This window comes from Gopherus evgoodei, chromosome 10, assembly GCF_007399415.2.
Source record: "Gopherus evgoodei ecotype Sinaloan lineage chromosome 10, rGopEvg1_v1.p, whole genome shotgun sequence".
Classification (NCBI taxonomy): Eukaryota; Metazoa; Chordata; order Testudines; family Testudinidae; genus Gopherus; species Gopherus evgoodei.
In genome coordinates, this window is record NC_044331.1 from 54,187,249 (window position 1) to 55,326,628 (window position 1,139,380).

At 46.4% G+C, this 1,139,380-nt stretch overlaps 19 protein-coding genes and 1 long non-coding RNA gene across 64 annotated transcripts; 9 read left to right on the forward strand and 11 right to left on the reverse strand.

The window, feature by feature from the left end:
- Positions 1-276: 276 nt before the first annotated feature.
- On the reverse strand, positions 277-53,844 carry TMEM8A (transmembrane protein 8A). 9 transcript variants are annotated; one of them, XM_030576829.1, is made up of 15 exons: positions 53,651-53,730; positions 51,395-51,424; positions 47,633-47,705; positions 42,127-42,304; positions 30,067-30,274; positions 27,298-27,431; positions 26,589-26,854; positions 24,599-24,948; positions 13,551-13,644; positions 12,557-12,680; positions 11,091-11,227; positions 8,832-9,010; positions 7,274-7,420; positions 4,302-4,418; positions 277-3,617 (listed from the first exon to the last, which is right to left on the reverse strand). In XM_030576829.1, exons 2-15 carry the CDS (start codon positions 51,395-51,397, stop codon positions 3,321-3,323), a joined length of 2,307 nt encoding a protein of 768 aa, XP_030432689.1. In that variant the 5' UTR covers positions 51,398-51,424; positions 53,651-53,730; the 3' UTR covers positions 277-3,320. The 9 variants fall into 9 exon arrangements, with proteins under 9 accessions (XP_030432689.1, XP_030432688.1, XP_030432694.1 ...); XM_030576828.1 differs by having other exon boundaries at positions 47,633-47,708; XM_030576834.1 differs by lacking the exon at positions 51,395-51,424 and having other exon boundaries at positions 47,617-47,705; positions 53,651-53,738.
- A 2,150-nt stretch (positions 53,845-55,994) lies between these two features.
- LOC115658866 lies at positions 55,995-72,171 on the forward strand. Its single transcript, XR_004002396.1, has 3 exons — positions 55,995-56,007; positions 64,291-64,299; positions 72,070-72,171. It is a non-coding gene; the product is annotated as an uncharacterized LOC115658866 (long non-coding RNA).
- A 3,607-nt stretch (positions 72,172-75,778) lies between these two features.
- Positions 75,779-84,438, forward strand: LOC115658726 (hemoglobin subunit alpha-1-like). Its single transcript, XM_030578112.1, has 4 exons — positions 75,779-75,828; positions 78,754-78,870; positions 82,227-82,449; positions 84,295-84,438. Exons 2-4 carry the CDS (start codon positions 78,773-78,775, stop codon positions 84,436-84,438), a joined length of 465 nt encoding a protein of 154 aa, XP_030433972.1. The 5' UTR covers positions 75,779-75,828; positions 78,754-78,772.
- Positions 84,439-98,236: 13,798 nt separating this feature from the next.
- Positions 98,237-99,160, reverse strand: LOC115659118 (hemoglobin subunit alpha-A). The gene is made up of 3 exons (XM_030578934.1): positions 99,019-99,160; positions 98,742-98,946; positions 98,237-98,457 (listed from the first exon to the last, which is right to left on the reverse strand). The coding sequence occupies exons 1-3, from the start codon at positions 99,111-99,113 to the stop codon at positions 98,329-98,331; spliced, it is 429 nt and encodes a 142-aa protein (XP_030434794.1). The 5' UTR covers positions 99,114-99,160; the 3' UTR covers positions 98,237-98,328.
- A 6,203-nt stretch (positions 99,161-105,363) lies between these two features.
- Positions 105,364-106,337, reverse strand: LOC115659120 (hemoglobin D subunit alpha). Its single transcript, XM_030578939.1, has 3 exons — positions 106,179-106,337; positions 105,760-105,964; positions 105,364-105,561 (listed from the first exon to the last, which is right to left on the reverse strand). Exons 1-3 carry the CDS (start codon positions 106,268-106,270, stop codon positions 105,433-105,435), a joined length of 426 nt encoding a protein of 141 aa, XP_030434799.1. The 5' UTR covers positions 106,271-106,337; the 3' UTR covers positions 105,364-105,432.
- A 7,063-nt stretch (positions 106,338-113,400) lies between these two features.
- Positions 113,401-139,275, reverse strand: LOC115659119 (hemoglobin subunit pi). 3 transcript variants are annotated; one of them, XM_030578938.1, is made up of 4 exons: positions 138,751-139,275; positions 116,270-116,438; positions 114,289-114,493; positions 113,401-113,559 (listed from the first exon to the last, which is right to left on the reverse strand). In XM_030578938.1, the coding sequence occupies exons 2-4, from the start codon at positions 116,362-116,364 to the stop codon at positions 113,431-113,433; spliced, it is 429 nt and encodes a 142-aa protein (XP_030434798.1). In that variant the 5' UTR covers positions 116,365-116,438; positions 138,751-139,275; the 3' UTR covers positions 113,401-113,430. The 3 variants fall into 3 exon arrangements, with proteins under 3 accessions (XP_030434798.1, XP_030434795.1, XP_030434797.1); XM_030578935.1 differs by lacking the exon at positions 138,751-139,275 and adding an exon at positions 138,447-138,736; XM_030578937.1 differs by lacking the exon at positions 138,751-139,275 and adding an exon at positions 124,519-124,565.
- Positions 124,017-246,039, forward strand: NPRL3 (NPR3 like, GATOR1 complex subunit). 14 transcript variants are annotated; one of them, XM_030578918.1, is made up of 15 exons: positions 124,484-124,622; positions 132,498-132,567; positions 139,584-139,622; positions 143,780-143,909; positions 147,690-147,764; positions 152,181-152,334; positions 155,897-155,978; positions 165,564-165,701; positions 166,685-166,841; positions 188,014-188,120; positions 198,092-198,221; positions 217,959-218,018; positions 226,551-226,740; positions 232,223-232,415; positions 244,913-245,501. In XM_030578918.1, the coding sequence occupies exons 1-15, from the start codon at positions 124,505-124,507 to the stop codon at positions 245,076-245,078; spliced, it is 1,809 nt and encodes a 602-aa protein (XP_030434778.1). In that variant the 5' UTR covers positions 124,484-124,504; the 3' UTR covers positions 245,079-245,501. The 14 variants fall into 14 exon arrangements, with proteins under 14 accessions (XP_030434783.1, XP_030434790.1, XP_030434780.1 ...); XM_030578919.1 differs by having other exon boundaries at positions 155,900-155,978; XM_030578923.1 differs by lacking the exons at positions 124,484-124,622; positions 139,584-139,622 and adding an exon at positions 124,017-124,102.
- Positions 246,040-246,337: 298 nt separating this feature from the next.
- Positions 246,338-291,237, reverse strand: MPG (N-methylpurine DNA glycosylase). The gene is made up of 4 exons (XM_030578933.1): positions 291,062-291,237; positions 274,846-275,071; positions 271,248-271,452; positions 246,338-246,837 (listed from the first exon to the last, which is right to left on the reverse strand). The coding sequence occupies exons 1-4, from the start codon at positions 291,220-291,222 to the stop codon at positions 246,458-246,460; spliced, it is 972 nt and encodes a 323-aa protein (XP_030434793.1). The 5' UTR covers positions 291,223-291,237; the 3' UTR covers positions 246,338-246,457.
- Positions 291,238-408,820: 117,583 nt separating this feature from the next.
- RHBDF1 (rhomboid 5 homolog 1) lies at positions 408,821-507,843 on the forward strand. Its single transcript, XM_030579225.1, is given in 22 exon segments — positions 408,821-409,009; positions 429,150-429,197; positions 455,364-455,505; positions 460,005-460,008; positions 460,011-460,102; positions 460,104-460,135; positions 469,831-469,850; positions 469,853-470,043; positions 475,637-475,843; positions 476,485-476,607; positions 476,787-476,947; positions 486,333-486,584; positions 487,668-487,779; positions 489,167-489,241; positions 490,024-490,185; positions 491,843-491,943; positions 493,309-493,372; positions 494,295-494,389; positions 502,789-502,864; positions 504,776-504,876; positions 505,185-505,338; positions 507,079-507,843. Coding segments are annotated over 20 exon segments (2,562 nt in total). The 5' UTR covers positions 408,821-409,009; positions 429,150-429,197; positions 455,364-455,385; the 3' UTR covers positions 507,499-507,843.
- SNRNP25 (small nuclear ribonucleoprotein U11/U12 subunit 25) lies at positions 507,776-520,961 on the reverse strand. 2 transcript variants are annotated; one of them, XR_004002497.1, is made up of 7 exons: positions 520,746-520,947; positions 520,177-520,267; positions 518,433-518,538; positions 515,861-515,935; positions 513,776-513,838; positions 509,746-509,884; positions 507,776-509,092 (listed from the first exon to the last, which is right to left on the reverse strand). XR_004002497.1 is itself a non-coding variant. In XM_030579226.1 (6 exons), exons 1-5 carry the CDS (start codon positions 520,860-520,862, stop codon positions 513,784-513,786), a joined length of 444 nt encoding a protein of 147 aa, XP_030435086.1. In that variant the 5' UTR covers positions 520,863-520,961; the 3' UTR covers positions 509,733-509,884; positions 513,776-513,783. The 2 variants fall into 2 exon arrangements, 1 of the variants encoding a protein (XP_030435086.1); XM_030579226.1 differs by lacking the exon at positions 507,776-509,092 and having other exon boundaries at positions 509,733-509,884; positions 520,746-520,961.
- On the forward strand, positions 520,948-564,131 carry POLR3K (RNA polymerase III subunit K). 6 transcript variants are annotated; one of them, XR_004002498.1, is made up of 5 exons: positions 520,948-521,078; positions 522,166-522,253; positions 529,877-530,041; positions 545,379-545,470; positions 552,246-553,260. XR_004002498.1 is itself a non-coding variant. In XM_030579230.1 (4 exons), exons 1-3 carry the CDS (start codon positions 520,968-520,970, stop codon positions 530,029-530,031), a joined length of 354 nt encoding a protein of 117 aa, XP_030435090.1. In that variant the 5' UTR covers positions 520,948-520,967; the 3' UTR covers positions 530,032-530,041; positions 560,925-564,131. The 6 variants fall into 6 exon arrangements, 4 of the variants coding, with proteins under 4 accessions (XP_030435090.1, XP_030435088.1, XP_030435087.1 ...); XR_004002499.1 differs by lacking the exon at positions 552,246-553,260 and adding an exon at positions 537,087-537,219 and having other exon boundaries at positions 545,379-545,977; XM_030579230.1 differs by lacking the exons at positions 545,379-545,470; positions 552,246-553,260 and adding an exon at positions 560,925-564,131.
- GTF3C1 (general transcription factor IIIC subunit 1) lies at positions 533,098-611,545 on the reverse strand. The gene is given in 47 exon segments (XM_030579220.1): positions 533,098-533,292; positions 533,294-533,445; positions 533,447-533,461; positions 536,525-536,717; positions 538,910-538,923; positions 538,925-538,950; positions 539,178-539,368; positions 539,370-539,585; positions 539,587-539,617; positions 539,620-539,721; positions 539,724-539,850; positions 540,340-540,377; positions 540,380-540,625; positions 542,447-542,504; positions 542,506-542,679; positions 542,681-542,702; positions 543,900-544,184; positions 544,686-544,858; positions 553,275-553,368; positions 555,341-555,403; positions 556,558-556,670; positions 559,671-559,752; positions 564,155-564,297; positions 566,028-566,182; positions 568,742-568,927; positions 570,204-570,285; positions 571,668-571,803; positions 575,099-575,240; positions 577,218-577,395; positions 578,180-578,276; positions 580,199-580,296; positions 581,320-581,465; positions 582,099-582,404; positions 583,428-583,600; positions 585,255-585,358; positions 586,851-587,004; positions 588,974-589,113; positions 589,991-590,202; positions 591,079-591,403; positions 593,250-593,365; positions 599,269-599,427; positions 600,663-600,786; positions 603,226-603,322; positions 604,650-604,793; positions 605,365-605,541; positions 608,031-608,240; positions 611,258-611,545. Coding segments are annotated over 47 exon segments (6,483 nt in total). The 5' UTR covers positions 611,479-611,545; the 3' UTR covers positions 533,098-533,249.
- Positions 611,546-611,564: 19 nt separating this feature from the next.
- Positions 611,565-798,900, forward strand: KIAA0556 (KIAA0556 ortholog). Of its 3 annotated transcripts, none has more exons than XM_030579222.1 (27): positions 611,565-611,667; positions 618,531-618,607; positions 629,016-629,185; positions 639,272-639,366; positions 641,252-641,383; positions 658,293-658,412; positions 665,374-665,632; positions 671,196-671,345; positions 673,345-673,517; positions 680,854-680,966; positions 693,999-694,101; positions 702,396-702,608; positions 705,277-705,417; positions 710,956-711,838; positions 733,354-734,085; positions 735,341-735,549; positions 740,131-740,206; positions 747,743-747,920; positions 750,506-750,671; positions 758,449-758,606; positions 759,088-759,152; positions 764,565-764,675; positions 768,828-768,967; positions 778,907-779,008; positions 779,507-779,667; positions 786,598-786,686; positions 794,915-798,900. In XM_030579222.1, exons 2-27 carry the CDS (start codon positions 618,546-618,548, stop codon positions 794,971-794,973), a joined length of 4,860 nt encoding a protein of 1,619 aa, XP_030435082.1. In that variant the 5' UTR covers positions 611,565-611,667; positions 618,531-618,545; the 3' UTR covers positions 794,974-798,900. The 3 variants fall into 3 exon arrangements, with proteins under 3 accessions (XP_030435082.1, XP_030435084.1, XP_030435083.1); XM_030579223.1 differs by lacking the exon at positions 611,565-611,667 and adding an exon at positions 620,414-620,504 and having other exon boundaries at positions 618,553-618,607; XM_030579224.1 differs by lacking the exons at positions 758,449-758,606; positions 759,088-759,152; positions 764,565-764,675; positions 768,828-768,967.
- Positions 798,901-829,091: 30,191 nt separating this feature from the next.
- Positions 829,092-951,233, reverse strand: GSG1L (GSG1 like). 5 transcript variants are annotated; one of them, XM_030578624.1, is made up of 7 exons: positions 950,443-950,480; positions 917,865-917,912; positions 895,553-895,706; positions 883,613-883,724; positions 879,527-879,694; positions 835,013-835,603; positions 829,092-829,901 (listed from the first exon to the last, which is right to left on the reverse strand). In XM_030578624.1, the coding sequence occupies exons 1-7, from the start codon at positions 950,449-950,451 to the stop codon at positions 829,472-829,474; spliced, it is 1,512 nt and encodes a 503-aa protein (XP_030434484.1). In that variant the 5' UTR covers positions 950,452-950,480; the 3' UTR covers positions 829,092-829,471. The 5 variants fall into 5 exon arrangements, with proteins under 5 accessions (XP_030434484.1, XP_030434482.1, XP_030434483.1 ...); XM_030578622.1 differs by lacking the exon at positions 895,553-895,706 and having other exon boundaries at positions 950,443-951,210; XM_030578623.1 differs by lacking the exon at positions 895,553-895,706 and having other exon boundaries at positions 829,092-829,898; positions 950,443-951,209.
- A 19,913-nt stretch (positions 951,234-971,146) lies between these two features.
- IL20RB (interleukin 20 receptor subunit beta) lies at positions 971,147-990,317 on the reverse strand. Its single transcript, XM_030578633.1, has 7 exons — positions 990,231-990,317; positions 987,506-987,632; positions 985,656-985,846; positions 982,479-982,603; positions 976,825-976,975; positions 976,388-976,536; positions 971,147-972,183 (listed from the first exon to the last, which is right to left on the reverse strand). Exons 2-7 carry the CDS (start codon positions 987,577-987,579, stop codon positions 972,058-972,060), a joined length of 816 nt encoding a protein of 271 aa, XP_030434493.1. The 5' UTR covers positions 987,580-987,632; positions 990,231-990,317; the 3' UTR covers positions 971,147-972,057.
- Positions 990,318-1,014,231: 23,914 nt separating this feature from the next.
- On the forward strand, positions 1,014,232-1,029,504 carry WDR24 (WD repeat domain 24). Its single transcript, XM_030578639.1, is given in 20 exon segments — positions 1,014,232-1,014,316; positions 1,016,466-1,017,015; positions 1,017,018-1,017,152; positions 1,017,155-1,017,220; positions 1,017,223-1,017,280; positions 1,017,282-1,017,385; positions 1,018,523-1,018,621; positions 1,018,624-1,018,682; positions 1,018,684-1,018,699; positions 1,019,726-1,019,811; positions 1,019,813-1,019,938; positions 1,019,940-1,020,051; positions 1,020,054-1,020,397; positions 1,022,995-1,023,019; positions 1,023,022-1,023,112; positions 1,023,424-1,023,545; positions 1,024,656-1,024,760; positions 1,025,012-1,025,349; positions 1,027,040-1,027,224; positions 1,028,876-1,029,504. Coding segments are annotated over 19 exon segments (2,343 nt in total). The 5' UTR covers positions 1,014,232-1,014,316; positions 1,016,466-1,016,912; the 3' UTR covers positions 1,029,045-1,029,504.
- A 1,139-nt stretch (positions 1,029,505-1,030,643) lies between these two features.
- Positions 1,030,644-1,046,096, forward strand: JMJD8 (jumonji domain containing 8). Of its 6 annotated transcripts, none has more exons than XM_030578628.1 (11): positions 1,030,644-1,030,662; positions 1,031,060-1,031,201; positions 1,033,436-1,033,528; positions 1,034,228-1,034,276; positions 1,034,914-1,035,010; positions 1,035,581-1,035,649; positions 1,035,847-1,035,966; positions 1,036,118-1,036,185; positions 1,036,849-1,036,983; positions 1,039,351-1,039,468; positions 1,039,989-1,040,914. In XM_030578628.1, the coding sequence occupies exons 2-11, from the start codon at positions 1,031,116-1,031,118 to the stop codon at positions 1,040,183-1,040,185; spliced, it is 1,032 nt and encodes a 343-aa protein (XP_030434488.1). In that variant the 5' UTR covers positions 1,030,644-1,030,662; positions 1,031,060-1,031,115; the 3' UTR covers positions 1,040,186-1,040,914. The 6 variants fall into 6 exon arrangements, 5 of the variants coding, with proteins under 5 accessions (XP_030434488.1, XP_030434487.1, XP_030434492.1 ...); XM_030578627.1 differs by lacking the exon at positions 1,030,644-1,030,662 and adding an exon at positions 1,030,672-1,030,807; XR_004002418.1 differs by lacking the exons at positions 1,030,644-1,030,662; positions 1,039,351-1,039,468 and having other exon boundaries at positions 1,030,672-1,031,201; positions 1,036,849-1,037,278; positions 1,039,989-1,040,071.
- STUB1 (STIP1 homology and U-box containing protein 1) lies at positions 1,043,343-1,053,893 on the reverse strand. Its single transcript, XM_030578637.1, has 7 exons — positions 1,053,753-1,053,893; positions 1,050,668-1,050,866; positions 1,049,724-1,049,889; positions 1,048,243-1,048,333; positions 1,046,962-1,047,018; positions 1,046,121-1,046,237; positions 1,043,343-1,044,503 (listed from the first exon to the last, which is right to left on the reverse strand). The coding sequence occupies exons 2-7, from the start codon at positions 1,050,807-1,050,809 to the stop codon at positions 1,044,378-1,044,380; spliced, it is 699 nt and encodes a 232-aa protein (XP_030434497.1). The 5' UTR covers positions 1,050,810-1,050,866; positions 1,053,753-1,053,893; the 3' UTR covers positions 1,043,343-1,044,377.
- Positions 1,053,894-1,054,027: 134 nt separating this feature from the next.
- LOC115658989 lies at positions 1,054,028-1,065,153 on the forward strand. Of its 3 annotated transcripts, none has more exons than XM_030578634.1 (6): positions 1,054,028-1,054,139; positions 1,056,361-1,056,524; positions 1,056,807-1,056,900; positions 1,062,331-1,062,490; positions 1,063,311-1,063,463; positions 1,064,682-1,065,153. In XM_030578634.1, exons 2-6 carry the CDS (start codon positions 1,056,397-1,056,399, stop codon positions 1,064,852-1,064,854), a joined length of 708 nt encoding a protein of 235 aa, XP_030434494.1. In that variant the 5' UTR covers positions 1,054,028-1,054,139; positions 1,056,361-1,056,396; the 3' UTR covers positions 1,064,855-1,065,153. The 3 variants fall into 3 exon arrangements, with proteins under 3 accessions (XP_030434494.1, XP_030434495.1, XP_030434496.1); XM_030578635.1 differs by having other exon boundaries at positions 1,054,112-1,054,182; XM_030578636.1 differs by lacking the exon at positions 1,054,028-1,054,139 and adding an exon at positions 1,054,151-1,054,173.
- A 20,695-nt stretch (positions 1,065,154-1,085,848) lies between these two features.
- On the reverse strand, positions 1,085,849-1,111,634 carry RHBDL1 (rhomboid like 1). Of its 3 annotated transcripts, none has more exons than XM_030578878.1 (8): positions 1,111,552-1,111,634; positions 1,100,869-1,101,036; positions 1,099,265-1,099,489; positions 1,098,813-1,098,961; positions 1,093,995-1,094,107; positions 1,089,489-1,089,589; positions 1,088,672-1,088,732; positions 1,085,849-1,087,078 (listed from the first exon to the last, which is right to left on the reverse strand). In XM_030578878.1, the coding sequence occupies exons 2-8, from the start codon at positions 1,100,941-1,100,943 to the stop codon at positions 1,086,807-1,086,809; spliced, it is 996 nt and encodes a 331-aa protein (XP_030434738.1). In that variant the 5' UTR covers positions 1,100,944-1,101,036; positions 1,111,552-1,111,634; the 3' UTR covers positions 1,085,849-1,086,806. The 3 variants fall into 3 exon arrangements, with proteins under 3 accessions (XP_030434738.1, XP_030434737.1, XP_030434736.1); XM_030578877.1 differs by lacking the exon at positions 1,111,552-1,111,634 and adding an exon at positions 1,107,423-1,107,649 and having other exon boundaries at positions 1,100,878-1,101,036; XM_030578876.1 differs by lacking the exon at positions 1,111,552-1,111,634 and adding an exon at positions 1,107,423-1,107,649.
- Between the last annotated feature and the right edge of the window lie 27,746 nt (positions 1,111,635-1,139,380).

Sequence of the window (1,139,380 nt, forward strand, 5' to 3'; positions counted from 1 at the left end):
AGGCCAGTTCCTACTGGATACTTATGCACACCACAAAAGCCACCAACATGGTCTCAGCAGAGAGGCCACGGACTGAATGGGCCACAAAACCTGAACTCTCTTCTCTCTCGCACAGTGGGTTCCCTACAGCCAGGAAAGGGGACTCACTGGTGGGGAAGGAGGAACATGCATTACCTTATCTATGTTAAGCTTGTTCTATGGAGAGATTACATCAGCCTCCAAGGCACCATCACCACACAATCATACCCATGAAAGAAGAGACTGGCTGGGACTGCAGAACTTTGTTTTGCTTTTTATTTGATTTCTTGCCTTAGACATACAAATATAAAATCCCATTCCAGAAAATGCTATTGCAGACTGGATGATTTCAAGTACAATTACATTTATTAAATTATAAAAACAGGAAGCTTTAAAATTCATTATATAAAATAAAATTAAACCACAAATATTACAGCAAAAAAATCAAGTATTTAAATATTGGCATCTGCTCAAATTCTACCCGAGGTAATTGACAAAATATTTATTTCTCCCAGTAAAATTATACAAGATAATTCTTTTCCATCATAGTGTTGGGGGTGAAGAGGAATAAGACTAGCAAAATAATTACAGGGATTTATCCCCCTCACCCATCCCAAAGCTCAATGTGCTTCACAGCATTGAAAACTATATTAAAAAGGCATAAATTAGAGTATTATTGCTCCATCTAGTTAATATGCAGCATCAAAGCTGCAAATGCAGCATTCTATGTATGAAAGAGTTGCAAACAATGTATTACAATACTCTAAGGCCAAGTGCTCAGATTACAACTGAAGGGAAAGTGCTAAAAACTGGTGATTAAGTTATAGGAATCCCAGAGTGTTTGAAATCCTGCTCCAAGGCCGTACAAAACAAGAGCCTTGCTACAGGAAGTGAAAGGAACACTAAGACAGAGATCCAAGCCTATAGCAGAACAACAAAGGTCGGTGGATTTGGGACATTATATATCAATATAAAAATCCTGTCTTCATGTTGCTTGGAACAACTAAGAAGTCAGACTACCACAACACTTAGTGTTACTGCTCAGCATCTTCCATATAAATTCACATTACCTGTAGCACGGAGTGAAGAGATACAAGTGTTTCTAAACAGCCTGCAGCCATAACCATTTTTTTCCTTCCATCAGTGGCTTTTTCATCTAGGTACAATGAGTGTTATTCGCTCATCTGTATATCTGTTTGAAAAAATTAATTTGTAAAGAAATATGGCAACCAATGTGAAGTTCTCATCTCTGCTTCTACTCCAGGAGCAAGATGCAGGTCAACTCAGCTTGCAGGTCTTCCCCAGATTTACCTGCACCAAATCTAGTCCAGCCCCCCGAAGAGAGTTTGTTGGAACTTTAAGTTAGCTGGTGGCTAGATTAGTTGCTAGAGAAGGGTAAAGTTTGAGACTGTAAGCAGCTGGCAAAATGCTGGGCTACTTTTCAAAAGCCAAATAATCTTACCCAGAGAAAGTGCCCTTAATTAACAGCTCTTACTCACTTCCCTTCTCCCAACCATGTTTTAAACAGAGTCTTTGCTGTCTTCCTCTGCAGCTGATCATCATGAAGGAAGGATCCTTGATGTCAAATAGCAGTCAGACTCCATATTGTATACAACACTCTACTCACATCAGACCTAAGTATGAAATAGTCAGCATCCCTGAGGGAAAAGCCAGAGGTCGCATATGTTGAACATCCACCAGGCCAGATGTTCAGGCACTGACCTCCTTTTGCATGACACAAATTGCACACAAATAGTTGCAGCTGCAATTTTGCCCCTGCAGTTTAGTTTGCTGAGGCGTCTGATCCCCTGGTTGGTACGTGCACTTTGACATCGGCATGATCAGGGGAGTCCCTAGCTATTTTGGTGCCCTATGCAGCCCCCCGCGGGGGAGCTGTGTGGGCCCCAGGCTTCCATGGCCTCCGCAGAAGGGGGGAAGGAGGATGGCCAACTCCTGCGGGAAGTGGAGTGACCTGGCCCCAGCCTGCTCTGCTCCCCTGGCTCCCAGACTTGGGGGGAGGGGGGAACTGCTCCCCAGCACTCGCTGGCAGTGTGGCTGGGAGCCAGGGGAGTGGAGCAGGCTGGGGCCAAGTTGCTCTACTTACCGGTGAGTGCAGACCCGACCGCTTCTGGAGTCCTCAGGGGAGTGGGGGTGGGGCAGAAAAGGGGCGGAACAGGGGCAGGGGCCCTGGGGAAAAGCTGGAGCAGGAGCTAGAGCAGCACATAGCTCTAAATTTCCTGGTGCCCTACGCAGCTGTTACTTTGTGTATGGGTAAGGACGTCCCTGGGCATGATCTCAGCTGTGGATGCAAATAATTCAACCTGTGGAAAGGGAGGCCTAGTGAAGGCCAGGTTGAAAATTTGTCCTGCCACGTTCAACAAGACACAACTATCCAATACATGGGACATTACAGTCTCATTCTGCCCGCTCTTCGTAAGACAGACCCCCTATCCAGGACTCATCTATGTTCTCTCAACTACTTACTCCAATCACAAGAACTGCTATAGCCGCCAAGGGCATTTAAACAAACTCCAGCAGCTGCTACCTGACACTTGATAGGAACAGGAGTGAAAACGGTAACCTGATCTGGGGTTTAGTTCTTCAGTGGCAGAATTTCCACATCAGTTATTATTCCCCTAACGCAAAGCAGGATGTGATGGACTCAAACCATTGAGCATATTATGCAGATGGAGAAAGGGGCAGCTAATTCTAGAACACATGGACACAGTGTGCCTCTATTTCCATAGTTTTGCTTTGGGATGGGCAGCTTCCCAGTAATGCCAAGATGAGAGAGACATGTCTTGCTGAAGGAGGCCACCTGCTCCAGCTCATGCACAGCTGGGGTAGTTGCCCTTTCCATGGCAAAGCGAGGTGAGACCACAGGAACTCCTAGTGGAAACAAAGCCAGGCACCATCCTGGAGTCCTCTGCGAGGAGTTGGCATCTGGAGAGGAGCTCTGGTGCCAGAGCCCTCACTATGGTAGGTAACAGTGAGCCCCAGACCAGCTGCCATGGCCAGAAGGGAATGGAGCTCTCATCTTTTTGGTGGCATGTGGATGCAGGCTATTCCTTTCTTTACCAAAAAAAACATTAGAAGCCTCTCCCTATCCCGTGGAAGGGTATGCGGACTTGTCACCATTTTCCCCAGAGGCAGAGGCCCAGCCATTGTGCTGCCCTGGCTAGCCATCAAGTGCATTACTGAGTTCTGAGCATGCACAGGTGGCAGTTCTCACTCATCTGGAGAAGAGGGGCCCAAGCAAGTCCTCCATCCCACTGGCCTGTAGCCCTGCACGCCAGCCTGACTCAGGTCACCACATAGAGCTCCTCGCGGTCATTTTTGCATATCTGATAGCGACAGATGAGCTTCTGTGACCAGGCCCAGGGCTTCTTATGCTTGTCATGAGGTGGGAGTAGGAAAGCCACGCTGCTGGCCACCAGGATGTGCCAGATGCTGTGCGTGTAATAGTAGTTGTCATTGGTTTCCATGAATGCATACACTGAGATGGCAACGAAAGCCAAGGTGATCCCTGGAATGAGGTAGAAAACCCAGCGCTTCCATGAGGTGGGGTAGCAATGGCGGCGCTTCACTCCATGATAGACCTAAAGGCACAATACCAGAGAAGGATTATAGCAGCACAGATCCACCTCTTCTATGGGGACCAGCAGACGCTCACACTGGTACCCGGGGATCCAGCCAGGAGGGGAACAAACTGATAACTAAGAGGTCTGCACCTCCCAGCAACAGAGGTCACTTGTACCATCTCAGTCCTGAGGAAGGATGCTTAGAGTCCGCCCCAGCATGATGCAATGCCTGGCCCTGTCTATTTTGTATTCAAGGCCCCAAATACCTTCAGTTCATAGGAAAACCAAATTACACATTTAAACCAAGTCACGGTTGCTGTACCTTTAAAGGCCCAGAGCAAATATGTAGCCAGCAATCACAGTTTGGCCGTGAGACATGCTGGCGAGTTAGAGATGCCAGAGCAGCTGGGCTGGGCCAAGATTGGAAACCTGGGAATTCCTCAGTTAACTTGTGGCAACAAGTTAAGGATCAGACAGAAGTTGAAAGCACCTAAGCCTTCCCCTTCACCAGGGTCAGTGCATCCCCAGGTCACCCTGATCTATAGATGGAGGGGAGGCTGCCTGAGGCCTACTCATTGGGGCAGTCAGGGATCTCATCCCACTCAGCCACTGTGGCAGTTCTTCCCTGCTCCCACCTTGTTAAAAACGTGTTTCTGAAAGCAGTAACAAATGGAGAACTGCCCCAGCCCAGCAGTCTCTTACCCATGCCATGATCATGATGATGAGAGCAAAAAGACAGGGGCCCATCATGTTCCAAATCCCTCTGCGGTCCAGCTGCAGGGACATGGCAATTAACAGGGTCCCCAGCACAAAGAGAACCTAAGCAAGACGAGAGGACAACACTGACATCAGGAACATAACTACCAGACTGCCTTGCAGTTCTGTGCAGTGCACTGTAGTCACTTGGCTCCGGTGGGTGCCAATGTCCTAACTCAAATGCAGGGTCCCTGGAAGGGAGAATCCTGCAGAGAGGTTCCAGAATCTGGGTGGGATACAACAGTACAGCATAAAAAATGCCACCTGTCCAGGTGGACAGACAGAAGTGCCACACTCGCCCTGCCAATGTGGCTCTGGAACAGCAGGTTCAGTGCTGAGCACGCTGTGATGCTGAGAAACTGGAGAGGGTCAGAGAAGAGCAACAGAAAAGCTCTTTGGGGCAGGGACGGTCTTGGTGTTGTGTGTTTACACAGTAGGCCCTGGCCCAGGCTGGGCTCCCCAGTGCTTCCCCAACACAAATACTCAGGAAGCTGCAGGAGATGAGTTCTGAGGAGAGATTACAGTTTGGCTCAGTGAGGGCGAATAAAGGAGATGTGTGATAGTCTAAAGCTAACTGAAGGGGGATGGCACAAAGGGGTTAGGGGGAACAGATCCAGTCGGGAGGGGAAGATTCGGCTGAATGTATTGCAGCAGCACACAGGCAGGCTGACCAGACAGGAAGTGTGAAAAATCGGGATGGGGGTGGGGGGTAATAGGAGCCTATATAAGAAAAAGGCCCAAAAATTGGAACTGTCCCTATAAAACTGGGACATCTGGTCACCTACACACAGGCCCTAGTCAGGCTCTGGGTGCTGCACAAACACAAAATATAACACAGGCTTTGCCCCAAAGAACTCGTTCTCCAATTTGACACATGGAGAAATGACACTGCCGAGGGGTTAAGTGGCCAGTAAGCCTGAGACACTGGGCCTGCCTGAGGTCCCAAGCCCCCTCAGCCCGATCTGCACCCAGCAGGGCGAAGGTGCTCTGGCTCTGTCAGGCCAAGTATCTCACACCGGGCACGTAAAACCCTGGGCCACTTTGGAACATGCCTTGGCCCAGGTCACGCAGCCCGTCAATGGCAGAGTCAGGACCAGAACCTAGTTCTCCTATCCCCCAACCCTTTGCTTTCACCACAGCCCAGCTTTGCGCTCTGGAGCTAGCAGAAAAAGAAATGGTTAAGAAGCCGGTCTCAGTCAGTTGTGACAAGCAACTTCCTGCATCGCAGGTCTCAGCCTCGACATTCCCCTGGGTTCTTCAGCTAAAACTGATCTCTGAAGGACCAGGGCAGGAGGAAACTTGCCCTCTCCCTACTTTGCTAGTTGAGTGGGTGTCAGGATAGGAATCACAATGGTCCAGGTGGGTCACTACCATTCACAGACATTCACAGACTGCCCAGGGTTTGCAGTCCTAACTTAGCCACACATTCAGTTGGACATTCATTCGCCGAGTCACTGCTGCATGAAGAATTTGTTTGGAAGTTGACTTAAAATCCCTTCAGCCATTTTAGAAAAGTGTTTTTTTAAATAGATGAAAAAATGCCATTTTCCCACTTCAGAAGACAGACCCCAGGTCTGGTTCTTTGCTTGGAGAGGCCGGGTGGTTCCACCAACACGTGGGCTGGAGGGGTTAAACTGAGCAGGCGAGTTGGCCTCTCCCAGCTGAGGGAGAAAGCAGGAAGTAGTGAGCGCAGACCTGCCTAACCCTGTCAGCCCTTTCCTTTCTGCAGGCTCACAATGAGGATATTTGAGAAATCAATCATTAGGCCCTGCCCTATTCAAATAAATGAGGCAATTCATCCCTCTCAGAGCTATTGCTTCAGGGTCTGCAGGGAGCCTGAGACCAGGGGCTGAGAGAGCGGTGAATTGCCCTATTCATCTCTAGGAGTTTGACTCAAACCAGCTCTGGAGGGCCCGATACTGGCACAGCTGAGGACTCTGTGTGGGGAAGGTCTCGTTTTCCACCGCCCCAGCACAGCTCTGCTTGGGTAGCACTGGCAGTGCCCTGACACAGACAGACTCCAGCCTGCCTCAGCCATGGTCAAGGAATGGGGAGGCCCAGTCTCCTCAAACAGAAGTAGCAGCTGTCCCCATTAGCCCAGCAAATAGCTCATGTGACATCCCCGCCATCCCAAGCAGGGTGGTAGGGCCATAGGGGACCAGCACTCTGAGTGGGGCTGTGCCAAGGGCCCTGGGTTGCCTTAACAGACATCAAGCCAAGTACCAAGAACATTCAGGGCTTTTACACGTATGAACATTTAGAATCCCAGGGGCTTTTACCACTGACACAGGTACAAGGGCGCAGAGCAGCACACAACAGCGGGCATGGAGCCTGCAATACTAGTCAGCCTTTGGCAAGCCATGTGCTGCTATGTCACCCCTGGCCTGATCCAAAGCCCAGTGAAGTCACTGGAAACCTATCCACCAACTACAGCGGCCTTTGGCTTGGGCCTCAAGAGCACAGTAAACTTTGCTCACTTGGACCAGTTAGTTATGGAAATAGGGTGCTCTCAAAATCTCCTAGGAATTTAAATGCAAAAGGCCAAGCCCACAACACTGATACAGAGTGCGGGCTGCATGGCCCCGCGCTCAGGAAGCCAGGAAATACCAGTGTTACAGTTAACATGCCGCCGTAGTGCTTGTCTGTATTAAAAATGTTGCACTGGCTTTTAAACTAAACTGATCTTGTGAAACAGAATCCCTTTTCTATAGGGCAGGCCTTTGAATCATATGTACACATTACAGGAGAACCCTTCCTTGTGGCATAATGGGAATGGAGAGTCTATAGCTGTAGGAGACGGGTTGGACTGGCCAGTAGACTGAGGAATTAAGAGCAGAATAACAGCCGTGGTGCTGATCCTTGAGTGTTTCATGCTGCAGGGTGACTGGTGCTTTGTGCAGCGAATGCCCGTTACTCACGTATTTTAAGATTTTCTTCACTCGGGCCATACAGAGGATAGTCACCCAAATGGCGACTACGGAGCCCAGGAAGTCGCAGTACTGCAGAGTGTCGTAATCCATGATGCACATCACAGCGACTCCTGGCTGGTCACACGCATGGTAGAACTAGAGGCAGGGAACAAGAAGAGCCAAGTGCAGCAGAAGGCTGACATGCTCGCATGGCCAAGCTCCTTTTTGGATGGAGTTGGTAGACAAATACAAAAAGCTTAGCCCTGGAGCTATAAGTACCTACAGGGAGGGTCTCCTGGTGCCTTGTTGCAGGCATGGAGAGCATCTGCTTTTGAATTGCATTTGTTGGTCATAGACCTGCCAAGGGCTGAGGGGGAGGAAACGCTGGTTTCTCAACAGACTCAGCAGCCCATCTGCAAGTGCCTGGGACAGATCAGCTTCACGTGACATCCCTGTTCATGTCCCCCAGAGATCTCGCCAAGGGTTCCCTGGCTGAGAGGGGAAAGGGAGCACCTGATGTTTCTAGTGTAAAAGAGCTGCAAAGCAAACAGGTTTTGAAGGCAGTGGCGGTTTTGCTCTGCAGTTCACCCATAGGGCCCAAGAATCAGGCGCGGGGAAGAGGGGGAGGGCTGGGCAATTTTGTTCTTTGGAGACTGCACTGTTTCAAGTCATAGTAGCAGCACCTCTCACCCTCATTCCCCTTCTGCAAACCTCCCTGCTGCCCTGCTCGGTCATGAATAATGCCTGCCCTTCGCCTCCTTGCAGAGATTCAGTTGCCTCATTGGCTTGTTTGGTTCCCTGCACTCAGAGCAGGAGGAACTAGGAACAGCACTGGATGTATTCCCCAGGGCTCCCATCCCGATCTGGAGTTGGGGAGTGGAGAGGCTGTTCTGGTACTAGACGTGTCATATTTTAGATATGAGCCCTTATGAGCCCTCTCATGGGCTAAGTGGAAGGTCCAGGCTCCAGGCCACTATCCCAGCTAGCCAATGCAGAGTGTGAGCTGTCACTGAGTGCACTGTGGCTTCCCCCCTAGGCCTGCATGGTCCATGTCTGCCTCAGGCCCTACAGAGGGATGCACCCAGGCATAGAGAGAATCAATCTCACTGGGAGACAGGGTAATTAACACACTAGACAAGCACTTCAGCCCCGCACAGCTCTCCCAAGGTTCCCATTGATCAGGGTCCGGCTGGGATGCTAACATGACATTGGAAGGAGGCAGGGTCATGAGGATGTTTTTCATGCTAAGTTTCGGATGGAGCAGCAGCCCTGTCAGGTTCACCTGCATGGGCAGAAGGTTCACATGGGGCGGGGCACATGTGTTTTAATGGGTCTGTTCTCCATTGGAGGTGCCCAGCTGATGGCAGTGAGCGTACCCAAGAACTGTGGGGGCTATAGGAAGAGAGCATCCTCCTGCTAAGCCTCTCCCTCTCAGGTACAGAGAAGCAGGCTACAGGAACAGTCAATCTGAGGGTGGGGGGAAGTGGAGTGGCTATAGCTTCTGGGGAGGGCCCAACACCCTGCACCAACTTGCTGCTGGGTGGTAGAGCGAACAGACATGACTTACCGTGGAGAAGAACATGGTGTAGGTGTAAACAGAAGCCTCCACCAGGTAGCAGTGATACAGAGCAATTGCAATGGCTGGCAGGAACATGAGGTTACTGAGGGTGAGCAAAAGGGTGGCCAGATTCTGTGAGCCAACAGACTGGGCTTTAGTGTTATCAGTGCAGCTCCATCCACCCCAACCTGGCACACAGCAGAGAGAGGTTACAATGGCATGTCTCCAGGGCTTCCATAACATGCCAACAGCTGTCCAACGATTCTCTAGCAAAGGTGCACACAACCCTTCCCCACATGTGACAAATTCCACATCCCTCTCAATCTCCTCTCTCCATATCCTGTGGGTGACCAAATGCACTTGCTGCATTAGCCATCTGCCTGTTCTCCTGCTCCTGCAACCCCAGGCTCTGTGCAGCAGCTCAGCTTGGCAGGGAATGGGGCAGACTGCACCTTCGGGAAGGATTCCTGTGCTGGGGTCACAGTGATTCCAATAGGCAATGTGCATCGCCTGGTCAAATCCACAGTAACAAGATACAAATGGACACTACACCCCTTCCTGCTCCTGGTGCTTGGCCAAGAGTCCCAGGTAACATGGCTCCAACTGCCCATCTGAAACCTTCAGCCAGTTACACTCCTGCTCTCAGCACACAGTGATATACCAGCCCTGGGAGGGGTGCGGTCTTCAATTTACACTGGCACTGGCCCAGACCCCAAAGCCTGGGGAACATCCCAGCAGAGCCTAACCCTTATTTTGGAGAGGTTTCCATACTGCTCCTGTATAGTGGGGGTTAGCGGGGATGGCTGTCGATGAGCTGCACTGGGTCTGTCAATCCCTTCTGGAGGTCAGGGCTCTCTCCATCTCCAGGGTGACTCACAACAGGCATTCCCTACTCGCTACGCTATTTTTCAGACAGTGATCAGTGGCTTGGGGCATGATGCCCTCCAGTGGGTGAGGGCTCAAAAGGGGAGATTCCTGCAAAGCGAGAGAAGCAGGATTGAAAACCAGTGCCACAGTTTACAGAGGAGGCTACATTCTCGCTCTAGGGCCACATGGCTGCAGCCAGACAACCAGGAAGCAACTGGCTGGAATTTGAAGACAGCCAGGAGTTTGGGGCAAATTTCACCTCTGTGTCTGTGAGGAGCTTACGATTTTCTCAAGTTTGTCCAAAGCTGGAAGGATATGTTAAGTAATTACTGTGAAACCCCAGACTGCAGTGGGTTTGTCAGGCACTTGCTCTGAGCCATTGAGAGTCCCAGGTCCAGGCGTGCAGGTTAGTTTTGATTGGATGCCAATTCTGTTGATTGACTGGATGGGTGTCGCTCTCCAGAACAGGTTTGTAGGGTGAATGTTCAGTTAGGAATTGCAGAGCTCATGCCAACACTCTCCAGTATTCATCGGCCCTGCTAGGCCACTCATGGAAAGGTCCAAGAAGTGCAAAATGCTGGGTTTGATCTGCCTGCATGTTTTCAGAAAAGACTTGGAGGGGTTCTCCCAGCTCTGCAATTTAGAAGGAAATTCTAGAAGCCCATCTGTGAATTCTAAGTGCTGACCTCAATATAATACAATGAATAGTGGAGGGTAGGTAGGACCTAACCATGTCTCAGGAACTGGGCTAAGGTCTACAGGGACATGGCTCTATCCCATCCACACTGTAACTCTTAGACATGTTGCGAGAGTCTGGGACCAGGCACCCACCGATGGCTACATGGGGCCTAACACATGCAGGCAACGAGCCAAGTCATCCTGCATCTTCCTTGGGCTATTTTCTATCTGATACAGACTCATGGCTCGCAAGGCCAAGAAACATGTAGGAGCTCTTTGTGATCACTTCATTCCTAAGCGTAAGAGGCCTTTGTCTCACTGCCAGTAGCCTGGCCCAGGAGTGCCTGCATTGCTGTCCTTTAGTGATGCCACTGGAAGATCACAGTCTTGAAGCTACTTTCATAAGGAAGGGGAAGTTGGGTCCAGAGCAGCAAGCGCTGCAGCCAGGGGGCCCTTCCCCAGGTGTTCCAAGCTGGAGGTGGCTGTGGCCACTGCAGGTGGGCTATTGCAGTGCTGCTCACTAGCACGGGGGTCTCTGAGCATCGCCTGTGCAGGGGCTGCATGGGTGCTGTGGTTTCACCCTGCACTCTCCAACTCTGGGAGCCCCTGGACTCCATTGCCTCACATCAGAGTCCCTACACAGGAGAGGGGAAGTTCTGCCTCAGGGTGGACATGCAGGCCTGCCAGAGGCTAGCCCAGGCTCCGGAGAGAGAGGGGACTCACCAGCTTTACAGCTGCAGCCTGCGTAGAGGTAGCCATGTCTTCTCAGAAGACCGCACTGTCCATATGTCCCACAGTCGTCGAAGCAGGGGGTGAGGTATATGGAGATGGTCACTTTGGCTTTCGCTTTGTTACATTCCCTGCAGCCAGAGGAGATTCGACTGTCAGATGAGCCTGAATGTGCAGAGGCACCTGCTGCTGACAGAAAGCACTTTGATCCCCTTCCCTGGGTAACCGAGGGCTAGCACACAGCTTGGAGCCCCTCTCTGCACTGGGGCAAGGAGATTCTGGGGCTAATGTCACCCTGGCAGTCCCCCCATTCAGTGTGCTGGGCTCCCTGTGCTGCGCTGCCAGCGACCTGATCTCCACCAGTAGACTTGCTCCTCTCCAGGGGCTGGAGGAATGCTGCGGACAGCGGGCACCTCTCTGGGGAACCAACCCTTCCTCTGCTGCATGCTATGGAGCAGCCATAACGGTACCAACGTGGGGTGCCAAGGCCTCCAGAGCCTCATGGACCACAGTGATAAATGGGTGTGGGGAGCGTGTTTGCAGAGGCTCCTCAGAACTAGGTTTTGCTGTTGGCCAGAGAGAAGGACCTGGCTGGGACACTGATTGCTGAATGGGGCTGAAGGGAGTTGATGAGGGCACAGGAGATAGACTGGTGAGCTGGCTGTATAGCAAAGGCACATGAGCTAGGTAGGGAGAATGCTACCCCAGGGTGATGGGCTCAGCTGCCTGGCTCCCATCCTGTCCATCTGGGTAGAGCGATTGCTTCCCCTTAACCCATTTCCCTTCACCACTTGCAGCCCGCATCTCTTCAGTCTCGTCCACTGCGGGATCAGCACCAGATCAGGTAAATTTATACCAGAGAAGTGAAGCAGCTGCATGTCCTGTGCAGATAGAGTTCATCTGGCCCAAGAAAGCCACTGGACACTCTGAGGTCCACAGTCCTACCAGCTGGAAGAATTAGTGCTCAGGGGCTGGGAGATGAGTTACCACTGAGGTGAAGCAGCACAGCCAGCCACCTGGACAGGCCTCACAGAGCACTGTGAGCTACCCTGGGCCAGAGTTTATTTGATGGTGATTGGATATTCCTGGCCTGCAGCTGCACTGTCCAACTCTCAGTGAAGAGACAGTGACTTCAGCCTCTGCAGGTATCAAACACCAGAGAAATGCTCTCAACCTAAGGCTGCAGAGACCTCTGCGGAGCTGTAGGACAGCAGTTTTACTTTCATTTATAGCAGGGCCGTTTGCAGCACCTGTCAGGTAAAAGCCAGTCTCCATGGCCACTGGACAGGCAAGAATGCAAGCCAGCACCAGCCTCCACCACTGCTTCCTCCAGGTGAGAGCAAAGGGCCTTCGTGCCAGTAATGCTGCCCCACGGCAGAGCGCTAGGCAGCACAGTGGTGCAGTTTGTCTGTGTGGTGGCATTTGTCGAGGGGAGCTCCTGGCCGCCATCGCACACTCACCCCTGACCCCATGGGCAGATGAGCTGCAGGGAAAGGAACCAGTTGTCAGTCTCTGGATAGGGAATAATCAGTGTTGCTTCTGTGGAGGACGCATTCACCTTCAGAGGGTAGCCTTGGAAAAAAGCTTCAGAGAAAAAGGGTGTTTGCCATTAGTTACATGACATGGCTAAGAACTCCCAGGGACTCCAGAGCTTTGGTAGGTGAGAGAAGGGAAAGAGACAAGACCCAAAGAAATACCAGGCTGAGATCAATCCCCTGAGCTGTGGAGCAGTCAGAGATACTTTCCCCACAGCAGCCTGATCTCTCCACGATTGGCCTCCTGAGATCAGAGCACACCATGCAGCCAGCCCTCATGACCAAGGATATGGGGTAATGGGAAAAGCCCAGACCTTATACCTCAGCACTCTCCAAGCCCCCGTCCCCACTAGGGACAGTGTCCAAAGATACCCACTGGTTCAGCTCCACTGGTCCTCACAGCACTGGGAGCCCAGGTGAGGCTGGCCCGGGGCATCTCTGCTGTATGACACCGTGTGACGTTACCCTGCTCACAGCAGGATGAGTAAGGGCTTAAATCACCACCAGCAGCTGGCTACTCACTGCACCAGCACTCCCACCGTAGCTAACTCCCCTGGCACTCAGTGCTCCGCAATGTAAGCAGAATCTTGATGGTTCCCTCAGCTCTACTGAACAAGGTCCAGAGATCCCCAGCATAGCAACTATACCCATTCTGCCACCAGGAAGCTGGGCAGCAGCAGTGGCAACAGCATCTCCCCCTTATCTCGCTAGCACAGGCAGCTTCTTCCACAGGGACCCTTTATAAACAGGGGGCAAGGTTTGGAGAGGATGGTTCAGGCTGAAACAGACCATCACTACCAAACAGGAGCTGAAGTGCTGCCAGGCTCCAGCACCAGCCAAGAGACCTTGCTTCCAGAACCCAAATGTTAAACCAGGAATACAAGCAGAGCCCAGAGGTGGGTGCCAGCAATGCCCATACCTGTGCTGCAGTTCCGTGTGGTGTTGAGGGTCAGCACTGGAGAAGCAGCACTCATGCACGCGAACACGCTAGCATTGCCTATGCTCAGGGAAGTCTGAGGAAACAAAACACACAAGATCTGAAACAACATTAAGCTGACCCCTCCTCCTAAAGTTACTCTGCTCAACGCACCACACATTACCACCACCCCCTGCCTCATAGATTCATAGACTCTAGGACTGGAAGGGACCTCGAGAGGTCATCGAGTCCAGTCCCCTGCCCTCATGGCAGGACCAAATACTGTCTAGACCATCCCTGATAGACATTTAGCTAACCTACTCTTAGATATCTCCAGAGATGAAGATTCCACAACCTCCCTAGGCAATTTATTCCAGTGTTTAACTACCCTGACAGTTAGGAACTTTTTCCTAATGTCCAACCTAAATCTCCCTTGCTGCAGTTTAAGCCCATTGCTTCTTGTTCTATCATTAGAGGCTAAGGTGAACAAGTTTTCTCCCTCCTCCTGATGACACCCTTTTAGATACGTGAAAACTGCTATCATGTCCCCTCTCAGTCTTCTCTTTTCCAAGCTGTTACACAGCCCCTCCCCATAACATTTCCCAGCTCTTTCACTTCACACCTCCCCACATCTCCCAAACAGAGCGTTTGGCATCGGAGACTGTAGAACAAACTCATCTAGCACCACTTCGCTGCTCTCTGGGCAAACCAGGCTAGGGCACAAGTAGTGACTCTACCAAAGAGACTTATAGGCAAATGGCAGACACCAATGATTTTGCTGACTTAATGTTCCCGCTCTACACACATGCACATCATACATCACCTGAAAGCTTATTATGTCTGCTTTAAGTGAGGTATGGTGTGAATCTGTCATGTGGTAATGTTACCACAGAAACGGGGATGACACCATCAGCAAGTTAACATGACCACTTTGAAATATTTCCATTTGTTTCTGTTAGTTTAGTGACTATGTATCACTTCAAAACATAAAATTAGATTTCTTTGTGACTCAAAAGCATCACAGCAATCCAAAGGGTAAACAAAATCTAATACATTTAAATGACGTGTAGAAATGCAATATTTCTAGTCAACACTGCCATCTTGTTCATCATTATATCTGTGTTGAGAGCACATGGGTTACTACAGTCTTCATTGCCTTGGCACGTACACAGTTCTGTGAAGGGAAGATTGTGCGGACATAACTGATTGTGCCTGTAACAACAGAGTGCAGCACAGATAAGGTCTTATAGAAGCTCAGATGCCACTAGGCCCTTGAAGAATACAGGAAGTAGTTCATCATCTACACTTTTCCAGCCATGTTGCAATAGTGACCCAAAGCTGGTTTCCCTTTGTGTGAAGATATCCAGATCTTTGTTTGCCAAGCTGCTCTTTTGACATGCTCTTCAAAACTGTCCACACATGGTGGGAGTTTGACCAGTGACTTGTCCTTTTTGATGGCTACACTGAGGCACAAGCAATTCAGGTTTCTGTGGGTCTTCTTTTCTCTCTCACTCAGGTCATAAAGCACTGCTACTAACATCCTTGCTGTAGAAATTGAGGCTTGTCCGTCACTCTTTCCCAACCTGCCAAATTTTTTGATGGGGCTGAAGAAGCTATGAGTCTTACCAGAATCAAGTGCACCTCTCACCAATTCTTTCCATTTGTTCTTCACCAACAACTGCTGTTTTCAGTAGAGACTGTTGTACAGCTGATGTGACATGCAGTCCAGTAGATATGTGGATAAGCACCCCTGGACGTGAATAAGGGTCAAATGAGTTTATCATATTGTTGCTGATGTGGTTGTCAAGAGCTGTAACATGCTTTTCATGCCTCTCTAGTGCAGACACAAGGACTAGTTAGGCCACTTCCTTCTCCTCACTGCTTTCGCATTTTCATTCAAGGTATGTCTTGTGAGGGTCTGTCTAACAAGAGCTGGCTTCTTTCTTATCAGTCCTAAAATCCCACTGCAGCCTGTTCAGTCTTTGATGACCATTTTCTCTGTTGCCGTGTCACTCCAAATTCCCTTTTTTCATTGTGGCAAGTCCTTCTTTTACTTTCTCAGTGCTTACAGTGGAAGATTCTCCTCAGGAGATTGATACAAGTGTCCAGTAGAGTTGTTGATACACTTCTCTTTTTGTGTGTTTATCGAATGATCCTTCTGTATTCTCTACCAGTTTGGAAGCTATTGAGTTTGGCTGGATTTTTGGTGGCCAATGCTCTGTGGGATTAGCGGCCCCAAGATGTTGCAGTAGTGTCCAGGCTTGACAGTCTGAATGTGTAAAATCAAAGTTTTGCGTGCAGACAAGCCAGCATTGGCATCTTGCTGAGTCAAGGGAGCATAGTAGGGCTTTTGCGGTGTGATAGCTTGTCATAAACAGATAGTTAAGGGTTAATAGAACAGGAGAACTTCATGTCTCTGTTGACTGTAAAGGGTTAACAAGTTCAGTGAGCCTGGCTGTCACCTGACCAGAGGACCAATCAGGGGACAGGATACTTTCAAATCTTGAGGGAGGGAAGTTTTTGTGTGTGCTGTTAGTGTTTGGTTGTTGTTCTCTCTGGGTTCTGAGAGTGACCAGACGCGCAACCAGGTTTCTCTCCAATCTCTCTGATACAGTCTCTTATATGTCCAGAATAGTAAGTACTAGGTAGATAAGGTGACTTAGGCTTATGTTTGTTTTCTTTATTTGCAAATGTGTATTTGGCTGGAAGGAGTTCAAATTTGTATTTGGCTGAAAGGATTTTAATTTGTACTTGTATACTTAGGCTGGGAGGGTATTCCCAGTGTCTATAGCTGAAAGACCCTGTAACATATTCCATCTTAAATTTACAAAGATAATTTTTACTGTTTTTTCTTTCTTTAATTAAAAGCTTTTCTTGTTTAAGAACCTGACTGTTTTTTTATTCTGGTGAGACCCCAGGGGACTGGGTCTGGATCCACCAGGGAACTGGTGGGGAGAAAGGAGGGAAGGGGGAGAGAAAGGTTAATTTTCTCTCTGTGTTAGGATTACTTTCTCTCTCAGGGAGAGTCTGGGAGGGGGAGAGAGAAGGAGGAGGGAAGGTGAATTTTCCTCTCTGTTTTAAGATTCAAGGAGTCTGAATCACAGTGATCTTCCAGGGTAACCCAGGGAGGGGAAGTCTGGGAGAGGCAACGGTGAGGGAAAGAGTTTACTTTCCTTGTGTTAAGATCCAGAGCGACTGGGTCTTGGGGGTCCCCGGGCAAGGTTTTGGGGGAGACCGGAGTGTACCAGGCACTGGAATTCCTGGTTGGTGGCAGCGCTACAAGTACTAAGCTGGTAATTGAGCTTAGAGGAATTCATGCTGGTACCCCATCTTTTGGATGCTAAGGTTCAGAGTGGGGGTTTATACCACGACATAGCTCCTGGTCTGATTGTATTGCTGGAGCTACTCCTGCGACACTGTCATCCATCAGGGAGTGTGCTTTTTCCGGACACCTCGGCGAATGTTCTTCTTTCCTGCTCCTTTCAGGAGCCCTGCAAACTGTTGAGATCATAGTGGTCTCACCAGAATCCTTGCAACAGTCTGTTTGAAGGCGTTCCAATTAGCTTTAGCAAAATTCCATCATAGTACCAGTTTTGGAAAAAAACACAGGAATTTCTATGCCTATATAGATTATAGGCCTGTGTTGGTTATTCAGAAATGCCAATTCATGTGATGTGATGAGAGCGTTACCACTTTGATCTTTAGACTCAAATGTTAGGTCTGGATTGTACCCCTGTTGCCAGCGGATTGAATGGAATGTTGACCGTTGTTTTAGTGCGTAAATTCATTGTAAGTCTTTGTGCAGACATCCAGTCCAGGAGATCTTTGCCATCGGTTTCACTTGTTTTATAGCCCCACTTAGTGTGGTGACTATTAAAATCACCCGCATAGATGCATGGAATACCCTGGTTTTGGCCATCTTATGCTACAGGCTTTAGAGACATTGGTAATGTGGAGCTCCCCTACTTCGATAGTTGTGGTAAATGTGGTCTCCTCTTCAGTTGGTGGAATATTAAAATCTGCGATGGTGTCCTTGATGTATATTGCCAAGCCACATTTAGGATGATAATTGCTAGTCATTAGGTTGTATCCATAGATACAGTAGCGCCCAGCCTGTTGGTCATTACTAACATGGGTCTCTTGCAACATGAGGATATCCATGAAAAAAGTGAAGACTGCAGGCCCTGATGGTATTCCGCCAGAATTTCTCCAACATCTTGATCCTAAAGGACTCCAATGGCTAGCAACATTGTAGTCTGCTACCTTAAGGACAGTACAAATCCCTAAAATATGGCATGAGAAAACGGTAATTACCATTCCAAAGCCTAGAAAACCCACTGATGAAGCAGAAAGCTATAGGCCAATTTCTCTACTATACATGACCTATAAACTTCTTGAACGTATCAGCCTCAAAAGAATATGCCCTTTTACGGAACCAATTATTCCTGTTGAATAGGCAGGCTTCCAGTCAAAATGTAGTTGTTATGACCAAGTTCTGGCAATCACAACTCACACTGAGGATGGTGTAGTGGGGTGGCTGCCCCACTCCTGAAGAACAGGATAAAAGCAGCCCTGGGAGAGGGCTGCAGCTGTGAAATGCTAGGCTGACTGGGGAAGCAGCCATAGCTGGGGCCACGCTCCAGTCAGGCGGCAGCTGTCCTATAAAAGGGCTGTGAGCCAGGATCTCAAGACGACTCTCTCTCTAGCTCCTGAGAGAGAAGGACCGGGCTGCCTGGTAGCTGAGCAGGGTACCTGAGGTGGAGCAGTGCTGGGGAAGGGCAGAGGGAGCTGGGGAGCTCCAGCCTAGTAAAACCCCAGGCTGCAGGCCTTGTTGAAGGCCTACAAAAAGTACCGGGGCTGCAGAGGGGCAGCCCAGAGATAGGCAGAAGCAACTGGTCCAACCCCCCTTGCTGATGATGAGTTGTTTACAGACTGCAGTCACCCCAGTGAGTGTGGGTTAGATGGTGACTGACAGTAGCTACTGAGGCAAGGTGGGGATAGTGGGTTGGGGGCTCCCCTGGGTGGAGAGACCCAGCTTGTGGGTTACTGCTAGGAGGCAGAACCCTGACGTAGAGGGACACCAGAGTCCGGGAGGGACACGGGGGCCAGTGGCAGGCAAGATACCGGCCTGCAGAAGGCGCTCCATATGCTGGAGAGCTAATTTCCAGGACAACCAGCAGGAGGCGCCATGCCAGTGAGACGTCACCCCACCACAGATAGCTATAAAATAAACCCCTACAGACTGGTGCAGAATTTGTCAACCTGTCATCTGCGTATGACACCGTATGGATTAAAGGCCTGATGCTGAAACTTGCTACAATTATACCTTCCTACCAAACACTTCACCAGCTGTGGACCATGCTGAGTAACAGATGCCTACAGGAGTACCTGGGTAATAAGACCAGCTCACCCCGTACCATAAAAAGCAGGCTACCACAAGGCTCTGTACTTGCTCCAACCCTTTTTACTATTTACATAAGTGACATGCCTCCAAAATTAGGATATGCAGATGATCTTGCCATGACAATCAAAGTTTCAAACTTCCATGACATGATAAAGCATTAACTGGGAACCTCCAAACTATGGAACAATACTCCCAGAAATGGAGGCTCATACCAAACCCTTGGAAAACGATAGTAAGCGCATTTCATCTTGATAATAGAAGTGCCAAAACCACACTGAAAGTAGGTTTCTGTGGTAAAAATGTGCGAGATGATTACGCTCCAACATATCGCAAAGTGAAACTCGACCACACCCTCACCTTCCATGATCATCTTGAGAAGGTAGCTGCAAAGGTAAAATTGAGAGCCAACATAATCCAGAGACTAGCAAGTACAACCTGGGATGCATCAGCATTGAGAAGATCTGCAATAGCGCCTGTATATTCAGTAGTTGAATATTGTGCACTGGTATGGAGCAGATGCAGCCACAGGTGACTTGTGGATACCCAGCTGAATACAGTGATGCAGTGCATCATGGGAACCCTTAAGTCAACTCCAGCATCATGGCTATCTGTTCTAACATCACTCCTCCACCGATATGCTGAATTGCTGCGCCATTCTGCAAAGCTCAGAGAATCCTAGAAAACAGACATTTTCCTATCCACCAAGATCTTAACAACACCCCGTCACATCTTAAGTCCCGCAAGCCTTTCAGGGAACATTCTTTTAGCCTCATGCAGTCAGGCTATGGTCAGGAGGAGGCCTGGGAAACAGATTGGGCTAAACAAGACTTTAAAAATAAGCACCTTGTGCCAAATCCCATGCAGAAGATTCCTGGGTTTGACCTTCCATGGTCATCTTGGTCAACTCTGAACTGAATCCGAACCAGTCATGGTATATGTGGACATCTAATGAAAAATCAAGGACTCCCAAGCATAGGAATATGGTTCCCCACAACAGACAATTGAACATATCACTACCTACTGCCCAATTTATAATTATGAAGGAGGCATTATTGCAATAAATTCTGCTACTCCTGCTGTAGCCATTTGGCTCGATCAACTTCAGGTGAAATTGTAGTTGTTGTTCTACACCAGCCACACGAAAGATGACATCAACTCCTCCAAATTTCACTGAAAGAACCAGGAGCCTGGCACAAAGCAAATGCCAGATTCAAAGGCACTGTGTACTTCTTCACAGCCTGTCTGCAGTAAAGGAACTTGGTAGTATTGCACGCTGTGTGTGAGCACAGGTGAAGTTTCCAATCATCCTCTTGCTCTGTACGGACATTCAGAAGCAGTATCTGTATAACCTGGAGAAAACGATCCCAGAACTTGAATGTAGGAGGCTTGGCATACTCCTTTATCTTATATTCCTCCAGCAGCGGTAGCATATGCTGAGTCACAGCACCATCTCTTTAACAACGTGTTGTAAGGACTCAGTATCTTCAGACTCAAACACCTTTTGAGCATCGGCCAACATTTGCCAGACAAATGCTGGAACTACAAGAGCATCTCTTCTTTGCTCACACCACTGAACAAATGAATAAAGTTCCAGAGCTCTCAGGGCCTCAAATGCTAGAAGCAAGCCACATAGAGCATGACTGAATTGCTAACGAACAGGCATTTGAGCTGCAGTACAAGCTGCATATACATCAGAATCAACAAGAAGGTCTCACAATCCTGTGTTTCCCCAAAATTTCCCAGTACACGCACTAAAGCAGCACGGGGTGTGAAAAGCACCCAGAAAAAATCACAGTGGTATCAAGTTCATTTGGGACAATCCATTTCACTTGCTGAGCAACAGCATTCAGCTGCTGATCCATGGTCTGAATGGCATATTGCTGTCATTTCCTTACATTTCAGCATTGTAAGATAGATTGTGGCCATGTCAGCTGGTTTGGTCTCCACAATAGGTGTATATGAAACTACTGTGTAGGTGCTCTTTTTTACTACAAGTTTGTGGTTGAAACCAGGCCAAAATGGAACCATCTGAGTGTGAACAGCAGCAGGAGCAGCATCTGGTACTGGCAGGACATCACGAGGTAGTCATCTTAAAAGACACCAGGAGAGATCTCAGACACCTACAGATATGTAGGTGACAAGAGTTTATTTTCTCAAGTACTTTTTCATGGCAAGTTGGTTCTGGATGTGTTCTAGGTTTTTCAAACACTGATTGCCCAGACAGAGTAATTGACTTTTCTTTCCCACACTTCAGTGATATTTCTTGTGATCTTGGACTACTTGTAGACTGGTCTTGAAATACCACTCTAGCCATTGAATGGAAGGTGTTCTTTCCATCAGTGGTCTCTACAAATTCATTTGGAATGAACATACCTCCCTGGAGTCTTTCTACTTCAGTTTTTGCAGCAGCAGTGATGAGCCAGCTGAGCTCATCATAACTGATGCGGAATCCAGGAATGTGTAATATATCAATTAATTTGCAAGACCCAAACTCATGGTATAGCTGTGCAGCGAGGCTTACATGCAGTGGTATGATAATTTTGGAACCGTTAAATACGATGCACTCTGCAATTGAGAGCTATCTTCTTTAAATGTCTTCTGAAGTATGATACCTCTTGCTGGCTGAATTATATGCCTCTTATCTATCAATCAGCCAAAGGACAAACTCTTGTACCAATTGGAGCACAAAAGTAGCTGACCTCTGAACTACAATCACCTGACTTTGGATGAATATTCCAAGGCTTTCATTTTGGCTATTTCAGACCAAAAAAAATTGAAGCAGAATTATATAAAACCACTTGTTCACTTGAAAGCTATTGATCAGGCTCATTCACCAGAAGAACATCCATAAAACATTTGGATGACTTAATTTCCTGTTTCAGATTACTAGCAGCTTGGATAGCATCAGCTAATGTTACCGCAGTCCACAGTACAATGGTAGACTTGCCTTGTCCATGCTGTGAATGAAATGAAGTGCAGAACCATTGTGTTTTTTCTAATCTTGCCTGTAATTTGCTACTGGAACAGTTTACAGTTTCAACATCCGAAGGAAGTAGGGCTCTGTATCTTTGTAGTAGCTTGGACAGAAAAAGAGCCTTCTTGTTAGACAATGATATTATGTACATCTCTTCAATCAGCTGATAAAATGAGGTGACTATTGTTGCAGTGTAACTGGATAGTTTTGCTTTAAGAGTCACTTTACTCAAGTAAAAAGAAAGGCATATTGAGTGACAAACTGCATCCTTAGCAATCAAGTCTTCCACAGATATTCTTTGCAACATGTCACCATCTTCGCTTTGAAGTGCTGCCTCCCTTAGAATGGTTGCTCTCTCGTATGTTTCTATTTTATGAAGTTTCTTATCTTTTTCATGTGGTTTTCTCAAGCAAACAATGCAACAGGACCTGTCACTGGACGACGGGCTTGCTCCAATGGTTATAGATGCAGATGAACATGATGCTTTTTTAATCAGCTTCAGAGTCTATTTTCTTTCTGGGGTTCAATGCAAGTCTGCTGGTGTGCCAAAACTGACTCATGTCTGCATTTCTGAAAGCAACCCCTGTGATAGAGCATTGGCAGCAAATCTTCTACACTAGAACTCATGCAGAGGCCGCCAACACAATTACTCTCTCCTGGAGTCTGCTGCCAGCGTCACAGAATTCTGTTCAGCACTGGTGGCTTTTGACAGTTTTGCATTCTTTTGATTTTCTTGAAATACAAAACATTTGTCAGAAGTTTGTGGAGAGCCTTTTTCTCTTTGATGTAAACTTTAAGGGGCTTGTATTCTCTCCCTCTTTATATATTTAACTTCCCTGTAGAGGTAAAATTTCCAAAACATATCATTAGCATTCCCACCCCCACTACTACCGCTTTTCATTTTATACAAGTACACAGACTCGTGCTAAATTAAACCTATATATTAGTATCAAAATTGCCATTTTTGTTCAGTGAGCACTTTGATTGAAGCCCAGTATGAAGTTGTGTATTGTCATCTCTAACACTAATAATGACCTGTGCATAAGCACCACTGAATTAAAAAGCTCGTTTCTAGAATAGCTAGAACAACAGCTAGTACTGCATCCGTGGGCAATTACAAATTAAAACCTTCTACCAGGCAGACTACATGTTACATTGTATGCACAAAAGCTTACAAATGGAGAAGCATTGCTTTAGGAATTCATGTATATTTATATCTATCCACTATGCAGTACAAACTGCGGGCACACAATCTACTGCTACTGGTACACAATCTTCAGCGAGAGACTGAACCGGTCAGCAAATTTCAGCTGAAAATATAGAAAATTATTATAATCACTTGTGAGATACTTTGATGATTAAGAATATGCGATATGAAAACTTTTCATGTCAGCATATTGGAAAATATTGAGATTTGCTATTTTTGCCACATGCTAGACAGCTTCATCATTTCTGGAAAAAAAAATACTTGGCCATGCAACGCAATCTTTTAATATGTTCTCATTTGGTAGCTTTGACCAATAAACACCACATTACGATGTTGTAATTAACAGTAAAAGCTGGTCAGTCATGTTGCAGTGTTTCTGGAACTGCAAACATTACCCTAATTGTGGATACCACTGCTTCACCTCATCTACAAGCTTATGGAACCACTTGACAGCCCCCCATCATACCTCATGTAAATGTACTTAATAATAAATGATGCCTGTGTACAGAGGGCAGGTACATTAAACTCCAAAAATATGGCCCTTTTTGGAGAACTGCCACACGCCGACCAGTCATGGATCCCGGAGATTGCTCTCACCCACAATGCACCAGGGCAAGAGGTGAGACTAACCTGCTTGGAGCATTAGGAAGTTTTCTAGTTAGGTGCTGCTGGTAATACAGCATGCACTGCAGTGCATGTATTACATGCTCATTGACAGGCTCACAAGTCGCTGCCCAAGTAATTCATCGACATTACGGTGAAGCTCCCCAGAAGGGGAACAGGGGGTGGATCTGACCTCCCAGAATAAGCTGTTCACTCTAGCATATTGTTTTGCCAGATCACATGCATGGAGAAATACATTTTAGTTGCCATCACTCAACAGAGAGGCTGTGACTTCCCAAGGTCCTGGCAGAGCAGGGACTTGAACCAAAATGTCTCAAGTCCCAGGCCAGTGTCTTACCTACTGGACCATCCTTCCTCCCTGGCTAATGTGAACAGCTCCCTGCTTCTCTCAGCTGTTTGGGAGGCTCTGCAACCTACCATTTTCAGTGATGCCTGGGCTCGAGCTGTTGTAAAAACTCAAGTTCTTTCCCACTGCCTCTCCACAGGCTGGGCTTTTCTGCTCTGCTGTGACTAAGAGACACTGACTAAATAACAGTTCTTGGCCCCTCAGTCAGGACACTTTTCTCCCACGCAGATCCAGAGCCAGCTGGCAGGACATGCTAGATACAGAATGGCAGATCTGTAAAATTCTTTGTGAAACTGAAAGATGAAAAGCAAAGTATAGGGAGGTTCTCCCATGGCTCCCCACCAACTCCCAGCCTCCCCAGGCCTGCCCCTGAAGCTCTGCTAGCACCTACACTCTCCAGACAGCTCACAAACAGTGTATATGCATGCATGGCACGGCAACTAGAGAGAGAAGATGCCAACACAAAGGTGACCGCTTACATGGGAGCACACTGTACCTCATTCAGCAGCAGGTTCACCACCAGGGTGCCTCCACTGTCCATGCCAGTATTCAAATTCAAGAGGAGAAGCGTGAGGAATTCAGAGTGAACAGGAATGCTGGGCCCATTTATAACTCTGAACCTCACAGAGGCAATGTCCAGGTCCTCACGGATGACAGGCTGACTCTGAAGGCAGAAAGTCCCCGGGTTGGACACATTGTTTGCAGCACCCACTGCGGGTAGAGTGGTGTTCCCCAACATTCCCAGGGTGCTGGCATTGCGACCCCCACCCAGGGCTGGAGTGCTCTGGTTCTGATTCAGGCTGCTGTAGAAGTTAAGGAATGAATTGGTGCTCCCCGGCTTGCAAGCTGCAAAGCAACGAGGAAAGGAGGGAAGGTTAGCGTGACCGAGACCACCATGCGCACACCACTTATTGAAACTGGAGGACTTTGCTTAGGGGGATGCTAGGCCTTCAGCTTATAGCACTGCCAAGCAAAGCTGTTTGATCCTGAGGCCAGAGCTGTAAACCAGGCCTCACCCCTCTAGGTGGCTGAGACTTGTAAGGGTGCACACACTAAGTGGATGGGATGTCTAGACTCCCCCTCTTCCCCTGCAATTCCAGTCATCTGAGTGACAGGGACAGGACCTGTTCACTATTATAGCAGTTTTAGACACACCAGCACTGGCAGTGTCCCTTTCAGAGCCCCACTGTGACTGGAAAAACTGGTGCTGAAATCTCTATCCCAGGGGCCTGATGAAGGCCAGAGAGCCAGAGCTGCCATGTTCCCCCACTTGTGAGCAGAGCACCAGGCACAGGCAAGACACCCAGGACAGGGAGTCACTGACACCTCTCATTGTCTGTTAACATCAACTGGGTACAGGGGGCATGGGGCAGCTGCACTAACTGCTGCCACATGAGAATGGGGCACTAGTGCTGGTCGTCTCATAACTGCTCCATGTACACAAGGCACCAGAGCTTCCCATGCGCCTGCTGCTGCTGCTGCTGCACTGGGGCACGGGGAGGTTAAATCTGCCACGAGCCCAGTTACAGGACCAGGAATAAACCCCAAAGTGCCGGGGCACAATCTGAACTGTGACACTCAGTGCTCCACTGGCTTTGGCAGCAGGTCACCACAACCAGGTACTCGCAGGGGCCAAAGTGCCCCATTACTGAGCTCAGCGCCTGCCTCCCCTCCCCAAAGCTCTGTCTTTTGCAGCAGCTAGAGACACTGCTTCCCCACATGCTCTTCTCTTGCCTCGAGAGCCCACCAGCTGCTGCAGAAGGCAGGGCCCCCAGAGCCCTCTTATCGAGTAGGAGAAAAGAGTTTCTGAAAGCTAATTTGTTAAGAACGTTCCAAGGATCAGATAAACTCCCCATACGAAACCCGGCTCTGAGAGCCAAACTAGTCTTGGGCACCCAATACATCAGTGGCCTGCCCCACATCGCTCAGAGACCAGGCTCATTGCAGAGTCGCCAAAGAGCCAGCAGATGTTTATTGCCTCAGTGCTGGAAGGGAGAGGCTGCCTCTTTCACTGCAGTGCCCTGAGCTAGCCTCTGTCGTCCCAATGGCCTTTGAAGAAGTCTGTGGCTCACAAACCCTGGGCTCTTTTGAATTCCCAACACAGGCCTCCTGCTCTGCCCAACAGAATCAGCTGTAAGCACACAGCAGGGAGGCCTCACAGCCAGTGGTCAGTCCTTTAACAAGCAGCAGCACACACAAGGTACAACTGGATCCCAGCCTCCTGGAAAGCTTGAATGGCCTGGCCATGCCAGGCAGCAGGGATACATGGGACAGTGACCCACATGACTAAATCCAGTCACACGGTATAGGTTGCCCCTCTCAAGACATGGGGCTTGTCCCACCTCTGTTTCCCCCCACCCCATTTCCCACTCTAGGAAGAGCACAGGAGCAAGCCAGTCTGTGCTTGTGAAAGCCGAGTGGAGATATGGCAGACTGATGTGCACACTGGCCCTTCCCCACATGTCTGGCAGCATCCAAGAGCACACCTGTGAAGGAAGCAATCATCTCAAAGGAGACGCTGGCGTTGGGGGTGCCCAGATTCTCTGCCATGATCTGCAGCCACTTCTCCCATGGGGGCGAATGGAGGACCAGGCTGCAGTCCGCTGTCCCCTTGCAGCTGAGGGTTTTCTGGAAGGACTGTGGCAGCATGATGGAGCCCAGCACGACCCGGATGGCACACGCCTTTGTGCTGTTCACCACACAGCTCCGCAGTGTGAACTGCATCGTGGCAGTGTACTCAGGGATGAAGATCCTGCAGGAATGGGAGCCATCAACACCTCAACACCTGCCCTGAACACAAGCCAGCCTGGGGCGCTAGGGGCGGAGAAGACCCATAGACCTAAAAAGTGAAACTCTCCCAGGGTGAGTCCAGAGGGGCTTTAGAGCCCAGCACAAGGTCATTCTGGTTTGTATTGCTACAGTCCTGTCCAGAATGGTGCATTGTAATGTGTAACTGTGTCTCTAAAAGCACCATGAAGGAGCTTGTCTTTCCCCTCCTTGAAGGAGTGGGGCCCCATTTAGTACAACCCCCTCCATCCCCCCTGGAACCAAAGGGGGAGGGAACTATCACAGCTCTAGGTGCAAGGCAGCCAAGGGCCCTCTGTGAGATTCGTGGGCGCCTCTACTAGGCCAGCACCTGTAGGAGAGAAGCCCCACCCACAGCCCCAAGCAATCTCTGCTGTCATGCTCACTTACTTGACATGCAGTGGCCTAGCAGGAGAGGCAATGGTTTGCTGCAGGGGAGTGTCCGGCTGCAGGACAGGGACATCAACAAATCTCAGCACAAACATGTCCGGCTGGAATATATAGGCGCATGGAGTGGAGAAACCCTGCAGGGAGAGCAGGAAGGCAACTTAGCATCAGCCGCCAGGGAATGCCAGTCCGAAAACTGCTTTTTGAAAGATAGGCCAGTCTGACTTCCAACCAGTGCTCTCCTGCCCCTGCCATTGTCTGCATACACAGCGACACCCTAGCCCAGGAGTTCTCAAACTGGGGGTTGGAACCCCTCAGGGGGTCACAAGGTTCCCACATGGGGGGTCACAAGCTGTCAGCCTCCACCCCAAATCCCGCTTTGCCTCCAGCATTTATAATGCTGTTAAATATATTTAAAAGCATTTTTAATTTATAAGGGGGGGGGTCGCACTCAGAGAATTGCTATGTGAAAGGGGGCACCAGTACAAAAGTTTGAGAACCACTGTCCTAGCCCAAGCAGTGGCAGTACAGCTGGTTTGTCTGAAGGTGCATCTCACTATGTTCCAGTAATCAGCCCCCACAACATGCCCCACCCCCCGCCTGTGGCTGAAGCCCCCAGAACATGCCCCATTCTCCTCTGAAAACCCACATCTCCCGCACCACAACCATGCCCTAATTCCTCCAGCCACCTCTCTGCAGTGCTTCTGCCTGCTAACCGTGGAGCACTGCACATGGGGTCTGCATGTGGGTCCCTCACCCTGAGCAGCAGGTGTCCCACACAGCAGAGTGCTCCATTCAGGCTGACCCAGGTATGCAGGGATCTTTGGCTCTAACGAATACCAAGGATTACTGCTCCTGGAATTGTCCCACATCCAACCTGTTCTCATTCCAGTGGACGCAGCACCAGAGCCACGTGCTGCCCCACAGCCCCAGCCTGTGTCAAAGCAGCACACACAGCCAGCAGGCCAATCTGACACACTCCTGGCTCCTCCTGGAGCCTTTGGGGCAGAAGAGAGCGCTGGGAGCAGATACCAGGCAGCATATCCCACGGTATCTTTGCTTTCCTCGGTGGAGTTCCTGTGACATGGGGAGCAAGCAGGGGGCTTGAGCAAGAGAGGACTCTAAGAGACAGAATAAAGTGAAAAGGTGGAAGAGGTGAGGTGCCAAGTGGATCACTGGATGCTGGCAGCCATGGCAGGGAGGCAGCATGGTATGGGGAGACAACGCAACAGTCACTGAGTCACCAACATCCCTTTCAATGAGAGAATCTGACTCAATCCAGAGACAGTGAGGAGCAAGCATCTCCCAGCAGATGGCAAACTCAGCGCAGGCCACTGGTTCTCCAGGGACAGGCAGCCTCCCACTTCCAGCCTGACTCTGTCAAGGAGCAGAGCCCATTAGGTGAGAAGGATGAGGGAAGATTGAAAAATTTGGGTTTGTTTAGTCTGGAGAAGAGAAGACTGAGCAAGGACATGATAACAGTTTTCAATACATAAAAGGCTGTTATAAGGAGGAGGGAGAAAAATTGTTCTTCTTAACCTCTGAGGATAGGACAAGAAGCAATGGGCTTAAATTGCAGCAAGGGCAGTTTAGGTTGGACATTAGGAAAAATGTCCTAACTGTCAGGGTGGTTGAGCACTGGCATAAATTGCCTGAGGAGGTTGTGGAATCTCCATCATTGAGGATTTTTAAGAGCAGGTTTGACAAACACCTGTCAGGGATGGTCTAGATAATACTTAGTCCTGCCCTGAGTGCAGGGAACTGGACTAGAGGACCTCTCGAGGTCCCTTCCAGTTCTATGATGATTCTATGCCCTAAGGGGAGCCTACGGGAGGAGGCAGAGTGAGCTCCCAGCAGCTGTGCTAGAGCAGAGTGGAATCTGGATTCCTCCAGCAGCCAGTCTGTACTAATGGAACCTCTGCACCTAGCACATGCCATGAGAATCCCCAAAACAGACCGTCTATCCCTCCTGGGGGAGTCAGATACCAAGGACAGAAGGGACCACTTTGATCATCTAGTCCAGGGGTTCTCCGGCTTCTCACAATAAAAATTATTACACGACCCCAGGAAGGTGGATCTGAAGCCTGAGCCCACCCAAGCCCTGCTGCCCTAGGTTGGGGGTGAGGGGAGGGGGGTAAAGCCTGAGCCCCAACACCCAGGACAGGGGGGCCAAAGCTGAAGCCCAAGGGCTTCAGCCACAGGCAGGGGGCCTGTAACCTGAGCCCTGCCACCCAAGGCTGAAGCCCTCAGGCTTTGGCTTTGGCCCTGGGGCCCAGCAAGTCTAAGCCAGCCCTGGCAAACCCATTAAAACAGGGTCGCAACCCACAGTTTGAGAACCACTGACTAGTCTGACTTCCTGTAGAACACAGGCCAGAAAACTACGCTACAATAATTCCTAGAGCAGATCTTCTAGAAAATCACTTCCTCCCAGAAGCAGAGGGGTGCAGCTCCCACACAACCTTTCGCCTGCTGTCCCAGCCGAGGGGGAACCACTTCGCAGCCTGACTGGATGCCAACTGGGCTCCCACTTACCACGGGAACATAGACATGATCCAAGCGTGCATGGACAGCTCAGAGAGTTCCACCCAGTTGCAAACTGGGAACCCAGGGTTGGCGGAGTGACTCTCCTGTGGCTGGAAAGCCATTCCATGCCCAACTGTACAGGCTATGGTGAACAGTTACCTCCATTCCTCACTATGGGCAAAGGCTTCCCTTGCTGGGGGCCTTGGACTGGTGAAAGGATTCTGGACTCATGCCCCCTGTAGCCCTTACCTTCACTTCGATCTTGCCTGCAGCCTGAGGCAGGTGTGCAGCAATGAACCAGTCTCCGGCAGCTGGGGTGGTGATGTTCACAAAGGTGCTGTTCTGCAGAGTGACGCTCAGAGTCATGGTTAAGTTGTAGGATGGGCGGACAGTCGCATTTGAGGGAAACTGAGTGCCCAGTGGGTTAATGACGGGAGGGGCTCCGTAACTGAAGTGGCTGCAAGATAAAGTAGGGAAGGATGTACATTAAATGCCATGCCTGCCCTCCAGTAGCATGAGCACCTACAGCAACAGCCAGGCTTGACTGGATCAACTGGGGAGCAGAAAGCAGGCAGCAGCCTGGTCCCAAGGAGAGCACAGAGCTGCAAGCTGAACTCCAGATGTTGCCTTGCCCCCTCCCACTTTGACCTGCTGGCAAATCCTCTTGCGGAAAAGAAAGTGGGAACATTTCATTGGCCTGGAAAATAATTAAAGAAGCAGGATGTCCTCAAGAGGTCTTAACTTAGAAATCATGTTCCCCTCCAGCCACCAGTGTACTCAGTGTGCAAACCAACATGGGGATGCCATTTCAGCCAGCACAGGACAGAGATCAGAATAAGAGAGCAACCAACATGTGTCCCCAGTACTAAGAGAAGACGGGTCCAGACACCAGTGACTGATTAAATTCAAGCAGCCACAGGCAGGAATTGTCAGGCTAAGTCAGATCCAAGATCCATCTAGTCCAGTATCCGGTCTCAGGCAGTGGCCAGCACCAGATGCTTCAGAGGAAGGTGCAAGAGCCCTGCAGTCGCACTGTGGGATAACATGCTTCCTTTAGAAGTCTCCTCCTACCCCTAGCAGGAGATGGCTTGATCCCTAATATGGGAGGGTTTATAGTCCTTCCAAAACTATAACAACTGGATATTCTCACTACCCAGGAAGTGTCCAATTTCTCTCTGAATCTTACTAAGTTCTGGGCCTCAACAAAACTCTGTGGTGATTACCTGCTGTATGAAAGGGCATTTCCTTTATCAGTGTTGAATTTGTTCCCTCTTAAAGTAATTGACATTCCCCTTTTTCTGGTGTTATCAAACAGAAAGAACAGACGCTCCCAATCTATCACCTCTAGACAATTAGTCGACTGACTTACATCACCTCTATCCCTCTCCTCTTTAAGGGAACAATCTCAGTCATTTCAATATCTCTTCACTGGAGAGTTTTCCCAGACCCAATCATTCACGTTGCTCTTCTCTGAACCTCTCTAATTCTGCAGTTTCCTTTTTCAGATTGGGTGGCCAGTCCTGCCCACGGGATTCCAGCGGCAGCCGCACAATTCATTATAGAATGGCATCACCCTATGCCAGCAATGTCTGCAGGAGGACTTTACCCACAGGGTGCTTGGGAAGAGGAAGCTAAGTGGTGAATCAACGACAGAAATAAGTGGGGCATTAGAGATGCATTCAGTCTGGAGTGCAGGATAGAGCTGCGTGCATTTCAGAGGGAGAACAGCAAAGTGCAGTTAGAGCTGGGTCCAAGGGCATGGGGAAATTCAACTTGCAGCACCACTCCCTGCCTCTGAGAGAGCAAGCTGCGAGTGACCCATACTCAAGGCACTTTGCCAGGCCCCAAGAAAGGCTAAGTCCACGTTTAGGCTACAAAATTACATCTCCCTACATTGCCTGTACATGTCTACACTTTGCTCGTGTCAGCGGTGCACATCCTCACCAGGTGCGCTAGTCAGCGTACTTTCAGCGTGGGGCAGTGTGGGATGGCTCCTGAAAGCCAGTATGAGCTGACATAAGCAACACAGCATCTACACAGAAGTCTCCAAACTGTGGGGCATGCCCCCTACCGGGGACATGGAGGAACATCCAGGGGGTGCAGCAGGGCCTGGACCAGTCCCCACAGGGTGGGAGGGAGAGGAGAAGAGAGGGAGTGCCACCCAGCCCCTCCCCAGTCCCCAGCTCTGCTCCGGTCCCACCCCCCAGCCACCTCCCCAGCTCCCAGATCCCAGCCCCACGGTCCGCCTCAACCACTGGCTGTGGCTCTGTTCCCGACCTGGGGATGAGGCTGGGGGGAGGGCCGGGAGCGGTGCCACACCTGGCCACAGGCCCAGCTGCTGGTCCCCACCACAGCCTGGCTATGGCTCTAGTCTCATACCTTGCCTCAGCCCCTGGCCACAGCCCCACTTCTGGACCCAGACCCAGAGCCACCTCCAGCTGCAGCCCCAGCCTCTGCCCCTTTACTGCGTCCACATCCCCCCTGCTCAAGCCACAGCCCGACTCCCAGCCCCAACAGGGCACAGACAACCCTCAAAAGTTTGGGGACCACTAGTCTACACTGACACCACATCAACTTATCTCCATCAGCTTTGACTCTCTGCCACTCATGGACGTGAAGTTATTAAGTCAGCCCAGCAGGGAAGTTACGTGAGTGGGAGCGAAACTGAAGAGTAGACGCTTCCATAACTAGGTCCATGTAAGCTGCCTGGCATTGATCTAACTCTGCAGTGTAGACCAGATCTAAAAGTCTACTTGGCTCTCCTCCCCACCCCCATTGTCTGGAAAACACAACCAATAACACAAGAAAAGCAGTTCATTGAGCACTGTGCCTATGAGCAGAGGGCAGGCAATGCTGGCAGAAGCAGGTGAGCTGGTGTTGGAGCTATGCAAGCTTTCCCACTCAGCCCCATTAATGCACTACAATTCTGCATTCCCATCCCCCAACCCACAGCTCAGCCAATGCATCTCTATCTACTCCCGGAGGAATTCTGCACCAAACGAAAAATTCTGCCAAAAAAATAAAAATTCTGCACACAATATTTTAAATTCTGCAAAATTCTGCATATTTTATTTGTCAAAATAATGCAATATAATCACTCTGGTTTCAATTATTTTGGTAATTTATTTAAACTACAATATAATGGATAGCGAACAGGAGTGGGGAGCAACCCCCCTTGCCTAATAGTAAAATAGCTAGGTTTTATCCTTTATTTTGAGTCAACAAATATATGCAGCTACGTACTCCATGTCACATCACAGGCAACTAAAGAGCAAGTGAGGGCAGGGGAATCAAACTCACAATTTATATTGGCTACTGATCATCTCCAGAAAAGTCAGTAGCAAACCGTTCCTGGAGCACATTTTGATAGGAAATTTTTTCAGTCCCAAAATTTAGACCAGTTCTAATCACTAAAGCACCATAAGCATGTATAAGGCCATACTGTCTTCTACACCACTCTGGCAATGTAAAGAAACCTTAAAACTGGTATACCTGTTTTATACTCCTGGGGGAATTCACAAAGACAATGGGAATAAATTACTAAGCAGGCAGGCTGCTACATTCTGCTCTGCCTTAGGGGACAGAGCCTACCCCATGCCTACCTCCTCAGAAACACTCCGAAGCCCTGCCCCTCCATGCTGAGCATGCTGCAATAGCAAGTGAGAGGGAGAGTGTGTGTCTCTCTCTCTCACATGCACTCCCCTCTTGGCAGTGATTTACATCCCTACCAGCTGCTCCAGGCACCCAAACCAAGCTGCCTATGCTGCTGCGGAGGGGCATGTGACTGCTCTTGCAGCTACCCTTTGCTTCCCCGCCAGAAGTCATTTTTTCTGTGGGGAAGCAAAGAAATCTGCGGGGGACATGAATTCTGTACACGTGCAGTGATGCAGAATTCCCCCAGGAATATCTATCATGACCTGCAGCAGCAAGTCCTGCTCCCAGCTCTGCTGATGCAGTTCAATGAGCCCTCACACAAGCTCTGCATGTGCATGTTATTTGCATGTTATGAGAAGGAGTAAATAGCTCTTCCTTATTTACTTCCTCCACACTAGTCATGATTTTATAGACTTTATCATATCCCTCCCTTAGTCGTCTCTTTTCCAAGCTGAAAAGTCCCAGTCTTCTTAATTTCTCCTTATATGGAAGCTGTTCCATACCCCAAATAATTTTTGTTGCCCTTTTCTGAACTTGTCAGCTTCAACTTCCAGCCATTGAATCAGGTAATACCTTTGACTGTTAGACTGAAGAGTCCTTTATTACATATTTGTTCCCCATGCAGATACTTATAAATTGTGATCAGATCACCCCTTAACTTTCTCTTTGTTAAGCTAAGTAGATAGAGCTTCTTGAGTTTATCACTATAAGGCATATTTTCTAACCCTTTAATCATTCTCATGGCTCTTCTCTGAACCCTCTCCAGTTTATCAACATCCTTCTTGAATTGTGGTCACCAGAACTGGACACAGTATTCCAGCAGCGGTCACACCAGTGCCAAACACAGAGGTAAAACTGCCATATCAGGTCAGATTAATTGTCCAGCTAGCCCAGGACCCTAGCAGTGGCCAGTGCCAGATGCCTCAGAAGGAATTAACAGAATAGATCAAGTTATAGAGTGACCCATCTTCCGTCATCCATTGCTAGCTTCTGGCAGCCAGAAGTTATGGGACACCCAGACCACGGGGTTGCGTCCCTGACCATCTTGGCTAACAGCCATTGATAGACCTATCTTCCATGAACGTATTTAATTATTTTTTGAATCCAGTTATACTTCTGCCCTTCACAACATCCCCTGGCAATGAGTTCCACAGGTTGACTGTCCATAATGTGAAGAAGTATTGCCTTACATTTGTTTTAAGCCTGCTGCCTATTAATTTTACTGGGTGACCCCTGGTTCTTGTGTTATGTGATGGGGTAAATAACACTTCGCTATTCACTCTCTCCACCCCATTCAAAGATGTTATAGACCTATATCATATCCCCCCTAGGCATCTCTTTTCCAAGCTGACCAGTCTAAAGCTTTTTAATCTCCGCTCACATGGAAGCTATTCCATGCCCCTAATCTTTTCTGCTACTCTTATTTGTACATTTTCCAATCCTACTATATCTTTTTTGAGATAGGGAGACCAGAACTACACACAGTATTCAAGGTGTGGGCATACCATGGATTTATATAATGGCATTATGATATTTTCTGTCTTATCTGTCCCTTTTCTAATGGTTCCTAACATTCTGTTTGCTTTTTTGACTGCGGCTACACACTGTTTTCAGAGAATTATCCACAATGATTTCAAGATCTCTTTCTTGAGTAGTAACAACTAATTTAGCCTCCATTATTTTATATGTATAGTTGGGATTATGTTTTCCAATGTGCATTACTTACCACTTATCAACCTTGAATTTCACCTGCCATTGTGTTTCTCAGTCACCCAGTTGAGCGAGATCCCTTCGTAACTCTTCACAGTCTGCTTTAGACCTAACTATCTTGATTTAATGTGTATCATCTGCAAACTTTGCCACCTCATTGTTTTCCCCCTTTTCCAGATCATCTAGTGCTGGTGACTTATTACGGTTTAATTTACCAACTTGTTCCAAATCCTCCTTAACTGACACCTCACTCTCTGACAGTTTCTCAGGGTATGTCTACACTGGCAAGTTTCTGCGCAACAAGTTATACCACTTTTATTAAAGCGCTGGAATTAAACTGTTGTTGCGTATCCACACTGTGCTCCTTGTGACGGTGGAGCGCATCCACTTTAGCAGCTCTTGCAATGGCAAAGACAGCAGTTCATTCTGGTAACTATCTCACTGTGCAACTGGCCGCAGGGTGCTTTGGGAAGGGTTTGCAATGCCTCATGGGGCAGGCACAGCATCACATGATGCAGGTTTCCCAATCCCACTGTTCCATGGGCATCCTACTAGATTGGAGCTGCTTTTCAACTGAAGGGGAGAGGGGGGGAAGTGTGTGTGAGAGGGAGTGTGTGTGTATGGAGTGGAGGAAGAGAGAGCGTGTTTTGGGGGACAGAGAGCGTGTCACCATGTTGTCTTTTAAGTGCACACAGTGGCAGGAAGCAACAAGTCCTGAGGCTGGGGGGGGGGGAGAATCTCTCTCTCTCTCACACACACACACACACACACACACACACACACACACACACACACACACACACACACACACACACACACACACACACACACACACCCCTCTGATTTCAACAGCATGAGCATTCTACATTAATGGTTTGCTTTGTGTCCTGAGCTTTGAAAGGGGAGGGGTGCACATCTCCAGGGCAACCGAATTCAAAGCAATGACCAGAGTGGCCACTTGATGGATTACGGGATACTTCCGGAGGCCAATTGATTGTTTTCTGCCTCGTAATGTGTTTACACTGCTGATACATATAGGTCAAGGTGGTTTTTTGCAATGTTGCAACCGAGGAGTTTCTAGGCACACAGTGGCTTGGCAATGTGTACACCACAGGAGTTACACCACAGAAAGCTTCTTTACTGTGCAGAAACTTCCCAGCGTAGACAAGCCTCAGATTTGTCATCTAAAAAGAATGGCTCAAGTGTGGGCATCTCCCTCTTATCCTCATCAGTGAAGACCAAAGAATTCATTTAGCTTCTCTGCAATGGCCTTGTCTTCCTTGAGTGCTCCATTAGCATCTTGATCATCCAGTGGCCCCACTGATTGGCTGGCTGTCATCCAGCATCTGATATTTGGCCTGCCTATTTATACTCTTACAGTTGACTTGCCAGACTTAAAGTTCCTCTCTATCTTCCTCAGTAGGATACACCTTCCAATTTTTAAGAAGAACAGGAGTACTTGCGGCACCTTAGAGACTAACAATTTTATTTGAGCATAAGCTTTTGTGAGCTACATCCCAAGATGCATCTGATGAAGTAGGCTGTAACCCACGAAAGCTTATGCTCAAATAAAATTGTTAAGTCTCTAAGGTGCCACAAATACTCCTGTTCTTTTTGCGGATACAGACTAACACAGCTGCTACTCTAAAACCTTCCAATTTTTAAAAGATGCCTTTTTCCCCCCCCTCTAACTTTTTATTTTACTCTGCTGTTTCACTATGGTGGCATTGTTTTGGTTCTCTTCTCTTTTTTGTTTGTGGCATACGTTTAATTGAGCCTCTATTATGATGTTTCTAAATAGTTTCCATGCAGCTTGCAGGCATTTCACTCTTATGACTGATCCTTTTAATTTCCGTTGAACTAATTTCCTCATTTTTGTGTAGCTCCCTTTTTTGAAGTTCAATGTTACTGGGATGGGTTTCTTTGGTATTTCCCCCCCTTACAAGATTATTAAATTTAATTACATGGTCACTATTACCAAATAGATCAGCTATTTTCACCTCTTGGACCAGATCCTATGTGCCATTTAGGACTAAAACAAGAATTGCTTCTCCCCTTATGCGTTACAGGACCAGCTGCTTGAAGAGGCAGTTATTGACAGTGTCTAGAAATTTTATCTCTGCATCATGTCCTAAGGTGACATATACCTAGTCAATATGGTGATAGTTGAAATCCCCCATTATTATTACATTTTCTGTTTTTGAAACCTTTCTAATCTCCCTGAGCATTTCTCTATCACCATCACCATCCTGGTCAGGTGGTCAGTAGTATATGCCTACTGCTATACTCATTTCTCAAGCATGGAATTTCTATCCATAGAGATTCTAAAGGTACAATTTGATTCATTTAAGATTTTTAGTATATTTTACTCTATGATTTCTTTCACTCCCCCCGCAGCATGACTCACTCTGGCATTCCTGTATACCTTGTACCTACCATTACCATGTCCCATTGATTATCATCGTTCCATCAAGTTTCTGTGATGCCTATTATATCAATATCCTCATTTAATACCAGGTAATCACGTTCACTCATCTTTGTATTTAGACTTCTCTAGACTTCTAACCTTTCTATTCTAACTGAGATCCTCCTGTTTATGCATCCAATGATTGCATTACCCCTTTTGGCCACAGCATTGCATGCGGAGCTCACGTTCAGTGGATTATCCACCATGACTCCCAATTCTTTTTCAGACTCACTGCTTCCAAGGATGTTCCTAGCTGTAGACATTTACATTTAGCCACACTAAAATGCATTTTGTTTGCTTGTGCCCAGTTTACCACGCAAACCAGATTGCTCTGTCTCAGTTATCTATCCCCTCATTATTTACCACTCCCGCAATTTTTGTGGAATCTGCAAACTCTACCAGAAATGATTTTCTTTTCTTTCACATCATTAATAAAAACATAAATGGCATAGGGCCAAGAACTGATCTTTGTTGAATCCCACTGGAACCGCACCCCCTCGATGATGGGTCCCATTTACAATTACATTCTAAGACCTATCAGTTAGCAAGCTTTTAATCCATGTGTAGCGAGGCGGTGTGGCTCCCCTCCTTCTCAGGGAGGGTCGAGCCCCATCAGACACCTAAGGGGGCAGGGCCACAGAGCAGTGAGCCCGCCCCTCAGAGGGTTAGGAGGCGACCCGGAAGTATAAAAGCCGGCCGTCAGCACTCAGTTGGAGCCCAGCCACCGTCGGTAGCAGATCTGCTAGAGGGTGCTCATGACTGGGAAGCTGCTGAGGCCCAGGGCCGTTGCCCTGACTGGCCGGACCTTCCCCGCGCCCGCTACGATGCGGAGCTGCCGGAGCTGCCCCATCCCTGCTGTTACGCCGAGGAACCCCCGGAGCAGGCCTGGCCGGACTTCCCAGAGGTACTGCCGGACCTACCGCCCAGCCCTGGCCGGGAGGGGCCCATGCTACTAGACTTCCCAGGGGCTGACGCCACAGATCAGGTAGACCCAGAGGGGAGATTAGAAGTAGCCTGGGGGCAGCCGACTCCAGTCAGGCTGCAAGTATACCTGAACCCATGTCAGTGTGTTGCGGTCAGGAACCCCACTGACCGTTAGTGGTGATTGCCGCTACTAGGGCCCCGGGCTGGAGCACAGTGGAGTGGGTGGGCCTGCATTCCCCCTGCCACCCATACCCGGGTGGCAGAATCCCCCTCTTCCCGGCCTAAGGAGGCCATCAAGTCTAATGACTGACTGCTCGACCCTGAGCCACGAGGGTCTGAGTCTTTGTAACTGTGTGTTTGGTGCCCCGCCCGAACCAAGGGCCTGGGTCCCTTTAAATGTGCCACTGCTCAGTCCTGCCCCAAAGGGCTCGAGCTGCCTGAACTATTGACTGCTCAACCCTGAGCCACGAGGGTCAGAGCCTTTGTAACTGTGTGTTTGGTGCGCCGCCCGAACCAAGGGCTGGGCCCCCTTTAACTGTGCCACTGCTCGGTCCTGCCCCAAAGGGCTCGAGCTGCCTGAACTATTGTTGCTCAGCCCTGAGCCAAGAAGGTCTGAGCCTCTATAACTTTGTGTTTGTTGCCCCGCCCTATAGCAGAAGGCCGGGGCCCCGAGCGACTATGCAGCGTCGCTCAGCCCTGAAGAAAGGGGCTGACGTAGATGACATGTATCGAGGCCAGTGTGGCTCCCCTCCTCCTCAGGGAGGGTCAAGCCCCAGCCGTGCGCCTTTACACCATGTTGTGTGTGCCACGTTAATTTTATAGTTCTAATTTTATTTTAAACACATCATGCAGTAACAAGTGAAATGCCTTACAGAAATCTATTACATCAACATTATTATCTTTATCAATCAAACTTGTATTCTCATCAGAAAAAAGAGAGAGAGTTTGATAGGATCAATTTCCAAAAATCCATGTTAATTGCCATTAATTATATTACACTCCTTTAATTCTGGAGTTATGGGACTGCAGAGGGTTAGAATGGCAGGTATTATACAATGTGGTCTCTGGAAGCCCACTATCCTCTCACTGCAGTACTGGTCCCGACAGCACTTGCTGGGATGCTGCTTAATAAATGATCATACCATTCACTGACAGAGACCTATTAAGTCATCCCGTCCAACCATACCAAACCTTTTGAGATACTCTATGTTACCAGACTAAGACCTCAGCTGTGCCAGCCAGTGCCCAGCGCCTGCCATTCAGTGGTGCATTGTGCCCAAACTTGCAGCTGCCCAAGTGCCACTGTGGGTCAGAGCTCACAGTTGGATGGGAGGTGGATGGCAGCAGTATAGTAAGATCTAGCTCAGAGGCTAATCAAGCTCAGGAAAAGCCAAGACTCAAAGCCCCAACAGCCTGAATCTGCAGTGCTGGGAAGCCTAGCTAGATCCCACTAGCTGCCCACACACTCGTCTGCCCAACCACACAGAATCCTTTGCCTTTGGTGAAGTCTTGCAAATTTACAATATTGAGAGTTTACAGCTTTCCTGATACAGCAACACTTCTCATGGAAACAGACAGGCCCTCTGCGAACCCAAAGGCAGGGGGGGTGGGATGCCTTCAAAGGAGGTGTGGGGAACACTGCCCCTGGGGACAGGTGATGGTTGTGACAGACTAGGGCCAGGGCTGTCCTTACCCATACGCAAAGTATGCAGCTGCTTAGGGCACCAGGAAACTTGGGGCATCAAATTTCCTGGTGCCCTGCGCAGTTGCATACTGCTCCAGCCCTTGCCCCACCTCTTCCCGCTCCTGAGGAGTGCAGCAGGGCCAGGCCTGCACTCACTGGCAGCAAGAAGTGCAGGGACCCGGCCCCAGCCCGCTCCATGCCATCTGTGAGTGCTGGGGGGTGATTCCCTCCTGCCCCCCAAGCCAGCCCCCTTTGCCCCTCCCCCACCGCAGAGGCCTTGGGCCAGCCCCACTCACCCCTGCAGAGGCTTGGGGCCTCCCACACCATCCCACGGAGGGGCTGCATAGGGCCCCAGAATAGGTAGGGACAGCCCTGACTAACCTACAGGTGGCATCTCTCATTCTCTCCTGTTGAGGCTATTCTACTGTGTATAAATACACAGACAATCACTGGGCCAGAGAGAGTGAGCAAGAATGACTCTATAGTCTGGTGGTTAGGGCTCCCATCTGGGAGGTGTGACACCCAAGTTAACGTTTTTGTTCCAATGACTATTTATACACAGTGGAACAGTTTCCACGGAAAGATTGAGCCCCATATCAGAACATCTCATAGCTCCATGGTTAGGGCACTCTCCTGCAGTGTGGAAGATCCAAATTCAATCCCTGCTCCACATCAGGCAGAGGGAGGAATTGAACTTGGGGGTCTCATACCTCAGGCCGGTGCCCTAATGACTGGCCTGCAGCTTATAAGGGAGACACTGCCACCCCCAGGGCCAGCTTTAGGCCAATTCCCCTGAATCGGGCCCCGCGCCCAGTGGTGAGCTGGAGCCTGTTCCCAAGCTCCAACAGCTGTCTGCCCCGCCCCTGCCCCAGCTCATCTCCCCCTCCCCCGCTTTCCGCAAATCAGATGTTTGCGCAGGAAGCCTGGAAACAAGCAGCGGCAGGTAAGCTGAGGCGGAGGCGGGCACGAAGAGGGCTCCAGGGAGGCGCGGCACAGCCCAGTGCAACCCCGGCCCGGCCTCAGCCGAGCGGCTCCCGCCCAGCCCCAGCCCTGACTCTGGCCAGGCGGTGCGGCTCCGGTGGGGGTAAGCGACATGGTAAGAGATGGGGGTTGGGGGAGGGAAGGGGGGTGTTGGATAAGGCAGGGGCAGGGAGTCCCGGAGACAAGGAGTGTGGGGGGTGGTTGGATCGTGCAGAGGTTCTGGAGGGTGGTGGTCAGGGGATGGGGAAGGGTGGGGGATTGGGTAGGTGTGGGAGTTTTGGGGGTCTGTCGGGGTGGTGCTGGATGGGGTCGGGGCAGTCAGGGAACAGGGAGTAGGGCGAGATGGGTAGGGGGTGGGGTTCTGGGGAGCAGTTAGGGTGGGGGGTCTTGGGAAGGAGTGGTCAGGGGACAAGGAGCGGGGGGGTTGATGGGTTGAGGTTTCTGAGGGGAGCAGGACACAGGGGTGGGGGGTTGGAGATGTACTCACTGGGCAGTTCCCTACCGGGTCTTCGGTGGCGGGTCCTTCAGTGCCACGAAAGACCCAGAGCACCACCGGGTGAGTCATCCCTTCTGGGGCCCCGTCGAATCAGGCCCCGCACTTCCTAAAGCCGGCCCTGGCCTCCCCATCCTCATAAAAAAAATGATTTAGGCCAAAACTATTTGGTGAACATGTGTCAAATTCACAGTTTGAGTTTGCTGAAAATGCATTATACACAGATTTTAAATGCACAAGAAACATACAGAAGTGCAAAAACACAGAGGGAGGAACTAATCCTTCAAAAAAATCAGGAGTTGCAGCTCAGGCAAATTCCCCTCGGGGCAGCCCCGAAGGAATTTTAAGGGGGGAGGGGATTAGAATCAACCTCCATGGATGCCAGGTTATACATACATGGTGATCTCCGTAGTGGTGCACTCAGGTCCTTTCCCCTTGGATGCCTGCAGGAGCCAGCGCAGCAGAATCGTGTCCTCCGGCACCTGGAAGCGGAAGAGTTTGGCGTTCCCATACCAGCCGTAGAAGGACAGCTTCTGGGCACTCTGAGAAAAATACTCAGAGATGTACAGGAGGTCTGGAAGGGAGAGAGTAGAGGTTAGGGAGCCTACATGCAGGTCCTATCCACAGCGATGTGTGGGCATTCTAGTGTCGCTGGAAAACCCCCCGTTACTTCACTGACTTCTCACACAGGACCCTGTGCTCTCACCTCCTGACACAATCCAGTCAGTTACCTATGTGCCACCTTAGCCCTGCTCCTGTGAGAGGGACAGTCAACACCATCAGCATTAACCAGACACAGATGCCAATCTCACTACTCCCGTCACACTGCAAGATCATACTCTCATGCAGGCCAAGCCTTCAGTAGCCAGGATATGCCAGAGGAGGAGGAAAGGCACTGCCTAGCTGGATAGACACATTACAGCAGTGCAGTCTAGTTACTGGATAACATGGGAGTCAAGGTAGAAGGGAGGAGACCAAGGACAGAGACAGTCTGCAGGGACCCTCAGGAGGCGAAGGGGAGAAGCCAGCCAGAGAGATGCTAGTGGCACAGTCAGACATGATGGAGGCAGTAAAGCCACCAAGCAAACAGCCACAAAAGCCCAGCGGCAGGTGGATGGAGTGAATAACTGGGCCAAAATGAGACGGCTGGACCCAGGAGGATGAGGCTTGCACAGAGGTCTTGGACTTGGCATGCAGAAGTCATTAGTGGCTTTGGGGCATGATAGGACTTTGCATCTCAGTGACTGGCTGTGGCATCACTAAGAAAAGAACCATGTCAATCCTCAGCCCCTGACCTCTCTTTTTCAAATGTACCTTCCAATGCCTGGCCTTGCTTCCTAGCCCTGAAAGGCCAACAGGACATGGTCAGACACAAGGTGGCTCATGGTAACTCAGGGAGTGCACAAGCACACAGGGCTAGGCACTGAGGGTCCACAGCCAAGGGCTCTTTCAGAGTCTCAGAGTCTCCTGGGGAAGCAGGCCTCTGAACTGGTGGGCCAGGCCAGTGTACTGGCCTGAATATTACACCAGAGAGGTACAGCAGAGTAGTCTGAGTCATGCTGCCCAAGACAGACGTGGAGATCAAACTCAAGTTTCTCTTGCCCAGTAACTAGGGGACAAAGCACCCAGGTGGGGTGAAAAGTTCAGCCCTAACCAAAATTTATAGGATGCAACAGCCAGGAGGCTATTGTAGGTATAGAGCACTTAGGCCTGGTCTACACTATGTGTTTATACCGAATTTAGCAGCGTTAAACCGAATTAACCCTGCACCCGTCCACACAATGAAGCCCTTTATTTCGATATAAAGGGCTCTTAATATCGATATCTGAACTCCTCCCCGACGAGGGGAGCAGTGATCAAATCAGTATTACTATTTCGGATTAGGGTTAGTGTGGCCGCAATTCGACGGTATTGGCCTCCAGGAGCATTATGACCGCTCTGGAAAGCAATCTGAACTCGGGGGGACACTGCCATGGTAGCCCAGGAGGGGTGAGGGAGGAGGGAAGCAATGGGTGGGGTTGTTGCAGGGGCACCTCCTAGAATGGCATGCAGCTCATCATTTCTGCGCGATATCTGGGGCTCTGACACGGAGCAGCTGTGCTCTCTGGCTCTCTAGTAGACTTGCCCCATATTCTAGGCAGGACTGACTCTATTTTTAGACTAAACATAAAGAAGGGAATGACCTGAGGAGTCATTCCCATTTTTGTCCATGCGCCTCCGGCCGACCTCAGCGAGGCCAGCCAGGAGCACCCATGACAGCAGTAGATGGTACAAAAGGATTGATAACTGTCATCGCCAATTTCCAATTGCAGATGGTGATATAGGGCTGGTAACCATCTCTGCTACCTTGCAAAGGCAAATGAATACTGCTGTGTAGCACTGCAGTACCGTGTCTGTCAGCAGCATCCAGTACACATACGGTGACAGTGACAAAAGGCTAAACAGGCTCCATGGTTGCTGTGCTATGGCATCTGCCTGGGCAATCCAGGGAAAAAGGGCGCAAAATGATTGTCTGCCATTGCTTTCACGGAGGAAGGATTGAGTGACATTTACCCAGAATCACCCACGATACTGTTTTGGCCCCATCATGCATTCAGATCTCAACCCAGAATTCCAATGGGCGGGGGAGACTGCGGGAACTATGGGATAGCTACCCACAGTGCAATGCTCTGGAAATCGACGCTAGCCTCGGTACATAGACGCACACCGCCGAATTAATGTGCTTAGTGTGGCCACGTGCACTCGACTTTATACAATCTGTTTTTAAAAACCAGTTTCTATAAAATCGGAATAATCCCGTAGTGTAGACATATCCTTATGGTACATCTACACTGCTATAAGAGACCTGCAGGATGGCTGCAGCTGGCTTGGCTCAGCTGGCGCGGGCTGCAGGTCTATAAAACTGCAGTGTAGACATATGGGCTTGGGGTCGAGCCCAGATTCTGAGACCCTGCCAGGAGAGTGGATCTCATAACCCAGGCTCCAGCCCAAGCCTGAATGTCTATGCTGCAATTTTATAGCCCTGTGAGGCTGAGTCACCTGACCCGGGCTCTGAGACTGGATGCTAAGGGTTTCTCATTGCAATCTAGACATACCCTACATGACTGGTGCTGGGAAGAGAGCATGGAGGCAGAGAATTAGCAGATGGTGCTCCAGTTTCTGCCCATGTGCATTGGAACAAGTGGCCCGGGGCCATTCTAAGCCTGCAGGGAGTACAGGCTTCCTAACATTCAGCAGTGTTCTGGGGAGAGGGGAGAAGAAGGCACTTCTTCACTTTCCTCCCAAATTTCATTACTACTTCTTTCTACCCACAAACTCCTTGGCACCAGGGGAAGATGGCCCCTTTGAAACCAATTTCACGTCTATTGGGAAAGAAGCAGAGCAGTGGGTGCTGTTTAACCTGTGCTGTCAAGTAATTCAAAAGTCTCTGGCAGCTTCATAAAGGGCCTGCTTAGAGCAGAACATATGCTGGGCTGGTCCCCAGGTAGCGTTTGCAGCCCAGGGCCTGAGAAACAAGGGGAGCCTATTGCCAACAGGAAACATGATTGATACCTCAAAACAGGAACGGGCCTGGCCTGCACTCAAGACACTGCAATTTGACAGGGTAATCATGGGTTTAATTTCTTGGCACATAGGTCCAGTTTTTCACTCAGCAACTCAGGCTTTCAGTTTCCTAGTGCAGACAGAGCTCCCTGGTCTGCAGAAAAACAGCTTGAGAGTGTAAATTAAAGAGAGGGGAACTGCTCTCACTTGATTCAATGGGGTAATAACTCTTAAGCCCAAGGAGAACCACACCAATAATATTCTTTAATATCTCATACTCAGTTAATGCTTTTATCCAGGAGGATCAGGTGTAGGGAACAGCTGGTAGTGGTTCTGTCGGACCCCGGGGGCACTGTGTTCATGTGGGGTGGACAGCAGATCTACAAACTTCTATTTCTGGCTCTGCTACTGACCTGCAGGGTGACCATGCACCAGTCACTGCACCTCTCTGTGCCCAGTTTCCCCATCTGTACAACGGGATCATGATGCTTACCTTCATTGTGAAGCACTTTCAGATGATAAGTGCTATACCAGAGCTAGGTAAATTATATTTGCATCTCAGGATTATTTGATTTGTTCTGGGGAACTGTGGGGGGGGTCTCTTTACTGATCATGTTGATTTAAGATTGCCAAGGGCAAGCATGGGACAGGCACCTTTGGAGTTTACAAACACACAAGAAAGGCGATAGCTACTGGAGAGCAACAGCAGCTCTTCCACTTCTCCCCAGCCCTGCTTTGACCCCAGCCAATAGATCTCAAAGTTGCTGGGAGCATCATCACAGAGCAGCCTCAGGTGATGTAGGGGGTCAGGATGACTCAGACTTGTTTTTCTTTACCTGCCCTTTAGAAAAATAAACTAGGCTGTGAGTTCTTGTCCTTTCTCCTTTCCTGCCCCACTCCTCCCTGTCCAGGACTGCTCCCCCTCCTCCCAGGAACTCCACTGGGGGCTTTTGAGATTAGCTAGTAGATCATTACACTTTATAAATTAAACAAACATTTAAAGTAGCCAGTTTGGGGGAAGAATAGGTAGACAGGGATATGGAGAGATGGAAGAGCCACACAGGTGTCTGCACCAGTTTAATGAACTTGAAAAATACTTCAGCTAAATCTGCACAAATTGTGTGCAGACAAGGCCTTTGCCATTTCTTAGATCATCTCCATCCTCCCTAAGGATAGCCAAAGGCACCAAAATAATTCCTTGACCTCCTTGGGGCGATTTGGCTTTGAACAGATTAATGATCGAGATCTACTGGATAGGTGCTAAGTACAGCTATTAGTGAAGTGCAGGGGGATTGAGCAGAGCCAGACAGCAGCTGGGAGCAGAGCAGTAGGTGCAGGCCAGCACCATATAATCATAGACGATTAGGGTTGGAAGGGACCTCAGGAGGTCATCTAATCCAACCCCTTGCTCAAAGCAGCACCAACCCCAACTAAATCATCCAGAGGTTGGATCTAACAGAACCTGAGCAGGGAACAGCCTTTCTGTAGTTTTAATGTCAGGCTCTGCTCCACACAGCAGCTGGGAGCAATGTCAATCAGTCTACACCTGGCTTATTCAGTCAGCTTTACTTGGTAAACTGGTGCAAACCCCTGCCCAGTGAACCAGTTTTCAATACAATTGTAGATAATCCAGTGTAACCTGTGTGTGTAGACAAACATCACAGCTGGCTTCCCTTTCACATGACCTTTTAGAGGAGCATTCCAAGAACCCAGCTGTCTGTGCTAGATATTGTACAAACACAGTAAGGGACAATCCCTGCCCCCAAAGAACTCACACTCCAGGTCAGTCATAAGATGCATGGGGATGAAATAAGGCATGGGGAAGGACAGAATAACCATAGTAGAAGCGTGTTCTCATGTAGTCTAGCTACTTGCAAAGAGCAGTTCAGCACCTGCCTAGCTACATCCAGAGGACAGGTCAGGCCAATGGGATTTAAAGGGAGATGCAGAGAAAAGAGATGAATTGAGATAAAACATCGTGAGCAGAAATACACTGTACACAGGGTGAGCTGGGCATGGAAGCAGTTGCAAAGAATGACAAATTCCCAGGCAGGTGACTCACTACCCATGAGTGAGTGAGAGGGTGATGCCAGGGGCAGCTCCCCACACCAGTTACAGCTCATCAGCTATTAGCGAGATGGCATTTGCTTGGCTCAGGTATGGTTCAGCTATATGATTACAACCCTGTGTGTGTTACCTAAGTTCCCCTAAAAACCAACCCAGGGTCACACATGTATTAGTTTTATTACAATACCGCTGTTAGGTCAGATAGAAAAGAGATGGAGCTTATTCATACACGCACACATTCACTGCATTCATACCCTCATGCACCCACACACTTACACAGGCAGAGAGTTACCAGAGACAGCATGGAGGCCGAGAAGCCGAAGCATTGTAGATCTGGTGTGTCTGTCTGCGGTCACGAATCCAGGCTGCTGAGAGAGTCAAGAAACAGGGGCTTGTGTGCATGCCTTCTTCCTCTTATTTTGGAACTGGGCGGCTCCTGTCACGTACACTGAGTTTCCTTTCTGTGTCCGTCACCGAGAAGCATTCCCAGACCAGTTCCTTTCATGCATACTAAGTTCTTCTTTTCTCTACAGTACTTCATAACTGCCTTCTCAGGGCAGATTATATCAGACACACCTGGCTCCTCTCTCCTTGCAGTTCCTCTCCGCCCAGTCCCACATACACTCCCTTGTTCACACTCCCTCATTCACACTCTCCCTGAGGGAAGGGATATTACGAAGCTTGGAAGTTCATACAAGTGGCAACCTGAAAAGGCCACAGAGCTTGCAAAGGTTACAAAACTTAAAAGGCTATGTGTGACGAACTAGGAAAGTTCTTAATGTTTTCTCTGAATACTGTGTTGGTGCCTCAGTGTCCCCATGGCAGTTCTTAAGTATCTGGCAGAGCAAAGGGCCAGTGCACCTAAATGCCTGACACTCTGTCTCTTAGCAACTGATGGCCTGGGCCCCTCCTCTGCAAAGGTGCTGACTGAAGGTGTTGGAGACAAAGGTATCAGGTAACCTCCTGGCCCGGGAAAGGGGCTGAGCAGAAAGGAGGGGCTAGGGGGGGTTGTTAGTCTGGAGCTGGCTGGGGTCAAGGGTGGAGGGCAGACCTGGGGGGTCTGGCTCACTGCCCCCCAGAATGGACCCCGCCGAGGGGTCCGGTTCACTGTATCTACAAGCTCTGTTTTAGACCGTGTTCCTGTCATCGAATAAACCTCTGTGTTACTGGCTGGCTGAGAGTCACGTCTGACTGCAAAGTGGGGGTGCAGAACCCGGTGGCTTCCCCAGGACCCCGCTGGGGTGGACTCGCTGTGGGAAGCGCACGGAGGGGCAGAGGATGCTGAATGCTCCAAGGAGAGACCCAGGAGGTGAAGCTGTGTGAGCTTTTTGCCCTGAACAAGTCTGCTCCAAGGTAGAGGAGGCTCCCCAAAGTCCTGCCTGGCTTTGTGGGGAGCAGTTCCAGAGCATTGCCCGGTGACTCCATGACACTATGCTAACAATAACTGAAGTTACAAAGTCTGCAAAAAGGTTGCAGAACTTAATGATACAAGTTACAGATCTTACAATTGCATTTGAGCAGAGGCTTTACATAACAGCGTGGTTGTAAAATTTGTATCTGTGTCCCATCTGCAATCCACAAACATGGCCCACAGATACAAAGCGAGTATCTGCAGATTTGCAGGGCTCTAAGTATGATAGGTTGTCTCGCTTTCTAAAATGAGGGAAAACCCACTTTCTTTGCTCATGCCTTCAGTTGGGCTGGCTTCCTCACGACATCATCCTTGAGAATGGGACATCCCTGCTGGGAAAGTTTGTTCATTTGGCCCTTAGAAATTCCCCATTGCATCTCAGCTCAGAGCCTGATTTCTAGCCGTGCATTGGAGGTCTAATGGGTTCTGTCCACCCACCCACAAGTGCACTGTGCCAGGGGAGGAAGGGTGGCAGCTTAAGAGTGGGATTGGTTAACCCACCAAACAGCATGCCAAATGAGGGTGGGGCTAGAGCACAGGTGTACTAAGAGCTGGCTCCCAGCGCTCATCAGCAACTTGAACAAACACTGCAAACAATGAGGGAGTAGCTAGGGAAGCCCAAAAGGTAATTCTGTCAAAGAATAACCAAGGCCAAACATAAACCTTAAAGAAGCAGCTTCCTTAAAACAGCCTGTGTCAGCAATGACTGCAAATACTTTGTTGCACTCAAGGCAGTCAGCCCACACCGGCTCTCCAGGGCAGCGGAGACTCTGCTATACAGTACCACAGCCATAGGAGTTTTTAGAGTCTCGGAGAGAGCACAAAGGCCATACAAACTCCATTAGGTAACCAATGGCAGCTCAATGCAGAACACAGCAGACAGCTAAGACTGTTGGGTGGGTCTGAAGAGAGGGTTCAAATCATGTGTCAATTATCTCCTTACTTCCAAAGGCTGAGTAATGGGATCCCCCAAAAAATCTTGGGGCATGGACCGTGTCTTTGTTCTGTGTACAGCACCTATAGCACAGTGGGGCCCTGGTCTTAGACCACAAATACAAATAAACAATCTATTTATGAGCACCTTAACCCCAAGTTACTTAAATGGATACTTTCAACTTAAACACAACACTTCCTGGTTTTTAAGTGGGTTATAAGCAGCTTGCTAGGTAATGGTCTGGGCCACCCTGTGGTCAGCATTGCATTCTGGGCACCACTGTAACACAGGGTAAGCATTCAATTTGTTTCCTTTGTGCATGTGCCTATCACCAGTGCTATCGGCTTCCTTGTAAACACACACACCCCATTTTTGTGGGTCCTTATTTTGTAAGATAGGAAAACATGACTGAAATCACAGTCATTGGCAGAGGGACCCCTGGCAGGAGCAGTACTGGAACAACCATGATTAAGTCATGTTTTGACTGACTACATTTCAAGTTGATGGTGTTTTGTACACACTTAAAACTGAAGATTCACTTTACATGGAAAGAAGCTGAAGCACTTCACAGAGAGAAAACAAAGGAGACTCCATGAGCTGACACCATTACTGGACTTATCTACACTAGGTTAAACACCACAACTCTTAAAGCGTAGGCAATCCTACTGACAGCATATCTCATGGACAAGCCCAGGGACAAATTCAACCCAGACAGATAGTCACAAACATCAGAACAATTTGTTTTTCCCCAGATCCAAGATTGGAAGGAAGTGGTCCTATTTCAATTGAACCTCTCTGGACATGGCCATGTTATAACCTGCCGCCCTCTGCATCCTAAACCAGGGCAGAGTCACTACCTTCTGGACACTGTTGAGGGCAAGACACCTTCAGGCAATGTGAAAATTAGAACAATGTGGATGGCAGGGACAAGGGAACCTGAGGCATTAACATGATCAGGCATGAACTAACCCGCTGCAGAGAATGACAAGACTCAGTTCTGCCCTGTTTGTCACCACCAGTCCTGTTCACTCCAAGGGCAAAATGCTACAGAGGGAGTAACTAGAACAACCGTTAATAAGGGCTAGACTCTATAGTCGAAGAAACTTTTGTAACCTTTTATCTATAAGAATCAGTCCTGCCACTTTCAAGCTTAGTTTCTAATTATGTTTATTTTACTCAGTTTTGAGCTGCTTTTATTACAAGCAACAGCACAGTGCTGTTTGCTTTCCATTGCTCTGTAATGGAGTCAGAGAATATCCCCATCTGCCCTTTCAGCTAGGACTCACAGCTCTGCAAACACAAATATTTGAACAAAGAGCCATGCTAAGGGATGGTAGCCACAAGACAGGCGTGGGTTGATGACTCCAGCAAATGCCATGCTGGGAGGGTTGGCAGCCCCAGGACAGAACTTTCACAGCATCACTGACATGCTTCCCTAACTGATGAAGTTGAGCTGGAGAACGGCCTCTGGCAGTAGGGAAGGTGTGCGTAATCCAACTCAGCGTGGGTGGGGAAGGATCTTGTACTGAAACCTGGCCTCTAGGAAAGGAAGTATGTGGTCTCAGCAGGATGCATGCTCCTCCCAAACAGCACCAGAATGCAGTCCCAGGATGCAGGCCAGCTGAGGGGTGTGATATCCCACCTGGAGGGGACTTCCAAGTAGAATGTGTGCAGGGAAGCACCTCAGATGTGGCCTGGGAACAACTCACCATGATCTTTTGGATAATCCTCTTCTGAGGCTTCTCAGACAAGCAAATTTGTAGCCAGGATAGGGCAAAAAAGACAAATTTGAAAAAGTTTTCAAAATGGCATTCCACATTTTTAGAACAGCTTGTCCACTAACCCGGAGTGTGTGGAAAGTCTCTTAAGTGATCTTGGTGCAAAGGGAACTTGCCATTTTAAACACATCCAGCTCCTTGACCCTCAGTGTGAGTCTTCTTCCCCACTGCTTAAATGCCCCTTATGCAGGCTGAGCAAAAAAATTTCCTAAAATCTTGTTAATTCCATTTCACTGATGAACTCACACATAGAACCAGTGATCAGTGAGGAAGTCAGAAGCCAGGTCTGTTGTACCAAACCTCTCTTGGTCCACTTCCAGCCCTTGCAAACACCACAAGGCACCAGAGAATGACTCACTGACCATGGAATTTGATTATGCTAATCAGAGTCTCAACTGATACGGCATATGGACTGAATGCTCTTAACTTTAATCCACCTTGTGTCTCAAATATCCTGGGACCAACAGGCCTACAACTAACACTGCAAACAACTTTCCTAGATAGCCATTTCCCACTGATTCTGACAAGTCTTCCCAGTGCCTACACAGATAGGGAGGAAGCAGTGTTGAGAATCAGAATGAAATCTTACACACAGAGACAGAATTCTGCAGCTTTGAAACTATGCCATATATAAACATTCAGAGAGCTTCTGGCAGGGCTAATTAATATTGATTATAGATTGAATGGCCTTTCCAGGCAGTAAATTCAGTCTAACATATTTAATGCAGGCAGCAGAATTTGACAGGTGAAGAATTTGCCGGCACATGCAAGAGATGGAAAGAGATCACAATTTGATGTGCTCACAGATGCAACTACTAAATGAGAGTGAGGCAGGCTGCACAAGCCAATTGCCATCACCGAATTCCAGCAATGCTCACAGTATTGGTACAGAAGTGTCTGGCTGTGATAATTCCGCAGGGACAGCGGTTCAGAAATCTCACCCTCTTCCAGGAAGGATGACACATAGTTAGCATATGGGACTCTAAGTCAGGAGAACCCACATACACAACTAACAGGAGCTCAGCCAACGCAGCGTACTCAGCTCCTCACAAGCATCTCTCCAGTGATGACGTGAATAATCGCCATAATTTAAAGGGCTGAAATTAGGAGCCACCTCCAACACTCAATTTCTATAGGGTCAGCCAGTTGGAGCACGGAAAGACAGAAGGAAAGAGGACAGACACTGTGCACAAACTGCTAAGCCCCCTCAGCCAGCTCAGAACCCAGAGCAAAGTGGCTCCTGGATTCTCACGGCACAGCAGATCAACAAGCTCTAGATCAGGGGTAGGCAACCCATAGCACAGTTGCCAAAGGCGGCAAACAAGCTGATTTTCAGTGGCACTCACACTGCCCGGGTCCTGGCCACTGGTCCAGGGGGCTCCGCATTTTAATTTAATTTTAAATGAAGCTTCTTTAAACCTTTTGAAAACCTTGTTTACTTTACATACAATAATAGTTTAGTTATAGACTTCTAGAAAGAGACCTTCTAAAAACATTAACATGTATTACTGGCACGCGAAACCTTAACTTAGGGTGAATAAATGAAGACTCAGCACAGCACTTCTGAAAGGTTGCCGACCCCTGCTCTAGGTATACCGCCCAGCAGGCCGCCAGCTGCCCTGTTTCCAGGCTTAGGCTGCTAAGGCCAGGAAGCAGCATGAGAGAGGCTGACTCCCCTCCTCCAGCCATGGAGCAAGGAGACGCAGGCACCGCTACGGGAGTATTCCGGCTATTTCCCTCCACCCCACCCCCAGGGCATTAGTCCAAGGCCTTCAGCACCGCTTCTGCACAGCCTGGCCCGCTTCCTGCATCGTCCGCCTCTACCGTCTTTCGCGAAGCAGGAAGAGCGCCAAGGAGCGCGGCGGCCGGGCTCCCGGACCCACACCGGCGGGCCTGGCGCACGGGCTCCCCTCCCCGGGGCTGCTCGCGTAGGTGCTGAGCACCCGGCCCCCTCAGCGCGGCGCCGCACCGAATTCCCAGGACAGGTCTCCGGAGACCGCAGGAGCCCGGGAGAGCTCCCCGGTGCCCAGCGCCCGTTGAGGGCAGCTACCCGGGCTGTGCCCGCCCCTGCTGTGCGCCTGTGGCGGGGGGCGCGGAGCCGGGCAGGGCAGCAGGGGGCGCCGGGCTCTGCCTCACACGGCGAGGCCCTGCCGGGCGGGGGGTCTCAGCTCCGCCCCGATCACTCACCGCCGGGCGGGCCGCTGCGGGCGGCGGGGAGCGAGAGAAGCTGCAGCAGCCGCAGGAGGAGGAGCCCGAGCGCTGGGGCCGCTGCCCGCACCATGGCACCGGCTGCGCTATCCTGGCATCGCCGCCCGGGGAAGCGGACTCCTCCCGCCGCGGGACCTCATCGCCGCCCCTGCGGCTCCCTGGCCGCCGAGTCCCGCCCCGGAGGCTTCCGCGGCTTGGCAAGACCGGCCCCGCCTCAGCCCGGCCGGGGCGGGGCGCCTCCTCTAGCCCTGGCGGGGGGGAGCGGAACGACACCCCCCAGGCGCCCTTACCGTGGAGTGACCCCTTACGCCCTAGAGCCCTTAGTGTGACACCCCCCCAGACCTCCCACTCTACAGTGACCTCCCTCGAGCCCCTTGGAGTCACCCCGCAGACACTTCCCACTCTGGAGTCACCCCCTAGCCCCAAGAGTTCCCTGTATACCCCGGCTCCAGAGACCCTCACCCCACAGTGACCCATCCCCCGACAGTTCCCTGGGGTGCACCCCATAACCTTGAAGAGGCCACTGGACCTGGGGGTGGGACTCTGGTGATTACTGCTGGGGCTCTATGCTGATGTGAAATAGGTAGAGCAATTTTGTAGCATAGACATGCCTCTCATTCAGAATTAGAGCAGCCTTCATTTGATCTATTTTAATTCACCATGAAGCTGAAAGACTGCTTTAATTCTGATTGAGAATGTCCACAGAGAGGTTTATTGCTGCTCAAATTCACACCTTTAATTAATTCAAAGATTAATTTTCTAGTCTCCCTGTGTAGACAAGCCCTTAAAATGTAGGCACACAAGTTGGGCTGATGGGAACCACAGTGATGCTGCTAGAACAATGCAAGAGCATATATGTGATCTGGGAGGCAGAGCTATCTCCAGACCTGCTGAGTTCTGGCCAGAATTGATTTTCATTTAAATGAAAGTGATTTAAATCACCGATATTAATCATGATTTACCTCAGCAAGCAAGAAAACCTCATTTAACTAATAATTCTGTTTTGCATTTGTATATTTTAGTTATTTTCCTAAAGAAAGATTATCAGCAAATGAGAATCAACCTATAACATGTTAATTTGCAACTAAATATAGCCTTTACACTAAATTTGGTGCTTATTTTTGCTAACCAGAAGAATACACTATATCAGTACACATTTAAGCAATTTACATTTCTGTGTTAGAAAATGTTGAATGATATATTTCTTATTTACTCTAGATTATGATAAATTTTTTACTTGTGTTTTGTGCCAAGCTCTGGATAGAAATTCACATTCACTTAAAAAGCACAAAAACAGCATTATTTTTTAAAAATTTAAATACAAGTACTTTAAATTTGATGGAAAGAAGAAAAAGTATACTAAAGTATGTTTTGCATTTAAAACTTATTTATTAAAGAAACGATTGCTCTACAGCGTTAGTGAATTTAAATTATTTCTGGACACCATGTCTTTAAAGATTTTTACAGTAGTCAAGCTCATCCTCCCACACCTCATTTTTATTCATAGATTGAAAGAGAAAAGTGACTTTCTTGCTTTTTCAACTCAATGGTTTTCTCACTGTTGAATGAATTAGTTATTGTACTGAATAAATTGAAGTGAAGAAAATATTCTCTGTGTCTGGAGAATCATAGAATATCAGGGTTGGAAGGGACCTCAGGAGGTCATCTAGTCCAACCCCCTGCTCAAAGCAGGACCAATTCCCAACTAAATTATCCCAGCCAGGGCTTTGTCAAGCCTGACCTTAAAAACTTCTAAGGAAGGATATTCCACCACCTCCCTAGATAACCCATTCCAGTGCTTCACCACTCTCCTAGTGAAAAAGTTTTTCCTAATATCCAACCTAAACCTCCCCCACTGCAACTTGAGACCATTACTCCTCATTCTGTCATCTGGTACCACTGAGAAGAGCCTAGTGCTGTCAAAAGCTGGGTTCACTCATCAACTCTAGTTCCAGGTGCGTAGCCAGTGAGTTCCAGCAGTTTAGTGTGTTCTTTAAAACTGGGCAACAAACGTGGATTGCTTAATATTATTTTTTGTATTTAATTTAAATTGTTTTAATAGATTATAATAAATTTAGGCCTTAATATAGGTTGTCATTTCAAATTTAATTTTAAGTAGATTTAAAAAAAAAAAATATTTACCACCCTGGGTTAGGCTTTGGGGAAATTTCTCAGGCCTACTTCCAAAAAAATCTTACAGCCATTGGTGTGGCCAGGGCTGTCAGGGCAATTAATCCAAGGCTACAGCAGTCAAATTCTGGAAAGGTTAGAGGGGGTACTGGAGAGCTCAGTTCTTCCCAGAGAAGCAGAGTAGACGACTGCTCTTGCACTTCTGAGTGTGGATCCTGCCAGAATTCATGTGAAATCACACAGAGATTCCACCTCCCACCCCCAATTTAAAAAAAACAACAAACCCCACCATTCTTAGGTACTAATATTTGTTTGACTGGCAGAGAGCTCAGGGTATGTGTGGAAGGTGCTGGGGACAACTAAGAGGACAGTCCCAGACTTTTTTGCAGGTAGCAAGTAGAGTTCACATTAAACCCCTTCTCTGCCCAAATGCAGGAATTTGGGTGATGATGGTGGGGAACCTGCAGGGTGACAGTCCAGATTCACCAGTCATCATTTCTGTGTAGGTTCAGTTGGGAGCCCCAGTTGTTCAATGTGGTGTGAGGGGAACTGAGGCAGTTTTACAGCCTGGAGTCCTAGGTAGTATAACCCCTCTCTGATAGGGCCAGGGAAATGTGGGTGATTATTGGAGTGTCCCCCACTCAGCATCAGGGGAGACTTGTGTGATTAGACTTGTGTGACTGCTGTGATCCAGGAACTTCTTGAAGCTAACTGGCAGAGGGCACAGGGGTTGCATGGAATTTTACAGGGATCCCCTGGGTCTGTCATATGCATAATTCACTAAAAGGTGGCATATGAGATCTCAGAGCCAGTAAGGCATCAGTCATCGTAACCATTGTGAAATGTAGGTAAGGATAATATGTAAGGAGCTGTGTTCCTAGGCTGGAAATTACAACCTTCAGGTCTGAGTTAAAGAAGGTCACTAGGAGATGACAAACACCTTGCTTTTTTCTGACAGGCAGGCACCACTCATCTATCTAGTTATATGACAATTTTGTAACAAATGAACAAGAAATTACAAAAATCTACAAAGAACACATAGCTGGAGGGGTCCGGTTTATGAATGAAGATCAAAGGACTGTATGATATATCTGCAGTTGCAAAAGGACACTGTTGTATCTTTAACCTAGAAAGTAAACTGAGAGCGGGTTTGCATCTTGAATGGAAGATCACAGCCAAGCCTGGGTGTAATACGCTGGAAAGCTTTTGGGTGAGCTTTAACTCTTAGGACATTATGTCCTATTGCTTAAATTTCGGCTGTGTGTGTTATGATTTTATCGTATCCTTTGTTTCCAATATTTATGCTTGCTTTCATTTGAATCTCTGTACTTTGTTAAATAAACGTAGACTTCTTTATAGAGAAAGGAAGTGTAAGTGCTGTATTAAGCAGAACCGCGTTCTGCAATGTAACTGAAAAGACAGAGTGCACTGTCCCATTGGGAACAGAGGATGTTCTGAGAGTATCCAGTGGATCAGAGGCTTGAATCTCCAGACAGATGCTCAGAGAACTCAGATGTTGGAAAGTATCCATCCTTAATCTGTAAAGAGAGCAGGTCTGGCAGAGGCCTGAAGGGCAGTGCTTGTGCTGCCAGAGGCTGGAGGTGTCAGGGACTAGACAAGAATTCCTTACTCTAAGGCAGTGGTTCTCAACCTATTTACCATTGTGGGCCGCATCCAATACTACCTCTATGACCCTGAGGATGTCACGTGGGCCGCAGCTCTGTGGTGACTGGGCCGCAAATAGCCCGTGGCCCAGAGGTGGAGAACTACTGCTCTAAGGGCAGGTGGTAGGGAGGTGCCTCACAACCTTGGGTACCACAGGGAAGTGTCACATTTGCTGCCTCCTCCATTGTGGTTCAGTTTTAGGGAAGTACCAACAGATGTTTATTGACACTATGGAAGTTATCTGTTGTTTCCATGATGACCTTTAGTAAGAGGCGCATGCACTGTCCAGTCCTCTCTCTTCTACAGCAGCTTCTCTCTCTTTAGGCCATAGTGATTAGTAGCAACCTTGTGACAATTGCAGCATAGGTATGGAGCTGCTGGGTGTTGCCCTGGGGGAATGCACCTCTTTGTTAGGTCTGCAGTCATGTAGAGGGAGCAGACAGCCTTTTATCCTTAGTAATTTACATGGACAGAGCAGGGGGTGAAGTGGCAGCAGAAACACATTTAAAAGTTACCCTTTAGACTGAGCCCCTGAAATACTGGTTCTGGCTGATTACTGCTAGAAGCAGGTGGTGACAGATGAGACAGCAATGAGAACACAGAATCGTGCTCCTGATCATATCACTTGTGCTATTGGAGCACTGTCTCCTGAGAGTTCAGAGGAGACCAAAAAGAGTATGAGGGGGAACAAGACACTCTCATGGGTGGAAGTACTAGCACCCTCGTGCCACATTGCCTCCACTGGAACCAACATGGTTGAGTGGGATGGTCAGCTATCCAGGGTATGTTCCAAGAGTTCTGCTTTGCCACATCACACACCACAGGAAAAAGTTACCTGGAAGTCATGCAAGAAATCCAAGACTATATAAAACTCCTGACAATAGCAATCCAACACAAAAAGTGGGGCCATCTACAACTACTCCACAACCCACAGAACACTATCTCCAGGAGAAACCTTGCCACCAGTACCCACCACATGATAAATTGATGTTGTATAGTGTTCAAGTCTGCCCCTCACTGGAACTGAATTATTTGTACTCAAGGGACTGAACCTCTCCCCCACCATAGAACCTGATACCATACTAACATGTGGAGAACTAGAATAATTCATCCACCGTCTCTGACTCAAAAGAATTTCGCAACAATGACACCACTCACAATTACCACATACCCACTGACAATCATAAGAAAGGACAGTCGTCTGACTTGACACCACAGGGTGGATGAAACCGATCTTGATCATTACATTTATTGCTTTGGGGGGAAAAAGTTGAAATCCTTAGCAAATATCACATTCACCAAAATCTCTCCACCATCAGGAGGACAGCCACATAGTCCCTGAAATCTAGCTACCAGATAGTGATCAAACCAGCAGAGAAAGGTGATGCCATTGTAGTCCTTAACAATGCAGGCTACGTTGAGGCCAATAACAACTCTACGACACCTATAAAGAAGTCCAAGACTCCACAACACAATTTACCCAGGAATTTAAGATAATAAAATCCTTCCTCAAACAACTCCAAGAGAAACTCATCCCTCACAAACTCACCCCAGGGATCTTCTACACCAGTGGGTCAAGCTTTTTTAATGGCGACCTCTTTCACATCACAAGCCTCTGAGTGTGACCCCCCTAATAAATTAAACACACTTTTAAATATATTTAACACCATTATAAATGCTGGAGGTAAGTGGGGTTTGAAGTGGAGGTTGACAGCTCACGACCCCCCATGTAATGACCTCCTGACCCCCTGAGGGACCCTTACCCCCAGTTTGAGAACCCCTGTTCTACACACTTACGAAGATACACAAACAAGGGAACCCAGGCAGACTTATCATATCTGGCCATGCCACTCTTACTGAAGGAATATTGGGACTCCTAGAACCATCCTCAAACCACTCACCACACCAAGGGCCAGTTTCCGCCAAGACAACTCATAGGTGCCGACCTTCCAAAGTGTCGGTGGGTGCTTAATCCCTGGCTCTGCCACAGGCACTACCCCCACTCCACTCCACTCCTTCTCCCAAGGTCCTGCCTCTTCCTGCCCACTTACCCCACCCCTTCCTGCCCCACTTCACCCCTTCCTCCAAGGCCCTACCCCACCTCTTCCCACCCAGTTCTTCCCCCTCCCAAGAGCGCGCCACATCCTCACTCCTCCCCCCCCCCCAGCCTCCTGCACACTGCAAAACAGCTGATTGTGGTGGATGGGAGGCACATGGAGGGAGGTGGAAGCCCTGATCCATGGGGCCCACCGATGTGCGGGATGCGCTAGGAGGCGCTGATAGGGGGGCTGCCGGTAGGTGCTCAGCACCCACCATTTTTTCCCCAGGGGTGCTCCAGCCTCGGAGCACTCATGAAGTCAGCACCTATGATACAACCAACTTCCTCAACAATCTCCACAATATTAACCTCCCCCTCAGAACACCATTCATGCCACCATGGATGTTACTTCCCCATACAACAACATCCCTCACAATGACAGCATAGCTGCCTGCCTCAAATATTTACAGGAAAATGGGCAACACTCAGATAGCCACACCAAACACATCACCCGTCTCATTCATTTTATCCTCACCCGTAACAATTTTACTTTAACACCACACTTTTGTTTCCCATGGTTTGCCCAATCATGGGTACTAGAATGGCCCACCAATATGCCAACATCTTCCTGGGCCACCTAGAAGAAGAATTTCTAGACAAATGCACAACAAAATCCAACAACGATATTTGCATCCTCTGGATATACAACAAACTCGCTCATAGATTTCCACCGCAACTTCAATAATTACCACCTGTCCATTAAACTCTCTCTGGAACACTTCCACACTAGCATCAACTTGCTGGATACCATGATCAGCTTCAACAATTAAATCCTTCAGATAACTATATACACAAGAAACCCAGAGATCATCATGCCTGTCTTCATAGATCCAGTAACCACCCCAAATACACCAAGAAATCTGTTATCTATGGCCAGGTACTCAGATTCCACAGAATGTGCTCCTGTCATAAAGAGATAAGTAAGAGTTAATAGAACAAAAGTGCTTCCTATCTCTTTGCCTGGAAAGGGTTAACAAGAACAGTGAGCCTGGCTGTCACCTGACCAGAGGACCAATCAGAGGACAGGATACTTTCAAATCTTGAGAGAGGGAAATTTTGTGTGTGCTGTTAGTTTTTGGTTGTTAAGTATCAGAGGGGTAGCTGCGTTAGTCTGGATCTGTAAAAGCAGCAAAGAATCCTGTGGCACCTTATAGACTAACAGACGTTTTGGAGCATGAGCTTTCGTGGGTGAACACCCACCCACGAAAGCTTATGCTCCAAAACGTCTGTTAGTCTAAAAGGTGCCACAGGATTCTTTGCTGCTTTTTGGTTGTTGTTCACTCTGGGGGCTCAGAGGGACCAGACGCGCAACCAGGTTTCTCTCCAATCTCTCCTATACAGGCTCTTATAAGTTCAGAATAGTGAGTACTAGGTTGATAAAGTGAGTTAGGCTTATGGTTGTTTTCTTTATTTGCAAATGTGTATTTGGTTGGAAGGAGTTCAAATTGGTATTTTGCTGAAAAGATTTTAATTTGTACTTGTATACTTAGGCTGGGAGGGTATTCCCAGTGTCTATAGCTGAAAGACCCTGTACCTATTCCATTTTTTAAATTTACAAAGATAATTTTTACTGTTTTTTCTTTCTTTAATTAAAAGTTTCTTGTTTAAGAACCTGATTGTTTTTTTATTCTGGGGTGAGACCCCAGGGGACGGGGTCTGGATCCACCAGGGAATTGGTGGGGAGAAAGGAGGGAAGGGGGAAAGAGAGGTTATTTTCTCTCTGTGTTAGGATTACTTTCTCTCTCAGGGAGAGTCTGGGAGCGGGAGAGAGAAGGAGGGGGGAAGGTGAATTTTCCTCTCTGTTTTAAGATTCAAGGAGTTTGAATCACAGTGATCTTCCAGGGTAATCCAGGGAGGGGAAGCCTGGGAGAGGCAATGGTGAGGCAAAGGGTTTACTTTCCTTGTGTTAAGATCCAGAGGGTCTGGGTCTTGGGGGTCCCCGGGCAAGGTTTTGGGGGGAACAGAGTGTACCAGGCACTGGAATTCCTGGTTGGTGGCAGCGCTACAAGTACTAATCTGGTAATTGAGCTTAGAGGAATTCATGCTGGTACCCCATCTTTTGGACGCTAAGGTTCAGAGTGGGGGAATTATACCATGACAGCTCCAGGGAAGTCTGGAATATATACCCCTAACATATTCAAAACTGCCTTCACCAAAAAAGGACACTCCACCAGAGTAGATGTAATCATGGAATGGGCCATCCAAATACACCAAGAGAACTTGCTATAATACAGAAATAACCCCCTCCCCTCCCGACCACACATCCTTAATTGTCACCTACCACTCCACACTGGATCCCATACAGGGTATCAAACAACTACAACCCATTCTCAGTAGGGACACGATCCTGAAATAAATCTTTCCTGAACCCCCTTCTCTGACCTTCAAACAACCCCCAACCTCTCCAAGCTCGTAATCAGAAGCAAGTTCCCCACAGACCACTTCAAAGTGGCACCAGACCTTGCCAGAACAGGTGAAAAACCTGCAAACATCTCTCTGCTGCTACAGTGATCAACACTGCCCCATAACCCATTTTCCAGGATACATCGGTACAGCACAGGCCTATCATAACATATTGTATACCTCATCCAGTGCACTAAATGCCTCCAATAAAACTATGTGAATGAAGTCAGACAATTGCTATCCTTTTGAACAAACTCACACAGGAAAATAATGAGACAAAACACCCCATCACCTGTGAGTAAACACTTTTCACAAAGTGATCACTCTATATCTGACTGATCAGTCCTCATCTTCAAATGAAACCTGCACAACACTTTCAAAAGATGAGCCTGCGATCTTAAATCCATAATTTTGGTACATACTAAAAATTATGGACTGAATAGAGACACTGGATTTATAGCTTATTAAAGCATTCTGTAAACCACCACCAAGGCCCCCCAACTGCTTTCTCACCCCCCCTTCCTCCTATGACTGGAGGGGTGTTAATGGGCCATTTCACTTGAATGATCCCTTGAATTATGTGTGAACTACTTATTCTACACAATCTGTTCCACCTTGTATTTAGCAGTAACATTCTGAGGGCAGGTCTACACTACAAACTTGTATCAGTGCAGCTTCACTGATGCAGCTGCACTGCTGCAGCGCTTCTGGTGAAGACATGCCCATGGAAGAGAGCACTACCATTGGTTTAATAACTCCACCTCCACAACATATCACTGATTACACCGGGGTGGGAGGTGGGGATTAGGTCAATATAACTACCTTGCTCAGTGGTGTGGATTTTTCACATCCCTGAGTGAGGTAGTTATAGCAAAGTATGTAGCGTAGACCTTGCCGAAGTTAGTTTCCAGAACTGAAGAAGAACTCTGTATGAGCTCAAAAACTTGTCTCTCTTACTAAGGGCTTGTCTACACTAGCACTTTATAGCACTACAACTGTTCCGCTCAGAAGTGTCAAAAAACACCCCCCTGAGCGCTGCAAGTTTCAGTGCTGTAATGTGGCAGTGTAAACAGTGTTGCAGCACTGGTAGCTACACCCTTTGTGGAGGTAGCTTTTTAGAGTGCTGGGAGAGCTCTCTCCCAGCAGTGTGCCACAACTACACAAGCCACACTAAAGCGCTGCCACGTTGCCAGTGAAGACATGCCCTAACAGAAGTTGGTTCCATAAAAGATATTTCCTCCCCCACCTTGTCTCTGGAGTCTGGAAGGAATTTCCCCCTGCAATATGATGGGTTGTTTCCCTTTCATTCTGAGGAGTTGAGTTCATTTCTAATGCCAAGATGGAAACAATATTTCAGAGTAAATATCAATCACAATATTGGTTCAGTTCCCTTCTCAATTCTCATTTGTTTGTGCCAGTTCCTAAAAACTGCAGTTTTATATTAGTAATCAGCTCATACCTTATGCTCCTGGTAGGTTTACTGGTTGCCTTCAAAGGAGTTAGGGAGGAATTTTCTAGGTGGATTTTTCTCCTTTCTGTGGAGGGAATCAACAAAACCTCCACTGCCATTGGACCTAATTGGAAATCTCAGCAGAAAGGTCAATATTGGGCAATGGAGAGTGAACTATCCTCATCCCTCCCGATGAGGGCTAAACCCTTTAGGAAGCTTGCACTGCCTTTGCCTATGTTTCTGTGCCTCTTGTGTGCACAGAGTGTAAAGCAACCAGAAGCAGATGCTTTGACAGCTCCCTCCTCTTGTGGCTCTAATAAGAATTGCCACAACTCTTTTAAAAGTTAACCAAACATGAAATTCCCTCCCTTTGAAGTTAATGGGAGTTTTCCATTGACTTCACTGGGACTAGGACTTAACCCAAAGACCAAGTGCAACACTAAACAAAAAACAGCCAACCAAATGTACCATGGACATAGTCAGGTGTCAGGGACACCTGCAGTGATACATGTGTGCCTGGTTAGAACTGAATTGCTGCCTGGCTAACTATACAGTTTCTGCTTACAGGGATTTTTCAGGCATGTAAACAGGAGTTCAAAAAAACATTTCAGGACTTAAGCTGAGCCAAGAGCCTCACTCTTGAAAGAGCATTTTTTACAAAATTTGAAATATAGCTGGAGGGAAACTAGGATTGTTTATTGAAGTTAAATTATGAAAAATAAGTAAATATACAAATAAGACAGTGACATCAGATGCCTTTGAATGGATCCTATATAGAGCTTAAATGGACTCCTCCATGGTGGCCAGTTTGCCTCCACAACACATTTTTCCTTATCTCTCGGTATGGAGACCCTTGGCTCGCTGAAACAGCAGCTACAGGAGGTGTAAAGAGACAGCTCTCTGGCTAGGCATCTGTGCTGTGCCTCTATCCTTATCTCAAATATGCAGGAAATCCAGACCCCAAGTGTTAGGCTGGACACCCCAAGCACAATGGCTGGTATTTTAGTACCAGCGCAGCACTAGTTTCTTGTGGCTGGGTCCTTATGAAATGTACATGTGAATAACTAGATTATCCATGTCCTTGGCTACGGCAGAGCAGCTAGGTACATTTACATACTGTCATGAGAGCCTAGAGATTAGGGTTTAGATAATCAAAATCCACTTTGTAAAAAAGCCAGAAATATGGATGTAAGTAACGGTCTTGAAGAGGACCATTGCACCTTCTCAGGAAAAACATTAAGCTCCAGTGGTCTCCTGCCTGCAGCCATCACGTAAGAGAGCATGGCCTACCTGTTCCCTCTTGTCACCCTCACTGAACTATCAGAGAGTTGCTCAGGTATGCTCTCCAATACCACATGGCCCTGCAGCAAATATCTGCAGCAGCCTCAAAACCCCAGGGTACAATCCAGCCCTGAAGGTTTCTAAATGTCCTGCAGTATGACCTAATGTAATGGCATGGTGCCCTCCTCTCATGAGCACCCCTTTTCTCAAGTGTGTCTGTGGTCTTTAGGTAGTCACAGCCCTGGTACTGGGCTGTACCCCCAGGGCTTCTGCCCTGGAGGCAATGGTTTCACCCTTTTGGTCTCAGCTCAGCCTCTTAACAGTTCAGATCCCCTTCTTGGGGTGTATCTCTGTCCAAATGTAGGCCACATCCTCAATGGCCTATGAGGGGAGTGGGGAACCAGGTCCACTCACTACTCTAGGTCCCAGCCCAGGGACCCTACAAATAGCAGTCACATGGCACCATGTCCCTTTAACTGCACTGCTTTCAGTTCCATGGGCCACTTCCCCACAGCCCCACCCTTATCCCAGGACTCATTTTAAATTCAGGCCCAGCAACCAGCCAGGAGCTCTTCCTCTCAGCCCTGGTCCCTGCTAGCATTGAGCTGTCCATGGTGCTGCAGTTCCAGGAGCACCATATGTAGGATTCCTGCCAAATTCACAGCCTTGAAAAACATGTCGCGGACTGTGAAAACTGGTCTTGTGTGCCTTTACCCTATACTATATAGATTTCATTAAGGAGACCACTGTTTCTCAAATTGGGGGTCTTAACTCAAAAGAGAGTTGCAGGGGGGAGCACAGTATTGCTACCCTTACTTCTGCACTGCCTTCAGAGCTGGGTGGCTGGACAGGTGTGGCTGCTGGCTAGGTGCCCAACTCTGAAGGCAGTGCCCCACCAACAGCAGCACAGAAGTAAGGGTGGCAATACCATACTATGCCACCCTGACTTCTGCTGTGCTGCCTTCAGTGCTGGGTGGCTGGAGAGTGGTGGCTGCTGACTGAGGGCCCAGCTCTGCAGGCAGCAGCTCAGAAGTAAGGGTGGCAATACCATGCCACACTTACTTTAAAGGCAGAACTGCCACCACCAGCAGTGCAGAAGTAGGGCATGGTATTGCCACCCTTACTTCTGCACTGCTACCTTCAGAACTGGGCTCCTGGCCAGCAGCCGCCACTCTTCAGCTGCCCAGCTCTAAAGACAGAACTAGCAGAAGTAAGGGTGGCAGTAGTGCAACTCCCCACCACACACACACACACCTTTTTGTTGGGTCAGGACCCCTACAATTACAACACTGTGAAATTTCAGGTTTAAATAGCTGAAATAATGAAATTTATGATTTTTTAAATCCTACGACCACAAAACTGATCAAAACGTACCATGAATTTGGTAGGGCCCTAACCATAAGCACTACTCTGGCTCCAGCAAGGAACTGCCTGTCTCTGGCTCTGCAGCTCCTTTTTATATGGCCTTCCTGGTCCCTGATTGGCTGCTCCCCCTGAAGTCACTCTAGGCTGGTTGGAGGACTCCTTTACTGCTCCTTTCCTAGGAGAGGTGTGTCAGGACACTAAGGCCTCCAGCAAGGGGCCTCTGGGCTTAGTCTACCCCATCACACCTAGTCTATACTTAAAGCATTTGCTGGTATAGCTGCATGTGAGACAAAGCTTATGCCACCTAAAGACATCTTTGGACAGTACCTCTTAAATCAGTTCCCCAAATGGAATAAGCTATACCAGCAACAGACTTTGCTGGTATAACTGTCTATACTAGGGCCTTTACTGGTATAGCCATGTCCATCAGAGGGGTGATATTACACACTCTAACCGCCATAGCTATGCCAACAATACTTTTAACATAGCCCAAGTGTATGTGAAAATGGCTTGCTCCTTAGAGTCAGCATTGCTCCATGACTCTGATATGTCAGAGCATTTCTCCCATATTCTAGGCTCATCACATCAGTTCAAATCCCAGACTCTAAAGCAGGTTTTCCAACCATTGCCCCTGTTGGGGGTTGGACTAAATACCTCCTGAGGTCCCTTCCAACCCTAATATTCTATAATTCTATGAAGGCAGAATATGTTATTTCAAACAGGGGCCACCATCAGTGCTGACGGCTTTGCATAGGTACCCATGGGTGCTCCAGGGTTAGAGCACTGTGACGTTATTAATATAAGCTGTGACCATATAGATCATTGGTGCAAACACTGTTATATATTTGCAGCAAATATTGTACAAAGGTTGTCATGTAAGGTGTCTATGAAAAAGTTATGATTCGCTAATTATGATTATGCTATCTGGATGTGTATCATTTTTGGAGTTTGAAGTTATGAATATTGGCTACATACTTGTATATCAATGTGTTTGATTCTGAAATAGCCTTAGTAAAGCATTTGGTCAGCTTCTTGAGAAAGGAATTTGCAAATTAAGTGCCCAATCAAGAAACACTTAACTGACAATGGATCTTGGGAGACTCCAATCCACATAAGAAGTCTTCCTAGCAACGTTCAAGATAGCATGTGAGCAATGGCTGCTGCCTGTAAAGAACTGAGTCATGCATGGACATGTGACTTGCCCATGTGACTCCAAACTCCATTTTGCTGTAATTTTCCACAGTAAGAACAAAAAGGTGCTGTTACACCTAGAAGAGATTATAAAAGGCACCTGCCTCAACTCCATCTGGTCTTCCATCCTGCTTCTTGCCTCTGGAGGAACTTTGTTCAGAGCTTCAGTTTGTAGCAAAGGACTGAATGACCCATCCCAGGTGTGGATATACTCCAGAGACTTGATTTAAACCTGCAGCTTATTCCATTACTGCCACAAGCCTGAACCAAGAACTTTGCCATTACTGTATGTAATTGATTCAATTTAACCAATTTTATGCATAAAATGAAAAATGTAGATGAGAGCTAAACCTTTAGATTCTAAAGGATTGGTAACAGCGTGATTCGTGAGTAAGATCTAACTTGTATAGTGACCTGGGTCTGGGGCTTGGTCCTTTAGGATTGGTGAACCTTTTTTCTTTCACTGGGGTATTGGCTTTCATAACCATTCATCCCCATAATGGTTGGCACTGGTGGGGATACTGGGAAATTGGAGTGTCTAAGGGAATTGCTTGTGTAACTGACGGTTGCCAGTAGGGTAAAACCAAAGTCTTCTCTGTTTGGCTGATTTGGTTTGCCTTGGTGTGCAAAGGAACCCCAGCCTTGGGTTGTAACTGCCCTGCTTTAAGCAGTTTGGTGGGACACAGAGTGTCAATTCAGGACAAAGCCAGCATCATTACAAGCACCCACAGGGGAAAAAATGGTGGGTGCTAAGCAACCACCAGCAACCCCCCTATCAGCTCCTCCATCCCCTCAAACACCTCCCAATCAGGGCCACCTGGGCCCTACAGGAGCCCAGCAAGCCCTGGCCTGGCAGTGGTCCAGGTCTTTGGCGGTGGGGGGCCCTTCAATGCTGACAAAGACGCAGAGCGAGTGAAGGCCCCCCCCTCCACTGCCGAAATGCCACCGAAGACACAGACTGCTGCCAGGTGAGAACAAGCTCTACAACTCCCCCGCTTTGCTCCAGGCCCCCTGAATCCTCTGGGTGGCCTTGCTCCCACCCACTGGCGGGCCCTGCAGATCAGTGCCTCCCACTCCCTGGGCATCCTGCCCACTGCAATCAGCTGGTTTGCAGCATTCAGGAGGCTCTTGGGGGAGACAGGGAAGACACAGCATGCTCGAGAAGGGGGCAAAATTGGGTGGGAAGAGGCAGGGAGGGGGTTGAGTGGGAACAAGAAGAGGCAGGGCAGAGATACAGCCTTGGGGGAAGGGGTGGAATGGGGGCAGAGCCTGGGGCAGAGCACCCCCCCGGCACTTTGGAAAGTTGGGGCCTGTGGGGGCTCTGTTCAACTCCCTCTAGGGCACTCTAGGACAAGAAGCCACCCCAGGGAATTCCCCAGGCAGGATGGGGGAGCTCCCAGGGAGCACAGAGCAGGCTTTGCCTGCTCCTAGGCCTCACACTCTCCAGCTCTGATACTGGGGTGGGGAAGGGTCGGTGCTGGAGTACATGTCAGCAGCTGGACAAGTGGTGAACCTATACTCCATGAATGGATCTAGTTCTTTTTGGAACTCTGTTGTAGTCTTGGCCTTCACAATAACTTCTGGTAGAGTTCCACAGACTGTGCATTGTGAAGAAATACTTCCTTTTGTTTGTTTTAAACCTGCTGCCTACTAATTTCATTTGGTGACCCCTAGTTCTTGTGTTATGGAGGAGTAAATAACTTCCTTATTTACTTTCTCCACACCAGTCATGATTTTATAGACCTCAATCATATCCCCCTTAGTATTCTCTTTTCCTGGCTGGAAAGTCCCAGTCATATTAATCTCTCCTCATATGGAAGCTGCTCCATACCTCTAATCATTTTGGTTGCCCTTTTCTAATTCCAATATATCTTTTTTGAGATGGGGGCAACTACATCTGCACGCAGTGTTCAAGATGTGGGTATACCGTGTGTCATAAACAGAGTGTTAAGAGTTAATGTCTCTTATACCTGAAAAGGGTTACACGTAGGGAACTGGACACCTGACCAGAGGACCAATCAGGAGACAAGATACTTTCAAAGCTGGGTGGAGGGAAGTTTTTGTGTGAGTTCTTTGTTCTTCTCTTGGAGGGTCTGAGAGAGACCAGACATTATTATAGGCTCTCTAAGTTTCTTTTCATAGGGCTTGTCTACATCAGAAAGTTGCAGCGCTGGTGAGGGAGTTACAGCGCTGCAACTTTGAAGGTGTACACATCTGCAGGGCATCACCAGCGCTGCAACTCCCTGTTTGCAGCGCTGGCCGTACTCCCGTTTTGTCTCGGGTGTAGAGGATCCAGCGCTGGTGATCCAGCGCTGGTAATCCAATGTAGACACTTACCAGCGCTTTTCTTGACCTCCGTGGAAGGAGGAAGCCTCTGGTAATCAAGCTGGTCTCCTTTCCTGGTTTGCTCTCTCGTTCCCGGAACCCCGAGCAAGCAGGTCTCCTTCTCTGCGGTTTGCTGGGTGGCTCCGGGAACACGAGAGCAAACCGCGGCGAAGCTGGTCTCCTTCCCCGGTTTGCTCTCTCGTTCCCGGAACCCCGAGCAAGCAGGTCTCCTTCCCTGCGGTTTGCAGGGTGGCTCCGGGAACGCGAGAGCAAACCGCGGCGAAGCTGGTCTCCTTCCCCGGTTTGCTCTCTCGTTCCCGGAACCCCGAGCAAGCAGGTCTCCTTCCCTGCGGTTTGCTGGGTGGCTCCGGGAACGCGAGAGCAAACCGCGGCGAAGCTGGTCTCCGTCCCCGGTTTGCTCTCTCGTTCCCGGAACCCCGAGCAAGCAGGTCTCCTTCGCTGCGGTTTGCTGGGTGGCTCCGGGAACGCGAGAGCAAACCGCGGCGAAGCTGGTCTCCTTCCCCGGTTTGCTCTCTCGTTCCCGGAACCCCGAGCAAGCAGGTCTCCTTCCCTGCGGTTTGCTGGGTGGCTCCGGGAACGCGAGAGCAAACCGCGGCGAAGCTGGTCTCCTTCCCCGGTTTGCTCTCTCGTTCCCGGAACCCCGAGCAAGCAGGTCTCCTTCCCTGCGGTTTGCTGGGTGGCTCCGGGAACGCGAGAGCAAACCGCGGCGAAGCTAGTCGCCTTTCCCGGTTTGCTCTCACGTTCCCGGAACCCCCCTTGAAGCCACCCAACAGCGCTGCAGTGTGGCCACATCTAACACCACTTGCAGCGCTGGTTGCTGTAAGTGTGGCCACTCTGCAGCGCTGGCCCTATACAGCTGTACTAATACAGCTGTAACAACCAGCGCTGCAAAATTTTAGATGTAGACATGGCCATAGAGTAAGTAAAACAGGCGGTTTAGGCTTTAATTGTTTTAACTCTATTTGCAATTGTGGATCTGGCTGGTTAACTTTTACATGTGTAGTTGCTGGGAATTTTTTGATTTGTATTGGTACTGGGGGGAAGGTCTCTTTCTGGTATCTGTAAGCTATAAGACTCTGTAATAGTTACATCTTGAAGTTACAGAGATAATTCTTTACTTTTTCCTTTCTTTTATTAAAAGATTTCTTTTTAGAGAACCTGACTGATTGTTTTTTTCTCTGTTTCCCTTGTTTTATCCCAGGGGATTGGGATAACTCACCAGGACAGGTGCGGAGACGGTGGAGGGGAGAGAAAATCTCTCTGTTTTCCTTGAATCTGTTTGCCTCTTTGTGGAAGGGAAGGGAGATGCTTCTCTGTATGGTGATTTAAGAGGTTGGATCAGTATCTCTCAGAATAGCCCAGGGAGGGAAATTCTGGGAGGGGGAGAGGTGGGGGAATGGCTTATTTCTCCTTGTTTTAAGAACCCAAGGGATCTGGGTTCTTGGGGTCCCCAGGGAAGGTTTTGGGGGGACCAGAGGGTATCAGGCCCTGGAAAATTCCTGATTGGTGGCAGCATATCAGATCTAAGCTGGTAATTAAGCTTAGGGAAACTCATGCTAGTACCATTTTTGGACGCTAAGGTCCAGAACTGGGAAAGAATGCTAGGACACCTTGTGTGACCGGTTCAGTCACAGAGACCCCCTTGGGACTGTCACCTGTCATGCTGAAATTACCTCTGAGCCTGTTTCCCTGCCAGCCTGGGACTCCAGAACCCTGCCTTGTTCAACCAGACACACTAGCCTGCTGCAACAGAGACCCAGGTCTGGTCCATACCCCCAAGCTGTAGACTTTAACCAAAAACTGCTCAGCAGGTCACCGATCTCCAGCACCCAGTTCCCAATTGGATCCAAACCCTAAATAAATCCATTTTACTCTATATAAAGCTTATAGAGGGCAAACTTATACATTGTCTGCCCTCTATAACACTGATAAAGAGATATGTTTGCCCCTCCCCCCCATTAATCACTTACTCTGGGTTTATTAATAAACCAAAGTGATTTTATTAAGTATAAAAAGTAGGATTTAAGTGGTTTCAACAAAGTAAGTTAACAAGCTGAATAAAACAAAAACATGCGTTTCTAACCCTAATACATTACTCACCCTCAGATGTTCTAATAAGCTTCTTTCACAGATTAGACTCATTCATAGTCTGGAGCCAATCCTCTCCGCTGATACAGTCCTTGTTAGTTCCAGCTCAGGTGGTGACTAGGGGATTTCTCATGACTGACAGCCATCTTTGTTCTGTTCCACCCCTTTATATAGCTTTGGCCAAAGGCAGGAATCTTTTGTCTCTCTGGGTCCCTACCCTCAGAAAAGGACCAGATTTAAGATGGATTTCACCATCATGCAACATGGTCACATGTCATGTGAGACCTCAACTTCCATTTTTCCTGGGCTGGCTTACATGAACACAGGAAGGCTTGCAAGTAAACAGAGCCATTTACAAACAATTGGCCTAGTCAATGGAAGCCATCAAGGTTTTAAACCACCATCAATGGCCCACACTTTTCATAATTACAGTAGGACCCCAGAGTTATACTTTATATTTCTAGTTTCAGATACAAGGAGGATACATACAAATAGGAGGAATGTATTCAGTAGGTTATAACTTGTTATGATACCTTACAAGACCTTTTGCATAAAGCATATTCCAATTACATCATATTTACACTCAAACATATTTCCAAAAAACATATGGAGTGCAACATCACACCATGGATTTTCTCTGATCTAGCCCTGTAATGATTCCCAACATTCTGGGTCTGGGGATATAGGGTTGTCAATAGTCCCTTATTATCAGGAATGTCCCTTATTTTTTTCTCTGTACAACAAAATCAGGAGTTGCTAAGTGGTGCAAAAAGCAGCAAGAAATGCCTCAATGAATGTAGGTGACTAATACTAATAAATGAGAGGAGGGGTGGGACAGAAGTGCTAAGAAAACAGTCCCTTATTTTTTAAATACAAGAGTGGTCTGGTGCCACTCTTCCATCTTTTCTTCACACCATGCCCCCTCCCCCACACCTCAGAGTGCTCTCTTTGTGAATCAGCTCGCCTGCCAGGTGACTATTTAATCCTCCATTTTTGGGGTGCCAGAGTCACACTGGAGAAGTTGTCTGTATGCTGTATCAGGCAGTCTTCTAGTCCAAATCCAGATTCAGTGCTACTTTCCTCAATGGCTAGTAGGGGAACCCAGGCCTAGGGACCCTATGCCTAGCATCACAATCTACTCAATCTCCGATCCTGTTGCTGTTTCCATGAACTCCTTCCTAACTCACTTTTCTATCTCCTGGCCCATCTATGGGTCTACAAGCCCAAGCTTCCTCTGCTCCCAGTGGCTACTTCACTCCTCTCAGCTTCTTGCCAGACTCTGAAGTCCAGGACAGCATTGCAGGGCTTACCGTCACCCTAGAACTCCTCCTTATCCCTAGCCAAATGCCTTTCTGTCTAGGGTGTGACGGCAAAGCTCCTCCTTATAGCCCTCTCTAGCTCTCAGCTTCCTGGCTTTATACAAGCTCAACCTGCCCCTGCTCAGCTGGGCTTGATCATCAGTCTTTGTCAGAGCCTGGCTCGCCTCCAGGAGTAGCCTATAAGGTTAATTACCCCTTTTTAACCTGTTCAGTCCTTTATGGGGTGAACACCCCACCACAGGCAGACAGGGCATTGTGTCATATCATAAGAACATAAGAACAGTCATACAGAGTTAGACCGTAGTCCATCTTGTCCAGTATCCTGTCTCTAACAGTGGCCCATACCAGAGGTTCACAGGAATGTACAGAAGAGTGTAATTCTGGAGTGCTCCACCTCTATCAATCATCCACTCCCAGATTCTGATTGTCAAAGGTTAGGGTCAGCCTAAGCATAGGGTCATATCTTTGACCATCTTGGCTAATAGCCATTGATGGACCTATGCTTCATGAATTTATGCAGTTCTTTTTTGAACCCAGTTACACTTTTGGCCAGCACAACATCACTTGGCAATGAGTTCCACAGGTTAGTTGGATGTTGTGTGAAAAAGTACTTCCTCTTGTTTATATTATACCTGCTGCCTATTAATTTTATCCAGTAACTTCTCATTTTTTTATTGTGTGAAAGGGTAAATAGCACTTCATTTTTTCCACACCATTCATATTTTAGAGCTCTATAAATATTTTATACATCTCTGTCTTATCCCCCCACAACTAAATAAAAGAGACTAACATATTTTTTCTAAGATGAACAGCCCTACTCTTTTTAGTTTCTACTCATATGGAAGCTGTTCCATACCCTTGATCATCTTTGTTGCCCTTCTCTAAACCTTTTCCAGTTCCACTATATCTTTTTTGAGATGGGGGGATCAGAACTGGAAACTCTATTCAAGATGTGGGTGATCATGGATTTGTATAGTGGCATTATGATATTTTGTATTATTTTTATCCTTTTCATAATAGTTCCTAAGATACTATTAGCCTTTTTGACCACTGCTGGACGTTGAGCAGAAGTTTTAAGGGAAATATCCAGAGTGACTCCAAGATCTCTTTCTTGAGTGGTAACAACTAATTTAGAGCCCATCGTTGTATATGTACAGTTGGGATTCTTTTTTCTTATGTGCATTACTTTGCACTTTTCAGTGTTCAATTTCATCTGCCATTTTGTTGCCTAGTCAAGTTTTGTAACTTTTCACAGTCTGCTTTGGACTTATCTATCTTGAATGATTTTGTATTGGCTGAGAACTTTGCCAATTCACTATTAACCCCCTTTTCCAGATCATTAATTAATCTGTGAAACAGTACAGGTCCAGGACAGCATCTTGGGAGACCCACTCATCTATCTCACCTTGCCCTGGGTGTAGCCATTTCAGGTGGACTTTCTCTCTAGGCTTGCAAGTTTCCTGGGACTAGCTTTGCAACTGGCTTCTGCTCCCTGTAATGTTCCTGGCCAGTTCCCTGACAGGTGCACCTTTGTCCCCACCATATATAGTGGTGAGAGGACTCCTCACAGATAAAGCATGGCTCTATCTATGTGCCCTGTCGATGGGCATTTCCACAGCAGGAGGATCTGGAGCCTGAGCTCTCACTGATGTATCTTCCTTTTCCCCATGCCTCACACACCCAGGGTTTCCCCTGTTGACTCATTATTTCCCAGATTTCTGTCTGAATTTCTCTCCCCTCCCCCTAGTCCCAGTCTTCCCTTTCCCCCCACCGTTGCTCACTCAGCTCTCTCCCCCTCCCGCTCCCCCCAACTGTCACCCCCAGAATTCCATTGCCAGAGGCTCCCAGAGCTGGGGAGCTCCATCAGTTGGAGGTGTCAGCAGTGTGGTGAGAGGAGAGGCCCTGGGCACAGGATGGGATATGGGGGAGCAGCCTGCCCTGGCTCCAAGCCCCTGGCTCCCCCATCTAGGGGGCTCGTGTTTAACTACATGGAGCTTCTTGGCTGCAAGGGCTGACCTCGGCCCCATAGCCCGTGGCAGGGCAGCAGGGCGAGTAGGCCAAGTGAGGGGTCTCCCCTCCATGGAAGCAGCACCCCCCACTCTGGATCTCAGCAGCCTCCATGGTGAAGCCCCCAGTCAATCAGTGTGAGGCTCTGCTCTCAGCGTTGCCCCTTGGCTGTGCTGAGGTGATCAGGGCTGGGCACGACACAGCCTCACTGAGCCAACAGGGCAGCACCCTTCACTTTTTAGGGATATTCTGAGGTGGGGGAGACGCACACAGAAGATATTGCCACATTCCTAAGCACAAGGGCCTAAATCTCCTCTCATTGACTCAGGCGTCACACAAGTGTCATCCAGTAACTTTACTTTCATGGATGCGCTCCTGACTCTCATTAGGGGTGAATAAGCGGAGACTGAGCCCTACAGTCCAAGTGGGCTTTTCCCCATGGCTTTTGATGGGGCCGGGAGTTGACTGTAAATGATGCTGGTTTGAAAGGCCTGATCTGTGGTTTTGTAGGTCCCTGAAGCTACGGAACACAAACTAAACACATTTTCTTTTTGAAAGGGAGGTTTAATGCGGTTTCCCTGGTAACTCTGGTTTCCTTGGTAACTTTGTTACTGTTCACATTAAGATGGACACACACAGTCGTGAATTGGTTTGGGGTCCTGACTGCAGCTGTGCTGTTGAGGCCCCTGCTGGGAATCTCAGCTTCCCCCACCTTCCCAATAAGCTCGCTAGTTGTCTCACTTTTGTTTTGCAGTTCCCTTTCGGTTGCACCTGCTGCCTCTTTATTCAGGAGAAACAGGATTCCAGCACTGAGGTACCTGGCGAGTATACATCCTAAAATGAGCCCACGGGCAAATCCCACTCTCTCCTCTGCACCTGCAGAGGGCCCTGCTGCTGGCCTGCCCTACATGGGCTCACTCTGCACAGCAGGGACTGGCAGTGGGCCAGAGGCAAGGCCTGTTATCCATCAGACATTGCTCCTCCCCACCCCCTGGAGAAGGGCCACACAAGGACTATTGCAATCACAGGGCCTGCAGCTGCCACCATGGAGCAGCTTTGCTGTCAGTGCAGCCAGGAGGGGAGGATTCCTTCTCCTCTGCCACTCCAGTGCCAAACCCAGTTACTCAGGTTTGGGTGGGAGATGTGTGAAGAAGGACAGGGAATGTGGTCCGAAATGGGGATTTGAAGGTCACAGAGCTCAGTTCATGCACAGACACCATCTGTTTTATTGCTGTCTGTACCTGAAGCAGTGGGAAAGAACACAGTAGAACCATGACTTTCTTGATAGAGTTCCCTGATCCTAGGACCACAGAGAGATAAACATTAGTGCCATTAAATAGTCCAAGGCCAAGGGGAATAATCCAACATACAGTTTGCCTGGGACATCTCAGCAAAGCAAATTACAGAGGCAGGGCTGAGATTAACTCTAATTCGCTGATGGACAGTGATCGATGAACCTAAAAGAATCAGATTCCAGGTCTGGTTCTGAATAAAAAAAATCTGAATCCAGCTTTTGGAAGCCCTGCTCTCTTAACTGTGTTATCAGTCTTCCACTCCCAGCAGGCCTTGCCTCTCCTCTACATGGTTGTAGGTCTTCTTGGAGGTGAGTGTCAGCAGCCTACTAATCCTTTCAATGCTGGAACTCATCTCCAAAGCACAACTGGGCAGCTACAATTTGTACGAGATTTTGGAGCTCAGCTGCTTGATCTCCTATACCCTTCTATCTCTAGGAAAATGATCTTCTGGGGAGCAGACAGCTTCCCTCCCACCCCATTCTGAAGCAGTAGGGCCTGGAAATGTTCCCCCAAGTACTGCAGCTTCCTCCTACATTTTGGCCGATACCCCAGAGTGCAGTGGGGGTTTAAGATAGGCCTGATGTCTCTGTGTTACAGTGCTTTAAAGAGCAGTGCGCAGTCAGGAGCAGCATGACCTGGGGGAGTGCTTCCCAGTCCCACCTCAGAAAACCAGCGATGGTGTGAACTGAAGCTAGGCAGTGGGCCTGCCAATTGGCATCTGAAAGTTTGAAAGAGGATGCTCACCACTTGGACTCTTCAAGTGGAATACAGAACTCAGCTTCACCCAGCTGTCATAAACAGATAGCTAAGGGTTAATGTTCTTTTACCTGTAAAAGGGTTAACAGGGAACCTGAAACACCTGACCAGAGGACCAATCAGGAAACAAGACTTTTTCAAATCTGGGTGGAGGGAAGTTTTGGGTGTGAGTTCTTTGTTCTTTGTCCTGTGTCTGACCCTCTCGGCTCTGAGAGTGATTTTTCTACCTCCAGGCTTTCTAATCTTCTGTTTCCAAGTTGTAAGTACAAGGATAGTAAGACAATAGATTTATATTGGTTATTTGTATTTACATGTGTGTAGTTGCTGGAGTGTATTCTTTTTGGATAAGGCTGTTTATTAATTTTTCTTTTAAGCAATTGACCCTGTATATTGTCACCTGGATACAGAGACTATGTTTAATGTCTTTTTCTTTCTTTTTTATATAAAGCTTTCTTTTTAAGATCTGTTGGAGTTTTTCTTTAGTGGGGACTCCAGAGAATTGAGTCTGCAGCTCACCAGGGAATTGGTGGGAGGAAGAAGTCAGGGAGAAAATCTCTTAGTGTTAGATTTACTAAGCCTGACTTTGCATACCCTCTGGGTGAGGTGGGGAGAGAGATTAGCTGTCTCGGTACTTGTGTTTCCAGGTCTGGAAGCGGGGAATCTTCTAGGGTCGTCCAGGGAGGGGAGCCTGGGAGGAAGTAACCAGGAAACAAGGGGGGGGGGTTATTTCCCTTTGTTGTAGGACTCAAGGCTTCTGAGTCTGGGGGTCCCCCAGGGAAGGTTTTGAGGAGACCACAGTGAGCTAGGCACTGTATAATTCCTGGCTGGTGGCAGCTTTACCAGGTCCAAGCTGGTAACTAAGCTTGGAGGTTTTCATGCTAACACCCATATTTTGGACGCTAAGGTCCAGATCTGGGAAGAAATGTTATGACACCAGCCTCCACCATCTAAAAAGTGGGAAGGAGTGTAAAGAGGCCATTTTTTGGCTAGATCCCTCTGAAAGGACTATGGGGCATCCTGAGTCAATTTATTCAAATATTTAGAATGTCAAAAAACACAGATGTTTGATAGATTCTTACTGTATGCAGTCCCCAGCAGGAGACAGCAGTTTTTGCCCTTTGTCATTACTGGTGTTTCATCGTGCATCCCCACTGGGAGACAGGAGGTCTTCTTGTTAACATTGATCTAATGGTGTGGAAGCCTAGTGTAAATAAGAACACTTATACCATGTGTTCCACCGCCCCAGAATGTTCTCTTCCCATGAAGAGTGAGCTTATTCTGTTGAAACTTCATCCAAAATGTGCAGATATTTTCTACTAGAGATGGCCCCAGGCTGCAAAGATCAGATTTCATTCCTTTTCCCAAAGTTCAAAGTTGATCAAAGTTCTGATTGGAAAACATCCCTTTTACACTGTGCTGGAATGGCTCATTTAGCTTTTTTTATACTTTCCCTTTCGGTCCTGTCTGCACTTTTTGTTTGCAAGTGAACCACACATCTCTCTCTGTCTCTCTGAAGTACAGAATGAAAGTAAGCCCTGTGTCACAGACAGATGGACCCCTCCTGTCGAAGGAGTGGTTTCATATGGAACATTTATGTCTGTTCCATTTATGTCTGCACTCATCTAGAATGTTTGGCTTCCTGCAAAAGCAGGGGCTGCAAATCGTCTGCTATCTTGTCATTTCACCAGGGAGCATCCTCCACGCATCATGGCTTTGCTAACTGATGCTGATAAGAAGAATATCCAACACATCTGGGCAAAGTTATTTGAGAATCCAGAAGAGACTGGCAAAACAGTTGTGATCAAGTAAGTCATGACATTCAAGGGCTTCCTGCTTATCTGGGATTAGTTCCTGCTTTCATTTTAATTCGCACTGTAGTGTAAAATATGCTACAAAATGTAGCTTTCTTCTGTGCTTGTTTGTGATATCTGATATCATCACTGTTCCTTCTATCTCTACTAAACATAGCCATGTGAGATATCTTATTGGATCAATTTCTGTAGGTGAGAGAAACAAGGTTTTGAGCTACACAGCACTCTTCTTTAGGGCTGGAAAAGGTACTCAAGAGTGTGCCAGTTTAATACAAAGCGGAACAGATAGTTTAGCATAAATAGAATATGTGTGAAGAGACCATTCACGGTGAAGTGGCCTAATACCCCTGCAGTCATAGGACCAAAAAGGGAGTTAATGGGATACAGATTGTTGTAATAAGCCATAAATCCAGTGACTTTATTAAGATCCTGATTGTTAGTGTCTAGCAGCAGAGTTGTGAATTTAAGCTCCCAGGCTCATCTTTTGAAAATCTCGTGCAGGTTTCCTTTGAGGATGAGGACTCACAGGTCAGATACAGAGTGACTGCTTTGTGAAAAGTGTTCTTCCCATAGGTAATGTGGTGTTTTTGTCTTTTGTCATTGTCTCCCTAATATTGTGGGACTGACATGGCTACAACAACACTGCATATACCTGCTGTGAGTGTATTTATATAGTGACTGTGATTGCCCAGAGACAGACTTGCAGATAAAGGTCATAGCAGAGCACTACACATTTGGTTTTGCTTCACTGAAAACTTTTTCCCCTTCTCCTTCCCCATGAAACATTCCTCTCTGTCTCTGTACTGCTTGAGAGTGAAGACTTAGGGCATTACCTGTGACGGGATGAGCAGGTTTGCTCTGCTCTCTGAGCTCCTCTCATCTTCAGCGTGTGGTTTTGTTTCAGTTGATAAATGAACTCCAGCTTCAATTCAAATTCTAAATCCATAGATTCTGAAGCTGGGCCTTTGGACTAAGGGGACAGAGATGCCTGGTCGACAGTGACAACATGCATCCTTCTTGTCTGTTTGGCATGAGGGTCAAGAGGACACATGCTCCCTCATTCTGCCTCTCCCCTTCGCTGTCTGGTCTTTGAGCTGCAGAGGGTTATTAAAACTGGAAATATGCTTAGAAATAAAGTTCATTCTGCCCTTTACTATGCCGCTCACTGTGCAGGAGTCCTTTCCCCTCCTACTACATTCACTGGGGACACACTGTTATTCCCTTTAATAGCTGCTGGCCAGATGTGTTCCAGGATAATCTGTTCTTCTAAGAGGTTTGTTAATGAGTGTGCATCAGGTGATCTACCAAAGGAACTGAACAGCTTTGGGAGTGAATTAGACAGTTTCTATCCTCTGTCACTGAGAGGTGATATTGCTGCACATTTAAAAATGCTGGTCCAAGCAACTGAGCATTACTATTTTGTAAATTCCTTGAAGCTCATCTGTTCACACTTGGACTTCTGTAATGTTCCAGTTGTCACTCTCAAGCACCCTTGGGAATCTGACTAGCTAAAATAGCAGCTATTACAAATACAGGACAAGAGCCACACTATGAGAAGGGGCTAGTTCACTCTGAAAGGGAATGATCTGGATTAAGAGAGTCCTCTTCCTTCAAATATCCTTTGTTTTTTGCCAGCTGGACCTACCCCATGTTTGTCCTTTTGGACACCCCAGTAAACAGTTAAGCAGTTGTCACAATTAAGAGAAGAGGCCATTAAATATATCAGTCTGAAAAGTATAATGAAATAAAATGACTTTAGGAACCAAAATACAGAGGTTCTTTTAATGTGTATTTGACAAACTCTGTAATAAGAATCTTCAATTTAATGTTTCACGCTGGCTAGACACCATGCAACTGAACTTACTGGAGAAGTAACTAGACTAAATTCTGTGGCCTGTTTTATGCAAAGAGGTCAGATTAAATGATCTAATAGTGCCTCTGGCCTTAAAAATCTACGAAGCATCAGCACTGGCCAAATATGTCCCCATTAACCAAAATTGCTACTGTTACTGTCCCAACTAAGAAAAGTCATCACCATTCACTGTGATTAGTACCTGGGGAGAGGGTCCAATGACCTCTTTGACCTGGTAACATAGAGCATGTTTCAGGGCAACAATAATTAGCACCAACCAGAAGAAATTAAGAAGTCATGATGGAAACTTTTTCTGACTTTGATTTGGAACTCTTAGGAACAGGCCTTGTTGCCAGATTTCCAGTGTTTATGGTCTCAGACCTACTGATGCACCCTGCTGGTCCACATGGGGCCTGAAAGTGGGAGCACCTTTGTTTTGGTAAGCGGCCTTACTGTAACTGGGGACCAAGCCCCAAGACTCTGGCTCAAAGACAACCAGTACCTGCTGATAGCAGGAGGGCACAATGTAAAGGTTCAGCCGCCCTCAGAACAGCTTGAGCCCCACCCCCTTACCCTCAGCCTGCCCTCCCAGAAAGCAGAGGCTCCTCCCTGCAACTTCCTGTTGCTCCTGCCTCTCCCTGTGGTCGCAACTCATGGGTTCTGGAAGTTACTGTGCAGGGAGGGGGCCCAGCCACACCATGTGTCCAAGTGGCAAACCCCGGCAGAAATCAGGGAGGGGGAGGGCACATGATCTGCGGGTCCTCCACATGTCACCTTTGAATGGGAGGGAACATATTGTTGAACAGTCACATAGCAAGAAAGGTTTTTCTTGGCATTTATTTCACCGGCTGCTTTTTCCAGATTTAGATCTGGCTCTTCTAACAGTCTTTTTCTTACACTAATGTCTTGTATACCCATCGCAATTTGATCTCTTATCATTAACTCATATTGATTCTGGAAATTACGTGTCTGACTTCTTACATTTAGATCTGTTAAAAATTATTCAAAAATCTCTTCCTCCATTTGATTTCTTGAGTGAAACTGAAATATTTCAAAAATGTTTCATTTCTTGTTTGTAAACAGTATGCCTCAATTTTTTCTAAGACAAACTCATAGTCACTTTGTTTGTTCTCTAACATCAAGCTCAAATGAATTATATAACGAAATTGCTTCAGTGCCTACAATATTCAAAAAGATGACAATCTTTTTCTGTCTTATAAGTAGATCCCCATGCCCTCAAAAATAAATCAAATATTTGTTTAAACCTTTTCAGCATTTTGCAACATTTTTAGAGATGTAGGAACTTTTAATTGATCCATATTATTTCATTCAAACTTCTTTTTCACTGCTGAGTAACTATTACCTTAGGGTTTGTTTGTTTTTAAACTTCTTCCAGTTCTTTTTATCCATTCTGGAGATTCTCTTAAAGCCACAGCCACAGTTGGCTTGCTTTGCTAATTTGTGATTTTTCAGTCACTATTGTTTCTTCCCAATACAGACTCTTCAAAGATTATCCTGAGACAAAAGCATACTTCAAGACCATCCCGACTGAAGGCAACCTGCAGGAGGATCCGCTGGTGCGTTTCCATGGCCGGAGAGTCATGGTTGCCCTCAACCAGGTGGTTGAAAACCTGGACAATTGGAAGCAGGCCTGCAGGATTCTGGACCGTCTAGCAGACAAGCACAAGAATGTGCACCAAGTGCCAGCAGTGAATTTCCAGGTACTGATGCACGCAGACATCAGGGGAACATGTTTGTTTAGGGATTACAGCTATTTGTTCTGGCACAGGGGACAGATCAGTATCCCAGAGGTATAATTATGTATGTTTACACATTCTGACATGGTTGTCAAAAAGCAGGAGGTTAGCATAGGCATGTGCAATAAGCATTAGCATTAATAAAGCACCCATGCCATGCAAGTTCAATTGTTTGTGCGATCAAATGGAAAATAAGATCACAGACGTTTATTACAATAATCCCCAGAGGCCTCAACCAAGATCAGGACCTTGTTGTGCTGGACTATGTACATAAATACAGTAATAAACAGTCTTTGCCCCAGAAAGCTTACAGCCCCCTGCCCACAAGATAAACAAAGAAGGGATAGCCCCTATGTTACAGAGAGGTAACTTGGATGATAAGTGACTTTCCCCAAATCACATCAGGAGTCTGTGGCAAAGTTAGGAACTGACTCAGATCACAGCCAGATCCACACCCACATCATCCTTCCTCTCACCACAGAGCCTTTACAAAGTAATTTAACTTCTAATGAAAAAATACCAGAAAAATGCACTTAAACGGGCTTAGATGCAAACACTGACACTTGTTTTGAACCCTGGCTCCAGATGCCTAAACTAAAGAGAATGACATTGGGAAGGTGCAGATTTGGGGGAGACATCTAATGAGTCCTGCAGAGATCAGTATTAGGTTCATCCCCCACGATGCTGAAGTTGGAGCAAACAACCCATAAGTTGTAGGTGCAGAAATATGGGCAGGACATAATAAAATGAGGTTCAGCCTCCACTCGTAGTTTTTCAAATGTTTTCATAGAATAGCCCATGCCTCAGTAAAGAGAGCATCCAATGGATGCCTCCACTCCTGTTCCTGGCTGCGCCCCACCTCCCCTCCCCTATGTAATTGTTTGACACCCCGAATGCCCACAGCAGTAACTTACATGGAGAAAGTCAGGAGCTGTAGAGGGCTAGTAAGGTGACAGGGAGTGCAATGTCTCTAGGTATAGAAACCCTACCACTAGCTCCAAGCACCCTACCCACAGGAAACTTAATCCTAGGGTTGGGAGCTGTACCTATAGGAACCCTAACCTTAGCTCCTAATATCCTATACGTAGGAACCCTAACCCTAGTTCCAAGAACCCTACCCATAGGAAACCTAACCCTATGGCTGGGATCCCTATCCATAAGAACAGTAAATCTAGCTCCAAGTAACCTATCCATAGGAATGCTATCCCTAGCTCTAAGTCCCCTACCCATAGCAACCCTAACCATAGGGCTGGGAGTCCTACCCATAGGAACCCTAACCCGATCTCCGAATACCCTACCCATAGGAACTGTAACTCTAGGGTGGGTCCCTTATCCTATGAATCCTAACCCTAGCTCTAAGTACCCTTCTCATAGGAACCCTAATCCTGGGGTGAGGAGCCCTACTCATAGGAATCCTAACCCTAACTTCTAGTACCCTACCCATAGGAACCCTAACGCTAGGGCGGGGAGCCCTGGATGACCCTCAGCTCCGTGGCTCCCTCACATCTGAGCCAATGTCTGCATACAAGATCTGCTGCTCTATAAAAGCCGCAAGAATTTAACTCTGTGACACAAACAGAGAGGTGAGAGTAGGCAGCCCTAGAGGTGAGGGGAACAGGGGCAGTCAGTTTGGGCTCTTGCTCCCAAGGGATGTAGGAGGATTGACAACTGGCAGGCAGTTCTGCCTGTCACTCCAGGGTTACTGCACCGCACTGCTTGTTCAGAATTGGTTCCTTTCAAGCTGAAGAAGTTACCAACCTTAATGCAATTCTGTGTTTGTGTCTCACTCGCTCTGTGTTCCTTTGACAGAGCATGTTTCAGGTGATCCTAAGTGTCTGCAAAGACCTCCTAGGAAATGAATTCAGCACCGACGTGTCCCTGTCCTGGGAGAAGCTCTTTGGTCTGCTCTCTGAACAAATAAATGCATCTTATGTAAGCACTTCCAAGTCCTGAAGTGGCCACAGTCACTCTATAGCTATGGAAGAGAGGAGACTAGTCTCTTTGTACTGTTCATGTTGTTATATATATATATGGAAATAGTTCTAGATGTGATGGAATAAAGGGAAGCTCAGCAACATATTTCTTGATCAGTGTTTGATTTCAGAGCACAGGAATTGCTAGACTGCAGCAGACCCAGATTCATCTAGTCAGGGTCATGTCTGACAGAGGAAGAAAGGGTGGAAGAGCCACCCTACAGTAGGCAGATGTTGGATAATCTGCCCTCCATGTTCACAGATTCCAAAGCCAGAAGCAATCCTAGGACAAATCCTTTAGAAAAACATCCAGAGATTTAAAAATCATCAGATGGAGAATCCCTCACGACCCTTGGTAAGTGTTTCCAATGGTTAATGACTCTCACCATTAAAAATTTACACTTTATTTCCAGTCAGAATTTGTCAATGGTCACGTGTCCTTAGTGTGAGTGTGTGGTCTGTAGCGCACACTAACACCCCATCTTATGCTTTACCTGCTTCCCACAGCGATTCTCAAACTGTGGGTCAGGACTCCAAAATGGGTCACAACTCCATTTTAATGTGGTCATCAGGACTGGTGTGACTTGCTGGGACCCAAGCCCAAGCCACACCGCCTAGGGCCAAAGCCCAAGCCAGAGGCCCACCGCCCAGGGTGACAGGGCTCAGGCTTCAGCTCCAGCCCTGTGTGGCATGGTTCAGGTTATGGGCTCAAGCCCTTGGCCTTTGGCTCCTCTGCCTGCAGTCATGGGGCTCAGGCTTTGGCCCACCCATTGGGGTAGTGGGGCTCAGGCGGGTTCAGGCTTTGGTCCCACTCCTGTGGTCTTGTAGTAATTTTTGTTGTCACAAGGGGGTTGCCGTGCAACGAAGTCTGAGAACCACTGCCAGTTAGGACACTGATCAGTAAGTGTTCAAGATCATTTTCTAACAGCTATCAGTAACTTGAAAATGGGTAGTGCCATTTTTTATGTAGACTGCCACACTCTTTCCCCTTTTGCTCACTGATCTTTCAAAAATAATATCTAATCATTGATTTTAACATTCCAATCACAGGAATCATCCACCAAGTATCAGTAATACCAACTGGGCCAAATTTATGCTAATAAATGAGCAATTCCAATTCCTCTCATTTGTTACCTAGGCTCCTAACATTGGTGTATAGTCAATTCAATCATTTCTTCTCTTCATGTCCTTTGGGTCCTTGATTAGTTTTGTTCTCAACATCTCCATTTTGTGCGGAGTGCTCGTATCTTCCCTCTCTTTACCCTCCCCTTTTGTTTCAGAGAACCATGGTCTGATGACACATCCCAACCTCTCAGCCTTCATCGGACAGCTTGGATGCTCATTGGTTAACTCCACAGGAAACAGTGTGTTCCCTAGAGGTTCAAAACATTTTTTTTTTAAGTAGCAGGAAGCCATCCACCAGCTATCCTTACCTCATGAAGTGGAGAATATTCTCTGTGTGGTACCAGTAGAGGGGTACTCCTCCTTTGCAGGCTTCTATACAGCTTATTCTGGGTCACCTGCTCCACAGAACGAGGACAGGGCTCTCCCTCCATTCCCTGAGAGTTCACTTGGCAGTTAGTTCCACATGCAATCCTCCTGTAGAGGGAAGATCTGTTGTGGGTTTTTTACACAATTACTACTGGATTTTTAAAAGGGGTACAAAGACTTCCCACCTCTAAGAGAGCCCCTGGTTTCATGGGGTCTAAATCTGGATTTCAGCTCTAACAGGCCTGTCTAGGGGTACTGCCTTCCAGCATGCCCCTTTGTGGCCCTATGTGTGCTCCCTGTCTCAGTTTCCTTCTCCTCAAGGTGTTCTATCTCTCCCAGGGTTTGTGTGGCTGAGCCCTCCAGCTAGGTCACTGAGATCAATCCCTTTTCAGGATAATAAGTCCAAACAATGGTCCCAAAGGTTCGTCTGGCCTTCAGGGCTCCTCTGAAGCCTGTCCTCTGGGCCCTCTTCCCATTACCTTTCAGTCTCTCTTTCTCTCCTTAAACCAGAGTCCTCAGCTCTTCTCCTTAGAGCTGGGTTGTGAGTTAGCCAGGTGCAGGGCCTCAGTCAGCTTCTTCTCAGCTGGCCCCTTCCGCCCAATTAGTCCGCAGCCTCTGAAAGTCAGCAGGCAGCACTGTCCTGCTGGTGCCTGCCCTGCTATGAAAGGTGGGGTTGCCAGCTTTGGTAGGATGTATTCCTGGCTGTTTCATCATGTAACATAATCTTTAATTAAAGATTAATCTTTAATTCCTGGAGACTCCAGGGTCAGCAACCCTAAAAGGTGTTGGGGGGTGAAGGAGGCAACAGCTTCCGCTATCACTGTCTCCTAAGTCCTTGCATATATATTGGACCTTTCAAAATCTTAAAGGGTCACACCACATGATGGGAGTGAGTGGCCTGTGGGCTCCACTACTCTAAATGGACTGTTCTTCCAGCTCTGCCACAGCCCACAGGCTCTGATAGTCAAATGGGGCTTCTCCCGGTTCATGCATTGTCAATGGCAATAAAGATACTGCTTTCCGTTCCAGCTGTGCACCCTGCTCTCTTCATGTACCCAGGTGTCACTGCATGATCAATTTGGCCCTGGAATGGGAACTCATCTAATGGCACTGTGCTGAATGAATCGGAATAGACCCCAGGTCCCTCTCCCAGAGCTGGGCTGGCTCTGCAGGGGCAGTAGGAATGAGACAGAGCTGTCGCTAACATACACAGCTATGGCTGGGAGTAGGGCCCTGGTGCAGGGTAGCCAGTTCCTATGGGTAGATCAGGCCAGTGCCCGTGTGTCAGAGCAGGTGGGCCCAACTTAGCGAATTAAAGGGGGCAAGGCTGAGAGTGAGAACAGTTTTGAACTTGCCAGCAGGTCAGATTCAGACATGCCAAACCAGCAAAACAAACAAACAACAACAACAAAAATGCAGAAATTGGGCTTAGTTTTGGTTTAACTGGCTTGTGAGTTGCTTGTTGGCTAGTTTTTGGCTTGTAGCTTGTTTGGCTTGTAGCTTGTTGCTTCTTTTTATTTTTTTTATTTTTTTTTTTGATTGGCTCCCAGCAAGAAGGGGCAAGGGGCAAGCAGGGGCAACAGGGGTAAGGAGTCAGGGGTGCACAGCAGGCCCACCACAGTCTCAGACTGCAGGCCGGGGGGATCTAGTCACATGGGGTGTCAGGGTTCTTAGGGACTGGCTTGTTTTGAAATGGGATTAGCTTGTTTTTTGGCTCATTGTGAAAGTCGGCATGTTTATTTACCACATGAAAGTTAGCAACTGGTCAGATTGGATCAGAAATCCCTGAGACAAGGCCACAAAGTCATTCTACAGGGCAGAACCACACTTCAGAATGGATTGTGTCACCCATTAGTGTGACTCCCAGAACCGTGAGAACTGGACAGCTTTGTAATGTGCCAGATACTCTATTGCCTGGGTATTAACTGCACGGGTGCTGGGTTAGTTTTTAACTGCATGTTATTAACTGCATGGGTGGCGGGATTTTTCTGGTTGGGCGTTTGATGCTCACGTAATTTCCTTCTTGCTGGATCTGGCCTCACTCCAGTTCAAAGCAAAGCGGGTGGCAAAGCCTCCTCAATTCTGGAGTGTAGTTCAGAACCTGGGCAGGATCCAGATCCAGCTATTACGGTTGCTCCCTCTTTCTATTGTGGGCTGAAACCAAGCCCTGTGTCAGACAGCACTAACCTCCTGGAGGTTCAGACCCAGCTGTGTCACAGACCCATCTCTAGCTTTGGCTGGTTAGGTTGGTACAGTAGTATCTGGAGCCAGTTGGCACTGTTAGCTGTAGCTGCATGAGTATAAAGCAGGTTTACAGCGCCATCTGGAGGCAGCAGAGGTTTATGGCCACACTGTCATTTTGTGCATCTGTTCTAGAGCTCAGGCATACTGATCTTGTCACTCCTGCCAGGGTCACAGTGCAGAGCCTGCTGAAGTAAGGCTTCAGCCCTGTCCCCAAGCTCAGCATGCACACAGCTATCATCCAGGGAAGGCTGTATTGATTAAGGTAGGGTCTGGCCCAACAGTGGCTAAGATTTTAATAAATAATAATACCACCAGCTTTTGATCAGCAGACCTCAAAATGCATTACACAAGAGGTCAGAATTATCCCTGATTTACAGATGGGGAAAACAAGGCACAGGGTGCTGAAGGAACTTTCCAAGATCACCCGGCAAGCTAGTGGCAGAATTAAGAATAGAGCCCAAGTTTCCTGAGTCCCAGGCGAGTACAGTGCTCTATCCACTAGGACACACTGCTTCCCCTGAAACTCTTACAAGATTAAAGAGTTCAGTATGGCCTGGAGTTTCATAGCAAGTTATTGCTGGCAGCTCCCATTGTAATAACCACCATTGAAATCATTTAAAGCTTTTGTTAAAGACACAGAAAAAGAAAGAAAAACAGCTAAAGCATTTGAAATGTAAAGTATTAAGTAAGGCTTTTTCCTTTCTCTTTACCTGTAGAGAGTTTTTTATAGAGGAAATCTCTGTTTGACTGGTATTAACTGTCCTTTTGAGGGGAAAAGAGAAGCAGATAGTTGAGATAAGCTGGAGCTGTTGCTGGTGGTGCTGTGCTTGGAATCCAATCCTGGTTTCTTTAAGATAAAACAAGACGATCACACACACAAGTGGAGCAAAAAGAACAACAAAGGTTCTGGCTCTGGTGCCAATTTTCACTTGCAACTTCAACACTGGAGAAACACAAGCCTAGCCCAAGGTCTGCTCAGGACCTGGCAAACTGTTCCCAGCACGGGGCTGTTGAAGGCATTGCTGGTAGCCACCTCTCCCCTCACAGGCATGTTGCAAAAGGAGAAGTAGGCTTTGCTGGCTGTGACAGGCTCTTAATATATCAGACTGGAAATAAGGCATCATTTTTTAACCGAGAGAGTAATTAACCATTGAAACAACTTACCAAAGGGGGGGTGGATTCTCCATCTCTGACCATTTTAAAATCGAGATTGGATGTTTTTCTAAAAGAATCATTTATTAATATTTTCTAGGAATGATTTTGGGCCAGTTCTCCAGGCTGTGTTATGCAGGAGGTGAGACTAGATATTCACAATGGTCCCTTCTGGCCTGGAATCTCTGAATTGCACAATGGCAAAAGGAGAGAGAGAGAGAAGAGGAGAAATAAAGTGGGGAGGGGGGGGAAATAATGTACAAGAGATGGGATAACAGCAGAAACCTACATCTTACATTCCCAGGGGTGTTCAAGATCTAGCTGAAGCTGGGGAAGGGATGGTGTCATTTGGTTCGCTTTCTGGCCTGGTCTGGTCAGGATATCTGTCAGGAACACTACAGTGAGGGTCCAGTGCTGTCATCACAGACTCCTGGGAGATGGTGGAGGTGGCTGCCTCCTTCCAGTCCAGGCATCCCACCTCTCACTAATTGATCCCCAAAAAAATGGGTGGCAACCTCACAATGTCACCAACTTCGCAAGAGCAAAATTCATGAATCAGACCCCCAAAATCATGAGATTGACCCAAAAAGATCCAATCGCCTTTCAGAGTCGGGGCCGGTGTGCGTATGATGTGAGAATTGTCAACCTGTAATGCACACCCCTTCCAACACCATCACTGTACTCTGTCTTTCTCTTCCTCCTGCCCCACACCCCTGAACACCGTCAGCCTCCCCCATCCAATCTCCCTGAACTCCCTCAGCTTCCCATCCCCCTTCCCTCTCAGCTTCCCTCCTGCCCCCATCCCCTGCAACCCATCAGCTTGCCCCTGCCCCCTCAGCCTCCCTTTGCCCCCTGCACCATCTCAGCCTCCATCCTGCCCCCCCTTACCCTGTTCCCCCACAGCCTGTAGGGAAATGGTGGCATCTTGCTGGCTTCAGACCCAGTGACAGTAATGGGAGATGGTGGACATTTTGAAATTCATGAATTGGTGCCTTTTGTCATCTTTTCATGAATTAGGTAAAAAAAAAACCCCAAAATCGCTAGAGTAACAATAAAATCATGAGAGTTGGCCTTACTGATCTCATCCCACTAACATTCACCAGTCAAAATATATTCTGGAGATTTCAGAGCTAAACATTTCCTCCCATTTCTAGAATCATTCAGTTCATTGTCATGCCAACCGATGAGTCTACCAGGGGCCTATCAGACCCCCTAGCACATCTCTTTTTTATTTTAACACTCCAGTTTGTACCAGTCTATTTGTCTCCCAGCTTTTGCTGACTTTCATAAACCATTTATGGAGCAAACTGAGTGAGACGTCTGTTATCTTGGACAACTCGGAGCTCAGGCTTCCACTCAGCATTCCCGCTCTGAACCAAATTCACTTAGAAGTGGATCAGAAGTTGGTTCATAAATCACACTTATTTTATTTTAAAGTAGAAAAGAAAAAACATGTTCTTAGTTATTTGTTAAGGTTTGTACCTTCTGTCTCCTGAAGCTGGGATTTACAAATTGACAAACTGACTTAGTTAGTTCTTTCAGATGTTTATAAAGCTAAGACCAGCCTCAAACTGCTGTTTATATGTTTTTGAGATGTCTACAATGATATAAGCTCTTATTATGTCATTGGCTGGACATCCAGAATGGAATAAAGATGGAAAAAGGACCCTTCTTTGTCTTTTTGCTGCTTGCACTTTTAAAGCTTCACATTGATACAGCCCATGAAAATTCCACGCACAAGTGGTTAAATTTGCTTCCTTAGAGAAACATTTAGCCCTTCTGGCTTTTTTACCCAACTGTATTAACCAAAGCAGCGAGCTGATGGTTTTTTGAAACACTTTTGCATTCAAAAGCTATTTGCAACTCCCAAAGGTGATTAAAAAAATGCAGATGTATTTAATCCAGGGCAGACTCTGCCCACCTGTTTGACCACCAGCAACTGTGAGGACAATGTGGCATGGTGATTTAGCCAATCATGGGGATCTAACTCGCAACACTAGCCCCATGCTCTCTCACACCCACAGACCAACAACACTGGATCACATAAAAAAACAACACAATCAAAATCACACAAAAAAATGTTTGCTGCGGCAACAGTCCTCAGTTCATGTGGTTTGACACTCGATTCTCAGACCATGCAGCAGCACCCAAAATCCCACTGGCACTGTGCTAATAAGGGGGTAACACATTATTTGTTTTTACCCTTTCTGGCCTGAGCACTTAGCCAATATTTGGGGATTTGTAGAGCATTGCTGTTAGGAGTAGAGCCTGTCAAATGTCAGAATTTCCATTCAATGAGAAATTCCAAAATTCTGAAAAACATTTCATGTTGTGTCAGCACAAACAGCAGGAGGCAGTTTCTTTGCTCACAATTCCAAATCTCTTTCCAGCCAGCACTCTGCCCCAAAAGCTCTCTCTCGCTCAACTTTCTCTCAAAACCACCTTGCCAGTGCTTCTCTTGTAGTCTCCTTGGTTTGCCTGCATTTTTCTCTGGCTGCTTACTGTCTGCTTCTGACTGACAGACACACACAGCTCCACCAAAACAATGTGTTTGCATTCAGTCCCCAGGGAAAACCCCTAACCCCACACGGTTCAGCTCCTATTCCGCCTTTCTTTGCTGGTCTGTGGTTTGGCTCGTGGCTTCTATTGTTTCAGCTATCATTAAACAAAAAGGCATTTAGCTGCTCCCTTCACTTAGCCTGAATGAAAGGCAGCTATCGTGACTACCGGGTGACTAAAGGAGGCTTGTGACTGTCCATAGATCAAAGAGACAAGGTGGGTGAGGTAACATCTTTTACTGGACCAACTTTGGTTGTTGAGCAAGACAAGCTCTTCTTGTCTCTCGCACCAAACAGAAGTTGATCCAATGAAAGCTAATACCTCACTCACCTCATCTCTCTAATATCCTGGGACCGACATGGCTACAGCAACACTGCATACACAGATCACAGACACTCCCTGTTATAACATAACACTGGTTTAGTATAAGTCTGCATTAGCAATTTAGGGCCAGATTTTTAAAAGTATTTACATGGCTAGGAAACTGGGCACCTAGGCACTTTTAAAAATGTAGCCTTTAATCTTTAACACTGTCAAACACTTAATTCTTATTGTTTGGGGACGGGGTGGGGGGGTTAAATGCCTTTATATTGACCCATCAAGGTTATTACTCATCACAGGAACTGCAAACCTCAAAGAAAAGGAAAAACGAAACAAAGCTTTGGTAAAAGATGAAAAAACATAAATAACTGTCAGAGACCCGGTGGTTGGCTGGGCTCAGCCACCACCTGTCTGCCTTTGTAATGATGCCAGCAGCACGCTGCGCTCACTCAGTACACAGAGCCTGGCCATGTCCAGCAGAAGATGCTGAGTCAGTGTCTTTGCCAGTGGGCTGCCTTTCTCCTTGCCGATGGGAGAGCAGGTTATCAAAATGGGCAAACAAGCAGATCATCCACCTCCTTTCCTGTGTCTCCGCAGCACACCCTGGGACATGGGCTTTCACAGGCAAAAGGGAGCCTCTTGGTAAATTATTGGTAGCACATCCCTGGAGAGAGACAGCTCAGGGACCCTAAACCTCCCCCACAGTGGCAGCTCTCTTCCCCCACAGTCTTCTATGTTGATCTTGCCTCTCACAGACCTGATCTGAGCATAGGAGAAGCTGGGTGGTGCCCTGTGGTGTCGGGGTCAATTCAGAGTCCTGCTGCAGCTCCTAGCCTGGCCTTTATATCATTTGGTCCTGGCTCCTCCAGAGCTCAGGTAGCTGTCAGCCATGGCCCGGAGCTGTAGTGGGCAGCCCAGCGCATGGGTACAGGGGCACATTTCAAAGCCCTCCATCTCTCTGACACACAGGAGCAGCTCTGTTCTGCTGTGCCCAAGGCAGCTCAGGGCATAGCTGGGATCTCAAATTGGACAATCAGCAATAATATATTACAATAAATGGACACAACATAATTATGCAGCAACCTAACCTGCCCCCTATACACATTGCCCCTTAGAAATACAGATACATACCTCCCTATAAACATACTGCCCCACATCACTCACACAGTCTCTCCCCTGCTATACACACATGTACCTTCCCTCCAAGCACAGACACATGCCCTCCTGCACACGCACATGCTTAGCTCCATGGATGCTCTTAGGTTCAATGGGGAGTTATTGGTATGACAAGCTGTTTGTACAAGTGTTGGCAGAGTTTGGCCAGAGACAAAGGCCTCAGATGCCTGGCAGAGGGGATTCAACCCATCCTGGACAGGGTCACACACACTGTCTGGGGTTTGATCCCCTGGGTCCCTCTGTCGTTCCTCTCCACTGCAGCCCTGGGGGCAGGTCACTCACTCTGAAGAAGGATGCTGTCTACGATCTTGCGTTGTATCTCACATTCAGGTAGTGGTTTCCTCATTACTCAGTGATGAAACATTGTCCATGATCCCTGACACTCTGAGGGAATCCCTCATGTCCTCGCCTCCCCACACACATACACTGCACCTGTCCACACACACTCCCTTGTCCATAGACACACACTCTCCACCAGGCTCACACATCTCCACAAAGCCCAGGATGTGCTGTGATGGGGGGTACCAGGAGGCATGGGGTAGGATGTCAGAGGTGGATCTTTCTTGCTTTACTCTGCTTGAGTGCCATGGTGAGCCTCCTCCCCTGAGCTCAAGGCCCCATTTTCCTGATAAAGCATCTCTTTATTACAGACTCAGTTTGAGGGATGGTGTGAAGAAAGGTTGGAGGGGCCCGAAGGAATCGACGGGTATCTCTCACTCTGGCATTGCAGTTCCAGGATCTTGTCTGCCTCCCTATGAAATCTGTTCGTAGGGCTGCTGCTGTCCTTGCTCTGTGCTGGGGGCTGTGCCGGGGGTGGGACTGTCCCAGCTGCAGCTCTGCCTCTGTGGAGTCAAGCCAGGATTTCACACTTGCTGTTCCCTGGGGTCTTGGCAGATTCCCCGGAGCCTCTACAACCAGTATGTCCAGTGCAAGCACGAACACTGGGCTAATCCTGCTCTAGGGTGACCAGATGTCCCGATTTTATAGGGACAGTCCTGATTTTTTGGTCTTTTTCTTAAATAAGCTCCTATTACCCCTCACTCCATCCCGATTTTTTACACTTGCTGTCTAGTCACCCTATCCTACTCCCATGGCTTGCAATGGAGGATGTGTCCTCACTGGGAGCAGGATGCAGCCCAGCTGTCTGCTAAGCACCAGGGGAATCTTTGCAGTGTCACGGTTTGGAGAATGTGCACAATCTTACCACCAGCCACGCCAAAGTTCTCTCGCCTCTCAGGCACCATCTTGCTGAGCACTCCTTGGAGGTGCTGAGCACCCTCCACTTCCATTTGCCCTAGAGAGCGCTCAGCCCAGAGCAGGATCAAGTCCCTGGAGACTATCCGTTGCCAAAGGCTCCTGACCAAACCCAGAAGGCTGGGCAGTGAGCTCCTGCTGCTTGTCTATCGGCCCCTTGCAGCGGGCGAGGCGCTGCACACCCAGAAGACCAGGCACGCCCTGGCTGGCTGCACCGATAACAGGGCTTAGAGCCATGCTGAGTGTTTGCACCTCACTGCCTAGTGCTGCTGATCCAAATTCAGTTACTGCCTGTTTACCGATCTAGGCCTCACAGTGCTTCTGAATGGAGATTCAGAACCTGCATCTCCCCAGAACAACAGTGTTAGATGCTGTGACCCAAGAGCACAGAGCCCATGAGAGCAAGCATCCAGATGGAGATGCTCTACTGGTGCCTCTCTGCTAGGCATGGTCAGAAACTCAGCATATCTCCTGGACAACAAAGCCCTCATCATCCCGCCTGTGACCTTTCATGTTTGTCTGTAGTCTCCCTTAGCTCATGATTTTCACTGTCACATTTGGGAGGGCAGGAGTGGGGGCAAGTGAGTGCTGGATATTATAGGAGAGGGGGCTGGGCTTTTCTCAGAAGATAGAAACACTGAAAGTTACACAGTGTAAGCACTGAAAGCTAGAAAGTCATGGTAGCTTCATACACAGCACCTAAGCAATGTGCAAGGATGATGCTGGTTTGGCACATGGCTCCTACCCACCTACCTTCAAACCCCCTGACCCAGAGAATGTTAAAACTAAAGTAACTGAAAGGGGGAGCTTCCATGGAGCAGCAGCCTATAGTGGTTCCCTTTAATAGAGACACTGAAAGAGGACATGGCTGGTCTTAGCAGATTGCTCATGCCCAGATATTTCCCCATTCCATCACAATACCACATTGAACCTCTTCACAAAATGTCTTTACAAAAACTAGAAAGCCTGGCCACCAGGATATTGCTGGACCTACTTCCACGAAAGTTCTCTGCAAACGTTTCCCCTCCCCAGTGGAAGAGCATATAGGTTTAACTGAAGATAAGGGAGAATAAAGGTCTGGGCTACTTTAAATGTATTTAGCAAAGTTTCTCTCTCTCATATCTTCCCTTTCTTAAACAGCTGACCACCTCTCCCCAACACAGAGGGTCCTTCTGTCATTCCTTTGGAAATCCAGGGTCAATGAACTATGGGACTTAGAAAAATGAACGTTTCTTCTCTGAGAAGAGCCTCTGCATCCTCCTGTTCATGGGTCTCATCTCCCAGAACTCTGGTTACTTTACAGGCAGGAACCTTCATTTTTTTAGCACATTTTAAACATTCCGGCACTTTGCTTGGTTACCTTGCAAAACCAGCCGGTGGTTCCTACTTCACACTTACTTTATAGATCAGCCTCCAACCAAAGCCATGCACAGGCTTCGTTTTGCTGTTTGGACTCTGGAGGGGTTGATACAGTTAATTATTCCTCTGAATATATTATAACTTCTGAGTTTGCTGCTGCTGAGCTTTCATGGTCTGTGGACTTTGCCTAAGGACCCGAGAGTCCACAGACAGGACACAACTATTATAAGCTCAGCACAAGAAGAAGAAGAAAAAGCAGCCGGTTATACAGCACTTTCCCCCTGATGCTCGGGAAGCACATGGAGTGGAAATGTTATTATCCCCATTTTAGAGACAGGGAAAACTGAAGCAAAGGACATTTTCCATTGGACATTTGCATCTTCTGTTGGGTGCAGTGGGAGCTGCTGATTTCCTGTTGCTGGACAGCAAGGCCAAGAGAGGTTAATATGTGACTTGCCCTGGGTCACACAGGCAGGGCACAGCACAGGCTTCCTATGTGCATGTGGGCAAATATCCCTGCAGTACATGAATACTTGGATAGAAAACTAGATGGCTGACACTCAGATTCTCCATGCTCTGCCATCTTCAGGTTTCTTACATAGCCTCCCATTAGGCACTTCATGCCAGGCACTGAAGTTTTATACACTGTGCTTACCATCATGAAGTTTGAAGGTACAGTTCCTTATGAGCTCCTTGCTCACAGATGCAGTGCTCACAGGGTCTGGAGCTGTTGCAAGGTACTTAAGCTTTCTGCAGGCCCATCCTAACCCTTGTAAGTTCTGGGGTCCTTCCCTGCATACATATTGAGGGTTGCCTTGTTCTCTGTGACACTGCTGGTGGGAGCACCCTGCTGGGCAGTACATGAACTGCTTTCTGTAATAGCAGTTATTCATTATGCCCTTTGAACCCTGAACCTCCTTCTCTGGGCTCTCCCTGGCCTCCCTTGGGATGCAGGAGAGACCTGCTGATCCCCCTGTGCCTGCACACTGCTCTTGTGCCCACCAGCTATGCTGGAGAGAGATCCCAAGCAGAAGCCTCCAGCTCACTGAATCTGCAGGAGCTTCATAAGACAGCTGGTGGGTTCCTGCTCGTGAAGGGGCTCACTGGCTCTGGGCACCAGTGACTAGGCTGAAGAGAACTCATTGCCCCTGGGGATAGGTGCCCTCTGACATCAGTGGGGCCAGACTTGCAGAGGGCAGCATCCCTTTCGCCTCCGAAGCATAGACTTCCAAAGGCCAGGCCTGGGGACAATTCTGAGTTTGCATCCAGGCATCCTTACTGTCTGTCATGGGGTGAGCTCAGGCCATTGCCTTGGGGGTGGGGGATGGGAGCTTGGCAGAAGCTTTTGCTTTTTGCTCTAGCTTAAACCTTGTTCCTCCCTGTTTCCAGGCACCCCTCACCCTTGGCCTGGAGGCTCAGGCTGGGGTTTGACTTAGGTGTGTTTGACTCCTGCCTGCAAGGGAAGGGCCAGGGGATTGGTGCAGGGAGCTCCTGGGCCATGCAATTGCCCCACAGCCTTCCCCAGGGGCCTGTTCACCCCTCTCAGTCTTCATTGGCTTCTACCTGATCCCAGGGAGTCATAGTGCAGAGGCTCCAGACAGGGCACATGCTATGCACCTGCCAGCCCACCCCCGGATGGGGTCCCTGCCAGCCCAACCCCAGGTGGGTTCCCCATCCCCTGCCAGCCTGCCCCCAGGTGGGTTGCCTGTCCCCCTGCCAGCCTCCCCTGGATGGGGTCCCTGTCCCCCACCAGCTTGCCCCGGGTGGGGTCCGCATCCCTTTGCCAGCCCACCCCTGGGTGAGGTCCCAAGGGTGAAGAAAACCAGAGGACCCAGTACCTTGCAAGAAGGGAGAGAGCCGAGGCCCCCAGACAGATTTTCCTAGGCCCCTCACCATAGATGCTGGGACTAGGGGAGCTGTCGCACCCCTGTCTTGAAGTGGTTTCCTTTATATATGGGGTTTACAGTTTGGATTAATGGCTCTTAGCACCTCCACTATACTATAGGGGACGCTGGCTGGGAAGCGCAGCAGAGATGTGGCCTTTGCAACACCCAGGTGCAGGTCCCCCAGGATGGGGTCCCCGCCCGGCCGCCCCGGGACTGTCCTGAGTGGGGTGCTGCCGGGACCCACCCGCTGCTGTCACCCGGCCCAGCTGCCCCCTGCAGCTCGCGCCCTCCAGTCCCAGCCCCGTGCGGCGCAAGGAGAGAGCAGGACAGCACACGTGGAGCGCAAGGCAGCAGGTTTTATTTCAGATCATTGGGCTGCTTGGCTGCGCACAGAGGCTGGCGGAGGCCAGCCTGGCCGAGGCCGCCGCCTAACGGTACTTGGCGGTCAGCGCGGTGGACACAGCGCTCAGGAACTTGTCCAGGGAGACGTGGACCTCAGGGGTAAGGACGCTGGGGTTGTTGCGGCCCACGACCACCACCACGCACAGGCTCAGCAGCTGGAAGACAAGGCGCGCGAGTGAGAAAAGCTGGGAACCGGCTGCGCAGGAGGGGCCACCCAGCTGCCCGAACTGGGCTCAGCTAGCCCGGCACCGTCCTCCCGGCCCTGTTCAGTCATTGGGCGGCCCCATAACCCAGCGGTCCGCCCCGGGGCGGGTGCACAGGGTCAGTAAGGGCTGCGGGCGCTGCACAGGAGGGAGGTTGGGGAGCGCCCCGGGGGAGGGGGGAGCAGCGGGCTCGAGGAGGGGGACGTGGGGGGGAAGCATTTCTGCCGGTCACTCACTTTGAAGTTGACGGGATCCACGCGCAGGGTCTGGGCGTGCAGGTCGCTCAGTTTGCTGAGAGCCGCGGGGATGTCATCGATGTGGTTCACGGCTTCCCCCAGGGCGCTCAGCACCTTCTTGCCGTGGGCCCGGATCTGGGCGGAGTCGTGGTGCAGGTCGAAGTGGGGGAAGTAGGTCTTGGTGGAGGGGTAGACGGTGAACAGCCTGCAAAGAACAAGGTGGGTTAAGGGGGGGGGCTGGCCGGGCGCAGGCGGGGCAGGGCGCAGCGGCTGTTACCTCTCCAGGGCCTCGGAGCCATAGTCCTCCAGGTGGCTGCCCACCTTGGCCCACACAGTCCTCACGTTGGCCTTGTCACCCGCGGTCAGCACCATGGTTCCGGCTCCGCAGCACCAGTCCCTCCAGGGTACCAGCCTGCAGCCGAGGCCACCCTTATATCCCGTCCCGCGGCCCGCCCCGCCTCTCCTATTGGTTGGCACCGGGCCTGCCAGGGGCCCGCTGAGCTGTGCTGCCTACAGGATGCCCAGCAGGAGGCACTGGGCCCCCGGGCACTTCACAGCCCCCTGCGCAAGAAAGAGGGGGCCTGTCCCCCTGGGGGCGCACCAGGGAGAGCAAAGCGAAGGGGCAGGCGCATGTCCCTCATGCTGGAGCCACCAGTAGCCCCTGGGCTCTGAAAGCCCCAAGAGCTGAGCGATTCCGCGGGGAGGCCCCAGACTCGGCAGCGCTGTCCCCGGCCTGCTGCCGAGTGGGCTAAGGGGAGAGCTGTCCACAGTGCTGGGCTCCTCCGCCTTGGCCGGCGCCTATGGTGGGCATCCTGGGGTCGCCCATGGAGCCCGTTGTGGGGCTCTGCCCGTAGAGGCAGCATGAGGCGGCGGGTCTGCTTGGGTGGCCCCGGACGCCTCCTTGAACTACAGACAAAACGAGAGAAACAAGTCTCAGCCGAGAGTATCTTAGCCTGCTCCCTGAATCCTCCGCCGCCTTTTCCCTGCCAGTGTCTGCTGCGTCCGGCAGAGATCACGGGCTGGGAGGGGTGGCCCACGCTAGCGCTACTCAGGGGGCAGTTCCCCCACAAAGTGCTCCCCATACTGCCCCCTCCTATACATTTACCCCGGAAACGCACTATCCCACCTGGCCCCTTCGCACACACTGGCCCCTGCTAGAATGGGCATGCTGGATCCAGTGGTCCATCTATCGCAGTATTTTGTCTTCTGATAGTGGCCAGTGCCAGAAGGAGTGAATAGAGCAGGACAATTATTGAGTGATCCATCCTCTGTCCTCTCCACTCCTGTCCTCTGGCAGTTAGAGGTTTAGGGACACCCAGAGCAAGAGGTTGCATCCATGGGCATCTTGGCTAATAGGGGTTGATGGACCTGTCCTCCATGGAATTCTCCAATTATTTTTTTAATCCACTTATTGTCTCGGCCTTCACAACATCCCCAGCAAAGAATTCCACAGTTTGATTGTTCCTTGTGTGAAGAAGTAATTCCCTATGTTTGGTTTAAACCTGCTGCCTGTTAATTTCATTGGGTGATCTCTGTTTTGTGTGTTATGTGAAGGGGTAAATCAGACTTCCTTCTTTACCTTCTCCACACCACTCTTGATTTTATGGTGTTCTATCACACACACACCCCCCCCTTGTCTCTTCTAAACTGAAAAGTCCCAGGCTTTTCAATCACTCCTCATACGGAAGCTGTTCAATATCTCTCATCATTTTTGTTGTCCTTCTCTATACTTTTTCAAATTCTAAACTTTTTTTAGATGAGGTTACCAGAACTGCGCACAGTATTCAGGATTTATATAGAGGCAATATGATCTTTTCTGTTTTATTATCTATCCCTTTGCTAATGATTCCTAACACTGTTTGCTTTTTTGACTGCTGCTGCACATTGAGCAGTACCTTTCAGAGAACTATCCACAATGACTCCAATATCTCTTTCTGCACTGGTAACAGTTAATGTAGCCCATCATTCTGTATGGATAGTTGGGATTGTGTTTTCCAGTGTACATTCCTTTGCACCTATTAACATCTGCCATTTTGTTCATCTACCCCGTCACCCAATTTTGTGAAATCCCTTCAGGGAAGCTGGAACAATATATATCGTGGGGGTGTTGAGAGCCACTGAACCAAAGTGTAAACCCTGTGTATGATGAAAACCACTTCAAGCAGGGGGGTGCCCCAGCACCTCCAGCCTCTATGGATCCTTTCGTAACTCTTCACAGCTAGCCTTGGACTTAACTATCTTGAATAGTTTTGTGTCATCTGCAAACTTTGCCACTTCACTGTTTACTCCTTTCCCCAGATAGTGTATGAGTCTGTTGAACAGCACTGATCCCAGTACAGATCCCTGCCCCCACCCCATGTACCCCGCTCCATTGTGAAAAATGACCATTTATTCCTACCCTTCATTTCCTATCTTTTAATCAGTTGCTGATCCATGAGAGGACCTTCTCTCTTATTCCACTGTGCCACCCTACACCTCCTCCTCACATACTGCTCCCTCATACAGACTTTCCCCATACACACATCCCCACACTGCCCTTTCATACACACTGCCCCTCCACACACTGTTCCCTCATACATGCTCCCCCTCACACACATTGCCCCCAGGCACTGCTGCTTCATACACACCACTCCCCACACGCTGCCCCCACAGCCCTCGACCCAGACCCTCCACACACACTGCCAACCCGATGATGCACCATCATATATATTTTACACACACACACTGCCCCTTCATATTCACTGCCCCCCACATGCTTCCCCACACTACCTCCTCACACACATTGCCCTATAACACAGACAATGCTCCTCATACACTGCTGGTTCATACATACTGCCCCCTACATGTGCCCTCCCACTGTCCCTTCATACAAACTGCCCCATGCACTGCCCCCTCATATACACTACTTCTTCACTCACTTCCCATCCACTCACTGCCTCCTATGCTGCTCCTTCATACACACTGCCCCCACACATACTTCCTGTTCATACACACTGACCCCTCCACACACACTCTGCCTTTTCATACACAGTGGCCCCCACACCCTGCCCCTCCACACACACACTTCCCCTCACACACACTGCCCTTTCATACACACTGCCCCCACACACTCTACCTCTCCACACACACACTGCCCCCTCACACGCTCTGCCCTTTCGGACACACTGCCCCCCCAACTGCCTCCTCACATGCTCTGCCCTTTGGTACACACTGCCCCCACACCCTACCCCTCCACACACACATTGCTCCCTCACATGCTGCCCTTTCATACACTGCCCCCCCACACCCTACCCCTCCACACACACATTGCTCCCTCATATGCTGCCCTTTCATACACTGCCCCCCCACACCCTACCCCTCCACGTACACACTGTCCCCTTACACACACTGCCCCATCACACACTCTGCCCTTTCGTACACACTGCCCCCACGCCCTACCCCTACACACACACACTGATCTTCCATACACTGACCCCTCAAACAGCTCCTCCCCACACACTACTCCCTCATATGCATTGCTCCACACACTTCTTCCTCATACACACAGCCCCACAAAGAGCACCACACACACAGTGCCACTCCTACACACTGCCACCACACTGTCCCTTCATATACATGGTCCCCTCACACATACTGCCTCCCACACTGAGCCCCTCCTCACATACTATTCCCTCATAAACACTGCCCCTTAACACTATGATTCTTTATACACTCTGCCCCCCACCACTGCTCCATACAATGTCCCCCCATACACACTGCCCCCACAGTGCCCCTCTACATAATGCCCCACCTAATACATATTGCCCCCAGACACTGCCACTTCATATACACTGCCCCTTCAGATACATGTCCACCCACACTGTGCCTTCATACACACTTTACACACAGACACACAGACACACAGCTCTTTCATATACACTGCCCCCCAACACGTCCCTTCATACACACTGCTCCCGCATGTTGACCCCTCACATACAGTCCCCCACACAGCCCATCCTCATGCACTGCTCCCTCATATATACTGCCCCCATGCACACAGCCCTTTCATACACACTGCCCCCCAACATTCTGCTCTTCTATACACCCTGCCCCTCCACTGCTGCACCACACACTGCCCCTCATACAGTCCCCTCCTACACAGTACCCCTCCATGTACTGTCCCCTCAGTCACACTGCCCCCCTACAATGCAGGGTCACACACCACTCCCCCATGCTCACCATATACAAAACCCACAATCACACTTCATCTACACACAAACACACACTTACAAACACTGCCACCCCAAAAACCCTGTCCCCCATTCATGCATGCATCCCCTCCCTGTCTCACGGGCTTGCATACATGTTTGGTGATGATAGATAAAGAACGCAGAGCATTTCCCTAGGGTTCTGGCTGAGCCAGAGCACCAAAAACTCCCAAAGGGAGAGACTGGTGTGCACACAGCATGTGCACCTAATGTGGCACGGCTCATTTTAAATGGAGATTTAATGCAGGACATGGGTGCTAAGTAGAGAGCCTCGGGGCTTTTCTTCTAAAAAATGGAAGCCATCCTTCCTCAGTCCAGCTGTCTTGGTTGGAGCAAAAGCGGAGGCTTCAGAGCAGTCATGATTTGACCCAGGGTAACCAGTCCTGGTTTGTCCCAGACAGTCACCAGTCTGAGAACAGTTAGGCCTGCACAGTGGGTAATATGTCTGAGTCTCTGAATTATGGGACTCAAACTTCCCATGTGGTGCAGCTCCAGTATGGAAAGTTATGTACCACAATTCAGCCCATTCTGCAGATCTAAAGACAAGTGCTAAGTGATAGTGACAATTGAAGATAGGCCCTAATTCTGTCCCTAGAAGATAATACGGCTCAAGGATCTCAAAGTAAAAAATTCAGCCTCCCCACTGCACACCCTCCTCCCCAGCCAAGTAGGTGAGGCATGTTAGTTCTATTTTGAAGATGAAGAAGCAGGAGGCAGAGGGAGATTAGAGAATCAATCCAGCTCCTGATGTCTATGGGAGTGTGGCTAGAGACTCCAGTGTCCAGGACTGGGCCCTTAGTGACTTGCCCCAGGTTGCACACAGTCAGAGTTAGAAGCTCTGTCTCCTGGCCCCCCAGGCCCTGCTTTCACCACAAAGCCTGTTCCCGCTCTCACCTCAGCATGCCCACCAGCTGTTTACATGTTCCGGCTGATAAAAGCACACCCTGCAGCATGAGGTGCTCCCACACTCTGACATGGCACTGGTGTTCCCAGAGTCACCTCCTCTGTATTTTTCTTGTTGATTCTCCCAGTCCGTTTTGGAGTAGAGAAGCCCAAGCCCATGTGTACTTAATCTACCCTCTGCTACTATTGTCCTCCCATTCCTAGGAGTGGCCCTAGCATCTCCTAGGAGAGTTTAGTTCATCTTCTTGACCCCCTTTAGTATTGCAATAAGGACATTGTGCAGCCTCACCTTCTCCTTATATCCCCGTCTAGATCATTACTGTGAGTCTAACCCTGGTCCACTGGGGCCCAAAGTTGTGGTAGGTGACAGGAGCTGGCAGCCCGGGCCACGTCCCCTCATCAGACTCAGCAGTCAGAAGAAAAAGCTGTTTCCAAGCACCCTCGGAAGTGATGGATTACAAAAACTTTGTAACCTTTGTTACAAAAACAGGCCAATTCAGCTTGAAAATGTTATCTCCATGTGCTAAACAATTGGTTCCACTTATATTTAGCTGGGACCCTCTGAGTCCCTTTCCCAGCCTAGAAGAAGAGCTCTTGGTAAGCTCAAAAATGTTTCTCTCACCAGCAGAAGTTGGGCCAATAAAAGATATTACCAGACGTCCCCCACCTTGTGTCTCTAAAAACGTTGGCCACGTTTTTATTGATAAAAACATATGCGTTAAGAAGTAAAGATTTTATTTTCTGGCCAAAGCTGCATTGGTTTTGTTTCTTGTTTGGTTTCCTTGACTCACACTCACAGCCAATTTTCCAGCTCAAAGAGGGGTCATTTTGCCATAGCTGCCTCACACCTTTCGCACATTCTTTTAGTTTTACATCAAATGTGTTTGGAGGGAAATGTATGTTTTCCTGTCCCTAAGTAAAGAAGTCACAGTTATTGCTCTTTGGAAAGGTGACACCACCCTCTGGAAGCAGAAAACAACAAAATAAAATAATCCCTGCAGTCACACAGTATTGGGCATTGTTTGCTGGGCCAAGTGGCCATGTTTTCTCCTGGGCTGTAACCCCAGCTCAACTTATCTTTCCTGTGCCACTGTATTATTTCTCATAGACCTCTACTCTGAGGTTAGGGAGGCGATTTTCTTATGACAGTGGGAAGAGTTACTAACCCCTAAGTGGTAGCAGCCGGGGCGCTTAGGACAGGTGTTAGTTAAACCCTTGGCCAGCAGTGCTGGGAGCCATTGAATCAAACTGTAAATCCTGTATAGGATGGAAACCACTTTAGTCCGGGGGTGCGGGAGCACCCCTAGTTCCAGCACCTGTGCCCTTGACAGGTCTCACTGAGGAGTTTATCAGACCCGGCAGTTTCACAGAATCCAGACCCCAGTGACTTACATGTAGGGGCAGAGCTGAGGACCCCCTCCCACACACACACCACCTCCCCCTCTCCTCCCAATGAGACGCAGAGACAGAGATGCGGGGCTGGCATCTTTATTGGGTCAGAGCACAGCAGGACGTGTGGCTAACCTGCCAGAGCCAGCCGCTCACCGGTACTTCTCGGCCAGCACCGCGGAGACGGCGGCCAGGAACTTGTCATAGGCGACGTGCACCTGTGGGGTGTACTCGCGGCCCAGGTGCACGCCCAGCACCACCTGGAAGCAGTGTGACAGCAGCTGCAAAGCAAAGCACACTGGGTCAGCGGCAGCCAGCCCTCGGCCCCAGGGAGCCCCGAACCGGCAGCCCCTTGGACAGCCCGCGCCCCTAGGGAGAGGGGAGGGCTGATCTCGCACCCCCCTGGGGAGAGAAGGGAAAGCGGGGCGGGCTGATCCCGCACCCACCGGGAACTCTCCCCGGCCCTAGCCTGCACTTGCCTTGAAGTTGACCGGGTCCACGCGCAAGTTGTAGGCGTGCAGGTTGCTGAGCTCGGAGAGCGTCGCGCTGAGGTTGTCCAAGTGCCGCACGGCGTCCCCCAGGGCGCCCACCACCTTCTTGCCGTGGTGGCGGATCTGTTCGGAGTCATGGTGCAGGTCGAAGTGGGGGAAGTAGGTCTTGGTGGAGGGGTAGACGCAGAACATCCTGCGGGGGAGGGAGGTCAGAGACAGTGAATCCCAAAGTCCCCCAACCTGGGGGCCATGGGAGCCGCGCGCCGGCCGGCAGGGATACCCCGCGCCCTCCTGCCCAGGTGCCCCCAGCAGCTCGGTCCAGCAGCGCAGCTGGGTCATTTCCAAGTTGTGCCTGCGCTGGTTTCCTCCCTGCACCCTGCGCCCGGGCAGCCTGCCCCCGGCCCTACCTCTCCAGGGCCTCGGCCCCAAAGTCCTCCTGGTGCTCCAGCACCTTCTCCCACACATGTTCGATCAGATGCTTCTCGTCCTCGGTCAGCATGGCGGCGGCCGGGGGTCTGCGCTAGGTTGGCTGTCCGGGTCCGCTCGCCACTGCCGCCCCCTTTATAGCTGTGGCAGCCGCCCTCCCCCTGGCTCCGGCTGGGCCGGCCCTGATCTTATCCGGGGCGAGGGACCTCAGGCGGGGCGGGCGTTACGGGACTGGGCAGCTATCGCCTTCCCAATGGGACCGGCCTGAGACACGGAGCACAGCCCGGCCTCCAGTCCTGGGACCCCGGAGCAGGCGAGCACATCCCGTGCCACTGTGCCTGGCAGGACAGCAAGACAGCGGGTCTGGGAGCAGCCCACAGGCACCAAGCCTGATCCGACACAACCCCCCCGGAGCACCCACCGCCCCCTCCCCAATCGCCAAGCCCCCAGCTCCCCCGGCTAGCGCAAGGCCCCGTTCTGCAGCGCTACCAAGGGAACAGCAGGGGGCTGTAAAAATCACTAAACTCTAATGTCAAAGGAAATGTTCCAAGGGACACCCTCCTGAGCCTTTCCTATGGTGGTCAGCCAACTCCCCCGGCTCTGACTGGTCTGCGTGTGGGGCAGAACACTCCCTTTGCTGCCCTGGAGAATTACAGAAGCTAGCCTCTTTGTCCCAGAGGGTAGCACACAAGGGTCTCTTAGCAGAGCCCATGGGGCCCTCTTAAACCAGGAAGGATTCCAAGGCACTAGGGTGAGCTGGCTGTAAATGAGGATAATTTGGCCCATCTCATGCACCTTTGTTTTTCTTCAGTTCCCTTGGGTAGTTCCATCCTGCTGGGAGATTTACTGCACTTGAACTTCTCAAGCTGCCCTGTATCTGCTTGTTGAGAAATTTCAATCCCTCATAGATTCCTAGACTGTAAGGCTTCTAGGGACCATTTGATCATCTAGCCCCGTGTTGTTTTGTTACATAAGCATCTTTGGAAAAAGAAAAAACCTATAGACTTCTAAGGAGAGACTCAATGCAAAAAATGAATGTAACACGTCTACTGCCTCTCTCTACCCCCTTCACCCTTTGGGAGTCGACAGGATGTATGTCAAATTCAGTCTGTGTAGGAAGCAACATTTCAGGATTTTTAATGGTGTTTGCTGGGTTGGGGCTACAAAGTTAGGTCTCTCAGTTTACAGTGGTTCTGCCAGGGATGACCAAGAGAGGTGTGCACAAAGATCAAGGGGAAATGGCCTTTTCATAGCAACTAAACTGTTAATAAATTTACAGCAGATTTTGGAATCGCTTTATGAGGAATACAAGTTGAAGGGCACTATCAAGAACATTACCATTTCTGACTTTTATTTGGCTATTTGCCTATGCAATTAAAGTAATTAAATATGCAAATTACAAATATACAATTTGTGTGTACAACAGTCTATGTAAGTTATCAGGAATTCTGGTCTCTAAAGGTGTTTGTTATGCTTCAGAGTCAACAGACCACTGAGATGGCTCAAAACTCTCAAAGCTGTTGTCTCCAACACTGGTTCACATTTGTAATGTTTTTTCACTACTATAAGGGCTTTTAATTGTCTTTCAGTGAAAAATTTCATTCTGCAGAATCTGAAGCTGAAGATGTTGTGATGGCCAAAAGTATAAATGGGTTCAAAAAAAGAGCTAGATAAGTTCATGGAGGAGAGGTCTATCAATGGCTATTAGGCAAGATGCTCAGGGATGCAGCCCCATGCTTTCAGAGTGGAGAGAGGTAAATAGTGGTGTCCCCTAGGGGTCTGTACTGGGACCAGTACTGTTCAACATATTCATAAATTACCTGGAAACAGTGAGGTGACAAAATCTGAAGATGATACAAAACTACTCAAGATAGTTAAGTCCAAAGCAGACTGTGAAGCGTTACAAAGGGACCTCACAAAACTGAGTGTCTGGGCAACAAAATGGCAGATGAAATTCAATGCTGATAAATGCAAAATAATGTACATTGGAAAACAGAATCTCGGCTATAGATAAAAAATGATGGGGTCTAAATTAGCTATTAGCACTCAAGAAAGAGATCTTGGAGTTTGTGGATAGTCCTCTGAAAACATCCACTCAATGTGCAGCAGCAGTCAAAAAGGCTACCAGAATGTTGGGAATCAATAGGAAAGTGAAAGTTAAGAAGACAGAAAATATCAGTGCCTCTATATAAATGCATGGTACACCCATAGCATGAATACTGTGTGCAGATGTGGTCACCCCATCTCATAAAAGATATATTGGAATTGGAAAAGGTTCTGAAAAGGGCAACAAAAATGCTTAGCGGTATGGAACAGCTTCTGTATGAGGAGAGATTAATACAACTGGGACATTTCAGCTTAGAAAAGAGATGACTAACAGAGGATAGGATAGAGGTCTATAAAATTGTGACTGGTGTGGAGAAAGTAAATAAGGAAGTGTTATTTACTCCTCATAACACAAGTACTGGGGTCATCAAATGAAATTAATAGGCAGCAGGTTTAAAACAAAGAAAAGGAAGTACTTCTTAACACAAGGCACAGTCAACCTGTGGAACTCTTTGCCAGAGGATGTTTGTGAAGGCGAAGACTATAACGGGGTTCAAAAAAGAACTAGATAACTTCAGGGAGGATAGGTCCATCAGTGGCTATAAACCAGCATGGCCAGGGATGGTGTCCCTATCCTTTGTTTGCCAGAATCTGGGAATGGGTGACAGGGGATGGTTCACTTGATGATTATCTGTTCTGTTAATTCCCTCTGAAGCACCTGGCATTGGCTGCTGTTTGAAGACAGGATACTGGGCTTGATGGACTTTTGGTCTGACCCAGCAGAGCTGTTCTTATGTTCTTATGCTCTGGGCATCTCATAACCTCTGATTACCAGCAGCTGAGAAGGGAAGAGAGGGCAGGATCACTCCATAATTGCCTTGTTCTGTACACTCCCTTTGAAGCTCTGGTTCAGGTTATTGTTGGAGACAATAATGGGCAAGAGTGACTATGGTCTGACCTGGTCTGGCAGCTCTTATGTTCTTATATCATGGGATCCACCAGGTCAGGTCAGGAGTTTGTCAAGCCCAGTCCAGAGGAACCACAAGCCAAAAAATCAGCCTTCTTGCTTGTAGGGCTCTGTGATGGGTCTTGTGTGTACAAACCCCACACTGGTAGTGACAGGGCTAAGGGGAGACCAAGAGTCCAATTAGCCTGTTCTGACACCTCCAGGCAATAGAAGGAATTAAGGATTAGACCCAGCTGGGAAGAAACAGATTGAAGGATTGCTGTAAAGGAAGGGCCAATAGGGGAGAACTGAGAGAGAAGAGCTGCAGTAGGGATTTTATATCCTGGGTCTGGCCCTGAAGGGAGAAGGTAGAAGGAGTGAAGGTGTTCCAGGAGGCTGTGAAGCCACTGAAAGTGACACCCTTCAGCAGCAGAGTGATGAGAAGCAATGCTGGACCTCTAGGAAGAGAGGATCACAGGACCTGAGTCTGAGGAATCACCTGCAAAGGGCCATGGTAGGAAGCAGGTCAAGGAAGCAGCAAGGGGTCAGAAGAGATTTCAACCACTTCCTACAGGGACCCTGAAACCCAGAGAAATGAGCGGGCCTTGTTCCCCTGCCAAACCCAGCAAACCTTGAAAGAGTGAGCCATATCTGAGGGAATGTTGACCTTAGCTCCAGGTCTGAGGATCATAAAAGGGAAACCAAGTAAGAGTGCTACAATGCTGCATCCTAATGTGAGGTGTTGCTGAGGTGCTGAGCATGCACTGTTTCAGGCCTGATGCAATTGGGACTCTTTTTATTGATTTTAATGAGAACTAGATTGTGGCTTTTTACTTACATCTACCTCTAGGGGTGATAGTTCTTTGCATATCATGATAAAATATGGTCCATCATCTCTAATCTCTTCTATTTCCAGATTACTCTGAAACTGGCACTAATACAACAGTGAGTGTTGTCACTGGACACTCCACTACTCAGGGGAGTCCACACAACTCAACATTTCCTCAGGGTGTCACAATTAAAATCACAACAGTGCCCATATCTTGCTGAAATCCTTCCCTGTGCCCTGCAGCCTTGGAATATTGTATTGCTTGTCTGTACTGGGGAAGTCAGCATGTTGCCCATGGAGCTGGAAAGGAACATGGGGAAAGGGGCTGGATATGGATACGATGCCTTTCACCTCTATGTCTCGGGTTCTGCTCCAGCCTAGGTCAGGAGGAGGGGTGGCAGGTTGGTAGAAACTTTGGTGGTGCCCAGAACTTGACCCCCTGAAAACTCTTCCCCCCCCAAACTCTCCCCCCACCACCTGCCCAAGGCTCTGGGAGGGAGCTTTGGTGGAGGAAAGAGGTCTGGGGTGCAGGCCCTGGGATGGAGCTGGGGATTAGGGTGCAGGAGGGGTGCTGGCTCTGGGAGGGAGTTTGGGTGCAGAAGGAGTGAGAGGTTGAGCTCTGGGATGGAGTTTAGGTTTAGGCTCTGAGATGGGGCAGGGGGTGGGGGTGAGGGGTTGTGACAAAGTGAGACTGTTCTCACTGAATACTGTAGGGGTGCCTCAGTTTCCCCTATGCATTTCTTAAGTCTCTAGGTGGTGGGATAAGGGGGTGTAATTGTTGCAGAGCAAAGGGCCAGTGTGCATAAATGGCTGACACTCTGTCTCCTGGCAACTAATGGCCTGGGCCCTTCCCCCCCTTCAAGGTGATAGCTAAAGGTGTTGGAGAACAAAGGAATCAGGTGACCTCCTGACCCAGGAAAGTGACAAAGCCCAGAGGAGGAGGGGCTTGAGAGGAGGGAAGTGTAGACGTGGGTGTCTGGCTCACTGCCCCCCAAAATGGACCTGGCTGAGGGGTCCTGTTCTCTGTACCTACAAGTTCTGTTTTGGCCTGTTCCTGTCATCTAATAAACCTGGCTGTCTGAGTCATGTCTGACTGCAAAGTGGGGGTGCAGGACCCTCTGACTTCCCCAGGACTCCACCAGGGCGGGCTTGCTGTGGGAAGCACATGGAGAGGCAGAGGATGCTGAATGCTCCAAGATCAGACCTAGGAAAGTGAAGCTGTGTGAGCTTCTTGCCCTGAAGACAGTCTGCTCACAGAGAGGAGACTTCACCAGAGTCCTGACTGTCTTTGTAATGACTAGTTCCAGAGCATTGCCTGGGGACTCCATGACAGGAGTGCAGACTCTGGGATGGAGTTTGTGTGTAGGTTCTGGGCTGGGGAAAGGGTAGGGGTGCAGGAGGGGGTGAGGGGTTTGGGGTGTGGTAGGGGGCTCAGGGATAGGGCAGAGGGTTGAGGTGTGGGGTGAGGGCTGTGGGGCTGAGGATGAGGGGTTCATGATGTAGGGGGTGCTCAGGACTGGGGAAGAGGGTTAGGGTGCAGGAGGATAAGGGCTCTGGCTGGAGATGAGAGGTTTGGGGCATTGGAGAGGCTCAGAGCTAGGGCAGAGGGCTGGGGTACAGGAGGTGAGTATTCTGGCTGGGGGTGCAGGCTCTGGGGTGTGGCAGGGCTGGGGATGAGTTTGGGGTGCAGGCAGGCTGTCCCAGGGCTGGGGCCAGAGAGAAGGACTCCCTCTGCTGGCAGCAGTGAGTTCTAGGGGAGGGGCCCCCCTCACACCCTGACAGCACACTTACCCCACATCACTGTCACTGTACGTGCTCCTAGGGCCCCGTTCAGGTCCAGGAAGCCTCCTTGCCTCACCTATGGTGGGTACTGGGGGGGGGCTTACATCACATGTGCATCTCCTCCCCTGCTGCTGCCCCTCACTGGGGGTGGGGGATGGAGCTGCCCCTTGCCCAGCATGGGGCATGAGCAGTGACTGCGGGCATGGGGGTCCCTGTGCTGGTGGAGTGTCACATGGAAAAGGGAAGGGTCTGAGGCAGAAGGGCAGGGTAAGGGAAGCTTGCCCTGCAACTCTGCGGCAGCAGTTGATGCCGGGAGTCAGCAGAGCAGAGTCAGTGTGGAGCTGCAGGCTCTGGGGCCCCGAGAGGCATGGGGGCACCAAGTGGGGGCCAGGGGATACTTGGGGGAGGCGCGTGGGGGCAGCAGGCAGGTCCAGGGGAGAGACCTGGCCCCAAACATAAGTGGAGCTGGGCCCCCAGGCCCTGAATATTGCTGGATCCCGGGCACCATGAGCCCATATAACTCACCGCCCCTGGTCAGGAGTCTGGCTAGGCATCCTGAGAATGGGAATGTAATACAGAACCTTTCACCTTTGAGTCACCACTGACAAAGTCACTAACCTCTGGCAGCTGTTTGGTGACCTGTGTACAGTGAATTAGGACTGGACATAATGGGAACTGTTGCTGGCAATCTGAGACTGAATCATGGAGACCGAATGAGAGTGGCCCATCTAGACCAGGGCAGGGTGGGATGCTGCTGCCCATCTGAAGACTGAGGACTTAATGCTCAAGACTCTCAGTCTGGCAGCTCCCACCAGCACTGACTTAACTTGAAATATAAATGCATAAAACAGAACCAGGCTCTGAAGTCCTACTAGAGAACTTTCCTCTGCTTTCACACAGCATCACAGCTACACTTGTAGTGCAGTGACTTTGTCTAGCCAGGCAAATCGGTTGGGGTTGGAGTTTCTCAGAGATACTACCAGCCTGGCTCATCCCAGGGTTCTCTTAGCCCAGGATGTTTCCTCTGGCAATGGTCAGCACCAGCACCAGAATATACAAAGATCCCTGCACTGGCAGTTCTGGTATAGCCTGCCCACACAGGAATTTCTTCCTAGACCCTTTCATTAGAGGTTGTCTTATTTCCTGAATTAGGAGGGTTCTATGCCTTAAAATGTTGGGTTTGGGGGAATCTTATTTAATGTAACTTCTCTTTATCAAGGATGTATCTAATTATTTGTGAATCTGGGTAAGTTCTTGGCCTCAATGAGATCTTGTGGTAATGAGTTCAACAGGCTAATTGCGCAAAAAACATTTTTGTATTGGTTTTAAATTTGCTGCCCTTCAGTTCAATGTGTGATGAGAAAAGGGTAAATAGAAGTGTTGTATGTGGATCCCAGATAATTAACCCCTTAGTATCTTATAGGGAATGTCAGAACACCTCCCATTATGAACAATGATGTGTGGCTGGAGCTAGTAAAGATTAAAGCACAGAGATCATGATGGCTAATTGGCATATTTATTGACTTGTTGTTAAGGACAAAACCCATCTGTGGGGATTCATGAAGCATGCATGATGAGGGGTGGGAATTCCACTCCTAGCTGCCATGGCCTCGTGATCCAAAGAGACAGTTTATCTATACTTTGCAGTCAACACCGAAGAAATCTGGGACAGGAACTTGTCCCATGCAGCATGGACTTCTGGGGTGAAGTCGTTGGGAAAGTGGGCAGCAACAGAGCACAGAATGCAATGGGAAAGCAGCTGCAAGAGAAAAGAACAGGAGGAAATCAAATGGAACTGCCTGAAATAACATTCCTCTGGCTGGTGAGACTCTGGCCTTTAAAGAATCAAGCAGGAATCTCCTTGCCAGTTACACAGAGTCACCTCGTGGATATGAGCTATTGTCTGAGAAATCTGCCTTCTGGACTAGAGAAAAATCATTGCTCCCTCTTTCCCCCCACAAAAGGGGAATACAAAGTAACTGTAAATTACCCTTGCATTTATAGAAGGCCTTTCATGCAGGAACCTCAGAGCCCTTGGCCAAGAACTGTCAGTATCATAATCTGGGGGGAAGATGAGGCACAGATATGTGATGTGACCTGCCCAAGATCACACAGTAAGTATATGGCAGAACCAGGAGCAGAAACTGCTCTACTCATTCCCAGACTGGCGTGCAAACTCCTGGACCACGGCAGCACTCTCAGGATTGACTGTTCCCAGCAAAGGCAGGAGTCTTAGCAAGCATAAGAGGGAACAGCCCAGGACTTCCACAGCCACTCTGATTAAAGTGAAGCTGCAGCCACACTTCCAAGGTTCAGCATGATAATAGCTTCACCTCTGAGCTGCAAGGCTTAGTCCTTGCTGCACTCTGCACTACATGGGGAAGTATTCAGTGATTAAGCTCCCATCAGCTGAAGTGGCCTGGGCCCACTGACTCAGTGACCAATGGACTCTCTTCACCCTCTGCCCTGCATGTAGGAATTCACTCACCTTGAAGTTCACTGGATCGACTCGGAGGATGTAGGCATGCAGCTCGCTAAGTGTGGCCAAGGCACCTGTAATGTTATCGATGTTCTTGACAGCCTCACCAATAGCACCCAGGACCTTGGAGCCATGGCCATGAAGCTGAGCAGAACCTTGGCTGAGATCAAAATGGGGGAAATAGGTCTTGGTCTGGGGGTAGCTTGAAAAAAGCCTGGAAGAGAATATTAGAAATGGCTTGAGCAATGGAAATTGCACTGAGCAGCTGACACTGAGAAAGGGGGCCCTGTGACCCTGGATAAACACTCCCTTCTGCTCTTCTAGTCCAAAGCACTAGAACTGATAAAGAATGGATTAGAGAAGATCTGTGAGCCTTAGACTTTTAATGTCCTACTGTAACCTGTACTAAACCATGAGCTGAAATGGTGCTGGAATATTCAAATGTTACAGGCCAGCAGTTCCACAGAAGCAGTTTGTAGCTTATTTCTTTATTTTAGGAAAAAAATGATATCAGACCAAATCAATGGAATCACACCAGAGAGGTTTCTGGCCCACAGTGACTAACCAGATGTAGTGGGAGCCTAGAAGCACATTTAGATTTACATGCTGAAAAGTATTTTAAAATAATTTTAAACTTACTTTCTTTTTTCTTTGAACTAAATAACCTAATACCTCCACACAGCCACCTGCACCTTCTGTAGTATATTTTCTTCATCAGAACGAAGTTTGTATTTCCTAATGATAGTTAGCAAAATTCACAACCTTATAGTGAATAAACTATATACAGAGATATTTCATTGTCCAGAATCTTTGCTTTACCTACTGTAAGTGGGGCTATACATCCAGAAAGGACCATCAAAAAAATTAAAATTAACTGGCTAAATAACACAAACCTGGGACTATTGTCTGAAGAAACCAAGCCTGGTTCAATCAGCTTCCAGGTTCTTTCCCTCCCCTTTGTGTCAGCTTGTTTAGTTGATTAGTTTTAGATGGATTTCTACTGGAAGGAGCATAGGTTGGGTCATTCCCAAACTTCAGCCGGATTCATTTGAAATGGGATGTTTGGGGAAAAACATCCTCTTCACTTAACATAAACTTCACGTAAAATACAGTCTCCCAGTTCTGCCAATAAAAGGCTATGTAGTTGTATTTACAGCAGACCCTCTGTGGACCTAAGAGTCCATGTGGTTTGAAGTGATACACGCTCCTAGGAGATGGTTACTACTTTTCCTACTAATCTGTTACACGTCAAATGGAATGTTGAGATATGTTTCAAGCAATCTGCTTGAATGCCTTGTATATTATCCATTCTCAAGCATTGCTCAGTACTTGCCAATATAAATTGCATCATTCACATAATAAAACCCACATCCATGCCTTTTCTTTTCATGTTCAGCTCATAACAATGATAACCTTTGCATTCGGCAAGATATTATCTGGGTATTAATGACAATGTGAAGTCACTCTCCTGAACTCTCAGCTGGCATTCATAGAAAGACTTATACAAGTGAATAGAAAATTACATTCTCTCTTTAGAAACTATCTAGTAGGATTTGATAGCAGGAATATTATTCTCTGATAAATTCTAGAGTTTTAAAGTAATTTCTATAGAGCTCTACCACATTCTTCTAGACTTTCCATGAAGGTTATTCTCCAAGAAAAACTGAGGTCCTCAATCATCAATGTTTGAATGATATACTTTAAAGTCTGCCCACTTAAGGGTGCCCAGTAGCCAACCATCATTGTATCTGATTTCCCCAGGCCTCTGAATTACAGGCCCAGATTCACCCCTGGCAAAAGCAACCGCTCAATTATTATCAATGTTGCTAGGCCCACTTACAGAAGTGGTGAATTTGGGCCACTGACTCTAATGAGAGTCTCAGGGCCTGATTCTGATCTCATTCATACAAGTTTTACGCTAGAGTAAGTTCACCAGTCTGAGATCAGAGATAGGCCCACAGTATCTAAGCAAAAATGCTGCATTACTTACCTCTCCAGCGACTCGGTCCCAAGGGCATCAGTTTGGGAAGCTATCTTTCCCCAAATGGCAACCACTGCAGCCTTCTCAGCTTGAGTCAGAGTCATCGTTGCTGGAGCTTGTGAGATCAGCCTTCTTACAATGGAAACTTGGACAGGTCTGTGATGATTGCGGTCACAGCCTAAGTTATAAAGGGGAAAGGGAGAGCAGAACTTGGCAACTGTCCATTGCCATTGGTCACTTCTGGGACCCACCCAATGACATGGGGCTATCTTATCTCCCTATGAAACAATGCCTTGCCCTGCTCTGGATTGTACACTGGGAGGTCTTATCAATTTGTCACATCTTAAGCAGCAATGGGATGGCCTGGGGAAATGAACTGGCCACAGGGCTCGGATGAGCAATCGTACAGTATGGGGGAATTGTAATGACAAAGTGGAAAATGTCAGGCCAAAGAGCATGGAGGGAATCATCATGTTTTACAAACATGCTAAAAGGCTTAGAGAGAAGTGACAGATCACAATTTTCCATATAATACATGGGACAGATCAGGATGTGCTAAATGCAGACTGTGGGTAAAATTCTGGCCACGCTGAAGTCAGTGGGAGTTTACCCTGTGTTGCTCCTGCAAAGAATTATTTACTAATTACACAAGGACATTACTACATAGCACTAGTTAAAAAAATTAATCACTTCAGATCTAAAAACTCTTATGAAAGTAGCAGTAGTAATCAGGGCCAGCTCTAGCCATTTCGCTGCCGCAAGCATGGTGGCACGCCGCAGGGGGCGCTCTGCCACTCGCCGGTCCCGCGGCACCGGTGGACCTCCTGCAGGCGTGCCTGCGGATGCTCCACCGGAGCCGCGGGACCAGCAGAAACTCCGCAGGGAAGCCTGCGGGAGGTCCACCAGAGCCGCCTGCCGCCCTCCCAGCAACTGGCAGAGTGCCCCCTGCCGGCATGCCATCCCAAGCATGCGCTTGGCACGCTGTGGCCTGGAGCCAGCCCTGGTAGTAATGATACTTTGTACAAACACCTTGCTGAATTAAGTAGGGTTCCTCAGAAACGTGTGTGTGTATGTGAAAATTATTATTATATACTACCTCTATATCTACAGAATGCTTCTGAGCCCCAGATTTCAAACTGTCTGAACCATGCTGCCTTCTTGCAGTAAAATAGCAGGCACCCAGAAATCAGTTTCTGAAACCTATAATTCATTGGTGTATAGCAGTGTTTTGCACACTTGGGACACCGCTTGTGTAGGGAAAGCCCCTGGTGGCCGGGTCAGTTTGTTTACCTGCTGCGTCCACTGGTCCAGCCGATCACAGCTCCCACTGGCCGCGGTTCGCTGCTCCAGGCCCATGGGAGCTGCTGGAAGCAGCGCGGGCCAAGGGATGTACTGGCCGCCGCTTCTACCAACTCTCATTGGCCTGGAGCAGAGAACCGCGGCCAGTGGGAGCTGTGATCGGCTGGACCAGTGGACGCAGCAAGTAAACAAACCAGCCCGGCCTGCCAGGGGCTTTCCCTAAACAAGCGGCATCCCAAGTTTGGGAAACACTGGCGTATAAGTATCTCTCTGGAGCTCATTCCTGGAGTATTTGATTCTTCAGGTCTTTCATTCCTTGACATATAATTATTACTATTATTTATCCTTTATATTGTGCTATATAGTATATATATAGCACAGAAGGCCCCAGTCAGGACTGGGAGTCCATTGTGTTGCATGCTGTACCAACACACAGGAGGACCTGGTTCCTCCCTGGAAGAGCTCACAGTCTCAATACACAGAAACAAGTAAGGTGTGGGGGTGAATGAGGAAGGGGATGGCTGGCATATGTCTACAGGGCCGGCGCTTCCATTTAGGAGGCCTAGGCAGTTGCTTGGGGTGCCAGGATTTGGGGGGGGCGGCATTTTGCAGCTCTTGGCGGCAATTTGGCGGCGGGAGGGCCCGTCTGCGTGCCGAGTCTTCGGCGGCAATTTTGCAGCAGGTCCTCCACTTGCTCTGGGACCCCACCGCAGAATTGCCGCCTCCGACCAGGAGTGCGGAAGAACCCCCACCTAGGGCGCCAAAAACCCTGGCACCGCTCCTGTATGTCTAGAGTCATTAGGCAGCCAAGAGGGGCTGGAGGAAATGCTAGGCCTTGTGGTTAGACACAACTTCAAAGAAATGCTCCTCCGGAGAAGAGTGCTGACATGATTGCAAGGAACCCTTTGTCCCAGTGCCTGTGACACAGGCTACAACAGACCCATATGCCACCAAGGTGAACGTATGAAAGCAGTGCACACAGCTCCCCTCACCCTGCCATACTGACAGAAGGCCACAGACAAGAAACTGCCACAATCAGCCAAAATTAATATCCTTGCACCTTGCCACAACTGCAGTGTGATGACTCATATACACAAGGCAGCCCCTGACAACTGCCCTTTCCCCTAGAGGGGATTGGTGATTTGTGAAGATCTATAATTTGTGGAGGGTCAGGAGAGATGCTGTACAATCCACTCCACCTTGTCGGGACATCATGTTTCACTGGGAAACTATCTGAACCACACGATCTTTGGGGAATAGATTTAAACCCAATGGCTGCTGCTTTCTGGAGAAGGTAATTCTGTCTTACAGGGGACACCTTCCAGGGCACTAGTAGTGCTTGGGCCATTTGTGTGTCTCTGAGCTTGTCCAGATTAGGGAAATCTCCACTAATCATAGAACAATAGGGTTAGAAGGGCGTGGGTACACCTGTGGAAGCCTCTAATGGAGACACACTGCACCAGTGCAAAGTGAGACTTGCGTCAGTATAACCTGACCTGCAAGGGCTTGCCTGCACTACAGGCTTTTGCAGTGTGAGGCTGCACCAATACAACCCCAGTGTGGATGCTCTGCACTGCTGTGAAACTAGAATCAAGCACCTCAGTGTAATGTGTCTACACTGGGGGTTTGTACCATTGCAGAGTTCCCCAATCTAGACAAGCCCTCGGCAGGCTTCATTTGCTTCTCTAGCCAGAGCATTTAGTCCTCCTTTAGCTGTGGTAGATGCAGAACTGGAAGTGCTTCCCACTAACTGCTCCTAGCTGCTAGCCTCCACAACAGCTAACGGCACAGGGATGCCATGCATCATTATGCAGGGCCCCCTGCCACTGGTGAGGAAGCAGGCTCTGTGCCTATGCTGTGGCAAGCATTACTACTCAGGCCTGTTTAGGAGCATAGGAGTCACTGCTGCTCCCAGATAGGAGCATACGATTAGCAGGTGTCTTCAGTTAATGAGGAGAGAGGCTGCCCAGCAGCAGGAGGTTTCCCTGTGTGAGTGCTGGAGCCCTAGCAGCAGTGACTAGTGCAGTGAAGGCTGGTGGCTCAAGTGTTTCCATTCTGATCAGACTGACTCTCGAAACCCTTCACTGTTGGAATGGGCATTTCCTGGGCCTGTTCTCTGCCTGTGGGTTTTTGTTGTAAGTTTGAGCCCATTATGGTCACCATATTTGGTATTGGGAAGGAATTTTCCCCCGGGTCAGATTGGTGGAGACCCTAGGGGGTTTTCACCTTCCTCAGCAGTGCAGGGGACGGGCCACTTGCAGGTTTAAACTAGTGTAAATGTTGAATTCTCTGCAACTTGAAGTCAAGCCATGATTTGAGGAGTTCAGTAACTCAGCCACAGGGTTACGAGTCTATTATGGCCTGCAATGTTCAGGAGATCAGGCTAGATGATCATAATGGTCCCTTCTGACCTCAAAATCTATTAGTCTGTAATAATAAAACCTTGCAATATTTTCTTGAACCTTCCTGGTAGAGTAGTGGCTGGAGTGGGAATTTGGTTGGGAAATAGGCCTCATTGAGGAGAAGCGCCTTTGAGTTTTCTGAGGAGAATTGGTTTTGACTAAGCAAAGGTACGAAACTCTGAAAATTGCTCTTTGTGCTTGTGCGCCAGGCTTTGAATGAGGCTTGGCATCATCTGGATGGCTAAGTGAGCAATATCGTCAAAAATGCCCTGGATTCTGCCACATCCAATGTGCCCCAAGGGGGCTCTTGTGGACCCTTGGCACATTCAGTGCACACTATGTGAAGGAGATGAGTGATTCCTAGCAGCTCATGCCAAATAAAACCTTATGTGTTAGAGGGCACAACCAGCCCGTCACCACGGAGGCCTTATGTAGCAGCATATTGGGGAGGAGAAAGGAGGGGAATGAAGCATGGATGAGTGGGGGAGGTGGCAGAGCTGGGGCTAGATGATTGCTGATGTATCCTCACATCTTCCCCAGTGCCCTGTGGACTTAAGTAGAGAGGATCTGGCCCAGCTACTCAGGCTGGGCACTAGGCTCAGGACTCTGGAAGTGCTGAGCTGCACTGAATGAGTGAATAGTGCTTCCCTTGAAATTTCATTTATTACAGGCCTCCTTTCTATACTTTGTCTTTATTCCTTTCAAAATATTATATACAATGTTAAAATTACAGTGCACTCCAAAGCTAGATCCCCTTAACTCTGCCCACTTGTGCATATAGCATATGACACAGCCCTTAATTATATAATCACATCCTCCAGTATCCAGGAGCCCTCTGCCTCATAAAGCAGGTGAGGAAGGCTGCACACAGTGCAGTTACTAAGAAAACTGGCATTAAAAACCATTTATTTTCTCCATGGAAATTAAATTCTAATTTTAAAATGTTTTTAATAATTGCATTATTTGTAAATAGACCCAATGTTCATGTATTTGTATCCACGAGTCCCCACTCCACTCGTTGCATGCTACAATCTGCACAGAGGGCCAAATTCTTTTCTCAGTCATAGGATTAATTCCATTTACTTCACTGCAGATGTCACTGGGAACAGAATTGGCTGAGAATGATGCAGGGCTTCTCAGGGTCTCTCATTCACTGTTCACTGTCCAGCCTGAGCATCAAAGAGGTAGGGGCCCTGCAGAAACCATTGTCTGATCACATAACTAAGGACTGTACCATAACATGCAGGCACTGAGGTCAGGTCTCCAGCACAACTGTAACTCTGAGTATTGTGTCCATTTACAAGGAAATTTGCATGAAGCAGAATTTAATTAAAACAAAACACAGCAAACTGTGACTGTTCCAATTAACTTCTGAACACTAGAACTGCAATGAGGCAAGACCTCCAGTCAGCAGAAAAGCAAGGACAATGCTTCATTTGTTCAACTCTCAGATTACATGTGTGTGTATAAATTTAGGGATTTCCCTTTGTAGGGACCAAGAACTCAATTTTGCCAAAGATCCTGTGGAACTAAAAAGTGCAGCTGAGCTGTAGAAATAATGCACAACACTTAGTGTGCTAGATCTTCAAAGCACAGTATACATATATTTTCTCCCCACGAGATTCCAACTTAATACATATAAAGATGTACCCACAGAAGACCTCCGAATACACCCAGGGGTACGCATGTACCCCTGGTTGAGAACAACTGCACTATGTCACTCAACAGGCAGGCTGACCAATAGATAGAAGTGGATTGTCTCACTTTTGCAGACAAAGGCAAGCAATGAGGCTTGGGGATCCACTTCAAAGTAAAGGTTTATCTTCCAAATGCTTTTCACCATAATCTCAGTGACCACTTAATACCAAAACAGAACTGGATTTCCAATGTACTGCAGGATGATCAGGGATAGTAATTCCTCCAGGACCTCATCTGTGGCACTGTCAGTTGATTCCAATTCATTTCAACTCCAAATAATTTTGAGACCATTATGTTTTGAAAACCAAATCTTGAAAGTGGAAACCAAAGTGTGATGGTTTTATGGTGTGGCTTCATGCTCATCCTCAAACTGCTGTTTTATGGCAGGCTCTCACCCCAGAGTTCTCTGCCTCAGCTTCCCCTTATGGACTATCAAGAAATTCAATGAGGTTTCTATACAGTGAACAGTACCTCTTCAAAGGCCAAACATGGTATGCAAACAGGCCTTCACTCCTGTATCATAACTGAGTGATGGGAAAGAAAATTAGTCTGCATGCCTCCACCTGATTCCTTCCATCCAGGCTCTTCCTCAGTAAGGCCCCCTCAACCCAGAATCCTCTTCTAGAGTCAGGTCTCCTGCCATCCACTGGGAAAAGGTTCCTTCTCTGGATTCAGGCCCGCTACAGAGATCAAATCATTACAGCTCTTCCATAGAGGAGCACATAGCTCCCCAACAACCTAGATCCCTTGCCACTAGCTGGTAAGATCCTTTCACTGGAACTAGGACTTTGTCCCTCTTAGTCCTTTCAAGACCTGCTCACCCCAGCAGCACCTCTCCTAGGTCCCCTTTCCTGGTAAACTCTAACCAACTCCCCTGCAAATTTTCTCTCCTCAGGAGCTTCTCTGATTTGAGAGCCCCTGACTGAGCTTTCATAAGCCTTTATTAGGCCTAGATGTTCCTTAACTAATTAACTGCCACCCAGGCACTAGGCAGTTACCTACTCATATGGAACTGAGTTGGCCCATTCTCCTTAGAGGAGCCTGTCTCAGGTAGATTGAGTGCCTGAGCCTCTGATGGATCAGCTACCCTGTGACAGGCTTATTAGACTTTTTGCTGTAATTTAACTACAACCTCTCCCAAAGGTAAATGACAAGCATCTCTGTAATTTCTAATCTTTTAAAATTAATATTTTGCTTCAATGAAGACAAACTTGGAAATTGTAGCACAGTTAACACAGTTCAGGACACAAAGAATGCTCTTTGGAGATAATATGCCTGCTCTTATATCTCTCTCCAACAAATATCTCACTTGGACAACATCTACTCCTGCTAAAATCTTTATCATCCACCTCACAGAGAATGGCAAGGCAGATAAAGCACTCAGCAGTGTGTCCATCCACCCCCTGGCTACCCATTTCTCTTTGTATGCAGCCTCTGAGAGGGGATCCTGCAGAGCTAAATCCATATTAAGTATGTATTACTTTGCTGCTCAAAGCCAGCTTAGTCTTTATTAAAGTAGCTGTATATAGCAAATTGATAGAGGAGTTTTTATGCAAGGTATCCAGATGAAAATACAGGTCCTTTTCAATTGTAATCCCTGATAATGGACATTGTCCTGAGCCCAATTAAAATTCCTTAATATGAACTGGAAATTGTTTGGCAAACAGAGAACTGAAAATAAAGATTAATGGTAAGGAGAGTAGTATAAAGTGACGTACAACAGGCAATAATGTTTTCATTAATGATCTAGAGAAAGATATAAATTCAACAAGGATTGCATTTGATAGGAAAAGCTAAATCAGAGTCAGACCCACAGTGCACAAAAACCCAGAGAGATTGTAACAGTGGAGTTTGGGCAATAAGATCAGTTCTAATGAATGCTATATCAAAGGAAAGGAAGTATCAGCAGATACATGTCTCTTTTTGATAAAGGAAATTCTCCCCCATGGATTTCAGTCTGGAGTATATGAAATGAGTCCCACTGTGAGGGTCACAGGCCTTGTGCCTAGGGCAGGGTATCTGGGGGCATTCTCACCCATGGTGGCTATGTTATCTGTTGGCAAGAGGCAATGACACGGGATTTGGGGAAAGGAGCTGAGGCATGGAGAAAGAACAGGTGATGCTTCTGCTAGACATTAGTCAGGGAAGTACTGAAATGCTGGCCACAGGGATTTGTGTACGCTCGAAAATCACAGTTATAACATATTCATTAGTACAAAGTGAAACACATAGTGTACACCAGGGCTGGTGTGTTTACGTTTGTGTTTGCTGGCTGTGGTTAACTCCCCAGCTCAGTGCAGAATCCACAAGGTCTTTTCCTCCAGCCTGGCCTTGCTGCACTGCTGGGTGATGGCGGGAGATCTGCAGGGCCTGGGCCGGTGAATGGAACTGTGGTGGAGAATCAACGGGTGTTAGCGCAACGAGGGGCGCGAGCAGCTGGGAGGTGAGCGGCTGCAGGGTCCCGCAGGCTGGGCTGGGAGCTGCAGTGGCTGGCAGGTCCCAGGCTCTGAGCGGCAGGATACGCACAGGCTGCTGGGCGCGGGGGAGGGGATCGCATGCCTCACACGAGCGGGCCCAGCCTCGGGGAAAGCGTCGCTCGCTTCGCCCCACACCGCCGGCCCGCAACAGCCCGCGACCTCTGGACCGGATCAGCTCGAACCGGCGGCGACTCAGCGCATGCGCGGAACCGGAAGTCCGCCGGTCTTTGCTTCTTTAGGGCCTTTCTATGCTACTGAGCTGAGGCGTCTCTATGGCCCGCGGCTGCCGCGCGCTCGGGGAGCTGTGAGGGAGTGGGGAGTGGCGGCGCTGCCGCCGTCGGCTGCCTCGCGGGGAGCCGGCGTGGGGGATGGGTGAGAGTACCAGCCCCATCAGCGTGATCCTGGTGAGCTCGGGCAGCCGCGGCAACAAGCTGCTCTTCCGCTTCCCCTTCCAGCGGGGCCCGGAGCACCCGGCCGCCCAGGCCGGTAAGTGACAGCGCGGGGCCACGTGCCGGGCGGCCGGGCGCACGAGACTGGAGCGGGCCACAAGGCCTCGGGGCCTCGTTCTCTGGGCCTTGTCGCGCGCAGAGCGGCCCGAGCCCGCCCCTCGCGCTGTGTGGGCCGGTCCCGCGGGGGACGGCCTGGCAGCGTGGCCAGCAGCCGGACCCCTCCCAGGCACACAGGGGCTTGTTTCCAATCCCAGGTCGGGAGGCTCGGCCCTGGGGAGAAGCCCGGCAGGGCTGAGTGGCAGGGAGCCGAGCTGGAGGGGTGAGGGGGCCAGTGGCCGGGCGATGATGGGGTTCCTGAGGCTAAGGGAAGGGAGCCGAGCTGGAGGGGTGAGGCGGCCAGTGGCTGGGCGATGATGGGGTTCCTGAGGCTAAGGGAAGGGAGCCGAGCTGGAGGGGTGAGGCGGCCAGTGGCCGGGCGATGATGGGGTTCCTGAGGCTAAGGGAAGGGAGCCGAGCTGGAGGGGTGAGGCGGCCAGTGGCCGAGCGATGATGGGGTTCCTGAGGCTACGGGAAGGGAGCCGAGCTGGAGGGGTGAGGCGGCCAGTGGCCGAGCGATGATGGGGTTCCTGAGGCTAAGGGAAGGGAGCTGAGCTGGAGGGGTGAGGCGGCCAGTGGCTGGGCGATGATGGGGTTCCTGAGGCTAAGGGAAGGGAGCCGAGCTGGAGGGGTGAGGCGGCCAGTGGCTGGGCGATGATGGGGTTCCTGAGGCTAAGGGAAGGGAGCCGAGCTGGAGGGGTGAGGGGGCCAGTGGCCGGGCGATGATGGGGTTCCTGAGGCTAAGGGAAGGGAGCCGAGCTGGAGGGGTGAGGCGGCCAGTGGCCGAGCGATGATGGGGTTCCTGAGGCTACGGGAAGGGAGCCGAGCTGGAGGGGTGAGGCGGCCAGTGGCCGGGCGATGATGGGGTTGCTGAGGCTAAGGGAAGGGAGCCGAGCTGGAGGTTTGAGGCGGTCAGTGGCCGGGCGATGATGGGGTTCCTGAGGCTAAGGGAGAGGAGCCGAGCTGGAGGGGTGAGGGGGCCAGTGGCCGGGCGATGATGGGGTTCCTGAGGCTAAGGGAGAGGAGCCGAGCTGGAGGGGTGAGGCGGCCAGTGGCTGGGCGATGATGGGGTTCCTGAGGCTAAGGGAAGGGAGCTGAGCTGGAGGGGTGAGGGGGCCAGTGGCTGGGCGATGATGGGGTTCCTGAGGCTAAGGGAAGGGAGCCGAGCTGGAGGGGTGAGGGGGCCAGTGGCTGGGCGATGATGGGGTTCCTGAGGCTAAGGGAGAGGAGCCGAGCTGGAGGGGTGAGGGGGCCAGTGGCCGGGCGATGATGGGGTTCCTGAGGCTAAGGGAGAGGAGCCGAGCTGGAGGGGTGAGGCGGCCAGTGGCCGGGCGATGATGGGGTTCCTGAGGCTAAGGGAAGGGAGCCGAGCTGGAGGGGTGAGGCAGCCAGTGGCTGGGCGATGATGGGGTTCCTGAGGCTAAGGGAAGGGAGCTGAGCTGGAGGGGTGAGGGGGCCAGTGGCTGGGCGATGATGGGGTTCCTGAGGCTAAGGGAAGGGAGCTGAGCTGGAGGGGTGAGGGGGCCAGTGGCTGGGCGATGATGGGGTTCCTGAGGCTAAAGGAAGGGAGCTGAGCTGGAGGGGTGAGGCGGCCAGTGGCTGGGTGATGATGGGGTTCCTGAGGCTAAGGGAAGGGAGCCGAGCTGGAGGGGTGAGGCAGCCAGTGGCTGGGTGATGATGGGGTTCCTGAGGCTAAGGGAGAGGAGCCGAGCTGGAGGGGTGAGGCGGCCAGTGGCCGGGCGATGATGGGGTTCCTGAGGCTAAGGGAAGGGAGCCGAGCTGGAGGGGTGAGGCAGCCAGTGGCCGGGCGATGATGGGGTTCCTGAGGCTAAGGGAGAGGAGCCGAGCTGGAGGGGTGAGGGGGCCAGTGGCTGGGCGATGATGGGGTTCCTGAGGCTAAGGGAAGGGAGCCGAGCTGGAGGGGTGAGGCAGCCAGTGGCTGGGCGATGATGGGGTTCCTGAGGCTAAGGGAAGGGAGCTGAGCTGGAGGGGTGAGGGGGCCAGTGGCCGGGCGATGATGGGGTTCCTGAGGCTAAGGGAAGGGAGCCGAGCTGGAGGGGTGAGGCGGCCAGTGGCCGAGCGATGATGGGGTTCCTGAGGCTAAGGGAAGGGAGCCGAGCTGGAGGGGTGAGGCGGCCAGTGGCCGGGCGATGATGGGGTTGCTGAGGCTAAGGGAAGGGAGCCGAGCTGGAGGTTTGAGGCGGTCAGTGGCCGGGCGATGATGGGGTTCCTGAGGCTAAGGGAGAGGAGCCGAGCTGGAGGGGTGAGGGGGCCAGTGGCCGGGCGATGATGGGGTTCCTGAGGCTAAGGGAGAGGAGCCGAGCTGGAGGGGTGAGGCGGCCAGTGGCTGGGCGATGATGGGGTTCCTGAGGCTAAGGGAAGGGAGCTGAGCTGGAGGGGTGAGGGGGCCAGTGGCTGGGCGATGATGGGGTTCCTGAGGCTAAGGGAAGGGAGCCGAGCTGGAGGGGTGAGGGGGCCAGTGGCTGGGCGATGATGGGGTTCCTGAGGCTAAGGGAGAGGAGCCGAGCTGGAGGGGTGAGGCGGCCAGTGGCCGGGCGATGATGGGGTTCCTGAGGCTAAGGGAGAGGAGCCGAGCTGGAGGGGTGAGGCGGCCAGTGGCCGGGCGATGATGGGGTTCCTGAGGCTAAGGGAGAGGAGCCGAGCTGGAGGGGTGAGGGGGCCAGTGGCCGGGCGATGATGGGGTTCCTGAGGCTAAGGGAGAGGAGCCGAGCTGGAGGGGTGAGGCGGCCAGTGGCCGGGCGATGATGGGGTTCCTGAGGCTAAGGGAAGGGAGCCGAGCTGGAGGGGTGAGGCGGCCAGTGGCTGGGCGATGATGGGGTTCCTGAGGCTAAGGGAAGGGAGCCGAGCTGGAGGGGTGAGGGGGCCAGTGGCTGGGCGATGATGGGGTTCCTGAGGCTAAGGGAAGGGAGCTGAGCTGGAGGGGTGAGGGGGCCAGTGGCTGGGCGATGATGGGGTTCCTGAGGCTAAAGGAAGGGAGCTGAGCTGGAGGGGTGAGGCGGCCAGTGGCTGGGTGATGATGGGGTTCCTGAGGCTAAGGGAAGGGAGCCGAGCTGGAGGGGTGAGGCAGCCAGTGGCTGGGTGATGATGGGGTTCCTGAGGCTAAGGGAGAGGAGCCGAGCTGGAGGGGTGAGGCGGCCAGTGGCCGGGCGATGATGGGGTTCCTGAGGCTAAGGGAAGGGAGCCGAGCTGGAGGGGTGAGGCGGCCAGTGGCTGGGCGATGATGGGGTTCCTGAGGCTAAGGGAAGGGAGCTGAGCTGGAGGGCTGAGGGGGCCAGTGGCTGGGCGATGATGGGGTTCCTGAGGCTAAGGGAAGGGAGCTGAGCTGGAGGGGTGAGGGGGCCAGTGGCTGGGCGATGATGGGGTTCCTGAGGCTAAAGGAAGGGAGCTGAGCTGGAGGGGTGAGGCGGCCAGTGGCTGGGCGATGATAGGGTTTCTGAGGCTAAGGGAAGGAAGGAGGGAGAGCAGCAGAATAAGGACAATGGCCTCTATAACTGTAGACAGACTCCGAGAACCAGTGGGTAAGATCCCGAAGGAAGACAACCTTAGAGGAAAATCTCAGTTCAGGAGAGGTGGGGCAGTGTTTTCCCCAGGAATTGAAATTAGGAGGGGTCTTGGAATATTTGGATGAGGGCTGATAAGGGTTGAGACCGGGAAGGCAAAGGTGGGCTGTTTCATTACCATTTTATTAGATTTAACTCATGTTTTAAAATCATCACAAAAATTTTAAGTTGGCTGCTCAAGCCTACTATGAAGCACTATATCTACATCCATCTTGGTTTCTTGTTGTAATTTTGCACTCGTTGGAGTCTTTTTGTGTGTCTGTTACTTCCAGTCCTTTATGATATGCTCATGATCAGGCAGAAAGCGACTTTTTCAGGACACAAAATTCTATTCATTGAGGGAAAAGAACACTCAACTGTAGCTGTTGTGACTGTGAGTAGCAAGAGATGAATTCCTACTTCTTTCATCCCAGGAAACATAGCACAAAGATTGGGTCGAACCATTAGTGATGATAGAAAAGTTGAAGTTAGAGAGAAGCGTTTATTTAAATACATTCAAAACAGGAGAAAGACAAAGGAAAATGTAGGTTTACTGCTTAGTGAAAAAGGAGAGCTAACATGACATCAAGAAAGTTGAGGTGTTTAATGCCTATACTGCTACAGTCTTCACTAAAAAGACTAATGGAGACCAAATACCAAACACAGAAAAGACTATTATCATTCTGGGGTGTATTAACAGGAATGTTGTATGTATGTAGATAATTATCCTGCTCTGCTCAACACAGGGGAGGCCACAGCTGGAGTAGTGTTCAGTTCTGGGTGCCACACTTTAGGAAAGATGTGGACAAATTGGAGAGAATCCAGAAGGGAGCAACAAAAATGATAAAAGGTTTAGAAAACCTGACCTGTGAGGGAAAGTTAACAAACTGGGCATATTTAATCTTGAGAAAAGAAGACCAAGAGAAGACCTGATAAGTCTTCGAATATGTTAAGGACTCTTATAAAGAGGATGGTAGGACAAGAAATAATGGGCTTAATCTGCAGGAAGGAAGATTTAGGTTAAATATTATTAGGAAACACTTAGAACTAGTTAAACTCTGGGGTATTCTTTCAAAGGGCATTGTGGAATTCCCGTCCTTGGAGGTTTTTAAAAAGCAGGTCGAACAAGTGCCTTTCAGGGATTCTCTAGGTTTACTTGGTGCTGCTACTGTGCAGAGTGCTGAACTTGATGATTTCTCGAGGTCCTTCTAGCCCTTCATTTCTATGATTCTATACACTGAATGTTTTAAAGCTGCAGCTAGGAGGGCTAGAAACCAACTTCATTATTATTTGTATTGCAGTAGTGCCTAGAAATTCCAGTTTTGGAGCAGCCCCTGTTGTGCTAGGCACCAGACAGACAACAAAAAAGACAGTAGTTTCCCTATAAAAATGGGGATAATGATACTGACCTCCTTTGTAAAGTCCTTTGGGACTTATATACTGATGAAAAGAATTATAAAAGAGCTAGGTATTATTTAGTATTTAAAGGAAAGATGAGGTTCTTGCCTAAGCACATTCCTCTGGGACTTTAAGAAAAATACTGAATATTGTGAGACTCATGATAAAATTGTAAGAGTTGACAGCACCAGGATTCCAAAAGGTTGATGGGTGAAAGACCCAGCAAAATGTTCATTTGCAAAAGTTAAACACTCTTTTTTGTTTTCTCACTTGAATAAATTATCTTTATCCGAAGGGTTCCCAGAAGCCAGTGCAATGAGCATCTGAGCTATTCACACAATTGAATGTAGCTTGGAGAAGCACGTATGATGAGTTTTATGTTCTAGTACACTTAGTTCAATTTCCATTCCCTCCTTTTCCAGTTACTCATCATTCTAAAGCAAATTCCTTTTTGGGCTGACATTTTGAGAGCCTGGTCTTAATGTTTGGTCTAAATGTAAAGCGTTTAAAGGCATAGTAATTTCACCTCTACCCTGATCTGATGCACAGTGTCATTGTGGCTGAAGACAAAAGTTCTCTATGAGCTACTCTCAGTCTGTTACCGTAGAATACTGCTGGTTCATGTTCAAGATCTGTCTGAGGTAGAAGAAGCCTTCTGATCGCTTTATTCTTTCCGCCAAAGGGTAATGATGGACAGTTGCTTCCTTTTATAGATTCACCGATTCTAGTGTCAGAAGGATTTATGATCATTTAGTCTGACCTCATGTATAACACAGGCCAGAGATCTTCTCCAAAATAATTCCTAGAGCAGATCTTCTAGAAATTCATCCAACCTTGATTTAAAAATTGTCAGGGATAGAGAATCCACTATGGCCTTGGGTAAGTTATTCCAATGGTAATTACCCCCACCGTCATAAATTTACCTTATTCCAGTCTGAGAATGTCTAGCTTAAACTTCTAGTCATTGGATCGTGTTATACTTTTCTCTCCTAAATTTAAGAGCTTATTATTAAATATTTGGTCCTCATGCAGTTACTTATAGACTGTAATCAAGTCATGCCTTCACCTTCTCTTTGTTAAATTCAAGGAGCTCAGTCTGTTTAGTTTATCACCATAAGACATCTTTTCTAATCCTTTAATCATTCTTGTGGCTCTTTTCTGAACCCTGTCCAATTTATCTACGTCCTTCTTGAACTGTGGATACAAGAACTGGATGCAGTATTCCAGCAGCAGTTGCACTAGTGCCAAATACAGAGGTAAAATGACCACTCTACTCTTACTCAAGATTTCTCTGTTTTTGCATCCCAGGATTGCTTTAGGCCTTTCAGCACAGTGTTGCACTGGGAGCTCGTGTTTTGCTGATTATCCACTACGATGCCCAAATCTTTTTCAGAATCAGTGTTTCTCAGGGTAAAGTCCCCCATCCTGTAAGTATGGCCTATAGTCTTTGCTTCTAGATGTATATGTTTACCTTTAGCTGCATTAAAACTCATAATTTGCTTGCACCCAGCTTAGCAAGCAATCCAGATTGCTCTGTATCTGTGATCTGTCCTCCTTAATTATTTACTACTCCCCATTTTTTGCATCATCTGCAGACTTCATCAGTAATAATTTTACGTTTTCTTCCAGGTCATTTAATAAAAATGATAAATAGTATAGGATCAAGACTTGATCCCTGCAGGTTCCCACTAGAAACACACCGTTCTTCTCAAGAGCACTCACTTATAGTGTTCCTTTCAGGGCAAGGCTGAGCTCCCATAATTAACATCTGTTAGATCTTTAGGGATGATTTTTCAACTCTCTAGGCTCAAATGCCATCAGTACACATAATGCCCAGCTCTATGTCCTCCTTTTCACCCCGGCTGGACTGTTGTTTTGAAATTTCCTAGATGTAAAATGGCTGGCTTTAACTACCCCAGGGAAGATCATGTGATAGATTTGGAAAATCTCGACAAAATCTATTCTGTGTAGGCTGAAAATGTGAGAGAGAGTCTCCAGTGGCTTCATATGTTCTGAGAATGCTTTGTTTTCCTGAAGGCTATTATACCTTGGTCTAATTTCAGTTGTTGGGTTTAGTATGTGGGTGCTGAGTGGTGGTGGTGGTAGTGGCCTGTGATATACAGGAGGTCAGACAGCAAAGCACCTAACAAGAGATACTAACTAAAGGCTTATTTGCTATCTGAAGGTCACATATTTTACCCTTTGATCTTTGTGCTAACCTTCCAATGTCATCAAATGGCATTTAACACCCATTGTAGGTGTTAAAATGTGATTTGCCAAGAGAGAAGATGTTTAAACCCTCCTTTGCATTATTTACCAAGATCAGCTGAAAGTTGTTTCAAAACTGTTTTTGTTTTTTTCTATTCTTGTTGATGGCATTAGATCTTTAGATTTCTTTCTCTGTGTAGGAGGACCCTCTGAAGAGGCTAGTCAGCTTGCTGGTTTGTGACATCAGAAACAATGATAATGACACCTGAGCAATAGTAAGGGAAGGGAGTTAATCAAAAGTTGTTTGTTTGCTCAATACCTATTTAATTCATATTTCTGTCAGATACTTGGGAAATAAGTTCTCTTCGTGAAAGTTTCAGCACCCCTTCATCTTCAGTTGAAGGCTGAGGATGCTTCCGGTCCTGTTTCTTAGACTATCTTGGCACAAAAACAGAGAAGTCAAGGCTGGATGTGTCTAATATAAAAAAGGAGGGAGAAAGGGCTTTTATTGTTCTTTTTTTTAAATAGAACACTTTTGGGCCTTCCTAGTACATCCTTTAGAAAAAGGCACAAACACACATTTTTTTTTTTTTTTGAAGCGAGGTCCTTGTTAAGCTATTCGAAATTATGTTCTTTTCCATTTGCTTCAGGTAAGCCAAGGAGCCGATATGCTGTGAATAGCACTAGTGACAACACAGAAGACCAAGATGGAGACTCCAGGTGAGGAAATTTCCCCTCAACCAAATATTTTAAAATAGAGGAGGAGAATGGCCCATTCTCCTTTCTTGCACACTAGTTAAGTAGGCAAATCCTCTTGTACTGTATGAAAGGAGATCTGCGAAGAAAAACTCAGAACCGAGTTAACCTCAGACAGATGTGCTGGATGCACCTACTAACCAGGCACTTCTCCTGAGAGTCAGAATGCTGCTGAAGGTGCTGTTTTTGAGACAAGATGTAAATCAGACATTCTAACCCCTTCTGGTCATTAAAGAGCCCATACCACTCTTTGAAAATAGGAGTGTTAATCCAGTGGCCTTGGTCAGATTTCAGTTCTACCCACCTGCATCTCCAGATGGGAGTTACAGTTGGATGCAGTGTTCTTCACTTGCTGCCTTAACTGTCATGCAGAGTTGTGCACAAATAAACTGGTGTGTTTCCCCAGAGGTAGCTGCAGTTCTTTGTTGGATGAAGTGATATCTCGTAAGGATACTAAAATTTAAACAATGTTTTTGGGATCCTTGGATGAAAAGTGCTCTGAAAGTGCTGAGTGTCCCTGCGTATTATTCAGTTTAAATTGATCTTTTAAACGTTCATCTTCATGCCGAGTCTCCTGCTTTGTTCTGGTTTGTGCATACCACAGAATTTATCACTCTGGGCTGTCACAGATGTTGGCAAAGTCAGCAGGTTTCCTGAGCTCACCCTTAGCTAAGTTGGTGTTCCCTGTGGCATGGTTTTTAAATCTTATGAAATAGTAAAAGGACAGGTTCTGTCACCCTTACTCCTGCTGAGGAGAGTGTTATTTGAAATTAGTTAGACTAATTACAGTGAAAGATCTTACTTAACGTGAGAGAAGTTGGCAGAATTGGACTGCAAAAGGGGAAATGTATGTCCCGATACTGCAAAGATTTAAGCACATGCTTACTTTTACTACCAAGAGTAGTCCCATTGAAATCAATGTAACAGTTCGTGGTAGTGAAGTTAAGCAAGTACATAAATCTTGGTGGCATCAGTGCTTTAGTTTTCTACAGATGAGAAAAACACAACTTGCTTGGGACTTACAGTAAATCTGTGTGTTGTCTTTTTTGGTATCTTTAAAAAGTGACGAGTCCTGTGGCACCTTATAGACTAACAGACGTATTGGAGCATAAGCTTTCATGGGAGCACATATTGTAGCACGAAAACTTATGCTCCAATATGTCTGTTAGTCTATAAGATGTCACAGGACTCTGTCGCTTTTTACAGATCCAGACTTACATGGTTACCCCACTGATATTTGGTATCTTTGGTGTCTTAGAACGCTGCAATCTGGGATGTCCTCAGTGAATCCAGTACAAGGCAGCAGACTCCATGGGAGCTAAAAACAACTTTTTTAGAAACTAGTATTTAGTTCTGTGCTAAACCTTCTGCACAGCCAAATTAGTGGAGCCATTCAGCATGTGTTTCTTTGGTTAACTCAGGTTGCTTTTGCAAGTCACTGTTAAAAAGTTTGGCCCTAGTATTTTGTAAACTATACTTGTAAAGCAAGGGAGTGTTGTGCTGCTTTTGGCATTTCAAAGAATTCTCAGAATGCCAGGAAAAGGGGGACGCTATTGGCTCCTACAGATAATGACTAACATGAGACCCAAAAACAGATCTCAGAGAACTTGTAATGCTTGAAGAGCTGAGTTACCAAAATCTCCCAAATCCCAGTTTTCATTGTATTGTGACCTTGTACGTTATTGGTCATTTTAAGGAAAAAACACATACTTAAAGATTCAAACAATTGGAGTTACTGGAATATTGTGTTCAGTTCTGGAGTCCACTTCAAATGAATGTTGAAAAATTGGAGAATGTCCAGAAAAGAGCGACCAGAATGATGTGAACTCTGGAAAACATGTCGTTCAAATACTTAAGGAGCTCAATGTGTGTAACTTATTAGTCATGGTGTGGAAGTACTTACATATGGAGAAGATTTTGGATAGTAGAGGTTCTTTAATCTAGCAGAGCTGATGAAAGTGCTCTTTGTGTACTTATGCGTCTGCATTCAAATGTGCAGAGGTGGCTCCATTTTAAACCTGCTAGCTGTGACAACGTCCTTTTCAGAAATTACACTTGAGTCTAATTCTTCCTTTGCCTAAGTCCTTCTCTGGCTCCCAGAATAATCAGTATTTTTCATATTAATCACATTTTTCACAACTTTCCTCTCACATGCTAATGGAAGGAAAGAGATAAGCTCTTGTCTACAGCTGAAGAACTGATACAACGGCTAGACTGATCCCCATCCACAGAAATGATAACTTATAGCCACAAGTGACTTCCTCCATCAAATTACTGCATGTGCTGTTAATGTACAAAATGTTTTCAATTTGTTTCCTGAAATGCACTAACTTTACTTCCTTCAAATATAAAGTCATACAAATGCCTTCTGTTTTGCATTTTTGTCTTGAAATATGGTGGCCGGACAGCTCCAGTTTTCAGATCTGTATCTTTCAATAGATTGTGACTCTGATTCTTCTTTTTCCCCTTATGTCATCATCTGCGGTCAAGTCGTTGAGCAAACATGCTCTCTCTTAGTGCTGCCATGGACAGCTGAAGATCCACCTGCTTATGTCCCTAACCTTCTTTGATGCGATCCATCCATCACTTCCTGAGCTTTTCCATGTTTACTACCATGCTATCATCCCATTCAGTCTTCGTCTGTTCCTCTTCATTCATCCTCTGCATGTGTTTGAACCAGGGAAGTCACACTTCCTGGATTTTGTCAGCCATATCAGACTTTGACTGCCATCCGAATGCTTTCATTTTGAAATCTGTCACTTTGTGTAACTCCTTTTATAGTGCAAAGACATCTTACCTTGAACAGCTGTAGGCATTGAATCTGCTACCTCTTCACCGCCCATGTTTCTGCACCATACAGCATTGCTGGGTGCACTATTGTTCTATAAGGTTGGGCTTTGTCTCGGAGGCATATGCTTGTGCACAACACTTGAGATGTTGTTCCAGCACTCCCCACTCTGGACTGTGTCTCATTCAAGCTCGCTGTTGAGGTACTTGAACTGGTCAATTTGTTTAGTCGTACTTCATTAATCTCTATATCCAGTTTCCCAGTGGCATCTCTACTGACCTACATGACCCCATAATCTTACTCTTGTTCATTTTTGTCCAGTGCCTGCTTAGCTGGTCATACCACTGGTTTACTATTTTCCCAAAGTCACCTTTTAAGGATGCCCTTAAAACTACATCATCTGCAAATAGCAGCTTTTCACCTTTTCCCGTTGTCACCAGTTTTTGAACAGATAGCGTGAACAGCTCAGATGGAACAGACACAGTGGACTAGCCTACTGCTTTTCTTCAGTTAATTCTGTTATTTTCAAAGTATATACTTTACATTTTCCTTTAAATGACAAACCAGTGTGATAGCTTTAATTGCCCTCCAGTGAACATAACTCCGTTATTATCAAACCCTTGAGCTGGGGAAAAAAATCAAATCTGCATTTAGCAGGAAAACTTTTAATTGGAGCAGGAGACAAGCTGCCAATAGTTTTATAGATCAGTACATATTACAAGTGCTCCCAAAGTGGAAAGAAGATAGTATTTACTTCATTAGGTTTTAGCAGTAGCAATCCTCACTGTTAGTGTTAGCTTCACCAAGAGATTTGGTGAGGCTGTGAAATAATTGTGTTTGTGGTCACAAATTAGAATAACTTGATTTTGAAGATTAGATTTGCTTTGTAATTTTATTTACTGATGGCATTACTGCAGAGAGAGTTAAGGTGGTTTTGGTGCCTGAATGCTGTATTTCCATATGTTAACATAATTGGATTTTTTAAAAATTTAGACATATCTCTTGAATTTCCTGGGTTTGTTAATGCTTGTTTTTGAGAAAATTACAGCATTCTTGTGATTCTTTCACCCACAGTTACTGGTATATACCCTCAGCCTGAACTTTATTTTAATATAGCTTTGTCTGGGATTTCATCTCCTTTTCAGAAGCAACTGGAGTAGCAAAAATACTTGCACTGTATTGTTAGTCACCTTCTCTCGGGAAGCTATCTAGTAGGATCAGCCATCTAGAAAACAAACTTTGGCTGACAAACATCTCCACTTGCTTCCTCCTAGCCTTCGACTATTCCCCTCTACCCAAATAACCCAGTTAAAACACATCTCCTCTCCAAAGTGGCTTACAAACATTAAATAATCATCACAACTGGTGGAGATTTGTATTAGCTCTTTTGCACAAATGGGAAAACTGAGGTACACAGGCTTTAAGTGACTTTCCCAAAGCCATAAGGTAAGGCTTGGTCTATGCTTAAAAAGTTTTACCAGTGTAGTTATGTCAGTTAGGGAAACGATTCTCTCCCTACCACAAGCTGTGCTGGTAAAAGTGCTAATGTAGATGCGCTTATATTGGTATAACCTATACTTAAGGCTAGTGATTTTAGATTTTAATTGATTAAAACACTCCCAATTTATCTATATCTATATAGAAATCAGTGTCTATTCAATAAATATTGCAAAAAGCCAGAAGTGGTTCATGTTGACTTCACCACTTTCCCAGTGTAGTTTGGTTATATAGGTGATGTCCCTGCTCCCTGGCTTTCATAAGGGCTTGTGTAGACGGGCCAATAATGCAGACTGCAGATTGCTATTTCTAAAACGTATTGTGCATTAGTTGGTCTGTGTAGACTCTTCTGATGCATACTAAAAGTGTGCTTTAACATGGTGTTGTTTGAAGCAAAACTGTGTTTAAAGCAGACTAGGGTACAAATGTGCTACATGCTAAACCAGGGGGTTCAACTTCAAAGATCAAAGTAAAATACCGATAAGTCGTGTTTATACATATAAAAATTAAAGTAGATCCTGTTTATACAAGAATTTTGGGAAGTACCCCAAAAAACGTATTACAGTATCAGAGAGAGAGCTCTGAGGAAAAAAGAACATTTTGGGGGCTTCTACATAAAACTCATTGTTAAGAATAAACCCCCAAGAATGAAATGAATGAAAATCTGAAAAACAGGAACTCTGTTTATCCTATCTGGCATAAACTATACCAATGTAAGCACTTTTATACCAATATAACTGTATCTACAGTGGGAAAGTTTTTGTCAGTTTAACCATTCTGGTATGGTTAAATTCGCAAAACTGTAAGTGTAGAAAGGGCCTAAATTTCTGGCATAGTAGAGTTCTAGGCACCAGACTGGAAGTCAGGAATTCCTTCCCAGCTATTACCAAGCTGATTCAGCTGGGACAACCAGCACATTCAAGGATTGCTGTGTCAACAACAGGCTTTTACACAAGTTGGCTCTCAAACCCTTGTAGCATTAAGCAATTACAGCAACATATTCCTTCCAGAGGGAAATTCACAGCTGTCTGCTGAGCTGAGGAGTCTGATACAGATAAGGCAATGCTAGTCCTGTAGTACCAGGAAACCAGCACCCTCCCTCTCAGCTCCTCATACTCCTTTACCCTCCACCACATGGAGCACAGTCCTTTTGCCCCATACCTGCTGCTTTAGTCTTTGGTTCAATAGTGAGAGCTATAAAAACCCATGAGACTGTCTTCCCCAGCTGTTGGGAGCATTCTCCCTATATCAAGGTTGTCGGTCTCATGTATGTACCTTTTGTTAATACACCTATTTTAACAGCTCAGAAACTTGTTAAAGTAAGGTACTGCTGAGCTGTGCTATAACAGCGTGTTATGGTGATGAGGTTACTGTGGCAGGCCCTTCCCTCCTGATTATAGGAACCAACTCCTATATGCACTCCCTTGTTAGCATTTCCAGTGAGACTCTCTCACCTTCAGAAGTGCATATCTTTTCCTCCCTACTTCCTGACTGGCACCTGCTCCCCTCTGATAACTCCTCCATATACTCCCTCTCTTTCCTTTTGTTAAGCACCTACCTGGTACCCCTTACGTGTATTCTTAGGTGCTTCTCTGAAGGGAGGCCCCTGGCTTTCCATCCATACTTTTAGACACCCATCCCATGATTCCACTTCTCTGTTCTTTTGTTACACTTCTCCCACTTGTAGGGTGCCCCTGGTTTTCTTTGCTGTAAAGTGTCCAGCAGGAGGCTGAGTTATCTCTCCAGTAGAATCCAAGTTGACATTTTGATTTCAGGTACAGCTTTTAACATGCGTAGTATAAGGCAGCCATGGCTTTATCTGGCCAAATTTTCAATTGCACCATCCACCTTTGGAAACATACCCTTTATTTTTATTCTTGAAAGAGAAGCATTTCTGTTTACTCTGTCCACTGGTATCTGGGAGCCAGTGCAGGAGCATCTGCTGCCATAGTGTACGAATAGCTGCAATTGAGAGCAGAGTCAGTAAGCGCCTCCTCTGTTTTCTTCATCAAATGGAGGGCTTCATGTTCTTTGCCACAAAACCCTTGTCATCTTACTCATTTTAAGGCTTTGATTGGTGACTGGTCCTGGCTATGAAATAAGCCAGGGATGGAACTGGCTGGAACTGGCTCTGCCACTGCTGTGAGTCTGGGCCATCTCATATGGGGAGATGTGTTTATTCGGCAATAGCAGCAGTTCCATGTGCAAGACCATCCAAAGGGCCACAAATGGGCATAAAATCCTCAGTGTCCTATGTCACGTCTCTAATCTCTGAGCTACACTGCCAGTGCCTTACAAGTTGACAACAAGGAGGGTTTGTGCCATATGATGCTGTGTGCAACTTTAAACAACACAGATGGGTTTTTGTAAACACCAGTAACAATCTGTTCCAGGAAACAAAGTTAAGGAATCTCTTCCTCTGAAATCAGTGCTAGTTTTTCTGCAATTTCTAGGTAAGAATATGCTAGATAAGCATTAATTATAAAATTTGCACCAGCAATGCCCTTACCATAGGTTTGCTTTTACTCTTGCCTGTAAGTTATCGCTGCTGTACAGAAGTTTAACCCTTAATAGTCCATCTTCATTTTTAATATTGTCACTTTTGTGTATTTTGTGTTACTTTGCCTGGTTTATTCTTTTGCTGTATTTTTTGTTTTGTTTTTGTTTTGTGTTTATGCCCATGTTCCCATTTCAGAGAGCAATATCCTCTAACTGATGAGCAATTGGTTTCAGGGTAAGAGCAAACGTTCTAAACAATCACATCTGTCTGGAATGGCTTTCTTTTCTCACCATCCTTTAATTGTGCTCTGTTTCTGATTTCCATTTTACACTGAACACTGAGTTAATTTGAACTCTATATTAAATCACAATGTCCGTAGGAAATGTATTGCCAAGGTTTCTTGCTAGGTGATTTGAAAAGGTCCTACTAATGCTGCAGGAAGCACAAAAACGTATCGAGTGGGTGGACCCATATTATCCTTTCTATGCGTATAGGAAAGTAGGCAATCCTGCAAGGATCCACGCCTGTGTCAATGAAGGTGCTGCAATGCCCCCAGAAAGCTCCATGGGAATTGGGTCTGGGGTCATGTATCACCAAACACACATTTCATCTTAGTATTAATTTCCAAACCCTATATCAACTTTTTTGCCTAGCAATTGATCATTTAGAAGTATAGTCCCATGAGTAAAGTTATTTAATTCCATGATAGCCTTACTGTATTAATCACTGCACTGTGTAAGGAAGGACAACTAGCCGTTGGGCTTGTGTCACAAAAGTATTTCAAAGAAGGCCCTTTTACATGTGCCCCACTTTGAATTAATGTGTCCTTCCTAAGAATCATTTTTCAGCTTCCACAGTTTTGATACAAAGAAATGAAAGGAATTAGATTAGCGAAGGGAGAGATGGCTTTGAGGGCATCTTTGAGTGTGTCAGAGTGACAAAGTGGAAATTGTACACGCTGGGGAGAGGCTCCTTCTTTCAACCTGGAAGAGAATAATATCTGGAGGCTGGAAAAGAGTCTGAAGAAGCTGGCTTGGAGTAAGAGGGAATACATTCCAAGGTCTCCTCACAGACAGCTGCAAGTAGTCAGAGCAGGAGCGATGCAAAATAGTCTGCCACTCTTAGCTGCATAGCCACTATGCACAGGAACCTGAGATTGCTCCCTCAAGATCTGCAGCTGTATTGTATGCAGTTGTCTTCTGCCTAGAACAAACAATAGCAGAGGAAAGCTAAGAATCTTTCTCCCTACTCATTTGAACACCTGGCATAAGTCAGTCATGGTATAGAATCTCTTCTTGGGCTTAGATGGCTGTGTCTGTTTGAGGGTGTCTTCCACTCCACCAAAAAAGATTAAAAATAAAACTACTGTTGCTACCACTGGTTCAGTTCCACAGGTGATAGCAATTGTGGCAACCAGCTAATGTTCCTGCTCCCAGCATTAACTGCTCTGTTGTCTACTGTTGATACCACTGATGGAGTTGAACTGGTGGTAGCAGTCATGAGAGATTTCTGGTTTAAAAAAATCCCAAAACCTACTCTAGCCAAGGCCTTTGGTTTCTATGGTTCGATCCTGCTTGTTCTGTGCCCTGATACAATAAGGGTTTTCTCCCCTTCAGAAATCACAGGGCTTTACATGGTCGCACAAGTACTGGATCTGTCATTGCCTAAAAGTGGAATCTCATGAGCTTCAGACAAAACTTTAGGGCTCTGTCAGTTGAAGTATCAATCTCCATTGACTTTACAAAATCAATAAAATTCCAAAAATGTTAATATAAATAGTAATTATAGCACTTTGGAGCCCTAGTCCTGGATCTGGAGCCCACTGTGTTGTTCATACAAACCAGTCCAGGCTGGAATAATAAAAACTGATAAACCCCTCAGCCCACTTTCTCTGTAAAAGCCCAAGGAAATAGATTAGCTATGCAGTGTGTCATCAGGGTTAACAAATCCAGTTTGTGTGACTAAGGGGGAGTGGGATCCAGAGTCAAAGACCCCTCATTCCCTTGAAGAGGCCCTGCTACAATACCAGACTCCTCTCTGTGGAACCAGAGGGCTGTGTATCTCAGGTGCTTCAGCTGATCACATCAGTGGTAGTCTCTCAGACAGAGAAAGAGTTGCCTCTTGGGTAGGCAGTTGCAAACCATTGAGGGCTTTATAGTTGAAACCAGGTGCTTGACCTCCACCTGGAAGTCAACTAGAAGCCAGTGCAGATTACAGTGTATTCTGCACCAACTTTACCGTCTGAATGGCCTGGTTGTGTAGACCCATGTTGAGCACATTGTTGTATTTTAATCTTGAAGTGGCAAAAGCCAGTATAATGGGTCGGGACCCTACAGTCAAGACTTTTCTCTCCAAGGACAGATAGAAAAAATTCCCACTCATCAGCACCTAGTCCTTTCTGCTCCCAAATTTGCCATCCCTTGTGTCCCAGGCCACTTTAAGATTCTCCCCAGTCCAGTGTGAACCACCTAATTAACACAGACTAGTGATGCAGGAGTTTTTTCACAAATGGGCACCTGGAGGTGTAACCTTGTGTGTTGTTTTTAACAGAAACTGTTTTCGAGGAAGCTCATTCTAGTCAGTTTAAGGAAACTACAGTTTTTTCCTTATTGAATTCATATGTGTAGTTGAACATACTGATAGGTGCACTAGCCATGAAATGATGGTTCAGTTGGCTTTGAGGCACCTGAATTAATCCCTCTCTTTATGCCCATATCCCAGCTGCATTCAGTAGGAAACTGTCTCCTATAAGCTGCAGTACTGTCTGTGATGAGCAGTTTTGGGGTTGAAAATGCAGTGCACACTTGCTCCCTCCAGAAGTGCAAGGGCCATCATGACCCTAGCACACCTAATGTCCAGCAATGCAAGGGTACTCCCAAATCTCATAGCCAGAGCCATTGGGTCAGCATAGACCTTCAATAAAACCAGGAATATTCTGCATACTAATAAAAAGAAATGATCAGTGTGCTAACTGAAAGGCAATACAGCTGCCTGTGCATGGGTGAATGTGTATATATTGTGTGGCTGTAAATTTTTCTCTTAATTCCTTTAATAACTCGCCAAAACTAGACCAGAAAGCTTTCTTAAATGAGTAGCTTCCTTGAGCACTAAGGGCTCATTTGCTGACAAGAGATAAAGGGAGTGCAGCACACACCCATGGTCCACCCTTTTCCATAACAGCGTTATCTGGGATACTTGCATTGGGAAGGGGGTTGGGGGGACATGCGCGCACAGACACAAGCAGATGTAAGTACAGGAACTTAAATATCTCAGTTAATTTTGTTAAACTCTCCCCAGAGGGTTAGTTTAAATTTTTTCACTTTGGTTGCAGCTGGGCTGCTTCAAAGAGGGCAGTTGAGGAAAGACTATACAGTAATAAAACAATAAAGTTTGTACAGTCTCTTTGCCCCCCAGTTAAGTTTCCTACAATTGCAAAATGAAATCTGTTTTACTTTGGTTTGAGCTCCTCTGTCTCAGACAACATGGTAATAGATACGATACAAGAACCTAAATAGATTAGAATGGTGTAAGATCACCCACGGCACTGTCAATGGAGTTGCAGAGGGGTTCCTTCTAATGGCTTTTTATGGCAGGGGTTTTCAGACTTTTTCATGATGAACATCATGCCTTTACAGTGAGATTCTCTTGTGGACACTTGCCCCCGCATTCATGGACCACGTCTTCCCCACGCAGAGTACCATTAGATTCCAGTGCCAACAGCAGCAATTGTTTACATTGAGAAGTTTTATTAGGAAAGGGTGTACTGTATTGTTCCTTCTTTTAATGCAATTGAATAGCTGGGATGGGGAGAGCCAGTACCATGTGACCAGCCAGCTGTCTACAGACCACCAGTGGTCTGTTGATCTCAGTCTCTCTCTCATGGCAATACATTTGAATCTTTACTGGATTTAGAAGAGATGAGACACACAGTGGGAAGAAGATTTTTATTAAAATCCAGCAACACCCCCCCCCACACACTTGGGTAGTTAAAGATTCTTGTCTGTTTGAGTGAAGATTATTTTGATGTCTACCTGCTTAGTCAGTTCATTAACCTGCAGCTAAATCCAGGCAATGACTAACTTGAGCGGGTTTTATCTTTTTGAAAGTAGATGACATCTAATCTTTCCCAGAGCATGTAATTGAATAAGCATGAACCTTCATTCTTTGCTTTTGATGCTTCTCATTTTATTATTCTGGTGATCGGAGAGACATAATCTTATGGAATTATTAATTTTCATAATTGGGTGCATTCAAGGTGTTCCAGTTTAAATATGTAATTTAAAACCCTCTTAAAGCTCACACAAATGAAATAAATCTGTATTTCAGTTTGGGTAATATTTTTAGGCTGTGGGTTTTTTGGTTATCATAATAACTTGTTTCTACTTTTGAAGATTTTCAGATGTCATCCTGGCAACAATTTTAGCTACCAAATCAGATATGTGTGGCAAAAAATTTGAGCTGAAGATTGATAATGTCCGTTTTGTTGGCCATCCTACCTTGCTGCAGCATGCCCTTGGGCAGGTATGGTAAGAGAGCTGCTGGGGCACTGGGAAACATTTTTCTCCTGAGAACTGATATGGACAGAACAGCAAAAGAGTTATGAAATTTGGAATTCAAAATGTACAGCATTGCTTTGAAACTCTGTTTTATGCCTGTGGTTTTTGAGAGCCTTTGTCTTTGCTTATTTGCTGATGTTAATGCCAAATATGTTGTGTCTACTTTGGAAATTTTTCACAAAAAACTTCCCAGTGGCTCAAACACAGGTGCAACTGAATCAGTGTTAATATTAAATAGAAACCCTAGTGATGATATGCTCCAGTGGACCATATCTGTGTTTACCACTGTGCTAGTTAAATTGGCTTTTTGGCAAGTTTAACGAAACATAATGGTCAAAATTGTGGAAGCTACCTGAGCCGTGTCAACTTTGTGGCTCCCGCCCTAAGGCTGGTTCATCAGGATATGGTTTTAGAATGGGTTCTCAAGCTCTTTCTTTCTGAGGCCCCCCAGCATGCTATAAAAACTCCATGCCCACCTGTGCTACAATAACTGTTTCTGCATATAAAAGCCAGGGCCAGAGTTAGGGAGTAGCAAGGAGGGGAACTGCCTGGTGCCACGTACCACAGGGACCCCTGCAAAGCTATATTGCTCAGGCTTTGGCTTCAGCCCCAGGTGGCAGGGCCCTGGGCTTCCGCCCTGTGTGGCAGGGCTTTGGCTTTCTGCCATGGGACTGAGCGAGTCTAAAGCTGGCCCTGCTTGGCGGACCCCCTGAAATCAGCTCACGGACCCCTGGTTGAGAACCACTGGTTTAGAACATTTGTTTTGTTTTTGGGGTAAGGGGTGGTGAAATTTCCCAGGGTCAGCAAGGCCATATAGGCACTTATGAATTAACATCTCAACTCAGAAGTGCTTCATGCTGAAATGGAGTAGATGTTCAGCTACATGGGCCATGGAAAGGGCTTCTGCATGAGTCTGGGGAAGGATTTGCACTTTCCCTGTCCTAGTTTATGATCTCACTAATAGTGCCTAAAAGTGAATTGGGCTCTGGGAATTTATGTGATCAGCAACAGTCTATCCTTAGTGTCTGTGTCTTATTTACATTAGATTTACTAGATTAATGTGGCTTTCAAAAATTTCCTGCTGTCACTAACTGGTTATTCTTCACCAGCATTAGTAATGATGGGGGAATTAGCATAAAACATGCAGGCAATCTGTGGCTACTGCTTTTGGTTGAATTAGTATGTTTAATAGATTTACCCTGACTAAGGTGAGAGACCATTGGGTAAACCTTTCAAAAGTGCATAAGTGGCTTGGGAGTCTAATTTCCATTTTCTAAAGTGATCTCAGCTCTCAGGAGCCTACATCTCACTGACCCTATTAGAAACTTAACGAGTCAATGAGACCTTAGGTTCCTAAATACCAACATCACATTTGAAAATGGAATGTAGGTTCCTAAGCCATCTAGGTGCTTTTGAAAAAGTTACCCCTACTGTGCTCAGAACACTTGCAGCCCATGCGTGCTATGACTCCCAACATTGCCATTGCTGGTGGAGTTGAACCCATATTCATAGCAGTGACATGTTTTAAATAGAGTTCTTTAGTGCAGACAAGGCCTTAAGACTTTAGCGTTGAGGTATAACAGCAAACTGAGAGGCAGTATTTTGGAGGGAACGTCTAGGTGCAGTTTGCATTTATTTTTTCCAGAATCACTTTTAACCCTTTCCATCCATGCCACTAGAAATTGCTAAGCTGTGACTGCTCATACTGCTGGCAGTTTTTTTTTCAGATGATCCTGGGGTGAATATTCAGTGAAGACAATGTCATGTAATGCAGTGAATGGCATTAATGTTCATTATACCATATGCCAGAGTGAACACTGTGTGTTGTCTAATAGTATCCGATTTGTGCATTTTCCAAGCCTGATACTAAAGAGCCTGTTTGTTAAGTCGTCAATTGCCCAGTGTATTTGTAAGTGTAATGGCTGAAAATTAAATTGAAAAGCTACCAGATTTGCAGTTGCCTATTTGGGATGGAATGCTGCTCAAATTCTAGTCACTCGCTTTCTAGTTACATAAAGAACATCTTGGTTTTCTATTTTTCTGAATAGAATCACATCTGGGTAGTAGTAAAAGTTATTGAGACCTGTAAACATCTTTTTGTTGTTCTTTAGAAATTCTATAGAACTATTCAATTGTGTAGATTTTATCACTCCTAAAGACCTTTGCATATTCATTAACACAGTGTTCTAAACTGATGCAGAAATGGCAGCTAGCTCTGCTAGGTCATTCAGTTCTAAAGCTAGAATTTTATTTTTGTAAAATTAGAAAGAGGCAAAGGTATTTCCTTCTAATCCCTTTCAATAAAAAGTAAATTAACAACTTCTAAATTTATAAAGTATCCACGACATTTCTGGCTTGGATCTCATCAGATTTCATAAGCTGCAGTGGGTTAATACCCAGGGCACTACAAGAAGTAGTGTTTGTGACTCATTAGCTATGGCCCGGAATGCAGTGTCAGAGCAATGTGCTGTTGCAAGATTCTTGTTCATGTTAGATCCTGGCCTTTTGTGGTTGTTAAAAATCATATGCCAGTCTTTTCACAGTAGTTAAAGTAATTAATCCTGTGTCCTGGGTATGACACCTGCTTGTTTAATGACATTCTGCCTCTTTAAACTCTCCCTATAGTTTAAATTGGTAAAGGTACTTTCTGTCTTTCTCTCCTAGTTAGAGAACATTGTGAGATCTGACCCAGCAGCCTTTTGAAGTCAGTGGCAGCATTCCCTTTAACTTCAGTGGGAACAGGATTGGGCCCTAAGTTTGTAAATGTTTTGAGGCCTCTGAAAGGTGCTTAGAGAAAGGTTCCTATGGGAACCTTTAAGTTCCAAGAAACCCAGTAACAAGGCTTGTTGTCAAAACTGCAGTGCAGAGTGATCCCTCTCTCCTCCTGTTAACTAGAATCTCATTTGATCCTTTTAGAAAACAGATGATTTCCTCTTTCCTTGTAGTTTATCTAGTTTTTTAAGAATACTGATAAATGGTCCCGTTAGTTTCCCTGAACTGTGTATTACTTGGGGCCCAAAGTCCATGGGAAGTGAGAGTTTTCCATACTTGTGAGAATTAGGCATAAGCATTATGGAGCTCTCTGGGAGTACAGACATGTCGCTTGGATCTCCTACTCCATCTTGTGGAGACACCTAGTCAGTGGAATAATCAAGATTTAACAGCTCCTAATGAAAGAATTCTACTTTTTTTTTGTCTTGCTTGATTTTATTTTTTCAAATATATATATATTTATTTATTTATTTATTCAATCTCAAAAGTCTTTTGTTGTGATGAGAATGGTTTTGGGGAAAAGGTTTCCAAAATGCCATATGTAGGAGACAAATCTACTTTTGTTGTAGAACTGTACAATGTGTGTGCTTGAAAATATGCCTTTCTAAAACACATATTCTCTTCAGTTCTGACAAGTGGAAATATTAAAAACATGATATAGTGAAATACATTTTAGGAAGGGAAGGTCTGGGATTGTTTGGTTGACGACATCTAGAGGCTTTTACTTGTTATAAAAGAATCAATTTTCCATAAATTTAATTAACTATATGTAGAAATACAGTGGGTCCCTTTTGCAGGAATCATGTACAGGCAGCCAGTGGTGAAATGCAACAGGAAACTAACCTAATAAGACTAGATCTGTTAAATCAAGACCTTTTTTTCTTTAGTAGTTGCATCAATGCTATTTGAAAACTGTCTGAAGTACTGCCTTCACTCATTAGATTTTTTTTTTAATATATATAATGTTTTGCAGGTATCCAAAACTGATCCATCACCAAAGAGAGAGATGCCCACCATGATTCTCTTTAATGTTGTATTTGCCTTAAGGGTAAGGACTATTTTTACCCAAGAATGGATTCTGTATTGTTTTATAAGGACTGTTGATTCAGATGCCAGTAACATTTCAGTAACACACATTCACTGCCTTCTTTCACTATAAACCAGACTTTCTTAATTTGAAATATGTAAAAACAGTACTGCATGTGACACTAAAGATGCACAGTTAAAATAAAGAAAGATCAAGCAATCATAGAAGTAAAAATATGGAAGAGCCCTATCTGCTTTTGCAGCCAGTCTCTCGGGCCAGGGCATGATTGTTTCCAACAGGCCATTTTCAGGACATTTTCTGTCATTCTTTTGCAGGTAAATGCAAAGGTTGAGGTCCTACTTCATAGTGGATATCAGCTTTATTGCACATCCTGTATATTTTATGGTATACATTTAATAACATAGTTAAAGTATCCGTTGAACAAGAAACACAAGAATGCAAAAGATTATGTAGGTGCAGCAAGGCCAATGCAATATTGCTGTAGAAACCGCAACTGTTACGTATCCTGACTTTTAAAATGATGTACAATTGTAATCTTGCATTATTGTTTACCTATTGATGATGTACAGACAAGAGAAAAGTTCCCTGCCTCAAAGAATTGAGCACTCTTATATTATTTAAAAGAGTAGCCCTAGATCCTACTGCTAGGGGCACAGGTATGTTTCTTCCAGGCACAGCATTGCTGCCTCTGAAATGTGGAGTCATTAATGCATTTACTGTTTAGCGATAGACATTTCTGTAGTCCTCATTACCATGGTATTTGAATGCTTCACAGAATTAAAAATACATCAAAGACACGTGCACTTAAAGAGCTATGCTGATTTCTTTATGCAGGTAGCAAGGGAGTGGACTGGGGATCCACTTGTTAGCAGGGCAATAGAGGGTGGAATGCTCCTTTCAATCCATAGAGCAGGAATCTTAATGGATGCACAGGGGCCTACTCTGTGCTTGTGTGCTGTGAAGTTCTCAGCACAGTTGGTATGCTTGGAAATTTGAATATATATGAGAACTAGTGATTTTCAATAAAAAGCATACTTTGTCAGGGAGTCGAGGGAATAAAGGGGCTAGAGGCCTGGCCAGGCCACAGGTGTGCTCAGCTTCAGTTCACGGTCTGAGTACCTATAGAATACACAATAAACAGCCTGAACTTGTAAGCAGACCAGCTCTCCAGAAATGTGTGCTCTCAGATTTAATAATATTCCCTCCTTGGCATACTCAGGATGCAGTTTCTAAACATCCATAATGAATTTCTGAATGACCTTTTCTAAACACCACTGTGAACACATGCCTGTTTGTAATAAATGATCAGTAGGAATGTAGCTATTATATTTTGCAGTGAAATTTTTCCACATACACACAGAACTCAAAAACAGCTGAAGAAACTGTCCTCAAAGTAGAACCAATAATAAAAAGAAACCACATCAGGCATAGTCCAAGCATGGAAAATGAGGATAATTTTTCAAAACTTAGGAGTGAGTGGAAACTGATATATGAAAACTGTTTGGCAATCTTAAGTATAACACATACTGAGTAATTCAAATTCTGAAGCAAAGGCAAAGCAAAATTTCCTTGGCTCTGTCATTTACAGTGACTAATACATGACAATCAGCAAATACACTTAGAAATGGAGGGATAATTAACGCACCTATCCCAAGACTCAAAGCACCAAGTTTAGGCTTATATTTTTAGATTGAAATGGGATTTGGAAGTCCCCTTTCTGTCCCTAATGCAGCTTTCTGAAATTAGTCTGGTTGTGTCTTTTTTGCTGCATCAGAAGTTTGTGGTTTCATCTGAACCTGGCCTTTTGCTGAAAGTGGTGTTTGGTTTGGTGACCAAAATGTGTTCTTGCCCTTCTTGTCACATTCAGGAGAAATTCCAGGTATGGGAAGAAGGGCCTTGAATCTCTATAGGAAAATTACTAGCCCTCTTATAAGTCCTGTAGTGACATTTCAGAACAGCATTCTTTGGAGTCCTAAGTCATGCTGCAGGGTTTTTGAGACAGGGACCCCTTAGTGGACAATATTTAGGGCTATTTCCTTGAACCTGATAACATCTCCGAAGTGGAACCTTTCTATTCGTGTGAACCAGGGGAAGAAAGGCACCAGACAGCTCTTGAGTCTCGAGTTCAAAGTGACAGGTAGTATGTAGAGTTATTAGGCTATTGACTTGTACTGACTCTCTCATAAGTCACAAAACCATTTTTGTGCCTCTCTTCTGGTCAAGCTTGCTGTATTGTAATTATTTACACAGCGGGGCCCATATTTAGCCCATGCATTCTGGGAGTAGGTTTGCTCAGAACCACTCATTCTGATTTTAACATTGCTGTACAATTGCTTTAGCATAAAAGCTGCCATATGTGAGATCAGCATTTGATTTCCCAGCTCTGGCTTTCCCTTCCCAACCCATAAGCCTGAGTGCTGTAGAGGTAGCACATTGTTTTGTGTATGTCTGTGTGTGTGTAATGCACAAATGTGAGCTAAGAAGCCTTCTCGGAAGGGTTAAGGGAGTTATACCTGGGGGGAAATAAGCCTTTTTTAAGCAATTGGTTGTGATACAGCTTCTGTTTGGGACTGGAGTTCATGTCCTGGCCATGGTGGCCAAAAGCAGAAATGGAGAAGAGCTTCCTACTCGTCCTTCCCTCCGCAGTTGTTAGAAGTACTGTCAGTGAAACAAAAGTTTTTCTGTTTATACTAATGTGTCCTTTGCTGTTGGCTTTTTTGTGATGACTAAGTTCTCCCTCACTAGGGGAACAGGGTTTTCTGCTTGAGTTTCACAGAGTTAATAGAGAGATGGAATTATCCCAGAATTGAATTCAGAAAATCTAAAACATATAAACATCATTCTGAAGGTGTTTTGTGTTGAAAACATAGCTTATTCATTCACATGCTCTGTGCGGCAACTTGGTGATTTGCAGTGAAGCCATCGACTTTGGTGTAGCTTATATTTCTCTAGAATCTAATTTCTAATGGCCATCTTACAGGGAACAAAAGCAGAAATTCTGGCTTTGTAATTCAGTTGGAATTTACTTTACCATCCTCTTAAGCAGCACTGCACTGTATTTACCAAAATGACATTCTCTTCATAAAGAACTGTCTGTGGAACATACTGCATGTAAAGCAAATGGAATTTTGCTAACATAGAGTTACTTCTGCAGATGACTTCTCCAAGTTGAGGGTGGAGGTATTCTAAGATAAAGATGAGTCCATCTGCAGCAGACAGACAGAACAGGCTAAGACCCAAATGTTATAATCAGCAGTGATCCTGCTGTGCTAAGTTTCAGCCCTACCAACGTGTTGTGACTCAGGAAAAATGTTGGCTTGTAAAAATGTTGACTCATGGTTTTCTAGTTTAGATGTCAGGTTATCTGCTGCCTAAACCTTACATTCCTTTAAATGTCTTAACAGACATAAAACAGCTGCTTACTGCACCCTTCCTGGCTTAGAGCCTGTGAGCCCCACCTTATCAGCTGTCTGTGGCCGATAGGCTTTGCAGCACTTTCATTCTAGAGGGACACCTAGAAATGGAATGTTTTAAATAAGCAATATTTTTTAGAAGTGTGGAAACCTAAATCCAATTTCATTTTCTTTGGGATTAAAAATGTCATAGCACCTTATTAGTTCTCTAATGATTAGCATAAAATGTTGAAAATGTTAATGCCAAAAGGCCAGTCATAATGCGTAAGGTCTGAATATTGGGGCATGTGTTTTCACTATGTAGCTCTACCTAATGTCAGAGCATTTGCATGATTCTTTGTCCCTATTCCTGTGTATGACTAGGCTTTGATTCAGGTGAAGAGAATTAAGATAATGGTGGCTGTGTGATTTTGCATTCGGTGTAAATAAGCTACCAAAGGTTTGACAAAAATGAGTAAAACACCAGTGCTCCAGTTTGGAGAGTTTGCCGTGTGGTAAAAGCTATGTCATCCTTGTACTTCCAGTGCTTTTGTATTGGAATGTATTGATATTTTAAATTTTTCAGTAATCTGAAGTTTCCCTCTACAGAACAGACCGTCAGAGCATTAATCTTTCTTTTAGTAGAAAGTCCAGTAACAAATGGGAAGATACACAAGTAAAATGAGTAATCGTGCCTTAGGTTATGTTAGTTTTGTACATGCCAACTTGGAGATCCCTCCTCATTGTTTTCATTACTACTACTTGGCCTAGTTATGTGTGTTTGACTTGCTTTAGTTACGAATTTCTGTCCTTCAGCTTTACTACTGTGTGAGCCAGAGAAATCTTTCTTTTGACAATTGCCAGGGAGGCTGACCTCCAACCTAACTATTAAAGATAATTCATTATCTTTAATGAAAATTTTAAAAATAATTTGTCCAACAGTGCAACACTCATGTTGAGTCTCGTTTCATATGTTTGATAGCTACTGAATTAATGACCAGGTCTGTTCCTGTATTGCCTGTAGGCCAATGCAGATCCATCGGTGATCAACTGTTTACACAACCTCTCTCGTCGAATTGCCATAGTTCTACAGCATGAGGAACGTCGTTGTCAGTACCTGACCAGAGAGGCCAAGCTGATCCTAGCCATTCAGGATGAAGTGTCTGCCATGTCAGAAAGTGAGTTCTGAGCTCAGGGTAATGGGGAGCTTATTTACTGAAGGGAACTTTCGACATGGGATAGTCAGTCAATTACTGGCCAATTTAATAAATAGTCCACTTAAGTGCAGTTTACCATGGTTCGAGAATATTGGTGGTGTACATATGTCTAGTAACAGCTAGGTAGTAGCAGGAATGCAGGAAGCTGGGTAACAAAGTGACTTAGTGAGCAAACCTTTCACATCTGGAGCATTGAGTTTCCAACCTGATTTGGGGTCATGGGCAAAGTCAGGTTCTCATCTAAGTCCATTTTTGTACATGTATAAAGGCTGTCTCTTTACTGCTTGGCATAACTTCCAGGTTCTGCTTGAGAGGAGTTACGCAGAATGTAATTGCTAGTTTATAGTGCATTTAAACAAACGAGCAAGAAAGAATGAGACTAGTTCCAGTTTTGGAATGGAGTTGTTTAAAAAAGGAATACTGCAACAGTGTAAAAAGTTATCCTTTAAAGTTTATATAATTTATTACAATAATTGGATCCTATTGTTAAAACCAAATAAAAAAAATGGGACAAATCTTTGAGCGAGGTGCTTTCATTTTTGGAGGATGGTGGTATGCTTGAAGTCAGCTACAATATTATGTGCCAGTTACTAACCCAGCAGCCAATGAAACCCTGCTCCTGAGCTGTGGTAGTATGAGCCCAAATGTGTATTCCCACAAAGTAGGGTTTGTACTGGAAAACCCACAGAGACCTTTTGCTATAATAGTCTTTCTGAGTCTCACTGTGATTCAATCAGAGAGACAAGGTAGATGAGGTGATATCTTTTATTGGACCAACTTCTGTTGGTCAGAGTCAAGCTTTCAAGCTTATGCAGAGCTCTTTTTTAAAGATATTACCTCACCCACCTCGTCTCTCTAATATCCTGGGACTGACATGGCTACAACAATGCTGCATACAGTATGATTCAGTTGGACACACGAGCCTTCTCAGGCCTTCTCTCTGCTTTTCCCTTCCCCTTATAGTCCCTGAGATGACCTAGTCTAATCTCAAGACCTTGAGGCACTGTTATGGTTCCTTTCTCTGTAATTCCTGCTCAAGACTCCAATGTGTATCCGACCTTTTGAAAGAGCTCTCTTACTGCAGAATTTCTTGTGCTTGTCATTTTGTTTTGTTCATTTGTCTTTTAAGAAAACAAAACCCAAACCCTTTTGTGTGTTTAAAGGAAGATGTTTCCTTGCAGAGCTGAGAAGAGGTCTGTCACTCTTTTCTGGAGGGGTTTATTATTGCCATTTTGTGGCATGTAGTTATAAACTCAGTATAAAATGTTGCTGAAAATGCTAATGCTGAAAGCCCAATCATAATGCAGCAAGATCTCAGCATTGGAGCATGTGTTTGCACAATGTGGCTTTGCCTACAGCCAGAGCTTGTGCATGATTCTTTGTCATGATTCCTATGCAAGGTGATGTTTGGATTCAGATGAAGAGAATTAAAATCCGGTGGTGACTGCATGAACTGCAGCTGAAGTAAGCTATCATGGTTGACATAGCTGGTAAAGCCTCTAACGAACACTAACCAGTCTGTCAGAGCCCACAGTTGGCATTTGCAAAGGAGCTTTAGTTTTAGTCTGATATTTTTGAAACACAAATAAAACAGTGAAAACTGCAGGTTGCAGGAGACTAAAGTATTTATCTGAGACAGCTTTCCTGGTATCCCCAGATATCTTGGTGTAGCTGTTCTTTTGAGTATAAACAAAGAATACTCTGTGAATGGGGTTCTGTGGCTTTTATCATTCTGACTGCGTTTGACTCCACTTTATCTTATCATCTTTGAGGTCACCTGTGTTGCATAGAGATCCCTGCTCTACAGGTGAAATAGCTCAGCTGCTTTTGTGACTAGCTCCGCTCCTGTCATTCACTAGGGAGGGAGTACAAGTGATACAGCTTTGCCCTCTGGTGCATTTGCTATCCAGATGTGTGAAAGCCCTCAGGTAATCTCAAATCCAGGTTTCCCATTCTGTGACCCTGTATGCCAAGCCCTCTAGCCATCCTCAAGAGGGATCTTTCTATTTCGCATGTAGCTTCCATGACCAGTGTAGATAGTAACATGGCATTGCTTCAACCTGTTGTGAAGATGTGTCCCTTTTTAAGGTCACTCAGTAAAAATTTTAAAAGCACCTATGCCTCTGTGATGCAGAAGGGCCAGGGAGCAGTGGGAGAATGGTCAAAGGGAAGTATATAAGCCCTAGGCCAGGGGTAGGCAACCTATGGCATGTGTGCCGAAGGCAGCACACAAGCTGATTTTTCAGTGGCACTCACACTGCCTGGGTCCTGGCCACCGGTCTGGGGAGTTCTGCATTTTAGTTAAATTTTAAATGAAGCTTCTTAAACATTTTAAAAACCTTATTTACTTTACATACAACAATAGCTTAGTTATATATTATAGACTTCTAGAAAGAGACCTTCTAAAAACATTAAAATGTATTACTGGCACACAAAACCTTAAATTAGAGTGAATAAATGAAGACTTGGCACACCACTTCTGAAAGATTGCCAACCCCTGCCCTAGGCTAATTAAGGTGCGGTTCCCTGTAGACTAGGGAGGGTTGCCACAGGTTAATTGGAGCACCTGTAGTCAATTAAGGCCCTGTTAGCAACCTAATAAACCCCCCTGCTTCAGGCAGTCAGGGGAGAAGGAGGAAGGAGAGAGGACTGGAGCTTGGAGGTGTGCTGTGAGACTTGGAAGATCAGAAAACCAGAGTAAGAGAGACCCTGCCCAGTGTTTAAGGACCAAAGGTACTCTACCCAAGGGGGAAGAGGGTTAGAACCCGCAGGGGTTGAGAGGAGCTGGGGTTCAGAGTAAGGAGCAAACCCAGACCCCTCCCCTGTTTCCCTCCTTTACCACCTTCCTGGGCCACTAGTGGGGCCCTTGGTGCCCCAAGAGCAGGGGCAAGAGTTGGCATCTTAGAAAAGCGCAGGACCCACCATACTACATTGGCCATGTTGTCACAGTCTCGTTTTCAAAAGTGACTTAGACACTTAGGAGCCTGTGGTCTCATTGAAAGTCAGTGGAATGTAGGCACTTTTGAAAGTGTTACTTGCTATGTAATAACCTAAGAATCCCAGTCCTGTTGAGAGTGAGCCAGTTGCATGAGCTGTTATAGTTAAAGTATGGAGTGAATTTCTGGAGCATTACTAATAAACCAGCATTAACCTCTTAGGTGTGTATGCACCTGGCTTTACTTTCACAGGGGCACAACATGTATTGTCCTGCTACAAGCATTAAAAACTAAAATTTAGAAGTAAAAACATAAAGAAGTAGTTGCTCCTCAGATTAGTAAAGATGTCCATGTTGCATAAAGTTGGGATTCATGCGATTCAAAAATAAGTTCATATTATTGTTGCTTAATTAAAAAACAACCACTGTGAAAGGTGAATGTGGATTAAACAGACTTGAATGTGTCACTGTCTAATCTTTCCACAGAATCTGCTATTACAATTGTGCAAAATTCAGATGACTGTCTGAAAGCAAGGTTTCTCTGCTTTGAAAACAATTGAATGCTTTCTTGTTTTAATCTTTCCATAGCAGCAGAAGGTCCACAATCACCTTTCCATCACATTCTACCCAAGTGCAAGCTGGCCAGAGACCTCAAAGAGGCTTATGACAGGTAAGAGGAATCCTCCTGATAGCCCATGCTATTCTGCTTCTTAGTGAAAAGTCTTTCACTGTATATTATCACTAGCTCATCTGATTTTCTGTGTCTCTTCCCATTAGTGATTACTGGAGACACCAGTTCAGAAAGGAGGTTTGCCTCTATTTTTTGTATTGCATTTGTTTCAGTCTCATCCAAGTCGGTGAACATGAACAAGTATAGAGCCCAGAAAGTGAGTGGCCCTTTGAGCTTTGAAGTTAAACCAAGTGGAGATTTGTAGCAATATGGAGTTTAGCTGTTGGAGTAAATCAGAAATATTATGAAGACCAAGTTGCTATCTTGGTCTCTCCAATAGGATATCCCAGGGATTATCTTCTTTGAGGTTTGATGGAAGTCTTTGTCATGGCTATAAGAATTGTGCTACTCTTTCCTTGGCTGGCAAGAGGCCTAATGACAACTTATTTGCAGAGTATCCTGTCAGCAGCATTTTGAGCAGCAGCTCTCCCAGCAAGCGCCCCAAACATACAATGTTATGCACTGCCCCATGGAACGTAGTTCGCAGTTCCACAGGTTGCCCCCACCTCATTTGGTTACACTTTGCATGCATGGAAGCCTGAATGAATGAGGCCATTAGCATCGTATAAACTGCAACCTGTCAAAGCCTGACCAGTTAATCATTCTGGCTGGGATATCAAAGATGCCTAAAGGAGTTAGAAGCCCAATTCCCACTGAATCTCAATGGGAGCAGGGCACCTATCTCTCTTGGGCTCCTCTCAAAAATTCCAGCCTGTGTGTTTTTCTGCTCTGACAATCATGGCATAGCTAACCCCTTAATGCAGAGCTAAGGGCTGCATTTGGGGCACTAGCATGTGTTGGTTACAATAGCTACCACAACAGTGGGAGACAGAATCCTGAACTGGGGGTCTTGGCAGATAAGTAGAGCAGGAAGATTGATTCAGTGTTTAGGGGCCAGGCTTCAATTCCTTGCTTTGCCACAGATTCTCTGGGTGACTTTAGTTAAGTCACTTCATCTCTATGGATCTAAAGTTCCCCATCTGCAGAAAGGGAGTAGTAGCACTTTTCTACCTCACAGGGTTGTTGTGAGGATAAATATATTAAATACAGATGATTACGTACTACTGTAATTGGGGCCAGAGAAGCATTTTAGATAGGAGTGATTAACAATTTTCTATGTTAATTGCTTTTGATCTTTAAGCTTCTGGAAGAAATTCAGGCCCCTTTGAAAGAAGCTGCAGAATCTGGATTTGGTGTGAATCCTGTAAAACATACTCTGAGTTTTATTTGAAAACATTTTTCCTGGCCTGGATTTTGAATACCAAACTCTCACCCACTTGTTTTTCTGTCTTCCTTCTGGTTTGTTCATTTGTGACTCACTAAAGTTGCCACTGGATGATAGACTGTGGGTCTGCCCAGTAATACAGTGACATCTAGTGGCTGAGAACAGTCACAGAGAATTTTGATTCTAGGACCAAAACTCATGGTAAGGACAGAAAATACACTGCAGTGGTGCCCACACAATTTTACCAATGTACTAGCAGCTGCCATCCATTGAGATAGTGTACTGGGGCAGGGAGGTCTATCTGGGGGAGTAGGCCACTACCCCCAAGCCCTCATCCATGCTGTAGAGGAAGCTTCTCCCACATTATTTCATGTTGACATGGAGCATTGCTTGTCTTTAATTATTTTACCTAGCTTATTTCTGATTTGAAGGCATTACTAGAGACTATCCCAGTTAAAAGCTGGAATGAACTTTGTTTGATGGTTTCCTCACCAAGTGCTGTTTGCTTTATATCTTTAGAGTCTGATTTTTGTGGCATTGTATTGGCATAACTGTACAATTAGAGTTGTTTACAACATATATGCTTTGTATCTGTTTGATTAGTCTGAGGTGTGCAAAACAATTAAATAGCTATAAATCTTGATAGTAGCCAATTATTGTCTTAATTGTGTATAAACTTCTGGTAGTTTCCCTCCTGGGAAGCCCCATGGTGCAGTATATGGGGCACATGGGGTTGTGAACTAGGTTCTGTTTCTAGTTCTGCCAGTAACTCACTTAGGCAAGTCACTCAAGCAAGTCAGAAACATCCACTGATTTTTGGATGCCCAATTTGAAACATCTTGGACCTGATTTTCAGCACTGCCAAACCTCTGAGTTGACTTTAATTGGAGTTGTGGTGCTGTAGCTGAGGGGGATGCGATTGTTTCAAAGTATTTTCCTACAAGGCGCTCCCCACTAGATGGCACTGGAGTATTTAAGTCAGGTCTGACATATCCCTAGTGCTTCATTCTGTGTCATGAGAGGTATACATATCTGAACCTTTGTCACTGCTCAAAATGCATTGAATGCTCCTATCTTTTAAATTTCAGTATAAATGATGTGGGCTGTCATGATTACAGGTAGTTATACCACTAGTTCCCATGATTTCCTAATGGCTGTAGAAGAGAACCTCAGAAAGCAGGGCTTTTTAATGACTAGTTTAAAAGATTTTAATGCATTTAGGATCCTCAGACATTTTCCACACAACTCTGCCTACAATGCAAACAAAAAGCAATGACTTGAATGCCAGAATACCTCAGATATGGCTCACTTCTAAGCTGCAAATATGCACCCATCGTGAAACCTAAACCTTCCCACTAGTCCAAATTTAGGTAACGGAACGGACTGTTTGCCATAGTTTAAACTGCAGCTGCAGTTTACACCAGTCCACCACGTAGAGGTTTTGAACAAGAAAATATCTGTTTATTTAGAGGGGCTCTACTGTTTCCACCTCTCTCCAGGTAGGTTTTTCATACAACAAGAGCAACCACACACTTTCAGCCTAACTGATTGATTTCTTTTAGGGCAAGGGTGACAACCAGAGCAAGAATGAACTAAAATAGAGAAAATCTTCATGAGTGGTGTGTCTCTGTTAGCATTTTGTTTCAGCTTTGGCTTGCAAAATGTCCAGTGTCCCCATGAGACAGTCAGGCTTTATAGAAATTTCAAGGTAGAATACAGAGCAAAAGCGATAGCCATTATTTAGATACATACAACACAAATGGGTTTTGAGACAGTGGGCTTATCTAGATGGCTAGTTTAGTGTGTGGCAGGTTGGAGTGTTTCAAAGCAGAGTAGATCAGCACACTCTTTTAGTGCACAGTAACAAAGTCCACATGGCCAGCTAGTATGTTGTAGATTTACAGCCCACCTTGCAGCACACTGACTAGTCATCTAGACAGGCTTATACACAAACTACTTATACACAAACTGGTCTCCATGTTTCAGTAGAAGAGGCTACTACAAGGTCAATAGAACTATGACATCACCACATGAATGTACTAACACAGTAACAGCCATTCTGCATGGTAATACTTGGTACAAAAGCTATAAATAACATAACAGGTAGTGTACATGCAAAGAGGGGTACGTCTTATTCAAGGCTCCAAATGGCTACTGCTTTGTATTTCAAAGAGAAGGCTACCAACACAATCCTATACTCCCCTTCCTAGGGTACATTTTGAATAGCATCTAATAAGCATGTCTATAGGACACTCTACTTATATACATGAAGTGCTGTAAAAAGGTGAGTAGCTATAATTATCTTTATCTTGCATATGGAGAAACAGCGATGCAGAAGTTAAGGCCAAAATTTTCAAAAGTATCTACCAATTTTGGATGCCTAGTTTGGGACATCTCAGACCTGATTTTCCACAAGTGCTGAGTGCCTGTGTTGAATTTTGAATTGGACAGCAGGGGCTTAGCACACACCCCTCTTGTTGGCATGTTCCATTGGCTAGCTTAGGCAGCTTTGCGACTAGCATGTTGGCTTTTGTGGATTGCATTCTTAGGTGTCTGTCCCTCCCTGTTCATTGTTCAGGGACCCTAGGCATCTAATTCATCTTTGTGGATCACAATTTTTTTTTCTAGACACCTAAAAATTAGGCACAGTGACTGAGTTCCAGTGCCTAAGTCCTTTCATGGATCCCACCCCATATACTTTGTTCTGTGCAGTCCATTTTTATTTTCATGTTTCCTTTGAGCATTGTAAATAGTGTGAGTGAATGTTATATCCAGAATACCTTTTGACTGTGCTGTATTTTAAGAGTTCATTCTTGATGGCATGGTACCAAATGTATGTCAATTATGGGTGAATCTGCTGGGTCTTCCTTAGCCAGGATAAAACAGGTGTGTTTTAAATTTCATCCTTTAAGTCCAAGAAAAACCAGTTTGTTTGCAGTACTGTGGTGTAACTTGGATGCCCTTTGAAGACTGTTGACTGGATGTGGGATTGAGGAATGTGTGAGTGGCTTCCATATCAAATTTGCTCCATTTACAAATAATGGATTTTTCTAACAACAAGGTCTTCAAGTTTAGCCTGGGATCTGAGAGTAAAGCTGTGGTGTGTTTGCTGCTCAAATCATTACTAGTAATAATGATTCTGGGGTGAGATCTTAGCTAATGAGTTTGATGGTGCGCAACACTGCACAGAATCCTGATCTGCTCCACTTCTGCTGTGTTATGGGGTGGCAAGTAGCTGCACTCTAGCTAAACGTGCAACATAGCTTCAGTTTAAAGCTGATGTTTCAGACTTCTGCAAACATTACATACAGTCAGATACATTTGAAAATTGTTATTCCACCCCAAGCCATACATTTGCATATTTGGTAATTTAGGCTATTTACACAGTAATGTAAGCCTAGGGATAGTGGGACTTGAGTTAGCAGACCTGTGTCAGAACCCTGGACTTGAGTGTCTACATTGCATTTTAACCCTAGGTTAAGAATTTTCTGACCCATGCTCAAACCTTGGGTTCTGGTGTCCACACTGCAGTGCACAGACCTGAATCAAAGTAAAAGTATCCTGAAGTGTCTAGTGCCCCCCACCTCCACCCTATGTCGGCACTCTAGCCTTAGGAACTTGGTGCACTGTGGGAAAACTCTTCTTCCCATCCTGTTTCCTAATTGTGGTGGTGCTATTGATGGGACTCAGCACATATGCCACATAATTAGCTCCTTTGGTGGCTGTCTCAGTAGAATGACTGCAATTTGAGAAGGCTTTATATGAGGGATCAGGGCCGGCTTTAGCAAGTGCGTGGCTTTATTCCTGGGGGTGGGGCTTTTACTCACCGGGCGGCACTCCGAGTCTTCGGCAGCGCTTCTGATTGCCAGCCGGGGGATGGCCACTGCGGGGGGGGCCGCCGCAGGGCTTGCTGCACTGCTGCTGGAGCTTCGCCGTGGTCATCGTGGGGCCGGCCAGAGACCCTGGAGCGGACTGCCGCTGGGGTGAGTTTAAAAAAAAAAAAAATGTAAACAGATGCCTTAGATGCGGGGCCCGATTCCAGGGAATCGGCCTAAAGCCAGCCCTGCCACGTATTGCACGTTCGGCCGATCGCAGATCCCACTGGCAGGCCAATGGAGGCTGCGGGAAGCTGCAGCCAGGACATCCCTCGACCCTTGCTGCTTCCTGCAGCCCCCATTGGCCTGGAGTGGTGAACTGCGGCCAGTGGCAGCTGTGATTGGCCGAACCTGCAGAAGCGGCAGGTAAACGAACCAGCCCAGCCCACCAGGGGCTTTCCCTGACAGGCTGCCTGCCAAAGGTTGCTGATCCCTGCCTTAGGGCTTGTCTACATCAGAAAGTTGCAGCGCTGGTGAGGGAGTTACAGCGCTGCAACTTAGGAGGTGTACACATCTGCAGGGCACCACCAGCGCTGCAACTCCCTGTTTGCAGCGCTGGCCGTACTCCCGTTTTGTCTCGGGTGTAGAGGATCCAGCGCTGGTGATCCAGCGCTGGTAATCAAGTATAGACACTTACCAGCGCTTTTCTTGACCTCCGTGGAATAAGCAGGTATCCCAGCATACCTGAGGAAGCCTCTGGTAATCAAACTGGTCCCCTTCCCCAGCTTACTCTCGCGTTCCCCGAACCCCGAGCAAGCAGGTCTCCTTCCCTGAGGTTTGCTGGGTGGTTCCGGGAATGCGAGAGCAAACCGCGGCGAAGCTGGTCTCCTTCCCCGGTTTGCTCTCTTGTTCCCCGAACCCCGAGCAAGCAGGTCTCCTTCCCTACGGTTTGCAGGGAGGTTCGGGGAACGCGAGAGCAAACCGCGGCGAAGCTGGTCTCCTTTCCCGGTTTGCTCTCGCGTTCCCCGAACCCCGAGCAAGCAGGTCTCCTTCCCTGCGGTTTGCTGGGTGGTTCCGGGAACGCGAGAGCAAACCGCGGCGAAGCTGGTCTCCTTCCCCGGTTTGCTCTCTCGTTCCCCGAACCCCGAGCAAGCAGGTCTCCTTCCCTGCGGTTTGCTGGGTGGTTCCGGGAACGCGAGAGCAAACCGCGGCGAAGCTGGTCTCCTTTCCCGGTTTGCTCTCGCGTTCCCGGAACCCCCGAGCAAGCAGGTCTCCTTCCCTGCGGTTTGCAAGGTGGTTCGGGGAACGCGAGAGCAAACCGCTGCGAAGCTGGTCTCCTTTCCCGGTTTGCTCTCGCGTTCCCCGAACCCCCCTTGAAGCCGCCCAACAGCGCTGCAGTGTGGCCACATCTAACACCACTTGCAGCGCTGGTTGCTGTAAGTGTGGCCACTCTGCAGCGCTGGCCCTATACAGCTGTATTAGTACAGCTGTAACAACCAGCGCTGCAAAATTTTAGATGTAGACATGGCCTTATACTGAACTATCATCTAATCTGAGAATTGGGCTCGCCAGCTCTAGGTTGAGTCACATTGGCAGGAAAATGCCCATGTGCACCTGTTCAGAGAATAATTAGGAAATGTATTTAAATGAAACTTTGTGATGCTTAATTTTTAATATGGGATTTTCAGTGAAGGTGTTCTTTGTTTGTTTGCTTGCTTGATTGTTTGTTTTTATCTGTTTTGAAGTTTGACATAAAATGAAGGTATCAGAAGAAAAACACACACACCCTCCCAGCCTGGCCACAACCAAGCAGTGAAGTGCACCCCAGGGCTTTCGGTGCAGTGTGTTTTTTGTAATGCTTTTTGCACAGAGATAATGGGAAATTCTGTGGCTGTTTCCATGTTAAACTTTTATTACTGGACTTGCTTCTGCTGAGAACTAGTGTCTGGCACAAAGAAAAAGCACAGCTCTGAAAAACTACTAACAAAGTTATTGGACTTTGGTCTCTGGCTCTGAGAATTGAGAATGAACATTCTTGTGTTCTTGTTCGTACACTTATCATTGCAAATCTCACTGTTGTACAACACTGATTTTGGCCTCAACCAGCACACTCATGTCATGAGAAATGGCTTTTTGAGCAGACATTTATAATACAGAGGGTGGAGTGTCTTACTCATGTGTGCTTGTACTTGGGTAGTGGAGGAGGTAGTGAATGCCATAAAGATGAGGAGTAAATATGTCACCATCTAAAAACAAGAACAAAAATCTGTTTGAGTGAAGTTGGTTGCCCCAAACTCCCTGCTTGCTGTGTGTCCTGCTTTCCAGGGGTATTAAATAAAAGATACTTAAAGCTTCTTTCCAGCCAAACACTGGGATCAAACTTCATTATTGTTCCTGAAGTGCATATTCTCTCCACTTCAATTCTGTTCTTTTGGGTAAGCTTAAAAGTTTAGTTTTAGATGCTGTGGTTTCCTAGAATGAAGGAACTATTTAACAACAACTTTCGTGATTTATTGTGATGAGCAGGTCAATGGGAAACAAACCACGTAGGTGGAATCTATGGAATCAGTGTTGTGGTGACATGTTGCTCTGTAATACCTTATGTGTAGTAAGGGAACTTTCCTCGCTCTTTATCGTGCAGTAAAATTGTGATGGAAACATTGGGCCCAATTCATCATTGCCCTGTGTGCCATCCAGTCCCACCATACCTCCTCCAGGAACACCCCCCACAAGGCCTCTGCATCACCTTTAAAGGAGATCCTCCTTCCCTCCCTGGTGCATTGGTGTGGGGTCAGGGCCAGCTGGAGGAGGGAGGGAGTGTGGTTGGGGCATTCTTATGATTCTGTGACCATGCAATAGACTATAAGAGACAAATTTAAAGCAGGCCTCATGGCAGGGATGGGCCAACTTTTTGGCTTGAGGGCCATATCTGTGTATGGAAATTGTTTGGGGGGCCATGAATGCTCACAAAACTGGGGGTTGGGGTGAAGGGAGGTGTGGGCTCCAGCTGAGGGTGCAGTCTCTGGGGTAGGGCCAGAAATGAGGAGTTGGGGTGCATGTGTGTTTGGGCTCTGGCTGGGATGTGGGCACTGGGCTGGGACCGAGGGGTTTGGAGTGCAGGAGGGGGATCAGGGGTGGGGCAGGGGGTTGGGGCACGGGAGGGTGTCAGGGGTGCAGGGTCCGGGTGGTGCTTTACCTCAGCAGCTCCCAGAAGCGGTGACATGTTCCACCTCCATCTTCTATGTGGAGGTGTGGCCAAGCAGCTCTGCATGCTTCCTCATCTGCGGGCACCACCCTTGCAGCTCCCATTGGCCGTGGTTCCTGGCCAACAGAAGACCTCTTGAAATGTAAAGAAAGGATTAAATGAAATGCAGCTAGATAAACATTATAAAATTGACAGCCCGCATCACCCATAGATCTCACAATGCATTATTTGGGAGGTAGCATTAGCTATTTACACAAGAGGATGCACTGGAATGTGGTTTATTCAACCAATGTCTCAGGCTTCTGGCATGTCACCCATTGGGAGCTGTGGGAGTGGTGCTCGGGATGGGGGCAGCATGCGGAGCCCCCTGGCTGCCCCTACGTGTAGGAGCCAGAGGGAGGACATGCCCCGCTCCACCTGGCTCCCAAAAGCAGCAGAAAGCCCCCAACCCCGCTCTCCGGCTGGAGCACCAGAGTGGGACAAGCCCCTGATCCTGCTCCCTGGTGGGAGCTCAAGAGCCAAATTAAAACATCTGGAGTGCCAGATGCAGCCCCTGGGCCATAATTTGCCCACCCCTGCCTTATGGACTAGAGCAGGGGTGGGGAGCAGGGTCTGGGGCTTGCCCCACTTCAGTGTTCCAGCCGGGGGCACCAGGTCAGGTCCACGCAGCTTGGACCTGCTTCAGCCATGGGCGCTGTAGCTCGGCCCTGCTCCAGGGGGCAGGCTCTGGGGCTGCACCATGCAGCTCCTGGAGGCAGCTGCATGGCCCCAGTCCAGCACTTTAGCAGGGTCGGGGGCTCCTTCACACGTAGGAGCCGGAGAAGGGACATGCCACTGCTTCCAGGAGCCGCTTGAGGTAAGCATCGCTCGGAACCTGCGCTCCTGAGCTGCTCCCCATGCCCCAGCCCTCTGGCCCAGGCCTGATCCCCCTCCTTCTCTCCAAATCCCTCGATCCCAGCACCTTCCTGCACCCCAAACTCCTCATCCCCAGCCCCACCCCAGAACCCACACCCCCAACCAGAGCCCCAACTCCAATTTTGTGAGCATTCATGGCCTGCCATACAATTTCTATTCCCCGATGTGGCCCTCAGGCCAAAAAGTTTGCCCACACCTGGACTAGAGTCAAATTGGTCCCTGGCAGCTGCTGAAAGGAGGGAGGTGCAGTGTCTCTCTTCTCTTGTTCTGGCATCAGCATGGGTGAATCTGGCCCATTGCTTTTACTCAAGAGAGGCAGCAAATGCTGTATTTATTTTTATTTATTTTTTATTTTTTTATTTAAGTCTTTGTACTACAGGGGTGGTGCGATTGCACATCAACAACTGGCTTGAAGTGAGTTTCTGTCTGCCTCATAAAATCCATTATGTTGCAACAAGCTTTATACCTCCTGAAGCGATTGAAAGAAGCCTGAAAGCTATTAGGTAAATATCCTCCATTCTTCAGTGCCCGAATGTTCTTGTGCCTCTCTAACACTAACGCTTAACTTATCTCTCTTTGTTCTGATTGACCCAAATGTTTTACAGCCTTACTGAGAAATGTTACAGAAAATAATAGTTTGACTTTTTTCGTTGTGCTCCTAGTTCCTGGAAATGGACTGTGTGTCTTTGTGATGTGAAAATTAGAGCCCATTTTGGTTCTCTAAATGGTGATAATGAATTGGAACCAAGCTCTGCGCCACAGCCTGTTCTCTTGTGTCTAGATTTTTTCCCCTCCAGGTATTTGTGGCACTGTTATTGACTGATCACACTCAGTGGCAATGCTGATTTTTTTTTTTAAAGTAATGCAGCAGCCAGCATCTGCATTATTTACAATTGGAAGATCTTATCTTAGAGGTTATTGCAAGATATTCCCCATTCAAAGTGCCATCCTTAAAAGCAAACACTTCATTGAAACCATATTCGTGTTGAAGTGACTTCCTGTCCATATCACAGTTCCATGAAGTGTCTAAATTCGGAAAGATTGGTATTTCCTATAGGCCTTTTTTTTTTTTTTGGGGGGGGGGGGAGATGTCCCATTTTTGTTTCCCGCTGTTCTATGGAGGCTTAGCTGCAAAAGTCACCTGCTGTGTTACTTTCATTTAGTGCCCAGTTCTGATCAGCAGTTCACAGTGAGGTGTGTGCATTTCATCCCTGCTCCCTTGGGACCACAATCTGTCCACCTGTCTGGCTAGCTTTTAGGCTTTCCAAATGGTGATAGAGGTTTAAGACTCCTTTTGGCAGAAGGCAGCTTGTCTTGATGTAAACAAGAATGAACTAACTGTGAACATAGTCCTTAGCTATAGCTATCATAGTATCAGATCTGTTTTGCCAGTAGCTTGACCACATGCTCCAGCTCTGTGCCATAGTGAGGGGTAGCTCATCCTTCAAGAAGGAAGTAATTACAGATGACAATGTTATTTCTACAGGCCTTACCATGCCTTATTACTACTGAATGATGAGAAATCGTTGCTTAATGAGCTTCCATTGGACTGTTCCCCAGCCCTGGTGAGAGTGATTAAAACTACCTCTGCTGTGAAGAATCTGCAGCAGCTGGCTCAGGACGCTGACCTGGCATTACTACAGGTACAAGGAGCTGACAGTTTTAATTTAAGCTGTTACAATTTGCTAGGCATTTTCCTTCTTGGTGTCTGTGGTGTTTCTATAGTATCCTTTATATGTGCATAAAATGCTCAAAGGGCTAATGTCTTAGTGCTAGGGAGGCTTGGAGAGAGGCTTCGACCCATCCTGGTGGAAGGAGAAGTTGGTCAGCCCTTGTGCTGTAGCTGATTCAGAATAAACTTTAACTTGGTCTCTAGTAATTCAGTCCCCTACACTTTGTTACATTGCTCTTTACTTTGTAAGTATACATTTTAAATGTTGGTGCAACCTAACCTGCCCAGTCACAGAATATCTGTTACTGTTGCACCTGGGTCTGCTAATTCACAATGCTGGATTTGGGTTTCCTCCTTCCTGAGAGAGCAGAAATGCATCTTGCTGCTTCAACATTCTGCAGCTATTCAACCATCTTAGCACATATTATTCAACATGTATAAGTCCCAAACACCACAATCGGATTGGGCTCCATTGTACAAGGTGCTGTACAGACACACAATAAATCAGTCCTTGCTCCCAAAGATCTGACTGTCTCTAAAAGTAAGATAGGACAAATAAGTGGGCTGAGGGTGAGGGGCAGGGAGCAGAGGAGACAGAACAGGGTCAGTTCAGCAACAGTCAATTCAGTTTAGTGTCTGGACCATGATTTGGTGATGGCCTGGGTTTCCACTCTGTGGGAAATGTCCGCTTATTCTTAAGTTGTGCTGCTGGGAGGAGAGAATGGCTTAGTCCTGAAACGGGTTGCAACAGTATAAAAATGACAGAGTTCATAAGATAGAAACTGAAAAATGTCTACCTGTCTGAGAGGCTGAATTTCTAATGTGTATCATGTTTTGCTGCTTATCTAACCTTCAGGGAATCTGGCTTCACAAGAATTGCCAGGCTCAGTCAGACCTGTGGTGCATATAGTCCAGTATCCTGTCGCTGACAGCAGCCAGACCAGATAGAATCATAGAAATGTCCAACTGGAAGGGACCTCAAGTTCCAGCCTCCTGCTGCGGCAGAATACGTAGACCATGCCTGTCTCATCTGCTCCCCTTATTGTAACAGGTTGGGTCACAGAAACCCCCTTGGGAGCTGCCAACTGATGTGCCAAGACTACTTCTGTCCCTGCTTTCCCTGCCAGATCAGGACCCCAGCACCCTGTCTTGCTGAGTCAGACACACCCATCTTCTCCAACACAGACCCAGGGTCTGAACCACGTGTCTCAAAGCTGCAGACTTAACTGAAAGCAACTTACAGAAGTGTTCTTGTCCTTAACACTCAGATGCCCAACTCCCAGCGGGGTCTAAACCCCAAATAAATCTGTTATACCCTGTATAAAGCTTCTACAGGGTAAACTCATAAATTGTTCGCCCTCTATAACACTGATAGAGAGATGCACAGTTGTTTGCCCCTCCCCCCCAGGTATTAATACGTACTCTGGGTTAATTAATAAGTAAAGTGATTTTATTAAATACAGAAAGTGGGATTTAAGTGGTTCCAAGTAGTAGCAGACAGAACAAAGTGAATTACCAAGCAAAATAAAATAAAACACACAAGTCTGAGTCTAGTGCAATAGTAAAACTGAATACAGATTAAAATCTCACCCTCAGAGATGTTTAATACGTTTCTTTCACAGACTGGACGTCTTCCTACTCTGGGCAAAATCCTTTCCCCTGGTATGGCCCTTGTTCCAGCTCAGGTGATAGCTAGGGGATTTCTTATGATGGCCCTCTCCTCTTTGTTCTGTTCCACCCACTTACTATATCTTTTGCATAAGGCAAGAATCCTTTGTCCCTCTCTGGGTTCCTACCCCTCCTTCTCAATGGAAAAGGACAAGGTTAAAGATGGAGTCCAGTTCGGATGACTTGATCACATGTCATTGTGGGTAATGAAGTCTTACTTACCAGCACACACCTATACAGGAAGACTTATAGGTAAAACAGAGCCATCTGCAGTCAATTATCCTGGTTGATGGGAGCCATCAAGATTCCAAACCACCATTAATGGCCCACACTTTGCATAATTACAATAGGCCCTCAGTTGTATTTCATATTTCTAGTTTCAGATACAAGAGTGATACATTTATACAAATAGGATGACCACACTCAGTAGATTATAAGCTTTGTAATGGGCCCTTACAAGAGATCTCTTGCATGAAGCATATTTCAGTTACATTGTATTCATAAAATCATATAGAGTGCAACATCACATTTATATTACCCAAAGTCCATTTTCTAGATGTCAAGAGCCAGGAACCCTTGGTCCCCCTACTGAGCTCATTAGCTTGTTAACTTGATAGCTTTGTCTGCTGTACGTGTAAATGTATTTTTATTGTTGTTCTTCGAGTGATTGCTCATATCCATTCCAGGTAGGTGTATGTGTCGCGCGTGCACGTCTGCTGGAAACTTTTTACCCTAGCAACTCCAGTGGGCTGGCAGGTCGCCCCCTAGAGTGGCGCAACTATGGCACTAGATATATACCCCTGCCGGCCTGCCCGCTCCTCAGTTCCTTCTTACCGCCGTGTCGGTTGCTGGAACTGTGGAGTGCGGCTTGCTGACCTCCACGTCCCTAGCTCTCCTGTTCGTCTTCGTCGTTTGTTTGTAGATAGTTCTTAGTTAAGTAGTAGATAGCCTTTTAGTATAATAGTTAGTTAGAATCCTGTAAATAGTTATCAAACGTTGCCTACGGGTGGGCCGTTGCCCTCCCCGGCACCGGGCCCATGCCTGGCTCGCCGGGCTTCAAGCAGTGCTCGGCGTGCAAGAAGCCGATGCCTACGAGCGATCCCCATGACGCGTGCCTTAAGTGCCTTGGGGAATTGCACATTAGCGACAAGTGCCGCATTTGCAAGGCTTTTAAGCCTCGCACTAAAAAGGAGGGAGGCCAAAGACTTCGCGCTCTCCTCATGGAAGTGGCCCTGTTTCCGGCACCGGCGGCGCAGTCAGCCAGTTCTACTCTGGCACCGGACCGCGCCGGCACCGGCAAGACTCCCCGGCACCGACCATCTCCGGCACCGGGAGCAGATCTGCGACACCATCAAGGCAGGCCCGAGCGGACCGCCCGGCACCTACCTTTGCCGCGGCACCGCCTGCCGGACTGCTGTCGACTCCGGGCCCAGAAGGTCCGTCGAGTCCAGCTCCACCTAGCTCCCCCGTAAGATCAGGGGTCGAGCTAAGGGTCCCATCGACGTTGGAGACCTTCGCCTCGGCTCGGGACTTAATTGCACTAACAGAGCCATCTCAGCCTCAGCCGGCACCCCCGGGACGCATAACTTCCGGGGTAAGCCGATGCTTAGAGCGCTGTCTCCCGAGTCCTGGTACCGATCACCCCGGAGGCGCGAACGCTCACACTCGGGGCACCGCTCGGAGTCCCGGCACCGGTCGCCCAGACGGTACCGGTCGTACTCGTGGCACCGATCACCATCCACACGGTCCCGGTCGGGCTCATCTCACCACCGGCACCGAGACTCCAGGAGCCGTTCGCCTCGGCGTTCGGCCCCGCAGTCGACCTCCCGGCACCGAACCGGTGGCAGGTCCCGAACCTGATCTACCTCCTGGCACTGCACTGGTGGTAGGTCCAGGTCTCCGCTGCCGGCCCGGCACCGTGTTCACAGAAGGTCGCGGTCCCGCTCCCGGCACCGACATCGTTCCCGCTCCCGGTCGGGATCTAGGCACAGATCATCACGCCGTTCCCAGTCCCGATCCCGGTACCGATGTGGGTCGCGGCACCGAGCCTCGGCACCGAGGGAAGCGTCAGTCACGGCGCATAGAGCTGCATATCAACCAAGCTCAGCGCCCCCTTGGCCTTCTAGAGAGCCGTTGGTTTCCTCCCACACTGGCAGTGTCTATGCCATGGCACAGGACAGGCACGCGGCCCTGTTCCAAGACCCTCCGCCACAAGAACGAGGGCCTCCACAGTGGGGGTTTTGGACCCCATGGGCATACTCTCAGTCCCAGGGTCCGCAACACATTACCCCCCGCCCTGTGGCAGAGCGCAGACCACCGGAGGCGACGGCGTCTAGACCCCCTCACTCCCTGGAAACGGACGGTACTCACCGGGACCCAGGGCTCCCTCTGGAAACGGAGGTGCAGCCCCTCACGGAGCCTCTCGTGGACACCTGGTTGCCGGGGGTCTCCTCGTCCTCGTCTCCGGATGAGGCAGTGGCAGGCACCTCGTCCTCCAGCCCCCCCCCCCCACTGGATTTGAGAGCACACCAGGACCTCCTCCGCCGAGTGGCACAGAACCTGAACTTGCAGGCGGAGGAGGTGTCGGAAATTGAGGACCCGGTGGTGAGCATCCTTTCATCCGATGCGCCCACCAGGGTGGCCCTGCCCTTCATAAAGACGATCCAGACTAATGCCACTAACATTTGGCAGTCACCGGCCTCCATCCCTCCGACGGCTCGAGGGGTGGAGCGAAAGTACATGGCCCCCTCAAAGGGCTATGAATACTTATATGTTCACCCGACCCCCTGCTCATTGGTGGTCCAGTCAGTGAATGATAGGGAGCGCCACGGGCAAGAGGCCCCAGCGCCCAAGTCGAAGGAGGCGAGGCGGATGGACCTCCTGGGCCGCAAGGTCTATTCGGTGGGGGCGCTGCAGCTCCGGGTCTCAAACCAACAGGCCCTCCTCAGCCGCTACTCCTTCAATTCCTGGGTAGCAGCGGGGAAGTTTGTGGAGCTCTTGCCCCAGGATGCACGCCAGGAATTTTCTGCCATCCTGGATGAGGGCAAGAAAGTAGCAAGAACATCGCTACAGGCCTCCCTTGATGCTGCCGACTCGGCCGCTCGGACCCTAGCTTCGGGGCTCACGATGCACCTGATTTCTTGGCTGCAGGTCTCTGGCCTTCCGCCGGAGCTCCAGCACACAATCCAGGACCTCCCCTTCGAAGGCCAGGGCCTGTTTTCGGATAAAACAGACCCTAGATTGAAGGATCTTAAAGATAACAGGGTCATAATAAGGTCGCTGGGCATGCATACGCCGGCGACACAACGTAGGCCATTCAGGCAGCAAAACCAGCAGCAGCAGCGGCGGACATACTCTCAGTTCCACCCACGGCAGGACCTTTCAAGGTGCCGAGGCAGGAACAACCGCCGCAGGCAGTCTGGTGGGCAAACGGAGCAGAACCAAGGCTCCACCAAGGCCCCTCCAGGACCTAAGCCTTCATTTTGAAGGTGCGCCCGGGGGTGCAGTACCAGTTTCCCCTCCGGATCCTTCCCCGCAGTTTTCCAACCACCTTTTTTTTTTCCTCCCGGCGTGGACCCAAATAACGTCGGACCGTTGGGTCTTGCGTACGGTGCAGGCTGGTTATCGCCTGCAATTGTCTTCGTCCCCACCCTCCCACCCACCTTCCCCGTCCCTCTTCAGGGACCCCTCTCACGAGCAATTCCTCCATCAGGAGGTGCACGCGCTCCTTGCCAAGGGAGCCATAGAGGCGGTTCCGGAAAACGAGAAGGGCAAGGGGTTTTATTCCCGTTACTTTCTAATCCCCAAATCCAAGGGCGGCCTCAGGCCCATTCTCAACCTGCGGGAACTCAACAAGTATATCGTGAAGTTGAAGTTCCGCATGGTATCCCTTGGAACCATCATACCTTCCCTGGATCCTGGAGACTGGTACGCCGCCCTCGATATGCAGGACACCTACTTTCACATCTCGATTGCCCCCCAACACAGGCGTTTCCTCCGCTTCGTGGCCGACCGCCAACATTACCAATTTGCGGTCCTTCCGTTTGGCCTCTCTACGGCCCCGAGAGTGTTTACAAAATGCATGGCAGTCATCGTCGCACACCTTCGACGTTGCCGCATCCACGTCTTCCCCTACTTGGACGACTGGCTGATCCGAGGCACGTCGGAGCTACAGGTCCGCGACCATGTCGACAGGATCAGCACCCTCTTTGCGACCTTGGGCCTCGTAATCAATGTGGACAAGTCTACTCTACTCCCCACGCAGCGGATAGAGTTTATCGGGGCCGTTCTAGATTCTACCCTGGCCAGGGCCTTGTTACCCTTACCCAGGTTCCAGTCATTGTCGGACATCATTCTATGTTTGCGAGCGGCCCTGATGACCTCTCTACGAACGTGCCTGGCCCTCCTAGGCCACATGGCAGCCTGCACGTTTGTAACAGCATATGTCTGACTCCGCATGAGACCTCTTCAATCATGGCTCATTGCGCAGTATCAGCCGGCCAGACAGTCGTTGGACACGGTCGTCACCGTCCCTCAGAGGGTGCTGGACTCTCTTCGCTGGTGGCTGGACCAATCGGTAGTCTGTGCAGGGCTCCCGTTCCATCCGCCCCAACCTTCGGCATCCGTGACCACGGACGCCTCCGATCTGGGATGAGGGGCTCACTGCGGCACCCAGAGAACTCAGGGCTTGTGGACACCACAAGAGATCAACCTCCATATCAACGTACGAGAGTTGAGGGCGGTCCGCCTTGCTTGTCAAGCGTTTGTCCATCTCCTTCAAGGTCGTTGTGTCGCGGTCTTCACCGACAACACAACGACCATGTTTTACATCAACAAGCAGGGCGGCACCAGGTCCTCTCCACTCTGTCTTGAGGCAATACGTCTCTGGGAGTTTTACATAGCCCATTCGATTCACCTGTCCGCCTCCTATCTCCCGGGAGTGCGGAACACCCTAGCGGATCGGCTGAGCAGATCCTTCCGTTCGCACGAGTGGTCCCTCCGTCCGGACGTCCACCTCTCACTCTTCCAGAGGTGGGGTCGTCCCCGGATGGACCTCTTTGCGTCCAGGGTGAACAGGAAGTGTCGAACATTCTGCTCCTTCCAGGGTCGGGAGCCAGGGTCTCTAGCGGATGCATTCCTTATCCCGTGGACAGCCCACCTGTGTTATGCTTTCCCGCCCATCCCGCTGATTCACAGAGTTCTCATCAAGGTGCGCAGAGACAGAGCCCGGGTGATTCTCATAGCTCCAGCATGGGCCAGACAACACTGGTACCCCATGTTGCTGGACCTCTCAGTAGCCAACCCAGTTGCCCTGCCCCTTCATCGGGACCTGATCACTCAGGACCATGGCAGGCTCTGTCACCCGGACCTTCCGTCTCTTCACCTGACGGCATGGCTCTTGCATGGTTGACAGACTCTGAGTTGCGATGTTCCACCCCGGTTCGCGAGGTTCTCATGGGCAGCAGAAAGCCTGCCACGAGAGCGACTTACACAGCTAAGTGGAAGCGTTTCTCCTGCTGGTGTTCAGAGAAAGCTCTTCGCCCTATGGAGACTCCCGTCACCACTCTTTTGGACTACATCTGGTCCCTTAAGACCCAGGGTCTGGCATTGTCGTCCCTCCGAGTCCACCTAGCCGCCATCTCCGCGTTTCATCCTGGAGTGGACGGATGTTCTGTCTTCTCTCACCCTATGGTGGCGAGATTCCTGAAGGGGCTGGAGCGGCTTTATACACAAATTCGCCCTCCGGCCCCTTCATGGGACCTCAACCTGGTCCTGACTCGGCTCATGGGCCCTCCATTCGAGCCATTAGCTACTTGCTCCCTGCTTTACCTCTCGTGGAAGACCGCCTTCCTTGTGGCCATTACCTCAGCTAGACGAGTGTCAGAGCTGAGGGCCCTCACGGTGGACCCACCGTATACTGTCTTCCATAGAGACAAGGTACAGCTGAGGCCTCGCCCTGCCTTTCTTCCCAATGTGGTCTCAGCTTTCCATGTGAACCAAGAGATTTCCCTCCCAGTCTTCTTCCCCAAGCCCCATTCGTCCCGCAGGGAGCAGCAGCTCCACTTGCTAGATGTCCGACGGGCACTAGCATTTTATGTGGACAGGACCAAACCCTTCCGCAAGTCCCCTCAGTTATTTGTGGCATTAGCGGACCGGGTCAAGGGGCTGCCGATTTCCTCCCAAAGGTTATCTTCATGGGTTACCTCCTGCATCAGGACCTGCTACAACCTGGCCCAAGTTCCGACGGGCCGTGTGACTGCTCACTCCACCAGAGCACAGGCATCATCGCTGGCTTTCCTTGCCCGCGTGCCAATACAAGAGATCTGTAGGGCGGCGACCTGGTCATCGGTCCATACATTCGCTTCCCATTACGCCCTGGTCCAGCAGTCCAGAGATGTTCCGGCCTTTGGTTTGGCAGTGCTCCAGGCCGCGACTTCTCACTCCGACCCCACCGCCTAGGTAAGGCTTGGGAATCACCTATCTGGAATGGATATGAGCAATCACTCGAAGAAGAAAAGACGGTTACTCATCTTTGTAACTGTTGTTCTTCTAGATGTGTTGCTCATATCCATTCCACACCCGCCCTCCTTCCCCACTGTCGGAGTAGCTGGCAAGAAGGAACTGAGGAGCGGGCGGGCCGGCAGGGGTATATATCTAGTGCCATAGTGGCGCCACTCTAGGGGGCGACCTGCCGGCCCACTGGAGTTGCTAGGGTAAAAAGTTTCCGGCAGACGTGCACGCGCGGCGCGTACACCTACCTGGAATGGATATGAGCAACACATCTCGAAGAACAACAGTTACAAAGGTGAGTAACCGTCTTTTCTTTGCCAGTTATCAGGCTAATCAGGCAGGTAAATACACATTCCTTTGCCTAGGGCAGGCTTGCTTTATGCACTGCCTCCCAAGTACATTTTAAGAATACATTTCCAGCACACGGATACGACTCCTTGTACATAATCTGTATGTAAATCACAAAGTGATTTTTGGGACCAGCGTGTCACCAATTTACGTATGATATATGACACCTTTTAGATGCATATTATGACAAAAGTATGTTGAAGGGTAATGAGTTTGTCAGGTCTGATATGAGTTAAATATGGTGCGCTCTCTGCCAGTTAGCACTGAGAGGCTCCTAGGGTCACACCTCCCCTCTTACAGTGCTGCAGGATGGTCAGCCACAGGCTGAACTGCAGGCAGGGGATCAGAATCCTCTTTCCTGGACAGACCATCTACCACTATATTTTCTTTCCCTTTTAATATGCACAATTTCCATGTATTCTTGGAGCATCATACGCCGAAGCAGCAGTTTGGAATTGGTGCCCTTAGTTTTGTGTAACCAGACTGTTGGAGAGTGGTCAGTTAGAACCCTGAATTTTTTGTTAGAAAAAGGGCCTTAAGTGCAGGATAACCCATACAATGGCATACCACTCTTTTCTATGACAAAGTAATTGTTTGCTGGGTGCCGGTTTTTTTATTCAAGAAAGCAGTGAGCTAGTTTTTATACTTTCCCCTGACTGCATTAGGACTGAATCTAAACCAATGTCTGATGCATTCACGTGCGTTTTGTCAAAATCTGGAATGGCCACAACAGGCTTTTCTGACAAGATTTTCTTTATCAAAACTCTTTTAACAAGCTTTTGTCCACACCACTCTGTTTGGCTTTGTCTTCTTGCAGAAGTTTGTGATAGTGGACATAATGTCAACAAACTCCTGCATAAATTGGCAGTAATAGTTAATTATGCCTATGAAGGATAGGATCTGCTTTTTGGTCTGGGGCTAATAGCTTCTACTTTCAAGGGTTCAGGAGAGATTCGGCCACCATCTTACACAGTGTCCCAAATAAGGAACATTTGCTGCTCCTATTTTACGTTTTAAAAGCCTTCACAGTAAGACTTGCATCTCTGAGTTTTTTGAAAGTACAGCCCTCCAGTGTCTCTTGTAAAGTGACCAAGAGTAGCTAAACATTGCTATATTATCATGTGAAGTCTTGTAATCTGTTTAGCACTTGTTTGACAAGCCTCTGAAAAGTGGCTCCTGCATTAATTAATCCAAAAGATAACATTTTGAACTCATGAAGTTCAAACCCTTAGCAGTAATAAAAGTAGATTTCTTCTATGTGTCCTTGTTCAAAGGAATCTGCCAATACACTTTTACCAGATCAGTTGTGCTAAGAGATACTTTTGGCAAAGCAAAATATACCATTTTATCAATTCTGGGCATAGGATAGTCATCAGAAACTGACAGTATGAAGTTTTCCATAATCAACACACAACTTTACAGTCTTATTTGTCTTGGGAACCAACACAGGAGATGCTCAGGAACTGTCAGACTCTTTAATTACTCCCATATCCTGAATATTCTGTTGCTTTATGGATTTGCTTGTCCACTTTCCCAGTGGTTCAGTATGCCCTGCTAGGTGCAGGTTGGGGATCCACAAAGTCAATCTTGTGGACCATTTTATGAGTAGTCATTTATATGTTAGAAAATACCTGCTTGTATTTTTGCAGCCAAGATTTCTACCCTCTCTGTCTGTTAGCTCTTTGCATATCTTAGTGCTTTCAAATGATGAGTCATTAGGACATTCAGCCACTAGATCGATGGAGGTGCTGACAAAGGAGGTGCTGTTGTCATCATGAATAGGTCGGAATATGAACAAGAGGCTTCTAGGCAGCTCTCCAACATCACATTCTACAAGCCATTACTCTCTGATCCCACTGAGGGTTACCAAAAGAAACTACACTATCTACTCAAGAAACTGCTTGAAAGCACAAGAGCAAATCTGCACAGACACACCCCTAGAACCCTGAGCAGGGGTATTCTATCTTCAACCCGAGATCCATGAATCTGGAAATCCTGGACACCCTATCATCTTAGGCATTGGCACCTTGACAGTGGGATTGTCTGGTTATGTAGACTCCCTCCTCAGGCCCTACGGTACCAGCACTCCCAGCTATCTTCAAGACACAACTGACTTCCTGAGGAAACTACAATCCATCGGTGATCTTCCAGAAAACACCGTCCTGGCCACTATGGATGTAGAAGCCCTCAACACCAACATTCCACACAAAGATGGACTACAAGCCATCAGGAACCGTATCCCCAAGAATGTCACAGCAAACCTTGTGGCTGAACTTTGTCCTCACCCATAACTATTTCACATTTGAGGACAACATACACCTTCAAATCAGCGGCACTGCTATGGGTACCCACATGGCCCCATAGTATGCCAACATTTTTATGGCTGACTTAGAACAATGCTTCCTCAGCTCTCATCCCCTTACACCCCTGCTCTGCTTGCACTACATTGATGACGTCTTCATCATCTGGACCCATGGAAAAGAAGCCCTTGAGGAATTCCACCATGATTTCAATAATTTCCACCTCACCATCAACCTCAGCCTGGACCAGTCCACATAAGAGATCCACTTCCTGGACACTACAGTGCTAATAAGCGATGGCCATATAAACACCGCCCTATACCGGAAACCTACTGACCGCTATACATACTTACATGCCTCCAGCTTTCATCCAGACCACACCACTCGATCCATTGTCTATAGTGAAGCTCTACAATACAATCGCATTTGCTCCAAACTCTCAGACAGAGACACACACCTACAAGATCTCTGTCAAGCATTGTTACAACTACAGTACCCACCTGCTGAAGTGAAGAAACAGATTGACAGAACCAGAAGAGTACCCAGAAGTCACCTACTACAGGACAGACCCAACAAAGAAAATAACAGAACACCACTAGCTGTCCCCTTCAACCCTCAGCTAAAACCTCTCCAGCGCATCATTAAGGATCTACAACCTACCCTGAAGGACGATCCATCACTTTCCCAGATCTTGGGAGACAGGCCAGTCCTTGCTTACAGACAACACCCAAACCTGAAGCAAATACTCATCAGCAACCGCATACCACACAACAAAAACACTAACCCAGGAACCTATCCTTGTAACAAAGCCCGTTGCCAACTCTGTCGACATATCTATTCAGGAGATACCATCATAGGACCTAATCACATCATCCACACTGTTAGGGGCTCGTTCAACTGCACATATACCAATGTGATATATGCCATCATGTGCTGGCAATGCCCCTCTGCCATGTACATTGGCCAAACTGGACAGTCTCTACATAAAAGAATAAATGGACACAAATCACATGTCAAGAATTATAAGATTCAAAAACCAGTTGGAGAACACTTCAGTCTCTCTGGCTACTTGATTACAGACCTAAAAGTTGCAATATTACAACAAAAAAACTTCAAAAACAGACTTCAATGAGAGACTGCTGAATTGGAATTAATTTGCAAATTGGACACCATCAAACTAGGCTTGAATAAAGACTGGGAATGGGTGGGCCATTACACAAAGTAAACTATTTTCCCCATGTTTGTTCCCCCACCCCCCAGTTCCTTACATCTCCTTGTCAGTTGCTGGAAATGGGCCATTTTCATTACCACTACAAACCAGTTCTTTTTCTCTCCTGCTGCTAATAACTCACCTTAACTGATCACTCTCCTTATAGTGTCTATGGTAACACCCATTGTTTAATGGTGTGTGTGTGATCTTCCTTCTATATTTTCCACTACATGTATCTGATGAAGTGGGGCTGTAGCCTATGAAAGCTTATGTTCAAATAAATTGGTTAGTCTCTAAGGTGCCACAAGTACTCCTGTTCTTTTTGTAGATCAATGAAATGTGTCTCAGACTCCCTTTCATCACAACAAAGCATATTCACAATTGCTTCTGTATTGTGATAGATTTTAAGTCTATTCACATGCACTGTCTGTGGGCAGCCTTGCTGTGGGGTCTTTTACACTGTACATGACTTAATTTTCTCTCTTCACAACCCATAAGGGCCCTCCCCTGAGTTTTGCATTTTGCTCCCTTTTTACAGAGAACAATTTTTTAGTAGTATTACCAACCCCGCACCTCAAAACAGCACAGCTTCAAGCATTCTTATCATACTATGCTGTTTGTGTGGTCTGGCTATCCATGAGGTTAGTTTGAACCATGTCCAGCATGCCTTTAACTCCTTTCTGAACTTTTGTAGATATTCAATCCCTGGTTCTCCTGGGTCATTACCCTTCTCCCAGAAGGGCCTGATAAGATCTAGGTGTTCTATCACTTTTCTCTTATACAGGAGATGAAGTAGCGACACCCCTGCGGACTCTTGGGGCACCTCCTTAAAGACAAATAATGTGGTAATTTTTCACCCTGAGCCCCTTGCCCTTTTTGTCTGCATACATTCCCAGCATAGATTTCAGTGTTTCTATGAACCTTTCAACCAAACTGTTTTGTCTCTGGGTGTTATGGGGCAGCCTTCAGCTGTTTTAAATCAAACATCCTCCACAATGCACTGAATAGTTGGGATGTGAGATTTTACCCACAATCTGACAAAATCTCCTTAGGAAAACCTACTTGGCTGAAAATAGCGAAATGGGCTTTTGCCACTATATAAGCCTCTAAGTTAAAGCAATTGCTTCTGGCTACCTAGTGGTGTAATCCATTTTCAGCAAAATGTTTTCCCCTTTGGGTTGGCTGGGGCAAAGGGTTCATGATATTTGTTAGCATCTAAAGAAATGCCTCCTTGATTACAAGTGAAGGTTGCAGGGGAGCTTTGTAAAACCATACTGGCCTCTTCTGAGCTTGGCATAAGTCACAAAACCTGCAATAGTCTCTCACCTCATTCTGAATATCTGGTCAATAAAAATTCCTTCTTATCTTTTCATAAGTCCTTTAGGTCTCCAAGTGACCAGCAAAATGACAATCGTAGGCTAACATAATTAATTCCCCATTATGTTTAACAGGCACAAGTTGCTTGTAAGGCTTCTCGGAGCCAGTACAGGCACTTCCCTGTACAATCTTCCCTCTTTTTCAAAAAACCCTTCCCCATTTCCCCTAGCTGGACTCCCCCTAGAGATTATTCTGCTTGTGCTTTCTAAGGCTGGGTCTGCTCTCTGCTCTGCTGCAAATGCATAGCTTTGGGAGTGGCTCTTCCTTCCTTGTCCCTGGAGATACACTGTCACGGTTCCTTCCCCACTCTGATCTTTAGGGTACAAATGTGGGGACCTGCATAGACACTTCTAAGCTTAATTAGTAGCTTAGATCTGGTAACTCTGCCACCATCCAGAAGTCCAGTGTCTGGAGCACTTCCTGTCCCCCCAAAACTCTCCCCTTCCTGGGTGGCCTTGAGGGACTTCACCAATTCCCTGGTGGGTCCAGATCCAAACCCCTTGGATCTTAAAACAAGGAAAAATCAATCAGATTCTTAAAAAGAAAGGTAAATATCATCTCTGTAAAATCAGGATGAAAATACTTTACAGGGTAATCAAATTCGTATAGCCCAGAGGAACCCCCTCTAGCCTTTGGTTCAAAGTTACAGCAAACAGAGGTAAAATTCTCTCAGCAAAAAAAAAGACATTTACAAGTTGAGAAAACAAAAATAAAATCCACCTTGCCTGGCTTTTACTTACAATTTTGAAACATGAGAGATTGGCTTAGAAAGATTTGGAGAGCCTGGATTGATGTCTGGTCCCTCTTAGTCCTAAGAGCGAATAACACCCAAAACAAAGAGCGCAAATGAAGACTTCCCTCCACCAAGATTTGAAAGTATCTTGTCCTCTTATTGGTCCTCTGGTCAGGTGTCAGCAAGGTTTACTGAGCGTCTTAAACCTTTACAGGTAAAAGAGGCATTAACCCTTAACTATCTGTTTATGACACACACTGCTTCCCTCTTTAAGCTGGGGTTAGGATAACCAGATGTCCCAATTTTTATAGGGACAATCCTCATTTTTGGTGCTTTTTCTCATATAGACCCCTATTGTCCCCTACCTCCTGTCCTGATTTTTCATACTTGCTATCTGGTCATGCTAGCTAAGGTGGGATGTTCCCTCATCCTTTAGCTGTTTCTGTCTTCACCGTTCCCTCCTGGGATCACAGAGCAATGTTTCTGTCTAGGATGAGTACCATATCTAACAGCCTTGAACATAGTAATGCAGCATTACCTGCATGAGCTCTTGCTGGAAGGCAGTCCTGCATACTAACTTTTAAAATACCTACTATACCTTCACATTCCAAGTGCACTTCCCCTAAAGGCGCAGTGGTTTTAAATTTTCCAAAGGCCAAGAGTTCTATGCTTTCCCCATGCAGCATGCCAGTCTCCCTGACCTGAGTGATCTGGGCACCCAGGCTCACTCCGTTATAGGCATTCTTTGCCATTCACTTTGGCAACCTTAATAAAGTCAGCAGCAACCGCCGATAGGTCAGAATATAGAAAAGACATCGGGAACTCCTCTGGTACCTCCGTGGGTCTTGTGTTTACAATAGTTGTATTCTAAGGAGTGGGTGTGAGCCTTTTGTTTAGGGCATTTGTCCCTCAGGTGTTCAGTGGGGTTACATATGGAACATCATCTTGGATTGTCTTCCTGTGAAAGGGGTCTGTGAATGCAATTACCAGGAAGGGGTTGATTCGGGAGAGATGAGAGCCTGGGCTCCCAACCACCCTCCCTTTTCCCAGGGATAAACCTGGGAATGCTTCCATCCTTACACTAGGCTTCTGCCTCTTTCTGTGTCTTTTGCTCACTAGATACTCTGGCTTGTACATAGAAATCAGACTGGCTGCTTTCTAGGCAGACCCTAAAGTTTTATCCCAGATGGCTTCTTTGGTCTCCTCAGAGCATATGCTCAGGAAATCTTCTGTGCAAAGAGGTGAAATAACTGGTCATAATCTTCAACCCCTTTGCCCATTTTTCTCATGAAATCTCACATCTTCTGTGACTATTTTTGTCACCTTTTTTGAGGTTTTGAAACCTTACCCTATACGCATTAGGAGTAATTTGAAACTTGCAAAACACAGAGCCTTTTAAAATTCACCGTATATCAAAGCTTGTTCAATTTCCATTTCATTAAATACAGAATGCTTTACCCAAGAGCTTTGTAGTTGCAATGGGGACTTGTCTTCTGGCATTTTGTGCAACTGAGTCTCTTTCAGTAGTATACAATTTGTCCCAGCTGGGTATTCCTTGGAGAGAGGGAATGCCTGGAACCAGGGGGGTCTGTCCAGGTAATGCTACCAGCTCAGATTATGCAGCCTTTCCTTCTTGTTTGTTGCTTCCTTCTCTTTCAGTTCCATGGTTCAATGGTGTGCTTCCTCTTGCTGTTGCTTTTCTGCCTTCCTCTCCTTAACTGTCAGGTCAGTTTCCCACCTCCAGTTCTCTTGTTCCTTCTCTGTTTAGCTATCTCCAACTTTTTGGTTCACTCTGCTGACTCCAAATTCAGTAACGCTCTATCTCAGCCAGTTTGAATTGTGTGGCTTCCTCACTAAGGTCTGTCCTTGACCTTGTCTACACTACGGGTTACTTTAGTGTAATTTATGTCACTCCGGAATGTGAATAATCCTCACCCGTGAGTGACGTAAATTATACCGACCTAAGTGCTGGTGTACATTGTGCTGTGTCAGCGGGAGAGCTTGTCAAACCGCTCCCCAGAGGAGTGGTCACCATTCATTATATGTATAGCCCCAACAGTGTACTATAACTTACACCCTGGAGGGAGGCAAGGGAAATCTTTTGGCTGGCATCTCGGAACCACGCAGCTCTTCTCTGATATGTTTGGTATACAGGGTCTGATGAATACAAGCTGTCTAGAGGAGAGCTTCTGCTCAGCAGAGAGTGTACCATTGGCATCACAAATGGATTTTCTGGCTGTGCATGCAGGCCACTAAACAGCCAAGGTAGACCAATGTCAGTTCTGATAATTGGGCTTTTGGACCTTCTGATTGTTAGACCTGATGGCCAGTTTGGGTAGCTGTTAGAGGCAGATAATTCTATGACTCTAGGTAGTTGTTTAGCTCAGACCAGGGAATTTATTCAAATGTTCCCTGCATCTCACAGTGAAGTGCATCTGCTGCTTCAAAAAACAAAATACAATTAAAATAAAAAAAATCCTGGCCAGACTTCTCAGCCAACCCTTATTCAAAGGAAAGTGCCTTCTGTTAGAATTCCAGTGTTGTTACTGTACATGGTTAACATCAGAAATATTGAAAGTATGGATTGTTGAAATATCTCTGACCTGCTGAAAATCCTCTACTGTCTTTGTTGTTCTCACTGTCTTCATTGCAGAAAGGTGAAGAGTATGTATTAAGACAAGCGGGCTCTTATTTATTTTAGGTGATTGTTTCACAGCCACTAGAGAGCAGTCACTGACTTTCTTCATGTGCCTGGAATACTTTCTGCAGCTCATCAGTGAAGTAATGCACTGATTTAGCAAAGGCAATATTGTTTATTAGCAGAGGCTGAAAAAATGACATGAATTCTTATCCTGGTTAAGGAAGTGACCAAAACAGTCGCTCAGAAATAGTGTACCTATGAATTCATCTCTGAGCTATTCAGGCTGTTCCCACCATGAATAAATGATTTAGTGGAGCCAGTACCATTCTAGAAAGAATAACCAACATTCCTCAGATTCTGTAGTAGTAGTGGGGCTCCACACTGGCCAGCCCATGAAACAGCACTCTGACTGTCAGTGGAGGTACTGGGATGCCCATAGATTATATTAGTCCATAATGGAAGCAGATTGAAGATTTTTTTTCTGCCAGAAACTGTCCATAAAGAAGGACTTTGAAGTCACTTGTGGGTTGCCAGTTAAGTTTGTTTTTAAATCTTGTTTTGCCAGATCGTGGCTTGAGAGCAGAGTGGGTGACCAGAAAACTGAAGATAATGGGAAAGATGAGGTTTATGGATCTATCTGAAGATCTTTCTGGGTAGATTGGGGTCTGTGTTTCGCTGGGTTTCCTCTGCCATACAGTTGTGGACTTTGAGGTGACGATGTATAAGGGAATTTGATATAAGGTCCACTGATTTAGGTGACTTTGAATGAAAAGGGCTCATCTGGAGTCGGATAAGGATGGAAAACAGGCATCCAGAAAGTTCTTGTATTCATTATGGGGAGAGTCTTTGCTGCACCTCTTGAGAGGAGCAGCACAGAAGTGGCAAGCCAGGGGAGCTTGGCCCTGTGGGCTCTAAACCTCCTTTGTACCCTCCCAATTCTGGGCTGCTCCAGGAAACTGGGTGATTAAGGCAGCCTTGGGAAGATTTCTAAGTTACAGCCTGGCAGGCTATGCTAGCACTCTCCACAGTGCTACATGCTGTGGCTCTGCCCCCCATATGTCAGAGCTTGTGAGGCAGCCTTTGGAAAGCAGCCTATGACTGTCTTCCTCGGTTCCTGCACTGGGTGAACGCTGCCCCCCACCTCCTGCCTGGTCTGAGGTTTTCATCCCCCTTTATGCCACTCCAGTCCTATTACCCTGTGTAGGGGAGTGAGATAAGGATCTTCTGCAGAAAGAGAAGCTATTGTTTGAGAGATATGTTAGATTTATTTTGGGGAAATTAGGTGCAATGATCCTGGCTATGCTAGTTGTCTTACTGATGAGCTCATCAAAGGTTGGGCACTCCCCTCTTGTCAGTGATACAGGCCTGGTTCGGTCCCTAAGCTGCAAGCTAGCTGGAGACCCATCATAATGGATCTATGGACTTTTATTACTTGAGGAAAGGACACTTGCGGGTAAGCATGGATATATGTTACTGTTCTGGCAAGCTGTGCTATCCTGATGAGCCTAACTCACCTTGCCCTGGGTTGATGCAGAGTTACCCTACCCTTGTGTATCTTCCAATCTCTGCAGGAGATAAGATGCCCTCCAAGATATTAGGACTCATGCTTTAGGGCAACTCCCATCCTGCAGATCTCAGAAAAACAAGTCAGAAAATGGGAAATGCCCCCACCCAACAAACCACCTTTGTTTGCCTGTCCCATGGGACTATTTAAGAAACCTAAGGAAAATCTCAAACATGTACTACTTTGTGGTGAAGCTGTAGTTTCAGGTTACCTTCTCTGTGAGCTTCTAGATTTACAAGGAACGAAAACTTTTTTGACAATTGAATTTTCTGGGTATCCAGCACTTCATCTCTAGCATTCTTAATGGTAATCCACAATCAGAGCACTGCTGTAAGACATGTTTGTGTCCCCTCCACCTTCTAGCTGTTTGGTTAGTGCTACCTTAACTTCCCCTTAAAGTTTTTAATGTGGAAATTAATATATTTTTGATGATTGGTCAGTTGCCTTGCAGTTTCTTGTCATCAAGTTCATATGGAGCTTGTTTTCAAAAACTTCCATGAAAAAGCCATTTTTTGTTGTGGGAACTTGATATGGCCCTTGTTTAGCTGATAATAGCTCCTTTGTTGAGCTGCTGGATACATATGAGCTCAGCTTTCTTATATAGGCCACTTTCCTGATTGTAGTAGCTGCAGCTTAGAACATACAAGCGTCAGGCTCCAGTGATTAATACTTTACTCCAAATTCATCAGATAAGGAGGTGCTACAAGTGTGATCTCCTTCTGAAGTTGCCAAATTTCCACTTTAATCCTGGTAACACTGTCCTCATGCCAGTATTCCCATGACAGTGATGCCCTTCTCCACAGTTTTATCTGGCTACCTGGGCCTTTTCTTTTTGTTTCATTCAACACTAATAGAGTTCTACTTATCATAGGACTTGGTTCTGTTGCATAATGTATTGTTGGAACATCTCTCACATTAGATTGGAATAATTCAACTCCATGAGTCCCATTAGGACTTTATGCTCTTCTTCTTTCTCTCGTTATGATTCTGTTGTCTTGAATACAACTGTATTTATATGGCTGTGTGACTGCGTCTCTCACAGGCTAATTCTGTACACTTTGTTATGGCAGCAAACTTCTGATCTGTTTCCACTCTGGAGATATGCAGAGTAGCCACACAAAGTTCTATGCTCAGCCTCACCAATCTTTAAATTATGATCTGTGGACAGGCGTTAACAGCCAGGACTGACATCTGATGCGCAGGCATTCCTTTGTTTTTCAAATTTTATATAAAAATTTCAATGATCCCAGAACAAATGATAACTTAAAATAGAAGACGTGACTGGAAACTGTAAAACTGATGAGAGAATCTTGTTTCTGTCTCAGTGGTGAGTAATAAGCATTAATGACAATACTGCTTCAGTAAACTATAGAATTATAATGAAGGAAATCAATGCTAAGTACTCTTCTGCAAATGCAGGGGAAATGGCCTATGGAGTTAGACAGGACTGTCAGGGAAGAAGAGAGAGAAACAAATTTTTTTCTGACTGTTTTCTCAAAAGCGCTCAACACCTCGCAGCTGTCACTGGAAATAGTGGGAGCTCCTGGGTTCTGAGTTCCTATGAACCTGGCCCTAACTCCTGCAGCTTTTTCTCAATGCTTGCACTCTTTCAACCATGCGGTTTATTGGATGTATATTAATGTACTGAAGGCCAAAATTCAGAAATCTAATGTATGTTGCTTTCCTAAGTTTGGTCCTGGTTCAGTGATTGATCTGGTATTTGTCTTTGCAAGAACGAGCAAAGAATGAAAAGTGTATATATGCTGTCTGAAGCTTTAGGATCGTCCTTATTCTTCAGGTCATCGCATTAGGCCAGGAGTTCTCAAACTTAATTGCACTGTGATCCCCTTCTGACGACAAAGGGACTGAAGCATGAGCTCGCCCTAACTCTGCTGCTCCGGGAGTGGGGGTCCCAAGCCCCAGTGACCTGGGCAGAGGGGCCAAATCCGAAGCCCAAGGGCTTCAGCTCCAGGCAGGGGGCTTGTCACTTAAGCCCCACTACCCAGGGTGGAAGCCCTCGGGCTTTGGCTTTGGCCCTGGGCCTCAGCAAGTCTAAGCCAGTGCTCGCAACCCCATTAAAATGAAAATCTTTTAAATCTTGTTTGCTGTTGCTGTAAAGCCCCTCCTTAATGCTTAGAAAGATTTTTCTGTGGTATCTTATGGTGAATGGGGACACAGGGATATATGGTTTAAACAAAGAATGAATTACTGATGGTCACTTTCATAACAACTGCAAAGTTTCTGAGCTGACCAGTATTTCTGTGCCACTTTGAGTGCTTTTTAATTAATGCATTGATATGATGTGAGCCCATTATTCAGTAATATTTCATTCATATACATTCAAAATAAAATATAAATCTAAGAAGTCATACATTAAATGTATTTTGAGGATTGTGTGTGTGTGGAATGCATGCGTAAACCATTAATGGGTGAAGCATAAAGGAAACTACTCGGTTGTAAAACCCTTTACTGGCACAGTCTAAAGAAATTCCTTTGAAGCAGGAAATATAAAATTTGCTTAGATATGTGAAGCCAAGCCCTGGAAATGCATCACTTCTGTTGAAGCTTTGTCAGACTCTTTTTGATGTGCCACATGTTGCATCATTTTTTTCTAAGAGAAGAGGACCAACTATTGCCATTGAAGTGATGTGATGGCACAATGCTAGCTTTCTTCAAATCAAACAGGGCTTTCCTCTCAGCATAAAGGATTCTTTGCTGGGAGTTTGAATGTTGCTGTTTTGCTTTTCTAATTATGATCTTTGGTCTTGTCTTTCTCCTTTTTTTAAATGCAGGTTTTCCAGCTTGCTGCACATCTGGTTTACTGGGGAAAAGCAATTATTATCTATCCACTGTGTGAAAACAACGTCTATATGCTGTCCCCCAATGCCAGTGTTTGTCTGTAAGTAGACAGACCATGAGTGCCTGTAGTGGGACTGCAGGGCGGTGATATTTTCTGGGATATTGAAGTTGTTGAGATGTACAAATAGTATAATTTGCTTGAATTTCATGAGCTCTTAAGGGCTGTTCAGTGCAGGGATGAACAAAGGAATTGGGCAGCTCTTCTGTTGCAGAGACAGGTGTGCTTGCCTTCACTTGCACACTTATAGAGTGGGTAGCAAATTTCAGGAGCTCAGTACAGTGTTATCATGAAATTGCTCTATGAACATAGACCATTTTTAAACCTTTCAATACTCTTGGCTGCTGAGTATGTTCAAGAAGGACTCTTGCATGGAGCCTACGAGAGTATCTGTCTTAATCAATTCCCTTCCAATGCAGGAGCTTCAGGCATAGGTGGACTTTGTGTGACAGGTTCGGTCACAGAGACCCCCTTGAGGCTATCACCTGACATGCTGGAATTATCTCTGAGCCCGTTTTCCGTGCCAGCTTGGGACTCCAGAACCCTGCCTTGTTGAGCCAGACATGCTAGTCTGCTGCAGCGCAGACCCAGGTCTGGTCCAGGCCCTCAGAGCTGCAGATTTTAACCAAAAACTGTTCAGCAAGTCACGCATCTCCAGCACCCGGATACCCAGTTCCCAATGGGATCCAAAACCCATATAAATCCATTTTACTCTGTATAAAGCTTATACAGGGTAAACTCATAAATTGTCCCACTCTATAACACTGATAGAGGGATGTGCACAGCTGTTTGCTCCCGCAGGTATTAATCACTTACTGAGTTTATTAATAAACAAAAGTGATTTTTATTAAGTGTAAAAAGAAGACTTTAAGTGGTTTCAAGTAATAACAGACAGAACAAAGTAATTTACCAAGCAAAATAAAACAAATGGATGAAATTTAATAGTGAAAAGTGCAAGGTCATGCATTTAGGGATTAATAACAAGAATTTTAGTTATAAATTGGCGACACATCAGTTGGAAGTAACAGAGGAGGAGAAGGACCTCGGAGTACTGGTTGATCACAGGATGACTATGAGCCTCCAATGTGATATGGCCATTAAAAAAGCTAATGCGGTTTTGGGATGCATCAGGCGAGGTATTTCCAGCAAAGATAAGGAGGTGTTAATACCGTTATACAAGGCACTGGTGAGACCTCACCTGGAATACTGTGTGCAGTTCTGGTCTCCCATGTTTAAGAAGGATGAATTCAAACTGGAACAGGTTCAGAGACAGGCTACTAGGATGATCCGAGGAATGGAAAACCTGTCTTATGAAAGAAGAATCAAAGAGCTTGGCTTGTTTAGCCTAACCAAAATAAAGTTGAGGGGGGATCTGATTTCTCTTTATAAATATATCAGAGGGATAAATATTAGGGAAGGAGAGGAATTATTTAAGCTTAGTACCAATGTGGACACAAGATCAAATGACTCTAAACTGGACACTAGGAAGTTTAGACTTGAAATTAGACGAAGGTTTCTAACCATTAGAGGAATGAAGTTCTGGAACAGACTTCCAAGGGGAGTAGTGGGGCAAAAGACATATCTAGCTTTAAGACTAAGCTTGATAAGTTTTTATGGAGGGGATGGTATGATGGGATAGCCTAATTTTGGCAATTAATTTGGCAATTGATCTTTGATTATCAGCCGGTAAATATGCCCAGTGGTCTGTGATGGGATGGGATCTGAGTTACTACAGAGACTTCTTTCCTGGGTGCTGGCTGGTGAGTCTTGCCCACATGCTCAGGGTTTAACTCATCGCCATATTTGGGATTGGGAAGGAATTTTCTTCCAGGGCAGATTAGCAGAGGCCCTGGAGGTTTTTCGCCTTCCTCTGCAGCATGGGGCACGGGTCACTTGCTGAAAAATTCTCTGCAGCTTGGGGTCTTCAAACCATAATTTGAGTACTTCAGTAACTCAGACATAGGTTAGGGGTTTGTTATAGAAGTGGATGGGTGAGATTCTGTGGCCTGCATTGTGCAGGAGGTCAGACTAGATGATCATAATGGTCCCTTCTGACCTTAAAGTCTGAGTCTATAAAACACGCAGGTCTAAGCCTAATACATTAAGAAACTGATACAGGAAATATCTCACCCCCAATAAGCTGCTTTCACAGACTAGACTCCTCCTTAGATTGGGCCCAATCCTTTCCCCTGGTACAGTTCTTGTTAGTTCCTGCTCAGGTGTAACTCGGATTTCTCATGTCTGGCAGCCCTCTTTGTTCTGTTCCACACCCTTTTATGGCTTTGGCAGAAGATGGGAATCTTTTCTGTCTCTGGGTCCTCACCCCTCCTTCTGAATGGAAAAGCATCAGGTTTAAGATGGATTCCAGTATCCTATGACATGGTCACATGTCCTGTGAGACCTCATTCTTCATTACCCACTGTGACAGGGTCAGGCCAGATGGATACAGGAGAGTGTTAGAAGGCAGATAAATTAGTCCCAGATTAAATAGATCCCTTTTCCCTGGGTAAGGTAACGGGGCAGTTCCAGAGCAAGCAGGAACTTGCTGGAATCAATTAGGACAGGCTGGCTAATCAGGGCACCTGAGTTTAAAAAGGACCTCAATTCAGTTTGTAGTGTGCATGTGAGGAGCTGTGAGCAAGAGGCACTAGGAGCTGAGAGTGGGAAGGCGTATTGCTGGAGGATTGAAGAGTACAAGCATTATCTGACACCAGGAGAAAAGGTCCTGTGGTGAGGATAAAGAAGGTATTGAGAGGAGGCCATGGGGAAGTAGCCCAGGGAGTTGTAGCTGTAGCACAGCTGTTCCAGAAGACACTCTCTAGACAGCTGCAGTCCACAGGGCCCTGGGCTGGAACCCAGAGTAGACACAGGAGAAATTGACCTGGACTGTGGGTTCTACCAGAAGGGAAGGTCTCTGGGCTGTTCCCTGACCCACATGGTGAATGTCTGAGGTGAACAAATAATCCACCAATAAGCGCAGGACCCACCAAGATAGAAGATAAACTTTATCACACCACATCAGGTACACAGGAAGACTTGTAGGTAAACAGAGCCATTCACAACCAGTTGTCCTAGTTAATGGGAGCTATCAAGATTCCAAGCCACCACTAAGTGCCCACACATTGCATAGTTACAATAGGACTTCAGAATAATACTTCATATTTCTAGCTTCAGATACAAGAATGATTCATTCATAAAATAGGATGAACGCACTGAGTAGATTATAAGCTTTGTAATGATACCTTACTAATGACCTTTTACATAAAGCATATTCCACTTACATTATATTTACACTCATAAGCATAGTTCCATAAACATATGAAGTGCAATGTCATACCTTGGTCTTTCATATTCTTTGCATGTGGCACATAATTGTTTAGTCTCCTCTGGGCTGTAATACTTTGGTCTAATTTCATTTGATGTGTTTAATGTGCGCCGTGCAGGTGCTGGGTGGTGTTGATGGCCTGTGATATACAGGAAGTTAGACTAGATCAAGGGTGGGCAAACTTTTTGGCCCGAGGGCCATATTGGGGAATAGAAATTGTATGGACAGGCCATCAATACTCACAAAATTGAGGTTGGTGTGCGGGAGTGGGTGCAGGCTCTGGGGTTGGGCTGGGGATGAGGAGTTTGGGAGGGGCTTTGGGCTGGGACTGAGGGGTTTGGAGGGCAGGAGGAGGATCAGGGCAGGGACGTCGGAAGGGGTGCAGGCTCTGGCTAGGGGTGCGGGCTCTTGGATTGGGCTGGGTAGGAGAGGTTGGGGTGCCAGGAGGCGGCTGGGACTGAGGGGTTTGAAGAGTGGGAGGGGGATCAGAGCTGGGGCAAGGGGTTAGGGTGTGGGGAGAGACTCGAAGTGATGCTTACCTCAAGCGGCTCCTGGAAGCAGTGGCATGTCCCTTTTCCAGCTCCTACACAGAGGCACAGACAGGCAGCTATGCACACCGCCCCTGCAGCTCCTGTTGGAGCGTGTAGGAGCCGGAGTGGGGCCATGCTGCATCTTCCAGGAGCTCCATGGTGCAGCCCCCAAGCTAGCGCCCTGGCTGGAGTGGGACTGAGCCACGTGGTGCAGCTCGTGGGCCTGCTTGCGGGCTGAATCTGGTGTGCAGGCCGTAGTTTGCCCACTCCTGGGCTAGATGATTTAGTGGTCCCTTCTGACCTTAAACTTTATGATTCTAAGCAATATGGAAATACTCAAAACATGACAAACATCTCAGTAAGTTCTGTGTGGTTAAATCAGTGGGTAGCTGCTTTTGATAGGCAGCATGTCTGCATGCCTGGTATATGATATTTCAGTAGCAGGTAAGTCAAAAGCATAAACAGCAGCAACATTGTGGGGTCCATTACAGTGACTGTTTTCATTGTAATTTAATCCTAGTGGTAGTCATGACTTCTCATCAAGGCTGTTGCTTGGATAAAGATGAGCTGCATATAAAGCTCAGCCTGTGCCAGATAGAGATGGTAGTGGAGTGGGAGAAGGATGTTGAGGTATGTTGGGTAACTCCTGCTCCACTGTTAAAAAGTTGTCCATCTTTTCCCCACTGAACTTGCAGTTGAGGTGTTTTCAAATTCCAGATTATTTCTGGAACCTCGGGTGTTGTTGAGCCCATGAGCACCTTTATGCACTGGTGGCTGTCACATCTGCTTTGGATTACTGCGGAGTGTAATGTACATGTATAATGTGTAATCTACACACAAACTACTTTGAAGTGACAGCTACCATTGGTATTGGCGTTTGGACTGGCAAGTTTAGTCCATGGAAACCTATTATACCTGTTCTTCAATAGTTGTGCTGGTTTCCTATTTTTTTTCTGAGTACGGTTCCAGGTTCTGACATTGATTCATAAACCGCAACCTGGCCTAGTTGCTGGCTCTCTGAAAGACTCTCCTCTCCTTGGGATCTGCTGCAGCAATTGAGTGCGGTGGTGTTGTAGCTATGTTGGTCCCAGGATATTAGAAAGACAAGGTGGGTGAGGTAATATCCTTTATTGGACCAACTTCTGTTGGCGAGAGAGACAAGATTTTGAGCTAAGAGCTCTTCCTCAGGTCTGGAAAAGGTACTCAGTGTCATAGCTAAATACAAGGTCAAACACATAATTTTAGCATAATTAGTTAGCATATATTCTAAGGTGAAGTTGCCTGTTAACACCCCTATAGTCATAGGATAAAAAGTGGGGTTAGTGGGTTACACGTTTTGTGATAATCCTTAAATCCAGTGTTTTTATTAAGACCATGATTTTTAGTGTATAGCGAGGTTGTGATTTTAAGCTCCCAGGCTCATCTTTTGAAAATGTTGAGCAGGTTTTCTTTGAGGATGAGCACTCTATGTCTGACCTATCAGTCATCACTTTGTGAAAATTGTTCACCATAGGCGATGTGTTTTTCTCTTTTGCCATTTTCCTGTGTTAGCTCATTCAAGAGCATAATGATTGTCTAGTTTCATCCACATAGTTGTTTTTGGGGTATTTAGTGCCCTGGATGAGGTATATCACATGTTGTGATAGGCATGTCTAGCACCCATGGATCTTGAAAGGTGTAGTGTGTGTGTGTGTGTGGTGGGAGGGGAGAGGGAAGCGGGATATATTGTTTATTGTAGCAGAGGAGATAGGTCTGCAGATTTTGCATCTGTTGTTCTGATAGGGTCTGGTGCCATTTAGAGATAGTGTGTCTTGGTCTGTGGGGAGCTTGCTTCTGATGGTGATCTTGAAGAGTTTGGACGGTTGTTTGAAGTCAGAAGAAGGGATTAAGGAAAGATTTCTTCAGGATAGGGTCCCCATCAAGTATGTGTTTTACTTGTTTGATGATATCTCATATGGATTCCCGTGTTGGGTGGCAGGTGACAACTAGGGGTGTAAGATCAGAGAGAGTTTTATTTCTGTGTTGAAGCTGGTTCTCTCTGGGTATTTGAGCGGCCTGTTCCATGATTACATTTACTTCTCTGGTGAAGTGTCCTTGTTTGGTGAAAGCGCTTTGCATGTTTTAAGATGTATATCCCGGATTTTCTCTTCAGAGTATATTCTGTGTTACCTGAGTGCCTGGCTGTAGATAACAGATTTTTTGGTGTGTTTGGGGTGGTTACTGGATCTATGATGTTAAGTGTGGTGATCTGTGGGTTTATTATATATAGTTGTCTGTGGTGTTCCGTTGCTGAAGCTGATTATGGTGTCCAGGAAGTTGATGCTAGTGTGGGAGTGTTCCAGAGAGAGTTTAATGGTAATTATTGAAGTTGTGGTGGAAATCTATGAGGGAGTTTAAGTTGTCTGTCCAGAAGCTGAAAATATCATCTATGTATCTCAGGTATATCAATGGTTTTGTGGTATGTTTGTCCAGAAATTTTTCAAGGTGGCCCAGAAAGAGGTTGGTATATTGGGGAGTCATCCTGGTACCCAGGGCTGTTCCCATGGTTTGCATAAAATGTGTATTGTTGAATGTAAAATTGTATGGGTGAGGATGAAATGGATGAGTTTGGCGATTTTGTGTTTGGGGTGAATATCTGAGGGTTGCCCATTGTCTTGTAAATATTTGAGGCAGGCAGCTATGCTTTCATTGTGAGGAATGTTATTGTATGGGGAAGTGACTTCCATGGTGGCAAAGATGGTGTTCTGAGGGAGGTTGTTGATGTTGTGGAGTTTGTGGAGGAAGTCAGTTGTGTCCTGGAGGAAGCTGGTCCTTTGTGTGGTGAGTGGCTTCAGGATGATTTTTGAGTCCCCATATTCTTTCAGTCAGAGTGCTCTGGCCACTCTCTGCCTGGGAGTTGTATCTGCCTGGGTTCCCTTTTAATAAAGACACTGGATTTATGACTTATTACAACAATCTGTAGCTAACTAACCCTCCTTTTTGTCCTATGACTACAGAAGTGTTAATGGGCCACTTCACCTTGAATGGTCCCTTAGAGAGACTATGTGCTATTTATGCTAACCTATCTGTTCAACCTTGTATTTAGCTGTGACACTGAATACCTTTCCCAGACCTGTAGAACAGCTCTGCATAGCTTGAAAGCTTGTCTCTCCCTCCCACCAACAAAAGTTGGTCCAGTAAAAGTTATTACCTCACCTATCTTGTCGCAGCAGTTGAGTTCATTTGGGTCTATGGAGGTAGCAATTCCTATACTTATTTGTGATGGTCCTGGTCTCTGGGAGTTCTCAGTTGGGGGCTCTTGACTCCGGAATTAACTCCTCCATCTGCTTTGCAGAGTCAGACTTTATCAAGGCCAATCTTTTCTGTCAAGCATGGAAGTAAAGGGGGGACTGTTTGTGGGGACAATCCTTTGTACTATCTTTGGAAAACTGTATATTCCTAATTATGTAAGTTGTGAGCCTGTGCCCTGAGCAATATGGAAGAACACATTTAAGTCAAGCCTACGGAGGAGTCTAAGATTTTACCTCAGCCAGCTAAGTCAAGGTAAAGGTGCTATCTTGTGATTAGGCAATAGATGTAGTCTGTTAGCTGACCCCAACCTGATCTTGACCTCTTAGCACATGTAAGAGTTTGCCTAGATAAGGCAAACAGTAGAAGTTTGTGCTGAAGCAGAGTGTGATTTGTTTATACTATGCGATAATGTGCACTTTTGTGAAGGCGGAGATTAAAGTGCACTAATGTGTTGCACAGAAATTGGGTATCTTTAATGCACACCAGCAGGTCTAGTGTGCTTTAACATAGTGCTGTTTGAAACAGAATTACATTAGAGCGCAGTGGGGAACCTTTAGGGTATGCCTACACCTGGAGCTTGGGTTGTGATTCCTATCTCAAGGAGATGTGCTCATGCTAGATCTCATAGACTCATAGACTAATAGGTCAGAAGGGACCAATCTGATCATCTAGTCTGACCTCCTGCACAAGGCAGGCCACAGAACCCCACCCATCCAATTTTATAACAACCCCTATCCCAGGATCGAGTTATTGAAATCTTCAAAACTGGTTTGAAGACCTCAAGCTGCAGAGAAACCACCAGCAAGCGACCCGTGCCCCATGCTGCAGGGGAAGGCGAAAAACCTCCAGGGCCCCTGCCAATCCGCCCTGGAGGAAAATTCCTTCCCGACCCCAAATATGGCGATCAGCTAAACCCTGAGCATGTGGGCAAGACTCACCAGCCAGCACCCAAGAAGGAATTCTCTGCAGTAACTCAGTTCCCATGTCATCCAACATCTCCCCGCAGATCATTGAGCAGACCTATCTGGTGGTAATCCAAGATCAATTGTCCAAATTGACAATCCTATCATAACATCCCCTCCATATACTTATCGAGCTTTGTCTTAAAGCCAGGAAAGTCTTTTGCCCCGACTACTTCCCTCGGAAGGCTGTTCCAGAACTTCACTCCCCTAATGGTTAGAAACCTTCGTCTAATTTCAAGTCTAAACTTCCTAATATCCAGTTTATACCCATTCGTCCTCGTGCCTACATTAGTACTAAACTTAAATAATTCCTCTCCCTCCCTAACGTTAACCCCCCTGATATATTTATATAGAGCAAGCATATCCCCCCGCAGCCTTCTTTTGGCCAGGCTAAACAAGCCAAGCTCTTTGAGTCTCCTTTCATAAGGCAGTTTTTCCATTCCTCGGATCATCCTTGTAGCCCGTCTCTGAACCTGTTCCAGTTTGAATTCATCCTTCTTGAACATGGGACACCAGAACTGCACACAGTATTCCAGATGGGGTCTCACCAACGCCTTGTATAACGGTACTAACACCTCCTTATCCTTGCAGGAAATACCCCGCCTGATGCATCCCAAAATCGCATTTGCTTTTTTAACAGCCGTATCACATTGGCGACTCATAGTCATCCTGCTATCAACCAGCACCCCAAGGTCCTTCTCCTCCTCCGTCGCTTCCAACTGATGCGCCCCCAACGTATATCCAAAATTCTTATTATTAGTTCCTAAATGCATAACCTTGCACTTTTCACTATTGTATTTCATCCTGTTCCTATTACTCCAGTTAACATGGTGGTTCAGATCTTCCTGAATAGTATCCCTGTCCTTCTCCGTGTTAGCAATACCCCCCAGCTTCGTGTCATCCGCAAACTTTATTAGCACATTCCCGCTCTTTGTGCCAAGGTCCGTAATAAAAAGGTTAAATAAGATCGGTCCCAAAACCGATCCTTGAGGGACTCCACTAGTGACCTCCTTCCAGCCTGACAATTCACCTTTCAATACGACCCTCTGGAGTCTCCCCTTTAACCAGTTCCTTATCCAACTAACAACTTTCATATTCATTCCCATCTTTTGCAATTTGACTAACAGTTCCCCGTGCGGAACCGTGTCGAACGCCTTACTGAAATCTAGGTAAATTATATCTACCGCATTTCCTTTATCTAAGTAATCCGTCACCTTCTCAAAGCTAGCATGCTAACTATAGTTGTATAGCCGTGGTACAGCAGTGAGCAGTAGGAAGGGCTAGTTCCCCCGAGGACAAACCCACACAGACTCCATGGGTATGTACTGGGCAGCTAGCTCAAGCCGCTGCCCTTGCTACTGTGACTGCACTGCTAACTCACATCTCCAGCTCTAAGTGTAGACAGACCTTTTAGTGTACATCAGCAGTGTCTAAGTGGACTAATTAATGTGAAACACACCTCTGTGCTTTAGAAATCCCACCCTCAGAAGTGCACATTACTCCACTGGGTAGACAAACCCTTAAATGATGATTTGTCCTTCCAAAGGAGCTAGGGATAATGAGATAAAGATATTGCATCTGTTTAATGAATTTTTAAAAAAAATCTGTAATAATGGGCCATGGGAAAATGGATCCAATTAATTAATAAGAGTCTGTGATTAAAATAAAAAAATTGCTGTGGCTAAAGCTAATACCAGGTTGAATATGTTCTTTATTTTCTAACTTAATCAGGATACTAGATGTCATAAACCATAATAGGGTTCTTTATTATTTACCTAAAACACAAAGAATATTTATGTTGTGAATTGGCACGTCTTGTGCAATGAATGTGTATTAATAAGTGTATGTAAATTCTGTTTAGACAACAGTGCAAGAGTAATTTCTTCTTGTGCCTCTTTTTCATAGTTACTCCCCTTTGGCAGAGGAATTTTCCTGTCAGTTTCCTGGCCATGATTTGCCGTCTGTGCTTTCCAAGTTCTCTTTGCCAGTTTCCTTATCAGAGTTCAAGAATCCGCTAGCTCCGCCAGTACAAGAGGTAAGTTATGGGGGAGCATGTAAAAGCTCATGATTGACAGACACCAGACTCCTTATGATTGATCTGTTTAATGTGAGCGTGGGGGTGAGAATGTCCAACTAGGAGCTTTCAGAGCTCTTGTGTATTCAAAAATCTTTCAATTACTGGGCTTCCTACCCACCCATTCAAATGACTCTACATCCACATGATAAAAGTCCTTAGGCAGGTCTAGTTGGAACCATTTGAGTGATCTGTGCTGAAAAGCATGTTGCTTAATGAAATGGCTGAGCGTACTCCTTTGCATTTTATAAAATGCCCTGAGTAAGATGACAAGGGAAAATTGAAAATCAAAATTGGATTAAAAAAAAAGTACTAGTTCAAACAGGTATTATTTAGGGCAAGGTCTATGGACTGTGTTATACAGGAGGTTCTCAAATTTCATTGCACCATGACCCCCTTCTGACATCAAAAATTGCTACATGACCTCAGGAGGGGGGGACCGAAGCCTGAGCCTGCCCAAGCTCCACTGCCACGGGCAGGGGGGGCAAAGCCAAAGCCTGACAGCTTCAGCACCAGGTGAGGGGCTTTGGCCCTGGGCGGTGGGGCTCGGGCTTCGGCCCCGGGCCCAAGCAAGTCTAACATCAGCCCTGGAGACCCCATTAAAACACAGTTGCAACCCACAGTTTGAGAACCACTGGGTCACTAGCTGATCATAGTGATTCCTTCTGGCTTTGGAATCTATGAAAAATTCTACTTGCTTTATCGAAAATTGTCCAGATCCCCATGAATCTTTCATCTATAATATTTACATAGAATGTATCTTCCTTAGAAACACAAAGATAAGGAGCTATTTTTATATATTCCAGCTGCTTTAGACTTGCAATCGGGATTTAAAAGCAAGCTGTACTGTGTATTTACTTAGGCTTCTGTATGATGCTGAAGGAGTTTAAAGGCTAATCCAAGAAGTGGACTTCAGCATGTAGTCAACAAAAGTGCATGTGTTACAATATTATAGTATTAAGGTTTTCAGATTTGTGTTTTACTGTTTGTTCAAGCAATAGTGATTAAGGCTTGGGGAATTTCCTGAGGATTAATGAAAAGTTGGGAAGAACGAATGGCCTCAGGCCACCAGCTCTATGAAAATGCTTTGTTTTGCTTCGAGTGCTGTCCCTGTGGGTGCTCCACTCCAGGTGACGGTGCGTCCTGGTGCTGTTGACCTCTTGGGCTGCAAGGTTTATACCTCCTCCACTCTGCAATTCAGAATGGCAAACTATTCCACCCTACTTGCAAGCTATGGCTTAGATAACTGCAATAAACTCTTTGATTATACCTCCCATATCCCAGAGGACAGGAGAGCAGACTTTAAGTCAGTCCTCGTCAAGAGCCAGTTGGTATCCAGAGTGGTCCTACAGGCATCTCTAGACATGGCGGACATAGCAGCCTGCACTACCGCAACTGCAGTGGTTATGTGCAGATCTTCCTGCCTCTCTGCATCCAGTATCTCCAAAGACCTGCAGACCAAAGTGGAGGACCTCCCCTTTGATAAAGATAGTTTGTTTTCTTGGAAAAGAGTTTGTCCTTCACACAATGAAAGACTCTAAAGCAATCTTGCGCACCTTGGGCATTTACCCATCCCTTCCCAGGAGACAACAGTATCAACCTTATCAGAGGCCATGCACACAACAGTATCACCAGCCTCAGCCCAGACCATATAATATACCCAGGAATCACACTGGACCTCCTATGCATAGACAAAACCAAGCACAACTACCTCCCACCCATCAGAAAATAAACAACAATTTTGAATTGTTGGTCTAGGGTCTGCACGACCACCTCTTGACTCCACCCCCTATTTGCCCATTTGGCCACCGCCTCCAGGTTTTCCACCATGCCTGGCAGCAGATTACACAGGACCATTGGGTCCTGGAAATAGTTCAGTCCAGTTACTCCATCCCTTTTATATCCTACCCTTCCCTGTCCCTCTTCAGGGACCCCTCTCACAAGCACCTACTTCATGTAGAAGTGGCTCATATTCTACAGCTAGGTGCTGGGAACCTGTGCCAAACACAACATTGAGGAAAAGGGTTCTACCCCCACTACTCTCTGACCCAGAAGAAGGCCGGGGGGTGGAGGCCTATACAGTAACTCCTCATTGAATATTGTAGTTATGTTCCTGAAAAATGCGACTTTAAGCAAAATGATGTTAAGTGAATCCAATTTCCCCATAAGAATTAATGTAAATGAGGGGATTAGGTTCCAGGGAAATTTTTTTTTCACTAGACAAGACCCCATCCATCCATTCTCTTCCCACCCCGCACACACTATAAGTTTTAAAGAAACAATTTAATACTGGTACACAGTGATGATTGTGAAGCTTGGTTGAGGTGGAAGAGTCAGAGGGTGGGATATTTCCAGGGAATGCCTTACTGCTAAATGATGAACTAGCAATTGGCTGAGCCCTCAAGGGTTAACTCTCACACTCTACTGTACAAGGCAGCAGGAAAAGAGGGAGGGTGGAGAGGGATGTGTGTGTTTGTGAGAGAGAGAGAGATGCACATTTCCCCTTTAAATATGAAGAGTGGGGTCAGAAGTACACTGCCTTGTTAATTAGATCTGCAAGCTGAGACTGGACTGCAGCTGCTACTGCCTGTCGTGTGTTCCCCCTGCTCTACGAAAGATGGGGTAGGTGGGTTGCAAGGGGGAGGGGGACACCCTGACATTAGTCCCCTTCTTACTCCCCCCACACAGCAAGCAGGAGTCTCAGGAAGCAGCTCCAAGGCAGAGGGCAGGAGCAGCACATGGCAGTGAGGGGAGGGACAGCTGCAATTGGGCAGCTGCTGCACAGGGAACTTAGCCCCCTATCAGCTCCCTGCTCCCCTATCAGTCCACCCTGGTTCCAACCACCCACCAGCTAGCTCCACTGGGCTGCTCTTCCTGCAAGCAGTGGACAAAGCAGGTGGCTGCCAAACAACATTAGAAGGGAGCATTGCACAACTCTTAAATGAGCATGTTCTCTAATTGATCAGCAACAAAACACCATTAACCAAGATGACTTTAAGTGAGGAGTTACTGTACTAGACCCACGTCGACTGAAGAAATTCGTAAGGGTACAGAAATTCAAGATGGTCACATTGGGCACAATAATACCTGCGCTGGAACAAGGGGACTGGTTCACAGCCCTTGACTTACAGGATGCCTATTTTCACATATCCATTCATCCAGCCCACAGATGCTTCCTACAATTCACACTCAGACATCATTTTCAATACAGGGTTCTCAGTTTGGGACTCTCCACAGCACCGAGAGTGTTCTCCAAGACCCTAGTTATAGTTGTGGCCCACCTCTGCAGACACAGGATCATACTTTTCCCCTACATAGACTATGCCTCATCAAAGGCAGCTCATATAATGAGACACTACAAGCTACCCATTTCCTCATCTCCCTTTTCCACAGCTTAGGCCTGCAAATAAACATCCAAAAATCCACTCTGACACCTACACAGCAAATCGAATTCATTGACGCTCAGCTGGACTCAGTTCGAACCAAAGCCTCACTCCCACACAACAGATTCCTCTCTATTACACATCTTATACGCACGCTCTGTTCGTCCCAGGATACAGTCAAGAATTTGCCCACAGTTCCTTGGCCACATGACAGCCACCACCTTTGTGGTCAAGTACCCCAGGCTGCACATGAGATGTCTTCAGGGTTGGCTCAACTCCAACTACAAACCCAGCAGGTACAGCCTCTGCATGCTGCTAACTCCTCCAGCGAACATACTAGCTTCCCTACAATGGTGGACAAGACCAGAGAACCTCTGCATGGGTGTTCCCTTCCAGCAACGATCCCCAATGCTCATGCTCACCAGGCACGCTTCCCTGATCGGTTGGGGAGTGCATCTAGGGGGACACACGGCACAAGACCACTGATCCGTGCCAGAGACATGTCTACACATAAATCTAGAGCTCAGAGCAATGAGACAAGCCTGCCTTCACTTCTTTCCTCTCATAAAGAAAAAATCTATCCGGGTCCTAACGGACAATATAGCATGTATATTTTACATCAACAGACCGGGGGGGCAGAGGGGAGAGCATGATCACACTCCTTATGTGTGGAGGCTATCTGGTTGTGGAATTGGTGCATTCAACATGACATACAAATTACTGCTTCATACCTACCCAGCTGCCACAACACTACTGCCGACGCACTTAGCAGACACTTCTCCACAGAATACGAATGGAAGTTGCACCCTGCAATACTACAAGAGCTCTTCTCCCATTGGGGCACCCTGTCAGTAGACCTCTTTTCCACAACCCAGAATCGCAAATGCTACCTATTTTTCTCCAGAGTGGGATTCGGGATTGCATCCCTAGGAGACTCATTCCTCATCCCATGGAACAACTCTCTCATCTATGCCTTTCCACCAATCCCTCAGATACACAGGGTTCTGCACAACATCAGAGACGACAAGGCCTGGGTCATACTTATTGCCCCGGCTTGGCCAAGACAGACATGGTATCCTTGCCTGGTCCACATGTCCAGTCATCCTCCACGGACTCTTCCCAACAGACCAGATCTGCTTTCTCAGGACAATGGGTGGGTTCTTCACTCTCAGCTCCAGAAACTCCATCTGACAGCATGGTTCCTTCATGGTTCCAGACCCACGAACTAGCCTGTTCTGAGCAAGTCCGATATGTCCTCCTGCGTAGTAGAAAAGACTCCACTCATAAAACTTACCTGCAGAAGTGGAAGCGCTTCTCCCTGTGGTGCTCACATAAACACTTAACACCCCATGCTGTAACCCTTCCTAACATCCTATACTACCGTTTGAAACTAAAACAGGACACACTCTCGCTCAGCTCCAGCAGAGTACACCTCACAAACCTCACCACCTTCCATGATTTGTTAGACAACTTTCACTCTTTGCCCACCCCACCATAAAACGCCTTCTCACGGGCCTACAAAATCTGTACCCTGAGATTTATCCATTGACAGCTGCATGGAATCTCAATCTTGTTCTTTGCAGTCTTATGAAACCTCCATTCGAACCCTTAGCTACCTCATCTCTTCTTTACATGTCCATGAAGTTAGCTTTTTTGGTTGCTATAACATCAGCAAGGAGAGTAGGGGAAATAAGTGCCCTGGTGACCTACCCTCCCTACACAACCTTTTCTAAAGATAAAGTTACCCTGCGACCACACTCTAAATTTTTCCCTAAGGTGGTGTCCACCTTCCACCTTAACCAACCAATATACTTACCTACATTCTATCCCAAACCTCATGAGACTCCGCACGAGGCGACTCTGCATACCCTTGACATCATATGAGCAATTGCCTTCTATTTAGACAGGACTAAACCATTTCATAAGTCCTCATGATTATTTGTCTCCGCTACTGAGAGATTGAAGGGTGCGGCCATCTCTAAGCAACGCCTTTCCAAGTGGATCTCTGACTGCATCAGATCCTGTTACTGTATTCAGAATGCTCAACCACCTGAAGGCATCAGAACTCATTCTACTCAAGCTATGTCAACATCCTTTGCCTTCCTCTATAACATACCCATTCCCGATATCTGTAAGGTGACCACATGGTCATCTGAACACACATTTACCAAACGCTATGCTATCACGCAGGATACCATGATAGACACCATAGTAGGCCATACAGTACTGTCTACAGTACTCATTGCTGCAACTCCAAAGTCCCACTAGCCACAGTGGGTACTGCTTCACATTCACCTGGACTGGAGCACCCACAGGGACAGTACTTGAGGAAGAAGAGAAAGTTACTCACCTTGCAGTAACTGAGGTTCTTTGAGATGTGTGTCCCGGTGGGTGCTCCACTCCCTGCGCTCCTCCCCTCTACTTTGGAGTACTATTCTGACTTCTCCATGGTAGAGAAGGAACTGAGAGGGGCATGGGACGCGTGTGCTCAGGCAGACTCTTAACAAGACTGCGAGGCAGCAGCTGTGTGTGTGTGTGTCCTAACCAGGCACTGCTACCCAAGATCTCTGATCAATGGTGCTGGGACGCACTATCACCTGGAGTGGAGCGCCCACAGGGGGACACATCTTGAAGAACCTCAGTTACTGTAGGGTGAGTAACTTTCTCTTGCTATTATAAACTGAACTTTTGGCAAAAGCTTCTTTAATTGGGTTATTTTTGCATTTGCACTCATCCCCCTACTTTTGTGACTGTGTCTATACTAGAGGCCTTACAGGAGCACAGAGCTCTCCTGTTGACATAAATCACCCCCAATGAACTATGTGTAGCTATGTCGGCGAGAGAAACTCTGCCACTGACATAGCACTATGCACACTACCTCTTATGCCGGCGAAACTTACGTTGCTCAAGGGTGTGTTTTTGTTACATGTCTGAAATTATATAAATTTTGCCTACATAAGTGGTAGTGTAGACATGGCCTCTGCTGCATACATGGCATTGACCACTGTCTATATTTACAGAAAAGTAACATCCGGCAATGTAGTCAGTCAGATTGCAAGAGAAGAAGTTATTCTGATTGTGATTTGAGTGAGGTAGGGCTCAAAGTGCACCAATAAAAAATCTACTAAGATTACTCTTTACACACACAGTATAACAGGCCTGGTCAGTCGTCCTGTCTTGGATAGTGACTAAGACTAGATGCTTCAGAGAGAGAGAGGCATAAATATACCTAGCTGTGAAATTTTATATTGTTGATGAAGTTTCTTCCTCATTCTACTTGGTGACCGTTTTTGTCCTGAAAATTGAGGACTAGTAGCCCTTGTAATTTTTTCCTAGCTACTGAAACTTCAGACTATTCTTATTCTCTGTGATGAGTTGGTAGGGATTCCTTGTTTTTGTTTGTATATGCAAAAGCCTCATATTACACGTTTTTAGGAACTGATATTTATAAATCTGGGCTTTGTACCATTTTACAGCAATAAGAAAGACATTAAGTTAACTAAATAACCTTAAGGTTCTCTTATTAACTTCTTAAAAATCAAAAAATGCCAAACTAAATTTGCATAGTCAGCCTTAACTCTGCTCATTGAGCATATGCAAAATAAAACCATCTTTGACTGCAAATGATTTCCCTAATAAGGTATACTTGTAATGAGCCCAATGGAGCAGTGGCATGAATCAGAGCAATAAGGAGTGGCAGAGACAATCTGAGATAAAACATAATTTAGCCTCTGATCAGTTCGGGGTAAAGTATAAATCAATCAAGTGGGAAATAATCACAAGTAAATCAGTTAGTTTTTTCTACTAAGACTTATATCATAAACTACTGTGAACTATTATCTACTGTATATTAGCTATTATCTTTCTTAAACTCACTTTATAGATAACGATCTACATTTTTGAAATAACAGAATTCTAATTAGATAATATAATGCCTTGTAACATAAGCCCCATTGTTCTACATTCCCTTTTCAGTTCCTCAGTTTTCAGCCTCTGGAAGCCCAGAGTTATATCTCGAGCAGTCCTCTTGTGCAATGTTCGTTTAGTGTTTGGAAGTTCCAGCTTAAATAAAGACATGTATTTCTTGATGCGATGAGTTGGTTTCTTGATTGATCAATTATCATAAGAACAGAAGAATGGCCATACTGGGTCAGACCAGTGGTTCATCTAGTCCAGTATCCTGTCTTCTGACAGTGGCCAATGCCACATGCTTCAAAGGGAATGAACAGAACAGGGAAATTATCGACTGATCCATCCCCTGTTGTCCAGTCCCAGCTTCTGGGAGTCAGAGCTTTAGGGACATCCAGCGCATGGGCTGTGTCCCTGATCATCTTGGCTAGCAACCATTGATGGACCTATCCTCTAGCAACTTACCAAATTGTTTTTTGTACCCAGTTATACTTTTGGTCTACACAACATTCCCTGGCAACAAGTTCCTAAGGTTAACTGTACATTGTGTGAAGAAGTATGTCCTTATGCTCATTTTAAACCAGTTGACTATTTATTTCAGTGGGTGACCACTGTTTCTTCTGTTATATGAAAGAGTAAATAATACTTCCCAATTCACTTACTCCACACCAGTCATGATTTAATTGACCTCTCTCATATCCCCCCTCCCTTAGTTGTCTTTCCTAAACTGAATTGAGCAGTCCCAGTTTTTTTAATCTCTCCCAATGTAGAAGCTGTTTCATCTCACTAACCTTTTTTGTTGTTCTCTTTGCCTTTTCTAGTTCTAATATATGTGTATATATGTATACTTGAGATGTGGCGACCAGAACTACATGCAGTATTCAAGGTGTGGGTGTACCATGAATATCTGTAGTGGCATTATGATATTTTTCCTAACATTGTTAGCTTTTTTTGACTGCTGCTGCCCCTCAAGCTATTTACCTCTCTCCATTCTGAAAACTATTTATTCCTGCTCGTTGCTTTCTGTTTTTTAATCAGTTACTGATCCATGAGAGAACTTTCTCTCTTATCCCATGACTGCTTAGTTTGCTTCAGAGCCTTTGGTGAGGGACCTTGTCAAAGACTTTCTAAATTCCAAATACACTATATCCACTGGATCACCTTTGTCCACGTGTTTGTTTGACCCCCTCAAAAAAGTCTTCTAGATTGGTGAGGCATGGTTTTCCTTTACAAAAAATGTTGACTCTTCCCTAACAAATCCTACTGATTTATGTTTCTGATCATTCTGTTTTTCTATCGTTTCAACCAATTTGTCTGGTACTGAAGTTAGGCTTACTGGCCTGTAATTGCCAGGATTGCCTCTGGAGCCTTTTTAAAAAGTGAATGTCATATTAGCGCTATCCTCCAGTCATCTGGTAAAGAGGCTGATTTAAGTGGTGAGTTAGTGCAATACCACATACCACAGTTAGTGCAATTTCATATTTGAATTCCTTCAGAAGTCTTGGGTGAATACCATGTGGTCCTGTTGACTTATTACTCTTTAATGCAGGCCTCCACAAACTCATAAACCAGCGAGGGCCATATTACTCCAAAGAAAACAGCTGAGGGCTGAACCCCCCCTTTTGCCCCCCACGCATCGGTTCATTAAGGGGCAAATCCCAATGAGCCTTTATAGACCCTGGGGACCAGGCATGCCCAGGGGCTGTTACCCAGACCAGGATCCCCACCCGCCCCCTGAACTCCCCTGGAGAGTGCACAGCCCCTCTGCAAGCCCTCCCTACCCCCATCCTGGTGGCCCCTGCTCCAAGTCCACTCACTGGCTTTGCCAGGCTTGGGCCATTGCAGCAGCTCGTCGAGACGCTGCCTTCTTATAGACTTTAGGGTCAGAAGGGACCAATATGATCATCTAGTCTGACCTCCTGCACAAAGCAGGCCACAGAACTTTACCCATCCACTTCTATAACAAACTCCTAACCTATGTCTGAGTTATTGAAGTCTTCAAATTGTGGTTTGAAGACCTCAAGCTGCAGAGAATCCACCAGCAAGTGACCCATGCCCCGCGCTGCAGAGGAAGGCGAAAAACCTCCAGGGCCTCTGCCAATCTGCCCGGGAGGAAAATTCCTTCCTGACCCCAAATATGGCGATCAGCTAAACCCTGAGCATGTGGGCAAGACTCACCAGCCAGCACTCAGGAAAGAATTCTCTGCAGTAACTCAGATCCCATCCCATCCCACATCCCATCACAGACCACTGGGCATACTTATCTGCTAATAATCAAAGATCAATTGCCAAAATTAAGCTATCCCATCATACCATTCCTTCCGTAAACTTATAAAGCTTAGTCTTAAAGCCAGATATGTCTTTTGCCCCCACTACTCCCCTTGGAAGTCTGTTCCAGAACTTCACTCCTCTAATGGTTAGAAACCTTCGTCTAATTTCAAGTCTAAACTTCCTAGTGTCCAGTTTATACCCATTTGTTCTTGTGTCTACATTGGTACTAAGCTTAAATAATTCCTCTCCCTCCCTAATATTAATCCCTCTGATATATTTATAAAGAGCAAGCATATCCCGCCTCAGCCTTCTTTTGGCTAGGCTAAACAAGCCAAGCTCTTTGAGTCTCCTTTCATAAGGCAGGTTTTCCATTCCTTGGATCATCCTAGTAGCCCGTCTCTGAACCTGTTCCAGTTTGAATTCATCCTTCTTAAACATGGGAGACCAGAACTGCACACAGTATTCCAGGTGAGGTCTCACCAGTGCCTTATATAACGGTACTAACACCTCCTTATCTTTGCTGGAAATACCTCACCTGATGCATCCTAAAACCACATTAGCTTTTTTAACAGCCATATCACATTGGTGGCTCATAGTCATCCTGTGATCAACCAATACTCCAAGGTCCTTCTCCTCCTCTGTTGCTTCTGGAGGTATCAGAGAGCCAGAGTGTCCTGTTTGTGGCGGTGGCAAGCCCCCAGCTATGGAGGAGGCGACGTGGTGCAGGGGGGCAGCAGCCCTGCAAAGGCAGCAGCACGGCTAGTGGGGAGCAGCCATGCTCCCCCACCCCTCCTGCCCAGGCTGTGGCCCGCCCCCCCTCCCAGGGCTCCTGCAAGCTGCAGCGGATGCATGCAGGCGCTGGCCCCCCATATGCCCTCCAGCTGCCCCCTCACTGCACTTGGGCTCTGCGGCTCCTAGGACTGTGAGCCACCAACGCTGCTGCCCCTCCTGGAGCAGGCTCAGGGCCCTACGCCCCGGCAGCTCATATGCCCGGGAGCCACAAAGCCTGAGCCCTGTCCCCTGACAGCCCCCCCAAACTTCCAACTCATACAACCCTCCTCCTGTTCCCTGACTGCTCCCCGGGACTCCCCTTACCACCATGCCGCTCCAGCCACTGGCTCCAGGTGAAGCTAACCAAACAGGCTGCCAAGCACACAACCCCTCCCCCAGAGTGCTGTGATGCGATGCTGAGGTGGGGGAGGGACTCTGCCTGTTGGAGACCAATGGGAGCAGCTAAATCAGGCCCAGGCACCCAATCAGCCACACCACGCTCTGCATGAGGGGAGGGAGTTAAAATCCTGGACGGTTGCACCGGCCCTGGGCAAACCTGACAGCCCCACCCCACCGCTTGCCAGGGGGCCACACAGTGAGCCCACGTGGGCTGCATGTTGTGCAGGCCTGGTTTAATGTATCAATTTGTTCCAGAACCACCTCCATTGACACTTCAGTTTGGTATAGTTCCTCAATCTGTCACCTAAAAAGAGTGGGTCAGGTGTGGGAATTACCCTTACATTCTCTGCAGTGAAGACCAATGCAAAGAATTCATTTAGCTTCTCCTTACATTTAAGGTCAGTATTACCAAGTGGTTCATCTATATTCATCTCTTGGACTAGATCCTGTGCTCCACTTAGGAGTAAATCAAGAATTATCTCTCTCCTTGTGAGTTCCAGGACTAGCTGCTCCAAGAAGCATCATTTAAGATATCAAGAAAATTTATCTCTGCATCCTGTCCTGAGGTGGCATGTACCCAGTCAGTATGGGGATATTTGAAATCCTCCATGATTGAGTTTTCTTTCTTTAGCCTTTCTGATCTCCCTGAGCATTTCATAATCACCATCACTGTCCTAGTCAGGTGTGGAATATTATTTTTGAAGCATGGAATTTCTATCCATAGAGATTCTATGGTACAATTTGAGCCATTTACTATTTTTACTCTGGCACTGTTTTGTTTTCTTTTATATATAGTGCCATCCCCCCCACCCAGCACACCTTGCTCTGTCATTCCTACATATTTTGTACTCTGATAGTATCGTGTCCCATTGATTATCATCGTTCCACCAAGATTATGTGATGACTATTATATCACTATCCTGATTTTAATATCAGGCATTTAAGTTCACCCATCTTAATATTTAGACTTCTAGCATTTGTATACAAGCAGTTAGAAAATTTGTCCCTTTTTTGCCATCTGCCAATATGTGCTGTAATTGTATTAGACTCTTTTTTCATTGGACTGTTTCTCTTCAGTTCCTACCTGTACTTTATCAACTTCCATCTTCTCCTTCTTAGTATGATATACAAAATCCCCCTTAATAGATCCTCCCCTAAGGCATATCTCTGTTTGACCCGTGTACTCTTCTGCATCTGTTGGCTATCCCCCCAGCCCTTAGTTTAACAACTCTTCTACAACTTTTTTTTTTTATTTTACATACCAGCAGTCTAGTTCTGTTTTTGGTTTTGGAGCCTATCCTTCCTCTATAGACTCCTCCTTTCCCCAAAAGTTCCCCAATTCCTAATAAAAACGAAATCCCTGTTCCCTATACCACTGTCACATCTATGTATCCACGCACAGTATGAATTTTCAAAGGCTCATATTCCAGTCATGAAAACTGGTTCTTGCTGGAATACTTGAATGTGCTTCCCAATGAGGGCTATTGCTGTCCCATATCTTAACTGTGTGCTGGATTTAAAAATAGTGTTTGCAAGACTTTAAAGAGAAATATTGGGTGAGTGCTGTTCCATCAACTGAAGTAAAGGTCCAAAGCTAAGCCTGTCACCTGATGATTGGAATGTTGATAAGTTCTAGAGCAGTGCACTGGTTTGATTTACAGTGATAGCAGAGACCTGAAGTATCTGTTGGGTCTAAAATAAGGAAATGTTTTAATGGTGGTTTTGTTTTTTTTGCCATAGTGTAGTGAATGTCCAAGCAGGCTCATTTAATTGAACTAACAACCATTTATTTTTGCCAATATAAATGCAGTACACCCTCACTATAATGAACCTGTTGGGACCCAAGCCTTTTGTTTGTTATAGCCAGGAGTTCATTATAGTGAAAGGACAATGAAAATGAATGGGTGGCGGAACAGCAGACCTGCCAGCCCTGAGCAGCAGAGCGGTGGAGCTGCCAGCCCCATGTGGTGGAGTGGCAAAGTGGGATTAAAAACTGCATGCATGTGCAACCTTCCTTTTTTTTTTTAAACATTACAGTACTGTACTGTAGTTGGGATACAGGTTGTTAATTATAATGAAGGTCGTTATAGCAAGGGTGTACTATACACTATCATCTTTCCTTTACTTCTGAACCAAAAGCTTCCCCAGTAGCTATTCTGTTTTTTCAAATGTAATCCTGAAGCGCCTGTGTGTCAGTTAGGTTAAATTAGACTAATCCTAGATGGAGTAAGGAGAGACAATGTGCTCCACTGGCTATATTTTTAATTAAAACCAGAAAATATATGTGACCAAACCAGGATTGGACCTTTCTGTCCACTTTGTCCCAGCCCCTAGCTAGTCCCAGTTTTCTTGACATTATTCCTTTTTCATGGGGGAAAAAACAGCTTTGGGGATCTGATCACAGGAAACAGGCTTCTAAAAATCCGTGTGTTAAATAAAGAATTTTACAAATGCTATAAAATTCTCTGTTTCCGGGAAGGCAAAGAATATTGAAGGGCTTAGTCTTGTCCTTGCGGAGTTCAGTGGGCTGTGTTCTCTATTGTGTCTCCAGATGAGGTGATGCATAAAGTCTTTGCTTTTCAGAACCACTTTATTTGTCAATAAATACAATGCCCTGTATTGTTACCAGCTTCTTGCATACATAGTGTCACACAGCCATACACGATGCTACACAGCTGGAGCTTGGCCTACAGCAGTGATGGGAAATGGCATCATAGGGATGGAGATGGGAGGGGGGGAAGGAGTGTTAAAATGTACTAGTGGAAACAATGTAAATGTTGTTGTTGCAGATCAGATAACAGACTGGAAGGAGGCAGGGATGGGGGTGGGGATGAGGAGGCAGCGTGGAGGCAAGGATAGTGGGATGTGGGGAAGGGGAGAGTGGAGAGAAGGAGCCATGAGAATGGGGTTAAAATTTAGATTTAATCATAGATTAAAACAAAGCAAAATGTTTCATCCTTGTATTTGCTGCATGGCGCCAGTTTTTCAGCCAAAGAAGGCTGGACATAACTCCCTACAGCACCAGCCGATGACTAAGCTTTATGAGCAGTCCCCCACGGCTAAACATGCCATTGCCTACTCAGCTGTCCAAGCTCTTTCTGGCATCAGGACAGAGGCCATCTGATTGGTAAGGTTTTGAGACCAGATGTGAAGATGAAGAGACTCCCATGGCTCAGAAGAAACCAGTGAGTTTCAGATCTAGATCAGGAAAAGTGGTAGGGAGGAATGCACCTTTGAGACAGCTCTATCTGGCATGTCCATTTCCTCTCCAAAGCAAAGAGATGCTCACTTGATGGAGAATGAGGCAGGAAGTTCATAATTGCCATGTTCAAATGAACTGTCTGCAGAGCCCAGTACCAAAATCTCAGCCAGGCCTCGTTTCTGAAATGGCTTGTGTAGTAATCTTCACCCTGACACTAGCACCTGCTGCAGATGTGATGCAGCAGCCCAGAATGCTGTCCTGGGAGAGAGAGAGACTGCCAAGGTGAGGAAAAGGGAGGGGGGTTGGAATCTACCCAAAGGGGCAGCTGGAAAAAGCTGTTAGAGGCGAAGAATCGAGATGCTGAGCTAGAAGATAAACGGGGGCCTGAGTCGAAGGCAGGGTGATAAAATAAAAGAACAGGAGAATAAAAGTATGGGACTGGGAAGGGCGGAGGAAAAGGAAAACAGGAAAGGTTTCAGGTCAGGACAAGCAGAAAAAAATAGACCTGGGTATGTGACCAGATGCTGTTAGAGAAGGATAGTGTGTGGGGGGTGGGGGGGCAATATACAGATTTACCAGAGAGTGAGTATTGAGAAAAAACTGAAAGGAAATATAATTGGTGAAAGAGGGAATTGATCAAAAAGTGGCATTAGATGCAAACAGATCCTGGAAGCAGTAAAGAGAAGCACACCCACAAAGGACCTAAAGTACATGAACAGAGAGAGTGACTGTTGGAATATCTGTTGATGGAATACAGTTCAAAGGTGACTAATGGATGATCAAGGGCCCCCTAGGTGAAGAAACCGCACTTGTAGATAAACATGGTGAAAAGAGGTACAGCCACGGGAATATCAAATCTGAGGAGCACTTCAGGCTGAAGAGAGGAAAAGAACAGGACAGCAAGAGTGGAGCTGGACTTACATCCAAGGAGAGGAAAATTAGATTCTTCTCTGAAGTGACACAGTATATTGTAGAGCAGTCTCTTTTGTTCATAATAACAATGCATTTGGTATTAACTGTACAGCATGTAAAAGCTCACAAAGATTAATGAGTTGGTATCTTATAGTTTATTAGTATGCATAGTCAGTCTTTGGTAATGGTCTATATTATTTATGCTCCTGGTACAGTTTTGGAGTTTTCCCTTAGAAAGTTCTAAAAATTTAAAATTATCCTTTTTGTCTTGGTTTTCCTCTGCCTCTTCTCATAGTTAGCATAACCTAGTCAGGTCACCACACTTGCTCTGCTATGTAAGTATTGATGCATAACGCAGGAGAAATGTAACAAGGCTGCAAGGATGGCATGACACTTCAGGGCTGTTCAGATTATGCATATCAGAAGTGACTGTAATGATTGTGTTTTTTACTTAGTCTGTATTACTGATTAATATCCTCAGTTCAGCAATCCTGTCTTCCTGCCTTGAAAGGGAAGCTGAAATCTCATTCAGATCTGACTTGAAAGGTGGTCAAATTTCATGGTATCTTCTGTATTCCCTGTTGAAATGCAACTTCTTATAGCTGTTTAGTGATTGACGAATGATATCTCTTGTGACCAAGTGAACTGAAATATGCCTAGTATCTCAGAAGAAGAAATCTATTAACTTTATTAAGATCACCTAAAGAAGCTGCTACTTTTGTAGTCTGTAGGGCCACCAAACTGTTACCAAAGAGGGGAGGGCATTAACTACAGAATTTTGTTTCGATTCCTTGTCTCCAGTAGCTGCTTATTTATATTATTGTTATGTTCACAATGTGCTGGGTGATGTCCAAACATAAGAACACTGGTTCCTGCCCCAGCTAGCTTTCTGAAATACAGTAACTTTCGGTGAGCTACATCATCCACCTTCAACAAAAAGAGGAGATATTTCCTGTTAAGCAAACCCAAGCTAAAAGATCATTAAAGTTGCCACAGCAGTTGCTCCATTCAGGTAGTACTTTAATGTTGGCTCTTATAAAATATTGGTTAGTATCCTGTTACTAAATGAGGCAGAAAGAGGGCATATGTAGTGGCTGTGATGTGACACATGGCATTTGAGGTTTGGAATTTTTGTTCCCTTTAAACAATTCCTCTGAATACTTCCAAGGTCAATATGAGAGTGAAAGATTTCAAGGATGGGTGTGTGGGTATACATACTTCCCCACAGCCAGCCTGGCAAGAATGATATTAAAAACCTGCATGGAGAGAAAGGGTCCTACCCCATGAAACTGCTTGAGCTGTCAATCCTGGTCCTGCATCAAGAATTCATGAAGGGATAGAAATAAGATCTAAGTGAAGGCATAGTCTTCCAGTGGGGCAGCACAAAACCTCTCTCCACTCTGCCAAGGAGAGGAACTGGTTTGTGACACCTGCTAGGAGAGGATTCATATTCCCCTTCTAAAATAAGGGACCCACTCTGTTCCCCAGAGCACAGGGAGCTACACTGCACATCCAGAGACAAAAGTATGTCTACACTGCAGTTAGACACTGGCCTATGCCAACTGACTCAGGCTTGCAGGACTTGAGCTAAGGGGTTGTTTAATTGCAGTGTAGATGTTTGTACTTGGGCTGCAGCCTGAGCTTGGGGACCCTCCCACCTCGCAGGGTTCTAGAGCCCGGGCTCCAGTCCGATCCTGAATGTGTACACCACAATTCAGCAGTCCCTTAGTCTGAGCCCATGTCATCAGGAATGGGCCAGCCACAGGTTTTTAATTGCGGTGTAGACATACCCAAAGGGCCTGCTTCAAGTAGATCTGAAACAAGGGACTGCTTTTTCTTTCCAAAGTCAGGTAAACGGTGGTGTGATGAGAAGTTACAGGCACTGGCCTATGTCATGCCCAGGAATTTGATAAATCTTGCTGACATCTGAAAGTGCCTCCAACAGCTTAATAATTCCCACCATAAGAGTGTGACAGAAGGGGCTGGAGGAAGATGACTTTAGCAGTAGTGTTTCAGATGGGTTGGATGGAGTAAAAGGAAGAGGAAATAACTTTCACTTCATTAGTTTGGAACATTGTAAATATGAGCCAAACTCTGCTTTCGGATATTTAAACATTAATGTGACTGGGAGTTGTGTATGGATATGTGTGCAGAATTTGGCTCATGGTTTGGAAATGTATGCTAATGTGTCTGTGCAAAGCTTGATCCTGCCTATACGAATGTCTCAAATACCTAGACATGTAAGCGTTAGGTGCATGGAATCTGGTAAAAAGAAGTCTGTGTTGGTCTGTCCATCTTTAAAGACCATGTGGCTGCATAACACTTCATGCAACTAAAATAAACTTTGGAGTGACAGCTTTATTAACAAAACAAGATATGCTGACTACTTTTTTGGCACAAGTTTTCAAAAGAAGGTAGACTTGTGTGAAATGCACATATTGATCTATATTGCATGAGAGAGAGACTGTTAACTGTTAATGACTGGAGGGAGCGCTAGCATTTTGACATAATTAAGTGAAATTTCTTGTAGGTTTTTCAGTTGTTGGCAAAGTCGATCTATAATGTATGTATGGTACATACAATATTCATATGTTGTACACCTTTGAGTTGTGTGTCTCCCTCTGTGTTCTCTGAGTAGATTATTGTATAATTAAAATTAATAATACAGATTTTCTTACAAAGAGGTTTTTGAGGGAGATCTCCAAATTATATGTCCAGCAGCCCCAAGAAGCAGGAATTCCTGAAGAGACACTGGGTATGTGCCAGGCAGCAAAAGGCACGTGTGCTGTGGGGCTTGGTAGAAGACAAGGCTGGGAAGGTTGACCCAGGCTGAAGTTTGCTCAGCTTTTAGAAAAATGGGAATGAGAATTGTGTGGGCCGAAAAGTTGCATTTGGGGGCTCCTACTGAGGTTTGGCCCATTTACCATAATGATTAATACAGCAGATTTAGTTTCCTTCAGAGGATCTGAGCTCATTCTGCCTGTGTTTCTCACCAAAACACTGCTGGTTGCTATGAAGTCCTTGAGCAGCTTTTGTCAGTGAATCAATGTTTTCAATACCTACTAGTTAATACTTGGGGGGCCTGCAATATTTTGTGAAATGAAAAGGCTGTTCATGTGAGAGTCAGCCAGGAAGATGATGTATTCTCCAAATCCTCTGGAAACAGGTCACCCACAAGTCCACAAATAGCTCTCACTCACCCTGTGTCTGCTGCTTTCAGCATCAGTTGGGGGATGTTCTGTACTTGCTTTTTGGATGCTGTAACACAAAGAATGTGTTTGCACTAGGAAGGTGGGGCTGAATTGAGGTAACCTAATGCCCTAGGAGCACCACCACATGCTAGTGAACATTTCAATAATTAAGGCTAAATTAAGGTTAAAATAGCTCAAGACAAAAGAAGATCTTGAAAAAATCAAGGTAATTCAAGGAACTAGAAAAGCAGACTTCACTGTCTAGCCAGTGGAACTTGCCAGGTGTGAGATGACTCAGACTAACCCTCCCCCATTGCCTGAGAAGCAGCTAGCCCAAGAGCCTCATGGCCAGATTTTTAAAATTGTTTAGGTCCTAGTAGGATTTTCAGACACTCCCAGGTTCCTGTCTCCCATTGATTTCAATGAGGGATAGGAACCGTGGTATTTCTGAAAATCCCACTGTGTGCCTACTCTGTATCGTACGATGCTTAAATCTGGTTCTCTGTTCTGTACAATGGACTCTTAATGACAGATGCTCTATCCATCTGTCTAGGTTCTTGTATTGCCCTCCAATACCCTAGTATCTGAGCACCTCACAATATCTAATGTATTTATCCTCACAACACTCCTGTGATGCTAGACTATACCACTGTCTCCATGTTACAGATGAGGAACTGAAGCATAGAGAGATTAGTGGCTTGCACAAGATCACACATGAGCCCAGAATTGCAGCCAGGTCTCCAGAGTCCCAGGCTAGTGTCCTAACCATTGGGCCATCTTCCATCTACCCCTTCTCTTTGGGTAGGCTGGGTTCAAATGAGCTTGGATGCTTCCTAGAAGAGCTTGGGTTCAGCTGCTATCTTCCTGTGCTGGGAGCCTTTTTTGTGACCACTGATCTATGATAACAGCTGTCCAGTGAACTCAGGCACCTACAGTTAAGGAACAAATTGCTACTAGAAGAATACTTACATAGTAAACATGCATTGCTGTTGAGAAATTTTAATTTAAATATGGGGTATATGTCTATAGACCCATTTCGAACAAAGCACTGTAATTTATTGTAATGCAAAGCATTACATTAAAGTCTTCAGCCTGCCTTCAGAATTACTTAAAAAAACCCCACCCTGTATTCTGTCCTGTAGAAGATCTAAAGTGCCTTGAACTTTATCACGTTGACCTACTAGAACTGTACACTGATTCTGTAGATTTATGCTCCAGGGCATATTCTTATACCTGTTCCAGTAAATGTTTTCCAAAATACATGCTGTGCTGGATTCTTAAATCTTTGGTCATTGCTCTTAGCTTGAGTCCAGGAAGAGTGCTGTCAAAGTTTAATAATTCTTCCATAGATTTTAAGGCCAGGAAAGACCTTTCTGATCATGTGAGCGCAGGCCATACATTTTCACCTGGAAATTTCTGCATCAGGCCCATAACTGTTGTTATCTTTAAATTGACTGGATGTTTGTTTTCAAAAGTGATGGAGAAGCCACCATCTCTCAAGGTAAATTGTTTCTAGGTAGCTTAATTACCCTCAGTGTTTAAATTTATCTCTTGGATATGCCAAATAGATTGAGATTCCTAAATCTCATTGCCAGGCAGATTTGCCAGACCTCAAATCGTTTTCTGAACCCTCTCAATATTTTCAACATCCTTTTTCCAGTGTGGACACCAGAACTGGACACAATATCCAGTAATGGTTGCATCAATGCCATGTACAGAGGTAATGCCACCTACTTATTCCTGCTCAGTATTCACCTGCCTCTAGCAATAGATCTGCATTGTTGAGTCTAGAAGGTTATTGAGCCCTGACCTCTAGCCCCACCCCTCTAGCACCTACCAGAGTCAGATCCTTTCTGATTGCAAATGGTACTGCTCCCTGTGGGAGTCTGTCTTCTTGGCTGCCTCAGTTATGCTGAGTCACCAAGCTTTCTCTGGCTTTCCAAGAAAGTCTGGGCCAAAATCTCATTACTTCGGTCAAATGTAGTCTCTTTTCCATAGTTACTCTTTCTTGTTGGCATTTGAACAGGAAAAAGAATATTAGTTGTTTAATTGATCTCAAGATTGGTGGCATTATGCTGAGGCCTCCAAGACTAATGTTTGTCTGAGGTTTATTTTATCCCTCAGAGTTAACAGTGATCCAACCCTATTTTATTAGCTATCTGTTCAAATGTGTATATAATTTTCTCCTTTTAGCTGGAAGGACCAGGACTGCAGTAGATGCTAGGGTTGCTGTAACCATAGCATGGCGAAGGCAGAGATTTCCTTGCTGGAATGCCTCAGTCTGTTTTGGAGCTGCAGGATTCCTTTGCCTGCTCTCACATTTGGAATAGGGACAAGCTCATCTTAGAGGGTCAGCTTGTCTACACAAAAGCTTAGTTTGTTGCAAGCTGGGATGTAAATCTACCTCATTAGCCTGCCATGTACTAAACATCTGTGTGGACCCTACTGCCACACACTCGAAGTTCCATAGTGTACTTTGATATACATTTGTTTCAAAGGGGATATATCAAAGTGTACTAGGGAACTTTTAGGGCATAGCAATGGGATCCAGCTAGACCCTTAGTGTACTATATAGACAAGCCCTAGTCCACACCAGTGGGTGTAAATTTCTAATGCACACCAGCATGTTGCTAACTGAAAGTTCTTCAAGTTACTGTTTCTATGGGTGCTCCACCACAGGATGTGCCCACACCATTGCACTGTCAATCGGAGATTATATTCAGCAGTGCCTGCGGGTCCAGGCCTATGGTTCATCCTCAGCACAGAGCGATTACTAATACCATGTTCTTCCCTTTTGGTTTTTCAACTGCCCCAGGAGTCTTTACAAAGCTCCTCTTTGTCATCACAGCTCACTTATGTCAACAGAATAAGTTTTCCCCCTCTCTGGACAATCGGCTCCTTAAGCGTCACTTCTTCCTCAAGGTCCAGTCAGCAACCAACAAGGCCTTGTTTCATTCCCTGGACCTTCCTCTGAACATGGACATGTCTACCCTAACACTGATACAGTGCATAGACTTTATCAGAGTCACTCTGAACTCCTCAACTGTCAGGGCTACCTACTTGCAGACAGATTCCCTACAATGACCTACCTGTGGACAGCTTCACCACAGTCTCATCTCCACACTGCAGCAGAGCCCACAATCTAAAGCATACATCCGAGAGTTCTCGACGCTCTGTTGGTGGAAGGATCCTCTCAAGGTCTGTGTGAAGGTTCTGTTTTTGCATCCACGCCCTTCAAGGGTGATCACTGTGGATTCATCCCTGCTGGCTAGGGGAGAGGCCAATCCCCAGGGCAAATGGTCTCCCCCAGGAACATCCCTCCACATCAACATTCTTGAACTCAGGGTAGTTTCCCTCACATGCCAGTACTTCCTTCGCAACATCAAGGGCCTCTCAGTCAAGGTAATGTTGGACAACAGAGTAGTAATGTACCAGATAAATGGTCAAGGGGAAGCAAGATCTCAGTCCTTATGTACAGAATCACTAAAACTGTGGAGCTGGTACATATTCCATCTCATACACACCTCTGTGGTCTACTTGCCAGGCCTGCAAAACACTGCAGTGGATTCCTTGAGCAGGTACTTCCACCAGGACCATAAGTGGGAACTCAGCAACTCAGTCTTTCAGAATATTTACCAGTCCTGGGGCCTTCTGCAAGTGGATCTCTTTGCAACACCATCTGATGCAAAGTGCCAACACCTCACCTTGAGGAAGGGGTATGCTTTCTACTCCACAGGGGATGCTCTCCTAGTGGTTTCCTAGTGCCATTGTGGCTGAGGCAAGTGGTGTGTTCCTGGATCTGCTTTGCCTCTCCCTACTAAGGGTATGTCTGCGCTATGGGATTATTCCGATTTTACAGAAATCGGTTTTTTAAAACAGATTGTATAAAGTCGAGTGCATGCGGCCACACTAAGCACATTAATTTGGCGGTGTGCATCCATGTACCGAGGCTAGCGTCGATTTCCTGAGCGTTGCACTGTGGGTAGCTATCCTATAGCTATCCCATAGTTCCCGCAGTCTCCCTCGCCCATTGGAATGCTGGGTTGAGATCCCAGTGCCTGATGAGGCAAAAAACATTGCCGCTGGTGCTTCTGGGTACAGCCTCACCCCTCCCTCTGTGAAAGCAGCAGCAGCCAACCGTTTCATGCCTTTTTTCCTAGGTGAACTGTGCAGACGCCATTCCAAGGCAAGCATGGACCCTGCTGAGCTCAAGACAGCAATCATGGACGTTTTAAACACCTTGCGCGTTCTCGTGCAGTCAATGCTGAACCGGGACCTGCAAAGCCAGGCGAGGAGGCAGCGGCTACAGCAGAGCGGCGACAAGAGTGATAAGTATATGGACACAGAATTCTGTCAAACTGCGGGCCCCTGCGCTTTGGAGATCCTGCTGGTAATGGGGCAGGTTCTAGCCATTGAACACCGATTTTGGGCCTGCGAAACAAGCACAGACTGGTGGGACCACATAGTGTTGCAGGTGTGGGACGATTCCCAGTGGCTGCAAAACTTTCGCATACGTAAGGGCACTTTCATGGAACTTTGTGACTTGCCTTCCACTGCCCTGAAACTCCAGAATACAAAGATGAGAGCAGCCCTCACAGCTGAGAAGTGAGTGGCAATAGCCCGCTGGAAGCTTGCAACACCAGACAGCTACCGGTCAGTCGGGAATCATTTTGGAGTGGACAAATCTACTGTAGGGGCTGCTGTGATGCAAGTAGCCAAAGTAATCATTAAGCTGCTGCTATGAAAGGTTGTGACTCTGGGAAATGTGCAGGTCATAGTGGATGACTTTGCTGCAATGGGATTCCTTAACTGTGGTGGGGCGATAGATGGAACCCATATCCCTATCTTGGCACCGGAGCACCAGGGCACCCACTACATAAACCGCCAGGGGTACTTTTCCATGGTGCTGCAGGCACTGATGTATCACAAGGGACGTTTCACCAACATCCACGTGAGATGGCCGAGAAGGGTTCATGACGCTCGCATCTTCAGGAACACTACTCTGTTTAAACGGCTGCAGCAAGGGAATTGCTTCCCAGACCAGAAAATAACCGTTAGGGATGTTGAAATGCCTGTCGTTATCCTGGAGGACCCAGCCTACTCCTTGATGCCATGGCTCATGAAGCCATACACAGGCAGCCTGGACAGTAGTCAGGAGCTGTTCAACTGCAGGCTGAGCAAGTGCAGAATGGTGATAGAATGTGCATTTGGCCGTTTAAAGGCACGCTGGCGCACATTACTGACTCACTCAGACCTCGGCCAAACCAATGTCCCCCATTGTTATTGCTGCTTGCTGTGTGCTCCAGAATCTCTGTGAGTGTAAGGGGGAGACCTTTATGGTGGGGAGGCTGAGGCAAATCACCTGGCTGCTGATTACGCACAGCCAGACACCAGGGCGATTAGAAGAGCACACTAGGAAGCAGTGCGCATAAGAGAAGCTTTGAAAACCAGTTTCATCACTGGCCAGGGTACAGTGTGACTGTTGTTTGTTTTTCCTTGATGAACACCCCCCCCCTTGATTGACTCATTCCCTGTAAGCCACCTCCCCCTTCGATCACAGCTTGCTTTCTAAGGAAATAAAGTCACTATCGTTTAAAAATCATGTATTCTTTATTACTTAATTATAAAAAGAGGGAGAGAACTGACAAGGTAGCCCGGGTGGGGTTTGGGAGGAGAATAGTAGGGAAGGAAAAGGCCACTAAAAAAATTTCATAATAATGAGAGCCTTTTGGTTGGGCTGTCCACTGGGGTGGAGTGGGCGGGTGCAGGGAGCCTATCCCCATGAGTTCTTACTCGTCTGGCGGGTGAGGAGGCTGAGGAACATGGTGAGGGGGGAGGGTCGTTATACAGGGGCTGCAGCGGCACTCTGTGATCCTGCTGCCATTCCTGAAGCTCCACCACACACCGGAGCATGTCAGTTTGATCAAGCAGCAGCCCCAGAGTTGCATCCCACCACCGCTGATCTTCCTGCCTCCACCTCTCATCTCGAACATCTCTCATCTCGAGTGTCTCTCCTGTCCTCACGTTCATCCTTCCTGTCCTCATGTTGGTCCCTCCTGTCCTCACGGTCACTGGCATCTTTCCTGTACTTTGCTACCACGTCCTTCCACTCATTCAGATGAGCTCTTTCATTGCGGGTCACTTCCATGATTTCTGAAAACATTTCTTCTCGCATCTTTTTTTTTCCGCCGCCTTATCTGAGATAGCCTTTGGGACGGAGTAGAGAGGCTTGAAAAATTTGCAGCTGCATGAGGCAGGGAAAAAAGGGAGAGAAGTATTTTAAAAGATACATTTTAGAGAACAATGGTCATACTCTTTCACAGTGAACAACACTATTCACCTTACATAGCTCGTGTTTTCACTACAAGGTCGCATTTTGCATCTTAATATTGAGTGCCTGCGGCTTTGGTGTTACAGATCACAGACGCAGGTCCGGGCAGCAGAATTCGGCTTGCATGCGGCCATGGTAAGCCGTTGTCTTTCGTCTTCTGCAGCCTTCATCTATCCAACGCCCTCCTTTCCCAAATAGCAAGCAAAGCCCATTGAGTGCTGCTTCTTTCCTGTTAACATGCAGCAGCAGAAACCACCCCATGGCTGGTATCATGGAAGATCACTGCTAAACAGTCCCCTTCCGCCCCACCCCCAACCGCGTGGCTGGTAGCAGGAAAGATCTCTGCTAGCCAAACGCGGAAAAGCTCAGTGCCAATCACGCCCCCCCCCTTCCTCCCACTTAGCTACCTGCAGGGAAGGATTTCTTTTAAGCCACAGGCAAACAGCCCATTAGGAATGGCCATCTCTGTCCTCTTACTTAAATTCCTGAATTTCAACCAGGTTACCATGAACGATATCACTCTCCTGAGGATAACACAGTAAGATAAAGAACGGATGTTGCTTGAATGCCAGCAATCACCGGGACCATACGCAGCTAGGCTTTGTCATGCAGTGATACCAGGTTACTTGCTACATGCATGGCATGGTCAAGTATCCTACCTTGGAGGACGGAATAAAGCAGCGCTGCCCAGAAACTTTCTGCAAAGGCTTTTGGAGTACCTCCAGGAGAGCTTCATGGAGATGTCCCTGGAGGATTTCCGCTCCGTCTGCAGACATGTTAACAGATGTTTACAGTAACTGTACTGGCCCCGAATGCATCCCAAGTCCTCAGGGCAAATTAATCATTAAAAAACACTTGCTTTTAAACCATGTCTTATATTTACAAGGTACACTCACCAAAGGTCCCTTCCATGGCTTCGTTGTCTGGGATAGTGGCTTGGGAGGGCTGGGAGGGAAATTCTGTCAGGGTGAGAAAAAGCTCCTGGCTGTTGCGGAAAACAGAGTGCTGTGGGCTCTCTACAAGCTCGTCCTCCTCTTCCTCCTCATCTTCCCCATCCGCAGAATCCTCAGCCATGGCTGCGATTGCCACCCCCACCTTGGAATCCATGGACAGGGGTGGGATAGTGGTGGCGGACCCCTCTAGAATTGCATGCAGCTCAGCATAGAAGCAGCATGTTTTTGGCCCTGCCTCAGACTTTCCACTTGCTTCCTTGCTTTTCTGGTAGGCTTGTCTGAGCTCCTTAACTTTCACACGGCACTGTAGTGAGTCCCTGGTGTGGCCTCTCTGCATCATGGCCTTGGAAATTTTTTCAAATGTTTTTTCATTTCGTCTTTTGGAATGGAGTTCTGTTAGCACGGAATCCTCTCCCCATACAGGAATCAGATCCAGTACCTCCCGTGCAGTCCATGCTGGAGCTCTTTTTCGATTCTCAGGAGACTGCATTGTTACCTGTGTTGATGAGCTCTGCGTGGTCACCTGTGCTGGTGAGCTCTCCACGCTGGCCAAACAGGAAATGAAATTCAAAAGTTTGCGGGGCTTTTCCTGTCTACCTGGCCAGTGCATCTGAGTTCAGATGGCTTTCCAGAGTGGTCACAATGGTGCACTGTGGGATAGCTCCCAGAGGCCAATACCGTCGAATTGCGGCCACACTAACCCTAATCCGACATGGCAATACCGATTTCAGCGCTACTCCCCTTGTCAGGGAAGAGTACAGAAATCGGTTTTAAGAGCTCTTTATATCGATATAAAGGGCTTCGTTGTGTGGACGGGTGCAGCGTAAAATCGGTTTAACGCTGCTAAATTTGGTATAAACGCGTAGTGTAGACCAGGCCTAACTCCTATAGGTCTTCTTCTCCCAGTGGATTTCCTGACACTGTGGGCATAACTCATCCCAATCTCTGCATGTCAGGGCCTGGCTCCTTGATGGTTCCTGGACACAGAATTGGGCAGCTCTCCTGAAGGTCAGTCTGTACTCTTGAACAGCAGGAAACCTGCCAGGAGAAAACTGCAGAAGTGGAGGTATTTCCACGTCTGGTGTACTCATTGATCTGTATCTGCCTCTGAATTTTTCCTCATGGATGTTGTTGATTAACTGTTAGATTTAAAAACACAAGGTTGTCACTGAGCTCCGTTAGGGTTCACTGGGCCGCAATTACAGCCTTTCTTCCACCAGTGGAAGGATTTATGGTCTTTGCTTACCCTACCATAATCATGTTCCTCAAGGGTTTGTTGTATCTGTTTCCTCATGTCAAGGACTCTATGCCACCCTAGGATCTTCATCTGGTTCTCAGTATTTTAAAGAACCCATGGGTAACTGTTTACTTCTCCACCTGGCCTTCAAGACTTTATTGCAGTTAGCCATAACCTTAGCCAGAAAGGTAGGAGAGCTAGGGGCGCTCATGGCAAACCCTCTTTATACTACCTTTTACTGTGACAGGGTGGCCTTATGCCTTGTTTCCTGCCTCACGTCTCTTCAGAATTCCATATCAATCAGTATATTAGTCTACCAGTATTTTACCCCCACACTTCATTCCTCGAGGGAGGAGGCTGGCCTCCATTCTCTGGATGCAAGAAGGGTAGTTGCCTTCCACCTCAACAGAATAAGACCTTTCAGGGTTTCCAATAGGCTTTTTATCACCTTTGCCAAGAGTATGAAGGAGCAGCCAGTTTCCACTCAAACTACTGAAGTGGGTATCTGGCTACATTCTAGCTTGTTGCAAAGCTGCTGGAGTGCATCCCCCACCTTGAATGACTGCCCATTCCACCAGGGCCTGGTCCACCTCTTTAGCCATTCTTAAGTTCATACTCACATTGTGGACATCTGCAGCAGCAACCTGGTCCTACAACCATGTTTGCCAGGCACTGTGATATCTTAGTTGCTTCTAGATATGGCCTTTTGTCATACTGTCCTCAGAACTGTGCTGGATCTGACTCCTCAGCTCCTGCCTCCATGTTCATTACTGCTTGGGAGTGGAGCATCCTGAGGGACAATAACTTGAAAAGAAGTTACTTACCTGTATAGTAACTTGAGTACTTTGAGATGTATTATCCCTATGGGTGCTTCGCCTCCCGCCTTCCTTCCACTCTGCTGCAGAATCTTCTGGGCTACGTTGTTGAGAAGGAACTGGAGTGGCTGCAGGTCTGCATCTCCGTGTATACCCTCACACTAGAGCACAAGCATGTATGATGCATAGGCACAGACGCGTGGGCACTGCTGACTAAAATCTTTGATCAAGAGTGCATAGGCATGTGCACATCATACAGGGGAGCACCCATAAGAACAAAACAGCTCAAAGAACTCATTATTGTGCTGGTAGATAACCTCTCTTTCCTTAGTGCATGTTAATATAGTACTGCTTGAAATGGGACTACATTAATACGCACTAGCAGGGTCCACATACGCCAGTTAGTGCACAACATGCTTATGTGTATTAGAATTTACACCCCTCTGATACAAACTAATGTAGCATGTAGTCAGGCCCTTAGTGCATGGCAGGCTAGTGCAGCACAGACTTATACCCCACTTGCTGTGAACTAAGCGTGCAAAGAAAAGTCTGAGTCTGTCAGAGTCTCAGGGTCAGCAGCAGTTCAGTAACACTGCTTAGAGATATACCTTACATATCCATGAATATTTGGTTTCTCTGGACAAACATACTAGCTTAGTGGCCTGACAAAAGACATAGACTCTTTTGTTTTATTGGATATGTGAACAAAATGCATTGGACTAGGGTTCCAAGAAGCCAGGGCATGTTTTCAAGTGCTCAACCAAGTGCTAAGGGGAGAACCTGCTTCTATGTTTGAGCATTTCTTTAGTGTGCGTCCCCACAGGGCCTTAGAGTGCCTTGTGCATTGTCTCTCTCTTGCTTTTGAACTGTACTGTGCTCTGAGTGCTTGCCTGAAATGCTAGCTTTTGCTTTGCAGACTCAGCTCATACAGATGGTAATATGGATGCTCCAGCATCGCCTTCTCATCCAGCTCCACACGTATGTCTGTCTGATGGTGCCCCCGAATGAGGAAGATTTCCGAGCTCAAGATGAAGACATGCCCTTCAGTGCCAGAGTTGGAGGCAGAAGTTTAAGCACTCCCAATGCTCTCAGCTTTGGCTCCCCAAGTATGAATACACTTTTTTTCTTTTTCTATTGTAAACAAGTCTGTATTGGCTTTTAGAGATTAACATAGGCCATATCTAGAGTAGGAGAGTAGGTAGTGTTTTGTAATGTGATAGTCAATGTGCCTTAGCTAACATGATTTTAAACAGACTTTGCAGTAAGTCTAGGTAGGGCAAGTCATATTTAACAGTGTGTTAGCTGATCAAGATCAGCCCTGGGATGGAGAACCAGGAATTGGTGAACGTCTTGGCAGCCATTAAAGCTCTCTTATCAAATGCCTGCAGGCCATTCTAGTCACCCAGTTCTTGTTCACCTTCTTCCTATCTGTAAAAGCAGCAAAGAATCCTGTGGCACCTTATAGACTAACAGACGTTTTGGAGCATGAGCTTTCGTAGGTGAATACCCACTTCTTCAGATGCATGTGGTGGAAATTTCCAGGGGCAGGTATATATATGCTAGCAAGCAAGCTAGAGATAACGAGGTCAGTTCAATCAGGGAGGATGAGGCCCTGTTCTAGCAGTTGAGGTGTGAAAACCAAGAGAGGAGAAACTGGTTCTGTAGCTGGCAAGCCATTCACAGTCTTTGTTCAATCCTGAGCTGATGGTGTCAAATTTGCAGACGAACTGAAGCTCAGCAGTTTCTCTTTGAAGTCTGGTCCTGAAGTTTTTTTGCTGCAGGATGGCCACCTTAAGGTCTGCAATAGTGTGGCCAGGGAGGTTGAAGTGCTCTCCTACAGGTTTTTGTATATTGCCATTCCTAATGTCTGATTTGTGTCCATTTATCCTTTTCCGTAGAGACTGTCCAGTTTGGCCGATGTACATAGCAGAGGGGCATTGCTGGCATATGATGGCGTATATTACATTGGTGGATGTGCAGGTGAATGAACCAGTGATGGTGTGGCTGATCTGGTTAAGTCCTGTGATGGTGTCGCTGGTGTAGATATGTGGGCAGAGTTGGCATCGAGGTTTGTTGCATGGATTGGTTCCGGAGCTAGAGTTATTATGGTGCGGTGTGCAGTTACCGGTGAGAATATGTTTCAGGTTGGCAGGTTGTCTGTGGGCAAGGACTGGCCTGCCACCCAAGGCCTGTGAAAGTGTGGGATCATTGTCCAGGATGGGTTGTAGATCCTTGATGATGCGTTGGAGGGGTTTTAGCTGGGGGCTGTATGTGATGGCCAGTGGAGTCCTGTTGGTTTCTTTCTTGGGTTTGTCTTGCAGTAGGAGGCTTCTGGGTACAGGTCTGGCTCTGTTGATCTGTTTCCTTATTTCCTCGTGCGGGTATTGTAGTTTTGAGAATGCTTGGTGGAGATTTTGTAGGTGTTGGTCTCTGTCTGAGGGGTTAGAGCAGATGCGGTTGTACCTCAGTGCTTGGCTGTAGACAATGGATCGTGTGATGTGTCCGGGATGGAAGCTGGAGGCATGAAGGTAGGCATAGCGGTCGGTAGGTTTTCGATATATCTGAAGAAGTGGGTATTCACCCACGAAAGCTCATGCCCCAAAACGTCTGTTAGTCTATAAGGTGCCACAGGATTCTTTGCTGCTTTTACAGATCCAGACCAACACGGCTACCCCTCTGATACTCTTCCTATCTGCTTAGTCCTAACTGTCTCTTCCCATTCATTCTGTCAAAAAGTCCTTTTATGCATCCTACCCAAGTGACCCAGGTGTTCTTCCAGAAACCATTGGTATCTCCATAGATGTCCATAATTGGAAACAGAATAGGGGGAGTTTTAAACAAAATGCTTGTGAGAAAACATGCTCCAAACAGCAGTGGAATCATTGGGTTATAGGTGATGTCTTTAAGGAAACATACACGGATACTGTGGCTGACAAATGTTTATAATTGCCAACTCCCTCTCTTCTCACTTGACTCCCCCAGCTCCTCCTATTGCCATGCTTTGAGGTCAGCTCTGGGAAAGTATTCTAACCAAAGCTAAAATGCGGTGCTGAAGTCCCAAATTGCTCAAAAACCTTGTCAAGGAAACTGAAGTGTGAGTCGTCAGCTGCCTGTATCCTGCGGCATTCCCAGAAGCATGGTTGTTAATTATGGGGCATTCTGTAGGACATGATTTCTCTAAGGAAAATTAATTAGAGCTGAGGTTTTGGAGCCTAAAAATTGTTCTTGGCTCTTGAGATTAAATATATCCAGGAAACCTTTCCTATTGGTAAAATAGAATGAACCAAGTTTGGGCTTATCAGGCTTAATGCTGTGACAGAGCATCCAGTTTCAACAGGGATGCATGATAGATTCACAAGAAATAGCTCATATTCTCAAAATTAGCTTCAGTCAGGCTACATTCCATTGAGTCAAATACCAAGGAGTGTGTATGCACACATGCCAAGTTCTGTTCCTTGGGAGAGTGAATGTCAGTAGTAAGGTCTTGGTGCGGGAGCATTGTACTGTTACCTTTGTCGCAGAGCCCCCGCATATTTGTTGTCAGCATCTAGTGCATGAGTTTGTGGAATCTCATATACGTTTGCTCCAAAGCTGCCATGCCTTCTCCTGCCAGTGTCTCCACTCTTCAGTTGAGAATTTAGCATGGGTAAGGGGTTTTGTAATATCAAAAATCCATAAAATCAAAGGGAATTAAAACCACAAAAGCTAGTTAAATTGCAGTCAGCCATTTGGTCTTACTTTAAGGTCGAACTCAGATTTTTCACTCTCCACATGGGGTCTCCGTGCAGTGCATGCTGTGAGTTCGCTGTCATACCTATGCCTAGCCAGAAGAGCTAAAGGGGGAGGTGGGGTTTAGTTTTGCATTTCCTTGTTCAGTAATTTTAAATGGGATTCATAACTGTCCTTTTAACCTGATGCTTTGAGGTTTAATTGATAAATTTCGAGTCCATTAGTTTGTAAATCTCTTACGATTGCTTAGTGCCTTTTTATTTACCTGCTTAAAGCAGGGTTTCCCAAACTTGGGACGCTGTTTGTTTAGGGAAAGCCCCTGGCGGGCCAGGCCAGTTTGTTTACCTGCCGCGTCCACAGGTCTGGCCGATCGCGGCTCCCACTGGCCACGGTTCACTGCTCCAGGCCAATGGGAGCTGCAACCAGTGAACTGCGGTCAGTGGGAGCCGCGATTGGCCAGACCTGCGGACACGGCAGGTAGACAAACCAACCCAGCCCGCCAGGGGCTTTCCCTAAACAAGCAGCATCCCAAGTTTGGGAAACAATGGCTTAAAGGTAATTGCAAATGAAAAGAATGGGAATCTGCCCCTGTTTTATCTCTGTGCTGTATAAAGAAGATCTGGATGGAAGGGATCTTTAAAGGGTTTGTGTTTTGTGTTTGTTTGTTTTTTTTTAACCTTTTAAGTACCAGGAATGTCTGGTCTTTCTTTGACATTTAGTATGGACTGGCTCTCAGTTGAAGGGGTTTCATAGATTCTGTGGCCAGATGGGACTATTCGTGATTATCTAGTCTGACCTTCTGTATCACACTGGTTATAGAACTTCTCTAAAATAATCCCTAGAGCATATCTTTTAGAAAAACATCCCATCTTTATTTTAAAAGGGTCAGCGATGGAGACTCTACCACGACCCTTGGTAAAAACGTTCCAATGGTTAAAAATTCTCACTGTTACAAATTTGTGTGTTCTTTCCAGTCTGAACTTGTCTAGGTTCAACTTCCAGCCATTGGATTGTGTTATAGCTTTCTCTGGGTTGGGATAATGGATCTTATCAAAAATGACTTCCTTCAAGCATTGGAGTTAAATAGCTGTTAAACTTAACCAAAGCAGAGATTTAAACAGTCTGAATAAATATAGTTTCTTAGGTTTCACTTGCATGGCTTGTTTAATGCCATAATCCTGGTTCTCCAGTTATCAGTAGTCATCTGGGAAAAACAAAAGGCAACAAGAGAATTTTTAGTGTGGGGGTAGGAGGAAGTTTTGAGACTTTCTTTGCCCCTTTTTTTCTGTTTTATAATGATGGATAAACTCAGTTTTTCATTTTTGTTTGCTAGGCATCTGTTGTATTTATAACTCCTCCCAGCAGGTAGTTCTGTGATTGCAGCATAGCTTCCTTGACCACCTCTTCTGCCTGTACGTACCCTCCCACCTGCTCTACTTTTCTCATTGTCACTTCATGTTGTTTAAACTAGAGCGGTCTGGGAGTTTTCTGCCCAAGTTTTTCAGGGAACATGTAGTTTCTCCAGAATTGAAATTTTCCACAGGAGAAATGTTGATTTTGTTGAAATGTTTCTATTTTCCACCAGGGAAATCAAAACAAAATGTTTCATTCTGTTTAACATTAATCTCTGTGTCTGTCTAAGCCGTCACAGTGCCCCATGAGAGTAGTTCACATACCTCATGTCCTCAAATCTCCTTATGGACTGATCTCTCTGCATCATGATCATGGGAGGCTTAGTCTGGAGCCTGGCCCTTAGGGGAAAATGGGAGCATGAGGCACTAGCTCTGGGGTTGTCCCAGTGCTAAAGAAGGAATGCAAACCCTGTCCCAGCAGTTCCCATTCGTAACTTCCCAATGCCAGTGCCAGCACTGTTTATTATTTGTAGTCTCGTGTATTTATTTCCCACTCCTCCATATGTTGTTGTTTCATCTTGTTTACTATACATCACCAGTTTATAAAGCTCATTAGATATGTTGTTTCTGCTTCTGTATTTAATCACTTTCACAGTCATATCAGATCATAAGAATGGCTCTCCTGGGTAAGACCAATGGTCCATCTAGCCTAGTATCATGTCTTCTGACAGTGGCCAGTGCCAGGTGCTTCAGAGGAATAAACAGAACAGGGTAATTACAGATTGATCCATCCACTGTCATCTGGTCTCCGCTTTTGTCAGCCAGAGGTGTAGGGGTACCCACAGCTTGGGATTGCATCCCTGTCCCTCTTGGCTAATAGCTATTCCTCCATGAACTTACCTCCTTTTTTTAAACCTAGTTACTCTTTTGGTCGTCACAACATCCCCAGGCAACAAGTTCCATAGATTGACTGTATATTGTGTGAAGTATTTCCTTATGTTTGTTTTAAATGTGCTGCCTGTTAATTTTATCGGGTGACTCCTGGTTCTTGTGTTGTGTAAAGGAGTAAATAACACTTCACTATTCACTTTCTCTGCACCATTCATGAGTTTGTAGACTTCTCATCCCCCCTTAAATCATAGTTTCAGTTACTGGGAGTAAAACTTACCTCCTAGGCAGCATGCTTTGGATGCATTTGCAGGGAGTCCGCCATCTGGCCAGGAAATGTGTGGATAGCTGTGCAGTCCCCATTTTCAAGAAAATCCTGATGTCCCAATAATATTTTGTATGTTGCTCCAGATTACCCATCACTTGTCTGCAAACTCAACAAATTGGCCAAGAGAACCAAATTTCCTGTCCTCATCTAATTGTTTGCAGGCAGTTCCCATGTCATGTTTCCAAGCCCTCTTTCTTTGCTACACTAAGCTGATTAGTTTGCCTGGAAGGAGGGGGCAGGAGCCTGCTAGTTTGCACTCTTCACAGCAGTATATTATTTCTGATTTTACAGCCAGTAGTGATGATATGACTCTCACAAGCCCTAGTATGGATAATTCCAGTGCTGAGCTGATACCTGGTGGTGACTCCCCATTGAATAAACGGATGACTGAGAACCTGCTAGCGAGCTTGTCTGAACACGAGCGGGAAGCTATCCTCAATGTCCCTGCTGCACAGAATCCGGAGGATCTACGCATGTTTGCAAGGTAGGGATAATGTAACCTCCTTTCTCATTCCCCCTTTGCAATTCATCTCTGCATTAGCACTGTAGGGAGGGCGAGTGAGGGAGCATCTTGGAAGATTACATTTCTGGCTCTTATTCCCACGGTGACCTCTTCACCAGTGCTGCTTGGTGTCTGACACTAGCTATTGGCCGGGTTTTTAATTAGTTCCCCAAGAATATTTTGTTAATAAGCTCTGGAGGTATGTAAAGGCTCTGAGACCCTCTGATGGGCAGTGCAGGCTCAAGTCTGACTGCCCACCAGTTGTGTCTTGTTGCGTGATTCTGAGAGTCTCTCACTCTTGAGAACACAAAATGGAATGTGCATAGCCTGAAAACAAGCTAAAGAGAGCCTCAAAGCAGAGACCCTGGTGTGTGCATGCACATGGTGTAGTTACAGGCCTGTTAGCATGTCGAGAGATCTTTAAGTAATGTATTTTAAAAGCATTTGAAAATACAGTGGCATCACAGGAATTTAGCGTTCACTGGGTTTCATGCTTGTGGAGAAAGGAATGGCCCAGGGGAAGTGTTACCGCTCCTCTTATACATTCTAGATCACCCAGTCATCCCTGACTGGATCTCCCCTGGCATGTGTAGCTAGGAGAGTAGTACTCAAGTATCCCAAAGAGACCATTGGGGGAATCAAATAGTTGCTTTCTGTGCTGCAGAGTTCTCTGCAACATGACCAGTAGAGATCATGGATGTTTTGTAGGGAATTCCTGAATCCTGCAGATGTAGTTACTGTCCTGCACTAAAGTATGTCTCTGCTGCTCCTTTTGTTTAACTGTGAGATGGCAGCATCTCACCGATTCAGAGGATGTGGATTCTCTGAGAGATCCACTCAGATGGAAATACTTTGGCCATTTGAGAACTCTCTGTCCCCATCTGTGGCTAGGTGTCCACAAAACCTACACCAAAAAAAAATCTAGTGTCTTCTAATCGAATACTACTTTGAAAATTCTGTGAAATTGTGTCTGGGCTATTACTGTTCTGCTCTCATTAAAGAAAGCTTCTTAACCTATCATCATTCTTATAATGAAACCCATCTTTCTGATTGTCCATCTAGAACCCTTTTAACCTGCTGAACTGGTCTTGGGGAGGGGGGACAGCTTTTTGATAGCTCATGATTTGCAGATGCCAAAAGCAACTTTGGTTTCTTCAGGAAGTCAGAGGGTGTGACTAACACGTCACGCAGATGTCTGATGAAGAGGAGAGTTTGGTTATATTTTGGTTTGCTTGTACAGCAGATTCCTTAGCAAAGCAACCAATAGCAGTAAATGGAGTTTCCATTTTTCCTTCCATTATCAATATGGGCAGAAACACACAATTTTATATCCCAGAATAACCACTCCTAAATCATTGCTGAAGAGATGAGAAGGTACAGCAGAGACATATTTTTTTGACAGTCTGGATGCTGAAGTGTAAAAATATGACTTGTTCTGCAGAATGATCACAAGTGTCATGTGATTTACTGATTACACACACCGTCCATGAGTCTGTAAATGACAAACTCAGAGAGTTCTTTGTTGTTCACTTCCCCTCTTCCAATTGCAAATCAGGAGACCAAAATGATAGTTATGTGATTCCCTGTGCACAATTCTGTACCCACCACTAAGTGCATAAATATAGGACATCAGAAAGGAGCTGAGCCAGTAAGCAAAGTGATACTTTGTTTACTGCACACATGGTTCCTCTTTCAGGGGTCTTGGATCAGCTCTGCTTTTCACTTGACTTTTAACTGTGGGTGGTGCATGATGATGAGTCTCATGCTGTGGGAAACAGAACTCTGCTGTGTTTGTCAGTATCCCAGCATGAGCTCCTACTGTAACTGCATAGTTAATAGCATACTAAATGTACTGTAACTGCCCTGAAAATAGTTCAGGATGCATACAAAGAGAGTGCCTGTTTTTAGAAGAGCAATATATTTTGGTCCTGATAAATTTTCCTATGACTATTGTCTCTGAAGTACTTGCTGCTCTCTGCTTAATACATCACAGAACTTGTGCCTGTCTGTTACTATGCACAGCCAGTACTTGGATTTCTCTAGTGAGGGCAGACACCTTAAACAGAACGTGGAATAACATAGCTTGACAGAGGTTAGCCCCATGGGCATTGGATGAGGATTAAGATCCAAATTCTTTTCCTAAGTATTGAGTGGGTGAGAGATGGAAGGTTATTCCAAGAGTAAAGTTCAGATACAGAGGAGCTTTTTATGAGCTAGGTCTGTAATGTATTAGGGACATTCTTTCCTTGAACATCAGGTAGTGCTTTCTAAGCCGATTAATGCTTTACTGTCAGTTCACTGCCTCTTGCAAGCCACTTGGCAGAGTCATTTCCAAGAATTTGCTCCTTTGAATGGGGAGATGGGGAGAGGAGGTGGAAGCCTTTTTGCTATGCTGTAGTCCTGTTCTGTTATTTATACACTACCATCAATGTACAGCTGTTTAGAGACAAAAGACAGGATTGCTGCCCCAGGAACTTCAAGCCTAGGTTCTGTGTGGGCCCCATAAATGTACTCCGTGCTTTACAAAGCCAGGATAGGAGGGTCTTGTCTGCATTGAGTTTTAGGCCATGAATATAGCTGCACTGGTACAAACCCCTATGTGCTGCACTGATGGAACCTGTGCTATGGACTGGTGCAGCCTAGCCTGCTTTCAAATTGGATTATGCTGCACTGGTGCAAGTTGCTGTTTACTCTGGTGCACTGACTGCACTAGGAGTTTGCACCTATTGTGGAATACACTGATTCCTTTCTCGGGGGTCTGGAGAGGGAGGCCTTGCTCCATTGTCGACCACGTACCCATCCAGGACATTTGTAGGGCCGCCACGTGGTCTTCGGTTCACACGTTCACCTTGCACTATGCAATTGTCCCACAGACCAGGGATGATGCCGGGTTTGGCAGGGCTGTCCTCCATGCTGGGAACTTCTGAACTCCTACCCACCTCCAGGTTGGAATCACTTATTGTGGAATACACATGAGCAATCACTCGAAGAAGAAAAGACAGTTACCTTTTCTGTAACTGCTGTTCTTCGAGATGTGTTGCTCATGTCCATTCCACATCCCGCCCTCCTTCCCCTCTGTCGGAGTTGTTTGGCAAGAAGGAACTGAGGGTGGGGGGAGCGCGCAGCTCCCCTTATACCATGCCAGGCAGGTGCCACTCCAGGAATCGCAGGGGGCACTTTCCCCCTACGGGTACTGCTAGGGGAAAAACTTCCGGCACCGGTGCACGTGGCCAGCACGCGCACACATTGTGGAATAGACATGACGTTTATGGCGGGTGAGAGGTTGAGGCAAATCGCCTGGCAGCTGATTTTGAGCAGCCAGATACCAGGGCGATTAGAAGAGCACAGCTAAGTGCGCTGCACATCAAAGAGGCTTTTGAAAACCAGTTTCATGACTGGCCAGGCTTCGGTGTGACAGTTGTGCACGTTTCTCCTTGATGCATACCCGCCTCATTTGTTGATTTTAATTTCCTGTAAGCCACCTTCCCCTGTTAGATCACAGCTGGCAAAGGAAATAAAGTCACTGTTGTTTTCAAACCAAGCATTCTTTCTTTATTGATTTTAAAAAAAACAAACAAACTTGAGATACCTGACAAAGTAGCCTGGGTAGGGTAGGGGAGGAGGGAAGGACAAGGCCACATTGCTTATTGTAGCCACACTACAAATCAGAACTGTTTGAATGACAGCCTTCTGTTGCTTGGGCCATCCTCTGAAGTAGAGTGGCTGGGTGCCCAGAGCCTCTTCCCCCCCCTGCGCTCTTGGGCATCTGGGTGAGGAGGATATGGAACTTGGGGAGGAGGGCAGGTAGTTATACAGTGGATGCAGTGGCGGTCTGTGCTCTTGTTGGCTTTCCTGCAGCTCCACCAGATGCCTCATCATGTCCGTTTGCTCCCCCATTAGCCTCAGCATCGCTTCCTGCCTCTTCTTATCACGCTCACTCAATGCTTTCCTGGCCTCTGCCACTGAATGCCTCCATGCATTCAGCTGTGCCCTATCAGTGCGGGAGGACTGCATGAGCTCGGAAAACATGTCATCGCGAGTGCGTTTTTTCCACCTTCTAATCTGCAATAACATCAGGGACGGAGACGATAGGGGGAGCATAGAAACATTTTGCAAGGGGATAAAAAGGGAGAATAAAATTTAAGACGATACATTTCTGAGAACTGAAGGGAGACTCTTTCACAGTGAATCAAGCAATTCGCAGCAGACAGTACATGTGCTTGAAGTACAAGGTCGCATTTTGCCTGTTATATTGAGTGCCTGCTGGTATGGTGACACACCATACAAAGCTGGGCAACAGAATTCGGTTTCCAGGCAGCCATGGTAAGACAAAGGGTACAGGGGGTTGACTTCTTCTGCCTTCATAACATGTGGGAATGGTTACAAACTCCAGCACCCTCCTTTCCCATAGCAAGCAATGCCGGTTGGGTTTGCCATTTAGGAGGGGCTGCAGTTTTCGAGTGGACGTGCAGCACACACACCTTTCTCCCCTTCCCCCCACCATGTGGCTGTTCTCAAGGATGATCCCTTTTAGCCAAGCGCAAACAGCCCAGCAGGAACGGGGTCCTTTTACTGTTCCCTTACAAAAAAGTCCCTTATTTCAACCAGCTGACCATCAATGATAACACTCTCCTGAGGCTAATACAGAAAGATATAGATCAAGTGTTGCCTGAATGCAACCAAAAGCCAGGACCATTCGCTGCCATGCTTTGTGCTGCAGTGATTCCAGACTACTTGCTACTGGCTTGGTGTAATAAAGTGCCCTACCATGGAGAATGAAATAAGGCAGCCCGCCCCAGAAACCTTCTGCAAGAGCATTCAGAGTTCCTCCAGGAGAGCTTCATGGAGATGTCCCTGGAGGATTCCTGCTCCATCCCCAGACACATTAACAGACTTTTCCAGTAGCTGTACTGCCCGTGAATGCATCCCAAGTCTTCAGGGCAAATCAAACATTAAACACAATTGCTTTTAACCCTGTACTGTAGTTACAAATATGCACTCACCAGAGGTGCCTTCTCCAGCTTCAGGGTCGGGTTCCTGCCTTGGGATAGTATTGGCTCCAGGGTGATGAAAAGGTCTTGACTGCCGGGGAGAAAAGATTCACCGCTTGCCTGCTGTGCATTCTCCTGCTCCTCTTTTTCATCCAAAAAATCCTCCTCCCTGTTGCGTGAGACTCCCCCCTTGCAGGCGTCCATAGACAGTGGTGGGGTAGTGGTAGGGTCCCCCCCCTAGAATGCCATGCAGCTGATCATAGAAGCGGCATGTATGGGGCTCTGACCTGGAGTGACCATTTGCCTCCTTTGTCTTCTGGTAGGCTTGCCTGAGCTCCTTAACTTTCATGCAGCACTGCTGTGTGTCGCTGTTGTAGCCTCTGTCCACCATACCCTGTGCAATTTTGGCATATATATTAGCGTTTCTTCTTTTTGATCGGAGTTTGGCCTACACAGATTCTTCTTCCCATACAGAAATCAGATCCAGTGTCTCCCATTCGGTCCATGCTGGAGCTCATTTGCGATTCTGGGGGGTCTGCATGGTCACTTGTGCTGCTGAGCTCGCCACACTGACCAAACAGGAAATGAAATCAAAATTTCCCAGGGCTTTTCCTGTGTACCTGGCTAGTGCATCGGAGTTGAAAGTGCTGTCCAGAGCGGTCACACTGGAGCGATCTGCAATAGCCCCCAAAGGCCAATACCGTCGAATTGCATCTGCACTACCCCAAATTCGACCCAGGAAGGTCGATTTTAGTGCTACTCCCCTTGCTGGAGAGGAGTACAGCAGTCAATTTTAAGAGCCCTTTAGGTCAACGGAACAGGGTTGGTTGTGTAAGACACATTGCTTATAAAATTGACCTAACACGGCTAAATTCAACCTAACCACGTAGTGTAGGCCAGGGCTTAGACTGTAATGTAGTCACTTCTTTTCCCCTCTCTTTGGCAAGCTAAATAATTAGAGCTGCTTAAATCTCTTCACTGTAGGGTATGTTTTCTAGACTTCAAATCATTCTTGTGGCTTTTTCTTTAAACCCTTTCCCATGTTTCAAAGTTCTTTTTAAAATGTGGACACAGAACTGGTGCAGTACCTGGTAAAGGTCTCATCAATGCTGCACACAATGGTAATGCCACCTCCCTACTTTTACCTTTCCCATTTTTATATCCAGGGATCAAATTTGCTGTCTTAGCTATAGCATCACATTACACTGTGTGGAGTTTGGTTTCCATCATAACCCTTTAATCCTTTCCAGAATTGTTACTTTCCAGGATACATTACTCCAGCCTATAAGTGTGGCCTGCATTCTTTGTTCATTAATGTATGATTCTGCTCTGTATCTGTGACCTGTTGTCCTCATTATTCACCAACCCACCAGTCTTTTCATCATCTGCAAACTTCATTAGCAATGGTTTTATATTTTCTTTCAGTTCATTGATAAAAATAATGAATAGCATTGGATTGAGAGCTGATCCCTGCAGGACGCCCCCCTAAAACCACCCCCCTTGAATGATTCCCCAGAATATGAGCTATATTGATTTTACATCATACTAATGTTTTAATAAGAATATTGTGAAGTATTCAGACTCCTTACAGAACTCCAAATATATTATGTCAGTAATTACCTTTATCAGCCAACCTTGTAATTTCATCAAACATTAGGTTTGACTTTTTTTTCCATAAAACCATGTTGATTGGTATTAATTATGCTCCATATTAGCCTTTTTTTTTTTTTTTTGGTTTTCTTTCTTTCCCTAAGAATAACATCAGGCTAACAAGCCTATAAATTACCTGGGTTATCCTGTTGGTTTGTTTTTCAATACCATAATAACATCAGCTTCTCTACAGTCCTCTGGAACTTCGATATTCTTACAAAATGTATTAAATAGTAACATCTATTGTCCAGAAAGCTCTTTGGCTAATTATTTTAAAACTTTTTTGATGTGACTTATTTGGACTTGCTGATTTATAAAAAATATTTAACTTTAGTTGATACTGTTTAACATCCTCCATAATTACTATTGGAATGAAAAGTATTTCATCATTATCTGATATGAAAACATCATCCAATTGCAAAAAATGCAAATATCATTCTGGGATGTATTAACAGGAGTGTCGTATGTAAGACACGGGAGATAATTGTTTTATTCTCCTCTGCACTGGTGAGGCCCTAGCTAGAGTACTGTGTCCAGTTTTGGGTGCCACATTTTCAGAAATATGTGAACAAATTGGAGTCCAGGGGAGAGCAACAAAAATAAGTAGTTTAGAAAATATGAGGAAAGGTTTCAGTCTAGAGAAGAGAAGGATGAGGGGGGACATAAGTCTTCAAATATGTAGAAAGTTGTTAAAGAGGACAGTGATCAATTGTTCTCCATGTCCACTGAGGGTCGGACAAGAAATAATCAACTTAGTTTGCAGCACGAGTGATTTAGGTTGGTTATTAGGAAAAACTGTCTAACTCTAAGGAGTTGAGCACTGGAACAAGCTACCTAGAGAGATTGTGGAATCCCCATCATTGGAGGTTTTAAAGAACAGGTTAGACAGATATCTGTCAGGGATGGTCTAGGTTTGCTTAATCCAGCCTCAGTGTGGGGGGAAAGAGGAATGGACAAGATGGCCTCTTGAGCTCCCTTCCAGCCCAGCCTTTCCATGGTTCTTTCCAAATGCAGAATGAATGTGTATTGAACATTCCTGCTTCAGCTGCATCATTGACAATTATAATCATAACCACTTGTGCCCAAGAAACTATTTAAAATATACTGATGGGAATACTGCCCACTGCAGTAAGCAGTCTTGCACTGGCAGGCAATGGGGAGGAAGTAGAATAGATCATTTAATAAAGTTCTCTATTTTTTTACTATTTTGATGCCAGTTAGGAGTGATTCCAAACCGCAGTGCAGAAAGATAATACAAAAGGCTCTGCCACGATTAGACATAGTGTCGTTCAGCTTGGAAGAATGTAGCTAGCAGTTGTGCGGGGAAATAATTGGAAGCTCATGCAGGCAGAGGGGAGGGAGAAATATTGGAGTAGTGATACTGGATGAAGCTTATGCCACGCTAGCTGAGCAAGTTGGCTCTACAGTTAGGACTTGTTTAAATTGAGCCTTAAAAAATATTGTTCCCTTGACATTTTTTAAAAACCATGGTCACATGTTTATTGGTCCTGGGTTTTTTTTAACAAATTTTCAACTGCTGTGCTAGCACCCCAAACACTGCAGTACTGGCCAGCACTTCAGGGTGAAATTAACTAATCTAGTTTCATTGTCCAACAAGAAAGAATGCAAAAAGTGATTGCAGAGCATAAATAGTGGGAAGGTAAATCAGATTGATGACATTTTCTTTTTGGCAATCTCTATTTTAGTGGATATAAGGAAACTTGTTTTTAATTGTGTTTTATGTAAGCATGGCTGCTTAAGGGATGAAGATGAACATCAAAGTAGAGATGAGTTTGCAATGTGATATGCTGGAATGGAAGTCAGTTTAATTGTACCTCCTCAGACAGAGGCTTTATGTCAGGGACAAGGGAGATGCTAGTTCCTCTTTATGTGACTGAGCACTGGGCACCTGCAGAGGGCAATAGAACAAAGACAAAAAACTAAAGAATTTGGAGCAGAGTAACACAAATACTCAGGGCTGGAGGGGATGACTCATAAGGGACAGCCAAGGATCTGGAATGTGCAGAAGGGTGTATTGTTACACAGCTATTCCTCCCCGATAGTTCTCTAGGGGCAATGGGACAAGAGTGGTATTTTGGGTGAATCAGGGATGAATTCACCTTTTGTGGGCCCAGCACCAAACATTTTTGCCCCCCCCCATGGGGGCAAAGGAGCATGGTGTGGAGAGGTCGGTCCCCAGAGCAAGGGGCCAGCCAGGGGCATTGGGGCGTAGCACGGTGGGGCCGGCCCCACTCCACCCAGCCCAGTGCAAAGGCTTGTGTACAAACCAGCAGTTGCCAGACGCACACTGGCCCCCCCATCCCTGTGCTGCCAGCGTGCCCCTTCCGCTCGGGGGTGGGCCCATGCCATGCCACACAGCCCCGACTCCCTATGCCCACTGTCCCCCAGAGCTGCTATGCTTAGCGCCCTCTCCCCCCCCCCAAACGCCAGTGGCGTGTACACCACCACCCCTGCCCAGCACCTGCCACACAGCTGCGCTACTACTGCCCAATGCACTTCCCCACAGCCCACCACCACAACTACACAGCACCCCACTCAGACCCCCACTGCCCAGCATCTCAAAACAGACCTTCCCCCTCACCCCCAAGACATCCCTCACTGGCCAGCAGCCCCCCCACACACACACACACCTCAAGAGACCCATTCCCTCATACCCTGCCCCCTGGCCACACTCACCGGCCCTGCTGGAAGGTGACAGCGTCTGCCAGGTTGAGCTGGCAGTGCAGCCAGGGCCAGTCCAATGCCAGGGTGGAGAATCACTCTGACCTTTCAGGAGTGGCGCAAATTTGCCAGGCCAGGGTCAGCCCCCGGCCTGGCCGGACTCCCTCAGGACTCACTTCCTGGAGACAGGGTGACCATATGTACCCATTTGGCCAAGACAGTTCGCCTTTTAAGCTCAGTCCCAGCTATCCTGACTTTTTTGACAGAAACGGGCATTTATGCCGTTTGCCTTTGCCAACTGATCAGCTAGCAAGAACAAACAAACAAATGCCCTGTTTACCAAAAAAGTCTGGTGTGCCCCCCTGGTGCGGGGCGTGGAGGAACGTGTGTGGTGGGGATGGTGACGTGAGGGGTCAGGGCAGGAGGGTGTGTGTGTGAGAGGGGATGCAGGAGTCAGGGCTGGTGCAGGAGTCAGACCCTGCCCTTGCTCCACCCCACCCCAATTCCACCCTCTCCCCCAAAGCCCCACTCCTGCAGCAAGAGCTGGCAGGATGAAGCTTCTGGCTTCGCAGGAGAGGGCAGGGGCACAGAGAAGAGCTAGCAGAGCCTTACTGCAGCCCAAGCAAAGCAGGTCAGGGCCCCTTTGGAGCCTGGGCCTGGAGCCATGGTGCAGCTGGTACTGAAGTGAATATCCGGAGAAGTAGGGCAACAGGGAGATTACAAAACTGCAGCTGAGAAGAAAGTGTTTCCACAGGGCCAGTCCTGTCCTGGAACAGAAAGACTGAATGGTATTTTCTATCCCCAGTGTTTTAACATCAGTGGGAGGTTTATGGCATGACAGTGTTAACAATGCTTGACACAGCCTGGAATATGTATGTACTAATCTGGTGAAGTGAATCTGGGCCGCTGTGTGCAGGCACTGATGAGTTGGACCATTTTCCAATAGCATATGCAAAGCACAGGGAAGATACTGAGCAGACTGAACAGTTCAGCAGAGAAGCATGAGTATGAATGATCATTTGGAGGGCTAGCTAGGCAGTTCTGCTCTGGAAAGTGACCTTGTGCCTCAGTGTTTACTGGCTCTTAGTGACTCTGTATGCAGCAAGTGGGACTCCAGAACTCTCATCTTGCCTCTGCCACTGATTCATTGTGTGGCCAAATCTGTACCACTCCAATTCAGTCTGTGCCTCCCCATCAAGGATGTAAGCCAGGGAGTGAACATGGAAAATGTGTTGTGCGGCTAGGCACTCTGTCTCTAGTCCCCATTTACCAGTGGGAATAATCCCCCTTTGTGCACGTGGGGCAGTGAGGCAGAATTAGCTACTTGTGCAATGCTTAGGGAAGAGTGAGCCCATCATAGTGCTAATCCCAAGTCCAACTCCAGCAGAGTAGGCTCAGTGGTTTTCTTTCTATGGAAGATTAATGGAATTTGCTACAATCTGTCTCTCTTCTGGATGAGACCTCACAAACGAAGGCCCTGCCTCCTTTCAGTGGACATTAAAGCTACCTGATGTTTGCCCTGGTACCCTCAGCCAGAATTTCCGTGCTACCTGCTAAGAACAAACTTCAGTTACTTGGCATTTTATGCGAAACGAGGGACTTGACCAAATCTTCCTCCCTTGCATTTCTAATCTGGTTTCCTGGTTTGAGTTGGAAATTTGAGAGCTAGAGAGCAGTCAAAAATTCACAGGCAGGGCCTGGCTGCTCTCTGGGGCTGTGGATGTTTGTTCTGTATTATTAGCAGGTTTAGAAAGTAAGTCATGCAAGTGTCAGGAGGAGAAAAGGTGTGTGCTTCTAGGCCAGGAAGGTTCCTAGGCTGATGTCCTGGTGGCTGAATGAAACTGTGGCAACATGGGAGAAGCAGAACAGGTGAAGAATTGGAAGGGAACCAGGGTTTGTGGCTTTTCAGTGTGATTGCTGCATTCTGTCCTCTTCTATTTTTACCCCAGGATTGCATAACATGCACAGTGTGGGGGGGGGGCCTGCGCTCATCTCCCCACAAGTGGGATTAGAGCAGCAAACTACCTGTACTGTGTCCAAAGGTTTTCTTTGAGGTTCCTGCTCCCCTTTATAGGAAACCTGTGTTTGTGCCCTAGCATTGGTGTGTTTCTCATGATAGCAATCTAGTGTCAATACAAACACACTGTGGAAGCATGGTGCAGCGTGGCTGGGCTGAGAAGCAGCCCATCAGGAATGATGATAGGTTGGGAGAAGTGGTTTGGCTTGGTGCCTTGTATTGCAATAGCACATTAACTGCCAAGTAACCAATGCTCTGTGGACTGCTGGAACTACACGTAAAAGCTATAAGAATGCTTGTGAGAAGCTTTATCTTGATCAATGTTTATACAAAGAAAGCTACTTAAAATGAGTTATTGTAGACATTAAAAAAAAGTAAATCATGTTAACTGTAAACAATATTCCTGTGCATTTCTGAGTTAGTCATTCTGTGATAAGAGTCTTGAGTAGTATTTTAGCAGTGCCTGAGAGTCCCCTCTGGGATCAGGGCCTGATAGGATTACTTGGGGTACAGTTTACTGAAAAGCATCCCAGCCCCAAAGATCTGGCAATCCAGGCAACAAGATCCATTGGCGCAAGGAGTTTAGCTTCAAGGCTGCAGGAGTTGCAAGCCTCTGGTTGGTGTCTTGCTCTTCCCTAATACAGATCACACGTGTTGCAGGCACTAAGCACATGGGGAGGTTGGGATGCTGCTACAGCCTAGCACTAGTCATCTTTTAGTGTGGGCTGATCTCAGCCAGTGTATTTTTCTAAACCAGAACTTCTTGTGCATTATTGGAGTTCAGTGGGAAATGGATAACTGTTGGGCAGGCACTGTAGCTGATTCCCAGTGACCACATGGCAGGACTTTGGATAGTAGATTGGGCCAAACTATGTTTGGAGGTTGTAAAATATGGAGTTGCCCAAGTCACAATCTGTGAACCCTCTTTTATGGGCTCATGTTCAGTGAAATGTGCTCGTGGCCGGGTTTCTGTAGCATTCAGACCTGGCTGTTAATCCACTGCTTGAAAAGATCTGCTCAGTCTCCATCTTGTTCCAAGGGCTGAAGTGTTGTTTTGTAATGGGGATGCGGAACCTCTGTTCTGTGCACACAGCGGAGGAGCAAGTGCAAGCTCACCTTCTCCTCTCCTTGCCTTGCAGGCTGCTGCACTATTTCCGAGGACGGCACCACTTGGAGGAAATCATGTATAATGAGAACATGCGCCGCTCCCAGCTGGTCATGCTCTTTGACAAGTTTCGCAGCGTGCTGGTAGTGACCAATCATGAGGACCCTGTGATTTCAGTCTTCCAGTCCCTCTTGAAGTGACTGTGTGGAGTGTGGGAGGGGAACTGCTCCTCTGTTTTCAGCTCCCTCAGTCCTAATATTTTGTTTATATAATGTTAATACAGGAGCAGGGGTAGCAGCAGCCAGAGGTTGTACCCCCACCATTGACCTTCCCAGTGACCCTCAGCAAGTCACCCCTTCTCCCTCCCTTTCACCATCTGCCTGGGGAATGTAAACCCTGACCTGCTTGTGGATGGAGCTCTGCCCTCAAGCCGCATGGGAGTGGGGCTAGAGAGGCACACACCAGTGAAGCTGTTCAGTCCAACTAGTTCCAGTGTGCAGTGTCTTCCCAAAGTCCCTGCCACTGGGCTGGGGTTCCTTGCTTCCTGCGCAGGCAGTGTGTGCGGAATTGAAGAAAGGTTTTACCCTGGTGTCGCTGAATAAACAACACACACTTTGACTGGACACTGGTGCAGCAGAGCAGTAGTTTTAAAAATGGCAGTAGCATCTCCACCAGAATTGCTGCAGCTATAGTGCTGCTGAGAGAGCTGTCCTGACAGTAGCTATGTCCCTACCAGCACTTAAGTCAGTGCATCTTGCGGTGCATAGGGGGGTAGCTTTTTCACTACCGAGTGACTTAAATTATACTGAAGTAAGCGCTAGTGTGTACAAGCCTTCAGTGTTGGCCTGAGGCACATAAGTGCCTAAGTATCCTGGTGAATCTGTCCTTTAACTCTTTCCTGCACCTCTTGTAGGCTTTGAGTGTTTCACAGCAGTTTTGATACCTCTCTTTACCAGCTCTCTTTGTGCTGCCCCTGTTGCTGGTGTGTCGCTAGCTCAGGGTGGAGTTTGATGCTGAGAGCAGCTACTAGCTGTGCTGCCACAGCTGGAAGAGTGTCCTTGTACCCAAAGGGGATATCCCCCCTCCCCACCTTCACAGACTGTCTGGGCTTTTTTTCTGCTCAGGGACCTGGGTGGCTGTTGGCTTAGCAACTGCAGAAATCAAACAGGAGCATTTTTGGGTAGGGTGGTGGGAACAACCAGCAGGGAAGCAGAAGAATGAGTCAGGCTGGGTAGGAAATGGAATCGTCACCATACTTATTAACCTACCTCCCTCACCCCTACAGTTGAAGGATTCTAGCCATGTGGAATCCCATTGCCTTCACCGAGGAATTAAGAGCTCTGCCCTAAATGCCCACAAAACAAGTCCAGTGCCATTCAGAACCCCCAGAGAAGCTTGCCACTGCTGGGAGTGAGCCTGGCGCTCTCAGGCTAACTACTGACCAGACATCCCACCTTACTCATATCATTGTAACACAGCACATTTATTATTAAAACACCTTCCAAACCAGCACCACCTCCCTGGCCGGTTCCATCAGATCAGAGTCTGGGGCTGAAAGTTAATGAAAGCACCCACACCTCTAGTCTGCAGCACCTTGCTCGCTCTCCACCTTCTTGTCCACAACACTCACGCATTTGTTCCCTCGTATATAAAACCTCAGTGGTTTCTGTGCCCACTCTCCACCGTAGCTGACACCAATTCTGGCTGCAGTCACCACAGCCTGCTCTCCCGGTGCTTCTGAGCCAAGCTCCATCCAGACTGCTGTGTCCTGAACCAGGTCCTTTTGGTCAAAGCTCTTGTTAATAGAGAATGCTTGACAGAGCTTGGAGGGCCCATTGCACAGCTGCCAGTCCTTCAGGGGTTTGGCTGATGCTTTCCTCTGAGCACTTCGCAGCTGCTTCATGGTGTCCAGGCCCTGCAGAGGTTCCAAGGAACGGAGCAGGACTGCAGCCCCTTCCCCTGTGGAACAATAAGAACTTGCATGAGCATGGGCTCCTCTACGGGGGCCTCTCACCACTCGCTGGCTGGCTGGGCTACATGTTACTTGGTGCAGGGGGTTGACAGCAATACAGAATTAATTCCAACCCTCACAGAAATCCTACACACCTCCCCTCCCTTGTATTAACTGGTACCCACTGGTCAGCAGATCAACTCAAGGGACAATAGTCTATATCAGTGGTGCATGCCTCACACTCTGCAGTATACTCATCCGCACCACACCCTGCGAGTGGTGTTAGCCTTGTTTTACACATGGGAACGGAGGAGCCAAGGATCAGATTTTTAAAGGAATGTAGGTACCTATATGGAGTGGGCCTGTCTCCACTGAAATCAATGGATGTATGAAAATCACTAGGAGTTTAAGACCCTTTAAACATCTGATCCTTAGTGACTTGCCCAAGGTCACACAGGATGTCTGTGGTGAAGTGAATTACTGGCTGCCAAATGTCAGGCTTGTGCTCAAATCACAAGACCAACTGTCTCAGACTCCGAGGCTGAAGTGATCTCAGGTCAGATTTGTTACAGTCGTGGATAGCAGGAGTCAGCCACTAACTGGGGAGAGAGAAAGCGCAGTGAACTCCCTTCCCCTGCTCTGACTGGCCAACCTCTCCTTGGCTCAGTCTGTTTCGTCTGTTACCATGAATTTCAATCTCCGGTCAGCTTTTCCCTGACCTTCTTCTTAGCCTTAGTGTTTAAGGGAGTGTAATGGGCTGAGCTCCCTCGAGGTTCAGAGGCGCTCAGAGGTCCAGAGGTTTTCCTGCCAGCACAGCACTCTGGAACAACTGCCACATGTGAGTTCAAGGGTAGGGTACCTGGAGCAGCTCCCCAAACCCTATAGATTTGTATTCACACACCAGGGCTCAGTGCACCACCTCTAACCAGCCCTGGAGGAGGGGAATCAGGGCATGGCAAACTGCAAGGGGGCACTAGCACCCCGACCAAGGGCCTAGTCCATAGAAATAGCTTAGAGGTATTTTACTGAGCAGTAATGCAAGAAGCCTACAAGGTCTACACCCTGTGAGCTATTTGGCTGAAGCAGTTAGCACAAGGCTTTGAGGCCTACCAGCCTTTGCATAAGTAAATTGCCAACAGTGACAAGTTTGCTTTAGGGGATTTTTGTATAAAATAACACCAGGTCCCTATAGACAATCAGACTAAGCCGAACTCTGGATATTTTAGGACAGGACATCTGCAAATGCACAACCACAAACCTGTCTTGGCAATGAAACTGACATATGTGATATTAATATTAATGAGATCATTCATATACTAACCTACAGAATAAGGACACAAGACATTATTAGGGTTAAGAAGTCAGTTATGGACCAAGTGGGCCTGGCCTTTATATGAATATTCATGGCAGCCTCCAGACTTATAATAGGCCCAGTCACCATGTAAACCTCAAGATCTTGACCACTGGACTCACTTGACATGGAACACCACGTGTCTCCTATCACTAGGCCTCCAGGAGAAGGTGTGAGTATGTGTCAAGGATGATACTGGAAATGAGCTTGGTTTTAAATTACAGCTACTTTCTCATTTGGTTCAGAACATTTGTATTTTTACTAATTGTGCTAATACAAATATTTAAAGCTTTGGTTTGCCCTTAGTGTGTCATCATGCACATCAAGGTTCCCAACCAGACACAACTAAACCCAAACTCTGTTGTGCCTGGTTCTGGGACTAGAACCTTTCAACACTCAAGACAGTTCATCGATGACTAACTGGAAATTCTTAGCAGTCAACGGAGTCAATAATCAGCCAGCAAATTGGCAACAGGGCCCCCAAGGTCGAATCATCTGGGGATCTGTGGAAAGTAAATGCAGCCTGCCCAAAATCGGGCCTTCATCATAGGGCAGAGAAAGGCTCTAACTCCCCACAGGATTTCTGCAGCTCCAACTTGGGTACTGCCCTCCAGTCCGTACCCTGTAAAGGAGAGGCACAGAGAACTGGCTGGTCCCCCTGCCCTACACTAGTGCAGGGACCTGTAAACACATAACACTCCCTGTACTGCTGGCCAACCGGGGACCCCTCATCTCCAACGTTTGCAAAGCCAGTAATGATGATTCCACAAGAATCCTCTCCCCTCACACACACTCAAGGCAGCCAGAACCATCTGGAGCCAGTCAGGGCCTAGTCCTCAAGCAGCTGCTCTCACAGACACAGGAACACCTTCTCCCTCACGAGGCCCAGAAGGGCCCCAGGTTGCTGTTCTACATATAATGCTGTGTGCTCTGATCCCTAAGACAGTAACACTGGCATAATGATGATGTGTCCCAAGAATATTGTCTGTGCCAGAATTTGCCACTACTACTATCAGTTATGAGGCAGTTCTGACCCACCCAGGAGCAGAACAGCGTACAGATCAAAGCCGTGGAGCCTGGAACCAGTTGTCAAAAAGCAATTTCATCTTCTCCACCTCAAACTAGGATTAATGGCAAATTGCTCAGAGTCCATTTATATCCCACTGTTCCCACCCGGTCTGCTCACCCCCTGACCTGCTGCTACAGAAAAGATGAATAGCCAGAGAACAGGTCAGATTCAGAGCTCTGGACTGATGAATCACTCTGGCACTAAGTGTGAGTCAACAATGTGATGCTGCTGTAAAAAAAGCAAATACAAATGTAGGTTGCATTAACAGAGGCACAGCATATAAGTCACAGGAGGTGATAGTACTGCTCTATTCAGCACTGGTTAGGTCTTAGCTGGAGCACTGTGTCCAATTTTGGTCACCAGTAGGAAGGATGTAGAGAAACTGGAAAGGGTCCAGAGGCGAGCAACAAAGATGTTCAAAGAGATGGAATGCAAGACATATGAGCAAAGGCTGAAGGAACTAGATATGTTTAGTTTGGAAAAGAGGAGACCTAGGGGGGACATGATAGCAGTCTTCAAATACTTGAAAGGCTGCCATAAAAAAGATGGAGAAAAGTTGTTCTCTCTTGTGACAGAGGGTAGCAATGGGTTCAAACTACAGCAGAGCAGATTTAGATTGAATCTCAGGAAAAAACTTTCTAATGGTAGGAACAGTAGGCCAATGGCACAGACTGCCTAGGGAGGTTGTGGAATCTCCTTCACTGGAGGTTTTCATCTGTCTTGGATGGTTTAGACAACAAATTCTGCATCTTGCAGGAGTTAGACTAGATGACCCTTGCAGTCCCTTCTAACCCTATGGTTCTGGTTCTAAATACTACAGGAATTTTCCACACTCTTCCTTGTTTCCATTCAGACTCAGATATACTGTCCTTCATGGGGCACAAGTGTGACCTGAGGAATCATTAAGTCAGGTTCCCTGTTGCCCTGCACATTGCACAGAGTGAGTGTAAACTCACTCTGCACTAGTGTGAATGACACACATGGTGTAAAGTGAGAGGCAAGTCCAGTGCTGTGCATGGAGTAGCTTCTGTACTTGAGGATTATGTCTGATTCCCTGCAGGGCAGATCACAAACTAACTCCTGCACCAGCCTCTGCAGAAAACAGAGCCAATGGAAATAAATGTGTTGGCCCATGAGAAAGGTGTATGAACAGGGCAGGATCCTGGGGTGGAGAATGGCAGCCTAGCCCTGCACCACCAGCAGATTTTGGCAATAAAGCAGTAGGAAGGATGCTTCACACCAGCACACAAAACCCTTCAACATATGGATGGCAGGAGAGAATGCTTCAAAACACAATCATCTGGGAAATGTAGTCACTGATTTTGGTGTCTTAGTCCATTCTCAGGGTATTCTGGGAAAAATCTCATTCTTTACAGCCTCTGTATCAAACACATTTTTCTGAACTCCTGCAGCTCTTCCCAATTCTGGGGAAACAGTCCTGAACAAAGCAGTCTTCCCCAGATACATAACCCAACCCTGAGTGGAAATAAAAGTGCTACCCGGATGTTTTCCATTTTGATGGTAAGGAAGGTTCTGCCTGTGACCCTGAGTGGGCGAGCACAGAGCTTGGTAGACCAGTTGTGTGCGCGATTCCTACATATAACACTCCCTGTGCTGCTGGCCACCCACAGAATTCCTTATCTCCAACATATGCATGTTCAGTAACGCCAGTTCCACAATAATCTCTCCCTCACACACTCCAATCAGCTTGAAACATCTAGAGCCATTCAGGTCCTCGATGCCTAAGTCTCACAGTCCAGCAAAGGCTTCTCAATGGCACTTCCTAGCTTCATAATAGACTCTGATTTCTCATCATGCTCTACATGAGTCTAACAGAGCGCCCCTTAAAATCTCTGTCCACAACATAGTGTGGTGGGTTTTGCAGAGAACACAATTTGCTGAGTTGTGGTATGTGTTTTGCATTGGACTAGTAATATCTCTGTTCTCCATCAAGCAGGGTAAAGTCAGCAAAGTGATTTCTGACAGACATTAGCAATTTGTTGTGCTTCCAGCAGCTCCCTTCTGTGATGGGGATGCCTAGGCCATGCTGGTCTTGCAGCACAGTCCCTGAAAGCTGAGCATTTAGATGGGAGCTTTCCTAGCTGTACCCACAGACACACTCAGAGACAGAAATCCAAGCAAAGCAAAGCAAAGCAATTCCAAGCACATACTAATTACACCAGCTCCTTTTGTTCCTTGTTAGTGACTGTGGTCACCATCTGGAATCAATCTACATTCCTTAGGGATTTTCTTAAAAGTGATACTGCTTTTACACAGAGATTACTGAGGCTCAGGTTGTCTCCTCTGCTAACATGAACAATGGTGTTCGAACCACATGGTGCTCCCGTAGGGCAGATCAGGGGAGTGCTGCCTCCAAGAGATCCCCTGGAAGACCCTCTATGGCTGTACCCCATTGGGACCAGTGGCAGATGAGAGGGGGAGATGATGAGAGGCAAGCACTGCAGCACAGTCCCTGGCTGACCTTATGGGTACCCTGCTGGAAGTTCATTCTGCAGGTCTCACCCCCAATGTGAGTCAACAGCTACTGAAGGCTTAGACAATGGCAGGAGAGCTCCTACAGAAGAGGCCACAAGGCAGCAGGTAGGGGCCATGTGTCTGACTTCTGCCTCCTCCCACTTTTCTTGTGGATCCCTAGGATCTGGGCAAATGGGAACCCATGTCCCCAGTCCTCACTGCACCCAGCAGCTGCTTTCCTGGACATGCAGGATGCTCTCGCCCCCAAGCACATGTACTTCCCCCTACAACAACAGATAAACCCTTCAAGGCTCAGTCCAGGCTGATGCTGTGCCTGCCAGAGAGCTGGAATCTCCCCTCCCTAACCCCACGGCCACCTCAGCCCACACACCCTGGAGCCCTGGCTCAAGCAGCTGCCTTTGGTATTCCCTTGGCATCCATTAGTAGAATAAGAACAGCCATATTGGGTCAGACCAATGGTCCATCTAGCCCTGTATCCTGCCTTCCGACAGTGACTGGTGCCAGATGCTTCAGACGGAATGAACAGAATGGGAACTTTGGAGTGATGCAGTCAGAAGTTTAAGGCCTAGAGCATGGAGTTGCATCCCTGACCATTTTGGCCAGTAGCTATTGATGGACCTCTCCCTCCATGAAGTTATCTAGTTCTTTTTTTAATCCCAGTTATACTTTTAACCTTCACAAAATCCCTGGCAATGAGTTCCACAGGTTGCCTGTGCATTGTGTGAAGAAATACTTCCTTATGTTTGTTTTAAACCTGCTACCTATTAATTTCATTGGGTGACCCCTGGTATTTGTATTACATGAAGGGGTAAATAACACTTCCCTATGCACTTTCTCCACACCATTCATGATTTTATAGACCTCTATCATATCCCCCCCAGTCATCCCTTTTCCAAGATGAACAGTCCCAGGCTTCTTAATCTCTCCTCCTGTGGAAGCTTTTCCATACCCCAATTCACTTTTGTTGCCCTTCTCTGTATCATGCATCTACACTGCATGTTCATCAGTGGTGCAGGCCAGAGCAGCTCGTTCCAGTATGGAGGTGCTAGCTATGTACACCACATGCCTAAGCAAAAAGCCCAACCCTTAACACAGGGAGTAGAGTCAAAGACAGAGATAAAGCCTGGAATCCCAAAGCAGTGAAGATGCCAGTTCTCTTTCTGAATAGTAGGAGAGCAGGAAGCCATAGTGCAAGCCAACACCCCCAGGAAGCAGCTAACTGTGCTTTCCCCGGAATAGCTCCAGCTCTCATTCATGGAAACAGCTTTTGGTTGCTGCGAGAACAAAAAACTCCTTCCCCAATGACGCTGTCACTCACCGCTCCCAAAATGTCTCCTTCTATGTGCTAGTCTGCAATACAAAAGCTACAGGGCAATCCATGCATAGTGACACAGAGTCTCTGGGCGGGGAAATACTGGTGCCCTTGATTTTATCGCATATTCATCCAGATCTGGCAGCAGGGCAGCTACACAGGCAAGTTCAGGAAGAACTAGATGCAGGAAAGCCAAAGAAAAGCTGGGTGTAGCATCAAGGATAAGACAGGAGCCCAGTGTAACTCCTCTGGGCACAGGGAAGCCTGTTTGTATTAGGGTTATTTTGCTGTTGCCAGGATGTATTGTATACTCACGCATGTTAACAGACATCTGCCGGACTTCAATAAATTTCCTCCTGCTCCCTGCCTATAATTTCTCCAGCAGCAGCTGTGCACCCCCATCAGAACACAGACTAACTAGTTCCTGGGATGAGCTCCATCAGTTGCTGGAACCTAGCCCAGTGACATGCAGGCCATAAACTGGTAAAGCCCCATATGGAGCAGATTTAGACTGGAAAAGTCCACAGAGGCTTTCATTCTCTCATCAGAGTGATAAAGAGCATCTACAAATCCCCATTGACTAGTTATGTTTTTATGAATCTAAAGATATGATCAAGATACACAAAAGCACCAAAATTTGAGCTCATCTGAACAAAGCCATCGGCAGTTTCAGCATCCTATACCGTGACTTCTTGTTCCAAGGGACAAAATGGCAAAGCATCAAAGAATCCAACGCTGCCATTCACATGCTTACAAAGCTTCTTGTCTCCAGCCTCCCACTGGCCTGAGCAGCCATTGCCAACATTCTGCCTCTGAGCTGACAGCAAACACTAATGTCATCAAAATACCAGCAAGGGAGGAACCGTACTAACTCATGAGAGTTATGGAGATGAATGTAACAAACCTACAACCGCCATTTGAGTGACTACTGTTCCTCAGTGGGAGGGGCTGGGACATTTCCACTGATTCATTTAAGCTCCATAACTCTCCATATGAATATATATAATTGCTGTTAGACCGGGGGAAAAAAACAGATCCCACTGGAAACTCAGGACCCTGCCTGGATAGAAAGTCAACAGAAAGTCATCATGTCAAACGCTCTCCTGTCCTTGTCCATTTAAGGAGTTACTGTGGCCAAGTCTACAGTAGGAGAACATTGCTGGTTCAACTATACCACAATAACATGCTATAGGCATAATGGTAAACTAGATCAGCAAAGCGCTCCTATTGTGGAGTAAAGCTGTACTTCTGCAGGTACGGCTCACTATAGCCTCATCCCAACCCCCTGAGCAAAACAAGCTATACTAGTAAAAGGGCCATTTTGCTGCTATAACTGTGTCCACACAAGGGGTTTTTGCAGGCACAGTGCTGTTGGTCGGGGGTGTAATCTCTGACCAATAGAACTGCGCTAGCAGAAGCCCAGAGGGTAAACACCCTTATACCGGTGTAACTGACTTACCAGTACACCTACTTTTCACAGAATCACAGAAATGTAGTGAAGGGTCCTCAAGAGGTCTAGTCCAGCCCTCTGCACTGAGACAGGACCCAGTAAACCTAGATCATCCCTGACAGGTGTTTGTCCAACCTGTTCTTAAAAACCTCCAAAGACCTGAATTCCACAACCTCCCTTTGAAACCTATTATGCTTAATTGTCCTTAGAATTAGAAAGGTTTTCCTTTTATCTAACCTAAATCTCCCTTGCTGCAGATTAAGACAATTACTTCTTGTCCATCCTTCAGTGGACAGCACTTAACATATCTGAAGACTGTTAACAGGTTCACCCCTCAGTCTTTTCTCAAAATTAAACATGACTAGTTTTTTTAACCTTTCCTCATAGGTCAGATTTTCTAATCTTTTATCATTTTTGTTGCTTTCCTCTGGATTCTCCAGTTTGTCCACATCTTTGTTAAAGTGTGGTGCCCAGAGATGCACACAGTGCTCCACCTGAGGCCTCCCCAGTTAACTCCCGTGTCTTACATGTGGCATTCCTGCTAATATATCTCACACTGATATTAGCCTTTTTTGCAACTGCATCACACTGCTAATTCAGATTCATTTTGTCCCCCAAGATTCTCTTTAGCAGTACTGCCACCTAATCACTTATTCCCTATTTTCTAGTTGTGCATTAGATTTTTCCTTCCTAAACCTAGTACCCTGCACTTGTCTTGAACTTCATCTTGTTGATTTTAAATATTGGGCCCCCCGGTGTAATTTAAAGCAATTTAGGGGCTGTGTGAAATTACATTTGCTGCAGCGATCCCACAGGGCCTGCTCTGCCACTGGGGTCAGTCAGAGTGCCCTACTGTCCCGAGCCCCTCCCTAACCCAACATATGCCTATCTGGAGGGGGCTTTGAGAGAACAGGTGACACAGGATCACCACAGCATCTTACCCCCTGCCCAACAAAGCTGCACCCCATTCTCATTGTGCCAAAAACTCCATATTGGGACTGCTATTCATCCAGTACAACGGGACCTCCATCGGGGCCTGTGTAGCAGCACCAATACCTGGAGTAACCGCTGCCTGTTGGCAAAGGTCACCCTGGACACACTGAACTGCCTTCTCCTCCTTTTCAGCGGCATAGACACAACGAGATAGGCTAACAATGCATTTGGGGCGTTCCTGGGAATAGCTGCCTGCAACTTAAGCAGCAGAGTGAGGGCTTGTCTACACTAGACAGTTGTCCTGCTTTTGCTGTACCGGCCCAGTTAAAGCAGTATAGACCTCATACTGTGAGCACATTATATCAGTATAAAGGTGCTTATTGCAGTACAGCTATTCCCATACAGGAATAGGAAGAACTTTACCAGGATAAAAGTCACCTTTACACAGCTCACTGTCCACTCTACAGTTGTTACTAGTGTAACTGTTTGGTTAAATAAATCAATCACTCCAACCAGAAATAGTTCTATAAGTGCAGCGTTCAAGGGCAGATCAGGCCTGAGAGGCTGAGACAGCAAGGTGGTGACATCTCTAAGGAGGATGAGTTAAGGTTGTGTGCGAAGCAGCAACTTAACTAGGTGTCTCCTGGCTTCTTCGCATGGGAGTATGGGAATAGGAAGAGCACAGAGAACAGGAGGCACTGTTATGCAGCAACAGCCTTAACTGCACCTTAGCAAAGTTCTTTGTAAGCAATTTCCATTTGTACTTCTAGTTAGCTTAGAGAAACTGAGCATTTGTTCCCATATTGCCCAGTTCCTTGCCAGACTTTCCCATCAGTTCAACTTCCCATGACTCTCTGCAGTTAGGGATTAGGTCATTCTAATTGTTATGAGTCACGCTGTGTCAGACACAACAAGATCACTGTATGATCATTTCATGAGATTTTTGTTGTCAGTGGAATGGCTCCAAGAAGTCCTCCCACTGCTCTCATTCAGATGCACCCTTGGGACCCTTGACACAAAGCTGAACGTTATTGAACCCATTAGTGTTTTATCATAAAAGTTTGATGCTAGGAGATGCAGGGCTGAAAGTACTTTTGACTCATTGTTTCAAACTGACCTCTCTACCCCTCAGTTTTCCTCATCATCAATTGGAGCTGATGAGACTTCCCTACCTGACAGGGAGCTAGGAGCTCATCTTTCTTTGTAAAGCACATTGATGTCTTCGGAAGGAAGGAAGGAACTCAACGAACAATAACTTGTTGTTTTTATAATAATCATCTCTTTGTTTCATTTCATCAAGCTCTCTGTCCTGGGCACTCCCTGAATTAACAGAAAAAGGAGTCTGAGAACATTTTGGGAGAGTCTTTTCCTAAGATGAAAATACGCTGCACTGAAAAGTTCGTTCTATTTTTCACCTTCCTCACAGAGCCTTGATAAAGTCAGAGATTTCAACTTTGGCAAACTCCCAGACGGACACAGCCCAGACAGGTTTGGTTTATGATTGCTTCACTTCAGATGGAGATACAACATCCTCATTAGCAATAACCACAGAGATGGCTGAGAGATTCCAGAGTTTTCTCTGAAGAAGCTGTGACAGCTGTTCTCTCTGTACAATGTAGATAGGAAAGCCCTAGGTCTTTGCTTAGGATTCTAGTCCACTGCAGTTTGTTACATATGTTTGAAGTTTTCAGAAATCTCAATGAGGTTAGCAGAAGGGGCAAATCCTTAACAGAAAGAGCTGAGGAACAAGAAAGGGAGGAAAATCCCAGCAGGGTCATCCCTCTCCTAATTCAGAAATTGAGCCAAGATATCCTCCAATGCCACAAAGGAACACCCCAAGAGGTGCACGGTGTAATACTATGTTTTGGAACAAGTACATGCAGCGATGGGAGACCATCTGCTTAATAAATCTTTACCATAACTCATAAGATCTAATGCCAACTCCATAAACTGCAAAAACTGGTTTGAGGAGTCTCCATCTTGGAAACTGCAGGCAGAAAACTTGCCTCTTTCTCCCCCAACTGCTCCCATTGCAGTTGGCAAAGACTGGTTCTTCTCCCCTGTCTGCAGTGTTTGTGATGTCTACCAGCTCATGCGAGTCCTGCATGCATTTTGGAAAGAGAAGAAAATCCCAAGAAAATGAAGACAGTCCATGCAAGTACTGATATACAAACAAACAGGTGACAAGCACAACTGTTCAAAGTACCAAGGAATCAATCTGCTGTCCCACTGCATGAGAACGTTAGCTGCATCCACTGAACAGCGGAGCCCATTTTAGGAAAGGAGCAGTTTGACAGACAGCATGCTCATCTCTAGACAGTGGATTGAAAAGAAGCTGGAGGGAACAGTCGAGCATGTTTGGGCTTTCCTTGATTTGGAGAAAGCAGTCAAAGTACCTAGGAGACTGCGAGTGTCTTTGCTACAATTCTTTGGGGTGCTGGAGGACCCTGTCTACATGATGATGGGCTCGCATGAGGGTTCCATGACAAACGTGCAGACACCTTTCAGTGTAACAGAGAGTTTTGAGGTGAAGGTTTGGTTCCACGAGGGATCAGCACTTAGTCCTTTACTATCCATAATTGTAATGGACTTTATAAGTAAGCAAATCCAAATGGAAGATGGTAAAGAGTTGACATATGTAGATGATACTGTGCTGCTGGCTGATAGTGAGGAAGATTTGGTCTAGGCAACTAATGCCTGGAACAAGGAACTAACAAACTATGGCTTCAAAATGGGTAAAGAAAAGACTGAAGTCACGTGGGTGACTCACGTGGAACCAAGACAGATGAATATCGTGATCGAAGGCCAGTCCCTAAGTCAGATTTCTGCATTAAGTATGTTAAGGGCTGGTTAACGGCAGCTGGAAAAGACTGATCCAGTGCCCGACTCCAGCTAGCTGGGAAAAGGGGAAGAAGATGATGACAACTCTACATCAATTTGTGATGTCATATTCCCCTTCCATTATTGTCTCTGGTGGAGAAAGGGATTAGAGTAAAGGAAAAATACCCCAGTCTAACATTCTTAAGTTTTCCTTTTATGCCTTCATTTGTCTCCATTAAGAAGGAAATGCTTCTGAGAAGCCATTTGTGTTTATTATTCATTGGTGCTAAATTTAATAAGATGCCCAAAGTCTCTAGAGATCTCGGTTAATGCAAGGGCATACTCACATAAGGAATGATTCAGAAACAAAAAACTTGGTCAAAAATGAACCAAGGCGGAAAGTGGGTTTCAGTGCACTCTAGCTAACAGCCTAGACGCCCAAACACACCCAGGCAGCCCTTTCAAGGAAAAGACAGGGGGAGAAAGTCTGGAAACGAGCATGATATAATACAGAAAATGCCATCTAATACATGGCACTTGTCTCCTGAAACCTCCTTCATTTCTCACCCCATCTGATTCACATGCGCCCCCCAACCCAACTCTGTAAATACTTATGTGATGGTCCCAGTAACAGATTACTAGGGATGAGATTATTCCAGCCCTTTTCCAGCCACACGGGACTAACAGAAAGGAAGCCCACCTCCTTAGTGCTCTGCTCAGACTGTGATTCCAACTGCTGGGCTCCTTACCTGGTAATCCCAACCCCTCTCTTCACTCAGTGCCAAGGTAACTGCCCAGGTATACAAGGGGAGTAACTTACTTCCCACCCAGTATATTCTCTGCTCATTCTCTGCTCTGTTCTGCTCCTGGGGTGCTACAGCTTACCCAGAGGAGGAAGTAAAGTTACAATTTAGCCCTGAAAGATTACTGGCAAAGGAACCCTTGAACAGAAAAAAGGAATTTGTGATCTCCTAGTAATTTACCACCATGCGTCTACCACTCAGCAATGTGTGATCGCTTCCAAGGCCAGAAGGGACCACTGTAATCATCTAGTCTGATCCCCATATAACACAGGCCACAGAACTTCCCCAAAATAATTCCTACAGATCTTTTACAAAAAAATCCAACCTTGATTTAAAAATTGTCAGTGATAGAGACTTCACCACCATCCTTGGTAAATTGTTCCAATGGTTAATAACGCTCACTGTTAAACAGGTATGTCTTAATTCCAGTCTGCATTTGTCTAGTTTCAACATCTAGTCATTGGATCACGTTATACCTTTCTCTACCAGACTGAAGAGCCGATTATTAAATCTTTGCTCCCCATATAGATACTTACAGACTAATCAAGGCACCCTTTAGCCATCTAGCTTGAGCTCCTTGAGTCTATCACTATAAACCATGTTTTCCAATCATTTAATGCTTCCTTTCTAAGTAACAGGAGAAATGATGTATTAGAAATAAGGCAGCTGTGAACAGGTGGAGGGGAAATAGCCCACTGAGGCTCTTGTACATCAGAGGTGAGATTTCACTCCGAACAGTACTGAAGTGGCCAGTTAAACGACCATGTCTGATGTGACATTTCACAGCTGGCTTTTGCCAAAGGAAAAATGTGTTTTACTTTAGATCCCATGAATCACACATTATGTCATTTGCTGAGTTGATATTGTTTAAAGTATTAAATGAAACAAACATTGTAATTATTCCATGAATTACATTTTCTAGATTGGGTTGTCAACCCTCTCTAGGAACATAAGGCAAATGCCGAACGTGACAATGAAAAAACTGCACACAGCTCACCAAAGAACTGTGTGTATTGTTTCTTCTGGTTTTCCACTGACCTACTGCCTATTTTTCTAGTCATGCATCTTAGCAGCTGCTTGGCTCCCAAATGTGCTTTAGCTTTAACAGTAACAAGGCCATGATGTTGAAACAGCTGAGTGGATTTAAGGTTACTGACATTTTTAGGACTCTCTTAGCAATGCTGCTTTCCCTCTAGAGCTGATCATGAAAGTCCTACATGATCTGAGTTACATGTGTTTTGTTATTTCAGCTCTTGTTCTGTCTCCAGATACTATATTTATATGCACAGAGGCAGAAGTGTGACTTGCTGTCTGCATACACATCCCTGAATCTGTCCATTCAAAGGTTGTCTACTGTGTCAATGTCAAGAGCTTAGGACTCTGAATTGTTTTGGGATGTGAAAAAACATGAGCCCTGCTGCGCAAGTGTGGACCTCAAGGCAATCTTTCTGAGTGAAAATTAGCTAAACAAACATGCCCAACGACCCTCAGCCCTTGCTGGGAAATGTTACGATGCTAAAGACTGACCAACCAAGGGGCTTTAATCAGGGCACATGTATCCTTCCTGCATGAGGGTGTCATACCAGAAGATGTGATAGATAGGATAGTCACATAGAGACACCAGCTCCAGAGGTTACCTACAAGGACAAGATGGGGAGTTGGGTTGATCAGCTTTTCCTCCAAAGAGACTGCATAAAGCAGGGGACACCGCTCACTATTCTGTTCCAAACTCAGTCTCTAACTTGCTGTGCAACCCTGGGCAAGTTCCTTCCCCCCTCTGCACCCGTTTCCCTTCCACACTTTATCTGTCTTGTTTGTCTTTGGAGCAGGGAGAATCTCAGTGTCAGTACAGTGCTCAGCACAATGGGGTCCTGCTCTTGACTGAGGCCTTTGGCTGCTACTGTAATTCAAAGAATAACAAAATTTATAATTCCCGCAATAGCAACCCTTGCTGTTATGGGAATTACTAGTAGCATACAAAGTCATGCTTTATTGCTACAGTCCCCTAGTTATTCTATACCAATGGTCCCCAAACTTTTGAGGGGCCATACACCCCCTTACCCTTGTCCATGCCTCCTGCCCCTCCCAGGGCCAGGAGTGGGGCCACAGCTCTGGGGAAGTGGGTGGGGGGAGGCTGGGGCTGCAGCTGGGGCCATAGCTGAAGGTAGGGCTAGGGCTGGGAGTGGGACAGGGAATGGAGCCACAACCAGCGGCCAAGGCTGGGGGCAGAGCTGGGATCAGAGCAGCAGCTGGGCTAGCAGCTGGATGTAGAGCCATGCTGAGGCTGGACATGGGGTCAGGGACAGGACCGGGAGCTGGGGATGCAGCTATGGGCCAGATAGGAGCAGAGTTGGGGGCAAGGAGAGGCTGGGTGGTGCTCTCTCCCTGCCCCCTGCGGGGGCTGGCCTAGGCCCTGCCGCAACTCTGCCCCAAAGGTTCCTCTGTGCCTCCCTGGTGGGGCACGCCCCCTAGTTTGGTGACCTCTGTTCTATGCATTCAGATATCAGTTTCTATGATCCCTGCTTGCCTTTGCTGAAAAAAAAAGTACTGAACTCCCTGGAAATGTGCTCTGTAATGGGCTCATCTCATGAAACTCTCCTTTAGTGGGATTCATCGCCTGGAGTGCCAAACTGTGAAGTCATGTGGATTTGGCTTTCTGCATGACTTATTTAGAGCCTGCCTGCACTGCCAGATCTATCACATGAGGGGATCACGCCAAAACACAGTTTGGTCTCATGTTCCCAGGCAAGAGACCATCTATCTAGGATATCGATGACCAAAGCTGTATCAAGTCGTAGGACGATTCCCCCATGTGGTAGAGTTGGCAATGTAGAAAGACCATACTTCAGCTACCGCTCTGTGCCGGATTATCTTCTCACTGCTTTTTCTTTATAGCATGGCCACAGTGAAGGTCACAGGAAAAGCAGTACCAAGTCCTGTCATGTATCCAGGAAACCCAACAGATCTGCCCTGTGTCTTAGCTGAGCATGCACAGCTGGCAGCCTGTGATCAGGTGCCCCTCCCCCCAGGTTGCTCTGTCCTGCAGCTGCTCCTGAGACCCTCCTGCTGGCTGTGCAGAGTGGGGGGTCGGGGAGGGAGGGAGTGCTGATGTCAATGTATCCCCCTCTCCCCGCCCCTGTACCCCATCTCCACAGAGCAGGGCAGAGTGGACAGCCTGGCTCAGGAGGACTCAGAGCTACTGAGGTCTGAACAGTGAGTGACTGAAGTGTCTTAAAGAGACAGTGCACTGTCTGAGATTTCCCCAGCAGCCAGTTCTCACAGTCTCTCTCTCTCCCCTCCTCCCCATGTACCCCATCTCCGCAAAGCGGGGAAGGGGAGATAACAGGGCTCCAGACAGAGCAGGAGAGCTTTCAGTGAGTGTCTTAAAGAGACAGCGCATGGTGCACTTCAGAAACTTCCCCAGCAGCCAGCACATGCCCTGTCTGTGTGTCACACACACAACCACAATCTCTTTCACACTCACCTCCCAGCACATACGTGTATTTATTGTTCTTGTTACTTCCTGCAATGCACATATATTCTCTGTAATTTCATTCTTTCAGGGTGTGTTATTTTAGTGTTTTGACTGGTCACTGCATTTCATAATTATTATTTCTCTTACACTTTGAGTAGTGAGTTCTAAAATACCTACCCTGTCCTGGCTGGAGTAATCCTATGGTAACTTTTAAAAAATATATATATTATATTTAGGGGTTTTTGTTTCTACTGGTGGTGCACACCTCTCGGTGCACATAACAAAATTTATTCTGCACATGGATGGAAAAAATTAGAGGGAACATTGATTGAGATGTGTGGTCTCATCTATACTCCACATGTGAGTACCCACATGCATAATGTGCCTGACTGAGATCAGAGATTTCTAGCAAGTAGTGTCCATTGGTCCACGCCTGTGCAGCTGTTCTCTTTGAGCACTGAACTGAGGACATAAGGGCAGTGCAGACTCTCCAGTTCCTCTTTTACCATAAATCAGAAGAATACAAAGCAGAGGGGATGGAGGACGAGTAGTGGAATACAGATAGGGACCACACATCTCAAAAGAACCTCCAGTTACAGGTTAGCAACCTCCATTTCTTCTTTGAGTGCTGGTCCCTATGTGTATTCCACATTTGGGTGACTGATAAGCAGTATTTAAACAGGAGCGGGTGGTGAGGATGCAGTTGGTATAGATACTTGTAATACTGCAGTCCCAATAGCTGCATCTGCAGAGAAGGCTTGAACTAAAACATAAAATGTTTCATGAATGTAGGGATGGAGCTTCAAGTAGCCGCTCTACAGCCCCGGAGCCTGAGCCCCAGAAAAAATAGTGGGTGATTAGCACCCACCAGCCATCTGCCCATCAGCTGTTCAGCAGCAGTCAGGAGGTGCTGGGGGAAGTGGGTGGAGCGGGGACAGGAAGAGGCAGAGCGAGGGCAGGGCACGCTTGGGGAAGGGGATGGAGTGGGGGCAGCAAGAGGCGGGTGAGGGTGGGGCCTTGAGGGAAGGACTGGAGCACGGGTGGAGCACCTATCCAGACAGAAGAAAGTCAGCATCTGTGTTCACAATAGGTACCTCTCAGAGAGAGATGCTGCCGAAGTGGCTTGTGCTCTACGGGAATGGGCTCTCACCCCAGCCAGGGGAGGAATCCGCACTAATTGGTAACACAGAATGATGCAGCTGAAGATCCACTTAGTCTCCAAGCAGATAATACCTGTCCTTGCAACCACTCTGCTATAGCAACAATTAACCCTGGGGAGTTTCTATCCATTTCGTCCTTTGCAGGTAGAATGCCAGAGCTCATCTGACATCCAGAGAGTGAAGTCTCCTTTCCTCACTGGAAACAGGAGGTTTTGGGAAGAAGATTGATTTATGTATAACTTGGAAATTATTTTTGGGATGAACTGCAGGTGAAGGGAAACCTCCTTATGAAAAATAGTGTAAGACAGATCAGCCATGAGTGTTCGCGGTTCACTCTCCTACTGGCATAACCATTCAGAATTTTGATTTGCAAATAAAAACATTTAATTGCCAAAGGTCAAGAATGGGTCTCCATCTTCCATTTTTCTTGGGGACTAGGAAGCATGGGCAATAAAAGTTTCCCATGGTGTTGAGGTGGCATTTGTTCTATGGCCCCTCATTAGAGGAGAGAATCTGCCTCCTGATAGAAAATCTACTTGAAAAGTCCAAGATCTTCAATAATTGGCAGTGGTCCCTGAAGAGGAGCCAAGAGCTCTCTAGAATCTCTGCAGCAGATGATTTTTAGTACCTACTTGTCTGGTGTAATTGCCCTCCAGTTCTGTATGAAGACTGAGGTAGCCACCAAAGATTGCAGGGGACAATAGTGGATGACATCAATAGGTGTAGGCAGTGCCTACTCATCCCATCAGAAAAAAAAAACAACAACACTTAGATGATGGATGGGTTGAGTAGTTACAGTTCTGGTAGAATCTGGTAGTATCTAGGCCTCTGCAGCCTCTGGCTTTTGTGTGGTGGGTCAAATGAGTGCTGGTGCAGAATGGTTGAGGAGGCAGTCTTGGCTTGTATATCTGTTTATGAGGTTTTCTGTTCAGGATGTAAATGTGCAGGGAGTGGAGGGTTGTTCTAGAGTCTTTCAAGGAGCATTGAGACTTTTCAGTTTTCTTATTAAATAGATTAGATTAATCGAAAGGCATGTCCTCCGTGGTGTTCTGAACCTTCCTGGGCAGGCCTGTCCTTAGGCATACGCAGTATACGCAGCTGCGTAGGGCACCCAAAAATTTGGGGCGCCACTGGGACAGCAGGTAAGAGCGGGTCAGCTCCCGCACACCCAGCGCATGCTGCAGTCTCTTTAGGCAGGGGCCATATTCATAGAGCCGAATGTGCCAATGCTAGGCATTCTGTGTGAGGGAGAGGGTATGAGAGTCTCTGCGGGGAACTGTGACTCTCCGCCACCATCACAGGGGCCAGGTGGCTTGGTATCCTTTGCTGCCTCGTCCCTCCCCCACCACCCTGGCCTGCGAGCCCAGGCTGCTGCAGCATCTGCTGTGTACAAAGCTCGATGTGTGTCAGCAATGGTGGGGGGGGTTATCCTGGGGCTCCGCAGGCGGGGTGGTGGCTGTGCCCCAAGTCGGGCATAAGGGCACCAGTTTAGTACTGCACAGGACCCCATAAATCCAAAGGACAGCTTTAGACAAGGATTTCAGCCTGTTAAAGGTAAACGTAGGCTCTAAGGACTGTGTTATACCTCTTGTTTTACATATAACCATTTCTGTTTCCATTATCCTCTCTCAGTATCTCTTAAATCTTTATCTCTGACAATAAACTTACAATTGTTTCACTATAAATACATCTCTGTGCTATGGTGTCCTACAGACCCGGAGCCTGAGCTGTACCAACGAAGCTGCGTGTATATACTGTTCCTTTGGGAATAGCAAATCTGGTAATTATTGAGAGCATCCAGTGACAGGGGCTGAACACTACAGGGGGATGCTCAGAGGAGCTCAGGGACTGGGATACATCCAGTGTTAACTTGCAAGGCAAAGCAGGGGCTGGTAGAGCCCTGAGGAATTTGTTTGGGTGACTAACAGACTAGGGGGTATCAGGGACCTGACACAGTGATTAGCACAAACAAGTCTCTCTCTCACGGAGTCAAGGGGGGAGGTAACAGTGATTCACAGCTCTGAACACCACAAGAAAGAATCACAACTATTTCTGCACCAATGCCGAATGGTCTGCCACAGCACAATGACATCAGTGTGGTTTCAAGGGGACAGATTTCCTAAATTTAGACAGGTCCTTGGAAGCTACTACGGGGGCAAAGCAATCTGTATCAACAGACTCTGCTTAGCTGTTCTTTACATGGCCTGACATATATCTGTATAAATGCTTCACCAACCTACCTGACGCTCTCAGCTCCAACACAAGACTCAGCTGCACAATGGAAGAGCAGCCCACAAGGGGAAAATCTCCTGTAGAGCTACTGAGTAGGACAAGTTTTTATTTTAAAACAAAAACAACCCAGTGAATATATGAACAGACTACACACAGAGATCAGCCCTTCTAATAAGCTTGAACACAGGTATCTGAGGAAAAGCTGCTGACAGAGCCAATTTCTATCATGTCAAGGGACTCAATTTAAGCACAAAAGATGGTGGTTGTTTTTTTAACAGGAGATTTTTATTTACAATATTTCAAGATGTATAAATCCCATCCTGGCTGAGGAAGCTATCTGCCTTTTATTATCTGGACAGATTCGACAGGGACATCTTAATGAAATTCACATGTGCTGGTTCAACACAGTCCAAACTCCTCCATTCAGGAACACAAGATTCCTCCTGGAACAGCCAAAGGAGATATACTAGTTATTCCCTATGGTTTTAACCTGCCACTGATTGGCTAGGCTCCAAAGACTGACATTTGGAGATTCATAGTCACTTGTACTACAAATATTTGCTTCCTGCTTAGGAAAATGCCAAGTGATTTATTTTTTTTTTTTTAAAAATACCTCCTTTGCACAGATGCAAAACCATTAAAAAAATCTGAAAATTCCAAAATAAAATAAATAGTTCCTCTAAGAATAGCCTATTACAATATTAGGATGTCTTTAGTAACCCATAACTTTATACCAAGCAAACTGCACAGGAAGTGAGACAAAGTAGGACTGAAAGAAAGTCATTCTGCATGTCAGTGAATAAGACAGTGGCAGGCTTGGAAGGATATTTTCAGATAAGTTTCAATACAACTTGAAGTCCTTCACACCAACTGCAGTCCCAGCTCTCCTGACGAGGGCTTCCTAATATTATCACCACAGTGCAGGAAATTTACTTCAGTCAATCTGTAGTGATTCTTCCCAAATGAGCAGCTTTCAGATGCCTTATTAATTTTTCTTTGTGTGCATAAATTGTTTAGAAGTCTGAGAGTTTAATTATCTTTAAAAACAACAATGAAACAAGTTTTAAGTTCTTCAAAAATAACAGAGTTTTCTTTTAAGGTAAATCAAGGCGCAGACTCTGAAATTTCACAGTCCTTTTCCAACAGCGGTAACCCCTCATGATTTGAGCAGGAGACACCAAATTTTCCCATCATTCCACCAGATATGAGGACTTGTTATAGCCCATACGGCTAGCTTGCCTTTATTATATTCACTGCCTTGCCTTCATTATATTCTGCCTATATTCAGCAGTAAATATAAAGAACCTACAGGCCTGTATCCTGTAAGACAAAGGCCTCAAGTCTTATGCTAACTGCTGAAGCCAAGGAACTTTGGCACAGATCAATGATCTAATGCTCAACCCTAAGTTTTGGGGAACTGGAAATAAGAGTGAGAGAGGGAATTTTGTCCATAATGACATCAGCCAACCACAGGAATATGAGCTAACACCAGCTTTTGGATAGAATGTCCACAAATATCTGACCACAAGAGTGCCATGGCAACGGATTGACCTACATGATAATAAGCTGAGATCATTAATATGCTAACCTATAGGAGAATGACACACCAACTTTGATAGGTGAGGAAATACAAATAAGGAAGACGGGAGAAACCTCAATGCATTAGACATAGTGGTGTTAGTGTAATATATTATAAAAGCTGTATCCCAGCCTGTATGCGGGAGTAGAGAGAGAGAGATGTAGCCCTTGGGAGGTGCCAGAATAATGGCCACTGGTGATGATAAGGAAGGTGATGGCTAACATTTCAGGTTGTTCTGCAAGGGATGATGTGAATATATGGATATTCAGATGTACATTCTGTATTCTTTCTATCTACCTTACTGAGTTAGAGTGTTTGTGACTGTGCTAAATGTATTAATAAGTTATTGTAAATGTAGAAGAGTTCGGCCTGCCTGCCTAGCCAGTGGGATGGCTTGAAGTTAATGGCTAAAACAACATGAGTAAATGGGTTTTAGTTACCTGCGTGTTATTGAACCATTCTACGGTGGCAGAGCGGAAATTGAGTGACAATTTCAGGTGGTAGGCCAACATGGAAAAGGACAACCTCGCTGTGTGTACTTATAACTGTAGGTCGCTGGTGAGTGAAGAAACGTTAAACCATCTGATGGAGGAGAAGAAAAGGATAAGATGCGACATCCTTGGTGTCAGCGAAACCCAACGAAAGAAGGAGTTGGAAGTCACCTGGAAGGATGGAAGCACTGCGAGGCTCGGAAAGGGAGATGGAGCTAGAAATATTGGAGGAGTCAGTTTTATCATCAGTAAGGATTGGTCTTTGAAAGTCATATCATGCCAGCTAATATCATCACGTATTGCTGTGTTGCATCTTCAGATGGAGTCAAAAGCTACCCTCAAGGTCATTCAGGCCTACACTCCCACAAGTGCAAGTGAGGACGAAGATGTGGAAGAATTCTACCGAGAGCTCGAAAGAGCCCACCTATACTGTCACAATGGGAGATTTTAATGCCAAGGTCAGGTGAGGGAAAGCTGGTGAAAAGTTCATAGGAAGATACGGCAGTTGCGAAAGGAATGAAAGAGGCGAAAGGCTGGTAGCGATGGCAGAAATGAAAGAACTATACATGGCAAACACCTGGTACAAAAAGAAGACCGCATTAGGTGGATGTGGATCGCGCCAAATGCGAAGAGCAAGAATGAAATCAACTATATTTTAGTCAATAAAAGGCGCATCGTTCAAGACGTCTCTGTGGTGCAGCCTTTCAACACTGACAGTGACCATCACCTGCTTAGAGCGAAGTTGATTTTCGACGAAGCGGTGGAAAAGAAGGCGTTACAGATGGCAAATAGGAACAGCAGCCAAAGACATTTGATGAAGCAAAGCTGAAGAAAGCGATTTCTGGGTTTGACTGGAGCCAGACAGAAAAGTGTGATGAGGACTATAGCATTTTTGCTGACAAGCTGAGACATTGCATAAAAGCAGCTGAAAAGCACTGAAGGACAAAGACGAAGAGACAGTAAATCGACAGAGCAGGGATGGAGAAGGTCTGCAAGGACTTCTATGCAGAACTGTTCAAATCAAGAATCAACGTCCCTCTCCCAATGCTCCAAGAGTCAGAAGAACGCATCCCCCCCAATAATCATCAGTGAAGTCTGAAGCGTACTACACCAGATGAAGAAGGGAAATGCTCCAGGCAATATCACCACAAATGATTTCTGCAAGAGGCCAAAAACTTTGGAAGGCCCTCGTTTTAAGATTCAGTTGATATCTTGAAGAAGGAAAAATACCATCAAGCTGGAAGGAGTCGAATACCATCTTGTTGCACAAGAAGAGCGATCGAGAAAAATCTTAAGAACTACCACCCTATATGCCTGCTCTCTCACATCTACAAGCTCTTTACAAAGGTGATAACGAACCAATTCTCGCAGAGCCTGGATGAACAACAGCCGAGAGAGCAGGCAGGGTTTCGAAGAAATTTCAGGACAAATCGACCATATATTTACCCTTAGCCAACTCCTAGAAAGAGCAAGGGAACACAAACTCCCACTGTGCATTGCTTTCGTCAACTATGAAAAGGCCTTCGATAGCATCGAGTTCAACACAATATTAAAAGGTGCTCACAGAGCAAGGCCTTAACACGCAGTACATCAGTTTGTTGAAGGAAGTGAATACTGGATGTACAACAGACATTACTCTCCTCAAAAATCCCCTCCGCATCCCAATTGAGAAAGGCATAAAGCAAGGAGATACAATTTCACCGAAATTATTCCCCGCCAGCCTCGAAATGGTTATGAACAAGATCAATTGGAGGAGTGGTGTCAACGTAAATGGAGAATGATTATCTCATCTCAGATTCGCGGACAACATTGTACTAATTGCTGAAAGCACCAACCAACTGCCGAACATGCTACAAAGACTCGACAAGAAAAGCAGTCAGGTCGGCCTGAAAATGAACTGCTGCAAAACTCAATAAATGTGATCAGATGTCTTACAAAAATCCTGAATAATGGTAACAGGAGAAGAAATGGAAGAAGTGGAACAGTACATATATTTGAGCCAAGAAGTTAATATGCGCCAAGATCTGAACGGAGAACTCTCGCGAAGGATTCGGGCAGGATGGTGTGCATTTAATTCCATCAAGGATGTCCTCAAAGGAAAAATCGACAAGACCACACATACAAATATCTTCAATTCAACAGTGCTGCCGGGCATGCAGTATGGCAGTGAAACGTGGACACTGACAAAGGGAGAAGAGCAGCGGCTGTTGGTAGCTGAAAGGGCAATGGAACGAGCTATGTTGGGAATTTCCCTTATGAATTGCATTCCAAATGAAATGATCAGAGAACGCAGCAGTGTGAAAGATATTGTTCTGGAAAGCAGATATAACAAGATGCGATAGGCGGGCCACACAGCACGGCTCACAGACAATAGGTGGACTGCAATAATTCCCAAGAAGATGGGAAGATGACATTGTTAAACGTCTCAGACCAACGTAGAGAAGAAAGGCAAGAATGCGAGAATGGCAGATGTGTTGTGATCAGTGCAGTCTTAATGACGGCTGAAGACTGATCGATCCACGTGATCCAGGTGATAGAAGAGTTCCTATAATGTGAGTGTTGCAACTGTGCACATTGCGGTTCCCAAATATACAGTAATTTTAATAATCCTGAGCCTGATCTTGGGACAAGAACCTGTCAACTCTCAAAGTGATAAATGAGAATTCTTAATCAATCAATATAATTAATACATAATCTATAGATCAGGCTACATTGTATCCTCGAAAGAGTGTAAACAAATTTACCAAGAACCACCAGCAGTGTTGTCTAGCACAAAGGTTGCACATATGAGGCAGCATCTCAGGATATCAACACTGAGAATCTTCTAAAATTCATCCTAAGAAAAGTTTGGCAAATACAGATTCTACCTTAGAGACTCAAATCTTATTATATGTATTCCAGTACTGCCTAGAGGCCTCATCTGAGATCGGGTCCCCATTGTGCTAAATCCTGTACATGCATGTGGTCAGAGACTGGTCCTGCCTGCACCATGTGCGTAATACTCACTAGTTGTCAATGGCAACATTAAATTTAAAGAGGGCCAAGTCTTCCGGGATTGTTTTTAGCTATAGGTCCATGGGCAGAAGCACCAAGTCATGAGGGAAGGCAAAGGTGGTGGTAGCAACTGTCTTTGCAGACTAAGAATCTGTACGAAGCTCATAAATGACTGAGACGTGGCAAGTATGAATATCTGCACTATGGAAGCACCTCAGGCCATAATCATTATAACTCTTGAGTCTCCACTTACCCTGGCTGGAAACATTCATGCAGAAATAAATCCCATAGATCTGGTACACATACAGAGTTCCCGGTTTCATGAACATTGCTGCATTTCTTGCAGTTTGCTTCCCTCCCTTTGAATGGGAAGCTGCATCTTCCCCACCCAGATATGCCTCCGTTTCCACAATCCTTCCCCGGAGTTCTCTGCCATCAGGAAGTTTATGAACTAAAATCTGAAAGACAGGTCAAAAGTGTGTGTTAGTGAGTCCGAGGGTAAGGAATCCTTAGTTAGATCAACATAGCTACATCAGTCAGTAGTGTGAAGAAAACTCAACCCCCTGACCCATGCAACTATGCCGACCTAACCCTCAGTGTAGGCACAGCTAGGTCGACAGAAGCTAACAGTGTTCCTACAACAAGTGAAAAACCTCTTCCACTGGTGTAGGCTGCACTTACACTACAAAGCTCTGCTGGCACAGCTACGCCAACATAACTATGCCAGAATAGTCCCTGGAGTATAGACACAGCCTTGATCACGGGAAAAAGCATCAGAAGTACAGAAATGTAAAGAGTCATGGATTATCACACAGCATAATGGGTGCCTCTCCATCATCTCCCATAGAATGCTCTGCAAACCAATGCGAGCTCTTCCAGCTCCCATCCGGCGCCACACCTCAGTCCAAGGATCCAGACACTTACCTATCAAAATGCTGAAGGGAACAAAAGTTCCATTTTTCTCAATGTGACTATATCATGCAGTACAAATTTATGGTGTTACATAGGCATAAAATAAGATCATTTTTTCCAGTCTGCCCACTTGTTTTTTGTTCCATCCAACATGTTTACTGGCTGAAGCAAAGAGTGCCACCTGTTAAGTCACTGACACTGACTCTAAATCACAAGTTTAGCACATCATTACATGCATATTATTTAATTCAGAGGAAAATATGACAACAAATATGATGAAATAACTTCCTCATTGGACACAGTCTTACCAAGACTAGTACCAAGTCCTGGTCCCCAGCTGGGCACATAATCATAAAGCAGGGTATTAATAATACTTTTGTAGTTTCCACACTACATAAAATGCAGCGGAGAGACTCTGGGCAACATCCTGACAAAACTTTGCTATTGAAACAGGCTCCCTGCTGCTGGCACTTAGGTAAATAATTAAATGTAGGTGGAGAAATAGAGAATGGTGAAAATAATTTTAAAACAAGAGAAAGAGAGAAACAAAACATAAGCAAAATCCATATACACTGTTTTTTGTGGTTTGACCTAATGTTGTTTCCAGACATCTTGTTTTATTTAATGTGTTTATGAAATACTTCAGTGTAGCCTCATTTGGGCACAAACTCTCTGTTTAATTATACTACTTTCTGCACTCCCATATTTAAAAACAAGTGGTTTTGGAATGACCCTCACAAAGCAGAGAGCTTAATTCCTGCCAGATGCTTGCACTGGATTGCTAAAGCAATTGTTGGCCTGATCCAGTAATGGATTTGCCAGAAGTCTGCATCAAACACTATAACTGTCGCATTTTAGAATTTGTTTTTAACAACTCTCGAGTTCTCAACAGTATCAGAGAAATTACTGAGTTTACCATTTTCAATCATGAAATATGCAGAGAGACTTCAGAAGCATACTAATTTTTTGGCCAGTCTGAATTCATGATCTGTGAATAATGACAGTCAGCTTTTATGCTCCAAAAGCATCAGGCCCACATGGCTGACTTTCTCTTTTTAACAGAAGAAATGCTGAGGATTGAATTGTGGTTTTAAGATTCACACAGCCATTTCCTTGATTTCTCAGCTACCCCAAATGTGCACAAAGGAAGCCACTCAAGACACACATCCCTCTTCCACTGATGATTAGTAAACTCCGTCTGTATTTTGTCCTCCATTATGGCAAATACAATTCACTGAAGTAGAATAAAGACAAGGGTTTCTCCTAGTGGAAAAATAAGCAAATACCCTTAACTATCCTCATTCACTAGTATATATGCAAAATATCCTACGATGTATTCTAGTTTGTTTAGGTTTCTGTGTCCTATTGATGGTTCGTATTAATACGACCAAATGCATTTTAAAAGTTAGAGAGTTACTGTCAGGCCAAGTATGACCCAAAATTTAGGTTTGGTAAGACAAAATCCAAAACTTTTACCAAATCTAAGACTGACAGAAACACTTCCATGACAACTTTTAAAAACAAAATTCCAAGAGGGATAGCAGGCATAACACAGGATGATACAGAGTTGGAACACACAATTTTGAGACCTTTGGAGAGCTTCAAGAGTGTATGGCTGCGGTTTTACAGATTTAAGGGCTAATTCCTGGCTAAAAGTACACAACTCATTTAACTGAACTATGTAATCAGGATTTCCTGGGGGATGAGGGGGGGCTGTAAAGATACTATGCAGCTGCTATCACAGCCTCAGGGCTCCTGTGGCTCCCCGCCTATGGGTAGGCAGAGAATGTCTGATGGATGTGCACAGTCAAAGATCCAACAGCCCCACTCCTGTGACACCCATGGCCTGCCCCGCAAAACACATTGTGTTCTAGTGCAAAGGGATCCCCAATGGAACACTGTTAAGTAGTGTACAAGGAAGGGTGAAATCATGCACCTTGCCTTTTCTGTAGGATCGACCCATGCTGATTCAGCTGCAGTCAAGACCTTTCACATCTGCAAAGAAAGAGGCAATATTTGCCTCCTAAGAGGATAGAGCTTGGTGTATATTAAGTGAGAGGCTGTTCCAAGCATACAAGGCAGCAGGAAAGAAGGCACGAAGTCTAGAGTGGTAGACTGGGTTTTCAGAGAGAAGTAACTATTCCAACATATTATAGCATAATAATAACCCATAGCCCTTAAAAACTGCTATTCATCCATAGATCTCACAGTGCTTTACAATGCAGGTCAGAAGCACTATCCCCGTTTCACAAATACAGAAACTGAGACACAGGAAGGTTAATCATAGAATATTAGGGTTGGAAGGGACCTCAGGAGGTCATCTAGTCCAACCCCCTGCTCAAAGCAGGACCAATCCCCAGACAGATTTTTACCCCAGTTCCCCAAATGGCCCCCTCAAGGACTGAACTCACAACCCTGGGTTTAGCAGGCCAATGCTCAAACCACTGAGCTATCCCAAATAACTGACCCAAGTTCACCCAGCAAAGTAGAGCAGGGCATAGAACTCAGGTTTCCTGAGTCCCAGTCCAGTGCCCTATCCACCTGGCCACCCAGCCAAAGAAAATACAACACCAACATACAGGAATATCCGTTACAAGAATAATGGCCCTGGATCAGTCACCAATCCCATTTCAGTGAGTAAACTGGATTTAAAAAAAAATAAAGTTTCAAGATAAGCTTAATGCAAAATGGAATAGAAAACTCATCTGAAAAGAGACTGGTTCTGCTCATGCAACCAAAATGGGCCCAACCCTGTTCCCAAAAGTCCCAATGATTTCACCAAGAAAAAGAGTGAGTCCATATTTCCTGTAACAGCAGAGCGCTTTGGAATTAAAACCCAGTAAAAGGATGCAATTATGGTCCAACAATTTACGTTGTTGGTGTGTGCTGTACCACAAAGTAAACCTGTTGGCAAGGTCTTGAGTCCTTGTGTCAATTACCTGTCCTAGAAATGATTTAGCCAGGTTGATGCAGGGTTGGTTGAAAAAGTCTGTCCCTAGCCGGGAAGATGTCCTCTTCTCTTCAGTGAAGTATTTGCTGCTTACTGGAGAGGAATTCCCATCAAAAACACCTGTCAGGCTCCCAGAGGTGTCAGCTGGAGAGAAGCTGGGTTTACTTTGGACAGCATTTAATGGAGTTAACCACTTTCTTTTTCTTGGCATCATTCTGGAAAACAGTCATTTAAAAAAAAATGAAATAAGCTCTTCGTATGTATTTACAGGAACTAATTTCCATGATGGTGAGCTTTTACATAGATCCTTTTATCCAAATGATTACAAAAGCTCTAATTTATTGGACAAACTAGACACAGTCTACAACCAGGTTACACACTTATAGGCAGCTAAGTCAAGCAATGCAAAGTTGGCCTCTGCTCTGACAAGGGTTTGTAAAAAAACAGCACAGGGCTCCACAGTTTTTATCTTTTAAGGAATCTAAATCAAATCAAATCTGCTAAATTTACAAGTAAAAATAAATTTCTAATTGCCAGTAACAAACCTGTAAACCTGTAACAAAGATTATGCAATTCTGTCAAGTGATACACAAGCCAAAGAAGACTCTAAGAGCCATTTCAACACCTCAGTAGGACTCATAGCAGCAAAGAGAAACAAACAGTTCAGACAGCAAAGTGAGCAGAAAAGGCTCTGAACATACACAGAGCACAGATTTATGTACACTTCGCCAATCTCTGAAATGCAGCCACCTCTAGATGAATGCTTTCCATGTTCCAACCAACACTGCTCAACAGGAAGTGAAGAATTATCCTGTGCCAACTGAAACTGCAGAGGAAAGAATTACATAATAAGAATGTAATTGCCTACAATGATCTGTGGCAAGAACACCTATATACTTCGAAAAATACCATGGATGCTAAAAGCCATTTGTACCCAACATTTTGTGTCTCTCTTGTCCAATGGCCCCTCCAGCAGCACAGTGCCCCTAGGACCAGCTCAGTACTGACTCAGATAAAATAGTGCCACCTACTGAATCATCAACACTATTTCCTGCAGCACCACTTTCTGCTCCAGAAGGATCCATTAAAGTACATGTTAGGGTGCATAGCAGGAAATCGCCCAAACAGCACAGGGACAGCCAGTTTGATTAGTTTTTTTTCTAAATACCTATGTTGAGGAGTAAAACAATCCTTTGCGTGCAATTATCCAATGATGCTAGAGACTTAAGTGGAAAGGCCAGCTGCATGCTAAACTCTAAATCACAGCTTTCATTTATATTTGTGGGAATCTTTAAAAATCCCACTTGAGGTCACTGCATTAGTCTCGCATGGCACACCTGCAAATGAGTGTCCTCACTCAAACGCACAGGGCGGCGGGTATGTGAGGAAGACCACTTCTGGACGTCACATTGACCTCTAAAATTCACTCAAGGGAATGACTCTCATTCAAAACGTGCTGGAGTTACTGCCCGGAAAGGTTAACTGGAACTTCCAGTTCACTAGCCATACATAAAGACATGCTGAAAATATGACCAATCTGCATGGTGCATTAACTCATTTGGCAACCGCTGCTCTTGTGGAATGCAAGATCAGAAAGTGGTTCGGAGTCATTCAGCATCTATTGTCTTTCAAATTAAAGTAATTCATAAAAATTACATGTGTGTCATATAAACATTTCAGTACACTGTTACCACAGTTTTAGCACCTTTGGGGAGTGTCTCTCTGCTCTTCTCCTAGAAATCTATGGGCTAATCCAGCAAGACACTCAGCACCCTCAACTCTCACTGAAGCAAATGGCAGCCAAGGATGCTAGAATACTCAATGGCCAAGAAAGAACACTATGGCAAACCTGTCTTATGTGAATTGCTTGTTATAAACAGGTATTTGATGGTGCCTGTGCACTGCATCTATAAAGAAAAGGGATTAATGGAATGTTGATCCTGTTTAAGAGGCCTTGTGAAAAAAAACAAAAAAACACTCCTTCCCTTTATCTTCCTGCTTGTTGGAGCCTATGTACTGCGGGGAAACATGCATTGAACATAGACTAGAATACGTGTCAGGTCACTCGAAATCCATCAGTTACCAAGCAATTGTTTGGTAAGTAAAGGACACCATCTTCTCTAATGTGAGTGAGAATGAGAATTAGCAAATGAGAATTAAACAGTGTTTCGATGTGTTTCTAACACAGATTTTACTGCAAGAAGACAAGTTAATTACAAATTGTTGAAGATGCTGAAAAAAGATCAGTTACGAAATTGCAGAGTCGGGGCTGGGAGAAGAGCGAACATAAAGAATCAAGGGGTAAATGACAGCACACTGACCCCAGAGAGTGTGCTGGGGTCTCTCTTCACTGGGGCTGCTGTGCTATACATAGGAAGATATTTAGCATGCTTTCAGCTGTAATGACAGACAGATCAATAGCACATATATAAAAGGTTTTGATGCTGCTCAGCACTTGACATGCTCCGTGCAGCCCAAGTTCTGAACACACATTGCTGCTGCTCAGGCACACCTAGCCTTCTCTAGTTATTCTAACCAGAGTGCATTCGCAGGCGGCTCCTGCCAGAAGTATTTATAAAGGAGGAGAAGGCATGAAGGTCTTCACCGACTACAGAGCCAGAAGATTCCTTTCAGCCACTTCACGTGGTAGTGGCTCACCAGTGCAGATTGCAGCAGCTAGAGCAGGCTTCTTGCCCACTCCTGTATGTGCCTTTAGTAGAGACCAAACATGAAATGGTTAAAAGCATGCTGCTGCTCTTGCTGCTTCTGAGGAAGCAGATGGCTCCAAGGGGAGGTCCTCAACTGCCCAGGCTTCTGATAATCAGGAGAAAACACATAGCAAATTGCTTGCCAGATACGAAGGTTGCAGATCTCTCAAGACAGACAGACAGAGTTATGTGCAGTGCTGGTAAGAGATTCAAGGCCAGGACCTCCATGGTAGCATTCTCTGAAATGCTTCTAGTTCCACATGCAGAGCCAGTTAGACAGGCAGAAATGCAGCATTTCAATGGGTGGCTGAGACAGTGGTGTTGGGAGGAGGGATTTAGGTTTATTAGGAATGGAGGAACTCTTTGGGAAAGGAGGAGCCTATACAGGAAGGATGGACTCCACCTAAACCAAAATGGAACCAGATTGGTGGCAGGTAAAATTAAAAAGTTTGCAGAGGAGTTTTTAAACTAAACGCTGGGGAAAGCCAACAGATGCGGAGGAGTGCACATTTCAGACAGAGACACCCCTTAGGGAAGGATCTATTTAAAAGAGATTCTCCATATCCTAGTAAAAAGGAAAGGATAGAAGTTTATAAAGTACCTGTAGGCTCTGAAGAGAAACAATCAAATTAAAAAGACTTCCGTTCAATTACATCACATGAATGCAGACAATTAAATATTGACAAATTTTATAAGTGCTTGCATACAAATGCAAGAAGTCTAAATACTAAGATGGGTGAATTTGAGTGTCTGGTATTAAATGCGGATATTGATATAATAGGCATCACAGAAACTTGGTGGAATTATGATAATCAATGGACCTGGTAATAACAGGATATAAAATATGTAGGAATGACAGAGTAGATTGTGCTAGTGGGGGAATAGCATTATACATGAAAGAAAGCATAGAGTCAAATATAATGAAATTTTTAACTGATTCTAACTTTACCATGGAACCTCTATGGACATACATTCCATGACTGAATAAGTGTATAACAGTAGGAATATATTACCAACCACCTGACTAGGATGGTGATTGTGAAATGCTCAGGGAGATTAGAAAGGCTTCAAAAATAGAAAACTCAAAAATAATGGGGGATTTCAACTATCCCTACATTGACTGGATACATATCAGGACAGGATGCAGAGATAAAATGTCTAGACACCATTAATGACTGCTTTTTGGAGCAGCTAGTAATGATCCCCACAAGGGGAGAGGTAATTCTTGATTCAGTCCTAAGGGTCACACAGGATCTGGTCCAAGAGGTGAATATAGGTGAACTGATAAGTGATAGCAACCATAATGTAATTAAATTTAACATCCTTGGGATGGGGGGAAGGGATACCAAAGAAATGCCTGTCAGCTGCATGGAAACTTTTTAAAAATACCATAATAGAGGCACAAATTAAAAGTATAACCCCTAATAAAAAAATAGTAAGAGGACCAAATAAATGCCACACTGGCTAAATAACAGAGTAAAGAAGGTGGTTAGAGGCAAAAAGGCATCCTTTAAAAATAGGAAGTCAAATCCTACTGAGGAAAATAGAAAGTGGCATAAACTCTGGCAAGTCAAATGTAAAACTATAATTAGGCAGGCCAAAAAATAATTTGCAGAGCAACTAGCAAAAGACACACAAACTAATAGCAACAAAAAAAAATTAAGTAACCAGAAACAAGAAGCCTGCCAAACAATCAGTGGGGCCACTGGACAACCGAGAAGCTAAAGGAGTGCTCAAGGAAGACAAGACCATTGTGGAGAAGCTACTTGAATTATTGGCATTGGTCTTCACTGCAGAGCATGTGAGGGAGATTCTCACACTGGAGACATTCTTTTTAGGTGACAACTCTGAGAAACTGGCCCAGATTGAGGTTTCAGTAGAGGTGGTTTTGGAACAAATTTACCCAACAGTTCTGAAGGAATTCAAATATGAAACTGCTAAACTATTAACTGTGGTATGTAACCTAACACTTAAATCAGTCTCTGTACAAGATGATGGGAGGATAATTAATATAACTCCAATTTTTAAAAAGTCTCCAGACGCGATCCTGGCAATTTCAGGCCAGTCAGCCTAACTTCAATTCCCGGCAAATTGATTGAAACTATGGTAAAGAATAGAATTATCAGACACATAAATTAACACAATATGTTGCGGAAAAGTCTACATGGTTTTGTAAAGGAAAATCATGCCTCACCAATCTACTAGAAATCTTTGAGGGAGTCAACAAACATGTGGACAAGAATGATCCAGTGGATATAGTGTACTTGGACTTTTAGGAAGACTGACAAGGTTCCACACCAAAGGCTCTTAAGCAAAGTAAGCAGTCATGGGATAAGAGGGAAGGTCCACTCATGGATCAGTAAATGGTTAAAAAACAGGAAACAAAGGGTAGAAATAGTCAGTTTTCACAATGAAGAGAAGTAAATAGTGGGATCCCTCAAGGAGCTGTACTGGGACCAGTGCTGTTCAACATATTCATAAAGGATCTAGAAAACAGACTAAACAGTGAAATGGCAAAATTTGCAGATGATACTGAATTACTCAAGATAGTTAAATCCAAAACAGACCGTGAAGAGTTACAAGGGATCTCACAAAACTGAATGACTGGACAATTAAATGGCAGGTGAAATTCAATGCTGATAAATGCAAAGTAATGCACATGGGAAAACATAATCCCAACTATACATACAAAATGATGGGGACTAAATTCGCTGTCACCACTCAAGAAAGACCTTAGAGTCACTGTGGATAGTGCTCTGAAAAGAGCCACTCAATGTGAAGCAGCAGTCAAAAAAGCTAACCAAATGCTAGGAACCATTAGGAAATGGACAGATAAGACAGAAAACATCACAATATCGGTATGTAAATCCACCCCTTGAATACGGCATGCAGTTCTGGACACCCTGTCTCTGCAGAAATATATTAGAATTGGACAGGCACAGAGAAGGGCAACAAAGATGATCAGGGATATGGAAGAGCTGTTATACAAGGAGAGATTAAAAAGACAGTGAATTTTCAGCTTGGAAAAGAGATGACTAAGGGGCGGTATGATAGAGGTATATAAAATCACGAACGATGTGGAGAAAGTGAATTGGGAAGTGTTATTTACCCCTTCACATAACATAAGAACCAGGGGTCATCCAATGAAATTATCAGGCAGCAGGTTTAAAACAAACAAGGGGAAGTATTTCACTCAACATACAGTCAACATGTGGAACTCGTTGCCAAAGGATGCTGTGAAGGCCAAAAATAAAACTGGGTTAAAAAAGGAATTGGATAAGTTTATGGAGGATAGGTCCACCAATCGCTATTAGCCCAGATGGCCAGGGACCCAATCCCATTCCCCAGATGTCTCTAAGCCTCTGACTGAGAGAAGCTGGGACTGGATAACAAGGGATGGATCAGTCGGTAATTGCTCTGTTCAATCCCTTTGAACCACCTGGCAATGGCTATTGCTGGAAGATGGGATACTGGGCTAGAAGGACCATTGGTCTTACCCATTATGGCCCTCCTTATGTTCCTCTCCCATCATGGATTCAGCTGCTCAAGCAAAATCAATCACCCTCTTTCCCATCTAACAAACAAAATCAAGCTCTCACCTATAGCCCAGGACCTGAGGGGGCAGGCAGTATCTCAGCTCCTCTATGCAACAGCTAGACCTGCCTCTCCCTCTCACAGCTCTCCAGAGAGAGAGAGGAGGCTTCTGCTAACATTTCTTTGCCAGACAGGTCACAGCAGGGTGCCCGAGCACTATAGCAGAGGGAGACAAGTTCAGAGGTAAAGGTCCCCACAGTACGGTTACCATTAGGACTCTTGCCAATCCTACAACAGCCAGAAGGTACGGAAAATTTAAAGCAACAATTCTAGCAAGTAGGCAGACAGAAATCTGGATATGGCAGGTGACTGGCTGGCTGAAACACAGTCTGAGTTGATCTCTAATGACATCTGGATAGGACAGTACAGAGTACCAATCACTACGCTGGAATGTTGCACGAGGTAAAGGTAAATTCCCCTCCCTCTTCCTCTCCTGTCTCGACCAAACTCCACCCTGGGAAGGTGAAAGAGATAGATGACTTATTCAAGCAGAGAGGCTCTTCTTGAGTGCTGCAGACAGAGGAAAGTAAGGCAGGTCGGTCTTTTACATGAGGCTCTCCAGAAGCAGATGCCAAGCCTGTCAGCTGTCAAGTCCCTCCCCTCAGAGGAGGCATCGCCTGGACTTTTGGCATAGAGTGGAGTGTCCAGCCCCCACCACACCCTACAATGTGACATCCCAACCTTGTACAGCATTCCAGCATAGCAACTGGGACACTGTCTGCTCTGTCCTGTCATCAGAGATTATCCCAGTCCCTGCTCCCAAGAAGGAAGTGGAGGCAGAGGCTAGCCAATTATAGCTATAATCTGAAAGTGAACTATTTAGTCTTTTTTTTTTTTTTAAATAAAACCTTGATTGGGGGTTTACTCCTACACTCCTACCAATACTTTAAAAGTCTGGCAAAATTAATGAAGGTTACACTCAGCCTTAGTGACTGCTGGGGATGTTCGTTTCCTGTAAGAAAGAACTCCCGGTAGGTTCCCATCCATCTGGCTGCCACATGTGATGTAAAAGCTGGCCAGACATCTTAGTTGTTTTGAAATAAAATATTTATCCCGCTGTAAAGAACAGGCGAAGATTAAGGGGGAAGAAGAGAACTGATGAAAATTCACAGCTTCAAAATCTACACACAGGTTGCTGTTTTTTTACTGAAGCCATTCCAGGCTCTTTTCAACATTCAAACACATGGCACAAACCTGAAATGCCAAAATTACATAGTAAATGTGAAAAACAAACAGAAGTTAAGACTAAAACTGACAACAAATGTCACCCAGCTAGAGATCCCGAGATTTTAAATCAACTGAACTGATATCAATTATCATTTAGAAAGATGTCTAGGGAATGGAGAAAGGGAGTGAGGGTCATGACTTCTAACCTAAAGGAAGGAAAAAACGGAGTTGAAGTGACAGCACAGATCCCCAAAACTACAGTACTTAGGAGGCTAGCAGAGTACAGACCCACGTGGGTATGAGGAAAGCTTAAGTGTGTGAGGCACCACTGACATTCCAGGAAAAGATAGTCCCTTCCATAGCAGAGTGGCCTAGTTTCCAATGTTACACCAGTCTCTCCTTGTGACAAAACTCTATTTTCCAAAATAAATTTGCATCACATTTCTGATAGGCCTTGGACCAGGCTTCTTCCTTCCCCTCCCCATAGACAAAGTATATACTATTTCTAGGAGATCTCATGCAGGTCACATTTCTCCGCAGCAGTTGCTTCTCCAGGCATTAGCTGTGTCATTACACCATCTACCCAAGAGACTGTATGGCATTCAATACCTTCTCTATATAACTGAATTCCTGGCCAACCTATTTACATTTTTATGTACGAAAATAACTATGTTAAATGAAGGTTATTTAGGTTAATAAATCAACTTAAAAGTTAGGAAATGGCAGAATGTAAGTATCTGTGCAATCTTAATGTGTCCCATTGTGCACATGCATTCTTTATTTACATAATCACATACTGTTTTCCCCGCACTGGACAGCCGTACTCAATGCACAGGCTGGATGGTGCTCAGGAAACGAGGAAACTGTATTTCTTTCTATCCTGAACATTTAATATAATATTTACTTCACATCATCTATAGCCAATAATGTTAAGACCAATCAGAAGTGTTTTTTTTAAATATTAGGAACAAAAGAAATACTAACAATATATGGGTCCATGATGCATGGAGATGGTGATTACATCATTAATGATGCAGACAAGACAAGTGTTCAATCAACATTTGTGTTCTTAAATGTGGAAAGAAGCTGGATGATATATTGGTATCACATGATAGTGAAATCCTTTCTGTGCCAACAGTAACTAAGAAGGACATTAAACAGACTCAACAAAAGATAAATATTTTTAGAATGGCAAATCAGGATAATTGGCACCTGTTTTAAAAGAGTAGGCCGAGGACATCTCTGGAGCACTGATATTAATATTTAATAAATCTTGTACTATTTGGGAAGTTCCAGAGGACGAGAAGGAAGGAAAAGTTGTGCCAATATTTTAAAAGAGTAAATGGGATCATAAAGGTACTTATAGGCCAGACTGACACTGATCCTGGGCAAAATAATGGAATGGCTGATACAAGGCTCAATCAGTAAAGAATAAAAGGATGGTAGAATTAATGCCTAACGAGATGCTTTTTTACAGAAAATAGGTCCTGTCAAATAAGCTTGATTTTTAAAGTGTTGCTACAATACGCTTTGACTTCTGCAAGACTTTTACGTCATGATATGCTAATTAAAATAGTATCATTCAGAAATCAATATAGCACATATTAAATGGATTAGAAACTGAGATCTCAAAATGTCATTGCTCATAGAGACTCATCATCAAGCTGGGGGGTTCTAGTGGAGACCCAAGAGGATCAGCTTTCATTACAATGATACTGAATATAAAATCCAATGATCTGATAAATGTTGCAGATGACACAAAAAATGTTGGGTTGTAAATAAGGATGAAGACCTGTCACCCCAGCAGAGCAATCTGGACTGCGCGGCAACTCTGTATTTTAATACAGCCAAATGCTAGATCATATATTTAGGACCGAAGAACGCAGGCCACACTTACAGAATGGGGAACAGTATCCTTGTGAAAAGGACTTAGGGGCCACAATGAAAACTGGTGGAACACGTGCGCTCAGGGCAATGCTAGTGCCAAAACCAACCCTTGGATGTATAAGCAGGAGAATATTAGGTAGAAATAGGGAGATGTTGTTACCTCTGTATTTGACACTGGTGAGACCATTAATGGAATACTATGTCCAATCGCATGTATTTGTAAAGAAATATGCTCTAGTTAGTTATTGGGCTTAATGAGGAATATACAGGGTGAAATTCTCTAGCCTGTATGACACAGGAGATCAGACTAGGTGATCATAGTGGTCCCTTCTGCCCTTAACATGTATGAATTTATAAGCCTTGCATTTCCTGTTTTTGCTGAAGACTCCTTGGAGGAGCCAATAACTCCAGTGGTAACTATGACAAGGCTTAACTGAAGAAACAGGATTATTACTCTTTGTTACTGATTCTTTCCTCCAAAACTGTCAGGCAATTGAGTTAGCTAGGCATTAACAAATAAACAAAGCACCAAGAGTATAAACAGACAGAATAAAAATCCCTCTCTTCACCCAGGTTCCACTTCCTTTGGTGCCAGTAATATAATTTCCCTACTAGTTCTTCAGTCATCCACACAATATTCAAAGTAGACAATACCTGAATTTCTAATGTAAATTCCAACTCCCTTAAGATTTTTCCCCATGACTTCTTTACATATTGTAAAGAATTAAACAAAAGAACAACCCTGTTATTACCTCTGCAGATTTCTTTAAAGCAGGGATGTCAGAACTCACAAGTTAGCAGCCCGAGGCCGAGTGGACATTGGATTGGGTGGTTTCCCTAAGGAAGCAGCAAGTTATTCTGTCACTATGCCCTCTGATGCAGTAACTCAATGCCCCAGCAAGGTGTTAAGCGGCACTGTGCTGACAGAGACCCACTTCTTTCAGATGAGACATAAAAGGGAGGCACTGATTACCTGTAGCCCAGTGATACCCATGCATCAATGGTTCAGAAGCCAAATTACCAAACAACATTACCCAAAAGAGCCACAGTAGTGTGAATTCATTGTTTCATTCACTATAGCTCATTCATTTTTAAATAGCATGATGGGAAATATTTAGTTTATATATATATTACAGGCGTCGGCAACCTTTCAGAAGTGGTGTGCCAAGTCTTCATTTATTCACTCTAATTTAAGGTGTCGCATGCCAGTAATACATTTGAACGTTTTTAGAAGGTTTCTCTCTACAAGTCTATATATTATATAACTAAATTATTGTTGTATGTAAAGTAAATAAAGTTATTTAAATGTTTAAGAAGCTTCATTTAAAATTAAATTAAAATGCAGAGACCCCCAGACAAGTGACCAGGACCCAGGCAGTGTGAATGCCACTGAAAATCAGCACGCATGCCATAGGTTGCCTACCCCTGTATTATATATAATTCTCACAGCAAATAAGTTAATAACTTGATGCACGTTGACAATTGATTACCAGCATAGTAAAAGCATCCTGATTGGTTAATAACTTAGGTTGGTTAACAAACCACACACTGTTTTAATACCATGTGCTGCAAAGATCTGCACGAGACATTAAAGAGCCACTTGAAGCTTGTGAGCCACAGTTTGAGTATCATTGCTGTCAGGAGTGGTGCCAGGGTTTCTGATGCCCTAGGCGGACGGCCATTTCGCCACCCCCCGCGGGTCCGGTGGACCTACTGCAGTCATGCCGGCGGACAGTTCGCTGCTGGAAAGGCTCCAGTGGAGCTGCCACAGTGATGCCGGCGGGCGGTCTGCTGCTCTAAAGGCTCCGGTGGACCTGCCGCAGGCATGACTGCAGTTGGTCCGCCGGAGACTTTAGACCAGTGCACCGTCCTCCGAAATGACTGCGGCAGCTCCACCGGAGCCTTTCCAGCAGCGGACCATCCGCCGGCATGACTGCGGTAGGTCCACTGGACCCGCGTGCCGCCCCCCTGGCAAAATAGCGCCCCCCAAAAATTCTGGCGCCCTAGGCCATTGCCTAGGTCGCCTAAATGGTAGCGCCAGCCCTGATTGCTGTAGTCATTCAAGATCCTGAGGCACTATTTATTCTATTTACCTATGTTTATCTTGGTGTCTTCAGCATGATTAACAACCTTGGCACTAACCTGACCGAAACCTCTGAAAATTTCAACACTCAAGTAGTGTCAGGGAATCAGCATCCAATGAGACTTAAGCATGTCAGTTTTTACAGGACAGGGGACCAAACTCCTCAGGTGGTTTCAAATTAATACAGCATTAAGCTTTGCTGACAGTCCTAGACTGTTTGTGCAAGGCTGCTGTTAGATGGTAGCTGCATTCTAGCTTGTACAGCACACACTTAGCTGAAGTGAAAAATGCAAGCAGAACTTTAAGTTCTTGCTAGTGCATCTGTACTCTCAACTGCTGGAAGATCAGCACTTTCTCAGGAACACAGACGTAACTTTTATGGTTGTCAATTAATCGCAGTTAAACTCACGCAATTAACTCAAAAAAATTAATCACGATTAATCACAATTTTAATTGCACTGTTAAACAGAATATCAATTGAAATGTATTACATATTCTTGGATGTTTTTCTACATTTTCAAATATATTGATTTCAATTACAACACAGAACAAAGTGTACAGTGCTCACTTTATATTTTTATTACAAATACTTGCTCTGTAGAAATGATAAACAAAAGAAATAGTATTTTTCAATTCACCTCATACAAGTACTGTAGTGCAATCTCTTTAACATAAAAGTTGAACTTACAAATATAGATTTTTTTTGCTACATAACTGCATTCCAAAACAAAACAATGTAAAACTTCAGTTCAGTCCTACTTCTTATTCAGCCAGTCACTCAGACAAAGAAGTTTGTTGACATTTACAGGAGATAATGCTGCCCCCTTCTTATTTCAATGTCACTGGAAAGTGAGAACAGGCATTTCCATGGCAATTTTGTAGCTGCCATTGCAAGTATTTACGGGCCAGATATGCTAAACATTTGTCTGCCCCATCATGCTTTGGCCACTTTTCCAGAGGACATGCTTCCATGCTGAGAACACTCGTTAAAAAAAAAAATGCATTAATTCAATTTGTGACTGAACTCCTTTGGGGAGAATTGTATGTCTCCTGCTCTGTTTTAGCCGCATTCTGCCATATATTTCATGTTACAGCAATTTCAGATAATGACCCAGCACATGTTGTTCCTTTTAAGAACACCTTCACCACAGATCTGACAGACCGCACAAAAGGAACCAATGTGAAATTTCTAAAGATAGCTACAGTGCTCAACCCAAGGTTTAAGAATCTGAAGTGCCTTCCAAAATCTGAGAGGGATGAGGTGTGGAGCATGCTTTCAGACTCCGATGTGGAAACTACACAACCCGAACCACCAAAAAAGAAAATCAACCTTCTGCTGGTGGCATCTGACTCCGATGATGAACATGAACATTTGTTGGCCTGCACTGCTTTGGACTGTTATCAAGCAAAACCCGTCGTCAGCATGGACACGTCCTCTGGAGCAGTGGTTGAAGCATCAAGGGACATATGAATCTTTAGCACATCTGGCACGTAAATATCTTGTGATGCGGCCTACAATAGTGCCATGCGAGCACTTGTTCTCGCTTTCAGGTGACACTGTAAACAAGAAGCAGGCAGCATTATCTCATAGACTCATAGACTCTAGGACTGGAAGGGACCTCGAGAGGTTATCGAGTCCAGTCCCCTGCCCTCATGGCAGGACCAAATACTGTCTAGACCATCCCTAATAGACGTTTATCTAACCTACTCTTAAATATCTCCAGAGATGGAGATTACACAACTTCCCTAGGCAATCTATTCCAGTGTTTAACTACCCTGACAGTTACGAACTTTTTCCTAATGTCCAACCTAAATCTCCCTTGCTGCAGTTTAAGCCCATTGCTTCTTGTTCTATCACTGGAGGCTAAGGTGAACAAGTTTTCTCCCTCCTCCTGATGACACCCTTTTAGATACCTGAAAACTGCTATCGTGTCCCCTCTCAGTCTTCTCTTTTCCAAACTAAACAAACCCAATTCCTTTAGCCTTCCTTCATAGGTCATGTTTTCAAGACCTTTAATCATTCTCGTTGCTCTTCTCTGGACTCTCTCCAATTTCTCCACATCTTTCTTGAAATGCAGTGCCCAGAACTGGACACAATACTCCAGTTGAGGCCTAACCAGTGCAGAGTAAAGCGGAAGAATGACTTCTCGTGTCTTGTTTACAACACACCTGTTAATGCATCCCAGAATCACATTTGCTTTTTTTGCAAAAGTATCACACTGTTGACTCATATTAAGCTTGTGGTCCACTATGACCCCTAGATCTCTTTCTGCCATACTCCTTCCTAGACAGTCTCCCATTCTGTATGTGTGAAACTGATTGTTCCTTCCTAAGTGGAGCACTTTGCATTTATCTTTATTGAACTTCATCCTGTTTACCTCAGACCATTTCTCCAATTTTGTCCAGATCGTTTTGAATTTTGACCCTGTCCTCCAAGCAGTTGCAATCCCTCCCAGTTGGTATCGTCAGCAACTTAATAAGCGTACTTTCTATGCCAACATCTAAAATCGTTGATGAAGATATTGAACAGAGCCGGTCCCAAAACAGACCCCTGCGAAACCCCACTTGTTATACCTTTCCAGCAGGATTGGGAGCCATTAATAACTACTCTCTGAGTACGGTTATCCAGCCAGTTACGCACCCACCTTATAGTAGCCCCATCTAATTTGTACTTTCCTAGTTTGTCTATAAGAATATCATGAGAGACCGTATCAAATGCCTTACTAAAGTCTAGGTATATCACATCCACCGCTTCTCCCTTATCCACAAGGCTCGTTATCCTATCAAGAATGCTATCAGATTAGTTTGACACGATTTGTTCTTTACAAATCCATGCTGGCTATTCCTATCACCTTACCACCTTCCAAGTGTTTGCAGATGGATATCTTTAATTATCTGCTCCATTATCTTCCCTGGCACAGAAGTTAAACTAACTGGTCTGTAGTTTCCTGGGTTGTTTTTATTTCCCTTTTTATAGATGGGCACTATATTTGCCCCCTTCCAGTCTTCTGGAATCTCCCCTGTCTCCCATGATTTCCCAAAGGTAATAGCTAGAGGCTCAGATACCTCCTCTATTAACTCGAGTATTCTAGGATGCATTTCATCAGGCCCTGGTGACTTGCAGGCATCTAACTTTCTAAGTGATTTTTACTTGCTCTTTCCTTATTTCTCTTCTAAACCTACCCTCTTCCCGTAAGCATTCACTATACTAGACATTCCTTCAGACTTCTCAGTGAAGACCGAAACGAAGAAGTCATTAAGCATCTCTTGCCATTTCCAAGTCTCCCATTACTGTTTCCCCCTCCTCACTGAGCAGTGGCCTACCCTGTCCTTGGTCTTCCTCTTGCTTCTAATGTATTGATAAAAAGTCTTCTTGTTCCCTTTATTCCCATAGCTAGTTTGAGCTCATTTTGTGCTTTGCCTTTCTAATCTTGCCTCTGCATTCCTGTGTTATTTGCCTATTCGTCCTTTGTAATCTGACCTAGTTTCCATTTTTTATATGACGCCTTTTTATTTTGTAGGCACGCAAGATCTCGTGGTTAAGCCAAGGTGGTCTTTTGCCACATTTTCTCTCTTCCTACCCATCGGAATAGCTTTGCTTTGGGCCCTTAATAGCGTCCCTTTGAAAAACTGCCAATTCTCCTCAGTTGTTTTTCCCCTCAGTCTTGATTCCCATGGGACCTTACCTATCAGCTCTCTGAGCTTACCAAAATCCGCCTTCCTGAAATCCATTGTCCTCTGTTTGCTGTACTTCCCTTCTAACCCTTCCTTAGAATTATAAACTCTATTTCAGGATCACTTTCATCAAGCTTCCTTCTACTTTCAAATTCTCAACAAGTTCTTCCCTATTTGTTAAATCAATTCTAGAACAGCTTCCCCCCTAGTAGCTTTTTCAACTTTCTGTTGAAAGTTTCATCTCCTGCAAATGTAAACAAACATGTTTGTCTGAGCCATTGGCTGAACAGGAAGTAGGACTGAGTGGACTCGCAGGCTCTAAATTTTACATTGTTTTATTTTGAATGCAGATTTTTTTGGTACATAAGTCTACATTTGTAAGTTCAACTTTCATGATAAAGAGATTGCACTACAGTACTTGCATTAGGTGAACTGAAAAATACTATTTATTTTGGTTTTTACAGTGCAAATATTTGTAATAAAGTGAGCATTGTACACTATCTATTCTGTGTTGTAAATAAAATCAGTATATTTGAAAATGCAGAAAACACCCAAAATATTTAAATAAATGGTATTCTATTAACTGCATGATTAATCGTGCAGTTAGTTTTTTTAATTGCTTGACAGCCCTAATAACTTTGCATTGCCTTGTTTCCACTTCCCAGTCTGAGAAGTCAGCTGCCTTCAGAGAAAGGCACTACATAGTGATGGTTACTTAGTGCTGTGCACATAGGGACAGGTGACCCTCAGGAAGGGCGTAGGGTATATCCCATTTACAGACCAAGTACTGTCTTAAGGAAGAGGAAGCTGCAACCAGACCCTCATCTTCTGAAGAGCTGGGAGAGAAGCTGTAGCCGGCCTACACCCCGTGCCCCTCCTTCCCCAACTGCTGGGGTCGCCCCAGAGGGGGGCTGCACCCCGTGCCCCTCCTCCCCCAACTGATGGGGGAGCACCGGGGGGGCTGCACCCCGTGCCCCTCCTCCCCCAACTGACGAGGGAGCTCCCGGAAAGGGGGGGGGGGGGCTCCAGCCAGACCTCCTCACTGGGGTTTCTCGATGGCCGGTGGGGGAGGGGCAGTCCGCGCTCCTCACCTGGGCTCGCGCGCCTCCAGCAGGCGCTGTACGCAGGGGCGAGGCTGAGCTCGAGGAGAGCTGAGGGAGCCCCGCCTCACCGGAAGGACCGCGAGCTCCGGGCTCCGAAGTCCCGCCCCGGATCCTCCTGCCCTCCCGTTTCCCGGGCTCGACCGCCCCATGCACTATCTGGGCAAAGCCCGCGGCGGGAGCTTCGGGTCCGGCCCCTGCGCTTCCCTCAGGGAGCCTCTCCCCGTCCAGGGCCCGGCCGGGCGCTGCCCGCCCCGCGGCAGACCTAAAGGCCCGTTCTGTTCTCTGGGCTCGCCCCTTGAGCCCGCACCTCCCCCTGGACACCCGCACCTTTTGTTACTAGGGGCCGGAGTGCGGGGTGGGGTGCACAGGCCTGGAGGGTGCGGTCTGGCGTGGGGGGTGGAGGCCAGGCCTGGAGGGGGTAGCTTAGGGGAGGCTCCCAGGCACTCTGGGGGCACAGGCCTGCCCAGGAGGGTGCAGTCTGGGGGCCACAGGCCAGGACTAGAGGATGCAGTTTAGGAGAGGTTCCCAGGTACGGAGGGTGGGGGGGCACAGACCAGCCATGGAGGGTGCAGTCTGGCATAGGGGGTGCAGGCCAGGCCTGAAGGGTGCAGCTTAGGGGAGGCTCCCAGGTTCTGGGGGGGCACAGGCCTGCCCAGGAGGGTGCAGTCTGACAGCATGCACAGCTACAATACAAATAAGATCCTTCAGTTATTGGCAGTTGCTTGCCCATCATGTGTAGGTGCATACGCTCCCCCCAGTCATGGGGAGCCCTGCATATGCACAATACTAAGATACCAGACTCCACACATTAGGCATGTTAATTACCTTATTTTTATTGTATAAAATCCAAGTTCCCCTCACTCTCCCTGTCAGAGCCTGATTTATCTGAGTCCACTCACCTTTCTGTTCCACCGCAGAGCCCTACTTCCCTCATGCTCTGCTAGGTCCTAGCAGAACCCTGCTTCCTCCTGCAGAATTTCCTACACCTCACCCCATCCATCCCCAGGCAAAGCAATTGTCCCCACATCCCTCCCTCTAGACCACCCCGATCTATGAGCCTCCCACACCATAGATCGAGGTGGTCAACCTGTGGCTCTTAAGAAGTTAATATGCAGCTCTGCATAGGTGCTGACTCCAGGGCTGGAGCTAAAGGTGCTAACTTTCCACTGCTCAACCCCAGGCCCTGCCAGCCCTTACCCCAAGGCCCCTGCCCCCTCCCTGAGTCTCTTGTACACTGTGAAACAGCTGATTATGGTGGGCAGGAGACTGGGGGAGGTGCTGATATATTACTGTGGCTCTTCAGCAATGCACATTGGTAAATTCTAGACCTTCTCAGGCTCAGGTTGGCCACCCCTGCCACAGATCATTTTCTACCAGATGTATTAGCTGCAGTTTTCCCAGCTGAATCTCATTGCTATTTTCTGCCCATGTTTCTAATCTGCAGGAGGGGACTGTGATGGGGTGTCTACCTCACAACTGGCCTGAATTGGTAGAAAGGGCCTATTAACCCTTTGACAGACTGTACCTGGAGAAGAGGCAGGGCTGCCAAGCTCTAACTGATGATGAAGCACAGCTGGGCAAGGCCATCCTGAGCTCATATAAAACCAAGAAGTGTGGAAGTAAGATGGGGGCTATAGGAAGGAAAGTAATAGTTGCCCCTATGGAAGGAGGGCTGTTGGTAAAAGACAAAACTAAGTCAGTCTTGGGATCCTACCTGGGAACAGAGATGCTGGCAAGAACCTGAGAGAGGGTGAGGTAGCCACATAGAACAAAGGATGTTCTCTTGGTAACTAAGGGTGGGAAACATCAAGAGAGTCTGAGATTGGATAGTCTGTGGTTTTGGGGCTGGAACCTAGAGGAGAGGATCTGCCTAAGTTCCCCTACCAGCTAATAAAGTGACACCATCTCTAGGTAGAATAACAAAAGACTGCCTAAGACCATGGGACTTTGATACCCTAGAAGGGGAACTATAGTAACCTGGCTAGAGGGCCAAGCCATGAAGAGGGAGTATCTGAATCCAGTGAAAGAGATGAGGTGAGAAACCAAGGAAGGTGCATCAGACTGGTTGAAAACTAGTCTGAGATGTGGCCACAAGGAGGTGCCAAAGCAGTGAATAGTAAACTTTGTGACAGGGATGTTAGGAGAAAGCTTGCATGCTATGACTATTGGTAGCTATATTTCTCCAGCCTAGCAGCTGTAAAAGAAAATGTCTGTTTAGTGGCTAACCATCTACCTTATTTTCTAGACAACCTGTTATAGGCTTTTCAATTGGTCTGAGCCAAGGTCCTCTTCTGCAAAAATCTACAGCTAGTTGGTCAGCTTTAGCTTATGACCTTCCATCTTTCTGAGTTGATTGGGATTCTTGGATAGCCTTGAAGATGAGGCCTATCTTGTAACAGAGCTGGTTGGAAGCCAAGATCTCGAAGGGCTGCCTAGCTAGGACACAGGAGTCTCTTTGGGAAATATTTGTGAGGTCAGGAATCAAAGATTTCTTCTTGTACAATGTATTCATGAAAGGCTCTATTATGTGCTAGAGCTGTGACTGTTGCAAGTGGAGTTTCCAAATCCAGATAATTCAATGACTTCTTCTAACCACACATTCATACAGCCACACTCTGAATCTGTATGTAATAGTTCACAGATGGACTCTAATTCATACACTGGACAAATCCCATAATCTTTGAAGTTAATGGCAAAACTCCAATGGGTGCTCAGACACAACAGTAATGGAAGCTGTATAAGAACCTAAGGAAATGTGAACAATGGAATAAGGATTTCACCATAAGAACAAGCATTTAAATGCTATGTGTAATAAAGAGGTGAGTCCATCTAGTGACATGGAGAACCTGGTTAAACCAAGCACCTTTTGAATAGGTGTCTTCTAGTAACCTCCTTCCCTTGCTGTTAGTCTTGATGTGAAATGATAGAGAATTTACTACATCCCTTGGCAGTCTGTTCCAATCACTGTTGAAAATGTGACATTGCTGGTTTGAACATTGCTGATCTCCATGTCCACCCACTGGAGCTTGTTATACCTTCTGTCTTATCAAATACAAGAGGCTCTTTAGTCTATCTTCTCCCTCAGTAGATAAATATGGTCCATGATTAAGTTGACTCTTAACTTTCTCTTCAATACATTTTTTAAAAGATTGAGGTATTTTAGTCTCATTGTATTCATTGTTTTCCAAATCACAAATTATTCTTATAGCTCTTTTCTGAAGCCTCCAATTTTCAACATCTCCTGTGAAGCATTCTGCTATTTTTGTATCAACAGCATGACAAATACAAAATATGGAGATAAATATATTTAACTTCCTGTGAGTAGATCAGAGCCCAAATAGTGATTTTTTTTTTTTAAATAGAGCGAGCGCTGAATTAAATAGTCCCTTCATTCTGTGATTATAAGTTAACTTTTGGCCAGTGTGGAAGAGATTCTTGATTTAGTTTTTACTTAGCTTGGTCATGTTACAATGGAGTAATTTTTTTTTTTTGAAAGGTAGGTTTCCTTCCCCTCACCCCCAAACATCCTCTCTGTTTGAATAATTCCTTGTGCGTGAGACCTGCAAAGTTTGCTCCTTAGTTTAATTGACCTAATAGATAGAAAGCCATTCCTGATGGCCCGCCTTGCTTCATTCACTTTCCTCTTTTGGTTTCTGTTGTTCCTCCTTGGCCTTTCTAAAAGAATTTTCCTTAATCTTGGTATTGCTGTTATTAGCATAGGTGGAGCTGGTAGCAACAGCTACAGTTAAGATTGCCTAACATTTTCCATTATAAAGCCCTATTTTAGTGTTTATAAGTGCCAAACTTTAACTGTGGGGGCTAAAACTTTCCATGCTGGGTGCCTGTCTCAGGCTGAATTATATTTTAAAAATTTCAGCAAAATAAATTCACCTATTTCCAAGAATGAATGGGGGGTGGGGAGATGTTTTGATAATATCTTTACAATTCTTGAGACACTTTAATGCAAATAGGCTATGGAGTTGGGACTCAAAACTTAGTGGGAGGTTGCCCTCTGGTCAAAAAAGGGTTTTTTGCTGTCCCTATTAAAAATTCCTCCCCCCAGCCCAGTTGTAAGCCTCTGAAATTGCAGTTTGCATATGCCCAGTGAAGGTTTGCTAGAAGTCTGGCAGCTAAATTCTCTGAAGATTCTGTGCGCTTAGCATGCTCAAGCCCAGTTTTTTCCCTGCAATTGCTCCTGTTTGTTGAAGCAGAGGCTACTCTGTCACACTGACTACTGGAACTGAAAGCAGGGAGACTCTGTCCTGTCCTCTCAAGGGAGGAGAAGGAAGAAACAACTTGACTGCAGTGCAGGCAGCTGTGGAGTTGGAGGTACAGGGATAGGCTAGGGGGTGCAGTCTGAGGGGGAGCAGAAGTAGAGATGGAAGGAAGGGAAATGGGGACAGGCTGATGGGGGCACAGCTAGGGAACAGGAGCAGAGGAGGGATAGATGGGTAGAAGAATCCCTAACTACTACGGAACACTGCTGCAGAACCTGAAATTGAACCCCAATTTGCAAGCCTTGGCATTCCTCTGCTGTCTAGCTATAAAACCCACTGGCAAAGTGGATCAGCCAATAGAAGGAAGTGGAACATACAGAGGGTAGAACCTTCTCCTGCTATCAGTTAATCCATTAGTTCAAGTGGCTGGGTTCTGTGCTGTGAATCTTTAAGGATATAGCCCACAGGGGGGAGGGTGTTCAAAATCCTTCCTCATGATGGAATTTCTATTTTTTCAGCTTCAATTTTTAAAAGTTTGGGAAATTACATGCAAAATAAACTCCATTAAAAGTATGTTAAAGTCACACAGTTAAACACTCAGAAGTTAGAAAATGCCTGTTCAACTTTAATTTGTCCCCTTTGTGCAACTGGCTCCACTTCCCCTTACTGATGTTGGATGGAATGGGAACTCAGTTACTGCAGAGAATTCCTTCTTGGGTGCTGGCTGGTGACTCTTGCCCACATGCTCAGAGTTTAGCTGATCGCCATATTTGGGGTCGGGAAGGAATTTTCCTCCAGGGCGGATTGGCAGGGGCCCTGGAGGTTTTTCACCTTCCCCTGCAGCGTGGGGCACGGGTCGCTTGCTGGTGGTTTCTCTGCAGCTTGAGGTCTTCAAACCAATTTGAGGATTTCAATAACTCGGTCCTGGGATAGGGGTTGTTATAAAATTGGATGGGTGGGGTTCTGTGGCCTGCCTTGTGCAGGAGGTCAGACTAGATGATCAGATTGGTCCCTTCTGGTCTATGAGTCTATGTCAACCCCACATCCCCTCAGCATTCCCCATCCTCAGCCCGCTCAGAAACACCCTCTCACCCTAACCTTCCAGGCCTACCCTTGCTAAGAATCCCCCTTCCACCTGTCCCCCCAGATCAAGACCCTCCCCTTCTTTTCACCTAACCTTGCCACAGCTCTGGAATTTCTCCCACAATGCAAACACAGCCTGCCCCCCACAAGTCAGTCTCAGAACTCTTCCTCCTGAAACCCTTCCCTCTGCACCAGCTCAGAAAGCTTCCACTGATCTGACTTGGCCTCACAGAAGCATGTATCCCTGTTTTGCATGACCTCCTTACACTTGTTGAAGCTGTGAGCCAGATCTTCTGGAACCCCTGGGCCACTGGCCCTGGCATGGGGGGCTCATGCAACTTTTTTCTGATAGATTGAAGAGCTTAGGCCATTATCAAATATTTATTCTCCATGTAGATACTTTTAGACTATGATCAAGTCACCTCTTTGTTAAGCTAAATGAATTCAAGGGCTGAATTAACAACTAAAAGGAATGTTTTCTAATCCTTTCTTTAATTCTTGTATCTCTTCTCTGGAGCCTCTGCAATTTACCAACATGCTTCTTGAATTGTGGACACCAGACCTGGACACAATATTCCAAGGATCAGTCACATCAGTACCAAATATAGAGGTAAATACCTCTTCTTTTACCTGAGATCACCTTGTTTATTGATCCAAGGATTGTGTTAGTCCTTCTGGCCACAGCAACACAGGAGGAGAAGGAGCTCATGTTCAGCTCATTATCCACCATGGCCCCCAAATCTTTTCCACAGTCATTGCATCCCAGGATATAGCCCCGCATTCTGTAAGTGTGGTCTACATTCTTTGTTCCTAGATGTAAACATTCAAATTTAGCCATATTAAAAGACACATTATTTACTAGTGCCCAGCTTATAGAGTGATCTCGATCTCTTGGTATCAGCAACCTGTCCTGGGAAGTGGTAAATAATGGAGATTTTGGGGTTATCTGCAAACTTTCAGTGATGATTTTGTTTTCTTCTAGGTCATTAATAAAAATGCTAAATAGGGTAAAGGACCCCAATAGAAACACCTGTTTGATTTTAATTCCCCATTTACAGTTACATTCTGAGACCTATCATTTAGCAAGTTTTAATCCATTTAATAAGCACCAATTTTATGTCTTTCTAGTTTTTTAATCAAAATGTCTGTGGTACCAAGTCAATTACTTCACAGAAGTCTAAGTATACTATGTCAACACTACTACCTTTATCAACCAAACTTATCTCATTCAAAAAGAAATCAAGTTAGTCTGACAAAATATTTCCCATAAACCCATGTTGATTGGCATTAATTACGTTACCCTTCTTTAATTCTTTATTAATCTAATCCTACCTCAACCTCCCTTATCTCACTCAGAATCAATATCAGATTGACTGACCTATAATTAATTATCAAGTTTAGCTTTTTTAAAATATTGGCACAATATTTGCTTTTTCCCAGTCTTCTGGAATTCCCCCAGTGTTCCAAGACTTATTGAAAATCCACTTTAACTGTCCAATGAGCTCCTCACCAGCTCTTCTAAAATTCTTTGATGCAAGTTATCCAGGACCTGCTGATTTAAAAAATGTCTGATTTAGTAGCTGGTGTTTAACATCCTCCTGAGATATTCGTGGAATGGAAGGAGTATTGTTATATGACTGTCCAGGACTGTAGGGAGTCAGGGCCCTGCATCCCCCACTTCCTGTGATTCATGGTGACTCTCGGCCAGCCAGTAAAACAAAGTTAATTAGAGGACCGGAACATAGTCCCAAGCGGGACTTGTAGGTACAGACAACAGGACCCCTCAGTCAGGTCCATCTTGGGGGGTAGGGAGCCCAGACCCTGGTGCTGGGCCTCCCTCCATTTCCCTAGCCAGCTCCAAACTGAATCCCCCCTCCAGCAGTCTTCCACCAGCCACACATCCCAGCTGCTCCTCTAGACTTTGCCCAGTTTCCCTAGCAGAAGGTGTTACCTGGCCCCAACCCCATCCTGGGCTCAGGTTATGTGCTCAAGTATCATTCATCAAATGAAGTCACTCCCTGATATCCCACCACAATCAACACCAATGCAGACAGTAAAACCAGTAAAATTCCTATGCAGCATTACCAGGTCAATACTCCCCACTCCCTACTCTGTCACAATGACATAACTACAGCATCTGTTTTTCTCCAAATACAGAACAGAAATATTTATTGAACACCTCTGCCTTTTCTACATCGTAATTCTACCATTTCCATTTAGTAATGGACCAATATAATTGTTAGGATTCTTCTTGTTAGGAGTCTGCAGGATGTTGGTCTCCTAGGAGGCAGATCTATTTCATGCTCAAAGGAAGCATTTTGAACACTAGCACCAGAGGAATGTGTACTGCTCCAAGCTGCAGAATGTGCCATACACTTCAACTTTTACAAGGGGCTATTTTAAGCCATGTTGCTATAATAGGGGCATTATTGAGTGATGATCTGTTAGGCTCCTTCCTATTGGACAAATAGACATTTATTTTGTCCATAAGAGGGACGACTTGAAATTTGCTGCTAGTGAAACAACCTGTCTTTGACTATGGCCATTTGCCTTCACTGAGGGTAGTCAGCATTTTTGAGGAGAAAAAGCCATGTGGGAAAGCTGATCCTCCAGAGACCCCAGGAAACACAAACCTCATGCTTTCTGACCTACTGGCCCTTTCTAGTGCGCAAAGCAGATTGTTGTGAGAAATGAGGGGCAGATTTTCCCAGCAATGGGCTGAAGTATTCTCTAAGATTCCAAATCAAGCTCTAGTGATGTTACCTGAAGGCCTCCACCAGTTAGTCTGAGGAGTATGTCTTCACTACCAACATTCAAGCGCTGTAAAAAACCACTCTCACAAGGGAGTGTGGCCTCCTAGCATTGGTGCCCTGTCTACACTGCCCCTTTACAGCTCTGAAACTTGCATCACTCAGGGGGTTGCTTCTTCACATGAGTTACTTACCTCTAGGTGGGCTAGGGACCTTACAGATGCTCCTATGGTACCCGCTCCTGGTACCTTTGGTGAAGAGGAGGAGCCTGATGAGAAGGGGATGCAGCTGGTACAGATTCCCAGGTACTGGATGTCCCATTAGAAGCCATTACTAGTCAGCATAGTTTAGAGACACCTGGAGGCTGCTCTAAATTGCAAATCGTGTTCTGACTGACTGCTAAAGGGTCATGTGTGCATGCACTTTGTTTTAGAAACACAAAGCGGGGGAGGAGGCTTACAGCCACCTTTATGTCCCTCAAACCTAAGATGTACCAGGCACCAAATCATCTAATCCTGCAGACCAAACCTATTCAGCTCACTATCACCTAAACATAGTGTGGTTGAGCTTTTTTTTCAAATCCTTCCAGATCCTGTGATTTCCAGGTGACTCACTCCCCTCCTTACACATGCAGCGATGTCGTTTGAATTACGCTAAGCCTAGGGAGCTCTAAACGGTGCGTTGTATCACCATAGTGATTAAATGAACAAACTCCCTGCAAGCTCCAGAGGGAGCCTGGGTCTGGCCCACAGCAGCCAGCCAAGTTTTGCTTTGTAGTATATTTATGGATTGTTTCTGCAAACTCTTTCCCCTTTTGTTGTTATTTATTTTGTCATTTGGGGAGCAATTTTCTCTGTCAGTGAGGCAGGAACACACAGCTGTATGCCATCACTTACTGGGGGGAGAGAGCTACAAAAACCAGGTAGGCATTGGAATAATTAGAACAGGAGTAAGTCTATTGTCCTGTGTGACCAGACTCAGTAGGATCACCAGGAGTGCTTAATTTGTAATGAAAGAGGTACCAGAGCTCAAGCAATTTTTTTACTTTCATAACTGACATAGCAAGCTCAGACGTGCCAGGGCTATGAACTGCCAAGCCTAGAGGTGCCAGGGCTGCCCCTGGTGCTAATTAAACAATGGTCACCAGTAAAAATAAGGCTCCTTCATTGCTGTTCTCTTGTTAACAAATGTAAATCAGGGTCAAATAGTCAGTCAGCCAGGCATAGAAGCCAGAAATCAGTCTCATGGAACAGGGCTACCTAAAGAACGGACTAGCTGCTTCTGTGCACCAAAGCTGCTCCCACCTTTATAGGCTGCAGAGATTAATCACACAGGATTGCCAACACTGACTTTCAAAAATACCTACATGGTGGAGGGGCTGGCCGGGCCAAATCTGAATGGTGGTGTGATTCTGTGCACCAGGTAGCAACAACACTCAAATTTGGCCCTGCCAGCCCTCTGTCAGCATTCTAAGTCAGTATGGAAAGCCTTTCATCCAGCCTTCATTTCAGCAGCACTACAACCCGTGTTGATATATGGGATAAATTTTTGTATTTAAATAAGAGATGTCACTTATACTCCAGCACTATTGGCAACCCCAGTGAGTCACATGAGGTCTCCGCTATAATGATGTTGCTTTTTAATAGCTGCTCTGCTATTGATGACATTATGTCCTAAGTGTTGCAGACATCTGCATTTAGGATACAAATGGGTAGGGGCATGTTTAAAGATATATTTCCTTGTTGCTAAAATTGACATGAAGTTGTTTGCCTTGTAGCATGAGGTAAGGAAACTTGGCTTGAGTATCACAGACTAAAGTTACAGTATGCAGTGTCGTTGCAGCCATGTCGGTCCCAGTATATTAGAGACACAAGGTGGGTGAGGTAATAGCTTTTATTGGACCAACTTCTGTTGGTGAGAGAGATAAGTTTTCATGCCCCACAGAGCTGTTCATCTTATTTAAGTGCCTGGCTCTAGATAACAGATTTCTTGGTATGTTGGGGTCAGAGGAGCTGACTTTTCAATGTGCTTGGGGGTGCTCGACCCCAGGCCCACCCCCACTCCACTCTTTCCTCCAAGTCCCCACCCTGCCTCTTTCCACTCCCAACGCATTCTGCCCCCTCCTCCCAGTGCACTGCATCCTCTCTCTTCCCCCTCCCCACCATGCCTCAAAACAGCTGATCCAGGGCATAGGAGGCACAGGGAGGGAGGGGGGAGGTGCTGATCAGCAGGGCCCACCAGCAAGTGGGAGGCACTGGAAGAGGGAAGGAGGGAAGAGGGACTGATTGGGGGGGGGGCTGCCAGTGGGTGTTTAGCATGCACCATTTTTCACCCATGGGTGCTCCAGCCCCAGAGCACCCTCGGAGTCAGTGCCTATGTTTGAGGTGGTTACTGGATCTATGAAGAAATCTATTATCTACAGCCAGGCACTCAGATACCACAGAATATGCTCCAAGTAGAAAATCCATGATATGTACTTTCACATACTTAAAAACTGCCTTGACCAAACAAGGACATTACACCAGAGAAGTAGATTGCATCATGGAACGGGCCACTCAAATACCCTGAGATAACCTGTTTCAATACAGAAATAAAAACTCCTCTAACTGCACAACCCTAGTTGCACCTACCACCTCACACTGGAACCCCTATGAGGTATTGAACAATTACAAACCATACTCATTGGGGACCCCCTCCTGAAAGAAATATTTCCTGAACCCCCTCTTCTGGCCTTCAAACAACTCCCCCAACCTCTCCATGCTCATCATCAGAAGCGAACTTCCCATCGATTGAGACACCACCTCAAAGTGACACCAGACCCTGCCAGAACAACAGAGGCAAAACCTGCAGACATTTCTGCTGCTACACTGATCAACATCCTCCACAATAGACCTTTCAAGATCCATGGGTCCTACACATGCCTATCACAACATGTGATAGATCTCATCCAGTGCACTAAATGACCCAATAACTATGTGGCTGAAATCAGACACTGAACTCACACAGGAAAATGGTATAAGACAAAAATACCCTGTCACCTGTGGGTGAACACTTTTTACACAAAGAGATCACTCTATATCTGACCTATCAGTCCTCATCTCAAAGGAAATGTGCACAATACCTTCAAAAGACAAACCTGGGAGCTTGAATTAATAACTTTGGTAGACACTAAAAATTATGGACTGAACAGAGACAATGAATTTATGGCTTCTTATTACAACAATCTGTATCCCCTTAACCCCCTCTTTGTTGTCCTATGAAGGGCAGCAGTGTTAATAGGCCACTCTACTTTAAATGATATGTGGTAAATACTTATGCTAAACAATCTGCATTTTGTTGTGATGCTGGAAGTACCTTTCCCAGACCTGTAGAAGAGCTCTGTATTGCTCAAAACTTAAGCTTGCTTCTCTCACCAACAGAAGTTGGTCTAATAAGAGAGATTGCCTCACCCACCTTGTCTCGCTCAGGTTATGGTAGTTGAGCCAAAATAGCAGAACTTGACAGCATTCTGGAAGTAAACAGGCAAACAGAGCACAGCAAAGGCTTTGGCTACCTCAGCTCCATTATTGGCACAACTTTGCAAGGGTATAAAATGCTACAGCTTCCAACGAGGGATGCTTGCACCCTTGTTATTTGGAAGCAAGCAGGTACAAAAGCCTGGGTTTGGGAGTTTCATGGCCTATGCAGCAGTGATGGCAGCAAAGTGATTAGGTCAAACGTATTTAGCTAACATTGCATTCTAATTGCAATCGTATTGTTTCCCCTTTAGACCTGAGTGGATAGACAATTTTCAGGGGGCTAATGCACTGTTTCCATTAGGAGGAGAAATTGTTGATGAAGTCAGGTATTTCTTCAGTGTGATCTATTTATTGTCAAAGAAAGTGCTTTTGCCCTGAGCCCAGGAGGAAGAGCAGGGCACAGTTTCTTTGCTCACAGCTCCAAGTCTGTTTACAGACAGCCCTTTACTCAAAAGTTCTCTCTTACTTTTTTCTCAGGGTCATACTCACAACTGCCTCTCAGTGTCTGGGTCTTCCAAGCGGCCTTCTCTGTAAGCATCCATGGTATTTCTGCTTCTAAAGCCCACATACACAGCTGCAATCCAATCAATCTCCTGTCTCAGTATTCCCAGAAAACCCTTGGGCCACACAGCCCATCTACCATCTAGATTTGCAGGTGATCTAGTCCTTCAGTGGTGGTTTTTTTTCCCCACTGTTTCAGCTGTCATTTAACAAAGGGGCACTTAATTGGTCCCTTATTTTGTCTGAATGGAAGGCAGCTATCACACCCAACATCTTCAGTGAGGTGGAGTGTGATTGTCCATTGTGACAAAGTTCCTCCTTTACCTTGGTGGGTCTTGCGCTTATTGGCAGATTTGCTCACCTCAGTGATCTCCCCCACAGTCTGGATCAACTCCTCCGGTGTCTGATCAGGAGTTGGGAGGTTTGGGGGGAACCCGGGCCCGCCCTCTACTCCAGGTTCCAGCCCAGGGTCTTATGGATTTGCAGCTGCCTATAGTGCCTTTTGTAACAGCTGTGTGACTGCTACACCTCCCTGGGCTACTCCAAACACCTTCTTTATCCTCACCACAGGACCTTCCTCCTGGTGTCTGATAATGCTTGTACTCCTTAGTCCTCCAGCAGCACAGCCTCTCACTCTCAGCTCCTTGCGCCTCTTGCTCCCAGCTCCTCTCACGCACTTCCTCTCCTCTGGCTCCTCCCCATCTGACTGGAGAGAGCTCCTTTTGAAACCCAGGTGCCCTGATTAGCCTGCCTTGATTGGCTGCAGGTGTTCTAGTCAGCCTGTCTGCCTTAATTGTTCTAGCAAGCTCCTGACTACTCTAGTGCAAACTCTGCTCTGGTCACTCAGGGAACAGAAAACTATTCACCCAGTGACCAGTATATTTGCCCTCTACCAGACTCCTGCACCCCACTGGCCTGGGTCTGTCACATATCCCTCCCCCCTGCTCAACACCAAGGGGTTGGGCAGCTTGGGAAGCCAGACATTGCACACGTGACAAGCCATCGGCATTGCCATGACAGCTCCCTGGTCTGTGTTGCACACAGAACTGGAAAGGTTGGAGGGATAAGAACCACCTGGTCACCCTTGTGTTCTTCTCCTTGTTCCGCTGTATCCATTGAAGAGGGGCATAGTCGGTCATGAGGACAAATCTGCGCCCGAGCAAGTAGTAGCTCAATGCTTCCATGGCCCATTTTATGGTGAGGCTCTCTCTCTCCACCACTGCATATTTTGGTTCCCTCGGAAGGAGTTTTCTACTGAGGTAGAGAATTGGGTGTTCCTCCTCACCGACCATCTGTGATAGAACGGCCCCCAACCCTACTTCCAATGCATCTGTCTGCAGGATAAATTCCTTGGTGAGATCAGGGGCTATCAGTACAGGGTTACTGCAGAGGGCAGTCCTTAGGTCTGTGAATGCTTCCTCTGCTGCGTCAGACCACCTTACCATATCAGGTCCACGGGCTTTCACTAGGTCTGTCAGGGGGCTTGCCCTTGTGGCAAAGTGGGGAATAAATCATCGGTTATACCCCACTACACCTAGGAATGCCCGGACTTGTTTCTTGCGACACGGTCGGGGCCAATTTTGGATGGCCTCCAACTTGTTCACTTGGGGTTTTACCAGACCTTTTCCCACAATGTAGCCAAGATATTTGGCCTCCGTAAACCCTACAGCGCACTTGGCAGGGTTTGCTGTAAGGCCAGCTCGCCTGAAGGTATCAAGGACTGCCTCCACCTTCTCTAGGTGGGTTTCCCAGTCTGGGGTATGAATGACCACATCGCCCAAGTAGGCAGCGGCATAACTGTTATGCGGGCATAATAGCTTGTCCATGAGGCACTGGAAAGTAGCTGGGGCCCCATGTAGTCCAAAAGGGAGGACAGTATATTGAAAAAGACCCTCTGGTGTAGAGAACGCAGTCTTTTCCTTTGTGTCTTCCACCAGGGGAATCTGCCAGTACCCCTTTGTCAAGTCTAGGGTAGTCAAGTACCAGGCATTCCCCAGACGGTCCACTAGCTCATCTATGCGAGGTATGGGGTACACATCGAACTGGGATACTTCATTTAGTCGCCGGAAGTCATTGCAAAACCTTGTGGTGCCATCAGGTTTGGGCCCCAGCATGACTGGGCTGGACCACTGACTGTGGGATTCTTCGATGATCCCCAACTACAGCACTTTTTTTACTTCTGCTTTTATTTCTTCTCTTTTGGCTGCTGGCACCCGATAGGGCTTCATTGTTATTCTGGCCCCAGGGTTTGTGACAATGTGGTGATATGTCTCGGTTGTTCGACCTGGTTTTGTCGAGAACACATCTTGGTTCCAGAAGATCATCTCAGACACCTCATTCTTCTGGTCTGGAGTTAAATTGGAGACCACTCTCACCTGTTGGAAGGCTTGTTTTCTGGGTTAGGTCTTTTTTCGGATAGTTAGGCATGCCTCTTGTGCATGCCAGGGTTTCAGAAGGTTGATGTGATAAATCTGTTCTTGTTTTTGGTGTCCTGGCTGCCGCACTTTGTAGGTTACTTCCCCCATGGGTTCAACCACCTCATAGGGCCCCTGCCATTGGGCCAGAAGCTTGCTTTCTGCCGTGGGTACCAACACCATCATGCGATCCCCTGGTTGGAACTGTCGGACTTTTGCCTGGTGATTGTAATAGGTTCTCTGGGCCTCCTGTGCCTTTTCCAAATGTTCCCGTACAATAGGGGTGACACGGGCTATCCGGTCTTGCATCTGTATTACATGTTCTATTATATTTCTCCCCTCATTGGGTTCCTCTTCCCAAATCTCTTTGGCGATATCTAGTATGCCATGGGGGTGACGTCCGTATAATAATTTGAATGGGGAAAACCCAGTTGAGGCCTGAGGTACCTCCCGGATAGCAAACATAAGGTAGGGCAGTAGGGTGTCCCAGTCCTTCCCGTCCTGACTTACCATCTTCCGTATCATAGCCTTGAGAGTTCGATTAAACCTTTCTACCAACCCATCAGTCTGCGGATGGTAAACTGAAGTTCTCAGGGTATGTATATGGAGCAACGTACAGAGATCCTTCATTATGCTTTGGACATGAATGGAGTTCCTTGGTCTGTTAATATCTCCTTTGGTAGCCCAACTCGGGCAAAGATCCCCACCAGCTCTTTGGCTATCAATTTAGAGGCTGTGTTCCTCAGGGGCACAACTTCTGGGTAGCGAGTAGCATAGTCCAAAACAACAAGTATATATTGGTGGCCCCGAGCCATCTTCTCCAGGGGGTCCCACTAGGTCCATGGCTATTCGCTCAAAGGGGACTCTATGATGGGGAAGGGGTACTAAAGGTGCCCTCAGGTGGGGACGGGGACTGTGCAGCTGACAACTCTGGGCAGGATGCACAGTACCTTCGCACTTCTTCATGTACTCCGGGCCAGAAGAACCGTCGTAGGACTCGTGCCAGGGTCTTCTCCTACCCCCAAAAACTGCCCCCCAAAAAGATGACTATGCGCAAGACTTATACAGCGTTCTGGTGTTTCTGAGGTACTAGATCTGCTGTACCTTCTGCCCCTGTACTGATGCAACTCCGTATAAGAGATTCTTCTTCATTATGAAGTAGGGTCCTGGTCCCGGTGTTCTCCCTTCCACGGGGACCCCATCTATTTCAGTCACCTCCTTTCTAATGTTGTTGTACCTTAGGTCTTCAGCCTGGTCTCGTCCAAAATTTCCTCTTCTGGGGCTAATCTGCCCAAGATCTAGGGGCCCAGTCTCTGTTGCCTCTACGTGTTCAGAAGCGTTAGGGTGGGGGTCAGACTCAGGAGTTTCTTCCTCCTGGGTGGCCTCCTTTTCAGCTGCTCGGGTCCGCCTACCTACGAGAGTGACCCTCTGGCTTTGGGCCAGTATTCTGGTTCCCAAGGCCTTAGCTGCCCTCCTTTCCCTTTTCGACTTTCTACCATGTCTGGGAATGGAAAATAAATCTGGGGATATTTCAGAGAAGACTGGGGGTTGACAGTCTACTGTGGATGCCTCACTAACTTCAGGATTCCCCTCTTTCTCCAATCCTCCTACTGGGAGTAAGTCTCCAAACCATGGGAAGTCCCTCCCTATGAGCATCGGGTATGGGAGTTTAGGGACTACACCTGCTGCTACCTCAGTAGTGTTCCCCTGAATCTCAATTTTACTGGGATGGTGGGGTAGTAACCAACTATCCCATGGACGCATGTTATCCCCATACGCTTAGCCCGCAGCAGCTGACTACACTTCACAAGCTTCCCTGAGACAAGCGTGATAGCACTCCCCAAATCAACCAGTGCTGGTGGTCTCTACCCCATTTAGCTTTACTGGTCTGGTGTACATATGTGGGTTAGTGAGACCCCCACAAGGTGGATTAGGGAGCATGGGTCTGCCCAGTTCCCAGGTTACACTGCATCGGCTCCTCAGCATTGGGTCACAGTTGCAGCTATATGTCCTCACTCCCTGCAGGCATAACATCTGTATGGGGCCTTAGGCATTCCCGGTCTCTTGGTTTGGGCAGTCTAACATCTTGATCCTCTTCTCTCTCAGTGCTCTGACTCTTTGTGGCTTCTGGTGAGCCTTCAGCCCCTCTCTTTTTCCACCTGGGCTACTCCTGGTGGCCCCGTCACTCGAGCTCTAGGGCTTGGTGCTGCTAGTTTAACCCGGGGTGCCTCTTCCTTAACTGGTCGGGTCAGCTCCCTCGCTGTCCTTCGCTTTTCTACCAGTGCAATAACCTCATCGTAGATGGAGGGTTCGTTCTGGCTTACCCAGGTACGAAGGTTTGGCGGCAGTCCCCTCATGTATCGGTCGAAGACCAGAACCTCTAGTATCTCTTCCGGACTCTGGGACTCCATTCGCAACCACTTTCGTGCAAGATGGATGAGGTCATACAATTGGGACCCGCGGGGTTTTATTTTCCTGGTACCCTCCACTCGTGATACTGCTGGGCCCGCACTGCGGTCATTACCCCAGATCTGGCCAGGATCTCTGCTTTCAGCGGGGAGTAGTCTGCTGCAGCCTCTTCAGGCAGATCATAGTAAGCCTTCTGGGCCTCTCCACACAGGAATAGGGCAAGGATGCCAGACCCCTGATCTCGAGGCCAGGCCTCCCGTAGGGCTGTCCTCTCAAAGGCCAGAAGGTAAGCCTCTACATCATCCTCCCGCGTCATTTTCTGCAGCCAATGGCTGGCCCATATGATCTGCGTCCTATCATGGCCATGGTTCAGCTCTGTAAGGGTCTTTACCTGGTTTACCAGTTCTCGCAACATAGCTCAGTCTTGAGAAGCCTGGTTCATCAGCAGGCGATTAGTCTCTTGCTGCAGCCGCACTGCCTCCTGTTGGGCAGCTGTCTGGACATGGGTAGCCTCCTGCTGGGCCACCGTAGCTTGTATCAATGCCCGCACTAAGTCTTCCATTGTGGTGAAAAAAAAATAACCCTCTACCTTTCTTTTCTTCAAATCACCCTCCTTCTTCTGCCACGCCTGTGCACACCAATATCCCACTTCTAACACTAGTTGTGACAAAGTTCCTCCTCTACCTTGGTGGGTCTTGCGCTTATTGGCAGATTTGCTCACCTCAGTGATCTCCTCCACAGTCTGGATCAACTCCTCCTGTGTCTGATCAGGAGTTGGGAGGTTTGGGGGGAACCCGGGCCCGCCCTCTACTCCAGGTTCCAGCCCAGGGCCTTATGGATTTGCAGCTGTCTATAGTGCCTCTTGTAACAGCTGTGTGACTGCTACACCTCCCTGGGCTACTTCCCCAAGGCCTCCTCCAAACACCTTCTTTATTCTCACCACAGGACCTTCCTCCTGGTGTCTGATAACGCTTGTAATCCTTAGTCCTCCAGCAGCACAGCCTCTCACTCTCAGCTCCTTGTGCCTCTTGCTCCCAGCTCCTCCCACACACTTCCTCTCCTCTGGCTTCTCCCCATCTGACTGGAGTGAGCTCCTTTTTAAAACCAGGTGCCCTGATTAGCCTGCCTTGATTGGCTGCAGGTGTTCTAATCAGCCTGTCTGCCGTATTGGTTCTAGCAAGTTCCTGACTACTCTAGTGCAGACCCTGCTCTCACTCAGGGAACAGAAAACTATCACCCAGTGACAGTATATTTGCCATCTACCAGACTCCTGCACCCCACTGGCCTGGGTCTGTCACACCATAGATCAAATACACCTTTGTTGGGAGTCGCCCACCCTCCACCATAACATCTAATTATTATGCAGGCAGCAGCAGAGGCGTGCATGGCATGGTACAGACACCACCATGGAAGGCATGGATCCCTCCCTGCCCAGGAGCTTAGAAGCCAAGTTTAGACATGGTGCAACCATCTTTCCTTGCTGGTTTTTCCATTTTTTAACAGAAAAGCTCCAGTTGCTGTTTGGATCTGAAGTACCTGGAAAAGAAAAGGGCTGTTGAACTCTGAATTTCCTCTTAAGAAACACCAAACAACAACATTCCACTTGATGTGATCCTCACTGCAGCAGGATCCTCCCAGAGAATCCAAGCCATCTGAGCTCACTGATGGGATGCCTTATGTAACTGGCAAACAGTAGGGTGACTTTCCCCCCCCCCCACCTCACCAAGGTGTACATGTTGCATTTGGAGTGCTGTTGGTTAGTGATGCAGTTCCAAACAGTGCAACTGAAACATCCCTTTTCATGGATATTTGTGCACTAGAGCACTCAAATATTCACACTGAGCAAATCCTAAAGGGCTCCAGATACAGCTGAACTGAAATTTGCTTTCGAATGCAGTTTAGGTTTGTAGTATTCATCCAGTTCTAACATCTCTATGTCTCAGATTGGTCTACACCACATGGTTAAGTCAACCCAAGGCAGCTTACGTTGACGTAGCTGTGTATGCATCTGCATTTACATTTTGCTTCTGCTGATGTAACTACCCCGTTACACTGACTTAATAACACCACCTCCCTGAGCTTCGTAGAGTCAAAGTCGATGTAGTTAGGTCAATGCCATATCAGTGTAGACACTGCATTACTTACATCAACTGTTAGTGGCCTCCAGGAGGTGTCCCACAATGCCCCACCCTGACCGCTCTGGGAGAAGAGGCTGTGTAAGCACAACTCCAATCCAGCTGTTGAAACATCAACATCTTTGAGCAGATCGCTTGGGGCATGGAGGAGAAGGGCTACAAGCAGGGGCAGTTCTATGATTCTTCCTAGTAGTGGGGGGGAGGCATGAGGCCCTGCCTCCTCCATACCCCTTCCCTGCCCAAGGGAGCCAAGAGCAGCCCCCAAGGCCCGCGTCCCTGGGCCTTCCACCCAGGGCCAGTGGAGGATATGCAGGTCCCCACAGCGACATGCATGGCTCTTACTCAGGCCAGGCTCCTGAGTAATCCCACACCTTACACAAACCCACCTTAGACCCTTAGACACCTACTTTAGGCAATAATTCTACCACAGCAGTAAGATGAAAACAGGGAACATTTATTAACAACACAATTTATAACAAAACTCTATGCACAGTACACTACGCACTATGTCTTATGCTCGGGTTAACTCACAAGGCCTAAGCCTTATCTTTGCAGGATACCAGGAACACTGCTGGACAGGGAACCAGGATCACAGGAACCGAACCCTCGCAGGGCCAGGAATACTGGAACTGCCAGGAGGAGCCACCAGCCAGGAGCCATCCATGAGAATGGAGATCTTTAGGAAGAGGTAAGTTGTCGTCTTCTCTCTCTTGATCCGATGAATGGTGGTGATGCACAGACACTGGCTGCCACTAGGACAGACAGCACAGAGCAACCTTGGCTGAGTCCTTATATGCACTTTTGTTACAAGGCAGATTTTACACTTGGATCACCTGATATTTCCCACCTCGTGGGTAACCGGCAGATTACAACTGTCACTGAGTATCTTTCAAAAACTCTTAACCACTAGCACCAAAAAGGCACCAGCTAGGGGCAGAAAAAAGGAAGACCAAGATGGAGGCTGAACAAAATGTATCATGGGCAGTTGCCCAGGTGTGAAAGTAACTTAAAGGACTTACCGGTATGCCGGAATCCTGAGTGGGGACGTGGCCTTAACCAGAAGAGGTGAGGCCTTTCAATATTTAAAGGCCCTGTGGCTCCGGCGGTGGCTGGGAGCCCCAGGGACTTTAAATCACCCCAGAGCTACCAGCAGCAGAGGCGGCTGGGAGCCCTGGGGCTCGGGGGTGAAATAAAGGGCCCGGGGCTCCAGCCACCATGGAGCTCTGAGCCCTTTAAATCACCATGGGAGCCCTGCCTCTGCTACCAGGCCCTTTAAATCCCCATCCAAGGGGCTCCGGCAGCAGGGATTCCGTGGTGATTTAAAGGGCCAGGATCTCCTGCCACTGCGGGGAGTCCAAGGCCCTTTAAAGCTCCGCTCCAGCCCCACTTCTGGAGTTCCAGCGGCGCTTTAAAGGGCCCAGGGCTCCCCACAGTGGCCGGAACTCGGGGCTCTTTAAATCCCCACCCGAGCCCGGCTGCTGGAGCTCCAGTGGTGATTTAAAGGGCTCAGGGCTCCCTGCAGCGGCTGGAACCCTGGACCCTTTAAATCACCGCTGGCGAAGCCAGTCCAGTCCAACACAGCATACTGGCTCTTGCCAGTATGCCATACCAGACCGTACTGGCTTATTTTCACCTCTGCAGTTGCGATAATTTATATGCTGCAGTAAAGAATCACAATTTCAATTAAAACATGTTGTACCTCCAGCACAATTCAGAACTAGCACTCTGTCCTGCCTAGTAGATCTGTAAGGTGCATGTGTTTTAAATCTTTACTGCAGGATTTTCCTGGAGAGCCATACCTGCGATGGCCTCACTAATGACAGGTGTGGCTCGCCAGGAAAATCTTTTCTATTAAGCTTTTAGCTACATTTAGACTCTCTTCTCAAAATAGTTGCAGACTTGGATGTAGCCACATCAGAGTCAGGAACTTTCCAACCTGACCAACCCTCCCTAAGGGCTTACAACTGCATTCAACAGGCATACTGAGCCATGTGCTTACACCAGTGTGGCCAGAAGCCAACCTGTATTGTAGCTACACAGCTGACAGAATTATGAATTGCAAACAATTTATTTGCCCAATTTAGCCCTTTTTTCCATTTGCAAATTGTCCCCCAAAAGAGCTTGATTTTTACAAATAGTTACCCTAAGTTGTTCAACATCTAGAATCTTTGTTGTTAAAATGAAAGTCTTACATTTCAAATGCTTTTACAGTTTTTGCTTCTTTTTCTGTATCTTTAATAAAAGGTTAAAAAGGATTTTTAATGGTGTCGTTGCCATGGTACTAAACAGGCTGAGGTCTCTGTACAGAAAGCCTTGAACCTTGTTTAACACTGTTTAATGCTGGACAGTGACAGGGTCATGTCAATAGGAATTCTTGGTCCCCAGACCTATGTTCAGGTGGAGGTGAGTGCAAAAATGTTCCACTGCTATTTGTTTAAATCTTTAAAAAAAAATTATTCTGACTGTGTTCAGATTCATAGACTATACGGCCAGAAGGATCCATTATGATCATCTAGTCTGACCTCTGTATAGTACAGGTCAGAGAATTTCACCAAGAGATTCCTGCATCAATTCTATATCTTGAACTACAACTCTTTTGGAAAGACATCCACTCTTGATTTAAGACTCGAGGTGATGGTAAAATCTCCACATCCCTTGCTAATCTGTTTCAATGTTTAATTACCTTTTACTGCTAAATATTCACCTCTTATTTCCAATTTGAGTCTTGCTGGTGTCAACTTCCAGCCACTTTTTGTGTCTGTGCTCTGCAGAAGGGCTTGCTGTCAGGCCTGCTTACAGACCCAGTAAATCTCAGGATACCTCCTGAGAACACACACAGAAAGGAAAGTACCTGTTACATTTGTGCCCCGTGAGCAAACCAGATTCTAAGAGTTATGTTCATCCAACCTGAAACTGAAGTGTAATAGGTGATAAAGGTGTCCAGTCACACAGCCTAGATTAAAAACAGTCAAAGCAAACTAGCTACAGAACGAGAACTACTTGCTAGAAAATAGTCGGAGAAAAGTACCTTTGCGGGACCAGAGTGAATGGGACCCCAGCCCTAGCTGGGTCCAGATACTGGTCCGACACTCCTATTTATGGTTTGGCAGCCAGCCCAAATACTACACATCAGCAGGTGCCTCTTCAGCTACCCAGTGGTCAGCGCTGCCTAGCCTGTTTTCATGGTCTGTCAGTCAAAAACACACCCAGGCTGTTTCACTTTCACCACATGTACATTTATTCTTTGTTTCCCAAGCAAAAGAGAACATGACACAGGTATACAGCAGGAGGAGGCTTACAAACAGCCTGCTCCCCTGCCCCAACTCCCCTTGTGGGCTCTTTCCTGCTCCCTGGTCCTCACACGTATACATCCTCCCCGTTACTGAGCTAATTGCCTCATTAGCCCTACAGTTGCAACCAAGTATCAGTCATCCCCACTAGCAAAAGGTTAATTGGCTCCAATTAAGCCTGCAGCCTTCTCTGTGCTGCAGCAACCTCAGTGACCAGGGTGCTACAGCCAGCTCTTTGTCAAAAGGCACCAATGGCCTTCATTCTGCCCCAATAACAGCCCTACCCCTAGCTAGAGAGTGGCCTGTGAAAGAAGACTGATGACCCTTCCAGCAGGATTATCCAGGAGATAAACGCACAGCACGGACTACCAGGCAGAAGAGACAGAAGGGGAAAGGGGAACCTATAATATAATAGCCTGTTCTTACAGAGAGAGAGTGAGAGAGGGTTATATTTAGTTGAGTATACTCTGTGTGTGTATGCATTTGAACCATTATTTTTATTGTATAAAATCTTCATCTATTTAATGTTATTGTAGGTAGGTGGAATCCAGTTCCATTTGTTCCAGTGCAAATAAAACCCCCATGATCATGATGATGATTTTGACATCCAGTTGTATTATCTTGGCTACTATAAAATAACCTTTTATCACACTGTAATACACATACCACCCCCCCCTCACTACCACCACCACTCCCAACTCTCTCCTGCCAGGTAAATTACACCATCATAATGATGGATCATTATTAAATCTTGGTTGGTGGTTTTGAAACAGGTAACCCTCTGATATATTGCAAATTACACCACAATAACCATGCTCTGAGAGGTTTGTTTACATAAGTTTCCATTAAATCATCCCTTGATGGTTCTGGGATTAGCTTCTTCGAACAAGGACAGTGTCATCTACGCAGTAGGTTGCAGGGCTGCTACAACCAGGTCAGTCTCCTATACCAGATAGGGACTGGCTACAGAGCTTCCTTCCCCCAGAGATGTGTTCACCTTAATACATTGTCTTGTATGTTCAGATAAGGCATATTACATATGGCTCCACCTAGTGGTTGAACAATATAATACAGTAGCAAAGAGTCCTGTGGCACCTTATAGACTAACAGACTTACTGGAGCATGAGCTTTCGTGGGTGAATACCCACTTCGTTGGATGCATGTAACAGTATATAATACAGTTTAGCTTTTCATTACATCTCCCTTTTAAGTTTTATTTTCCCACCATTTTCAGAATTTTACAATATTTACACTATCATGCTATCTTTAAAATTCAATACATTATCAGTCTGTTAGGTGTCTCTGACTCACACTTTTTAAAATTACATGATAACCTGGTCATCTGACTGTCTATTAGTTGCAATCACTGTTTCCGGTCGGTTTGGAGTCTGAGTCTTCTTGTTGTTGTTTTGCAGCCATCATCTGTACAGTTTGCTCTGCTGATTGTTCCTCATAAAGAACAATCTGTAGATGTTGATGGTTTGTTGAATTCTAAACTATTGGTCTTGATCCCACATTATTTAGGCAATGAATTCTTGTGGTTTTTTTTTTTAATGACTGGTGGAGTTTTCCATCCTTTTTTTCTATCCAGTTTGACACAAATATGGTCATCAGGGTTCTGTGCCGAGCCATTTTCTAACTTAGTAATGTCTGTTATAAGAGTGTTCATAAGCTCTTTTTGCCTTTTTATCCAATTTGGCTAATCTCTTCCTGGCTGGCCACTTTAGAGATTAGAAAAGAACCGAAGTTAGAACAGCAGTTCTGGGCTGTCTTCCCATCACAAGTTGTTCTGGACTATATCCAGTAGCTGTTATTGTGGTTGAGCTGTAACTCAGAAGAGCAAGGAAGGCTCTTCCTGGTGTAGGAATTTCTTGGCTGTCTGTACAGCTCTCCATTTGCTTGGGGGTAATGTGGGCTGCTAGTAATATGCTCAAGATCCTATTTTATTTGGAATGACTTAAATTCCACTGCACTGAAGCGTGGTTTTTAGTCCATCACTAACTGTTCAGGAGTATCAAAGTGAGCAAAAATGTACTTTGAGTTTCTCGATAACACTGCAACATGTTATGCCTTTTGCATACATTATTTCTACATGCCTGGAAAAATAGTCCACTATAAACACAGTCCACTGAATTTGCATAAATCTGCAGCTAGTCTCTTCCACAGTCCTGCTTTTAGAGGTGGTGTTATTCTGTATGGTTCAGGACTGTCTCTTAAGGTTATTTGTACTGGATCTCCTTTCAAAATTCCAATATCATCAAATCCTTTGTTGCATTCTCCCATCTTTCTCATTGGGCCCATCATAACTGCCACACAGTAGCTCAGAAGACTGTTGATCTGTGCTCCTTTGATCACATACCAAGACCAGGGCCGGCTCTAGCCATTTCGCTGCCCCAAGCACGGTGGCATGCCGCAGGGGGGCGCTCTGCTGCTTGCCGGTCCCACGGCTCCGGTGGACCTCCGGCAGGCGTACCTGCAGATGCTCCACCGGAGCCGCGGGACCAGCGGACCCTCCACAGGGACGCCTGTGGGATCTCCACCAGAGCCGCTTGCAGCCCTCCCGGCAACCGGCAGAGCGCGCCCCGTGGCATGCCGCCCCAAGCATGGGCTTGGCGCGCTGTGGCCTGGAGCCGGCCCTGACCAAGACAAATGCTTTGCATTCAGAGTGTAAGTGGTTTCTGTGTGAACTGGCTCTCCAGGGCTAGTCAGAGCCATGTCAGGCGACTTCAGCTCTAGGAGGAGCTGACAGTGATTGTAAGCCCCGAGATGGTCTCATCTGCTCCTGACTCAATTTTAATGTCAATAGTCTGCATGAATGCTCAGTTTCATTCTCTGGGCAGACTCTGTGACATCACAACATGATAGATTCTAGAAACAATGGCTCTTGATTGTTTAGAATTGGAGCTAGCTCTCCCACTGCCTTAGTGCAGCACTGCAGCAAAGCAAACAGCTGCAAAATGTCTATTTTGTGCATTTATTACATATTTCATCTTTAGTTAGACACATCTCTTCAGCTATGAAAATTTCTACATCTTGTACATTTATTCTGAAAGGCTTTGAAGTTTGCCTGGAATTTCCTCATGGCTTTTATGGTTATGATTTTTAGCACTCAAAGTGCATCTGTTTACAGCTTCTAAGCTAGTTTCTTGTTTTTCAAGTTCATTGAGTTTTGCTGTTTCAGTTCAGTTTGGATAGCTGTGTTTAGAATTAAGTCTGTATTCAAATGTAGTTGCTATGAAGGTTCTTGTCTGCAAGACCTATTTTTAACATATCTCTAATATTTTCATGTTTTGCACTCCCAAAAATCAGTTTTCTGATAATGCATAGTTAGCTCTTATACACACTTTCTCTTGGTTCCTGAATTCTCTTTAAAAGCCAGAGGCAGAGTGACCAGGGGAGCAGAGCAGACAGGGAGCTGCAGACAAGGGAGTTTGAGAGGGACAGCAAGAGCTCCTGCTGCTGAACAGGCTACCAGGTGAGAGTACTAGCTGTTGGTGTGCTTGACTGTTTGAATTTTAATTGTGATTCTGATTTCAGGTGACTTCAGTACAGCTGCTGTGGCAGTTGGAACTGAGTGTCTGACCTTGTTCCCTTGATTGGCCTTCCCCAGTGTGACTCACGAGGGGGAGGGACTGACCTAGGCAAGCAGGCTTTAAAAGTCAGAGGCAAAGCGACCAGGGGAGCAGAGCGGACAGGATGCTGCAGACAGGGGAGTTTGAGAGGGAGTTTGACAGAAGGAGACTTACGATGGTTAGGAAGACCCACAACACCTGTGCCAACACTGCTTCTGTCTCCTCCACCTGCGCCTGTAGCCAGACAGAGCACCTGAGCATGGATGTTTCTATCCAGATCCTGGTGTGGTTTTGCAGAGACTGTAACTTGCGATTTCCACTTACTGATATCCAGGCTGGGAAGGGCATCCAGTGTGAAAGGTGCCTGCTAGTGGAATCTCTCAGGCAGCAGGTGGGAGAGCTACAGAAGGAGGTGGCTAGGTTGAGGAGCATCTGAATCCACAAGCAATTCCTGGACAGTGTCCATGTGGAGACAGCTGAGGTAGTTGTCCCAGTACACAGGACTGCTGACACACCACTGGTGGAGGAGGAGATGGCTCAGGGTGGACACTGGCAGCTGGTTACTTCTGGCAGTGGGCAGTGCTCCACCCCTGCCCCGAACCCTTCCGCTGTGGTAACAGGTAACCGTTATGCTCTTCTTGATACAGGAGAGAAGGAATCACCCTCTACAGTAATGGAGGAGAAGCCTCGTACCCCTAAGGCTGGGAGGTCTGCTGCCACCACTGTGAATAGGAGACGTAAGGTAGTGGTGGTCAGAGACTCTCTGCTGAGGGGGATGGAGGCGTCCATCTGTCGCCCTGACATTTCATCTGGGGAGGTATGCTGCCTGCCGGGGGCCCATATCTGAGATGTTACAGAGGCATTGTCGAGGATTATCCAACCCTCTGACTACTACCCCATGCTACTCATCCATGTGGGCACAAATGATACTGCGAGGTGTGACACTGAGTGGATCAAGAGTGACTACAGGGCTCTGGGAGTACGCATGAAGGAGTTTGGAGTGCAGGTGGTATTCTCTTCGATTCTTCCTGTCAAAGGTAGGGGCTCGGGCAGAGACAGATGCATCATGGAGGTGAATGCCTGGCTGCGAAGATGGTGTTGCCAGGAGGGCTTTGGCTTCCTCGACCATGGGATGCTATTTGAGGAAGGACCGCTAGGCAGAGATGGTGTTCACCTTTTGAGGAGGGGAAAAGCCCTATTTGCACACAGACTGCCTAAGCTAGTGAGGAGGGCTTTAAACTAGGTTCGACGGGGACAGGTGAGCAAAGCCCACAGGTAAGTGGGGAACATGGAGACCTGGGAGATGGGTCAGAAACAAGAGGGAGCGTGGGCTATAATGGCAGAGAAAAAGAAGGGTCAGGGCAAAACTGGGAGGCAAGATCAAACCAGTATCTTAGATGCCTATATACAAATACGAGAAGTATGGGTAATAAGCAGGAAGAACTGGAAGTGCTAATAAATACATACATACATACATACAACTATGACATTGTTGGCATCACTGAAACTTGGTGGGATAATACACATGATTGGAATGTTGGTGTGGATGGGTACAGCTTGCTCAGGAAGGATAGACCGGGGAAAAAGGGAGTAGGTGTTGCCTTATATTTTAAAAATGTACACACTCTAAAAGGGGTAAAAAACAAGGGTGATGTCGTGCTAGGAGTCTACTATAGGCCACCTAACCAGGTGGAAGAGGTGGATGAGGCTTTTTTTAAACAACTAACAAAATCATCCAAAGCCCAAGATTTGGTGGTGACACCGCGAGGCACAGACTATCCAATTAGTTCTTGGACTGCATTGCAGACAACTTTTTATTTCAGAAGGTTGAAAAAGCTACTGGGGGGAAGCTGTTCTAGACTTGATTTTAACAAATAGGGAGGAACTCATTGAAAATTTGAAAGTAGAAGGAAACTTGGGTGAAAGTGATCATGAAATCATAGAGTTTGCAATTCTAAAGAAGGATAGAAGGGAGTACAGCAAAATAGAGACAATGGATTTCAGGAAGGCAGATTTTGGTAAGCTCAGAGAGCTGATAGGTAAGGTCCCATGGGAATCAAGACTGAGGGGGAAAAACAACTGAGGAGAGTTGGCAGTTTTTCAAAGGGACACTATTAAGGGCCCAAAAGCAAGCTATTCCGCTGGGTAGGAAAGATAGAAAATGTGGCAAAAGACCACCTTGGCTTAACCACAAGATCTTGCATGATCTAAAAAATACAAAAGGAGTCATATAAAAAAATGGAAACTAGGCCAGATTACAAAGGATGAATATAGGCAAACAACACAGGAATGCCGGGGCAAGATTTGAAAGGCAAAGGCACAAAATGAGCTCAAATTAGCTTTGGGAATAAAGGGAAACAAGACGACTTTTTATCAATACATTAGAAGCAAGAGGAAGACCAAGGACAGGGTAGGCCCACTGCTCAGTGAGGAGGGAGAAACAGTAACAGGAAACTTGGAAATGGCAGAGATGCTTAATGACTTCTTTGTTTCGGTCTCCACTGAGAAGTCTGAAGAAATGTCTAACACAGTGAATACTTATGGGAAGGGGGTAGGTGTAGAAGATAAAATAAAAAAAGAACAAGTTAAAAATCACTTAGAAAAGTTAGATGCCTCCAAGTCGCCAGGGCCTGATGAAATGCATCCTAGAATACTCAAGGAGCTAATAGAGGAGGTATCTGACCCACTAGCTGTTATCTTTGGAAAATCATGGGAGACGGGAGAGATTCCAGAAGACTGGAAAAGGGCAAATATAGTGCCCATCTATAAAAAGGGAAATAAAAACAACCCAGGAAACTGCAGACCAGTTAGTTTAACTTCTGTGCCAGGGAAGATAATGGAGCAAGTAATTAAAGAAAACATCTGCAAACACTTGGAAGGTGGTAAGGTGATAGGGAATAGCCAGCATGGATTTGTAAAGAACAAATCGTGTCAAACCAATCTGATAGCTTTCTTTGATAGGATAACGAGTCTTGTGGATAAGGGGGAGAAGTAGTGGATGTGGTATACCTAGACTTTAGTAAGGCATTTGATATGGTCTCGCATGATATTCTTATTGATAAACTAGGCAAATACAATTTAGATGGGGCTACTGTAAGGTGGGTTCATAACTGGCTGGATAACCGTTCTCAGAGGGTAGTTATTAATGGTTCCCAATTCTGCTGGAAAGGTATAACAAGTAGGGTTCCGCAGGGGTCTGTTTTGGGACCGGCTCTGTTCAATATCTTCATCAACGACTTAGATATTGGCATAGAAAGTATGCTTACTAAGTGTGCAAACGATACCAAACTGGGAGGGATTGCAACTGCTTTGGAGGACAGGGTCATAATTCACAATGATCTGGACAAATTGGAGAAATGGGTCTGAGGTAAACCGGATGAAGTTTAATAAAGACAAATACAAGTGCTCCAAAGTTAGGAAGGAACAATCAGTTTCACACATACAGAATGAGAAGAGACTGTCTAGGAAGGAGTATGGCAGAAAGGGATCTAGGGGTCATAGTGGACCACAAGCTAAATATGATTTAACAGTGTGATACTGTTACAAAAAAAGCAAATGTGATTCTGGGATGCATTAACAGGTGTGTTGTGAGCAAGACACGAGAAGTCATTCTTCCACTCTACTCTGCACTGGTTAGGTCTCAACTGGAGTATTGTGTCCAGTTCTGGGCACCGCATTTCAAGAAAGATGTGGAGAAATTGGAGAGAATCCAGAGAAGAGCAACAAGAATAATTAAAGTCTGAGAACATGACCTATGAAGGAAGGCTGACAGAATTGGGTTTATTTAGTTGGAAAAGAGAAGACTGAGAGGGGACATGATAGCAGTTTTCACGTATCTAAAAGGATGTCATCAGGAGGAGGGAGAAAACTTGTTCACCTTAGCCTCTAATGATACAACAAGAAGCAATGGACTTAAATTGCAGCAAGAGAGATTTAGGTTGGACATTAGGAAAAAGTTCCTAACTGTCAGGGTAGTTAAACACTGGAATAAATTGCCTAGGGAAATTGTGGAATCTCCATCTCTGGAGATATTTAAGAGTAGGTTAGATAAATGTCTGTCAGGGATGGTCTAAACAGTATTTGGTCCTGCCATGAGGGCAGGGGACTGGACTCAATGACCTCTCGAGGTCTCTTCCAGTCCTAGAGTCTATGAATCTATGAAAAGGTGCTTTCAGAAACCACATTTTTCTGAGATATAAAGTATAAATCAAACATAGGTAGAACTCTTTCATAGTCATCTTTGTAACTTTCTTAGTAAAGGTAAAAGATTTAAGATATGCTCAGCCTGCTTTCTTGTAGCATAAATTAAAAATGGTTCCTGAATATCTTGTTCCTTATGGAGTTTTATAGCAATACAAAATGTTGCTTCCATTCTGTCCATTCTCCCCCATGCACATTGTGACAGTTAGATTACTAAGCACAGGGATGACAAGGCTGGGAGCAGAGGGCATGTGTCCCCTCCCCAAACTGCAGCTGCTTGCAATCTCTCCACTTGGTATTAGTGTAGCTGTATATTAATTAAAGTGTGTGGCCTGCTGAAGGACAGGAGGCATCCTCTCAGGGAAAATCTCTGGAGCTTATAGTGTACACTGCCATCTGAACTGATGATGCCATTAACCCACCCCATTATGGTTTCTATGCAACAGTGGAGGAAGCACAAGCTCTGTCTGCAGGGAGCAAGATCTGGGTCCCCAGTGCTGAAAGGAGAAGGAACCAGAGAGGCATATGGTCTAATTTTGGTTGATGCGTTTAGTGTGTGGGTGCTGGTGGCCTGTGACACACAGGAGCTCAAATTAGATAATCTGGTATTCCCTTCTGGTCTTAAACTCTCTGTGATAGTGCTTATACAACATAGGAATGTGAGAGACACTGGATTTTACTATGATCTTCCTACAGACGGCAGCCAACACTGGTTTGGCTGGCACTGCCCACTGCCAATTTTGCCCTGTCTCTGCCACTGTTTCCAAAGGACAAAACAGAGTGGATTTTTCTGCATAATAAATGTGCTGGATATCTGTAGGTAATTCCTCCCTTCTATCCATTTTCAGTTGGAGAGGAGAGGACATGAATGAACATTGAGAAGAGTCAGCACGGCTTTTGTAACAGGAAACCATGCCTCAGTCTATTAAAATTCTTTGAGAGGGTCAAACAAACATGTGGACAAACGTGATCCAGTGGATATGGTGTACTTGGACTGTCAGAAAGTTAGGCATAGCAGCTTTGCAGATGATGTCAAGGGCAAGCCAGAGGTTTTGGCAGCTGGTCAAAGGCAAGTCTGAGGTTATGTCACTTGGGAAGGTACAAGCGGTTAGTCAGGTTTATGGAGAGTAAGCACATTAGCCTGATATGTCTGCTAAAGTGGTCAGCTTTGAAATAATTAACAATGCTGATACTTAGATTGTCATGGGTGAGTTTCAGAGTTAAGATTCCATTGAGACGGAGGGGAGCAGCCATACCTCCCAGAGCTATTTCAGGCTGCCTGCAGACTGAGGGCTTGTCTACACTGGCAAGTTTTGTCAATGAAACTAATGTCGACACACACACACAAAAAAAGACAAAATCAAAGTCACCAAAATGAGCCTACATTTGCTCCCTCTGTCAACAGGTCGTGTCCACATTCAGAGCACCATTGTCAACAGCATGAACAATGCACTGTGGGTATGTATCCCACAGTGCCTGGAGACACCATCTGTCACTAGGTGTTGTGGGAAGGCAGAAACAAGGGTGGTGCATCCTGGGACGTGCAAAATGTCCCATCATCACTGCTTTGTGTCCTCCAATGGTTTGTGATTTCCTTTTGCGCTGTTCTGGCTTCCTTTTGTGCCATTTTTCCAACTGTCACTTTGTGGTGTGCACCAGCATCTGCAGTGAGAGGATGGATCTCCCACTTCTCTCCTATGCGCTGTTAACTGTCGTGAGAACATTGCGCATGGCAGCAGAGTTACTTGCAAAGTCACTGACAGAAGATGAATCACAGGCACCCATGTGTGATATGGACAGCAGCAACTTACTAGTGCTTTTGGCATTCACAGAGCAGCTGCATACGGTAAACCATCACTTTTGGGCTAGGAAAACAAGCACTGATTGGTGGGATCGCACTGTCATGCAGGTGTGGGATGATGACCAGTGGGTACAGAACTTTAGGATGCTTAAAGCAACCTTCATGGAGCTATGTGCTGAGCTGGCCCCCGACCTGCGGCGCAAGGACATCAGAATGAGAGCTGCCCTTTCGGTAGAGAAGCATGTTGCAATCACTGTGTGGAAGCTGGCGAATCCAGACTGCTACCGGTCAGTTGCAAATCAGTTTGGAATAGAGAAGTCCACTCTTGTGGCTGTACTGCTCCAAGTGTGCAGGGCAATATATCACATCCTGCTGCAGAAGACTGACTCTGAGAAATGTACTTGAAATAGTGGATGGCTTTGCAGAGATGGATTTCCCTAACTGTGGCAGGGCAATTGATGGCACTCACATTCCAATTTTAGCACCAGACCACCTTGCCTCAGAATACATCAGTTGGAAGGGTACTTCTCCATGGTGTTGCAGGCACTTGTGGATCACCGGAGGTCTTTCACGAACATCAGTGCAGGCTGGTCTGGAAAGGTGCGTGACGCATGCATCTTCAGGAACAGCGGCCTGTACAGAAAGCTGCAGGAGGGGCCTTTCTTTCCAGACCACAAGATCATAGTGGGGGATGTTGAAATGCCCATAGTAATCCTAGGAGATCCAGATTACCCCTTACAGCCCTGGCACATGAAACCTTATACAGGACACTTGGACAGCAGCAAGGAGTGTTTTAACAACAGGCTAAGCAGGTGCCGCATGGTAGTCAAATGTGTCTTTGGCTGTTTGAAAGGTCGCTGGAGGTGTCTCAATGGCAGGCTAGACCTTACCGAAGATAATATTCCCGTGGTCATAGCCGTGTGCTATACTTTGCATAATCTGTGTGAATCTAAGTGTGAAATGTTTGCTCAGGTTTGGAGCACTGAGGCAGAGCGTTTGACTGCACTGTTTGAACAGCCAGATGCTAGGGCTGTCAGAGGAGCCCAGAGGGCTGCTATTAACATCAGAGAGGCTTTGAGGAACCACTTTGACAATGGGGGGCACTAACAATATCTGCTTGGAATTGCTTCCTGGTGCAGCCATATACAATTTTGCAGCCCAAGCTCCATGTAACAAAATGCTTTAGAAGCCTGTTCCCGAGATTGAATTGATCGTTGTAGAACACAGAATAAAAATGCTGTACAGTTATATACCTTAGCCTTTATTTATTGTTAAAAAGGGTAAAAGTTCACAACTGCGTGTAGCTCCAGCTATCATTGTCCAAGCTGTGAGAGGGGATGGAGTGATGGAGAAACTCAGGAGTGCTGTGAAGTGAAAGGAATGTGTGGGCCTAGAGATGGGTGGGGCTGGCAAAGAATGTACTTGTGCATGTGCTGCAGTGGAGGTCAACCGTGGATCTGCTCAGTCTGCAGCTGTATCAAAGACTTGAGCATCTCTGTCTCATCCTCCATAACTTTTTCTCATCGCTCTGTCGCTTGCCTAACAAATGCTGCATTGGCTTCCCAGCACCCTTTGCATTCCCTGGTCTGTGTCTCATTGCACTGCAGCACCTCCCAGAACGTGTCTTCTTTGCTGCATCTGGATTCTTTCTTATCTGCTGAAGCCAGTCATCAGGGGTGTGTGGTATGTTCCTCAAAGTCTCTGATGCTATGGACATTGCAACATTGCACAGAAGAGGGATTGTTACATTCCAGCAAATGATTGCTACTTTGCAAAAGGCCCTTATTACTGAAATGCTTCAATCGCTTTCTCACTGACTCTAGGCAGGCACATAGCTCCACGAGCGCCCCAGTCATGGTGAGTGTCGAGAGTAGGGGGAAGGTTGTTGTGTGTATGGACAAAACAGTCATGGCTTGCCAGGGCAGCTTTTCAGGGAACTCATTCTAAAATTATCACACACTTTTCACAGGTAGCCAACCTGCCTTCTGACATCTCCCTGCTGCAGGTGAGCAGGAAACCAGGGCACAACTACTGTATGCTTGTGGCTTTCAACCTACTCTGTATGCAGCTCAGCTATGTGTCGCTTTGGTCTCAGATCCAGTGATTGCTAAATGGCATGGGACAGTTTCCCACAATGGGAGAACTAACAAGGCTGCAATCCCTTGGAATCTGTGGCAGAGGATTAACAAATACCTCTTGGAACTTTCCAGACCCTCTCTGTGGAGGATTCCCTGCAGGTCTCGCTGTCCATAGGCACCCTGCTTGGCCATGCAGATTAGCAACACAGGGCATGTCCAGCTCACATAAAGCACTACATGCCTCCCACTTTTCGATTCGCAAGCCACAGCAATTTACCCAGCGTCTCATCTTCCTACTCCTCGCAGAGCACTTCTGGAGTGGAGAAAAGTTCCTGGCTGCCTGCCCCACGGGCAACCCTGTTTGGAGCTCCACTCCTCTTCTAGCTCCACTTCTTCAGAATTTCAGCCTCTGGTTAACCCCTCTTTCTATGGGGCTATTGACGATGGAGGTGGGTCACCACCGAGGATAGCATTCAGCTCCCTATAGAAGCAGCAGGTCTTAGGTGCACTACTAGAGCGATGGTTTGCCTCCTGTGCCTTATGGTACACCCTGCCTCAGCTCCTTTATCTTCACTCTGCACCACGGCGTGTCCAATCACAGCCCTTTCGCACAAGCCTAGAGAAATTTACCCATATGTGTCTCGATTCCTACCGGTCAATTGCAGCTGTGACTGAACAGACTCCTCTCCCCATCTACTGATCAGATCCGACAGCTCAATGGTGGTCCAGGTGGGAGCACATTTGGTGTGACAGCCAGACATGCTTATCTGGGAAGCACCTGGGAAGCTCACATGGGAAGCCAACAAGCAGGAAATGAGAATTAAAATTCCCAGGGCTGCAAGGGGGAGGGGCAGGTGGTTGCAGGGCAGCGGAGTTCAAACCACTGACTAAAGCAGCAGCATGGAAATTGTGGGACACTTTCTGGAGGCCAATAAAATCTGGAAAAAAAAGGCACGCTGTCTACACTGGCTGATGTCAACAATGAAGGGAGGGAAAAGACAAGTGTCTCACAACAGTGGAAGTTTTTTGTCACCAAGCTGGGCATTTTTCTCGACAAAAGTCCTATTGCAGTGTGCACGCTACCACTGTTTAGTTGCAAAAGGCAGTTTTCGTGACCAAACTTGCCAGTGTAGACAAGGCCTAAGGCAGGCATCGCTCACCTGAATACAGTCAGTTCGTGTTTGGAAGCTTTTCTTCTCAATCACAAGGGCAAGACGTAACTATTTTACCAGAAAACCTTGGAGTTTAAAGTACAAGGCCGTGGTAAGGAGCAGATTCTGCAGCCTATTCCTTAACTATAGAATGGTGGGATACATGGGGCCAATGCATTGCCCTTAGTATTTAAATAAAGTAGTTCTCTGGACATTTAAAGTCACAGGCACACTATTTTCCCAGGCTGACTGATTAAAATAAGTTTTTAAAAATAAAATTCCTCCCTAATCAACGCACAAAAATTATCCTGGGAACGGAAACACTGCTTGGAATAGCTTCCCCAGCCTTCCGCTCTGTCACTGGCCTGTCAGCCTGCAATGCACCATATGGATGGCTTTCCCAGAAGAAGGTCACAAACAACCAGCCTCGCTATTTCAGCTCTGCACACACACACTAGACTCCAGCATGCTCATGAGTAGCTTGGCTGGGTAAGGGGGTGGACAGTAGTAATCAGCACTTCTATCTCAGAGCCACCAATGTAGTTGCTGTCCACAAAGGCATCATGCATCTTCCCTGCTGTCTGTCCAGTCAGACCTCCTATCCATAGTGACCTCTATCAGCCCTGTCCATGCACCAGTGGGATGCTGTTCTGCCCTGGTGTTGTGAGCCCTATTTCCTCTGACTCCAGATGCTGTGGTCTTTACTGGCACTAAGAAGATGCAGTTGCCATAGCAGATCAACCCATCATTGGTCTATAAAATCTCCAGTGCCCTACCTCCACTGTGGCCAGAACCAGAGGCTCAAGAGGAAGGCAAAGCCCCCATAATGTTAGTTCTTCAGTGACTTATTCACATGCCTCTGCTCAGGAAGCCTTCACATCTGCCTCTGTTACCTGGCTGCACCTGGATCTTCTGCTGCTGGAAATAATGCTGATATTGTAACAATATTATTTTTCCTGTTCTGAGGAAGATTAACCCCTTACTCCTTGTGTGCATCAGACATAACAATCTTTGAAAGGCGAGCCCAATGTTTGCAACGGAAGAGCAGGGCACTCAGAGAGCAGTAAGAGCAGGGACACATGGTTGCTGTTTCAGAGGCTGTATAGTGTACTTTCAGAGGCATTGAAGTGCGATAGTTAATATGAAATAATTGAGTGTTGAATGCCAAACAAACACATCTGTGCTGTGAGGAATATGTGTATAAATCAGACTCCATGGAGTGAGCCCCTGTCCTGGATACACACCACAGAGAACCCATCTGAGCTCTTTCAGTGATCAGCTAATGAATTCATTTCTGGAGGCTCTGAGCCCAGAGAACTTCCACAAAGAGGAAGAAATGGTCCATCTGAAACAATGTGGTGGAACTTTGTAACCAATGCTAATGAAGCTACCTAAAAAACTGGCTCCTTGATGGCCTTTTTCCCAGCACTGTCCTTCAGGTTATTAGTTCTCCAACACACTACAGAAATGCAATCGGAAGGCAGAAGATTAGGACCAATTTTTTCTGTCCGTGACCATGACCTCCCATGACCACAGTTTCGCTTGAACAATGGACCTGTGAGCCTCAAATGTGAGACACATGAGCACTGTGGGCATGATCTTCCTAGCAATGACCCTCATCTGTGAGACTCTCTGCTACAAGACACTGGAATGATCATGCACCCCAGAACCTTCAGACCAAAAGGCAAACACACTTCTGCTTTCTTTCCCACATTAGAATACAACACAAAAGAATGGCAGGGGCAAGAGAAAAAAGGGTCCTTCGAGGGACTTTCAAAAATGTCAAAGGGGTGTTAATGGGTTGTGCTCACCACCATGGCGCCCCCTGCTGGTTGCTCCAGGAATTAGCTCTGTCCATCGACAGGACACCCTCCTCTTGGTGGTGTCTCATTCTCCGTTGCTGCTTCTCCCCGTCTCTGCTGTCTGTGGAGACCCATGTCACTCCTGGACTGCACTGTCCTCTTCAGGAAACAGCCCCCTGGCTGTGCCCCACTCTGTTGTCTCCCCACTGCTGGGGGAACTAGCAGTCCCTCACCCCGCCTCTTGCCACAGTGGCGAACTGCAGCCCCTAGTCCAGCCCCTTGCTCGAGGACAAACTGCATTCCTTTGGTTGGCCACTTCCTTTGGCAGTCAGTGGGGCAAAAGGGAGGGCCCAGGCCTGCCCACTACTCTGGGCCCCAACCCAGGGACCCTATAGCTGGCAGCTGCTCATGGCCTCTCCTTCCCCTCTGTCTCTATCTCCTTTCCCTGGGCCACTTCCCCATAGTCCAGCACCTACTCAGCCCCTGTATCAAGGCCTCAGTTTGGGAGCCAGCCAGGCTGGAGCTCCGCTTGATCCCCAACCCTGCCTAGCACTGCTCTGTCTCAGGTACTTCTCTCTATAGGCAACCAGGCCTTCTCTTTCAAGCTCCAGGGGGAGACTGAGCCCCTCTCTGCCCTGCAGTCCTGAGCCCCTCTCTGCCCTGGCCCTGGCTGGCTGCTTTTAAGCCTTTCTCTGAGTGGCTGGATACTGTGCAGCTGCTCCAAGGGCTACTATTAACCCTTTGCCAGCCAGTGAGGGGCAGCTGCCCCTTCACAGGGGGTTAGGAGCACAAATCCAGTGAAACTCACTGTGTGCTCCTAAATCACTGAGCCACTGTTAGAGTTGGTGAGGTGTTCTGATACCATAACCAGAATAGAACAGATTATAGTGACAACCCTTTTGTTCTGCCAGTCCTTTGAAATTGTACATCATAGATTTAATCACTGTTATTGGAGGACTAAGCCTCTAAACTCATTCCACTCCAGGAGGGCCCCAGTTTCAGGAATGTATTGTCCTTGATGCACATGCTCTCTTTCACAACCTATGGTAGGATTTAAACCGCACTTGATTCATACACTGAATGTTTTCCAAGCACTCCTCAGGTGATTTGCCTTTAGCAATGTCAAAGTTGAAAGCCAGAAGGGATTAGATCTTCTAGTCTGACCTCCTGGATAGCATTGGCCACCACCACCACCCACAACACTAAACCTAACAATTCATTTGGACCAAAGTATTACAGCTCACAGGACAAATAACCCTATTATATGCCACCAGCAGAGATAGAGGGACTAAGATGCACCAGTGCCGAAGGCCTCCACAATGGCAAGGAAATGATCAAGTGACCTGCACCCACTCACTGTAAAGGGAAGGGGAAACCCCCCACCAAGGTCACAGCCAATCTGACCTGGGTGGAAATTCCTGGGGGGATATGACCCCACATATGGCCATCAGTTCAATTCTGAGCATGTAGGCAAGAACCAGGCAGCCAAGCACCTGAGAGAATATTCAGTGCCACTGCAAAGCCCTGGTTCACCACACCCTTCCCTGTCCCCCCACGCCCTCACTCAATATCCTATCTCCAGCCATAGCCATCCCTGATGCTTCACAGGAAGGAGTTTTAAAAAAATCCCAAACAGAGCATATTGGGTGGGGAGATCCTTTCCTGATCCCTACTGGTGCTGGCTGAAAACCCTGATGCAGGAATTTTTAGAAACATAAGACATCAATTGGTAGTGAGGCCCTAGGGCTGCTGAGCCCTGCCCCCACCATCACACAAGCAACCCTATCATACCATTTCACTCATACATTTGTCCAGCTCCGTCAAAACTAACTCAGTTGGTTGCCCCCACTGCTCTTATTGGGAGGCTTTTCCAGAACCTCACCCCTCTGATGGTTAGAAACCTTCTCATTCCAGCTTGAATGTTTTCGTGGCCAGTTTGTATCCCTTTGTTCTTGTGCCAACATTGTCCTTTAGATTTAATAGCCGTTCACCCTGTATTTACCCCCCTAGTGTATTTATAGAGAGCAATCGTATCCCTTCTCAACCGTCATTTTGCTAGACTAAACAAGCCAAGATCTTCCAGTCTCCTCTCATAATTAGGTCCTCTATTCACCTGATCATCCTAGTAGCTATTCTCTGCACCAGTTTCAGTTTGAATTAATCTTCCTTGCACATGGGTGACCAGAATCATATACAGCATTCCAAATGAGGTCTTACCAGTGCCTTGTACAATTTCATTAATACTTCGCTATCTCTACTGGAAATGCCTTGCTTGATACATCCTAAGATCACATTTGCGTATTTCACAGTCATTACACTGGCTCGTAGTTATCAACCCACATCACCAGGTCTCTCTTTTCCTTTGCTGTTTCCAGCTGATGAGCTCCCGCATTGTAGCAGAAATTCTTATTCTTAGACCTTAAGTGCAATGACCTTGCACTTTGTACTTTTAAGTTCATCAAGATCTTGTAGTCTTCAAGGTCATCTAGATCTTCCTGTATAATGTCTGACCTTCTCTGTATTGTCAATGTCTCCCAAATTTGTATCATCAGCAATTTCATTAGCACAATCCTACTTTTTGTGCCAAGGTCTTTAATAAAAGTATTGGTTCCAAGAGTGATCCTTGAGGAACTCCATTAGTAACCTCACTCCGATCCAATAATTCACCTTTCAGTGCAATCTGTTGCCTTCTGCCCTTTAGCCAGTTCCTTGTACATGTAAAATGCTTGTTGTGATCCCATCTTCCTTACTTTAACAATTTCCCATGTGGTACCATGTCAAACACTTTACTGAAGTCCAAAATATATTAAATCTAATGCACTCTCTTATCTAAAAAATCAATTATTTTATCAAAGAAGGAAATCACGTTAGTCTGGCACCATCTACCTTTGGTAAACTCATGTCCCTTTACCATTTACCTCCATGAATTCAATTATTCTTTCCTTCACAATTTGTTCTAAAACCATTGGCATACTACAGAGGTTAGACTTACAGGTCTGTAATTGCCCGGATCACTTTCCCCCCACTTTCTTAATACAGGTCTGAGGTTAGCTATTCTCCCATCATATGTTACTATCCCAACTAGATAGATTTATTAAAAATCTTTTGTACTGGACTAAAAATCTTATGTGCCAGTTCTTCCACTATTCTAGGATGGAAATTTTCCGGTCCCACCAGTTTGAGTTCACCAAGCTCTTTAAGTTTTCTTCCACTTCAGATGTCGTCATTTCTATTCTAGCCATAGAGTTACATCAGCCCTAGTGCCTGCCTGCACCTGTTCCTGATCATCATCCTGATTGAAAACCGAGGCAAAGTATTCATTTAGTTTTGGTGGCCCTACCTAGATTATCTTTATTCTCCTTCCCATCCACACTGCACAGTGGCCCAACCTCATTCTTTCTTACTCTCTTTTTATTTATATAACTAAGAAAACCCCAACTCTTATTATTATCATATGCTCCTCGACAAGTGCTCTGAGCTACAACTGCCTTATTCACTTATCAGCTGTGAAGAATTGCTGGCAAGAGGAAGGGCTTCCATAAGGAAAGGCTTGTTTGTTCTCAGACCATGGAGCCAGGGTCTGGTGTGACTACAGCAGAGGAATGTTACTTTCTGGCAATGCAGCACTAAAAAGAAAGGGGAACATCCATACTGCCAAGGGAAGACTTGACAAGACACAGATGCAAGAGTAATGTTAGCTCTTTCCAGCATAATGCGGTGACCACAAAGGGATTCATGCTGAAACTAAAGGTGCCTCCAGCTTCTAGATAATACTTGTATAAGACAGATTTGTACATGGCAAGCAACAGACTTGTCCAAGATTAAACTACCTGTCATGAAACTATTCTTCTGACTCTAAATCTAACAAAACTGGAAGCCATTCCCTGTTTCCCTGGGCTCATTCATAGCCCTTTTCTCATGCATTCATATTTCTGTCTGAGAGGAAGCAGTCAAGGCTTCCAAGCCATGTGAGTTCTCCAATGTCCTTTAGAAACACCCCTTTCACAGACAGTGCAGTGCAAAAATGCACCATCATCTTACCTTGTTCTCCAGGTCAGCCAATTAGAGCTGCAAATGGGAGAGATTTAGGCTGTGAGAAAAGTGCTAATTAGGAGTTAGTTCACCTGTGAGGGAATTGGCAGGGCTTCTATAAAGCCAGGAGGTTGGCAATAGTGTCTCCCTGAGGTCAGGGAGAGGGAAGAGGGGGGATGGGATACCCCTCCCCTGAGAAAAGGGGTAAGAACCCATGAGGAAGGGTTACGTAGTAGACCTAGAGACTGGGGTCTGACTAGGAAGGCTGATGAAGAGAAGCATGGTTGGAAGTAGTCCAGGCAAGAAAGCAGTAAGGTTGGTAAGTCCTCAGATTTTACTGCTGACTATAGAGCCCTGGGCTGGAACCCAGAGTAGAGGGCAGGCCTGGGTTCCCCTACCATCCACTGCAGAGTGCATTGCTTGGGGCAGTGAGTGGGAAGACTGTCTGAGTCACTGCAGGAGTGACATAGTTAGGGCAGTGTGCATGAGGACGTGAAACAACTCCCCCGGAAGGGGAAATCACAGTGTGACCTGGCTGAAGGGGCGAGTCATGAAGCAGCCATACTGCGACTCTGTGAGCAGGAGTAGAACAGCAACACTGGAAAAGAAGAAAGGGGGTGTTGAACCAGGCACAGCTAACCCCCAGAACTGCCCACTCAGCAGTGAGTAGAGTGCACTGTGACAGGATCAAAAAGAATCCTCACAATGGTATTGGTCCATTACTAGATGGAAGTGGAGGAATTATCCACCATAATGCAGAAAAGGCAGAAGTGTTCAATAAACATTTCTGTTCTGTATTTGGGGAAAAAAACAGATGATGTATTCATAAGGTGGGTGAGGTAATATCTTTATTGGACCACCTTCTGCTGGTGAAAGAGACACAAGTTTTGAGCGTTCCACAACTCTTCTTCCAGGTCTGAGAAGAAGGAGAGGAAGAGCTCTGTAGAAGCGCAAAAGTTTGTCTCTCCTCAACACAAGTTGGTCCAATAAAAAATGTGACCTCACCCACCTCATCTCTCTAATAACCTGGGACCGACAACAACACTGCATATGATATAGTCGTATCATGTTAATACTCTTTTCCATTCCACTAGTATCTTAGGAGGATGTTAAACAGCAGCTACTAAAGTCAGACATTTTAAAATCAGCAGGTGTGAGTAACTTGCATCCAGAGTTTTAAAAGAGCTGGCTGAGGTGCTCACTGGACCTATAAAGCTGATTTTAATAAGTCTTAGAACACTGGGGAAGTTCTAGAAGACTGGAAGAAGCTAATGTGTGAATATTAAAAATAATAAATGGAATGACCTGGGTAATTATAGGATGAGGATAAATTGGGAGAATTCAGAGAAAAACCACAAGAAGACTGAAGGATTGGAAAACCTGCCTTATAGTGATAGTCTCAATCTATTATTTTAACAAAGAGAATGTTAAGAGATGACTTGATCACAGTCTATAAGTACCCACATGGGGAACAAATATATGATAAGGGACTCTTCAGTCCTGTGGAGGAAGGTATAACATGATCCAATGGATAGAAGGCTGAAGCTAGACAAATTCATACTAGAAATAAGGATTACGTTTTTTAACAGTTAGGGTAATTAACCATGGGAACAATTTACCAAGGGAGGTGGTGGAACGTCCATCACTGGCAATTTTTAGATCAAGATTGGATGTTTTCTAAAAGATCTGCTCCAGGAATTATTGTGGGACAGTTCTCTGCTTGTTTTATACACAATGCTCTCTTCTGGCCTTGGAGTGCATCAGAACTTAGGGTGCGGGGGGGGGGGTAGGGTGCTACTGCACCCCCTGGCTTGAAGTGGTTTCTGTTATATACAGGTTTACAGTTTGATTCAATGGCCCTCAGCACCTCCACTATACAAATAGTTCCAGCATCCCTGCTGGGTGTCTATGAACATATGAACCATTTAATGCTATACCTAGAGTTGTCTGAACAAGGAATTTTTCAGTAACTGGCTCTGACTCTGTGTTATAACAGAGCCTCTCCACGTGACAGATCCAAGGTGTGCTAGCCAAACACGAACAAACTTTATTCCAGGGGTCTTACTGGCACCATCTTTAGGTTCTCTTCCTCATGACCCTCTCTGGGGCATCTCCTCTTCCTCATCCTGGCTACACTCCTCATTTCTTAAAGGAGCCACATCTCACAAGCAGCTGTTCCCAAATACTAGGTATAGCACTGAGTGCTCCTGAGAGAATGCATCACAGATGCTGGGATGGGAATTGCCTCAGGTCTGCAGTTGTAATTGTCCAGTGGCCAGAGAACAAATTTGCAGTCAGTCCTGCCAAGTCTTTTTTACAGCAATAGTTATCTAAATTACTACTGGGCACTAGGCCAGATCCTTAGCTTGTGTAAACTGCTATCATTCCATTGATTTCAATAGAACTACATTGATTTACACCAAGTGAGGACCAGGTCCCAGTATTTTATAATAAATCTCCAGACAAAAAAAGGGCAAACTGGAGTTAAAGTTCAGAGTAATTTAAGGGCAACAAACCCCACAAGAAGGTTGCTGTTTTATGAATCAAGCATTAGCACCCTGGATATTCACCATTAATGTTAAACCCTGATCCTAAAAAAACCTTACCCAAACAAGGGGTCACAGAATTGGAACTCTGAATGATGAAATGGTCTATGATTAGAAAAAGGCCTTTTTCTAAGGGTCTTTAGAAGTTCTCAGGTTGTGACTGAAGATTAGAGTGTCCTGATACAGAGCCCACAGCCACATTACCATCACCCCATCCTCCCTTCAGTATCTTTCCCTAAGTCTGCAGTCCATGGAAACAGATATTTTACAGCACTGGAGACACAAAACTGCACACACCAGACTGTGAACACCACCCTGCCCCCCCCCCCGCCCAACTTCACGGATCCAGAGTAAATTAAATCCAAAGCCAAGCTATATTCTTGTTTATACCAGATGCTGGATAAAAGTCCCATTTATATGTAGGACTTTCTATGTCAATTGTCACAATAGCATCACATAGAGAAATAAAGTGACATGTCCAGGGTCACAGAACAAGTTAGTGGCAGTGCCAGGAGTAGAACCTAGGAAACATATCACAGGTGCATGTTCTAACCCAATTCAACTGCCTTTGGCATTTAGGCATCCTTCCAAAGAACTGTTACTGAGGAAACACAAAATACCTTTGGGATCATCTGATAACTTACAAGAGCTATTGATATTATATTGATATTGATGGATCTATAAATACTGTGAATGTAATTTTTTTCATAGGATTTGCCATTCCACATCTGGCCAAATGTTCCATGAGTCTAGTATACTGCCACAAATAGTGGCTAACACCTAATGTAAAACCTCTGATAATGCACCTAGTTATTTGTGTACGGACATTGTTGCAGAATCCTTCCTGACCCCTGTAACATTCATTTGTGCCCTGAAGCATGGGAGTTAATCACTCTGTTTTAGTTTATAACATTAAGAATGTTACTGCTGGTCATAAAATTAGCTCCTCCAATTTTCAACACAGCCACAGTATTTCATTCTGTTTCTTTAATCTACAATTTTTAAAATATATTGCTAACATGTGGAGTGGGTTAAAAATAGCAACTGCTTAATTAAAATAAGCCCTAGAAAAGCTATCACATCTCCAATGACACACTGAGTCCCTCTCTAACATGTGGGAGACATAACAACATGGCCTTCTAAGTTAACATGGTTCAAATTAGAGCTCAGGGATCATTCTATGGCTGAGTAAGAAAAGAATAGAATCCACCACATATGTTGTGAATAATTAATATCCCAGGAGAATGCAGCTTTCCTGTGCATCCAGGGCCAGGTGGCCTGGAGCACATAGCTGTGGTGTCTTACATTAAGCCGTTCCTTTTCTTAGTTCAAGTGTGGGTGTGTGAAAGGAGTGACCTATCTTATTTATATTTGAAATTTATGGGAATCATTCTTAGCAGGGCGGAATCCTACAATAATGTTACATTATTGGTTTTAGGCTGTGATGGTGCCAAAAATAGTATTTCATAAACTGTACTGCATTGCGATGGGATGGGGCAATGAAATTCCACTGGGCTATTATTATCTTATTAACCATTCCTACAGTGCATAAACCAGTACAAGGGGCAAGGCCTGCCCGTGGCTCTTGAGCAACCAGCACTTACATTCATTCCCGCAGGAGTAGCTGAGTCAGTCCACACAAGCAGGCTGGCAAACTGGCCAAACTCTTGGATTCAAATCTGAATTGGCTGCTAATTATGATTCTTGTCTCGTTCTTTGACGTTAATAAACCATGTGAATAGCGTTTTCTTATGAACACATTAAGCAAATTGCAGCATGTGAAATACGTGGCATGGAAACACTGCTGATCCTCAGTGAACAGGGCATGGGTTAGATCAGGCTGCACGACCTGGCAATGCCCTTTTTGACCACTCATCATGGGGCTTTCAGGCTTGTCTCCGGGACTTTCTTGGGGAGGACAGAGCAGCTTAAAAGTGTCTTGGATTTTCCTTCTCCAAGGCGCCCCAGAGAGCTGTTGAGAATTTCCTCCTCCTTGAAGACACTAACTTGTGGAGCTCCACAAGGTGTTTGTTGCCTATTTTGACACATGTATGCATCAAACCCCTGAGGCAGAGGTGCTATAGGCCACCGGGCAGAAACATGCTGACATGTAGAAACATACCCATATGGGAGTTTCTCTGGGGATTGTGGGAGTTTGATCCCTCCTCCCATGAGTTCCCTGATGTATCCCACACTGTTTTAACTGAAGCCACTGCTTCTGGGAATTGTGCTGGAAAAGGTGGGATGTGTAGCCAGAGAGCAGTGCAATAGCAGCATTGTAGACCTGTGCTAGTGTAGACATGGAACAAACCAATAACTATCTTTAGCCCAAAGAACATGGCTAGTATGGGCACACTGTACCACTGGTGCTTACAGCTGTGCAATCCCAACGGTCCAATTACCAACAGCTTTGTTCTCTAGTGTAGAGCTGGCCATAGAGGAGATTTTGTCTGGATCTCTCAGAATCTGCCCTCCCCACTGAAGGAGTACCCTAATCTGGGATGACACATGGCACCGTGTAATGGAGACTGATTCCAGAATCCCCAACCTACATCCTGGAAAGGCGGTAATTTGGGAGTGACTTTCTGGTTCCAGAGAGTGCATTTGAGTTTGAGTCTTCCATTCAAAGTGAAGAGTTGAGCTTTGGATTCCCTGTACGAGCTGTCTGATTAGAGGGAGCCCATTACTCCCCTGTAAATAGGGGGTACGATTCCAAGGAACCCAAATTTCTCCCACTAGCAGGAGGTTGATTGTGGAAGAGGAATAGGGAGGTATAATTCTGGGATCCCACCCCAGCGTAGAGATCTGGAGCCCCACATTTCTCCCCATAGATTCCAAGGCCAAAAGGGACCTTTGTGATCATCTAGTCTGACCTCCTGTATAACAAAGGAGCCATAATTTTCAATCCCCTGTGTACAGCATCTCAAGGATTTGAACTCAGGACCCCCTGGTCCTGCAGGTATGAGCTATGCTACAAGTGACTGCCAGTAATGAGTACAAATTCTTGTCCCATCCTTAGAGCTTGTTTACCTTTGAATGCCAGATCCAAGAGCCCTCTACTCTTTGAAATCTGCTCTTCAAGGAGGTGCTTACAGACTGTGATTAACACTCCTCTTAATCTTCTCTTGAACGCACTAAGTAAATTGAGCTTCTTTAGTCTGTCACTGTGAAGCTGGTTTTTCATACCTTGGGTCATTCTTGTGCTCTTTTCTGAACCTTTTCAGGTGTTCAATATTCTCTTTAAGATGTGGACACCAGAACAGCACACAATATCCAGTAACAGTCCCCCTCCATATTCACACTCAGCAGTCTCCTGCTTATACATCCTTGGGTCTCATTTGCTCCCTTACCTCATCCCACTTTACACTGGGAGTTCAATTGGCTCCCAATCAGAAGAGCGGTGACGCCTGCTGCTTGGGGCCACTGGCACTAAAATCCTCATGTAGTACGTGTGAAGCACCCCAGTCTTGGCTCTGTAGCTCCTCTTTTTAATGCTGCACTCAAGTTATTCATGTACGTGGCTGCCTCCTGTGCTTGGCTGGCAGTGTGGGTGTGGGTTGGGATACTGGGCAGAGACAAAGTAGGTTCTGCTTTTCTGACCTTTCACACCAGTTTAATATCATGATCATAACACAGAAGCTCCTGGCTTTGCATCATCTGGCTGGTTGGTTTTCAATCACAATGTTTTGTTAATTATGTCTGAGCAATAATTTCAACCTTAACTCCAGTTTAACAAAGTGTTTGTCCTGGTATGTAAGAATGCTTTGGACACACTCATGTGCTGTAAAGTGTCTGTACAGTCTGTATATCTATGCAGTACTGGGGTGGGGTCAACCCCATGGGACAAATTCAGCCCGAGGGAATGCCATTTGTCCCGTGGGAACATTACATTTTTACTGCATTGTATACATATTGTATTTCGTGTGTATCTATATCTACATATTGTATACGCACTGTGTACATATTAACAGGGCTGGTGCAAACTCAGACTGAACACATAGAACAAGATCTCTTTCAGTTTGCACCTTTTGTTATTTTGCTGCAAGCCTCTCATTTCAGAATAGAAGTGTCCTTTTAGTCTTTTCCCAGGCACACTGGCATCATCTGCACCCCCTGGGGAAATATTTTCTAATACCTGCCATTTGGTGCAATCCCAGTCCATTCCTAAGGCAAACAGAAGTAGTTCTGAGCCTCAAGGAGACGTGAGCTTGGGAAAGATGATTTCACAGTCTGACTCCACAACAAGGAGTAACAACAGCCTAGCCTTCTTGTCAGGGAATAATGTTTGTTGCCTGCAAAACAAAATCCAAGCTCTTTCAGAGCAATCCCACTCCCTTTACAATATCGTGATATTAGATATTATGGCACTAAGGGCACAAGAGTCAGGCAACTTAATTGAAACTAAAGTTATGTCAAGCTCTTTATTTGATACCCTGTCTCAAAAGGCTTATTCTCTGGAGTGACGCATACCCCATCCAGGCTCACAGTCGCCACATGATTGGCAGGAGGGTTTACTGCCCAGGGGATGTGATCACAAAAGCTTCTGTCTGCAGACAAGAGAAGGCACGAAGCAAGTTGCTCCTCTCCCCACTCCTGCAAAGCAATGTAAATGAAGTAAATGAAACTGGAGCTGGACAGGATTTCCTAGATGAAATGACTAGCTCTATTTTGGGAATTCTTGCCAGGGAGAGGCTCCTTTGTGGTCATGTTGATTCCTCTCCCAGCTCTGTGACATGATCGATGACTGAAATGATGGGGTTTAATTTCCCATTTCTACTTGAGATGTCCAGCATGGGCTCTTTTCAGCTTCACTGAAAATCAGTCACTCCAAAGATAGTAGTGGCCATCTAATTCTAGTTGCTAATTCTGATACAAAACCCTTCTTCCAGCTGAACTGGAATGGCTGCAAAGAATGCAGTACATACAGCGGAAAACTGGCATCATCCTTCAGCAACACTTACCACTGGTGCCAGCCACATAGCTCTTTTTGTGTGCTTATGGGCCCCAAAACTAAATTAGCTCCAGCCTCCCTCCGCACCTGAGCTTGTGAGGCGGAATGGTACGGGCTTAGTTTTAAAGAAAGTTAGGAGCCTAAACACCTTTTAGGATCTGGGTCCTTGTTTTAAGCGGCACACTAGTTATAAGGGTTCTTCTGCACTATGGGACATATCCAGGGACTTCTTAAATCCATCTTGAACTGGCCCTAGTGTTTGAAATGATGTTCCAGCTAATCCTGCGCTGAGTAGATGTACACTGCATGGAGGCTAAAATGCCACAGCAGCCAGTAGCTGCTGCCTGTTGGCATCCCCACCACTGCTACCACCCCATGGAGCTCGAGCAACATTTGAGAAAAAAAGGCTAGTGTAGACAATGGGAGGCAAAAAAACCAGGAAGAGTTAATAGTGATTTTGGGGGTGTGAGAGAGTGAAACAGAGAGAGAGTAAATGGTCTGATGAAGTTCACCCTATGGTCCTTAAGCTGAAGCATCTCAAAACCATTAACAATTATTTTGAGAACTCCTGGAGGATGGGAAAGGTCCCAGAATAATGGAGAAGGGCAATCATAGCACCTATCTTTAAAAAGGAGGAACCGGAGGACCCAGCAAATTATAGACCAGTCAGCCTAACTTCAATATCTGGAATGATACTGAAGCAAATTATTAAACAATCAATTTTTAAGTATCTGGATGATAATAGGGTTATAAGAAATAATTAGCATGGATTTATCAAGAACAAAGTAACACCAAACCAACTTAATTTCCTTGTTTGATAGGATTACTGACCCAGTGGATGGGGGGAATCAATAAATGTGATATACCTTGTGTGACGTTACTGACATAACCTGTGACCATTGTTTCAACCACTGTTATATATTTGCAGCAAATATTGTACAAAGGTTGTTGTGTAAGGTGTCTATGGAAAGGTTATGATCTGCTGATTATAATTATGCCAGCTGTATGTGTGTATTATTTTGGTAGTTGAAGTTATGAATATTGGCTATGTACTTGTATATTAATGTGTTTTGATTCTAAGTAGCTTCAGTGAAGCATTTGGTCAGCTTCTTGAGAAGGGACTATTCTCAGTAAGTACCCAGTCAAGAAACACTTAACTGAAAATGGACTTTGGAGGATGCCAGTCCACATCTGAGCTTTCCTGGGAACATTCAAACTAACATGTAAACAATGTCGTCGGCCTGTGTCATGCATGGACACATGGTTTGACCATGTGACTCCAAACTCCATCTTGCTGCGATGATCTTCCAGAGGGCAGAGACTATAAAAGGCTGCTGCAGCTCCTCCATCTTGTCTTCAGTCCTGCTTCTTGCCTTTGGAGGGACTTATCTACAAACTGAAGCTCTGAACAAAGGACTGAATGACCCATCCCAGCTGTGGATGTACTCCAGAGACTTGATTTGAACCTGCAGTTTATTCCATCACTGCTACAAGCCTGAACCAAGAACTTTGCCATTACTGTATGTAATTCATTCCATTTAACCAATTCCAGCTTTCATCTATATCTTTTTCCTTTTATGAATAAAACTTTTAGATTTTAGATTCTAAAGGATTGGCAACAGTGGGATTTGTGGGTAAGATCTGATTTGTATATTGACCTGGGTCTGGGGCTTGGTCCTCTGGGATTGGGAAAACATTTTTTCTTTTACTGGGGTATTGGTTTTCATAACCATTCATCTCCTTAATGAGTGGCACTGGTGGTGACACTGGGAACCTGGAGTATCTAAGGGAAATGCTTGCGTGACTTATGGTTAGCCAATGGGGTAAAATCGAAGTCTTCTCTGTTTGGCTGGTTTGGTTTGCCTTGGTGTGCAAAGGAACCCCAGCCTGGGGCTGTAACTGCCCTGCTTTAAGCAATTTGTCCTGAATTGACACTCTCAGAAGTGTCCAACCAAGGACAGCATCATTACACCTTGATTTAGTAAGGCCTCTCACTAAGTTCTGCATGACATTCTCATAAACTAGGGAAATGTGGTCTCGCTGAAATTACTATAAGGTAGGTGCACAACTGGTTGAAAGACCTAATCCAAGGAGTAGTTACCAATGGTTTGCTGTCAAATTGGGAGGGAATATCTATTGGGGTACAGCAGGGTTCAGTCCTGGGTCCAGTACTAGTCAATATTTTCATTAATGACTTGGATAATGGAGCAGAGAGTATATTTATAAAATTTGTAGATGACACCAAGTTGGGAGGGGTTGCAAACGTGTTGGAGGACAGGCTTAAAATTCAAAACAACCTTGACAAATTGGACAACTGGTCTGAATTCAACAAGATGAAATTCAATAAAAACAAGTGCTAAGTACGACACTTAGGAAGAAAAAAATCAAATTCAGAACTACAAAATGGGGAATAACGGTCTAGGTCGTAGCAAACCACTGAGGGTTATAGCAAACCACAGGGTTCTGTGAGTTATAGCAAATCACAAACTGAATAGGAGTTAACAATGTGATGCAGCTGCAAAAAATGCTAATATGATTCTGGGATGTATTAACAAGAGCGTTGTATGTAAGACACAGGAGGTAATTATACTGCTCTATATTATACTGCTCTATTTGGCACTGGTGAGGCCCCAGCTACAGTACTGTATCCAATTCTGGACACTAGAGTTTTGGAAGGATGTGGACAAATTAGAGAGAGTCCAGAGGAGAGCAACAAAAATAATAAGATTTAGAAAACCTGATCTATGAGGAAAGGTTAAAAAAAAATGGAGCATGTTTAGTCTTGAGAAAAGAAGACTAAGGAGTAACCTGATAACAGTCTTCCAATGTGGTGGGCTGTTATAAAGAGAACAGTGATCAACTGTTCTCCATGCTCGCTGAAGGTAGAACAAGAAGTAATGGAATTAATCTGCAGCAGGAAAGGTTAGATACTGGGAAAAATTTTCCATCTTTAAGGGTAGTTAAGCTATGAAATAGGTGTCTAAGGGAGGTTGTGGAATCCCCATCACTGGGAGCTTTTAAAATCAAGCTGGACAAACACCTGTCAGTGATGAGGTGTCCATCCCACACACACCTGAAGGGGTAAATTATGCCAATTAACCTATAAGCTGCACTTGGAGGAAAGCCAAGGTGTGCTAAAGCCTAATTGGCTGATGGAGTCCAGTGGAGAGTGAGCTGGGCTGGGTTTATAAAACCAGGAAGCTGCCAAGAGAAAAGAGCTGTAGGGAAGTAATTTGTAGTCACTCCCTTGGAGAAGGGAGAAGGGAGATGTGTTTGGGGCTATAGAGAGTAGGCACAGTTACTCCCTAGGAGGAGGGACTTTGGGCAGACAAACCCATAGAAGGGGGAAAGTCAGAAAAGTAGAGAAGGCTCAAGGGAAAGGCAGCAAGGTATGGGGTAGGATAAACCTTGGCTGCTGATGAGAAGGCCCCGTGCTGGAACCTGGAGTACAGGGTATGTTCCCCTGCCAGCCACTGGGCACAGACAAAGCAATGGAGAGTAGACTGCCTGAGACAGTTTGCCCTGAAAGACTGTTACCCTAGAAGGGAGAAACAAGCGTTGTGACCTGGCTGTGGGCACAGGCATGAAGAAGCAGCACCTGGAATTGCAGAGATGGATGGAGAGACTGCCAGAGGAGGGCACAGCCTCTGGAAGAAGTTAATTCCCAAAGTGACCAGAAGGAGGCACCCTAGTGGTGAGTGGACCCCGTGACAGATGGTCTAGGTGTACTTGGTCCTGCCGCAGTGCAGTGGACTGGACTTAATGATGTCTCAAGGTCCCTTCCAGCCCTATATTTCTATCATTCTATGATGATCTGTGTGTATGTGAATGCACATGTGCGTAGGGGTGCTGAATGGTGAGTGTGTGAGAGAGTTAATGGTGATTGTGTATGTGTGTGGAAGTACTACAATGCCCAGTCAACTTATAGAACTCATTGCCAGGGGATGTGTGAAGGCCAAAAATATAACTGAGTTAAAAAAACAAACTAGTCATTAATGGACATATCCTCCATCAACTTTTCTATTAGCCAAGATGGTCAGGGTTGCAGCCCCATGCTCTGGGTATCCCTAAACTTCTGACTCCCAGAAGCTGGGAGTGGATGACAGAGGATGGGTCACTCGATAATTGCCCTGTTCTGTTCATTCCCTCTGAAACACCTGGTATTGGCCACGGTTAGAAGATAGGATCCTGGGTGAGATGGGCCAATGGTATGATCCGGTATGGCCATTTTTATTGGGGTTGAGGGGAGAGATGGTGACTATGTGAGTTAATGGTGATTTGGAGAGGGGAGGATGCTGAATGGTGGGTGCATCCAGGGGACTCTGAGTGTATCTGTACATGCAGAGAGGGAGGCCTGAAAGCCCTGTGGAGCTGAGCAGTGAACGGGAATGGTAGGAGAAGTACTGTGATTCGGGGGGGGGGGGGGGCAATTAGGGCTGAATGGAAACTGTGTGTGTGTGAAAGCAGAGAATTTGCTCAGCCCAAGTAGGGGAGAAGGAAGGTAGGGGGGATTCCCAGGCTTACAGCACTGCTGTGGGGGAAGTGCAGTAGTGTCAGCAGGCTGAGGGAGAGAGCAGCCTCATGTTCTGGCCTGGGGGTTAGTTACCAGCCTGCTGGGTTCCCTGCAGGACCCCCATCCTTCTGCCAGCTCCTTTGAATGGGTCTCCCCTTGGTTCCCAGCTCCCCTTGGGTCCAGCTGTGTACTCATGAGGGAGCTGTACCAGTACCTGACGTTTTGTTTTTTAGGGGTTTTTTTTTGTGTGGCCAGTTAACTGAAACCTATCAGATCGACCTGAAACAGACTTTTTAAAAAGTTTTTGGCAAACCAAGTAAGTATTTTTAAAATAAAATTGTTTCAGGCCAAAAAACTTTTTGTCCAACCCAAAACAAAACATTTTACTTCATTTTTGACTTTTTAACCTTTTAAGAATCTTAAGTGAAATTGAAGTAAATTTTGAATTGAAAAGTGAATTTTTTTCAGATTTTTGCAGAGTGGTGGTGGTATTTTTTTGTTGTTGACCATAACAATTCGGCAATATCAACACCAACTCATGAAAGGTTTAGGATGACCCAAATTGGCATTTTTCAGCAAAAAATTGTTTTGCATGCCCTCCCACCCCAATCCCAGCTCTGTCCATGTGTGTGTGAAGAGCCTTTGCCCCAGTGCCCAGGGGGTGGACTAGGGTGGGGGGCTCAGCCCCCATCTAGCTATGATTCTCTACACCCTTGCCACACTAGATTATTAGGGTGACCCAAGCATGCCCCCTGCCTCTCTGGGCTTAGGATTGCTGCCAGTAGGAGCAGCTGCTGCCCCCAGTGACTGCCCCCAGATGTCTACACTGTAATTAAAAACCCATGGCTGGTCTCATGCAAGCTTCCATGGGCTTGCAGGGCTCGAGCTAAGGGGCTGTTTAACTGCAGTGTAGATGTTCGGGCTTGGGCTGGAGCCCAGGCTCTAAGACGCTATGAGGTGGAAGGGCCCCAGAGCTCGGGCTGCAACCTGAACCCAAACATCTATGCAGCAATTAAACAGCCCCTTAGCCCCCAGAACCCACAAGCCCGATTCAGTTGGCACGGGCCAGCGCTGGGAATTGCAAGGTAGACATACCCTTAGTCACTGCAGAGGGTGAGCCTTCCACTGGTGAACAGGAAAAATAATGAGCAGGCCAGTTGCGGCCCTGTACATTGACACCAATGAACCTCCCTCCCCAGGGGTGTTGCTTACCCCTCCCAGCAGAATTGTCAGCCTGGGGCATCATGTCATGGGTCACCCCCTCAAAGTCAGGAGAGTTTACACAGTACTATCTTGGGGTGGGGGTTAAATTGCTGTCTGGTCTCTGAGCCTTTCAGGGGATCCACCTGCCCTCAAACTACCTGTGAGCATCTGAGGGTCACAATGCACCCGCAAACCCGGGACCCTTCCTGCCAACTGTGTCCTGGTCACTCCACTAAGTCCCTCCAAGCCCCTGGATTGGGGAGACGCCATTCTAGCCCCATACCCCACCTTCCTGCATCACTGTCCTGTCTGCCTTACTCCTGCACCTACACACTCCCCCATATATCCTGTTCCCCACCAGCCCCCAGCGTCGCTTACCCTATGTTGTTGTTAGTTTATTTCTATTGCAATAGAGGCTAAAGTTGCAGTCAGGTCTGGTCCCCCATTGCTCCTGGCTCTGTTCACACATATAATGAAAAGGTGGTCCTGGACCCCAAAGCTTGCAATCTCAGTAAGCTCTTTGAGTTCTCCTTCTTTTTGCCCCTCATCTTCTCCATTTCTGCCATTCCTATTCACCTGCATCCCCCTCCATATCCCCCCAGTCCCTTCATTTTTCTGCACCCCCAACTGCCCTCCCAGAGACCTACATTCCTCACAACCTCCCTCCTGCTCCCCATATTTCCTGGCACCCTAAAATCCTGGCACTTTTCTAACCACAGAGCACACAGGGTTCCCATCTTCCCTGGGGCAGCCTACCTTCAGGCTCACTGGAAACTATACTACTGGTGCTTCTAGCAGGCTGCCAGTGTCTCAGCAGGTGCCGTTCATGCAACATACCTGCTGCAGGGGGCAGCGGAGAAACAGTTAAATCGTACTCTTACAGGCTGAGTGGCATCTTCTATTATGAAAGAAAATTTCCCATCTGAGAGTTATCCCAAGAGACCACAACCCCCAGGTACTGTAAACAAGTGTTCAGAGGCTTTGTGAAATGTGAATTCTTGGCTACGTTGACCTGACTCTTTCTGTAAATATTTCTCTAGGGGGGTTAGAAACACCTTTGGCTGGACTGATGCCAATGAATCCTTCAGCATGCCTGCCTTTCTAAAGGGGATCACTGAGTACTTGTACTGAGAATGTACTCTGTGTTGTTCCTTTCTCCAGGGGGTGGAGAGGGGGGGAGGAATTTTCCCTTTAAAATCTCCACTCTGAGTCTATATCAGACAAACCACAGGCAAACTCCTGGGGTGGGAGACAACACTCTCTCAGTTCACTATGCACAATGGTTGTATATGCAAACTAGTTATTAACATATGAGCTGTGTGTAATGTATTGGCGGCAAATGCTTTTAATAAGGCTATATGTAAATATATACATTTAGAACAAAGAACGTCAGCCATGCTCAGGATGGGGAGCTCTATATCCTGGGAAGCAAGGACTTTGAAAAAGATTTGGGGGTTGTGGTGGAAAATCAGCTGAACCGGGAGCTTCCAGTGTGATGCTCTGGCCAAAAGAGCTAATGTGATCCTGGAATGCATAAACCAAAGGATCTCAATTAAGAGTGGAGAGTTATTTTACTTCTGTATTTGGCACTGGTGTGACCACTGCTGATGTAATAGTGTGTCAAGAAGCATGTTCATAAATTGGAGAGGGTTCAGAGTAGATCCTGAGAATGATTAAAGGATTAGAAAACCTGCCTTATAGTAATGGGCTCAAGGAGCTCAATCTAATTACCTTAACAAAGATATGGTTAAGGGGTGACTTGATCAGTCTATAAGTAACATAAAGAACAAACATGTAATAATGGGGTCTTTGACTTAGCAGACAAAGGTATAACATGATCCAGTGGCAGACAAATTCATTCTGGAAATGAGACATACTTCTTTAACAGTGAGAGTAATTAATCATTGGAACAATTTAACAAAAGGTGTGGTGGAGTCTCCATTACTGGTGAAATTTTTAAATCAAGATTGGATGTTTTTCTAAAATCTTCTCTGGAAATTATTTTGGGGCAGTTCTCTGACCTGTGTCTTATGGGAGGTCAGACTAGATGATCACAATGATCCCTTCTGGCCTTGAAACCTATGAATCTGCCCCATGGAGCACTCACACAGCCTTTCAATGAAACACACAGTGCAAATGCATCTCCATGTCCTGGAGCACAAACCAGAGTTCCCCCTGTCTCTCGTGTCTGGGCTGCTGGAATAATTTTGAATTCTTTCCACAATCTGCTTATGCAGACATTACTGTTTCTGTCAGATGTCATTCCCAGCCCTCACTTCAAAAGTGCAATATGGCTGCTGGGTCTGTTGGATCTGTAAAGCCTTTAATCCTCTGTCAAAGGGTGCACATTGTTATCTGTTTGGCAAGCTACTTCCCCCGTATTTCAGTGATCCCCACCTTCTGGAAGCTGCAGAGAGGTTGGAATGGGTCTCCAGGCATCCAAACTGGCATTGGGTTTGTTCCTGGCAGTGATACAGTTACTCAGGCCTGGATTCATTAACACTAGCTGGGGAAGGAAAGGTAAAGAAACTCCCCCTTGATAGGATAACAATGACGCCACACATCAGCACATGGGTACATCCGCAGGTCCCCTTATCTGCACCAGAATGTGTCCAAACTCATTCATAGTTGCTATACAATGATGAGTGTCAAGTCTGCCCAGAGAAGGCAAGGCACTACAGCGATGGGCCCTGTACAAGTGCCCCCACCCCAACTAGTCATCTCAGTTTGCCTGAAGCAACAAATGGACATTCTGTGGCCTAATTTGCAGTGTAAATTTGGCTTTTCTTATTTGCCAGTTTTCATCAAAATCAATAAGGATTCTTCCCATTGATACCCAGAATGCTCCCCCAAAATTTTGGAACTGGTCGCATGTGTATTTCAGTTATTGCATTACAGACAGAGAAATGTCATCAAGTTGAGTGTAGGGCCTTGCTTCTCATGGCCATTAATAACTCTGGATATTCTTGTTATCCATAGACATGTCCAGTCCTTTTTTCTTTTTTTTTTCCTTTTCTTTTAAACCCTTTGAGCTCTTGGTCTCAATGACATCTTGTGGCAATGAGTTTCACAGGAAACTTATGGATAGTATGTAAGTTATTTCCCTTTAGTTAGCTAATTTAAACAGAAATTAAAAGGTACAGTGACTAGAGTGAAATCCCTGCAAGCTGCATGGACACTTTTCAAAGACACCATAATAGAGGCCCAACTTAAATGTATACACCAAATTAAAAAACACAATAAAAGAACTAAAAAAGAGCCACCATGGCTTAACCATGTAAAAGTAGCAGTGAGAGATAAAAAGGCATCTTTTAAAAAATGGAAGTCAAATCCTAGTGAGGTAAATAGAAAGGAGCATAAACAGTGCCTAATTAAGTGTAAAAATGTAATAAGAAAAGCCAAAAAGGGTTTGAAGAACAGCTAGCAAAAAAGTCCAAAGGTAATAAAATGTTTTTTAAGTACATCAGAAGCAGGAAGACTGCTAAACAACCAGTGGAGCCCCTGGATGATCGAGATACAAAAGGAGCACTTAAAGATGATAAAGTCATTGCAGAGAAACTAAATGAATTATTTGCTTCAGTTTCATGGCTCAGGATGTTAGAGAGATTCCCAGACCTGAGCAATCCTTTGTAGGTGACAAATGTGAGGAATTGTCACAGATTGAAGTTTCACTAGAGGAGGTTTTGGAATTAATGGATAAACTTAACAGTAACAAGTCACTGGGACCAGATGGCATTCACCCAAGAGTTTTGAAAGAACTCAAATGTGAAATTGCAGAACTATTAACTATGGTTTGTAACCTGTCCTTTAAATTGACTTCTGTACTCAGTGACTGGAAGATAGCTAATGTAACGCCAATATTGAAAAAGGGCTCTAGAGGTGATCCCAGCAATTACAGACTGGTAAGTCTAACATCAGTACTGGGCAAATTAGTGGAAACAATAGTAAAGAATAAAATTGTCAGATGCATAGAAGAACATAAATTATTGGGCAAAAGTCAACATGGTTTCTGTAAAGGGAAATCATGTCTTACTAATCCAGTGTTTCCCAAACTTGGTATGCCACTTGCATAGCGAAAGCCCCTGGAGGGCCAGTTTATTTACCTGCCGCGTCCTCAGGTCCGGCCGATCGCAGCTCCCACTGGCTGCGGTTCTCTGCGCCTGGCCAATGGGAGCTGCTGGAAGCAGCGGCCAGTATGTCCCTCGGCCCACGCCACTTCCAGCAGCTCCCATTGGCCTAGAGCAGTGAACTCTGGCCAGTGGGAGCTGTGATCAGCCGGAACTGCAGAAGCGGCTGGTAAACAAACTGTCCCGGCCCGCCAGGGGCTTTCCTTACACAAGTGGTGTCCCAAGTTTGGGAAATACTGTACTAATCTATTAGAGTTCTTTGAAAGGGTCAACAAACATGCGGATGAGGTGATCCAGTGGACGTAGTGCACTTAGAGTTCCAGAAAGCCTTTGAGCAATGTAGCTAGGTTGACAGCCCTGACAAGGACCCTCATCAAATTCTCTTACATAAATTAAGTTGTCATGGGATAAGAGAGAAGATCCTTTCATGGATTGAGAACCGGTTAAAAGACAAGGAACAAGGGGTAGGAATATATTCTCCGTCTTAGGCCTGGTCTACACTATGCGTTTATACCGAATTTAGCAGCTTTAAACCGATATAACCCTGCACCCGTCCACACAATGAAGCCCTTTATTTCGATATAAAGGGCTCTTAAAATCAATTTCTGTACTCCTCCCCGACGAGGGGAGTAGCGCTGAAATCAACATTGCCATGTCGGATTAGGGTTAGTGTGGCTGAAATTCGACGGTATTGGCCTCCGGGCAGTATCTCACAGTGCACCATTGTGACCGCTCTGGAAAGCAATCTGAACTCAGATGCACTGGCCAGGTGGACAGAAAAAGCCCTGCGAACTTTTGAATTTCATTTCCTGCTTGCCCAGCATGGAGCTCTGATCAGCACGGGTGGCGATGAAGTCCCAAATCCAAAAAGAGCTCCAGCATGGACCATACGGGAGATACTGGATCTGATCGCTGTATGGGGAGACAAATCTGTTCTATCAGAGCTCCGTTCCAGAAGACAAAATGCCAAAGCATTTGAAAAAATCTCCAGGCTATGATAGACAGAGGCCACAGCAGGCACTCAACACAGTGCTGTGTGACAAGCGTAACGGAAAGCCAAAGAATCAAATGGACACTCATGGAGGGAGGGAGGTGGGACTGAGGACTCGAGCTATCCCACAGTTCCTGCAGTCTCTGAAAAGCATTTGCATTATTGGCTGAGCTCTCAGTGCCTGAAGGGTCAAAAACATTCTCGCCAGTGGTTCGGGGAATATGTCGTCAATTTACCCCCCTCCACCCCTCAAAGAAAAGGGAAAAAAATCATTTCTCACCTCTTTTCAATGTCACCGTATGTCTACTGGATGCTGCTGGTAGACGGGATGCTACACTGCTAAACAGCAGCATCCTCTCCCCTCCCCTCCCCGGTGGCAGACGGTATGGTACAAAATGACTGATAGCCGTCCTCGTCATCATCCTGTGAGTGCTCCTGGCTGGCCTTGGTGAGGTCAGCCGGGGGACACCTGGGCAAAAATGGGAATGACTCCCAATCATTCCCTTCTTTAAGCTTTGTGTCCTGGAGATTCACTCCCGGTAGATGGTGCAATAGAGCTGGTAACCGTCCTCATCATAGCAATTGGAGGCTGAGCTCCTCTCCCCCTGCCCCCCTTTCATGTCTAATGGAGATTATGGACTATCATAGCAGCGGGAGGCTGTGCTCCTCTCCTCCCGCACCCTTTAATGAGTAATGGAGATATCCTGCCTGAAACATCATAGCAGCTGAAGGCTGCCTCCCCCTCATTTTATCTCACTAAAAAGTCAGTGTTTCTTATTACTGCATTCTTTATTACTTCATCACACAAATGGGGGGATAACTGCCACGGTAGCCCAGGAGGGGTGTGGGAGGAGGGAAGCAATGGGTGGAGTTGTTGCAGGGGCACCCGCTAGAATGGCATGCAGCTCATCGCTTCTGTGGGATATCTGGGGCTCTGACCCAGATTGGCTGTGCTCTCTGGTTCTCTAATAGACTTGCCCCATATTCTAGGGAGGACTGACTCTATTTTTAGACAAAACATAAAGAAGGGAATGACCTGGGAAGTCATTCCCATTTTTGTCCATGTGCCCCCGGCCAACCTTAGCGAGGCCAGCCAGGAGCACCCATGACCGCAGCAGACAGTACAATATGACTGGTAACCATCATTGCCAATTTCCAAAGCAGCAGACGGTGCAATAGGGCTGGTAACTGTCTCTGCTACCCTGCAAAGGCAAATGAATGCTGCTGTGTAGCACTGCAGTACCACCTCTGTCAGCAGCATCCAGTACACATACAGTGACAGTGGAAAAAAGGCTAAACAGTCTCCATGGTTACCATGCTATGGCGTCTGCCAGGGCAATCCAGAGAAAAAGGGCGTGAAATGATTGTCTGCCGTTGCTTTCGCGAAGGAAGGATTGAGTGATAACATTTACCCAGAATCACCCACGACACTGTTTTTGCTCCATCAGGCATTGTGATCTCAACCCACAATTCCAATGGGCGGGGGAGACTGCGGGAACTATGGGATAGCTATGGGATAGCTACCCACAATGCAACGCTCTGGAAATTGACGCTAGCCTCGGTACATGGACGCACACCGCCAAATTAATGTGCTTAGTGTGGCCGCGTGCACTCTACTTTATACAATCTGTTTTAAAAAACCGGTTTATGTAAAATCGGAATAATCCCATATTCTCTATCCCTTTTTGAATGATTCCTAACATCCTGTTTGCTTTTTTGACTGCCGCGGCACACTGCATGGAGATCTTCAGAGAACTATCCATGATGACTCCAAGATCTCTTTCCTGATTAGTTGTAGCTAAATTTCATTTGCCATTTTGTTGCCCAATCACTTAGTTTTGTGAGATCTTTTTGAAGTTCTTCATAGTCTGCTTTGGTCTCAACTATCTTACCCTAACCCCCACTGTAGCCACTGCTAGGTGGATGGAAAAATTATATAAATCCATGGTATGCCCACATCTTGACTACTGCATACAGATGTGGTCTCCTCATCTCAAAAAAGATATACTAACATTAGAAAAAGTTCAGAGAAGGGCAACTAAAATGATTAGGGGGTTGGAACAGGTCCCATATGAGGAGAGATTAAAGAGGCTAGGACTTTTCAGCTTGGAAAAGAGGAGACTAAAGGGGGATATGATAGAGGTATATAAAATCATGAGTGGTATGGAGAAAGTAAATAAGGAAAAGTTATTTACTTGTTCCCCTAATATAAGAACTAGGGGCCACCAAATGAAATTAATGGGCAGCAGGTTTAAAACAAATAAAAGGAAGTTCTTCTTCACACAGCACACAGTCAACCTGTGGAACTCCTTACCTGAGAAGGTTGTGAAGGTTAGGACTATAACAGGGTTTTAAAGAGAACTAGATAAATTCATGGAGGTTAAGTCCATTAATGGCTATTAACCAGGATGGGTAATGAATGATGTCCCTAGCCTCTGTTTGTCAGAGGGTGGAGATGGATGGCAGGAGAGAGATCACTTGATGGTTACCTGTTAGGTTCACTCCCGCTGGGACACCTGGCATTGGTCACTGTTGGTAGACAGGATACTGGGCTGGATGGACCTTTGGTCTGACCCAGTATGGCCATTCTTATGTTCTGATGTTATGTTCTTTATCAGTTTAACATTTGCCACCCTTTAATTTCATTGAATGTCTCCTTGTTCACCTACTTAAATGTAGTCATTACCAATTTTGCACAAGAAAGAACATCTCTGTAGGCTGTATAATGGAGTCACAGCTTTTAAGGCCAGAAGATACCATTATGATCATCTAGTCTGACCTTTATAGCCCGTGTTATACCAAAGTTGGACTGGATAGTCCCACTGGCCTTTTAAAAAATAAAATCTATGAATGACATTTATATTCACTTTTCTACTGTCATTCTGACACTAAGTGCATGTGCATACAAGAGCCTATTTGCAAAGGTTATGGAAGGTTCTTGCCTGACTCATTTAAATACACGAATCCCAGGGCTCTGACCAGGGATTTTTGCAGATTGCTGTGTGTTCTCCCATGCCCTGTAACATGCACACACACACACACACACGCGCACACATTTCATTTGTCCACCAAATAGAAGACCGAATCCATCTGTCTCCATTTTATGTTATGCTATCATTTACTGTGCACTCTTCCCAATCACTAATCAGGTGGACATGCTCAGTGCTGTTTGGGAAGGGGATGCTTATGTGCCCTTGTTTATTGGTGTTAGTGCCAGTTTTCTGTGTCCCATGCCATGAACAGCTGTATTTCATACAGGGGCAGCTCCAGGGACTAGAGCACCAAGCGCGTGCTTGGAGCGGCAAGCCACGGGGGGTGGCCTGCCGGTCGCCATGAGGGCAGCAGTCAGGCTGCCTTTGGCGGCATGCCTGTGAGAGGTCTGCCGGTCCCGCAGCTTCGGTAGCAATTTGGCGGCAGGTACACCGAAGGCACGGGACTGGCGGACCTCCGGCAGGCAAGCCGCCGAAAGCCACCTGACTGCCGTGCTTGGGGCATCAAAATACATAGAGCCGCCCCTGATTTCGTATATCTAACGAGTGCATGTGTTACTGAATTTACTGCTCTCATTTTCTGGTATTGCTCCCAGCCATCATTGCCTGAGTGCCAGGATGCTGGCTAGGGCCTCTCAGGGAATTGCTCTGTATCCTAGATACAAAACACACCGCCCCACATATTCCTCTCAAGTGCGTGAATTGCAATCCAGGGGTCTCCATTTCATGTTGTGCTTGGGGTGTGAGCACGTCAGCATTTTTGGCACAAACCGCCCTGATCATGTGTGAATACACTTGTTTATGCATGAATAGCCACATCCGAAAGAGCAATAGCAGCACCTCCACAAACATTCACATGAACAGAAACTGCTCATCCAAATGAGCAGGGAAACACCAAACAAAAAAGTCGCAACGACGTGCAAGTTGGATCCAGCTACCAAGGGTCATGAACATCCTCTCCCATTATTGGACCAGCTCTAGCTGTCAGCATCAAATGCCAGACATGCTTCTGCAGATTGCAGAATCTCACAAAAATTCATTATTAATTATTTGTACTAGGACCCCAGTGTGCTAGGTGCTGTAGCCCCCGAGGTCTACATCACCTTTTACAAGCAGAATGAAAGACCCCCTGCCCCATCCCACCAAAACACATATATGGCTTATACCCAGCTCAAACAGCAGAGCACTTGTCCCTTTCATTCACAATCCTGAGCATTAGTGCAGTTCTGGGCTCTGGGAACTCCTTTCATGCTGGGGAGTTTCCAAAGCCCAGACTGGGGCTGGTCCTCTGGCATCCCAGATTCTGGTCAGAATTGTCATACATGTGTCTTGAGCTTACCATACTATCTGTACTTTTGTCTTATTTGGCTCAGGTCTCAGGGAGCTCATCAGATTTCAGCATATGTTAACACTACAAGTTCTGATACAGCTATGCTACTGTAACATAGACATTGAAGTGATGGAAGGGTTTTTTTTATCTCTGTAGTATATTGTAGATTGCCACGTACTTTTAGGGGCGAAAGAAAAATGCAGACCTGTTATTTACCAGGCTGCACGTGGCAATAGACTGTATAGGTAAGGGATGCAAGGAGAGTATGGGTCACGATGCAAACTGCAGGCACTCACACAACTAAAATTAATTAATTTAAAGTTTTATTGGGGATAGTTAAAAGGGGTAGGGGAGCAGCGTATGACTAGCTAATAGGGTTAATGGAACTTAAAACATACAATGGCTAAAGTATTTACTATCAAACAATATTTATAAACAAAGATGCAGTAAACAATATTTATAAACAGATGCAGCATTTAGTAATAACCAATACTTACTTACAAATACAAACCAACTCATAACGACTGGCAAACGTAGAAACTGCTTAAAACACGTGAGCTGAGAGAGGCTTCGAGGTGATCAGGCTCGGTTACGGGTGTGCACAAGGTACACAGGATTCGTTTTTCTTTCTCCTCTTCTGCCTGCACATGGCAGACCAGCCTAAAGTACCCACTATGACATCATAGAAGTGTCATAGGGGACGGGGCCCAAAAACTGTGTGTGTTCGTTTCTGATTGGTACAAGCAAATTGGTACACCAAGTAGGGGAGCAGGTGTCTAAAAGTCTGGCTTTGCCCCCAAAAGGTAAGGAAATGCATATAGTTTAGAATGCGTTTAACACTGAATGACAAAAGAAGAGGCCAGGGCAATACCGGTATGGGCAAGTTTTTAGGATGCAGACAGGAACTTATCTTAACATAAATCAGCCCCCTCAAGAGGTGGTAGTTAGGTCAATGGAAGAATTTTTCCATCCATCTAGCAGTATCTAGAGTGGGGGTTAGGTTTACCTAACTACATCACACAGGGCAGCAAATTTTTCACAGCCCTGAGCAATGTAGCTAGGTTGACCCAAGTTTTTTAGGGGTAAACTAGGCTTTGGTAAGAAAGAGCAGCCTGTAAAGCAAACAAACAGCCACCATTGGAGCATCAAAACAACTTTCAGCTAACCTCAGTCCTTGGCATAAACAATTCTTGGCTAACTCCCCCGCCCCCACACCTTGTCTAGTCCCCTTCATATAGCATGTCCTGCTAGGGTTTCAGAAAGCGGAGCAGCCGTATGCTTCTCTGTGTTTTTATCAGAGAGGAGCACTGGCTCCAAACAGCAGAGTTTACCACTGCATAGCTGTTGTACTTTACACTGTAATATCCAGGGGAAAAAAACAGAGAAATTAATGAATTTAACTCTGCTGCAGGACAAACAGCACCACAAAGCCCTGGACTTCACCTCCACAGTTTTGGCTTGGAGCCACCCCTCACCGTTATAGGGTGCAGATCCTGGGTCTCCTCCAGTGATGTGGTTTTTCTTGACCAGCACTGCTACTCACTAGGAGTGAAAGTTTAATGGACTGTGGGTTTCACATGTGAGTGACCCACCTCCAGAACAGGGGTGGCCTGAGGTCAAAGGGAACAAAGTGACAAACAATATTAATTAAGCGTCACATCCTTTTCTCTTTAGTCTCCCATGCCCTTAAACATCTCTCACTGGCAAAATCCTCCCAGCAGCACAGAAATAACCAAGTGCCCTCACCAATTCTGTCCTTTGGGGTTGGGCAAACATCAGGTTTTTTCCCTTCTTTGTGTGCACAGATGCCAAGAGTTGAACAGCTCCACATCTGATATTCTATGTTAACTATTTCAGGCTCTCATTTCATATTTGCAAATTTTTGCATATCACCATAAGCTTGAAAATATTGTCTGGATTTAGTGCTAGTGAAAGCCATTTGACAGCCGTGACACAACCAAGCATATAGTTGTGACACGAGTGCTAAAAAGGCAGTGGCGCTAAAGAGATGAAATATGAATCTGTCATATTAGAGACCTGGCTATTATACTCAGATAAGGAGTATAAGGCCTTGCTCGGTAATAAAAGCTGAGAAGCGCAGAAATATTAACAGTGGCCTTGTGGAAGAAATTATCCTAAAACTTATAGCATCCTAGTTTCCAGTGCCCCTTCCCTTGTGCTACAGGGCATTTTGCTGGGGAATCTCTCTCTCATTTTTTCATGTTATGTGAGCCCTTTTACCTAAGATGATCAGGCATGACAGGACTGCTAAATAAGTGAGTGACAAGGTGGGTGAGGCAATATCTTCTATAGTATCAATATCTGTTGGTGAGAGAGACATGCTTTCAAGCCACACAGAGCTCATCTTGCTTGAAAGCTTGTCTCTTACCAACAGATGTTGGTCCTATAGAAGATATTACCTCACCCACCTTGTCTTTCTAATATCCTAGAACTGACATGGCAACAACAATGCTACATACAAATGTGAGTGTGTCATACAAGACAGGCACATCTGTCTGTGACCAGGGATATTTGCATAACCTGTGAATGGACAAAAGACCATGAAATAAAAATAGCAGCAGAACCAAACAGCAGTTCTGACAATGACACTATGAAACCATAAATGGTTAAGAAACTACATGTCCAAACTGATCCCAAGAGGAAAACATCCCCAACAACCCACCTCTGCAACAGCAATTTAAGTAACCACCCACCAGCTGAAAGAAAACAAATCAGATTTCTTTCCCCCCCAAGTTCTACATAAACAGTGGTTTTCCCCTGGCTCAGAGATAGGGTGGTTCATGTGAAAAGAAAATACACAGTTAAAGCCCAGGGGATACCATCCACTTGGCAAAAGATCTGTGACCCCAGGCAGCCAACAGGGGCAACCTGCCATGGAACAAAGGGCAAGCATCCAGCCCATCTATGCTCTGGCTGACCTGACAATTCCTCACTGCACAGCTGTCCTGCTTGGTTACGCTTAGACTGGGTGGAATTTGGGGCACCTCCGGACTCATGTTTTGGTCACGGAGACTATAGAACTTGTCAGTTTTGTCTGCTTTCCATATTGATTTAAACAGCTCATGTGAGAAGAGGGATGGCCCAGGGCTTAGAGGATTAGCCCAGCACTTGGGAGACCTGACTTCAAATCCCTGCACCCTCACAGACTTCCTGCATGACCCTGGGCAAGTCACTTTGCCTCTGTGCCTCACTTCCTCATTGGTACAATGGAAATAATAACTCATGAAGATGTTGTCAGGCACTCTGATGTGGCAGTAAGGGGGCTAGACAATTACTTTAGATAGCTAGATTCATCTGAATGCAGAATGCACGAGGGAACTCATGAAGTACAAAACACCATGCCCATAACGGAAGTGTCCCACAGATGCCCTTGCATATCTAGGCTGCCCGCAGATCAGACCATGTACTGCAGCTGGCTTGGGGAACCAGGAATGGCCACACTCTCCTCCCCCCTAGGACAGTGGTTCTCAACCTGTGGGCTGCATGTGGCCCAATTAGCACACAGCTGTGGCCTAGCTGTGTGCTAAAGGCTGCCGGGCCGCATGGCGGGATCCGGGTTTCTGGCTGCCTGGCGTGGCGGGGTCCAGGATCGGGGCTGCCAACTGGCCCCACAGGGTCCGGGGCTGCCGTCCAGCTCCGCACAACAGGGGTCTGGGGTCTATGCCACCTGGACCCCCACCCAGGGCTCCGCTCCTGGCCGCAATCTGTGGAGGGATCACTGGGTGGGTGATGCTGAGCATAGCGGTCTGTGGAGGGAGGTTCATGGGCAGGGAATGCTGTGGTTCTCAACCTGCACCCCAGGTAATACATTGTGGGTCACACAGATTGAGAGCCACTGCTCTAGGAGCTGGGTTTCCTCCTTCCCTTACATCCCCACTGGCTGGGCGGGCCTCTGCCTCTATATACTTTGTAGCTGGGGTTTGTGTGTCTATTTTGTCCCCCTTGAAGAGGGCAGGAATTATTTCCAGGGAAGAAGATTGCTATTTCAGCTGCATAATGTCACAGGAGAGCAGGTCCACTTGGGAAGTGAACACTCTGGTGTTCCTCTAAGCTGGGAAACCAAAACCAAAAGCTGAAGTGAAAAGACAAATATGGCAATTGGTATTGTGCCCAAACCAAACCCTGTCTGTCCAAGACTGGCTTTATTCTAGGCTCAGCAGAACACAGACAGAGGAGAGAGATGTGGCTCCCAAGGTGCCAGCCAGTGCTTAATTTGTACAGGGACTTGCCCCAGCACCTCTGGGCTTGGCAGTTCATAGCCCTGGCTCCTGTGGGCTTACCGTGTTATGAAAATTAAATTGCTTGAGTTCCGGCACCTAACTGCTCGAGCCCTGGCACTACTTTCATTACCAGATTAAGCACTGGTGACAACTCAACTTGTGTTCTGTGTACGTGCTCGCCCCCCAGCAATGAGAGCCCAACCTTTTTGTAAACAGGAAGCTGGCAAGCAGCTGCTGAATAAGTCATTCTGGGGAGTTTGTCCCAAACTGGCTTTCAGCTTATGAATGTATAGGAAGGAAAAAGCTGTGAATACTCTTTTGTGACCAAGTCTGGCACCAACATATACTCTGTGAGCAGAACAAGAATGTGGCCATTTAGAGTGAAGTCAGCTGCCCTTTAAGAAATCGAATGATCCTTTCCCTTTCCTGCAAAGCTTTATTCAGAGAAGAATGGGAACTAGAGAGTGAACAGCCTCTTTCTTTTACAGGCACCAGGATTTGTGTTCCAAACAGTGCCTGTCAGAGCCCAGGAAACAACACATTAGAGGGAAACTGCCCAGCTAGATGCAAGAGCCCATCCAGCATATCCCTCTTGGTGCAACCATCCTCCTTCAGGAGCAAATGAGCTAATGGATAGCTGTGGTCCAAAGCTGGCCTCGGCTTCTGCCCATTTTGTGATGACACTATTGGGTGCATGCACTGCAGTGTTTTGACTAGAGCTGGATGGAGAAATATCAGCAGAACCATCTTCCACTGCAATATGTGATTATATCAAATCAAAATACTGCCCAAGAGCAGGCTGATTTCACTAGAATGCCACCGTAGGAAAACCCGAAAATAAAGTTCTGACAATGTCGAAATGTCCCTTCCTGACAACGTTGAAATGTGACATCCTGACAATGTTAAAATGTCCTGTTACAACATTGTTGGAATGAAACATTTTGAATTTTAATTTTGAAACCTTTTATTGATTTCAAAAAATTATATTATATATTATAATGTAATACAGAAAATTAAAACGTGAAATAAAAAAAGAAATGTGCCCATTCAGAGAATCATAGAAATGTAGGGCTAAAAGGGAGCCCTGGGCATAGCGGTCTGTGGAGGGAGGTTCATGGGCAGGGAATGCTGTGGTTCTCAACCTGCACCCCAGGTAACACATTGTGGGTCACACAGATTGAGAGCCACTGCTCTAGGAGCTGGGTTTCCACCTTCACTTACATCCCCACTGGCTGGGCAGGCCTCTGCCTCTATATACTTTGTAGCTGGGGTTTGTGTGTCTATTTTGTCCCCCTTGAAGAGGGCAGGAATTATTTCCAGGGAAGAAGATTGCTATTTCAGCTGCATAATGTCACAGGAGAGCAGGCCCATGTACCAATGAGGAAGTGAGGCACTAAATGTCATCTAGTCCATTCCCCTGCACTGAGGAAGGACCAAGTAAACCATCCCAGGTTTACCCAACCTGTTCTTAAAAACCTCCAGTTATGGGGTTTCCAGATTCCACAACTGCCATATCTAACCTATTCCAGGGCTTAACTATCATTATAGTTAGAAAGTTTTTCCTAATACTGAACCAAAATCTCCCTTGCTGCAAACTAAGCCAAGTACTTCTTCTCCTACCTTTGATACTTGCAGTGAACATTTAATCTGTCTTCTTATAACAAGCTTTGACATATTTGAAGATTATTATCATTTTCCCCCCAGCCTTCCCATCTTTATACTGGCACATGTCCATTTCTTTCACCCTTTCCTCCTAGGTCAGGTTTTCTAACCTTCTTATCATTTTTATTGCTCATCTCTGGCTTCTCTCCAATTTGTCCACATCTTTCTTAAAGTGTGGTGCCTGAAATGACACAGTACTCCAGCTGATTAGTATCACACCCAAGATAGGCCACTTGATACATCCTCCCAGTTTGACAGCAAACAATTGATAACTACTCCTTGAGTACGGTTTTTCAACCAATTGCGTACCCATCATATTGTAATATCATAAAGACAAGACTTCTCTAGCTTGCTTATGAGAATGTCATGTGGGCTTGTGTCAAAAGCCTTACTAAAGTCAAGTAGCGTGACCAGACAGCAAGTGTGAAAAATTGGGACCGGGGTGAGGGATATAGGAGCCTATAAAAGAAAAAGACCCAAAAATCGGGACTCTTACTATAAAATTTGGACATCTGGTCACCCTAAAGTCAAGACCCTATCCTCATTACTGATCACCCCACCAGTCTTTGTGTCATCTGCAAATTTTACAGGCAGTGATTTTATATTTTCAGCCAGATCATTGATAAAGATATTGAAGAGCATTGGGCTGAGAATCAACCCTGCAAGATCCACTAGGAATATTCTCCATTAATATATTGAGATCTATCAGACAAACAGCTTTTAATGCATTTAATACGGGCCGTAGAGTGATAGTTCTTTAATCAGACTGTAGTGCATTTGTATGTTGAACAACTTGCAGAAATCGGAGTACATTATATTAATCAGACGTGTAGTCTTGTTTAAGAATATTAAGTTTGTGTGATGAGACCTATTATCTGTGAGACCATATTAATTAGCATTAACTGTATCTCTAACCTCTACCCTGGAGACTGGTGATAAATCCTGTGCTCAGACATAAGGTGTGACTGCAAACCCACTGTTACTCAGGATCAGTGTGGGGGTGTCAGGAATTTAATATAGGCCCTGGCCATGGGAATGAGGTGCTTACTAGCAAGAGCAATGGCCCACCCACCCTGCCACAAATTTCCCTTGTCAGGGAGTGCATGCTGCCTACATCAGTAGCAGCTGAGCAAAGCAGGTCTTCCTGAGGCCATGAGACACGGGATTGGGATCACTGGGGCAGAGTGGGGCCACTCCTTTGTATCCCTGCTGTTCCTCTCTCTCAGAGCTCCCAGGAGCAGGGTCTGTGGGCGAAACAAGCAGTTCTGGGATTCGGTTCACAGACCTCCCTTGTTTCACTTTGTTGAGACAAACATTAGGTTCTTCCAGCTTTCTGACTTCTCCCTGTTGTTTCCATGGGGACTGTTGCTGTCAGAAGTTTGTTCTAAGAATCTGAGGCGGGAGTGAATCTGTGAGCAGGCGAGTGGCTATCTCAAGTGCTGGGCTGCAGCTGCCAGTGCAGCCTTCCCTCCAGTACACACAGAGCCAAGAGGTTGCTCTTCCTTAGACAGCCAGTCTCCGGGAAAGGGCAAAGAGCAGGGGCAGAGAAACTGAGTAGCCAGGTCACTGGGAAAGCCAAAGCCTGTGGAATATGGGGGTGCAAATGGCAGCCCAGCCAGAATAGCCACCCAGAGAGTCATGGAGAGGTCAGAGTGCCGCGCTGTGCGGAAAGACCTGATTGACAGGGCAGGCAGGCCAATGAGGGAGTCAGGAGACCAGTCCAGCCCTGTCCCTGTGAGCTGGAGCTATCTGGGCCAGAGTGGGGCTGAGCTAAGGGGAGAGCAGGGGTGAGGGCTGCGCTGCCGGCTAGGGCTAGAGGGGCCAGAGGAACAGCCCAGGGAGCTGCGCTGGAAGCAGACCAGCAGCCGTGCTGAGGCACAGTGGTGGAGCTGGAGCTGGAGCTGGAGCTGGAGCAATCCGGAGCTGGGTGCGGTGAGCAGCGGGCAGAGCAAGGGGGACCCTGGGTAGTGGACCCAGTGTAGAGAGATGCCCCCAGCCAAGATGCCCCTTGCAGGGTGCACTGGGAGGGGGATCGTAACCGGACAGAGGGTGTGGGGAGTGATGCTGGGGGAAAGGGCCCTGTCACCTAGCACCTGAAGGCGTGTGGCCACCGCAAGAGCAAATGTCCAACCCACAGCATCCCTGCAGCACAGCCAGGGCCTGGGCAGGAGGCCTGGGACCTGTGAGGGACAGACTGTGAACTGCCCTTACATTCCAGTAACAGCTGGTTGTGGTGTTCCTGTGCCACAGAGCAGGATTACGTGTTTTCCTTTCCCATTATTTTCCTTATTTTTTTAATTGACTGCTGTTTAATAAATTATATTTTGCTTGAACTGTATTCAATGGTCAGTGAGTTAGGGAAGTATCCAGAGCAGAGAGAGCTCCCAAGTATGGGAACCTCTTAGCCCCCATCCTAAATGACCACGACAATATTGGGAGTCAACCTGGGCCCAGCCTTGTCGGGGTTATAAGGACTTTGCCACACAGGATAGTGGAAGGGGAGCCCTTGAGGTCACGCAGGCCTCTGGGTAAAGGGAGAGGGAGAGAAGACTCAGATCCTTTTGCTAGCCCATTTCACTGGGGTAGTGCATAAGCCAGGAAAGTTCCCCACTATAGCGGGACCATTCCCCCGCTTTCACTGGAACAAAGCACAATACAAAAGGCTTTATCATAATCACCATTGACAGGTTTCTTCCAATGGACATTTATGTCCATACTACTGTGTCTTCATTTTTTTTCTCTTTAGGTCCAGAACTGTCTAAAGTTCCTGGTGTTTCCAGTATTTCTAGGCAGATGGGCTGCTGTATCTGGACCCCTGCAGCTTTCTCTGGCTGGGCAGCTCCATCCCTATACAGAGCTGTAGGAACTGAGGCTGGAGGTGACAAGTTGAGGTATTCACCCCAAAGTCCTGACCTAATTCCAACATGGAAAATAACATTCAGCACCCCACCCCCAAAATCTGCCTGCTCCTCCCACCAGCTATTTCTGTTGCATAACAAGATTCCCATTCACATCCTCATAGACTCATAGGTCAGAAGGGACCAATCTGATCATCTAGTCTGACCTCCTGCACAAGGCAGGCCACAGAACCCCACCCATCCAATTTTATAACAACCCCTATCCCAGGACCGAGTTATTGAAATCCTCAAAATTGGTTTGAAGACCTCAAGCTGCAGAGAAATCACCAGCAAGCGACCCGTGCCCCACGCTGCAGGGGAAGGCGAAAAACCTCCAGGGTCCCTGCCAATCCGCCCTGGAGGAAAATTCCTTCCCGACCCCAATATGGCGATCAGCTAAACCCTGAGCATGTGGGCAAGAGTCACCAGCCAGCACCCAAGAAGGAATTCTCTGCAGTAACTCAGTTCCCATTCCATCCAACATCTCCCCACAGACCACTGAGCAGACCTATCTGGTGGTAATCCAAGATCAATTGCCCAAATTAACAATCCTATCATAACATCCCCTCCATATACTTATCAAGCTTTGTCTTAAAGCCAGAAAAGTCTTTTGCCCCCACTACTTCCCTCGGAAGGCTGTTCCAGAACTTCACTCCCCTAATGGTTAGAAACCTTCGTCTAATTTCAAGTCTAAACTTCCTAATATCCAGTTTATACCCATTCGTCCTTGTGCCTACATTAGTACTAAACTTAAATAATTCCTCTCCCTCCCTAACGTTAACCCCCCTGATATATTTATATAGAGCAAGCATATCCCCCCGCAGCCTTCTTTTGGCCAGGCTAAACAAGCCAAGCTCTTTGAGTCTCCTTTCATAAGGCAGTTTTTCCATTCCTCGGATCATCCTTGTAGCCCGTCTCTGAACCTGTTCCAGTTTGAATTCATCCTTCTTGAACATGGGACACCAGAACTGCACACAGTATTCCAGATGGGGTCTCACCAACGCCTTGTATAACGGTACTAACACCTCCTTATCCTTGCAGGAAATACCCCGCCTGATGCATCCCAAAATCGCATTTGCTTTTTTAACAGCCGTATCACATTGGCGACTCATAGTCATCCTGCTATCAACCAGTACTCCAAGGTCCTTCTCCTCCTCCGTCGCTTCCAACTGATGCGCCCCCAACGTATATCCAAAATTCTTATTATTAATTCCTAAGTGCATAACCTTGCACTTTTCACTATTGTATTTCATCCTATTTCTATTACTCCAGTTTACAAGGTGGTTCAGATCTTCCTGAATAGTATCCCTGTCCTTCTCCGTGTTAGCAATACCCCCCAGCTTCGTGTCATCTGCAAACTTTATTAGCACATTCCCGCTCTTTGTGCCAAGGTCAGTAATAAAAAGGTTAAATAAGATCGGTCCCAAAACCGATCCTTGAGGGACTCCACTAGTGACCTCCTTCCAGCCTGACAATTCACCTTTCAATACGACCCTCTGGAGTCTCCCCTTTAACCAGTTCCTTATCCACCTTACAACTTTCATATTCATTCCCATCTTTTCCAATTTGACTAACAGTTCCCCGTGCGGAACCGTGTTGAACGCCTTACTGAAATCTAGGTAAATTATATCCACCGCATTTCCTTTATCTAAGTAATCCGTCACCTTCTCAAAGAAGGAGATCAGATTGGTTTGACACGATCTACCTTTACTAAATCCGTGTTGCAATTCGTCTCAATTACCATTGACCTCTATGTCCTTAACTACTTTCTCCCTTAAAATTTTTTCCAAGACCTTGCATACTACAGACGTCAAGCTAACAGGCCTATAATTACCCGGATCACTTTTATTCCCTTTCTTAAAAATAGGAACTACATTAGCAATCCTCCAGTCATACGGCACAACCCCCGAGTTTATCGATTGCTTAAAAATTCTCGCTAATGGGCTCGCAATTTCACACGCCAGTTCCTTTAATATCCTCGGATGGAGATTGTCCGGGCCCTCCGACTTCGTCCCATCGAGCTGTTCAAGTACGGCCTCTACCTCAGTTGCGGTAATATCCACTTCCATATCCACATTCCTGTTTATCATCCCTCCATCATCGCAAGGTTCCTCACTAGTCTTATTAAAAACTGAAGCAAAGTACTTGTTTAGATGTTGGGCCATGCCTAGGTTATCCTTAACCTCCATTCCATCCTCAGTGCATAGCGGCCCCACTTCTTCTTTCTTTGTTTTCTTCTTATTTATGTGGCTGTAGAACCTTTTACTATTGGTTTTGATTCCCTTTGCAAGGTCCAGTTCAATGCGGCTTTTAACCTTCCTCACTTTATCCCTACATGTTCTGACCTCACCAAGGTAGCTTTCCTTACTGATCCTGCCTTTCTTCCACTCCCTGTAAGCTTTCTGCCTTTGTCTAATCCTCTCTCTGAGTTGCTTGCTCATCCAGTTTGGCCTACAACTCCTGCCCATGGTTTTTTTCCCCTTTCTCGGGATGCAGGCTTCCGGCAGTCTCCGCAGCTGCAACTTAAAGTAATTCCAGGCCTCCTCCGCATTTAAATCCACTAATTCCTCCGTCCAATCCACTTCCCTAACTAATTTCCTTAACTCTTTAAAATTAGCCCTCGAGAAGTCAAAAACCCTAATCCCAGATCTACATTTGTTTATCCTTCCATCTAGTTTGAACTGAATCAGCTCATGATCACTCGAACCAAGGTTGTCCCCTACCACCATTTCTTCTACGAGGTCCTCACTGCTCACCAACACCAAATCTAAAATGGCATCTCCTCTCGTTGGTACTTCAACTACTTGATGAAGAAATCCATCCGCTATCACATCCAGAAAAATCTGACCTCTATTATTCTTGCAAGCACTCGTCCTCCAGTCTATATCCGGGAAGTTGAAGTCCCCCATAATCAAACATTTCCCCTTTGTGTTTACTTCATTAAAGACATTAAAGAGGTCTCTATTCATATCCCAATCAGATCCCGGCGGTCTGTAGCACACGCCAAACACTATCTCAGGGGAAGCTCTAGTTGCTTTTTTACCCAGTGTGATTTTTGCCCAGACAGACTCTGTCTTATCCATTCCATCGCTTCTTATTTCGCTACAGTTAATTTCATCATTGATGTACAAGGCTACTCCACCACCTTTGCCTTTCTTCCTGTCTTTTCTAAACAGCACATAGCCTTCAATACCCGTGCTCCAGTCATGAGTACTATTCCACCAGGTTTCAGTTATCCCTATAATATCCGGTTTCACTTCCTGCACCAGTAACTCCAGTTCCTCCATCTTGTTACCTAGGCTCCTCGCATTAGTGTACAGACCTTTTAATTTTCGGCGTTTGGCATCAGTGACATTCTTTCCCCCGTCGTGCAGAGACCTTTTACCACCAGCATCACCCGTTACTCTGGTTTCTACTCCACTGTTCCTCCTTGGATCAAATCTTGGGACCGCAAGGGTATCCCCTCTCACTTTGTTTACTTTCCTCTCCAGGTTATATTCCGGCGTGGAGATCTCCCGAACATCTCCCAACCATCTCCCCCAACTTCCTAGTTTAAAGCTCTCTTGATGAGGTCGGCGAGCCTCCATCCTAGAATTCTATTTCCCTCCTTGCTTAGATGGAGTCCATCCTGAGCGAACAGTCGTCTATCCGTAAACGCTTCCCAGTGACCATACATCCCAAAGCCCTCCTTATAACACCACTCCCTAAGCCATCTGTTGATCGCCATAATCTTGTCACTCCTTCGTCGCCCCGCTCTAGGAACCGGCAGAATCCCACTGAAGATCACCTGGTCCTCGATGTCTTTGAGCCTCTTCCCCAGTCTGGCATAGTCCTCCTTGATACAGTCCAGCGAGTAACTAGCCGTATCATTCGTTCCCACATGAAGGATAATCAACGGATTCTTTCCCGCTCCCGCTAAGATCGTATTCAGCCTCAGGTCCACATCCTGTATCTTAGCCCCTGGCAGACAGCACACCCTTCTGTTCTCCCAATCAGGTCTAGTTACAGGCCTGTCTACTCTTCTCAGTAAAGAGTCTCCAATCACGTAGACTTGCCTTTTCCTGGCGACAGTGCGATTCTGCGGTCTATCCCCCACAGCAGGTGGTCGCAATTCCTTTCGATTTGTATTCGCCCTTACAGTCCTCCTAGGGCTCATACTTGGTGTCGCCTCCATCGACTCCTCCCCTCCTTCTGCAGGACTAGCTGCTCGCCTCTTCTTCCTCGCCCTTTGTCCTTCAGCAGCCTGCTGTGCTCCATCTTCATTTCCCAACTCAGCAAACCTGTTCCTGAGTTCTGTTTCTCCATCGCTGGCCCGTCTTTTCCTCTGCCTGGTTCTCCTAGTCACATGCTTCCACCGTCCACTTTCCTCACCCAGCAGCCCCTCCTCAGAGTCCTTTGGTCCTGCTTCTATCTGCTCGTCTGAGCTTGTCCCCTGTGCCTCATCATGTCTGTGTTCCATCATCTGCTCAAATCCCCTTCTAAACTCAGCCAGAGTCTCCACTTGCATCTCCAGTCCCCTTACCTTTTCCTCCAGCAGCTCTATCAGGCGGCACTTCATGCAGATGAAACTCCTTTCAGGTGCTCCCTCTAGGACCATGTACATGCCGCAGCTACCGCATCCGGTCATCCTCAGTGTGTCTGCACCTGCTACCTCCGCCTCCATCGTAGCGCTCCAACTCTGTGCCTGGCAATCCACGCCTCACACCGCACCGCAGGCCACCAACAAGCGTTGGGCTGCTGGCAGACCCCTGCCTCTTCCCTAGTCTGCCTTCCTGGTTCCTCTGCCTTGGTCTCCCCTGTAACCTCCCCCTGGAAACTCCCACTGAAACTCCCCTGTTAGCCGCTCTGTTCGCCGCCTCCTGTGCCGCTGCCTGAGTGCCTGGCTCCTTATATAGGACCCCTAATCAGGTAAGCCCCACCCCCAACTCAGGGCTCAGCCTCGCTCCCAGCACACAGCCCCTAGCAGCCTGCACACACACTCACTCACACACAAACACCACAAACTACAAAAACCACAAAAACCTGCTCCTCCAACAGCACTCCCACTGAAACTCCCCTGTTAGCCGCTCTGTTCGCCGCCTCCTGTGCCGCTGCAGCTGACTGTTCTGAATAACTGCAGCATTGCTGCTGAACAGCTGCCATGTCCTTCCCAAGAGCTCATTGCGTTTCAGAGGCATGCAAAGTGCTTCCTGGGACAAACCCCACTCTCCCTTTTCCAGGAGAAACTTCCATTGCGGCCAGTGTGCATTTTGGCTGAGTGAGGGATGCAGAAATAGAGCCCGAGTTTGGAAATAACCTTGGGATCTTCTGGAATGGAAGGCAGTGGGTGTAGATGAAGCTGAGGAAAGGAAAAGGCTGGACCAAGACACACAGGTGTGTGGAGAAGAGACAGTGCTCTGCTCTAATGAGTATAAAGGAGATTCTGTTTTGGGGCTGCTGGACACAGACAGACCCTGTGGTTCCCTCTGGCTCTCCAGTTCCCAGCCATGTCAATGCACAGGGGCTACCTAAGTCCTGGCCTGGCCTGATCAGTTATGGAAGGGATGGCTGGCTGCAGTGGACATGTCCGAGAGCCACAGGGTACCTGGTGCAGGATCTGGCTGCTGAGTTAGCTGTAGTGTGGGGGTGTCTGTGAGAAGCTTTTCCTAAGGGACAGGAAAGAGGAGGAGGAGGAGGGGAAGGCGCTCTAGTCTGGCCCTTACCGCTGCTGAAGGTTATGCTGTCATAGGGGATCATGTTCTTGGTCTCCAGGCTGGAGCAGTTCCAGCTCTGGGTCCGGAACTGGTGCTCGCACTCAAGTGTGGCAATCTGGGTGCCCTGGAACGTTAGAGGGCACGCACACCTCCAGCTGCCCAATCACAATACCACACAAATTTGGCTCCACTGCCTCTCCATCGGGTGGCCAGTCTAAATTTGAATGGTCAGGTCAAGTTGCCACTGAGACAGTGTGCAAAACGAAGTGCCAGAGAACTCCCTCCTGCTTGAGATTCGGGATAAAAAGTGTCCCGTACTGATTTAGTACAGGACAGGCAAATGTTTTATTTCAATAAGGGATGTTGTGATGTGTTATACAAAACCCACTCTGGGATGGAAGGGGTTAAAAGACTATATGGGGACCCAGCTAGCCCTGGCTCTCCAACCCTGCAGAGCATGCTCCTACTGGAGACATGTTGAAAAGGGAGCAACCCAGCTCAGAAGGGGGAGGAGTGCAGATCTACCCTCCTTCAAAAGGAGTTAGCGATGCCTGCCTGAGACCAAGGACTGTATGCTGCTCCCCGTTGGGGCTGATGGTTTCGTTTCCCTTTTATGTTTTCTTTCTCCTTATCTGGGACTGGAAGCAAAAAGAGCAGTGGTAGGAAGTGACCCAGGCAGGATAATGCAGAGAGTCCACAACTTTCCACAGGGGTCAACACTGCCATTCCTCCTAGGGCCCTGGGTCAAAGTCTGGTAGAGTGGGTGGGCCTGGATTCCCCTACCACTAAGCCCTGACTGAAAGGATGCTAGCCACTAGGCCACCCAGACTACTGAGGACCCTACAACAGATATCCCTTATAACAGGTCTGTTGGCAACTCTAGCCCTGTCACTACAGGGAGACCAGGGTGGTGCTGCCATAACTGCCTTCCCTTACTCCCCCTCCAACCTCAAGAGCGATGTGAGCTAACCTCTCCCTTCCCTGCTGCAGCTGCTCAGCAGTGCCCACACTGACCACATGCTGCACTGCAGGGCAAAAGGGAAAATATCTCTGCCTGCTCCATGGCCTGCTTCTATGTCCAGCTTTGGGAGACCCAGGGAGAGCAGGATAGGGGCTCAACAGGCTCTGGCAGAGATCCTGGTAAAGAGGACAATTCCCCTCCTCTACACAACTACCAAGGGAAGCTCAGGGAAGGTAAAGGAGGAGAAGCTGAGAATCACCAGCCCGTTACAGCTCCCTGATTCTAGCCTAGAGGAGCAGGTGGCTAGGGTCTCCAAAGGACCCTACATTAGCAGGGTATACTTAGAGTACAGCATGCTCCAGACACACCCTTTCCCCACCTTCTGCACCAGGGCTGTGGGCAGCAAGGTGTAGGAACTCTCTATGGCAGGGGTGCGAAAACTTTTTGGGCTGAGGGCCACATCCAGGTGAGGAAATTGTATGCAGGGCTGGGGCAGGGGGGTTGGGTGAGGGAGTGTGGGGTGTGGGAGGGGGTGTGCGGTGTATGAGGGGGCTCAGGGCAGGGGTGCAGGAGGGGTGCGGACTGCAGGAGGGGGCTCAGGGCAGGGGGTTGGGGTGCAGGATGTATGAGGGGGCTCAGAGCTGGGAGTTGGGGTGTAGGAGGGGTGAGAGATGCGGGCAGGGAGTTGGGCAGGGTGCAGGAAGGGTTCAGGCTCCAGCCCGGCGCCGCTTACCTAAAGCAGCTCCGGGGTGGCAGCGGCACGCACCGGGGCCAGGGCAGGCTCCCTGCATGCCTGCCCTGTCCCCGGCCCCACGCTGCTTCAGGTAGCGCTGCAGCCCCTGGGCCAATGGGAGCTGTGGGAGGCGGTGCCTGGATGCATGGGCAACGCATGGAGCCTGCTGCCCCTCTGCCCAGGGGCCGCAGGGAAGTGGTGCTGGACAATTCTGCAGAGCGGCGCAAAGCCCACGCCGCCACGGGGGGCAATCCCGCAGGCCGGATGTGGCCCATGGGCTGTAGTTTCCCCACCCTTGATCTATGATGACTCTAGGCCAGGGGTGGGCAAACTTTTCGGCCCGAGAGCCACATCGGGGTTGCAAAACGGTATGGAGGGCCAGGTAGGGAAGGCTCTGCCTCCCCAGGCAGCTTGGCCCCTTCCCTATCTGCCCCTTCCCACTTCCCACCCCCTGACTGCCCCCCTCAGAACCTCTGACCCATCCAACCCCCCCTGCTCCTTGTCCCCTGACCTCCCCCTCCTGGGATCCCACCCCCTATCCAACCCCTCCCCCCTGCTCGCTGTCCCCTGACTGCCCCGACCCCTATCCAAACCCCTGCCCCCTGACAGGCCCCCCTGAGACTCTGCCTATCCAACCCCCCCCTTTCCCGTCCCCTGACCGTCCCCGCCAGAACCTCCACCCCATCCAACCGCCCCCTGCTGTCTGTCCCCTGACCGCCCCTCAGGGCCCCCTACCCCTTATCCAACCCTACTGCTCCCCGCCCCCTTACCATGCTGCTTAGAGCGACAGGACTGGCTTATTGGAAAGCCTAGGAGATGGGCGGGTGCAAGCCGCGCAGCCTGGCACGAGCGACGGGTCAGAGTGCTCCCTGCACAGCAGTGTGACTGCAGGGGAAGGGAGACAGCAGGGGAGGTGCTGGGAATTAGCTGCCCCATTCAGGAGCTAAGGGGCCAGGCAGGACGGTCCCGTGGGCTGGATGTGGCCTGCAGGCTGTAGTTTTGCCACCTCTGCTCTAGGCCACAGAGCCTTGGCAGCAAGGGTGGGGACTTGGGCATGGTTTCTGCTCCCTTTGCGCTACCTGTTCAGCATAAAGGAAGGGTAACAGGGCAGACTGTCTGGCCCCTTGACCTTTCTCAAATAACATGTTTGGCCCCAGGCTGAGAGGGTTGAACAGCACAGCTCTAACATGTCTTGCCGCCCAGCACTGGCTGTGTGATTCACTCTGGAGATGGGGAACACCCCTGAGTGGATCCCTTCAGGAAGGTGAGAGAGGAGCAATAGCATCCCAGAGAGGAAACCTGGGGTTCTCATTGGTGATTTCACTGTGAATCATTGATACAAACAAGGAAGCAAAGCACTTGACACAGAGAAAGGAGGAAACTTGCCAGATTGTTGCAAAAGAGGCAATGTTAACTCCTTCTCTGCCAGTTCTCCCCAACATCTGTTTTATCTTCACCCATTAATCCTTTCTCTACCTGTCCTCTCCTGCGTTCACTATACTGTCCTTCCCCATTAACCCTTTCTCCACTACTCCATATCTACCATTCTGCTCTCCCATTAACATTTTCTCTGCTTGTCTTCCTGCACTGCCACTGCGCTCTGCTGCATATTAATTTTTTCTGTGCTCATTTGGATGCTAGCCTACTTTATTACCTTGCCCATTCACACTTTTCTTAGTGGTCCCAGTCCTCGAAGATTTCACTACAAATCCCAGACCCTCATGTTGGTAAAAAGGGGTAATTTTAATTGTTGGGTGCCAAGTGATTTTATTTTAAAATTACTAAAAATATTAGGCCAGCTCTACTAATTGTCTCTTACAATTCAGGGGTGTGGATCCCGTTACTTAGTCACCAGGGTTCTTTTACATACTTTCTGGTCACCATCAGGGCCGGCTCCAGGCACCAGCGCAGCAAGTAGGTGCTTGGGGCAGCCAACGGAGAGGGGCAGCACGTCTGGGTCTTCGGCGGCAATTCGGTGGTGGATCCCTCAGTCCCTCTCTAAGGGAAGGACCTGCCACCGAATTGCAGCCAAAGAATGAAGTGGCGGCAGTAGAAGTGCCGATCGTGGCATTTTTTTTTCCCCGCTGCTTGGGGCGGCAAAAACGCTGGAGCCAGCCCTGGTCACCATGATCAAGACCAAGCAAAATAATCACAATTAATAATCATCGCTATTTTATTATTAAAGAAAGAAAAAGAAAACCATAAACATAAACAAAACAATCCAAATGGTTACTGGTTACTTCTGTTACCAATGTCCTGTATATGTCTCTCTGAGGAGAGCTTCTAACAGAGAATGGACCACCTCTGGAGCATTCTTCATTTGGTCAATTAAGATCAAAGTATACTTTTTTCCAAAATTATTGTGAATTCATTCTTTATTATCTTATTTTATACTTAAAAACTGTTTATGACTGGTCAAAAAAATGTTGTTAAGGGCAAATGGATCCTATTGATTTAACTGGGCAAAGTAAGCAACTTTAACTAAATCCTATGAAATCAAAGAAAATATTTAAATTAGTTACTTAGAAGAAATAAGTTAAAGAGCTGTTATAGGACAGGCCAATCATAATATTAAGAATCTTAAATCCAGTTAAATCCCAATATTTCTCTGCTTACCAGCGTTAGCCTGTCTTCTCTCCAGGAATAAATGGTATAACCATCTAGTGATTAACAGGAGAAACTGCTAATATTTTAAGTTACAACTTCATTTCAGTATCCCAATAAAATAATCAGAAGGGTTAAATCTAGTCCCTTGGTAATGTCTTAGTTAAATTTCTCTCACCTATCCATGTTGAAGTTTTGGGGAGATTTTCCTTAGGCTGGTTTCTTCTTCAGTCTTCCTGTTTTCATTAGCAGTTAGTGGCAGCTTCTTTGTGAAGTGCTATGTTTGAGCAAAGTCGGGAGGGAGAGAGGATAATGTGTGTGTGATAGGTTGGACCCCCCTTCCGGGGTGCCCCCGATGTGCTGGGGTCCCACTGAGCCTGCCTTTTCCACCAGCCTAAGCTTCCTCACCCTGTTCTGCTATGCCAGGTGCGCACACACACACACACGGGACACACCCAGCTGTAGAATCACACAGAGTCTGCAATCAGCTCTGTGCAGGAAGTCTCAGCTCAGGGATCACCCAGCACTCAAGTGCACACACCTTCTGGAGTATAAACCCAAAATTGTATTGTCTTGCGCTGTACAGAGATCTATAGAGCATAAACTCATGAAATTCACTCCCTCTCTGAATGTGGAGGAAGATCTGCATAGCTCCCCCATCCCAGTTATGAATTGCACAAACTGGGTATTAGAAAAAACAAAAACAAGTGTAGTAACTACAAAAGGTAGATTTCAAGTGATTATAAGGGATAGCAAACAGATTAAAGCAGATTATTGAGCAAATAAAACAAGCATGCAAATTAGGCTTAAAGTATTAAAGTAGGATGGGCAATAATTTTCACAGAGGGGGCACTCTACTAATTTTGGTAAGTTGTCACAGGCTGCACATTTCTATGATATTAATAGAGGGAGTGTGGGGTCTTGGAGGAGTTTGGGTTCAGGAGGGAGCTCTGGACTGGTGCAGAGTGTTGGGGTGCAGGAGAGGGTGTGGGATGTGGTCTCTGGGAGGGAGTTTGGTGCAGGCAAGGCCGCCTGAAATGCTGAAGCAAAAAAAAAAAAAAGCTGCTTGGACTGTGCTGCCCCAAGAATGGACGGAATGCAGCTCCTTAGCATGTGCCACCCCAGGCACGTGCTTCCTCCGCTGGTGCCTGGACCCGGCCCTGGGTGCAGGAGCAGGTGCGGGGTCTAGGAGGGAGTTTGGGTACAGGAGGGGGTTCTGACCTGAGGCAGGGGGTTGGGGTGCAGGAGGGGGTGCGAGGTGCAGGCTCTGGCCAGCAGGCGCTTATCACAGGTGACTCCCAGCCGGCAGCGCAGCAGGGCTCAGGCAGGCTGCCTGCATGCTGTGGCCTTATGCCGCTCCCAGAAGCGGCTGCAGACGGCACATCTCTGTGCGCCTTTTGAGGGAAGGGGGACAGCGGGTTTCCATGCTCTGCCTGTGCCCGCAAGCACCTCCCCTGCAGCTTCCATTGGCTGGTTTCCGGTGCTGGGGCCGGGGGCAGCATGTGGAGCTGCCTCTCCCCCGCCAGGGGTGTGGATAGACATGTCAGCAGCAGCCGGCCGCTTCCAGGAGTGGCATGGGGCCACGGCATGCAGGCAGCCTGCCTGAGTGCCCCGCTGCGCTGCGGAACTTTTAGAGGCCCGGACTCAGAGATTGTGAGGAGGCAGAGGAGGGTGGACAGAATTGTTTGTCATGGTGGGCTGCAAAGAAATGTTAGAAGGGCTGGATTTTGCCCACCCCTGCATTAAAGAAATTGGCTACACATAGTAATTTTTCACCGTAAATGTTGTTTTATTCAGGTTGCAGAATTTTTTGAAGGCAAACTGCACTGCTTGCAGCTTAAATGTCCATGTATACCCTTCGCAGCAGGGGTAGACAAGCTATGGTATGCGTGCCAAAGGCAGCACGTGAGCTGATTTCAGTGGCGCTCACACTGCCTGGGTGCTGGCCACCAGTCCGGAGGGCTCTGCATTTTAATTTAATTTTAAATGAAGCTTCTTAAACATTTTAAAAACCTTAATTACTTTACATACAACAATAGTTTAGTTCTATATTATAGACTTCTAGAAAGAGACCTTCTAAAAACATTAAAATGTATTACTGGCATGCAAAACCTTAAATTAGAATAAATAAATGAAGACTTGGCACAGCACTTCTGAAAAGTGGCCAAACCCTGCTTAACAGGCTGATCTTTCTCACCTGGACTCAGCCCCTGGCCCCCCCCAGCTTAGTTCCTTTGTTTCTTCAGGTGTTTTCAGCAGTCTTCCTTATTGGATGGGAAGATGGTGGAGAAGAGCCAAGATTAACTCACTCAGCCTTAAATACGAGTTGCATATGGTGGGAATCTTTTTTCCCCTCCAGTTTGACCCCCACGCCCTTCCAGTGGAAAAATACCAGAAATCCAAAATGATGTCCAGTACCAGGTGACATGATCACCTGACCCTGCAATAGTTAAAGCAGAATCCCAGGAAACTGCTCAGGAAAGAGGGAGATTAGTATCTTCAAAGTCCTATTGTCCTTCTGTGACAGGGTGCTAAGCAGAAAGCTGCTTAGCCAACTCTGTCACTCCAGCTCCAATTAAGGAAGGTGAATTGAAGCTGGGTAGATCACCTGGCCCTGACTGGGGAAGCTGGAACCGGTGCTGCCTCATCAGGCTGGCGCTGGATAAAAGCCCCAGGGGAAGGAAGTCAGAGGAGGAGCTGGGAAGAGGGGGAAGCTGCACTAAGGGAAAGCAGGGAGGAGTAGCTTGTCCCCTCTCCCTGCTGGTAGACAAGCTGATAGGGATTGTGTGTATTGTGATGAAAAGGTGGTGAGAACACTATTTGTAAAACAAAGCACCAGGTGAGCACTGTGAACAAGGACTCTGAGGTTACGTCTACGGGATTATTCCGATTTTACATAAACCGGTTTTGTAAAACAGATTGTATAAAGTCAAGTGCATGCGGTAACACTAAGCACATTAATTCGGCGGTGTGCGTCCACGGTCTGAAGCTAGCGTCTATTTCCGGAGCGTTGCACTGTGGGTAGCTATTCTGTAGCTATCCCATAGTTCCCACAGTCTCTCCCGCCCCTTGGAATTCTGGGTTGAGATCCCAGTGCCTGATGGGGCAAAAATCATTGTCGCGGGTGGTTCTGGGTAAATGTCGTCACTCATTCCTTCCTCCGGGAAAACAACAGCAAACAATCATTTCGCGCCCTTTTTCCCTGGATTGCCCTGGCATGGCAACCATGGAGTCCATTCAGCTTTTTTTTTTACTGTCACCATATGTGTACTAGATGCCACTAACAGAGGTGTTACTGCAGCGCTACACAGCAGCATTCGTTTGCTTTTGCGTGATAGCAGAGACGGTATCAGTTGTTCTGTACCGTCTGTTGCCACTGTAAATTGGTAGTAAGATGACGGTTATCTGTCATTCTGTACTGTCTGCTGCTATCATGGGTGCCCCTGGCTGAAGTCGGCCGAGGGCACAAAGGCAAAACTGGGAATGACTCCCTGAGTCAATCCCTCCTTTATGGTTTCTAAAAATAGAGTCAGTCCTGCCTAGAATATGGGGCAAGTGTACTAGAGAACCAGTGTATCAGAGAGCACAGCTGCTCCGTGTCAGATCCCGCAGAAATGATGAGCTACATGCCATTCACGGGGGGTGCCCCTGCAACAACCCCACCCGTTGCTTCCCCCCTCCCGCAACCTTCCTGGGCTACCATGGCAGTGTCCCCCTCATTTGTGTCATGAAGTTATAAAGAGTGCAGGAATAAGAAACAGTGACTTGTTAGTGAGATAAAATGAGGGGGAGGCAGCCTCCCGGTGCTATGACAGTCCAGGCAGAACATTAAGCGGTGCAGGGAAGAGGAGCCCAGCATCCCGCTGCTATGATAGTCCAAGGCAGTAGATAATCTGTTCTTTATGCAGGAAAGGGAGGGGGCTGATGGAGCTCAGCCTCCAGTTGCTATGATGAGGACGGTTACCAGCCATTCTGTACCATCTATGGGAATGACCGGGAATCATTCCTATTTTACCCAGGCGCCCCCGGCTGACCTCACCTGAGGCCAGCCAGGAGCACTCACGGGCTCAAGACAAGGACGGCTAGCAGTCCTACTGCACCATCTGCCACTAGGGAGGGGAGAGGAGCGGATACTGCTCTCTCTGCCGCCAGCATCACGTCTACCAGCAGCATTCAGTAGACATAGGGTGACATTCAAAGAAGTCAAGAAACGATCTCTTTCCCTTTTCATTCACATGGGGGGGAGGGAGTAAATTGTCGAGCTATACCCTGAACCACGCCGGACAATGTGTTTGAACCTACAGGCATTGGGAGCTCAGCCAAGAATGTAAATATTTTTCGGAGGACTGCTGTGGACTGTGGGATAGCTGGAGTCCTCAGTACCCCCTCCCTCCCTCCATGAGCGTCCATTTGATTCTTTGGCTTTCCATTACGCTTGTCACGCAGCACTGTGTAGCCTGGAGATTTTTTCAAAACGCTTTGGCATTTCGTCTTCTGTAACGGAGCTGTGATAGAACAGATTTGTCTCCTCATACAGCGATCAGATCCAGTATCTCCCGTATGGTCCATGCTGGAGCTCTTTTTGTATTTGGGACTGCATCGCCACCCATGCTGATCAGAGCTCCACGCTGGGCAAACAGGAAATGAAATTCAAAAGTTCGCGGGGCTTTTCCTGTTTACCTGGCCACTGCATCCGAGTTCAGATTTCTGTCCAGAGTGGTCACAGTGGTGCACTGTGGGATACCGCCCGGAGGCCAATACCATCGATTTGCGGCCACAGTAACCCTAATCCGATATCGTAATACCGATTTTAGCGCTACTTCTCTTGTTTGGGGAGGAGTACAGAAACCGATTTAAAGAGCCCTTTATATCGATATAAAGGCCTCGTAGTGTGGACGGATACAGCGTTAAATCGGTTTAACGCTGCTAAAAATTGGTTTAAACGTGTAGTGTGTAGACCAGGCCTGAGTGACACTCTCAGCCCAGCAGGGGCAGGAGCCAGGTGAGCCCAGCAGGGACCCTGCTACACCTTCCTAATGGCCCATCCAGGCTATCTGCATGGAGCCAAGTGGGCCCAGCAGGAACCCTGCTACACTTTCCTAATGGCTCATCCAGGCTATTTGATACTCTCTGGTGGGCATTCCCCAGGTGAAAATGTAGTTGTAATTATTACATAGTCAATATTTCTAACTTCAGATCCAGAAATGATACATGCATACAAATTTGATAATCATATTCAGTAAATCATAACCTTTCCAATATCTCACATGCCCCATCTTGCATAAAACATATCTTAGTTATGCCATATCATATAATATTTCTATGAAGAATATGAGGCATAATATCACAGTGTGTGGGGGATGCTCACTTCAGATTTTTTTTGTACTTTTTTTTCCTTCCTATTCCATGGAATTAGGAAACCACATCTCTTTGAGGCTTGTTTAGAATCAAAGTTGGCAGCTGTCAATTCTTTCACTGGCTCCATGCCTTCAGGGCTTGAGTGACACTTTCATCTCCATAGTATGAAGTCTGTTTAATGAATATTCAACATTTCTTTAATTCTTTGTTCTTCTATGGCATGAAAGCATCAGATAACTTTTAAAGGTAGTTTTAAATCCATGTTTTTATTCAATGCATTTTCTGTGCTACTCAGTTTTATTGAGTTTGATAGGAAATGAAATTCTGTTGTCAAAAAGTCCAAACACTCTTCTTCTTGTTCAGTACAAAAGTTTTTAGCTCTCAAAACAGTCTTTTTAAATTAAATAGCTCTTACAAAGTGTTTAGCTTAAATAATTAATAAGTTGGTGATTCTTATAACAATTTTTGAAGAGATTATTCTTGTCTTCAGAGTTAGGGGAGGATTTGCTTGTGCACTGCCAGTAAATTAATAAATTCTCCATTAATATAATATTCTATATTTAAATGGCTTCCTACATTAGCAAGGTCACTAGATACCATGTTGGTGCATAAAGCATTTTACCATTTACATAGCAGTGATAGTAGGACTGTCTTCATGTATTATTAGGACCTTTGCATATAGCTAACATCTTTACAAGTCTGTGTTTCACAGTGCTTTTTGCCATTACAGTATTTAAGAAATAAACAAAATTTTTAAATGCTTCCATCTACACGTTTCTCTAAAGCTTTCAGAACACAAACAGGCTTTCTTGCAAGTGGGTAGGGGTTAGGAGACTCCACTTTATCTAGATTTATTGCTCTGATAACAGATTCCTTTCACAATCAGGTCTTTTTCTAAAACGTTCATGTGTTATGTGGTTTATCTTGATGTTGTAAGAACCTGCCACCACCGACTGGGTCCAAAAGGTCCATCTTATTCAGGAGAAGCTCATCACCCGCCTAGAAGAGGTGAAGAAGACCTACAAAAGCTAAGCAGACCATTGGTGACAAGAAGCTCTGGTAGACCAGAAACTGTGGCTCACCACCAAACATCTCCAGACCAGTCAACCCTCCTGGAAATTGGACCACTAGTTCTGGGATGCTTCCCAATATGCCAGCAAATCAACGGGGTTGCCTTTAAACTACACTTTCCCTAGTCTCTCAAAATACACCCAGCTTTTCATGTTTCCTTTCTAAAGTCCTACATTGAGAACCCCTTCCCTTACCAAACCAGTTGAAGTCCAGGATCATGAGAAATATAAAATGCATGCCATCCTCAATTCCTGACACATGGCTGCCAGCACTGTCTGGTGAACTGGGAAGGCTACAGTCCCGCAGAGTGCACTTGGGAGTCTGCCTCCCATGTCCACTCCCCTGACTGGGTGAGGGAATTCTGCAAGGCTCCCATAGACAAGCGTAGACTTGTACCGCCCTGAACGGGGAGATGATATAAGAACCTGCAGGACTAGAACTTGGTACATGGCTGAGCCTCTGATGCTTCACATTGCCACTGGAAGCTTAGGGTATATTTCTGCTATAGGACCCTGTGAACCTAGGCTTGGCAGGAAGAACCATCCATCAGCCTGAGAGTGGCCCCTTACAGCCCACTGATTGGCTGATGCTAATATTTAAATTGGGAAGCCATGATGAGGATCCATAGGCGCCAACTCCATGTGTGCTCTGGGGCTGGAGCACTGATGAGGGAAAAATTGGTGGGTGCTTAGCACCCATCGGCAGCTCCCCGCCCCTCCGCCCCAGCTCACCTCTGCCTCCTCTCCGCCTCCTCCCCTGGGTGCACCGTGTGCCTGCTTTTTCCCCCTGGCTCCCAGCACTTGGGCTGCAAAACAGCTGATTCACACGGCAAGTGCTGGGAGAGAGGAGGGGGAATGCTGCATGCTCGGGGAATAGGTGGGACTGGGGCAGAGATTTCAGGAAGGGGTCCAATAGGGGCAGGGAGGGGGCAGAGTTGGGCAGGGACTTTGGGAAAGGGGTTGGGACAGAGCAGGGCCAGGGGCAGGAGGGCACAAGCATTCACTGGCACCAGGGAAAGTTGGTACCTATGTGAGGACCTGTCTGAGTAACAAAGAAGACTGACTGCACGCCTGCCTCTGCTCCAGACGCTGCTTACTCTAGACCCCAGACTAAGGTTCCTTGACTTAACTATTTGATTACTGCCTGCAACTTGGGGCCTGATCCTAATATCCTGGCCTTGCTCTCTCCTGACCACAGTACTCATCTCATTAATGCAACTTAGCAGCTGACCGGTGCACACAGGTGGTTCATAGCCTGGAACTGCAAGAGGTTTGCTTGTTCATGGGAGATAAAAAGCAGAAACTTTTGGAATTTCCTTGATTAGCTTTGAGAGAGACAAGGTGAGTGAGGTAATATATCTTATTGGACCGATTTCTGTTGCTCGAAAGGATAAGCTTTCACATTTCACAGAGCTCTTCCTCAGCTCTGGGGAAGATAGTCTGAGCTAAATACAAGGTTGGAGTTTGTTAAGCATAAGAGGTTCAGGTGTGTTGTAGAAGACCACTTAAAATGAAGTGGGCAATTAATACCTCTGCAGTCATAGGACAAAGAAGAATACTAGTTAGCATGGTGTGTTACAAATTGTAATGAGCTCTAAAAGCAGTGTCTCCGTTAAATCCATGATTTTTTAGGGCTGGTCTACATTACAAAGTTAGGTTGGCTTTACTACATTGCTCAGGATTGTGAAAAATGTCACACCCTGTGTGATGTAATTAGGCCAACCTAAGCTCTGGTGTAGACACTGTTAGGTCACCTGAAAAATTCTTCCCTTGATCTAGCTACTGCCTTTTTGAGAGGTGGATTTACTATTGTGATGGAAGAATCCCTTCTGTCACTCTAGTAAGTGTCTAAAGCCTTGTCTACACTGAAGAGTTTTGTCAGCAAAAAGCAGCTTTTGGCGGCAAAACAGTGGAGGTGTATATGCTGCAATTCCTCTTTTGGTGACAAAACTTTTCAGTTTTGGCGACAAAATAACACCATCCCGACAAGAGGCATAAAGCTTTTTGTGGCAAAGTTACAATGACAAAGTGTCAGTGTAGAGCCTGCCGTTTGTTATATCTGCCAGAACTGGTGTCCCCAGTAACACACAATGCCTGCTGTGACTGCTCTGCTCACTGTTTTGAGCTCTGCTGCCCTGCAGGCATGTGCCCCTCCCCTTTCAAAGCTCTGGGAAGTTCTGACAGCTGAGCATGCTCCCATAACAAAGAGCATATCATTAACCTGGAATGCTCCTGCTCTCTCCTGCACTATGAACACAGAGGCAGGTGGGTGTGTGTTTGTGTGAAAGAGAGAGGGAGGCAGGGGCTGATATTGGGGCTGTTCCTCTCCTGCTTTCAGGCATCTGTCTGAACTTAGGCCATGTCTACATCTAAAATTTTGCAGCGCTGGTTGTTACAGCTGTATTAGTACAGCTGTATAGGGCCAGCGCTGCAGAGTGGCCACACTTACAGCAACCAGCGCTGCAAGTGGTGTTAGATGTGGCCACACTGCAGCGCTGTTGGGCGGCTTCAAGGGGGGTTCCGGGAATGCGAGAGCAAACCGGGAAAGGAGACCAGCTTCGCCGCGGTTTGCTCTCGCGTTCCCCGAACCACCCTGCAAACCGCAGGGAAGGAGACCTGCTTGTTCGGGGTTCCGGGAACGCGAGAGCAAACCGGGAAAGGAGACCAGCTTCGCCGCGGTTTGCTCTCGCGTTCCCGGAGCCACCCAGCAAACCGCAGGGAAGGAGACCTGCTTGCTCGGGGTTCCGGGAACGAGAGAGCAAACCGGGAAAGGAGACCAGCTTCGCCGCGGTTTGCTCTCGCGTTCCCGGAGCCACCCAGCAAACCGCAAGGAAGGAGACCTGCTTGCTCGGGGTTCCGGGAACGAGAGAGCAAACCGGGAAAGGAGACCAGCTTGATTACCAGAGGCTTCCTCCTTCCACGGAGGTCAAGAAAAGCGCTGGTAAGTGTCTACATTGGATTACCAGCGCTGGATCACCAGCGCTGGATCCTCTACGCCCGAGACAAAACGGGAGTACGGCCAGCGCTGCAAACAGGGAGTTGCAGCGCTGGTGAGGCCCTGCAGATGTGTACACCTTCAAAGTTGCAGCGCTGTAACTCCCTCACCAGCGCTGCAACTTTCTGATGTAGACAAGCCCTTAGAGACAGCATGACACTAAACTGAGAGACGTGGTAGATACGCTGGAGGGTAGGGATAGGACACAGAGGGACCTAGACAAATTTGAGGATTGGGCCAAAAGAAATCTGATGAGGTTCAACAAGGACAAGTGCAAAGTCCTGCACTTAGGATGGAAAAATCCCATGCACTGCTCAGCATGGGAGTGATTAAAAAAAAAAAGGCATCTCCCGCTGTGGCGCTTTTACTGACAGGGCACTCACCCAGTGGCGCTCCAGGTCTTTGGTGCAGGGGTGGCTCCAGGCACTAGCACGCCAAGCACATGCCTGGGGCAGCAAGCCCCAGGGGGCGCTCTGCAGGTCACCACGAGGACGGCAGACAGGTTACCTTCGGTGGCAGGCCTGCGGAGGGTCTGCTGGTCCCATGGCTTCGGCGGACCTCTTGCAGGTGTGCTTCCGAATCCGCAGGACCGGGGACCTCCTGCAGTCAAGCTACCGAAGGCAGCCTGCCTGCCATGCTTGGGGCGACAAAATATCTAGAGCCGCCCCTGCTTCGGTAGCACTTCGGTGGCAGGACCTTCACTCGTTCCGCGGGTCTTCGGTGGCATTTCGGCAGTGGGTCCTTCAGTGCTGCCAAAGACACCCAGAGCGAGTGAAGGCCTGCTGCCGAAGTGCCGCCGAAGACCCAGAGCACTGCCGGGTGAGTAAAAATTTAAAAGGCGCCAAGATGCTCTGTGGAGGAGCGGCTGCTGCCCCGCTTCCCCCCTAGCTAAGCTACTGGCACTACTACAGACTAGGGACCAAATGTCTAGGCAGCAGTTCTGCAGAAAAGGACCTAGGGGTTACAGTGGACGAGAAGCTGGATATGAGACAACAATGTGCCCTTGTTGCCAAAAAGATTAATGTATAAGTAGGGGCATTGCCAGCAGATCAAGGGACATGATCATTCCCCTCTATTTGACATTGGTGAGGCCTCATCTGGAGTACTGTCCAGTTTTGGGCCTCACACTACAAGAAGGATGTGGAAAAATTGGAAAGAGTCCAACGGAGGGCAACAAAAATGATTAAAGGGCTGGAGCACATGACTCAGGAGGAGAGGCTGAGGGAACTGGCATTGTTTAGTCTGCAAAAGAGAGGAATGAGGGGGAATTTGATAGCTGCTTTCAACTACCTGAAAGGGGGTTCCGAAGAGGATGGATCTAGACTGTTCTCAGTGGTACCAGCTGACAGAACAAAGAGTAATGGTCTCAAATTGCAGTGCGGGAGCTGGGAAGTATAGGTTGGATATTAGGAAAAACTTTTTCACTAGAAGGGTGGTGAAGCACTGGAATGGGTTACCTAGGGAGATGGTAGAATATCCTTCCTTAGAGGTTTTTAAAGTCAGGCTTGACAAAGCCCTGGCTGGGATGATTTAGTTGGAGATGGGTCCTGTTTTGAGCAGGCGGTTGGATTAGATGACCTCCGGAGGTCCCTTACAACCCTGGTATTTTATGATTCTATGATAAGAGCTGCTGACACAAGGAGCATAGTGGCATAACTTTTGGTGACAAAACTCTGCAGTGTAGACATAGCCTAAGGCTTTGTCTACGCTTCCATTTTTGTTGGTAAAACTTTTGTTGTTCACGTGTGTGTGGGAAAAAAAATACACCGCTGACTGACATATTTTTCACTAGCAAAAGTGCTGGTGTGGGCAGTGCTACGTTGGCAGGAGAGTCTTTCCTGCTGCCATAGCTAATGCCGCTCATTGGGGGTGGTTTAATTATGCCAGTAGGAGAGCTCTCTTCTGCCGGCCAAAAACGGCTACACAGGAGACCTTACAGTGACACAGGTGTAGCAGTACAGCTGTGCCACTGTAAGGTCCGTAGTGTAGACATAGCCTAAGCGACAACAGCATAGCGGCAGCTATGCTGCCAGAGTGTTGCTAGTGTAGACATATCCTTAGAGTCCAGCCAAGCTATGACTTTAAGTTCCCAAGCTCATCTTTTTGAAGGCCTTGTGCAGGTTTCCTTTGAGGGCAATGACTGAAAACTCAGATATGGGGTGATCGCTTTGTGAAAAGTGTTTGCCCTTGGGTGACAGGGTGTGTGAGATGCATGGCTAGAAAGGATTAAACATCCTGCAAAATAAATAACTCTCCAAAAACGTGGGAAGATAATATTTGTGTTTGTGTGTATTTACATATCTATGAGTAGGGTTGACAATGTAATCAATAGTCCCTGTCTATGCTGTATTCTGATATCATTTAAATGAATTGTAAACATGGGATATCTTGGTATTCATCTCTCTTTGAAATGTACTGTGAATGGTGAAGGAAAAAGCTGTATGAATTAACATAAGGCCATTTGCTAAGTACCAGTGATGGCCCTCCTTCAGAGTCATCCTAATTACCTTTTGTTCCCCAAGGAAATCCCAACTTGTCACAGAGGACATGAAATTGTATAAAAGATCCTGGTCCTGAATCGTCATATCAGAGCTGCTTAGGCTTCATCAGGGGAAGTTGAGTCACAAGACTGAGGTCCCAGTTATGCTGGTCCGCACCTGAATATGATATTTGCACATTGAACTATGAACTATTTTTGAAAGAACTCTGTGCAGCTATGAAGCTCACCATCTCTCCTATGAATCTGAACCTCAATGGATTGAACTCTGTCTATATGTGTATATTGATTTTTAACCATACTCTCTCTTTTTGTTTTTTAATAAATTTTAGTTTAGTTTTTAAGAATTGGCTACAGTATGTATAAGATCTGAAACATTCATTAACCTGGGAAGTAATGTGTCCAATCCTTGTGGGACTGGTAGAACCTTTTCTTTTATAGATGAAATAAGATTTTCAGAAATCATCATATTGACAATGGTAACCATGGATGGAGGCCTGAGGCTGGGAAACTGTGTGGTTTGGACTTCTGAGTAACCAGGGAGGTAATAAATAAGCTGTTTTGTGCTGGCTTGGTAAATCTAAATATTGGAATATCCACCATCTTTTTTGGGGTTTGGCTGCTCATTCTTTGCAGTTCACCCTAATTGAGTGACTTCAGCTGGCCCCCACTAGGACCCTGGTCACAGGATGGTTTTGGTTTTTATTATTTTGTTGTGCGAGTTCATTTGAGAGTATAGCGATTGTCTGATTTCACCAACATAAATGTTGTTGGAGCATTTGATTCACTGCGTGAGTTACACAACATGTGATAGACATGTGTAAGACTCATGGATCTTGAAAGGTGTGTTGGGGGAGGGATCATTGTAGCAGTGGAAATTGTATAGGCTTTGCATCTGTTGTTCTAGCAGGGTCTGCTGTCACTTTGAGTTGCTGTGTCCTGGTCGGTGGACAGCTTGCTTCTGGTGATGAGCTGGGGGGTTGTTTAGAGGCCAGAACATGGGCGTTGGGCCATGAAAAGCAGGGAAGCAAAGTGAGGGTGAAGGCCAAGTCTTGCTCCTCGCAGGCTGGACTGCAGTTCTCAGTATGTTGTATGTTGTGTGCATGTAGCGGGGTGGTCACCCGCTCCTGCCTTAGGCTTAAATCAGCCCTGGGAGAGGGCTGCTGTTAGGAAAAGCAGCAAGCCTCAGCTGATTGGGGAACCAGCCACAGATGCAACCACACCCCAATCAGGGCCCAGCTGGCCCTTATAAGAGGGCAGTGGGCCAGGAGCACACAGACCCTCTCTCTGCCTGTAGAGGGAGAAGGGCCTGGCTGCTAGGGAGCTGAACAGAGTACCTAAAGTGGAGCAGGGCTGGGGGAGCTCCAGCTGAGAAACCCCCCAGGCTGCAGGCCTTGTGAAAGGCTGGAAAGGGTATGGGGGTTGTAGAGGGGCAGCCCAAGGATAGGCAGAGGCAGTAGGTCCAAACCCCCCTTGCTGATGATGAGTGGCATTTACACTGCAGTCTGCCCCAGTGAATGGGGGCTAAATTGAGACTGGCAGTAGCCATAGACTGAAGTGAGTTGGGGATAGAGAGACTGTGGGGTGCTACAGGGGGCAGAATCCCAAGAGAAAGGGCACTGGGGTCTGGTAGGGACATGAGAGGCCAGCGGCAAGGCAATACACCAGCCTGCAGAGGGCGCTCTGGAGGCTGGTGCGCTAATTCCCTGGATGACCAGCAGGAGGTGCTGCCTAGTGAGTTGTCGCCCTGTGACAGTGCACCACCTGCTTTGAAAGGGCAATGACGATGTGGGATGGTGTCCTGGTCTGCCCATGGTGCTGGTGTGTCTGATTGCTGAGATTTTGAGCTGGTTGCAATGCTGCTCTGGACGACAAGAAAACTAGGATAGTTAAAAATAAGAAATCACGCTGTAATCCAGGTTTCCTAACCTAGCATTTGTGCTTGAAGCAGAGACTTATGTGACCTTCGGAGTTACTAGGCTCCTAACAAAGCATCTTACAGTGATTCTTTGTTATTATTAAGATGACATGAATTCAAGGATAACATTTATATTTGAGAAATATTTGCAGAGAAGTTTAGTTCCTTTCTGACTCAAGCTTTTACATAAAGGTGAAATCTTTGTTTTTTATTCAAATGCTTAAAATGGCACAAGCTGCTTTTAAACTATTTATTTTCCAGTGTTTAGTTTCTAAAGGAAAGCCTTTCTTTGGCAGTATTGTTATGCAAATAGCAGTTAGTACTACAAGAAGTATAGTTGAATAAGTATAGTTATATTAATTGGGGAATTCGATAATTGCCTGCCATGCTCAGGAAAACCCACATCCCAAACGTAACAATCCCTTGAAAGGTCTTTTGTTAAAAGATGGTACTTTCTGCTTTTAAAATAGTCTTTTAAATTTCAGTGATTATTAAAGAAAGACTTGTTTTTTTGTTTTGTTTTTAACTGAAAACAGGCAAGCCTGGACTGATCTGAAGCAGCTTGGTAAGTACTTTCATGCCTTTTTTTTAAAAGTAAAATGATGTCTCAGAAAATGAATAAAGGAAAAAGTTTTAAACCTAAAACTCTAGAAGTTTCAGAGATCCGTCTCCACCAAGCCAAGAGCAAACAAATTAGAAAGCTGGTTCTGCATAAGCATTAGCTGATTGCACATGCATGAGCTTAGGAAGCATTTAGAGTAGCCCAGTGATGAGCCAATGGCTGACACTTGAATCTAGCCAAGCCTCTGGGAGACAGATGTGTGTCTTTTAACCAACAATGAGTGTGGACGGGAAGAAATAAAAGCCTTGGAAGTTGGTGAACACTGTCTTTCAACTGCTCATGTCTCACCTCTCAAGACAGCACCTCTATGAGTAAGAACAGCTCAGAAGAGCCAAATAACCAGGAACAACACAGCACCAAGGGAAACCAAAGTTCCAGCCGGCACTGATTCTGCAGCAAGATGTCTTCACCAAGCCCTCAGCATCATAGGCAGATGAAGTTTTCATAAGCATTACCTGAAATTATTCATTTATATTTGAGATGATTTTAATTGGCTATTAAATATTATTGTAACTTAAGGCTTATTTACAGCTTCTCCAGTTAAATACTAAAATGATTGGATGATATATTCTTGGAGAGGAGACATAAGATAACCTTCATAAAACAGACTGAGACTTATTTTGAATTTAAAGTCCTTAATTTGTATGTATTTGCCCATCCCAAACCACTTCTTAAAGTGAATTATGGATTTATAAGAAACCTTGTGACTTTAAGTAACTGATTTTTAATTTTTTTCTCCAGTTTAATAAGTGATCTCAGTATAGCCCTATGAACTCATCTGTGCTCTTTTTTTTAAACAATTTACTGTTTACTGTTCATCAACAAAATTCCTCTGTCTATTTATAAACTGTTTCAGTTTATCTGGGATAAACTGAACAGGATCTGCCTGTTGGTTTCAGGAATCATTAACTTGTATTTTAATTTACCTATAAATCAGTGACCTCCTCATTCTTAGAAGGCTTATGTGCTGAAAGTGCTGCACAAGAGTCACAACAGAAAGCACTGTAGATCAGCTAACCCTTTGATTTAGTTTTTTTCTTTATTAAACAAATTATTTATAGATTATAATCTTGAACTTCTGCTTGTCTGTAGTTGTGGTGCCCCAAAGTCAGGGTAAGAATCATGTTTCTAAAATAGTGGGGTCATATCCCTGGACTGGTATGCAGAGTAACAGTTACTATGATTCAGTCTACCCATCCTTGTTTTTTCTAGACTAATTTTAGTAACTGTGAGGATATGGTTACTTGGCACTCAACAACTAAAGCACCCTTTGCTCAATTCCCCCACCTCAAGTCTTTATTACTATCCAAACATTAGGAGCTACAGAAACCAAAAGCTAAGGTTATATGAACAAATAACCTTAACACTCAATTTACCCAGCAAGACCATTAAAAGAAACATTCTCAATGAACAGTGCTCAACTAACCTTAACTCTGTCCCTTGACTTGTTACTATTTTAGGGCCCAATCCAAATTTAAAAGAGAAGTTTGCATTACTGGAGATGTAAGTATACTGCATATGAAAAAATGCTGTAAAAGAAAACTTAATTTTCACAGCAAGTACTCCAAGGTTAGGAAATACCAAAATTAAGGTGCCTATATATAAGCTGATTGAACAAACGATAGAGATTCAAACAGTAGCTAGCAGAAGCTTTGAACATGGTTACATATAAATTCATGATACGTATTCTAGAGCCTAGACTTGATTAACAAGGTACTTTACAAAGATGAGAGTATTGCTAATCCAAAATCCTTGCAGCATTTTACAGCAAGGCTGGCTGTGAGAGGCATGCATGCTGTCAGTTTGCCTCCTAGGTGAAGGTTCCTGTGTGTGTCTGCACTCCCAGATAAACCTCCTGCTGTTGATGCAACCCCTTTGAAGAGGGTACTCCTGAAATGTCACACTGAGCCTCAAGGGTATTTGCCCCTGAACAACAGCAGTAATGGTGGCAGAAGCTCTGGCCTCAGTTTCTGAGATTGGTCCCAGTAGTGTTGCTAATTGGTTCTATCATGAACCAGGACTTAGAAAATAGGGACTGAGTTTACTTTTAGTTGGCTGTGTTTGGTGTGTAGGGGGGAAGGAACTACACAGATGGGGAGGACCTGATTACCTTCCACATTCCTACCCAAAGGGAAGCTTTGAGTCCTTTTGGGATTTCTGGATCATCTCAATGGAGAACAGAAGCCCAAGGAGAGGCTACTAAGAGCTGGCCTAGTTGCACATTTTGAGACAAGAGCACCATAAAAGACTATCTGACCATCCTTGGTAAGGATACTTTGTAAGAATACCCTTGTTTTAGTTTTGATATTGAATTATAAGCTGGCCACTAGTCTCATCACTGCAGAACCCATCAAAGACTGAGCCTAAATTCACTATTTGCTGAGAAAGGTGTTGGGAAGGAGCAGAGTGGAATGTATTGGCTGTAACTATTCAGGAAGTTGAGTTTATGTATAGTCAATTCTGTCTTCTATTATCCTAATCCCTTTTTCCATTGTCCCCTATCCTGAATTCCCCATACCTAATAAAGCCCCAGTTCCTGTTTTAGTACTCTGGGAATTGTGACAGCATTTTATTTTTGTGTGCTCTGACACTCTATATGAGATTGGGTGTTTGAATATTATCCCAAGCACTAAGAGGGGTTTCCTTGGGTGGAGGTACCAGGTGTCCTTATAAGTCAGCCCAGTACCCATACCCGTGAGGAGAAAAGGGAAGAAGGTTGCAGCTATGTGCGATGGTTTTGTTACATTTTTTTGTTCCTGTAGATTTCCTCTTTTGCAGTCTCTGCCCAAACTCAATCTCAGTCTTAGTTTGCAAATAGGCATACAGTATGAAGCGCACAATACACCAAGGGCCAGACAAGGAGGCGGGTGTCAGAGGCAGGGATTGAATCGGATCGCTACAGCAGCATTCAACTGCCTTAAACCATTAAATTATCCATTCTCTTCCTGCAGTCTCCTGCTTCATTCACTACATCCTTCCAAATTCAGCAACAAATGAGACAAGGGTCCTATAGCCAAAGTCGTCTTCACTGCACAACCCTGATTCTTTCTCTGAGCATTGTCCATGTGGTCCTCTGTATGAGGCAGGGGTCCTGTGGGGGAAAAAATAGTATGTGATCATGTAATTGAAGACTCTATCATAATGCATACATACAAGGGGACTGAATTAAGGTTGCACAGGAAGCCTTAATTCTGGCATTTCCTACCTTTTTGTGTGCTTGACTTTGCAACCTGAATGTTCTTGCAGTGTTGCTTTTGTAAGTAATTTCCTAGAATTAAGAAAAATCTTGGAGGGGGGGAAAATTCTATGATGTGAAACCCATATTGATTCTCTACATGAGTCATAAGGATTGGAACCTTTAAATCCACAGTACAAGCCTCTCTGCCACCTGTCCCTGAGTAACCGATGTTATCCTCTATTAGCAGGCTGTTATACTCTATTTGGCCCAGCACTAAGAAGGGACCATAGGACTAACATTTTTTTTCAGTTTGCTTAACTAATTTGCTGAGGACAGCAGACGGAATGGTGAGACTCGGGAATCAAAAAAGGGGGGGCTTTTTCAATTTCTGGGTCTGAGAGGAAGTGTAGACTTACCCAACCCTGCCCTTCCAATATCCCTAACATGTACCTCCTCCCGTCGTCTGTCTGTGGTCTCAGTTCCACGACTTCCTCTGCCCCCCCCAACCTGATTTTCACTGCCCTCCTCACCCTCTGCATTTGAGCTTCTCCTTAGCCTCACTAGTAGGACTACCGAGAACACAGGAGGCGAGCTATCTTCCCTGTTCTGAGGTTCCAGTGCCAGGAGGCAGCCCTCATCAACCAGGAGAAGCAATTGCAAGGAGGGTCCTGCTTAGCCCCTGCAGCCCTGGGCTGGGGCATGCTCAGCGCTAATGCTCATCTTCAGATAGCATGCAAAATATGACTTTTTTTCTCTCTAGAGTCTTATAACTTGTCTGAAGTTGGGTGATGTTCTCACAAGAACAGTGAAATACATGTCCCCGAAACTAAGGCAACCCTCCATCCCAACAAGTTTCAAGTTCCTGCTCCAAGAATGGGGAAGAGAGGACGGAGCATAGAGATTCTCAAAACCAAAAAAATGTGTACATGTATACACTGGCCAAAACTATGTATTTTTCCATAATCTCCTTCTGAGAAGCAGCTGAGTTGTTTTTACTGAAAATTTCTTAGGAAAAAACCCAATTCCATCTAAGGCAGGTACCAAACTTGAAAATTTTCAGTCACAGCTGTTAAATTTGGCAAACTTACAAGCAACTGAAAACAGGTTATTATATAGTAGACCGTGTTAAGCTGTACTGGGGGAGCTTTTCTACTTGAAATTTCTCTAACTTCCAGTGGAAACAAAATCAATAAATAATGAAGAGACTTAAGAACTCTAGAGCTTTGACTGGCTACAACATCTGTGATGTCATAATCAGGGAATGTTCAGGAGATAGGGTGACAGTGCCCCTTACCAGTGGGTGCAAATTCCATTTCCTGAGACAACCCAGCCTTGCATTGCAGGGTGACAACTGCTCTCTGGTCATAGGTTTAAAGTCACTTGGCCTGGGCCTGGCTTCCTTACCACAAAGCAATTGTCAGCCCCCTAATGGAAAAAAGAGCTGTAAAGCAAGTGCTGATGCTCTAAGCTGCTGTGCTTAAGCAATGGTATTTGAACCCACCCACAGGGTGGTTTGCAGCCATCTACGCTGGGGTGGGGTCCACAGGCAGGAGCAGCTTGGCCTCTGTGGCTGCTGTTATCAAATGTACACAGCTTTGTGGCAGCTCTCTAGTTAGCTGCTGAGGAAGCAACTCTTTGCTCTTTATAATGCTGCGATGACCATGGTGTCTGGAATGCTTGTCAGATGCCAGCCTGTCTGCTGGCCCTTTTTACTCTGGAGTTAGTCCTGTTTTAGCTTGGACAAGGTGATTATTCCCTTGGCATTCAGCCCCATATCTAAGGCATTCTGAAATGACAGGCTCTCCTCTCCTTCCTGTGCACAGACACACTGCTGCACCAATGAGCCCGAAGTCCCTGGGGAAGAAATATGTATGGAGATATACCTATCTCATAGAGCTGGAAGGGACCCTGAAAGGTCATAGAGTCCAGCCCCCTGCCTTCACTAGCAGGACCAAGTACTGATTTTGCTCTAGATCCCTAAGTGGCCCCCTCAAGGATTGAACTCACAGCCCTGGATTTAGCAGGCCCATGCTCAAACCACTGAGCTATCCCTCCCCTGTGTAACAGAATGGCTGGCTTACAGCCTGTGGGCAGGCATGCAGGTGTCTACTGCTGAGTCACAGTGGGTCAGGTGCTAACACCTGCCTCAGGGTTCAGGTAGTTATTGCTGAGTTATGCTATCAGGTAGGTCAGCCAACTTCTTCAACAGGATGGAAAGAAAGAGATGTGCCTCTTAGAGTCAAAAGAAACCAAGAAGCTAGGACAGAAAGAAACCTTAAAGGAAAAGTCTCGGGAAAAGCTGAGCTCAGGGAGAGACTTGGGCTGAGTTTATATGTTTACTAATAAACCCCAGCTCTTGAAAGGGTGAGCTGGCCACTAACACAGAGTCTGTGTACTCTGTTGAGGACAGGGTGAGATCCCACCCCATTTACACTTTGCTATGTGAAGCCCTGGAGGATGACAGTTGAACATGAGCTCCCAATGTGATGCTGTGGCCAAAAGGGCTAATGCGATCCTGGGATGCATAAACAAGGAAATCTTGACTACCACTATATTTACCAGCGGTGTGACCGCTGCTGGAATATTGTGTCCAGTTCTGCTGCCCTCAATTCAAGAAGGATGCTGATAAATTGGCGAGAATTCAGAGAAGAACAATGAGAATGGTTAAAGGATTAGAAACCTTCCTTAAATTGATAGACTCAATCTATTTAGTTTAAAAAAGAAGGTTAAGGGGTGTTTTGGTCACTGGTTTTTAAGTGCCTAAATGGGGAACCAATGTTTAATAATGGGCTCTAGGTATAAAAGATATAAAGCAACCCAGTGGCTGGAAGTTGAAACTAGACAAATTTTTAACAGAGAGTGTAATTAACCATTGGAACAATTTACCGAGGGTAGTGGTGGATTCTCCTTGAATAACAATTTTTGTGTGAAGATTGGATGACTTTCTAAGATCTTCTTTGGAATTATTTTGAGGTGGTCTTCTGGCCTGTGCTATAGAGGTCAGATTAGATGATCACAATAGTCCCTTCTGCCTTGGAATCTGTGACACACCCCTCTCCTTGGTAAATACTATTGGCTGGCTTAGGCAGCTCCCTGTCTTGCTTGCTGGCTTTTGTGGATCTTATTTTGAGGCTGCTATCTCTCCTTGTTCATCGTACAGGGAACCTAGGTGCTGAACTCACGCTTTGCGAATCTCTGTGATTTTTAGCTATCTAAAAGTTAGGTGTGGTAATCATAAGGTGTCACTACATCTACGTTCCTTTGTGAAACTAGCCCTATGTGCCTCAGTTCTCCCTCTGTAAAACAGGGGTAGTAATGCTTGCTTGCTTCCTCCCCTTCTTTGTCTGTCTTGTCTATTTAGATTATAAACTCTTTGAGATGGGGACTTGCTGGCCATGAGAGTAGCTTGGCACAAAGGGACCTGATCTTATTTGGTCTCTAGCTTCTACTAGTTGCTATTGTAATCTGAGTAATTATTAATATGTTGCATGCAGTGTCGTCATAGCCATGTTGGTCCCAGGATATTAGAGAGACAAGGTGGGTAAGGTGATAACTTTTATTGGACCAAGTTCTGTTGGGGAGAAGCTCAAAAGCTTGTCTCTCTCACCAATAGAAGTTGGTCCCATAAAAGCTATTGCCTCACCCATCTTGTCTCTCTGATTACTAATAGTCTATGCAAGGTTCTGTATCATAATTTCACATCTAGAGGAAGACTGTTCATTGAGTCTATGGCTCATGGCTTGCCACAGCTTGGGGCTGTTTTATAATCACCTAGGTATAGAGTTGGATGCTGGACCTTCCTGGGTCTGTGGCATGAGCATAGATCCTGTCTATCCCTCTTTGGGGAAAAAAGACTGAACCTACCTCTCTGTAAATAACATGTTGAGAATAACTAACTAATTCAGATGTCCAAGTGTTAGGTGGATTTTGCATCAGAGCTCCACAAATGCAGGATGAGCTTTTTTGCTATTAATGTTAGGTCTTTGGTGCAGGTCTTGCTTGAGGAGCATTTGTAGAGCTGTGAGGGAGTGGGCGATGTAGTCCAGCACTGAAATAGTAGAAAGGTTGCAGACCAGGGCTGAGGGACACTAGCAAAGCTGTTAGCAGGCCAAGGCCTGGAGCAGCAGTAGGAAGCAGTAATTGAACTGCAACATGTGTTTTCTCTTTTATAGTTGTTGACGTTTTCCATGGGGGGTGAGAACAATGAAAGGAGTGTTTCTGGAAGGTTCACACTTAAGTCAGTGGAACAAGTTTCACCCTGCCACACACCCCACCATCACCTTTCCTGCGCCTTTCTCCCGCCTTCTCTCCCCAAAGATTGCCTCACCCAGCCTGCAGGACCCTTTCCAGTGGCAGAGAGCCTCTCACTAGCTGTGTGCTGGCCTCCTCCAACCCTGGCCCAGAAGGAGGGCTCCATGTCTGAAATCTCCAACTTTAGGGACTACTTCTCATTGTCTGCCCCCAGTCACTTGTGTGGGTGGCAGAGCCCAGGACACAGCAGGAGGCAGAATGGGGGCAGACAACAGAGGGTGGTTTCTGGTAGAGGAAAGGTGCCACTTGGGAAGTATCCTGACCTGACCATGCCTCTGAGCGTGTCAGCAGTGACTCTCCTCTTTCACAGTCTCTGAAAGAATCCCTGGAAGTCAGCCAGGGCCCAGCTGACACTGCTGGCTCTTTCCTGGGACTGAACTAGAGACAAGGAACTCTGGTGTTTTTTTTTTTTTTTTTGAAGGGCCTGGGGCAGCCCCTGGAGAGAACGTGCAGACAGGCCTGGAACTGTGGGAAGATGTCTCTAAAGATGTAGAGACTCTTCCTCCTTGTCTTTTTGCTCCTGGCAGTGTTGGCTCCTTGCCAGGCCAGCTGCACTTGCAGCTCCTGGTGAATTTGCTTGAGTTTCTCTTTTTATTTATCTTCCCCAGGAATAATCCCCAGCCTCTTTGGATTCTTTCCCCTCTAGCCTGGGAGCGTAGGACTAGGTACCTGTTTAGACCAGCTCAATAGGCATTTAGAAGCCAAGTTGTCTTCAGAACCCAAGGGAAATGTTTCTGTTTTCCAACTTTGTTAAACCCATAATCTGATTATTGTAATAATTTTAAAGTACTCCTGTGGAAGCTGTTCAGTTGAATAAAGCAGTTAAATATCTAACCAGCCACAGTTTATGATCTTGTTTTGTGATCTTGTGCACCCCTGGTGGGTGGCACTGAAGTAGCTATTAAGTAGCACACACACCAGGACTGCTGTGACAGTATTGTAATGATTTGCCTGCCTGTCTGCAGGGACATAACCAACAGATTGATAGATTTTAAGGTCAGAAGGGACAATATGATCTTCCAGTCTGACCTCCTACATAACCCAGGCCAGAGAACCTCAGCCAGTAGTTCCTGCATCCAGCCCATTAATTTATGCTCTAACTCAGTCATACTTTTTGGAAAGATACCAAGCTTGATCTGAAGACTACAAGTGAGGGAGAATTCACCATGTCCCTAGGTAAGTTATTAATTACCCTACCTGTTAGAAATGTGCACCTTATTTCTAGTCTGAATTTATCTATCTTAAGCTTCAAACTGTTGGCTCTTGTTATGTGTTTATTTCCTAAATTAAAGAGCCTTCTATTATCAGATATCATTTCCCCATGCAGATACTTGTTGGCTGTGATCAAGTCAACTCTTAACCTTCTCTTGGATAAACCAGATAGACTGAGATTCTGAAGTTTCTCACTATAAAGCAGGTTTTCCAGACCTCAAATCATTCTTGTAGTTTTTTTCTGAATCCTTTCCTACCTTTCAGCACCTTGTTTGAAGCGTGGGCACCAGACTGGACACAGTTATGACGTAATTGACATGAACTGTGACCATATAGATTATTGTTGCAACCAGGGTCCTACGGTTGCACCAGGGCTTGTATAGAGGAGGTCAAGTAGGGTGTCTATGGAAAGGTTGTAGTTTGCTGGTTATGATTATGCTGTCTGTATGTGTGTATCATTTTTGTATTTGATGTTACAAATATTGGCTATATACTTGTATCTCAATGTGTTTGATTCTAAGTAGCCTCAGTGAAGTATTTGGTCAGCTTCTTGAGAAAGGGCTATTCTCAATGAGTGCCCAATCAAGAAACACTTAACTGATGATGGACTTTGGAAGACGTCAATCCACATATGAGTTTTCGTGGGAATGTTCAAACTAACATGTAAACAATGGCGTCGGCCTGCAAAAAGCTGAATCGTTCATGGACATGTGACTTGCCCAGGTGGCTACAAACTCCATCTGGTTGCTGTGACTTTGACAGAACAAAGGAGTTTACACCCACGAGAGAGAATATAAAAGGCCCTGGAAGCCTCTTCATTTTGTCTTCAGCTGGCTCAAGAGATGGCCTCTCCACCCCCAAGAGGTGCCTGAAAGAAACTGGAACAACGGGCAGTAACTACAGGGATGTGAGTGATTGCTGGACCCAGACTAGGAAGGAGTCCATTCTGTGAAAGAAGCTTATTGGAACATCTCTGGGGGTGAGATTTTCATCTTGTAATCAGTTTCTCTTAGGCCTAGACTTGCATGTTTTGTTTTGTTTTTTATTTTGCTTGGTAAGTTACTTTGTTCTGTCTGTTATTACTTGGAACCACTTAAATCCTACTTTTTATACTTAATAAAATCATTTTGGTTTTTATTAAACCCAGAGTAAGTGATTAATACCTGGGGGAGCAAACAGCTATGCATATCTCTCTATCAGTGTTATAGAGGGCGGACAAGATATGAGTTTACTCTGTATAAGCTTTATACAGAGTAAAATGGATTTATTTGGGGTTTGGGAGCTGGGTATCTGGGTGCTAGAGACAGAAGCATTTGCTAAGCTGTTTTTAGTTAAGTCAGCAGCTTTGGGGGAGTGGGTCAGATCTTAGGCTAATCTGCTGCAACACAGATCCATCTGGCTCAACAAGACAGGGTTTTGGAGGCCCAAACTGGCAGAGAAAACAGGATCAGAGGTAGTCTCAGCACATCAGGTGACAGTCACGAGGGGGTCTCTGTGACCCAACCCGTCACAACAGTACCCACTAATGATCTCACGAATGCTGTATGTAGAAGTAATATAACTTACCTACTCCTACTTGATAGTCCTCTGCTTATGCTTTCAAAGATTTCACCCTCTTAGATGCAGCGTGGGAACTCATCTTCAGCTGGTTTACTCCATGATCCCTAAATCCTTGCCTGAGTTTATTATAAACTCTTTGAGACAACTACAGTTCCCCATCCCATAGGGTGGCCTACATTCTTGGACCATAGATGTATTTGACTGTATTAAAACTGATGTTGTCTAAGTGAACTGTTCTTACCAAGTGATCTGGGTCACTCTGTAGAACTGACCAGTCATTATTCCCATTCCCCAATCTTTGTGTCGCTTGCAAATTTTATTATCAATGATATTACATTTTCTTCCAGATCATTGATAAAGATGTTGAATAGCACAGGCCTGAGAAGTGACCCCTGTGGGACTGCAGTTGAAATGCTCCCATTGGATAAAGATTCTTCATTTACAATGACTTATTGAGATCTACAAATTGCTGGTGTTTCATCCATTTAATATGGCTATTTTCATTTTGTATAGTGTTAGTGTTTTTATCCGGGACTCTGTGGTACTCAGTCTTATCTTACCAAGTCTAAGACATACAGAAATCTAAGTATATTATGTTAGCGCAGTTACCTTTATCAACCAAACTTGAAATCTCATAAAAAAGCCAGGGAACAGATTGGAGGGCAAAAACAGCAGTACTTTTCTAAGTTCCACCCCAAAAAAAAAAAAAAAAAAAAAGCTCTGCCCACATGAGACACCACTCACAGCAGATTGTGCGGATGTTCAAAAAATGATCACGCAAGCTCATCTCCCCAGATGGGGTCCAGTTACACTCCTAGGCTCTGCTGGGCTCCTCATGCTTGGCTTCCCTTTGGCAAGGCTTGTGGCCCCCTTGGGCTTCTTGAGCATGACTGCAGGTGCTCCACTGGGCCTCTTAGACTTAGCTCTCTCTTGACTGTGCAGTGGTGCAAAATGCTAGTATTTCCCAAGCCCACTTGTCCATGATGCCAAACAAGGTGTTATTAACAGTAGAATTTAAAGATTTTCATAATATGATCCTCGTTTCATGTATGCTTTAATGTGCCACAAAATTGTTAAATGTTGGCATTTAAATGTTTACATTGTTGTGACTGGGTATCTGAGTTACCCGGCACTGATATGAATGGGACAGTTTACACCTCTTGGACTTATTGCAAATGCAGGCAGCTGTCTCTCCATCTGTTACAGTCTGTTCGCATTTCAATATTATCACAATAGTCATAAGATGGGGTGGGCAAACTACACCCCATGGGCCGGATCAGGGCTTTGGATCCTGCCCACAGGATTGCCACCCCCGTGGCACTGCGGGCCCCGGGCCCCTCCCGGAAGCGGCCGGCACCACACCCCGGACGCCCCTGGAGGCTCCGTGAGCTGCCCTCGCCTGTGGGTATCTTCCCCACAGCTCCCATTGACTAAGAACAGGGAACCATGGCCAATGGGAGCTTCAGGGAAGGCACTCCCAGGTGAGGGCAGTGCACTGAGCCCTCTGCCCCCCCTTGCCCAGGAGATGCAGGGATGTGGTGCCTGTCACTTGCAGGAGTAGCGTGGAGCCTGCTCAGACCCCGGTGCATGCCGCTGCCACCCCAGAGCCACTCTAGATAAGCGGTGCCGGGCAAGAGCCTGCACCCCAACTCCTTGCCCTGATCCCTCTGCCAGACCCTGCCTGGACCCAGCACCCCTTCTGCACCCCAATCCCCTACCCTGAGCCCCCTGCCGCACCCTGTTCCCCTCCCTGCACCTCACCCCCTGCCTTGAGCCCCCTCGTACACTCCTCACCCCTCCTCTGCCCCAACCTCTTGTCCTAAGCCCCTTTCTGCACCCCGCACCCTCCCACACTCCCTCCTGCACCCCAACCCCTGCCCCAGCCCTACATTCATGGCCCTGCATGTAATCTCCCCACATAGATGTGGCCCTTGGGGCAAAAAGTTTGCCCACCCTTGCCATAAGAGCTAGAGATTTACTCTTTGGTTTAAACAGTTTGCTGGAGAAAACAAAAAAACCTAACTCTTCCAGTGATAGTTCTTCACAGCACACACCAGGCAAAAAGTCTCCAGTTGTTCTTCTCTCCTACCTGGGCTTCAATCAGCAGATTCCTAGGCTAGGAGGAGACAAAAAAGCAGCTCTTCTCCCTTCTCAGGAAATCTCTCTCTCATTTTCCATCTTCTGTTTCGCTTTTATGGCTTCTACCACTCAGAAGGCACCGCTGTCAGTTTCACTGTCTGGCAGCCTAAAAAGCCTCACCCTCCAGCATTTCTCTCCAGTCCTGGCAGTCTCTAATGACTAGTCTCCTCCTTTCTGCCCAGTAAAGAAGTTCATACAGGGACTGATCACTTATATCCCATCACAATCCTCTGGTATGGAATGTTTTTATCAGAGTAGAGACCACTAATAGGTCTTCCGATTGGGGTAGTGATGGTATGGAGTATGTGAACTAGCAGTACTTTTCTAAGCATAGAATGAAGGCTGATATAAACAGGATTGACTGAATTCCTCCAAGCCTACATTGAGAGTGTATCACAGGCCAAGAGAATCTTCTCACCATCCTCCCCTGAAACTGTCAAATCCCACCCCAAGGAGCTATCCAGGGTGGAAACCATTTCATCAATCCTGAGTGCCCACAACCTGCATAAAAGCTGAGTGTCAATCACTGCAAAGAACTCACATCCTACTGTGCTGAAAGGATCACACACATTCAGGAAGCCTTCTCAAACAGCCTTGCTCTGCGCCACCTGCACCCACCAACCAACAGCCTGCCTGCATTCCCAGAGTTCAATACATTCACTCATCACAAAGTTCTTGACCAAAGACCTATGAATGTATGTGACTCATGTCCCTACTGGCTTGTGAATGTGAATTATGAGCAGCTGGTGCCATTCCTGACTGGAATAGCCAACACCTCATTCAGGGAAGGGATCTTCCCTTCTTCCTTCAAACACACAATAGTCCAACCAGCACTAAAAAAAACCCATCCTGAATGTATTGATTCTAGCTATGACAGATATTACATCCATCCACATGCAGTATGTTTGGGGACTATTGCATTAACTTTATGAATGTCATAAATAGATGTCATAGCACCTATCTTTAAAAAGGGGAACAAAGAGGATCCAAGGAATTATAGACCAGCTAGCCTAATTTTAATATTTGAAAAGATACTAGAACAAGTTATTAAACAACCCGCACCTAGTGAATAATAGGGCTATAAGGAATAGCCAGCATGGATTTATCTAGAATAAATCATGCCAAACCAACCTAATATCTTTCTTCAGTAGGGTTATTGGGCTAGTGGATAGCTTTAGACATGATTTTTCTTGATTTTTAGTAAGGCTTTTGACAGTCCCCCATGACATCTTCATAGGCAAACTAGGGAAATTGGTCTAGATGAAATTAGTATAAGGTTGGGTGCACAACTGGTTGAAAGACTGTACTCAGAAAGTAGTTATCAATGCTTCACTGTCAAACTGGGAATACTTATCAACTGGAGTACCAAAGGGGTCGGTCTTGTATCCAATACTTTTTAATATTTTCATTAGTGACCTGTTAACCAAGCACGCGAACCCTTACAGAAGGGTCTGAAAGACTTTGGAACCTATCAGGGATCACCATGTGGAAAATGGGAATCCTTTGGGAAAAGCAACATGCCTCTAGACCGGGGTGGCCAAGCTTACTGGCCCTCTGAGCAGCATACGGCAATCTGCAGAAGTTCGAGAGTCTCAGCCGGAGCACACCTGCTGGGAGCTCTGAGGCTCCTCCTCCCCACTGGACAGAAGTCTCTATCCCACACCCCATTGCAAGCCAGAGGTCCTGAGCTCCCCCCACCCTCCTAGCCTAGTAGGAGGACAATGGGGGGTCGGGGGAGGGGGCACTTGTGAGCTACACTTTAACAGTAAAAGAGCCACAGTTTGGCCACCCCTGCTCTAGACCCTTGATTGTTTTATTATGTTTTGTCTGCATTGCTTTTGTCCTTAAATCAACGTACTCGGTACTGAAATAGCTGTTTGGTTATTGGTAACCCCAGGCCAGTATACACTGTTCATAGCTCTTGAAAAGAAAGCAAAGTGAAGGGGATGGAAGTTAGACCTGCTGGGAATAACACCACTCTGTTTCAGGGCTGCTGCAGCCTAATATGCCAGTCATGGAACTGAAACTGCATTAGTGGCATTGATGAATGATCTCCTCCTGACCGGGGAAAGACATCCATTCTTATTCTGCTGGACCTATCTGCAGCATTCAACACTGTCAACCATGAGATTGGTTGCTGTCTTGACTAAGAGGTGGCAGATCCCAAGGGTAATGCACTAAAATGGGTCGAGTCCTTCCTGGCAGGACCCACCGAATGAGTAGTGACAGGAAACTGCTCTTCTACCACTAGACCACTCACTTGTAGAATCCCACAAAGACTGAATCTCTCTCTATTCAACGTCTACATGAAGCCCACAGATGAACTGGTCAGATGACATGAACTCAAGTGCCAGAAATACGCAGATGACGCATAGTTCTACCGATTCTTCACCAGATACGACCATACCATTACCACCAAGACGGCTTGGTGGACAAGATCAGCTCATGGATGAAGAACAGCTAGCTGAAGCTGAATCTGAGCAAAAGACCCCATCCCTTCTTTGTGAACAGTCACCCAGCCTCAGTTTTTCACATCTTCGTCCATCTTTCAGGTGGATTACAGCAATGCAATATATCTGGTCATGAAGGCTTCAGCACCTAGGAAATTCCAACTAGCATAGAATGCTGCAGTGCATCTCAGCAACACTGGCTATTGCAAGCAGAGCACACTCATCCTCCACTGTCTATCCATAAAATAGTGAATCGAGTTCAAGGTCTCAGTCCTTGTAGTCAGGGCATTGTACACAGGTATAACCTCCCATCTGGCACAAGAGTGTTTTTTTTTTTTGTTTAGTTAAATCCCTCCCCAGGTGACATAAGCTAAACCAAAAAAGGGCATTCAAACCAGAATAAGAGTGTCTAAACAGCAGGTTATTCTGATATAACTATTTCACTTTGAATTCACACCCTATTTATATACCAAAGTATCTTTCCTGGGTAGACAAGGCCTGAATATCTCTTAAGTAGAAGAGAGGCCTTGCTGTTCCAGAGGGAGTCCAAGACCATTTTGTTCAATCTTTTTCTTTGTTTCAGGGGCCAGGTGTGAACTCTCATGACGCCTTTCATGGTGCCTGCAAGAGCCTCCAGCAGAGGATGCCCCTATGATGGCTACTTTCTTGTGTGGGTGATTGGACTTACTCAGTCTTAGCAGGTTGTAATCATGAGCCTGAGGGCTGTGTCTCCTCTGTAAGTGAGGCTGTCTAAGCAGTGGTGTGTGTGGGGGTGTTCACTCCCTTTTGTCAGACTAAGACCTTGTCTACACCTAACGTTCTTACTGGCATAGTTATAGCAGGTAAGGGGGTGATTTTTACCAACATAGCTATGCTGCCAACTCCTCTAGTGTAGAAAGGTTATACAGGCATAATCTATTCTAGTTATCTGAAATGACATAAGCTACACCGGTATAAGCAATTTTATATTAATATAACTGCATCCACATTAAAGGGTTTTGCCAGTTAGTTATATCAGTGTAACTGTACTGGCAGTATCTCCTAGTGTAGACAAGGCCTAATACACCATTTTAGAAATGAAGCACCTAAATCACATTTTGGATACAGATCAAAATATGCAACTAATACAGAGATACTTATAGTCATATACTGTCCTCTGCCTCTCTATTCTAGTTTAGTCCAGTCTTTATACCACACCAATTACTGTGCTGAGTTCTTTTCAGAATTAGAAAAGTCCAGACACCCTGAAAAATCCCCAGATGGTACCAAACAATAGCTGTCTGCTCAGCAAGACATGTCACTATGCAGGGCCAGCTTTATGACCTGCAGGGCCCAACTGGAATACTCGGCGGCGGTCTGGGGCTTTGGCAGCACTTTGGCAGCAGGGGGTCCGCTCTGTTTTCTCCGTGGCACCGAAGGACCCCCCGCCGCCAAAATGCCGCCAAAGACCCTTGGAGCGGGGCCCCCTTAGGCGCGGATGCAGGGTCCTCTTCAGTGTGGGGCCTGATTCTGGGGAATCGAATGAATCAGCTTAAAGCCGGCCCTGTCACTATGATTGCATCACTGAGGCACTCCAATCTTCTGCACTGGCTGCTCAGTGCATAGAACCCCATTCACGGTTTCTAACCTCATGTTCAAAGCCCCCTATGGGACAGGATGTGGGCACTTGAGAGATGCTGCTCCCTCCATGACCATGACAGCTATGTCCCACTGGAACAATTAAACTATCAGCCAAGAGCAAGGGGTCAGGAATTCAGAAGATGTCACTTTCACAGGAGCTGGACTTAGACTGTGGAGCCATCTCCTGCAATAAGAGACATCAGACCTCACAACATTCAGCATTAAATGCGAAACCCATTTCTTCACCTTTGCTTTCCTTCAATAATTTGTATATACACATACAATCCAACAAAATAAATCAAATAAATACAGTAATCAAGCTTTGTCCCCCAAATGCTGGGAAGGAAGATTGTTACTTTTGTTTCTTTATTGGGAGGTACTCAGAAACTACTCTGATTGATTGATTGATTGATAGATAGATACTGCTAGTGAGAGAAGGACTTCCAACCCGAGAATGCTACAATATCCTATATTATTTGCCATATGCATATCTAAACACCTGTATCACACGACACCATTGCATAATTCCTTTACCTGATTCCCATGAGAGCAGGTTGCTACTGATATAGTAGGACCGCGGGAGACAGCGCCAGTGGCAAACATGCCATGATACTGCTGTAACTGATTACTTTGGCAAATGGTCACAAGTAACTTTCAATTCAAAAGTTATCGAGTTCTTAATTTTCAGCAGAGTCCAAAACAACTGCATTCTGACAATGGACCTCAGTCCACATCAATGGAATGTAAAGAATTCTAAAGGAGAGAAATGTTAACCACGTTATTATTTTGCTCCACACAAAGTACATAATCAATTCTGCATTATCATGCTATTTGTTATCCTCTGGCCAATGGAAAAATAGAATGTTCTAATCAAATTTAATCAAGACTGTTTACAAACAGCTGATTTAGAAGGAAAGCCATGGGGATGACCTGCCTTTCAGGACCACCAGATACCTGATATATTCTGTTCTATTCTGTACAGGTTCTTGTGCCATGCTCATCCCCACAGCACATGAACACCTTTCAGTAGTGCATTAAGCAATATGACTAACACGTCACATGTTGTTTGTTCTCTTATCCTCTCCAAAGGGTGAGACGTGCAGTGGAGTGTTCCTTTTTTGGTAGCAGTTTATATAGATCTCTCCTCACCTCAGGTGTTTGGCCTCCTGCTCTTACCTGTTTCAGGGTGGGATCTTGTGAGTCTCCTACTCTGTGAATGTTAGTAGAGAGCAATGTGCTTGGGTCCATTCCATTCACAGAGTAGGAGAGGTATGTTCAGAAAGACTAGAAAGGGGACAGAGCAAGCAGCCATTGCTAACACCACCAATTGAGCTACCAGTTATCTACAGGACTGGTCCAACTCATTGCAGAGCTTGGTCTTAAATCATCTCATCAGAGATATCTGCAAACTGGCATGAACTAGTTCACTTAAGGTTGCAGCATACTGGTCTGTGAAAGGGACAGGGAAAATGTAATTGTACATGGTGAGAGCCTGTCGGCCAGCGGTGATGGGGAGTGTAGTGTACACTATGGGAATGTATGAGGGTGAGGATAATATTTCAGTGAAAGAAAATTATTTGTCTCATATTAGAATTCTATGTGCTGGTGGGTGGAGGCTAATAAAGAGCAGCAGTGTCTCTGAACCACATGCTGGCTTCACATTGCTCTTTTGGGAGGTGCCGAAGGGACTTGTAGACTTATCTCTTTTATTTCTGTTACTGGACAATTTTTTTTGCCTGGTTTGTGTGGTTGGAGCATCTGGAAATAATCTGCAACTGTTGAATTGCTTCAGTAGAAAGGAGCTTTGAGAATGGTCAGTCTGTGCCTTGAGTAAGCCCAGCCCTCTGCAGCAGCAGCAACTAACAACAGAGGCTATTGCTGTGCTCACACCATGACCAATGAGAGGGGCTGTGAATAGACAGTCATTCTCTGCAGGGCTCTCTTTTAACCACTCTCACAGAGTACAGTATTCACTGATTTCCCTGTTGATATGGGTGTGAGTAGGAATGTGTTGGGGTGGGTGTGGTGGAGATGAGCTAATTCTTCCTTGGGAGTGTAGTTCCCGGGCAGCCCCCACACTCCTCCTTTCTCAACTACATTTTGTAATTCAGATCATTAAGGTGAAAAGCAGGAAGCAGTAATGCTGCAAACAAGGCTGAAATTCTGAAGGTGGGGTGGGAGAACTCCAGAATAAAAATGATATACATTTAAAACGAGAGGGAAAAAAATAACATAGTGCTGGAAAATTGGGACCAGAGGGCGGGCTAATGGCAGGGCCAGCATAGGATGACTAAAGAAAGTGTTAATGAAGTGCCAAGAAATGGAGGGAGGAAAAACAAGGGCCCCGGAATATGAAGAGCTGAGGGATGGATAACAGTGAGCAGGTAACAGAAACTGGAGAATTGGAAATAGGACAACTATGAAACAGGGTGTGAAGGACATAGCTGTCAAATTTTGTGCAGCTCCATGTGACATTCATTCACATCATAAAATGGAATAATTTGCATATAATAATAGTAAACACACATTTTAAAAAATGGTGTGGATTTCTTACAGGTGAAAAAAGCAGCCCTGGTGAATGAAGCCTTCAGTTTATCTACAGAGCAGCACTAAGGTGAGCTTCCCCCACTCACTACCATACCAGCCTAGGTTATAGGATAAGTCAGTCTCTGTGGCAATTCCAGTTCTTGGCCTCTCTGCCAATTAGTTCAAAGTGTGGGGGTAAGAGTGTCATGTGGGAGTGGGAGCTGGAGCTGAGATACTTTCACCCCAAATGTATCTTGCATCAAGGCCACCAAATGCCCATTAGAGAGGAACAACTTAATTCCAGCTTAGCTGGGCTGCTTTAGGACTGCTGACCTACAGGGAAAAGGCATTGAAGCCTATTAGTATCATCCTTAGGCATCCAGTGCCTATAAGTGCTAATATGACACTCTCAAGAGGAAGGTTATTTTCTGGGAAGATATGTTTATTAAATCTAGTTCTGACCTCTCCCAAGTTCATGCAAGCAACACTGCGTGTGGTCTCTTTCACACAACCCTTGTGTGTCTCACCCATGCTGAAAGAGGCAGCTCCCATTAATCAAAACACAAATCCTAAATATGCAGCACTGAAACAGACACAACATCCACATTCATCTCTTAGTACAATATTTTGCAATATAAAATGATTTAAACAGTTTTCCCAAGGGCCTCACACTAATTTGCATATACTTCTTTCCCTCCTACCATGAGCAGTATTGGAACTCAGGCTGTTTGGGTAGGATGAGGGAAAGCATATTTTTGTCCTTGATGAGAAGCAGCCCATATCAGCTTCAGCATACACTTTATCTGCAGTTTACACAGCTATTTGTGAACTAGCACTAGAATGCTGGGTATTAGCATTCCTGGGGGGTTCTCTCCTTGGCTCTGAGAGCAGTGCATGGTCTAACGGTTAGTTACAGCACAGACAAGTGTAACAAAGCCCCTGACTGAGTCGTCCACAGGCAATAAGCCTCTTGATGTAAAAGTTTAGCTTGAGTGGTAGTAGTAGAAGCTCAAAAGACAATGCATATTAGGTATAGAGACCGTAGCAGGATCTGTGAAAGGACTGAATGATAGTTGCTCCCCCAAAATCAAGGGATGAGGCTTGGATTAATCTGAATTGTGAAGTGCACTAATGTAATAAGAGCACTCCTTGATGAAACTCTTCACTGAGCTCTGTGCCCCTTCTCTAAAGCTATACAGGGCTTTGTGAAGTACTGCCAGTGTAGTGGCACGAACTGCAGCCGGCACATTTCCCCAGTACTAGCAGTTACCGCGGTATAAGGATGGCCTTTGCTTACCCAGGACAATTTGTTTCCTCTGGACCTTTCACATCTCCTGGTCCTGGGGCAGATTTCGCATCCTCCTGTCCAGTGGGTCTCAAGCGGGGGTACACCGTGTGCAGAGGTCTTGCAGGGGGTACACCGGGCAGATCTCCAAGGCATGGGGTGGAAGAACACTGGGCAAGGGGAAGAGGAGAGGGGAGCCCCGGGACTACTTAAGGCTTGCCTGCCCAATGAAAGTTACTCTGTACTACACGAGGGTGCGAAGCTGAAATAGAGCAACTGTTCCGGAACAGCCGCAAGTGTGGACATTTCTGGACCGGGAGTTCCCCATGGGCTCGGCCGGCTGAAGGCAGGGGGCATCTCCCTGGCTGGGTGAGGGGCTGCCCGGCTGAGCCGCTTCCGTTGGGCTCAGGGGGGCAGCTGCCCCGCACCGCCACCAGCAGCATTCCTGCGCCGTGACTCAGCGCAGATAGCGAGCCGCGGCGCGCGCGCGGGCGGGCGGCCACCACCCCGGCGGGAAGGGCATGGGGATGCGTGGCGGAGCCGCGGGCGCACGACGCAGTTCCTCTGCCGGGCGCCGGCTGCAGAGCGCAGCGCAGCGCGGCGCGGCTCGCAGCTCCGATTTGCATGCTCGGGCTGTGAATGGCGTTGCCGGCCGGCCCCTGGCACGGGGGCGGAGTCTGCGCTGCCTGCTCTGGGCTAGTTTGCAAGCGGGGGCCCCTTAGCCGCACTGGGGCGGCCCGATCGCTGGATCTGCCGTTCGCTGCTGGGCGGGCCCCGCGCGGAGCCGAGACGGCAGCCGGGTGAGTGTGGCTGCCCGGCCCTGGGTACCTGGCGGGCGCCGCCGCGGGGGGCGGCCTCGGGGCCCTCGGAGGGGTGCGGCCGCGGGCCGGCCGCTGGGCCCAGGCAGGGAGAGGCGCCTCAGCACGGCGGCAGCCCCGGACCCAGCTTCGCCGGGCGGGCAACCGTTGGGGCGCCGGGCTTGGTGCTGCCCCGAGGAGCCGCCTCAGCCCGGCTCCAGCGAGGGCAGAGCTCGCCACCGCCGCCCCTCGGCCTGGCGCGCACGTGAGCTGCGGGCTCTGCTGCCGGCCACCTGCCGGGAGGGCGGCCCGAGCCGGCACCGCGCGGCGCCCCGCCCGGGAGCCCCCGACTGGCGGGTTCCCTGGGGGCCGTGTGGGCCCCGCGCCCTCGGGTGGGGCGAGCTCCCTCAGGACTCAGCCCCAGCTTGGCTCGGTCTAGAGGCCGGAGTGTCCTGGGCTCTCGCGGCCGCGGGGTGGGGTGCACGGTGCCCGAGCTGGGGGACGGGACGGGACGGGGCTGGGCGAGGAGCGGTGATGTACGTGTGAGTTTGTAACCCCAAAGGCCGGGCCCGGGAGCCAGAGTCGAGTTACTGCCGCCAAACCGTTACTGATCCGACAGTCAGAAGGCAACTGAGCCCAGCTCTTTGTAACCTAAAACCGGGTAAACAGCTTGAGCTGGGATCTGGTGCGCTGAGATCGGAGCCTGAGCCCTAGCAGGCCCGGGGTCTGTCCAGCCACACAGCCTGGAGATGGAAATTCAGTGGTTGATGCTTGTTGCAGGCATCCAGTCTGGCTTCATTTCCTCTTGGGCCCTGGGGGTGATCCCAGGGGAAAGTGAGGTGGTGATGGTGAAGCAAATTCCGTGTGGAAAGCACTGGCTGGAGCAGGATGCTGGGGGAAGTGAATTCAGGCATTAAGGTCCGTTGCTACTTACTGTGGGAGTGGGATCCACACTTGGGAATGCTGGAGTTTGCAGTTGCACTAAGGCTGGCATCTGCTCCTGGGTGCAGCTAGTAACGTTCTTCTATTTGGAATTTGGCCTGGAGAGAAGAGGGGATGTATGACAGTTCCTGGACAGTTCCTGGACATGTTCCCCCCAATTGTGGGGAAGGGCTCAGTGCGGAAATCTGAACAGATTCTATACTGTGATGTGCACATCCCCCAAATAGTCTTGATGGGATTAGTCTAGTGAATCTCCCTCAGCTGGCATGAGCCCCTGGTGGACACTAGTGTGAGAAATGTCAGGCAGCCCCTGTTCGGAGGAATGCCTGAGTGTAGCTATGAGCAAGCCTGGACTGCACACTTGGGCTGGAGTTTAATATCTGTCCTGCTTAGTAACTCATGGGTATGTTGTAGGGTTTCAAGGCAAGTGATCAACAAGCAATAACCTGGCTCTGTGCTAAGATATCCTTCCCTCAAAAATTTCTTATCCTGCAGTGCACACGTGCATTCCTCAGGACTCAAGCTTTCAAACAGGTTCAGCTCACTGGGTGCATATTGGGTGCAGCTTGGCCAGAAGCTGGGATAGCCAGGGAGCTTCAGTGGTCCTATTCAGAGGACCTGTCCCCTGCTGGCTCCTTGTTGTCTTTTCCTGTCACAGGCCTTGCTGGCCCAGTACCAGCAACATCTCTGCCTCGCAATGTAATCCCCACTAGTATGTGAGGGTGTCACAAGAGCAGTCCAGCTCCTCACTCTACCTCATGGGCCACACTCAGGAAAGAAAAGGCTCAGTCTGTATCCTTTCTGTTAGCTGCTCTACCAAGGCAGCTGAGGATAATCCTGACACAGGGCTTGGTGGAGCACATAGCTTGAAGCACAGACACCTGGGGCTGCTCCAAGTTATGCTGGGAGCCATCTTGGTCTTTAGCCAGCCCAGGACTGGGAAGGCAGAAAGATGGTTTTGAGTCACCCCCTTTCCCTGTTCTACTCGGAGTGGCAAGTGTAAACTCAGTCCAGCTGAGAATGGAGCCTTAGATCTTCAGATGGATCTTGGATTCAGGAAGAAACATGTTTGTCACCAAATGCAGCCTGGCTGCTTGGACAGCAGCCTTGAGGAGCCTTGGCTATTGATAATATTCTCAGGCCAGGTCCACACTACAGCGTTAAATCGATTTAAACAGCGTTAAATCGATTTAACGCTGTAACCGTCCACACTACAAGGCACTTAAAATCAATTTTAAGGGGTCTTAAAATCGATTTCTGTACTCCAGCTAAACGAAAGGAGTAACCCTAAAATCGATATTACTGAATCGATTTAGGGTTAGTGTGGACGGATATCAAAGTTATTGGTCCTATTCTTTTACTGAGCTACCCAGAGTGCACCGCTCTGGAAATTGATGGTACCCTGGGACCATGGACGCACACCACCGAAGTAATGTGCCCTAGTGTGGACGCGTAAAATCGATTTTATAAAACCTGTTTTATAAAATCGATTTTACTAATATCGATTTAAAGCAGTAGTGTGGACGTAGGCTCAGAGTCACTGAAACATGAGTGAGACAGGCCCCATGAGCTCACTAGGTCAGTCCTGGCACTGTTTCGCTCCATAGATTGCAGACAATATCATTGGGATGAGAATATTTTCATGCTACTGGCACTCCACACAAATGGCACACTGCTAACTGCACTCATTGTGTAAATCCCGTAGATGGCATGCTCATGGCCTTGGGACATGGGAGTCATGAGAAATTAATTTGCAGTAACCTGCCTGAGTCCAGTGAAGGGCAAAATATACTGTGTGGGGCAGAATCCATGGCATGCTAACGTCCCCCAGGGCCGCCCAGAGGATTCTGGGTGCCTGGGGTCTTCGGCAGCTGGGGGCCCCCGCTTTGGCAGTAATTCGGTGGCGGGGGGTCCTTCCGCTCTTGGACCCACCGCTGAAGTGTCCCAAAGACCCGCGGCGGGGGTCCCCCGCCTCTGAATTACCGCCGAAGCGGAACCCGCCGCTGAAGTGCAGCCGGGTCTTCGGCGGTAATTCGGTGGTGGGGGACCCTGCCGCGGGTCTATGGGGCACTTCAGTGGCGGGTCCTGGAACGGAAGGGCCCGCTGCTGCTGAATTACCACCGAAGACTTGGCTGCACTTCAGCTGCAGGTCCTGCTTCGGCGGTAATTTGGCGGCGGGGGGTCCTTCTGCCCTGGAGCGGAAGGACCCCCCACCAGTGAAGACCGGGAGCAGAAGAAGCTCCGTGGGCCCCGTTCGAGGGCCCCCGAAAAACTCGTGGGGGCCCCTGCAGGGCCCAGGGCTTGGGGCAAATTGCCCCACTTGCTCCTCCCCCTGGGAGGCCCTGACGTCCCCCATTAGGCAGAAAATTTCCAAAGTAAGTCTAAGTAGTCAAGCAAAGGGACCTCCGCCTTTCCTTGGGGAGCAGACTCCACAGCTTGATATTTCTCTGTATCAGGGAGTTTCCCTGATATCCAGACTGAAGATTCATACCCCCATTACAGCTGGTTTTTCCCTGTGCATAATCCTAAATAATTCTTCCTCTTCTTTGATGTCTACTCCCTTCATGCTCCTGAAATCAATAACTGCTATACCTTCCCTGCCCCAGCTGATAGACACTGAGAGAACAAGGAGTAATGGTCTCAAGTTGCAGTGGGGGACGTTTAGGTTGGATATTAGGAAAAACTTTTTCACTCAGAGAGTGGTGAAGCACTAGAATGGGTTACCTGGGGAGGTGGTGGAATCTCCTTCCTTAGAGGTTTTTAAGGTCAGGCTTGACAAAGCCCTGGTGGGGATGATTTAGTTGGGAATTGGTCCTGCTTTGAGCAGGGGGTTGGACTAGATGACCTCCTGAGGTCCCTTCCAACCCTGATATTCTGTGATTCTATGACACACAGCATGCAAGTGGGGCCTTCTGTATTTATTAGGGCTTTCAAGTGATTAAAAAAATTATTCATGATTAATCGTGCGATTAAACAATAATAGAATACTATTTATATAAATATTTTTGGATGTTTTCCACATTTTCAAATATATTTATTTCTATTACAACGCAGAATACAAAGTGTACAGTGCTCACTTTACTTTTTATTATGAATATTTGCACTGTAAAAATAGTATTTTTCAATTCACTTAATACAAGTACTGTAGTGCAATCTCTTTATCATGAAACTTGAACTTACAAATACAGAATTATGTAACTTGCAAAGATAATTGTATTCAAAAATAAAACAATGGAAAACTTTAGAGCGTACGAGTCCACTCAGTCCTACTTCTTGTTCAGCCAATTGCTCAGACAAAGAAGTTTGTTTACATTTGCAGGAGATAATGCTGCCCATTTCTTGTTTACAATGTCACTTGAAAGTGAGAACAGGTGTTTGCACGGCGTTGTAGCTGGTGTTGCAAGTTATTTACGTGCCAGATGTGTTAAAAGATTCATATGTCCCTTTATGCTTCAATCACCATTCCAGAGGACATGCATCCATGCTAATGATGGGTTGTGCTCGATAACGATCCAAAGCAGTGCAGACCAATGCATGTTCATTTTCATCATCTGAGTCCGATGCCACCAACAGAAGGTTGATTTTTTTTTTGATGGTTTAGTTTCGGCATCGGAGTGTTGCTCTTTTAAGACTTCTGAAAGCTTGCGCCACACCTCGTCCCCCTCAGATTTTGAAAGGCACTTCAGATTCTTAGATCTTGGACTGAATGCTGTAGCTATCTTTAGAAATCTCACATTGGTCCCTTCTTTGCGTTTTGTCAAATCTGCAATGAAAGTGTTCTTAAAACAAGCAACGTGGTGGGTGATCATCCAAGACTGCTATAACATGAAATATATGGCAGAGTGAGGGGAAAAAACAGCAGGAAACGTACAATTCTCCCTCAAGGAGTTCAGTCACAAATTTAATTAACACATTTTTTTTTAACTAGTGTCATCAGCATGGAAGCATGTCCTCTGGAATGGTGGTCAAAGCTTGAAGGGACACACAATTTTTTAGCATATCTGTTACATAAATACCTTGCAGCGCCAGCTATAAAAGTGCCAGGTGAATGTCCGTTCTCAGTTTCAGGTGATCTTGTAAATAAGAAGCAGGCAGCATTATCTCCCGTAAATGTAAACAAATTTGTTTCTCTTAGCGATTGGCTGAACAAGAAGTAGGACTGAGTGGACTTGTAGGCTCTAAGGGTTTACATTGTTTTGTTTTTGAGTGCAGTTATATAACCAAAAAAGCCTACATTTGTAAGTTGTGCTTTCACAATAAAGAGATTGCACTATGGTACTTGTATGAGGTGAATTGAAAAATACTAGTTTTTGTTTATCATTTTTACAGTGCAAATATTTATAATAAAAATAATATAAAGTGAGCAGTGTACACTTTGTATTCTGTGTTGTAACTGAATCAATATATTTGAAAATGTAAAAAAAATCCAAAATATTTAATAAATTTGTTGATATTCTATTGTTTAACAGTGTAATTAAAACTGCAATTACTCACGATTCTTTTTTTGAGTTAATTGTGCGAGTTAACTGCTATTAATTGACAGTCCTAATATTTATTGGCTAATTTTTTTTTCATTGCATAGTGTGAAGTATATAAGTGTTTCTGTACTAATGAGTACTGGCCAGGGCCAGGAAGACCAGGAGCATTCCCAGTACAAGCCTTGGTATTGGCTGCTGATTCCCCAGCCAGTTTGCACTGCTTAGTGTTGGTGTACACAGAGTTGATCAGGGATGTCTCCAAGGCAAGCAGGAAGTTGATTCCTTTCTTCCTGTTTTTGTCCCTCTGGCTGCTTATTTCCTCTGAGAGGAAGAGCTACATTTCTACAGTAAAGGAAAAAATATCCATATGTAATGAGCAGGGAACAAAATGGGACGCAGGGAGGTGAAGTCTGTTATGAACTAAGCATGGGCAAGAAAAGGATAGATTGTTGTGACTCCTATAACTTTACCTGAGTGGTAGAACCCCTCTTACCCATTGCACCATGCTCCCAGAAAATTAGCACCTCTGACCCAACCAGAGATGGCACCACACTCACAGAAAGTGAGTGGTCACCCCAGACTGGCCATGGCACCACATCCATAGAAAGTGAGCTGGGAATAGAACTCAGGTTTCTTGAGTCCCAGTCCAATGCTCTCTAACACACTTTCTCTCTAGCTGCTGTAACTTAATTGTGAGCTGCTGGGCAGCCCAGAATCCTTTAGGGCCTGCTCCCAGCACACTGCCTACATTGTACCTGCAAAGATGACTTGCAAAGATGACTTGCAAAGCCTGTATACTCAGCCTGGACTGAGGGAATTCTTCCTTGGCCCCTTGCATCACCCTTTTAATGCCAGTGTGCCGTAGCATGTAGCTGCTCTGTGGAGTTTGGAGTGGGAGACAGAATCTGCCCTTTTATCTCCCTCATTCTGGTTCTGCCACAGTTCCCTCAAAGGGCAGTTGCTCTGCACATGACCACGTATTAGTGGCGTTCTCTTCTTGGTGAGCTTCTGTAGATGAAGGCTGATCAGTGCTGTGCAGTGTTGAGTGAAAAGCAGCACCCACACAGCTAGTCCTGCTCTGGGACTTTTCTTGAGAAGCTTTTTAAAGCAATACACTTGCAAGAAATTTGAATACAAACTGGCTTTTCTGGTTTCAGGTATAGCTGGGAGCTGCCCAGATCTCAGGAATGTCTCGTTCTGTGCAAGGCAGGCCCATAATTGGGGCCAGTTGCTGCTGGATACAGGGCAGAGCATTGATTGTGTGTGGAGCATGCACCAGTTCCCCAATGTGTATGTCCATTTCACACCTTGGTCCTGTGAGTCATGGGCCGCAGACATGGTGCCTCAGTCACAGGCTCTCATCCTCTCTGAAGGGGGTTGCTTTTGCCTTGGTACCTTCAAAGGGAGAACAGACTCTTCCCGACTAGCTGTTGTTTCTCCGTTGTGCACAGAAGGAGGTAGTGGTACTGGCATAAAGAGACCCCAGAGGATGGGGCCTCACTTGTCCTTCATGTGCACTACTGGGGGTCATGTCCATCCCACCAAGGGGTAATTGCATCCTATTAGGGTATTAGGAGTTAACCCCAGCAATCCCCAGCATTGAGAGGGAATAAACCCCAATAGGATTAGTGGGAGTTATCTGCTGTCCCTATCTGTGGGGGTATTCAATCCTATTAGTATTGGTTGGCATTTCTCCCCAGCATTGAAATATTGACTTGTAGGGCCCTGGTCCCTTAGGGGCACCTCCCAGCTTATTTGTTCTACTCTGGCAATGGAAAGCTGATATAATTGGACGTTGGTGTAGAGAATCACTTTCCTGGCTCATGATGTGGGGAGCCTTTTTTCAGGGTGTGGCTAGAGTGCTGCTGCTCTCCAGCATGTCCCAGCTTCCAGACTGACCCAAAGGGACCACTAGCTAGGTGCACCTTACAGCAGCCCTGAAGCTGCTCTAAATTGTGGCAAGGACTGGATTGACCCCATGGGGAACTGCAAGGATGATGGTCAGCCACTTTTATGTCCCACCAATCTCATTGTGTCAGGCACAGCTGAGGATTTGAGGGGGTCTTGTTACCATACTTTCAAACACAGTTAGGCTAATACATGGGAAGAACCTTTTGCCTATTGCAAACCCTCTGGCATTTGTGTTAAACACAGAGCTGAACTTGTCAGGGACTGGCTGTGTTAAGTGCTTCCTGTGAATGCAGCATGACAGACGTACTAACACCATGCTAGCTTCATCCTTGCTTGAAAACACTTGGCATGCAGAGTCCTGTGGTGTTAGCTGAAATCTGGTTCAAACCTGACCAAAATAAGTGTGAGCTTATGCTTAGTGTAGGACAGGCCTGCAGGGTGCATGCAAACATCAGGGTATTAGCTTTGGACCCTCTCTGAGGGACTGCAACCGTGTTGTGGTGGAGAGGCTTGTGTGGGCTAAAGACCCTCAGAGGTACATCGTCCGGAGCTTTTATACTCCTGGTAGGATCCCCCTTGGCGAGCAGGTCTGAGGCAAGGCTCCTGACAAACTGCGGTCCAAACTTCACAAGACCCCAATGGTGGATCAGGGGCATATGGAGGACCTTTTAGTACTCTGTGGCTGCGAAGGCGGATGAGGGCCACAGAAGGAGGGAGGCCCCTGGTTGTCTTGGATCCCCTTGCCACTGAGTCAGGGTTTTCCTCTTGTAAAGTCTCATGTGGTCACTGCCTGCATAACTGTTTCCCCACATTAAAAGATTTAAAGCACAGGCCTCTGCCAAAGGGCTCCCACCTGCACAAAGCCCTGCAGCGATGGATAAGTGGTGGTGAAGACAGGAGCAGTGATTTCTGGGAGTCTTCAATCACAAATCTGCACACAGGTGGCAGCTGTGTGATGGATGAGACAGAAGTGCATTTCCACAGCAGTGGCTGTGACTGAGCAGGCCTCTTTAGAATCCCCTCTGCTCACCCCAGATGGAGAGGGTGCTAGAAAAGCCCCAAACATAGGCTGTCTCTCACTTTTCTGACTGGATGGCTGCATCCAGTGGGATCATTCAACTCCATGACCAAAACGAGAGATAAGACGATGAATTTCGTCACCTGGAAGGTCTGCACCCTTATGGACTCTCAGCACAGTGAATGCCTAGAAGGAAGAACTGCCATGATTGCCAGAGAATTGGCAAGACTCAGCATTGACATTGCAGCCCTTAGTGAGACCCGCTGCGCTGGTGAGGGCCAATTAAAAGAGGATGGAGGTGGCTACACCTTCTTTGGAAAGGAATGCCATCTGAAGAGAGATGCATTCATGGAATTGGCTTTGCCATCAAAAATAAGATCACCTATCACCTATTGGAGCTTCCTGTGGTGGTCATTGAATGTCTCATGATGCTTTAGGTCGAGCTTAGCAACAACCAGTATGCCACAGTCATCAGTGCATACGCCCCAACACTTGATGAGGAGAGACAACAAGAAGCAATTTTATGGTGTTCTTGATGCAGTCCTCACAGCCACACCTAAGGCAGACAAACCCATCCTCTTGAGAGATTTCAGTGCCAGAGTTGGATGGGACTTCCAACTCTGGAGAAGCACAATAGACAAAGAAGGGGTGGGAAATGTAAACCCCAATGGTATTCTCCTCCTCAACAAATGTGTGGAGCATGACTGGCTCATTATAAATACCATCTTTAGGCAGAGTAACAAAATTAAGACCACCTGGAACATCCTTGGTCCAAACACTGACACCTCCTTGGCTATGTTATAGTAGAGCTTGAGATTACACCGATGTCTGTATAACACGAGTCATGAAAGGTACGGATCCCTGTTGGACGGACCATCAATTAGTAAGATCAGTCATGTATCTGCAGCTCACTCTACCGCACCGCAAATACCCAAAGGCTAAGTGAAAGTGGTATAATGTCAAAGCACTTCAGGACCAAGCCAGCTGCAAGACATTCCAACATCTCTCTGAGAAACTCTCTAATTTGCCTGATAACATCACTGACATTCAAGAATACTGGGATCAACTTAAAAATATGATTCACAGTGCATGTGCTGAAACTATAGGATATTCTACTCCTTGGCACCAAGACTGGTTTGACGAAAACAACAAGGAAATCCTTGCATTAATTCAACAGAAAAGAACTGCATTCTTTAACTGGCAAAATGATTCCGCTAATCAATGAAAACACAAGGCTTATCACCTGCTCAGAGCCTCAGAGCCGAAGTTCAAAGGAGGCTATGTGACATCAAAAATAAGAGGTAGTAAGAGAAGGCCTCTGAGATCCAGGGTTTCGTAGATCAGGATGATATGAGAAGCTTTTTTCAAGCAACAAAAGCTATATGTGCGCCGACCTCCAAAGGTCCAACCCCCTTAGGTTCCTAGGATGGCTCCACCCTCCTCAAGGACAATGCGGCTGTTAAACAATGCTGGAAGGAGCACTTTGAAAGTCTACTAAACTGTGAATCCATGGTCTCTGAAGACACCATCGAGTTTGTTCCACAACACTCGGCAGTGGAACACCTTGCTGATCCCTCATCTTCTGAGGAGGTCCAGCATGCCATCACCCAGACAAAAAAAATCACAAGACACCAGGCCCAGGCGGCATCCCAGCTGAGGTTTTTAAAGCTGGTGGATTAATGCTCCAGCGCAAACTTTGCAAACTCCTCAACAAAATCTGGACCTGTGAAGAAATTCCACTTGACTTTAAGAATGCCAATATTGTTACAATATTCAAGAAAGGGGATAAATCTTTGCGTGGGAACTACAGAGGTATTGTCCCCCTCTCCACCGTAGGGAAGATCCTTGCCTGGATCCTACTACACCGCCTTCTCCCCCTTGCCAAGGAACTCCTCCCTGAATCATAGTGTGGCTTCAGCCATCTTGAGGCACAACTGACATGATCTTCATGGCACGATAGATTCAGGAGAAGTGCAGAGAGCAACACCAGGAACTGTTCATGGCATTCATTGATCTAACCAAGGCCTTTGACTCTATTGATGCTCCAAGGAAGGTGCTCTTTGGTAGGTTTGGCTGTCCACAGATATTCATTTCCGTCTTCAGACTATTCCATGATGAGATAACTGCCACCATTCTGTGCAATGGCTCAGAGACTGAACCATTCATCATTTGCACTGGTGTCAAGCAGGGCTGTGTCATTGCTCCAACAGTCTTCTCCATTTATCTTGCCGTGATCCTGATTCTCATCCGTGACAGCCTTCCTGATGGAATCAGGACTGAGTATTGTATGGATGGTCAACTCCTCAATCTCCAACATTTCCAAACAAAATCTAAGATCATGAGAATTGCTTTCACTGATTCAGTATGCAGATGACTGCCTCACTCTTGTACATGCAGAGGATGACCTGCAAAGTACCCTGAACCTTTTTGCAGAAGCCTATCACAGCTTGGGTCTTTCTCTAAACATTTGGAGAAAACAAGCTACTCTACCAGCCTTCACCTGCACAAACTACTTTTTGTACTCCACAAATCACCATCAACAGACAACTCCCTGGAAAATGTGGACCATTTTCCATACATTGGCAGCCACTCTCCCAAACAGCCAACATTGACACACAAATTGAATACAGGATCCGCTGTGCCAGCCCATCCTTTGGAAGACTACTCAAACCAGTCTTCAATTATAGGGATCTGAAAACAGGCACCAAGAACTTGGTTTACAAGACAATTGTCATCCCCACTCTTCTCTGAGTATGAGACCTGGGTAACCTATAGACAACATCTCAAGCAGCTGGAGTGGTTCCATCAGCGCTGCCGCAGGAAGATTCTCAGGATCAGTTGGGAAGATTGATGTACTAACATCAGTGTTTTCTCTGCAGCAAACATCACCAGTATAGAAGTGCAAGTCATGAAACACCAACTCTCCTGGGCTGGCCACTGTGTTGGTATGCCTAATATACTGCTCCTGAAGCAAGCACTCTTCTCTCAGTTAAGTCAAGGAAGAAGGGCTCATGGAGGACAGCAGAAGTGCTTCAAAGACATACTGGAAGTACACCTTAAAAAGGGAAGCATCAACCCAACAAACTGGGAGGACTCGGTGTGGAACAGAACATAGTGACTCCACACCATATACCAAGCCACAGGTCACTTTGAGGGGAACAGACGTGCTCATGAGACAGAGAAGCAACGAAGGAGGAAAGAAAGGGCACAACACTCCAGCCAACAACTGTGTCCTTCAAGATTACACCTGTCACTTCTGTGGGGAAAATTGGGTTCCTCAAACTGGGCTCTTAACCCACCAATGAATCCCCTTGGCAGACATCATCCTCTCATTGAGCGATAGCCGAAGATGAAGAGAGAGAAGCTTTCGGTCAGACATTCTACTGAGAAAATGCACTCATCAGCATGGGGGGTAAGAAAACAGACCATTTGGATTATTGGGACTGGCCCAAGCATCTGTTCCATCCCTGACTCTAGTAGACCAGTCTGGAATCTCTGGGTGATGGGTGCTGAGTAGTCTGCTGTGCTCTGAATGTTAGGAGCCAAGTCTGATGAGGCATTCTTTTCTTTAGGGTTGGGCTTTTGCTCCTGGAGCTGCTCCTGTAACTCATTCTCCCTTTGTTCCTCTTCCTCACTTTCCTTATTTGCATTTCCTTTTGTTTTTCTGTCTCCTGCCCAAGCCTGCAGCCCAGAGTTGTGCAGTGTCTCAGCTCTGTTTGCCCCAAGTCTAGGGAGAGGTGCTTTTACCGCCACAATTTGACATGTATATTGAACATCCAGGGATCACACCTGAGAATAGCCCTGGTCACTGTGAGTTTGCTGTTTGCTCTCAGCCCTAGATTTCTGAGTACTGAAGAGGAGAGACAGACTGGTGTCTCTCCCCCCCACCCCCCATTCCTGTTTAAAGCCAGGGACAGAATGCAGATAGCTTGAACCTTCTCATTCAGGGGCTGCCCCAAGTTTTGTCCCTGCTGGTTGCAGAATCTGGGGTGTAGTACTACCCTGGCCATGTACCATTCCACCCTCACTCTGCCCTCTTCCTTCATTCAGTTACCTCTGCTCCACTGGGGAACCTCCCTCCCTGGCAGCGGAGGCACTGGAGCATAGATAGAATCCTGCAAATCTGCAGATATCCGCAGACTGTGTTTGCAGATCGTGGGATGGATGTGGATCCACATTTTATATCTAAAGCCCTGCAAATCTGCGAATATCTGCTTTATATCCATGGACCATGTTTGCAGATTGGATATGGATACAAATTTTGTATCCATGCAGGGCTCTAAGCACAGAGGCTACTTGTCTGGACATATTCCTGAGGGTCAGGTATGGTCCTCACACCTAATCTGTGGCTTTGTTGATCCAGGTAGATGGCACAAAGGGGCATTGGGCAGTGCTGAATCAGGCCCACTGCGTTCTCCAGGAATGACCACACTCCCCCTACCATGGGAATTCTGTGTAAACCGTCAAGTGAAAGCTGTAAGGTAATTCCCCTGCGTCTGGCTTGGCACTGACTCTGGCAATGCACGGCCCTCAGTCAAAATTAGGAGGCAGTTTTCCTCTTAAGACTCATATAGGTGGCATGTTTGGTGTCTTGTAGGCTTCATGGGACTGGAGACGTCTGGTGCAAATGTTTTGTGAGCTGTATCACAGTGCTCCATGGTGGACTTTATCACAAGGCAGAAAAAGAAACGTTGTTTAGGGTCCATAGTCCTTTGTCTCTGCATTCCAGCCCAGGGCAGTGATTAGCAGTCCTAGCACATTCTCCCTTGGGGCAGGCAGGGCCTGCGGCTAGGTCTTGCTGAGTGTAGCATGATAGGGCAGTTTATTCTGGGCTTCATGCTCAGCTATAATTAGCTGAAGTTTGACCCTCCTTAGACAAGCTGAATTTCTGCACAATGTGAACACAGCCTGCTTGGTGCAGACTATCTGATACAGCTAGGGTGACCAGATGTTAAGGGGAAAATATCGGGACCGCTGCCGGGGGAGTAGGGCGGGGAAGCTTTTATTTTATCTATTTATTTTTACATTCACCCGTCCGGGAGTTCGGCAGCAATTCGGTGGAGAGCCCTTCAGTCATGGACGGTCTTCGACGATATTTCAGCGGGGAGGCAATAAACCTTGCGCCAGAGACAGAAGCACCCACCGCCGAAGACCGTCCGTGACTGAAGGACTCTCCACCGAAGACCAGGAAACAAAATATCGGGACAGATGACATCCCGACCGTACTCTGGTCAGGACACAGGACAAACTCCTGAAAATTGGGACAGTCCCGATAGGGATGTCTGGTCACCCTAGATACAGACAACATGACAAAGCAGCCCAGCCAGTTCCCCTTTCCCATCCCGCTTGTCCAGCAGAGGTGGTGACAGTCTGCAGGGGTCTCTGCCAACACCATTTGTTACTCTGTGTGGGATCAATCCACAAGCTCGCTGGGAAGAGTCAAGGTTGTAGCATCTCTACCTCTGACTCATTTGAATCTCTCTATTTTCACCCTGTGAAGCAACCTGCTCTAAGATTTTCCTTTGAGACAGCATTCCTGTCCACTGGTTGTGGGATCCCACATGGAGAGTGAGCACAGATGCTTCTGTTCTCACAGACCCCAACACTAATCACAGCCTAGGTGAGCTCATCAGTTCCTCCTGATTCTCACAGCCGTCACCAGCCCATGCTGTGTTCCAGCACAGTTCCTCTGGCATGTGGGAATTCCACAAAATCCTGCACCCAAAGGCTGCATTCCACCATCCTTACTTTCTCCCAAAGGTAGGGACTGCATTAATTTCCCTGTAGCTGTAAATCTGCAGAGGTGGATAGCCCTAAGCCCAACCCTATCCCCATCTTGGCAAACCATGGGAGTGGGAACATTTACCTCAGGCTTTCTCACTGTAGGGAGCTGCTCAGTGCTGTATGTGCATAACTGTTATTGTGGAGAATCCACAAGTGGATAAGGAACATTGGATGCTGGCACTTGTAGTTCTGCCTGCATTGTGTGAATTGCTGTGCTACGCTGCTGTGGTGGAAGCTCTGGGAGCACACTGTGTCCCTGTCAGGAAAAGTCTCCCAGTGCTACAGGAGGAAAGGGGTCACTGCAGCGTCCTTTCTCAATGACCCCTCTCTCCAAATTCCACATGGCTCAGCCCTGCCCCTATTCTGGGGGTTAGTATTGGATGGGTGCTGGCTTGGAGGCGTTATAGTACTTGGAAGTCTAAGCAGAAAAGCTGCTTGCATCCCCTGTCTCCATCCTCATACCTGAAAAGAACAATTCATTTTGGTTTTGTGGTCAGTTATTTTCAGTAACTCAGAATTAACTTGCTAGCAGTCTGGTCCAACAAATTATTACTAGGGCTGTTGATTAATCGCAGTTAACTCACAGGATTAACTCAAATTAGTCCTGATTAAAAAAATTAATCGTGATTAATCGCACTGTTAAACAATGGAATGCCAATTGAAAAGTATTACATATTTTGGATGTTTTTCTACATTTTCATATTCTGTGTTCTGTGTTGTAATTGAAAGCAAAGTGTATATTATTTTTATTATAAATATTTGCACTGTAAACATGATAAACAAAAAATAGTATTTTTCAATTCACCTCATACAAGTACTGGAGTGCAGTCTCTTTGTTGAGAAAGGGCAACTTACAAATGTAGATTTTTTTTTTTTTTTTTACATAACTGCTCAAAAACAAAACAATGTAAAACTTCAGAGCCTACAAGTCCACTCAATCCTACTTCTTTTTCAGCCAATTGCTAAGACAAGTTTGTTTACATTTACAGGAGATAATGCTGCCCTCTTCTTATTTACAATGTCACCAGAAAGTGAGAACAGGCATTTGCATTGCACTTTTTTAGGCAGCGTCACAAGTTATTTACGTGCCAGATGTGCTAAAGGTTAATATGTCCCTTCATGCTTCTTTGTGTGCCAGATATGCTAAACATTCATATGCCTCTTCATGTTTTGGCCACTATTCCAGAGGACGTGCTTCCATGCTGATGACACTCTTTAAAAAATAATGTGTTAATTAAATTTGTGACTGAACTCGGGGGAGAACTGTGTGACCCCTGCTCTGTTTTACTCACATTCTGCCATATATTTCACGTTATAGCAGTCTCGGATGATGACCCAGCACCTAACGTTCATTTTAAGAACACTTCTCACTGCAGATTTGACAAAATGCAAAGAAGGTACCAAAGTGAGATTTCTAAAGATCGCTACAGCACTCGGCCCAAGATTTAAGCATCTGAAGTGCCTTCCAAAATCTGAGGGGGACAAGGTGTGGAGCATGTTTTCAGAAGTCTTAAAAGAGCAGCATTCCGATGTGGAAACTACAGAACCCGAACAACCAAAAAAGAGAATCAGCCTTTTACTGGTGTCACCTGACTCAGATAATGAAAATGAACATGCGTCGGTCTGAACTGCTTTGGATTGTTATCGAGCAGAACCATCATCAGTATGGACCATGTCCCCTGGAATGGGGATTGAAGCATGAAGGGACATATGGATCTTTAGTACATCTGGGACATAAATATCTTGCGACGTCGGCTACAACAGTGCCATAAGAACGCCTGTTCTTACTTTCAGGTGACATTGTAAATAAGAAGTGGGCAGCATTATCTCCTGCAAATGTAAACAAACTTGTTTGTCTGAGTGATTGGCTGAACAAGAAGTAGGACTGAGTGGGCTTGCAGGCTCTAAAATTTTACTTTGTTTTATTTTTGAGTGCATTTTTTTGCACATAATTCTACATTTGTAAGTTCAAGTTTCATGATAAAGAGATTGCATGATAAAGAGATTGCACTACAGTACTTGTATTAAGTGAATTGAAAAATGCTATTTCTTTTGTTTTTTATAGTGCAAATACTTGTAATAAAAATAGTTATAAAGTGAGCACTGTACACTTTGTATTCTGTGTTGTAATTGAAATAAATATATTTGAAAATGTAGAAAACATCCAAAAATACTTAAATATATGGTATTCTGTTATTGCTTAACAGTGCCATTAATCGCTTGACAGCCCTAATTACTACTTGTGTTCCAGTTGAGCTTAGAGATACCTGTGCTTCGTGCTGTAGAGATGCATAGCAAGAGACGGTCCCTGTTCCAAAGAGCTTACAATCTAGAGCAGTGGTCTCCAACCCTTTTACGCCCAAGATCAATTTTTGAATTTAAGGTAAAGTCAGGATTTACCCTGCCCCTTCCCTGAGCCCCGCCCCTTCCCCAAAGTCCCGCTTCACTCACTCCATCCACCACCCCATCACTTGCTCTCCCTCACCCTCACTTACTTTCACTGGGCTGGGGTAGGGATTTGAGAGGGGGTGTGGGCTCTAGGCTGGGGCCGAGAAGTTTGCAGTGTGGGAGGGGACTCTGGGCTGGGGCAGAGTGTTGGGGTGCGGAGTGCAGGCTATGGAGTGTGTGTATCAGGGCTGGGGCAGGCAGTTGGGGTGCAAGAGGGGGTACGGGGTTCTGACTCTGGAAGGGGGGGTCAGGGCTGGGGTAGAGTGTTGGGGTGCAGGAGGGGATGGGAATGCTGGTTCCAGGAGGGTGCTCAGGGCTGGGGGTTGGGATGTGGCCTCCCACTGGGCTGCACTTACCTCTGGCGGCTCCCAGTTGGTGGTGGAGCGTGGCTGCTTCTAAGGCAGGCTTCTGGCCTACCCTGGCTCCACGCTGCTCCCAGAAGGGGGCCAACGTGTTCCTGTGGCCCCTGGAGGTGGGAAGGAGGGGGCAGGTGGCATGTGGCTCCGCGTGCTGCCTCTCTCTGCAAGCACTACCGCCACAGCTCCCATTGGCCACAGCTTCCTATTCCTGGCGAATGGAAGCTGCAAGGGCAGTGTTTGCAGGCAGGAGCAGTGTATGGAGGAGACCCCTGCCCTGCCTTGCCTGCGGGGCTGCGCTGGCCACTTCCGGGAGTGGCGTGAGTCTGGGGAGATCCTCTAAGATTGACTGATTGGTGACCACTGTCTAGAAATAGACGAGACAGACAAAAGGACAGCCATAAGAAGCAGGAAGAACCCAGTCTATTGGATTCTAACAGATATTTATGCAACCCTTTGGGCATCTTGTTGAGGAGGAGAACCCCCAAACTCACTGACTGCAACCAATCTGCCGGTACTGTTACCAAGGAGAAGTGCTTGTGTCTGAGTGGCTTAGGTTTTGAGACTCTTACTATGACACGGTCAAGAGAGGAAATGTCTTGAAGTTTCCCATCCACTCTGTGCACTGATGTGAGCTTTCTCATTGCTAAGGACCAAGTTCAGCTGTGGTATAATGGAATTATGAAACTGTGGTATTTATGGTGAGTCAGTGGGAGTTGCACCTTCACTGTGTTTCCCCTAAGTGATTCCTACATGTGGAACCTGTTAGGATGTTTTTGATTGCTGTGGTGTTTGCTGCTTTCTTTTGGTCCTGCATTACTTTAGTTGTTTGACAGGATTGACTGAAGCCTGTGTGAAAGCAGCAGTCATACTGACATTGACAAGACAGACCTGGATAGAGAGGAACAAAATAAATTTGCAAATTTGTTTCTGAATATTTCAATTTGTGCTGATTGGAGGAGTCATATTGCTTTTTATTTGTGAGCATTCAGGGCAGTGTGCTCATGTGCCATTGATAGCAAAATGAATAGCTACAGAGAACAGTTTATAGGCAACCCAGAGGTTGAAATTCTTCATCCAAACTACCCAGTGAATCCTTTTGAATAATAAATGTGTTAAAGAAAATCCAAATCAGTTCAGGAAAAATAATTAACCAACAAAGGGGCTTAATTTTAATAGGGAAAATAGCTTTAACACTCAGTGATGGTTAAAGGGTCTTAGATTCTTTTCAGTGAATTAAGAGATGATATAACATTTTCTATGAAAACCTCATAATGGAACTGAGGAGACTTGCAGCTTTTGAGAAGGAAATGGATCTAGCCACATAGGGAGTGCAGGAGGACTGTAGCTGGACTAATGTGCCAGTATCATCATGGCTGTGTGATTCTTCCTTTGGGGCCTGGCATGCAATAGAATTCTTTATGTGCATCTGGGTGGCTAAGTGGCTTTTTCTCTGAGGAGGCTGATTCTGTTGTAGCTCTTCCCTCCTTTCCCTAGCTGTCTTTTTTAAATAATGTTTTAAAACGTAACTTCCCAGACCTGAAGAAGAGCTCTCTGTAAGCTTGAAAACTTGTGTCTCTCTTACCAAGAGGAGTTGGTCCAATAAAAGATATTGCTTTATCCATCTTGTTTCTATAATCAGGGCCGGCTCCAGGGTTTTTGCCGTCCCAAGCAGGGAAAAAAAAAATTGCAATCTGCGGGAGCTCTACGGCCGCCGCTTCAGTCTTCGGCGGTAGGTCCTTCCATCCGAGAGGGAGTGAGGGACCCGCCACCGAATTGCTGCGGAAGAGCCGGACATGCTGCCCTGTGGCCGCCCCAAGCACCTGCTTGCTGGGCTGGTGCCTGGAGCCGGCCCTGTCTATGATACCTTGGGACCAAACAGCAGTGTTGTTGTAGCCAGCAACCAGTTCAAAACTTAGTTAGTTCAAATTTACAGAACTTGAGTGTGATTCTAAAGCTCTGTCTACACTGACAGTTTTGTCGTTAAAGCTTTTGTCGCTCAACGGTGTGACCCCGCCCCCCCAAACGACAAAAGTTTTAATGACGAAAAGCGCCAGGGTGGACAGCGCTTTGTCTGTGGGAGCCATGCTCCCAGTGATTAAGCTACTGCCCCTTGTTAGAGGTGGTTTTATTTTGTCACTGGGAGGGCTCTCTTCTGGCAATAGACTGGCTACACAGTGCACCTTACAATGGCATGGCTGCAACGGTGCAGTGTAGACAGAGCCTAACTGTAGTATTATTGGAATTCATAGGTGGTGCTATTGTTTATCTGAATGTATAGGAGTGAGATCTTGGGGAAATGTATCTTGTCAGTGGTAATGCATTCTCTTGCTGAACATCTCAAGCAGTAGTGATGCTGAGCGTATCAGTCTGTTGCTTTGTCAGTGACTCCATCAGTCTGTCACTCATGCTGAATGATTTAAATGTAGAGCTGCTACCTTCATATCATTCTTATGTGAACAAATAAACCAGGGATTGCCCATTGCTCCTTCTCTGGCCGGGGGGTTATTCTTAACCTTTTGAGATTTATGACATCACTCAATCGTCTTACAGTTGTTAATGTTGCATATGTTTTTTAACTCTCTGAATAGCTATTAGTAAAAATTTCTGAGGCTGTGTTCAGGGATTGTTAGTTTCTTCATCTCACATCCTGTAGGACAGTGGTTTCCAGACTACAGTACCCCTTTCAGGAGTCTGATTTGTCTTGTGTACCACAAGTTTCACCTCACTTAAAAACTACATGCTTACAAAATCAGACATAAAAATACAAGTTCACAGCACACTGTTACTGAAAAATTGCTTACTTTCTCATTTTTACCATATAATTATAAAATAAATTGATTGAAATATAAATATTGTACTTGCATTTCAGTGTGATACTTGAGCCTGTTTTTCACTTGTGAGCCTTGTCTGAACCCTGAGACCCAGGCAGCGGGGTTGGAGCATGTAACTTAGCTTCATAGGGCCACCTGTGGCATGGGGGCCCTGGTAGTTGCCCTGCTTGTCACCCCCTAATGCTGGCCCTGCACTTGTGATTCCCCCAAACCCCTCCTGTGACCCTCTTGGGGGCTGCAACCTCCAGGTTGAGAAACGCTAATCCCCTACATACCCCCAGAGGTACGCATACCCCTGGTCAAGAACCACTGCTGTACGATACTGATATACTGTTTGTATAGGGCGAAACTGAGACATTTTTCTCCTCACAGTTGGGGAGATTTTCAGCACTGGACTGCCCATCTGGAAGAATGAGAGAGGTAAAGGAATTGCTAATTATCAGAGGTATCTGCACTCTGAGAATACTATATGTAGAAATTCCCGTGTCCCTTTCCCTTCTCATTTCCCCATTGCCCCCACTGTCTAGAGACCCCCCAAGTTGCTGATCGGTAAGCATGCTTGCATCACATTTCTTAAAAATATTATCTGAAGTCGCACTGGTCTCTACTGCTTCACAGGCTTTGCTTTTCTGCTGTGATTCAGTGGAACCTAAGACTTGAGACCATGGGTTTAAAAATTCTTGAATTTGATGAAAAAAATATTCATTTGATGAACTACAAATACATTGGAAGATAGTATTGTAGAACTTCAAGCACAGATAGATCACTTGAAGATCTTTACTGGTGTTACAGTAAAAGTGAAGGTGTGGAGAGACATTGTCACAAAATGTAACATTTATGAATGGGGATTATTATTATAATTTGCATTATAACTGAGATTGGGTGGATTGTGGTGGGTGCTATACACACAAAGTAAGGGACCATCTCTGTCCCAGAGAGCTTACAAAGGGAAGTGACCTGCTGTGTGATTTTGGACGGGGCAGGTTTCCTGAGTCCTGTGTAGTGCCCTATCTACTGAACCATGCTGCATCCTTGATCATATTTTGCCAGCTCAGCAAAAAGTGTTGCATTTTTGATTTCTGGAAAAGGATATTTTTGAATGAAAACCCAAAATATTTGTAAAAAAACTTCCAAACTGAAGAGAGAGGCTTTGTGACCAGCCTTTTCTGGTAAACATATGCAGTATCGCCAACCCCACATGTTCAAAAAATCATGAATGAATGAGTTAAGGCACCCAAAATCATGATATATATATTGGGGTTCTTTCATTTGCATTCTGGTATTTTAGCCATTAGGGGTCACTTTATCCAGTTTTTCTTTACAACTGGGGAGCTGGAAACATGTTTGTTAATGCAGACTGAAATGCTCACATTGTCACCTGACTGCAGGATCAGGATTGAAGAGTAAGCCCTAATATTGCACACGTGCCTGGGATCGTACCAAATACTCCAGTGAGTCAGTTAGTCATGGCAATAAGTGAGCATTCAGCTTGTGGGGTGTTTCTGTGGTATTGATTTTTTTCCCCTTTTGCTTGCTCATGAACACTCAGTGCTCAGCTGTGCCATTAAGACGGAGCCCTGAGTAGGACTTCATGCAGCTTTATCTGCCAGTGGCTCTCCTGGAGTTCCAGGGAACTGAACATGCTCTTAAGGATGGTGCAGCCTGCTCTCTTCTCTGCATCTACCCAGCGCCATGCCTTGACCCCCCCCCTTCTCATTGCCTTGGGGTGAATTGTGCCCTGGGAGGTGCTAGAATGTAGCAGTCCTTGTGCTGGCATAGTACAGGAATTGTGAATGTGGCTGACCTCTGAGCAAGAGTGCAGCTGGGAAAGGCTCCTTTGGCCTGTTTCAAAAGTACTGCGCACCCAACAGCTTCTGTAGAATCATAGATTTTTAAGGCTAGAAGGGACCACTATCATTAAGTATCCTGACCTCCTGCATAACATAGACCAGAGCACATCATGCAGTGAATCCTGTGGCAAGTCCATGACTTCTGTTTGAGCTGGAGTGGATCTTTTAGAATTGCAATTTTCAAAAGTTACCCCATTCCATAAATACATATCAAGAGGATAGATTGAGCTTCCTAAATCTCTGACTGTGAAGCAGGTTTTCCAGAAGAGTGGATGATAAACAATTTAAATTTTTTTTTTAAGAAATCAGCAATTTTGGCTTTTATTTAAATAAATATTTCTTTTTAAACATGAACATGTTTAAAATGAAATCTGAATTTATGATGAGTTTAGGCCTTAACATTTTGTATTAATCTCTTAAAACATTTAAATAAAAAGTAAATATACCGAATCCATGTATTAATCTGAGCAGGGCTGGCAGCGGGCTGAGTGGACCGGTGGCCGGGACCCCGCTCTGTCCACTGCCAGCTGAGTGAACGGAAAGCCAGGCCGGCAGCAGGCTCAGCAGTGGCCGGGATCCGCAACCTGCCATTAAAAAACAAATTGGCTCACGTGCCACCTTTGGCATGTGTGCTGTAGGTTGAGGACCCCGTTCTAGTGTATGCTGTGTATACTGTACTTTATGGTAATTTTCACTATATGTGATTTTCCTCTTACGCGCTGACCTTAGAACCTAACCCCTATGTAAGATGTGACTCCACTGTAGTGTGTTTAAAAAAAAAAAATACATAAAAAAAAATAAAAAATTGGAGCACCACTTTTTGGCGCCCCCAAATCTTGGTGCCCTAGGCACCCGCCTAGTTCGCCTAGTGGTTACACCGGCCCCAAGTATGGCGATTCTTGTGTTATTTCTTCTTATGCTCTTATGACATGGGATGTTTTATAGCCAGCACCCAGAGTCTACCCACCATTTGTCTCTGCTCCCTAGCTGGGTGCACACTGCAACAGGGCCCAACAGGCAGTGGGGTCAGGTGCAGTGTTTCAACTACTCTGCTAGGCTGCTACTGTCTCCCAAGCTCAGCTCTGTGCACTGGGGAATTTGGTTAGGGGACTGGAATCAGCACCCTGCTAGAGCCTGAGCGAAGGAAGATGCCTCGCCATGATAACAGGTTCAGGGAAAGGACCCAGGAATTCCCTCATGCAGCAGAGAGCGCCTTGTAAGAGATCTGGGGCTGCCATGCAGTGTAGGGCAAGGCTTTTCAATCCGTCTCGCAGCCTTCACAGCCCCATTCTCTCTCTTTCGTCAGAGCAGCCTCATTTGTGTTTTTTGCTGGAGGGCCTTGGCTCTGATCTGCTGCAGTTCTGCCATTTCAGTTCATGCTGGCCATTTCCCTTGGCCAGCATCTTGTGTGCCTTCAACACCAGTGCACAGAGAGTGTAAAACATGCCTGTTCTGAGTTAAGAGCATTTGACACCCTCTTTGCTTTGAATGAGGAATAATACACAAGGGTCGGGGCAGGGGAGAATCCACCTCGAGTCATTACTGACAGATAAAGAGGAACAGATCACAGAACTAAAAATTAATGGTATCATAGATACAAGTGATCATGATGGTGCAAGCAGAATAAAGTTCAGGCCAGTAATCTATCTACTTGGTGCTTTGACAGGGCCAATTTCACAAAGCTGAAAACAATTATGAGTAAGGCCAAGATTTTAGCACAGGTATTTTTAGTAAAAGTCACAGACAGAATGTGGGCAATAAACAATAAATCATATAAGCCAGAGCCCCACCGCCCAGGGCTAAAGTTGTGGAGGTCACACAAAATCATGGAATGCGTGTCCTCCCTGACCGACTCGCAGCCTTAATCATGAGCCAGATCAGCTGGGAAGAAGAATTTAATGAGAAAAAGGTGAATTATAATTTAGAATAATTTAAAAATACCTCACTAGATACTCAAAAAACCACAATTGAGGAAGAAAGCTGTGCTGTTTAAAAAACCAACTTGATTTAAAGGGGAAATGAGGGTAGTTGTAAAAAAAATGAAAAGATAATATATAACATATGGAAGAAGAGGGAGATTGATAGTAATGAATATAAATCAGAGACTAAGAATTGTAGAAAATTGATAAGGGAAGCCAAGGGATACAAGAGAAATCTATGGCCAGCAGAGTTAAGGACAAAAAGGAGTTTTTAGATATATTAAGAACAGAAAGAATCCTGACAATGGTATCGGTCCATTACAAGATGGAAATGTTAGATTTATCAATAATAATGCAGAATAGTTCAGTAAATATTTCTGTTGTGTATTTTGGGGAAAAAACATGATGCCATCTCATCTCATCATATGATCATAACACTCTTTCCATTCCATTAGTATCTCAAGAGGATGTTAAAACAGCAGCTACTAAAGTTCGGTATTTTTAAATCAGCAGGTTCAGATAACAGTCCAGCAAGCTCCTTGGATGCAAGTTAATATTGATTTCCAATAAACCTTAAAACACTGGGGAAGTTCCAGAAGACTGGAAAAAGGCTAACTTTGTGCCAATATTTAAAAAAGGTAAACAGTATGATCTGGGTAATTATAGGCCTGTTGGTCTGACATTGACCCAGGCAATATAATGGAGCAGCTGATTTAGGACTTGATTAATAAAGAACTATAGGAGGCTAATGTAATTAATGTCAATCAACGTGGGTTTATAGAAAATAGATCCTTTCAAAACTAATTTGATATATTCTTTTTGATGAGATTACAAACTTTGATGATAAAGGTAACAGTATTGATATAATATACTAAGATTTTTGTAAGGTTTTTGACTTGGTGCCACATGATATTTTTAATAAAAAATCTAGAATGATATAAAATTAACATGATGGCATGCATAAAATTGATTAAAAACTGGCTAACTGATAGATCTCAAATGTAACTGTGAGTGGGAACTCATCAAGTGAGTCAGTTTCCAGTGGGGTACCACAGGGATTGGTTCTTGTCCCTGCGCTATTTAACATGTTAGTGACCTAGAAAAAAACAAAATCGTTACTGTTAGTTTGCAGGTGACACAAAAATTGTGGAGTAGTAAATAATGAAGAGGACAAGTCACTGATTCAGAGTGATCTGGATCACTTGTAAACTGGGTGCAAATAAACAATATGCATTTTAATATGCTGTCATAAACAGATAGCTAAGGGTTAATGTTCTTTTACCTGTAAAGGGTTAACACAGGAAAACCAAACACCTGACCAGAGGACCAATCAGGAAACGAGACTTTTTCAAATCTGGGTGGAGGGAAGTTTTGGGTGTGAGTCCTTTGTTCTTGGTCTGTCCTTTTCTCGTCTCTGAGAGTGATCTTTCTATCTCCAGGTTTTCCAATCTTCTTTTTCCAAGTTGTAAGTACAAGGGTAGTAAAACAATAGGTTTATATTGTTTTTTTGTATTTACATGTGTGTAGTTGCTGGAATGTGTTAAATTGTATTCTTTTGGAATAAGGCTGTTTATTCACTTTTTTTCTTAAGCAATTGACCCTGTATACTGTCACCTTAATACAGAGACTATTTTTATGTCTTTTTCTTTCTTTTTATATAAAGCTTTCTTTTTAAGACCTGTTGGAGGTTTTCTTTAGTGGGGACTCCAGGGAATTGAGTCTGCAGCTCACCAGGAAATTGGTGGGAGGAAGAAGTCAGGGGGAAAATCTCTTTGTGTTAGATTTACTAAGACTGACTTTGCATACCCTCTGGGTGAGGTGGAAGAGAGATTAGATCTCTCGGTACTTGTGTTTCCAGGACTGGAAGCAGGGAATCTCCTAGGGTCGTCCAGGGAGGGGAGCCTGGGAGGAAGTAACAAGGAAACAAGGGGAGGGGGTTACTTCCCTTTGTTGTAAGACTCAAGGCATCTGAGTCTTGGGGTCCCCCAGGGAAGGTTTTGGGGAGACCACAGTGAGCTAGGCACTGTATAATTCCTAGCTGGTGGCAGCGATACCAAGTCCAAGCTGGTAACTAAGCTTGGAGGTTTTCATGCTAACACCCATGTTTTGGATGCTAAGGTCCAGATCTGGGAAAAAATGTTATGACATATGCTTACAAAGAATGAAGGTCATACTTACAGGATGAGATCTCCATCCTAGGAAGCAGTGACTCTGCAAAAGATTTGGGGGTTATAGTGGATCATCAGCTGTGGCAAAAAGAGCTAATGCGATATTGGGATCCATAAACAAGGTAATCTCAAGTAGGAGTAGAGCGGTTTCTTACCTCTGTATTTAGCAGTGGTGCGACCACTGCTGAAGTATTATCTAGCTGTGATGGTCCCTATTGTATTCCACTGAGGGTTACGCATGAGCACCATGCGTCCGGAGCTGGATAATTTGGAAGTAGTGTCCGTTAGTCCGCACAGTGTGCCTTGGCTTGCCTCTTTCTTCTGTCTGAGGTCATAAAGGGTGGAGCGAGTTGACCGCCTCTCCAGTTCCTTCTCAACATTGCATGGTCCAGGTTGGAACTTTCTGTCCTCGTCTCTGACACACTTTAAAATAAGATAGTTGTACATAGTTTTAAGAGTTTTGTAGTAGTTTTACCAGTTTATTGTAGATTTATCATAGTTTTAGTGATTAGTTTAGATAGATTGGGGGGGAAAGGGTTGTTTTCTCAACATCCTTCCCGCCCCCTCAGCACCTACGAGCGGGTACCGAACTATGCCAAGGTGGCCGGGCTTCATACTCTGCTCATCCTGTCCGTGCTCCTTGGTCAACAATGAACACCAATGCTGTCTCTACTGCTTGGAGGAAGCTCACATTGCATCCAAGTGCAGTATTTGCCAATCCTTCCCCAGCTACAAACCAAGAAGACTGGGCTCAATGCCTCTGGAAGCACCTCTTGGAGGTGCTCAGACCCAGGCTGGGGAAACCCCCTCCCTCCCCTTGTAATCCTCTAGACCAGGGGTTAACAACCTTTCAAAGAAGAGCCATGTATTTTTTTTTTGGTCTTTGACCAAAATATTTTGAGAGCTGCATCACATGCAAAGCTACTTGTAGAGTTAGAATTTATCAGCTAATAATAATTGAAAATATTAAAGTTATTACTACTCGCCAATACTTTTAATGTGATTTCTGCCATTTGAATTTGATTATAAACAGCAGGGGGCTCTGGGCTGGGGCAGGAGATTGGGGTGCAGGATGTGGTGCGGAGTCTACGAGGGAGTTTGGGTGGAGCAGGGGGTTGGAGTGCGAGAGGGTGTGCGAGGTGCAGGCTGTGGCTGGGAGGCGTACCAGACTCTGCATGCCTTCATCCCCAGCACTGTCCTCACAGCTCCCACTGGGGGCAGTGCTTGAGGGCACGGCCAGCACATGGAGACCTGCTGCCTCCATCCTTGCAAGGGGTGCGCAGCGACATGCCAGCCGCTTCCGGGAGCAGCATGGGGATAGAGCCCTGCTGTGCCGCTGGCCGGGAGCTGCCTGTGGTAAATGCCTTCTGGTCAGAGCCTGCATCTCATGCCCCCTCAGAAAATGACTGCCTGCAAGGGAGCAGCCAAGGAGCCACAGGTTATCGACCCCTGCCCTAGACTGTTTATAGCAGTAGCAGAAAGACTCAGGGCAGGTTATCTCCACTCAGAGAATTGCTAAATGGATTTTGGGTTGCATTAAACTCTATCAACTGTCAAGCCTACCTCCCCCCACAGGTGTGCAAGCTCACTCCTGGAGATCTCAGGGCTAGTCTACACTGGCAACGGCAGCGCTTTAACGAGCCTTGTGTGGTCACTGCTCAGCTTTCTCCCGGCGCTCTAAAAAACCCCACATCCACAAGAGGAGTTGCTATCGCTCCCAGCACTGGTTCCCTGTCTACCCTGGTGCTTTACAGTGCTGAAACTTGCTGGGCTCGGGATATTTTTTCACACCCTGAGCGAGAAAGTTGCAGCACTGTAAATTGCCAGTGTAGACAAGCCCCTCAGGCTTCATCCATGGCCTCCCTTCAGGATGTGCTGCTTATGGACATATTTAGAGTGGCCACATGGCATTCTTTGCACTCCTTTTCAGTGCACAGTTCCTTAGTACAGGACTTGGCAATGGAGGCTGCCTTCAGTATGGCAGTTCTCCGCATGACTGTCCCCATCCTCACACTCTCTCCCGACTTAGTCTGTTTGTTAATCACCTTCAGTGGAATACAATAGGGACCATCCCTTGAAGAAGATGAGGAGATTACTTACTTGTAACTGGGGTTCTTCTCTATCTCGCTTCTTGCCCTCCTTCTCCTCTGCTATGGATCTGTCTGGTTAGCAGAGGAGAAGGAACTGGAGATGCGGTCAGTCCGCCTTGCCCTTTAAGACCTTGGACGGAAGCATGAGGACCAGTGAATGCTACTTTCAAATTCTCTGACTCTGAACACATTGTGTGCATGATTGACCTTCTGTGGAATACAAATCGGGACCACACATCTACAAGAACCTTCACCCACAGGTAAGTAACCACCTCATATGTGCCTTGTTGATTTTTGTTATCATTTTAATCAGAAGTTATTGTGGTAATAAATTAAACTCTTTATGGAAGTCTGAGTGTTTTTAACAGCATAGTTACCTTTATCAGCCAAACTTGTAATCTCACTAATAAACTGTCAAAGTTTGTTTTTACAAGACCTATTTTCAATAAAACCATGTTGATTGGCATTAATTACAAAACCATCTTTTAGTACTTTATTGATAATCTGACATCAGTCCCGGGCAAAGTAATGGAATAGCTGAAAAAAGAACAGGCCTATAGTTACTCAGGTCATCCTGTTTACCCATTTTACATATCACAACTTGAGCTTTCTTGCAGCCTTCGGCAGCTTACTGCTCCTTCTCTCTTCTTCCATTCCTGTCCATCAGCTCCACAATGACAATGGAACCGAATGAAGTCTGAGCACTATTTTCTCTCTTGCACCAGTTTCAGGGCTTCATTCATCTTTAATGTTTTTTGTTCTATTTCATTCTTCACTGTATCTATCCAATGCATCCTCAATCTTCCTCTATTTCTAGTTCCTTGCACTCCGGTATATATCGCCAGGTATGGTACGCTTTCTGGGTCCATTCTTGACACATGTCCAAACCATCGCATTCATCTTTCTTCACTCTCTTGTAACAGCATTGCTTCTTGCCCTCGCCATTTTCTTGTCTCTTTTTTATTTTCTTCAGTCGTGAAACTCTTAGTATTCCCTTCAGTCAGTTCACTTGTGCAGCCAAAATCTTTTGTTCATTGGCTGTTCCTGTACTCCAGCATTCTGACCCATGCAGCAGTATTGGCATGACAGTTGTCTCATATACACTGATTTTTGTATTTATTGACATATCTTTAGCTTTCCAGACCTTGCGGAGTTTTCCGAATGCAGTAGTGGCTATTCTGAACCTTATGTCAACTTCACAATTCCCATTCTTTGATACTGCTCCTCTAAGGTAGACTACTTTTTCAAATTAGTATTCTAGTTCTTTATCTCAGAGTTTGATTTGTACCTCTTTCTCTTGTCTTCCAATTGCCATAATTTTTGTCTTCTGTATGCTGCTCTTCAATCTGAATATTTTGCTTTCCCGTTCTACCTTGGTCAATGCTGTGACATCAATATTGTCTGTGAATATAAGGTTATGCACTGTCCTACCTCATAACACAACTCCTCCTGCTTCATCTCTCAGTGCTACAGCCGTTACTGCTTCCAGTATTAAATGAACAAATTGAACTTATTCCACCAGGATTCATTAAATATTAACACCAACAGTCTGGACACTTCCTTGGTGAACTCTCTTAAAATTCCTGGGTGCAAGTTATCAGGGCCTGATGGTTTTAAAATATTTAACATCAGTAGATGCCATATAGCATCCTCCTTAGTTGGAATGGAAAGTATTTCACCGTCAGATGATATGAGCACATCATCCAGCTTCTTTGCAAATGCAGAACAGAAATATTTATAGAACGCTTCTGTCTCGTTTGCATCATTGGTAATGTTACCATTTTCATGTAGTGTACAATTGTCAGGATTCTTTTTCTTGTTGTTCATTTACAGTAGCACTCATTTTGTGCGAGGTGCTCACCAACACTTAAGGAGGAGGTCCCTGTTCTGAAAACTTGATAATATAATGATGGAAGTCAGGAGAAAGGAAATAGCAATTGGCCGCTTATATACAAATCAGCAAGTTTCACTGTGGGCAGCATGGCAGAGGTAAATCCTTAAAGGGTCTTATGTGGGTAGCATAGGGCCTTAAGCCCAGACAGGTCAGACCATGCATAGGGGACTGCATGGAAGAAGACAGGGAGGTGATTGGAAATCTGAGTGGTAGGTGAGTTTGGGAGCATTGGTAGAGTGGAGGGGACACACGTTTGCTGTTGCTCCATTTAAAATGCTCCTTCTTATTGTGCCTAACCCAGGTTGAGGGTTGCTGCAGTGGAGGTTGTTTGCAGGGCTCTAAAGGTTTAGGATTTGGTGATTGATAGTGGCTGGGCATCTCCTTCAGGATCAGTGCCTTCTCATGGTTGATTTGATCTCTCATGATAGATACACCTCTACCCCAATATAACGCTGTCTTCGGGATCCAAAAAATCTTACTGCGTTATAGGGGAAACCACGTCATATCGAACTTGCTTTAATCTGCCGGAGTGCACATCCCTGCCCTCCAGAGCACTGCTTTACCACTTTATATCCAAATTCGTGTTATATTGGGTCGCGTTATGTCTGGGTAGAGGTGTATTGTGATTCTAGTTTGTACTGGCAATAAGTATAAATGAATGTGAGAAGTTGCTTTCAGATATTTTAGCACTTGAGACATTCTTGAAGTTAGCCATGCAGTGTGTATCAGTGAAATGGCTAACTGACATGAAGGACTGTAAGTTAATGCGACACTAATAGAACTCTGCAGCTGTATGAAACCCAGCTATCTGAAAGCCTGGGAATTCAGAGTCATGGTTGCAGTGAATGTGGAATCTTCTGAAAGCTAGGAAGTTCAAAGTGACGCTTGCACTCCTGGATTCTTTATCCATGCTGCCAACCTCTCTTCTAATGGTTCAGCTGCAGAGCCTTGTGAGGCATTCAGTCAGTGTGTAGTTTGGGTGGTGTGGATGATGTAAATTGAGACTTTTGATTCATAGTGGAACTATGATTGAGACTGGGTTGTATCGGGCTGTAAACAGAGGGATGCAGGGAGGGGAGGACGTGCAGGAGTGTCTGGTGGGATCCATGGCCTATGTGTATGTGGGTGTGTCTGAATGAACAGTATTGGAGCAGTGGTATTTCCAGTGTGAGTCAGACTCACTGTCTCTTTGCTGCTAATCGTTTTCTGACTTCCAGCTACTGACACAATTCTGCATAAGATGCTTTACACTACAGAGATTAGTTTCCGCAGCTATATTGGTTGGGAGTGTGAAGAAAATACCTCACTACTCGATATAGCTACGCCAGCATAAGCCCTAGTGTAGATGCAGTTATACTGGCAAACAAGTCTTTTGGAGAACTAGTTTAATCTGTACTAGCAGCAGTTCTTTTGCCTGTATAAGCTGCTTCCCCCCTGTGGGAGGGAGTTTGCTGGTATAGGTTACCCAGTAGAACTATACTAGGAAACCTTTAGCGTAGAGCAGTGGTTCTTAACCTTTACTGCAACCTGCACTCCTTTGGGTCTCAAAAATATGTTCTTGCACCCAGGGCTGGTACAAGGATGTTTCGCGGTCTAGGCGAAACTTCCACCTTGCACCCTCCCCCGTCCCCGAGCCCTGAGGCGCCTTCCCTGCGGCAGCTCCCCTCCCCCCCGCCCTGAGGCGCTCCACTTGCGGCAGCTCCCCATCCCCCCTCTGTCCTGAGGTGCCCCCCTGTGGCAACTCACCCCTCCGCCCCCCGGCCCGGGAAGCTGTGCGGCAGCTCCCCGCCCCAGCCTTAAGCTGACAGGCGCCGCAAGCCTGGGAGGTGGGAGAAGTGAAACAGTGACATGCTCGGGGAGGAGGCGGAGCAGGAGCGAGCTGGTGCGGGGAGTTCCCCTGCGTCCCTCCCCCTCCCCTGCCCCAGCTCCCTCAGCCTAAATGCCGGCGGTGACTGGGACCGCCAAAGATCCGGCTGCCGTGGTTGCCGCCGAAGAAAATGCCGCCCCCCAAATCCTAGTGCCCTAGGCTACCGCCTAGGTCACCTAATAGGTTGCACCGGCCCTGCTTGCATCCCTTATCAAAAATCGTTGAAGTAGGTCAGTTCGTTAAACCTGGATATATCATAACTATAAAATGAAAGAGATACAATTGCATATTTATTTAAATTTTGAAGTTAAAATTTAACTCAGTATTTGTTAAAAAATGTATCATGTTAATAAATACATAGGTTTGCTGAAACAAAGTAGTTGTACTTACGTGCCTGTGCTTAATTTGTGTTTTCGATGATTTACCTTCTAAAAAAAGCTAGCATGTCTCGCACCCCCAGAAAGAGCATCTCGCATTCCAAGGGGGTGCGTGCACCCCAGGTTAATAACCACTGGTGCAGAGCATAGAACAAGGCCTGCTGTTAGTATCTGTAGCTCCTGGTCCTGGATAATCTAAGATACAGATACTGCAAAGATGAGCGCCTTGCAAAAGTGAAAGAAAACAACTAACACTTATCAGGCAGTGAACTCTGAACGTTGTGTTTGTGATGTGTAGGGTGACCAGATCTCCCTATTTTATAGGGACAGTCCCAATTTTTGGATCTTTTCTTATATAGGCTCCTATTATCCCCTGTTCCCATCCCAATTTTTCACATTTGCTGTCTGGTCACCTTAGTGATGTGTTAATACAGCCAGCCTTATTACACAGGAAATTTGTACGTGGTGCATGAGTGCATTCATGGGAGAGCGTTCATTATGTACAGGGGCATCATTCAGAGGGCTGGATGGGGAGAGCTGTGTGTGTAGTAGAGCTGGCTGAAAGTTTTCATTCAAAATTTTTTCTTCAAAATGGAAATGTCAGTGGGAATTGGTTTTTTTTGACTAATTTTGTTGTGAGTTTTTTCTGTTAGAAACTGCAAACCCAAATGCCAATTTTTGTTGTGTTGTTTCTGGCAGCCAAAACCAAAAATCTCAACTAATCAGGCAAAAATTTTCAATAAAATATGCAAATTTATGCCTGACCAGCCAGAATTGTATGATTTCCAGTCGTTGAAAACAAAAACAAAACAAAACCCCCAAAAAGCAATTTTTTTCATTTGTTGAAATTTTTCACAAGGAAAAAGCTGATTTCCCAACCAACTCTATCTAATCTGTAGCAAATTGCAAAGTTTTATGAACCTCACGTACAAACATGTGCACCTGTACTCTCATGTACCCATCCTCTTAATTTACACACATTCCTCTCCATGTGCTCATGAACATCTACTCAATTACATTTGTACTCCCTCTCACTCAACCGAAGTTGTTCTGTTCCCCGAGTAATACGTCTGCTGTGGCATCTCCGGTAGTATGCACCATACGTGCCACCCAGACCGAGTGTGCAGGAATGCTTTACTCCCACATGCTGAGTGCTCTCAAATTCTCCAAGCCCATGACATGCTGTGAGGAAGGCAGGAGCTGCAGCACTGGGGCCTTGGAGCTGGAAATGGAGTGAGCTTGTTACAGCAAGCAGAAATGCTGGTTTTGCCGTTGGTGAGTGCCTTACCTCCCTTCCTCCTCCCAGGTTGCCAGGACTGTTTCCTCTTCCCCTCCTGTTTTGTCATTCAGGATGGAGGATGCTCTAAGAGTCTAAGGCAGTGGTCCTCAACCTTTTCCGGGTGGCGGGCGCTGGACAACGAGCCACCGAGGACCGTGGCCAGTGGACAAGCATCTGCCGAAATGCCCCAAGAAGCGACAACACCGTCAAGAGGTGTCGCCACCTAAATGCCACCGAAAATCAGCAACATTTTGGCAGTGACACCTCTTAGTGACGCCGTTTTTCAGCGGCATTTTGGTGGCGACACCTCTTGAGGATGCTGCTTTTCGGCGGCGATGCCTCTTGATGACTCCACTTTTTGGCCGCAGCTGGCCTGCCAGCCAGTATGTGGGCGCACATAGATGCCCTGGCAGGCGCCATGGCAGGGACCCCTGGTCTGAGGGCAACAATGATCAGTTGGACAGGCCATGTGGAAGGCAGCCAAGTCTAGTAGCAGGGAAACAGCTTTGCCTAGAGGAAGGAGGGCTTTGAAATTGAAATGAGATCTTTACCATAGCACTCCTGCCAGGGTCTCTTACCCCAGTTAGTTCATTAGGGAACTCCTAAGGGAAATCCCCTGCTTTCCTGAGGGCATAGGGATGAGGGGAGCATGCCAGAGAAGAGGGTAGAGCTGGATCCCTTGGCAGTGAGGGAAGGACCTAGTGATGGGATCTGGCTGGACACTGAATGTAGCAGGGAGGCTGATCCCAGTCTCTGAGATTTACTGCCATGTTTTTTTGGGGGGGGGGTATTTATTTATTTTTTTTCTGGTGTAGACATACCCTTGATAGCAGGAACCCTCTCGTTTTACAGGGCGCACTCTCATAATTGCCAGCTCTCCTGATTTTATCGTCAGTCTGGTGAGATTTGGTGCTTTGCTGAAATTCCCAGCTGCTGGAGTCCAGCTATTACCTGACAATCTTAGCTTTCATTTAAAAAAAAACTCCAAAACTTTATAGCCCTCCTGTGTACAGAAAAAAGCTTGGAAACATGGACCCTAAATGTTCCCATGCCAGAAAGGAAGTACAAAGAGCTCAGTGTATTTTTTTCCTAAATATCTTGATTTTTTGGGGGCCTGACTCATGATTTTTGAATGCTTGGGACTGGTGATGCTTCCCTCTGCATGAGCCCTTCTTTATTAAAGGCAAACATGCGAAGTTCCCTCTGTGACCTTCATCTCTGGGAGAGAAGTGAAGGCGGCTGCTCACATCAGCCTTTCACGTACACTCCTAGCTCTCTGAGGTTGCTGCAGTCTGCTGACCAGAAGGATAGGGTGTTCCCATGTGCAGTGCAGGGCGCACACAGTGAAGCATTGTTGGGCTCACAATGCCCGACAGAGATGTTTCTGGCGAGTATGGAAAAAAGGAACCATTTGCCCCAACCCAGGAAATATTTACATCTTTCTGCAGGTTAATTTATCATGAGAAAGAGTTTCATTCTCCAAGCTGGAAACTCTAGGGCCCCAGCACTAGTAACAATGCCATGCACCAGCAGCTCAGCCCTGTATTAAGCTCGCAACCTCTGAGATCAAGTGAATCCTGGAGACGGGAGTGTGGGCTGATCCCAGAGCCTGGGATCCCATTAGTCAGGAAGATTTCTTTTGAATGGTTAGTTTGTAAAAGTTTTACACAACTACTTCAAATAGAGGCTCATAAGGGGAATGCTAGGCAACTTTTAATTATAAGCATCAGTCTACACTCCACCGATAATTTTTTGGCCTGAGGGCCACATCTGGATATGGAAATTGTTTGATGGGCCATGAATGCTTATGGAATTGGAGTTGGGGTGCAGAAGGGGGTGCGGGCTCTGGGGTAGGGCCAGAAATGAGGAGTTCAGGGTGCGGGAGGGGGCTTCGGGCTGGGGCAAGGGGCTGGAACAGGAGGTTGGGGCATGGGAGAGGGTAAGGGGTGCAGGGTCCAGGCGGCGCTTACCTCAAGCAGCTCTTGGAAGCAGCGCCATGCCCCGCCCTGCGGCTCCTCTGTGGAAGTGCGATCAGGTGGCCCCTCACACTGCCCTGTCTGCAGGTGCTGTCCCTGCAGTTCCCAGCCAATGGGAGCTGTGGGTGTGGCACTTGGGGTGGGGTCAGTGTGTGAAATCCCCTGTCTACTCCTAAATGCAGGAGATGGAGGGGGGACATGCTGCTGCTTCTGGGAGCCTTGGCACGCATGCACGGAGTGGTCTCCAACCCTGGTCTGTAGCTGGAACGTGGGAGCAGGGCAAGCCCCAGACCCCGTTCCCCAGCAGGAGCTCAAGGGCCGGATTAAACAGGCTGGAGGGCCGGATGTGGTCCCTGGGCTGTTGTTTGCCCACCTCTGACCTATAGTTACCCATTGGTATTAGGAAATGATGACATCTGTTCAGTGCAAAGAGAGAACAAAATACTAGAAAAAGTCAATTAATTCATGTTTTTCTCTCACAGTAAATGCAAAAGCCAAACGCTCGTTTCACCAAATTAAGCATAAATGTGTACAATTATTGCATACATTTTTGTAAATTTTGACCAGTGGCTCACTATTTTTCTGAGAATGAGGAAGATTGGAAATGTTAATGTGCGAATGTCCATTTCATGTATTATTCAACAGCATTACAAAATGTTTCACTTTCAGTAACACTGGACTATATATTCAATAAGGCACTTATGCAAAGGTGGCTAAGCAGATGAGACAAGTTATTAAGTCATAACTAATAATGCACAAGTCTTATGTTATTCAATGTTTATATAACAGTAGCACAAACATGCCCCTGTCAGGATTGTGGGTGTGACACAAACACACGTGAATATACAGTGCCTTCCCCAAACAGCTTGTACTGCAGAGGTCCCCAAACTATGCCTCCTTTGGGAGGGCTTGGCGGAATGTTTGGGGGTGGGTGGTGCAGCTGGGGCCTGGCCTAGCCCCCATAGGGGTTAGGGAGAGAGCACCACCCAGTTCTGCTCCTGGTTCTAGCTGCCGGCTTGGGGCTCCAGCTGCTGGCTCCGTGCCTGGGCCTCCACTCCCTGGGGCTCCAGCTGCTGGCTCCGTGCCTGGGCCTCCACTCCCTGGGGCTGTGGCCCCAGGCTCGGCCGCTTTAGTCTTGATGGGGGTGTAACCCTGAAAAGTTTGGGGATCACTGTTCTTCTGCAAGAAGAGAAGTGAAGAAGTAATAGTCGTTTATTAATAACAATTTTGTTTTGGGCCAGTGCACAGAAAACAAAGTACTACAACAAAACTGAAACTAAATCCAAAATGATAAAATGTTAAAATAGTTATAAATACAGATTAAAAAGGATATACAGCATTAATCTATACACAATCGTCAGGCCCCTTGCCTTTTCCTTATTTTTAGTGGCTGACTATGCAGATAGGGTAACCACTCGATACATTATCAGTTCCTAAAACACATTGTTTTCTGAGAGATCATAGATAAAGGCATCTGGGACAAAAACACAGAAAGCCAGTTTGACCTTAAATGGCAACACAAATTACAATGTAATAATGAAGTAAATATTCCATGCCCTAAACTGCATGGACAGAGGCGTTTACATTTCTCAGTGCCAGCATCTTGGCCTTTTAAGTAAGTTGTCTGCCTGGGTCGGAAATGAAGAGCTGTAAAGGCCCTCCTGAGTGTGTTATTACAAGGACTGGGTAAATATCTGGCATACACAAGTCTTTTTTTAACAAGGGGAGCCAACATGACATATTTGAAATAGAAACAACTGCCATATCTAGTTGATTATTCATATCCTATATTCTCATCTTGAATAGGGATTTCACATTTTTAAACTTAAATCTAATCATTTCCAATTCTCAGAAACATGGAGAATGCGAAGAATTCTGAACATGCTCCAACTAAGGAAACTTGTGTGAGAAAGTCCTCCTGAGCTGTTCCTCCAAGCATAGCCTGGGCAGAGGCTGTGGGTGCATAGTATGAATATGAAGCCAAAAATTAATATTACAACATTGACTTTGGACAGAATATCCATTCCTGCCTCAGCTCTAAGCAGAGAAACTGGGGTATTATTTGGGAGACCAAGGATCTGTCTAAGAAATTTGTTTTGACTTGCCTCCAGTCCTGTGGGATCATTCCACCCCCATATTTCTGCACTGTACAAAATTTGAGCTCATAACTTATTCTCAAACTCTCTTATAGGCTGGTGCAATTAAGTTGCCTCTATGAGTCCAGATAAAACATAACACAGCTTGCACTGAATTTGAGGCCTTCTCTTTTATTACTTGAATATGCTTATCCCCAAACCATGTTGTGAGAATCACATACCCAGGGAGGGGAAAGAGCTAACTTGTTCAATATTTTGCCATTGATCCTGCATTTATGCAACCTCTGTCTCCAATTAATGACATTTACTTTAGTTTAGGAATAATTTATTAAGAGGTCCTCTTATTGATAGTATAAGCCCAATGCATTTAATATAATGCTTCAATACCAAAAGTATTTGTGACAATAAAACCATATCGTCTGCATATAATGACAGACACTGGGTGATTCATGATGTTAGTGGGAAAATACTGAATCCCCATTAATGGTACAACAACGTAGAAAAGTGGTTAAGACAGTCCTTTCACCCCCACCCCCTTTGTATTTGGGATGGAATCACTTAATTCCCCATCCAGCCTATCAAGAAGAGAAATGACAAGAATGGGGAACAATCACACAGATAGATAGTTTTTCTAGACAGAAATATATTTGCAATGAATTTTACTTTATCTGTTTAAAGTAAGTGTTGATTTTCCCCTCTTGCACCTGTGCAGTTCTACAGTAATGCCCTCAAATCTTTGTGATTTTGGTGAGAGCAAGGGTACTGAGCACCACAGAATTGTACCTTTCGTAATGTGCAAGGTTTGGCTTTAAATCAGCCAGTTTGATAGATTCATAGAGTGAATCTGCTATGCTTCTCTCCTTGACATTGGAAGATCATATATCAGGGATAGATAAGGGTGTCATTAATGCCAGGTGTCTGGGACTCTAGCATTGGTAATCTTCTCCGCATTTAGATACTCGGAAATTAACTAATTCACTTTTTAATCTTCAGTAGGCTAAGAAGATAGAGCTCCTTTGATCTCTCACTGTAATATAGGTTTGTCAGACCTCAAATCATTCTTGTATCTCTTTTCTGAGCCATTTCTGCTTTGTTTCAACATCCTTTTCAAAGTGTTGGCACTAGAACTTGACGCAGTTTCCAGAAGTGGTATTACCAATGCCATTTATGGAGGTAATGCTGCCTTCTTATTCTTACTTTGTATTCCCCTCTTTATACATCCAAAGATTGTTAGCCCTTTTTGCCACAGCATCACACTGGGCTCTCATGTTCAGTTGGTTTTCCTATGACCCGTAAATCCTTTTCAAAGTCATTGCTTTTCATGATCTAGTCCCCCCATCCTCTAAGCACAGCCTGTATTTTTTGTTCTCAGATGTATGAGCTTGCATTTGTCTATATTAAAATGTATGTTGGGTAATTGCAGTGAGTTTACTGATTGAGACAGTTTATTCTATCTGTGCTTTGTCCTTATCATTATTACCATGCCACCAGTTTTTGTGCCATCTACAAATTGTACAGCCAGGGCATATAAAGGCATTTCTTCCAGATCATTGAAAATGATATTGAATAATTTGGTCTGAGAACCAATCACAGCTGGATCCCACTAGGAGGATCCCCCACTTGATGATCATTCTCCATTAACAATCTATCCAGTAGCCAGGTTTTAATGACACTATATGATATGCATCATTGACTTGGTATAGTGCCTATATACTGTGGTAAAAGTCCAAGAATGTCAACACAATTACCTTAGTCAACCAAACTTGTAATCTCATCAAAAAATTATATCGGGTTAGTTGGACAAGCTCTGTCTTCCATAAAATGAAGATGATTGGCTTTAATTATGCTATTATTCTTCAGTTCTTTACTGATTATGTCCTGTATCAGCCATTACATGATTTTGCCCACAATCAGTGTCAGGCTAATCAGCCTATAGCTACCTAGGTCATCCCATTTATCCCTGTTAAATATTGGCATATTAGCTCTTGCAGTCCTCTGTAACTTCCCCAGTGTTTCAACATTTATTAAAAGTCAACATGAATGGCTCAGAGAGCTCTGTGGCCAATTCTTTTAAAAGTCGTGAGTGCAAGTAATATGCTGTTGCTGATTTAAAATTATTGAAATGTAGTTGATGCTGTTTGACATCCTCCCTACTTACTGTTGGAACGGAAGATATTCCTGTTATCACTGTAACATATTAATTCATCACCTAGCTTCTTTCCAAATCCATAAATATTTCTGTAACATTTTATTACTTACCATGGGCATTGGACGCCTGAGGACTTTGCTAATGTAGCCTGAGCCTTTCACTTGCAGGTCACCAGCCCAGTTCAGTACAGTTTAAAAGTGGTTGCCTGGAGTGTTTGGAAGGCATTTTGGGGCTCTTATTTCCCCATTAGTGAGCATTCGCCCTGAATGACAAACTCAGGCCTTAACAAACTTGCTGTATTTGTTAAGCAAGAGCAAAGCCCTGTGTGAGTACTTCTAAGTCAGTTTAGAAATAGCTTATAGTGATTTATTTACCTTCAGCTCATCATCAGCTTCACTTAATCAGTTATAGCGATTTCTAATCCAGTTTAAGACTGTTCACACTGGGCAAGTTTGTGTGTGGCCAACCCCTCAGTCAAACAGGATTGTTCTGGAAAATACCTTCTTGAGTACCTGGAGTCCCTGCTTCGCAGGTTGTTCTCAGAGCAGGCACGTGCTGCCTAACAGCTTGTTATGTAAATGTCTGCACCTCAGGTCCCCACAGCAGCCTGCAGGAGGATTTGTTCTGCTGCCTCACTGGGGCCACTGTATGTACTTGTCTGAGTTTCTCTCCATTGAGCATCAGGTGACCCCTCTTTAATTCTAAAGCCAAGAGCTGCTCCAACATTGACCTGCCTATGCTCTCACACACTATGCCCCCTCTGGCATTGGGTGGGAACAAATGTGCTTGTGAGCGTGCACGTGCGCATGCGCATACATACACACACACCTCTCTCTCTCTCTCTCTTTCTCTCTCTCTGGCATTTGGGAACCCGGAGCTGTCTCTTCCATGAGTCAATATAAAGTAAATATGACCGTTTTGTCACAGAGCTAGCCTCCGCAGTTACCCAGTGTTTTTACTTGCAGCAATTCAGAGAAAACAAATTTCAGATATCTCCGAAGTAGGAATGTAGCTGCCATGCTTGCAGCAGATAGTGACTCATGGACAGTTAGTGTTGGGAGAAAAATATGTGAAGGTGCCAGCAAAATCATGCTACATCTCCCAGTAGAGTAGCCTTTTGGGTGTGGACCGGACTTTGCCCATATGACTAAGCACAGCCCAGACTGTAGGATTGTTGTGTAAACTCTTACGTGATATAGGATGATTCATGCATCTGGATTCCCAGCTTGACCTAAGGACTTGTTTGGGCCATGTGCTGGTTTTGATCAGTTCCTAGTATCTTACGCACTTAAGCTGTTAAGTCAAACTGCACTGGCCCTGTAGGCTTTGCTGGAGCCAACGACAGGCTCCATACACAACAAATAAGAAGGTTTCCAGATGACATTTGGTTGGAATTCTTTCCAAGCATTTAGTGAAAATGCAGCTGAGAGAAGAGAGTTGCTTGAGGGGCTATCAATTTAGCTTCTAAGAATGTGATGTAAGCTCTTCCATAAACACTCGTGTTGTATTTGGTACATGTGAGGCTAGTTGTGTTAAGACCTTTTAGGCTGACACCTCCACACATTGCAGTGACTGTATGATAAGAATGTTTCAGGGAACTTTGGCCTCTTGTCAGGCTCATTTGACAAATACTATTCACTTCTGAACTGCACTGAGAGTATGTTTTCAGATTCCATAGCTTGAGAAACCTGCCTTGTTCCCAGTCTTAGTCAATGATGGGGAATTTGTCAGCATATTGCATGTTAGGATAAAATGCAGAGGGCTGTCTGTTTTCCCATCTCTTATTTTGACTAATACTCTGATGCCCTTGTTTAGCTCTGTTGTGCTCTGGGGATCAGTATTAATCTCCAGCCTCCCTGCTGGTTTGTCCTGGCTTGGAGTTAGTACAGCTCTGATACCAAGGACAGCAGTAAAGGTATGCGTGAGAACTAACACCCACATTCCTTTATGGTGCCCTTGGGTATGTGAAGCAGTGCAAGTGTCTGGCATCATTCTGGAGGTTATTGTACATAATGGTTGACTGATATGATTACTGGTGCAAGACGATCTCTATTCCTGGAGCTAGAGGAATTCTCTAGCTTTTTAGTGCCTAACAGACCACATCAGCATGTAGCAGCAGGAGAACACTGAGTGGAAGTAAGGATGTGGCATTATATCTTTATATGGCATTAGTGAGCCCATTACTCACTACTGTGTCTAGTTCTGCTGTCTGCAATTCAAAAGTACATTGACCGATTGGAAAGGGTTCAGAAAAGAGCTACCAGAGTGGCTGGAGGTCTGGAAAACCTGCCTCATTGAGAGACTAAAGAAGCTCAATGTACTTAGTTTATCCAAGACCAGGTTAAGAGGTGAGCCATGGGGTCTACATGGGGAAGACATTTCTGATAGTAGAGGGCTCTTTAATCTTGGAGATGAAGGCAGAACAAGACACAAAGGTTGGAAGCTGAAGCTAAAAAAATTCAAACTGGAGATAAAGTATTTTTTACAATGAGGGTATTTAATCACTGGGACAACTTACCTAGGGACATGGTGGATTCTCCATCACCTTGAAGTCTTTAAATCAAGGCTGGATATCAGTCTGAAAGTCAGAAGTTGTGATGCAGAGTTTCTTTGTCCTTAAGTGATGCTCCAGTGATTTCCCTCCCATATGTTGCTGTCCCTGCCGCCGTCTTTTGCCACCTGCCAGATTTTCATGAGAAGGCTGGAGATGGACAAATGGCTCATATAAACTCTGCCAATGTAACCTTTCTGCTAGGCAGTGTGACAGACCCAGACCAGTGGGGTACAGGAGTCTGGTAGAGGGCAAATATACTGGTCACTGGCTGAGTAGTTTTCTGTTCCCTGAGTGACCAGAGCAGGGGCTGCACTAGAGTAATCAGGAACCTACTAGGACCAATTCAGGCAGACAAGCTGATTAGAACACCTGCAGCCAATTAAGGCAGGCTAATCAGGGCACCTGGGTTTAAAAAGGAGCTCACTCCAGTCGGGGAGGGGGAGCCAGAGGAGAGGAATTGTGTGTGAGGAACTGGTAGCAAGAGGCACAAGGAGCTGAGAGGGTGTGCTGCTAGAGGACTAAGGAGTACAAGCGTTATCAGACACCAGGAGGAAGATCCTGTGGTGAGAATAAAGAAGGTGTTTGGAGGAGGCCATGGCGAAGTAGCCCAGGGAGGTGTAGCTGTCATGCAGCTGTTACAGGAGGTACTATAGACAGCTGCAATCCACAGGGCCCTGGGCTGGAACCCGGAGTAGAGGGTGGGCCCAGGTTCCCCCCAAACCTCCCAACTCCTGATCAGATATAGGAGGAGTTGACCCAGACTGTGGGGAAAGCAAATCTGCCAATAAGCGCAGGACCCACCAAGGTAGAGGAGGAACTTTGTCACAGCAGCAACAGGAGTAACAGAAGCCAGATTTAATAGGAGATCAAGGGTCCCTTTTAAAATAATTAAAATGGTCAGCTCAAGCCCCACTTGACACTTTGTTCACGCCCAGATTTTAGACATTTATAATCTAACCATTGGGACCCTCTTACAGGTGTTTTTTCACCACTTGCGAGCACAAGGGAGTCCTGGAGATAGGAAACACATATATTTTTTATTCGGTAAACAAGATAGATGTTTCTTAACATAATAAAATAAAATTAGCCAAACCCCAAAGTGTGTACGAAGGGCATGGCCAACTCCATGGGCTCAGTTATAAATTCTCTGGCATTTTGGGGGTCTGAGACTTTATTGAAGCACAATCCCGTTAACCAGGCCAAACTGGATCTAGTCTACTCATCCATGTTCAGTTCCATGACATCAGCTCCACAAGGGTCCAGAAGCCTAGGCTGGAAGCCAGCACAAAGCAAGACACCCAGTGCCTGTCTTTCTCCTGTTCATCTTGGGCTCACTACTGAATTCAAGCTGCTATCCAATGAGTGACCCATTTCTCACTTCACATAAAATGGCACCATTTCTCAGAACAGCCCACAAGCAAACTACAGAAATGCAGTATAATATGCTGTACTTGGCAGTGGTGGTTCAATTTTAATTCCTTGATAAGGTGTCATTTTCCAATGAATTTACAGCACTATATTTTGTAAAATTAATGAACTCTTAGTAATCTGAGAGGAGACCTCTCTCCAGATTTGTGTCTGTGTCTTAGATTTTGCAAAAGGGACGCATTGTGATTTGAAAGTATTGGTTCAACATACAGTCCCCTCCACACCCACTGTGTGGAGGGGATGGGCCAGGGCTCCACCTCTTCCTCACCCTTGCTGTGATAGGTAGGGCCCATGGAGTTATTAGCAGAGAACTCTGCTTAGGCAAATTAGATGTCTTCAAGTCAGCAGGGCCTAATGAATTACATGTTAGCATACACAAGGAACTGGCTGAAGAGATCTCTAAACCATTAGCGATTATCTTTGAAAACTCATGGAGGACGGAAGAGATACCAGAGAACGGGAAAAGGGCAAATATAGTACCTATCTATAAAAAGGGAATAAGGACAATCCAGGAAATTATAGACCAGTCGTCTTCACTTCAGTACCCAGAAAGATAATGGAAGAAATGATCAAACAATCTATTTGTAAGCACCCATAAGAAAATAAATAACAGTCAACATGAATTTGTCAAGAATAAATTATGTCAAACCAAATTAATATCTTCCTTTGACAAGGTAACAAGCCTCGTGGATGGGGGGAAGCAATAGATATCATATATTTCAACTTCAGTAAGGCTTTTAATGCAGTCTCATATTATCTTCTCTTAAACAAACTAGAGAAATATAGCCTAGATCAGGCCTGCACAACTTGTAAAGCGGCGAGGACCACATTACTCCAAAGAAAATAGCTGAGGGCCGAACCCCCCCCGCCCCGCGGAAACACCCCCCCAGCACCTCCCAGCCCCCCGCTCCACCAACGCCCAGCCCTGAGGAAACAAACCCTCCTTCCCCAGCGCCGCCCCACCAAAACAGCTGTGGGCCAAAAAGGAAGGTTGGGAGTGGGGAAGTGATACTTTATTTTAAATCAACCAGGGGCTCCCAGCTGAAGAGATGGCTGGGAGCCCTCAGCGGCAAATTAAAGGGCCTAAGGCTCCAGTGGCCGGGGGAACCGGGAGCTTTGTGGGGCTGGGGCAGGGAATTAAAGGGCCCAGAGTTCCTGCTGCTGAGGGGAGCTCGAGCCCTTTAAATCCTGGCCCCAGCCCGGCCGCCGGAGCTGTGGCTGTGATTCAAAGGGCTCTGGGCTGCCCGCAGCTGCGAGGAGCTCTGAGCCGTTTAAATCTCAGCTGCGGCCGGGATTCAAAGGGCTCTGGGCTGCCTGCAGAGCGCGGTGTTTCCCGTGTGCGGGGGATTTAGAATCCCCCTGCGGGCCGCACTGTGAGCCTCCACAGGCCGCATGTGGCTCACGGGTCGAATCTTGTGCAGGCCTGGCCTAGATGAACCTGCTATGAGGTGGGTGCAGAACTGGCTGGAAAACCAATTGAGCTTGAAGAGGCCTGCTAGGATCTGTCCTGTGTTCAGTACTATTCGATATCTTCATAAATGATTTGGATAATGGTATAGAGAGTACGCTTCTAGAGTTTGTGGATGATACCAAACTGGGTGGGGTACCAAGCGCTCTGGAGGACAGGATTAGATTTCAACATGATCTTGATAAACTGGAGAAATGGTCTGAAGTAAATAGGATGAAATTCAATATGGACAAATACAGAGTACGAAACTTAGGAAGGAATAATCAATTGCATAAATACAAAATGGAAAATGACTCCTGAGGAAGGATTACTTTAGAAAGGGATCTGGGGGTTGTAGTGGATCACAAACTAAATATGAATCAACAATGTAATTCTGTTGCCCCCCCCAAAGTGAACATCATTATGGGATGTATCAGGAGTGTTATAAACAAGAAGTAATTTCGTCCACTGTACTTAGCACTGATAAGGCTTCAACTGGAGTATAGCATCCAACCCTGGGCTCCACTCTTCAGGAAAGATGTGACAAATTGGAGAAAGTCCAGAGCAGAGCAACAAAAGTGATTAAAGGTTTAGAAAACATGACCAACAAGGAAAGATTGTAAAAATAGTGTTTGTTTAGCATGGAGAAGAGAAGACTGAGGGGGGACATATGTCTTCAAGTATGTAAAAGGTTGTTATAAAGAGGAGGGTAATAAATTGTTCTCTTTAACCCCTGAGGACAAAACAAGAAGCAATGGGTTTAAATTGCAGCAAGGGAGATTTAGGGTAGACATTAGGAAAAACTTCCCGACTGTAAGGGTGGTGAAGCACTGGAACCACATCATCTAGGAAGGTTGTGGAATCTCCATCTTTCATTGGAGGTTTTTAAAGAACAGATTAGACAAGCACCTGTCGGAGATGATCTAGATATGCAGGGTCTAGATATGCAGGGACTGGACTAGATCTATCGAGATTCCTTCCAGTCCTACATTTCTGTGATTCTAACCCAGGTAAGTGCAAAGAGAATTGGGCCTATTGTCACATTCATATTTTTCTCCGTCTTCCTTGTAACAACCTTTTATGTACTTGAAAACTGTTATGTCCCTTCTCAGTCTTCTCTTCTCCAGACTAAGCAAACCCAGTTTTTTCAGTCTTCCCTCATAGGTCATGTTTTTTAGACCTTTAATCATTTTTGTTGCTCTTCTCTGGACTTTCTCCAATTTGTCCACCTCTTTCCCAAAATGTGGTGCCCAGAACTGGCCACTGTACACAACACAATAATTGCTAGCTTGTATTTATAGAAACATCACAAAACTGCAGCAGCAGATTAGTCACAGAAAGTACTCGGCAAATCAGCTAACTAGGGACAGAATTTGAGTGAATCGCTAGCTGTTCACAGCCACTTTGCATGCATGATAAAAGGCGAGATCTGCCTGACCAGTGAACAGCTTGGACTCCTTCCAAACTCAAGGATCTCTTCTCTTTCCCTCAGGCCTGAGGACTGAGACAGGAAGATGTCTGAAGCGCGGCATGACAGCACGAGCAGTTTACAGCGGAAGAAGCCGCCATGGCTCAAACTTGACATACCAGTGCCAGTCTCTGTGGCAATGCCTGAGGAGCCCACCTTTGTGCAGGTACTGGTATGAATAATGTACAAAGATCAGGGAGGGGGCATAAGGAATGAATATGTGAGTTCAGTGTAGTCTGTACACACAGTGTAGTCTGTACACACAGTGGGAAGGGATTTGGATGCTTAGAGCTTTGGACTCTACTGTAATGGGAGCCTGTTTGCATTACATGGTCTAGGGACAGTGGCCTCCTAGATACAAAACAGGTAAGGCATATTAAATGGTTATTAATTTACAGGGGTAAGGATGGAAACAAAAGCTTCATTTAAGTCAGGTAATCTGAATTGTGCCTTCCAGCAGACAAAGGGAGGCAGAAGGTGGGTTGTCCTGTGTAGCAGGGTGCTGGTGCAAAGGCACCTAATTAGCCCCTGCTCAGCCAGCCCCAATCAGGGGAAATAGACGGGCTGGGGAGAAGTCTGGTGTCTGGCCTTTAGAACTGGCTGCACCTGCAGGCCTGAGGGTTCAAGGGCTATAAAGGCTGGCTGGCAGCAGAAGAAGGGGGAGATGGCCAGGGGAAGGTCAGTCTCCAGGCTAAGGGCAGACTCTGTGTAGGAGAGGAGATTGTCAGGCCTGCAAGCTCTGTAAATAGTCTATCACTGGTGGTGGGAGAACTTGTGTAAATAAAGCCATGGTGCTGCAGAAGGAGAAGCCTCTCTGTGCTTTGTTGGGGCAGCCAGTGGGCCCCAGGAGGAGGAGCAGGCAGAGGAATTGTTACATCCTGAAAGAAAAGATGAAGAGTAAGTGGAGTGTTAACATGTCAGAGTGCCAGGAGCATGGGAAATCAGCAAGAACCCAATGGATCCTAGGAGCCACACAGTGGACTACAGTGCCAGGGAGAATGAAGAAAAGGGAACGAGGTGGTTACATATATATATCAAGGGCAGAGAGGAACTGGGAAGAAAGTAGCTGCGTTAATAAGTGAGGATGGGATGAAATTAAGCATTCATAAATAGCTGATAGTGAATTCTTCTTTTTAAACTTGTCTTCAGCAACAACAAAATAGGGAGAAGATGTTTAGTACAGGAAGTAAGGTAGGAATAGCCTGTACAATAACTATTGATAAAGGGCAGTTAAGAATTAAATACATAAGTTCTATATGGTGATGCTGGCATCTATTTTCCCCTCCATTTCCCACGGAGCCTGGTTGGCAGCTATTGATATGAAGGACATCTTATGTCCATGTTGACATTCACCCAACCCACTGGAAATTTCTCCCTTTCTAAGTAGAACTACACCACTGCCAGAATGGTATTTAGTCATTATTTAACTGCATCACATTGTTGGCTCATATTCAAACTGCGATCCACTATCACTCCAGACTCTTTTCAGCAGTATTACCACCTAACTATTATTCCCCATTTTCTGTTGTGCGTTTGATTTTTTTTTCTTCTTAAGTGCAAAATACTTTGCTTATCTTTATTGAATTTCATCTTGTTGAATTCAGACCAATTCTCCAATTTGTCAAGGTCATTTTGAATTCTGTTTTCCAAAGTGCTTGCAACCTCTCCCAATTTGGCATCATCTGCAAATTTCATAAGCATACTCTCCACTCTATTATAAAGGTCATTAATGAAAATATTGAATAGTACCAGATATGAAATTGCAGAACTACTAGTTGTGGTATGTAACCTATTGCTTAAATAAGCCTTTATACTAGATGCCTAGAGGATATCTAATGCAAAGCTGATTTTTAAAAGAGGGTTTAGAGGTGATCCTGGCAATTACGGGCCGGTAAGTCTAACTTCAGTACCAGGCAAATTGGTGAAACTATAGGAAAGAGCAGAATTATCAGACACTTAGAGGAACACGATAGTTGACGAATAGTCAGCATGGCTTTTGTAAAGGAAAATCATGCCTCATCAATCTTTTAAAATTCTTTGAGGAGGTCGACAAACACATGGACAAGGATGTTGGGGTGCAGGGTGTAGGCAGGGGGCTTAGGGCAGGGAGGTGGGGGATGGGGTGCAGGAGAGGTTTGAGCTCCGGAGCCCGGCGTTGCTTACCTAAAGTGGCTCCGGGGTGGCAGCGGTGCTCACCGGGTCCAGGGCAGGCTCCCTGCCTGCCGTGTCCCCAGCCCCACTCCGCTCCAGGAAGCACTGCGGCCCCTAGGTTAGGGGGAGCAGAGGACTCTGCATGTGTTGCCCTTGCCGCGCCTCCGGGTACCTCCCCCAAAGCTCCTATTGGCAGCTATTTCCCATTCCCAGCCATGGGAGCTGTGGGGGCAGTGCCTGAAGGCAAGGGCAGCACAGGGAGACCTCCCCACCCGCCCGGGGGCTGCTTCTGAGAGCGGTGCCGCGGGATGGGAATTCCAAGGGCCAGATCCAACACCCTGAGGGGCTGGATCTGGCTCACAGGCCATAGTTTGCCCACCCCTGCTCTAGGTGCTTACAAACTGGTTGTTTAATAATTTGTTCCTCTGTCTTTCTAGGTATTAAATTTAGGCTGGTCTATAATTCTTAAGTCCTCTTTGTTCCCCTTTGTAAGACAGTTACCATGTATCATCTTCTCCAGTTACCTGGAACCTGACCTGTCCTTCCATGAGTTTGCCAAAGATAATTGCTAATAGATCTGAGATAGCTTCAGCTAGTTCCTTGAGTACTCTAGGATGAAGTACATCAGGTCCTGCTAACTTGAATACATCTAACTTGTCTAAATATTCTTTAACCTGTTCTTTCCCTATTTTGGCTTTTGTTCCTCCTCTTGTTGTTTTAATATTAATTGTGTTGAGTATCTGGTCACTGCGAGAGAGCAAAGGGAGTGAGGGAGCTGCCTGCAGAAGACTTTAATCCTGGAACAGGCTTGCTAAATGAGCCAGTTAGAGACACCTGTGCAGGGAAGGAACCTCAAGCAGCTGGTTCCTTATGAGAGAGCTGAAGCTGTTCTGGAGGCAGAGACTGACACTTGAGAAGCTGCAAGGGAGTCAGCATGGGTAGGGTAGATGCAAACTGATGAAAGGCTCTATGAGGAAACCATTTCTGCCCCCCAGGCTCTGAGGTAAGAACCAGGTGTTGGGACAGATTTGTGGGGGGGCTCTGTGAGTAAGTGGAAAAATTCCTTCTTTGTGTTTGCTTTTTTTGGACCTTTGTAAACAGAGAAAACAGACCCCCAAGAAGGGCTATAACTGGAGGAGAAAGACTGTGTGGTTTGTCCAAGAAGCCCTGAAAAAGGGGAAACGGGTGGGGCACTGCAGACATACCCATGGCCATGAGGGGGTGTTACAGTTATCATTAACTTTTTGTGAAGACTGAAACAAAATGGGCATTAAATACCTCAGCCTTCTTCATGCTAGCCATTATTAGCTCTCCTTCCCCACTAAGTAGAGGACCTACCCTTTCCTTTCTTTCTCTTGCTCCTAATATATTTAAAGAACTTCTTCGTATTGTCTTTTATGTCCCTTGCAAGTTGTAACTCATTTTGTGCCTTAGTCTTTATAATTTTGTCCCTACCTGCTTGTGCTGTTCTTAGCAATTCATCCATGTTTTCACTTTTTATAGGAACAGCAATGAATCCAGTGATGCCTTAAAGACTTAACAGATTTATTTGGGCATAAGCTTTCATCCAAATAAATCTGTTAGTGTTTAAGGTGCCACCAGACTCCTTGTTGTTTTTGTGGATACAGACTAACATGGCTACCCCCTGATACTTTTTATAAGTTTTTTTTTTATTTTCAGGTAATTAAAATGCACCTGATGGAGCCATATTGCATCTTACTATTATTTCTATCTTTCCTTCACATCGGAATAATTTTCTGTTGTGCCTTTAATATTGTCTCCTTGAGAAAATGCCAACTCTCCTGAACTCCTTTTTTCCTTAGATTTTTTTTTTCCCCATGGGACCTTACCTACCACTTCTCTCAGTTTGTAAAGGCTGCTTTTTTTAAGTCCATAGTCCTTGTTCTGCTGCTTTCACTCCTTCCTTTCCTTAGAGGTATGAAATCTGTCATTTCATGGTCACTTTCACCTATATTACCTTCCACCTTCAGGTTCTCTACCAACTCCTCCCTGCTGGTCAGATTGAAATCTAAAATTCCCCTGCCCCTGGTTACTTCCTCCTCTTTCAGAAACAGAAAGTTGTCCCCAGTGCACTCCAGGAACTTACTGGAGATTTTGTGTTTTGCTGTATTACTTTTCCAACAGATGTCTGGGTACTTAAAGTCCTGTATTACTACCAGGTCTTGTGTTTTGGATACGTTGGCAAAGTCCGTCTCGTCACTCATGTGACTAGTGCCCAGTTCTGAGTCTGCAGCTCTATGAGCCTGGGGGTGTGTAGGGAGAGAGACCCTGACCATAGGTGACACATCTCTCTCACCTACTCAGAACTGTAGCAAAGCCCATGAGCTATTAGTGCTCTTCAGTGCCCTACACTACAGTGTACAAACAGCTCTTGACTAGGGAAGTTGCCATACTCTTGGCTTCTTTGTGTTTTATATCCATTTTGGGTTTTGCTAGGGAATGAATGTGCAGCATGAATGCAGAGGCACTGAAATGCTCCCCACTTGTTTGCAGCCATTTAACGCCAGGCCTTCCTGAGAAGCGTCAGCATGCCTGCTGAGAACACCCGCATCCCGTCCCCGCCAAACGAGGTGCGGCGGCCCATGCTACAAGCGACAGACCTCCATCACCCAAACCATCAGAAGGTAAGACATGCATATTGTGCACACAGAGACTGTTTTAGAGGGAAAGATGAAGGCCTTGGGATTTGCGACTGACAAGCCTCCTGGCTTCATTTGCACACTCTGAAGAGATGCAGCAATTTCCTGCTCAGGATTCTGGATGGTGGAGTCCAAGGAGCAGTTTCCTCTACTAAGGAGAGTTTTATTTAGAACTGCTGCTGGGAGATCAGAACATGCCCACGTTGCTGCATTACGCTCTCCTCCTTGCATTAGAAGCACCTTGTCATGATTTTTACTGTACCATAGCACAGAATATTTCTTGAATGTTAGGACTATCTGTTCTCTCTGACCTGGTCAAAGCCCTTCAGGAGATTATTGTGCTCCGTGTTTGGGAAGATACTTCAAATCACCGCAAAGGGGGCAGGGTTGTGGTTCTTGGGCTGCACACAGAGAAGCAGTATGTGCTAGCTAAAGAGATTCTGTTGTTCCCCTGTGCCCCAGGCCCAGTCCTTCCCAGAGGTCTGCTGGGGCCAGCAGCTCTGCACCGCCCTTATTCAGGGCCATTTGAACTTGGCCCAGTATGACCTCAGCTGCTGTTTGCCAGAACCAATGGAAATGAAGGGCCTCCCTGTCTGAGATCCAGCTGCAGCTGGCGGGACCATGGGCAAAAGTTAGTTTGGACAGAATTGTACTAAATGTACAATTTGGACAGAATTCTGCACAGTGCTGGGAGTGCCCCTCTAGGGAAGGCTGCAAGCCATTCTCCATTTTAGGCCCTCAGTTTTACACACTTCCTTCTGAGCTGATGTGTTTCTTGGCTGGGGCTCTGGCTAGAGAAGAGAGCTCTGGAAAGTTTGGGCAAATTTCCTCAGGCTGCTTTTGTTTATGACGTGTCAAACAATGCACTTCTTGCCTTGTGCAAGTAGTCTGACCACCCTTTCGAAATGGCAGAACCAGCTGATGTCTGCCTGATGTCTGCTCGAAAGCTGGTCTGCTGGTGAGAGAGAAGTTGGTCCAATAAAAGATATTACCTCACCTGCCTTGCGTGTCCGACATCTGTACAGCAGCCTGGCTGTGCTGCAGATATAGAGCTGGGGGAGAGAGCTGCTCTGCGGCTGTTCTCATGGCATCTGCTTTCTTGGCTGCAACTTTATGCACTTGGGACTTTTGGGGTTTTGGAGAACATGGTGGGATGGTGTCTGCCCTCAGGACTCAGAGCAACCCCCTGCCTTGTTAGTGATGTCTGTATATAGGGGTAACATGCATCTGCATCCCCAACTGTTTCCTGAAGCCCCAGGTCATAGTTAACAGGCAGAAGTGCCATTTCTGTCTGTATTAGGCATACTGATCCATTTTCTCCCAGGTGTGGCTATCTCCTTACTGATCCTTGCCCTATGACTTTTGGCCTGGTTAATATTTATCATGTTATAGTAGCTGTCAGCACTTCAGACAAAATTGGGGTTCCAGTGCACTGGGCACTGAACAAATGCAGTGTGAGTGGATGACAACATGCACAGCAGCATGTTCCCCACTCAGTTATACTCTTTTTCTATTATCATTTAAATAGTCCCCCATTCCCCTATATTCCGAAAATGTGACCTGGGGAACACGCTTGTACGTTTGGCTCTTGGGTGTGATGGATTTGATCCCCATCTCGCATACTCCGCTAATGTGGTTCCGCTGGCTCTAAGGAGGTCATTCCCCGTTTATGGGAGAGGAGCCTACAGCTCCCTTGATGATGAGCTCCTCCCTCTGCATCTGCCCTTGGTGTCTGCCCCATGGAGGACTGGGAGGCCACTGGAGCTTGGAGGGTTGATGCCCTCTGTGCTGCCATCCAAACGGCAGCAGTGTCAAGTCTAACAGGGCAGAAAGTCCATTCATCAGTATGGGGTGTATGTTGGGATGTCTCTGGGGTTCACAGCCTATTCATTCCCTAATCTCCTACCTACTCTCTTTCTGCCAACAATCACTTTCTCATCCCCTCCTGAACAGCACACACAGTCCTGAACACCTGGCATTGGGCCAGATTCATTGCTGCTCTATGACCTTTGTGACAACTAGACTGGCCATGAGGCAGGCATGAGCACCCTACTCTATAAATAGGGAATACACCATGAAGAAGGGGCCCGTGTGCCAGGCCCAACAGCTGAACCACGATCTTTGCAGGAGCTCTGAGCACTGGGTGCATTCCGGGAGATAGGCCAGAGAAGTGAGGGGGCAGTTGAGGATAGGAGACGGTTCAACTGGCTCAGCCCTGAGTCCCAGCAATTCTACGCCCATGTAATGACCCATATGGACCATTGCAACTGGGCACAAGTTAGGGCAGCCCCTAAATGGGAGAGGCGCAGACTGCCTCCCCTCTATCCCTGCATTAGCACACATGTGAAGAGGAATCGTTCAACCTGTGCTGTTCAGAGGGGTGAGGGCTCCTGGGGCTGTGAAGGAGGTGCAGAATGGTCATTGGATAGTGGAGAAGCTGCTCATGCTCCTTCGAGGCACTGAGGTCAGATGATCTGCTCATGCCAACAGTCCCTAGATCTGACCCTCTGGGCCTGGGCCTGGGTCTGGGCAGGGCATGCTTGGTGCTGGGTCATTGGCTATTGATCTGACAGCTTGAGTCCTGCCTTCCTGGGCATGTTGGAAAGTCCATTTACTCTCTCAGGCTGGAGGTAGCTGTAGGCTCTGCTTGGTAGCCTGGATCTGGCGTTGTGTCTCTGCTGTAGTGAACGTTCTGTTGTTTGTTTTGTGCACGTTATTTTACAGCCCTGAGAAGTGCATAAGGCCCCTCTCAGTGCAACTGGGGAGTCATAATTCCTGGGTGCCTTCATGGCACATACAGGGACTTTTGAAAATGTTCTCCTGCTCTGAAAAGATGATATCTAACATGCTGCAGTAAGACAATGTAGCTGTTCCACACAGGCTTGTACACAGCAGAGAGGTTCTGCTAAGAACACTGCTTTTCTTTATTTATGTGCCTTTTGGCAAGTGCCTTTGACTCATGACTTGTAGGTAGTCCACCAGATTCCTAAGGAGTGGGGAATGGGCCTGGTGAACCAGCTTGGAAGGGTATTCCATGGGCAGGAGGGAGTTGTAGGAGATGCAAACAGGACACTGAGAGTGAGCGACAAGGGTGAGAAGTGGTGTAATAAAAGGCTAGAATAGATAAGTAGGAAGGGCAAGATTAGAAATGTACATTTGATACAAAGATGGTGGAGAGCCAGTTGAGAGATGCAAGGATGGCGTGTGATGAGCTGGCCAGAAAGGTGATCTCAGCAGCTGTGCTGCGTGGACTGGGCAGCATTGTATGTAACAGGGAGGCTGCAGACATCAAGGCTGGAGATGATGGGAGCCTGGATGAGAGTTTTAGTGGTGTGAACAGAAAGAAAAGAGCAGAGCTTAGTGATGCTGAAGAAGAAGAATCATCAGGATTCTCTCCCATGGCCTAGATTCCAGTGAAGGGAGATGAAAGGGTAGGAACCAGAGGACACCAGAGGGAGGGGTAGACAGTGGCTAAGATGGAGGGGTAGGGAGGGAAGATCAGGAGCCCAGTTTTGGCCCTGTTGAGTTTAAGTTGACAGCAAGACTTCCTGGAGGAAGCTGGGAGTGTTTAATTCAGCTTCCTGGCCTCTGCCCTTGCTTTCATGGGGGCTGGTCAGCATCAGTCTCATTTTAGAGAGAAAGCAACTGATGCATGGAGAGGTAAAAGCCAAGATTTCCAAGTGTTGGTGCCTAAAGGTGGGCAGCTCAATCCATATTTAGTAAGGGCTGTCGATTAATCACAGTTAACTCACGTGATTAATTGAAAAAAAAAATCTCGATTAATTGTAGTTTTAATCACACTGTTAAACAATAGAAAACCAATTTAAATTATTAATATGTGGATGTTTTTCTACATTTTCATCTATATATATTCTGTGTTGTAATTGAAATCAAAGTGTATATTATTTTTTATTATAAATATTTGCCCTGTAAAAATGATAAACAAAAGAATAGTATTTTTCAATTCACTTCGTATAAGTACTGTAGTGCACTCTTTGTCCTGAAAGTGCAACTTACAAATGTAGAATTTTTTGTTACATAACAGCACTCAAGAACAAAACAATGTAAAACTTCAGAGCCTACAAGTCCACTCAGTCTTACTTCTTGTTCAGGCCAATCGCTAAGACAAACAAGTTATTTACTTTTATGGGAGATAATGCTGCCCACTTCCTATTTGCAATGTCATCAGAAAGTGAGAACAGGCATTTGCTTGGGACTTTTGTAGCTGGCATAGCAAGGTATTTATGTGCCAGATATGCTAAAACATTTGCATGCCCCTCCATGCTTCGGCCACCGTTCCAGAGGACATGCTTTCATGTTGATGAGGCTCAACTAAAAAAAAGTGTTAATTACATTTGTGACGCAATTCTCCGCCAAGGAGTTTCAGTGTCCCTTGCTCTGTTTACCTGCATTCAGCCATATACTTCATGTGATAGCAGTTGAGGATGATGACCCAGCACATGTTGTTGTTCATTTTAAGAACACTTTCACTGCAGATTTGACAAAAAGCAAAGAAGGTAGCAATGTGAGATTTCTAAAGATAGCTACAGCAGTCGACCTAAAGGTTAAGAATCTGAAGTGCCTTCCAAAAATCTGAGAGGGACGAGGTGTGGAGCATGCTTTCAGAAGTCTTAGACCAATACTCCGATGCAGAAATTACAGAATCCAAGACCACCAAAAAAAAAAAAAAAAAAATCAGCCTTCTGCTGGTGGCATCTGACTCAGATAATGAACATGAACATGCGTCAGTGTGCACTACTTTGGATCGTTATTGAGCAGAACTCGTCATCAGCATGAATGCATGTCCTCTGGAATGGTAGTTGAAGCATGAAGTGGACATATGAATCTTTAGTGCATCTGGCACATAATATCTTGTGACGCCAGCTACAACAGTGCCATATGAATGCTTGTTCTCACTTTCAGGAGACATTGTAAACAAGAAGTGGGCAGCATTATCTCCTGTAAATGTAAACAAAATTGTTTGTCTTAGTGATTAGCTGAACAAGAAGTAGGACTGAGTGGACTTGCAGGCTCTAAAATTTACATTGTTTTACTTTTGAATGCAGTTTTTTGTACATAATTCTACATTTGTAAATTCAACTTTCATGATAAAGAGATTTCACTACAGTAGTTGTATTAGGTGAATTGAAAAATACTATTTCTTTTGTTTTTGTTCAGAGCAAATACTTGTAATCAAAAATAAATATAAAGTGAGCACTGTACACCTTGTATTCTGGGTGTAATTGAAATCGATATATTTGAAAATGTAGAATACATCCAAAAATACTTAAATAAATGGTATTCTATTGTTGTTTAACAGTGCGACTAATCGCATGATTAATCGTGATTAATTTTTTTAATCGCTTGATAGCCATAATATTTAGGCACCTAAATAGAAAGTGGCTTCACTTCCAGAAGTCTGGGGGACACAGGCCGCTCTGGAATCAGCAGGAGTCATGGGGAAATCAGGTGAAGAGTGTAAGTGCATGGAAGCGAGTCTGTGGCCTAACACATGTAGAAACATGGTGTGTCTTGCCCAGGCCCTGCTGCAAGTTACAAGCACAGCGGCCTTTTTCTGCCATCCCCAGCTTCTCTCAGCAAGGTTGTGCTGTCCATCAGAGCATGGCCTTGGGTGCACCTGGTCTCAGCTGTCACTGTGGTGAAGATGTTATGAACAGGAATAAATGACAATGCAGTACCCTCCCTCTACCCACCCCCAGTGGTAATGGAAAAGGCACCTCCCATTTGCGGCCACTCCCAGCTGGCCCTGCAAGCTCTCTCCTTTCAGCTCTCTTTTCTTTGCAGCAGACGGGTACGGTTTGAGAGGATTCAGACCTTGCCTATTCATGGGCACCGGGCGGGCAGGAGGCCCCTGAGAAAAATGCAGTCAGTTCCCCGATCACTCTTCAGGTACCCATGGTATTGAGTGTGAAGCCCAGCCAATGCATGTGTGTGGTAGGGCTGCTTTGAACCATGCACGGATGCTAGCCCTGCGCCATGCTGCCTACTGCATAGACCCCCGGGCCTGGGCAGGATCCAAAGAAAGGGGCCTGCTGTGGTGGATGTCATGTGTGCACCTAACAGAAAGAATGATCACATCCACTAAATGTTTCAGAAGCTGAAAATACCTAGCATGGAATTGACTAATGAGCCATTAGCCTCCTTCCCTCCCTAACAAGCCCTCAGCCTTGTGACCTTCTTCACAGTTGGAACCAAATCCCAGAGGCACAACTGAGCCCCATGGAGCACCAAGTGCAGAGTGCCCTTCTTCACCCTGCCGTGCGAACGGGAACAGAGTAGTATGTACACAATGCCTTAGAATGATAAACAGTCCCCTGGGGAGGGGAAGAGAGAGAATGACCCACAGGACACAGATGCTAGTCACCCTTGCTTGATATGCCTCTGGAAGTTGCTCAGATAGCAAGGGAGATATGTTACACTCCCAGACCAAGAAGGGTTTTAAAAACTGGGGTTTTATTAAAGTTACTATCCAAGAAATCAAACAAACGCAGTTTGCCCAAGCCCCACACCTGCTCAGTCTCACTGGAGTACAACTACTACCTTATTTCCCCACTGTGTTCACTTTAACTTCTTCAGCAGAGCTCCAAAGCTGCAAAGGCACAGGGCACATCTTTAGGGCCACGGTGCACATAAATATAACCCTGGCATTCCATTATGAGTGCTACAAATAGATCAGAATAGCTCTCCTTCCATCCCAACATCACTGCTTTGACTTCAGTCAGAGCAATTGTCTTCTTTTGTCCTCTGCTATCAGCTCAAGGGGCCTGCCTTGCTGGTGGCTAATGGAAGTGGAAGGTGTTCAGAGGGCTCTGAGACATGATCCGTTTACATTGTTCCATCCATGGTTGGTTAGGACAGTAAAATGCTTTGCCCTCTTCCTTCAGTGGAGTGGCCCTAGGTGCAGGCTTCACCCTCAGAGATTGCCTTGGTTCACATATGTCCTGTGACAAATGAAGCGACTGGGAAGATGGGTAGAGTGCTGGTCTTGAGACAAATCTGGTCAACTGAGTCATAAAGATTGTTTTGAAGCCTTACATTGTGGCCACACAGGAGGTAAGGAGAGTTTCTTTCCTCCACTGTAGCACCTGTACAATCTTAGTCAGTGGGTTTGTTTTGGGCTGTGGACAGCCCAGTTAATTCAGGTTTTGTCAGCTTGGGTGCTGATTCTGGTCCCTCCCACTGTGGGCAAGTGGAGAACACCGATAGATCAGCTCAAATCTGAACAGTGTCTGTAGGAGCAGAACAGTATCCTGAGGGGATAGACTCCTGAGCAGAGTGCAGAGCCACCTCTCTCCTCTTGACTTTTGGCCTGTATCACCTTACTGAGATGTTAGGAGAAATTTGGGTCACTCCAGTCAGGTGAGATCCACAGGCTGGTGAAGACTAGTGGGGAGCGCTGGGTTTGTTATTAGAGGAAACTATCCATGTCTCTGCCAAGGAGGAGATGATGGTGCTCGACCAGAGTTCACCATCTGGAGTCTGGTTGGATGAACAAGTGACATTGGGCCAGGATGGCTTTGTTCAACCTGCATGTGTCCAGAAGGACAGGCTCTCTTCTCTTGGATGCAGACCTTGCTTACTGCATCCGGGCATGGTTAGACTGTTGTAATTGGGGCTACATTTGGACCCTCGTGCAGAAGGCAGCTGCATGCTGGGTTAATCGAGTGTCTCACTGGGAGCACATGACACCAGAGCTCTGTAATCTACGCTAGCTGCTGGTTAACTTCCAAGTAAAATCTAAAATGCTGGTTTTAACCTATAAAGCTCCAGATGGCATGGGAGCCACCTCTTTTCCTGGGCTGCACTACCAGAGCTGTCATCTGCAAAGCTGCTTAAGCTGAAGCTCTCTTGGGAATGGCAGCGAGGAGGCTGCTGGCAGGATGAGGGCATTCTCCATGAGGGCCCCTTGATTTTAGAATTCACTCTCCTCCTTGGATCAAAATAGCCAAAATCTTTTTTGACCTTTGGGACACACTGCAGGGTTTATCTGTTTTGGGTATCTGGGAAGGGATATACAGAGGGGGCCAGTCTGAGATGAATGGGGTTCAACTGGAGTTTAACAGGAGAGGCTGTCTGAGGCCTTTGAATTGGATATGTATTTACATAATCCAGACCATTTGGATAGGGACCTTTTTGTTATAAGTCAAAAAATAGGGTTTATTCTCTTGCTGCCCAGGCACAAACCCATTAACAGAAATCTTGCCCCTGCCTAATTCTAATTCTAGGGCATAACCTACTTCCTGCTAATACTAAAGTGGTATATTTACCTTCGATGCCCAGGCATAAATCCAATGAACTATCAGTAACTGAGTCTGCTTCCCTCTCAGTGCCAGAACATACCCTCTGGCTTCCACCATGAGCACATGCTAAAACCCCACCCTCAGTGTCACAGCATCAGTGGATGTCCTCACTCCCAGTAAGGAGTTGATGCAAAGGATCAGATGATCTCATGCTTCCATGTGTGCACTTGGGTAGGGTTAGGATAACATTTTTCTTCACAGCATTGAACACTTGGCTAGGTGCATTATTGGTTCTTGTGGCTTGCTTTCTTCGGAAGCAGCGGGTATTGGCCACTGCTGGAAGAAAGGCATCATGGATCAGTGGCAAATCTTACATTTCTAGGACTGTTCACAGTGCATGACTAGAGAGACAAGGGGGGTGAGGTAAGTAAGTACCTCACCCACCTTGTCTCTCTAATGTCCTGGGACTGACATGGCTACAATTACACTGCATGCTACAATGCATGACTGTCCTCCTGCATTTGGGGTGGCCTGTAATGCTCCTAATTTCATCCCTCACATGTGCTGGCTTCTGGGATTTTGTCTTTGAATGTAGATGCCTTTCAGTGATGATGAAGCAACAGCAGCGCAATACAAACTGTTCTGCTCCCAGCAGAGTCCTAGCAATATCCTGATGGCCTGCTTGGCTGCATTGCTGCACTCCACAGCCTTCTGCTCCTAGTTTTTCTCAACTTTCCACAGCAGGCAGCTCAATGCCATGTACTCCTATAACCCAGACATAAACTGTTGGAAACTTGAGATCTCAGGGAGCATAGTGGTGCTCTGGTGCTGATGCTAAGCTTCAGCTAAGTACCAGTGTGGAAACCACAAGGAGGGACAGGGGTTGTGTAGAGTACAAGGGCAATAATGGGGAGTCAGGAGAAGAAAAGATGAATTCAGACTGAATATGAGGAAACTCTTCCTGACTGTGAGATGGCTGAGGCTCTGAAAGGGCCATGGCCCCAGCACCTGGGTAAGTATTTCTGTGAAAATATTGAAAGAAATAAAATCATTGGATTGGAAAAAAAATTAAACAAACTAAATGACAAAATAAATGGGTCCCCTGGTTCCTGCTGCCCTTCTTTCTTTTCCCCACTGGAAAAACTTTTTAAAAAAAAAAGTGACCAAAATAATTTGTGTGAAATATTTGTTTTGGTAGAAAAGGCATTTTTTGTTGTTATAATGTTTTGATGAAAATTTTGTGCTCTGGTCTTACTGCATATTTAAAACCAAGCTATGAAGAGCCTGTGAGATATACTGTAGGGCAGAATCCTGCATGGGAATGGACTAGGTCTGAACCACTGGTGATTTTCTATCTCTAATTTGCATGATTTAAGCGAACCCAAACCTCCCCTGTGCTTCTGTGTTGGTGTCTTTCAGGGGCACAGCAGATTGGTTTGGGTAAGCAAGGATAGCGATGCCACTCAGAAATGGCAGAGAAAAAGCCTTCGCCATTGCAGCCAGCGATATGGGAAGCTGAAACCTCAGGTCATCCGGGAAATGGACCTGCCTAGCCAGGATAACATCTCACTCACCAGCACTGAGACTCCTCCTCCTCTCTACGTTGGGCCTTGTCAACTTGGCATGCAGAAGGTGAGTCCAGAGGAGGAGTAGCCAGGGCCATTCCATGGAGCTCATTAGCTTTCAGAATATACCGGAAAGGCTCTTTTCTCCCCTCTCCCACTGCTGGATGCTAAGCTTGCTTTAGGGTTCAGTGTTTCCTGAACATTTCAGATCAGTGTACACAAGACACTATAGAGATCAAACGTGGAAACAAAGATCTTACAGGAAAGGAAGAGTTTCCTGTGAAAGGATGATTTCCTAAATCTCATATGCATGTTTTAGCACACTCGTCCCATAATCAGTATTGTCACTTCCACTTGGGCCTCTATGGTTTATACTCTGCAATCTGTTTTTCCAGGACTCTGAGAGCCATGTCTTTGTCTCTTTGGCATCATTACTGAATGAGATGGCATATTAGCACCAGTCAGGAATTATAGTAATCTTGGAAGGCGTTTTTCAGCATTCTCCATAGCACGATTCTAGTTTCCTAGTCAAATCTGGTTGTCAGAGTCTCTTCCAGCACGGAGTATTCAGCAGTTTTGAGAGGAGAACTCCGTTTACTTCTGATACCCAGATTAGACCCTATCCTCCCTAACTGCAGTCTCATACTAATAGCCCCATTGCCATGCAATGCACTTCACATTTGCTGGCTGAAGACAATACTCTAGTTTTCAGTATTCTCAGAAATATTATCTCATGACTTCACAGGAGTTAACTATGTGTCATCTCTCTTGCAGCAGGCTCTTATGCTCTGCTCACAAGCCCTCAGAATTTGCCAGGGGAAGCTGTAAAGCTTCCAGCTTCCTTGCCTACACCGTGTCCCAAAGTACAGATTCTGCCTGTACACAAACCCAAATGAGGTACTTCATAGCACTCGAGCTCTAACTTGAAGGGTTCCCAGTTCCTTGCATTCCTTTGTAATTGATCGGATATTATGAAATAAGTTAAGATTGCTGCTCTGTCCAAATGGTGAAATGGGATATGAAATTATCTCCATCTGCAGTCTTTAATCCTGTCTTGGAGAAAGAAGGGTAAGGGCTTGGTAGTGTTTCCATAGTAAAGGATGGACTATTGTCTAACCCTGATTCTGCCCACCGAGTGCTCTCTCTCTTTCTCAAAACTTGAAATTTCTCATGTTTTTTTAAAGTTTTTTAAAGTTTGGATTTAATCAAACAAATCATTTTAGAATTAAGGACCTTAGAAAAATGACTTCTTTTTCAGTTTGGAAAAGCCCTTGGATCAACTCATAATTTACATGTGGCTTCAAACAGGTCCTGTGCTCTAGACCTTGCTGAGAACTCAGGCACAGAACCACCTTAACAAAGTATTCTTAAATATAAAATATTTATTCATGGTCAAGATCATTAATATTGGAACTTCAATCCAGTCCTCTGACAGCAGTTGTAACTTTTGTCTAAAACCTTGTGTTCGTTCTTGAAAGTAACCTCTTCTGCATGCCAATTTATGAAAGACTTGTAAAGTTAATGAGCACCACATCTCAGGCCTCACAAGAGTTATCATCTCTTTTATCCTACCCATTGGAGCCACATGGAAGTTGTAATGTCTGTTGGATGTAGCTTCTGCAGTTTATAACCTCCATATGTAATAATGGAAAGAAACTGGCTATGTTGTGCTGTTGGATGTTGAACTCTTGGTTATGAGCCCAACCACCAGAGCCTATAACTTTTTCAGGCCGCAGCTGTTGGGGTAATGAGGGTTATATGCTATACTGGCAGAATTTGTAAATCTGCCAAGGATTGTATTTCATCAGCCTTTTGGTTAGGAGAGTGCATAGAAATTGCTGCCATAGTCAGCATTAGTTTTTTTCTGGCTGTGTTGGACAGAGTTAAATACTCATTTCAGGCCCTGTGGAGGAGTAATGTGATGTTTTTGGATCCTGTAACTTCACAAGTGCATGCTACCCAGGAAGGTTACAAGTAGGGCTGTTGATTAATCACAGTTAACTCACGCAACTAACTAAAAAAAATTAATGGTGATTAAAAAAAAGTATCATGATTAATCGCAGTTTTAATCACACTGTTAAGCAATATAATACCAATTGAAATTTATTAAATATTTTGGATGTTTTTCTACATTTTTAAATATTTTGATTTCAGTTACAACACAGAATACAAAGGGTACAGTGCTCACTTTATATTATTTTTATTACAAATATTTACATTGTAAAAATGATAAACAAAAGAAATAGTATTTTTAATTCACTTCCTACAAATATTGTAGTGCAATCTTTGTCATGAAAGTGCAACTTAAAAATGTGGATTTTTTTTGTTACTTAACTGCACTCAAAAACAAAAAAAAGTAAATTTTAGAGCCTACAACTCCACTCAGTCCTACTTCTTGTTCACCTAATTGCTCAGACAAACGAGTTTGTTTACATTTGTGGGTCATAAAGCTACCTGATTCTTATTTACAATGTCACCTGAAAGTGAGAACAGGCATTTTCATGGCACTTTTGTAGCTGGCACTGCAAGCCATTCACATGACAGATATGCTAAACATTTGTATGTCCCTTCATGCTTTGGTCACCATTTCAGAGGACATGCTTCCATGCTGATGACGCTCATTAAAAAATTGTTTGTAAAATTTGTGACTGAACTCCTTGGAGGAGAACTGTATGTCATCGGCTCTGTTTTACCTGCATTCTGCTATACATTTCATGTTATAAAAGTCTCGGATGATGACCCAGCACGTGTTGTTTGTTTTAAGAACACTTTCACTGTAGATTTGATAAAATGCAAAGAAGGTACAAATGTGAAATTTCAAAAGATAGCTACAGCAGTCAACCTAAAGTTTAAGCATCTGAAGTGCCTTCCAAAATCTGAGAGGGATTAGGTATGGAGCATGCTTTCAGAAGTCTTAAAAGAGCAACACATTGATGTGGAAACTACAGAACCTAAATCACCAAAAAAGAAAATCAACCTTCTGCTGGTGACATCTGACTCACATGATGGAAATAAACGTGTTGGTCCATACTGCTTTGGATTGTTATCGAGCAGAACCTGTCAAGAGCATGAATGTATATCCTCTGGAATGGTGGTTGAAACATGAAGGGACATATGAATCTTTAGCACATCTGGCATGTAAATATCTTGCTTGTTCTCACGTTCAGGTGACGTAAACAAGAAGTAGGCAGCGTTATCGCCTGCAAATAAACAAAAATTGTTTGTTTTTGTGATTGGCTGAACAAGAAGTAGGACTGAGTGGACTTGTAGGCTCTAAAGTTATCCATTGTTTTATTTTTGAATGCATTTTTTTGTACATAATTCTACATTTGTAAATTCAGCTTTCATGATAGAGATTTCACTACAGTAGTTGTATTAGGTGAATTGAAAAATACTATTTCTTTTGTTTTTGTAAAGTGAAAATACTTGTAATCTAAAATAAGTATAAAGTGAGCATTGTACGCTTTGTGTTCTGTGTTGTAATTGAAATCATATATTTGAAAATGTAGAAAACACCCCAAAATATTAAATAAATGGTATTCTATTATTCTTTAACAGTGCAATTAATTGTGATTAATTTTTTTTAATCACTCGACAGCCTTAGTTACAAGTAGAGCTGGTTGAGAATTGACAAATTTCACAGAAGGATTCAAAATTGGTTCATTTTTCAAATTTATTATCCAAAATTCTAATCAGTATGTTTATCATTTTCATTTTCTAAATAAGCAATATTGGGGAAAAAATTTGGTTAGCTTAATCATTGGTAGGATTCAAAAAAATAGAAAAATTAAAGAAATTATTGACTCAGTTGCTTATTTTGGAAATAGTCAGCAATAAATCAAAAATATCTGTAAAATTTCTGTGAAAATTTCTGTGAATGTGAAGGAGATCACTCGTTTCTGGAGTTCCTCCTTGTTGCTAAGCATAGTGTAGTGTCTTTCCCTCCATCTGGCACACCAGCTGCCCATTGCTTTGGCTCTGAAGTGGTCTCTGTTCCTGTAACTCGGCCCTCTGGCCAGGTCACAACTGAGTCCACCTCTGGCAAGGTACCAGAAAAGTCCAAGCAAGTCCGAGACTGTGTATCAGATCTTCAGCTCTGACACTGGGCCTTGTGTCCTCACTTCCTTTTCTCAGGGCTCTCTGTCATTCACATCTCTTTCTCAGGGGCTTCATGCCACCTTCCCTGGTGGCTAGTAGGGAACCTGGCCTCTCCCACTACATCAGATTCCAGCCCAGGGATCCTGTAACCAGCAGCCAAGGGCTGCTCTGCAGAACTCCTTCCTGCTGCCTCTCTGTGCTGCCAGCTGGGTTACCTCAGCCCCAAAGTGAGGTAGGGTTACATTTTCAAAAATGGGGCCTTAATCTTGCAAACACACGTTCTTTACTTTACTTTCTCAGATAGTCCCACTTGAAGTCATGTTCTGGTGGGAAGGGGTGGGGGGAAATATTTAAAAAAACAAAACCAAAAGGAAGCGAGAGGAAACACCCTCCCCATCCAAAATGAAATGAAAAATGCAATTTGAAACTAAACAAAATGAAAAATTTCAGTTTGTTTCAAAATTTCCCATTGAAATATTGAACAATATAATTAAAGATGACATTTTACTACAAAAACATTTATTCAACAAAACCACAATTTTTGGTGAGAACAATTTTCAGCTTAAAAATTTTGACCAGCTCTAAAGAACAGTAGTGATGACCCGAAAGGAGCTTTTGTGTTCTGCTACTTAGGAATGGAGGAATTTCAGAGACCTAACTAAGGTGGGTGAATGTAGATTATGTTCAATGCTGATATGTGCTGCAAAGTAATGCACATTGAAGGGGAAAATGTGAACTATTTAGACATCTTGCAGAGTTCTAAGTTAGCTGTATTAAATCACAAAAAGGACCAGGGCATCACAGAGGATAGCTTAATTAATAAAGACCTCTGCTCAGATGTGGTCCAGAAAGCAAACAAGATGTTAGGATGCAGGATGGAAAATGCTAAGGTAAACATTATTATGCATTGTGTAAATCAGCCCATCTCAACAGTGTATGTTGCACTGGTTACTCCATCTAAAAGGATATTGAACAGTTAAAGGGGTCTCAGAGAAGGAATTTACTTTAGGAATTATTTTGGGGAAGTTCTCTGACGTGTGTTATATAGAAGGTCATACTACATGATCACAGTGGTTCCATCTGGCTTGGAATCTATGAAAGGAAGTTAAAGAATGATCAAGGGCCTAGAAAAACTCTTTCACTCAACAGATAATTAGACTGTGGAATTCACTGCCACATGACATTGGTGAGGCCAAGAATTTAAGAAGAGTCAAAGAGAACTGTGCACTCCTGGATAGTCTTGTTATCCATATTTGCTTTAGTTAATGATAACAAACATTTTGGAAGGAATGTAAAATCTCATGTTCAGGGCTCACGCCGAGTACAGATTATCCCACACCTTCCTCTGAAGCATCTTATTCTGGCAGCTATCAGAGACGGGATACTGGGCTTGATAAAGCCCTGGTCTGATCCAGTCTGGCAGTTCCTATGTTTCTTTGTGTTTGTTGAGGGGAGAAAAGGGCCCCAAGAATGAGGCACAAGGCCTTCGTTCCTGGCCTGAGAGTGCATGCTGAGATCGCCCCAGTTTCTCACAGTAACTGAGATCCTCTCTTCGACTGCAGATTGTAGACCCTTTAGCACGAGGACGAGCATTCCGTATGGCTGATGATAATGATGGATACAGCATCCCTCACACACCAATCACCCCAGGTGCCACATCACTGTGCTCCTTCACCAGCTCTCGGTCTGGGTTCAATCGCTTACCACGACGGCGGAAACGGGAATCAGTGGCTAAAATGAGCTTCCGAGCAGCAGCAGCCCTGGTGAAGGTACTGTTTGAGTGAGGGGAATTCCTTTCGGGACGGGGTGGAGGTCTCTGGTGCAGGCACCCTCTATGGGATTCCTGAGGTGGGAGGAGTTATAAAATGGAACTCCACTGTGTCATTTTGGGAAGTCACTGTTCTGACTATAAGTACACTTCGTACTGTGTCTCCTGCCCATGCCTGGAAGGAAGTGGAGTAGACCAGATTACCTGTAAGGTTTACAAAGACCTGCCAAGAGTCTGTCATTCTGAGTGCTTCAAAGCTGACAACAACCAGGCTCAGATGTTCTTTACAAAATTTGGTTAGTAGTAGGTAAGCTCTAGGCTCTGATTGGATGAGAAGTTTGGAAAAGCTATGCTCTGAGTGGCTCTGATGGTCCTTTGTAAGAAGCACATTAGAGCATTCGTATACTGCAGAAGGCACCATTTAGCTCAGTTGAAAGGGATGGTGCTGTCATCTTGGAAATACTGGTATGTGGAATTCACAAGTCTCACTAGAAGGGTGTCAGGTGGCTGGTGGATCTGCTGCACTTAGTTTGGTGACTCCCTGACACAGCTAAGCACCTGAAGAAGCAAGGTCTTCAGAACTGTTAAGTGTTTGTGTGGTCAAATTTCTCTGTGACTGAATGCTATTCCCTTCTCTTCCAGGGCCGTTCTGTGAAGGACAGTACCCTGAGGAGGGCTCAACGGCGCAGCTTCACCCCAGCTAGTTTCTTGGAGGAGGACACAGTGGATTTCCCAGATGAGTTGGACACCTCGTTTTTTGCTCGGGTAAGGAGAGCAGTGCTGGCTTTGTCCCGGTAGCTGAAGGCTGTAAGAACGCTATCACCTAGCAGTATGCGTGGGCTCAAGGGAGAGGTGCCGCTTCTGCCAGAGCTTCCTTTTTAGTTACTTTGCTCTCTAATAAGTCACCGGAATGTCTTTGACAGGACTTATGTTTCTTTGCCCAGGAAGGAGTCCTTCATGAGGAGCTCTCTACGTACCCCGATGAAGTGTTTGAATCTCCGTCTGAAGCTGCAATCAAGGACTCTGAGGTGAAACCCCAGGATCAGGCTGATCTAACAGGAGGTGCCTTAGACAAAAATGAACTTGAAAGAAGCCACCTGATGCTGTGAGTATCTTCCTGACAGTTGGCAGAATCTAATCCATGGTCCCGAATGTGGGAAAGGGAGGACATTTCACACCACAGGTTTAAAAGGCCTTAGCCACCATTGCTCATGGTGAAGACAAGCCCAGAGGAGCTAGTGTCTCTGCTGCTGCTGGTACTCCTCGGAATGGATCTGATACAGAGGCCTGACTTGTGCAAAGATTGATACCTCAGCTCAGCTGACTAAGCTGAGCTCATTGCAGGCCCAGAGCAGCAGAGCACACAGATTCTTGCCTAGTGCTAAATACCAGCCCTCTTGTTGAAGGCCTTGAATGGAAAGGCTGAGAGGCTGCTTAGGTGACTGCCCTCAGTATTCCTATCTGTTTGGGAGGAGAATCCCCAAGGCTGCTGTGCAGTCTGTGTGATACCCCCTCTGTTTATCCCATACCTGAAATCTTGTTTACCTAAGAAACAGCCTCCGACTTCAGAGAGCAGTTGACAATTGGTGCATATGAGAAGCTAACTCTGCTAACTTATCTCCAGTCAGCACAACAGCATGATGAATTTGGGCCCCTGCACATCTTGTTTATGATGCCGTATCATTCTTAAGGGGAAACAAAGGCCAGTTTAAATGGGTTATATGAGTGCCGAGAACACAGAATATGGCAAAAATATAGTGTGTGAATGTCAGTCCTCTAAGGTATTGGCATGAGGACTGGTAGGTAGAATGGCTACCCCTAGCCATATTCACTATGAATTGTCCTGCTCAAATGCTGTGGAGTGATATTACACTAATTTGAAACCAAGCAAGTGGAAGACTTGGTGCTTGGAGATCATGATGCATGGGTGGAATCTTGTGTCTTCAGTTTCCTCTTAAACATAAGAATGGCCATATTGGGTCAGACCAATTGTCCATGTAGCTAATATCCTGTCTTCCAACAGTGACTGGTGCCAGACACTTCTATTTATTGAGTGATCTATCCCTGTCATCCAATCCCAGCTTCTGGCAATGAGCGGTTTAGGGACACCCAGAGCATGGGTCCCTGACCGTCTTGGCTAATAGCCATTGATGGACCTGGCCTCCATGAACTTGTCTAATTCCATTTTGAACACAGTTACGCTTTTCAACATCTCCTGGCAATGAGTTCTACATGTTGACTGTGCGTTGTGTAAAGATGTACTTCCTGCTGTTTGTTTTAAACCTGCTGCCTATTAATTTCATTGGGTGATCCCTGCTTCTTGTGTTATGTAAAGGGGAAAATAACACTTTCTTATTCATTTTCTCCACACCATTCATGATTTTATAGACCTCTATCATATCCCCTCTTTGTCATCTCTTTTCTAACTGAACAGTTACAGTCTTTTTAATCTCTCCTCATATGGAAGCTGTTCCATACCCATAATCATTTTTGTTGCTCTTCTCTGTATCTTTTCGAATTCTAATATATCTTTTTTTGAGATGGGGCAACCAGAACTGCACACGGTATTCAAGGTGTGGGTGTAGCTTAGATTTCTATAATGGCATTGTGATATTTTCTGTTTTATTGTCTATCCCTTTCCTAATGGTTCCTAACATTCTGGTTAACTTTTTTGACTGCCGCTGCACATTGACTAAACGTTTTTAGAGTACTATCCACAATGACTTAAGATCTGTCTTGAGTTGTAAAGGCTAATTTAGACCCTATCATTTTGTATATGTAGTTGGGATTATGTTTTCCAATGTGCATTACTTTGCATTTATCAGCTTGAATTTCATCTGCTGTTTTGTTGCCCTGTCACCTAGTTTTGCAAGATCCCTTTCTAACTCTTCCCAGGCTGCTTTGAATTTAACTATTTTTAGTTATGAATCATCTGCAAACTTTGCCGTGTCACTGTTTACCCCTTTTCCCAAATCATTTATGAATATGTTGAACAGCACTGGTCCCAGTACAGATCCCTGGAGGACCCTGATATTCACTTCTCTCCACTGTGAATACTAACCATTTATTCCTACCCTTTGTTTCCTATCTTTTAACCAGTTACTGACCATGAGAGGACCTTCCCTCTTATCCTATGACTGCTTACTTTGATTAAAAGCCTTCGGTGAGAGACCTTGTCAAAGGTTTTCTGAAAGTCCAAGTACACTATATCCACTGGATCACCATTGTCCACATGTTTGTTGACACCCTCAAAGAAATCTAATAGATGGGTGAGGCATGATTTCCCTTTACAAAAGCCATGCTGACTCTTTCCCAATGTATCATATTCATCTATGTGTCTGATTAATTCTGTTTTTTTACTATAGTTTCAATTTATTTGCCTGGTGCTGAAATTAGACTTACTGGCCTGTAATTGACAGGATCACCTCTGGAGCATTTTTAAAAAATGGGCATTACCTTAGCTATCCACCAGTCATCTGGTACAGAAGTTGATTTAAGCGCTAGGCTACATACCACCGTTAGTAGTTCTGCAATTTCATATTTGAGTTCCTTCAGAAGTCTTGGGTGAATATCCCTGGTCCTGGTGACTTATTACCATTTAATTTATCAATTTGTTCCAAAACCTTCTCTATTGATACCTGAGTCTGGGACAATTTCTCAGATTTATAACCTAAAAAGAAAGTTTGTGTGGGAATCTCCCTCACATCATTTGCAGTGAAGCTCGATGTAGAGATTTCATTTAGCTTCTCTGCAACAGCTTTATCTTCTTTGAGTGCTTCTTAAGCACTTCCGTCAACCAGTGGCCCCCCTGATTATGTGGCAAGCTTCCTGCTTCTGATGTACTTACAAAAAGTAACAGCAATTTTTAAATCTTTTGCTAGTTGGTTCAAATTTTTTTTGGACTACCTAATTATACTTTTAGTCTTGACTTGCCAGAATTAATGGTCCTTTCTGTTTTCCTCAGTATTATTTGATTTCCAGTTTTTAAAAGATGCCTTTTTGTCTCTAACCGCTTCTTTTACTCTGTTTAGGCATGGGGACATTTTTTGGGTCCTCTTCCCTTTTTATATATTTTTTTAATTTGGGGGTATACATATAGTTTGAGCCTCTATTATGGTGTTTTTAAAAAGTTTCCATGCAGCTTGTGGGCATTTCACTCTTGTGACTGTTCCTTTTAGTAACAGCTTCCTCACACTAGCAAGAAATCAAACTATGTCATTTCCTTTTGTTTCCTGATAAGTCAGAGCCTCCCTGAGTAACTGGCACCTCATACTGGCAGAGGGCAGCCTTGTTCTTGGCTCTATGAGTTTACCAGGGTGTGAATGCACAGCAGACATGGGGAAGGACCTTGTCGTGGTTCTGCTGCTCACAATCCATCTCATTGTGCTAACGCTTTCCCTCATCATGTTCTTGAGAATGTTACCAGCTATGACACAGATGCTGGAAGTAATACTGGGAGTTTGCCACATTTCCAATGAGAATGAGACCCAATTTTTGGGCAAAAGCTAATCCCCAGTGTTTCAATTTTTATATCATTTTAATGGTTTTATTTATCAAAGCAAAAATGATTTCATTCAAACTCTAGGGAACTGTATCAAACTATTGAAGGTGTCAGTTCAGGGAGTCAGGTATGCACCTGGTCATAAACCAAATCAGAGATTTCATAGCAGGTAATTTTGAGGGCAGTGCCTCTCTAAAGACACATAGAAACACCTCAAACTCCCAAGAGTCAAAGAGGTGTTCAAGGCTAGGCTACAGGTCAAATGTGAATCCATATTGCTTATTGAGAAGAATGACTTTCCAAGTGACACGTAACACAGTCTTCTTCTCAGTGTGTCTTGGAAGAGTTTGTATCTAATCATTCATACGCTGAGCATCCCCAAAGGTTACAAAGATTGTTATATTAAATTTCTTTTGAGCATTTAAAACGTCATCTGTTATGCTCTGCAACACAGAAACTAACCTACAAACACAGAGGAAAGTTTGGGGGTGTTATTTGTGCACTTATTAATTTTATGTGGATTCTTTCTTTCCCTAATGCACACTCTAAAGAGTTGAGCACTCACAATATTCACTAACCACCACACCACAACTAAGTGATGTGGTGGGCAATGAATCCCCATTGGACACAGTCTGATACTACTGGCAGCCACAACAGTCACTTGAAGATACCAGAGAACATAAAGCCACCCTAAGCCCATGCTCTGTTGTGCTGGATTTCCAGGAACCAGTTATGAGATTTCCTAGGGCTGTGCTCAGTTTCTTCTCTGAGTGCTGGCCCCTATGTGTCATCCACTGTGGATATGCATGCGCTGCAAATGCATCTGAGACCAGAGAGTTCTTGCAAGCAGTGTCCATTGGCCTATGCCTTTGCCATCCTCATGCTCCACTGCAAGGCCATAAGAGTCTGTGCACACCAAATGCCTCTAAAGTACCTTCTTATTGCCTCCTAGCCTGACTCAGAATCTCCAGTGTCTGGAGCTTCTCCCTTCTCTTCAGCCTCATCCTTGTCTTCAAAACTGTAAATATGTCAAAGATTTTACTGTTTCAGCTCTGCATTGTAGCTATTGTTAATGGGTTTTATTAGTATAGTTAGTGAGTAGTTTAAATCTCCTTCCTGGGGAACCTTCTGCCTCCCCAGTACAGGAATTAGATGATGCCCAGAATACCGGTATTTTGAAACAATGTCTCCTGTCACTGCTCCTTTTTGGTCAGCAGTGACCACCAATGATACCTGTACTGCCTCGGAGAAGTGCATATCTCCACCAAGTGCAATATGTGCCGCTCCTTCCCCGGCCGGACCCAGAATTCCAACTTAAAAAGCACCTCGTGGAGAAAGCTTTGTGGCCTGAGTCGGACCCAGGCTGTGGGCCCCACTGTATGTTGACCAGACCCATTGAAGAGCATGCCTCTTAATACAAGGCCTGACATAGGAGCAGGAAAGAGCAAGGCCAGGGACTCTTTGACAGATTCTCCATGAGAGCAGGGAACTATCTCATAAGCACAAGAGCAGAGTCCACTCTGAAGAGTTTTGATCCCTCCCCAAGACTTCTCTGCTGACACATCCGTCAGAATGGTGGTTCTACAGGCAGCCATGCTACCTGCATCCTCACCATCTCCTCTCTGAGTGCTGCTTGCCAGTCACCCACAGTGGAAGATACACAGGGAACAGTGCTTGAAGAAAGGGAATTTACTTTGTGGTAGCAGGAGTTCTTCGAGATGTGGGGCCCTTATAGGTATTCGACTACCCACCCTCCTTCCCCTCTGCCTCAGATCATGTCTGCATTCACAAGAGAAAAGGAACTGGAGAGGCATCTGTCCACACCACCGCTTATATCCTCGATGTGGAGCGCAATGGTGGCAAAGGCATAGTCACCAACCAACAGACACTGTTTGCAAGAATTCTCCAATGTGAGGTGCCTGGTGCACAGGTGGTGTTACATTCTGGGGTGCAGTGCAGATCAGTGAGGGGCCTGCCTGGAACGCCCTGCTGCTGTGGCTTACAGCCTGGACATCAGCAGACGAACACACAGGTCTGTATGCTGTGCATCCTTGGAGCAGCGACTCTGACTCCGACAGTCTGCCTACAGCACAACAGCCCTACCGTGGCTTTCAGCAACCTGGGTTGCTACTTGCAAGGTGATCTCAATGCACTCCCAATCCCAAATTTTCCCAGAACTGCGTGCCCTGAAGTGTCCAGCACTCTCCTGAGAAGAAATAAGGTTTGTTTGCTTCTTTAACGAGACAAAGGCACCTTACAGTATATTAACTTAACTGGGAGAGATACACCCTTCCCTTCAAACACAGCACTGAGTTGGTTTTTAAGGGAAGAAACAAACAAACCAAAAACAAATTTATTAACAGTAGACAAGGTTATGTGATGCCAAGTAAAAGAAATTACAAGCAAATACAAGTGAAAACACGCATCTAAAGTTTAATACTTAATCTAGCAAGGTACAGGCTTTGTTAAAGATGGCTTCCCTCACCAGTTATTCTTTTTTCCAGCCATGGTTGACTTTTTTCCTCAGTCAAGGCCTTCCACAAAAGCAAAAGAGGGTGATGACTTTTGTCTTCCTAGATGAAAGGTCTTGGCCTAAGCAGGTTTCTCACCTATATTCAGTTTCCAGTGGCTTCAACCCCTCCTTGGTTGAAGGGCCCATCTTTTTCAGTTTGCAGAGCTCTGGCCCCTTGTGTCTGTCTGGTGATGGATGCAAAAGATGACTTCTGTCCTTACTTATATCTTCCAAAGTTCAATGACTTTATTTAGAGAGGCAACATAAGATACTACAAGAATGTAAGAATGGCCATACTGGATCAGATCAATGGTTCATCTAGCCCAGTATCCTGTCTTCAGACAGTGGCCAGTGCCAGATGCTTCAAAGGGAATGAACAGAACAGGGCAATTATAGAAAAATCCATCACTGTTGTCTACTCCCATCTTCTGGCAGTCAGAGACTCAGGGACACTCAGAGCAAGGGGTTGCATCCCTGACCATTGATGGACCTATCCTCCATGAACTTATTCGGTTCTTCCTTGAACCCATTTATACTTTTGGCCTTTACAACATTCCCTCGCAACAAGTTCCCCAGGTTGTCTGTGTGTTGTGTGAGGAAGTACTTCCTTTTGTTTGTTTTAAACCTGCTGCCTATTAATTTCTGTTCCACACTGATAAGGCCTCAGTTGGAGTATTGTGTCCAGTTCTGGGTGCTAGATTTGAAGAAGGATGTGGACAAATTGGAGAAAGTCCAGAGAAGAGCAACAACAATGATTAAAGGTCTAGAAAGCATGACCTATGAGGAAAAGTTGAAAAAACTAGATTTGTTTTAGAGTGAAGAAGAGAAGGGGATTGGGGGGGAATAAAACTTTTCAAGTACATAAAAGGTTGTTACCAGGAGGCGGGTGAAAAATTGTTCTTTTTAACTTCTGAGAACAGGAGAAGAAGCAATGGGCTTAAATTGCAGCAAAGTGAGATTTAAGTTGGACATTAGGAAAAACTTACTATCAGGGTAGTTAAGCACTGGAACAAATTGCCTAGGGAAGCTGTGGAATTTCTGTCATTGGAGGTTATTAAGAACAGGTTAGACAAACACCTGTCAGGCATAGTTTAGTTATTACGTACTCCTGCCTTGAGTGCAGGGGACTGGATTAGATGACCTCTTGAAATCCCTTCCAGTCCTACACTTCTATGATTCACTGGGTGACCTCTGGGTCTATGTGAAGGGGTAAATAGCATTTCCTTAGTCATTTTTTCCACACCATTCATGATTTTATAGATCTCTGTCATACCCCCCTTTTAGTCATCTCTTTTCCAAGCTCAACTGTCCCAGTCTTATGAATCTCTCCTCATATGGAAGTGGTTCCATATCTCCAATTATTTTGTTGCCCTTCTCTGTATTTTTCCAATTGTATCTAGTCTATCTTTTCTGAGATGGGACAACCAGAATTGCACACGGTATTCAAGGTGTGAGTGTACCATGGGTTTCACTAGTGGCATTATGATAGTTACTATCTTATTATCTGTCCCTTTCCTAATGATTTCTAACATTCTGGTTAGCTTCTTTGACTGTCGCTGCACATTGAGCAGATGTTTTCAGAGAACTATCCACAATGACTCCAAGATCTCTTTCTTTAGTAGTAACAGCTAATTTAGACCCCATCATTTTGTTTGTATAGTTGGGATTATGTTTTCCAATGTGCATTACTTTGCATTTATCAACACTGAATTTCATCTGCCATTTTGTTGCCCAGTCATCTAGTTTTCTGAGATCCATTTGTAACTCTTTGCAGTCAGCTTTGAACATAACTATCTTAAGTGATTTTGTATCATCTGCAAACTTTGCCCCTCACTGTTTATCCCTTTTTCCAGATCATTTATGAATACATTGAACTACACTGGTCCTAGTACAGATCCCTGGAGGATCCCACTATTTACGTCTCTCCACTGTGAAAACTGACCCTTTGTCTCCCATCTTTTAATCAGCTACTGACCCATGAGAGGGCCTTCCCTCCTATTCTGTGACTGCTTACTTTGCGTAAGAACCTTCGGTGAGGGACCTTGCAAAGCTTTCTGAAATCCAAATACATTATATCCATGGGATCACCCTCGTCCACGTGTTTGTTGACCCCTTCAAAGAATTCTAACAGATGGATGAGGCATGATTTCCCTTTACAAAAGCCATGTTGACTCTTCCCCAACATATCATGTTCATCTATATGTCTGATAATTCCCTTCTTTACTGTGGTTCAACCACTTTGCTTGGTACTGAAGTTATGCTTACTGGCCTGTAATTGCCAGGATATCCTCTGGAGCCTGTTTTTAGGAATTGGAGTCACATTAGCTGTCTGTCAGTCATCTGGTACATAAGCTAATTTAAGTGATAGGTTACATATCACAGTCAGGATGACTTCAAGGTCTTTCTTTCCTGTGGGCTTCCCATCCTCCTGCTGATTTCTGTGTAAATGGGGCTTCCATTGTTTTTGGTCACACCTTGCTTAATTTCATTGGGGACAGGTAGATAGCTGCCTTTCCCCTGTCCGGGAGAGATTTTGTTTCTCCCTTTGGTCACAGACTGTAAAACACAGTATCAGTGAATATTTGTAATTTTCATATAGTGTTAATGCAGATATTTCTCAGTGATATTAATCACCAGTGTCAGGAGCAGGGCAGGGGACGGGACATTGGACACGTAGGTGATGTAGAGGATAGGATGTCTGGGAGGTGGGATGGGTGAAGTGGAGGAGGGGGGCAGATGGTGCTGGAGACAGTGCTTTAGAGAGGGTGAGGGTTGGGATGTCAGGGAGGTGGTGTGGGTGTGGCCAGGGCAGGGATGTTGGGGAGGTCAGGGGTTGGGAAGATGGGGTGGAGGATGGAGCATTTGAGAGGTGGGGGTGGGGGGGTGGGGAGGCAGGGCTGGAGTGTTGGGTGGATGAGGCAGACTGGGTGGCAGCACAAGGAGTGGGTGTTGGGGAGGTGGAGCAGGGGATGGAGCTGGGGTGGCAGGGCTGTAGGAGATGGGGTGGGCGGTGCGGGGGAAGAGGCATTGGGATGGAGTGGGCGGGGCATTGGGGGGATGGAGCATCAGGGAGATAGGGTGGGGGATAAGGGGGCGGGGTGGGGGTACTGAGATGGGAGGGGGCTTGGGTGCAAAGCCAAGAAGAGAAGGGTTTTCCTGTGCAATCTAGCATTTCCCCCACTCCATTTTCCCTGTAGATGTTCTGGGGGTTGAGCTTTCAGATTGTTAGGAAGACCTGGGATCCCTGTGCCAAGTGCTCAGTTACATGCCCCAACCAGCTTCTGACAATGAAGCTTGATTGGTTCTTGGATCTGTAGTTCCAAGGAGCTAATGGCTGGGATAGGAAGGAGCCCTCCTGCGCCTCGCTCTGCCGTCCTGTCCCCCTCTCTGACACTGTGGCCATAGCCCAGGGAATGACCTTTGCTCCCTGCCGCACTCTGCAGAAGCAAAGCATTGCTGTCTTGCTTTGTGTTCCAGTCCCCTGGAGCGAGGCTGGAGGAAACAGAAGGAAGGGACCCCACCCCAGCCCAAGGTTCGCTTACGGCAGGAAGTGGTGAGTGTGAGCCCACAGCGACGTGGCCAGCGCATCGCCGTTCCAGTCAGAAAGCTCTTTGCCAAGGAGAAGAGGCCGTATGGACTGGGCATGGTGGGCAAGCTGACCAACCGCACCTACCGCAAGCGCATAGACAGCTACGTGAAACGGCAGATCGAGGACATGGATGACCACAGGTGAGAGGAGTGAGCCTCTTTTCTGCAAAAATTGCTGGAAGAGGCTGCAATGAGCTGGTTAGTGTGTCCCCTGCTGGGTGGGATGCATCTCATTTGCTGCAAGTACATGTGTGACACTTGCCGAGTGAGACATGCATCCACAGTGGGAATTTGTGTATTCCTTGAACCCCTATACTCAATACATTTCCTTGGTCCCCCTGGGAACAGTCCTGCCATGGGCACCCTGAAGCCTGCATGGCTTTGGCAGCCCAGCCAGAGCCGGCTCTACAGTTTTCGCTGCCCCAAGCAGGGCCGAATTGCTGCTGGACAGCGGGGGCAGTCCCTGTGCCCTTAGGGTGGCAGGCGCGTTTCCACGGTGGCGGCAATTCAGTGGCAGCTTCTATGTTTAGCTGAAGCCGCCGTGGACAGCTAAACATAGAAGCTGTTGGCGAATTGCTGCCACCGTGGAAACGGGCCTGCCGCCCGAATGGCACACAGACTGCCCCCGCTGTCCGCGGCGGCAATTCGGTGCGCTGCTTTGGAGCGAAAACACAGGGACTGCCGCTCCTTGCAGAATGCCGTCCCAAGCACCATTTTGGAATGCTGATGCCTGGAGCTGGCCCTGAGCCCAGCACATCTGCTACTCTGCCCAGACCCACCCGCCTTATTAGCCAGATGGATTGGGAAATTGAGACATCTCCTTTTAGCTCCTCCCTGATGCATTTTTTAAGTCACAAAATGAATTTAGGCTTCAGGCCTGACATTTTGTGTCACTGAAACGTTTTGTACAAATGTTCATAAGAAGTGAATACGGCAGGGTGTGACCCCGGGTTCTAATCCTCCCTCTCTCCAAACCTCCAGTCTTGTCCCAGCTCTGATCGACTTGTGCCTGGTCCTCTGTACTAATGAAAACCAGAAAAGACCATTGCCCACCTGTGCATGGGGCCCAGACATTACAGAGCACAGCAAAGCTCCTTGCTGATTGAAGGGCCTGTGAATTAGCAGGAGTTTTTCTTATGCTCCATGAGCAAAGACACATCCAGAAAATATTAACATGATCTTGTTCCTGGCTCTGATCTGTGATTGTCTCCATCTTCTGTCTAGGCCTTTCTTCACCTACTGGGTCACCTTTGTGCATTCGCTCATCACAATCCTTGCTGTGTGTATCTATGGCATTGCCCCTGTGGGGTTTTCTCAACATGAAACTGTAGATTCAGTGAGTAAATCCTCTGCCGATCGGTATGAATTGTGATTCTTTCTCAGTGGTTGTTTGTTACCAGAGTCCCTGATCTCTCCCCACGTTGTGTAACTTGTCAGTGGGTTTTCTGCCAAAGGCCAATAGCTGGAAGCCAAATGTGCTCACCTGAGGGGCTGGGCATGCACACGCACACCTACAGGCTTATGCACCTGCCCATGTTCACACCTGCAGCCACACAGCGCACATGCATTCACATACACATCTGCAGACTTGTAAATTCCCCGCTGTGCAGAGGCCTGGCTGATTTTCAAGGGCAGCACATTGCCTGAGCCAACAAACCTGCCTGTTGGGCTTGCCTGCCTGTGAGCTTTGGCTTCCTGCCATTAGCACTGAGTGATGGGAGACAAGCCCATCAGAGCTGGTAATATCTGCATCTGTCATATAGCAGCAACGTGGCACTGTTCAGCCTGAGGAGCAGGGTCCTGGCAGCCTGTTGGCCCCTGCAGCACGGGTTAGAAGGGAGGTGTCTGAATGGAATCCTAGGCTGGGGTCTGGGCAGAGCTGGGATTCAGCCAGGACTCCTGGATGACATCTTATAGTGTCGTGAGGTATTAAGGCAGGGGTCTCAAACTCAGTTTACCTTAGGGCCAGTGCCAGTCTTCAAATCCTCCCAGCGGGCCAATGTCACTCATGCTGCCTAAAACTCTGCCCCCACCTGCCTAAGGCTCTGGGATTGAGTTTGTGTGGGGGAAGAGGTCTGGGGTAGGGGATTTGGGTGCAGGCTCTGGGAGGGAGTTTGGGTGCAGAAGGGGTGAGAGGTTGGGCTCTGGAAGGGAGTTTGGGTGAGGGAGAATGTCTGGGGTGCAGGCTCTGGGCTGGGGCAGGGGGGAGGTGCAGGAGGAGGCGATGTGGTGCAGGCTCTGGGAGAGAATTTGGGGGCTGGGGTGTGTGGGGAGGGGGTGCAGGCTCTAGGAGGGAGTTTGGGGGCTGGGGGTGTGTGGGGAGGGGGTGCAGGCTCTGGGAGGGAGTTTGGAGTCAGGAGTGGGTATGTGGGAAAGGGGTGGGGTACAGGCTCTGGGAGGAAGTTTGGGAGGGGGAGGGGGTGGGAGTGCAGGCTCTGAGAGGGGGTCGGGGGTGCAGTGCTTACGTGGGGCTCTGGGCGGGCTGGGGGGGCCTCTGCGCGCTGCTTCCCCCAGGGCTGCAGGGAGGGGCCGGCAGCCACTGAAGTGAGCAGGCAGACACCGCTCAGCTCTGTTGTGCTGCCACGCCCCTGGGGTGGGGAGCATCTGGGGGCAGCAGGTGGGGCCAAGGGAGAGACCTGCCCCTTTTTACCATTGCTCCTGCGCCCTGTGGTGCCCCACTGTCTATGTGGTTCAGAGGGGGCTGCTGCTTTCTTGTCTTGCAGGTCCTGATGAACAGGGGGATTTATGAAAACGTCAAATATGTTCAACAAGAAAACTTCTGGATTGGCCCCAGCTCGGTGAGTCCCACCAGCTCGCATTGGGTCCCTGGGGCTGGGGTGGATAGTGCACCCACACCTCCATCCAAGGGGTGGGGCAGCTCTGCTGTTTCCGCATAGAGCATGAGTCTGGCGCAAGGGTCTGACCAGCCAAGGCCGTGTCCAGTAACACTCAAGTCCCATGATTAGTGATTTGTGTTCTGACATGCTCCCTTGTGGGCTTGCGGCCTGGCCCAGCCCAGTTTTTCAGGGTCCCATTAGAGTGGCATTGCCTGCACTGGGTGCCCCTGTAAAATGGGCTCATTCCCTGCTTAGGGAGGCATGTGGTGTGTCTCCAATGGGGCCTGCCTTCTGCTGTTTAGCACTTTGCAGCTTGGCCAGGGGAATGCCCTGCTCTAGATCTGCCTCTGCCTCTGTGGGGTACGAGCTGGGACATGTCAAGCCCTGTAGGGGTCAGTGCAACCGAGGTGGCTGCCCTAACTGGTGCTTTCCCCTTCACTGGCACCAGCATGAGGGGGATCTTGCACAAACGATCCTTGTTGTGTGAGGAGACTGACATCACCTGTTTGGAATCATGTTTTATGTGTGAATATTGCTAGTTGTGCCCAGCCCCTTGCCTTCCCCATCCATCTCTGCCTGACTTGACTTGCCAGAGGCAGTGGCTGCCCAGCCTCCCGCTGCTTCCCTTTTTCCCTGGATCCCTTGCTGCCAAGCCTTTTCCTTCCCTCTTCCCCCGGAGCTTTGCCTGCCCCCATGGCCCCTGTGTGACCCTCAGCTGAGCTCCTAGCCCTGTCTCTTTCCAGGAGGCCCTGATCCACCTGGGGGCGAAGTTCTCACCATGCATGAGGCAGGACCAGCAGGTGCATAACTTCATCAGTGCCATGCGAGAAAAGGAGAAGCACTCGGCCTGCTGCGTGCGCAATGACAAGTCAGGCTGCGTGCAGACCTCGGAGGAGGAGTGCTCTGTGAGTGCCCCCACTGCAACCCACTCACAGCACTGCACAGCTCCCCTCCCTCACTGCTCATCATCATGCTGCAGATGAGACCCCCTAGGCCAGTCTCCCTGCCTGCCTGGCAGCTGTGACACCTCCAGCCTCCCTGTCCAGTTGGTGTGGACCTCTGCAGCCTCCCACATATCCGGGTCTTGTATTCATGTAGATGGAATAAATGGGCCCAAAGAGTCCAAGGCACTAACATGAGCCAGACACTGCCCATTAACAGTTCAACAAGGTTCAGGGTTTGGGGGACACAGACTTCCGCCTGCTTAATATCATGGCAAACACACCACTGTGCATCCCATGACCTTATTAAGATGCAGAAAAGAGAAAACAGTTTAAAACATTTGAAATGTAATTCTAACAACTTCTGTTATTCCCTTTTCCTCTAGCTGGGAAGAGTTTTTAGAAGGTGAAAAAAACCTTGTTTTAGAGTGTCTTAGATGGTATCAAAGCAGGTAATAACTGTCCTTTTGAGGAACAGAGAAGTCAGCTGAGCTGGGCTCAAGCTGCAGTTGTGGAAGTCTGATCCCCTTTCCTGGAAGGCAATACAGGACACACACACACAAAGGGGAGAGCAAAGACAAAAACTGCAGCTTCTGGCACTGGTGCTGCCTCACTTGGAGCCTTGCTACTGCAGAAACACAGGTGCAGCACACGGTCTGATCAGCCACGCTGAGACCTGGCAAATGTATACTAGTATCTTGTTCAGGGCACTGCTTTTAGCTGCCTTTTTGGTCACAGGCTTATGTAAGTGTTGCAAAATATACAGTCTTGGCTGCTAAGGCAGACGGGTTAGACAGAAGGGAAAAGAAGAGGGATAGAAAAGGGAAGAAATGAGGTGTGGAAGGAAAGAGAGACAAGAGGTGTGTGTGATAGTCTCACCTCCCAGGAGGCATCTGGGATTTAGCTGAAGCCTGTGGAGATGTTGATGTGAGCTGGGTCTCTCTGACTCAGTGTGGTCAGGGCACCTCTCAGGATCAGGATGACAAAGGCCCAACTGTGTCCTGGTGCATCCCAGGGTCCCAGAATGGGGGAGTGGCAGTCATAATAGTAAAGCTCACTCCTTCTGGGCCACCTGTCTCCCACCCAGCTGTTGTCAGCTTCTTGATTTTTGCCCCCTGCAGTGTTGTTTTTAAGGACCCCCCAAAAGGGAGTGGTGGACGAAATAACCTGTCGCTTCATTATTTTGTTCAACAATTAGACCTAATTTCTTTCACACCAATTTTGGTCCATTGATTTCTAGTCTTGCACGTCTCGTTTAACAAACATGATCTTAACACAGTCCTTGAGTTATATTAATAGGCCTCTTTATTTGGACTAATTCGGTCTGCCTCCCTCCCTTTCAGACCTTTCCCCCACACCACTTATTGTTATTGCTTGTTGGAGCAGTTTGTAAACTTTCCCTCACTTTTCTCAGCTGAGCTCACAATCAGGCTAAGTTTGTAGGCTGGTTGTCAAAAGTCTCTGTACTCAGCATGTGTGACCCCATCTCATTCTGATCCCCCAGCCCCCTGCTCAGTCACTGTGACCCTACCCCCAGATTGTCTCTGCGAATGCCTCTGCCTCCTAGAGCTCCTGGGCCCTGTGGTGATCAGTCGTGCCTCCTCTGCTCTCTCCTGCACAGTCCACCCTGGCCGTGTGGGTGAAGTGGCCCCACCACTCCAGCACGCCAACACTGGCAGGAGGCAAGAGACAGTTTGGATCTGTTTGTCACCAGGATCCCAGGTAGGCACTGCCTGGCTCAGGCCTAGCTCAGCCTCTCTGCCTGGTGAGCGCCAGGGGCTGCTATGTCTGTGCAACAAGACAGAGGAGTTGTGGTGTGGAGCTGGGTGGGATTGCTCATTATCCTGGGCTTCTTAAGGAAGTAGAAGCTGTTTGGAGAATGGGCCAGGCAAGGGGAGTGGATCCATAGCTGGGGAAGGAGACTGCTCTGGGCCTTGAGCGGAGGAAGGAGCATGATGAGGTTCTGATACATTCATATACCATGGGGCAAACTGCTGGACACAGGTGAGGGCACAGTGTCACTGGGTAGAGGAAACGGGCACAGAGTGTCACTGGGTAGGGGAAGGGGGTGTGGAGTGTCAATGGGCAGGGAACAGGGCACAGAGTGAGGGCTGTGGGGGAGGGTGGTGCTACTCAGAGACCAATTGGATACTTGGTCTGATTTCTGCTCCCTCTCCCCTTGGGCATTGCTGTCTGCTTGTAGCCTGTGCTTGATGCTTTCCCTGAGCCCCTAGCAGTGTCCAGGCAGGGAGCTCCTGTGTGCCTGGCTCAGAACTGCTGGAATTCACCCTGCTGAGCCATCCCATCCCACACTGCCCCTGCCCTGCTCTGCATGCCATCCCCTGCTCTGCAATCTCCCTGCCTTCCCAGCTGCTTCCTGCCACAGCACGGGCCCCACCTGCATGCAGCTCTGTGACTAGCAAATACCACAGAAGCCCACAGTCCATGGGAGTCAACCCAGCTGGCCTGTCACTTCCCCTCCTATGGCTCCACTCTGCCCTCTGTTGGAGCCATGTATTTCCCTGGAGCATCCAGACTCCTGAGAATCTCCCTGGGACTCCCTGTGCAGGGGGAAATGTGCACTGGGGGATCGCTGGCAGCTGGGTGTGGGGCTGGCCCTGCGTGGAGAGGAGTCTGATAGCTGGCAGACAGGGCAGAGCTTGGGTGCTCTGTCAGGTAACTGGCCAGCCAGCTCGCTGCTTGGCAAGTGGCCCAGATGCTGGATTCGGTAGAATCAGCAAATGCACCTGGAAGTCGAGGTGTGCCCCTTCAAGTGACTGCACTTCAGTCAGTCAGTCTGCATCACAGCACCGTGACAAGTGCTCTCAGTACGGAGGCCATGGTCCCTGTGACACAATACTGCTAATGGCCGCTTGGACAATCTGACCCTGAGCGATCTCTGACCCAGCCTAAGCTGTCCTCAGCTCTATCCTACAGACATTGCACATGAGCTTGGAGGAAACCTTGGGGATTGTGGCAGCAGCGTGGTGCTGTGGCTCCTGGGAAATGGGGGTTCTCCTCCCTGGCCTGTGCCTGTCTGCTGCTGCCTGGTTTGTCCAGCTGATCTGTTGGATTTTGTTGCCTCAGGGTTTGTGAGCAGCCAGCATCGATGGATCCCCATGAATGGCCTGATGACATCACCAAGTGGCCGGTGAGCATTGCTAGAATCACCGTAGGGGGCAGGGATTTGCAGGCCACGGTTGGCACAGATGGTGCTGAGCACTCCAGCCAGACAGCTGCCCAAGGAACAGAGGCGCTGGAGATGGCCTTAGCCCAATATCTTTCACTTCATCACCATAGAGATGCTTTGCACATCCTCTACTGACCAGTCAGTGGGAATTCCAGGCCCCTAGATAGAAATCAGTGCTGTGTGCAGGGGGAGGGTGAAGGGATCAGGGGCAGCCCCGGAAGATGCTTCCTTCTGCAGAGAGCCGGGAGACACAGAAAGGGAAGAGTTGGGCAAGGGCAGTGTGGGGCCCAGGCTGCTCTGGGGGCTGACTTGGCCCACAGCTACCACTAGGGTGGGGGAGCCCTGAGCACAGCTCAGCCAGGCCATTGGGTCTTTGAACAGCGACTCCAGTCGGCTGAGATTTTGAATCTTTGACCTGACTGGTATTTGGGAGGGCAAAAGCTGACAGGCCAGGAGAGACAGGCCCGTGTTCACCGCACTAGGCCAGCCTGCTGAGCCCTCTCCTGAGGGCTGACTGTTAAGGCTGCTACTCCCAGTCAGAAGCCAAGGGAACTGTCGTAACTGAGAGGAGCCTCCATGGGCTGCTAGGCTTTTGCTCCCATGCTCGTGGAGCCCGTCTTGGGGAGGGGGCTGGCTGGGCCACCCAACTGGCAGCTAAAAAGCTATGTGTGATCAGGTTGTTCTGTTGCAAACCTGGATGCATCCCCATTAACCGCTCTCCTGCCAAATCACAGATGGAGGTAGAACGTGGCCACAGCACCAGCCCCATCCCCTCCCAGGAGCCTCCCAGGTGGCCCAGAGAATGGCCACAGCACCCTCCCCACATGGCAGGTGGCAGAAAGGTTTCCACATCCATCTCATTCCATTTGCTGTTGTTATCCAGATATGCACCAAAAACAGCGCCGGGAATTATACCAACCACCTTCACATGGACTGCGTGATCACAGGCAGGCCCTGCTGTATCGGGACCAAAGGAAGGTAATGGAGCCCATCTGCCCATCTGCAGAGGGCTGCAAATAGAATGAGGCATATGGTGCATTTGCAGAGGCTTTGTGTGATTTTGCATGTGGGCACAGGGGGCTTGTCCTTCTCCGCAGAGGGTAGTGTCTCCCGGCTATGCGCAGCCCAGGACACTACTTTGAAAGGGCAATCAGACAGAAATGGAACCAACTCAGGCTTGTGCATCCAGAGAGCTAGGCCCTGCCCTGTGCAGTGTGAGGAGGAACAGAAAGGTAGAAGCCAGACAGAGGCTCCAGCTGAGGGGGCCAGGGGACAGCATGCTTTGCAGCCCCCCTTACCCTGTGCATTTCCCACCCTGGCACAGCAGCTTCTGGCCAGCACAGAATGTGTGTCTAGAGCATTGGTGGTTCTTCGAGTGCTTGCTCATATCCATTCCAGTTAGGTGTGCGCGCGCCACGTGCACGTTCGTCGGAAGATTTTTACCCTAGCAACACTCAGTGGGTCAGCTGGGCGCCCCCTGGAGTGGCGCGGCTATGGCGCCGGATATATACCCCTGCTGACCCAGCCACCCTTCAGTTCCTTCTTACCGCCCGTGTCGGTCGTTGGAACAGTAGAGCGCGGATTAGCTGACCTCACTTCCCTAGCTACTCGTAGTTCTTGTGTATACAGTTTATAATCCTTCATATATATATATATATGTTTTTTCTTTACGCGCATAGTTAGTTAGTAATAGTTAGCGGGGTTCGGGGATAGCCCCTTCCCTGCACCCGGTGCAGGAGCCCTGCCCGGCTCAACGGGTTTTAAACTGTGCTCGGCCTGGCCACAAGCCGATGCCGACAGGAGATCCGCATGGACTCCTGTTTGAGGTGCCTCGGGGAATCGCACTTCACAGCTAAGTGCCCCATTTGCAAGGCTTTAAGCCGAGAACAAATGGAGCGGGACTTTCACTTACCCCTCCACCTCGGCACCCGAGCGCTGGTCAATCGGCGGACAGAAGTGCCTCCCCGGCACCTGACCCCACCAGCACTGCCAAGGCCTCTCGGCAACGGCCGTCGCCGGCACGAAGTGGACTCAGCATCGCTCCCTCTCTCCGAGGTTGAGAGAGCCCACGACTCCTCCTGCCAATGCCTGACAGCTCCCCGGCATGCGCCGTGGTGAGCTCCTGCTCCTGCTGCTTTCCGTGCCCACTGCACCGCAGCCAGAGAAGCTCGTCTAAGTCAGATCGCCGGTACGACACTGCCGGGCACTGACGCCGTCGGCCACTGTCGATCCGGTCCCACGAGGGCCATCAAATCCGGTGCCTGACAGCTCCACAGTACGCGCTGTGGTTGAGCTTACTGTTCACTCCACGCAGGAGACATTCCCAGCGGCGCGGGATCTCATTGCCATGGACAGAGAGATGCTGTCTGAACCCCCCGGCACCACGGGTGCGGGTAATACAGTCTTTTGGCAAGCCTCCCTTGATACGACCATCCTCTGTTGGCACAGCAGAGCAGCACTGTTCATGATCCACGGTCCCGCAGACGCTCAGGTCCGTCGGCACTCCCGCTCTCGACGCCACTTGCAGTCCCGATGCTGTTCTCCTCTTTGGTACCGGTTGCACTCGCCGCACCGGTCGGTGTCCTGTTCGCCGACCCCACTACTCTCGGCACCGTTCCAGCTACCGGCACCGCTACAGGCATCGTGACTCCCGTAGCCGCTCCCGACATCGAGCCTCGAGATCTTAGTCGACCTCCCGGCGCCGCTCTGGTCGCAGGTCCAGATCTTGTTCCAGGGTACGGTACGCCTCCCGGTACCGGTCCCGGTGCCGAGTTGGGCAAGGTCCCGTAGAGTCAGAGACTCTGACCACGATTTTCAGCACCATCATGGCCATCTGGACACGCATCAGTGTCATCCCACGCAGACAGCTCTTATGCTCAGGACCGCAATTCTGATGTGCCCACCAACATCCTGAGAGCCCATCAGGACCTCCTAAGGAGGGTAGCACTCTATATGGACCTCCAGGTGGAGGAGGTCCTGGAGGTAGAATGTCCACTACGGGTCCCCTATCGGTGGTTGCCCCACTAGAGGAGCCCTACCTGTTTATTCGGACCATCCAGGCGAAAGCCGATACTCTATGGGGGGTACGACTACTTGTATGTCCGTCCTCCTCCCTGCTCGCTAGTCGTTCAGTCCGTTAAGGAAAGGGAATGGCATAGCCAGCAGGCGCCAGCCCCGAAATCGAAGGAGGCTAGGCGAATGGCCCTTCTCAGCCGCAAGGTGTACTCTGCAGGGGCCTTATAGCTCTGCATGGCAAATCAACAAGCCTTGCTTAGCCCATATCATTATAACACCTGGGTGACGGTGGATAAGTTTATGGAGCTGCTCCCTCAAGACTCCCGCCAAGAGTTCACTGCCCTTTTGGAGGAAGGAAAAAAGGTGGCCAGAGCTTCCCTCCGGCCTCGTTGGATGCAGCAGACTCAGCAGCCAGGGCTCTGACATCGGGTGTTACCATGAGGAGCATCTCATGGCTTCAGGTTTCAAACCTCCGGCTGGAGTGGCAGTATACCATTCACGACTTACCATTTGATGGTAAAGGCCTCTTCGTAGCGAAGACAACCCCAGGCTGCAAAGCCTGAAGGACAACAGGGTCCTAATGCGCTCTCTCAGCGTGCATACGCCGACTACCTAACGCAGGCCTTTCTGTCCCCAGCCACACCGCCGTACTCTGTGCCTAGCCACAGACAGGACTTTGGCAGACGGCGAGGCCGAGGTGGTTGCAGATGACCGTCAGGACCCCTAGAGGGCCAAGATCGAGGTCCCTCGCAATCACCACCGGGACCAAAGATGAACTTGCTAAGGTGTGCCCGAGAGCGGCGTACCAGTTACAGGCGGGATCCCACTCCTACTTCCTCTTGGTGTGGTCCCAGTTAACTTCAGATCGCTGGCTTATACACATGGTGGAGTATGGGTACCACCTTCAATTTGTTCCAGCCCTGTCCCTCTTCAGGGACCCCTCTCAAGAGCAATTCCTCTTACAAGAGGTGCAGACGCCGATGGACGAAAGGGGCAAGGGGTTTTACTCCTATTATTCCCTAATCCCCAACTTGTACGGAGGTCTCAGACTTATCCTAGACCTGCGAGGACTCAACCAGTTTATGATAAGGTTGAAGTTCCGCATGATATCCCTGGGAACCATTATCCCGTCCTTGGATCCTGGAGACTGGTATGCTGCCCTCGATATGAAGGACATGTACTTTCACATTGCCATCTTCCCTCCGCACAGGAGATACCTCTGCTTCTAGCCAACCATCAGTACTTCCAGTTTACGGTCCTGCTGTTTGGCCTTTCTGCAGCCCCACGGGTATTAACCAAGTGTATGGCCGTAGTCGCCACCCACCTCCGCCGACGTTGGATATGCGTTTTCCGTATCTGAACGATTGGCTTATCCGAGGAGACTCTGAGACACAAGTCACTCAGCATGTGGGTATCGTCAAGGACCTATTCACACGTCTAGGCCTTATGATCACTGTAGAAACATCCACTCTGGTTCCCACACAGAGGTTAGACTTCCTAGGAGCTATCCTGGACTCTGACCTAGCCGGAGCCTGCTTACCACAGCCGCGGTTTCAGGCGATGGCAACAATCATCTGAGGTCTGCAGACTTCCCCAACGACCTCGGCTCGCACTTGTCTCGGTCTCCTGGGTCCCATGGCTGCCTGCAAGTTTGTAACCAAACACGCCAAGCTCAGCCTCTGTCCTCTCCAGTTTGGCTCAAATCGGCGTACGCCCGGACAGGGACCCAATGGTCACGATAGTCACCATTCCCTCGAGCACACTAGGCTCCCTAGAATGGTGGCTAACTCCCTCCCTGGTGTAGGCAGGGATGCCATTCTATCTGCTCCAGCCCTCTGTCCCTGACGATGGATGCGTCATCTCTCGGCTCGGGTGCTCACCTTGGTCACCTTCGAGCTTAAGGCCTTTGGTCTTCTCAGGAGCTGGCGTTCCACATCAGTGTCCAAAAATGAGAGCAGTCCGCCTGGCGTGCCAGGGGTTCCAGCAGCAGCTGCGAGGCCGTGGTGTCTCAGTGTTTACAGCCAACACAACGGCCATGTGCTACATAAACAACCAGGGAGGAACATGGTCCTCCTCCTTTTGTCAGGAGGCCATCCATCTCTGGGACTTTTGCATAGCCCACTCGATAAATCTGGTAGCGTCCTTTCTCCTAGGCGTTCGGAACGCCTTGGCACTTCGACTCAGCAGGTCTTTCCTGTCTCATGAGTGGTTGCTCTGCCCCGATGTGATGCATTCTGTTGCCAGAAATGGGGGGTTTTCCCCACATAGACCTGTTTGCTTACTGTGAGAACAGGAAATGTCCGAGGTTCTGCTCCTTCCAAGGTCTCTCCCCGGGATCGATCTCGGACGCTTTCCTCATGTCGTGGAAGGGCCAACTCCTTTATGCCTTCCCACCGTTCATCCTAGCTCATTGGGTCCAGCTCAAACTTTGCAGGGGCAGGGTGCGCATCATCATGATCACTCCAGCGTGGTCCAGGCAGCACTGATACACCACGTTGCTCAACCTGTCAATAGCCAACCCAATTACCCTGCCACTCCACCTAGACCTCATAACTCAGGACCACGGCAGGCTTCGCCACCCGGACCTGCAGTCTCTTCACCTCACGGTGTGGCTGCTGTGTGACTAAACTGGGGTAGCAGGAAGCCTTCCACCTGGTCAATGTACCTGGCCGAGTGGTAGCGTTTCTCCTACAGGTGCGAAACGCTTGATCTTACTCCTACTGAGGTCTCCATCCCCTCTATTTTGGACTGCCTTCTGGCCTACAACAGCAGGGCCTAGCGGTGTCATCGCTGAGGGTACACTTGGCAGCCATCTCTACCTTCCACCCAGGCTAAGGTGGTCGTTCCGTGTTCTCACACTCTATGGTTTCAAGGTTCCTCAAGGGCTTGGAGCGCTTACACCCTCAAGTACGCCGCCCAGTCCCAACCTGGGACCTCAACCTGGTTTTAACCAGACTTATGTCTCCCCCATTCGAGCCATTAGCGACCTGCTTGCTGCTATACCTGTCTTGGAAGACAGCTTTCCTCATAGCCATTACATCGGCCAGACGAGTCTCTGAGCTCAGGGCTCTTACGGTGGTTCTGCCGTACACTATGTTCACAAAGACAAGGTGCAGTTACGACCACACCCGGCTTTCCTCCCTAAGGTGGTTTCAGCCTTTCAGTTAACCACACTCACGCAATGGGGGCAACAATTGCACTCCCTGGACGTCTGTAGAGCGCTTGCATTTATATTGAGCGGACAAAACCATTTCTTAAAACGCCCCAACTCTCGGTCGCAGTAGCAGACCGAAGGAAAGGCCTACCTGTTTCTTCTCAGAGGATCTCATCTTGGGTGATGATATGCACGCGCACTTGTTATGATTTGGCTCACATTTCCCCAAGCCACATCACTGTGCATTCTACCAGGGCTCAGGCTTCATCTGCCGCCTTGCTGGCTCGTGTACCTACCCACGAGATCTATCGCGCAGCTCCATGGTCCTCGGTCCATACTCTTGCTTCGCATTATGCTCTGGTTCAACAGTCAAGAGATGCTGCAGCCTCTGGCTCAGCAGTTTACATTCTGCACATTTCACTCCGACCCCAGCGCCTACATAAGGCTTGGGAATCACCTAACTGGAATGGATATGAGCAAGCACTCGAAGAAGAAAAGACGGTTACTCACCTTTGTAACTGTTGTTCTTCGAGATGGTTGCTCATATCCATTCCACACCCACCCTCCTTCCCCTCTGTCGGAGTAGCCGGCAAGAAGGAACTGAAGGGTGGCTGGGTCGGCAGGGGTATATATCCGGCGCCATAGCGGCGCCACTCCAGGGGGTGCCCAGCCGACCCACTGAGTGTTGCTAGGGTAAAATCTTCCGACGAACCGTGCACGCGGCTGCTGCGCACACCTAACTGGGATATGAGCAACGCATCTCGAAGAACAACAGTTACAAAGGTGAGTAACCGTCTTTTTCTAAGCCATCTTTTTGACCCTGCAGAGCATTTTGAATAGACTGACCTGTTCTTCAGATCTGGAGCTCTCACGTTTGTTCCTCGTTGGGGGGAATAAATGTTTTCCCTGCCCGTCTGATGATCTGCAGTAGTGCTTTGGGATGCTGAGTGCAGTGTAGACTGAATGGGCCTCGTATTTTGTCGTGCTGGAAATGGAGATGGTCTTTGTACACATAGGTTAAGACATGTCCCTAGCCCTGGGGAGCTGACAGGCCAAAGCTAGACACTGGTGGTTGCTTAACAGAGGGAGCTGTGAGGATTACAGTGAGATGGGAGGGAGGGCTCCTGGGGCATGACAGAGTTATGGAGGGATCTGATGGAAGATGGAAGGCACTTGGCAGTGACGACAGGGAGGCTGTGTCGGATGCAGGGGCAGCATGAGCAAGGGTACAAAAGCAGAGTGTATGGGAGCAGAGAGGATGAGCGTTGTTGGGAGGGGAGAAGGGGAAAAAAGAGCAGAAATGGCAGGTTTTACAGTGAGGGCCAGGTGCTTGAATTTGATGTGGTAAGCAACGGGTGCTGATTGTGGTCAGGGGGACAGGGAAGGCATTATGGAGGGATGAGGGGAGGCAGGGAGAAGGCAGGCAGGCCAGAGCGGGCAGGTTACAGTGATGAGGGGAGAGTCCTGTGCTGGGGGTCTCTTAGGCAGGAGGGGAGACATGATCCAACCCCAGGATCATATGTGATGACAGGGTCACCGTCAGTCCAGGTTCTGTCCTTCCTGGCAGGAGGAATAATTAGCCACTGCTATCGTCCCAGATGCCCTGGCTGGCCAGATCCTCAGGCTGGGCAAGGAGCTGTCAATAGAGGTTAGATAATAACGGACAGGGAATCGTCAGTGCTGCAAACCAGGAGTGTGATGGTCTAGCTGGCTTTCAGCAAGAGGAACTTCTTGCTCTTTATACGGGTGCCCCTTTGGCCGATGTGGATAGAGGGGTCTTGTGAGGTGGTTCCATTAGTAGGGGAAATTGATTATAAGAGTCAAGTATTTCTTTGGTGCAATCTTGTTTATTTACAAAGAATAGACACACAGTCTGTTCCCTGGAACACAGGAGGAACAAATAACAGAAGTTCCTTGCTCACAACTTGAAAGTCTGCCTCTCCAGTGAGTCCTGTGCCTTAAGGAGCTGTCTGTGATCCCTTTCAGGGCTACACTAGTTTTTCTGGCTTTCTTCTTTTGTGCGCGCACACACAGCTGCAACCAATCAATTCCTCAGCCCCTGAATTTGCAATCACTGCCGGGGAAACCCTGAGACCACATTGCTTAACCGTGTCCTGGATCTTGGGCTGTAGCTTCTTATTGTTTGCATCACTACATATCACTACATAAAGGGGTATTTAATTGCGCCTTCTGTGTAGCCTGAATGAAGGGTATCTTAGCACCCATCAGTTTAACAAAGGTCTGTTATTAGACCAATTTGTTGGCAGCCATAAGCACCTTCCAGCATAATCGCATGGTGGTAGTGCCTAGAGAACCGATCGCGATCTCTGTGTTAGATGCTATACGCATATAGAGACAGACAAAGTCCCTGCCTCAAGTTTCTCACAGTGTAAGAAAGCCCTGTAATGGATGTTGTAGTACCTAGATTTAGAGACCCCTAAGATTGTGGCAGACTCACTTCAGCTAGGAAATCAATGGACTAGGGTTATAATTCCTGTAGGGAGATCCTTAGGTTCTTGTTCCAATCTCACTCATAGAACAGCCTTGTCTACACGGGCTGCATAGCTGTTGGTGTAGTAGTGCAACTACTAATGTAGTCATGATTCACACATTTGGTGGGATTTGCACAAGTGTAAATTGTGTCTCTGCTAGAGCTGTGCAGCTAGACTGGAGGCTGATGTTCAGGATACACCAAGCCTGAATGCCCTGATGAGCACCTCCCAGAAAAAAGGGAAGACCTGGTCTCTGCACCAAAAGGGTTTACAGGCAAGGGTCCTAGACAGAAAGGGGAAGGGCAGCACAAGCCAGCTCCTGTGCCTTCTCGGGATTACCCAGGACATTAGGCTGGTGGGTGAGACACGGTGGTGGCTTTGACTGAGGTGCTGAAGGTGACTCAGGATGTATTTGGGGCAGGTGTTGGTGAGGGCTCTGTTTGCTGGGTGAATTGTTCAGAGTGGTTCCCTGGCTCTAATGGGGACATCACCACACACAATGGCAGCAGAAAGCATGGTACAAATGCCCCTGGCAGGGAGAGACTACAGCAGTGCTGGGGAAGCACATCTCTGAAACCTGTGCATTGTGGTGCCAATCTTGGGGCCTGGACTCAGGGTTTGAGGGGGTCTGAGGCCTGCAGAGCAAGGCTGGCTCCTCCAAGAGGGCAGCAGGTGCTCCTAACAGCACAAATGAATCTTGCTGTTTTCTCCCCCAGGTGTGAAATAACATCCCGAGAGTACTGTGATTTCATGCGGGGCTATTTCCATGAGGAGGCAACGCTCTGCTCCCAGGTACGGCCAAGGCTGCAGGGCAGGTTCTCATGGCCACTCACTCTTCTCTTTCCCTCTCCTGTCTCCTCCAAGTGGCTTGGTGAGATTTGGGCAAGATTTTGCAGCTTTCCTTCCCTTAGCTTTTGGGCCCCATGTGAGGCTGCAGTGCCCGCAGAGCTCTCCTGCCTTTATTCAAATGGGGGGAGGTGGGCAGGCCTGGCTCTGAGCCACAGACAGGTTAGAGAAGGCAACTCCCCTCCCTCTCTGGAGACCAATGCAGGATTTGTGCTGCAGGCAGTCCCCCAGCCCTGGGGGGCATTCAGGAACGAGTGTGAAGGTGTGAAAGTGAGGTACCAGAACCCTGGTTCTAGTTCTGCTCATGATGTGCTGTGTGGTCTTTTTGCTTCCTCTCTGTGAAGAGGAGAGAATGTGACTTTCCTGCTCCGTGTGAGTGGTGGGGAGGAGGGTAACTGGACAGTTGCAGGGAGTAACTTAAGGCAGGTGCAGAGAGCACCGACACCCATATGGAAGCTCCCTCACTGACAGGAAGTCAGGTGAGTGGGCTCCCCCTGTCCCATGTGAGCAGGGGAGGATGCATATCTTCCTGTAGGGGGCAGTCACGCAACTACACTGGCTTCCTTGGGCCAGTCCATGTGATACAGGTGCAGAAGTGCCTAGATTCTGTGGCACTAGGCACATTACAATGAGACAGGCAGAGCAATACCTTTGTGTGGCAGGAGGGGGCAGCATATGCCAGCCTGCATTCTAGCGAGGTTTCAGCCTCCAGGCTGTGAGCTGGCTATTATGGGTCACTAGGTAACATGGAGTGTGAAGAGAATGTTTGAGCCCTGTAGGCTTTGTGTTTTGGTGCCTGTTTTGCTGCCTCTCAGGCCACTTTAGGAACTTCTGGGGAGAGGTACCCCATGGGCACTGTGTGCATGTGATAGGGTATGACTCTACTTATTCACAATGAGGTGGGCGTCAAATCCCTGCAAAGTCCAATACAGGTGCCCATGCTCTTGCCCCTACTGGAGTGCAGCACCAGAGCCCTGGAATGCTGTTCCTCTTGCTGGCCATGTGGGGACTGGGAGTCCCAGCAGCTGTGTAAGCAAGTGTAGATGCACATGAAGATGGGAATGGCTAGGACATGCTCATGAATCTTGCTCACTTCTCTACAGACCTAGGCAGGTGAGTTGTCCCAGACACAAGTGTTAATACAGTTCTTGGATGCGTAAACAGGTGACTCGAGTAGGACCAGAGAGGTTATTTGGCACTGTTGCAACCACTGCTGGAATACTGCGTCCCGTTCTGGTGCCAGTTCAACAAGGATGTTGATAAATTAGAGAGGGTTTAGATAAGAGCCATGAGAATGACTAAAAGATTAGAAAACCTGCCTTACTGATAGTCTCAAGGAGTTATTACAATCTGTAAGTGCCTACATGGGGAACAAATGTTTAACAACGGGCTCTTCAATCTAGCTAAAAAAGCGCTAACATGATCCATTGGCTGGAAGCTGAAGCTAGACAAATTCAGACTGGAAATAATGTATACATTTTTAACAGTGAGAGTAATTGGAACAACCTATCATGGGGTCATGGTGGAGGGCATGGTTCTCTAACAGATCTGCTCTAGGAATGATTCTGGGGCACTTCTCTGGCCTGTGTCATACAGGGGGTCACACTAGATGATCACAGTGGTCCCATCTGGCCTTGCAGTCTATGAAACTGAGGTGTTTTATGGCCTTATGCCTCCTCCAGCCCTCACCATGCCCATCTGGAGGCCTCAGCCCCTGGCACAGCACTGTCATGGCTGGAGTAGAGGGCAGTACATCTCTCAGCAACCACCATCACTGCCTGCAGCATGGTTAATGTGACTGCCTCTCCCTCCCCCCACGGACCCTCAGGGCTTCCAGCTGACCTTGCTCTCTGTTAGGTGCACTGCATGGATGATGTCTGTGGCCTCCTGCCCTTCCTAAACCCAGAGATTCCTGACCAGTTCTACCGCCTGTGGCTCTCCCTCTTCCTCCACGCTGGGTAAGTCTCACTGCAAAAACAAACCGGTGTCTGACACTGGTGGGGGAGGGGGCCTTGGTGTCTGGGTATGGTGCTCATTGTTTCCCTGCAGGGGGTGGAGAGTGGTTATCCCTGCTTGGTTGTGCTCAGCAGGGGTCCAGTAGCCCCTGCACCTCAAATAAGTTACAAATATTTCATGTCCTTGGCTCAGGTGCTCGCAGGAGGCAGGACAGAGGGCATGGTTGAGCCTGGGGCAGGGATCACAGAGCAGGACTGTACAGGACTTTAGTAGCTGCTGCCTCAGTTCTGGTGTTCTCCTGATTTGGTAGGATCCTGCACTGCCTGGTTTCAGTCTGTTTCCAGATGACCATCCTGAGAGACCTGGAAAAACTGGCAGGCTGGCATCGCATCTCCATCATCTACCTGCTCAGCGGCATCACTGGGAACCTGGCTAGTGCAATATTCCTGCCCTACAGAGCGGAGGTAGGTCTCTGGCAGACAAGCAGGCCCAGTTACCTGTTGAGAGCACTGAATCTTACATCACCCAGCCCTAGCACAGCCTAGACTGGGGACCCCAGATTGGCCCAACTCCTCCTTTGTGGACACCACTTGGATGAGGAATGGGATGACAGCTCCTGGCACTTCAGTCTCCACTGCCACTTCTGTCATGGGCCATCTCTGCATTTCCCTGGCCTGTGAGGCAGAGAGCAGCATTACTGGCCAGTGACTGACTGGTCCAGTTGCTGAGCAGTAAAATCCCCAGAGCACTCTGGACCCTCTGAGGGTCTCGCCCTTTGAGGACATGGTCTCAAGAAACAGGAGGCCGGGCCCTGCCCACAGTCCAAGGCACTGAGATGCCCAGCACAGTAAGGGGCCCATCTTGAGTTAGCCTAGTGCAGGGGCCCAGGCCTCTGACATACCTGAGACTGAGAGGTCCATAGCTAATGTCCAAGAGCCGTTGCACCACCGCTGCAGCAGTTAAGTGAAGATGCTCCTATGCTGATGGGAGAGCTTCTCCATCTCCCCGAGTGGCAGTAGCTTTGTTGATGGGAGAATCTCCCGGGGACATAGCGCTGTCTACGCTGGAGGTTAGGTCGGTATAACTAGGTCCCTCAGGGGTGTGGATTTTTCATATCCTTGTCTGATATGGGTCTGTATTGTAGAACTGGCCTTAAACAGAATCCCAGCAATGGGAGTTGCTGCTGCCACCACCTAGGGGCTCTGTCTTCAGAACTCCCCCACCAGGCATGGCCCTCTCTTTACCCCTGAAAATGATATATATTTATACTGCAGGTAGAGCAATATGCCTGCACTTTTCCACAAATGGTCACTGCCTTTAGGCTGCTGGCTATGGGTAGGCCCTGATCTTAAAAGGCTTTGAGTGTTCCCATGGCAAGGAAAAAGGGGCAGATAACTAAAACAGCCTGTCATGGCAGGAGCAGCACATATAATATTACTCACACACCTTCCTCCACCCCGCCTCCCCGCTCCCATCCTGTAGCCAGCAGCGGAAGTCCTATCGTACTCCCAGCTGATGTCCTGATGCATTTTAGAAGAATGGTAGAACCTACAACAGTGATACTCAGACTGAGGCTCGCAAGCAGCAAGTGGTTCTTTAATGTGTCTCCTGGGGCTCTTTGCAGCACATGACATTAAAACACTGGTTAATAACTTAATTATTAACCAATCTAAAATCACACAATCGGGATGTTTTACTGTGTTAATGAACTGTAGTTGATGATAATATACTTGGTCAGTCATTCTGCCATGCGAATATATAGCACTATAAGAAATGAAACAATGAATTCACAATACTGTGCAATAGCTAATTTGGCTCTTGAACCACTGAGGCCTGAGTATCACTGGCCCAGAGGATACCTTCTATTCCTCACCATTGGATACTGGTATCTAGCTTGAGCTGTATAGCATGCTTGTTGTTTGAATGCTACCATACAAGACTGAGGGCTGACTCAGACTGGCAGAAGGCCTGATGCAGATACTTCTGCCGCCCCCCCCCCCCCCCCCCCCCCCCCCCCACCCCCCCGTAGAAAATGGCTCCCCTGGTAGCTGTTGACTCAGAATGAGGCAGCTCCTCAGTGTCACTGACATGGAGCATTCCAGTGGCTGATTGCTCCTGCCGGGTCTCAGCTTCACAGAGGTGCTATCAATAGCAGGGTTGGTTTGGTCTCCCTCTCTGTAACCTGTGTCATCCTTCTCCTGCAGGTGGGCCCTGCAGGATCCCAGTTTGGAATCCTGGCCTGTCTCTTTGTGGAACTTTTCCAGAGCTGGCAGATCTTGGCACGGCCATGGAGGGCCTTCTTCAAGCTGTTGGCTGTGGTGCTCTTCCTCTTTGCCTTTGGCCTCCTGCCTTGGATTGATAACTTTGCCCACATTTCAGGATTCATCAGTGGCCTCTTCTTGTCCTTTGCCTTCCTGCCCTACATTAGCTTTGGGAAATTTGATTTATATCGGAAGCGATGCCAGATTATAGTGTTCCAGCTCATCTTCATTGGACTCTTCTCAGGACTGGTGATTCTGTTCTATTTCTATCCAATCAAGTGTGAGTGGTGTGAGTTCCTCACGTGTATTCCATTCACAGACAAGTTCTGTGAGAAATATGATCTAGATGCACAGCTTCATTGAAAGGCGAAGACTGGCTTCTTGAGCAGGTCCTGGAATTGGATTGTCTTTGCAACTGCTGGGCCAGTTCCACATGGACAAAACCTCTCATCCTGTGACACACCTAACCCTGACCATGGTTAATTTAAACTGTTTTGTCAGCACTTGGCAGACCTATTTTGCCTTATCTCAGAAGATCTGCACATTTTCTGAAAACAGAACAATTGTGCCTTGTTCAATTTATTGAACCTTTTCTGCTGCCATATTTTTATTACAGTACTTTAATACTACATTTTTAACCAGATTTGTTTACTACTGCTAAGGTGGTGATTAAATGGAAAGGTAGCGTTTTAGCTACTGTTAACTATTCTGCACAGTCTATGGCTACATTTGTTTGCTTTATCCTAAGCATATTCAATCTCAAGCACCTACTGGCCACGTCCTTTCCCTGGGGCTGCAAAATTAAGTTCCATGTCTTAGGGTCTCATAGTCCCAGCAGGATGATTCGACTTTACTGTTTTGTAGTAGTTGCCATGATGAATTCTCTATGGCAGTGTACAGGCTCACCATTCTGTAGGCTAAGCCTGGAGCCTTTGTGACAGTAGTCTTACATGCCCCACCTGGTGATGGCTCTTCATGTAAAATCAGTGTTATAAGTATCATCAGCTGCTTGTTGCTAGACTCACCTGTACTCATGGTGAACCATCTCTATTTGCTCCCTTCACCTTAATTGCCCTGTATCCACCTGCTTGACTTGCCTACAGCACAAAACGCAGGATGTCTGCCAATCTGACCCCAAATATGGTGATCAGTTAGACACTGAGCATGTGGGCAAGACCCACCAGCCAGACACTTGGGAAAGAAATCTCTGTGGTAACTCAGAGCCTGTCCCATCACTAGCCCTGGACATTTCTATTTTTTGGTTAGGTTGGCACGATTAAAAAAGGACCTACTCAGTCCTAAAGCTCTTTTAATGTCCTGTTTCTCTCTAGATCCTATCTGTACTTTATGAACTTCTGTCCTCTCCTCTTTACTAGGCTATAGAGCAGAGGTCCCCAAACTGGGGGGCTTGGGTGACACAGCTGGGGCCCAGGCCAACCCCCCTGGGGAGTGGTACCCAGCTGCCAGCCCTGTGCCCAGGGCTCCGTCCCCACAGCTCAGGGGGAACAGAGGTAAAGAAGGGGTATGACCCTGAAAAGTTTGGGGGCCACTGCTATAGAACATCCCTGTTAACAGTTACTCCCCTAAGGGCTGTCTCTCTCTGAACCTGTTGGCTAGCCCTCAGTTTAACAACTCCTCTACAACCTTTTTAATTTTACATACCTGCAGTCTGGTTCCATTGTGGTTTTGTTGAAGCCCATCCTTCTTGTATAGGCTTCTCCTTTCCCCAAAGGTTCCCCAGTTCGTAATAAATCTAAACCCTCCTCCCTACACTAGGGGCTCATCTGCACACTGAGCCTCTGCAGTTCTATCTGGCCCTGTGCGTGGAACTGGAATCACTTCAGAGAATGCTACCATAGATATCCTGGACTTCAGAGGTTTTCTAGCAAGGTGGCACAGCTGGGTGAGAACCTTCAGAGAATTCTTCCAAAATGTTGATTGGGTAGTGATTCAGTTGCTGTAGGAATAGGATGAATATTGACCAGTATAGGCCCTGATCCTATATGCATTCCACTCCTCCTCCAAACCCATCACACCATCTTTATTAAATTTATTTAAACACCCACAGGCTGGCATTCTGCAACATAGAACTGCTGCCTCATCCTGTTTTATAGATGCCAGTTCCTTGTTCCGAGGCCATCACATCCTGCCTATCTCACTAAGGGAGCAAGCTCTTTGAGGTAGGGCAGGACAAAAGCCTATATAGAAAACCAAGGCATTTGTTGCCAGTCCTCTCACTACATGCGTGCTCTCTAGCTGCTGTTGGTCTGATTCCTATCTTCTGGGCTCAAGGCCTCATGCCACTGTTTATGGCTTCTTAGAGGCAATATCCAATTTCACCATATCCATTTTTTAAGCTAGCAGTAGCTCAAGATCAATATAGCCTCTCTGTGGTCTGGATTTCTTCAGTGTCTGTTTCCTCATGACCAAAGTCTGGTCAAGACAGCTGTGTAAATTTATTAGGCTTAGTCCTTTATTTGTGGTTGTGCCTATAGTGGCATCAAGTTCCAGCAGACAGAACTTCAGAGGGCTCTGAAAAGCATCAAAATGCACCATTTGTCCTTCGTAGCCTGGGCACAGCAAAAGCGAACACCACATTCAAACACTAACCTATCAGAATTTTTATTGCCTCCTGCATTTGCTCTTTGAAATGCCACAAGTTTCTCTTCTGGAAAGATGCTGAATCTGCAGGCTGGTCCTGCTGCAGTAACAACCTGGAGTTAGTCCTTTTCAGGCAGAAAAACTGGAGCTGTAATCAAAGAGTTTGAAATTAAGATATTGCTACTGCCTCCATGCTTTCCACAGGCCAGCTGGGCTGGCAAGCGACCTTGTGCACCAGCTTGGCACTCTGAGTGGTGTATGTTGATGTGTTAGGCACAATGTTTCCTACATCAATTACTAGGAGCTTGGCACTTACAAAAATATCATGCAACCAAAACAGATTTTTGTATCTTGGTAACTAAAGTTAGGCACCTAGATGAGCAGCCTGATGGTGCACTGCTGCTGCTTCCTTTGGCTTTTGGAAAACCAGTTCACTTTATTAGATGCAGGAATATGGACTGAGGTGCCTAACTTTAAATCAACCAAGACTGACAATTTTGGCCACCCTAGTTTAAATGCCAGCCAGACACTGGAACTGTTTAGTAAGCACACACACACTGTATGCTTGTTACAGTGTTGAAAATACTCATACTGTCTGAAAGCATTTTAACTACATTAACTGCCCACAATCTTCATTAACAAAGAGTTATGGTTGCCCAGTGGTGCACTGTGCCCTTACAGAACATTTAGTTCTATAAGTGGCACTGCATATTCCCACTTATGGGTACTGTGCCACCTTGTGTGCCTTTATTAGCACCACTGCCCCTCAGTCTCACTGAGGTACTGAAGGAGAGATTACAGAAGGGGGCAGAATGGTCTCCACACCTCAGATCCTTCCAATTGCGTGCCTGGACAGATATGAACTCTAGTCTCCTCAGAGCTGGAAACTTTTCCTCCAAACAAAATCAGTGTTCCCTCACAGTGAGCAGTTAGAGTGTCTCTCTGGTTCTAGGGTATGGTGGAACCAAAAAAGTAAAGGAAGTGGGTTTAAAAGGTGTGCTTGCTGCCCAGCTGTGTTCCCAGTATCAGACACCCATGTACAGTACAGTAACTCCTCGCTTAACATTGTAATTATGTTCCTGAAAATGCAACTTTAAGCAAATCCAATTTTCCCCATAAGAATTAGTGTAAATGGGGGGTTAGGTTCCAGGGAAATTTTTTTCACCAGACAAGACTATATATTATATACACACACAGAGAATAAGTTTTAAACAAACGATTTAATACCGTACACAGCAATGATGAGGTGGAGGAGTCAAAGGGTGGGATACTTCCCAGGGAATGGCTTACTGCTAAATGATGAATTAGCACTCTGCTGAGTCCTCAAGGTTTAACATGTTAATGTAGCCTCACACTCTACAAGGCAGAACAACTGGAGGGAGGGGAGGCAGCATGGCAGACAGAGACAGATTTGCATTTCCCCCTTTAAGTTGATCAGCAAGTTGAGAGCAGCTGCTGTGAGCAAGCTCCCTCTGTCCCCCCACCCCCTTCTCTATGGAAGTGGGGTAAGTGGTGGGTAGGAGCAGGGGACACCCTGACATTACTCTCCCCCCCAGCAAGCAGGAGGCTCCAGGAAGTAGCTCAAAGACAGAGGGCAAGAGCAGCACATGGCAGTGGGGGGAGGGACAGCTGAACTGCCGGCAGTTGATAGCCTGCTGGGCAGCTGCTGCACAGGGAATTTAGGGGAGCTGATAGTGGGGTGCCGGTCTATCCTGGTTCCAAGCCCCCACCAGCTAGCTCCAATGGGCTGCTCTTTCTGCAAGCAGTGGACAAAGCAGGCACCTGCCGAACAGAGTTATAATGGAACATTGCACAACTTTAAATGAGTGTGTTCTCTAATTGAACAACATTAACCAGAATGACTTCAAGTGAGGAGTTACTGTACCTGAAGTGTCTGGGAGAAGGACACTTGCCTTTTGGGTATCTAACCTGTCAGACTTTCACTCCCAGCGCCCACAAGTACAGAGAGATTTGTCTGCAACATCCTCTGCTTAAGGAAGCCCTTGAGGCTAGACCCCTGGATCTGTTCAGACTTTGGTTTCAAGGTCAGAAAGAGTCAGCCTCCGGCCCTGTGGCCTTCATTGCTTCTGGGGGACTGAAGAATTTCAAGAAGGTGGAAGATGCCTAAATTTCCTCCATTATGATTCTGTCAGTGCATCTGAGCACTCAGAAAGCAAAGATCTCTGAGGACAATCCCTTATTCATGGAGGAATCATCATAAAATTAGTATAATTACATCTTCGGAATCCCAGTTTTTCATCCAAGCTCTAATCATCAAACCGGGTTTTCAAAAACAGCATTTGGGATGGGTCCTGACACTTGTAAAGGCTGCTCTCCACTGGTGGACTGGCCCCTCAGTAGCTATGCCAGAGCACAGCCCTAAAAATCAAAGGTTGGCAAAAGGGCAGAGCCCCCAGCTTGAACCCCCCCCAACTTCCTGGCACTGCTCTGACATCACCTCCCATCCCCCTATCTCTGCCCCCCCAAAATTTTAAGAATCTGAAAGTGTTAGCAGCAGCTCACGTTAAGTGGACAGTGTATCAGCATACCCTTGACTGATTGGCCCAGCCACTTGCTTTTCTTTGACTACACACAGTCCTGTTGTACAGGAAAAGGGTGAAGGGGCATGCATCAGGATTTCACTATCCTTATTGCTTACTAGAGTCTTTCATCTGCCCTATATTTAATTAATGCTAATTTCCTTGACAATACTGAACCAAAATTGAGGCTGCATGTGGATTTTAGAGCACTTGACAATATTGCTCTTAAACCAGAAATTTTGGTCTCAGGGCCAAACTTTCAAAAGGATCCCAGCAGAATGCAGGTAAAGAGCAATTAGTGTGCACAACATACTACATTCTCTGACAGCTGCCAAGGAAAGGGCTCAAACCCTCAATACATGGGTGCAGCTCCGGTTCAATTACCACAGCATGACCCCTTGAGCCACCCAGTTATTGTCACAACAATCTGCCTGCAAACTCTCTGGTTTCAGCAGAGCCCTCTCTGGTTTCAGCAGCTGCCCTTACACATTTTACTCTTTGGGCCAACCCATGCTGGAGTAGTGTATTTTACTCAGTAGCTTTTTCAGTACTGATTCCCCAAATGGGAAGGGGCTACAACCGGGGGGCAACACCAGTTTGGGTGATATAAAAAAGTGTTTGTTCCTGGGCATATAACAGCATAATTCTCTCTTCAAGTACAGCATCAAAAATCAGGATGAGGTCTGTTTATAAAGAAGCAAGTCTGAGCCCCAAGTATGAGCAAAAAAAATAAAAATTAAAAAAGATGATTTTTGTAAATAGCTGATATTTTGGGAGGGGACCCTTTCCTCAAATGACCTCAAATTTGGATCACTAACCCTACCCTGAATGCACCTGTCTCCACGAGGCACAGAAATTTCTAACAATTCACGTCGCCTTGTGGATTTTAGAGTATTTAGAATAGATGTGTTTTAAACAGTAAGTGACTCTTGACCTTAACTGAACTAGAACTGCTGTTCTACTATAATCTTGTAGCTCAGAATTAAGGATATCTGGGAAATGCATCAAGAATTTTTTTTAACCATATCAACATTAACCAAATGCACGAACTCCATTGACAGTGGGTGATTTATTAAATACCTGAACCAGTTGCTTCCACTGCTTTCAACATGTAGGTTGATTTAGTTGTGTTCTTGCTATGTGGATTATATAAGCACTGAATTAATCATTAACTATAAATTGAAGTGCTGCTTCAGAGAACAGTATTTATTAGCTGAAAATACTATTAAGGGGAGGTAACTAATCCCACTGATATCAGTAACAGCCGCAGTGCCTAACAATGAGGCATGTCTGGCCACTCAGCCTCACTCCAGCCTATGTGACTGAGACCTGGAAATGTAGTAGGACAAGCGGCTGAATGTGATTGGGATACAGCAACAACTCTGAGGGCTCCAGGAGCTGAGAGTTGCAGCGTTGGCCTCCATGAGCAGAAGCACTATGGTCCTGAATTAATGAAGATATAGGCTTACAGAATGTGTGCAGGAAGCTTTAGGACATACCTGTAAGTTCACTTCCGAAGTTTCTTTATAAAGCAGACCTCATCACGATTTCTGATGCCGTACCTGCATAGAGAGTTATGCTGTTATATGCCCAGAAACAAACCTTTACATGCCCCCAGCCCACACACTCCTCCTCACCCGGCAGAGTCCATGCTTTAAAGAAAAGACACAGGCACCATGTTATTGGCAGGACACCAAATAGTCATGTCACCAGAGAATTCTAGTCCATTTATCCAGCTTCCCACCCCATCACTGCAGTAACTCAGGGCCTGCAGTCATTTAATGCATTACGTTACATGACTAACATCTATCACATGCACCTCATTCTCTCTCATCCTGTCCCCTGTGGGAGAATCATGCATGCATGGCAGTGTTGGTGGGGAGGGAGCGGGAGGGTTGGGCTTTTTTTTTTGTAGCGAAGGCATTTCTTGCACCCACCAATCTGTACACAGTATTTAGGAAACACGCCTTCAGTCTGTGCATGGAGGTTGCCAATTTTATTCATCCAATCTGATTGGCTCCAGTGTGCCCAGTGCTGGAGTGTGTGTAATAGCTAGAAAATGCAGCAGGTGCTGGCGCTGCTCCCTTCTTCTCATGTTACTAAGTGCGTGTAGAGCTGCGATGGTTTGTAAACTTCTTTACTTAGATCCCCAGTGACATACCACTGAGCAGGGCCAGGAGCCTGTTTTCCACTCTCATCCTTGGCATGCCTGCTGCCTTCTACTCTTCACTCCCTCTTCCCGTGTTATCATGACTCCCATCCTACCTCTCCCTTCAGCCTCTCAACCAGTGGCACAGCTCCTTGCTCTGCTCCCTGTCCTCACCTTATCCTGGATGCCTCGCTGCCCGTTAAATCACAACAAAAAAAAGACTGACTTACCCCTGGTCCCAGCTAACTTCTGCCCTCCCAGTCCCATCACCACCACACATGCACACTGCTCCCTAAGGAAAAGTAACCCCCCTGCCTCTTTTCCCCTTGGTTTGTTGGCATCTATGGTGTTGTCAGGCCAATTTAAACTGAGCCCCTCAAGGCAGAGTGTTTGTCATTTATCTGGGAAGCACCATGCATACCTGTGGTTGGTGCTCTGGAAACAGCAATAGCCTGAGGAATGCAGAACCTACAGTAACTGCAAATCAGGGAAATAGCTTTTCACCAGGAGAAAGGACTCATGGCTGCTCTGCTGAACTTCGAGGTTTGCCGACTTTGAAACATCAAGTCAACATATTGTATTGTTATATGCGCTGCCCACTGAGCTCCCTCCAAGAGCATGAAGTCATGCACACTATGAGGAATGCTGAGAGAGTGAGAAAAAGGCACAGAGACACTGGGGGTGGGGGGGTGTCCCTTTAATAATAATTATAAATGTTGGCTCTAGATCTGTCAGTGGTGTATCATCTTTCACACTGCGTAGCGGAGCTAACCAACCTATGGAGAGAGGCCTTTCTAAGAGAACCCCTTATTAACAGTCAACAAATTGCCTCCGCTGCGGTTCATTAAGAGACCAAACCAGAGAAGTAGCCTTAATGGTTCTAGCCCACTTTTGTGGGAACAGTCTGAACAAGAGGGAACCCAAATGGGAAACCCAAAGACACAGGAGGTTCTGGTCCGGCTGGAAGAATATAAGTGGCTTCTGTTTTGTTCCTGTAACTGAAGAGGAAAGCCTGTCTAACTGAGCATACAGAAAATCATAAGACTAGATGAGACTCAATATGTGTGTTGGCTGTTTGTTAGAAAGTCTCCCCCCTCTCATTGTTTTGTTTCAGTGGTTAGCTAAAAACACTGTTTTAAGGAGGCTGTTGGTCAATCTCACTGGTCACAGATTCCCCCAGGGAGAAAACACATGCCTGAGCCCAGGTCAGGGAGAGATGTGCAGCCAGTTCGCTCACGTGACACCAACCCTGGGAGCACTCCATGAGGCAATGCAGTCACACTTCTCAAGCTTTCCATTGGAAACTCTAACCAGAATCAAAGGGACAAGACCAGCCTTTGCACCCACAAACATTTTACAGACATGCACTCTGACAAGCCAGGCCTCTTCCTAGTCCCCACAGGCACAGTGAAGATAGAAAAATCCTACTACTTACTCTCGCAGCTTCTTTTTGTCATCTGTCATTTTCTCTCCAGCAAAGGTTAAGTGATATGTTCTCCATATGTAGGTCCTGTAAAGGCAAAATTCTGTGACTTAAGAGAGGGCAGCAGGAACAGCAGCAACCCAGAAAGGATCAGAGAATAAGGGTGACAGCACAGAGGGGACAGGAATGAACATGACTCGGTGAGCGTAAGTGCTGCTCCCTGAGGTACCCGAAATATGAAAGGAGTGAAATCCCGCTCTGTTCCCAGCTATCACAGGTCAGTCCAGAGTGAAGTGACTGAGCAGCTAGGGCAGGGGTCGGCAACCTATGGCACACGAGCCAATTTTTAATGGCACGTGGCTGCCTGCTAGGACTCCGTGTTGTCATTAAAAATCCTGCTGATGCGGCAAGCCGCAGGGTCCATGGTCCCAGGCCGGAGCGCTGGCCAAGCACAACAAGCCCCCGGCCCCTCCCCGCAGAGCCCTGCCACCACGCGCGCAGCACTCTGGGGGCTGGGGCTGCGTGCTCCTGCGGGGCAGCGTTTGGCTCTGTGGAGAGGTAAAGACGCTCCCCGCTCATCTGGAGCCCTGCTGTTGCGCGCACATCGCTCTGAGGGGCAGGGCTGGGCTGTGTGCACAGTAGCGGCAGGGCTCCGGATGAGCGGGGAGCCTCATGGTAACGGGGCTGGGGGGGCAGTCAAGGGACAGGGAGCAGGGTGGGTTGGATGGGGGTGGTGGTTGGGGTGGGGGTCTCTGGAGGGAGCAGTCAGGGAGCAGGGGGGGTGGATGAGGCATGGGAGTTCTGAGGTCTGTTTGGGGGGGTGGATAGGGGTCAAGGCAGTCAGGGAACAGGGCGCAAGGAGGGTCCTGGGGGAGCAGTTAGGGTGGGAAGGGTCTCTGGAGGATGTGGTCAGGAGACAAGGAGCTAGGGGGGCTGGGTGAGTCAGGAGTTCCGGGGGAGGGGCTGTCAGGAAGCAGGGGTGTGGAGAGGGGTTGAGGCAGGCAAGGAGCGGGGGGGGGGGTTGTATGGGTCCAGAGTTCTGGGGGTCCTGTCAGGGGGCGGGGAGCAGTTAGATAGGCATGGGAGTCCAGGGGGTCTGTTTGGGTGCGGGGGTGTGGATAAGGGTTGGGGCAGTCAGGGCACAGGTAGGGGGTAGGATCCTAGGGGGGCAGTCAGGGGACAAGGGGCAGGGAGGCTTAGATAGGGGGGTGGGGTCCCAGAAGGGGGTAGTCGGGACAAGGAGTGGTAGGGGTTGGGAGTTCTGGGGGGGCGGAGGGGGCAGTCACCCAGCCCTCTGCCCTGAGACCCCCCCCGCCACACACACACACACACACACACACACACACCCAGTCCCCTGCCCTGAGCCCTGCACCCCCACACCCCAGACCCCTGCCCTGAGCCCTGTACCACCCAGTCCTCTGTTGACTCCTTGACCCCCCCCCCCATGACCCCAGCCCTGACTGGCACTTCCACACATACCCAGCCCCCCTACCCTGATACCTGCACCCCCTCACATGCCCCCAGCCCTCTGCCCTGACTCTTGCACCCTCCACATCCCCTCCCCATCCCATGCACCCCACACATCCCCACCCTGAGCACCAAATGGGAGTCACATTCCCACCTACACCCCTCACACCAAATGGGAGCTGCCCGGGTAAGTGCCCCCACACCCAAACCTCCTGCCCCAACCCTGAGTCCCCTTCCTTCATTCTAGCTCCTGGCCAGATCCTTCACCCCCAGCCCTGTGCTGAGAGCACTCTCACCCTCAGCTCAGTGCAGAGAGAAGAGAATGGGCCAGAACCCGGGAGAAGGTAGGTACCCACTGTATGTGGGCAGGGCCGGGACCCCAAACCGGCACTGGGCTGAGCGGGTCCGGCAGCCGGAATCCCGGCTGGTAGGAGCCGGCGGATGGAACCTCTGAGCGGCAGTGGGATAAGCCACTCAGCCCACAGCCCGTCTGGGGTCCCAGCCACCAGCCCCACACAGCCCGCTGCCGGTCTGGGGTTCTGGCTGCCAGACCCTTCCCAGCTGGGGTCCCAGCCGCAGGCCCCACTCAGCCCACTGCCAGCCTAGGTGAACAGAACCCCAGACCAGCAGTGGGCTGAGCAGGCCAGTGGCGTAAGATCAACATTTTAATTTAATTTTAAATGAAGCTTCTTAAACATTTTGAAAACCTTGTTTATTTTACAATACAACACCAGTTTATTATATTATATATAGACTTGTAGAGAGAGAGACCTTCTAAAAAACATTAATATGTATTACCGGCACACGAAACCTTAAATTAGAGTGAATAAATGAAGACTCGGCACAGCACTTCTGAAAGGTTGCCGACCCCTGAGCTATGGCCTTCAGGCTCTTACTGCCCCACATGTGCTTTACAAGGGATTCCACCTGCAGTTATGCCTCTTGGGTTGATTACACAAATGAAGGCCAGGATTTACGCGCCTCAGAGGCAAAAGGAAATGAACAGGATTGTGTGGGTGGCTGCTTTACACTCCTCTTGTTGTAGGAGAAAAGGTAGTATCAAGGTGCATCAGATTGCCCATAGCACCCCTTTTCCCCTGGGGAGCCCCCAACTCACCAGCTAATGTGCTGTATGCCCCCTTCCCGCTCCTGCTTCAGCTGCACATATCGCTGGATAGCTTTCTTCAGGTCCAGGACACTGGCATTCTGTACCACTACTACAGCTAAAAGGGAAAAGACTGTCACCTGGCAATGGCCCCAGAGATGCTCTCCGAAGGGAGGCAGAGCTCCAGCTCCCAGACCCCGCCCTCACCTGTTGGGAGCTGCATTTTCAGTGGAGTTGCTTTGTGCTATTTGTGGAGAATGAAGAGCAACACTAAGACTGGCCTTCCTTAATGCTCCAATCCAAAAGCCTGTGCTACAACTGCACAGGGCTGGGAACTGGCTGACACAAAACCAGCTAGGCAGCTGGTGAGAAGTGAGGTAGGGACGATCTGCCTGGCTGTATCAACTACCACACAGGAGTATTTTACTTTATTGCATCACAACATTTTAGGCCCCAACCTGTGTGTCTGACTCAGAAGATGGTTTGGGCTGCATGGGCCTGGTGAGAAGGAACTAAGCTCCAGCACTCTGATACCCTTCTGGCAGTATTCAGAACCATGCATGACAAGGAGTTTACCAATCTAGCCCTCTTCACAATATTACCATGGTAGGGTGCCATGTGGAGGGGTCTGCCCAACCTCAGACACAGCACCTGCTGCACTGGCTTACTAGCTGGCTCAATACTTAAGTGTACTGGATTGAATTTCCTAGAACTCCTCCTCAACCTTCTGATCCCATTCAAAACCCAGCCCCTGCAGATAGCCTTCTTTCACCAAGCATGGAATTCCTCCCCAGAGCCCATCAATGCCACCCCTAGGGAAGGTCACCTCACAGTGAGCTAAGCAGTGGGGTAGGCACTAGATCAAGTGGCAAGAGAAGATGTGGGAACTGAACCTTGGTCTCAGTGTCCTTCCCAGATCCAACCCCACCTCAGCCTGGCTTCAGTAGGAGACTGCACACATGCCCAGTGCCACTTAACTGCAAGCAACTACCCCAGCGAGCTCTACCACTCTCCCCCCACTCCAACTTCTAACTGACCAATGCTCCAGAGCGCTAAGATGTGTCTGAGATTTTTCAAGGGAGATTATTCAGCATGGTCCCTGCATGTGTGCCATTTAACATGACAAATACATGTCATGCATACATGTATGTAGAGGTAGGCCCTACACAACCCCTGAAGTAGCACATGGGAGCAGACCCACTTTTCCGGGCTTGTAGCCCCTCCCTTCACTTTAGATCAAAGATCTGGCCAGTGATCTATGGCAGGCAGGCAGTGTGATCTTAGATAAAATCTCTACTCTGCAATAAAAGACCCATAGCCACCCTCCCACCCACAAGAAGGGTGGGTCTCAGAGCCCATAATAATCTGAGATGTACCTATCTCATAGAACTGGAAGAGACCTCAAAAGGTCATTGAGTCCAGCCCCTTGCCCCTAGTAGGGCCAAGTATTGATTTTGCCCCAGATCCCTAAGTTGCCTCCTCAAGGATTGAACTCACAACCCTGGGTTTAGCAGGCCAATGCTCAAACCACTGACCTATCCCTCCCTCCATGCTCCAGTTTGGGCCCAAAAGTCTATGCTGCAATTTTTAGCCCCATAGCCTGAGCCCTGCAAACCAGAGGCAACTGGCCTGGACTAAGACTCAGTGCTGTGGACTTTTTATTGCAGTGTAGACATACCCAGAGAGACTCCCAACACAACCCTGACAGTCAGCATAGGGTGCCACAGGTGGGGTGAGAAACATGTCAGGGACTTACGCATAACTTCTTCATCCGCCTTGCACACTCGCACAGTCATGGCTTGGCCATACTCCAGCGCAATCTGAGAATTGATTTCCTCCACGGTGACCTGTCCAGAAAGTGAAAAGCAGATGAACTACCAGGTGCACCTTGCTCCCCACAGCCTTGTTAGTGCTCTGAGGGGTGTGACTCAAAGCATCTGACACCTGCAGCCATGGGGCTCTGCCCTCTTGCCTGCCCCCCCCCCGGGTTCTGCCCCTCCGTGGCCCCCATCCGCAGCCCCCAGCGCCTCCACAGCTCTCCCCCCTGGGGCTTTTTCTCCCGCACCCCCCCTTTCTCCAGGGCTCTGCCTCCCCGACTGCCCATGCCCTGAACCCACCTGCGCCCTCAAGCTCCTACAGCGCCTTGCCCCCCTTTCTCCAGGGCCCTGCCTCCGGCAGTCACGTGGGCTCGGCCGGGAACGGGACACGCCCCAGAGCGGGGGGAGGGTGCGTGTGTGACGCAGTGGAGTGACGCGCACAATGCCGGTGGGGGCGGGGCTTGGCGCTGCCAGGACGGGAGAGCTCCGCGCGGGGGGCAAGCGGCACCTGCACGGGGAGGTCGCAGAGCAGCGGGTCCTGCACGAGGCGGGCCAGCCCCTCCTGGAACAGCTCGAGCACCTCGGCGTGCGCCAGCTCCTCCTCCTCGGGGCCCGGCTCCGCCATCAGCCCGCGCGCGGCTCGCCGGGAGGGCGGGGCCGGAACGCGGCGGAGCTTCCTGTGACCCGGAGAAGGGAAGAGGCGGGGCTGCAACGTGACCCAGAAGCGGAAATGCTGCTGTTCTGCCCGGCTTGCGGGAACGTGCTGGTGGCCGAGGAAGGCGCGAGATGCCACCGCTTCGCCTGCACCACCTGTCCCTACGTGCGCAACGTCACGCGCAAGGTAACCCCCCTATTGGTGGCATTGCCCCCTGCTGCCGCTATCCCTGGCGAGGCCTGTGCTTCGGTGGGCGGGGACTGCCAGGCCCTAAAGCCCGCCTCCTGGGGTAGAGCAACCAATCAGAGCCTGGGGGCCTGGCCCGAGTGGCCTGCTGGGGGCGGAGCTGGTCGCTGCGGGGCGGAGCCTGGCCTGAGGGGTCTGCTGGAGGCGGAGCTGGTCGCTGCGGGGCGGAGCCTGGCCTGAGGGGTCTGCTGGGGGCGGAGCTGGTCGCTGCGGGGCGGAGCCTGGCCTGAGGGGCCTGCTGGGGGCGGAGCTGGTCGCTGCGGGGCGGGGCCTGGCCTGAGGGGTCTGCTGGGGGCGGAGCTGGTCGCTGCGGGGCGGAGCCTGGCCTGAGGGGCCTGCTGGGGGCGGAGCTGGTCGCTGCGGGGCGGAGCCTGGCCTGAGGGGTCTGCTGGGGGCGGAGCTGGTCGCTGCGGGGCGGGGCCTGGCCTGAGGGGTCTGCTGGGGGCGGAGCTGGTCGCTGCGGGGCGGGGCCTGGCCTGAGGGGTCTGCTGGGGGCGGAGCTGGTCGCTGTGGGGCGGGGCCTGGCCTGAGGGGTCTGCTGGGGGCGGAGCTGGTCGCTGCGGGGCGGGGCCTGGCCTGAGGGGTCTGTTGGGGGCGGAGCTGGTCGCTGCAGGGCGGGGCCTGGCCTGAGGGGTCTGCTGGGGGCGGAGCTGGTCGCTGTGGGGTGGGGCCTGGCCTGAGGGGTCTCCTGGGGGCGGAGCTGGTTGCTGCAGGGCGGAGCCTGGCCTGAGGGGTCTGCTGGGGCGGAGCTGGTCGCTGCAGGGCGGGGCCTGGCCTGAGGCATCTGCTGGGGGCGGAGCTGGTTGCTGCAGGGCGGAGCCTGGCCTGAGGGGCCTGCTGGGGGCGGAGCTGGTCGCTGCAGGGCGGAGCCTGGCCTGAGGGGTCTGCTGGGGGCAGAGCTGGTTGCTGTGGGGCAGGACTGATGTGGGTGTGGCTCATGCCATGGGCAGAGGCACCTCCCACCCAGGCCACCTGGGTGAAATGCAGGTTGGGGCTGGCTGGAGCTTCACGGCCTGTTGCCCCACAGGTGAGCAGCCGGAAGTACCCGAAGCTGAAGGAGGTGGATGATGTGCTGGGTGGTGCTGCAGCGTGGGAGAATGTGGACTCCACGGCAGGTGAGTATCGCCCTCGGGGCTCGGCTTGTGATGCCTGGTTGCCCCCCCCCCCCCACTGCTGGGGATGTTGGGTCCTCCTGGCAGGGCTGGGAGCTGAGCCAGAACATGAGGGACAAGCTGAGTCAGGGAACAGCTCCCGGCAAGCCGGCTCCCGACCTCTCTCCAGTACAAGAACGGTCCATCTAGCCCAGGATCCTGACTTCTGATGGTGGCCAGTGCCAGGTGCTTCAGAGGGCGTGAACAGAACAGGGGAATTATCAAGTGATCCATCCTCTGTCATCCCGTCCCAGCTTCCGGCAGTCAGAAGCTAGAGCCATTCAGAGAATGGGGGTGTGTCCCTGCCCATCTTACCGAATAGCCACTGATGGATCTGTCCTCTAACTCTTTTTTGAAACCCCTTATAGTTTTGTCCTTCGCAACATGCCCTAGTATGAGTTCCACAGGTTGACTGTGTTATGTAAAAAAACACTCCCTTTTGTTTTAAACCTTCTGCCTATTAATTTCATTGGGTGACCCCTAGTTCTTGTGTTATGAGCAGACCCTCAGAGGTCCAGAGAGGCGGGGGCCACTTCCAGTTTTTGAGGCCCCTAACCATAATAAAAATAAAAAATGACGACACATGAAAAGAAAATAAGGCACCAAAAAAAGAGTTTTCAGAGAGAGCTCACAGATGATATACAAATCACAAAAATGAGTAAGGCAAAAGTGGAGAAAAAGGTGGAAAGGAGGAACAAGGACTCTAGAAAAAGGTAAATCACGATGTAAAAAATACAGTGAAGCTAATTACAAAATGTCTTTCATAGCTGGTTTGTTATATGGAGATATACCTATTATAGAACTGGAAGGGACCTTGAAAGGTCATTGAGTCCAGTCCCCTGCCTTCACAGCAGGACCAAGTACCATCCCTGACAGATTTTTGCCCCAGATCCTTAAATGGCCCCCTCAAGGGCTGAGCTCACAACCCTGGATTTAGCAGGCCAATGCTCAAACCACTGAGCTGAAACATGTAGCCAACCATATTTGAAAAGTTCTGCTGTAAATAAGTAGCTTATCCAAACTTGAAGTGCTCTACTGTAAATAAGTAGCCTATTGACACTGGAAATGTTCTAAAGTAAATATGTTGCTATCCACACTTGAAATATTCTGCTGTAAACATGTACACAAATGCTGAAAAAACTTAAAATGAAGGAATACCAATTTAGAACACAAAAGGAAACAGGTTATTATCCTTATCACTGAATCAAAACTCAAGCATGCAAGATACAATAGGCTGAACTGAAGACAAATGGATGACATGCGTATAGTAAACACAGACACAGATACAGATAGAGGGATAATGTCCAAAAATCTCAAATTTGTGTCCTCACAAATGTTCACCTTGAATCTGGGCCTATAGACTATGAAAGCCTATGATGATGGCCAAGCTAAGGCTCAACCAATGAGTCACCTCTTGTAGCTACCATATGAAGATAATAACGAGGAATTCTCACACATTAATTCCTTAGTCAACTAGACATAAAACTATAAAGACACTAAAATGTAACAATTCCCTCCCTTTAGACATGCACTTGATCCAGCACCAGCCACTAGTAGTGATTTGTTTATATAATCAGCTGATCTGAGAGGACACGTTCATCATGGTCTAATCTTGTGCCATCAGAACCAATATATTAATATTTATAAATATTTGTAACTCTTTAATATGACAAATCTATATCAGATAACAAAAAATTATGTCTTTTACCAAATCACATCTCTTATTTGCTTAAATTTGCAGCTCTAAGATGAGAGAGTGGTCACATTTTGGTCTGATAGGAATGCGCATAAAAACAAGTTGTAAATTTTGTTGGCATTTGATAAGTTTCACAAATGTCTAAATTTGAGCACCCCTTTGAGCTGGAGGCCCAAGCCAAATGGCCCTCCTGGCTCCCCCTCAGATTGGCCCTGGTTATGAGAATGAGTAAATAATACTTCCTTATTCACTTTCTCTTCGTCAGTCATGATTTTCTAGATCTTTATCACATCCCCTCTTAATTATTCTTTTCCAATTGTAATATCTTTTTGAGATGGGTTGACCAAAACTGCACACTGTATTCAAGGTGTAGGTGTACCATGGATTTATATAGTGGTATTATATTTTGTCTGTGTGTCTATCCCTTTCCTAATGGTTCCTAACGTTCTGTTTGCTTTTTTGACTGCCTCTGCATATTGAGTGGATGATTTCAGAGAACTATCCACAATGACTCCAAGATCTCTTTCTTGAGTGGTAACAGCTAATTTAGACCCCATCATTTTATATGAATAGTTGGGATTAGGTTGTCCAATGTGCAGTACTTTGCATTTATCAACGTTGAATTTCATTGGCCATTTTGTTGCCCAGTCATCCGCTCCTGAGAGATCCTTTTGTAACTCTTTGCAGTGTGCTTTGGACTTAATTTTGTATCATCTGCAAATTTTGCTACCTCACTGTTTACCCCTTTTTCCAAATCATTTATGAATATATTGAACAGCATATTCTGGGTCTGCTTACTTGCATGGAGTTGTTGCCATTTCTGTGCTTGCATTTCCCTACTCCCAGTGGGATCTGTCCCCTACCCTGCAAGATTTTTGCCTGGGAAAGAAGTGGCTTCTGGCCCTGCCTTTCAGCGGCTATGAGAGCAGCATTAGTGCCCCCCTATATCTTAGAAACCAGATAGTCCTCAACATGTTAAATCCATTGGCATTAATTCCTCTATTGGCATCTGATAGCTTTCTTTGATAGGATAACAAGTCTTGTGGATAAGGGAGAAGCGGTGGATGTGGTATACCTAGACTTTAGTAAGGCATTTGATACGGTCTCGCATGACATCCTTATCAATAAACTAGGTAAATACAATTTAGATGGGGCTACTATAAGGTGGGTGCATAACTGGCTGGATAACTGTACTCAGAGAGTAGTTATTAATGGCTCCCAATCCTGCTGGAAAGGTATAACAAGTGGGGTTCCGCAGGGGTCTGTTTTGGGAGCGGCTCTGTTCAATATCTTCATCAATGCCTTAGATGTTGACATAGAAAGTATGCTTATTAAGTTTGCAGACGATACCAAACTGGGAGGGATTGCAACTGCTTTGGAAGACAGGGTCAAAATTCAAAATGATCTGGACAAATTGGAGAAATGGTCTGAGGTAAACCGGATGAAGTTCAATAAAGACAAATGCAAAGTGCTCCACTTAGGAAGGAACAATCAGTTTCACACATAGAGAATGGGAACAGACTGTCTAGGAAGGCATATGGCAGAAAGAGATCTAGGGGTCATAGTGGACCACAAGCTAAATATGAGTCAACAGTGTGATACTGTTGCAAAAAAAGCAAACGTGATTCTGGGATGCATTAACAGGTGTGTTGTAAACAAGACACGAGAAGTCATTCTTCCGCTTTACTCTGCACTGGTTAGGCCTCAACTGGAGTATTGTGTCCAGTTCTGGGCACCACATTTCAAGAAAGATGTGGAGAAATTGGAGAGGGTCCAGAGAAGAGCAACAAGAATGATTAAAGGTCTTGAGAACATGACCTATGAAGGAAGGCTGAAAGAATTGGGTTTATTTAGTTTGGAAAAGAGAAGACTGAGAGGGGACATGATAGCAATTTTCAGGTATCTAAAAGGGTGTCATCAGGAGGAGGGAGAAAACTTGTTCACCTTAGCCTCTAATGATAGAACAAGAAGCAGTGGGATTAAACTGCAGCAAGGGAGATTTAGGTTGGACATTAGGAAAAAGTTCCTAACTGTCAGGGTAGTTAAACACTGGAATACATTGCCTAGAGAGGTTGTGGAATCTCTATCTCTGGAGATATTTAAGAGTAGGTTGGATAAATGTCTGTCAGGGATGGTCTAGACAGTATTTGGTCCTGCCATGAGAGCAGGGGACTGGACTCGATGACCTCTCGAGGTCCCTTCCAGTCCTAGAGTCTATGAATCTATGAATCTGAGTTCTCCCATCATGCAAAAAGTGAGCCAGTGGACATCTTGAAATAGCTCTTGAATGGATTGTGGAAGGCTGAATTCTAGCCCTTCAGATAGAGCAGCTCTAGAAGTGAGCTCCCCTGGCAGAATGAAGAATTGCTTTGCTAGCCCTGGGAGCTGTACTCATTGGAGTTCTTCTGGTTTCTTTTGCAGAGCCATGTCCCAAGTGTGAGCATCCTCGTGCCTACTTCATGCAGATTCAGACCAGATCAGCTGATGAGCCCATGACCACTTTCTATAAGTGTTGTAATGCCCAGTGCGGCCACAGGTGGAGGGACTAATTTTTGCTTCAGATTTAAGTTCTTCAGTATTTTTTGCTCTTTGTTTGAAAATTCCCCAGCTTGGTTGTATGAAATATGGTAACATGGACTAGTGCATGATATTAAATTAACACTGGCTGCTGCTAGTGCAGGCATTCCCCATAATCTGATGGTCCAGGGGCTGAAGGTTATGCATATACTGCACATTTTCCTGATAGCAAACATTGTTAGGACAAAGAACTGCCTCTGTTTAGAGATTATATGCTAAAATCTATTTATTCAGCAGTTCCCACTGCAATGCTGCTCTTTTATAGGGATGCATTAAGTTATTGTTTATTATTAACCACAGCTGTGATCTAAGATTGCAGGCCAAAAAATGACAGGAATGGTCAGTATCTAGATGAGAAACAGCCAAATAAAATGTTTACATCGTACTATTGCTTCAGCGGGTGATGCTTCCCCTGAATCCGTACTGAACTCACAGGACTGGGGCCCTGTTGTACTATGCTCTGTACAGAAAGCTGACAAAGCCTGTCCCCTTGCCCTAGATTGCTTATGAATGAAAGGAGAAAAAAAAGACAGGTGAAAGATGAGGGAAAAGAGATGCAGCATACAAGGAGCATGATCAGAGTGATGGAGAGGAATTGTCATTTTAGTTTTGTGTTTCAATATTTAACTCCTGTGCCTGGATGGTAGGAGGCCAGTGTGTGCGTGGAGGTGCCTGCCATTTCATAAGGCCTAAAATCAAGGTCCTGAGTGCTGGACACAAAGGATACCACAGTGCTTTTTTCAGGTTTATTTTAAACAGAGGCCTTGTCTATGTTCAAAGTTGCACTGGTTTAACGAATGGTATGTTTAAAAAACCTTCAGCAACTAGTGAAACCAGTGCAAATCCCTGTGTTGATACACAGTAGGATTCAAACCTAACTTATATGGATGTATTTTGATTCCTTAGGGAGTTAATATAAGCCATATATATAATATAATAAGCCATAAGTTACAGTGGGTTTAATAAGGCAAGAAAAGATACATAGGATTTAATAAAACACAATAGAATTACATTTAAGAATTGTACAATAAAGCTGCACGACAAAATAAAAAGACAGACTACGTAGGATGTCTAACACATACAGGAAATACAGTTGTTTCAATGTAACATGCATATAGGGATCCCATATACACAAAGGCTTTTAGTTTTAGTGATACAATTTAGCCCCGTGCTTAATACAATATGGTATACATGACCTCTATATACACATATGAAAAACCATTACCATATTTACAGATTTAAACATTTATTTAGCATCAACATTAACACTGAATACTAAACATTTAAAATACTGCAAATGCTGGCCAAATGGTTGCAGGACGGATAGGGAAGATCTCACTCAAGACACAGGCATCCAGCTTTATTTACAGACAGAGCCATACATTCTTAAATGATAAGTAGAAAAGATCAGACTTAGACTTATATTCAAAACTCACTCTTGTACCATCTTAGGTCCTTCTGATCCGTCTTAGTTTTAGGGAGTGTAGTCTCTACAGGTGTGGTATCTCTTCAAACTGGAGGTAAAATGGCTGATGCTACTGCTGGCAAGGTAGCTGCTAGCAGGCAGTTGTTTGTTGCCAGGGCAACCTTAGAATTTTGATGATGATGATCTTTGAAGCTTCTTGATCTTCCCAGGTAGTGCTGTCTTCCTTTGATGTCTTGCCACTCTTGCTCTTCTCAGTCTGCTGTTGAACCCACTAATGTCTAACTTACTACAGGCTCAGCCTGCTGGCTGTCTGCCTCATATACTGGTTGCTCGCTCAAGGTCAACTCATTAACATAATTTGTCTAGCTCAGCCAATCTGCTTCCATATATTAGCATATTTCCTCTTCCTGTCTAGATCCGTTTCTCTTTATTAGCATATTTGTATGTCCTGACTGGCTCCTTCCCCTCTTACATTATCCTATTTTTAGCTAACTAAAGCTCCTCCCTGATGCCATCTTGTTTGCTAGAACTTTCCACTATCTAAATTTGAATTGCATTATCCCCATCTCTGCCATTTTGGTCAACGATGTTGGATTTTCTAAATTTAAACTGTCACTAGTTTCTACTTATTTAGAACCTTAATCTTAAAACTAATTAATATTTGATGCAAGCCAAAGTTTCCTGATACTGTCACCACCTTAATTATGTCACTTGGGAAAAGTGAATGTTATGGTGTTTTTAAAGCCTCTCTGAGGTTTTTCTGCAAGCCTTTATTAAGGTGCTTGCAAGGTATTTCAGAACATTCAGAGCAAAAATCTCTCATTACAGCTGTGCTTTGAAAAACCATATCCAGCCGTGAAAGAAAAGTTGCAAGGGGCACCCCACTTTGGGGGTTCTGTCCTTGGAGCTTCCCTTTCACACTCAACTAGTTTTGAAAGTGGCGCCTATGAGAGTGAGGTTATACCTGGCCAGTAACCAGTTGGTACATTCTACAGGTAGCACATTTAAGATGTTGCTGTAGAAATAATTTTTGGGGAAAGCAACATATAAGGTCCATATTCATCTTTCAATGATCTCGCATCAAATGGGACCAATTTACAAATACAAAGATTTGTTTTAATTGCTAGCTCTGCACATTCACACCGGCATTAGCACATCTGTGCTTTTTCCATTTCATGGATGAGCCATAAAGACTTTGCAATCAGCTTGGTTTACAGTTCTGTAACATGAGGCAGTATAACACTTAACTCCCTCTCCCAGAACTGTGCTAGCTCTTCAGGCTTTGGAGGAGTAAAATGTAGGAAAAATGTACTTTGGCAGCAATCTGCTGAGAACCCTCGTAGGTTTGCCACATGTAATGTCATGGATAGGGCCCTACCAAATGTACGGTCCATACTGGTCAATTTCACGGGCAGAGGAATTTAAAAATCATAAATTTCATGATTTCAGCTATTTAAATATGAAATTTCACAGTGTTGTAATTGTAGGGGTCCTGACCCAAAAAGGAGTTGTGGGGGGTCACAAGGTTATTGTAGAGGGGGTTGCGGTACTGCTACCCTTACTTCTGTGCTGCTGCTAGCAGTGCACTGCCTTCAGAGCTGGGTGCCTGGCCAACAGCCACTGCTTTCTGGCTGCCCAGCTCTGAAGGCAGCACAGAAGTAAAGGTGGCAATACTGCGACCTCCCCTGCAATTTCCTTTTGGGTCAGGACCCCCAATTTGAGAAATGCTGGTCTCCCCCATGACATCTGTATAATATAGGTGTAAAAGCACAGATTTCATGGGGGGGAGATCAGATTTCACAGTCCGTGATGTTTTCATGGCTGTGAATTTGGTAGGACCGTAGTCATGGAGAAGCAGCACTCTCACAGCTTTGCTCCCTCTGCCCAGCCATGCTCCAAGTTCAGAGAAGCCCAGTCTCACGGAGCTCAGAAAGGAGAGCTGTGTCGACTCAACTCTGCCTTCAGATAGATTTCATGTCAAAGGAGCAAAAAAAACCAAACCAATGGATAAAAAGGCCGAGTGAGAGCTGCGAGATTGTTTAAGCTGCATCAGGTAGGATCTGTGGTATGTATTTAGATGGAATATATGCGCCAAGCTGTTAACATAACCCAGTCACTATCCACTGTCTTTCTTTAAGGACCCCAAAATTGAGTGATGGGCAAAATGGCCTATCCTCTCATTTTGTCCACCAGTTAGGCCAATTCCTGACACCAATTTTGGTTCACTGATTGCCGATCCCATCCTTTTCTTGTTTACCAGGCATGATGTTAACTCAGCCCTTGAGTTATATCAGTAGGCCTCTCTGTTAGAAAGAATGAATTAGTCCAATCTCCTTTGTGCACTTTTTTCCATCACTCTAACAGGTGGTATTTTATAACCTTTCACTCATCACAGCTGAACTCACAATTAGGGGAAGTTTACGGGTCCATTTATTACAACAGATCCCTATAGTGAGCTAAGACAAAACACTTGACAAGGCTGCAGGCACAAATCTGCTTCTAGCGGAGGAACTTGCAGCACTTTGATAATGTAACCTGGTTTGCAGAGTTAAACAAGGCCAGTCCAAATCAAAGGCAGGGATGGCTGCTAACTGAGCTAATGGAGGAATGGATAGCAGTGGTAGGTCATCATCCTCTACATGGACCAGCACTAGAGGCAGATGGGACACTGCCAGTGAGTTTCATAGATATTTATGGACAGCAGAGAAATAGTGACTCATGATTCTTGGGGATCATTCCAGGCTCTGGAGTGAAGTGTTCTCTAGTGGGTATAGACTTTTGCATATTCCCCCTCTCCCCCAAATGATTCCCTTCTGCCCCATCTATTCCATCCCCCTGCTCTTGTCCCAGTCTCATTCACCTCAGACTTATCCCAGTTCTAGTCTCCTTGCCCAGTCTCCCCACTTATTTTCCCAGCTCCTCATCCCTAGTCCCCTCTATAAGCCTTGCTGGTGCCCTAGGCATGGCTAACAGTATGAACCAAAGTAGGCCTTGTCAGGATAGTTAGGTACAGTAGAACCTCAGAATTACAAACACCTCAGGAATGGAGGTTGTTTTTAACTTGAAATGTTCGTAACTCTGAACAAAACATTATAGTTTCAAAAGTTCACAACTGAACATTGACAATGCAGGTTTGGAATTTACCATGCAGAAGAAAAATGCTGCTTTTAATCATAATTTAAATGAAACAAGCACAGGAACAGTTTCCTTACCTTTGTCAAATCTTTTTAAAAAGTTTCCTTTTTTTTTAGTTTACATTTAAATACAGTACTGTACAGTATTTGCTTTTTCACTTGGTCTCTGCTGCTGCCTGATTGAGTTCTTCTGGTTCCAAATGAGGTGCATGGTTGAGTGGTCAGTTCGTAATGCTGAGGTTCTACTGTATCAGGTAACCAAGTACACACGTTCCTGACTTGAGAGAATAGTACAGAGCACACACAGTTCTTAAGTAACTCCATGAACACATTCCTAAGAGATGGTACAGGAACACCCAGACCTTGTAGGAAATGACAAGATAACGGATGAGGATGTTTTGTTGAGGTACAAGGGTGGCAACAGTTCTGGATTGTATACATAACTTGTCTGTGTCTCTGTATAAAATGAGAAGTCATAGGAGTGGCAATTTGCACTAGCCTAGGGAATGGTGCTGTGTTAAGAGAGCTACTGCCTTGCTGCAGGCAGACATGGGTTAGTGTACCTGTAACTGTTGAGTTGGAGCACTAGAACCTTGGTTTGTCGACAATAAACCTGACCAAGCATCTTTGCCACTGAACTGAGCCTGTGGTCTTCATGAAAAACACTGAGGACTGCAGAATCAGCTAACTGCAGTCTCTGCTGGTGCAGCTAACACCAGAGCTCCATGAACAGCAATGCACAAACACACCCCCCCACACACACCTCCTTGTCCAATCTGTTTCTCCCTGCTTTTGGCCTCTAAATCTAGTCCATATTTGCCATCTCCACTGACTCCCAGTTCCAGTCTCCTCCATGGCTTTTTGTCCAATGTCAGTGTCCACACCCCCATCTCGGCCCAGCTAATTTTGGTTCTCCTCACTGCCCCTGCTCAAGACTGGGGGATTAGGATGGGCTCATGACACTCTTTCGCTTCACACAGATTACTCTGGGGAGGTTGGGTATTGGCATTAAAAGCCCATTGACTAAATGGTCAGTTCACCCCCCTCAGAGGCCTTGCTTCAGGCTCTCTGCAGAATTATACGTTCAACTGAAGAACTGATCAGTGATGCCACATACTGTCGAAAACAAATGGAGAAATCCTCCATTTAGCAAGCTAAGTAGCTCTTGTAGAAGGCTTTGTACTATTTAGCAGGACCTCTTGAATATCTTTTTGAACAAGACTTCTTTCCACTGTCTAGCTATGGAGCATCCATGCAGTTAAGTGAAGAGATTATAGGCTTGGGTGGAGTAGGTGACAGTGATCCTGGGAGATTAGGTCTGAGTCTAGTGGAAGTGAAATTGGAGGTTTCATTGACAGAGTCGGGAGAGTGGAGAACCAGTGCTGGGGCAATAAGTATGACTCTGGCCTGGTCCTGACTTATCTTTAGCAACAGGCTATCAATGAATGAGACTGGTGGAAAAACCATAGAGGAGCCTGCCTGACCATGTCAGTATGGAACCTGGGCTGTGATCCCGTAGAATTGCTGACGCATTGTTGGACTTTGCTTTGGAAAATGTATCTGGCCACATCTGGGTGAAGAGACCGCTCACAGTGATATGTAAACAAATTGATCAGGTGGTCTGCTAGGTTATTCTGTATGCCTGACAGGTAAGATGTTTCAAGATCTATTGAACTGGCAATACAGAGCTCCCAAAGTAAAGTTGCTTCCTGATAGAGTGGAGTAAAGCAGGCTCCACCCTGCTTGTTGAGGTGAAACATTGCTACCCTGTTGTCTGGGAGGACTGATAGGCTGCTTCCTCTGATCTGTGATAATACTTCGCATGCAAGTCTGTCAGCTTTCAGTTCTCTGACACAGATTGTGTAAAGTTAAGATCCTCTGAGGACCACAGACCCTGTGTTTGTAGAGAAGCCAGGTGGGCTCCCCATCCCAGAGCCAAGCCTCCTGTTTGCTTTACAACAGGCCTGAAGTATTCCCAATAAGAAACAAAATGTATTTAACAAAACATGACAAAATGACAAGCAGAGCACACTTTACAGGACACACCAGAAGTTTCACCTCCATTAGCATTTACCAATGCAAGCTGGACAGCAAGCATGACGCACCATGCCATCTCTCATACATGGATCATATCTGCACCCATTTATTCCAGTTGCCTTCGTATGGAACACTCTGCCATTCTCAGAGTACAGTCTATGGTAGGCTCATAGAATATTGTTGGAGTCTCACTCAGTTTGGAGTCGGTTAGCTCTTCTTCAGGAACAGGTCGGGAGAAGAGAGATATTGCCGACGGCTTTTGCATGCAGAATCTTCTGATGCAGCCAAAGAGCTTCCAAGCCCTGTTGAAAAGTGACATGTTTTAGCTTAAGAAGTTAACCAGAAATGCTAAAACCCAGTAACACGCAGTAGACTATTCTGTGTGACATCCTTCATAGATTTTCTCCAGATGCTTCAGAGAATTAAAAAAATAAGTGAACAGCCCTCATCTCCATGAGAATTGGTACTCCTATAGTTACAGCATATAACTAAACCAATAATGTGAGCCCATGCTGCTGAGTGCATGCACCAGTTTAAGCTACTTCGCTCCTGAATCATGTGTCCACACAATGCAGCACTATTATTGATAAAAGCTGCTGCACTCTGGGTGGGGTATCCCAGGGGCTGACTGACACTGCTAGGCTCTGTGCATTCTAAGGCAAGCTTGAGGCATAGTTGTGGCAATGGCATCAGATCCTTGAACTTGCAACAAAAGCAAATTGCAAATGCAGATAGTCAAGGGGCTAATTAGCATTTAAACTGAAGGAGAACATTCAGTCAGGCGACCCTGGAGCAGGAGAGCAACCAGACATTTCAGGAGTGGACAATATAGCATGGATAGCTTTGGGAGGACTAACTACTGTAGATATATAAATGGTGATGCCTCCCTGTGGCTCTTACACCACTATAGCTCTCACCAAATTAGAGTTAAGTCAATTCCATAGGTGAAGAATAAAAAATGTAGCATTGGAAGGGACCTCGAAAGGTCATCTAGTCCCCTGCAGTAAGCAGGATTATTTAGACCATCCCCGACAGGTGTTTTCTTTTTTAAACTTCCAGTGACAGATTCCACCACCTCCCTAGGTAACCTGTTCCAGTGCTGGACTACCCTGACAGTTAGGAAGTTTTTCCTAATGTCCAGCCTAAATTTCCCTTGGCTGCCATTTAAGCTCATTACTTCTTGTCCTGTCCTCAGTGATCATGCTCCTCTTTACAACAATGATTTACATGAAGACTTATGTCCCCCTCAGTCCTTCTCTTCTCCAGGCTAAACAACCCATTTTTTTCAATCTTTCATCATAGGGCATGTTTGCTAGACATTTGATCATTTTTACTGCTCTCCTCTGGACTTTCTCCAATTTGTCCACATCTCTCCTGATGTGCAGTGCCCAGAACTAGACACGGTAACTCAAATTGAGGCTTTATATCAGTGCCTGACTAGAGTGGAAGAATTACTTCTGGTTTCTTGCTTACAACACTCCTGCTAATACATCCCAGAATTATGTTCACTTTTGCAACAGTATTACATTGCTGACTCATATTTAGTTTGTGATCTGCTATAACTCTTTCTGCAGCACTCCGTCCTAGGCAGTCATTTCCTACTTTGTATTTATGCAATTGATTATTCCTTCCTAAGTGGAGTACTTTGCATTTGTCCTTATTGAACTTCATCCTATTACTTCAGACCATTTCTCCAGTTTTTCAACATCATGTTGAATTCTAATCCTGTCCTCCAAAGCGCTTGCTACCTCTCCAGGCTGGAACTCCAGATCCCCAGCCAGCCAACTGTACACCCACCTTATTATAGGGTTGTCTAGGCCAGTGGTTCTCAAACTTTCTTTTCGGGGGCCACTTGAAAATTGCCGAGGGTCTCGGCAGACCACTTAATGATCTTTCCAAATGTTGTTTGTACCATTAGCTAACGAACGTAAAGTGCTTTGGATAAAAGTGCTATATAAAAAAAACACCTCTTAATAATAAAAGTTTTTTTTGTTCTACAAAGAAAAGCACACAACTCATATTTTAATATCACTAGTTGTACCTTTCTAATGCAGTGGATGTGCCCTCTCCCCCTCACTGAGGCTGGGAAGGAGGGGGGTCGCTCCCCCACCACAGCAACCACAGAGCTAAGGCTGGGAAGGAGGAGGGTCTCTCCCTCTCTCCCCCACCACAGCAGCCACAGAGCTGAGGCTGGGAAGGAGGGCTGTCTCTCCTGGCAGCCGCAGCCCTGGAACTGGGGAAAGTTGCCTCTTTCTCTGGCCACTACAGCCCTGCAAGTCTCAAATTCCTCCCATCCCCCTGCCCCTCCCACCTCCGCCCTATTCCCCCCAAGGCCACCACCTCACTTGACATGTGCATCTTCTCCAGGGTCCAGGCTCCTAATTAGTGGAGCCACATCTGCACGGCTCTGCTAATTAGCTGGGCAGCCCTTCATTCTCTCGTGTGTGACCGCCCAGGCATGCACCTAAGAGGGAATTTATCCGCAGACCACTTGAATGGAGCTCACGGACCACAGTCTGAGAACCTTCGGTCTAGGCTATATGTCTCTAGTTCTTTTTATGAGACAGTTGTGAGACAGTAGCAAAAGGCGTACCAAAAGCTTTTTTGATGAGATGTCTGTTGCATCAACCGCTGATTGTAATGCGGTTCTGGCCATCAGCTTACTCTCTTCAGTAAGAGTCTGGAACTGATCTGTCTTGCCGTGACAGCTTTTCTACCGTTTGTGATCTTGGAATACTTCAGATAGTCATACTTAGCCAATAGGACAGGATAGTTTGCTATTCTGAACAGAAGGCTAGTGGATGTGAAGACCTTCCTTCCCAACAAGTCTACATGTTTAGCGTTCTTGTCAGGGGGAGTGGATTTTGGATGTTGTCTAGATCAGGGTTTCTCAACCTGTGAGTTGGGACCCAAACTGGGTCACCAGAATGCTTCAAAGGATTGCGTGGAACTTCTGTGGCTCCTGTCCCATGACGAAGCAGCAGTTCTGGATACTGAGGTTCCGACCCAGGCCAGGATTGACATTTCACACCAATAGGCCCATTTTAGAAGGCAATCCTAGTTGTGCAGTTGCTCCCAAGCACCACAATAATTCAAAGAACAGGCATGGGAAGGGCACATTTCCTATCAACCCCACCAGGCAGCATGCCCCAGCCCTGGCCTAGATGAACCTGTTCAAGGGATGAGACGGGAACTCAGTCTCCACAGTCCATTCACAGTTGTTGGCTTCTCCCCTGGGACTCCCTACAAGGGAGTCTGTTACTGTGGTGTGGACAGGTGAGACCCTTTTGTAACACTCCAGTGGGACAGTCACACTAAACAGAGGCTGAAATAGGATAACATTCAACATCTGATAACAAATGTACCTGTAGTATCTCCAAGACAGAAACAGGCTGAAGAACCCCCACGTAATGTTGCAGCAAGGTGTTTTCCATTATGCCGGGCTTTGTCATGATGTGATAGAGCACAGCTTCCATCATGCCCTTACACACTGGTTTATTCAGAGTCCCGTCCACGATTCGCCACGGCCTCCCAATGAAACAGACATTCTCACAGGCCCTGCAGAGGGACAGTAAGTTCCACTTTGTCAGTTTTAAAAATGAAAAATGCAAACTGCTTGCTACATAAGGCATCTCTTCCGTCTCCCTGCACTAGCAAAGCACCCATATGAGAAGCAAAAATAATAGCGCACTCATAAATCATCTTTCTGTGATTCTGTGCAAACACATTGGGCTGCAGATCACTGTCCTTAATCCCTGTAGGGCTCTCCTGAAATAAATGTTCCACCCAGCAACCAGAGTCCCAGGGACAGAAGTACTGCTTGCTAAGCATACCCCCTTGAGAGTGATCTGGGAGTGAGTTTGTCACAACAAAGCATCCTAGTGATGGCCAGTTTGCTGGTGAGTGACAGTGTTTTTAATCTGGCAGTGGGCGTGGAGACCAGTACTAGTTTCTATTCATCTTCCATGGTGGCTTGACCCCAGAGCTGAACTGAGTAAATAAATGTGTGCGTGTTGGATGGAAACTTTACCTTAGGACTCCTCCCACCACATTGCAGGAGGTAAGTAATGTGTGTTTTCAGCAAGGGGCTTTAGTTCCATATCATGGTTTCTGCATAGCACCAGTGGGAATGCTTAGGAAATGCATGAGCAGCAGCTCAGTCAGCATGCTCCCTGACTAGTTGGGAAAGGCAGCTAGCCTATTAACATAAACCATCTCAGTGCCAATCAAGCAGAAGTGCCCAGCTAACGTGCTTGTCTATTTTTGCTGGAAGCACTGGCAAATACTGGACAAGGCAGTGGGAGAGCTGGTTACTGTCAAGAGTTACTGGGCAGTGGAAAAAAACAAGTCCCTCATACCTCAAAATACAAAGCAACCTCTAACCAGGCCTGCAAAGGGCAAAAAAAGAAGAGATTTGTCCTTCCCCAGTGCACACCACCTTCCCAGGTACCAACAGTCCCAACTGCCCTCACCCCCTACCATTTCTCCAATGAAGTTGAGCTGACAATACAAAACTCTATAGCACATTAAAGATGATGGGGGTAGTAACAAATAAATGAATAAAAACCCACCAGGCAGCCTACCTGATTGGATTGCTCGTTCATATAATTTTTAATTCAATACAATCTGCATTTCTGATATATCTGGATCTGCTGCTGAAACCACAGGGCCAGAGTGTGTCACAGGATGCACTTCACATCCATGCCAAAAAATGATGCTAGCTTTTACTCTGCTCACGGGTCCAATTGAAGGAAACAGCTCTTTAATGCCCTACAAGGCTATACAAGAGCCTTCTCTCTGTGTTGTGTGTAAACAGCAGAGATCAGCCAAGGCACTGAGTCCCCTGATTTAACATCTTTGAGGTGACAGCCAGGTTCTTGACTAGAATCTACCACTCTGATATTGTTCTATTCCCTAGGACCAGTGATTCTCAAAACTTTTATACTGGTGACCCCTTTCACATACCGAGCCTCTGAGTGCGACCTCCCCCTTATAAATAAAAAACACTTTTTAATATATTTAACACCATTATAAATGCTGGAGGCAAAGCAGGCTGTGGGGTGGAGGCTGACAGCTCACGACCCTCCCATGTAATAAGCTCGCGACCCCCTCAGGGGTCCCAACTCCCAGTTTGAGAACTCCTGTCGTAGACCCTCACTTGGGGAGCAGGGCCTAATGAGCATTAAGTTTATTTGAGTATGGGGTGGAGAGGAATACTTCTGTTTCTTAGGAGCATAAGAATGGCCATACTGGGTCAGACCAAAGGTCCATCCAGCCCAGTATCCTGTCTGCTGATAGTGGCCAATGCCAGGTACCCCAGAGGGAGTGAACCTAACAGGTAATGATCAAGTGATCTCCTGCCATCCATCTCCACTGTCTGACAAACAGAGGCTAGGGTTCCTATAAACATTAGGTTCCTTCTAGTGTTTATAATATGTTGGGGACTTTCAGAAGTGCCCATGCCCCAGAGACATTTGGAATTGCCATACTGAGGGGCAAGGAATCTGAAGTAACAAGAGGACAAAGGAGGACAGCAAGTCCCAGTCTCCAGAGTCCTTCCATGCCCTCTGGGTTTCACCAAGGAATTGAGAGAGACATATACACTAGCACCAAGCGCACACTTTCCACATCTGCTTTTGTAGTTATTTTGCTAATATATATTATATTATACGACATATTTTTCTAAATGAATTGCATATAGAAGCTGATATGCTTATTATTTAGTGGTTCTACAGACTCCTCTTACTCACCTTTCCCGTACTGCCTTGGGGTAGATGTGTCACAGAATCTTCTGAAGAAAGATCAGAAAAACTGTAATGAGCACCAGACCGAAAAAAAGGACATACATTTTATATTAACTGCCATAAATCACTATTCACTATTAATGAAAAAGCCAGTAACGAGATGTCTGTTTCTGCTATAGCATGAAGCTATGAAGTTTGGGACTAGTGAATTTACAGGTATAAGCGTATAGCTTGCGAACTAGTCTATATCCCTTGTGAATAAACTCCCATGCACCTTTAGAGACTTCAGAACTTTCCTGTGGGTGAGATGCATCATCAAGCGACATGTTCAAAGCTGTATCTCTGGCTGTATGTTCAAAGCTAGGTATCTGCCCTTCCTCTTCATTAGCTGCAACATTAACATCTACTGCAGTCTATTGCTCTTCAGAATTGGCTTTATCCTGCTCTTATCTTTATCCGTGACAGATTCGGTCCGTGTACAGGGTATTGCACATAGTGGCCTGTCTGCTCTCTGAAAAGACCCATTCCTTCATGTGCAATTTAACACCCCTTTCACCTGCATGGGCTCAGTTAAAACTTGCATCAGGGCTGCTCAGTTGCTCCTTCTGAACAGCTCTTTATGTCCTGATGGACTTCAGTGCCATCTTGAAGCCCACCATGTTGAGTCTTGAATCTTTCCTTGGGGGTCCTCATCACTGACAACAGGTCTTAAGACTTGCCAGGCTGTCCCTCTTCCCTTGAAGATGCCACTGTTTCTTTGGCTCTGGCTGCTGAGGAGTTCTGCTGCAAATCGAAGTGAGTGACGGAGTCTTTGCCTGCAGACCAGCACCACCACCTTTATTCTTCAGACACACTGAATACAACAGCCCGGGTTTGGCATATGTCATTGCAACCAATCGTACAGTGTTCCCTCCCACTTCTAACACCTGTTCCATCTTGAGGAGGTCCTGAAAAAGAAACAAGTTTTATCTTTAGGTAGCGCTGTGTTATACCAGTATGTATCAAAATTTCCTGGAATTTCCATTATTGTAACCAGTTGCAAGAGGCCTTGCCAAACCCTCAGTCCCTTTTCAACTCTCCTGCCCTATAGACTTAAAAAAGGGAATAGCTCCCTTGCTTAATTGCCTTGAAACTACAGCAAAGATTTGAAATATTCCTGTGCACTATAGAGACTGACCATGGTGCCCTAGGTGAGTGCAGTCACTCATCCAACTTTTTCATCTAGTGCCACCATATTTTCTGGTCTTCAGTGAGACAAACACAGGAAGTACGAGGTGAGATGACCATTGGTTGTTGACTGGGAATCTCACTACTAAATTTATCACACAGAGGAAGTAATTCTGCTCACATTTGTTTCAAATGGATTAGATGTCCTTCCTATTCAAAGAGAGTGCTATGGAGTTCACATATATATGGTGATGGAGATGCAAACCAACCTGAATATATTGCTGTAAACTCCTGGTGCGTTCGATATAGCTTCTTCATAGCAGTGGAACTGTTTGCCCAGCTCTGCCTTGTCAGTCCCGAAGGAAGAGGATGCCTCAATAACATTACGGATCTCCAGGACAGCAGATACATCTTTGGAGCTATAGCCATAACACTCTGTACACTGGGAGGACAAACTGATCTACATCGTAGTGGCTTCCTGGACTTTTAGCAGCCTGGTAAAAGCATCAGGGAGGCAGGAGATTCCTACAGCCATGTTATCAACCACAGAAGGAACTGCAAAGTAAAACAGAATGAGTGTATTAGAGTTGAAGACGACGAAATCTTCCTGTACTAATGTTACCATACACGGATGACAGAAGGATCAAAAAATCCTTCCAGGCTCCTCTGACAAAAGTCTTTTCTTAGACTTTCAATAGAAATAAACTGCAAATTCCTTTTTTCTATATGCCCTCCCAAACTCGTGTGTGAATGGGCTGCAGAAAAGGAACCATTCAAGTTGGCTTACAAAGGCTTTAACTCCAAGCCATTATGAAACATATCAGCGAAGGAGAGACTGGACTATTGCAGTCTCTCTCTCTCTCTAGCTCTGGGTCACCTGAGAAATCCTGTAAATGAACAGATTAAGAGTGTTCTGCTATGTCTTTGAAGGTGATCAGTTAAAATCACAACTGGAGAGTCTAGGGCAAACAAGTCAGACTCTGGAGAAGTGACTCCTTTGGTAGAAATGAGTGACAGAAGCCAATGCACAGTAAAAGCTATTGGCCAAGTCTGATAAAGAACATGGAATGAAAGGTCACACCACCATGAAGATACTAGAAAAACTGGGTATAAATAGGGTGTACTTCTCTGTCTGAGTGGTTTTTGCCTTAACGAAAGGCTCTTATCAGTTAGCTCCAAATACACACAGTTTTCAAAAGTGACTTTTTCTGGTCCAGCATGCTGGGCATGGGGGAAGGACAGATATGACACCATTCTTAATTGATTCTTTGCTCCCACCTACCTTTTTCTGGTGTTTATAGATAGCCCTATTGGGCACTGTGACGTAACACCAGCTCACCTTTGATGGCCAAAGTCAAGTGTTCAAAAGGAACGGGAAAGTACTGCAATGAGCTGGCAACCTGACTGACCCATACAGGGATTGTATGGTAACAGGACTTCAGGAATGGAGGCTTTCAGATTCTTGTTGTGACAGATGTGAATAGCATAGACAGGGACAGCAGCAGGCCTTCCATTACAAACCAAGAAATCCTTCCTGGACACATCTGTCTTGAGCAAAGACCACTACCACTCTTGTAGTTAAGACACTGGACCCGCACTCTGGCAGAGCTGAGAACTGAATCCAGATCCTGTGACTCCCTGTGCAACCGTGGGAAAAACTGCACTCTCTGCCTCAGAGTTCCCTGTCGGTAAAATGGAGATAAAATTTTCCCTTTCTCCCACTCTTGTCTTCCCTACTCAGGTTGTCTCTGTTCTGTGTTTGTGCAGCTCTGAGCTCAATGGGGCCCTGATCTTGGATGCCAGCTTTTAGACACAGATATTAACAATGTGTACAGCTGACTGACAAGTCTCAAGAATTAGAGTTCTGAATATTATTAACATTTAGATTGCAGCAGTGTCTAAAGGCCACAGCCAGATCAGGCGCCGTTGTGTTAGGTACTGTATAAAATACAAAATAAGCGATTCCCTGCTCCAAAGAGCTTTTCAAGGCGATGGCTGAGTCTCCTTACAGAAGAGGAACACTTGGCGGTAACACAAAAGAGGTTTTAAATTAGGAAAGGGACTGATAGGTTCACCAAATATCAGGCATGTTTGACTTAATGACTGCACACAAAGTGGGATACACACAAGTTGCTAAATCACCAAGGAAGCTGATCAAGCAAGGTGCATTAATAAAACTATATTAGAGTCAGAAGAATGAAATAGCCCAATAAGTAGTATGAGAAAACACGAAGAATCAGATATTTGATAAGCATGAAGGAGATGATCCTGCTAGGATACGGCATAAAAACACTGCCTCTATTCCCTTGAGTTTGCAAGCACAGAATGACATCCATTCAATTTGTTCTACTTGTTTACACACATACAGAAACTAACCTGAGGTACTGAGCCTCCCTGGCATTGGGGCACATCTCAGCTTGACCTTCACTTGGCAAAGAATTGACCACGATATTGTCGTTGGGGTTCAGATTGCGCGTGCTGACTATTCCTGGTGCATAGTACCCTCTCATGAGTAAGTAATTGGTATGAGATGCTTGACGAGCTTTTACCTCTATTCTCCGTTTGTTTCCAGAGCTCTCATCCAAGTCATCATCTTCATCATAGTCATACCTCAAGACCATCTTTAGCCAAACTGCAGGGAAATATACTGTTAATCTTTTTGCCACTTTCCTTCCAAAACAAGAGACTTTTTTCCAATAACTTATTTCATTTAAACTAAATCAATTAAAAGGATTGATGTTGAAACACAAACATTACAGTAATGCAACATTCCAGCTATGATTTTAACCACAATCAGGAAACTCAGAAATGAGGTTGCTGACCCAGTCAAATGTATGTATTATAATAGGTCTTTCATTACATAACACCAAGAAGATCACATTCTGCTCTGCACTCCAGGATGTTAGTCATTTTCAAAATACAGCCCATAGATGACTGCTTTGCTGTAGAGCTGTTCATAGTAGCCTGCTGAATGAATGCTTAGAACCAGAGAGAAAAAAGGAACTGCAAGAAAGCTTGGAAGAGGGACTCCTCTTTCTGTGAACTTTTAATCTGTAAATTCTTTAAAAACAGTCCCAATGCATCAGCTCCAACTATTGAACAGTCAGGCTACATGGTCATTTCATCAGCTACATTATGGAGCTTTGAGGCGCCTCCCCCCACAGAGGCTAGATCTGTATCTGGTTTCCATTGTGTTCATCACTCCCTAGTTCCTTCACAATATGCCTTTGTATCCATATTCAGGTATTTGATTATATTCCTGGATTTATGCTGTATATTAATGATTTATTAGCAACACTTAATGGCAGATCTCTCCTTTCCACTAGCTGCCTGGTCTTCTCATTATTTCTTAGGTGTCCCATTATTTGGAGCCACAGCAAGTGCATAGGGTAAATATCATGCAAGCAGTTTCTTTTCCACAAATCACAACGTGAGTTTCCAGCAGAGCTGAAACCCACATAGAAAACATAACAAACCACCAATACATGGTAATTCTCTGAAATGGTTAGGTTGATACAATGGTGATGAGCATGTGCAATGAGCACAGCTAGGCTACGCTGCCCTGCTCATCTCTGAAAACTGAAGAAATCTTGGCAATTCTTTCTTCACCACAGGTATGTACTTTCAGGATAATGTGGAAGTTAACACATGCCAGTGCTCAGATGAAAGACTAACAAGTGCTGTTAAATCTTCAGGATGCTCCCTGAAACATCCAGCATTGCCACTGGAAGCATGTGCTGAAACGCAGAGCAGAATATTCCATGTCTGTTGTCAATTTCATCAGCAAGTTACCACACAGCCTTATTTGGATCACAGCATTAGTGTTTACCTTTTGATGACTTCATTCTCTACCATAGTGCTGTCCACCACGATTATTTGGTCTGGGATCCTCACATCCACAGAAATAAGACCCAGAGAGAACAGGGAAAGAATTGCTACACAATGACCTCCGGGGCCATCCATAGGAAAAGCTAGCATGCCTGCTGAATCTTTGGCGTCTTGATCCTTGAATGAAAAGCTATCTGGTTCGTCTGATTTTCCAGTTTCCTTGAGCTTCTCTAGGAACTGGAAGGATTCTGTACAAATTGCACTGGGAAACCGCCATGTGAAGACTCTGGACACAAAAACAATTGAATGAAGATATACAGGGTTTGTATTACTGGGCAGAAATCCCCACAAAACAGCAACCCCCTGCAAAAAAAAATATGCAGCAGTCTATGTTCCAGGCTGTAGCAAAGCATCCCAGTGCAAAGAAAAACCCTCCATTGGCCTAACAGCTCTTATGCTACCCTCTCCTTAATGCAGTTTCCAGCACAAGGGGCGTGGCTGGAAGAAAATAGGCTTAGTTCCCTACAATTCTCTGATGATCCCCCAGCTGCCATTTCAGCTATTCTAACCTAAGCCTGGGGACTAGCTGAAGGCGCACATTTAAACCACCTTTACACCTCACTCTGCTGTGTGCTCTTTAGCAATAGCAGAGGATCTGGTCCCTCGCTTCTAGTTTCTATTCCTTGTTAAGTAACAGAGTTATGTATTTTATCCTCTATGCAAAGCATGTTTGGATACATTACTGTGTTAGCTCTATACAGTACAGCAGACTTTGCTGGACACTTACCTGTAATAGCTTTGAGATAGTTGATATGACATAGGCACAAAGGGCAAAGCCCGGCTTTTCTTTGGACCCAGGGTATGGTTAACCCGACGGCGATTGACCAAACTTCTCTTCTGACATTCTAAGAAAGCCTTCACAAGAATGTCATCCTTGTACTCACGGTACAGCCGAAAGGTCTGCAACACACACAGTTCAAACGCCAGATTAACAGCAAGGATACTTTAATAAAATCCATATATTGCAGCCCAAATCAGAAACTCTTCAGCTCTGTAGAGCAATGTTATATCCAAATCAGAACAGTGACTCAAGGCAAGTTAGACAGAGGGCAAAGTCATTCCTGTATGTCCAGATGTGTCCTGTTGTGTTTTTTTCCAGAGACCCAGTCACTATCACGAATAACAAATTATTTTATGAGGTACGCTATTTATGGAGAAATTTATACCCAAATATAACAAAAGTTTCACTTGTTTGCTCAAGAGGCAAAACAAATTCCATTCAATTTACATGGCGGTTTGCGTGCATGCAGATCCTGGTAAGAACTAGGAAACCATTTATCTGGAATTAATAGCCTTGGTAATCAAGTCTGTATGAGTTGTTTATAAATTGTCAGTTACATTTTGAGTATGAAACCACAAATCAGAACTTACAGTTGAACGTAAGCTTAAGGACATATATACCGTTTCATTGCATTTACAGGGTTTCCTAGGAACCGAAACCAGTAAATTCCAGTGACGTGAACCAAATTCTATAGAACTTTGTAAACAGAGTGCCTGTTTGATATTTCAAAGGTAAGTATTGAGATCAGCTTCTGTTATGATTGCACATTTAAAATTCTTTTATCTTTTTCTCATTAAAAAGTATCACAGCACTTTCAATGCACTTCAAATGCTTGCATAATTATCTATGTAGAAGTATGCCATGACAGACACAATCCATGTAATATCTTTGGGAACCTCATTTTATTAAACTTATGAATGGTTTACATATGATGTGTTCTTCTCCATGGAGGAGGGTTACCCACAGTTCCTACAGGAACTAAAAACAGTGGGAGGAGATTAAGGTGAATCACTGAGACTAAACAACTCTAGAGAGATACTACCCCCTGGGGAGGCTTGCATATACTTCAAGATGGCTTTTAGGCAGTCTGGCTTGCTGGGGATATAACAGTGTAAGACATGAAGCTGTTGCAGCCGTTTAACCCTCCAATCCGACGGGAATGGACAAGGGTCCCACTACCCAAAGACAGGTGATGGTAGGAGACTTGGGATCTGATTGGGAACTCCTGGAGCTGGATCACAGGGGTTGCAGGGGGAGAAAGAGAGAGAGAGGGAGGTGAGGAAGGAAGGGGCAGATACAGGTGTAGTTTTCAAGTGATTGCTTAATATCCATTCCAGGTAGGTGTGCGCGCCGCTGCTTTGCACGTTTGCCCGGAAACTTTTTTACCCTAGCAACTCCAGTGGGCCACGCAGGTCGCCCTATGAGTGGCACCACTATGGCACTAGATATATACCCATGCCGGACCCGCCAAGCTCACTCCGTTCCTTCTCTACCGCCATGTCTGGTTGCTGGAACGTGTGGAGTGCGGCTTTGCTGTCCTCCCCGTCCTAGCTCTCCTTGTACTTGTTCGGTCTTTGTAGTTGTAAATAGTTCATAGATAATTCGTAGATAGTTTTGATAGTATAGTAGTTAGCGTCTTGTATATAGTTGTTTAACATTGCTCGACCGGGTGGGCCGTTGCCTCCCCGGTGCCCGGCACGGGCCCATGCTGGCTTCAAGCAGTGCTCGGCATTGCAAGAAGCCGATGCCTACTAGCGCTCCCCCACGACGCGTGCCTCAAGTGCCTGGGGGAATTGCACATCAGCGAAAAGTGCCGCATTTGCAAGGCCCTTTAAGCCTCGCACGAAGAAGGAGAGGGATCAAAGGCTCCGTGCTCTCCTCATGGAAGCGGCTTGACTCCGGCACCGGCGGCGCAGTCGGCCCATTCTACTCCGGCACCGGGACAGCGCTGGCACCGGAAGACTCCCCCGGCACCGACCATCTCCGGCACCGGGAGCAGATTCACGTCCCTCGGCATCTGCAACTCCATCGAGGCCGGCACCGAGTGGAGCGCCCGGCAACCTACCTTGGCCGCGGCCCGCCTGCAGGGCTGCTGTCGACTCCGGGCCCGGAAGGTCCGTCGAGTCCAGCCCCTCCTAGGTCCCCCTTAAGATCAGGGGACGAGATACTGGTACCGTCTATGCCGGAGACCTTTTCCTCGGCACGGGACATGAACGCGATGACGGAGCCATCACAGCCTCAGCCGGCACCCCCGGGACGGGTAACCTCCAGAGGTAAACCGATGCTTCGAGCGCTGTCTCCAGAGTCCCGGCACCGATCACCCGGAGGTGTGAACGCTCGCGCTCGGGGCGCCGCTCGGAGTCCCGGCACCGTTCTCCCAGGCGGTACCGGTCATACTCGCGTCACCGATCAGTATCTGCATGGTCCCGGTTGGGCTCCTCTCACCGCCGGCACCGAGACTCCAGGAGCCGTTCACGTCGACGTTCGGCTCCTCGGTCGACCTCCCGGCACCGCGCCGGTGGCAGATCCCGGTCTCCACTGCCATCCCGGCACCGCGCTCATCGAAGGTCGCAGTCCCGCTCCCGGCACCGACATCGCTCCAGATCCGATCCGGATCCCGCCACCGGTTATCACGCCGTTCCCGATCCCGGCACCGATATGGGTCGCGGCACCGACCCGCGGCACCGAGACGCCTACCAATCAGGCTCAGCGCCTCCGTGGCCTTCTAGGGAGCCATCGGTGTCTTCCCAGGCTGACAGCGCCTATGCCATGGGCCAGGACAGACGCTCGGCCCTGTTCCAGGACCCTCCACCACAAGAGCGAGGGCCTCAACAGTGGGGGTTTTTGGACCCCATGGGCGTATTCCCAAGCCCAGGGTCCGCAACACATTACCCCCCGCCCTACGGGGGAACGCAGACCACCGGAGGCGATGGTGTCTAGACCCCCTCCCTCCCCGGAAGCAGACGGCAGGTCCAGTCACCGGGACCCAGAGCTCCTCCAGAGACGGAGGTGCAGCCCCAGATGGAACCCCCCGTGGACACTCTGTTGCCAGGGGTTCCTCATCGTCTTCTCCGGATGAGGCAGTGGCGGGTACCTCGTTCCTCCAGCCCTCCCCGCTGGATCTTAGGGCGCACCAGGACCTCCTCCGCCGGGTGGCACAGAACCTGGATTTGCAAGCGGAGGAGGTGTCTGAAATTGAGGACCCGGTGGTGAGCATCCTCTCTGCCGATGCGCCCACCAGAGTGGCCCTGCCCTTTATAAAAACAATCCAGGCCAACACCGCTAACATCTGGCAGTCACCGGCCTCCATCCCTCCGACCGCTCGAGGGGTGGAACGGAAGTACATGGCCCCCTTGAAGGGCTATGAATACCTCTACGTTCACCCGACACCCTGCTCACTGGTGGTCCAGTTGGTGAACGACAGGGAGCGCCACGGTCAAGAGGCCCCAGCGCCCAAGTCGAAGGAGGCGAGACGAATAGACCTCCTGAGCCGCAAGGTCTATTCGGCGGGGGCGCTGCAGCTCAGAGTCTCAAACCAGCAGGCCCTCCTCAGCCGCTACTCCTTCAACTCGTGGGTAGCGGCAGGGAAGTTCGCGGAGCTCTTGCCACAGGACGCCCGCCAGGAGTTTTCCACCATCCTGGATGAGGGCAAGAAAGTAGCAAGGACATCGCTACAGGCCTCCCTAGATGCTGCTGACTCGGCCGCTCGGACCCTGGCCTCGGGGCTCACGATGCGCCGAATTTCCTGGCTACAAGTCTCTGGCCTTCCACTGGAGCTCCAACATACTATTCAGGACCTCCCCTTTGAAGGCCAGGGCCTTTTTTCCGATAAAACAGACCCCAGACTAAAAGACCTCAAGGACAATAGGGTCATAATACGATCGCTGGGAATGCATATGCCTGTGACACAGCGCAGGCCATTCCGGCAGCAGAACCAGCAGCAGCAGCGGCGGCCATACCCTCAGTTCCGCCCGCGGCAGGACCTCTCTAGGCGCCGCGGCAGGAACAACCGCTGCAGGTAGTCCGGTGGCCAAACGGGGCAGAACCAAGGCTCCGCCAAGGCCCCTCCAGGACCTAAGCCTTCATTTTGAAGGTGCGCCCGAGGGCGCAGTACCAGTTTCCCCTCCGGATCCTTCCCTGCAGTTTTCCAACATCTTTCTTTTTCCTCCTGGCATGGACCCGAATAACATCGACCGTTGGGTCTTGCGTACGGTGCAGGCCGATTATCGCCGGCAGTTTTCTTCGCCCCCCCCCCCTCCCACCCACCATCCCTGTCCCTCTTCAGGGACCCCTCTCACGAGCAATTCCTCCATCAGGAGGTGCACGCACTCCTCGTCAAGGGAGCCATAGAGGAGGTTCCGGAAAACGAGAAGGGCAAGGGGTTTTATTCCCCGCTACTTTCCTAATCCCCAAGTCCAAGGGCGGCCTCAGGCCCATCCTCAGACCTGCGGAACTCAACAAGTATATGGTGAAGTTGAAGTTCCGTATGGTATCCCTTGGAACCATCATCCCATCCCTGGATCCCGGAGACTGGTACGCCGCCCTCGACATGCAGGACGCTTACTTCCACATCTCCATTGCCCCCCAGCACAGACGTTTCCTTCGCTTTGTGGTCGACCGCCAACATTATCAATTTGCGGTCCTCCCGTTGGCCTCTCTATGGCCCTGAGGGTGTTTACGAAATGCATGGCAGTCGTCGTCGCACACCTTCGACGCTGCCGCATTCACGTCTTCCCCTATCTGGACGATTGGCTGATCCGAGGCACATCAGAGCTGCAGGTCCGCGACCACGTCTGCAGGATCAGCACCCTCTTTGCTGCCTTGGGCCTCGTCATCAATGTGAACAAGTCTACTCTGCTCCCCACGCAGCGGATAGAGTTCCTCGGGGCCCTCCTGGACTCTACCCTGGCCAGGGCCTTGCTACCCTTGCCCAGGTTCCAGTCGCTGTCGGCCATCATTCTGCGCTTGCAGGCGGCCCCGCTGACCTCTCTACGAACATGTCTGGCCCTACTAGGCCTTATGGCAGCCTGTACATTCGTGACGGCATATGCCCAACTCCGCATGAGGCCTCTTCAATCTTGGCTCATCACGCAGTACCGGCCGGCCAGACATTCGTTGGACATAGTCGTCACCGTTCCTCAGAGGGTACTGGACTCCCTTCGGTGGTGGCTGGACCAGTCCGTAGTCTGTGCGGGGCTCCCGTTCCATCCGCCCCAGCCCTCGGCATCCCTGACTACGGATGCCTCAGATCTGGGCTGGGGGGCACACTGTGGCGCCCAGAGAACTCAGGGCTTGTGGACACCTCAAGAGATCAACCTCCATATCAACATACGAGAGTTGAGAGCGGTCCGTCTTGCTTGTCAAGCGTTTGTCCATCTCCTTCAAGGTTGTTGTGTCGCGGTGTTCACCGACAACACGACGACCATGTTTTACATCAACAAGCAGGGCGGCACCAGGTCCTCTCCCCTGTGTCTCGAGGCAATGCGCCTCTGGGAGTTTTGCATAGCCCATTCTGTTCACCTTTCCGCCTCCTATCTCCCGGGAGTGCGGAACACTCTAGCGGATCGCCTGAGCAGATCCTTCCGTTCGCACGAGTGGTCCCTCCGTCCAGACGTCACCTTCTCACTCTTCCAGAGGTGGGGTCATCCCGGATGGACCTCTTCGCGTCCAGGGAGAAACAGGAAGGGTCGAGCATTCTGCTCCTTCCAGGGTCGGGAGCCAGGGTCTCTAGCAGATGCATTCCTGATCCCATGGAAAACCCACCTGTTTTACGCATTCCATCCTGTTTCCGCTGATTACACAGGGTTCTCCTCAAGGTACGCAGAGACAGAGCTCGGGTGATTCTCATAGCTCCAGCATGGGCCAGACAGCATTGGTACCCCATGTTACTGGACCTCTCAGTAGCCAACCCAGTTGCCCTGCCCCTACATCTGGACCTGATCACCCAGGACCACGGCAGGCTCTGTCACCTGGACCTTCCGTCCCTGCACCTTACGGCATGGCTCCTGCGTGGTTGACAGGCTCCGAGTTATGCTGTTCTACCCTGGTTTGGGAGGTTCTCCTGGGCAGTAGAAAGCCTTCCACCAGGGCTACTTACTCAGCTAAATGGAAGCGTTTCTCCTGCTGGTGTTCGGAGAAAGGTCTTCGCCCTATGGAGACTCCCGTCACCACTATTTTAGACTACATCTGGTCCCTCAAGACCCAGGGTCTGGCGTTGTCGTCCCTCCGGGTCCACCTAGCGGCCATCTCCGCGTTTCATCCTGGAGTGGACGGATGTTCCGTCTTCTCCCACCCTATGGTGGTGAGATTCCTGAAGGGACTGGAGCGGCTCTATCCACAGATCCGCCCTCCTGCCCCTTCGTGGGACCTCAACCTGGTCCTAACTCGGCTCATGGGCCCTCCATTTGAGCCTTTAGCTACTTGCTCCCTGCTCTACCTCTCGTGGAAGACCGCTTTCCTAGTGGCCATTACCTCAGCTAGACGAATGTCAGAGCTGAGGGCCCTCACAGTGGACCCACCGTATACTGTCTTCCATAAGACAAGGTACAGCTGAGGCCTCACCCTGCCTTTCTTCCCAAGGTGGTCTCAGCTTCCACGTTAACCAAGAGATCTTCCTCCCAGTCTTTTTCCCAAAGCCCCATTCATCCCGCAGGGAGCAACAGGTCCACTCGCTAGATGTCCGTCAGGCGCTAGCATTTTATGTGGACAGGACCAAACCATTCCGCAAGTCCCCCCAGTTATTCGTGGCGGTGGCGGACCGGGTCAAGGGGCTGCCGATTTCCTCCCAGAGGATATCTTCCTGGGTTACCTCTTGCATCAGGACCTGCTATGACGTGGCCCATGTCCCGACGGGCCGTGTGACTGCTCACTCCACCAGAGCACAGGCATCATCGCTGGCTTTCCTTGCCCGCGTGCCAATCCTAGAGATTTGTAGGGCGGCGACCTGGTCATCGGTCCACACATTCGCTTCCCATTATGCCCTGGTTCAGCAGTCCAGAGATGATGCGGCCTTTGGCTCTGCAGTACTCCAGGCCGCGACCTCTCACTCCGACCCCACCGCCTAGGTAAGGCTGGGGAATCACCTACCTGGAATGGATATGAGCAATCACTCGAAGAAGAAAAGACGGTTACTCACCGTTGTAACTGTTGTTCTTCGAGATGTGTTGCTCATATCCATTTCACACCCGCCCTCCTTCCCCACTGTCGGAGTAGCCGGCAAGAAGGAACTGAGGAGCGGGCGGGCCGGCAGGGGTATATATCTAGTGCCATAGTGGCGCCACTCTAGGGGGCGACCTGCCGGCCCACTGGAGTTGCTAGGGTAAAAAAGTTTCCGGCAAACGTGGCGCGCACACCTACCTGGAATGGATATGAGCAACACATCTCGAAGAACAACAGTTACAACGGTGAGTAACCGTCTTTTATGCTGACAATTTCAAAGGTAAATACTGAGATTAGGTCCTGTTAGGATTCCAAATTTAAAAAAATCTTTTTTTTCATCATTAAAAGCAGCACAGCATTTTCACTACTCAATGATCTTTATGGAATTATTTATGTAGAAGTACGTATTCTGCAAGTTGAGAGTCATGAACCAGTCTTGAGCTTGGAGCGATGGAATGATGGAGGGAAGTGTTACCATTCTGAACCTGAGACAAGTACATATTTGTTCACTCTGCTCAAGTCTAAGATAGAAGAAAGAGGGTTTTCGTCATTCGAAATGAGGAAATACCGACAGTAGAAGTCGTTACCCCTATACTCTGGAGGAACCTCCTTTACAGCTCCTAGATGAAGCAATGAGACCACACTGCTGATTGTAATAGGTTCTTATGAGAAGCGTCCCTGAAGAAGGATGGGGAAACTATGGGCAATGATCTCTAAAATCCATCTGTTGGCTGTCAGGGCAGGCAACATCCACAGCTGAATGGGATGAGGTGGCTTCCGAAAGTTATGTTCTCTCTAGACTGGGTTTGATGCAGCTTTCAATTATCTTATCAAATCTGCTGACTTGTCAAAGCAGCAGTGTGCATTGCCAGGGAAGAGGAAGGTTGGTGCCTCGTGTTGTATGGTGCATGCCTTTTGGCTCACTATTTCATCTGTCTAGGGCGCTAAGATGGTGTGTGCTGTCTCAGCTGTGGCTGGGCATGGTACAGCTTGCAGTATGAAGGAGAGGTGTAAGTCCCCAGAGAGTACAGGGAGCACTGGAGTCATTCAGTGAGTGAGGAGTGTTGTCCATCCTCTTGATGAACAGCTCTGTGCCCTCAAAGGACAAGTCCTCTATCATGGCCATGGGCTTTAAGAGGGAACTGAGGGAGCATTATAACTGCCTTGCCCTTTATGCCCTTATATGGGAGCATGCGGTAGGTAGTACCAGACACGCGTGGCCCCATTGGACACTGCTAGTCACAAAGATCAGGTTGTGTGTCCAGGAGGTGCATGTGCACCTACAGTGGGATCCACTCTGACAAACTTGAAGAACTTTGTTATTTCCATCACAACGTGTTGCAGAAGAAGTGAAATAAAACCAAAATTGTGTGGTACCTGAAATGACTGGCAGGACTTCATTTGATTATCTGAGAGTGCCAAAGTACTCTGAATCAGGTTCTGGAGCACTAGGAAGTGAATATCATAGATACTGAAAGAAAACAATTGCATTACATTATTCAAGGCATTCTGAGCATGAAGCACCCCATCATTAAATGAACGCAGTAATATTTAAATTGAGTGTTTGCCTGTAATGTTTGCATATGCACACACACACACACATACAGTTTGCCACCATGTTGCTACATCTGAATTCCTAACGAAATGCGGACATTTCCCTATGTGCTACACTTTGTTTTTTCAAGAACTTTATATCAGGCCAGGATAGTTGGATCATAGCTCCTCCAAATCAGCCCATGGAGACAGAACTCTTAGGGTTTTTTATGACATCACACTAGCTATCTCCCATCCTTCATTTGGCTGATTCAGAAGCCATACGCATAACGAAAACAGACTGACACCATACTTTAACGAACAGAACACTTCAGTGAGCTTTTTTAATGACTCTCAAACAATGGGTACCAACATTCCTAGAGGGTCTGGATTGTTATAGATCTTGAATGAGAATTACAGATAGAGAAAACTTCCCCTTCTCTCTTCTATACGTGTTCAGAAGCGTGGGACCTTCCAAGACAGTTTACAGCCTAATAATACAGGTGGAATTAGTGCCTAACTGCTGCCTATAAAACCCTTCTGCCAAAGGCCACAGCTGCAGAAGTAGGCACTCCTCGTCTATAGAGTTTTACAAACAAGAAAGACTGTAATACTACTTATGACTCCATTCCTTAGACTAGGTGGAGAAGATTAATTTGGGGATAGACCCAGGACTAATTAGCTGAACTTAAGAAACAGAGAATGTAAAATGAATATCCAGAAAAGGCTTCCTGAGAATGAACCCAAAGGCTGTGGAACTGTCTCCCCCTGCTTGTCAGCCAGAAAACTAAACTGGACAAAACTCTGGGAAGCGTATAATAGGGGAAATTCTGCTCTGGCAGGAAGATGGGGTGGTCTGATATCATGGTCACGAGCACACTTATAAACACCTCACGTCATCGTGGAAGCTTAAACTGGTAAAGCTGGCAGTGGGAGCACACCACACGTGTGCTCCATGATCTGTGCTGGCTGCCCGCTGATTTCAGGATAGAATTGAAGTTGCTGGTTTTGACCAACAAAGCCCTAAATGGTTTGGAACCCAACTTATTTGATACGTTGCCTCTCTCCTCAAGACATACCACTGCAGCTGTAATCAGTGAAGGTAGGGGGAGGGATAGCTCAGTAAGCATTGGCCCGCTAAACACAGGGTTGTGAGTTCAATTCTTGAGGGGACCATTTAGGGATGTGGGGCACAAAACCTGCCTGGGGATTGGTCCTGCTTTGAGCAGGGGGTTGGACTAGATGACCTCCTGAGGTCCCTTCCAACCCTGGTATTCTATGATTCATACTTCAGTTGGATTCCCATAGATCAAACTTCATTGCACTGTGACCCCCTTCTGACAACAAAAATTACCACATGACCTCGGGGGTGGGGGGGACAGGTTGCTGAAGCCCTGCTGCCCTGCGTGGGGCAGGCCAAAGCCAATGCCTGAGCCCCACTCCTGAAGCTATTGGGCTTCTGCCCTAGGCAGTGGGGCTCGGGCTTTGGCCAGGCCCAGCCAGTCTAAGCCAGCCCTGATGACCCCATTAAAATGGGGTCCCAACCCACTCTGAGGTCCTAACCCACTTTTTGAGAACTGCATATTTGAGAATTTGAGAATTGGAATAGGATTTTAAAAAGAGTGGGAGCAGATGGTAGACTGATCTCTGTGTGAGGCCCTCAGCTTTGGAACCAGCTTGCCTCTTGGTCTAAAACTGCTTGGACCTGACTGAGTCGCAGGGCATGCTGCGAATCCATCTGTTTACTAAAGCTTTTGGAGAGGAAGGGGTTGATGGGGAATTGGTGAAAGGCTTTGTTGGCTGTTAGTTTTAGAATCCTCTCTGTAGCCTACCTCAAAAGTGCCTATAGCCTTAACACAACCAACTTAACTCCCAAACTCTAATGGAAAAGGCCTATAACTCTCCCTCACCTGTTGAGAGCATCCTGTTTGATGCTTTGATTTGCTTCATCTCCAATGGCCAAAACTCTGAACCTGGTTAAGAGAGAGTAAAAAGGAAACATTTAATACAGAAAATAGTATGCCCTGTATCACACACAGAGTCCTTGATTTTATATTAACCCTTGAAATGCCGAAGGCTGATATTTATCATTGTGAATCTTGACACACAACCTGCTAAAACAATGTTGGGGAACCACCTGTCCTAGCAGACCTCAGCAGAGGTGCCAAGGACTGAAAGAGATGTGGAGATGAATTCCCTTGTCTCTAAGAAGCTGTTTGTCCACATCCAGACTGAAGCAGATAGGGAGAAGGCAGCTTGGAGCCACTGTCTATGCTGTGGATACAAAATACTTCTGTCTACAGGGCTGGTGTGTGGAAAGAGAGAGAATTTTTGTATTAGAGAGGGAAGGCATCTGCTCTTATCATCCCCTGATGTGAAGGAGTGGAAGGGACTTAAAATGTCATTGGGTGCTAGAATGTCTAGTTCCCAGTCCCAGTGTATTCTGCAGATGTGCAGTTGCTCTCAAAGTCAGGGAAGTTAATGAGGTGACTAACTTTGGGACACCAAGAGGATAAGGCCAACATTTTCATGCTTGGCTACTTAAATTCCCCATCTGTAGATGGGCACACTGATACTTATCTTCCCTTGTAAAGTGCTTTGCAATCTATGCACGAAAAGTGCCATATAAGTACTAAGTATTACTATTACAGCAACTAGAGATGTGATGTGTCCATTCTTTTAGGAATCAACATTAATACTTCATTTTTATTTAATGAAGACACCAACCATAAATCCCAGTGTAAAATCATGCCATCTAATTTGTGCAAAACAGTGAGTGGTTTGTGACAGTTATCCATTACAGTCACACAGGGTACATCTAAGTACTCAAAATGTTTTCTCTAACAGAAAAGTTAAAGATATGAACGACATTAATGAAAACTATAACAAAATTTTTCAATATAAAATGCAGGTTAATATCTGGTGAACTGATGAGAGTAATTAAAACGTAGAATCGTTATTTCAGAAGTGTATGTTAAATGAACTTTTCATTGAAAACCAAACTGAAAATGTTTTGATACCATGATTCCAGGTGCTCTCAAAAAGTCTGAAATTCTTGACAGCAGACTCTATATCTGGTCCTGATCTCACCTTTGCGTCTGACATGAGAACATCTTAAGTAAAATACCTGCAATACAGCTCCTGCAATGTATCTGGAATTTCGAGTTTGGGATTCCCAAGGGTTGAACTGAATTTCTCTTTAAGTCTCTCCACAAAGTCTTTAAACTCTTTTGCACACACCTTTCAAAACAAGAAATTGAAATATTAAGCACTTAACAGGTATGTTTCCTACAGCACAAAGGGGCAGTGAGACTTTCCTATTTTATATTCATAACTGGAAGACCCATTGCAAATGGCTACAGTTTATGGATTAGAAAGTAGGGGAAGCAGCACAGTAAATGAGCCAGGATAATGTGTCATGAAATGTACCCTGTACCTTTATTTATTTAACAAACGCTGTTTCATGGTTATGAGTAACCAAACAACATATGAAGTATCCTATCAAAAATGTATTCTGTAAAAACAATGATATCTCATTACCAGTATGACAGCTTTCTCAGAAGAGCCCTGATTTAAATCTCATCTGGTGGGAGATTTTTCTTTGTACCAGCCATGCTGCACAGATTATCAGACTGTGAATTTGTGAGGTTCCACTATTTGTCTCTTCAAAACAAATCATGTCTGGCTTCTAAAAGCATTGCTGGAAAGAGCCCTAGTATATTGCAGGGGATGGCTGGTCCAGAGATCTCATTGGGAACATTCCATTTGGTTCCAGAGAAAGAAAGAAACAGGAAGAGAAATGGAAGAAAGAGGGAAACAAAACAGTAACAGCTGGAGGCAAAGAAAGGTGAAAACAACAGGGATTAGACACTCATCCCTCCCCCTTCTCTTTGTTATCAAGCTTGACACTAGAAACTAAATGCAGGAAGAGACTCAGCTCACAGTTTGTTGAAAAAGGAAGTTTTTCCTTTGCAGTTTTTCCCTGTGAGGTTTTTCTACTCCTTAACGTCTACTTAGTTTTTTCTTTCCTGTGCTCTCTCTGAACACAGCAAGGGACAAAGTGCGAGTGCAAGAAAGGTGGTATTCTCTTCTAAAGGCTGATACTGCACTCTGCTGGCACAGTCAGGTCAGCAGACTTTTAGGTTACGAGTCTCAGTGCTATTTAACAAGCATATACTGGGAGCACAAGCATAAGAAAATCCTCTCCATTCTCTTTAGCGTGCAGGTCACATTCCGGGTGTAGCTCACAACCAGAAGCAGCAGGGCACTCTGGTTACTTTAGATGCTGGCTGCCCAAAACCACGTTCCAATAGGCAAATCAGGCCTTTTGGTGATGTCAGGTCAGGATGAGTCATGGGGATGACATTGCCAGCATCTCATTTACATCTACAGGATCTATAATTCCAGCATGCTGGGGAACAGGGGGAGAGGGAGGCTAAATTATTATGCTGGGAAGCAGAAAAAGAGGAGATTTTGACTAAGTAAATACTACAGGCAGCAGGTGCAGAGTGCTTCACCAATGACCCACCCCTCCAGCTCAGCTGCTGTGCTTTGCAGGCTGCTCCAAAACTTGTCAAGATCCTGGACTGAGCCTGGGAAGAGCTCCCCTATCAGCTAGATAAAAAGAAGTTCAGCCACCTCTGCAATGCTTCCAAGGGTCTCACCCAGGCTGGAGGAGAAAGATGGCACTTTCTTGTGCAGCTTGAGGAGCGCTAGTGGCTGAATTTCACATAGAAATACCCTGGCCATGGCCCTCAGTGCTGAGAGGTGGCTGGTTTGCCCTTTTCGTCAATCAAGTGAACTCATGTCCAGCACTGCACCCATCCTCCATCATCCCAGCTCTCATATCTCCCTGCCACTCTCTAGCTGAGCATCAGAACATAGTCAGCACTGCCAGCCTTGTAAGCAGATTGTCTCATGCTGCTTGCTTGCCTGCCTACCACCACCCCAGGCCTCCTTTCAGGATTTTCTGCTGTCAGCTTCCAGCTAGTTCCTTGGACACCTGGTCTTGTCTCATGCCAGACCATGTTGCCTCCCTCCTGACTTCCAGCCAGAGTATTCAGACAATAAGTATATCAGGAAATGCAGGAGGCACCAGAAATGCAAGACAGAGAAAGAGGGAGGCAGAACACTATAGGGGAGAGCTGATTCCCAAAGCTGTAACATGGGCTTGGTTGGGAACTATTCCTCATCTCTTGGCCTGCAACACCCATTAACCTCACTCTACAACCTTTAGGAATCAGCTGGTCACCACACCAGCAGCCCCATAGCTAAGGGTTAAAACAGCCTAGTCACTTGCAAAGCACAGCAGCTGGGCTTGGTGTGGCTGGTCCATTAAGAGAAAAAAAAATCAAAGAGGCAATTGTTGTTTTAGCCATGTTCACCTCCCACTCTGTACTGTAGGGGTTCCACTGGGAGCTAATCCTTTGATAAACAAAAGGAATGGCTAGATAACAGTGGAGCTAGCTGGGAATTTTCCAACAAAACATGTTTTTCTATAATTAAATGCCAACTAGTCAAAACCCAAACTGCAGAAAAGGCTGGATTCAACATATCTCGTGATTTGAAACACATTTTGAAAAAAGTGTTCAAACTTTTCATTTTGAAAATGTCAAAATGGGACTTTTTGACTAGTTCATTTCTTGATTCAAAATGACTTTGTTTACAAATGTTTAATTTATACTACAAAAGGTAACAAAGGAGGTGAAATGAAAACAAAAATGCACTGATTGGCCCAAACTGAACATATTTTTAGTATCAATTTGCAAAAGGGAAAAAAGTTTGAAATTGACTTTTCATCTCAATTTGGGAAAAATTTCAAAATTTTAAAAATTATCATGGGATGGGTAAACTGTTTCCCACACAGCTCTACATAACCAGTAACGAGACTGGTGGGGCAGATTTGTGGCAGCTGACACCAAATGGATCATCTGTGGAAGCATAAACTGGTTTAAGAAAAACTAGCTTTGAGGATAGCTTGATGGTACAGATCGGTATGCTAGGCATCCAAAGGTTAAAGCAGGCTCTCTTGCTGCACAAAAGTGCGGCTTTCTTACTATTTGGAATGCTAACCATGTCTATCTAACTCCCAGAATAGCAGTGATGTGGAGCATGAGTCTGTTTTTAGGAGGTTGACAGCACAAAGGGAAGAGACGAGGTGAATCATAGGAATCCATATACAGTTCCATGGAAATGTTATGTTAACCACTCTGTCTCCTTTTAGAATACCTTTCCTCCTACCTGTGGGTCTTGGTAGTTATCTTCCCTCTTCATGAAATCCTCAATAAGAGCTTTATCTTGGTAAACTTCAGCAAGGCAAACTCTACAACAAATAAGTGTAAAAGTGTTCACAAGTCAGTGTGGGTCACAATTCACAACTCGGTGCATCAGAAAACATGCACATAACCACTTATTTGGTTTGCCATTTCTATGCACCCTGGAGTGCAGTACCGACGTTACTGGCTGAGAAAGTCTGCCTACTGGATCACACACATGCCAACGTCTTCAATGCAACTAACCCCAACAACCATATCTTCATCCAAGACCTACGTTCACTTTTGTAGGAGAAGCTTCTCCATAATGTGAGCATGCTACCATATAAGAATAAGGTAACTGGCATAATAGGATCCCATCACTCCTCATCTCTTGGGACAGAAAAGGGAGAGAAAAGTAGATCTCTGTCTGGATGGGAGGAGCGATGGAGTCTGAAATGATGCATGTCTCTAGAAGTCTAGTTGTAGCTCTGTCAGTCCCAGGATATTAGAGAGACAAGGTGGGTGAGGTAATATCTTTAACTGGACCAATGTCTGTTGGTGAGAGAGACAGTCTTTCATGTTTACACACAGCTCTTCTTCAGAGCTGGGAAATGTACTCAGAGGGTCACAGCTAAATAAAAGGTGGAACAGACTGTTTAGCGTAAATAGTTAACAGACCTGAAGAAGAGCTCTGTGTAAGCTCAAAAGCTGGTCTCTCTCACCAACAGAAGTTGCTATAATTACAGCTATTACCTCACCACCTTGTCTCTCTAGCTGTCTAGTTCATCTGAGACTTAGGATACTCAGGAAACACGCATGCTAGAGAAAGATATAATTATGAATAAATGAGGTTTTCTTGTGATATTTCATTATTTTAGCAGAGCAAATTTGTCCTTCTGGCATGTCCCTACATCCCAATGACAATTAGTTTCAAAAGATCCTGAAGTGCAATCAATAATACCCTGGAATGCAGGTAAACTGGACTAGCTGATCTGTACATGTTAAAAGTTCTCCAGCCAGTCCCACATCTGAACTTCAGCAAAAGTTACATCTCGTGGGTCTGTCTTCCTTATTGTTAATACTTTCTATTTGCAAGCTGAAGACAAGTGTCAGAGTTCAGAACCTCAGCCATTTTTGAATCATTAATTTCATCCCCCCTATTTAGTAACGGAACTACTTTCTTCATTTCCCTTGATATTGTCATAAAAAGCCTTTAAAATAAGTTTTATTTATTTTTCAGAAACAAGAATTGTCAAATGGAAGATGTTGTAGAGACAATTCAGTGCAATTATAAGAATACCACACATGTATACTTCTTACTATGCATAACTGATCTGCTGTTACACACCAACAGAAGCAGCCAAAGAGGGAAAAGAGGACAGATTTTATCAACTGTAGATGAGATTTCTGAGCATGATACGATTTTGATAATGGGAGATATGAATGCAAAGGTTGGTAGCAGGCATGGTACACAAATGAATAATGTTGGACCACACAGCATTGTAACAGCAACTGATAATGCGTAAAGGTTAAGAACTTGCTATGAGATGCTCACAAGGTTACATGGAGTTCATCAAATGGTCAAATCAAAAACCAGATTAATCACATCATCACCAGTAAAAGGCACAGACCATCACTGATGAATGTTAAAGTTTATAGAAATGCTAAGCGTGGCACTGGTCATGAACTACTAATGGGAAAGATGAAGATTAAGTTGAAGTCCAAGAAAGAGAGGGGTGAAACTGGAGCGAAATTTGATCTTGATAAGTTAAAGGATAGCTCTGTGAGGGAGGCATAGAAAGTGATGCTTGGAGGGCATTTCAGGTCATTAATCTGTGATGATGAAGACATCTCACTACAGACCAGATAGGAAATATTCAAGGAAGTAATAGAAAACAGTAGAGGAAGTTCATGGGACGTTATCGTACTACTGGCAGACGTAAATTAATTACTTTCCTCTTTGCTACCTTGAAACATTGGTGTAGGCGATTTGGAATAAATGCCAACACAACAAAGCGGCTGTATCTTGGAAAAGAGATAACAGATAGAGTGTCGACATACAATGGTGGTGAAGTCATAGAAAAAGGTAAATCTTAAGTGTACCTAGGAAGCTTGGTCAGTGCCAATGTTTCCATCGATGATGAAGTTAAAATTATGTTGTTTTAGCTACAAGTGCTGCACAGAAATTGATAAAATTATGGGCTGATAAAAACATTACATTTGGAACCAGAGTGAAAATTTATCAAACCAGTGTATTAACAAAACTACTCTATGGTCTGGAAGCAGCTGCATTAAAAACAGGAGGCTGGAGGCAGCAGAGATGAGAATACTCTGAAAGGTGGGAGGTGTAAAGCTGAATGCTTTTAAGACAAATAAAGTTAGAAGGAAAGCAGAATGGAAAATCCAGGTACAGGACTGCATGCAGCTGAAAAGATTACAATGGTAAGGACGCTGAAGAAGACAAACAGATGATACAGTGCCAAAGAAAATAATGCAAAACAACAAAGGCCAGTCTGACCGAATAGGTGGAGGGACATTGTACACAGGGACATGACCAGGCTGGGTTTCATGGAGGAACAAGCCAGGTATAGGAATGAATGGTGATGCTGTATTGTTCCCTGTGTCTGCAAAGGTGCTTGGAGATAAAAAGATATTTATTCCAGGCAGAGCAGGTAGTGTCACCTATTAAGATTACCTGATTTCCCATCATAAAACCCTTATAGCTTTGCCAAACTTTAAGCTCAAGCTGAATTGTTTTTTTTAAAGTTTCAGTCACAACTGCTCACCTGTTTCTGAATGAAGTTAGGGAAAAAGGGAAAAATGTTTTGTTATGATAAAATTCTGGTGACCTTCAATTTGAGATGCTCTAGAGGCTTTGGCATAGGGACTTGAAATTCAGCAGGGAGTGGCCTCTTTGTCAGAGAGGTACCTTTTGCCATGACCATGAAAATACACCCACATTTGGCCAAGTTACAAGCCTTTGAAAAATTTCAGTTTGCACATGCTCAGTGGAGACTTGGGAGTTTCATGACAGTTTTTTTAAGATTCCATACACTGAGTATGCTCCAGCCTAGGGCTGAAGCGGCCAAGCAGGACTTTCCCTGCAATTGCTGGTCCTAGCTACTATGAGGTCAGGATGGGGCACTGCAATTGAAAGCAGGAAAACTCTCTCCTGTGGTCTCAATGCTCCCCTGGCTGGCACCCAGGCTTGTGGAGAAGGAAGACACCTGACAGACACTAATACAGAAGGAACAAAAGCCAGTGGTTGGGGTGGGGTGGGGTGGGGAGGAGAGCGGGACAAGGGAACAGGACAGGACCAAGGACTGGGATTGCCTGGGCAGGGGGACAGGAGCCAGCAGGAATACAGAGATTGAGCAGGGAGACTGAGCAAGGAATCAGACATGGGGAGAAGAGGAGACAGATCTAATGACAAAAAAGGGGTATGGGGAGAACTATGTCTAGCTGGGGAAATGGACAAGGAGCTAGGGACAGGGTAGACTGTGAGAAAGCTGGCCAGAATGGAGGTGGGGAGACAAACTGGATAATCAGCCCAGAGAGGAAGACTGGGACTGGGAACCACTGGGGGCATTGGAAAAGAGGGACTCAGACTGAGAGTGGAGATGGGGAGATTAGGACTGGGATGAGAAACTTGAGGAGTGGAGACTTGCACTGCCTAACAAGGAGACAGGGATGAGAAGGAGACAGGACTGGAACAGAGACAGGTTGGAGGAGATGGGATAGAAGGTGTCATGTCTGAGGGGGAATAGGCAGAAATGTCTGAGTCCACTAAAGCACACTCCCGTCCAGTGTCTGCAATCGAACCTAGTATTCCTGAGTGTGATCATTCTTCTGCTGTCAGCAAACATCTATGAAACCCATTGGCAAAGTGACCAACCCCTCCTCTAGTACTTGTTCACAGAGACTGACAACCTACTTCTGCTATCAGTTAATCTGTTAGCTCAGGTAGAAGAGGCCCATGGATTGGAACCTGGTTCCAGATTCCAATCCTGCTAATGACCCATGTGGGTGAGTCCATATGATGCAACATAACAGAATTTGCTTTCTGTGTGTAGTACATATCATCCCCCCCCCCCCCAAATTCAGAAACAGATGTCAGGAAGGTCTGTACCTAGTTTAAAGTAAAAGTTAAAGTGCCCTAGAACATGACCCAGGCTACAGTAACTTTAATGAGTAAGTCTGTGGAACTCAGAAGTGATATGGCGGGACCAAGAATCCCTTCATCCCAAACTCTGACTCCACTATGAGTGGTGCACCTGCCTCTCCCTCAGGATGTCACAGATCACGTAGCATTCCAGACTAACTTGAAGAGAGATGCTGAAAGAGGGACACTGGAGATCTGTATTAATACGTTGGAGGGGGACAAAAAAGCAGGAACCCAAGTATGGTGGAATGAAATCCTTAACTTCACTTCATAAGAATTTAGAAAGACAAATGAAAAAACTCACTTACTTATAATTAAGATAGGTTTGTGGATTTTTGACAATGTAGCGAGCTCTTCGTCCAACAGAATGAGAAGTTTTATCTAAAGATTCTTCAAAGCTGGCATGCAGGATATCTCGGACAACCTGCCATGGAACAAACGGTCCTTTCACCTGGATCAAATACAAAAAGAAAGTCAAAGCTCAGCTTACTTTGACCTGCAGGTATGCAAGTTACGGATGGCACTAGCAACAACCACTAGAAAAAAGGCTGCGATCCTTTCCCGCATGCCCCTCCACACACATTTATAACTCTCAAAGACATTCATCTTTGCTGCTGGGATTTCCCGTTTGCTCTGTTCCTAAAAGTGAAATCTGGTCTGGAAATTTTGAGCACAACCCCTTCAGCCATTTGTGAGCTATGCAAGGGTACAATAGTTTACTTTCCCCCACTTAAAGTACAGGCTAGGACTATAAAATATATCATAAGAGGGGCTAGTAGCACTTCCTATTAAGATCATTCTATACTACTTCTTATAAGACTCCGTTTTCAGTTGCTTATAATTTGCCACTTTGTTTCAGCTGAAATTTTCAATGCTGGGTGTTTGCCTCTGGGGAGAAATTTCAGCCAAAATCATTTAGCTGTTTCTGGGAATGAGTCTGGAGAAAAACAGGTTGTTTTGCCCACTTTAAAGAATTTTGCTCACCTCTTCTTTGAAGAGCTCTAGCATGCCCATTCTTTGGAGCAGTGACCTGAAATATGGCAGGGGGTGTCTTTTCCTGGCCTGTAAAAATCCACCCACATTTATCCAAGTTATAAGCCTCTGAAAAATTGCAATTTGCACACTTGAGGGATTTTAGCTGCTAAAATCCCCAAAGATCTCATCTGCACTGAGCATGCTCCTGCTCAGAGCTGCGAAGGACTTTCTCTGAAACTGGAGCTCTGAGTGCTGCAAGCTATGCCAAGTCTGGACACCTGAAATGAAAACAAGGAGTGTCTCTCTCCTGTGCTCTCCATGGCTGAGCCCAGGCAGAGTTGAAGAGGAAACTGTCTGATTTGAATGCAGAGGGGACAAGAGCCAGACCCGTGGAAGGAATGGATGAGTAAACTAGGATAAGGAGCCTCTGAGGGGAGGAAAAGGGGGTATTGTATATCAGTACAAAGCAAAGCTTTGTTTAATGACAGCTAAAGTTGCTTCAGGACACGTCCCATCCACCCACACTACAGAAGCATGGGAATAAGAAACTAAGGAAAATTTCCTGAATTCCTTTCTACCTTCACCTCACTTGCAATTCTGTCAGTAACAACCTTCCACTTACATCTGAAACACATTACGATAAGCAAGATATACCTCAAACGACATCCAACTCATGAGTTAACATAAAACCTTTAGACCTCATACTCTCATCTCAGATTGGCACAGCCGACTGGCACACATCCTATTCACTTGGGAAATTATCCCCCCATAACACTGAAGACTCATCACTAAGTTTTTTTGTGTTGAAAGTTTTAGCATTGGCGCCATCATCATATACTACAAAAAGACAATTTCATACTTCATCCTGCTTTTCAAAAGAGATCCCAAAAAAAGGTAAGAATGCAGAATATTTTATTTTATGGTGCTTTTTGGTACAGCCATAGCTAAGCTCAGATTTCCCCGTCAAGTACCGTAGAAAATTCAAACTGCTTTACAAACTACAATCAGCATTTCAAATTAAGCCTACAATTCAAACCACACAATACTTTGGAAACCTTTGTCACCTTCATGAACATAAAAGTTTGGAGCAGGCCTAATTGTGGTATTGCTTCCACTCCCCCATAAAACAGAGGGATATGGCAATGCCAATGGTATACTAGTACTACTGCACACACATTCAGTAGAGAAGTAAGAAGAGGCGAGCACCTTTGTGTTTAGCACATTACTGGCGATTCGACATAGCATGAGCAGGCTGTCTTCCTGCACAGTCCAGGTGACACGTAGGCGCGTCATTCTCAGCAGGGCGCTCTGGTCAGCCTCATCATGATAGCGCAACTTTTTATTTTTTTCTACAGACTCCTCTAAACACAAACCCAAAGAGAGACCATTATACTAACAGTGTTTCTAGCAAGGCCTTTATTCTTACTGATTTGTTTTGCTAATAGCTAGAGGCTCCAGCTGAGACTGGAGGCTCATTGTGCAAAGTACAGTATAAACATAGACCCGGTGCTGAACAGTTTACAGTCTAAACAGGCAAGACAGACAAAAGGTGGGAAAATGAAAGCACTCGTCTTGTTTTATAGGCAGAGAATTGAGGCACAGAGGGACTAAGTGACTTAGTCTGCGCAGTGTTTCTGCCTGCTCCCAATACATGACTTCTATTATTCATTATTTATTTGAGGTAGTGCCCACCACGTGCAAGGTGCTCAGGAAAGTTCCCCTTCCCAGAAGCTCAAACTGAGAATCTGATTCAACATCTAATTGTAAATAATTTGTCTGACAAAGTTAACAATTTCAGTGATGAAGGGCCTCATGGCATCCATCTCTAGATGATGATTAATTCTTGGCGCTGCCACTGACCTGCTCTGTGACCTTGGACAAGTCTCTTGACTGGTCCATGCCTCTGTTTCCCCATCCTTGATGATAAACTCTTTGAGACAGAAATTGTCTTTTACTATGTGTGTGTAGAATGCCTAGCAGAATGGGACCCTGACCTCACTTGGGATCTGTAAGTGTTACCGTAACATACATAACATTAATAAGGGGGGCAGGGGTGAGTGAAGGATGACAAAAGGGAGGAAGGTTGAAGGGTTTTAGACAATGATACTGAGATTAGCATTGTTGGGGTGAAGAAATGCTTTTTCACAGTGCCAGTGTTTTGGAAAAATATTGGCAAGATGATGAGTAGAGAAGAGGTGAAAGAGGACAAGAGAGAAGTAGTCAGCAGGATTAGAAAGGAAAAGCAAATCAATTTAATGTTGCGAGTCAGCACAGTCTGGTGGCCTTTTCCAAAGGGCTCAACAAAGCACCAACAGCGATGGGAACAACTATGGCTGGGAATCCAAGGGGTGGACAGTGGTCTCATTAGCATAGGACACAGGAAAGCTGAAAGTAGAGACCACGGAGCTAATAAGGGAACGGATGTCAGGTGCAAAGGTGGGGGCAGAATGCAGCAGAGAAGCCAGAACATGAGATATTGAAAAAGGAAGTGATGGTTGGAGAGGCAGAATTCAGAGATGGAGACATCAGCAAGAGAGGTTATTAAAGACCAGAAGTGCAAGAAAATAATGAGACAGAGTGGAAGAGACACCCCAAAGCTATCAAAGTAGGATGTTGAGAGGAAAGAGAGTTAATGAAGTCAGACTGATCAGCACTAGGAAATTAAAATTGTTCCTGAGAAGGGTATGAGATAGAGAGCCAGGCAGCAATCAGCAAGAGGAGATGAGGGCTAAGTCCCCTTTTAGCTGCCTGGCCACGCAGCAGGCTATCAAGGGCCACACAGGCACGCAGCCATAGGGCCTGGACTGGAGAGATGGCTCTCCCTGGCCCCGAGATGCTGCAGCGAGAGAGGGCTGGGGGAAGTCCTCTCTCACTGTTGCAGCCCCAGGGCAGCCTGCACCCCAAACCCATCATCCCCGGCCCCTCCTCAGAGCCTTCACACCCCCCCGCACTCCAAGCCTCTGCCCCAGCCCTGAGCCCGCTCCCCCACTCCAACCCCCTTGGCCCCACCCCTGCCACACATCACCTCCATACTGGTGCACATAGCAAAATTCATTCTGCACATGTATGTAAAAACTTAGAGAGAACATTGGCTGGGGGCAAGAGGGGCTTTAGATAACAGCCATTCAAACGGAAAGGGAGAGAAGAGCTGGATAGAGTGGTTTTCAGAGAGGAACCCGGTGTCACCAGCACAACCTTCAGGATAGGAAAGCGAGCGCACAGACTTAGAAGGAGATATGTGGTGTATCAAGGCAAGGTTATAAACCAGAATTAAGATTCCAGGGAGTAGGAGGGAAAGGAAGAAGAGGAGGAAGGAGTGCTGGGGGGGAAGGAGGCAGCAAAGAAAGAGGTTGGAAGGTCTGTGAGAATTAAAAAGTGGAGACAGGAGAGGAGACACTGAGACAACAGGAGTCAGAAAGTAAAGTCCATGGAAGTCAGTGGAAGAAGTGCTGGTGATGCCCACAATGTGGGGAGGAGGGAGAAGAAGAGAGACAGGAAGAGTGAAGGCCAGAAGCCAGGAAATGATTTCTACAGAAAGCAAACTGATCGCCCTGGGGCTCTCCATGGGAGAGAGCTCTGAGCTGGGACATACCAAGGGTGATTGCAAAGCTGTGGTGCAACCACAGCAATGGCCAATGGGGCCTAGCCTGAGATCTGTGATTCTGCAGCTAGTATGAACGACGATACGTGCAGCGAAAGGACAGTGATCCAGGATGCTGCTATGCTTCCCAAAGCCAGCACACAGCCCTATGGCATTGATAGCTTTCTGTTCACCAGGAGGGCAACCCAAGGAAGTGACCAATGAAAGCTTTTGGTTACACAAAAGCTCACAGTCACCACAGCTCCTCTGAACTGATGCCACAGCCTGCAGACTGCTCAAAACAAAGCTTCTTTTCCTGACAAACATGCTACTTATTTACCTCTCCTTTTCTTCTTTGTCTTCTTCCCAGTGTCTTTCTTAAGCCTCTTACGTTTCTGGTTTTTTCCACCTCTCACTCTCTTGGTTCTATTCTGCGTTGCTTCTTTATCAATCTCAATATATTCTTCCTTCTGCATAGGGGACTTTGTGCCTTCTCTTGCATTTCCCAAAATGTTTATTTTATTACCTACGTAGAAGTACATTTACACCAGTGGAATTTTATAGCAAAATATGCAATGCAATGCAATGTTAAGCAATCAAAAGTCAAAATACAAAGTTACATGAGAATATACCACCCAACCTTTGCCCGCTTCTGTATATACATTATCAGTGTAGTCATGTAATCATGTATTATTTCTCAAACACAACACAACAATAGGATTTTCCCCATGTTTAGATATCTGTATCCCTAAGGAAACATAAGATCATGTAGCTGAAGACTGCAATGTGTTGCACATGTTAAATACAAGAGGGTAGTTAAAGTTTTACATTCAACCTTAGGTTTAACATTTCCTTACTGTGATGTTGTACGAGGCAATCTTAATATTACTGCAGCTCTATTGCATTTCATTTCTTCCAACTTATTGGGAATTAAAATCAAACCAAATTTGAAGAAAATGGTTTGGTAGTTTCAAAGTTACTAACTTTTGAAGTCAGCAAGTGAGCCACCTTATCTCAATTTAGTGTTAAATTAAACGATTCCACTTGATGATTTAAAAAAGTTAATAATAAAAACACCCACACCGCATAGATTCTCTTCAAACATGGCTTGCAGTTTATGTATTTCAATGAGCTCTACAAAACAAGACAAGTAGGAAGAAAACTTGGAACTTGGGCAGGTTTTAAAGTTTTGAATATTTAAATTCATCAGGACCATCATTTTCATCAAAATTCATCATTTTTAAAAGCTTGCTAATTGCATTTTGCCACTAGTCTATAGACAGACTAAAGAAGTCTGCTGTTCATATGCAGTAAGTCATTTTCAAAAAAACTTAACTTTGGTTAAAAACAAAAAATCAATATTCTTTAAACTAAGCACAAGGACCTCAATAAGGAAAAAAATTCAGCCACAAAGGACTGATGTTTTAGAAAAGTATGAAAATGTGAAAACTGTTTTAAGTTCTACATCACAGTAGGAAGTATAAGACACCTGATACAATTATGGCTATAGTAGAAAGATCTGAAACAGCATCTGGCTTGTCAGTCATGTACAATGTATGTCTGTCTGGCCTTTCTGCAAGCTGCTCTTCTGAGACTCTCCAGGATGAAGTACAAATGACCAAATACTGTCTCACACATCCAGAGATAGGAAAGAAAGTTAAACTACTTCACTGTTCCAGTAATGACCTAGAATGTCTCATATTATGGGACAGGTGGAAAGAACTCATATCATCACTGTGGGTTTAAGAAAGAGGATCATAGTTCTAATGCAATTACAAATGTTATATGCGCCATTATGTTACCTCCAGTACTGAGTGGAAGAGGGTGTTTTGTTAAGAAAGTCTGGAGTCTCACTGTAAGTCCATTTTCAGGAACGGCACTTTCCTAAAACCAACAAAACATCCACGAATATAAGATGTAAGCACCAAGGAGTACATACACTAATATTAATAAATCCAAGAAATTTCTGAGAGAAGAATGTGTTTTGGACAGTTTTCAGAAAGATTTTTGATATAAGCAGTAGAAAGACTGCTGGCATGAGTCAAGGTTGATCTAGTAATGTAGTCACTACTAAACATATGGATAATTTAAAAACATTTCTAAAGTTGCATTGAATCCACCACCATTGTTGGAAGTCCTGAACTTCATACTAATTACTTTTCCTCCACACATTTTTACTTGAAGAAGAGAGGAACTAATAATTTAAGGAATTCGTGATGGGGGTATCTACAAGGCCATACAATAGTTAAGACTGAGCAGCAATTTCTCTATAAAAAATTGCTTTGTCAAAGTGCTCTAAACTCCATATGAATTTCCAAGAAGCAAGAAATACACACAAAACACAAACATTAGAAAACCAGGAAATGTAGATTTCAGGTAATGCTTCCCCTACCACACTCCATCCAACCATCTCTCGAACCTGATGGAAATAGCAATAAAGCAGAACTTTAGCCATTCCCAACAATATCTGCCATTTTCTGTGTGGCCACTACAACTCCAAATCTGTACTGTTATTTGCATGCTTCCATGGACCTTCTGTGCTGCACCATTAATACTGACAGTATATGTGGTGGGCTGACAAACACCACTGAGAAAAGTATCTCAGCAAGGGATCAGAGGCTTTTGAACACTTTATACTCCTCTTCCCCTCTCCCTGAACACTTCTTTTCTTCCCTAACCTCCATATCTTAAAAGAGCTGTACAATACTGTGATCTCCCCCAGTGACTCCTAAGGGCTGCACTCGCAGAGGACAGAGTTAAGGTCAGATGTGGGAATGGCACAGAAGGCATTATCCTGTACTGACAGATTTTCTAATGTTTGTTGTGTGCATTTCATGCTTTTTGGAGGTTTCAGTGTTCAGCTACCAAATTCCACATTCTGGAAGCGTACAAAGCACTGCTCAGTAACCTTTCACCCTCATATTAATTACATGTTTGGGTAGTGAATTCTCTTTTGGCTGAATGTGCCGGTAAAGCAAATGTCAGTAAAACACATGTACTGAAGGGAACTATAACTCAGACAGCATTTCACGATGGAGACAAATTTTCCATCCACTGAACATCAAAATTCACCATGGTAACTATTCATTTGCCATCCGAGGGTTACCTTTCATGTTTTTATTAAAATGTCTTGATAAGGAAAAACCTTACAAGGATATGTAGCAAACTAGAGAAGCAAACATTTCTATTAATATTTCAACAACTCTTAAAAGTCTAAATAAAGTCAAGCCATTGCTATATAATAAATCCACTTAAAAACCCCTTACCTTCCTAGTTTTATTAATGATATAGCTTGTCCAGATCCAATTGCGTTTTAAATGTCCATAAAAGCTGGAATCCAGACCCCCAGCTCCCATCCCATCCCCAGGAATACATCCATCATCCACCACCTCTCGACTTCCTCTAAGGAAAAGAAACAAAATACATAGTAACAGACTTGTAAGACTAGCTGACAAGATACTTGCTAGACGACTTTGTGTACATCACAAAAGCAAAATAACCAACAGCTAATGAGTTGGTGCAAACTGCAGGAAAAGGTGCACACTCTATCGTTCACACCAAAAAGTTGGCAACAATGTCAGCTTTTCTTTTCAGCTTAGGTACTCAGAATTCAGTGAACTGACTTTTCAATTTTAGAGAAAAGAACTGAATATTAGAAATTGCAACCAAACAGACTGCAGAACTGTTAACGTAGATCAAACTGCAGGACCAAATTCTGCTCTCTCTAACACCTGTGCCACCTAACTGGAGATCAAGTTTGCCAAGCTGAAACTGAGATTAGAATTCAGCTAACAGAATTTTTAATCGAGATAGCACAAAGGCCTAAAAGAACACAGCTTTATCTGTAAAATGGAGGTGGCAGTGGCTCACACTTGATTACCTTCTGAGTTTGGGGCTCATGGACTTGGGTCAATAGTCAAGGTGATGAGATGCATGGAAATAAAGATATCAGTCATTAGAGCTGATATTTGAACTCATAGGCTTCCGGTTGGCAGTGCAAGGAACTTTCATTTAGGTTACAGAAGAATTTGATGGGTCTCACTCTGAGTCAAGGGTGATGGAGGTTCCCTCAGAGGGTGTGCAGGAGACAGAACTTTTTTGGGGGCCCATCTATGCCAGTGGAATGAACTCCCACGGGAATTAGAGACCTCACCACTGTCTGCTTCAAATGAAAGATGTAGTTCTTCATTCTGCTTTCTCTAACACAGAGCAGCATCTGCATTAAAACGAACACAACACCCTACCAAAAAATCAAAACACTACACTAAACACACAATTCCTAGAGTATAAAACCGGAAAGGACCACTCTGCTCTAACCTCCTGCACAATACAAGTCAGGGAAGTTCTCTGGCCTAATTCCAGTTTGAACGATAACACATCTTTCAGAAATCTAATCTTGATTTAAAAAATTGCCAGTGATGGAGAATTCACTTTGTCAATTGTTCCAATAGTTAATCTCCCTCACTGTTAAAAGTTTGTTTTATTTTCAGTCTGAATTAGTCTAACTTCAACTTTCGGCCATTCAATCTTGTTATACCTTTGCCAGCTACGGTGAAGAATCCATCATCAAATATTTGTTCCCTATGTAGGTACTTATCAACTGTAATCAAGTCAACCCTTGATAAAATAATCTCTCTGGTCCTACTCAAGATCCAAATGTATGCATTAAAGAATTGCATTAGCCCTTTTGTCCACAGTGTCATATTGGGAGCTCATATTTTGCTGATTATCCACCACGATAGCCATATCTTTTCAGAGTCACTACATCCCAGGATAGAGTTCCTCATCCTGTAAGTATGGCCTGCATTCGCTTGTCTGAGATGTATACTTTTCCAGTTAACCACATTAAAATGCATATTGTTTGCTTGCACACAGATTACCAAGTGATCCAAATTGCTCTGTATCAGTTTTACGTTCTTCGTCATTTAACGTCCCCCTTTCCCTCCCACACATTTTTTGTGTCATCTGCAAACTTTATCAGTGATTAGTGTGCGTTTTCTTTCAGGTCATTGATAAAAATGGTAAACAGCATAGGGCTAAGAGCCAATCCCTGTGGGACCCCACTAGAAACATACCACCACAATGATCTTCCCTTTACAATTACATTCTGAGACCTATCAGTTAGCCAGCTTTTAATCCATTTAATGTTCGTCATGTTCATTTTATATCTTTCTTGTTTTTTAATCAAAATGTAATGTGATACAGAGTCAAATGCCTTGCAGAAGTCTAAGGGAGAGGATGAGTGAAAGAGAGAGAGAGAAAGAAAGAAACCGGACAGATATTTGTCACACTGCTTAATACACTATGGGGAGGCACTCAGAGATGATGTTGAAGAAGGCAGTATGTGACAGTACTGCATAGCAATATTGTCACTCCTAAATACACAGTATTTATCTTGGAAAGTTTTTCATTTATGAAGAAAAAGTTACAAATCATGAGATTAAAAACTACTACTCACACAGCTGATACTTATTAATGAGCTCATGTGAAGCTATACATGGAGCAAGGCACAGAGCCCAGAAAGTTTCATATTAATTGCAAGAAGGTCTTAAAACAAAAGATAAGACAATCTAGTTCAAATGTCGAAAAGTGGTCATTTTAGAACTCATCATTTTCTTTATATCATTCCATTTTTCATTTACCCACTATGAAAAAGTCAAATATTAGACAAGATAATTGTATGAATTTTTTGTTGAAGGTTTAAAATTCCTGTTAAGCTTCAGCCTTAACTATGCTGTCACAACCGGCTCCAGCATAATTACAAGTCATAACTAGGCAGAGATAATTTTTTAATAGGCTATCAGACAGTATTGTGATGGGGACCACTTAAGGAGCTAGATAGACAGAGCAAATGAAAAATTCAGCCTGGCAACATAGTTCACTGGAATCAGGTTCCTCAAATGCAGTACAAAAGTACTGCTACTAACTTAAAAAGCATAGGGTGGGATTTACAAAAACACATGAAAAGCACAAATTCCATTGACCTTCATGTCACTTAGGTACTTTTGTAAAACCCAACCATAGTATTCAACTTTTTGGAAATACTGACTGATCAATAACAGACTCTGGGGTTACTTTATTACAGCAGAACAGAAGGTTAACCTTCACTCGTATTTTTTTTTTTTTAAAAGAGCATATTGCACGACGTGACTTCCATTAATGCTGATGGATGTTCTACGTATATATCACAATGCAGCATGTGTGCAGTTACTGACATTACTGGATACATAACAATGAACTCATAATAATCAAAGCACAGAATTAGGAAAATGTCTCCATGCAGTTTTTGAAAGTCTAGTCATGGTGAAGCAAAGCGTTACACAGGATTATATAGAAGGTGGACACAGAGAATCTTCAAACATTAGTACTGCCAGAGTGGTGCTTCTTAATCATCACCCAAAAGTCTTCAACAACACTCCTTGCTGTTGGATACAGGAGGAAAATTGAGCCCAGTTTTCTCACTTGGTAATGCATAGCGCTGGTCACTTCACCACCACCTATTAGCCTATTAACTGAAAAAACAGAACTGATCAACTATCTGGCCTATTAGTTAGATGGACTCCAAAATGGAAAGACATACCAGAGTAAGTATTATGATGCTAACTCAAACACTATCAGTCTAATACTCTTAAAATGAACTGTTCTGTTCTTAATAACCCATCTACTCAGTGATGCAGAAAGCTGGAAAGAGACATACAAGGTGTATTTCTCCATTGCACACTTTCGTTCAAGATTGTGTTTATCCACTGCTGACTCCTGTTCCATCTGCACATCCAATGCGTTGCTGGTCTCCTCACCCTGAAGATTACTCCTTTTTGCACGAGGATGGCGGACGACTCCTAAACACACAAATGTACTTTGGTTACTATCAGTATGAAGAGTTATGTTCCAATCTCTCCCCCAGCCTGCTTCTGGCTGCTTGCTGCCACCATGGCAAATAGTTGGGCAAATGAGTGGGGCAGATGTTTCACTGAAATAGAAATGCTAAGAGAGTCAGGAACACCCGGGACCACTTTCCTTAGGTATCAAACATGCTGCTTTCATAACGGAGTCATTTGGGAGGCTCATGGCCTGGACCTTAAATTCCAACACAAAATTCTACTTAGCACAGGAGAGTGGTGGTGGTACCCATCAGGGAGTAGGCTGCACACTGATGCTCTGGGCACAGACCCCAGAGGTTAGAGTAGCTCCTTGGAAAATAGACTGGTAATAGTCCTCAAGAGACAGCTAGTTCAGGATTGCTTGAACTCAATGTGAAGCAGCCATGCTATGTCCCTTTCCAATATGCCCCCTACATTGGGGTGGGGTTGGAGGAATAGTGCAGGATGGACCTGTACCAGCTGAGAGCTCCCTCACATCGTGGGAAATTCTGAGCTGGCCAGATCCATTTGGGTTTTGGCCCTTTGTGCTGACAGAACAGCAGGATGGGCCTTGAATGCAGAAGAGCACCTGGCCTATAGGCTCAGTACAAGCTGAAGCCTAACACATAGTTTTGCTGTCTTCCGTCAAGGCTCAAAGCAGACAATTTGTTAAAAACCCTAAAACTTTCCAAAGCATTATGTTGGTGGCACAGTACACAAAACCCCATATTACAGGGAGCCAGATGTAAATTATATCTATGACAGCCTGGTAAACAAATACTACTGTACGCTGCCTGAGAACAGCAGCACAATTATAGCACTGCCACAATGGACATTGGCTCAATTAAACAAAGTTGTCTAATGCCTTCTGAAAAAAACTGCTTCAGTATAAAAAAAGAGGATTAAACTGCAACCGGATCATTCTGCTTGGCTGCTTTCAAGTTTCAGAAAAAAAAAAAGTTGCTTTTGGTTTTAGAAGCTTTTGCTCTCTAACCAATTATTGCTATTGCACTACTCTACCTTTACTTAAAAAAAAAAAAACGACACTCCCCCATTGCGAAAATACACCTCTACCCCGATATAACGTGACCTGATATAACACGAATTCGGATATAACGCGGTAAAGCAGTGCTCAGGGGAGGGGAGGGCGGGGCTGCGCACTCCAGCAGATCAAAGCAAGTTCGATATAACGCAGTTTCACCTATAATGCGGTAAGATTTTTTGGCTTCCGAAGACAGCATTATATCGGGGTAGAGGTGTACTTTAACCACGTACAACTGTAATACTTATTACTTCGATGAACCTGTGCTTATAGGCTATGTCACTATCTAATGGAAGGTTTAGCAACATGGTTCTCAGAAAAAAAATCTCTGCCTATGCTGGTCAGGGAAATCCTGATAAAATCATGTTGGCAACAAGTATTTTTTTAGCGTGCTTGGCAAGGACCGAAGTAGGCCCTGTAAGATGGTGTGGAGGGTGTGAGGGGGTGAATAACTTGCCATGTAACTCTGCTCTGAAGGTATTATCCTGCATGAGTCTCATTCTTGGATCTCAGCTCTATAGCATGAGACTGACAAACTCCAAGTCCTAAAGTTTTCTGGTCCTCAAGGGCAGCAGCCAGGAGTGCAACATGCCCTGTTCTGTTGATTGTGCTCCATGTTGCACCTTAACCCCTGTCCTTACTTGGAGATTTCCAGTCAGTTTCACATTACCCACACCCCAAATAGTGCCAATCACAAAAATCAATCAAGAAGGTTAATATTTCAAAACATTAGACAATAAGCTGCAGAACAGACAACGGCCAGATACTTGCCCATAGGGGTTTAGACACAGTAAGTTAAAGGTGACAAGACCGAATCTGTATTACTTCATGGCAGAGTGCCAGGGAAAGTGTGAGAAGCATAGGGTATAAAAGATGAAGGTGGAAATGACAAAGAATGCTGGATCATACCATACCTAATGGAGTATTAAGGCAGACACACTGCAAATCAAACCAAAAGTTTTCTACGTCCTGCATAGTGTTCAAAACATACAAACGTCTCTCAAATGGGCGACTGCTTTGAGCCAGGTTATAGTGAGGGTCACAGATAGTAGTATCAACAATCACTGCATTTCTCTTCATATAGACGAATACCTGGGAAACACACAAGGTTTCAAACTGGTAAGTAAAATTGCTGAAATGGCTATCTTAGCAGGACATACAATTCCATCTATTCCAAGTGGCCCATACTGGCAACAACCACTTTGCACATTGCTGTCATCTTGCACAATGATGGCACTTTCTGTGATTAGGGAACCTATTCTGGATTCTGCAGAGACAATATATCATCACCCAATGGCTAGGATCAGGAATACAATTCCAGAGACTATCAATTGTGTTGTGGTAGAATATATCACCTGGTCAAGTCAGAATTTTACTGAAGTAAACTATTTATGCCTGGAATTCCCCTGTTCCTTATTGGTTGGTTTTACCCTGATTACGTAGCCCACTGTGTATGCAAGAACTATTGTCTTTAATTCAGTAATGAATGATTGTGTAAGTGTGTTTAATCCCAAACGGACACCTTTCACAGTTATGTTTTCAAAAAGCCACATCTCCCAAAGGAGGATTTACATGGCACCCCAGTCCCCAGTAATGGAGGCAAACACGGTAAGCCTGGTAAGTCCCAGACAGGGTGCTGGCATTCTGGAGACTTCCAGATCATCACTGCACAAAGTTTGTAAGAATTTGAGTCTTGTTCCAGAATGGTCAGAAATTATCCATGCAACTTCCAATATTTCACTAAAAATTGCACGGTTGCATCTTAGCCCAGAGCCAAATATTTAAGCTCATAGCAAATTTAAAATCTCTTATTTTATCATCATCATCATCATCGGAATAAAGAGTAGAGTAATATTCAAGTTTTAAATAAAATTACCTGATCTTTATCTTGGAATTTCTCTGTTGGGCCAAACTGTAGTAGCCCCATGCAACATAACCTCTGCAGGTTTTCCACCACTGAAAAGATGTATCTCCTGCAACATAGTTGGATATGTTACATTCTGTATTCATGATAAATTTAACAAATGTGATACATGTCAGTAATTTACACTAAACTGCAAAAACCGGCACAAGCAATAACATCTTTAAACAGACATATTAAGTAGTCATATAACAACTCAAAGGATTTTGGTGTTCCTTAGTGTAGGAAGCAAAATGGTTTCACCAAATCTAAAACAAGGTTACTTAGTGCATCAATGAAAACCAAACCTGTATTTTTAAAAAGTAAAATCTGCCAAATGTTTGAGTTTAACTGAGTAAACAGGGGCGAGGGCTCCAGTTGGTCAGCAGATAATTTGAAAGAGAAGATACCTGGCTGTTGTATCTGGACTGATAGAATTGCACGTACACTGTATTATAGGAGGACTTGGCAATGATCCCCAAGTTAAGATTGCCTAACACTATTAGACCCTGTTTTCTGTTCCTTATAACTTCGGCAAACTAATCATTCAGTCTGAAATATTTCATGCCAGATGTCGCCTTGAGGCTTAATTTTTTGGGAAGTTTCAACAAAAACTGGCTCTTTCCAAGAACAAGATTAGGGTAAAATACACTGTTTAGACCATGTTTAAAAAAAAAATCTTACAACTGTTTAACTGATAGACTTCAGTGTCTCCAAATGCTGAAGCATGAACTTGAAATTTGCCAGAAATGGCTGCTGGGATCAGAAAGGTGCTTTCTGGTGTTTCCATGAAGACCCACCCACATTTGGCAAGTTATAAGCCTCTGAAAAAAATCCCTTTGCATATGCATGGTAGAGATTTGTTTGAGGCTGGCAGTTAAAAATCTCTGAAGATTTCATTTGCTCTGAGCATGCTCTTACTCAGGGCTGCAGGAGCCAAGAAATATATTCCCTGAAATTGCTTCTCCAAGCTCATGGGGACTGCTATGGTGCCAAGCACCAGAATAGAGAGCAGGAAGAGGGTCTGTGCTGTTCTCTCAATACTTCCCATGCTGGTGCCCAGAAAGCATGGAGGAGAAAGAGGAAGCTGCCTCCTGGAATGTAGAGAGTGACAAACAAAGGGACAGGCTGGGTGTGATATGAGCAGATAGGCTGGTTTGAAGCAGAGATAGGGAAAAGTAGTAACCATTAGCGGTTAATCTCAAGAATTTAGAACAGAACCCAAATTCCCACATCTCAGCACTCCTTTGCTGTATAGCAAACTGCTATGACACCCACTGGCGAAGTCTCTCTCTGTCTCATCCTCCTCTGCTGGTTGGTTCACAGAGGATAACAGCCTCCCAGTGCTACCACCAACACACTAGTTCAAATGGAAGTCTGTGATGTTTAGCTAAAGGTTTCAATCCTGTTGACTCATGTGGTGGGTTGATACAGTTCCACATGATGAAATTTCTGTTCTCTCATGTTTCTTTTTATTAAAATCTAGGAACTTCTACTCAAAACATTACAGTTGTAAAATCAAGAACCCAAAATTTAGGAAATTCCAGATTTAAAGTTGCCTGTGCCACTCTGTTTGCTGACACAGCATGCTGGATGAGTTAAGTGCCAAATCAGGATGCTCTCCTTTGGAAAGAGAGAAGACAGTGCCATAAGGTGAACTATCCAGGCCAGAGTGCTAGCCAGTTGGCACTGCTCTTTCACTGACCACATGCCCTGAACCATCTGATATTCTGAATGAGCCTAGAACAGCACCTGTCACAATGCTCCCCGTATCCCTGGAGACCTGATTGATGTGAAAAATTTGTTCGTTCTCTGATGACATGGACAATCTTCCTAGATCCCAGTCACTTTACCCATCCGTTTTTCATCTTTTAGAGTATAAAGTTCTTCTGGACAAAGAGTTTGTCCAGTGTAGTCTTTGGGAGAACAATCAACAGCCCCAATTCCTCCCCACAGCCACTTAGTTTGACACATCCCACCAACACAGGTACTTGCCTCTTATAAAGAAGCTGCTGTCGGACTGACCTCGGAAGACGTCTGATCAGTGTGTGTTTTTTTAGAGGATTGTTTAAAAAATCCTCAAGCCCATCCACCTAAAAATAATTATTTTACGATAAGATCATCAAAATGTGAAAACTGACTGAAATTTTATCAGAACACTTACTTGAGATTAACTAGTCTTCAAAGTATCACACTCAGTGACAACTGCTTTCAGAATTTGTTTTCTTAACAACAAGTATCAGCACCAAGAAGGATGTTCAGAGAAGAACCATGAGAATGATTAAAGGATTAGAAACCATACCATATAGTGATAGATTCAGGGAGCTCAATCTATTTAATTTGAGAAAGAGAAGGCTAAGTGGCGACTTGCTTACAGTCTATAAGTACCTACATGGGGAACAAATGTTTATAGTGGGCTCTTCAATCTAGCCAGAAAAGGTACAACAAGATCCAATAGCTTGTTGGAAGTTGAAACTAGATAAATTCAGACTCAAAATTAGGCGTACATTTTTAACAGTGAGAGCAATTAGCCATGGAACAATTTACCCATGGTGGAGGTAGCTTCTTCATCATTGACAATTTTTAAATAGAGATTGGATGTTTTTGTAAAAGATCTGCTCTAGGAATTAGTCTGGGGAAGCTCTTTGGAATGTGTTATATAGGAGGTCAGGCTAGCTCAGGGATCGGCAACCTTTAGCACGCGGCCCATCAGGGTAATCCGCTGGTGGGCCGCGAGATATTTTGTTTACATTGACTGTCCGCAGGCACGGCCCCCCACAGCTCCCAGTGGCCACAGTTTACTGTTCATTACTCATGTTAATTCATTTTACCAGGCATAAGCTGTGTTCTGTGAAGTCTTCAATAAGTCACATGCAAATTATTCTCCTATGAATCAATAGCACTAGAGTGCTGCTCATCCTGGATTGATATTTTCTTCCGGAATCAAACTGGCAAGAACTGAAGTTAAATTTCTATGGATTACCAGCTGAAATTGATTACATAGTCTTAAGAGCAGATAATACAGACTAAGCATGTCTTCTGCTTTCTAAAGTACTGTTAATAACACTGGACGTTACATCATACAGAATATAAATTGCAAAAGGAAAGCACAGTACCTTGTAGCTGACTTGCACTATCTGGATAAAGATGGAGAGAGGCAGGCAAAGAAGAACATCACTTACAAGAGCCCAGCCATACCCAAATTCCCTATGTACTGGAAGAGGAGGGAGGTAGCGCATCCACGAAATATCATCCACATACACTAGAGAAAGGATGCTGGTTTAGAGTCACAGATTGAACAAAATTATTAGTCCTAGCTGGGGACCAGTTAAGTACTGGAAATCTGAAACCAGGTCTACCTTTGTAAACATAGGAATTGCAATACAGATTCAAAGCAGCAGTCCACCTAGACTAGTATCCTGTTTCTGCCAGTGTCCAGTACCAGAAGTTTCAGAGGGAGGTGCACTAATCCCTGCCATGGGCAATTATGGAATAACCTGCGCTTAGAAGAATCTTCTTCCTATACTCAGGCAGTGAGTTGTTGTCTTATGCCCACCATTTAATAACGGGTCAGTCAAAAGCCTTAGATCCAAACCACCTCCTTTTTTGAGTTTGCAAAAGTACATGTTCTCCATTTCCAATATGTGCTCCACATTGTAATCATGGCTACAGCGTCCACAGCTGAAGTCTGAAATTTTAATATATGGCAGTACCAATCCTTTAATGAGGGCCAGTGCCTTAAGAAAGCTTTGAGGAGGTGGTGTTACAAGCAACTGTAACAACATTTCAGCATATGCTCAGTGAGTAACTAGCATTAAAAGTGGTGAGGATTCCCCCACCCCAAGAATTCCCCCATGTAGACACAGTTCTGGTCTGATGAGGAGCCAGTTCTTACCTGTCTCATTACACAGATCCACCTCAGACTCCCGTGCAGGGACTTCATGATTCCCCATGCATGTAGTCTCTGGTGAAGCCTCATCATCATCATCATCATCATCTCCTGATGCACTTGGATGAGTTTCAGGTACAGCAGTGTTTGTGTCTAGTACCTGCGGACTGCCTCTTTTCTCACCATCATAGCATGTTTTCTGTTGCTGCCCATTTAAAGGATGTCCGTAAATTAGGTACCAGAGGAAAATGTGGACCATTCTTAAACGAGGCATTTTGGGAAGAAAGCCAAGGGAACGCCCGAGTCCTGGAACTGTGAAGAAAAGATGAACCACTGAATGCAAAGACAGAATAGATTAAAAAGATAAAATGGCTAATTCCCTAAAATTGAGGGAAATTACAAGCTAAATTGATTGGGAGGAAAAATGTAGACACACAAACTTGCATGAAAGTTGGAAGCTGTTTAAGAGGAGTTTATCAGATGGCCAAAAAGCCACAATCACAAAGAAGAACTTTGTGTAAAAGCCCATTCCGGTTAAGAGAGGAATAGAAGGACGCAATTAGAAATAAAAATGCAATATATAACAAACACAAGAAAGGAGAAAATGACAGCAATCAATATAAATCAGAAGTTATGAAGTGTAGAAAATTGATAAGGGAAACTAAAAGACATCAGGGAAAAATTCATGGTTGGCAGAGCCCAGGACAACAAGGAGGAATTTTTAAGTAGATCAGGAACAAAACAAAGGTATTGGCCTGTTATTAGATGGAGATGGTAAAATTGTTGTTAATGATGCAGAAAAGTTCAATAAATATTTCTGTAAAGCAATTAGCAATCCTAACTTTTAAGAGTTGTTGCCAGCACCCCCTAGAGCTGTTCTACTTCACCGCAGTCTTGTTTTAGTATGCTCTAATGCATATTTTTCTGTACTACTTTATTGTCACACAGTAGTACACAGTGCATGTGTAGCAAAGGCTATAGAAACCCCCCCCCCATGTTATAGTAAGTGACCAACTGAGCTATAGTTTTAGCATCCCTGTTGGTGATTGTGGATGGAATGGGGGTCTTTAATTGCTGATGAAGAGCTGGGCATAGCCACCTATGGGAACATTTTCCCAACTGCAGTCACATCACATAGGAACTACTGGAGCACTAGGGGCAACTACATTCCACTGCCAATGGCTTTGGCACATTGAACCTAGGAAGTTCCCACCTGGATTTCACTCTAGGGCACAAATCTGAAGTGTGAGGATCTCTCACACCCTGTACGTGAGAAATGGAAAAGTTTCTCCAGTTGTCTGAATTATCTGACAGATGAGTAGAAGTTAGTTTTACCTGTAACAGGGTGATAATTTTTTAGCTGTATTATGCCCATTTTCTCATCAGTTTTCCTTGCCTGGCCATTATTTTCAGTGTGATACATTTCCCCTGATACAGCAGCAGTCTCTTGCCCCAGACCATCTTCCTCTAAATGCTCTTGGGGTGTTGGTGTCTGGGGAACTTTAATCCTATATAAAAATCACACATCAATATTGGTACATTGGTAAAGTCAAACAGGCACTAATATAATTAATTCTGCAATCACCGGCCAAGGTGTCAGTCACTGTTCGGCAAGAAAATCTTCACACAAAACCAAGACTAACTCCTTTCCTTGCAAATCATTACTGAGGAAAAGGGTTTTTCATGTTTGCTCTCACGAGGGAAATAGTAGGGGGTCTCCTGGTGAAGGATGTGGGTCTATTCGCAAAGAACAAAAGGATTTCATTGAATGGACCTTGGAGTGGGCTGCACAGAGCCAGGGCTTTGGAGCGGAGCCCGGAGCAGCTCCGGAGCAGTGGAGCTGCAGGTTTTTGCCTGGAGCTGGAGCACAGCTCCAAAGCCCTACACAGAACACCATTCCCAAAGCCACCAGGACAAGCCCTTATGACTGGCTACAAGAGAGAAGTCACTCCAAATAAAGAGAGCATCAGCTAGAAGCTTCAAAAGAGTGTGCAGGGAGCAACAAGAGGTGCTGCTGCCTTAGGCTGTGATTCTCCAAAGGATAGTAAAAGTTTCATATGTTGTAGGAGACAACAGCTGTAAGTGAGGAATGATTAAGGTTGTGAAGTATGACTCCTCCGCTGAACAGATGTGTGAGCCTGCTATCTAAATGGAATGTGAGTTTCGAATGGGAGAGCAGCTCCAGGAATCAGTTCTCCCCACGCAAGGGATAAGAAGTGTTGAGGAGGAAACCTCCAGCCGCAGTTGATAGTCTGGGTCACCTCAAGCCCTTGGGTAATGGTGTGTCATGAAAGCTAGCAGGAAGGGCCCCCCTCCTAGTGACATGTAAGTCCCCAGGTGATGGGGGAAGAAGTTGGGGAGATGTCCTTTCCGTACTACTTTTGAATCAGTCAGGAGGTCATCAGATATTTCATGACCCCCAGGATAGGTCTGTGTGTAGGAAGCAGTGGCTCTCACGCGCTGCCACACGCTGGACTGTTTGAATGCATGTGACCAGGGAGGGAAGCAATCAAGAGACTGTCAAGTTTCCTCTTGGCCTGGATTTTGTAAATATGCAAGAAGCAATCAGGGGGAGGCTGTCTCTGTTCAACAATAGGATACAGGTAACCACTGAGATAGTGAAGTATATCTGGCATGAGACATTCACAGTTTCGAACAAAAAACAGAAAGCAGACGTCACATGCCTCTTTACAATAACCTAATCTTTAGACATAAGATCTTTAATTGGGACCTGTCCCTAAGATTTGCTAGAGCAAGTGAGGCTGATACCAGACAGACCTGCTGAAAAATTAGAACTGCCAGGCTTAAAAGGTTAAACTTTGAGTTAAGGCTTGGGATTTAAGAGGTCTGTGTTCTACTTCTGGCTCTATTAGACTTCCTGCGTGATTTTCAGCCAGTCTCAAATTTCCATGCCTCAGTTTCTCCAAAGTGAAGCTAATACTTCAAAAAATTCATCACTGTTCAAGAGTGGCTCAGCTATCCCACCCAGGTGTGCCACAGACAAATGTAGAGATAAATAACCAAACAAGACTTAAGGACATAACACAGACTAGCCCTATGCATTATATGGTGGCACAACTAAGGAAATGAACAAACAGTTTGGAAATAACAGGAATATCAGACTGCAAATATTGGAGTCACTGAATTGTAGTCAGTACTTGCCGGTTTGCTGTGCTTGAGTTGGAGATCCGGAAGCGCACTTGCTCAATGGCACTTTTTACCAGGGGGTCATTAGGATTCACCGAAGGGTGGACGACAAACTCTACCTATACAACAAAGTAAAACCAGAAGAGTGTATAGAGGAGATTTACTTATACGGAGTCAGAGCAAATAGAAATTAATCACCATACAAAAGCAGTATTATCTGATGCCCTGCACATCCTTTATGTTTTAAGAGGAAGAGAGGAGACAGGAGCTGCCCTCAGACCTGAGCCCCCCATGAGGCTTGATATCTCAGAGGGAGAAGGAGAAACAGAACAAGTAGGTGTGGCCCATATTACATTTGAGAACCATATACATTTAGAAATGTTTCCTAGTTTTTAAGTAAAAAATAAAGACAAAAAAAAGCAATTAAAACTGCCTCAACTGCTGAAACCTGTATAATTTTAAAAAACATGTTAAATACATACAGGGGAACATAACCATGTAGGGCAGCATAAGGTGTAAATTTTTTACAGTGGGAGTAAATAACCATTGGAACAATTTACCAAAGGTCATGGTGGATTCTCCATCACGGACAATTTTAAAATCAAGATTCGATGATTTTTTAAAAGCTCTGCTCTAGAAATTATTTTGTGGAAGCTCTCTGGCCTGTGCTACACAGGAGATCAGAATAGATGGTCACAATGGTCCCATCCGGCCTTGAATGCTAGTAACAGGCTGAAAAGTGTATGTAAGACTTCAAAGGTCTATAAGACCAACAAATTCCTATTAGAAGGAGTGCACCTTGAGGACTTCTCTCAGGTCAGGCACTTAGACTTCATAAACTTTCTACAGTGCATGCGCAGCGGGTAATTTTCAGTGGATCATTATCAAATAGTAATTTTCATTCATGATTGTGTAAACACCTCCTCATTGAAGACTGTTTACATAGCAAGCACCAGTTTGAGTTGTGCGAAGGAAGTTCCAATCATTATTTCAAATTAAAGAATTTGTTTTTACTGCCACAAAACTCAAGAACAGATGCAGATATTTTCATAGAATAATAGAATATCAGGGTTGGAAGGGACCTCAGGAGGTCACCTAGTCCAGCCCCCTGGTCAAAGCAGGACCAATCCCCAACTAATTTTGCTTAAACTTAAAAGAACACACACAATTTTGGATGAAGATCAAGCTTGGGAAAATTCAACCCCGAAGGCTAACTTATGAAGTTTTCACATGCTCTCACTTTCCAAGACAGGGCTAAAGAGGGGAACTGTTTGACAGTCTGAACTATGCCGAGATGGAGCAACCAGCCAGTTACCAGAGAAGTGACAATGGGAAGCTCCAAGCACTAATTAGGAGGAGTCTTGGCTTGCTGAGTATAGTTTCTGGGTAGCTTTTTTGGGGGTATTACTAATAAAACAAAGTATTTCTACAAGAAAGGCCTGATAGGTGTCGACATTGGAGAACATTTAATATAATATGCTGAGAGATCTGCCTGTTATGTCATTTAGTTCTAAATTAAAAAATGGCCAAGAATAGTTGATAATATGCAGTATAAGCAGCCATTTTTGCTGTCACAGTTCCCAGCAGCAGAAACTCAGAGCAACAAGCTACCTTTTTGCTAATGCCATCTTGAATGACTGTTGTGCGGTAGAATCTGAGGAGCCCTTCTTGGGAAAGCTTGTGTACCAGTCGAACAATGGACTTCTTACAGCATTTAGTGGAAACACCTTCTTGCTTCTCCTGATCCATGATCATTTTCTGAAGTCTAGAACATGAAACAGCCTTTTACACTTCTTAGCAGCAGTAACATTTCCATGCTGCTCAAAGCTGCAAAATCTATAGTAAGTTTCTGTTCAAAATTAGTTCTATTTTTAACCTTACACCAAACTGCCGCAGGCCACTCAACTCACATTTGAAAGCTCCATTTGTCATTGCTTGAAAGGAACATTTATTCACCAACATCCTCTGGCAAACTTAAATTGTGATGTGTTTAGAAACAGTGGCTAAGATACAGCAACTGCAGTGTGGTATGTGCCTGATGTCATAATGTAGGAAAGATTTTTTTCTGGTTTTAAGCCAGTAATTAACCCGAGACTTGAACTGGGCTGGCTGTGCCATAAGAACAACCTAGCTCTTTTTCTGAGGTTGCCATCCTGTTTTTCAGAATTTTCATTTTAAAAAAGGTAAGTTTAATGCCTATGGCCAGGTAGAATAACTTGAAAATGTGAAAGGGAGTGTGCACCATGGCAATGATTTCTGGTTGCATCTGCAAACCCTGAAACAATCACACAGGGTTGCAAACTGTCTCATACATCTCAATGGAGCGTTAGCTCAGCTGTGGTAGGATAATTTAAATGTCATCTATGCTTGGAGGGGTGCCGTATAGGGGGGTCTCCTGAGCCTGGACTGAGTGCACCCTGGGTCTCATCGCTTCTTTCATCAAATATTTACAAAGGCAGAGCTCGTGGGCTTCCTGGGTCTGGGGCAGAAGGATTTGCAGATAGCACAGTAAGCTGAAATGTGTGCCTCACCCAGGCAGTAAAGGCATTGCCAGTGCTCACTACTCACAGAGAAGGAGTGCAGGCAGGAAACAGTTTTTTAAGCCCAGAATCTGGGGCATAATCCCAGATGGGGGTGGGGGGCAAAATACAGTCCCTGAACAGGGAAGAGAACTAAACTAATTATACTAAAACTGATCTAAAACACTAAGAAAAACTATGTGCAAACTATTTACAGCTAGGCAGAAGTAAGTCATTCTTAGAAAACAAACAGCATGAAGGAACAGTGGGTTCCGACTCAGGCCATGCTGCAGTATGAGGGAACTGGAGAGGCGTCAATCCACACTACCTCTTACACCCTCAGCTGGGAGCACAAGGAGACACACTACGTATGTGTGGATTAACTAACACTGCTAAGAAACACTTCTGGATGGTGTGGCGTTTGGCATGCATCCGCACCCACACGTGGAATACTCATAGGGACCATCACTCGAAGAAGCTTACATATGCAATTAGACCTTTTATTGCTAATATGTTTATTGTGTCAGACTTATCCTAAAATAAATGTACTGTGCTTTGAAAGAACTCTCATTACTTGTAGCTGCTGGCATACAGCTAATGGCCCTCTGAGACAAAGGGTACGTCTATACTACTCACCGCCGATCTATCGGGGATCGATTTATCGTGTCTCATCTGGACATGATAAATCGATCCATGAATCGACACCCGTACTCCACCTCGGCAGGAGGAGTAAGCAGCATCGATGGGGGAGCCGCGGCAGTCGATTAGCCGCTGTGAGGGCGGCCAAGTAAGTTGAACTAAGATACTTCAACTTCAGAGACGCAAACAGCATAGTTGAAGTTGCATATCTTGGATCGATCCCCCCACCCCCGTAGTGCAGACCATCCCAAAGTGAAATGCAGGGGCTGGACTTTAGTCAGATCTGCTGGGATAAACACAGTGAAGAATAAGGGGGCTGCAAACCTATAGCTCTGCTCAGTAGGGAGATGGACTAGAGGCTGTGAGAGCATTCCTTGAGCAGACCATGGAGGGGATCAAAAGGTGCAGTTATTTTGAAACTTTAAATACCTGCATTCCTACAGTACAGAACACGCTGCCAACAAGAAACCAGGATCAACCACCATGTAATGAAGCGCACAGACGTTTCAAAGCAGTGATTGTGCTACCATAATGCTACCCACTAAACAAGTAAACAGCTTTCAGACCCTGTCTTACGTGAACAAGCTTTCGATTAAGCGGAGGTTTCGGACAGCTTCTACAATGAGATTTCGGCGCTTCAGTAGCCGGTATGTTTCATGAGATCTCTCCACTGCAGTGGTTCTGGAGCGCTTTTCCTTCTTTTGCTCAGCGTTCTTCTAGTGAAGAGCATGGAGAGAGGAAATTCAGTTTGTACAAACTCAAGGAGTTCCTGTCTGTCCCTCTATCACCACAGTATCTCAGTCTCTCTCAACTTTAATGTGTTATCTTCTCAGTATCCTGGTGAGGCAGAGCAGTACTATTTATTCCCATCGTATAGATGGGAACTGAAGCACAGACTAAGTGACTTGCCCAAGGTCATACAGGGAGTCTGGTGGAGCAGAGAACTGAACCCAGCTTTCCCATGTCTGAAGCTTGTGTCCTAACAACAGGTCTATCTTCCACCAAACTTCAATAACCATGCCCAAATCATGCATCACCATCAGGTTTTGAACCCTGAACCTTCAGCACCAGATCTCTACCACTCCAGCGACAGGATGACTTTAGGTCTAGCACATGCTAGCTTTTCCTATGAATCTCACTCAGTTTTAGCCCTTTGGCATCTGGCTACTCTTGTTTCTGAGTGTTTTAGGTAAGTGGCAATCAACGTGCACAGCGACTGAAGAAGAAAGTCTGCTTAGCGTGCAAGGAGGGAGTGGCATTTCCCAAGACCCCAAAGCTGAAAGACTGACAATGGGGAAGTTCCTATGAAAACAGTTTCATCCTCTCATTCCACTGCCTAAACTTTGAATTGCATGACTCAACTAGGCTGCTGATAACCTTTAAACAGAACCAGGCTGAATGTGTGCAGGGAGACGGGGAAGCAGAGGGACAAAATAACCAATGTGAAACAAAGGGATTGTAACTGGAAGTCTTGCTATGAAAAGTACAAAAAAAACTGTCACTCAGAGGGTCACCTGCCCAATGTTGCAGGAATTCTCATACTTCAAGCAGCTGTACCAATAAGACAGCAAGTATCAGGCTGTAATATCGTACCTTGGGGTCTTCAAGCCTGACCTCCTCAATCACAGCCATATCCCCATCTTCATCTATGGAATGAGTGCCTAGAGAGAGATTAGATTCCTGCTTGATAGTGTCCAAACTAGAATCTTCCTCTGCAAATCCATCAGGGAGCTCATCGGGATCTTCAAGAAGGGGGGGGGAAGGCAGCTTCTTCACCGGGGTCTTTGTGGCTTGGAACTTGCAGTCTAATTTAAGAACACCGAGAAGTCCAATTAGGCTGGCCACTTCATTGTCCAGCTCCTACAGGTCTTCTCATGGCCCAGCCATTCCCTAGATGACAGGAACCTAGCCCAGGCCTGCAGACAGGTTCGCTTAAAGTGTCTCCTGCTATACTCGTCAAACATCTTCTATCCGATAAGGCCATTGCAGGAAACAGGGAGGCTCAGGGAGAGTAAACAGCTATGCTCAGTCTTAAAAATTTAAATATTATTTGAGTGAATTCTGGACATTTATATCCTCCAGGTGATGCTCATTTCCCGCCTCCCTGACTTCAGGTAGAAGACTCTCTAGGTAGATTCCTACCTGATAGTAGGGGGTAGGATTAGCTTGGTCAGCAGCTGTGGTCTGAAGAAAGGGGAGGAAGGGGGAGGAGGTTGTCTCCCGCTTCAAAGACTGTCTTGCCTGAGGGAAACCTCCCCTGGAGCATGAAAAGAGCAGGAGTTCACAACATGCACTTCTGCAGCCTTTCCATAAATCTATGCCAGGTCAGGTGACTCCTACCCACAGCTCATTGGAGAGATGGATGGGAATGCCCAGGGGACTGGGAAGAAGCACCTGTGCCACAGCCCTACATCAGTTTCCCAAGAGTCTAGCAGCCTTAGGCAAGGAAGGTGTTCCAACTCCTCAGTAGAAGGAAGAGACTGTGGGGTTAGGAATGAATGTGTCACCCCTTGCTCCCCAACAATATAGTAAGTTTTGTGGAGAGAACACCAACCACAAACAGGGTGCAGACAATGCTGCAGAAGAGATTTTTTTTATTTTAAACAAACCTGATGTCTTCTCTATTTTCTTCAAAGGAAACCTACATGAGAAACCAGACTCTCCAGAGAACCATTCCTTACCTTTAGCTGGCGTTGACTGATGGGGGCCATCTCGGAAACTGAACTTCAGCAGTGAATCTGAGTTGGCCTTCACTCTTTTTTCTCGTTTCTTGTTGTATTTCATCTCTTCCTCATTATCTGATTCTGAGAGGAAAGTGTCTTCCTCTACAGGAGACAGATCTTCCTCAGGCAGGGAGTCTTCATGCACTAGAGCCAAGCTAACTGTGGCCAACTGTTCACTCCTGGCCTTCTCCCTCTCAAACTGACGGCTTAAATCACTCTCTTCTGCAAAAACGTGTGAAATATACTTTGTTGTTCGTTGCCGACCTTCATCTTCCATAAATCCCTAAGAGGACTGAAAGTCATTATTTTGGCAAATCCTTCCATTTCCCCTTCCGTTATCCTTGTCCTCTGACCACCCAGAGTCTGAACTCCTCCTCCTCATAGCCCCACCTCCCAAAGCTTTAATCCCTATTCTTAAGCAACCAGGCCGGCCTCGCTTGCAGCTCATGGAAAACAAAGAAACATTCCGTTTACACAAAAATTCTGTATCCTACGTAGAAAACAGTCACATACCACAATATATTTTCTCTTATTCTATATTAGAGGCATCTGAACAAAACCAAGGTATGTGTTTCTTAATCAGTTTGATGCATACTTTTCTAGATTCTTAATTCTCTGTGAAGTTATTGGAATATGGGATTTACAAGGCTGGATTAGACCAGAGTCCTTCTACTCCATTATCTGGTCTGAACCAGTGGCCAGAACCAGATGCTTCAAGTGTAGAAAAGCCCAAAACAAACACTTAAGGAATTTCTTCCTACCTCCACCTCACCCCAATCAATGAATGGTTGGTTTATGTCCTGCAGCATGTTTATATTCCTTTTATAATCTTATATAAAGTAACTCTAGATATGAATCCTGGGAATATTTTTTTTTAAAAAATCCTACGAATTTCTTGGCCACAATGACATGAAATTTTATTAAAACAACTGCTATACTGAAGGGTTGGAGTGTAGCAAATGTACCTATACTTAAAAAAGGCTCTTGGGGTGATCCAGGCAATTACTGTCCAGTAAACCTTATATGTAAATTGGTTAAAGTGATAGTTAAAACTAGAACAAGAAAAAACCTGGAAGATCAAGGTATGACAGGGTTTAACAGCATAGCTTCCTCAAAGGAAAATAATGTCTCACTAATCTTTTAGAATTCTTTGTTACTTTAGTGACATGTTCAGATAAAGGAGAACCAACTGACGATTTATTTAAATTTCAAAAGGCCTTTTGACAAGGTCCTTCAGCAGAAGTTACTAAAGCTTTATCTACGCAGAGGGGTTTACCTTGCACTGAGTTTTTGCGTATTAGATTGTATGCACTGATTGTGTACGCAACGTCAACTGTTTTCTGATCCAATACATGTCACTGTGTTCACACGGGGACTGTGCACCATTATGGGTAAGTACCACATGGTGCTTTGCTTCACTTCTGGGTTCTACACATTCCGGGACTTTTCTCCCTATGTATTATGGGATATATACTGAAGTCAGCTGGAAAGGATTTGAATTCTGGGGGTCAAACTCAATTTCCATATCTTCTTTCCCACTCTCCCATCTAGGTGAGCCAGTACCATTTTCAAACAGCCAGCATTTTCTGTCTCCTATAGCGTACGGGTAAATTACGTATTGGGGCAGCTAACCAGGGGGCGTGGAGGGGAATTTGCGTATTGTACCTTGGCAAGTAGGCTTAGGCCTAAATGTTTAAAGGTATTAGGCATGGCTGCACTCAGCGTTGCAACACCTAATTGTTTTAGGAGACTAAATCTCATTTTCAACTGTCAATGTAATTTAGGCTCTTAAGTGCCTAAATCCATTTCAAAAATGAGATTTAGACTACCAAATCAGTCATGTGTTGCAATGCTGAGCACAACGCCTAAACACCTTAAAATTCTACGCTGTTGATGCTGAATTAACTTTTCAAACACTGCCTTCACCATTCATTATTTTGCATATGCTATCCCTTATCTGTCTCCCTTCTAAACTACAGGTCTCTCTTTTCACTGGCCATCTTCAAATCCCTTCTATTTTTTAATTTTTTTTTTGAGAAAAAAAAGTGACCAGTAAGTTATAATTTATTTCCACAGTGATGGTAGATGTAACCCTGTCTTTAATCTCATTTTAATCCACAAGACATTACCTTGACAACTTTGTATCTCTCTAGAAGACGACAAACCATCCGTGCTTCTAGCTTCCCCACATTCATAGCCGATCGAATTTCTGCCTGAGAAATTCCTTTGGTTCCCCTACTTTCAACTATTTTAGGGAGGGGAAAAAAAAGTTTAAAGTTAAGTTTATAGGAATCACCTCATACTGAAACAATTTGGCTGAGATGCAGAGGCCATCAGATCTGGCCTGAACAACTGTTGTCAGCTTGAACATCACTGTCTTAAAAGCTTAAGATTTTCAAACATACATCAGAATGTCTACTTCAACACTTACTACTACAAATCATTTTCACTGGCATATACACATAATACAGTGTTGTACAATAAAATGTGTGTATCTAAGGCTGTAAAAAAGATTTCTACTACATCATATTTGTGAAATAGTATGTGCTAATTTAGTTAAAGAAGACCATAATGCACGTGCACAAGGGGCAGAGTTAAGTCTGCCTGTGCAAATTTGACATGTTAACTTGAGTGGTTAGCTGTGAAAAGAAACGGTTACTATAAGGTAAGTAACTGAACTGTGCTTCTCCAAGATGTTCTGCGCATGTAGATCCCATTCATGGCGTGGTAGCACCCCTTGCACAGGAGTTCAGAAACTTCAAAAGCATGGTCTATTAAGGGGTCATGCATGCACCTTTTGTGTCCTCGCACTCTCTCCCCTAAGGACATCCAGAATCTCAAAGAGTCTCTGAGCTGTGGGTCATAAGATCCACATGCAAAGAACATCTTAAAAAGTCACAGTTACTATAAGTAACCATTGCTCCTCCTTTGAGTTCCTGTGCATGTGGCTCTCTCTCATGGTGATTAACAGGCAACTCAGAGATCAAGGTGATGGGAACTCAGAGCTCATTTGAACAGAGATTGTAGGTCTGCTCTTCCCATCTGTGCATCTACTTTGAAAGCTGATACCAAGAAATAATGTCTGGAAAAAAATATACAATGAAGATCAATTTGCTGCTCTGCAAATTTCAGATATTGGTATCCTACTGAAGCACACTGCTGCGGCTGTGTGGGGTATGGCAGAATGAGCAGTTACTCTGGCTGGAAGATGGAGTTTGTTAATAAGGTAAGAATTTTTATACACTCCATTGTCCATTTTGATAATTTTTAAGAGGAGACTGATTTGCCCTTTGAAGCACTGCCATAAGCATTAAAAGACAGTTCAGGAAATCACCAAGATGTGTTATATTAGGGTAGTATAAGAACATGAGAATGCCCATCCTGGGTCCATCTAGCCCAGTATCCTGTCTTCCAACTGTTGCCAGTGCCAGATGCTTCAGAGGGAATGAAAAGAACAGGGCAAGTATCGAGTGATCCACTGCCTGTCATTCAAACCCAGCTTCTAGCAGTTAGAGGCTTAGGGACACTCAGACAATGGAAAATCTTGGCGATTGGCCATTGATGAACCTATCTTTCATGAACTTATCTAATTCCTTTTTGAACCCAGTTTTACTTCTGGCCTTCACAACATCCCTTGGCAATGAGTTCCACAGGTTGTCTGTGCATTGTGTGAAGTAGTACTACCTTATAGTTTGTTTTAACCCTGCTGTCCATTAATTTCAATGGGTGACCTCTTGTTCTTGTGTTATGAAAAGGGGTAAATAACACTTCCTTATTCACTTTCTCAACATCACACTTTAGATTTACGTTTGAGAACAGATGTAAGGTTGATTTTACCGAGTTTGAGACTTGTTGAGCTGCTCTTCTGCGGATTAACCAATCGTTGAGGAATGGGTACACAAATACCCGGTTGATGGAGATGGGCACATATTACAAACAGGCATTTTGTAAACACCAGGAGCAGTGAAGAGGCTGAACAGGAGAACCCTGAATTGATGATTGTGTAGTACTTGGAAATGAAGAAGCTTCTTGATATTGCAACATGAAAAAGCTGTCTTGCAAATTGAGGGTACTGAACCAGTCCATGAGATCTAATGAATGTGTGAGAGATGCCAAAGTCACCATGCAGAATTTTGTACCGATGGAGGTGTTAAGGAACCTGAGGTCCAGTATAGGGAATAAAATCATTTTCCCTGGAAGGGTAGGAGGACTGGCTCTATTGCTCCCAACTCCAGTAGTGATAGTATTTCTTGACATACGACTCATGTGAGATTGGTTCCTCAAGAGAGACAGGGAGGGCATGATATGGAATTGGAGGGTGTACCCTTCCTGGATGACCTGTAAGACCCAACAGTCCGACATCATGGACGTCCCAGCATATTTGAAAAAGGCAAGGCAGGTACCGAAAAAGGTAAGAGAAGGGTACAGGATCCACAGTCTAATGCAGAATCCTTAACCGAAGCTTAAAAATTGTTGCTATCCTGTTGGTACTCTAGCCACTTCTCTCCTGCTGAATTACCAACATGGTATCTGTTGCTCCTCATTTTTTACTAAAGCTGAACTGTTCTTGCTCAAGGAAGGATTCCTTTGTTCTCCTAATCCTAGCAATGAAGATGTATTCCTGTATCTTCATCTCATGTGATAGCAACTTTATTCCTTGATATAGTTTCCTCATTCCTGGATGCTTCCCTTCTCATGTTCTGGGATTAAGATAGACTTGCACCAATCTCCCACACGAATAGAAACTAAAATTGCTAAATGAGAGTACAGTTAACTGCCTAGGCCAGAATATCTCATAGAGGTTTTATCTATATGCATATTTTCTCCCAGTTTGAGAACCCCTGTTGTAAATAAATGTTGCATTCTACAAGTTAAAGGAAATTGTATGGCACAAGGAAGATGCTGAAATATATAAACTAGGGTATGCCTTTGAATTATTTAAAAAAATTGCTTAAAAAGGGCAGAAATCCAGTTAATAATGTGGGCCAATACTGAAATACAATTCTTGAAGTTAATCAAACAGAAAAAGCCTCCAATAAGGAAAGAATTGAAGAAATGCATTATACACAGATGCCATGTACTGGATGCCAATGGAAGCAGCAGAAGTCTGAAGTCTGAACCCGTATTTGGCATGCGTCCAACAGAAGTCCAGAGGGTGACCCTCTCCAATGGCCCCTGGAATCATGGCATATAAAACTGAGGACCCCACAGCACACTGAGCGGGGAAAGACTCTTTCCATCCAGGGTCACAGGACCAAGCGTTGATTTAACCCATGAAGAAGCTGCAGAATCCTAAATGCAACCGATGCCTCGAACAACTATGTGGAAAGGACTCTTCCCCCCTATCCCTGGTTTAAGTGGCGAGATTTCATTTCAAAGATTAGCTTGCTGAGTCTACACCTCAAGTAATTATATCTTAGATCGGTAAGTATTAGTCTTACTGGTTAACCTGCCTTAACTGTTAATCCTGGGCCAGCTGGCCAACACCAGTGGCCCTGCTGCCTGGCTGGTGCAGTGGCCCCAGCTGCACTGGCTGGTGGGATCGGCCCCTGCTGCACTGGCCAGCAGAATTGGCCTCAGCTGCTCAATCAATTAACTGTTTAAATGACATTTTTAATCGTTTAAATGGTTAACTTTTTAAACGGTACTTCATCCCTAATGCTATGCTTTATAAGTTCAAGCAAATTGGCCAAAGAGAGATATGAACCACAATTTTATGCAATTCCTTTTGATATTCTAAACCTGCTTAAGACAAATAAAAGGAAGTATTTCTTCACACAACGAACAGTCAACCTGTGGAACTCCTTGCCAGAGGATGTTGTGAAGGCCAAGACTATAACAGGGTTCAAAAAAGAACTAGATAAGTTCATGGAGGATAGGTCCATCAATGGCTATTAGCTAGGATGGGCAGGAATGGTGTCCCTAGCCCCCGTTTCCCAGAAACTGGGAATGAGCGACAGGGGATGGATCACTTGATAATTACCTGTTCCGTTCATTGCCTCTGGGAAATCTGGCACTGGCCACTGTCAGAAAACAAGATACTGGGCTAGATGGACCCTTGGTCTGACCCAGTAAGGCCATTCTTATGTTCTGCTTTGACACCAAACCATTCAAATAGTAGGCAGTTAGAAGTGCCTTACAGGCACATATATTCTTACTCTTTGAAGAAATTCTGGAATTGTGATAAGTGTATTAGATACTACACAACTGATGATCACAAGTAAACGTTACAAGAAATTTTGGTGATTTGCATTAAAGTAACTGCTGAACCTCAACCCTAGTCTATGACAATTGCTTGTAAGATTATATTATTGTGCTCAGTACAGGCCTAAAACACTGGTTTTGTCTACCCCGATTGATGAACTGTTGATTGTATACTAATGTGGTTCTAGGCGAATACATACATCGATTGGTTATGAGAAACAAAGTGTACTGATCTGAGAAGTACTGTCCAAGATAAAAGTTGGCCTGAAAAGAACCTGTCATTAAATTAGTAAACTAATGCTCCCTGGACTCAATAAAAAGGGGTTATTAATCTATTAGATTCCATCTAACATTGGCTATAACACTCATCAAGCTGAGATCTAGTTTATTAGATTTCAGTTTTAAAATCTGACCGGTACCTTGGCAAATCATAAAACTGATCCGCACTGACGTTTACACAAGGCTGAGTGCAGGGGAACAAAGCCATTTAATAAGTGACTGTGTGGGTGAGGTAGTAGGCAAAATGCTAGGGTGGAGCTAGATATGAAGGGAGAGACCGGGATTAAGAGCAGCAAAGGAGTGGCTGTTCTCACACCCTGCTCTTTACTATAAGGTGTCAGGGTTTTTTTGTTTTTTTTTTTTAAACTCTGAAAGGGGAGGGGATAGGAAAAGGAAGAGGGCAGCCCTTTTTCTTCCCCACCAACCTCCTTTACTCCCCATCAGCATGCTCCTGTGTGATCCCATCCCCACCCCACTTTTTCACTTTGAAAATATAAACAGTCTACAGCAGGGATCGGTAACTTTTGCATGCAGCTTGCCAGGGTAAGCATCCTGGTGGGCCAGGCCGGTTTGTTTACCTGCCGTGTCCGCAGGTTCGGCCAATCACAGCTCCCACTGCCCGCGGTTCGCTGACCCAGGGCAATGGGGGCTGCGGGAAGCGGCACGGGACGAGAGATGTGCTGGTTGCTGCATCCCGCCGCCCTCATTGGCCTGGAACAGCAAACCGCCGCCAGTGGGAGCTGTGATCGGCCAAACCTGCAGACGCGGCAGGTAAACAAACCGGCTCGCCCACCAGGGTGCTTACCCTGGTGAGCCGCGTGCCAAAGGTGCTGATCTCTGGTCTACAAAGAAGGGACGGAGGTGATGGCAATTGGGGCAGCTTGCTGCTTTCAGACCCACTTGTTACTCTGGGCACCAGCCACCACTGCTATGATGGATGCAGAAGTCCTGCATTTTTTTCCCCCCATTACAAATTCAAATCCTGTATAGGCTTGGCCTGGAGAGCTAGTGTAAGTGACGACAAAGAGGTAAAGCCACATTTAACCTAGAAAAAGAGGCGATATTTAAAAACATTAGCTAACATGTTTTTAAAAAATAGTATGGACTTAATTTAACCTCCTTTAAAAAAAGAGTTATCTGGCTAAGTAACATTTTTAAACGACTTATTTCCTAGTGTAGAAAGGGCCCAAGAGAGCAAAAATTGAGGTATTAGAGGGAAGAGATTTTTAGCAAGTTTTTAAAACTCTTGGCTCATTTTTCTAACTATTTTACTCCAATGCCAAACTGACATTTTGTGTAAAAGCAGCTTTGTTAATCATTTAGCACCCATACTCCTTTCGACTAAGGTACTAAGAGTTCACAAATATGCCTTAGCCATCTCATTTTTATATCCTGGTAGTCCCTAGCAACCAAAACTGGGACAGAGGAGTGCCCAATGTGCTAGACACTGTCACATATGGTAAAAGACAATCCTGCTCTGAACAGAGGAGACAAAGGGTGGGAGAAAGTAATTATTTTTCCCATTTCAAAGATGTGCACGAGAATCTAATGTACAAAGTAATGACAATTTCAAAATTAAGCCAGTAAGATAATACTCAGTTCATTTTCATGCAGGTAACAACATATAAACTGAATACACACAGAGAACCTGATTACATTACCTACTTAGCTCATAGGCCTGCGTAAGCATATCCCGCTCATAAACAATATCTACAGGCTGGACAGCTTTTGTGATCATCTCTTCCTCCTCATCATCATGATAATCATCCACTTTCTTTCGAAATTCCTTCACTAGTTTGAGGCATCGGACCATGACATCAGTCCCTGAGAACACATGATACTACTGGTTAGTAAAATAACAGAACAAAATCTATGGGTGAAAAGGAGGGATCCACATGAAAAAAGTTAACTAATTTCTCTCAGCCTTGACAAACAGAATGACATTCCAGTTGAGTATCTTGATGAATTACCACAAGTGGAAGTGGGCACTTGCATATGGGCCTGATGGAAATTCTCAAAGCCTTGAGGTTTTAAACGATGGATACAGATGGAAAGGTCTCCTGCTCACTTGCAAAGATAACTTAGGGTATCCCTAGGGTTCAAACAATGAAGTATTTGAGGGGATGTGAAAATGATCCTATAAAAAGGACATAATATGAAATTAGGGAACTTTTAACTATGTGCAGAAAGGTGTGTGAATGGTGATCCTGTGAGATACATCTCTTCAGAAAACCAATTTAGATTTACACAAGGCTGAGTGCCTCTTCAAAGACACTGTCCTTTTGCTCTGATAATCACCTAACAAATGTTTGGGTCTTCTAAAGAAAGCAATCACAGTAATAATTTTATCTATCAAAATGTAATACCACCTTTGAAGATTTACGGCTCTTCTACTCTATGAAAACAATAGACTCAGGGAACCTGATTACAAAACAGCTATCTTTTGAGCTGTTGTAATATGGTTAAAATGTATAATGTGGAGGAAACATCACAGTGCTGGAACCAGGACTAAACCAACAGATTTGGGTTTTTTTCCATGCAGACTTGGGAAAACGATGTTGCATTAGTCACAGCCATCAGAAGGCTCTCTTGATAACAATATATACGGACAAGAAACTCTTAAAAGTTTACCTTTTGCAGCCATGAAACAGTGGAAAATTTAGTACTGGGCATCCAGGGAATGGTAAGATTTGTTAACAGAAATGGCAGACTGAAAAATATTTGGGAAAAATACACACTGTGAAAATGGGTATTTGATAGAAAATCTTTCCTGGGTCTAAAACTGATACACACGAGGAAGGATGACATTAGTACCATACCTAATCATATTATAATCCCACTAATCCCTGGTTTATTGTTAATACTCAATATATTCTGGATTGGATAATGATTTCTGGTGAGTTGCGTTGTGTACTAACAAATTTATAACTTTATATATATATACACACCTGAGATGCAAAGGAAGCTTTACCTTTAAACACTCTGCTATTTAAGATTTTGGTTAGTTTATAGACTTGATGACATCAGCACGTACATAATAAAGATGTGGCTGCAATTACCTTTCTTTGTTTTATAGGGTCCACCATCAGGGTGCAAGTCCTGTAACGGAGTAGATAATACTTTGGCCAGGCCAGCATTCATCATATATTGATACAGACGTTTGAATGTTCTTTCACAGAGACCCTATAATAACAGTAAAGAGAAATGAAAAAGATGTCACTATTCTAAGGAGCATTCCCTACAAATCAGGAAGCTAACAGCAGCTAAACTCTTGACTTTCATAGAAAAGTAAACAGAAGCACCTCAGGGACAGAAAGACATTTCTGACTCAGTTACTATATGCCTGTAGCCCCTTGACCAGGACTTTAGATCCCACTTCTTCTCTTTCATTTACCTGGTGTTTAGTACCCGGTCATCCTTCCCTGTCTACAAGCTCTCCATTAGTTGTCTTGGAAAATAGCTTTCGCACTATCACATCTGCCTCTAATTACCATCCCTTGCCTCCTTTCTTCCACTGTGTTCAGTTTATTCAAACATCTTAGACCTCAACTAAATCCTGCATTCCATTCAATCCTGCTTCTGTCCTCTCCATTCAGAATGGTCAAGATCAAAAATAATAATATATTACAAATGGAGGAAAGGGAAAGTTGATAGTAATGAATGTAAATCAGAAGCTAGGAATTGTAGAAAATTGATCAGGGAAGCAAAGGGACACAAGGAGAACTCTATGGCCAACAGAGTTAAGGATAAGGAGGAGGTTTTTTTAAGCACATTAGGAACAAAAAGAATCCTAACAATGGCTCCGGTCCATGACGAAATGGAAATGGTAGAATTAATAATAATGCCAACACAGAAGTAGTGTTCATTAAATATTTATGTTTTATATTTGGGAAAAGAACAGATGATGCAGTCATATCATCTGATAACACTCTTTCCATTCCACTGGTATCTTAGAAGGATGTTAAACAGGAGCTCCTAAAGACAGACATTTTAAAATCAGCAAGTCAAGATAACTTGCATCTAAGAGTTTTAAAAGAGCTAGCCAAGAAGCAGGCTGGGCCATTAATGTTGATTTTCAAGAAGTCTTAGAACAGGGAAGTTCCAGAAGACTGAAAGAAAGCTAATGTTGTGCCAATATTCTAAAAGGGCAGACGGGATGACCTGGGTAATTTTAGGCCTGTCAGACTGACACTGATCCTGGGCAAGATAATGGAACAGCTGATACAGTACTCAATTAACAGAGAATTATTGGAGGGTAATATAATTAATGTCCATTTTATGAAATTACAGGTTTGGTTGATAAAAGTAAAAGTGTTGATATCATAGACCTTTTAAGGCAATCTCAGGGCACTTCTCACAGCCCCTCACGTACCAGCTCCTGACTTCCCTGCAACTCAAATGGAGTTGAAGCAGCCAAAGGAAGACGAGAAACTAGTAACTAATGGGATATGAGGAGTTCAGCTACCAGTTGGAGGCAACATAGAAGAGAGCAGAGGAACTCCAGAGTCTATACAAAACACTGTGAAGGGGAAAATAACCTGCATTCCCCTTGCTCCCAGAAGCAGAGAAAAGGGGATCACAGACTCCCTTCCAGTCCCACTGCTCTCCTTCCTTCAGAGTGGGGAAAAAGGTAGCCCCAAACCTATCTTCAGCACAGGCACCTTAGGAGGCCGCTCACTGCAGCTATGCAGCTCGAGGCTCCCTATGGGGTGGGAGAAGCAGAGGCCTACCTTCCAATTCTAGTCTGCCTCTCTGGGCTCCCGTCCCAGTCCCGTTGCACCCCTCCCCCATCGGTTCTCAATCAGCCAGTCTTTTCCTGTTCCTCCTCCCCCCACAACTTTTACTCCCAGTTTCTCTCCCCACCTGCCACCCTCCAAGTCCTAGTCTCCTCCAGGTTCCATATCCCACTTTACTCCCTCTGGTCTGGCTCTAGTCCCTTCTGCACCCAATTCAGAAAGCTCACTCCTTCATGATGCCTGGGCCCAGAAGAAGGAACACCAAGAACACAGGCTCTTACTTCCAATGCCTGGCTCCACCCCAGCCCAACCTGCATCAGCCAAGAGTGGCAATGGCAGAGAAAGCCCTGCTTAGCCCCTTCAGCCTGGGCAGGCGTACGCTCACTGCAAATGGAGCCTTTGGAGAATGTAGCTGTGGAGCTCCAAGAAGTCTGTACTGAGTATATGTGGACTGAGATTTTTCAGAGGCTTAAAACCTGGCCAAATTTGAGTACATTTTCACCATAACAGCAAAAAGCACCTCCCTGACACAAAGGCCACCCACTTCTAAATGTCAAGCCCTTGCTCCAGAACATGAGGGCGCTAGAGATTCTCAGAGAAAAGGTTGTTTATTTAATAAGATAAACAACATTTTCCCTATACCTCATTCTGGGCAATGGCTGAGGCATTTTGTCTGAAACTTTCTAAAGTTTGTTTGAATTAGACACCTGACACTGAAAATTTCAGCCTGAGAAGTTAAAGTCTGGTACTTAGAAGCAATGGAAAACAGGTCTGTTTAATGGGAAGTATTATAAGGTTGTCTGACACTTCTCATTATACAGACCAGTTCTGCTTGTATTGCTGATTTTTTAGATTTCATTAACAGCAACTTGACAGCAAATCTCACCAGTTCTTCCCTCAGATTCCCCAATGTTTCCATTTTGTTTGATCGAGTGCTCAGCACACTTGAGAGCTTCTCCATAAGGATATCATATTTACTCCTCCTAAAACAAAAGGAAGTTATTCAACATATGAACTTCATGAGCAATGACTTTTACATCCAGAAATACCACAGAAAACACTAGTTACCATCACAGAGGTAGACTGAGAAATATAAAGCAAAGATTTTAGAAACATTTGAGGGAAAATCAAGTTGTTTATGTTAAGGTCTTACAAAAAACAGACACAATTCAATTTTTGAATAGTCTTTGAATTTGGACTCAAAACCCAACATTTCATTTGCAAGCCCTTGGTTTAAGATGTGCATTAATTTTGAAAAGTTGGGGTCCCTACTGGTTATTCCCCTTAGAAACGGGGGCACTGAATATGTTTCTAAATCTTTTGCAATGGGCTGTTGGACTTCTTCAAAACTTCTCTAAAAGTTGATAAACCCCATACAGATTTCAGCAGAGCTTTTGAGCCACATTAGTACTTCACAAACGTAGTGATGTATGCACAGTACCCAGATGACTTCTCCAAATTATCTCTACCCATCATATTCCCCATATCACATATCTTGATTTATGCTACCAATCCCTGGTTTGCCTCCCGGAAGCATGAGAATACAAAAAGCTTTATGAAGTCCATGTAGGTTCAATGGTTCCTACTAACAGGCCTTAGTTACAGGACCATCTACTCTTTGTCAAACAATATTCAAAGGTTGGCTGTTTATCAGATATAAAACTATATTTGATATAAACATTGTTTGTCCTGGGAAACTGTAAGAAGTCATACTTCACAATTATTTTTTACCCACTTCATATTTAAAAGCCCACACTCTGTTACATTAGTAATATACAGATTAGAATTTTTAAAAATTTATGGAGGAGTTCATTTCATTTACACACAGAGCGCTGGTTAGGCGAATGCCCTTCACCCACGTGGGCCAAACAGCAGATGCAAATATCCAATACTAGAAAGACAGCCAGATACCCAAGCTGTTCTGAAGCCAGGCCTGCTGTTTCACTACGACCAAGCCAAAGCCAGTGCAGGATCTAACTAAGCAACAGAGGAAAAGAGAGTCAGAAGTAAAAATTCATTAGAAGGTGCTGTAGGAGCTATCCACGAATAACACAGATATTAAAGCAATGTACAAGAAAAATCAGTCTCTGTAGGACAAGACCAGGCAGCAGGATACTTACCATGCAAACCATGGCTGGAGGGGGGCACATATCCTTTATACAACCTCTGTCTCTGAATGCTTAACTGCTGTGAGGAGGGGCTAATTCAGAAACCAACAAGCATGCTTCCAGAAAGTTTTGATGGTCCTATGGCACCAGGGGCATGTCCTAATGATAAGAAAGAACCACCTAACTTCTGTTTGGTACATACCTGTCAACATGAAAGCGGTTCAAAAGCAGAAGAATGGAGTGCTGCTGGGCTCCACTTGGTAGCCTTATGACATGGGACTGCATTGAAATGAGACCATTTCTGTCTAATACTCTTCTGTGATAATGCATTTTACCAGCATCCACCCTAGAGAAGACAAGACATCCACAGAACCTCCCATGATGGCTTGTAAATAAATATAATAAATTATATTCATATAGCACCCATCATCCGAATGGCCTTTACAAACTTAATTACTATACAAATTGCCTGTACAACCTTAATTCGGCCCTCTTTTGCATATAAATTATAATAGTCTTATTACATCATCACATACCACTTTCTCCACAGGGCCCCATTCAGTGTACAGGAAATGAATCAGGGTAGTATACTGAATGAGGCTGTTGTCTATAGGACTCAGCCTCATTTGCTGCTGAAGTTAGGTGTATAATGAGAAAAAATACTATTAGAAAAGAAAGGATAGTCTTATGGTTAAGGCAGGTGAATGTCACACTGAGAGACTGGATTTTATCTTCGCTTCAGCCACGTGATGCTGGGCAAGTCACTTAAACCAAACTTTTCACAGGTGGCACTAACTGTGTTTTTCATTTTCTAGGTGCTTAACTTAAAACAACTGGGATGAGACATTCCTGGTGAATGAAGCCTTGTCTGCAAGGCTTTGATTTACTTTATAAACAACAACAAACTCTATACTTACTTAAAAGCCCCAGTGTGAAGGTCTCTCTGAAGTTCCCCTTGCCATCTAGCACGACCTAATCGCTCCAAAATGCAGTAGGAGAAGTCTGGGAGTTTTAAGTCTGGATCCCCCTCCCAGCCAATTAAAGCCCTGTAGCGCAGAACCTGTGAAGCAACGATGACTAATTTCTCCCCCAATCTACAAAGCAAACAGCAAGAGATGAGAGGTTAGTTTCCCAGAGCTCCTAAATTTAACCATCTCCCCAACTGCTTTCTTTTCTGAGCGAAAATGATTACTGAAGGGATTACTTTGAAGTTGCACAAGGCTCAGCTGAAGATATAGGACTTTCTCTCCACCTTCATGATGGCACATAACACCTATTAACATTACAAATGATTAGCTGTAACTCCAGAAAAATACTTCACCAAGCACCGAGTTTGAAATTTAGGAAGTTGTCGATTGAACTGCCTGCCTGCCTGGCTCCTATCCAAACCTTTCCCACCTTCCTGATACAGAACTGAGATACGGTCCTGTTCTCAATCACTATCTCCATATAGGCTGAGGACAATTGCAACAATTCCATGATAGGCTTGATGTCAACTGACATCAGCAATAACAAGAAGCTTGTTACTCACACTAGCCCTTTAAAGTAATAGAACTGCTTTCACAACACTGTTTTAAATGCTGAATTGAGGGATGGAAAGGATCAAATTATTTTTCAGGAAGTTAGTAAGCTTCTTAGGCCTGGTCTACACTTCAAAGTTAGGTCGACATAGCTACAGCACTCAGGAGGTTCCGAAAAATTCACACTGCAGATGTAGCTAGGTTGACAGAAGAACTCTACCTTCGGGCACGGTAGGAAGTGTCTACAGCATGGCACTAGAGCAGCATACCTGCAGTGCTGTAGCACAGACATGGGCTTAGTGAGCAGCATTAAAAGTAGTAACCTTGCAGCAGGAACTGGTGATGGAGCTTTAGTTATAACAGGAGCAATGCGCATACAAAATGATTAGCTGCTAGGTGCATATTATAAATCCTACAAGCTCTCCAAGTACTGATAATGCAGCACATCAATAGAGAAATCTAAGAAGTTCCAAAGCAACTTGTTCAGTCATGTTTTTAACATTGAACAGTGGTAGCATTACTAAATACATGTCTCTTTTACTCCAAACAATTGGCAAAGGAAAACCTAGACTTCTCCACTGTACTACCAGAAATATACAGTACCTTGGCAGCACTGAGATCTCAGAGCTAATTTAAAAGAGAAAAAAACTTTAAAAGCCTGGTTTGAAAATCTATATATCTGGTTCCCAGGTTAAATTCCTCAGTTATTAAAATGGAGAGAAGCCAAGCTGACGGTAGGCCAGACAAAGGGCTTGGGTAGCTCAGTGCAGACAGAACATTCAGAAATGTAACCAGAAATCAAATCATTTCTCTTGTTTGTGTACAAGATTTTCCCAAGAATTTATAGTTTGGCCAAATTTGGACAGAGTTTCATGAGGACAGAAAAAGATGCCTCTCGGTCCTGATGTCAAATTTCAGATTCTTGTTCCAAACCACAGGTGCGCTTGAATGGTTTTAATATTTTTTTTTGAGCATTTTTTAAATATTTACTTTCCCCAAACTTCCTCAAACTTTTACCTGAAATTTCCAAAAAAAGTGACCTGAGATGGACGCCAAACAACCCAAAGTGGGTGAGATCATATATTTATTGGATCAACTTCTGTTGGTGAGTGAGACAAGCTTTTGAGCCAACAGAAGTTGGCTCAATAAAAGATATTATCTCACTCACCTTGTCTCTCTAATATCCTGGGATTCACACAGCTACAACTACTACACCAAACAGCCCACACAGTTGGTAAATCTCAGCATAAACAGTTAAAGTTTGGCAACAGTATAAACAACTGGAAGTGGAATTATAATGGGAAATGTTAGGTTAATAGATTCACAATTAGAACCCCTATAATGGTAGAAAACATGACAGCTTGGATAAGTGATATCTGGATGGGGAAGGTACCAATGTCTACAATTATTTGAAGACTGCAGACACCAAAGAGGAAGAAGAATTATTTAGGGTGAAATGAGGCAAGAAATAGGCAACAGAGTTTACAATAATTGGAATGTAAGACCAATGGATGCATTTGGATCTGATTAAGAAAGCTTAGTCACTCATATATGCCTTTGATGAATGCGGTGAAGGGGGGGTAGCTTGAAACCCTATGCCTCTGAAAATCTCAGTGTACATTTGTGGAGGATGCACAAGCATTTTGTCTACAGCTGCAACAGAAAATCAATGGTATATTGAAAACAATGGTTTCTTTACAGAGACTTTCCTCCTTTGATTTATATGTATCTAATGCAGCAAAATAATGCCAAATTAAATCATGGAGCCAGCAGGGCTGTAAATATTGTTTAAAAAGTTAAATGATATAATTTTAATCGTTTAAACGGTTAACTGATTAACCAATTAAGGGGAGAGATCTTGGCCTGCACAGCCTGGGGTGGCTTCGGCCGGCGCAGCCCAGGGCTGGGGGTTAACAGCAAGACTAATGCTCACCAGTTAACTGTTTAATATTTTATATCCCTAGGAGCCAGGCTCAGCTCCTCTTAAAAGGAGCTGTTTCCAAATAGCAAAGCATTGTAATTTAAAATGAAACACCAACAAATACTGAAATCTTCTTACTCACTTTTCATAGGCTTCTGTGTAGGCATAACAAGGCTGCAAATCCTTTGTCCTAATTTGATCAGTATAATTTAGTCTCTCCTTAAAATATTGGCATGAACCCTGAATGCCATCCTTATTATCCAAAATCATATGGACAGGATAAATATCATCTAGAGGGACAGGATCTCTTTTCGTTTCCAGTATTCCTGTTTCAAGATCTATTTCTTCATACCTGAAATAAAAATGCAAAGAGAGCCAGTTTTTAAAATTGTAACATTCACGAGACAAAAACAACTTAAAAGCTGAATTTAAGATTGCTGCTACATTTCAGTGGGTCTCCAACAAATGTCTTGGAAGAAACCTAGAACTAAAAATCCTTTAAATCTCAAAAGTTAGAAAGCCAGGAAATGCAGAATTAGAGCTGCACTTCTCAAACAAGGAATCCAAATATGTCAACATTCAGAGCATAATAAAAAGGCTTTTTCTGAGGAGATGGGAGTAAACAAAGAGAATTTTTAGCATAAGTATGTCAGGGGGTAATAATATGCACACTGGCCCTCCTGAATTTTACTGTACTTCTCTTGATTTGGACAAGTACCATGAGTTTTAGACAGGCACACTGAACTAACATAGCACTTGACTCTTTTTCAATACTTTTCAAAAAGAAGTTGCAATGCTTTTTATTTCCTGATTATTTTTCAGTAAGACAATCATGTACAGAAGCTAAGTTTTTGCATATGGATTTTGATTTATTTACAAAACCATTAAAATAGTGCAATTCACAAATTATTTCTAGTTTTATAGTTTTTGACAAATACAGGAGAGAGTTGTGTGCTACAACGTATTAGTATACAAAACTTATATTTAGTAACAATTAAGGTTGCAACAGTCCATACCCCACCCATGCTTTCTTTTCCATCTTGCCCACAACACTGTAAATAACCCATTCCAGTGCTTCATAAAGTTTTCATTTCTCTCTCCACCAGATACCCAAAAGTAATACATATCACAGCTTTATCAAACTTTAATTCAAATGCAAAACCTGAAGCTATCTCATCTGCTTTTACAAAATTGTATCAAAAGATCAGTAAATCTGACTATCATATATTGCATGCATTCTGGACATTATTCTGCCTTAACACTACAAGGTTACTCTTAAGATTGTTAATCATGCTGTCCCTCCACACAGATCAGCAGCCCCCTGACCTTCATATTCCTTAGCGTAGGTTATTTGAATGACATGAGTAATTATTAGCTCCTTTCCAGATGAGGCACTGGAGAACGACTTGAGACAATTTTCCACTAGTTTATACAACTGTTTAGTAGACAGCAGCAGAATCCTGTATATTTTACCCATGCTTGGGAGAGGAGTCATGATGCAAGGCAGAATGGTACAGTGGACAAGACTGGGGTTTGTCATGTTAAATACTTGGGATCTGGACCTGCAGTGATCTTGTATGAGCTCACTCCTTTATTTAAAATAATAATAAATAATAATAATAATAATAATAATAATTGACAGGGAGCTTTCCCTTAGGCAGACAGGCATGTGGTGTCTTTCTTTCCCAAAATTTAATGATAGCGTTCACACCACCACATTTATTTTTTGTTGTTGAGTTAAAAAATTAATAACTTCAGTTTGGTGCACTTATTTGATGTTATGGCTAAAAAGTTATAGTAAAACACACTTTACAAATACTACTGACATATAACTGCTATTCCAGGTACAGTAGAACCACAGAGTTCTACTGTACCTCAGGAATGGAGATTGTCTGTAACTCTGAAATGTTCTGTAATTCTGACGGGACTTCAGCCACACAGGGGGTTGGGGCTGCAGCCGTGGGGGGGGGGGGGGAAGTGGGGTGGTCAGGACTCTGGGGGAGGGTTGTGGTTTCTGAGCATTGGGGCACCAGGGCTCCGGGCAGGGGGTTCAGGGCTTTTGCCCCATGAGAACACTAGCGCTCAGCACTTTAGACCTGTGGGGAGCATTGGGCTCAGGGCCTCAGCCCTGCAGCTCCGTTCCCAGCTTCATCTTCAGAAAAAGATCTTGGAGTCATTTTGGATAGTTCTCTGAAGATGTCCATGCAGTATGCAGTGACAGTCAAAAAAGCAAACAGGATGTTAGGACTCATTAAAAAGGGGACAGAGAACAAGATGGAGAAAATCTTATTGCCCTTACATAAATGCATGGTATGCCCACATCTTGAATACTGCGTACAAATGCGGTCTCATCTCAAAAAAGATATACTGGCATTGGAAAAGGTTCAGAGAAGGGCAACTAAAATGTTTAGGGGTTTGGAATGGGTGCCATATGAGGCTAGAACTTTTCAGCTTGGAAAAGAGGAGACTAAAGGGAGAGATGACAGAAGTATATAAAATCATGAGTGATGCGGAGAAAGTGAATAAGGAATTTACTTGTTCCATAAGAACTAGGGGACACCAAATGAAATTAATGGGCAGCAGGTTTAAAACCAGAGCTTTGGAGCTGTGCTTCGGCTCCACTCCAGCTCCAGGCAAAAACCTGCAGTTCCACTGCTCTGGAGCTGCTCTGCGCTCCAGCCCCGGGCTCCGCTCCAAAGCCCTGTTTAAAACAAATAAAAGGAAGTTCTTCTTCACACAACACACAGTCAACTTGTGGAACTCCTTGCCTGAGGAGGTTGTGAAGGCTAGGACTATAACAGGGTTTAAAAGAGAACTGGATAAATTCATGGAGGTTAAGTCCATTAATGGCTATTAGCAAGGACGGGAAAGGAACGGTGTCTCTAGCTTCTGTTTTTCAGAGGGTGGTGATGGATGGCAGGAGAGTGATCACTTGATCACTACCTGTTAGGTTCACTCCCTCTAGGTCACCTGGAATTAGGCACTATCGGTAGACAGGATACTGGGCTGGAAGGACCTTTGGTCTACCCAGTACGGCCATTCTTATGTTCTTAACCCAGGCCTGGGAGTGTGTTGGGGTCACCGTGCAAGTGGAAACCAGGCTGTGTCGGATGTGTGACTGGTAGGTTGTAGCCATACCCAGACTCTCAGGGTGTTACCTGCATATTGGAAGAATGTGAGTAGGGGGGGGGCAGGTATAGCAACCGAGCATTCTGAGGCACCAAGTTTGCAGGGCAGGGGTGACACAGCCTCTCACCGATTTGGACTGAACCCCTGAATGCCACCCCCCCACACACACACTCTGCCAGCCCCACCCTCCCCAAGTCACTCTACCCCCCAGCCCCACTCCCTGCCCTACCCTGCCCTCACCGATCGTGCAGGCGGAGCGGGGGCCGCTCCCGCGGTAACAGGTAGAAGCTGAGGCCCGGCTGGGCGCTCAGGGCAGCCCACAGGAGCTGCTGGGTGGCGGGCTCCAGGGGTAGCGGGAAGCGCGGGACGCGGCTGCTCAGTCGGTACCATAAAGTGTCCAGCGTGATCCCATCCAGACCCTCCAGGGCCACCTCGTCCAGCAGAGCCCACAGCGCCTCCATCCCGCCGCCGCCGCCCTCCCGACGGACCTTACACCGCTTCGATAACCTCTACTGCGCCTGCGCGTCATCATTTGCGTCACAGAGTCGCTCCGGAAGTGAGGTTTGCTAGTCGCGACGGTAACCAAGGGAACCAGTAAACAGGGAGGGCGGCAGAGCTGTCGGTGTCGCCGCTGGCGGGAAAGAGATACGGTACGGGGCGGGCGGGGAGGCTCCGGGGTGAAGCGGCGGAGGAGTGGGGACGGGGTGCGGAGGGGAGGCGCCGAACTGAAGGCGAATGACTGGCCTGGGGAGGACGGGATTGGGGGAGCGGGGGGAAGGAAGCCGGCCGGGATGGGGAGCGGGCAGACCCGGCCGGGATGGGGCGGGAGGCCCGCCGGCGGGCTCTGGTGCTTGTGCGATGAGGCGCTCCGGCCGCAATGTAACAAGGTGTGTTCTGGCCCCACCTCGCCATTGCCCCGGAACAGCGATCGGTGTTCAGCTTAAAAACCCAGGCTGAGGAGTTGGGTCTTCGCCTCTGCCCCAAGCAGCAGCTTTCAAGGGGCTCTGACAAGCCCGCCTCCTGCCTGCTGACATTTCAAAGGTCCAGTTTCTAAACAGCGCTGCGCGTTTAAATTAATATCGACGTGGAACAAAGGAATGTCTCTTCCGCAGCTCCCATTGGCCGGGAACGACGAACCGCGGCCACTGGGAGATGCGGGCGGCTGTGCCTGCAGACGGCCGATGTAAACAAAGGCCATGTCTACATCTAAAATTTTGCAGCGCTGGTTGTTACAGCTGTATTAGTACAGCTGTATAGGGCCAGCACTGCAGAGTGGCCACACTTACAGCAACCAGCGCTGCAAGTGGTGTTAGATGTGGCCACACTGCAGCGCTGTTGGGCGGCTTCAAGGGGGGTTCCGGGCACGCGAGAGCAAACCGGGGAAGGAGACCAGCTTCGCCGCGGTTTGCTCTCGCGTTCCCGGAGCCACCCTGCAAACCGCAGGGAAGGAGACCTGCTTGCTCGGGGTTCCGGGAACGAGAGAGCAAGCCGGGGAAGGAGACCAGCTTCGCCGCGGCTTGCTCTCGCGTTCCCGGAGCCACCCTGCAAACCGCAGGGAAGGAGAACCGCTTGCTCGGCGGTTCGGGGAACGAGAGAGCAAACCGGGAAAGGAGACCAGCTTCGCCGCGGTTTGCTCTCGCGTTCCCGGAGCCACCCTGCAAACCGCAGGGAAGGAGACCTGCTTGCTCGGGGTTCCGGGAACGAGAGAGCAAACCGGGAAAGGAGACCAGCTTGATTACCAGAGGCTTCCTCCTTCCACGGAGGTCAAGAAAAGCGCTGGTAAGTGTCTACATTGGATTACCAGCGCTGGATCACCAGCGCTGGATCCTCTACACCCCAGACAAAACGGGAGTACAGCCAGCGCTGCAAACAGGGAGTTGCAGCGCTGGTGATGCCCTGCAGATGTGTACACCTTCAAAGTTGCAGCGCTGTAACTCCCTCACCAGCGCTGCAACTTTCTGATGTAGACAAAAAAGTGTCTCGCGGCCGCAGGTGGATTAACCTGACGGGCTGGAGATTGCCCACCACTGTTTTAGAGGTTATGTAAACAGGAGGGAAAAAAAGGTGTTTTTTTTTTCTTTGCATTAGAAATTCAGGTCTTATGCATGTCGACACTACAATCTTAAGTCTTCCACGGTAAGGTCGACTTACAGCCACTGCAGTAATGACTGTGGTGGCTGATGTTCATACTGTTCTCCTTCTGTTGGTGGTGTGCATCCTCACCAGGAGCGCTTCCACCGACTGAAGAAGGGCAGTGTAGGGGGCTGAGTACCAGGGCTTTCAGCTCTGCACAGCTTCCCACCAGGCTACTCGCCTTCTAATTCCCCATTGAGAGTGGGTGGGCAGGAATCCACCTAGGGCTTATCATCTCCAGCAGGGAGTTCTACAATGTCTGGTCATCTGCTGTGCTCCTGGCAGGGATCCAAGAGCCCAGAGAGGCAGCCAGGCTCTGAGGTAGAAGTGATGATGCAGCCAGACTCCCTGCTGGAAGTGGGGTAGTGGGGCTCTCAGTGGGGAGCCGGGGCTCTGGGGAGCAGCAGGGTTTCCAGTGGGGAGTCTAGGCTGCAGTCCAAACTGGGAGCCTGGCTGGCAGTCCAACTTGGAGTGGAGATCAGCCCAGTTGGGGAGTCAGGCTTTCTTGTAAATTTCATGGCTCTGAGTGGCATGGAACTGTGAAATTGATAAGACAACCAACAACCCATGTAAGTAATGCAGTGTCTATATTTACCTAACTACACCGACATAAGCCCTACGCTTCTTATGGAGGTGAAGTTATGATGTTGGTATAGTAGGGCGCTTATATTAGCATGAGCAAGGCTGTAGTGTGTATACTGACATAGTTGCCTTATGTTGATCTAACTGTGTAGTGTAGACCAGGCCTAATAAGATGTCTTTTCTGGAAGATTGAGTGGATAACTAATGAACTAGGGAGATCATATTCACAGATACCATGCAGGCTAGCAAAGTCAAGAATATCTTATTTATTTTTATATTAAACGATGTAAAATCCTTATTTCAGTGTGTAAATTAAGCTTTTCAGTGTCATGCATCTGACAAAGTGGGTATTCACCCATGAAAGCTTATGCTCCAATATATCTGTTAGTCATAAGGTGCCACGGGACTCTTTGTCGCTTTTTACAGAACCAGACTAACACGGCTACCCCTCTGATACTTTTCAGTGTGTAAGTAGTCAGTGATTTATATGCATGTAGAGGCTGAAGAGAGTAAACTTTTTATTTTATTAACATGTATTGGAGATGCATCAGGAGTATCACAATGGACTGTAACTGTTGAGAGAGGCCTGGTAACTTGAAATATGTTCTTATAATCTGTATTCAACTGTTAGCCTGAACCCTAGGTTCTGCCTTATTGCATCCTTCATGTTGCACATCCTTTTAAATCTCCTTAGAAAGAAACACCATGTATATTGCATCATTTCAAAGGGAAGTACTGGTTCCCTCTGACAACCAAGTCTGAGAGAAATGGGCAGCATTTAAAATGATGTTTACTTTACGGGCCTGAATTGGAAGCTGGTTTAAGCATCCCAGTTTATTTTCTTAGGAATTTAAAAAGAGAAACAAAATGGTGTTGTGAAGGTAGAGGGTTGCTACTGCCTCCACTCTCCAATGAGCTCTTTTCCAAGTTGTAATGCTACAACGACTTTTAGCTTTTAGCTTTCACTTTTAATTGGAAAAACAAAGCTAGGTGTTCAGTATCATCTTTTAATTATAAACCGAGTTGTAATTGGCTGCTGGACCACAAACTGCTGCTGAAAAGTTAGCATTTATAAACTTTTCTCTACTAATTTGTTTTATTCTTCTGCTAGTGTGTTTCCTAGTTGAAGAATACTTTGCATAACCTCTTAATTCTTTCCCATTCCAAAGTAATTGTTTTACAGTTTAAAAATGAAACAAAAGCACCTTAAGTCAATGAGATAATAAAATAACTCAAAAAGATTAATCTAATAGCAATAAGACACATTAGGGTATGAGTTAGTTTGCCACTGATGCACTGGCTCCTCATAATACACATGAGCTCAGCAGCTTATAAAAGTATATGTTTGAGTATTTTCAGTAAATGTTCTAAACAATCTCGCATTTTCTGTTCTGAGGACCAATTCAATTCTTATTAAGTCAGTGGTAAGACTCAGATTGACTTCAGTGGGAGTTGAATCAGTCCTGATTAGTTGCTATGTAACACTGACAGACTCCGGTTGTTGCTGGGCGTGATCGAACCTTGGATCTCTGGGGCTAAATGCATCAGCCAAAAGCCATGTGGCTGTTAGCAGACCCATTAATCTTTTTCTCTAAGTGGTCTCAGTGCCATTAGATGGGACAGAACACCACATGCAGGCAGTGTTTGGGTTACAGCTGCATGCTCTGATTCCACTGGGAACTATAAAATACAAATCAGACTACAAAGTCCTTATACTGTGTTGTCAATTGAGGTAAAATACAACTGTTTTTTAAGTTTAGAATTGTGAAAATATTTCTGATACTTCCTTTTTCGTTTACTATAAATTCAGGTATTTGACAGATTTGTTTTATGAAAACTCCTATGTTAAAGCAGCAATTAAACAGTACATTCTTGCAAAATAGGCCAGTAATGTAAATTATTTTGAGAAAATACACTGTGCAATAACAAGTGTGAATTATTTAATTCATGCCTTGCAAATTGAGAAATGTCATAGTACACAGAGGCAGAAAAGATCTATTAGTTAACAGCTTGTATATATTGTCTTTTGTTATTCCCCTTTCCCTGAAAGTTGTTTACATGTTTGTCCTTAAATTGTGCATCACCTTGGAGCAGGGATGTTACTTGTTAAGTGTTTGGAAGGCATTTCACACATAGTGGGTAGTACTCCAAATAAATAATTACTTAGGCAATGTCTACGCTACAGCTTATGTGGGCATAATTTATGTCACTCAGGGTTCAGGGGGTGAATAAATCTAAAGCTCATTAAAAGGGTTGGACAAATATTTTCCATCAAAACATTTTTTGGATCGAAAACTAGGGGTTTTTAAAAAGCAGAAAAAAATCACAATGTCTGCTTTCCTTCAAAATTTGTTGTGTTTTTTTTAGTTGAAAAACTGAAATTAGTCTGCCAAAACCTGAACATGATTTGGGGTTTCAGAAGTGTGTGGCCAAATATTTGCTGCTTGCTGTGTTTGATTGTTTAAAGAAACAATACAAAAATTCTTCTTAAAAAAAGTCCAAAACTTTTGAACCACCTCAGCTTGTGACCAAATGCCTGAGCCCATCCAGTCAGAGATTTTTCCAGGTTTTTGATACTCTGCTGGCTTTCTTGACTCATATCTGTCTCCATAACTTTGGGTTCATTCCGCTTAGAACATGAGAACATAAGAACGGCCATACTGGGTCAGACCAAAGGTCCATCCAGCCCAGTATCCTGTCTACGGACAGTGGCCAATGTCAAGTGCCCCAGAGGGAGAGAACCTAACAGGTAATGATCAAGTGAACTCTCTCCTGCCATCTATCTCCACCCTCTGACAAACAGAGGCTAGGGACTAATTCCTTACCCATCCTGGCTAATAGCCATTAAAGGACTTAACCTCCATGAATGTATCTGTTTCCTAGAGATTGGCTGCATGGAGTCCCTCACAAACTGGAGACGGTTACTGTGGGTTTGTCTTTAGTATAGCTTTATGTACATACTCCACGAACTGAGCATTTGAGATTGTTCCAGAATCTGAGATGAGCCTATGTTGTGAAAACTGAAATGCTCAAAATAGCACATGCATGTGAATGGACACAGGGTGCTAAAATTAAATTAACCCAGGGGTTCTCAAACTGGGGGTCGAGACCCCTCAGGGGGTCACGAGGTTATTACTGGGGATCACGATCTGTCAGTCTCTACCTCAAACCCCGCTTTGCCTCCAGCATTTATTATAATGTTAAATATATTTTAAAAGTGTTTTTAATTTATAAGGGGGGGTCAAACTCGGAGGTTTGCTATGTGAAAGAGGTCACCAGTACCAAAGTTTGAGCACCACTAAATTAAACCCTCTGGAGCCTCGGGGAATGCAGGGGAGGGTGGTCTCCCTTGGTAGGATTGGGAAGGAGGTAGGTGGTGTAGGATATTGCTCTTCTCATGTGATCCCTCCCCCATGGAAAAGAAACAGCTTGGCTCTTTGTGTTAAATAGCTGTCAGCAAGCCTCAAACTGCTGAATGAGCTTTAGGGTAGGGAAGGCTGTGCCTCCCCAAACAGCTTGACCCTGCCCCCTATCCAACCCCCATCCACTTCCTGCCCCCCGACTGCTCCCCTCAGAATCCCCGACTCTTCTTGCTCCTTATCCCCTCACACCCTCCCTCCCCAACCACCAACCCAGGATCCCACCCCCCACCAACCTCCCCTGTTCCCTGACTGCCCCAACCCCATCCCCCTTCCCCCACTCAGAGTCCTGACAGACCCCCGGAATGCCCATGATCCAACCCCCCCTTCCCCATCCCCTGACCAACCCCCCAGAACCTCTGCCCCCTCTCTGTGCCCTGACTGTCCCCAGGACTCCCTGCCCCTTATCCAACCCCCCTCCCCGGCCCCCTGCCATGCTGCTTACTGCCTCCCCTCTCTCCCGGGGGCTCAGTGCACCACATCCAGGAGCAGTCCTCGACAGCACTACAGCAGCCTGGCTCCTGCAGGGCCTAAGTTCCCGCCGGTCAGCCCAGAGCTCGCAGCCCTGCCCTCTTACCAAAAGGCTCCGAGTGGGAGCAGCTCAGGCCTTGCCCCCTTACCACGCAACTCTGAGCAGGAAGGAGCTCAGGCCATGCTAGACCCACGCCACTTTAGGTCTGTTCCGGGCTGCTCCCAGGTTACCCCCGCCTCTCCCCTCTCTCAGAGCCTCAGCGCACCGCATCCAGGAGCTGCCCTGGCCCCTGAACAGCGCTGAAGTGGCGTGGCTCCAGTGGGATTGCAGCTCGCAGCCCCACCCCCTTACCATGCGGCTCTGAGCGGGCTGGAGCTCAGGCCCCACCCGAACCACGCCGCTTTAGCTCTGTCCAGGGCTTCTCCTGGACACTGCATGCTGAGGCGCCAGGCGATGGGGGAAGGTGGAGGCGGGGCCGGGCCAGAGAATTCTCGTAGGGACCTGGGGCAAATTGCCCCACTTCCCCCATCCCGCCCACCCAGGTGTCCCTGGCTCCGTTGTGAACAGTGGCTTCTCCTGCTAACATAGTTACTGCGGCTTGTAGGGGCTGGAGTAGTTAAGCCAATGGGAAAGCAACCTCTCATCAGTTTAGAACAGCTACATTAGAGAACTTACAACAGCTCAGCTGCATTGGTGCAGCTGTGCCACTGTACACTCACTAATGTAGCCGTGCCCCTAGTCTATCTCTTCGAGAGATAGTGCAGCACTGTTTTCTTTATTTCCTCTGTTGAGGGTTTTGATGTTCTTCAACATTAGAATATAGCCTTCTTCTTTATTACTGATGCTAAGAGAGTAATCTTTGTGTTTTGAACTCTTTCCTTACTCCAGTTATATTTTCTTGTTTCAGGTTTACACTAAGGACATGGTGACTGACTTTGATGAGAAGCATGATGAATATTTAATATTACTTCAACAAAGAAATCGGTAAGATGCAAAGTCACCAGCACTTTTCATATTATGGAAACTGGGCTAATGCTTGTATTTATTAACAAAGTATAAGAGTGTACAGTGGTGCAGAGTCTGAGTAGGGGGAGAGTGTCAAACTTTGGGCTCCAGCCCAAGCAGGAACATCTAGACCAGGGGTTCTCAAACTGGGGGTTGGGACCCGTGAGGGGGTCGTGAGGTTATTACATGGGGGAATCACGAGCTGTCAGCCTCCACCCGAAACCCTGCTTTGCCATCATCATTTATAATAGTGTTAAATATATAAAAAAGTGTTTTTAATTTGTAAGGGGGGAGGCGCACCCAGTGGCTTGCTATGTGAAAGGGGACACCAGTACAAAAGTTTGAGAACCACTGCTGTAGACTGTTATTTTTGCTCCCATGGCACAAGCTGGAGTTAATTGACCCAGGCCCTGAGATTTGCCTTTGTTGGGTTTTTTTGTTTGTTTGGGTTTTTTTGGCAATGTACATACCCAGAGTATTCACTTTATTGAGAAATGCAACAAATAAATAAACCCTACTTAGATGATTCTGCTTGTGTAGCCATTATTTTCTATATTTCTCTTGTTTATTACCACTAGTGATGTAAGCATGAAAATAGGACTCCTGTTTCATTCTCCAGCCAACTTTCTTTTTGTGACATCACATTCTTCTTCACAGCAGTTTATTGTGTTGTCACAAACATAGCCTAGGCAATGAGCAGCATCTGGTAAACTCTTATAGACCAAAGATCCTGTTTCCATGCAGATATCGCCAGTAATAAAGTGAATGAAAGGGCAAAATGTATTGGGATCTTCAACCCCATAGTGATCTGGAATCACAAGGGATGTAACTGAGCTGGGGAGGCTCTCGGCCCCAAGGTTGGCCGGAACAATTAAGTGTTGTTTACCCCTTCACATAGCACAAGAACCTAGTGTCACCCAGTGAAATTATTAGGCAGCAGGTTTAAAACAAACAGAAGGAAGTGTTTGTTAATACACAGAATTTAGTAGCAGTCAGGGCTTGTTAACTTTTCTTTCCAGAAGAAGACAAAAGGAGAACAGGAGATGCCCTGCTAGGTGCTTCTGGAACTGGAACAGCCAAGCTACTGGACAGGGTTAAGGAGCCCTGCTGTGACTTGGACTTTGTTTAAAAAGACTTTGGAACAAAGAGCAAGAATATTGGTTTGTTTTTTTCCCATATGTCAAGAAAGGGAAATATAGACAACTTTAAAAAGAGCGTGCTGTGGCTTTCTCTCATGGTGTTACAAGAGGTGTTACTGGTGGGGTATGTGAGCAGCGTTGCCTTGTTGTAGAGTTTTCCTTTTCTTCGTGATGATTCAGGTTCACCTGTTTTTCAAGACTATCATAAATTTTGTACAAAGTATGCCTTGTGAGGTATCGATGGAAAACTTGTAATTTGCTAATCATTATTGTCCTGGCAAAATATGTGCAGCAACACTCTCTGTAAAGTTATACAATTCTACTGTATGACATTACTGAGACATATCCAAGTTTAGAAAAGTAGCCACAAACCAGTTCCTCAGAGACAAAAGGTTAGCCGATGCCGTGGCCAGGTGTCAAAAAGATCTCATGGACTATCACTTGGTAAAGTGGCCATTCTTTGGCAGGAAACAGGATGTAAATGAGATATTTACCTGTTGGCAAAGAAACAGCTGGAGATTCCTGTCCCCACAGACTTTCTGTCTCCCAAACCTCAGCTGGAGATAATTCTCAAAGAAGAGGAAAAATATAAGAAAGGGAAACAGATGCCCCAAGTTATTCCTCCCTTTCTCTCTACCCACGGTAGCCACGATGCCTGAGGAACAAAGAAACAGCTTTAGAATGAGGAAAGGATCCTGTCTGAAAAAATTCAGCTAGTAAGACTGCTGAAGCATGTGGTGAGAGAGACTTTTACTTCAAATTCACTTAGCTGTGTTACGTTAGGTATTAATTGCTCTTTATTTTCATTTTCTTGTAACCAGCTATGACTTTTATGTCTCATTACTTGCAATCACTTAAAAGCTATCTTTCTTTAGTTAAGTAAATAAACTTGTTTTATTGTTTTATCTAAACCAGTGTGCCTGGATTGAAGTCTTTGGGAAATTCCATTTGAGATAACAGGATTTGTGCATATTGTTTTCTATAAATAAAATGATGGGCTTTATATGCACTTGTGTTGTCCAGGAGAGGGCTGGGCAGTACAAGATGCACATTTCTGGGGGAAGTCTGGGACTGGGCCCACGTCCAGACTAACCCGCGGCATCGGCGGGTTAAAATCGATTGCTCGGGGATCGATATATCGCGTCTAGTCTGGACGCGGTGTATCGATCCCCGAGCGCGCTTACATCGATTCCGGAACTCCATCAACCCGAACGGAGTTCCGGAATCGACACGGAGAGCCGCGGACATCGATGCCGCGCCGTCCAGACTGGTGAGTACCTCGATTTTAGAAATTCGACTTCAGCTACGTTATTCCCATAGCTGAAGTTGCGTATCTAAAATCGATTTTAATACCTAGTCTGGACGTGGCCTGGGAATTTGCTGATGTTGCTCTGCAGTGTAATGAAAGAGTGACTGGGTGTAGCACTGTTACAGTATAACTGGGACTAATTTATATGCTGGAGGCTTTGTGTGAGCAGACCAGGAGTGGTAACTCTCACAGCAAAGCAGTGTAAAAGGCACCACAGGCTGGAGAACTGATAGGTCACAGCTGTTCTTCAGTCCAGGTTGTATCCTGGGTAATGTCACTGTGGTGCAGCGGATAAGGAATATGCACAGCTTGTTATTTTAAGTGAAGTTTACACTTTAAGCACTGGTATAGCGATTTTAAGTGAGTCTCAAGTGCGGTAGCTAGAAACAGTCAAAAAGAGGTTACAGTTGTTTTCTGTTTGTTTATTTTGGGTAATGGAAATAGAAACAGTAAGGCTTAAAAATGAACAGTGAAACAACTGGAAAGTTAGAGATGGGCACATTGGAAGCAGAAAAAAAGGGGAACTCCAGCACCAGAAGTAGTTAACAGAATTGAGACTAAAAGAAGCAGGTACTGCCTTGGCGCGTAAGAAAAAGAAGCATGTGCTGCATGGGAAGCTGAAGAAGCCACCCACAGAAGAGCCCTGGAATTGAAATAATAAGAAGCTGAGGAGAAGGAGAGAAAATATAATCTTGAGCAGAGAGAAAATATAGTCTGGAGTGGATAGAAAAACATGGGAAGATCCCAGAGTCACCGACATCCTCCAGTCAAGATTATCCACAGCTAGAACCAATTATGTTCTGCATAGGAGACAGACTGCATTGAGGAGTACTTCACCACTTTTGAAAAGCTATGTGAAGTTCATAAGATTTCTGAGGACAAGAAAGTCCTCACACTGGTGTCAAAACTGTTGTTAAAGCTTTGAATGTATTTAATTAAATGCCAATTCAGGGAGCTTTGATATATTTTATATTTAAGAAAACTGTTTTACAAAGGTTTCAGAGGGGTAGCCATGTTACTCCTTGTTGTTTTTGTTTTACAAAGGTTTCAGATCACTCCTGAAGTGTATAGGTGAAAAACTGAGAAATCTTAAAGGGAATGCTTGCGTGAGTTGTACTGAATATGTTTATAAGCTGTGTGACCTAATAAGAAAATGGGTAAAGGGAAAAGGGGCTGCAGATTATGACTGATTGCTTGATCTCATTGCTCAAGAATATTTCTTGAGTATATGCACTGACAATGTAAAAAATGGCCTATGGGTTAAATCTGTAGCAGAAATGGCTACGCTGGCTGATGCCTTTGAGCAAGCCAAGATGTCCAATTGGCTCTCCTGGTTATCCCCATCACAAACCTCCTGTGAAGAGGGAGGGCCCAAGAACATTTTACCAGTGTAACTCCACTAAGCATCTGAAAATTCAGTGCCCTGAGATGAGAGAAACTAAGCCCTATCCAATCCATGTTAATGCAGCTGTCATCAGCACAGTAGCCTCAGAGGCACCTGCAGTTTACCTGATGAGTAGGGCCTTACCAAATTCATGGCCACGAAAAACACATTGCGGACTGTGAAATCTAGTCTTTTGTGTGCTTTTACCCTATACTATACAGATTTCATAGGAGAGACCAGCGTTTCTCAAATTAGGGGTCCTGACCCAAAAGGGAATTGCAGAGGGGTTACAAGGTTATTTTAGGGGGAGTTGTGGTATTGCCACTCTTATGTCTACGCTGTCTTCAGAGCTGGGCGGCTGGAGACAAGCGTCTGTTGGTTGGGCACTGTCACGGAGTTCCCGGGCGATGCTCTGGAACTGCTCCCCACCAAGCCAGTCAGGACTCTGGGGAGCCTCCTCTCCCTTGGAGCAGACTTGTTCAGGGCAAGAAGCTCACACAGCTTCACCTCCTGGGTCTCTCCTTGGAGCATTCAGCATCCTCTGCCCCTCCGTGCGCTTCCCACAGCGAGTCCACCCCAGCGGGGTCCTGGGGAAGCCACCGGGTTCTGCACCCCCACTTTGCAGTCAGACGTGACTCTCACCCAGCCAGTAAAACAGAGGTTTATTTGATGACAGGAACAGGGTCTAAAACAGAGCTTGTAGATACAGTGAACCGGACCCCTCGGCTGGGTCCATTCTGGGGGGCCGTGAGCCAGACCCCCAGGTCTGCCCTCCACCCTTGACCCCAGCCAGCTCCAGACTAACAACCCCTCCCAGCCCCTCCTCTCTGCTCAGCTCCTTTCCCGGGCCAGGAGGTCACCTGATCCCTTTGTCTCCAACACCTTCAGCTGGCACCTTTGCAGGGGAGGGGCCCAGGCCATCAGTTGCTAGGAGGCAGAGTGTCAGGCATTTAGGTGCACTGGCCCTTGGCTCTGCCAGATACTTAAGAACTGCCATGGGGACACTGAGGCACCAACACAGTATTCAGAGAAAACATTAAGAACTTTCCCAGTTCTTCACAGGCACCCAGATCTGAAGGCAATGCCCCACCAACAGCAGAGCAGAAGCAAGAGTGACAATACCATACCATGCCACCCTTACTTCTGCACTGCTTTCAGAGCTGGGTGGCCAGAGAGTGGTGGCTTCTAACTGAGGGCCCAGCTCAGTCAGACGGCAGGGCAGAAGTAAGGGTGGCAATACCATACCATGCCATTCTTGTGTGCTGCTGCTGGTGGCGGCTTTGCCTTCAGAGCTGGGCTACCGGCCAGCAGCTGCCGCTTTCCAGCTGCCCAGCTCTGTAGGCAGTGCTACCCCTATAATAACCTAGTGACTCTCCTGCCCACAACTCCTTTTTGAGTCAGGACCCCTACAATTACAACACTATGAAATTTCAGATTTAAATAGCTGAAATTATGAAATTTACTATTTTAAAATCCTATGACCTTGAAATTTACCAAAATGGACCATGAATTTGGTATGTCCCTACTGATGAGATTTAATGGGGCTGGCCCTTCAGAACTAGATATGGAATTTGTTAAGTTTATCAAGATCAATAACAGAGAGTGCATAGGGTGGCACGACTCCAGTGCACAGATTTCTCTGGTTAAGCAGAATGTGATCCAAGACACTAATATGTTACCTGGCTGAATGGCAGAGGTTGTGGTAGTGGGAGGATATAGGATTCCTGTGCCATTAGCTGAAGTGCATGTGGAGTGGGAAGGTTTAGAAAGTGATTTGACCATAGAGGTGGTGAACAGTATCCCTACTGAAATGCTTGTTGGGAATGATTTTTTTTCGTGTAGCTAAGGCTATTAATATTGTAACCCACATCAAAATTCAGTGATGCAAGAACACAAAGAGGTATTTTCTAATAAGCAAGGGAAGACACACTTGCTAACTCATAAGATCATTACAAAAGGACCACAGCCACCTCCCAGCAGACCCTACAGGGCCACTGGCAAGGTACAAGAACAAATTTGTGCAGAAATACAAAACATGTTAGACCTAGGAGTAATTAAAGTCTGACAGCTCTTGGACATTACCTGTGGCCTTGGTCCCTAAGAAAGACAACATATTAAGGTTTTGTGTTGATTATAGAAAACTCAATGCTGTTATAGTACCAGATGTATATCCCATGCCTAGAATTGGTCAGGTGCTGGACATTTTAAGCAAAGTTAAATATCGGCGTTCTTTTGATTTAATTCAAGGTTATTAGCAGATCCCTTTTGGATGAGAATGCACAGAAAAAATCTGCTTTCATTACAGAGATAGGAATCTATGAGTTCATAATGTTACTGTTTGGCTTAATTAATGCTGGGGCCACCTTCCAGAGCTTGGTTAATCAAGTGTTAAATGGTAAACAGACTTCACAAGAGCATATGTGAATGATATTGCAGTGTTTAGCAACACTTGGGCTGAACACAAAGAACACTGGGAGTTGTACTGTCAAAACCCAAGGAGGCAGGCCTAACCATAAAGCCTCTAAGTGTAAAATTGGAGCAGCCAGAATTCCTTATCTGGGACTCTGTTTCAGTGTGTGTGTGGTGGGGGGTCAAATATCCCCAGTCCTTTGAACGTAGAAGCCATTGTGAATTGGCCTGTACCCCAAACCAAAAAAGAGGTCCAGTCTTTCATAGGTCTTGTAAATTATTACAGAAGGTTTGTGTTGGGGTTCCGTGATATATCTGTAACCACAGATTTATGTAAAAAGACTAAACCAAACAAAGTTGTTTGGATGAAAGCATGGCAGGAAAGATTTGATAAGATAAAGAAAACGTCATCTAAAGATCTTGTCTAAAAAGCTAACCCTAATTTTGACAAAATGTTTGAACTGTGTACAGATGTTGTATCAGACACTGGTCTAGGTGTTGTGCTTATGCAAACAGGAGAATAACAAGAAGCGCACAATTGTTTTCTTAAGCAAAAAATTGACACCAACTGAACAGAATTATTCTATCATAGACCAGGAATGCTATGCTGTAGTGTGGGCAGTTAAGCAACTAAGGTCCTAACTTTTCAATATGAAGTTCAAGGTCTTAACAAATCATTCACCATTGATCTGGCTAAGCAAAACTAAATGCTAAGCTTCTGTGCTGGAGCCATATACTTCAAGAATCTTATATGGAAATTGTGCACGTAAAGGGAAAAGAAAACATGGTGGCAGATGCCCTGTCTAGGAAGGAGGGCCCTGATCTGCTGCCTCTCAGTTCTTGTACACTGCCTTACATAAAGGGGCCTTGTCACAGACTCCTTTGGAGTCTGTTTCTTTGGAGGGTGACTTCTGCCCTCACTGGGACCCCCGTTAGTTTGTTCCTGATCAGGGTAGTTTTTTGACTATGTCTGGAAGCATGCCTCGGTCTCTTAACTGTGCTCAGGGAGGGAGGCTGGTACAGCATGTTGCCCCTTTGCTATCCCAGGCCCTTCTACCTTCCACTCTAACCTTCTCTGCACTCTCTCCTTTATAGTTTAGGAGCAGGATTTTATAACTGTACTGTGAAAATTAATGTATGATTTGATTTCATCCTGCCAGCCACCCTTTTTGAATAGCAAAAAGGAATGACCCTCTGGGACTATGGGATTCTGTTTCTCATATGCATTATAAATTGGACCCTTTTCGTCTTTGTTTTAAGGTTTAGTTAGTAAGAGACAGAATCCTGTATTGTGTCTATGTTAAGTAGATCAGAGGAACATTGAAGGCCTGGGCCTCAGTGTGAATTGTTTTGGTTATAAAACTTAGCAAGGTTTAATTTACAATGTCTTTTTGCTTGTTATAAAATACTGCTGTTTGTGTTCTCAAAGGTCTCTGTAAAAGACTGTTTGTGTGATAAGAAATGCATGCATCAAAAAAAAAATAAGGTGTAAAGGCCATTGTTAACCAGATGGTCAAAAAAGAAGGAGCGAAAACACTTATCAAAACTTATTGATTCCAGAAAACCATCAACATGCATCCATGATTGAGGAAGGGCAGATTAATAACCCTAAGGTGGAGGCTGGCACCCCTAAAGACAATTATTTAAATCAAATCCAGGACAGAATGACCCTCTCGGAAGTGTTTTGAAATATTTATATCAAAAAATAACACCAATTAAAAAGTAACCGGTAAAAACCAACACAGCAAAATCCATAAACTTCACACACACACAAAAAAAAGACTATAAAAACGAGGTGCTTTGCCATGGGACTTTGGGTTCATCTTGTCACTACTCCAGGACCATTGGATCGTGACCGACAGAGCCCGGCTCCCCTCTGCGACCAATCTGGCTGGCCACTAGATTGATCCAAACTCTGGACTGGTAACTGTCAACATCATCTGCCGGAACTGTGTGCATGGTATGTGTGTGTAACTAAAAAAATATGCTAACTGCTGTATTCTCAATAAATGCGGCATGTTGCCTTCTCACCTATAAAAAAAACTCGTGTACTTTGTTTCAGCATAACAATAGTATGTCTTGTTTCCTCTGTTGAGCGCAGCTGTGAGTGCCTGCCTCCATGATTGACGGCTCTGGCAGCTGCGTGTGGGTGTGGCAGAGCTGCTTGCCTGCAGATAGGAAATGCTCCTTGTGACACTCTGTACCTCCGAGGAACACCCTGTACCCCCATATTCATCCTTATAATATGATTGTGTGGTATTCAATGCAAAGTTTGTCATGTTGGGTGTCTTCGGAAGGCTCCCAACGCACTGAGCATTGTTTTTATAGTAATGTTATAGGTTGTAATTTCATGTATATAGTTATGAGGCTGAAAATGTGTCCTCATGGCTTAAAACAAGCCCAGGCAAAACTCTCCAGAAGCAGAGGGGCAGTTCACACCTCATCAGGGCATGTATGGGACAAACCGAGCCCACTCTCACAGGCACAAAGGACTCAGGCCTAGGCAGCAACAAAGGATCTGTTGGACTCTCCAGTGAGTCACCCCCCTTCCCTTGGTCAGCTTGTGACTGCAATGAGGTAATGCTCACCTAACTCTGAAGGGGGGAGAGGGGTAAAGCCGAGAAAGAAGAAAGAACATGATAAAAGGGAGAGATGTTTGCCATGCTCTCTCTCTTCCACCTTCATCTACAGACACCACCACTAAGCGACTGAAGTGCTGCTGAAAGGGAAGAATATAGTTGAAGGGCAACCAGCCAGCCTGCGGTGAGAAGCATCTAAGTTTGTAAGGGCATTGAAAGTGTTAAGATCAGCTTAGAATGCGTTTTGCTTTTTTTTTATTTGACCAAATCTGACTAGTGCTTTGACTTAGATTTTAAATTATTATATCTTTTGTAGTTAATAAGTGTGTTTTGTTTATTCTACCTGAAGCAGTGCATTTGGTTTGAAGCATGTCAGAGACTCCCCTTGGGATAACAAGCCTGGTACATATCAATTTCTTTGTTAAATTGACGAACTCATACAAGCTTGCAGTGTCCAGCAGGCATAACTAGACACTGCAAGATGGAGGTTCCTAGGGTTGTGTCTGGGACGGGAGATATTGGCTAGTGTCATTTGATTGCACAATCCAAGCAGCGACTTGCCAAAAGTGCTCACTCACGTAGCTGGGAGCAGCTTACATGCTAGAGGCTGTGCGTGAATAGTCCGGGGCTGGGGATTCTCACAGTGGAGCAGGATAAGACTGGCTCCCAGAGTCGAGGGTTGGAGTGACCTAGCAGATCTCCAGTCCAGATAACTCCAGGGGAATGTCACACTCCTCTCCTGCATAAGCTCAGTATGGGTTTTGTAGTCCCCGTTATAGGCTCTGATCTCAGTTGGGTTCTTTAGCAAGAGGGCCTTCAGCAGGGGACAAAATTGCTGCCTTATTCACTATAAATGTGCAAGCATTGGCAAGACTGTACATGTTGTGCACACACGCTGGGGTGGGCAGGAGGAATTCAAATATCAGAAGACAGAACAAAAACCGTGACTGATTTTTTAAAAAATCTCATATTTGAGACAACAGCATGATTTCGGGGGGTGGGAGGGGAAAGTCTGACTCATGATTTCTGAGCATTCTGAGCTTTCAGGGTTGCAATACTGTGCAGTACACACTGCCAGTGGAGCACTGTCAGTTAGTTTTATTGTATATAAAAATAAATGCACATGCAACATATGTTTTTCCTGAACTCTCAATTTTGCTGAATCCAAGGTGATACTGGACTGCTGGAAAAAACTTCATTTGACTTTTTTTTTGTTTGTCTATTCTTGAGAACAGCGCAACCATTTAAAAAAAAAAAGGTTTTGAGTGAAAGTTTCAGAAATAAATTGCTTCCTGAGTTCAGCGCAAATATTCTAAATTTCAGCTAAAAATATAAAATGATCCATTAGAATGGAAATGCTTGGGCAGCCTTAATATAGGTGTCACAATGTCTGTAACTATAAAAGCACTGCACAAATAGAATAGTTCCTGGCAGTTATGCCTTGAAAGCTTTCATGATTCAGATTGTGAATATGTTCTTCTGCGCCGCAAACCAGCAGTATCTATCTATCGTTAATTCATAGATAGTTCTCTGAAGACCATATTAATTATTGTCCTTTCTACTTTAGGATATTGAGACGTTTGAGAAGAAAGGATCCCATGCAAATCAAACTAGAGCATTTAGAACAAGGATTTTCTCTGTATCTAAATGGAGCTAATTCAGAGTCAAGAAACTATCGCAGAAAACCCAGTTTTCAAGAATTCTTTAGATGTGGGTCGCAGACTGCAAGGATAAATGGTGAGTTAAAAGTTATAGTTACTCAATATCTTACTACAGTCACCATTTTAAACCTTTGCTTATTAGATGTGTAAGCTATCGGCATGTCTACTAGATTTTAAGCAAGGTGAGCTGTGAGGGAGTACGCGTGGTAAGACAGTGCTAGCTGAATGTGATGAAAATGAGGCTCTGTGGCACCCCTTCATCAAAGCACTAATGCCTATACTACACTACAGATACATTCCTAACAGGAATCCTGATTATAACTCAATGGAGCCCCAGCCACATCCAGTATTTAATGTAAACTGGATCTTAAACATGTTCGTAACCAAGCTGAAGTTATGTACCACAGTTGGGGTTCTAGTTTGCTAAGTGTTGAAACCAACATAGTTGTAACCAAATATTGCTTTTTTCTCTTTTTTTACCCTCCTATGAATTTGTCAAAATTCAGTTTCCATCCATTGGATATCATTATGCCTTTGTCTGCTAGAATACAAAGCCCTTTACTATCAGAAATCTTTTTATGTACCAAGTTACCTCTTAACTTTCTGTTTGATAAGCTATAAATAGATTGAGCTCTTTAAGTGTCTCACTGTAAGGCAGGTATGCCAGTCTTAGTTCGTAGGCCTCAAACCTCCTACAATCTTTCTTCTAGGGTAAACTATATCCATTAGTAGGCCATTGTCCTTATGCCGTAATCATTCAAGTGTTGGTCAATTCAGATCAAGGTATGGCACACGTGTGTGTGTGTGTGTGTGTGTGTGTGTGTGTGTGTGTGTGTGTGAGAGAGAGAGAGAGAGAGAGAGAGAGAGAGAAAAAAGAAAAGGCAAAAGTGTTCAATAAATATTTCTGTTCTGTATTTGAAAAAAGCAGGACGGTGAACTCACATCACTTGAGGATGATGAAATACTTTGCAGTTCATTAGTAATAGGGGACACCTGGTAAAATTACTCATATTTAAGCAAGGTCAATGTCAATCAATCAGAACTATGCAGTACAAATGTTCAAATTAACATCAAGTTGACTAAGACCCTCTTAAAAAGAAATACTGCTTAGCTTGATTCTTTTTATTTACTTTCTTATCTTTAAGGTTTTAGAGTTCACACAGGGAGGGGTCACACACACACACACACACACACACACACACACACACACACACACACACACACACACACACACACACACACACCAGTACACCTCACTTACACAAGGGAGGGGAGACCAACTGACCAGACCCTCCTTGTCTGGCGTTCTCCACCCTCCGTGCCTGTCTGGGCTCCTGAGACAAACCAGCCTCTCCTGGTACTTGGCACCATGTCTTCCCGAGGAACACATGGGTCACATACCCCTGCTCCCTAGATTTCTGCCAGGGGTCACACCAGAGTGTGGCCAGCAGCAGCCTTTTGGCACTGTGTGGGAGGGAAAGGATGGGATCTGCTTCCAGCTGCAAGGTAGAAGAAGAGGGGGAAGGAATGACCTGCCCTGTGTCTTTGAAGAGCTCATTTCTTCTCCCCCGCTGCACTCCTGTATGTCTCAAAGCTGCTTGCCCCTTTCTGCCTGCACATGCAGGGCTTGGCTCCACCTGGCCAGTGCCCTAGGCTGGAGGGTCTTGGGCTTTCCCGGGGCACCAGCCAAGTCAGAGGCAGTGGGGGAAGGAAGGAGCCTGCCAGTCAGACTGTTGGTGATCTGAGTGCTCCAAATAGGGGCTGATTCTCTGCACAGCACTAGGAGCAGGATGCGCCCCACCAGGAGGGATATGGAAGAGCAGCAGGGCTGGGGAGAGGCAGGGGGAGAAGGGACAAAGCAGGGAGAGGACAATGAGAGGGGGAGCACGTAAAGGGCCGATGGGTGGGCAGTAGAGGCAACACATAACCAGCCGTCGCCTGGCATTTTTCTGCACTCACCAGCCTCTGCAGCTCGCCACCAGTGCCAGCCAGAAACAGAACAGGGGGCGGGGCCCTGCTGGCTGGAAGCCAACGCGCAGCCAGGGCTGCGCTGAAGGACCAGAAGGGGGAGCAGCCAGCCCAATGGGCTGCATCTTTGCTCCGCCATCAGCCTTGCACACCCATCCCCATTGTCGGCCCCTGGACACCCCGTCTTCCCCCATTCACCATTTGGAGTTGTAGAAGAAAATCTCTAGTCACTGAGGTTCATTTTTAGTAAATCTTGTAATGAGTAGCCTGACTGCAATCCAGAGCCAAATAATGGAAAAGCTGATATGGGATTAAGTCAATGAAGATTTGAAGGATAGGAATATAAGTAATGCCAGTCAACATGGTTTGATGAAAATAGATCTTGTCAAATAAGCCTGATTTCATTCTTTGAGGAGATTACAAGTTTGGTTGCTAAAGGTATAAGTATGAATGAGGGTTGATTTTATGAGTTTGCCGAGGTGCCATTTAGATATTAAAAGTGAAATATAACAAACTAGATTTGCCAATTTTATAAGTGTTATAGCCAATATCAGAATAAAATTTAATTATGTTACCCTCTTTTTATTGAGTCTAGGGAGCTTTAGCTTAGTAATTTTAATGCTAGGTTCTGCTCAGGTCAATTTTTACCAGGGACAGTATTTCTAAAATCAGGACGTTTGGTTATTCTTAACCAATCAACAATTTATTAATTCACCCAGAACTATATCCATCTACAATCAAACAGTTCAGTAAAACTTTGGTACAACCAATGTTTTAAGCAGTAACTGGATACAAAAGATACAGTCTTGCAAGCAATTATCTTAGACTAGGGGTTGAGGCTCAGCTGTTCTACCACATAACAATACAAATCACCAAGATTTCTTCTTATATTTACTTATGATCTTCAATCTTCAGTTCTTTAGTATCTCTACCACATTTATTATACTTCCAGTATTCCTTCAAGGAGTAGGGATATACTTGTTTTAAAGGCATTTTTAAGGATATTTTCCCTGCTGTTGAATGGTTTGGTCTGAAAAGGACAAGTTTAAAATATCAAGCAGTTGCTTAAAGTTATTGTTTTGTTGCGTGTTGCTTTAAATCTCTTAGGTTAATTTGCTTAGACTTACAAAGGAGAGCATGCAGATAGCATTAGTTAAAATTCAAAATATGATTTCTTGAGGTTTCACTAAAAAGTATAGACTCATTAAAATAATTTTCAGTTATTTATATTAAAGAACAGAAGGCGAAATACAATCTTATTTGAAATCTCACCACTTCCTTAGGGTTTACAATAGCACAGGAGACATTGTCCACCTATGAAGAGCCAGTTTATTTGATTCATAAAGGCATACAAATGTTCAGCTTCTAATTTGGGGTGAAAGGCATAATGGCAGGATGAAACAGATTCTCCATGGTATATTTGATTCATAAGGCAAACAGATTTGGAATGAAAACATGTGAACTGGGCTTCTTGGAGTAAACAGGAAATGTGTTCCCTGACATAACATGCTATCTGTGACTAGTTTAAACTCACAGCTTCCCTGATTATCTCTTGATTGAGATTCACTTACAGAATGCTGTATGCCACCTTGCATAGGAAGGCAGGATGTTACTGTGACCCAAGGACCTCGTAATGCCAACTGGCAGAGGGTTCTGGGCTTCTGCCAATCAGAAGTGACAGCACCTATGGGGGAATTCCAGATGGTGGCGGCTAGCCAAAAGGAATTACTGCCAAGCTTAAGTCATAGAATGTCAGGGTTGAAAGGGACCTCAGAGAGGTCATCTAGTCCAACCCCCTGCTCAAAGCAGGACCAATCCTTAGGCAGATTTTTGCCCCAGATCCCCTTCATGCCCCTCTCAAGGATTGAACTCTCAACCCTGGGGTTAGCAGGCCAGTGCTCAAACCACTGAGCTATCTCCCCCCCATCTCCCTGAAAAGCATTGGGATTGCGCAAACATTTTTTAAAAGAGCAATGAGGACTTGCTGCCTCTGCACCGAAACTATGACTGCCCTATAAATCTGCAACCTGGGGTGAAGATCCCTTATGGACTGATAAATGCAATATCCGAGCTTGAACTGGCAACCCTTCATGAATACATCTATGAAAACCTGGCCAAGGGCTTCATCTGGCACTCCACCCCATCAGCAGAGGCTCCAGTCTTTTTCGTCAAGAAAAAGCATTAAGAAAAAGGACGAAACTCTATGCCTTTGCGTAGATTGGTGGGCTCTAAACCATGTAAAGATCTGAAACAGCTTGTGATGGGTTGGATCACAGAAGCCTCCTTGGGGCTGCCAACTGATGTGCCAAGACTACTTCTGCCCCTGCTTTCCCTGCTAGCTTGGAACTCCAGAGCCCTGCCTGACTGTGCCAGACACACTTGCTGGCCACAGACACAGGCCCAGGTCTGAACCACATCCCACAAACTGCAAGCCTAACTGAAAGCATCTTAAGAGGAGTCTTTAACACTCAGATGCCCAACTCCCAATGGGGTCCAAACCCCAAATAAATCTATTTTACCCTGTATAAAGCTTATATAGGGTAAACTCATAAATTGTTCGCCCTCTGTAACGCCGATAGATATGCACAGCTGTATTTCTCCTCCCCTCCCGGGTATCAATTCATACTCTGGGTTAATTAATAAATAAATAAAAAGTGATTGTATTAAATACAGAAAGTAGGATTTAAGTGGTTCCACGTAATAGCAGACAGAATAAAGTGAATTACCAAACAATAAAATAAAACATGCAAGTATATGCCTAATACAGTAAGAAAACTGAATACAGATAAAACCTCACACTCAGAGGTGTTCAGGTAAGCTTCCTTTTACAAACTATTCTCCTTCTAGTCCGGGTCCAGCAATCACTCAGACCCCCTGTAGTTACTGTCCTTCGTTGCAGTTTCTCTCAGGTATCCTTGGGGTGGAGAGGCTATCTCTTGAGCCAGCTGAAGACAAAATGGAGGGGTATCCCAGAGGTTTAAATAGACTTTCTCTTGTAGGTGGATTACCACCGCACCCCGCCCCCCCGCATAGAATTCCAGCTCCAAGATGGAGTTTTGGAGTCACATGGGCAAGTCACATGTCTATGCATGACTCAAAACTTACAGGTAGCAGCCATGGTTTACATGCAACCTTGTACATCCTCATGTAGACTTCTTATATGGATCGGAGCCTTCCAAGATCCGTTGTCCGTTAAGTGCTTCTTGATTGGGCACTTAACTTGCAAATTCCTTTCTAAAGAAGCTGACCAAATGCCTTACTAAGGCTATTTAAAATCAAACAAGTATACAGCCAATATTCATAACTTCGACTACAACAATGACACATACATACAAATAGGATTAATATATTCAGTAGATCATAACCTTTATAGAGAGATGTTACATGGCATATGTAGTATAAAATATATTCCAGTTGTGTCATATATACATTAATGAGCATATTCCCAAAAAGCATTATGGGGTGCAACGTCTCATGGGTATCCTCTGCCCTTAATTTCAGAATTAGAAGATCGTGTGCAGTCTGCCAAAATTTTCAACTTAGTGCACATCACGTCAGGGGACGAATAGAAGACCACATGTCGAACCTGCCGTGAGCATTTCAAATATTGAGTAATGCCATTCAGGTTGACCAATGGTCCTGCAACCTTTCTCAACACTTTGTGAATGACACATATTTAGAGACATCCTGGATCAGTATGTAGTCATCTATCTATCCTGATGTCTAAAAACACAAGCATGTCAGTCTTGAGCAATGTTACCATGTTCATTCCATCCTGGAAAGACTACAAAAGCATCGCCTGTCCACAAAGTTGGAAAAATGTACCTTTGACCAGTCCTCTACAGAATTTTTGGGTTACATCCTCCCTACAGAGGATGTTAAGATGTACCAGCAGAAGGTGGAGTCCGTCTGTCACTAGACTCTGCCCTGGTCCTGCTGGGAGTTGCAGCACTTCCTGGGCATTGCTTCTTTTACCAGTGATTCATCCCAGGCTTCTCAGGGCAAATAGCACCCATAACCAACCTCCTCCATAATGCCGCCAAGTTTGTTTACACACCTGAAGTTCACCATATTTTCAAACAGCTCAAGGCTGCATTCACCAGCACCCCCATTCTAGCACACCTGGACCCAGGCATTCATAGTGGAAGCTGATGCCTCTAATGATACTCTCCCAGAGGCATGGTCCACAGCAAATCTGACACTCCTGAGCCTACTATTCCCAAAAATTTACCCCTCCTAAACAGAATTATGAAATATTGGATAAAGAACTACTTGCAATTAAATCAGCCTTTGAAGAGGGGCACCATCACCTCAAAGGAGCCTGACACTCAGTGCAAGTCTTTTCGGACCATAGGAACCTCGAATATCTGTGGAAGGTTCGGGCTGTGAACCAAAGACAGCTCAGGTGGACATTATTCTTCTCTCGGTTTGACTTCATCATCACCTCTCACCCAGGTACCAGGAAGGGAAGAGCTGATGCCTTATCCTGAAAGGAGGAATGCTACCAAGGGTGCACAGATCCAGCCAAGAACTACTGTCTCCTAAAACCTGTCAGCTTCCTCAGTGCCACAATGCACCAAGACTTGCTTGATCTAATTCAGTCCACACAAACAACTGGGCTGGAGCCCTTGTGTTAGGACATAGGCCCCATTCACGGCTCAAACCTGCTGTCTGCCAAGAAGGAGCTTATCAGGATGAGCCTGGTAGCCTGTTACTCTTGTGGGCAGTAGAGGCAAATGAAGAGGGAATGCAAATATGTCTGGGTTTGGACAGCAGAAGAGAAGGCTCATATGAAGGCTGCACCAAGTTGATGGTCCTGGTAGGGGTTCAAGAAAAGATACTACGGCTTGTAAACTCGGATGTGGAAAAATGGTGAAAACCACCCTGCTGGATGAGAGGATCACCTTGTGGTGGGTAGGGGACGATGACAGTTTCTTTGCAGTGTGCACATACAGATGACTGGAACTGACAGTGGGGAACCATACTGATTTGATCATGGTAGCACTGAAAATTGGCATATCCTGTGATAATTGGCCAATATTGGCCTGCCTTTTGGCAAATGGGTGATTATAGAATCATAAAACCATGGGGTTAGAAGAGACTGCAAGGGTCATCTATTCAACCCCGTGTCAAGATGCAGGATTTGTTGTGGCTGAACCACCCAAGACAGATGACTGTCCAGCCTCCTTTTGAAAACCTCCAGTAAAGGAGCTTCCAGAACCTCCCTAGGTAGTCTGTTTTATTGCCTACTGTTCTTACAGCTACAAAGTTTTTCCTGAGATTTAATCTAAATCTGCTATGCTGTAGTTTGAACTGTTTGCCTCTTGTCCTGCCCTCTGTGGCAAAAGAGAACAACTTTCTCCATCTTTTTTATGGTATTTGAAGACCACTATTATATCCCCACTTAATCTCCTCTTTTCTAAACTAAACATACCTAATTCCTTCAGCCACTGCTCAGATGGCCTGCATTCCATCCCTTTGATCATCTGTCTTGCTCACCTCTGGATTCTTTCCAATTTCTCTTCATCCTTTCTATACATTGGTGACCAAAATGGGCCACAGTACTCCAGCTGAGGCATAACCAGCTCTGAATAAAGCAGTACTATCACCTGCCATGACTTGCATGCCTCTGTTAATGCAACTAAAATTGAATTTTTTTTTTGCAACAGCATCGCATTGCTGACTCATGTTGAGGTTATGCTCCACCACAACTCCCAGATCCTTCTCAGCAGTGCTGCTGCCTAGCAGTTTTCCCCCATTCTGCATTTGTGCATTTGGTTTTTCTCCCCTAAATGTAGCACCTTACATTTGTCTTTGTTGAATTTTATTTTGTTGTCTATAGCCCAGTTCTCCAATTTATCAAGATACCTTTGAATTTTAGGTCTTTCCTCCAAAATGTTTGCAGCGCGCCACAGCTTTGGGTCATCTGCAGATATGATCAGTATGCTCTCTATTCCTACACCCAGATCATTTTAACAAAGATATCAAATAACTCTGGACCCAAAAGAGATCCCTGTGCAGCCCCACTCGAGACTTCCTTCCAATCTGACATAATTCCATTAATTGTTACTCGTTGTTAGCAGTTGTTTAACCAATTATGTATCCACTTAATGATAGTTCTGCCGAGCCTGCATTTCTCCAGCTTATTTATGAGAATGTCATGTTGGAATGTGTCAAAAGGCTTGCTGAAGTCCAGATATATTATGTCCACTGCATTCGCCCTATCCATCAAACTATTTACAGTTAATGAACTGACCAGTGTCGCAGCATAGCCTCATGCAGGTCCCGGCTGGTGGATACCATGGACATAGAGGATCTGATGAGGAACTCTGAAGACCCCTTGGAGGGGATGTCCTGGGGACCAGGATTGTCCAGAAATAATTATAGATTCTAAGGCCACAAGAGAATATTGTAATAATTTAGTCTGACCCCTGTACAGGCCAGAGAAATTTCCCAAAATAATTCAGAGAGCAGCTCTTTTAGGAAAAAACATCCTATCCTGATTTTAAAATTGCCAGTGATGTAGAATCCACCATGACCCTTGAATATTGTTCCAACAGTTGTTTACTCTCAGTGATGAAAATTTACACCTTATTTCCAGTCTGCATTTGTCTAGTTTCAATATCCAGTCATTGGATCATGTTATACTTTTCTCTGCTAGATTGAAGAGACCATTATTAAATATTTGTTGCCCATATAGATACTTATGGACTGTGATCAAGTGACCCCTTAACCTTCTCTTTGTTAAAATATATAGATTGAGTTCCTTCAGTCTATCACCACAAAGCGTATTTTCTAATCCTTTAATCATTCTCGTGGCTCTTCTCTGAACCCTCCCCAATTTATCAACATCCTTCTTGAATTGTGGGCACCAGAACTGGATAATGTATTCTAGTAGCAGTCACACCATTTCCAAATACAGAGGTAAAATGACTTTTCTACTCCTACTTGAGATTCCCCTGTTTGTGCATCTGAGAATCACATTGGCTGTTTCGGTCACAGAATTGCACTGGGAGCTCATGTTCAGATGATTATCCATCACACCCCCCAAATCTTTTTCAGAGTCACTGCTTCCCAGGATAGAGTCCCCCATCCTCTAAGTATAGCCTACATTCCTTGTTCCTAGATGTATACATCTACATTTAGCCATATTAAAATGCATAATGTTTGCGTGTGCCCAGTTTACTAAGCAATCCAGATGCCATTCTCTTCGTTGTTACCATGCCCCAAGTTTTGGTTCATCTGGAAACTTTATCAGTGATGATTTTATGTTTTCTTCCTGGTCACGATAAATGTTAACTTCCATATGACCCAGAACTGATCTCTGTGGGACTCCGTTGGAAACAGACCCACTCAATAATGATTCCCCATTTAGAGTTACATTTTGAGACCTATCAGTTAGCCAGTTAGCCAGTTTTTAATCCATTTAAAGTGTTCCATTTTAATTTTATATCATTCTACTTTACTTAAATTAAAATGTTATGCAGTATAAAGTCAAACACCATACAGAAGTCTATTGCATCAACATTATTACCTTTGTAACCAAGATTGTAAGCTCAAAAAAAAAAAAATCAAGTTAGTTTGACAGGATCTGTTTTCCATAAACCCATGTTGATTGGCATTAATTATGTTACCCTCCTTTTCTTTATTAATGGAGTCCCATATCAACCACTTCACTATCTTGCCAAGAATTGATGTCCGGCTGAGGGACTTATAAAGACAAATCTAAGTGGTGTGTGTTAAGCAAAGCTGTGCTCCAAGGTGAACTATTAAGCAGTGGTGTGCTGTTCCTTTGGGAGCAGTGGGCCTGGTAATTCTGTGAGTTTCCAGTTGGGCGGGGACTGAAGACTACAGGGGATACTTGAAGGACTCTTGGGTTGGTGTGTGCCTGTCACTAACCTATAAAGAGAGAGTGGAACCTGTGGAGATAGTTGCTACTGTTGACAGTAGCAGGTGGCATGAGGGCACTGATCCCAGGCAGGCACAGACAAGTTTCACTTATGCTAAGGGCAGGTGGTAGCGAGATTCCTCACAAACCTGGGTACCCCCAGGGAGCATCACACTTGTGTTTAAATTTTTGTGTGACATTGGAATCAAAAAAGTGTCTCAGACCTGGGGAGACTTATAAACATTCTTAAAGAACTCCAAGGAGGATATGTGTTATCAATGAGATTGTTCCTAATTCCTGTTTCAGATTCTAGTACAGCGGCCCAAGTAAAAGAAATTGAACTGCAAGGACGCAGCACGCAGACTGCACCAAGCAAAATCCAGCGTAAAGGGTGGTGTCAGGTATGATGTGGCAGGGAAAAATGCATCCTTGGTGAACTGTTTGGGGCAGCAACAAGTTCATTGGGAGGCCATTTCCTGATCCTAACTACATCCCTTAGTTCTGCAGTGTTACACAGGTGCACGGGAGACACACTGTGCTGTTGCTCTAACCTGAGACGTAGTCAGTAGGGAATTCTTAAATTCCTGGATTAAAGAAAAAGAGCAGCATGAACTGGTAGTGGATATTGCTTCCCCATGGAGGACGGTGGTCGTCAGCCCCGCACTTGTTTACCCCACAAGGAAAAAAATATTTAAAAAAAAATCTCGTAGGTGATCAATTTATCAGAATTCAGTACTTTGTGTGTGCAGTAAGATGTCTTGATCGATGACATGTTACAAAATTGCTCTGGAAGTTTGGGTTTGACAAGATGGATAGATATGGCTGCTCCCTACCACTGGTTGCAGCAGTAGCTATGGCTTGTTTCAGAGGACGTGTGCATGCCCCAGATAGCTAATATTTTTAATAGGATCCCTATGGAAAGAATAGGGAACATGATTTCCACCTCATGTTATTGGGGGAAAGGAGGTGGGGAACAGCAGAACAAGGGTCTGTTGATTAGACCAGGGAGCAGAAAGAACATATTGCTGCAGGAACCAGTTTATGGAAGAATAAACGTAATGTTTGTGTGCCTGCTATATTATCTTCCTTCAGTGACTTATTCTGCTTATTTTCATAGATTTTTAAGGCCAGAAGGGACCATTGTGATCATGTGATCTCCTGTATAAACAGGCTATAGAATTAGTCAAATTTGTAAATTTTACAGTTCCAGCCTGGACTGATTTTAAAGCAAGATGATTGAAATAACTTATTTCAATCATTCGTATAGATATAAACTTGATAACTTGTACATGTCTTGCTCAAACGGTGACTTGCCTTAAGAAATTTCTTCGGTCTTCATTTTTGATATATTCATTTTGTATGATAATATTAGACCATATTTCTTCAAAATATAGCACATGCACCTGTTTCATTGAAATTCCTAGGAGTTTCACCTCTAATGGGAACAGGATCAGATCCTATGTAAGGAACATTACTTGAACTAAATTAAATCCAACCACAGAGAGCAGCTTGCTAGACGTTTTTTAGAAACCAAACTTTCCCCTTATTAGGTTACACTTTCAGCAAAATGTTCAGTACTGTGTTATACTGAAATGATACAATATTGCTAGTAATCTATTATCTTGTGAGAGGCCACAACAAACAGTCTCCCTAGGGAGCCACCTGTATGTTTTGGGGTTTTTTTATATCATCCTTGTCATCAGCAGTATGCATTTCTAAACTGTTTCTTTCTTACTACCAGACCTTGTATCTGTTCATCACACTTTGCACATTTGGCCCATAATTTTTTTAAATTAATTTATTTATTTTATTATTATTTTGACACTGTCAATAGGTACAGGGACACCTTTAGCATATTTTCCCATAGAGTAGTTTCTCTAATCTGGAGACCTTACAGGCTTTCCCCCTAAAATGTCTAGTAAGATAGCTGAGCAGCCTAGACAGGGTTTCTCAACCTGGGGGTCGGGACCCAAAATTGGATCACCAGAATGTTTTAAAGGGTCACATGGCAGCTCCCATCATTGGTGCAATCCGTTTGATTCAACTCTATAGTGCAAATGCAGCCATTGCTAATACTTGTAACAATATTAGATAAAATTTCAGATGGGAGAGTATTTTTAAGTTAATGATATCACTTTAAACTTAGGGAAGGAATATTTTTCCAGTTACATTTGAAAGTTTATATCTAATATGCATGGATATAACATTGTATGAAGCATGTGATAATTGCATACTTAGTGTGCTAATAACAGAAGAAAGATGTGATTTGTTTGTTTCTTTTTCTAGAAACCTGTGCAGATTAAAACAGAAAGTGGCTCTAGACTCTGCATTTCTCCCCCTCCGGAGTACTCTGATGATTTTGAACCTTATGAAAGCTTGAATATGGAGACAAACGACTATCATATTAATTGCTCCCAGGTACAGATTGATTTCTGCTGTGGCATTGTTCATGATCAAATGTGAGTCTAAATGAAAGTGGACTCAATTGCCATAGTTTTGGCAGTATACTAATACTCGCTAATTCAAGCGAACCCATTATATAATGTATATGGCTAACTAGAGTATTTGGGAGTGGGTAAAAGTGACACCAGAAGGGTCAAAAATGAAAACATCTAATGTATCATTTAAAAAGCATCAGTTTAATCTTATTACAGTCTACAACACTAAAATACTTAAATCATATTTGTATGTCTTTTCCATGGTATCACTACAAGGCAGAATTAAGGGTTCTGCTGAAGGAAAGCTTTCAGCCCTTAGAGTGATTCCACTCTCCCAATTTTTGGGTCAAGGGCAAACTTTGTCAGTGATAATTTTATGTTTTCTTTCAGGTCATTGATAAAGATGTTAGTTGTTAAGGACTTTATAGAATTCTTCGCCATATAATTTTGACCAGTTTCCACCCCCATCCACCTTCTGGTTTATGTCCTACGCCATGTCTTCTATTTGGACCTGCACACTTTTGGTGTGGTTGGCCATTTTGAAAAAATATTTATGGGGAACTTAGGGTGATTTGTATGTGTGGTTTTTTACATATTAAAGTTAGAAGAAAATAGGGGTTTTTACACACTTTTAGAGAAAAATAATTTTATAGGTTTTTAGATAATTTACAAAATAAAAGGATTATCACAAAGTGGTAAAGGAAAAATGTCAGAAAAGAGAGTTTTAAAACTGCACTAAACGAATGAGTTTTAAAACACAAACATGTTAACAAATCTCTTTAGAGGAAAAATGATCTTTATTTATTTTTTGAAATAAAGGTTATGATGCTGGCCGACCAGGACTGCCTGCTCTTGCCATGGCTTTAGGCCTCAGCTGAGCACTGACAAATTAATCACTGGAAATCAGTCAGCTTCACCTGTGTACTAGTATGGTTATGATGGGTAATGGACTTATAACAATGTGTTTGGTGTTTAGACTTCAGAAAATTCTTGTAAGATGCTGCATGCATTAAACTCACTTATAATACCTTTATCACATGTTATAAGGTAGTATTTAAATTTTTGTTTTGTATCTGTAAAACATATTTGCTCTGAACTGAGTCAGGAGGGATCATCTCCTGCCCATCAAGAAGGCCTATCAAAACTAACTGGGCCATTATGGGCATTATAATACAAAGACTTGGTTAATTGCCCCTTTAAACCCATGAAGAGGCTATGTGCTAAAGGGCTTGTCCCATCAGCATGAGTCCTGGAAAAAAGAAATAAAAATAGCTGACAAGAAAATTTTTCATCTTTTGTTGTTTAAACTCTCACAGGGCCAGAGCTATGCAACAGAAACAAAGATGCATAGGGTTAACCTGGGTTAGCCCTAAAAAACATTCAGAGGTGACAGATTACTACAACTCTGTCAGCTTTTGAAACCAGAGACTGTAACTCATTTGTGTATATATGTGTGGCTGCTTTAACTTTGTAATAACTCATTCATTTCTTTTGTTAGTTAATAAATCCTTAGATATTTACTATAGAGTTGGCTACAAGCATTGTCTTTGGTGTGGGATATAAGGTACAAATTGACCTGGGGTAGGTAACTGGTCTGTTAGGACTGGAAGTAACCTGATTATTTTGTGATCTTTTGTGAAAAGTGAGCATCTATCAGTGCTTAATTTGCGCCAGGGCTAAGCACTGGCACCTCTAGATTTGGCAGTTCATAACCTCGGCACATCTGGGCTTGCTGCATCAGTTATGAATGTAAAAAAAATTGTTTGAGCCCCGGCATCTCTTTCGTTACAAATTAAGCATTGACATCTGTCATATAGTCCAGCCTGCTTGAGTGGCAAAATAGACTGGAATGCCCATGGGGACAGTCTGTGACTCCATGGTAAGACTATTATAGTGTTTTAGGAGTTCACACTTGTTACTGGGTTGGTGATATCTGATTATAAAACATACAACCAGTTTGGGGTCTCTGCTCTTGACAGTCTGCCCTGAGGTTGGCACTCACAGCCGTAAACAAATCCAGATAGTGTGACAAAAGTATTGAATATTAGTTTTTAGAGAAAAATGTTCTTTATGCATTTAGGTTATTTTGAAATAAAGTCTGAAAAATAATTGTATGTCTTTTGAAATATGAAAATATGCTTATGAATGTGAATATGATGTAACTGGAATGTGCTTTATGCAAAAGGTCTCTTGTAAGGTATCATTACAAAGCTTCTAATGTACTGAGTGTGTTCATCCTATTTGTTTGCATGTATTATTTCTATGTCTGAAGTTAGGAGAATAAGATATAAACCTGTATTACTCATGTAAACATATTAAGTGGAAGCCATTAAGGGTACTTCAAAATCAATGAACTGTAAATTGCTCTGTTTACTTGCAAACCTTCCTGTGTATGTGTAGGCCAGCCCAGGAAGAATGGAGGCTGGGATCTCACAGGACATGTGACCATGTCACATGATGTTGGAATCCATCTTAAAACTGGTACTTTTCCATTTAGAAGGAGGGGTGGGGACCCAGAGAGAAAAAAAGATTCCCGCCTTCTGCGAAAGCTATAAAAGGGGGTGGAGCAGGACAAAGGGGCGGCCAGTCATGAGAGAGCCCCTACTTACCACCTGAGATGTCTGCTGGAATTAACAAGGATTGTACGGGGGAAAGGATTGAGCCCAGACTAGGAAGGAGTCTAGTCTGTGAAAGAAGCTTATTGGAACATCTCTGAGAGTGAGATATTACCTGTAATCAGTTGCTTAATGTATTAGGCTTAAACTTGCGTGGTTTTGCTTTATTTTGCTTGGGGACTTACTTCATTCTGTCAGTTATTACTTAAAATCACTTAAATCTCACTTTTTATACTTAATAAAATCACTTTTGTTTATTAATAAACCCAAAGTGATTAATGCCAGGGAGAAAAAACACCTGTGCAAATCTCTCTATAAGTGTTATAGAGGGCAGGCAATTTTTGAGTTTACTCTGTATAACCTTTATACAGAGTAAAACAGATTTATTTGTGGTTTGGATCCCATTGGGAGCTGGGTGTCTGGGTGCTGGAGTCAAGTAACCTGGAGAGCTGTTTTCAGTTAAAGCCTGCAGCTTTGAGGGCATGACCCAGACCCTGGGTCTGTGTTGCAGCAGCTTAACGTGTCTGACTCAACAAGGCAGGGTTTTGGAGTCCCAAGCTGGCAGGGAAAACAGGCTCAGAGGTAATTTCAGCACATCAGGTGACAGTCCCAATGGGATCTCTGTGACAGATCCTGTCACAGGGTTAAAGTTACTCCAGGGGTCCGTTTGGGCTGCATAGAGGCTCTAATGACTGCCAATGCTAGGTACCCTGTGGACAGGGTAGGCTTGAAGGTATTTAATATTTCAGCTGGTAGTCATGTCAGTAACCAGGAAAACCTCTCTTTGGGGCAGTTATTGGTTTTATAGATAATGATGCGATCAGTGGCAATTATGCTAAAACCCTTTCAACTTTAAATATTATGACAATAAGTTTGTGGCCTCATATGTGGATGGCAAGAAGGTGCTGGCTAAACTTCTATAACCTGATTTTGAGAATGGGAACTGTGTGAGGGAGTACATGCAACTCATAGACTCATAGGTCAGAAGGAACCAATCTGATCATCTAGTCTGACCTCCTGCACAAGGCAGGCCACAGAACCCCACCCATCCAATTTTATAACAACCCCTATCCCAGGACCGAGTTATTGAAATCCTCAAAATTGGTTTGAAGACCTCAAGCTGCAGAGAAACCACCAGCAGGCAACTGGGAAATATGTAAAAGACCGAGTGCTCTTGTTCCATTGTGGTGACTTTGCTCACACTGTATACCTTCAGCCTGACCAGGAATACCCTGATCATTATTCTCTGATTAAAACTGGAAACCTAAGAGCAGAGATTTGTTTTTCTAGGGCATTGCCCTCTATAGTCAACATGATAGGGTATGGGGTTTTTGATAACATACCCGAGGTTAATCACAGAAGGAATGTTCTATTTGATTCTATTGATTATAAACAAGATGTAGTTAACACATTTTTTAATCTAAGGATGCTTCTTCAGATTTTTTTCCCTAGTGACCTGCTTCCAAAGGGTTCTATGTCTAGTAGATCCCTGGGACTTGTAAACACAACTCCCTACAATTTACCCAGGGAACACTGGCTAGCCCTCTACTTACCCAGTCATGGGCCAAGAAAGTTCTTTGATTCCTGTGGATTTTCCCCAGACAGTAACATTTTCCCTAAATCTTTCTTGCCTTTTTTTAAACCAGAGACAGCTACAAGACCCCCTTACTGTTACCAATGGATATCATTGTATATTTTGTTTAAAGAAATGTAGTAAGGGTTTATCTTTTGATCAGATTTTAAAATTGTATACAAGTGATTTACCAGATAATGACCACATGGGGGTGCACTTTGTAAATAGGAAAAAGTCAGCCATGTCCAGATATGCCCCTAACATGTTTTAGCATATCCAGACTTGTTTGTCATATTGTAAGTATAAAGATGTGCATCAATAAAGCAACCCCACATATTTGATCCTGTGAAGTGTACAGATGGCCTGGTCTCTACAAGCTAATGTGTAATGAAGGCTCTGGATGCATGAGGTTGTTTAGAATCAGGGTTGTTATCCCATCTGTGGTATGTTTGCTGCTTACCCCCACCCTTACTTCCCCTGGAAACCGTAGATGCTTCAGGGATTCTTGTAAAGCTAACTTTGCCCTTTTTAAAAGCTGTTTCCTGCTATCTTTCTTGTTGCTGTTGTGCATCTTGTTGGCTAAGATTTAATGAGCCTGCCAAAGTAAATGAATAAAATGTTTTGAATTCCAGTTTAAAACAAAAGCCTATATTAAAGTGTCAGAAATAGGGACAGGATATTAATGTAAACGGAAAGCCCACCATCTTTTTACTAATTTTCATTGTAATTTAATTTTAAGTAAGACAAAACCAACGTTTAAAAAAAGGAGGGAAGAAACTTCCTTATGTCTATAAAAGTAGCACACTAAATTCACAGCCTTTATATTATACAAAGCTACCTATTCTTAGTAATGGCAACCATGTTTAACCCCATTTAAGCCATGTATATATATTTTGATTAAAAACAAACTTTAAAATAGTTATTTAAAAAAACAGCCAAAAATCAAGCTCTCATAAGCCTGAAGCCCTTTAGATATGCAAAACCCTGATTATTTTAATACTGTTTATTATGTTGTTGCACAAATAAAGTGCGTGGTGGCCCCCTTTTAATGGGGTCACCAGGGCTGGCTTAGTCTTGCGTGGGCCTGAGGCCAAAGCTCAAGTCTGAGCGCTTCAGCCTTTGGTGGCAGGGCTTAAGTTACAGGGCCCCTGCCTGCGGCTGAAGCCCTTGGGCTTCAGCTTTGGCTCCCCGACCTAGGGAGGTGAGGCTTTGGCTTTGTCTCTCCCCCCCATGCCCCTGGGGTGGCAGGGTTTGGGTGGGCTCAGGTTTCGGTCCCTCCCCTTTCTGGGGTCCTGTGGTATCTTTTGTTGTCAGAGGGAGTTGCAGTGCAATGCCATTTGATTGTTCTATAGTGACATTTGCCCCTGTGTTTTAAATAGCATTTTATTGTAAGCCCCCTATATTAAGGCTTTTTATATTATACCCTGGAATTCTTTACCAGTAGAACAGTTTTTGTGTGGTACTTTAAATGCAAGCTAAGACTGTTTTTAAAAGGAAAGAGTAGTGTATCTTAAAACATTTTTATTTCACTAAACCTACAAAACATCTCTAAAATAGATTAGATTTTATTATGTTACGTCTCAGTCAAAAATGCCCAATGCTGTATTTTCATGTTACACTTTTCACAGTTTATTTGATATAATTAAAAATTGTGTGTTAGCGAAAGAACATGACTGTTTTAAACTGAGGGGAAAAAAGAGTGAGATAAGTGGATAGGGGGCAGATGTTGGGTTGTTTCATCAGATAATCACGTGGGAGTGGGGGAGAGGTATGTTTCCTCAGATAAGGGTGAGTGGGATCAGACTTCATCTTGGGCCATGTATACACTATAAACTTACATCAGTATAACTATGTCGCACAGGGGTGTGAAAAATCCACGCTCTGGAGCAATGAAGTTATACCAACCTAATGCCTAGTTTCTTCTGTCAACATAGCTACTGCCTCTCGCAGAGGTGGATTAACTGCATGGGAGAAGCTTTCCTGTCAGTGTAGTATTTTCTTCACTGAAGTGCTACAGCAGTACAGCTGCGCTGCTTCAGAGTTTTAAGTGTAGACCTGCCCTTAACCATTCATATAGTTAGAAAAGTATAGCTTCATGGCAAAGGTGCCTCTTTGCTGCAAAATGCTGCTTTCTTAGCATTACGTTTAAATCCAATATAAAAGCATGCTAACAAAAAAAAGTAGTTTGTTGCAAAAGTTATTAGAAATAAAGCTAACAGCTTCAGATTAAAAAGGGGAGGGGGGAAGTGTTTATCTTATTATTTCATGCAGTTACTCAATCCACATGTCAAGTGTCAGAGGGGTAGCCGTGTTAGTCTGGATCTGTAAAAGCAGCAAGGAGTCCTGTGGCACCTTATAGACTAACAGACGTATTGGAGCATGAGCTTTCGTGGGTGAATACCCACTTCATCAGATGCATCTGACGAAGTGGGTATTCACCCACAAAAGCTCATGCTCAATACGTCTGTTAGTCTATAAGGTGCCACAGCACTCAATCCACATGGCTTTTTTCTTTTTTAGACTTTCATTGTAAATGATGGGAATATTACGTTCACCCCCAAAATCTTCACATTTTACAAAGGATATCCTATAAACCCATTACAAAGTTTAAATTAAAGACCTCTTTACAGTTGTCAATAGGTGCTAATTTCCAATAAATGTAAAAGTCTATAAAATACATTACTTTAAGTAAATGGAATAAGGGAAATTGATATAAAGGTTAGACATAACGTTCATGAAGGTCTATCATTTTTAAAGACAAAGGCTAAAGGCAATTCTATCAGCCTTCACCTTCAGCTGCCTCAGTGCTGCCGTTTACCCAGTCAAGTGACCTCTTAGTGTCACATATGCTGCAATCGCCCTTCCTTAAAGACTGCTTATCCCTTACGAATGATTCAGAGTCCGAACAGACTTCCTCCAGTGAGGAGGAGTCTGAACTACAGGGTGATGTTTCAATGCAATCAGAATTCCATCCTCGGAGTCCTGTCACCCGCGGGCACAGGAAAGTTTTCTCAGACTATCCTCGAGACCCTGCCTCCTGGTGTGTTAACCCCTGGATGGCCCCACCTATGCCTTTTCCACCACCATGGCAGTATTGGGCCCCATGGGCACCTTTCCCTCAGCAGCACACCCGCTATTCCAATCTGACGAGAGGCAAACGTCCAAATGATATGACTCACTTGGCGGCACCCTTCCATTCTCAGGATCAATTAACTCCTACTCCTGACCCAGTACTAACTGAAGTATCAACTGAAGTAATGCCTGAAGAAGCTTTACTTCCCTCCCCTCTACTGTCCTCAGACAATTTTTTGAAATTCCAGGATCTCTTTAAAAGGGTTGCCAGCGAGCTTAGAATCAGTCTAGAGGAAGTACTGGACCAACAACATGAGTTAACAGACATCCTGCAACCCTCTTCTTCATCCAGACTGGCATTACCAATCAATGCAGCCCTTCTGGAACCTGATAAGTCCATCTGGCAGGCTCCAGCCACAAGCCAGCCTACCTGCAAACAAGCAGACCGTAAATACTTCATTCCCTCTAAGGGCTCTGAATTCCTTTTCTCACATCCTGCGCCAAACTCACTGGTAGTGGACGGAGCCATTCAAAGGAACAAACAACAGTATTTCTGCCATACCCCAGCCAACAAGGAAGGCAAATGCTTAGACCTGCTGGGTCGCAAAGTGTATGACTATCCAACCTTACAATTTCGAATTGCCAATTATACCGCAATTCTGGCAAAGTACGACCATAGAAACTATAACAAGTTCATGGACTTAATTGAACACATTCTAGACCAGAAGAAACAACAGTTTACAGCTTTAGTTTCCGAGGGCCAAATCATATCACGCATGGCTCTTCAAGCAGCTCTGGGTGCAGCCAATACTGCAGCAAGTTCCACCGCTACGGCGGTGGTCATGCGCCGAGGTTCATGGCTCTCCTCTTCCCTCTTTCCTCGCAAGGTTCAGAGCACCATAAAGGATCTCCCTTTTGATGGTGATAAACTCTTTGCTTCCACCACGAATGAGGTGCTCTACTCAATGAAGGACTCAAGGGCAACTCTTCGATCCTTAGGCATCCAAACCCCTACAACCAGAAGGCAACAGTACAGATATCAACCTTACCACCATCCATGCTCCCCCCCATATACTCAGCATTTCCCAAGATCTCAGGATCAACAACAGCAACACCAACGCCAGAGATCCAGATACCAGCGGCTTCGCCCCAATTCTTCCGGGATGCCCCAACTTCCTCCAACTAATAAGCAGATTTGAACCTTTGGTCGAGGGTCTCGTAAACATCATCCCAACTTCAGCGTATGCACTGCCTACAACTATTTTGGACACCGCCTACAGCCATTTTTGCACCAATGGCAGAATATTACCACCGACAAGTGGGTTCTAGAGGTCATCACAACTGGGTATTCTATCCCCTTCCTCTCCTTATCTCCCACCCACCCACCCTCCCCGTTCCTCTGCAGGGACCCCTCTCACGAGCTACACCTCCAGCAAGAAGTACAACATCTCCTTCACCTGAGGGCTATCGAACTTGTGCCCGAATGCCACAAGGGGAAAGGGTTCTACTCCCTTTATTTCTTAACAGAAAAGAAAACTGGAGGATGGCGACCAATCCTCGACCTCAGGAGGCTCAACAAATTTGTCAAAAAGCAAAAGTTCAAGATGGTTACTCTCACCACCATAATTCCAGCCCTGGAGCAGGGCGATTGGTTTTCAGCCCTCGACCTACAAGACGCCAACTTTCACGTCACTATCCACCTGGCCCACAGACGTTTTCTTCGTTTTACCCTTGGCTCAACGCATTTCCAATACAGAGTTCTACCTTTCGGCCTTTCCCACTGCCCCTCGAGTTTTCTCCAAGCTCCTAGTGGTAGTCATTGCCTACTTCAGGAAAAAAGGAGTCATAATATTCCCTTACCTCGACGATTGCCTCCTGAAGGCCTCCACATTCGACGAGGCCCTCCGCTTCACACAACTCACCATCGATTGCTTCCAATCCCTGGGCCTGCAAATAAACAAAAGCAAATCCACATTAAGTCCTACCCAGCACCTGGAGTTTATAGGAGCGAGCCTCGACTCCACAACCGGACTGGTATCTCTCCCACCCGACCGATTCAATACCATAAAACTGCTGGCTACGAGACTTCGCAACAGCCCCCGGGTCACCGCCCAAGACTGCCTCCAACTACTAGGGCACATGGCTTCATGCACCTTCGTGGTCCAGAACGCATGTCTCTACATGAGATGCTTCCAAGCTTGGCTGGCCACGGTTTACAGACCAAACATGCACTCACTAAACAAACACCTGGCCATACCCTACCGAGTCAAAGACTCTCTCATATGGTGGACAGTCCCCTACAACCTCTGCTCTGAAGTCCCCTTCCTCCAGACCTCCCCAACTCTGATAATGGTGACCGATGCATCCCTCATGGGCTGGGGGGCACACATCTCTCACCAAACAGTCCACGGGCTATGGTCTCATTCCGAGACCTCCCTGCACATAAATGTTCTAGAACTTCGAGCTATACGGAATGCCTGCCACTGCTTCCTTCCACTAATCAAGAATCAGCATGTACACATAATGACAGACAACATTGCCTGTATGTTCTACGTAAACAGAAAAGGAGGGGCTCGTTTCCACTCTTTTTGCTCAGAGGCCATAAAACTCTGGAATTTGGTGCCTTGCGAACCACATCTGCATATCAGCTGCTTATCTCCCAGGGGTGATGAACACCGCTGCCGACGAGTTAAGCAGACGGTTCCCTTTGGAGCACGAATGGGAGATAGACAAGGGAATCATCTACAACATATTTCGCACTTGGGGTCACCCAACCATAGATCTCTTTGCAACCGCGAAAAACACGAAATGCCTCAATTTTTGCTCCAGGGCGGGACTGGGCAAACACTCCCTCAGAGACGCATTCATGATCCCATGGCACCAGGACTTAGCTTATGCATTTCCCCCAATACCATTGCTCAACAGCGTCCTCATAAAGATACGAACGGATCTTGCCAGGGTGATCTTGATCGCACCTTCATGGCCGAGACAACCGTGGTTCCTTTTCCTCACCAGAATGTCAATTCGACCACCGATCTCCCTGCCTCTCATCCCGAACCTTGTATCACAGCAACATGGCTGGCTTCTTCACCCCAATCTCACCATGCTTCATCTAAAAGCCTGGTACCTGCATGGTTCTCCCAACGAGAACTAGACTGTTCCGACCAAGTTCAGAGGGTACTTCTACACAGCAGAACACAATTCACCCGTACCACCTATCTCTGAAAGTGGAAACGATTCATAAAATGGTGTTCAACTAAACAACTGTCTCCTACCTTGGCACCTCTTCCCTGCATACTCGACTATCTATTGGACATTAAGCAATCTGGCCTTTCCTTCAGCTCCATCAGAGTCCACTTAGCTGCCATCACAACCTTTCATGGTACAGTTGAGCTCGGTCTTCGCTCATCCCATCACCAAGTGTTTCCTGAAGGGACTCCAAACTTTATATCCAGACATTAAGCCACCTACCCCTCCATGGGATCTTCACCTAGTATTGCCCTGTTTAACTCATCAACCCTTTGAGCCCTTAGCCACCTGCTCCCTCTTGCACCTCTCAACGAAAACAGCCTTTTTGGTGGCAATTACCTCTGCCAGATGGGCAGGCGAGATAGCAGCCCTTATGGCAGATCCACCATATACGATCTTCTTCAAGGACAAAGTTACTCTACGCCTATACCCACAATTCCTTCCAAAAGTTCACGCTTCATTTCACATCAATGAACCAATACATCTACCAACCTTCTTTCCGAAACCACATGCAAACTCCTTCGAAGCCACAATGCACACACTTTGTGTGCAGGGCCTTATCCTTCTATTTGGACAGAACCAAACCCTTCAGAAACTCTCCTAGACTCTTTGTCTCCATCGCGGAGTGCTCCAAAGGCATGCCTGTCTCTACCCAGAGACTTTCGAACTGGATCTCCGATTGCATACGACTCTGCTATCAGATAAAAAACATTACACCTCCAGCATTGATCAGAACACATTCCACTAGATCTGTATCTACCTCTGTAGCCTTCTTACATAAAGTACCATTGACTGACTTTTGTAGAACAGCCACTTGGTCCTCCGAGCACACATTTGTCAAACACTATGCCCTTACTCAGGACCCTCTCTCTGACACTCGATTAGGCAGGGCAGTATTATCTACTGCATTCCTGCCAGATCCGAAGTCCCTACCTCCTTGAGATACACTGCTTCGAAGTCACCTAGAGTGGAGCACCCACAGGAACATCTCTTGAAGAAGAAGAGGAGGTTACTCACCTTGTGCAGTAACTGACGTTCTTTGAGATGAGTGTCCCTGTGGGTGCTTCACTACCCACCCTCCTCCCCTCTACTTCAGAGTTGGGGTAGCCCCCGTTGTAGAGAAGGAACTGAGGGAACCGGCCGCGCATGCTCACTAGAAGTATACTCAGAGCGGGGGCCAGGCTCTGAGCATGTGTGGCTGGTACGAGTACTGCTGCAGAAATCTCCGATCAAAGGCGCAGGGGCACACTGACACCTAGAGTGGAGCACCCACAGGGACACTCATCTCAAAGAACGTCAGTTACTGCATAAGGGGAGTAACCTCCTCTTCTTCCTCTAAAAAGACCTGTTAACATGTTTGTGTCTTACAATTTTAGCCCCCTTTTGCAGTTTTAAAACTCTTTTCTGATATTTTTCCTTTTTCACTTTGTGATGATCTGCTTTATCTTGTAAAGTATCTAAAAATGCCTATACAATTATTTTTCTCTAAAAGTGTCTAAACCCCCCGTTTTCTTTTATTAGCAGTCCAGTGAGCTTCTCAGCCAGCTCTTTTAAAACTCTGAAAATTATCTAGACCAGCTGATTTAAAAATGTCTGACTTTAGTAGCTGCTCTTTAACATCCTCCAGAGATACTAGTGGAATGGAGAGCGTGTTTTCATCACTTTATAATGAGATGGATTGTCTATATTTCCCCAGAAAACAGAACAGAAATATTTATTGAATTTATTGAACCGTGGCAGTGTCCCCCAATTTGTGTGATGAAGTAATAAAGAATGCAGGAATAAGAAACACTGACTTTTTAGTGAGATAAAGTGAGGGGGAGGCAGCCTCCAGCTGCTCTGAAAGTCCTGGCAGGACATTAAAGAGTGAGGGGAGAGAGGAATGCAGCCTCTCGCTGCTATGATAGTCCAGGGAGTACAGAATCTTTTCTTTAGACATGAAAGGGGGGTAGGGGGCTGATGGAGCTCAGGCTCCAGCTACTATGATGAGGACGGTTACCCAGCATTTTGTGCTGTCTGCCAAGAATGAGAGGGAGTCATTACCATTTTTACCCAGGCACCCCCGGCCGACCTCACCGAGGCCAGCCAGGAGCACTCATGGGATGATGAGGTGGACGGCTATCAGTCATTTTGTACCGTACCATCTTCCACCGGGGAAGGGAGGGGAGAGGATGCTGCTGCTGTTTAGCGCAGCAGCACCCCGTATACCAGCAGCCAGCAGACCTACGGTGACATTGAAAAGTAGAGAGAAACGATTTTTTTCCCTTTTCTTTGAGAGCGGGGAGGGGGGTAAGTTGACGACATATTCCCTGAACTACTCGCAACAATGTTTTTGACCCTTCAGCCATTGGGAGCTCAGCCAAGAATGCAAATGCTTTTCAGAGAGTGAGGGAACTATGGGATAGCTAGAGTCCTCAGTCCCCTCTCCCTCCCTCCATGAGCGTCCTTTTGAGTCTTTGGCTTTCTGTTACGCTTGTCATGCAGCACTGTGCTGAGTCCCTGCTCTGGCCTCTGTCTATCATAGCCTGGAGATTTTTTTCAAATGCTTTGGCATTTTGTCTTCTGGAACGGAGCTCTGATAGAACAGATTTGTCTCCCCATACAGCGATCAGATCCAGTATATCCCATATGGTCCATGCTGGAGCTCTTTTTAGATTTGGGACTGCATCGCCACACGTGCTGATCAGAGCTTCACGCTGGGCAAACAGGAAATGAAAATCAAAAGTTCGCGGGGCTTTTCCTGTCTCCCTGGCCAGTGCATCCGAGTTCAGATTGCTTTCCAGAGCGGTCACAATGGTGCACTGTGGGATACCACCCGGAGGCCAATACTGTCAATTTGCGGCCACACTAACCCTAATCCGACATGGCAATACCGATTTCAGCGCTACTCCTCTCGTTGGGGAGGAGTAAAGAAACCGGTTTTAAGAGCCCTTTATATCGATATAAAGGGCCTCACTGTATGGACGGGTACAGGGTTAAATTGGTGTAACGCTGCTAAATTCGGTTTAAACGTGTAGTGTAGACCAGGCCAAGGTCACATGTATCTAAGCTACCATTATCTTTTAGTTCTGTGATCACTTCCTCTTTATGGGTTAGGACAAGGTTTTCTGCTGAATTCCCCCATGTTGACTGCAACACATTTTGAGTTAGGAAATTGTCATCCATACTATTTAGAAATTCCAGGATGTTTTAGTACTGGCAGTATGATATCTCAAGTTTGTCACTCAAACTGAAGTCTCCCGTGATCACACAATTTTTTCCCTACACATTATTGACAGGTGCTCTTGGACTGAGATTCATTTGCTCAACTGCTGGATCTAAAGCAAAACACTCAGCAAGTAGTGATCAGTTAGTTACAAGTGGGAATCTTTTCAGGATGATCTCATCACAGTTGCCTCCAGCATGACTCAATACAGCTTCAACCTCCCTTTGTTTCACAGACTTACTTATAAGTTTATATTTTCTTATACATATGTATTAGTCTCTCATTTCCATGTTAAATCTCCTCCCTATCAGTACTGGTTTAGTGTTAGTTCAAACTGGCCTTTTCTAGCTTATTAGTTACTTTCTGTTTTATTTTTCACAGAAACATGACTACCTTGCAATTTCTTACACACGTGCAGTTCTACGTATGCTTACACTTAAACATTATCAGAATAGACTCTGACAATTCATAGCAGGCTTAAATATGACTTCACTTTCAACAGGTGTGTAAGGAGGCAGTCGTCCTGGTCTGTTTTGTGACCTGGTGGTCTGTAACAGACTCCAACACTGCCATAGGATATAAGACATAGCATTGAGAGAACAAGACAGATTATCCATCTAGAGAGATCTGTGTATGTCAATCATAAGGCAAACAAATATATAATTTCTAATTTGAGGTGAAAGATATATTATGGATTTTTGGGTAGTAAGCAGTTTGACCTCTGGAACTTCAGCTTTTTGTGGATTTCCCACCAAGTTATATCGTAAACAGTTTTTCCTTTTTTGTCGACCCCTGGGGTTCTATATAACTAGACAGAGAGAGTCTCTTTGGTTTGAAAATCTAACAATAGCTGGAAGGCTCCTTTCCTGGAAAATGCGTACTTGAACTTTAGCTTAATTGATGCTCCCAGACGAGATGCCTCACCTGTTGGAATGTGCATACTGATTCTCGTTGTCTTTCGTTCGGAGAGGAACCAAAGGTTTGGAATATGCATAGTGGGATTGGCTGTGTTCTTATTTGCCACAAACAATCAAAATGGCAGAGAGAGAACAATAATTGGTAAAAATATATTTTCAAGGCATATTTGACACCTATGCTGTTTATACCATCAAGTTGCAAGCCTTTCAGTGTGTAGCACTAATAGATGTATTACTCTTGCTGACAGACCAAACTATATTAGAAATTCCATTTATCTTTTTGTTTTCTTTGACGCTAAGAGCTTTAGTCAGCTTCAAATAAAGGGAGAGGGCCATCAGATCAGGCAGGCATGAGTACTAGCTTGAGTACTATTTTGATGGCTGTTAGATGTCCAGGGCAGGTCGTAGCTGTAGCAAGAGTGTTTTTTCCCCGTCTGCATCTGGCAAGACAAGTGAGATCTTTTCTCCCTGAGGTAGCCTTTGCCTTAACTGTCCATGTCTTTGTCATTTCACTACTAGGCCATGTCTACACTAGCATTTATGTCAGCAAAACTTTTGTCGCTCAGGGGTATGAAAAAAAGACCTCCCTGCGTGACATAAATTTTGCCGGCTTAAGTTCTAGTTTGCATAGTGCTCTGTTGTTGGGAGACCCTCTCCCATTGACATAGCTACTGCCGCTCGCTGAGCTGGCTTTATTATGTTGACGGGACAGCTCTCTCCTGTCGGCATAACGTGGCTACATGAGTGGTCTTACAGTGCTGGCACAGCTGCATTGGTACAGCTGTGCCATCTTAAGCTTGTAAGTGTAGACATGGCCTTAAATTGCTGTAATGTGTTCTACCTGGGCTACACTTTGGAACCATTCAGAATTCTTCAGTCTGCTTATTAAGAGTAATAAAAATACCTAGCTCTTATGAAGTACTTTTCATCAGTAGATCTCAAAGTACTTTACAAAGGAAGTAAATATCACTAGCCCCATTTTACAGAAGAAGAAACTGAGGCACACAGAGCATTGAAGTGACTTGTCTGAGGTCACCTAGTAGGCCAATGGCACAGTCAGGGATAGCACCCAGATCTCTTGACTGCCAGTGTTCTAACTAGTAGGCTATGCTGTGAAGTTGCCTGTTGGGAGCATATTAAACCAATATTCTGTCATCTATATCAGCTTCCAGTAAATTTCTGCATGGAATCCAGGGTGTTGGTCTCTGCCCAAAATATGCTGTCACTGTTGAGATTAGCAGAGGCACTTAAGAAGCAACTCCTTCACTATAAATGAGAGGGAACTGCTGGCGGGATATTCTCCAGGAGCGGTCCTCAGCTTTGGAACTTGCTCATCCACTTTGTTAACCTTTCAAGCATGCTGAAAAGCCCATCTTATTTCCCTTTCTTAAGGCTGTTGAGGATGGTGTGAGTTAGTTGAGGTGGATGTATTTTATGGGCAGTCCTTTGTCTATGTTGTCATTTTTAATGTGTGAGATAGGTGTCTGCAGCACTGTATGGACATCTATAATTAATTTTATTTATTCAGAGTTTTAAAACATGTAGAAATCAGGTGATTACTGTTCTCCCCTTGGTGCAGATAGAATGTGGCTCTTTAGAGGAGGCAATGTCTTGCTTGAAGTACTAGAGGGAATGTCAAACATCCCCTGGATTGATGCACGGAAGCACTCAGGACAAAATTTTGATGCATCCTGCTGACAGGTATCAGTATCAGGTGTGCAGAGTGTGTCACAGGGGTGGAAGAGGTGGTACAGGACCTGTCCTTCTGCCACATGGGTGACAAAGTCACAGAGAGCAATAAAAGTTCTTTTTCCCCAGTGTGCCTTCTCTACACTGTGGAGCACTTTGGGTTGGCTATATGTTGGATTTATCAGTGGGTACAGGGAGGCCTGGGGTACTTTCATGCACTCTTTCTGGGGCCTAATGCAGGCAGACCTCATGGTATCTCAGTCCTTGCACAGAAAGATATGAAGTTCTTTATGCCTGCACAGCATACTATATAGTGTAAGTGCTTTCTGTTTGCTGCCTTGTTTTTAAATTCAAATATGTTTTATTGTTTAAAGTGTTTCTAAGATAATTTCCCTTAACATTTTCTAATTCTTTTAAAAGTAAAACCTCCATTGTATATTGGAAGTACTGTGTTGCTCTTTCTTTTCTCTTTCAAGAGACAGCCTATCCACCTTTGACTGTTTGTCTATGAGAAAGGAATGTACCTGTAAGTGAAGCTACAGTGAGTTGTTCTGTATTTTTGCTTCCAGAATCTCAAGTCTCCCAAAAGTCCTGTCAGTGACTTTAAATTCACCACCCAGAACCCAGAACTGCAAGTACACGGCGATGTGGAAAAGGAAAGAATATTTTTAAGTATTGATGATGTAAAGGTGTGGTACAGCCTTTTATGTTTTTGCCAAACTTTATAGATAATCTGATAATAGAACAATTTTTATCAAAAGCTTCGCAGGGTGATTGGAACCTAAACCATTTCCTTTTCAGGAAGATGAGAGCCCCAGGCTGCCTTCATAGCTTCAGGCCCCGTGTCCCCATGCATGCACATACATGTACAGACACATGCCCTTCAACCAAATTCTCTAGCCTGAAATCTCTGCCTCTCCCCGCTCCTATGTCCCTGATCCCTCTGGCCCTTTGATTCCTCTGTCGTACTTCCCTACTCTATTCCCCTGGTGCACCATGCAACAGCCTTCTCAGCCCCATAGTCAGCCCGAAATGTACTGTCCTTGCCTGCCCCTATGGTGCCCCCGAGCCCAATTTCACGCCCAGAGCCTAATTCATGCCTCCTGCAGCCCAGCTTTCCTGATTCACCAGGGATATTCATAGATTTATATTTTAAGGCCAGAAGGGAACCATTAGATCTCTACTCTAACCTCCTACACAACATAGGCCAGATAATTAAATCCAGTTACCAAAAAAAATAAATTGTAACCTTGTAATTAGAGACTGTATCACAATGCCTTCCTAACTGGAATTTCCTAACTTCTGACTGCTTGACTTTGCAGCCTGAGTGTTCTTTTAATGTTTATAGTTTTTTGTATGTAATTTCCTAAGTTTATAAAAAAAAAAACTGAAAAAAACAGGATTTCCATCATGTGGAACCCCATATTGACTCCCACATGATTCATCAGCAGAGTTAAGTTTTACATCCACAGCACAGACGGCTGTCACTTGAGCTGACAAAGTCACTGATAGCAGTAGTAAATTGTCGTCCTCTGTATTGTGAGGAAGGTGAAGCACAATATCGAAGGACGACTAGCTCCAGGGCACGCCCTCAGGGTGGTCCTGCAGTGTTCCAATGCCTCAATTTTCCCTTTCCAAACACATGCAGTTCCACTCTTCACAGGGGATCACCTACTCCACCATATGTAGTAAGACAAATCTCATCTGGGGCACCATCCTCTGGTAGGCTGTGACATGACTGGTGCATCAGTTTGCCCTTTCTTCCAGCATTCCAAATCCATGCAGGATTTCAGAGAATAAATAGCCCTCTACAGGATTAATTTGTTACAGAAGGTCCCAAAACGTAATCCAGAATTTTCGAGCACAGTCAACCTTTCAAATTCCACCAGTCTGTCAACATAACAACTACTGCCCCAGTGTCTCTCACCATGCCCCAGCGCTTCAGCATGGCTCTGGCATATCTTGCCACACCTCATCCCAGTACCTCTAGCTAGGGAGTTTCTCTGCCTGTTTCCAGCTCCTGCTTGGAGACATCAGTAGGCTCACCCTTTAACTGTTCCCCAGTCTTCATCCCTCTGGCTTCAGCTCTGCAGATCTGAGAGCCAGCAGGCATCTGCCTCCATGGCTTTCAGCCTTCAGCTCTCTCTGGGCATGGCAGTCTGGCCTGGGAAAGTTTGTAAGTGACCCTCCCCCAGCTGTTTTCCCACCTCCACTAACATGACCAGGATTCATTGTTCAGTAAGGAAATGCTCACTGCTCCCTCCTTCAGGGGCATCTCCTTCCTGAAGTTCTCAACCCAGCTCTACTCTTCTTCTGAATTCTTCTAGTCTGGGTTCTGAACACTCTTATGTCTTTGGGCTCTCTTATTTATAGCTTTTTCAGGGCAGCCCTCCCTCCTAATTACACCAGGGGGCACCTGTACGTGGACTGGGGACCTGGGCCTAATTTCATTTACAGGGCTAGCTACCCTGTTACACATACATTGTATTAGTGGATTTCACATCTGCTGGCTGGCATCAGAGGAATGTTGACATCAGAGGAATCCTGGGTTCTGTTCCAGGTTCTGAGGGGAAGTTACAGACCATTCTATCCCTATTTTCCCCGAAGCCTGATACCTTTTTCCCCATTGATCCCTCCAACCTGTCTCAGTCCATCTCCACGTCAGCTTCTTGTCCCAGTTCCTTCTCTCTTTTCTGGCTCTTAATTCCAGTCTTCTCCTTTCACCACCATTCAAGTGTGGCTTCTTCCTCTTTCTCCTCCTCACTGCCTGGGCATCAGCAGAGGGAACATTGAGAGCACCAGTAGAGACAGTATCCCTGCACTTAGTTCTTGTGCCTGGCATCCTAGTTGTTCTTGGCATCCAAGAGGAGCAATTGCAGGACAAGTCCAGCTCAGCCGTGGGCATCCTGGGATGATGCATGCTCAGTACAAATGAAATCTTGGGAGATGTTAGCTTCCAAATTCTAACAAGACTCTGTTGAACTTGTGTGATTTCAGAGCTTCAGAGGCTTATAAATTGGCCAAATTAGGGAGAATTTTCATAGGGACAGCAAAAAGCTGACACCAGGGCAACCCTCTGCCAAATTTAACTCCTTGCTTCAAAGAATGGAAGCATTAGAGCTTCTCATTGAAACAGCTTTAAAAAAAATGTAATGTGGGCAAAGCAATTAATTTGTCCTTAATTTCTTTTTGGGAAATGGCTGAACTGTTTTTACTGAAATCTTCCAAAAAATTCAGCATGAGCTTGAAACCCAGCATGGAAACCTTCAGCCTGAGTGGTCAAAGTTTATCAAAGTAAAAAGCAGCTGAAAACTAGGTCTTATAATAGAAAGTATTATTAATAATAATTAATAAAGATTTCAATGCACACAAATATAGTCTCTTTTTTCCCACAGGGTCCCTGTCTCATTCAGGTCCCAATCATATACCACTAAAGTCAATGGGAGTAAAGGGAGCAGAATTGAGCCCTCACTGCATAACAGAGGCAATGCATTGGCTGGTGGGGGACATGTGGGGTCACGTGCCCGCTCAGATTTGCTGCTTGACTTGTACTGAACATGCTCACACCGACTGAGCATGCTCAGTAACACTGTTGAAGCTAGTTTCCGTCACTCTGATGGATGGTGCTGATTGAATGAGACAGCTGTTCAACACTGCCTTTTAACCTCATTATTCATTGTATGGCACCAGGATTTATTTACTGCACACCATCCAAACCCTGCACTGAATACAGAATTACTTATATCCTCACAGCTTTTCTACTATGCTGCTCACCATGGTATCTGAATCTCGCAGACATTAAAGAATTAGTATTCATAACACCCTGGTGAAGTAAGACAGAATTATTAATCGCATTTTGCAGACAGAGATCTGAGATACAAAGAGATTTTGGCCAACATTTACAAAAGAGTGCATGAATTTTGAGTGCCTCAGTTATTGAACACCCAGCTTGGGACACTTTAGGGTGAGATTTACAAGGGAGATTTAAACTAGCAGCTAGATGCCTAAGTGCAGTGTTTAGGCGCCACTGACATTCACAGAACCACAGTTTGGCTGCTGTGTAATCTGTTGTTGTCTAAAGTTTCTAGGTGTCTAATTTTCCTCCGGTAAAGTCCCTCTGGCAACTAAATTTCTGCCTCTGGGCCTGCACACAGCCTCCTGAAACTCAACACTGCCACGCAGCTTGGCACTGAACTCCTGCCTAAACCCCAGCAACATTCACAAGGTAGACATTCCCCTGCCTGTCTCGCCTCATCTGGTAGACATGCTCAGAAGCTGCCTAAGAACATGAGTACCAAATCTTGGCCCTCACAAAAAGCCAGCTGAGGCGGTGTCCCCTAATAGCCAATGGTTGGAGCACTCCCTTAGGATGTGGAAGACCTGGTTTCAAATCCCTGCTCTGCTTGATTCAGAGCAGGGCCTTGAATCCAGGTCCCCCTTCCTAGCTGAGTGCCTTAAGCTAGAGGGTATTCTGGGGTGGGGCACTCTCACTCTCTTCTGTTCAAGTTCCACTTTGTGTAAAATACTTTAATATTCAGGAGGTCAGAGAGAGAGTGACTGGATAACCTAGTGATTAGCACACTCCCCTGGCAGACCTGGGTTTCAGTCCCTGCTCCAATGAATAGTTAAGTATTTCATCCAAAGTTGAACCATTTCAACAAGCGAGAATAAAAAAGACATCCCCCGCACCACCCCAGACTATCCTGTAGCCCAGTGGTTGGGAGATGCAATTAGGAGACCTAAATTCAAGTCCTTGGTCTGAATCAGGCAGAATGGGGACTTAACCTGGATCTCCTACATCCTGGGTGAGTGCTCTAATGACTGCACTCTTGAATATAAAGGAGGGCAGCCCCTCCTTTTCATTTTTTACTTGAGAAATGGCTGTTCCGGTTTAGGTCCCTAATTCCAGGAGAGGGTTCACAGTTGTGAATTCTGAGCAGACTCCAGCCCAGAGTTAGGCATCTGTAATGGGTTGTCCCCTTTGAAGGCACCACCTGTTATGCTGAGATACCTTGAGCCCTCCTGTTCTGCCAACATGGGCCCCCTTTAACCTGTCTTGCTGAGCCATGCTTTTAAACCTCTTCTGGCACGCACACAGGCAGGGCCACACCCAGCTGCAGAAAGACGCAGATACTGAGATCAGCTCTGGGAAGACACAGCTTAAGGGACTTGCCCCAGTACTTAGGGCCACCTCGCTTAGAGTGCAGACCCAAAGGTATATTGTGCTGTATAGAAGAATCTGCACAGCCCATACTCATAAAAATTCACTCTCTTCCTCAACGTGAAGAGAGATATGCACCCCTTCTTGGTTACTATTCAGACCTGTCTTATTCACTGCCCCTCCTTTTGTATGTAATTTTCTAGATTTAAAAAAAAAAAACTAAAAAAAGGGAGTTCTGTCATGTGTAACTTTAATAATATTCACCTGGGTTATCATTAGGATTTTAACCTAGGACTTTCAGATCCCCACCATAAACACCACAACTTGAGCTAAAGTTATCAGCAGTAGTAGGCTGTTTTTGTCTGTGGATCAGCTACTGCTAGAGTCAAGTGTGTATTGCACTGAAACAGTGAGTTATGCATGCAGGAGTAGCCCCATTCTATAAAAGCAGAGTCAAGCATATACATTTGGCAGATTATTTCTGAGAGGAAATGTGGCTAAATTGAGCTATGCCAGATGTGATCTTGTATAACATTTCAGGCATATTAAAATAAACAAACAAAAAATGCTTGGCCATTGGCATATTTTATACAATCTCTGTTCCAGTGCTTATTGAGCTTTTATTCTGGGACATCCATTGAGTGGTTTTCTTCAACAGCCATGGATGGGTACCAGGATGGATCCCCAACAAGCCAACCTCTTCATGGGCCACCTCAAGGAAGAATTTCTGGAAAAAGGCAACATGAAACCAAGTATATGCCTGAAATACATCAATCATATTTTCATCCAATACATTTCCCTGTTCTGTTCACTCTCTCTGAAACATCTGGCACTGGCTGCTGTCAGAAGACAGGATATTGGGCTAGATGGACCATTGATCTGACCTTGTATGGTCATCCTTAGGTTCTTATCCTTTAGATAGACAACCTAAACACTGATTTCCACTACAATATCAACAACCATCCATCAAACTTTGTAGAACATTCCAACACCAGCATCAACTTCCTGTACAGCACAATCAGTGTCAACAATGGAACCCTACAGACAACTATATACAAGAAAGCCACAGATCACCACACTTACTTCCACTGATCCAGCAACACCAGGAAATATGTTATCTACAGCCAGGCACTTAGATACCACAGAATATGCTCTGAAGAGAAAGTCCAGAATGTGCACCTTAACACACTTAAAACCACTTTCATTAAACAAGAACGCTTCACTAGAGAAGTAGATAGCCTCCCCAGTAATTTATGGCAGAGAAGGAGAAGCAAAAAGATTAGGAGAATAGAAAGAAAAGAAGAGCCACCCCTCTGTATTTAAAAAAACAAGGAAACACACACAATACAACAACAATGCTACAGAATTAAAATAACTTTTGGCTGACTACCTGTAGCTCAGTCTTAATATGACTATAATAACGAGGAGTCTGGTGGCACTCCTGAAGAAGTGGGGTTTTTACCCACGAAAGCATCTGAAGAAGTGGGTTTTTTACCCGCGAAAGCTTATGCCCAAATAAATCTGTTAGTCTTTAAGGTGTCACCGGACTCCTCGTTGTTTTTGTGGATACAGACTAATCCGGCTACCTCTCTGAATATGACAATGACATTTCCATTTTTGTAAAAATAAAGTAAATAAGAGTTCATTATGCCTTGCATCTCTCAGAAAGATGCTAGTAATATATTAGAGAGAGAAGGTGACACTTCTGTTGGTGAAAGAGACAAGCTTGCGACCTTACACAGAGCTCTTCTTCAGGTACTCAGAGTGTCACAGCTAAATACAAGGGTGGAACAGATAAGGAGTTAATATGTTTTGCAAGAGAGCATTCACCATGAAGGGGGAAGTTAACACCTCTACAGCCATAGGACAAAGAAGTATTAGGGAGTTACAGATTGTTGTAATGGGCCATAGTAATATATAGTAATATATTATAGTTCACAATATTATTGTAGTAAACAGGTTTGTTTGTAATAACTGGTGAAGGCTTCTAAAAGGGATTACTGCCAGATTGAAAGCCACAACTGTGAGAAATAAACATTAATCCCTCTGGAACACTGGCAACAGAGGGCTGAGTTAAGGTTGTCTAGGTATGACCTTGCTGAGTAGGGCTGATTTGCCAAAGGAAAGTGTTTGTGAGCAGCTGTTGCTGTGTATATGGGAGAAGGTAAGGTGTGTAGCTGTATACTGTTTCCTGGCTTTCGTAGATTTAAAATTTGCATTGCTGTCCCTTAGCAACTTTTACATTTTAATTAATTTTTTGTGACATTTAGTCTATTTACTCAGCTTCATAGCTTTCCCTGAAATACTATACTTCCATGCTCTTGCTTGCGAAGGCCCAAAATGTTTCCAGCTACCTTCCAGCTGTGTGTATTTATAAAAAGCATTTGTTTTTTTTTCTTTTTGGGGGTGAGAGGAGCAGCAACTTAATTGGTTTTATTTTGAAAGACATATGTGAGATTTTGCTGACAAATCTGTCTGGATTGTACCAGGAATTGAGAAGAAGTTTGGAACTCAGTGTAAGTCAGAAAAGGATGGAGGAGGACTGTTCTAGTGATGACTATGACTCTGTTGAAGAGGATGTGCTTTTGGAGCACTCTCAGGTGGAAGAGACAGTTGCAAGTTTTGGAAGCCTCCAGTTGCCCAGCAGTGAGTCGTTACTGAAGGATGTTCCAAAGTATCGGGAGGCTGGAAGAGGCTGTGACCTTGATGCTGGTGCTCTTGTGCTGGAATTTAAGCAGAATCTGACAAGTAAGTCTTTGTGTCCTGTACCAGTTCAGCTGCAGTGTTGCAGTAGCAATTCTAGTTTTTATGCATCGAGTTTGTGGCTAAAAGTGAACCTTTTGTCATCTAATCTGACCTCTTGTACAGCACAGGACATTATGTTTCACCCAGGTATCCCTGCATTTAGGCCAATAACTTGTGTTTGATTATAGCATATCTTCCAAAAAGGATTCCAGTCTTGATCTGAAGAATTCAAGAAATGGAGAATCTACCACTTCCCTTGGTAGTTTGTTCCAATGTTTAATCACCCTCGCTGTGAAATATTGGTGCCAGTTTGTCTGGTTTCAGCTTCCAGCCATTGGTTTTTGCTCTGCCTTTCTCCACTAGATTAAAGAGCCCTTTAGTACCTGTTTTTTTTCTCCCCATGTAATCAAGCCATCTCTCAATCTTCTTTTTGATAAACTGAACCCATTGAGTTCTTTACATCTCTCACTGCAAGGCATTTTCTCCAGCCCTAGTATAATTTTCATGGCACTTTTCTGCACCCTTTCCAGTTTTTAAATATCCTGTTTAAATATGGACACTAGAACTGTATGCAGTATTCCAATGCTGGCCTCACTAATTGTAATGGGAGTCTGTCTCCCTAGACAACATCCCCTAGTCATCAGCGCACTGGCTAGTCATACCACCTAGCGGGTTCAAGTCCTGGTTTGGCAGTAGTGCCTGGTGGGTTCAAGTCTGAGGTTGGTAGTAGCACCTAGTGGGTTCAAACCTGGGGGTTGGTGGTAGTGCTTAGTGGGTTTGAGCCAGGGGTTAGAGGTAGAGGAACCCGGGTCCTCTCACTCTTCCAGGTTCCAACCGAGGGCCCTGGGGCAGACAGTTCAGGTGTGCAACGTGGGCCAAGGTATCATCCAGCCTATTCCGTGGGTTACTTCCTATTGCATCCCTGCCTCTCCAGAGGCACAGCGAAGGCTTGGCTAACAACTGCAACATCTGCTCCCAGAAGGGGGCAGGAGGTTCCCTTCCCCACTCAGAAGCAGATTCTCTGCTGTCCCGTCTGTGGTGGTTTGCGGTTTTGAATCTTTTCAGGGTGGTGTGGAATTCCTTCTGGATTGCTGCATGAGCTACCAGTAGAGGTCTGCTCCCGTGCACTGACTGCCCTTACTGAGCCGTGCTGTGTCTTGTAAGCTCCATCCCCATAAACAGCACTTCCAGAAGGCTCTGCTGGATAGAGCCTCCTGTGACCAAAGCTACTCCTTAACCCCCTCTTCCCCAGTGTGGAGTTTGTACAACCCATCACACCAACACAGAGTGAAATCACCTCACTACTTCCCTTTTTACCCATCCAAGGATCTTGTTATTCTTTTTTGCCACAGCATCACACTGGGAGCTCATGTTTAGTTGCTTGTCCACTATGACCCCTACCTCCTTTTCACAGTCACTATTTTCCAGGATAGTCTCCCATTCTGTAAGTATAGCCTGCATTCCTTGCTCCTAGATGTATAACTTTGCATTTGGCTGTATTAAAACACATATTTTTTATTGAGGTTACCAAGTGATCCAGTTCACTCTCTTTGACTCCCCTATCCTCATTATTTACTCTTCCACCTATCTTTGTTTCATCTGCAAATTTGATTAACCATGATTTTATATTTGATTCTGGATTATTGATGTAAATGTTGAATTGTATTGGGCCTAGAGCTGATCCCTGTGGAACACCACTAGAAATACCCCATTTAATGATGATTACTTTTTGAGACCTATCAGTTACACAGTTCTTCATCCATTTAACATGAGTGCTGTTGGTATTGGACATGGCTAATTTTTATGCAGAATATCATGTGAAAACAATTCAAATGTCTTACAAAAGTCTAAGTCTATTATATCTTTCCTGTTACCTTTATCAACCAATCTTGTAATCTCATCAAAAAATGAAATGAGGTTTGTTTTATAAGATCTGTTTTCCATAAAACCATGTTGACTGGCATTAATTTTATTCCTGTCCTTTAATTTTTTATTAATTGAATCCTATATCAGCTTTTCTATTAATTTGTGCAATAATTATGTCTTCTTTTACTGACTCTGTTCATTCCCACTTGTGGCATATGATGTCCCTGGCATCAAGCTGTGGAACTGCCTTTAAAAGCCATGTCTGTTTGTAGGGTGCACAAGTGATCTCACACAAGGGGAATGTCATCTTCCTACACTATATAAAGGGGTGCACCCCCTGACTGCCTCAGTTACTTTGCTGTTACTGCAGAGAACTAACAGAACTCACCTTATATCCTTGAATTGCCCCATTGTAGTCTAATTAGTTAGATGTTTGATGCTTCATTAGTCTAACTAATTAGACTAACTAATATAGTTAGTTAAATTAGTTTTTAGTGTAGTGTAGTTTTTAGCACAGTATAAGTAGCTACACTCTTTGGGTAACGACAGGGGCCATGCTGGGTTTTGAGCCATGTAGGGCATTTAAGAAATGTGGGTCATTCCCTGCAATAATTCCTGAGATGGACACTTATTTCAGATGTGTCTGTAGTGCTAATTTTGATTGAATGAATGGGCTCAGAGAGTCAAAGGTGTTAATGTGACCCTATTGCTATTCCGCACTAAACAGTTAAACATGGGTCAGGGTTTCTAGAACAGAGACTGTAGCCTGCCTAGACCAGGGGTCAGCAACCTTTCAGAAGTAGCGTGCCAAGTCTTCATTTATTCACTGTAATTTAAGGTTTCGCGAGCCAGTAATACGTTTTAACATTTTTAGAAGGTCTCTCTCTATACGTCTATATTATATAACTAAACTATTGTTGTATGTAAAGTAAACAAGGTTTTTAAAATGTTTAAGAAGCTTCATTTAAAATTAAATTAAAATGCAGATCTTATCAGCTTAGTGCAGTGCTTCTTAACCTGGGGTGCACGCACCCCATGGGAGTGCGAGATGCCCTTTCTGGGGGTGCGAGACATGCAAGGTGTTTTGGGTTTTTTTAGAAGGCAAATCATCAAAAACACAAATTAAGTACAGGCACAGAAGTACAACTACTTTGTTTCATCAAATCTATGTATTTATTAATATGATACATGTTCAACAATTACTGTAATATACAATTTTTTTAAGTTTTCAAGTTTTTAAGCTAATTGTAATGTAATTTTGATAAGGGCTGCAAAATGCTGGGACCAGGCCACGAGCAGAGCCCTGGGCTGGCTGACAGTACCCCAGGCCGGCAAGAGGGCTGAGCAGGGCCAGAAGCCCAGACCCTGACTGACAGGGGGCCAGGCGGCTGGAACCCCAGACCAGCAACGAGGGTGAGCGGGGCTGGCGGGTGGTATCCTAGGCTGTCAGCAGGCTCAGTGGGGCTGATGGCTGGGACCCCAGCTGGCAAGGGGCCGGCGGCCGGATCCGCAGACCGGCAGCGAGCTGAGCGGCTAAGCCTGCTGCCGGTCTGGGGTTCTGGCTACTGGCTCCTGCCTGCCGGGGTCCCGGCCACCAGCCCCACTCAGCCGCTGCTGACTGGGGGTTCTGTTCATCCAGGCCAGCAGCGGGCTGAGTGGGGCTGGCGGCCAGGACTCCGGCTGGTAGCAGCGCGCAAGTAAAAATCGGCTCGCGTGCCACCTTTGGCATGTGTGCCGCAGGTTGCTGACCCCTGGCCTAGACCATTAAATATCTTTATAACCTTTTTTTAAAGATATAGAATAAAAAGGAGAAAAAACAGTTGAAGCATTTGAAATGTAAAGCGTTAAGTAAGGATTTAATTTTAACAATATCCCTTATTACCTTTCCCTTTAGCTGTTGAGAGTTTTTATAGGGAAAAACCCATCTGATGGTCTTTTAGGTGGTATTAAATATGGTAATTGTTCTTTCTGGGGAAAAGAAAACTAGTTAGTTGAGGTGGCTGGAGCTGTGATTGTTGCTGAAGTCAGATTCTGCTTTCCCTAAGGCTAAATAAGGCAAACACCCACAAAAGGAAGAGAAAAGGACAGCAAAGATAGAAAATGCAGCTTTGGTCTCTAGTGCTGACTCTCACTTGCAACTTTGTTGTTGGAGAAACACAGACACAACATACGATCTGATCAGCCATACTAAGACCTGGCAAACGAGTATCAGCATTGGGCTTTGGGTCTCCTGGGTGCCACTCAATGGATACAGCTTTTAAAAGGCAGTTCTACAGCTCAGTGCCAGGGTCACCACATCCCACAAGTGGGAATGCATAGAGGCAGTTACTAGTAAGTGACCTCTCTTTTCTGTGAATTGGGTCTTCAACTCTAAACCTCTGTCATCAATCATTTAAACTTTAAAAGTTTGAGGACAACATTTATTATTTGAATACTTTCCATTTTTCAAAAGTTCTGTTTTTTTTTAAATAGTGACCAATAAGGACATAAATTCTTGGCTGCAACTTCTCTTTCACTGTTGCCCTTGCAGGCAGGGTCATGTCTCTCTCTTGCCTTGTGCTTGAGGCTGAAATGTCATTTTGATTGCCCAGCAGTCTTGTTCTTCAAAAGCAGAAAGATCGATGATCCTGAAAGATCCAAAGAAGAAACACGGGAATATCTTTGCTGCAATGTCCTTCTGCAGCCCCCCTTTATGGGCCCAGAAGCTGCCATGAGTAGACATGGAGGGAGAGAAAGGTGAAGGGGAGGTCACTGTCTCTCATTCTTATAACCCTCTCCCCTCTTTAAGGATTACCCCCAGCTGGGGAGCAGGTGACAAGCAGTCTCCTGTGGATGTGAGGTTTGAACCATCCCTGTGATGAAATGTAAATTTCTTATTCACTTCTTCCCCCTGACGGAGAATGGCCACTTAAGCAGGTGATAGTCTTTTAACATCTGGCTGGGTACTGGCCTGACCTTTATTCCTGAGAAACTGGTTTTGACCTGCTTTTCTTAACCTTGGAGCATGTTATAACAATGTTATGCAGTAGAATCTTATAACTTTACATATAACACTGATACACATATTTTACGAGGACAATGTTCAGCAGATTATGAGCTTTCAAATGATAGCTCACAAGTCATACTTTGTACAAAATTTATCATAGTCTTGTAAAAGTGGTAAACATAATAGTATAGATCACCACATCTTCCTTTGTAATCCAAAATTTGTTTCTAAATCCTAACCTACATTTAACAAGTTTTATTGGCTTAACTATGTTGGCAAGGTGTATGTTTTATTTACAGATATATTATGCTGGTAAAAGCCCTAATATAAATACAGTTATACAAGTATAAGGCGCTTCATACTGGTATAGCTTGTGTAGCTTCATTGTACTTGAATAAGCTGTATGTAAGCACATCTATAACAGTATAACTACATCTACACTAGGGGAATGGTGTGTGTGTACTGCTTTAACTTTGCCAGCATAGTTAAAGCAACAAAACTCTTGTTTGTAGACAAGGCCTAATAAGTCTTCACTGAGTTGCTGCTCCTAAATCCAATTGAATTTTACTTGACTAATGTGTTTAGTGTGCAGGAGCTGGGTGATGGTGGTAGCCTGTGATACACAGGAAGTCAGGCTGGATGATTTGGTGGTCCCTTCTAGCCTTGAACTCTGTGACTCTAGTTCTCATACTCATCTCCCTTGTTTTTCTGCAGATGTGAAACAGGAACGAATTCTGTCTGCAAAGAGGAAGGATGCTGCTGAAACCTACATTCCAATCAGACCTATGAAGGTCAGAAGTAAAATGGCTCGGCCACTTTCTGCTGGACCCCCGCACAAGGAGGGACTTGAAAGAACCTGTTCTAGTAAGAGAGATGAGATATGTGAAGTATACAGCGTGAGCTTCCATTCTCCTTTCCCTGCCCTGGCTCAGATGTTGTCCCTTCTGCACACTTCTGTCTTCACTCTCCTGGGCTGTTGCCCATTTTTATGCTTCCTCTCATCTCAAAATTCCGTTGACTTTAGTGGGAACAGGAGCAAGCCTATGGCTATATATGCCACCTCTCTGTCTCCTCATTCTTCTTTCCCTGCCCCCACAGAATGAAGACTTCTTCCCCTCCTTTTCCATCCTCCCTATTGCTCTATACTTGCCCCCCTTTTCTTTACACAGACATATTCCCTATGGTGAAAGGGTGCTGACAGGAAGGCAGCCTCTGCATGTCAACTACTGGATCTTCAGAGGAATTGTCAAAAGATGGTAGCTCTCTGTAATCCAGCCACTCCCCTTAGGCAAGTTCACCATCAGTTACAAAAAGATGGGTATTGGGGGGTGTGGAGGATATCTAAAATAATCCCAGTTATTCAAATGAATGGAAGAGGGTCATATGGACTTATTATTGTAATAAAACTTCTCAAGCTAAGCACAGCTGCTTCCAAATGAATCCTGAGAGCCAGTAAAGTTAACAGTACTGAAAAACCCAAATAGTAGCTCCTTAATTGATGCAAAACCTAAACAAAACCAAGAAATTATATTCCTTCTTAAAGAAAAGAGAAACTCAAACTCCACCTGTCACCTAAATGCCAGCACCAGCTAATATTTGTAGCAATACCTGCCGGATCAGATCCGTGTGTTGACCAGTTTTTGAAAGATATGTGTTGCACTTCCTTCACTTTTAAAACAGGATATTATATACATATAGCAATTGTGTGTGAGCAAGACAACCAAGGGACGGTTTGGAGAAAAACAACAGCTGCTTGAGTTAACAGTGGTCATCTTGGGAAGACCTCTGGGGAGCCCAACACAAAAAGAGCAACCATCCAGCATGCGTGCAGCATCTTTCACAGCACCATAGATACCCAGGCCACAGGCATAGTCAGTCTTCAGCAGCAAACAATGCCACATCTAAACTTGTTAATCTGTCTCCAAAGGTGGTGTGGGAAGTCAAAAGCCAAGGAGTGGCTGGTAGTGGCAGTGGGAGTTCCTGGTAGTAGCAGAGGTTTTCTCCCCTCCTGTCCACCACAGTAAGCTGATGATGTTATCAGCTTAATGGAAAGTATGAAGCACTGTCCAGATAGGATTTCTACTGTGTAATTGGTGATGCAGTGCATCCCATATATCCCTGAACAGTGGCAAATGTGTCATTTTCTGTAGCTTGAGGGGCAGTTTATTGGTGCATTCTGATACCAGATGTTAGGTGGAGGAATATTAGTTAGGACTGGTAACCATACAAGTTTTGCTGGCTTCAATGTCCCTGTTATCATTCTTATAGTATGATTAAGCTGTGTTTTAAAAACAGTAGGCCTGAAAGCTGTCAGGGCTTTCTGAGGGCTGTGGAGAAAGGATTGTGTTTGGTTGTTTTTCCTTTGGCTACGTCTACATTATGTACTAGGGGTGTGATTCCCCTGCTCATGTACACATACTCATGCTAGCTCTTATTGAGCTAACACAAGTATAAATAGCAGTGTAGTTGTGGTAGCATGGGTTGTGGCAGCATGAGCATGGGTGAGCTGTGCCGAGTACAAACCTGCCAGAAACCAGTTGGTATGTCTTCAGCATAGCTCAGCCAGGCCCATTCTGCTGCTGTGCATACAGATATGCCTATCGATAGCAGCCACACTGCTATCTATACTTTCTTCTGATGTCATTTGTTCACTAGTTGTCCAAGGTAGAGAAGACCTGGAACTCTAATGTTAAAACAAACATTAGCATCACCTATATGCTATGCCTTACTTGGGCCGGGTTACAAGCTGCCAGTTCAGCCCTTTGTTAATAACTAGACCAGATATTTCATGCATGGGCTTTTACAGTGTTTTATACATATATGAGATAATCAATAGACATCTCTTGCTACTTTTTGATGTCAGGACCATTAAGTCGGCCAGAAAAGCCACTGTCAGCAACTCGAAGGAATGTTTGTGAGAAGAAGGATTCTGAGCAATCTGCTTCTGCTGTCATTAAAGCTATGCAAGCTGAAAATGAGATCTTGCAAAGAGAGATGCTTTGCAGAAGGCTGGAGACTTCTGTCTGCCATCAAATGGTATGCCAAAGTACTGAGCTTGGACAAGAGAGATCCAAGGTGTTCAGTAGCAAAAATTATATCCTTTCCCTAAACATGAATAGGAATCTTATATGGTTTAATGCAGTGCTACTCACACCTCAATGGTTCAGGAGCCAAACTGGCAATCAACATTACCCCCAAAAGCCGCAGTAGTATGAATTCATTGTTTCATTGTTAATTCAGTTAATTATATATATAATGCTCACAGCAAAATGACTGACCAAGTATTATTATTTTATCAACTACAATTGGTTAATAACATAGTAAAAGCATACTGATTGGTTAATAATTAAATAACACTGTTTTAATATCATATGCTGCAAAGACACACATTAGACACATTAAGGAGCTGCTTATGGCCCACAAACCCCAGTCTAAGTATCACTGGTTTAAAGCCTTACAGGGGTGCATGGTGGGGTAACTCTTAACACTACATGAAATGAAATAGTGTGGTCACCCACATGCACTTTCTGGGGATATTACCTTACAGCTCTTTCTTGAGTTCAGAGAAGATCAGAAAAAAAATGTGTTAACCATTTATATGACTCTTCTTCTAGGTAGAAAGGATCCTTCTGGTTCCTGCCATTCCCTTCCTCAAAGTTACAATTAGTTAACACCCACCCAATTTGAAAAGCAGTCACATGACTTTCATTGCACACATTCACCAAGCACTTAGGGCCTGATCCTAGTTTCACTGAAGTCAATGGGAGCTTTTCATTGGCTTCAGAATTGGATCAAACCCTTATTGGCTGGATTTTAAGACTGGATCTGTTGGTGTTAAAGAATCTCTTTCCAGGTTATGGACTGCCAAATTCTGCAAATTCTCCAAATTTTTTTTGAGGTCTGTTGTTTTGTGGTTGAGAGAGAGAGAAGTTCCCTCTGCATATTCACAAATAACATGAACTTGCTATGTTTTATGAAAGTAAGGTAATACTTAAAATAGACGTTGTCTTGGGACACAGAGTGGGATTTTCAAAAGCCCCCAGTCTCAGTGTTGGCCTAACTCTACTCAAAGGGAAGTAATTTACTTCCAGTTACTACTAACACTGACGGCTTTGAAAATCCCACCTTCAACATGTAAATGTGCTACAGGGCAGAATTAAGGAGCTAAAAAGAAAATAAACAAAAGATGGCATTTTATTTCCCAAGACTTTTAAATTCTACTGGCTTTGATTGCATGTGTAAATTCCATAGCCCAACTCCTTACCTCAGATTCTGTGCACCTTCCAAAGCCTATAGGAGCCTCTCTCTATCTCTCTTAAAAGATTCAGAAGGTCCTTTCCCTCAACTTCAGCTGTTCCTAATTACTCACCCCATATCTGACCCACAGACTTTTCACTGCACAGGTAGGTTACCCATTTGTACATATATCTCACATTCTCAATGACAAGAACATGAGAAAAATCTAGTGCGTGTCTGGTATGTCATTTAGCAGAGAAATAATTCTCCTGGAGGAGCAGCGCATGGCCTCTTTCCAGATGAAATAGGATTTGGTTTAACCAAGTTACAAGCCTTGAAATCCAGGGGATGTAGGTTCAGGCCTCCTCCTCCTGCTACTTTGGTCCCAGCTCCAGGCCCTTCAAGACATGAGGGAAGTGCCAAACAATCATTTTGATAGATGCAAATTGGTTTTGATGGATGCATGTTGAAGATGCAAACAGTCTCCATCTCTCCAGACCCAAATTCTCCCACTTTTGAAAATGGTCTCTCCCACTTCCTCAGTGGTTGGTACCAAGTTACTTCAGACCAGTAGGTCTTGAGCAATGTGGAAGTTTGTTTCTACCCCTCCCTGCCACCCTCCTTCCCATCCCTCTTCAGGGACTACTCTCACAAGAAAATCCTCCTCCAGGAGGTACAATCTCTCCTTTGCTCTGGGGCCACAGAGGAGGTTCAACACTATCTCAGATGGCAAGGGTTTTAGTCCCTCTATTTCTTAATCCCAAAAGTGAAGAAGGGTCTCAGACCAATCTTAGACTTGTTTCAACTCAACAGATTCTTAAAATGAAGTTTTGCATTGTCACCCTAGCTTCTGTTATCCCCTTCCTGGAGACTAGTGTACCACCCTTGACTTAACAGATGTCTACTTCCATGTGGCAATCAACAAAGCTCACAGGATGTACCTCAGATTTTTGGTAAATCAAAATCATACCAATTCATTGTACTACCATTTGGCCTGCCAGCAGCTCTCAGGGTCTTTACAAAAGTTATGGCAATAGTATCTGCATTCCTCAGAATATCTGGAGTTCAACTCTGTCTGGATGACTAGCTTGTCAAGGACCAATCCAGAGTGCAGGTACAGTGCAGTGTATCCCTGAGCCAGTCAACAATCAATGCTTTGGGACCACTAATCAACACAGAGAAGACTCTCATCTCCTTAGTCCAGCGAATAGAGTTTATAGGGGCTGTAACGGACTCAACTTAGGCCAGAGCTTTTCTTCCAGACTCAAAGGTTCAAGCAATTCAATCAGTTGTTATAGATATGAAAGCTCACCTGGTCACAACAGCACAAAAGTGTTTGAGGCTTCTGAGGCATATGGGTTCCTGCACTTACCTGGTTCAGTATGCCAGATTGCACCTCAGAGTTCAACAGGGTTGGCTGGCATCAGTCTACTTTCTGAGCTATCATCATCTAGATTAAGTGGTGAAGGTGCCTTCTCAGGTCCTCCCTTCCCTACATTTGTGAACAAGTCTAACCAATCTATATGTAGATGTTCCCTTTGCCTGCCCACAGTCGACATGCACATTAGCTCTGGCTGTTAAGTTTGGTTGCTAGTTTGATCAAAGTACATCTGGCAAGTATTTCAAAGTTCCATCCTGAAGTGGATTTTTCTCTAATGACATATCCATAAGTTTTTGAATGGCCTAATCAAATTCTATCTTCGAGTGCAAGACTCCCACTCTTCCATGGGATCTAAACTTAGTGTTATCAAGACTTATGAGTCCCCTGTTTGAGCCTTTGCCTTGCACTCTACTGCATTTGTCAATAAAGAGAATTTTTGGTGGCCATCACCTCAGCCAGAAGGGTAGGAGAGCTGCTTGCCTTAATGTCTGGGCCTCCCTATGTGATATCCTTTAGGGACAAGGTTTACCTGTATTTTCAAACAAGGTTCGTCCCAAAGGTCATCTTTCCATATGAACCAGCCAGTTTATTTGCCTGTATTCTATCTGAAGCTGCATTCGAGCAAGGAAGAGGAGTGTTTCCATACCCTGCATGTCAGAAGAGCTCTGACATTCTAACTGCACAGAACCGGCACTTCCCTAAGTCTTCCCAACTGTTGTTAGAGGTGTCAGACAGAACGAAAGGACAATCAGTCTCCACCCAAAGAATTTCTTCTTAGATAGCCTCTTGTATGCATGTGATATGACATGGCTAACGTCAGCCTTGTGAGCAGAGTCACAGCTCATTCACTGAGATCACAGTCTGCCTCAGTGGCTTTTGTGACACATGTTCCAACTGTGGACATTTGTAGAGCGGCAACCTGATCCTCAGTCCACGTATTTGCCTCCCATTATGCTGTGGCTCAAGGCTCCAGAGACAATGCTAGAGTTGGATGAGTTGTTGTGCAATCCCACCTCTTGTTTTCACAGCTTGAGAGTCACCAAGAGTGGAATGCACATGTGCAATCACTTGAAGAAGAAAAACTAACCCGTTCAGTAACTGTTATTCTTTGAGATGTCACCGACCCGCCTGCCCCGCTACTTTGGAATTCTAGCAAGAAGGAATTGAGGAGAGTTAGGGGTGGCTCTGCCCTTTATATGTCCACGCAGTGGTGCATGGCAGCACAGGGCACTTGAGCCTCCCAATGGGTACCGCTGAAGGGAAAAAATTCTAATGTCTCTGCACTGGGGACACACACTGAGACTGGAATGAACATGCACAGCATATCTCAAACAAGAACAGTTATTGAACAGGTTAGTAACTCTTTTTTCCAGGACCTGATGAAACATGTGGTGGAAACCTCAATCATACTCCTGGAAGTGGTCCAAGAGAAGCAGCACAAAGAAATTCTTCGTATTTCCACAATAGGGAGACTTATCATGGCCATTAATGAAAGTTTACTGGAGCCCTGAACAACCATCTGTGTACACCTCCATCCATCCCTTTGTGAGTCTGTGACCAGTGATGAATAAAGTGTGACAGCCTTCTTAAGCTAGTATGTTGCTTAATTTTAACAATAGGAGCAGCATTTAGAGAAAAAGGATTTTAAACAGTCAACATGTGTGTCTTTCTTACCTAGAGCCCTATCATTCTGTGAGGGTGTCCTAAGCAGGCCTCGCTTCTTCAGATACCCCACTAGGTGTCTGTGTTAGTTTGAACAGCTCTCCCAACAATTACCTCCCCATGGACAGAGAGCCTCATTTTATCCCGCTAGGGTTCCTTTGGGCTTGCCAGTTGACAGGCTTTTGGCTCTGCTTGTGCAAACCAATTCAGCAAGCTCCGCAGGAGATTGAGGCAGGCTCTTCAGAGCCAATGGCTCAGCCATTGTCCTACAATAACCCTCTAATGTTCACTATAGGGTAGCTTATCTTGAGCTGTTGTTTCCTTCTTGTTTATTTTCTTACAGCTTACTATTAAACTAAACCAATATATTCACACAGTAAACATCTCAATAACCAGGTCAACATATAGTAGTTATAAATAATTACAGAAAAGCTTACCATCTGTCACACTAGTAATTGTTCTCTGAAAGCTGTGTGATGTGATGAATCAAAGCTCACTCTTCCTTCAGCATTTAAAGGTTATCTAATCTTTTGTACTTTGTTCAATTGTGATAAACATGGGAATATTCTTATGAAGAACCAGGGAGATATCTGCATTTTTTTATGAATGTCCTGTGTACCTCAGTGCTTGATATCATCCGTTAGGACTGCATGAAGTTGAATCAAAGAAAGCTGTTAGGGGAAAACAAGCAGGAAATGAATGACAGACACAAGGTTCCTCCAAAGAGAATACCAACTGTCCTTAAAAAAATAATGTGAGAACTATTAATTGGAAAATGCTGTTTCCAACCACTCTAGCAGATTTATTTTTCCCCAGCCTGAACCTAGAATCAAAGGAACATTAAACCATTAAAGACTTCTTCCTACAGAGGAAGGCAGGGGTGTGTGGGCATCAGCTGCCTGGGGGACACACTCTAAGGGTATGTCTACATCTACAATTTTGCAGCGCTGGTTGTTACAGCTGTATTAGTACAGCTGTATAGGGCCAGCGCTGCAGAGTGGTCACACTTACAGCAACCAGCGCTGCAAGTGGTGTTAGATGTGGCCACACTGGAGCGCTGTTGGGCGGCTTCAAGGGGGGTTAGGGGAACGCGAGAGCAAACCGCGGGGAAGCAGGTCTCCTTCCCCGCGGTTTGCTCCAGTGTTCCCCGAACACACCCCTCCCAGCAGGTCTCCTTCCCTGCGGTTTGTTCTCGCGTTCCCCGAACCCCCGTGCAAGCAGGTCTCCTTCCCAGCGGTTTGCTCCGCTGTTTTTTGAACCCCTGTGCAAGCAGATCTCCTTCCCCGCGGTGTGCTGTCGCATTCCCCGAACCCCCGTGCAAGCAGGTCTCCTCAGCGGTTTGCTCCGGTGTTCCCCGAACCCCCGTGCAAGCAGGTCTCCTTCCCTGCGGTTTGCTCCGGTGTTCCCCGAACCCCCCTGCAAGCAGGTCTCCTTCCCTGCGGTTTGCTCCGGTGTTCCCCGAACCCCCCTGCAAGCAGGTCTCCTTCCCAGCGGTGTGCTGTCGCGTTCCCCGAACCCCCGTGCAAGCAGGTCTCCTTCCCAATGGAATGCTCCGGTGTTTTTTGAACCCCCGTGCAAGCAGATCTCCTTCCCCGCGGTGTGCTGTCGCGTTCCCCGAACCCCCCTGCAAACCGTGGGGAAGGAGATCTGCTTGCACGGGGGTTAGGGGAACGCGAGAGCAAACCGCGGGGAAGGAGACCTGCTTGCACGGGGGTTCAAAAAACAGCGGAGCAAACCGCTGGGAAGGAGACCTGCTTGCAGGGGGGTTTGGGGAACACTGGAGCAAACCGCTGGGAAGGAGACCTGCTTGATTACCAGAGAGGCTTCCTCTGGTATGCTGGGATACCTGTTTATTCCACGGAGGTCAAGAAAAACGCTGGTGAGTGTTTACACTTGATGACCAGCGCTGGATCACCAGCGCTGGATCCTCTACACCCGAGTTTCAATGGGTGTACGGCCAGCGCTGCAAACAGGGAGTTGCAGCGCTGGTGATGCCCTGCAGATGTGTACACCTCCTAAGTTGCAGCGCTATAACTCCCTCACCAGCGCTGCAACTTTGTGGTGTAGACAAGGCCTAAGAGAGAGAGACAGAAAATGCTGCATGGCCTGGCTGTCTCTTGCAACCCAGAAGTAGGGAGCCTGGACTGAGTGGAACTTATGGGAAACTTTCAAGGGAAGGGTAAGAGTTAAGTAAGACCCAGGCAAATAGACCTTTTGTTGTTTTATCCCTTTCTGCTTGCTATCTACATTTGGGTGTATAAACAATATGTTTGTTTTGAAGAAGTCAGTTTTGAGTCACTTTAATTAACCATGGTTCACAAGTCTCCCAAGAGAAGTTTTCTTGCAGGTTCAGTTGGGACTGTCATGTTATCATGGTTGGGAAATAAGGGGGACTGCAATCCACAGATTCAATCCAAGAGTGGTTGAGCCTTGGAGTTCCACCCTTGACAGAGGTGAATGAAGCCAAGTCTGTCACCTGAAGAGTGCACTCAAGTGTGCCTTTAAAGGGATCCAAAAAGCAGTTTGCACTGTAACCATGACAGTTTTTATCATCTACTGTGAAAGGAGCAGGTGGTTTTAGCAGTAGGCCCCACCAGTGACTTTAGATCTTTGAATTTGAGGAGTTTCTGCCCTGTTCACATGCAGGATCCTGAGACAATGGCAGTGATCTTTCTTTCAAAGTATTATCAGCAGAGGACTGCCATTGCAGGATGTAATTTCTTATTTTCATGAAAGCACTTTGGAGTAGTGCAAGCTGAAAGTGTGAAGGAAATTGCATTTTCGCTCTTTGATATATGCTTTAAATCTCATATTAATAAATTATTTTAAAGGGTGGTAGATAATCCTTTTACATTATTTTCACCTGCCTATAGTATTACATGTAAAGGACCAGATCCTAATCTCAGCTATACCAGTGTAAATTCACAGTAATTCCATTACATTCAATGGAAACATGATGGATTTACATTAGTTTAGCTAAGATTAGAATTTGACTATACTCTCATTCATTTCAGAGACACAAACCACAACTCGTATTGTTTTGTTTGTGTAGGGAATAGTGTACATAAAATTTGCTAATCTTTTCTTACATAGCTGCCTTCTGTTTCAACTTCATCTGTTTCTGCAACAACCGAGCCTTCAGAAAAACAACAGGAAACAACTGTAGTGTCAGAAGCTATTGAAAAAATTGGCCATTTGGGAAGCAGGTAGCTATATTAGTTTATTTAAGAATGATTTCCTTAATGTACTGGATTTTTGATATCATATACTGTTGTTGTTTGGTTTCATCCTTTCTTGTGATTATTTCTAGAAGCACGTAATTTCTGCTCTGTGTAATGGGATAAATCTTACCACAAAATATTTTTCTAGATGTTCCTTCCCATGTCCCATATTTTGTCTCTGCCTTGTAAAAGGCAGGATGACCAGCCTTTTGGTTATGTACAGGAGAGAGGCTGAAAATACTGGTTCTTCTTCGAGTGATTGCTCATATCCATTCCAGTTAGGTGTGTGCGCCGCGCGTGCACATTCGTCGGAAAACTTTTACCCTAGCAACTCAGTGGGCCGGCAGGTCGCCCCCTAGAGTGGCGCCATCATGGCGCTTGATATATACCCCTGCCGGCCCACCCGCTCCTCAGTTCCTTCTTACCGCCCGTGTCGGTCTTTGGAACAGTGGAGCGCGGCTTAGCTGACCTCCACTTCCCTAGCTACTTGTAGTTCTCGTATATAGTTATGCAGTTGTAATCCTTTTATATATATATTTGTATAGTTATACGTTTTTTCTTTGCTAACATAGTTAGTTTAGTTAGCGGGGTTCAGGAAGTAGCCCCTTCCATGAACCCGGTGCCGGAGCCCATGCACGGCTCACCGGGTTTTAAAATGGGCTCGGCCTGCCAGAAGCCGATGCCGAAGGGAGATCCACACGACTCCTGTTTGAAGTGCCTCAGGGAATCACACTTGACAGCGAAGTGCCCCATTTGCAAGGCTTTTAAGCCGAGAACAAAAAGGAGCGGGACTTTCACTTACCCCTCCACCTTGGGCGCCGAGCGATGATCAAGTGGCTGGCAGAAGCGCCTCCTCGGCACCGGACCCCGCCGGTACTACCAAGGCCTTTCGGCACCGGCCGTCACCGGCACCGATGTCGACTCGGCACCGCTCCCTTCTTCCGAGGTCGAGAAAGCCTACGATTCCTGCTGGTGCCTGACGGTTCCCCGGCACGCGCCGTGTTTGAGCCCCCTGCTCCTGCTGCTTCCGTGCCACCTGCATCGCAGCCAGAGAGCTCGTCTAAGTCGGATTGCCCGGCACCGACACCTGCAGAGGCACCGATGACATCGGCACCGTCGATTCCAGTCCCCCAGGGCCACTGAATCCGGTGCCTGACAGCTCCCCGGCACGCGCCATGGTAGAGCTTACTGCTCCTGCTGCTTCCGTGCCAACTGCACTGCAGCCAGAGAGCTCGTCTAAGTCGGATCGCCCGGCACCGACAACGTCGGCACCGTCGATCCCGGTCCCACGAGGGCCGTAGAATCCGGTGCCTGACGGCTCCCCGGCACGCGCCGTGGTTGAGCTACTGCTCCTGCTGCTTCCGTGCCAGTGGCACCGCAGCCAGAGGGCTCGTCTAAGTCGGATCGCCCGGCACCGACACCTGCTGCGGCACCGAGGATGGCGGCACCGTCGATCCCGGTCCCACAAGGGCTGTAGAATCCGGTGCCTGACGGCTCCCCGGCACACGCCGTGGTTGAGCTACTGCTCCTGCTGCTTCCGTGCCAACGGTACCGCAGCCAGAGGGCTAGTCTAAGTCGGATTGCCCGGCACCGACGCCTCTGAGGCACTGACAACGTCGGCACCGTCGATTCCAGTCCCACAAGGGCTATCGAATCCGGTGCCTGACGGCTCCCCGGCACGCACCGTGGTTGAGCTTATTGCTCCTGCTGCTTCCGTGCCGACGGCACCACAGCCAGTCAGCTCATCTAACTCGGATCGCCCGGCACCGACACCTACCGAAGCTCTGACGACCTCGGTACCGTCGATCCCGGTCCCACGAGGGCCGTCGAATCCGGTGCCTGACAGCTCCTCAGTATGCACTGTGGTTGAGCCTGCTGTTCCCTCCACACCGGAGACGTTACCAACGGTGAGGGATCTCATTGCCATGACAGAGTCGATGCTGCCTGACCCCGGCACCGCCGGTGCGGGTAATACAGTCTCTTCATGTGACCGTCCTCTGTCAGCACAGCAGAGCGGCACCGTTCATGATCACGGTCCTGCAGACACTCCAGGTCCTGTCGGCACGCCCGACACCACTTGCAGTCCCGGTGCTGTTTTCCTCATCGGTACTGGTCGCACTCGCTGCACCGGTCGGTATCCCGTTCGCCGACCTGCTATCGGCACCGTTCCGACTCCCGGCACCGCGGGAGGTACCTTGACTCCTGTAGCCTCTCCCTGAGCCTCGAGATCTCGGTCGACCTCCCGGCACCGTTCTGGTTGCGTGTCTGGATCTCGTTCCAGGTACCGGTACGCCTCCCGGTGCCGGTCCCCGGTGCCGAGTTGGGCAAGGTCCGATAGAGTCAGAGACTCTGCCTGTGCCTTCTTTTAGTACCTCCATGGCCGTCCGGACACGCATCCGTGTCATCCCACATGCGCAGATTTTATGCTCAGGACCACGATTCTGATGTGATGGCCAGCGGGCGCCAGCCCCGAAACCGAAAGAGGCTTGGCGAATGAACCTGCTTGGCCGCCAGGTGTACTCTGCAGAGGCCCTGCAGCTCTGGGTAGCAAAGCAACAAGCCTTGCTTAGCTGCGATAATTATAGCACCTGGGTGAAGGTAGTTTAGTTTATGGAGTTTCTCCCTCAAAACTCCCGCCAGGAGTTCGCTGCCGTCTTGGAGGACGGGGGAAAGAAGGTACCCAGAGCGTCCCTCCAGGTCTCGTTGGACGTAGCAGACTCTGCAGCCAGGACTCTGGCCTTGGGTGTCGCCATGAGGTGCATTTCATGGCTTCAGGTTTCAAACCTCCGGCCGGAGCTGCAGTATGCCATTCAGGATTTACCCTTTGTTGGTAAAGGCCTCTTCGCGGCAAAGACAGCCCCAGGCTGCGAAGCCTGATGGACAATAGGGTCCTAATGCGCTCTCTCAGCATGCATACGCCAGCGACCAAACGCAGGCCTTTCTGTCCCCAGCCGCCATACTCTGTGCCTAGCCAGAGACAGGACTTTGGCAAACGGCGAGGCCAAGGTGGTCGCAGACGAACGTCAGGACCCCTAAAGAGCCAAGGTCAAGGTCCCTCGCAATTACCACTGGGACCAAAGACGAACCTTCCAAGGTGCGCCTGAGGGCGATGTACCAGTCACAGGCCGGGATCCCAATCCCGCTTTCTCCTGGCGTGGCCCCAGTTAATTTCAGATCGCTGGGTCCTGCACACGATGGAGCATAGGTACCACCTTTAATTTGCTCCAGCCCTGTCCCCCTTCAGCGGACGAAAGGGGCAAGGAGTTTTACTCCCGTTATGCCCTAGTCCCCCACTCGAACGCAGGTCTCAGACCTTCCTGGTCCTGCACGGACTCAACCGGTTTAGGATAAGGTTGAAGTTCCGCACGGTATCCCTGGGAACCATTATTCCATCCTTGCCTCTTGGGGGCTACTATGCCGCCCTGGATATGAAGGACGCGTACTTTTGCAACGCCATCTTCCCTCCGCACAGGAGATACCTCCACTTTCTAGCCAACTGTCAATACTTCTGGTTTATGGCCATAGTCGCCGCCTACCTTCGCTGATGTCGGATATGCGTTTTTCCGTATCTGGACGATTCGCTTATCCGAGGAGACTCTGAGACACAAACCACTCAGCGCGTGGGCATCGTCACGATCTTATTCACAGGTCAAGGCCTGATGATTCCTATAGAGCAATCCACTCTGGTTCCCACGCAGAGGTTGGACTTCCTAGGGGCTATGCTGGTCTCCTACCTAGCCGGAGCCTGCTTATCACAACTGCGGTTTTAGGCGATGGCAACAATCATCTGAGGTCTGCAGGCTTTCCCAACGACCTCGGCTCGTACTTGTCTCAGTCTCCTGGGTCCATGGTTGCCCGCAAGTTTGTAACCAAACACGCCAAGCTCCGCCTCCATCCTTTCCAAGTCCGGCTCACCTCGGCGTACCACTCGGACAGGGAGCCAATGGTTATGGTAGTCACCGTTCCCTCGAGCACCTTAGGCTCCCTAGAGTGGTGGCTAACTCCCTCCCTGGTGTGGGCAGGGATGCGGTTTCATCCGCCCCAGCCCTCACTGCCCCTGACGACGGACGCATCATCTCTCTGCTCGAGTGCTCATGGTCACCTCCGAGCTTAAGGCCTTTGGTCTTCTAGGGAGCTGGCATTCCACATCAATGCCCCAAAAATGAGAGTAGTCCGCCTGGCGTGCCAGGGGTTCCAGCGGCAGCTGCGAGGCCGTTGTATCTCGGTGTTTACAGCCAACACAACGTCCATGTGCTTCATAAATATCCAGGGAGGGACATAGTCCTCCCCCCTTTTGTCAGGAGGCCATCCATTTCCGGGTCTTTTGCATGGCCCACTCGATGGAGCTGGTGACGTCCTTTCTCCCAGGCGTTTGGAACGTCTTGGCACTTTGACTCAGCAGGTCTTTCCTGTCTTACGAGTGATCACTCTGCCCCATGTGAGGCGTTCTGCTTTCCAGAAGTGGAGATGTTTCCTCACATAGACCTGTTCACTCACCGCGAGAGCAGGAAATGCCAGATGTTCTGCTCCTTCCAAGGTCTCTCCTCGGGATCGATCTTGGACGCATTCCTGATGCCGTGGAAAGGCCAACTCCATTATGCCTTCCCACTGTTCCCACTGGTTCATTAGGTCCTGCTCAAACTCCGCAGGGGCAGAGCGCGCATCATCATGATCACTCCAGAGTGGTCCAGGCAGCACTGATATACCACATTGCTCGGCCTGTCAGTAACAGACCCAATTACCCTTCCACCCCACCCAGACCTCATCACTCAGGGCAACGACAGGCTTCGTCACTCGGACCTGCAGCCTCTTCGCCTCACGGTGTGGCTGCTGCGTAACTGAGCCGGGGTGACAGGCAGCCTTCCACCTGGTCAACGTACCGGGCCAGGTGGAAGCGTTTCTTCTACAGCTGCAATACACTCCATCTTGCTCCTGCTGAGGTCTTGATCCCCTCTATTTGGCCTGCCTCTGGCCTTCAGCGGCAGGACATGGCAGTATCATTGCTGAGGATACACTCAGCAGCCATCTCTACCTTCCAGCCAGGCTAAGGTGGACGTTCCGTGTTCTCACACTCAATGAGTTCGAGGTCCCTCAAGGGCTTGGAGCGCTTGCACCCTCGGGTGCGCCGCCCAGCCCCAACCTGGGACCTCAACCTAGTTTTAACCAGACTTATGTCTCCTCCAGTCGAGCCGTTCACGACTGGCCCTCTGCTATACGGGTCTTGGACGACAACTTTCCTCATAGCTGTTACATCGGCCAGACGGGTCTCTGAGCTCAGAGCTCTTATGGTGGTTCCGCCGTACACTAGGTTTCACAAAGACAAGGTGCAGTTATGACTGTCAATAACCTTAGTCCCAGATTTGGACCTTAGCGTCCAAAATATGGGGGTTAGCATGAAAACCTCCAAGCTTAGTCACCAGCTTGGACCTGGTACCTGCTGCCACCACCCAAAAAATTAGAGTGTTTTGGGGCACTCTGGTCCCACTGAAAAACCTTCCCTGGGGACCCCAAGACCCAAATCCCTTGAGTCTCACAACAAAGGGAAATAATCCTTTTTCCCTCCCCCCCTCCAGGTGCTCCTGGAGAGATACACAGACACAAGCTCTGTGAATCCAAACAGAGTGACTCCCCCTCTCCGTTCCCGGTCCTGGAACAAAAAGGACTTTCCTATTCCCCCAGAGGGAATGCAAAATCAGGCTAGCCAATTCAACACACACCGATCTCCCCTGATTTCTTCCTCCCACCAATTCCCTGGTGAGTACAGACTCAATTTCCCTGAAGTAAAGAAAAACTCCAACAGATCTTAAAAGAAAGCTTTATATAAAAAAGAAAGAAAAAATACAAATGGTCTCTCTGTATTAAGATGATACAATACAGGGTCAATTGCTTAAAAGAAATATGAATAAACAGCCTTATTCAAAAAGAATACAAATCAAAGCACTCCAGCACTTATATTCATGCAAATACCAAAGAAAAGAAACCATATAACTTACTATCTGATCTCTTTGTCCTTACACTTAGAAACAAAAGATTAGAAAACAGAACTACTTCTCCAAAGCTCAGAGAAAGCAGGCAGCCAGAAAACAAAGACCCCAGACACACAATTCCCTCCACCCAAAGTTGAAAAAATCCGGTTTCCTGATTGGTCCTCTGGTCAGGTGCTCCAGGTGAAAGAGACATTAACCCTTAGCTATCTGTTTATGACAATGACCGCACCCAGCTTTCCTCCCTAAGGTGGTTTCGGCCTTTCATGTTACCCACAGCTCAACGCAATGGGCACAACCATTGCACTCCCTGGACATCTGTGGAGTGCTCGCATTTATATTGTGCTGACAGAACCATTTCGTAAGGTACCCCAGCTCTGTCACGGTAGCGGGCCAAAGGGAGGGCTTGCTTGTTTTCCTCTCAGAGGATCTCATCTTGGGTGATGGCGGACATCCACACTTGTTATGATTTGGCTCATATTTCCGCAAGCCACATCACCGTGCATTCTACCAGGGCTTAGGCTTCATCTGCCGCCTTGCTGGCTCGTGTTCCTACCCACGAGATCTGTCGCGCAGCTCCATTGGTCCTCGGTCCATACCTTTGCTTCGCAGTATGCCCTGGTTCAACAGTCAAGAGATGCTGTAGCCTCTGGCTCAGCAGTTTTCATTCTGCCACATTTCACTCCGACCCCACCGCCTATGTAAGGCTTGGGATTCACCTAACTGGAATGGATATGAGCAATCACTCGAAGAAGAAAAGACGGTTACTCACCTTTGTAACTGTTGTTCTTCGAGATGTGTTGCTCATATCCATTCCACACCCGCCCTCCTTCCCCACTGTCGGAGTAGCCGGCAAGAAGGAACTGAGGAGCGGGTGGGCCGGCAGGGGTATATATCAAGCGCCATGATGGCGCCACTCTAGGGGGCGACCTGCCGGCCCACTGAGTTGCTAGGGTAAAAGTTTTCCGACGAATATGCACGCACGGCGCACACACCTAACTGGAATGGATATGAGCAACACATCTCGAAGAACAACAGTTACAAAGGTGAGTAACCGTCTTTTTTCTTAAAAGTTCAACAGACTTTTCTGCTATAGTCCAGGTGAGAGTGGGTGTGTGATGGGGTTTATCAACCCTGCACCAGCGAGGCCAGGGTTAAGGAGCCACTCTGGACACAGGAAGCCTCGCCTTTGCTAGGCATGTTTCCAGTGGTGGGAGCATTCAAAGAGGAAGTAGCTCAGCAGTGGAGGAGATTCCAGAGACAGACCAGAGAAGAGCACAGGAAGGCCTGATTTTGCAAAACAGTTCATCCTCCAAATGGATTCCACCAAGATGGGCCCCAGGGCCATATTGTCCGAGGAGGTGGATGGCAAAGAACATCCAGTACTGTATGTAAGCAGGAAGCTGTTCCCCTGGAAAACCAAATACTTGAGAATTGAGAAGGAGATGCAAGCAGAATAAAGTTCAGACCAGTAATATATATATATTTGGTGCTATAAAGTGCAAAGTCACAAAGCTGAAAACAGTTATGAGCTAAGTCAGCTGGGAGGAAGAATTTAACAAAGAAAAATGTGAATGATAACTAGGACTCATTTAAGAACACCTTACTAGATTGCCCAAATAGCCACAGAGAAGGTTGTGCCGGTTAACAAAACAACCTGGTTTAGAGGAGACATGAAGGCAGCTATTATATACTTACTGAATATTTTATATATCTATAGGGTCAGCCTAAGGGTGATCCTCCACCAAAGAAACAGTCTCATAAACAAAAACCCAGGGGGGTACCTTTCGCTGCCCCCCTCACTAGGGCAAAGTGTCATCCTGTTGGTTGCCCTGAGGTGTCAGTCCTTCCCGTAGCAGGCACTCAGTTTTGGCTGTCTCCTCTATGAGAAGGAACACAGCTTCTCATCCTGGACCAGTTTATTTCCCTGTTGCCACAAGCCTGGCAGCAACTTGTCTTTCTTTCTCTCTCTCTCCCTCTCCCCCTTGTTCTCCCCAGAGGAGAGGTTTTTAAAGGCCTCAGGCAGCGCTTAATTGGATTCCGGTGTCCATAATTGATCTGAGGTAACTACTTCTCAGCTTGTAGGAAAAAAGGCCTTTAACATTCTAGGGCTAATATATCAGCCTTCCAGGACCCTCTTGCAGCCATCTGGCCTGACTTTGTGACAACAGATATCTATCTATCTATCTATCTATCTATCTATCTATCTATCTATCTATCTATCTATCTAAAACAAATTCCAGAAGGGGGAAGCTGAAAGAAAGGAATATGAATTAGAAGTTAGGAATTGTAGAAAATTGATAAGGGAAATCAAAGGGCGCAAGGAAAACTCTACGACCAGCAAAGTTAGACAATAAAAAGGAGTTTTTTCAATATATTAGAAACTCATAGACTCTAGGACTGGAAGGGACCTCGAGAGGTCATCGAGTCCAGTCCCCTGCCCTCATGGCAGGACCAAATACTGTCTAGACCATCCCTAATAGACATTTATCTAACCTACTCTTAAATATCTCCAGAGATGGAGATTCCACAACTTCCCTAGGCAATCTATTCCAGTGTTTAACTACCCTGACAGTTAGGAACTTTTTCCTAATGTCCAACCTAAATCTCCCTTGCTGCAGTTTAAGCCCATTGCTTCTTGTTCTATCATTGGAGGCTAAGGTGAACAAGTTTTCTCCCTCCTCCTGATGACACCCTTTTAGATACCTGAAAACTGCTATCATGTCCCCTCTCAGTCTTCTCTTTTCCAAACTAAACAAACCCAATTCCTTCAGCCTTCCTTCATAGGTCATGTTCTCAAGACCTTTAATCATTCTCGTTGCTCTTCTCTGGACCCTCTCCAGTTTCTCCACATCTTTCTTGAAATGCGGTGCCCAGAACTGAACACAATACTCCAGTTGAGGCCTAACCAGTGCAGAGTAAAGCGGAAGAATGACTTCTCGTGTCTTGTTTACAACACACCTGTTAATGCAACCCAGAATCACGTTTGCTTTTTTTGCAACAGTATCCCACTGTTGACTCATATTAAGCTTGTGGTCCACTATGACCCCTAGATCTCTTTCTACCATACTCCTTCCTAGACAGTCTCCTCCCATTCTGTATGTGTGAAACTGATTGTTCCTTCCTAAGTGGAGCACTTTGCATTTATCTTTATTGAACTTCATCCTGTTTACTTCAGACCATTTCTCCAATTTGTCCAGATCGTTTTGAATTTTGACCCTGTCCTCCAAAGCAGTTGCAATCCCTCCCAGTTTGGTATCATCCGCAAACTTAATAAGCGTACTTTCTATGCCAACATCTAAATCGTTGATGAAGATATTGAACAGAGCCGGTCCCAAAACAGACCCCTGCGGAACCCCACTTGTTATATCTTTCCAGCAGGATTGGGAGCCATTAATAACTACTCTCTGAGTACGGTTATCCAGCCAGTTATGCACCCACCTTATAGTAGCCCCATCTAAATTGTACTTTCCTAGTTTATCTATAAGAATATCATGCGAGATCGTATCAAATGCCTTACTAAAGTCTAGGTATATCACATCCACCGCTTCTCCCTTATTCACAAGGCTCATTATCCTATCAAAGAATGCTATCAGATTAGTTTCACACCATTTGTTCTTTACAAATCCATGCTGGCTAAATGAATCCTGAAAATTGTATTAATCCACTACTTGATGAAAATGATAGAATTTTCAATAATAATGCAGAAAAGGCAGAAGTGTTCAATAAATATTTCTGTTCTGTATTGTGGAAACATTAGATGACATAGTCTCATCATATGGTGATGATAACGCTCTTTCCATTCCACTAATGTCTCTGGAGGTTGTTACACAGAAGTTACTAAAGTTAGACCTTAAATCAGCAGGTCCAGGTAACCTGCATTCAAGAGTTTTTTAAAACAGCTGCCTGAAGAGCTCACTGAACCATTTATGTTGATTTTCAATAAGTCTTGGAGCACTGGGAAGTTTCAGAAAACTAGAAGACAGCTATTGTTGTGCCATTTTTTAAAAAAAGTCAGTGAGATGACAGGGATAATTATACGCCTGTCAGTCTTAAATTGATCCTGAGTAATGGAGCAACTGATATGAGACTCCCATTAATAAACAATTAAAGGAGAGTAATGTAATTAATGCCAATCAACATGGATTTATGGAAAATAGATCATTCCTAACTTGATATCTTTTTCTGATGAGTTTACAAGTTTAGTTGATACAGGTAATAGTGTTAATGTAATAGACTTTTGTAAGGTGTTTGACTTGGTACTGCACAACATTTTGATTAAAAATCTAGAATGATATAAAATTAAAACGGCACACATTAAATGGATGAAAAACTGGCTAAGTGATAGGTCTCAACATGAAATTGTAAATGGGAAATCATAGAGTGGGTCTGTTTCCAGTGGGGTCCCATAGGGATCAGTTCTTGTCTCTATGCTAGTCAACATTTGTATCAATGCTCTGGAAAGAAACATAAAATCATCACTGATAAAGTTTGTAGATGACACAAAAATTGGAAAAGTGGTAAATAATGAAGAGGACAGGTCACTGATACAGAACAATCTGGATTGCTTAGTAAACTATGCACAAACAAACAATATGCATTTAATACAGCTAAATGTAAATGTGTACGGTGATGGGTTCGGTCACAGAGACTCCTTTTGGACTGTCACCTGATGTGCTGAAACTACCTCTGAGCCCATTTTCTTTGCCAGCTTGGGACTCCAGAACCCCGTCTTGTTGAGTCAGACACGCTAGCCTGCTGCAACACAGACCCAGGGTCTGAACCACACCCCCAAAGCTGCAGACGTAACTGAAAACAGCTCAGGAAGTACTCCTATCTCCAGCACCCAGACACTCAGTTCCCAGTGGGATCCAAACCCCAAATAAATCCATTTTACTCTGTATAAAGCTTATACAGGGTTAATTCATAAATTGTCTGCCCTCTGTAACACTGATAGAGAGAGATGCACAGCTGTTTGCTCCCCAACTATTAATCACTTATTCTGGGTTAATTAATAAACAAAAAATGATATTCAGTATAAAAAGTAGGATTTAAGTGGTTTCAAGTAATAGCAGACAGAACAAAGTAAGTTACCAAGCAAAATAAAACAAAACACGCAAGTCTAAGCCTAATACATTAAGAAACTGAATACAGGTAAATCTCACCCGCAGTGATGTTCCAAGAAGCTTCTTTCACAGACTATACTTCTTCCTAGTCTGGGCCCAATCCTTTCCCCAGCACATTCCTTGTTAGTTCCCGCTGAGGTGATAACTAGGAATTTCTCATGACTGGCAGTCCCCTTTGTTCTGTTCCACCCCCTTTTATTGCTTTGGCCTAAGGCAGGAATCTTTTGTCTCTCTGGGTCTCCACCCCCTATCTAAATGGAAAAGCACCAGGTTTAAGATGGATTCCAGTTCAGGTGATCACATGTCACTGTAAGACCTCCTTCTTCATTACCTAGTTCCTGGAAGACAGGTACACAGGAAGGCTTGCAGGTAAACAAACCCATTCACAGTTCATTGATTGTGAAGCATCCTTAATGGCTTTCACTTAACATGTTTACATCAGTAATACAAGTTTATATCTTATTCTCCTAACTCGAGACACAGAAATAATATATGCAAACAAATAGGATGAACACACTCAGTGGATCATAAGCTTTGTAATAATACCACACAAGAGGCCTTTTGCAGAAAGCATATTCCAGTTACATTATATTCACACTCATTAGCATATTTCCGTAAAACATATGAAGTGCAACGTCACATGGACATCTAGGAACAAAGATCATAGGACATACTTACAGGATGGGAGACTCTATCCTAAGAAGCAGTGACTCTGAAAAAGATTTGGGGGTCATGATGAATAATCATCTGAACATGAGCCCCTGTATGATATTATGGCCAAAACAGCCAATGTGATTCTCAGATGCATAAATAGGGGAATCTCAAGCAGGAGTAAAGAAGTTATTTTATCTCTATATTTGGCATTGGTGCAACCACTGCTGGAATATTTTGTCCAGTTCTGGTGCTCATAATGCATGAAGTATGTTGATAAATTGGAGAGGGTTCAGAGAAGAGCCCTGAGAATGATTAAAGGATTAGAAAATATGCCTTATAGTGGTAGACTCAAGAAGCTCAATCTGTTTAGTTTATCAAAGAGAAGGTTAAGGGGTGACTTGATTACTGTATATAAGTACCTACATGAGGAAAAATATTTAAATAGTGGGCTCTTCAATCTAGCAGAGTAAGGTATAACATGAAGTTGAAGCTAGACAAATTCAGATTGGAAATAAGGCTTGTTATACAAGCGATCAGACTAGATGGTCACAGTGGTCCCTTTTGTCCTTGGAATCTATGAATCTATAGCACGGACCACAGAACTTCCCTGAAATAATTCCTAGAGAATATCTTTTAGAAAGCATCCAATCTTTTTTTAAAAAATTGTCAGTGATGGAGAACCTCCCACAGCCCTTGTTCAGTTGTTCCAATGGTTAATTACTCTCACTGTTAAAAATGTACACCTTATTTCCGTTCTGAATTTGTCTAGCTTCAACTTCCAGCTATTAGATTGTGTTATACCTTTCTCTGCTAGATTGAAGAGCCCACTATTAAGTATTTGTTCCCATATAGGTACTTGCATGTAGATTAAAGAGTGCTCTGGAATCAAATATCTTCTCATGTGTAGGTATTTATAAACTGTGATTAAACTTCACCTCTGAATAAGCCCTTAAGGAAAATCCTTTATTTAAAAATAGCACATCTTACAAAGCAAGTATGTGGGAAACAAAGAAAAATGCTGCTGCTGTCCATACGGGGCAGAAATAAAGCAGTGTTTGCATTGCTTTTTAAGTACATCTTTGTCTGAATTTCATGGGTTTCTAATAGGGTTTTTTAAATAATTGCAATGTCCTGCATGAGTTAGATGGGTTTTTTTTTCATTCTGAGTTTTCTTCACCTTTACTCTAACTCAGTATTTTTTTCCAAGTAAAAGATTTAGAAACAAAATTCCTAAAAGTTTAACTATGTTTCAGGCAACAGAAGAAACTTTTGAAACTCCTGCAGGAAATTGAGAGCTGTTCTACCTGCCACAGTCACAAAGTCCTACCTGCTGAGGAACTGGAGCCAGATTCTGTGGTGAGAAATAAGGCTTGTACAGATATGTGCAATAATCACAGCTTTGTAACTATTCTGCCATCCAGATTTTATCAGAAAACAAAATGAAAAAGGGGTACTTTGAATGACCTGTGGCCTTATGAGAGAGGGCACAGGAAACATGACTTCAACATGTCTCAGGGAGCAGGCGCAGCTATGGGCATGGGGCTTCCTTGGACTACTGAATTGCCAGGGCCTCACTCCCTTGCGGTGAGAAGGGATCATATGGGTCCTGCTGGTCATATGTGTTTGGAAAATGCAGTTGTATAGTGGCACAATGAATTAGAAACTCTAAGTAAATGTTTATATTTCACCTGTGCAAAACCGATTTCATCATTTCAAACCTTGTCATTTAACATTTCTTTTTTTCAAAGTCACTTGCAACTCTTGCTCCATAGACACACTCAACAGGAAGTAAGTTCACACTGTGCAAGTTATTGAAGTCTTGTTGTGCAGATTTACCTCTGTGGTTTCCATATATTCCACAAGTTTGTCATGTTCACTTCACAAAGTGATTTGATCCTGATCATATGTGTTAACAAACGTAGTAAGGCTTCTTTTTCTGCATCTTATTGAAGGCTGAATCCTCTCACAGCAGCTCTAGGTTAGTGTTACTCAAGAGAGAACTAGCCAGAGATTACGATTTTATATAAAAATATTTCTTCTGCATTTACCTTCTCCTTCCGCCCAACCTGATCTGAAATAACATTTATGTCCTAGAGTGAATAACATCTATGAAAAACAAATTACTTTATGGATAGACTAATTATATTAAAACCGGTAGCTGAAAGCTTTTGCTGCCCCATGGGTGTGGCAGTTGGTCCAAGTAATCCATCATCTATGCAGTCTCCCCATACAACCAATGGAATAGTTGCATGTAAATGATCTGTAGAATAAGGGTGGTTTTGGCTGAGTTGTTTCTGATTTCACCATGATTTAAGACTTTTGGCATGGCATAGATACATGTCTTGCTGTCACATGCGTGTAATTTGTAAAGTCAAAATGGCTGAGAACTTTGAAATTAGATGATAACACACTGTAACTCTCAGTGATGGTTGAATCTGGTGATTATTTTGAACAAAAAGAATTCTCAACCATGGTTGTAGCTGTTCCATCACTACATACTAACTCTACAGACATTCTAGGCATCAGAGTGACATTCAAAGTGACAATCCAAAAATCTTCTTATATAGATACTCCAGTGTCTGCTTTCAAAAGCTCTGTTGTCTCCTCCAGCTTTTACTGAATATATGCCTGCTGCTGATGGTCTACTTGCATCATTCAATTAATTAAAAGTCTAGTTCTTTTTGATCCTCCCAAGGTTTTTTGGTAAGGAACCAAAATCCTGCCCTTGGATCTTTCAGAGCTCATAGCCAATACATAACACTAAATTCAATACGTCTGTTTGTCTGAATGCAGATTTAGAAAGTCACTAACAGACTAATCAGGCTTTTGAGTAGTTTTCTGATCTTCAAACTCAGTTTTGTCTCCAGGATGTGTAGCAAGGAGAGCACTTGCTCTGCAAGTGAATTCAGTTGTCTGGATTGGTTTTCTGCACACCATTCTGTCTGTCACTGCTCAGATTTTTTTACTAGGATATTGTAGGGAACCTAAGCTAGTTAGATGCCAAAAATCTCATTGAATTTCAAAGGGGTTTGGGTGCTTAACTCCCATAGACTCCCTAAAGAACCCTACACTTCATTAATAAGGATCCGAGGCACGCTACCATTGTTACAACTGCTGTAGTTGCTAATGTATATAATAAAAGGGAAGCAGGACCATACCTGAAAACCTGCTGTCTTTCAGATGATGATTGGTCAGAGAGAGGGTGTGTGTGTATTATCGGTGGAACTCCTACCAATAACTATAGTTAGTGTTGCCTAACTATACTTCTTGTCAAACTTTGTCAAACTTTAACTGTTCAGGCTGAAATTTTCTTAAATTATTTTAAGAAAGTTTAACCAAAAATAGCTCAACCATTTCTTTAGGGAAAAATAGCTACTATTTCCACTGCTGCATACACCTATCTTACGAGGCAGGCAAGTATCATTCCTCCTTTATTTTACAGATGGAGTAAGATTGATGGAGAAAGGTTGCAAAGGTCAATTCTGGCAGACCTAGGAAATGAACCATCCACTAGATTCTGTGATGCTTTCCGGAAGCTGAGTGGAAAAGGTGCTACCTGGAGGGAAAGGGGATAAAGAAGGCTATAAAGCCCCTTTGTACCTTCCAGATTCTGGACTTCTTGTGGGTCATGTGGCTTCCAGTATAAATCAGAGCAGTCCCTGAGGGTGCTTTAACTTCTTCAAGTATTGTCCCTATGAGTGCTCCACTTCAGGTATTCATACGCCTCTCGAGCCCTTGATCAGAGATTTCTAGCTAGCAGTGCCTGTTCAGCGTGCACATGTCCCCTATATCTCCTTGTGCCAGACACCGTGGATATATGAGGTGTATGAGGAAACCGCCCTCAGTTCCTTCTCTGCTGCCTCAACCTGAGGAAGAACACTAGTTTGCCTGCATAGAGGATACTCAACCATTTCTCTTTACCTTTTTTCCATCAAAGTTATTTAGTTTAAAGTTGTTAATAGTATTGGTATAGCTCAGTGATGGCTGCCACTTCCCGCAGCTCTCATTGGCTGGGAACGGTGAACCATGGCCACTGGGAGCTGCGGGCGGACATGCCTGCGACGGTCAATGTAAACAAACTGTCTCGCGGCCCACCAGGGGATTACCTTGACAGGCCTCAAGTTGCCCACCACTGGTATAGATAGTTAATTTAGGTGAGAAGATTGTTTGTTTTCCGGGACCCCTGCCCCCAATCAATGCCCTATTTCTTCCCTGACCACCATCTACACCCCCACCCCCTGACCACCACCCCAAACTCCCCTGCCCTCTGTGCAACCCCCTCTGCTCCCTGCCCCCTTACCGCACTGCCTGGAGCACCAGTGGCTGGCGGCGCTACAGCTGCACTTCCCGGCTGGAGCCAGGCCATGCTGCCGCCACCGTGCAGCACAGAGCACCAGGTCAGGCAAGGCTCTGCAGCTACGCTGCCCCAGGAGCTCAAAGCCCCGCTGCCCAGAGCATTGTGCTGGCGGCGGAATGAGTGAGCTGAAGCTGTGGGGGAGGGGGAACAGCAAGGGAGGGGCCAGGGGCTAGCCTCTCAGGCCAGGAGTTCAGGGGCCAGGCAAGATGTGGCCCATGGGCCGTAGTTTGTCCACCCCTGTACTAGAGGTTGTCTTGGGATAGTGCTTGGGGTATGCTACAGACCCCAGGATCAGATTTGGGTCTGGCTAAGGACCTCTTTAACGTTCACACCTTTCGCATTGTCTATGTCTATAAGAACTGATTTGGGTCTGCTTTTTTTTTCACCTTGGAGCAAATTATTACAATGTTATAGAATCTTGTGATTTTACATACAGCACTGATACACACATTTTTGCCAGGACAATAACATTCAGCAGATTATGAAATTTCAAATGATACTTAACAAGGAATACTTTATACAAAAGTTATCATAGTTTTGTAAAAGTGGTGAACACAATAGTATAGACCAGGGGTCGGCAACCTTTCAGAAGTGATATGCTGAGTCTTCATTTATTCACTCTAATTTAAAGTTTTGCATGCTAGTAATACATTTTAATGTTTTTAGAAGGTCTCTTTCTATAAGTCTATAATATATAACTAAACTATTGTTGCATGTAAAATAAATAAGGTTTTTAAAATGTTTAAGAAGCTTCATTTAAAATTAAATTAAAATGCAGAGCCCCCCAGACCGGTGGCCAGGACCCGGACAGTGTAAGTGCCACTGAAAATCAGCTCGCGTGTCGCCATTGGCATGCGTGCCATAGATTGCCTACCCCTGGTATAGATCGTCACACCCTAAGGACCAGGGGCTTTCCTCCTCCCTTCTCCTCCAACAGAACTCCCACTCAAAATCCCCTGTTTACACATCTTTTAGCTGACTCCTGTGCCATTGTGCCTGTGCTGCTAGCTGACTGTTCGGCTGCCTTTATAGGATGCCTAATTGGGGAAGCCCTGCCCCCTAACCAGGGCTTTATTTCTCTTCCAGCACACTGCCCTCTATCAGCCTCGACAAACTGGACAGGAAAAACGAACACCTTCCCACTCTCAACTCCCCAAAAAAACAAACCCACAAAACAGAAAAAAACCTCAACACCCTCAAAACCTCACTGTCCCTAAGGACAAAGGGCTTGCCTTTTCCCTGCTCCTCCAAGAGAATTCCCATTCAAAATCCCCTGTTTACAGTTCTGTTTGCTGGCTCCCATGCCTCAGCCATCCATAATTGCTCCCTTAGATCTCCAAGACCGGTTCATTGCTCTTGACTTGCAAGAGTCCTATTTCCACTTATCTATTCATCCAGCACAGGAAGTATCTCAGATTCCTTGTAGAAACATCTGATTACCAGTACAGAGTCCTGCCCTTTGGTCTTTCCACAATACTGAGGGTATTCACCAAGTACTCGGCATTCATGACAGCTCACCTAAGGAGACAAGGAAACCAAGTCTACCTATACCTCAGAGACTAGCTGATTCGAGATCATCCAACAGGTGACCAACTCAATCCAAGTAACCTTATAGCTCTTCACCTCATTGGGACTCAAAGCCAACCTATAAAACTCCACAGTGATTCCAACTCAACACATAGAGTTCAGAGGTGCAGTGTTAGACTCCAGATCAGTGAGAGCTTACCTTCCATAGGATGGGTTCCAGATAACAGTAAGTCTCATTAACCACCTTGAAGATCATTCAAAAATATCAGTAAGAGTATGCCTTAGTCTGCTGGGATTCATGGACTCATGCATCTATGTTATGCAATTTGCAGACTTCACCTATGCTGCATAAAAGGATGGTTGAAATTAGTATCTATCCAGCAGACACCATGTGGACATGCTGGACAAGGTCCCACAAGAAGTCCTCATTAAACTGGTGGAAAAACCTTCTTCAAGGGTACACTGGAGTACCTTTCTCCACACCTCTCTCTACAAAGACTTTGTAATAGTCACCTTTTAGTCAGGGATTGAGGGGTGCTCCTCTGGATCACCATCAGTCTCAGGGCCTGTGATTCCCTCAGATTTGTCCCCAGAAATATGCCTGTTGTACTGCCCAGTATCTGCCTGGATAATACAAGCTCATAGAAAATCTGTCATTCCATTAATAGAAAATAATATGCACACATCTTGTTATCCCAGATGAAGTTCCCAAACACTTCAATCCAAACACACTGGTTTAGATAAAACCAGAAAACACATTTATTAACTACAGAAAGGAAGATTTTAATTGATTACAAGTGATGAGGCATAAAAGTCAGAATTGGTTACAAAGAAATAAAAGGACAAATTGGAGAAATGGTCTGAGGTAAACAGGATGAAGTTCAATAAAGATAAATGCAAAGTGCTCCACTTAGGAAGGAACAATCAGTTTCACACATACAGAATGGGAAGAGACTGTCTAGGAAGGAGTATGGCAGAAAGAGATCTAGGGGTCATTGTGGACCACAAGCTTAATATGAGTCAACAGTGTGATACTGTTGCAAAAAAAGCAAACGTGATTCTGGGATGCATTAACAGGTGTGTTGTAAACAAGACACGAGAAGTCATTCTTCCGCTTTACTCTGCACTGGTTAGGCCTCAACTGGAGTATTGTGTTCAGTTCTGGGCACCGCATGTCAAGAAAGATGTGGAGAAATTGGAGAGGGTCCAGAGAAGAGCAACGAGAATGATTAAAGGTCTTGGGAACATGACCTATGAAGGAAGGCTGAAGGAATTGGGTTTGTTTAGTTTGGAAAAGAGAAGACTGAGAGGGGACATGATAGCAGTTTTCAGGTATCTAAAAGGGTGTCATCAGGAGGAGGGAGAAAACTTGTTCACCTTAGCCTCCAATGATAGAACAAGAAGCAATGGGCTTAAACTGCAGCAAGGGAGATTTAGGTTGGACATTAGGAAAAAGTTCCTAACTGTCAGGGTAGTTAAACACTGGAATAGATTGCCTAGGGAAGTTGTGGAATCTCCATCTCTGGAGATATTTAAGAGTAGGTTAGATAAATGTCTGTTAGGGATGGTCTAGACAGTATTTGGTCCTGCCATGAGGGCAGGGGACTGGACTCGATGACCTCTCGAGTTCCCTTCCAGTCCTAGAGTCTATGAGTCTATAAAACGCAAACTAATACCTAACTGAACAAGCTACGTGAATTCAAAGTGAAAGTCTCTCTCACTACATGTTCTAGCTGTATTAGTGTCTGAGTTTTCCAGAGAGGATCTCCCCCAAGTCATATTATGCTTCCTTTGTCTTTCAAGTGTTATCGATGCAGTGAGTACAGATGAATGGACATATGATTTGTGTTGTCTGTTCTCACTTCTTATAGTTATTTTCCTCTTTGAAAATCATCTCCAGTTGAGGTTCAAGAGGCAGAAAGTCTGTTTGCATAGGAACCTCCAGCTGTTCCATTGGCAAGATGTACATTTCTTGCTCACACCCTTCTTCCTGTCAAAGAATGGCTGCTTAATCAGGGATTGATTATGTTGACACCTGGTTGAGGTGTTTGTGAATTTGTCTGAAGCTATTTCCCCAGACTTGGAACATGTCTTATACAGTAAAAATGTATAACTTTACATACAGTGCTGTCATACATATTTTACCAGGATGATAATGTTCAGCAAATTATGACTTTTCAAATGATATCTTATAAGGCATACTTTGTACAAAATTTATCATAGTCATGTAAAAAGGGTAGGGATCTCACACCATTACATCAGCTTGAAGGACAGGAGATATTCTGGTCCTCATGGCGGGTTCCCCTTATACAGTATTTCATAAGGACAACATCATCCTCAGGTCTCAACCCAATTCCCTACCCAAAATTGTTTCAGAGTACCATGCATACCAATTTATTCATCTCCTAGTTTTCTTTCCCGAGACTTGCTCAGCATTGGGGGAAGCTAAAATTTACACACTTGATGTAGTACTGACGTGACAACAACCACTCAGAAATATACTGCGGCTCTATGTGGTCTTTGCAGAGATAGTTATGAGTCAAGCAATATCTTCAGAGCTTATGTAAGTGGGTCTCTAACTGTATAAGGAGTTGTATGTTATGTATTCATAATGTAAGTTATGAATTAGCCCGCTGAGGTCCACCTAACCACATTAGAGCTGTCTGTTTGAAGAATGTCCCTATTTCTGAAATCTGTAGGGCTAGGGCTAGAGCAGTTACATAGAGCTTGGTCCACACATTTACAAAACACTTCTATTTCATGGTAGACACTTCCAGATTGGATGACCATTTTGATAGAGCTGTCCTACAGCCATTTTGACTCCTACTGCCCACCTCCAATCAAACAGATAATTGCTTGTTGGTCACCAAGAGTGGAATCTATGTGATCAATCACTTGAAGGAGAAATGGCTACTTACCCTACCATAACTGTGGTTCTTTGAGATTTGTTGTCGACATGGATTCCACAACCCGTCCTTCTACCCTGCTACTGCAAAGTTCTACTCCTCAGGGAACCTGTAATGGTGAAGGAACTGCGGGATGGTTGGGCCTGCTCCACCCCTTGTGGCTTCAGATGGGTATGGTGGAGGGGTATAAGGAAGTAAAGGGTGCAGTCTTGGCCCCAGTGGATTCTTCTGGCCAAAATAATCATATCTCACATGCATGGGGCATATTCGCACCAAGAGTAAAATCGTTTTGGATAACACATCTCAAAGAACCACAATTGCTATAAGGTAAGTAACCATTCTTTTTTATTGTTTTTAACAAATCTAAGAATTACATATCAAAGATACATTAAATGATCATTATGGTTGCAAAGCCATGCACCCAGAAATTAGAAGGTGCCAAAATATTTGTTGTTTGTGCAACTTCATTTTGACTCCCATAGGCATATTCTGTCAGAGGCAGTTTTTACTTACAGCTCACATACTGTTTGTTCTACAGAACATGCCTGCCTGACTCACTGTACAGAATGAAGTGAATGAGGCAGAGAGTTGCAAGAAGAGAAAGGAGAGTCTCTTGTGTTTAAATGCTTGGGACTGGACTGGGCCCCAGGAGTGCTGAGCTCTAGTCCTTACTCTCCAATAGGCTTCCTGTGTGATGTTGAACAGGACTATTATAATGCACATGAGGTCAAAATGAACATTACTTAGACAACCTTAATTCTGACATTTCGTAACTGTCGAGTGCCTGACTTTGCAACCATAACATCCTTTTACTTTTTTTTGTGTATATAATCTATATGTATAAACAATCTCTCTTTTAGGATCAGCTGCAAACAAAGGCAGAAATACAGGATGCCATTTATGTGACTATGGAAATCCTCTCCAATTGGGGGAATGCAGTCAATGTGGGCTTGACGGAAGTGGAATTCTTTGATTTACATGCTGTCAAGATGTTTGTGTCTCCTCATGATGTGAATATCCGAAATGCTGACTCGCCAGGGGATCTCTCTTGCCTGGTCAATGGAACCCTGAATGTAAGCTCCCCTCATCCCACCTGTATAGGCCTCCCTCGTTTCAATAGTTTTCTTTATAGTTTATGATCTCTCAGTAAGTTATTTTCTTTCTAAAAATATGTAAACCTGAATTTTGCCACTTGCTCAGGTATTTTAAATGTATGTAATGTATTGTTTAAGATTTGCAGAATTTCATGCTCAAAAATCAGGAAACCGTAATTCTCTCTCCTTGTGTGTTTGCACTGTAATACAGGCTTTGAATACAGGAGCACATTCAATTTATAAAACAATGAACTATAATGTAATGCATCTATCTGCCAAGATAGAATTTTTCTGGAAAGTCTTGTGACCCTTTTGCATTTCCTTGTTTTTCTTCTAGTGATTAACCTAAATAATTGTGTCTTCTGAAAATTTTGCACCTTCACTTCTTTTTCCAGACTCCTAATATATATTAAACACTGATCTTAGTACAGAAGTTTGGGACACCCCACTGCTAACCTTTTGCCAAGGGCAGTCACTGGATGGAATAGAAAGACAAGGTGTTCCAGGCATAGGAGTGGCATGAAGATGAGTGAAAGAATTGAACAAAAGGGGTGTGCAGGTTGGAAACATTGGATGAAGTTGAGGCAGTGAGAGGTGGGGGAGGAGAAAGGATATTCTGTGGTAAAGTCATTGAACTCAAGAGTTCTGGGATGAAATCCTGGTCCCACTGAGATCAGTGGCAAAACTACTATTGAGTTCCCTAGAGCTAGGATTTCACCTTGGCTATACACTCACTGTGTGACTTTCAGCAAGTCATTTGAGATAAAATTTTCAGAAGTCTTTAAGTTCTACTGAAAGTCAATTGTACTTCAGGTTCTAAGTGACATAGGTGCTTTTTGAAAAAGTGACCCTTAATCTCGCTGAGCCTCAGTTCCCAGTTTGTAAAATAGGGATAATACTGTACTTCTCTCCTTCACACACTGTCTGAAGATACATTAATTAGTATATGTGAGCCACTCAGATGTAATAGTGATGTGTGGCATATTAATCTGTCCTATTCTGTGCAAGTTCTTATACTGCATGTCTTCCACTATGGTGCAATGTCACATGTGATTTGATCTTTCTATCATGCTCTTCCCAGGGGAAAATTTTGTGTGTGGTGTAATGTTTTGTTTTGGTGGTATGTGTGTTTTTTATAAATTACATGTACTCTGTGTTATGTGTCTATATGGTCAAAGGCAAGTTTTAAGACATACACCTTCCACTGAGAACAAAAGAGACTGAGGTTTGTGGGGTTCTTGCAAACTATAAGCAGGAGCAGAGCTGCCTGCAGTCTTGAAGGCAAGAATAAAAATTTTAACCTTCTAATGACTTCCACATCAACGTCAATGGAAGAATTTTAAAGAGGAGAATGAGGTGGTCCAGAGAAAAAGGAGTGCTTTGGAGGAATGGAAAAAGCCAGTCAGTCCCCGCCACCACTCCAGTGACTCCCATTCCCCAACTTTCTAAAACCCATTACCACTCTAAAACCCTCCTATACTGAGCTGGTCAGAAATAGAGGGGAAAGGGAATATGAGGCAACTGAACTCTCTTGTGGAACTGCAGCAGTATTTCTAAATTGAAATATTTGGTGGTTTGTCTGAAATGTTTTGGGGGTTGGTCATTCAATTTTTGACCAAAAATAAAAAATTTCCACAGAAAGCATACTTTTCACAAAAATTTCTTGTCAAAAACTCAGTTTTCTGTTGAAAAAACTGTTCAACAGAAAAATTTCAAGACGTTCTCATACTGTGCATCCTCACCTGACTTTACCTATAGCTGCCAAAATACCATCCTTTCTGGTTGCCAGAACATGTCCTACCCTTTTCCTCTTGGCTTTTGAAACCCCTTGCTTCTTACTCTTTTCCCTGCTGTTGGCAGTGTAATAGCACTGGAGGATCTCAGTAACTGGGGTGGGGATTATGGATTTTGCTCTCTGACCTCGTGATATAAACTCAGTAGCTGCATGTGGAGGTAGATCGTTGCAGGCTACAGAGGCTATATTCTTGTGTTTTTTAATCCCCTTTGTCCATTTGCAGATGTCTACTCAAATCCATAATGTGGTTCTCTGTGAGACTTCAAAAACATCAGGCACGCACCTCTGTAGATCTGTAAGCTCTAGGTCTAAAATTGTCTGCAAAGGAGTCTGGTAAAGCATGAGCAGTACAGAAAATAACGTCGAGTCCCTTATTCCCAAGGGTTAAACCAGAAATGTACCTTCAGAAATTGTATTAATCTTTTTTCTCAGTGTGGTGGGCTCAAATCATACTCCCATCCCCCCCACCCTCCTCAACTTGCAAAGCTGGTTAATTGGATTAAAATAAACTGTGGACTGGTTTTGACCCTGCATGTACAAAGCATTGCAGACAGTCTGATCATGGTGAGCATGCAAACTTCTCACAAGCACAGCAGGTAGCAGACCTATATTTAACAGCCCATCTGCTCTGTGCTTTTCTGCAGGCAGGAGAGTAGAGTGTACACTTTGGAGCCTGTGGTTAAAGGTTTTCTCCTTTTGCTTTCTCTTTAGCAGTCTTGTCTGTCAATTTGTTGTTCCTGTAACTTGGGCTCTCTGCTCCCTTTTTCTGGTGAGCTCTGAGTTAATCACAACTACTTTGCTTCAGGAGAAGAAAAGTCAATTACTAACAATCTCTGCTTGTCTGTGTTTTAGAGCACCAAGGAGCGTTTCCTGTGGATGTGTCCTTTTCGTGCGCCAGTTCAGCTTTACTTTGTTATCCGCAATCCCAGTCGGTCACGTGACTTTGGTATATCTAAGATCAAGATTTGGAATTACAACACGACCACTCTTAGTGTAAGCAGCTTCTTCTCAACTCTTTGCTGTGTACCCTCACCTTAGACCTAGATAGACTCAGTTTGACCTTCCTTCCAAAAGTGTGAAATAAATATAGGTATTGTCTTCTCTAATAGGAAGGGGGAGCTGGAGGGATGTCTCATCTACTGTGGGGTTTTGTTATCTTAATTATAAGTGGTAGAAATGCAGCTCATAGTGTTTCACCAACAAAGTCAGTATTTTCTTTCAGATCCTTGCTAGTATTTCAGAAGGGATAACAAAATCCTTGCTTAGAGTGTTTGTTGTGGCTTTACTGGTAATCAGAAATTGAGACACTGAAAGGTAAGTGCATCTCAATGTGCAGGTCTCTGTTTGGGTTATATTATCAGAATAGACAAGACTATTTGTCTGATCACATGATTATTTTGTAGATGATTTACGAGAGAGAGATTGACTGACTCTCCAACTCAGGTTCTTGTAGTTTTTGTCACTTGAAATTTGTCATGTACGATCTGTGTATGCATGTTAAAACTTCAAAATATTCTAGCATTGCAAGAGACATTACGTGGCAAATGGTTACTGATTCGTATGTCTGAAATTCACTGTGAAATTATTCTAGTTAATACACTATGATGTTCAGTTCAGAAAATTCCCAGGTACTGAGTCAAAGAGGATTTTCTGTTCTGGATTATAAATGAGATAATCTTTATCCTTTCTGACTTGCTCTCATCTGTGTTCTTATATAAGCATATGGCAATACAAATGTATAGAAGTTGCCACAGAGGAAACAGTCTTCACAAACACAATATAACACCAGCTTAAATTATTTTCTGGAATCCTTGTTGCTGTGTGTATTAAATGTGGGTTACAGGATGTTATACTGTAAACAGGGGGGATACAATGGACCTTTCTGAACCCTTTGAAAAGGAATTCTATTTGTGGAGTAAATAATACTGGTCTATTGTCACCATGTGTTGAATATGTCGCAAATGTAACTGTATATTGATTTGATTAGATGAAATAGTTAGAAAACCCCCACTGTGGCTAGGTTCTCAGCTAGTACAAACTAGTGTAGTCCTATTGACTCCTGTGCAGCAGTGCTGACTTATGCCAGCTGAGGATCTAGCCCACTATTTTTCAGGCAGAGAAATAATAGAAAACAATTCTGCATAGTCCTCTATCATCTGTGATATGGAGAAGTTAGCATCATTTCTGCTGTATTCATTTTTATTCAAGTATTTTAAAAGAAATAAATAATAAAGAGCATTACAATGTAACTTATAACAGCCCTCTGATCACTCCCTTCCCTGCTAAAATAAATCCTGACCAAAACTATTTTTTTAAGATCCTAAGTATCACCACCCACTTCCCCTTCTTTCTACCCCTCAAAAAAGCCATAGTGGGGAGAAGTGTCTAAATGTATCCCAAGTGAATCCCGAATATTTTTGCAATACCATGCAAAGCTCAACTCAGTTTGAACAAGTACTTGAACAGAAACTGGAATTGTTGAGACTGTTTAGGGATCTAGGATTTTAAAACAGGCGACTGAAGGTCAGAAGAAGTGGTGGAAAGAAAACTGTTAGAACCCACCACACAATTACTACAGAAAATGTAACTGATTTAAGTGAAAATGTGTATTAATTTATGGGACATCTCAAATAAAAGTACTGTCTCACTATCATTATTGATTAAAATTTAAGGGCACTTCTGAAGGCGACTGCTGCATGTATTGATTTTAATGCAAATGTGATCAAGGTGATATCTTAGATAATCACCAACATAGATAAGTTTGCTAATTTAAGAGAAATCACACACCAAATCACACAACTGGCTGATTAAGGGACTGATCTAAAGCCTATTAAGTGAATATAGTCTATCCATTGATTTCACTGGGTTTTGGATCTAGACCTACATTTACTGGATTAATTATAAAGGCAGGTATAATAATGACTAAACCTATAAACTTTAAGGAAATTGCCTTTATTACTATTGCCTTTATTTACTTTGGGAATACATAGAATTAATGGGATTGCTAAATTTAGTGTTTTAAAGTGTTAATTCACATAAGAAATGTGTTAATCTGTGAAATTCACTGTTCATAAACAGGCTCACAATGAAATTCATTTCCTCTTTTTGAGAAGTATCTCTGTAGATCCACACTTTTTAGAGCATATGTCTTGGAATCAGACCTCTTGGTACCTGTGGAAAAACAATATTCATTAGGGTTATGTGCATATCTTACTCAAGGAATTAACACTCTGGGGTGGTTATAGGCACCAAAAAAGGTTAAGGTAATCAAAAAATATTATTTCGTCAAAACAACCTCTGTGAAACAGGGTCACTTCTGATGAATCTCCCAACTCAAAAAATGTTGATGACAAAGTCTTGAAATTGTCAAAACATTTTTGAATGAAAAATTCCATTTTCTGGTTCTAAGATTCATAGATTATAGAAACCATTGTGATAATCTAGTCTGACCTCCTATATAATAGGACATAGGACTTACCTGAGTTAATTCCTTTTTGATGAAGTTAAGGTTAACAATATAAATCAGTATATAGTGTAAAATATAGTAGAGATGTCACAATTATTCCCAGACCAAATATAATAAATCCAGGAAATTCAGAACTAAAATTGAACTTCAGTAAATCCAAACATGTTAATGTATGGTAAAATGCTGCCAGGGTACCCAAATCACCTTACTCTGTCCTAAAGGGATACCATGCAATAACCATGCAGGTATGGTGAGTGTTTTGGTACAAGATAAAATTAATGTGGGAATTTCCTTGTTTTTTTAATTTAAAAATTCCATAAATGAACAAAAAACCCAAGTATAATGTTACCATGTGATATTTCTAGTAATTTGAAGTAGCAACCATATATCTTTTTTTTTAAATGTTGCCTTTGATGATCAGTTGCACCAATGTGCACTGGCTGCTTCCTGCCACTCTGAAGCAGCACAAGAAGTCAGAATGTACTAGTCAGTTAAATTGGGTTTACAACTGCTTTGTTTTGCTAGAGCAGCTTAAAACAGCCATAGTATACACCCAAGTTTTTTCCATCCTCCACTCCGTCCTTCAAATGCCACCTGCTTCTTGCACCTTTCTGTATTCCTTGGTGCATCCCACCAAGTTTCCCCTTCTTGCATTCTCTACATTCCCCTGTGCGCACAGACCTATTTTCCCTCTCTCTTGCACACCCCTGCATGTGTGTACACATCATTTCCACACCCCATCCTCCTGCACTGCCTACACACACACACGCGCGCACATACACACACACACACCCCTCCTGTGAAGTTGGTGGACTCCCCTGCAGGGTCCTAGAGCCTGGGTTCAAGCCCTAGTCTAGTAGTCTACACAGCAGTGAAACAGCCCCTGCAGCCCAAGCCCCGTGAGCACAGGCCAGCTGCAGGTTTTTCTTTGCTGTGGGCAGCACATTCTTAGAAGTGAAGTTAGGCTATGATCTGGAACGGCACTTAAATATGCCCTGGCTCTGGGCACACTGAGATAGCAAACGTGAGGGACAGAGTCTTGCATGCACTGCCCAGCCTCACACCCCGAGGCGGTGATTTACTTCTCCTTTAGCTGCTCCTGATGCCTAAACTACTTGGGAACACTACCCAGAAGGGGTGCATGAATCAGTTATTCTGCAGGGAAAGAGTAAAATCTGCAGGGTACATTAATTCTGTGCTTGTGCAGTGGCACAGAATTCCCCTAGGAGTAAATTTCATCTGTATAAAGTCTGCCATCCATCAGATGGATCACATCAGCCTCCCTAAATGGTGTAAGCCAAGTCACCCTAAAGGGTGCCTCAGTGTCTCAACCTACTGTGTAATTTGTGTCACAAGCGAATGGTGAAGATTGGAGATGCTAGTGGTAGTTTTCTTGGTAGCAGACAATGCCTCTGGAACTCACATCCAGCAGAAATACAATTAAGATCAAACTTGCCCTCTTTGCTGAGGCTTTTCCAAATTTTGGTTTCCTAGCTGACTGGTAAAGCTGCAGGCAAGAGGAAAAACAGCAGGACTTTGGGGCTCTCTTACTGAAATCTTGAATGCCTCAACTTAAGCCTTAAAAGGTATTCAGATACCATGAAGATGCATGCCATGCTTACAATAGTAAAAGTAGTCTTGATCAGTAAACTTGTTCCATTTTCTAACTCTTATTCTGGATCCCTGTACAACTCCCAGATACCTTTCTGGGGTACCAGTTGTAGTAGGAAGAGGTCCTGAAACATAAGCCCTTGTATCAGAAGCCTAGTATGAGGCTTGAGGCCTGTACTAAAGAAATGATCAAAGCTTTTCTAATACCAAGCAAAGTCAGGCTATGATCTAGAGGCAGACCCTGCTCACGGAATCTGGCAATAACAGGTCTGATATTGCAGAAACACACATTCCTAAGTAGTGTTATGTACAAGAATATACATGCAAACACATTCCAGAAGGATGGTACCAGAACACCCCAATACCAGCACATTCCCCAAAAATAACAGGAACATACTGACTCATCCTAAAGATTAGGTCAGGATGACAGCATGACGGATAGAGATGTTTTGATCGAACCAACAGGTACAAGGCAATGGGTGGTGCCCAGATATGTCAAGGGCAATATGTAACTTGTTTGTATTGATGTATAAAGAGGTATCTCAGAGGGAGTTTCTTTGGCCAGCCTAGGTGGGCAGTGGAAAATCCCACCACTGACTGAGCTGTGTCCATTGTCATGGACATACATGTGCTAGTGTACTTGTAGATATTGATCCGGGGAGGTAGGACCATGCTTCGTCGGCAATAAACCTGGCTGGGTGCCTTCGTACCTTAATCAATCTTGTGATCATTGAATGGTTCGCTCAAAGTCTGCTAGGACAGCACACAGGGAGAACACCTAACCACACCAGTGATAAAAGAGAAAATTTAACTTCTGACTATATTTGAAACAATAGCAACAGAGCAACAGCTATTTTGGAACCTTAGTTTACTGCCTTCTTCTTACAGGAAATTTAGGACAGTCTTATTTTTTCAAGAGTCTTTATCTTTCACAATCATATAATAAAACAACCCTGTAATCTCTAAAGTCAAGTCTTCTTTCTCCCCTTCTGAGGGGCTTGGAAGATGCTGACCTTAGTGGAAGTGTTGTGGTTTCACTGAAATATGACAGAGTACCACTCTGTGGTAGTTCTGCCTGCAATGATGCGAGGGGGTTGGGGTGATAGTTAGACTAGTGGGTCCACCACTACACATATATACTAGCCAAAACTTCCCATTTATAGGTTTACTGGGCAGCAGCTCATGGGTTATTTTAGCATCTGTGGAGTTGCTATTCTGATGACCCATAATCTGCAGGGGGAAATTCTATTCCCCTGGACCTCCACAGTGATCCCCATGAAAGTCTGATTGCTTGGAACCTACATTTAAAAACATTTTGTATCTTTATATGGATTAATATCATATTATATTAATATGTTCCCTATTCACTCTGGAGTCAGTATATCAATTCTGTTATATCTGGTACATGGGGCAGTACAATGCAAATCTTCATGCTTCTATTTCATTTCCTTTAGGACCTTGACGTGTGTGCAAAGAATGTGAAACTATATATTGATGAGAACCTTGTATTTGATGATCAATTAGAAAAAGGCTGTGGAGATCTAACCACTGATTTCAGCACTACAATTGACCTTAAAGACAATAGACAAGAGATTGCTGCACATTCTGTACAAGGAAATAAAAAATCAAATGGAGCTAATAGCACAGGCAATAAGGAGGACCTGTTTTTAAAATACCCACAGCCAGACAGGGCTTCATTACACTGGAAATATTCCTTAGAAGAAAATCTCCCTGAGGAAATGATGAATTCCATCAACTTTAGGAAAGAGAAATTGACTAAATTAGAAGAAGATCTGAAGGTGTTATCAGCTCCTATGTCTGCGAAGGCTCTCAAGAATGATAGGTCAGAATCAGCAGTTATGGAATACGTTCAGTCTGATGACGAGCTTACTATGAGTGAGCAAATGGAAAAACTAACTGGAAGAAAATTATCTGAATCTTCAGGTGTAACTCCATCTTGGTTACAGTCCTCTTCCCGAGTGACAGAGAAGTGCCATAAACAGAAACCCTCCTGGCTGGATACAGAGCACCCTTTAGATGTGAGAATTCAAGAGCAGTCTGATGGCACCATGAGGGGCTGTCCAGGACTTATTGATGAGACTATCAAATGTCACGGAAGTGAACTGAGGAGGTCCAACAGTAGGAATGTAAATGGAGATGAGAAGACACAAATAGTAACCAGTAAAGGCTGTTCTATTGACTTGGACATTTTAGACCAGCTTCCAAACAAATATTGCTGCACCCCTGAATGTCCTGCTAGTGGGAGGAGAAGCAGCAGAAGTGTAAGAAAGGAGGTTTTATGTACAAGTCATGGAGATGAAGGTCTGACACACACAGGTAAGAGATGAAGATAGCATCCTTAACTCAAGCATTGCTTACATATTCTCCATTATCAGGATTATATGAGACAGGTTTTAGTTACGCTAATGCAGTATATAGTTTTTGTTGTCCTCGAGCAGTACAGAGACACGACTGTACTGAGCATAGTGCAAACATATATTGCTAGAGATCCTCAGTCCTGAACAGCTTGCATTCTAAGTTTGGGTGTCAGTCGTGTTCAGAGGAGGAATGGATTCCATGGTTAATTATGTTGGAAGGTTATCTTTACAATAGGACTAGCTGGAAATTCTGATGAAACAGTTTAATCAGATCCTGCATATTTATTAACCTGAAAAGTTTTGTAAAAATGGTTTAGATTTGATGAATTTTCATTGATTCTCAGGCAGGTTCTGTCAGAAACATGACTGGTTTCCTGCCAGCTCACCTGGTGGAGGTGCTGGGGAGCCTGTGTTTCCATGGTATGTGGCTCCAGATCAAGCCCCATCATGTGAGCGCTTCCAGATTCCCTTTCATGGAGCCTGGGAATCCTGGCTCTAGCCAAGGCTTAGCTTCTAGTTCTCGAGCAGGAAGCCTTTAACCCCTCAGAACTCCAGCCTGAGCCAGTGCTCTCAAGGTTTCCAGGCTCCAGGCCACATAGGCAGAAGCCTGGAAGTCCTGAGATAGGCTCCCAGGATTTGTGGCTTCAAGGTCGCGCAGCTATACAGATGCCCTAGCCATGGACTCTGGGCCTTTCAGACTCCCAAGCCAGCCTACCAACCTATTTCCAAGGAAGTGGACAAGCTGTACCAAATCCTTTATGTGGGCTTTTCATGCTTTCATGTGCATCTTCCTCCTAACTCCCTAGGACTGGCAACAACAGTATAGAGGTCAAGATCTGGGTATTTACACTAAGCCCCTAATGACAGAGAGGGGGAAAGATTAGATCCTTTGGGAAGGAAGCTGTTTTCTTCATTTTCCTTAAATATGAGAATTGTAAATGATGAGGCAATGATGGCCACATACACATTTCATATCTGGGACAAAATTTCACTTTTTGCAAATAATCTTCCATAAGAGCAGAGTATATTAGCCAATGCCCTCATCAAGGATAGTCAAAATGTGGACAGACACCCTTAGAGCTTCATGTGACATTTTGGATGCTGCTTCTAGATTGGTTGCCTTCTCTGTAACTCGTCGCAGACATGTTTGGTTCTTCTTTGAGATGTGTCCCTATGAGTGCTCCCCTGTAGGTGTGTCTGTGTCCCTGAACGTTTGATCAGAGATCTTTGGTAGCAGTGTCTGTTGGGCCTGTACATGCTCTTTCCCTTCCTTGTGTTGTCTGTGCCTTAAGGCTAATTAGTGTTGTGAGGGGGAACCACCCTCAGTTCCTTCTCAACCGCCAATTAGCAATCCATTTACAGGGTGCGTCTACACTACCTGCCGGATAGGCAGGTAGCTATCGATCTATTGGGGATCGATTTATCGTGTGTAGTGTAGACGCAATAAATCGATCCCCGATCACTCTTCCGTTGACTGCTGAACTCCAGCTCGGTGAGAGGCAGAAGCAAAGTCAATGGGGGGAGCGGTGGCTGTCATTCCCACGCCGCGAGGACACGAAGTAAGTGATCCTAAGTTGATCTAAGATACGTCGACTTCAGCTACACTATTCTCATAGCTGAAGTTGCATATCTTTAAGATCGATTCTCTCCCCTCCCCCAGCCAGTGTAGACCAGGCCACAGATATTTTAGGTCTTTAGAAATGTTCCCTTAGTGTTTTCATTTGCTCTTTTCTTCTTAGTGTTATGGGGTTTCCGTTAGTTTTTCCTTCCTTGTTTAAAAATAAATAAATCACCCCCCTAGTTTTTATTTTATCTCCTTCTCTTCACCCTGCCCCCACCCCCAAGGGATTGCCCCCAGTAAGGGGTACGCCTGGTTCCCCTGGGTTTAAGAGTCACCTCTCTGGCAGGGAAGCCATAGTGGTTACAGACAGACATTCCCTCTGTGTGCGATGCCTTGGAGAGGCCCACATTCCACATTTTTGCTAGCAGCTAAAAGCCAGATGCCAAAAAAGCCAGGAACTAAAGTTGAAACTACACCTGGTGGAGGGATGCAATGAACTCCCGTGGCCGCCAACACCACATGAAATCTACCTCTTATGATAGGGACTGGAAAAATTTTGACTTGTTTGAAAGGAAGACCTACTCTTCATTGACCTTGCAGTTCAGAATTGCAAATTACCAGGCTTAACAGCGAAATGCAACCACAAGATCTACGCCAAACTTAGTGCTTTTATTGACCACCTGCCAGAATCACAACGAGAACAGTTTCAGACCATTGTATATGAGGGGCAGCTAGTGGCGACACTCCAGACTTCACTAGGTGCTGTGGATACAATGGCCCGCTCGGTATCAACAGTGGTCGTGATGTGATGGACACATCATGGTTATACCTTTTGGGGCTCCCAAAGAAGATTTAGATGATGGTAGAAGATCTCTTTCGAATGCACAAAATTGTTTGCATTTAAGACTGAGGCATTGCTCCACATTCTCAAAATTGTAGAGACACACTATGGTCATTGGGAATCTACACACTGGATCAGAAAAGGAAATTTAGTCCTCAGTATTCCCACACATGACGTCAGCCACAGTCCCCTCCACAGCGCTATTATGAGCCATAGCAAAAGAAGTCTACATTTCATAGGTGTAAACCCTCAGCCCCTCAATCTTCAACATCAAAACCTTCCACCTCGAAACACCAATTTTGATGTCTTGGTCAAGACTTTGGGAGACCACTCCCTACAGCATTAGCTGTAACTTTCAGACCTTCCGCATCCCTTCGGATGCTGTCTTGCTCTGTTTCTTCAAAATTAGGAACACATATATACCGACAAATGCGTTTTGGAGATTTTCTGCAATGGATACTTTATTCATTTCACCTCCCTCCCCATCCCCTCTTCAGGGACCTTTCTTACGAGAGATTGTCAAGACAGGAAATAGATCATCTCCTATGCCTGGAAGCCATAGAACCTGTTCCGGTACATCTCAGAGGCAAAAGGTTTTTATTCCCGATATTTCCTGATCCCCAAGAAAAAAGGAGGTTGGAGACCCATACTGGACCTCAGAGCACTGAAAAAGTACATGAAGGCAGAAAAACTCAGGATGGTCACAATAGCAGTGATTATTCCATCTCTGGATCAGGGAGATGGTTCTCAGCCCTTGACCTCCAGGATGCATATTTCCACATATCCATTTTACCGTCCCAAAGATAATTCCTTTGGTTTACCCTCAGTCAGGATTATTACCAGAACAGAATACTTCCTTTTGGCTTCTCTTCGGCTCCCAGAATGTTCTCCAAGGTCCTTTCCAGAGTATTGACTTATCTTCACACCCTGGGGATTATGATTTACACATACTTGGATGACTGTCTCCTCAGGCCCCACTCCTTCAAAGATGCCCTACGAGTCACCCACGGAACTATGGACATATTCATGAAGCTGGGTCTACAAATTAATGTCCAAAAATCAACCTTAACTTTAGTACCATGTTTGGAGTTTATAGGGGCCGATCTCGACTCACTGCAGGCAAAAGCACTCCTTCCACAACACAGATTTCACAGCCTGCCCACGCTCATTTAGGCAATTCCAGCCAGCCCACAAACGCCAGCCAGACATTGCCTCCAGCTTCTGGGACGTATGGTGGCAAGCACATTTATAATATCTCATGCCAGACTATACATGAGGTTTCTTAAGGCATGGCTCAGATCTGTATACAGACCAAAGACAAGTTAGACAAACGCCTTCCACGGTCAAACACTCCCTGGATTGGTGGAAAGACCCAACAAAGGTCTGTATGGAGGTCCTGTTCACACATCTCCCCCAACATTGTATTCCTAATTGGCTGGGGAGCACATCTCAACAACTTCAAGAGTCAGGATAAGTGGTTGCCCATGGAGATAACTCTCCACATGAACCTCCTCAAACTCAGAGTGGTCAGAAATACTTGTGCTCACTTTCTTCTACTGATCAGAAATAAGCACACAAAAATTATGACAGACAACATAGCATGCATGTATTACATAAATCGTGAAGGGAGTGCAAGACCATCCTCCCTATGCGCAGAAGCACTAAAGCTATGGAACTGGTGCAATTGCTACAACGTTTTAATATCAGTGGCTTATCTACTGGGAGTGCAGAACATAACAGCAAACAGTCTCAACTGCAAGTTCTCACATGACCATGAGTGGGAAATGAACCCAACTGCATATTCTATCAATGGGGACCCCGATGGTAGACTTGTTTCCTACTTACCTGGAAATGCCCACTCTATTGCTCCAGAGCCGGCCTCGGGAAACACTCATTAGGGGATGCTCTCCTTCTTCCATGGGACAAGAGTCTTTCTCCCATTCCCTCTGCTGTTCAAGGTCCTGATAAAAATAAAAAGAGAAAAAGCAAGCATCATTCTGATTGCTCCCAGCAGGCCAAGACTGATGGGTTACCCATATCCGACACAGCTGGGAACATATTCCCTAATCCCTTTTCAACCCACCCCTTTACCTCTTTTTGCAGAACAAAGGACAAAATCTCCATCCCAACCTGCAGATCCGCTGTCTCAGAACTTGATTCCTTTGTGGTTCCAAGGAGGTGCAGGAAATGCTACTACACAGTAGAAATTCAACTACCTGACACACGTACCTGCAGAAGTGGACTGTGTTTCAAGTTTGGTGCAATTCCAGACAAATTACCCCAGCATATTCCACTCTCCCCATGGTATTGCACTACGTACAGGATCTCAAGATGTCAGAGCTATCCCTCAGTGCCCTCTGAGTACACATTGCAACCATAACGGCTTTCCATCAGCAAACAGAAGGATATTCAGTTTTCACCCACCCAAGTACAAAGAGATTCCTCATGGGCAATGCCTGTCCCCAACCCAGATATCCCACTCCAACATGGGACCTAAATCTAGTTTTAAAGAGCCTGACTAGACCATCCATTGAACCTATGGCCTCTTGTTCACTTTCATACCTGTCAATGAAGATGGCATTTTTGGCGGCCATCACCTTGGCGAGGAGAATAGGGGAGATAGCAGCACTAATGGTTCCCTCCCCCCAGTATTCTTTAAAGACAAGGTTACTCCTAGGCCACATTCAAAGTTCAACCCTAAGATGACCTCGTCTTTTCACATAAAGCACCTGATTCACCTACCAACCTTTTCTCCTATCTCACTGTGATAATAGGGAGGCTATACTGCATATGCTAGATGTTAGGAGAATCTTAGGGCTGGTCTTCACTATGGGGAGATCTACACTGCTTCAACTGATGCAGCAGGGGTTGATTTAGTGGGTCTAGTGAAGACTCACCAAATTGACCACAGAGCGCTCTCCAGTTGACCCCTGTACTCAAGCTCCCCAAGAAGATTAAGGTAAGTTGATGGGAGAGCATCTCCCGTCAACGCAGTGCAGTGAAAACACTGGGGGAAGTCAATCTAAGCTATGTCAATTCCAGCTACGTTATTCATGTAGCTAGAGTAACATAACATAGGTCGACTTACCCCGGTAATGAAGACAAGCCCTTAGCCTTTTATCTGAACGGGACGAAAGCCTTTAGGAAATCTCCTAAGCTTTTCCTCTCCATTGAGGAAAGGTCAAAAGGCATTGCAATATCAGCCCAAAGACTTTCCAAATGGTTCTCAAACTGTTCTAGCCACTGCTATCATGCTCTCAATGTGTTACCTCCATCTGGAATCTGCATATACTCGATGAAGTGGTTTCCACCTCTGTCACCTTCCTCAAGAATGTTCCAATCTTATAAATCTGTAGGGCAGCAACTTAGGCATCTGCTCATTCTTTCTCAGAACACTATGTGATTACTGGAAACTGCTTCCAATGCACAGGGATGCAGACACACTACAATGGTACACCCATAGGGGCACACATCTTGAAGAACTATCATTACTGCACAAGGTAACTTCCTTTTATGGTCCTCTTCTCTTTCCCCTGAGACAAAGTCAAAGATTAAGGAACTTCTGTTTGAGAGAGACAGTCTGTTAGGTTCTAAAACAGATTAGGTGTTGGAAAAGATTAAAGAAACTAGATCTATGGCAAGATGTCTAGAACCGTTTCGGTCTTTAAGACAGAGAACTCCATCCTCATTCAGATACCAGAGACAATATAACATTTTCACAGTCTTTTTATTACTCTCAAAGAAAACATCTTTATCAAAAACAGCAACAACAGCATCCTCCTCCTTCTCAGTCTCAATTTAGGAAAAGATTCTCCAAACTCAAGATGAGACTGAACTACTTTTCTATGACTTCTTTTTGCCAAATATTAGACCTCAGGTTTGATATTAAAACCAAGAGCTGCAAACGAACCTTAGATGCTCGTTGTCTACCCTGTGGAAACTGTCTGTCTGATTTTTACAATACATGGCAAAACATCACGTGGACAGATGGATTTTGGAAAGGAGGGTTACACCATACAGTTCAAGACTATTCCACTCTCCCTTTCCTTCCTTTTTCAGGGACACCTCTCACAAGAGAATTCTCAGGGCAGAAATCCATTCTCTGCTACTACAGAGAATAATAGAGGAAGTCCTGGAGGATCTCAGGAATCAGGGGTTTTATTCTGTTTCCTAAGAAGGATCGATGTTTCCGATCAATCCGAGATCTGAGAAAATTAAACAAATACATTAGGAATTTTCACTTCAGGATGCTGACTCTTAGATCAGTTATCCTCTCTCTTTCTGCTCTAGATTAGCTTGCTGCTCTCTATTTAAAAGATACCTACATCCACATTTCCATTCAACCATCTCACAAAAACTACCTTCATTTAACCCTAGGACAGGTCCATTTCCAATACAAGGTTTTCCAATTTGGCCTTTCTACTCTACCTTGAGGTTTTACAAAATGCCTTTCTGTAATTGCAGCCTTCCTGAACAGACAATGCATTTTTGTGTTCTCATATTTCAGTGACTGACTTCTGAAAGCTCATTCTAAAGTCGAGTTGAACAAAGTCATTCTCTTCTCGTATTCTCTATTCCAAAAATTATGTTTTCCGACAAACAAGAAAAAATCATATTGCACCCAATGTAAATAATTCTTTTCATAGCAGAAGTTGTCAACTCCATAGTAATGAGAGCATTCCTCCCAGAGAAAAAATTCCAAAAACTGAAATCCAGCTTTCTCCAGAAATCACTGCAGGAAGTACTGTTCTTCCTCGTCTTTCTGGGTCATGTGACTTTAACAACATGTTACACCTTACACAAGATTCAGAATGAAACCTCTGGGTTTCAAGAAATTTCATTCTCATGGTGCACAGCATGTACATGATGCTTACAATCCAAAGAAAGCTTAGAATACTTTTCTATGGTGGATGAAGCCCAGGAATGTACTGAAGGGAATGATGTTCAACCCCCCGCCTCCTTCAGTAATAATTACAATGGATGCTTCCAAGATGGGTTGGGGGCACATTTCAACAAATTATTAACAGGGGGTCTCTGGAATCTGCAAAAATCGCAAATTGACATCAGTGTTTTGGAATTAATGGCTATCCATTTAGCACTCAAATCCTTACTCCCTCAGATTCAAGGCTCTGTGTTGCAAGTTGCTATCAGCAATGCGTCAGCAGTATATTCTGTAAACAAACAAGGAGGTGCCCATCCATCACAACTTTGCCGAGAAGCAATAAAACTATGGAACTAGTATATATGTCATGAAATTTATCCAACTGTGATGCATGTAGCAGTATCTAACAATAAACTGGCAAACCAGCTAAGCAGAGACTCTTCTCAGGTTCACAAATGGTCTCTAGAGGAATCAGTGATTCAAAACATTATCAATCTTTGGGGATTTCCAAATGTAGATCTCTGCCATCAGCCTCAATACCAAATGCCCTCACTTTTGTTTGAGAGAAGAGATAGACACTCAGTCATTGATGGATATGTTTCTCATCAATTGGGGGATAGATCTGATGTATGCTTTCCTGCCTTTTCCATTATTGTTTAAGGTAGTAAAAAAGATCAGACAGGACTCAGCCAAAATGATACTCGTTGCTCCGGCGTAGGCAAGACAGCAATGGTACATAAACTAGTTTCTTCTCTACAAAAGGAAATTCAAACACTTACCTGTATTGCAATATCTCCTATCATAAAAATGGGAGGAGTGCACCATCCAGACCCTCAATCACTACATCTCATGGTATTGGCAACAGGACTCTGACAAATTTTGAGAACTCTTTTTCTCTTAAGATGCAACAAAATGGCAGATGAAATTCAATGTTGCTAAATGCAAAGTAATGCACATTAGAAAACATAATCCCAACTATACATATAAAATGATGGGGTCTAAATTAACTGTTACCACTCAAGCAAGAGATCTTGGAGTCATCGTGGATAGTTCTTTGAAAATATCCTCTCAATGTGCAGCGGCAATCAAAAAAGCAAATAGAATGTTAGGAATCATTAAGAAAGGGATAGCTAATAAGACAGAAAATATCATATTGCCTCTATATAAATCCATGGTACACCCACAACTTGAGTTCTGTGTGCAGATGTGGTCCCTCCATCTCAAAAAAGATTTATTGAAATCGGAAAAGGTTCAGAAAAGGGCAACAAAAATTATTAGGGATATGGAATGGTTTCCATATGAAGAACGATTAATAAGACTGGGATCTTTCAGCTTAGAAAAGAGATGACTAAGGCGGGATATAATAGAGGTCTATAAAATCATGACTGGTGTGGAGAAAGTAAATAAGGACATGCCAGCTATGTCTAATGCATACTGTTTAGTAAAAGTATGTACTGAGCTCCATGTGGCTGCTTTACGCATTTCAATTAATGAAATAGATCTATGTTGCTGAAGTAGAAACTACCTTGGTAGAATGTGTTTTAGTAGTAGGAGAAGAAGAATGTGAAACATTCATATAACTCACTTCATTGAACTATCTGACCCAGAGCACTGGTCTTGTAAACCACGTGTCGTGAGTTCAAATCTCGCTGGGGCCTGGGGACCAGTTTCTGGCTGGCCTGTTGTCCCCTAGCAGAGAGGTGCTTGGCTTTACTTATTTGGGGCACCTAGCATTGGCCACTGTTGAAAGACATGATAGTGGGCTAGATAGACCTTTGGTCTGACCTAGTATGGCTGTTCTTATGTTCTTAACCACTTTTCCCTTGAAGTTATCTGTATAGGAAATAAACAGTTGGGAGGTCTGAACACTTTAGTTTTGTCTAAATGGTAAGCCAGAACTTTTTTTGCATCCAAACAATGTAACTTTAATTCACTCTTAAGAGTGTGAAGTTTTGGAAAGAGTTTTGGCAGGTTAATACATTGATTAACAAGAAAATCAGAAATTACTTCAGGTAAAAAAAATGTGGGTGTTTATCTTTATAAAAAATTGTAAATGGAGGGTCTGCCATCAAGGCATAAAATTCACTAATTCTTTTAGCTGATGTAACTGCTATAATAAAGGCTGTTTTAATGGAAAGATGAAATAAATATCAAGCTGATAAAAGTTCAAATGTTAACACGTGGTTTAAGTCCCATGGACGAACTGGTGGGTAAAGATTCAACTGACCCTTAAAAATCTTTCGACAATATAACAAGAAAAAATTGATTTTACCATCCACAGGATTATGAAAAGCTGCTATTGCATCTAAATGCATTCTAAATGATGAGATGGATAATCCCTTATTTGTTAGAAAAAACGAGTACTCTAAAATACACTAAATAGGTGCAAATACTAGATCAAAACCCTTATCTGATACCCAAAGTATAAATCTCCATTTTATATCATAACATATTCTAGTAAAACCAGCAAAGAGTCCTGTGGCACCTTATAAACTAAAAGACGTATTAGAGCATGAGCTTTCATGGGTGAATACCCACTTTGTCGGATGCATGTAGTGGAAATTTCCAGGGGCAGGTATATATATGCAAGTAAGAATCAGGCTAGAGATCACGAGTTAGTTCAATCAGGGAGGATGAGGCCCTCTTCTAGCAGTTGAGGTGTGAAAACCAAGGGAGGAGAAACTGCTTTTGTAGTTGGCTAGCCATTCACAGTCTTTGTTTAATCCTGAGCTGATGGTGTCAAATTTGCAGATGAACTGAAGCTCAACAGTTTCTCTTTGAAGTCTGGTCCTGAAGTTTTTTTGCTGCAGGATGGCTACCTTTAAATCTGCTATTGTGTGTCTGGGGAGATTGAAGTGTTCTCCTACAGGTTTTTCTATATTGCCATTCCTAATATCTGATTTGTGTCCATTTATCCTTTTCCGTAGGGACTGTCCAGTTTGGCCGATCATACTGGACAATGATCCCTCACTTTCACAGACCTTGGGTGGTAGGCCAGTCCTCGCCCACAGACAACCTGCCAGTCTGAAGCATATTCTCACCAGTAACTGCACACTGCACCATAGTAACTCTAACTCAGGAACCAATCCATGCAACAAACCTCAATGCCAACTCTGCCAACATAGCTACACCAGCGACACCATCACAGGACCTAACCAGATCAGCCACACCATAACCGGTTCATTCATCTGCACGTCCACCAATGTAATATATGCCGCCATATGCCAGCTATGCCCCTCTGCTATGTACATCGGCCAAACTGGACAATTCAGGAGTCAAAATATGCCAGTAGTGGCGCTGGAACACTTTTTAAAGTCAGAACAGCTAACAAAACGTAAAGCAGTGGTCCCCAACAGGGCTGCCCAGGGTGGGGGGCAAGTGGGGCAATTTTCCCCAAGCCCCGGGCTCAGCAGGGGCCCCCACGAGAACAGCCAAGGCTCCCTCCCCGGCCTGACCCTGCCTCCTCCCCTCTCCCGGAGCCTCAGCACACCCAGGAATGTCCCTGAACAGTGGTGCAGTGTGGCTCTGGCGGGGCCCCTGAGCTCCGTCCCACTCAGAGCCACATGGTAAGGGGGCAGGGCTGCGAGCTTCAGGCCGAGTGGAGAGAGCTCAGGCCCCGCTGAAGCTCACAGCCCCACCCCCTTACCACGTGGCTCTGAGCGGGGAGGAGCTCAGGCCCCGCCGGAGGCATGGGGCTGCTACGCTGTTCAGGGACACTCCTGGATGCGCTGAGGCTCTGGGAGAGGGGCGGAGGCGGGGGTAAGAGGCCAGGGCCGGGGGCGGGGTTGGATAAGGGGCAGGGAGTGGAGGGGGCAGAGGTTGGGGAGGCGGTCAGGAGACAGGGAATTGGGGGGTTGGATTGTGGGCATTCTGGAGGTTTGTCAGGACTCAGTGGATGGGGTCGGGGCAGTCAGGGGATAGGGAGCAGGGGTGGGGTCCCGGGGTGGTGGTTGGGGGGATCTCTGGGGGACAGTGAGGGGACAAGGGGCAGGATGGGTCAGGGATTCTGAGGGGGGCAGGCAGTCGGGGGGCAGGAAGTGGGTGGGGTTCGGATAGAGGGCAGAGCCAGGCTGTTTGAGAGGCACAGACTTCCCTACCCTAAAGCTTATTCAGCAGTTTGAGGCTTGCAGAAGAGCCAGACTGTTAGCTTTTCCATTAGGGCTACCATCCCTTTCACTTCTCAAATGCCAAATTATAGTCTATATTTAATTTCAGTGCCATAGGGAGATTCATGTCAGGGGAAGGTAGCTTCATTTAAACTAGCCACTGGGGGAGGGATCACATGAGAAAAGCAATATCCAACACCACCTACCTCCTTCCCAACCCTACCAAGGGAGACCTCCCTCCCCTGCATTCCCTGAGGCTTCAGAAGGGTTAATTCAGTGGTTCTCAAACTTTTGTACTAGTGATCCCTTTCACATAGCAAACCTCTGAGTGCAAACACTCTCCCCCCCTTATAAATTGAAAACAGTTTTTTATATATTTAACACTATTATAAATGCTGGAGGCAAAGCGGGCTTTGAGGTGGAGGCTGACAGCTCATAACCCCCAGTAATAACCTCATGACCCCCCTGAGAGGTCCTGACCCCCAGTTTGAGAACCTCTGGGTTAATTTAATTTTAGCACCCTGTGTCCATTCACATGCATTTTGAGCATTTCAGTTTTCACAACATAGGCTCATCCTAGATTTTGGACAAGCTCAAATGTTCAGTTTGTGGAGTATATACATAAGCTATACTAAAGACAAACCCACAGTAACCGTCTCCAGTTTGTGATGAACCCCATGAAGCCAGTGTCTAGGAAGCAGATAAATGCTTGGAGATTAAGTCCATTAATGACTATTAGCCAGGATGGATAAGGAATGGTGTCTCTAGCCTTTGTCTGTCAGAGAGTGGAGATGGATGGCAGGAGAGAGCTCACTTGATCATTACCTGTTAGGTTCACTCCCTCTGGGGCACTTGGCACTGGCCATTGTCGGTAGACAGGATACTGAGCTGGATGGACCTTTGTTTTGACCCAGTATGACTGTTCTTATGTTCTAAGCTAAATGAACGCAAAGTTATGAAGACAGATATGAGTCAAGGAAGCCAGCAGAGTATCAGAAACCTGGAAAAATCTCTGACTGGATAGGCTCAGGCATTTGGTCACAAGCTGAGGTGGTTCAAAAGTTTTGGATTTTTTTTAAGCAGAATTTTTTTATTGTTTTTTTAAGCAATCAAACACAGCAAACAGCAAATATTTGGTCACACACTTCTGAAACCCCAAACCATATTCAGGTTTTGGCAGACTAATTTCAGCTTTTCAATTAAAAAAAAAAACAACAAATTTTGAAGGAAAGCAGATATTGTCCATGATTTTTTTCTGCTTTTTAAAAACCCCTAGTTTTTGATCCAAAAGAAGTTTTGATGGAAAATATTTGTCCAACCCTTTTAATGAGCTTTAGTGCCTTTTAGTACTAGCTGATGCTGAGAACCAGTGATACCTTGTAAAGAAGTTTTCTCAAAACAGGGTTTGTGCCAAGATGCGGAAGGTTTATTTTTCTCAGGGCCACCTGTGGGGGGGAAGCAAGTGGGGCAATTTGCCCCAGTCCCTGCAGGGCCCCCCATGAGAATATAGTATTGAATAGTATTGCAATTTTTTTTATGGAAGGGGCCCCCGAATTTGCTTTGCCCCAGGCCCCCTGAATCCTCTGGGCGGCCCTGGTTCCCAAACTTTTTACCTCGCCCCCTCTTACTCCAGTCCACACCCCCGTAGACCGGGTTCCAGGAGTAGGGCCATGGTTCCGGGAGTAGACAGAGGTAAGGGGGCTGAGGCTGGGGCCACAGCTGGAGGCAGGCTGCAGCACCCCCACTTCCTGCGCCTATGGATGCCACTGCATCTTCAGTCCTTCATACATCATCAACAACAGAAAAGGGGTGAGGAACACCTTTTTCAATTTTTCCTCATTTCTTTGACCACATTTATTTGTCTGGACACAAGTACATTTTCTGTGAGGTGGTAAAGGTGGCTGGCACATGTTTGCAAGAGAGAATCCAATTCAGGCTAATCCCTGAGCTATATAATACAGCTCTATATTTGGTAGACCTAAGCCTTTATTTGTTTTATATGCCTAAATTCCATTCATTTAATTCTGGGATGTATTTTATCCTATATAAATCCTTTAATCAGATTTTGTATCATTTTAAGAAATCGACACCCACTTGTAATGAAGCAAACAGAATATATAGTTTAACCAAGGGGCTGTGACCATACAAAATAAATGACGACCTTACACTGAGAACAAAATATTGGACCAGTTCACAATATGGTCATGTAAAGCTTATATCATTGGACTATATTGTATTTTACCATAGCCATAAATCTTTGTTTTGATGATGCATAAATTAAATGGGAAAAATATGTTAATGCAGCATTGTTGAGAAATTAAGCACCAAAAAGGCAGGAAATGTGAACATTGTGGTTCCTTCAGTAATACTAAGTTGACCACATTCCATATCCTGGGTGTTTTATGTTATAACATTTAATAACATAAAAAGTAATCTATCATTGCTGTTGGGGGTAGAAGTTGGAAAACCGAGTCACAAGTCCACCCAATTTAGACTTAATCAATTGTCACCTTTAATTCTCTCTGAAATTGTATAGATACCGTCACTTACAGTATGTTTCACAGGGTCGACTCACTGTAGGAGCTGCCTCTTCCTGGTGGCTCTGGGGATTTGCTCTTGCCAGCTGCTGCTCTCCTCTGGTGGTGTCTCTACCCGTCGTCTGTTTCATTCTGCTGCCCCTTTCACTCCTAGAGCTGCAGTTTCCTGTTTGTGGCTTGACCCTCTGGCCAGCTAACTAAGGTCCTGCCCTTCTGAAGTAGTCAAAGTCCTTCTGGACCAGCTGTCCAGCTGGCATCTCCTGCACTCTGTGCCACTTCCCAGTGGTTGGTGGTGGAAACACTCAGGGATCTGCAGTCTACAAGATTAAACCTTAAATGGAGCCTGGGCATATAAAGACAGTACGTAGAAACCTCTTACTACCTGTGGGGGAATTGGTAGGCGCTCTTACGAAATGGACCATGACATGGGACTGGGTGGCACTTAAGCAGGGGGTAGGAATGCCAAATCCCAGTGGAGAGAGGGGGTAGGTGCTTCTACCTGATGGTGTGGACCCTACCTAAAGAGTCCTAGACACCATTTGACCTTCCCTTCTCCAGTGTTTAAAGACAGAGCTAATTCGACTCTGCTGAGAGACATCATTTCTGTTCAGTGATTACCAGGGCTGAATCACAGATAAGAAGGTCTATGTCTTAGACCTGGTAGAGGTACAGTGGTGAAATGAAAGACAATGCAGAGGCTGTACTGGCAATGAGCTTCCCTGTTACCCGGAGAAATCACTAAAAGCTGAAATAACTGAAGACCTGGGTTAAGCAGTGGAACCTCAGAACATGGCATCACAGAAGTGGCAATGAGCATCCAACAGCAGCCGCGCACGACCAGCTGTAGCAGGGAAAAGCAGCAGAGGCAGAAGTAGTGGCAAAGAGCCAGTTGCAGAGGAGCACAGTGACCACAGAGACATTGCTCGATGCTCCCCACATCCTCCATGTGTGGGAGGTGAACCTTGTGAATAGACCTCTGAACTCTGGGTCTTTGATAACCAAGGACAGCTACCTGTGAGTGGGTTGCAGTGGAGGGAGAGAGGAGTGATGTGTTCAAGAGACATTTGTTGGCCTGACTTTCCCATCACAAGGTGAGAAGCTGGGGCAAAGGACACTGCCCAAAGCACTGTTGGGTTAGGGATGCCCATGGTCACATGCTGTTGAATGTAGTTGTGGTGTTTTCCCAAACTAATGCTTGGTTTCCTTACCCTTTAAATAAAAGTTCTTTTGTTATAGGGAAGTATTGCCTCTTAGAGGTGCCATGGCGTGGTGTTAAGTTTTCCCAGACTACTGGGTGGACGCTTGAGCCAGTTCTGTTCTGTATTGTTAAAAGGGACCCCTGGATATTGAACCTGGACCTTATTGCTGCCAGCTACCCCTGGCAGAAGAGTTACACTGATGGTCATTAAAAGAGAAAGAACAATAATGGTCTCTCTCTGAGTAGATTGTCAGTATAACTGCACACTCTCCAACCTTCATCCCCACTTCTTCACGGTCTCAGTTATGGATTCTGATTAAGTGGACAGGAGCTTTGATGGAGTCAGTGTTGTGGCTCTCTATGTAACCTTGCAACCAATATTCAGGGTCATAAAGAAGCATGTGCCCAGCATTCCTGCCAACGTTTGTGATTTTGTCAAGAGTTTCATTCTATTTGATTTTTTTTCTCAAAGCTCCAGCTCCTAGACTCATAGGATTATGTGAGTACAGTAACTCCTCACTTACAGTTGTCCTGGTTAACGTTTCGTTCTTACGTTGCTGATCAATTAGAGAACATGCTCGTTTAAAGTTGCGCAATGCTCCCTTGTAATGTTGTTTGGCAGCCACCTGCTTTGTCCTCTGCTTGCAGGAAGACCAACCCGTTGGAGCTAACTGGAGGGGGCTTGGAACCAGGGTGGACTAAAAGCATCCCCCGCATCAGCTCCCCGCTCCTCTAAGTTCCCTGTGCGGCAGCCACCCAGCAGGCTATCAATTGCCGGCAGTTCAGCTGTCCCTCTCCCCACTTCCATGTGCTGCTCTTGCCCTCTGCTCCTGGGAGCCTCCTACTTGCTGTGCAGGGGGCGAGAAGAGGGAGGCTAATGTCAGGGTGTCTCCCTGTCCCCCCGCTTACCCCATCTCTATAGAGTGGGGAGGGGGGTACACAACAGGGCTCAGGATGGAGGGAGCTTGCTGGCAGCAGCTGCTGTCTCAACTTGCTAATCTTCTTAAAAAGGCAGTGTACTTAGAGTGGGATCAGCATGCTAAAAGGGGCAATGCACATATCTCTCTCTCTCCCACACATGGTGTGTGTGTCTGTCTCTGTCTGCCATGCTGTCTCCCCTTCCTCTATTTGTGCTGCCTTGTAGAGTGTGAGGCTACATTAACAACAATGTGTTTACCCGTAAGGGCTCAGCTGATTGCTAGTTCATCATTTAGCAGTAAGGCATTCCCTGGGAAATATCCCACCTTCTGACTCCTCCACCTCAACCAAGCTTCACAATCATCATTGCTGTGTATAGTACTAAACTGTTTTGTGTGTGTGTGTGTGTGTGTGTGTGTGTGTGTGTGTGTGTGTGTGTGTGTGTGTGTGTGTGTGTAGTCTTTTGTCTGGTGAAAAAAAATTCCCTGGAACCTAACCCCCACCCCCGTTTACATTAAATCATATGGGGAAATTGGATTAGCTTAACATCGTTTCACTTAAAATTGCATTTTTCGAGAACTTAACTACAACGTTAAGCAAGGAGTTACTGTAGGTCAACTTTCATTTTCTGTAAAATGTAAGACTTCATAGTTGTAGAGAAAATCTTACAGATATGACCCTTAAAGACTCGAAAACCTAAGGCAAATAAACAGAACCTGATATTTTATTATTTAAAAAAAAAATCTGATTTTGGAGACCTAACTCAGGATTTTTGAACATTTGGAGTTGGAAAAACTGACATAGCTGCAGTGACCAGTGCTTTCTGGAAGAGTCTGACCTCTAAATCTAGCCCTGCTAGTGTTCTCACAAGCATAGTGACTAGTAAGTAACCTTGTCATCCATTATTCTGTGGGGCTTTTTGTGGGTAACCTTAACTTTGAATTTCAAGGATTTCAAGTTCCTTTTTCTTTTTTAAATAAAAAACTTTATTATTTTTTTTTCTCTGAAGTTATTAATATTTACAATCTTAACTTCAGCTTAATGGGGTTTTTGGTTGGGAGCTTCATTTATTATTAATTGTATAGTGCTATACTTGTCTGGTGCTTTACAGGTATGTCAGAAAGCTGGTCTCTGACCAGAGCGACTTACAGTGTGCATAGAAATGAGACACACACATAGGAAAGAGGAGGGAAACAATAGGAGACCCTCTTCTCCTTTAATATTATTACTTGTATTACAGTAGTTCCTAGAGACCCAGCCATCATTAGGATCCCATTGTACTAGTCACTGCAGAAATACATAGTGAGAGACAGCACCTGTCTTGCAGAGCTTACAATCTGAGTAGACAAGACAGACAAAGGGTGGGAGGAAAAACAGAGGGGAAGTGACTTCCCCGGGTCACACAAGAAATTGGTGGCAGTCCTGGAAATAGACCTCAGGTCTTCCAATTCCTGGTCCAATTCCTGCTCTACTAGAACACACAACCCCCATTATCCCTTGCCTGAGAATTGTATTCCCTCGCATCAGATTGTGTGTGCTCTATCACTGTACTGGCTATAGGCCTAAACTTGCATTCACGTGCAGAAAAAAACTCCCCCCAGGACTCTGTAACCAAGGATATACTCACCCTTGTCTCAGACTTTCTCCATGCTCCAGCCTCTGAGTTAGCATCTTGTCAGCACTTTTTGAGATGCCCCCCATTGTGCACTTATCTTTATGACCAAAGGCTTCAGCCATCCTTATGTTCAGAAGTCATTTCCTTCATTACAATTAGAATGCCCAGCAGTGATTAACCCCAGGTTTTCAGTGTGTTTTCCTTTATAGCATCATTTTCAGTTTGTTAATTAAAAAATTATTAGAAAGGAAAAAAACATACAGTAAATAAAATTTAAATTGCTGTATAAGCAAGTACCGGATTAATATTGCTGCCTATGCTAGAAATGTGTTTACAAAGTATTACACTGTTATTTCAAAATACAACATAGTGTAAAGTCATTGGTTCCCACATCCTAACCCCCCCAGTGATAGATCCCTAGCATAAAGGTTATGTCCCACTCCCCTGGCTGTGTGAGTGAGTCTGTGGCTTGTTGTTTGTGTCACACTCCTCTATCCCGCCCAAGAAGAATATTTGTATCCACATCAGGCCAATATAGTTTGACAGGGTTTTCTACAGACACCACTTACAAATTTAATGGGTTTGAGCCCCAACCTCTTAAGAATGTCTTTTTTTGTCCTACTTAGATCAGTATATATGATTATAACCAATGTGAGGCCCAGTCAGTGGTTTGTCTGGGCAGGATCATTAGCTGAACCTCTCCTGGTGAGCTGTTTGCTCAGAAACACAAGTACAATTTATTCATACAGCAAGTGCATGAAAGTTTAGCTATCTGACACAAAAATATAACTCCAATGTCCAGATTCAGCAACCTGTCAAAGAGTCAGTGGAAGTTCTGATTGGTCAAGCAATATGGCAGAGGTGGCCCAAGTGTGGCTCGCAAGCCACATGTAGCTCTTTTACTGTTAAAGTGAGGCTCACAGAGCCGCCCCTCCCCATTCTCCACCTTCCGTAGTTTGGGGAGGCGCTCAGGACTTCTGCCTTGCAGCAGAGAGGAAGGGTGTCTTGGGGCTTCTGCCCAGTGGGGAGGAGGGTTTCGGGACTTCAGGCCTGCAGGGCTCACCTACGGTGGCTTGGGGCTTCAGCGGGATGGGGGCTGAAGCGCCAAGCCCCAGCAGGAGCCTCCTGTGGGGCTGAAGACCCAAGCCCTGGCAGGCACGACCCAGCTCTCGAACTTCTGAAGCTTGTCGTATGCAACTCGGAGGGTCAGTAAATTTGGCCACCCCTGCAATATGGGATTACACCCTATAAGATCTTCTATTGTAACAAATTATTGTATCTTCTATCAGTCTGCATTTACCATGGTGCTTTTGTTTAAATCCCTTGATTCTTTATGTACATATTTTTCCTGAAAAGAAAAATAAATTTGTTTTGAAATAATTAAAATCTCTACAAACCACAACTAAAAAGGTCACTGGAAAAAAGCATGGGATTCAACATCAGTTCTTTGATCCACATAGCTCAGTATATGATGCACATGCAGACCACTCCTGGCAATAAAAAGTGACTATAAAAGCAAAATAATAAAAGGTAATGCTCAGCATCTATGCTTGAAATTCTAGAGCACTGTGGGTAGGAAGATGTGGGTTAACATTTAGCATTTCATTCTTTCTTTATGAATACTTCAAAGAGCAGCTTCCTTTAATGCATCTGTACTAGGGCCATCAAGCGATTAAAGAAATTAATTGCAAATAATTGTGTGATTAAAAAAATCAATCGCGATTAAGTGTGTGATTAATGGCACTGTTAAAGAATAATAGAATACAATTTATTTAATTTTTTTGGATGTTTTCTACATTTTCAAATATATTGATTTCAGTTACCAAACAGAATACAAAGTGTACAGTGCTCACTTTATATTATTATTTTTATTACAAATATTTGCACAGTAAAAAACAAAATAGTATTTTTTAATTCACCTAATACAAATAATGTACTGCAATCTCTTTATCATGAAAGCTGAACTTACAAATGTAAAATTATGTACAAAAAAATAACTGCACTCAAAAATAAAACAATAAAATATTTTAGAGCCTGCATGTCCATTCAGTCCGACTTCTTGTTCAGCCAATTGCTCAGACAAACAAGTTTGTTTACATTTGTAGGAGATAATGCTGCCCGCTTCTTGTTTACAATATTACCTGAAAATGACAGCAGGTGTTTGCATGCACAGTTGTAGCTGGCATCATAAGATATTTACATGCCAAATGCTCTAAAGATTCATGTGTCTCTTCATGCTTCAGCCACCCTTCCAGAGGACATGCGTCCATGCCGATGATGGGTTCTGCTCAATAACGATCCAGAGCAGTGCAGAGCGATGCATATTCATTTTCATCATCTGAGTCAGATGCCACAAGCAAAAAGTTTATTTTCTTTTTTGGTGGTTTGAGTTCTGTAGTTTCCACATCGGAGTGTTGCTCTTTTAAGACTTCTGAAAGCATGCTCCAGATCTAGTCCCTCTCAGATTTTGGAAGGCACTTCAGATTCTTAAATCTTGGGTCAAGTGCTGTAGCTATCTTTAGAAATCTCACATTGGTACCCTCTTTGCGTTTTGTCAGATCTGCTGTGAAAGTGTTCTTAAAGTGAACATGTTCTGGGTCATCATCCGAGACTGCTATAACATGAAATATATGGCAGAATGCAGGTAAAACAGAGCAGGAGACATATAATTCCACCCCAAGGAGTGCAGTCACAAATTTAATTAACATGTTTTTTTAAGTGAGCATCATCAGCATGGAAACATGTTCCCTGGAATGGTGGACAAAGCATGAAGGGGCATACAAATTTTTAGATTATCTGGCACATTAATTCCTTGCAATGCTAGCTACAGAAGTGCCATGTAAATACCTATTCTCACTTTCAGGTGACATTGTAAATAAGAAGCAGGCAGCATTATTTCCTGTCAATGTAAACAGACTTGTTTGTCTTAGCAATTGGCTGAACAAGAAGTAGGACTGAGTGGACTTGTAGGCTCTAAAGTTTTACATTGTTTTGGTTTTTTTGAGTGCAATTATGTAACAAAAAAAATCTACATTTGTAAGTTTTATTTTTATGAAAAATATATTGCATTATAATACTTGTATGAAGTGAACTGAAAAACACTGTTTATCATTTTTACAGAGCAAATATTTGTAATAAAAATAATATAAAGTGAGCACTGTACACTTTGTATTTTGTGTTGTAATTGAAATCAATGTATTTGAAAATGTAGAAAAGCGTCCAAAATATTTAATAAATTGCAAATGGTATTCTATTGTTTATCAGTGTGATTAATCGCAATTAATTTTTTAAATCGTGATTAATATTTTTGAGTTAATTGCGTGAATTAACTGCGATGGACAGCCGTAATCTGTACCTTTGTACAAAGCTGCACCAGTATACTTGCACATCTGTGTCACTACAGTCTCTTGTATACTACAATCAAAAGCCTCCCATGATTTCAGAGGCCTTTGGACCAAGCTCTTTCACTTAAAATTTGCACGATGATCCTGTAATTGACTTGTATTTCCATAACAGTGCTCAGCTGATGATGCTCAGGCAGCCTTAAAATTTGGGTTCCTTCCTTTGTTGGTTTGTGTCTCAACATTAACCTTTACTGACATAATTATTTTAACACTAAGATGGGAAAGGGAGTCAGAGATTTTAACATTGGGTGTGATGAGAGAAGCAATGTAATAGCAGCATTAGAACAGAATGCTACAGCAAGAGGACCCAACATAACCAACGCAATGGTCTACGTTTGATAGTCTACATTGTGGGAATTAGTTTCTCGTCATGTCTACATATATAAAGACTTTTCTTGGATTTTATTTTCAGATGAAGTCCTTTGTGTCAATGACCTAAAAAACTTCAGGGCTGGGTGGCATAGTGAACAAGAACACACTCTGCAGGAGTCATGGAACTCCCTTCTAAAGTTCAATTATTCTCACCGTGGGCGAATCTCCAACATGGATTTTCAAGGGGATATCTTTGATGAGTTTCTCCATCAGCAGAAAATCAGCCGCCATGGAGAACATCAGCTTGTGAGGAAAGAAGGAATACAAGTGCTACCGAAAAGACAAGAAGAAAATTACATGGAGACAGATGATGGAAATGATTTTAAAATCCCTGTTTTGCCATATGGACAGCACTTAATAATAGACATTAAATCCACATGGGGAGACAGACACTATGTTGGTCTTAATGGAATTGAAATTTTTAGTTCCAAAGGAGAGCCTGTTCAGATTTCAAAGATAAAAGCTGAGCCACCTGATATAAATATTTTACCAGCCTATGGCAAAGATCCAAGAGTAATAACCAATCTAACTGATGGGGTAAATCGGACACAGGATGACATGCACCTTTGGCTAGCACCCTTTACTCCTGGGAAGCCTCACCATATCTATATTGACTTTGTGAATCCCTGTCAAGTAGCTATGATTAGGATTTGGAATTATAATAAATCCCGAATACACTCCTTCCGAGGTGTGAAGGATATTACAATGCTATTAGATGAGCAATGCATCTTTAAAGGAGAAATTGCAAAGGCTTCAGGAACATTGTCTGGAGGTATAGTATAATCCCTCATTTTCTTTGTGAAAATGACACCTGGCTACACTGCTGTTTTTAGCATGCTAGCTAGAGTTAGCATGGGTAACTCTGCATGAGCTGGGAATCAAACTTCCCAACTCAAATGTAGATGTATTCTCTGTAAAGAGATTTTTTTATATTTATAGCTCCTAGAGTCCCCAGCCAGGACAGGGAACAGACATAAAAAACAAAAGATTGTCTCAGCCCCAGACAGCTTACAGTCTTGGGCTTTATTTGTATTGTCCTTGTTTTTATGAGTATGAGATCTTTTTTTACAGATTTATATTTTAGGTGTGTTTAAAAATCATCTAGAATCTCTGGACTCACTTACACTACAATAAAAAATTGTGTTTTAACATGTTAACTACAGTAGAACCTCAAAGATACAAACACCAGAGTTACAGACTTACCGGTCAACCGGAGACCATGTGGAACCGGAATTAATCAGGCAACAACGGAGACAAAAAAACACAAATACTGTACTGCCTTGGGGATTTAGCCCTGGAGCTCAGGGCTTCAGCCATGGGGGGTTGGGACTGCAGCCACAAGCGGGGGATCAGGGCTCCAGGTGGGGGAGAGCTCGGGGTTTCAGCCTCATGGGTGCATCAGAGCTCAGGACTTTAGCTACAAGGAGAGGACCGGTTTCAGCTCCAGCACTCCCCCAGTAGCTAAACTCCCGAGTCCCAGTGGGCCCCCCAGCTGAAACGGGTAGGAGAGTAGTGGGGAGCCCCAATCCCTGATGCCTGCAGCAGGGCTGAAACCAGGATCAGAACTGTGGGGCTTCTGCCCCAAACCCCAGCATTCCCCCCTCTCATGTCTAAAGCCCTGAGCCCCCTTGCTCCCATGGGGCAGAAGCCCTGAGGCCCCTGCCCAGAGCCCTGGCACCCCAAAGGTCAGAAGCCGTGACTGCCCCGACCCTGCAGCTGCAGCCCCAACCCCTTGTGGCTGAAGTCCATAATGTCTTGTTCAAAGTTATGGAACATTTCAGAGTTACAAACAACCTCCATTCCCAAGGTGTCCGTAACTCTGAGGTTCTACTGTAACATGACTCTAAACTGTAGCATAGACAAGGAATAAATTGTCCCTTGTCTATCTTACAATTTACAGTCATATTAGTTAAACATATTACTCAACACGTTAAAACATAGTTCCATATTGTAGTGTACTGAAGCCCTTGGTTTGCGGTGCTTTCACGTTGTGTTTTTAATTCCTAATGTCTTATTGTGCTTTTCAGCTCCAGAGCACTTTGGGGATACTATATTGTTCACGACTGATGATGATATTCTAGAGGCCATATTCTGCTATGATGAGACTTATGATGGAGAAATTGAAAATGTGTGCTCACTGAGATATGAGGAAGAGCTAAAGAGACCAAGAACTGCTGATGGGGAGGGAGATGAGAGACCTTTTACACAAGCAGGCTTAAGAACAGATGATAAGCAGGTAGGACACATATTAATGAGGATTTCTAAGGAAACTATCTTCTATTTCCATTGAATAGTTCCAGTGGCAATAATTGATATCAGAGACTGAAGCTGGGACTGATATGGCTGTCAGTCTGTTCTGAGGATTTTATCACCAATCATATTACTGGGAGAAATTTGTTTTCAAAATGAATATTGTATTCCAATTTTTGTCTTTTCTGATTTATTCATGAGCATTTAATGAAGGCTATAGTGACATTATACACAAACTTCCTCTTTAATTATGTGGAAAGAGATAAGACAGTATTTCTTTTGGTTTAGACCCAGCTGCATATGTATACTGCTTTGAAGTTTATCTGTGTTTTTAATCCATAACTTGTAATTTTCTGAGTGTCAGGGCTGCAGGTCTCAAACGCCAGTCCACAGAGCTCTTAGGCACCAGTATGTTCCAACCCGCCACCCAGTGACCTGTTTTAAAGTGATCAGAACTCAAAGTTCACCTCTGACAGAGGACTCAAGTCCTGGGCTCTGATGGGTGGAACTCCAGGAATCCTGTTTGGTTCACTGCTTCTATTTGAACCAAGCAGAGGAACAGGAATTCATCTCTGCAACTGGGTTTCCCTGCTTAGGATGGCATCCCCTGCATTACCTGCTCCTACTGCCTAATCTGGTCTCCACTTGACCCTACTGACATCTGACTCTCTTTTTGCCCTCTGGCCTATCTCAGACTCTGATCACCTGGTATCCGGACCTGGCTTCCAACTCCTGTTCTGACTGATAGGCCTGGACCATTCACATCCCACTTGTGACACTGGGCTTAAGTCAGCTATAAAAGTAGACCCTGAACTAAAACTTATTCAAAAGTTCTTTGTGAAAATTTTCTCTACAGATCCAAATTGTGGCAGCTAGGCAACTTACCTTATGAGCCAGGGAACTAAGCAGAGCAATATAATCTGTCAGGGAGCACTTGCTCATCTGTCATGGTATAAAAGACTCTCTTGTGACTTTCATCCCCTTAAAGTTCAGTAAGTCATGGAACATTGGGGAAACTCCAAAGGACTGGAAGAAAATTAATGTTTTGCCAATATTAAAAAGGGTAAACAGGTGACCCAAGTAATTGTGAGCCTGTCAGCTTGACACTTAGAAAAAACAATGGAATGGCTGATACAGGACTAGATTAATAAAGAATTAGAGGAGGATAATATAGTTAATGCTAATCCTCATGTGTTAATAGAAAATAGATCTTGTCAAACTAATTTCATATCTTTTTTATGAGATTACAAGTTTGGTTGATAAAGGTAATAGTGTAGATGTAATATACTTATGTACAGCATTGGCTTTGGTACCACACAACATTTTGATTGAAAAACTATAAAGATATAAAATCAACACAGTAAATAGACTGAAAACTGGCTAACAAATAGGTCTCAGAATGCACTTGGGGAATCATCATCTAGCACGTGTTTCTAGTTGGTCCTCTGGGGATTGGTTCTTGGCCCTATGGTATTTAATATTTTTATCAATGATCTGGAAGAAAACATAAAATCATAACCGATAAAGTTTGTAGATGACACAAAGTTTGGATGGGTGGTAAGTAATGAAGAAAACAGTTCACTGATACAGACTGATCTGGATTGCTTGGTAATCTGGGTGTAAGCAAACAATGTGAATGTTAATACAGCCAAATATGTAAGATCATACATCTAGGAACAAAGAATGCAGACCATACTTATATGATGCGGGAAGCAGTGATTCTGAAAAAGACTTGGAGGTCATAGTAGATAAATAGCTGAACATGAGCTCTTATTGCGATACTGGGGCCAAAACAGCTAATGTGATCCTTTAATGTATAAACAAGGAAATATTATGTAGGAGAAGAGAAGTTGTATTACCTCTGTATTTGACACTGGTGTGGCTGCTAGTGGAATATTGTGTCCAGTTCTGGTGTCCACAATCCAAGAAGGATGTTAACTTGGAGAGAGTTCAGAGAAGAGCCACATGAATGATTAAAATATCATAGAAATGTAGGACTGGAAGAGACCTCAAGAAGTTAAAGTCCAGCCCCCTGTACTGAGGTAGGACAAAGTAAACCTAGACGGTCCTTGAAAGATGTTTGTTCAACCTGTGCTTAAAAACGTCCAATGATGGGGATTCCACAACCTCCCTTGGAAGCCTATTCCAGCATTTAACTACCCTTATAGTTAGAAAGTTTTTCCTAGATCTAACCTAAATCTCCCTTCTGCCGATTAAGCCCATGACTTCTTGTCCTAGTTTCAGTGGATGTGGAGAACAGTTGATCGCTGTCCTCTTTATAACAGCCCTTGACATATTTGAGAACTGTTGTCAGGTCCCCCCTCAGCCTTCTTTTCTCAAGACTAAACATGCCCAGTTTTCTAACCTTTCCTCAGAAGTCTGGCTTTCTAAACCTTTTATAATTGTTGTGGCTATTCTCTGGACTTTCTGCAATTTATCTTTCCTAAAGTGTGGTGCCCAGAGTTGGACACAGTACTCCAGCTGAGGCCTCACCATCACCAAGGAGAATGGGACAATTACCTCCTGTGTCTTACATAAAACACTCTTGTTAATACATCCCAGATTAGCCTTTTTCACTGCTGCATAACATTGTTCACTAATGTTCAGTTTGTGATCCATTATAATCCCCTGATCCTTTTCAGCAGTGCTACCACCTAGCCAGTTATTCCCCATTTTGAAGTTGTGCCTTTGATTTTTCCTTCCTAAGTGTAGTAATTTGCACTTGTCTTTACTGAATATCATCTTGTTCATTTCAGACCAATTCTCTCATTTCTCAAGATCATTTTTAATTTTAATCCTGTCCTCCAAAATCCTTGCAATTCCCCACCAGTCCGATGTCATCCCCAAATTTTATAAGCACTACTCTCCACTCCAGTATAATAGACTCATAGATTCCAGGGCCAGAAGGGACCATTGTGATCATCTGTTCTGACCTCCTGCATAACATAGGCCAGATAACTGCCGCACAATAATGCCTAGAGCAGATCTTTTAGAAAAACATTCAGTTCTGCTTTAAAAATTGTCAGGGATGGAGAATCCACCGTGACCCTTGATAAGTTGTTTCAATGGTTAATTACTCTCACTGTTAAAATTTTAAGCCTTATTTCCAGTCTGAATTTGTCTAGCTTCAACTTCCAGCCCCTGGAGTGTATTATACCTTCGTCTGCAAGACTGAAGAGCCCATTATTAAATATTTGTTCCCCAGGTAGGTATTTATGGACACTAGTCAAGTCAACCCTTAACCTTCTCTTTGTTAAACTAAATAGATTGACCTCTTCGAGTCTATCACTATAAGGCAGGTCTTCTAATCCTTTAATAATTCTTGTGGCTCTTCTCTGAATCATCTCCAATTTATCAACATCCTTCTGGACTCATGGGCACCAGAACTGGATACAGTGTTCTAGCAGTGATCACACCAATGTCAAATACAGAAGTAAAATAATCTTTCTACTCCTGCTCAAGATTCCCCTGTTTATGCATTCAAGTATTGCATTGGTCCTTTTGGCCACAGCATCCCACTGGGAGTTCCTGTCCAGCTAATTATCCACTAAATCTTTTACACAATCACTGCTTCCCAGGATAGAGTTCCCCATCCTGTAAGTATGGCCTACATTATTTGTTCCTAGGTGTATACAGCTATATTTAGCTATATTAAAATGCATATTATTTGCTTGCACCCAGGTTACAGAGCAATCTGGATTACTTGGTATCAGTGACCTGTCTTCTTTATTATTTACAACTCTCCCAAATTTTGGGTCATCTGCAAACTTTATCAGTGATGATTTTATGTTTCTTCCAGGTCATTGAGAAAAATACAACTTATTACATATAATGTGTCCATGTGCATTTACCATGATATTATTTATCAGCAAATTATGAGGTTTTTTGAATAATACCTCACAAGACATACATTGTATACACATTATTACAATAGTCTGTAGGGTGTGAACACGGGGTTATATTCTGTCACAGTATGGAAACAGTAAACCCACACAGCTAGTATGGAATAGAGTTTGTGTATTTGGATTAATGGACTTACATTCTGGCAATTCATCAGAATGAGACCAAATTGCAGTTCACCAGAATGAGAATCTTTCGTTCATTTATAATACACTAGTGTCATGTGAAATAAGTGCACCATAAGTGATAACATTTCTTTGTAAATTATAGTTTATCCTTTCCTCTATGTGTGTTCCATTCTATGCATCTGAAGAAGTGAGCTGTAGCCCGCGAAAGCTTATGCTGAAATAATTTTGTTAGTCTCTAAGATGCCACAAGTACTCCTGTTCTTTTTGCGGATACAGACTAACACGGCTGCTACTCAGAAACCTTTCCTCTAGGTGTCTTTTTCTTTTTTCTTCTATTTTTACAGATTGTCCTTCCCCCTGCCCCAGCCTGTTGTCATGTCTCATTATTTTATCTGTCAAATTAAGATTGTGAGCACTCTAGGTCCAGGGCTTGTCCTTTTTCTTGTGCACATAGTTCTTTGCACATCAATAATACTGTATCAGCAATATACTATATACAACATATGAATATCCACTGCACTTCTTGGTTTCCTTTTTAGGTTCAGGAGCAAGTGATGGTGTCAGACCATCTTTCTGAGCTTACACCCAAGGTACCCGGGGTATACACTGGACAATGTAAGTACTGTGTTTTGCCATTTTTTCTTGTAATATACAAACTAACATATTACATACCACATTCTTATACCCATAACATCTGCAAATATTATCATGTGAGATTTTTCTCCAGCACAGTTGTGTACAAACTCCTGATGAATGTTGGAATGAAGTAAAGAAGAGTAATTAAGTGTGCATAGGCTGAAGCTTTGTTTATTATGGAATTTAGCACACCATAACATTTGGAATTTAACCCAATTTTCTGTAATACTCAGCAAAATGGCACAAGGTGATTGACCAGTCCCTGAATGAAGGCTGATTTGAATTAGCTCTGCCCCTGTCAGTTTCTGTGTAAACTGGTGGGATGTCTCTGGCCAGGTCTACACTAGGAGTGCTTTAGTGGTATAAGAATACCAGTCTACTGTACCAGCAAAGCACTCCCCTCACCCCCCCAAGAATGAAATAAGTTATGCTGCTGAAAGTGCTGTTTTGCCAGCTAACTGCATCTGCACTGGGCTTTCAGCTGTGTTATTCAGGGCTCACACCTCATCACACCCTTGAGTAACACAGCTATGCTGGCAGAACTCTGTAATATAGACCCAGTCTTAGTAGAAATAGAACAGCAGTAATCAGTAGGAGCAAATTTTTAATGGCAAAGTGTTATAATAAGCAACACAAACAACAAAATACCTCCACAGCTAGGATTGAATCAGTAATATCTTGATAAAGATCCCTGCCTTCGCACAGGCATTCTCCCTCCTCTACCACCCCAGCAGCCCTTCTGTAATTCTCTCCATATGAGCACTTGTACAAAGGGAGAGGAAAATGAAACTGGAGTTAACATCTTCAGGGACTGCCCTTGCCCCATCACAATCTTCTTCAGGAGACAAGACTCTTGAGCTGGCCAGTTGAAACTACTATTGATTAGCATCCGTGTAAGCTCTGCAGAGATCGCCACACTTAGGGTATGACTAATGTGCATAGCATAAGCTCAGCGTTGTGTAATTATTAGTAGCAGATTATATGTAGCTGGACTGCACAGTTTGGCTGCCCTACTGTTTGTTATACAGAGTATCATGAGTATTAGTGTTTCTTCAGATTTGGTGAAAGGCAGCTACTTGTGGGATTTATTATTATTTATGAAATGAGAAATATTTTTACAGTTACTATGGTGGATTTATCCCACCTGATTCACTGGAATTTTACTTGCTGTATCTAGATATTATTGATACTTGTTTAGTAAACCCATGAGCCTGTGGAATGTGAAAAGCCACCTGTCTGTATGTATATAATACTGCTGCACGCAACTTCGGCAGTCCTGCGGCAGCTATCTCACACTGCTTTGTGGTCAACTGTTACTGACCTGTCTGTGTACCTCTGTGTCCTCCCCTCCTCTGGTGTCAAGTAGCCAGGATGCCCTCTCTCCCATTTTAAAACTGACACAGGGACAGATTTTGCCAATTTGCTGTTGGATTATATTCGCTCACATTGCTGAAATATTACTCCAGAAACTCCACAACTTGCCTCACACAGCCTGTTAGAACTGTGCCGAGACACTGGACCTCATCACCATCTAAGGAGAAGCCTCAGTGCAGGAAGCTCTTGTGGCCAATCACTGCAATAAAGACCTTTTTGTGGACATTGCTAACTGATGACCACAACGGGCCACAAGCAGAATGCTGTCCAGTGCAGGATAAAAAGCAAACAGCTCAGGAGAACCTCTATTCAAACCATGATGACAGAAAATGGTCCAGGAGTAAATAGGTGTCCTGTCCACTTTTTGAGGATCTGGATAGGATTTTGCGCTATTACACAACCTCCCAAACTAGGGAGGCTCTTCAGAGGAGGACCTTGAGGAGGCCATTGACGAGCTTAGGTTCTCTAGGTTCCCTGAGAGTTAGGTTCTCTTTGGGACTACAGCCTAGAAGATGCCAGCCTAGAAGAAGGAAACCCTGATTGCTGCCAAATAATGACTAAGCCCAATTCCCAGCCAGCAAATGAGAGAACCTCACCATGTAAGTGTCTAGCTTTACAATTTATTATTGTTGTTGTCATTGTGCTTACTGCTGTACTAGCTTCCATTACAGGTGCCCCATGGTTGCAGCCATTGTAGGTTAATGTGAGCTAGGCGCCTTGCTGAGTCTTCAGCCCCCGCCTGCATCCATCCCTTCTTCAACCCATGCTGTCCACTACCTTCCTCCCTTATATACATTTTCAAAATGGCGGCTGTTCCAACTGGGAAATTGGCCTCTGTCACAGTTCCAGTGTAACTGCACCTGTATTCCCCCTCCATGGTTCATTGAGGGCACCTACTTAAAGGTTTCTGGCCCCAAGCCATCACCTCTCTTTGGCAGAGAGCCACATCTCACTCTTTCCAGATCAGATCTTTTTCAGGCTGCATAGTTCCCTGCCAACACTGTGATACCCCCAGCAATCCAGACTAAACAGGCCAGCATCTGTGCTTTGCTTTCTCTCCAAAGGCTGTGAAAAGTGTAATTATCCTCAGTTACCAAATACCACACAGCTCTTTCTAAGCAAGCACATTTATTCTTAAAATGAAAGCATTAAAGAGAAAATATAGTAAAACAATAAAAGCGCACACAACCCATGCTTAAAAGCTTACTGGGGGTCACCCCAACTCCAGCATCAGGCTCTAGTAGCTGTAAGTCCTTGAAAACCCACAACTAGATTTTCCCAGTAGTTACAAGTTCATAACTGTCTCAGACTCAGAACCAGAACAACAAGCGGGGAGTTCATCTGTTTTTTAATACAGCTCAGACCTTTGATCACCACTCTCTGGCAATAGGTAATCAGTAGACAAAGAGCTCTCCTCAGGGTGTAGCGTCAAAAGTCAAGGTTTTTTGCATAACTAGAGGTGGTGAATTTGCCTTAACCTCCTTCCAGCTATTCCCCAGGAAATCCACTTAATGCATATTGCCCCAAAAGTCCATTTTTGTCTGGCAAATTTTCAATATAGTTCTTTGAACACGCAGGCCTCTCATTCCATCTCCTCTCTAAAGAGGTGACATACAATTCCAGCCCACAATAATACTTAATCTTTGCATTCAACAGAATGGACCCCAAAGATACTTAAACTTAATTCAATAAGGTTTTTTAAGGATATTGTAAGAGATTGACATGTCTGTCACAACCTCTGTTTCATACTAAAGTCCTGACTATCAACCATTTTCGTCCCACACCACAGAGGATGCAATTGCTTGATATTCATCTAGATATTTTGGGGGATATCTGCACGGTCATTGCCCCCAGAATAGCTCGCAACTCTCTTCCATTTCTGCATCATTTCCTGGGGAACCGTCTTGGGCAGATGTGACCAACTGTGGCTCTGGAGCCACATGCGGCTCTTCAGAAGTTAATGTGCAGTTCCTTGTATAGGCACCAATTCCAGGGCTGGAGCTACAGGCGCCAACTTTCCAGTGTGCCGGGGGTGCTCACTGCTCAAATCCTGGCTCTGCCACAGGCCCTGCCCCACTCCACCCCCTCCCCTGAGCCTGCAGTGCCCTCACTCCTCCTCCCCACCCCCAAACCGCCTGTGCACCACGAAACAGCTGATCGGGAGGTGCTGAGAGGCTGCCAGTGGGTGGGATGCACTGGGAGGAGCTGATGGGACGCTGCTGATGTGTTACTGTGGCTCTTTGGCAAAGTGCATTGTTTAAATTCAGACTAACATGGCTACCCCTCTGATACTTGTTTAAATTCTGGCTCCTTCTCAGGCTCAGGTTGGCCATTCCTTAGGGAATAACTTCACAGCATATCTCACTGGTCTGCTCTTTGCCTTTTTGAGTAAGGCCATTCTCTGCCTTCTAGTCACCTTCCTCAGTGCAATGTCACAGAGAGTCAGGATAGCCTAAAGGGGATGTAGAGGGAATTACTGTTCATCTCACCGCTGGGTTCCCCCCGGTAAGGCCTCCAACACCATATAAACTCCTGTAAGGCACACCAAACCTGCAAAGCCAGACCAGGAACTTAATTCCCAGCTCCCAGCCTCCAAGGCACAACAGCAAAGCCAAACAGTATATACTGAACAGACAAAAATCCCAGTGCAGCCAACCCTCCTCATGGACAAACCACTCCCCATATCTGAGGTTCCCCAACCTGGGTAGACTCTCAGTGAGGTAAAATCAGAAATACATATAAAAATGCTATTGTAGTCTGTATGGAATAGGAACAATAATGGCTTTTGTTTTTTATTTACTCCCACAGCCATAGCACCTGCAGTGGCCAGATCTTCAAGGATGGGATCTTTATCTACAGCTGAGCTGCTTGCTAACCTGCAGGGGAGAAAATGGAAGACTCAGGACAAAACTGTTATGGACCTCATCAAAATCCTAAAGTAAAACCAGAATAGTGGAGAGATGGAGGCATTATTTGAGAATGAAGAGGGAAAAAGAGAGGGAACTCTACAGAGAGCTCATGGGATCCAGAGAGAGTGTGGTCCAGGACAGCATGACAGTTTCCAGAGAGAGCGGTGCTGTGGCCAAAGACAGTATTGACAAAGAATGGGAGATGCAGAGCCAGCTTCTGGAGGGAATGTAAAGCCTAAATGCTCTGCTGCAACGCATGTTGATGTAGGGCAGCAGGTGCTGCAAGTGTCATACAGCAGGACTCAGCCATGTTCTGCAGCCCCTAGATAATAAGACACACTGGGAATAGCAGCAACTCCTCCCAACTGTAGCCCCTCCCCCTGTGCAGTCCTCCCAGTGGCTGTTCCCTTCCCAGAGGCAGATCTGGGCACTGAGAACATTTGCACATGGGAAGAAGGCTTTTTTGAGCCTTCCAGCACCCCTGGTAACTTTGAGCCTTGCCACTCAACACCAGAAGGCCCTCGAACAAGAAGAAACAGAGGCCAGATGTATACATCCCTATGACTTTAAGCCACCCTCCCCCTTGTTTTCTTTTACACTGCAGTTTTGCACTTTCCATTTTTACGTCACTATTGTTTTAATTAAAGGTTTCTTTCTGGTTGTTAGTTAATAGATTGTTGTTTAATGTATTAATAATAAAAATTGTTTCATTATTGCTTCTGCTTCAGTTAAAGCTTTATTTAGTTTGTTATATAGCTGATTGTGGTTACATAATAAAAGCCATTAAAATTCATACATAGTGAGTCATCAAATCATTTAACATAGAAAATCCTTAAACCTGAAATAATTCACAGCACATTTTCTGGCCCTGAGACTCAAAATAACAGCAGTAGGCATCTCTGATAATAGTGCCTCAACTGTTTCTGTAGGATGCCTTGGTGACTGCTCACACTGCTGAGTGAGTCTCTGCGTCTCCATCTCCCACCCATCGTTAAGGTTTTCTCCCTTACTCTCACAAATATTGTGCAAAATCCAACATGCTGCTGTAATGGTTGGAACTTGTTTTCTACTGCTTTCTACCTATTCCAGAAACAGCAGCACCTCCTTTTCAAAAGCCCAGATGCTTAATCCACTGCCATTCTGGAACTGGCGGGGCGATAATTGAACTGTTCCTTCTGTTGAAGCATCCTGTGAACAGCTTCATTAACCAGGGAAGCAGAGGATAAGCCAAGTCTCCCAAGATAACTGGAGCAACTTCCCCACCATTAATGTCCATAGTGATCTGGGGGTGGGGTGGGGGCAAACTGTCCATTATTCATTAAGGTAAAAAAAGCTGAGTTCCAAAAGATCCTAGCATCATGGACCCTTCCAGGCCACCCTGTACTTATATCTGTTAACCTGCCGTGGCAGTCAACCAGCTCCTGGAGTACCATGGAGAAATAAACCTTTCTGTTAATAAATTCCTTTCTATTTATAAATTCTTCATCCTGGTGTGTATGTGGAGGAAGAGAGGGTTGCGAAATAATAGACACCTGAGTCCATCCATTGCCCCAATACAGTTTGGGAACCCCAAGTGTGCAAAGCTATTAATGACCCCCTGAGCATTACCAAGCTGTGTAACCCAGTGTACCTTTTCCATGGCAACACATACCTGGGTGACAGTGGCCCCAGTAGTAAATCTCCCCCATGTCAAACTGGTTGGCTGAGGATCAATAGCATTTGGGGATGGCCAGCCTCCAGATGGCAATGGTGACCCGTGTCTCCACAGGCATGGGCCACCATGTATGGTAAGCTGTCACTGCAGCTCTGGGATTAGTTCAGTACAGATCTCAAAAAAGATTGCCTTCCCCTCCTGAAATTCTCTTGATTTTAAAATTGTCAGTGGTAGAGAATCCACTACAAAAGTTGGTAAATGGTTCCAATGGTTAGTTACTCTCACTGTTAAAAATGGATGCCTTGTTTCCAGTCTAAATTGGTCCAGCTTCAACTTCAACAGGCAGTAGCTCATGTTGGACCTTTCTCTGCTAGATTGAAGGGTCTATTGTTAAATATTTGTTCCATGTGTAGGTTCTTGGACTATAATCAAGTCACCTTCTCTTTGTTAAGCTAAATAGATCGAGTTTGAGTCTATCACTATAAGGCATTTTTTCTAATTCTTTGATCATTCTCATGGCTCTTTTTGGAACCCTGTCCAATTTATCAACATCCTTCTTGAACTGAGCATGCCAGAACTGGACACAGTATTCCAGCAGTGATAGCACAGTGCCAAATACAGAGGTAAAATAACCTCTCTGTTCTTACTTGAGATTCTCCTCTTTATGCATCCCAGGATCTCATTAGTTCTTTTGGCTACAGCATCCCAATGGAAGCTCATGTTCAGCTGATTATCCACTCCCCATCCCAAATCTTTTTCAGATTTTTAATCAGCATGTTGTGTGTTACCAAGTCAAACGCCTTACAGAAGTCTAAGTATATTACATCAACACTTATTTTTATCAACCAAATTTATAGTCTCATAAAAAATATCAGATTAGTTTAACAGAATCTCTTTTGCATAATTCCGTGTGGGGTGGGGACAGTTGGTGGCAGGGGAAGGGAAGGGGCAGGGAAGCAGCTACTTGCTGGGACCAAGGAGGAGGAGAGCCGGTGACAGCTAGGAACAGGGAAAGGAGGATCAGGAAGCTGCTGGAAGTGGGATGGAAGCAAGTGTAGCCAGATGCCCCAAAATTGTGTGAGAGCATGAGTGCTTCACATCATCACCAGAGCTCCTGCAGCAGGGGTCAAAATCTTGGGACTCTGCATAAAATCATAAAAGGTGCAGTAGTGGGGGTGACATAGAGTGTTCTGTCAGGAAGATGCTCTTAGCAGCAGTTTGAACGGACTTGATGAGGTGAGTTTGCAGGCACTGAGTTCACATTTGAATGCCTGCTCCCAAAGATTTTGAAACTCCTGCATCTTTGTGGATAACAAGCTACTCTGAATTCCTTAGATCCCCTGCTATCTCCAGTTACTGTTAGCAAATCTTAGTTAGCCCTTGAACTTGCATACTGTTATTTTGCACTTTTCTGGATGCACCTGGAAAAAAACAAAAGGAGGTGCTTCCTTCTTGTTGCATGCTAATTATGGAGGTTTGGATTAATAAACTGATCTGCTAGTATGTGAGTTAGGATAATTACTTTGGTGCCTCCTGCTACTGACTGATGAATATGTGTGTGTTCATTCTTATTTTTAGGTCTGCAGCTAAATTTCACCTTATCCTGGGGAGACACACATTATCTTGGACTGACCGGATTTGAAATAGTAGGAAAGGATGGTCAAGCTTTGCCAATTACTATAGATCAGATTTCTGCTTCACCACAAGATTTAAATGACCTTGCAGAGTACATGGAAGATTCCAGAACATTAGACAAGTAAGTAGAAAAACAACTGAAAACTCTAAGTATCTCCTGTAGTGTTTTGTCCTGTGTGGGTTGTTTCAGTGATAGTCTTCTCAATATTCTCATTAGTCTGAGATTTGAGAGGTAATAAATGAGAACTTATTATAAATACATATAATTTAAATTTATAAAATGATATAATTGTTTAATCCTTGTATAATAATGATAATAATAAATAATAATAATGTAAACTTGCAGCAGTGCCATCATTAGCTATGACCTGTGTCAGGTTTCTGTGTCAGATTCCAGATTCCTGTGCCAGGACATCCCTGCGGCCCGCTGCTTCCCGCAGCTCCCATTGGCCAGGAACGGTGAACCACAGCCACTGGGAGCTATGGGGGGCCGTGTCTGCAGATGGTCAACATCAGCAGAATGTCTTGCGGCCCATAATCAGATTACCCTGATGGGCCGCATGCGGCCCGCAGGTTGCCCACCACTGGACTATACAATACAATTTTGCAGACCTGATCTCAGCCCAAGTATTAATCATTTTTGGAAAGTTTGAGCAAATATAGGTTCTTGTGACTCTTTAAAAAAAACAAAAAAAAGCTGTGTGCTAAAATGTAGAGGTAAACACTGGAATTATGTCAAGCAAATAGACTTCATTATGGAGAAACACCTTTCAATTTTCCAGTGAAAATGGGTTATGGGCTGAGTTATGGCCATATGGAAACTACATGTCACACACGCTCAAGTAATTTTCCTGGTAGCTCCACCTCATTTAATGTGCATTGGCTCATGCATTTGAAATATGTTATGTACCTAGAAAGTAAAGTTTTCTGTAAAATTAATTGGATTCTTTGGGCAGGATCACATTTTCACCATATGTACAAACAGCACCTACCATAGTGGGGCTCTCGTCCCTGATTCGCCATCTAGGTGTAACTGCATTACAAATAATAATAGCTTTTGTGCATAGTACATAAAACATTTATGGTGCAAGGAGCATGTTCAGTGAGACAAGAGAACCCTGAAGTTCTTGCTGCATAGAATAAAATATGTAGTGACTTATGTAATACCTTGTTTCCTTAAGTGAATATTTTGCACAGGACAGACCTACCATTTTTAATTTTTTAAAAATAACAAACCTAAGGAATTCTCTTTAAATAACTTGTGAAAGAAAATGTTACGGTTGCATAATTAAGCACTGAGAAGTCAGGCAGGGCAGTTTTGGCAGCAAATGTAAAAAAAAATATTACATATAGTAACATCACTATGAACAATTAATTTGACTTCTTTAAAATATTTGTAATAAGTACTTAGTGTAATGTTATTTTACTTCAGACTTAAGTTATTTAGAAATAAATCTGTCACATCTTTTCCTTCACTGAGCACGATTCTACACATATACTGCAGAGGTTCTCAGAAATCATGCTGTGCAATGATTTAATTAAAGCTTGTATCTTGCTGCATAAACACATGGGCAGTGTTAAGACTACACGGGCAACATTAACTTTGTCATTTCCTAATTTTTGAGTGGTTCACTTTTGCAATCATAACATTTTAATCATTAAAAGTTATTGTGTTGAAACTTCATTCTTCTTTTTAGATTATATGTCTGCTCTAAACTGAGGTAATTACAACTGTTGTCCTTTCAATGCCTAAAAAAGGAAGACTGATATCATGTAGCTTAAGGACCTAGCCTGCTAACCAGGATGAAAATATATTCACCAAATACAAAACTGAGAACCACATTCAATTACTGCATCTCTTGATTTATTTTTTCTGGTAATTCATTAAGTATCTTTTCCTGAGTTGTCTCAGAGTCTGCTTGCATCGCAATCAGATGGCATAACTGCAGCACACGTAGGTATAGCCAGCTAGCCTTGATCCTGCTAGCTCACTAAAAATAGCAGTGAAGCCATGGCAGCAACTACAGGCTAGCCACTCAAGTATGTGCCCTGGGTACTGATTGGCTTTTGCTCAGGTGGCTAGCCCGTGCCACCACTCATGCTGCCACAGTGTCACTGCAATTTTTAGCAAGCTAAAACCTAGCATGGATAAGCCTATACTTATCTCAGTCATGCCTCATGTTTGCTCAATCTTTTTCCTCTTTTCCTTCTTTCTCCTTTTACCCTCTTTCATCAGGTTAAATAGTGTTCTCTATCTTTTTCCAAATATATTCTCTCTCCCCCTACCCCCCTTTTTCACATATATGAAATATAAACATATAAAAAAAAAGTTAAAAATACTAAATTATGAATTCAAACAATGAAAAGTTAGGAAATGCCAAAATTAAGGTTATCTAACCCAACATTAATTTGTCTTCTTGTAAGTATGCATTTTGATACTGGGTAAAATTTAAGACTTAGATGCTTTAGAAAATTTTACTCACTGTCTTTAATTACATATAGTGTAGAGTGCTTTTTAAACTTTCAGACAAAGGCATAATAAAATCTAATGTCTGGAGGCTGGAGCTACTCAAATTCAGACTAGAAATAAGGCACATATTTTCCTGCGATCAGTTTTGTGTCCCTTCTGTGTACTGTTTTCTCTTGCTATTTTCCGTTGCTTAACAATTGCCAGTCCATTACTAAAGGATTTTTCTGTGTTTGTAGGTTAATAGATGGGACTAACATCACTGTTGAAGATAATCATATGTGGCTTATTCCTTTCACTTATGGGGAAGATCACATTATCACAATCTATTTTGATAAAGCTGAAAATATTGCAGGGCTTCGCTTTTGGAACTATAATAAATCTCCAGAGGATACCTATAGAGGGGTGAGTGAAAGAAAGTGGCACTGCCATCAGAAGTGTTCAACCACCCATTAGAAAATTTGTGCTTTGATAAATGAATGTGGCTGCTTTAATGTAATAGCATAAATCCTTCTAAATTATCTGACTCTGAGTTTCATGGCAGGTTTAATGGGTTGCTGTCTTCCTTCACAAACAGCAAATACAAGAAAAAGAGCCAGAGATAGTTCTAAGAAATTCACAGGGCCTGATTCTTCTTTGAGACACACAGTAGCACATGGTGCCAAATTCATTGAAAATAACAAACAGGTAGGTGTAAATACTAGTTGGGGAGAGGACACAGTATGGACACCTTCCATATGGCATTAGCTCTTAAATTGTTGAGGTTCTAGAGTGTGGGACACTCTTTCATAGAAAATCTAATTAGGAAAGACACTGATAGCAGTTTGTGGGGCACGAGTTTCCATGTGCTCTCTTACCTGGAAGTAATTTTTGTTCTCCTTTTGTTTATTTTATCACTGTATAAAATGCCAACAGGAATTTTTTTCTAAAAGATGCCTTGGTTGTTGTGGGACTTCATTACATATAAAACTTCAGCCCCAGGCATGTCAAACAGGTCTTACAACTCCCATCCACTCTATAGGAATGGATAGTGTGTATTATCTCCTGCTTATGACAGTGAACATAAGCCCTATGGAGTCATTTTAGTTAATTCTAAGAACTGAGAACTGATAGAAGATTATTTGGATTTGCAGGGACGTCTATTGGGCCATCTAGGCTATTCCCTACATCAGTGTTTTCCAAACTTGGGACACCGCTTGTGTAGGGAAAGCCCCTGGCAAGCCAGGCCAGTTTGTTTACCTGCCGCATCCTGCCGCATCCACAGGTCCGGCCGATAGTGGCTCCCGCTGGCTGCAGTTCGCTGCTGCAGGCCAATGGGGGCTGCGGGAAGCAGCAGCCAGCACATCCCTTGGCCTGCGCCGCTTCCAGCAGCTCCCATTGGCCTGCAGCAGCGAACTGCGGCCTGTGGGAGCTGCGATTGGCCAGACTTGCGGATTCGGCAGGTAGACAAAGCGGCCCAGCCCGCCAGATGCTTTCCTTACACAAGCGGCATCCCAAGTTTGGGAAACACTGCCCTACATCTAATAGCAGAGAAGGAGGAACAGTGACACTAGGACCCACCATATGGACAATACACTACACCCCAACATCATCAGCCTGTCAAGGGAACCTAGGCAGAGCCATCATATCTGGCCAGAGTATACTTAGTGAAGGAATATCAGGACTCATAGAAATCATCCTCAAAAAACTCACCACACAAAGGTCCAGCTTCCTCCGAGACACTACTGACTTCCTCAAGAAACTCCACAACATCAGCAGACTCCTCCAGCACACTATCCTTGCCATCATGGATGTCACCCTATATGCCAACATCCCTCACCGTGATGGCATCGCTGCCAGCCTCAAATACCAACAAGATAATGTACGGTTTCAGAGTAGAGGCCGTATTAGTCTGTATCTGCAAAAAGAACAGGCGTACTTGTGGCACCTTAGAGACTAGCAAATTTATTTCAGCATAAGCTTTCATGAGCTACAGCTCACTTCTTCGGCTGCATAGAATGGAACACACAGACAGGAGATATTTATACATACAGCGAACATGAAAAGGTGGAAGTATGCATACCAACAGGAAGAGTCTAATCAATAGAGATGAGCTATCATCAGCGGGAGAAAAAAAACTTTTGAAGTGATAATTGAGATGACCCATAGAAGGTGTGAAGAGAACTTCACATAGGGAAATAGATTCAATTAGTGTTATGACCCAACCATTCCCAGTCTCTGTTTAAACCCAAGTTAATTGTATCTAATTTGCATATTAATTCGAGTTCAGCAGTCTCTCTTTGGAGTCTGTTTCTGAAGTTTTTTTGTTGCAAAATTGCCACCTTCAAGTCTGTCATTGAGTGGTTAGAGAGGTTGAAGTGTTCTCCCACTGGTTTTTATATGTTATGATTCCTGATGTCAGTTTTGTGTCCATTTATTCTTTTGCCTAGAGACTGTCCGGTTTGGCCAATGTACATGGCAGAGGGGCATTGCTGGCACATGATGGCATATATCACAAGCCCCTGATGGCGTGGCTGATGTGACTAGGTCCTATGATGGTGCCACTTGAATAGATATGTGGGCTTTGTTGCAAGGATAGGTTCCTGGGTTAGTGATTATGTTGTATGGTGTGCGGTTGCTGGTGACTATTTGCTTCACGTTGGGAGGCTGTCTGTAAGTGAGGACTAGGCTGTCTGTAAGTGAGGACTGGCCTGTCTCCCAAGATCTGTGAGAGTGAGGGATCATCTTTAAAGATAGGTTATAGATCTTTGATGATGCACTGGAGAGGTTTTAGTTGGGGACTGTAGGTGATGGCTAGTGGCGTTCTGATATTTTCTTTGTTGGGCCTGTCCTGTAGTAGGTGGCTTCTGGGTACTCTTCTGGCTCTGTCAATCTGTTTTTTCACTTCAGCAGGTGGGTATTGTAGTTTTAAGAATGCTTGATAGAGATCTTGTAGGTGTTTATCTCTGTCTGAGGGATTGGAGCAAATACAGTTGTATCTTAGAGCTTGGCTGTAGACAATGGATCGTGTGGTGTGTCCTGGATGGAAGCTGGAGGCATGTAGGTAAGTATAGCGGTCAGTGGGTTTCTGGTATAGGGTGGTGTTTATGTGACCATCACTTATTAGCACAGTAGTGTCTAGGAAATGGACCGCTTGTGTGGATTGGTCTAGGCTGAGGTTGATGGTGGGATGGAAATTGTTAAAATCATGATGGAATTCCTCAAGGGCTTCTTTTCCATGGGTCCAGATGATGAAGATATCATCAATGTAGCGCAAGTAGAGTAGGGGCATTAGGGAACGAGAGCTAAGGAAGCGTTGTTCTAAGTCAGCCATAAAGATGTTGGCATACTGTGGGGCCATGCGGGTACCCATAGCAGTGCCACTGGCTTGAAAGTATATATTGTCCCCAAATGTGGAATAGTTGTGAGTGAGGACAAAGTAACAAAGTTCAGCCACCAGGTTAGCCGTGATATTATCGAGGATACTATTCCTTATAGCTTGTAGTCCATCTTTGTGTGGAATGTTCGTGTAGAGGGCTTCCACATCTGTAGTGGCCAGGATGGTGTTTTCTGGAAGATCACCAATGGATTGTAGTTTCCTCAGGAAGTCAGTGGTGTCTCGAAGCTGGGAGTGCTGGTAGCATAGGGCCTGAGGAGAGAGTCCACATAGCCAGACAATCCTGCTGTTAAGGTGCCATTGCTTGAGATGATGGGGCGTCCAGGATTTCCAGGTTTATGGATCTTGGGTAGCAAATAGAATACCCCTGGTCAGGGTTCTAGGCATGCGTCTGTACAGATCTGTTCCTGTACTTTCTCAGGGATAATATACAATGCTCAGAAATTCACCCTGAACACATCGCCAAACTCATCCATTTCATCTTCACCCACACATTTCCATTTAACAACAAACATCTGTGACATTACCCAGGATACAAGCTGGATTGTTCAACATTTGTGTCCCCTCAGTTCTCCAACTTGGGGTATCTTTTACACTGCTTTGCTGTGAGAACAACCACTCCTGGCCTGCTCACACACAGCCTCCAGCATGTAAATTATCCCCAGCTGTACTGCAAAAGTACTTCAGACAGCCACCCTGCCACCCTTGAATTACACTGCAGAGCAACACCAGCAAATTCCCAGTCCCATACTTTCAACCAGAAATGTGCTTCTTATACTGCCCAATACCCTCCTGGATAATACAAGCTCACAGAAAGTCCATAAAAAAAAATGATATGCACAAACCTTGATATCCCAAATGAAGTTCCCAAACACTTCAATCTAAACACATGGATTGAGATAAAACAATAAATCACATTTATTAATTACAGAAAGATAACTTTTAAGTGATTACAAGTAATGAGGCGTAAAAGTCAGAATTGGTTACAAAGAAATAAAAGCTAAAATGCAAAATAATACCTAGCTTAACATGCTAAGTGAATTTGAAGCAAAATGTCTCTCTCACCACATGATTTTGCTGTCTTACTGGCTGGATGCCTTTCAGTCAGGACCCATCCTCCAGATCAATGCTCATTTTCTTCTTCTTCACACGTTGTGGATGTCGTGGGCAGAGAGAAAGGGTTGACAGGTGATTTGTTCCTCATTTTTATATCTTTTCCTCCTCTTTGAGAATCATTTCCAGCTGGGGTTCAGGCAACTGAAAGTTTGTTGGACGGTAACTTTCAGCTGTTCTATTGCTAAGATGTAAATTTCTGGCTCACACCCTTCTTCCTGCCGAAGAATGGCTGCTTAATCAAGTGATAGTCCATATGATTACGCTGACATCTGGCTGTGGTGCTGGCTAGCTTTTTCTCCCTGGGGAACTGGTTTGAAGCTGTTTCCTTAGAGTTGGAACATGCCATATACAGTAGAACTTTGCAACTTTATATACAATGTTGCCACACATTTTACCAGGGCGATAATGTTCAGTAGAGTATGAGTTTTCAAATGATAGCTCACATGGCATACTTTGTACAAAATTTATCATAGTCTTGTAAAAGTGGTGAACATAATGGTACAGACTGTCACAACACCATGTCCAAACCATGAGAACAGCCATGAGTGCTAGGTTGGGTCCCCAATATGTCAGCCTTTTCATGGGCTACCTCAAGGAACATTTTATGGAGAAAGGCATCACAAAATCAATGATATACCTGAGATACATCAATGATATTTTTATCGTCTGGACAGATTACCTAAAGTCCTTCATAGATTTCCACCACAACTTTGGCAACCACCACCCATCCATGAGAACATTGCCAGACATCATCAACTTCCTGGACACCAATGTCAGCATCAGGAATGGAACCATACAAATGACTATGTACAAGAAACCTACAGATCACCACACTTACCTCCAATGATCCAACAACCATCCCAGATACACCAAGAAATTTGTTATCTACAGCCAGGCACTCAGATGCCATAGAATTTGCTCCAAAGTGAAAGGGGAGTGAGCTTAGTAAATTGCCGCTATTTCCCATTTTTTCCAATGAGACTGAAGCCACAGGCTGCCCTCAGAAAAATGGCCTCCATTTCATTAAAAAACATGCTGTCAAATTTCTCAACCACCAGATGGCCAGTGTGTGACATCAGTGATGAAAATATGTGAAATATGACCCAAAAGTGGAACACCTGTTTTTTGTTAAATGTCACATTCACCTTAGTTGGCAAATTAAAACTTACCTAAGGATATTTTCTCACTGTGTGAATTACATAGGGTTTTTTTGTAATTTTTGGAAAATCATGACTTCTACAGTGCAGCCATCAGGGAACCTGCTGAGGGTCACAGCAGAGTTTGAACCACAGACCATCATATTCCCAGCCCATCTTTGTAACACCTGATGTGCAGGAATAAGCGTTGTTCTCTCAGTGGAGAAGCCACTAGAGGGGAAAGTGACATGAATCTGTTTCCAGTGGGTTAAGTAACTCTTTGCTATTCACCTGTAGAATACTGAGTTCTAGTCCTAGAACTGTGGTGGGGTGGCCTACTGATGATTACCAGGATAGCTTTTCACGCTGGTTTGTCAGTGTAGTTGAGAATAAATTCTGTCAAATTACTGAACTGGATTCTATTCCCAGCTGTGCTAGAATTTAACTTGTGCAATTCTACTTGATTGGTAAAATGGGATGTCTGATACTTGGATGCCTCCTCAAATAGGTGTTTGAGGTATGACTCAGTAATAAAGACTGTAAAATGCACACAAATATAGACAGCAATGAGTGGAATAGATGAGATTTCAGCCTGGGCGCTCCTGGCTCCCAGGTCAGTGCTCCTTAGGCTAAAGTATATTTTTTGATTGGACTCTCTCTCTCCTCTCCAAATCGGGAGCCTGATTCAATTGAAATGTAGTACATCTAAGAGTGCTGCCTGCCATCTGAATGTAAAGCTGTACCAACTCAAGATGGCTACCTCTTGTCTCTTTCATTTCCAGTGAGACAGCAGCTACAGGCTGCCCCCAGAAAAGATGGCTGCCATCTATGTTTTGGCTTGGAAACTGCGGGGAGATAGTCTGTGACACAATCCTTGGCTATGGTGGAGAGCAGTGGAAAGAGCTCCCCTGACAAAGAGTTACATGCTGCAGTGCTGTGGTTCAGTGCTGCCAACCCTCACAATTTTGTTGCGAGGTGTGTGATATTTGGTGTGTTTCTTAAGGCCCCTTCCCAGGGCCGCCCGGGAGGGGGGCAAGTGGGGAAATTTGCCCCAGGCCCTGCAGGGGCCCCCACGAGCGTTTTCGGCGGGTCTTCAGAGGCAGGTCCTTCAGTGCTGCCGAACACACCCGGAGCGAGTGAAGGACCCGCTGCCGAAGACCCAAAGCTTCTTCCTCTCCAGGTGTTTGGCAGCAATTTGGCATCGAGGGCTTCTTCCGCTCTGGGTCTTTGGTGGCAATTCGGCGGCGAGGGCTCCTTCTGCTCCAGGTCTTCGGTGGCGGGTCCTTCGCTCGCTCTGGGACCTGCCACCGAATTGCCCCGAAGACCCGGAGCGGAAGGACCCCTGCCACCGAAGACCCCAGGCCCCCTGAATCCTCTGGGCGGCCCTGCCCCTGCCTCTGGAGCCATGTGAATACATCTGAATTTGAGCTATCATTTTTTAGAAGGACATTTCTAACACTCTTTGTTGTTGGGAAGAGCCAGGAAACATGACACCAAAGGCTAAAACTAGAAGGCAACTACCAAGAGCCCAGCTATGTTATTTCCCTGCATTCTGCACTCTTCCCTCTCACTGCAAGCATCCCTGCTCCATCAATATTCCTATATACATGGCAAAAGTTAATATGGAGTGCATCCCTATCTCCTCTTATATGTCTCCCAGAGCTCTTCAACTCTTGCTGTATTAAAAACCAAGGAAGTTCTGTAAACAAAAGCTTTCTTCAAAAAGATCAAGGTTGGTAGGTGTGACATTCCCCAGTGTAAACCCAAATCCCAAACAGGTTTAAAAATTACTAAAATAGCTGCAGATCTGACAAAAAGTGGAACTATAAACAGTCACTCCTCAAACATTCAACTTTGCATTCCAGAGCACAAAGCTAAACTCTCTTCCTCTTAATTCTGAGGTTAATCAGTTCCTTCTTGTTACAGGTGAAAGCAGTTGCTTAAGTTGCTACTAGTTTGTATTTTGCCGATGCTAGTAAAACCAAATTTACTAACTTTTTACAGCAATGTAACAACAATCTAGGGGAAAGTGATACTTACCTTTATTAAAATAAAATCTTTTACCTTTAAAATTCAAATTTAAAATTAAAAAATACAGCACTTCTATCAAGAACCTATATACATTCAAACAGGCTCAATAGTGATCATAGCAGTGTCCCATAACATACTTCCTTGCTTTTTAGGTTTGGTGTTGTGGGGTGTCACTCTTAACCAGCCTCAGCCCCTTTTAAATGAGGGGGGGGGGGTTATGGAATTTTACTCGGAATTAAAATTAGCATATTGGAGGCTAAACTCTGAGTGTGAGCATACTCATTGTTCCTGGGAATTTTTATCTCAATGACATTTTGATTTACACTTCTTGTGTCACTAGTGAAGTATATGTATTTTGTGCCTTCTTTTTTGTAAGAATTCAGATTCCAATGAATTTGTCAAAAGAGAGATGAAATAAATGCAATACAACAAAAGTATCTTTAATAATTAAGTTGTTTCAGCCAGTGAAATTAACGACTTGTATTAGAGCCATATGTTTTAAAATAAAGTGTTCTTTCCCTAGGCTAAGGTTGTCCATGTCTTGCTGGATGGACATTGTATCTCTCCACCAGAGGGCTTTCTTATCCGAAAGGGACCAGGCAACTGTCACTTTGACTTTGCTCAAGAAATTCTCTTTGTTGACTACTTGAAGCCCCAACAGATTATCAGACCATATGGGAGGTAAAATAGAATGTTCTTACTATCTAAACCTTACATATTCTCTTACCTACACCTTGAAGGTAGTCTGTCTGGACGACCTTCCCTGAAGCAGATGCATTATGAAGTGCATGATACAAATACCAAGTACTTTGGGCATACTTTTTAAAAATTACATGCACTTAAATCTGCCCTCAATTGTGTGCCTTATTTTCACGTGTGCTTACAAAGACTGTATGTGCAAGTGGCCAATTAGATGCACAGCAGACAATAACTTGAAGAAATAAATGTCTGTACAAAATAAATGTGGAATTCTACACTCAGCTGTGAAAATAAGGCCCTCATCTTCCTGTAGTTTCTCAGAGAATTCCTGTACTGAAAGCAGATGAATAAATTCTCCAAATTCACTGGTTTGTTTTTGTTTTTTGATGGTTTTTTGGTGGAGAGTGTCTGTTCTTTACTAAATATGTCTGGATTTTAAAATTTTTCTTGTGTATTTTGGCAGAACTGATTCAAGTGGGATGGAACAAGCTAGTATGGACTATGAAGCACCATTGATGCCATGTGGTTGTATCCTTCCCTATCATTTTCTCACTTGTATTATTATGTATAGTATCTTGTGATTATTTTTATTATTATTATGGGTATTGTAATTCTGTTCTTTTTGGTCTCCCTGAATCCCTGCTCTCTTGCCCCCAGCATTTTCACAGTTCATCTATATGGCTTTGTTTAAATTTAAGTGAGGTACCTAAAGGATGAGAGAGGCATCATTAAAATACAAATAAATATAAATTGCTTGTACAATAAAGCATGAATATGCAACCCCAGCTTCAAACTCTCCATTGGCTCTGCCTCTAATTCAGGATCAAATCTAAAAACTACCTCTTGTTTTTATAAGCCTCCATACAGAATAAAGTTGGACACGATTTAAATAGGAAGGACAAAAACTATTGACATGAACGTAGGTCAGGACATAACAATGGTTTGTACTAAACTATGTTAATTGTATATTTTAAAATCAATTTTCCCAAATAGAGAAGTTGGATTGGGAACTTCTTTTCTCTCTATCCAAGTGGGAAGAAGAAGACATTCAAAGTAATTGAGAGACAGTGAATTCAAAAGCGATAAAAGGCAATATTTTTTCACACAAACTCATTGCTCCAGGATGTCACTGAGGCAAAGAAGTTAATGAAATTCAAAGATGGATTGGACATTTCCACAAATATCAAGACTATATAATATTATAACAGTAAACACTAAAAACAAGGTTTAAAAGGCTATAAATCCACCTGCTTCTCAGGGCTCAAGCCTCTCTGTTAGTGGTTAGGAGATGCCCCGACCAGGGGTATTCTGTCTGTATCCAAGATCCATAAACCTGGAAATGCTGGATGCCCCATCATCTCAGGCATTGGCACTCTTACTGCAGGATTATCCGGCTATTTGGACTCTCTCCTCAGACCCTACGCTACCAGCACTCCTAGCTATCTTCAAAGCACCATCAACTTCCTGAGGAAACTGCAATGCATTGGTGACCATCCTGGCCACCATGGATGTAGAAGCTGTTTACACCAATGTTCCACGAGAATGGACTACAAGCTGTCAGGAACAGTATCTCTGATGAGGCCACAGCACACCTGGTGGCTGAGCTTTGTGACTTTGTCCTCACCATTTCAGATTTGGGGATAACTTATACCTTCAAGTCAGCGGCACTGCTATGGGTACACAGTACACCAACATTTTTATGGCTGACTTAGAACAACGATTCCTCAGCTCTTATCCCCTAGTGCCCCTCCTCTACTTTCGCTACATTGATGACATCGTCATCATATGGACCCACACGAAGGAGGGCTTTAAAGAATTCCACCTGGATTTCAATAATTTCCACCCCACCATCAATCTCAGCCTGGATCAGTCCACACAAGAGATCCACTTCCTGGGAACTACAGTGCAAATAAGTGATGATCTCATAAAACCACCCTATACCGGAAATCTAGTGACCGCTATACTTACCTACACACCTCCAGCTTCCTTCTAGGACACGTCACACAATCCATTGTCTACAGCCAAGCCCTTAGATACAACAGCATTTGCTTCAGTCCCTTAGACAGAAACAAACACCTACAAGATCTTTATCAAGCATTCTTAAAACTACAGTACCCACCTGGGGAAGTGAGGAAACAGATTGACAGAGCAAGACGATTGCCCAGAAGTCAGCTACTATAGGACAGGCCCAACAAGGAAAATAACAGAACACCACTGGCCATCACATACAGCCCCCCACTAAAATCTCTCCACAACATCATTAACGATCTACAACCTATCCTGGAAAACGATCCCTCACTCTCACAGACCTTGGGAGGCAGGCCAGTCCTCACCTGAAGCAAATACTCACCTGAAGACAGCCCCCCAACCTGAAGCAAGTACTCACCAGCAACTACACACCACACCACAGAAGCACTAACCCAGGAACCTATCCCTGTCTCAAACCTCGTTGCCTACTCTGTCCCCATATCTACTCTAGAGACACCATCAGAGGACTCAACCACTTCAGCCACACCATCAAGGGCTCATTCACCTGCACATCTATTAATGTGATATATCCCATCATGTGCCAGCAATGCCTGTCTGCCATGTACATTGACCAAACTGGACCGTGTCATGGAGTGTGGGGAGTCCAGTCCTGCACCCCTCTTCCTGGGACTCATAGTGACTCTCAGCCAGCCAGTAAAACAGAAGGTTTATTGGACAACAGGAACACAGGCTACAGCAGGGCTTGCAGGCACAGTCAGGACCCCTCCATCGAATCCTTCTGGGCTTTCAGGGTGCTTGGATCCTAGCTAGGATACCCTGAATTCCGCCCATCCAGCCCCAAGCCCAAACTCAAACTGCTTCCCTCCTGCCACTCCCTTCCTTTGTCCCCTTCCCGGGCAAAGGTGTTGACCTTTCCCCTCCCTTACCTAGCTCAGGTTACAGGCCCTGGCATTGTCCATCCCCTAAAGTCCTCCCCTGCTCTCCCACTCCCCACACAGACAGTCCCTACTGCATCACAGACCGTCTCTATGTAAAAGAATAAATGGACACAAATCAGACATCAGGAATGGTAACCTACAAAAGCCAGTAGGAGAACACTTCAGTCTTCCCTGGACATTTAATAATAGATTTTAAAGTAACCATCTGTAGTGAGACGGTGTGGCTCCCCTCCGCCCTGGAGGAGGAAGAGCCCAGCTGGAGGCCGCAGTGGGCGGAGCTAGTGAGCTCTGAGCCCGCCCCTCAAAGGATCAGGCGGCGACCCGGAACTTTAAAGGCTGGCCCTCAGGGTTCAGTAGGAGCCCAGTCGCTGGAGACAGCAGACGTCCCTAGGGGAGCCCAAGTCTGGGAAGCTCCGGCAGCCCAAGGCAGCTGCCCAGACTGGTCGGAGCTGCCCCGTGCCCGCTACCCGGAGGAGCTGCCGGAGCTGCCCCGTGCCCGCTACCCGGAGGAGCTGCCAGAGCTGCCCCGTGCCAGCTACCCGGAGGAGTTGCCGGACCTGCCAACCAGCCCCGGCCATGACAAATCCATGCTCCTGGACCCTGCAGAGGCCGATGTCAGGACCCAGGTAGGGCCCGAGGGGGAGTACAGAAGTAGCCCGGGGGCAGCCGACCCCAGTCTGTCTGCAACATTACTGGAGCCTATGTCAGTGTGTTGTGGCCAGGATCCCCACTGACTAAGCAGTGGATCGTCAGCCGCTGCTAGGGCTCCAGGCTGGGACACAGTGGAGTGGGAGGGCCTGCGTCCCCCCTGCCACCCCATTCCTGGGTGGCAGACTCCCCCTCTCCCTGGCCTGAGGAGGCCGAAGCCTGTTACTGTTGCTCAGCCCTGCCTAAGGGCCTGAGCACTTCTGACTCAGTGGTTGCTGCCCCGCCCTGACCTAGGGCCGGGCCTTGAAACTGTTACTGTTGCTCAGCCCTGCCTAAGAACTTGAGCCTCCTGACTCAGTAGTTGCTGCCCCGCCCTGACCTAGGGCCGGTCCTTACAACTGTTACTGTTGCTCAGCCCTGCCTAAGGGCCTGAGCACTTCTGACTCGGTGGTTGCTGCCCCACCCTGACCTAGGGCCAGGCATTAAAACTGTTACTGCTCAGCCCTGCCTGAGGACCTGAGCATTCTGACTCAGCGTTTGTTGCTCTGCCCGGACCCAGGGCCGGGCTTAAACTCTCATTACCGCTCAGCCCTGCCTGAGGGCCTGAGCACTCTGACTCAGTGTTTGTTGCCCCGTCCTGACATAGGGCCAAGGCTCATAACTGTTGTTACAGCTCAGCCCTGCCTGAGGGCCTGAGCCTCCTGACCCAGTGGTTGTTGCCCTGCCAGAGCCGGGGCTAGACGTAACCACTGTGTAGTCGACTACCGCAAGAGCTACCGAGGGAGACCCTCGGCCGGACTATTTCCCTCCCATCGGTGTGTAGTGAGCCGGCGTGGCTTCCCTCCACCCCAGAGAGGGTCGAGCCCTGGTGAACTCGTGTACACCATCCTTAAACAAAAAAACTTCAAAAACAGGCTTCAAAGAGAAACTGCAGAGCTACAATTCATTTGTAAACTTGACACCATTAGTTTGGGCTTGAATAGGGACTTGGAGTGGCTGGGTCACTACAAAAACAATTTTCTCTCACTTGGAATTGTACCTCCTCATCAGTTATTGGGAGTGGACCACATCAGCCCTGGCTGAATTGGCCTTGTCAACACTGGTTCTCTACTGGTAAGGTAACTCCCTTCTCTTCATGTGCCAGTATATTTAAGCCTGTATCTGAAATTTTCACTCCATGCATCTGAAGAAGTGGGGGTTTTTACCACGAAAGCTTATGCCCAAATAAATCTGTTAGTCTTTAAGGTGCCCGCCCGAGTCCTTGTTGTTTCTGTGGTTACAGACTAACACAGCTACCCCCTTATACTTAGAAGGTGCATATTATCCCACATCTGTGCATTGTGGGGTTTCTTGCACTTTTGTGGTAAGTATCTGGCCCTGGCCACTGTTGGAGACAGAAGTCTGGACTTGATGGACCCTGGCCTGATCCAGGATGGCAATTCCTATTCCCAGTTACTATGTGGGTCTGGGATTAGTCCAGTACAAGGACTTAAAAGGATGTTGCAAGGTCTTCAAATCTCACTTAGTGCAAACTATTTAATCAAAAGTCTGGTGGCTGGAAGTTCAAGCTAGACAAATTCAGATTGGAAGTAAGGCACAGTTTTTTAACAGTGAAGGTGGTTAACCATTGGAACAATTTACCAAAGGAAGTAGTGGACTCCTCATCACCTGGCACTCTGTTTTTTCTAAATGCCATGATCTTGTTCAATCAGAAGTTATTGTACTTGGCATAGGAATTACTGGATAAATTCTATGGCTTGTATTATGAAAGAGACGAGATTAGATTATCATAATTGTCCCTCCTGACATCAGAATCAGTGAATCTGTATACTCATTAATTGTAGCCCACATAAGCTTAGCTAAATGGGCTTTATAGTTACCTGAATCCTCTCCTACAAATCAGGATACCTATGTGGTGTATTTGTGCATAGCTTATTTAGTTTCATAGTAGTTGGCTCATGTGACCAGCACCTAGGGAAGACCGTGATGCTTGAGAAAAAGAATATGTACAGTACTGTGAATGCAGATTATTAATTAGAGAGAAGACAACTTATGGTAGAAGCAGTCTAAATCAAGGAAGGAATATTTGACCACTATGACAATGAATCAGTGAAAGTAATAAGAGAATGAAAAAGGATAATGCAAGATGTTACCCATGTAAATAAGACTGTAGAAAAAAATGTATGATGTCTAAATAGCGTGTGCCCCTGTAATTAAAGGCAGTATCATAATGCATACACACAAGTGGGCAAAGCAAAGGTTGCACAGTCATTTCTTCACCTTAGAGATTTAATATTTTCTTATAACTTTCTTCTGAAATAGAAAAAATGTTGGAATCAAAATTTTCCTTAATAACATCTTTCAGTTATTTTCCAGTTTCAGCTTCTAACGAGCTGGGGTGATCCATACTATATTGGTTTGAACGGACTAGAGTTGTATAATGAACATGGAGACAAAATCTTACTCACTGAAAACAGTATCCTTTACCAGACTGAGCTTCTTTTTCTCTTCATATGCACTCTTCAGTCTTTGATTGACCCTATCCTACCATCATCTGCTGACCTATACAAAAAGTGCAGTATTACCCCTCCTGACTAACTGCTGTGATTGCTCTTGAGTTTTTGGTGATATTTATTGAGGTACAATTTCATAAAGTTACTGCTTCATAAAGTGGCCTCTTCACATTCCTGCTCTTGGGATGGGCCTGGCAATGCGGCTTGGACTGGTGGATCCTTCTCATAGAAGTGCCCATTAGAGCAGTGCTTCTCAAATCTGGTCTGCCACTTGTTAGGGAAAGCCCCTGATGGTCCGGGCCAGTTTGTTTACCTGCCGGGTTTGCAGGTTTGGCCGATCGCAGCTCCCACTGGCCATGGTTCACCGCTCCAAGCCCCCATTGGCTTGGAGCGGTGAACCACGGCCAGTGGGAGCTGTGGGAAGGGCAACCAGTATATCCCTCAGCCTGCACTGCTTCCCACAGCCTCCATTGGCCTGGAGCAGCGAACCGCAGCCAGTGGGAGCCGCGATCAGCCAAACCTGCGGATGCAGCAGGTAAACATTTTAATTATTTTACTTTTATTTTTTATTTTGTTGGCTCATATGCCTTGGCATAGATCCACAGTTCCAAACCACCACCAAAGGGAAAGAAATCAGGATTCAAGAGGTGAGCTTCTTCAATGTGGTCAACAACGTTGGGCTTTTACCATGGTTATATTGGTCTGAGGCAGCCTCTTGCTCTCTTGGGGAGGAGCCTCCCTGGCTACAGCCAGACACAAGCATATCTCTCAGAATTAAGACTGTCTTTATTCAAGCTCATCTCTCTCTCAGGGTTTCTGAATACTAAGAATGTCACCCTTTTTTTCCTAGAGCTTTTAACAGCTCACTCAGCATCCCCCATTGATCTTCTTCCTGCACCAAGAATATTTTTAAATGATCTTCTGGACCATAGAACCACACAAGTTTTCATTATTCTTTGGGGTAGGCACCTTCATTTTAGTAGCACAGTGGCTGGGGCTTTGTCTTGCAGGTTCCTCATGGTCCCATGTTTTTATAGCTTTAGCAGGGCAGCTCTTATTTTCAGCTGACTGTTGTACTCCTTCACCAGCCTGTTCTCATTCTGTATAGCCTTACTCTGCAATATTCCAGCTCTTTTTGCAGGGTGTCCACTTCAGTCTTTAGGTCCTCTAGTTCTTTATCCTTCTCCAAGTCAGACTTCAACCCTTGCTTGACATTAAGCTGGTTCTGGAGTGCAGTTAGTTCCTTCTATAGCAGTGAAGATTGCTGTTCCCCAGTCTCCTTTTTAGCTCTGTGGCGGGTTATCCTCTGCTTCCACTTTATGGCTTGCACTAAGAATTTTTCCCGTGAAGAGCAAGTCTCAGGGATTTCAGCCCAGTTCCCATCAGTTGTAGCAGCCTTCTTCTTCAGTTCCCTTCAGCCCATTATTATATAGGTCTGCTGGGTAACTGAGGAGTCTACTGACATTATTGCAGCTTCTTCTGTGTACTGGTTCTTAGTGTTCATGCCATGGGATTCCCAGTTCTTTGACAAACAGCCAATTTTCCTTCTTGGAAGGCCTTTCTGGAGCTTTGAGGGGTCAAACAACTCCCCTGTAGCTACACCAGCCTGGCACTAATCTACTTCTGGGCTCTGCATGTGAGTGCAGGTCTCCACCCATGTTTTTAGTGTCCTGGTCACACCATCCTTCACAGTCCTGGACCAGTTTTCCCTGCAACTCAGCTTCTTCTGTCACAGTGTGTAGGCTAATGCTTCATTGGCAAGTTTCAGAAGCTCACTAGCCTTAGTATCCAGCTTCTTTTACCTCTTGGTAACCCACTGCTCCAAGATATGATTGACACTCAAACTCCAGTTTCTGCTTCAAAGCTGCTTCCATTGTTCTGCTCAAGAAAAAGATCTCTCTCCCTTCCTTTGTACTTTTCCTTCAGTATATTCCCTCACATCTCTTTAGTGGGAGGAGCAGTTCTCCAGAATTAGCAGTCCTTCTGACTTTTGTCCTGGTTGAGATCCCTAACTCAAGATTTCCATTTTCTTCTGCTCTTCTACACATGTGATCCTTTAGGGTGTTCTCACTCTCTAATGCAGTGGTGTGCGGCCTGCGGCCCATCAGGATAATCCACTGGCAGGCTGCAAGACAGTTTGTTTACATTGGCTGTCTGCAGGCACGGCTGCTCACAGCTCCCAGAACCCGCACCCTCTCCTGCACTAGAAGGCTGAGATTTTTTTGATGGTCTCAAAACTTTGGGAGAACCAAGGATTTAAACTTCTGAAATTGTTCCAAGATCAGGAACACTTTTCCTAAATCTGTCTTGAAAAGAGCTTGTGGGTGAGTGGTCCCTGTAAAGGAGTCTGGAACCTCTTCTCCTGACGCATGATAATATTAGAATATGGTGTCTTGACGAGAATGGCAAACTGTTCCCCTTGCTAAGAAAGTATTTATTTATCTGGAGACAAAAATACTGCATTACTTATTACAAAACCACAAGCCAATGTAAAGTTAAGGCATTTAATAGTACATATTATTTACTTCTCTGTCGAGAGACACATGTCACCATACCACTGGAACAGTACGTCGTAGTAAACAAACTCTTACTTTTATCAGAAGATCATTCAGGCAGCGATAGATTTGAATCTTCAAGCTACAAACATCTCTGAGCATATTCACAGAGGTGTGGTAATAATAGTGGCTCAAGTCAGAACCAAAGAAATTCATTTGTTCCCTTGTCTAGTTGGCAAAGACAAGATACCATACTGAATTGGAACAGGCAACAAACACTGGCATCAGAGTGCTGTTATCTTTTAGATTTATGCTAAATCATGACTAGGGCAGCCTCAGACCCACTTATTCACTGATATGCCTGGAATTACTCATACAGACTACCACAGGGAAAATGGTTATCAAAACTGTAAAGGTATGGCACTCTAGATCCAAAGCTCAAAGAGATCATAAGAGCCTGCTCAGACCCCTGGGATGATTATTTTTTCCACTGACATCCCCTGACCCAGGTTTCACATGAGGAACCTTCACAAGTTCATACTAAAAAACTGGGGTTCAACACAGAAAAGTATGGAGAGGAAACTCTCATCTGTGAGGATGAAACTGTGTTTATGAAGTCAGAGATACCTATTTTGAAATCAGTGGGAGTTAGGCATATCTAATCCATGTAGGCATTTTCAAAAATCTCAATAGGCTTCTAAATACTAGGCCAAACACCCCCTTCTCCGTATGCTGGATATGTCCTTAGGGAGTGAGACTGCTGCACCTGTTCCTTGCCGGGTCAGGCATTTGACTCCTTTGCTTATGGAGGTCCAGAAACTCCTGGCACAAAACTGAATTACACCAGAGTTTTGTAACCATTTCTATAAAGGAATATTAGGCATGGGAATAAGTACAGACCAATGGGCTAAATGTAGAGAGAAACGTAAGGGAATTCAACAACACTGAAACAGTGAAACAACAGCATTGTCCCTTCTTCTGCCTCTGGAGGTGCCCAAAACCTTTAACCCCTTCACCCGAGGCCTCTAATCCCACTGGTGGGGTACATAAAGCTGAGCTGCCCTAGCCTGGTAAGGTGTACTGCTCTCTGGTGGCTGCTCAGTCTGAGCCTCCAGCCTGGTGGGGTGCTGCTTTTTGACTGCTTGATCATCACCTGCCCTCGGGACACTAGTGAATCTGAGTCCAAAGTGCTCACAACTTGTCCTTTCCCCCAGACTCATGCACACCTATACCAAGGGAAACACAATCCTTCCACCTTTCACCAAAGCCACTCCCCTCCCCCACACATACTATAGCCAAGATGGCACCCACCCGCCAGTTCCTCCCAGCTGCCATGGACTCCTCTGACCTTATGTTCCTATAGGCCATTGATCCTCCAGGACTTGGCTGCTCGCACTTAGGTGCCATCTGCTGGTTTATTCCAATACCTTTGAAAATCTGGCCCTAAAATCTTCAGTTAACTGTCAAATCACCAATATGTGTCCTCTAATCAGCCTAGCTGTAGGAAGAATTTTATAATCTATACATTATCACGAAGTCTGGTAGAAAAAACATAGATTGTAAAATGATGGTGTTTTTGATTCTTCCTGTTTGGTTAGTTAAGCTTAAGTTTTGTTTCAGACATTGCTGCTTTTCCAGACAGTGTCAACATTTTAGAGGGTGTGTGTGGAGATATCCGAACTCCAGATAAACTCATTGACAGAGTTAATGACAGTGGTGATGGCAGACACATGTGGCTTGCACCAATTCTTCCTGGTTTGGTATGAATACTTTTCTGTTTTCATCTCTTCCTGACATTTGAGTGCTCTGTATGTGTGATGTGTGCAAAGATACAGATATACAAACGTGTGTGTATGTGTATACTTTTTAAAGTGAGGTTGATGCCAGTGTAAAGTGCTGGACTGACACCTTTCAAAGCAAAATCTGCTGTCTCTTGAAGTGCTATAGAATGGACAACAGCAATGCTGGTTTCCCCACACTGTGACTCCCCTGTGCCTGCACTCTGACATGGAGGCATCACTTCTAGAAACAGGCTATGTAGATCCTATGTAGGCTGAGGTAGCCTCTCAGCTGAGACTACCAACAGGGGAGGCAGATGTGTGTGTCTTGTGCAGTGGACACCTGTCCACTGAGAGGTGGGCTCAGAACACCAACTCATTTCATGTTAACCAATGCTCTGTATTGAAAATAGTGAACTAGAAAGGACAGGCACAGTGTTCCATGTCCCAAGGTTCTGAGTAATCCATCCCCTTCTAGCAGCATCATTTTAAGTTTGTGTGTGGTCTCTAATATCTGAAAGGGAAAAGAAGATAAACTAGACTAGTTCTGGCCTATGTTTAACTTTTGGGGATGAACCATTTTGCACACCTGTATTGTGGACATTTACATTTCTCCACTTAACCTTTCAGAATTGGGCAGGTTGGAAGTTTCCAAAGAAGGTCTAACATGATATCTGATGTTGGCTATTGTGTTGGGATCCTGCGTGTAGGGTTGCCAACTGTCTAATCGCACAAACCTAAACACCCGTGCCCTGGCCCTGCCCTGATGTGTGCATACCAGCAGGGCTTACACAGACCAGTTACTTACAGTGACACATTAGTCCTCTTTAGAAATCACAGCCCCATTGTGCAGATTGCTACTCCATTGTGGACAAGCTCTCCGAATGTTAAAGTTACAATTATAAACTTAAACTGTCAATGATAAATTTCAAAAACAACAAAAGAAAACAGCTTGGGAAATTATACAGGCAGTATTACGTGTTGCAGTGCAGTGAATATAAATGAGGCAATGCTACCAGATACGTAAGAACTCTTGGATATGTGCATTTCTTGGGGTAATGAAAAGCACGAGACTAATTGCAATACCGGGCTCTTGTAAGTATGCAGTACACCTGAAATGCCACAGCCATGTGGATGTTATTCCTTACACAATTGCCTCTTCTCCCGTATGTGCTCTTATCTTCTGTAAATGCTGTGTAGTGGAAACCTTTTCCTGGCTTCTTTGGCCCTAGACTTTGCCTTCATGGCTGTGCCAAAGAATCTTGATTTCTTTGAAGCAGTGTAGTTGGTTGTGCTGGAGTACCACAAGACAGATGTATTTATTCCCTCTGGTGCATGCATCTCTTTTACTTTGGGACTGGAGTCTTGTTTCACAAAGCTCTTGGAACCTCCATTTTGCTATTGGTGAGAGTATTATCTGTACCATACACCTCTGAAGAGGACATTCCTCATAGCAATACACCTCTATCCTGATATAACGTGACCCAATATAACTCAAATTCAGATATAACGCGGTAAAGCAGCACTCCAGGAGGTCGGGGCTGCGCACTCCGGTGGATCGAAGCAAGTTTGATATAATGCGGTTTCACCTATAATGCGGTAAGATTTTTTGGCTCCCGAGGACAGCATTATATCAAAGTAGAGGTGTAGTTACAGCTCAGTCATAGTGAGATACAGTCCAAATGGCCAAATTCTCTGTAAACAGTAGTCTATATGGGAAATGTGATGTGGGCAGTGATTTTATCCACATTGTCAATCTCAAGTCATCTCTGTTTCCATCTCTTACAGGCCTCTATCCTGTTTATATTTCTCCAACTCTCTTTTGCATCATTGCTATGACTCACCAGGTGTTCGTTCACCTGAATATATCTAATGGTACTCATCTAATCGAAAACCAGCATCCATTGCAGGCCATCTGTCTTTTTCAGAGAATTTGCAAAGTTGTTACTTAGGAGTTCTATATATATTTGAAACCAGATTTGTCCCTCACTCATGTCTGATCTTGAAGAACAAAAGAACTTATGATATTTTCTTGACCTGCCATTCAGAGCTGATGCTCATTTGGGCAATCTTGCAATCTCTGATCACCTAAAACTCCTCAGTACATCTTCTGAGTAGGTTGCACTGCTTGCTAATCACCCACCAGTGGGAATATGCAGAGGCCACTCAAAGAAGGGGAGGATACTTACCAGTAACTGTTGTTCTTCCTGAGTGTTGCCTCTGCATATACTCAGTCCCTGCCAACCTTCCCCACTTCTTCAGAGTTTCAGGCAAAGAATTCTGAAATTAGGAAACAAATTGAGAGTGGTTTGGGCCATGCTTCCTTTTGTACCTTCAGAATCCAGAAGAAGGGACAAATGGCCCTAAGGGACTCCTCTCTAGTCCACAGCTCAACCCCAGGATGCATCAGTCCCACAAGTATGAATATGCAAAGGCCACACTCTCAGAGAATGACAGTTACCAGTAAGTAACCATGTAAAATGTTTCCAGCATTCAGTGGAAGGTCACACTCCCAAACTTATTTTGCCTGTGCAGTCTCTACTTCTGGGACGAGGAAAGATCAGAACCATTAACTTAGTGATGCTCTTGCACAGATTGAGGTGCCATAGTGTGCAGATCTTCCATTCTGGCTCCGAATCCTTGGGTCATCTGTTTTATCTGGAGTTTCAGAAGGCTTTGATTCCCCTGTTGGAGTCTTTTCAGAGAAAAGAGACTGTTTTAACAACTGCTCTTGCAAAGAAGAGAGCCCTAAGCTGGAAGTAAGTAGGTCAGGAGAGTTGAACTGGTCACTTTCTAGGCACAGAGGAGACTCTGGTTCTGACTATATTTCTTTGCCATGTTTCTGTGCAAGGCTTTGTTCTCAACAGTCAGATTCAAGACACTTGGATCCACTGAAGCATCAGGCCTGGTGTTCAAGTGATTCTTCAGTTCCACACTAGGTCTGGTACCCTCCAAGCCAATGCTAAAGTTAGAAACTGTTAGGAGGATTTAGGATGATTTAATTTTGGGACTTGGAGCAAAATCTTTCCAGATCCATCAGGATCTGCACAGAGAGGGTCCTCTGATCCATTATCTGGATGGAAGGTGCCTCAAATGAGGTTTAGGTCAGATCCATATGAATCTTTGAGATGGATGCCCGTGCTTCAGATAACGCTCAGCAAACCAATAGCTTCTTTTGTTCTCAGAGAGGACGTGTCCAATGTCAGATACATCTGAGTCACCTGGCCCTGGTTCTCTTATCATTGCCCCAGAACAGAGTTTTGTATTTTCCATTGCATTTCCCCAACTGTATGAGGAACTACTGTTCCATCTCATGTTACTCAGGATTAGTGTTCAGCTTACATGCCAGTATGGCCTTAATTTCACATTTAGGTCTGTTAGAGCACCTTCTCCTAGATTGAGGCCATCTGGTGGACCTCACTCACCTGAAAAACAAGTTGCTTGTCTCCTTGAAGCTTCTGTGCTTCCATCAACACTTGAGTTAACATTTCTGACTGTAGAGGAGTTGGAGGACGGCTGGTGGTAAAGGAGATTCCTGGGACTTCTACGTTCACGAATGAATTCTCATTACCTTTTCCTCTTACTCTCCAGATGACAACAAACCTTTGGAGAGTCTTATGGCTGCAGTTCCGAGGAAGTCATATTAATTATTCAGTGTTTTCCAATCCAAGGAAAGAGGAAGGTGTCCTTACCTATTCTTAAAGGCCTTAAGGATTTTGCCTTGGACGTCTGCAAGTATACAGCTTCTTTACCTTCTAATTTCAAGAAGTCTAATAGGACATACCAGGACCTGCAACAGGATTTAAATATTTTTCTTTCCCCCTCCCCATTCTGAGAACTGGGCAGATGTTTGCCTCTGCAGATAGACCTCTGTAGTTCCCCTCCCTCCATCCCCCAGTGCAATAAAGAGTCTAGAAGTTTGTGTATTTTATTGGGGAAAGTGTATTCATTTGCTTGGCTCCTTGAGTGACATTTGCCTCTGAGTTCAAAGTGCTTGCATCACTAAAGTCCCACTTAAACCCTCTCAATTACAATGACTCAAATCGATTTGAATATAAATTGTCTAATGTTCCTCTTCCCTCTAATCTTTGTCTGCTTGCCTGCCAGCGTCTAGATTGTGAGCTCTTCAGATGAGGGACTATCCTTGAATGTTTGGAGTGTGTTTAGCACAAGTGGGCACTACTATAAATAAATGAATGAATAAGTACAACTTAGCTCTTCAGAATCATCTGGCTCTTTGTGGAGATGTCCAAGGGGAAAACAATAACTGTTGAGAGACTGTGAACATGGATTGAGCTCTCTTATGTTACTGAGCATACTGCCAATACCAGGCAGACCAGTAGTGGCTTAGTAGGGACTAAGCCCCACCAATTAAATCATACCCTCTTTAGATTTTTGGGATTTCCAAATATCCATCCTTTCTCCTCTTTCTTTCCCAGTGCAGCTCCATGGAGATCAGTCCAATGGGGCTATTGACATTTAGCCTCTGCAGTGCAGCTGTCTGAGGCGGAAGAGGTTGATGGAAGTGGTTGCCTCTAGCTCTTAAGAGAACTCCTTCTTCCAGTGAAAGTATTGAACAGTGCAGGGACCATCACATGTTCGCAGGTTGCCTTTTCAATTCCCTTTGAGCATAGCCTCAGTACAGAGCTCCACACCTTCCTCACGCCTGGTCTACACTACGCGTTTATACCAATTTTAGCAGCGTTAAACCAATTTAATGCTGCACCTGTCCCCACAACGAGGCCCTTTATATCGCTATAAAGGGCTCTTTAAACCGGTTTCTGTACTCCTCCCCAACGAGAGGAGTAGCGCTGAAATCAGTATTACCGTATCGGATTAGGGTTAGTGTGGCCGCAAATCGATGGTATTGGCCTCCGGGCGGTATCCCACAGTGCACCACTGTGACCGTTCTGGAAAGCAATCTGAACTCGGATGCACTGGCTCGGTAGACAGGAAAAGCCCCACGAACTTTTGAATTGCATTTCCTGTTTGCCCAGCGTGGAGCTCTGATCAGCACGGGTGGCGATACAGTCCCAAATCCAAAAAGAGCTCCAGCATGGATCATACGGGAGATACTTTATCTGATCGCTGTATGGGGAGACAAATCTGTTCTATCAGAGCTCCGTTCCAGAAGACGAAATGCCAAAGCATTTGAAAAAAATCTCCAGGCTATGATACAGAGTCCACAGCACAGTGCTGTGTGACAAGCGTAATGGAAAGCCAAAGAATCAAATGGACGCTCATGGAGGAAGGGAGGGGGGGACTGAGGACTCCAGCTATCCCACAGTCCCCGCAGTCTCCGAAAAGCATTTGCATTCTTGGCTGAGCTCCCAATGCCTGTGGGGCAAACACATTGTCTGGGGTGGTTCAGAGTATATCTCGTCAATTTACTCCCCCTCCCCCCCATGAAAGAAAAGGGGAAAAAATCGTTTCTTGACTTTTTTCAATGTCACCGTATGTCTACTGCATGCTGCTGGTAGACACGTGCTGGAGCAATGAACAGCAGCATCCTCTCCCCTCCCTTCCCCGGTGGCAGATGGTACAGTGCAGTAGGACTGGTAGCCGTCCTCATCATCATTCCGTGAGTGCTCCTGGCTGGCCTCAGGTGAGGTCGGCCAGGGGCGCCTGGGTAAAAATAGGAATGACTCCCGGTTATTCCCGGCAGATGGTACAGAACGGCTGGTAATTGTCCTCATCATAGCAACTGGGGGCTGAACTCCATCAGCCCCCCCCTTTCATGTCTAAAGAAAAGATTCTGTACTGCCTGGACTATCATAGCAGTGGGATGCTGGGCTCCTCTCCCCTGCACCGCTTTATGTCCTGCCTGGACTATCATAGCAACTGCAGGCTGCCTCCCCCTCATTTTATCTCACTAAAAACTCAGTGTTTCTTATTTCTGTGTTCTTTATTACTTCATCACACAAATGGGGGGACCCTGCAATGGAAGCCTAGAAGGGTTGGGGGAGGAGGGAAGCAACGGGTGGGGTTGTTGCAGGGACACCCCCTAGAATGGCATGCAGCTCATCATTTCTGTGGAATCTAACACGGAGCGGCTGTGTTCTCTGGTTCTCTGGTACACTGGTTCTCTAGTACACTTGCCCCATATTCGATGCAGGACTGACTCTATTTTTAGATACAACATAAAGGAGGGAATGACCCGGGGGGTCATTCCCATTTTTGTCTTTGCACCCCCGGCCGACCTCAGCGAAGGTCATCCAGAAGCATCCATGACAGCAGCAGACGGTACGGAATGACTGATAACCGTCATCTCATCACCAATTTACAATGGCACAGCAGACGGTACAGAACGACTGGTAACCGTCTCTGCTACCTTGCAAAGGCAAATGAATGCTGCTGTGTAGCGCTGCAGTACTGCCTCTGTCAGTGGCATCCAGTACACATATGGCGACAGTGACAAAAGGCAAAACAATCTCCATGGTTGCCATGCTATGGCGTCTGCTAGTGCAATCCAAGGGAAAAGGGCGCGAAATGATTGTCTGCCATTGCTTTCACGGAGGAAGGACTGAGTGATGACATTTACCCAGAATCACCCACGACACTGTTTTTGCATCATCATGCATTGGGATCTCAACCCAGAATTCCAATGGGCAGGGGTGACTGCGGGAACTGTGGGATAGCTACGGGATAGCTACCCACAGTGCAACGCTCCAGAAATTGACGCTAGCCTCGGTACATGGACGCACACACCGAATTATTGTGCTTTGTGTGGCCGCGTGCACTCGACTTTATACAATCTGTTTTACAAAACCGGTTTATGTAAAATCGGAATAATCCTGTAGTGTAGGTGTACCCTCAGATGCTGTGGCAGTGGGAAAGGGCAGCAGAGCTGTCCAGCGTCCTGCAAATTTAAAGAGGAGCAGAGGCAGCAAGTGTGTAGGAAGAGGGAAATGGATGGTTAGCAGCCCAGCAGTGAATGATTGGGCCTCTCACGCAGCGTTGGAGCCTAGCAGGGAGATTCAGGAGCTCAGTGAGGGATGGCCTTTGGCTTGTCTGATATGACAGTGGGAGCTGAGTGGCTGGAGCCACAGCTTCTTTTCAGGAGAGAGGAGGGATCTAAGGTGGGGCTTTTTGCCTATGTCCTTGTTGGAAGGGATGGTAATGAGCAGGAAAGGGGAAGGAGCAGAGTGACTGGAGCACCACCGTTTGCTTTGGGCACCAACTGCCACTTTGGGGGACTTGGAGAGAGAGGAGAGGCTGGTTACCTCAATGACTTCCCTCTGTAACAGTTCCATTATGGCAATATGTAAAGCTGGTACTTGGCATTTGAACTATGCCGGATGAAGCATTTCTCTTTCCATTGAAATGCCAGTCTGATTACTGATTTGAGAGAGTAGTGCTTCAGTCTCTGTTTAATTAAATCTCCTTAGCCCTCCCTCTGTAGCTGTCTACTGCTTGCCAATCTCCCTAATAACTGGGAGTTAGCAAAACCCATTCATGATAGTAAAAGGAAAATAACTCACCAATAACTGGAGTTCCCCTAATATGTATATATCTGTGTACATCCACACAGCTCTTTCCTCCTTCCCCTTCTCTTTGGAGGATGGTTAGTGTCAGGAAGAAGAAGCAAGCTGAGCTTGCAGGGTGTGAAAAGGACAGTCTCTGTAATGGCATCAGTTGGAATGCTGGACCAAATCTTTGGAATGCATGCGCATCCTAATGGACAGGCTGCTTTGAACTGTTCCAGGGACCCACCAAAGCAAGTGTGCCCCTCTTTAACTGGAGATCTGCAACACATTCAGCAAACTTCTCTTGTCTATTAAATAATCTTCCTTTTTCTTTTACTCTTTGTATTTAATCAGGCAGCGTAGTTCTGTCTTGGGGCATGATAGATATTTGTTTGGTCAGAATGATTCATTTCTCCATCTCTGATAGCTGTTTTGTTATTAATATATATGAATAGCCAGCAAATTAATTATTTCACCTGAATGTAACTGTCACAAGGCAGAGTCTATGCTGCAGGGCGGGGTGAGGGCGGGAAGGCTTGGCTGGAGTGCATTTTTGGCTTTTCTCAACTGCAGGACAGATCAGATAATGTACTAAACTGCACCAGATGTAGTCAGACCAAGAATCAAGGCAACACAAAGGTGTCTTAAAAGCCACTCTTGAGCCACCTTGGGCTCAACCAACCCCATGAACCTGGCCTATTGTCTTCAGTGGAGTACTCCCAATCTTTAATTGTGTAGCTGAGAGCAGAATCAGTCCCCTGAGCTCCCAGGTAAATTAGAAAGCTGAGTCAGTATATTAAATACCACCATTAATCTTCTCATAGGCAAAAGCAGTGTCAGATCTATATTTCAGGTGGATTCAGAAAATAAAAAACTCATTGTCAGCATCTGGCAACCTGAAGTTACAGAAGCCAGATTTACAGTAGTATGTACTTAATTGCTGCCTTAGAAAGCATATTAAAACCCCAAGAATGTTAGTAAAGACCCCTAAGGCATGACAACTCCATCCCTTCTTAAAGATAATCAGAGAGTAGCTACTGTTTCTTCAAAGAGATTGTCCTGGAAAAATTAGCTCTCCCTGTGGAGAATGTATTCATGGAGCCACACTCTCCCTGAAACCTGAAGATAGAATCCTAGCAAGAAATAAGAGTAGAACAATATATTGAAAACATACAATAACATACAATATTATTATTTTCAACTTTTAAAAATAGGCTTACATACTCCTGAGGTCGGCGAACTGCTTCGGAACATCTGGCAAAGCTTATCCATGCTCTATTGCTTAATTTAACTGAATTACAGTAGCGCTGAGGAGATCCCAGTCATGGATCAAACCCCTGTGGTGCTAGGTGCTGTACAAACACAGAGACAGTCCATACCCCAAAGAGCTTACAGTCTTAGTGTGAGACAAGAGACAACAGCCTGACGCAACCAATAGAGGGGGGAGCACAAGGAAGCAATGTGACGATCCTAGCCAGCCACGTTAAGTTTTTTGTAGTCCTCAGGGCAAAGGGGAGTTTTAAGGAAGGATCTGAAAGAGGACAATGAGCTAGCTTTGCAAATGTTTTGAGGAGCAGCTCCTGGGCATAAGGACCAACACGGGAAACAGCACCAAGTTGGAAAATGTAACCAGTGGGCAGTGGAGGAGGCATTGTTAGGAATGCAGAGGGGAGAGTAATTATCTCGATAACGTATCAGAGATGATAGGTAAGTGGGGATAGGCCACAAGGGCCTTACAACCAAGACCAGTAGTTTTTGATGCAGTAGCAAGGGGGGAGTCAGTGGAGAGATGTGCAGAGAGGAGGGAAATAGCTGGAGTAATGAGGCAGGAACATGATCTTTGCTATAGCATTTTGGATGGATGTAAGTGGGGAAGATTGCATTTGTCAAGGACATGTTGCAGCAGTTGAGATATGAGATGATGAGGGCCTAGGTGAGCCTTTTAGCTGTGTGGATGGCAAGGCCAGGTCTTAGAAATATTGTGCAAGAAGAAGCAGTAAGCTTTCGACTGGCCTGAATCAGTGAGCCTAGAGCAAGATCTGAGTCGAAGAGAACACCATGGTTCCAGGCATGAGAGATAGGCAGGAACGTGGTGCTGGCCACGGTAACTGAGAGAGGAGAGAGAGGGAAAGGCTTTGGACGAAGAAGGAAGAGCTCTGTTGTGGGTTAAGCTGATGGCTGGACATCCAGGAGGAGATGTCAGAGAGACAGGCTGAGATTTCAGTTTGAACAGAAGGAGAGAGGTCCACAGCAGAGAACTAGATCTGTGGATCATTGGCATGGAGATGATAGCTGAACTCATTAAATGCTTAAATATTTTTCTGCTTACTAGCTCTACTCCTTTAATACAAAATTTGAGTCTTGTTCTTCGTGTTTGTCATGCTTTATGTTTGCATTCCTTCATTGATGATTGTCATGTTTTACTGAAAATTAAATGAATTCTTTTCTCTGACAGGTGAATAGGGTTTATGTTATTTTTGACCTGCCCACTACCGTGTCAATGATCAAACTGTGGAATTATGCGAAAACTCCCCAAAGGGGAGTGAGAGAATTTGGTGTAAGTACTTATTCATAGCCAATTTTGATGAGTCAGCTTGCCCTAATTTCCTTTTTTATTTCATACTTATAATTTATCACAGTGTGATTCACACTTTTTGTGTGTAACTTCAACATAAATGTCTAAGTTTTTAAAAACATGATGATTCATTAAAGTTAATATGAGAATAACAGAATCAGTTTCTGTAATAGGGTGCAGTCAGTTCTTCTATGCCTGCTCATATATTTTATTAGAAACTAATCTACCAGGAGACAGAGTGAGAAAGCACCAGAGGCAAACTGAGAGAGATGCAAACTGTTTGATACAGAGACACAGCTGAACTAGTGACCAGCTCTCCTGGAACAAATGGTGCAATTTCTATTGAGTTGACAGAGAAGACTGTATTGAAAGCAATGACAGTTCATTCGGACACTTTTTCCAGAAGAGTTTTCATGAATAATAATATAAACTGTTGTGTTGCTTGAACAAAAGTGATTCTTGATTATTTTATGTTTCCAGCTTCTTGTAGATGACTTGCTTGTGTACAATGGAATTCTGGACATGGTGACTCACATAGTGCATGGCATCCTGCCCACCTGTGACCCTGTGGTCCCGTATCATACCATTCTCTTTACAGATGATGAGAGGATTTATCAGCGAGAGAAGAATACAGTGATTAGGTATGTGCTGGGCTTTGATTTTAATGAGGAATCCTGTTTACATAATTTTATTTCTAGTGGCTGATATCAGCAACTTCTAAATTACTGCAGAGAATTGCAGTGCTATGTAGTGACCAGCATAGAAAGCAATTGTGCTGTATATTAGATTCAAAGGATCAGATACCAACCCAGTGATGCTAAATGAAAAGGAGATTTTAATAAATTGAGAAAGTTAGTGCCAAAAGTGAAAAAAAAAATTAAAATCCTTACATTTGGCATCAGTTCTACTAAGGAGACAATACTATAGTCTCACCAAGTATGCATGCCATAGAACAAAAAGGTAACCAGGAAGGTGAACAGTAAACCAGTCTGGCTAACTGGTAAGGTTTGAGAGGTTATTTAAGCCAACGATCTTTCAGAGTATGGAAAACCAACCTTAGTGAAGCCAATTAGAAGAAGCATAGATTACAGGATGAAAATATAAGAAGGAAATTAGTAGGGCCCAAATGTATTTCAAGGAGCAAATAGCTAAAGGTATAAAAACAAACTGATGTTACAGGGCTAACGGCACTCTGTCCCCTTTGAGGTCTCTCAGAGTGTACCTGTCAGGTGTCAGGCCTCGTGTCTTTACTGCTCTATTGGTGGAATTCTGCAATTATCCTGCTGCTAGGGCCCTGGGCTGCAGTACCCTGTGTATCAACCATGCTTATCCAGTATGTTCAGCTGGCAGTTTTTTCCCTTTGGGAGCCTGTGACCTGTGGTGAATACAGTGACCAGGGAGACTTCTTGTTTATTTTCACAGTAGGAACAAAGGATAATAGGGAAAAAATGAATTTTAAAATAAGAAACAATCTACATAAGTGTCTATCATTCATACTTAAGGTTTACCATCGCTTGATGGTGACCTGGGCAGCCCTACCTTCTTCAGACACCCCAGTGGTTTTGGCATCAGTCTGCTTTCCATGTCTAGTTACTCAGCAACTACCTCATCTCTAGAGAGAAAACATCCTTTTTTATCTCTGCCAGAGAGTCCCTGGGCTTGTGCCCTTCTGGATCAGTCCAGTCCTTTGGGCTAAACAGGAGGTCAAGCCAGGCTCCTCAGAGACAATGGCTCAGCCACTCTGTGGTAACCCTCAAGGGTTTATCATGGAGCAGCTTATCTCAAGCTATTGTTTTCTTCCTGCTTACTTTTCCTTACAACAGCCTGTTAAACTAACCCAATATTTTCATACAGTAAGCATATCAAATCAACACGCACTATTCCTCAGTTATTACAGGAGCAGCTCCATGCCCATCACACAAACAATAAGAAATTATTTAAGTGTGTCATTAGCAGGAAGCCTGCAATACTCTTGTTGGTGGGTCTGCTGGATCACTAGAGTTAAAGGGAGCAATTAAGTGGGATAAGGACCTTTGCAACAATCTTCCCCAGACAATGTTGGGGAGATTCTTTTTACTGGTAATGGAGATGAGGTGCTATCAGACTGAAGTGTCAAAACGAGAGATGCTGATACAAAGTAAAAGCAGTAAGTCACCAGGCCCACATGGAATTCACTCAAGAGTTCTAAAAGAACTTAAGAAAGCTGCAACTTAACTGGTAGCAAAATTGTGCAGTCTCTCATAAACATCAGCTATGATACTAGAGAATTGATACCAGAGTGGGTATTAAATATGTATCTATACATAAAAAAGGAGTTGTGATCTGAGGAATTACTGGCCAGTGAGCCTTATATCTGTGCCTGGTAAATTGGCTGAAATGACAATTAAGAGTACAGGTATAAAACAGTTAGAAGGTGATTATATAATAGGATCTAACCAGTATGGCTTCTGCAAAGGAACATAATAAAACAATGGATAAAGGAGAACTGATTTACATGGCTTGTCAATGAAATTGAATAGTTGCAAATTGAAAATTTACAGAAGGAAATGCTTTCCCATATAGTACACAACTAACTTGTGGAACTCCTTGCCATTATCATTTGAGGCCAAAACCATAACAGGATTCAAAAAGGGATTAGATGTTTATTTAGATAACAAGAATATCTAAAGTTGTTATAAAAATTTTAAAAATAAACAAGGGCATAAGCCAGTCTCTGACTACTTGGGCATTAGGAGACACTTTTTCTGAGGACATTATCACACAGCTTCCTAGTACAGGATTTTGTGAACTTCCTCCAAAGCATCTGATATTGGTCATTGTTAGTGACAGATTGCTGAACTAGTTGGACCACTGTTCTGAACTAGTATGGCAAGTCCTATGTTCCTATCAAGAGAGTCCTGTCCAAACGACTGTCTCATTGCATTTCTCATTGCTCTTGCCTGGCAGACCTGCAGCTCAGGAGTTGTGCCAGTGCACCTTTAATTGGAGACACAAGTAGCTCCAGCTGTAACTATGAGTCTCCTTTCTCATCTGGAGACTTGTAAAACTACCATATGGCCTTCTCCACACATACTCACAAAGCATTATTGCTTGGAGTTAGTTTCAAGAAAGGAATCGCCATATGAATGATCAGTGCTGCAGAACCTGTTCCCCAGCCAGGGATGCCCTAACTCAGTGGTTCTCAAACTTGGGCTGCCACTTGTTCAGGGAAAGCCCCTGGCGGGCCGGGATGGTTTGTTTACCTGCCGTGTCCACAGGTTTGGCCGATTGTGTCTCCCACTGGCTGCAGTTCGTCGCTCCAGGCCAATGGGGTCTGCAGAAAGTGGCACGGGCTGAGTGACACGTTGGCCGTCCTTCCTGCAGCCCCCATTGGCCTGGAGCAGCGAACCGCAGCCAGTGGGAGCCACAATCGGCCAAACCTGCGGATGCGGCAGGTAAACAAACCAGCCTGGCCTGCCTGGGGCTTTCCCTGAACAAGTGGTGGCCCAAGTTTGAGAACCTCTGCCCTAACTCTCCTGCCCCCAGGATTTTCAGTTCAGGAGATCTCTTGTGTCTCTCTTTTCAGTTGGCCTTTTTTAAGCTTTCATTCCATTTTTTTCTGCAAGGAGAGGCACCCTATCCTCATAGTTTTGTGGTGGAGAGAATAAAACCTCACACTATTAGTACTTGATGGATCTTAACCTTCATTTTCAGAAGTGTGTATAAACTTTTCTTTATTGTTACTTTTGGCATTGGCCTACTGTCTTTCCCACTGCACTGTTCAGCACTTTTTATAAACTTTGGGCCTGATTCTGATCTCATTGACCTGTTTAAATACAGAGTGGCATTATTTTAGATTTACGCTGATGAAGCCTGAGATAGAATCTGTCTCACTTTGTGTTGTTTTGAGATATCACTCCTTTGTTTCCAAGAATGGAAATCTAATACAATAAGGTATCTTTAGAGAAAAGGAAAAAGGTAATTATTGTTTTCTGAAGCTATCATATCACTGGATTCCCACTCACCCACCCTTAGGATTTGCTTTTTGTGGTGGTTGATATATAAGCATAAAATGGGGTTAGTCCATTTTGTTAATTTGCCCAGGTGGCCATTAGATTTTAAAGCTAAAATCTAACAAACTAGGTTTGCCAATTGGATATGTGTTATAGCCAATATAGAATGGAACCTTATAGGATAAACCCTTTTTTTTAAAAAATCCAGGGAACATTAGCTTACTGTTTCTCATTCTGGGTTCTTTACAGGTCAACTTTTAACTTGAACGGTATTTCTCAAATTAGGACACATGCTTATTCTTAACCAGCCAAGAATGTATTAATTCACCCAGAACCAAGTTAGTATACAATCACACATTCACCACTCAAGTGTAGATAACAACCAGTGTTCTAGGTGTGTAGTACACACACACACACACACAATAAAAAGTCTTGCAATCGATTATCACAATCTAGAGTTGTCTCGACAGTTATACCAAGCAACAATGTAAATTATCCAGATTTTTTATTCCATTTACTTATGATACTCTGTTTCAGTTCTTTAGGACCTAGCACTTTTATCACATTCCAAGGATGAACTTGTCTTTAACGCACTTTTAAGAGCGTGGTTACTACAGTTTGAATAGATTGGTCCAGCAGTGAAAAGTTTAGCATGTCAAAAGTAATTGCTTAAAGTTACTGTTTTTTATCTCTCATAGGCCAATTTGCTTGGACATGCAAAGGAATTAAAATCTAAAATAGAGTTACTTTAGGGCCTTGGCTACACTGGCACTTTACAGCGCTGCAACTTTCGTGCTCAGGGGTGTGAAAAAACACCCCCCTGAGCGCTGCAAGATACAGCGCTGTAAAGCCTCAGTGTAATCAGTGCTGCAGTGCTGGGAGTGTGGCTCCCAGCGCTGCAAGCTACACCTGTAGAGGATGTGGTTTACGTGCAGCGCTGGGAGAGCTCTCCCAGCGCTGGCACTCCGACCACACGCGGAGCACTTTGAAATTTCAAGTGTAGCCATACCCTAGGTCTCACTAGAAAGTGTAGACTAGGCAAGATAACCTACAGTTATTTATATTAAAGATTAGAAGGGGAAAAACAGTCTTCAAAATGAAATCTCATCACTTCTTCATATCCACTTAACCTGGGATGGGGGAGAGTCCTTTCCACCCGGCTGGTCTGGGCATCAGTCACACTGATGATTCTGTAGCTTCTTATTCGGTTCAGTCAACTCTCCATTTGCACATGGTAACCTCAATTTTATATACTCTAATTTCAAAGCTGGTTGGAGGGGCCACCTTCTGATTTCTATTGAACATGTGCCAAGTGAGTGCTCTGATTTCAGCTCTCTCCATTTTGGCTGCTTCCATAGGTATCCCATAGTGTAGCTGTACACAAATTTCTTCAATCCTTTTCTTATCGGAAGCCTTTATATGTTCAATTCATTTCAAGGATTGTGTTTCGTTATTAGCCCCTACTATCAATTGGGATCCACCCCTTTTAGCAATTTCTCTTAATATCCCAAAGTTATATCTTTCAACAGTCCTTCTTCCTTGTGCCAGACAATTCCTATTACTTCTAGAGTGCACCAATTATTTACAATGAAAATCAACAAAATCCCTTCTCATCTTCTAAATCTGGAGCTCATTCTCAATGCATTCTTTGGTTGTACATAAGCATTTCACATTATTTAAGACTGACAGTAGAACAAGAAGGATATATATATATTGAAGGAGATAGATCTGACTCACAAGGCAAACAAACTTGCAGCTTCTAATTTGGGGTGAGAGATTGTTCAGGGTATATTTGATTTACAAGGAAAGCAATATATAATTTATAAATTGGGGTGAAAACATGTGGCTTTGATTTTCTTGGGGTACTTTGCCCAATTCGACCTTCAGTCTTACAGCCAGTCGGCTCTAGTTTGCTTAACTTGCAGTTTCCCCATTCATCTCTTGATCCATTCACAATGTGCAATGGGCCACTTTGCATAGAATAGGAAGGTGACAGTCTTTCATGTAAATTGGAGTTCTTTTTAGGTAGGTTGGGAGGAAGAAAGAGGTTTTATCCATATGCAGATCATGAGAGAGTCTTGCCTAGGTGATTAACAGTATCCCCATTTAGCCATTTTAATTTCTGTTCTTTGGGAGAAGAACTTCCAACCTTGTCTGATCTGTGGGTTCTTAGACAAAGTGTCTCACCTGATAGGAATAATTTTCTTCTTGTCTTTACTTCCTAGATGAGTCCTGTTTTAGGATAAATAGCAGTGGATAGCTTCTCTAATTTTTTTTAAGGCTAGAAGGAGTCAGTAGTTATTAATGAGTTGACATTTTTTCTGTATTTAATAGTATTTAAATTTGATTAGATTTTGAAGCTATTGATTCCTGCTTGTAAAGGAACAGACAGTCTGTCTGCAGTCTATACACAAATGTTGCATTGGTTTAACTAAAAATCAGCTTTTAAATAAACCACTCCCATATGGACACACTTAAACTGGAAAGAAAGAGAACATTTTCAACGGTGAGGGTAATTTGATAACATTGGAACAACTTACCTCTGGTTTGATTCTCCATTGCGTACAGTCTTTAAATCAAGAATTTATGTTTTCTAGAAGATATTTTTTAGTTCAACCAGAAGTTATGGTCTTGATGCAGGAATCACTGGATAAAATTCTCTGGCCTATATGATGCAGGAGGCCAGACTAGATGATCATAATGGTCCCTTCTGGCCTTGAAATCTATAAATGTATGAAATTGGTTTATAACTCTTTTATATCAATTTAGCTTAATTCAGTAAATTACCAAATTAAGCCAAATAAATTTAGGATGGTTGCAAACTGATTTAAGAGTGTCTACATGGGTACATGGCACTGGTTTAATGAAGTTGATTTAAAAACAGATTTTGGTTCAGATGGTCAGACTTTGCATCTAGAGAAGGTCAGAATAGACTGTGAAGTGGATGTGATGGTAGCAGTTGGAATGTGTGTTTGAGAGCACCTCTCCCAACAAATATAATTGTGAGGAATAACTTTAGGTTCTTAGGTTTATAGCTGTGGGCTATATGAGGGTGAAGCCTCATCCTTCCAGACTGTGACACTCAGAAGGCAGTGGTGTCAGTGGTGCAGCCTCACAGTAGTTTAGGTAACACATTGCAGTGTGCAGGGGCGGCTCCAGGCCCCAGCACGCCAAGCGCGTGCTTGGGGCGGCATGCCACAGAGGGGCACTCTGCCAGTCGCCGGGAGGGCGGCAGGCAGCTCTGGTGGACCTCCCGCAGGCGTGGCTGCGGAGGGTCCACTGGTCCCGCTGCTCCGGTGGACCTCCATCGGAGCAGCAGGACCAACGGAGCAGCGGGACCAGCAGGAGATCCACCAAAGCCACGGGACCAACGGACCACGGGACTGGCAGAACCTCCGTGCCCACTGGAGCCACCTGCCGCCCTCCCGGCGACCGGCAGAGCGCCCCCCTCTGCATGCCGCCCTGCTTGGGGCAGCGAAATGTCTAGAGCTGCCCCTGGCAGTGTGCTTCCCTGTAGCTGCAGTGGTGTCTATGGACTATTGATTCTCCCTGCTATTGGTCTGCTTTTCATCTTTGCAGCAATCGTGTAGAGGATCAGGATGTACGAATGATGAACGAAAATCAAATTGTTACAAACTCCAAAAAGAAGCAGATTGCTGCTGACCCAGGTGAGTTTCATTTCTTTACGAGAATCTTTTGCCCACTTTCTGCAGACAGAGAATGAATAACAGGCATGCTTTTTGGCAGATATACAATCACCAAGAGTATGGAAAGTGGGGAACCTCCTGTAAATATACCTCCTTTCCCTGCCACCACCACCCCACCCTATGAGGGCAAACCTTCTAATTCAAGTTCCTCCTGCCCCAGCATGACAGCAGGATCCCTTCATCTAGGCCAGTCATTTTTAACATGTTGATGCCCTAACCCCCCCCCCCCCCCCCCGGCTCCCCCATCTCCTCGCTCCCGGGCCCAGTCTGGGCTCCGAGCTCTGCAGCCGAGCCATGCTCCAGGCCCCTCCTGCAGCTCCCGGTCCAGCCGCTCCCAGGTTCTGTTGCCCCGGCCCCACAGCAGGGGCTGCTCTGCTGTGCCCCACCCGGGACACTCGCCCCCTGCAGCCCCGGGAGCCCCTCTCCAGCCATAGGGAGCTCGGGGACCCACCTAGGCAGGGGGCGAACCAGGCAGCCAGGTCCCGCCCCTCCTGGCAGGTGTGTGTCCACTCCACACGTGTCTCCGTCCACCCTGGCCCTGCCCGCTCTGCGCTGCCCCCAGGCCCACGGCACTGCCCTGCAGGCTGCAGGGCTGGAGCAGCCTCCGCACTGCGCTCCTGGCCCCGACCATGACCCATATGCAAACCTGGGAGGGAGGAGGAATGCCGTGTGCTTGGGGAAGAGGCGGGGCCAGGGCGGGGATTTGGGGAAGGATCCAATGGAGTAGTGAGGGGGTGGGGCCAGGGTGAGGATTTGGGGAGGGATCCAATAGGGGAAGGAGGGGGCGGAGTCGGGGAGCGTGGGGCAAGAGTGCCTGAGCGGAGGGCAAAATTGCTTGTTTGTCCAGTGTCCCAACCAGACATCGGTCGGGACATGGGACAAACAAGCAAATATCGTGACAGTCCTGATAAAATCGGTACGTCTGGTCACCCTAATGGTACCTGCTCATAGCAGAGTAGGCAGTTTGTTTTCCCACTAGTTAGCAGGTTGAGTTAAAGACTATGGGGGAGCCTATTCTGTAATTTGACCTGCTAACTAATGTGAAAACTACAAATTGCCTTGTCTTCACTAGGCTTTTACCTTGCATTTGTTACCTTGAGTTCGCTAACTATGTGGAAGCCCTGAGGGAAGGCTAGCAATTGGCCAGCGTAGCCCTTAAGAATCCCTCAGAGAGGAAGCAGCAAACTTGCTGAAGGGCTTCCTTGTTCACCCCTCCAAAGTCCTGCAGGTGAGTGTGAATTTCCAGATGGTCAGTGATATCAGGAGCTGCTGATAGAGTCATCTTACACTAGTCTGCTACTAGCAGATCATCCCTCGTCGAGGTCAGCACAGTCTTTGTTCTGTAACTCAATCTGAAAATGGACTGATATGGATCAAAGAAATCTGTTGAATGCAAGTGTAGCTCACGCTGACTCATCACCACCTTCTTGATAATGGAGCCCAAGAAAGGGACCCAGTTCAAGATGAGATGAAAATTGATGAGGTTGTCCATGTCCACAGTTGGTTCCCAAGCAAGAGTGTAACTGCTCTTGTTTAAACATGGCGGGCAATTTTCATACTTCAAGGAAGACATTACAGTAATGCTACTCTTCAGTACTGGCCTCGGTGTGTTTCCACTGGGTTTTTAATCAGCTTTGAAAGACATAAATTCATCTCAGAGGTGGTTGGTTGTGCTCCCCAAGTAAACCACGCAGTCAAGACAGTGGTTTTTGTTTCCATCCACTCTTATGGAAGCTGTCGAGCAGCCTGAATCTGATCAATCTTCTCTAAATAATAATCACAATTAATTAGCAGTTCATTGTAGACTTTACTGAGAAATACTTGGACTGTGTTACCATACTGAATATGAGGATTCATGAGACTTGATCTCAGGTCTATGCTGATGGGAGAAGCTGCAGAGTTTTAAGTGTAGACCTGCCCTCAGAGTGTCACAGCTAAATACAACATGGAACAGATTGTTTAGCACAAGTATTTAAAACACATTTCAAGGGACCATTCAAGATTAAGTGGCCCATTAACACCGCTGTATTCATGAGGAGGAAGAGTGGGGAAGCAGCTGGGGGAGGGTTAGTGGATTATAGATTGTTGTAGTAAACCATAAATCCAGTGTCTCTGACTGGAAGGGTGAAGAAGAGCTCTGTGTAAGCTTGAAGGCTTGTCTCTCTCACTAACAGAAGTTGACCCAGTAAAATATATTGCCTCACCCACCTTGTCTCTAATATATTAATGGCCCCTGTGGCAGAGCTCCAATCTTGTCTCCATGGGTCCCATGCTCCAAGCAGTTTATGCTAGCCTCAGAGGCTCACTGCGACCCTCCACGTTGCCTTTCTGTAGGGGCAGGGTTACAGTCCTCTGAGCCCATTTCATCATAAGCCAGCAAGGAGATTGGTGAGAGAACTGCCACAGTCTCTGTTGTCCCTATGGGCTTATTCAAGAACAGTTTAGCCTCCTGTCCTGACAGGGGCCTGTCTTCCCCTCCCAGAAGGGTGTTTCTGTAGTGGCGGGTTGGGGGGAACCCGAGCCCACCCTCTACTCCGGGTTCCGACCCAGGGACCCTAGTGGCAGTAGCTGTTGGCAGCTGACCTTTCACCGCCAGAGCTGCTACACTTCCCTGGGCCGCCTCCCCACAGCTCCCCCACTTCTTTCTCTCAACACCTTCTTCACCTTTACCTTAGGGCTCCCTTTCTAGTGGCTTAGAGTATCTTCATTACCCAGACCATCAGCCATACTCCCTTTCCTCTGGCTCCCTTTTCCTTCCCCTGGCCTGACCAGAGGGAGCTCTTTTACAGTATCAGAGGGGCCTTAATTAGAGTCAGGTGTTCACATTAGCCTAACGGCCTCACCTGACTCTTTGCAGGCTAATTGGAGTCATGCGTCCACCCTAGCCTGGAGCAGCCCCCACTCTGGTCAGTCAGGGAACAGAAAACTGCCTATCCAGCGGCGAGAATATCTGCCTTTTACTACTCTGCTGTACCCAACTGGCCTGGGTCTATCACACCCCATATATGTTCTGCCCCATATATAGTTGCAGGTACTATATTTAAGTCAAGGCAGCCCCCTAGCGGGGCACTTCAGATGCCTCAACATCTACTGCCTAGCCTCCCGCTTCTTATAGTGGCCCTGGATGTGGGTTGAAATTCAGGCTCATATTGACTCATGTAACTTATGCACTTGCACCAAGGTGCTGCACACCAAACCTCTTGGCACCCTCATGCCTCTGGAGACTCTGCTCCAGCCATGGACAGCCAGTGCCATGATTCCATCATAGAACTCCCCAACAATTGGCCACACAGTAGTACTAACAGTTGTAGATCAGTTGACCAAGATGGCACACTTCCTCTCCTGTGCCCACATACCATCAGCTCAGATGACGGCTCAGCTCTTAGTAACAAATATCCTCTGCCTCCCTGGGCTCTCCTGGCTGTGTTGCGAAACCCTCAGGCTACTAAACATCCATGCTTATGCCTCCTCAGCATACCACCTGCAGACGGATGGCTGGATGGAGAGGATGAATTAAGTACTTGCACAATATTTACCTTTCTTTCTTAATTACAGCCAAGATGCCCTCTTACTGTATGCTGAATTTGCATACAACACCAACCATGCCTCCATAGGGAAAAGCTCTTCTTTTTTTTGTGCTAACTATGGATTCACCCATTTCCTCCCGCACCACCAATAGCCTCTCTGAACTCACCGCCTACTAACTTGGTTCAATGAATCCACCACATAAAAGAAAAACTAAGGGGACACTTTGAGGACGCTAAGAAGGACTACACAGGGTACACAGACAGTCAGAGACAGGAGGGGCCAGTCTTTTCAGTACACAAGAAGGTCTGCTTATCTGTTAAGAATCTCACCATGAACAGGTCATCTCGCAAGCTAGACCACCGGTTCCTTGGAAACTACCAGTTTTGTCAGAAAATCAGCTCTGTCACTTTCAAACTCCACTTACCTAGTACCTTAAATTGCACCTGATCTTCCTTGTTTCCTCTCTTGAAACCATACACTGAAAGCCTGTTCCCTGACCGAACGCAACCACTGCCCTCACTAGTTTATTTACAAGGCACCTTTGACTGCCTCACCTCCACTCTGCCCATTAATATCATACTGGACTCTGGACTGAAGTGGAATCAGTTGTGATACCTGATAGGCTAGGAAGGTTGTGGTCCCAGAGAGTGCTCCTAGGAGCCTGCCAGTAATGTTCACACCCCTAGACTTGTACAAGAGTTTCACAAATATCACTTTGACAATCTGGTCTTACAGTATCCCAGGGGCACCCCTGAAGGAGTTGGGGCATGATATGAAGGTTCATGGGAGGTTACCCCAGCACTTCCATGTTGCCACGGCAGAGCCATCATAAATGCACCATACATTCTGGGAGACCAGCCACTGCTGGAAGTGCTGACCATAGTAGAGATGACTGGTATCCCCTACCATGACCTCTGATTGACCCAGACATACTATTTAAGCTGGAGGGAGTATCAGGAAGTTGTCTGTGGAACAAGGCAGATCCCTGACTTGCTGTTGAAACAGATCCAGCATTATTCTTATCTCCTTGCTCTGCCCCCTGTTTTCTGGCTATTGACTCCAGCTTGATCCTTGGCCGTGGTTCTTGGCTACTGACCCTGGCTCAACCCTAGGCTCCAGTCCCTTGGTGTGACCCTAGCTCTGGACTCCGGCTACTGACTCAGGCCCAACCACTTACAGCTTCAACCATTGAACCTGACCTCCCACACCCTGATTCCTGACTCTGAGGAGTCCACGTTTCTCATATTGCCCACAACTCAGACCCTAAGAGAGAGAAATTTTGCCTCAACCACATCTACAATATAGATCATCATCCAATTTTGCCTCAACCACATCTACAATATAGATCATCATCCAATTGATTGCATGATATGGACATTTCATGCAATCAATTGGATTCAGAGCTAGTTTTCCAGCACCTGCACTCAATCCTTTTCCCATTGTTTCCTCTGTTATGTGTTACCTAAATCCTGTGTTGACCTGCAAGATCAGTGCTGAAGCAGAAGGTATCCAGGTGCCCTGTACAGAACAGTTACACTTTGACTTCTTGTCGCATCTCTTGTGCCAGCACTGGATGGTCGTGATAGCACCCTGTGTCTGGGTCAGAGATGGTCTAGATCTCATTCTTCTCTATCAACTTCCAAACTAAGGAGTGAGGATCACCTGCTGCTGCTTCTGAGCTGCTCCCATGCAGGACTTGCCTTTAGATAGCTGGGTAGACTGCTGTCCATCCTTAGCCTCTTCTCATTCAGGTCATCCCCTACTTTGCAAAGATGAAATGTATATTGCTAGCACTGAGATTGAATGATGCTCTTCTTCCTTACCATATTGCCATGTTCTTCCACTTTCCTTTCTCTTCTTCCACATCCATCCCATTTATCGTGTCATCCTGCCACGTCTCCCATAGAGGGTGCATCCCTGTGTGACCTGTCTGATTCAGCTATAACTCACAGCAGATTTTGCTTCTGTCTGAACCTCCCAACTATCTCCTCCAGAAAATAAATTTGTACATGTGCATATGTAGCTCTTCTAGCTTTCATTCAGAAATAGAATGCTATACAACTTCCACGTCAGATCGTTCTGGTTCAGTCAGGAGCCATGCTAGATTCTAGCTTATTTTTCTTTTAGAGATGTCCTCCTCTTTCACTGTGGAAAAGGTTTCATAGATTCATAAGAACATAAGAACGGCCATACCGGGTCAGACCAAAGGTCCAGCTAGCCCAGTATCTGTCTACCGACAGTGGCCAATGCCAGGTGCCCCAGAGGGAGTGAACCTAACAGGCAACGATCAAGTGATCTCTCTCCTGCCATCCATCTCCATCCTCTGACGAACAGAGGCTAGGTACAACGTTCTTTACCCATCCTGGCTAGTAGCCATTTATGGATTTCACCACCATGAATTTATCCACTTCTCTTTTAAGCACTGTTATAGTTCTAGCCTTCACAACCTCCTCAGGTAAGGAGTTCCACAAAGTGACTGTGTGCTGCGTGAAGAAGAACTTCCTTTTATTTGTTTTAAACCTGCTGCCTATTAATTTCATTTGGTGACCCCTAGTTCTTGTATTATGGGAATAAGTAAATAACTTTTCTTTATCCACTTTCTCAACATCACTCATGATTTTATATAGCTCTATCATATCCTCCCTTAGTCTCCTCTTTTCCAAGCTGAAGAGACCTAGCCTCTTTAATCTTTCCTCATATGAGACCCTGTCCAAACCCCTAATCATTTTAGTTGCCCTTTTCTAGTGCTAGAATATCTTTTTCAAGGTGAGGAGACCACATCTGTACACAGTATTCAAGATGTGGGCATACCATGGATTTATATAAGGGCAATAATATACTCTCAGTCTTATCCTCTATCCCCTTTTTAATGATTCCTAACATCCTGTTTGCTTTTTTGACCGCCTCTGCACACTGCGTGGACATCTTCAGAGAACATCCACAATGACACCAAGATCTTTTTCCTGACTCGTTGTAGCTAAATTAGCCCCCATCATATTGTATGTATAGTTGGGGTTATTTTTTCCAATGTGCATTACTTTACATTTATCCACATTAAATTTAATTTGCCATTTTGTTGCCCAATCACTTAGTTTTGTGAGATCTTTTTGAAGTTCTTCACAATCTGCTTTGGTCTTAACTATCTTGAGTAGTTTAGTATCATCTGCAAACTTTGCCACCTCACTGTTTACCCCTTTCTCCAGATCATTTATGAATAAACTGAATAGGATTGGTCCTAGGACTGACCCTTGGGGAACACCACTAGTTACCTCTCTCCATTCTGAAAATTTACCATTAATTCCTACCCTTTGTTCCCTGTCTTTTAACCAGTTCTCAGTCCATGAAAGGACCTTCCCTTTTATCCCATGACAGCTTAATTTACATAAGAGCCTTTGGTGAGGGACCTTGTCAAAGGCTTTCTGGAAATCTAAGTACACTATGTCCACTGGATCCCCCTTGTCCACATGTTTGTTGACCCCTTCAAAGAACTCTAATAGATTAGTAAGACACGATTTCCCTTTACAGAAACCATGTTGACTGTTGCTCAACAGTTTGTTTTTCTATGTGTCTGACAATTTTGTTCTTAACTATTGTTTCGACTAATTTGCCCGGTACCGACATTAGACTTACCGGTCTGTAATTGCCGGGATCACCTCTAGAGCCCTTTTTAAATATTGGTGTTACATTAGCTAACTTCCAGTCATTGCGTACTGAAGCCGATTTAAAAGACAGGTTACAAACCTTAGTTAATAGTTCCGCAGCTTCACATTTGAGTTCTTTCAGAACTCTTGAGTGCGTGCCATCGGGTCCTGGTAACTTGTTAATGTTGAGTGTATCAATTAATTCCAAAACCTCTTCTAGTGACACTTCAATCTGTGACAGTTCCTCAGATTTTTCACTTACAAAAGCCAGCTCAGGTTTGGAAATCTCCCTAACATCCTCAGCCGTGAAGACTGAAGCAAAGAATCCATTTAGTTTCTCTGCAATGACTTTATCATCTTCAAGCGCTCCTTTTGTATTTCGATCATCAAGGGGGCCCCACTGGTTGTTTAGCAGGCTTCCTGCTTCTGATGTACTTAAAAAACATTTTGTTATTACCTTTGAAGTTTTTGGCTAGCCGTTCTTCAAACTCCTCTTTGGCTTTTCTTATTACACTCTTGCACTTAATGTTTATGCTCCTTTCTATTTGCCTCACTAGGATTTGACTTCCACTTTTTAAAGGAAGTCTTTTTATGTCTCACTGCTTCTTTTACATGGTTGTTAAGCCACAGTGTTTAATACCAGAAGGGATCATGAGATCATCTAGTCTGACCTCTTCGTATGTTACAGGCCATTAAATTTTACTGTTACCCCTGTAGGAACCCAGTAACTTGTGTTTGGCTAAAGCATGTCTTCCAGAAAGGCATCCAGTCTGGATCTGAAGATCTCAAGGGATGGAGAATCCACCCATTCCCTTAGGGGTTTGATCCAATTGTTAATCTGTCCTCACTCTTATAGTGGAGAGGGTTCTCTTTCTTTGGGGCTCAGTACTGGGGAGGAAAGGTATAGCTTTCTGTCTGGGGTGGAAAATGGAATTGATTCTTGTCTCCTGGTTTAACTTGCGACTTCACTGTTAATATGTGTTATTGGTCTTAAAACAACACACTTTTCTGTCCCAACAGTTTTACGTCCAAAAACCTGCATACGTGATAAAGGAATGCTGAGGAGGAAAAGACACTGAGAGGTTATGAAGTGGATATCCTGAGGGCACCAGCTGAGATGCCTACCATCTGGCACTTCTGAATGCAAATCAACCATGTGGCAGATGTTTGCCACTTGACACTCCTGAACCACCACCGAAAGGCCTGAAATCTTTACTGTCTAATGATGGGAAGTTTCGTTTGATGGGGGAAGCTCTTTAGAAATGAAATTTTAAGTATACACTGATAGTGTTTTTTATTATGTCAGCACCTATACTATCCACATTTTCATTCTCTGTTAACTGGCAAACCAGTAAACAATGTAAGTAAAGTCACTGTTAACTTCTACCTATCTCTACCTAAGTGGACCTGCTTTTGAGTAAGAACCTTAATGCTAACTGAAGTCCATTCTCAATGTGTACACATAGCTTTGGGGAAGCAGTATTGTAGAACTGAGAAAAGACCTTCAGAGTTGTAGTTCAGTCCTAAACTCTCAAGTTTTAAACTGCTGGTCAGCCACAAAGCCTTTGAGCCCCTAAATTATTTCTATTCCGGTTCAAGCAATTTGTATATAGTCCACTGGAAAATGTACATATTAAGAAAAACTGTACTTCAGGAGAAAAGCCCCTCCACCAGCTCACTATGGAGTAGTGCTGTTAGAGGCAGGAAGTAACATTGACAGAGGTATCAATGGTAGCATGGGAATTACCTTTTAAAAATTCAGGTCAGGAAGTAGGGTTTCCATGAGTTCATGATCAGTAAAGTTTTAGCAAATTGCTCAATTCTCATTTTTGCAATGAAAGGATTTGAAATAATGATAAATTTGCATCAATTTCACTATTGTGAAAATAGCAAAAAAATGTGTAGCTGGACCTTTACCTCCTTATACATACTTCATAACCCTGCAGCCAGAACACTCCTCTCCTCTTCTCTTTTACAAACACATGGTTACATACTGGATTGTGTACAAAGACACTGTAGCAATGCATGCCGTATAGTGCACAAAACAGATCTATTGTCATCAACATACCACACCTATCCTGGCAAACTAAGTGCTTTGTAACTTGTGTTCCATATATAAATGGATTATATTTCTGGATCTAAACCTGAAGAGTCCAGATATATTATACTACAAGTGTGGTGTTATACAACTAAAAATGTGACGAAAAAAATGACTGTGTTTCAGGATGCAGTTATGTAAGTGTCATTTTCACTTAAAACTTGTAGCTGATTATAACCTATAAATCTCTTTTCCATAAAAAAGATTCTTCCTTTTCCCAGATAGAGAGTTCCCAGTGTTCATCGTAGAGGTGAGACACTGAAATACCATAAGACACATTTCTTTTAGCCAGATGCTATTTTAAACATAAAGCAGAGACTTACCACTGCAATTCCTGATACAGCAACCAAATTCATTGCTGCCAATTCCAGGCTACATCAGGATTATCTGAGAACCTGATAGCTTGTATATTTGCTTATGAAAATATATTTTATTCTTTCTCCTGGTCAATGTTGTTTGCTGAGTTGTAAAGCACAAATGAACTGTGCTCCCCCCAATTTCTGTGTATTGATATTGCAGCTATATGTAACATTTTGTATTTTAGACAAAAATAACTTTTTACTTCCTCTAAATATAAAATAGATTTATATCTCTATTTCAATATCATTAAAATGCTATTATATGGAAATATTAATGTGCTACCTATTACCATGAAAAAGTCTTATTCCAACAGCCAGGAGATAAATGGTAAAGTCACTTCAACAGAGCAGGGTTAAGATCCTGATTAGGAATACTGTAAATGGAAGTCTCCTCTTAGTTCCTAGAAGGCATTTGTCCACATCATAAAGCAGCTGTAAAATTTTCGTTTCTTGGCCCTTTCTGCTCAAGGGAGTGCTGGCAGTCAGGACTGGATTAGATTTGGGATATTGTGGGTCCAGGTGAGGACTGTTACAGTAGTGAAGGGCTAATGTTTTGGGTTCCAGGTCTGCACCATTGTCAGTAAAGCCTAGTCTACACTACAAAAAATTAGTAGCCACAATTCATGACTATAACAGCTCACTATGGTAGCAGTGGTGGAAGCTGTAGTGTAGATGGGACTTAGACATGGTTGTACAAATGCCTGAGTCCTAAGCACAGTTGAGATTCTGCCTTAGCTACCCAGTAGAGCTGCACCGATTGTGAATTATGATGACAAAGTTTGCTAGTATAGATGCAACCCAAAAGAAACCATATAGAATAATGTTAGGAAAGTGAGTAATCCAAGAACTGTTGGACTGTGCACTGGTTCAGCTCTACTGGTGGTAAAAATGGTGAGAATGAGTGTGTACAGTGCAGCCACTGGCATTTTGAGCACTGTTGTCTTCATAGGCTCAAAGCATGTCTCTGTGGCCAGTGGCCACATCTTGTCTACACTATGGCTTCCACTGCTGCTATCGTCAGTGGAGCTGAAATTTTAGCAAAATGTGATAGCTTGTATCCATGGTGATTTAGTGTGTGACAAACTAGGGAATGAATCTACAGTCCACTAGCATGCTGCAGGCTAACTGGTCATGTGAACCTTGCCACTTCACACTAAACATTCTGTCTTTTAGTGTGCAATGGCAGAGACCACATGAGCAGTGAGTGCATAGCATGCTAGTGCACTGTAGAGTCACTTGCTGGCTTGTCGTGCATTAAATCACCGTGCAGACAAGCCCTCTGAAGGTCTTGGAGAACTGGAGTTTAAAGAATGACAATTATTGGTAAGGCTCTTGTTAAAAAGCTTCCCAAACTTATACCACTTATTTATGTCAAGTCGCACTACGCCTTCATTGGTGAACTGAAGATAATATTTCCCTCCTCACAGGGGTGTTGAAGATATTGTCATTAATGTTTGTGAGGTGCTCAGATACTACAGACATAGGTAGATAGAGTTGAATGTTGTATTTTGCAAGACTAGGTAACTGGAGTGTAGCTGTTGAGTAACATGACAGTGAACAGTACTGAGATACGTCTGTTAAAACTGCTTTCAAAATAGGCCTGGAGTAATGGATACTAGCATCCAAATAAGCTCCTCATTTCTGAATGATCAGCCATAGAAATGCTGCCCATTCTCCTCTGAGCCAGCCGGGCACCATTAAAAATGATACATTAATTTCTTATTAACAGTCTAAGTTGCAAAATGTCCCAATGTCAGGCAAGAAAAGGTATTAAACTCTTGAAGCTGGGCCCTCCTGGAGTTTGCGGTGGATCCACTGTGTGCTTCACAGTGGGGGAAGCAAGTTTCCACATTCCCTCCCCAAGGCCACGTGATTTTGGAAAACATTGCCAAGGAAACCTCCCAGAACCCTTCTCAGAACCTTCACCCATGGGCGTTTCCACAGTAATGAGTGACTGGGCCCTCTGCAAGATATGTGTTCCCCTTCTGCACAGGGAGCCAACAAAATAAAGGTTTTAAAATAGACGGGGTACAACCATCACTATGTTATACCTGGTGCAAAGTTCCTCAGCTCCTCTGGCCACTGTCATAACCTTGGATTGTCTCCACCATAGCCACAGCCAGAGGGAACTTTTGGGAGCCTAAGCACCAGCATGTCTTTACAGAGGGGGCTCCATGGGAGGGACTGGAGCAGGGGTCTGGCTGCGCTCCATGACACCACACACTGCTCAGGCAGGAATTATGCCAGCAGCATTAACTGCAGCATTCCCTCCACAGCTGCAACCGAGCAAGTGCCTGGGGCCTTAGCCAACACAGGAGTTGGGGAGGCCTCACTAGAGCTGCTTCTAAACATTTTTTTGATGAACAGTGCTGGTTTTCGTCTAAGTTAAAAGAGTTTGAAAAAGTCTCTATTGCAACAAAAAATTCCCAGGAAAATCATTATTTTGAAACAACCATTTTAAACAGTATCAGAGGAATAGCCATGTTAGTCTGGATCTGCAAAAGCAGCAAAGAGTCCTGTGGCACCTTATAGACTAACAGACATTTTGGAGCATGAAAACTCCATGAAAGCTCATGCTCCAAAACATCTGTTAGTCTATAAGGTGCCACAGGACTCTTTGCTGCATTTTAAAACATTTTCCTTTTGCAAGTTTTCAGAATTTTTGTTTAGCTTTCAACAAAAATTGAATTTCAAAATTTCATTTAGAATTTATTTTGGCCTTTTTATAAGTTTTACATTATTTCATGATATGTCAGTGGTAGTATCATGCTATTTTGCCTTTAAATCTCTCTTTGAAATCTACCTCTGCCATGATGCTTAAAGGTCCCTCCCATCAGGTACTGGGTAGGTCAGGGACCAGCTGGACCTTGGGTTCTCTGTTACACGTTGTTTACACTATTGTTATCTTGTCTCCTCCACCCACCCTAACTCTGACCTAGAATGTGAACAACGTGTTGTGGTGACTGTTGCATTAATTTAGATGGCATTCATGGATTCCAAGGCCAGAAGGGACCATTGTGATCATCTAGTCTGACCTGCTGTATAACAGGCCAGAGAACTGTCCCACAATAATTCCTAGAGCAGGCCTTTTAGAAAAACATCCAGTCGTGAGTTAAAAATTGTCAGTGAAGGAGAATCCATCACGACCTTGGCAGATTGTTCTATATATGGGCCCAAAGGTGTTAACAAGACCCTGTTGCTGTCCAACATTAAACAGTATTAAACAAGATTCAGTATACAGATACCTCCACCTGCCTAATGTCATGACAAACACATCATTAAATATTCCTTTAGCCTTTTAGTAAACATGCAGTTCAAGCATTTGAAATGTAAAGTATTAAGGCTTTCATTGTAACCTTATGCCAGGTTCCCTTTTCCTTTAGCTGGCGAGTCGTTAGAAGGAAACAAAACCTTGTTTGGCAGTCTTCAATCATTGCCCTCTTGTGGGAAACAGAGAAGGAGTTATTTGAGATGGGCTGGAGCTGTTGTCGCTGGTCCAGTCCCATCGCCCGGAAGACAAAACAAGACAACCACACACAAGAGGGGAGAGAAAAGAACAGCAAAGAAAGAAAATGCAACTTCTGTCCCTGGTGTTGACTCTCACTTGCAATCTCATTGCTGGAGAAACACAGACAACATGCGTGGTCTGATCAGGCACTCAGACCTGGCAAGCTTGTACCAATGTCAAGCAGTGTAGGGCATTACTTTTAGTTGCCTCTTTGGCCACAGGCTTCAGCCATGTTGCAAAATATTGTCTTGGCCAGCTAAGCCAGATTGTTACCAACAAAAGGCTTAAGAAGAGGGATAGGAAAGAGAAGAAAATAACGTGGGGAGGAAAAATAAATTGGGGAGACGGGGGTTGTTGGCATGACAAAATCTCACATCCCAAGTGGGGTTTGGAATTTAGTCAGAGCTGGCGGATGTGGTGATGTAACGTGGGGTCCTCTCTTTAGCCTGGTCTGATCTCAGGATTAGGATGATGAAGGTCCAGCAATGTCACGGTAGAGGCCAAGATCCCAGGAGATGGTGGGATTGGTGGCTATGATGGGCAAAGCTCACTCCAGCAGTTGTTTGCAGACAGCTTCTTCTCCTCCCCCACCAAATCTTTTCTTTTAAGGACCCCCCAAAGGATAGATATGGGTGAAATAGCCCATCCCCTCATTATTTTTGTCACCAATTTGACCTAATTTCTGACACACTAATTTTGGTCCATTGATTTCCAGTCCCACACTTCTCTTGTTTACCAGGCGTGATCTTATTTGAGTTATATCAGGATGTGTTTTTGTTTCTACTAATTCAGCCTTCCTGCCTCCCTTTTGCACCTTATCCCATCAACATGTATTGTTATATGTTATTGTGACAGTTCACAAATTTCACTTATTTTTGATAGTTGCACTTACTATGAGGGAAAATTTGTTGGCCCCCTTATTACAATATAATCCCTCTCTTTCATGAACCAATTCCATCCAGGATTGGCCACTCGTTCATGAAATTACTGTTACAAAAACAGAAACCTTGCTTATTTTAAGCATAGAAAAATGGAAAAGGTATTTGGCTATATTTTTAGGTTTGCAAATTTCTTATTCCAAAATGGGGATTTATAGATTTTATTTGATTAGATGTTACAAAAACTACAATTAAACCTTAGAGATGTTATCAAAGTACAGAACAACTTACTTCACTTGTAGCTAAAACAAACCCCAAACTGCTGCTGTTATATGTATATAAGACGTTTAAAAACAAACCCTCTCTTATTGCTTCTTTAGCTGTGTGCCTAGAGTGGGTAAAGATGCCAAAAATGTCTCCCTTCTTTTTGCCATTTACACAGTTAAAGCTGTACAGTTATACACACCGTGAAAATTTTATGCACTTAGTGCTTGGAGAACAAGGGCATTTTCACCCAAGTATGTTGCCTCCTTTAAAAAGAAGCAACAAAATGATGTTCATTGGAACCATTTTTGCATTCAAGAGCCATTTGCAAAACCCAAAGGCTGTGAAAATTTGTAGGCATTTTTAGTCTACGCCATATCCTGCCCACCTGTTTCACCACCAACATTTGTGAGGACAACGTGGCCATTGTGGGCTTGTGCCAATTTAGCTCGTTATGGGGATCATTAGCACCATGCTGTCTCTCATGTACAGAACAACAAATATCATTTACATCAAAAACAAAACCACCCCACATTGCAACAACAACACAACAAGGAAGAAATTGCAAATCAAACAATCACAAAAAGGTTTAGTGTTGCAACAGTCCTCAGTTCAGGTGATTTGAAATTTAATTTACAGTCAATTAATTAGAAGCCCTCAATTAAGAACATAAGAATGTCCATACTAGGTCAGACCAAAGGTCCATCTAGCCCAGAATCCTGTCTTCTGACACTGGCCAATGCCAGGTGACCCAGAGGGAAAGAACAGAACAGGTAATCATCAAGTGATCCATTCTCTGTCGCCCATTCCAAGCTTCTGGCAAACAGAGGCTAGGGACACCATCCCTGCCCATCCTGGCTAATAGCCATTGATGGACCTATCCTCTCTGAACTTATCTAGTTCTTTTTTGAACCCTGTTATAGTCTTGGCCTTCACAACATCCTCTGGCAAAGAGTTTCACAGACTGACTGTGCGTTGTATGAAGAAATACTTCCTTTTGTTTGTTTTAAAACTGCTACCTATTAATTTCATTTGTTGACCCCTAGTTCTTGTGTTATGAGAAGGGGTAAATAACACTTCCTTATCTTCTTTCTCCACACCAGTCATGATTTTATAGACCTCTATTATATCCCTCCTTATTTGTCTCCAAGCTGAAAAGACAGTTTATTAATCTCTCCGTATATGGCAGCCATTCCATACCCCTAATCATTTTTGTTGCCCTTCTCTGAATCTTTTCCAATCCCAATATATCTTTTAGGAGATGGGGCAACCACATCTGCATGCAGTATTCAAAATGTGGGTGTACCATGGATTTATATAGAGGCAATATGGTATTTTCTGTCTTATTATCTATTCCTTTCTTAATGATTCCCAACACTCTGTTCACTTTTTTGACTCAAGGGTCAGCACCACCTGGGCTTGTGCCTGCAGTAACTTATATACAGAGAAATGTAATATTTCGTTAATCTCTGTGGGATGGGAGCAGACGTGAGTTTCTGCATCCCTAATCCGAGGGATTTGCCTGGATGCAATGACCTTATTATAAACCGTTGCTAGCAAAGGACCTTTTTTATCCCTATACTCATATACTATCTGCTGCAGATACCAGTCCAGTCATTAGAAGAGCAAAATCTGAGCTGTTATTTTAATTTCATTTTTTCAGTAATAATTATTTGCAAAAACATTTATCTCACCCCAGGGCTCACAGCAGGCAGAGAGGAGAAACAAACTTGTCATCAAGAAAGTTTCCTGTAGTCAATGTCAGGTCCAATTTCAGCAGGAGTAATTCATTCCCATGCAGCAGCTGCATATCATTCAACATTGCCAAAAGTGTGATGCAAAAAGAAGAATTAATGTGACTTCTTGTCTCGCCGTTAAATGTAAAAGATTAAACTTCAGGCTTATCCACCAATTCAATTTCCAGGCCATTAAGCAAACCATCACAACGGGATTGTTCACCTTTACCTATAGCCTGCTTACTCAGAATGAACTGAATCTGGATTGTAAATATTGGTTTGTTTATCACAGCATGACATTGGCAAGGGCAAAGAATAAAGAAAAAAACAAATCTGTAATGGACCATATCTCAGGCCAAGTCAGATCTACAACTGCCTTTTCATTTTTGAAAATCTAGCTAGCCGGTTATCATCACACTGATATCTGATCACCCCGTATGTCCAAGGATGGCTTACTAGCTTACATTTTCAATTTCTTTCTTAAACAAAGCCAAATTCACCAATCAGCAGTATTTCAAATGCTAGTTCCTGGTAAGGGGCACTGGGTAGTGGGCAGGGGAGCACTGGTGGCATTTTAGCAGCCTTGGAACTTCTGAAAGGTGCAGGGCAGCTGGAAAATTGCTGAAATGAGTCAGGTGATGATCGCAGTGGTGATGTCAAGTCAGCATAGCAGGCTCTGGGCCAGCTGTTCCTGCTCCCACCCCTGATCCCCTCAGTTATAGGGTATGTGTCAAGCCCAGGTCAGGAACAGCCTGACCTAGTGGTCAGAGCTGGAGTCCACAGTCAGGCATCAAGAGTCAGGACACGAGGAGATCAGAAACAGGAGACAAACTGGAGATCAGAACCACAAGTCGGCAACCAAAGTCAGGCCAGGTCAGGATACCCAGGGGTCAGAGGCAGGAGCCAAGCCAGGTCAGGATGCCAGGAAGTCAAGTAGGAGCAGGGTGGATCCCAGTTGTTCAAAAAGCTTCTGGTTCCTGTTGCTGGCTTACGTAGGGCTAGGATTGCCAACTTTCTAACGGCACACCCTAGCCCTGCTCCTGCCCCAAGGCTCTGCCCCTGCCCCACCCCTTCTCCAAGGCCCCGCCTCCACTCACTACATTCCACCTCCCTTGGTGGCTCACTCTCCCCCACTGTTACTCACTTTCACTGGAATGGGGCAGGGGCTTGGGGTGTGGGAGGGGGTGAGGGCTCCAGCTGGGGGTGTGGGCTCTGGGGTGGAGCCAGGGGTGTGGGCTTTGGAGTGCAGGAGGGGGCTCCAGGCTCGAGGGTGGGGCTGAGGAATTCAGAGTGTGGGAGAGGGCTGTGGGTTGAGGCAGGGGATTGAGGTGCAGGAGGAGGCACCCAGTCCCTTTTTGACTGGGTCTTCTGGTAGAAAACTAGACATCTGGTCACCCGAAGTAGGACCAGCAGGCCAATCTGTTGCTCTAGGACTCCGCTAATTTGAAGTCAGGGACAGAGCCTCAAATTGGGCTGGACTTCATGGGTCTTGGGTCAGCAGTTTTCAGTAGGCTGCCAAGTGGAGAGTTGAAGCATGGCTGCTTTTGTGGCCCCGGGTTTGAGGCCTGTGGATCATGCTATCGTGTGTCAGGGAAGGCCCTGGAGCAGGAGAATGTGGCTGGAGTGCATTGCCGTCTGATAATGGGGACCATTACTGCTGGGGTAACAGAGCATCTCTTCTACAGCGTAAGTTACACTGGGGCCTGAATCAGCAGCTGAAAGGTGGTGTGGAACCTTTCCCAATCTCCCCCGGAGGCGGGGGTGCAGGTGTCTTGGTGTCTGCATGAAGCTGAGCTGGTAAGATTTTTAAACAAAGCTTTCAGAGCTTTCTGTGCGTTGTCCACAGGCCTGCAGTAAAGACTTGTACAGTACAATGTCGTTTCCATTCAGGTAGGTGTCAGCGACAGAATCAAGCAGGGAAGAGCTGCAGCAGGCCCACCAATACAAACTGGTGAGCAGGAAGCTAAAAGATCAGATAAATTCACCATCTGAGTCACAGGCCAGACAGTATGTTGCTTGTTGCCTTTTGGAACACCTGGGAAAGTTGGACGTGTATTTCACTGCCACTGCTGCTCTATAGGGGATAACAATGTGTGGGGCCCACTTCTATTGTGCTGGGCCCTGAGGTCCCCTAGGAGCTCACTGCCCAACCTGGGTCCAGAAGGGGCTGGTTTGTCAAGTTTGGTTAATGGAGGAGTTAAAGCCTGTTTTCGCCTCTCCTCCAAGTCCTGATTCTCTCTCTGGAGATAGAGAGACTGGTTGGAGAGAGAAACTGGGCTTAGTGCCGCTGAGGTATTTCTGTTGCCTGCCCGGGGGATGGGTCATGCCCACACGGAGGACACATCATTACACTCTGCAGAAGCTTTTGACGTGAATGAAGTGGATTTGCCAGGAGAGACGCCTTGAACTCCACCAGCCCCAAGTCACAGACTCTCCTCTCCCTCAGAACTAGATGGGACTTTGCGGGGATGGAGGGAAGCTCTGCTGCATTAACCCAGCACTGCAGGCTTCACTGCTCTTGGGTTTAAAACCCCTGAGGCCACAGCATCCCTCCCCTTCTGTCTCTGCTTAGCCAGCAAAGACCAGCTGGTTCAGAAATACCTGAACAAAGCAACATCCCAGGCCCGTTAATAAACCTAAAACCAACCCTCTTCCCTCCTCCCTGAGAACTGGAGTGCCTGGTATTAAATGAGGATATTGATATAATAGGCATCACAGAAACTTGGTGGAATGATTATAATCAGTGGGACATGATAATACCAGGGTACAAAATATATAGGAGTGACAGAGTAGGTCGCGCTGGTGGGGGAGTGACACTATAAGTGAAAGAAAGCATAATGTCAGATAGAGTGAAAATTTTAAATGATTCAAACTGTACCATAGAATCTCTATGGACAAACTTCCATGCTTGAGTAATGGGTATAGCAGTAGGAATATACTACTGACCATCTGATGGTGATGGTTGTAAACTTTGCTGGAGCCCTAGGCCTAACTGACAGCGTGAAGCAGAGTAGGCTTGGCCATGGCAGAATAGTAACCCACTAGCTGTCAGCTAACCAGGTAAGCACATTCCTGACTAGAGAGGATGGTACAAAAGCACACACATCACTTTAGTAATTACATAAACGTATTCCTAAGAGCTGGTACAGGAACACACTGATCCCTCATAAAGCTAAGGGGAAGTTGTGAAGTCCAAAATTAGAATTAGATGATGGAGGAGAGGTCCGTCGTTGGCTATTAGGCAAGGTGGTCAGGGATGCAACCCCATGCTCTGGGTGTCCCTAAGCCTCTCTGCCAGAAGCTGGGACTGGACAACGGGATGGATCACTCAATAATTGTCCTGTTCTGTTCATTGCCTCTGAAGTATCTGGCAGTGGCTGCTGTTGGAAGACAGGTTTTTCAAGTAGATGCATATTCTGAGGTTTGTGCACTCTCTGGAGCCAGAGAACTTTGCTGAGAAGTACCCTTAGGGGTGGCATGTATGCCCTGTGGCCCCTCTCCATATAAGGAGACCCCTCAGTTCCTTCTTACTGACCAAGGCTAGAGTAGGGGCACAGTGTGGTCTTTTTCATCTTGCACGTTCAGTCTCAGTTTTGGAGAAAATGTTCTTGTATATTGTAGTTAGCAGTACCTTAGGTTAAGCTTAGTGTTAGTTTAGTCTTAGCTTAGTTGGCTGCTCTGTGTGATGCCCTCACCAGGATTCAAGCATTGCCTGTCATGTAGGGTCCCATCCCCAACAGTGATCCCCACGCGAGGTGCGTGTTGTGGTTCAGTGAAGGACACATTGAAGAGAATGTTGCTCCATCTGCAAGTCATTCACAAAGAGGAGTCGGGTGGAGAGATTTGTGGCTGAAGCAGCACATGTTGGAGCAGGCCATGAGGCTTCATTGGCACCAAGGCTCTCATCCTATTGGTACTCATCTTTGGATCCAGCCAGTGATGCCACTTTGCACTCAGGTTTGCCGTGTCCCCCAAGAGAAAGAGAGGTCATTTCCCCTCCTCTGGTATGGCAAGGAAGAGGTCTCATAAAATGAATTGGGCCCATTCCAGGGCTTGGAGAGATGCTTCCTCATCTTCTAAGAGGACTGGTGACCAGCACCGTTCTCCCTCCAACACACAAGATGGAGCAGGTCCGTCTCACCACTATCTGGTACTGCACTGGGAGCAGCGAGAGCCCACACCATTGACTCCAGTTCGGGCCATGGAGCATGCATTGAGTCCAGTACCGATGACATCCACACCGATGTCGACTGTCTCCATGCTGGTGGAGGTGGCATCAGACCTGCTTTGCTTCTCAGTCCCGGATTCTCCACTGGTTTGAGTTAGCTGGTGCCATGGCTTCTACCACCTTGTCCTCCGTTGTGCTCTTAGCAGCTTTTGGTCCCATCACAGAGCTACGGGGCTTGTTAGCACCCCAGCTCACACCGCCCAGGCCTCAGGCTGTGGAGCTGAGGCTGATGCTGGGCCCAGCACCACAGGCTCCATCAACATTGGTGCATCCTTTGGCAGCGTCGTTGTCTTGGCAGCAGATCTCTTCACTGAGCTCAGTACCACCCTTAGCCTCGGTACCAGCACCTCTCCTGGTACCGGGTAGGAGTGTGTCTCATTTGGTACTGCCAGTGCTGATTCCCACCCACTTCATTCTGCTTCAGCACTGATGTCACGCCCGCCCCCCCCCCCCATCTTGGGCTTCCAATAAGTCTGTTTGCTGCATTGGGGTTTGCTTCCCCATTGTTACCAGAGAACCTCAGGTTCCAGGTGAAGGTCGTCCTTTCCCTCCTGATCTGATAGGCACCAGAGATTGCCCTGGGATCACCATTGGCACCGAGATTGGCATCTGTCCCACAGTTGGACATGGGCTCTTGACCCGGTGCCTACTGGTCATCAATGCCTTATCTGTATGCCCAGTGGCCTCCTTGGAATCCTTAGGATGCTCCTCAGTCCCTGGCATCCCACTCCCCTTCTTCTCCAGAGGGAGATCACTGGTTCAAAGAGTGACTCCTGCTCCCAAACCATGTCAGCCACCAGCAACCGCTGAGCATATTCCCCCTGGACCTCCAGGATTCTTCCGGCTGGATACTGTGGTCAACAATACAACCCTTTGTTAGCACAGAAAACTGCCTCCTCATCCTCCCTGGATGACTCTATGGTGCTGGAATCTCCCTCTTCCTCTGTGCCTAAGAACTTTAAGGCCTATTAGGACCTCCTGAGGCATATGGTCGCTACCTTGGCTATCCAGATGGAATTTCTGCAGGAGAATATACCTAAGCTGCTGGATATTCTCCAATCACTAGCTCTGGGGAAAGTAGCCCTTCTGATAAATGAGGCTGTCTTGGAGCCTGAAAAAGCCCTCTGGAATATCCCATCTTCACTGCCCCTGACAGTGAAGTATTGGTAGAAGCCATACTTCATCTCTATGCAGGGTATGGAGGGTTTCTACTCTCAACCAGCCCCTAAATCCCTGGTGGGAACTGCAGCAAATAACAGGGCTTTGCAGGGGAGGCATAAGTTTATTCTAAGGACAAAGAGTCCAAGAGGATGGACTCAGCAGTGAGGAAGATTTATAGCTCCTCTTCCCTGTAAATGTGCATCGCAAGCCACCAGGTGTTGCTCTCTAAATACGACTTTTGATTGCTTTCAGCTTCCCAAGTGATCCAGATCTCTCCGTGTCAGGGACCTGTTGTTACTATTTGCCAGCCCATCACTCATGACTCTAGCACACTGGTGTGGCCAGGAAGGAGTCCAGGACTGCACTTTTCATCCTCAGAAGAACTATCACATTGTGGGGGGCAATCCAGATCAGTGATGGGCTGTGTCTTCCCTGCCCTGCCACCTTAGTGCCTCACAATACTTTGCTGTTGTAGCTTCCAACTTGGATCGCTCACAATCAGCCTGTCAGCATGCAGGTCACACCCTGAGTGTCTGTGTATAGTCACAGGCCTGATCCAGCCACTCTGACCCCAGCAGCCTGTCAGCAGCACACCAGCCACACTCTGACTTCCAGCAGCCTTGGTTACTACTTGCAGGGTGACCCCACCATGCTTCTAGTCCCCATTTCCCCCCCAAAAGCGTGTTCTGCACCAGCCAGCCCTCACCTGGACAGTCCAGATATTGGAGGTCTATTGCTCTGGTAAAGGGGTTACTGTACAACCATTTGCTACTTTAACCGGAGTTACCCAAACAGTTCATGCAACACTGGATTGGTTTTGTTTAAAGAATAAAACAAGCTCATTTAACTACAAAGAGAGATTTTAAGTGAGTGCAAGGCATTAAAGTCAGAACTGGTTACACGAGACATATAGATAAAATGCTTTCTAGCACCTAAATGTAACAAAGTAGACTTGGTTCAAGGTAAGATCCTCACTCCACATCCCCAGCACCACTGCTGACCAAATTCTCATTTCAGGATCTGCCTCCAAAGGGTGGTTGTCTTCTTCAGGGAACGAATGAGAGAGAGAGAAAAGTGCTGGGGTGTTTTTGCCCCTTGTTTTATGTTTGTCACCATTTGAAATGCTTTTTCTGAGGGTATCCCCTAGACCACAATTTGAGGACTTCAATAACTCAGACATAGGTTAGGGGTTTGTTATTGAAGTGGATGGGTGAGATTCTGTGGCCTGCATTGTGCAGGAGGTCAGACTAGACAATCATAATGGTCCCTTCTGACCTTAAAGTCTATGAGTCTATAAAGTGCCCTCCAGCTGTGAGGATGGAGACATGGGGTCTCCTGATGAAAGAGGCTCCATGGTGGTGTTACTAAAATGCAGCTCAGCCCATTCCTGCCCCCCTTGCTTGCCAAAGAATGGCCACCTGACACGTGATTGCTCATCAGCTTTCATAACACCTGGCTAAACGTGTCAGCTTGTCATTTGTCTTTAAGAAACCAGTTTACCCCCTCCCCAGACGTGTCTGGTAAATATGTTGAGTCATAATTTCAGCTCATGTTCATAATTCTACATATAATGTTGCTACACACATTGCACCATAATATTATTGATCAGTGAGTTATTAGTTTTCAAAGGATATCTCCCAAGGCACATTTTTACAAATCTTATTACAATAATAACATGTAGAGTGTGAATACAGAGGGGCATTCAGGCACAAGAACATTTAAAAAAAACATGAGATGTCATGTTCGTCCTAGCATTTACTGCAGAGAAATTTGGAAGGGAGGGGAGGGGAGGCAGGGTGACTGTGCAGTGAAAAACATGAACACATACAGAGAGGGCCATTTTTTTCTTGGCTTAACCCAATGTCCAGTTCTGCAGGTGAAGTCAGGCTCCTAGGTGTGTAGATGGTGGCTCTCAGGGGTGCATGGCCATAGTCTCTCGAGATTAATGGATGCCTACTACTAGATGGTGGCATGTGTCCCCACAACTAATGGTGGGCACAACAAGATAAAAAGTGTGACAAAATTAAAGGCCACTCTGGAAAGCCAGGGCTCTGCTGTATAATACAGAGAGGACAGGAACGGGGGGTGGGGGTGGGGGGAGGATGGTTCCAATTGGGATAACAGAAGTGCTTATGACTCTGCTGGGGTGTTGGGGCATAGGGATTCGGGGGGAAGGGGATTGGAGCTCTTGGCTCAGGGCCTCCACTGCCTGTTTCTGTGACTGTTTGTGCAGAGAAATGACTTACATCCCCCGCGAGACACAAACATCCCTTTATCACGCAGCTTGTGTCACCCTAATGCAATTCTGTCAGTTGAGGATAAAATGTGGACTCAAAAAGCAATTACCGAGTGAATCTCCCCAGCTGCTGGGAAGAGCTGAATAATGGGGACAGAGTGCCCATCCGGAATAATATTCTGTCTGACTGGCCACTAAATCTTTCTGGGAAGAGATCAGTTTCCCTCCCTTGTCTAATGGCCTCTGCTCCAGCCACCCAGCTCCATTCCAGGAAGAGCTGGACTGAAATGTATGCACAGCGCGAGACACTTGGAAGTTATGGCTTCTTCCCCGTTGTATTGGCCTGGAAGTTAATGGAAAAGGGAAAGCAAGGCTGCAGCTGCTTCTTCTCAAGGATCTAAACCTTCCCTTCCTCAGCACCTGGTCCAGACAGAACCCTGGGTGGTCCACATGATTCACAGCAGAGGAGCTGCCCCCAGGCTAGGCAATCAGCGTACACTCCCTTCCCCCTGAGCAGCACACTGTGGGCCATGGCGTTGGTACTAACTAGGAGAGAACAGCACCAGCTGATGAGCTGCTAGGAATATTTTTCAGCCTGCATGGGCTTCCCTTGGAGGTTTCCCATTCATATGATGATTCAGCCTAGCCCTGCTTAGCTTGCAAGGGCACAGTGTTATTGTCTGCAGAAAGTCTGCACCACCATATACTTGGCATGATCAAAATCAGCCACACTTACAAACTCCCAGTGTGTCAGCTGTTCGTTGCTCTTTGGGGCTCTGAGGATAGCTGGGCAAACACTCCCTTTGCCCTTAGACCTGAAGGAAAACATTTCCCTTGCAGGGCGGAGTGGCTGGCTGGGGAAGAGGCTTGGGAAGAACTGATTTAGTTACTCTTTGTTTCAACATTTGCTGTTTGTTTTAAGTGCTCTTACGCTCCAGGCATGTGAACAATTATCTCTTATATGAGCTGCCTGCAGGAAGTCCTCACTCCTTAGCACTCCGTGAAAGTACAAAATGAGAGCCTCTTGCATTGCCATTCATTAACCACCCTTATCCCTGCCTATGAACAGTGGGGGCAGGTCATCACTTAAAAACTGCACTGGTGCAACTGTGTTGCTGTAGCGCTTTTGTGAAGATGCTGCTAGGTTGGCAGAAGAGCTTCTCCCATCAGCGTAATTAATCCATCTCCGTGAAAGCCGGTAGCTATGTCAATGGGAGAAGCTAACATAGTGCTGTCTACACTGGGGGTTAGGCCAGCATAACTACGTCACTCAGGTGTGGGTTTTTCACACCCCAGAGCAACGTAGTTATACTGGTATAAGTTTGTAGCGTAGGACTGGCCTTAGAAAGCAGTGCACTTAAGACACCCAAAGACAACTAATACCCAGGACGGATGTGCTATTGAAAAGGCCAGAAGCTGGGCTGTCATTAAAACAGTGTGAGCGGTGGGAAGGGGAGGGTCCTACACAGGGACTATGCTGATTAAAACAGAAAACACCTGGAAAAGGGAGCTTTCAGCTGTTTTTTAAAGTGAGCAGGGCTGCATATGGGAGTGATGGTGAATTCAGTAGCAAAGAGTCTGCCTCCTGCTTAGCCAAGACACAAACCCCAAGAGCGGGGCTCAGAAAGAGCCCAGTCCCTCTCCAGTCAGGGTTTGAGAGCTCAGGGGCCAGTTTAAAGCCTGTTGACCATATTGTAGGCAGCTGGTGTGAGGGGATGCGAAGTGGAATTCTCTTATTGGTTAATCTGGATTTAGAGGTTCCAACCCACAGCTCACTCTGGGGGGTTTCAGGGAGCCCAGTGCATAACTGCTTTTTGTCCAATCCTCAGAGGTTAAGAAGAACAATTTTTCTCCCTCCTCCTTGTAACAACCTTTTATATATTTTAAAACTGTTATCATGTCCCTTCTCAGTCTTCTCTTTTCCAGACTAAACAAACCAATTTTTTTCAATCTTCTCTCATAGGTCATGTTTTCTAGATCTTTAATCATTTTTGTTGCTCTTCTTTGGACTTTTTCCAAATTTGTCCACATCTTTCCTGAAATGTGACACCCAGAACTGGACACAATACTCCACTTGAGGCCTAATCAGCCTGGAGTAGAGTGGAAGAATTACTTCTCATGTCTTGCTTACAATATTCCTGCTATACATCCCAAAATGATGTTCACTTTTTTTGCAACAGTGTTACACTGTTGACTCATATTTAACTTGTGGTCCACTATGACCCCCAGATCCCTTTCTTCAGTACTCCTTCCTAGGCAGTCATTTCCCATTTACTATGTGTGCAACTGATTGTTCCTTCCTAAGTGGAGTACTTTGCATTTGTCCTTATTGAATTTCATCCTATTTACTTCAGACCATTCCTCCAGTTTGTCCAGATCATTTTGAATTATAATCCTCTCTTCCAAAGCACTTTAAACCCCTGCCAGCTTGGTATCATCCGCAAACTTTATAAGTGTGCTCTCTATGCCATTATCTAAATCATTGATGAAGATATTGAACAGAACCGGATCTGGAACTGATCTCTGTGGGACCTCACTCGATATGCCCTTCCAGCATGACTGTGAACTATTGATAACTACTCTCTGGGAATGGTTCAATCAATTTGCAAACATAACTGGTAGTTATTCACCCACTTTATAGTAGCTCCAGCTTGGTTGCTTTTCCGTAGTTCGTTTATGAGAAGGTCATGCAAGACAGTACCAAAAGCTTTACTAAAGTCAAGCTGTACCATGTCTACCACTTCCCCATTATCTACAAGGCTTGTTACCCTGTCAAACAAAGCTATCAGGTTGGTTTGACACGATTTGTTTTTGACAAATCCATGCTAACTGTCATTTGTCACCTTATTATTGTCTTGATGTTTGCAAATTCATTGCTTAATTATTTGCTCCATTATCTTTCCGGATGCAGAAGTTAAGCTGACTGGTCTGTAATTCCCTCGGTTGTCCTTGTTTCCCTTTTTATAGAGGGGCATTATATATTTGTCCATTTTCAGTCTTCTGGAAACTCTCCCATCTTCAATGACTTCTCAAAGATCATTGCTAATGGCACAGATATCTCCTCAGTCAACTCCTTGAGTATTCTAGGATGCATTTCATCAGGCCCTGGTGCCTCAAAGACATCTAGTTTTTCCAAGTAATTTTTAACTTGTTCTTTCCCTATTTTAGTCTCTGATCCTACCTCATTTTCATTGGCATTCACTATGTTAGACGTCCAGTCACCACCAACCTTCTTGGTGAAAACTGAAACAAAAAAGTCATGAAGCACCTCTGCCATTTCCACATTTTCTGTTATTATTTCTGCCCACACCACCCCCATTATTAAGTAATGGGCCTACCCTGTCCTTGGTCTTCCTCTTGTTTCTATTGTATTTGTAGAATGTTTTTTTGTTACCCTTTATGTTTCTAGCTAGTTTGATCTCGTTTTGTGCCCTGGCCTTTCTAATCTTGTCTCTACATACTTGTGTTATTTGTTTATATTCATTCTTTGTAATTTGACCTAGTTTCCACTTTTTGTAGAATTCTTTTTTGATTTTTAGATCATTGAAGATCTCCTGGTTAAGCCAGGGTGGTCTCTTGCCATACTTCCTATCTTTCCTACCCAGTGGGATAGTTTGCTCTTGTGCCCTTAATAATGTCTCTCTGAAAAACTGGCAACTGTCTGCAGTTGTTTTCCCCCCTAGACTTACTTCCCATGGAATCTTACCTACCAACTCCCTGCATTTGGTAAAGTCTGCCATCTTGAAATCCATTGTCTTTATTTTGCTGTTCTCCCTCCTACCATTCCTTAGAATCATGAACTCTACCATTTCATGATCACTTTCATCCCAGATGCCTTCCACTTTCAAATTCTCAACCAGTTCCTCCCTATTTGTCAAAATCAAATCTAGAACAGCCTCTCCCCTAGTAGCTTTCTCCACCTTCTGAAATAAAAAATGTCTCCAATACATTCCAAGAGTTTGTTGGATAATCTGTGTCCTGCTGTGTTATTTTCCCAACAGATGTCTGAGTAGTTGAAGTCCCCAATCACCACCAAGTCCTGTGCTTTGGATGATTTTGTTAGTTCTGTAAAAAAAGCCTCATCCACCACTTCTTCCTGGTTAGGTGGTCTGTAGTAGATCCCTACCAGTCATCATCCTTGTTTTTTTACCCCTTTTATCCTTACCCAGAGACTTTCAACAAGCCTGTCTCCTATTTCCATCCCAACCTCAGTCCAACTGTATATATTTTAAATATATAAGGCAACACCTCCACCTTTTCTCCCCTGTCCTTCCTGAGCAAGCTGTACCCTTCTATATCAATATTCCAGTCATGCATATTATCCCACCAAGCCTCTATGATGCCAGCTATGTGATAGTCGTGTTTATTTACTAGCATTTTGATTTATTTCTGTTTATTCCCCATACTTCTCACCAGGGCTGCCCGGGGTGGGGGAGGGCAAGTGGGGCAATTTGCTCCAAGCCCCAGGCCCCCCAGGGACCCCATGATCCCTGACCTGGTGGCAGTAGGGGTCATTGGCGGCATTTCAGTGGCCGGGGGGCCCTTCAGTCGCTCCAGGTCTTCGGCAGCATTTCGGCGACAGGGGGCCCTTCAGTGCTGCCAAAGACGCGGAGCAACAGAAGGGCCCCCTGCCACCGAAATGCCACCGAAGACCCGGACCACTGCCGGGTGAGTACAAGTGCTGCAGTTTCATGCTTTGCCCCAGGCCCCCTGAATCCTCTGGGCAGCCTTGCTTCTCACATTAGTATACAGACATCTAAGATACTGATTTGATTCCCTTCCCCTCCCTGGTCTGTCTTGTCTCTCTCTTATCCCTGCTATAACAGCCCATGCTCCCCCCAAATTCCGACCCTTCTCCCAGGTCTCCATGTTTTTGACTTACCTGTGGTCTTTGGTCACCTGCCCCCTTTGAACCTAGTTTAAAGGTAAGATAGCACGAGCTCCCACAGAAATGGTTGGGAACATCAACTTCAGTGCATATTAATAATTCTCACAAACCTAATTTGTAAGGCTCCCTTCAGTGAGAGTAAAAATTGTAGGGTAGGTGGCCAGGCCTGGCTGGAGAGTCCTCTCCCCTTTGCCCAGAGTCATCTGCCCTCTCACCTCGAGATCGGATGGGAGATCCAATATTGTGTGTGTGTGTGAGATCCAATACTCTGTGTGTTTGTGTGTGTGAAAGAGAGAGAGAGAGAGCACATGCTGGGTACAGGGATGGGAGTTCCTTCCTGTTTATTATATAACCCAGTTCGTTCAGTTCACACATCAGGTTAGGAATGACAAAGTAGCGTGAGCTGCAAATGCCTTTACTACATTTCTAAACAGTGTCCCATCCCTTTGCTTTGGGGAAGTAATTGTGGAACTGGGGAATAATGTCACTGTGGAGTTCAGTGCATGAGCTGCCCTGATTTTGGCTATGCCCAGAAATGCTGGAGTTATGTGTGGAGGAGTGAAACCACCACTGAGGCCTGGTTGGAACTGAATCAGTATCTAATCAGGGGCGGCTCCAGGCCCCAGCACGCCAAGCGTGGGCTTGGGGCAGCAAGCCACAGGGGGGCGCTCTGCCAGTGCCAGGAGGGCAGCAGGCAGGTGGCCTTCGGCGGCTTGCCTGTGGAGGGTCCGCTGGTCCCGCAACTTCGGTGGACCTCCTGCAGGCGTGCCTGCGGAGGGTCCATTGATTCCGCGGCTTCGGAGGACCTCCCGCAGGCACGCCTGCAGGAGGTCCTCCAAAGCTGCGGGACCAGCAGACCCTCCGCAGGCAAGCCACCGAAGGCAGCCTGCCTGCCATGCTTGGGGCAGCAAAATGCCTAGAGCCGCCCCTGTATCTAATTCCTAATGCTTGCGACTTATTGGTAAACTGGCAGGAGAGGGATATTTAAGAAGCCTGACCTGTCCCAAGTACATTAGCAGGTGGCTGTGGAGGGGGCTTTTTGTTTTGTTATGTTTTCTTAAAGAATGGTGAGCAAACTCAAAGGCCTACCCATTTACCAGTCACATTTGCCGGGTTTTGTCATTGCTCCAGTGAACAAGGGATCCCATGCTCCAGTAGGTAAAGGCATCACCTGTTATTTGGAAGATACATCGATAGTGAGAGAAACAGAAGAACATGGCTTATCCTGGAACACTTCAAATTGGTTCTGGAAAGGTTGTAGAAATATGATTGGTTTTTTGGGAGACAGTGGCACAGAAACCAAAGGGGGATTTCCAAAGAGAGACTATCTCCATTGACGAAAATGTTTCAGAGTGAGATTTTTTGGGGGTATATTGAATTGATATGGAGAATTCATTCTAAATATATCAACATTAATCAGACCCATGTCTGCATTGCTAAAAATCTGTGCAGTGGGTTTGGACTGAGATAGAAAATGCGACGCTTGAGGAAGTGATGCCAAACCTGAGTTGGCACAGTAGTGATGCATTTTAATCTACCGTTTCCCTTAGTGTAAGATGCTACACAGTGTGGGTAAAGGGAACTGGAATCTGGCACTATACTGATGGGGCATATTCATGATAGTCAAGTAGCTATATGCAAAGCTCTATTAAATCCTGCTGGCTGTCAAATGAGATCTGCAAAGTTGGAGGAATCTGATGACTCTAGGGTTGTGTCCTGTTCTGCTGCTGGCTAGGCCTGTGCTATTGTGCAGGATCTGCAGGACCCTGGAAAAAGTAATAACAAAAGAGGAAACACATCTAAACCCCAAACGGGCAAAAATGAAATTCAAAGTTCCATTCATGACTGGTGTCTCCAGAGGGCTCTGGAGCTGGCATGTTTTCAAACAGCTATTTTCACCGGGGGAAGAGCAACAATTTTTACATGGCTTTTCTATCGGTTTAAAGATTATTGGGTGAGAAGTAGAAGGTGAAGGAATGAATCAAGTTGACATTTCCATTACCAACAGGAGATCAGTTTGTGGTCAGAATTCATGGAGAAGGATGCTGGATGCTACCAGGACTATTTATTACGTTTTAACACTGTCAGAGAGATGAAATAGCTTCTATTATTCATCTCCCCAGGACAGTAATGCATTTGTGAATATTAAAGCAAAACATGGAGAGCTGATTCAAACCTCTGACCCACCAAAGTATTTATCTGAACGTGGAAACATTTTAGTTTTTCTCATTTGGACACTGAGAAAATGAGCCCTTCACAATTAGGCTGCAAGCAGCTAAGATGCATATTTTGATTGCTGTTCCAGTGGTTTGATAAGGAAATGTAAGTTTCCCTTTCAAAGGCCATTCTGTCTGCAGTCTGTGTCATGTCAGCTTTGTGCACCTTGGGCTGCCTCCTTTCAAAGTGTCTTGTATTCAGTCTTTCACCCTTGAGAGATGACATAAGAGTACCAATGAGATCTGTGGTGCCGTGACCTGCCTAGGAGTGCACAGACTGGGAGCAGAAGGATTGACACATCCCAGCACATGCATTCTGAGCCTAGCAGGAATTACTGATGTGAGAATGTGAGACACCTGAACACAAGGCCCCTGACTCTGCAGTGCTTCGTTCCTGCATTTGGCAATGGGTCAGAGATGGGGGGGGCAGATGTGGGTGCTTTTAAGGCACCTTTGTCTCTGCCTAGTTCTTGGCTCAGCCCCCAGCACAACTTAGAGCAGCCCCAGCCTGCCTCTGACATGCCCCTATGTCCTGGCTGCAAGGAGAACTGGGGTAGCATTGTTCTGTCAGTGAGAAGAGTATTCTGAGAGGGCCATTTCCATCTCTTTACATTGCCAGAGCTGCACCATATGGAAGGCTCGGCACCAAGGGCAGTAACCTTCCCTCCATGTGTTTAAGAGAGACTCTCTGGCACAGCACTGGCTGTGAGAGGCATATTGCAATGTGTGATTTTCCTCTCTACTGGGTTCTCCAAGTCTGGGCCACAAAAAGGAAGCAGCTGTCCAGTGTGAGCTGCAAACCACTTCTTTGCTCAGGGCTACTTCCTTCATTTCTCCCCAGTGATCTTGCTTGAGTCCATTTGCTTTCCCTGTGTCCCAGAGTGGTTTTCACAGCCTTTCTGCTTATCTGTAACTGGCCAATCTGCATCACCTTTCCTCTGGAAACCTTCCCACTGTACCAATGCCCACTTAACATGTCATGCCATATGGAATCATAGTCTGTCTAAAACAGGAAGCATTTATTAATGAAAACAACTACAGATGATGAACACAAATAAACAGGCTTCCATGGGGTTTGAGTTTCTGCTTTGTCTCCCTTGTTCACCAGGGACCACATCCTGCCTGGAACTCTAGAAAACACACAGACGTCTAGTGGCCAAATGATATGCTGCATGTGAACATATCATAGACTGGCCTGGCCTGATCATTCCCTGCTTCCCAGAGTCTTATATCAAAGCCCCCAGATGATGATGTACCAACTCACCAGCCCACTCCAGCAAAACATGCTCATGGGATTGGGAACGGCAAAGAGGAGACTCTCTTTAGGCACTTTACTAATGTGGAGTGGATTTTTGACTGTTCTTGGGAGCATTTGAGACAGAACCAACCTCACTAAGGGAAGCCAGGTGATTGTTAGCCTACCCTCCAGTATTTTGGAGTATGGAGTCACCAGAAAAGAAGAAAGCTCTGGTTTACACTGGCAGGTGCTGGAAGCATTAACTGGAGGTGTCAGTAGGTACACCTGGAAGAAAAGCTGACTGTGCTGGGTCACTTCATGGTTTCTTCCTTTGGAAGCCGGACCATGTTCCTGCCTGTGTCACAACATGGCATTGTGTTAGACCTGAAGAGAGGACGAGGGGAGAGAAGGAAGAACATGAGTGAGAGGGGAGGTGTCACGGACTCACAGGACCTGTGCTCTTTCTTGGCTCTGTACAGTCCCTGGGAGAAACCCCCTTCAGTGTGAAAGCTCTTCTCGGGGGGCCACTCTCTCCCGGGGATTAAGCTGTAGGCCCCTCCACTTCCTGGAACCGCATCTCTCTGAGCCTTCAGCACTCCTGTCCCTCACTCTGGGCCTCAAGGGCCTCCACTCCCAGAAGCAGGGCCGGCTCCAGGGTTTTTGCCACCCCAACCGGCAAAAAACTAAAAAAAAGCCGTGATCGCGATCGGCGGCAGCTCCACTGCACCGCTTTCTTCTTCCGCGGCACTTCGGCGGCAGGTCCTTCCCTCCGAGAAGGACTGAGGGACCTACTGCTGAATTGCTGCCAAAGAGCCCGACATGCCGCCCCTTCCCCTTGGCCGCCCCAAGCACTTGCTTGCTGAGCTGGTACCTGAAGCCAGCCCTGCCCAGAAGGAATAATGCAACCCTGCTCTCGAGAACATAGAGACTCTCAGCCAGCGTAAAACAGAAGGGTTTATCGAGTATCTGAACCCAGTACAGGAAATTCCCTGGGCCCTAGGGCCTAGCAACCCTCAGCCCAGTAAATCTAGGTCTCTCCTGCATCCGGGTGGGCTCTGGCTGCTCTCTCTCCCCAGTCCAGAAGCCCCCTCCTTCCAGCTGATCATCCTATATCATCTCCCCCAACAGCCCCTCCCCTGTACTTTATTTTCAGTCCCAGGTAAACAGGTCGCTGGGGCCTCTCTCCTCTGTCCTTTTTATCCCACTAGCTAGAACTGGCTGGTCAGGTCACCGGGATCCTCTCTCCTCAGCCCTTTGTCCTCCCACTGGCCAGAACCAGCTGACTGCCGAGCTGGGCTGGGCTTCTTGGTCACCAGGTCACCTATCGCTAGGGTCCCCATCTCCAGGCCATCATCCGGGGGTCCAAGCTGCTAGGCAAGGTCACACCTGGTCCTCTGTAACAACAAACCCTCTCCCACCTCCTTGTTAAACATGCAGCATCCAGGGAAACTGAGGCACACGCACACACTATTACTGTAAAACACTACAAAAAACCCCAACTTCATCACAGGAGGGTCTGCATTTCCCACCCCCACATCGCAGAAGCAGGCTGCACTAGCAGAGTGAGACAGCAGCTAAGACCCTGGGAAGGGCTGAGAGGTCAGGGAAAAAACCAACCTGATGGGGACACAGAGACATAAAAAAACGGGTTTCACCATGTTACTTCATAGATTTGTCATGCTTCACAGAAGACAACATAGACCCTGTGTGTTAAACTACAGGTCACGGTTAGTGTGTAAAAAAGAGAATCCTGCTTTTATGATCTTTGTGTGAAAGGTGGATTTACTATAAAAATATGCATCAAAGATAGTACATTAAAATATTTATGAGAAGGTGCCAGAGCACTAAGTAAAACAAGCATTTCTTATGAAATTTAACTGAAAGGAAAGTTTTGCCGTTTGGTAGCAAATGCTTTATTAGTAGAAAGCTGCTAAGAACACTGATTGTTAAAATTCTGCAGCCCGAGGAGTGTAACTACCACATATGCAGTTTAATGCCACTTGCATAGAAGGATTAATTAAATTTTATTCTGTTCAATTCTGTATCCATTTAAAATTACGTATTGATTTAGAGGGGGGGAATCCAACCAGCTTGAAATGGCAAGGGGATGGTCTAGTGGGAAATTCTGTTGCGAAAAAAAACCCACGACCACAGAGTATCATGAATATTTGTTCTTTTATTTGAAATCGTATGTGACTAATCCTTTGGTTACAAAGCAAGAGGTGATAGAATTTTTTTCCATTCTAGCTGAAGCCAAGTGACACATTTCCCTGCACTCATGTTCTGTGTAGGACATGTCACATGTGTGTGGTGAGGGGGTGGAGACAGAAGGGGCATGCACAGCCCTCACAAGGACCTGCCATAGTTGCCATCCAAGGAATGCATGGAATGCTCTGTCAGTGCACCTTTGGGTTGCCTGGTGCCCCACGGTGCCATGCCCCCCACTGCACCGGCCTGTGGAGAAGTTGCCTGCACCGGAGGCAGCAGGCTTTTCAAGCCCCCGGTATGCTTGGTCCAAGCCCTCTCTGTGGAATGGTGCAGCTGCTTAGCTATTTGCTACGCCCCACAGTAGGGCCCTGAACTGAGCCCAAAGACATTGTGTCATAGAAGAACTGGGGGCTAAAGTGGTGCATCACAGGCATGTTTAGAAGTGTGCAGATGAAGCAATTTAAGCTCATAAGTGAAATGAGAAATAAATTAAGGCAATGGGTAGTAACTGATGTGGAGATGAAAGAGTGAAATGTGCATTTCATTGAAGCTTGTTTTGAACCGAGTCCTAATTTGACTGAGAACAGACACAGCCCAGCTGATGTTGTATTGCTGATAAATATGGACTTAATAAGTCAGCTCATAAACCCAGCAGAGAATGTGCAGCTTCTTGGCACTGAAAGACAAACTTCCCAGCAGGCTTCATGCAGAATGGAGCAAATGTCAGAGTGTACCCAGGTGCGTGGGCTGTACTTGAAATTCAAAGCAAGTGACTGCAGTGTGGCCACCTCGCCTGATGTATCATGAATCTCATGCTATTTGGAGTCATGTGATTAGGAGTGATGCTCAGCTTCCATTAAAAACACAGTCAAATGTGAATTTCTAGCCCTCATGCAGAAAGACGTGATAGTGTGGCTCTGAAAGACCCTGCAGCCAAAGGCAAGGAATGATTTTAAGGCAATGAGTAACTGGATTTTGGGGACCTGATTTGTGATTTTTGAACACTTGGGGATGTCAATACTGTGAATGTCATGCAAAAGGAGGGCCTGTGGGGGAGAGGCTGCAGGGCATGGGCTGAACCATCCAGTTGCTCTGACATTTGCTCCATTCTGCATGAAGCCTGCTGGGAAGTTTGTCTTTCAGTGCCAAGAAGCTGCACATTCTCTGCTGGGTTTATGAGCTGACTTATTAAGTCCATTGACTGAGAATTACCAGAGCTGGTTGAACATTTTCTGTTGAAACTTTTTTTTTTGATGGAAATTTGATTAAACAAAATTTGTCATGCACAGTGTTGCCTTTCCTTTAATGTTTTCAATTTTTCTGTCAGAAATCTGAAAACCTCAAAAGTATTGATCAAAACCTGAAAAATTTCAATGTTCATTTCTTTGACAAAATAAACCCAGATTTTCTGTGAGAAAAAAAACACATTGTCCAGCCAGCTCTAATTGCTACCCCAAATCTTTTGCTATATAGGGGTTCAGGGTGTGGAAGGGATCTCTGGGCTGGGGCAAGGGGTTGGGATGTGGGAGGGTGTCAGGGCTCTGGGCTGGGGTGCAGGCTCTGGGGTGGCACCACGGATGAGGGGGTTGGGGTGCAGGAGGTGGCTCCAGGTTTGGGGGGAGGCTCAGGCTGGGGAAGGAGGTTGGGATATGGGAGGGGGTCAGGGCTCTGAGCTGGGGGTGCAGGCTCTGGAGTGAGGACAGAGGAGAAGCAATTGGGGTACAGGAAGGGGCTCCAGATTTTTTGGGGTGGCTCAGGACTGGGGCAGGGAGTTGGGGCAAAGGTGTTGTGGATCAGACTTACCTTGGGCGGCTCCTGGTCAGCAGTGCAGCGGGGATACTAAAGCGCGCTTCCTGCCTGTCCTGGCACCGTGGACTGTGCTGTTCCCTGGAAGCGGCCAGGAGCAGGTGCGGCTCCTCTCACCCATAGACACCACCCCCCTAGCTTCCATTGGCCGTGAACCAACAATAGGATTGCGGAGCCAGTGCTCGGGGTGGGATCAGTGCGCGGAGCCCCTAGGCCCCCCGGCCTAGGAGCCGGATCTGCTGCTGTCCACTTCCAGGGCACAGAGCAGTGTTGGAACAGGTAGGAACTAGCCTGCCTTAGCCTGGCAGAACCACTAACAGGACTTTTAACGGCCAGGTAAGCAGTGCTGACCAGAGCCGCCACGACCCAGGGCCTTACATTCCGCGACCCAGTATTGGATCACGATCCTTAAATTGAAAACCACTGGACTAGATGGCTTCTAACCGTACAATTCTATGAATCTATGATTTGAGTGCTATTACCACTGCTTGTACAGTGGCTCAATTTTTCCTTCTTTACCATGGGAAGCTTTGATACTTGCCTCCCTTATAGGAGAGGAGTATGACTCTTTGCTTAGTAAGGGCAGTGACGTACAGAGAATTAGTAACATCACTGAGAGAAGAAGTGGAACTTGAACATAGGGTCTCCTGGCTCCAAGTCCAGTGAGCCTGCCTTTAGGCAAAAGGATATGTTGATGGGTTAAGGCAGCAGCAGGAGAAGGGATTTTATCTGTGGCCCATCTGGAGGGACTGCTCTGGGCTGGGTGGCTATTTCAGGAGACTCAGCAGGCCCAGGGAACTTGCTTGCTGTAGATGGAGTGTTCAGAGTTTAGTAACAAGTTTGTAACAAGCTCTACTGAGAATGTGCAAAGAGTAGTGCTTGAGGGAGGGGGGTAGGCCTTATACCTTGGCCAAATCTGGCCATAAATGTTTTGGGTAGAAACTTAAAAAAGGAAAAGAAATTCAAGCCAAGGCAGAGACCAAACATGGAAAATAACTGTCCACTTAGTTAGAACACAGAAAAATAACTATAAGCAGTTGTAACTAAGGGGTTGTAAATGATGGTGTTAGGCAATCTTAATCTTAGTGGTTGTTAGTGCTCATGGTAATAATAATCATCATGAATAACTATCCCTGTGTTGGATTGGTGATATGTGGGTAACATCCATCTTGCTTAACCTCTGGGAGGCAAGTACCTCCGAACAGAATCTGGTTAGAGCATCTCCAGCACAACATCTGCTATAGGCCCTTAGGAAAGTTTGATCAAACAGTATATGTGACGTTTCACTCCATATGATTTTATGAAAGTATGCTAATAAATATGAATATAATGTAACTGGAATATGCTTCATGAAAACAATCTCTTGTAAGGTATCATTACAAAGTTTATAATCTACTGAGTGTGGTCATCCTATTTGTATGAATGTATCATTCTTGCATCTGAAACTAGGAATATAAAACATAATTCTGAGATCCTACTGTAGTTATGCAAAGTGTGGGCCATTAATGGTGGTTTAGAATCTTGATGGCTCCCATCAGCTTGGACAATTGGTCGTAAATAGCTCTATTTACTTGCAAGCCTTCCTGTGAGTCAGGCCAGGAAGAATGAAGGCATGGGGATCTCACAGGACATGTGACCATGTCAACTGGTATTGGAATCCATCTTAAACCTGATGCTTTTCCATTTAGAAGGAGTGGGGGAGGGGGAACCCAAAGAGACAAAAGATTCCCACCTTGGCCAAAGGTATATAAGGGGGCGGAACAGAACAATGGGGCAGTAGTCATGAGAAATCCCCTAGCTACCACCTGAGCTAACAAGGACTGTACTGGGGAAAGGATTGGCCCCAGACTAGGAAGGAGTCCAGTCTGTGAAAGAAGCTTATTGGAACATCTCTGAGGTGAGATTTACCTGTATTCAGTTTCCTACTGTATTAGACTTAGACTTGTGTGTTTTATTTTATTTTGCTTGGTAACTTATTTTGTTCTGTCTGTTATTACTTGGAACCACTTAAATCCTACTTTTTATATTTAATAAAATCACTTTTTGCTTATAAATTAAACCAAAGTAAGTAATTAACTCCTGCGGGAGAAAACAGCTGTGCATATCTCTCTATTAGTGTTATAGAGGGCAGACAATTTAGGAGTTTAATCTGTATAAACTTTATACAGAGTAAAACGGATTTATTTGGGGTTTGGATCCCATTGGGAACTGGGTATCTGGGTACTGGAGACAGGAATACCTGCTAAGTGGTTTTCAGGTAAAGTCTGCAGTTTTGTGGGGACATGGTTCATACCCTGGGTCTTTGTTGGAGCAGACTGGCATGTCTGGCTCAACAAGGCAGGTTCTGAAGTCCCAAGCTGCCAGGGAAAATGGGCTCAGAGGTAGCCTCAGAACATCAAGTAGCAGTCCCAAGGGGGTTTCTGTGACCCAACCCGTCACAGTATAAAATACCAACTACGCTTGAGAAGGGAGACTGGGAGCTTCTCTTAACTCTAGCATAATGCGAGAACAGGGGGATGTGAGGTGACTTATGATACCTGCCACCTGCTCTCCTAGCAGGCAAGACACCAGAGCATTCTCTCAGTCACTGCATACCAGCTGTTTATATTCCAGGTGATCTAATCCCATCAGCACAGCCTGTCTTACTCTCCCCACTGTTGCAACCCCTTCAGCGAGTGAGGAGTTTGCTTTCTCTATCTCAGTCAGCAGGTGGGTTGCATCTAAGCGGCGTGTGGCTCTCCATACCACCTTAGCACCCTTCCGTCCTGAGACTGGATTCCTCAACTAGAGGGCAGGAGAGTCAGTTCTGATTTAGGCCCTTTCCACAATGTTCCTAAATGTTGTTTCTGAAAGCAGTTCTGTCTCGCTCTGCTCATCCAATTCAGCAGCTCTGGCCTGCAGACGTTGTGAGTGTCGAGGGTCACGAGCTGCTGGCCCTGGGCACACACATATGCCATGTGGCAATAGTCAGACATTCTGCAGTAACTGGGCAGTGCCCCCCCTTGGCTAGTCTGCTGCTGGTCTGCTACCTCCACAATCAGAGGGAGTTTAAGCACCAACTAGCGCTACAGTATGGCTTTTATGTGATCAGTTGAAGCATGTAGGGCAGAAGCTTTTAATTAGCCTAACTGTCTCTTAGCAATGAAAGTCAGAAGCCTGCTGCCCTCGGTGCCCAACTCCCCTGTGCTCACTCTGTCAGTTGCCCCTTCCCTTGGCCAGGGACCTCTCCTTATGGAAAAAACAACCAGCAAGCCCTCAACACGTGCTACTGCATGGCAGGGATGGGGGACAGCGGCACAGTTTTGTGCAGTGCCACGTGTAATGTTTTATACAGATTTTAATGAGCTAATTTACACAATTGCAAATAATTTGAGTGTAACCATAAGTTTCAGCCGATGTGTTGCTGATGAAAGGTGGTGGCCTTTTGACCTCTGTGGAGAGAGGTGGATCCCCACTGCAGAGAAGAACGGTGGCCTTCCTCCCGGAAAGGAGAGGGGGCCACACAGATACTAATCAACTAAAAGAGGCAAAGCAAAACTATGAGGCCAGAGCTGAGGGTAAAGGTGCAGAAGCAGGGAGCTAGTGGGGGTGCCATGCAGAGACCCCAGAGAAAAGGTCCAAGTGATGGTCACTACCCAGTGGAGTTCTGCCTGGACTTAGGAACAGACAAGAGCAAGGCAAATGGCCCTATGCTCATAGAGATCCTCCGCATGGCTGAGCTTCCTCCCCTGAATTGGTGCATGGCCAGGTAGGTCAAGGCCAGGGGTAGGTTCACAAGGCATCTCTGGAGTTTGTGGGTTCTTGGATGGGGTGACCAAAATGAACATGTGAGAAGAAAAGGGGCCGCAATCTGGAGATAGGCAAGTGCCGTGGTGCATATACATTACAATACACTCTTTAATTACATGAGCACATGCTGTGTTTTTCCAAATGGGCATCAGAGTTTGAAGATAGGAGTTTCTGATCACTATCCCTTGAGTCAAAGGAGTAACTGAATGGATTTGATACAGACCTTCCAGATTCATAGATTCTGAGACCAGAAGGGTCCATTGTGATCATCTAGTCTGACCTCCTGTATAACACAGGCCATAGAACGTCTTCAAAATAATTCCTAGAGCAGATCTCTTAGAAAAACATCTGGTCTTGTTTAAAATTGTCAGTGATGGAGAATCGACAACGACCTTTGGTAAATTGTTCCAATGGTTAATTACTCTCACTGTTAAAAATGTATGTTTTATTTCAGTCTGAATGTATCTAGCTTCAAATTCCAGCCGTTGGATTGTGTTAGACCTTTCTATGCTAGATTGAAGAGCCCGTTATTGTTCCCCATGTGGGTACTTGTAGCCTATAATCAAGTCACCCCTTAACCTTCTCTTTGTTAAGCTAAATAGATTGAGTTCCTTGAGTCTATAAATCATGTTTTCTAATTCTTTAGTCATTCTCTGCACCCTCTCCAATTTATCAACATCCTTTCTTCTTGAATTGTGGACACCAGAACTGGATGCAGTATTCCAGCAGCTATCACACAAGTCCCAAATACAGAGGTAAAATTACCTCTCGGCTCCTGTTTATGCATCCAAGGATTGTATTAGACCTTTGGCCACAGTGTTGCACCAGAAGCTCATGTTCAGCTAATTATCCACCATGATCCCCAAATCTTTTCCTGAGTCCTTGCTGCCCAGAATAGAGTTTCCCATCCTGTAAATATGGCCTACATTCTTTGTTTCTAGATATATACATTTACCCCTATTAAAACATACATTTTTTACTTGCATGCAGCTTACCAAGTGATCCAGCTCACTCCATATCAGTGATGTGTCTGCTTCATTATTTTCCACTCCCCATATTTTTGTGTCAGATGTCAGTTTTATTAGTGACAATTTTGTGTTTTCTTCCAGGTCATTAACAGAAATGTAAAATATCACAGGGCCAAGAACCAATCCCTGCAGGCCCCCACTAAAAACACACCCCTTCTACTATATTTACATTTTCAGACCCCTCAGTTTGCCAGCTTTTAATCCATGTAATACGTGCCATGTTAAGATAGCAGTGGCAAGCTGGGTATTAGAACACTTGTCCCTGTGAGGGGAGTGTGGTTGAATGGATGGAGCAGTGCAAATCAACAGTACAGCACAGCACACTCTGAAAAGCAGGGTAACTGACTGTACTAACTTGGTTGGCTCTTTCATAGCTGGGCTATGGATTCTGTTCCCAGCTTTGCAAGAGCTGGGACCTTCTGCAGCTTCTCAGTTACTTGATTTGTAAAATGGGGGGAATGATTCCTAGGGTAGGGATATGAGGCCTTGGTCAATAATGAGGGTTGGAAAGTGCCCAGAAATAGTAGCAATAATTTGTAGAAAAGGTGAGAGCTGAGCTCATGGTCTCCTGGGTGCTTTGGCAATGGGTCTTTGGAGTGGGACACTCTCTACAGAAATCATGACAGTGCAACATGTGAGACAGCCCTTTCAGTGTACAAACTGTCCGGTGAAAATTGGGATGAGTGGCAACCCCACCCCTGCCAGGGTCGGCTCCAGGCACCAGCACGCCAAGCGTGTGCTTGGGGTGGTAAGACACTGGAGGGGCACTCTGCCGGTCGCTGCGAGGGCAGTAGGCAGGCTGCCTTTGGCGGCTTGCCTGCGGAGGGTCCACTGGTCCTGCGGCTCTGGCGGACCTCCCGCAGGCATGCCACCAAAGGCAGCCTGCCTGCCGTGCTTGGGGCGGCAAAATGCCTAGAGCCGCCCATGACTTCTGCTATGTATTTTGGAGGGTGCTCCTACCTATTTGGTGTCCTGGAAGCAGAATGGTATGAGTCCAGTAAATTGGGAGCAGAATGTCACACTAAATGTCATCTAGCCCTGAACTCTCATGCTCTCAGACAGTGGTGGCAGTAGTGATCGTGGGTCAGAAAGCACCTCAAATGCGTTTGCAGTCATCTAGAAATCCAACTAATTTCAGTGACGCCTTTGACCTGAATACAGGTGTGATGGGTCATTATATGAGTGGAACAGATGACATGGATGATAGGCGTAAGCAGCAGCAATTAAGTAAGGTGCTGGCCACAGAAAGACTGTGGTCATACATAGAAAATGCATAGTTGTTAACTGTGGTGATTGACTGCCCTGTCAAACAGCTGATCATTACATCCGAAATTGGGAAACACACAGGCCATGGTCAGTTCCTTGCCGACCTATACACCTTTCACCGGATCCACTGGGATCTTTTTATGGGGCTGACAGCAACCATGGTCACTGAGGTACCCCTGGCCCAACCCATGGCAACAGTACAATTTTAGACTACAGTGGCTGGTTGACTTGATGTTTGATGTATTTTAAGACACAAGAGAGGCACCATTTTCTAACAATTGATGCGATTTAATGAATGATGCACTATAGAAAATAGAAACTAGCTGGGTGCTGGGATCCAGATGAGAGCCGTGTTCCATGGAGCCATGAGAGGAGGCCCTTTCCCTCACACACAGTGCCTTCTTTGGCTTATTTTGTTAGCATTTGCTGCTGCTGGAACCAAAGGAACATCAATATGTCGAAAAAAGTTCTAAGGGGGCATTTTCTTTCAAATGTGAAGCTGCACAGAAAGTCTTCCTGGCCTGTCTCCTCAGGAAAAGGTAACATGACAGACTCAGAGCTCACCAAGCATTTACAGATAGAGGTAACATACAATGTCACAATTCAGTGCTCTGAAATCTGTACAGAATGCAGGGTTCCTGGGCCTCCGTAGATGCTGGATTTGCTTGGTTTTATTGGACTTCTTTCTGGATTCTTTTCTGCACATGCTGTGTCTTTTCTCTCAAGGTTTGGCTGCTGATTCCAGGGAATAGGCTTTTCAGAATGTTACAATACACCATGTACAGCTCTGGGTCTATCTTGGACATGGGGGCTGAGTTCGAATTGCAGGCCTGTTCAGTGACAGAGTGCTGCAGCAAGTACACATCACTGAAGAGAGCAGTTAGGATTTTGTGTGCTGCTTTGTAAGGGTCATTTTCAAACTGCACCATTGCCTTAAGCTCAGTCAGGGTATAGCCATTGTAACGCTTGCTGTCTTCTGCGCGAGGCGGCACAGTCTCACCAATATGTCTCACCTTCCACTTCAGGCATTTCAGTTCTTCTTTTACATCATCCAGTTCTCTCTCCATGGCTTGGAATTCCTTCAGGGTTACAAATCTCCTGCTGAACGAGATGTTAATAGATACAAGGTGGCAGTCAAAGAACAATCAGTGTTAATTCAAAATTAGCTGCTAGGTGGGATTATCAGTACAGGGTTTGGGACTCTGCACAGGGGCCAGCCCCATATACCCTCTGTCTGGGACCATTCAATACTTGAATTTTGTCATTAGTGGGGCTTGGGCACCATCCTAGTAAGACTCGCTCCGATCCTCCGAAAGGTATGTCCTGTGGGAGCTATCCAGGAAGATCTGGGAGTCACTGCGTAAGTGACGCTGGGGTAGAAAGAACTTGAGAGGGTGTGTTTGTGAGTGGAGTAGGGGATGATGTAAGAGGACATGCCAACAGGAAGGCAGGGCATCCAGCACTATATGACAGCAACAGCACTAGCCGTACTTTGGAGGATTGCTCACATCTGAGCTATGGCAGTGCACACAGGGTGTAGGGGGGAACAATGCATATTGGGGCTGGGAATACAATCATGGGGGGTTTCCTACATGGTCATAGCTGCATGTTGGGGCTGAGGCTAGGGCCTGAAGCCATGCACGCTGTGGTTGCTAATTGAGGAGTTGCATAAAGCTATGGGCAATCCACACTGTGGCTAGGGTAGCACACAGAAGGACCGGGGATGTAGCCAGAACTGGGTCATTACAGCAGGTCAACTGCACGGTCAGGCTATGGAAGTACACACTATAGGCCAGATTCATTGGGCCTTTTGTACCAGCTACCTCGAACTGGAGGGCAAAGATAGCCCCCTGATCAGGTCCCTGGTTCCATCCTTGGTATGTGGGCCAACACAGTGCCTGACACGTAAGCTCAAAGACACAAGTGGCAAATAGTCCTGGCACAGAGGGCGCATGGGGGCGGGGGGAATCAAAGATGGGAGGAGGCATGGCCAGGGCAATTCTGCCCTCCTTGATCACTGTAGTTGTGAGGGAAGAAATACATTTTCCTACTGTAAAAATTTCCAAAGGGTGGAGTTTTATAGCCTGGTCCAGACATTGTCCTTAATCAGGAGCTTCTGTTTTGCTAGGTTTGAGGGGAAAGTGCCAAGGTTACTGCCAAATCACTTCTGGGCAAAGTCACTGAGCTAAGTTTCTGATAGTGCTCAGTGAGGTCCTGTCCTCTTTGTGACAGCATTGCACATGCTGAGATGAGGGCTCAGGCTGGCACGACTTGGAGGAAAAGCATCAAGTATTTCCTGAATGCAGCAACAGGAGAAAATCTGAAAGCCTGGGGTGCAAAGAAAGGGGCCGGTGCTGTGATTTTAAGGCCTCAGCTATTTGGCTGCATCCTGCAAATTCTGTGTTTTTAGCATTTAAACAAATTAAGGGCCAGCTCCCAAAGGACGTATCAGCCATTTGCTCTTGAGTAGGGGCCTCTGTGCTGGCCTGACCAATTTGGAGGATGGTCGGGCTGGCGCGGTAGGTGGTGGGAAGTCTCTCAGCAGCCACTCAGATTGGGATAACCCCACCACTCACTGAAGTCACTCTCCCATCACAACACTCCTGACCAGGTTTAAAGCCATAGTCTGCCTCCAGCAGGCTTGGTGGCTGTGGTGCAGCTAAAGGGCCTTCCGCTAAAGGATCTAGCTAGAACCTGTGGGCACAGAACCCAAATGGGCCACCTAGGGCCAGGCTCCTTGTCGTCTGAATGCTGGGTCAGGAATGGCCCCTATATTTCTATTTTTTCCCAGTGTGGATGCAGCCAAACCAATATAAAGGGACTGACAGGAGACTATGCAGTCACACTAGGGAAGCAGCAGAGCTGGGAACTAGACTTTTCCCAGCCCCGATCACCTCACCCCGAGGTATGATCTACAAAGCCTTTTGGAAAATCTGTAGGGATGCTGGTTGGGAGCTTCTATTTCATGGCTGGATAGCCGCATACCTGAACGACTTGTGCTGAAAACTTGGTTTTTTGTGTGTGTGTGTGTGTGTTTCAAATAATGTGAGCTGGCTGGAGCATAGAATGGGCATGGGAGGAGTTAAATACATTTAAAAATAAACCCCATAGACACTAAAATGTGGATATTAATAATCACCAACTTTTTATCTTTCACAAAAATTCATTGGAAATTAACTGTCAAAAAACTGCATTCATGAAATGTGATCATTGCACACCTAAAAATTGCAGTCAGGCAATGCCCAGATTAAAATTCCAGTAGCAATATTACCTTAGCTATGGTGCACAAGCAGATAGGCAGTGTTTTAGCTTTCTGCTTTTCTGGGTAAAGTTGCTGCTTTGCCACAAAGAACCACATTTTCAGAAGCACTCCACATGTTGCGTGTATCTTGAGTGATGAGTTCTTGAGCATCTGGCCATTAGTGTCATGCTGGGATCTGAGGGGAGCTAAGCGCTTGATAACCTGACTCCAGTTGCAGGTGCTGAGAACCTGAAAATCTGGTCCTGGCTCTTTGGCAAATGTGGCCCTTGGTAATGCCACCAATTAGGAGAGTTGCTGTGATGCGGTTAGCATGGCATAGGGCAGGGGCTGGCAACCTTGCAGAAGTGGTGTGCCAAGTCTTCATTTATTCACTCTAATTTAAGGTTTTGCGTGCCAGCAATACATTTTAACATTTTAGAAGGTCTCTTCCTATAAGTCTATAATATATAACTAAACTATTGTTGTATGTAAAGTAAATAAGGTTTTTTAAATGTTTAAGAAACTTCATTTAAAATTAAATTAAAATGCAGAGCTCCCGGACTGGTGGCCAGGACCCAGGCAGTGTGAGTGCCACTGAAAATCAGCCTGTGTGCCGCCTTTGGCACACGTGCCATAGGTTGCTACCCCAGCATAGGGAATGATTTTGCCATGACAATGTGCTAGAACGCCTCCTATTGACTTCACTGGGGTTTGGATCAAGAGCTAAGTTTGCTACAGCTTTCTTTAAGCAGCCTGATCCTGTAAACAATTAACATGTAAGAAACTTTAGCTACATGAATAAAGTTTCTCCTGTGTTTGCAGGATCAGGGCCTATGCTACACCACAAAACATGCAGAAAATGCAGCATGACTGAATTATTGCTGCTGCTCACTATATGTTCTTTGCTGAGAAATCAAGAGCAATCACTGCCCTGCATATGTAACCAGATACCTGGGGTCATGTGTATGAGAGAGAAACAGCCACCTGTTCCATGGCAGTGATGAGTCCAAAGGTAAATTCTCTAAGTCCTGAGGCCCAGACCAGGGAAATAACTCTCTGCCCTGAGGGAACCTGAGGCAATGTTGAGCACAGTGATGACTGTGTCTCCAGCTGAGGCCATTGCAGAGCACTGCCAAATCTATCACAGCTACTCAAGGGAAATGACCAAATAAAGGACTTACGAGATGACAGAAGTAACTACAGCCGGGAATATGGGGCAACTTCTTCCTCCAGGTTAAGGCTGCCTGATGGACTGTGAAAATATAAAGGACCCTGAGCAGGGTGGAGTGGGGGTAAGAGCTGCTGCTCCCCTTGTCTCAGTGTGTAGGGAACCAAAGGCCAACACAATGGGGGGCGGAGGGGCGTTAATACTCTCCCTCCTCCTGCCAAAGAAGCTGAGGTTAGGCCACAGTGATCCCCAGGCCCCAATCACTGAGGAGGTGGGATACAGACAAGGAACTGAGCTGTGAGGAAGACTATTTACGATCTGAATTGTTGAAATTTGAAAAGATAAAAGGTATTGGCAGTCATGCATACCCTTAGAATGCCAGTTGTGTGCCCTCATTACACCAACTTCTTTGGGGGGGGGGGGCTGTGACCGATATGGCAGCCCTATGCAGTATCTTTGGGGACCATTGTATTACATTTGTGATACTTTATATAGGATTGTGTTCTACTGCATGGGGGGGAGAGTTACCATAGCTCCTCCAGGAACTAAAAACAGTGTGTGTGTGTGGAGAGGGTGACCACGGTGATTAAACTCCAGAGGTACCACCCCCAGGGGTGGCTTGCATTCACTGGGTCAAACTGGGTTTTCCAGAGACTACATATATCAAAGCTTTTGGTATAAAAAGCTCACAACCTTCCTCTTGCTTCAGAAAATGGACAGGCCCCTTGGTCCCAAAGTGGTCCCAAGCATTGTGGAAAGACTGGAAAGACCTTGGCAAATCAGACTGCCCATGTGGATAGTGGATTATTCCTCGTATGTGTAGTGAGCATTAAAATGGTTGTGTTGTTTTTGGCATGTTTTCTCTGTGATGCTTGTGTGTATAATAAATGTGCTTCCTTTGACAGAGTCATGTAGTCACTTGCACCTGCTGGCACATGCAGGCCATAGCTCTTGGAGCAAAGCACAGTACAGGTGCTGGCCATTAGGCAGCCTGGCTGGCTGGGGCTATCTCAGTGTATGGCAGCAACTGTTTAAATTCACAGATAAACTGCTCACAGCACCAAGGGCCTGCGCTTCCATTAGGCAACCCTAGGCGGTCGCCTAGGGCACAGGATTCGGGCGGCTGCATTTTGTGCACTCCTTATGGGGCTCACAGGAGCTTCCGGTTCCACTCCCATCACGCCGCCAAAGAAGGACCTTCTGCCGATGTGCCGCAGAAAACAGTGGCAGGCAATTGAGTAGCTCAATGACTGTCGCTGTTGCCTGCGGCATTTTGGCGGAGGGTCCTTCATCGGCAGTGTGATGGGAGCGGAACCGGAAGCTCCCGCGTGCCCCGTGGGGAGCGCACAAAATACCGCCCCCCGAATTCTGCCTAGGGCACCAGAAACCCTGTAACCGCTCCTGACAGCACCTAGGAGGAGGAAGCCCAACAGGTGTGCAGCCTTGCCCCCAAATGAAAATACCAACTTACAATTAATGCAACTTCCCAGCGCTGCACTCAGGAGCCATCCTAACCACTTGTGTAATGAGGCCAACCCAAGCACAGTATAGAAAATAGCTCACCTGTGGGTCTGTCTGCTGCTTGATTACAAACTGATTTATTGAACCAAATACCACCTTGACTCCCAACTATCCGTGTAACAAGGGACCATGAATATCTCTGGTACCCCATGTTTACATCATTCACTGTGTGCTAACTACTTCCTCAGTTATTTTAAAAAAAGAATAAACAAATGAATTAGTGACCTCCATGATGGGACCCCTAGTGTCTGTCTGAACTAAACACGCTACCCGGACGCATACCTTTTACAGAGGGGATCTTCATGAGTCGGTTCAAGATTCCTTCCTGTGGACCCAGAATTGGAGTAGCCAGCAGATTGCGAGCTATCACTGGGGTTTGCTGTCACTTTAGGCCTTGTGCTTTTCCTGCTTGGAATCACTGTGTGGTCTGATGGTGAGGCTTGTAGAGTTTGTGCTGTGTGAGGACAACAGGAATATGAGGAGGTCAGATTGAGTCCTGCCTGGGATTCTGGGTCTTGCTGTGGATTGGCTGAGCTGGATGTTAGATTAGGCCTGAGGCTGGCGGAATGAGATGATGTATTTGGCCTTGGATTGGTTGGGCTGGAACCTGGTGCCGCTAGTTTTGGATTCATTTGCTCCAATGTTCTAGGTCTTGATGTTACTCTTGGGGCCAATCGAGTGACGTGACCGGCTTCCAGCATGGCTGGGTTCTGCCCCATGGAGGTCTGGCTGACAGGCTCTGATGAAAGCGAGGCATTGGTTGATGTATCGCTGGAGGAGCTTGATGTAGAACATGGGGATGTTTTCTGAGCATTGTGGCCACTCCTGGTCCTTCTCACTTTAATAACGTTTAGAGCTGGGTGTTGCGCTGCCCTGAAAAAGACAAGCAAACAAATATTCACTCCCCTTTCTGGGCCTGTGCTAAGAGCTGATATGTCAGAACGAGACCCATGGCCCTTGAGTATTACATCCATGATTCACCTATCTCTTTTGTGCCATATTCCCCCAAACTGGTCTCTGAGGAAGCAGTTTTACAAAAAAGCAGCCACTGTGAGCAACATACCCAGCATATCAACATTTCCTGTCTTCTCAATGACGTGATGTACAGAGACCTTTGTTGCAGAGTCCAGAAGCCAGGCAGCAGCCAAATAAACACTGACTAATGCTAGGGTGAGGGTATATGGATGGGCAGCTGAATGGACGGGTGAATGGCTGAAATGCAGTTCTCCTCCATGCCTGAAGAAGTCACTCTTGCAAAAGGCAAAACCTCCCTCCTCATTGCAAACAATGGACTCAGTGGGGTACCGTAACAGGTGAGTCCCGGCATAACGCTATTGCGGGAATTCTGGCCACAAGCAGCTCCGCAAGCCGCTATCCCAGCTGGTGTCAGAGTTAGATTGGCTGGGGGACTTTGTTGTCCTGGCAAACCTTGCAGATGAGAGTTCTAGTTCATTGGCTTGGGTTATTATGGACCTCCTGGTGGTCTCTGATAAGGTATGCAATACCTGCTCATGTCTGGGCTGTGCCATAGTTGGGTATTGCAAATATGCCACTGTTGTGGTCAAATCATCACCTCTAAGGTGAGATCAGGCCTTGTCCCCATTCCTGGCAGGGCAAGGACCTGTGACATTCTCTGCTCAGAGATCATGGCTCCTGCTGGGGGAGAATACTTTCCTTCCTGTAGGCCAGTGTGGACAGCCCGGTGCAGCATTGTGATGTCATACTTGACCATTTATGCCCTGACCCTTGACTCTTTCTCAGCAATGTCCTTGCACTTCATCGTGGTTCCCAGGTGCAGTGGCAGGGGAGGCGACTGGCAAGCTAGCAGTGGAGGGGCTACAATGACTCATGTCACCACTATCATGGCAGATTCAAGCCCCTGCTATTGCTCAGCTGAGGATGGGGAGGTCTTTCCTTCTTTTCCTCAACCACTGGAACTACAGAATCCTGACCAGTGGAACTGTTCCAGACACTGGGACATCTGACTGTCACAGGCTGCCTTCCCCAGGCTGCAGAGTCTCACTGAATGATGTGCTTCACAGATAATTTTCTCTTGGGCTCCTGAGAAGCAGGAGGGAGTATTAAGTATTGCCGCCCTGGCTGAGCTGTATATGGTCTCTCGAGACTCTGATGCATGGGGGGAAGGCAGAGACATTTGTGATCCGGCTCCTTGTGCTGTGCCGGTGGTTCAAGGGACCAGAATCTAGTTGTAACTGCACATCTTGGAAACCTTCAGTCCAGCATGTCCAGGAAGGAGGGCTGGTGTTGGGGGCAGAGGAGGAGGTGGGGCAAAATGCAGCCCCACTCTGCTAATTCCCAGCTGTTCTATGGTCTTTGATTAAGTTAGAGCAGCTCCTGGGCAGACAGGGTCAGATCAACTGCAACTCCAGACCCAGGGAGGCAGATACAGCTGCCTGATGCCTCCCCACCCTTACACTCTCTTATGCATTATGTGCAGGAAAGAATCTAGCTTCAGGTTTCTAAGGCCACTGTCATGCTGTCTGGAACAGCTCACGACCCAACCTCAGAGCAAACTGTGCCAACCTCAGGGCAGACTGTCAAAAAGCAGGGCAGAGACCCCAAGCTGGTGTGTTCTATAGATCAATTTCACCAACCCGTTAACAAATGTAAACACTTGGATCCCTGTAACAGTCTTACCGTGGAGTCACAGACAGTCCTCTTGGGCTCTATAGTTTAGCCTGCCACCCAGGCAAGCAGGACTATGTGATAAAAGGTCAGGTCCACCAAAGACCACACCATATTCAGGTTACTCCTAGTCCCAAGAGGTCAGTCACTTACCCTAGGGCAATTTGTCCCTTAAATCACACACCAAACACAATGCTTATAGCCAATCCTATAGTAAACTAACTAAGAATTTATTATCAGAGGGGTCGCCTTGTTAGTCTGGATCTGTAAAAGCAGCAAAGGGTCTTGTGGCACCTTATAGATTAACAGACGTACTGGAGCATGAGCTTTCGTGGGTGAATACCCAATTCCTCGGATGCATGTAGTGGAAATTTCCAGAAGCAGGTATATATATGCAGGCAAGAATCAGGCTAGAGATAATTACGTTAGTTCAATCAGGGAGGATGAGGCCCTCCCTCTTCTAGCAGTTGAGATGTGAACACCAAGGGAGGAGAAATTGCTTTTGTAGTTGGCTAGCCATTCAGTCTTTATTTATTCCTGAGCTGATGGTGTCAAATTTGCAGATGAACTGATGCTCAGCAGTTTCTCTTTGGAATCTGGTCCTGAAGTTTTTTTGCTGCAGGATGGCTACCTTTAAATCGGCTATTGTGTATCCAGGGAGGTTGAAGTGTTCTACAGGTTTTTGTATATTGCCAGTCCTAATATATGATTGGTGTCCATTTATCCTTTTACATAGGGACTGTCCACTTTGTCTGATATACATAGCAGAGGGGCATTGCTGGCATATGATGGCGTATATTACATTGGTGGATGTGCAGGTGAATGAACCAGTGATGGTGTGGCTGATCTGGTTAGGTCCTGTGATGGTGTCGCTGGTGTAGATATGTGGGCAGAGTTGGCATCAAGGTTTGTTGTATGGATTGGTTCCTGAGTTAGAGTTACTATGCTGTGATGTGTAGTTACTGGTGAGAATATGCTTCAGGTTGGCAGGTTGTCTGTGGGCGAGGACTGGCCTGCCTCCCAAGGCCTGTGAAAGTGAGGGATCATTGTCCAGGATGGGTTGTAGAGCCCTGATGATGCGTTGCAGAGGTTTTAGCAGGGGATTGTATGTGATGGCCAGTGGAGTCCTGTTGGTTTCTTTCTTGGACTTGTCTTGCAGTAGGAGGCTTCTGGGTACACATCTGGCTCTGTTGATTTGTTTCCTTATTTCCTCATGTGGGTATTGTAGTTTTGAGAATGCTTGGTGAAGATTTTGTAGGTGTTGGTCTCTATCTGAGGGGTTTGAGCAGATGCGGTTGGACCTGAGTGCTTGGTTAAGGACAATGGATCATGTAGTGTGTCCAGGATGGAAGTTGGAGGCATGAAGGTAGGCATAGCGGTTGGTGGGTTTTCGGTATAGGTTGGTGTTAACGTGACTGTCATTTATTTGCACCGTGGTGTCTAGGAAGTGGACCTCCCATGTGTGGGATGTGGGATGTCTGTGTAGAGAGCCTCTACATCCATGGTGGCTAGGATGATGTTTTCTGGAAGGTCACCAATGCACTGTAATTTTCTCAGGAAATCAATGGTGTGATGGAGATAGCTGGTGGCATAGGGTCTGAGCAGAGAGTCCACATATCCAGAGAGTCCTTCAGTGAGAGTGCCAATGCCCAAGATGATGGGGCGTCCAGGATTTCCGGGTTTGTTGATCTTGGGAGTAGATGAATAACCCCAGTAGGGGTTCCAGAACAAATCAACATACCCTTAGAGCCCTGACCAGGGTTATTCTATCTAATATCTATCTGGTGGCCTTCCAGAAAACGTCATCCTAGCCACCATGAATGTAGAGGCTCTCTACACAGATATCCCACATCCCACACACGGGAAGTCCACTTCCTAGACACCACGGTGCAAATAAATGACGGTCACGTTAACACCAACCTATACCGAAAACCCACCAACCGCTATGCCTACCTTCATGCCTCCAACTTCCATCCTGGACACACTACATGATCCATTGTCTACAACCAAGCACTCAGGTCCAACCGCATCTGCTCACACCCCTCAGATAGAGACCAACACCTACAAAATCTTCACCAAGCATTCTCAAAACTACGATACCCACATGAGGAAATAAGGAAACAAATCAACAGAGCCAGATGTGTACCCAGAAGCCTCCTACTGCAAGACAAGTCCAAGAAAGAAACCAACAGAACTCCACTGGCCATCACATACAATCCCCTGCTAAAACCTCTGCAACGCATCATCAGGGCTCTACAACCCATCCTGGACAATGATCCCTCACTTTCACAGGCCTTGGGAGGCAGGCCAGTCCTCGCCCACAGACAACCTGCCAACCTGAAGCAAATTCTCACCAGTAACTACATATCGCACCATAGTAACTCTAACTCAGGAACCAATCCATGCAACAAACCTTGATGCCAACTCTGCCCACATATCTACACCAGCGACACCATCACAGGACCTAACCAGATCAGCCACACCATCACCAGTTCATTCACCTGCACGTCCACCAATGTAATATACACCATCATATGCCAGCAATGCCCCTCTGCTATGTACATCAGTCAAAGTGGACAGTCTCTGTGTAAAAGGATAAATGGACACCAATCATATATTAGGACTGGCAATATACAAAAACCCGTAGGAGAACACTTCAACCTCCCTGGACATACAATAGCCGATTTAAAGGTAGCCATCCTGCAGCAAAAAATCTTCAGGACCAGACTCCAAAGATAAACTGCTGAGCTTCAGTTCATCTGCAAATTTGACACCATCAGCTCAGGATTAAACAAAGACTGTGAATGGCTAGCCAACTACAAAAGCAGTTTCTCCTCCCTTGGTGTTCACACCTCAACTGCTAGAAGAGGGAGGGCCTCATCCTCCCTGATTGAACTAACGTAATTATCTCTAGCCTGATTCTTGCCTGCATATTTATACCTGCCTCTGGAAATTTCCACCACATGCATCCGAGGAATTGGGTATTCACCCACGAAAGCTCATGCTTCAATACGTCTGTTAGTCTATAAGGTGCCACAGGACTCTTTGCTGTTTTTTAAGAATGTATTAACTATGAAAAAGAAAGGAGAGAGTTATTTACGGGTTAAAGCAGGCAACAGATAAGCACAAATGAGTTTCAGTCTGTGATTCAAAAGGTGACAGAGTTGTAATAATCTGTCACTTCAGAATGCTGTTCATGGCTAAGCATGCCAGGTAGCATAGGGATCCCTTTGCTTATGTTTAGGAATCTTTGCCCCTCAGCATCCAGCCAGCATAAAAGTTTCCCCTTGTCAGGGATTTTTATGTTCTTCACTCTGGAGCCCAAACTGGTGGGATAAGTTCATGTGCAGGCCTTTCCTTCCTGGAGAGAATTAGGAATGCAGTCAATGAGGCCTCTCTTCTTTGAGGCTACACAACATCTCATTTGCCTTCAATGGGCCATCTTGTAACTTTATCTTAACTAATGCTTCTTTTCCTGTTTGATGAGTTACAAAATTACAGAGGTTTACAATGCAAACACTGAATACAACTTTACACCATGGGCCGTAGAAGTTTTAAGTGAGATCAATATAAAGCCTAAATACTAGACACATTCTTATCAGCAAAACATCTAAGCTCTAGTGTGATGATGCTAACACACAGGCAAGCCAGACTGGTTTCCAGCTATGCATTTGTAAGTGTTCAGTGAGGCCTGGGGCCTTGGCATGAGCTGATACATGGTCTGCCAGCATCACAGCTATGATCTGGCAAAGCACTTGAGCATGTGGTTCATACCCCTCAATTTCAAAAGGACTATGCACATTCTTGGGGGCCTTGCTGGACCAGGGCCTAATCTCCAAGTTCAAAAGGAACAAATCCTTTGAACTGGCTTAGTACAGCTGAAATAATGGCCAGAAGAGTGCACTCACGCACACCCAGCTTAGCTCTTTAGAAAGGAAACACAGAAGGGGTCCCTGTGAAAGGAAAGAAAAATAGAGAAACTAGAACATGCCATCGAGGACAGAGCAGAACACCCCAGAAAAGTCCCATCATCCTGAGCTGTGACTCCGTAGGGCCGGAGAGGGAATCCTACTTGGAATGCCGGCTGCTGACCTGCCTCTTATTTGAAGAGAGAGATGTCACTGTGCGGCCACAGCTGGGAGCTTTGTCCAAGTGGAGATGGGTTGACTGCAGGCCACCTGAGTCCCATGGGAAGGGAGCGATGTCACATCACACAAGGACAGGAGCTCGGCCTGGAACCAACCCAATATCCCATAGCCACTTGGCCAGACAGTTACAGGGAGAGGGAGAGCCCTTAGTGTCTACGGAGGAGTGGGCAGGTGGTGGCCCAGGCACAGCAAGTGCATAGTGCCCTTGGTGGCCTGGGTGTGGTGGGAGCTCAGTGTCTTGGATGGACAGGGTGGGTACTTGGTGCCCTTGCTGCCCTGGGTGGGGCAGGGGGGTAGTCAGTGCCCTTAGTGTCCCATGCAGCTTGTGGCTCAAGGTTGCACATGGTTTTCTGTAGCTGGAAGGAGCCAGCCAAATGCAACCTGAACCTGGGGCATGGCAGCAGCCAAGCAGCCTAGACCCTAGAGTCCTGGTCTGTCCAAGGAGCTTGAACTGCCAGCCAGCACAGCAAAGCCCAGGACTCCAAGACTGCACTGTATTCTGCACTGCCACCTGGGTCGGTAGGAGGACGTACCCTACTTGAGACTGAGAGACTAGGGCTAGCGGGATTCTTAGTGGCTTTAGAGAGCATTAACTCGTATATTAGGTGCTGGGCACATTGTACCTTTGCTGGGGGGACCGTCCTTTGAATCATCCTCCATACTGAGAGAGGCTTGTCTTGGCGCAGATAAGTGTTCTCTTATTCTTAACTGCATCTTTTATTTTTGGGGGTAATTCCTGCCTCCCCAAGAGGGGTTGGGCATAGTGAGAATTCCCTGGCATATGGCTTGGGATCTGGGAACCAATGAACTGTGGGGCCCTCCCACCATGCAGACATTGGCAGCCAAAAGTCATTGCTGAAATATTCCTCACCGCAATGACAAAATAATCATCTTCCCTGTTCTACTCCCCTCTTGTGAATAATCTACAGTTCTAAATGATCATAAACCTTAAACAGTTTCTGATTGTATTCCTCTGCTAACAGAAGGCAAAAGCTTCCACTAAAAGAGGCAGGCTGCAAAAATTCCTCCTCTTTTCCATTACATGTACAATTCTACTCCTCACAAACAACTACTTTTAAAGGCTTCAAAAATCCAGTGTAGGAGTCGTATTTGAAATCCATAGTAGAACACAGTTTTCTACCTTACAGCCTGGTTTAAGCAACTGTGGTGGTGGATGAGGATAAACCCTGCAACCTGCCCATTTCCCCATTATATAGTCTGCTGGGCCTAATTTAACATTTATGATAAAGCATCGCTAGTAAATGGTGTAATTTCAAAATCTCTCTGAGGACAACACAATAGACTGTATTAAATCCAGTCTTGAATTTTGTGTTTAGGGCTCTCTGATAGAGTTTAAGGATCAATTTTAGAATAACTATCTAGGGACCCAAAGCATCTAAGAAAGCATTTATATGGAAACTCCAAAAAAAATCTGTTGTCCTTAAAGGAGATTGCATTTTTTCTATACACCTAATCCACTGTTCATCTTCTAAAGGGACTTAGAAATCCACCTGCTATCATCTACTAACTGGAATTAATACCTTTAGACGTGCTTTGATTGAAAACAAAGAAATGCATTATGAGAAATGGCAACTCTGACAGGAGTAAGGATTCCCAAGGCAACTGCAAATCTTTTTAGTCCCTGCGCCTGAGTTCAGAAGTGCTGAGGAGTCCTGGTTCCAGTTCTAGTCAATGGAGCTGCGGTTGCTCAGCGCTTCTGAACATTCTGTCTCATATGTTTTGATCTCCAGCGTGAGATATTAAAGGCCAGGCACCCACAACTCCCGGAAAAGGCAGTAGCTGCAGCAGGGGCTCAGCACCTCAGGAAACCAGGCCCAAGACATCTTGTAAAAGATACAAATTGAGTCTGGTTGAGTCAGTCCATTTCTGGACTCATAAGGTCAGACCCTGTCCATGTACCTGGTTCTGTGCCATCCAACATGACCTTTGCCAAGCGAATTGGCACACTGCTGTTGCCCCAGGGCCCTGGGGAGGGGCACCCTGGCCTGACTAAACGCTGCTCAGAGAAAGGAGAGGACAGCCAGTCCCAAGGCCATCACAGATCAGAATAAAACCTTGACCCGTCACGTAGCTATTCATGGCTTCCAAGGCCAGAAGGGACCACTGCGATCATCTAGCCTGACCTCCTGCATAAGGCAGGCCAGAGAGCTGCACCACAATCACCCATGGAGTGGATCGATCAGACAACATCCAATCCAGAGTTAAAATATTGATATTACCATAACCATATTGTTTTGGGATTCATTCTGCCTGCCCAGGCGACAGCAGGACATGAGTCCATGACCCTGCCCACACCACACACACCATGTGAGCTACCCATGGGTAGAGTTTGTGCATTCTGCTCCCCTAGCCACAATGGGGCAGCATCAGCAGAAGGAGCTCTGGGAGGGGTGGACTTAAAGTTCCAGGCTGGGCTTTTCATGGGAGACAAAGGGACTTCAGGCACCCAAACTCCATTGGTACAGGATGGGATCTGGGCACCTAACTCCCCAGGACATCTGAAACTCCCAACCCCGCCCGTCCAGAATGCCCAATAGCTCAGTTGTTAGGGCCCTCTCCTGGCATAGCAGGGACTGCAGTTCAGATCACTGCTCCACATCAGCAGAGTGGGGATTTGAACCTGGCTCTCCCATGTGAGCACTCTGACTGCTGGACTATTGGGTAAGGGTGATGGGGGGCACCACCTGAGAAATGGGCTGGTCTTTCTCAGGCATCCCACCCCAGGAGAGGGGTCATGGCTGAGACTGCTGAGTGGAGAGAGGTGCCTCCCGCCAGCCTGGATCCAGGCACCTAAGTCCCTTTGAGGCCCTGCTCCCTCAGTATTTCCTCCAGGCTAGTGTAGGACACTCCTCATTCAGTGGGCTGGTTCCTGTAACTCCCTTTTTTAGGCCCCTAACTCTCCCCAGGCATTGTCCAGGGAGCCCAGGCACCTAACTTGGGCATGTGGGTTCTACTAGCTGGGGGGTACCAGAAAGTTAAGCTGAGCATTGCAACACCTGGCGTCCTTGTTTTCTACCCAGCCCTCCTGACCGTGCGTCCCTCCAGATACACTTCATTGGGCTGTGCAGATGCAGGATGACAAGAAGCCGGGTACCAGCTGTTCCCCATGGCATTACCCCGGTTCTCCCCGCCACGATCCACGTGGGTATTCCATTGGGAGTGTAAACTGATTCCGCCAGCATTGCCTTGTGCAGATTGCCCTTGGTGACTGCTGCCACACACACACTGCACACTCGGCAGGTTCAGGGAAGAGAAGAACCAATAATGAGCAGCGCCTGGCCATGAGTCACAGGGGATGCTTTGTGTGCCATTGGCAGGTCACCCAGATCTGACACATTTTTTATATGTAACACTATTTTAAATGCTACATTTATAACCCTATTGTTTAAAATTAATTTATCTTTTCTCCCTGCTTTTAATTAAGACTAAAACACATTTTTATCAAAGTGGGTGGGTGGGGGGAACTTTGTCACTGACATTTTTCACAACAGACTTAGTGCCCCATTACTTCTGTGCTGCCGCTGGTGGCAGGCACTGCCTTCAGAGCTGGAGAGCAGCAGCAGCGCAGAACTGCAGAAGGGCAGCAATGCCATACTATGCTATCCTTACTTCTGCAGAACGTTTGGCCTTTGCGCTGGCAGGGGTAGCTCCTGGGCACACTTGGGCAAATTTTGGGTTCACTATAGCCTCCACGAGTCCCCCTCCCAGTGCCCTCCTGCCTGTGCATCTGGCTGTTGAATTATCAATTACTTTTTTTTGCTGAACTTAGTGTTCTGGTTGGTCTGCGATTTAATGCAGCTCTTCAGCTGCTGAACAATCAAGCCCTCTAATGTTGTCTCAGTCCTAGGGCCGGCCTTAGGGAAAATGCTGCTCAGGATGAACTTCTATTTTGGCACCCTTTCTTTGGAAGAGGAGTTGGGGGTGAAGTTGGGCACATCCCCTTCCACCGCCTTAGACTCCCTCCTGCCCCCACATCCTCCTCCCCTGTCACCCTCCCTCTTGCTCCCCACAACCCCTGCACCTTTCAGCCTCCCTCCTGACCCCACTTTGCCCTGCTCCTACATCCCCCTGCACTCCTTAGTCACTCCACTTTCCCCACTCCCTATGTCCCCTGCACCCCCCAGACTCCTTTCTTGCCCCACTTTCCTGTCTCTCATGGTTTCCTGTCCAGCCCTCAAGCTGTAGAACACAGTGACAGCAATCTTTCCTGACTACGGCCTGGCTTCAGTCTCATTGAAAACCATGGGCATTGGTGTCCATCTCTGTTACACCTCTACCCCGATATAATGTGACCTGATATAACACGATTTCGGATATAATGCGGTAAAGCAGCACTCCGAGAGGGGCGAGGCTGTGCACTCCGGTGGCTCAAAGCAAGTTCGATATAACACGGTTTCACCTATAATGCAGTAAGATTTTTTGGCTCCTGAGGACAACGTTATATTGAGATGTATTACAACATTTTGTAATCCACTAGCCCCCTCTTTTTGACCTATGACTGCAGGCTACTGTACCTTGACTGATCCTCTAGCACAGCAGTTCTCAAATTGGGGTCCATGGACATCAGGGGGACCTTAGAGACTGCACAGGGCAGAGACCACAAAATATTACAAAAAGTTTTTAAAAATCTCACCTCCTGTCTGCATTGCCTACCGATGAAAAGGAGCAAATCTACTATTGCTGTGTACACAACATATTCCGTGGTGAATGAACAACGCCATAATACATTACATAAGCATCAAGATAAGAAAATCGAATTGCTTTGCGAAAGCAAAGCAGAAATGTCATCCATTTTTTTGATGACTGAGATGTCTTTGGCAGGTGGAAATGGAATATATTTTTACAGTGTGTGAGCAAATTACATTGAAAATAGATACGTTTTTAAAATGTCCTCATACTAATACTGCTAGTTGTGCTACAGCCATGGATAATGAACAGTCGAGTAGTAAGACATAAATGAAGAACAGAAAGTTTGACAAAAGTTATATTGATTTTGGCTTTATGGAATTTAGTGATGAACGACCGCAATGCGTTGTATGCTTACAAATCCTATCAAAGGAAGCAATGAAACCTGCAAAGTTCAAACAACTCTTCACACGTCACCTTCAGTATAAAGATAAATCCACAGACTTTTTTTCAAAAGAATATAATGAACAGAAAGCTCAAATGACAAATGCAACATCAGTTCTGGAAAAGGCTCTGAAAGGATCTTTCTTAACAGAGCTTCAGATTGCAAAGAGTAAGAATTCCCATAGCATTGGAGACCTGATTCTTCCAGCTGTTGTAGAAACGTGCAACATGAAGATGCAGCAAAGAAAGTTAAGGCCATACCACTTTCTAACAGTGCAGTTAGTAGGAGAATTGATGAACTTTCAAATTATGTTAAATAACAGCTAACTGAAAGGCTCCGTACATGTGAATAGTTTGCAATTCAGCTTGATGAGCCAGCTGATGTTGGTAATGCTGCAAAATTATTAGGTTTTGTTCATTATGTTTGGCTGGGGGACATTTTGGAAGATTTCATTTTTTGTCAGGAGTTACCAGAATGGACAACAGGTCAGGAAATATTCAAATTATTGGACGATTTCATTAAAGCTGAATCGCTGAATTGGGAGAGTGCACTGCTGTTTGCACAGATGGTGTTGCTGCTATGACAGGCAATAGGAGTGGTGTCATAACAAGAATATAAGCCATAAACCCACAGGTAATTGTAACACACTGTACGTTGCCTTGCCAATCGCTTGCATCAAAGAGAATGGAACCCAAATTACATGATGTGCTAAGCTGTGACAGTTGTGGATTTTATAAAGTCCTGGCCTTTGAATTCATGCTGTTTTTGCAAAGCTATGTTTAGAAATGGGTGCAGGGTATGACAAATTACTGTTTCATGCAGAAGTGCTTTTGCTATCTCACAGCAGAATGTTGGCAAGAGTTTTCGAGCTTCACAAAGAGCTGCTGGGTTTGCTTTCTGTGCACGATCCCAAGCAGGGATGGCTCCAAGCCCCAGCACGCCAAGTGCATGCTTGGGGCGGCATGCCGTGGGGGGCGCTCTGCTGGTCACCAGGAGGGCGGCAGGAGGCTCCAGTGGACCTCCCGCAGGCGTGCCTGCGGAGGGTCCACTGGTACCGCAGTTCCGGTGGACCTCCCGCAGGCACGCCTACGGAGAGTCCGCTGGTACCGCGGCTCCAGTGGTCCACCAAAGCCACGGAACCAGCAGACCCACCGGAGCCACCTGCTGCCCTCCTGGTGACCGGCAGAGCGTCCCCCACGGCATGCTGCCCTGCTTGGGGTGGCGAAATATCTAGAGCCGCCCCTGATTCCAAGACTGCTGCAAACTTTTCTGACCTGATATGGATTGTGACATTTTAAACTTGTTGAATGTGCTGAACCCATCCACACAAGGGGGCAATACAACCATACTTGAGGTGAGTGACAAGACTGCAGCATTTCAGAAGAAAGTAGAGATTTGGCAAAGTAATGGAATCTCCGATGTGTTTCTGCTAGTGACAGATTTTCTCAGTACTAACAGCATGACAATTGACTGTGAGAGACAGGATTGTTGCTCACCTTTCAACTTTGGAAGGGCCAGCTTTAGGCCGATTCCCGTGAATCAGGCCCCGCGCCTCAGAGGACCGTGCAGTGTCCAGAAGAGGGGCCCACAAGGTAAGGCAACAGCTGCCAAGGAAGGACCCTCCGCCGAAGTGCCACCGGAAACAGCAACAACCAGTTGAGCTTCTGCTGAATTGCCGCTGCTATCTGCGACGGCTGCTCAATTGCTGCCACTGTCTTTGGTGGCATTTCAGCAGCAGCTCTTTCGAATTGGGCCCCGCACGTCCTAAAGCCGTCAGTTCTGAATCTGGAGGAATAGGATTGGATTTGGGATCCGTTCTCAACTCTTGTTATGTCATGTTGTTTGAGTGGAAGAGCAGACCAAGAGCTGCTCGAACTATCCTGTGACAGCACACTGAAAATTAAGTTGTAGGCACAGACTCCTTGCTACTTTTGGCCAAGGTTTCTGCAGAGTACCCAATTTTAGTTACAGAAGCAATGGAAGTGTTGCTACCTTTCCCAACAACATATACATGTGAAGCATCATTCTCTGCCATGACAGCTAGGAAGACAAAGTTCAGATTCTGCCTGGAAGTGGAGAATGATTTACACATTTGCTTGTCAACCATCACACCAAGGATAGACAGACTCTGTAGTAAGAAGCAGGCACACCCATCTCACTGATATCTGTAAGTACTCTTACACATCTTCAACAATACGTGTTTATATGAAGTACATATATACCTTTGTCAATCACTTTCTCTGTCGGGGATCTGTGATTAACACTGCATTTGAAAAGGGGTCTATCAACCAAAAAACCTCTGTCTTACAATATGTGCTAACTGCTTATGCTAAATAATCTCTTCTGCCTGGCATTTTGCTATGATGCTTTCCCAGCCCTGAAGAAGAGCTCTGTGGGGCTCAGAAGCTTGTCTCTCTCACCAACAGAGATTGGTCCAATAAAAATTATTACCTCACTCACCTTGATGCATCTTTATTACGATCAGCCTCACTTCCCCATGCAAAGGCTGTAGGAAATGGCTGCTATTGTGACAGAAGGCAGAGTGGATTAATTCCTGTTGAAAGTAATGGGAGCTGACAGCCACTTCAGATAAAGAAATATTTACACATTTGATGCCAGGAATCATGAGAGTCCTTTAAAAGCCCCCAGCTAGGCAGGTTTGAGTTGCTGTGAGATTGGGGATGGGGTGTGATGTCATTTGGGGGAATGTTCACATTTTTATTTCTGGGCTCTTGTGCATTTGAAATGTTAACTGCAATGTCAAATTAGTTGTAGGTTTTGCATTTCATATACAAAGGCTCACATTTCACTTCACGTGGGCAGCCTCAGCCTTCTACAGAAGCCAGGCCTGGGGAAGGTGAGCAGCATTTGGCCCTTCAGTGGGAAAGTGTATAAAACACAGAGAACATGCATAATGTTCAGCATGACATGCAAAAGTCAGACGAACATGCAGAACACTGTCTGGCAAGGTGGACATGTACAGCAGCCTTCATGTAATACTGGGTCATTCCTCTCCCCCTCCATGAATTCTTTAGTAAAAAGCCCTAGAGATGGGTCTGTCCATTTCATACATTTTTATATTATGCTGAAAACATGGTCCCTATGCACTTCCCCAATGCTCAGCTATCGAGTCACTAAATGATAGCTGTGGCGTTCTCAGCAGGGCTGCCCAGAGGATTCAGGGGGCCTGGGGCAAAGCGGGGGAGCTGCAGTGCTTATACTCACCCGGCGATGGTCCGGGTCTTCGGCGGCATTTCAGTGATGGGGGACCCTTCAGCCGCTCCGCGTCTTCGGCAGCAGTGAAGGGCTCGCCGCCGCCGAAATGCCGCTGAAGACCCAGACTGCTGCCAGGCCAGGGCTCGTGGGGCCCCTGTGAGGCCCGGGGCCTGGGGCAAATTGCCCCACTTGCCCCCACCTCTGGGCAGCCCTGGTTCTCAGTAGTTTACACCCTGTGCAGTTCCTCATGTGAATCTGGACCCTGCAAGTCATTGCACAAGGTACAGGAAGGAGCACAAACATATTCTGTTCCAGCAAAAGCGGTAGCTGGGAGTGTGTTGGGTGTGAGTAAGGAGTGAGCTCGGCCCAGTACTGCATGCTGTGCCTTACTCTGCAGCCACACCTGCTCCCTCGCCCCTAAAACTGTAGGGTAAAGAAGGGTGGAGCAGGTTTTGGCTGAGGAGACAGGGGCTTAATAGAGCTGGTTGCCATTTTTTGAATGAAACATTTTTTTTAGTTGAAAAATGGCCTTTTTCCAGAAACAGATATTTTCAATAAAGATTTTCGTCGGTTTACAATGTTTTTTCAACAAAACTCCAAAATGAAAAACTTCCATTCCTTTGGCTTTTCAGATTTGGGTTTTTCTGTTTTACCTTTTTTCTGTCTTTTCTTCCATTCCTTTGCCCCGCCCCCCCCTTTCCCAGTAGTAAGTCAGAAAAAGGAAAAATAAGAGGGAACAAGGGAACGATGTAGAACAAAAGCCAAACCAAACATTTCCAAATTGAAACAGTTTTAAATTGAAAATTTTAATGAACAATTTCAATCCATATGTTTAAATAAACCAGGACAGCCTCTGCAAAAGCTGTGGAACAAAAATGATTTGGAAATTGTCCAAATTTTTTAAGACAGGCTTAAAACTGGATTCTCCTGAAAGTAAAGTCGGGAGTCTGCGCTGTTATTCCCTCACACCACCGACTTGGCAGAAGTGACTTGGCAGTCGTGTAGCCACATGTGCTCACATTAGGGAATGACCAGGTGCCTCTGTGTGCTGTTCGCTGGCCAGCCAAGACTTTGGGCATATGCAATATTTGGCCCATCAGCCATTGCTTAAAGCAGCCAATCTGGTTCCAGTTTATGCAGTTGTGACCAGTCATAATTTGCAGTCAGCCTCACAGTGCTTTGGCTGACCTTTGGCCCATGGAATCCCACACTTGCAAGGTTGGTCAAGTCCACAATACTTATTCTCAGGCTCAACTCCCCTAAAATGGGCCAGATCATGGCCCAGGCTATGCAGCTGCATGAGGCATATGGAGGAATCAAACACACCTCCCCAGGCTTATGCAACTACTACAGCCATGGAGGGGCAAGCAGGAGATTCATGGCTAATACTTCCCCTGTGTGCAAGGAGTGGGGAGTGGTCAGAGAAGGGCAGAGCCTTGATTCCACTCCCAAAGTGCCAGCCAGTACAGCTGAGTTTCCTCCCCTTTTCCCTTCCCCTCAGGAGCCAAACAGCATCCATAGGATAGGCCCAGCCTGTGAAGTATCATAATATTAGTGTAGTCATGGCCCCCGGGGCAATTTGTAACTGTCTCCCACTGGTGTGTGACTCCAGAACAAACATGATAATGATACAGCCATGCAATGCCAGCATAAACACAGTAACAAAGACATTCGAACAAGCAGAAAGCCAAAGCAGTTGTAGCAAAACCACACAGAACTTGGTCCTTGTGAGTGCCTGCAGGGGCTTTGCTGGCATAGGAACTGCAAGAGCGTGCATGAAACCAGCATCGGTACTACAAAAACGTGGGTATCTTTGTAGTGAGTTAGGGCTACGTGTTGCATTTACTAGTAGCTGCTTTTGAAGAGGTGGCTTAGAGCAGGGGGATCCTGCTCCTCATATTGCCCCCACCTCACAGGGGGCTGCAAGCATTTGGCTCCCTGTGCTTAAAGCCATGAAGCAAGATCCTTGCACATCAGACTGCACTGGGAGGCCAGCGCTGGGAAGAGAACTAATGACACCTAAAAACATAAATCCAGGGCTGCTAGTCACTGCTCTTGTCCCAGCCTGGTACTGCCTCTTCTGAGGCATAATTTATTCCTTCCTGCTTGTTAGTGTGCGATTCACCCTCTCAGGATGCCAGTAGTTTAAGGTAGAATTAGCAAGCACCTACTGTCAGACTGCCACAGCACCACACTGGTTAGGAGCCCTCTATCCTCTGCTTCTGGTGAGGTTTAGTTTATGAGGCCAGTTTTAAGTGTGTTGGCAAAATCATGAAGATTTTTCTGAGTGAAATTACCCACAAAAAGACTGAATTGTTATCTGTAGCACCTTTTATTTTAACACACACATCACAATTTTACTGCACAATGGGAGAGATTTGGAAAGGTCCAATTGTCCAATTGGTTTTAACGAATTCATTGCACAGACATTGAGCTGTCCCTAAGGTAGAGCGAATCAGGGTGACTGCCCCGGGCTCCACACTTTGAGGGGCACTGCAGGAGGCAGGCAGGGAGGTGAGGTGGGAGGTGGGCTGGTGAGCGGGGTGTGGCGGCAAACGAGGAGGTGAGTGGAAGACTGGCAGGTGGGCGGGAGGGGCGAGGAGGAGCCCCCCCACCAGAAACTCCGCCTCCCCTCGGTGCCTCCTTCCCACCAGCGGGCCCTGCTGATCAGTGCCTCCCCTTCCCTCTCAGCACCTACTGCAGATCACATGTTTTGCTCGGGGCATCAGGAGGTGCTGATAGGGAGGGGAAAGGAGTGAGGGTGCAGCGCGCTATGGGGACGGGGCAGAAATGGGCAGGGAAGGGGACGGCAGGAAGAGGTGGGGCAGGGGCGGAGCAGTGTTGGGAAGAAGCAGGGTGGGGATGGGGCCTTGGGGGGAGGAATGGAGTGGTGGTGGGGCCTGGGCAGAGCTGGGAGGGAGCCCCCTCCGGCAGATTAGAAACTTGACACCTATGTCCTGGGCCCCGCACCCCCTAGGGATGGCCCTGCGAGGCAGTAATACATTTCACAGTAGCCGTCCTTGAACCCAGGACCCTCAGCCAGGTACGGTATAAGTGTACGATCTTTAACTTGTACAGAACAAGCAGCCCCCGGTTACTACAAAGTAACAAACACATTGTGTTCTTCCCCAGATTAACTTGGATTCTGAAACCACTGCCCCAGGAATGTGTTTACATGCTATTACACTTGGCTCTATCGAGACAATAGCTTTCCTGTGGACTAAGCCAGTGTGCATCTGGTGATGGAGCTCTGACATCCATGCTTAGCCCTCCAGTCTAGTTTATAGCTTTTTATTGCTCCGCCCTCCACTCTGCTGTTTGGCTGCCTTCTTCTGAGCTAACATTGGTCCGTTACAGGTCTCAGTCCTCTAGTTTGGTCTCCTGAACTGTTCCATCCTCTTGGCTGCCTGTGTTCCTGTCTAGTTACTTGCCTTTGCCTCCAAGTCCAAGACATAGGTCCCTTGCACCTGAGCTAAAGGAGAATGTCTGCTACCTGGAATAGTACTAGGGTTTACACTTGCTCCAAGGTAACACACATCCCTGTACTTGGGTAGCCTGACATTTCATCCAGAAGAGCGCAATAATAGCATGGATACAGCAGCTAGTAGATTGTAACCTTCCATCACATCTTTGGCCTCTTCTGTTGGAAGGTTCTTGATTATTTTCACCCTGATTGTAGTATCCCCTTCATGATCCTGGGCTCCCAATAAGTTACTGAAGAAGCGCCAGATTCTTTCTTGGGTCAGGATCTGCTCAGCACATTTGTGGGGACAGGGGGGCACAGGACAGGAAGCAGAGAAGGGTGCTGTCCAAGGGCCAGTTACTGCTTATTGATTCTCTGTATGGTATTGACTCTGCCCCAGCTGCAGTTCAAGTTAGAGCAGTTACGGGGCAGTTCCAAGCTGTGCCAGCTGGCAGTTGGCCCCAAGACATCATCTGACAGCTGGGAATAGTCAGAAGGCAGCATGCTCCAGCCATGCGGCCTCCCCACCCCCGCACCCCCTGACATGGCCTTTGGTTCAACAGCTCATTAGGGAATGGCAAAAGCACTGACTCTGCTTGCTCCGCAGTCGCTGATAAGGTGCAGGTGGTGAATCTGCTAAGCAGAGGAGGGCACTGGATCTGCCCTGTGGCTGCTATGTCTTCAGCCCTTCTCCCTAGATATGCATAGGCCCTGGCTGTTCTTTGATGGGGCACTGGCTGAGCGGCATATGGATCGGATGGAGAGTCACCTTTAGGACAGAGACCATCTTTCTCTGTGCTTGCACAGTGCCTAGTGTGGGGGGGCTGGTCCATAGCTGGGGTCCCTAGGTGCTACCATAAATAAATAATAATTAATAAACCGCTTTCCCTATTTGCTGTCTTGAACTGTCTGTCTGACTGGTGCCTCAAGACTTTAATAGCTATTTGTTTGCTTCCACCTCATTTGATGCGAAAGAAACAATCTTTGCCCTGATGCACACAAAACCAGCACTAACACTGCACAGGCAAATAGAAAACCAAGCAAACAACAAGCACTAAAACCACAAAAACAAGCAGAAGGGCAGGCCCATGCTGCTAGATTTCCAAAAGAACACATCGCTTAACAGTGCTGACCCCAAGCTTTACTGAAAAGCTGGCTCCAAACCAGCTTGCGAAAGCATATGAAAGAGCAAGAATGACTCACACGATGCTCGTCTGACTAAAGCAAAGGATGGGGAGTCAGAAGATCAATGCTGATGCTCAGACCAACGTCACTTGTGGCCTGGGAGAAATCACTGACTTGCTCGCCCTGTTTCCCTAGCTGTAAAATAGTGATAATGATACTTAGCTGCCACACAGGGTCATGAGACTTAAAGCTCACAACGGCTGACTTTCATGGAGCTCGCCTGTGACATTTAAGGCAGATTATTTCATGGGCCAATTTGCGTATTTGCAACTAACTGGCATATAACAGCAAACTCTGGCTTTAAAACAACGGTGTGGATTTAGTGCTCATACATAGCCTGGTGAACAGAGTCCTTGGTTTGTCTGCAGAGCAGTGTCCGGACGAGCTGCCTACACAACACTCTGCCAGCCTGGCTCACAGGTAATAGTCTGTGTCTGTGGCCCATGGATTTAGTTCTTGGTTTTGCTGCTGAGTCTTCCAGTCTGTGAAAAGTGTAACCGTGTGGTGTAGGAGCTGGAACTGAACCCCTCCTGCAAACACATCTGATCTAGGGGACCCAGACAGCCATTAGAGAGAAACAACTTGTAATCCCTTCTGCGCTGGGCTGGTTACAGACTGGTGACTGACAGGCAAAGGGCTCTGAAGCCCATTAGCAATGGCCTGAGGCATCTGGTTCATTAATAAGTCCACTGTTGCTGGCCTGGTTCTGGCCAGGCACTGAACTGCAAAGCTAGTGAACTGAAGGTCGAGTCTCAGCTGTTCCACTATGGGTGCTGCTATTTCTGTACTTTTCACAGTCTTTATTATAAGCCAAGACCTGATACTGGAACCTTGGAGGTAACTGTCATCCGCCCACATCAGATGAGCTAACGGAGAGTGTGCAGATTTGGGAATAGATCCTGAGTTCTCCAATATAACACAGTCAAGTCCCAACCACTTTGCCACATAGCCTTGTCTGGACATGGCAAATTAGGAGTGTCTCTGTGTCACCTTCTAGTGGCTAGTCAACATATACAAAAATATGACTACTCTGCTGCATCTGGCTCTTCAGCTCAAGAGGTAGACGCTCATGTTTGGACATCTAGCACTCTGTATTCATTCCTCATAGACAACTCAAACAGGCTTGTTACATTTGCAAGGCTGTCTGTAACCACTAGATTACACTCTCCTCTTGAGCCAGAAAGAGAAACCAAGAAACCTGCCAGTGGCCACCCAGTGTCCCACCACTGTCTGACAAATACTTGTTCAACCCCCTGGAAATAGGTGTGTTCTGGCTCCCTCTATGGGCTCTATCCACATAAGAGGATAACAGCATATTCTTCTCCTCACTGGTTTCTCTTTAAGCTTCAGCAGAAGAGGTTTATGCTGTGGATCTGAAGCCTGTGTATGCAAATCTGGCTGATGACCCATGTGGGTGAAAAACAAATAGGTAGATGTACTATAGTTAGTATAAGGACCCTGGAGTAATTGATGGAAGGATTTTTTATTGCAAGATGTGTTTAGCAGTGAATCTGGGTGTTGTGTTAATATTTGTTTTACTGTTGCATTTGGATCTGGGGTATTTGGCGCTGTCCCTTTAAGAACAGCATTTGGCAGACTGAGCATATGCTCAGTTGAGAGACTGTGCTGGTGTGAGTAGACTGGGGCAGACTCTGCATGTGTCAGTTCAAAAAGGTCAGGGTTTCATCGGATAAATGTGTCTTTCCAGAAAGCAGCCTCACTTTCGCACGTATGGAAGCTGGATGTCCCAGGGTGTTGATATTGCTATAAAGCCTTTCACCTGCAGGTCACCACCATGAGTCCTACCCAGAAGTGGTTCCCTTCTAATGGCTCCCTGTGTGGGATGAATTTGATGAGTGCTAGTTCCCACTCCCATGTCACGAACACATCATTATAATTTGCACTAGAATGTTGGCTCTTCAGGGCAGAGACTGTCTTTCTCACTCTCTTTGTACAGCATCTAGCTCCGTGGGGCCCTGATCTCAGATGGGTTCTCTAGTGAAAGAACCTGCAGCAGGAGCCGGAAATCACCTGAGTCCCATGGGCAGGGGCAGCTCAACACTCAGAGGACAGACCGGAAAATATCATTTAATCTTTTTTAAAATCTCATTCTATTTGGGCCACTGTCATGATGTTTTAGGGTCTGGCTCATGATTTTTTAATTTTTGAGGTTGGTGTTACTGGCAATAAGCCTGAAGAAATGAGTCCCAACTGGAGCAGTGAAACTCCAGCTAGGCTGAGAGGCAAATGATATCATGATAGCATCACTACAGCCAACCAATTAGCTTCTCTCAGTTCTGAACACTGTGTGGAACACGGATGGTTGTGGGAACCTGCTATTATTATGTAATAGGAAACACTGGAGGATTATCTCATGTCTGCACCCTCAACGGACATGATGGGATCCCACTTACTTATAGAGAACAGACATAGCCAGTAGTTGAGAGACACTCACCAGAAAAGCACTTTCACACCTATTATCCCTAGTTCCAGCCACAACCCTGGAGCCACTAGTGCAACACTTATCAACAGCAGTACTGGGGCCTAGCGGCGCACCACAAGACCTCTCTGCCTGTCCGTTTGCTACCAAACCTGGGCCACAACAGTTTTACATTCTCCATTTTTGACCAGGTGCTGTGAGTAAATTCCTGCACCAAGACCAGCGGGGCGCGTGGTGTGGTACCAGGCAGGTGAGATCACTGGGAGCTTTTCTCCATCCCCAGTGCCTCGGCCCCAAGCCCAGGCACAACCATAGGCCTTGGGCTCCGGGAATGGTCTTTGTGGCAATGGTTGCTCTAGTCTCCTCAAAGGGCACAGGGAGGGATGGGGCTATGGCCCACACAACCTCCCTTCCACACAGGTCCACCGAGCTCCCCTTGAAGAGGGCAGCTGCTGCAGCCTTGGAGGGAGAGGTAGAGTGGCTCCTGGAGTTCCAGTTCTCATTCATGGGAAGTGGCTGAACCCTGAAGGGCTACAATTGAGCTCTGTGAGCCAGATCCTCAACTGATGTAAATCAGCATGGCTCTGCTGATATCAGTGAAACTACCCCAATTTACACCAGCTCAGGATCTGGCCTGTATGTTTATATCACTTCACTGCTGTGAGCTGAACGGTTATTGTTGGCTACATTCACTGTATCACAATCAATACAGCTAGCTCATGACATTTCCTGAGGATGCTGTGACAGGAGATTGTACCAGAAGGAGTCCCGCATTTGCTGAAATGAGATATTACTGAATGTGTTACTCCCACTTGCATTCATTGTTTTCATTTGTTCACACTGAGAGCCCCTTCTCTCCTTGCTGCTACAGAGTGCGACATCCAGCTTGTGTGCTGGTTAGTCTTATGCAGGGAGTCAGAATGAGAAGATGGTTTTTCGAGCATGAGCTTCACAAACTGGATTTCCCAGCGTGATTAAAACAAGACACAAAAGATTACAGGCAGTAACTCATGCCTCCAGAATAGCCTTGCTCTGTGCTTAAATCCAGCTCTGGGTATAAAAATCAGCATGAAAACAGATCCCAGAGTAGCAATATGTTCTTTCTGAGAAACTGTGCAAGTCTAAATACAGAGGCCAGATCTTCAGCTGGTGTAACTCAGTGCAGTTCCAGTGCAATAAATGGAGTTATGTCGATTTACACCTGCTGAGAAGTTGGCCCAGACTGGGTGAATTACAATCTGGCAGTGTGGCTCTGGAAATATACAGAATACCACTTAAAATGCTGGGAAAGGGAAAGCCCAGGGGCAGGGCTAAATTGAACACTGTTTGCCTCAAAAGACAAAGGTCCTGCTGTTTAGGTGAGAAATGAGGTTTTAAATGTGGCTTGGTGAAGAGTTAAGCAGCTTACTGCCTTATTCAGGGAACAATGTGCTAAACAGATATATGGTCTCAATGGGGGTATTTTGGTGAAAGGAAATGACGGAAACGTTAATGTTCCAGAGAAAGCAATTCCAAAATGCTGTGAAGCGAAGCCAGTGTCTGACTCACTGAGAACGAGCCAAGATCCAGACATTCAAGGAGCTGGAGAATGGAGATGCAAACCCTGGGCATACAGTGGGTGAGCTTTGTCCTCCGGGTGTGGAGCTCAGACACTGAGGCATCAGTTTATGGGAATTATGAAATGACAATTAATAGCTGATTGGACATAGAGCAATAACTATCTCTCAGGATTTATTTCCAATGTTAACGGAAAGAAGTAAGTTTTCAAGGTAAGATTTGACTGCTGTCATTGGTACCTATCAACATTACCAAACTGCAAGCTTTCCTTGGAATAATAAAGGAACGTGGGCCATTCGTTGTGTGCTTGTTCATGTTTTAAGCTTCTGGAGTGTCGTGTAAAGAGTGAAAACTATGAGTGGTCACAGGGGCACCAGAAAGCATCTAACTAACCGAGGCCTAATTTTCAAAGTCATTTAGGTGCCTAATGAAGCAGACAGGGTCTTGTAGCAAGGCGAGCTCTGCTCCTGCCTTTTTGCACCACAGAAACCAGTTCAGACTTTGTTGGCTGTGTATCCACCATGCCATTTGAGTTCCCTCCACCAACCCCTTCAGAGTTCGGTGCAGCAATCTCTTGTCAATATGGCCTATGCTTTAGCCAGTGGTCCCCACATTTTTTTCCTCGCACACTCCCTTACCCTTTTCTGCCTCCCTCTCACAGAGCAGGGGCCGGGAGGGAGCTGCGGCTTGGAGGTGGGGGGAGGTGCAGACGGGGTAAGGGAGCTGAGGCTGGGGCCACAGCTGGGGGCAGAGCCAGGAGTGGAACCCTGGGCACTGAGTCCCGGGCACGGGCCAGCAGACCGGACATCGGGTGTGGGGCTGGCAGTGGAGTGCGGGACGGGGAGTGAGACCCCAGGCAAGGGGCCAATAGTTGGGGCCAGAAGCAGAGCTGGGTGGCACTCTCTTCCTGCCCACCATGGGGGCTGGCTCGGGACCTAGCCACACATCCTTCTCCCAAACATTCCTCCATGCCCCTTGAGGGGGGTGAACCCCCCAGTTTGGGGACCTCTGCTTTAGACCACCTCCTCAGTACCAGAGAGGAACAGAGATCGCTCTCCCCTGGGGCCTCAGCAAGGCTTGGCTAGTCCCTATTCCTTTCTCCCCCCTTGCATCTTCTTCCTCTGCCTCTTTAATGAGCTGATGGACTAATTGGCTCATTAGTTCCCAAGATCACCAGCTTGCATTAGCAAATTACCTTTAATTATCCCAATCAGCTTTCTGGGGGGGGAATAATTGGTGACAGAATGCAGGCTCACATGTTAACTCCCTGCACTGTGTCAGGCCTAGTGGGATTTCAAAGTGCCTACATGTGTTAGACCTAAGTCTGCTTAAGGAAACTAGGGAGATAAGATGGGTGAGGTCATAACTTTTATTGGACCAACTTCTGCTGGTGAGAGAGACAAGCTTTCGAGCCACACTGAGCTCTTCTTTAGGTCTGGGAAAGGTACTCTTGAGTGTCACAGCTAAATGCAAGGTTGCACCAACACGGCCACAACTACACTGCATACAACATTAGAAAACCAGGGACTTCTGAAAATCCCACTAACCTCTTAACTGCTTCTTTAGGCATCTAAATACTGTTGAACATTGGCCCAAAGTAATTCAACCTGCACTGTGAAATGTTAGTGCATTTTGACCCTGAGTTAGGGTTTGTGGCATGTTTCTTGTCAGAAGGGAGTCTCTAATCTCACACAGGCTGACAGATGGCCAGGAGTTCAGTGCATTTGTGTCACACCCCATAAAATGTCTGACAGGGGTTTGGCATACAGCAAGAAAGGGGAGTTGGATACAACCTTTGTAGTAATGAAATTCTACAAATTTCTCTCTGTATGGAAGAAAACTTACTTGGATAAACATTTTCCCCAGTGACTACAAGCCAGGCCTGGGGTTACATCTGTCACGGCTGACAGTGCAGAGCTAGTCTTTGAGACTGGTATTCTGGTTTCTCTTACAAAGTTAATAAGTAAGGTGTTTTCAAGTTCTTTGAAAAGTTCCTCACAGAATTATATTTATTCCAAGGATCATCCTCAGCTGCTCTGGGTTTGCTCATCAATTCTTTATTGGTAACTCATGTTTTTAATCAGAGTAAATAGTTGGGGCTTTGTATTCTCATTTTCTCAGAATAACATTGTTGTGACGTGCATGGCTGCCCAGATCCCTTACCTAGTACAGAATGCTGTTAGTCAGAAGGTTAAGACACTCCCCCACCACTTGGCCTTCTCCATCTCAGAGCACAGGCGCTGGTAGCAGCAGCAGCCACTGGTGTGGCTGGAGCAAAACACAGCACTGAGCAGCCTCTTCTTGCTCTGGTTGGAACTGGTGGACTCTCTCCACCTTGGTCCCCTCCCTTTCTCCTGACTTCCATTCTCAAGGTCTGCTCTTTTGCTAGAAGCTTTCCAACTTTCTATGATTCTATGAACCACACACTGCAAACTCAGACACTGACTCCTTCTCTCTGCTGGAACCACACACCCTCTTGAGTCTCCTAGAACAGCTGATTTAGCACGGTGGATCAGAGCAGATCTCCTTTCCCCTCACTGCATAGCCCAGATGCAGCAACTTCATCCCTGCCCTACTTCCTGTGCTCTCTGGGAATCTTCTGCATGTCTCCTGAGTCCTGGCCTCTGCCCTCCCCTTCAGCCCCTCTCCTCTCTCTTTCTTCCTAGTCTCTAATCCTCTTCTCCCCTTGCTCCTCCTCTGCTCCTGTAAGCGCTCCCCCTGTCATCTCAATGTCACTTCCCCTGCCTCCTCTTCCTCATTCCCACACATCCTCCCGTCATCCTTTGCCTGCTCTACCTTTGCTTTCTCCTGACGCAGGCCACGTTTGTATCTGTGCCATTCCTGCTCCCACCTTTTGCCATGCCTTCAGACTTGGCCATGAGTTCTGCTCCTTCCAAATTTATTCCCATCCTCTGTATTCTTCCCTTCCTGCTACTCCCTCCAGAGTTCTGCTCCATTAGCAAGTCTCACCTTGATCCACTATTCCAAGTCCTGGGCTGTCGGAGTAACTCAGGCTGCTTTCACCAACTCTCAGAGCAGAAAGTCTCCCTTTGCAAGGAGCTTTCAGTCTACATAGCCTATCAAATTGACTGGATGTGGGGCAGCTGCTCTGACAATATAAAAACAGGAGGGAGAGAATACCTGCACCACTCCTTCACAAGTTCTTGGTCAAGATATCCTCTCTCGATACAAATTATTTTGACAATCACAACCCATCCTCTACACTTTGCTTTCTGGGAAAGTCCATTGAGGAAGTGGTGGCCAGCCAATCCTAGAAGCATCTGGCACTGCTGTCAGATTTCAGACATAGGGCCGAAATGGCCCAGAATTTTGTTTTGTTAGCTGATGATGTCCTCAGAACAATGGAGAGATCAGACATCCATGCTGAAATGTTTGACAAGGGGAAAAATTAGAGCACTAATGGCCAAGATTGTATGCTTAGTCCATGTAACTGTGGCACGTATGCAGTGGTGAAAGCCACCTTGTCTCCCAATATCTCTGTACAGATACATCTGGCAGCAGAACTGCTCTGACTCGTAGGCAGGTAAGTGACATCTGGCTCTGCATTGAAATAGTCCCATGGTCAGTGCTGTGAGTAATTTTCCACCTACTTCACAGACACGATGCACTGAATCTGGACTGGTGTGGCTGGTGTCATGGCGGAGGATCAGTGCCCGGAGGAGACAAACACAATGTCTTCTTGGTGGGAGTCTCAGCCCACTCTGAATATACTGTAAGAGCTTCTGCTTGTGGCCTGTGAATTGTGCTCATGCCCCTGCTGGTTTGCTGAAGTAAGAGCTATTCGGCCCATTGATGCCTGAGATTGTCAGTGAGTCTCTCCTGTAGGGTCAGGTGCCAGTTTCCCTTCTGCAAGTAGCTGTAGTTTGTCACTGGCAGGATGGAGAGTTATCAGCCTGTTGCTAATCTTCCCTCTGTGCGGAAGTCTATTATAAAGGTCTAGTGAGGCAGTTCTGGTGTCATTTGGAGTTCTCAGGTTTGCTTGTTCCATTTCAGCTCCAGGCCTGATTTTGGGATGGAGTCATCACTGGTCTCATTGGGCACTGACCTCTCCCCAGAGATAGACAATGGTCAGGGGCCCATGCTCATACTTTGAGGCTGATTAGCAGCCTGAGATGGCTCTGAGGATTATTAACTAGTCTGCAGGCTCCGACTGGGCAGACAGCTCTGCTTTAGGATGCTTCCATTCTTTCCTCTCTGATAAGTTCTGGACAATGCATGTTCTGCTCTGAGACTTTTCTGTGAGCAGGGGTAGGCAAGGGCATGTCCGTGAGGTACCCAGGGCAGCTATTTAGGTGATTTCGGCTGTGTTGTTACAGAATGCAAATGACACACCGATTTATGTCTTCCATTGTGATGTCTGGGCTTACCCAGTGCTGGTTTAAGATGGGGGCTTTGAGAGTGAGCTGCCTAAAGCTCAAGAAAGAGGCGATGCTCGTAGGTTGGAGGAAGGATTTTGAGACTATGCCAGGGATAGTTCCTGCCCCATTATTAAATGTTTTGTGCCTTTTTAAAGAAAGCTTCAGAATTTGGGGGTGCTCTTGATTCCTATGTGATCCTACAATACCAGAATGTGGTGATGGCTGGGATGGCTTATGTCATGATGGCTTATGTTCTTGTGTTAACTCTTTATTTCTTCTGCATTTGGCATTTGTGATCTTTTCTTTCTCATCCAGACCTTACCACCATCCCCTACGCCTCTATGACTTCCAGGCTGGACTACTGCAATGTGCTCTGGAGGGAAGAGTATGACATTTACCTGAAGAGCACTGTAAAGGTGTCCCTTCAGCACAATGCAGCTTCTCAGATAGTTGGGCAGTATTAGTCACAGGGAAGATGTTGCATAAGTTCTCCAGGAAATGCAATGGCTCTTGATTGCTTCTGGGGGCAACTCGAGATACTGACTTGGATTTTTGATCTAAAACACCCTCGGAAGCTTGGGCTGGTTACCTGAGAGATACTCCTCTTAGAGTGTGCTTCTGCAATCCTTTCCGTTTAGCTGCTGTGTTCAAACTGTGTCCCTAGGGGGAAACATCTGAATAGGGCTGGCTGGAAAACAACAATTCTGTTTTGTGAAAAATGTTGAGGTTTTTAGATTAGTTTTCTTTCTGATGCAGAACAAACACAAAACTTTCACAAAATAAGTGAGACTGATTCCAGAATAGCCAGTGCTAACTTACTCAGGATGTGGGGAAATCCAGTTTCATGCTCCTGCTCATTTTGACCAGAATTTCTATCCTGGATGTGAGAACCCTTCCCAACAAAATGTTCATGGAAAGCAATGTATTTCTGTGACAGGTATGGCAACTTCTTGCCGTATCCTGGACAAACCTTATAGAATTAAATTAAACATAGTTGAATTAAGTTTAAATATCTTAGGAGCTCATTGTTTTAAAAATGCAAATATGTATCTGTTATCGTGGGATTGTATGTAATTTGTCTAGGAGACACGACTAATATGAACCTTGGGAAGAGTTATGAGCTTCAATGCACTGTCCTAAACAATGGCTAAGACAAAAATGAACTGTTCGTTGAGTAGGTTTCCTAGGAAGTACTTGGGAGGAGGGAAATGCAAATTCCCACCTCTGGACTTGCTCTTTTGAATCTCTGCTCTGGGGAGAGGACCTATTCACAGGATAAGATGGCCCAAATGAGTAACTCAGAGATTCATGAGTGTGCTTGTTCTGAGCAAACAGCTTTTATGAACTTGTGATCACAGAAAACCCCTTTGTGGGGGGTTGAAGGACTGTTCACTGGCCAGACCCCTTGTTGGAGTTGGGGTGATCTCTGGTAAGCTTCTTAGCATTCATGTAGATTCTTTTATTTTTTTAATAGGTTTTCTCTGGAATGCTTTAACCTTAACAATGAATGTGCTTGCTGAGAAAGAGCTGGGCCGTAGCCTAACTGTGTCAATTATACTGTTTACCATCTCTGAGGAGAAAAGTAAAGCAGGCCTGCTTAGGCAGTCTGACTTTGCTGCAGAATTCACAGAGTAGGCAGGGAGCCTGGAAATACCCTGGTCAAGAGGGAGAAAAATGTATGTGTCTGCCCAAGAGAGCTGAAGTCTGGGGAGCTGGAGGCCTGAGAGTGGCCCTTGCTGGACTACAGAGAGGGAATACGGGTGAAGTTGCCCTGAATTGTAACAGTTTTAGTTTTCAACAAAATGGCATTTTTTGATGGGGGGAAATACCAGGTTGTCAAAATTTCAAGCAATTTGAGGATTGAGGGTGGGGAGTTCTCAGTGTGTGGCTCAGCTCTGGGACACCTCACTTCACTGAGTTCAAACATGTTGACATTTAAGGCACAATGCAAGGCTGTCAAGTGTTTTCCTCAGAGGGTGGGGTGTTTGTGCATGTGTGCATGATATTGGGGTTGGAGGGATTAGAGAGAAAGAGAATTTGGATGTGTGTGTGTGTCCCAGAACAAGGTTAGGATTCATTTTACACTGATGTAATCAGAAACACAAATCGAATAATCAGAAATGATAGGTTTTGTTTCGTTACACCTCAGCCATGTGGAAATTCAAAAAAATGTATAGTTTGTGTAATGGAACCACAGCTGACATGTGACTCCTTCAGCTCAAGTGCCAATCCACCTTTGTGATACCAAAGCTACCTTCAAGCTTCAGTAAATGCCAGTAGATCTGATGGCTACCATCATCAAGAAACCATTTGTGGAGAATGTAAGTCCGTGGAGCTGCTAGGACAAAACTGTAAAGGTATCACTGTCCTCGTTATTTTTATCAACGGCTGTGGACACTGAGATGTGGTTGTGCATTCTGCATCCCAGTAAAACAGGAAGTGCGTTTCCAAATCTCATTAGTGTTGCCAAGTCACTTCCGGGAGCTCTGCCAAGCAGCGTTCCCTCCAAGAGGCTTTTCCACTCTGCTGAGGATTCTCCAGCTTTCCTTGTGAGAATTCCATGACTCTTTTGAACACAATGCTGTTTACCATAAATAAACAACACGTTGCTATATCCGGGTTTGTATTTGCTGCACATTGAAGGGAAAGAAGAGCATTCATGATGAGTCAAACCTGAGATCCTTACTCGCATGTTCATCAGCTCTGAGACAGAACAGCTGACTTAACTCCCACTGGCTACATTAAGAATTTTGCCTGAATAAATGCTGAATAAGATCAAAGTAAGGACCTATTGATTTGTCTGTGTAGTGATTGATGAAAGACTGCAGGAGTTGGCCCAGTTCATTCATATTAAAGTTATTATTGAATAATACTTGCTTTCAGTGATTTCATGTATGAACAGTAGATATTCACTGCATGCACCAGTGTGGATTAGTGTCACATACTGATGAAACATGTACAAATGTTGTACATTATTATTGCACACTGAATATTATACAGTTATAATTTTCTAAATTAGTGCTTATCTTGAAAAATAGATGTCTCTGTAGTAATGGTTGCTAGAGATACTGTATGATATATCATCATAGGACAACATTGCTTTGTATGCACAGCTAAAGTAAACGTCATGAAATTGTGCACAGTTCAGTTATTTTTCATTATTCCTATTTGATTAAAAGTGTACTTCCATGGTGGCTATTTGATTAAATTGCAAACATGTATTTGTCCCACCTCCTTACTTTAACCTGTATCCAAATTCCCAGGAACCATTCTGAGGGTTCCACAAACCAGCATCTATTAGAGACACTGAGAGCTATGTTCACTTACTATTTGGGGAGCAGCTATGGAGGCACTGTAACCTCAGATCCCCATCCTCATCCCTCTCCTCCTTTGTCCTGGAAAAGAGAATATAGAAGTAGCATCTTTAACAGAAACAACAGCTGTTCCCAAATGTACAGAAAGGAAGGGTCAAAATCAATAAGAGCACAACGTACCTGGGCTCCTCCATCTACAGCCAGCCAGGCCCTTTATGGTGATCCTAATGGTCTCAGGAGGGACTTGTTTCCATTGGCTTTGCCCTTCTTAGGGGAAAGCTTATGTACAGAGGCCAGGGGGAATGGGAATGAGAATGGGGGTGGGGGTCAGGACTGCGTCTCTCCCATTCTCTCACTCTTCATGATGAATCTAAGTAGCAGGAGCTAACATTGTACAGTACATATGCTGGAAGTGGGTATGTTAATGTTACACACTGCCACAATGCCAGTCCATGTAACTTTCCAGAAGGAACAGCTCTGCGGATGTTCCCTTCCATGCATTGCAGAATAAGTACAGAATAAATCCAAGGCAAAACTTTGCACTTGTACCTTGTGTGCCAATAGGAGGCGAATAATCAGATTTGAAATTCTTGATGGTTTGTACTGTCAATGGCAGCTACTGGGTGCTCAATACTTTTGAAAATCAGGGAATTTATTTAGATGCTTAAATATAGACACTAGAGCCAAACCTTAAGCATCTCTTTTGAAACTCTTGGCCAGAATCTTCACATCTGGTTGTGCACACACCTGAAGCTATTGCAAACAATAAGGATTACAGTACATTAGTAATTTTTCCTAAAGAGCCCACACAATAAGAAAAAATGCTACATGCACGAGACTATAGGAAATGGTCATATTGGAAGGTAATTATTATAAAGGGAACAGGAGCAAACTCTTTAGTGGTTTACAGAATTCTTTCAACTTTAACGTTTGTTTCCAATTGCTCAGAATGTTCCAAACCTGTCACCTTTTGGGCTGGAATTTCCCAGACTCAGAGTGATATCCTGGCTCCACTGGAATCAGTGAGAATTTTGACATCACCTTCAATGAGGCTAGAATTCCATAGATTCCAAGGCCAGAAGGGATCACTGTGCCCCTTTAGTTTGACTTCCTGTACAACACAGGCCAGAGAACTGTCCCAAAATAATTCCTAGAGCAGATATTTTAGAAAAACAGACAATCTTGATTTAAGAAGGGCCATGATGGAGAATCCACCACCATCCTCGGTAAACTGTTCTGCTAAAAAATGTACCCCTTATTTCCAGTTTGAATTTGTCTAGCTTCAACCTGCAGCCATTGGATCATGTTAGACTTTTATTTCCTAGACTAAAGAACCAATTATTAAATATTTGTTCCCCGTAGACTGTAATTAAGTCACTCCTTAACCTTCTCTTTGTTAAGCTAAATAAATTGAGCTTCTTGAGTCTATCACTGTGTGGAGGGACAGCTGCCCCTCACTGGCAGAAAAGGGGTTAAAAGCAGCCCTATGGAGACTGCGATAGAGGCAGCCAATTAGAAAGAGGCTGAGAGGAGCAGCCAATCATGGCCCGACAGGCTCATATAAGAAAGGCTGCATGACAGAGCAGAGTTCAGTAGCTGACTGGAGCTTGAGGGGAGAAGACCATGCTTCTAGCACGAGGAAGGGGCACTAGCACGTAGGACAGAGCAGTGCTGCAGTCAGGGACCCAGGGAGCTAAAGAGAGCTCCTGGCTGTCTGCTAGGGCCTGCAGGTTGAGACCCTGAGGTAAGGGCAGAAGAGGGTGTTGGAGTCGCATGGGAAGCCCCGGGACGATGGACTGCAATTGCCACTGAGGTAGTGGTGGGACAGAGATGGCAAGTGCCCCAGAAGGAGGGAATATAAAGTATGGCATGGCAGGCAGTGTCACTGAAGTGGATCCTGCAGTCCTGGGAGTGGTGTGGGTCCTGGAACAAAAGTGATGGTGTTAAGGCACCACCAGAGGAGGCTGCTCTGGTGAGCAGAGCTAATTCCCATGACAGCTGACAGGAGGTGCTGCAGTGATAAGTGAGACTCATCACACACTATAACACAAGTTTTCTAGTCCTTTAATCATTCTTGTGGCTCTTCCTTGAACCCTCCCCAATTTATTAACATCTTCTTTTACTCAGGGCTTGTCTACACTTACCGGGGGATCAATGAGTGGTGATTGATTGGTCAATGAGTGGTGACTGGCAGTCAATTTAGCAGGTCTAGTGAAGACCCACTAAATCAACTGCAGATCGCTCTCCCATTGACTCCTGTACTCCACTGGATGGGGAAGAGTAGGGAGCGTCAATGGGACAGCGTCTCCCATTAACATTGTGTACCGTGGACCCCATGGTAAGTAGGTCTAAGCTATGTCGATTTGAGTTATGCTATTCACATAACTCAAATGGTGTCGCTTAGATTGAATTTCCTCTGTAGTGTAAACAAGGCTTCAGTGGTCTCTGCCAGAAGGTGATTTTTTTTTCTTTTAGGAAGTTTGAGCAAAAGCGTTGTCATTTGAGTGTATGAGGAGAATGGGAAAAACTACAACCCACACTTTCCTTATCTCCATTTTATAGATAACTTAACACTAAACATTTCAAATTGAGTTGCTTAAAGTTAGCCATTGCATCACTGTGCTTCAGAAAAATGTACTGAAATCTATATGCATAGTCTGTCTGTAAAATGGGTCATGTCCTGCATGCTCCCATTTCTCAGGTGATTTGACAGCTACAGCTGGGAAAACATCAGGTAAATGTAAAGTGTCATGTGAGGCACATTCTTACAAATAAGAAACTTGAGCCACAGGAAAATTCATAGATTTTTAAACCCAGAAGGGCCATTGTAATCATCTGCTCTGACCTTCTGCATCACACAGTCTAGAGAACTTCCCCAATTGAAATTGCTCCGTCTATTTACCTTATCAAAGAGAAGACGAAGGAATGACTTGACTAGTCTATAAGTACCTGCATGGAGAACAAATATTTGATAATTGGTTCTTCAATCTAGCAGAGACAGGTATAACATGATCCAATGCCTGGAGTTGAATCTAGACAAAATCAGACTGGAAATAACGTGTAAATTTTTTAGCAGTGAGGACAAGTAACCACTGGACATTTTGCCAAGAGTTGAGGTGGATTCTCCATCACTGACAAATTTAAAATCAAGACTGGATGTTTTTTTAAAGATCTGCTCTAGGCATTATTTTGGAGGTAGTTGTCTGAGGGAAGTGTGCATGAATATAAATGAGAGAGAACCCACTCTTTATTGCTTTATTAAATCTTGAGGAGCTTCTAGGCCAGACTCTCAGCTTGTGTAAATGGCAGTAATGCCATTAAAGTCAGTGGCATTACACTGATCTACACCAGCTGAGTATCTGATCCTGTATCTTTTTTGCAGGCTATGTGAGTTACGGTGGTTCAACTTTGTCACCTTAACTGGACACATTTGACAAATACCACATTGTTGAAATATATGAGAGCATGTAGCCAGACCATGTCCCTTTTTTGTCCAGTAGGAGGATCAGATTAAAACCAATCATATAGATACATCTACAAAAATGAAAACAACATGTTATGAAGACCCCTTTCCAAACTCTAAACTAATGACATTCTAACCAGTGATAGAATGTAATCTGCAGAGGACAGTCCATTGGGTTCTGAGCTTGTTTTTGCAAACCAATGAGCAGACTTCAACTTCTTTTAAAGACTCCACCTTTGTTACCCACAGCATGAGAACCAATACTTCATGGTAGGCCTAGTTACATTGTAATAGTCACAACAATAAACAGAGCCCTGTAACTTCTTTTACAGGAGAGGATGTCTATTATGAAGGATTGTAACAGAATACGCTGAGTAAGAAGCTAACTCATCAGCCTGTCACTCTAATATCCACCTGTATATATTAATTGGAACATAATTGGAAGACAGGTAGTTGACAGAGAGTGTCAATTAACTGAGTAGAGCTACAGCGGAAAGGCTAATTGACAGGGAAGCAATCCCAGCAGGTGAGATTATATAAATTGACATGAAAGATGGGTTAAAGAGGGGGGAACTTGAAGCAAGGCAGAGAGACAGCACTGGTTGCTGTTAGTATTGTGCCTGTCCCTAAAAGCAAATGGGGAAAATACCTGTGCAATGTAAATACATGTAACGCTACAGGCTGTGGCCTGCTGGAAGAATACAGTAAAACATGGTGCTGATGAAGGAGACCTGGAGTGGTTGTGGTCTGTGATTAAGTCCTGAAAAGACTCTCAGGGGATGGCCCCATGACAAGGAGATAGTGGGAACCTTTTATTGGTATTTGGAATCAGAGGAAAGACCAAAGCAGAGAAATGTTGTGAATCCAAGTATGGCACAGACAGACTAGGAAATAGGTTAGGAGAGTTTTCATAATATCTGATAATATAACCAGGCTGGATTGTAAAGTTGGTGGAACCTAGTGGAATAGTTCTCTCCATTGCTGGACTCCTCCTAGATTGCACACCGCCTAGAGCGGCATGAGGTGAAATACTCAATTAGCTGTTCCATTCTGAACATTCCTAGAGCTTTCACTCTCAGGAGGCATCTTGCTTTATGCAGGGTGAATTTGCTTTGCTTAGAAGCCATTACTTAGAAGGTTCTTCTGCTTTGACAATGTTGGCTTGAACTCAACATTTTATGCCCTTTACTTCATTGTGACCCTCCTATTTATAAAATCTGGGAGCACCTGGGACACTAGACTTTGCAGTAATATCTAATCTTTAGAGTTTTGAGTAGCTCCTAATTCAATTTTTGCTTTAGGCTTTCTTGATATCCTGTCACTTCCGTTTTGGGAGCATTGGGGGAAATTTTCAAAAGTACAAAGGTCAGTTTGGCCTAACTTTTTTTGTCCTGTTGAAAATCTCCCCCTTATTGTTTATTCCAAGGGGTCTAAAGCTTTGCAGGCACAGCCTAAGGACAAACAACTTGGCTAAGTCTTCCAGAACTATGTAATTATGGAAGCACTGGTCCCAGCTTCATAGTCATGACCTGAGTTGAGTTTTATACTTAGAGCAGGGATGCAACCATGAAAAATAGACATTCCCCATAAATGCACAGCATTTCCTCCTTGCATATAAAATGAATTTCCTGATAATGTGCAAGTAAATCTGTTTAGTTTGAGTTAAAACTAATTAGAAAATAGGTCCCTTAAGAAACTTAGCACTCAACTGTCAGACTTCCCCCCGCCACCCCAGAGATCTCAGTAATGAAATAACAGACTCTTCAAACATGTAAAGTTAATAGTGATTTTGCCTTTATTATTCATAACTGACAGTTTTGTCTTCAGCAGGGGCTAAAAAATAATGTTTCAATTAAAGCTGGGCAAAATTTTTCACACCAAAACATTTTGCTAATTTGTTTTCTCTTAACTGTTTTGGTCAGGGAAAAGAACCTAAAATACCCAAACCAAATGCCCTCTACTCCCCCAGAAAACTAAATGTTTGTTTTGGCATTTCAAAATGAAACATTTTGATTTTTGTTAGTGACTTTGTTTCAAAATTTCCTTTAGCTTAATGAAAACATTAAAAAAATTAAATTGTCAAATTGTTTTTTGTTGTCAAAACAAAACTTAATTTGATGCAAAAAAGTGAAAGTTTGTTTGAAAAAGTGAAAGTTTGCCGGTTTGATGTAAAACATACATATATTTTTAATTGTTCAGAATTAGCAAACCAAAAAAATCCATTATTTACCCAACTCTAGCTGCAAAATAGAGAATTCTACAAATAATTGCTCTTTCAAAATGGATGTGATCTTTATTTTTTTCCAGCCTCTGCTAAAGATAAACATCAGTTATGCAGAAAAATGGGAAAACATGACCCTTAATCGTTAATATTTCTTTTCATTTCGTTGCACTAGGTCTGCTCAACAGAAAATGAGTGGAAGGAGAGAAATTAGGGGGTGTACATGCGTGTTCATGTGCATCTGTGCCGGGGAATATGGGGACAGGTGGGAAAAACTGTGTGCAAACATGCATGCAGAGAATTTGAGAGGAAATAGGAGAAAGGGATATTTGGTGAATGTGTGCATAAGGGAATGGAGCGGGGTGTGCAGGAGTAAACAGGAATTTGAGGGGGTATGTGCAGAGGAATGTAGAAAGTGCAGGAGGGAGGGAGAATTTGAGGCATGTATATGTGTATAGATGAAAGGAAGGGCTAGAGGAGGTGTGGGGAAAGGGGTGCACACTGACTGATTTTTTGCTCTTCTGGTGGTACAAAGCATCTGTAAACCCAAAGTAACTAGCCAGTACATGCTGGCTGTTTTGCATTGCTCCCGACTGGCAGAAATTATCCAGAGCATCCTGGTGAATCTGGCAATAAAAGTTACAATTAAAAACAAGTGATTTCAGATTAATTACTGCGTATCTTCAGGTTATTAGAAATATCACATGTTTACATTCTCTTTGGGTTTTTTGTTCAGCATCCACATGAATTTTTTTAATACTTTAAAATAAAAAGAAATTAAGGTGACATTGAGGCTCAGAGTACATATAGTAACTTAATGGTTAAAAAAATTACATGAAGATTGTAATTATCCCAACACCTGTATTAGGAGTGCTTGTGGCAGGGTAAGCGTGTGTGGAGGATATGTCTTCTGGGATGTGTATGTGCTAGAAAGGGGGTGCTTGTGTGGGGGGATTACATATAGTTAGGAAAAGCTTTAACTATATGTTAGGGATTGGAAATACCAACACAGCAAAAGCAGCTAAGCTCTGGAATAGGCTTCCAAGGAGGTTGTGAAATCCTTGTCACTAGAGGTTTTTAAGAGCAGGTTAGACAAACACCTGTCAGAAATAGTCTAGATTTATTTGGCCCTGCCTCCGCACAGGGGACTTGACTAGATGACCTCTCTAGGTTCCTTCCAGCCCTACATGTCTAGCATTCTATTTTATGAGATGTGGGAGTGTTTGGAGTATGTGGTGAGATATGTCAGAAGGAGAATTGTCTGATTCTGGAGGGAGTGTGAGATGTTTGGGTGTAAGGTGAGATTTGTATATGGAAGAGGTGGTTTGGGTCTGGAGGATGCATGGGGTTGGGCAGTGTTTGGGGTGAGTATGGTGGGGCATGTGTGTGAAGGGGGTTGTCTGGGTCTGGAGGGTGTATAGAGTGGCATGTGCGTAGTGGGTACATATGTGGTATGGGACTGTTTGATGTATGGGCGGGATGGTATGTGTGTGGAGGGCAGGAGCAGCGCCAGGGTTTTTGGCGCCCTAGGTGCAGGGCCGGTTCTAGCCATTTCGCCACCCCAAGCTGGTCCCGCAGCTCCGGTGGACCTCCTGCAGGCGTTCCTGTGGAGGGTCCGCTGGTCCCGCGGCTCCAGTGAACCTGCCACAGGCATGCCTGCGGATGCTCCACCGGAGCCGCGGGACCAGCAGACCCTCCGCAGGAACGCCTGCGGGAGGTCCACCAGAGCAGCCTGCCGCCCTCCCAAATCCTGGCACCCTAAGCGACCACCTAGATTGCCTAAAGGGAAGCACCGGCCCTGGTGGAGGGGGAAGGCTGGGTCTGCAGGGCATGTATGTAATGTGGGTGTGTCTGGCCATGTAGAGGTGTGTATGTGGTGGGTGGGGCTGGGTTTGTAAGGCGTGTGTGTGGTGTGGTCTATGAGTGTGGAACAGGAGTGTTGGGTCTACAGTTGGGTTGCATGCAGTGTGGAAGTATTTGGGGTGTGGCTGCAGGACTGAGTGGTCTCAATTGTGATAGGTGTTTTTTGTCTCTTAATGTCTTCATAATACTGTAAAACCCAAAGCATGATGAGATAAAAGCCCCCTGTCAAAAACCCTGGAACAAATCTTCATCCAGGTTCTGATCTTCCCAGGCAGGAACATCTGAACATCCAGTACTGAGCCAGGCATACAGCAGCATGGCCAGTGTGCTCTGGCTAGAGGAAAAACCTCCTTCTTCCCTAAAGAAGTCATCCCATACAGGGGAGAATGAGGCTATTAAATGAGAGATGGCTACATGCTTTCATGAACACCTTTGCCATTATAAACACCAACAGACTGGTTTGGGGAGCATGCCCTGAATGTAGGGAGGAGACCTAGAAGTAGAATGTCTGCTTCAAGCACAGGGTCTGAGGTATTGAGTAGTTCTGGTATAGTCACCCACACATTCCTGTTCTTCCTCGAGAGTGCCTCCTGAAAGGCCACCCAAACCCACATTCCCAGTCCAGTGAACTTTTGATTGGAGAGCAATACCTACAGCTAGGGGGTCCCCACACCAAGCGATATCCCACTAAAAGATTAAGTATACTATTGCTTTCTTCCGCAAACTAGAAGCATCTTGGATTTCGGAGGGGGAGAAACAGTGACGCTGGAACTTTGAGCATTAAGGAAAGTCCAACATTTCTAATGTTCTGCTACAAATGGGATAAAAAGCACCATCAAAACAAATAAACATGCAAGGGTTAGAATTGTTAGTCTGTTATGCAGCTGACTTGCTCTGTTTATCATGCAGGAAGGACTGCTAGTGATGCTATATAAAATTGCTTAACACTTCCCATTATAATCCCATTTTTAATCACTTATAACTCTGCCACACTTTAACAGTTCAGGAAAAAAATTCCATTCTTGTTCTCTGTCTCGGGGTGAATTTTTCTAGGAAGACTCACCAAAACTTAATTTGACAATACTAACTTTTTTAAGACCAGTCTTTAAAAAGAGCTCTAGCACCTCTGGAGCTTGTAAATTGTCTTGCAAGTTGATGTCAGAAGGGCCTTTTACTGTTCTAATAAAACACAAATAAATGTGGTCAAGTTATAAGCCTCAGAAAATCACCATTTGTAATGGCTGACTAGAAGTTGTCATAGGTTTGCTGACAAAATCTCTGAACAGTCCATCTGCATTAAGCATGCTGCCTGGCCCTGCTGAGGCAGTTCCAGTGTTTGGAAAGAATCATGCCTCCAGCCAGGACAAAAACGGCTCATTCCCCTCCTGCTCTCTGCCATCAAAATATCTTTTCACCTATGGGAAAATGCACTGCTTCCAAACATGTGCTCCCATGTCTTGCTGAGCAGCCTGTTTATTAGCTTGCCCCATCCAGATACCTTTTAAGCTAATGAAAGGTACACTGAGCAGGGAATCTGGAGGCCATTAGTTCACATCTCATCTCCTTCACTGACTGACATCAATATTTCTGGGCATTTCATGGTGGGGTTTTTTTAATAGCAAGGTCCTTTTGCCCTACTTGAGGGGGCAGGCAGGTATTCCTGCAATTTCAGATAGAATAATACAGAGGTTATATAAGGTCACTTCCAGTAGAGCTGGGACTAGGGCCTAGCTTTCCCATATGGCCGGCTTCCATCTCAGCCACTGAGCCACCCTGCTTTTCAGAAAGTTTGCCAAATCTGTGTGCTTGTCCATGTTGTATGGACATTCTCACATATGTAACCAATTGTTTGTGATGAGTGTGCTGAGCCTGAGTCACTGGAAATAATTAGCTGCAAATCCTAAGTACCCAGCCAAATCCACAGTCTAACCAGGTGACCCCAAGGCAGTTCTATAGGTTGCTAATGAAAGCAGCTACTCTAGTCTGCTTGGTGTTGCTAGCTGGCAGTTCTGCTCGACCCACAGCTGGGCACTTAGCTATCCTGATATTGTTTGTGAGGAGTCAGCATTCTCTATAGCAGCTGACCTAAGGACGATCATGACCTACTTCTGCTGCCATCTCATGTGGTTACTCTTTTAGCTCAAGGGTAGCAGTCTGTGCTGTGTATCTAATGGTCCTAGATTAAACCCTGCTGATCTATGTGGGGAGCTGATATGCTGGCAAATGAATTCCTTTGATTTTTTTCATCTGCCACAAGCATGGCAAGCAAGGGGCTGTGTGAGTGGGGGGGGGGAATGGGCAATGGACGGATGGAAGAAGGAAGGGGCAGTGCATGTATCTGGCTGAGCAGTGTGTAGCAGGAGATGGGGCACTATGTGTTTGTGGTGAGGAATGGGGCTGGTCTGTGTGGCATGAATGATGAGCATGCAAGGGGATGGGCAGCTTCAGAGTGGAAGAAGGATGGGCTCAGTATGTGGGGAGGGGAAGAGATGGGTTCGGTTTGTAGTGGGGTTGAGCGAAGTAGGACTATGTAGGGAATGTGGGTGATTTGCAAGGGGGATGATGGCTGGCCTGCGTGCAGGGGAGCTTGGCAATGCCTATGTACTGGGAAGTGTGTGTGTGTCTGGGGGTGCCTGTGCAGGATGTGTGGTGTGTTGGTGGGGAAATGGTGGTTTGGGGATAATGTCTGATGTTTGTGCAGGGAGATGGGTGGTGTGTGGGGAGGATGGCTGTGTACGTGAAAATACATGTTGGTGAGGGTGTGTGGGAGGAAATGGGCAATGGGATGGAAGGAGGATGGGGGATGGATCAGATTGGGAGAAATGGGTTGTATATGGGATAGGAAGGCAGGTGGGGAAGGCAATGAATGTGTGTGAAGGGGAACAGGCAGTGTATGGGGTGGCAAGATAGGTAGTGTGCATACCAGGGGATAGGCAGCTTGTATGTGTGGAGGATTGGTAGGACGGGCTGTGTGTGTGTGCATGTGAGAGGAAGAGGTGGGCTGTGAGGGGTGTGTGACAGGTGTTTGTGTGGGGAGGATGAGCAGTGTGTGTAGGGAGCTGTGTGTGAGGAGGTAGGCAGTCTGCATACAGAAGGATGGACACTGGGGAAGAGGTGGGGTGTGTGTGGAGGGGAATGAGCACTAGGCATCTAGGGGACAGGCTATAGGTATGTGAGGGTGAAATGGAAACTTGTAGGTGGGTGGAGCTGGGCAGTGTGTGTGAGGGGGTGGTGTGTGTGGGGGGTGCATGTAGAGAGATGGTCAATGTGTGTGTGTGAGGGTGGTGTGTGAGGAGTGTGCATGCAGGGGATGGGCAGTGTGTGTGAGGAGGAATGCGCTGTGGAGGGAATGGGTGATATGAGTGCATGGGGCAGGTGAGTGGCTTGTGTGTTTTTGGGGGTGATGTGTACCCTGTCAATGGGTGTTACATGGGGATGATGGGAGGTGTCGAGGGTGAGGGAAGTATGTGTATGGCATATGAATGGAGTGTGTGTCTGGAGGAGAGGCTAGGCAGTGGGGGTGAGTGGGGTTGGGTGGTATGCCTATTAGAAGGAGATGGGTGGTTTGCGTGGGGGGAAGAGGGGCAGTGTATGGGAGGGGAGATGGCTGACCTGTGTGTAGGGAGATGGGCAGTGTGTATGTTGGGAGAAGGGTGGTATTTGTGTGGTGTATTTGCAAGGCGTCAATGTACCTAAACTGATGAGTGGTGTGTATATGGAGAATGGGCAGTGTACATATGTGAGTGGAGAAAGATACTTGTTTGGGGGACAGGTGGTGTGTGGGGATGGTGTGTATTTGATGTGTAGAAGATTGACAGGAGAAGAGGGGTGTGTGTGTGTGTGTGTGTGTGTGTGTGTGTGTGTGTGTGTGTGTGTGTGTGTGTGTGTGTAGTGGTGAGTACGATATGGGGATGGGTGGTGTGTGTATACGGGGCTGGATTGAGGAGAGTTTTTGAGGAGGTTTGTGTGATGTGTTGAGAGGGATGCTTAGTGTGTAAGGGATGGGTGGGGTATGGGGGAGTATGGTGTGTGTGTGGTGGGAGGGAAATGTCCTAGAGTGTCTAGAGGGATGGGTAGAGCATGTATATGTGTGGTGTTTGTGGGCAGGATGAGCAGTGTCGGGAAGGAATATGGGAAGCTTGTGCTGGGTGATGTGGGGGGGGGGGCAGCATGGGCAGTGTGTCAATAAGGGGGTTGGATGGCATGTGAATGTGAGAGGTGGGTGATTTGTGAGGGTAGTGTGTGGAGAAGATGGCAGGTTGTTGTGAGGGGATGGTTACATGTGTAGCATAATGGCAGGCTGGTGTGTGTTTGTGGGAAGATGTGTGTATTACTGGAAGAGGATGGGCTGCATCTGAGTGCTTGCAAGAATGGGCAGTGGGTGGTGGTTGTGTATGGAGGGAGATGGGTAGCAGAGGTGGGGAGGATGGATGGTGGTTGTGTGTGAAGGGGGATGGGTAGTCAGTGTGGAGGGGGATGTGATTTGTAGGCAGTAAGTAGGATGCATGGGATGAGTGTGGGGTATGGCGAGGAGTAGTAGTAGGTGTATGCAAGGAAGGCTGCAGCGCATGGGGCAGGGTTGTAGATGGATGGGGTAATGTGGATGAGCACTATGTGGAGGGGACAGGCAGCAGGCACACCTGCAGAGGGGGATGGGTGCATGTGTTTATGGGTAAAGATGAGTGTGTGTATGGAGGAAAAGTGTGTGTTGGATGGGGATAGGTGGCTTGTGTATATGTGGAGGAGGATAGGGGGTATTAGTATGCAGGGGAAGATGGACTGTGTTTGTGTGTGGTGGGGTCAGGTGAGTTGTGGATTTGTGAGCTTGGAGAGTGGAGGTTGGGAGATGGGCAGTGGATGCAGGCAGCAAGGGAATCAAGTATTTGTTGTGAGAGCTCATGTTAATGTGAGAGTGGTTGGGGCACATGCTGGGGAAGGAGGGAGGTGACTTCATCCTCCTTAGAATGAGGAGGTATGTGCATGGCAGGGGTGAGAAGTGGTGTGCATGCGTGGCAGGGCCATGAGAAATGGAGAGGGGGTGTCCATGGCAGATGGGGTGTGCCCACAAGTGGTGGAGTTGACAGGTGAGGAATGTGTACAGGGGAAGGAGGACCAGTTCTATGTGTGCTTGCATGGCTGAGGGTGACGGGTGGTAAGTGGGTGTCTCAGGGAGTATGTGGAATAATGAGGGGGTCTGATGTGTTCTGGGTGGAGAGGCTGGTGGAATATGCAGTTGTCCCTACTCCCAAAGGCTGCCCACTTTGGACCCTGGGTCAAAGCGCAATGTCTGGCTGTTGCAATGGAGAATACATTTTACAGACTGAAGCCAATCACATTATTGAATCCCAGCAGGCCTGAACCCATTTCTAGGCATCCGTACTACCTGGATTCTCAATTGCTTTTTGCAAGCAGATGCTCCCAGAGCAGGGTCAGCTTCCTTTGAACAAAGGGAAAATGTCATTCTCACCGACACTGAGCATTGGTGTAAGACTTTCAGGCTACTCACACTAGGAGAAAAGAAGTCTTTGCTTCCATTTGCAACATTGCCTGCAAATCAGATACATGCCATAGGGAGCTTGCCAGTCCGCCTTTAATGAGGACGTAAGAAGTGGCACATGTGGGGACTTCACAACATTGAAGAAAAAACACAAGTCAAGCAGAATCCTATGGGCTTCTCTTTAACATGGTTCTTCTCCAAGTTTCTCAGACTCCACCCAAATCTACTGAGGTGAGTGAGATCTCAGACTTTCTGAGGCTAGCAGTAGAATCCTCAGAAACCTCCACTGACCCAGAGACTGACTGCACTGACCTTTCTCTGAAGTACTTGATTGCCTCCTGGTCTAGGAAGGTCTGCTCCTCTCGAAAGCCCTGCTCAAAGATTTTGCGCTTGTGTCTGAACTCAATTACAGTCTTAGTGTAAGAGTTCAATGTAGTGACTGAGGCAGCCATGCAGCAGGTGAAAGAACCCCACGCCAGACTGTGGAAAGAAAAACCAGCAGATAGAATGAGGTTAAGACAGCAGCCCACCTCGAGTTTCTGGAGGCAAGAGATGCATGCAAATGGAACGTGGTCAGGAATGACCAACACATTAGAGAGATGAGATAAGTGCAGTAACAAAGATGTAAGCAGAACTTTGTGCAATCTCAAAAGCTGGGCTTTCACCAGGAGTTGGTCCAATAAATGATACACCTCACCCAACTTGTCGCTCCAACATCCTGGGACAAACATGGCTACAACAACAGATTTGACTCATTTTACTTCAAGAGAACTCTGACTAGAGCTAGACCGCTTGGATCAGCCCAACAGCTTATTCACCAAAAAACATATATATATATATATATTTGGTCAAACAAAACTATTCACAAGTTTGGGTCAGTGGATTCAGCTGAATAAAAAAAATATTCAAAACAATTAATTTCAACGTTTCCAGAATGTTTTGACTTTTTAGTTTGAAATGACATTTTGTTAAGAATTTTTAGCTAGATTTTTTAGAAGGGTTAAAAACCCATACGAAGATGTAATGTAACACACTGAAAATCCAAAAATATTTAAGTTCAGATCAAACAACGATTTCTTTAATCTGAAATAAGGTGAGTTTTTTATCTTTTGTTTTTTTCGTTTTGTCCACTGAACTAGAAACAGTGATTATTCATTCAGCTATGTGGCCTGATTTCTAATGCAAGGCAGGATAACTTGGACCACAATTATCCTTGGCACTGAAGTCCTGTCTGGCAACATGGATGCCACAGTTGAGTGGGGTGACATTTTTCAAATGAATAGTTCATTCTCCAAAAATGCAGTTTCAGTTGACCTAAAACTATTCATGAGTGTGACATGAATTCATTCAATGGTTTTAGTCAGGTTTTTATTTGTATTTTTGGGGTTTTGGTGCTAGTCACAAAACAGCAGTAGGAAGAGGTGGTGCCAACCTTATAATTCAGTGATTGGGGACCTTACCTGGGCTGTGGGAGACCACAATGTGGCTCCCTCAGGTTGGAGTGGGATTTGAACTGGGGTCTCCCACACTGCAGGAGAGAGCACTGAGCTATAGGGTAGACTACAAGGCAGGTTTCTCTGGGTATATCTACACTGCACTAAAGGACCCGCAATGCAGCCAGGCTGGGTCAGTTGACTCCTGCTCCCAGGCTTGGGTTGTGGGACAATAAAATTGTGATGTAGACCCACCCACCCACGTGCAGGGTCTCAGAGTCACACTGCTCTATTTAGCTCTAATGCCCAGCCCTAGGAGCCTGAGTCAGCTGACCTGAGTTCTGAAATTTGGTACATGTGATTTTTATTGCAATGTAGTTGGAGCTATGCTTAAAGATCTTAAAAATCTTCATTAATTTAGCATCTGAAAAATGTTGGAAATTCTGAGTTAAAGTGGAATCTAAAAAAATCCAGACAGGGTAAGATCTGGAAATGTGCAATTGATATCCAAACAACCTTAATTTTGCCCTGCAGCAATGTAATAAATACATGGGTATGTGATCCTAGATTACATTAAACTGATTTTTAAATACAACTAGGAGGTTGAATTCCAATTCTTGCTTTAAGTGCAAAAATCAGCTCAATCTTAACTATGCTGTCATGACCTGCACCTCCATAACACTGGCTGCAATTAGTCTAGTTACCTATATGTCCTCATTGCTATAACATCTGAGCACTTCACAAACATTAATTCTCACAGCTCCTATCTGAGGAAGGGTGGTGTTCTCCTCCCCCTGCAGAAGGGACTGAATCAATGTAAAACTATGCAATTGTACTAATGTCACACAGGAAGCTTGTGACATAGTCAGAAACAAAATACCCACCCTCTAAAGCCCAGTCATGAGATGACCTTTCCTCTCCTGTACTTCTTCAGTAGGGGGAGGTAGGCCTTCCTGCTGTGTAGGCCAGACACTCAAACACTAGAACTGGATTTAAAAGGAAGCTATAAATAATAGCTATTTATGTTGCTGACTTAGAGGTAATCAAACTTCATACTTCAAGGCATCATCTAATCCCCAGGGAATTTCCCCCTACATACAACACCTCACAACTGACTTGAAGGCCATGTGGGGGTTTTTGTTTAGTTTTCACCCTCCTCTAAAGCATTCCATGTGGGCCACTGTCAGAGGCAGATACAGTTGTCCGGTCTGTTGGGCAATTATGTTTGTGTTAATCTGGAAGGAGGTAACAGTTTTATGGTCAGAGCAAGGACCTGAGAATGATGCGCTGGGCTCTTTTCTCAGCAGTGCTACTGGTTTGTTGCGTGGCCTTTGGGAAGCCACTTGACCTCTGGCCTCAATTTCCCAAACTGCAGAACAAAAATATTGATGATATGCACCCCTTTCCAGGGGACACTGGGACTGATCTGATGTTTCTAAAGTGCTTGGAGGTCCTATGATAGGAGATATTCCAGAATGGCAACATCATTACCATGGAGAGAAAGATGTTGTTAAGCATGATAATGTGTCTCCTTCACTCAGGGAAGCTTGGCAGGAGACAGTAGCTATAACATAAACAATCAATAGACACCAAAGAAACTGAAAGTTTGGTTATACTTTAAATAAATAAATGTGTGAAGGTTTGGGAATGCTCAGTGACCATGACCTGGGCCATGGCACCTTTAGTCTCTCCCTCACAGCTGTGTCAGGCTGCTTCTTGCTCATCACTGAACTAACACTCACAATTAGTTGGCCCCTGCAAATCCAATGTTTATGTGACTAACAATGAACTGGTGCATAGTGAGTTCTGAAATCAGGGTGGGGGCCCCAATAGTTTCCTGATAACTCTTCTAAAGGGGGTGATGGAGGCTAATAATTCCTTGCACTGGAACATAGGAGGGATTGTGGGAGATAACAGTCGTGTGGGGGGGCTAATCCCAGCAGTGAGGAGTGGGGGGATAAAAATCTCCTGCATTGGAATGTGGGATTTGGAAGAGAGGGAGGGCTAATCCCTTGCCTCACAATGTGGAAGGGGCTAATAATCAACTGCACTGAGGTGTGAGGGGCTAAGAACATCCTGTCTCAGATCCTGGAGGGTTAATAACCACCTGCCTTGGGATGGATGTGTGGGTGGAGGGATTATTAATAATCCCTTGCATTGGTACCTGCAGGGATTGTGTCCACACCTGCCTGATTCAGGGAGTAGAATTAAAATTACTCAGTAATTTAAAAAAATTAAAATGCAATAAATTACAATGGAAACCCCTTACTCAGGCTCCACAGGACAATGCAAGCTGTTGAAAGTTGTGAAAACTGCCTGTGATTAAAATATTCCTAACTCCCCAAATTCTCCTATACTAGTCAAATGTGCCAGTTCTCCTAAAGGGAAGAACAATAAAACATATTGGGGGGCTGCTAGGCCAAGTCAGTTTTTTATCTCATGAGCAAAATAAATTTGGAACTCTTTCCAAAACCAACCCCCCTCACTGTACATTAAATTCTCTCCAAAACACTTTGTCTGATTTGTCTCAAACCTTCCAAGAAACTCCCCCGGATGCTGTTGTGAGATCCAAAGAGCTATGCCTCCCACTGCCACACAGGGGCATTGCAGTTTCTATAGAAAACTTCCCTGTAAGGCACAATTGAGCCCTTACAGTACATCATGAAACCAAGAGTTTCAAAAATGTTATGGCACCTAATTCAAATGTATACACTTAATGGAACTGCTCTCAGTGGTGATAATTGTGGATGCAGTTGACTTGCAAGAGATATATAATTTTTATTTGCAATTTCATAACTAGCCAATGCAATCCAATGTCCATGATCAACTGCAAGTGTTTTTTGCACTTGAAAATGCATATACAATTTGCTGGAGATTTAAGACCATGTTTGTAACCCCTGCACTGATATCCATAATCAGACAATTCAAGAGTGAGATGAAGATACTAAATGAAGGAGACACTTACCAGAAGGACCAGCCATAGTCCCATGAATGTGGTCTCCAATCTTCTGGTCCAAGGCTGACTGTCACTTGGAAAACTTGGGTGTACATCATATGAGCCACCATCCCCAAGAGACCTGGAAAGGAGGAATTGCAACAGGAACATTTTCCCATCTTTTCTATTCTTCCTGAAGGAGCTTCCCCAACTCCAGCAGATAGCCCTCTTAGTGCACCCTACACCACTGCAGAAAAGGCAGCACATTGTGGGCAGAGGAAGGGAGTCATTCAGGTTTAGCATTTTACAATACAATCTGAATGGTACAGGAGTGCTGTTGGTATAAAGGGAACCCTTTGAAGAGCTTGCCAACACATTAATGTTACCATCAACCTTGCTACTGTAGGCCAGGTTTTCTCTGGTTATGCCATTCAGCTTCTTCATGGTACCTGAATACTTCCATTGATTGCTCATACAAACTGTTTCCAAGAATCATATAAACATCCCGCCCCAAGTGTCCCTTGTGCGAAGTTGTTGTTATATGTATTACCATATCAACTAGGACAGTGGTTCTCAACCAGGGGTACACAGAGCTCTTCCAGGAGGTACATCAACTCATCTAGATATTTGCCTAGTTTTACAACAGGCTACATGAAAAGCACTAGCAAAGTCAGTTAAAACTAAACTTTCATACAGACAATGACTTGTTTATACCACTCTCTATATACTATACTCTGAAATATAAGTACCATATTTATATTTCAATTGATTTTATAATTATAGTAAAAATAAAGTAAGCAATTTTTCAGTAATAGTGTGCTATGACTTTTGTATTTTATGTCTGATTTTGTAGTTTAAGTGATGTGAAACTTGGGGGTACACAAGACAAATCAGACTCCTGAAAGGGGTACAGTAGTCTGGAAAGATTGAGAGCCACTGACCTAGGATTCCTAGTCATGGACCCAGACTCTATTGTGCTAGGAGCTATAAATTACCGAGCACAAAAGACAGTCCTTGCCCTGAGGGACTTGCAATGTAAGTATAAGATGAGACAACAGATGTCTATAGACAGATGGAGGAGCACAAGTAAGTAATGAGACAGTATTAGTCCGCATAGTAGGCAGTAGTCTCCGCACACCACCAGCTCAACCATTGTCAAGGTTTTTGGAGGCAGCACAGCAAAGGAGAATTTTGAGGAGGGACCTGAAAATGGATAATGAAATAGCTTTGTGTACATTCATAAGGAGAATTTCCCAAGAATGGGAGAAAGCATGAAGATGTTTGAAAATTTAGCAAGTGGGCAGTGGAGACTGGAATTGTGGGGCCACTGTAGGTGAGCATCAACAGCTCAAAAGCAAATGAAGTATGATAGGTAATGTGAGGACTGACTAGGAAGTAGAGGACTGCTTTTGGGGCAGGAAGGAATTCATTAGTAAAAGGATGCAAATGCAGAGTACCATGTGCAGTATTTCAGACCGACTGTGATCATAACATGGAATTTATATATATGTGAAAACCTCTTAACAGAGATAGTTCCAAATTGCATAAAGTTACATGCCGTATAAAATGTCTCATTTTTTTTGTACAGGTCATTTGCTTGAAGACACATAAGTACCAAGCACACACATTGGCCATAAGGGGCTTGGGATTTCTGAGAAGATGAGGATGTCATCTAAGTAGATCACTGCAAACTGCTTCAGAACATTTCTAAAGACATCGTTCACAAAAGTGCTATAATGTGGCTGGATCATTGGAAAGACTGAAGGACACAACAAGGTATTCAGAATGATCATACTGGTTGTGAAATACTGTCTTCCACTCACTGGCAGCTAGGATACAGACTAGACTGTAAACACCGCAAAGATCAAGCTGGGTGAATATTTTAGCAGAGCCCACCCTTTCCAATAGTTCATTGTTCAAAGGTAAAGGGCATTCATTCTTGAGAGTAATGTTGTTCATGGCTCAACAGCCTACACAAAGATGTGCAGAGCTGTATTCTTTTTGACAAACAGAACTGGAGCCCCTGTAATAGATGTAGATGGATGGTTAAAGTTTTTTGCTAGGTCCTCCATTGAGGTATTCCCATAAGGCTTGGTGTTCTGGCTCCAACAAGGTATAAAACCATCCAATGGAATTTTAGGCCCTGGCTGAAGATCAATGGAGCAATCAATCATAAGACCTATGCAGGGGTAGGACATCAGCATTTTTTTAAATCAAATATGTAGGCAAAATCTTAATATTTTGCAGGGATTAGTGAGCAGTTACTCCTTGAATTTGCTGGACACAGAAGGTGGTGGTCTTCTCCATGCTGTTTCTTATCCCTTGCTGCCTGACTGTGCAAGACACCATTGCTGGTAGTAGCCTGACTCAAACCATACCTTTTGCATCTTCCAGGAGATATTTGGATCATGGACCAAGAAGCAGGGGATGCCAAGTGTGATGGGGAAGTGAGGTGAGTTAATAAAGTTAAATTGCAGGGTTTCTTGGTGGTCTTGTATTTTGACCCAAAGGGGCACAGATTAGTGGGTGACGGGACTTGAGGATAGCATAATCCCATCAATCAATTTCACTAAGTGTGGGGCAAGCTTTCTTTGTATTGGAAGCTGGGTAGCCTTAGCAAACCCAGGGTACATTGAATTACTAGAGGCTTCAGAACCCACAAGTGCAAGTTGTATGCAGCTCATCTAAGGTGTGAAAGGGATGCAGAGACAGAACAAGACTTACAAGTGGCAATGGCAGTGATCCACAGCTGTTAAGCTGCATGTTGGCAGAAGAAGGGATCAGTCTGGGGAACCTGATTTAATGATTACACCCCCTTTAATGGGGCTGGACATGGTTGTTTCCTGGATCTGGCTCAGGTCTGGATTCAAGGGTATAGTCAATGGTGAAGTGACCTGCCCACCATAGTACAAGCAAAGGCCATTCCATCATCAATACTCTTTTTCCAAGACAATGGGGTGTCTTTGCATTATGGGCTCTGTCCCTGGCGCTGCACCCAGACTTGGGTTGAATGTATACTCTTTATTTTTTTTTATGGCACCATTCGAACAGTCGACTGAACTATACTTGCAGATTGACAGTATATGAGTTCAGCACTGTATATGCCTTGAGTGGGGGGCAGCCCAAAGCTCAAGATCAAACTATTGATGAGATGTGGGTAGAAATGGACTCAATCTGAGTTTTACCCACGGACCCATGGTTCCCACTAAATCCTTGAGGGACCCAAATTGATAACAATATTTAAGAAATTGTACCTTTTTTTACACAGTGAATAGGCCAATACAGAAAAATTAAAGGATTTCCATTCCCACTATTTTATGTGCTTTAAAGCTCGGTTCTTGTAAAAGCTCTAAAATCCAAATAGTTAATCAGATTGCTTTGAAATTTGGTGTGCCTCCTGGGCTGCACGGTAGTGTTAGGGGTCCCGGTTTGATGTCATTTGATGCTCAGGGATCCCCCCTAAAGCCAGTTTCCTTCTGTTGCCTTGAACTGCTAAGCTGAGAGACACTAACTGTTGGACGAATCACACACCTCAGTGAGTTTGATGAATCTGCACTCACCCTTGATGCATTTGAACCCACCTTTCAGTTACCATAACTACTGATAAATTATTCACAAACTCCTGCCCAGGACAAAAGGAGTGACTGGAGATTGGCTACAATTTGTGAGTCATGGGTGGCTGTTTGTTTTGTGGGGCAGGTAATCAAAGTGACAAGAGTGAAATGCCTGCAACCTGCATGGAAACTATTTTAAAACCACTGTAATTGAGATTCAAATTAAAGGTATACCCCAACTAAAAAAAAAAAATAGTAAGAGGACCAAAAAATGCCACCATGGCAAAACAACAGAGTAAAAGAGGTTAGAGGCAAAAAGGCATCTTTTGATAATAGGATTTGACTTCCAACTCAGGAAAATATAATGGAGCATTACCACTGGTAAGTCAAGTGTAAAAGTATAATTAGGCAGGTCAAAGAATTTGAAGAGCAACTAGAAAAAGGCACAAAAAATAACAGCAAAAAAATTAAAGTATGTTGATTGTTTGGCAGGCTTCCTGCTTCAAAATGAGCCACTGGAGGATGATCAAGGTGCTAAGGAGCATTAAAAAGACAAAGCCACTGCAGAGAAGCTAAATGAATTCTTTGCATCAGTCTTCACTACAGAGACTGTGAGGGAGATTTCCACATCTGAGCCATTCTTTTTGGGTGACTAATCTAAGGACCTGTCCCAGATTGAGGTGTCAGTAGAAGAGGTTTTGGAACAAATACATAAATTAAACGGTAATACGTCATCCAAGCCAGATGGTATTTACCCAAGAGTTCTGAAGAAACTCAAATATGAAATTGCAGAACTACTGACTGTAATATGCAGCCTATTGCTTAAATCGGTCTCTGTACCAGATGACAGGAGGATAGGTAATGGGGAGATTTAAAAAAAAAAAAAAAAGCTTCAGAGGCAATCCTGGCAATTACAGTCCAGGAAACTTAACTTCAGTAACAGGAAAATTGAAACTATAGTAAAGAACAGAATAATCATCCACACGTGCAGTAGGTGGAACCCCTGCCCCCTTAGGGGATGCTAGCTCCCAGCTCCAACCCTTCCACCCACACCCTTTCTGCCAGAGTCCCAAGACCCCCTCCCCCACAGCCAGAGCCATGAGTCCCTCTCCCCTGCCCTGCCTGGAGGAATACCAAGTGGTGTCCCCTAAGTTGGAGGAGCCCCAGGCTGGCTGGAGCCCTGAGTGCCTGCACCCCCCCCCCTCAGCCAGAGGAGTCCCAAGGTTGGCTGGGAGTTTCCCAGAGTCAATCTCCTGGTGGCTAAAAGTCCAGCTGGCAGCACAGTAGGGTTAAGGCAGGCTCCCTAACTGCCCTGGCTCCACATGACTCCTGGAAGCAACCAGTATGTCCCTGCAGCTCCTAAGCACATGGGCAGCCAGGGGGTCTCTGTGCACTGTTCCTGCCCCAAGCACTGACTCCACAGCTCCCATTGGCCAGGAACCACAGCCAATGGGAGCTGTGGGAGTGGTACCTGAAGGCAAGGGCAGTGCACACAGCCACTTGGCTACCCGTGAGCCTAGGAGCCAGACATGCCAGTCGTTTCTGGGAGCCGCCTAAGGTAAGCGCTGCCCAATTGGAGCCCATACTCCTCACCTCCTGCACCCCAACCCTCTTCCCCAGCCCTGAGCCCCCTCCCACACCCAAACTCTCTCTCAAAGTCCATACCATGAACCCCCTCTTGCACTGCAACCCACTGCCTGAGGTTCAGCCCAGAGCCCCCTCCCCATACTCTGAACCACTTGGCCCAAGCCTAGAGCCCACACCCCACCCCGCTGCCCCAGCCCTGTGAAAGTGTGACACTCTTTGTGTGTGTGTGTGTGTGTGTGTGTGTGTGTGTGTGTGTGTGTGTGTGTGTGTGTGACAAATGGAGGGGGGATGGAGTGAGCAGGGGGGCAGGGCCTTGGAGAAGGGGCAGGACAGGGATGTTGCCTCAGGGAATGGGCAGGGCAGGGAGGAGCAGGGCAAGACTGTTTGGGTTTGTATGATTAGACAGGTGACAGCCCTAGTCCCAGGACAGCCAAAGCTCCCAGCACCCATTCACCTGCCCAGAGGTGTCCCAGCCCAGCCACAGCCATGCCGCACCTCCCATCCCTCCCCTCCTCAGACCCCAAGACATTGTGAGGAAAAGCCTCTCACTCTCCTCTGAAGAAGCTTTTGATATGCCCCATGCAGGTTCCGGGGTGACTGGGCAGCAGTATTTGCTGTTCAGCTTCTTGGGTTCATAAGTAATCTCTCTGGATTCCAGGGAGATTACTGATGAACACAGGAAGCTCAGTAGCACATACCACCTTCTCAGCCACCCCAGAACTTGAATGGGGCATAATAAAGCAAAAACTTCTTCCCAAAACCTCTAACCGGGGGGTCTGGCAGCAGCAGTGCCAAGGGCTCAAAGGACAAGGGTGATCTAGTGGATATAATGTACTTGGACTTCCAGAAAGCCTTTGAGGTCCCTTACTAAAGGCTCTTAAGCAAAGTAAGCAGTCATGGGATAAGAAGGAAGGTCTGCTCATGGATCTGTAACTGGTTAAAAGACAGAAAATAAAGGGTAGGAATAAAAGGACAGTTTTCACAGAGGAGAGAAGTAAACGGTGGGGAAGGCGGCAAGGATCAGTCCTGGAACCAGTGCTATTCAACATATTCATAAATGAACCAGGAAAAGAGGTAAACCGTGAAGTGGCAAAGTTTGCAGATGATACAAAATTACTCAAAATAGTTAAATACAAAGCTGAGTGTGAAGAGCTACAAAGGAATCTCACAACTGGGTGAATGGGCAACAAAATGACAGATGAAATTCAAGGTTGATAAGTGCAAAGTAATGCACGATGGAAAACACAATCCCAAATGATAGCTAATTTGGATCCCATTATTTTGTTACCACTCAAGAAAGATCTTAGAGACACTGCAAATAGTTCAGTGAAAACATCCACTCAATGTGCAGCGGCAGACAAAAAAGCAAACAGAATGGTAGGAACCATTAGGAAAGGGATGGGTAATAGTGTTGTAAATATCACAATGCCACTATAGAAATCCATGCTATGTCCACACCTTGAATACAATGCGCAGTTCTGGTCGCCCTATCTCAAATAAGATATCTTAGAATTGGAAAAAATACAGAGAAGAGAAACAAAAATGATTAAGGGTATGGAACAGCTTCTGAATGAGGAGAGATTTAAAAGATTGTGGCTGTTCATCTTGGAAAAGCAATGAACGGGGGGATATGATAGAGGTCTATAAAATCATGATTGGTGTAGAGAAAGTGCATAAGAAAGTGTTATTTGTCTCTTCACATAACACCAGAACCAGGGGCCATCCAATGAAATGAATAGGCAGCAGGTTTAAAACAAAAGGAAGTACTTCTTCACACAATACAAAGTTGCCAAGTGGAACTCATTGCCAGGGGATGTTGTGAAGGCCAAAAATATAACCAGGTTAAAAAAAGAATGAAGATAGGTCCATTAAAGGTTAGTAGCCAAGATGATCAGGAGCGCCACACCATGCTCTGGTGTCCTTAGGTCTCTGACTGCCAGATGACAGGGGATGGATCAATCTATAATTGTCCTGTTTTGTTCATTCGCTCTGAAGCATCGGACATTGGCCACTGTCAGAAGACAGGCCACTGGGCTAGATGGTCCATTGGTCTGACCCAGTATGGACATTCTTATGCTATGTTCTTAAAGCATGTAGGGGTGGGGGTAGAAATTAGATATGTAAATGTCCTGAGAGGGCAGGCTTATTAGGGATGGAGGAGTGGAGAGAAGAGGGGTTTGGGGATGCAGTGTGGGGAAGGGGGATAAATGTCAATGGATAGTAGGGGAGGTGAGAGAGGTTGGGAACTAAGGGGAAAGAGGCCTGGCACTCAACAGCTAGGTCAGTGCATCCCACCCCTATAAATGCCCCAGCTCTTCCGGTGCACCTCAACCCCCAGCTCTGCCAGTGCACTCCCAAATCCTTTGCACTCCACAGCTCTGCTAGTACTTTCCCTGTACTCCAACTCTGTCAGTGTCCCCCAAACCCCCTGCACCCCATAGCTCTGCCAGTGCTTCCTAACCCCCCTGCACCCCACAGCTCTTCCAGTCCTTCCCAGCCCTGCCAGTGCTTCCCAAACCCCCTGGACTCCCAGCTCTTCCAGTGCTTCCCAACCCGCCCCCTCCCCCCACTCCCAGCTCTGTCAGTGCAGACTGGGGATTCTGGTGAGGAAAAGGAGGGATAGCTAAGTGGTTTGAACATTGGCCTATTAAACCCAGAGTTATGAATTCAATCCTTGAGGGGGCCATTTAGGGAACTGGGGTAAAAATCTGTCTGGGGATTGGTCCTGCTTTGAGCAGGGGGTTGGACTAGATGACCTCCTGAGGACCCTTCCAACCCTAATATTCTGTGATTCTAAGGCATGTGGTGTACAGAAGGGGTGAGTGGCAGGACAACTGGGGAAGAATAGAGGCAAGGGCACCTACCAGCCCTACATTGTCCCCTCCTGTGTCTGTGCTCAGAGTTGAGGGACCCTCCCGCCCCTCTATGGAGGATCTGAGCCTTTCTCTGTCCCCCACAAATCTGAGGGGGATTTGTTTTTGGCAGTATCTGAGCCCCTCTTGCTGACCTCTGTGTGTAAGGATCTGAGGGGCCAATGCCCACATACATGGGTTGGATCCCACTCCCTTTATCTGGGCTGGGGTCTTGGAGGCCTGGCCTCTCTGGGAGGACCTGAGGCCTTCTCCCTGTCCCCACGCTCTGGGAAAGTCCTGCCCCTTTGGGTGGGAAACAGAGTGGGCATATGTCATGCATATCACAGCTCTAAAGCCTCAAGGAGGAGGATGGGAATACCCACTGATATGACTGGTGCAGGTCACACATCTCAGAGCTACTGTTCAAGGCTGTATTCATCTTCACTGGGTATTCTCATTCAGCTGAGAACACTACACTGAGACGAATGGGCCACTTCATACCTTTCAAAGCCTCCTCTCCTGCAGATGGTTGTGTAGCTGAGCTCTTTCCCTCCATTGTCCTTCTATCCTTCCTGTTTAAAGGACTATATTTCTAAAATCCACACTTTTGCATGGATTGTGTTGAAATTTGCTATGCTTTGGGGTAGTGTGGAGTAGGGTTTGTGACCCACATTTAGGGTCATTTGAGCCAAAGGTTCTGGAGATAAAAGCCCTGAAAAAATAGCAGTTTTCAAAAAGTTTCTAGATCAGTATGTTTTGCACAAAGCTGCAGCTCAAACTATGGCTGTGGTGCAGGACAAAATAGTCTGTCGGTCAATTTTAACCCAAGTTAGTGCATGGCACCCACTAAGGTTTTTCGAGGGAGACCCAAATTGTGAATGGTATTTAAGAACATGTTACCTTCTTTGTTTGTGCAGATGTGCTGCCTGGAAGGATTGCACTGTGCATGCACCAATAAAGTAGGGTTACCATATGTCCATATTTTCCTAGACATGTCCAGCCTCTTAGTTCTTAAATCGCCGTCCAGGAGAAACTTTTTAAATATCTAAAATGTCTGGAAAAATAAGGACATATAGTAACCCAAAGTCCCGGGGCTGGCAGCGCATCCTGGGGCAGCTCCTGGCGCTTGTCCGCCGGCAGGAGCCTGCAGTGTGGGTGGCCTCTAGGCACAGAGGCAGAGGGGGTCTCCACATGCTGCACCGGCTCCCTCCTGTCCAATTAGAGCTGCAGGAGTGGGGACTGCAGGCACCAGCAGCGGGCAGAGAACCCTCTCCCCTCAAGCCAGAGGGGACCTGCGGATGCTTCCCGGGAGCTGCTCCAGGTAAGCACCACTGGGACTCCACACCTAACCCACCTGGCAGGTCTCTCAGGCTCTTAGGGTCCGGTCCGGTTGGATTGGGGGTGGGGATAGAGTGCTTTCTGCACTGTCAGTGCCTACAAGCCCGGCTCTAGGAGCTCCCATTGGTGCTTTTCCTGGCCAACGAGAGCCACGGAGCTTGTGCTTGTAGCATGTGCAGCATGTGGAGATCCCTCGGCTGCCCCTGTTCCTAGGAGCCAGAGGGACCTGCGGCAGGAGAGGTGAATAGGGAGCGGGACGGGGTGAAGAGGAAAGCAGTGAGCAGAGGGGGCTGAATAGGTGAGGGGTGAGTAGGTGGGGGGGTGAAAAGGCCAGCGGTGGGCAGCGGGGGTTGAAGAGGCAAGTGGCGATGAAGCCAGCAACAGGTGGGTGGGCAGGGGTGAGGAGGCAAGAAGTGGCGAGCCAGCAGCAGGTGGGGGTTCTCGGGGCGGTTATGGGGGTTTCTGGCAGGAGAGTGAGGAGGTGAGTGGCAGGTGGAGGAGGCAAGTGGTGGGTGGGGCCTGAGGAGGGACACAGCAAGTAAGCAGCAGGCCAAGGGATGAGGAGGGGTGCGGTGAGAGTGCTGAGCAGGGAGGGGGCAAAGTGGGAGTGGACCATGGGAGGTGTGGGGGTGGACTGTGCACAGGGCCAGCACCCCCCTTCCTCTCCCATTTCCCCCCTGTGGCATGTCCTCTTTTTTTTTTTTTTTTGTGCATGTTCAAATATGGTAACCCTACAATAAAGAAAAAAATTGTGCAAGGGTTTCTATGCAGCCACCTTATGGTTGCCTGGGTAGTTTGTTGGAATGTACCAAAGCCAGTGCCTCTGGTGAACACCCCACCCCTGATGTTTCTAGTGTGAACTTTCGGTACCTCTAAGCAATAAGAGTTAAAAACTCATGTGGCTTGCTACAAGTTGTCTCTGTCATAATATAGCATGCTTTTGTTTTATGGGGATGCTTGTTGTGGACACAGGAGAGTTGTCAGCAGCCAGTCTCACCATTTTTTTGTTATAGTGGTTGGGGGGGAGCAGGAGATAGAGAATTTGGAGATGGGACAGAGACCAGGAGAAGGGTTGTGGCTGCAGAGCAGTTGGTCAATGAGGATAGGTATGCAAGCTGTCGATTGTATTTTACTAGCCCTTATGGGTGGGGGCAAGTGGCTACTTCCTGCTCTTGGGGCAGATTAATAAGAGAGGTCCAAAGACACATAGCATGGAGGATTGGAAATGACAGCGCAGGCATCTTTACCACTGGGGGAAAAGAAATATGTGCACTGCCAGGTTTGCTAAAGGGTGGATTCCAGAAGATGGAATTTTCTCTTTGCAATCACAGTAGCAACAAGGAAGTTAATGTTGTAATTCTCCCCCTTCACAGTGAGTCTACTGCCTAGCACAAACTGGAGTGCTGCTGAGTTCATTGTGGCCATTGGTGAGAGAGAGAGGACGGCTTGCTGTCCTGCACTCTTTATCTTCTTGGTTTTCATTTGCATGGCCCCACATGTACAGGCTGTGTGAGAGGAAATCACACAAAGGGTCAGATGCCAGATGTTTCAAGGGTGTGTGGCCATCCTCATCCTTCTGAGATACTTGGTCAATTTCTGTCCTAGTGCAAGAGTCACAGTTTAGGGCTCCAGCAAGTTCAAGAGTCAGAGAGCTGGCAGGGAAGCAAAGCACATTAGGCATATACCAGGGACCCTAGCTGAAGCATTTACATGCTGTCATCAGACCCTCACTTTCACTCTGTGTCTAGACTGCATGGTTGGATCTTTGTACACTGCACTTGGGAGCATGCCTCTTAGCCTGGGCAGACAGACTCATGCTAGCTCTGCTCAAGCCAGCACACTAAAAATAGCAGTGTGGCCATTGCAGCATAGGAATTGGCATGGCTTCGCTGCCCAAGTGCAATTCTGGCTGACCCCCAGTCTCAGGTGGCTAGCCCATTCCGCAGCTTGTGCTGCAACGTCCACACTATTAATTTTAGCATGCTAGCACAAAGAGAGATGGTGTGCATCAATCTACTCGAGTTGGGATCCACACTCCTAGCTGCAGCATAGACAAAGCCTAACACAGTTTAGTCTGCTGGAATCTGCAGCCAGCCTGAGACAATAGATCTGAGAGGTGCGAACTTCCTCATTTATGTCCATGCAGTTGTTCCTGAGCTGTCCTCCTTCAGTAACACCAAGTTTTCTTCACCCGCTGTGGCTCCTAGAATACTTCTCATTCTTAATTCTCCTAATGCAACAGCTAGACCCCTTTCCTTTTTCCTGCACTCTCTAGCCTTCCTCTGTTCTTTAACGTGAAGATTAAAAAGGGATTTTCAAAAACACACCTTCTCATTTTCCTATTTGGTGACCAGGAGGGTGATGCTGAGAGAGGAGGTTTATAGATGACATAATCAGGGCAGTATCAGTGGTGTAGGAAGATTAACGAGTGTGCCATCACTTTGGATTTAGCTCCAGGTATTTTCAGTTCTAGGGGGCTACCGTGCTGACCCTTAGCTTTCCCAAAGCTCTAAAGAAACCAGGCGAGCTGCACATGGCTAAGAGGAGTCTGGCAGCCCTATGTTTTCAACCTTTCAAAGTTTCAGAATCTCACTTTGTTCAATGTCTCAGGCAGACTGAGGAGTGGAAAGGTCCCTTACCTGACAGCACAGTGAAGACAGCAGCAAAGGCATTTAGCTTGAGCCCATCTATCACATTACTCGAATGGAAGAGCTCTAGGCACATGAGGCTGAACCCAACAACTAACAGCGTGATGTACAACACTTCAGACACGACCGATAGCCCACAGGACACCTGCAACACAGAAGAGAAACAACCAGAGGCTTGCTTTTAGTTACCTCTGACACAGTCCAAAGTTGACAAAAGCACAGCGATGAGGGCAGGAATATGTAGCACTGTTTTATACAATTTAAATGGGGCAGAGAAAACACTTGAGGGAAAGCAGATGTGGCAGTGAAGAGGCGTGGTCTTTGGGTGAAGGCTTTGGCTTGGTACACAGGAGTCCTGGGCTCAAGTCTCAGCTGAGCTCTGCTAATGATACTGTGTGATCCTAGGCAAGTCATTTAATCCCTGTGTCTGAGTTCTCCAGCTGTAAATAATAATCCCCACCATAGCTGGGTGCTTCTGAGAATAAAGCATTGATGTTTGGGAAGTGCCAGGGACTGGATGTGAAAATGGACAGATAAAAGGGCTTGATATGCCTCGAGGGTAAGTGCTGAGCTGTTCTGAGACAAAGAGTTAGTTCGGTGAGGTCAGAGTAGCTCCAGGGCTCACGCTCTCCTAAGAATGTGAATGGCAGAAGCAGCAGACACTGACTGTTCAGAGAAAGAGTTGGAAGGGCACTAGAATTGTGCCGTTAGTGCCCATCATGTGTGTGTTTGAGTTGGACAGCTGTGCAATTGCCTTGTCCCACTACATAGCACAAACTGGAGTTCACTGTGGTGATGGGTGAGAGAGGGAGAATGGCTTGCTGTCCTGCAATGTGGTATCTTCTTGGTTTTCATTTGCAGGACCCCTCAGGGATGGGCTGAGTGAGATGGAGTCTCGGCTCAAAGGCCGCAATTCAAATTCCCATTCCTTGCAATATCTCCAACATCTGAGTGGTGCTTTTGTCACTTCTTTCCATCTGAAGATACACATTTCTTTGGAAAGGACGGCCGTTCTCCAATCAGCCCCAGTATGAAGCAGAAACACTGGAAAACTACCATTCTTGGATGAATTTGAAAAGAAACACCCTTTATACCTTTTCTGAAGCATCATTGCAGGATGGTGGGGGTGTTCACCATGCCTACATTAGGGGCACAGTATCAGACAACTCCAGAGAGACTTGCACTGACTCAGTGCTGTGTTGGCAGCTTGATTCAAGCATCGGTTGACGGTCAGGTCTTTCTACTGCATGGATCCATGAAAGCAAAATGCACTGGTACCAGCCATCACACTAGTTTAATTTCCTAGTGCAGTGGAATTAATGAGAAATATAGTGTGAACATCATATCTTGAAGATGACATTGGAGATGCAGACGCAGTAGTGCTTAAAAAGTGCACTAAAATGTTAAGTGACATGAGTCTGAATTGAGAAGCTAGCAGGTAAGACTATCTTTCAATGGGATAAATTAATTTTGGATTCCTAATAAAGTTCTGTATACACTGGTATCAGGACTTTAACTGTGGCAATTTCCCATGAACCCACTTCAAGAAGGAACTGCTGCATGAACTACCTCAGTTGAAGAGAAAACATGGTGTAAGTGACCCTTCACTTATCAGCACTGACAGTGGAAGGATCATTGATGTTCTCCTGGTATGACTGCCAAAAAGGAGCGGCAGAAGCACCCTAAAATAAGGGGGGGGGGTCACAGGAGCCTGAACAATGGCTCTGCCCCAGGTCCCTGCCTTCATGCTGCCTCTTTCCCCGAGGCCCTGCTCCTGTGTCATCTCTTCCCGCCACGACCCCATCCCCAGTAACTCTTCTCCACCACCTATCCCATGTCGCTTGGCCTTATGGCTAGTAAAAAGTGGGAGGCCCATGGCCCCCTGCTTCCTCTTGTTCTGGTGCCCTGCTGGCAAAAAACATAAGCGCAGCAAAACCTACTAATACCAATGTCTTTGGTATGTATAAAAGGCCAAAGGTTTGGAAAACTAATGAGAAAACACTGGTAAGGATTAAAAATGGAGTGAATACCATGATACTTTCTCTGTCCTGACCATTTTTGCCTTTAATATATTCTTTCCAAATTTCTAGGCAAAGTTGCATTTAGATAAGTCCATTCTAAGAAGCTGGTGGATGAGTACCAATTGCAGTAAGGCAATCCCTCTGAATGCAGTTATGTAGTTGGGGGGAGGTGAGGAAGACTATGTCCAGGGCACCTTTTCCAGCCTCCTCCCCATGTGGGGTGAGCAGATCAGGTCCTAAAAAGAGCAGCTCTTTCACAGCTGCTGAGTTGCACTCTTCCCTCTGTCCAAATGCAAAAGCAACCATCTAACAGCTGCCACCTGGGTGCTGGACTTGGACATATGTGCATGAGTTCTCTTAATGTGGAGATACCAATGCCCACATGGTGCTTGAGAGGATGAAACTCTTAATCCAACGGCAAGGTAACCAAGAAGTGAGAGTGCCATCCTGCTGCAGCCTTCGTCCACCTCCACAGCCGTTGAGAGCAATCACTGCTGTTGAGGACTTGGGGTGGGATGGGGTGGATTGCGGTTCATCTGGAACCTCACCTTTGACCTTGCTTCCCTTGGGTGACCCTACAGGGAGTGCAAGACTCCTGACAGCGTTGCTCTTGGGATCATGAGAACACTCAAGCTGCTCCATCATCTCAAGGTTATGATTCACTGGGGCAGGTTAGGATAACATATTGTGATAGACCCAGGCCAGTTGGATACAGCAGAATAGCAGAAGGCAGATATACTGGCCACTGGATTAACAGTTTTCTGTTCCCTGACTGACAGAGCAGGGGCTGCTCCAGGCTAATGAGAACACCTGACTCTAATTAACCTGCAAAGAGTCAGGTGAGGCCATTAAGCTAATAGGACCACCTGACTCTAATTAAGGCCCCACTAATACTATAAAAAAGGCTCACTCCAGTCAGGCAGAGGAGAGCCAGGGAGCCAGAGGATAGGAAGCGCAGCTGAAGGGCTGGTTAATGAAGACACCCTCAAACCATCGGTAAAGGAGCCCTAAGGTAAGCGTGAAGAAGGGAGAAGCAGGAGAGCTGTGGGGAAGTGGCCCACGGAAATGTAGCAACTCCGGCAGTGAAAGGTTGGCTGTCAACAGCTGCTACCATTAGGGTCCCTGGGCTGGAACCCGGAGTAGAGGGCAGGCCCGGGTTCCCCCCAACCCACCACTACAGGAACATCTCCTGGGTAGGGAAGTCAGGCCTCTGTCAGGACAGGAGGATAAATTTTGAAATAAGCCCCCAGGGACAACAGAGACTGTGGGAGTTCTCTCACCAACCTCCTTGCTGGCCTATGATGAAAAGGGCTCAGTAGACTGTAACCCTGGCCCTAGAAAGAGAAGGGCTACATGGAGGGTCACAGTGAACCACTGAGGCTAGCATAAACTGCCTAGAAGCGCAGGACCCACGCGGGCAAGGTCAGAGCTCTGCCACAACATGTATACTGAATTATGATACTGAAATATAAAGATGAATTGCTAAATTGTAATAAGGGCTTTGTTACTTTAATATTTATACTTATGGATAGTGAATAAGTTTGAATGAGGTAACACTTATGCCATGGCCTTGGCTTCGGTGATGTTTTGCCAGTTTTTTTTCTTACATGGACTTAGATAATGCTTACCGCTGATGTTTTGTTGTTATGCCACCCACACACACACATCTTTTTCACTGCTTCTCAGGATAGTCCCCATTCTTTGTTCTTAAATATCTATCTTTACATTTGGCCATATTAAAATGCATATTGTTTGCTGGCACCCAGCTTACTAAGTGATCCAGATTGCTCTGTATCAGTGACTTGTCCTCTTCATTATTTACCACTCCCCCAAGCTTTGGGTCTTCTGCAAACCAGTTATCTTAGGTTTTCTTCCAGGTCACTGATAAAAATACTAAATAGCTTCTCTGGGCTTGCTAGTCCTTGTGACTCTGGACTCACCAGTCATCAGTGCCCTGCTTCTTCATGTTTGCCCACTATATTGTTTAGACTTTGGGCAGAGGCGTAGCGAGCGCCCTCCGTATCCTCCGACTGGAGGGGGCCCCACAAGGAAGGGGGCCCCTAAAAGTGGCAAAAAAAAATGTAAGGTATAACTAGGTAAGTGACATTTATTGACACTATTGCACAATCCATGTCGGTTTTACTGACAAAACCATGAAGTCATTATGATACATCATAATGCTATTGGCTACATCAGTTGTCTATCAGTCAGTTTCGCATTTTAGTTGGACCCATTCAAAGAATGTGTATTTGCGTTCATAATGGCGTTCGGCGGATAAATGTTATTAATTTAGTTGTTTAGTTTTTTATCGTTTCTGCATTGTAACGGGCCCCAGACATATGTTCGGAGGGGGCCACGTTTTTTGTTGCTACGGCCCTGTCTTTGGGATTTCCTCTGAGCTCACCAGCTCCCCCCACCCCCAAGCTCATCCAGTGCATTTTCTGTTGCCTGGATAGATAATGGGGAAGGAAAGAAACCATCACACTGTCTGGAGTTGCTCACGACCATGAATGCCTGCCTCAGGGCAGACTGTCAGAAAACAGGACAGACACTCCAGACTGTGGTGTGGTTGATAATTAGATTTCACCAAGCCAGTAACAAATGTGAACTCCTGGATCACTAAAACAGTCTTACCATGGAGTTGCAGACAGTCCCCTTGGAGTCTCCAGTCTATCTTACCATCTGGACAAACTGGACTTTGTAATAAAAGGTCACTTTCACCAAAAACCACCACATCAGGTTGCTCCCAGTCCTAAAAGACCGGTCACATACCCCAGATCAATTGGTACTCCAGATCTTACAGCAAAGGCAGTGCTGGCAGCCAATTCTATAGTAAACTAACTAAAGGTTCATTAGCTAAGAAAAGGAAATTAGAGTTATTGAGGGGCTAAAGCAGGTAAAATATATGAACAAGTGAGTAACAGTCTATAATTCCAAATAGTAGCAGAGATGTAGTAATCTGCCAGTTTCCCAAAAGTCTTTCAGGGCTACCCAGAATAACTCTGGGGATCTCCATATTCTTGTTCAGTTGTTCTGCCGTTAGAATCCAAACAGTCCAAAGATAAAGGATCTTTCCCTGAATCCATACTTATAGCTTCTTCTCCCAGAAGACAAGCTGACAGTGTCACTACCCATGTGGGTTTTTCCTTTGATGCCTGAAACTGATGAATGCATTTTGAGTCTTTGACCTCCGATCATCACACACAATGACCACTTGCTTTAAAATTAGCACTTTTCTGTTGAAGTTCTTCATTTGCATTTCACATGGCTTCTTTCTCATTTGACTGCTCATTTGATGGGTTATTTAGTTGTGGGGTATATACAATGTAAGTATTTGTGACTACATTTATAATTGGATGCAGACGCGTGAAAACAATGCAAGTAACATCTCACTTGTTTTCATGAAGATTAAACACCAAAAACACTCTTACACATTTACCGATTACTTTGATCTATACTAATACACAAGTGAATTGACCTGGAGCTTCAGCATGAGCTGACACCTAGTCTGCCAGCATCCCAGCTCATTTGATTTTGACAGTCCTTTGGTATGGGTGGGATGGTGGGGATATGAGGGGAATGATTTGCACATCTGGGTTCACAATTTCAGAGCAAACATTCTCAAAGATATAAAGTAAAACGTACCTATTTTCTTACAGCACGGAATACTGACATTACAAGTGAGATTAATGCATGCAGCAATTTGCAAGCATTTCATAGAGTCGAAATACATTCTTATAAGATTAATACCTATTTTGAGCAAAACTAACATACAGGTGAACTGGTCTGGTCTCTAGTTATGAGTTTGTCAGTTCTTAGCTAATGCCCGGGGCCTGGGCAAGAGCTGGCATCTGGCCTGCCAGTGTCAAGGTAACTATACAAGTGTATTAAGTTTGAGGAGGAGGTGTTGGGATGCTTTGTCTCCTTTGTGAAAAGGCATTAAACCTCATTCAGGCTTAAAATAAGGGCATGATGGCCAAGTGAGCACTCCTGCTTTCTCGTTCAATTTAACCATTCAGATAGTTTTATTACTATTTTTTTGCTTGTATGTTTTAGGCTCCCAGATTGGAATTATGTGCCACATATACTTGGTGTGATCAGTAAGAAATGGTGAAAGAAATAAACATTGAGCATACTGTCGTGGCTGGCACAGTTTTCCAGCTCTGCACTCCCTGCACTGAGCATTCAGCCCATCTGTTGGGTAGTGTAATCTGATTATGTCAGACCATCTGCCTGATTACTTTGTGCTTCTGTGTAGAAAGCTGGGATGAGAGAAATAGATCAAGAAGCTGTGAGAGACTTCCTCACAAATTCTTCATGCTGCCTGGGATGCTGGCAGACCAGGTGCCAGCTCATGTCAAAGTCCCCATGTCTAAGCTGAACACTAATAAACACATACCTGGATTTAGTCTGCCTCTCCTGTGTGTTAGCATTGTTAAAATAGTAGTTTTAGAATCATAAAAATGTGTTTAGTGTTTTGACTTAATTTAATATTTGCAAGTTGCTGCCTGCATTAATCTAATAACATCTGTATCCCATCTTGTAAAGTAATGTTAGAGGGTTGTATTGTAAGCCTCTGTGACTGTGTAAATCACCAGGTAGGGGCTAGCCATTAACTAGTGTCAAGTGCTGATTTCCAACGGAAGGTGTTACGTCCTGTCCAACAGGCAAGGTCTATCAACACCAGGTTGACTATTGTGGAACATGAAATAGGACAAAAGATATTTTCTATTTTTGCTCTCTCTTTCTCTCCTTCCTCCTCGCCCCCCATGAAGATCCCATCAGCTGACTTTGCAGCTCAGAGCACATGGCGGGCGGGGGGGGGGAGGTAAAAATCCCAAACAAAAGGAACTGGGGCTCTCTCTGCTGCTTGGACTCCAGTGGGCAAAGTTTTTCTAAGCATTGACAAGAGATCCCCAGCTGCTTAGTTTGGGTTAGCCCTAAAGGACAGCTAGTGCTTACAGATTATAGAAGCTTCTATTTCCTTTTGAAATTTAAGATTATAACTCATTTGAGTACTTATGTTTACCTGCATTAATATTATAAATTTCCTTTCCTATGATTTATTTTATAGGATTGACTACTGGAGTTGTCTTTGATGTGAGGGCCCAAGTGCAATTGACCTGGGGTAAGTGACTGGTCCTTTGGGACAGGAAGTAACCTGAATATTGCTGCGGTGCTTGATGTAAGGGACCATCTGTCGCATAGGTAGGATCACCTGGGTGGCAAAATAGATTGGAGTACCCAAGGGGAATGTGTGTGACTCTAGGTATAGTGCTTGAAGGTTTACATTTGATTAATTGGTCAAATCTAAATAGAAGTCACAGCCAATGTGGGGTTTGTGCTGTGGTTCTGAACAGTCTGCCCTGTGCTTGTTACCATGCTCCTGAGCCACGGCAGGGCAGTGTTACTCTGCCAAAACCCAGCAGAGGCACCTACAATGCTGAAATGTCATTAGACACTCAGTAGCAGAGATAGAAAGAGAGGATCATCCAGCCAAGGTGGCTGTGGCTACCAGACTCTAGGTACATCTACACATTGAGCTGGAAGTGTACATTCCAGCTCAAGGAAACATATTCTCACTAGCTCTGGTCAACCTAGTGCACTAAAAATAGAGCAGAGCCTCACAGCACAAGCGGTGGGACAGGTTAGCTGCTCGTAGTCTGTGCTTACCATTTTGGATAGGTACCTACTTGAGACCACCGCTGCATCAGAGCTAGCATGGATGTGTGTCCTGGAGATGGAACTCACACCTTCAGCTCAAAGTGTAGTTGTACCCTCTGAGACTGCATGTGGTGAGTCTAATGCCCAGGCACAGTTTGGATCATGGAAAGAATGCTGGTTGTTTTGGTTTCATTTGTCTCTAATCTTGGATGTAATTCTTTATTTTCTAGGGATGAGCGGAGTTCTGTGCCAAAGGAACTAAGAGTGTGGGCTGGAGTCAGAAGGGAGGGTTTCCATTGTCTACTGCAGTAGCTGATTCCTTGCTATTTAACCAAATGAGAGGAAGGTTGGTTTAATGATTATGCCATTGCACTGGGATCAGGAGTCAATTCTGTGTGTGACTTTGGGCAGATCACTTGATACCCCTGTGTCTCCTTGTAAAATGGAGGTAATAATATTTCCCTGCTTTGTAGCATTAGGAGAGAAAATAATTAATGTTCCTGTGGCACCTAGATATGGGGTGATGAGTGCAATGGAGAACCCATACAGTAATATCTAAAATATTCCACATACTTTCGTATGGAAAATGCATTAAATCTCATATCCAAAACAGAGTTTCTCTATTCTATCCTCAAACACATCAGAGTTAATACAAACCATAAGTGACATGCAACGTGAGCTGCCAGTGTGATGCTGCAGCCAAGAGCTAATGCGATCCTGGGGGGCATAAACAGAGGAATCTCTAGTAGGAGCAAAAATGTTATTTTACCTCTAGATTTAGGACTGGTGTGACTGTTGTGAAAATACTGTATCCAATTTTGGTGTCTCCAATTCAAGAAGGATGTTGATAAAATGGAGGTGGTTCAGAGAAGAGTCAAGAGAATGGTTAAAGGATTAGAAAACAGTGGGAGACTGAAGGCATTCAATCTATTAATTTTAACAAAGAGAAGATTAAAGGGATGACTTGATTATCTACATGGGGGAACAAATATTTAACAATAGGCTCTTCAGTCTAGCAGAGAAAGGTAACCCTATCCAATGGCTAGATGTTGAAGCTTGGCAAATTCAGACAGGAAATAAAGGTGCAAATTTTTAATGGTGAGAGTAATTAACAATTGAAAGAACTTACTTAGGTTTATGGTGGATTCTCTATCACTGACAATTTTAAAATCAAGATTGGAAGTTTTTCTAAAAGATCTGCTCTAGGAATTATTATGGGGTAGTTCATGAACCTGTGTTAGACAGGAAGTCACAATGGTGCCTTCTGGTCCTGGAATTTACGGATCAATAAATATATTTATCCTATTATTCACAAAAAGCTATGCTAAAAGGAAGTTGTTTGTAAAGTCCATCACTCAGCCATCCAGCAATATCAGATATAAAGTGTACTGTGGAACCTTAATTCTGCCCCTTGTGCTTACATTATAAACAAACAATTCGTAACATCTCATAGGAAATCTGTGATGGAATCAGGAACGGAACCCAGCTCTCTTGGGTCCTCATGGAGTGCTGTGTCCACAAAAGAACATTTTCTAAAGTTCCTAAGTCACTTTGAATCCTAACTCCCAATGATTTTCACTGGACTTAGGCTAGTAGGTACCCTAGGCACTTTTCAAAACTGTACCTAAGATCTTTCTTCACGGACAGATCTTTGCTTTGAAGCTAATCTTCTATTTCCTATGAATACACAGGTAAACTAGTTTCAGTGATAGCCGTGTTAGTCTGTATCAGCAAAAAACCTGAGGAGTCCTTGTGACACTTTAGAGACTAACAAATTTACCTGGGCATAAGCTTTCATGGGCTAGAACCCACTTCATCAGATATATGAAGTAAAAGATACAGGAACAGGCATAAATACATGTGTTAAGTCAGTCTAACAAGAAATCAATTAACAGCAGGATACCAAGGGAGGAGAAATAACTTTTTTGAAGTGGTAAGAGAGTGGCCCATTACAAACAGTTGACAAGAAGGTGTGAATAATGGTAGAGAGAAATTAGTATTGAGAAAATTAAGTTTAGGTTTTGTAATGACCCAACCACTCCCAGTCTTTATTCAGGCCTAATCTGATGGTGTCCAATTTCCAAATTAATTCCAGTTCTGCAGCTTCACATTAGAATCTGTTTTTGAAGATTTTTGTTGACGAATTGCCACTTTGAGGTCTGTTATTGAGTGACCAGAGAGATTGAAGTATTCTCCTACTGGTTTTTGAATGTTATGATTCCTGTTGTCAGATTTGTGTCTATTTATTCTTTTGTGTGAAGACTGTCCAGTTTGACCAATGTACATGGCAGAAGGACATTGCTGGCACATGATGGCATATATCACATTGGTAGATGTGCAGGATGGTATGGCTGATGTGGCAAGGTCCTATGATGGTGTCCCTTGAATAGATATGTGGACAGAGTTGGCACAGGGGTTTATAGCAGGATTTGTTCCTGGGTTGGTGTTTTGTTGTGTGGTGTGTACTTGCTGGTGAGTACGTGCTTCAGATTGGGGGGTTGTCTGTAAGCAAGGACTGGCCTGTCTCCCAAGGTCTGTAAGAGTGAGGGATCATCCTTCAGGATAGGTTGTAGATCCTTGATGATACGCTGGAGAGGTTTTAGTTGGGGGCTGTAGGTGACAGCTAGTGGTGTTCTGTTACTTTCTTTGTTGGGCCAGTCTTGTAGTAGGTGACTTCTCCGTACCCTTCTGGCTCCGCCATTACATTAATTCACATAAGGCAATTAGCCAGCACTTCATTTTAACATAGTTACACTGAAGGCAATCTAGATAATATTATTAGTTTCCTGACGTATCTTACATCTTTGATCTTAATATTAACTGGACACAGCTGCATATATAATTAAGGCAATTAAGACATGGAAGGGGATTAGCATCTACAAGCTAATCTGGTTACATTGTTAAACTTCTAACAAGATATAAGTAAACATAGACAATTACTCTTGAAATTATTCCTACAAACGAATGAGTTGATTGCTAGTCTAGTACATCTCTTTGAAATGTACATACAAGTAGATGATCTTGAGGCATTACAATTTTTAATCCTGTTAGGTTGTCATGGATCATACATAGGTGGCCTGTCTGTCAGTGTCTCAGAATTGTATTCATGCAGTTAGTAATCGCCTAATTGCACTGTCTTTTTAGGGGTGTGTCTACATTTGAGTGTACACAGTTCCACTTGTAGTGTTGTGCCATAAACCCCCTACTGTCAACATCTGAATCCCTGAAGCACATTCCTGAAGGACAGTCTAGTGCACAAAAACTAGCATGCATGAGGTGTGTGGGTGTGTACTCAGCTTTGCTGTGGCATGGCCCCGTATCTGTTCTACAGTGCAATGTGGATGGGCACAAAGCACATGTACTAGGTCACGGGTATCAATAGTCCTCCAGGGCCATACTCACAGTGCATTGATCCCTTTGCTGTCTGGCTCTTACTCAAAGGTAGAAAGGTCCTTGATCTCCTGTTGCCAGAGGTACTAGCGACCTGCACTGAGCACCTTCCATAGGTGCAGGAACTAGGGGTGCAGAGGGTTCTGGGGCTCCAATCCTGGCCCTGCATGTGGGTTCCCAGCCCTATGCCTGTGCCCTTGCTACTCCCAGCCCTGCACCCCTGCTGTGGCCTTGGCCTCAGCCCTCTTATCTCTGTCTGGGTGCCCACCTCCCTGAGACATGGCCCTGCTCCTGGCCTCAGCTCTGTGGGTTGTGCGTGGGCAGGGGTAATGGGGCTGGGTTTTAGCACCACTGGCAATTTCAGTTCTCCCATGAACTGTACTGCTCAGCGTGCAATCAAGAGCTTCAGCCTGGTCTCTGGAGCCCACTCGTGTGCTGATCAGTGTGTGGGCAGAATACACCCTTCTCCATGACTTCCTCTTTACTGGCAGGAACTTTCTTCTGTCTCAGGAGAGTTTACAGATTCTGGAGGAGGTGGCAAGAACCAGACTTTGCCCCAGTGATGAGAGTGCATGAAGCATCTCATGCTCAGGTACCAGAGGGTTAAGGACTGAAACAATTGCTCTGGAAGGGACCTAGCACATGCCCTTGTAGATGAGCTGAATTGGGTGCTCTCCAGAACTGCAAGCAGTGAGTCTGAATTCAGTCACAATCCCCTCCTCAACCCTACCAGCCTCCTCACGCGACAGGATGCCAATGAGGGGCAGGACAAGGCGGCATCAAGGATCATGGAGGAAGACTCCAAGGAAGTCCCAGAAGACCTGGAGGAAGAGAAGCATGTTACTCTGCACCTCTACCTGGCAGACCTGGGGAGGAATTATTTAGGAGGGCCCCAAACCATGGCAAGAAAAGGAATCTCAGGCTGGCAAGTTATAATACACCCTCATGCTCCCTGGATCTATCCCCTCTTCTGCCAGTAATACATGCCTGGAAGCTAGCCCAGTCACCATCTCCCTCCCAGGCTTCACCTCAACATTGTCCCTGAGCAAGACACAGCTGTAGATCCACAATTTTATTGAAATTCCATGAATCACTGCAAAGCATTTAGCATAAGCGATACTAAAGTATTAACAAGCAGTCACTCTGCCCTGTGTCAGTGCATTACTTCTCAGCATGACAGTGATAGTTCCCTGGCTGCATGAACCAGGGAGGTGGAGGGAAAGAGAGAGAGAAGAAGGATGGCATTGGTTTTAAGCGGCCCTGAGTGGGGAAAGAACAATTACAGTTGTGACAAAAACCCATCATCATCCCTCCCCCTAACCCCCCCTGCCCATCTTTCTTTCCCCTTATGAATGGGAACTGCATGGAAAGGGAGAGAGAGTGGTTGGGAGCTTGTGTGTGGGCCTGCCTAGGTCCAGGAAGGGAAAAGATTGTCCAAGGAAAGTCAGAGTGGTCCATTCTCCTTGTGACCACTGCAAATGTTATGTACCATTCCCAGTCCCTGGGCTCCGTCACCGCACTGAGCCACTCTGCAGATGCTGGGAGAAACATCTGCTCCTGCGGTTCTATAGACACAATGCTGTGTCTCTTAACCATGGAGATGTGACTGGCTCGCGGTGTTAATCCAGAAGTTCAAGGGAGAAAATACATTTCCAGTGCATCTGTTTCCCTATTTTTTTCAATGCTGTTCGCGGTACATAGGGGCCAGAGTCTCTGGCAATGCAGGTGGAGCTGGTGGCCATTCTTTGTGATTCTCTGTTCCTCTTCCATAGGAAATCAATCTGCTATCTTAGAATACAGTTTCATCTCAAATTGCCACCTAGTCCTGTAAGCATAATTCAGCAAATTTTTGGAGTAGCAGAAATTTAAGCTGATTCTTCAGATTTAAGGACTGTGCAAATGTGCTCGGTCCACCTTCGTAGCTCCCCAAACTACTCCACTCAGCCATATGTAGAGAAGTCACCATTAGCAGAAACATCTCTCTGGCACTGGTGGCCGGGTGCCCTCCTCAGTCCTGGAAAGCCACATCTCTTTTCCATGCCAATGCTTTCAAAACTGCTGTGTTCTCCAAGTGATGGCCGGCCTTTAAAGAAGAAAAGGGTGACTGGTAACATTACCACTGCGGGAACTGACCATTCCCCAAATGTTGATGCACTGCACGTATTCCAACATTTGAATATAAGTAATACACATATATATTTGCCCTCAGCTCCTTCCTCATGGGCTGCAAAAGTAATCTGAAGAAAGGAGGCTGTAACAGCTGTACTCCTGGGCTGCTAAAAACTATCAATATTGTGGCCTTCAGGCCTATATTATGGGGGCATTTCTTAGGTTCCATCAAAGGAGAAATGAAATATTATGCTAGCCATCTGTTTGACTCGACAGACCATTCCGATACCAACAGGGAACCCATTCTGCTGGGAAGGCAGCATTGGCACTGCAGAGACAGCAGAAGAAGATGCCGAAGGACTCTGGAGGACCTGCTTGTTGGCATAAACAGAAGGAGTCAAGAGCAGCTGGACTGACTTAGGGCAAGGGAGGATCAGGCTTTTGGCTAGGAGGAGGCATTTCTGTAAATGGAGAGACAGCCCAGGCAATGGGAGCGTTGCCACAGGGAATGGGAGTGTGCATGCATGCAGTGCCTAATCCAACTGGCAGTAGAATGTTTTTGGGGCTCACTCGCTGCTTTGCTGCTGCTCCTCTCCTGGAACAGGCAGCGCCTCTCACTTCTGTTCCTCCTCCCTCAGATGGCCAGGCTGCAGCTAAGGGTATGTCTACACTATGGGATTTATTCTGATTTTACATAAACCGGTTTTGTAAAACAGATTGTATAAAATCGAGTGCATGCGGCCACACCAAGCACATTAATTCGGCGGTGTGCGTCCATGTACCGAGGCTAGCGTCGATTTCCAGAGCGTTGCACTGTGGGTAGCTATCCTGTAGCTATCCCATAGTTCCCGCAGTCTCCCCCGCCCATTGGAATTCTGGGTTGAGATCCCAATGCATGATGGGGCAAAAACAGTGTCGCGGGTGATTCTGGGTAAATGTCGTCACTCATTCCTTCCTCCGTGAAAGCAACGGCAGACAATCATTTCGCACCCTTTCTCCCTGGATTGCCCTGGCAGACGCCATAGCTGGCAACCATGGAGCCCGTTTTGCCTTTTGTCACTGTCACCGTATGTGTACTGGATGCTGCTGACAGAGGCGGTACTGCAGTGCTACACAGCAGCATTCATTTGCCATTGCATGGTAGCAGAGACGGTTACCAGTCGTTCTGTACCGTCTGCTGCTGTCATGGGTGCTCCTGGCTGGCCTTTGCTGAGGCCGGCCGGGGGCACAAAGACAAAAATGGGAATGATCCCCGAGTCAATCCCTCCTTTATGGTTTATCTAAAAATAGAGTCAGTCCTGCCTAGAATATGGGGCAAGTGTACTAGAGAACCAGTGTACCAGAGAACACAGCCTCTCTGTGTCAGATCCCACAGAAATGATGAGCTGCATGCCATTCTAGGGGGTGCCCCTGCAACAACCCCACCCATTGCTTCCCTCCTCCCCCAGCCCTCCTGGGCTACCATGGCAGTGTCCCCCCATTTGTGTGATGAAGTAATAAAGCGTGCAGGAATAAGAAACACTGAGTTTTTAGTGAGATAAAATGAGGGGAAGGCAGCCTCTAGCTGCTATGATAGTCCAGGCAGGACATTAAACAGTGTGGGGGAGAGGAGACCAGCATCCCGCTGCTATGATAGTCCAGGCAGTACAGAATGTTTTCTTTAGACATGAAAGGGCGGGGGGGGGGGCTGATGGAACTCAGCCCCCAGTTGCTATGATGAAGACGGTTACCAGCTGTTCTGTACCATCTACCAGGAATGACCGGGAGTCATTCCTATTTTTACCCAGGCGCCCCTAGCCGACCTCACCTGAGGCCAGCCAGGAGCACTCACAGGATGATGAGGATAGCTATCCGTCCTTTTGTATGGTACTGTCTGCCACTAGGGAGGGGAGGGGAGAAGATGCTTCTATTCATTGCCGCAGCACCGCATCTACCAGCAGCATGCAGTAGACATAGAGTGACATATAAAAAAGTCAAGAAACGATTTTTTTCCCTTTTCTTTCACGGTGGAAGGGGTGGTAAATTGACTACATATACCCTGAACCACCCGGGAAAATGTTTTTGACCCTTCCGGCATTGGGAGCTCAGCCAAGAATGCAAATGCTTTTCGAGGACTGTGGGATAGCTGGAGTCCTCACTACCCCTTCCCTCCCTCCATGAGCGTCCGTTTGATTCTTTGGCTTTCCGTTACGCTTGTCACACAGCACTGTACTGTGGACTCTGTATCATAACCTGGAGATTTTTTCAAATGCTTTCTCATTTCGTCTTCTGTAACGGAGCTGTGATAGAACAGATTTGTCTCCCCATACAGCGATCAGATTCAGTATTTCCCATACGGTCCATGCTGGAACTCTTTTTGGATTTGGGACTGCATCACCACCCGTGCTGATCAGAGCTCCACGCTGGGCAAACAGGAAATGAAATTCAAAAGTTCGCGGGGCTTTTCCTGTCTACCTGGCAAGTGCATCCGAGTTCGGATTGCTATCCAGAGCGGTCACAATGGTGCACCATGGGATACCGCCCGGAGGCCAGTACCGTCGATTTGTGGCACACTAACCCTAATCTGATATGGTAATACCGATTTCAGCGCTACTCCTCTTGTCGAGGAGGAGTACAAAAACCGGTTTAAAGAGCCCTTTATATCGATATAAAGGGCCTCGTTGTGTGGACCGGTGCAGCCTTAAATCAGTTTAACGCTGCTAAAATCGGTTTAAACGCATAGTGTAGACCAGGCCTGAGGCAGTGAATTCCAACCCCACCCACCAGTGAGGAGCATACTGGACACCAGCCAAAATATACTCTGCTAGTATCTGAAACCACTCTCAGGGGAACTCCCCAGAGCATGGAGCAGGGAAACAATGGGCTCCATCTTGTTCCTGTAGCCCATCCTTGGATCAGCCCCCAAACCTTGCACAGAGTCCCTGTTCGTCCCCCTGCACCATAATCCACAGTTGTCCCCTTGCACCTGCCCTTTATCAGGGGGAGGGGAAGAGCAAGAAGACATTTCCACAGACATTAATGTTTGCCCATTCCTCTGGGATCTTTTTTTTTTTTGTTGGTTTGGTTCATTTGTTTTCTTTTTTAAAAAAAAGTTTGCTCTGGGTATGTAACTGAAAATTTCTATTCACTTCCCTTGTGTGCGCATCTTGTTTTCTGAGTATAATCAACATGATACTTCCCAGAGGCTGGGAAGGGAGTAGCAGAATTCACAGCTCATGATGGTGATTTATTAAAAATCTGGTACCATAGAACTGCAAACATCATCCCTGCACCAAACCTGTCCACGCTCCCTACTCATGAATTTGCTACCTTGAGAATGAAGTAAGCAGTGAAATAACTGTTGCATCCAAAGCACAGCAATGAAAACCAGAAGAGAATTTAACTGACACATCTTTGTCTTTTTGTTAATAATTTGTAATAATACAGAGAGGAAACAAAAGTAAAATAATGGAAGCTATGTAACAGTGAGTGGTGCTTTTACGACTTGTGTGTAGATTTCAGTATTGATATAGCCTGGTAAAATGCCCCAACAGTTGACTTCCCAGATTGGTTTACAACAGACTGATAGCTGTCAGATGTTGCCAGATTCCAAAGGGTAATAGCCACATGCTTCTGTTCTATGGGTTTCCAAATACGAGAGGCCTGGCCTTGGAAGGTTGGGGCAAGCACTTTGCACAACTCAGTGAATTTCTGCTTTCTCATTCAGAAGTTCTTCAGCCACTAGTCATCCTCCTCGGTGTCCAAGACAGTGTGGACCTGCCACACCATGCTGATTCTCCAGGGCCAGAAGCAGCAATCCATCTGCGAGCATACCATTGCAATCCTGGCATTGAAAACACCTGTTCAATGGGACCCAAATGGATTTTCATTCCTCTTCTGGGTCAGCCATCTTCACCATCTGAAATCTTTCCGGAATGATTCTGTCCAGTAACTAGTACTGCACCGCACGAACATTTGTCCCACAAGCAGGAGAAGAACGACATCATCATAGACTTGCTCCATGACCCCAATGCAGTTTGGCGGAAGGGAGAGATGACAGAGAGGTACCGTTGTCAAATGCATGAAGGTACAGTTCCAGCAACATGAAGAAAGGCAGTTCCTAGAATGTCTCCTGTGATGCACAGATCTCCGGGACACTGCTCCTGAAACGTTACCATTAACATTGTGTACCAAATAGGTGCAGTGTGAATGAGAGCCCTCAACAGTGCACAGCATATACCCATTCCTAGTACAGCATCTGTAGCCACATGGTGCAGGTAGAGAGTACATGCTACAGCAGTACATGAACAAGTAACTGTGTACACTTTAAAGTGCAGACATAGCCTAAGAGAGGCACAGGAAGTGACTCTGGGTGAGAGTCCAGAAGACTCTGGACTCTTGTCTGTGAAGCCTCTCTCTCATTTTAAATATCATACTTTTTTCTTTTTGTCTTTTTTATTAGCTAGGAGATGCCCTAGCCCCCTTTTCATTGAGAAAGAGAGAAAGCAAGCAAAAAGCCCACATGGGGAAGATGCCGGAAAGAGAAGTGTCCTAGCTGTTAACAGCTCTAAATATTGTCTCATGAAGATACTCAGTAGACTGTCTTCTGTGCCTGAAAGACTTGAGACTTTGAGATTGTCCTCTGTAATGTCTAGTAAATAAGGTTTGTTAAACTTCTGCTTAGGAATGGTGTTCTGTTAAAGTGTGTATTATAATATCTGTGGGAGAGGAAGAAAGGGTCAGCCCCCGACATAAGAACTGACGTCTAAGAAGGAACCTGTATAATTGACTGAAGTTGTGGCTAAGATTATAAGAATTTGGTTTCATTGTTAACCAGGTGCAAATGATACATTTGATTTTTTTGGTAAAATTTGCTAGTTAGAATTTATAACCAAATGGGCAGCCACCTTCCTGTGCTATCTCTTAGAGTTTATATAAGCACTGATTATATTTTTAATACACATTTGGTGATTTCATTCCAACCTAATATTGAGAATCACTTGTTTGCTTTCTGGATTTGATTCTGTTCTGATAGTGCTAATAATAGCTTAGCTAAGCTATTATGTTTCCTTGATTTTTATTTTAGTTCATTTAAGAATTTTAATAAAGTTTATAAAATAGAAACTGATCCAGACAATAGCTCCAACTTTGCCCTTTTCCTTGGGGGGTGCTTGACCCCTGCTCCACTCCAGGTCCCATCCCCACTCCACCCCTTTTCCTGAGGCCCTACCCCAACCCTCCCTCTTCCTGTTCTGCCCCCTGCCCCAAGTGTGCCCACAACAAGATGACTCAAACAGATCAAAAATTTAGTGGCTAAATAATTGAGTCCTAAAATGTTATGATGTAAAGGAACCTGTAACTATTCAACGTGAAGCCAGTGAACGCAGCATTATTACAGACTGGCCAGCCTGTGGCATTTGCCTCATCTTGGACTATCTCGGACAAAGCAAAGCTGTGCTCAAACACAGAAAGATTGCCTAACCATTATGTTTTAAAAGCATCAAGTTTGACCCGTCTGTCCTGGGACATGATCATATCCACGTGGACACAGACAACAAACCTTTGGGATCTATCTTCAAAAACCCTTTGCTTCAAAATATCTTCAAAGAATGCTAATGAAATTTCAAAACTCATTGCTTGGACATAGAATACAAAGAAGGTCTCTGATGTTCATTGCAGACTCTGTCCAGCAGAGCAGAGCTTGAACATATCAAAAAGGAAGAATTCCTTTCTGTGACAAGTAGCTTCTGTAGATACAAAGCCCTTCCCAAACAGATGTTTACTGCCAGCACTCACAGCAGTCACATACTCTGCTCCCAGAGCCAGAACCCAGGAATCCTGCTACCCAGTATTCTAGTGCCAGTTCACAAATAGTTATCTAACCCAGCAATGAAGTGCATGCTCTAGCTTCTTCTGTGGGCTATGGGCTGCTCCTCAGCGTGCATGCTCTCCTTTATTTCCCTTCCCCTCCTCCAGTACCCCAGTTACTCCTAGACCTGGGATAATTCAGGACTGTGTTATACACCTGTGTGGTGGGGGTTCAAATCCAGCTGATGGTGGGATGGGCACAAGTATATGTAAATTAGTGTGAGGACCCCAGGGAAAATAGTTTAAATCACTTTATATTACAGAAGAACAGTCAGACTGGTTCAAACAATATGCCAGCTAGCCCAGTATCCTGTCTTCCAACAGTGTCCAATACCAGAGGCTTCAGAGGGAATGAACGGAACAGCGCAATTACCAAGCAATCCATCCCTGTCATCTATCCCAGCTTTTGGCAGTCAGACATTTAGGGACACCCAGAGCATGGGGCTGCATCTTGTCTAGTAGCCATTGATGGATCTATCCTCCATTAATAATTCTTTATTGAACCCAGTTATATTTTTGTCCTTCACAACATCCCCTGGCAACACATTCCACAGGTTCACTGTGCATTGTGTGAGGTACTTCCTTATGTATGTTTGAAACCTGCTGCCTATTCATTTCATTGGATGACCCCTCTGTTACTTGAAGTGGTAAATAACACTTCCTTATTCACTTTCTCCACACCAGTCATTATTTTATAGACCTCTATCATATCCCCCTTCAGTATCTTTTCCAAGCTGAACAGTCCCAGTCTTTTTAATCTCTCTTCATAAGGAAGCTGTTCCATACCCCAGTGGTTTTTTATTGCTCGTCTCTGTGCCTTTTCCAATTCTAATACATCTTTTCTGAGATGGGGGGTGACCACAACTGCACACAGTATTCAAGCTGTGGGTGTACCATGGATTTATATAGTGGCATTATGATAAAATAGAAACTATCTGTTCCTCTCCTAATGGCTCCTAATATTCTGTTGCTTTTTTGACTGCCGCTGCACATTCTGCAAATGTTTTCAGAGAACAGTCCACAGTGACTCCTAGGTCTCTTTCTTGAGTGGTAACAGCTAATTTAGACTCCATCATTTTGTATGTATAGCTGGGATTGCTTGCCACTTAGTTTTCACTTAATAGCTTTGAATTTCATCTATTATTTTGTTGCTCAGTCACCCAGTTTTGTGGGATCCCTTTGTAATTCTTCGCAATCTGCTTTGGACTTAACTATCTTGAGTAATTCTGTGTCATCTGCAAACTTTGCAACCTCACTGTTTACCCCTTTTCTAGATCACTTATGAATATGCTGAAAAGAACAGGCCCCAGTACAGCTTCTTGCCCCTCCTCCCCCACCACTATTTACCTCTCTCCACTGTGAAAACTGACCTTTTATTCCTGCCCTTTGTCGCCTATCTTTTAACCAGTTACTGATCCATGAGAGGATCTTCCTTCTTATTCCATTACTACCCACTTTGCTTAAGAGCCTTGGGTGTGGGACTTTGTCAATAGCTTTCTGAAAGTCCAAGTACACAATGTCAACTTGATCACACTTGCCCATGTGCTTGTTGACCTTTCAAAGAATTCTAATTGGTTGGTGAGGCATGATTTCCCTTTACAAAAGTGATGTACATTCTTCCAACATATCGTGTTCATCTGCATGTCTGATCTTTCTGGGTTGTAGGTGTTTGTTTGTTTGTTTTTTGTTTTTTGTTTTTTTGTTTTTTTTTACACACTATAGTTTCAACCAATTTGCCTAGTACTGAAATCAGGCTTACTGGCCTGTAATTGCAGTGATCACCTCTGGAGCCTTTTAAAAAAAATTGGTGTAACATGAGCTATCTGCCAGTCATCTGGTACAGAGGCTGATTTAAGTGATAAGTTGCATACCAGAGCCATTAGTTCTCCGATTTCATATCTGAGTTCCTTCAGAACTCTTGGGTGATACCATCTGGGCCTGGTGACTTATTACTATTTAAGTTACCAATTTGTTCCAAAACCTCCTCTATTGACACCTCAAATGAGACATTTCCTTAGATTTTTCACCTAAATAGAATGGCTCAGGTGTGCGACTCTCTCTCAATATCCTCTGCAGAGAAGATTGATGCAAATAATTCATTTAGCTGCTCCACAATGGCCTTGTCTTCCTTGCGTGCTCCTTTAGCACCTCAATAGACCAGGACCCCCTGATTGTTGAATAGGCTTCCTGCTTCTGAAGTACTTAAAATAATTTTGCTGTTAGTTTTTGTCTTTTGCTAGTTGCTCTTCAAATTCTTTTTTGATTACCCTAATTATATGTTTACTCTTGACTTGTGGCAGTTTATGTTCCTTCCTATTTTCCTCAGAAGGATTTTACTTCCAATTTCTTAGAGATGCCATTTTGTCTCAAACCACCTCTTCTACTCTGTTCAGCAATAGAAGCATCTTTTTGGTCTTTTTGCTATTTTTTTCTATACATATAGCTTAAGCCTTTATTATGGTGTTTTTAAAAAGTTTCCAGGCAGATTGCAGGGATTTCACTATTGTGACTGTTCCTTTGAATTTCCATTTAAATAGCCTCCCCAGTTTTCTGGTGTTCCCCTTTTTTACCTTTAATGCTTCTGGGGTGGGTTTGTATTCCCCCCACAGTAATATTACATTTAATTACACTATGATCACTATTAATGAGTGGTTCCGCTATATTCACCAGCTGGAGAAGGAGATTTTGAAATATTGAAGAAATTGACAAACCAAAACTCCATGTATCAGGTTGAACAAGATCTTCACAGCCAGTCCCTTCTCAGTGCTGTTGACTCATCTTTTTATTTCTCTGCCTCTCAGACAAACAAGGAAGCAAACCTCCCACAACCACTATTTAATGAACAATAATGCCTATAACACTGCTGCTCGCTCTGTATGCAAATCCTTCTGGTCTGTGAAAACAACACAGATGTGCTGCTCCCCTCCTCCACTGCTGGGGGTTAAGTAGTTGTTTCTGGGCTATGGTTTATAGTTTGACTTCCTGGAAAGAACTGGGTTTCCTAAGGAGGAGATGCATCTAGAGAACACTACACAAGACCTTGCAAAACTCCCACATAAACACTTGCCTCAGAGGTAGGGAAGGACTGATTGGATGTTCTTTCTCGCTTTACACCCCACTCCCTTTCTTGTCTAGCTATTGTATAATTTCTATTGTAAGAGCCTCTTGCATTTTTATGAGACTGCATGTTATGGCACTGAAGAAATACGAAAAAATAATAGCGATATCTGCAAAGTGGCAAGTAGGAAGAAGCCTCAATTGTTATGTCTTACCTTTCTCAGAAGCCGGGGCAAGGTCAATAAAACTTCGACATTTTTCACCTTTAAAAGAAAAGGATTTATATTAAGAGACAGAAGCTGATTTGGTTTTGCTTTGTCTTCTCTCGCTTCCAGCGATGGGTACTGCAGCCACTCCCACAGACCATGCACCGAGAGCCAGCTATTAATCTGCCCACCTTTCCCATCCACCATGCACTGCTCCCACATGGTCTGACCTTTCAGCAGATCGATATGGGCTTTCCTCACCCACGTGAGCTCCCACATTCCCTCCCTCTGTTGGGAGTTGAGAACATGATTATGGAGAAGCAATGTACCCTTTTACTGCCAGGGTCCAGTTCCCCCTCACCCCACATGGTGGTGACAGAGAGGATACAATCTGTGCTGCACCTGTTCAGGAGTTGTAATGTCTTCTGTTGTACCCCTACTGCAATGGCCACTATGCAGTGCACTGCAGGGGCACAGAATCACTGGGCACAGGCCTGCCCTGGCACCTGGCGCTCCAACCAGGGTGGTACAGAGCCTCCCTGTGGCAGGGGGCATTCCAAGGAAGATTCTGTGTGGGGTGTTCCCTTTGCACCAGCCTAGCTCTCTGTCTACCTCAGAGTTACTCAACCCCTCCTGCTCAGAGTAAGCCTTCCAGAAGTAGTGGCTGAAGGAGCCTGGTCAATGCTAGCACACACCTCAGCTAATGCCAGTGAAGCAGAATTGGTGATAACAATGATGGGGCATTTTTTGCAGAAGAAGCCCATGTAAAAAAGGCCAATGATGCATGAAATTGACCCAGCAGCAAAAGTCATTTTCCCCTTTTCACTGTACCTGGAAATACTCAAATGTGCTGGTGAGGGAGCATCAACAAACCATTGGAAATGGTGAAAGAGGAGAAACTGGAAGACACCATGAGGACCTTGCCAGCTCTGCTCTACACCAGGAGACAGATGTGTTATTTCAGCGGCTTAGCTACACTGCCACCTCCCTACCTGATTCCTTCCTGCTGAGGTATCTGGTTAATGTCGTACAGACAGTAACAGACTCAGATTCATCCTTGCACTGGCACCATCATAGAAACCTAGGTGAGGCTGCAGGGGCCAGCATGGCTCCTGAGATCAGCCCTACAGGCTGCCCAACCTTGTGCCTCAAAGAGTGATAGTAGCAGCAGCAGCATGAGCAGTACTGTGTGGTAGTGCCCAGCAGCCCAGTCAGGGTGGGACTGGACCCCATTCTGCACACACCGAGTTTACCGTCTGAGTCTAAGAAAAGAACAACAGGTAGGTTCAGACACCACCAGACAAGGGAGCAGTGAGATGCCAACTATGATCACTGTGACAAGCAGAAGTCAAAGTACACGAGTAGCCTGGCCTAGCCCATGTTTTGTAGCCATCATAGCAGAGGAGCTTTAAGGAGGGATTTGAAGAAGCAGTGAGGTGGCTTTGTAAACAGGGAGCCTCATGAGACCTGCATGCAAAGTTGAAGTGAGGATAAGGTGAAATTAGGGTGACCTTATTTCCCAAAGGGAAAATGGGACACTGTCCATGGGGGCTTGGTCCAAGCCCACCCTGTCTCCCTAGGGCTGGCCCCAGCCGCTCACCCAAGGTGCCTCCCAAGACTGTCACGGGGCACTCAAACCCTGCCGACCCCCTGCTTGAGGCTGTGTCTAGTCACTAGAACCCTGCCTACCTCCCTACACACTGGAACCCTTCCTCCCCCAACCTCCCCCTTGCACAGGGCTGACATCTCCACTCAACCCATGCACATTTCTCTGCACTGCACCTCACCTTTTTTGACAAAAGTGGGCATTTGTCCCATTTGCTCTTGCTAACTTGATCAGTGGGCAAGAGCAAACGGGACAAATGCCTTCTTTTGCCAAAAAAGTTTGGACGGGTGGGAAAGGTCTTAAAAAAAGCCCTGTGCTGTCGGGACATATGGTCACCCTAAGGCAAATCCTCCAGATGACATGTTGAAGGAGCAACTGAAGAGGAGGAGGAAAACCAGGGGAGGAAGCAGTCATAAAAGCCAAGAAAGGTCAAGATTTCAAGAAAGAAAGCCTGGTCCATGATATCAAAGGTAGCTGACAGGTTGAGAAGAATGAGGATGGAGCACTGGTCTTGAGACATGGTGAGGAAGAGATTGTTAAAGATGTTGGCAAAAGCTGTTTTAAAAGGAAAAATGAAACTATACAACTCTACCACTCTAACTTATTCAAACTTGAGAAAACTTAATAGTAAAGAGAGGGAAAAAAGGGAAAAATCAAAACGCTTACACACCACTCATTCAAACCCCTAGACATTTCTCATTCTGTTGCATTCAGTGGCAAAAAAAGACAAAGAAAAAAGGGGGAGAAGGAGGAAAAAATGCACTCACACCTTCCCTCCTTTCTTCTAGTAGAAAAGTGGGGTGAGGGGAGTGGAAAAGTGTCTTAAAATGCACCTTCACTCATTTTTGTTGTTGTTTTCCACCTTTTCCAGTGGAGAAAAAAGGGTGAGGGGAATAAAAACCTGAGACAAGGTTGGAATTTTACAATAAAGTCAAACAAAAAAGTCAAAAATATTAAAAAGGTGTTTCATCATTTTTCATTCAAATTTTTTTTGAAAAATAATTTTTATATCAAATATTTTACTTGAAAAAAAAATTGATGAAAAAAAACTTTTTTTGAAAAAATGTCAAACAGCTCCATCCAGGTCATTTTGCTAGGCAAAGGAATAGTTATCAAAGTTGCATAGATGCTCAAGGTGGAAATGCCATGTTGGGTCATGCAGCCCATCTCTCAGGGGCCAAAGGAGGACTGCTTCTAGAACAGAAATTTGAACACTGATGAAAAAGTCATTCAAGGCCGCCTGGCGGGGGAGAGGTCAAGGGGGGCAATTTGCCTCAGGCCCTGCAGGGGCCCCACGAGAATATAGTATTCTCTAGTATTGCAACTTTTTTTTAATGGAAGGGACCCCTGAAATTGCTTTGCCCAGGCCCCCTGAATCCTCTGGGCAGCCCTGAAGTCATTGCAGCAAACCTTTAGAACATAAGAAGGCTATAGTGGGTCAGACCAATGGGCCATCTAGCCCAGTATCCAGTCTTCCAACAGTGGCCAGATGCTTCAGAGGGGAATGAACAGAACAGTTAATCATCAAGTGATCCATGCCCTGTGACCCATTCCCAGCTTCTGGTAATCAGAGGTTAGTGTGACAAAGTCAGGCTGGACAGCTGCAAGAGGGTCCTCGTATTGGTTCCGGGAAGTGGGCGGGCACAAGGAAGGAAGTGGGCACAAATGGGGACTGCCGCCAGCTGGGCATATGCACTGGGGGCCGGGAGAGGGACACCCCCAAAGCTGGTGGGGGAAATAACAGGGAGAGGAGAGAGGGACACAATGGCTGATGGCAGAGCTGTGGCAGCCCCCACCACAGAGGGGCTTAGCCGTCTTGGCGGGGCCTTTGCCCTTCTTATTCCCCTGGCCCTTCCTGCTGCCTGGGGAGGGCTCCCCTAGAGTCGGAGGGAACAAGGGGCACGTTAGCAATGGAGTCCACCCCTGTACCCACCGCTGCCAGTACCCTAGCAGGGGTAATGACAGGCAGTCCGGCAGCAGCGGTTGAGATGGAGACCACGGGGCGGGGGATGAGAGGGCAGGCAAAGGAGGGGTGGCAGAGTCAACCCAAGGGGGGAGGGAAGGAAGGGAAGAATTGACTGCTCTTCTCTGCTAAGCTGCAGGCAGAAGAAGAGGGCACCAAGAGAGAGGGGGGAAGGCATGAGGGCATCTCTCAAGGCAGGGAAGGAGGGGGCTATCACTGACATAAGGTGAGACTACCGGCTCCTCCAGCTGCACTGGGAAAAAGGGAAGGACTACAGTAGTATTTGCGGGGGCGGGGGGCAGTGAACAGTGAGTTCAACAGAAAGGGGAAAGAGGCTCAAGCACATGGGTGGGGGGACATGGGCACACGAAGCAAGGGGCCAGCCGAGGGGGGCATGGACACTGGGGAAAAAGGAGCAGGCTGGAAACAGGCCAGGGCCAGGACAGGCAAACCAACAGTCACCCAGGGACTGGGGCAGAGCAGGCAAACAAGCTAAACTCCTAAGGGCAAAGAGTGGGGCAGGCAAACAAACTGAAGCTACTGGGGGCCAGGGCAAAAAAAATAAAGGGGGAAGGGCAGCAAGGGAAAGGCAGTGCAGATAGCAAGGGGAAAGAGGGTGTGTAAGCAGAGTCAGGATGAGCTCTACCCTGACATCTGGTGTTAAGCCATGGAAAAGAACTTCAGGGGCTGATCTTATTTGCATGGGCACATCCACCCTGCCTAACACGAGGGACTGCCTGCCCAAATGGTCACTTTGGCTGCTGTGGGATCCCCAGTCTCTGTGTTACTGGGGCAGGAGTAATAAAGGGTTGTTATCCTGAATCAAGGACAGTAGAACTGTACTTGGCATTTTATGATGGAGGGACTCGCCCTCAACTAAGCAGCACTCGCTAGGCAAGGGACATGGGTTCCAAAGCCCTGTGCATTAGAAAGGTTGGTGATAGGCCTGTGTATTAGATAGTATGGGTTCCTTCTGAGAGTGCTAAACACCATTTTGATCCTTGTTCTCTCCACTGCATAATAACAGAGCTAATTTTGACCCCATTAGGAGTCTTGTTACATGCTACAGTACTGAAATCTCTGATACCTAGGTCTAAGTATTAAACCTACTTTGGATTAGTGGTGTACCAGCACTTAGGCTCCCCTACTACTAGCTAAACTCACTAAAGAGCTGAAGTTAGTAAGAGCTGAGATCACTGAGAGCTGTGTCAAGTGTGGGGGGGATTAAGATAAGTTTGTGAGTGAATAGCAGGCTGGCTATCTGGTGGAGCACAGTGGATAGCAGGGCAGAGAGCAGTGCAGAGCGGATAGCAGTACAGCTGGTGGAGAGGCGCATCTAGTGGTGAAGATTGCAGCAGAACCCCATGGAAATGCGTGGCACTTAGCCATCAACCCGAGCAGCAGAGCATGTAAGATATGCCCCCCCCCGCCCATTCCTCTCTCCACGTCCACCCTGCCTGGGAAGTAAACTCTGCAGATGAACTTCTGAACTCAGGGGGGCTGCACTGACCAAGGTCAGAAACTGTAGGTGGGGTGACTTTTGGGTTGCTGGACTTAAGACCCTGAGGGGAAAAGGACACTGCCAAACTTACTTGGGGGTGGGTCATTTGCTCATGATTTGTGTTATGAATCCTGTTTGTGGTGTTTCCCCAATATAATGCCACATTGTTTCCCTCCTTTATTAAAAGGCTTTTGCTACACTCAGACTCTGTGCTTGCGAGGGGGGAAATATTGCCTCTTATATTGCCCAGGAGTGTGGTATGTAATTATCCCAGGTCACTGGGCGGGGGCTCAAGCCAGTTTTGCATTATGTTATTTAAATGGAACCCCTAGATACTGAACCCGACCCTTGTTGATGCCAACTCTGACGGGCAGAAGGGTTACAGGGGGAACTGTTGCAGGGAGGTTGGTGGGCAAGACAGAGAATGGGGAAGGCCACCAGCCAAAAGCAGCAGGAGAGGTAAGGGCCAGTCCAGGGGGACGGAGGGGGCACAGGCATCCATGTGTGTTTGCAAAAGCCCAGCCTGTGTGTGCTGCCGCTACAGGCCCAAGTGGTGAAAAAGGGGTGAGGCAAGCCACTGAGTCCCAGAGTAAGGAGCAGAAGCAGATGGTAGGTGGGAGTGGGGGTGGAGGGGGCAGCAGTGGTGGTGGGGGCAAGGGGGAACAGATGGACTACGGGGAGGGCTCTGCACCACACCCCATCTCCCCACAGCAATAGTTATTACCCCTACCAAAAGAGTAGAGATGGAAGCAGTCACTCAGCCCTTCAGGAGGCCCCCTTCATGGTGTCATGCAGAGTTCCTGCACACTCCACCAGCAGCCAAAGTCTCCTTCTTTCTCCCCAAGGCACCAGCAGGCTTCCATGCAGCACAGGCACCAGCAACAGTCAGTCTGGCAACCAGGCAGGAGGGACCTCTCAGGTGGTGGCAGCGGCAACAGCAGTGGTGGGGTCCCTCGCTCCCCCTTCTGGGGAGCAGGCCAGCAGGCCCCCCAAGCAGCAGCAGCAACCAGGGAGTCCATCGGCTCGCAAGGTAGCAAGGGGCTGGGGGTCTGGCCCAAACGAGAGTCTGAAGCAAAGGAACCTTGGGCCCAGCAGCAGCAACTCCATGCCCACAAGAGGGTCCTGGACAGCCGATATGTTAGCCCTAGAATTAGGGTTACCAGACAGATTGTTCTCAGTGGTAGCAAATGACAGAATAAGGAGTAATGGTCTCAAGTTGCAGTGGGGAGGTTTAGGTTGAATATTAGAAAAAACTTATTCACTAGGAGGGTGGTGAAGCAGTGGAATGGGTTACCTAGGGAGGTGGTGGAATCTCCTTCCTTAGATGTTTTTGACAAAGCCCTGGCTGGGATGATTTAGTTGGGAATTGGTCCTGCTTTGAGCAGGGGGTTGGACTAGATGACCTCCTGAGGTCCCTTCCAACCCTGATATTCTATGATTCTATGATAGCAACTGTGAAAAAAACGGGACGGGGTGGTGGTGGTGGTGGGGTAATAGGTGCCTATATAAGAAAAAGTCCCAAAAAACAGGACTGTCCCTTTAAAAACAGGACATCTGGTCACCCTACCTAGAATATTAAAGGCCCTTTTTTCCTACAAGCTGAGAAGGGGTTTCCTCAGGTCAATTAGGGATGCCTGAATCCAATTAAGGGCTGCCCAAGGCTTTTAAAAATCCCTCCTCTGGGGAGAATGAGACAAGCTACTGCTAGGCTAGTGGCAGTAACGAAACAAGCTTTTCCAAGCTGATAGGCTATGCCCTTTACCAGAGGGGAACAACCAAACCTGAGAGCATGCTTGGGGAAGGATGGATGCCCCAGGGCAAACAACAAGACAACACCCTGCCCCAGTGAGGAGGCAGTGAAAGGTATGCCTTTGTGTTTATGAAACTGTTTTCTTTTTGATTGATGAAGGATCACCCCCCTGGCTGATACTGGGGCCTACCCTGAAAACACAGCTACAGGTGTGCAAATGGCAGGAAGGCAAATACTGCCCAATGTGGGGCTGACCCTGCCACTGCCAGACACTGGCAAGATAAAGGAGGTGCCTTGCCACATTAGGAACACCCAGAGCATGGGGCTGCATCTCTGTTCATTTTGGCTAATAGCCATTGATGGACCTATCCTCCATGAACTTATCTAGTTCTTTTTTGAACCCTGTTATAGTTTTGGTCTTCACAACATCCCCTGACAATGAGTTCCACAGGTTATCTATGTGTTGTGTGAAAAAGTCCTTCCCTCTGTTTTGTTTTAAAGCCGCTGCCTGTTAATTTCATTGTGCAGCTTCTGGTTCTAGTGTTATGTGAAGGAGCAAATAAGGAAATGTTATTTATTTTCTCCATGCCAGTCGCAATTTTATAGCTAACTTTTTTTTCCAAGCTGAAAAGTCTGTCTTTTTAAATCTCCCCTCCTACTGAAGCTGTTCCATACCCCCTAATTATTTTTGTTGCCCTTTTTTGTACCTTTTCCAATTCTAATATCTGTTTTGACATGGGGTGACCAGACCTTAACACAGTATTCAAGGTCTAGGTGTACCATGGATTTATACAGTGGCATTATGACATTTCTGTCTTATTAGCTACCCCTTTACTAACTGTTCCTAGGATTGTTAGATTTTTTTTTAACTGCTGCTGCTATGGGTGTTTTCAGAGAACCATCCCCTATGACTCCAAGATCTTTCTTGTGTAATATAAGCTTTTGCAAGGAGTCTACTTAGCTCCTAACTATAAAAGGCCCGTTTTGAGATTGTGTATGTGTTATCCCTAGAATTAGGGTTACCAGATAGCATTACCAGGATATTGTGACTGGGGTCATGATGGGGGTTTAATGCCACATCATTGTTGTCCCAGGTCTGCAGAATAGCCTGAAATTGCTAATTGAAACTGGCTTACATCAAACTGATCTGCTTCAGGCGCTGTGAAAGTCTGTCTGAGGCAGAATGACAAAGAAGCAATAGTGGCCAACAATCCTCTTTTTCCATGTCAGCTAGGCCAGAGGTTGAAACTTTTTTTTGGGGATGCAGACTGCGCTACAACTACCCATGGCTTTGTCACTTCAGCAGTGGATAATTATCATTATGTGCTTTGCAAGGAACTAACCAAGACCGTCATTTGGAAACTAACTAGTGGAGAAGGCCTGCTTGCTTGGGGTACCTGGCAGGAACACATTACACCTCTTCTCTGGGATCTGCACAGGCTTCCGCTTTGTTTCCAACTGCAATGCATGGCGTTTGTCTTCACCCATAAATCAGCGCCCGTGTTAGACTCGCTGGGCCCAGGGTAGAAACTAAGCGGTGGGCCTCCACCCTGCCTCCCTTAGCTGTTCATACACTGGATTACTGCAACATTTCTGAAGGCAAAGCCTGAGCCCCACTGTCACCCATGGTTACAAAAGCAGGCTGCTGCCACTGCAGTTTTGTTAGTGTCTCTCACACAGAGCCACTGCCATTGAATCAGGGATTCTGCCTGTCTCACTCATTTATCACTGTAAATGAAATTCTTTCTGCAACAGATTCCACGTTTGCTACCTCAGCCACACTAAAAGGCTTGTTGTTTCTGAAAGGGAAGCTTATCTCCAGGCTGGGAAGTGGGTATTTGACCTTTCTTCTTTAGGCAGCCACAGAGAGAAGATGATTTCACTCCTCCGAAGCATCCACCCACTAAACCAATGTAACTGCCTCTTTGAATGTGATGTGCCCTGAGGGGACCAATAGCTTGGCTAGTAAGAGATCCGGAGATGGCATGCCTGTCCTAGGAAATAGAGAAGAGTCCATTTCAGCCTAACATTACGTAATTAATGTGCAGACAGCTGAAAGATACCGAGTGAAGGTTTTGAGTCATTTTCTTGCAATTTTAACTACTCTAGTAAAAACACTGAGACCAAAAATGTAATACTAATAGAAGAAAACAGCAAAATGCTGCAGAGACCCCAAAAATTACTGTGGGGTTTATTAATGGTAATTAATTAGCTACACAAGCCATAGTAAAATGTTAACTCTTTCGGTTTCCTAGGATTCTGAGTAAAATGCAAAGTATCAGAATGAAGAATCAGAAAGTTCTAGAATAAAAAATTATAATACTGCTATTGCTATGATTTCTTTTATTTACCTTCTATAATTCTAAAACTATACTGAATAAGGAAAGGGGGAAAAAACAAGATTAAAGAATTATGAAGAAAGAAAAAGACAGTAAAATAATTGTTGACGAAACACAGACAAGGGATACTTGGAAAACATATAAATCAGCCGGGGCGAGTAACAGGGATCTTTGGGTATTAAGTGGACCAGATAACTAGGAGGATAAATTTAAAAATAAAAAATGTAAATGATAGTCACTTAAGAACATTTTACTATATGTCCAAGAGCCATAATCACAAAAGAAAGGTAAATGAGTTTTTTAAAAAATCCTACTTTAGAGAGAGAGGTAAAACAGCAAATAAAAAAAATTTAAAATATAACAAATAGAAAAGATGCTGATAAAAGTTTAATATAAATTAGAAGTTAAGAAATGCAGACATTTGATAAGGGATGCTAAAGGCACCAGTGGAAAAAATCCATGCTTGGTCAAGTTAAGAACACAATGGAATTAAAAAAATATATATATATATATCAAAAACAAGGAATGCTAGCAATAGTGTATGTCCATTACTAGTTTGAGATGGTAAAATTGTAACACATGTCCAAACTTTTTCACTAGAGATCATTTTTTATTTAAATTGCTATTTTTTCTTTTTGAAAAAACAGAAACCTTTACAAGAAATTTTCCATTTTCATTGAAATTTTGTAGGGTTTTATTAAACATTGTTTGCTTTTAAAACCTGGAAAGTTTCAAAAGCTAACAAACGTTTGGTTTTCAATTTTGTGATGAAAGCACAAAAAGTTGAGTGAAATTTTAAACAAAAATGAAAAAATGAAATTTTGGCAGTAAAAATACAATTCTCAACTAGATCTATAAAGCTTTTAATGCAGAAAAGAAAAAGGTGTTCAATAAATATTTCCATCCTGTATTTGGAAATAAGCTGGATGAAGTATTCACATCATACAATGATGAAATATTTCCATTCCAATAGTATCTGAGGAGGATGTTAAACAGCAGCTACTGAAATTAAACATTTTTAAATTTGTGGCTTTTGATATCTTGCAGCCAAGAGATTTAAAAGAATTGGCTAAGGGACTCCGTGGCTTCTTAATGTTTAATAAAACTTGTTATAGAGGAGAAGTTCTAGAGGACTAGAAGAAAGAAAGAAAGAAAAGAGTAGTGTAGCTGTGGTAACACATATAGTGGCAACACATATAGTGGCAGCTGACATGGCTGAGTACATACTCACCAAGTTCAGGCAGATTTGTACTTAGCACACCTCAGTCATGCCTCTGTCACCACTACTCATGGTGCTATAGCTACACTGCTTTTTATACTCTCATTAGCTCAATCAGAGCTAGCGCGAGTATGTGTATGTGAGCAGGGCAATCGCATGCCTTGCTTGTAGCACGGACGTAACCTAATGTTTCACTGTGTGGTATTTTCTCCAGTCCTTGAATCATTTTCTCCTTTCTGCAAACTCCCCTTTTTTTTTTTTAAACACGTGGATGCCAAAACTGTTTGCAGGGTTCTAGTAGTGGTCTCACCAATGCCACCTAAAATGGTAAAAATCACTTCCCTACTCCTATTCATTATTCCCCTGTTTATACATCCACGGGTCGCATGAGCCGTTTCTGCCATGGCATCACGCTGCTTGGTTCTGTTCAGTTGCTTGTCCACAGTGACCTCTAGATCCCTTTTCAGAGTCACTGCTTTCGAAGATACAGTCCTCCATTCTGTCGCATGGCCTGCCTTCCTTGTTCCTACAGGTATAATTTTGCATTTGGCTAGATGAAAGCACATTTTGTTTGAATGGGTGCAGCTTACCAGGTGATCGAAAACGGCAGCTATGCTAGCAAAGAGATTTTCAGAGCTTTCCTGATGAATGAAGAGATTTTAAAATGAGCAGCAGTTCCCTTTTATCCTCTCTCCTCGACTCCAGAAAGCAGAAATCACTGAGGATTTAAACAGCAGCTGTCCTGGGCAGCATTAGGAAAGTTACAGAGATGGGAAGACCTAAACATCTGCGTCACTTGCATGGTGGATTCCAACAGTCCTCTATGAACCAAGGTGGAATACAACATGTGCTGTAGGTGATCAGTACACATTAGAAACTGTTGAGTTCATCATTAGCACCTAGGCACCTCCTCTTTAAAAAGATAGAGCACAGCATAGCCCTTTTCCACAGACGGGCTCAAGGTTTGAGACTTTCACTTCTCCTCATTTACCACTGTGCAGCTGCAGAGACTACCCACATCAGTTGGTGAATAAAACTCCAAAGCTCCAATCCCTTCCAGAGGAAAAACCCTTCTCTAGCCTTTAGATCACAGCCTGTCACTTGTGCAGAGAGGTCTCCATGATACTAGGGAAAGAGTGCATTGCAAAAGCACATTCTGATCAACACTAACACTAGCCCAGTGCCCTCTCCCTGCTTCTCACAGCGGGATGAGTGACAGCTCCACTCCTTATGGAAACTGACAGCTGCTCCACATGCCACTCACAAGAAGCCCTGATGCTTCATCTCATCAAAACTTTGCCCAAACATTTTAATTTCTCATTGAAAATGTCCCTATTTTCCAAGAACTGTAAAAGTTTACATTTTAAAAAATGATAGGCGAAGGAAATAGGGTTTTGTGGGTGTGGGAGAGAAGGGTGTGCTTTGGTCACAGCTGTTAGGGGCAGGTCAGGGTGACACTGCTGGACCCCAGGGAGGGGCTGAGGAAAGAGGTCAATACGTATGCAAGGGCACAGGAGAGAAGAAAGGAGGTGTGGGAAGGAACATGCAGAAACCTCTGTAGGAGGCTGCTATGCAGTTGGCGACAAGAGCATTGGGCCTTTCAGAGCAGTGATTCTCAACCAGAGGTCTGGGAGTCCATGAGCAAGCAGGGCCAGTGTTAGACTCACTAGGGCCTGGGACAGAAAGCCAAAGCCCCGCTGTGCGGGACTAAAGCCTGGGGCCCTGAGCCCCAACACCCAAGCCTGAGCAACTTATCTTTGCAGGGGCCCCTGCCCCAAGAGGACCCACTGCTCTCTCCCTCTGGTGCAGCATCTGCCATGATGTCACTTGCGGTAGTAATGCTGTTGGCCACATGCTGGAGGCTCTTGGTCATAGATCTGAGCCACCATGCCTGTGAATCTACCTCTAAATGCCCTCTTCTTCCCTGACAGAAATGAAGCCATAGTGGAACAGGGAACTAGGAATGTTGCAGTCAGATGGAGCTTCTTTTCCATCATTGCTTGTAAATGGCAATTTCCCACAAGCACAGATAGCATGATCCTGATCAGAGTGAACCCACTGGAGGGCTCGAAGAGGTTTTTATGTGGGGTTAGTTTTCTCTCCAGTTTGCATAGCAAAGGGATTAGCTGGCCAGTGCCACATCACCCCTGCTGCCAGCTTGGTGGCTTCACTGCAGTGCTCTAGGCCAGCATTTCTCAAACTGTGGGCTGGGACCGCAAAGTGCATCACAACCCCATTTTAATGGGGTGACCAGGGCTGGCTTAGACTTTCTGGGGCCCAGGACCAAAGCCCAAGCCTGAGGGCTTCCACCCTGGGTGGTGGGGCTAAGCTTACAGGCCCCCTGCCAGGGACAGAAGCCCTTGGGCTTGGGCTTTGACCCACTGGCCTGGGGCAGTGGGGCTTGGGTGGGCTCAGGCTTCAGTCCCCCCTCCTTAGGCCTGGTAGTAATTTTTGTTGTTAGAACGGGGTGACGGTGCAATGAAGTTTGAGAACCCTTGATCTAGGTGGTTGCAGATCTTCTCCACAAGCAGCCGGAGGAATGCTGACAAGTCCAGGAGGGTGCCTGTCTCAGCCTAATCAGGGTTGCAGAATGCTTGCCCTGCTGCTCTCTGCTCAGACAGATGCTCCAGCATGCAAAAGGCAAAATTTCTTGGTCACCAGCTCCTGCTTTATCTGTCAATGAGAGAGAGACCAGCCCCTCACGCTGCACAGAGACGGCTACCATGGCCTTGGATTTGACAGGCCACTGTAAGCCGTGCTGCACCTGGGCATCCGCCTCTAGAATTCCCTCATCACCAGACTGAGGCAATGAAGGAGGCCAGGGACATGCTGGAAGTAAGCATCATGCATGGCCTTGGTGACATGCAATCCATTGTCTGTGGCCACAACACTAGCAGAGAGTTAAGGGCTCACCCATTCCTCTGCAACAACATGCAGCTTCCCCACAATGCTCCTGGAAGAGTGCTGTTTCACACAGACAGCTCAGGTGGTGCTAGTCTTGCTCCTGCTTACCCACTGGGCCATGACAGCTGTTTGGCTACTGGTCCATATATTAGTGGACAGATACCCCTTGCCACCTTCAGTTACCCAGAGAACACCGTGTAGTTCCCCTCGTGGCTGCACACAGCTCTGCCATGGCCCTCTTTGCAAAATAGGATATGCGCCAGCTGGGAGCATAAGCAGCTGCAAAGTCCCTGTAGCCCTTACTCTCCATTTGGGAGAAAGGAAGCAGGTGCACAGCCAGCATCATTGCACAGGCTGCAGTCGGTGATATGGCCAAAGGCTGGTTAGGACTGTATTTCTGTCCCACTTGAGCACACTAACTGTGCTCCTTCAACTCTGCTCTGAGGGCCCAGTGCATATTTGTTGTCCTAAGAGAGGATGCTGCTACTTTAAGTCATGAGGGCTGCGCGCCATGTGGCTCAGCATGCCAGAGGCCTCTAACCTTTAGGGGTCACAGTCAAAGCCAACCATAAATATCTGCACAGCTGGCAAGTGACTCTTATATTGTCATCACCACCATTCAAAAGGAGGGATGTCTAAAGGGCTTTGCAGCAGGGACCTGGGGTTTGTAGCTGGTGATGGCTGCTGCTGAATGGTAATGTGTAGGGGCTCTGTCTTCCCCATAGCACTCCCACTAAACCCGTGTCCAGCAGAGGGGGAGGCAGTGCCCCAGACTGCTGCACGATATTCTGTTAAAGCCAACACCCGTGCTGAGAATGAGGTTCATAGAACATTTGCTTCTGTTCCCCAGGAGGTTCCTGTTGGCTTTTATCTCAGGGCAGTGCAGGAGGTGAGAGTTTTCTTTAAGTGTTCTAGATGTGACCAGTATATTAGGAGTCAAACTGGACCACAGTCTAAATGAGTGACAACTGTCTGGGAAGGGAGTGGATGATCCTCAACACAAACTGTAAGGGGTTGATAGGCCAGGCAATAGTTTAGATGGAAGTCTGTGGGCACTATCAGACTCTCAAAGTAAATTTCCATTGATGAACCTTTGGCCAGAGCATTCATGTCCTGACAGAGTCTCTCTTCAGCACTGGGTTTATCATTATCCACATCAGTGAGACAGAGCCCATCCACATGTACATACTTACAACCTACCAACAATTAAAGCCAGAAAGTATATATGTTGAAAAGGAGGAGACCTACAATGGATCCTTGTAGGAGTCCACTACAGAGATGTCTAAGCGAGTTAAGTTTGACCCCAGCTTGCAAAAAGGAACTCAAAATTGTTGTTTCCATGCTGAGCTGCACCATGGGTTTAAGAGAGAACAGTGTGACACAACTTGGCAGTCAGCCCCACCTGCCAAATAGCATCACTAGGCAGCTGATAGATCCACCAGAACAGCACCAACTTTCTTGCTCTTCTCAAAGGCATCTTCAATGTCTTGTGTTGAGTGACTAATGTAATCTTGGGTACAGCATGCTCATCTGAAGCCAGCCTGAACAAAGAGCAGTTGTGGCTTGATAACCTCACTGATGCACATCAGAATCGGTCTCTTCATAAACTTGTAGTTGACATAAAGTAGAGAGATGGATCACTAGCTCTTGGGATCTTCCAGGGCTTTCCTGGTTTCAGAATGGCTACAACCTTTGCATTGTGCCAGATTTTTGGGATGCAATTGTTCTGGAAACACTGGTTGAGGAACCAAAGCAATCACCTTTTAGCCCTAGATATAGTAGCAACTTCATATGGATATAATCCAGGTCTGGAGCCTTTCCTGTTTTCATAAACGTTATGGTCCAGTCCTGCTCTTTGTCTGAAAAAAGACCCATCAAGTTTGAATCCACACTAGGAGCCTGCCATCTGTAATCTCAGTTTTGACTGTAGAGCTGACTTATCCAGGTTCTGTCTATGGGCAATAGCCATTGGCTGGAAATGACAATATTTGTGGAGACAGGAAACCCCTTTTTTGATGAGCCTGAAATATCCAGAAAGACTTTTAATGGTCTGCCAGGCTTTCCGGCTGGAATGAGTAAAGTCAGTCTTTGTGACTGTCTCCCTCTATCGATCACACCTTGTTTGATCCAGCAGTTGAATGAGTTCCTTGCTCTTATTAACAGCCTCCTGTTTGTTACCAGCAGCTCTGAATTCCTGGCAGAGCTTAATTGCCTTTGATGACCACCCAGGGATATAATGCTGGCAATTGATGCCAGGGATTGATTTCTTAGCAGCTGCCTGAACTAATTCACTATTCAAGCAGCTCTAATTACAACTTCAGCCTTATTGTTCCAGTGTGTTGTGTCCCTGTCCCCTACCGCGTGTCTGTGTATTCTGTACAGAATTCACAGCAGGGACTGTCTGCTACTCTGTTTAGCACAGTGGTGCCCCAGTCTACAGCCTAAGAACTGGAATAAATAATAATTTGGTTAGCATGCCTCCTGCTCGAACTGGGGCACACCAATGCACCTGTGGGAAGAGCCAACAGCACTCAGTGATAGCAGAATAGTTTAAGCCAAGATTTAAATAGACTAAGACCAGAAGGGGCCATTATGATCATCTAGTCTGACTTCCTCCACAACATGGGCCAGAAAAAAAATTCACCTAGTGGTTCTGGCATCAATGCCATAACTTCTGATTGGGCTGGAGCAGGTCTTTTAGAAAGAAACCCAATCTCACCATCTTTTAGAAAGAAACCCAATCTCACCATAAAGACTTTGAGTGATGGAGACTCTGTCATATCCCCAGGTAAGCTATTCAATGATTAATCACCCTCCCTGTGAGAAAATTGCACCTTTATTTCTAGCCAGAATTTGTCTAGCTTCAGTTCCCAGGCACTGGATCTTGTGCCTTTGTCGGCTGAACTGAAGAGCCCTCTGCTGTCTTCTCACCGGGTAGGTATTTACAAACTGTGATCAAGTCCTCTCTTAACCTTTATGATGACAACCTTCCATCATAGGTGCCAATTTCTCCTGGTGTTGGTGGGTGCTCACGCCCCCCCGGCCCCACCTCCATTCCAATCCCTTCCCCAAAGTCCCTGCCCCAACTCTACCACCTCCCTGCCCCTATTGGACTCCTCCCCCAAATCCCTACCCCACCTCCTCCCCTGAGCACATCATGTTCCCATTCCTCCCCTTCCCTCCCGCAGCTTCTTACTGCAGCAAGCGCTGGGAGGAGAAGTGGGGAAGGTGTGCTCAGGGGAAGAGGCGGAGGTGAGCTGGGGCGAGGAGCTGCTGGTGTGTGCAGAGCACTCACCAATTTTTCCCTGTGGGTGCTCCAGGGCTAGAGCACCCAGGGAGTTGGGGCCCATGCTTTCCACAGAGCAGAAGAAAGGGGAGAAAATGGCCTGTGAGGGGTCCTGGAGATCACCCTTCTCCCCCATTGCAGGTCTTCACTAGGCATGTGTCGCTATTATCTGCCTCACCCTTGCCCCACTGTTTGCTCCATCCATGGTCCAAACTGACAAGACAATGGCCCTTCCCTTTCCTACCCACATCTTAACGTTCAGGACCCAGAGCGCCACATGGCACCCTCAGCAGCAGGGTGTGGAGGAACATCAGCAGCTCCTGCTGGCATGACCACACAGAGGGGTGTTGTGCTCACAGAATCATTGCACCAACACAGAGGCTACGTCTACACTACAGCATAAAATCAAAATTACTAAAACCGGTTTTATAAAACCGATATTATAAAATCGATTTTATGCGTCCACACTAGGGCACATTAATTTGGTGGTGTGCGTCCATGGTCCTAGGCTACCATCGATTTCCGGAGCGGTGCACTCTGGGTAGCTACATTAAAGGAATGAGACCAATAACTTCGATTTCCGTCCACACTAACCCTAAATCGATATAGTAATATCGATTTTAGGGTTACTCCTCTTGTTGGGGAGGAGTATAGAAATCGATTTTAAGAGCCCTTAAAATTGATTTAAAGTGCCTTGTAGTGTGGATGGGTACAGAGTTAAATCGATTTAACGCTGTTTAAATCGATTTAACTGTGTAGTGTGGACCAGGCCAGAGACAGGTGGCCAGGTAGCAGCAAACCAGGAAGAGAGAAGGCACAGGAAAGGGAAAGGAATGGTTGGTGCTACTTGCAGAGTGGACCATTGTGGCAATTTAGACCACCACTGCCAAGGCTTTTAGTTCAGAGTTACCCCAAAGAAATCACCCTTCCCAAACATAGCTTTAGTTTACATTTTTGAGAATAGCAACATTTCAAAACTGTGGAATAGGGATACCATAGGGACCCGACAAAGCCAGGGAAATGGGCAGCATGATGGCAGATGTATTTGCCAACACTGAATGTCAAATTAATGCACCTTGGAGGAGTGATTTTAACTTCTCGCACTCTTTACTGGATTCTAAATGCTCTGGAACTACTCTGGGAAAAGAGCTGTGTTGTACTGCAGATGGCTTAGTAAAGTCCTCGGCTGTGTGTAGTGGTGGTATCAAGGTTTTTCCCCCACTTTGAACTTTAGGGTACAAAAAGTGGGGACCTGTATGAACACTTTTAAGCTTAATTATTAGCTTAAATCTGGTACGCTGCCACCAGCCAAGAACTGAACAAGATTCAAAAGAGATAGGACATTTATATGGATCTCAAGAAGATCCAGAGTGATCATAATTAATTATGAACAAATTTGGGAAGCATCAGTAGGCTTCAGGACTCAAGCCAAGAGATGAGGCTATAACCTGTTTGGGGGAAGATTACCCCACATCTGCCTATTGTGGAGGTATTACACCTTTCTCTGAAGCATCTGGTTCTGGTCACTGTCAGAGACAGGACTAGATGGAGTCTGGGTCTGATCGAGTCTGGCAGTTCGTATGTTCCTATAAGATGAATAATGTTGTCTGTAGTTCTCAGTTATTGTATCTGTATACTATAGCAATAACACTTGGGTCACATTTTCAAACATTTCTTCACTGCCAGGAGAGGTTTTTTTAAATGAAAGATGAGATTCTGGCATCATCACATGGCACCAGGAGCTGGGGCCCTAAGCTTCTGTTTTTATGTTGCTTACCTCCAGACAATGAGAATTACATGTCAAGTTTAAACTGCAAAACTATCTCCACACTGCACACAATGCATTTCTAATGAGAAATATAAAATTTATAAATATGTAAATTCTAATATTTATAATATTTTGTAATTATATTTAAATATGAATATCTATAAGTAATTAACGATTTGCTGAGAAAGAAGGCAGTTAACTTATATGAGCTGGAGACAGAAAGACCGATGAAAGATGCCAAGGTGACTAGATATTCTGGAGGCTAAAGATTTCTCTCATGTATTCAGGATTTTTTTTTAATGCGTTTTGTTTTTATAATATACTAATTCACTTTTGTTTTAAGAAATTAATATGTGACAAGTGCAACTACCATAGTCACAGGCAAACAGATAAGCATTAATCCTGGAAAGATAAAAATTGTCACAGACAAAAGCAAAAGATAATGGGGTGAAATTCATCATGCTGCTGAGGGTTAGCAAAGCTTGTGCGCCACTTTATTTGTGCATCTCTTTGTGATGGTACTCTACACAAGTGTGAACTTCACCTAGTGTGGTTACATATAGATATAGGGGGGTGTGTGTATGTGCAGATGGTGTTTAGTATCCTTTTTGGTGGATTTTTAGTGGGTTCCATTGTTTTTAAATGTTTCCTGTTAGTTTTAAATTTTATTGAATATTTCTACGTTCTTCTTGTATTGGAAGGTGAATAAGAGCATCTCATTTACCTTCTCTAGAACCTTCCTTCTTCAGTATACCTCTATCATGTCCCCTCTTATCCAGTTCCTCCTTAAACAGTCCCAGTCTTAACACCTCTTCATACAGAAGTCTATCCACTTCTCTAATAGTTTGCATTGCCCATCTCTGGAGCTCTGATTTCTGGTATATTCTTAGGATGGGATGATAGAATTGACAGTATAACACTATTTGCACTATTATTTTCCATCCATTTTCTTTGCTTGTTGGCCACCTGTCATAAACAGATGGTTAAGAGTTAATGTCTCTTTTACCTGTAAAGGGTTAAGAAGCTCAGTAAACCTGGCTGACACCTGACCAGAGGACCAATAGGGGGACAAGATACTTTCAAATCTTGGTGGAGGAAAGTCTTGGTTTGTGCTTTTTGTTTTGGTTCGTTGTTCGCCCTCGGGACTGAGAGGGACGGGATATCATTCCAGGCTTTCCCTGGAATGGTTTTAAATTAGCCTGAAGTAATAACCTCTCCTCTTCATGCTCTAGAGCTGGCTGTTTCAAGAAGCAATTACATGAAGTGTTGGGAAACCTTGTCCTGTTGAGCCATCTGACAAGCGTATGTGTGGGTAATTACAGTCTCCCATCACTAATATTAGGTTAGATATTGTTGCCTTTTTCATCTCTCTCAACATTGTGTACTTATCTACATACTAAATGCCTTATAAACAGTTGAATCTTGGCCTGCTGAGAAACCTCAGGAGCACTGAAAAGCCTAAAAGAAATTTTAGAGACTCTGAAAAAGGCATAGTAAAGGTTGCCAGATTTCTGGATTCAGGGGATCATGCACACCAGTGTCATATTTACAGTAAATCTTTGAACTCCTGCACAACCTGGAAAATATCAGTTGTAGGTGCAGGATCTCGTGCAGTTCCTGATTCACAGCAGCTATCACACAGCATATAGAGGAAGTCAATCTTTGTTGCCACTTTATCACAGCATTTAGAAAAAGCCAACAGATATTGTCACAGGCTGACTAAAGAATCATGTTCCCAAATAAGTCTCTCCAACCATTCTCTAGAATGTACTATTAATTTGCCTCCCCTCTCTGGAGAAGCTATGTAATTCAAAGCTGGTTCCTTGACCCAACAGGGCTTCAGCACTCCCTTCAATAGTATATGCATGTCATCCCATAAACTATGGGTGGGATTTGCAGAAACACTCAGTGTTGGCCTAACGCTGATCCCACTGAAGTCAATGATATAATTCCCATTAGTTTCAATGGGAACAGAATTAGACCAACACTGAATGCTTCAGAAAAATCCCACCTTGTACATTTATCAGTTAAACTGGGCTTTGAGATAGCTCATACAATAACTTGGTATTGTCTGAGCATATACCAAACAACTGTTTCTAGGTAATAGTTGAGCTGAGTGAATGCAGAATTTCCATCCTGCAGGAAATTGACACTGCAATATTTTGAAGTTTTCTGTAGAATGGAAGTTTGATTGGGGAATGCTGAAACATTTCCTTTAGATATTTTTGATCCAAACAACAAAACAATTTTACACTCCTGAGGTAAAATGTCTCATTTCAGTTTGTCAGAATAACCCAAAATGCTTCATATGGAGTTATTTCCTTATGGGAGAGCCTGATATTACCATTCTGCCCTAAGGGCCAGGCCCCAGACTGGACTACAGCTCCACAATACACCCAAGTTCATATATAACCTGTCACAGGGGCCACTCACTATGAGTAGCACCTCCTGCTGGCCATCCTTAGTATTAGCTCTGCCAGCTTGTGCTCCCCCTCCAGTGTTGTCTTTTTTCCCCACCCCCATCTTGTTTCGCTCTGCTGCCCTGCTCGCTCCTGGGTCTGCATCTTCTTCTGTGGCTTGCTCTCCAGCCAGGTCATTAAAGTCCTCCCCTTCCAAGGAATTCAGTCTTTTCAGACCTGCTGTCTGTCTGGCATCTCCAATACCCTGGCCACTCCCCAGTGGCTGGTAGGTGAACTCAGGCCCCCTATTTATAATGGCTTCCAGCCCAGGGACCCTATAACAAGCAGCCACAGTCCCTGTGTAATCCTACCCCTTCCTGCTGTTTCCCTGGGCTTCTTCCTACATGTCTGGCTTGCCCCCCAGTTTTGCTAGCCTCCAACTGCTCCACTCAGGGAGTGATTACAACCTTTCCTAGGCAGCAGCTCTGCTACCTGGGTTTACACCAGCCCTGCCTGTTCCAGCACATGTGAGCCTGTCCTTAATTAGCTGCCTCCAGCCTAAATCTATCCTGTTTGAAGCCTGATCAGCTGATTGAGCCCATCTGGCCTAACTCAGCACTTGCTGGGCTAGTATAGGGAGCATACCCCCATTATGCATCAGTCAACTTGGTCACAGTGAAATCAGTGCATTGCCTTATCAGATGTAGGCCTTCTGGAGCCTAGCCCGTAAGAGAGAAGGGGGCTGGAAATACACAACCCATAATTAGGGTGACTAGGTGTCCTGATTTCATAGGGACAGTCCCGATAGTCAGGGCTTTTTCTTAAATAGGCACCTATTACCCCACCCCACCCCCAGTCCCAATTTTTCACACTTACTGTCTGGTCACCTTACCCATGAGACAATACGCCACAGTAGGATAATGAAGTTTAATTTTTTTAACTGATTCTAGCTGAATCAATCTGGGTCATTTCAAAAACAAACCGTTCCAGTTTGGATCGAATTGGCCCATAATGAAATATTTCATTCTGATTTTTCCCCAACAGAAAACTGCATTTCACAGAAACTGCACTTTTCATTGGAAAAATCATTCTGATGGAATATTCCAAACCAACCCTACTATTTCAAAATAGTTTGTTAAGGTCCAGCTAATAAAATTGTGTTCATGCCTGATACCAGCTGCCATTTTTAGCTTCTGTCCATTAGTAAACATTTGCAGGCTTTTTTACTTCTGATTTAGTAACACGGTTATTATCTTTTGAGACAGCTCACACTCTCTGTCCCATTGGGCGTTGCTTTAACTCAGAATTTCTGTGGCCAATTTTTTTTATAATTTGTTGTTTTTCTGCCAACTCCAGCAGCGTCCCACTTCCTTACGGTACAGAGCTTTAGATTTCCTTGACTTATGTTTATTTTGTGAATGTGTGTAGACAGTTCACAACCACAACAGATTTTACAAAGATAAAATCCATATTTTATGCTTATGCTGAAGCATCTTTTTGGCTGAAATGGTGGGTAGCTGTGCAAGGAAGCTGCACTGTATGTGCTCCTGTATGTTGGCCAGCATAGCAGAGAATGCTAGATTCTGCCAGTGCTGACTCAGATAGTCGTGCCATGGCAACTGCCTTTTCTACAGTGAAACCCTCCTGTTGTAAGCATCTTTAACACAGCATTTTGTTGAGCAAACTCCTCCACAAACTGATCTCAGATCATGACTAATTCAAATGTGCCAAAAACTCTCTCTTCCTCAGAAGCCCATCTAGTACAGTTCCTAGTTTTAGAGGTCTTATAGAGTCATGTACTGTGGAGTCCCATGCAATATGCCAGCCTCTTATCTTTGCCTATGCCTGGAGCAGGAAGAGGGAAGGTAGACCCAGGGAGTGCCTGAGTGCATCCTGGACTGTGCAGAACCAGCACCATGCTTGCCTGACATATGCGCCCCTCTGAGATGGGGACTAGAACTGTGAGTGACACTGAGCACCCATGGCATTCTTATGTTGAAGGGACCCCAGACACTGAATGTAACTGTAACCAGACCGCAGGGCCTGGGCATGCACCTCTTAGTCTGACTGAGGGGTATGACAGTAGGTCAGGTTTACTATCCTAGCAGTGCCACAGTGGGATCATGCTCACTCCCCATATCCAGGATGGCCTGATCCTGCTAGGACAGTCTAGGTGAGGGTCCCTGGGCACTTGGTTGTTGCCAAGGCCCCTCCACATTGCTTTGAGGTCCTATGTCCTGGCCAGCTCCCCCACAGCACTAATTTCACTCCTGACAGTGATTCTGGAGGTGGCTGTTCAAGACCTCTCCTTTTAGGGGCAACTGAGGAGCTGGGGCCCACCAGGATGACAAAGTCAGTTTCTTCATCCATGTAATTTCCCCATTCTCAGATCCACCACCACTGGGTCTGTAAAGGGATGGCCTGTTCTGGAGATCTTCCTCCTTATCCCAACCCACTCTTGCCCAAGCCCATGTCATTCCCTACCGCACACTGGCCAAAGCTCCCATTGATGGCAGTCATTCTTCCTGAGATAGAGGCAGACTGCACTAAGGTAGTATTGCTAACTCAGACCAATGCATTGTAATTGTTGCTCTGTCTGAAGAATGTCTTGTGGTGATGTGAAGAATTGTATTCGAGAGAGAGAGACTTTTTATGCAGTACCCTGTAGCCTAGGGGAGAGTGCCCTCAATCTCAAACTGAGTTCCAGTCCCAGATCTTCTACTGACAGTATTTCAGTGGCATTCACAACCCTAAATCTGAACCAAGGTCTCATACCTTGTGCGTGTGGCAGGGTAACTATCATTCATCCATTTCACTGATAACTAAGGTTGCACAAGGTCAGTTCAGGCTGAGCTGACAATAGAACCCAGGATTCTAATCAACAGAGCTAAAAACATCACAGCCCTTCTGCCACCTAGGCTCTAAGGCCTGGTCTACACTGGGGGAGGGGGATCGATCTAAGTTACACAACTTCAGCTACGTGAATAATGTAGCTGAAGTCGACATACTTAGGTCTACTCACTGCGCTGTCTTCACTGTGCCAAGTTGACTGCTGCGGCTCCCCCATTGACTCCTGTACTCCACCTCCACGGGAGGTACAGGTGGAGTTGATGGGAGAGCGCTTGGGGGTCGATTATCGCATCTAGTCTAGATGCGATAAATCAACCCCTGCTAGATCGATTACTGCCCACTGATGCTAACATAGTGTAGGTCTCTGTCACCCTCTACTGGCTAGTCCACCTATAGAGGTTTGACTCTACTATTTCCATGCTAACACACAGCTCAATTTTTAAAGGTATTTGGTTGCTTGAAGATGCAGATAGGGATCTAGTGGGATTTTCAAAGGTGCCTAACTCTTAAAATCCCACTAGGCACCTATCTGCACCTCTAGGAACCTCTTAGCTACAGCATTGACCTGGAAACTCATGTTCAGCCAGTTTCCACTATGACCCCTACGTTCTTTTCGGAGTCCCTGCTTTCCTGGATGGAGTCCCCCATCCTGTAAGCATGGCCTGCACTCTTTGTTCAATCTCTAAGGCTCTCAGTGTGTAAGGAGGCTACTTCCCAGTGGGATTTGTCTGGATGATGACATTCCTTGTTGCTAGGTACATGACATGGTGTCAGTGGTGGCTCCAGGCATCAGCCCTCCAAGCGTATGCCTGAGGTGGCAAGCCACGGGGGGCGCCCTGCCAGTCCCTGTGAGGGCAGCAGTCAGGCAGCCTTCGGTGGCTTGCCTGCGGGAGGTCCGCTGGCCCCGCAGATTTGGAGGCAATTCGGTGGCAGGTATGCTGAATCCGCGGGACTGGCGGACCTCCCGCACGCATGCCTGCCATGCTTGGGGTGGCAAAAAAAGCTAAAGCCGCCCCCACATGCTGTGGACTGTATTAAACATGCACTGGTCAAAGAAACCCAGGCAAACTAGATCACTCTGTTTAACTGATCTGTCCTCAAAATTCTTTAACACAAAGATTAGTAGAGTAATATCTACCAACTTTACTGGCACTGATTTTATATTTTCCTACAGATCATTGATGAAGAGATTGAATACAATTGGGTCAAGGACTGAAACACCCCCGCTGGATGATAATTTCCCAGTTACAATTAGTTTTTGAGATCTCTCATCTAACCAGTTTCTGATCCACTTAATATGCACCACATTGATTCTTTTAAAGTGCTAGAATATATTTGGTGGTGAGTTAAATGCCTTCGAGAACTCTAAGGATCAGACTTACAAAGAAACTTAGGTGTGGTGATGCTGAGCATTGCCCCACCTAAATTTCAGGTGCTTAGAAAAGCACCAGCGTTCACAAAGCCCTATACAATGAAAAGGGAGAGAGCAGCACTTTAGACTGGGATTCACAAAAGCCAGCCTGCTAGGCAACTGCTCACATGAGAGAGCCAATGGGAGACTCCAAGCCACATGGGTTTGCTATCCTGGAGCTAAGTGCCTAAATCCAAGCTGCAGTGAGGTACCTGTCTCTGCTCGGTATTCTCAGCTGCAAATTCTCTCCTGGAATTAGGTGCCTACGCTGTTTCTGTGAAGATGAAGAGGCAGCAGCCTTCCCTCCTAACTGTTAGCCCAGCAATTAGGGCCCCTCAGGACCACTCTGAAGAAAAAAGAGGTACATGGAGCTTAGTAAAAAACACCATTTGAAGAAAATCAAACCAGGCAGTTTCACCTTTTCTTTGGCTCCCCTTAATGAATAAAGCAGCGAGAGACCAGAAATCAGTGTTTGCAAGTCTGTGGGATGTGTTTGTTCATGCTACAGTTCACTAAAAGTTTCAAACTGTTTTCCGCTTCTTTTTAAATCAAAAAAGTTCCTGCACTACATAATGGCAATAGGTTGCTGTCGCTATACCATTGCCAGCACTTCACCTAAGATGGCATATGATGACAGGTCAAGGAGTGCAGCTGACACAATGAGAGGGTTTCTCCACAGAAGACAGACTACACAATATTTCAGAGAGAGCTGCTAGTACGACAGAGGATTTCCCGTCATGGAGGAGATTTTGCAGGGCCCTGTAGTGAATGACAGTGGTAGGGTACAAATTTGGATCTGAGCCATGTTACCCAAGATCTCTTCATGTCATCTTATAACAAGATAAAGGAGAGAACTGTCATGCTAATTATGGTAGAGTTATAGCTTTACCAATGTTAAGATTGCACCAGAGGTTTTGTTTAAGCAGGAGTGTTAAACTTTTGTCAAAGATATCTGAATTCTCAAAGTCCAGTTTGAAATTAAGAGCTTAGGCAGTCTCATTGAGGGGAATGGGAAGGTGTGGGGCCCCAGTAAACATAACCCACATCTTCCCAGTTATAGATGTTTTGAGGGCTCCCTGAGCTCAGGGCCCTAGTACGATTGTCCTCCCTTCCCCCTCTTTGCCAGCCCTGAGCTTAATTGTTTCCAAAAATCACAATAGCCTGTGAGCAGGAGCAATGAGGGGGACAGGGATACTCCCCCAAAACCTAAATAGTCTCTCTTCTTCCCCCCAGAAAGATGTATGATTTCCAGTTGCACCCCACACTGTTCTAAGGTGTATATAGCCATTAACATATTTTCAAGGTATATGTTAAACAGCTGTAGTTCTCACTCAGCCCATTTAATTATCTGTTGACTAAGATCACCACCAATCACACTTATGCTACTAATCAAATAATGCAAGCTGAGTACTATTTACTTTACAGAATGTTTCTCCAGCCTTATATGAAAGATACTAGTATGAAATGCAAAACAGCCAGGCCCTCTTTCAAACAATCCAGCATTCTCATATCATGTGTTTAAAAATTTTTGGAAAACCACCCTGAAAGAAAATTTAAAATATCCCAGAGATGGGACTCAAACAGGACTTGAATCTTTTTAAGAGGCCAACTCCCTTGTCTTCAAGTCGGAAATGAAGAAGCTACTCCTATTCTTACTCTATATAGCAAAAAACAAAACAAAACAAAATAACCATTCTTTAGTTTGTGGACCCAGGCATTGATTCATACTGTAGATTGCTGGAAAAGAAAACTATTAACACAATATTTTATAATGGAAGACAAATTCTGTGAGAACAGGGCCAGACAAATCCACCACAAAAAATGGATAAAGGGAATTGGCATACTTTGCACAAACCTTTATCTTCTTCTTCAAGCAGGAAGAGGGATAGCTCAGTGGTTTTAGTATTGGCCTACTAAATCCAGGGTCATGACCTCAATCCTCAAGAGGGCCTTTTAGGGAACTGGGGTAAGAATCTGTCTGGGGATTGGTCCTGTTAAAGTTCTTTTACTTGGGGGGAGGGATAGCTCAGTGGTTTGAGCATTGGCCTGCTAAGCCCAGGGTTGTGAGTTTATTCTTTAAGGGGGCCATTTAGGGAACTGGCATTAAAAAAAAAAAAAAGTGTCTGGGGATTGGTCCTGCTTTGAGCAGGGGGTTGGACTAGATGATTTGCTGAGGTCCCTTCCAACCCTGATATTCTATGATACTCTAAGCTAAAGACAATGAGAGTCAATAGGCCTGTCCCAACAGGTGGGATATCTTATCTGGGGAGCATTAATTAAGCTAAAGTAAAATACAGAATTACCAGGAAATGAAAGCTCCAATGATTAACAAAGTCTTCAAGTTACTGTTAAAGGGAATCTCCTGTGATTTGCATGAGGACATAATTCCCATCTTACTGGCTAGCTACAAAGTATTATGAACCAGTGATGAGTGTAGAAACATAAGTTTAAGCCCTCTAGAAATAACTAGTTATGAGACCCAGAAAACTGAAGGTCAACTGGAGCAAACTACCTATTCCTGCAAGAAATCCAACCCACATTGCCTTCACCTCAAGTTATACATTTGTTTGCCTTATGACTCAGACGTATATCTCTCTGTGACTAACCTGTCTTATTGTGACAGTTTAAAGTCTCCAGTCCCATGATAAACCCTGGAAGATGTGCCATGAAAAGAATGTAGACTCTGCCCACTGGGGTTAGAGGAATTATAAAGGATGTTGTTTGTTTTCTTCGTAAACAGTTGCACTCTAGCAGTGCCAGGGATTGTATGGCACAAGAAGGGGAAAGGAATGGTCTAAGCACCCACTGAGGTTATAACTGGGGGAATTCCAATTAATAGTCCAGGCTAATATTGAAATACAGTCCTTGAAATGAATCCAATATAAAAATCCTCCAATAAGAAAAGGACTGAAAGAATGTGTTCTATACCGACACCCTCTACTGAATACCAATGGAAGTCACAGAGAAATCAAGAGACCTGAAATCTGAATACCCAGCTGGCCAGTGTCCAGTACAAAATAAGGGGATTGCCTTCCTCCAGTGGACTGTGAAACAGTATCTCGACTTGGATCAGCTTGTGGGACCATAGAGCTTGCTGAACCCCTGCAGACAGCCTCTCCTCTAGGCCAGAATCACAGGATGGAGTGGGGGTGACTGAACTCACAAATAAGATGCAAAATCCAGACAGGAGAATGATGTTTGGATCAGCCATGAGGAAAGGATTCTCCCCTATTTCATGCTTAACAGGGTAAGAAGCGGTGAGATTAAATTTCAAAGATCGTATTTCTCCTTCTATTCCGTAATATAAATAACTGAAGGTTAGCTTGTTGAGTCTGCACTCTTTAGAGAGACCTCAAGCAATCATATTCTGGATTTTTAACTAACTAATGCTCTTAGCATGCTCTACTTTGTATGTCCAGCAAATTGGCCTAAGAGAGATTTAATACAATAATTATCAATTGCTTTTGATATTTTAAACTTGTCCCTTTTATTCCATACCATTCAAATAGCAGGGGACCATACTCGTACAAGTGCCTTAAGACATCCGTGCACATTGGTGAGGGATCACCTAGTGTAAAAAATGTATTAGAAATACTGACAAAGTGATTATTGATGATCTCAAATCTTGGTAGTTTGCTTTGTTCCTTGGCATAACTGCTGACCCTTGACCCTAGCCTATGACAATCACTTCCAAGACTGTATTTTTGTGTTCAGTACAGACCTAGAAAATGGATTGTGTCTACAGCTAATTGAAGAACTGTTTATGGCATATGAATGTGGTTCCGAGTGAATTAATAAACCGTGGCTTGGTTAAGGATACCAAACGTGCTGATTTGAGAAACACTGGCTGAGCTAGAAGTAGACCTGAAAAACACTTCCCTTTAGAATTAGTAAGCTAACGCTCCCTGGACTCAATAAAAAGTGTTTATCTTTAAATTCCATTCCAATATTGGCTACATCACCTATCAGCTTGGCAAGTCTGGGTTGTCAGATTTCAGCTTTAAAATCTAACTGGCATCTTAGCAGGTTGACAAAATTAACACCAATTTACACTGCTACCATCTTGCAGAATGAGATGCCCTCCCCTGTGGCTCTTTACACACCACCACAATTGGTTCCCAACCTCAAGGAAGAGATCAAATCTCCAGGACAAGCCAGGAAAGGAATGTCTTGTATCCCTGGGGCCATGACGTATATGAGGGTATCACTGGAACCTCCAACCCAGCCTAGCCTAAACTCACTAAGGGAACAGACCCTGTTGAAACAAAACTAGAAAATTAAACACACACCACAGTTTAATTTGCTGTAGCAACACAAGTGTCATGGTGATGCTTGTTGGTATGTGTAGGAGATGGAAGTGACAATCCGTGTATTGCCCATGCTGTGGCTATATGATCTGTACTATTAACTGCACTGGGGCTGTAAGGAATATTGAATTAATAGTGCTGTGACTTTACTGAGTGTGCTATTGACTCTATGGTGGCTATATGGAATGTCTTATTGACAGAGATACAGGCTATACAGTGTGTTATTGACCACCCTGTGGTTATACCGAGTTTGCTATTGTGGTTGTCAGCTATACAGAGTATGTTATTAACAGTGCTATGGTTGTATCGAGTGTGCTATCAACAGGTTTGTGGCTATATGGAGTGTATGAATACACCGAAGCATCCTTCCTTACTAGTTCTGGCCCTTTGGTTACAGAGCATTGGACACCTAGCAATTCCCCCTTCTGCAGGGTATGAAGAAGGTGTTTGAACTTGGGTTTCTTAGCCCTTACACGAGTGCCTTAGCCCTGGTTTATAGGACAGTCTGGTGTGGGCATTTGTCCATCTCTCCAGTTGAAGCTGTTCCACTGGATATGAAATAATTAAATATACACTGGTTTTGAGAGCAAGGGAGTAAGGATGACTCTTTACTTCAAAGGTTCAGGGACTCACCGGAGAGGTGAGAGACCCACGTTCAAATGACTAGGCTAAGTGTAATAAGGGCAACAGCTTTCCCTCACGGTTATTTTTGCAGAGTTTGGCATCAGCTGCTGCCATTCTTGCAACAAGTGCCTTAGGCACCTAACTTGAGGGAGGGTTCACGGCTGAGAATCACAAATGAAGAGAGGTGCCAGCCTCCAGCCAGCACTTGTGAGTGGCACAGCTTAGGCCACCTCGTTCTGCTTGGTATCTGCTATTGACTAGCTTACACGGCCCTCTGCTCAGCATTCTGGTTTCTGCGAGTCCTTTTCCTAGTTGCCTAGCTCTCCCTATGCATTGTGTAGGAAGTCTGGGCCCCTAAAAGTGAGGCGCTGCAATGCACCACCTAAGTTGTGCTGTGTAGTTAGTTAGCCCTGTGGCTATGTGGAGCATGTTCTAGACAGGGCTCTGGTTATTTGGAGCATGGGAAGGTGGCAAGGAATGCTGGGGGTGTAGTGGGGAGCCAGGGGCTATGCTCTGGGTAATGCACTCAGAGGCAGACAGCCTGTGATTGCCCTGCACGGTGTTTTTCACACCTGCAGCACAAAGTAACCATGTGTCTGCTCCCTCCCTCCCCCTCTGTAGATGCTGCCAGTTACAAGCAGGTGTGTACATAGCCCTGACCACAGTGAGCCTGCCTCATTGTCGAGCACTTTGAAGTCGGTCAGGCCAGTCTAGTGCCCAAGGCTGCGCTAGGCCTGGCCAGTGCCTGACTGCCGTGGAGGCAGCCTTAGCTCTAAATGTTATCTACGCCAGCATGGCTTTGTCTCCTGAGCACAACTCCTAATGAAGGGCAGATACAGGCTTTCCTTCTATTGCTGACTTACCTCAATATATGAGCTGGACTGAATTCACATGGTGAAGAGGTACCCAGGCAATCTGGGGCATAAACAGTAATGGACTGAGCCTGGCTAGGAAAACTGGAATAGCCTGAAACAAACTCAGAGGCACTTGGTTGGCCCTGGTTCTGGTCTGAGTGCCACCCAGCTCTGGCTAGGTCCTGCTCTTCTTTCAAAAATCAGTGAGAAAAATGCCCTTTTTGCCTGTAACATTTTATATTTCCATAAATTTTTATGGTCCAGCATTTGCCTTCATTCCACCCCAAGCAGGTCTGAGAGGATGATCCCAAATCAGGAATTCCATGCACATTCCTTCCCTCACCTGAGTAAGATGGCCCAAGTTTACCCTTCTGTTGAATGACTTTAGTGGTTGACTAATTCTTAAAGTACCACCTCAGAAAGCAACACTTCCTGTCCTGGCCATCCAGTAAGCAAGCAACCCAGTGCTTTGGGATAGTGCAGACCTGATGGTGTAATCAAGCTCCCAGCCACGACAGCTCCAATTTATAGACTATTTAGCCTGTTTTACTACAGCCCCTAAACCCTAACTCCTGCCTAGAGAATCCTTGCTTTAGCTTTGTATGGAATTCCACCCTTTCAGGTCTGGTGAATCCTTTTCCATTTTGCTTTGTCATCATTTTGCACTCTGGGCTAGATTAAGGAGATCTGGGGTTAGGCACACTCTCACATTCAGCTCCCTGGGTCACCACCCCAGAGGATGCTGAATCAGTAGCAGCCGGCCACTCCATCTCTCCCAGAAGTGATGGGAGCAACACACCTGCTTTCCTTGAGGGTGTGGGGCCAAGCAGCTTCCTCCCTGGCAGCAGTGGCTGCTGCTCCTGCCTCTGCTGGAGGCCCACTGCAGCCATCACTGCCTTGGGGACACCTGGGTCACATTTTCATGCTTTGTTTTGCAACCACATGGACTAGAAAACAATTTTTCAAAGTTAAAGCTTAGATTCTGGCATCGTTGCACAGCTTGGGGAGCAAGGGCCATAGACGCTGGGCCTATAGTGCCTTCATCCAGCCCTGTTTGCTTGTCTATCACACCTTCCATCCAGGAGTTTTTTACTGGTGAGGTTGGAAAATACCATTACTCCCATTTTACAGTCAGAGAAACTGAAACGCAACCTGGTGAAGTAATTTGCCCAAGGCGGCACAAGGAGTCCATGACCAAGCTGAGAATGGAAATGATCTCCTGTCACTCAATCCTGTGCTTTCACCAGCATTTCCTTTGCTGGACGTTGGTTAGCTTGTGACATAGCCTGGGGTCATGTCACAATAAGTGTTACTAGAAACACACGATCGGGGCTATTGGCTGAGTGGAACCATGAGCTTCACCCTCTCCCTGAAATCCAGGACAGTGTTTTCAGGATATTTAAGGGGATGATTGGGGTTGGGTAACTGAACTCTAGAACCTCTGCAGCTACTAACAAGACCTTGTCTTTTGTATGATATGGCCCGTGACTCATGAAAGGAAAGCACGGGCTGGCCTCTGGAAGCAAGCAAGCAGCAGGGCCAGGACTTGCTAGCACATATTTGTCTGAGGTTCAGCTGATTTCTCAGCACAGACTCACTGCCTGATTAGCAGACAAACAAGCAAATTCGCCCCCTCTATGAACAGGTTGTTTCCCCCCTGTCCTGTTTGCAACAATGAATTGCTAAATTCTCAGGCTTTCATCTGCAGAGACTTTACAGTTGCAAATAGCTCCTCCAATTATTTGTTAAACTGCTGAATCAAATTTAAAGCAATGCAAGGTGAAAGGAAACAGTATTGCCACTTACCAGCAGCATCGATATTTTCCTCACAGGAGTACCAGATCCCAGTGTGGAAATACCGGAAGAGAAAGCGGTCATCCCCCGTCTCCCAGCTATAGTGCACCACGTTCTGGTTTGTCTCATTGACCGTCTCATTCCCACTGTAGTTGAGGCAATTTGTCTTCTTGTCTTTCCCACAGTTTGGCTTGGGGACCCTCTGAGTCCCTTCACACCAGTGGGTTGTGATAAAGGCTGTGGTGGAGAAGAGGAGAGCCATCAGGTTCAGACTCACTGCTAGGAGGGCTCTGCATCTTCGGTTTGTCTTCATGGTAACCCGCCCCCTCCTGCAGAGAAAAGAAATCAAATGTGGGTTTTTGGGGGGGCTGGGAAGTTCAAAGCCCGTCACAATTCAGAATGTGGTTTTCCAGTCACAGAAACTCTCAGCTTCTTCCAATCTGTTGCTGAAACAGTGAAGGAAATGCTGCAGCCATCCTCCCATTTTCCTCTTTATTTGAAATCCCGTCTTGGTGTATTACAAGAGCAGCTGCAGCCAGCAGAAATGTAGCTGTATTGTTGTGTGTGTCGTGGCTAAGAGTGCTGAAAGAATCAGAGGAGGTCTGTCTCAGAGGCAGCATGAAGAGCAAGTGAACATCTGCTAGCGTAACACACATGATGCCGAGGGGCTATGCAGCCTTCTCCAGGGGGAGACACCTGCAGGCTGTGGGACTACATTGTACTTGACTCCGAAATCAAGCAGGAGCTGCTTCTGCATGCCGTCAAAGTCATTTGTGAATCACGGCTGTTACTGCATCATGCTGACAGCTGAACGTTACAGAGGAGGGGGAGGGAAGGAAGCCTCATTTTATATTCAAATTAATAATTATTCAAGGCTGAAAAGCCCATTTTCGGAAGCTGTACATGAATATTTACCCAGAGGAAGGGGGAATTCAGAATGATTACAGACTTTTTATTGTGTCGTGAGTAAGGAACAAGTCAGGGGACTGATCCTCTTGTTGTGTTACGTGGTATAATTCCTCTGACTTCAGCCAAGCTACTTTCGATTTACATCTATGTGAAAGGAAAATTAGGCCCAAAGGTTGATGAATTACTAAAATGCCATAATTAGTAGGAAAAAAACAATCCCACAACAGCATATATAGCACATACAGGTGTATCATATGAAATAAATCTGTAGGATAAATCCACTTTCTATGGATGGAGAGAATTAACTTAAAACAAACTGTGATCTTTGCACCTTTGTGTCTGCTTCTTGCCTGCCAGCTGATAAGAGGAACTCCTTAAAAAGATCAGATTCACAAGGAATGATGTATTGTCCACCATTGTCTACCTGTTTACTGTGTCTCTGATCAGCGTGCAATCTTTTATTCAGTGAATGCTCAGCCTGCTTGTAAACTGTCTCAATGAGCACTGTTTGTGAGAATTTGATATACAGAATTCCAAATCCAGCTGTGTGGTTGGTCACCTTAGTCACATGGTATTGTTTTTGTGCCTTTATCAGATAAGTATAACTTTTTTTGAACAGCAGAAGTTGCACAAACCTCTGGGGCTCTGATCTTTTTAGGGAGCCTCTGGGAGCATGTTAGGGACATAGCTGCTGAGTGTTATGCAACTTGTATGACATCACAAATTTGACAAAACTCTTTTATTTGGAAAAGTTTTGACCAACTCTATCCATTTCACTACTGTGCCTTATGTTACATAGAAAAATGTGGGGACAATACCAAAATAATGCCTGAACGTAAGCAGCTGTAGCATGCTGGGGGTGGAACAAAGCTGTTCTGGGCTCCCTGTGACCATTCCAATAGACTCAGCACATGGTTCCTATGGCCTCTGCTCCCTGTGGACACCAAACAGGACAGGAGTTTCTCCAATTTATGGAGGGAAGGAAGAGAGAGCCAGGGTAGGCTCCCCTCAACCACCTGCCAGATCTTGCACCTAACTCTAGTGCCCCCTCCCCTGCACTCCTAGGATAAGAGCCTTCTCCTGCTGGCAGTTAATGAAATTAGTACTGTAGCTCACTAACAGATTGCCTGTCCTGGATGCGGCACAGTGTGCTGCTGATGCTGATGCTACTGATACTGATGCTGCACAGTTTGTTAGGTATACTATACATCACCTTAATAGGTATTATGCTCATGGTATTAAGGAAATACATCATAGATGTTGTGCTAGGAAGTTATGTTAACTGAATGTATTATGCTCTTTCCATAATTCTGTTCAACTAAGTCAGTATCTCACAACACTTTGCAATGCCAAAGTCAGCTTTGGCATTAGAAAATAGGAAACCTGTCAAAAACAAGATACATGAATAGTGTGTATGTCCTAGCACATGCTGGGATGTCCCTCTTCACCCAAGTGGTTTAGAATGTAGTAAACAAGAGATAAGGAAAAGTACAGAACAAGTTAAGGAACTTGTATGAACTGATGGGTTGGATCTTAGGTGATTTATAAAGTACTTTTAGCTTGTAAACAACCCTACTATAAATAGAGGTAATTTTGAGGATGTATCTTTGAAGCTCGCCTATTGTGTAAGATGAACATGAAGTGAGAAGCAGCTTCCCAGAGGGAAATGCATATAAACCTCTGTGACAGAATGTGTAGGGTGTGAATACAGGGATACACTCTTGTAATAATCTTTGTACAAAGTTTACTTTATATGGTATCATCAGAAAACTCATAATTTGCTGATCAGTATCATCCTGATAAAATATGTGTGTGTGGCAGGGTAGACTAGGTCCGGAGGCCTCCTGCTGGAGGCCTCTCAGCCCTGCATCACCCTGTCCCAGAACAGATCAGCGAGAAGTCCTCCAGGCAGCCAAGAGTGGCTGCAGAAGAGCGGCCAATCAGAGGGGCTGCTGGAGTGACCAATAAGGGTCCAGAAGGGCCAGATAAAAGGCAAGCAGCAGTGCAGAGCCTTCAGTTAGTGTGTAGAGTTTGATGAGGCAGGGTCAGGTGTCTGGCTGGCTAGATGAACAGCAGTACTGTGGATTGGTCACTGCAGAGAGCTCACCAGGCAGAATTGAGCCCAGCAGAGGCTGTAAAAGACTGTGGGCCTGGCTGGCTGGATAGAATAGCAGCAGAGCTGTTGGAAGGTCAGTGTGGGCAGGCTGAGCCAGGGGGACTAAGCATAAAACCTGGCCAGACCACATGAGGTTACTGAGATGGGCCCTGCTGGTCTGGTAGCGGACTGAGTGTGGGGAAAGATGCTGAAAAGGACACCAGTTGAGTGGTTGAAGAAGGTGATGCCTTTGGGAGAAGCCTTAGAGCTATGGCCTCATACCAGGGCTATGATAAGAACTTGGGGCTGCATACCCAAGAAGAGGGGAGGTCTGAGCTGCCAAAGACCAGCCGAAAGACCCACCAGCTGTGGGAAAGGGGTTCTTGCAAGAGGTGCCACCCTGTTGAAAGAACAAAAAACCAAAAGCAGGCTCACACCTAACCAAGAGAAAGGGGGCCATCCACTAGAGATGAGTGCACCCCGCCCATGAAAAGAATGGCTTGCAAGTACTATTGGCCAGAGAAAGGGGGCTATCACAAGAGGTGGGTGGTAATGCCATTACAGTATGGCAACATTTAAATGAAGTTATAAGATTCCTGTGTATGGTGTTCACACGTGTTCCAGATGGAGGCTGGCAAACAGGTCTGTCCTAAGCAAAGGAATGTGTGCTCTCCTTAATTTACATTGAAGCAGTAAACAGAATCAACCAGAAAGAAAAACAAGGGACATTCAAACAGGTGGGAGTGGGGGAGAAAGCAGCAGGGAACATCTTTCCCCATAGTCTCTTGGTATTCAGCTGAAAATGTTTTTCAAGAGTGGGGACTGATGCTATAACAAGGAGGGACAAACACCCGAAGGGTTCCACTTCCTCTCTCCTAGCCCATTGCATTCATGGCACCTGAAGCAACAAGACAAAGTAAGCATTTTTTGGATACTTGGGGAAAGGGGTCCTGACCTAAGAAATTGGGTCAGTAAGACTGCTGAAAGCATGTGCTGAGAAAACTTTGCTTTGAATGTATAATAGTGTTTTAATTTAGGCATCGGTTGCATTTTATCTTTATTTTTCTTGTAACCATTTCTGACTTTTGTATCTCATTCTTGTATTCACTTAATATTTGTAGTTAATACACTTGTTTTACCTAATCCAGTGTGTTTAAATTGAAGTGTGTCTGGGAAACTCCATTGGGGGTGGCAATTTGTATGCATATTATTTCTAATAAAGGAAAAACTTGTATTGTCCTGGACAAGGCTGAGCACTGCAGGGCATACATTTCTGGGGGGAAATCTAAGAATGCAGGTGTGTTGTGGTCACGCTTCAGTATAACCAAGGCTGGTGATAGCCATACTGCAATCCACTTGAGGCTGGAAGGCTGCAGTTACACACACATGCACACACACTCTCAGGGTATGGTTTGCATGCTGGAAGGCTGTTGTGAGTGGCCAAGGTGGGAGCTTTTTCAGCAAGGCATCATAAGGCACTCAAGGTTACAGGGTGTGGTCACACTGTTGCTCACTAGTCTAGATTGTACTCTGAGACTTGGACAGCAGATAGGATCCTGGATGCTTAGAATGAGGCTGAGTGCAGATGCCCAGAGGCAGAACCTTAGGAGCATCTGAAACTTTTACTGCAAAAACTTAGGTGCTGAGCAGCCATGCACGGATCACAGTGAAGCCTAAAACTGGTGCTTAGGCACCTAACTCCCTTTATGGATCTGGACTAAGGTACCTAATTCCCACTGGTAGATGTCTAGACACTTTGGAAAAATCCCACTAGACATCTTAATACCTTTAAATATCTAGCCATTAGGTACCTTTGAAAATTTTACCCAAGATCTATTTTTAAATCTCTTCATAAAACATTAATTCATATTAATTATAATACCATTCTCTAATTCAGCGGCTCCCAAACTTGTTCCACTGCTTGTGCGGGAAAGCCCTTGGCAGATCGGTCGGTTTGTTTACCTGTCGCGTCCGCAGGTTCGGCCGATCGTGGTTCCCAGTGGCCACGGTTTGCTGCTCCAGCCCAATGGGAGCTGCTGGAAGCGGCGGCAAGTGCAAGCCTGACCTTAAAAACCTCTAAGGAAAGAGATTCCATCACCTTCCTAGGTAACCCATTCCAGTGCTTCACCACCCTCCTAGTGAAAAAAGTTTTTTCTAATATCCAACCTAAACCTCCCCTACTGCAACTTGAGACCATTACTCATTGTTCTGTCATCTGGTACCACTGAGAACAGTCTAGATCCATCCTTTTTGGAACCTCCTTTCAGGTAATTGAAAGCAGCTATCAAATCCTCCCTCATTCTTCTCTTCCCAGTTCCCTCAGCCTTGCTTCATAAGTCATGTGCTCCAGCCCCCTAATCATTTTTGTTGCCCTCGGCTGGACTCTTCCCAATTTTTCCACATCCTTCTTGTAGTGTGGGGCCCAAAACTGGACACAGTACTCCAGATGAGGCCTCACCAATGCCGAATAGAGGGGAATGATTACGTCCCTCAATCTGCTGGCAATGCCCCTACTTATACAGCCCAAAATGCTGTTGGCCTTCTTGGCAACAAGGGCACAGTGACTCATATTCAGCTTCTCGTCCACTGTAGCCCCTCAGTCCTTTTCTGCAGAACTGCTGCCGAGACATTCAGTCCCTAGTCTGTAACAGTGCATGGGATTCTTCCATCCTAAGTGCAGGACTCTGCACTTCTCCTTGTTGAACCTCATCAGATTTCTTTTGGCCCAATCCTCTAATTTGTTTAGGTCCCTCTGTATCCTATCTCTACCCTCCAGCATATCTGCCACTCCTCCCAGTTTAGTGTCATCTACAAACTTGCTGAGGGTGCAGTCCATGCCATCCTCCAGATCATTAATGAAGATATTGAACAAAACCGGCCCCAGGATCGACCCTTGGGGCACTCAGGTTGATACCAGCTGTCAACTAGACATGGAGCCATTGATCACTTCCCGTTGAGCCTGACTTGGCCCAGGATTGATGGTAACCTCACTGGTCTATAATTATCCAGGTCATCCTGTTTATGCTTTTTAAAATCTTGGCCCAAGAATAGTTTTTTTCCTAGTACTTGTTGATATTTAATAAACTTTTGAAATATTGGAAAAGTACATCAGTGGTTCAGAGAGCTCCTTGGTCAACTCCTTTTTAAAATTTTTGAATGCCAATTATCCAGTCCTGCAGATGTAAAAATGTTTAGTGGTAGCAGTTTCTTTTTAACATCCTCTTTAATTACTGTTGAAATAGTAATTACACTGTAAGATATAAATACACCATCAGACTTCTTTTCAAATACAGAACTGAAATATTTATTTAACTCTGTTTTTTCTGCATCATTGACAATTTTATCATCACTATCTTGTAAGGAATTGACACTATTACTGGAATTTGATTTGTTCCTAATATATTTACAAATTCTTTTGTTGTCCTAACCCTACTGTTTATAGATATTCCAATGCCTTTTGCTTCTCTTTAGTCTCCTCTGTTTTCACTTCCCTTCTTAACAACTGCAGTTTTAAAGTAACCATCTTCTTTCCATCATTGGACAATTGGGTTTTTGATATCTATTAAATTTTTCTTAAATGACTTCAAATGATCTTTCCCATTGTTTTTTGTTTAGATTTTTCCTCCCAGTCAATTTTGCTCATAACTCTTTTCAGCTTAGGGAAAATGGATGTGTGTATATGTATATACACACGGGAGAGAGGTGGAGGGATTTAAAAATATTAGGGAGTTTTTAAAAAAAAATGTTTCAAGATATAGTAACAAACCTCACATTTCTCAGGAGTTGTGGTTTTTTAAGAAAGCCTATTACATGGGGAAATAAAAATCCCCTTATGTCAGTGAAGGAGCAAAAACCCTATTTTGGGAAGTTGAATAAAAAATACCCTATATCAGGGAGGAGTGTTAAAAACCCTTATATGGGAGGAGTAAGACTCTTCTGTGAGGAGGATTTAAAAGGTCCCTCCACCTCACCCACACGTGTAAGCCTGTCTATCGTAATGGAGATAAATAGGCAGATAAAACTTAAAGGTGAAACAATTGTCATATCATCTGTGAGAAATTTAATGAGTGAAACCCATACCTGGTCACACAAAGTACAGACCAAACCACCACTCCTCATCAAGCCACTGCCCATGCAACTTCTGTTGCCATTTGTCTCCATAATCCTGCGGATACATTGATCAAATTCAAAGCTGAGAGAATTTTCACATTGCCTCTCACCTTTAAATTTATCTTCCTCCCCATGATGATTCGCAAAGGTCTTTGCATATACCAATGACTGTGCAGCTGTGGTGTGGTTCTTTTTTGTGAGGGACATCCAGGCTACAGATCCCTGGATTTTAGAAATGTTGTTGTGGGAAGAGGTTGCAAGATTTTAATCCTGTCTGGATATGTGGATCTAGAGAGGGGAGAGTCCAATTACAAGCCTATGTAAGCTGGGGTAGGTTCCATTGTCATAAAGGGGAAAGAAGACTGATGGGAAAAGATCAAGAGCTCGGTTTTGCAAATGTTGTGCTTAAGGGGCTGGCTGGACATGCATCTGACACCTCCTAGTGTAGGTTTGGTTGGAGGGAGCCATGTCCCAAGTACAGAGAGATAATTTTACAGTGACTCAAAAAAATTTTTCGTTGAGGTTGTGCAAGCAAATAAGAGAGCCTAGCGATGAAGGGCAGACAGAGGAAAAAGGGGGCCAATGATGTGCATTCTCTGGGGCCCCCGGGAAAGTTAGATGGAGAATGACCCATCTAATAAAACACTAAGACCAACTAGAGAGAGAGGATGAGACCCAGGTGAGGGTGGAACCACAAAACCTGAGAGAAGAAAAATGTTGAAGTATTGTAAGCATCCAATGAGCCATATTAGAACACCTATCCCCAGGCACCCCATGCCTCAGATACCCAACATGAGAACTTGCCCCTTGTCTTGGCTGAGGGTGCTGCCATTTCACACTAGCAAAAATGTAGCCTGGCTGAAAGCGTCCCCATGTATCATGCAACAATATTTTAAATACTCTGGGCCAAATTCTGCTCTCCTTCATACTACAGCAAATCTGAAGTACACCAATTTACATGGGTGTAAAGACGAGCAGAAATGGCTTACTGAATTTCTATATGTAGACCTAAAAAAGTCTATTAGTTTCTCAGACAGTTTTTGTATAAATATCCACTTTTAATATCATTGGACTACCAGTCTATAGAGAAGCTATTGCTGCAAAGGAGCTATTTAAAGATACTGTAGCTGTGATAGAAATTGTACTTTCCCATAGCATTCCAAAAGCTTCTACTTTACTACTACAGATAATGCCACATAAATACAACTTAATCCTGATATCTGAACTGCTTTCTGTAACACATGTATGATCTTTCCATTTTTATGCATTTTAAAATCTGATAAACTGGGATTATACAGAGAGGAATGGTTGTGTTCCAACGTGAGAAAAAACAGAGAACCAATTTCCTTCTTTTCAATTAATCCCAAAATACACTACAGAAAGAGTCCCCATGATTAAGGGAAGCTGACTTTCATTTGGAAAAAGATAAATTTCAGGGTAAAACCATCCTGATTTATGGCCAGCTGTGCTTTAGGTTGAGCATCTTATGACTTTTCAGTTTCTAAAGCTGTTTATTGTAAAAGAAATTAAGAAAATGCCGGAGAGAAAGTTCTTGCATTGTTTGCAAATATCCATTATTCAAGATTTTCATAATCACTAATGATATTTCGTACCTTAATCAGAGACTGCCCAAATTGTCAGAGATATAAATGAGTCTGATTTTCAGAAAATAAAGAGCACCTGCTTTCTGAAAATTCAGCCCTTCTAATCTGCATTGAGTTGGACATCTTCTGTGGCTCACAAAATCAAAAGATACTTTTAAGGAACCCTGCCTGAATTCACCATATATCAATGTCTATCACTTTCACACTGACTGGCATTCTGCTGCTGTCTTGATGCTGTCTTTTTAGAGATGTAGAAACCTGGGGAACTTCTAATTTTCATTGTCATGGTTAGGTTAGGTCATCTAGTCATGCTAGTAATTTTATTATACAACCAAAAATCATGTTTCTACAAGAAACGTGGCCTCTGGAAAAATAATGCAAAACGTGGCACAACGGTCCCAGAAAATACTCCAACACAGTTCCAACCACACTGTCCATCCTTCAACACAAGGAGAAGGCAAGTGGAGAAGTGGGCACCAGCTCATTCAGCTCCCTGATTTCAAGGTGTAAGAGAAAATACGTGCAAGACAAAACTCCACTGGGGCGCACACGGTGGTTCAGAAGTGAAATGACAGCAGCCAGAAGGAAAGAGATGCAACCCCAAAGCTGATGTTGGTGACAAGGAAATACAGAAAGACAACAGTGGGTAGAAGTGGTCATTGAATCAAGTCCCTGGGGTGGGTGGGCATCACAATGCCATGTCACTGTGCCCATGATTCAGCTATGCTTTACTGTGATATGGGGAGGCTCTAGGAATTTTGCCGCCCCAAGCACGGCAGGCAGGCTGCCCTCCGCTGCTTGCCTGCAGATGGTCCGAAGCTGCAGGACCAGCAGACCCTCCGCAGGCACACTTGCGGGAGGTCCGCCGAAGCTGCGAGACCAGCGGACCCTCCGGAGGCAAGTCAAGGAGGGCAGCCTGCCTGCCACCCTCGCAGCACCAGCAGAGCGCTCCCCACGGCTTGCCGCCCCAAGCACGCGCTTGGCGTGCTGGGGCCTGGAGCCGCCCCTGACTGTGATGTCACTGAAGCATGCTCTATCCAACATGGCCAGCTCCTAGGAATCAGAAAATGGCCTCTCCAAGAGCAGGCACTGGGCAACAAGGAACCCAGTGGCGGCAACTAGCTACAGACAACAAAATCACCCATAATGCACCAATGGCATTGGATTCTGTGGGCATAGCCCAGCACCTTGACTGAAAGGGGAAGAGGTGGGGAAGTGAAGACCCAGCCACTGAAAGGGGCTTGCCACTTTGTCAAGAGCAACTTTTGTTGTTAGTACTCTGGCCCCCTACAGCCTCTCTAAGCTTCAAACATGTGCCTGAGGCAGGCACCAAACACAGTCAAGCATCCCTTCAGGTCCCACATCACACTCCACTGCATCCCAAAAGAGGGAGGCCAACTAGAAGAGAATGGAAAGTCTGTTAAAACTCAGAATTAAGCCAGTCAACTCATTCACTCACTCATGCCCGTCACCCCAATCGGGGTATGGGTCACCAACCACAGATCTCCAGAGTCCTCTATCCTGGGCCATTCGCTCTAGCTGGTTCCAGGTATAGCCCATTGTTTTGCTATCATCCTGAAGGTCGCGTCACCAGGTGTTTCTTGGACGGCCTCTTTTCTGCTTGCCTTGGGGGTTCCACTGCAGTGCCTGTCTGGTGATGTTAGTTGGCTGCTTACGTAGTGTATGTCCTATCCAACCCTACCTTCTCCTTCTGATTTCTTCCTCTGCTGGGAGTTGACAGGTCCTCTCCAAGAGGTGGATGTTACTGATGGTGTCTGGCCAGAGGATCTGGAGAATCCTTCTGAAGCAGCTATTAATGAAGGTCTGGATCTTCCTGATGGTTGTTTTGGTTGTCCTCCAGGTTTCAGCTCCATACAGTAGGACTGATTTCACATTGGAGTTGAACAGTCGAATTTTTATTGCCAAAGACAGCTCTCTGGAGCTCCAGATGTTCTTGAGCTGTAAGAAGGCTGCTCTTGCCTTACCAATCCTTATTTTGATGTCTGCATCTGTGCCACACTGCTGGTCAATGATGCTACCTAGGTAGGTGAAGGACTGCACTTCTTCCAGGGGGCTTCCATTCAGTGTGACTGGGTCATTGCTGGTGGAGTTAATCCTAAGGATCTTGGTCTTGTCCTTGTGAATGTTGAGGCCAACCTGTGATGACGTGGCTGCCACTACGTTGGTCTTCTCTTGCATCTGCTGTTTACTGTGCGAAAGGAGTGCAAGGTCGTCAGCCAAGTCCAGGTCATCAAGCTGGGTCCACAACGTCCACTTACGAGTGTAGGAACAGAATCCAGTGGATGTCTTCATAATCCAATTGATTGACGAGGAGAAAGAGAAGTGGTGACAACAAGCATCCTTGCCTGACTCCAGTTTGCACCTGGAAGCTGTTAGTAAGCTGCCCTCCATGGATCACTCTACAGTGTATACCGTCATATGAGTTCTTGATCAGGTTGACCACCTTTGCTGGGATGCCATAGTGCCGAAGGAGCTTCCAGAGGGTCTCTCGATCCACGCTATCCAACGCTTTCTCATAATCAACAAAGTTGATGTACAACGAGGAGTTCCACTCCATAGACTGATCGACTATGATGCGAAGCGTTGCTATCTGGTCCGTGCATGATCTATTATGCCGGAAACCTGCCTGTTCATCTCGTAGCTGTGGATCGACGGCATCCTTCATCCTCTCTAAGAGGACTCAGTTGAAGACCTTCCCTGGCACCGACAGGAGTGTGATTCCTCTATAATTGGCACAGTTGCTAAGATCTCCTTTCTTGGGGATTTTGATGAGATATCCCTCTTTCCAGTCTACCGGAATCACTACTTCTTCCCATATCTTCTCAAAGAGGGGGTACAGCATTTCCACTGAAGCATCCAGGTCTGCTTTCAGGGCCTCTGCTGGGATGTCATCGGGTCCAGCTGCCTTCCTATTCTTCATCATGGTCATGGCTTTTCTGATCTCATCTCTGGTTGGTTTATTGCAATTAATTGGGAGGTCCTCGTTGGCTGGGTTGATATCTGGTGGATTTGGTGATGCTGGTCTGTTCAGGAGTTCCTCAAAGTGCTCCGCCCGTCTGTTCATCTGTTGTTCTATTCCTGTTATAGACTTTCCCTGCTTGTCTTTAACGGGACGTTCTGGCTTGCTTTCCAGACAGTCGCTTGGTAGTATCATACAGCTGTTTCATATTACTGCTGTATGCTGCCTGATCCGCTTCTGCAAGTTCATCCACATATTCTCTTGTCCTTCCTGATATTCCTCTTCACTGCTCTATGGGCTTCAGCATACTCTTTTTGAGCTTTGGCCTTTGCTGCTCTAGTCCTGCTGTTATTGACTGCTGCCTTCTTCTTCTTTCTGTCTTCTATCTTGATCAAGGTCTCTGCTGTGATCCACTCTTTCTGCTGGTGTTTCTTAATTCCAAGCACTTCCTGGTATACTGACCTAAGTGTGTCTCTCACTTTCTGCCATCTGTTTAGTACACTGTCTTCCTCTTCCTCAGACCGATCCTGTAATACTGAAAACTTATTCTTCAGCGTCATTCCAAAATCTTCCTTGGTCTTATGGTCCTTCAGAAGGCTGACGTTGTACTTCACTCTTCTGTCTGACGCGTCTGTCCAGTTCTTTTTCAGCTTCAGCTTCAATCTGGCCACCACTAAGTGATGGTCGGACGCCGCATCTGCTCCTCTTCTAACTCTAACGTCCTGCAAGGATCTTCTGAACTTCTTGCTAATGCAGACATGATCGATCTGATTTTCTGTCATACCTGCTGGTGATACCCAGGTACTCGTGTGGATCCGCTTGTGAGGAAAGATGCTACCTCCTATGACCAGGTTGTTAAGTGCACACAGATCCACATATCTCTCTCCATTCTCACTCATCTCTCCCAGAGTGTGGGTCCCCATGACTTGTTCATATCCTGTGTTGTCAGGTCCAATTTTGGCATTAAAGTCTCCCATAAGGATGATGATGTCTTTGTCTGGGAGAATCTCTAATATTTTCTGGAGTCTGTTGTAAAAATAATCTTTGTCCTCCTCTTCGCTGTCATTAGTTGGAGCGTAGCACTGAACAACATTCATCTTAATCCTCTTCATTTTAGTTCTGAAGGAAGCTGTGATGATCCTGGGACCATGTGCCTCCCAACCAATCAGTGCTCTCTATGCCTGCTTGGACAACATGAAGCCTACTCCCTGTGTGTGGGGTGTGTCGCTCTCTTCATGTCCTGAATACAGCAACAGCTCTCCTGTCAACAGTCATCTCTGTCCCGCTTGCGTCCATCTTGTCTCGCTAATGCCTAATAGGGTCCGGTTGTTGCTCCTCATCTCAGCTGCAACCTGCGCTGTCTTTCCTGACTCATACATGGTCCTCACGTTCCATGTGCCTATGGTAATCCTCCTGGTTGCAAGAAGGGTAATCGGCTTAGTGGCTTCCTCACGGCTTTTACCACCCAGCGTCATGCATCTTCGAGTTGAAGACCGTTCTTTTTCCGGGGTAAAAGTCTCTGTTGTCTCTATTGTTGGCGTTTCTGTAGCAGGTTGATTTTTTACGAGGTGGAGTTGCTAGCCCCACGCCCAACCCTCCTCCTTTATCCTGACTTGGGACAGGCAGATGGCCCCAAAGGACCTCTCTGGTGGAGTTTAAGCCAGTCAAGTCCATGTTTATTCTTTAGAGACCTCCACTAGCAGACAGCAATTCTGCATGTGCCTGTAGGGCTGTCCCAGCAGCATCCACCTCCTCATGTCTTATGGGGGTCCTCAATAGCTCATCTTAGGGCTATATATCAAATGAACCATTAGGCTGGGTCAGCAGCACTAGGAGCATCAAGGGCTGGTCCCGCTCTGCAGCCCTGCCAAGCTGAGCCCCATTAAAGGCAAGGTATGCACTATGAGCGTGGGTCAGTAACACCAAGGAACAAGTGATGAAAAGCATGGTGGAGTGGAGGGGAAGAGAGAGAGAGAGAGAGAATGATTACATAGCTAGAGTCCATTGGACCAGAATTTGGATGAGTGCCTTGTTCTCTCACATTTGCCAAACCAGATGTCCTCAGCATTGTGTTTTGGAAACCTATTTTGTCTACTCTTTTGGGGTGTCTGCCTCCTTGGAGACTGACTTCTCTGTGCCCTTCATGCATGTTTCCTTCTAGCTGCGTGAGGCCAGGCAGCTTCGACTGGGCAGCCGTGAGTTAAGCTGGACATCTCTCCTTGACTGGGGATGTTACAGCTAAGTAAGTAGATTTTATCATTTGCTTAATCCTTCATTTGCTGGGAATTTGTTTCCCTATTGACCATGCCTTGGCCCAGAAAATTCCAGCAGTCCTAGTCCAATGGTTCTGGTTCAGTGAGAGCTCTCAGAACTGCTGTCTCTGCCATCACTGGCATCTTCTCCTTTGAGAGTGGCAGTGCACGTTAGCATGCATGCGGGCCAGAAACATGCATTAGTGGAAGCCCAGACTTTAGCGGTGTGACTACTGTTGAAGGAGACGGCTATTATGCCAGAGCTGGAGCAACTCCACAGTTAAGTTTGTAGCAGAGTTTTTTCATTTTAGCAGTTTTAAAGTATATTCAAAACATTCAGTTTTCATTTTTAGAATGAATTTGAAATGGTAAATCCCTCAATCCTCAAATAGGTTGTTTTTTTTTAAACACTTACTCTAGAAGTAAGGCAGGGTTCCTCTTCCTCCCTGTAATAAGGATTTTTTACACCTCCCCCCAAACACTTTCCCCCATTTTGACCCCCAAAATGGAAAAAAATTTACACTTCTCTCCAAAAGAGGGTTATTTTACCCCCAAAATAGTTTTCTTTACTCATCCTCCCTCCATATAGGGTTTTTCCTTCTCTTTCCCCCTGAAATAGGTTTTTTTCCCATTGCCCCACTTCACTGAAATAGGGGGTTTTGTTATCCCCCCCCTCCTCTGGAGGAAAAAAGGGAGGGGTTTACTCCTCCCCTAGAATTAGGATTTTTCTACCTCAACTCTGAAATGAGATTTTATTTCACCAATGTATGGAGGTTTTTACTCATTCTAGTAGATAAGGTTCATTTACTCCTCCACCTACTGATTTGCAAGTCCCAGGGGATAGACAGAGACTGGACAAAGGGGAAAAGCCAGCTCTGGCCAGTCTCATTTACTTACATGAATTATAATTCTGCTTTCCCATAGGTCCTTCCAATCTCTGGGCAGTTGTTTAGGGAGAGATTCTGCCTTCCCCCAGCTTGTCACCTCTGGCAGCAAGTTTGCTCTCTTTCCTGCTTTGCCAACAAATGAGCCGCTCCTCTGTCTTTTAAATTGTCCTCCAGTTCGTGCATTTGCTACAGGTGTGGCAGAGTGGGGCTGGCTGGTCCCAGTAGTTTCTTAACCCCTTGTCTCGCAGTGTGGGGTTTGTATATCCCATCACACCTTGTCACAGACATACATGAGTGAGTGTACCTGTAACCTCTTGGACAGGGCACTAGGATGGAGCCTTCGCCACCGAACTGAGCCTGTGGTCTTTGTTTATGTGTAACATTGTCCATCTGCCGAATCACAAGCTACAGTCTCAGAATACACAGGAGCTCCAAGAACAGCAGCACTAACAATGCCCACTATCACTCAGGAGCTGAAATTGGAGTGGACATTTCTGAGGTGATTTTTCTAGGAATACTTTTATGAACAGCAATATCTCAACTGGAAATCATTTACTTTTTTACAAAAGGTGTTCTAAGGCCTGTTTTGATGTTCTTCACCACATTGTTTGCAGGGCTATCACTGTAATTCCTACCCCTACTATTTATGTGTTCCAATATCTAACCACATGCTTCCCAAACATTCCTGTGGTATGTCCACATGTAGGCACTGCAGAGTGGATTAAAACAGAAGCTGGACTCTTAATAGCTATTCACATACTTTCCATCTGTTGCTATGGCATATCCACATGTGGGGACTAAAGAACATGTTAACGACCAACACGGTTGGGGGGACCCATTTGTCACAGTTCAGGGCAACTGCCCCTGTGTTCTGCCTCTGTGGTTCACCAAGTGCACCCAACTCTTCAGCTTTTGACTCCCCAGCTGTCGCCTCTCTTGAGTGGAGACGTGTGTCTCTCCCCCCCCCCCCAACTGGAGTATGTCCAGGCTGCACGGATTCCTGCCTACGCTGTGAATTCTGCAGCAAGTCAGATTGCCTCAGCAAGGCTGCTTTGTCTTCCTTCCTCAGAAGCTATAAACAGCATAATTGCCCACATTTAAGGTACGACCCAGCTCTTGCTAAGCAAGCATATTTATTCCTAGGTAAATGCATTATAGAGAAAACACTTTTAAAAACAATAAAGGAACCTGCAAGCATGCAAATACACTTACCAGAGATCGATCTCTCTCTCTCTCTCTCTCAAACACACACACACACACACACCTTCTACAAGGGATCTGGTAGGAGTCAGTCCTTTAAACTCCATCAAGGAGTTATTCTGTGTTTACAAATTCAGAACAAGCACCCCCAATGAATCTGTGAGTCATTCTTTTGTACAGTTGGGACTCTGATTTTTGTCTTCAGAAAACAGGTAATCAGCAGACACAGGTCCCCTCCTCAGGGCAAAGCTTCAAAAGGCTGAGTTTTTGCATAATTGGAAGAGTTATATTCAGTGCTTAATTTGTAATGAAAGAGGTGCTGGGACTTAAGCAATTAGTGCAGGAGCTCAAGTAATTTTTTTACATTAGAAGTTATGCAGCAAGCCCAGAGGTGCCAGGGCTCAGCCTTGGGAAGGCCTGGCACAAATTAAGCGCTGGTTATATCTGCATAAATCTCCCCCTAGAGATTTCTTGGGAAACCTATTTAACTTCAAAAATTCACATTGTTTCAAACAGTCCTTTGAAGCTCATAGCATTTTGCAAGGTGTCCATTAGCCAGGTCTCCCTAGAGACATTACATACATGCCCACAATAATACATAAACATTGCATTTTTAATGCAGCAAACTCCTAAGATATTTAAGTTTAATTCAGTAAGGTTTGTCTGGGCTATTGCAGGCCATTGCCATATCTGTCACACCATTGTCTGAGCCAAATGATGTTGAAAACATGACTGACTCCTATTTTTTTATTTATTCATTCATTTTTGATGGCACTTGGGTGACAACTAGTGGTCTAACAATAGACTGCAAAAAACGAAACAAAAAACTCAAACAAACCAAAAGGAATGAATTGAAAAAGCAAGCTACTTATTGTGTATTTTAAGAATAATGGTATTAATTTTTTTCAGAGAGTTAATACTTTTAAAATATATTTTCAATTTTGGGATAACATTATACTACAAAGTAGATAAAAGACATTTTCAATGTGTTTTATGTTTTCAATTTAACAAGTTTGGAAGAGAAAAAAATAGAAACATCTAAAAATCACACATCGTAATCTTTGACTAGCACAGATTTAGCCAATTATTTTTCTGGTTAAAAATAGGCTTTAGCATTTTTACCAACAGATTTTTAATTATGTGTTTTTAACATCATTGGGGTCTGCCAAAAAAAGTTATAAATTTTTATTAAGAACTAATTAAAATAACACCACAGAATGCATACCCTGAAGGACTCTGACTCTGTGAAAATCATATTCGTAGGAAAGAATGGCTATTTACCTTACAGTAACTGTGGTTCTTTAAGATGTGTTGTCCTCACACTCTGGGCGTGCATGGAGCTCACACATACAAGTTCAGATCCTTTTTGCCAGCAGAGTCTGTTGGGGCCATGCCTGCACCATAGATGTCCTCCTACACACCCCCATCTGATGGCATAAAGGGTGGGACAGGGCCAACCATCCCTCAGTTCCTTTGCCAATCCAGAATCCCAGAGGAGTGGGACTCCATAACAGCAAGGAAGGAAGGAGGATCCTGGAATCCATGTGGACAACACATCTCAAAAGTTACTGTAAGATAAAAAGAACAGGAGTACTTGTGGCACCTTAGAGACTAACAAATTTATTTCAGCATAAGCTTTTGTGGGCTACAGCTCACTTCTTCGGATGCATAGAATTCTATGGTGCCACAAGTACTCCTGTTCTTTTTGCGGATACAGACTAACACGGCTGCTACTCTGAAACTGTAAGATAAGTTACTATGCTTTCTTCTTCAAATGATGGTCCACACAGATTCCACTCATGGTGACTAACAAATTGCCAGGTACCTGTTTGCTTGGAGGTTGGTAGCAGAAGTCCTTCTTAAACAACGCAGGACAGCCCTACCAAAGTGAGTATCTGATCTAGAAGCCTCTGCCAAAGAATCGTGACTCAAAGCTGTGGATTGAGTTCTCCTTCACTGCCCAGCAGCTTTCAGAAAAAGGTGCTATCTTTAAACAGGCAGCAGAGACTGCCTGAGTGCTAGTGGAATGAGCTCTGCAATGGCTAGGTGTGTGTACCCTGGCTAACTTGTAACACGTCCTTATACAGGTGGAGACCCACTTAGATAAGCTCTGAGGATATTGCCTGATCCTTCACCATCTCTGCAAAGCCCACATACAGTCTGGGGGTGTTTTGAATGGTTTGGTCTCGTCGGTGTAAAAAGACAGGGTTCTTACTACATCAAGTGTGTGAAGTTTAGCTCCCTACAAGGTTAAGTGAGGTTAGATAAATTGGTTTACATGGAATTTTAAAACAACTTTGAGCAGGACATCAGGATGAGGCCTGAGAATGATCCTGTCCTCATGAAACACTGTACGGGGAGCCTGCCATGAGGGCCTGAATCAGCCCTACCCTTTGAGCTGATGTGATGGCTACTAAAAAAGGCAGGCTCCATAGGGTGTCATCTTGGATATAAAAAGTTTGTATTGCTGCTGTAATGTAGACACTACAGCAATGGAAGAGGTCATTCCATCACTGGACCTTCCATCACCAGAAGAATTCTCCTAGTGACCTAGCAGTGTCTACACCAGGTCTTAGGCAGGCTTAATTACATCATCCAGGACATGAAGTTTTTCACAGCCCTGAGCAATGTAGTTAAGCTGACTTAACTTTGTTGTGTAGAGACGCCCTCAGAAGCTGGTGGCTTGGACTAAGGGCAGTACCATTCTCAACTTCTCAAGCAGAGATGACTCTGATACTGGGCCTACAGTTAAATTACCTGGTATCATGTACGCTTTGGGTATTAAGATAGCCAATGCCAAGGTACAGGATATGAAGGAACACAGTTCAGAGATGACGAGTCTGAAGGCAGTAGCTACTGGGGATTTGAGTACTCAGGCACTCAGTACCAAGGCTGTAAGTACCAAGGCACCCAGTGCCAAAATTGGTTCTGAAAAACTGGTACTGGCACTGGCACTGGCACATGGTCCATAGACTCAGTAAGTACTGCTGGCACTTGGTAAACAATACTGCGGCATCCAAGGAGGTATATCAGGCTTTTGGCCCTGAGGAAGCTGAGCCCAAAGATGAGTCAGAAGTTTGATGACACTTGTGTTTTGGCTTCATAGGCACTGGAGAAGATGATTGTCCCTTGTCACTTCCCTGAAGTGATGCTCTTTCCTGCCCCTGTCAGATGACATTGACACCCAGATAGTGGCAGATGACTGGGGTCTCTTAGTAGATGTGGCCTAAGAACTTGAGGTAGAATCTTGGCTCACCAGGGCACTAATGGAGAGGGACTCCCCAGATGACTTCAAGACTCTGCCAGTATAAACCTTGCCTTGCAGATAACAGAGAATCCCAGTTCCTGAGCGCTCCAGAAAAGTCTCCCTGCAGTATCCTGTCTTTCTTCAGGCCCGCCGAGAAGCAATTCGGGGTCCCAGGGTAGAACCATCAATAGACCCCCATTGGTGCCTAGTGAGCTGCCAGTTGCGCTGCAGGTCACACTCTTTTGGCAGGGCCAGGGCTTCAACATGTCTGCCCATCTGCTTTTGCCGCCGCCGGTACCATCCCACACGCACCTAGGAGCATAGACGCTGACTTCCAGATATCCCAGGAGTTGCTCGATTCCACTCTCCATACTAGGCTCCTTCCCCCAATGTCCCATCCCTGCCCCACCTATTCCCACCCTTTCCATCCTCTCCCCTGAGGGCACCCCATACACAACTGGTGCCTCCCCATAGTGGGGGGGCATGATCTAAAGGGCAGGTCACGTGTCTCCCCCAGCGCAGGGCCACCCCACTCTCTCTGCCCCATGTTACCTGCACGGGGATGCTTTGTCTTCCCACTGCGCCTGCCCCCGCCCGGCATGTTCTGCCGCTCTCCCTCGCGGACAGGAGTCCAGGTAGGGAGCAAGAGGGAGCCGCTTTTAACGCTGGCCCCTCCTGGTCACTGCTTTGCAGCCCTACCCGGCAGCTGCCTGAGAGAGCCTGGCTAGGGAGGAGGCAGCTTCCAATCCCAAGCCAGCTCGGCTGCTGAGGACCCCGGCACCTGAGACCCAGGCAGGGAGCGGAAGTCACCTCCCCAGCCAGGCCCTCTCAGGCAGCCACCACACAGGGCTGCAGAGCAGGGTCTCAGTGGCTGGAAGGGGCACTCCTGGCATCTGGGCCATGCATCATCCAGGCCCACCCCCACCCTGCTTTTTCCCACTCCTCCCCCTCCCCCCAGCGCTTCCGGCACGCTGTCAAACAGCCAATGGTAGCGGGTGGGAGGCACTGGGAGGGGATGGGGACAAGCTGATCAGTGGGGCCTGCCGCTGGCGGGAGGCACTGGGGGGGGAGGGGCCTGCTGGTGGGTGCTCAGCACTCACTCGGCGCCTATGCCTAGGAGCCCTGTGACCCGCCCAGGAGATTTGAAAGGGCCCAGGGCTCCCGGCCGCTGCTACCGCAGCAGCAGCAGCAACTGGGAGCTCTAGAACCCTTTTAAATTGCCCCTTTCCCTCTCCTCCCCCCCCCCCCACACATCGACGGGTCTGTCTCTCCCTGGGCACATACAGAAATGATTAAGTTTGCTCCTCCAAAGAGACAGAGCACAGACCAGCCTGTTAGGTTAAATGAAAACTAATCCTTCACTAATACACGGCACTGAGATGATTTTGTAATAAAACAAGAATAAGTTTATTAACAAAGAACAGAGATTTAAGTGATACTACGCAAGAGAGAAAGAGACAAGTCTGGTTACACACAAAATAAAACATGCTTTCTAATGACTAGAACATAATCTTTAAAAGTTACATTTTAATTCTTCTTAACTTGATGTAGGTACCAGCATTCCTAGCCTTTCAGCCTAGGGAGATCCAACTTTCACAGACTCCAAGGGTGCTGTACTCTTTGCCTCCTCAGTGATGGATCACTAAAATGTCTTTTTGTTCCCCTTCTATTACTCAAAGTCCATTGTCTCAGCCTCAAGATCCAGGAAGGCTTCCTGGGGTGCAGATTGTCCCCCAGTGTGATTGTTAAACAGTCTTCTCCCCCACCTATTTAACCTGATGGCTTTGTTCTTCCATTGTCCTCTGCCTATGACCAAGCTGGTCAGACCAGTAAATACACATTCCTTTATCTAGGGCCGTCTGGTTTTATGATCTGCCTCCCAAACACATTTTACGAACATATTTCCAGCATACATCTGTAACTCTCTGTACTCAACCCACACATACATCAATGATTTTTGGGGGGACCAGTGTGTCACCAGCTTTCATATGATACCTTACATGATACCTTTGAGATGCATATATTGTGACATCAGTATGTTGGGGCAATGCGTGTGTGAGGCTTGATGTGTGTTATAGTATGAGGGCCCTATGCCAGTTGGCCTTAAGGGACTCCCAAGGTCACAAGAATGGGAATTGAAAAGAGAACTGGAGTCCCATGTGCTCACCATTGGTGCGACTTGTGTCCTGCGAGTTACCAGATGTACATCAGAAAGCTTCCCATAGATCCCTCTGGGTAGACATACCCTGAGTCTGTGGGAGCTCTGTGCAGGCTCCCAGTGCACAATTTGCTAGATCTGTTCACAGATGTTTTTCAACAGGGTTGATTTATCTCTGGACAGCTTTAAAGTGCGTCCTGAATCCACAGTCGGAGGATCTCTTTGGGGGGAATCACGTGCACAGCCATGTCACAATATTCAGTCCCCTCACTCATGCAGTGTATTAGCTTCATGGGGGACTCAGTTACTTTCTGTAAAAACAAAGACATGCAAAGCATCTGGGCAGCCTGTGCTGACATAGTATTGTCCTGCAGGGGCATTTTGTAGCCCAAAACCCTTTTCTCCCTACATTTTGCTTGCCCTCCAAAGCCCTTCTTGCCTCATCTGGCATAACTCCCCAGAGCCCCAGCTCTGCAGGGCCCAGCAGCCCCAGAAACTTGCTTTCTTCTCACTCAGCAGGGACCCAGAGAAGCTAGAGGTCATTTAATTAATCTCAGGCTACCCTTGCAGAGTCATTCCCCAAGGTATGGTATCCAATGCTTTCTTCAGTCTTACGTGCAGTGTCCTAAGCCACGTGCTTCCTTTGGGAGACAGCTGCAAAGCTTCAGGCTGCCAAGAAGCATCTCCTACTAGACAGATGGAGTTATCCTTTTCTTGATAGAATCCCATGTCTCCTGTTGATTCCCTTCAGCCAGGGGATTATGGCCCTCAGGTCATTTGGGGTGGGGTTTTCAAAGGCACCTAAATGACTTGGGGTACACATGACTGTTACTGGCTTCATCTGCAGTGGGGGGCACCCTGAGCCAGCCTTGCTGAGTAATGTGGGTTTCCCAGCTCCAGCAGCCAGCCTGCTCCTGATGTGAGGATTACAGACCCAAGCCCTCAACCTGGCCAACAGGAGCAGCAAAAGCAAAGCAGTGGCTCCGGGTGGATCAGCGCCATGGGTATCTGTGCTCTCTGATCCAATCCCTGCGCAGAGCATTTCCCTGTCTGCTGGGGGAGCCACTAGGGCAGTGGTCCCCAACCTTTTTGTAGCCACTAGCACATTTATGTTTTCAAAAGAGTGTGGTGGGTGCCAACAATTACTCACATTCAGGGCCGTCTCCAGGCAACAGTGGAGCAAGCACGTGCCTGGGGCAGCACATGCTACGGGGCGGCATTCCGTCCACTCTGCAGAGTCGGAGCGTTTGTTTTTTGTTTTTGTTTTTTAGTTTTTTTTGGCGCCAGTTCTGGGCAGTGCAGAGAGAAGCTGGGAGGACAGGGAACACTGGCGCCTGCAGACTCGGAGTACTCTGTTCCCAGCAGGCACGGGGCCCCGGCTTCTCTCCCCTGCTGGGCACTAGGCGGGCCCCGTGCCTACCAGGGACCGAGAACACCGGCGCCCGCAGTCTGCAGCCCCAGAGAGCCGGAGAGAAGTCGCAGCCCCGCACCTGCCAGGGACAGAGAACACCGGTGCCCTCAGCATGCAGTCCTGGAGTTCTCTGTCCCCAGCAGGTGCGGGGCTGCAGCCTCTTTCCCCTGCTGGGCACTAAGTGGGTGCACATAAATGCCCTGGCGGGCACCATAGCACCCACAGGCACCACGTTGGGGACCACTGCTCTAGGGCCAAAGCACGGCTGCCTAGGCCATGACAGCTGAGGGGATAGCCTTTAACAGCCTGCAAAGGGGACCAGTTTCCAGCCTAGGAAATCCTCCTTGGAGCAGGGCCACCCAGAGGTGGGGCAAGTGGGGCAATTTGCCCCGGGCCCCGCAGGGGCCCCGTGAGTCACTCTGGGTTTTCGGTGGCACTTTGGCAGCAGGCCCTTCACTCGCTCTGGGTCTTCAGCAGTGGGTCCTTCAGTGCAGCAGGAGACTCAGAGCGAGTGAAGGACCCGCCGCTGAAGTGCCGCAGAAACCTCGGAGAGCTGCCCAGTTAGTACAAGTGCCAGTAGCGGCGGTGGGTGTGTGGGGAAAAAAAGCTGCGATCGGTGGCACTTTAGGCAGCTCTGCCGCTGCCGCTTCAGGCTTTGGCGGCAATTCAGCAGCGGGTCCCTCTCAGAGGGAAGGACCCGCTGCTTAATTGCTGCCAAAGACCCAGCCCTGACCCAGGCCCCCTGAATCCTCTGGGAGACCCTGCCTTGGAGTAAGTGGGGGAAGAACTATCCCTCACTGGCTGATTCTCTCCCTGCAAAGAGAAATGTCACAAATGCAGGCACACAGGAGAGGCAGAACAGGGGAGGATGACGTGCTTGGAAAGCAGCTTGTCAGACATTCTTGCCCCTCGAGGGTGCTGAAATCCACAGGCGGCGCCTTTTGTTTTTGTCAGCGGGTGCTTTTGAAGAGGTGTATGTTTTGGGGGGAGGGAGGTCATGCTCTACCCGTTTGGGGAGGGAGGCTATTTTCAGCATACATATACACTTCTTTCATATTCTAGTTATTGAATGTGTGTCTATCACTGGTATATTCACTATTTTAATAATGATTAAATTATGAACTACATAATTCCATTATCATGAATTACAGTATATTAAAAACATTGCAATCACCTACAAGCTGTCTTCACTAACGTCCCCATTTAAACACATTACATCTCACTGCAGCTTTCTGGATGAAACTGTCAGCAATCTTATTTACATCTAGTTCCCTGCTATGTGCTTGCTGCATGTTAAGGACAGCTACATTATTCAGTTGTGTCTGTCCCATTGATGACTGGAGATAATTTTAAAGTCTTCCGAAGCTGGAGAATGAGGATTCTGCAGCTCAGGACAATACAGGCACAGTGAGAAGGATTCTTACAAATTTGTAGTACTCTGGAAACATAGTGCTTCCAGAGTACTGCCAATGACTCCAAGATCTCTTTTTCTGATGGGTAACAGCTAATTTAGATCCCATCATTCTGTAGGTATAGTTGGGATTATATTTTGTCATGTGCACTACTTTGCATTTAACACTGAATTTCACTTGCCATTTTGTTGCCCAGTCACCCAGTTTTGTGAGATTCCTTTGTAACTCTTTGCAGTCTGCTTTGGACATAACTATCTTGAGTAGTTTTATATCATCTGCAAATTATGCCACCTCACTGTTTACCTTTTTCCAGATCATTTATGAATATGTTTAATGGGACTTGTCCCAATACAGACCCCTGGGGGACACCACTATTTACCTCTCTCCATTCTAAAAACTGAGCATTTACTCCTACCCTTTGTTTCCTATCTTTTAACTGGAGTGCCCGGCAATACTTTCATGATCATCCTTAACAAAAGGCTTGTCATTAAATTATCTTACTCACCCTGTCTCTGTTTATAAACAAACTCCCTGCCCCAAGGGCAGAAGCTGGGAGCTGCATAGAATTTATCACATTCCACACCCAAGCTCTGCCCTGTGAGCAGACCTCCAATATGAAGTTTGAGGGTTGGGAGGCAAGCGAGCAACAGAGGGAGGGGGGAGGGATTGAGTGGGGGGTGGGGCTTTAGAGAAGGGGTGGGGCAGGGGCAGAGCCTCATGGAAGGAGGGGGCAGGGGTGTTTGGTTTTGTGCAGTTAGAAAGTTGGTAATCCTACACGCATGATATCTGCAAACCTGCCCAGTGTGTTTGTTAGCACTCTTTCCAGCCCAGTACTCTTTTCCTGGGGGGACACGGCCCAGTGCAGCCCAGCTCTGGTTGCTGCTGGTATTAGTGCAGAACCCAGGGTAGCCAGAAAAAGTGCAGGCCAGGGCTATGCTGCACGTGCCTCCAGCACACGGAACCTGCAGCCCATTACTCAGCCATGCAGCAAGGATGGAGGGAAGGGATGAGGCACTCTCAAAAGGGGAACGACCCCAACAGGAGTTTGTGGGGACGGGGTAGGAGCTTGGGGATGACTGGCCTTCTGAGAATGCAGGGTGGGAATAGGTGTGCAAGGAAATAGCCGCCTCCTTCACGCTGGAAGGACTGTTTGGCTTTGAAATACTTTCATACTCCCCTGAATACATAACATTGTTTGATTTTGCTGCATCGGGCCCTCCACGGCTGTAGCCCTCTGCATGACACTACAGCAGACCAGGGTCTCCCGGAGGCTGAACCCCTTCCTATTGGCCCAAGCGGGAGGGGAGCATGCTCAGGATGCCTGGCTGTCATCTCTCATTTCAGGGCTCCACTCAGGAAAGCAAAACAGGCCAACATTTCTAACGCAGAGGCCCTATGCTGGCCACCCATGTCCATAGGTAGGAGCTTAAACAAGTGGTCTCATTCGGAGAGCTGCGGAGACCCTGCAGTTTGAGTCAGTGCTCGGATGCCCTAAAAACTAGGCACTTGCTGACGTGCCTAAATTGAGGTTTAGGCTCTTAGCTTCAGGCAGCTGTGTTTGAAAATGTGCCAATGATTCCCCTCTGGATTTCACCTCCACTTGGAAGGAGAAACATTCACTCACTCGCTCAGTCTCTTCCTCCCTATAAATATACAGCATCCCAGCAATAACAAGGAAGACAAAGAAATTACCAGGGTGTCTGGTAGGACGACAACTGGACAGCAGGAATACTGGAAGATTTGACTCATTTTCCAGGCAAAGAAAGGCAGGGCCAAGACACCTACAACAAATCCCACGAAGGACACCATGGCAGTCGTCATCCATATAGATCTGCCACCATCTAGAGGCAAAGGAAGGAAGGAGGACTTCAGCAGAGAGCCTTTGAGGGCAAGTGACATAATTACAGATCCTGAGAGCAATTCTCACTGACCCCAATGGGAGCCATGAGGTCGAAAAGAATCAAAAACTACCCTGCCAGCACAGGAGTGATTTCTCCCAGCCCAGCCCAAGAGGCAAGAGACAGCAGGCAGAAGTGAAGAGGAGAGAAGCTGGCAGACTGGGCAGCTGCATAGAGAGTCGCTGCACCGTGCTTCCTCTGACACTACTGGTGAGGAAGTCTGATCATCACCTGGCCCGCGAACACACTGCATCTGGCTGAAGTTGCTGCTCCTGTTGATGGCCTCTACGTAGGTCCGGGCTTTCACACAGTACTCAGCTCCTGCCTCCATGGTGTCCAGATGCACCGCCGAGCTGATCTCCTTCACAGTCTTCTTGTGCACCTGCCAGAGGCAATGACAAGCACGTCAGACTCCAGGGCCCAGTGAGAGCAGGGGGTTGCGGTCAATGCTGGCCTGACTGCAGGCTGTGAGGAGAAAGGGCTGGGGGAGCCAGAGAGGAATGGGGAGAAGGGATTGGGAACTGAGAAGCCAAGAGATAGAAAGGGAAAATGGAGGGGGAGGTTAGGGGGTGGGAAACAGTGCAGCAGAGTGAGACTGGACAGCCACTGGGGTAGAAGGGATGGGATGAAAGCCACTATAAACCAATGGCAAACAGAGGCCTGATTGGAGCGAGTGCCTGTGTCAGGAGGTTGTGAAGGCATCTCCGTGTGCAGGGGGAAGGGAGGTGAGGCCATGGGGCTTAGAGCCCTAGGCAGGTGCCCCTGGGTGCAGGAAAAGGCAGGAAGAACTCTGTGACCCCATGCTCCTGCTCGAATGCCACGCCCCTGCCCTGTCCATTAAATGTGTGAGAACTCATTGGCCAGGGCCTGTGGGTGAGAGAAAGAAGCTCTCACACATGGTGAACTGAGAGGTACAGGGGAGAGAAGGAATGAATGAGGGTGGGGAGATGGTGCAATGGCAGACAAACCTCTACTCTGCCCCCGCACTCTGGACTAAAGACCCCTCCACTCCACAGTGTTGGGATTCCCTTACTTTATTTACCTCCGAGCTGCAGAATTGCAACAGAGTTTAGAGAGACAAGTTGTTTCCGCTAATGGAAGGAGCCTACAGCATTCCATTTTCAGTTGTGTTCCTCATTTCAGGTTTTTGTCACACATTCATCACACTGCTGACAGGCTGAGAGGGAGGCTTAACATATTTCTTTTGCCTGGAAATTCATTAGTTTTTCATTTAAAAAAACCACAAGAAATTCCATCATTTGCAATGGTAATGAACCACTGAATGGATGTGAACCCACAGCACACTGCTATTATTTAACCTACAGGAGGGACTCTGCTAACTAATAGCAATAGTGGGTTGTTATCTTCTGTGTGCCAGCCAGTAGAGGAAACTGTATAAACACACAGTTTGCTAGTTGCTTTTAATTCTGTGAATATTCCAGATGCAACATGCATGCTCCCAGCGGACCCTGCTGAGCCTCTTGTGTCATATACATTCAATCTGCACAGAATTACAAACAGAACACAAGAAAATCAGAACCTCCTCCCCTTCAAAATACCTTTCTCTAAGGGAAGGTGCATTGGGCTGGGAGCCAGGACACTTTGTGGTCTAGTCACATCTCCTCTACTAGCTATCGTTAATACTTCTCTGTAATACATAGCCCTTATTATAAGTCCTCACATATTCCCATTCTAAGAGGAAGACAAATATTAGCCTCCACATGTTTTAGCAAAGCACTAGTTAACATGGGGCACAACCTCATTTCTGGTAGCGCTGTGAACAGAACCCAGGCTTCTAATATAACAGATGTATGTCTCAGCCATTTAGCTACACTGTCTCTGAGAATGACTATGCCAAATTATGTGCTCGCGTATTCTGTCTGTAAAATGCAGAACTCCTGCATATACCACTACCTCGATATAACGCCACCCGATATAACACGAATTCGGATATAACGCGGTAAAGCAGTGCTCCAGGGGATGGGGGTAGGGGTTGCACACTCCGGTGGATCAAAGCAAGTTCAGTATAACACAGTTTCACCTATAACGCGGTAAGATTTTTTGGCTCCCGAAGACAGCGTTATATCGGGGGAGACGTGTATGTAAAATGTTGTTTCAGTGAGTTATACATCATCCTCTAGTGGCTGGTCCATAGCAGATATGAGGCTTCTCCTGCTACCAGTTAACATAAGTAATCCTTCAGCTCAAGTATTACCTATCAGTGCTCAGCTGTATGGCTCACAGCCTGCTCATGTTGCATTGGGGGGGGGGACGGGAGGAGTTTTATAATTTAACATAAGATTGTTTTTTATTTTATCATTTTAAACCTATGAAGTTATTCATAAAACATTGTGTTGAAAGAAGGTTATTAAGATTGCAAAGTCAGAAGTTAGGAAGTGCCAGACTTAGAGTTGCAACCTCAGTCCTGCCCACTTGTGTGAATGCATTATGTTTTATTTACATGGGAAAGTTGCTTTGGTTTAATTTAAATTGGGTTTTTAAAATCAACGTCGTTAAACTGGTTCAAACTCCTGTGGGGTTGGTTTTATTCCTGTTTAAATCAGGTACATTTGCTTAAATGAATCCTAATTAATTTAAGATAAATTGAAATAAGTCTGATGTAAACCAAAGTCAGTACATCCACACATAGGTTTGCAAGGGATTAAATTGGTTTAAACCCCCACCATGTAGACAAAGCCATAATCTTCAATATAATATTTTTTCCACAGGACCCCTGCATCATTCAATGCACAGGAGGGGCCTGCTCTGGAGATGAATCAGGGATGTGCAGTAAAAGGAGATTGGTAAGGAGATAGGGAAGTGTTACTGCCATTATACAAGGCACTGGTGAGACCTCATCTGGAATACCGTGCACAGTTCTGACCTCCCATGTTTCAGAAAGATTAATTCAGACTGGAAGAGGTAAGAGAAGGTTATTAGAATGATCAGAGGAATGGAGAACCTACTTTACAAGAGGAGACTTAAGGATCTTGGCTTGTTTAGCCTAACTAAATGAAGGCTGTGTTCTCTATAAATAGAACAGAGGGAGAGGAATTAAGGGCCAACGTTGGCACAAGAACAAATGGATATGAACTGGCAATCAAAAAGTTTAGTCTTGAAATTAAAAGGTTTTTAGCCATTTAGAGGAGTGAAGTTCTGGAACAGCCTTCCAAGGGGAGCAGTGGGGGCAAAAAATGTAACTTGTTTTCCGACTGAGCTTGAAAAGTTTACTGAGGGAATGTTTTTTTGCCTTCCTCTGCAGCATGGGGCCCAGGTCACTTGCTGGAAGATTCTCTGCACCTTGATGTCTTTAAACCATGATTTAAGGACTTCAGTGGCTCAGACACAGGTTTGATACAGTTGCAGATGGGCAAGAGTAAACTAGAGTAAAGAGTGGTTTCTCTGTAACTTGAAATCTTCAAACCATGATTTGAGGACTTCAGTAGTTCAGCCAGAGGTTGGGGTCTATCACAGGAGTGGGTTAGTGAGGTTCTGTGGCCTGCAATGGGCAGGAGGTCAGACTAAATCAGTGGTTTTCAAACTGTGGGTCACGAGCCAGTACTGGGTCGCAGAATGTAAGGGCACTGGGTCGCGGCGGCTCTGGTCAGCACTGCCGACTGGTTCGTTAAAAGTCCCAGAATGGTGCTGCCCAGGTAAGGCAGGCTAGTTCCTACCTGTTCTGACACCACGCTGCACCCTGGAAGTGGCCAGCAGCAAGTCCAGCTCCTAGACGGGGGGCCAGGGGACTCTGCGTGCTGCCCCCACCCCAAGCACTGGTTCCGCACTCCCATTGGCTGGTTCCCGGCCAATGGGAGCTGGGTGAGGAGGGTGCCTGTGGGCGAGAGGCACATGCAGCCGCTTGCGCACCTCTGCCTAGGAGCCAGACCAGCTGCTGGCTGTTTCCAGGGTGCAGCGTGGTCCGCAGTGCCAGGACAGGCAGGAAGCCTACCTCTGCACCGCAACTGCACCACTGACTGGGAACTGCCGGATGTAAGCCTGTGCCCCAACCCTGTGCCCCAATCCCCTGCCCCAGCCCTGAGCCTCCTTCAAACCTGAGCCCCTTCCTGCAGCCCAAACCCCTCATTCCTGACCCCACCCCAGAGCCCTGACTCCCTCCCGTACCCCAAACTCCTGCCCCAGCCCTGAGCCTCCTCCCACACCCTGAACCCCTCAATCCTGGCCTCCCCCAGAGCCAGCACCCCAACCCTCTGCCCCAACCCTGGGCCCCTCCCACACCCCAAATCCCTCATCCGCAGCTCCATTGGGTCATGGGCATCAACAATTTTCTTCAACTAGGTCACCAGAAAAAAAGTTTGAAAACCACTGGACTAGATGATCATAATGGTTCCTTCTGGCCTTAAAGTCTGCATCTAAGTGGGTATGTTTCCAGTGGGGTCCTGCAGGAATCAGTCCTTGGCCCTACATTAGCCAACAACTTTATCAGTGACTTGGAAGAAAACAAAGTAATCACTGATGAAGTTTGCAGATGAGACAAAAATTGGCAGAGTGGTAAATAATGAGGAGGACAAGTCACTAATTCAGAGCAATCTGGATCGTTTGGTAAGCTAGACGCAAGCAAACAAGATATGTTTTAATATAAACGTATACATCTAGGAACAAAAAATGTCGGCCACATGTAGAAGATGGGGGGACTCTACCCTGGAAAGCAGTGACTCTGAAAGAGATTTGATGGTAATTTTGGATAGTCAGCTGAATATGAGCTCCCAGTGTGACACTGTAGCCAAAAGAGCTAATGCAATCCTGAGATGCATGAACAGGAGAATCTGGAGTAGAACTAGAGAGGTTATTTTACTTCTGTGTTTGGCTCTGGCATGACCGCTGCTGGAATACTGCATCCAGCTCTGGCATTCACAAATCAAGAAGGATGTTGATAAATTGAAGAGGATTCAGAGAAGAGCCACGAGAATGATCAGAAGATTAGAAAAAATGCCTTATAGTGATAGACTCAAGCAGCTCTATCTACTTAGCTTAAAGAGAAGATTAAGGAGTGACTTGAAAGAGTTGAAGTATCAGAGGGGTACCTGTGTTAGTCTGGATCTGTAAAAGAAGCAAAGTCCTGTGGCACCTTATAGATTAACAGACGTTTTGGAGCATGAGCTTTCGTGGGTGAATACCCACTCCATCGGATGCATGTAGTGGAAGTCTATAAGGTGCCACAGGACTCTTTGCTGCTTTGAAAGAATTTAAGTTTCTGTTTAGGGAACAAATATTTAATAATGGGCTCTTCAATCTAGCAGAGAAAAATATAATACAACCCAATGGCTGGAGGAAGATGAAGCTAGACAAATTAGGACTGGAAAAAAAAGGCATAAGTTTTATAGTGAGGGTAATTAACTATTGGAACAACTTACCAAGGGTCTTGGTGGATTCTCCATCACTGACAATTTTCAAATCAGGTTTAGATGTTTTTCTAAAGAGATCTGCGCTAGGAATCATTTTGGGGCACTTCTCTGGCCTGTGTTATGCAGGAGGTCACTCTAGATGAAAACAATGTATTTTCCAGCCTGGGAATCTATGAAACACGGCCTGCCCAGGCAAGGGGCAGGTCAATCAGACCTGGCAGAAGGGCAGACATCTTGACTCTGTGGTTATTTTAATTGTAATTCTGCAATGTGCTTAAACATAGAGACTTGCTCTGTGACTTCCTGCATGAGAAGTGAAACACAAAATGGCAGCTGCCTTGGACAGGGACTTCCTTTCCAGTTACATACACCATAATAAGCTTATAATCGTAGCTGCTACATGCTATAGTAGGGGACAAGAGAGAGCAGAGGAATGCTGTGCTTAGAAGAATATACCATGTGCTTTCATTCTAAGCCATGCAGTACTCTCCAGTCTCACCTGAGAGCAAGGGCAAAACTCACCCAACTTTCCTGGCCCTTCCTCCAATAGAATATGTGGAATTGAAAGGCTGGCCCCAGGTCTTCCAGCTTCACCAGTAAGTGATACCCATCCACAGAGACTTCCATCATGGGTGGGGTGAGGAAAGCTGTAAATACAGAAGCAGCACTATTACCACCACCAAAGGCAACCCTGAAACCCCCCTTCCCAGACTGGGAGAGAGGCAGGAAATGCTCCCTTTTGTGACTCCCCTTGAGCTGTATTGGCAGCCAATTGCTTCACTGAGGTGGTTTCCCTTAATCTTCCTCCCTCTCTACCCTGTTTTGTTTCTAAAGATAGCAGCAGCCCCTTGGGCCAGGGTGGATTTTATTCTATCAGGTTGAGGCATTTAGCAATAGCTGAGTTGCACAAACTTGAAATGTTTTCTGTGTGGGGGAGGAACTGTTTGGCTGAAGGCCCCATCCAAGCAATAACAACCAGGTAGGGCAGAGGGTGCTAAGAAACCAGACCAGACTGGTTCTTCTGGACAAGGAGTGCTAACTCTGTCCAAAGGCCCAGAACACACACTTTGAAACTGCTTTCTCTGACATTGGTTTCTATTGGCCTGATTTTCCAAAGTGCTGAACCCTGCAGGTCCCATTGAGGTGGGGGGATTGTGGCTGGAAATCAGGCAGTCTGTTTCCTGCATACTCTAGTTGATTTTTATTCTTGCAGCTTTCTGTGTAGCACTTCTGTAAATGACTCTTGTTTCATGGCTATTGTGATAATCAAGGCTTGCTACAGATCTGGAATTAAGTCTTCCATGTTTGCAGTATTATAGGAACGAAGTTTGGACTCCCTACTGGTAAATACTGAACATACACATTTAAGTTACGTCGAGGGTTGCTAAGGGTAGTATCGGGGCAGTGCAGAGATGACTTTTGAGTTGCCTTTGCACACGCACATTCCCTGCAACTTGCACCCTGTGTTGTTTGGCCATAGCTGAGAATCTGGCCCATCATCCCCTCTCCACAACAGGAAGGATAACATCCCTCTGGTCAAATACATGTAGAGAAAGGGACTTGTTGGAATTCGTTGCCACACTCCATGCGCAGCCAGCATAGCAGTGTTCAGACGCAGCAATATGCACAGGGTGCAATCAGATCACATGTGCAAAGAGTTCTCCACAACTGGAAGTGCTGGAGAAATACTGTTCTTTAAAATGAAAGATGAGAATCTGAGGATCAAGATGCTGCCGCAGAAGTGTGCGACCTAGACCCAGTGTGACATGGTCCAATTGGAGCCTGGGCCTGAGGTGAGCCACCAGTAATTTCTGGCTATGTGTTAATATTAATAAATAAGTTGATAAATAAGATGAAATTCAATAAGGACAAATGCAAAGTACTACACCATAACGAGGACCACTCACCTCTTGTGAGCGCCTCCTGTCAGCTGGGTGTGAACCTGCACTCTTTCTCTGCTCACAGTGCCCCCTGTTGGCAATTACTCTCCAGCTAAGTCACACATAGTCTAAATGTAAGAAGGAACTCCTGCCAGGGTTACAGTCCAACAAATGGTTGGCCTTCTCTGAGGTCTTCAGCCCTGTCTCTGGGCCTGTTTAAACTCTAGTCCCTTTCTCAGGCTCCAAAAGGAAACTTGTGCCCTTCTCAGGGCTTTGGCCATTTTCACCAGTGGGGAGAGCCAGTCCCGCCCACTACTCTGGGTCCCAACCCAGAGACCCTACAAGTAGCAGCCACGTGCTGCTTTCTTTACTAGTTGCTACTGCTGCATTCCCTGGGCTGCTTCCCACTCTGTCCCATCACCTTCTTGGGTTCTCTGTCTGAGCAGGGTCTCTCTCAGGCCTCCTTTCCTGGAGAGCTTGTAACAGTCTCTGTCCCCTTTTTGTCAGGGTTCTTTCTCCCAGGCCTCTGTGCCTGGAGAGCTTCCAGTCCTATCCCTGCTGGAGCAGGGTTTCTCCCCAGTTTCTTTGCTGTGGAGTCTTACAGCCTTCCACTCCTTCATCCTTCTAGTCTGCAACAGCAATGACCTGCTCAGCCACTGAAGCTCCTTTTAACTGAGCCTGCTGGGCTCTGATTAGCTGCTTCCCTGCAGCCTCTCTAGGCAGGCCTGGTGAACCCACCTTCACTGCTCCTTTCCTAGGGCATGGTGGGGTAGGACCGCAAGGCCTCCACCCTATCACATACACATAGGAGGAATAATCAATTGCACAAATACAAAATAGGAAGGAAGAAAGGAGTATTGCAAAGAAGGATCAGGGATTACAGTGGATCACAAACTAAACATGCACCAACAATGTAATACTGTTGCAAATAAAATGGACATCATTCTGGGATGTATTAGGAGTATAGTGAAAAAAATATGAGAAGTAATTCTTCCACTCTACTCAGCACCAATAAGGCCTCAGCTGGAGTACTGTGTCCAGTTCTTGGCACCTGCACTTTGGGAAAGATGTGGACAAATTGCAGGAAGTCCAGAGGAGAGCAAAACAAAACAAAAAACAACCTCCCCTACTCCCACAAAAAAAAAGATAAAAGGTCTAGAAAACATGATCTACAAGGAAAGATTGAAAAAATTGGGTTTGGGTAGTCTGGAGAAGAGAAGACTGAGGGTGGACATAAGTCAAGTACATATGACTTATGTCATATGTTATAAAGCGAAGGGTGATAAACTGTTCTCCTGAACCACTGAGAACAGGACAAGAAATAATGGGTGAAAATAGCAGCAAGACAGATTTAGGTTGGACATTAGGTAAAACTTCCTGACAGTAAGGGTTTTTAAGAACAGGTTTGACAAACACCTGTCAGAGATGGTCTCGGCCTGTATCAGTGAAAGGGACAGGACAAGATGACCTTTCGAGGTCCCGTCCAGTCTTACATTTCTATGATTCTAAGATTATTACTTTTTAAGGAATTTAATTTTAAAATAGCATTTATTGACATGAACTGATTTTAAGAATTAAAAGTGAATTGAAGTGATCACTAGTAAATAAAAAGTATCTATTTTGTTATGTATGAGTAATGAGATATTAATACGCAAATACTCACTAACAGAACTGCAACGTACTATTTACTCCCTGTACTTACAATGTTAATTGATCTGCTGTTTCAACATCAATGAAAACATTTTTTTTTTTAAATGAGCACGTTATGTTGCTTATCCCAGATGGTGATGTAACTGTCAGGAGGAGGCAGAGAACGTACTTGTTATGCGATTGAAGAGAACTTTTAGTGTGCTCCACTCTGAACCCCGGGAACCTAGGTTTGCCCTCACGCGTAGGTTATAGGCCACGGTGGCAGAGATGTCCTCTGTGACATTGCACTGAGTCACAATGATGAGCGAACACTCGCTGATGGGTATCCAGGTCTCATTGGCATAATCTCTTTCATACTCCCTGGGGAAAGCAAAGAAAGGCAACACAGGATAAAATAACACACCTCTATCCCCTCCCCTTAACCATCCCATATCCTTTAAGGATTCTACCCGGAATCAGCTTCACCTGGGTACAGAAATCTACTCCAGGTTTTTCTTCTTTGCTACCAGAAGTGCATGTAGGATGACATCCACCATTTGCAGAGGGAGAGCATACAGCCACAAGCACAAGGCACATTTGAGAACTTAAGCGGAGTTTAAATGGCTCGCAGGCCATGTGCTGGGCTCTGCCCAGGGGGAATTTAACCTGGGGGACATGTCTAAGCTTGAATTTTTAGTCATAATTTACATGATCACAAATTCTAGTGCAGACAGGACACTAATGGACTGTTTGATGATTGCCGAGCATGGATCACTTGATGATTGCCTGGTTCTGTTCATTCTCTTTGAAGCATCTGGCATTGGCCACTGTAGGAAGACAGGATTCTGGGCTAGATGGACATTGGTCTTACCCACTATCACCACTCTTATGTTTGTAACTAGTCATGCAGCTTAGGGTTAAAAATACAACTAGGAACAAATGTTTGTGCCCTGTCTACAATAGAATTCACAATATTACAAATTAATATTTGTTAAACTAAAAATTCAAGTGCAGACAAACTCGGATGGAATCAGATGCCCAACCCTCCTACCACACAATCTGAGACTGTTTGCCATCAGAGAGGACCCCTGAGGCCGGCATAATGGGAGTGGATGGAAGCAATATGGGTGTATCTCAGCCTCCCTTAAGCTTCAGTGTGTCTGAGAGAGAGATGTGTGAAGCTGTTTGAGAAAACCCCTTCTTGGAGTGAATGAGAAAGCTGGAGTGAATGAACTCAGTGATGCAGCCGCAGTGACTATGCAGATGTTTTTAGCATTACAGATTCTTTTTAGCAAGGTGACTGAATATTCTACTGACTCTGTTTCTTCAGAACTCTCCTATACATTTCCCAAAATAATCTACTGTCCAGGAAAAAAATTCACTTGTATGTTTCTCTGTTCCCTCCCCTGCTTTGCCTGTTGCCTGTCTTCCTAGATTGTGAGCTCTTTGGGACAGAGACTTTGTCTCCACAGTGGTGTGGAAAGCACCTAGCCCACAGTGGGCACTGCTGTGATCCAAAACACACAATTAATGATAAAGGCCTGGGCTGCAGGCAGGCTCCTCATGAGGCCAATGACAATTTTCCCGCTCCTGCATTGTTATTGCTGGGACTGTCACATTTCTCCCGCATCAGTGTGCATAGACCGGGGTCGGCAACCTTTCAGAAGTGCTGTGCCAAGTTTTCATTTATTCACTCTGATTTAAGGTGTCGCGTGCCAGTAATACATTTAAATGTTTGTAGAAGGTCTCTTTCTATAAGTCTATAATATATAACTAAACTATTGTTATATGTAAAGTAAATAAGGTTTTTTAAATGTTTAAGAAGTTTCATTTATAATTAAATTAAAATGCAGAGCTCCCTGAACCGGTGGCCAGGACCAGGGTGTGTGAGTGCTATTGAAAATCAACTCGCGTGCCGCCTTTGGCACCTGTGCCATAGGTTGCCTACCCCTGGCATAGACCTATATATGCCATGTGCAGGGGATCCAGGTCTTTTGTCTAACTAGCATCCAGAGAGGGGATTAAAAACAGGTGAGTTACCCCTGAAACTCAACGGAGTATCTCACAGTTTCTCCAGGGACCGTCACTGGACTCCAGGTCAGGAAGTGCTTCATGTTGGTGGACAGGATAGAGATATTCTGAGGAGCTGGCAGCAGGGCTTCTTCCTCTAGGATTCCACCAAAGAGACAGAAACAACTAGTTGTGACCATTTGCTAAATGAATAACACAATTTGGAAGGACATGCTTCAATGATGAAGCTTCACAACATTCTTCATCGTTTCACTTCAGCACTGCCACTTGAGCTCTGAAGGGCTTTAAAAATTAGCATATAGGTTGAAATTATAATTGAAGATAGAATGATAAAGTACCTAGCTGTTTGTAATATGACAGGGACTCAGACCAGCATGACTTGTGTAAAGGAAAATCATGCCTCTTCACTACATTAAAGTTGTTTGAAGAGGTCAATAAAATAGTGGATAAAACTGGACCTTTTAGAAAGGCATCCAATCTAGAATGAGCAACTCCAAGTGACGGAGAACCCATCACATCCCTCGGTAAGTTGATCCAATGGTTAATTCCCCTTGCTGCCTTATTTCCAGTCTGAATTTGTTTGGCTTCAGCTTCGAGCCATTGGGTCTTGTCCTGCCTTTTTCTGCTAGATTAAAGATCCCTTTAGTATCAGATATCTTCCCCTTAATCATCTCTTGGAGAAACTTAATAGGCAAAGCGTCTCAAGCCTCTCACTGGGAGGGAGGTTTTCCAAACTTCAGATAAGTACTATAGCTCTTTTCTGAACCCCTTCCAATTTCTCAAATATGGACATGGGACATGCATGCAGTGTTCCAGGCATGATCCCATATGTGCCATATGCAGGGTCTTACTGTTGTCTCACCACCCCCTCATAGCATGAGACGGCAGTTCAGCAGCTCTGCCCCACTGTCCTCCTCTGGGTGTCAGGGATGTGGAATGATGATGAGTTGGCCCTCTGGCCAGCTCACATTATAGGTCCTCTCCTTTCAGGTCCATTGCCAGGATCCATGGACTAGAATTCTGAGACCTTGGGATAGCGGATATTCCCACAGTACCACCATGTAACCAGGAAGCACTGCGGGGAGTAGGTGCTGTAGGACATACTGCCAAAGGCATCTAGAGTGACAACAGTAACCTGAGGTCCTCTGATTAGTCAAGCACCCTATTTAACCCACCAGGGCAGCCCAGGAACTTTTTTGGGCAATCACATAGACTTCTGGTCTGCTGCAACACCAGACCTCACCCTGTGTCTTGATCTCTGGTCTCCGATCCCAGCCTGACTCTTGCCTCCTGACTCCAGCCTGGTACTACCTCTGATCTTGGGTCTTCAAATATGACCTGACTCTGACTCCGATTCCTGTCTCCTGATTCCAGCCTGGTACTATCTCTCATCTCTGATCTCTGATCCCAGCCTGACTCAGATCCTGACTTTTGCTTATTGAATCTATTGGCCTTGCTGGAGCCCTAAACATAACAGTGTGAACCAAAGTCTATGAACCAAAGTTAGGCCTGGCTTTGGCAGAATAGTAACACACCAGCTATTGGCTAACCAAGCACATTCCTGACCGCTGAGAACAGTACAACAACACTCAAGAGTTCTCAAGTAACCATGTAAACAAATTCCCAAGAGGTAGCACAGGAACACCCTGACCCCTCATAAGATAAGGAGGGTAATGACAGGATAATGGATGAGGATGTTTTGTTCAAACTAGCAGGTACAAGGTATAAGGGCAGAGGTGAAAGTAAGGCGGTCCAGTATGCTGGACTGAACCAGACTGGACCAGCTTCCCCAGGCTGGTGCTTTAAAGGTCCTGGGGCTCCCTGCAGCAGCTTGAGCCCCTGGCCCTTTAAATCCCCACAGGAGCTCTGCTGCCGCTACACCGGGGCTCCAGCAGCCGGGCTTGGGTGGCGATTTAAAGGGCCTGGGGCTCCGACCACTGCAGGGAGCCCTGGCCCTTTAAAGCGCCTCCTGAGCCCTGCCGCCACTACCCCGGGGCTCCAGCAGCAGGGCTTGGGTGGCGCTTTAAAGGGCCTGGGGCTCCCTGCAGCAGCCGGAGCCGCTGACCCTTTAAATCCCCACAGGAGCCCTGCCGCCGCTACCCTAGGGCTCAGGCAGTGAGACCCTTTAAACTGCCATCCAAACCCAGCTGCCAGAGCCCCAGGGTAGCAGCGACAGGGCTCTGTTGGCAATTTAAAGGGCCCGGAGCTATGCTGTGGTAACAGCCGGAGCCTTACGCACTTTAAAGCACCCCTGAGCCCTGGGGCTCCCAGCCACCTCTGCAGCTAGTAGCTCGGGGGTGATTTAAAGGCCCTGGGACTCTCAGCCACAGCCGGAGCCCTGGGGGGTACATGTGTTAGTGTCCCCGTAACTCATTGGACAGGACACTAGTACCATGCTTTGCAGACAATAAACCTGACTGAGCACCTTTGCCAGCAAACTGAGCCTGTGGTTTTTCTTTCTGAATAATATCAGGGTCTGCTGAATCAACATACTGCCCTCTCTGTGAGAGCAGCTAACACCAGAGCTCCAAGAATAGCAGCATTAGCAGCATTAACAACTATGCAGCACCAGCAATGCTTTGTAACACTAACAAAAGAACCCAGCTCTAGTGATTCCATCAATCCCTAGTCACCAGCTACTGTAGCTGTGACCATATGGCTCAGTCTCTTTCACTGATGCCCCAAACAAAGAATGTCTGGCAGAATACTGTCAATCAACACATCTTCCACCCACCTTGGGCTTCTCTTTTGCCTTATTCTTCTTCCAAAGCCGTGGCTTGCAGGGCTTCCCCTGGAACTTCCCGTCAGAACTCGAAAACCAGACAAAAATACAAACTAAGTAACTTCTGCACACCTCAGACTTGAGCTTTTGGTCCATCTCTAGTTCTCTGCTCTTCTACTGAACACTGAGCCAAAGGGCTGCCTCCCTGGCCTTGCCCTTTTCCCATGGCTCACCTCAGGAGCTAGCTGCACTTCTGTAGCTTTCCCACAGTTCTCCCTCTGCCTGACTTCTAGCAGACCCTTTCCACAGAGAGGGCATTCCAGACTACCTCACTCTTGGCTCTCCTCCTCCCACCTGCTCTGAACTCCAACTCCTCCCTGAGCCTGACACATGCTCCAGGTATAATAACGGGGAGGGCAAACAGACCTCTCAGACTTTAGTTAACCCCTTCGCAGTTGATGCAGGGTTTATATACACTATCATCACAAGTGGTAACACCATCTCCCTGCTCCCAACCAATAGTACCGTTTATCTACCCGAGGATTATTTTAGCCTTCTTTGCCATCACATCATGGGAGATAATGTTCAGTCAGATTCTATCAGGACCCCTGATCCTTTTAAGAGTCTCTGCTTTCTAGGGTACAGTCCCCTGCCCTGTGACCTATGTTTTTGAGTCCTAGACATATGACTTTGCATATAACTGTATTAATGCATGTTATTCAAGTGAGCCCATTTTACCATACAGTCTAGATTGTACCGTATAACTGATCTGTCCCCTTCATTATTTGCCACTCCACCAAGTTTTGTGTGATTTGAAAACTTCACCAATAATGATTTTATATTTCCTCCCAGATCAGTGATAATTATCTTGAATACCATTGAGCCAAGAACAGATTCTTATAGAACCTCACTGCCTCTATTTGTTAATAACTCCCCCTTTACATTACTTTTGGGGATCTGTTAGTTGGACACTTCAATCTATTTAATGTGGGCTACATTGATTTTGATCAGTGATAATATTTTAATCAAGATGTCATGTGGTACTAAGTCAAACATCTTACATAGGTAGGTGTAGTTATATCATGTCAATATCATCTTTATCAACCTCATCGCAAATCAATGTCAAGTTTGTTTAACAAGATGTATTTTCCATACAAATCTATTGAATAGGATTAACCATATGACAATTCTTTATTAACTAAGTCTTGTATCAAACCTTCCATGGTTTTATCTGGGACTGACATCAGGCCCACTGGCCTACTTATCTGGGTCACTATTTACCCTTTTTTAAATATTGGCACAGCATTAGCTTTTTTCCAGTCTGATGGAACTTCCTCAGTGTCCAAGATTTGTTAAAAATCAATATCAATGGTTCAGAGGGCTCCTTGGTCAATTCTTTTAAAACTTCTGGGTTCAAGCTGATTTTAAAATGTATGTCTTAAGCGGTTGCTGTTTAACAACCTCTGCAATTACTGCTAGAATGTCAAGTATTTAATTGTCTCTGTACTCTGTGAATATGGCATTGTGCTTTTTCCAAATACAGAACTGTGACGGGGTCAGGCCAGATGGTTACAGGAGAGTGAAAGAAGGCAGATATTTTAGCCCCAGGTTAAGTAGGTCTCCTTTCCCTGGGTAAGGTAACAGGGAAGGTTCCAGAACAATCAGGAACTTTCTGGAAACAATTAAGACAGGCTGATTAGAACACCTGCAGCCAATCAAGAAGCTGCTAGAATCAATCAAGGCAGGCTAATCAGGGCACCTGGGTTTAAAAGGGAGCTCACTTCAGTTTGTGGTGCGTGTGTGAGGAGTTGGAAGCAAGAGGCATAAGGAGGGGTGTGGGTGTGCTGCTAGAAGACTAAGGAGTACAAGCGTTATCAGATACCAGGAGGAAGATCCTGTGGTGAGGATAAAGAAGGTGTTTGGAGGAGGCTATGGGAAAGTAGCCCAGGGAGTTGTAGCTGTCATGCAGCTGTTCCAGGAGGCACTATAGACAGCTGCAATCCACAGGGCCCTGGGCTGGAAGCCAGAGTAGAGAGTGGGCCAGGTTCCCCCTAAACCTCCCAACTCCTGATCAGACACTGAAGGAGTTGACCCAGACTGTGGGTTCCACCAGAGCAAATCCACTAATAAGCGCAGGACCCACCAAAGTAGAGAAGGAACTTTGTCACAAGAACAGAAATATTTACTGAACATTTCTGCCTTTTCTGCATCATCAACAATTTTACCATCCTTCCCTAGTGGTACTTGAGGGTTCAATTTCCAGATCCAAGATCCTGAATTACAGCTGATGGGGCCCTGGGATGCATACTCCTCAGGACTGGGTAGGGCAGGATCCTCACTCGACATGGTGAAGCTAATCGAAAACAGCTGTCTTCCCTGAATTAATGAGAACAGACCAAGCCATCTACTTGGGATCTCCTGAAGTAATCTGGAAGGAAGGAAGAGAATTTCAACTTTGTCCTTCAGAGAGGAACCTAGAGGACACTGATGCTTTGTACCACTACTCCTTGTTATAAGTTGGATGGTTGAAAACAAGGGTTAGCTACAGTGACACACAGAAGTTTCTCATTCTTACTGTACTTCACATAGTTTTATATAACTAATTAAATCAGTCTTGGAAATGTAAAAGTCTGTTTGCCCTTAGCAAGTAACTTTTTTTAATAGACAAGTAAAATGTTATTTTTTAATTACAATTACTGCCATTGAGAGGGTGGATTAGAAGATCTGAGCCTAGGATGACACATTTTTATTACAATTGTGCAAGATTTAATTCAATAGGCACAAAAGAAAGCTTCTGATTCTGATATACTTGTTCAAACTGGTGTGACTAAATCAGCTGAGGTAGATAATATTTACTTGCCTAAGAATATTAACAGCAATTCCGAAAAGCACTAACAGAAAAAGCATGTGTGGGATAGAGCTCATCTCGATTATCATTCAATACCTAATCCACTGGAGCAAACTCCTCTCATAAGTGGGCTTGAACAAATAAGGTAAATGAAGCAACACTCCTTTTCTGTCAGAAACTAGTTGTGAAACCCTCCGTAGTAGCTGGTCTACACAGAGAACAATAGTCTGCTGCTGCTACTAGTTACCCCAGGGGTTCTCAAACTGGGGGTTGTGCCCCTCAGAGGGTCACAGGATTATCATATGAGGGGTTGCGAGCTGTCAGCCTCCACCCCAAACCATGCTTCACGCCAGCATCTATAATAGTGTTAAATATAAAAAAGAGAATTTTTGATTCATAAGTGGAGGGCACATTCAGAGGCTTCTTGTGTGAAAGGGGTCACCAGTACAAAAGTTTGAGAACCACTGAGTTACCCCATTAGCTCAAAAGGCAGAGACCTGTGCAGTGGATCTAAATGATGAGCCCTGAATTTCCGTATGATGGAATTTGTTTTTCAGTTTGCTTCTTAAAATAACTTAGGAAATTATATACAAAACTGTGTTAAGGTTGCAAAGTCAAGCACTCAAAAATCAGGAAATGACAGTGTTAGTTTAACCATATGATTTTAGTTTGGCTCCCTTATGTGTCTGCATTATGATACAGTCTCTAATTACATCAGCACATACTATTTTTTCCACACTCCCCCTCTGTCTCATTCAGCGCACAGGATGGATGCTGCTCAGGGACTGAATCAGGTGCAGGTAAGTGCTCCAGCATCTTTCATTCTGGCATTTCCTAACTTTTGAGTCCTTGACTTTGCATCCTTAACGTTCCTTTAATGTAGGGTTTTTCATGTAAAGAGTAGTTATGAATTCTATCATTAGGTTGCCAGCATTTCCATTATAATAATTTGGCTTACAGCAGGTCTTTAAAATTTGGTAAAGGGATAGTCCTGGGGCCAGGAAGATGTTATGATTTGGGAAAGTATCTTCATTTACGATATGTGTTTTCCTCAGTACACATTGTTCCTGGTTTGCTGCCAAAACCCACAAACATTCTATTGGCACTTCCCTGGCACCTTACTTCAGCTTACCACACCCAACTGCTCTGGACCAAACAAAGACACAATGGATCATCCACCTATATTGTCAAGTACCCTGCAGCTGAGAGCTAACTGTGTGGAATTAAAAAAACACCAAATTATAAGTTTGAGTCTTCCCTTTTCCAGGTGGTGGTAATAATTGTGAGCTTCTTACAAACCTTGCTATTGAGCAAGCCCTTCTACCTAACTGAGAGATAACACAAGCTAGGAAGAGGCCAAATTTTGAGCTAGATTGACTCCCAGAAAAGCCCTGCCAAATCCAAGTGCTCAACTATGCTCTCTGAAAAACAGGGTGTCATAAACAGATAAGTAAGAGTTAATAGAACAAAAGTGCTTCATATCTCTTTTGCCTGGAAAGGGTTAACAAGATCAGTGAGCCTGGCTGTCACCTGACCAGAGGACCAATCAGAGGACAGGATACTTTCAAATCTTGAGGGAGGGAAGTTTGTGTGTGCTGTTAGTTTTGGTGGTTGTTCACTCTGAGGGCTCAGAGGGACCAGATGTGCAACCAGGTTTCTCTCCAATCTCTCTGATACAGGCTCTTATAAGGTCAGAATAGTGAGTACTAGGTAGATAAAGCGAGTTAGGCTTATGGTTGTTTTCTTTATTTGCAAATGTGTATTTGGTTGGAAGGAGTTCAAATGTGTATTTGGCTAGAAGGAGTTCAAATTGGTATTTTGCTGAAAAGATTTTAATTTGTACTTATACACTTAGGTTGGGAGGGTATTCCCAGTGTCTATAGCTGAAAGACCCTGTACCTATTCCATTTTAAATTTACAAAGATAATTTTTACTGTTTTTCCTTCTTTAATTAAAAGCTTTTCTTGTTTAAGAACCTGATTTTTTTTTATTCTGGTGAGACCCCAGGGGACTGGGTCTGAATCCACCAGGGAATTGGTGGGGAGAAAGGAGGGAAGGGGGAGAGAGAGGTTAATTTCTCTCTGTGTTAGGATTACTTTCTCTCTCAGGGAGAATCTGGGAGGGGGAGAGAGAAGGAGGGGGAAAGGTGAATTTTCCTCTCTGTTTCAAGATTCAAGGAGTTTGAATCACAGTGATCTTCCAGGGTAACCCAGGGAGGGGAAGCCTGGGAGAAGCAACGATGAGGGAAAGGGTTTACTTTCCTTGTGTCAAGATCCAGAGGGACTGGGTCTTGGGGGTCCCCGGGCAAGGTTTTGGGGGGACCAGAGTGTACCAGGCACTGGAATTCCTGGTTGGTGGCAGTGCTACAAGTACTAAACTGGTAACTGGACTTAGAGGAATTCATGCTGGTACCCCATCTTTCGGACGCTAAGGTTCAGAGTAGGGAATTATACCATGACGTGGTGTGCAGTGTGTGGGATAAGATAGAATCCAAAAGCCAATGAGGTTTTTATTTCTCTCTCTGCTAGCTATCTGCAGGCAGACTGAGGTTTGGGTTTAGAAGCAAAAGCCAGTAGGATTTTTTCTTTCTCTTTCCCTGCTAGCTGTGTGTAAAGCAGGCTAGAGGAGATTGTTTTAAAAGCAGAGGTCTGCAAGTTGTTTTTTTTTTTTGGTCTCTCCCTTCTGAGTACTCTGAAGGCAAAGGCATTAGGGTTTAACAAGGAACTTTGTTAAACAAAGGGACTCCAGTTGTGAGTCACCATACACCAGCAAAACACATTTGCAAATGAGTGGTTTTTTCCTTTCTAACTCTGTCTGAAATAGTTAGGTAGAAGGAGTTAAAAAAAAGACTCTGTTGCTAAGCAACCCTAAGGAGGCAACAGAGAAGCAGCATTTCAGGCCGTAAACAGCAGAGGGCGCCCCAACACAAGAAAGCAGAAACCATGACTACCAAGAACACCCTGAAACAGGAACGGGCAAAACTGGAGGCAGAGGCACAAATCAAAGATGCAGACCACAAGCGAGACATGGAAAAGAAACAAAAAGAACTAGAAATAAAACAAAAAGAGATGGAACTGAGAGAAAAAGAAATGGAGCTGAGAGAAAGAGAAAGAGAGGCTGCCCACAGGGGAGAGCTGGAGATAAAAGAAAGAGAGAGGGAAAGAGAAAGAGAGGCAGCCCACAAAAAAGAACAAGAAGACCAAGAGGCAGCCCACAGAAGACAAATAGAACTCCAGAGGGAGGCCCACCAGCAGGCCCTGGCATTAGAACAGGCTAAGCAGAAGAACACAGCCGATCCTAGCAACCCTTCGCCAGTTATTGTTCCACATCCCAAGAAATTTCCCACCTACAAGGCAGGTGATGACACTGAGGCCTTCCTAGAAAATTTTGAAAGGACCTGCCATGGGTACAGAATCACTGAAGACCAGTACATGATAGAGCTGAGGCCACTGCTCAGTGGACCCCTAGCAGAGGTGGCGGCTGAAATGCCTAAGGAGAACATGAACAGTTATAAACTTTTTCAAACCAAGGCCAGAATCAGAATGGGGCTAACACCTGAGCATGTCCGTCAGAGGTTCAGAGCCCTAAGGTGGAAACCAGATGTGTCATTCACCCGACACGCCTACCACATTGGGAAGAATTATAATGCCTGGATATCAGGAGCCAATGTTAAATCTCTGGACGACATGCACCTCCTAATACAATTGGAGCAGTTCTTAGAGGGTGTTCCGGAGGAAATAGAAAGGTACATCCTAGATGGGAAGCCCAAAACTGTCACCAAGGCGGGGGAGATTGGAGCCAGATAGGTGGAAGTGGCAGAAAAGAAAAGAGCTACTATCAAGGGGAGCAAATACCACAGGGGGCACACCGACAATAAACCCTATCACTGAGGGCAACCCAGGACCCCACCTACAACCCAAGGAAAGCCGCCGATGCCCTATTCTCTCACCTCACCAATCTCCAATAACCCACCTCGGCCCAGTGACCAGTCAGCTGGGCGATGCTTCAAGTGTAATGAACTGGGATATATAAAGGCCAATTGCCCCAAGAACCCCAACCGAGTGCAGTTCATTATATCTCCATTACTCCAAAGATCCCCAGGCCCAGATGCCTCTCAAATACCCTCGGAGCGAAGGGAAATTTTGAGAGTGGGCGGAAAGAAGGTTATCGCGTGGACAGACTAGGGGGCACAAGTGTCAGCTATCCTCCAATCCTAGGTGGACCCCAAATTCATCAACCCAAAGGCCCAAGTGACAATTTACCCCTTCATGTCACAAGCGGTAAACTTGCCTACAGCTAAACTGCCTGTCCAGTACAAAGGCTGGTCACGAATGTGGACTTTTGCAGTCTATAACAATTATCACATCCCCATGCTACTGGGAGAAGACTTGGCCAACCAGGTAAAGTGGGCCAAGAGGGTGGGAATGGTCACACGTAGCCAAGCCAGGCAAGCTTCCAGACCCATCCCTGTTCCTGAACCGTCCACAGGGGCCCCGTCTGTGTTAGCAGAGACCCAGACAGAGGTAGTGGACCCGGATCCCCTGCCAACAACTGCAACAGCCACAGTACTTCCAGTCCCAGACCCGGACCTGGAAACGCAACCAGCACCAGAACCATTGCCAGCACTGACGCCAGCGCTTGCAAACGCATCTTCAACCCCAATGACAGAGGGCACCAGTGAACTTGAACTGGCAGAAGCAGCAGACAAGCCTCTTGGGTAGGGTTAGCCCGAGCCTGAAATACCACCTGGTGCACCAGCAGAGAGCAGTTCGCCAGCCACGAAAACAACCCCATCACCTACATCACTTCCCGAGGGACCAAGCCCAAGTCCACAGTCTAAGGAAGAACTGGTGTTTCCAGCCTCCAGGAAACAGTTCCAGACTGAGCAGAAAGCAGATGACAGCCTTCAGAAAGCATGGGCAGCGGCACGGAGCACCCAACTGCTTCTCAGCTCTTCTAACCGATCCCGGTTTGTTATAGAACAAGGGCTTTATATAAGGAGACTCTTTCTGGTGGACACCGGGAAAACTGGTATCCACAAAAACAGTTGGTGGTTCCAACTAAGTACCAGGGGAAGCTCTTAAGCTTAGCCCATGATCATCCCAGTGGCCATGCTGGGGTGAACAGAACCAAAGACAGGTTGGGGAAGTCCTTCCACCGGGAGGGCATGGGCAAGGATGTTGCCAAGTGTGTCCGGTCTTGTGAGGTGTGCCAAAAAGTGGGAAAGCCCCAAGACCAGGTCAAGGCCCCTCTCCAACCACTCCCCATAATAAAGGTCCCATTTCAGTGAGTAGCTGTGGATATTCTGGGTCCTTTCCCAAAAAAAACACCCAGAGGAAAGCAGTACATACTGACTTCCGTGGACTTTGCTACCCGATGTCCAGAAGCCGTAGCTCTAGGCAACACCAGGGCTAAAACTGTGTGCCAGGCCCTAACAGACATTTTTGCCAGGGTAGGTTGGCCCTCCGACAACCTTACGGATTCAGGGACTAATTTCCTGGCCGGGACCATGAAAGAACTGTGGGAGACTCATGGGGTCACTTGGTTGCCACCCCATACCACCATCAAACCAATAGCCTGGTGGAAAGGTTTAATGGAACTTTGGGGGCCATGATACATAAATTCGTGAATGAACACTCCAATGACTGGGATCTAGTGTTGCAGCAGTTGCTCTTTGCTTACAGGGCTGTACCACATCCCAATTTAGGGTTCTCACCATTTGAGCTTGTGTATGGCCATGAGGTTAAAGGGCCATTACAGTTGGTGAAGCAGCAATGGGAGGGGTTTACACCCTCTCCAGGAACTAACATTCTGGACTTTGTAAGCAACCTACAAAACACCCTCCGACACTCTTTAGCCCTCGCTAAAGAAAACCTAAAGGATGCTCAAAAAGAGCAAAAGGCCTGGTATGATAGACATACCAGAGAGTGTTCCTTCAAGATAGGAGACCAGGTTATGGTCTTGAAGGCGCAACAGGCCCATAAGATGAAAGCATCATGGGAAGGGCCATTTACGGTCCAAGAGCGCCTGGGAGCTGTTAACTACCTCATAGCATTTCCCAGTTCCTCCCTAAAGCCCAGAGTGTACCACGTTAATTCTCTCAAGCCCTTTTATTCCAGAGACTTACAGGTTTGTCAGTTTACAGCCCAGGGAGGAGATAATGCTGAGTGGCCTGACGGTGTCTACGATGAAGGGAAAAGTGACAGTGGCGTGGAAAAGGTGAACCTCTCCACAACCCTGGAACGTCTGCAGCGGCAACAGATCAAGGAGTTGATGCACTCTCCCGTTAAAGTTTCCCAGAATCAATTTGTTAAAAATTGTCCTGGCAATGTGAAAAAATTTGTAGTTGTACATAATTAGTAGCATATGTAAGGGTGCATGTGTTTATTAATCTGTTTATTCTAGAGTTCTAGGGAGAAATCACGGCCAGTGTGGTTCCACACTGTCAGCGATTGGGGGGCGTCATAAACAGATAAGTAAGAGTTAATAGAACAAAAGTGCTTCATATCTCTTTTGCCTGGAAAGGGTTAACAAGATCAGTGAGCCTGGCTGTCACCTGATGAGAGGACAGGATACTTTCAAATCTTGAGGGAGGGAAGTTTGTGTGTGTGCTGTTAGTGTTTGGTGGTTGTTCACTCTGGGGGCTCAGAGGGACCAGATGTGCAACCAGGTTTCTCTCCAATCTCTCTGATACAGGCTCTTATAAGGTCAGAATAGTGAGTACTAGGTAGATAAAGTGAGTTAGGCTTATGGTTGTTTTCTTTATTTGCAAATGTGTATTTGCCTGAAAGGAGTTCAAACTGGTATTTTGCTGAAAAGATTTTAATTTGTACTTGTACACTTAGGCTGGGAGGGTCTTCCCAGTGTCTATAGCTGAAAGACCCTGTACCTATTCCATTTTAAATTTACAAAGATAATTTTTACTGTTTTTCCTTCTTTAATTAAAAGCTTTTCTTGTTTAAGAACCTGATTGTTTTTTTATTCTGGTGAGACCCAGGCGCCTGGGTCTGGATCCACCAGGGAATTGGTGAGGAGAAAGGAGGAAAGGGGGAAAGAAAGGTTAATTTCTCTCTGTGTCAGGATTACTTTCTCTCTCAGGGAGAATCTGGGAGGGGGAGAGTGAAGGAGGGGGGAAGGTGAATTTTCCTCTCTGTTTCAAGATTCAAGGAGTTTGAATCACAGTGATCTTCCAGGGTAACCCAGGGAGGGGAAGCCTGGGAGAGGCAACGGTGAGGGAAAGGATTTACTTTCCTTGTGTTAAGATCCAGAGGGACTGGGTCTTGGGGGTCCCCGGGCAAGGTTTTGAGGGGACCAGAGTGTACCAGGCACTGGAATTCCTGGTTGGTGGCAGCGCTACAAGTACTAAGCTGGTAATTGAGCTTAGAGGAATTCATGCTGGTACCCCATCTTTTGGACGCTAAGGTTCAGAGTGGGGAATTATTCCATGACACAGGGTTACTAGTGTGGATATAACTCATTGTTTCAGTATGCAACACACCCTTCTCAAGTAGTTGGTTCACCAAGGACAATAGCTGCTGTAATCAATCCTTTAGCTCAAGTGCTCCAGGTCTGTGCTGCAGTGTTAGAGGTGTAGGGTTCAATTCCATAGGACAGACAGGGTCACAGCTACATACAGCAGAATTTGCTTCTATCTCTTTTCTTTTTTTAGCTAGGAGTCTAAGTACAAAAAACATATGTAGAAATAAAGCTATTGTGGTTGTAAAGTTAAAGGTTTGAAAATGCCAGACTCACCTTTCCTCATGCAAACTTAATTGGGACCCTTTGTGCTTATGCATTATGATGGTTTTTAATTACATGATCACCTACTATTTCTTTCCACAGGACTCTTGTCCCATTCACTGCAGAGAGTGGAGGCTGCTCAGGAAACAAATCAGCATTGTGCAGTGAATTAGGCAAAACCAAAAAATGCTCAAGATATTAGACCAGCACCTAAAAACACTAAAAAATGAGTCCCTGGGAAGAGCATGTCGAAAACAGCAATAAATTGGACTGCTGCAGTGACCTGCGCAGAAAGATGGCTTTAGCAGACACCTGTGATGTATACAAATCTATGGCACTTTCTGACCAGATCAGTGACTGTAAGCTAGAGGTGGAAATAGGGCAATATAAAGCATACGGCTGGACTACGCTACCGCTTAAGTCAATATAATTTATGTTGCTCAGTGGTGTGAAAACTACACCCCGCCGAGCGATGTAAGTTACATTGACTTAAAGCGGTGTCCACACTGTGCTATGTCGGCAGGAGACACTCTTCTGCTGACATAAGGCTTGGCTACACTTGCAGATGTAGAGTGCTGTGAGTTAAACCATCCCTTGGAGACTGCAGCAGGGAAAGTGCTGCCATGTGTTCACACTGTCAGCTGCAAGCGCACTAGTGTGGCTACATTTGCGGCAATTGCAGTGGCATTGGGAGCAGTGCATTATGGGCAACTATCCCACAGAGCACCTCTTCCCATTCTGGCGCTGTGGCTTGTGGGAAGGGGGCAGGGGTGGGTGGGGCATTTTTGATTCTGTGCCAATGCCCCACAATGCATCACTTCACATCCCAGCAGTCCCTGTGCTTCCATCCACATTTGGCGACATCTTTCAACGTTTTTTGTACTGCGCGCTCAGTCTTTCCTATCGGTCTGCAGGAATGGATCCTGAACTGCTGAGAAATATGCTGATGGGTCTAGCCAGCACGTCACAAATTGCAATCAAGTTACTCCTTAAGCTACAAACTGACAGTGAGGAGTCCGACGATGATGTCGACTCGCATAACGCATACAACATGAGATTGCTTGTGCCATTCATGGACATGCTCACCACAGTGAAACGCAGCTTTTGGCTCGAGAAACAAGCACTGAGTGGTGGGATCACATCGTCATGCAAGCCTGGGATGACGAGCAGTGGCTGCAGACTTTTCGGATGAGAAAAGCCGCTTTCATGGGACTGTGTGCTGAGCTCACCCCCACCATGCGGCGCAAGGACACGAGATTGAGAACTGCCCTGCCAGTGGAGAAGTGGGTGGCTATTGCAATCTGGAAACTGGCAACTCCAGAAAGCTACAGATCGGTCGCTAACCAGTTTGGAGTGGGAAAGTCGACCGTTGGAATCATGCTGATGCAAGTTTGTAGGGCCATTAATTACATCCTGCTCAGAAGAACCGTGACATTTCACACCTAGGCATGCATGCAGCCCTAACCCTCCTCACCCCAAGAGCCTGCACTGAACAACTTCCTTCCCAAAATAAAAACTGCTTACTGGGCACCTCCTCTGGTATTTGTTCTTCCCCAAGCACCGGTTGCCACTATTGCCTACCCTCCTCCTGGCTTGAAAACAGCTCCTCGTTGCATGCGTCTAGAGATTCCAGGCTGTCCCCCTCCTCCTCAGCACCTTTGCTCCTGCTTTCCTCCTCCTGCCTCGTTGAACTGGTCTCTGAAGTGTCCATGGTGGTCTTCAGAGTAAAGGTGGGGTCGCCCCCCAGGATCACGTTCAGCTCTTTGTAGAAACAGCAGGTCACGGGGGCAGCATTGGAGTGGCAGTTTGCCTCACACGCTTTGCAACTCCTTCACTTTAACCCTGAACTGCGTCCCGGTCGTGGTCCCTTTCCATCATGTCCCTTGATATCTGCCCATAGGTATCGTAATTCCTATGGCTGGAATGCAGCTGGGACTGGACAGCTTCCTCCCCTCAAACACTGATGAGGTCCAGCACCTCACCATTGCTCCATACTGGGGATCGTCTGGCACATGGAGGCATGGTCACCTGGAAAGATGCAGTGAGAGCACTACATGCCTTGCTGAGCAAACAGGAAGGGGATCTTCAAAATTCCCAGAGAATTTAAAGGGCCGGTCTGATGGTCGATCACCTGAGGGCAGGGCAGTAGAATTCAATGTGATGACCAGAGTGGCTAAAACAGGCATTGTGGGACACTTCTGGAGGCCGATCAGAGCGCATTAATAGACCATGGCATCCACACTGGCACCACGGTGCTCCAGCCAGCGCGCAGCAAGCATTATACTTCTTGTGGAGATGGATTACCAGTGTGGACGCGTCATGAGTTAGGGTACCCGGGGCTGCTTTCATGTGCTCTAACTCACAAGTGTAGCCAAGCCCATAGCTTCCGCCTCTCACAGAGGTGGAGTAATTATGCCAATGGGTGAGTGCTCGCCTGTCAGCCTAGCATGTCTTCACCAGATGCACTACAGCAGTGCAGCTGCATTGGTGGAGATACGCCAATGTAGCATGGTAGTGTAGACTTTCCCATAGTCTGAAGCCAGAGGTGCAACTGTATAGCCAGCATGACAGAGGAGCACAAGAAAGAGATTTCCTCAACTGAATTATCAGGAATCATAAAAGACACCTATCAAATGGTTAAAGGCCACCCTGTAGCTTTCTGTCCTCTTGGGGGGCCTCAGAGTCATTCCCCAGGTTGTGGCAGGAACATACACTCAATACACAGAATACATAATTCAACGTTTCTGTTAAATACCCAAACCAACAATTATTAATAAGCACCTCCAGCCACCCCTCTGCCACAGATACCTAATCAAAAATGAGGAGGAAACCCTGTGATTAACCATGGCAGAAAGGAGAAAAGGCCTGATCATGAGAGACTTACGGAGCTTTATTATGCTGTACCTCCATGAGGTGAAAATGTCAGGTGATAAGGGGCTTTTTAATCTAAGGGAGGCGGAAGCAGTACAAGAGTCAATGGCTGAAAGTTAAAGCCAGATACATTCAAATTAGACATCAGGAACAAATGTTAGCAGTAAGGGTGATTAACCATGGGAACAAACTAACCCAGGTGGATTCTTCATCTCTTAATGTCTTTACATCAAGATCTGATGCCTTTCTGGAAGATATGCTTTAGCCAAACACGTGTCATTGGATTCAGTGCAGGGGGAACGGGCCTGTGTTACGCATAGGGCCCTACCAAATTCACAGTCCATTTTGGTCAATGTCACAGTCATAGGATTTTAAAAATCATAAATTTCATGATTTCAGCTACTTAAATCTGAAATGTCATAGTATTGTAATTGTAAGAGTCCTGACCCAAAAAGGAGTTGTGGGGTGGCTGCAAGGTTATTGTAGGGAGGAGGTTGCAGTACTGCTACCCGTACTTCTGTGCTGCTGCTGGTGGCAGTGCTGTCTTCAGAGCTGGGCAGCTGGAGAGCGGCAGCTGCTGGCCAGGAGCCCAGCTCTGAAGGCAGAGCCGCAGTCAGCAGCAATGCAGCAGTAAGGATGGCAGGGTATGGTATTGTCATCCTTACTTCTGTGCTGCTGCCTGCAGAGCTGGGCCCTCAGTCAGCAGCTGCCACTCTTCAGCAACACAGAAGTAAAGATGGCATGGCATGGTAGTTCCACCCTTACTTCTATGAGGCTCCTGGCAGGGCGATGCCTTCAGAGCTGGGCTCTCAGTCAGCACCTGCCACTATCTGGCCGCCCAGTTCTGAAGGCAGCAGTGCAGAAGTCAGGGTGGCATGGTATGGTATTGCCACCCTGACTTCTGCACTGCTGCTGGCAGGGCACTGTCTTCAGAACAACAGCTGCCACTCTCCGGCTGCCCAACTCTGAAGGCAGCACAGAAGTAAAGGTGGCAATGCCACAACCCCCCTAAAAAAACCCTGTGACACCCCCCCCCCACACACACACTTATCTTTTGGGTCAGGAACCCCAATTGCCAGTCACCCCGGTGAAATCTGTATTGTATAGGGTAAAAGCATACTGAAGACCAGATTTCACGATCGGGCAGGAGGGGGAGAACAGATTTCATGGTCCATTACTTGTTTTTATGGCCGTGAATTTGGTAGGGCCCTAGTTATGCGGAAGATCGACTAGATAATCTAGTGGGCCCTTCTGGCCTTAAAATCCATTAATCTTGCCCTTCTGGTTCATTTCTTGCCTTCTGTTCCTTTCCCCTATTTCGAGGTTTGCATTGCCCTTGGGAATCTCTGTGATAGAATTAAGTAGCCTCCATGCCAAGTGTAAGGATTTTAATTTCTTCCCTTTTCACTTTATGCTCTTTTTGACAAGCCTCCTTATTTCTGGGAAGTTTCCCCTTCACAAAAGTCAGTGCCTCTGGGCTAAATTTTGGTATCTTCCTTTGTACATGTAGAACGTAATCACATTCTTTCACTGTTGCTTAGGTCCTAAGTAATATGCAGGAGACTGTTAAAAAGTAACTATAGTTGAGCGACTATGTCAAGAATAGCTTCCCCTCGATTGCTCCACTACTACTGCTCCAAGAAGTGGTTGTTTAAGACACAGTTGTTTTCAGCCATGGGAACAGTACATACCCCTGGGGTGTTCCAGGGGATACCTCAACTCATCTAGATATTTGCCTAGTTTTACAACAGGCTACATAAAAAGCACTAGCAAAGTCAGTACAAACTAAAATTTCATACAGACAATAACTTGTCTGTACTGCTCTATATACTATACACTGAAATGGAAGTACAATATTTATATTCCAAATGACTTATTTTATAATATATATGGTAAAAATGAGGAAAGTTACCAATTTTCAGTGATAGTGTGCTTGTATTTTTATGTCGGATTTTGTAAGCAAGTAATTTTTAAGTGAGGTGAAACTTGTGGGTATGCAAGACAAATCAGACTCCTGAAAGGGGTACAGTAGTCTGGAAAGGTTGAGAGACACTGCTTTAGAAGACAATTTAGAAACAGAGAAAAGGAATAGGAAGCTCTAACAGGTTTCCTAAAACTCCAGACAAGGATTGTGGTCAATATCTCTGTTCCCTGTGCACAGGAAAATGAAAATGAGAGATTTTTTTAGCACTTTTTAAAAATGTGGCCAGTTTTGTCACCCTTTAAAAACAATTGTCATATTCTTCCCCATTCCACATTCAGTGAGTGTGGAAGACATTTTTTTTAAACATTAATTCATATCACTAAAATGGGGTCAACATTTTCCCTCTCCCCCTTTATGGAAAAATGAGAACTGCACTTTGTATAATGAAAGAATCCAGGGAGAGTCTGTTCCTGGCTCATGCAAAACTATTAGCCACCCCTGAGAGCTGCATGGAGCAGAAGGAGCTGGGCAAGATACAACATGATTCAGAAGCAAAGCCTACAGACTTATGAAACACAGAACCCAATGAATACTTAATCTTGCCATGCATGCCGGGAAATGGACTAGATGACCTCTCAAGGTCCCTTCCAGTCCAGACCTATGAGATTCTATGAATCTGAGCTGACAGGCACTATGCGAGGATCCTATCTAGAGGGATTAAAGAGTTGTGGAATACATGGTTTGAAGCAGAGATCCAACCACCACTGATGTTAAGGGAATGATTCTCACTGACTTTCTTTGATGGAGCTGTCTTGGCCCCATCATAAGGAACACAGAAGAGCAGGCAGTAAAACACTTTCAGTCCCCCAAGATATCTACAGCTTTGTGCTTCACCTTTCAGGTCAGGCTTACATGTTAGTAACCAAAACTTTTTAAACCTGCGCTCTGAGCCTGCAGCTGTGACCCAGACAGAACGATCATTAATGGTGTCTGGTCCAAAGAGGGCTTGCAGGGTCACCCTTTTAGATATCAATGAAAACCAGAAAATACTACCAAAAGATCCTAGATACACATTATCCACCTTGTCCCAAAATTGAAATCCTCCTTTGAATTTGATAGTCCCTTCCTATAATTTGTTTACAAATTCCCTTTTTAATCTGATTATTCCAGGATTAGCTCAGGCAAAGATTTCTAACTCAAGACCACCTGTTCTTAATCTTTTACAAACTGGATTGAATCTCGTAATTTGAAATACATAAATGTTAAAAAGAGAGTAAAGATACTTGACACTCCTCCCCCAAAAGTACTTGTTATTCTAACTCAGGTCACCTTTGGGCATTTTGGCCATTTACCTGTGAGAAGAGGTTCAATCACAGAGCAGAGAAGAAGATGAGGCTTGTGAACATTTCACTCAGACTCATTGTCTTTGTCCAGGTTCATGCCATGTAGTTGGGCTCTGAGTTTCCTCTTCCCAGACAAGGAACACCATTCATTCTATCCATGCTTTGAGCAATGTGGTGATTTTGAATCTCAGCACAGACTTCGTGAGGATGTCACTGCAGCGTGGAAACTGATCCTGTAATGATCAAGCCAGGAACAGGCATCCTGATGCATTGCTTAGGAGGGCGTGGCCACAAGGAGTGCCAGGGATGATTGCATACAATCATCTGCTTAAAGGGCTGTGCAATTGCCCAACTAGAATAGACAAGGCTGTCCCTGTTTTAACTGAACAGTTACTACATGTATTAAGGTAGGCCATTGCACAGGTAAAACCAGATTCTTTTGCCTATTCTATTGCCCAGACTACTAGCCCTGTAATTACCAAAGGTGAGGAGTATCCCTTCCTGGGTACCCCATAGACACTCGATGCTGATGGTGCAGTCAGTAGTACCAATACTGCAGCACAGACCAAGGTCATGAAGTTCTTTCTGGTTGCCTACATGCAGAACAATAACTCAGTGTTTGAGGAGTCTGTGGGACCCAGCACATCTCCCGAACCTGCATGGGTTGAAGGAGACATAATGTCAGCCCTCTAGTTGAAACAACTTCCATTGGAGTTCTCTCCTCCTTCCTAATGAAAGAGACAAAGCTGGAACAGAGATCAAAAAGAAAACCAAGACCAACAAGGGGAGAAAGGAGAAATCTTGATGAGAAAAAGAGCAGCTAAAAGAGGTACTTAACTGAAGTAGCAACAGCTACATGACAACAACAGGTGTAAACTTGCCTCTGTCATTCCTTGATGGCATTGAACACCTCCAGAGCCAAGTCCCATGCAAATATGTCCACCATGGTACAGAGATAAGTGGGAGATCGAATGCCCTTAATGGGTGGGCCAGTTTAGATCTCATGTCAGGGCTGATAATTCGGCATTTAACATCCTAATATCAGCTAAGGAAATATTAAGAACATAAAAAGAAGAATGGCTCCAGGTCCTGATGGTATCAGTTTGAAAGATCTTGTCCGTGTGAACCCCAACAGAGATACATTGGAGGGGCTATTCAACAAATGGCTGATTACAGGTCCTAAGGAATGTCTGTCGCTACTGATCTCAGAAATGATGGACCAAGAGCAGCTCAAGGATATAGCAAACTGGAGGCCTCTTATCATCATTTGCTGTGGCTTTTCCAGAATGTTGAAAACAGGCTGGCTAAAGTGTGCCCATTAAATGAGAAACACAAGGATTTATTGTGGCACCTGGCTGCTCAGAAACCTGAATGTTCTTCACATTATAGTGAAGCAGACAAATAAAAACAAAAAGCCCCAGGAAGTTATATGTACAGATATAGCCAAGGAATTCAATGCAGTGTCCATGATCACATCATCTGGGTGCTGTGGGGAGCGGCTTGTACCAGGCACATGGTGAACACCATTAATGACTCCTATAGGAACGTCCATACCCGTATGGAAATAGGGAAGGAGCTCACACGTCCCCATTGGTATCAAAGTCAGGGTCAAACAAGGGAACCCCATGTTACCACTGCTAATTATCCTAGCTCTTGATCCCTCTGATATCAGTGCTAGAAAAGTCTGGTAGAGGATTCTCGTATGGGGCACAGAAGGTAACAGCTCTCGCCTTTGCCGATGACTTGGTCATGCTCAGCGACTCGTGGGAAGGAATGAATGCGATCATTGATGTTCTGGAGTCCTTTTTCAGGCTATCCAGCCTGAAGGTGCAAGCTAGAAAATGCCACAGATTCTTCCTGAGCCCAACTTATACACTGTCAACAACTGTGCAGCCTGGAAGATAGGTACAGATGGGCTGAATATGATAATACCAGGCGAGCCTGAGAAATATGTTGGTGTGAAAGTTGATCTATGAAGTGAGTTCTTCAAAGCTGCACTGTCTGATAAACTTGACACCTGGCTTGAGAAGATTGATAGGATCCATCTCAAGCCTTTACAAAACTGACATGCTGAATGGCTTCAACTGTCCCTCAGGTATCTATCTGGCAGATCCATACCATTGTAAGAGAACTCCACTAGCTTCCCTCAATAACAGCATGAGGAGGGCCATAAGGAGTGGCTTCTTCCACTGGCCAACACCTGCATTTGTGCCAGATCCAGGGATGGAGGTCTGGGAGTGATGAGACTCTCTAGCCTCATCCCAGCTATTCAGGCAGGGTGATTGCATAGAGAATTGCATGTTCCAAAGATGAGACATTTCTGAGCATTGGCATTGTGCTAGTATATTGAAGAGGAGTTCAGCAGACTATGGCTGACAGCATGTGGGAATGAAAATGTGGGCACCTCCGATACAGCACCAAGTTCTGTTCTTTGACAATATCAGAATACCACAGTGTACTTTAAACCCAGTCAATGAGTAGGAGATGCTGGCTCCCAGGGTCAAGTACCCAATCCCCTGTAGCTGGACAGACTTCTCTAACGGAAAGTAGCAGACTTCTCTAATGGAAAGAACTACCACGCTAAGGAAGTTGGGTCAAACACTTCATAATGTTCCAGTCAGCTATGATTGGATCAGGAACCACATGTGCTTCAGAGCGCTAGTTCCCAACAGCCTTAAAGTTGAGAATGAATGTGTATTCCACCCAGGAATACCTAAGGCATGGCAAAAGACAATCCCTTAGTGAGGTACAGACACTGCATAATGGTCTGGGGGGTCTAGAAACCAGGGCCTACAGGCTGCTAGGCAGCTAGTAGCTCCATGCTGCCAACAAGCAGCAGCTGTAATGAGCCTGCACTCTACAGCCCATGACCGGCTATGGACACAGACCATGGAACGTCCCACGTCAAGGGATCTGACAGGCTGCATCCCCACAGCTTTGGTCTGGCTCCTCACCCTATGCAATCTAAAGGGCAGTCCAGGAAGTGTCCTGTAGATGCCCAGGACCATTCCTTCATCAACTCCTGAATGCCTGGCTTCAACCTTAGCTTGATTTGGACTTTGCCTTCTGACTCAGACACCTGACTTGGACTCTGACCCTTGGTATCGACCCTGGCCTGGAATCTGACTGTGCACTTCTACGCTACTCTCTGCCTCAAATTTGCCCCTGTTCTGACCCTTGGTCCTGACTCCATGTGTTAGCATCTTGACACATTGTTCTGCTAAATATGAATCGTTATCTCACATTTTGGGATAAAACCCAGCAGTAGGAGGCATAATAAAATGTGTGAGATTTTGGTAAAAGAGGCAAGGAAACTTGAGTGACTTGTATATCAGGAACCAAAACTACACACTGAAGATGGTGAACTGAGAAAAACAGACCTTTTATTTGCAAAAGATGGAACAGCCCATACGGTCAATGTCACTGTTTGTTCTGAATATAGGGAGAAAGCATTCCTGAACGCAGTGGCAGAGAAAGCACCATATATACTTGATCATAAGCTGGTTCGTTTATAAGCCGACCCCTCAAGAGGATAAGTAAAATGGAATTTTTTTTATAACCCGTTCATAAGCCGACCCTATAATTCAGGGGTCAGCAAACTTTGGCTCCCGGACCAACAGGATAAGCTGCTGGTGGTCTGAGATGGTTTGTTTACCTCGAGCGTCCGCAGGCACGGAGGTAAACCTAAGTAAACAAAGTGTCCTGGCGCGCCAGCTGCTTACCCCGATGGGCCGGAACAGCAATTGGTGGGGAAATTTTTTTGGGTGGAGAAGCTGAGGGTCAGGGGAGTAACCCCTGTGACCACCCCTCACATGACCCCACTCCTAGCCCAGGACCCCCCCTCTCTCCCCACACTCTCCCCATCCCTTCCCACCTTCTCTGGGGAGAGCCAGGGGAAGACGTCTCTGACCTGGCTGGAGCTGCTCCGGCAGGCTGGGCAACGCGGCCGCAGCCTGCTCCGGTGGGCCAGACCGGGTGGCGCAGCCGCAGCATGTTCCAGCGGGCTGGGCCGGGTGGCATGACTGCAGTGTGCTCTGGTGCCCAGGCGGCATGGCCAAAACCTGCTCTGGGGGGTGGGACCGAGCGGCACGGCTGCAGCCTGCCAGCCCCGGAGTTGCAGCTGCTTTGGAGGCTGGTGGAAGAGCAGCGTGGCCAGAAGTGGAGACACTCTGGCCCCTTCTCTTCCCTTCTGTCTTTGTTGGCTGTGCTGCGTCTCCTTGCTCCCTCCGTTGGAGGGAGAGGCTGTGTCCCGCCTCTCTCTCTCTCTCTATACCCATTCATAAGCCTACTCCCATCTCTGGTGCTTCCCTTTTTTACTAAAAAAAATTCGGCTTATGAACGAGTATATATAGTACAGTATTATCAGTATGTGACTGAACAATTAAAAAAATTGACAGGGGCCAAACAGGTCACCTATGATGGTTTCCCCACTGGTGTGAGAAGGAATGGCATAAGCTAAATGACAAGCTATTATCACATCTTAGGATGTTGAACTACAGGCAAGGACAAGCAACTAGACTGTTCAATCAGAAAGCCCTGCTGTACTCCTCAGATATCATCAACATCTTTGCCAGCACAGGGAAGAGTGCTGGCAACCCAGCTGATACCAAGCTTGATAGTACTCCAAGGCGACATGCAGAAATCTCCTAACAATTATACCCCTTAATTCATGACTGTGTTCACTGAACATGGCAAACTGGGTTGGATGGCCCATCTGGAGTATGGCCTGAAATAACCTGAAAAAGAAACCTGCAGAGAGAGGGGTTCAAATAGCCAAACAGGGCCAGGGCAATGATGTTTCGCGCCCTAGGCGAAACTTCCACCTTGCGCCCTTCCCCGTCCCCAAGCCCCCACCCTGAGGCGCTCCCCACTGTGGCAGTTCCCCACCCCCCCCCTGAGGCACCCCCCCCAGCCCCAGCTCACTCCTGCTGTGCCTCCACCCCGAGCACACCATCGCTGCTTCACCTCTCTCACCTCCCAGGCTTGCGGCGCCTAAGCTGATTGGTGCCACAAGCCTGGGAGGCGGGAGAAGTGAAGCAGCTCACTCCGCTCCACCTCCTCCCCGAGCATGCCCTCGCTGCTTCACTTCTCCAATCTCCCAGGTTCCTCTGGTACAAAGCAGGATTACTATTACAATGACACATCATCAGTAGGCTAAAACTAACCTGTCTCATGGCATGTGGTGTGAGGATCCTGGTGCTAAACCATTCGTAGATGACCTGATTATGGGTCAGGATTTCATGTACAGCAGAGCAGCTATCTCACTGCATTCTACTGAAAGTCTGAATTTGTCTCTATTAACTAGAGAAAGATAGATTTTAAGTAATTATAGGTGGTAAGGCTGAATAATCAGAATTAGTTACAAAGAAATAAAAAGATGAGCACACAAGCTAATTCTTAAACTTTACCAAGTTAAGGGTGTGATGTTGCACTCCATATGCTTTATGGAAATATGCTTATGAATATGACATAACTGGAATATGCTTTACATTAAATACCCGTATAGGGTGTCATTAGAAAGCTTGTAATCTACTAAGTGTTTTTCATCCTATTGTTTGCATGTATTATTTCTATATCTGGAGTTAGGAGAATAAGCCCTGGTCTACGTTAGCAGGGGGGGAATCAATCTAAGTCATGCAACTTTAGCTACCTGAATAACATAGCTGAAGTCAACATACTTAGATCGACTTACCATGGTATCTTCACCACGGTGAGCTAACTCCTGCTGCTCCCCTGTCAACTCTGCCTGCACCTCTCATGGCACTGGAGTACAGGATTTGACAGAAGAGGGCTCGGAGGTCAATTTATCGCATCTGAATGAGACATGATTAATCGATCCCTGCTGGATCAATCACTCTGCTGCCAATCCAGTGGATAGTGCAGACATACCCTAAATATAAATTTGTATCACTGATGTAAACAGATTAAGTAGAGGCCTTAAGGGTGCTCCAGAAACAATCAGTTGTAAATGGCCTTAGGGTATGTCTACATCTACAATTTGCAGCGCTGGTTGTTACAGCTGTATTAGTACAGCTGTATAGGGGCCAGTGCTGCAGAGTGGCCACACTTACAGCAACCAGCGCTGCAAGTGGGTGTTAGATGTGGCCACACTGCAGCGCTGCTGGGGCGGCTTCAAGGGGGGTTCGGGGAACGCGAGAGCAAACGGGGAAGGAGACCAGCTTCGCCGCGGTTTGCTCTCGCGTTCCCCGAACCCCCCTGCAAACCGCAGGGAAGGAGACCTGCTTGCTCGGGGATTCGGGGAATGCGAGAGCAAACCGCAGGGAAGGAGACCTGCTTGCACGGGGGTTCGGGGAACGCAAGAGCAAACCGGGGAAGGAGACCAGCTTCGCCGCGGTTTGCTCTCCGCGTTCCCCGAACCCCCCTGCAAACCGCAGGGAAGGAAGACCTGCTTGCTCGGGGTTCGGAGAACACGAGAGCAAACGGGGAGGAGACCTGCTTGATTACCAGCGGCTTCCTCAGGTATGCTGGGATCCTGCTTATTCCATGGAGGTCAAGAAAAGCGCTGGTAAGTGTCTACACTTGATTACCAGCGCTGGATCACCAGCGCTGGATCCTACTACACCCGAGACAAAACGGGAGTACGGCCAGCGCTGCAAACAGGGAGTTGCAGCACTGGGATGCCCTGCAGATGTGTACACCTCCTAAGTTGCAGCGCTGGTAAACCCCCTCACCAGCGCTGCAACTTTGTGATGTAGACAAGCCCTCAGTTACCTGAAAGCCTTCCTGTGTACCTGTGGGCCAGTCCATGGGGAATGGAGACTAGGGGTCTTACAGTGACATGTGACCATAACAAATCATAACCATAGGGTGTCACACCCTAACATTAGCAAGGGAAGCCCCATCTTTAGGAAACTGACTAGGAGAACCCAGTGGGCCTCAGGCCTAAGCCTAGCACAGGAATCTCTGCCCTAGCCCAGGGAGCTTAGTAACCCAGCTGGGGGACCACAACGGGCATCAAGTCTAATCCTAGTCCTGAATCACTACCCATAGTAACCCTGACCCTAGCCTGGGGGGCCCTCCCTTCAGTAACCCCAGCGGGGTGACCCCAAAGAGCCCCTTGGAATCCCTGGACTTAGTACCCCTAAATACTACCCCGGGATACCCCTTAGACCCCTAACCCCAGTCCGCTTCTCCCCTCCGGCCGCCTCACCTCTGCGGGGCTCCAGCTCCAGCTCCCTCCCTGCGCCTCCCCTGCCGGGCCCCAGCCCGCGGCCAATGGCTCCCGGCCGGCCTGGGGGCGGGGCGCTACCGGCGGCGGAAGGGCTGGCGGAGCGGAAGCGGAGCCGAGCCGAGCGGCGTTCCGTGGCTGTGGCAGAGGAGCCGGCAGGGCCCAAGTTGCTCGTTTCCCGCGGTAGGTGTCGGGCTGGCCTCCAGCCCGGGCCCGTTTCCCCCGTATTGCTGGGCCTGCGGCCCCTTGTCCTCGCCACTTCCCGGCCAGCGGGGGGACGAAAGGGGAGCCATGGGCTGCCAGGCGGGGTGGAGGGTGTGGGGGCTAAGGAAGTGACATGGGGACGAGGGGAGAGCGGTGGGTTAGGGGAAGGGGCAGGGGATTGGGGTGTAAGGAAGGGGCAGGGAGATGGAGGGTAGTGGGGGTTAAGGAAGAGAGATGGGAGATTGAGGGTAAGGGACTGGGGGGGTAAGGAGAGAGAGGGGGTAAGGAAGGGGCAGGGAGATGGAGGGTAGTGGGGGGTAAGGAGAGGAGATGGGGAGATTGAGGGTAAGGATGGGGGGGGTAAGGAAGAGAGATGGGGTAAGGAAGGGGCAGGGAGATGGAGGGTAGTGGGGGGTAAGGAAGAGAGATGGGGAGATTGAGGGTAAGGGATGGGGGTAAAGGAAGAGATGGGGTAAGGAAGGGGCAGGGAGATGGAGGGTAGTGGGGGGTAAGGAAGAGAGATGGGGAGATTGAGGGTAAGGGATGGGGGGTAAGGAGAGAGATGGGGTAAGGAAGGGGCAGGGAGATGGGGGATAAGGAAGAGAGGTGGGAGGGACCAAAGGTAGGGGGCAGGGGGTAAGGAACGGGCAGGGAGACTAAGGGTAGGGGTTGTGGGGGGTAAGGAAGAGGGGAGGTGGGCGGGGAGTAAGGAGGGAGCAGGAGGACTGAGGGAGAGGGCAGGGGTATGGAAGGGGGGCCATGGGCTGCCAGGGCAGGAGGTGGAGATTAAGAAAGGTATTGGGAGGAGCTATTCTAAGCAGGGAGATCCAGGCTACTAGCCCCCTTTTAAAGAGCCCCATCACCCGAAACTGTCCACTCTTCCACTAATCAGTAACCCATGGTGACTCCTGCCCTTCTCTGTAGGGAGCAACCAGACACATGGCTGTAAAGGGTAGGCAACTGACTGCTTTGTTGTCTTGGTCCCCTCTCTACATGAGGTTCCAACATCCAAGGTTGTGGTTGCTGTGAATGCCTGGAGATCCATTATATCCTTACTTTTTTGTATGCTTGGGGCACCTTGAGGACGTTACAGGGCAGAAGGTTGTGTGAAACAGAATGTGTTTGTCACTGAGCTTTAGCAACATGCCAAGGCTTCTTTCTGTCTCTTGGGAAGATCTCAAAATGGATGAGAGGATTTCAGTGCTGTGAACATTATCTATACATGGTTTCTCAACCTGGGGTGGGGACCCAAAATTGGGTTGCCAGAATGTTTCAGAGGGTCTTGTGGCAGTTCCATCCCAAGGGGTGGCTGGGCTCACCTCCCTGCTCCAGGTTACTGCAACCTCTGGGATCTCAGTGCCACTTAGATGTGTCCAGTGGCCAAACTTGAGCTGAATGGCACTGCACCCCATGTGCCAGGTCCACAACCCACTTCCACAATTTGGTCTCAGTGCTGCAACCCCAGAGTTTGCAATGCCTGGAGTGGCGAGCCAAGCCCAAGAGCTCTACAGCACAAGAGCTGCCACTATGGGTTGAGTGCTGCGCAGGACCTGACTGAAACCCTGCCCCAAGGGCCTCCACCCCCAGACTATTACGAGGTTGCGTCAGGCCATAAACATTTATAAATGGGGTCCTGAGTCCAAAAAGGTTGAGAAACCCCATCTCGTTGATCCTTCTGCCCTGACTTCGTATTGGTGCCAGTGAGAAAGCAGGAGAACTGTGTGGCAAACATGGCTCTAGAATGAGGGATGCTTGGCATTTTCCTCAGCAGAAAGGCCTAAGATGGGAGTTTCAACTCTAATTTCACTGCATTAGGTGATCCTTCATGGTTGAGGTATGCTGTCAGTATGGAGAGCTTGCCCATTGCTGCCTATGCTGTAGTTGGCTGGATAACAAACACAGTCCTCCCTCTCTATTGCAGTCACTCTTCGGCACTAAATTCACTATTAGAACAAAAATAAAATGCTTTCTCTGGTGCTTGCACCAATTTTGGGCATTATGACCTTATGATGAAGAAGTCTGCAGTCTAATCCTGTTATGTCTTGTGTTACTGAACAGCTCATTGGCTCACTTCTATCTTGGTCACTGCATTTTGCCTTCTGAGTGATTCTTCTCTTGCTTTAACAAGGCCCTTACTGAGAGCTTCAGCAAGAGTTTGTTCATGCAAGAGCGGTATTTCCCAGATATTTGAATTAAGAAGGAACTGAAATCTCTGAAAGGTTACATAACATGGACTTACTGGAAAGTACACGCAGGGGGTGACCAAAAGAGACACCAGGACTGAATCTGGGCTATTCTGTAAGTGGTTGTGCAGTAGTTTCTGTAGTTAAAGACTGATTGATTGATTAATGTATCAGGAAAAGTGGTATGCAAGTCCAGCTGGAACAGTAGAAGAGAATCCTAGATGCTGCATAAATTGATTAATTTGCTTTCAAGGTTTAATGAGGTCTGCAAGCAGTTGGTGGAAATGGACTCACCTGGGAGAATGCTCCATGTGGAGATATAAGTCCTCAAAGCCTTCTCTTTGGGCAGGGCATCCAGTGGTGCTAAGAGAGAAGTCACACAGAGGACAACCATGGAGAAAATGGCCAGGGCTACCACTGCCCTTGGTGGCAACACCATCACTGGACGTACCATGTTCTGTCACCTGGAGGCCCCTGCTAATGCCATCAGTGTGTGCGTGATGCTGCTCAGGTGGTGGTAGCTGGCCGCAACATCTTCAAGATCTATTCAATAGATGAAGATCAGTTTGTGGAGAAGCTAAACTTGCGTGTTGGCCGTAAACCATCCCTGAACTTCAGCTGTGCTGATGTGGTGTGCATCAGATGATAGAACCTGTTGCCACAGCAGCTACCAATGGTGTGGTTGTGACCTGGAACCTGGGAAGCCATCCCGTAACAAACAGGACCAGCTGTTCACTGAACACAAGCGGACAGTTAACAAGTGTGCTCCATCCCACTGAAGTATATATGCTCCTCAGTGGCTCCCAGGACTGCTATATGAAATGCGTTGACCTACGCAAGAAAGATTCTGTCAGCACCTTCTCTGGTAAGGGCTCTGGCCATGTCTACACTGCAGAGCCTATGCTGGGATAGGCTTGCATAGTGGTGGACACAGTGTTAGCCGACAGAAGAGGAGTTCTTCCGCGTAGTAATGTCATCTTCCCATACAGTGTTAGCTAATATACAGAAGACTGCATCGTCGGCATAGTTGTGTCTCCACTGTGGGTTTTGTTGGCATAGCTATGTCATTAGCTGTGGTTTTTCACAGTCCTAACCAACATAGCTATGCCAGATAAGTTTTAAGTTTAGACCATCCCCATCTTGGGTCCACTTGGCCAGTGTTCGTGTGTTAGGATGCTTATTGCATATGTTGCAGGCTGGAGTTTCAATTATCACCTTAAATAAGGGGAAAAAATACAGATAATTCCCTATGTTCTAGAACTTTGTCCCTCTGATCCTTTTGTGCTTCACTGTGGTAAAGATTTACCCCTTCTGGGCTATGATGATCCAGGAATGGATTGGGGGACAGAGTCCCTACTGGTGGGACTTCTAGTCAGTAGCAGCCAGTTATATAAGCCTATGTCATTATCATCTGGGGTCTCAGGCTCACGACATGCAGCTTTTTGGTCTGATTGAAAATTGTGTGTAGCCGATGTCTAGAGCTGCATTATCTGTGTCAGTTGTTAGGGTAGTGTTAGAGCTGCTGGGGGATGGTTGATCTGCTTCCCATTGTCCCTGATTCATACCCTCTTCCCAACCACATCCAACTCAGTTGCCCATATCTGGTACCATTGAATCTGGTACCTGAGGAAAGCAGTGGTTTTGATGACAAAGTTACTGACTGGGTAAGGGAGATAGACTAGGACAAAAAAAGTGTGATGAACATTGGCTGGATTGACAGCTCTGAAGTTCTCTATTTATGGACTATGTAGGGCAGAGGCAGTGCCAGCTCTGCAAAGGAACTGTTTTGAACTGGGGTGGTTTATTGGAGCATTAGTAGAACGTGATTTCTGCTTTTCCTACACCCGGTTGCACTGGGTTGGGTCCAGGGAGAGAATCAAGCTGGCCTGCCATTGGCAGCTTATTGTAGACCCTGTCTAGCAACATGAGTGTTACCAACACCAGGGGTAATGACTTGCTGGGACCCTGTCGGATCTGGTCTACAGTTCCTATTGTCCCTCAGGCCAGTCGGAAAGTGTGCGCGATGTGCAGTTAGCATCCGTGATTACTTCACCTTTTGCTGCAACCTTTGAGAATGGGAACGTGCAGCTGTGGGACATCCGCCGCCAGACCGCTACGAGAGGATGTTCACAGCTCACAATGGGCCTGTTTTCTGCTGTGACCTGGCATCTAGAAGACAGTATGGTGCTATAATCTACCACCCCAGTTGAGCCCCGCTCTGCCCATGCAATCACTCTGTCTTATCAAAAAATTCCTGAAGGTGGTGCCTTCACACAGTGGTTCTGTGAGAACTGACTGGTGGAGTGCTGAGAACCTTGATGGGCCAAACGGCTCTCTCCTGAATATCGGAAGGAGCAGCGGGCTTATACAAGAAGTCACTCTTGCTGTTCTGTGGGATAGCCAGCAGTAACTAGTAAACTAGAAGTGAGCTGCTGGAACAAGGCAATATCAGGTTCATCCATCATATTTCACCAACTTGATCAGCTCAGGGAGTGAGAGGGCTAATTTAATACACAGCTTGCTTGTGTCTTAGGCACATTTGTCATCCTGCCATTAAGTATAAACTGAGATTCGCTGGGGGAGAAAGTCCAGATTTCCCAGTAAATAATTAATTTATACTAAAAAAAAAAAAATGTTGCATGCAACTCCTGGACCCTGAACAGCCTGCTGGAACTCCTTGTCCATCTGGTGCTGGGGAGCTGTTTTCACAAGCTGAGAGAAAGCACAAAGTACGTAAAATTAGCCGTTTTGTCCCTCTGCTTTTATTTGTGGGGGGTAGAGGGGAGCTGGAAGCCCCTCTCATTTTCACTGACTGAAATGCAAAAGGGCAGTTTGCCTTAAATCAGGGGAACCAATTTTCTCAACTGGAGGGCCTCACCTACTCTGAATAAAATGGAAGATATTGCATCCTCCCTTTTGTTTAATATGTAGGTGTAGTCTGTGGAACTACAGTTCCCAGCATGGCACGGTTTCCCTTTTGATATAGTTGGAATCTGCACACATGGGACCTGTAGTTTGGTGAGCTATGCGCCATGCTAAAAGAGAGGGTGCGAAGGCCTGTGCTTGTGTTAGTGCCATGTAGCTGGCAGGCAGCACTCTGACCACCTGTAGCTTAAAAGGCGTGCATAAAAAGCCAATATCCAGATCAACTTTCAGGACATTTCTCCAGCTAATGTTTCTGCTTGTTCCTTCTCCCTGTTGCCAGGGGCTGCTGGCGACAGGAGGCGAGATAAGATGGTGAAGGTCTGGGACATGAACACCAACAGGGCCAAAGAGATCTATTGCGTGCAAAACCATAGCTTCTTTGGCAAGGGTCAAGTGGCGGCCTGAGTGTAAGCACCACATCGCCACCTGCTCCATGATGGTGGACCACAACATCTACGTGTGGGACGTGCGGCGCCCCTTCATCCCGTCTGCCATTGTGTGAAGAGCACAGGATTCACCACGGTATCGTGTGGCGCCACCTGCACGATCCCTACTTTCTCCTCTTCGGGCTCCAAGGACAGCACCCTTTACAGCACATCTTCAAGGACCCAGCCAGCCCATTGACAGGGCCAACCCTGAGGGCCTGTGCTACAGCCTCTTTGGGGACCTGGCCTTTGCAGCCAAAGAGAGCCTGATCTCCTCTGACTCCAACCGCAAGCCCTACATCGGTGACAGGCGGCATCCTATTTTCTTCAAGCGTAAGCTGGACCCCACGGAGCAGTTTGAGTACATCTCTTCTTCCAGTGCCCTGAGTGTCTTCGAGACAGACCTGGAGAGTGGCAGCATGGATTGGTTTGTGAGAACAGCCAAGCAGTATGCACTGGCAGGGAGACCCCTGGCAGAGCTGTGTGACCACAATGCCAAGGTAGCCAAAGAGCTTGACCGTGACCAGGTATGTGCAACCCTCTAACAGCCTGTGGGAAGGGAGAGGCAGGCTCTGTTTATTGGCTGAGCCTTCAAGCCAAACTGGCTGGCATAGGAAGCCTTGATGGTATGTATAGCCAGGTACCATGTGGAGACAGGTCATGCGGGCTGTAGCGAATGTCTGGTTGTCTGCTGCCCTCTAATGGGAACAGCTATACATAGTGTAAATTTACATACATTTACTGCATCTCTGTACTCTTAGCATAGTGATTTCTGAGCTGTTTCTGGTTGCTAATGTTTGTTTGACAGGGTGTCTCATGAAATCTCATTGGCCAGATTAATGCAGGTTGGTTTGGATTGGAGTCCTGTCAGAAGGACTGTCCATGCTGCCTGATGGGAGCAATGGCAAACTGCAGAGCACTGAGCTGGGGAGAGGAGAGGTGACTGGTGAGGTACTGCAGCCTCCATGTCAGCTCTGTCCTTATCTAACATCTTTGCTCTGGAACGGAGAGTAACCTGCACTTTCATTAAATTTGTAGGCGATGCTAAATTGGGAAGAGTTGTGAGGACAGGGAAGTGATACTAAACTTGATTTAGATCAGAAATGTAGGGCAAAAACAATACAGTGAGATCCCCCTTGGGCAAATGGTGGTGGGGACAGAGGGTGAAGAATGATCCTCCCTATACAGATTCAGTGGGGACAGAGGGTGGAGGGGAACCTAACAGAATGCAGAAAAGGTGTTAGATGGGCTACACCACCACCAGATCCTAAAGACTGGTGCCTGCTCCAGAGGAAGGGGAAAAGATCTCTTACTGATATGCTAGACTTAGTGATCTGTTCTGAGTCTAATACGATTTAGTATTTTCATTAATAACTTGGATGATGGAATCTAAAGCATGTGTACAAAATTTACAGATGACATCAGGCTGGGAGGGGTTGCAAGCACTTTGGAAGACAGGATTAAAATTCAAAATGACCTTGATAAGAGAATTGGTCTGAAATTAACAAGATGAAATTCAATGAAAACAAGTGCAAGATAAATCCATGCACAATACGAAGGGAACAACTGGCTGGCAGCAGTAATGCAGAAAAAGATCTGGAGTTACAATGGATCACAAATTGAATATAAGCCAACAATATCTTGCAAAAAATGCAAATATTTTATGGGGTGTATCAACAGGGGTGTCATATGCAATACGTGGGAGGTATTTGTCATGCTCTATTCCACGGTTATGAGGCCTCAGCTGGAGTACTGTGTCCAGTTTTGAGCACCACACTTTGAGAAAGTTGTGAGCAAATTGAGATTTCAGTCCAGAGGAAAACAACAAAAATGATGAAAAGTTCAGAAAACTTGACCCAGGAGGAAAGGTTGAAAAGCTGGCTGTGTGTAGAGTCTTCAGAAAAGACTTAGGGGGGACCTGATAACAATCTTCAAATATGTATGGGGCTGTTACAAAGAGGCCAGTAAACAGCTGTTTTCCATGTCCACTGAAGACAGAACAAGAAATAATGGGCTTAATCTGCAGTAAGGGAGATTTAGGTTTGATATTAGAAGGTCTTTCCTAAGGACAGCTAAGTACTGGAATAGGTTACCAAGAGAGCTTGTGGAATTCCTGTCATTGGAGGTTTTTAAGAACAGGCTGGACAGACATACCTGTCAGGAATGATCTAGGTTTACTTGGTCCAGTCTCTCAGTGCAGGGGGCTGGACTAGATGACCTCTTGAGCTCTACGTTTCTATGATTCAATGTTCTCGATTCAGTAGTTGGTAAAGCCCTGAGTATGGAAGCAGGGTTAGTGCTGGGAAGTGACTTGGAAACGTAGCTTGCCCAAGGGTTAAGCTCCTTCTGTTGTTTCTCTTTTCCTTTCTTTCTTTAAGAGTTGTTGCTATGAGATGAGATGTGCTCCACTCACTGCAAAGGCCACGGCTAGAAATGCAGTGTCATCAGCGTGCATCTAGCCCCTGCTAGTTGGGGGCTGACCTATGTCCTGTAGTCAGAGCTGTTCTATCTTTTCTCCGCTCCCTTTGTCTCTGTCACATCTACTCCTCTTCAGATGTCTGTCTCCTGCCGTCCCCTCTACTACAGAGTGCCCCTTGGTGCATTGGGTCTTACATTGCTTCTGCACAGGAGGAGCAAAGAAACGGATAGGAGCAGAGGTAGATTGTCTGGACTGGGCACAATTTCACTCACGTGCAAGGAGATTTGAAAATAGTGTAGAGCCCACCAAGCACTGTTTATGACAATACACTAACCCAAAAGTAGAGCCCAGATCCCAGCACTCTGAGGATGTTCTGATCCAGGGCCAGACCTAGAGCTTGTCCCTCCTTGCGTAGCTCTGCTGATGTACCTGCACTGCTGTGCTGGTCTTGGGTTCTGCCAGTTCCGTTACCTGAGAGGGCAGGAAAGATCTAGGGAACATTGCAGGATGGATAGAAACTCTACAGTGCAGCAGGTCCCCTCCCCCCAGACACCACCGGTGAGGGACGAGATGCATGTCCTGCCCCGGGCTTTCAGCTTGGGGCCCTGAACTATGCTCCAGAACCAACTTTCTGATGTTGTTGCCTTGGTTGACAGACAGTGGTAACAATCTAACCCTTTCCCTTCTCTCTCTCCCTGGGGGCAGGTTGCCCAGACATGGACGATGCTCCGATTATTTACTCCAGCCCTGGCACTGTGCCCTCTGCTAACCTGAAACCACAGCCTGGGGAAGGGCAGCAAACCTCCCTCCCACTCATGAACAGGTGAGCAGTCTAACCACGGCATTCCCTGATATGGCCCTATTGGGAGAAAGTGGATGGGGAGGCCTGCACTGGCATACAGGGGGTATGTGGAAACTTGACTCGCTGATAGGAAAGGGGGAACCACTCTGGAGATTACTTCTTACACCAACTTAGAGTCACTGCAGAGGAATTGATTACTTCCCACTGGTCTAAGTCAGATGGGCCTTCCCAGTGGGCCAGCTCCTTCATTCCTATCAGAGTGGCAGCTACTACTATGGCTTCTTTCAGCATGAGACAGAAATGGGCTAATGTGGGCTTGGCTTCTTTCCCAGCTTTAACCTGAAGGACATACCATCTGGGATAGGCAACGAGTCCAGATTGGAGCGCAGCAAAGGAGATAGCCGGTCCGAAAACATCCTCATGGATTCTTCCTCCACCTTAATCAACAACGATGGTAACATTTCAATGGCTGGGCCAATGGCTAGCTTGGTAATAGGAGTCCAAAATGCTCACTGTTTGTGGTGCAATCCAGACAGTGAGGGGTTAAGTCACCGCCTGCCCTGTAACTTTGGATGCCTCAAATGCTTTGCTACTGTAACTCCCTGCTTGGGGATATTCACGGTCAGCAACAAGCATGACCCCATCAGCCTGCCAACAACACACTATCACACTCTGTGGTCTCTAGCTGCCTTGGTCACTACTTGCAGGGTGACCCCAGCACACTCCCAGTCATCTTCCCTGCTCCTAGCAGAGCGATGGCCTACAGCTACCCTTAACTGTGCCAGTGTTCCTCCACTCTCAGCTACTGCTCTGGTCCTTTTGAGCCCAACTGCCAGCCAGCAATGATCACAGACACTCTTTTTGTCTTGGTTATTGTTAGCAGGTGACACAACCTCTCACTGGTCTGCATTGCACCATGACGTCGTCATCCTGTTGGGATGCGGTTCTAGTTCCAGTTAGCGCCCCCCCCCCCCCCTCCAGGGAACTCTGCCCCAACAACACCAGCCAAATCATGGTTGCAGAACCTCAGGCATTTTGATCAGTGAACGTGCAAATTGTCTGCAGATCATTGGCCCAAGTCTCTTGAGGCTGGAGTCTGTCACTCTGGAATGTGGGAGGATTGGGATGGGACAGTGGATATTGGTTAGAACAGAGAACTGGAAGTCAGGACAGCTTGCCCCAGCCCTCTGTGCTGTGTGACCCTTGACATATCACTTCCAACACCTCTGTGCCTCAGTTTTCCCATCTGTGGCAGGGACAGTGCTGCTGCCCTCCCTCTGTGAAGCACTTTGCGATCATTGGATAGAAGGTGCTTTACCAATGCAGAACACTGTGCCTTTCTGTCCCACCTTTGCTCCGGCCCCAGGTCAGTTTGCTGAGGGTGGGAGCAGAGGCCATGCTGAGTTGGCAGCTGGGCTGAGGTTTGTGAGCAGCCTGCATTTTCTGCCATAGCGACACAGGGAAGTCTGACAAACTGTTCTCCTGTAGGTCCTGACCTGACTTGTCTTCTCTCTCTTTCTCTTTCTCTCTCTCTCTGCTGCTCCTCCTCTTTGTGTTCATCCAGAGAATGAGGAGACAGAGGGCAGCGATGTCCCTGCGGACTATCTCCTGGGGGATGTGGAGGGAGATGAGGATGAGCTGTACATGATGGACCATGAGAATCCCCATGGTGAGTTTGTTGTTCTGTGAATGCACACGCATGACTGCAGTGCAGCTGGGTCTCAGCAGGACGAGCCTGTATGTACTACTGCACTGGAGAGGATGCCAGCTCCCTCCTTGATTCCTTTGTCTGGTGGTGGTGTAGTTGTGTCTCTCCCAGGATATTAAAGAACAAGGTGGGTGATATTACCAGACCCACCTTGTGTCGCCTTTATCCATGGCACTACTCCTGCTCACTGAAGAGGGCTTGTCTCTTTGCAGCCGAAGAGCAGGAATACATCCTCCCCCAGGAGGCCTTCCCCCTGCGCCACGAAATAGTGGACAACCCCTCGGCCCTGGACCACTTGCAGGACAAGGCAGACTCTCCTCATGTCAGTGGCAACGAGGCTGAGACTGTGTCCCTGACGCCTGTGGAGTCCTTCTCCCTCATCTCCATCTCCCACTCGCTCTACGAGAACCGCCTGCCATCCGACTTCTTCAGCCCCATCGTCCGGGACATGCTCCTTTTCTACGCCGAGCAGGGGGATGTGCAGATGGCGGTGTCCGTGCTCATCGTGCTGGGCGACCGGATCAAGAAAGAGATCGATGAGCAAACCCAGGTATAGCGCTGTAGGGAGGAGGTACTTCCCAGAGAATGGCTTCTTCAGCAAAACTGCTGCATGTCCTCCCCCAGACTCTCATAACAATCCCTTGTATTTATACAGAGTCTTTCATCCAGAAGACCTCAGAGTGCTTTGCAAACTCTCCCTATAAGATACAAGGATTGCTTATCTATTAGCGAAATGCAGCCACCTCTAGGGTAGGGAACGTGGGTGTTGGTTGCACAGTGAAGTCCCACAACAGTGAAAGCAAATGCTGTATCCAGTTGAAACTGTAGACAGAATTCTCTGGAGTGGAGCTGGCTCAATCACTGGGGCTAACAACCCACTTCTGCAGAAAGCATCAGTGTCTACTGCCTCAGTACTGCCTCTGGTCTGAAAGGCAATCTCACTAGGAGCACAGGACCTGCTTCCTGGCACAGTACCAACTTGAAGGGAGGATATACATCTGCAGCATCACCAGCATCCTGAGGTTTTCCTTGGAGGCTCTTCTCCCTTTTGAGCACTGACCTCACCTGACCCTTTTGCCTTACAAGACGTAAGGGAGCTGCGTGGTTGCTGGCATGTGTCGGTGCTCCAGACTAGCTTGGTATATTTATTTGGGCTTGTGAAAACACAGCTCTCCAGAGCTCTAAGTGCAGAACAGTTTGCCCTATAACACGGCATACAAATAACTCCAGTTGACTCATTGTCAGTGCTCAGATCTTCTCCTTTCATCGCATTGTCCCCAATGGAGAGTCCTGAGCAGACTTTGCATTGAGCAAACTCAGGGTCTGCTGGACTGGTGGGAAGGAAATTCCAGAGCCAAGGGCTGTCCACAGACAATGGCCTGCCCCTGCCAGATGTATCTAGTGGCTCTCAGTTGTAGCATCCCAGCTAATCTCAAGCTGGAGAGAAGGTGCAATGCCTTTACAGATCAAATCCAACACCTGGAATGGTACCTGGAAGCCGGTGCTGATTTTGGCACGCTGTCAGAGATGCTAAACAGACAGGCACCAGCCAAAGTGTGAGAGCCTCAGATGTAGCCTGCATTGGAGCACATTTCAGTAACCCAGTCTGGAAGTGACAAAGGCATGGACAGCTGTAAGGAAGCCCACATCGAGCTTGAAGCTCCAAGCACAGATGGGGGAAGGCACTCCTGATACACTAACTGAAAGGGAGGTGGTGGGTGTTGGTCGAGGGCCTAGTCTGGTAACCTGTTCCCACACAGCTTGGGAGCACTGTGCTAGAGAATTGTCTCAGAATATATAGTAAGACCAAGCCCCTGTAAATGAATAAGAAATAATGTTTCCAGCTGGAAAGGTACCACCAAGCAAGGAGTCCAGTTAGGCCATCAGTCTTACGGACTGTGAGTTAAGAATTTCTTGGGAGCAAAGTGAATCATGCTTTTGGCTGTAGTTTCTCTCTGAGACAATACAAAGGCAGAAAGCTGCCGATATCAGATCTCCTTTGGAATGTCACCATCCCAGCTAACTGTGTGTGCTGTAGAATAATCCATGCATGAAGTAGCTAGATGGTATACCCTTCTGCACCCCTCCTTGTTTGGACTAACATTTGATAGCCCCTTCTAAAGCCAATTTAACCTGAGGCTGGAGTCATAGGGAGGGGGTTTGGATTCAGTAACTTTGCCCTCAGACGCTGATGTGAACCAAGACTAATTTAGGTGTTTGCCCCCCCTCCGCCATCCCAGGAGCACTGGTACACCTCCTATATCGACCTGCTGCAGCGCTTCCAGCTCTGGAATATCTCCAATGAGGTGATCAAACTGAGCACGTGCAGAGCCATCAACTGTCTCAACCAGGCCTCCACCACCCTGCATATCAACTGCAGCAACTGCAAGCGGCCGATGAGCAACAAGGGCTGGATCTGCGACAGGTGAGATGCTTTAGGATGGAGCGGGAGTGGGGTGGGTGCCTTCCTTTTGCAAGGGTTTGTCTGGAGGTGGGTAATGCATTATCTTGCAAATAATGTAATCTCCTGCCCAGTTCAGTTTCCATTATTATTATTTGTTTGTTCTCCAGTAGCACCTAGAGGCCCCAGTGAAGCTCACCCTATTGTGCTAGGCACTGTGCATACACTTATAAAGAGGTCCTGCCCTGAAGAGCTTACTCTAAATCAGGGGTCTCAAACTCAAATGACCACAAGGGCCACATGAGGTCTAGTGCATTGGCCCAAGGGCATCACTGACACCTCCACCCTCACTGACCCCACTCCACCCCTTCCATGAGGCACTGCCCCTGCCCACCTCTTCCTACCCCTTCCCCAAAGTCCCTACCCCAACGCTGCCCCTTCCCTGTCACCAGAGGGTGCAGGAGGGATGCCGGGTGTGGCAGGGGGCTCAGGGCAGGGATTTCAGGTGCAGGAGGGGTGCAGGGTGTGGCAGGGGGCTCAGGGCAAGGAGTTGGGGTGTGGGGTGTGAGCTCTGGCCTGGTGCCGCTTACCTAGAGCAGCTCCGGGGTGGCAGTGGCGCACATTGGGGCCAGGGCAGGCTCCTGGCCCCATGCCACCCTGCTCTGCTCCAGGAAGCAGCTGGAACCATGGTCCCTGGGGGAGTGGGGTGGGCACAGGGCTCCACTGCTGCTCCTCCAGGTACCTCCCACAAAGCTCCCATTGGCTGCAGTTCCCTTTCCCGGCCAATGGGAGCTGTGGGGGGCAGTACCTTGAAGCAAGGCAATGCAGGAGCCCTCTGTCTCCTCCCCTCCAGCCCAAGGGACATGCTGCCAGCCACTTAAAGGAGCAGTGCATGGCTCACGGTGCCATGGGGAGGGCCACGGGCTGTAGTTTGCCTACCCCCAGCCTGGAGAGAGGCAAAGGGGTGTAGGGGGGGCACGTGGAGCTTGGTGGGCCGCACAGAAGAGCCCCGCGGCCTGCGTGTTTGAGTCCACTGCTCTAAATACACCCGACACAAGGTGGAGGGAAAACAGAGGCAGAGAAAGGTGAATTGACCTTGCCCAAGATTACACAGCTGGCCAATGGCAGCACTGGGTATAGAACCCACATCCCCTGGCTCTCAGAGCACTATCCTAACTACTGAATCACACTGCAGAATGGAAACACAGTCTGCTGTTGGGGGGGTCCCTTGTGATCACTAACGATCTGTGCTGATTCTGAATGGTAAACAGTCTTCCAAGCATGTTCCCAGCCTGACCTGGGTTAAAGCTTCCTCCCCATGGTTCTGTTGGTTCTTTATAAGCTATTTGATTTGTAGTTGATTTCATTGCTGTGAGGCACCCAGTGTCGGGCCCAAATATTATGTTTTTCCTGCCGTTTTGGGTTTCCAGTTTATAAACTCACAGCCCCTTGTGCCAGCTAGGGCTGATGATGATACTGAAGGAGTTACAGTTTTGAGATGTGGGCAGGGATTGACTGAGCTCACACCCTGAGGAGTCTGCATTGATTGGATGGGTCCTTGATCCAGTTGGAAGCTGAGTGGTACATGCCAGTGTTTCACTGCCTGACCTGGCCACTTGCCCCAGAGTGCTTTCTCTGCAGCTGATTCACCTGTAATCTTCTCTCTCTGGGCCAGGTGTCGGCAGTGTGCCAGCATGTGTGCTGTGTGCCACCATGTGGTGAAGGGCCTGTTTGTGTGGTGCCAGGGCTGCAGTCATGGTGGCCACCTGCAGCACATCATGAAATGGCTAGAGACCAGTTCACACTGCCCAGCGGGCTGCGGTCACCTGTGCGAATACACCTGAACTGAAAGGAACCAACCCTCAGCTGATGAGAGGTGGGATTCAGTCCCTGACCCGCTTGGAACCAACAGCAGACTGATCGCTGGTGCCTCTTCTTGGGTGGAGGTTTTGGAGTTTACAGCCACTTGCCAGGAGAAGCTGTCTTGAATTTTACAGAGGCAGCACCTCTTGCAGTATGCTATCCTTGAACAGGATTGAGAGTGAGGCTGACATTGCATAGAGAAGGTTCCCCCACAGTGCTTGAAATACAGCAAAGCCTGCAACATCCAAGAGCCTTCCTGGACAGTTTTTCCTAGTCATTGTCTTCTATTTATTTTTGACTGGAGTGTAAATAATTTTGTATTAAAGGTACAGAATATCATGTAAACATAGTTCTTTATAAACCAGTCTAATGAGCAAGACAGTCTGAGCCGGACTCTGAGCTACAACTTGACTTTTATACTGAATAAAAAAGAACAAAGTAGCTTCAGTGAGTCACTTGTTTGTATGCAGCTGCCACATTGAATAATCTAAGAACCCTGCTTTGTCCAGCTCTGGCTGCATGTGCATAGCATCTTGGCTAATTCTCCTTGTGGAAAGGAGTCTAATGATCAGTCCTGACCACAGTCTAACAGGCAACAATTCTTGGGAAAGGGAGTTATTAATCCGATTCCCCACCCAATCCCCCAAATGCTGAGCATAAGGTAACCTGCAATTTCCTCTAGAAAAGGAAAATCAGACAGATTGCATGCGTCATAATGAATAGGGCACTAGCCTCTGGAGACTTAAGGAACAGTCCTGATTAGTTCACTTATGATTTCAGCTGAACATTCTCTTGTTCCTGGGGAATCTGGGGAGCTGAGACTGATGCCTTGGGCTGAGCAGAATCTACTTAGTCCCAGAGCTAGGAGTCAGGAGACACCACCCTGGTATATGTACTTAACAAGTGATTTAACTTCTCCAAGCCTCCATTTTCCCCCATCTGTTTAAATGGGCTTAAGTATTAAACTACTTTCAAAGGGAATCAGCTGAGAATCAATGCTTATACGTTGCTTTGAAAATGACAACTATACAGCCTTGAACAGAATCCTCCATCCTTGGGCCCCCTAAATACTTTCACAGCCCCAAGTTCTTGACATCCTCAGCCCCTTGCCATGCTTCTCATAGGAGGGAAGAAGCAGCAGCAACCAACTAGCTTTTGTTTGTACTGATCCACGCTGGCTCAGTCTGAGAAACCTGGTGGAAAAGAGGGAAGCACAAGCACATAGGAGGGGAAGAGTCAATGGGGCAGAACACAGGCTAGAGGGGTGCAAAGCAGGTGGAGCTAGGCCTGAACCATGAAATCCCCCCCCCCGCTGAACAGGGGTGTTTGGCCTGTGGGAGGAAGGGCTCTTAGTTCAGCCCATTTCCGGCTCAGACTAGCTGTGGGTGAGCGGCAGGGGACGTTTGTCGATGGCTGCTGGGTAATGTAGTCACCAGGTCACCCGTCCAATAGCAGCGCGCGGCATCAGCCTCTCTTCCCCTTTCACCCCTTCGAGGGACCACGAATAGAAGTGGCTCCCAGATGCCTCCTGGGTAATGTAGTCCTCGCGCCACCAGCCAACGCAGCAGCACGTGGCCTTCACAGCCACCCTGCCAGGCAGTGCGCGCGGGTCCCCGGGGGAGGAGGCTGTGACATGCCTGAATTACAGCTCCCAGAATGCAATGGGGGAGGGGGGGTGCTCTAGGCTGAGAGTTGCCGGTACCTGCAGCCGCACGCAGACAGGGAACTGAGCTGAGGCGTGGTGGTAGGGGCCGGAGGGTTCCTGGGATGTTGGGAGGCGATACATGCAGCGCGAGAGAGGAGGGTTAAAGGGTCAAGTAGGGATACAGCAGGTATCAGCCTAGAGCTGGGTGGGAGTTAAATTCAGAGAGGAGATGGAAGGCAAAGAGCCAGAAGTGAGCCAACAGCTGGATCGATTCCCCTGCTGGCATTAGGGTATATTAGAGCCTTACCTTTAACATCCTGTCCTGCACTGTTCTCTCCCTGGCTTTTCTAGTCTGTTTCTCTGAGAGAATCTGACACACCCAGACGGCAGAGGGCTGCTGGAGGCAGATGGGATCGTGGTGGCAATTCCTTCTCCTCTCCATCCCAGTGTCGCTGCCTGGAGACTTGGATTACCTGGAAGGAAATGGTGGCTGGTAAGTAGACAACCTATGCACACAAGTATTTTATCAGTGTCTTCTGGGATCTAAAGCATCGGGTCTGGTCCACATTCCCCCAATGGATGTGCTGCCATGCAGAATGCTCTGTTGACTCACGAGAGGTGGTCAGGGAAACCTTCAGTGCGAAAGAACCAGGTTCCTGCTTGTTACAACATCAATACCTTGCCAGTCTCTCCACTCTGATCTTCACTGTGTTCTGCTTGTCTCCTGTCAGCTGGGGAGTTATATATTACCTTGAGGTTTGTATCCCAAAAGGAGGACCTGTTAGCCTGTTGTTGATTGCTTAGCGTTTTGTAAGCAGGCCGATGATCACCTTTTCCCCCAGGCATGGTCTTGGCTTGTGTCAGGAGAAGTAGCTCTGCCTAGATGGCTCAGCTAGAGGCAGAGTTACCTAGGGAGTAGAGTGAAGTACTAAGGATCGGGAAACTTGGGCTATGTTCTCGGTTCTGCCACTGATTCGCACTATAACCGTGGGCAGGTCACTTATCCTTTCTGTGCCTCAGTTTGTCAAATTGTTGAGTCATGATAATGGTATATCCCTGCCTCCTGGGGGTTGTGAGGATCAATTCATGAATGCGAAGTGGCTGGCAGCAAAGCACTAGAGAAACTCAAAGCATTATTGAGTGTATAATGCCGAGTGCCCTTGTGGAGATGGCAAAGACGGAGAGGGTTAGATTTAGAAATAAAAGGGGGAAATCTGGCCAGTGCTTAACAAAATGGGGAATGATGGCTTTTTGAAATGGCTTATGTGGGGAAGGATTTCTCCACTTCCCTCTACCCCACACTCAGTGTGCAGCAGCACTGAAGCAAACAGAATGTTGGGAATCATTAGGAAAGGGATAGATAGTAAGATGGAAAATATCATATTGGCTCTATATAAATCCCTGGTATGCCCACACCTTTAATATTGCGTGCAGATGTGGTCGCCCCATCTCAAAAAAGATATATTGGAATTGGAGAAGATACAGAAAAGGGCAACCAAAATGATTAGGGGTATGGAACGGCTTCCATATGAGGAGAGATTAATAAGATTGGGACCTTTCAGCTTGGAAAAGAGACGACTAATGGGGGGATATGATAGAGGTCTATAAAATCATGACTGGTGTGGAGAAAGTAAGTAAGTGTTATTTACTCCTTCTCATAACACAAGCACTAGGGATCACCAAATGAAATTTGGTTTAAAACAAACACAAAGCATTTATTCACACAATGCACAGTCAACTTGTGGAACTCCTTGCCAGAAGATGTTGTGAAGGCCAAGACTATAATATGCTTTACAAAAGAACTAGATAAGTTCAGGGAGGATAGGTCCATCAATAGCTATAAGCCAGGATGGGCAGGGATGGTGTCCCTAGCCTCTGTTTGCCAGAAGCTGGGAATGGGCAACAGAGGATGGATCACTTGATGATTACGTGTTGTTTCATTCCCTCTAAAGCACCTGGCATTGGCCAGTGTCAGAAGACAGGATACTGGGCTAGATGGACCATTGTTCTGACCCAGTGTGGCCATTCTTATATTCTTGTATATTAGGTGAGGCTCTTGAACTTTCTCTTTCTCCCCAACCATGTAGCTTGGGTTAGTTTGAACAGATCTAAGATTGAAAAGGCCCATAAGAACACAGTCCATCCCTGCACATTGGCAGTATCTAATGCCCTAGACACAGTGTGCATTGGGGTTGAACTATTGCCAACCTGTTCTTAGTCTAGTTCTTAGCCAGTTGATTGAAGGAGCAGATGCTTGGAGGGTCAGCAACCTCCCATGAACAGACTCAGACCAGGCATTCCCTGGCGGAGAGCAGACGTAGCTTAGAGTTGCCAGGGAGAAAGAACTGAGCTTACCGCCTTGTTACTTATCACAGTGGGCCAATCAGTGCCCCTCCTGCCATCTGCAAGGGGCTGACTAGAATGTTTTGTTCCTCCCTTAAAGTGGCTGCCCCTACGGAACTGTCATGGCGTCAGTTCCTTGACGCTCCCTGCTGAGAAATCTGACAGATTCCCCAGGCTTCTTTCCATTGCTACTGTAACCCTTGGCACTGACCCTGATGTTGGAGTTAGTGTCTCTGGGTTAGAGAGGAAGGAAGCCTGGCAGGGACCAGGTCTGATCTCCCCCTGCGTGGGTTACTGATCCTTCCGGGGCTGACGTCACTTGCTGGGAAATGCTCAGGCTGGCAGTGATTGATGAGGAGGGCTCTGTCCCTTTCCCTATCCCAGGTTTACGAACAAGTACTTGGCTCTGATGGAAGAAGACCACTGCACTGTGGAGAGGAGAGACGCTTCCCTGACCTACTCCCAGTTCATAGACCAGTAAGTGTGCTGCTTGTTTTGCTCTCTGGGGCTCGAGCAGCCCCTTTCCTGTACCCAGCACTCAATGCAACCAGCATGGCTATTATGGGAGGAGGAAGGGGGATTCTCTGGGGTCTTCCCATCGACATGACTCCACAGGGTCCTAGCTATGCACAAGTCATTGTGGAAATCTCATGGCACCCAGAGGGGTGCTGGATATCTTGAGACCAGTTAGGAGATGGGATTCTCTGTCAGCAAGCAACTTGCAGATCAGTGACCATACAACAGAATCTAATCAGAGCTTTCCATCTGCTGCTAGGAAGAGAAGTGACTCCCACAGCGAGTCCTACAAGCCCAGCTTCTCCATTAACCCCCTGCTGACCCAGCAACGTCCAGCACAGAGCATGCATCCCCACGCTGCCTGCACAGCTCTCTCTCCTTGCCCCAGAGGTCCCGTGACCTAGATCTGCCCTTGAGATGGTCTTTGAATGTGGCTGTCCTCAGCTTGCCCACCCACTGCCACTGAAGGTGCAAAGAATTTGAGTCTGAGCACTGAACAGCTCAGCCCATGTATTGGCCACATCAATCTGTTGCAGAGTTTCACTGCAGCTAACACTAGTACTGTTAACCAGGGGCTCTGATGGGAGTGAGCTGGGTATGTAGAATGTGCCAGGTCCCAAGGAGCCAGGGAAGTGTTTAATTTCCCTCTGTGTTTTCCAGATATGCTTTTTCCAGGCCTGTTATTATCCAGGGGATCACAGACAACTCGGTAAGTGCTACATGCTGCCAGCTGTGATGTGCCCCTCCAGCCTGAGCCATCTCATTGTATGTAGGGAAACAGCCCCTTGAAGCCTCTCCGGCCTTTCCCCGGACCAGGCTTAGTAGCCATGTTTGCCCTCCTGGCAGCCAGGCACATGCTCCGTATTCTGGCTGGGAGTAATTTCTGCCAAAAGTGGGGATTGACAGTAGGGGACTCCATGATTTCTACTGATACTGACATTCCCTTCTCAGTCACATGGCTGCAGGGTGATGGGAAGCAGCGAGAGAGTTTAACTGGGGAGGTTTCTGAGTAGAGACTGTCAGAGTAACCCAGGGAATCCATTTGGAAGGGGAGTCTCCCTCGATGGATTCTGGAGCAACCCCCAGGATCCATTCTTAAGCAGGAAGCTCCATCCGACGGTGGCAACTGGACCAGCCCCAGGGCATCTCTGCGTTGGTCTGTGTCCAATTGGATTTGGGAACAAGAAGGGCTGTTCTCTTTCGCTGGCAGCTCAAAAGCCAGACCTGGAGAGAGGAGGGCTGTCCTGTCGCTGTGCGGGCCCCCTAGCCTAGCCTGGCACCCCAGGCCACATTTCAAACACCTCTGCCTTCCTAGGGCCCTTGTCACCTCTGCTCTGTGCTTGCAGGAATTCCAGGCACTCTGCACGAGGAACAAGCTGCTGACGGAGTTCGGGGACCGCCTGGTCCGTCTCAGCACTGCCAACACCTACTCCTACCATAAAGGTGCGGGGCTTGGCTCCAGGGCACGTGCGCTGAGCTGTTCTCTCACTGGGCTGGCTGTGTGGTGGGGGGCTGCTCCAGACAGACGTGGGGTGCAGAGAGGGAACAGACAATGCCTGTCTGCTTGGCCTCAGCCAGTGTCTCCCTTCCTGCTGCCGTGGCTGGTTGGTGACAGAAGAGCTTGCCTGAGGCCCTGGATTTCATTGTCCAGGGAACACAATAAGCCAGCCTTTCTCCTTTGCCGCCTCCCTCTTCCTGGCCAAAACCCCATTCTCTGCTCTTGGGGCAAGTCGCTGGCCTTCGCTGTGCCTTGGTTTCTCCAGCTGGGAACTGGACACAATAGCACTTAGTCCCGGAGCTCTAGCATTCCACTTGGCCCAAGGGGGAGGGTTTCAATGTTGCTCGTTGGCAGGACAACAGGGACTTCTAGGCTGCTGGGCTGTGGCTCCGCAGGGGGAATGAGCTGGAGGAGGGTGGAGTGTTAGAGCCCTGCTGTGCCCCCTCAGCCCTGGCTGGGAAGGTAGGTCACACACGTTGGGGAAGGGCAGCCGTGAACTCTCTCCTCCCTCACAGTGGACGTGCCATTCCAGGAGTACGTGGAGCACCTGCTGGAGCCTCAGGACCTGGCCTCCCTGGGCAGTGGTGAGTAGAGGTCTCTCCAGGCACCCTCTTTAGTGCTGTGCCTCGGATTCAACCGTGTGGCTGAGAATTCCAGTTCTGGATGGATTCCTAGGAGCCACCTCCTGGTCGGGGTTGTGCTTCCCTCTCCAGCCTACATGCCCAGACAGACCAGAGCTTGTGCTCTCTGGGGGTTACCGATGTCTTTCTCCCCTCACCAGACACACTCTATTTCTTTGGAGACAATAACTTCACCGAGTGGGGCTCCCTCTTCCAGAAATACATGCCACCTCCGTTCCGGATTCCAGGCACCAGCGGGGCCTACAGCTTTGGGATCGCCGGTCAGTACCACCCTGGGAATAGAGGAGGGCAGGGGGAAGGAATGGGCTATAGGGGAATCCTTCCCAGGCTTAGATGGACACGTCAGCCAAGAAGCAATGGCCTAATCAGACATGGTCCATCTGATACCATCTCTGGTCCGTTTGCCCACAGGCTCCGGTTCTGGGGTTCCCTTTCACTGGCACGGCCCGGGTTACTCGGAGGTGATCTTCGGCAGGAAGGTGAGAGCTGGGTGGGGAGTGGATTGATTTACAGATCCTGTAAAAACCAGATGTTTCCCTGTCCATGGCCCCGCTGTGGAGCAGAACACTCTCCTAGCAAAGTGGGGATTTGATCCAGGCAGTGGAGCATAGACTATGCCAGGCCAGAGAGGACCCATGAGCCCCTCGGCCTAGGGTGCTGTCTGCTGCAAGTGACTTTGTCCTGAGGGTTTGAAGGAATGGGAAATTTCCCCATAATGCACCTGGCCACTTATACACACTGAGGGTCAGAGGAGGAGGTTCCTTGGTGACCCCTGTGGCAAAAGGCTGTGTACAGTCCTGGACCCCACTGTGCTAGGTGCTGTATGCACACAGACCAAGACAGTCCATACCCCAGAGACCTTGCAATCAGGCAGAGAGGTTCCTGTTCAGGTGTGACCCTCATGGGGCATCTGGAAGAGCCCTAGCAGTTCCCCTTAGACAGGCCACCACCACATCCTTTCCAAGAGGGGAGGGAAGAAGGGGAACTGCTGGGCTTTGGGGGTAGGGAAGAGGGGTGTACCTATGAGTGGGGAGAAAGGGGGAGCCCACCCTGCAGGGAAGTAGAGATTTTCAAGTCTGCAGTGAAAGGGGACCCCATGCTAGGCAGAGCGGGGTGTTTCTTAAGAGCCTCTCTCTTTGCAGCGCTGGTTTCTGTATCCCCCTGAGAAAACCCCTGAGTTCCACCCCAACAAGACAACTCTAGCCTGGCTGCTGGACACATACCCATTCCTGCCACCGGAGGAACGCCCTGTGGAGTGCACCATTCACCCTGGCGAGGTCAGTCCTGCACCCTGGGGTCCAGTGAGCCCACCCCCTGCTGTAGCTGCTCAAGGAACCTGTGGAGTGCATCAGCTTGGAACGCCAGGGGCTGTGTGTCTAGAGAGAGCAGAGTGGGGAGATTCTCTGGTGCTGCACAAGCAGCAGGGACCCTGACACCACAGTGTCTGGCATGGGATCTGGGAACCCCAGTACTGAAGCCAGGCTGTCAGAAGACCAGGAATCCCAATGCAAGCACCTCTGCACCAGAGCCAGGCTGCACGGTGACCATGCATGCACACCAGCATAAACAGCTGTAAGATTCCTGATATTGCTGCTTTCCAGACTGAAGGCAGGCTGTCACAGGAGCAGGTCCTGGGGCTGGGCTGGTGGGGCACCAATCCCCTGATGCAGGCATTACTGTATGGGAGGCAGGCTGGGAGGTATCACGGATGGGACGGGGAGAAAACCATTGAGAGTTACAGGCAATGCCCAGCTAGGCCAGAAGGGGGAGCAGAGCTCAAGAGCCAGCTGGTAAATGTGCCGAGAGAAGCCTTGGATTAAAGCTCAGCAGAGAGAGGAAGGATGGGCTGGTGGGTTGGGCCCTAGGCCAGAATTTTGGAGATTGGGGTTTGATTTTTTGTGTGAAGGTGGGCAAGTCCTGTATCCTCTCGGGGGAGGGGAAATACATCCGCGATTGCAAGGCGCTCAGATACGGCGGTGATGGGGGTCCAACCAGGACCGGGGATAGGGGTTTGAGCGCCGTAGGTGCACGGCCATTTTGCCACCCCGCGCGCTGGTCCCCCAGCTCCACAGTCCTGCCTGGGGACGGTCGGCTGCTCCCACGGCTCCGGTGGAGCTGCCGCAGTCGTACCTGCGGGAGGTCCACCACAGCCGCGCGAGCAGCCGCCTGTCCGCAGGCACCATTGTGGCAGCTCCACCGGAGCCGCCTGCTGCCCCCTCCGGCAAAATGCTGCCCCCTAATAATGCTGGCGCCCTAGGCGATTGCCTAAGCCGCCTAAATGCAAGCGCCGGACCTGGGTCCAACAGATCCATCTCAGGGCTGGCAGCGGTTCCTAGCTGGCTATCTGCCATTACACAAGTCTGTCTCTCTAGGCCTCAGCTGGGAAATGCAGACAGCACTTCCTGCCCCCTGGGACCATGGCAGGGCTCACTTGGCAGTGCTGAGGGGCTCTAATACTAGGGAGAGAGGTTCCATAAAGAAACCCTGAATGTTACGCCTTGTGACATTGCATTTTTGCCCTCTTTAGTCTCATCTGCCAGAGGATCTCAAAGCACTTTAGTGTGTGCACACATGTATTGATAAAGAATTCAGCCACACACCCTAGCTTGGGAGGGAGGTCAGTATCAGTAATTCCCTGTCACAGATAGGAAAACGAAGGCTCAGAGAGCGGGGATGGGCCCTACCCCCAAAGGAGCTGCCACCATGCTGGTGTGCATGAACACGTGACATAGGAGTGACCTGCTCTGCAGCCTGTTCACCACCCTGGCCCCTTGTGTTTGTGCAATTCCAAGTGCCAATGCAGCCATTCGGCACCATTAGCAAGCTGTTTGCAGGAGCAGAAATAGCTGTGTTCTCATCCACCCTGCCAGCTGGCCATAGCACAGCTGTAGTGCCATGGGTGGCAAGAAGCAGAGCTGTGGGCCTCAGGACACCCGCTGGCCCCCTATAGAATTGCAGTCACATAGCCTACAGCTCTGGGGCAGTAGTCCCTCATTAACTCTGCATCAAACTATTCCCAGATGCTTTTGCGGGCATGTAGATTAGCTGCACTGTAACACAGAATGCAGTCAGCTGTCGGTGTCTCTCTGTGAGGGCACCTGTGGCCCTTTGGGTGAGGTACAGCCGTTGGTTGGTGCCCACTCAAATCTCAGTCTAAATAAAATGGGATAAAAGTCCAGCCAGAGCCCATGAAGAGCAGCACATCAGCCGCTGGCTCAGTGCTGAGGCATTAGCAAAGCTGTATGCCCATGAGTAATACCCAGCTCTCAGCAGGGGACCGTTTTCAGGGCAAAGCAAATGGGTAGACACACCACAGAGGAACAGCAAGGAGCGGTCGCAGCCACATGGTACCCCTTATAACCAGCCACCAACTCACTAGAGATCCCTCACTCAGGGTGTCATGCTGCTGCCCAGCACTATAGGAGCACAGTGTCTTTTGTGCAAACTGCATAGTGAAGTAAGTCCCTAGCAGCCATCAGCCTCCATGTTGTAATGAGGGTGGGGGGCCACTAGCTGTCTTCTACTGAAGCCAATGGGAGTGACCTCTGGGATGATTTTGGCCTAACCTGGCTGTAGAAGCTCACTTATACATGGGAGCAGGCAGCAGCTTTCTGCAGCACAAGATCTGATGAGCCTTCTCACAGGGGAGGGCTGAGGCCTGTGTGAACCACTGCTCCAGCGCCATGGAGCACCAGCAATCAAAAGGAGCTTGGGAGTTCCATACCCTGTCAACAGAGGATCCTAGTCTGAGGCAGGACAAGTGTGAGTAGCAGCATCCAGACAGCGCTGGTTGCAGTTGAATGCCACTCCTAGGAGGAAGGGATGGTCGGAATGGAGGGGCCCTGCAGTTGGTGGGTGAGGGGGTGTAAGTGCACAAGCCAGCTGGTGAATGAATAGGGAGGCTGGGCTCATGATTAAGGCCCAGCATCTGCTCAGAGAAATGACACCCTGAGCACTGCCCTTGCTTTAACTATGACCCAGGGGAGCTGGTGTCCACATGGACATGCAGCCCAGCTCTGACTCAGCCTGCCACTGTCCCACCCTTAATCCTCCTGCACAAATTTGCTATGGAGTGGACAGGCTTATTCAGAGGCATGATGATGTAAACAAGTGGCCAGTCAGCCTCAGAGATGCTCTCACTGGAAGCTTAGATCACAGTTGACAGCCCAGGCTGCCAGCCGATTTCAGCAGGTAGAGCCCGTGCAAGAGGGCAGCTGTATCAAGGCTGCATGACAAGTGAAAGACCAGGCAAGCAGCTCCCCTGCTTCTGTCTCCTGTGCAGGTGCTGTATTTCCCCGATCGCTGGTGGCACGCCACCCTCAACTTGGACACAAGTGTCTTCATCTCCACCTTCCTGGGGTAGAAACTCAGGGCTTTGCCTACCAGCCTGCCATTCCTCAGGAGCTGAATTGTTCACTTCCCTCCCGCCAAAGCCCTGGGATGCTGCTGGTGAATTCTAGCCATCTCTCTCCACTGTAACCCTGCAGGCAGAGCTGGACTCTGGCAGTGGGGCTGATCCAGCTCTAATCCATCTAGGATTTATCCTGGTCTATATGAGCACCCCCATCATTCTGTGATGCAGCAGCTGCTGAGGTTGGGTTGGAGGGGGAACCCGTCTCCTTTCTCCCATACAGGGCAGGAGCTTCCACCAGCTGGTGGCGTTTTCTGCTGTACTTACAACTCTGCACTTTCTGTTCCTCAGCTCTATTGGCAGAGCTCCTCCTGCCTGCCTGCTCACCCCACCCCCTTCCTTCACATCCGCTTTGTGTTTCTAACATCTGAGGAACAGAGTCCATGGCAGAAGGCAGCTTCTAGCTCAACTCTGGTCTCTAGGCAGGAGTGACATTACGATGTAGGCTCTTCTTTAAATAGACCATTGGTCAGTAGCACAGAACCAGCCACTCCAGCTCTAGAGCTAAACCACCAGGTATAGGGCATGGTCTAGTCTCAGATGTCCTTGTATCTGCCCCTGGTGACCCTCCCTCAGCAGCTCTGCTGAGAACTCATTTCCTGGTGCTCATTCATGGGTGCAGGGAAAAATTGAAGGACCAGTGTCTGTTACCCGGGAATACCCTGCGGCTGGGGGTGGCTGGGCTGGCTTTCACTTGAATGTTAATATTCAAGCAGCAAAGGATACTTGAAGTAGGAGTTTAGGTTATTTATGGGCATTTTCCCATTTCAAATCTGGATTAAAATATAACTGCCTTATCTCTGCACTTGTCGTGACTGCCTTAGAACTGAATCTTACCACACCACAGCCAGCCTCTGACACAAGCAGCTGTTACCTTTTCCTCTCATTTACTCTTGGCCCCCAGGGATGGTGGTAAATTCATCCCCCTCTGCCATGCCCAGGATTATTCCAGGACTCAATCTGGTTTAGGGATTATTTTCACAATTGTTGCCCCTCCCCTCGATGCAGAGTTTGTGCTTTTCAACCAGCACCTTACACACACAATCTGACTACGCTGCAGCTGGGAGGTGCGAGTGCTGCATGTGTAGATGGGAGCCAGCTTTGGTCAAGTAATAGCAGTGAAGCCACGCCCACCATGAACCTCCAATACCTAATCAAGCAGCCACTGCCATGCTGCCACTATCCTTCCTCAAACTAGATCAAATCTAGCTCGGCTATGTCTACACAGTCACCCCTCCTGACTGCAGTGCACAGACCCAAATAGCCTTATTCTGGTTCTGCAAGTGGGGAAACTGAGGCATGGAGTTACAGCTCCAGGGCAAGACTAGAAATAGATTCCTAACCCAGCCAAGAGTTCCTTCCATTGTAATGAGCACAGACCACACTGCCTCCTAGTAATGCACCATTAGAACAGGTCTTCTTGGACTAGTCTGCACTAAAGGACAATTCTGCTAAACTGATGCAAGCTAGGGTGTTGCTCAACAGCCCCAGATAGCTCTGCATGGAATTTGGGTCCATCAGCCAGTATGTAGGTCACAAGTGCAGCTGTCACCTTGCAGGCAAGGCCTGGCCCCGCCCAGCAGTTCTGAAATGGCATGAGGCCCTTGTCCAACTGACTCTGGAAGCAGTCAAGATTGAACACTGGTGCCTTGAAAACAAGTCAGCCAACGGTCTCCATGCAGGGCAAAGCACCTGCTTCCCTTCCTCTCTCAGTAATTGCTCTTGAGTTTGGAGAGGAGTTAGCCAAGAGAGGATGGCAAGAAAGATGAATTGGTTAGTTTGTAAAATGCTAGGGATGAGCTCCATGAATGATTCATGGCACAGAAGGTCAGACAGGTGCTGACCCCTCCCCCGAGCCTGATGCAAGAATGAAAGGATACTTGATAGAATTAAAAAAAACACCCCACTTAGGCAATTCTCTCCTTTGCAGCCTGTCACTAACCTGGAGAACTCTTTGCCACAGATATCAGCCAGAGAACTCTTAGTATGACTGAAAAAAATCACTAGGCACTTCAAAAGAAAAAATAGCATCTACAGTTACATTAGCTAGGATAAAATAACAAAGGCCACCAGTCTTTCCACTTCAGAACACAGTACAATGATCACCAACTGAGATCAACAGAACAGCAAGGTACACAGGGAGCAGAGGAAACCTTGCCTCAAAAAAGGACAGCAGACTGGCTAGAAAAGTGGTTTTCTGAGACTTTGTTGTATTCAAGTATCTTGCTATGTATATCATCCCCTCTCAACAAAAGCTCTGTCTAATATACGTACCAGTGGCTAAGTGAGCAGGAGACTTAGGACCTTGTCTTCATAAAGGCCAGTTTTCTTTCCCTCCTCCAGCTCCCTAGAAACATCCTGGCAAATACTTGACCAGGTGGGCTAATGAGTTCATCTACAGATTCCTCCAACTAGCAGCAACACTGCTCAGCCACCTCCTCCTTCCTTGTGGGGAGGGGCTAAGGTTCCACCTTCACTGCCTTCTCCAGTCCTGGGAAGCACAAGAAGCTACAAGTAGTTCTTCTCTTACGATATGCAATGACCCATCCAACAAACAGGCTTTGCTTTGTATCAGTCTGAAAGCCCCTTCCTGGCCCTGAGATTGCACAACAGAGCAAAGACACTAATGCTAGCAGCTTTGCCCCCTGACAGCTCCTATATTCTGAAACCCTTTGTAGCCACAGAAACAGGAGGAAACGCCCCACAAGCCATCTTCTAGTTCAACAGAGTAATGGTATCATGAACTAGAGGGTTTCTCCAAGTATCAAAATACAATCAATGTTCTCCCTAGGAAAAATCAGATCATCTGAAAGGGACAGAACTTCAAGCAGCAACAGAACAGGTTTAGAAATCAACAAAGCAAAAACCAGAGAATGCTCCCTGTCAGAGAACAGCCCTGCCCAGGTGATGCAATTGATGAGACATGGCATAGATAACACCAAAAAGAGCATTTAGATCCCCCATGTGCAGCCATGCAAATGGCTGCCTCGCATGTGAAGATTGCAGCTACCCTCATCTTTAACATGGAGGTACCGCCTCTGGAGACTACAGGCCCAGCATCCCATGCTGCATCTTAATGCGAGCAGCCTACCTGCACTCCTGACTAAGAGAGATGTAGAGGTGCGCTCCACTTCCGCTCCCATGTGCCCCTGGGGGCTGCCTCTGCCCAGCCTCCACTAGCCTTTTCAAAGGAAAGACACCTGTAATCATGAAACATTCAGACTATTTAACACTTATTGCTGAAATATTTATTAACATTAGCAAACTTCCGGAGAGCGAACTCATGAAGCCAGGCAGTCTGCAGGCCAAGCAGACATCAAGACTTTCAACAACCAAAACGCTTTAGGCCGACTTTTTTTTTTAAGGATTTAATTAAAACAAATATGAACTTTCATCCAAGTGGTTAGCAGGGAACTACTGTCCCTGGGAGTGGAGTGGCCTCCCATGGGTCACAGCTTCCATCCTACAGGACAGCGGTTACCCAATACAAGCCCGCACGCCAGTCAACGTCTGTATAATATATATTTCATTTCCCTCCCCCAGCAAGTGGCTATTTACAGGAAAACATGAAGGGAACTACACTAGACAGACAGGAGATGTAGGAAGAAAGAAACACAAACTATGTACAGAGGGAGGAAGTGGGGAATGCAGCTCAGCATGGAGAGCAGGAAAGCCCTTCCGAGCCAGCTCCTCGCTCGTCACAGCCTGGGCCGTCTCTGTAGGCACAGCTCCCACATCTCCCCAGGAGCAGGGTTTGTGCTGTGAGGAAAGGGAGGAGGCAGCTGTTTTTGTGGAGGAAGCTTGTTCTTTACAGCCAAGGATCTGAGGTGGGTTATGAAAAGCTGTGATGCTGGCTAGTAGAAAGTGACACTGCTCTTCCAAAAGTGCTTCTGTGGATTGTGTCCAGTGCTGGGTCCTCAACAGGCGCTCCCTCTCAGCCTGCCTAAGGCAGTCTTGCTTCTGTCTATCATGTTGGGAGGTTACCAGGAGCCCAGGTGAGCAAGGAGCTGGAAGGACCCTCCATGGCCCTGCTCAGTGAGTCTAGCCCAGCTGTGGTTTCTGGGACACAAGATGATAATGCGCTCTAGTCCAGCACTGCCAATGGATCTCTGGGCATCCAGAGGGGAGAGAGAGAAACTGAAAGTGAGTAAGGCATGGTGCCAGCCCAGCATGCTGAGAGAGCAGTCCATAGCAGAGCGTGCCTGTGCTGCCACAGCTGGGGCTGCAGTGAGGATCCAGAGGACTGTGCCCACTCAGCCATCAGTACTCTTCTACCCAGCCATTTTCTGATATGAATGCATCTATCACCTCCTTCATAGCAAGGTTTGGGATCAGCTGGTCTTGGGTTAAAGGACTTCGGGTCACAGGATCAAAGTGACCAACACGCTGAAAGGGAAGAGAGACCATAAGAAGGATGGAAATAGAGCACAAATCTCAGTAACCAGCCCCTTACCCTGTTGCTGCAGCTGCACCCCCTAGGCCTGCCAGAGACCTCCCAGCCATTCAGTCAGTCTCAGTTCCCTGGGTGTAGCTAGCCCCATCTGTCCCCCTGCTACCTGAGGGATGCTCCCCACAGACAGGATGCCACAGCTGGACAGTTTAATCTACATTGTCTTGTCTCTTCCCCTCCTGTCTGCACTTCTTACTTCAGTATGGTACTTACCCTAGCAGAAACATCTCCAGTCACAACCGTTTCCATGGCTGTGGGGGTTTCAGAAAAAGAACCACCACCCCACAGCCAGGAGCAGGCTGGCAATCCCATGGCATGGAGCGCACGCAAAGGAGAGCGCTGAGATGTAACTTAGCTTACAATTTAACATTGCTCTAGGTGCACAGACCATCTTTATACTGCCCACTGTTGGAAGATGATACACTGGGCTAGATGGACCTTTGGTATGACCCAGCATGGCCGTTCTTATGTTATAAATAGATCCAGTGACAAGTATTCAGGGACCCATCTAAACATAAGACTCCTCCAAATTCCTCCAAAACTAAAGGGGAGGGATAGCTCAGTGCTTTGAGCATTGGCCTGCTAAACCCAGGGTTGTGAGTTCAGTCCTTGAGGGGGCCACTTAGGGATCTGGGACAAAATCAGTACTTGGTCTTGCTACTGAAGGCAGTTGGGCTGGACTCAATGACCTTTCGGGGTCCCTTCCAGCTCTATGAGATAGGTACATCCATTTTTTTTTCCACCACAGCCCCTCAAAAAAGCCTGAGAGAACAGAGACTTTACAGCATGGCCAGGAGGTCAGATGGCTCAGTCAGGGCTGGAAAACCCCGGCCGTGAGGTGAGATCCAAAGTGGATGGAGCTTCGCTGAGAGTGCCCAGCCAGCAGCCCTGTAATTAAAGCAGGGGCCTGACAGCTCGAACACTTCAGACATTCTCCAAAGGGAATGACAGGGTAAGATAACTGGGATTCAACCCATGGAAAACTTCACAGGATGAAGCATTCAGTTCCATAAGTGTGGGTCTTCTCACTGATGCTCCCTCCTTTAAACAAAGATGGGCTGGGGGACAGAATGAAGCTCAAAATACTGCAAGATTTAATAGTTGGGTGTCTCTGAAACCCCACTGCTTTTTCTGCAGGCCCCACCCCTACCCCCAGGTACATTGTTAGCAGGGGCTGGGGCCCAATAACACATCACAGTGCTTGCAAGGGCTGCAGCTGCTCTAGGATGGGGGAGGAAGGAAGCAGCACAGAGAAGCACCTGAGCACTGAGAGTTTAGTTTTTGTCGCTGTTCCCCAGTACAGTCAGTTTCCAATCTTTGTGTGGGTTTTTCACCCCCCAAAGGGGGTGCAACCCTACACAATCAGCCAGGGGGCCTCAGATGCAGGCACAGCATCTGGAACTACATTAACTCATGTTTGGAGACTTAGCAACTTTAAAATCAGATATCTCCTAAAAATAGCCCTGGGTTTCTCTCCCTCACATGCATGTCCACACTCTTCCTTTCCTCCTGCCCTCCCACTCAGATGCCCAACACTCTGGTTCCCCCATTACCTGAAGATGCTCTTCTATATCTTTCCTGTCATAGGTAATCCCACTGGGTGTGATACAGGGCTCTCGCATCAGTTCAAAACTGATCTTCCCACACAGATAATCGGGGATGTCTCGCTTCTGACTCGAGAGAACAAAAGTTCAGCATTAGGGAGCCATCATACAACAAGCCTATCTCCAGTCTAATGCAGCAAACCAATGAACAGGTGACCCAGGGACAGGACCTCAGCAAGGGTGCAAGCAGCACAGATTCTATTGCCAAGTCAGGCACATGATGGTGATCCTGCACTGCATATCAGAAAACACAGCTGGAGAACGGAGGGGGGGTGGGGGGGGGAAGGGAAGCTTGGTTTCTCTCTCTCTCTCTCAATACCAAAGCCATATTTGCACTCCAACTAGCCATTAAATCCAGCCCCAGCTGGAGCTTCTACTATACAGTTTATATTCCATCCAGATAGATGCCTGGCCTTCTCCACGGCTACCATATCCAGGAGAGCAGCTGACTGACAGTGAATAGTTCTCAACCTTTTCCGCTATGAAATGTCTTGTCTCTACCAGCCATTGCAGTTGGAGTCCCAAGCTCATCCTCAAATCTGAGGCTCCATTCCCTCCCATGTGGCATCTGGCCTTCTGGTCCAGCTCTCATTTGAGAGAGACCTGGTATTCACAAGAGTTTTAAATCAGTCCAACAGCAGGGTGGCGGTAGGGAGAACAGGAAGGATGGGATAAGCCACAGTTCTTTGGGATCCCAAGCTAAACCACCTTATCAGTCATATTTGATGCCCTCCCTGTGAGCACTCCTTATCTGGTCACAGCTGCCACACCTGTTTAAGCCCATCCTCACCTTCCTCTTCTCATCCACCTGAGAGAACAGCTCATCCATATCCGCCAGGTACTTGTCCTGAAAGAGAAATAACCCCTTTAATAGGAGAGGGTCAGAGGACCCTGCAGGAATTTGTTGCCTCTTCAGCATCTCTCAGTCTGCAGAGACTTTGGTACAAACACTGCAGCCATTGATGGGGAATTGTTCCCTCACCCACCCCAACAGCATGGGAGTCATTCGCAGAACCACTTTTACAGAGAACAAACTGGCTCACAGCAAAAGTTAATAAGGGTCTTAGTCTCTCAGGGATCCTGAGGAACAGAATTTGGTGTCTCCCCTTGCTAGCCTCTATCTGCTGATATCAGAGTGTCAGTCACATACAAACAGGAACCTTCTTACTTTAGGAGGCAAGAACAACACCTGTAAGAACACATCTTCCGAGCTGCCAAGTAGTTACTGCTCTACACTGCTGTACAGCAGACTTGGATTTAATGCTCAGACTCACTACCTAGACAACCAGGGCTGGTTATGTGTTGGTAGGAGTGTCAGCCGTAACGGGGGGGATGGGAATGGTCTTGCATGTCAAATCAGTAGTGGCTTTTGTGGTTGATAAAGCAGCGGTGCTGACAGCTTCCAAAAAGAGTCAGTCTGATTGGGCCAGAAGAACATGGGGACAGGAATAAAGATCTTCATGGCTGCAAAGTGGCCGTACAAAAAACCCTCTGTCCACTTAATGCACGGCAACTGTCTGTGGGTGGGGCACAGAATTTAGACGGTAAAAGCAACAACATTCAACTCATCTTTAACACCTGCTGCAGGGCAGTAAGAGCACCAGGAACAGCATGCGCTCTTCTTACACAGAACCCCTCCATTATCCCCCACGGCCACCCCACTGATTCTTCTGACTCATCACAGCACCCCTGAAAGTCAGGAAATTGCTACAGCCATGTCCCCTCTAGATACACTCTAACAGGATGCTCCACAACCCCCACAAAACTCCTACTACCGTCTATTCCAACAAGCTGCAGCCCTGTGTGATGCTCTTCCTTGGTGCCTGATTCCTACTCAACCGCAATGAACCCAAAGCAGCACTGACTATCACCTTCTGTGCTATGAAGTAACCCCAGCTGGACTGCGTTCATACCCCGCAGATCTGCTCCACAAGCAGGAGCTGTGGCATGGTGGCCCTGGAGAAGAACTTCCCCTTGGGCTTGCTGCTCACACCAAGTAGGGACACATGCCCAACGCTACCCAGCAGGCCCAAATCCACACGGAGGTGATGGATTAATGAGGTTGCCTCACGTGTTTGGCTTCAACGTTAGCTAGCTGGGCACGGCTCCGGCTCTCATCCATGTTCTCCTCTTGTTGTGTCCTTCGGTATTCATCCAGCTTCCTAGGGGAGAACCAGGGGACAACTTTCTAACTATATGGATGGGTAAGCACTGGAAGAGGTTATCTAGGGAGGTAGTGGAATCCTTGTCAGTAAAGGTTTTTAAGAACAGGTCAGACAAACCCCTGTTAGGGATAGTCTACGTTTACTTAGTCCTGTCTCAGCACAGGAGGCTGGACTTGATGACCTCTCAAGGTCCTTTCCAGCGCTACATTTCTATGATTACAGTCCAGAGCAAATGATCAGCAAAGGAACTTGAAATGTCACAGTGGAGGAGAAGTAATGTTCAGCTCAGAATGAACACGCTCCTATTTCCCTTTTTTCACCTTCTTGGTGCAAGGATTCTGGCTTTCCGGGAAAGCCAGATAAGCAGGGACTCTCTACCATTTCAACAGTGTGAGCTTCCTTAGGGCAGTGCCTTCTAAGTGCCAGTGTAAGCTCTGCTGGAAGGCCACTATCTTGTCACCAATTTCACAGTACTGGGAAATGTTTACAAAAGCTTATCTTTTCCCCTCCTCCCTTTGCATACCGGAGGGTCAGCCTGTGGGATTCTGCTCCTCTCTGCCTGAGACCAGTGTTGTCTGGGATACAGCCCCTCCCTCCTGCTTGCACAGGCCCAGTGCTCTTCAGGATTCCCCTCATTCCTCCAGGCTGCGGAGGAGGCTTGTCTACGCTATGCATTAATCCATTGTAGGGTGTAAATTCTAGTGCACACTAGAGTGTCATGCACTAACTGATCCATGTGGATCCTGCTGGCACACACTATAACTTTCCTACTGTACAATGGACAAATTGGAGAGCAACAAAAATGGTAAAAAAGATTTAGAAAACCTGACCTATGAGTAAAGGTTGAAAAAAGTGGGCATGTTTAGTCTTGAGAAAAAAAGAGGGGGGATTTGATAATAGTCTTCAAATCTACTAATGGCTGTTACAAAAAGAGAACTGTGATCAATTGTTCTTTGCATCCACTGTATGTAGGACAAGTAGTAAAGAGCTTAATATCTAGCAAGGGAGACTTAGAAAGTTTTTCCTAATATCCAGCCTAACTATAAGAGTAGTTAAGCACTGAAACAGGCTTTCAAGGGAGGTTGTAGAATCTCCATCATTGGAAGTTTTTAAGAACAGGTTAGCTAAACACCTGTCAGGGATGAACTAGGTTTACTTGGTCCTGCCTCAGGGCAGGGGGCTGGATTTGATGACATCTCGAGATCCCTTCCAGTCCTACTTTTCTATGATTCTATGACTAAGGTGCACTAAGGAACTTGAGTGGGCACTAGCAGGGTCCACACAGGTCAGTTAGTGTGTGACTCCCTAGTGGGTACTAGAATTCACACCCCACTAGCGTAGACTAATGCCCAGTGCAGAAAAGCTCAGAGATGTCTATCTGCATTACCTCTCCTTCTCAGCCATGATGAGTTTGGTTAGATAGGAGTGCAACTCATTTTCCTGGTTGATCCGTTTCTCTTCAATGTTGTTCCAGCGCTTCTTCTTGGCAATCCGCAGTGCACTTGGAATATCATCCCCAAAATTCAGTCGCTGTTCCTTGGCTAGGTTATAGGCTGGGGAGACAACAGGTGCTCTCAAGGTTGGGGACAGGGTGGAAGAAGCTGATTCTTTGCTAAATCTAGTTAGGAGGTATATCTAATTAGAGGTGGGATTTGGGTCAGTGGATTATGGCTCCTCCCACCTTTGCTTTGGCCAGGAGAGTATGGTTTTGCCCCTCTCCTTGAAGGAGGGAACAGTGAGAGACAATACCTGTGCCTTTGAGTGCTACATCACTCCCTCAGTGCAAAGCAGCTAATGGGGAATAAATCCTTGGGCCAAAAGCTGCACACAATGACTTGACCCCACTGGACCATCTCCATATAGAAGTTAGTCAAATCACTGATTTCTACACAGTTTAAGAAGAAACTCCTGTTTAGGCTTCATTCCCATTCAAATATCAGCCTGTTGTCAAGTGCAGAACCAACATACAGGGAGTGGCAATTAAACTCCTACAGGTTTCCAAATGCTCTCTCTTCCTACAGAGGAATTGGATATGGGCAGTCTGAAGTGACTACACAGAACTAAACACCAGTCTTTTCTAACTTAAATTCATATTTTGACAAATGATGATTTGTGCCATATACTGGTGCCTGTTTTGTAAAAGGCCCATTCATTTCTCTGCAGCTGTGGCCCTCATCATGGTGCCTGTTTTGTATTGCTCAATTCTCTGTATGTTAGCAACAGCCCAAAATAGGCCCTGGTATCCTGTTAATATGGGAGGTCTGGGCCACCTCTATAGTTTGGTGACGGCTTGTGCCAGGCCTGAACATTTAATAGGAAGACACTGCTCACCTCTCTGCAAGTTAGCGATGGCCTCATCATAGTTCTCCATCTCCATCTGGCACTGCCCCAGAAAGAAATGGGCCTTCACTGACTGGCTGTCTAGTTCCAGGGCATGTTTACAATCTGCCAGGGCCTTATCATGTTGCTGCATCTTCAGGTAACACAAGGCTCGGTTGGTGTAGTATACTGCCACTAAGGGGTTCCGGTTCTGGAAGAAAAGTCAGATACATTAAAGGTCTGCCAAGGATAACACAAAGCATATGAGACTTTCATAACTGCACCTCGACGGGAAGGTACAGAAGGGTTCAAGTCTTTCTCCTGCTCTTAGTATCTGTGAAATCTAAATATTACTGGATTGGTCCTCACTGTTCTGGTTATTTGCTCAATGTTATAGTAATGGTCACAAGCAGTGCTGAAGCACGCAAGCTCTGGACTGCTGTGCTCTAGTATTTAACCTGCTTGGCCTACTGCACATTACCTTTTACAATATGGAGCCACAATTTAGGTACTAAGATGGAAATTAGTGTTAAAAGCTGTCTATCTGGGCAGGCTACTGAATCCTGGCTCATGTTTCCAGAAGTGCAAAGGCAGAATTCTGCTTTTCTCTCTCATTTAAGCCTTAACAAGGCCTACCAGGAGGGAGCCTGCCTTTCCTTCACTGGGCCAGAGGAAAGATACACCATTGAGAGGTTCCACAGACTCCTTATTATCCAGTAGACAAGGTGAGATAGAGTTCTAAGGCACACAAAGGATAGTTTTGCTCAGAAATCCTGAAAAGTATAATTGGATCCAGAGGTTTGCTTTGTGGGAGAGGCCCGATCCTTGACCTGAATTATTTTAAAATTACATAAATATTTTGCTCATGAAAGTTAGAACAGCACTGACTAGAACCATTCAGGCAGGAACTGTATGTGCTTCTCCTGCAGAGCTCTGCCAGTGCAATATAATCCTGACCTTATGCAGCCTCTGCTATCCCAAACCCCGGGCCTCCAAATAACAAACACCAATGCACTTCTTGATCTGCTGCACCATGGACAGTTCCAGTCCTGCCTAACCTCCTCCCAGTTTCGCCAGTTCACCACATTCCTTAACAAATGAGCCCCATGGTATTGTAGCCCTGGACCTCCACTTACTCTACCAATGCATGACAGTCCTGACCTGCAGCACCTGCTATTCTACTCCTGGGCCTCTGGCACAGCTCCACTGATGCATCTCAACCCTGACCTGCCCCCTCTCCTAGCTATTCAAGTTTTGGATTTCTCCACTCTGCGGTGATTTGATGATGTGGACAAACATCCACAGGGGACTCTGAAGAGACTAATATACATTTTCACTTGTGAGTGACTCAAGAAAATTTGAACCCAAGTCTCTAAAGACAAAATGCTCTAGCTCTCAGACTGCAGCTTGTTCAGTAAGTGGATACAAGTGATGTTAACCAGCATGTCCTTAGAGCTAAGTGATCACTTCTGTCTTTCTAAATAGGAGACAACAATGAAGAGTCTAAGATGCATAATCTTGTCCCATCAGCTATTTCCCAAAGGAATGTTGTATGTTGTTTACAAGCTCATCATCATGGACCCAGCTAACAGGCTTTAGCAGTTACCATGAACCAGCAGCCAGGCTTATATACAAAAACACACTTAAAGAGCAGTACCATGATAGACAAACTAGGAAAACCATGAATGCTACATTGAGAGAGGCTAGATGGTGACAGTCACCCAAATCAAGAGTGTATTATGGACAACACAGAGCAGAGGCAATTTGTTGAGGGTGTGTGAGTAAGCACAGAATAGACAGACTACACAAATTGGCTTTTGTAATGCTATCTTCCTAATGAAACAGAGGAAATACTTGAATCAGCTAAATACCAGGCAGGGCACAGAGACTATTCCAGACCTAGGAGAAAAGCATCCCAAACAGTAATCTCCTAACATTAGCAGCCCTGAGTGTTCAAAGAAATTTCCTTCAGTCTCAAACTATGCATCTCAATCTGCAGAGTCAGAGAGAGAAAAAATCCCCTTGTGACAGGCATGATATAAGCAAAGAGTTTTATTTCCAAGAGGACATATGCTTAGGAACACAAATCCCCAAGAGCCATGGTATGAGCTCTAGATTATGGTTCTGATGGCATACCTGGAATCTGGACCACATCAAAGGTTCAAGTGCTGCACTAGACAGAGCTCACAAGCACTGCAGTGTTATGTATCATAGAGTATCATAGATTATTAGAGTTGGAAGGGACCTCAGGAGATCATCTAGTCCAACCCCCTGCTCAAAGCAGGGCCAATCCCCAAATGGCCCCCTCAGGGATTGAACTCACAACCCTGGGTTTAGCAGGCCAATGCTCAAACCATGTAGAATGGGTCCTTTGGACAACATTTTAAACTAAGATCCTTCCTGCCCATAACTAGTGGATATTGAAGTAGAAACTAAGGCCCTATCAATAAATACTTCAACTATAGGGCTAAAAATCCCATATAGTACTCTGTGGAGAGCCTAGGAGATAAACCATGTCCTGTCCAAACCCTTTCAGCATCATAAATTCCAACATCCCCAGCTGTTTGCCTTTACTGCCATTGCCACTAACAATTCTCAAGTCGGCTTTTTGTAAAAGGTTGCTATCTCAAATCTGAGCAGCCAAGATCAGCACCCCAAGCTTAGCAATAACTGGAATGCTGAAAATATTGTCTGGGCCTAAATCTATAGGGTGACCTGAGTGTGAAATGTTTTTCCAGGCCTCCTATTCCCAAACAGCTCAGCTCTGTACCCCCCCGGCAGTGCGTGCCAGCCCCTCCCCCCAAACAGCTCAGCTCTGTACCCCCTCCGGAGTGGGTGCCAGCCCCTCCCCCCAAACAGCTCAGCTCTGTACCCCACCCCCGCAGTGGGTGCCAGCCCCTCCCCCTAGACAGTTCAGCTCTGTCCCCCCCAGTGGGTGCCGGCCCCGCCCCTCCGACAGCTCAGTTCTATCCCCTTAGCCCCTAGGCCTCAGCTTGGCCTTGTAGGCCGCACAGCTGCCCGGTCCCTCCAGCCCAGCCCGCGTTAGGCCGCTAGACCCCTCCCCGCGACAGGCCCAGCGCCCCCAGCCCGCACTCACGATGGCCCGGCCGTAGCAGGCGGCCGCCTCGGGGTACTTGCGGCTGACGAAGAGCCGGTTCCCCTGCTCCTTGTGCTCCTGGGCGCTGTGGCTCTTCTCGGGGCTGCCCCCGCCCGGGCCGCCCCCGAGCCCAGCCGCCGCGCTGCCGCGGGACCCCCCACACGGCCCCCCGCCGCCGGAGCCGCCCCCCAGCCCCAGGCCGCCGCTCTCCTTCTCCTCCTTCCCCTTCATGCCGCAGCGCAGCGCTCCCGTGCGGGGCCCGGCCGGATCCCTGCGGCCTCGCACTGCGACTGCCCGGCCGGCCCTGCCCGAGCCCGCCTCCACCCCGCCCGCAGCCAGCGGGACTTCCGGCGGGGCTGGCCGGGCCTGGGCCTGGGGGGAGGGCAGGTGAGATGGAGTCGGAGTCGGAGTCGGCGCCGAGGGGAGTCCGGTGGGGCTGGGAGTGTGAGGGGGTTGGGCGGGAGGATGGAGTGGGGGGAGGTCAGGGCTGGGAGAGTGAGGGGGTTGGGCGGAGGATGGAGTGGGGGGAGGTCAGGGCTGGGAGAGTGAGGGGGTTGGGCGGGAGGACGGAGTGGGGGGAGGTCAGGGCTGGGAGAGTGAGGGGGTTGGGCGGGAGGACGGAGTGGGGGGAGGTCAGGGCTGGGAGAGTGAGGGGGTTGGGCGGGAGGACGGAGTGGGGGGAGGTCAGGGCTGGGAGAGTGAGGGGGTTGGGCGGGAGGACGGAGTGGGGGGAGGTCAGGGCTGGGAGAGTGAGGGGGTTGGGCGGGAGGACGGAGTGGGGGAGGTCAGGGCTGGGAGAGTGAGGGGGTTGGGCGGGAGGACGGAGTGGGGGGAGGTCAGGGCTGGGAGAGTGAGGGAGTTGGGCGGGAGGTCGGAGTCGGGGGAGGTCAGGGCTGGGAGAGTGAGGGGGTTGGGCAGAGCATGGAGTGGGGGGAGGTCAGGGCTGGGAGAGTGAGGGGGTTGGGCGGGAGGATGGAGTGGGGGGAGGTCAGGGCTGGGAGAGTGAGGGGGTTGGGCGGGAGGATGGAGTAGGGGGAGGTCAGGGCTGGGAGAGTGAGGGGGTTGGGCGGGAGGATGGAGTGGGGGGAGGTCAGGGCTGGGAGTGTGAGGGGGTTGGGCGGGAGGATGGAGTGGGGGGAGGTCAGGGCTGGGAGAGTGAGGGGGTTGGGCGGAGGATGGAGTGGGGGGAGGTCAGGGCTGGGAGAGTGAGGGGGTTGGGCGGGAGGACGGAGTGGGGGGAGGTCAGGGCTGGGAGAGTGAGGGGGTTGGGCGGGAGGACGGAGTGGGGGGAGGTCAGGGCTGGGAGAGTGAGGGGGTTGGGCGGGAGGTCGGAGTCGGGGGAGGTCAGGGCTGGGAGAGTGAGGGGGTTGGGCAGAGCATGGAGTGGGGGGAGGTCAGGACTGGGAGAGTGAGGGGGTTGGGCGGGAGGATGGAGTGGGGGGAGGTCAGGGCTGGGAGAGTGAGGGGGTTGGGCGGGAGGATGGAGTAGGGGGAGGTCAGGGCTGGGAGAGTGAGGGGGTTGGGCGGGAGGATGGAGTGGGGGGAGGTCAGGGCTGGGAGAGTGAGGGGGTTGGGCGGGAGGATGGAGTGGGGGGAGGTCAGGGCTGGGAGAGTGAGGGGGTTGGGCGGGAGGATGGAGTAGGGGGAGGTCAGGGCTGGGAGAGTGAGGGGGTTGGGCGGGAGGACGGAGTGGGGGAGGTCAGGGCTGGGAGAGTGAGGGGGTTGGGCGGGAGGACGGAGTGGGGGGAGGTCAGGGCTGGGAGAGTGAGGGGGTTGGGCGGGAGGATGGAGTAGGGGGAGGTCAGGGCTGGGAGAGTGAGGGGGTTGGGCGGGAGGATGGAGTGGGGGGAGGTCAGGGCTGGGAGAGTGAGGGGGTTGGGCGGGAGGATGGAGTGGGGGGAGGTCAGGGCTGGGAGAGTGAGGGGGTTGGGCGGAGGATGGAGTGGGGGGAGGTCAGGGCTGGGAGAGTGAGGGAGTTGGGCGGGAGGATGGAGTGGGGGGAGGTCAGGGCTGGGAGAGTGAGGGGGTTGGGCGGAGGATGGAGTGGGGGGAGGTCAGGGCTGGGAGAGTGTGGGAGTAGAGGAGGATGGGGCGAGGGGATAGAGTGGGGATCAGGGGGCTGAAGGGTGGGGCTAGGAGTGTCAGGGCTGAGGGGTCTGTGAGGGTTCAGGGGGCCGGAGTGGGGGCCTGGGAGGGTCAGGGAGCTGAGGGGATTGGAGTCGGGGTGGAAAGCTGAGGAGCTGGGTGGCAGGAGCAGGCACAGGGCACTGCAGGGAAATAAAGATGAGTGCAGCAAGGGGCTTCATCGAGCAAGGAGAGCTGCAGCTTCCTGGCTTGCAGGGAGAGCCAGGCTTAGAGGCAGTGACTTGAAGGGGGCCGTAAGGACCAAAGGTGCTAAGAGGTGGAGAGGCCTGCTGGAGAGCATGGTGGGGTGAAGGACAGGGGCTAGGGAGAGAAAAGAGAGAATGTTGACAGGGCAAGTAGAAGGTGAATGAAGCAAGGATGGGTTTGGAGGTTGTAGGGAGGGGAGATAAGGATCAGCATTTTCTTCTCATAAGGTCTGTGCTCTGTAGTTCCATTAGCATCAAGTCTGTTTGTCCTTTTTTAGATGTTCTTCGTCCTTAGTGTCCTGGAACCCTGAAACATGCCATTAAGTGAAGGCCTATATGGTTGTGAAGACCCCACCCACTGGAGGACAGTGTTTGATGTCTACTGGGACGTACTCAAAGCCAAAGGAGGCAGGCAGAAAAAACTTGCTGAGCTGGATAAATGGTAAACCCTTAAGCATTTAAGGTGGTTTCTTTTCTGCTGCGTTATTCTCTCTAGGAGCACCACCTCATCATCTGTTGAGGAAGCATACAGCTATGAGTCCTATCCATAGCAGCCTCTTTCAGTGTGAAATCCCTGCCAACCGTTCTCCATCAATAGCAGCTGAGTCTTCAATAGCATGAGCTTCCTCCCAGCCAGTCAGTACCAGCTGCAACTCCAGCAACATGAACATGTAGGTTCAAGAATATATTTTGACTCCTTGTCTACCAACGGGTCTTTTTTCAGGTATCAAGAGGAGCTGCCAGTTACTATTGCAGGAAGGAGAGAAAAATATCTGACACAGGCTGAAGTGGTGAAACTGATGGAATGGAAACTTGCTGTAAGTAGCTTTCCCAAATGAATTGCCATAGGTAACATCTCAGCCATATAATCAAAGTGTTTGTGTAGTGGCAGGGAGGGTTTAAGGCTATATTACAGCTTAAGTCGACATGAATTACGTTGCTCAAGTATGTGAATTAGCCATCCCCTTGAACGACATAATTTATGCCAATTTAAGTGCCAGCGTGGAGAGTGCTGTGTCATTGAGAAAGCTGCTAGTGCTGCTTGTAGGGGCTGGGGTCTATAGACTCGTGATCCATAGAGTAACTATATTAGAGAGCTTACAGTAGCACAACTGCATCAGTGCTGCTGTAAACGCTCTAGTGCAGCCATAAGCTCAGCGCCTTGGGGTCTATAACATCATTTTCAATTGCTGGTGGTTTGGAGCTCTGCTGATTATATTGACTTTTTTTTTAAACCTGTGTGAAAGAGTTTAATGCTGCCAGCCTTAAGGCCTCTGTAGTTAGCATCTATTTAATGCTGTTATTCATATTTTAAAGGTACTGCAGTCAAGGAAAACAATCCAGCCAACTATTCTGGTCTGTCTGAACCATGCTTGATGCACGACTGGGGGAGGAGCAATAGTGTCTTTATGCTACCTTTGTGGCTCCTTAATTGGGGGGTTATTGTAGCCCTCCCCTGCCCCACAAAGCAACTTATAGAAGCCTCAGGCTTGCTATAAGTTGCAGTCAGCTGCCATAGCCCCAAGGGATTTTCCCAGCCAGGGACGGCTTTAGGAAGTGCAGGGCCCAATTCTAACATTTTTGGCGGGGCCCCGGCAGGGATGACTTAAGAAATGAAAGGCTTTTTTTTTTTTTTTTTTTTTTTAGCAACTGGTTCCCTATAAAAAAAATTCTGATTAAGGGATGTGCCACAGTATGTTTTTTGTACCAATAGAGTTACCATACGTCCGTATTTTCCCGGGAGGAATTTTTAAATTTAAATTATTCCTCCCGGATGGTGATTTAAGAACCAAAAAGCCTGACATGTCCAGGAAAATACGGACTTATGTTAACCCTACCTAAAGTTCTTTTTCAAAAAGATGAGCCTGAACTAGAAATGAGCTCCCTTTCACATGTGTGGGTCCCTGCCACTCCCTGGGGGTGTGCTAGGGTGACCAGATGTCCTCATTTTTATAGGGACAGTCCTGATTTTTGAGTCTTTTTCTTATATAGGATCCTATTATCCCCCACTCCCTGTCCCAGTTTTTCACACTTGCTGTCTGGTCACCCTAGGGTGTGCACGTGTGGGTGCCAGCTGCTCCCTGTCCCCCCTTATTGAAGCAGGTGTGCAGGGTTACTGCCCTGGGAACTGCAGGGCACCAGTGGACTTAGACTCAGACTTTAGGGTCAGAAGGGACCAATATGATCATCTAGTCTGACCTCCTGCACAAAGCAGGCCACAGAACCCTACCCATCCATTTCTACAAACCCATAACCTACGTCAGAGTTATTGAAGTCTTCAAATTGTGGTTTGAAGACCTCAAGCTGCAGAGAATCCATCAGCAAGTGACCCATGGCCCACGCTACAGAGGAAGGCGAAAAACCTCCAGGGCCTCTGCCAATCTGCCCCGGAGGAAAATTCCTTCCCGACCCCAAATATGGCAATCAGCTAAACCCTTAGCATGTGGGCAAGACTCACCAGCCAGCACTCAGGAAATAATTCTCTGCAGTAACTCAGATCCCATCCAACATCCCCTCGCAGACCACTGGGCATACTTATCTGCTAATAATCAAAGATCAGTTGCCAAAATTAAGCTATCCCATCATACCATCCCTTCCATAAACTTATCAAGCTTAGTCTTAAAAGCCAGATATGTCTTTTGCCCCCACTACTCCCCTTGGAAGGCTGTTCCAGAACTTCACTCCTCTAATGGTTAGAAACCTTCATCTAATTTCAAGTCTAAACTTCCTAGTGTCCAGTTTATACCCGTTTGTTCTTGTGTCTACATTGGTACTAAGCTTAAATAATTCCTCTCCCTCCCTAATATTAATCCCTCTGATATATTTATAAAGAACAAGCATATCCCCCCTCAGCCTTCTTTTGGCTAGGCTAAACAAGCCAAGCTCTTTGAGTCTCCTTTCATAAGGCAGGTTTTCCATTCCTCGGATCATCCTAGTAGCCCGTCTCTGAACCTGTTCCAGTTTGAATTCATCCTTCTTAAACATGGGAGACCAGAACTGCACACAGTATTCCAGATGAGGTCTCACCAGTGCCTTATATAACGGTACTAACACCTCCTTATCTTTGCTGGAAATACCTCGACTGATGCATCCTAAAACTGCATTAGCTTTTTTAACGGCTATATCACATTGGCAGCTCATAGTCATCCTGTGATCAACCAAACTCCAAGGTCCTTCTCCTCCTCTGTTGCTTCCAACTGATGTGTCCCCAATGTATATTTAAAATTCTTATTATTAATCTCTAAATGCATGACCTTGCACTTTTCACTATTAAATTTCATCCTATTACTATTACTCCAGTTTACAAGGTCATCCAGATCTTCCTGTATGATATCCCGGTCCTTCTCTGCGTTAGCAATACCTCCCAGCTTTGTGTCATCCGCAAACTTTATTAGCACATTCCCGCTTTTTGTGCCAAGTTCAGTAATAAAAAGGTTAAATAAGATTGGTCCCAAAACTGATCCTTGAGGAACTCCACTAGTAACCTCCTTCCAGCCGGACAGTTCACCCTTCAGTACGATCCGTTGGAGTCTCCCCTTTAACCAGTTCCTTATCCACCTTTCAATTTCATATTGATCCCCATCTTTTCCAATTTAACTAATAATTCTCCATGTGGAACCGTGTCAAATGCCTTACTGAAATCGAGGTCAATTAGATCTACTGCATTTCCTTTGTCTAAATAATCTGTCACCTTCTCAAAGAAGGAGATCAGGTTGGTTTGGCACGATCTACCTTTAGTAAAACCATGTTGTAATTTGTCCCAATTTCCATTGATCTCAATGTCCTTAACTACTTTCTCCTTCAACATTTTTTCCAAGACCTTACATACTACCGATTTGGGGCTGGCTGGAGGCAGGGCAGGGGGTGCGGGGCTGAGGGGCGTGAGGTGGGCTGGCTGGCTTCAGGCAGGGCCGCAGGGGGGTGCAGCAGGAGTTGGCAGGGTTGGAGACAGGAGTGTGGGACTGGCTAGCTTCAGGCAGGGGGGTGCAGCAGGGGCTGTCTGCGGGCAGGGCAGGGCGGTGTAGGAGGGGCTGGCTGCGGGCAGGGGGTGCAGGTAACAGCCCACCCTGCATAGTGAGTGCCCCCTCCTCCCCCCCCCACCGGGATAGCAGCAGCAGCAGCCCGGGGGCTATGTGAAGAGCCTGGGGCTTCCCTGCTCCTACCGCCCCGGCCCTTTAAATAGCCACGGGAGCCCTGAGGAAGTGGCGAGGCTCCAGGGGTTATTTAAAGGACTAGGGCAGCAGAGGCAGCTGCAGTCCCAGCCCTTTAAATAGCCCCCAGAGCCCCCTGCTACCCCAGGGCTCTGAGGGCTATTTAAAGGGCCTGGGGCGCCCCTGCTTCTACGGCCCTGCCCTTTAAATAGATGAGGGAGCCCTGGGGAAGCAATGGGGCTCCAGCGGCTATTTAAACGGCCAGGGTGGTAGAAGCAAGGGGAGCCCTGGACTTTTAAAATAGCCCCCAGAGCCCCGCAACCTTACCCCAGGGCTCCAGCAGTGGGGTTCTGGTGGCAATTTAAAGGGTCTGAGGCTCCAGCCCCTGCTTGGAGCCCCAGGCCCTTAAATTGCCCCCTGGGGAAGCTGGGCCACCCCAGTACAGCGCACCGGCTCTTGCCCATACACAGTACTGGGGCTTGGATGCGGGACCCTCTTAGGGGCAGGCCCCGATTCAGGGGAACTGGTTGAATTGGCCTAAAGCCAGCCCTGGTCCCAGCAGTCAGGGATTTCAGGGGCATATGGCTTTTCTGCCACATGCAGCTGCCCAGGTTGTCTCTCTTAAACAGGATCCTACAATGGGATGGCATAGAGCCACTATGCCAGGTAGCAGCCTCCTCACTTGCCGAGGCTGAGGATTTGGCCCTTTATTTAAAAGTTATCCTCTGTTTGCATTAGTAACAACACATTAGAATGTCAGAGCAGGAATATTTTTAAATCCAAGGTATGCTATTTGCATTTCACATAGCTTGGTAAGTTTCCTCCGACTAGCACAACAGAGCTGTGTGTGGGTTTCCAGTACAATAGGGGAATTATTATTCAGTCGCTTTTTTATGAAACATTAATACTGTACACAACTCCTCTTTACAAACAATCAAATTATCATGGGCTGTTGACTCACAGGAAGAGAGTGGTTAGTTCAAGTGTAATGGGCAGGGTGGAAAAGTCAAAGGAAATATTTAGGAGAGAGGAGGAGTGTAGGAGACAAGGTGCGGGAAGATGTTGGAAACAAAGGTAAGAAGCTAGTGGCATTGTAATGGAACAGGGGCTTGAAAATGTGGTCAGAGGAGCACGTGTTTAGGCTTTGTCTACACTAGGAAAGAGGACAAGAAGATGAAGCCCCTGAAGTGATGTGAGGAGTTGGGGTGATATGCTCAGAGTGTGGGTGAGGAAGCTTTAAATCCCACCCTCCAGCAAAACAAAAATGTTGCAGGAAATCTTGTGTTTCATAAAATGGTGCACGCCCTAGGGTTTTAAAAACAGCACCTTTTCCCCCAAACAGAGCCTCAATTCTGAGCTTCAGCTCACTTGGCATTCTCCTTTTAGAATGTCACATAGCTTTTTCATTTTCTGGACCAAGCTTGAGGCTAAAGATCCCAACATGGGATGTTTTCCTTTCAATCACAAGACATCTCAACTTGGAGAATGCCAGGAAGGACTCTCCCTCTGGATCACTAGTGGCCCACAGACCAGAGCTTGGGAATCTCCACTAAAAAGAAATATCCCTGGAAGGACTCATACTTTTCCCATGTGTTGGAAAGGAACTCATGGCCCCACGCTATTGAATCCCGTATTATAAAGGCCACTTTTAATTGCTGGTGCCCGTAAAGTATAGACCAGAGGTAGGCAACCTATGGCATGTGTGCCGAAGGCAGCACACAAGCTGATTTTCAGTGGCACTCACACTGCCTGGGTCCTGGCCACCGGTCTGGGGAGTTCTGCATTTTAGTTAAATTTTAAATGAAGCTTCTTAAACATTTTAAAAACCTTATTTACTTTACATACAACAATAGCTTAGTTATATATTATAGACTTCTAGAAAGAGACCTTCTAAAAACGTTAAAATGTATTACTGGCACACAAAACCTTAACTTAGAGTGAATAAATGAAGACTCGGCACACCACTTCTGAAAGGTTGCCGACCCCTGGTATAGACTTTTTACTCTAGTAATGAGCTGTACTCACTTGTAGAGTGAAGAAGCTGAGCTCCTCAGGTTGAGATGTCCTTACCATGCTCTCTTCTCTCCTCTTATCTAGCGGGGAAAGTTTCGTCCTCGTCTGCAGCAGCTGGTGGCCACTAACTCCAGTGAAACTGTGGAGAGCTGTACAAGGAAAGCTTTCCAGCTCCTTCCAGATGTGACAGCTGCCATTACTGAGTTGAGCCAGCTAAAGGCTGTGGGACCAGCCACAGCTTCAGGTAAGAAGTTGTGGGAGGGAGGGGATAAATCCAAGAGGGCCAGGGCCTGGCTATACCATTAGGTAAGAAACGGGAAGATTGTTCAGATTTTCCACAGCACTGTGTAAATGGCACCACCTAAATGGTGCTAGTTAGAGTGGGATCTGAAATGCTGATCTTTCCTGGATGATAAACACTTCTGGGAGACAGTATTGGCCCTAGAACTGAGCATTGGGGAAAAGAAAGGGGAAGCACCTACATATACAACCTAGTCTCAGTTTTTCCCAATCCAGCAAGTAGCCAAACTTGTTTCCAATGGCCAGTTCTTAGAGAGAAGACCTTCGCATATGCTTAGTGCTGTGGCTGGCAAAGGCAGCAAATCAAAGGCATCTGGGCTTGTACGCGATAGTGCCTGCATATGAAGTTGTGGCTAGGTCTCTGGCTCAGTGTGTTTCCCCATGTGTTTGTGTAAAGCAGGGGCACATTCACACGTGGGGGGAATTAGAGACTGGCTCAAACTGCAAAATTGTAATCCTTGTTTCAGTCCCCCTCTCCTCCCAAATTCAAGACTGTTCAGACACCCAGGGTTTTGGTTCAATCACATCTCTGCTGGGAATACGGGTGCAGACACATTTTTGGGTTCAGTTTCCATGTTATGTCCTGAAAGGTGGGATCAGGAATCTGATTCCAGGTGTTCTGAGAGCCTGAACGGGGTGGGAGAAGCTGCATGTTTCTCCAAGACACAGGGCAGTCACTGTCATGCAGGCTGCCCCGTGTCTCCTCTTCCTGCCCCCAACCTCTTCCTTTTCTCTGCTCAGCACCTCCCACTCTTCCCACTTAGCAATTCTAGCTGCAGGAGCCCCAGATGCTGTGGCATTTATGGCAGATGAAGCAATGGAGTCCATCCCCGGCCTCACCCCAATTCAGTATACCCTCAAGCATTACATCCTCTACCTGGACAAGATCCAGCTCTGTGTCAAGAAACTAAACAAAGGTAAGGTTAGGTGGGGGTCACTGCCCAGACCTCATAGGGGGTAGGGGAAGGAGGATTGCATCTCTCTGCTTTAGTTAAGTGCTTATGGTCTGAATTTCAGAAATTTGAATTGCAATGAACCCTTTAGTGCTTACAGTAAGGTTGTCATTATGATACAAGCAAACAATAGTTAGCACAAATGACTGGGAGTCAGGACCCTGGAGTCTATTCTTGTCTCTGCCACTGATTGCAGGGCCTTGGCTAAATTACATAGGCCCAGAGCCTCAAAGACATTTAAGCACTTAACTCCCATCAATGGGAATTAGACTCTTAAATACCTTTGCAGATCTGGGCCCTAGTTTCTCTGTGCTTCAGCTTCCCCCGCCTGTAAAATGAAAGTAACATTTACTCACCTCTGCCCAGTGCATTGAGATCCTCAGATGAAAATTGCCAAAAGTCCAACATTGTTGATATCTGGCATTTTTGCATCAAGTGATTAATTGAAAAGCAAATTAACAGAATTTCCTAGTTTCTTAGACCTGAACCTTGCAGTCACTGTAGAGCCATTCTCAGCGGCACCTGTATTGAAACAGCTGCTCTGAAAGATTTCCCTTATTAACCTTTCCTTGCCTTCTGTGCCCACCATGAATTTGCATTGCCTTTTCATTCTCCCTTCAATTTTTGCTTGAAGTTGTGGCCAGCTCCATCGCCCTTCCCTGCTCCGTGTCTTCCTTCTGGGTCTCCAAAGGTCTCAGTGTGGCAATTATTTTGTCCACTAAGTTTGCCTACTCTGCTTTACTGTAGAACCATAGCAGCAGTAGGATGATTGTAGACCAGGATTGCGGAGATGTTCTCCTGCCCCAGCCTACGTGCACATCCATGAAACAGCAGCACCTTTTGATCTTCCCCTCCCTGCTAGTCTGGTATGACTGACATTCTCCACTCAGAGGCTCAGAACTGGAATAGCAGGAGGGATGTTTGCAAGGCCAAAGTGAGGTGTATTGCCAAAGTTGTGTGGGAGCCTAGGAGAGATGCCGCAGATCTGGATCAATGTGCATTGGCAGAGCTGTGTGAAGGAAGTCTGTCTCATTCTAATCTGTACTATCAGCCTTTCACTTTACTGGGCCACATATCTTACCAAAAATTCATCTGGGAGATGAGGGAGACAGGGTAGGAATCAATCTACATTTGGTTCTTCTACTGATGCAGAGTTTAATTGTCCCTTCTGATCTTTTCTAGTGGATACAGAGAAGGCATGGACTCCTCATCGTGTGGAGATGTGTCTCTGGGCCTGGGTTGTAGCACAGAAATTGTGTCCTTCGCTGTTGCAGACTCTCAGCTCAGGGGGAGAGAAGGCAGATGATGAGGCGGATGAGGATGTTAGACCCACAAAGAAATGTAAAGCCAGATGAAAACATTATCGGCCGGGGACCTAACAAGCGTCACTCTGTTTGCCTCCTGTTATCCGATGCACAGTTTGACTAAATGCCAAAGCTGGACTCCTTGGGAAATCTAAATATTACCCTTTTTGGGAGTCATTCAGGGAATGGGTCAAATTGATCAGATGTGGGAAGAAATAAAGGGGAGCTCTTCTGTTTGAATCACTCCCCATTTGGAACCATAGCTGATCTTTCAAATGAAGCCCTCTGCTTGGTGTGTGCAGTGATTTTTACAATAATTCCTTAATAAACTTTTGATCGTTTTCGTAGTACCACATATTTGGGGTTTGCTTGGTTGCCAGTAGGATAATGATGTGCCAACAGGAAGTGCCCTTTCTCATACTGTACCTTTCTTGTCCCATCTCACCTACCTCCTAAACATGAATGGATCTTCCAGGATGCCATCCTGGCCCCAGCTCTGGCTTCCTGGACCATTTACTTCCTTTATCTCCAATAATCCCATTGATTGAAGATTCCTCCACCTGGAATTGTATCATCCGAGTTCTTCCATCACAATAGCTGCATGTCATGATCATTAAAAGAACTGGTGATCTGCTCAGCCCTGAACAATAGTCAGACATCATGAAAGTCTCTGCTCTGGAGAGCTTATGCTCTGCGTGACTGACAAAATGCATTGAGACATCCAGAGAGGAGGTCACCATGGGTTTTATTTCCCCCTTTCTTCATATGAAGGGTTGCTGCTGCAGATAAGGAGTGAGGTGCAATATCCAGTTTATGTGCAGCTCCCCCTTCCTAGTACATCTGTGGATGACTCTTGGGGCGATCCATGTCTTGTACCCCATTCAAGTGGATGAAACAAAGATGAAGGTTGTATGTGGTCAAACTGCCTTTCAGTGGCTCAAGAGAGCATGAATACCAACCTCAGGGAAGCCTGTTAAGAACCAGGGCACAAACCCAAAATTGGTTGAGAGTTCTGTTTAGATTTCACCACCAATTATCAAGTGTAAATTCATCATGCATTATAACTACCTTGTCACAGAGAGTCCACTTGGGTACTCCCATCTGTCAGCCAGGTAAGCCTACCTTTGTGATAGATGCTCCCTTACACCAAGGATCACAGCAATATTCAGGTTACTTCAAGTCCCAAAGGACAAGTCACTTATTCCCAGGTCAATTGCACTGTAGATCTCACACCAAAGACAATGCTTGTAACCAGTCCTATAATAAACTACCTACATTTATATAGGAAACATAAATAAGAATTATTTACAAGGTTAAAGCAAGTGAACATACACACACAAATAAGTTCCTATCTTACGTTTCAAAATGTAATAGATGCTTCTGTAATAAACAAGCTCTATATGCCCATTCGGGCTAAACCTGGCTAAGTACTGGGGTTCTCTTACTTATGCCTAGAAAACCTTGCCCTCAGAGTCCAAGCAGCATAGAGATAGAGTTCCTTCTTGTTGGGGGCGTTTCTTCCCACTCCTCCTTGCACTTTGAGGGGAACTCAGCTGATGGTGGGAATTCACTTGCATGATTCATCTTCATGGGGCAGAGAGGAGGGGGAGAAGAGAGCAAGCAACGGAGTCTTTTGTCCTCTACTGTTCCACATTAGTTTGTTTGGTGTTGATGGGTCTTCTCTTTCGGGCAGGACATTTGGTTAGAGACCAGCATTTCACACTAGTTAATGTCTCACACCTGACTGGTGATTTACACAGAGGCACTCATAATGCAAACTTTCAAATATCTTACAATAAGTGACACAGCTGTTATAAGGAGATTGATGCCTGCAGCAGCTCACAAGCATTCCATAAAGTTTAAACACAGTCTTTTAAGTCTAATACCTATTTTAACAATACTAACATACAGGTGAACCAGACTGATTCCAGCTATGTGCTTATAATGTTTAGTTGAGACATAGGGACCTTGGCATGGGCTGGCACTTGATCTCCCAGCATTCCATGTGCAACCTATTCCATCAGCTATTTGGTGTATCCTTTGGGTTACTAAATAATATCACTAAAGTTGCAGTCCTTTATATTTTCAAATTACTACCAATATTAAATTCATTCTGGGATGGCCCTGTGTATTATGAGGTACTATGGACCTAGACTATGCAGTAAGGCACTGATGACTTGCATGTCTGAGCAGCATGGAATTTGGAGGCAGACTAATAAGTATGCGCCAGTGATAGCAGATCACAAAATCATTCAGCAATTTTACTGGGTCGTTTAAAAACAAGTGTACAACATATTGAACATATCTGAGGGCTATTTGCATTGTAGGAGAAACACCCCAACCCATGGCTCTGCAGGAGCCTTCTTGGACTGTGTAGTTAGCCAGCTGGAACTAGATACCTGGTGTGACAGAACCCAGATAAAGCTGTTGAAGCCTCTTTGAGAGAGGAGCAGATGCTTGGAGAAGGAAGGTGCTACCATCTGTGCCTCTTAAGCTGCACAGGAACAGGAATCTACAGTTGCAGAGTTGAGAGCTGTGCTGTGGCAGCTTCTTGGATACACAGGCATGGAAAAGGCAGACAAGGGCAGGCAGAGAGGTGGAGCTGGAGTATTGCAGGAAAACAGGAAGGCAACATCAATAGATTTGGGTGACATCTCAGTAAAAAGGGAAATCATGCAGCCCCTCGCACAACTGCATGGCTCAATTATACGCAAGGCTCAGTTTAGCCTTCCTGGGATGCAGCTTAAGTTATTACTCTTTTAGAGATGGAAAAACTGAGGCACAGAAAGGTGAAGTGAGTTGTCCAAAGCAGCTGGGGTTAGAACACAAGATTTCCTATTACCTGAGCCCTGCTCAGTCTAGACAGTGCCTGTACATTTCCTCTAAGATGTTTTTTGCTGCTGGAACCCAAGTTACAGACACTGTGTAACCAAGGGACCTGTCTCCTGCTGCCAGAGGACAGCTGCTGCGTTAGCAGACTCTGCAGAATCCAAACTTCCTCACATCCAATAATGAATGAGTTTATTAGACAGTCAGCGACACTGGCTGACCTGCCCCGGAGTGGGAAGGGAATAGAGGTGAATGGGAAATGGTTATTTTGGACTTGGAGGGTCAATAAAGAGCAGAGTCAGGAACCAAAAGCCATCAAGAAAGCAAAGCTCGAGATAGAAAATAAGACTATGTCCCCAGGCAAGCAGTGATGAGGCAGCCTTGAGGGCAACAGATAGCACTCAGTCCAGCTCTTTGTCAGCTCCCAGAGGCTAATGTCTGCAGTGTACATGGCATGGAGCCCTTTGTATCTCTGGAGATGAAAGTGCCTTTCTGAGAAGTGACTGGCATGCATCATGCATGGCATGGTTCAGAAAATTTGCTGCAGTGATCAGGATTTGCTATCAATCAGGATCATTTCAGCTGCCTGGAGTTTTCTGCTCTAGCAGTTTTCCTTTGGGCTTTTGCCCCTCCCACTTGTTTCCACATTTCCTTTTTTTTCTGGCAGCTCAACTGAGTCTAGATTCCTTTCATTCAAGATGCAAAGTGACTGGCTGGATAGCTGGGAGGATCTTCTTGGCCCAGTGAAAGCCTGAGCTTCCTCCCTTTAAAGTCAATTGCAAACCTTCCATTGACTTGGTGTTTAAAAATCAAAGTATAAAAGAGTATGGCTACACTATGGTGACTAAACCAGCATAGCTATGGTGCCATAGCTATGGATAACCCTGTAGTGTAGACACAGCCTACACTGGTGGAAGGGGTTTTCCTTTACTGTAGGAACACCTCCTCTCTGACTAATGGCTGCTAGGTTGACAGAAGAATGCTAGACAGACACCTCGCTATGTCTACACAGGGTTAAGTCAGCATATCGACATCATTCTGACCTGTGGATTTTTCACGCCCATGAGCGTTGTAGGTATGTACCTATATTTTTAAGTGTAGACCAGGAATAAGCGATGGTCAAAGACCTCTAGGTCTGTTGTATAGAACATAGACAGGGACTCAGAGTACTCAGCACCAGGGGGCCAAGTGCAGCCTGACATGAATGTGTGCATCTCCCATAAGCCTTCAGGCCAGTTGTTCAGTAATTGTGTATGAGCCAGTGCTAACAGGTAATTTACATCAACTGATATCTCACATCTGAATTTGGCCCACTGAGGCTGAGTGTATGAGAATGGTAGACCTGGTCTACAGTTAAAAATTAGATTGACCTAGGTATGTCACTCAAGACTGAAAAATTTCACACCTTGGCCATCATCGTTAGGTCGATCTAGCCATGGTGTAGCCATGACTAGGTCAACAGAGGAATTTTTCCCTTGACCTAGCTACCACCTCGTCGAGATGGATTAACTACATCAATGGAACAAACCTGTCCGTCAATGTATGAAGGGTCTACACTATAGCACTATAATTGCAACACTGCAGTGCCATAGCTGTGCCACTATACAGGCTGTAGTGTAAGCGTGCCCTTAAGTTAGACTCTCACTAGAGTATGTCTACATTACAGTCACACAGCTACAGCCCAGCAGCTATGCTGCTGTCGTGTAGATGCTTCCTGCATAGATGAGTTTTTCTGTTGGTATAGATAATCCACCTCTCCCAGAGGCTGTGGCTAGGTCTGTGGAAGAGTTCTTCCATTGACCTGGCTGCCACTACACCAGAGTTTAGGTTGACCTAACTATGTTGCATGAAATTTTTCACAGCCCTGAGCGATGTAGCCAAGTTTAAGGGGACAGAGATGCATGGTGGAAGAAAAGCATCTGTGGGCAGGAGGGAGAGAAAATAAGGTGGTGTAGGTTAAAGACTAATTTACACTTTCTCATGACTCCTCAGACAATAATTCATACTGACAGACTGCCGTACACCTAAGTAAGTGGGTCTAAGTAGGTCTAAGGAAGTTCTTTTCCATCTTTCACATTATCTCTGCATTTGGCTCAAGTGTATCCAAAAATACAATGAACCAGATCTAGCCATCAAAGTTTTATAGTAAAACCTGTTGTGCTAGCGACCTACAGATACTCATTTGGTGAATTACCATAGAAAGGTTTCAGCACTGTTTATGACTTCCTGTCCTTGTCTATCTGTATGCTTGGTTATCTGTCTCTAACTCATCCACAAAGCCAGTGCTAAAGAGATGTCTATGGTAGTAATTTAAGGCTAGATTGCACAATCTTTACTTACACTGGGCTAATGTAACTACTTGTTTAAGTGTTCACCAACATGAGTAAGGGTTACACAATCTCACCCTTGATATTTGGCAACCATTTCCCCACAGATTCCCACTGATTTTTAAAGGTAAGATCTTTTGCAGGGGAGTTCAGAAACACTTAAGAGATCGATCTTCAGATGGTATAAATTGAAGATGTCTAACTAATGGCAGTTATTCCGTTGCACCACAGCAGAAGAATCCCAATCTATGGGGTTTAGGATCTCCAGGAGGTCCTGATACAATAGGTCTCTGAACTGGTGATCCTAATAAAAGTCTTAGCAAGTCAATAGAGCATTTACACCAGCTGAGGATCTGCCCTATCAAATGTCAGAGTGAGCATTCTCCAATTTCTGATCAGCAAAATCGAACTGGGACTCTCTTACTCAGAATAATGGCCGCATGTGAACTCATGCCAAAAACAACAAAAAAGAGGTGAATTCAAGCCAATTCTGTTATTTTGATGCAAGTTTGTGTTTGGATGAGGCCAGAGATGTGGACTGAAACAACAAAGGGGGCTGATTCCTAAAATGAAGAGCCTTTTCTCTGAAGTGTTTTAGCCAAACAGATGTTCAAACAATTCAGCACTGCCAACTCTCAGAATAGTTGGAGTTTTTTCTCTAAGCCTCAGCTTCTGACGATTGCATGAGAATGTTGGCTTTCATTTGAACAAGAAACAAAACACACTTCTAGCCTTTCTGGTATGGTTTCAGAGGAAAAAACCCTCTGAAATACAAACCCTCATGGCTCAGAAAGCAAAAGATGAACACAATGAACCCAACATGTATTATTTTTGAAGTCTCAGCTATGTTAAACCAGTCTCAGGATCTTTGATTGCTTGGGCTCAGCAAGTTTACCAACATTAATGCCTAATGTTAGGCACCTCCTGAAAAGTGCCCTGATTTTCAGAGGTGCTGAGCAGCTGCAAAGTCCAGTGAAGTCAATGGGAATGGCAGGTGCACTAAACAGGATCTCATTTAGGTGCCTAAATGCACATTAAGAGGGCAAAAAGGGCCACAGCACCTAACTTTGAAAATTTTGACTAGAGAGGTAAACAGCCTGAATAAAAATCACTTCCATTCTCAGTCAGGTTTGACTTTCTTTCATTTCTCAGGTATAAACCTACTAGCTCCCCAGTCATCCATATAATCTCCTTTCCCCGGAAGACTAAGATCTAATGCAAAAAAACAAGGCTTGAAAAACAAGACGCTCTCTGGTCAACTTCCCTCACTTTTCTCAGAGAGCTGGAGTGCTCTGCCACTATCATCTTTGAGATCTTCTTTATACATCGAAAAAATGAGGGCAAGAAACATAGCTGTCCTTTTCCACTTTGCAAGTCACCTTTGGAGAAAGAACTGAGCATCACTGCTTTTATACTCCTCCTCCATCCCACCCATGTTTGTTGATCTCTACTGTTTATTTCCCCTGTGGGGTAGGACTTAACTTTTATTAATAGTAACTATCCCCTCCTTGCCTGAGGCCTCTGCTACTCTAGTCTTTCCAGGTCACTTGGCAGGTTGTTTCTGTCCTGCATGTTGGCCATGATGGGAATCTGCTGAAGGCCACACAGATTGGAAGAAGAGAGTGAAAAATCCTTGCCTGACTTTTGGGGAGTTGGGAACCACAGGATCATCTACTCCTGAAGGATCAACTAACCAGACACTGGTGGAGTGATAAGCCTGGCAAATCAAAGGCATTCCTAAAGTTACATCTACACTAGTCTGTTTTCTGAAATGTGTCCCACTCTAGCCAACAGTAGTGCACTCCCACTAGTAATAGAAATGGTGGGACTCCAAGCATCATCCAACCCTGCTTGGAAATGAGCATGAGACAGTCTGAGCTTTGAGTGGCCAATACAGATTGTAATTATTATAGAAGGATGACATATTTAAGCTTTTGTCTAGGAGATATCTGAGAAAGCAGCCACTGAGCAAAGAAAAAGATTGATGGAGATAAGGCTGCTATTAATAGGCCTTGTTTTTTAAAGAATGGAGAGGAGATGTTTATTCATAACTAGGACACCAGGGAGTGACTATCTTTTGGGAAAACACCAAGCAGCACATAGGAAACACACTTGAGAAATTCTGATTAAGTCCTTGTAGAAGATCAAAAAAAACTTTTGGATGCTGATATGTCAATTGCAAGCACAAACACTAATTGGGGAGCAGCTCCCTCAGTTTGGGGGGAGGGATCAGAAACCATTAATCACGTTGTAATTAACTGAGGGTATTAGCAGCACAGTGCATGTCAATCAAGATATCCAACCCTTGACTCACAAAGGCTCTAAGATCTATTGAACTGACACAAGTCAAATGAGATACTACTGAACTTGTGGAAGGAAGAGATGTGAATTGATTGGCTCACTCAGTCTATCACTGAGATGCGAGACTTCTGCTGTAATTAAAATACTCAATCTATTGACTAAGCAGGAGTACAACAGGCTAGTCTGTTGCTCAGTCTTGAAACTCTTTTATCTGGATTTTCTCTCTAGTTTCTTGATCAAGCCAACCTTGGTTTATTTAAGCTAATGGGAATTGTAGAACATCATGGGGAGCAGGTATAGCTGGCCATTTCCAGAGAAAGGAAGCTCAGAGGAGGCAGAATGGGGATAGACGCGCCAGCATTTTGGTTCTGTCACTGGAGCCTTCTGGCTGGCATTTCTTGTTGTCAGTGATTGGGTGGGTGCCTATGAGTTCTCCCAGCTCAGGAGCATGCTTCTAAACAACATACTGTCCTCAAGAACCAGAGAGCTAGTGTCCTCACTTTGCTTGGAGGTTTTCTGTCACTCCTGAAGGACCAACCCTCAAAAGGCAGCTATGCCAATGTATCTTCTTGGGGCAGAGTTATTACCGTATCTGAAATCTTACCACTCCCTCCCACTTATTATGGGCCAACTGTTTGGCATGCCGGTAGTACTGCTTCTTTTCCAATTTCCTGGCACTTCGTTATTTGCAACTATTACATCCACAGAGGAAAGAAGGTCCACTCATGAGGGCACTTGCCTGGGACTCCGGAGACCAAGGTTTAATTACCTGCTCTGCCACAGACCTTGGGCAAGTCACTTAGGCCCAGACTTTTAAAGGTACTGAAATCTGTGGGAGCTGGGTGCCTAAACAACTTTACAAATCCAGCCCTTAGTCTCTCGGTGCTTCAGTTCCCTGTAAAATAAGTGTCAAAGTTCAGGGCACACTGCACTCATGTTCCTGCTCCATGGTTCCTCGATGGCTCCCACTCTAAGCTTCTGGCTCCTCAGACATCACCTCTCTTGGGCAGAAACTCAAGACTTTTTCCCTCCTGAGCGGGGTTTTTCCAGGCTGCACAGTTCCCTGCCTACTACTTTTGTATCCCCAGCAAGACAGACTGCCTAGACAGACCAGTGTCTGCACTTTGCCATCTCCCTTAAGAGACTATAAGCAGCGTAATTGCTAATAGTTACAAAGAGCTAGGCGGTAATTTATAAGCAAGCACATTTATTCTTACATTGTGAGTGTTGTCTCCGGTTCTCGGCTTGGCGTCGCCCTCTGGATCCCTTCTTTTGGCCCACTCTGTATTCTTTTCTTCCCCTCATCCCCCATTTCATTGATTTCTGGGCTCTGCAATCTCTCCTCTCAGGTGAGGGGAGGGGCCTTGTTTTCCTTGTCAGCTCTGCTCACATAGGCTGATTGTAGCTCTGTTGGGTTTTAGAAGCATATGCCATCAGGCAATCATCTTGCAGGAAAACCCTCAACCCATATGAACATGCATTAACTAAGATCCTCAGTTCTTAATCCTGAAGTATTTCAATACCAGTGCTTCTGTGACAGCTTGTTTCTAAATAGCTGGCTTTTGCTAGCCCTCATTACTATCCTGTACCACACACAACCAGAATTCTGAGGAGACTTGAGTAACAAGTGACGGGTGAATCTGTTTAGATAAGTTAATAAACTCATTCATCTCCATAATAACTTTTCATTTTAGGTCCTTTTCAACTATGCAGTTGCTTCCACCTTTCTAGAGCTGGGTCAGACTCCTTTGTCACCAAGAATGTGTCTTACATAACTAATCTCAACCTAGTTTGGCAGCCGTTGCTGTTCAATTTAAGGCTTTACAATTTTTCATTGCTGGAGAACACTTCAGTTTCTTATTGTGCTCTTAATCATTTTCACCCCATGTGAGGAGACTGTCAATTCCACCCAATCCAGATCCTCAAAGATTCAGGACATGATGTTTTTGTACACTTTTGGCAGGGGTGGTCCCAAGGGAAAGTTGCTTAAAAATATCTACTAAGAGGGGAGTTGAAGGTGTTGAGTCAAATCTGCCAAAAACCCTTGGCTTGTACCCAAAACCAAAAACACTCTTGTATTTCAAAGTCTATTAGTCACCCAGGGGACAGCTCACCCCAATCAGCAACGAGGAGGAGGAGGAAAGGCCAAGGAAAACCAGAGTGAGTGAGGAGAGAATGGGAAATCCACAACACACTGGGGAAATGTCCATGGCACAGATGATACAAGTGTTGTTTCTAGTTGTTTCAAGTGTTGTTGACCTCCTCAAGTGTTCTCACGGGAGGGGTGGGGGGTGTGTAGACTCACATTAGATACCCTTAATTGGATCTATACCAATCCTGAGCTTGTTTGATTTTATTATAGTGACCATACTATTAATCAGAGCTGGTTTCTACCCTTTGTTTATCATTGTATTCTCTCTAAAGGTAGACTTTGCATTCTAGAAAAGGAGTCAGAAGGTTTGCAGTGTCACACTTTCATTTGAGAAGTGCAGTTTTCATTAGCCCTGCAAATAACCAATGTTCTTTACAATGCAAGGTCTATGTTTCTCAATAACCTTGATCTGGCTATCAGTTATACTATCAATGCCTTGGGCTCCACTTTGTCCATCTGCCCAAATTCACATAACAGCTTTAACACATAGGACTGCAACATGACAATCAATGGTCTCACCTGGCAGCTGGATTTTTGCAAAGAGAACATCATTTTCCCAAGTAACACTCTTGCCAGGATTAGAGTAATCTTGGAATTAATGAATGATCCTATCTAGCTGTTTGCAATCCCCTTCATGCTCCTACTAACACATACAATAGCTCTTCAAACCCACTGCATGCAGCAGAGTGAGAAACTTCACTCCTTCCAGTTTCTCTGCAACTCCTTCGCTTCCAGAAAAACTTGTACGCACTGTAACTACCTCCTCCAGTTTCCTGATCCCAGTCACCTGACATAAGGCTAGGTTAGAAAAAGAAAATGATCAGAGGTGACTGTTATATTCCCTGTTTGTTTGGGGGCTTCACTTTATAGCCTCTTGTGAGCACCGACCATGTTGATTAGGGAGCCAGAAGATGAAGCCAAATACAATTTCCCCAGATGGGGTTTGCAATTAGGGAATTAGTCTCTGCTGAGTTTTCACCCTTCACAATCATTGTGATATTCCTGTGCCTTTGAACAATAGTAAATGGCAAGGCCCCTATACGATAACAAGACTCTGAACAATAAACAGCTTATCAGCCTGACTTAGTGGATAAGGTACCAGTCTGGAATTTAGGACAGCCAGCTGTTGGCCCATCTTTGACTTGCTGATTAGTGACCTTGCCCAAGTCACTTGCTCTCTTTCTGACCTGACCTATCCCCATCATTAAAATGAGGGTAATTAGCCACACCTTTATAATGTGCCTGAGACTGAGGGAAGGAAATGCCATGAGGGTTTGATGTATTCCACAATGATTAGCAGTATAAAGAACTAATTATAAGGCAAGTTCAGTATCTTTTTATTTTTTCTCTCTTCCTAAAGGAAGGGCATGAAGCTGACACGCTGTATAACTCTGCCTGGATCTAAAGCATTTGATACAATGACTCATGGAAATCTTATGAGGAAAATCAGTTCAAAGTGGCTGGGATATAAGTGTTGTCACATGCAGGCTGAAGGTCTGTGAACAAAAGGCATGACAAATGGTAATGTATTGAGTTTGGGGGGGTGGCAGGAGAAATCAATCGCTGCAGGGAGCAGGGTAGGCCTGATTTCATTGTTAATGCTCTGGCTGCAGAAGTAAACAGCATATAATTAATTTAACAGCTGACAGAATTAGCAGGCATCACAATGCAAACAGAGTGAGAAGGGGGGATGATCATTCAATGGAGCAGAGGTGTTGGAAATCACAGAATGAGATTCTGGAAAAAGGGGACAGAATTCATTGTGGGGAAAACATAGGAAAGTTGATCAAGGGGAGTGAGACTGTGTGTGCGTGGTGCACTATACCTGTGTGTGGGGGTGGGACTGACATAACCTTATTCCCAGATTTTGGACCTTAGCGTCCAAAATATGGGGGTTAGCATGAAAACCTCCAAGCTTAGTTACCAGCTTGGACCTGGTACTGCCGCCACCACCCAAAAAATTAGAGTGTTTTGGGGCACTCTGGTCCCCCTGAAAAACCTTCCCTGGGGACCCCAAGACCCAAATCCCTTGAGTCTCACAACAAAGGGAAATAATCCTGTTTCCCTTCCCCCCTCCAGGTGCTCCTGGAGAGATACACAGACACAAGCTCTGTGAAACTACACAGAGTGATTCCCCCTCTCCGTTCCCCAGTCCTGGGAACAAAAAGGACTTTCCTATTCCCCAGAGGGAATGCAAAATCAGGCTAGCCAATTCAACACACACAGACCTCCCCTGATTTCTTCCTCCCACCAATTCCCTGGTGAGTACAGACTCAATTTCCCTGAAGTAAAGAAAAACTCCAACAGGTCTTAAAAGAAAGCTTTATATAAAAAAGAAAAAAAAAATACAAATGTTCTCTCTGTATTAAGATGATACAACACAGGGTCAATTGCTTAAAAGAATATTGAATAAACAGCCTTATTCAAAAAGAATACAAATCAAAGCACTTCAGCACTTATATTCATGCAAATACCAAAGAAAAGAAACCATAGAACTTACTATCTGATCTCTTTGTCCTTACACTTAGAAACAGAAGACTAGAAAATAGAACTACTTCTCCAAAGCTCAGAGGAAACAGGCAGACAGACAAAAGACTCAGACACACACTTCCCTCCCCCCAAAGTTGAAAAAATCCGGTTTCCTGATTGGTTTTCTGGTCAGGTGTTTCAGGTGAAAGAGACATTAACCCTTAGCTATCTGTTTATGACAGGGACACACACATTTACACTGCTGTGAGTTTGGGTGGGTGTATGGACAGTGCACTGCTCTGTCTGTGGGTGGGTGTGATTGTACAGCATGTGTGGGTGAGTGTATAGCATACTGCTGCAAGTATGTAGGCTGTAGAGCTGGTGCCCACATTGTGTATGCTTTAAAATACATCCTGATAGACAGCTAGAGAAGGTGCCTGAGACACCAGAACTCCATCAAACTTCCCAGCAGGCACAGAACACGAGCTCAGAGAGGGCCTTCTGGAAAGATTCTCCAGGGACTCAGAGTCACAGTTCAGGGCAACTTGTGGTTCACTGAGGGCACCCGCACTAGGTTGCGAGCTCCCAGGCATCAACCTCTGGGTAGAGACCTGTATCTCTGTCCCTTCTAACAGAGGGTTTTCCACGCTGCACAGTGTCTTGCCTACATGTAATATCCCCAGCAAGCCAGACTACCTAGCCAGACAAATGTCTGCACTTTGCTTTTTCTATGAAGACTACAAACAAGGTAATTGGCAGCCGTTAGGAGTTGCTGCACAACTCTCTCCAAGCAGGCACACTTATTCTTCGGGTGAAAGCGTTCCCAAGAACACATATAAAAACAACAAAAGTTCTTATATGCATGCGAACTCTTTCAGAGGTCACCCATTAGTCATATGGGGCCACAGTAGGCCAAAGTCCTTCCAACCCTTCCCAGGCAGGATTGGGGACCCCCCCTGTACAGAAGGCTCTGTGCATTTAGTCAGTGGATCAGAAAGAAGGCCCCGAGTCAGCTTAAACTCAGGCTATTTATACAAAAGTCCATTCTTTGCCTTTGGTCTCTGGAGAATCCAGTTTGACCCAATACAGGGGAGCCTCCCCAGGGGGTGGCACCTTTCTGGAGTATTACAACCTGAGTGAATTTGCCTAGTTACCCTCCTCGTTCTTAGTTCCTAGAGGGCTGTGGTTCCCCCCACCCCCAATGGAATCATATACAAACCTGGCCCACAACGATACATACATTAATACAGTGTGGTCACCCAAAGAGATTGTAGGAACTTGCCATCTCTATCACCTCTCCCCACTAAAGGAATGCTAAGCAGAGGGAAGCCACTGGGGTCACTTTGCCAGTGGGGTCACTTTGCCAGGGATTGCCCAGTGCACTGCTGGGAAGGCCAGTTGTACCCCAACCTCACAGAGTTAACAGTGTGACTAAGGTGCTTGACCTGCATCCTAGGAGAACCCACAGGTTTATTCCTGGACGGCATGTCATAATTCTGCCATAGACTGGGCAGTGCACCGCAGCTGCTTCAGTATCCCTACTTTTGGCTGGAGACACTGCCATCCCCATGCTCTGTGCTGCCTCTGGGTCCTTGGTAAGGGTAGGCAGAGAGCTTATTTCCCTCGCTTGGGCTTCAGGATTCAGGGAATTTCCCTTCAAGTCAGTTGGTCTCATCCTTCCCCTGGAGCAGGTGGCTCTCTCACCCCCTCTCTCCTCAGGTATTCATTTGCATACACTGGGAATGGAACCTGATTCCTCTTGGATACTGGGGGTGGGGGGCGGTGGGAGGACGGGGGAGCCACTGCCCTCCTCATTGTCAGCTAGCCTGTTTGCATTTTGTTTGATAGTCCCTTGCCTGTCAGGAGCTCACTGAGGGTCTGACCTCCTGCTTTTAAAGCCTTAACATCATTCCCCAAAAGCAAGGAATATGGAATATCTACACCCAGCCACCTGACCCTTCCTGGGTCTGCACAGAAATCTGTTCTGTAGGTGGAGCACTGCGAAGGCATCTACACTAGGGACTTTAACCCAAATTTCACCCCCTGGGAGCATCTGATGTGGTTTCACAACATAGAGCTTAACTCTAGTCTCAGCAGTCCCAAAGTCTCTCCATTCAGTCACTCCCACTGGTGACTCGAGGCAGGTGCAGCCGGACATGTGGGTGGTGCTTCGGGGAGTGGTTGGCTCAGCGTGAGCTTTAGATGCCATTAGGGGACTGGCTGTGCGACTCCTTCCCTCCAGAGATTCAGTCACACTGTTAACTCTGTGAGGTTGGGGTACAACTGGCCTTCCCAGCAGTGCACTGGGCAATCCCTGACAAAGTGACCCCACTGGCCGCATATGAGTCACTGCTTTTCCCAACTCACTCTGGGGCTTCTCAGAGGTGGCTTCCCTCTGCTTGGACCCAATCCCTATCTTCTGAGCTCATTCCATTCCTGTTAGGTTTTCTATCAAATCCAGGCTGACTAGCCACATAATGGTCTGCCTATTTCCCAGCTATGGTTACATCTCTGGATTATTGTCCATTAGCCATGATTTCAGGTCAGGGTGACAGAGTTTATAGAAACATTCTATACCCATTAATTTGTAGGCCTCATCAATTGTGGTTTTCCCCCCACCCCTGCTGTGACGTTATTAACATGAACTATCACCGTATAGATCATTGTTGCAACCAATGTCCTATAGTTGCACCAAATCTTGTACAAAGGAGGTCATGCACGGTGTCTATGGAAAGGTTGTAATTTGCTGGTTATGATTATGCTGTCTGTATGTGTGTATCATTTTTGTATTTGAAGTTATGAATATTGGCTATGTACTTGTATCTCAACGTGTTTGATTCCAAGTAGCATCAGTGAAGTCTTTGGTCAGCTTCTTGAGAAAGGGCTATTCTCAGTAAGTGCCCAATCAAGAAACACTTAACTGACAATGGACTTTGGGAGATGCTAGTCCACATCTGAGCTTTCCTGGGAATGTTCAAACTAATATGTAAACAAGGTGTTGGCCTGCAAAAAGCTGAATCTTCATGGACATGTGACTTGCCCAGGTGACTACAAACTCCATCTTGTTGCTGTGATTTTGCACAGAAGAACAAAGTTGTTTCCATCCACAGGAGAGAGAATATAAAAGGCCCTGGAAGCTTCTCCATTTTGTCTTCAACTGGCTCAAGAGATGGCCTCTCCATCCCAAAATGATGCCTGAAAGAAACTGAAACAAAGGATAGTAGCTACAGGGATGTGAGTGATTGCTGGACCCAGACCATAAACTACAATGTTGGTCTGAAACGATTGGGCCCAGACTAAGGAGTCTAGTCTGTGAAAGCAGCTTATTGGAACATCTCTGAGGGTGAGATTTACCTGTATTCAGTCTCCTACTGTATTAGGCTTAGACTTGTGTGTTTTCTTTTATTTTGCTTGGTAACTTATTTTGTTCAGTCTGTTATTACTTGGAACCACTTAAATCCTACTTTTTATATTTAATAACATAACTTTTGCTTATTAATTAACCCAGAATAAGTAATTAATACCGGGGGAGGGGGACAAACAGCTGTACATATCTCAGTGTTCTAGCGGGCAGACAATTTATGAGTTTACCCTGTATAAGTTTTATACAGAGTAAAACGGATTTATTTGGGGTTTGGATCCCACTGGGAGCTGGATGTCTGGGTGCTAGAGACAGGAGCACTTGCTAAGCTGTTTTCAATTATGTCTGCAACCTTGGGGGTATGGGTCAGACCCGGGGTCTGTGTTGCAGCAGATTAGTGTATCTGGCTCAACAAGACAGGGTTCTGGAGGCCCAAACTGGCAGAGAAAATGGGCTCAGAGGCAGTCTCAGCACATCAGGTGACAGTTCCAAGGGGGTCCCTGTGACCGAACCCGTCACACCCGCCAGTTCCCCTTTTTCTTACATAACCCCTAACTTGAGTTGAAGCCTCAGCAGAGGTCATGTCCCCTTTTTCTGACTCCACCCCCAAAACCTTCTCCTATATGCTTAAGAGGTCACTTAAACTTGTGCAACAAAGCTTGTTTGCATGACTCATAGTATTGTCCTCTCTGCCCATAAGGGTGGAAATATCCAAAGCTTTGTCCCTGACAAGGTGGAATCAGAAACTGTACCATTTCCTCCAGCCCCACCTTGTTCAACTGACACCCCCTTTCAAAAACATCTAGAACCACAACCAGGTCACCCCCCCTCCCTAAAGTCATATGAAGTCTGGGCCACTCACTGGGACAGGCATATTGGGCACACTGGGCCTGGCTCCACATACCAGACTATGGTTTTGCTGGCACAGGCTCTCCATCTCAAGGTGATGTTGTTGAAGCTGGTCCTGCTGGTGCAGTGTCTCCATCTTGAGCTGCTATTGATGCTCCTTGTCCTTCTCTCATTCCTCATGCTGGTGCTAGTTCTCCTTGTGCTGGTGCTTCTTGTCCGCAAGCAGCTGGGTTTCCATATGCAGTCAGTCCCACTCCAGTTGTATCATCCCTTGGTCCACCTGCACACCTGACCATGATCCCACTTGCAGTGATGCACTCAGTCTGTTAGCCTCCTCCCTGCCTCATGCCATGGAGTCAGCTCCAAGATTGTCCCTGCCTGCTGGACATTGCCAGTGGGCCAGATATTCCCTGTGAACCTGGACTATCATTCCTCTTCTGGTCATGAGACTACAGCAAGTCAACTAGCTTTGTCTTTCTTTGCTCCTTAGTGCAGAGCTGCCTTTCTCTGCATAGCTCAACCAGCTGACCTTTCTTCAGCCATCCATAACTCACTTTGACCACGCTATATATCACAGTTCAGGACAACTGTACCTGTATTTCCTCCTCATGGGCCACCAAGTGCACCCACTTTAGGTTCCTTGGCCCTCAGCTGCTACCTGTCTTGGGCAGGGACATGCGTCTTGTTCCCTCCTGGCTGGGGGTTTTCCAGGCTGCACGGTTCCCTGCCTACACTGTGATAGCCCCAGCAAGTCAGACTGTCTAGACAGGCCCGTGTCTACACTTTGCTCTCACTCTTCAAAGGCTATAAGCAGCATAACTGCTCACAGTGATAATTTACCACCCAGCTCTTTCTAAGCAAGCACATTTATTCCTAAGGTGAAAGCATTGCTGAGAAAACATAAAAACAATAAAAGTTCCTACTAGCAGGCTAGAAGCTCACCAGGGGCCACCCATCAGTCTCATGAGGCCCTAGTAGGTCTAGTTCTTCCAGCCCTTCCACATTGATTGCCCTCCACCCTGCTCCCCCGGACAGAAAGTTCTGTCCATTTGCTGAATCAGAAAGAAGGTTCCCCCTGAGTCAGTTCAAACTCAGTAAGTGAATCCAAAAGGCCTTTCTTTGTCTGTTGGTTTCTGGATAATCCATTTTGAATCAATATACACCAGCCTGCCCAGCAGGTGGCACTGCTCTGGTGTCTTAGGACTTGAGTGAATTTGCCTATTCACCCTCCACTGTTCTTAGTTCCTGAAGGAGCTGTGGGTCCCCCTCCCCCATGGACTGTCATCCAATCCCTGGCCCACAATGACACATGACCTGAATATGAGAAGCTCTCCCAAAGAGAGTCCAGACATTGCCATCTCTGTCACACCCAGGTGAACTGTGCCACTTTCAGCCAAATGGAGGCACTGGATGAGGAGCTACTGATGAATGCCAAAGTGCATGAGTGGTGGGAGAAGGGATCTGATGTGATGTAAAATACATAATGCATGGTAATATTTTGCCCTCCCAGCTGAGGCTACATGTACATAGGGGGTGTGATTTTTTTCCCTGCTTGTGAACACCTAGTGGCATTAGCGTGGCCGAGGTAGCAGCAGAGAAGGCACAGCTTAATCATGCTGAGGACATACCCACTAGCTAAGTCGTGTCTCCTCTGCTTGCTATGGGTGCTACTGGTGCTACAGTGCTATTTATACTCAAGTGCTGAGCCCTAGCCCGAGTATGTGTCTGCGAGCAATGGCATCACACCCCTAGTTTGCAGTGTAGATGTAGCCTGAGAAGCTCAAATCCTTTACAGGTGTTACTGAATTAACCCTTGAAGCACCCCACAGAAGGTCAGGAGAAGCCTCATCCTCATGCTACAGCTGGGGAAACCAAGGCACAGAAAGGCTAAGGCACTTGCCCAAGATCCTCCAGGGAGTCAGCAGCACAGCCAAGGATGGAGCCCAGATCTCTGACTTCATAGTCTCACTGGCCCAGAGCCTCAAAGGCACTTCCCATGGATTTTGATGTACATTCGTTACCTAAATCCCTTTGAGTAGCTGGGTGCCTTCACCAATCAACCTCCCAAACAAATGACATGCAGGCGTCAGAAATCTCTGCACATTGTCTTCTCCCCACAGAGAGAGAGCCCTATGGATCAGTGGGGAACCCCAGGGGGCAGTGTGGGGAAACGTACACTGGTGCTACCCGAGCTGTACCTGTTCTGGGCATGAAGATGACCTCAGTGTCTCTAGACTTGGCCATTGGGCGCCTTTCCCTGGTGCTAAAGTCACAAACACTCACAAGGCTGTGGTACGACAATCCGTCAGAGTGCCAAGCAGCTGCCCGGCAGCCCCTTAGGAGAGCTGGATGGACTCGGGGCATTAGATACTGCTTTGACCATAGCGCTGGTGAGAGCTGAGTGCTGCAGTCCCCGGTTCTCCACAGAGCAGGCAGCAACAGGGCAAACTCCATTCCCCCACTGTGGCTCACCTGCAGGAATTCAGTCTCTACAGCTCAGTGCTTGGCCTCATTACTAGGACTGCCAATCAAGGGGCTCACTTTGATGGGACAGCTGCCTGCTGAGGGCCCCCTTGCATTCCACACAGCCTCACAACCAGCCATGAGATGGTAGCAGCTCCAATGCTGGGCTGGATTCAAGCTGGCATCTTGCAGTGGTGCCATGCATCCCATCACCAGCCCCCACCCCCAAGACAGCCACTCCTACCTGTTTAATCAGCAGCTTCCTCCAGTTAGAAACCAGACTAGCCACCAATGGTGTAAAGAGGCAACACAGTCGACCCGCGGTTCTGGGGCCGGATTTTCAGAGGGGCTGGGTGCTTGCAGCTCTAGTGGAAGTTAACGGAAAGACACAACAGGGGCGGCCAGCAGAGACTGGGCTGGGATAGGAAGCAAGCCTGACGCACTTGGGAATGGGGTATGGTACTGCCAAGTTAAAGACCCAGGCCCAGCTCCTCAGCAACTGTGAACAACCATCACTCTACTAAAGTCAGAGCTATAGTGATTTACTGCAGCTGAGCCTACACTCGGCTGGTGCAAATCATCTGGAAGGCCTTAGGGCTTGTCTACACGTGACTGTTAAACCAGAATAAAGTAAGGTGTGACTGGAAAGCAGATGAACTATTCTTGATTTACTCCCTATGGTGATGTTCTTATTCCAGAATCAGAGTGCCTTCTTGCAGATTAGCTTAATCGACATCCAAAATGGATTTCGTTGGAATAGAACACTCTTAATCCAGAATAAGAGCGTCCACACAAGGAGTGAATCAGGAATAACTCCCCTTGTAGCCACACCCCCAGAATCTTGGCATGTGGGACAAACTATAGCAGCACCCAATGTATGGGCCGTTGGTGGAAGGCAGCCCCACTTCAAATACCCAGTCCTTTACCAGTCCTCCCTCATCAACAGCCACAAGTGGCTCCAATTGGCTCTGTGTGGACGAGCAATTTCCATTTGGGCCGCAGCAGATGAGGACTGTGTCCCAGATTCAGCAGTGAATAAGCAAGCCTGGCTTCTGGTTCTTTGCCCAAGATGGGGAAATCTAGTCCTCTCTAGGAGGAGCCAGGGAATGGATGCAACACTTCAGCGGAGACTCAGAGAGAGAGCGCAGAGCCACATGGTGTGCAAAATATTTATTTATACTTCAAAAAGGGTCAGACTTCCAATGCGGGTCCTGCCTCTTTCCCTCAGCCATCCCTGCCCCTCTCAGCACAAGGCACCAACCCATTGCTCAGGAAAGCCCCCAGCAATGCCAGCTGCCGTGGAGTGACTCCGGGAAGTGTTTCACACCAGCTATCAAAGGGCTTGGGGACCTGGAAAGCCAAACTCGGGGTCACAGCTGAAATGAGTCTGACTAGTCTCAGCTCTGATTTGGTGCAGAAAAAATCTTGTTGGCACCAGAGTCCGTCATGTAAAAGAGCAATTTGTGTTGGGAGTGGGGGCTGAGAGGCCCTGGCCCCTGCACAGTGGGTGGATGCTCAGACTAACCCTGAACTGTGTGCCAAGTGAGCTCTTAAAGGGTTAAATAAGCCAGGGAGCATTGTAACTGCCTTGGTGCAGCCGGTCCGCTTCCAAACCGCACCAAGGAAGCATCTCTATACTCTTGTGCTCCACACCCTTCACTTCCTCACCCTTGTGTCCCGTCCCGACACAAAGTGGCGGGACCTCCTGCAACCCCTAGAGGGTGAGGAGCCCCGGTGAGCCAGCCTCTATTCTACCCTAGTCCCGAGGCCCGCTGGGGATATCAGTTGGCAGTTCCTCCATGGGGCCATGAGCACGGGCGTGTATTTGGCGCGGTTTACCCGTCCCAGACACCTGCCCCTTCTGCGGCATGAGGGAGACCCTGGTGCACATTTACTTAGAGTGCGCCAGGTTGCAGCCCCTATACCAGCTCCTCACCAATATCCTGTTACGTTTCTGGCTGCACTTTTCCCCTCACCTCCTTCTCTATGCACTCCCTATCCGTGGCCCCACAAAGTCGCAGGACCTCCTGGTCAACCTCCTCCTCACCCTGGCTAAAATGGCCATCTACGCAACCAGGGAGAGGAGGTTGGCCAATGGAGACTCCTGAGACTGTGGGGCTTGTTTCCGGTCCTTAGTCCGTTCACGTATACAGGCGGAGTTCCTCTGGGCGGCGTCCACTGGCTACCTTGATGCCTTCGAGGAGCAGTGCGCGCAGTCTGGGGTTCTCTGCTCGATGTCCCCGTCAGGCTCCCTTCTTATGACCCTCTGACCACACTCCTGTCCCTGTTCTTTTATTAGTTGTCCCCCAAAATCAGTGGAGTTCTGAGGTCCTGTAGATCCTCCCCTTAGGCTGGGGTGGGGGGGATCTCCCAATAGGTACAGAGACCAGAGCTTGACATGGCTGTTTCCTAGGGATAAAGGAAAGATGGGCTCCCTCCTGACCTGTGGCTACACTTAGCTGCCATCAGTCCCTGAACCCAGCTGTATTGGCCCTGTCCTCTGCAGAGTCAGGAGGCATCCGTGGCTGCTGCTGTCTGCCCTTTCTCTGCAGGCCATGGGCAAATGGAGTCCCCTTGCTACTCTCTCCTGGGCCTGGAAGCAAGGAGCAAAGATTTCATGCAGGGAGCTTTTCCCCCTTACCGTGCTGTCCCCTCAGGGCTCTGCCATAAGGGACTGCATGGAGAATGGGTGCAGGAATGGGGAGAAGCAGGAAAGGGGGAACAAAGGGCACTAGAGCGAGGGAGAGAATCATCTTCACATGGGATCAATATTTTACTGGGGTCCCTGCTGTTCTGGTGCTGCCCACAGCAGGGTAGCTGGGCTGCCCTGCCCCCATGAGAGCGAGGGAGAGGTAGGAGCAGGAAAACTGTACATTTATGAGGGAGCATTGGCATACCCAGCCTGGCACAAGGGGCAGGTCTGCTGGTTCACTCCCGCCCACCTTCACCTGGGAGCACACTCATTCGCTCCAACGCACCAGAGTGGAACTGCTTTCCGGACGAGCTCAGAAGGGGGGCTGTATCGGGATTTGCAGCGGACAGTTTTCCTTGTTTCTGTGTCATGCGTCTGTTGCCTCCCAGCCTCAGGCAGGGGCCGAGGAAGATTCAGTCCGGCATCCAGGTGAAATAACACACCAATAGAAAAAGTGTGTGGCTGGTACCAGGCAGGGCTCCAACTGGGAAAGTTGGCACCCGCATCATCTGGGTTTTGGCACTTTCAGGGTGGGCGTTGAGGGTCCGGGGGGGAACACGCTACGGTGGAGGAGGGATCTGTGTCCCCAGCAGGTCATAGGCAAATATGTTCCAGAAGACAGCAAAGACGAGGAAGGTAGCGTAGGAGAGCAGCACCACCCACCAGACACACTGGTCCTGCAGTTTCTCCTCATAGCTGCGCAGGATCGTCAGCCCCATGCTGATGCCCACAATAGCGCCTGCCAGATGGGCCATGAAGCTGGGTTGGGGGCCAGAGGCTGCCAGAGGTGGAGAGAAACGGAGCCAAACAGCACGGCCCACCTCAGAGCTCACTGCAAGAGGGAGGACGAAGAGTGAGACTGTTCGCCACAACTCTGCTGAGGAGGCTATTGGCCAAGAGCTACCGCTGCCCTAGAGAGTCTCCCTTTCTCATGCCCCAGTCACTTCCCCTGCAAGTCAGACCCTACTGAGCCCCAGCAATCATGCCCACTGTGCCAGGCCTCCCTTCTCCCAGACACAGGCCAGGGGTTCCCGGTGGAAGGTTATGCAATTCCTTACCATCAGCATCTGCATATCAGTGGGGGTGACAAGCCATGGGAAGTGGTGGGCTCTCCATGCCTGCGAGTCCCTACACTGAGCCCGGATGCCTCTCTAAAATAAATGCTCTAACTCATCCCACCTCTTAGTGGGGGTCACAGAGGTCTATGGGGGTAACAACCACCTGCCCTTCCTTTTGGCACATGGGAAGAGGGTAACATGGGGTCCTGGCACAGAAGAGGGTGAGAGCTAGCTCAATCATAACATACTGCGCTTGGGAGTAGTCGCTTACAGAATAGGGAAGATAATTCCCCCCAGAGCAGGAAGCTCTGGGTAGTAGGGTTGCCAGGCATCTGGTTTTGACCAGAACGCCCAGTTGAAAAGGGATCCTGGTGGTTCCGGTCAGCACCACAGACCAGGCCGCTAAAAGTCTGGTCGGTGACACAGTGAGGCTAGGCAGAATCTCTGCCTGCCCTGGTTCCGCGCAGCTCCCTAGCTCCGTGTGGCTCCTGGGAACTGCAGCCAATGGGAGCTGTGGGGGTGGTGTTTGCGGGCATGGACAGCGTGCAGAGCCCCCTGGCCCCTCCACCTGGGGGCCACAGGGACATGCCACCACTTCCAGGAGCTGCGCAGAGGCAGGGCAGACAGGGAGCCTGCCTTAGCCCCACTGTGCCGCCAACTGGGAGATGTCGGAGGTAAGCACCGATCGGCTGGCCCCTGTGCCCCAATCTCCCTCCTGCACCCCAACCGCCTGCCTCAGCCCTGCACTCCCTCCTGCAGCCTAACACCATCCAAGAGCTTGCACCCCTGACCCAGCCCTGAACTGCTTCCTGGAGCCTGCATCCCACACCCTCTCCTGCAACCCAAACCCCTGCCTAAGCCCATTCCTGCACCCCGAACCCCTCATCCCCGGCCCTACCCTATAGCCTGCACCCCCCAGCCAAAGCCCTCCTGCACCTCAACTCCCTGCCTCAACCCAGAGGCCCCTTTTACACCCTGAACCCCTCATTTCTGGCCCCACCCTGGAGCCCACACCCCCAGCCAGAGCCCTCACCCCCTCTTACACCACAAGCCCCTGCCCCAGCCCAGTGAGAGTGAGTGAGAGTGGTGGAGAGCAAGCGATGGCAGGAGGGGGGATGCAGTGAGTGGGGGTGGGGCCTCTGATAAGGGGCGGGGCAAATTGTTTCATTTTCTGGGATTAGAAAGTTGGCAACCCTATTGGGTGAGGTTCTCTGGCTTGCATGATACCGGCGACTGGACTAGGTGATCAGATTGGTCCCTTTTGCCCTTAAAATCTCAAGACACCACAGTGCCACCAGCAGCCTCACCCAGCTAGGCTCCCACAGGCCGCGCTCTCCGTTGTCTGATCGCATCCGACACATACTTACTGCACACCAGAGCCAGGACCATCCGGAGCAGCTTGTACGGGCAACGCATCCCCGCCCAGTTCTGCGGACAGAGACCCCAAGTTACGGTAGCACGAGAGCTGTGGCCCGAGAACCCCTTTGGACCATTTCAAAGTGGGGATGGACCTGAGGGCAGCCGGCCAGCTTGTTGCTCACCATTTGAAATGGCAGCAGGAGCGAGTGGCGCTCCATGTGCGTAGGGAGCCCACTGCCTGCCCTCAGCCGCCATGGAACAAGACATGGTGGCCAGAGCCAGCTTACAGGACCTGGAAAGCCGGGGGCCTGTGCTGGGCCCATCAACACAGTGATAGGACAGCCCAGGGGAGGCCTACCCCACACTGAGCCTACCAGAGCTTGGTAATGGCCCAGGCAAAGGCTTCTCCATGTACCTATTAAACCTCTCCCACTTGGCATTGCCCCCCATGCCAATGCAGTGCCCCCAGCTGGTGCTGGACAGGGGGTCAAGAATGAACCGGTCCCTCCTGCTGTGCTAGTCCCCCGGCTGGTTATGTATCAAAAGACACGGACCAAAGCTAATTGGCACGTGAGCAGAAGGGTGACTGACAGTGACTCTGCAGGTCCAGACAGACCCCTGACCTGCCATGCTGCTCTCCCCAGTGCCTGGTCAAATCCTCTTTAGCCTCATCTCACTGGGGGCTCCTGGCCAAGAGATGTCCTCTCTGCTGTCCTCTGACCCTAAGTGACACCAGATCTCCAGTGCTGGGGAGGAGAAGCAGATCAGCCACCTCCTAGTCTGTCCTTCCCCAGGGGTGGCCTGACTGCAGAACCAGGTACCTACCATGACAACGTTGGCCAGGTGAGCGGAGCAGAGGGCATAGACACCTCCCGAGCCTCCGACCAGAGGGGCCCTCATGTCTGTGATGGAGACAGTCAGGGAGCCTGCGGACAAGAGAGGAAAGGGGGTTACAAAGTGGGGGAGAGAGGATCACCTTGGGCAGGACTAGACCCCTCTCCTGGGAAGGACGGGGTGGGGGGTGCAGGGCAAACAGGTTCTCCAGGGCACCAGTCGTTCACTCACTCAGGATCCAATTTGAATGGGAGGTTTCCATGCTTGGGCTTTCCCGCTCCATCTGCTCGCATGACAAACTCAGTTACACACGCTCCACCTATTTCCCCCACCTATCCCCCCAGCCCCAGCCCAGCGTGGTAACTCTTAGCACAGCCAGCACACACCCCCAACCTCCCCCACTGCAACTTGAGACTATTGTTCCTTGTTCTGTCATCTGCCACCACTGAAAACAGCCGAGCTCCATCCTCTTTGGAACCATCCCCTATCAAATCCCCTCTCACTCTTCTCTTCTGCAGACTAAATAAGCCCAGTTCCCTCAGCCTCTCCTTGTAAGCCATGTGCTCCAGCCCCCTAATCGTTTTCATTGCCCTCCGCAAGACTCTCTCCAATTTGTCCACATCCTTTCTCTAGTGGGGGCCCAAAACTGGACAATTCTCCAGATGTGGCCTCACCAGTGCGAAATAAAGGGGAATAATCACTTCCCTCGATCTGCTGGCAACGTTCCTACTAATGCAGCCCAATATGCCATTAGCCTTCTTGGCAACAAGGGCACACTGCTGACTCATATCTAGCTTCTCATCCACTGTAATCCCCAGGTTCTTTTCTGCAGAACTGCTGCTTAGCCAGTCGGTCCCAAGCCTGTAGCAATGAATGGGATTCTTCCATCCTAAGTGCAGGACTCTGCACTTACCCTTGTTGAACCTCATCAGATTTCTTTTGGCTCAATCCTCCAATTTGTCTAGGTCACTCTGAATTCTCTCTCTACCCTCCAGTGTATCTACCTCTCCCCACAGCTTAGTGTCATCCATGAACTTGCTGAGGTTGCAATCCATCCCATCATCCAGATCGTTAACAAAGATGTTGAACAAAATCAGCCCCAGGACCAACCGCTGGGGCACTCCACTTGATACCAGCTGCCAACTAGACATCGAGCTGTTGATCACTACCCGATGAGCCCGACGATCTAGCCAGCTTTCTATCCACCTTATAGTCCATTCATCCAGCCCATACTCCTTTAACTTGTTGGCATGAATATTATGGGAGACCATATCAAAAGCTTTGCTAAAGTCACAGTACACCCAGGTGATTTGACACCTCAAAATACATGCAGTGCATACACACACATTGGGCTGAATTCATCCCGGCTTGATCCCTGAAACCAACAGGGTTACACCAGCGATGGACTTGGCCCATTAGGATGACTCGTGGGCGACAGCCCCACAGGGCTCTTCCTGGCTTTTTGTGCCGCTCTGGAAGGAGTGGAGGTTCAGAGCAGAGGATGGACACAGCTCCCTGTACACCTCACCCACTGCTGCCCTGGACAGCTGTGCTCGAGCTGACTCCCCAGAGCAATTTGATCTAAGGCCACTGGGCTTGACAACAGCAGGATCTGGGCCTGCATCGTGCCAGGTGGGAGACAAGAGCTGTCCAGGGAAGGAAGCTGTGCCCCACACTGCGCTGTGTGCTGCCTCTCCCAGTTACGCCACCATGGCTTTGGGGAAATCAGACAGTGCTCCTCATGCTGCTCTCAGTGATGACTAGGGAACCGGGGAATGCCCATCACCATAGTACCTAGGCATCAGTCCTGGGGAATCAGGCTGGGCCCCACTTCGGTCTCCATCTGATGCCACTTCCAGTATTGGCACCGTGACTCTGGAGAGCAGGAAGGGTTGATTTTAGCTGCCCTCAGTCCCAGACAGTCCTCTGCTGAGGCAGCAGTTTCAGGGAGCAGAGGCGGCGATTTGGTGGGAATTAGTAACCCTGATATCTAATCCCAATCTCATTCCAACAACATTATGGATGAGTAATTTCAGCTGCTGTGCTAATTGCCCAAGGGCTTTGCAAACAGCTCTCCGTGCAGTCGGCAGCATATAAAAGTGCTCTAGCTTTGAGGCAGCCTTCCCCAACTGCCTTGCTGGTGCACGGAGATTTTCAGTCATGCTGCATTTGAAAATGCCCAGCGTTATAGCCCAGGGTGCAGCACCACCCTTGGAGACCAGCCGTGCAGCAGGACATTGTGAAAAAGGAAACAGGATCAAATGAACCCAGGTAACCTCCAACACTGAGAACACTCTTCACAGTTACAGTGCCACAGGTGTGCACGGTGCTTTAAAGACCCAGCCCCTTTAGTGATAATGGTCTTACACTTATATAGCTCCTTGCAGCCCGGAGGATCCCAAAGCCCTTTACAAATGTCACCAGCTGAGGTGCAAACTATTTACAAGAGTCACTTCCCCACCTGGCTCTGGGGAGGTGCTCAGCAGCTGTGTAACACAGCACTTTGACACTGGACAACTATTTAGGGCAGGACGTGAGGAAGAACCAGGAAGCCAGGCAGAACTGCACAGGGAGTAAGGCAGAAGGAATGCAATTACCAGAGTTAAAATCCCCCTGATGCCCTCTACTCTTGTGTAAAGTGCCAAGGGATCATTACTGCCTCCCAAGGGTCAGGGCCTCCCCTTTTAGATTTCACCCAAAAGATTCTCCAGCAGCATAGTGTCCTCTGCAGCATTGATCTGGTACTGACTCAGGCAGCTGGAGCCACCACCACCACTTCCTGCATCTCTGGGTGGGCTTTCCCATCCATGATGAAGTCTATTGAGATCACAGCCCAAGGTGTTAGGAGGGTAGCGACAGTGGGGTGGGGAAAAAGTCTGGTTCCAATACTTCCCCCAGGGCTCCCCCAGTTTCCATGGATGCAGGATAGGCCACGGCAGAAACAATGGTGCAGGACTGCAAGAGAAACAGAGATCTCTGAAATGAGGATGATGGAGTGGCTGGGGATTCTACCCTCCACCCTGATGCCAGCTAGTTTCCACCTTATGACCACACAAATCCCACTGGTTTGAAACAAAGCTATTGCAAGAGGCTGGCACAGGCCTCAAAACTAGGTCACTGGTTCAAACCCAACTCAGCCATGAGTGAGAGTCATGTGACAGCTACTTTGGAGTCTCAGAGCTGCTCCCGAGGGGCACAAACCCATCATGCCTGGCCCTGATTTGCTCCCATTTTTGGCAGCAGAGGGGCCTTGCACGGAATATTCAGTGGAGACTAGCCTTCCTTCCAGCCTCAGGTCCCTCCAGGTCAGGCTGGGCAGACTAGGGGAGCTGACACTGCTCCTGCCACCTCTTCTGCAGCTGCAGAGTGGACTTGGCTTACAAGGACATGGACAATTTCAACCACCTGAATATAAAACCCAAAGCTGGAGACCCTCCTGCATGTAATTCCCAGGGTAGCTAGAGGAGACTCCATTCGCTGTGGGGCATGTGATGAGAGCTAAAAGTTCCCCTTCCATCCAACAGAGGGCAGTGATAGCACACACACAGCCACTTTACTACATGCTGTCCTGGGCAGACAAGATGGGATCATAGCCCTTCCTCAGTGTCCCAGGGCTGGCTGCAGCTGGGTTCCCCAGCAGCAGGGTTACAGTATGGGGCTCCACTCTCCCCATGCACTCCAGATATCACAAGGACAATATTGAGACCTACAGGAGGGGCTCTGAACCCCTGTTAAAGGGAGCCACCCCACTGCAATCACTATCTGTGTCTGGTTAACCCAGATCCAGTTTACAGGAGAAGGGAATGGATCCATAGGAAGGGGACCTCTGGGAGAAGGTCAATAACCAACCGAAGCTCAGCAGAGATCTGGGTTGCCAGATCTGCAAGCCTGACAAAGCCCAGCTCTCCTGGAAATTGGGCATGAAGGGCAATCTTTCCCCAAGCCTGCTGTCCTCAGCCATTTCAGTGGGGCCCCGCCTGACCTAAGGGTGGGTAATGTATCACAACAGCTCTAATTCGTTATTGATTTCAGCTGGAGGCACTGACCCGCCTCCTTGGAATAATAGAGACAGAAATGCAGAGCTCTGACAGCTTAGTGGGTGGGTGTGGGGAGGGCCCAGGAGCAGCCTGCACCAGCAGGAGGAAGAGGGGAAGGCAGGAGAGAACATGGGAAGGGAAGGGAAGGGAAGGGGAAAAGAAAGGAAAGGATGGGCCAAGAGAGGAGGGAAGGAGAAAAGAAGCTGGCAGGAGAAGACAGCTGTGAGCTCTCAGGCTGACTGCCATAGTGTAGGCACACGCCTGGGCCTTTCCAGCCATCTCAGGAGGGGCCCAGGGGACAGCTGAGGACTCAGTTGTAGGGGGATCAGTCACTGTGGAAATAGGGGGGAGCAAACAGCCAGGCTGGCAGCAGGAGGGGGTCTGGAATGAGCCTTCGCTGCCAGTGCAGGGGAAGGGAATACCTGCAGGAGCAGCCTCCAGCCAGGCACTCCCCACCCACCTGCCAGCACTCCTGCCAGGTAGAGAAAGCTGATGCGTAAGATGCCATGGACCATCTCCAGGGGGACCCCAATCATGAGCTGAAGGAGGGCGTTGAATCCCAGCTGTTCCAGCCTAGACAGAGAGACAAGGAAACACGTTCATCCAGCAGCAAGTCAGCACTGACCAGGCAAGCAGAGGGCCCCAGCACAGGGCGGGGTGGGATGGTACACGGTGCCCAGTGCAGGAAGGCAGTGGGTTAAACCCAGGGCTCAGGATGGATCAGAAAGTTTCTGGGAATAACGATGCAAATTGTGACTCTGGCCTAACCCTTCCCTTCTGAGGGTTTTAGGATCCCGTGCTGGCCTCAGCACAGAGCAACTAGGCCCAACCCTGGGAGATCCTGGTGAGCACCTTAAATTCCCACTAGCTTCAGTGGGAGGTGGATACCCGCTTCCTCACAAGATCCTCCCCCCCAGCTCAGCCAGTATGCTCATCCCTGAGCAGGGAGGGCCTCCATGTGGGGGAAGGGAAGGCCGCTCTTCATGGCCCAGCTCTGCACATCTGCAGCACCTCGTCTCTCAGTACTTTATACACACCAATGAGTCCTTCCAGTACCACTGTTTTACTGAGCAGGAGCCAAAACACAGAGGGGCAGTGACTTGCCCCAGAGCACAGGCTAAGCTAGTCGCAAATAGAAGCTCCTGCCTCCCATGCACCCTCGTGTAGCCCAGACCCCTCTCCTGCAAGCCTCACTCTGATGGCTGCTGCCAGCCACATCTGTGGATATCCACCCAGGAGGGAACTGAACTGAGCCCACCTAACCTGGGCAGGATTGGAAACAGAGACCAAAAAGCTCCCTCTTCCAGGACCTGCCCCCTGAGCCAGCCCATCCCATTGCAGCATTGCTGCTTGTGCAAACACCACTTCCAGATTACTCTGTTTTCACTTGAAGCCTTGGGAGCCAGTGGCCACATTCACCCACTGAACTGAGACCTCCAGGGGCCGAGGGTGGAAAGTCTGGGATAGGAAGATCTGGCTGCAGCCTCCTGCCATGGGGCCTGTTCCCGGGAATGCCCTGGGTACACAGCAATGAGTCCTGGCCGAGCCCTGAAATGCCAGGCAGCCTCTAGGGTCCTACTGACATTGGCATCGGGGATCTATTTCAAGGCAACACTGCCCCAGGGCCAAATGGGCGATGTTTCACCAAACAGCCTCCAATCAGAGGGCAGTTTGTTGTTAATCCCACCAATCAAGAGGCCATGATAAGAGTCAACTGCAGCTAATCCCACCAAGCGGGGGATCAGCTGCAGTTGACCTTTGTCCTTCCTTTCAATGATAATTATTTATATCATCCCTAATTGACATTCTGTGCTGTTACCACGCTGGTGAGCCCCACAAACCCGTGGCCTCTGCACTGAGAGTGTCTATGGGGGCAGGAGATGGCTATTGTTCCCCTTAGACATTAGCTTGGGAAGGACTCGAAGCCATGTCTTTCCTGCGCTGGGGCATGGAGCTGCGTAACTGAACAGCCTGCTTTGCTGCTGCTATCCATGGCCATTGCTGGTCGATGGCCCATTTGTGTGATCCCTCTTCCCTCTTATTCTGCTTTGAGCACCAGTGCGTGTGTGGGTCTGGAGCCGTTCTCCAGAGAGGGCTGGGAGAGGGCTGCAGCGGAGAAAAGTCAGGCTGACTGGGGAAAGCAGCCATAGGTGCGGCCACACCCCAATCAGGCCACAGCTGGCCCTATAAGAGGGCTGAGGGCCAGAGGCAAGGAAACTCTCTTTCTAGCTTCTGGAGAGAGAAGGACCTGACTGCAGGGGAGCTGAGAAGGGTATCTGAGGTGGAGCAGTGCTGGGGAAGGGCAGCGGGTGCTGGGGAGCTCCAGCCAGGAAAAACCCCAGGCTGCAGGTCTTGCAAAAAGAGCCAAATAGGTACTGGGGCTGCAGAGGGGCAGCCCAGAGATAGGCAAAGGCAGCAGGTCCTGACCCACTTGCCGATGATGAGTGGTTTACAGACTGCAGTTAGCCCCAGTGAGTGGGGGCTAGATGATGTCTGGCAGTAGCCACTGAGGCAAGGTGGGTTTAGGGGGTTGGGGGTTCCCTTGGGAGGGGAGACCCAGAGTGAGGGGGTTCTGCGGTGGGCAGAACCCCTGGGTAAAGGGCACCGGGGTCTAGGAAGGACATGGGGCCAGTGGCAGCAAGACACCAACCTGCAGAGGGTGCTCCAGAGGCTGGAGAGCTAATTCCCTGGACAACCAGCAGGAGGTGCCACACCGGTGAGTTGTTGCCCCGCCACAAGGTGGAAGGGCCTGGACTGTTAGTAATGCTGGGCCACCAGTGACGTTAGCCCTTTCTCCAGTTGGGGAACTGTCTGCTCCACAAATCTGACCCCCTTTAATACAGTTTGATCAGCGTCGTGTGCAAATGAATTTCAGATGGTGGGCTGCTCACCCACTGTCCCAGCAGCCATTTGATGCTAAATCTCTGCGTATTTACAGTCTTTTCAGTGGGACTCATTTCCATCCCAGCTGGTGTGCTTACAAGTGTTAATGAATGAAGCCTTACATGCATCCTCTTTTACAGGTGTGGAAACTGAGGCATGGAGAGACACACTGAGCAATTTGCCCCAAGGTCACACAGTGAGAAAATAGTGGAGCCAGGACTAGAACCCAGGTCTTCTGACTCCAAGTCTTATCCACAACTGCATCCTTACTTGCTCTTTGGTCACTGAAGTCACCTGGTATTGCTTTTGCTTCCTGATTGGACGATCTCTCCTTTATTATCTGTCTCTGCCCAAAAAGAATGTCAGTTCATTGCAAGACAAATGTGTTGAGTCAAGTTTTGGCCACTGGCCCAAATTTGCTTTCTGTGAAATTTGACCGTCTGGATATTCAAACAGCAAATCAGATCATTCTCCCAGCCCATTGCTTTGACCCTTCCACTCCATTGTCCAGAGCTACTGGGGCGGGAGAGGGGGGGCAAGTGGGGCAATTTGCCCCGGGCCCCACAGGTGCCCCGTGAGCCCTGGCCGAGAATCCCTAGAGGTGCCTGTTTAATTTTCACTCACCCGGCGGTGGTCCAGGTCTTCGGCGCCACTTCGGCGGCGGTCCTTCACTTGCTCTGGGTCTTCGGCGGCACTTCAGCGGGGGGCCTTCAGTGCTGCCAAAGACACGGAGCGAGTGAAGGACCCGTTGCCGCAGACCCGGAGCACCACCTGGTGAGTACAAGCGCCACACTGGGTGGCACCTTTTTTTATGTCTGCTCCCCTACTTTGCTCCAGGCCCCCTGAATCCTCTGGGCGGCCCTGCCTCTCTGTGTGTCCCTCCACTGGTTTCCCCTTCTCTACTGCCTCCAACATACATTTCTGGCCTTCACTTTCTAGATCCTTCGTGTCCTAGCCCCAACCAACCTGTCCTCTCTCATTGTGCATCAAAAGGTCGACTCCCGCCCCCGCTTGGCCCAGGAACCCAGCCTCCATCGCCCACCTATTACGCTTTCAAATGAGCACTTTTGTGCTTTCTCCCCTCGCACTTCGGAGAAGTTCCCATTGCACAGGTGCAAAGCCACTTCATTGTCCTCCTTCCAACTCTCCCTTGGCATGAGGCCTACAAAAACTGGACAGTGGTCAGGCTGCAGGCGCACTGAGATCACTGCCTACCATGGAGACTAGTTTTGTCTCACTGTTCCACCCCCATTTCTCTGTCTGTATCTGTCTGGCATCCCTTGTCTTCTACTTAAGATTGCAAGCTGACTGACTTTTTGTTCTGTCTGTATAGCTCCTAGCACCGTGGGGTCCTGTGACAAGGGGGTTCTAGATGCTACAATCATACAAAAAGTAGTAATAATAATGATCAGAATTAATAACAAAGAAGGGCTGAAAAACCAATTGAGGCTAAATTCTAGTCCCCAGAATGTAACTCTCGCTATTCATCCAGTTCAGAAACCCCTCCTTGAGTCTTATGTCCTTTATTACCCACAAAGCTTGGCACTGCGCTAGTAGCTGCAATACAAGCTACCCCCTCACATCCCCCGCCGTGCCCTCACAGAGGAAGTCTACACTGCAGCTGGGAGCCAGCCTGCCTCCCTCCCAGCGTGGGTAGAGACAGACACATGCTAACTCCGCTTGAGCTAGGCCTCCAAGACTAACAACGCAGGTGTTGTGGCATGGAAGAGGCTTCAGCATGACCCCAGAGGGTTGGGTGGACAGCCCAGGTTGCTGCCTGTACCACAATGTCCACCCTGCTATTTTTAGTGTCCTACTCAAGCAGAGCTAGCACAAGCATCCCCCCCAGCTGCCATATAGAGAGTGCAAACAGACCCTCAGCAGTGCCTGAGCCCTGACCTGGAGGGACCACACCTACAGGGGAGAGGGTAGGCCAGCCTCAAAGCCCACTCAGCCCTTGGCCTCTCTTCTGACACTGCCAGTGTGGCGCTGGGTGCACTAGGAATGCACTGAGACCCACCACCTCACTCCACACAAGCTAACAGAACGCCCATCGGGTGAGAATACCTTTCAGCCGCTCCTGATCTGAGCTGGAGACAAGCAGGCTGCCTAGAAGTGACCAGTTCCCAGGAGCCATCCAGTGCCCCAGGAGATAAATAAAGGGTTCTAGTCCACAGTTTAGAGCAAGCAGAGCGAGCTGTCACCCATACCTTGACCTTAGTCATGATCTGCAGGCTCTGTGATCTCCAGAGGAGAAAGAGGAATTGATATCCCAAGTTCATCCAGTGCTGGGCTGCCCCACCACCCCACCTGCTGCAGTGAGACAGGAACACAGTCTCACCACACCAGCTGAGCTGCCTACCCCCAAGGGGCATGGGGAGTGGTATATCCTTACCCAACGTGCATGAACATATAGGTGAAGAATCTCCAGGCCCGGGCTCGGTGCCCCGGGTGGTATACCAGTGGGCTCTTCATGTACTCTGGGTGGTAGGTCTGCAGGACCCACCGGTTCAACCGGGCCCCGTAGCAGAGGAACACGATGATCTGTAGAAGGAAAGGGGCTAGTTGTCAGTTATAACCAAAAGGAATTCCCCTCTGTAATGCTAGGCTGAGCTGAACCTGGGATACCCTTGCCTGCTGCCAGGCTGAGTGACTCCGTGACATCCTCCTCCTGCCCTGGCTTTGGAGCTCAGCATCCCCCAGGAAGGTGCCTAGCGTGGACTGTTTCGTTGGATCACATGCAGGTGCCAAGGAGCCCCTCCCCCAGTGACTGGTTGGTAGGACCACCCCCTCTCCCACAGCGGATACAAGGGCAGGACAGCAGGTCCCCAGGAGCACTCAGCATACCTGGGTCAGCGTGACGGCTGCCATGAAGATGGGCGGAGGGCAGGTGCGGTGCTGATAGAAGTACCAGCGCCGGTCCATCTCGCAGGGCAGGATCTCATAGGCCACATAGCGGACAAAGCGCTTGTAGAAGCCCAGGCCAGTCTCGTCCAGCAGCACGTCCCGGGGCAGTGCCCTCTGCCCATTGGCAATGGCTCGTTTGAAGCTACTGGAACGTTTACTGCTAATCTGCAGAGAGAGACCGTGACGTACGCAGCCCGCCCAGCTACTCCACTCCCAGCCTCTGCCAGCAGGGGTCAGCCCCGGGCAGGGATTCCCTGTCCCATTCCTTCCAGTTCCTGCAATCATCCGAGAAGCAACCAGGCCTTCTCCATTCTCAGCTGAGGAGAGGGGAGGAAGGGCTTCTGCTGGGGCCGTGGCGAGTTTGGGATTCTGAGCACACAGCGGGGACAGGGACAGCATGCTAATGTCTCTCTCTTGCCGGATCGTTTCCTCACTCGGCCAAGGCAATCAGGAATAATTTATGGAGAATTAAGGATTTCTCTCTGCACAGTCAGTGGTGCCACCTGCTTTAGTCAAGAGCTCAGCAATAAAGGGGGGAAATATTTTTTATTTTCCACCTCCCTGATTGCTTCCCCCTTGGAGGCGCCTCACATGGGTCCTGAACCAGCAACTTAGGTCAGAGTGCCTGCTACAGACAAAGCCCTACCTCCCCAGCTGCAGCCGCGAGAACAGAATGGGGCCCTACCTGTGAGCTGTCCCACCTTCACCCTGTAGCAGCCAGTGATCAGGATGGCTCTCTATGGGGGAGTCACAGGATTTCCCCTCCTTTTGCTCACAACTGTCCTTTCCCCTTGTCCAGTGCTGGCACCACATGGCCAGCCCTGGGGAGCCCTCCTGAGAACAGCAGTCAGCAACACAAACCACCCCCACCATGTCTCAGCTCAGGGAGGGAGCGGCTCTGCTTGTGTGGCCCGTGCCATGCTGGGCCTCCCCGCTTGGCGATGCTGGTTTGTGTGGAACAGCCTTTTGTCCCCCGGGAGCTGAGCTGAGACCTCCCCAACTCATTTGACACAGGCCAGCCAGCAGGGAGTACAGACTTGGAGTTCCTTCTCCAGCACCCTTAGCCCAGCTGCCCACAATGGGCACTGGGCCAGCTGGAGGGATCCCACCGAATGGGCTTCATTCCTTTCTTGCAGCAGGCGTTCTGGGAGAGTGGTTCCTGCCTGGGAGCCACACCTTTGAGTCTCAGGGCCACATTCAAGCCTGGCGTAAGCAGGGGCAGAGGGTGCTGACATTGGCAGGAGCTGGGATTGCTTACACCAGGATTGAATTTGCCCCATGGTCTCTAACACTGAACTAAACGGAGGGCTGGGCTTTGCACTTCCCCTCTCTAAAACTCCTGCCTTTCAGTGGCAGGTCCATGCACATGAGCGATGCCCATCTATCCTTCAGTTGCCATCCTGGGCCTGCCCTCTTGGGGGTTGAGGGATTGGAACTGCCAGGTGGGTTGTTTCAGCTGCAGTATTTCCTGGGCAAAGCATTCCCCGGCAGCATGCAGAGCTATGGCACTTGCGCAGTGCCTCGGGGCTGTTACTAGTACTCACGTTACTGACCAGGTCTACCAGCTCCTGATAGCAGATCTGCCCTTCATCGTTGCTCTGGGCCAGAGCCACCAACATCTCCAGCTTGGCAGGATCCAGGGGCAGTTCATGGCTGTGCACCAGGCTGGCGAAGGTCTCTACACCAATGAAACCGGTGTTGTCTGGATCAAGCTGCAAAAGAAACCAGAGTCACAGACAAAAGGTGTTAGCTCCAAGCATTGGGAAGATGGCATTGAGGCTGGAGTAGATGGGAACTCCCCTACACTAGGACTCTTTCACTGTTCTCCCTAAGGTCACTTCTTCTAGGAGAGGCTGGCACTGGTGTTGCTGTCAACTTGTGGGAAGTGGTGTGGCTGGGCGCTGCCCCGCAGCCCGTGTTCTGCTACAATGCCTGGCACAGTCATGGAGATTTTTAAAGCAAAGGATTTCAACGATGGGTTTTACTAACCCTGGAAACCCTCAGCCCAGCTGCTCTCTCTCTCACTCTCCCACATGTGTGCGGCCAAGGAAGTCTAGGACATGAACCAAGAGCTCCTGAGACTCAGTCCCAACCACAAAACCCTTCCACTCCATCCCTCCTGCACAGCTCCTAAGATGGGAGAGTGGGCTCTGATAAAGGCAGGAGAGAAGGTTATGGGGTGATGTTGCCCTGTCTCACTGGGCACACTCACTAACATGTGCGGGGCTCAGGCAGTTGGAGCTCTGGAAGGACAAAGAGAGGTAAGTCAGCATGTGCAGGAACCCGTAACTCTAGCACCCTTGTTTATGACACTCCTGCCTCTTACTCCTTCACCAACAAGCCCCCGGATCTTTGCAGGTCAACTTCCAGAAAGCAGAAGCAGCGCGTAAAATACGGGGGCCCTGGACTAGGAGCCAAACTCACAGGCCTTCAAAAGACTTGGGGAAGGGGGGTTAGGATGTTCTTCTAGCTCTACAAAGGACAATGTTCACCCAGTAGGCTACCCCTTCAGACTGCTCTACATTTACTGGGAAAGCACGGCTGGAATCAATAATCAGTTGTGATTACAGAATTCAGAACCAAGGTGTCCAAACCCTGAGTCCTCCCAGAAACTTCCCAGATTCACACCAAGTCCCAACAATTCCAGCTGCAGTATGAGCAATGGATCAACTCTGAAGACCTTGAACCCGAATTAGGACACACAGCCCAACATTGCTCCCAACTTCTTCTGAGCTTTCCATGCAGTTTAAGAACAAAAGAATGGCCATACTGGGTCAGATCAAAGGTCCATCTAGCCCAGGATCCTGTCTTCCGACAAGGGCCTATGCCACATGCCCCAGAGGGAATGAACAGAACAGGGTAGTTACCAAGTGATCCGTGCCCTGTCGCCCATTCCATTTCAACGTGTCCACATCTGCACCCTCCTCTCAGCTCCAAACTCTTTGAGATCCAATGCCCCTTCGGTGTGCAAATGGAGGGATCTGCCAGCTGGTGATTCTGATGGGCTGACGAGCAGGCCTCTTTCAAGTTCTCCTTTGCAATTCCCACCCTTTCCCTCACACTCTCCTCTCCTGCTCCCACTTCCAAAACAGGGAGCCAGACTCACACCAGCTCAGGTGAACAGACCCCTATCGAATTCCCCTGGCGCCACCTTCAGCTCTTCCAAAAGTGTCACGTCCTCACTCACCCAGAGCAAAGCCACAGTCATGCTGGATTTATCAGGAAGGTTTGTATCCAATTTCCTCCTTGAAAAGCACTTTGAATAATGTGGGGGAAGGGCGAGTCTTAAAAAAACAAAAACCAAAACATTTTGGAAGGACAAAAAGAGTCCGTGTGCTTAAGTCCCTGCCGAGGGCATGACAGAGGCTGGGTTCTGCCCCTGGGAGGCAAAGCCAGTAAAACAGAATTATTCTGCAAATAATATTGTCTCTGTCATCTTATTCTCCAGGGAACGAAATGCAAAACGCAGAGCTCCCTGGCAATGTCCTTGTGGAATGGGCACGACGGAGAACGCTGTGGGACACGGACACACACGCGCTATTCTGGTTTGAGCTGAGGGAGACTGTGACCTCTCCATCCCAAAGCTCCCTGGGGCTACTGACAGATCTAGCGGAGACTCTGCATCTCAGCCTGGAGGGTGCAGCAGCCGCAGAGAGGGCCCAATCCAGTGCAGGGGAAGGGCACGTCTTCCTTTGGGAGAGTGAGGCTGCCCCTCCCCCCGCCCCTGCAAGAGCCTGAGAAGGGGGATTACAAGGCAGGGGGATGCAGCATATGGCCAAATTAACCCTTTGGAGGCTGTGTAGATCACAGCACCTAGACCGTGCTCTAGACAAGGAAAGCGAGTTACAAGCAGAGCTCTCTAGAACAGAGGTTCTCAAACTGTGATCCGCGGACCGAGCTCCATTCAGGTGGCCACAGATAGTTCCCTCTAAGGTGTGCGCCTGGGCGGCTGCAGGTGACAGAATGAAGGGCCACCCACCTAATTAGTGGAGCCGTGCAGGCTCGGCTTCACTAATTAGGTGCCTGGACTCTGGAGAAAACGCACATGTAAATTGAGGTGGTGGCCTTGGGCGGAATAGGGGGTAGGTGGGAGGGGCCAGTAGGATGAGAAGAGGGGGTGGGGGGAATTTGGGATGTTCAGGGCTGCAGTGGCCAGAGAAAGAGGCGACTTTCCTCAGCTCCAGGACTGCGGCTGCCACCGTTGGAGAGAGAGGGAGAGACCCCCCCCTCTTTTCCAGCCCCAGTTCGGGGGTTGCCACGGTGGGGGAGAGAGGGCGCATCCATCGTATTAGAAAGGTAAGACTACTGACATAAAAATATGAGCGGTGTGCTTTTATTTGTAGAACAAAAAAAGTTGTTTATTTTTTTATATAGCACTTTGGATACTTTACAATAATTAGCTAACTGTGCAAACAACATTTGGAAAGATCGTTAAGTGGTCCGCCGAGACCCTCAGCAATTTTCAAGTGGTCTGTGGAAAAAAAAGTTTGAGAACCGCTGTCCTAGGGGTTACTGCCTCTCCACAGCACTTACAACTCATCCTTCATGTGGCTGGCCATGTGCAATGGGCTACAGTTCCAGAGCCTGGTGTGCCTAGGACGGCTGTGCTGTAGGATGGGTGGGGCAGTGCTCCAGGAAGCAGTCAGAGCGGCGGTGTGGAGGCAGTGTCTCTCTTTCCCGCCTCCCCCCCCCCCCCCACACACACACAATAAATCCCAGGTCAGGTGCCAATTCCACTTTTACTTTCTCCTTGGAGCCTGCAGTTCACTGCACACTGGGCCTAGTAAGGGCCAGTCACAAGGAAGCCGTGATATCTGTGTTCACCGAACAGTGTCCCAGGTAGGCAACCCTTCAGCATAAGCAGCCACATCCAAGTATGGGCTAGTGGATAAATAGCTACGGTGCTGGATTGCAACTCAGGAAACTTGGGCTCTGGTCCCAGCTCAGCCACAGACTGACTGGGTGGCCCTGCCCAAGTCACTTCACCACTCAGTGCCTCCTTGTCCCTTCCCTTCTTCGTCTCTCTAGGTTGTAAGCTCTAGCACCTGTCTCTTACTATTGTATGTACAGCGCCTAGCGCACAGGGCCTCCGATCACACTTGTGGCCTCTAGGTATGACTGTAATACCAGGAATAATCCCTAGAGAACATTCCAGTACCACTGAGTCTGTCCTCTAGTTAAAGACCCACTGCCCCCAGGCAGCCGCTTGTCCCCTCTCCCTGGGTGTGACAGCAGGGCCTCCATTTAGCTCACTAGATTCAATAGCTATTCACCTGCTCTTCCTGTGGCTAATACCATTGCCACCACTGCCCCCCAGCACCACTCAGCAAACCCACATGCCCTCGCCCATGCACACCACACACAAATGCAGACCCAAGCACACAAAACACCCGTCTGAATGCACACATACACACTGCACATGCCAGATGCAAGCATATGTGTGCACACCCATCTACATGCAGATATACACACTATGTCCACACTTAGGATCACACACTTGTTCTGCATAGGCGCACACATACAGAGGGAGATTCAGACGTACTATACCTCCACATCTCGTGTACACACATGCCCGTACATGTACACAGAGATGCACACAGACCATACCTCCACATCTCATGTCCATGCATGCCCACACACGTACACACGGAGATGCACATAGACCATACCTCCATATCTCGTGTCCACGCATGCCCACCCACATACACATTGAGATGCACACAGACCATACCCCCACATCTCATGTCCATGCATGCCCACACACGTACACACGGAGATGCACACAGCCCATACCCCCACATCTCATGTCCATGCATGCCCACACTCGTACACACAGAGATGCACACAGACCAACCTTCACATCTCATGTACAGGCATGCCGACCCACACGTACACATGGAGATGCACAATATACCCCTGCACACATGCCTCACACATATGTATACCTGCATGCACATGATACACACAATAAATATGTATGCCTGCACCCTCACACACACACACACACACACACACACACACACACACACAGAGTCCACACAGGCACACACCCCAGGTGAAAGCACACTCACCCACCTGAATATGCACCTAGGCATATCATACACACAGTACACACTTAGAACCACTCACATACTTACATATGGGCATGTACACTTGCTCCATGCTTGCACGCTACACACGGAGATGCACGCATACCATGCATGCACAAGTACATACACACACAAACACACACCCAGATTCTCTCTTTCCTCATGCATTTCAGTGCAAATTGGCCAGCCCATAACAGACCAAAGCAGCAGCAGCAGCAAATCATTCCCCCCTCAGTGGCCTGCAGAGACCCCATCTCCAGCCACATTCCAGCACCTGTGGCCTGCACCATCCCAGATCAAACAGTCACCACCAGTGATCACGTCCTTTGCGCCTAAGGCTGCAGCACTACAACTCCCACAGGGCACTAGGGCTGGGCAGTTTATTCAACCTCTAGCTGCTGAGAAATGTTGGACGTGGAGGTGGCAGGATCTGAGGCCAATGTCCTCTCCTAAAATGCTCTCTAACCTTCGGCCAATCATCTAGGCCAGTGGTTCTCAGCCTATTTACCATTGTAGGCCGCATATGCAGCTCTCTGTGTGTTGTGTGGGCTGTATCCACAATATATGTACTACCTGTATGGCCCTGAGGTCACCTGGGCTACAGCTATGTGCTGATTGGGCCACAAGTGGCCCACGGGCTGCAGGTTGAGAACCACTGCTCTAGGCTGAGTGGCATTACTGCCCCCTTGCCTCCAGAAGTGTAACAGGTCCCGGCTCTCTCCCTCATGGCAACCCTTTCCTTACAGAGATGTTTAGACACATTTGTACCACTCAGCTCCTGGACGTTCAGCTCAGATCCCACATCCAATTGCCAGTGAGATGCCTGGTAACCCAGCTCCCTCCTCCAAAGAGGTTATGGGACTTGCCCAAGGTCATGCAGTGAGTCAGAGGGATAATAATTGAAACAGGAACTCGGAGTCTAAATTCCTAACTGAAATTAACGACCCATCTCCCAACATCAGAATCCCTGGCAGCGCAGGGGACTGGCTAAAGAGACTGAGTTTGACTGCCAGAGCAGATGAAGGGGTTCCAGCTGGGGATCAGTCAGAACCGAGCACTCAGTGCCACCAAGGGTTAATGCATTAGGAGCCAATCCTGCAATTGGAGCAGAGGGCTCAATGCAACACAGTGTTAACGCATTAGGGCCCAATCCTGTGGTTAGATCACAGGGCTTGCTGCCACCAAGTGTTAATGCACTGGGGCCCAATCCTGTAGTCAGGTCACAGGGCTCAGTGCCACCATGTGTTAATAAATTAGGGCTCAGTGTTTCCAGGTGATGGACACCCCTCACCCACTCTTTGCCCAGTCTGAGGGCAGCTGCTCCTGCACCTCACCAGAGCAGGTCCTTAGCCTCGAAGCGCTAAGCTAGAGAGCTCTGGGCTGGGATGAATGAGGAGATCAGAAGTGAAAGGAGCTGCATGGCCTCTGAGGCTGCTGGCTACATCATATATTTGCCCCTCCACTGTTCGAGCAGGTGCCCCGATCCAACACCCTTGGCAGCCAGTGGTTCAGGAGGTGCCCCCAGAGCTGGAATAGCAGGGTCATGGCAGGCCAGCTTCGAAATGCCTCTGACAGAGTTGCGGGGGGGATGTTTGGCTCTCATTAGCGTAAGCCGCCCCCTCGGTGCCAGCAGGCACCGCAGCCACGCTCACGAGCACATCCGCTCTATTTCGGAGGCGTGACAGAGACGGTGCTGGCAGGGGACACCAGGGCTCCCCCCCCCCGATGCCACCATGAGGGGGAGACAGACCCAGAGGTGCACATGGCCTGGTCTGCGCGATGCCATGGAAGGGCTGGTGCCAAGCCACGAGCTAACAACACGGCGTGAGGAGAACCCACCAGGGAGATACCAAGGGGATGGGCACAGAGCTGGGCTGGCAACCTGCAGAGAGCCCCTGTTCCATCCCCACCCCCCTGGAAAGTTACCCCCTCCCCAGGCTGCGGGGCTGGCACCCCCCGAGCCGAGCGAGAGAGGAGCAGCAGCCGCTGCCTTGGAAATCAGCACTCACCTGCTCCTGGATGAGCTGCAGCAAGGAGCTCCTATCCATATACCCGCCGGGGCTGGCTGGCTGCAGGGGCGGCCGGCTGCGGGGCTCATGGGAGGCAGGAGGCGGCGGGAGGCAGGTTTGCTGCTCGCCTCCCAGGGCGCCGGGAGCGATGGCAGGGAAAGGTGCCGGGCTGCAGCCGCCGAGCCAGCCCCGCGCTGCTGCGGAGCGATCGGAGAGCGAGCGCCGCTCCACTCCCGCAGCTCCGGGGGCGGGGGCCGGCGAGAGGGGCTGGGGGAGACGCGGGGCCGGGAGCCAATGGCAGCCCAGCGGGGGGAGGCGGGGCAGCCGCGGAGCGCTGAGCCCACCGGAGCCGGGAGCGACGCTGCAGCCTCTGGCGCTGGCGAGACACCTGCGGCCCGGCCGCCGGGGAGCGCACGGGGCGGGGTGCGCGGCGGGGACGCAGCAAACGCCGGGCGGTCAGTGGGCTGCTCTGGGCAGCTCCCCGCCTCCAGGGCGGTACCCAGCCCGGGCACAGCGCCCCCTGCCTCCAGTGTGGTACCCGGCCCGGGCACAGCGCCCCCTGCCTCCAGTGTGGTACCCGGCCCGGGCACAGCGCCCCCTGCCTCCAGTGTGGTACCTGGTCCGGGCACAGCGCCCCCTGTCTCCAGGGCGGTACCCGGCCCGGGCACAGCGCCCCCCGGCCTCCAGGGCGGTACCCAGCCCGGGCACAGCGCCCCCTGCCTCCAGTGTGGTACCGGGTCCGGGCACAGCGCCCCCTGTCTCCAGGGCGGTACCTGGTCCGGGCACAGCGCCCCCTGTCTCCAGGGCGGTACCCGGCCCGGGCACAGCGCCCCCGGCCTCCAGGGCGGTACCCAGCCCGGGCACAGCGCCCCCTGCCTCCAGTGTGGTACCCGGCCCGGGCACAGCGCCCCCTGCCTCCAGTGTGGTACCCGGCCCGGGCACAGCGCCCCCTGCCTCCAGTGTGGTACCTGGTCCGGGCACAGCGCCCCCTGCCTCCAGGGCGGTACCCGGCCCGGGCACAGCGCCCCCGGCCTCCAGGGCGGTACCCAGCCCGGGCACAGCGCCCCCTGCCTCCAGTGTGGTACCGGGTCCGGGCACAGCGCCCCCTGTCTCCAGGGCGGTACCTGGTCCGGGCACAGCGCCCCCGGCCTCCAGGGCGGTACCCAGCCCGGGCACAGCGCCCCCTGCCTCCAGTGTGGTACCCGGCCCGGGCACAGCGCCCCCTGCCTCCAGTGTGGTACCCGGCCCGGGCACAGCGCCCCCCGCCTCCAGGGCAGTACCTGGTCCGGGCACAGCGCCCCCTGTCTCCAGTGTGGTACCTGGTCCGGGCACAGCGCCCCCTGTCTCCAGGGCGGTACCCGGCCCGGGCACAGCGCCCCCGGCCTCCAGGGCGGTACCCAGCCCGGGCACAGCGCCCCCTGCCTCCAGTGTGGTACCCGGCCCGGGCACAGCGCCCCCTGCCTCCAGTGTGGTACCTGGTCCGGGCACAGCGCCCCCTGTCTCCAGGGCGGTACCCGGCCCGGGCACAGCGCCCCCTGCCTCCAGTGTGGTACCTGGTCCGGGCACAGCGCCCCCTGCACCCTGCATCCAGTGTGGTACCTGGTCCGGGCACAGCGCCCCCTGCCCCCCGCCTCCAGGGCGGTACCCGGCCCGGGCACAGCGCCCCCTGCCTCCAGTGTGGTACCTGGTCCGGGAACAGCGCCCCCTGCACCCTGCATCCAGTGTGGTACCTGGTCCGGGCACAGCGCCCCCTGCCCCCCGCCTCCAGGGCGGTACCCGGCCCGGGCACAGCGCCCCCTGCCTCCAGTGTGGTACCTGATCCGGGCACAGCGCCCCCTGCACCCTGCATCCAGGGCGGTACCCAGTCCGGGCACAGCGCCCCCTGCCCCCTGGGCAGTACCCAGGCCAGGCACAGCGCCCCCTGCCTCCAGGGTAGTACCTGGCCCGGGCACAGCGCCCCCTGCCTCCAGGGCAGTACCCGGCCCGGGCACAGCGCCCCCTGCCCCCTGTCTCCAGGGTGGTACCCGGTCCGGGCACAGCGCCCCCTGCCTCCAGTTCAGTACCTTGTCCGGGCACAGCGCGCCCTGCCCCCTGCCTCCAGGGTGGTACCCGGCCCGGGCACAGCGCCCCCTGCCCCCTGCATCCAGGGCGGTACCCAGTCCGGGCACAGCGCCCTCTGCCCCCTGCATCCAGGGCGGTACCCAGTCCGGGCACAGCGCCCCCTGCCCCCTGGGCAGTACCCAGGCCAGGCACAGCGCCCCCTGCCTCCAGGGTGGTACCTGGCCCAGGCACAGCGCCCCCTGCCTCAAGGGCGGTACCCAGCCTGGGCACAGAGCCCCATGCCCCCTGCCTTCAGGGTAGTACCCAGCCCGGGCACAGCGGCCCCTGCACCCCTGCCTCCAGGGCAGTACCCGGCCTGGGCATGGAACCTGCTGCGACCTGCCTCCAGCGTGGTACCCAGGCACAGCGCCCCCTACCCCTTCAACCAGGGCAGTACCCAGCCCAGGCACAGCACCCCCTGCCCCTGCATCCAGGGCAGTACCTGGTCCAGCCACAGCACCCCCTTCCCCCTGCATCTAGGGTGATACCTGGGCACAGTGCCCCCTGTCCCCCTACATCCAGGGAGGTACCTGACCCAGGCACCGCACCCCCAGCCCCCCTGCAGCCAGGGCGGTACTGAGCCCAGGCACAGCAGCCCCTGCCCCCTTTATCCAGGGCAGTACCTGAGCACAGTGCCCCCTGCCCCCTATAACCAAGGTGGTACCTAGTCACAACAGCCCCTGACCGCTGCATCTGGGTGGTACCTGGGCACAGTGCCGCCTGCATCCAGGGCAGTCCCCAGGCACAGCACCTCCTGCTTCTCTCTAACCAGGATGGTAGCCAGACACAGCACCCCCTGCCCCCTACATCTAAGGTGGTATCTGGGCACAGTGCCTCCTGCATCTGGGGTGGTACCTGGGTACAGTGCTCCCTGCCCCCTATAACCAGGGTGGTACCCAGGCACAGCATCCCGTGCTCCCCTGCATCCAGGGCGGTCCCCAGGCACAGCACCTCCTGCCCCTCTCTAACCAGGATGGTACCTGGACACAGCACCCCCTGCATCCAGAGTGGTACCACTGTACTAAGCCAATATCTGTCTCTCCACCTGTCTCCTGGGCCAGACCAAATTGCTCTCCCTGCTGGTGTCTCAAGTGAACTGTAAGGTCTGGCCTGGCCTGCAGATGGGCACAGCTGTGGGCATAAGAGGTGCAGGGTACATGACTAGCTGTTGCGTGGGTGAGCCGCATTCATGGGAGTGGGGTGGACAGGTATTTGAGATGTAGTTTCATTGTGATGGCTGCATGAGTTTGAGCTCCTGGCTCTTTGGAGCTTCCTTCCCTAGTGTGATCCTCTGCCTTGAGATCCCTCAATAACTTCACCTCTCAATAACTGCCATTGAGCTGTGTGTCGGAGATAGGGGATGCTGGCAGCAAGGAGGCAGGTTACTAAACTGTGGAATCCTCAGAGTCTGGTGCTGTGAATATTCATCTACTTCCCAGCTGTACCAACGCATTCCATAGGGTGCGCAACTGCAGGCAAGATGCCAGCTCTGCTTCAGCCCTGCAAGAGAAGGGCCAAGGCACATGCCTGCTAGAGCCCGACCCAGATGGAGGGGCTTCACTTGGAGCAGTGGAGGTAAAGCCAGGCTGTGAGTTCCTTTGGGGCTGGGCTTCTCCTGGCTGATGCTGCTGTGGGGCAAAGCTGCCACCGGAGGTGCTGCCATTGGGCCTGGCCTGAGTGCGGATAGGCAGGCTCAAGGAATAAGAACTCCTCCCCTGCCCCGGCCTCCCACAGGTAACCCTATTCAAAGGGAGCATGGGCCCTTTGCTTTAATCACAACCTTCAGCTCCTGCTCCCACATGAAGCTGCTGCTGCAGTTCAGATTCCCTCTCACAACACTCAGCCTCTAAATCTTTGCCTCCAGGGATCCCAGCAATACAGCAGGGTAGCTCGAGGGCGCCCTCTGGAGGAGTGCTGAACACTTACAGTAGCAAGCACCATTCAGCGGCTTTTCTAACCATCACAGCCTCCCCGGAGAATGCAACATTGCATTTTAAAGAGGAAACTGAGGCACAGGGAACTGGCTTACCCAACTCAGTGACAGACGGATCCCAGCAGTTCTGGCCCCAGCCCCGACTCTAACACAGGCACACACACATACAGTGTGTGTGTCAGGAAGGGGTGGTTTCCTGCTTGAGGCACTGGCCTTGTAGCCTGCACACGTTGGGCTAGTCACTGATGCCGTGAGCCCCTCCCCTCTGTTTGCCTCCCCAGGGAATGAGGATACTTTCCTGAGGAGCAGAGAGGCTGAAGGTAGCCAGGTTTGGCAGGTGCTTTTGGATCCTTGGTGCACACGAAGGGCAAAAGGCTGGTTGCAGTAGCAAGCCCGCTTCGCTTCGAGTGCCGCCTGCCCCACGCTGATTGCTAACGCAGAGCCCTGGGAGAGACAGAACTAATTCAGCCTGGTTAATTAAAACCTCTTGCACCTTATCTGCAAGGGGCAGGACTTCCCCTGCAATGGCTGGCAGCTGATTTTTCCACATGCCCTGTTCTTGCTTGGATGAACTGGAAACTCCTTCATCCACAGCCTCCCCATCAAAGAGGCTGACTAGTGCTGGCAAACAGCATGGGGTTGGGCTGCCTCCATCTTCTGCTGCCCTTGAGCCTCCCACCAGTACTAAGCAAAGCTGACCATGTCAATCAAAGGCTAATCCTTCCCCAGCCCCCTGTAGATGAGTCAAAGCCCTATACTGAGCTGCCTTAGCCTACAGACCTGGGCATGCCAGAGCACTTCACAGAGATGCTTCTTGGGATGTGAGGGCGGGGCCGGGGGAGTGTCAACAAGTATATTGGACTGGCGCTGAGTTGGCCAGGGGTCAGGCAGCATGAGTCTTGCAGGTAATGACCCCCTGGGTGGGGTATCAACAGGGCTTGCAGTTTGCCCTCAGGATTCCTCATCTCAAAGCATGAGCCTCTACAGGACTGAGAACCTGAGCCCAAAGCCCATGGGAGTTAATGAAAAGCCTCCCATTGCCTTCATTGGCCCTGTCACTCCTACACTTCTATGACTGGAAGGGATCAGGACCTGAGACCCCTAAAAAAGATTCATTAACCTCTTGTGGCCCAGCCATTAGATGGGGACAGAGAGCCAGGCTGGGTTACAGGGCTCCAAGCCAGGACCAGTGCCAAAGCAGGTTCATTGTCAGTCTAAGCCACACTGCCCAGATCCCTAACCCGCTGCCATCTGCCAAGCTGGGGTTGTGAGGCCCTTTGGGGGACCAGAGTAACTGTGAGCAGTGGTATCCAGCGTATCCACTCACCTGGCCCTGCTCCATGGCCTGTGGAAAGGGAGGACCAGCCAGAGAGAGACAGGCTGGCAGAGCTAAGGGGTACGTTTATGCTGCATTCATCACTGAAGGATCCCAGGGCACCGCACAGCCCCTGGCCACACACGCCCCTCCCACGTACCACCAGCCAGTAACCCGGCTGCAGTGAACTGGCTGACACCGGGGTAAGAGGAGAACCAGGCCTCCCACACATGGCTCTGCTATCCAATACCTCTACATCCCCAGACAGATGGTCATTCCTCATCCAGAGCCAGTCCCAGCCCCCTGCCCCCACTTCTCCTCCAGGATAGCTGGTCCTAGGCCATGTGAGGCCAGGTCCATGTTAAGAAGGGCCACGTGGGACCCCCCCTTTGGAGCCTGCTGCTGCCCTAGTCAGGGGACAGGGCAGTTAGGAGCAGCACAAACCCTTTCCTGCCTTCCAGGCTACAAGAGGAATAAGCTGTTCCCACAGCCCTTCCGGCCAGGCGAGCGTAAGGCCCAGCTGAGGAACTCAACTCATGCCTAGGCAGGGCAAAGTGCTAAGCCAGGCCAATGCCCATCTGTGAACCGTGGAAGGGGCTTCCCTGGCCTAGCAGTGAGCTGGGCCCATCCACTGCAGGGTGGGGGCTGTGACTCTAGGGCACCACAGGGGGCGCCACGGAGCCTCTGCCAGCTGGGCTTCCTCACAGCCATTAGCTGGAGCAGTGACTGGATGCACATTGCTCCCTGTGCCAGGGAAGGGGGCTCAGACTCTCCCTCACCCCAGCTCCCACAGGAAGAGGTTTGCGACCCAGCCTGCTGCTGTTGGGAGCAAAGGGCAGATGCCCCCAGCTCTGGGGAGACAGTGGGGTTAGAGAGAGACACTTAGGGGAAGGGGAGGGGGGCTGCTCTGCTCCTTGAAGGCTGGAGAGTTTCCCCTCCCCATTCTAGTCTATGGGGCTCCCCAGCAACAAGGAGGGCAGGCGGTTGGGATGCCTCAGTCACCAGGAGTCCAGAACCGAGCACATGGACAATATGTGCTGACCGCCAGAGGGAGCCCTGAGCTTGGTGGTGTTTCCATGCCTGGCTGCAGACCTGGAGGGCCAGCTCAGACTGACACCAAGCCAGTGCAAAAACATCTCCTAAGCAGCACAGAGAAGTGGCTGGCCCCGCTGCTCTGCACTATCCTGCAGTCTCCTGCTGCCTGGGAGCAAGGACCTTGGGCTGTCTTCTGTAATTAGCTCAGCTCATCAAGAGAGAGATGGAGAAGCCAAGAGTGGAAATTGAATGCTCCAGGGCCTGCCACTCCCACCCAGAGAGGGAATGGGAAAGGGGTGCTAGCAAAGGGAGCTCACAGCTACTGCAGGGTCTGCTGTCTGACTGGTGTTGGCATGCTGGACCTAGGGGGCAAACACAGCTACTGCAGGGCCTCCCACTACCAGGAGGAGGTGCCCAGGGCCTGGTGCTGTCTCCTAGCAGCCCTGCCTTCCCTCTGAGCCAGCGTTCATTCTGCATAGTCTCCTCTCCTCCCAGATGCACTGAGAGCCCCTGTTACAGGGGAGAACCTAAAAGTCCATGTGATTAACTGATTATGTTCTCGGGGGAGCCATTGCTCAGCAGAGGTGCTGAGATGCAGAAAGAGCCAGCAGAGTAATTCTCAGCAGAGATGGGGCCCAGAGAGAGGAGATGGGCTCTTCCCGCCCTGCCCCTTCTGGGGGAATAGCATAGAAAACCAGAAGCTGTGCCGGTGCCAGCCCACTGGGAGCCCGGAGCCGGAGCAGCCCTCCCCACCCCCAAACACTAAAACAGGCAAGTTCTTATAATGAAAAGCAAACAGAGGCCCCCTTGAGCTGCTTGGGGCCCAAAGCAATTGCTAGTCTGCTTAGGTGCAACATACAGCCCACCCAGGAGTGGCTCCAAGCACCAGCATGCCACGCACGTGCCTGGGGTGGCAAGCCACAGGGAGCACTCTGCCGGTCACCGTGAGGGCAGCAGGCAGGTTGCCTTCGGCAGCATGCCTGGGGACAGTCCGCTGGTCCCGCAGCTTCAGCGGACCTCCCGCAGGTGTGCCACCAAATCCCCGGGACCGGGGACCTCCCACAGGCAAGCCGCCGAAGGCAGCCTGCCTGACGTGCTTGAGGCGGCAAAATACCTAGAGCCGCCCCTGAGCCTACCAAACCGACAGCTACACACTAGAGTCTCAGTATCTCATCGTGAGTACTAGGGAGAGCCCTTCGTGTTCGCTTTTGACTGTATTTAGTTTTTCCTGGGAATCTGTCAGTGTTTAGTACCACAACAAAAACAGGTGCAAATCAGTGGAAAAAAATACTAATAATTTTTCTGGGTAAAGATCGGGGTTTATTTTGGTGGATGAAAGGATGGGGGAGGAAAATAGTCAGTAGATTAATGCTTTGATAAATGGAATTCAGTGTGGTTTGCTGCAGAACTGAAACAGCACTCAGAACACAATGCCACCTCGGAGTTCAAGAAAACAATATCTCGCTAATCCTCCAATAAAACTTGTCATTTGAATAAACAGTTTGCTATTGTAGCCTTAGAACTATTAGCCTGTAAGTACTTACATTTAATAATTGGGCCCCACCATTTGCAGTGCATACACTCAGCTTCACCCTTTTCTCCTGGTTTTGTATTTTTTTAAACTGTCGCAAAACGTATTCGAAGACAGATTTTCATTTTCTTCCCATTTTAGCATGTCGGATCTTTACACTGTTATCTGCTAACAGCCTGAAATGCGTACACGGTGGGTGTGAGAATCAGTATGTTCAGATATGCATGCAATTCAGAGCTTGCATGTGTCCTTGTTTGCTTAGTGTGTGTGTGTGTATATCTTAATTTAGACTAATACATAGCCTTGATTCAACAGGCAGCTTTGCATATACACACCGACTAACATATTATCGTAATCCATATATCTCATGCAATGGATTGTATTTTCCTAATAAAACAAGTTTATATATTTGAATTATACAAAAGTAGGGTGAAAATTTGGGAAAAAAATGAATACTACTTTTTGTAAAGCCTGGGATTTTTTTAGTAAAAATCGGTTTAAACTGCAAACCAAGGGGATTAGTAATAGGAGACACAGGCTCTTTCAATAGTCTAGCAGGATTAAACCACTGGCCTCCAGATCAGGAGCTAGCCAAGCTGTGCGGGGCACAGGGGGATCAGAGCAGTAATGAAATCAAAGTAAAGCAGCACAGGGCTTCTCCCTCTGTCACCTCCTCTCTGCAGACCCGTTTTCCAGGGCACCTGCTAGCAATCAGCCAGTGCAGGAAGACCAGGCTGAGGGGCGCCCGGGGAGAGTCACTATGTCTATTATTATGTTTGTTACAGTAGCACTTAGAGACCCCAGCCGAGATCAGGGCTCTGTTGGGCAAGGTGCTGCATGTGGACCCAGACCCAGACCGTCCATGCCCCAGCTGAAGTAGACAAGAGAGACAGAGGGCGGGCGAAAAGCAGGATTATGCACCTTTGACAGCTAGGGAGATGAAGCGACTCACCCCAGAAGCCCAAGGCAGAGCTGGGAACTGACCCTAGGACTCCTGCATCCCAGGCAAGCGCCTTACCCACAAGATCAACCAATGTAGCCAGTGTATATTAAACAGGTAACCAACTGGCTGGCTGGCCCCTCTCTCGCCCCACCACCCTTTGAATGGCATTTGGCTTCTGAGACTATGTCTACCTCTGTGTTTGTACAACAGCTGACGTAATGAGCACTCCGACCATGATCAAGGCCTCCGGGTGCTACTTAACTGACACAATCTAAACATAGCAGTGACGTTAAGCCCCAGTGGAATGCAGCCATCACTGGGGTGGCATGCGCAATCTTTGGCACAGCAGTTTTAGGCCAGGAACAGGAGAGGAGCCCTGCAGCTGGTTGAAACCACAGGGCAGTTTCCTAGGCAGAATGGACTGACCCAAATTAGCATTTGGCCAAAACACCCTAATTAACCCCCAGCGCTCACACAGAATACTGGAGGAGCTCTAATGGCTGCAAATGGGCAGGACTTTGGTCCTACTTCTCATGCAAAAGGCTTTCCTCACCACTATGCTGGGATCTGGGCTTCAGCACCAACTCAGAGGGGCCAGCGCCCCCTAGCATATCACCACTACCACCCTCCCAGCAGCACAGCACCCCCTAACACCAGGCAGGGGCCATCCGCTTCTGCACTCTTTCCCCTATGTGCCACTGTTGGGTCTAAACTTTTGGTGAACTTTGGGGAGCCAAAACACACCCAGACTGGCTGTCTCTGCATAATCCTTTCTGAACCCTTTATCGAACAAAGCACTGACCTGCAAACTACTCATGACACCCCCTTTCTCAAGTAGCCATTAGCCTTTATCTCTATGCATTTACTTGTTAAACTTGCTTTTCCTGTAAAATCTTGATTGATTATGCATGACCATTATCTTTTGTTAATCACTTTGTTTACTTCTGTGTATAAATATTGATGCTCACCCCTAATAAAGGGGCCACACTTATTCTAAAGCTTTTGGGATAGTGTGAGCCCGTTGATCAACGTATTGGTGTCTGGTCTCTGACAGAATTGCGTGCCCCATACCAACTCCGCACGAACTCGGGTGCTGGAGAGGTGAGTGAGGACTTGCTTTATTACCTAACACCACCACCAATGCTGTCAGCAGCTCTGGCATGTTCCTTGCCCTTCAGATACTGGCAAATCAGCCCTCCAGTCTGGAGCTGGTTTAGGAGGGAAACAGATGAAGCTCCCAGCATCCCAATAAGTGCCCGTCTACACCTGGGCCCCACCACAGCCAGCACGATGCACACAGGGCCCTAGAAACCCTCATTAGGGTGATCGGTCTCCCCCCACATCAAGCTCAGCTGGGCCCTGGCGAAAGCATGTTGCCCGTGGGTGATTCTGTTTCCCTCGGCAGCCCTGGCCCGTGCAGTGTGCTCCTGCTGACCCTACAGAGCCAGAAATAGCTGAGGCAAAAGCAGCACGAGGGAAAAACAGAGCCATGGGGAAAAAGTGCAGAGAAGTGGGGGAGGGAGCTGGAGGGCTGCTCAGAGGAAACCAAGTGATGGGTGGTGAGGAAGAGGGCTGGGGCAGCAAGGGCAGCATGTACCTTTAGCCACAGAAAATTAAGTGCAACTGCAAAGGTTTAGTGCTGAGCAACAAACCCACCCCTGCTTACAGCTACCTGTGACCACAGTCCCATTCAGCAGGGCGCTCAAACGGGCTGGACCTTAAGCATTAACGCTTAACGCTAAGCTTAGGTACAGAGCTGACTGAGGGCCTCCGGGCCTGCTGAGCCCCCACCTCGTCTATTGGCTTCTTCAGCCACTGTCTTTATTTTTCAAGTTCCTTCCACATGAGACTCTTTAAAGAGTTTGCTTTGTTTTTAGCCTTAGCATGCCCCTGCTCAGGATCCCCCTCCCCCCCGACTCCACTGGTAGCCCCTCAAACTCATCTGCTAAGTAGTCTGTACAGGGTGTGAAGCTGCAAGAACATTCAGGGAAGCAGGACAAGGGGATGCAGCCCACCCCCTGCCCATCGGCACCCCTGCGGGGGAGAGTGTGTGTGGAACACCAGAACTTGCTTTGCCTTACTGCAGGGCGGGAGGGCAGGCAGACAGGGCCTATGCCGCACTGTGGGGTTAATATCCATTGTCTTTGCCAACTGGGTCTCCGCAGCTCTGTTTCTGGGTGGTGGCAGAGGCAGGGCACACCAGGGCGGATGGGTGCACCCCTTTCGTCTGCTGGAAGGCACAGATCAGATTAGTTTCCATTTACCTGAGCTAGTGGTGCTTGCTGCCTGGAGGCGCGTGCTTGCGGAGCTGGGCTGCCAGGCCCCTGCTGGCTATATCTGCTGAGCTAAGAACCAGGGGGTCATTCCTGAGCACGTTTGCTGCATCAGTACCAACACGGTGGCTGGATGCCTTTATGAGGTCAGACAAGCTGCTGTCAGCTTTCCCCACCCTGGCTCATTGAAGTAGTTGGCCAGGCCTGCTCTCCCAAGACCAGCAGCACCATGATCTTCCTTGCCCCAGCACTGCATGCTCTTACACCAGCCTTAGCCAAATCATGCCACAGCCACACTGGGAGCGGGGGCCAGATGAAGAGAGTGGGCAGTCCCATTCGTCCCTGGCCAGACTGGGCATCCAGTGGGGATGTGCGGAGATAAAGCCTGGATTTCATACACCTTGTACAAGAGACCAGTGTGTCTGTCCCATCCCTACACAGCGCTGTGGCTGGAAAGCAAGGTGCAAGAGCTCTGGTAACAGCACGCCTCCTCTCTCTCCAGCTGCATTCCCCAGCTCTGGCTCTTGCATTTTTCCTAGGCCTTTGTCAGGTGACAGGAGTACAACAAAGCCAGCTTTATTGCTGTGGTTTATGGAGTGCAGCAGCTGGCAGATGCTGCTCCCACAGCAATCCTTGCACAGGGAGCTCCCAGGCCAGGGACCCGCCTCAGGCTGCCATGTGGACCCACATCTGCCTGTCAGAAACTAGGGGAGCTGGAAATGCTGAGGTGTGAGAGGCCTACAGCTCTCTCATACCCCAAAGACTTCACAGCTGTCACTGTGCTGCACCCTCACAGCCACTCAGAACTTCACAGCCAGCAGTGAGACTATGTTCAGCCCCTCACCACTAACACCTGTGTCAAAGGAGAATCTCCATTAGGCATCAGCAGTGGAGGGCCGATGACACGCAGCTGAGAAGGTCTGATCCTATCTAGTAGAGGGCAGTGGTGCACACACAGTATTCCAAATCCCACTGCCGTATCTGAGCACCTCTCTTATGTCAGGGACTTTATGTTCCTTTTGTGGCTACAGAAACAGAGGTGTGGCGACCCTAAGGGACTCGCCCAAGGTCACCCAGACTGTCTGTGGCAGAGCAGGGAATTAACCCAGGTCACCAGAGCCCCAGCCAGTGCACTAGCCCCTAAACCAGCCTGCCTCTACAGCTGCAGGCCCAGTGCCTGATGCTTTCCAGCCTGACTTTCTGGAAGGGACTTTAATTGCTCTTTCCATGTATTTCCCACCTCCAGCCTGCTGCTCTGCCCAGCCCTAGCTGCTCTGCCTCACAGCTATGGTAGCTGGTGGTGCAGCGTGCCATGCCTCACCCTCTGGGCTGGAAGCCCTGCTGTCCCCTGGCATTGCCTCAGGGCATGGCCCTTGCTCCATCAGTCTCCATAGAGCCCATTGAGTGCGCTCGGCTCGCTGTGCCACAGGGCTGGAACTGAGGCCTGAGGGGCTGGGCCGAGCTTGTACCAGCTGGGGCCAATCATGTAATTGGGATGGAGGGCAGCTTGGGTGGGGGATAGCAGCCCAGGTGCCCCCAGGGTAAGAGTGCCACTGGTGCCATCGCAGTGGGAGCTGGGACGATGTACCGGACTCTTCCCTGAGCTGTATTTGTTCTGTGGGTGGCAGCAGTGATAATGGGAGAGGAGCAGGGCTGCTCTCAGGGGGCAGATCTTAGTGACACCTGTTTAACCCAGGCAGTAAGAGGGGAGGCGATACGCACCTCAGCTAGTCCATCCTATGTTCACACACAGCACACAGCTCAGATCACACCCCTCCCTCACAGTGCACGCAACACTGCATGCACTCCCCTCTTCCCCTCGCTGAGTGCATGCACACACACTGCATACCCTCCCCTGCCTCCTCGCTGAGTGCATGCACACACACTGCATACCCTCTCCTCCCACCTTGCTGAGCTCATGCACTCCCCCATGCTCTCGCTGCACGCATGCACACACTGCAGACCCTCCCCTCCCCCCTTGCTGAGTGCATGCACACCCTGCACACCCTCTGTGATATTATTGACATTAACTGTGACTGTATAGACCATTGTTGCAACCAAGATCCTGTAGTGGCACCAAATCTTGTACAAAGGAGGTCAAGGGTATGGTTTGCTGGTTATGATTATGCTATCTGTATGCATGTATCATTTTTGTAGTTAAAGTTATAAGTATTGGCGCTATAGGTCTATATTCCAAACTTGTGCTATGCTTCTGGGTGACACCCCAGACAATTTGGCATCAGCACTGCCTAGCCTGCTTGATGGCCCATTAAGGACCATCAGCTATATAACTGACCCATTGAGAGAAGGCAGATACACCTTGTGACTCAGCAAGGCATGCAGGGACATGCCTATGGACAGAACTCCAAAGTTTTCCATGCCATGTGCTGTGTAGCGTATGGTTGGAACAAAGAAAGCAGAGGCCACATGACAGGAGACTATAAAACTCTGCATCTCCTCCATCTTGTCTTCAGTCCTGCGTCTTACGTCTGGAGGAACCCTGTTACAAACTGAAGCTCTGAACAAAGGACTGAATGACCCATTCCAGCTGTGGATGTACTCCAGAGACTTGATTTGAACCTGCAGTTAATTCCATCACTGCTATAAACCTGAACCAAGAACTTTACTACTACTGTATGTGGTTGATTCCATTTAACCAGTTTTAGCTCTCATCTATATTTCTTTCTTTTATGAATAAACCTTTAGATTTTAGAGTCTAAAGGCTTGGCAACAATGTGATTTGTGGGTAAGATCTGACTTGTATATTGACCTGGGTCTGGGGCTTGGGCCTTCGGGATCGGGAGAAGCTTTTTTCTTTTACTGGGGTATTGGTTTTCATAACCATTCATCCCCATAATGAGTGGCACTGGTGGTGATACTGGGAAACTGGAGTGTCTAAGGGAATTACTTGTATCGCTTATGATTAGCCAGTGGGGTGAGACCAAAGTCTTCTCTGTTTGGCTGGTTTGGTGTGTCTTAGAGGTGGAAAACCACCAACCTGGGGCTGTGACTGCCCTGTTCTAAGTGTAAGCAGAGTCAAGATGAGCTCTACCCTGACATCTGGTGGAAAGAATTTCAGAGAGTGTATTTGCATAGGCACGCCTACCCCATCCCAGGCTGCCGAGCTGTGGGACTGCTTTGTGACAGAAATGACTCAACCTCAGTTGGGTGGTACTTGCTAGACAAGGGACATGGGTTCCAAAACCCAGTGAACTGAGAGAGGCTGGGGGTAGGTATCTGTGTCTGGTGGTGCAGGCTCCTTGTGGAGCCAGAAGCACCAGTTCCACCCCCTCCTCTCTCCACTGTGGAATGTCAGAGTTGATTTTTTTTATTCCCTTAAGAATCTAGATACAGGTGACTGAGCTGAGCTCACTTTGGGCTAATGGTGCACTAGCACTGGGCTCCCCTACTAAGAGCTGAGATCACTAAGAGCTGAAATTACTGAGCTGAGAGCACTGAGTACTGTGCTAACTAGTGGGGGAGCCTGAAGCTATACTGCGGAACAGAGCAGCTGGCGGAGTGGAGCAGTTTGTGGGGATGGCTGGAGCGGATCATGGGACAGCTGGTGAAGCAGAGCGACTGGCAGAGCGGAGTAGCTGTGGGATGGATGGAGTGGCCCACAGAGTGAGCGGAGCCGAGCAGTTTGCAGGGAGAACTGAAGCAGCTCATGGAGTGGAGCAGCTGGTGGAGCGGAGCAGTTTGTGAAGATGGCTGGAGGAGCAGAGCGGAGCGGCTGGTAAAGCGGAGCAGTTTGTGGAGAAGGCGGAAGCAGAACCCACGGAGAGGCAGGGCAGTTGGCCCTGGACCACGTAAGGTGCCCCTTTCTACCCAGTCTGGGGGGAGGGACCTCTACAGATAAACTCTCGAACTCTGGGGTGGCATTGACCAGAGACTTTTGGGTTGTTGGACTTTGGGGTGATTGGACTTAAAACCCCAAGGGGAAAAAGGACATTGCCAAACATACTTGGAGGTGGGTTTTTGTTTATGGTTTGTGTTATAGCCCTGTTTGTGTTGTTTCTTCAATGGGATGCCGCATTAATTCTTTCCTTTATTAAAAAGATTTTGCTACACTCAGAGTCCGTGCTTGCGAGAGGGGAAATATTGCCTCCTAGAGGCGCCCAGGGGGGCGTGGTATGTGAGTGTCCCAGGTCAATGGGTGGGGGCTCGAGCCAGTTATGCATTGTGTTACTGAAACGGAACCCCTGGATACTGAACCCGACCCTTGTTGCTGCCAACTCAGAGGGGCAGAAGGGTTACATAAGCAATTTATTCAGAATTGTTACTCTCAGAAGTGTCCCACCAAAGGCAGCATCGTTACAGTGGCGTAATCGCTGAGTGAATGCACGCACACTGCATGCCCTCCCCTCTTCCCCTCACTGAGTGCATGCACACACACTGCATGCCCTCCCCTCTTCCCCTCACTGAGTGCACGCTCACACACACTGCATGCCCCCTTCCCCTCGCTGAGTGCATGCACACACACTGCATGCCCTCCCCTCTTCCCCTCACTGAGTGCATGCTCACACACACTGCATGCCCTCCCCCTTCCCCTCGCTGAGTGCATGCACACACACTACATACCCTCTCCTCTTTCCTTCGCTGAGAGCATGCACAAACACTGCATGCCCTCCCCTCTTCCCCTCGCTGAGTGCATGCACACACACTGCATGCTCTCCCCTCTTCCCCTCGCTGAGTGCATGCACACACACTGCATCCCCTCCCCTCTTCCCCTTGCTGAGTGCATGCACACACACTGCATGCCCTCCCTCCTCACTGAGTGCATGTGTAATGCCAACAGACCCCGGTCGTCCTCGGGCGGGATCAAACCCGGGACCTCTGAATTTAAATGCATGAGCCGCTACTGCATGAGCTAAAAGCCACATGTGGCCCTTAGCTAACGCTATAGCAGACTCATTCATCTCTAACAGTGGTGTCGTTGCCACTAGCAGGGACAAGTATCGGTGTAGCCGTGTTAGTCTGTATCCACAAAAACAACAAGGAGTCTGGAGGCACCTTAAAGACTAACAGATTTATTTTGGCATAAGCTTTCGTGGGTAAAAAGCCTCACTTCTTCAGATGCATGGATTGGAAGAAATGAGGTTTTTCACCCACAAAAGCTTATGCCCAAATAAATCTGTTAGTCTTTAAGGTGCCACCGGACTCCTTGTTGTTTTAGAGGAGACAGAGCACCCAACCCAGGAGGTGTGTCGGTTACACATGCACACACTGCAGGCACACTCCCCCCTTGCTGAGTGCATGCACCCTCCATCTCCCTGCTGCACTCATGCACACACTACACAAGAAACCTCAAGCCTGTTTGCCCTAATCTCAGTGTTTTCTGGGGGAAGGGAGTGGGGGAGGATTTCCCCAGCTGCTCTGCTGGAAGTCCAGGGGAAAACACATTGATGGTCAGGGTCCCTGCAATCCCTCGAAGCCCCTTATGTGAGAGAGGGGGAGGCCGCAGTGACCATCTGTCTCATGGCTGTGGATTCCTCCCATCCAGGGCCGGCTCCAGTGTTTTTGCCACTCCAGCTCTACCGCCGCTGTTTCATTCTTTGGTGACAATTTGGCAGCAGGTCCTTCCGTCCAAGAGGGACTGAGGGACCCGCTGCCAAATTGCCGCTGAAGAACCGGACGTGCCGCCCCTCTCCGTTGGCCTCCCCAAGCACCTGCTTGCTGTGCTGGTGCCTGGAGCTGGCCCTGCTCCCATCCAGACTGGAATCAGACACCCAGAGCAGATTCTGGGCAAGGGCTCCTGAAATGTGTCTCCAAGGCCCTAGACAGATTTCCAGAGACCAGATCTGAGCACATCACGCTGAGGCCCTGGTGGCCCTTTGCTGAACACACACCCTGCTTCGGCGCCGCTGAGGAAGGAAGATGATCATTCATGCCTAGAAGCTGTTCCCTCGTAGGCAGGTGCTGACCTCCAGGATGGATGGAAACACCCTCCTGGCCAACGCCTGGGGTTCAGGGCACCAGAGCATCCCAGGACCCTGGGAGCAACACAATGGCCCTGCAAGAACCCAGGTGAGCAGGCGCAACTCAGCATCACAGGTACCAAGCACAGCCTGGTGCTTCCTATCCTGGCATCTCTAAGGTGACCCACCAGAGCAGCCGGGCTCAGTAAACCCAGCCCTCCCTCCCCTGCTCTATCTGATCATCTTCCACATCCAGAAAGCCATGTGCTAGCAGGTCTGACATGCACAGCTCGAGGTGCAACATCAGACAATGGCAGCCACTGGTGGGAAGTCAGCATTTGCCTCATAAACATGGTGAGACAGGCAGATTAGCCTCAGCTTAAATAAGGGGAAACTGATGTGTGGCAAGATTAAATGACTTGCCCAAGGTGTCACTGTAAATCAGTGGCAGAGCTGCCCCCTCCCCCCGAGTCCAATCCTGTGCTGACCACTAGCCCACACGCTCACCAAACCGAGAGCACCCATCTGATGCCGCGTATCCGCTGCAACGGAACCGGTGGCTCCCCTTAACGTACCCGCACCTGATCTTGCCAGGCTTAATTGCTTGCATGGCAGCTGTTAATACTCACACAGTAATTAGCCCTATTGCCTGTGAGAAGGGGCCAGCAATGCCAAGGTCAGTCAAGGAGCAGTGGCTGGAAGCTGAAGCCAGACTAATTCAAATGAGAACCAAGGCCTGGGTTTTACAGGGCGGGTGAGTAACCACGGGAACAAACTACCAAGGAGAGAGATGGCTTTCAAGCAGGAGTTGGGGCCTGGTTGGGAGATGCAGCCATGGCCCGGGGCTCAACACAGAGGCCACTGGGAGAAAGTGAACACTGCAGCTCAGAGTAGGGGATCTCTTTGGCCTTGAACTCTAGGACTGTTGACTGCTGAGCAACACAGACCCTGCGGCACGGTCACCAGCTACCCTGGGGCAACCATCCAGTGACAGCCCACTATCAAATACAGCGTGCACGTCACCAGTGGGTCACACCACTCCGAGTGGGTCTGAATGGTCAGTGGCAACCCACTGCCTTCTGGATTGACAGCTCCCTCCCGGGGAGGCTCCCCGCACTACTCTCCCACTTGCTGTTTTCTGCGAGCGCTCTCCCGTCACAGTCTTCTCACTTCATTCTCTCTCTTGTCTCACCATCTTCAGCACCACAAGACCCCACCCCAACTCACACCCACCGACCCTCTAGATCGGGGGTAGGCAACCTATGGCACATGTGCTGAAGGCGGCCCACGAGCTGATTTTCAGTGGCACTCAGACTGCCCGGGTCCTGGCCACTGGTCCAGGGGGCTCTGCATTTTAATTTCATTTTAAATGAAACTTCTTAAAAACCTTATTTACTTTACATACAACAATAGTTTAGTTATATATTATAGACTTATGGAAAGAGAGCATCTAAAAACATTTAAATGTATTACTGGCACTCGAAATCTTAAATTAGAGTGAATAAATGAAGACTCGGCACAGCACTTCTGAAAGGTTGCTGACCTCTGCTCTAGATCCTCTTCCCATCCAGATTGCTGCCCTGGTCCAGACATAAAGCATCCAGCTGAAGGACGTATCTGGCCCCATCGCTGTAACATCTGGGCACCTCACAGCCTCTAGTGTATTTATCCTCACAGTGCCCCGGGAGGCGGAGCAGGGCTGTTATCTCCATTGGACAGATGGGGAAACTGAGGCCCAGAGAGGCAAGTCCTAGAGTTTCAGGCCAGGACTGCTAGGTCATCCAGTCTGAGGCCTTGTATAGCACAGATCACCGTCACCCAGCCCCAGCCTGCTATCCCAGCAACAGAAATGAGATCCACAGGAGACTAGACTATTATGGGCCACAGGCAGAGAACAGTCACTTGCCCAAGGTCACCCAGCAAGGCTCTGGCCTAGCGGGGAATTAACCCCACTTCTCCAAAGTCCCAGGTTAGCTTCCTACCCACTGGCCCACCCTTCCTGTCCTCTTTCTCCTCAGTTCAGGGCCCATCCTACTGGGTGTCAGGAACGTAGCAGCATGTCATCTTTGCAAAGGGTGGCGTGGACCCTGACTGCACTCGGGGGAAGAGAACGCTGGAGCTAGCTCCTTCAGCAGCACCGCAGAGGACAAGTGAGGCCCACGCGCTCTGAGAAACGTTGCCTGGTGCGTCAGTCCAGTGGATCTCTACCTAATCCAGGGATGGACTCAACCCAGCAAAGGAACCACGAGCCAGGAGGAGAGAGAAACCAACAGGCAGAGGAGAGTGGAAGGGGAGAGAGGGGAAAGCCACAGGGAGACCCAGAGGCTGGCGCTGGGAAGGACAAGGAGTCACTGGGTGGGGAGGAGAGGAGACAATCCGAGAAGCCCTGGTACCCTGCACCATGGTGCATGACGGGCCCAGAGCAAGCTGCCACTGGCCAGTCCATTTCAGGTGCACAGAGCACTACCTGGGACTGGAAGGGTGGCCCTCCTCCCCAACTGCCCTGCACTGCTCCGCAGAGTCTGGGGTGCCGTTTGCACCTGTTCACCTTTGCTTTGCTCCAGTGGATGCATCAATGGTTCTGCCCTGCATGAGACTCCGCCCACAAGGGGCGGAGCTTGCAAGCAGTGCAGAGACTGGGGGCATGCTGCAGTGGCAGTGCAAATCTCTATGCTCCGCTGGCCAGTGCTGAGGGGGAGGGGAAAGACAGAGAGGGAGCACCCCACCTGCATCATTATCATACTGCCTCGGGCTATGCCACACCCATGCCAGCATCCCGAGCCAAGATCTGTGCAGGCAGCGAGCCGGCGGGAGAGTTCCAGCTCCGTTTAGTCCCCTCGGAATGGCTGAGAAAACACCGCCGATAGCACATCATGCAATGGTCTACCTGGGCAGGGCCTGGAGAGCAGCCATCGTCCCAGGAAACCAGCTGCCCCAAGAGAGTGTGTCCCACATACAGCACCTGCCACGGAGAGACACACAATGGGAATGGCAGCATTTCCCCCTGCAGCCAGCATGTTGATAGGGCAACCAGACAGCAAATGTGAAAAATCGGGACAGGGGGTGAGGGGTAATAGGAGCCTATATAAGAAAAAGATCCAAAAATCAGGACTGTCCCTATAAGATTGGGACATCTCATCACCCTACATGCTGAGGTCCAGAGGAGGCATCCCTTTTCTTCCCCTCTGCAGGCCCAACCCAAGGCAGCAACCGGAGAGATCCCTGGGTGGGGAGAAAAGATGCAGGATCCATCTCGATGGAAAAGTCCTAGAATAGGAAATGGAATTGAGAGTCAAGACCAAAGGGCACAGGCAGAGCTGGTTGGGGGAGCCCAGCACTGGAACAGCAGGGAACTACCTGTCAGTTTTGACAAGTGCAGACTGTTGTAGGAGCACCAGTGATCTGTATGCTCTGTATAACCTGTAGGCTCAAAAGGTCTGTTACACTCCCCCCCCCGCCCGCCCCACACACTTTTGTCTCCTCTCCCTCTCTGAATATCTGTGAAGTGGCTTTCCCCCTCCCCCTCAGTCCTGGAATGCTTGTGGGATGAATGGGCTGGTTGAACAGCTGGAAGATCAGAAGAGCTCCCAGGTAGACACAGACAAGGTGTCTGGGACTCTTAATTAGGCAGCGCTCACACACCCAGTGCATGGACACTGCATGGACACTGCTCGAGGTGGAATGTGACCAACCAGATGCAGCCAAGTCATCTCTAGTCGCGGGCCACGAGGAGCAGGTCCTTAAAAGGTGAAGGGGCCATGTGCTCAGGAGTTCACTCACAAGCTTGTACCTCCCGTGAAGGCCCTTTGGCCGGACCACCTGGCCAGTGGTTTGCTGCGTTGCATTCCATTGTACCTTGGGATGACTCACCTTCATCGCACTGTCCATTGCTGCGCTGTGGGACACTTACCTTGAAGGATCCTGACATCTCCAGTGCCATGCCTGTCCTGGGGGCATGAGTGTGGGAGTGTGTGACCCCCACCCCTTCTTTTGAGCTTAGCTATCAGTATAATAAACGTGCTGCTTTCTACCAAACTCTGGTGGGTCATTAGTCGTCCCTAAGCTTACTAGCTGGCCCAATTTCGGGTAACACAGACAGTGCAGGACACTTGCCAGGGGCCCCTGTACCCTGGTTGCAGCCACTCAGCAGCCCCTGCCTCGCTCAAGTCCCTTCTGCTCCCTGAAGTGCTCAGATCTGAACAAGCTGTGAGGAAATCCCTGCTCTATAGTCAGCCTCTGCCTGCTCATCCTCCACTGTCATTGTTTATTCCAGAGGCAAAACCTGTTTTCCATGCTGCAGGCAGCTCCCAGCTACGCTGTCCCAGGGGGCTGGGCCACCTGATGCTATGAAGAGGCAGGTGCAGATTCCTCCTACAGCTGATCATTCCCCTCACCCTTCCGCTCTGCACTACGGTCTCCCCTTGCCCAAGGGATCCCAGCCTCACATGGTGCTGCAAACAGCCCAGGCCGATGAGAAGCAGATGGACTAGAATCATCCCCACACTACAGGCCCCCACCCCTTAGCACTGGCTGCGTATCAGCTCTAGATCTCAAAGCACTTTGCAACAAAGCTGCAGCATCACTATGCTAATTTTACAGATGGGGAGACGACTTACCCCAGGTCACACAGCACGGGGATGTCAGAGGCAGAAATGGAACTGAAGAGCCTGGATGCTCAGCCTGGCTCATCTGCCACACTGCTTCACCTGCAGAGAAACCCTTCACACAAAACAGCCAGAGCCGTGATCCCCCAAAGTGAGCGCTTCTCCTTCACGCAGACCTGTTCCATTCTGTGCTCATTGTGTGCTCCTGGGGGTAACCAAGCATCAGCTTCCTGTTCAGCCTATATCCTGCAAACCCAGAGTGCTGTGTAGAAAGATTAAACTCCTTCCTTCCTCAGGGGCACTCCTTTAAGCTCCCCTTCCCACTGTCGCCAACTTCCCTGTTTCATTTCCTAATGTGCCAGCTCCTAGAGTCATGTGATTGCCAGTGTTAGGTAATAAAGCAAGTCCTCACTCACCTCTCCAACACCCGAGGTTGTGCGGAGTTGGAATATGGGCCCACAATTCTGTCAGAGACCAGACACAAATGCGTTGATCAACGGGCACACACTACCCCAAAAGCTTTAGAATAAGTGTGGCCCCTTTATTAGGGGTGGGCATCAATATTTATACACAGAAGTAAACAAAGTGATTAACAAAAGATAATGGTCATGCATAATTAATCAAGATTTTACAGGAAGAGCAAGTTTAACAAGTAAATGCATAGAGATAAAGGCTAATGGCTACTTGAGGAAGGGGGTGTCATGAGTAGTTTGCAGGTCAGTGCTTTGTTCAAAAAAGGTTCAGAAAGGATTATGCAGAGACGGCCAGTCTGGGTGTTTTTTGGCTCCAAAGTTCACCAAAAGTTTAGACCCAACATTCCTCCATTTGTAGCTTTGAGATAACTATTAATCAAAAAGCTACACCCTATTTCAAGATCTCAAGGGCCGCTTGGCAATTTCAGCCTGGGCCAATTCGAAGAGAGTAAGGCTTTTAGCTGAAGTGGGAAAAGAATAAACTGACTTACATGAGTTTATGAGGGAGGGGACACACTGAATACAGCAACACAGTATTATAAGGACTACCATGGCCCCAACAACACCCACCAAGAGGTTTTTAACTCACCCAAATCCGGGCAGCCAATTCCATAAGGCTCCCCACCAATCATAAGGTGGCTGGCCAGAGGAGTAGTTTTTAGCCATTTCCCTTAGGTGTTTGGTACGTTGAAAAGTGTCAGAGTAGGTGTCATTTACAAAAACACAGCATTCTTCATTTATGAGGGCGCAAGTTCCTCCCTGGGCTGCTAACATCATATCTAAAGCCATTCTGTTTTGCAAAGCCAACTGGCGCAGCTGGGACATTTCCCCGGCCTGGTTCTCAAATAGGGTTGCAGTTTCATTGGTCAAAGATTCTAATAGTCCCTGTAGACGGATGATAGCACCCTTCAAGCTAGTGTGACCAGCCCACCGCTGCCAGGACAAACCATCACGGAGATTAATATCTCTGTCAGTTTCACGGATGTTACGAACGTGGGGAAAATGAGGGGGGGTGAGGGAGATCCGAGAAGGCGGTGCTAGCCATGCCAAATAACATGACCCTGCCCAATCAGGGGAGAGGAAATAATAAGCCTTGGGCCCGCACACCCAGTATGTTCCATATAATGCGTTTTGGGTATTCCATTTCTCAAAGTAGGAGGTAACCCACCGCCCGTTGTACCACTGTTCCCCTGGTAACGCAGAGGGGTCGTTGTGTGAACTGCAGAGGCACAATTTGGTAGTGTTGTCCTCAAAGGGCAGTGTAGTACTGCTTGAGCAGTTGTAGAAGGCAATTGTGTATCCTTTAACAATTAGTTGGACACCCTCGAGCTCTGAGCAGGGCTTTTTAAAAACTGACTCTGAAAACCTGCCCCTCCATGAAAAAGTTGAAAAGGTTGGATCGGGGTGAGGGATCCACATATGGGATAAGTGGGATGCGCAAGGCTTGAAGCCAAGATTTTTACTAAAGGCGGTGCCATTAAAATATATGTTGCATTTACTTGTTCCCACAAAAGTTGACCCTTTTTCTTTAACAAAACACAGTGATCCTGTTTGATTGGTTACCCTGAGATATTTGTTAATTGGCACTTCTGTTTTGTCCCATGTAAGATTGGGTTGGACTGGATCTTTTATTCTAGTCGGTGGCATCCAAGTCATATTAGCAGTGGTTAGGGGAATGGGTGTGAAGGGGAGTCCCTGTGCTGCATTTACTGGAAATTGAGTACATACCCAGCAATCACTTCTATTTCCTAAAATACGAGTTTTAACCTCATGGGAATATCTAATAAAAGCATTATCTTCATAAGCAGAAAATAAACTGAAAAAGCATAAAAAACATACAGTTGTCAGAATAAAGGGTCCTCTCATTTTTTTCGAGTTAATTTAAGTCTAATGTCTGAGAGAGGTAAGCTGGTCCACTGGTCGAAGGCAGTGTCCTCAGTGGTGACAAGAGCTGCTGGTCCGTCACTGTGGTCCACTACGGCTGGCTTGACGTGGGAGTGGTGGATCCAAGATTTGCGTCCTTCCAGGAACACTGCAGTCTGGGTTGTCAAAAGAACCTGGTGGGGTCCAGTAAACCTTGGCTGGAGGGTGTCGTCACGAACGAACTTTTTGGCCCAGACGAAGTCCCCTGGTTGGAACGGGTGGATTTGTTCCTCCAGCGGCACGGTCTGGGAAAACTGCGAGGCTTTCCAAAGGGTACGGAGGCGAGCCTGTAGGGAGAGAAACTGACACGCAGTCATATGATCCCCTCCCAATAGTGAAACATCAGCACGTGGTAGCGCCCCGCCTTTGAAAGGGGGGTGTCCATAGAGCAGTTCAAAGGGGGATAATCCCAATGCGCGGGTTGGGCGAGTACGAAGGTGAAACAGGACCAAAGGAAGTACCTGAGGCCACTTTAATCCTGTTTCCTGACAGTATTTAGCCAATGTAAACTTAAGTTCCCTATTCATACGCTCAACTTTCCCGCTAGACTGGGGGTGGTAGGGTGTATGAAAGGAGTGTGAAATGCCCAGTCCTTGTTCTAAATGGCCAAGGACATGACCAGTAAAGTGAGGTCCGCGATCTGAGTCGAGCACAAGAGGGATGCCAAAACGGGGTACAATATCTCTAAGGAGAATCTTCGCCACTGTGGCAGCAGTACAATTAGCAGTAGGAAAAGCTTCGACCCAGGAAGTCAGAGGGCAAACCAAAACAAGGAGGTGCTTTTTTCCAAAAGCCTTTGGCATATCTGCAAAATCAATTTGAAGATGTTGAAATGGAGCAGCAGGCGGAGGTCTTCCACCCTTAATTTTGTTAAGAGGTGGAGCAGGTCCATTACGCTGACATGTGCTGCATGCTTTCACTATTGATAGGCAATAGGGTTGAATGCCTGGAGCATACCAAAAGCGAGCGATAGTGTCCACGAGGGCGTGCGTGCCGTAGTGACCCCCTTTATCATGGTGCCAGCGAACTGCCACAGGGTATGTGGAGCGAGGGAGGCAGGCTCGGCCATCTGGCATAAGCCAGGTCCCTTTGACCAGAGTGGCCCCGAGGCTTTCCCATGATTTTAGTTCAGCAGCGGGTACTGGTACGGGGTGCGGTGGAGTAAAGGAGGAGGTTGCAATAGCCAATGTGGGCATGGCTAAAGGTAAGGTGGCAGCCTTCTTGGCGGAGGCGTCAGCCAGGGCATTCCCACGGGTAACGGGGCTGCTATCTTTAGTATGGGCCCGGCAGTGAACTACAGCCAGGACGGAGGGTTTTTGGAGGGCGTCCAAAAGCTTGTGGATGAGGGGGAGGTGCTGAATGGGTTTACCGGCAGCTGTCTGGAAACCTCGAAACTTCCAGAGGTGGATATGACAATGCACAACTCCAAAAGCATATTTGCTATCAGTAAAAATGGTAACGGTCTTACCAGCGGCCAACTGGCAAGCTCGGGCCAGGGCATAGAGTTCAGCGGCTTGGGCTCCCCAGTTGCCTGGCAGTGAGGCGGCCTCTTGAATGTCCCATTCAGAGGTGACAGCATAACCAGTGAAACGCTTGCCATCAACATAGAAGGAGCTTCCGTCCGAGAAGAGGATGCAATCGGGGTTGTCCAGTGGCACGTCAAACAGGTTGTCTCTTATCTGTAAGATGCTGGAAACTACTTCCACACAGTCGTGCTGGTCCTGGGGGACTGGCAGGTCAGGAAGCAAGGTAGCTGGATTAAGGGGTCCACACCTTTCAAAAATTAGGTTAGTGTCTTCTAAGAGTTCGGCCTCTAGCTGTTGCTGACGATGGGCCGAAAAGACTTGGGTTGTGCCCCTACGCAGAAGGGCTGACAAGGCATGAGAGGTCCAAACCGTGGTAAAATGACCCAGGGTTAGGCTCTTTGCCTTTGTGATCAGCAGGGCAGCTGCTGCCAGAGTCCGGGTGCAGGATGGGGTTCCCTGAGCGACAGGGTCGATTTGCTGAGAGTAAAAAGCAAGCGGGAAATGGTGGGGCCCGCTCAGCTGGGTAAGGACACCACTAGCAATTCCGCCCCTCTCGTGGACAAAGAGGTGAAAGGGTTTGCTGTAATTGGGGGGGCGGAGAGACATGGAGGAGGCCACACTGTCCTTGAGTAACTGAAAGGCTTGAATAGTGTCCGGGGACCACTGCAAAGGGTCAGGAGCAAGGTTAGCAGTGAGTCGGTGGAGCGGTTTGCTTAACTCCCCGCAGGACGGCAACCAGGGGCGACAGAAGCCAATTAATCCTAAGAAACCTCGAAGTTGTTTCTTGGTGTTCGGTAGAGGGCAGTTTTGAATAGTCTTTATGCGGGCTGGGTCCATCTGTCTTCCTTCTGGGGTTAACAGGAAGCCCAGATATCGGACCTTCTGTGAGACCCACTGAATCTTTTTAGGGTCTACCTTGTGGCCTCTGGTGTGTAGGTATAATAAAAGTGCCTTACCATCGATGCGGAGGGCAGCTTCTTCGCGATTACCTAATAGGATGTCATCTACGTATAGGACCAATGTGGATCCCTGCGGACTGGTGAAACCTTCCAAGTCGTGGCGGAGGCACTGGCTGAAAATCGTGGGGCTGTCTCTGTAGCCTTGAGGAAGTCGTTGCCAGACATAACTTTGTCCCTCCCAGGTGAAACCAAAGAGATACTGAGAGTCTGGGTGCACAGGAATGCTGAAAAAAGCTGATTTTAAGTCAATAACAGTGAACCACTCAGCATCCCAGGGGATTTGGCTGATGATAGTAGCTGGGTCAGGAACTACTGCATGAAGAGGGACCACATACTGATTAACAACTCGTAGATCCTGTACAAAGCGCCAACGAACAGGGTCTCCGTCCTTTTTAGGAGGCTTTTTGACAGGCAGTATAGGGGTGTTACAGGGAGTGCGCTGAGGGCGGACTAGCTTTTGTGCAATGAATCCCTCAATAATGGGGCGGATGCCCTCCCGGGCTTCCAGCGACAGGGGGTATTGAGGGACTGACGGGGGGGTTAAGGAAGGCTTTACCTGAATCCTTACGGGCTCTGCCGAAAGGAGCAGGCCAACATCAGTGTCAGAAATTCCCCAGAGGGTTGAAGGCAAGTCAGTGAGGTCAGGGGAGAGAGAGGGGGGTGTTTCCCAATTACCCTGAGTAGGGGCCGAATCTCCTAACACTGTCATCAATAATCCTACCCCTTCAGGAGTGCAGGTTAAAGTAGCCTCAAGCTTACAGAGTAAATCCCGGCCCATCAAAGGGATCGGACAAGCTGGGGAAAAAAGAAAACGGTGAGAAAAACATTTATCAGCATAAATAACATTCAAAGGCAAAGTGAGTCCCAGAGACTGTGGGTTGCCCTCCACCCCAGTCGCAGTTTTAACCTCAGAGGATAGCCAGGGAGAGGGGGCATGATTTAAAAGAGAGAAAGTAGCCCCAGTATCAATGAGGAAAGAGACAGGCAGTCCCTGGACTGAAAGGGTTAAACGAGGCTCTTCGCTGGGAGGAGAGAAAGTGAGAAAGGAGCCGGCTAAAGACATTAAGGAAATAAGACCATCACATTGTTTGCCTTCGCCCCCGGGGTACCGTCATTGAGGAGGCTGAGTTTGCTGCGGCTGCTGCTGTTTTCCATAGTTGATCCAGGCCTGGGGGATGGGCTGAGCTGGTGGTGCAGGGGTGTATTCCTCACTTGTGTAAGCATCTGCGGATGCAGCCAGACCTTCTGGGCGTCCCCAGGGGCATTCACGTTTAAAGTGACCAGGCTGTCCGCACTGAAAACAATTTCCTGATGGCTGGGGTCGCCAGGACCCTCTTCCCCGGGCACCCTGGAATCCTCTGCCACGGCCACGGCCTTTGCCTCGAACACCACCGTGAAAAGCTAAAGCCATCAGCTTATATTCTTCCTTTTTCTCTTTCTTTTTACTACTTTCCCTTTCTTTCTCCCAGGCAAAATCAGCTACTTCCAACACTGAAGTGACTGACTCACCTCCCCAACCAGGGCGAAACTTTAAGAAGTAATCCCTTACAGGGGGCACCGACTGATTCACAAAAAACGAAATAAGAGTAGGGTGGTCTGCTTCTCTCTCAGGATCCATCTGAGTGAACATTCGGGCCCCCTCCAATAGCCTCGACCAGAACTTTCTGGGCGGCTCATCAGATTCCTGCCGAATCTGCATGAACTTAGCCTGATTAGGCGAGCGGCGAGCCATTTCCTTGAGTCTCTCTAACAATCGCTCTCTATCTGTTCGCAGCTGAGTCAGCCTTAGCTGAGTCCAGTCTAGGGGATTCCAGCCAGCGGCCAGATCCCGCCTATCCATCCAAGTAACATTAGCTGCATTGCTATCTCCCCATGTCCTTTCTGCCATCCACAATCTACTACGTTCTTCTCCAGTCAAAACTCTACTTAACAACTGATCCACATCCGTATAAGTAGGATTATAACTTAAAAACAATCTTTCTAGAAGTTCTATGATCTTTCGGGGATTTTCCCCAAAAGACCCTGACAACTGTCCCCACTCCTTCAAATCCCATTCTAGCCATCCTTTATATTCCACAATACTAGCATGTTGCAATTGTCCATCATTGCTCATATAAGGTTGATCGTGCACCTGTAAAGGCATCTCTATAACCATACTTTTATTATTCGCAAGAGATTTGACAGAGACATCCTCTAGGCTATCCTCAGGGGGGGGGGCATGCACCCTGCTGTACCTGCTTGGACCTAAGCCTAGTAACTACTCCTCCCGAGGTTGGCCCCTCCAATTCCTCCTCATCCTTCTGCACAAATTCCAATCTGGGATCCTGCAGATTCCCCTCTGCTACAAGGAGAGAGTTCCCCTGCGGAGGAATAGGGGCAGGTGCAGAGGGGACCAGCTGACGAGTCAAAACACGCCGTGGTCTACACCCTTCATCGAAATAACCTGGAGGGGGTTCACTCTCGGGAGAGTACCTGACTGCCATAATTTTTAAAGATTTCCACAGCTCTGCTGCTGTGTCCCAACAAAACCAGTAACATAACTGTCCCGGATGGTCTTTTTCGATCTGGCTCTTTACTCCTCTTAAGGCAGCCTGCTCGAAAGAGCCATACGAAGGCCACCTCATCTCCGAGTCGGCCAATACCGCGGTATACCCAGTCCAATTCCTTACACATAGTGTGTACAACTTCTTCCTAGACATTCCTGTCTGTACTGGGAGTTTCCCTTCATTCCATAACTTATTTACAATCCCCAACGGACTCTCAAGAGGCACGCTAGTCCCTTGACCCATGGTGTCTGACAGGAGCCCTCCAACTGGCGTTTACCCTGCTGTCCAATACACGACCCCTCAATATTGAATTGGCTAGGAGAAATCTCCTGTGGCGCCTTGCCAATTCATATATGAGTGGTCTGACCACTGGACAGAGGTACCGCACCAGAAGGAATCCCGGACGAGCCCCCAAATTGTTAGGTAATAAAGCAAGTCCTCACTCACCTCTCCAACACCCGAGGTTGTGCGGAGTTGGAATATGGGCCCACAATTCTGTCAGAGACCAGACACAAATGCGTTGATCAACGGGCACACACTACCCCAAAAGCTTTAGAATAAGTGTGGCCCCTTTATTAGGGGTGGGCATCAATATTTATACACAGAAGTAAACAAAGTGATTAACAAAAGATAATGGTCATGCATAATTAATCAAGATTTTACAGGAAGAGCAAGTTTAACAAGTAAATGCATAGAGATAAAGGCTAATGGCTACTTGAGGAAGGGGGTGTCATGAGTAGTTTGCAGGTCAGTGCTTTGTTCAAAAAAGGTTCAGAAAGGATTATGCAGAGACGGCCAGTCTGGGTGTTTTTTGGCTCCAAAGTTCACCAAAAGTTTAGACCCAACACCAGGAGCTCAACTTTCGTTTTAAAGTAAGTTTCTAGCCCTCATGGCTGCAGAGAAAAGCTTGAAAATGTGACCCCCTAAACATCCTAACACCTCACAGCAACCAAAAATGAACAGTGATTTAACACTGGCTACATCGCCTGACTTTTACAGCAATCTCTGGATTTTTAGAGCTTGGGGTTGGACAGCCTGCCTTCCCCTGCCCCCCAGAGATCTCCAGGGCTGTGCTAATCACCTCTACTTTCCAGGACCTCAGGGACACAGAATGTTGATCTTGTCCAGCTCTTCCCTGCAGCAGCTGCAGTGACTCAGGTGCAAAGAGGTGTGATCTTTCCTGCTGCCCACTGGTGCACACAGTTGGTGGCTCTCTGTGGTAGCTGTTGTCTAAGCTCCCAGCAGCCTCAGTCGGTGCCTCATGCTTGGGTTGAGCAGAGGAGAGGCTGTGTCCAGGAACGGGTGAGATTCCTACCTACGGGCTTTGCCACCTTTGTCCTTTCCTTCCCCCAGCACCTCAAATAACACTGGTCTACAATTTTTGAGAAGTCATCTGCTTCAGAGATAAAATGTGCTATTTATTATGTATTTTGATGTGCTGAATTCAAATATGACAATTAAAACAACTGATTGGCTACTGTTTCTAAGATATTTAAGTTTTTACATTTTATGTCTATGTCTATTGTGTAGATAGTAGAGTTTTAATCATAAATTGTAAAGCTAGGTCTTTTCATGTGTCTATGGTTGCTTTACAGGATAATATTTCACCTGTCCTGTTTATGTAACATTTTAAAAATCAGCAAAAGGGTTATATAAATAAAATTTATTATGAAACAAAAGGCAAAAAACTATTATGTACATAGTTTAGTCCTATTCAGTGTCTACTCGGCGCTTCTTGGCTTATCTCTTGTATTCATTAAACGGAGCATCTCTTGTCACTGTCCAGCAATAGTCTGCAAGCACTGATGGGCTCCATTTGCCCTGATAGCCTGCCAGGAGATTCCACTGCTGTAGTCTGGAGCCCAACAGCTCTGCCTTGCTCTTGGGTAGTTCCAAATCCCTGACAAGGTCATTCAGTTCACCTTGTGTTATGAGGTGTGGTTCAGAGGAGGAGGATGGGAGAAAATGTGGGTCCTGTGACATTGATGATTCAGGACCAGAAGTTTCATCCTCTTCTTCTTCCTCGTCTGACTCAAGTGAGAGTGATTCTGGTGCATCAGGAACCAGCAGTCCTTCTCCGTGGAGTACTGGGCGTATAGCTGATGGAATGTTTGGATAATGCACAGTCCACTTTTTCTTCTTTGACACACCTTTCCCAACTGGAGGCACCATGCACAAGTAACAATTGCTGGTATGATCTGTTGGCTCTGTCCAAATCATTGGCACTGCAAAAGGCATAGATTTCCTTTTCCTGTTCAACCACTGGCGAAGATTAGTTGCACAAGTGTTGCAGCATATGTGTGGGGCCCCCTCTTGTCCTGATCTCCAGTTTTGCAGCCAAAATAAAGGTGATAGGCTTTCTTAACCATAGTGGTTAGACTGCGCTTTTGTGATGCAAAAGTCACTTCACCACAAACATAGCAGAAGTTATCTGCACTGTTCACACAAATACGAGGCATCTCTGCTCACTTTGGCTAAACAGAAATGTGTCCCTTTGCAAAATCAAACACTGACAAATAAGAGAACACGACACTGTATGATTTCTAGAGCTGATATAGGGCAATTTGTTTAGCAGAGTGATGTAAGCTTCGTTATGATTGCATCATCCATGACTTCTAGGAATAACATGATGCAATTCATATCATGTATGATGCAATACCAGCTTCAGATTGCATCATTCATTGTTTTGCCTCAAAAGCAAGTACTGTCCAAACCCAGTCACAGATTTATTCATAGATCCAGTCAAAGATGTATTTTAGTAATTTCTGGTTTAAATTGAGATCCCTTCCCTTTATAACTCACTTATCCTCCGCCATTCCCAAGTCAAGGGTTGTATATACTAACCCAATAGCATATCTTGAAAACTAGAGCCAATCAAC

Excerpts from the sequence above, each read along its gene's own strand:
- TMEM8A (XM_030576827.1), bottom strand. The coding sequence starts at position 53,744 with ATGGTGCGGGCAGCGGCCCCAGCGCTCGGGCTCCTCCTCCTGCGGCTG. Across the intron at positions 30,275-42,126 it reads ACCACTACGGAGATCACCAT|CCACTTCAGTTACGGAGCCC; the intron begins GTATGTATAACC and ends TTTATCTTGCAG. Across the intron at positions 26,855-27,297 it reads GCTAGGCCACTGCATGTCAA|GATCTTCATCCCTGAGTACA; the intron begins GTAAGTGAGCAT and ends CCATTCCTGCAG.
- LOC115658726 (XM_030578112.1), top strand. The coding sequence starts at position 78,773 with ATGGCTTTGCTAACTGATGCTGATAAGAAGAATATCCAACACATCTGG. Across the intron at positions 78,871-82,226 it reads GGCAAAACAGTTGTGATCAA|ACTCTTCAAAGATTATCCTG; the intron begins GTAAGTCATGAC and ends TTCCCAATACAG. Across the intron at positions 82,450-84,294 it reads TGCCAGCAGTGAATTTCCAG|AGCATGTTTCAGGTGATCCT; the intron begins GTACTGATGCAC and ends TTCCTTTGACAG.
- LOC115659118 (XM_030578934.1), bottom strand. The coding sequence starts at position 99,113 with ATGGTGCTGACCGCGGGTGACAAGGCCAACGTGAGGACTGTGTGGGCC. Across the intron at positions 98,947-99,018 it reads GGCTCCGAGGCCCTGGAGAG|GCTGTTCACCGTCTACCCCT; the intron begins GTAACAGCCGCT and ends TGTTCTTTGCAG. Across the intron at positions 98,458-98,741 it reads TGGATCCCGTCAACTTCAAA|CTGCTGAGCCTGTGCGTGGT; the intron begins GTGAGTGACCGG and ends CTTGTCTTCCAG.
- LOC115659120 (XM_030578939.1), bottom strand. The coding sequence starts at position 106,270 with ATGCTGACCGAGGACGAGAAGCATCTGATCGAACATGTGTGGGAGAAG. Across the intron at positions 105,965-106,178 it reads GGGGCCGAGGCCCTGGAGAG|GATGTTCTGCGTCTACCCCT; the intron begins GTAGGGCCGGGG and ends CCTCCCCCGCAG. Across the intron at positions 105,562-105,759 it reads TGGACCCGGTCAACTTCAAG|CTGCTGTCACACTGCTTCCA; the intron begins GCAAGTGCAGGC and ends TTTGCTTTGCAG.
- LOC115659119 (XM_030578938.1), bottom strand. The coding sequence starts at position 116,364 with ATGACTCTGACTCAAGCTGAGAAGGCTGCAGTGGTTGCCATTTGGGGA. Across the intron at positions 114,494-116,269 it reads GGGACCGAGTCGCTGGAGAG|GCTTTTTTCAAGCTACCCCC; the intron begins GTAAGTAATGCA and ends ATTCTCTTCCAG. Across the intron at positions 113,560-114,288 it reads TCGATCCAGTGAACTTCAAG|CTGCTTTCCCATTGCATTCT; the intron begins GTGAGTGAATTC and ends TTTCTCTTGCAG.
- NPRL3 (XM_030578918.1), top strand. The coding sequence starts at position 124,505 with ATGGGTGAGAGTACCAGCCCCATCAGCGTGATCCTGGTGAGCTCGGGC. Across the intron at positions 143,910-147,689 it reads TGCAGCATGCCCTTGGGCAG|GTATCCAAAACTGATCCATC; the intron begins GTATGGTAAGAG and ends AATGTTTTGCAG. Across the intron at positions 198,222-217,958 it reads TAGCTCCGCCAGTACAAGAG|TGTGGACACCAGAACTGGAC; the intron begins GTAAGTTATGGG and ends TCCTTTTTCCAG.
- MPG (XM_030578933.1), bottom strand. The coding sequence starts at position 291,222 with ATGGGGCGGTCGAGCCCGGGAAACGGGAGGGCAGGAGGATCCGGGGCG. Across the intron at positions 275,072-291,061 it reads CTGGAGGCGCGCGAGCCCAG|AATGATGCCAAGAAAAAGAA; the intron begins GTGAGGAGCGCG and ends ACTGTTTTCCAG. Across the intron at positions 246,838-271,247 it reads CATGAATGTTTCCAGCCAGG|GGGAAGGGGCTGCAGTCCTG; the intron begins GTAAGTGGAGAC and ends ATTGTTCCACAG.
- SNRNP25 (XM_030579226.1), bottom strand. The coding sequence starts at position 520,862 with ATGGCGGAGCCGGGCCCCGAGGAGGAGGAGCTGGCGCACGCCGAGGTG. Across the intron at positions 520,268-520,745 it reads TCTGCGACCTCCCCGTGCAG|GTCACCGTGGAGGAAATCAA; the intron begins GTGCCGCTTGCC and ends CTTTCTGGACAG. Across the intron at positions 515,936-518,432 it reads GGCATACAGCACATTAGCTG|GACCTACATATGGAGAACAT; the intron begins GTGAGTTGGGGG and ends TTGCCTTTACAG.
- POLR3K (XM_030579230.1), top strand. The coding sequence starts at position 520,968 with ATGCTGCTGTTCTGCCCGGCTTGCGGGAACGTGCTGGTGGCCGAGGAA. Across the intron at positions 521,079-522,165 it reads TGCGCAACGTCACGCGCAAG|GTGAGCAGCCGGAAGTACCC; the intron begins GTAACCCCCCTA and ends GTTGCCCCACAG. Across the intron at positions 522,254-529,876 it reads GAATGTGGACTCCACGGCAG|CCATGCTCCAAGTTCAGAGA; the intron begins GTGAGTATCGCC and ends CCCTCTGCCCAG.
- KIAA0556 (XM_030579222.1), top strand. The coding sequence starts at position 618,546 with ATGGTGACTGACTTTGATGAGAAGCATGATGAATATTTAATATTACTT. Across the intron at positions 734,086-735,340 it reads TTCAGGAACATTGTCTGGAG|CTCCAGAGCACTTTGGGGAT; the intron begins GTATAGTATAAT and ends TGTGCTTTTCAG. Across the intron at positions 750,672-758,448 it reads CAGAGGATACCTATAGAGGG|GCTAAGGTTGTCCATGTCTT; the intron begins GTGAGTGAAAGA and ends TTCTTTCCCTAG.
- GSG1L (XM_030578622.1), bottom strand. The coding sequence starts at position 950,743 with ATGAAGACAAACCGAAGATGCAGAGCCCTCCTAGCAGTGAGTCTGAAC. Across the intron at positions 917,913-950,442 it reads GGAAAATATCGATGCTGCTG|GTGAAAAATGTCGAAGTTTT; the intron begins GTAAGTGGCAAT and ends TTTCTTTTAAAG. Across the intron at positions 883,725-917,864 it reads TGCCCCGGCTTCTGAGAAAG|GTCTCTTGGGGATGGTGGCT; the intron begins GTAAGACATAAC and ends CCTCCTTTCCAG.
- IL20RB (XM_030578633.1), bottom strand. The coding sequence starts at position 987,579 with ATGAAGCACTTCCTGACCTGGAGTCCAGTGACGGTCCCTGGAGAAACT. Across the intron at positions 976,976-982,478 it reads GGAAGGGCCAGGAAAGTTGG|GTGCACAAGAAGACTGTGAA; the intron begins GTGAGTTTTGCC and ends TGCCTCTGGCAG. Across the intron at positions 972,184-976,387 it reads TCGTCCTACCAGACACCCTG|AAAGTAACTGAGTCCCCCAT; the intron begins GTAATTTCTTTG and ends TTGTTTTTACAG.
- JMJD8 (XM_030578628.1), top strand. The coding sequence starts at position 1,031,116 with ATGGGATCGTGGTGGCAATTCCTTCTCCTCTCCATCCCAGTGTCGCTG. Across the intron at positions 1,035,011-1,035,580 it reads CACCTACTCCTACCATAAAG|TGGACGTGCCATTCCAGGAG; the intron begins GTGCGGGGCTTG and ends CCTCCCTCACAG. Across the intron at positions 1,035,967-1,036,117 it reads CTACAGCTTTGGGATCGCCG|GCTCCGGTTCTGGGGTTCCC; the intron begins GTCAGTACCACC and ends GTTTGCCCACAG.
- STUB1 (XM_030578637.1), bottom strand. The coding sequence starts at position 1,050,809 with ATGCAGCAACATGATAAGGCCCTGGCAGATTGTAAACATGCCCTGGAA. Across the intron at positions 1,047,019-1,048,242 it reads CTAACGTTGAAGCCAAACAC|GACAAGTACCTGGCGGATAT; the intron begins GTGAGGCAACCT and ends TTTCTCTTTCAG. Across the intron at positions 1,046,238-1,046,961 it reads AGGTGGATGAGAAGAGGAAG|AAGCGAGACATCCCCGATTA; the intron begins GTGAGGATGGGC and ends CTCTCGAGTCAG.
- LOC115658989 (XM_030578634.1), top strand. The coding sequence starts at position 1,056,397 with ATGCCATTAAGTGAAGGCCTATATGGTTGTGAAGACCCCACCCACTGG. Across the intron at positions 1,056,901-1,062,330 it reads TGATGGAATGGAAACTTGCT|CGGGGAAAGTTTCGTCCTCG; the intron begins GTAAGTAGCTTT and ends CCTCTTATCTAG. Across the intron at positions 1,063,464-1,064,681 it reads TGTCAAGAAACTAAACAAAG|TGGATACAGAGAAGGCATGG; the intron begins GTAAGGTTAGGT and ends GATCTTTTCTAG.
- RHBDL1 (XM_030578876.1), bottom strand. The coding sequence starts at position 1,107,461 with ATGGATAGGAGCTCCTTGCTGCAGCTCATCCAGGAGCAG. Across the intron at positions 1,094,108-1,098,812 it reads TATATGTTCATGCACGTTGG|GCTGGAACAGCTGGGATTCA; the intron begins GTAAGGATATAC and ends CTCTCTGTCTAG. Across the intron at positions 1,089,590-1,093,994 it reads CCTGGCAGGAGTGCTGGCAG|GCTCCCTGACTGTCTCCATC; the intron begins GTGGGTGGGGAG and ends TCTTGTCCGCAG.